Genomic DNA, 962330 nt, shown 5'->3' on the forward strand with positions numbered 1-962330 from the left:
GTGTCCCATAGAGATCTTCAACAAACCATGTGCCCACTCCAAATTCAGCCACCACAAACACATCAAGCCATTCGTCAGGGATACAGGAAGTGCTTCAAGAGCCTGCGCCATTGTTTCTTTTCAGAATTCAACCCCAGAGTTCTCATAAATCAGTGAATCTGAGGTTGATCCTCAACTCCTGAACCCATTTTCCATGGGTCAGAGGTGGGCGTTTCAGGACGGGTGTATAATTTGACTCAGACCTGGCTTTTCTCCTTCAGAACTTTTGCTTTGGGAAGGACTGTAGCAGTAGCCAAGCACATGTTTTGCATGCAAAAGGGACCAGGTTCAGTCCCTGGCATCTTCAGGTAGGACTGGGAAGGACTCCGGGGCTGCTATATGAGGTCGCATTGATGCCTCGAGATCTGACATCCCACACTTGGGCTCCTCTTGGGGCCACCTCCCCTAGTGCCCTGTTCCACTCCCGCCCCCCTGTTGTTTCCCTCCTCCTCCTCCCTGCTGCCAAAGAGAAAGGAGTCATGGAGAGGGGAGTCTGCTCCTTGTTCCAATTTCATTTCTTTCTTTCTTTTTTTACCTTTTTTGTTGTAATATGCAGCCCTGCTGGCCTGGGGAGGCACAGAGGCAGCCTGGCGACTATTCGGCTCACTGCATGTCCGTGTCTGGCTCAAGTTGTTATTATTATTATTATTATTATTATTATTATTATTATTATTATTATTATTATATTGCAATGCTCTGCTGGACCACGGAAGCGGAGGCCATCAGGGGTCGACATTAGCCGGTCCATGTCTCCACTGTAACACCACAGCAAGGCAACAAACGGCAAATGCGTATTTGCACCTTGCTCAGAGGAAAAAGTTAGGGTAAGTCTCCGACTTTTTTAAAGCGGAGCTTCAGGGGAATGCCCTGAGTTGGCTCTGAAGTGGCTGCAGCATCATATAAAAGGCCTGCTGCCACTGTGGATCCACCCCTCATCACGACAAGCTGCTGGCTGAAACCTTGGAGAGCTGCTGCCATCAGTGTAGTTTGGCCCTGCCCCTTTTGCCCACCCACCATGGGAACGCAACCCCTGAAAACTTCTGCAAAATAGAATTTGGTACTTCATGTGAAAGAGATTCAAGACCCCTGGCTGCAGACAATGCTGAGCTAGATGCACCAAGCTAGATGGACTTGGTATGAGACAGTCTCGCACAGGTAGTACTGAACCTATAGACAGTTAAAAAGCATATTCTATTCAGTGGCTTCTGCTGGATTACTCTAGTCTGTCCTTGTCCCGGCCAAATTGCCTGAGGCCTAACACGGAAAACAAGAAACAAAGTCAAGTTGCAGGGGAGGCACATGATGAGGCCTACGCTGCGTTATGTTTTGTCATTAGAGCTGCTGCCGCCGCCTGGGCTGAAGACCTAACTCCACTTGTCCTCAGAGAAACGTGGGCTTATTGACTTTTTGCCACCACTGCTCAACCCTTCAAAGCATAGCATCTAAATAAATATAATCAAGCCTGGCACGCATATAACAATAACTCTGTTAACTGGTTTAGTGACAGAGCCCTGCAATGTTGTTCTGAGGTTTGGAAAAATGAATGGGAAGAAGTTCAAGGCTGAACGCTATGAAATATTTAAGGCCAAATAAATCACAGTGTCAATTTCAATCCTGCCTGAGAGGGTAGAAAAGTAAAATGAACTCTTTCCTTTCTCCCCAAAGTGAACATTATGATTCTTTCCTTGGAAAAGGTGCTCAGTTTGAATGGAGCAGTGAAGACATTCTTGCTTGGCCCTGCATTTAACGACCATGACCGAAGAGCCTCACTCTCAGATATTTTATTTAGGGTGACCATATTTGGGAAACCAAAAAAGAGGACACCTAGTGTGTGTGTGGGGAAGCAGCTTTCTGAGTCCTGCAGAAAGTACGTTATTCCCCCGCCACCTTAAAGAACCCGATTGGAGTGAAGGAGGGGAAAGGATTTCATTCTGCACCACCACCATCCACTCCAATTGGGGCATTTTCTATAATGTCCACAAATGACCCACTTTCCCCTTTAAGACCTCAATTGGAGCTCGGGGTGGGGGAATGACGTGCCTCAAGAAAGCATGTCATTCCCTCCTGCCATGCTAATGGCAGCCTTAAAGGGGAAGGTGTGTCATTCCAGGACATTATTGAAAATTATAGAAAATCCCCCCTGACACCATGGAAAGAACAAAAACCAGGACAAATCCGGGGAAATCCTGACAGTTGGTCACCCTATTTTATTGCTCCTTAAAACAACAACAACAACAACATTTTATATTGTACAACATGACAGCCGTTGGCTGAAATGTGGTACATAAATATGTTAATAAAAATAAATAAATAATAGTTTGGGGGTTGCAAAATAAATGTATGTTTAGTATTATCATGAGGTACACACAAGCTCAAGTACACACTTTACGCAACCAGGATGGACTTTTAATTAAATACTTATTTGACTCCCTGGATTTGATTGCTGGAACTTCACTGTTTGCAGGAAGTGAACATAATTGGTAATGAAAGTAACTTTAATAAATATGATACTTGGAGTAATTTCTGATTTCCAGAAAATCCCATCACATGCTAATTCCTTCCAAGACATTACTTTTCCTCTCTTTGGAGGAAAGTTTGACTTTAAAGTCCACCCCCATGATAATGAATATTAAGGAAAATACCATGAGCCCTCTCCGTAATTAAACCGAAGCTGAAAAGTTCACTCCACCACCAGCATCACTAAAAACATAGATATAAAAAGCCGTGAAATGTTGCATAGTATTTCTCATGCTTCAGAACTAGAGATGTGCATCAGCTTCAGCTGAGGCCCGAGTTAAATTAGGGCCTTTCAGACCATTTCAGGTGCTCTCTGAAGTGTAGTGGGATTCTTTCCAAAGTGATCTAAAACAAAGCTGGGACCTGCACAAGCCTTTGTGGTGCAATTCAGGCTTCAGAAACATTGTCTCCAAAATTAATGTCTTTTGGTTTTGTTTCTCTAAATGCTGATGGGGGCACAGAGAGGGAAGTGAGTGCAGCTGAGTGACTGACCAGTCCACCTTTCAATCCTAGGGAATATCTTACTAGAATTGTTCCAATCACTAAGAGAGTCTCAACATGACTGATTTATTGCATGCTCATGACTGGTCCATCACAGACATTTGCAGGTTCTTTACATGATGCTGTCAATTCCAAGACATCTCCCACACTTTTTCCTGGTGCCCTTGCTTTAAAAAAAACACACCCAGAGATAATGCAGCATTTAAAATAACCATGGGATTAATTCCACCACTAGATGGCGATGTTGTTGTTGTTATTATTATTATTATTATTTATTTATTTATTTATTTATTTATATAGCACCATCAATGTACATGGTGCTGTACAGAGTAAAACAGTAAATAGCAAGACCCTGCCGCATAGGCTTACATTCTATTAAAATCATAGTAAAGCGATAAGGAAGGGAAGAGAATGCAAACAGGCACAGGGTAGGGTAAACAGGCACTGGGTAGGGTAAAACTAACAGTGTAAAAGTCAGAACAAAATCAAGTTTTAAAAGCTTTAGGAAAAAGAAAAGTTTTTAGCTGAGCTTTAAAAGCTGCGATTGAACTTGTGGATCTCAGATGTTCTGGAAGAGCGTTCCAGGCGTAAGGGGCAGCAGAAGAAAATGGACGAAGCCGAGCAAGGGAAGTAGAGACCCTTGGGCAGGCGAGAAACATGGCATCAGAGGAGCAAAGAGCATGAGCGGGGCAATAGTGTGAGATGAGAGAGGAGAGATAGGAAGGAGCTAGACAGTGAAAAGCTTTGTAGGTCAACAGGAGAAGTTTATATTGGATTCTGAAGTGAATTGGAAGCCAATGAAGAGATTTCAGAAGTGGAGTAACATGGTCAGAGCGGCGAGCCAAGAAGATGATCTTAGCAGCAGAGTGGTGAACAGAAACCAACGGACTGATGTGAGAAGAAGGAAGGCCAGTGAGAAGAAGGTTGCAGTAGTCCAACCGAGAAATAACCAGTGCATGAACAAGAGTCTTGGCAGAAGAGACAGACAAAAATGATCGAATCCTGGCAATATTATACAGGAAAAAACGACAGGATTTAGCTACTGCCTCAATATGAGGAATAAAGGAGAGCGAGGAATCAAATATAAAGCCAAGACTACGAGCTTCCTCGACTGGAGTAAGTGTAACATCATTGACAGTAAGAGAGAATGAGAGATGAGGAGAAGGTTTAGGAGGAAAAACAAGCAATTCAGTCTTTGCCATATTAAGTTTCAAACGACGATGAAGCAACCAAGCTGAGATATCTGAAAGACATGCCGAGATACGATCGTGAACATCAGGAGAAAGATCCGGAGATGAAAGAAGATGAAAGATGTTTCATTGAATTTCCCAAGAGGGAAAGTTTTAAATTCAAAATCATGTTGTCGCCATTGGTAGCTGTCTAAAGGAGCCCATAGTGAACATGAAAAGATCCAAGGGGGAAAGAAAACCTGGTGACGATGCGGGTTCTTTTCCTTAATGTAGAGATGCTCTAAGCTTTGGGGGAGGATTTTTTGTGATTTGACTGAGTTACGTAAAATTGTGTCTCTACTCTTCCATTTCTCAGCTTCTAACTTGTTTTGTAGTAAGCAAGGAGGAAGACAGAAGTTCTGTGAGGGGTGGTGGTGGCATCAAGTTCTAATTATTCATGATTTAAATTCTTTCTCCTTCTCAAAAACTAAATTGATTCATCTCTTAGAGCTTTTCCTGCAGAGTTTTTCTTTCCAACTCCATGATCTGTGCACACCTCTGCTCAAGATAATAGCAACAATAAAATGGATAATGTGCAACAGTGTAAATAAAATAAATTGTAGGCATTCACATACATTACAGTTGTAGCAGCTTGGATGTAGTCTTTACATTTCTGATAGGCTGCAGTTACCCACCTTTGGTGAATAATCTCCAGCTAGCTCTTAGACTTCAGCTTTCAATCATCCAACAATTATTTCTTGATACAGCAATCAAAACACAATGAACGTGAGCTTTAGGTGCTTTTCAACGATAAGGAGGGACAATGTGAGTGCACATCATCTCTGCTTTGGAAAGATTGTGATAGTAAATGCTCAGTAAACTATTTTACTAAATATATTCATATAGATGCCTGTTTAATATATTTTGGCTAAATTAATAAATTACTGCCTTCATTCTTATCTTGGTTTGCTACATGAAAGTTCATATCGACAAATGTCCGTGTCTTTGTATACCTACGCAATTATGGCTTGCTTCAGTTCCCCGTGAAGCCAATGGAACAGCACACAGTGATTTCAATAAACGTTGACATGGGACATTATGGTTTATAGGGGATAATGGAAATGTTATGGCAAGGAATCAAGCCCACTGCAAACGGACGGCCTTGGTAGAATAATTTCTCACCCATCCCAATGGCTTTCAAAGGCATGTGACCAGTTTGCTCCCTTCCCAGACAGTCAGACATGCTGTAAAAAGTAACACCAGCCATGAGAATTATAAAAGGGAGGAAAGGACACGTCCATAAACAGGGATAAACATCTTTCTCTGAGCAAAGCTGTCAGATCCATTTAAGCCGAGACCTGCATGCTCTTTTCCTCTGGGGCCCACTTTTTCCTGTCTGGGAACCATTGTGGCACTGCATGTCTGCTCCCGAGTGGCCACCACTGAAAGGTTTAGATAAGGCAAAAGGTTGTACTCAATAGGCATATAATCCCAGACTTTAGTTCAAAATGGAAAGCTCTACTTTTGTTAACCATTCTGACAAAGAGCGTAGGGCCGGTGTGTGTGTGGAGGGGGAGTAAAGGAGAGGAACAGGGCTGAGAAGAAAGAAGGATTTACCCTTATGAAACATCAGCCCCTTCCAATAATCTAATTATGTTCATGTTTAAGTATTTTCACAACATTCACTAATGTAGCACCATCTAACAACAAAATAGTTAGACAGCATCCTTAAAATCTAAATAGAGACTAGAACCTTTAAAAAAATGCATATTAAAATATTCTTGCCTATTTCTGATGGTGACATTCTGAAAAGTCATTTATTTTTATTTATTATTACATTTATATCCTGCCTTTTTCCTTTCGCAAGGAACCAGAGGTGGCTCACATAGTCTCACCCTGTCCATATTATCCTCCTAGCAACCCCATGAGGTAGGATAGGCTGAGAGTCAGTCACTGGCCCAAAGTTACCCAGTGAGCTTCCATGGCCGAGTGGGGACTAGAACCCAGATCTCCCGAATTCCAGTCCAACCACTACACCACACTGATTCTCATGCGGTGAATGCCAGTAGCACAATCCATTGACCTCTAAGCCCACAGTCACTGGAAGAAAGGAAGCTGCCTTATACATTGGTCCATCTAGCTCAGTATTGTCTACTGCAATGATTACCAGCAGCTCTCCAGGGTTTTAGACAGGAGTGTTTCGCAGCCCCACCTAAGGATTAAACCTGGGATCATCTGCACACCAAGCATGAACTCTGCCACTATACCCTTCTTCAATGTCTATCAGGATAAATAAGGGGGCACCTTCAAGACCGAGACAGTCTCAGAAGTTGACATGAGAGATAAGTAAGACCGATGGATATAGTGGACAAGAGGACACATAGTGGCTAGAATTGATCTGAATCACCCTTTAAAGCAGATTTAGAAGTTTGGGTCCAAGAGACAAATTCACCTACTTTGGGACTTGTCTGAAACTATATTCAGAAGTGAATATAGTTCCTAAATTCCATCCGTGTAGAAAAGGATTAACAAAGAATACGATTAGGCTAATATTAAGGGATGTACATTCAAAGGCTCTCATGTCAAGTCATCCGATATGTAATATATAGTTGTGAATAGAGACTTCAAGGGAAACAATACTACACAGTGTGTTTATAATTAGCAAAACATTATTTCCTGTTGTCAAGATGGCATTCTTCTATGAAACCTCCTCCTTCTCCTAATTGATGGTTTGAAATCTCACCATACCAAACAGTGACAAATCTGTGGATTCCATGTTTACATACCTGAGACAACAGACCTCAAGCTGTTTTTTTGACGTTAATTAAAGTTTCAAAGGTGTTGAAAAATTTCCGGACCATCTAGATAGGGGATGGAAGTAATCTCTAGTGCCTCTCTCTGTGATCTTTCTCAGACAAATCTGGAAGGTGCTTGTCCAAAAAGGACTGATATCAGTCATGATGGCACTGAAGAAGACAGAGAGATTATTGGACTTAGTATGCCTTCTTGGGTGAATGCGAGCAACGACACTGGTTTAAAGCAACAGATTTACAACCTCCTGTACGTTAAAGTGGGAGGCAGCTCCCTTCAATGGCCATCTTAGATTCACAGCAAGCATACTTAATGGTGAGCTCTTGATCACTGTTACATGAATGGAAAATGGCAACTAAAACAATCAAGTAGCTGGAGCAACTCTCTTATGAGGAGAGGTTCCAACATCTGGGACTGTTTAACTTAGAAAAATAGCAAGCAAAGGTGTGAGAAGTTATGCACTGTGTGGAGAATGTGGATAGGGAGGCAGTTTCCTTGGTCCCTCATAATACTAGACCATGAAGCTGAATGTTGGGCGATTCAAGACACATAAAAGGAAGTGTTTCTTCACACAGCCATAGTTAAACTATGGAATTTGCTACAAGGTGTAGAGGCACAGTGTGGATGGCTTTAAAAGAGGATTAGACAAATTCATGGAGGGTAAAGCTATCACAGACTGCTCGTCATGAAACCTGTATATAACTTCCAATGTTGGAAGCAGTATGCCTCTGCATACCAGTTGCTGAGGAACGTGAATTGGGGGGTGTGCTATTGCACTCACGTCCTACTTGTGGGCTTCCACAGGCAGCTGGTTGGCCACTATATGAACAGAACGTTGGACTAGATAGACCTCTGCTCTGATTCAGCATAGCTCTTCTTAGGTTCTTATGTTTCTATTTTGTGAGAAAAGTCTTTGAAAATAAGTACTTAAATACATATTTGTATACAAACTTTAAGTGGATTCCACAAACTTCATTGTGGAAATGGGAGAGAACGGACTCATGAATTAACACATGCAACATTAACAGTGACCTGAAACGGACTACTTGTGGGGTTTTCACAGGCAGCTGCTAGAATGCTAGGCTAGATTCTGTTCTGATTCAGTATGGTTTTTCTTCAGTTCTTAATATTCATATGGAGTGGTTCCAGACGAGGTTTTCATCATACCTGCCTCATTCACAGGCTTTTATGGGACAGGCAACAACATCTTCATCATGTAACTGTCCCATATTCTCTCGCTGCTGCTTCTATCTTCTTTCTTTCCACAAAAAATCCATTCAGGAAGAAAACACAGAATCGCTTCCCAATGTCTTTTGATTAGGAGCACTAGGAACCCTCCTCCCGGAAGCACCCGTGGAGATTTGAGTGGCAGTTGCAAACATATCTAGAATGACCTTTTCAATTCTCCGCCTCCTACCCCATATTAGTATTTCTTTTAAAGAACCATAGTCAGTGCCAGAGAGTAAAGGGAACAAGCACCTGCACACGTCTACACGCACACACACCTCACCTACTCCAAACGATGCCCCCCTGTGGTTACTTGAAGGAAAGAAACATTTTACATGCAAATTAAAACTGAATCATAACTACAATTTTAAAATGAGGCTGCCATCCTAAACACAATGGCTTGAAAGTTAACTCCACCAAAATCAATGGAATTTACAGGACTTCCAGGGAAGGCTTTTACTGTCTCACCTCATTCATGAAATTTAGAAATAATTACAATAATTTAGATAGAAATACCACACAGCATGCCATCCTGGGGAAGACTGTGGCCAGATAACCTATGTTCAGGCTCAGCCTGCTGTGCAGATGTTAACTGTTGATGGGCCACTTCAAGACTCCCATTCTTCCTCTGCATGGATGTCTCTTCAAATAAAGGGCACTTTGAAATGTGGTCAAGGCCTGCTTATTTTCCTAAGTATTTTAGACCTTAATTTTCTGTTCTTTTAAATCTGTCACTTTATTTTAAATCTTTGCAGTGCTGCTAAGTTTGATTTTGGTTTTTATTTCATTTTATATTGTCATTTTAAACAATTATATTATATTTTATAATTTTAATGTACCTTTTAATGTTGTATTTTAATTGATGTGGACCTCCCAGAGAGCTTCTGCTATTGGGTGGTATGAAAATGTAATTAATTACAGAATGAATAAAAGATTGAGGACTACCCTCTGGCAGTTTCTCAAATAGAGGATTGTCCTCTGTAAAGCAGGACACCTGGCTATCTTATCTAGAAGAGCCTCTGCATGTATAAGTGTATGAATATAGAGGGCTTCCTCCTCCCAGGCTCAGCATCAGCCTGTGGCCTCCTGAGGCATCTATAAGGAAGCCTCAAAGCCACAGCAGACCTTCTCTTGGCATTCTAATCAGTCCCTGTTAGCCCTCGGTGAAAGGTCTGGGATCCACCAATTCAATTTGCCTCAATGCCCCCCATCTATTGTTGCTCCGGGGCATTGTCAGAAATTAAAATGTCAACTCCCGGCCCACCACTCATGAGAATGCTGCTGCTACCCACCACCGGTTAAATTCACCAGGGAAGCTCACTGACAGAGGCGGGGGGTGGGGGGCACATGCAGGCATTGTGCCAAAAGCCCCCTCAGAGATAGAGCCATTTCTCTTCTTCCCAAACAATCAGGATTCCTGCTTTTCTCAGGTTGCCATACTTCCTCATATTCATATACATCTTTAAAGGTTTCTTATTTCTGGGGAACATCCTGTCTGACTTTCCCTACCCTTGTAGGTTCTGAAATCTCTTTCCATTTCATTTCTACATGGTAGCATTTATTTACTTCTCCTTGTTCTTTTTAGACTGTAATTATGCTCATTGTTGCTCACTTTTGCGTACCCAGAAAGGTCAAGAAGAACATTGTGCCAGCCAGATTGCTTAGTGGCTCTACGTTAAAATGACATATGCAACTCTCAAGAACACCTTGCCTGGACTTATCATCATCATCATCATCATCATCATCATCATCATCAAGGACAATGAACTTCTGAGCAGTAAACATTTAGAAGCATGTGAAATTTTTATCAGCCACAAATTATACTCCTCAAAATAGGGTAAGTTTAGCAAATGTAGCATAATATCATCATTTGTGGGAAGAATTGCAAATTCTGGTGTCTCCTAAGTCCGCTGACTCTTCTTTTTCTGACCTTGGTGTGCCGTTTCAGTTAATGGTCTGCCAATCTTCTGGAAATGTCTTTCCAACCAACATTTGGAAATAGGACTTGCACAGATTTATGGGAAACAATGTTTTGTTCATGTTTTGCAAATACTCTATAGTGAAATAACCTTGCAAGCTGCTGTGATTAAACCTCATCAGCTGGCAAGCAATTTACAGAAGGGAATTCATTAGTATATTATTTGAGTGTGGTTCAGGCCATTTAAGGATAGGGTCACTATGCATGGAGCTTAGTATTGAGACCAGATGACTGAAATGTATTTATCGATCATGATAGGCACTAACAAAGGAGGAAAACTGCTTTAAAACTGCTCTATGGAAGATGGTGTTTTTTGAAATTGAAGAAATATTTGGAATGAAAATAGAACAAACACCAAAGATTGCATTACTGTCACTATTTGAAGATTTTAAATGTGGAAAAGAAATTAAAGAGCTGATAACGAGTTTGCTGACTGCAGCACGATTGATGGTAGCTAGGAACTGGAAGATTCAAGGGGAATATTCTATTGGAGAATGGTACAAAGAAGTATGGGATATAGCTATTAATGATAAACTGACTTGTAATAAGTGGAGAAAAGGTATAACCAAAATAAATGAGTTTGAAGGAATCTGGAAATAGTTCCTAATATTTGTGTTTACTAGGGGAAGTGGGAAACCGCCAGCAGAAGAAACGATAAGATTTTGGAATCAGGAATAGATCCCGAGGTGGGGGGTGCACTTTTATGTTAAAAATGATTATGTATGGTATGATATTTTATAGTTAATATCTATTCAACATATATGTATTCAACATTTATTTAGCATGTATGTAGTGGTTGTTTGGATGTATTTTTTTATTGTAATGTTTTATTGTATGTTTAATTAATGTGGAAAACCAATAAAAATAAATAAAAAAAACTATCTAAAGAGGAGCAGTGTTGGAAAAGAATGAAGACTGGTCACCAGCCGCCTGAACTTCAAATGTTAAACTGGGGAAAAAATAGCCCAAACTTTCTCAAAGTGAGATTAGAACTCTGAAGTATCGCCAAATTTGTGGGAATAGCTGGTCAGGATTTTCTGTGAAAGGAAAAAGGATATTACTTTTATAGGGAGCTGCATTAAAAATGCATAAATGCAATGTATAATGTTAAAGATTAAAAATGTATAAATGCATTTACAACCTCTCAGTGCTTCATCCAATCCCTGGTTTATGCAATATTTGTAGTGGCATAAGTACAACCTTAGACTCACTTACTTGGAAATAAGCCCCACTGATCTTCACTGTGTTGCAAGCAGGAGCCATTTTGGTTCCAGAAACCACCACCAAGGCCACTTGAAGGCCTTTCCTAGGCCATGAGATATATTTCCCAGGCTGTGGGGGCCTTTTACCATTTGCACCCTAGTCAAGCAGCAACACTGCTCACAGGATTTGGCTGGAGACCTTTTGGGGCCTTTCATGTCATCCAAGCCAGGACTTTTCACTCAATTGCCAAGAGCTTTTTAAGATTGGGGTGTGTGTGTGTCACATTCCCTCCTGTCACTTTGAATCACGCTTTTGTCACACAAAAGGGATGAGCATCTTTCCATGTGCTTTCCATGTGAAAATGGGGAAACGGGATGAGCACGTTTTCCATGTGTCTCCCGCTCCCTCTGGTCCTTTCTCTGTAAAAAATAAGTTCCAGAAAATCCATCTTTTTTGGTTTGAAGTGAAATGTGCCGCCAGTGTGATAAAAATGCCCACTGAATGGGCCACGTGGTCTTTGTTTACTTCCTCTTTCTTCAGATGCTGGAACTTATTTTCTGGAACTTATTTTTTACAGAAAAAGGACCAGAGGGAGTGGGAGACACATGGAAAACAGACAGCATCGTCAAAAGATCCTATGAAGATCTGTAGGGTGACCATCTGGAAAGGAGGACAGGGCTCCTGTATCTTTAACAGTTGTAACTGAAAAGGGAATTTTAGCATTTGTATGCATGCAGCACCTGGTGAATTTGTATGCATGCAGCACCTGGTGAATTTCCCTCTTGATCACAACAGTTAAAGCTGCAGGAGCCCTGCCCTCTTTTGTAGAGTGACTAGATATGGTCACGCTATAAGTGGCCAGTAACAAGTGTGCTATAAAACGTTCATCTAATGACACTCCAAGTCACCAAGCAGGCAGTTCTGACAGGCTCACTTGGTCCTGCCTTGGATTGAGATGGATCTTTTTCTTATCACTAAGAGAGTGCTCTGCTTTACTCAGTGCTTCAAAATCTCCCAGTGCAGGATCAACTTGCTTGCTTTCTCACCTACACATTTGATTGCTCCCCCAGTACCTGCACAGTGCATCACTACAGGAAGCCCATCACATTCCCCTTCACTTCTTGAACCCCTTCCACCACACAGCTAATTGGGCAGATTAGTCCTGCATCCCTTCCCATTCCACAGCCACGTTATAGCCAATGAGTGGCAGATCTCTTGATTATTCACTCTTGAAGCTGTTCCAGGACCCCAGAACAGAGCAGCTGGCCCACCACTAAAACAAACAAACAACAAGGCAAAGCTAAGGAACCCCTGCTGAGCGTAACCAGCTATTGCAAAAAGAGAGAGACAGTGCCCTAATCTACACCAAGCAGGATATTGCACTATGAAAATGGTATATAAAAGGCAGAAGCCACACTATAGTGGCATTGAAGTGCACTGACAACTGTTGGGGCCCATTGACACAAACCATATGCCGCTTTCATACCGCTATATCCTGGTTGCTGTGGCTCCTGCCTTTTATATACCGCTTTCTCCTGACAATTGTTTCTGATGCTGGTAAACCTTTAATAAGTAAAAATAAGGTGACCAACTGTCCGGTTTTCCCTGGACAGACCCAGAAAACGGGGGGCATACGGCAAGGAGCACTTATTTAGTAGACAGAAAAAGTCATGCGGGTGGGTGGGAATTAAGACAAAATAATAATAATGTCTATGATGATTGCTGTAATTGCAGACACATTCCTGTGGTAAACTTGATCATTAGAACAGCTTGCCTGAAACAATATTTCCATTATAGAGAGGAAGTCAGTAACCAAGTTGTTGTACTTCTTTGATTTGCATCACTTTTATGTCCCATTGATTCCAACAAGGGTTAAGCAAGCATTTAAATCTCTCCCACGTGAAATCAATGGGATGTTGCTTAACTTTGACTAAGGGCCTTGCTAGATCTACCTGTTAATCCGGTGGGGAGTAGGGGCGAGGCCGTGCTGCAGCTAGCATGGGCCGTCGCCCCAGACTACAAGTGAGATGCGATGGGGTAAGGGAAAGCCCTATCACATCGGCCATTTTCTTTTCAACTTAAAGGGGCCATGTGTGTAGGAGCGCACCAATGATAAGGTTTTTAAAGGTTCCCCGCTCCCCTGTCCCTGATTTCCCTCCAATGCCTGATGCCCCCTCGCCCGCTCGCCCGTCCACCCCCCACTCCCCCATCTACCCCCATGTCCAGCCCTCCGCTTGCCATGTTTGCTCGCCTGCTTGCCCGTCCACCTGGCCCCCCACTCGCCATGTCCGCTCGCTCGCCCACCCATCTGCCCAGCCCGCCGCTCGCCATGTCTGACCCGCCCATCTGCTCACCATATCCGATGCTCCCTCCACCACCACCCAGCCACGATCTCCCCACCCTGGCTCTGCTCTTCCCCCAATCTCTCCTACCGGGTCCACTCTTCCCCAATTTTGGCTCTAGCTTAGGCCAATCTTGCTTTTGCTCTGCTCACCACCAGCATGCAGCCCTGGCAAAATTACCCCCAAAGGAACACAGCCCTCAGGAGAAGAAAAAAGACTCACTAACCCACCCTGCTACAGGATTATAATTTCTGCATGGGCATATACACCAAACAGCAAAGGATTTGATTTGCTCCTACACATATTCATGCCTGTGTGCATCAGTTGCTTTACAGATGGTAGAGTTGACCTGAGGATGTTTGGCACACTGAGGAAACAGGACCAGCAGGTGGGATTATGTTTCCTCTCCCAGCTCCACCAGCCTTTAAGAGCTCTTACATAAGAAAAAGATTCAGCTCCCCACCCCCACCCCAGTTTCTGGCTGAGACGCTTCTGTCTAACACAGTATACTTCGAAAGCATCATCTCTCTCTGCTGCTGCTCTCCGCAATGCCAATATCCAAGCTATGGCTCAGTCATATTAAAGATTTGCAACAAAGCTCACGCAAATTATGAATAAGCAGAGAGTGGGATTTTGGTACAATTCAGGAAACAGAATTCCCCTTGCTTAGGAAAGAACATGATATTAAACCTTGTCATGGAAAGGTTTTGCATTCTTTTGCAGTTTTTGCATTCAAAACAGCGTATTACTATGGAAATAGTTTTGCTCTCCAGAAGATGGGTCCACATGCTAAGCTCTCTGAAATTATCTCTTTTCAGCACAACTTCAGATTTTTATTTTTATTTTATCCATGGGATTGCTGGCTTCAATCTGGATGGAAAAGGAATCATACTATTTCTATTAATTACAGCTCAACCATCTCTCTTTGGGTCATTCATCCTCCCTCTATTTCATAACAATATTTAAATTCCAAAAGACTCCACTCCCAATACACTGGAGCACAAATCAATGGCATTTCAGCTGCGGGTACCATCCACAGATGGTAGAAAACTCAGCAGCATTTGCCCTTGTGGGTTCCTGGTTAGAAGGTTTACCACATTCCCTATAATTCTGCCAAAGTGTTTGAAGTAATCAGAACATTTCACAACTGCTATTTCAATATTCAGAACAATTTTGGTTATCCAAGTGACCTTGAATGCAACTTAAACGTCACCATTTGTAACCCACCAAGCCAAACGTAGTTCACCACTGTGACCGGCCAAGTGTTAAGCAACCCTCTCTTTTATGCAGTTCCCAGCCGGCAGCCGGCAGCCGAGGCTTACCGACAGTGGTGTGGCGGAGTCACAGCTCACAAGGGCCCAGCACTTTTTGACTAGCAGGGATGCTGAGGTTATTTGCCACTCCACTCGGAAATCCTCCATTCCCCTGAATTTAGCTGCAATCCTCATAATAGATGGAGGTGGTGGTGGATTAATTTTCTCAGCAGCAAAATTGCCCTGTTTAGACACTGCACTAAACCGTAACAGTTAGACATTTTGAGCTAAACATTCTGAGTGTTGTCAGACAAGCGTTTTATAGCACACTCATTCTTGGGCTCTCACGGATTTTCGTGAGTCCTTCTTGCTGATCTGCTGTTGTGGCACCTGCTGCAACAGGCAACTTGGGCCAGGGCAGTGGTGGTTGGGGCAGTGGAGACCCCTCCTGATCTGCTACCTAAGCAGGGAATTCACCCTGCTTCATGGAAGGTCCAGGCCTGCACTTGACTCACACAAATGAACTGTACGCTGTCGTTGTTTTTGCTAGCTAAATCACACCCCGGGCGGCAGTGCTCCTAAGATCCTTTGCCTACCAGAAAAGGGGTTAAGGGGGAGAAATGTAAAAAATCAACGGATGACCCATTCCGATTCAAATCTGGTATGCTTAAAGCTCTCCTTAATATCTATTACTGTGCCAATTTTGATGACTTTAGCTTTAAAATTTACGCAGATGTAAATATTTGTTTAATTGGTAGCTTAAACCTATCGAATTCTCCTCCTGCGCCCCTAGTGGCCTCTCGGAAAACAACAAATGATTTGCTCTTAAAGGGGTATCAAAATAGGAAGGGTCTTTTGGCTTTATAGCACAATTAAAGCAGGATGCATGGGAGAACTTCACAGTCAAAGCAGATTATAAACTGGAAAACTTCGGAGTCCTTTGCACGCAATTCGCAGTGATTTCACAGTATAACCCTGGTGTGATGAAGCCTTTTATCTTTTAAGTGCTAAGAGAGCTTCTTTGCCATTTTCAGAGTCATATTGTATATCACTAGAAATTTGACTGTTGTATGCATTGAGATCAGCTACTGACTGTAGGGTAGATCATAGCTGCCCACAGTGTGTTTTCACAATTTACATGAATATATATGCTTTAAACATGATGGTTTTAACAAGTACACAGTGCATCCAATAAAGTAAACAGCTCTGAGTGAACTATAGGGTCTGTTTCCTTGATAGCTGTAACCTTAACTATAGGATTCTCCATGTTTCCCCCTGTTAACATCAGCCTATTAGTAAGGTCAGATAATATCCTCACCTACTTTCACCAGGTGATCTCTATTTTATTTTTAGCACTCATCTCATGTGAAGTCTAATGCCAGATCTAGTCATGTGAACAAATTGATTGCGTTTATATCTGGCTATCCATGTGCTGAGGGAGGTTTTAAAAATAGGCACGTTCATCACCTGGTAGCAAGTAACCAGATGTGGGATAGATCCCAACTCTAGCTGGGTTTTCCTCACAGCCCAGTTCCACATGCAACTCCACAGCAAGGTGAACGTGTTTGTGTTTTTAATAATAATAATAATAATAATAATAATAATAATAATAATAATAATAATAATAAGTCCTGTCAATCTAACAGATACTGAAACCAACAGTGCCTAATTACGAATTTACTGTATTCTTTTCCATTTCTGTATGGTAGACATTGCAAGCAGCATGTAATCCCTTCTATCAAGATGACCTGATTGTTTTGCCATTGTACTTTAAGCTGTATTACATTCTTTGTCAAATGTTAAAGCATCTAAATTCCTTTCTAAAATTATAATAATGACAGTGCATTGCTAGCTTAAGCGTTTGGGTCTCTCTGTTAGCTGCATTCAAAGGAAACTATTGATCTGATTCAAGCATGTTTTAATACCTACACAAGAAAGCTATCATAAGACAAAGAAAACACTTTAATTCTGTGGTCTGATCCTATATTGTCTGGGGATCTGAAAATATCGTTCTAACATTTCCCCCTGAAAGGGATTCATTCATAGAGAAACCAAATGGAAAGGAAGTGGGAAGTTTGTTTGGCTCTGATATTTTTTCGTAAAGCACACAAGCACAACCTAATGCTGGCTTATTGGGTTGGATGATTCTTCATCACATGAAAGAACATCTTTAAGAAATTATGAGCATTTTGGTGGCTTAGTATGAGCATTCCATTTCTATTTGAATGAATTAAAGCCTGCTTTTGGGGGGGGGGCGGGGGAAGGAGAGGCAAAAGGAACGGGTTTGGCGTTTATTTATTTTTTTAATTTAGTCTTCTGATGTTTGATTTCAAACTCTGCCAGTCACATATTATCTGCTTTATTAAGGGAGAAAAGTAATAAAAAAAGCAAGAATTTAACGCTTATGCATTTTATGGCTCATCTTTGATGAGCAGTCACATTTGCAAATAAGTGTGGAAGATTAGATGTCGCAGCTGCAGGGCCAATGAAATTAGGCGGGGCTGCACTGACATTGACCACCAATCGAGGATACTGATGTTGATGATCTCGAACAGTGTAGTGGTTTAAATAACTGCGGGCACAATTCCAAGCATGTTTACTTGGAAGTAAATTACATTGAGTTCAATTTGTACTCTCTAGTATAGGGATGGAGAACTACATCTGTGGGGGAGGTGCATCTCAGGGGGATGATACTCTTTTCTACATGAGGCATTTACTGTATGTTCGTGATTTACTTCTGCTTTTAAGAGCACTTTCCCAGGTTTTTACAGAGTAGGGAAAATGGGGTATTACTTCTGAAAGTGAAAGAACTACTTCTATATTTGTGCTATTGCGCTATAGCACAGCTCCACCTAGAGCTTGGATCTCAATTCTGCGACAAAACCATAAGTAGATGCAGTGATTCAGAGCTTTGTATAGAAAAGCTTGCTGTCAGGGGCCACTGTAATTGCCGCTGTAATTCTTTCCCGGCCAAAGTGAAGCTGTTCCATCAGAGGTGGTGGCTGGAGGTGCTCCAGTCACCATCGGGGCCACTCAGCCACGCCACGCCTTGCCCCATTGGGGAGGACGCACCACAGTGAAGTACTTAGCCTGCTAGTCCCCCTTCCAAATGGGAGGGAGAGCAGTGGGCTAAATAAGATGAATTCCACTCAGTTATCCTCCTGAACCCCCCTCAAAGCCTCTGGTTGCCTCCAGGTGGAGGAGAGGTGGAGAGGGCCATAGAGGGAGCCAAAGCTTCAGTGGGCTGGTGGAGGATCCTCTGTGGCCTGGGATTAGGCCCATGGGCTGGAGGTTAACCATTCCTGCTCTAGGAGCTGGGAAGCCCCCAGCTCAAGTCTCACCTCTGCCATAAATTCATAGGTAGTTCTAGCCAAGCACAAATGTCTCTCATCTGTAGTATTGGAATAACAGTAATAATAGCTACATTGCAGAGTTGTTGTGAAGAAAATGTATGTGCCCATTTAAAGCACTCAAGAAATAATTGATAAGTCCTAAGTATTGTTACTATTCCTACTGCTTGGGACACTGCTGTTATTATACCAGCCGCAGCTGTCATTGCCAAATTCATTGTGGCAGCATGCCACAAAAGCTGATGCTTGCCATAGAAGTGGGAGGATTGGGAAGTGAACTGCTTTATTTATATGTGAACTGCTTAGGGAGTTTATTCTCTTTAGCAGTATGCAAATACAAATGAATTAAGTAAATAAATGGCTGTGATAGAACTAGAGAATATGATTCATCTCTATAGTCTTCTGAAGGTATCATGGCTGCTGCAGAGCCAACTCTAACTGCACAACCCAATGGGCTAAACATTTGGTAAGAATCTTTTATAACGCAATAGCAAGTGCCAGACAGCATATCACAACCAATTTGCTCCACTTACAGACTGCAGCAGATGGATGCATTTTGTCAGAGCAAGCTGGCTGTTCTGTGCACAATCTGAGTGACACCACAACTACAGGATTAGTGTCTCCCTCACAGGTTTAGAATTTTAACTTTTTATTCATCTCATTAATGGACCTTTATAAATCTCATTACTGGACCTGCAGAGATGTTCTTCTGGCCCTGTTTTGCTATTTGCTTTCAGACCATCTTCTTGGGGGACAGGGGACAATCCCTGGCTCTGTGACAGCATTTCTGCCCGCCCCCCCCCCCCCAAATAAGTTCACCTGTACCCTCTCTGTCTGCAGCCCTGGCTATGAGGCTTGTGGAAATAGGCACCTATGTGCTGAATGCCTACATTTTATCTGTTAACGTGCATATTAAATATCATGCAAGGAATATCCTTTAAATTTATACATCCAGTTCTTTCACTCCTGTTAGTCTTTAAGAAGAAGAAAAAATTCACAGCTGGTAAAGTGATCTCATTTATGATGAACTAATGTTCAAAATGCTGGACGTGATGGTTTGCGTTATACTTCTGATGTAGCTATTCAAAGTGGCACTCAAGAGTTAAAACTAGGAAACATGCACAGGCAGTTTTCTTTCTTAATGAAAGCACGAAAACCAAAAGAAGGATGGAGAGATTCTTGTAGTGTGGGCCTCGTCCGACATGCTAAACTCTGTACCTCAATTTAACCACAGTTATTATTCATTTTTATTTATTAATAATATTTTTATAACCGCTTAATATATTTAAAATCTCTAAGCATATAAACATATTAAAAACTACTGTTTAAAACGCACTGTTAATAAACAATTACAACTACAATAGCAATAATAAAACTAAATAAAGCATTACAGATGATCCGCATGTATTTAAGTCACTGACTGGATGGTTCTAGATCTAGGGGAAAATACATACTGTGCTATGTTCTTCCTGGCAGTGGTTCAGTCCAGCCTGTTGAGGTACTGTATGAAAAGAAATCTAGGGGGGAATCCGCACGTCGTTCCGAGATCGCTTCTAAGCGACCCCAGTGCGGCGTGAAAGCGATCGTGTAACTTGCCTTTGGAAGAGCCGACGAAGAGACGTCCTTCCCGCCGCCACCGCCACCCACAGACCTCCTCGCCAACCAGCGAGGAGAGCTCGGCTGAAGAAGGTGGGGTGGAGAGCGGAAGAAGCTCTCCACCCCGCCTTCTTCCCCTGAGCTCTCCGTCCCAGCCGGCGAGGAGAGAGTTGGGTGGCGGCGGCGGCGGGAAGGACGTCTCTTCGTCGGCTCTTCCAAAGGCAAGTTACACGATCGCTTTCACACCGCACTGGGGTCGCTTAGAAGCGATCTCGGTACGACGTGCGGATTCCCCCTAGGCAGTTTGGAGTCAAATTACACCTGGGAACAGATTGACCTTACTGTTGTCACAGGTGTTGTTTTAATATTTTCTATCATTCAGCAATGGTTCTCCCCTCCACGCAATTCCTATTTTAATATGTGTCCTATATGCTGGAATAGCCAGAATGTATTTACTTTAATTCATACTCTCACGTGTGTTATATCCTCAAATCAATTTCAACTCTTCTGGAATTATTTCCATCAACCCAGATGGAAACTGTAAACACTGATGTTTTAGCCCCTTAAGTATTCTTCATCGTTCCCATGCTTTCCAGCTTCAGAGAGTTTCAGCAGCCACACTGGCACCTCACATCATATTACATCTTATGTGGAATGATAAATATCTGCAGAGACTAAAAATTGAATCCTCTGTTTTACATATTTCTGCAAAACTGTGGCCTAAAGTGCTAAAAGAAAAAAGGATAAAGATAAATTAATTACCTGCATAGAGGCTCTTAAGCCACATGTACATCTTTGGGGGATCAGTTTTAATTCTCTAAGACAGCGTATTCAGTTTAAATGTATACCACAGATATTACCACTAACCTCCCTATTGTAGAATGGGATGGAGGCATGTGAATGAAGGAATACACTTCCCGTTCCTTGACTATAAATATTGGAGGTATTTCATGCTTAGGAGCATAAGAAACTGCCTTATACTGGAGTCAGACTATTGGCCCATCTAGCCCAGTATTGTCAACACTGACTGGCAGCAGCTCTCCCGGGTTTCAGGCAGGATTCTTTCCTCGCCCTGCATGGGGATGCTGGGGATCAAACCTGGGACCTTCTGCATGCAAAACAGGTGCTCTGCCACTGTGCTATGGTCCCTTCCAATGCTAGAGGGCCCGTGTGACATCTACATTTACACTCTGCTTATTCTGCAGTTGTTAATAACCCCAGATATTTCTTAATCACAACTCCCATCAGGATGGAGGAATTTATTGAATGAAAAAATGCATAGTTACTTTTAAAATCTCATTCATTACCATAGAACACATTTGAAGCACATGTTCAGTTCTTCCATTGAGATCAATGGGACTTAAATGTGCTAAAAAATTCCTAGATTGTGCCTATTATTTTTGGTTCCTTGCCCATCCTGGATTGTGAAATCGACCAGGGCAGGGATGGATATATAGACCTCAGAGGCTATTTATATCTCCTTTTGGGATACTGTGTTTGCTACTGGCTTGAAGGAAGCATTGGTGAGGTCATGCTTGAAGAAATATAGTTTAGATGCAATACTTTGGGGTAATTACTACCAAGTTTCACATCTGCCATTCTTGGGCAAGGAGTTTGAGCATGTGAAGACTTCTCAAGTCCAAGCAGTGTTGGATGAGAGTGATAAGTTATTCCAATCTGGTTTCTCATATGGTTTTGGGACAGAAGCATCCTTAGTGACACTGTTGGTTCCATCCTGTTGGTTATCTTAGACCTTTCAGTGGCTTTTGACACCATTCACCATGGTATCCTTCTGGATCATTAATCTAAATTGGATTTAAGAGGCACCATCTGGCCCTACATGGAGGGGCAGCCTCAGAAAATGGGATGAGAAGTAGCCACACAGTAAGCCAAAGTGGCTGCAGAGGTACATTCCCAACGATTCTGCTGGGAAACAAGGCACAGAGGGAGCATGCACCATGTTTTTCAGCAGAACCACTGGGAGTCTGGTGGTATGGCTGTGGTGGGCAGAGGACCTAGTGGAGGCTGCAAAATTGCCTCTAGGGCCCACATGCAGCCTGTGGGGCATGTGATGCCCACCCCTTGCCAATGGGTGCCACAAAGTTCCATCTTGTTTTCCATGCCTTTTAACACCTACAAGAAACCACTGGAAGAAGTCATCAAGAGGTTTGGGATAAAGTGTGTGGATGATACTCAGCTCTTCTTCACATCTCCCAGGGAGGCTATAAAATTCGTGAACCAGTGTCAGGAGGTGGTTTGGAGGTGGATGAGGGTGAACAAGCTGATACTTAATCCAGTCAAGATAGATATGCTGTAGTCGACTACTCTGTAGTCGTTTACAACTGGCCTTAGTTGGGGGTGCATTCCACCAGAAGGACCAAATTTGTGAGTTTTTGTGAACCGCCCAGAGAGCTTCAGCTATTGGGCAGTATAAAAATGTAATAAATAAATAAATAAATAAATAAATAAATAACTTGTCTAGGATTTGGCATTAACTAGAAAGGTTAGCTTTTCACCACCTTAGGCTGGTATGTTAGCTGTAGCCCTGTCTAGAGAGGCCTGATAATGTCCCAGTTATTCATCCACTAGTGACATTTAGGCTGGACTACAGTAATGCACTTTATTTGGGGCTGCCTTTAGAGACAGTCCAGAAACTTCAACTGGTGAAGAATGCAGTAGCCTATGTACTGGTGGAGGTCAGTTTTCAAAATGTTTTCAAAGTGTCATATCCTGCTTGGTGTAGATCTGGCCTTAAACCATTTGAGACCAAGGCAGGATCTACACTACTGCTTTAAAATGGTTTATAATGGTATTTACAACTATTGGGGCCCATGAAACACTCCATATACAGTTTTCAAATCATTTTCAAAGTGTATCCTGCTTGGTGTAGATCTGGCCCAAGTGACATGAGGAAGGACTGCCTTCACCCATATCAGCTGCCTGCACTTCAAGATCCACAGCAGGGCCCTTTCTCACATGTTTGCCTCTAACAGCACTTAGGTTGCTGGGCACAAGCAAAGGGTCTTTTCTACAATGGTCATTCATTTGTGGAATGTATTAAAAACTTGGGTCAATCAGGCCCCATCTTATTGGCTTTAAAGACCCATTTATTTTCAGTGGTTTCCTCATGAGACGTGTTTTAGCGGGCTGCTGCTGATTATTTTTAGCTGTAAATATTTATTGGATTTGTGTTTATTTCTGCAATGGGGGAGGAACTACTCATAATTTTATTACTATTATCAGTGGATTATTATTAATGATTCAAAGTTTATTGTTATTTGTATTTTTATGTTGAAACTGCCTTGAGTTGGGTTTTCTTTTTACCTTGAATTGCACACCAAAAAAACATTTTAAATCATTCAATCAATTGTAACGTGAAACAGGATAAAATGAAAAAAAGTAGAGCTCCCTGGGATTGTAGCTGGGAGACAGAGTGAAAGAGTTTCCTTTAGTTTTAGTGCCGATTGTCATCCCAAGAAGTCTGTTGAAATTTGGAGGACAAAATATAGGGCTGGTGCTTGTTAGGGGCAGAGGTGAAAGACCCCTCGTGGTTTGCTGCAGCACGCACCTCTTGAATCTAGGGCCAGGTTTTCCCCCATCTGGTTTATAGTACAAGACAGAGAGTGAGAACAGACTCCAGTTTGCATCCGGAGCTGGTTTTCCAGGAAGCAGTTGATGAGAAAGGTGGTGGTGGTGGGAAGGCTTGTGGAGACACTGGATGCAAATTTGCTGCACCAGCAGCAATTAACTGGTAACTGTAAAGACTCTCTAAAAGCCACACCAGAACATTAGGGCACAAGGCATTATGTCAGCATTCCCCAAATGTCATGCAATGCCACAGGCACATGATGCGAGTGCAGATGTTGTTTAGGCTTTTGGTGCCAGTTGTGTTTGGTTTTTGTCTCCTTACACCAGGGGCACAGATGGCTTATTACAGTTGTTAGAACTGAGATGGTACCATGATGGATCAGTTAAAAAAAGAAAGAAAATTGTCCCAATCTGACGCATCTCAAAGGAGTTAGATGCAAAGGGAAGTCCGTATGAAGCTGCCATAGAAATTAATAGGGCAGCGGTTGCATAGGAATGTTCCAGGTGTGCATTAGAACTCCTGCACCCACAGGAACTCCCTGGATCTTGACAGAGGCAAGCGAGATAACTTTCCCTTTGCAAATGGACACGTTGGCTTTTAATTTCTAACACACTTATGCTCTGGATGGGGTGAGGTGGGCAGAGCCAGGGCAGGACTGAATGCAATAGGTCATGGGCAGAGCCAAAATGGTGTGATGGGAGCAACCTGGCTTTACTGAGCTCCCTCAGACAAGAGTTTTATTGCACACTCGTCGCTGGGCACTCACGGATTTTCACAGGTCCCTCTTACGATGACGTCTGCCTCAGAAAGGAAGTCACTAGTTGTTAAATTTAACAAAATAACATTTAAAAGTCTCTGTACAACTTTAGTTAAGTTAAATCTTTATTTTGATTTAATTTTTCCCAGCTAAATAACCCCATCATTATCTGCCAGAGTGCATTTTTATTGGTTTAAGCCAGGCCCAGTATCACACTTTAAAAGTGCTAGGCAGGTGGCAGCTGCCATTTGAATTTCCGACAATGCCATGGAATAACATTACATCAGGGGCATTGTGGGAAAATTAGATGATTCCTGCCAGCCACCTGGTGCTCATTCAGAGCTTCCCACAAAAGTAGGAGGGGCCCCACTTGAGGTTTTTTTTTATATATAAGGACCTCCTCAACCTCAAGCTGGCCCTAGTTTGACCAGTATGGTTCTTGCTGGTTGGGACTCCCACCAGCAAGTAGATTAAGGCCCTGGTCATGTTGATTAACTCTGTGTTAGATAATATAGCCTAGTTAGTAGGGGAGTGTGTATATGAGGGGAACCAAATAGGACTAAGCAATTTTTGTGGCTAGTTTTCTTTTCTCCATTACAGAAAATTTTGGGCTCCTCTAAAGGAGCAATTTATTGCATGCTCGTGATTGGCCACTCACAGAAGTTTGTGGGTCCATTACATGATGTCATCAATGACCAGGGCATCTCCTGCACTATACCCTGGAAATCTCACTGTCAAAAGAATTTCCTGAAACCGCCACTAGATAATGCTGTCTCAGTGGATGTGAACGGAGGGGAGGTATTCAATTCAAACCATGTGTTCACCCCTCTCTGTCCAGGTAATGGAATCCATAACAGTCATGCCAAAGAAGCAGGAAACATGAAGCCCCAGTTAAGCAACACGGTTTCCCCTTAATGCAAAGATGCTTAAAGTCTCTGCCAACTTTGTTAATAGAATAGAACTGTCTTCTAAAAGCAGATAGCGTCCAGGCAGACAGCTCCCAGTGCTACCAATAAAAAAGGCATTTTGTAGATATTCTGTTATTCCCTCCTTTCTGTGGGAGGAAAACAGAGAGAAGAAGTGGTGGGAAAACATGGGAGAGTTACAAATGGAAGACAATGATGCCTGGACACCCCCATACTACTGTGAAAGGAGCAAGGCAATTGCACAATAAAAGCCTCATCTGGAATCACCCAACATCTACAGTATTGGGAAATGCTAATACCTTTTGATTTGTCTGAAGTAGCTCTAGGATAGTAGTTCTGACTCTCTTGTTGAGAATACCGTGATATCAGCATTGGCATGCGGACAACAGGTTCAAAAGGTTCAGTTGAACACCCTAATCCGCCGCCGCCATGTTGCAGTAGCAGTGCCGGTGCTAGCTGTAGGAAAGAGCGACAAATTCAGCTGCTCCCCACCCCGCTCCTCCGGAAGGCTTTTTTCACCGGTGCAGCCACTTCCCCCCCACCCCACAGCTCTCTCTCTCTCTCACTCACTCAGCCGCTCCCTTATTTAATTATTTATTTATTACATTTTTATACTGCCCAATAGCCGAAGCTCTCTGGGCGGTTCTCCTCATCAGCCCTGCAGGTACTGTAATGTTTGGGAGAAAGAGAGAGAAGCTGTATGTTTACGGGCCTTCTCTCCTCATCGCTGCCCCACCGCCCACCCCAGTCTGGCTTCCAGCAAGAGAAAAGAAAGGGGGAAGGAGGGAGAGCTGCAATGCCCCCCAGGCCCTCCTGGCTAAGGAGGGTTCATTCAGCAGCACCTTTTTCAGAATGCTTGCTAAAACAATTCCTATCTGCCCTTGCTTATTTTAGGGTGTCCAACCCCCTTTTTTCAAGCTGTTCTTTTGGTAAACATGGTATGTGTGTATCTTGTGTCACTTTAAAATAGAGCTGCAGCACAATCCTATGTACGTCTACTCAGAAGGAAGCCCCACTGAGATCAATCAAACTTACTCTGAGGTAAATGTGCATAGGATGCAGCCTGAAAACGAAGAGAGGATGAAAAAAAGACAGGAGAAAAAGAATTGTAGAAATAGAATAGCAAGGTAACTGTGGGATATTTGACCATATTTAAAGTAAGTAAGTACAGTAAAATTAGTGCTCCTCTACTTCAGTCCCAATCAAATAATTACAACAGTGCAGTACAGATTATTTGTTAATTAAAAAAATACAGTTTACTTCAGTTTTTGTTTATTTCGTTTGTTTGATAAATTAAAAAAAGTCCTTTATTACTGTATATTCAATCAATGTTTACCTTAAAAAAAATATCCCTGGCCGAACCACCTAATGAAATGTGCTGCACACACCTATGGATATCAGACAAACCACAGCAAAGCATTCCCAGTTTTTTTCTACCTACTTTTTTCTACCTACTTTTTATGGGTCATGATGATGAATATATGTGCCTGTGATATATATGTCACATAATTACATACTCAATCAGACCCCTTGCACGGCTAATAAAATGCCTATTGCTTACAGACTGTGCAGGTTTGGTACTAGCAAAGTAAGCTATTAAATATATCTAATCAATATAACCTAAACAGCATTTTTGTGAGAAAAGGCAGAGATTCTAACTAAGCAGTAGACTGTTGCCTTTTTTTCTTTTTTTCACATCACATATACATGCAGCAAGTCATCATAAGTATGCAATCACCACATGTTGACTTTCTAGTTGCATGCAATTTCCTTCTCATTTATTATGTACATTATTAAACTGTGGACATTAAAGGCTGCAACATTGACCCTGAATACATAATTTCCCAGTTGAAAGTAACAATGTATTTAATTGTGCTAGTGTCAAATACGAACTTATACTGTATTTCCCTGAATGTATTACGCAAATTATAAGTAAAATCCTTAAGTCTCTTTCTCATAAACTCTTAAAATTATGTTTGGTTTTTACAAAGCTACATATTAAAGCATATGGTATTTTGAAAACAACCCTTTAGGTTCTAGTTAATAACTGTTTTGCTGTAGTCAAGTTCCTAACTGTCCTTGTAGGGCCAATATTTTCACTATAAAGTTTCATATTTGTCAATATTGTAATAATGGAGGAGTCCATCTTCCTACTATAATTATTTGTTATCAGAGATGCAAACTTATCCTAGTTATTTCTTTCCCATACCTGAAAAGCAAGAGCTAGTATTAAATTTCCCATGCCTAATTATTGATAATAATGGGGAGAGACTTGTGCTTATTTATTTATTTATTTTGTCCCTTGTCTTTAGAAACTGCTGTGGTATCAACTTTTACCTTTAATAACTGACCATTTTCTTAGATGTCCAAAGTATGCCTTCAAAGGCTGTTCAATATGTAACTGTTCTAATTTAGTCACCACATTGTTTCTCCAAGGATAAATCTAACCTGATAGCCTCACAATACAATGTAAAATTGGGACAACCAATCCACCCATTTGAAGAGGTGTCTCCATGATGTATGTTTCAATCTTAGGAGGTTTATCATCCCATATAAAATGATCCAAGACCTTCTGCCATCCTTTTCTGTCCCCAGGAAAACAATCACTCTTGCTTCTCTCTCTCTCTCTCTCTCTCTCTCTCTCTGTCTTTGGGAGTGTCCCTTGTTAATTTTCTGTGTGACTTGTGATCATGGTAATTCTTCAGGGTTCATTATCCCCACTCTACGGTCCCCAAGTTATGTGCCTGTGTCGGCTAATAGATGCATCTTGTCTCTACTGCAGCCTTCCCTAACTGGGTGCCCTCCAAATGTGTTGGACTATTATTATTATTATTATTATTATTATTATTATTATTATTATTATTAATTTATTTATTTATATAGCACCATCTATGTACATGGTGCTGTACAGAGTAAAACAGTAAATAGCAAGGCCCTGCCGCATAGGCTTACAATCTAATAAAATCATAGTAAAACAATAAGGAGGGGAAGAGAATGCCAGTAGGCACAGGGTAGGGTAAGCAGGCACAGGGTAGGGTAAAACTAACAGTATAAAGTCCGCACAACATCAAGTTTTAAAAGCTTTAGGAAAAAGAAAAGTTTTTAGTTGAGCTTTAAAAGCTGCGATTGAACTTGTAGTTCTCAAATGTTCTGGAAGAGCGTTCCAGGCGTAAGGGGCAGCAGAAGAAAATGGACGAAGCCGAGCAAGGGAAGTAGAGGCCCTTGGGCAGGCGAGAAACATGGCATCAGAGGAACGAAGAGCACGAGCGGGGCAATAGTGTGAGATGAGAGAGGAGAGGTACAATTCCCATCATCCCTAACGAAGATGCCCATTGGGGCATGCTAGCTGGGAATGATAGGGCTGGAGCTGTATTCCAACCCATATGGAGGGTGCCCAGTTGGGAAAGGCTACTCTAGTAGACATGCATATAGAATCATAGAGTTGGAGCAGGGCTTCCCAAAGGGAGAGCAACGGGGACCATTTGCCCCAGGCCCCTGCAAAACAACCCCCCCGCCTTAGCTCCTCTATGTGTTATTGGTTCCTACTCCAGCCTTGCCACATTTCTCACCAGAGCTCCACACATGCATGGGTCCCTGCCAGGAACAGTGGCAGAGACCCCATATCACAACTGCCCCAAGTCCCCTAAGCCAGGGGTAGGCAGTGTGGGGCTCATGTGCAGCAACGTGCCCCTCAACACCATCCTTGGTGCCCACCAAGATGGCCTAGATCTCCCAATTTTTTATTTTAAAACTATTTGTGTATTTTCCTACTGGCAGCTTGGATTGCTTCACAACAAAATAAGAACCTCTAGCTGCTGACACCTTAACTTCCTATGAATTTCTCTGGGCAGATTACTTGTCCTTTGTGACTAGCCTTAGCATATGGCTGTATACCCAGGAATGTTTTTCAAATTTCCAAATGTGCCTGTGGGCCCAACAGGTTGGCTCCTCTTTGCCAGTAAGCATTCTGTGTGGCCCTGAGTTGGTAGGGGCCTTCTGAGCCATCGAATCCAAACCCAGCGCTAGAGCATCCCCAATGGATGACTGTCCAACCTCTGCTTGAAGGCCTCCAGCAAGGGAGAGAGAAACCACCACTAGGGTTCCAGGGTTCCGACCATTAAGAAGTTACTCCTAATATTCAACAAAAATCTGCCCCTCCTGTATGTTAAGCCCAATAGATCTAGCACTGCCCTCTGAGACAGCAGAGAAAACTCTTTACTCTCTTCTATGTGAGAACCCTTCAGTTATCCAAAGTACTATCATGTCCCCCCATCACATGACCACTAAGGTACCATGCAGTGCCCAGGCTGCCAGTTTATATCCTGAAGTTGTACTATTCCATAATATAATGGTTATGTTTTCTAGTATATCTTTAAACCCAAGAACAATCACCCTTTTGGCTTTTAAATCAGAGGGCATACAACAGACGGATTAGAGTCTCCCCAATGTATAACAGGGAGTAATCCGTGGTATGATAATGCTGCATGGAAAACATGTCCAAATTTCCATCTATAAAATCTTGGAGGTATGCTATTTGCCAAGTAACTGATGATGCATGTGCATGTAACAATTTGGTATGCTCGTCAACCTCATCTATATTATCTTGTCCAGTGGAAAATCTTAGCACTTCATTATTTCTTTGGGGCTGCTTCCAGACATAATGTGTCCTAGAGCAGACCATTAGAAGGCATTGTGTAGCTCTTCTGTCATTTCTTCCTTAGGAGATTTTCCATGGTAAGAATAACTGATGGGAAAACATCAGAGGGTTATGGGTGGAAGACAATGACATCTTGACCCCCTTAAAATTATGTGAATGAGTCACGTCAACGGCACAATAAAAACCTTGACTAGAGGTACCCTGCGTTTTTGATCAGGTGGTAAGATGTTCCTTACAAGAGAGTTCGAATGGCCAGCATACCAAGCAGTTCAATGCACTGCATGGTAAGTTATCATTTGGCAAATGGTCAACTGCATTCAACCAACAGCTAGCGTTTTAATCAGGGATATATTCCTTGGCCCCCCCTGAAAAGCTTTTGGGGGTGCAGCAAAGATGCACAGACCCATTCAGCTACAATAGCTGCACAGATATAGTGTCTGTTGGGATTTAAACACACACACACACACACACACCACCACCACCACCCAGCCTCTGCCGCTTCCCACAGTTGTAAATGAAAGTTGCCCGCTGTCTGACCTCTCCTGATTATTTTTCATATGATACCCTTTTCAGCATACCCATTTGTTTATTTGGGTGGTCATATGTTTGCTGTGAGGTGGCACTTTTTCTGAGAACTAGAAACTGGAATGCAATGCCACTTGTGTCAGAATATCACACACACACACATTATAATATATAAATTTAAACTAATCCTTCATTTTAAAAAACGTTCTAACATTTTTAATTGGGTTTACCCTAAATGTGAATGAAACAGTTTCCTTTTTAAAACCAAAGGAAGGAGAGAGGGAGGGTGAGCTAAAGGAAAGGAGCACGGTTTTAACGAAATGTCAGTTTTTCATTTTTGCCTGTCTGTGAGGAACTGGTGCGTTTCCTGTCCCTGATTCTCACTATTTTCTCCTGCCAAGAGGCAGCTGCTTTGGCACAGCCATGCGATGTTGTGAGCAGACAGCTCTGGGAGGTATGGTGGGGCAGGGCGGGTGGAGGGTAGGACGAAAGCCTGGAAGGCGGTACAGAGGACTAAGTTGCAGCTGAAGCTGCCTGTGGGTTAGCTGTGGCAGCTAAAGGTCCTGTGAAAAAAGGCTGGGCGTCCTTCTGTTGGTTGGCCAGCCTCCAAACCAGAACTGTTCACAGGCCTGTTCTCAGACTTGCCTGTTCCAAAGGATCTAAATGGGAACAGAAAATGAATCGCTTTCTTATTGACCTCAAAGAGGTCCTTTTATGGGCAAGGCCTACGCCTGTCATTTTTATTTGATCTCACTTGAGAAGCTGACCTCCGCTGCCTGCGGGGCCTGCCCTTCTGCAGGCAACAGGTGACATTCCCAGCCAGCATGAGGCTTTGAGGGCTGCTCCTGCCCCCTCGTGCTTTGTGCTAACCTCAGGCAACCTCAAGACAAATGGCCATTCAGCTTCTGCCACAGGCTAGGGAGGGTACCAGAAGACTGGTGAGTGCGATACATCAGATCTATAGATCTGGGTTAGATCAGTGCTTACTTCCTAGGGAAAGCCATACACACAAAAATGTTACCACGTGCCCTTTGTCGACTATGTATTTTATTACACTCAAACACCCAGGGAACACGTGTTGGGAGCTTTAAATGAGTCACGGTGCGCCTCGGCATATCACAACTGGGAGAATGAACAATGAAGTAACGGACCAAAGTTAGGATACTCAGAGACATGTTTTACTACAAAAATAGACAGACTAAGTACATATGAGCAGTATTCATATGGAACCAGGAATAGTTTAATTAAATCTATAGAAGAGGGAGGCAATTGGGGAAGACCAAGTGATATGAAGCACTGTGTACAAGGGATATAGAAAGGTGGAGGAGTGGAAAATTGATGCCAAATAGGGGGGCAATAGAAGCCAGGCAGACCCATGAAGAGAGCCTAGTGAGGTTGGAGAAAGGGACTAAAATGTAAATAGTGTCTTTGCCTGAGACTCCACGAGTAACTATTTGGAGAGTCAGAGAGACAAGAAAGGAGGAAGAATTAGCAAGGGAACTAAACTGAGTGTATGGAGAATCCCCAGGTCCCTCTTGGGCTGTGTCTTGATGGCGGCACATTGACACCGTGAGCCTTCGAACCCCCGCGTTTGCACTGCTTCGTATTATCCCCACAGCAAGGAGTGTAAACCTCACTGGGAGGGGGAGGAGGAGGGGCCACTGCCGCCCCATGTGTCCCATTCCTCTCCCTGCCAGTTTTTTGCCCTCCTCATCGTCCCCAGGCAGGTCCTGGGATGAAACAAGCGCTGCAGGGTGTTCCCCCCCTTTTAAAAAAATAATCTTTCCAGCGCATGTCCATGCATGGCTGCGGAATTGCAAATCATTGCACAGACACCACAGTGCATCCTGCATCCTCCACATTTTTTTAAAAAGGCGCCTCTGCTGTAACACTGGAGCAAGGCGACAGGCGGCAAATGCACGTTGGTGCCTTGCTCACAGCAAAAAGTCAAGGTAATTCAGAGCTTTGGCGGAATGACCTGGAACGACTCCACAACGGCATCTGCATCATATAAATGACCTAGCACCACTGCGGATCCATCCAGGGCTCTCCCCTCATCAAGACAATCCCTTGCTCATTTATAAATGAGCACATACAGTGCCATTTGTTGCTGTATTTTGGATGATGTAAAATAAAACTATGAAAACAGTCGATGGAATGCGTAATGTGCCCCAATCGTTATCTGTGCACTTCAATATTGGTATAAAGCAGAAGAATAGATCTAGCTCAGGTTCCCATTCATGCAGAGGAGCCCCACTGTACAAAGTGGGCTGGGAGTGGGGCATGAGATGCAAACTCCACTCCATGGTGACTTGTCCCCTCAAAGAAGGTTGTGTGAATCAGCCCTCTATGTAGCCAATTGGAACATGTACTTATTTAGGGATTAATATCTCACCTTTTGAAAACAGACTTGGGCCTTTGCTAGACCTACTGGAAAGTCCATGACAGAGGAGGGGAGAACCTGCGATGCAAGTATCGCGGGATGTCGCCCTAGTCTACACATCAGGCGCGACAAGCACAAGGAAAGACCCGTCGTGTCCGCCATTTTTTTTTAAAGGAACAAAGTGCATGAATGCTCGTGCTCCAAGGTAAGGTTTGTTTTTTTAACAAGGTTTCCCTGCTCCCCCCGCCCTGCCCCCGATGGGCACAGCACTCCTCCCGGCGCCGCACAAGTAATCGCGTGGAGCCGGGGAAAACCGCGAAAACAAGCCACACGCTCGCGGTCTCGAGCTCAGCCCAAGACCATGGGAAAAAGTGGTCCCAAAGGGGTAGGCTATATCCCAGGTCCAGGCAGGGTTGATCCCTGCCTGAGCTCAGGATCCCCTGTGCGTCAACTGGATGCACAGGGGCAATCCCAGGTATCAGCCCGGGATATAGGCTGGTCTAGCAAAGGCCCCAGTTTCCTTGAGACCAAAAGGTCTGTAAAGAGTCCCACCAAACTAAAGTATTGCATTTTAAATAAAATGTGTAGATTTGCTAAAGTGGCATAAAATGGCGCTTTCAGATTGCACCATTTGGTATGGGTGTGCAAGGAGAAGGGACTGGAATGTGTGCTGAGTGAGGGAATACCTGAAACTCAGCAGACTCTTTCTGGTTTCCAAGCTTCAGTCTGATTGCCTGGGTTTTCATGTTTTTGTTTTTACCCATGGGGGCTAGAAACGTGTTCTTTTTAAATGGAAGACCAGATTCTCAGGGTTTTATCCAAGCCTCTGCTATATTAGAAACTGCGGCACAATACAAAGAAGCCATTTATGGATGTGTAAGGGAACCGTGTGCACAGACGAGGCTTTCTTTGTCATTTTCTTTCTTGCAGCTTGCAGAATCAACAAGACAAGCCACTTTCAAAACTGAACACAGGGCTGCAGCAGGAGAAAAACTGTGGGGGGGATCTGTCTCCTTTACATAATGTGCATAAGCATAAATGACTTTGAACCATATTATGTGGTTTACTGTACGATTAGGCAGAAGATAGACTTGAATCAGCCGGAAGATCTTTGGGTGATTTGTAGTAGATCAGCAAGGATTTCTGGCTCCTAGTGCTTTGACAATAGCAGCAATAAAGCAAATCCCCTCATCACCTTAAATTATACTGCTTAACTGCAGAAAGTGTTGGGTAACCAGAAATGGCTTTTTGTGTGGAACAACTGTGAGTTTCATTCAGTTCTGGTACTCAGAACAAATTCCTGGGCTCAGAATCCTTTACGATTAAGTGTGCTTCCAAATGAGGCTTTTATTGTGCAATCACACTGCTCCATTCATAGAATTTTATTTGGCGGCAGGATGGGATAGGGTGGGGTGCATTTCCAGGCGACGTTGTCTTTCATTTGTAGTCCTCCAATGTTTGCTCAACACTTTGTCCATCCTTTTGTCACACACAAAAAATCCATCAAGGAAAAAAATGGAATAGCTGCACAGTGCCTTTTGACTGGTAATTTATTTATTTATTTATTTTATTACATTTATATACCGCCCCACAGCCGAAGCTCTCTGGGCGGTTTACAACAATGATAGGAGCTCTCTGTTTGGAAGTACTCTAAGGGCTTCTCAAAATAAACTATTTGTAGCATGTTCATGACCGGCCACTCATGGAGGTTTCTGGGCGGTTTACATGACACTGTAACCAAACAGGACGTCTCCCCAACCCCATTTCATTTTTTAAAAAATCAGAGATAAGCTGGAATAAACCCCCTAATGGCATGAAATCGGCAGTGTGTAAAACTGGCATTGCACTATAAACGTGCTGATCAAGGAAGGACTTTCTCTGCTATCGTTGGGGAGAAGAGGATAAAATGCGTCCCTGCAACAAAGGGAGGCAGATCTGGCTTACTCCCAACTAAGAGAGATCCTTCATTGTGCTAGATTAGTGATGTGCCTATGATTCTTCTAGTTTGTGCTAGTAGTTCCCCATGTATCTACTCAGAAGTAAGTCCCATTGTGTTCAATTGGGCTTACTCCCAAGTAAATGTGCCGAGGGTTGCAGACTTACAGTATATGACTTTCCCCTGCCCCCAACTGCTCCTTTGCACACATGCCAGGGAGAGGGAGGTGCTCCCTCGAAACATGTCTGCTGTTTAAAGGAGCCCCTGGAAACAGCAGGGTCATTGCCCTTCTCTGCCCATGTAATGCAGCCCATGCAACCTATATCCATCATGCCAAAGAACCAGGAAGCACAACAGGCCCAGGTAAACAACGTGATTTCCCTTAATGTAGAGGTGCTCTACATTAAGGGCAATCATCTTTTGCACCTGGCTCAGGTTGTGTATCTCAAGATCCAAGTAAAAAAATAAAAGTTAATCTCGTAAACCAGAAGTCTGCCCAACCAACTCTGGTTCACAGCGCCATGACATCTGTGAAGGACAGACCCTTTGAATATCAATCACACATTATTTTATATATTTACAGTACAGTACTATGCATATCTACTCAGAATGAAGACCCATTCAGTTCAGTGGGGCTTACTCCCAGGTAAGTGTGTACAGGATTACAGTCATAATTGTTTCTTATAAGGGCTGATTCACACATGCATGTTCTTTATTCAGGAACTGCAGCATCAGATGGTGACTTGCAAACAGCACAATAGGCATTGGATTATCACTCTATTAACTCAAACACATTGCGTCATCAGTTAAAATATTCTGTTGTGAGCCATCAAATGGTGAGTTATCAACAGACAAAGCATCCATTGAACAGCCTTGTGTGATCTATCTATCATTGCTGGACTGGACTACTGCAGATTGCAGGTAATGACCAAATATTTGAATGCTGCCCTACATTAAAAAATAAATAAATCCCTGCAAATACAATGGCATGCCAGGGAGAGATTTCTAGCTTCTTTTCCCTTTTGATATTCTAGTTTTGCATGTGCAAGGAGGATTTGTTTTTATTTTTTACATTTGATTTTTTACTTGTAACCTGAAGTGGTAAAACCCAGCAACATATGTATCACATGAGAGTGTCTGCAAGTGATGAAAGACAAAGTAATGTACATGCATATACGCGGATCAGCTCTTAGTTATACATAACAGCAGGACTCAAGGTAAGATATGTTAGACCATTCAACGGGACTCAAGAGCAATTATTTCCACTCATTAAAAAATAATAATTTGGGAATCTGGGACTACTCTACGGACAGAAATACCCTTCTTTTAAATCGCCAAAAATGAATCTTTCATATATATGGGAGGAGCTCAAGAGAGTGTTACTGGTGCAAACCTAACATGAGAGCTAGGCAGGAACTGCTACTGTTCAGGACAAAGCTATGACACAAAAATCTTTCAAGTAATACAAATACTTCCGTATGTGTCGCCCCACTACTAATTGTGAGTTTTCCCCTCCTATTGCAAGCTTATTTATTCATAGCATTTTACTCCAGTCTTTATCCAAACATACTTCCAGAGAGGCTTAGAAAAACCAGGAGTAAGATAGTCCCTGACCTCAGGATTACAATCTAAAAGACCTGACACACACAAGGAAAATAGGATGGGAAGGGAGAGAGGAAAAAGCAAGCTGAGGCTTAAAGTTACAGTTCTTATCATGACCAGCTACAATGGGAACAGTTCAGGTAACCCGAGTGAATGGCTGTTGGTTAGGTGACAGTGGAAGTGAGCCAAAGGCAGCTGACCTCTCAAAAGAGGTGATAGACTAGACTACAGCAGACCTGCTTACTGAAACCTGTTTCCATGTGCACGCTAAAATTGCACTCTGTTCAATTTTCACTTGTTACAAAATGAATGCACTGACTACTGAATGTGTTTAGGTTTTGTTACCCCATTCATTAATCATTTGGATGGGAGGGGGGTACCGTTCTCCAGCAGGGGTGTCAGCAGAGCCAATTGCAGTGGCTGATCTGGACAGCCACCATTTTATTTTCCCAGAATACTCTGATTGTTGTGTTATTTCAGGGCATTCCACAGAGACAATAGCAGCCACCACTGGGAACCACCACTTTTGTGGCATGTGTCAACCCACCCACCCCAACCCCCCAAAAAAGTCCTGGAATAATGCAACATCTGGGATATTCTGGGAAAATAAAATAACAGACACTAGAAATTGGTGCTCAAAAGTAGCTCTGCTGTCCAAAAGAAGTTAAAAAGGGAATAACAAATACAAGTAACTAAACAAATGTATGTATGAATAAATAAAACATTTTTTTTTAATTAATCATGAAACAAATAGGGTCTTTTATGAAACAAATACACTAATGGCATTGCAAACTTTTCTTGCGGATCTCTAGTAGAACTGGAAGATGTGCACACGGTTTTCTACTCCTCCAATACACTTTTCTGGATAAATAAATCCAGAACCAACGTGGTTCAAACTTTCCCCACTTGTTCTTTGGTTTGACAAACAGCATGGACAATAACCTTCTTTCTTTCTTTCTTTCTTTCTTTCTTTCTTTCTTTCCTGCTTGAATGATTACATCGACGTTTCCTGTGCGCTCATCACCCTTGCCTTCAACCACAGGTTCGTCCACCCCATGGAGACGTTCAGGAAAGGCAGTGATCTCGTGCTGAGATTGTGCATTGTATCTGTGAACGGGTGACTGTGCTGATTCATTATACTGGGGGTGGGGGGAGAAGTGCTGTTGAGTCAGGAGGTCTGCGGTATCAACTGGGCTGGGGAATTGTCTATAAGGAAACTGCAGAGAGACGGGCCCCAGTGGCTGCATCTGGCCGCTAATGAGCTTTCTGGTGGCAGACCCATTCTCATCAGTCCCATTTGTTTTTACAGGCTGCCCTTTGTTGACTTTAAGCTTGGGTGGCTCTTTTTTTCCCCCTTGCCACACAGTACAAACATTCTCAGGCGTTAAGCTTTCCTTGCCCTGACTGCCTCCTGTTCATCTGGGACTGCGTGGGAGCTAAATTTAAACTTGATTGATAGCTTTTAACCCAGGGAAGGTCAGGATGCTATTTTCCTGTAAAACGTTCTGCTGTCTGTGCACGCTCTCTCTCTCTCTCTCTCTCTCTCTCTCTCTCTCTCTCTCTCCCTTTTTGTTTGTTTGTTTACCGGAGTTCCTTTAAGACACTATAGTTTGCCCTCAAAAAGGGAAGCTCTCTCCAGCCTTTCTACTGAAGGGTGTTTTGTTTTTAAAAGTAGTAAAACCTCGTGGGTGATGCTTCCTCTGTCTGAACACAGACAGGCTGGGAAACAGAGCGACCCAGTCAGGCTCTTTAAACCAGACGATGCTCTAACTAGAACATTTCCAGCCTTCCTTTCATGATGCACAGCAGACTCTTCTGCCACAGCCCTGAAAGAACCACCTAGAAATGGACATAAAGATCTTGGCTGTGCTTTTCCATGAGCTCTGAGGCCTTGCAAAATGCCTCCCTTGTGTGACTGCATACACCACGGGCCCTTCCACACGCGTACTGAAGGCGCATGCATGCGGCCCAAGTATGACTCCAAAACGATAGTGTGCACTACAGCCAGAAAAGACGGAGGAGGAGGAGGCTGGGGAATCCGGGCGCGTCCTTGCCGCCTCCTCCTCCCCGCCGGCCTCCTGCTGCCTGGGTAAGAGGACACGGGTCGGAGAGCTCGGCTTCAACCTCCGCCGAGCTCTCCGACCCGGGCCACTCTTACCCAGGCAGCAGGAGGCCGGTGGGGAGGTGGCGGCGGCAGCAAGGACGCGCCCGGATTCCCCAGCCGCCACCGCCACCTCCCCGCCGGCCTCCTGCTGCTGGCGTAAAAGCGACCCGGGTCGGAGAGCGAGGAAGTCGAGATCTCCGACCCGGGTCGCTCTTACCCAGGTAGCAGGAGGCCAGCGGGGAGGCGGCGGCGGCAAGGACGCGCCCAGATTCCCCAGCCGCCTCCTCCTCCGTCTCTTCTGGCTGTAGTGCACACTATCGTTTTGGGGTCATACTTGGGGCGCATACATGCGCCTTCAGTACGGCGTGTGGAAGGGCCCCACGTCATGTTGAGTCCGGTTCTGATAGCCTATAAGAAAGATTATTATGACTCCCATCTGAGCACCCCAAAATCTTCCTTCATTAACATGGTGAAAGGAAATCAGGAAAAGATGGCACAATTGGAAGATAGCTAATCAACATTCGGACTGCAATTCAGTAGGGGTTGGTGGCTCCGAAGTCAGTGGGGCAGTGAATCTGTTCTAGGTTTCAGTCAGAACTCTAAAGGAGCTATCTGAGGTGTGGAAGCCCCACTGACATTGGAGCCACCAGCTCCCACTGGTGGAATTTAAACTGGAATAGAATTTATTAGGAATGGTTACAGCTCTTTGCTTTGCATTCATCTTCACAGCAGAAGATGCCAAACTGGTCCGTATATGTTTTCCGGGGAATTCATATGAAAAACTAAGAGTGCAATACTCTGAATGTTTAGACAGAAGAAAATTCCTACCTCTCCCATGATGCCCCAGCCAATATAAGATTCCACATTGAGTCAAACAGATGAATTGCTAAAATCAGCCTCCTTGCCTGCTAACTGGAAAGGAACCAACAGGATATCGCCTTTTTAAAAGATGGGGATCCAAGGAATATAGAAGGATAAGCATTTCCCTTTTTAGATACCCTCAAAATGTAGAAGTTAAAGCTGCAGGAGTCCTGCCCTCTTGACCAGATACAAAAGAGGGCAGGGCTCCTGCAGCTTTTACTATTGTGATGAAGAGGGAATTTCACCAGGTGCTGCATGCATACAAATGACACCTGCTGAAATTCCCTTTTCTATGTGACTGTATACAGGAGCCCTGTCCTCTTTTCCATAGGGTCACCCTAGAATTCAGCCTTCAGGCTGAAAGAGTTTCTCTCCCGCTGCTCTATCTACTGCAACACACTGGCTCTCAGATGATGCTGAACCATGGTTGGAAAAATCAAATGACAAGAGATAAATAACAATGCATTTTGCATGCAACAGAATAGAAGTAGCCTCATGTGAACATTAAAATGAGCAGGTTGCCATACTGGAGTATGGCCTGATCTTAAAATTCTCAGTAAGAGATAGATAGATAGATAGATAGATAGATAGATAGATAGATAGATAGATAGATGGCTAGAGAATACAATCTCATCTCTGACAAATCCATTCTTCTGCCAAAACATTTTCAGGGCTCTAAGCAAAATACCTTGGTCTTGTCATCCCTTCACTGACACTCTTCCTCCCCCACCCACACAATAACACTTACAAATTACAAATTTCATTTCCAAGTCCTTCAAGGGCTGCTCCCTGCTCATATCATCTCTCGCATACCATTGTGTTGTTGACTCCCATCTCCACCCCAACATTCTCGCCAATTTTTGTTGACTGTTTTAAATTTTCACTCAAGCACCTCCATCCTTTCTCCTGTGTCAATTCCAAAGTATTGGGAGAGATGTTTGAAGCCATTCCTCTGCTTTGAAAATGGAAAGCTTCTTATTTGAGGGTTGAGCCTCATATGTGTAATCTGTTACAGTCACAAAGGGCTTTTCTACTTGAAGTTTTAACCCATCACTTTACCAAGGCTTCTGCTTTTTGATTATTTGTGGGATTAAGATTGGCTCCTTTACACATGTTTTTTCCTGGGGGGGTGTGTCTTTCTCTGCCTTTCTACATGTTCCATTACACAACCACTAGGGGGCACTGTTGGTGTAGTGGAATTACACAGATACACAGGAATTCTTGCCACCATTCACAGAAATACCAGACTTTCTTCATTAGAATAAACAAACACACACTATAATGGTTGCAAAGAACGTGAGAGGCCCTGGAGGATGACGATGCCATGTAAAGTACATGCAAACTACCATGAGTGAAGAATCATGAGCACACAATAAATGTGTCATATAGAAAACCTCAAAGTTATCTTGTACATCATAAACATAAGAAGAGCCAACAAGGTAGGCTTGAAAGAAACAGCCTCTCCCACTGTGGTTCCCCAGTATTCGGTGGCTTACACTGCCTGTGAATATGGAGGGTATTCATTCTGTGGATGGTGTTATATCTAGTTTGGAATTTAGACACCTATGAATCACCAAAACAATATGACAAAAAGATGACAACAATTTGCATAAATGTTGCAAATGGTAATTGACATGCACAGGTGCAAATTTAGAAACAGTTATTGTAATTTAAATAGTTACACAGCACATCTCACCATAGTGTGGAAGACTGTCACCAGGTGATGTTTGGACCTGGCAACAGTTCATATGGGCTCATTATCTTTAACCTGGAGCTGGACCCTTTCAAATAGAGGATCCCCACAAATGTAGGATGGTCCTCTGGTAGCCCTTCATTGGATTCTGAAGGATAGATGTTATCATGATTTATCTGTGACTACTTAACTGCTGCACTATTGATTGACTACAGAAATCATTTTTCCCTGGCGGCATTAATTAGAGAAGAGATTTCTAGGTTCAGTTTGGCTTAATAGGTTCTTTGCTCTCTTACTTCTTTCAGTCTAGGGCTGTGATTTATAGCATAACAAGAAGCTCATGTGGGATGGGGGATCGGGTGATACGTTCCAACATGAACAGATCAATAGCTATAATTGCAGTCTTGTGGCTTTGCTGTTTGTGTGTGTAAATGCTGTTTTATCCTTGAACACTTTTCATTTATGTAATTTTAAAAAAATGAAGAGCTCATCCCAACAGGAAAAGATGAAAGTCAAGGGATTGCTTATTCAAGGGCATGGTTTGATCATTAACAGCTTGTTCTTCAGCAGGGCTGCCAACTCCTCTTTTCATGGAGGTCACTCTGTAGTCCTCCAAAAGGTGTTCCTTCCTGTGCCAGAAGGGCATGTCTTGCACAGAAGGGCCCCTTCATTGATAGATGGTCATGTGTCCTTGATGAGAGCGGTGTCATCTAGCCATAAGAGCTTCACAGCTATGGAACATGAAAAGAGACATGGACAATCTAAAAAGAGAAATTCAACACAAATGAATTTGCCTTTTTTTACCATGTGAAAACAATATTTTTCTTTTCTTTACAGCAACTCTTTTGCCATGTCACGCCTTGATGAAAATATGGTAAGATCCCCAGAGGTAAGAGCAGATGTGTTTCCTGGACCTCAAGTTTTTTATTTTATTTATTTAAAACATTTCTTATCCGCCTTTCAGGGCAGAAGCCCTCCTAAGGCGGCTTATAGCCATACATAAAACAGTATAAACATTAAAAGCAATGAAAGCATAGACAGTAAAATATCAGTTAAAAACAATAAAAGCAAATAGTAAAAACTAACAATCAAAACAACAAGGGCAATAGCAGCAAAATGGTATTCATTTATGAGAAGGCCATAGTAAAATAAAACAATTGTTGGTGGGAGTTTGTTCCTTAGGCGTGGGGCCACTGCTGAGACCATCTCTGGGCCAAAAAAGACATTACTTTATATCCATATCAAACAGCACTACCACCACCTCCTCCTCTTTCTCCTCCTTTTCATTTACTCTAGAGTATGCGTAGGGCCCCAAACCAGCTCTTTAAAGCCTTGCAATCCCCATGCTAAGGTCCCAAATGGCGGCAGTGAGGTAGACATAGCTGCTTGATATGGATTTGAAGTAATACGTGTTTTGGCCTTCTGATCTGCAATACCCAAAAATATTCATCTGAGCTGCTTTGTGCTTTGAACCTGCGAAATGGCATATAAATGCTGCTCTTTGGCTGCAGTCCTTACTCCAGAGTAGTCTGGGGATCAACTGAGGAATGACTTTGGAATGCCTTTCTCCAAGAGGTACGCCTGCTGCCAACCTTACTATTATTTTGGTGCCAGGCTAAGTCCTAGTTGTCCACTGGGAAACTGATGACTGCTCAGGTCTACTGTGGACTGACTAATTAAGGGCACAATCCTATGCACATATAGAAAAGGCATGGCTGGCTAGAGGGATGCTTTGAGTTGTGGGACTTCTTCCGACTAAACATGTGTAGGATGTTTAGTATCTATCTACTGCTATTATTCTATTGTGGGATGTTTTAATGTTGTTGTTATTCACTCTGGGATTTCTTTTTATGAAGGATCTGATGCTGCAATTGTGCACCCACCCTGGGGCTTTCTATTGAAGCTGTGGAGAGAAAAAGTCGGCGACTTACCCCGACTTCTTTCTCCGGAGTGACACGTGGTTGCAGTGTGGCATGGCTGGGCGATGCTGAGTGCAAGGTGGCCTGCAATTGGTCACCTTCCACCTGGAAGAGGGCGGGGCAGCTCTGGTTCCCAGATGGCCACCCAGAAACCCTGCTCTGCCTTCTCGGTGTCAGGATTACCCGATGCCACCCCTGGGGATGAAAAGCATGGGGTTTGAGAGGGAGACAGCACCAACCTGGTGCCGTGAAGACATACACACACACACCATGTCAGGGGGAAAGGATGAAAGCCCCCCTCCCACCCAGGCCCCCCGGATCAGCTGTTCAGTTGTCAAAAATCTTCCATGCCCAGACTAACCATGTAAGAAGTATCACGCTTACTTTGGCCCTCATATTGTTCTCATAAAGACACCCTTTTACAATGTGAAAATGATTGAGGAATTGATTCCTTATTTAGGTAACATAATAAATTTCCTGTCACAATATATTTGAAGCTGATTCACTTCAGTTCAAGAATTTAAAATAGCTTCTCATATATACATGCAATTTCCCTTGAAATTCTCCACTAATTCTTCCCAGTGTAGCCAGCCCCCTCCCCTGCTACTTGTCTGTAGACAATGTTGAGCAAGAGAGACCAATGGTCTGGTATAAAGCAACTTCCTTTCTTCTGTATAGACAAGCATGGAGTTTGCATGGGCAAACTCCATGGGCGGATCTGCCCGTCGGCCCCAGAGCGCATTTATGCGAACCCAGGGCACCCCGAAAACGATAGTCTGAACTTGCCTGAAAAAAGAAACGAGGAAGAGACGACAACGATGACGCCGCCGACGCCACCCAGCTTCCTGCTCCCGGCCGGCTCGGAGAGCTCTTTTTGAAGAAGGCGGGACAGAGAGCTGGGTGGAGAGTGGAAAAAGCTCTCTACCCCGCCTTCTTCAAAAAGAGCTCTCCGAGCCGCCGGGGAGCAGGAAGCTGGGTGGCGTTGGCGTCGGCATCGACGGCGTCATCGTTGTCGTCTCTTCCTCGTTTCTTTTTACAGGCAAGTACAGACTATCGTTTTCGGGGTGCCCTGGGGTCGCATAAATGCGCTCTGGGGCCGACATGCGGATCCGTCCCAAGTTAGGTATTATAAGAAAAGGAATTGAGAATAAAACGGCCAGCATCATACTGTCCTTATACAAATCTATGGTGTGACCACACTTAGAATACTGTGTACAGTTCTGGTCACCACACTTAAAAAAAGGATATTATAGAGCTGGAAAAAGTACAGAAAAGGGCAACTAAAATTATTAAGGGGCTGGAGCATCTCCCCTATGAGAGAAGGTTACATCAACTGGGATTGTTTAATTGGAAAAAAGGAGGCTAAGGGGAGATATGATAGAAGTGTACAAAATTATGCATGGTGTGGAGAATGTGGAAAGGGATACATTTTTCTCCCTCTCTCAAAATACTAGAACCTGGGGTCATCCCTTGAAGCTGATTGGTGGGAGAACCAAGACAAATAAAAGGAAGTACTTCTTCACACAGCACATAGTTAAATTATGGAACTCGCTACCACAAGATGTAGTGATGGCCACCAATTTGGATGGCTTTAAAAGGGGGTTGGATAAATTCCTGGAGGCGAAGGCTATCAATGGCTACTAGCCCTGATGGTTGTGTGCTATCTCCAGTATTCGAGGCAGTAAGCCTGTGTGCACCATGTCCTGCTTGTTCATCCCTGGCCAATGGCTGGTTGGCTACTGTGTGAACAGAGTGCTGGACTAGATGGACCCTTGGTCTGATCCAGCAGGCTCTTCTTATGTTCTTATTGGTGTCTGATGTGTTTTGAAAATCAGTACAGCACTTTCTGCGCCTGCACGGGAGGCCAAAAATCACAAATGGGCAGGCGTTGTCTGGAAAAAAATGTAACATGTAAGTCACCCTTGGCTTCATACTAAATCCTCGTGGCTGAAAAGAAACCGCAACAATCAAACCGCTTCTTCCTAGACAGCCTCCAGGCTCCGTTGCCATCAGTTTCTTCTTGCTCTTATTTAACAGGAGTGTACATTCAAATTTGGAGGTGGGAGGGAGAGGGGAGTCTGAAGTTTCCTCTCATTATAATCCACCTCCCTTGGCACTGCCTACTTTTCTCCTTGACAATTCCTTGAAATGGGTGCACCAAGTAGAAAATCAAAGAAGGAAGCAAAGAAACATTGGAAACAGACAATAGTATTTTCAAGCAGTTGAAGGTGTTAGGACAGAGGCATCATTGTCCATGGTACGCACTCATCCCACTATCTCCTCTGTTCCCAGGTCTTTGCACTGCATCAAAAGACTGAAAAATCTGTCCAACCAACAATGACAGTGGGACATCTTCCCCCCACCCCCACAAAAGAGTGTGTACAGCACGAGAAATTATTCTGCTGCTATCCCATTTCCAATTTTCGTAAAACCTATAATCTCTTTCCAGACATGTAAAGTGCAAATTAAAGGCAAGCCAACCTGATAGCAAATTTGCTCATAAGAGTGTTTTTTTTCTTCTTAAATGTGTTTGAAATAAGTAACAAATGTGGAGAACTAGGATATTTTTGTGCTTATCTGAAAAGTGTTTTCCTAAACAATGATGGGAGGCTGGTGGCTCTGATGCGCCTTTAGAGTTCTGACCGAGGGCTTCTTCACACAAGTGAAATAAGCCACGCTTATGAATGGTCACTCATGGAAGTTTGAAAGTCCTTTTGACAATGACACTAACCTCCTGCCTGTCTCCCATGCCTTCCCCCAGTTATTCCATTCTTTAAAAAAGAAAACCCGAATATCCTGATTCATCTGAAAGATCATGGGATTTCCTACCATGTGCAGCCAAAGTTGCGCTACAAAGCACTCAAAGCACTCCCATTCAAGGCTATGAGCATCAATAGCAGATGAAGTTTTCAATTATAGACCACATAGTCACCCCTCTCTGCCCGTGTAATGCAGCCCATTACAATTGTGCAAAAGAAGCATGAAGCAAAGCCCCAAGTAAGACAATGTGATTTCCCCTTAATCTAAAGAAGCCCTGAAACCCAGAGCAGATTCAGGGCAGATCCAGAGCCACCAGGCTCCACTGCTCCCAATTCCACACCCCATTGCAGTATGGCTTTTCACGCAAGTTTTGAGATGCAATCAGTTGATGCCAATCTGAAAGAGGTGATGCTATATGGCGATAGGTGGTATTGATACTAAAATAATCACACAACAATTGGAATGGTTTATGAGCCATTACAAATTTGCGGATCCCAGAAGAGTAGCCACATGCATGCACACACACACATACACAGAGTTCATACACAGGCCAGCATCTAGCAAACCTGGGCAATTAAATTTCCTGGATTTCCTGGACATTTGAAGGGACTACCAAGTCGAGGCCTGGATCCAGGGTGATTCTTAATCCACCCTGGAAATCAGTGGGAATTATGGGAGGTGACCGGATTTGCCCGGACTTGTCCGGGTTTTTGATGGCAAATCCGGGAGGGGAGGGGAAATCCGGATTTATCTTCAAGGAGTAGCTCTAATGGGAATTAACAAAAATGCTTATAACTCTGTCATTTTTTAAGATAAAGACATGAAATTTGGCACAGTGGTAGCTCTTAGGAAGGGCTTTAGTCATACCAAATTTGAAACAGATCCGTTCATCCATTGATTTTTTAGGATTTTTTTTTTAAATTGAGGTTTTAAAATTATTATTTTTAAAATCATCATTTTTAAAGATAAAGAGATGAAACTTTGCACCATGAAAGGATTTAGGTAGAGCTTTAGCCACACCAAATTTGAAAAAGATTCGTTCATCCGTTGGTTTTTTAGGAATTTTTTAAAAATTTAGGCTTTAAAATTATTTTTAAAATTGTCATTTTTAAAGATAAGGAGATGAAACTTTGTACCATGATAGGATTTAGATAGAGCTTTAGCCACACCAAATTTGAAACAGATCTGTTCATCCATTGATTTTTTAGGATTTTTTAAAAAAACGAGGTTTTAAAATTATTAGTTTTTAAACTGTCATTTTTAAAGATAAAGAGCTGAAAGTTGGCACCATGATAGCTTTTAGGTAGAGCTTTAGCCATACCAAATTTGAAACAGATCTGGGGCCAGTAGCAAACCTTGTTAACAATAACAGCAGCTTGCAATGAGTGAAGATACAGTCAGAAAAGATATTTGCGGGAAGGGGAGAATGTAACACACAGAGTATAGCAAAAGCTTCGAAGTACAGCAAAACCTACAAAAGTAGGAGTGAGTGAAGTTAATTTCAGATACATTGAATCTCTCACTTGTTCTTTATTTCAGTGATTTTAACTTTAAGATGTTATGTAGAACAGATTTGTCTTAAATGTGTGCTGTAAAATCAGACGTGTGACCAAGGCTATGTTCGGGTTGACACGCCCCCTTGGGGGGCGGCCATGTTGTCCTCCTTTTTGGTTTCCAAAATATGGTCACCCTAGGAGAGATAGGAATTGTTCTTACAGTGGACAGACAAAGCTCAGAATTACAAAGAAGAGCTGAAGCTGACAGGAATACAACATACAGCCTGATTACTGGACCATGAAGCACATGCACAACTAGAATTTTTGCAGTATTAGAATTAACAATTTTTAGCCCTGAAAAATACAACCATTTTTAAAAAAATCTAATTTCAATTCTTCTATAATTGTTTATTTATTACATGTATATACTCTCCAATAGCCAAAACTCTCTGGGAGGTTCACAACAATAAAAACCATAAAATAGAACAGAAGATACAATAAAAGTTTTTTTGAAAAATTAAAACTACAGTAAAAAATAAAAATAGAAGCTAAAATAAATCCTAGCAGTAATTCAAAGCTGTAAAATTTAGTGATTTAAAACAGAATTTGAAAGAATGCCTAGGAAAATCACACAGTGCCAGGAGCAGCACAATGTAAGTGCCAGGCAAGCTGCTCTGAGAAGCTCATTCCACAACTGGGGTGCCACAACAGAAAAGGCCCTCTTCTTAGTAGCCACCCACCTCATTTCCTTCCCAAAGGACCGTTGAGGATGATCTTAGGGTCTGGGCTGGTATGTATGGGAGGAGACATTCCTTCAGGTAACCTGTGCCCCAAGCTGTTTAGGGCTTTGAATGTTAATTGAAACTAGTTTCTTTAAATTGAGCATGAAAAATATGACTGCCACCAAAGACTTTCCCCCTCTGTATGAGCACTGTGGAGAAGTGATAGACATTCGTAACCTTGTTCCCTGGGGCAAATTTAAATCAACAATGCAGTGTACATTGATGGTGCTATATAAAATAATAATAATAATAATAATAATAATAATAATAATAATAATAATAATAATAAAAACAAAACAAACCTGGAACCCAGAAAAGAAATACAGAATGAACAATTCTTAAAACATTCTTCTCCAAGAAGAGTTCATAGAGGAAAAACTTTCTCATCATAAAATAAAAAATGACTTAGACTTTAGGTGGTAGAGCAGAACTTATATTAATTGAGTGATTACATTTGTCTTTTGCCCTTGCTTTCTCCAGTTCCATCTTCACAGCAACTTTGAGAGGTAAGTCAGAGTGACTGCTGAAAGATTTCCCAGTTCCTTTATTGAGAGAAGTGGCATTTGAACCAAAGGACTGGAACCTGGATCTCTAAAGGGAAGTATGATGACCCACGGATGACTTCCTCAGTTCCATCACACAAACACAACTTACTTCCCTCAATCTATTTTGGTAAAAGAAGACTACCGCTATAAATACTTTCTCTGTCCTGAACGGATAATGTTGCCAACCTTCCTGCTCTGCCTTGTTGTTGTGTCATAGGTGCAGGAAGTCATTCATCTCAGGTCATGTTGTTCAACGGCGATTCAGCTGCGCTGAGCCCTCCTTCGAACCCAGCCTTTGCCTCATTTGTCTGTCACGTTGGCCAGCGCTGGCCTTCCTCTGTCCGCAGAACAAACAGGAAAGGGGGACCCCGCTGTCTGAAAGGCAAGCCTGCCTCACACAATGGGCTGACATGGGAGCGCAGGCAGGACCTTTTTGTGTGTGTGACTCCATTTCCCCCCATCCCCCCCGCCGCCATTGACGGCCTCCCATCAGTTCCCCGAGGCAATCAGCACGCTACTATAACCAAGCACAAGCAGCTGGGAGGATGCCAATCCTTGCTATCTGTTCCCTGTTGCCATAGAAACCCAAAGGCAACCTATGCTGTATTTACTGGTAGGGAGTTATGTCATCTTCTAACTCCTTTAAAGATGATGTCAAATATAGCTTTAGCTAAAAGAAAATGAAAGGTCAGCTCCTAGCTATGGGATAACGTTAGGGAGGGGTTGTTACAGAGGACAAAAGTCTGCTTAAGAGAAGGATAATTGAAGGAGAAATGCAGGAATATAGAGGAGAAATTATTTTGAAAAGTAGTTTTCCATCACGAGTAGCAGCCATCAATATTATTATTGCATTTATATCCTGCCTTTTTCCCTCCAAGTAACCCAAGGTGGCGTACATAATCTTCCTCCTCCTCCTCCTCCTCCTCTCCACTTTATCCTCACAATAACAACTCTGTGAGGTGGGTCGGGCTGAGAGATTGTGACTGGCCCAAAGTCACCCAGTGGGTTTCCATGGCCAGGTGGCAACTAGAACCCAGATCTCCCAACTCCCAGTCCAACACTTGACTCACTACACCACACTGGCATTAATAGCCTAATCCTCCACGAATTTGTTTAGTTCTCTTTTAAAACCTTACAAGTGGGTGGCCATCACTGGATCTTGCGGTAATGAATTCCCTAGTTGCGCTGTTGTTTGGAGGGTTGTAAAACAACTCAATTTTTTTGTTATTAATTTATATAGCATTTCCAGCATACAGTACAGCAGAGTTCACTTGTTCTCATATAATATTGCATAGCATATCATTCTTGGGCCTCAGAGCCCCTGGCCACGAGTTTTCAGGGTGATACTAAAGAGTCACTAGATCTTTGGTCTCCCTATTGCAAATAAAATATCCTGAATAATAAATAATTTTGTATAATAATAAATATAATTTTAGCATATTGTTTTTAAGTGTTTTTATCTTATGTAACCCCCCCCCAGAAAGCTTCAGCCATGGGGAGGTATACAAATGCAAATAATAATAATAATTTCTAAGGATTGATGCATATTCTTGTCTATCTCCAAACTGCTAGCTGTATCACAGATAGTGCCACTGGAGATACATGGATGGGATGATGCTTCAATTGAAGTACCAGCAACTGTGCAGCCAATGACAGGGATGGACAGCCAAGGCCAACTTTAACAGTGCACATGCAGCCAGCAGCAACCTCTGCTGTGGGCTTTCTCTGTCGTGGGACCCTGGTTGAGGAATGCTCTCCACTTGGAGACCCAACTGGCACCAACATTGGCCTCGTTTCAGTACAAGTTAAAAGTGGCTTTTTATCAAAGCCTTTGAAGGCTAAATTTGCCTAAAAATTGCACATCATTTTAATTGTTTTTATCTCTTTTAAATTCTCTGCTGGTTTGTTAATAGTTTAATATGTTTTTAGTTGTGTACATTTATTGTTTTATACTGTTTGAATTGATTTTAGTTGTATGCCACCCTGAGATCCTAATGATATAAAGCAGGATACAAATGTTTTAATAAATAAATAAACCTGCAGTAGCATGCAATGGTGATGTCTCTGGACTGTTTAGGCTGCTGGAGGCCTCTGGACAAGCACCACATGGACATGTCTGCACTGCACAATCTGGGCCAACCTTTCCTTTCTTGACTACTGAGAGAGCTCCGGCTATTGGGCGGTATAGAAATGTAATAAATAAATAAATACTGCTCGGTGAAGAAAGAGTACGTCCCATCCTTACGACCAACAGGAGTGTTGAATCCCAGATGACTGGATTTAGTAGTGGATGGAAAGGTTTCTATTTATTTATTTTCCATGGAGACACAGGTCCTGCTATCAGACTTGTGCACAAAACAAGGGGAATGGAGGGGGGAGAAGGAAGAGGAGGCACGTCAGTTCTTCAAGGCCAGAACAACTAGAAGCAGGTGTTTATAACCATTTCAGGCCAGCTTGATCTTCCCTTGCTGGTGTTCTTGCATGGAATAGCAATTGGTGTCTCTTGTTTCTTTGGCCAATGGATAGGGCAAGAGAGTTCATTTGCCTTGCTTCTGGAGCTCCAGGACAACAGGCATTTAGAGATGCTGGTTGTTCTTTCTGGCAAGGAGGAGGAAGAGCGCTCCCTACACTTGCTTCTTCTACGGCTGATGGAAATTGGTCTTCCCTTTGCCTAGGTGGTATTTCTAGGAGGCGGGGGGTGGCATAGCCTCACTCCTAGCTCTCCAGTGCCATTTGATTGAGAATTACCAATGCTCAGCCATCCATTGTTGAGACAGTGATGAACAGGCATTTGTGAACCAGAAATGTGTGTGTGTGTGTGTGTGTGTGTGTGTGTGTGTGAGAGAGAGAGAGAGAGAGAGAGAGAGAGAGAGAGAGAGAGAGAGAGAGAGGAATCAATTTGTTTTAAGAAGCTTTCTCTGCAGAGCTCCACAGAGAGACTTCAAACTAAAATTGGCGCAAACGAAGGAGGCAGCAAATGTGAATATGCACATTATTGCAGTTAAAACCCGGGGCTGAGGCGAATGGACGGCTGCGTCATGTAACCTAAAATGCAAATATGTGCATTTAGGTCGGGGTAAAGAAGCCGTATAGACAATCCCCAGTAGTGGGAAAAGGAATTAGAAAGATCAATAGGGCAGAGCAATCCTATATGTTGGGGGGTGGCAGTTACGGGGCTGGAGATCTGCCATTTCCTAAGCTCTGCTGGTTCTCCATAGCCACGGTGGGAGGCAGGGGTGGGGTTTCCCCATTTTTAAAACCAGTAGTTCTTGAAAAAGAAAAGTTTTAAACCATGCCAATTTCAGACTGGTGTTTTAAGGGTCTGATCCTGTTGGGGAGGGAACAAGGAGGCTCTGGAACCAGCAGATCTGCTGTAATGCCCTGTTTTGGTCATTACTGCTGACGTACAACACTTGCGATACTCCTATACCCACTGGGCTTTCTGTAGGCATGTCAGAGCCCTCCAGAGTGTACCAGAGACTCCTCCAGGTCTGCTGCCCAGTTCATGGAGCTCTTCTCCTTCATTATATCATAACATTTTGTGTTCACATCTCCATCATCACCCAAAGCAATGCCATTTTCTGATGGCTCATGTGAGGTCAACACAATTACCAGTGAGAGGGGGAGTGCTGACGTGGAAGTTGCCCCCATGTGGTGAATAATGTCTTGTTAAGGACTGAGTTCACCAAACTGACTTACAGATTCCCTTTCACTAAAAATGGGGGAGAAAGGGAAAGCGAAAGAGGTGGAGGAAGTGACACAATGAGAATTGAGAGAAAAAGCTAGCTGTGCCTGGACTGCAGCTTGCAAATGTGTTAAATTGTCCCATGAACTACTGCCAGTGGAATGAACTGCAGATTTGAAAGACTGTGGAAAAGAGACTAAACATAATTTGCGATGAAGAATCCTAAAGAAAATCTCCAAACAGCCAATGGATTCCACCCATATTTTGCCTGTAAAGTGTGTGTGTGTTGGGGGGGGGGGTATGTCAGGCATACTACTGTCTGTCAACAATTAGATTTAAACTTAATGTAATTCTCTTTCTTGTTATTGTTCATTTGTATGTTTTTCTTTGTACATGAAAAATTAATTAAAACTTTAAGAAAGAAAGAGGGATGGTTTAATGCCTATAGATTCCTTCTCCATACCAGTAGCATGCGGGGGCAGCAGGGAGGGAGGGTTTCCACTGGGAACTCAGCAAGGGGGAAAGGGTTAAACTTTTCCTCCTCAGCACCCTATGGTCTGGATGCTGCTCAGGCTCCCTTGAGGCTCCTTTTTACCCCCCCCCTTTTTTAATGTGAACTTTAATTACATTCACGCAATTAATGTCACATATAGTTTGGCCCTAAGAATTTAAAATCACCCACACTGAATTATGCCATGGCTTCTCCATCTCAGGACCCTCTGTCTCAGAACCCTCTTCAGAAATGATGAAAGCAAGGTATTGTTTCAATTTGTACAGTGTACAATGATAAAGGGCTTCTTTTCTTGCCATTAATTCCCAGGACTCTTGAATTTATACTGGTTTCATGTAAAGATTTAGGGCACAATCCCATGCATGTTTACACAGAAAAAAGTCCTACAATTTCAAGCATTCCTCAGCCAGCATAGCTGGGAACTATAGCACTTTTTTCTGCCTAAACATGCATAGGGTTTTACCTATATAGGCCACTTAAACAAAGTTGTTTACCTGCAGATGTATTTGCGGCAACGTAGCTGGCTTTTTTGATCCTATATACTAATGTAAAGTGATCACTAGGAGCTCCATCAGATGACCGTTCTATTGCACGCTTCTTACTGGGCACTCATGGATTTTTGCAGGTCCCTCTCACAATGTCGGCTGCCTCCCGCACACCTCCTGCCCCTTCTAGCCTTCTTCCCATGACAAAAAAACCTACCCCAGTAAGAGCTTTATCACACCAGCATTATACTGTGCAATCAATGCGAATTGTGTGCAAAGGACTCCGAAGTTTTCCAACTTATAATCTGCTTTTATTGTGAAGTACTCCCATGCATCCTGCTTTAATTGTGCTTCAAAGTCAAAAGCCTCACTGTATTTTGCTACTAGTTTTTGAGTGTATCGTTTGTTGTTTTCCAAGCGGCCACTGGGGCACAGGAGCAGGATTTGAAGAAAAATTAAACAAATGCTTACATCTGCGTAAGCTTTAAAGATAAAGACATCAAAATTGCCACAGTAATAGATATTAAGGAGAGCTTTAAGCATTCCAAATTTGAATCGGATTGGGTCATCCGTTGATTTTTTATGATTTTTTTAATTTCCCCCTTAAACCCATTTCCTGGTATGCAAAGGAACAACAACGGCGACAGCGTAGTGCTGTAGGGGATAATTTGAGGGAAGCAGTTATGTGGGATGAAGCTCTGACATTTTTAAAGATGGAACTTGCCGCTATCGCCTGCTGTGTGCAGGAGAAGCAGCATGATCAAAATGTCCACTGAATGGGCCACCTGCACGTTGTTTACTTCCTCTTTTAAAAGAGGAAGTAATGAGGGACAAATGTGCGGGCGGAGAAGCAACTGTAAGGAAACACAATCCCCCCCTCATGTGATGATGCTTATGGGTTGTTGTTGTTTTAAAAATGCTATCAAAATTCTGATACAATAGGTAACAGAACCCCAACTTTGGATGTTAGTGCCATATCATTTGTATTGAATTGGGAGTGCAGCCTCTGCCAATCTTAAGATTGTGAACCGCCCAGAGAGCTTCGGCTATTGGGCGGTATAAAAATGTAATAAATAAATAAATAAATAAATACCATGAAATGAGAAGGAACTGCAGCTTTTCACAAAAGTAATGGCCCATGAAGGGGCTTGATGTCAAGGACCTGTCTTTAACCCTCCCCTGTTCAGATCCAAAGCAAGTTAATTCCCAACATTTTAAAGATGTGAACGGGATGGATTTTCTTTCAGAGTGTTGGGGGTGGTTCGTATTATTGAGGGCAATGCACTCACCACTATACTAAAAGCAACAATGGGGGCATCCCTGGGTTCCCATGAGAAACTCTGCAAATTTTGCTTATCTGCGTCACACCAGTGTGCAAACCGGAGGCCAAAGCAGTTTAAAAATACCAAGAGTGCCACAGATTTCCCAGGCCATATATAGTTCACACGTCTCATAGGAGTAGGAAGGAGTTACAAATAAACACGGACACACACACACAACACAGGGAAGAGAGAATGCGGCAGGATATGAAAGACGCTATAACCAAAGTTAACAAAATAACTGCAATAGTGCCAGCTTTCTAGCAGGGTACAGGGGTTGTCTTTATTCCACAAGAGGCAGAAAGAGGGCAGGAAGGAAGGGCCTTGTTTTCTGTAAATACAAAAAGAGAAAATTACAACCATTCTTGTTTTGACAACGGAAGGACTTGCTGGAGTTTCAGGAATGATTTGCTCTCGACAGACGGTGGGACTGAGCTTCTGGCTTTCTCAAGAAATCTCAACTAGGAACATTTGGGAAAAGGAAAGCAAAATGCTGTGGCAGTTTGACATTAATTGTACAGGGCATAAAATGCTTTCTGTGGAGTTTTAACAGCCCTCGCCCCAATAATTACAAACAACTGAATTAAATGAAAATATATAAAAAAAATTGTCACAACCCACAAAAGTTCTTAATTTAAAGAGGGGGTTAAATTAAAAAGGTAATAAACAAAAGCAAAAGTAAGGAATATACGTTTCCTGACAAGGATATAGTATAGCTCATTTGAAGGATGAAGAGAAAGAGAGACTTAACAATCTGTACAGGCTGGGACACCATGACTAACTGCAAATGTTTTTATCATATTTCAGGCATATTGAATCTCAATCTAAGATTTAAGGTGGAGGGAATAGGGTGTAGGGAAACACTATTCCCCAAAACCTGGCATTAAGGCTTGAAACACTCAAAATATCTGTCTTTTAAGGATCTTAAAATATCTGTCTTTGTTTTAGTCTCTGTCATTTATAGTGTACCCATTTAGCACAGGTTTGGGGTATATATATGAAATCCATAGCTAAAAGGAAGACTGATTTCATGAGTTGGATCTAGAGTACTCTGATTCAAATCTCAATTCTGCCGCAGACTTGTAAGGCAAATTACTATTTCTACTTACACTGTGGCTGCGCAGGTATTTTAGGTCTGATCTCATTCCATGGGTGCTTCCAGATGGAGACTCCTAGCACTAGAAATCATAAGGCATTTTGCAGCTTTCCTATCTGTTCTAACCCTATTGGATTTTCGGCTTTAAGAAAAAGGGTGGAAGAAATGCTGGGAAAACAAGAAGATGACAATGATCAGGTTCACATGTAAAAACAACCCATGGTTTAAACAACCCAGAATTCACAACAAACCATGGATTCTCTTTGTGGGTTGTTCATGGTTAACAACCCATAGTTAACCCACAGTTCTGGGTTCACCTATAACAACAACCCATGATACAACAACCCATAGTAGGATTGTTGTGATGTGCAAACCATGTCTTTGTAAGATGAATCCCCAGTAAACATCTGTGAATAAGTTAGGAGAATGGTATGATAAAAACCTCATCTAGAAGCATCCTGCCATTCTATCCACCATGGTTCTGTTTCCTAAATTTCCCCTGGCTCAGCTGGAGCAATTAATACAAAATCTGAGGATTAATTGTGTTTGTTTTGCTTTGAAAAACAAAAACATTTCCTCTCCATGTCCGTAAATAACTCCCAATGCTGGGGAAATAACCTGTCCCAATGGCAGAAAGAGAAAGAGAGAGAGAGAGAGATCATATGTGGACATTTTTCTACAATATGTATGCTCCTAAATAAACATAGATATCCACACGTATGTGCTACGGGCATGTGCAGGATGTATTGCTTTTGTTTTCCAGCTTTCTTTTCTTTGCCAGTATTTTTGTATGACTTTTTGACCATTCTAGGACACTGTTTGGTAGAGAGTAAAGGATAATTCCCTGGCTCACATCCCCTTATTTAATGAATACCACAAATAATTAACTGATGGTAACATGTAGCTGTTCTTGGCTGCCCGTAGAACTTACTGAGGTCATAATAACTGTTGGTAATGTAATTTATTGCTTTGTAAAGCACTTTGAGATACAGCACAGGAAGGCCACTCAGAAAGTGCCAAAGTAGTGACAGCGTGTCAGGACTTTGCCTCGGAAGGTAATATGTTCCATACTCATTATAAGTCAATGTAATAAAGCAATAGAGGCCTACATTGGCTCCCCCCACCCATGACTGTGTTAAGGAGTTGAGGTTTTCTTAAAAAGAAAAGTAAAAGGTGGGACAAGGGGGGGAGAATGCAATACTCCTCTCCTTCCTTTTTCTTTTTAAAAAGGCATTTAAAGATCATTTTGTTCCTAAGAAAGCAACACATGAAAAATTTAAAGAGCTCCAATGTAGGTAACGCTTTTTGCTCTCTTACATGGCAGATGTGGCTAAATGGCCCACATTAGGATTTTAAGTTGTACTCTAGTTGAACTCTACTAAATTAGCCAGACACGATGCCACATTCCCTCTTTCCTACAGGGATAAAAGTTGCTGGATTGGATCCCAGTCTCCTGCAGATAGCAAGGTCACAGGATGTGTTTGCACTTCTTTGCCACTTCTGATACAACTATGTTACATATTCCAATGCATTTCCGAGTTTGTACCCACCCATGCGTAGGGAAGGCACTCGTTGATTTCATTTTTTTCCCCTTCAGTCATAGGAGGTAACCTAGTTACCTGAGAGTATTTCTGTAGATTCCTCTGCTATTAAACCTCATTTGGCATTTCGGCATTTGTTTTAATTTAGGGTTGGGTTTTTGTTTTTGCTTTTTAATAATGGCTCCATAAACATATACTATCAACACTCAATGGATTCGATCCAGGCTTGGTTATATTTCATCATGTAGTTGATCATGATTAGCATAAGTCCCATTGGTTCCAGTGGTTCTGGTCTATGTAAGTCTGGATACAACCCTGTGTGGGTAAACACACACACACACACAAACACAGTTATGTTTGAGGCAGGATCTACTGTTTTAAAATAGTTTATAACAGTAGTGACCACTCTACATATACAGTTTTCAAACTGTTTTCAAAGCGTCATAGCTTGCTTGGTGTAGATCTCCATGTTATTGTAACACTCACAAAACCAGAGTCACACTTTTACCACTCTTGAACTCACTTTCTAAGTAAGTAATTGGGCAACCTGAGCCACAAACTCCTTAAGCCAGAATACTTTTACTTGATCATTTATGTTATTATTTTTCACTCATCAAAAACCAGCAAAAGCTTAATCAGATTGATTCACAAGCCAGTTAACAGTTTTATGGACAAATATTATGGTAAAAATAAGAAATGGGAAATCTTGTTGTTTTGATTGTTAGTTTTACTGTTAGCTTTTATTGTTTTTAACTGATATTTTACTGTCTATGCTTTTATTGCTTTTAATGTTTACACTGTTTTATGTATGGCTGTAAGCTGCCTTGGGACAGCTTCTGCCCTGAAAGGTGGCTAAGAAATGTTTTAAATAAATAAAATAAATAATTTTTTCAGCCCAAGGGTCAAATTCCAATGTAGGAAAGATCATCGTTAAACTATGGAATTCACTACCACAGAATGTAGTGAAGGCCACCAATTTGGATGACTTTAAAAGAGGATTGGGCAAATTCCTGGAGGAGAAGGCTAGTAGCAATGGCTACCAGTTCTGATGGCTGTATGCTACCTCCAGTATCAGATGCAGTAAGTCTCTGTACACCAGCGGCTGGGGAACATGGGCAGGATGGTGCTTTTGCGGTCATGTCTTGCTTGTGGATTTCCTGCTGGCAGTTGGTTGACTACTATGTGAACAGAATGCTGGACCTTGGTCTGATCCAGCACGGCTCTTCTTAAGTTCTTATATTCCAGTGTTGGGCAAAGCCAGAGGCAAAGTAGTGGGTTAGTTTGAGAGCAGTGGAGGCTGGTGGCTCCAATTTTGATGGGGTTTTGATTCTTTTCTGAGTTTCAGTCAGAAAGAGCCAGAACTCTCCAGTAGCTATCCAAGCTGCTGAACCAATTTGGGGGATAAAGTTCAGCACTGTAGATATCTCCTTTAGAGTGCTTGCTGGTTCTGACTAAAGTCCAGAACAATTGGTCCCATCGGCCTCAATTGTTGAGAGGGAGTGACTTGCCCAAGATTACTCAATACAGTTCACAGTGGAAGGGCTTTGAACATTGTATTCCCATATCCATATGTAATAGTGTCTGCTACATTGATTGGGGAAGCGTTTGTAAGGAACACCTTCTGATATAAAAATAAATCTGAAAGCAACAGGAAAGAAAAGTCTAAAAGTAGAATATTGGTATAGCACATAATAATAAGAGGTTCTAAATTTAACTCAATAATAGTCATCAGATGACTACAGAACCGATGCTGGGAGAAATATGGTCAACTCAACTCTTCCTTCCCGTACTATTTTGTCATTTGGCATCACACACACAGACAGAGAGCGCTTCTTTAAATGAGTGATTTAAAGAATCACTCGTTTGCTTGTGACTGGTACAAAAGAGAGGGAAAAGAGCACCACCAAACCAATGAAAATATGAGAGCCAAGCTCTGGTGCTATGCAACAATGTTAAAGTTTAAAGATTACAGAAAAATATTGTTTCATAGCACCAGAACTTGGCTCTGATTTTTTAATCTATGCTTGTGACTGGCCACTTACAGAAGCTTGCGGGTCATTTTGACAACAGCATGAGCCTCCTACATGTCTCCCGCTCTTTTTCTTGCCTGTTCCGTTAAAACATAAACCTTGGAAAACCCGATTCTTGTGAAATATCCCGAGATTTCCTGCCCTGTGCAGTCGAAACTGTGCTACAAAACACCCAGTACTGGGTGTAATCCCATTCATTTATATGAACTGGGAAGTTTTAAATTACAGATCACATGGTCGCTTCTCTCCTCCCGTGCAATTCAGCACACTCCAAATGCGGAAGAGAAGTGATGGTAAACAAACACAATTTCCCTTTAATCTAAAGGGCTTCAGAGAGATGGTATGCGAGGGTGGGGGGGGACTTGTCTCCATTGAGGAGAATAGCAGCTTTGGAGATGGGTTTAATCAGGGAAATGGTGCAAGCAAGGGGATAAATTAAATCCTCCCTCCCCAGTGCCACTTTCCTGAACAAATTAGCAGCCCCCACAGCTGCTTTGAAGTCAAGAAATATGTGGGGGGGGGGGATCTGATTGCAGATCTCCCTCATTTAGTTTGGCCCTTATGGCCCGATCTAATACATGTCTACTCTGAAGTAAGTCTCATTAAATTAAACAGGGCTTCCTCCTCGGGAAGTGGGTATAGGGCCATCAGTGAAACCAAATAATAATAATAAATTTATTTCTTAACCACCTCTCCCTTTGGATCGACCCAATGATTGAGAAACAGGTACGGATAATTACATGAAACTCAATGTGGATTATAGTCATAATAATCCATTTCTTTACAAATAAACAAGTTAAGCAAGTTAGAAGAGAGCCATAAAGTCAGAAAATACATTTTGCCTGGAAATTAATTTAACTTAAAGTAATCTATCCAATGTGCTCATCATCTCTCATCAGCCTCTTGTCATTAAGCTGTCAAGTTTGGTTTGGCAGTTTTTATAACGTTCCAGAAGATGCTTTGAGGCAGCAGGAATCTGACTGACATGATTTTCAGAAAGCCAAGCCTGCTTAAAAACAAGCTGGCTTACTCAAAGTCAGATGGAGAAGATTTGATCATGTCTTGGATAGCTAGGTCATTAGTTTGCCTCAAGGTCAGCCAATTTCTATTATCTTAAGGCAGTAACGAATGCCACCAAAAAGCTCTTCAGCTTGAGCCTGGTGCCATGATTTGCAACTGCCCCATTAAGTACAAAGCAATGAATATGATTCATGTTGAATCATTCTTAAAGTATTGCTATAATCTTCCTAATGTCACCACTGTGACTTGTCAGTACACGGGGTACACTGTAATGGAAGACATCTACGTGCCGGTTTATCAAAATACGAATTCCTTCTGGTGGAATCATTTGTCTGCCAACAGTCTTGAAATGTATTCTGGGATCTTTATGTATAGGAGGAACGATCTGGTACACCAAGGAGACTTAAAAAGCAAAAAGAAAGAAAGAAAGGGCTACAAATTGTTTTGTGTCCACAAGTTAGATGAGGTGAGAGGGAAGGAGAACTGGCAGACCAACTAGGTGAAAACAGGACATAACTTTCTTAACAGTACGCACACTTCAAGACAATTTGGCAAGTGAAATGCTGGGGACCCCACTGCTCTCTGCTGATTAGTCACTGTAAGGCAATTTGATCGGTGTGTAGACAATGGCAGACCCAGATCAACTACTGACGGCTGCCACTCCACTCTTTTAGCCCTACACACGAGCGGGCAAATGTCTGCACAGGGCTAGGGACTGTCCAACAGTCATGTCTGCTCCATAGAACATGGTAGAGTTTAGGGTTTTTGAAATAAGGGATACTATGAAATTTTATGAACCTGTTACATTCTGGAATGAGAGTTTTGTTTTTCCCTCCACAAAAGTGACAGTCAACAATTTAAAACCAAGAACAACATGAGATCAGCTTATGATCAAAGGTGCCCATTCACATGCCTCTGATTCCTTTCAGTTCTGTTTAGTTTGATGCACTGGGAAAAAAGACAGCTTTCAAGAGGTACAAAACTGGACGACTCACTGTTGGCTGCTGGGAACATACATTGTAACACCATGTACTTGACTGTAGGCCACATAAACTTTGCCGTTTTATTGCTGATGAATGCTGATAAAGTGTTGTATTGAATTATTCTCACATGAAATGAAATAAAAACAGAAACACTCTCAGCACATGGAGTATTACACTACGTTCCACAGAGTGCTCTTTGCAACCTGGACACAAGATTTTATTTTTATAGGGAACAGATGCTTGCAAAACACTATCTGGCAATCCAGACCCCACCCCCGCCTACTTTATTTTCCATATCCCAGAGAGATAATGATTTTCCTAAGCATCCCCTCCATTGCCATTGAGCTTGCTGCATGGCTGATGAGTGTGCAAATGTCACAGGCACTGGTGGTTGTCTTAATAATGAATGGATGACATCATTATTTCTTGCCTATATAAATGGCAAATTTACTTTTTAAAATTAATTAACCATTGACAACGCTCTTCCATGTTGCACAATACCAACACGCCAGCACTCTTCTGCATCTTTTTTAAAGTGCCAAATAGCAGTAGTTCCCTGCTGCATCACTTTGTAAACATTGGATTCAGTGGTAGTTCTTTCTCAAGCGAGCCACATGTCCAGATTGTTAGACACCGCTATTCTAGGAAGTACTACGGTAAATACTCGACTGAGCCATCCCTGTTTTAATTAACAAGTACCTTATGAAGAGCTTGGTAATTTTTTGAGGGACATTTTGGTTTATCTGAATAAAAGTACTGGCTGGCTGTGAATTTTAGTCCATGTAGTCAGTTCTTTATGTTGCCATGTTAATTTGCAATCTTACAAAAATGTTAATTCTTGTTGGTCGTGTCCACATACCTGTTTCAGGAATTTATTTATTTATTTATTTAAAATATTTATATCCCGCCCTATATCACTAAGATCTCAGGGCGGCGTACAGATAAAAACATACAGTATAAAACAATAAATATACACAGTTAAAAACAAATTAAACCATAATCCAAGTTAAAACAATATATAATTTAAAAGCAACAGATGCAGTTAAAACAGTTAAAACAATGTGCCAGTGAGTTTAACCAACAAACGCTTTGTTAAAAAGCCATGTTTTTACTTGGCGTCGAAATGCAATCAATGTTGGCGCCAATTTGGCCTCCAAGGGGAGGGCATTCCACAGTCAGGGTGCCACCACAGAGAAAGCCCTCTCCCTTGTCCCATCATAACGTATATGTTGCATTGGTGGGATGTGGAGAAGGGCTCCTCCAACAGATTTAAGGTCTCGGGCAGGCATATATAAGGAGATATGACATATGCCCAGACATGCATAGCGAGCTATATTGTGGCAGAGAAGCAAAAGCATAATAGGATTGTTGTTGTTCTGTGATGTGTAATGCAACGCTTAAGAGAGGGGGGGGAGAGAAATAAAGGCTTTAGTAAAGATATCATTTTTAATGTTCTTGTGTCGTCTGTGACATTTCACTCCTTGATGTGAGAAAAAAGGATTCGCAGCTTTTAAAAAAGCTTTTCACTTATCACAGAAAGGAGAAAAAATCAGCACAGTAGGAAATCTCTATGTTGACATACTGACATTGGTGCCATTTTTTGATCTAATCGGGGAAGGAAATGACCTTACAAGCAGGATTTACAAGCCTGGGTCAACAGCCTCCACAAGGCAGCAGTCAGGAGCAATTCCCTGCTTGTTCGGAAATACATCTTTCTAGGATTTTCATCCTGTCGGTCACTTGTAGCCTTGCAGTACCAGCAGCACACACTGCCCTTAATAGCACCAATGCTCAGTTCTTTTGATATCTTCTAATACTATTTTACTTTATTTTTTGTTTTCTCACTGTGATCCAGTAGGGCTGTAATAGCAGTATCTCCTAAGCCTTTAAAAAAATAGAAATAATATTAGCGGAATGAAACCAGGGCTTTCCAAACCATATCCTTCAATTTAATCCTTTTACCTGAATTAGGAAAAAGAACAGGGGGAAGGGGGGAACTTATTAGTAATAAAGTATGTAGCTCAGGATATCAAAAAGCATATCTGTGCCCCTCAAGTTCGTATCACAGCGAAAACGTTTGAACAGCAGATTCAAAGCCCATTTCTCAAGGCAAGGCTACACTAACATTAACCTAAGATGCTGGGATAGTTGTACTACTTTCTAGATCCTACAGCAACTTATTTGGAAAGGCCAGGGGGTGGGGAAAGCCCCGTGGTGGCTCCCATGGTGGCACTGTGCCACTAATATGATGTCGCAGCCACTGCAGAACTATCCCAGGCTTACTGCCAAAGCTCTGAAGTAAAAAAGTCGGGGACTTACCTTGACTTTTTTCTCTGGAGCAAGGCAAGGATGGCACATCTGCCATCTATCGCCACTCTGGAGTGATGTGGAGGCGTGGCTGAACAGATGGCGACCCCTGATTGGTTGCTGGCCAGCCGGGCAGGGGAAACAAAGCAAGTTGGTGAGCCAAATGGCCGCTGGAATGCCCCTGCATTACCTTGGTGTGGGAAGAAGAGTCTCCCTTTTGCTGGGGGGAAGTTCTACATTCCCTTGGCTTCAATCCCCGTGAAGTAAGGGGAAAAAAGCCAGGGAGGGACAGGCAAGGGTGGCAGTTCCCCAATAATCCGTATAAACTCCGCGTTTGCTCCTTGGTGTGGGGATAATGTGGCTCAACCCTGCAGGAGTGAAACTGTGGGGGTTTGGGGGGCTCGAGGTGCCAATGCACCCCAGGTAGGACATTAGGACTGATGGGGCTTACAATCAATAGCTATTGCACAGCTATTCCATCTGTGCCTCCTTTTCTAGTAAGAAAAAAGAATTGAAGAATCGATGAAAAAACACAGGAGAGTTGAATTCAAGTGGAATTCAAAGTTGTCTGGATCTCCATGCTTGAGGCTCATCTAGAAGCCCTTGTTTCCAGAACAGGAAGTCTGAGCGGAGCTCCATTCTGTGAACTCTGCTGAATCCCTCCATCCCAGAAACTTGCGTTTTGGATTTGTTCCGATGGTTTTCGAAACTGATAGTTTCCCATTATGCCAACAGTGAGTCCTGCTAGCTTCCGGGTAGCAATGGATATGGCCCATTGCTTCCCCTCCATTTATTGTCCAAGTTTTGAATACTGATCACACCCCAGAGAGAGTGCTGTAAAAGTCTGTAAAAGCAATTTTTTAAGGACCTGTGCAATTCCTAAATTAGTCAATGGGCTGTAAGTAGTGACATAGTCCAGGAAAGCTCATGAGTTTGTGGGGAAAGGGTGCTGTGCAGTCCCTGAGCTGGCCCAAAGGGAAGTTTCCCAAGGTGACTGGCAAAGAGGACAGGCAAAATCCCTTTATACATTCTGTGGGTATATTAATATATGTCTAGAGAGAAAGTCATATATATGGCAATGTCCTTCCTTTGTGTAATGCCACTGGTGCAGAGAAATCTTGTGTCACAATAGCAGATTTTGCAAAGCAAGCATTCCTTCTCAGTGGTTAATTTCTGAGCTGAGAAGAGCCAGGTTTCAAATCAGCCTGAAATCATGGAGCCTCTCTACACAAGGCTTTTATGGTGTACTCAGCATTGCTCACTCATGGACCTCTCCCGATCTTTACAACCATTAGGGGGTTTTTCCCCTAAGGAAGAAAGTCTGCTATTATTTAGAAAAAACATTATAAATCTCCATATAATTGCACAATTCCACTATTCCACAGCCATCTAGTGGTTGTACAATGAAACATATACGAAAGCAGAGAAAGACACACACGCACACACACACACATACAGAAAAATGTTTCTAACGGAGCTGATTTTAATCACACAAAGAATCTAGAAGCAGAAGCTCCCAGAAATGTGCAGGACACAAACCTCAAGTAGAAATGTGCCTCATGTCTTGTGTCCTAAAAACCACTAAGCCAACTGGTGTAGGCAAGCAATTTGTTAACTGTGTAGCCAGATATGGGGGACTACCTCTTCTATAATCCCCCAGCTGGCTCTTCTGGCTGGGGAATTATGGGAGTTGAATCTGGCAGGCACCACCAGGCTGGTGAACTAGGACCAGGAAGATATAAATTAAAATCCTCGACTGTTCAATGAGCTCCTTGACTGACCCTGATGTGGTCAACACATCCAATCTTCACCTACCTCACAGACTGTGAGGATAAAAACTTGGGGGAGAACTTGACATGTTGCCCTGACTTCTTCGCAAGAAAGATGAGATAATAGCAATGTAATTAATAATAGGCAGTAAGGGGGGAAGATACCTTACAAATAGTAAGATGCACTGATCTAACATTCTGAGCCAGAATCAGTCACTCTAAAGGGTGAGTGAAGAAAAAATGGACCCAAATGTCACACTCCAATATGGTTTAATCCCAGATCAAATAAACTCACAGTGCCAGCAGTAAGCTATTTATCCCAATTCTACTTTACAAACTCAAAGTAAATTTGCCACTTTCTTTAATGGCTCTGTACCTGCCATACAAAAAGTTAGCAGGTGATGCTTTTTTCTGGCCTAGAGATATGTGGTGGGAAGACTTTTGCCTGCTAAATTTTCTGAGCATCGGGCTGCTGTTTTAGACCCTGGAAGCAGGCCAGTAAAAATGAAGGCAAACCTTTTAAAGCAAGACGTCAAAGAATAATATCTCCATTTTTTGTGAAGCTAAAAGATCTTGGCTCAAACATTACACTCAAATGGGTCATGATGATCCTAACAAGTTTCAGGTTTGAGCAAACCTATCAGTCGCGTGTGATCATTACGAAGTCTCACATTGCCAATGACAAATAAACTGCTAGTGGAGAGTGCTTAAAAATGAAGGGACAAAGCTCAAAGAGGCAGACGAAAGGAAGAATTCCAAGCCACCACTGTGTGGCAACAGTGGGAAACAAGGAAGGGGTCGAAAGAAATGTGTTGCAGCTGTAATTTTCCAGAAAGTCCTGGAAAAAAGAAATGCAAAACGGCTGCTGTACTGTATAGAGTGACATCTATTCCTTCAAACAAAAGCCAAACAGCACAATCTTGGGAGGGGGGATATCCCAGGGAATAGGAGAGTTTACATTTTTCATTGTATCAAGAGAGACAATTAAAAGGGGGGAAAGGTGGCTTCTTCTTTAAACCATTTCTGGGTGAAAGAGAAAGGGACCCAAAGCTGTTTTAAGAAAAGGCTGCTTAAAATCTAATGGATGCTGCATGAAAAGGACCTTCCTAATGTGAAGAGACAAGCTGAATGGATGGATTATAAGAATGCCGTCTTACCATTATTTGATCTTCTCCTACGAAAAGTTCTGAAGATTCAGACTTCTGAAAGGATGGTAAAGCTATAAACTCTAAATGAAACCACCTTTTAGAGAAACCGCTGAGCATAAATGTAGTCTTCCTCAAGTGTTATGGCAAAACTTGTCAATGAATTCTGATTCAGATTAGAACAGAGATACTCTTTGCTTTTTGAAGTGTTGAAAATAGGTCCCCACCACTAAACTGGGGGGAAGTCAACCCTGTTTGGCTACAACCCACTCATGCAGAGAAGCAAGGTCCTTAAAAAGCACATGCCCTCCACCCAGTTTGAAACAGGCTTGAAAATTCAAAAATACGTTTTGGAAAATGTGTGCATACACTTGGAATTCTATTAATTGGGATTCTAACCTGGTTGTGCTTTTTATACTGTATTTTGTATTTGTGTTTTTAATCTGTTGGTTGTTTTATTATGGTTTTAATTTTTGTGAACTGCCCAGAGAGCTTCGGCTATTGGGCGGTATAAAAATGTAATAAATAAATAAATAATTTTGTCATTTGGGTTCTTATTTGCATTATCCTGTTCCCCCCCCCCCCCAGCAACAACCATGGGGGCAGAGTAACAATATAACAAATTAATCAAAGAAAAATGGCTACCTTTGCTTTTTGTGTGACCTGCAGAACACCAAATTTAGCAGTTTTGCAACGGAGGATATACAACCTAAAGTTGGGACTTTATTCTCTTAGGGTTCATACTCTACAGCTACTATAGGGTGACCATATGAAAAGGAGGACAGGGGTCCTGTATCTTTAACAGTTGTATTGAAAAGGAAATTTCAGCAGGTGTCATTTGTATACATGGAGAAGCTGGTGAAATTTCCTCTTCATCACAACAGTTAAAGCTGCAGGTGCCCTGCCCTTTTTAAAATCTGGTCACTCTCATACAGCTCCTGCAGCTTTAACTGTTGTGATGAAGAGGGAATTTTACCAGGTTCTCCATATATACGAATGGCATCTGCTGAAATTTCCTTTTCTATGCAACTGTTAAAGACATAGGAGCCCTGTCCTCCTTTTCATATGGTCACCCTAGCTACTGGTAGAGCTACCCAGTTCAGCTTCTAGCCACCTTTTTGCCTGGTACATCAGCTAAAATCAGCTCCAGCTTTGATAATATAAAGACTGCCCATTTTCCACTGCCAGAGGAACCTCAATGTTTAACGGAATATGACGACCTTTCTGAGTAACCAACTGGATTTTATATTTTCAAAAGTTTGAAATATAGTTTATCAAACTTTCTTTATCCCAACAACCCTAAGAGAAATTCTCACATCAACTGATAGAACCTTATTTGAATGTCTGCATACTGTTCCTCCTCTTTTCCATCTCAAGATTATAATCATGCAGATATTATGACCTCAACCTCATCAGTTTTGATCTCTCCCTTCCCACCTCACACCTTCTTTTTGTAACTTCTTGCCTGATGAAGAGAACTGAAAATCTTGAAAGCTTGCACATTAAAAAAAACACCTTTTAGTGGACTTAATGTTATTTAATTAACATTATAGTAATATTAAAGTAATAATAATTTAGAATTCTTTGTAATATTATTTTTCTTACATCTTTTTATCAGATAATTCTGGCATTCCATAGCATCAATTTATAATGCGTTTGTATTCAATCTGGAGACAAGGAAAATCTGAAGGTGCTAAATTGTGAGTTCTTGTACATTTTCACTAATTGGACCATCCCAATATCTTTTCCTGTGGCTCAGCAAATCTTAGGCATGGACAGTAATATTGACCCCCTTTTTGTTTGTGGGTTTATATTAGAAGGAATTACCTATCAGATAACTGTCATTAAATTACTCATATATCTTAAATGAATGTACCGTGCTGAAAACTCATTGAGAACTGATCTTCTTCAAACTCCTCATGACCACTTCTGCCACTATCAACCCGGTGATGCATGTCTAAATAAATCACTGCTATGTTATAGGAGTTGCAGTTCCTATAACATAAAACCTAGTTAAAGGCATACTAGTTATTTGCTACGCCTCTTGTCTATAGCTTTACTGTATTTAAGCTATGCTGGAGTTCAACTTGAGGATGAAGAGAAAAATTATATTGTTTCTCCCTCTTTGCCAAACGTCTTGATAACTTTGAGCAAAACAGCAAGCAGTAGCAGGATATCTCCTTTACCGTTTCATCTCCTGATTAATAATATAATAGTTCTATTGGAAAAGATCGCCATCTGTCTGAATGAAAAGGAATGACCAGAGCACCTTACGTTCTTAGTAAAAAGTACGTTTTGCATGTCGAACTCTTGAAAATATTGAACGAACAATATTCAGAAGAGGCCATTCGGTTTTATACAGGGAATAAAATAATAAGAAAACAGTTCTTAAAATGAATGAGGGAGGCAAAAAGGGTTTCCCCTTTTTGTGAATAATCCATAGCAGACAACATCCACATGCAGTCACCCATCCCACTGCAGGCCGAAGCCTTTCCAGCTGAGGCAATGTGACATGACATGCTCGCTGCCGCACAGCTATAAATCGAGCTAGGAGAAAGGGCTGCTTTGTGGGTATTTCACTCCTAACAGTTGTCTGACCTTGCCATTCATTTTCAGATGCCCAAGGGTAGGGTGACCATATGACCGGATTTGCCCGGTTTTTTGATGGCAAATCTGGGAGGGGAGGAGAAATCCGGATTTTTTTTCCAAAGAGCAGCTCTAATGGGAATTAACAAAAATGCTTATAACTCCGTAATTTTTTAAGATAAAGACATGAAACTCGGCACAATGGTAACTCTTAGGAAGGGCTTTAGCCATACCAAATTTGAAACAGATCCGTTCATCCATTGATTTTTTAGGAATTTTTTAAAAATTGAGGTTTTAAAATTATTATTTTTAAAATTGTCATTTTTAAAGATAAAGAGATGAAACTTTGCACCATGAAAGGATTTAGGTAGAGCTTTAGCCACACCAAATTTGAAACAGATCTGTTCATCCATTGATTTTTTAGGAATTTTTTAAAAATTGAGGTTTTAAAATTATTATTTTTAAAATCATCATTTTTAAAGATAAAGAGATGAAAGTTGGCACCATGAAAACTTTTAGCTAGAGCTTTAGCCACACCAAATTTGAAACAGATCTGGGGGCAGTAGCAAACCCTGTTAACAACAACAGCAGCTTGCAATGAGTGAAGATAGTCAGAAAAGATATTTGAGGGAAGGGGAGAATGTAACACACAGAGTATAGCAAAAGCTTCAAAGTACAGCAAAACCTACAAAAGTAGGGGTGAGTGAAGTTAATTTCAGATACACTGAATCTCTCTCTCTCACTTGTTCTTTATTTCAGTGATTTTAACATTAAGATGTTATGTAGAACAGATTTGTCTTAAATGTGTGCTGTAAAATCAGACATGTGACCAAGGCTATGTTTGGGTGGGCACGCCCCCTTGGTACTGGACACGCCCCCTTGGGGTCGACCATGTTGTCCTCCTTTTTGGTTTCCAAAATATGGTCACCCTACCCAAGGGCAATTAAGAGTGCCCTTTCCAACGCCTCCTTTAGGCTAACTTCAAACAAAACACTTGCAACCTTAACAAAACTCTCCTACAGGGAACGATACAGCTGTCTAACACACACCTGAAACACACTCAGGAAACACAAAGCAATCCGATGCACTGACTGCTTTTCCTTGGGAAGTTGAAATCAGGACTTCAGCTGCTCCCACGGGCGTTGCTGGGGCCAAAAAGCCGCTAAAAGTGGGCCCTTAGCCGCTCCCGTTTTTACTACATGTTCACTGGTATTTATTGGGACAGTGTAAAAGCCAGGATGGAACTAGCCGGAGTGGCCCCTTTATATTAAAAAAATTGCCAAAAATAGCGGCCTGTGTTAGAAACACTTAAGATCAGTATTTTAGGGCTAAACCCCTTGAATTATTTATTATTATTATTATTATTATTATTATTATTATTATTATTATTATTATTATTATTAGCCCAGAACACATCCGGAACAGAATGGAATGGCCCGGAACAGTCACTTCTGAATGAGCAAAATCAACTAAACTCTCCAGTCACATTTAACTACATGGCAGGGATGCAATAAGACACAAAATATCCACAGAAACCATGTTCTGATACCCTTTCCTGGCCATAGTCCATATTCTGCAAAATGGCCCAGTACAGCAACTTCCAAGTGAGCCAAATCAACCAAATTCACCAGTCACACATTACTACAGTGATGGCCAAAATTGTGGGCACTTTTTGACATTTTCATGTTTTGCAACTTCGCATGCTTATAGAATTCCCCCCCAACACACACAAAATTCAAATGTTTATGTATCAATTGAAAGACCTGATTGACATAATACAACAATCCTGCTTCTTTTCCTGGGTGTCCAATCAACTCTTTTCTTTAGTGACATTGCTAGGGTGACCATATTTTGGAAACCAAAAAGGAGGACAACATGTCTGCCCCCAAGGGGGGCATGCTCACCAACATATCCATCCCCAAAGAGGCATGCTTACCAACGTATCCATCCCCTAAAGGGGGTGCCCACCCAAACATGGCCTTGGTAACAGGTCTGATTTCACAGCACACAATAAAGACAAACCTGTTCTATATAACATCTTAATGTTAAAATCACTGAAATAAAGAACAAGAGAGACATTCAATGAATCTGAAATTAACTTCACTTATTCTTACTCATTCTTACTTTTGTAGCTTTTGCTGTACTTAGAAGCTTTTGCTATACTCTGTGTGATACAGTTTCCCCTTCTCTCAAATATCTTTTCTGACTGCAAATCCTTCACTGGATGACCATAGTCTCACCTTTCTTAACATTTAACACTCTTTCCCCCATCACCTTTCTCATATCTATACTCACACATTCAGCATACGGCTACCACTGAACAAACCAAGCAGTTGACAGGTACAGAAAAATGTAGTACAACAAACTAGCAACCTAGCATTAAAAAGAGTATAAAATACGATTACACACTAGAGGCATTCAAGAGGGAGCTAGACAACCATCTGTCAGGGATGCTTTAAGGTAGATTCCTACATTGAGCAGGGGGTTGGACTCGGTGGTCCTATAGGCCCTTTCCAACTCTACTATTCTATGATTCTATGGGAACCATTCTGGAACAAGAAAATACTTTGCAATCAACCAGACATAACAGTCATAAACAAAAAAGAAACACACATACCTACCTACCTCATTGGCATAGCAATACCTAGTGACAAAAACGCTGCACAAAAGGAAGAGAACAGAGAGGAAAATATACACCACTGGCTATGGAAGTTAAAGAACTATGGCAACAGGGGGAAATTACAATTATTCCGTTAAGTCACCAGCATCACATCATTTTTACATTTTATTTTCACAGAAAACCTTCAGAAACTAGGCCTACGAAAATACATCTACACCAACATCCAGAAAGCAGCCATAATTAAAACATGCTCAATTGTTATGAAATTCCTGAATCTGTAAATCTGACAGCATGACTTGGCAAAGCCTGTCATATTCATCTAGAAAAAACACCATGAGCAAGAAAGAGATAATAATAATAGCAAGCCTGTTAATTTTTTAAAAAGATTTTTTTAAGAAAGATGAACAATTATCACCAATTATTACAAAATATATGTCAGGCCAATTATATCAAACAAACTGGAGAGGAAGGTCTATGGGTAAAAAAGGATTATTAAAAAAATAAATTACTATCTTCTAGCACTAGCTAGAGTCCCACTCCTTCCTTTGCACTGCAGAGCAAGTAGCCACAAATAACTCAAGCAAGCAAGCCAAACCACATACCGTAGAGGATGGCTAAAAACAACTAAGTTGGGGAAAAAATTCCTTCATGACTCAAAATTCCTGATCCCAAGCAAGTATGATGACCCAGCAAAGATTTTAGGAAATCTCATTCCTATTGGCATAGATTGAGATATTGTGCTGGTCAGAATTTTTATCAGTAGAACTCCAATGGAAATACCTTAATGGGAGACTTGCCAGTGAGATACTGTGGCAATCCTACACATGTCTACTCAGAAGCAACTGCATTGAGCTCAATTGGGCATACTTCAATTGGCTAGGAAACTTAAGACACAATCATATGCATGCATGTTTAGACAGAAAAAAGTCATACAACTTCCAGAATATCATGCATATGTTGTACTATTCTGAAATCCTGTCTAAATGCTAAGTTTTTATTTTAAAAATCAGCTGCTTGCTTAAGTTGCTCAGTTTCACAGGCATTACACTGCACCAGCTGTGAACTTTTATATATATATAATATATACTTACAAAACCTTGGCTGAAGTTTGATATTTTAAAAGATTTTAGATCTTTTAAACAACTAAACATTGCATCCCTACTCATTAAAAAGAAATCAACGAATATTTCTTAATAGATTTCATGACAATAACAACAGCAGTTTGATTAAAACTCTTGGTAAACATATAAAAATACACCCAGTCCAGAACTTGGTGTATGCTCAGATGCTTACATGAAGCAACTATGCACATGGAGTCACTTTTCGTTTAAATGAAGGGATCCAATTGAGGTCTTCAAAGGAATGTGTATGTGGATCTAGTCCCTTCTTTGAAATGAATTAGTATGTTCTTGTAGTTAGGAACATTCTGTGCCTATACTGGAGCACTTGGATCCATAAGCAAGCTTGAGTCTCAGGCCTCCTGTACTCCTTCTCATGAATTTAATTTACCTTTAATAAAAACAACTGGGCATTTTTTTCCCTCATTGCCTCTACTTTGAATACAAGAGGACGAAGCTTTGATACAAGCAGCACAAACCTATGCATATTTATTCAGGGAGGACAGTGCTCCTGTACCTTTAACAGATGTGTAGAAAAGGGTATTTCAGCAGGTATCATTTATATGCATACAGCACCTGAAAAAATCCCTTTTTATCACAACACATAAAGCTCCAGGAGCCTCTTTTGTAGCTGGTCACTCGAAAGTGGGCAGGGCTCCTGCAGTAACACACTGGTAATGCTTATACATATCAATCATAAGATTCTTATATCCTCTGTGACTATAACCCATAAAAAAAAGAGCTTAAAGTGGAAATAACAACTACGTTTAATACAAATTATTTACCTCAAACTCTATATTTCAGACTATATATAAGTGAGAAAGGGGGGATGTGTGCCTTAAAAACATCCTGCAACTCCCAATACTCACTGCCTGGAAGGATGCACTTACCGGGGCCCAGAAACAGCGAGCACTTGTAGCATTGCTGCTGCCACCAGCACAAATGCCTGCTTGCGTGATGCAGGAGGGACAGTCCATGGAGAGGTCATCTTCGCCACCGCACATTTCCCGAGGACCCCACAGCTGCCTGCTTCTTCAGCAAACTCTCCTAGGCCTCAGTAAATGCAGCCCTCCAAAGCAATGCATGCTGGGAGTTGTAGGCTGTTCATTGCCCGCTTCCCCAGAAAGCTCTGTATGAACAGCCTACAACTCCCTGCATACATGTCATTGGGAGCAGGTGAGAGAGGGCAGGATTGGGGTGGGGAGCTTCTCCGGGCCTCCGGAAAAGCACCCCCCTCCCCTGGCCCCTGCATTGTGGGGCTTTAGAAAGGTGCTCAGAAAGGGCCTGTTTGGGTGGATGCCATAAGGAAGCCCTTTTCTCTTCCACTCAAATGGCAGCCGCCATTTGAGTGGAAGGAAAAACAACTTCTCTGTTGTATCCGCCAGTAAAAGGCCCTTTCTGAGGCTCCACGTTTGGGGAGTGGGCACTTCTCCAGGCTTCCGGAAAAGCACCCCCTACCCCTGCATCACAGGGCCTGTTAGGCAGACATGGAGGGCATCATGCTAGGAGGGTGGAGCCAAGCAGTCTCCAGAGCCTAGCCTCACCCCATCTCCGGACTACCACTCCCAGAAACCTCCCTGCTAGTCCAGAATGCAATATTTCTCCTTCCTTGGTCTCTCATCAGCCTCCATGTCCTGCAACTCGCCTCCCAGACTTCCTGGAGAAGCAGAAATGGTGAGTTTTCCCGGACGTTTGAATAAATTATGAGAAAACCAGCCAGATCTCTCAAATGGATCTCATTTCTGGACATGTCCGGGCATTTCCTGTCAGATGGTCACTTTAGACATTGCTCTATTCACTTTTCATTTGAGAGATACTTCAAATATTCACACAATCTCCAATTGCGCTTCAGTTACAGAACAAACAGCAAAACTGACTTTCCCCAACTTGAAACATGATGTATCGCAGCTACTGCCAAGTGATTGGTCCCCAGAACAAGGACTGTGATTGGCCAGTAGGGTTTGCAATTCCAATCCGCTTCTTCACTCAATCACACCTGTTTGTTTTTAGACTAAAGTTAGCATAACTTTTTTTGTACTGCAGATATTTGCATTCTGGTTTTTGTATTGAAATCAGCATTAAATTCCCTTTCAATTGATATATAAACATTTGAATTTCGTGAAACAGAACATTTTCTATAAGCAAAGATACAAACATGAAAATTTCAAAAAGTGTCCACAATTTTGGCCACCACTGTAGATGGAACTGATGTAATAGGCTCCAAAATTTACCCATGGTGTGATATGTGACTGGTGAGTTTGGATGATTTCACTCATTCAGAAGTGGCCATTCTGCGGGCTATTCCATTCTGTTTTGCTTGTGTTCTGGACATTATGGGGTTAATAATAATATCATATTGCAATGGTTTTAGCCCTAAAATATTGTTCTCAAGTCTTTCTGACACATGCCACTATTTTTGGCACAATATATATATAAAATACGAAGGGGCCATTCTGGCCCATTCCATTCCGGCTTTTACATCGTCCTGTACATATTGTACTTTTCCTTATTGATATTGTTTATTGTTAGGGAGCACACTCTTTTTTCATTGAATTATTTTATTTTATTTCTATACTGCCTTTTTGGGTGCCAAGCACAGCAGTTTACAAAAAAAGCAAAACATACAAACCATAGTCAAATACAAACAGAGTCAAACATGAAAAAAATCAATACTGAAAAGCAAAGTGTAGTGAGTGAATCCATTCACAAATGAGACAGAAAGACAAACTTGAAATTTGGCATGCTGATACATTTGGCTGTACAAAGGACAAGAAAAATCTAAAAACATGAAATTTTGGATTTTAAATATTTTTAAAGAATTTAATAAAAAAATGAGGCTTATGCCTACAACTCCCAGCATGCCTTGGGTGGAACTCCCAAAAGTCTTGTCTTGCCACCAAACTATGACTTATGATCATGACCAGTACAAATTGCTATTATTCCTTCAGGACATTCCATAAATGAAATTTCTTCAGGAGGAGATATTGAAAATTGCTTTATCCTCTGTGTGGCTCCATAGCAGTGGCATAATGCCACCAGCACCATAAGGCAGTGGGTTGACCGTTTAACTATAAAATAAAATAAAATTAACAAGTGCCATGGTGTGTCTTCAGAGCACGGGTATGTCAGATTTATTTATTTATTTATTTAAGGATTTTTATGCTGCCATTCAGCCAAAAAAGGCTCTCACGGCGGCTTACAAAAGTATTTCTTGACAGTCCCTGCCCACAGGCTTACAATCTAAAAGACATGACACAAAAGGAAAGGGGATTGGGAGGGAGGAGGAGGAGGGGGAAAAGGAAAGCAAATTCAGGCACTACAATCTTAGTTGCAAAGTTCAGCAGTTACAGTTGACAGCTGGAGCTGGACCCAGGCACGGTGGAGAGGTGCCTGGCTGCTGCTTCCTCCCTCTCTGGTGGCCTCTGCAGTGACAGTTGGTAGCAGGAGGGAGAGGGCTCTCAGCTGGAGCTGGACCCAGGCACGGTGGAGAGGTGCCTGGCTGCTGCTTCCTCCCTCACTGGTGGCCTCTGCAATAAAAGGCCCAAGTCACCAATGGCATTGACCATTCTGGCTCTCTGCCAAAACCTGTTAAATATAGATATTATATAGTAAATTATGCCAATAAAGTGTTCTGTGTTCTGGCTGCTTTCCTTTTTTTTCTTAATAATAACTTCAGAGCACATGCATACAACAGTTCCCTGCGTCCACTGAGATCTGCTTCCCTACTATATGTTATTCAGATATCTGGGCAATACGGCTATATTTTGAAAACATATTCTTAGGTTTGCATCTTTTTTAGCTGGTAGAAAGGGTGTTGTGTGCCCTGATTGTTTTTGAAGTTTAGACAGCTGCTCCGGCCAAGGCATGATGGGAGGTGTAGGCATTTCAGGTAAAACAAAAAATGTGGCTTATCACGAAGCTCTAATTTTAAATACAGTTCTTATTAGCACAATTTTTCATTTATTCTAACAAAACAATTTACTAACTCAACCAAACTAAAAAAAACCTAAAGATGAATAAGTTGCAGGGAAATTTATTATTTATCAGATAAATGTTATAGATATTATTCACGGACTCAAGCAAAACTGGGCATATCAGCTAGTTATTAATCAAGAGACGATAGAATGGTAAAACAGATATCCTGCTGCGACTTGCTGATTTGTTTCAATACCTTTGACTGGCTGAGAATGAAAAACAATCAGGCTGAGATCCAGCATAGCTTAAACTGCAACAAAGCTATACATGAGAGCCATAGCTAATTACTGACTCTCTCTTTTTTTAAAAAAACTATGTTTTGTATTATACAAGCTGTCACTGTGATACCATATTTTATTTAAAATATGGATATACCACCCTTCATTAACAAATCACACACAGCTGTACAAAATTCATTTCCCCAGATGGGAGGAGATCAGGGGCCGTGATTTAAAGGTAAGATGGGGGCTTACTCTTTTTTGTACATGTTTTAATCTTGTAAACTGACTTGAGTCCCAGTACTGGGGAAAAGGCAGGCTATAAAATAATAATAATAATAATAATAATAATAATAATGATGATGATGATGATGATGCACTAGAAAAAGGCAATTCCTTTGGAAGCAGCTTAATGGCAAAAAGCTTGATTCCCCCACCCCCGCATTTGATGAGTAAATGGGTGTTTAAAAAGTCCTGATCTAAGTTCCCCAAAGGAAGAGCTGGACGTGCATCCCAGTCCTTTGTGTTGTGGGGCAGTAGTCTGACTGAGTGTCTTGGATTGCTGTAGCCTTCCTCGTAGGAGAGGTTTCTTGAAAGGATCTCCTCTGAAATGATCGAGAAAGCAGTCTTAATTGTTCCAGGGAATCTGAAAATGAAGGGCAAGCACAGCCTGCAGTGGGATGGGTGACTGCATGTGGATGCTGTCTGCCATGGATTATTCACAAAAAGGAGGTGATTTCTAACTCCATTCCCTTTTGCATCATGCAGAAGTCTAGTCATATAGTTTATCTCTCTCTATAAAACAGAATGACTTCTTTGGAATATTGTTCGTTCTATAGTATCAAACGTTTGACAAGCAAACAGTACTTTTCACTCAGAGTGTTATAGACTCAGGTTGTTCATTTTCATTCAGACAGATGGTGATCTTTGCCAATATAGCTATTATTATTAATCATGGGGATATGAAGTTATAAAACAGATATCCTGCTACTGTGGGCTTATGTGTACCAAGACCTTTGACTGGTTGACAGCGGGAGACAATATAATTTTTCCTTCTGGCATCAAGTTGAGCTACAGCAGCAAAGGTATACATGAGAGCCGCAGCTAATTACTGACATTCCTTTTACTGGGTTTGATCATCTATGATCCGTCACTGTGAAAATAATGGTTTCACAGTAGACTCACAGTCAGCCCCCTGCCGGCTTTCAGGCATGAGCAGGCTGGGGTGGGGAGTGGCCCACCACTGCCCTAAATCAGCCCAGGGCACCCCAAGGTGCTTCAGAACTGATCTGATTTGCCTCGGGGTCCCTCAGACCGACCCACCCACTACCCTCTCAGATTCAGACCGAGGCAGGCTAAACTCTCCCGCCTCGCCTCAGATTCGGGGGTCCAGCCCTACTTTTCACTAAATGCCTTTCATTCAGACAAATGGCGATCTTTACTAATAGAACTATTATATTATTAATCAGGAGAAGAAATGGTAAATTGCTCAAAAGTTATCAAGACGTTTGACTGGCAAAGACGGAGAAACAATTTATTTTTTCTCTGTTCTCATGTTGAGGTTCAGCATAGCTTAAAGAGCCACTTTAGAGGCTTTTTGACCCCAGGAAGGACTTGAAAAAGACAGGCAATGCCTGTGGGAGCAACTAGATGTCGACAAGCATGGGCTTTTTTCTGTTTGATGAGTAAATGGTGACTTAAAAAGTAAAATTCCTGATTTAAACTGCCCAAAGGAAGAGCAGTCAGAGCATCGGATTCCTTTGCTCAGGAGTGTGTTAGACGGCTGTATCATCGTTCCCTGTAGGAGTTTTGTTAAGGTTGCAAGTGTTTTGTTTGAGGTGAGCCTGAAGGAGGCGTTGGAGAGGGCAGTCAAAATTGCCCTTGGGCATCTGAAAATGAATGGCAAGCTCAGACAACTCTAGGAGTGAAATGCCCACAAAGCAGCCCTTTCTCCTAGCTCGATTTATAGCTGTGCGGCAGTGAGCATGTCATGTCATATTGCCTCAGCTGGAAAGGCTTCGGCCTGCAGTGGGATGGGTGACTGCATGTGGATGTTGTCTGCTATAGATTATTCACAAAAAGGGGAAACCCTTTTTGCCTCCCTCATTCATTTTAAGAACTGTTTTCTTATTATTTTATTCCCTGTATAAAAACGAATGGCCTCTTCTGAATATTATTCATTCAATATTTTCAAGAGTTCGACACGCAAAACGTACTTTTTACTAATAACATTAGGTGCTCTGGTCATTCCTTTTCATTCAGAGAGATGGCGATCTTTGCCAATAGAACTATTATATTATGAGTCAGCAGGGTAAATTCATTTAAGATGTATCCTCAGTAATTTAATTACCATTACCTGGTAGGTAATTCCTTCTAATATAAACCCACAAACAAAAAGAGGGACAACATTACTGCCCATGCCTAAAATTTGCTGAGGTCATTTCCTACCCTGATTAGATTTTTTTAAAAAAAGGTGCTACAAATATTTGTCAGCATCGAGATTTCCTACTATGCTGATTTTTCCTTTCAGAGGTAATTGAAAAGCCTTTTTTTAAGGAGCTAAGAATAATATTTTCTTATAGAAACTATTGAAATGGTTTTATTTTATTCAGACCAACCATAATGTTCCATAAGAGTTAGAAGCTTTTGAGTTCTCCAGAGCCCTTTCTTCAGCAGGTTAGAAATCAAGCTAAACAAAGTCACTGATATCAACGACCCTTGTTTACAATTTAACAACCTACTCCTAAATTGCTACTACAGCCCGAACTATCTCCTCCGGGAGCGAAGACTACACTTTCTGACTCTCCCGACCGTTGAAGAACTTATATACGGTAAGCAGCTTTCTGGCACTCTCCAGCAGCATTGACTACAACTCCCATCATGCCTCAGCTAGGGTGCTCAGAGCCAATGAGAGAGGAGCAAGGGAGGCCTTTCCGAGACCCCAGCCAATGAGAGAAAGAAGAAGTTGAGGCGTCAGCGAGGTCTGAGCCAATGAGTAGCAGGTTGGAGCGGAAGCCTGGAAGCCGGCGCTAAGCGGGTGCCACTTCCTCCTGCTGCCGTCGTAACCAGTCCGGTGGTCGAGGTCGCGGCTGTGTTTATTCGGTAGCCTTAGTGGCTATGGGGAGCTTGTTGCAGTTTATGAAGCTGGTGGGCCAGCTGAAGGTGAGCGGAGGAGCTCAGAGTGGGAGAACATTCCTCAAAGTGCCGGGGCGGAAAAAGTACCCCAATTTCTGAGCCTCGCTTAACGCAGCGGTCCTGTACTCGTTTATCTCGTAGTAAACCCCATTGAATTCAGTGAGACGTGTGACAGGACATGCGTAGGGTCGGGCTGTGAGGTGCAATCCCAAACACGTGTCGGAGGGGCTAGCTTCCTTTCAATTCAGACGTGTTTAGGAAGGCAGTGGTGCGGGCAGAAAGCTATGCCTTTGTGCCTCGTCACCGTCCTAGGCAGCTGAAGCTCTTTGGAGTCCCTGCCCAAATGTTGTTTAGGAACCAGACATGACGGCATAAAGAAAACAGAATCTATTGCAGCACCATCACCACCCCATCCTGGAGCCCTCCAGACATGCTACCCACAAGATGTAGTGAAGGCCACCAATTTGGATGGGTTTCAAACGGGGTTAGACAAATTCATGGAGAATAAGGCTACCTCGGGTATCGGAGGCAGCATGCCTATGTACACCAGTTGTTGAGGAACTTGGGTGGGAGGATGCTGTTTCATTCATGTCCTGCTTGTCGGCTTCCTGCGAGCAGCTAGTTGGCCTGTGTGTAAACCGCCCAGAGAGCTTCAGCTATAATTTAATAACTAACTAGATAAAAATGCTGTACTAAATGGACTCTTGGTCTGATCTGGCATGGTTCTTATGTGTTTATGTTCCTGTCATGCTGGCTGGGGATGTGGGGAGTTGTATTCAAGACATCTGGGAGCCACCAGGTTGGGAAAGGGTGACCATGGCAGAATGAGTGCGTTGCTGGAACAGCGGTGGGATGATCAAAGCAACGATTTAAAATAGAAAAGTGGGAAGAAATAGGAAGAGAGGGTGAACGTGTTTGTGGATTGCCTGAAGGGATGCCCCAGTTGCCTTGGTGAAGAAAGACTGCAATCAGCTCAACTTCACAGTAAGCCTGTTAAGGCCTTCTTGATATGAGATAGGCAGTATTTCTTAAAAGTTCATAAGTTCATATGCAATCTCCTCCCATCTGGGGAAATGGCAAACAACACAAGATTTGGTTTCTGTTGCCAAAAGAGACAGCATAGGTGCTCATATGAACATTGTATTGTACTCTGGGATTAATTTCTCTTTATTTTTGTTTTTCTTTTTGAACAGTGCTTTTAATAAGTAAATATATTTTAACATCTATAACATATAGCAGATAGACCTTCTACAAGTGGCTTGGGTGTACAAATGTAGATACTTGTAAGTTTGTTCATTTTTAAAATATTGCTCAAATTGTTTTTGACTAGAGAGTACCACGAACAGGCTGGGTATACAGAAAGATACCCAATCCAGAGAGTGTCTCAGATCATATGTACAGGATGGCAATCATGGCTATGGTAACTAAAGATAAAGCACTTAATAAAGACAGGTATGTATAGTGAGAACAGTACTTATCCTTTAATTGATTTGGTGAGTGCACATTGTGGTTTCAGGTGTTCTGGAATTCTATTTCTGTTGGAATCATGTTATCTGAGACAGTCTTGTTTTATAGTTTTCAATACGTTGAATGCACAACTAATTTAGCCAGGCTTATTTATTTTACAACACTGAACCATCAGTATCGTGTACTTCCAAACCCTACAATGAACAGAAAAATAGAAGTGTTATTTTTTAAAATTGACTTAACAGACAAGCCACTTGATTATGTCAACTCCTATAACTCTTACTTAGATGGGTCAAATGGAGCTGACAACCTTTGATAATCTTGGCTTAATGTCTGCATTTTTTAAAAAAGGGATGTATTGGGCCATGTTTTAGAATAGGTAAGTGTAACCCTTTAGAAGAGCGATAATCCAGATCAATTTTACTTTCCTTACAGATGAGCATTTCTGATATGCAAAGGCAATTCTCTTGATTGCTCTTACAGTATTGCTGAGAAAGAATTGGTAATTATTATTCCTATTTTACAAATTGGAAATTGAGTTTGAGAGTGACTTGCTCAAGATAAAGCAGACATGTAACCTGGATCTAAATTCAAGGGTATATTTTTCCAATCCTTTCGATGTGTGCTTCTTGGTGGAATGCAATTATAATCCACCTTAGCCATTAGGAGTATAAAATTAGAGAGAAGAACTTATTTTGGTAAATTAATATGTAATATAATGCTGTCCAGTTTTGAGGATGTACATGAAAGTAGTAATTCCAGTACTTCATTTTGAAATAAGATAAATTTAAAAGTTAGATGTTGCATAACTGTTGTTAGAAATTATTTTGTCAGGCTTAGTATTGAAACTATAAGGTATGAATATTCATAGTTAATATCTTTTTATTAGGACCTACTAAAACATTAGAAAGTAGTGACTGAAGTGTTTGATTCCAACAAGTCTTAACAGGGCTAAATGTTCAGTTTTTGTTTGTTTTACATTTCAGAACCTGATGAAAAGAATCTGGGGTTTTCCAGTCATGCCCTAAAACATGTCTCCTTCTGCTTTCCTTTCTTTTTAATTTAGCCTGTAGCCTGAATAAGAGTTCTAGGGAATTTGAAAGATTTCTCAGTACATTCTAATGTTTTAAGAGGTGTGTGGTGTTAATATAAGGTATTATACTACTGTTGTTTTTGGATTACTGTTAATGAATTAGCACAGCTCTGTGCTATTTTCATAATTATGAATTAATTAATTATTCATGAATTAATTTCATAATTATGATTCCTATTATGATTAACTTGGCCTCAGTGTGTATTGCTTTATTGTTGGTTTGAAAAATTCTGTGGAACAAATAAACTTGTTATGTGGGGGAAATCTTTGCTTCACATAGCAAAGAAATATCATTTAAGGATGTACTCCTATGCATGTTTAGATAGGGAAAAAAGTCCTATTATATAACTCCCAGCATTCTCCATGCTGGCTGGGGAATGCTGGGAGTTATAGAACTTTCTTCCATCTAAATATGTATAGAATTGCATCTTTATTTAAAACATTTTTACCCTGCTCTTTAGCTGAAAAGTTTCCCTGGATGGCTTGCATATGTTCAGTGAAAAGAAGGCATTCCTCGTTCACAGGTTTACTGTCTAAAAGACACAACACTAAAGAAAAAGGTGATGGGAAGGGAAGAGGAAAACAAACAAACTCACATACAAATTCTTAAAGTTAAATAATGACCAGCTAGAAACAGTACAGAGAAAGGAGGAGTCCAATGAAGCTGGCCTTTCAGCAGGGCTGATAGAGTGGCTCTCCTTTCCCATTGCCATCTGCTGTAGCTTGATGGAATAGCTGCTTGCTGACTTGACCTAACCAACTGGAAAGACAGTAACCAAATCACTTCACTGGATGCATGAATCATTTGCTATAAGAGCCTGTACTTGTTTATTAATAAACGTTGTGTAGACATAAGACAATCGCATCTTTTAAAACACTTTCTCCTTTTCAGATGCATACGACTAGCTCTAGTTCATGATATGGCTGAATGCATTGTCGGTGACATTGCTCCTGCCGACAACATTTCCAAAGAGGAGAAACACAGACAAGAAGATGTAAGTATGTGGCACATATACAGTATGATAGTCTATGAAGTCTGCAGGAGTGTCTTACCCTAACTGCTTTGTAAATGGAAACTCAGAAGTCTGCTCTTGTTTTGGAGAGGACACAGGCCTTAAGCCTATGATGGGCATTTGCATGAGATCACCATTATCTGAGCTTGCACATTTTAAAGCTTTGTTGATAAATAAGACAAAATTGGATGAGTAGAGTGGCTTTCATAATGAATTTGAACATTAAAAGGCAATAAAAACGTGGGGTTTTTTTATCCATTGTGGCTTAGTGGAGGTCAATACCACATGGTGGAGCTAGTGGTTTATAAAGGAGCAGCATAGCTGCCCTGGTATTTCTTTGAGGCTACAGGGTCATGGAAGAGAAATGGTGGCAGTGGGCTGGCAATTCCAGTGTTAGTGCTCTCATTTCCACAGGGGGAGGCATCCGATGTGGTGGCACTAGCGGTAGGATCAAACTCATCATGGGTAGGCACTAGAGGGCACAGTCTTCTATGTTGCAATCAGAGTCTTGTTGAAGGAAAAGCAATGTGGATCTATGGAATTCGTAGAGCAGCCTTTCCCAACCCAGTGCCCTTTGGATGTGTTGGACTACAACTCCCATTATTCCCTGCACTCCTGTGTCATACTCCTGGTGTACTGGGTGAATGCTTCAAATTCATAAGAACAGAAAAACAGCCATACTGGATCAGACCAAGGGCCCATCTAGTCCAGCATTCTGTTCAGACAGTGGCCAACGAGCTGTCCATGGGAAATCCACAAGTAGGACATAAGTGCAATAGTACCCTCCCACCCATGTTCCCCAGCAACTGCTGTTCATAGGCATACTGCCTTAGATACTGAGGGTTTAATATAGCCATCAGGACAAGTAGCCATTGATAGCCTTATCCTCTAGGAATTTGTCCAGTCCCCTTTTTAAGCCATCCAAATTCAAGGCTATCACTACATCCTGTGAAAATGAATTCCATAGTTTATACTTGGGAATATACACTGTGCTTTTATTCCTAAGTTATTGCTCTAAAACCTGTGTGTTTGTTTGCTTTGCTGTGTGAAGCTCATGGTTGCCTGCCAGTTTGTGTAATTTTCTGCCATTTTCAGTGAGTAATTAAGTTGCTAGGGGATAAGCCCTGTTATGGAGAGAGCTGTTTTGTTCTTGTTAACAATCTTGTTCCGCTCACCAATGACATCTGGCCTGTCCTTGCAAGTTCTAAATACCAAGGTAGTAGAGGACGACAGCTTGTCTGTGCCAAAAGCAGTAAAACAGCATTTGGCATGAGTTACACCAAACAAAATACAGCATTCTTTTTCTTTCTTTCTTTCTTTTAGGAAGCTATGAAACATTTGACCCAATTGCTGTCAGAGGATTTGAAAAAAGAAATTTATGAACTGTGGGAAGTAAGATGTAAACGTCTAGAATTATTTAAATATCAATGCATTTGTTCTAAAGATATGCATCTTGGTTGAATATCAATTATAGAAATAAATACATAATGGCTGGTGCTCACCATGATGGATTTGGGAAGGAAATGCTCCTGGTGTAAGGCAGGCCAACAAAGCTAAATACAGCCAGGGACTCACGTCCAGTCTCTGTCACCTGCCTAGAGTTCTAAAATCCAGGGGGATTATTATGTAAGTGTAAGTTATTCGATGTGGCTGGGTGAGTTGCGTTGCACTTGAGGGGTCATAAGAACATAAGAAGAACCCTGATGCTGGTTCAGACCGAGGGTCCGTCTAGTCCAGCACTTTGTTCACACAGTGGCCAATCAGCTGTTGACCAAGGACCCACAAGCAGGACATGGTGCAACAGCATCCCCCTGCCCATGTTCCCCAGCAACTGGAGTATATAGGCATACTTCCTCTGATACTGGATCACAGCTACTGGCTTTTTGTTTGGCCCACTTAAGGAGGGAAGCATCTCTCTCTCTCATAGGACTTTGCTTAATAGGTCCATAAAGACCAGTTGCGTTGTTATGCTTACACCTGAAAACACAGCTTTGAATTTTACATAATTACCTTTGCAAAAGTAAAAACCTGAATGAAAATCTATTGAAGTGTTCTAAGAAGTAATATGTGAAATTTAGGGGTGGGGGGACCATTAAAGGTATAAACCAAGATTGTGTGAGTGGGAAGTCTGCTTGCACAATAGGATGGCACTTGCAGTCCCCACCCCCGTTCCCATCCAAAATCTTCTCCAGAGGGTTCCCCCAGATTTTGTGGGCTTGCAGGGGCAGGAGGAATGCCCTCCTTTCTGTTAGCAGAAGCATCAAAACATTTTAGTTTTCAATCCACAAGGAAAAAGAACACATTTTTTTTGAGGGGAACATATTTATTATTTATTTATTAATGATACTTATATACTGCTTTATATAATAAAATCTCAAAGCAGTTTGCAGTGCATAAAAACAATTTCAATTACAATAATAATAAAGCTATACAAGGGACAGAGATGAGTTTTTATGGACCTGTTAAGCAAATAGAACAGCATATGATTAATTACAAGTTCGAGAAAGCCTGGGTGATGGACGTACTTTTTCCACCTCCTGAACTGCATGGGGAAGGGTGTGGCAGAGGGTTGGTGCCATAACCTAGAAGGCTCGTCCTTGAGATATTTTACAGCGACGTTCTGTTGGTCACAGAACAACCAGCAAAATCTTAAAGGTTGGCTGGGTATACGTTTTTACAATACTTAAAACAGTATTTTCAAGACATGACTTTCCTTGCTCTCAGAAAAGCCTTTACTGCCCTCCGTTTCCAAACAATGCCTTCAGCTTATCAGGAGGGGATGTATAAATCCCTTCCAGAGAAGATGAAGGCATTGTTTGGAAACGGAGGGCAGTAAAGGCTTTTCTGAGAGCAAGGAATGAATATATATATATATATATATATATATATACACACACGGAGGGCAGTAAAGGCTTTTCTGAGAGCAAGATATATATATATATATATATATCAATATCATAAATGCTTAAGTGTGGGGTTTTTAAGAGGCATTGATTATGTTTTTTGTTTGTGTGGAATTTTCCCAAATGAGATGTAAACACTTCTAATAGACTTTGTTGCAAGAAGAAAACTGTGCAGTCCCTAATTCCGTTAGCTTGAAGCAACATTCACCACAAACACATTTCCCTGGTGGATTATGGATTTATTGTGTAATCCTTTAACTTCTTGCTCCTTTAATCTTTCTCATTAGAAATGCACTTCAGTATTCACATTTGGTCACTAGTGGCTTGTTTGGGCCTAGAGAACAATTGAGCGGCAAGTTAAGGCTGCTCTTCATATCCAGTTTCTCAAATTGTGGGATTCATTTTGAGCTTGGAAGAGAAACCACAATCTCTGTGCAGATAAGAAGCAACACTGAATTGTATTAAGATGTTATGGAACATTCCAAATGAAGATGTTACAGTGCAGTTTAGTGGCATTCCGTTCTCTATATGCAGGAAGGTTCCCTGGGGCTAATTAAAAGCTGTGTACCCTGAGGGAGGGCAGAAGAGGAGAAGGCCAGGTTGGGGAGCACGTGCCATCAGCTCCCATCAGTTGGCCTGAGAGAATTATGTTCTGGTGTTGTTTGGCTTTTGCTAACACTGCTTTGTTTCTGTATTTAAAAATTGTAAACAGTCTTGGGAGACAGGTAGTATGGAAGTATACTTAATAATGATTACGATGATGTGCTCAATGTTGTGGAGAATCACCCGGTGCTACTTTTAGATCCTTTTAACTGTTTGTAGATTAAACTTGGAACTTTCTCCACGGTCTTTTCCCTTGAATTATGTCCCCTAACTAGCAATATAAGTTTTTAATATAGTGCTCTGTATCTGTTGAGCTTGAGATGGTGCCCTAGGAATATAACTTCAAGTTAGGCAAAATAAATTACAGTTCAAACAACCAAAATCAGTTGTTTTCTATTTCTGTCACAAGTCCATGCAAACTATTGAGGATTTTATACCAGTTTAACTGTGATGGTTTCCCCACAAAACATCCTGGGAATTGTAGTTTGATAACAGATTCTGTTCAGATATTCCTAAAGATCTACGTTCTCCCTTCTTGTCTCCATATAATGATGCACAGGAACGAGTGCTTTCCATTCCATCTACTAAGAGGCAGCACAGCTGGTCCTCTTAGATTGAAAGTATTTTCAAAATACTTATAAAATTAACAACCATTGTGCATATTTATGAAATTAACAAGCATTGTGCGTATTTCCCAATGCCAGTTTGGGTGATGTATAAATAGGGCTTCATTTATTTTTTTTTAGAGCTGCCTGCCAGTAATCATATAGAAGAATTCAAGATGACTGCCATTGTTAAGAAGAACATCATCATTATTATTATTATTATTATTATTATTATTATTATTATTGCATTTGTAAACACCCCATAGCCTAAGCTCTCTGGGCGATTCACACAAAATAAAAACACTTAAAACAATATACAAAAATTAAAAACCACAAAAACATGCAAAATGCACATATATTCAACACCACTATAACAACTATACAAATGATGAGCCAAAAAAACAGACCCCTGCGGGGAGAATTCACGGAGCCGAGCAATGTTCCCCAAGCACCACCTTCTGGAGCCGACCAGCCAAGTAGGACGGAACCACTGCAATGCAGTACCTCCCACTCCCAACTCAGCCAGTTGTTCCAGAAGGATACCATGGCCGATGGTATCGAAAGCCGCTGAGAGATCAAGGAGAATCAACAAAGTCACACTCCCCCTGTCTTTCTCCTGACATAGGTCATCATACAGGGCGACCAAGGCTGTTTCCGTACCAAAACCAGGCCTGAAACCCGACTGAAATGGATTCAGATAATTGGTTTCAGCCAAGAGTGCCTGGAGCTGGCTTGCAACTACCCGCTCAAGGCCCTTGCCCAGGAATGGAACATTTGCTACTGGCCTATAGTTATTAAAATTTTCAGGGTCCAGGGAAGATTTCTTCAGGAGTGTACTCACTACCACCTCTTTCAGTGCCCCGGACCACTCTGTCTCACAAAGAGGCATTAATCACTTCCCTGGCCCAGCCAGTTGTTCCATCCCTGCAAGCTTTTATTAGCCAAGAGGGGCATGGATCCAATACGGAGGTGGTTGCACGAACCTGTAAACCGCCCAGAGAGCTTCTGCTATGGGGCGGTATATAAATGTAATCAATCAATCAATCAATCAAATCACCTTGTCAACATCCTTGAGCTGAAACTCATCCAGGAAAACTGGACAAAACTGGGCTCTGGATACCTCATCTGATTCACCTGCTATAACTCTGGAGTCCAAGTCCTGGCAGATGCAGGAGATTTTATTCTGGAAGTGCCTAGCAAATAGATTACAGTGGGCCTCAGAAGGTTCTACAGTGTCCTTGGGGCCAACATGCAATAGCCCCCGGACAACTCTGAAAAGCTCCGCTGGGCGGCAGACTGATGTTTCTATAGTGGCAGCAAAGTATTGGTTTTTTGCTGCCCTCACTGCCCCTGAATTCAACTTACCCTAGTCACTTAGCAGTGTTTGATTACATCCGCTAGGAGTTTGTCTCCATATGCACTCAAGCCATCCTATTTTGTTTCATCACTCTCAGCTCTGGGGTATGCCATGGAGCCGTACGAGCTCTACACAGGAGAGGGTGCTCAGGAGCAATCGTGTCAACTGCCCAGGTCATTTCTGCATTCCACAGATCAACCAGGGTTTCGACAGGAGAGCCAGCCCTATCAGCCGGAAAACTCCCCAGAGCCCTCTGGAAACCATCCGGATCCATTAGCCATCTTAATGGGTCCACCACCCTTGCAGAGGGAAGAAACCGCTGTAAGTCTAAACCTCTGCAGGTGGTGATCTGACCATGATAAAGGGGTTGATGTAAAGTCCCCCACTTTCAGATCACTATCTCCATGTCCAGTTGAAAAAAACAGGTCTAGAGTATGCCCCACTACATGTCTTGGACTGATGGCATGTTGGGACAGTCCCATGGTTATCATGGAAACCATGAAATCCTGACCTGCCCCAGGTAAAGTGCTCTCAGCATGAATGTTGACAACCCCCAGAACCAAGAGCCTGGGGGATCTCAACAATACCCCCGAGACCACCTCTGTTAGCTCAGTTAGGGAGTCTGTTGAGCAGCAGGGTGGGCGGTACACCAACAGAATCCCTAATCTGTCCCGTTGGCCCAACACAAGGTGCAAACACTCCAGACCAGTAGTCGCATGGACAGGGAGCCTGCAGAGGAGGATGGAGTTCCTATAGACGACAACAACCCCCACTCCCAAACCTCAAGTCTACCCTGATGCTGAACCAAGTACCCTGGTGGGCATAGCTGGGAGACACTGACTCCTCCCTGCTCACCCACCCACGTCTTGGTTATACATGCCAGATTGGCTGCTTCATCCACAATTAAGTAATGAATGAGGGAGGTCTTATTATGCACCAATCTGGAATTTAAAAGCAGCATCTGGAGGCCTGAAGGCATGATTGTAAATTTTGTTTTGAAAATAGAAATTGGGGTGTGTCTTTGGAGGGACGAAGTATAACAATCTGAAGGCAGAAGTGGTTGGATTGCCATAGGAAGCTTGATCGAATACTTGAAAGGCAGCAAGAACCTGTTCTAAAAAGGGAAATATCTACAGCAAAAGTTCTATCGAATCTACACTGAAATTTTTGGAACAGAAACCTAAACATGAAGGTGCTATGGGAAGCTATACAGCAAGCAAGCTGGCTTGGTTGATATTTTTGTGAGTTTGGGGAAAATTACTTCCAGACTCATATGATGATTGTGTAGTACCAGTTTGCAGTCACTGGTGGAACTACATGTGGTGAAGCAGAGGGCTCAAATGTGAACCACCTTTTGTGCAAATTGTGTAATATATAACACTGGCTTTGCATTTATGCACCGATATGACCAACTGCACAGTATTTGTGATCTTGGCCTTTCAATTAAAGTGGCTTAACAAATTGAATACTTTTCCATCTTGCACATCCCATTTAGGAATATGAACTCCAGTCTAGTGCAGAAGCAAGATTTGTGAAAGAGTTAGACCAATGCGAGATGATACTTCAAGCCTTAGAGTATGAAGACTTAGAGAAAAAACCTGGAAAACTTCAAGACTTTTATGACTCAACTGCAGGTAAGAACCCTTTCTGTTACAAGTATTTAAATGTATAGTTTGAGATCTGCAATAAAGCGTTTCAGTGTAGAGTGATCTTACTTGGTGTGTCTGCTACACAGTCAGGCCCTCTTTTACAATGCTCCTTTCCATCCCTGCCTCCCCCCACCCCCCCGCAGACATTCAGCATTAAACATTAGGGCTATGCACTACCTCAGGCCAAACCCCCAATCCAAGTCAAGCCAGTTTGACATGCTTTGGCACAAATAAGAGGTGGAAGTGGGTTGGCCCAAGGTGGAACAAATCATTTCCAATGGCCTTGGGGCGGTGGTGGGCTACTCCCCCACCTGGGAAAGCTGTCGGGAGGCCAGCCGTGAGTCCTTTGGACTCACCAGATATTTCTCTCCCCTCCCCTCTCTCCCCGGTCACCCGCCATGACTTATCTTTGGTGTGCGTCATCCTCCCTTAGAGCCACGACTTAAAGGTAAGATGGGGGGGGGGGGTCGGATTTTTTCATAGATCTATGGTCACAAACTAGGGAAATGGCCCTTATGGCTGCCATGGTTTGGGGCCATAGATCTATGAAAATTAGAGAGCCCCCATCTTACCTTCAAATCGCGGCTCTAAGGGAGGAAGATGCATGGCAAAAGTAAATCCCAGGGTGGCGGTGGGTACGGGGGAGGAAGGCAAGCAGGGAGTCCAGTGGACTTCAAGTCAACCTTGCGCACGGATTTCCTGGGTGCCTGCTGCGCAGGAGTGTAGTGAGTGCCCAGGAACCCGCAAAGGAACCCGCTTCAAGGGGTGGGGAATGAGACTTCGCTTTGTCTTCAGTACTAAAGCGAGGCAGCCAAGCCCCGAAGCACCCAGAGTCGAATCAGGGCCATTTTGGAGGCTCCAAAACAGCCTCCGAAGTAAATTGGGCCCTACAAAACATAATCTGTTGTCATTGAGCTGTTTCGGGTATCCCCCCTCCCCAGTTAGATTTTTTTGAAGATTGTTTTCTACTTCTGCAAACTTTGGCTTCTCCTGGGAGTGCTAATTCCTCCATCTTGTTTCTCAGTAGCCAGATTATCCCAACATATCTCAGCATCTTAAGCCATTCTATTAGAATACATTATAATGGTATTGATTATAATGGTAGAGAGCTTCTGAAAAGAGAATTATGCCAAGGAAAAACAAGGGAAGCCCTTAATCTTGGGCACTTTTTCAAACAAAGGGTGCTTCCATTTATCATTTATTTGGGGATCAGCATTATGCATCCAGGCCATACATACTAGGATTTGGCCCCACCAACTTGTTCCTCTGATGGACAGATGCGCCGAGCATGGAGTGTGCCCACTGTGTTCCACTAAAACTGTTGGGGTGTCCTGAGCTGAACAGGAACACGTATTTTCTAGGGATACTTTCAGTCTTGTGTTATAGAATTAAACTGGAAGTGTGAACAGCTGACATGGTGCCATTATCCTAAATTGGGAACATAACATTAAGCATATGAAAATGTGCTTGTGGAATTGGAATCCTGGAAACTGAACGAGTTAAAAATGTGACTTCCATCCAGTGTTAGCATTAAATGGGTTCTGTCAGAATACAGAGCAGTAGTCACAACAATGGAAAGAGACCCATTGCTTTTATTGGTTTTCTCTCTCCCCCCCCCCCCCCCCCATAACCATTAATTACTCCTAGAAGATTCTTTTGCAGTCTTTTACTTCTTGGTCTCCATGGAAGAGGAATCTACATGTTAAGCAGCTTGCTTGTTCACTAAAAGCTTCTGTCATTTGGATCTTTAATTTAATTCTGGCTTGGAATTACATTTACAAGTTACTAGAACACTAAAGAGTTATTAACAAACCTATCCACTTGTACCTTCTAGTTATTTGTGGCATGTCGACAACTACAGGGAGAAACAAAACCAACTCTTTCCCAACTTTATTAAGGCTCTTCCTCCCTCTCCTGCCTTTTCTTTTTTGCCAGAGGTGATCAGGCATGTGATTATTTACAAGCTAAATTATTTACACTCCTAAAAGGCAGTTAAGAAATTCACATTCATATTACTATGCTGATGTGTGGAAACTTGCTAGAACTTCATGCTCTCACTTGAGCATTAAAGAATGTTCCATTGAAGTTTATAGAATGGGCTGTGAGGATTAAGGAAATGACAGGGCTTGTATATCAAGTATTTTTTTATTTTTTTTGTACACTTTAATATAGCTTTAGTAAGGAACACAAAAAAATACAACTAGCATAGACAAGTTGGCTAATACAAAATGTAAGACACAATAAGAACAAGGATTTCTTGTAGAGAAGTGCTTATCAAAATCACTGCCATATTCTTGCATACTGCAGAATGGGAAAGCATATTAACTAATTGTGATCTCTTGATCTACAGGAAAATTTAGTCACCCAGAAATAGTTCAGCTTGTGGCTTCCATAAATACAGAAAGAAATACAAAAATAGCTGCAGCAAACAATGATCCTCCATCTTGAATCACCTCCAAAATGTGCTTAACTGTATCTAAAATAAATTATTTTATGATCCCTGAATTTGTGTCTTTCTTGTTTGACATGAAATTCTTGAATACAATTTACCAAATACATTATAGAAAATGGCAATAAATAAGACTATATGGGATAAGCCCCATATTATAATATTTTACCTCCACAGAGTGGCAGATTATCAAGTATCTTGGTTTAAGTATTAGAAGAAATACAACTTTTAATTCTGTTGCTTCAAGAGCATGTTTGTGTAATTTTACAGGAGGCAGCTGGTCTCTCTGGAGTATTCAGTAACATATTTGTAAATTGGACACAGTACCTTCTGGTCCAGCATGTATGCGAAAAAGTACTGTGCGAGAACACCTCACATCTGGACCCTAAGTTGTTGTGTGCAATGCTGCCTTGCTGAATATCAGATATGAGAAGCTGAAAGTTTTTCTACAATACAAAATAACAAACATGTAGTATCCATTCTCCCGTAACCCCAACCCAGCAAACGTAGAGGAAGAGGACAGCATGAGAGAGGCAGAAATGTGAAACACGCTACGCAAGTGTCTATCCCTGTTCCCCCAGCCCAATTACTCAGTGAGAAATCAGGATTTAATTCAGACCACAGAATTAATGGGAGCACCAAACCTGTTAGATACTATTTGTTCTTTACCAGCTCCAGAATTTTCTCTGTTTTGATGTGGCAGGGTCAGTGTCTCTCAGTTTTAGAGGCTTAGCTACCATGGCTGCTTGCAAGACCTACAGGTTTTTTTACATGGAATAACATCCCAAACTTAGTTTATGAACTGAAAACATTAAATTTGATTCAAGAACAAAGTTAATTCATTATTTTTTTGATCTGCATAGTTTGTAGAGCCAACTCTTGTTTTATTTCAGATATACAATCCCACCCATCTTCAATTAAGCAGCTGCATGGACAAAGTATTGCTAGCAAATTCCCATTACTGTGGCAGCTAGTAAAGTGTCATCATAATCATGGGGATTACAGATGTGTGTGTGTGTATTTCTATCGATGACAAACAGCAGTTGTTTCCTTCCCCTATCTCCCCCATAATGTGTACTGAAGGCATGTGACACAGTACTTATCCCAGCAAGTGGTGGACAATTTAATGGGGTCAGAATCCAACTATATCGTCATCATCTTTAAGTAAATGTACCACAAGGAGGACATGCACATCAGTAGTAGCAACATGTCTCTTATGTGCAGTTTGAGGCCTTAATTGCAAACCATTGTTCTTGAAACATTGTGACATGTTGGCTACAATGCTGTGAATATTCAAGTCTCTTTATGGGCTGGCTTAAAGTACATGTAAAGTTTAATTGAATATTTTAAAAAATAAAAACCTCTATTACCTGTTACTATAGAACTGATAACAGCTGCCTAACTTATTTTTGAATAGTCCAGTTCTTATACCATTTACCTTCTGATGGTGAAGAAATACAAGTTTACACACTCCTTAAGTAGAGGAAAAGCAAACAGTTTATTGGAAACAATGAATTTTCCTGTGGCACCAAAAACAGATTAAAAATGAACCAATCAACTAAGTCTCCGAGAACCAAACAGAGGCTATAGCAGTAGTTAGTAGACCAATGCCTCAGCACATAACAGTATGTCTAATAAAATACAGTCTGACCTTTAAATAATGTCAAAGATAGAAGCAGGTACGTGTGCAGAAAAGGGAAGAAGCAAGAACAACTTGGCCATCTATGTTATGTTTTGAAATTGGAATATTTGAGTAATATATTATTTGAACAGCTTACTCAAATTCAATATCTAAACATATATACACATATGAACAAATCTCTGCAAAATTGGTGGAACAACTGGTAGAAACACAGCCTTGTCTTATAGAAGCTGGATATGAAAAACCATTTGAATGATACTGAGCCTCTTCATATAAGATCCACATATGACTTCATAAAATAGTGCTAGAGTAAACTGGATAGTATACAGAGATGGCCATTTCTGCTATTTTTCAGCTGGTTTAATCGCAGGAATTGTTGCAGATGTCTCTGAGTACTGTCTGGTTCACACTAACATTTCTCATATAGGCATACACCTGTATGCTCAATCCTGTGGAGAAAATAAAGTGTGTCATGTGTGATTTGGCCCTAAGCAGTGGAATGGAGAGGACCAGTTTCATCTATGCAATCTAGCACTGGAGCTCCTCTTCTGTTTCTGAGAGTTGAGTGCCCACAACGGAACTCTGGGCACTGGCATGAGCAGTAGAACTAAGAACTTCTTCAAAACTTCCTCCAGGATGGCTAGCACCTCCAACTTTTGTCTGAAAGGAATAAGCAGAGACAATCACTAACTTACATTCTACCTAAATAGGGTTAATTACTTACTGCTTAGGGTTGTTGTAACTAAATGGGTTTTGTGACCTCAGTTGCTAAGACAGTTAATTCATGTTCTCTTTAGTTTCACCAGTTCACAAGGTGGCCGATTACAACTGTAGCGTTAAATGTTTTAAGAAAAAAAAGGCAGAGAAGTAGCGATTGTTTAAAATGGTTCCTTTTGTAATAGATGCTACTGCCAATTTGCCCAAGGTTAACTTTCTATTATAAATTCAATTCTATGTAAATTTATTCAACCCATAATACATTTATATTGTTTTCCAGTGTAAGAAATGGCTTTACTTGGGGTACTTCTAAAACTAGATGCAATGATGGTTTTGAATCCAGTTGCCTATCGTCTAAGTTTGCATTTCTAAAAAGTTTATAATGCAGAGTAAACAAAAAGCTATCTGGATAACATTTAATAAAAAATATTAGATCCTTGAGTAAAACATAAACCAGTATAGGAAATTGTGCTCCTTTACACTGTTTAAGGCTGTACTCTTATACCTACTTACCTGGGAGCAAGCTGCCTTGAACACTTCTCAGTAAACATGTATAAGATTGTGCTCTAGGAATTTGATTCTGTTAAAAGCGGAATGTACTCTGACAGTTTATCAGGCGGTGTTGAAAAAAGCAAGGGGATTTCGGAGTATGAGATCCAGGCTGCCTTTGGCACAAGGGCCAGTAATGACTACAGTGGCAAACTTTTAACAAGGACAATCTCTTAGGCTGTGTCTGCACTACAGTACCCCTTGTCACATTTAATTACGTTTAAGCCTGTCCCTTACAATCTGAAGGCATTTCTCACGCATAGATTTTGTCTTCATCTCATGATTTTGGGCTCAAGGGATTTCCTCCCTTTCAGCTTGTGCTTTAAAAAAAAATTAAAATAATTTTAATAAGATACCTCCAGCAAGTGGAGTTTTCTAGTATTAAGCATACTTTGGAATATTTGAATATTAAATAACAACATAAGAAGTGCCCTAATGCTGGATCAGACCAAGGGTCCATCTAGTCCAGCACTCTGTTCATACAGTGGCCAGCCAGCCATTGGTGGCAACAGCACCTTCCCACCCATGTTCCCCAGCAAATGGTGCACACAGGCTTACTGACTTGAATACTGGAGATAGCACATAACCATCAGGGCTAGAAGCCATTGATAGCCTTTGCCTCCAGGAATTTATTCAACCCCCTTTTAAAGCCATCCAAATTGGTGGCCATCGCTACATCTTGTGGTAGTGAGTTCCATAATTTAACCATGCGCTGTGTGAAGAAGTACTTCCTTTTATTTGTCCTGGATTTCCCAGCAATTAGGGAGATGACCTTGGTTTCTAGTATTTTGAGAGAGGGAGAAAAATGTCTCCCTATCCACGTTCTCCACACCATGCATAATTTTGTACACCTCTATCATATCTCCCCTTAGCAGCTCCTGTGTAAGTTCCTTAATACTATTATTTGGTTTTAAATTGTTTTACAATGAATAAAATTCAATCACAACTAATAAACAGATATAGTACAAACACTGTCTTGGTAATTAGTGAGGGAATTATAGTGTACCTTACTTCTGACAGGCGAGGGAGGGCCAAGGATTTATTTTTATATGTATATGTCCACCTGTCAAGAGTTGGACTCATTGTGCTTGCCCTGTTCAAGTGAAGCCACGACTTTTGGCAGCCTTAGGCATGGACCCTGCTTTGGTCTACCCCTATAGCCTGAAGGGATTGATCTGCCTGCTCTATTCTCCTGAGGGGGGCTGATCCACAGCAGGGGTGGGGGCAGCCATATAACTGTCCCTTGCACGATTCCCCACTGGCTTCAAGCTATCGACCTCCAAGCTATGTGCTAGTTAGGGATGTCTGCTACTTAGTGACAGAAGATGGTACTGCAGGCTTCAAACTCGCAGGTATATTTAAATTAATGCATTTTAACAACCAAATAACCCCCGAAGTATACATACCAAGTTTCAGATATTCAGTATAACAAAGAAGGCACTTTCTCAGGTATACAGGGCGTAAGGAGGAGAGTTTCTATGGATGTATTAATTTATATAAAAATCTCCCTGGGAGAGTAGGAACAATGAGTAATTGATTTCAGGATGAGATGCGGACTATTCCTTGTGCTACTTTCACAAAAATTAGTTGGTGTAGACATACCCTTTCATTCTGTTCTTATCCCATACCTTAAGGCTTGTGACAGTGGTTTCAACCTTTTCTTCAAAGGATTTGAAAGTAGGAGAATTCCTAAAGGGGTAAAACAGAGCAAAATTGTTCTCTCATTTGCGTCTTCATACTTTTAGTTGCTTCTGGATGTTGCCAGAACTGAATGAAAGAAGGGGGGCTGTCAGCATGTATTTCAGCAACCATAGCTTTTGCCACCATCTCTAAATTCCAATTATATTAAAGGACGAAACCCAGTGTTCACATCACTTGGCTTACGTGGTGCGTGTTTAAAAAAATAGTACCCAAGACAATCAAGGCTGGCATGCAAAATCAGAATGTCCTACAGACATTCTGCACTGTCACAAAGGATGTTGGGGTACATCCCTTTGTGTATGCCAACCAAATAGGTTGGAAGGGCTGTACAGCTGTCTTGCACCCTGCTTTTGGCCTAGCTACTGCTGCTGCCTCACATGAAACAGGAATGCCCCTGATTTAATGGAGGGCAACAGCCAAGATTGTGCACCGCTTCTGATGAAGTTGGCTGTTGCATGGGGTATGAATGCATAAGGGAAGCCCCACATCAAGTGCGTTGCAATAAGCCAAACTTGAGGCTACGAATAACTACATGGACCCTTCTGGCCAGACTATCCCTATTCAGGAACAATCACAGCTTGCATACACAATGAAAGTCGCTAAGAGGCACATCTAGTCTCAGAGTCCACCTGAGCCTCTAGTACTTGAGGAGTACCTTTGGACTATGAACCTGACCCTTCATGGGCAGTGCAATCCCACTGAGAACAGGTAATGTATCTCATTCCCAGAAATGGGAGCCAGCCACCCCAGCCATTGTGTCTCTGTCTTGTCAGGATTCTGCCTCAGCCCACCACCGATTCCACTGCTAATTCTCGCACACATTTTTCTTTAATCAAATTAAAACATATATTGGAAGGATATAGAAAATTTAAAAACATCCAAGTGAGCATTCTTTTCATTTGTGTTGTTGTACAGAATTCTTTGCAACTATTCACTATAGATTTTTATATCAGTGTAGTACAAAGAAAGATGTTGGAAATTTTACCTCATAGCAGGCATACTTATGGAATGACGAATAGAATAACTGCATTGCAAAAGCATGGAGAGGAGAGAAAATTCCAAACTATTAATACAGGCTTGCAGTATGACCAACATTAACAAGGTCTAGCTGTAAACTAATTTCATTTCTAAATCACAATTTCTGGTTCATATTCTGGTGGAACACTGTCTTTGAATTCACTGAGACATAACGTTCAAGACTCAAAACAACAGTATAGAAGATCTACTGAAACTTAGTCTCCTTTGTACATTACATGCAACTGAACAGTGTAACATCTATAAGTGGCCCACAGGACCTGAGAAGTTTAAACACCAGCAGTGCCCACAGCAAGAGAGAGTGGGTGGATATGGAGTAGAGAAACTTTTGATGCAAGTAGAGTTAATATAGTTGGCTCGGTTTGAGTTTTACAGCAGGGTCTACAGGGGGATCTGGACCTTTACACATATTCACAAATACTCATGCAATTATTTTTTGTAAATGGGGGGACACTTTCATCCCTAAGCTCCTCAGAATGCAATCCTATGAAGATAGTCACCAGCCTTTGAAGTCGGAGGCTGCCAAGTATGCAAGGCAGGGTGGCCTCCATACTCCAGCCACCCTGCTTTTCTGCTAGATGGGCAATTTCGCCCATCGAGCAGTGGCACTTCGGAGAGGAAGGGAAGAAGGCTGGGGTGGCCATAGCAAAGGTCATATGACTGATGCCCCAGTCTTCTTTCTTCTTCACCCCTGGGAACTCCAAGTGTGGCGATATAGCCAAAACCATGGTGGCTACGAGGGGGCAGGGAGGCCTGTTTCTGATGTTGGAGCCCAGAAACCAAACAATTCTATGGGATTGCTCCCTCAACAGCTTTGCAATTCAAGAACGTTTAGTTTCACCTTGACAGAAGACGCATGCCTTGCAATATAGCCTAATCTATATCAGTTCTGTTTTGAGTTGTAAGGGGCTAGGGTGAACAGCTGAACTTAAGATTTAAGTAAATAGAGAGAATGGGCATTTTCCACTTGTGCGAAGGCACTTTCCTTCTATTATGTTTGATAGTTCAAGCTATCAGTGTTGAGTCAGGATTAGTACTAGCAAGGGAAGAGATGGGAGAACTAAATCCCCACAAGCACCCCATCATTATTATTCCTAGGGGCTAGAAGTTGGGAGCATTATGGTAATTAACACTCAGATCAAGACATACATATCTACTGCAGCAATGTTAGTCATGCTTCTGGGGGCTAGTTTCAAATTGTCCAGGGTATCACTTGAAGTGTCATGAAAAAATGTGAAGTAATTCTGACCAGTTGCTGTGGCTGGATACCAACAGTTAATACATGTGCCAGACAGATAATGGCCTAAAGCGGACAATAATATCTTGGCTTATTAAACTGAGATACAGATGAGGCTTGTGCTTGCATAAGCAGCCCCTTCCCTACTTGGCATGCCATGCAGAGTCCAAACAGGGAAATTATGGTTCCCAGGGTTAGAACAAACTAGGATCTTAAAGTATAGTTTGAAGTTGTTTTAAAATCCTGTTTTGTTCTGAACCTGGTAGCCATAGTTTCCTGGTTCAGACAAAACAGGAAACTATGGTTAATTAAAGACTTCTGGGTTTAATCATGGCAAGCTAAAAAAGGAGGACAGAAGGGTGCACAGGCCCAAGGCTCATTCATTCATAACTTAGCTTATTAAGACAAAATCGTAAGGTCTAAAAGTTCTACAAAAACAATTCAACAGTGCAAACAATTTTGCATCTGTTTAGTCTTTACATTTCAACCTTTGGGGTGGGGGAGGACAGTTGAGAGATATAAACAGGTTTATTTGCCTGGGAGAAACACATTTTGAATACCTTCATTATGTGAAATTGGGTCTAATCTGGAGTGCATTAGCAACATCATCAATTCTATCTGAGGTTTTCTCCAGGGTCTTTAGCAGTCTCTGCACTGTTTACACAAGCTATGCTCTGGTTAAAACAATACAAATTTCAAATCTTATGCCATAAAGAAAGAAAACCTTGAAGTGTCCTTTTCATAAAATAAATCATGCCAAATATATCAGCAATATAAATCTTACCCAAGTGAATGTGACCTGGAATAGCAGCATAAGGAAAAATTAAGAAGAGTTAAGCACTGATTACAGAAAACCTTTCTCAACCCCTGACATGGAACATTCAATGCTGGAAGTGTTTAAACAATATTTATGTAAATGTAGCTGATTTTGCATTACGTTCTGCTCTACTCAGAAACTTGCACATTCTTGAGCAACGAGTGAGTGCAGCCAGGAATAGAGATGTCCATCAGGGATGTGTCGGAAGGGGGTATGACTGGAAGCTACAAGAAACCGTCAGTAGCATTCATGGCATGGGAGGACCTCTGAGCACTGGAGCTATTGGGAATTTGCTGCCTGCATATACAAAAAGCATCTCTACCCTCAAAAAGCTTAGAAGTGCTTAAAAGCGCAAAGGCATTTTCATTTCACACAACCCCTTTTCAATTAAGATTTTGAACTGGCTTGACTATTTTTCATGACTGGAGCATATTTACAGTAAGTGTTCCTGAGGGGTGGGTATGTCACTTGTTCAGTTTGCATGAAGTCTTGTCAAAAATTTGACCATCAGTGTGCTGGCAAACTTTAAGTTTGCTTCCACAACCAGTCACCAGCTGCAATCTCAAATTGGGTTGATGATAAGAACATAATCCAGTTTGAAAACTAGCCCAAAAAGGGTTGTCAATTAACCATGGGATTCTACGTAATCCATGCTTGTTATTGAAGTCTGCATCACATTTCACGCACAATTCCATGTGCAAAGAACTACTTAACACAAATAGCCCTGGTTCAGATCTACCTTAGAGAATGGTACTGTTATCCCAGAACACTAAGTTAATAAAGGCAGTGTTTTTAGAGAGCAGAATATATGTTCATCTTCTTCTAAACACACAACATGGAAGAGAGAGAGACAGCTTCAAAGAATTAGTCTATATATCCCTTGTGCTAGTTAAGTGTTTCAGCTCCATCAAATCAACAGCAACAGATGCATCTTCATGACTTAGTGGAACTAATTCAAGCTTAGTTGATAAAATTGGCTTATAAAGCAAAATTAAAAGTGAGGGTGGTTCAGAAACACCCAGAATTGTTTTCTACATGAGGAGCAATGTACCAAGCATTGCTGCTATGCTACCCTTAATTCAAGGGGGCTTGTATGGGAATTCTAAGCAAACTCCATTGGAATGAATGGAAGTTATAGAATGGCAGTGCTTGGTGGATTGCACACTTGGCAAAATGTAATCTGATATAATCAATTCAGTGATTATTTAAAAAGAAGAGAGCAAGCCCTTAAAAGGCCTTGCTGATTTTAATTTAGAACAGCCACTGAACTCCTTGACTATACAAACCCTATGAAGTACTGAGCTTGGCTGCTACATAGTGTTCTAGAACATTGTAAATTGTCTGCTGTTTTTACTGTTGATGTAAATGACATGTACTATTTTACCATAATTTGATCTAAAAGTATATTCTTCCCCATCTAGGCAACCCCGTTTTATATCTAGTTGTTCATTTAACATCTTCAAATTGTACCACACTTCAGGTGGAGGTGCATGGTAAGATGTACATACCCAAATGAATTCTACCCTCACATTTAGGGCTAGATTGGAGACTACATATGCAAAGGATGACTGTACATGCAGTTTCCAGTGCTAAATTTCTGTATCCATCATTCATGGCTGTGTATGCAGTTCCAAACATTGGGCTGGATCCAGCAAAAGTGACCGGTATTTCTTCTGCCTTCAGGAGGCTTTTGATCCAGTGGAAGTTTTCTGCTGGCTGAACGATGGAGGAGGCTTCACCAGTTTCCCTTTCCCCCTATGTTCCCTGAAAGACTCGGGGTGTGGGGGGGGGGAGTGTCCGCCAACAGAAGCTTTCTGAGTGAAACTCCACCTGGACATGCTCCTGCCGGTGAAATAAAACTCCAGATCCATGCAGTACCAAAAGAGAGTAAGATGTTTCCACTTTGTCCATGCATATTCTCGGACAAAGCAACAGTCCCATCAACGTCAGATTTTGCAACAACATTTCTAATGGTAAATCCTTATCGTGAAGGCTTGGAATGAAATATGGTTTAAATAATGATACAAATTTACCACTCTGGGATAATTTTCTTGGATGTAAGCTGTTCACACAACACGCTAATCCACACTCATTGATTGAACAGTGGGTTCTTTGTTGAACTGCAGGTTTGCATTTTGTGTGAACCCAGGTCATTTTCCACAGGCTAGCTTATTAACCATGAAGTGTGGTTTGTTAATCTACCCAACCATGGGTTCTTAAGGTGGCTTGTTCAAGAAAAAATGTTAAACAAGCCGCCCTGCATGGTTAACAAGCCAACCTGCAGAAAACGTCCTGGGTTCAGACAACACTCTAACTCACAGTTTAACAGCAACCCACACGTGGCTTAGCGTGTTGTGCAAATCCAGTCATTAAGTAATGGTCTACTTCTACAGGTTAAATACCACAGTTAGCACTTCTTTATCACCTCTGATTACTTCAAACATAAATGGAATAAATGCCCAGTCAGCTACTAACTGAACAACAAATTAGTAAGTAATGATCTTGAAGTACATATATGCTGTAGCTCAGCCCAAACTTAGAGGCACAGAGGGTGGAGGCCCTGCTCTGTAGTGTCATGGCATCTGAGCACTAAATGAAGTTAACAAATAGTAACCAGTGAAAAGTAATAGGCAATAGTTTCTTGCCCGGAATTTCTCTTTTAATTCCCAGGCAGATGACCAAGCTATAATCAGCCCTCCAGCCTTTCTGCTTAATTAGGTTTGGCACCCAAAACCCTTCCAAAATACTTTGGTATTCTTTCATTACAGGTAATAGGAAAGTAAGGCTTTAAAAAAAAGATAAAGTGTTATCATATCTAAACTGATTAACAAATTTGTCAGGAAGCTATTTTGTGAACAAGAAACATTAATGAAATATGATATATTTTCTGATCTACTCTCGCTTTTTAAAACTATCCTAAGTTTAGCTTGTTCTCAACTTCTTCCTCTTGTATTATGAATGAGAAGGGAAGCTCAAATATGAAATAAACATTTAAAATTATTGATAAGAGAGAAATGATACATTTATACAAGGAAGTTAAAATCTAGAATTTAGTCTGGAGAAGAAGTTAAAATCCTATCATTTTCACATTCTTGATTTTGAACACCAAAAACAAATAGACAAACGTTTCTCTGTAGAATTTGCCAAGAACCACTGACGTGTGCTAACCACCATGACATTTGAAGTGACATGGAAGCAAAGGGTAATATTTCAGTGTGCGTGTTGAAATGCAGTTTATTACTTATAAAGTAGCATCAATATACATGATGATGTTTTATAGAGAAACACAGACAAAACGTCTGTGCCCTGAAGAGCTTAGAATGTTAATTTAAGACATGAGGCAGGATACAGGAAGGAAAGGGAAGGGAGAGAACAAAGAAAGAAATGGCAAAGGCAAGGTCAACAAGGGTTAACACAAGCAAATGCCATTCATAAGTGGCTTTGTTTCAGGTGGGAATGTGGAACTAAGAAATGCCAACAGTAATATTTGATTACAGAAGCCTGAGATCTAGTAGAAGTAATAGCCCTAGGATTGCTTTTCCAACTCCATTAAAGTCACCTTGAGGTTATCCACTCAAACCGATGGAAGGCGGATTGCAACTATAGGACCAAATTAGATGTGACAATTCATGATTAGGATTTCCTATGTTTTGTTTTGCTAATTAGTAGACCCATGGAGCTGCTTTGAAAATTGGAAAGTGGCTCTTTCGAGAAGGTTTAACCTTTCATTAACCTTACATTGTGTCTTTCCCCCAATGTAAACCCCTCCCTCCTACCTCAAAGAATGCTATATCACTGAGATATATCACTGAGATGTTAGACAAGTTACCTTGCAGTCTTGCAAGCCTGGAGAAGAAGCGATATTTGCTACCCTACATAAGGGATAATCAGCAGTTGCTTCTACCTACAAATGTCATTTGAGGGGAATGGATTCCATTGCAAAGGACGGCTTTGAATCTCTGAACAGATCTACCTTCCTTTGTGTAAAGCTTTCAGTTGAAGTCAGCGAATGGAGATATGGAAGCTGGTGGATTGTTTTACGTAATATACGTAATTTATTGCTATATACCATCGCTTGGGAATTTGGTAAAATAGTAAAAATCACTGTATTGCCGTTTCCAAGAAGTGCTTGGAGGCAAGGTTCTTCAAAAGATTTCTGCCTCTAAAATTCCATTTACAAAAAGAATTAGGTTAATGGAGTTTTTGTGGACCTGCTTATACATTTTCTAGTGCTCTTTAGCAAATGGGATTCCAACATGTAATCTCTTTGGTTTGTCTGGCAAGTTGCCAGGATTTAAATCAGGAATACATCTTAATAAGCTATCATTTATTTCCTTTATGATAAAACAGGAATAAGTGAAAGCTGGCTTAGTCATGATCCCACTTAAATCTTGTAATGCTGTGCGTTAAAGAATAGGGGTAAATCTAAATTTCCTCCTAGAAATTAAGTCCAAATTTCTGTACCTCATATCACCAAACTTCTTGCTGATAACTGTTCCAACATTGTTGATTGCTGCTGTGGCCTTTTGCCCTGCTTGAGTCAGAGTCTCCTGTGTCTTCTTATATCTGTAATTAAATACAGCACAATATAAATAGCAATGCTAACAGAAAATAAGATTCAGCCCCCTTTAGGCTATAAACTATTTGCTTATCATGTTGCTGAAGTCAGAAAGCTACCACTCTGCTATAACAAACTCAGAGTGCTATAAATTAAACTCAATCGCAAGAACAGTGTAAAAACAGTGCATAGTTTTAAAACAAGCTACAAGTTTTTCTTTAGCCTAATAGTCATACACTGGTGTGAAATTTCCTAGATATGTTCCAGATTACACACATCAACAAGCTCATCTATAGCAAAGCAATTAGCTGCAATAAAATAATTATGGTAAGGATCCACAAAGAATTGCTCGGGACACACAAGAGAAAGAAGAGTCCTTTGCCCTTGTCCCCTTAAATCTCCCCACCCGTTCTCATGCCTGTCTGCACTAACCTTCATCGCTCTAACATACCCTGAAATAGTGTAATTTTGGATGGTATCATCTAAGAATCTCGAGGTGTGAGTGATCTCTCCATTTAAAAAAGGTTCATAACAGGTAGTAAACTATGCAATTACATTAAGAGCAGGGCTGCCTGTTTCTTATGGCACTGCTCCCCTGCTTGATTGAACCCTCCAACCAGTGTCCACATTCTCCCTCTCTTGTTCCCAAACCCGAAGCAAGTCACTGGCATTGTATGCCAGCCTCCAGTCACTTGCAAATCTTCTTCAGCTTGATGTAAGTCTCCATGGCGGTTGGGTGCCGCACACGCATGGGTCTCTCCCCTCAGGGCCGGCCTGCCTGCTGCACATGGATGCCTCTTGTCTCCTGTGCACATATTCAGGATTCACCAGAAAGAAAACTAAACTCTCCTTCACAGACTCTAAGAAAGACAGGCTGTCCAGGAGGAACACCCTGCCTCAGTTTCACCCTGATTGGTTTCCCTGAGCCAGTCAAGACACAGTCAATTGTGCCTCAGTGGGGCATCTCTTAACTATGCCTCCAACCAGTCCTGTTGTTCAGGACCATAGCTATCCTGCAGAAAGTGAGGGAGAGGTTAGCAGCCCGTGCTGCACACTGCATAGTGGGGGGAGGTGGCAGAGCTCAGAGCTAGGTACAACTAGCTGCTACCATACATGTACTGGCACTGCAGAGTTAGAAGTAGAGCCTCTGCTGCTTCTGCCCGACCTGCATGGGCACTCACTCACCTAGGAACTGAACAACCCAGCAGTTAACCCAACAACAAACCATAGGTTAACTGCTGGGTTGTTTAGACTCTAAACAACATAGTGCTCCAAGTTTGTACAACATGCTAAGCAACTTACGAAAGAACCACTCATGGCTTGTTGCTTAAAAGTAGAAGTGGGGGGCATGCAGGAAGCAATGGGCCCCCGACAGTCCATGGATTGTTCAACCCATGGGATGTTGTGTCATGTGAACCAGGTCATTATCAAGCACATGGCAGGCCACCACAGCTGGTCAGTGGGAGGCATTCAGATGCAAAAAGTAAGACAAACTCTGGTGTTGATAAAAATTCTTATCTTTAATAAAAAAAGTATGTTTTTCATTACACTCTATGCGTCTCGGATAAAAATCCTTCCTCAGGAGCTACAAATACAAGATAAATATAAAATAAGTACTAATGAAAGGCAAGACCCATGCCTATGAGACATTAAACATGCTTTACACAATTAATATCACAAACATATCCCCACAGAACAAAAACCAAATGGACTGACTTGAACTAACGCGATCCGTTAAAACATATAACAAAGAATAAAGAATCCTCAGCTTTTTGGGGCATTCCCGCTGAGGTCTACATTATCTAGATAACTGTTGAAACAAGTTGATAAGCTTTTTTTTTAAAAAAATTGTATTTATCTTGTATTTGTAGCTCCTGAGGAAGGATTTTTTTCATCCAAAATGTGTAGAGCATACTGAAGAAAACATTTTTTTTTAATTAAAGATAAGAATTTTTACTAAGTTGTCTCACTTTTCGCATCTGCATTGTGGTGTTCCCCCACCCCCTTTTCTACTAGTAAGAGTCATTCAGCCAGATAGGGACAAAAAAGTGATAGGCAAGCAAGGATAGCCAATTCAGTCATTTTGAAACATCACTTTTTTAAAATTTAAAGTTCCTTGAGGAAATTTAAAACAATAGGTACATATTAAAAGTAGTTCTGCATCTTCTCTTAAAGCAGACACATAATGCCATGGCATGTTTGTTTAGACCAATCCTCTTAAATTTGCACATGACTGATTTATAGGACGTGCTTTGAGTTGCTATGTTTGCATTTTTCATCAGGGCTGCTAAGCTTTCTTAAAAGCTAGAGCCTGGCTATTGAGCTGCTAATCTATTTGCTGAGTATGCACATTCTCACCTCACAATTCACCTTTCCCCTTCTACAGTCTTGGAGGTATGTGTTCAAATTAGTGACCTAAACATTTATTTTATTTTATTTATTAAATACCACATGAAATAACATTCTCTAGGTGTTTTACATTATTATTATTATTATTATTATTATTATTATTATTATTATTACTATTATTACTATTATTACTATTATTACTATTATTTTCATTTTTATGCCTCCCAATAGCCGAAGCTCTCTGGGCGGTTCAAAAAAGAAGAAGATAATCTTCGAAATAAAATACCAATAAAAACAAATATAAAACTAATTAAATGCCAGTATAACATAAAATATATCAGGCATAAGAGGTAAAACCACTTCGCAGGGACTAAAATAATAAAACACTAGAAATACTAAAATATTTTAAATTTCTGGGAGAACAGGAAAATCTTAGCTTGATTATGGAAAGACAGCACCAGGCAAGCAGTCAAGAACTGGGGGCTCACTCCCAAAAACTTCCTCTTCCTTGTTGCCACCCTCCAAACTTCAGAATGAGGGCGCATTTGAAGAAGGGCTCCCATGGATGACCTTAAGGTATGGACAGGTGTGTAATGGGAAAGGATTCCACCTGATGCTGAGGTTCCAAAACCATGTATGACTTTATAGTTCTATGCCAGCACTTTGAATTGGGTTTGGAAATGGATTGGGAGCCTTTGCAGCAAAAGACGACCAGTGTAATATGACCATAACAACTGATCCCAATCTGAATTCTCATAGCAGCTGGGTATTCATCTCTACGTAGGCTCATAGCTGGCAGACCAACCAAAGCTTGTAAAGGGCACCCTGTTCCACAAAGATCATTTGAGCCTCCAGTGGATCCAGTGATTGATCCAGGAGTACCCCTATGCTACACACCTGATCTTCAGCAGGTTGAATCCCACTCATCCAGGCACCCATTAGTAGTGCCTCCATCTTATCTGGATGGAACTTCATTCCATTACAGTGGCCAGACACTGGTCCATCACCCCTACAGCCTCACCTGGCTCTGAAGAGAAGTAGAGCTGCATGTCATGTGCATACTGATGACAATGCACTCCAAACCCACAAATGAGCTCATTTATCAGTTTCATGAAGATGCTAAATAACATGGGGGACAAGATGGAACTTTCGAAGATCATGAAAACAACCATCCAGATAAGACATGAACCACAACAAAGCAGTCTCTTGCACACGTAACTCCAACAACCACTCAATGAAAATCCTATGTTTAATGGTATCAAAAGCCATCAAGAGGTCAAGAAAATCAACAGGGTCATTCCAAATGGTAACCAAGGCTTTAACAAGGCCTGAACTTTGTGCCCAACTGACATGGATCCAACTGACATGGATTCCTCATATTGAGGCAGTAGCTAAATCCTGTCGTTTTTTCCTGTATAATATTGCCAGGATTCGATCATTTTTGTCTGTCTCTTCTGCCAAGACTCTTGTTCATGCACTGGTTATTTCTCGGTTGGACTACTGCAACCTTCTTCTCACTGGCCTTCATTCTTCTCACATCAGTTTGTTGGTTTCTGTTCACCACTCTGCTGCTAAGATCATCTTCTTGGCTCGCTACTCTGATCATGTTACTCCACTTCTGAAATCTCTTCATTGGCTTCCAGTTCACCTCAGAATCCAATATAAACTTCTCCTGTTGACCTACAAAGCTTTTCACAGTCTAGCTCCTTCCTATCTTTCCTCTCTCATCTCACACTATTGCCCCGCTCGTGCTCTTTGCTCCTCTTATGCCATGTTTCTTACCTGCCCAACAGTCTCTACTTCCCCTGCTCGGCTCCGTCCATTTCCTTCCGCTGCCCCTTATGCCTGGAACGCTCTTCCAGAACATTTGCGAACTACAAGTTTAATCGCAGTTTTTAAAGCTCAGCTAAAAACTTTTTTTTCTAAAGCTTTTAAAACTTGATTTTGATCTTACTTTTATACTGTTAGTTTTACTCTACCCTGTGCCTGTTTGGTGCATTCTCTTCCCCTTCTTATTGTTTTATTATGATTCTATTAGAATGTAAGCCTATGCGGCAGGGTTTTGCTATTTTATTGTTTTACTCTGTACAGCACCATGTACACTGATGGTGCTAAATAAATAAATAAATAAATATAATAAAAATAATAATATGTCTCATCTAGGAGCCTGGATCTGATTAGAAATCAGGTTCTTAAGCACCTTCCCCAAAAAGGGAACATTTGCCACTAACGTATAATTATTCAGATTTTCTGGGTCCAATGACAGTTTCTTCACAAGTGTTCACAGCACTGCTTCCCTTAAGGAGAAAAGAGTCAACCATCTCCTGGACCTAGCAAGCTGTCCCTTCTTTGCCAGATGTAATCAGCCATGAAGAACAAGGATTGAGCAGTTATGTGATAGGACTTTACTAAGTACCCTATCCACATCCTTGGGCCCCACAAACTGAAATTCATCCAACAATATAAAACTAGATAGTACTCTGGTCACCCCCACAGATTGATCTGTCCCAACTGTAGCATCCAAGTTGTTACGTATGCAAGACATTTTGCTAAGAAAAAGTCTAGCAGCGTGCCGCTAAGGGTTCCACCACATTACCATCAGGGCCAGATTCCAGAAGGCCACAAACCACTCAGAAAAGATCTGCTGGACAATTTTGAAAGGAAGCAATGGTGGAGAAAAAATATTTCTTTGCTGCCATCATTGCCACGGAGCAAAGTTGATCATGAACTCTTACTTGCATGCTCCAAGTTCCAATCACATTCTAGACATCTCTCAAGTTGTTTCATTGCCTTGGTCCAGATGTATAGCAAAAAGCCAAATGGTTGCTTGGGAACAATTATGTCACCCACATTTCTTTATTATTCAATTTATACCCTGCCTTTCTACCCAAGGCAACTTACAGAAACAATTTAAAATAGATTAAAACAACAAGGCACATTAAAATACAGTAAAAACATAGTTACAGGGTGGGGGTGGGGATCCAGCATCCAAACCAACAAGCAGTTACAGGCCAAAGGCCTTTTTGAATAGAGCCATCTTTGCTTGCTTGCATAAGGACAGCATAGCGGGAGCAAACCTAGTCTCCCTTGGGAAAGAGATCTACAGCCTGGGAAAAGGCATAGCAAAGACACATGGAGTATTCAGCATTTGACAACTCTACCGCAGTCTTCCCCAACCTGGCGCTTTCCAGATGTTTTGGACTACAACTCCCATCCAGCATGGATGGGTCTGATGAGAGTTGTAGTCCTACACATCTGGAGGATGTCAGATTGTGGGAGCCTGTCCTAGAGCCAATTATCATATAGGTGGGTAAATTTTTACCAATAAAAGCAACCACTAAGGGGGAGACATGATAGAGGTGTACAAAATTATGCATGGTATGGAGAATGTGGATAGGGAGACATTTTTCTCCCTCTCTCAAAATAGTAGAACCAGGGGACATCCCATGAAGCTGATTAGTGGGAGATCCAGGACAAATAAAAGGAAGTTTTATTTGTCCTGGATGCATAGTTAAATTATGGAACTCACTACTACAAGATGTAGTGAAGGCCACCAATTTAGATGGCTTTAGAAGGGGGTTGGATAAATTCCTGGAGGAGAAGGCTATCAATGGCTACTAGCCTTGATGGTTGTGTGCTATCTCCAGAATTTGAGGCAGTAAGCCTGTGTGCACCAGTTGCTGGGGAACATGGTTGGGAAGGTACTATTGCACCATGTCCTGTTTTGTTGGTCCCTGGCCAACGGCTGGTTGGCCACTGTGTGAACAGAGTGCTGGACTAGATGGACCTTTGGTCTGATCCAGCAGGGCACTTTTGATGTTCTTATGTTCATATAGTAACACACCTTTACAAAAGATCTATAACAGATCATCTCCTAACAGTCCACTACAGACATCTTTCAAAGAATTGTGACAGATTTTCTGTGTTACTACTGCAAAGCTAACAAACTTATTTGTGATGAAAATTATTATAATCTTCCAACAAGTCACAGATACTGTCAGCTGGGGGCCATCCTGCTCTTGTTTTCAAAAAAATCTCCCAGAAAGCAAGCCCAGAGTTCCTTATACATGAGATACATCTACTTGTCCAGTACTAAACATACACAACCGTTGTGCATGTGGGGGAAGGGGTTCCCTTTTTACTTTCCTTCCAAATATGTTTCCTTCCACATGTTTAGTTTTTTAACAGTTTTTAATGCTTTATGTGTGTATGTTCTGTGTTTTAGAATTTTAAATTTTGTATACTCATTTTTATCTTAATTTTAGAATTTCTGTAAACCGCCCAGAGAGCCCTGGCTATGGGAGCGGTATATAAGTGCAATAAAATAAATAAATAAATAAATAAATAAATAAATAAATAAATAAATATGCTGAGGGCATTGTTTGAATTATGGCTTTCTAAGGGGAAAAAAGGGCAACTCCTGAAGGTACTGTTGAAAGTATTATCCTGTTTTATACAGACTTAACCACGTGGAAAATGCCAGGAATTGGCTGGCACATACATTTTCATAGCAATCTACCTCAAATATTCTATCTCTGATGAAGTGTTTGTCCTTAAGAGCTAAGATAGTCTGTTCCTCTCCAAAATAGAACTGTTAGCCAATAATGGGCCCATCCACCTTTGGCACATTGTTCAATAAAACAGAATTTTGCTAGATCTCCTTCCTCGATATTCAGCAATCTTTTGGCCTACAAAATAGATGGCTTAAGGATTCTGGCCTTGATGGATGGGAGTCCTAGTTCCAATCTCAGCAGGGAGGAAGGGACCCCTGAAGAGAGTGCCAAGGGTTCCTTCAGGAACCCATTCGACAAACGTTTACTCCAAGAACTGCTTACTGTCTGTACTATATAATGACTACAGAATTCCCCTGCAAAGCTTGGAATATGTTGCTGCATTTTCCAGAGGTTTTTTTTTTTTTAAAAAAAAAAAAAGATTTAACGCAACACTTTTCCTGGACCAGCTGCAAACAATAGGGTACATTCACACACAGTTTTGTTGATATAGCTACATTGGAACAAAGCACTCCAGTGTTCAACAGTTCTGTTCACCTGAAAGAGCTCTTGGTGACCTGGATAATTTCCGAAGGTAACGTTGCATAGTCACAATGGCAGTACTTTTTGTTGACCTGGAAATTATTCCAGGTCATTTAGAATCTGTTCAGGTACATGGGGGTAACTTGCCAGGAGCAAAATGTTTATACTGCTTCCTCTATAATATCCAATGATTATGAAATGGGGCATCCCAGGTCATTTGTTCAAGGTAAATGCTTTCAGGAAATCAACTTTACAAAAGTGGGAATACTTAAAATAGGAGCTCCAGCAGCAAATCTGAAAGAATGTTTTTTCCAATTTCTCACATTACTTTTTAATTACATTTTTAATGTTTGCTTGTGTTTAGTAAGAGAGAGAGAGAGACTGACTGACTGATTGACTCTCTTAGGGAGCAATCTTATGTCCCCTAGACATAGGGTTGTTTGGTTTATTGACTCCGTAGTCATAAGACAGGGCATGGAGCCAGGAAACCACGCTCCCTTCTCTCTCTCCTCCCATAGGTGGCATGGAGAGAACTGTGCCACCCTTGCAAAACTGAGCATGGAGATGGTGAAAAGCAGGCATTCCCAGGAGCAGGGAGGGGAGGAAACTGGGGGTGTGGGACTACAAGGTATCCCAGTTGTCCCAAGGCTCTTTCCCTCCCCCTCCCCAAAGCCTCCGCTAGATGGGCAAAATCACTTGTCTAGCTAAAACACAGAGCATGAGGCACAAGGCTCCTCCTGCTTTGCATTGGATACACGTTAAGACTCCAGGTTCGGAGGCTTCTGAGCACCCTGGGTAAATCTCATAGAATTGCGCCCCTAATGAATATGTATCTTGAGAACGTGTACAAGCTTGTACATATGTCTAGAACAGCACCGACTCTGCGAAGCTATTCTTACCACTCCTGTCCATGGTTCCATCTACACAAAATTTCTCCTACCTGTCCCATCCATCCAGCAAGAGACTTAAATGGAGCCTCCATGTTCAGAGACAGTCTATCTCTGAATAATACTGGGAACAAGCATGGGAATGTTGTTCCATCATGCTGTGCTTCTAAGCTTTCAAAAAGTATTTGGATGGCCACTTTTGGAAATAGAATACTAGATGGAGACAAGCACCTTATTCAAGGCAGCAAACTGAATATAAGACAGAGGCAGGATCTGACTCTGAACACCACTCCCAATTGGGAGTTCAGACTGTAGATGGGGTCTGAACCATAAACAATTCCTTTGCTCCCATATTTGTTGTGATGCCATGATATAAATCTCCCTCAGCCCTCCAAGACTTCTCATGCTTACAGAGACAAAGGGATAATAAAATTCAGGCAGTCTCACAAAGCAATACTAAGCATATTACTTCTTCATGTAATATACAACTAATATGGAATTCATTGCAGCAAATGATGAAGGCTACTAGCTTAGATGGTTTTTTGTAAAGTATCAGTAAAATTCATGGAGAACAGCTATTAACCATCAAAGCTAATTAGAAGATTCATGTTCAGAGGTGTTTCACTTCTTAATGCTAGTTCCTTAGGGATAAACAAGGAAGGCACTGCTCAAGAACTTCCAGATTCATGTGGTTGGCTGCTGCTGGACTGGAGGGTGCTTGGACTGAACCAGAATGGACCTTATTTTCTAATCCAGTGTGCACACAGGTGTGTACACACACACACACACACACACACACACAGTGCTGAAAATATTCCCTCTCTTTACACATTTTCATCCCAGAACCACTATGCTCAAATTCATATTCTGCCAACATAGTTTTCTCTGTTTTCACCCCAAATTCATGTTCCCTTCAAAAACATGTTCCCTTCAAAAACAAACTAATTCTCTTCCTCTGCAGTATGAAATGTGGGTCAGTGCTTTATCTGTGTTTAATAACATATACTTCTATGTCTACAACCTTGTCCCCCTTCCTTATATAGTTGGTAATTAGTAACATGTATCATTCTCTCCAACCCAAATGAAGGCATATTGAGAAAGCAGAGCCTCCGTGTTTAAGGTGGTGACTGCCCCTTTTGTGTCCTGTGTTTTAGTGGTCCCCCAGCCCCTGCAGAGGAAGAGATCAGAGGCTGAAAGGCCAAGGTAAAGTGTGGGCACATGGATGCTAAGTTGTACGCAAGCATAATATAGTGGAAGTGTAGGATGTGTTTACTGCTTACCTGGCACGGAAGTCAAGTCTGTATGCCTTTGCTTGCCTTTGTTATGCTTTTTGGCACCTGAATGGACTTGTAACTAGTTTAACTCTTCTCTTAAACCAAAGACTCCAGCTGCAGGTGTCTTTAGTAGATTGCAAAGCTGGCACCTGGAAACTGTGTATTGCCTCATTAAGAGGCTAACAGGGGAATTTACTCTGAATGGAATACATGAATGTGAACATTTTGAGATTACAGAAGCATCTATGTTCTCAGAGATACATTTATGCTTGTACAAACTGTGGATACAAAAATAAAACCCATAAACACAACCCAAGGCATCTTGACCTTTGTCTTATTTTTCATCTGCAGTTTAACAGAGGAAGGACTGGAGAGTTCAGAACCTCTTCATGTTTATTCTTTAGATCATTGTAAAACATTTGTTTAAAGACAATTTTGGTGCACTGACAATCATGTACTTCAGAATTTATCTTTTACTATCAAAGTAGACAATAAAGATATGAGCATGTATTAATTTAAAAAGGATAGCTTTCCTTTTTAAGGAAACATTACTTAGGCAGAACATTACTTCATGCACATAATGAAGGACACATAATGAATTAAGTGGACCAACTACTTCTCCTAGCATACAGCAATGCATTCCATGTTCAGATGACACAACCATCTGCAGTCATAATGTATAGCGATACCTGTGAAACTAAGCTGTCTGAAGAGATCCAATATGGGATGAATTCACATTTTGGCAACCTAGATTTTTGCATTTTTCAAGAAGTCACAGAAAAGCTTGTGCACATATACACACATAGATTCCATCCCTGGAAGGGTTCCAGTGCACAGTGACCAGCATCTTCTTCACAAATATGCTACTAGGATATGCTAGCTCTACCAAGTAGGGACTGTCATCCAAATGCAGTCATTTACAACAATGACTGCCACGTATATTGGAATATGGTAGAATCCTGTTTACATGCTGCTTTTGCAGCTACATTAGATAGGAGTTATGGTAGGTGTAGAGTCCAATATATATTAGGATCATGTCAGACAACCCACTTTTGGGTGGCGTCTGCAAGACTTGACAGCTGATCAATTCATAAAGCAAGCAAGGGACACAACGTGTCAAGAAAACAATAATCAGGATTGAATATTTGGGTGGGAAAGCTGATCAATTAAATGCAGGATAAATTAAATGCAACATAATGTTCTGTTAGAAGTTTGCACTGGTATGAATCCAGACCCGCCTGTGCTAGTGTCACAAGCAAAGAAGCCTTGTGTAGGAAACAGAGCCTGGGATGCCAAAAAGGTACATTTCATGCAGAACAGAACTGCGTGCACAACTGCTTTCTCTCCAGCAGTTCCCAAAGAGCTAGGAACTTTAAAAACTGAACAACAGCTTAGCTCTTTGCCAGTAGGCACTCTTGTGGTTATCATAACTGCAAGCAATAGGCAATCTCCCTTACATGTGCATGACCCTTTTTCAACCCTGACCGTGGCATTAATTAGCGACGCCAGTTTTTTTAAAGGAAATACTACTCTTTTCATGTGGAGTTATTTCTACAGCATGGAAGGAACATCACTTGTTTTCTATAAGTCCTCTATAAATTGATATATCAACATATCAGTAAAGTGTCAACAACCTTGGATTCAAATAAATACTTCCTTACACAACATGCACTTAAGGAAGTCAAATGGGATTAATTTGTCCAAAGGAATCCAAAACATGGGCAGGATCTACACTACTGCTTTATAACGGCATTGACAACTGTTGCAGCCCATAACATGTTCCATATACTGCTTTCAAACCACTTTCAAAGTGTTATATAATGCTTGCTGTAGATCTGGCCATGATGCTTATTGGACAGGTGAAAAAAAATCTAGTTTGTGCTTTTTTTAGTTTGTTTTAATATATCATAGAAAGCAGGTTGCACAACAAATACAACCGCACAGCCCACAAATGCCTGATTTAAAACATTCAAAATATAATGAACGCTACCTTTAGAGTCTAGGCTGGCACATTAATTCCAATTTATTTCCACTGACTGGTGACAGTAATGGCAGTCCCAAAAACAATGCTTGGCTAAATGTGCTCTATTATTTGCCAAGTGTGTACCCGATACATACCTCCAAGAAACTTAGTGTGACACACTAAAATGGTGCCCTCATTTTATCCTCTAGTAGATTAGGCAAGGCACAAAGTGAATGTCATGTCTCAGTGAGAGATGAAACCAGGTCACTCAAGCAAAGTCCAACACATCAGCTATTGTACCCCTCTGACCTTCTAAGAACCTATGAAAGTAGCACTTAATGCAAGAGATGGGCAAATCTGTCAAGCTCAGTTTTGTTCAGGTTCTCATTTCTGCACTACATCTGTTCATTTTCATTTCTCCTTCGGACTGCAAATTATTAGTCTGCACAAAAATATTTATGTATTTTCATGCATGTTGTTCAAAATATGCACATTTTCGCAAGCATTTTTTTCAAATGTATGTATAATTTCAAGCAATTTTCCACTGAATAAAATATTTTTGTGCACATTTCCCAAGATATATGCATTTTCTGTATGAGCTATTTCAAATGTACACCTTCGTGGCACACACTTTTGAACACGTGCATTTCTTATTTTCGAGGAGGGCAATGGCATCATAAAGTTTGAAAAAGTATAAATTTTGACGTCTGGATTGTGTTCAGGTGTGTGTGACATGCACGTCTGGTAAGTTCATATTGACATGTGAACCCAACAAATTTCTCAGCTATTCCTACTCAATGCCACACAAAGGGAAAAAGATGAACATGTAGGAGGTTTGCACTCACGCAGTAGTTGTTTGCACATCATGCCAGCCCTTGCTAAAATTCTGTTTCAGTTCATTCATCAGGTTGATGCCAAGTTTTTGTTTTATTTCCACAAGATGCTTTTCTTTAGCTGCTAACACTTGCCGTAAAGTTGCAATTTCATCTTCTAGCTGAATAGGATTAATAAAACAAAAGAAAAAACTAGTTTTATTTTTCTTCATTATAAATGTAAAACAGTTTAGGTGACACACCTTTTTCAAGCACAAAAAAAGCCACAGCAAATGGAATCTCTACAGCTGGCAGAAATTTAAGGCCTGATAAAGCAATATAATTCCGCACATATTTCATATTGCTGTCTGTATGTTGTTAAGGGCTGCCAATGTTTATGAACGAGGAGAGGGCATGAGATTGAATTGCTTATTATTGTGATTTGAAACTATTTATCACTACATGAGAAATCTTACCAGTTGCTCTGCAAGGGTGGGATTTGAAGGTGAAAGTCAAGAGCCTTCCCTTAAACAACCAGCAGAGATTGTGGCAGCAGCAGGAAATACATGCAGCATCAGCACTTGGCATGGGCAGCCGCATACAGGGGCTGACACCTGATGCCACACAACATCCTTTTTTCTTTAACATTTAGTTGGGCGGATGCACTGCATGGCAAAGGGCCTGCCGCCAAGGCACACCATCATCTTTCATTTCCCTGGGGTACCTCATCAGACCAAGACAGACTGTGGACACAGCTGGAGCTTCAGCAGCAGGTATTTATTTATTTATTTATTTATTTTAGTATTTTTATCCCGCCCTTTAGTCAAAAAGGCTCTCAAGGAGGCTTACAAAAACATTTCTTAAAACAGTCCTTGCCCACAGGCTTACAATCTAAAAAACATGACACAAAAGAAAAGGGATTGGAAGGGAGGAGGAGGGGGGAAAGCAAAGCAAATTCAGGCACTAGATTCTTAGTTACTTCACTGTGCCATGCACCCACCTGGCTAAATGTTAAAAGAAAAAAGGGACTGCTTCCTGACACCATCTAGTAAGCTAGAGAGGGGGAGATATTGGAGCAACCAAGGCATTGTGGGAAGGGAATAGGGTGGCAGAACATGGGGAGAAAGTGGGACAGTAGCAGTGGAATATCAGGTGGGCGAAAAAACCAGGATAGCAGCTATGGAAAAGGGGGGGGGGATGTGAGGCAGAGCCCTCGTGGAGGACACCTTCCCCAAGGCCTCCCCAAACCTGGCAGAGCCACTGGATCTCATCATAAGATTCCTATGTACTTGCATGACTCTGTACCCCAGATGGCTTACACAAACAAGCAGCAAGTTAACATAATTATACGTATCTATGCAGACCAACGATGGTCTGTTAATATAAACTCAGTTTCAGGGCCACGAGTCAGTTTTTAAGAAAATACCTAGTGTAGGATTGAACCAGTCTTATTTTATTTCTTTTAAAATACCCAATCTAAAAACTTCTTGTACAAGCACAGAATGGTAAGAGAAAGCATGCCAATAACTAATCCTGAGCCATACCATAAAATATGGTATACTGCTATCGTAGTAGATGGTATCAAAACATTTACATGAGACGAAATGATTGCTGAACATCCCAATGCCAATTCACCCACAATAATTTATTCAAAGGTATGCACATTTAAGATCACCTGATAAACACAGAAATGATTGGGTCAATTTAAAAACAGCCACATGGTAAAGAAGCTAGGACTAATGCTTCTTTATGTATTTATCATCCATAATGGCTTTTAATCTAAAGATTCTCATGCATGGCACTAGCGGAGCTGCATACATAGCCATGTGCAAGAACCTGCATGTACATATGTACTGAACAGATGGTTGGGAAGTAATCTTCCCATTTAAAAGAGCCAGTCTGTGTTAACAATATAGAACTGGTTTCCGCCAGTATAAGCCAGCAGAGCTAGAAGGAGCCTTAACAGGCTGGTAAAGAGAAGGCTGTGATCTGTGTGCTATTTTAATAAAACCAGTTAAGTTTCAGCTATTCACGTAAAGCAGAACCTTATAGAGGCGGGGGAGAGAAGAAGGATTGGATGGATGCAGTATTTGCTGCATTTTTAAGGTCTTTGCAAAACCTAATTAATCCTAGTTTATGAAATAAATATCATCTTCAGCAATCTTCTATTTTTGTAGCTGTGTCATTAAATGAAAGACTGGAGAATTATACTTAAGTTTTTTCAGATATCAATACTCCAAGGCAGAAGATTCAGAAATATATTTGTTTTCCATTCATACTCCAGTCTAGCAAGTATATAATGTATAAATTATGAAGAACAATTTCAGTACTGTTGGTGCATTGGATGCAATGTATAATATATTAGTTTTTTTTAAAAAAAATCATTAAACTGCACAGAAAGGATCTGCCCAAGAGTCATCATTCCACATTAAAAAAGGAGAAATATTTAATGTGTTCATAGAATCATAGAATAGCAGAGTTGGAAGGGGCCTACAAGGCCATCAAGCCAACCCCCTGCTCAATGAACATCCACAAAAAACTTCACTCACTGTACAATCTGTGGATCATTTAAGAACACACAAATAGTAAGGAAAATGTGATAAGAGTATATAATGGTGGAGCTGGGAGTAATTGGCCCTCCAATTAGTGGAACAGATGCAGTCAGGGGGATTAATTCTTAAAATGGGACTGCAAGTGTGGTTAAGCATTTTGAGCTAAACCTTATGGCTTCATGTGTCATGTGAACCATGACTTAGTTGTGTGAACCATTCCTAACCATTAGTGGCTACATAACCATGGTTTAAACATGCTCACTAACCACTTGCTGCAAAAGGGTTAGCAGCCTAACCATGGCTTAGCCTGTTGTCTTAACAGGCCTATTATTAGAAATAACAGATATATTTCTAAGGGCATTGAGAACCAGTAGGCCAACAACTCCCTTTGGAAGCATAGAAGGATTCCAAGCAAGCATGAATTCATTAGAAGTCCAGAAACTTGGTAAATTTTTTGGGAAAAAGTCAAGCATTTCTAAATGCAAATCCCCAATGCATTTCCTTTGAACAATGTAATTATATACCATTTGAATACTGTGAACAATTTAGAGCAGTTTATGATCAGAGCTGACCTAGATTCCATAACTGCGCTGACTACAAAATAATCTGTATTGTGTTATGTGCCTTGAGGATGAAGGCCTTAACCCCACTCACATCAGTGAGAATGAAAGACCTGGGGAGGAAGACTTACACAATTAAACAAAACATTTCTTGTGCCTGATTTTCATTACTCTCTAAAGAAAAGAGGTTAAGGGGAGGGAAGACATGTAAATGAGCAAACAAAACAGCAGGAACATTATTTTCAAAGCATTCTGTTATAATAACCAAAGCAGCCTCATTTCCATCATCTGAACTGAATATGCTTAATATTATTCTATTGAACACATTTATATCCAACCCCCATGCCAAGCAATTCAAGAGTGGCATCCATGGAATTTCCCCATTATTCTCTTAACAATCCTGTGAAATGGAAAAGCATGGGACACAGAACCTTGCCCAAAGCTGCCCAACACACGTCATGGTTGGACATCTATTAATGTGGACTATTTGACTAGACTCCGATCTCTAATCTCCATCTCCAGTCACTTTTTATTGGGAGAAGGTTTGACCTCTGCACAACCCATGGGGGCACTGTTTTACACAAATGGTGGTAAATTTTACAGTCAAAGTAGTGCAAATAGATTCTAGTAAAATGATATAGACCCCAATGGTACTTTCTCGGTTCACTTTTGTCATGCAGTTACACACTGAAGGACAATCATACCGGGAAAATCTGGTTGCAATAATGATATCCAGAACCAGCTCTTAAAGATGACATAGGCAGGAAACCAAAGAACATTTACCTTAACAAGTTCAGCTTTCAGCTCTTCGCGCTCTTCTTCAGAAATCATGTTGGTAAAGTCAACATCGGTGACCATGTCTTCATCTGCTTCATGTAATGCTTGTCCTTCCAAAAGACCTTTAGAAATAAAAGAGAAACATTTGAGGATTTTTTTCTTGAGGGGGCAATGCCAACTTGTGGAATTCAGAGACATTTATCACTCACTCGGAAAAAAACAAAACATCCCCCGCTTGAATTAGTTGGACTCTTATAACAGGAAAAGGCCAAAGCTTAGCTGTAGAGCAAATGCTTTGCATGCAGGAGCCAGGCTCAATCCCTAATATGTTCAATTAACAGGACATCAAGGATGCAGGGGTGGGAAAAACTGCTGCTTGAGAACGTAGAAATTCATTGCTAACTTAAGTAGACAGCACTTGGCTATTGTCAGGTCTCTTGTCAGTAAGAACTCAGCACCAAATTGCCATACAGTTTGTATCCAGACTTGGGGGCCATCTACACAGTGCTGCTTTCACTGCTGATCCCCCCAAAACCCACAGCATCGCAGTTGCGAAGTGACAACTACAATGATACATGGGCAGGATTGAACACAGAACATTCTGCCCTAAGACTTTGCAGCATTGGGTTACACGGACATAATGCACAGCAAGTAGTGACTAACAATGGGGCTCTCAAAGTATTTTTTTTTCTTCTGTAATGCTGCGCAATTCCATAACAGCAAATGGATGCCTTTGTGTATTTACAAAGACACAAATGTTGGGTCTTGGCATTTAACGTAATTATCTGCCTTACTTTGGTTTGCCAATGGCACCTTACCGGTGCCATGCCTATCATTTGTAAACACTCACCTGGGTCCAGCCCCACTACCCTGCATTCTTGTGAGACTGCACCATGTAAACAAAGGTGTGCAAATTTGTAGCCACAATGGATATCTTGTGTACACATGCCCATGGTCACACTTAGGAGTAGGTCCGCTGAAATAAATGGGGACTTAGTTAATAATGATGAACCTAAGTCCCATCAATTTCAGTGTGTCTACTCTAAGTACGACTAAGTCTGGATTCAATCCAAGGCCACAGCTAGACCTAAGTTTTATCCTGGGATCATCCAGGGTTCGCCCCTGCCTGAGCACTGGATCCCCTGTGTGTCACCTGGATGAACAGGTTTGACCCCTGGACGATCCAGGGATAAACCTGAGGTCTAGCTATGGCCCAATACCCAAATCTTTACGAAACTGAAACACCACACATACACTGAAAACATCTAGATAGTATGTTTGATCATCAAAATATCATTTGGTGCTTCTTATTCAATACATGCTAGCTCTTTAGGATAGACAGGAGATGTACATGTACAACGAGTTATGTTCATCAGATGCTACATGAGTATTAAATCCTGTTGTGTGAAAGACAAGCTGTGTTTCAGTCAGCTTTTATTTGCATGAAGGCAATTTCACATCACTAGTTCAAAAGAAGTAAATCCAATGTAGAAATATAAGCCTCCATGGAATAGAAGCACAATGTTACCTTGCTGGAAAATGTAATGATTTGGAAAGGGACAAATATCCCTTTTCTTATATGCATGGAAACTGCAATATGCTGCTGAAAAGAAGCGTGTTTTTTTAATCTTTGTTGGGTATTATCTACTCTTGTGCCAGTAGACATTACTACACGAGTTTTGTCAGGACGATTCCTACCGGAAAAGTTAGTAGAAACACTATCTTCCCATCCCAAAATGTAAAAGCAATTGTGAAACTATGATGAAGGGTGTATGCCAGGTAATTTCCTAAGAAAAAATAATTTTGGATAGGGCTCTAGTAATACCTGTTTTTATTGGTTCTAATATTTTTATTGATTCTAATATTTACCTGGAAGACATAAAAAACACAAAATCATGACTGAAACATGATTTGAAAATTTCACTTCAGTGATATGGTCTGCCGTATTTTAAACAAAATCTGTTACCAGTCTTCCTAATGCTGCTTTTCAGAAGAAAAAGAAGGAGGAGAAAGCGGCATTGGGGCTCCTAGTGTGTGTTCACCCTGGCTCAGGCTTCCCCAACTTGGTGCTCTCCAAATGTTTTAGATTTCAATTACCATGAGCCCCAGCCAGTATGGCCAACGGTCAGAAATTCCTGAAATTGTAGTCCAAACATCTACAGCACTGGGTTAGGAAAGGCTGCTCTAGTTTGTACTTTCAACCTGTAAGCTTGCTGCATTGTTCCTGTCTAGACTTGGGGGGGGCGGGGGAACGATTTTTTTAATTAAAAAATCCAGAAACATTCTGATTAAAGACAGAGTCCCCAAGGTGTTCTGCGATATACTGTGGGTAAAATAAAGGAAGAGCAGGTGGAAGCAGTACTTAAACCCTTCTCTACCCAGCATTTCTCGTTCCAAATCTATCCCTTAAGTGGCTTCCCACTGCCCACAGGCTTTCAGTTGCATTTTTGCAGGTTAAAGAACATTCTGTTTCTGAAACTGTTTTTCCACAGAAAAACAGAAAAGGACAACAGAACTTCAGCATTATTTATTTACTTAAAGCATGTTACCCTACTTGGTTTATATAAGATCAATAACAAAATGATAGTCCCTACCCTCAGGCTTGTAGTCTTAAAGACAGACACAAAAAGGAAAAGGGAAATGAAAACAAACAGGCTCAGCTGCCAGTTGTTAAAGTCACCACATTCTTTTAATTACCAGCTTGAATGGAAATACTTCCAGGAAAGAAGGAGCTAAATGGATCTGGACTCTCAGGTGGGCTGGGCTCTAATGCCCATTTCTCCTTCTGCCGCAGCCAGGTTGAATGGTTGTTGCTAGATGTCACTTGAGGGAGAGGAAGAAATACACTGAGTGGTCTCTGAGCAGAGTCAACAAGGTGGGTCCTGCTTCCCAACTCTCCCGCTGCAGCCAGGTAGAATACACACTTTTGCATCTTGGGCAGCCCCTTAAAAGTATTCCAGGTGCCAAAAGCATGTAATATTCCTGAAAGCCCTTACAAAGTTTAGACCAGGCATAAGCAACCTGGTGCCCTACAGATGTTCTTGACTACAACTTCAACAATCCCTGTCCCCTGGCCATGTTGACTGAAGTTTATTGGAGTTGTATTCCAAAACATCTGGAAAGCAGCACATTGCCTACTCTAGTTTAGTCTGCGAGCCAATAGGATAGAAAACAGTGTCTCTATTATGCTTGCTAAATATTTTCCAGAAATTCTGAGGATGAGGCATACAAATAAAGAATTGAAGTTCAGATTTTTTAAAAAAATACAAGTCAAGTAGTTAGTTTCTGCTCAGACCTTAAATCTAAAAAAAAACCCAGTATATTTGAAATAAAATTATGCAATCTCTTAAATAATATATTTAGTCCTAATATTTATAATCTAATAAAAACATCCTAGAACCCTTTTCGGTGATATATACTTAGGCATACGATTGTGAAATGTGGCATTTCACCATTTCCAAATTAGTTTTCAGTATGAACAGATAAATAAATTCATACTCATACTCATTACTTGCTGCTTTTAGGCTTAAAGAAGCTAAGCCAATGATAAATTCCTGCCTGTAAAATTGAAGAAATAAAGAAAATTGGCTAGCATTATGAAACCTCCGTTTTCACTTACTTTTTTCTTCTTATACTGAAAAAAAATCACAGCATGAAAAGGAAATTTGCCAGACAGGGAAAACAGAAATTAGGTTGCATCTACCTAAACTTCAGGAAGCTATATTTCCAAACACTGAAACCGAAAGCCAATGCAGAATCTGGCATGCTTATCTTGCAGCACAATCCACACATAGCTGAAAGTAAACCCCATTGAACACAGAGGGGCTTAAATGCATAGGGTTGCATTGTTGGTGTTAGATTTTGGCTTGAACTGATTTCTGAACTTTTCTGAATTTATGAGACCGATATCTATTCCTAGTTTTCATTACAGAGTTGAACAGCGGTCTGTTTGGGGTGAACCAAAGGTGATATGGAGGTACAGAGCTACCCAAATCTTATCTCCCTGACAGCATCTGTATCTTCATGCAGTAAACAAGTTCAGAATGCAAATGAAGCAGGAATCAACTTTAGAATTATTCTAAGCAGACCTGCTGGCTTTTGAAGAGGACACTCTACTTCCATTGGTGTGGCCCCTAAACACAGGCTTCCCCTCAGCGTGTCCATGGGATCCAGTAGTTGTCTGGAACATAGTATGGCCAGGAGTACCCAGAGCCATGTTCCATTGCTATGACATGGTTTATTGTACTGTGCTAGCATCACTGAGTACCTGGCCCTAGGATCTTTTATGTGCAACAGAACATCTGCACCCAGTCTTCCATGCTTGGTGACCAAGAGCCAATTTATACCTATATTTTGTTCCTTTTGTGTGTGTATTTTACAAACACTTTTATGCTATTCTTAGGTCCTTAGCTCTATTACAGTGCTCTGAATGTCCATTTACAACTTTAAGAGAATATTGTCTTTAGACAGATCTCTGAGAAACAGAACATTCATTTGCTCTATACTCATATTCTTTATCTTCAAAACATGCTGCTAAGCAACATGCAGCCCAGCAGCCCAAATCCTGCCATCTGTTTGTAAACTGACTGCCTTGACCTTTGGTCTTAATAGAAATCAAAACTTCATAAAGACAGTAGACCAACAACTTACATATTAGGAGAACTAAGATGACAATAAAATTTAGTCACAACAACACAGTAACATCCTCTGGTATTCCTGTAACAATGTACTATACAACTTTCATGGTGGCAGTTTTACCACCATGAAAATAAATACAGCTACTTTTACTGTTTGCCAGTAATAACAGAAGCCAGTGATAGAGGCCAACAAAAAAACCTGTCCCAAATATTTAGATACTGGTTCCTTATAAATGTGAAGCAATACAAGAGAGGAGTATCATCAGGTGTTTAATACTCACAAATACCTCAAAGCATAAGGAACATTCCTACATGAGCTCTCCAAAACTGCAGATGGCATTTGTTCATGCCTAAGAAAGCTAAAGGCTCTTCTTATTTATTTAGTGAGTTCTAGTAATACTTCTCATATCCGTGACTAAATTTTATCTGGAACTAAGGAGCCAATGACTAATTAGCCAACAGAATCAGATTACATTTAATTAGTACATCATTTATCAGACTAAATTTGAGCTTCAATTTAGCAGCTTGAAGGACAGACTTAAGACAAACCATTTATTTGAAACAACCTACTGTTCCCTGGGCAATACTGTTCTATTTCAGAATTGAGGGGGGAAAGTCCTCAAAACAAGTTGGTAACTCCCTCATCTACAGGTAGGAATTTAAAGAGTTAAGTATATAGTTTGGTTCTCATGCCAACTAGCAATATTCAAATTTCAGCTTGTAACAACTCCAAAGATACATCCTTGGTTGCTCCCAGTATTAATGTGAAGACTTAATTTTGAATCATCTCCAAAATTAGCTCATTTCTAGCATTATCAAAATGTGGAGATATGTTTTAACCTTCAATATCTTTATAATGAAAAACCCTCATATTCTCTCCTAGTATTACCAGATATTAATTATATCAATAATTAATATTGTTTTTCCCTCCAATCTAATACATCAAATATATACCTGCTTCTCTGCAGCTTTATGCCAAGCCAACTGTTTTAATCAAACTTTGGAACTGGACGAGGTCCATAATAAATCTATTGTAAGTCAAAATGTCAAGAATGCAAACCTTTCTAAGCTTCATTCATTTTATGAGCAACAGATTAGAATATACTATGCCAGTAAATGTCTAACATTATACCTGTAGCTTTTGATGGAAGTAATTATTTCATGATAATTAGATTCCAGTAGAAACTGCATTATATATGGATAGCAAACTGCACGAGATATTTAACATAAAATACCACATTCATTTCCTACATATTAAGAAATATTTCTGGTAACTGGGGTTGACAACCTTTCCCAAATACCTTCATGTTAATACTAAATATTTATGCAAGTGATCACTTGGATGCTTAAGATTTTTCTAGTTCTGCTGTCATAGTATTTCACTGATATCTTTTTGTACAACAAGGACATGCAAGTAACAGAGGATTACTTGGTGTGTGTATATATATATATATATAAAAATGAAAAAGACCGTTCGTTACTGTCGTTATATCTCCGAAAGTTCTTCACCGATTGCTTTGAAATTTTGACACAGCGTTGCATTCGATTACGCGAGCGTTGTTATGTAACTATGTTCTCTATGAGGTCAAAGGTTTGTCTTAAAATCGAAGAAATAGGCCTCCTCAAAACCAGTCCTGCTGATCATTGTGACATCACCAACCAGTAGGCCAATCCGCTGCCTCTGCCTCCTCTCCTATTTGCATGTACTCTCGCAATTGGCTAAGTGAATATAGATGTCACACCTGTGACAGTTACACATTCTGAAGAAAGGTAACTGCCAGGAGTTTCCAGTAACCTCCTCACCGTAAAAACATGCTTTTATATCTCCAAAAGTTCTTCACCGATTGCGTTGAAATTTTGACACAGCGTTGTGTTCGAATACGCGAGCGTTGTTATGTAACTATGTTCTCTATGGGGTCAAAGGTTTGTCTTAAAATTGAAGAAATAGGCCTCCTCAAAACCAGTCCTGCTGATCATTGTGACATCACCAACCAGTAGGCCAATCCACTGCCTCTGCCTCCTCTCCTATTTGCATGTTCTCTCACAAAACTTTGCAATGGCACGCAGCTTGCAGTAAAAAAATTACTGAGCAACGTCATAGAAGGAACAATCTTGACAGGACCTTTCAAAGGTGAAGATGTCCTCATTCCTTGCATTCCTATGATTCCAACAGATATGCCATTTCAATTTAAGAGATTGCAATTCCCAATTCGATTGGCATTTGCAATCACCATCAACAAAGCTCAGGGCCAATCTTTAGAATTGTGCGGTTTAGATCTAGACACAGATTGCTTCTCACATGGACAATTATATGTTGCGTGTTCTAGAGTCGGCAAACCAGACAATCTCTATATCTACACAGACAATGGAACAACTAAAAATTTTGTATATCCACAAGCATTGTGAAATTAAACATATTAGAAACATCCACTTTGTCTTTTCTTTCTTTTCAATTTAACCAGACTGAGCCACAGCAACGCATGGCAGGGTACAGCTAGTGTGTGTATATATATATATATATATATATATATATATATATATATATACACACACACACACACATATGTTTTTTATTAACACAAATTAAAATACATCAACTTCACATTAAAACAATCAATCAAAAAGAAAGAAAGAAAATATTACATAAATTTGCTCAACTGTTAACATTTGTAATTTATCAATATTCATAATCAAACAATACAATACAATACAATTGCTCCCCTTCACCCTTTGGGATCTATTCCTGCTTCCAAAATCTCATTACTTCTTCTGGTGGTGGTTTTCCACTTCCCTTAGAGAACACATATACCAGGAACTGTTTCCAAATTCCGTCAAATTCATTCGTATTTGTTATGCCTCTTCTTACTTTTATATTACATGTCAATTTATCATTAATGGCAATATCCCAAATTTCCTTATACCATTCTTCAATACGATAATCTCCTTGGACCTTCCAGTTCCTAGATATAATTAATCTCGCTGCTGTCAGCAAATTTGTTATCAATTCTTTAATTTCCTTATTACTCTTTAAATCTCCATATAATGATAGTAATGCCACACTAGGTGTCTCTTCAATCTCCATTCCAACAATTTCTTTTATCTCATTAAACACCATTTCCCACAATTTTTGTACATATTCGCATTCCCACCACATATGTAAATACGTTCCTTTTTTCCCACAACTTCTCCAACAATTTGCTGAATACAGCTTATTTATTTTATTTAATCTCACTGGGGTTAGATACCACCTCCATATAATTTTATAATAATTTTCTTTAATTCTCACCGACATGTTTCTCAACACTCTTTGTCTCCATATTCCCTCCCAACTCTGTTGCCCTATCTGTACCATCAAATCTGTTTCCCAAACCATCTTTCCCATATTCTCTATCTCCCCCTTCCCAAGCAATATTCTATATATTCCACTCGTTAAACCTTTTATCCCTTTATTTTCTCCCTTTTCCTTTTCTTTTTTTACAATCAGCTCCTCAAATTTTGTCAATTCTCTGCATTCACCATTATCTCTTAACCATTTCTTCGTCCATTGTTCCAATTGCCAATAATTTAACCAGGTTAAGTTCTTCCCCTTTAACACCTCTTCTAATTTTTCACGAGTGTTCATCTCGCTTAACCAATTTTTTAATTGGTTGTATAATAAAATATGTACTTGGTATATATTTTAATGGTTTAAACAACATTTTCAGTAGGGTTGCCACCAGATTCTCTTCCACCCCTTTTTTGACACCTAAGTAGTTGCCATCAAACTTGAACAAAAATGAAAAAGCAATAAAATACTTACATATCTGAGTTACTAGAGCCAGTCCCTGTTTTATTTAACAGACTGCCACTGTGATAGTGTCAGTACAACTCTGTGATAGTACAACTCTGTGATAGTATTGATTCTTCTAAGGGAAGCAACTGTCATAGCACTGATCTGTTATGGGGTAAAAGATGGTGGTGGGAACAAGTTTAACCCCCAGACCTGTGACAACATTTCTTCTAGAGGCAGAACTATTAGGGGCCAAAAACTAACAGCTGAATTAAACCAGGAGGTTGGGAGTTAAACTTGGTCCTTGGCCCATCCCAGCAGATCATCAACAGTTATAGCACTACTCCTAAAGCAAGCATGGTTCTGTCAGGTGACTGGAAGGGTTATCTGAGTGACTAGGTCCTTCTCCCATTCCGTAATAGCACATGAGTACTGTTACAATACTGTTCCCTCAGAGCTGCAGGGTAACCATATTCTAAAAGGAGAGGGCTTCAATCCTTTTAAATACATTAGAGCAAGGCAGCAGAATTTTCCTGTCACTGCAACAGTGTGACAGAAAAAAATGGTACCCCTCATGGCTCTGAAAAGCCAGCAGAAACCCTGTCTACTTTTGGAACACAGTCTCAAATGTGCCAACAACAGATACTGTGCTGCCACGTTTTATTATCCCAAATACCAAAACTTACTGGTTTGTGGCAATTCCCTGCTTCCAGTAACCACAGCTTGCAAGGTTCCATATTTACTTTGATTCCATTCTAAATAATCTGTTCACCTAATGCCACCCTTATAGGCCTTTTTGTCAGGACTACTTGGGAAAGATAAATGAGGGCAAAGAAGAGATGTAAAAAGGATCATCCTAGTCCTGCTCAGTCACAGACATTGGAAAATGAACAGGTTAAATATGTGGAATTAATTTTTCCTTGGGATGCCTTTTCAAGCACTATATTAATCCTATCTTTGCAGAGAGCAGATTTATAGTCACCTAAATAGAAAATAAAACCCAGTATTATCAGGTTTCAAAATATCAACAAGAGTTTCCCAGAAAGGAACTCACACATGTGCAGAAACTGTGATGGATTGTGATTGATAGATCATTCCAGAAAAGAAGTGGTTGCTAGGAGCTCCAGTAATCTTTGAATTCCTCACATGCTTACCTGTTTAGGTTACAATCCAGGGAAATGTAGATTCTCAAACTTGTTCTGTTACCAAAAAATTGTACCCTGCCTTTCTGTAAGATATTCAGGTTTGTGTAGATCTCATTTTTTATCCTCAGAATCACTATGTGTGTTAGATTAGTCTGAAAGAAATTGATTTTCCCAAGGCCAATCAGTGAGCATCAACATAGCTGAGCAGGGATTTCATCTTAGGTTTCCCACATCCAACCACTGGCTTCAATTCATTTCATTGTTTAACTCACATAACTGAAGGCTTGTCCAAAGTTTCATCAATTAAGCAGCAGCAGACACTTCTACCTTTTGTATAGCGCGTATAAAGAACCTGCTACAGTGACCTTAAATGGGCCCTATAGGCATTAATTTAACTGGGGCCTTCACTAAAGTTACAAAGACAAATAAGGCGCTGTAATAAATATTTCAGATATATTTCAAAAATGTAATTAGAGGTTCTGGATGCTTAGTGAAGATTCATTGAGTTCAAATATTGTAGACATACTGCAAAATGTCAAGTTCAACTTCTTTGCAAAAACAGCACAAGCTGACCGAGCTAACATATGTTCCTCCCTTCCTGCCGGATTTCCATTTCCATTTTTCTCCATCACATCTACAACCTTCTCTCTTTGTCATCACTTTGTGCACCTAATTAATTCAGACATTATGGTAACTTAAATGGCACCGGGAACATATTAGAAAGTAACAACATTGAAATAACAAAGAAACTTGGGGAGGAAACAGAGAACTCCTGTAATTTCCAAACAGCTGTTCAATTATGAGTAGCTCTCACATTCCTTTAAACATTTGGGATGAAATGCCCCCCTTTAGCAATATGTGCAGAAGCTAATTACACAATTCCATTTTTATAGGCAATGGATAGTTATTACACTTCTTTCCTGTTGCTTAAAATAATATTTGAAGTCAATAAATAGTTAAAAGAAAATTGTCATTGCTTTGTTGGTTAAATGCTAGAGTAACATTGTGCAAATTGAGGAACATTACTTAACTATTATGAAAATATTATGCTTCAGAGCAACACTATTTTATTGAGCTCCAAGGCATTAAGGATACAGAGGTTTAGGTCTCAACAGTGGATCAATTAGGCCTAGAGATTTTAACTATGCTAAAGTAAATGTACCGTATTTCTTCGATTGTAAGACGCCATTGATTGTAAGACGCACACTAATTTCAGTACCACCAACAGAGAAAAAACCCTAAGACACACCCGTGATTCTAAGACGCACCCCATTTTTAGAGATGTTTATATGGGGGGAAAAGTGTGTCTTAGAATTGAAGAAATAGGGTAGTTAACTCTTAAGGGAAAGGAATGAGTTTATAAAGGAACAAAGTAACTGTCAAAATTCACACTTTTTCAGGGATAGGAGGATAGTCTGCTCCTGCTCTCACTTCTAGGATAGGGCCAATCAAATTATGACAATGACGCCCTTCTCTGTGCTGGGAGAACAGCTCTACCCAAACCCAGGAGATCCACAGCTAAGAGGAAACAAGAAACATATTCAAAACACACAGAGAGAAAACAAAGCCTGATTACAGAGATGTGCAATCTCTATGATCCCCCATGAAGGAAAAAACCCCAATCTCCTCCTGTTGGATTTATCAGGACAGTTTCTAATGCTTTGCTCCAGAAATGAGAAGAGCAGCCAGCCACAGACCGCCCAGTCAACTAAAAGAAAAATATGATTTTCAAGTTAAGAGATGGCTGGAACAATACAAAATAAAACCTTACTACTTTAAGGTTCCTGAAGTGCCTAAAATACAAGTAATATCACAACAAATACAAGAAAAGAAACAGATGAAACCATAAGGTCTTGTCCCTGATTTGGGGTGCTATCATATTGCCTGCAAAAATGTTCATATTCTAGATTACAGAAAATGCACTGTTCTGACAATGAACAAAACTCTTGGCATAAACTGATTTCTAATTGAACTATATTCTGAATCAAATAAAGATGCACAAAGAAGCCAACATGGATTTGTCAGGAACAAATCCTGTCAGACTAATTTGATCTCATTTTTTGATCGGGTAACCTCCCTTGTGGACTGTGGGAATGCTGTAGACGTCATATGTCTTGACTTCAGCAAAGCTTTTGACAAAGTACCACATGACATTCTGATTAAAGCTAGGTAAAAGTGGGCTAGATGGAACAACTATTAGGTGGATTCACAGTTGGTTACAGAATCAGACTCAAAGAGTACTTATCAATGGAACCTTCTCAAACTGGGGAGAGGCAACGAGTGGGGTGCCGCAGGGCTCAGTCCTGGGCCCAGTGCTCTTCAACATTTTTATTAATGATTTGGACGAGGAGGTGCAAGGAACGCTTATCAAATTTGCAGATGACACAAAATTGGGTGGGATAGCTAATACCCTGGAAGACAGAAACAAACTTCAAAGTGATCTTGATAGGCTGGAGTGCTGGGCTGAAAACCAAATATATTTCTCTATGCCTTCAATAACAGCGTCAGCTAAGGATAGTGTGTCTCCTCTGAATGAATGCTTGGAAGCAGTAATGGGCTGGATGAGGAAAAACAAACTGAAGCTGAATCCAGACAAAACAGAGGTGCTTGCTGTCAAGGGCTCTGACCTAGGTTTGGAGGTGTGTAAGCCAGTTCTGGATGGGGCTGCACTCCCCCTGAAAGACTGTGTTTGCAGTTTGGGGGTGCTCCTGGATCTGTAGCTCCAAATGACAGCCCATATGGATGCGACGGCCAGGAGTGTCTACTATCAGCTTCGGATGATACGCCAGCTGCGCCCCTTCTTAGAGTCAGTAGAACTGAAGACAGTAGTGCATGTGCTGGTAACCTCAAGGCTTGACTTCTGCAATGCGCTCTACATAGGGCTACCATTGTACCTAGTTCGGAAACTTCAACTAGTTCAAAATATGGCAGCCAGGTTGGTCACCGGTACATCTAGGGCGGAGCATATTACCCCAACATTAAAATCACTCCACTGGCTGCCAATTAGTTTCCGGGCAAAGTACAAAGTGTTGGTCATTACCTTTAAAGCCCTAGATGGTTTGGGTCCAGGTTATCTGCAGGATCGCCTTCTCCCATATAGTCCACCCCGCACACCCAGGTCCTCTGGGGTGAACTTACTTCAGTCAGCTAAAACTAGGCTGACATCAGTTTCCCAGAGGACCTTTTCTTCTGTCGCCCCCAGATTGTGGAATGGCCTGCCGGAGGAGATTTGTAAAATTAACTCTCTGTGTGATTTTAAGGCAGCTTTAAAGACTAGCCTTTTCAGGCAGGCCTATCCAGATCAATGTTAAATCATGAATTTTTAAGATGTATTGATTCCTTTTCTAATGGTGTTTCCCGCCTCGATCCAAAGGGAGAGGCGGGTAAGAAATAAATAAATATATTATTATTATTATTAAAACAACAGAATCAAATTTAATAGGGGTAAATGCAAAGTTCTACATCTAGGAAATAGAAACCAAATGCAGTTACAAGATGGGGGATACAAGATGGGGGATACTCAGCAATACTGCAAACGAGAAGGATCTTGGAATTGTTGTAGATCACAAGCTGAATATGGCTGCAAGAAAGGCAAATGCTATTTTGGGGTGCATTAATATAAGTATAGCTTCCAAATCGCGTGAGGTACTGGTTCCTCTCTATTCGGCCCTGGTTAGGCCTCATCTAGAGTATTGCGTCCAGTCCTGGACTCCACAATTCAAGAAGGACGCAGACAAGCTGGAGCGTGTTCAGAAGAGGCCAACCAGGATGATCAGGAGTCTGGAAACAAAGCCTTATGAAGAGACACTGAAAGAACTGGGCATGTTTAACCTGGAGAAGAGAAGATTGAGGGGAGACATGATAGCACTCTTCAAATACTTAAAAGGTTGTCACACAGAGGAGGGCCAGGATCTCTTCTCGATTCTCCCAGAGTGCAGGACATGGAATAACAGGCTCAAGTTAAAGGAAGCCAGATTCCAGCTGGACATCAGGAAAAACTTCCTGACTGTTAGAGCAGTACAACAATGGAATCAGTTACTTAGGGAGGTTGTGGGCTCTCCCACATTAAAGGCATTCAAGAGGCAGCTGGACAACCATCTGTCAGGGATGCTTCAGGGGGTTGCATTGAGCAGGGGGTTGAACTCGATGCCCTTGTAGGCCCCTTCCAACTCTGCTATTCTATGATTCTATAAAAGGTGTTTTAATATCTGTTACCCAAATGTAATGTGTGATCATATTGATGCCACAATCCAATGCAACTGACAAATTAGGAGTCCTCAACCTTTTTCTGTTGGTGAGCACATCTGAAATTTTGAAAGTATTGTGGGCACTCTCACAAAATGGCTACAGGGGAGGCTTGGCCAGTCTCAAAACACTCATTTCAAGGTAGAGATCTGTGTAGCAAATAACAACAACGAACCCACACTCCTTTGAACCCAAATAAAGATGGCGCTGGAGAGAAGCTCTTCACTTTGCAGCATGACAAACTCCTAGTTATACATTTCTAAAATTTAAAAAAGCATAACAAAATAAAATAAAAATCATGAGGGCAGAGAGCATGGTGGGTGCCAAGAGAGGTGTCCACAGGCACCACATAGGAGACTCCGTTGAGAAGGATTTAAATTTGATTGAACTTCTAGTTAAACAAGTATTCATACCCCTCTGTCAATCAAGTATAAAATTACCCCAAATAGGAGCTACATTAAGAAAAGTATAAGATGAGCAAGTCCTTCCACAAAAGAAGAAATTGTATGAAGAATTGCTTAAAGAAATGTATTGTTACACAATCCTACTTCTCTGAACAGCAAGAAGTTCCAGAGGCATGACAATTATCCAGGTTTGGTTTCCTTTGGAAGAAGGTCACTTATGGGTATTTTGAAATATTTGTATTTACAAATATGCAGGTTGAGCATAGGTGAGGTACAGCTAGACACTCCAACAGACAGTCAAGAATCCAGTTATCCCACATAAGGCCTCCAGGAAGAAAGCCAGCAACTTAAACGCTTATAGTCTAAACTGACTTCTCCGAGTCACCATCTCTCAGTCTCACTCAAACTGTAACCCCTTGCGCCTTTCACACAGACCCCTTGCCTCCTCCCCCTAGCTGTGGGTTAGAATCCAGAAGAGTCATCTCTTCTAACCACTGCCTAACCTTCCACGCTTCCATGGACACATGTCAATGGAACACCATGGGATATCAACACTAATTTGCCTCAGGACAAGCTACACTAATAGTTCTACTCACAGAAATCTATCAGGAATTCCCTAACAGTATTTTGGCTATTAGACAATAAAATCACTGTATTAATTAGGGAAATAAGAACTGTTCTTAATATTTATTTGTATTAATTGAAAAAAAATAGATGATGACAAGGTTCAGGTTACAACAGAACATCAAGCTAAGCGATGATCTCAAGGATAGAAGTGTGGCCAAAACCACTTCATCGTCACTGTGATGGGAGGAAGGGGGTTTCCTTAACTCCTACAGGGTAGGTAGGGACAGAAGTTTGCTCAGACTGAACACCAACCCAGCAAGCTAGGCTCCCAAAACCCCTTACCTCCACCTGAGTCTGAGTCAGGAGACTCCCAGACCTTAAAGGATACCCCTAAAGCTTATGAAATAGGGGCCAAACTAGCATCCTAAGCTGGAACATTAATCAGGTTTCACAAGTTGGAACCTTAAACACACTGGAACCTTAAATAGTAGAAGTCACGAAGAGGAAGACTCTGGATTTAGTATTGAAGCAATTTATAATGAAGCACACAAACAACTCGCTATAAGAGATAGTAAGTTTATTTATGAAGGGGAAAGGCAAATGGAAGGCACACAAGGACTAGAATATGTTTGGAAAACATACTTCAAGGAAAAAATAACAAAGCTACCTAAACGTATACCTAGGCATGGGTCTTCAAATAGGACAGGGCCCAGACAGAAATACTGGGAGGCCAAAGCAAAGGCAAAACAATGATGAAGACAAGGGTACTCAAAACCTTGGCAACTCTAAGGTTAGCCAATCACAGGCTGGCTGGAACATAATTCCCAAGCCCTGGGGGTGGGGAGTTCCCACAGGAAGTAGCTAAGATCATTAAGTCCAATTAAATGGGTCCTGTGTTGACCTTGGATCTAGAGACATCATGAGATAACACACATGCAGGTGGTTTACCACACTACATGCAGCTTCAGCTTTGCAAAATGGAAACTTAGAGACTGCTAAGACACACAAAAGACAATCACAATCATCATCAGTGTTTCTAGGCATTGTAGGACAATTGAAAAACAACAGTCATTACCTGCAGTTTACAATCTAAAAGTCAAGATACAAAAGGAAAAAGAGATGGAAGGAACAGAAAAACATGGACTAATCCTTCATTATGTTATACAAATGTTTAATGACCAGATGGAATGGCCACTGAGGGAGGCCATACTGGGAAAGGAGGAGCCAAACGGCAGTTATTCCTAGCCAGGCTGATGGGGGTGGGGGGAGCTCAGATGTAGCTAGATGGAATGGACACAGATGGAAATAGTTGTAGGAGAGAGAAGCCAAAAATGGCAGTTGGCCCTAGCTGAACTGATGGAGGGGGCCTCATTTTCTCACCCCTTCTGCTGCTGCTAATAAAAAAAGACAGATTTGAGAAAGGAGGAGCTAAATGTATCCTATCCATTCTTAATTGTTAGACTCCTGAGAAGCCCAACTTTAACCTTAAAGGAAACATTTCACTAGGGCTTATGGGGCTTTGAAGAAGGGTTTTAACAGGTTGATATGGTCAGGAGACATGAACCCCATCTTCCATATAATTCCAGATCTTATTTGAGAAATCACTTCAGTGTGTATCATGTCTCTGTATGTTGTGCTGTGCAAAGCAAATACCAGCTGAAAATGGATTTGAATCAAGAATATAGTGTGCAGGGGTGATTTAATGCCCCCAGGACCATGGTCCTGACCTGAAACGCGCCCCTCACAGTAGTTACAAATACTTAAAAAAATATGGCAGATTCTGTTCATGGATATGGGACCTGGTATATATGGGAAACTGAAATACAAATTAATTCAGATTAGATGCTGGAGCCCCATTGGATCATAATAGATTTTCAGTTGTCCTTTGTAATGACGTTAACCATTTTTGTGTTGAAAGAACTTAACCCCATACATTATTATTAACAAGTATCATTTACAAAGTGGGAAGAAGCTAACAATGCAAACCCCTATTATGGTGCAATCAGAGTTAGAATTATTAGACATTCCAAGAACTGCAGTTCAAAATCCTTTCATTTTGTTAATCAGCTTCTTCACAACACTGTACAAAAAGGTTTAAGGAGTATGCCTGTTACTTAAAAATGCTTGTTCCCTCAGTGGGTGCCAAACAGTGTAATAATCTTTTCCTCTCCCACAACCATTTCATAACAAAAGACACAATACAACATTAAACACCTTTTTATGGGCCTTACATAATAACTCACAATGTGTAGAAAGCATGTTAACAACATAGGCATGTATTCTGGGTAATCCCTCAAAATAAGGTTTAACTGCTAAGTCATTTTCCAGCTCTCTGTAAGAGCAGAGAACTGAGAGTGCTCTGGCCTTTAATGACCATTTAGACCCACAATTAATAATTAAATGCCACAAAGAGTAGAACCATAAATAAAAGGTCTGGTCAATCATCAATGCATTTCAGTCTCATATCAGTCCTCATCTATGAGACCAAATTATGAGACCATGTATACACTAAGCTGACAGAATATTTAGGAAGGAAAGGTTTTACAGGAAGCTGCCAGTGGGAAGAACACATTAGAAAATGGCTCTTGGAGGAGTTGGCTTTCTGCAGCCAGAAGGAGTGCTGGCTAGAGCCTGAACTGGTGCATGCAGCATATATACATACACACACACACACACACACCACTTACCCCTAAGTTGTTGCCACCTGTCAGATTTAATATATTTGAATTCCACCTTTCATGATACTTCACACATTACACTGTAAGAGTGTATACCAAGGTGGCAAGTCTATGTATTAGACATATCAACTCAAGAGCATTTCTCAGTAAACACACATAAGAACACACTGAGTGTGACACTATATGTGGTCCAATATGTGTGCATGCATGTAACTGGAGCTTGTAGCTGACAAAGGCTATTCTATAGTGTGCGCATGCTGAAAAAAGTTTCTGCAACTATTTGAAAAACAATGGCATAAAGTACCAGGCACCGTCTGAACAGATCTATATACTGTGTTCAATCTTATAACCCAATCTTCTGTATGTTTACTTGGAAGAAAGCCCAACTGAGCACAATAGGACTTATGACTAGATAAATATGTGTAGGATACAACTGAGAAGTGGTGCCAAATTAATTCCATTAAGAGCGACCAATAATTAGTGAATTACATAAGTCTGAAGAACACCATTACCACGTTCTCAGGGGCTAGTTATCAGCTTACATTTTTAAGCAAGTGGGGGCTTTAGGGGTTTCTATGGAGTTATACATACTTTTCTTTCAGAAAATTCTTAGCTTCATAGTTTAGACATACTTTTCTTTCAGAAAATTCTTAGCTTCATAGTTTAGACATGTATTTATAGAACTGTGCCTTTCTCTTAGAAATGGCTTGCTGATATATCTATCTACCACATTACATTTTTAGATCCAGTAATGATATGCAAGAACACTCCTTTTCACTTAAAAAGTGCAACATAAAAAAACATTCCTCAATTATTTGCTAGGCCCATAAACTCAGTAGCATGCATACGACTGACCGAGTCACAAGAAGAGGATTATAGTTTCCACTGTGAGGAGAGAGGTCATTAAGAAGTAAATGCTGCATAGAAAAGCTCTGATTTAGCTAGATATTCCTCCACTAATAACAGGCATTTTAATGCTTGCCAATCTCCAGCTGAAAGGCTTGAAATCTGTAATAAATGTGGTGTGTAAACAGAAAAAGCAAATGGAGAAAAGTTTGGTCAATAAAGCAAAATAAATAAAGCAGTAAAGCAGGAATAAAGATGCAGGGAGCAGTAGATTTTTAGATGTATTATGTCAGTTTGCCCTATATACCTGTTACACAGCAATCCAAGCAAAGTCCTAGAGAAAGATAATACATTAATAACCCTCATGGAAAGATAGTTTATATACCAAGAAGATCATCATTAGTGGAATAAAACCTCAGCAGGTATTCTGAAAGCTATTCTTTTCCCAAAGTCCAGAAGAGCCTTTATTTAACAACATTTTATTGCTCTCCCTGAATTCCATACAAAAAGTCAACAAATGAAATTTTGCTCTGCAAGCAGCAGCCAGGTAACTATTGTCAACATTTCAGAAAGAATGAGAAAGAAGAATACAATGTTAGAGAAAAATGCAAATATTTCTAAAGGAAAGCTTTTCTATTTGAAGTGTACAAAATGGGACGTTTTAAGAATATATTACCAGTTGGGAGAGGAAGAGATGAGAATGACAGAGATCCATTATTGACTCAGGGTGGCTATGCTTGGCTCTTAACAGGAAAGTAATGGGGTATTAGTCGTTTATTAATAGAAGTCTATGCTTGTTTACATGGGAATAAACCTACTGAACACAGAGGGAATTTACTCATGCATCAGATTGTGCACACAGCTGACCTATGCACACTTACACAGGAGTACACCCCACTGAACACAGTAGGGCTTATTTCTGACTAAACACACACTGAATTGTGCTATATCTTGGAGGCTTCGGGAAGAGGAAGCTTTGCTTAGTTTGTCCTACCAAAGAATCTCCAAGAGTCAGACTTGGCAGTTTGTTAAAGAACACAAGCAGTTAGCCATGCAGAGGAATGTTTAGTTCTTCTCAGTAAATCCCTCCGTCTGACTTCACATAATCACAGCTGAACGTTATATTATGGCCCTAAAACTCAAATCACTCAATAACGTACCTTTGGGGAGGGGGGAGGGTATGTTTTACCTTTTTAGTCCAGAGATACACAGGAAAGAACTGCCGAACGCATCCCACAGAAATAACTCATCACCACCACTGTCATCATTATTTCTGCTGCTATAGGGATCTCTTCCAAACTTCCTCTACTTGCTATAATCCGGGGTGAGGATAAGCCTCTGGGTGAAAGCGCGCACCTCCTCACACCCCGAAAAACCCCTGAGCAGTAACTGTGAGAGAAGAAAAAATCGAAAACCCCTTACACGAATAGGAAGAGATGTCCAAAATTAACACGCGTGTGTGCCTTCCCAAAACTAACCTTGCGCCTGGGCTTCCATTTTCCCTTCCAGGGCCCACTGGGATCCGCTTCCTCAGCAGCGCCTTGCGCCGGGGGGGGGGGGCACTCGCGGTGGCTCCGTCCGCGACGAGAGCGCTGCCCGCTTCCACGCCGCGACTGTTGCTCCTGGTAGTCACCCGCCACTACCGGCTGGCGCTCGCTCTCCCGGCTGCCCTTGCCCGCCTCCTTTCCTCGCCTCTCGCACTCCGGGAGACGCTTCAGAGTAGCGCCGCCTCCCGGCCCGCTTCCCGCTCCGCTCTCCCCGGGCTACGTCTTCCTTTCTCAGCCGGTTACCGCTGAGAGCCTCAAGGGCAGCCTCTAATTTTACAGGAGGAGGCACGCGGGAAATGGCTTATTTGCATGCAGTATGATTTGGGAGGGGAGAGTTAATACTCCCCTCACGCTGTGATCCCATTCCAAAACTGGACACATCCGCTTCTCCCACCACAAAAAACCTCTGATGATATGTAGGTTCATATGGGGAGAGGTAGCCATTGAGGTATTGATTTGGTCCATTCTGAGTCAACCCTATTGAAAAACTCCTTTCTGCTTTGATCAAAGTCGTCTTCACCTCTTTTGTCTAAATTGGAGTCAGAGCTTTTGTCCATGTGTACCCTTTGGAAAACCCTGTAAGAACCTATGACACTGGCCTACCAAAGGTTCTGATACCATACACTTTTGTGTGACAAGCCCAATGTGCAGTCTGCATCCTTTCTACACAGACTACCCGGGTCTGGCCACCATGTCCCTGTTGTAGCTGAAATGGTTTTATTGCCATAATCCCAGGAATTGCCCCAAATCCCAGGGCCATCTTCAGGAATGATCCATCAGGTTCTCCAGACAGGTATCTTTCAGTTGTGCCCTATCTTTTGCAGGTACTTCCCCTACACATTGTGGTCCCCAAGCCCTTTGCATGCTTTTATCATGTGCTTGTGCAAGCATGTATTAGCAATTTGGTCTATCTTTTAACCAATCTTTGAATTGAAGCTCAACAACTTTGCTGCAGCTTTGCCCTGGTCAACCAGTGGGAAAGATTGTCACCAGGATCCCTTCATGTGGTGCACCGTGGTTCCTCTTTATGGTCTTTGAGGTCAAACCAAGTCTTCTGAACATAATCTGAAGCTGTGGTGTCTGTGATAGTCCACAACAGAGAGCTAGAGCAGGAAGCAAGAAGCAGTTGGCACATGAGGTGATGGGAATTGGTAAGTGTGCTTAGGGTAGATACCCCAATCATTCCACCACAGTGGACTTTGCACAAGGGCTAGCCAATGTCTGTTGTCCTCAGCTAGAGATCAACTACTACAGGTTCCCTTTGAAGCCCCAGACTCATTATCTTCCTTCCCCTTTCCCAGAGCCCTTGAACCCAGACTTTCCTAGCCCCAATTCCTTTAGCTCCCCAGAACCAGTCCAGGCCAACAACACATATGATCTAGCCTTCCATACACAGTTTAGAAAAAGAGCAGGCCTTTGAGCTAATTTCCCCACTGTTCAAACCCTGTGCATGACCGTCTACAGTATTCATTTTATTTTCTGTCATGTATGCTTAGGTTTGTTTGTGGTCTATAAACTAACTGATTACATCTTGGAGTTCCATTTACCAGCCAGCAAATTTCCAATGAAATTGTAGGTCTTTTTGGAATAATGTATGTCTCTCACTGGGACAGATCTTCCAAGATGTGGTATGACCAATGTTTAAAAGGTCTTTTAAATGAGTATACCTATGAACATGCATACACATACAAAAGGAAAATAAATGAAAAGTTTTAAGTAAGTAGTTATTCATGACAAGGAGCAGGGCCTTCTATAGGGTGTCACCCTCCTTCCCAAAATACATCAAACCAGCTCAGTTTTTATTCTTGGAAAGCAATTTTGCTCCACCAGATCTTTTCCTTTATTGATTATATGAGCTAATATTGCTATTTATGTCTTGCATCTGCTGGACAATTTCTTGTTTTCCTCGGTTCCTGCTGCTGCATTGTTTTCGCAATGGCATTACTGTTAGCCACCTTGCAGGCTTTATGGAACTATAAATAAGAGTGTGTGAAATACATCCTATGTGTTATTTTTCTGCAAGTACATGGATCAGAGCTGAGCAGAAATTGCCCATGATATGCATACTTGTACATCTTCTAAGCCAGTTTGATGCAGTGGCCCATTACTATCTGTGTATAAAAACTAATGTAAATGTACATTTTATATAAATTGAATAAGTCAATCCTAGGTCAGCTATAGACATACTGAATGACTTTGAGCAAAACACTCTAATCCTAATTTCTCATTTATAAAATAGGGGAAATAATGGCTCAGCTCAGAGGACTGCTGTATAGCAAAGGAAACTGGTGATAAAAAATCAGCAAAGGCTCACAAGTAACTTCACATGGAAAGGTGGGCTTTTGTCTTGTGGCAGTGACATTTCGAAAGCAGTCCATGTATTGTGCATGTGTGTCTGCTTTTCCAAGGGAAGAAATCAGAAGGGCCACTGCATGTTCCAAGACCATTAGGTATACATCAAGTGTCTCTCTGGATTGTGGCCTTCACATGGACATATATTCAGAGGATGAATAGTCTCTGGGAACATTGAGAGGGTTTAAGAACAGCATTAGTTTTCTTGATTTAAGGAGGAAGGCAAAAGAAGGGCCATGTAGGGGGTGGAGAATCTAGAATGAACAACTGCCTCTAAAGCAAATTACAAACTTCATATTGCATCTTAATTTTGTTCCTCATAGATAAAAGTTTGAAAGATCATAGCTGCCCAAGGTATCCATCTTTTATACATTTGAATTTATTTTCCTGAAAGCTGCCTATGGGATTTGAATCCGAGTTACTGTGGAATATAAATTATTAATTGCTTTCTTGGGACAAGTTGGTCCCTTTGTGATTTGCACTTCTTCTTGGGCTACAGAAAAGAATTTGGTATTTATGCAAGGATATGATGATACATTTGAGAAGTATGGATTGTTGTAGGCTTTACATATTTCTTAAATAGCTGCATAAACTATATGTTGAAGGATCAATGAAACTAGTGAATTTCTATGCAATGAAAATCAGAGCATTTTGATGGCAAGACCTGGGCCAAAGGAAACATGTATACATGTTTTGAGGAAGACACATTACAAAAGAGCAATATATGACAGCAATAGTCACAAGACTGTCCATAAAACATTAATGGCCACACTGTCCTTCCTGTGAGCTAAGATCATCAATGCAAACCTTTTCCATGTGCCCCTACCTTCTGAGGTGAAGTGCGTGTTGACTGGAGAAAGGGCCTTCTTGATTGCGGTGCTGATTATTTATTTATTTGAAACATTTATATACTGCTGAATATAACAGAATCTCTCAGCGGTTATTGAATTCTCTCACGAGAAACGCTTGCCTGAAACCTACTTTGTTCTCTTTTTCAAGCTAGCTAAAGTGTGCCCCCCACCCACGATGGATTTTTCATTTATAATTTTAATCTGTGTAATGTTGTTTTAATGTTTTGCACTAGTTGTATTGCTGTGAAACACCCGGGTAATATTTATACCGAGGGGCTGCATAAATATGAATAAAGTAAAGTCCTCATAAGATCTGCTGTACCAACATGCCAGTGCTACGTCACAAAAGACCCTGCACTGAGTTAAGTCATTCCATACTTTTCATTTATTTTAATTTTTGTATAAAGTTTAACAGTAATACTGAAAACAATAGATCAAAATCATACAGACAAAGTTAATAACCAGCTATGGAAATGAAACACTAAAACATATAGACAAAATTACATTAAAACCTAACCTGCCTATTGGCTAAAAGGGACTAACAATAAAAATTGTTTAAGACACAATCCTATGCATGATTAAACAGAAAAAAGTCCAGCTGGGATATCCTGGGGCTGGCTGGGACATCCTGGGATTGGTAGGACTTTCTTCTGTCTAAACGTGCACAAGATTGCACCCTTAAAAAAATAATACACATTTACAGTGCAATTCTATGCACATCTATTCAGAAGTAAGCCTCATTGCGTTCAATGGGGTTTACTCCCATGTAAGTTTATGGGATTGTAGCCTTAAAAGGACAAAACTTTCAGTAAGTCATTATTAATTTTTTAAATTTGTTCTAAGTCAGATTCCATTGGAGATTAAGTTACAATAACACACTTGTTAATTTGTATAGAGTAAAATGGACTATGTTTAAGTTTATATAACTACTTATCAGTCTTTTAATTAGGAAATCTTTCTCCTTATTTAGTATAGAGTAAATCCTGGTTCCCAGAATTATTAAAATGACTAAGATAGCAATCCTATGGTCTTTACACAGAGTTCCAGGGGTGACAGAGAGGTTCAGAACCCACCCCGGGTCTTAGGCAAAGCTCTAACATCCGAGCTCTCCTCCTGAATTCTTCCAGCCACTGCAGAGATCTCCATAGTGACTCCATGAAGTTGGAACTCCAACCTCATAGAGAGGTATAGGGTGTGGGAATGGGCATGGCTGCTGGGTGGCAAGTGGCTGAGAATCTGAGGAATCCTAAGCCCACACAGCCACAACCATGCCCCTCTCCCATACACAGGGGAGGTTAGACAAACTCCGAGGTTCATCTAACTGATTTCCCCTTTTTGGAGGATGGAGCAGCAAAATATGCCCCAACCTTTCATTCTGCCCAGCCAGGACTTTGAACAGGACAGAGCCTCTAAGATCAGAACAGCCTGTTGTTAAGGCTTCTCACCTTTAGGATTGTGCCTAGGTTGACAAAACTCTGACAATAATTCTTCAAGTTTCATTAAATCATAAAGATGCTGATCAAAGCTAATATCAACATTATTCTCATAAGGAAAATAAAGCCATTTACACTCTCAGATTAATATTTTCCCATGTTGACTACAATATCTGTCACTGACTTGTTGAGTTTCTTCATAGAATTTGCCATTTTGGAGATTTCATCCCATTTTTCTGATTGAAGAGACTGATGCAATGTATGCCTTGTTTTTAATGCTGAAATGGCTTCATCCAGTTGCAGCATCTTATTAGACGCCTGTAGGAGATTGCTTTCTTTCCCATCAAGCTAATTAAAAAAAAAGTCAAAACTAAGATGATGTTTCCTGAGAAAGCTATTTTTAAAAAATGTGATTAAGACCTGTCTCTTCACTTTAACAAATAAGCAGCTGTGATCTAGACCTTAGTGATAGAGCACCTGCCTTGCAGGTTCAATCCTTGGCTTCTCCAGGTAGGGCTGGAAAAAAATCCTGTCTAAATTCTGGAGAGCCATTGCTGTCAGTCAGTGTTGGCAGTGCTGGGACAGATGGACCAAGGGTCTGACTCAGTATAAGGCAGATTCCTATGTTCCTTTCCCCCTGCATTAAACCCCCCTTCCTTAAGCCCCTATATGTCTTTTACTCCCCCTTCCTTTGTTGTTTCCCATATCAAAGTATAGATTGTAAGCCCCTTGGGGCAAGGACCTTCTCTTGTAGCTTTTAAAATGCCATGCACAATGGGTGGTCCTATATGAATAAAATGATGAAAACAATGGTGATGTCTTGTCAATGAAGTAAGCCCCCCAAACTATCTATAAATAATGTGTATGCTTGAAAATAATCTCTTCATGTGGGAGCTTTCTTGCAGCTGGGGGCCAAAATGTTTTCATGTTCTCCATGCACCAGTGATGTCCAGGCTGGACTACTATAATGTACTGTATGTGGGTCTGCCTTTGAATATGGTTCAGAAACTTCAGCTGGTGCAGAATGCGGCTGCCCGAGTGTTGGTGGGGGTGAGGCAATTCAATCATATTATGCCGATACTGTGCCAGCTGCACTGGTTACCGGTGCGTTTCTGAGCCCAGTTTGAAGTACTGGTTTTGACCTCTAGAGACTTAAACAACTTGGGACCAAGTTACTTGAAGGACCACTGTGATGCCACCACCGAACACACAAGGCTTTGACGTGCACACCTCCCTCAGGCTAAGCACCACCATGTGGTTTTATGGTAGCAAAATAAAGAAAATGTTTATTGTTGTTTACATTTCTTAGTTCTTTCAAATTCTATTCAAATCCTGCCTATTCTAAAGAATATTGGTAGTAACAAATCTAATAACAATCCTTAATCCTTATGATCTTATTTTCACTCACTCCTCACACAACTCCTGACAAGAACACACACAGCTAAACACATCTACCCTCCAAAACCCAACCACCAACCGAATAACCAGAACCACTCAGCTCCCCCATATATATACTTCTCCCCCTTTCCACAGCATTACCAGCCACACCCACTCAGTCCAACATTCCGTACTCTCATACGTACTCTATCCCTAAAGTCACCTTCACCCATATCAGCCTGCCTGCACTTGAAGATCAGCCGAAGAGCCCTCCCCACCCCCCCCACCCCGGCAACTCATTTGCCCACCTGTGAGAGCTGTTAGGTAGGCGATCACATGAGAAAGGTGGTCTCACACCTCTGAAATAAGTTGCCATAAGGGGTCCACTACAACCCATCATTGTAAGCTTTTAAGAAGGCCCTGAAAACAAACTATTTTACTTTGGCCTTCTCCTGAAATGTTTGCTGTTTTTATTGTGTCTTGGCTGATTTTGCTGTGTTTATTGCTTTTTGAGACTGTATCTATTTTCATTATGTGTTTTATTATTGTATGCCTCCTTGGGAGGGCTTCTGCCCTGAAAAGAGGCCAAGAATTTTTTAAAATAAACAATACAATAAAAATGATACTTGCAGCTCCCTAACAATACATAGAATGGATAAAAGAGTTTACCTGTTTCTGTAGGTTAGATGCAAGATCAACCAGACGAGATTTGTCTCTTTTTAGCTCAAGATTGTGCTGTTCTTCTTTCTCTAGCATAGCTCTCATTTCAGTTACTCGACTGCTCATTGTTGCAACATTTAAGTCAAGAGATGTGTTTCCTTCTTCTAAAATTCTAATCTGTGAGAAACTACAAATAATAAATAAACCAGGGACAGAGATCATAAAAACTCAAAGCATCAATATAAAAATGCTTCAGAAGTGTTTGCACAGAACAATGAAAGTGAAAAAAAAGGTATGTTTACAGAGATTGGCTCAGTTCAGACAACACCTTTCTCAACTGTAGTTTTAGAACTCCATGGTGGATTTTTTACACCACCTTTGAGAAAGGTGTTGATTGGTGGGAAAACTCCACGCAACGGTGGATTCTTTTTGGAAAACACTCCACACAGAATATCCACGCTGTGCAGAGGAGAGTTCCTGCACAACTGTTGCACTGTGTGTTGTATACTGGGCTCTGTGGAGTTCTCCGTTGCGTTGAGTTGACTTTTCCCACTGGGTACAGAATTCCCTGGTAAGAGCAGCAAAAGGAGCGAGTGCTGCTCTAGAAGAGCCGCTGGGATTGGGTTTTTTTTGCTGCGATGGCTGATATGATACCATTGGGAGGACCGGGGGAAGAGAGAGGGCGGAGGAACTGTCAATCAAATATCGCAATGGATTTTACTCAACTCCACGGTAGCCCACAATCTCACAATGGTGAAGTTAGAACATGTTGTGTGGGGAGTACTTCCTAAAAACTCAACCACTGAGTGGAGTTTTCACACTGCATTGACTAACTTGTAGTCTGAACTGAGCCAATGTGTGTGGTGCTTCTTGGTCCAGGCTAAATCCATTAGCCTATGGAGTTATATGTATTTTCACTGCAACAGAAATCTGGGAAATAGGATACTGGGCCAAAAGGATCCTAGATGTCCCCAAACATTTTGTAAAAGCTGTGTGTGCCAACTCCCTACCCTCCCTGAGGCCATGCCTTCAGTAGGATTGCCTGCTGCTCATCAATTCCATGTAAGGCCCTGCCTCCCCACATCAGTTTCATGGCACTCTGAAGAGCAAAGTAAACATGGACTCAGTGGCAGGAACTATAGACCATCAGAGAATCAATGAAGTATGTGGTGTTGGATGTGAATCCCAAACACTGGAGCAGATCTAGGCATTTCTAACCTTGTGTGTCTCTTGTAACATTAATGCACCAGAGAATGAGCATGAAATAAAGGCTTAAACTTCTCCTGCACCCATCTATTATTCCTGGAAGTGCTACATAGTGCTTTTAAAGATTTTTTCTGAAATTGGAAGTGAACCAGGTAACAAAAGAAGCAGCCTCAAGCATTTCCCATTATCTCTGTAAATGTGGGATTAGGACCATAAATTGGCTGAGATAATGGGAGTTTCCAGACAACACCATCCATTTGTAACCCATGTTTTCCCACCACTTCTTCCATTTTTTTTTCTTACCTTCAGGAGGCGCCGGAAACAACACAATGTTGGTGCCTGCCTGACCTCCAGGGACAGGAAGGTCCACAGAAATGGGGCCACCACACTGAAGGCTCTCCTCCTGGTGGACTCCAATTGGGCCATAGGTACATGTGGAACCACCATGAACATGCCCTCTGATGACCTCAGTGACCAGGAAGGTTGGTAAAGAAGGTGCTCTCTCAGCTGTTTAAGGCTTTGTACACTAGTACCAGAATTTTAAACCTGACCCGGTAGCAAATAGGCAGCCACTGCAGTTCCCTCAGCAAAGGAGTTACATGCTGAAAAGGGCCAGCTCCCAACAACAGCTTAGCTGCTACGTTCTGCACTAGCTCCAGCTTCTGGAACAGCCTTAAGGGAAGCCCCACATAGAGCACATTACAGTAATTGAGTCTTGAGTTTACTAACACCTGTACCATTGTGGCCAAGCTATCCCTGTCCAGAAGAGGCATAGTTGGCAAATCAACCGAAACTGGTAAAAGGCACTCCAAGCCACCATGGCCATTTGGGCTTCCAGAAACAATAATGGATCTAGGAGTATCCACAAACTATGAACCTGATCTTTCAGAGGGAGTGCAACTTCATCCAGAACAGGCAATGAATAAATGAAATAGTACACAACTGTGAGTGAAAGCACATACTCATGGTCCATACAGTTTGACTCAAAGGGTCAAGTGGAATCCTTTGCTTTCTCTCTGAACCTCTTGATGTGTGATGCTTTTAAGAGAGGACTTCTACTGATCATTTTCAGGACAGTAAGAAACTAATGATTAGTAGAATCCTTAGTCATACAACCTTATTAACAAGTTCTTGGAGGGTATTCTTTTCCTGCTCCAGGAGTTCTTGGTGCCTCTTGATCTCTCGTTGCAAATGTACTTCATGGTCTTTCACTGTTAGAAACTGAGAAATGCTAGCAGAGTGGGATGTGTAACTCTCCTCCTTGAGTGCTCTCTCCTGTAATAAGTTATATAAGCAAAGGTGGGCTAAGCATTAAATTACAGTATAGATCTTGAAAGCACAGCAGGCAATCAATGGCATTTAGAGCAATAACATGAAAATAATTCACCTGTGTAGCTAGCATATTTCTAAACCTGACAACACAGTATGTTTTCACTTCCTATAGTTCCTACCTATAGTCTGACCTCCTAGTTCATCTTCTTATTGAAAACCCCCTGAAGCATGCATCCACTGCTCAGGACATGATTCAGAGGCACTTGCTTCAGTGTCTAACCAGAAGTACGTGGAATTGCTAGAGAAAGGTAGAAGCAACAACCGAACAAAAGAACTCCAAATGAGGGTTCTTTGGACAGCGTTGGCCAGAGTGGATCTGCATCCAATTCTATCTACTGTGAAGTTAGATTAAGGACCAGTCTGGAATCTGCTCAGGTGATCTCATACACTCTTTTCCTTGCTTCTTGGTGTTCGAATTGTGCAAACCTAATGCTTTCATTCATCAGTTATAGATATTATTTTTTCTCTTTTTTGCCAGAGAGTATTATTTAAGCACATATCTGATTTGCATGACATCATTGTATTTTTTAAATAGTAATATTTTCACCCCTTGAGAGCAAGAGGAAGAATTAACATTGAATTAGCCTATTTCTATAAGTGGCCTTCAGTAGTTAACTGATGCCTTATTGGTCAAATTGTTACCTGGCTATAAAAAATGAATTGTAGAAAATGGAACTATCAGGAACTATCAGGTGTTATATTTCAACATCAGCTGTTGAAATATAACACCTCTTCTATGTACAACGAAATGCAAATTTTTATATTAGTTGATCAAATTGCTCCATTCCTTACAATGTCTGTTTGCTTGATAAGTTCCATGAGTCTGGGTCGCAGCATAGCATTCTCCTTGGTCAAAGCCGCATAATCATCCATCATTTTACTTCTTAAGAAACGATCCTGTTCTGCTAGTAGTTCTCTCTCACGTATTTGTTGATGAAGGAAAGACATCTCACTCCTTAATCAAAAAATGAATGCACATTTATATACATGTTTATATCCTGCTGTTTGATCCAATGACTCCCCAAGGCAGCTTTACAATGATTAAAAAACACAATAAAATTATAAAATAAGTAGAAAACAAGGAACTACAGTAAAAAAAAACCTTAAAAAACTGAATCAAAGCAGCAGATCATCATACAAATTCAGCAGCTACAATAGAATAGAGAGCCCCCAAAGCCCTTGAAACAATAATGCCTTTGACAGTCATCCATTAGGGAAGGTGCAAGATGCATTTCCCTCAGAAGGGAGTTCAGTAATTTTGCTGCTATAGTTGAAAAAGAAACAACTTAATGTGCAGATAAGTTGCATATGGGAGAAACCTAATAGGAGGCACCATTAATCAACACTTCCCAAACACGTAAGTGAAGCCCAGAGTCTGCTTGGGGGGAAAGTCACCCAAACTCCAGGCTACACAAATGAAGCTCTGCAAAGGCACAGCACTCTCTTTTCTGCAGCAGAGGCTGTATTAATGAATCATAGCACCACTCTCAAACTGTAAGGCAGGACCTTCCTATAGGGGCCAAGCACTTCCCCAGCTCTATTTCAATGTGTTTTGTGACTGGGCTAGATGTTTCCAACCTCGTGTTTCCTTTGTAAGGCTAATACAAGAGCTCAAAGAGAATTATTTCAGGCTATAGTACACCACAAATTACTATGGTATATGTAGGCAGACGGACTTGTAACTTTTGTGGGCATTTGCAGGGTTGAACACAATACTACCTTAACTAGCCTTTGTTATCTCCTAGATTCATTGGTTAATACCGTAGTTCATGAGTAATTTGCTCTTGTATCGATGCTGTTTTCTTAAAGATCTTATGTTCCATTTCATGCATAGCAGACTGCACTTTCAAGAGCTTCTCTCTCTTTTCAGCAAGCTGCAACTCCACCGCCTTCTGCTGTTCTGACTGTTGCTTCACCTTGATTTAATTTTAACATGTGAAAGGAGATGAATATTCTAAAAAAGGGCGTTTTTATTTTATCTTTATATCCAAAATACAGTAAACCTAACACACATTTCATTGTCATTGAAGCACAGCTACATGAAAGATTAAAAGTGTGTTTACATTTGGGACTCAGTAATGGTTGCCATTTTATCTTTCCACAGACAGCAGCATGCAAATTACCTTTCCAGATCTGGTCCCCATCACACACACACACACACACACAAAGGGAATTAAATGAGAGAGAAAAACCCTGCTTTGATATTTTATTATATTAAGCACCATGTAAATATTATCAATCAATCTATCAATCACACACACACACACACCATCAAGATGGCTACACTCACCATTTCCCCCACATCAGGAAGACTTAACAGATCTCCACAGTTGTGATAGAATTATTTCCCAAGTCAGATGGGCTAACAATCCTTAGACTTTTGCCTTCCCTTGTAGGAAGTTGCTTAGTTTCCTTGCTTAAGACATTTGGATCAATTTTATTAAAGTATTATTTGAAAAATAGAGGCACCTTTGTGGCATGACATCTAAAGGCACTTCTGGAGTGCTTTCCTCTTGGCAATCTAGAATGATGTTGTCATCTATAGTGAGTGGGAAAGTTGTTACTGGGGAGAGGCCATGGCTCAGTGGTAGAATATAGGATTTCTGTACAGAAGATCCCAAGTTCAATCCTTGGCATCTCCTGCCTGAAACTCTGGAGAGCCACTGCCAGTAAGTGTCAAGAATACTGGGATAGATGGACCAATGCTCTGACCGCAGTCTTAAGCAGCTTCCTGTGTTCCTAAACTGGGTTATGCCTTTGGGCAGAGGACTAGATGATCCCTTTGTACTTCCATTTTATGTAGAGTCAATATGGATTAGCACATGAAGGACTCTGCCCTCCAGCCCTATGACTCTACACACTCTCTAATAAAAAAGTAAGAAATCAACCATACTTGTACTAGTAATATATTAACAAAGCAATTAATAAAGCAATCAATATACCTTTGTTTGTAATATAAGGATAGCCTGTTCTCTATTACTCAGGGTCATCTGTTGCTGTTCCAGTTCCTGCTTAGCATGCAATATCTCTTCTTCTTTTCCAGAGATTTGCCTGTCCTTTTGTTCCTTCTTTCTCTTCAGTTCTAGAATTTCTTTTACCAAAACCTGCTTCTCTTTTGAATGATGCTCTAAAGGAAACATTTTTATTAAAAAGTCCATTAATCCTTTAATCAAAATTAATTAAAACACCACTACCTCACTACCTTGCAATGAAACCAAAAGCATGTTTGTTTACTGCTTTCTTTTCTTTCTTTTTGATTGGAGTTAAATTTAGTGAAATTCAGAATGAAAAAACATTTAATTTCTTTGTCATATGCTATCTCTGTGTGTGCATGATCTGCATGAACTATTCATGATATTAGTGGCAAGTATCATACGTGATATTTCAAGTGCTCCTGAAGCGAACCATAAAAACATCTCTTCCATTCACAGCATGCAGACCTATATACTTTAATATAACGTCCACCATTTAATTTTTAAATATCATGTTACATTGATGTCCCCTTGTTTTATATCCTAACCTACAGGTGAGTGAACCATAGGTCAGTGAAAAATTCAAAAACAGATAAGAGGTAGGAATGTTCTTTCCAATCTCTTTCACAAACATTGGGAAATAAGTGCACATTCAAGAATGCCTCCTTCCCTATGGTCCTATCTCCCCACCCCTCTGTAGTCAGCTGAATAAGGCTTTCTGAGTCACAGTGGGTGTGGAAAAGGCCTTCTCTTTGGCAGTACCCAGAATGTGGAACTCCCTGCCACAACAGATTCATTTTGTCCCCTCTTTTATGTTTTTCCATCACTATTTAAATACTTTTTAAAAACTAAGGCAAGCATTTGGCTTGTCTCCTTCTTGATGTTTTTATACTCCACCCTCTATATTTCAGTGTGGCTTTTCTTCTGCCTTATTATTATTGTCTTGATATGATTTTATTGTAATTTTTGTATTCACCCAACCTGCTCACCTAACATTGTTGACCTAGGAGATATGACAGTAAGAATTACCAGACATGGAGAATAGAATACCACACTTTGCATTCAGGAAAAAGTGGAAAAGAAAAAAATATATATCTGAAACTGTCCTCAGATGAAAATAGTTTAAGGAAATGAGACATGATGAAGAAATGTATATGACATCAAAATAGTGTGACATTTAAAATCATATGAATTGATGTACTCAACCGGATAATACATATAAAGTGAAAAGGTCGAAAGAAGTGCCTTAGGCAACTCTGAAATAGAATAGCAGGCAGGAGATGCAGGAACCATTCAAATACTGATCAGAGATGATAGTGCATGAACACACACACAAACATACACACACACAGTTTTCTATGTATCTTACTGTACTTAGCTTTAGTACTGATTTTTTAAATGCTGTTAGTGTAGGATTCTAATTCCTTTGATGTGAAATTTTAGTTCATTTAACTCTTCTTTAATAAAACAAATAATTGATTTCAAGGACCTAGTCTGTTGTCTAACTCTTTTACCTTTTGGGGGGTGGTGGGGTGTATCAGGTTTTCATACACAGCCAGGGTTGAATGCTTAAAGATCCTCGTGTGTGTGTTTGGTTTGCATGTATGTAAGATACCCACATCCACATGTAAATTATAGCATACATCTTAACACTATGGATGCAATCACACTATCGCCCATCTACCCAATTGGAGTATGATGAACATCGTTCTATTCCAGAAGCTGGATTCTGATCAAAAGAGGGAATGGTTCTCCATACTTTCTCTATAGCTCTGCATATCTTCAACAGCTACAATGGTTTATATATTTTCCATTTTTAGAGTTTTCTAGGCGACCTATCCATCAGCAATTAACCAAAGGCAGCTTTTTTTAAAAAAAATAAAACTGCCAATCTATATCAGTCACTATTTTTTTTAAAAAAAAAATGCATATCCAAAATTCCAAGAAAAAGAAATTTAAAAACCAAGGACAAAATAAAGCAATAAAGCTGCAGCAGCAGCAGCCAACTTCAAAAGCTTAATGGAACAAAAAGCTCAGTAATGCTGAAGCCCAGTTGTGGGACATGGGGTTTCTCTGCAGTTGCCGTGGTTGAGCCAGAAAGCTGGCTCATGTACAGAAGACACCTTAAACTTTATTCACTGTGGTTAAAGCCGTGGTTTAAGGTGTCTTCTGAACACAGCTCAGCTTTCTGGCTTAACCACTGTGGTTAAAGCCGTGGTTTAAGGTGTCTTCTGAAAGGGGCCAGTCTCTCTCTCTCTCTCTCTCTCTCTCTCTCTCTCTCTCTCACACACACACACACACACACACACACACACACACACACACTGCTACTAAAATACAAATTCATTTTGTTTAGTATCACAGAAGTGACTGAGCTCAGCAGTACATGCCTTACATGCAGAAGGTCCCCCATTCAATCCCTGACATCTCCAATTAAAGGAACTTAGATAGAAGGGATAGGAAGGATCGCTGTCCAAGATCTTGTAGAGCTGCTGCTAGTCAAAAAGCCAATGGTCAAAATAGACCAGTGATCTAACTCAAAGTGAGGCAGATCTTCTGTCTGTTGTATTTTTGTTGATAGCAGACCTGTTAAATGCAAAGTCATGCCTGAAAGCCATCTCTTTCATGACTGCCTATGCCATGGATATGGGAAGAGGTAAAAATAACAAAGGGCACAATTCACAGAGACCTACCCACCAAAAGAAATTTTAGATAAGTTAAAGCCGGATGGATGGCCAACAAACAAAACCACACTTCCAGCTTCCTCCTGAAAGTTGCAGAAGCTACCTAAGTAATTCATTTTCACCCAGTTCCAACCTGATATACTGTGTTTCAAAAACTAATTAATATTTAAGTATTAAAAAGTTACTTGCAACACACACAAAAAAACCACTTCATTTGGGGATTTTGCCCCAATCGTAATTAAATAAAAGACTACAAAATGGAATTAAACAACGCAAAATTACACTAACGTTTCCTGAAGGCATCATTTGAAGTGGTAATACATAACTTCACCACATGGTGGTGGCATTTTATGTACTATGAAACCTGAACCTTACACTTAAAAACATTGCAACATTTATATCAATATTTACACTTGTTTTGAATTAAGCTTCTCACTTTTTTCACCTTCTGTGTGGTGATTCATCTAAGTCAAGTTCTTTTCTTTTTTTAAAGTTTTTATTATTAAACAATATACAACAAACACAAAAACAACAAGTAAAATCACTTAATACATAAACATAAAATTGCCCTAATATCGTATATTCAAATTTAACCTATTAAACATATTTATACTAAACATAACAGTGCTCCCCCCACCACGGGATCTCATTCCTGTTTCCAAAAACTCATAGTTTCATCTGTTGGTGGTTTCCCACTTTCTTTAAAGAACACAAACTCTAGGAACTTTTTCCATATACCCTCAAAATCGTTTGTTTTTACTATGCCTCTTTTCATTTTAATATTACATGTCAATTTATCATTTATAGCACTGTCCCACACTTCTTTATACCATTCTTCAATACAATAATCTCCTTGAATCTTCCAGTTCCTAGCTACAATCAACCTCGCAGCCGTCAGCAGGTTAGTTATCAGTTCTTTCGCTTCTTTATTACATTTAAGTTCTTCTTGCAGTGAGAGTAATGCAATCCTTGGTGTAACCTCTACTTTAAATCCCACAATCTGTTCAATCTCAAAGAACACCATCTTCCACAACTTTTGCACATGTTTACAATCCCACCACATATGTAAATACGTTCCTTTTTCACCACAACCCCTCCAACAATCTGCTGAAAGCTGCTTATTAATCTTATTTAATCTGACCGGAGTTAAGTACCACCTCCATACAAGTTTATAGTAATTCTCCTTTATACTTACTGAGATATTTCTCAACACTCTCTGTCTCCATAGTCCTTCCCATCTCTGCTGTCCTATTTGTATCTTCAAATCGGTCTCCCAAACCACTTTCCCGACACTATCCAACACTCCTTTCTCAGCTAATATATTATATAGTTGACTCATTAACCCTTTTGTCCCTATATTTTGTCCCTTGTCCATCTCTTTTTTCTCGATTAATTCCTCAAATTTCGTCCTCTCTCCACACTCGCCATTTTCTCTTACCCAATTTTTAGTCCATTGTTCCAACTGCCCATAGTTTAATTACGTTAATTTCAAATCTTTTAAAACTTCTTCCAACCGCTCTCTTGTATTCATCCCCCTTAACCATTCTCTTAACTTCATTTTATTTTTTCTTTTAAAACTTTACTTAGTCTATTCTTTAAATTTTCAGGAAAATTCTTTAGCATTATCACCGGTGTTAAGGAGGAATTACTTGAAAGCATCTCCTTTTTATATTTATTCCAAAGTTCCCAATGGAACTTCAAAAAGTGATTATCTAAATCATTAAGCCATTTACCCTTTCCTTTTTCCTTAAAAAATACATTCTGCAATTTTAACTCAATATTACCTAATGTATTTTCCTCCATCCATTCTAAGTCCCCTACCCCTAAAATTGCTTCGACAATATGTCTTAACCTGTTTGCTATATAATAGTACTCAAGGTTTGGGAGACCCAATCCACCCTTCTTTTGGGTTAAATACCATTTACTTTTATTAATCCGTGATTTCTTCTCAGCATTACAGTAATTATTTATAAGATTCTGCCAACTTTTTAACTCTAAATCTGAAATTCTTATTGGTAGCATCCTAAAAAAAAAATTAATCTTAGGTAAAATTTTCATCTTTATTAAAGCTATTCTTCCAAACCAAGAAAGATTCAGTTTCTTATACTTCTTTAACTTTTCTACTATCTCTTTTTTCAATCCATTTAAATTCTCACTTTCCAAATCTTCTAAATTTTTAGTAACCTTAATACCCAAATATTTAATTTTCTCTTTACTTTTCAGAACTGAAGTCTTCTCTTCCCATTCCTTTTCTTCCTTTTTGGTATAATTAAACAACATCAATTCCGATTTTGCCCAATTTATTCTTAACCCCATAACTTCTTCAAATTCTTTCAACTGCTGTTTAATTCTTTCCATTTTACCTATAGGATCTCTAATAGTCATCAATGTGTCATCTGCAAACATATTCAACTTTATTTTATTACTGCTACCTATCCCCTCTATCTCCCCATCTTCTCTTATTGCATTTGCCAACAATTCCATCACCAATACAAACAGGACTGGCAAGAGTGGGCATCCTTGTCTTGTCCCTCTGGCTAGTCGTATCTTATCCGTTATTCCATCATTTACTTGATCTAAGTCAAGTTCTACAGTTCTTCAGGATGGGCAGACAAGGCCCAATCATTTCAACAGGCTTGGATAAACAAGGGTGTTATGTAGCCAGAACCGTGACAGCTTGAGGTTGACTTCCACAAACCCAGTTGGTTGTTTACCCATAACAGACCATCCAGGGTGAGTCTATTAAAAGTCAGTTCTCTGTAGAAATCCTCCATGCAACCAACTTCCTGAAGAAAGCTTAGCATGACCTAGGCTATTAGCACAATGGCTGGCATCTCTCTCAACACAATGCTGGAAAATGTGCAATTGCAATCACAGAAATGGCCGGTCTCTTCACAGGTATACTGCAGATTATACTAACCTGGCCCAATGTACCTGTGTGTAATTGTATGGAGAAATTTGAAGCATAAACTAGCTCTGAGGCTACCATCTGAAAATAGAAGAGAGTTCATTGAAATCAGTGGACTTACTTATGTGGGATAGGGTTCTAAGGTAGTTTTTCACAAGTATTTCTACACCAAATATCCAGTTGTTGTTTAAAAAAATAGTTCATATTACTGTTCACAAGATAGGTGTGAAAGATGGAAATTGCAACAATAACAGGAAATGAATATGAACTCTTATAGCTGGGTGTTCTACAGTCTGAAAGTCTGGGATTTGAAGAATGGTACTTTTGAATCTATAGATGTGAGTCAGGGTAACATACCAGCCTATTTGGGAAGGCACATGTGGTCTTACCGCATACATTTTGAAGGAGACAGGTTACCTCTCATTTTATTACATCCTTACAAGAAATCAAACCTGGCAAAAGATTCTTTTTTCAGCGCTACAGTACCTAACATTTAAAAGTCTTCCAGACATGGGTAGAAAAACTAAACAGCGATCTGGCAAAAGTTGTTATCTAGAGCTTCTCTAAATGAGCAATTTATAGCACAGCTGTGATTGGCCACTCATGGAAGTTTGCGGGTCCATTTACACAACCTTGTCAACAGCCAGGATGTCTCCCGTGCTACCATCTGGAAATCGCACATTTGAAAAACACACACAGATAATATCTGGATTATCGTGGCATCTCTCCACCACTAGATGGTGCTGTTTCATTAAAATATAGGGTCATTCCAAGAAGCGAACAAATCACATCATTTGTGAAGGAGTGTGTCACATGGTAGGAATACTGCAAGGACGAAAGCCCTGGTAAAGTGCAGGATTTTTCCTGTGTATAGAGAACCTCCTACTGTTGATCTGGAAACAGTTGTCTTATGCGGCAATCCTAGGCTGAGGAAACCAACACTCCATGGGAGTCCCTGCCGCACATCAGTACCCCCATGACTATCCCAGTTATTTTTAGGCATGTAGGACTGACTTCCTGAGTGCACGCAAAGGGCACAGGTTGGTCGACCTATCCAGGAAAAGGGACAGTGTTGGGAAAAGTAGCTAGAAAATGCAGCCCAACTGTGCCCGTTCCTGGCCACTTACACATACCTTAGTTACATCCCTTTTGGATTACTGTAACAATGATTGGGTATGGACACTACAATAACCCGTGATGGTTTAAGTAAGTCACGATGGCTTATTTAACCCACCATGGATTATTATGTCATCCGGTGGTGTTTTTTTAAACCCATGATGGCTTATTTAGCCAAAATAACCCACTTTCATAACCCATGGTCTATAGAATGGGTTATTTAACCCATCAAGGGTTATCATGTCATGTGGCAGTCACCGTGGGTTATTTTGGTCGCCTATTTATGTTTTTAGATTGTTGGTTGTTTTTATGCTCTTCATGGTTTTAATTTTTGTGAACCGCCCAGAGAGCTTCGGATATTGGGCAGTATAAAAATATAATAAATAAAATAATAATAATAATAAGTCACTTGGCAACAGCGGTCAAAACTGCTTCCTTGTTATAACAGCTTCATTGTCTACCAATCTCTTTCCAAGCACAATTCGAAGTGCTGGTTATGACCTATGAGGCCCTATATGGCTTGGGACTGGGCTCCGTGAAAGATTGCCTTCTCCCATATGAACCTGCTTGGGATTTAAGATCCTTTTGATACTGCTGCTTTCAGAGGCACATTTTCTGGTGACACAAGAGAAGGGCCTCTTGGTGGCTGTTCCCAGGCTATGGAACTCCCTGCCAAGGGAGGCTAGATTGGCTACCTCTTTGCCATCTTTCTGCTGGCGGGCAAAGACACCTCTGTTCAAGCAGGCCTTCGGCTTGTTGGTTTGGGTGCTATTCAGCAATTTTTGGTGGGCTTTATATGTGTTTTAATATAGTTCTTAAACTATGATTCAAAAACATTTTCATGACTGCTAGATGCCTTGAGAGCCATTTTTGTGGTGGAAAGCTGGGGTAAAAATTGAATAAATAAATGGCCTCCCAGGTTTTAGCTACAGCCAGGTCTGATTCCATGTGTGCCTCGGATGAGGCCTTTGAGAAGTGCATGGCTACCAGAACCTCCACCATGGAGTAGCAAACAGGCCTTTCACAGCACATGTGGCAGATGCAATGCTAGTTTGACCAATGGGCCCATTCCCCTTCACTAGCACACTAGAATACTTGCAGTGGCAATACATGCAACCTCGCTATTAACACCTTTAACACCAAAAGCTGCCTCCACCCCAGCCTCTGTTGGAGCATCAGCAACCAGCTCAATAATTCCTCCCTCCACTTCTACCTTTCCCACTATTTGGGGAAATATTTGAATGTTTCTCAGTCTGAAGTTTAATGGCCAGAACTTCCTACCACCAGGTGCAGCCCTATTTCTTCCCTCGCCCTTTACTGGAGAAAGAACATTTGGCCACAGACCAGACAGGGGGTACTGAAGGAACCGAGAGGGAAACAGGTGTTTCTGGAGGGAAAGGAAACAGGAGTTCTCATATGATTTCTGTGGTTCACTTGTTTTCAGAAAAAGAATTGCTGTTACTGTTAAAAGATAAGAAGGTCTGCTCAACTTCTCAGAGTTTCTACAGGAGGGATGACTCCTCCACTTCTGAGGAAGCCAACAACAGAAGTGTAACTTTTTTTGCCTTGAAGTTGTTTCTCTTGCAATTGTTTGTATTTGTAAAAAATTGAAAGCATTTGAATGTTTTTCAGCACTGGGAAGAGTTGTGCACATGTTTCTTGTTACCCAGTTATTATTACAAATGAACTTATTTCTAAAAAGAAATTCTTGCAGCTGCAAGTTCTGTCATCAGGGTCCCTCCGAGGAGGGAGAAAAGAAAACTGGTGCCCCATCCTGGGGTTACTTCTGGGCTGCCTAAAGATACTTTTCTGTTTTGAAGGTGATCATTATCTTTCCCAGCTTCCCACAACAGCATCTACAAAGGCTCAGCACAGTACCTTACAAGGGCAGCAGACCAGGGGCAGATTTTAAGCTTTGTGCCAACCACGACGAAGTGGGAGGCTGCATTTCCCAGTGCACAAAATGCTAAAGCTCAAAAGGTTGCTTTGATGAAAAGAGATTTGGTTGAGAAGGTTTTCATAACCGTCAGGAAAGTTGCTTTTGGGTAGGGAGGACACTCTTCATGGCATAATAGAGATAGGACTGTTCTCCTGAAACTGCAGCCAAAGTCTGCCGCATGCCTGCCAAAGTCTATGCTCCCAGGGGACATCTTTGAACTGATGCAAGGCAGTGCAGCACCAAATCATAGTTTGACTTGAGCAAACAGTGGGGGAAGTAATTGCAAGATTGAAAAGCTGTCCTGTATTAATTTCTATTTCAAATTTCTGTCCTCCACTTCAACCCCACTACCCAACCTACTCTGCAAAGCAATAAAAATATTTGGAAGATTTGCATATTGAAAAATGCTTTTCTCACACTGATATTCACAGTGGCTAAGTGCAGCAAGGGGCTGGGAGAAAACCTTTTGTTTATAGCATAGTAGTTAAATAGGCTAAACGAGCAAAGTGAAGGCCCAGTGCATAAGGACAAGTGGACAGTGATCGAGTAGGTCCCATTTTCCCACAGCCACCAAAAGGAATGATAGATACCAACCAAGACAGAGGGGTTAGTATTAGGTTGCAAGCACATGCATACAGCACACAACCAAATCTACCCACTGCCTCACTACTCTCCCGCACCTTCCAGGTCCACAAAACAGGCCACTGTTCTCCAGGCGGGTTCATAGCAAAGCAAAGATGGGTGACTCCAAAGTAGCCCTATGTTCAGTCCTACAGAGCATAGCTGACACTGCCAAATGCCTTGAGGATATGTTCTCATACTGCCTTTTTTGGAGCACTGCTGAATCTGCAGTCACGTTTCAAAGAAGGGGATGTAAACTTCTCGTTGCACACGAAAGAAGGCTTCTCGCTGTCTGCAGATGCATTGCTGAAGCTACAGAAAGAGCAAGGACAATCATGGCCACCGATCACATGGGTGAGCAGCTGAACATGGAGATAGTGCCTCTCCAAAACAGAGAGGTTCAGGCTTGGGAGAATGCACACCTTAGGTGGACCTTCCATATGTCCAGGGTAACCTGTAATCAAGTAGCCAAAGAGATTGTTCTGGGGGCATGATGCAGTGATGTGGCATGAGGTTCTTGTCAGTAAAAAGCTGGTGTTGACCTTTCCACATAGCACCACCTTCAGAGTTGGCAAACTGACAGCTTGTGAAGTCTTCCAGGAGATGATGCTCATGCTGAATGAACTGTACACCTGACTTTTCTGACGTGACCAAGGTCAAAGATGAGAGAGGAGTCATCTAAGGTTTCTGAGAGATGCAGTTCCTTGGGGCTGAATTTCTCTTAAATCGAAATCCTGACTCCAAGGGCTTTGGCTCAAAGAAATGCAAACTTAAGTGCTTCTACAACACAATTATTTAGGATGTGGTTAGATACCAAAGGCTGGTTCATGGATATGTATATAGGCGAGCCTGGGAGAAGCCACAACACCACTGTGTTTTGGACTCTTCCTTAGCAGAAAAGCTCTCAGCTGGAACATTCTTCAGTGGCCCATATGGTCAACAAAGTTGCAGTATGCCCTCTCATTTTGGGTTACATTTTGCTAACCTGTCTTATGGTGCCCTGCTGATTAATCAGGAGCCCTGGAGAAAAACTTCTAGCATAGGAGAGGAAGGCTGCCAGTGGAGAGAGCCTTTGTGCATCTGAAAGTGATGTTTGCAGGTTGTTTGATGCATTAAATAAATAAATAAATAAATAAATATGGAGAAAGACCCTGTAACCAACATCATTGTAGTTAGTTCCTGGTACCAAGTCATGATCAAATGAATGGCAGATTGGGGGTGAGGGCATTTAAAAAAATTCATGTGATCACAGGGCTCAGATGCTGATGGGTATGCAGGGTTTTTTTCGAAACCAAAACTAAAATGAACAGCTTTTGACATTTGAGATTAAATTCCATGCAATACTTGCTGAACCACTTCTAAATAACTCCAACTGGTATGCTTTCCTGCAAGCTTTCAAACTCTGAGTGGCAAGATGGATGGGTGCCACAGGTTACATGCAGAAATCGGCTGTTTTCAGGGGATAATTGTATACACATTCATGTGTCTCCTCTCATCTGCAAAATTAGAGGTGTGCTCACTCCTTAGATTTCCTGAGAAATCCGTGTTGGTTTCTGCTGGCAGAGAAATTTCTCCTTTCACCCGGTTTTCCTTTGGTAGGAAGGGGTTAAAGATGTCGGGAGCTGAGGCTCTTGGTGGTTTGTCTTAGAAGGCAGGAGGGCCAGTTCCCTAGTTTCCAAGCACTGCTGAGAAAAGCTATGGACACACCCTGTTTCTGCAATAGCCCAATGTTATGTGAGAGTGACATGGTGAAGCCATGCCTGTTCTACACCACAAATATGTTTGGGGTGCCTGAAGGAAGAAGGGAGAATGAGCTGGAAAGAAACAGACCAGGAATGGAGGAAACAAATTGTGGCTTGTTTGGTCATCTGTAAGGCAATTCGTGGCTAAAGCAACAAATCACAGCTTAAACAATCCATAGCTTAGCCTTATGGCCGGTAGGTCTTATGTCTGAGGAAACATGTATTGAATTAAGCACTAATTTAAAAACATATCTACTTTCAATTAGATTTTTCATAGGTGACAAATTCTTTCTCCGCCCCGTAATCAAAGTTTAGAAGTTATTTTTTTTATTCACAGAATATTCACAAAAGAAACAGGAAGACAAGAACAAAAACAGAAATAAGATTGCATTAAAAAGCATGAAACAGATGCTTTATTTATTCTGTCTGATTTACAATTATATTAAAACTGCCCAATACTGTATTTCCTTTTTTCTCTCTCCCCCTCTATTTAAAACAGGATATTGGTTTCTAGGAAACCCATTAAATGGTTCCTGCTCTTCTAATTTAGTGCCAGTTTGAGGGCTCTTTTCCTTTCCCCAAAGAATAACAACATGTACCAGATTACAGCTTTCCAGAGGAGCCTTGTTTATCAAAATGTGAAAACTCTTCTTTAATGTCTACACTGATGCTAGTCCTAAGTGCTGACTTCATCATGTTATACAGACTACTGAGCCTGTCACAGTCTACAGAGGAAGGATGGCTATGACCCCTAACAACACTGACTTTTTAAACATTGTAATTATAAGAATTTACTAGAGGCTTGAGTGGTTCTGTTCATTTTAGATTTTGTTACTCACTTTCTCTACTTGCCTGTATTGCAAAGCAAAAAGGTGGTCAGGTCATATAATAGAATGACAGCATCTCACTTCTTCAACTGCAAAGGTGTTATTCAGTGATTTCAGTAGGAAAAGTACCTATAATTTTTATCAGGTTTCAGCACTCCCTCACTTAAATTGGCTAATTTTTTGGATTATTTAATTTCTATTCTAACAGCATATCTCCCCTTTAGCTGAAACAACACTCGCAAGGTGCAAAGTCTTATAGAGGGAACTGACTATATCTCCCCACCCAATGCAAACCCGACCTGACACTCTCATTCCATTGGACACTTCACTCACTCCCAGCTGACTCCATTAAGTAGTCCTAAAGCATATTGCAGTTTTTAACTACAGTATTTCATGGTGGAATAAATGTCAATTGCTTTGTCACAGTAAATAACTTCTGTATTTCTTCTAACCACACAATCTGATTTCCCACTTCCAAGACAAACCACAAACCATATATGAAACCCATGAATGGCAAAGCCTTGTACACACCAGCTAAGAAGTTTCTTTCATTCTAGTCATACTGAAGAGAACCAGGAAATTATGCTCACTCCAGTATTCCTTTCATTCTTAGTATTCCTTGTTATATGGAAAATGAATTTAGGATTACTCTGTTTACAAGTTCTATAACTTGGCCTTACTTTACCATTAGCTCTTCGTCCCACAATTGCTACCTCCCTATGTCAAGCTTCTTCAATTCTAATTCTGTTCTGAAATTAAAAGCCACTAGAAATTTCAACTTTTAAAATAAAAAATAAAAATTATGAGAGCTGTGCTGGGAAAAAAAGACACTATGGCATACATGCCAATCAAGGAATTATACTGAATGAGATGTTACCATCAGCCACTTTGATCTGGTTACTAAGTCGCTCTCTCTCTATCTTCAGCATATTCAAACCACTTTCCTTTCTCTTGAGCTCCAGTTGGAGGCCTTCAGCCTGCGACTGTAATTCCTGTAAGGAGAATAAAAATACTGTATAGTAAGTTTGACTCATTTTAATTATTAACAAGGATACATTTTGAGAAGACAGGAGAGTTCAGTATTTTAAGGAATCTGTTTTCAGTATGTTTTATAGTAAATTGGATTTTAGAGTTAGAACAGAAAAAGACCCTCTTATGTTATATACATTTACTTGTACATCTGCTGTTTTGTCCTTTGTTTTTTTCCACACCACAGTATTGTCCTTTTAGCTTTTGTGGTAGTTTGAATTTGGCCAGTTTTAAGATATTGAACTGCTGTTGGGAGCTACAGAAGTGTGGTTCTTGCTTTGGGACTGATAATGTGCCGCATTCTTACTTTCACATCCCTATGATGGCCCTGCTAAATTGTACATGTGTAAACAAACACCATGCCAGGTGGCTCCAATATATTATCCTCAATAAATGGTTCTTCATACTCATTTAAATGAAAATGAAGGCAGCAAGGATGGCATTTTGGGAATGCAAAGCATTGGCTATGCCATTATTTTTGCAAAGATAGATAAAGGAAAAATTACCTGCAGCTTTTGCAGCATGTGTTCTGTTTCAGATGCAATAAGAGGCTGAAGACTAGTGGCTTTTTTAGCCTGTTCACGAGTGATAACAAGTTAAGGCCAAAAGATTATTTAAAATTATTGCTAGTCATAGTCATCATGAGCAGTTTCCTTTTAATAAAATTAATATAGAAAACAGTCAAGCTGTTTTCACTCTGGATAGTTTCCAGTGGTGCCCAGTTCCGGCGCTATTGACACTGCGCTAGCATAAACCAACACTTGTGCAATGTAACTAGCACAATGGGGAAAGTGGTGATTTACCTTTACATTATATGTAAAAGATACATATAGTGGGAGCGCACCTTGGATTCTCCCCATAGCTTCCACAATAATAAAAGAATATCCAATATTCATTTCATTTATAATATTTCTAAAACGTTCAATAGCTGAAGTTTTCTGGGCAGTTTACAAAGGATAAAACCTTAAAAATACATTATAAAAATAATGTACATTCAAACATATAAACGGACAGCACACACAGAGACACACATATATCTAAAGGAATACTTTTCAAGCAATCTTTTCAATATCCCATTCCTATTATGTTTTAGTTGATGTAGTTAATTGTAGATGGTGCTGTGCAGGATATAGAAAATTGGCTTCCAGTTCAAGGAAGTACACTTGCTGTTGGAGGTTCTTGATGTACTCAAATTCTATGCTTGAAGACATGTTCGCCATTTCTAAAATCAAACAAAATAATCTTCCATAAAAGGAACTTTTAATTATCAAGCAGAATAAATGGTTTATTATGGATTTCGTTTAAAATCTAGGTTTTATACTATCATATTTAGTATTCTGCAGCTACCTTCACAAATAAAAGCCAGCTTGAATGCTCATAAATTGACTAACAGTTTTAAACTTCATTGTATTCATCCCCCCCAACTATTATTTAATGAATGGGGAAGTTCTAATACCTAAGAGAACTTTGTGCATATCAGAGTTCTCCTTGTCTCAAGGAATCAATAGATCCTCTTTTCCAATTCCTTCATATCATACAACTGCAGTTCAGTTTATCAAGATTTGGAGTCAGAATCTTACTGCTCAGGGACAGCATATACTGCATGTAAAGGATGCAATTCATATCTGTCAGAGTACCTACAGAGATCACAGTGATTGTACTTCAATAAAATATTTGAGCTAGTGTCTAAATACACAGTAGCTTTGTGCAGTTCTGTAAAAATTAAAATATATTAACATGGCAACAGAGCCCAACTACAATACAATTAAGTTGATGCATTCAAATAAATCTGATTTTATTACTTTAAGAATCGATCATCTGAGTATTACACAAGCAGATTTTAAATGACGCCTATCTAAGTAGGGCTTCATTCTGCACATCTAGCCACATGTATGATAATCCTCCTTAGATTCATCTGCTATTCTAAGTGTATTTATCTAAAAACACTTTTAATGTTCACTGTTTTTAACTTCTGTAAACTGACCAGAGAGCTTCGGCTATGGGGCAGTACATAAACATAATAAAATAAATAAAACAAGTTCTACCAGAATGGACTTTACTTTTATATAATGCTTTACTTTTATATAATGCTTATATAATATCATTTCATATTTATTTTTACTTCAAAATTGAAAATGAACCAGAATAGCATATTAGGGGTTAAATCAGAATGAAGTCAACACAGAGTTAACCAACAAAGAGTTGCATAGAAAGTCTATATGAACATAATTGTTCTATGGGTATATAAGGCACTCTTTGTTCAGGTTATTACAGAAGATGGAAAAAAGGCAACAACAAAATTACTTTAATACAGTAGACAGTTGAAGGCCTTATTGAAAAGCTGCACTGAATTAGTGGCTGTTTTGGCAAGTAGTTTCCAGCACCACCTGGCCTCTTTATTACTACAGATCCTCTCACCTCATAAAAGCTAGCTGAAATTACCATGAAGCCAATGACCAGAAAATAATTTTAAGACATGAAAATCAAAAACAAAAGAAAGAGTGCAATGCCTTTTCCATTATCTAAAACATTTTGAAACCGAAAACACAACCTTTCCATATACAAAGCGTCTGCAGCTGGGAAGAATTCATGGGAACCATGATTCACACATACCAGGCAATATTTACTATTTATACATTAAGTACATTTCCATCCCAACTTTCCTGCAAGGTGCTCAAGGCAGCATCAAGGCCATTTTTATTCTCAAAAGAACCCTCTGAAGGAGGTTGTGCTGAATGATAGTGCCTGGACCAAGGTCAATCAGTCACCTTCAAGACTGAGTGGGGATTTGAACATGGATTTCTCAGGTTTGACTTTAACCACTACATTACACTGGCACAATAGTTTTGTTATGGAATGAGGTATTCTTGTTTCCCTTCAAAATACTGTTGTACCTTTAAACAAGGTATATCCATGCTATTTAGCAAGATACACTGAAAGACTAACTGTATACTCCTGTATAGGAGTACTGAGAAGTAAATCCCATTGAGTTCAGCTGGGGTTTACCTTCAAGTAATTGGGTATAGGATTTCACTGTAAAAGAATTCCATTGGTAAAGTACAGATTAGATAAAAGTTGGTGCTTTACGTATTAGATGTTTATTTTTTACATTTCATTACAGCAAGTATCTAATAATAATAATAATTCTCTTAAAAGGACAATTATTGTATTAAATTAAAGCCAATTCTTTGCATGGTTGTATACAATCATATTTAGAATTCAGTGGTTATCTTCTTTGGCAGTCAATAATGCAGTGTCCTGCATGAGCTGTGATGCATGGCTGGCAGTTTTGAATTATGCTGCTTCCCAAATTGGTGCAATACAAATTTATGTCCTTTTCTTCCTAATAGGTTCTCATAGTGGCATACATGGAATTATCACATTTATCTTTACAAATGCCTTACAAGGTAGAGTAAGATGTTGCCCGCCAACATCTATTCAGAGAGCTTCAAAGCTGAACAGGTCTTTGAACACCTGCTCCACCTACTGCTGGTTCCTGTATAATTTCCCTTGTTCCTTTATGATTTTAAGCACAATGAATTGAATATTGCTTTTATCTGAGAATAAGCAATATTTGCTCCTTAAAGCCAAAACGATGAAAACAGTACAACTAACACTAACTTGCAACAGTGATTTATAGCAGGGTTTACTTCCTCTTTGCACGGTACGTTATGATTCCAATTCCCTTTATTCACCCTGGCAAAGAAAAACTATTAAAAACAGATGCCTAGAATATGTGGTCCTCCCCCATCCCTCGGAGTTTCGACTCAGCTTTGACCCAAGACGGCATGCTTGCCAGGTACAGCTTCTGTCACAGCACTGCAGCTGCTATAAACGAATACATGCAAAAGTGGTTCATTTATGGGGGTGGGGCTGGGGGTGGATACAGTTTTCTTCGCACCGAGCAGGGACTCTTATTAAAGAGCAGAGTGGGCGCAGCCTGCCCCTTTGCAGGCTGAATGCAGGAGCGAGGGCGATAAGAAGCACCTTTTGTGGCGTTTAGCCCGGTGGCCCCCGACTGAAGGAAGAGGAGGGGAAAAGGCCACTCTGGACATCTGGGATCCAACGGAAGTCACCGGGCGGCCTTACCTCTCTGGAGCGGCCGGGCTGAGCTCTTCTGTAACAGGCACAACTCTCTGGAAACCAGCCCGCACTGGTTTCCACGGCAACCTCCAGGTTCCGGAAACAGCGCCGCCAGCCTTCCCGGGAGGCGGAAGCGTCCCGCCGCAGTACGGACACCGGATTGGCCCGTTGACTCGCTTTTAGAACGCAGAAGCGGCGGGCAGCGGAGCGTCTCATTGGCGCGTCAGCTCTAAGGGTTTCGTGCGCGGTTTGTCTCGTAGCAACCGTCATTTCCAAGGGCTCCTTTCTCTGCTTGAAAACAAAGCAAAGCAGGGATCACCTTCAAGGCTCCTTGAAAGCTCAGCTCCCCTAATTCCAGACAAGTGGGGGAGCAAAACCGCTACACCGAATTCTTGGAACTAGATTGAGCAGATCTGCTCACTGCGTCCTTTCCCCAGGACACTAGTTTCAAACTTCCTCTCACCACCAGACAAACCTGAAGTCGCTAAACCATATCCCTTCGGTCGGGGTAAAGCATCTGGTGCCCTCCAGATGTTTTGGGACTACATCGCCCATTACCCCCAGCCAGTGTAAAGGCTATCAATGGCTACTAGCCCTGATGGTTGTGTGCGATCTCCAGTATTCGAGGCAGTAAGCCTGTGTGCACCAGTTGCTGGGAAACATAGGTGGGAGGGTGCTGTTGCACTATGTCCTGTTTGTTCATCCCTGGCCGATGGCTGGTTGGCCACTGTGTGAACACAGTGCTGGACTAGATGGACCCTTGGTCTGATCCAGCATGACTCATCTTGTGTTCTTATTGTGGGAGCAGCAGTCCAAAACATCTGGAGGGCACCAGATGGCTTAGTGTTTGCTTTTTAAAGTAGCTTTTTTAAAAAGCAAAGTACCCAGGGTTAAGCCGTGTCTTCAAACCCAATACACCTTTGGTATGGGAATTTGGCTGAGAAAAACAACAGGAAGCAGCACACCTTCATTCCTTTGATTCGTCGTCCCTAGGGGATGACGAAAGCATAAGAAATGCTTCGGAGAAAAGCTCTCCATCGCTTTCTGTGAGATGGCAGCACAAGCGTGTTTTATGGACCGATTTTAATGTAATGATTTGATATCTTGCTAGCAACGGTCTACATCTGCACGCTGGTGGGTGATAAGGGTAATGGGTAGGGCAGTGAGTGAGCAGTGCTTAACTTAAGCCAAGGCTTAAGACTTCAAATAACTCTGATATTCCAGATAAGGACACGCAGTTCTCATTGTATAGGAGTGTACATTAAGTTGATGTTTCAAGTTCAGAATACGTGGCCCTCGTTCTAGCAAACTACAACAATCAAAACAGTATCCCGATAATATTGTCTGGAATTATTACAATGCACACACCATTTTCAAAACGGGATCAAAAAAGCTGTACTGGATCAAACAAAAGTATGCTCTAGTCCAGAACTGTTTTGAAGTGCAGCCAGCCAGATGGTCCTACGATCCTACAGATCTGGTAGATTCAAAAGTACGCTTGAAACCTGCAGCTCAACAATTAATTGGCTGGTTCAAATCAATGTAAAACAGAACACTCATCTCCCCCTCTCATTTATTTATTTATTTATTTATTTATTTATTTTTGGATGGTGCCACCTATGCACATGGAACTTTACAAAGAATGAGAGGTAAAGATCTTACTCCAAGGGGCTTACACTTTAAAACTACAGAGGAAAAGGGAGGGAAATGGAGGCAGGACAAACAAGAAGAATATGTGGTTAATTTAGTTACACATATTTAAGCTTAATTACATGTCTCTGTGTCATTTTCCTCAATCGCTTTCATTTGCTGTGCTTCTTGGGCTCCTGTTTCTTATATATCTGTTTATCTGGGAATAAGCCCCACCGAGAGCTCCATCCGACGAGCGTTTTACTGCCGCTCATTACTGGGCACTCACGGATTGCTCACATGAGGTCTTCTGCCTCTCGCGCTTCTTCCACCCCTTCTGGCCTTCCTTGCGCCACAAAATCTTCCAGAAAAAGTCCAGTTGCTGCTCTCTCCTGCCGGACCGAATGAGCCTCATTACTTCCTGTTTTCAGCAAGCGACGTCGAAGCAACGGGAACCGCACGTTTCGACCTAGATGTGATGGCGCTCTTAAACTCAATGGGACTTTCTTCAGAGTAGACATGCATAGAATTGCACAGTTCATCAGTTGCCTGTCCAGCATTTTTTGTTCAGGCACCTTGCTCTGGGCATCCCAGTTCTCTTTAGACTACTATCTGAATGAAACAGGATTTGTCCGATGATGATGATGATGATGATGATGATGATGATGATGATGATATGATGATGCTTAAAAATTGACAAGAGTCCCAAAAAACCTGGGACACAAACTCCACCCCCAATCCGTCTGGTATTGGGTAAAATTATGTGTTTCTATGTTTCTGTGCTTGTACATTAAGGTTTGTTTATCTAATCCTAACCTAACTTTCACGATACGTCCAGCTTGTATCAATAGGTAGAACTAAGTGAGACACACAGGAAGTTAGATGGAAGAGGAAGTCAGGGACACAGACTTTGATTGAAGGAATACTCGCCCAATCAGGAGGTGACACAGCAGTCAGTGACTCAGCACTCTCAGGAGTCAGTCAGGGCTGGAGAGAAGTTAGTTAGAAGCTATGTTTGTTTGAGGCAATAAAAGTTTTATTTTTATATAATACTGCATTCCTCATTTGCAACAAACCTATCTTTGAAACACAGCTTATACCAAGGAAGATTTCTGTCCTAACATTCGGCGCCAGGAACATGTTTGAAATGGGAGGGCTTCATAAAATCACAGATTCAACTCACATCATCTCTGACTATTGCCTATGCTGGCTAGGGGTGATGGGAGTTTAAGTTCGATATCATCTGCTACATGTTCTGCACCACTGTCAGGAGTCAATACAAGCAAATGGACAATGCAAATCTCATTATACTGACCATGTAACAGCATAATTAAGGGTGTAATCCTATGCATGTTTAGACAGAAACAAGTCCTACAACTCCCAGCATGCACTGGTTAGCATAGCTAACTGTAAACTAAGAAATCTTCCATGGTGTAACCTCAATGTACCCTGCAAGTTAGGTTAGGAGCAGATTAACCAATCTTGTTTTATAGGCATACAAACACCATTTCCCACTGTTGGTGCTTCTTCCATGAGCATCTCTTCTTGGGGTGGGGGTGGCATTTAATTCTGCAGCAAATTTGGTCACTCCTGATGGAGAGATACAGCAGAATGAGCTATTATCAGGGGTAAATTCAGGGCAGGACTTTGGGTTGTAGTCCAAGGCCCACTCAGGAGAATGAGCAGGAGAACCCCCAGGTGCAGCAGAACTGGTATTCCACATTTGGAGTGAAGTAACACTTTAGTATCTAAATAGGCTACAAAAACACCTGCCAAGGACGGTAAGTCTAGAGTCTAAAATTACTAACTGCACCATTGTTTACCCTCAAACACTTCAAAAATAATAATGGATACACAGGATGAGCTCCTCAAAGGGTGCTTATTTCAACTATTAGCCTTACATACTATAAAGCATAGCTTAAGTACAGAAGTGATGTGCATCCAATTTGGTGGTGGTGGTGGTGAAATAAAAAGCATGTCTCAGGGCCAAACTGCAATTATTGTCACATTGTTTGTCCCTCAGTTGTCAGGGATTGAATCTAAGATTTACTTTCCTCAAGAAGGTTGTCCACACCCCTCATGCATGCAGGCAGGCAGGCACGCACACACACATATCTTAGTTCACCTGATTGAGCAGGGTCTCCTCTCTCAGGAGCATTTTCAGGGAACTGGTGGAGAAAAAAGGATCCATGGAACTCCACTTCCATCAACACAGTTGATCCATCTTAAAAACTGGATCTAATCCCAGATATTTGGGAAATGCTATCATAAAAAGCTCTCATATTTTCATCCCCCCCACCACCAAGTAACTGTATGTATTCTAGTAAAATATATTGTTCAGAGTCATGTTATAACACATTTACAGTCTATAGGCAACACACCCAAAGTACAAATAAAAATGTAAATTTGCGTGTGCATGTGTGTGTGGAAAATATTATTTTATTAAATATTATTTAGGAAATTTATTAATTCTTCAAAACAGATTACACTCACTGAAACAACTTCAAACCTTGGTTTCCAATTGTGGTTAGCAGAACATAAACAGGGTTACAGTAACGGTATGCTCTGATCACCCAGATTACTTTGCATAACTATTCTCACAATTTAAACAACCTTCCCTTAATTTATTAAAGTATGTGTACCCCATCACATGTGATCATATGTGATAAAGGTTGCTTAAATATAAGAGTTTAACACAAATTATAAAATCAAATTAATTCATTAAAAATTCAAAGCAGTGCATTTTCTTTAAAAGTTTATTAGGTTGACATTTCTATGAAACTTTTAATCCATTAGCATGCAAATACCCCCCACTTTAAATACCTTTGCAAATTCCATACACTGAACACCCCCAAGGTACAGAGCTTTTGGATGAAATTCATATTTTAAAATTTTACAATTTCTCGTGTCATCATGACAAGTTTCCCTTCATCTTCATCATAAAACAACATTAAGATAATGCTAAAAAGGAATGCATTCTAAAGCACCCAAAACATGATATGCTCCTGGATTATCAATTTTACCACCAACACCTACAAATATTCATCTGATAATTGGTTACTGAAACTGCTTACCATAAATGCCATTAAGTTTTTCAGAGTGGAAATGTACTACACAACACAGTTGGTAACTGAACAGCAGTGAAGTAACCAATTCTCAAAACAAATAGTTAAAACTTCACTCAATTTCAAGAAGTCCTGTCCAGCAGGACATACACTGGCAAGAGAATGCTTTCCCTTGTTTTAGTTTATATACATGTGCACATACAATCCATGGGCTATGTATTATCTATCCAATGAAGATATTAGATCTACATCCACCAGGATATGTTTTAGCTCAGTACTAGTGCAGTACACATCTACACAAGAAGACAGAAGACAAACAGTGTATAGGCCATCTTCAAACAAAAGGCACTCGCTTAACAAGAACAGACAACTGTTACAAAGTCTTTTGATGCAAGCTGGAGCTAATATGAAGGAGAACAAAATTATTAGTCACTGCAGTAACAGCCTAAATGCTGTTTAGAAAGATGCTGGGGAGAAATTGCCTTAAATATGCTACTGAAAACGTTTGCCAAGCTCCTACATAGAACATGAAAATGTAGAATATGCATTCAGAAATGTTGCTTATAAAGTACTTTTGACCAAAAGTTGTGGACAAAAGTACTGTGAAGGTTGAACCAGCTATTATCATTGTCAACCGTAAGTTGCTAATTGGAAATCCCATTTGCAAAAGGAGACCACCACAGGCTGGGGACAAACAGGAAGTGGCCATCATGTCCCTCCATTGTCTGTGGGTTTCCAAAAGCCTCTAGCCAAACACTGTTGGAAAGCAAATGCTGGACTAGATAAAACTTTGGCCTGATCCAGCAAGGCAATTCTTACAAAAATGGAATACTTGAAAAAACAAAAACCCTGAGCAGTTTAGTATACATTGTATTTGCTACTCAGTGGACTGTGAAATATGAACTCTGGATCTTGGATTGTAAGTAATGACTAAGCTTCAGAACCATAAGTATTTTCATAGTCACCCTGCCATGTAACCTGGAAGTACAATGGGTCATAGTCATAACAGTGCCAAAAGGACCAATTTGCCTTTTCATAAAGCTAGAATACCTGTTTCCCATTCTTGATTTCATGAACCATTGCCATGTTGGAGGCCTTGGAGCACATTTTATCTCCAGACATTTAAATAACTCATACTATGTAGCATTTTGGTTTTGTCTTTTAAATCAGGAAGCCATTAAAGAAGGTAAAGGGTTTTACAAAATTATTTTGATAGTAAGAATGACTTTACCTGAAACAGGTTTCGGAAAATTCATAGAAAAAGAGCTGTCACAAATGTATTAATTTATTTTTGTCCACAGAGATGTTCTGACAATTGTCATTTCATTGCTCACTGGGAAGTGTCACAGTGCTACAAGAATTATAGACATCATGCTAATGCTTTTGGCAGTTTTTAGAAGAGAAATTGTATCATTTGTTTCTGTCGTCACAAACTGCTTTACACAAAAGGGTGTAATTCTCTTCTTGTTGAAAATCCTAACTTGATAACAAGACTTCTGAAACAGCTTAGTGTGAAGCAGTTTTAAATTTGTTCAACTGATTGCTTCACTTGAATCCAAGGGCAATATCCAATGTGACATGAGCACTAACGTAAATTAGGTTGTGCTAGCATAAAGTATCCTAGCTGGATTCTCCAAAAAATCCATCATGCCAGCTAATGCTATTGGTGCTGTGCTACAGATCCCTTATGCAAATGAAGAACTTCTTTCAGTCAAAGGGTCAAATTCCATGTTGGAACTCTTAAGGATCACATTCCAGTGATCAGTGGGGCAAGAGACAAAAGGGGCAGGGCGGGGAGAAAGGGCATGGCCTTCCAGGGACTTATAGATGGCTGCATTTGACCTCCAGAATTTGAGCCTGAGGTTCTGTACCCCTACACAAGTGCAAAATAATTTTCAATAGCACTTGTATCACATTGAATACTGCCCCTAAAGTGTACTTTCAGGTATGTTACACAAGACTTTAAAACAAGTCTCATGTTCAAATATTTTACATAGAAAGCCAATGCAGCTCTGGACAGGGATAAGAATTGGATATTATTAGTCACAACCATTCAATTTCATATTTTACTTTTCTCCAATTTCTTATCAAACAGAAGTATGCACTAAAATAATACTGTATACTTCAAATAGCAATACAGAGACCAAAGCTTTTACTCTATACTCTAGTAGTAGTATTGGACTTCTGCATCATTCCAGAGACTTCAAGGAACACAATTTCACTCTGTAAAATCACTGAGTTTAATGAGACTTACTACGAAGTAAATGTATATAGAATAGCAGCCGAATACATACTTAGTTTTGGCCTTTGCTAGAATGGGTTCACAGACGACTTAACAATTTCTATATGGATATTCTATTGAATTTGTGATGGGGTGGGGTCTTCTGCTTTCCATATGCAAAATCCTTAATTGAAGTAAAAAGCAGATGCCTGCTTCTTTGGCTTTTGACAGATTTTTCTATTGAGCTAATGGCTACCAACATATGATAATCATCTTGACTTTTAGATATAATTTACTGTAGGGCTAGTTCACATAGTACATCTCTTCTGCACTGAAGTTGTCCTTGAGTATTCAAGAAGACATTATTGAATACAACATATCTGTTCTCATGCGGAAAAATGCTAAGGTATTAACCAGTGGACTGGAGATAAAAACAAGCTACAATTCCTGTTACTATGGCATCTAGAAAAAGTTCCCTAGCAATTGCAAAAATTGCTGTCAGTCATATCTGATCAGTCACTCCATATATGACATTTTCCTACCCAAGCAGATATTGTGCTTATCACTATGTCAGGGAGGGGTCAAGAGTACTCATACACAGAAGAAAAATACCTTTCAGAATTGCCTGAAGTTTGAATTCTAATCAACTTGATAACTGAATATGATTTTTCTGTATATATTTTATACTCAGTTCAGCAGGATACTGATTATGTGGGTGGAATTTCTGAAAATCCCAAAGAAAGGAAAATCGTCACACCCAGGACTTATACGAGATATTGGCTTAGATGTAACCCCCACCCTCCCTGAAAACATATGAGGCTTTCCTTGTGAGATGTACCCCACTTCCCATGGAAGTGCCTTGTAGCATTGAAAACCTCCTGAGTTTGGAAAACCCTCAAGAACAGTGGTTAATACAGGGAGCTACAGTGGAGACAGGCAAAGATCAGCTGAAATAGAAGTTTAGTGCCTCCTGTTGTCCATGGAGCACTCTAGAACCAAGCCAAGCCATTTAATTTTAATTAAAACAAACTGTTATAGAAGAGTGCAGAAGGAAAATAATGGCAGATTCTGAAATAACACAGAAGACCAAGTTTTGTTTTTTTTAAATATTGTTTTGGCTTTTACCACAGAATATACCATTTGATCTTTATTTTGCATAAATCAGTCTACCACCCCTCTTCAGAAATACTTCTATTGTCCTAATGATGCTGTATAATAAAATAAATTCTGTGTATCTGAAAAGTACCATTGGTGCAAGTGTAGCTTTTACTACACCCTAATGTTTTAAATAAATCTAAAAAAGGATTGCCATTCCATACGATTGGGGCTTCAAGAACAATTTCTTTAGAAACCTTACAGAAACCAAAAAGTGAGAGTATGAGGACACCACATAAAGTTGGCAACACATTAAATCATTTGATTAAAGATGGCACACAGAACAAAATACAAGTTCATCTCTTTTCTCCTTGAATCTTCTGGAAATGATTCCCAAGTGCAGGTGTACATCCAAGATGTTCAGGATTCTACACTTTGTGAAACTCTATAATCCTGACCCAAAGATCCCACTGCCACATGAAAGGATGCAAACAAGGCTCTCATTGCCTTTTTGTGGTTGGTAAAGCTGACCATCTGCTGGTGGGAAAGGGCATTTTGAATCAAATGTGCTCTCTCTCTCTCTCTCTCTCTCTCTCTCTCACACACACACACACACACACACACACACACACACACACACACACTGCTGTCAGATATGACACTGAATGACCATCTGCTAGCCAGTGCAGAATGCACCATTTACAGCAACTTTTGGGCAATATGGAGCCACATCCAGAAGGGCAATACATAGATAAAGCCTTCTTTCAGGCATAGGGTGGGATGTCTGGACTGCAAGGAAATTTGATCGTGGCCAAGTAGACTTTTAAACAAGAAGTCACGTGACATTTTCATAGAATGGCTTTAACAAATATAGGTCTACTCAATAGTTCATCTGTATTTGTCCTGATGACAAATCCACAAAACTTTAAAGCAGTGTTCTCTTTTTTTATAACAAGACATCTAACAATCTCATCTTAAAAAAAAAGGTGGGAAGTATTGTTTCAGATGCAGTTTGCTTCCCCGCCCCCCTGCCCCAGGAAACATACTATGCTTCTTATAATTCATGGTATGCCTTGGCAAAAAATTTACAATATTATTACAGCGATTACAACCATCCATTATTAAAACAGCTTCTGCATTAAAAGAAATATCCTGAATGGCTTTAGAGAAATTGCAGTAGGAAATCTTAACTGAGAAACTATATCTAAGGGCTATGATTTGTTGTAGCCATTCAATTTTTTAGACGTCTCTTAATTTAATGGTGGTTTCCATAAGTGGTATAATAATTTCTTATAATCAAAGGAGAACTTCCTATTTGTTGAAATCAAACCCAGTCATCTCTGGATGCCAGTAATTCTACACCAAAGTGACAATCTACTCTGATCTTATAATCTACCTACAATGCATATTATTTTTTTATTTGTCAAATGTTTGAATATACTGAAAAACAAGTGTACATCATAAAACAATCCTGGAACTGACATATGCAGGTGTGTAGCAATCAGGACCATAAAATATTATATGATCAGTCTTATTTATTTATATTTCTTCTTTAATCTGTCAAATTAATAAAAGGAAATGAGAGTTCTATAGAAAAGACCTTAGAAATGTTTAAATATTTTAATTGTTTCACTCTGATAAAGTACATTATATAATAAGTAAAAGATTTTGTGGGAAAATAGAGCTGGTATTTCTTTAATGTGAGTAAGGTATGGCCAGAGACATAGGAGCAAGTCTCATTTAGGGCTCATCTTCACCAAGTAGGATATTCCACTATGAAAGCAGTATATAAAAGGCAAGAGCCACGCTACTGCTTTATAGTGGTATTGAAGTGCACTGACAACTGTTGGGGCCCATGACATATTCTGCTTTCATACCACTTTCATTGTGCTATATCCTGCTTGGTGTAGATGTGTCATTGGCTCCAACAGTTGTCAGTGCACTTCAATAGCATGGCTCCTGCCTTTTATATACCGCTTTCATAGTGGAATACCCTGCTTGGTGTAGATGAGTCCTTAGACTGGTGCAACTTAGTTGCAAAGCAACCAATAATCACAAAAAAGGATACAAATTGCATAAGGCAAATCAGAGCATGGCTTGTAACATTCAAGGAACTGTTCAAAAAAAATTTTTTTTTAACAATATGGTTTTACGTAGTTTAAACACAGTTCATCATCAATCATTGTAATGGTTAAGTGAATGTGTTCACTGATGTGGTGTTCACACTAATTTAAGGATAAATGTTTCGGATCGTTATTTAAGAAAAGGCTTATTAAAAGGGTCAGCAAATCAGGATTCTAATGCAGCTCTTGCTTTCTTGTTAGTACCCCATTTTTGGAAAAGACAAGTTAATAGAAACTATTTCTTTAGATTGCACCTAATTATTGAGAGCCACATACTTAAATTAAATGCACTAAAGCATTCATATTTAATTTGCATTTGATAGATATGCATTTAATATAAGTCCTAAAAAGGCATGCTTTGTATTAGTGGAAGGCATGAATGGGTACACATTTTTGTGAGAAACACCTGCGTCTATAGACTTACATTACACTTGTATGTAAAATACACACACATACATATTCATGCCTTTCATTTATCCTAATATAAAATCTTTTCAAAACTTGTAACAGTCCCAAGTTATCTCAAATGTTTCACAATTGGAAAAACAGCATATGCACCTTTATCAAACAAGTGTGGTGCACTTATAGAAGTTACCATGAACAAAATTGCCTTCAAGGGATGTGGTCCCATGCACAAATAAGCCAGCATCAATTCAGGAATATAATGTGGTGCTCCCATATCCTGCGCGCGCGCGCGCGCACACACACACACACACACACACACACACACAATGAAAGTGTTGCGCACATCTGCTCTGATGATTCAAGTGTCCTCCTGGAAGGCGTGTGTGTTTGCATATGTGTGTGCGTGCATGTGGAATTAGTCCTCCTCCAATAGATGACTGTTCCTCTTGGGCCAGCTGACATAGCAGAGAGATCCCTGCACACAACTTGCTGCTGCACATGATGATCCTTGGACCAGGTCCGAGAACTACAAACCATAAGGAGCTTATTTCAAATGGGTAGTGAGAGAACATATAAATGTGGGAAAAGAGCAAGTCTACACTTAAATCAAACAGAGGCCTTGACATTGCTTTAATTCACCCTGAACTACAGACACCAAATCTCATGATATAACTCTGATGTTTGAATGTTTTTTTCTAAATATTAGAAAAGTTTCTTCACAACAGTAGTTGACAATATAATGATGGACTAAAATCCCTGAGTAAACCAAAGACAATACACAAGTTTGGCCTGAGAAAACACAATTATTTGGGGCTAGGTAAAAGTATACAATCTTTAAAAAGGTTTAAGGCAGCAGTCAACTCTGAGACACAACAAAATAAAGGTGAAACAGATTAAGCAACCTAACACCTTTGTAAAAGCATGTGGGTGGATCCAGACTTAGTCATGCTTAAACTAGAACCACTGAAATCAATGTGACTTAGATTAATCATGACTAACACACCCCATTGATTTCATGGGTCATGACTAGATCTGGTTCCAACCTACAGTTTGAATGAACTGAAATTATGTTTATATTCTAATTAGTCTCTTTCATAAACTGAGTTCTGGAATCCACCAAAAGGAGTGTAATTTTAATTGACAAAAAGATATTAAGTTTGGGGATTGTTAGAACTTTAAATAGCAAACTGACCTATGCTAGCACATGAAAACAATATATATAAAGTGGACATATTGCCAGAAAAGTAACATTCTCTCTAAATTCAGCTAAGGCTTTGAGGTCCAATAATTCACCTATATGATGCACTGGGATTCATTCTATATCGATCAATACACTGCTTCAGTAATGAAGTGCTGTAAAAATTTAAAGTACAATGTACAGCAAATAACCCTGTGTTGCCTTTGTGTGCAATTTATGGAGCTTGTTAATTTCAAAACGGATTGAAGAACACAGAACTTGCAAAATACTCCACTACTTTTTTCAGCAACATCTTGGTTTTTTTTAAAAAAAATCTTCAGCACATAAGTGACAAGAAGTGCGTCCACACATTAGTTTGGATCTTTAGAGTTTTGCTCTTGGGATCTTTTCATGGAAAGACTGCTCCTGGCACCCACCAATGAAAAGGAAGAAAGTGATTTTTGCTAATTCTCCATTCCGCACTGCAAACCCCTAAAAATAACACTGGACAGTTGGGAGACCCTCCAGAACAGTATGGGAAATGTGAGGAGAATTGGCAAAAATTATCTCCCACCCAACAACCTTCCCATTCACTGAAGGTCTCCTCCAATGCTTGGAAAGACACCTCAGAGCCCAACTCATTTTTTCTGATAATTTCGCAGCATGATTTTTCTTATTCCCAATTTTGTCTTTTAAGTTAATGTTAGTATAACAGGACAGCAGATTTTTTTTTTAAAAAAAACCTTCTCCTTGATTCTCCTTATTCTTAAATTTAAATCAATTAGTTGCATGTCTCTCACACATTAATTTCAACAAAAGGTATCTGTTTTTAAAAAACCAAAGAACAAAATATAATTAAGACTTCTAGATAACCTTTCCTGCACTCAAAAACATGTTGCCGGGTTTTACTGGACTGAATCATTGTTTAAAAGGTATAGCACTTTACAGGTGACTTTTTAATTCACCTGCTACTATGTAATATGTATGTGTATGGGGCAATTTAGATATCCAGTTATGTCCTCTACATAGCAGGGAGAAGGCTCGGGCCTTGGAAATGAATGTGAATACCACACAAATGAAATCATGTGTGAACTGGGTGGACACATACACACAAAACTGTGTGCAATTCCACTCCAATATCCATGAGCCTTCCAATACTTTGGGGAAGAATCATACGTATCAGGCAAATCAGGACCCTTTAGAATATAATTGAGGTGAATTATGCTCCTAAGGTGCAGACCTCCACATCCTACCAAGTGAAGGACATTAGCACTGGCCCATGTCTTAACTGGTGTTACATTAAGGAGCCAGTCCTAAACCATGGACCTTCTTAGGAAAAACCTGGAAATGCCTACTCACTTTAGCATGTACTGATGCAATTTTGTGGAAATAGTAAATTTCCGGATTGCCTCAGAGCAAATTGCTATTTTCCTAATTGGACCGTGCTGTACACTCTGAAATACAAAGAGATATATAGTTTTCTGTATTTGTACTGGTTTGGGCCACAACTTTAGCTGCTAAGGCATATCCAAATATGATCATGCTACTGTCCCAAACTCTCTCTCTCTCTCTCTCTCTCTCTCTCTCTCTCTCTCTCTCTCTCTCTATATATATATATATATATATATATGCGCACCACAATGTTTGTATGTCAGACTCCAGAGATAACCATAAAAGACAAGCATTTACCTCTTTCTCAGATTTCAATGCATCTGACAGTTAAATGGAGTAAAAATTCTTAGTGTCACTAAACAGCTTGCACAATTCAAAAACATTGAAATGGATCTCCCAAAGTTCCAAGTTAGTAGTTCAATCTCTTCAAAACTAATTGAAATTTATACTGTTCTAATCATTTCCCAACATAGTTCCTTTGAGGTATTGGAAATTTGACAACAGTAGCTACTCACACACACGATTCGATATTTATGGGTAAAGTTGCATACATAAAATAACAAACAATTCAGGACCTGATAGTGTGCCAATCATGTCAGACAGAATACTGTTAAGCAATTGTATGCATGGAACTATCACTAAACTGTATCTAGGTATTTCCCCTGCAAGGCCTAGAATTATGTCAGTAACTGGGGAAAAAAACATGTTGCCAAATTAAAAGTTCTTTTCATTGGCTCAACAGTAGATGTGCATTTTGTCTGAGGCACCAGAGAAGAGAAGTGTTCTGGCTTGTCATTACTAGTGTATTGTACAGAAGAAATGTGGCAGATTTCCCCTAATTCTCCGTCAGGGCTCTGGCTTTAGGACAGTTAACCAGCACAATATTGCTGTGTTGCATGTATTTTGCATAAGCTTTGCAGGACCAGCGCCGTTCAGATATATATCCGTTCACTCGTACCAGGGCATTTCTGTTCGTGTCCTTTTCCTCTTCTTTTTACAAAGGCAATAGATAGGAAACACAAATAAACCTGCCAAAAACAAGGGAAAATACAGTGCATTTAAATATATATACTCAACTGTGAACAGTTCTTTTGTGAATAGAAATAAATGTACACGGGTTCCTATGAGCCAGGTGAAGCCCCAAAGAATTCTGTAATGTAACAAGCATTAGCGCTCATATTTCTTTCCGAATACCCTGGACATTAGAAGTAGTCTCAGTTCATCAAAAGCATAGGTAGCTATTTTGAAGTAGTTTAGTGTTTAACATCTTTTATAACAGCAATTTCAATTAAAAAAATCATTCAGAAAAAAATAAGAAAATGCAGCTCTAAAAGAAAGAATTTTTAAAAAATAGGGTTTGTTTGAAGGAAAATATTAGCCTTGGATATTGAATTTTCAAAAGTGTCATTTCTGAAACTGTCACAGACTCAACTTGAAGGGATTATCTGGGTGCGAAACCTACTTTTTCTTTTAATTATTGTATATGTAAAGTTTTAAAATCACAAGACTCAGAATGCTAATCAAAACCCTGAATATTTTCTAATCTTATGTATGTTAGCCCTCGGACAGCATGAGCATGTTTTAGGTAACACCAACCCACCAGCACCAACCTGGAAGGAAGCACTATTGGCCATTTTTAAGGAAAAACCCCTTTGAGGATAGCTTTCCTTGAATTAGATATACTCCATGCTTTAAAATGCTGTATTATATAGTGTATAATTGGGAACACACATTTTGGTCTTACCTATAATAACAGCTATGGCTCCTATTACCAGTCCCAAAACCAGTATGAGTGGTGCAATAAGCAACTTCCCACCTAAAAAAGGAAAGACTACATGAGATTTCAAATTATGTTACTCTACTTTACATTTCCCCCCTCCCCCATTATGGAGACAGCCTTAGATAGTGACTGGGTTCAGATGTTGCATATCCAACCGATGCTTGGGCTTATGCGAACCCGGCAAACATGGGTTGGGCTATGTAAGAATTAAAACAGGCCATGGATTATTTAACTCTTAAATAACCCATACTTGCCAGATTCGCATGACACCACAACCCTTAAGTGGGAGTTTTATATTCAAAATGGCAGCCACATGCAACCTGCATGCACTGCAGCCTCACCGTTAGTTAAATAATCCACAGTGAGCCATCCTGTCATGTTCTGCAAACAGCCACACTATGTTGTTCACTTACATGGAAAATTACATATGCTAAAATTTTTGAATTCCACAAATTTGTCTCTCACTAATGAGAGAATCATGGAGGTGCTTTGCTTAGTTTTTTACATTAAGTGTAACTGCAGTACACCCAGGGCAGGGGTTTTTGGTCAGTGTTAAAGCTCAACTTGTGTTGAGTCCCAATAGAAACTGCTTCCCACCTAGAATTAGATATTAAAAACCCTGATGTGGCTATAAGCCAGACTGTTAATTTTATGTATAATCAGGCCCTTATGAGGCTTTGTGCTTATTTGAACATGGAATCACCCAGCTTTCACTTCTCCCTGAAAGAGAGGAGAGAGACTACTATAAGGGTCTAAAATGCATGCGCTCAAAGCCAATCTCAATGTCTTCAGGGTGGGACTGGCAAAATCTAAACTCAAGTTGTTTGTCCATTCCAAAGAAAACTTGCTAGTTCTTAAGATGAGCTGTGTATAGTTATTTCAGATATCAGCCAAAAATTATGTATTGATTCCAAGTTCATGTCAAGGCTGCAGATCCTTTGACTGCATGGCAACTTTACTTTTGAAAACGCATAAAAATGATGAAAACCACTTCCAATGTATGTGAATAAATAGGACATGCATACACACAGAATATCTTTTGTCCTGAATTTCAGATTACTATTTAAAGTTTTCAATACTAAAATAAATTTGTAAGTTTTCTTTCTTTAATGGAATCTTATGTTTTCTCCCACCTTCTGTCAATGCTTTTCACAGTACAGATGTGTTCTAATTAGCCTGCCTTCTAATTAGAACATGACATTGTGAACAGACTCTCTTGTGGTGACAATTTTTATAGTCACAAAATCTATTTAACCATACAGTGTTGTAGCTCCACAAAAAATACCCTGATACTAGTTTATTTTTTATTTATTTTTGTACATCTGTTTTCTGCTATTTTAAAGCATTCCTGTGTCACTATTTGTGGAAAATACATATAATAGGATAGAGAAGATCCAGATGAGAAATACAACACCAGGGTTGTGTGTGTGCATGCATATGCTTGTGAAATAGATAGAGGGGCTTCAACTCCCTTATGTTTTTTAAAATTAGACACCACTTCTGTTTACTTAATTAAACACAAAGTTGTCCTAAACAATGGACCTGATGGCAGCAGTTCCAGATTGCCCTTTAGCTGTGCACAAATGGCCTCTCAAAATTCTCAATGCTATTTGGAGGCACAGAAATTGGGTGAACAATTTCACTGTATTTCTCCAGGGGAGGAGAAATTCTCCAACTGTTGGCAACTAATAGGTTGTAGCACAACTTCTTTCTTTTTTCCCCTAAGGCTTTTGGTTTTTTGCATGTTGCAACAGCATTCATTGTGTTGGCAGTCTAGCCCACAATGCAGGTTGTGTGTCAGTTTTGTGTCTAGCTCCAGGGAACAAGTGGAATTAGTGCTGTGCCAATAACTGTTCTCAAATTTCTTGAAAGTTTTGTTCCTACCATGAGGTTTCTGGGTTTTTTTCTGCCTCATTCTCAGGGCACCTTACAATTTATTTTGAATTTGTTTTGGTGTGTTTTTCAGCATACCTATTCACTGTGAAGTGGCCAAGGATGCTGTGTGTGTGTGTGTTCCATCTTCCTAATATACATCTCGCTATTACTCTGCAGCCCCCTAGGCTAGTTGCACTTCCTGAATTACCTCAGGAATTACCTCAGAATGTTTTCCCCTGGACTTTTAACTGAAGTGTGGGAAGCAAAGGAGACTACAGGCTGCCAGAGAAATAGCTGTACAATGAAAGCCAAGACACTCACACATACTCCTCAGTCACCTCATAAGTAAGTTAAACAGAAGAACCCTGAACCCAACCTATGAGAATTTCTCTGAAACTTTCTTCTCTGAATTTCTTTTTAAAAGCCATTTCTTTTCTATCAAATTGAATGAAAATTGTCAAAAAATTGTGGGAGAAATATTATTATTATTGTTATTGTTATTACTATTAAACTGATCTCAGACTCCAATATGCAAAATGCAGTGTGCTCACCAAATTTATCACAGATATTTAGTTAGTAAAGGGAGGCCTAGCAGTCTTTGAGAAAACCCTACTAAAATTCCACTGTACCTTGACTTTCTTTTCAATGTCAACATGGTAGTTCTTACATTTCCCACAAAATGTAATAATACAAAATTATAAACCCCCAAAGGTAATTCCAATTCAAAATGCAAGTACAGTTTTGTGTTTATTTCAGATAGCATCTACTATTTAAACCATATTTGAAATATGAGTTTCAAAATATTTAAGTTTACAGTAATCCCAGCTCTGGCTACATAGCTGTGTGCATATTCTGACCTGCCAGTGGGCAAAAGGAAGAGAAAATGGACAAGTTTAATCACATATGTTCTACTGATTACAATGGGACTCATGCACATACTACATGTCAGTTTCTAGTTAAATCTCTCGGCAGTGAAATCAGCAGTTAAAATCTGTTGTATGCAGAGGGGAAAAAACACAACTTTGGAGAAATGTAGTTCATAGCTTGTTTTTCTTCTGTATGCAGTACATAATTGGTAATGCACCATGTGATCTATTATTTAATTCACTTAATTGGATTCAGATGCTGCTTTTAACAACTTAATACATTTATGAGAACTGCATTTTGCTGGTTTCCAAGCAATCAGTGGGATCTGGAATTCCTGCCAAAACATACCCACGTTTGGAAGAACCTCCTAATCAACAAAGCAGCTGAGTAAAAGCTAGTTAAATTGAGAATTTACCCTGTTCTTTGTCTGACAGCTTTAAAAGCATTGTTTACTTGGTTTGTGTTTCCTGGTTTTTAGATAGTCACCATAGTTTTCAGGAATAAAGTACAGTAGAAGAGGGACCTCATACTTCAAATGTAGTTTTACTTTTGATAACCTGCCAATAAACGTCTCTATTCTACAATTTATAAAAAAGGAGCACCATTATATCTAAGAGTTGCAGCTTCCATTGATAATTTAGTTAACATTGCAGTAATCATGTAATAGCATAGTCAGTACATCTATTATATCTTTTATTGAGTTAACAGTTTCAAGAACTGCTGTATCAGCCCAGTAAAAAGCAAATGTAATTACAATTGTTGCAGCAGCTACTAGTACTGTTATTTGTTAGTGTAATTCAAACTCCACATATCAAGCCTGTTTCCTAAAATTCTGTCAGACTTTGATCATCAGCAGCATGATTTAGTTACTTAGTACCTTCCCTTTCTTCCCTGTTTTCATAATGATTAGTGTGTATTAGTATGTATGGGCACTGTACAAAAGATGTGGCCCTGACCACAGCCATGCAGCATAATAAAACTGTCTTGAAATTACCCTCTTAGGCCTTTCTTGATGATTACTGTGTTCTGAACCACGCACACGAAATGGTCATTTAAATTTACAGGACTGGTAAATTGCTTACTCTAATAGAAATGTCCCTGACAAGACATTATGAGTGTAGAGCTCCTCATTTAGAAGAATTGAACTTGTTCCTCTGAATCTGAGAAATGTTCCTTTGTTATCTAAAAATGAATCCTTTCTAAGGCATGAAAGGGCAACATGTGGCTCTCCAGATGCCATCAGCCATAGCAACCAAAACCAATGGTGAGGGATGATGGAAGTTGTAGGCCAAAACATCTGGAGAGACACAAGTTGCCCAGCACTGTTCCATTTCTCTCTTCCTTGGTAGGATGCTCTTGTGCTCTGAAACCCTTATTCTATGATTCAGCAAGAGGGCTTTCAGGATGGCACCACCTTTCTTATTCCTGAAGGTTCTGCCTACATACCATTCTGCTTCTCTGTTTCTCCAGGTCAGCAACCTTAGCTAAGAGAATAAACTTGTTCGGAGAGCTAGAAAGGAGTTGATTGCACCAAACACACACTCATAAGTTCTGCCCAGCAGGCAGATAGTCACTCATGTAACTCTGTATATAATATTAGCTTTCAAACTCTATAACTAGTTAATATTTGAAGGGTGGGGTTTTCTTTTTGGCTAAGCTTCATTTAACACACAATTGTAAGCATTGCTTTTAAAAAAGGAATAGAGAACACATTGACCTGCGGGATGCATGCAGTTCCTGCTGTCACCCCAGTCCTGCCAAATTCAACAGCAATGGCGGGACACACACCACACACCCAGCAGTTTTGCCGCTAAGCATTACGAAAAAGGTCAAATGTAACTTGTTCTTAAGCTTACGAGTTCTTAAAGGGGCCAAAATGGTTCTCAGACCAAAGTTTCCGACCTCTGTGTTTGTGCACGTGTCAGGAGTAGTTTTACTTCCCTAGCAGCCTCAAGGAGTTTCCAAACTAGTTTAGGTACTTACATTGCTCACCTTCTTTGCCAATGCTTTGTCACTGAAACTCCTTTGCAGATCTGTAGAGCTCTCCCAAATTAGCTAATTACCTACCTGATGTAGCTAATTAAGACTGAGGGTCTAGCTTCAAAGTGGGTGGGTTTGGCTGGCTTTCAGTCCCCAAGTTTAACTCAGTCCAGCCAGACATCTCAGCCACTGTGAACTGCACAAAACCACACTATTGGTAGTCTGTAAAGCAGTCTTGCAAATAAGTCAGCCAATGTTACTATCCCACATGAAACTCTACTAGTCTGCATACATACATATACCATTTGTGGCATATTAGTAGTACAATAGTTAGGTACCAGTGTTGAACTGAAATTGTGGGCTGTACTTCTTAACAGGACTCCCTTAACAAATACTGAAGACCTCTTCACACATTGTCTATGTGTGCGCGTGTGTGTTTAAGTCTATGCCTAACATGTAATAAGCACATAGCTAAACATTTAAAATGTGAATACGACGGAAGTGCTTGCAAACATAGGCATACACTTAGCAGCACACCTAGCTTGGTGTCACATAACGTGTGAAACAACCCACAGACTCATTAAAAATAAAGCAAACTTTTCACAGGTTGCTGATATCCAACCTGGAACTAAAACCATATAAAACACCACCGAATATTCCAATCACCCAATTTTAGCAACTATAGGCATTTCCTGTCCCTTATTGGATTAGACAGGAATGAGAAGGGAAAATATTCTCAATTTTATTTCTCCCTTGAATAGTTTCAAAGGAACAGTCATTTTCCCATCTGTTCCCCAAAACCGTGTTTCACTCCCCTCCCATGTTCACTGAAAACTAACTCCAATTTTCAAGAACTGTCCAGAGGAAGGTTTTTGCCGTTGAAAGCAGAACTCTCAAGGCACCCTGTCCCAATATCTTGCTCAGCCCCTAACACTGTGTTCAGTACAGTCTCTCTCACAGGATTGAACACAGTATCTGTGACAGGGCTCAGTCTGTTTATAGGACTAGAACTATCTAAATTAGTAAAGAAAACCATTTTTGGAGCACGCGCAGAGGGCCTTCCCCCACAGAACAGAGTAAAAAATGACAGGTCTATCAATATATGAAGGATTAAGTTAAGGAACAGGATTGCAAGAGGAGATGGCATGATTTTCATGCAAGTTCGAAACCTCGGTTTTATTTTTAGGAATTAAGCACTGGTCCCTGAGCATATGCAGAATGCCTTTCACATATTGCACAGCAAGCAGTCTGCATACATCTTGGATTGGGATGGTTTGTTCGTTTTTAGAATCATTTTAGAGATTTTGTGACTTAGCTCAGACCTTTACAGCGCAATTGTCAACAGGTTTTCCAAAAAGTAGCTCCCACTAGTTTCAACGGGAGTTATTATTTATTTATTTATATAGCACCCACAAAGTACATGGTGCTGTACATAGTAAAAGAATAAAATAGCAACACCCTGCTTTCAAGTATGCATAGGAATATAACCTTAAAATAAAAAATACAGGTGAAAGTAATTCTGCCCGTGTTAAGGAATTTCATTATTAATAGAGAGCTTCGGCTATGAGCGGTATAGAAATTCAATAAATAAATAAATAAATAGAAAAGACAAAAATAGGAATGTAACAGTTTCAGTTTCTTTCATCCATGAGTTATCACAGTTTTCAGAGATCATCACTGATCAGACAAAGAATGACATATAGACTTAGGCCCTTGCTAGAACTACCTGATAATCTGGTGGTGAGGAGGGGAGAGCCCAGGATGCAACTATCGTGGGCTCTTGACATAGTCTACACCTCAGGCACAACAAAGTCAAGAAAGGACTCCGTCGCACCCACCATTTTTTTCATCTTAAAGGGGCTATGCACACGAACACTCGTGCGCTCAAGTAAGTGGGTTTTCAAAAAAATGTAATGGCTTTCCCCGCTTCCCCCCCCCCCCCAGCCCTGACGGCTGCAGCACTCCCGAGGAGCGCTGCACCCTGCCCGCCGCTTTTTCCGGCTACTTGGAAGTAATTGCAGTAGCCGGGAAAAGTGGCGGAACGGTCTACACGCTCGCGGTCTTGGGCTCAGCCTGAGGCTGCGGGAAATACATGGCCAAAAGTGGTGCCCGTTACCCTGGGGCAAGGGAGGGTTGACCCCTGCCTGAGCCCAGGATCCCCTGTGCGTCATCTGGACACACAGGGGCGATCCCAGGTATCAGCCCGGGCTAACCCATCATCTAGCTAAGGCCTTATTCTAAGAAAGAAAATCAAGAGAGAGATAAAAGGAGTTACAAAGATCACAGAAAACTTCAATTATAGGGCTACTAAGTACAGTAAATAAATAAATATAAAGATCAAAGGCTTGCAATCCAGCTTGCAATTCCCTTTAGATTAAACACAATTTACATTTGCAAAATAAACCCATAAGCTTCTTCACCACTGAAATATGTAAGGCTCATTAGGATCTACACTAAGCATACTCAGTTTAATTTTTCAAAATTTCAAGGGTTAGGGTTATGATTATGTGTCCTCTAGGTGCAGAGAATTATGACGCTTGAGAACAAATACAGTTTAGTAACAGATTCCAATGATTACAAATTTCACATGTCAACAGTGATACAATGGCAATTAAACAACAATTTCTATTTTGATGAAGAATCTTTATTAACTCAGTTCCCCCTCCAAATATTACACTACTTGCCAGACTGCTTATTTGCAATGTGATTATTATTTTTTACAGGTTTTCTAATGTATTTATAACTTCATAAAGCATATTTCTCTGCAAGGTATTGTTATCCACTCACCACAGACAGAGCCTCTCACTAATCTCCGTAAATGTGGTCTCTCAGGGAGGTAGCGATATTTGCATCCAAATATACTGAGGTTTGATGTATGATCTCCAAAGAAACGGAGTTGGCGGTATCTTTCCCCGCAGCGGTAACAGAAATTAGTATTACACTGTGAGCAAGTCATGTGGTCACACCCTTCTGTTCTTTGGATATGGATCTTTACAAGCAAAATAGAGATGGGAAAGGGGAACAAAGACAAAAATGTTATTTTTTAAAGTTGGTTCTACCCAACATTTAGTCCATTCAATCATCCAATATGGATCCCCTGAGAAAAGTTACTGTCTTACTGGCAAGGCACTTTTAGCAGACACTCTTTGAATTACAAAATGCCTGACTTTCAAAAACATTGGCCATGTAAGAAGCTCATCATCTGCTTTGTAATTCAGAAATAAACACAACAACTTAAAGGAACTTTGAACTGGTCATAAGACTGGTCATTCAGCAGTTCAATTATTTAACAGGCAAGTCCTTCCCAAAGGGATCAGATGGCTGCACAATTTCTAGAGAGGGACATAGTTCACTGGTAGAAAACAGGTTTTTCCTGGAGAAGGGGCTAGGTTCAACCTTCAGCACCTCCCATTACAAAGGAACCCAGGTAGCAAGTAATGAGAAGGGGGGGGGTGCAACCTGACAAAGCAGAGATAACTGATTTAGATGAACAAGTAGTTTGTCTTTGCAGACAGGTCCCTGCCTTAAGAATTTACAACCAAAGTTTCAACAGAAGGGCAGATTGAGAGAGGTTTCAGGAAGAAAGGTAAGGGTAACAGGAGAAGAAAGTGTGCTAGTTTTTACTTCATTTCTGTAGTAATTACTAGTTAAAGTATTGGGGAGGTTCCACATTGCCAGGGCTTTGCATTGAGGCTGCAGGAATTTAGGATCCGTCTTTACAAATTCACTGTTTGTACGTACCCAAGACTAACACTGCATTCCTGCACATTTTTACCAGGAAGTCAATGAGACCCAACATCTGTACAGTGTGCATTTATGAGGTGTCTCCTCTCTACTTCCAGGCATTTCTCTGTTTCCAAATGTAGGGTACTAGTAGTGTTATCACAATGGCCAGCAGAGGGTACTATAAGATTCAGTGAGTTTACATGTCTGTTTTCCTTTCCAACAATTCATAATCACATCAATCAGCTTCCTAAGTGTCAGGTGTCTCCTTTAGAGTGGCCAAATGCAAAAGAGTTGTGTAGAAAAGGGAATTTCAGCAGGTATAGTTCGTCATGCAAGCTACACCTGCTGAAATTCCCTCTTCTACACAACTATTAAAGATGCAGGAGTCCTGTCTTCTTTGCAACTCAGCACCCTACATCACATGTATGGTACTTCCAGTGTACTATGAGCCAAAGATGTCACAATGTGTGTATGATAGGCTACTGAAAAACTAAAATTGCAAATATAAAATACTGAATCTGGATTTGTTTTAAAATGTATATTCTGCCTTTCCATAAATTCAAGGAAGTATATAGCAACTAAAAGACAAGCTATATCTTAGATTGTTTTTCTGCACTAAGTGGTTGCCTTTTCAAGGTGTTGAATCTTTTGGTTATTCAGAAAATTTTATGTATATCTGCAGCATATATAAAGTAACTCGTACAGAACCTTGAAAAGTCCAAGCTTTATTTTTACTTTTAAAAAATCAGATCAAGATTCTAGGCATCTCAGATATGAAGAACGCATGTCCCTCATGAGTATAACATACATTATAGCAAGTGCTGCTCCACTTGTGATCCTGAAAGTCAATGTGGCAACTCTTCATCTTTGTAATTTCCCTCCCTTTCCTATCTTGCTCTGTATGAGGGAAAAAGCAAGCCATGGCACTGAGGGGTTTTCTTCTCTCTTAGAAAGCCCAATATGCTTTCTCAGTATAGGGATCCTCTCAATAACACATCTGAAAAATGCATACTGGGCTGTTCTGACTACTGAAACACAATGATTATTAGGTATCATTTAGAAATACCTGAGTTTAGTTTCAAAGGGCATAAACCAAATCCTGAATAACGTTACAAATAGCTCCCCTTATTTTTACATAACTCATTTTCCTTTTAGAAAATGGTCTTATTTTTACAAGTTATGACACGGGTTAATTTTCTAACTCTGACCTTTAGCTTGGACATTTTTACTGACATGCTGACCTTGGCTACAGTAGATGAAAATCACTAACACTTGTGACAGGATGACTAGAAATTCACAACACTTACTTTATCTGACAGGAGTGAAATGTATGCAAGGGCATTTCTCCCCGCCCCCACCACCCCAATTTTCCAAAAGATTCATTAAAGATATAAGAGATAGATCAGCAAAATTGTCCAGGAAGCTATATGGGACAAGGCATTTCTTACTCTGTTGATCCCAGTCCAATTAGAAAATCATTATGTTACAGCAGAGCCTCAGGAGAATTGCCTCAGGAGAATTGCCTGATGTTTGGAATAGAACAACTCTTAAGTATTCATATAAATTCCCAGTTGCTTGGTAAGTCTAATAAATGGGGAATAATTTTTTTCTTTTGTTCTTACTGAGGAGCTAGATATGGCACAGAAGTAAAAAACATGACTAAAGATAAGCCAGTCATCTTCTTTCAAGAATGAAAAGCCAGGGTCAGGAAGGGAACAACTCTCAGTTCAGGAACCAAAGCTAATCTTCTAAGTAGAATAATCTGTAGCACCCCACCAACTCTAGTTGCTAACTCAAAGAGAAAAGGTTGATATCATGGGGCAACTTTGTCCTTCCACTGAGGTTTGCTGTTGAAATTTGTTTTTTTGTCACCATAAATTTTGGGGGCATGGCAAGGGCTGCATCGGAGAACTACAGAGGGCACGTACTGCCCACCTCTAGTCTATTTGGAGGGAGAAGCCTTTGGAGATATCTGGGAGAAATAAGGTAGCCAGTACTTAGCAAACCTCCTGAGACTGGCCCTCCAATAAAGTTCATTGTTGACCAGGAACCACGATTCCAAGGAAACAAATAATAATCATTCATAAGAATCCCATGATGGAGGATCATGCAACCATTATCATCAGCTTTTTCTGCTAAAGTTAACAGATGCTTAGTTCTCTTGGAATCACGTCTATACTTTTCAATGTCACAAATTTCAAAACTGCTTTGGCAAATGCAGCATTAAAACTGAACCAGAGATGAGCAATTTGACTGAGGTCAACCCTCTGAATAGCAGGTCTTAGAGTAAGGATTCTTAAGGTGCAATCCTATGTACAGTTTTTTTTTTTAAAGAAAGAGCCTTACAACTCCCAGTATGCCCCAAGCAACCATGCTGGCTGGGGGCTGCTGGAAGATGTAGGGCTTTTTTCTGTCAAAACGTACATAGGAGTGCATCTTTAATGTCCAGACTTCAAAACCAAGCATTAAGAAACCATGTCCTAACAGACATGGAAATAGTTTTCCTCCCTACACTGCTTTGTAGAAGGATATGTTATGGTAAAAGAGCAAATTAGTTAAGAAGTAACATTGTATTCTAGAATTACAGAATGTGTGGGCAAATTGAATGTCAATAATATATGTCAATTAACCCAGGCTAATGTAGCAAGAACCTGCTTTATCTCTTAACGATCATCTACTAAAAATCATCCATAACTCTCTATCGGCATTCTACCCCAGTCAAATAACTCACAGGGGCGGGGGCAGGGGAGAAGCAGCACTAAAGCTTCCTTGCAAATAAAGTAAATAAGCATTGGATGCAACTTGTTAACTTACTGAATAGAACTGATATAGTCATTTAGAACAGAACTCCCAAAGACAAGGGTTTAACCTTTTCTGTGAACTACAATAGCCTTGCAGCTTGGCATACTTATGGTAAACACAAAGAATGTACACGAAAGCAATGCTGCAATTCCAAAATGTCAGTTTCATTTCAGAACAAAGTGTTCCAAAACATATTCTACTTCCTTTTTGTGCAGCGAGAATGCAGTTTTGTAAAAACAAGCAGAACCAGTTGGTAGAAACATTCACCGTGTCTCAAGGAAATAACATATTACAACCCTTAGTCCACAAAGCATAAGTTCACATTTTTGTACTGCATATAAAAATAATTTTTATTTATTGCAATCTACAGTAAATGAATGAGCTTTAAAATATCCTTTTTATTTCTAAGACAGATTCTGGACCTTTCTGGATAAAACTGTCTATCAAGTGCTTCTTTAGAGCATAGAACTATCAGCTGTTCTCTATTTTGGTTTTACTATCGGGTTAAACTATTCTCTCATTAACTGCTTCAATACTAGTTACATAGCGATCTAGTTTTCAATACTCTTTGGGGTTAACTTTAATTACATGAATTTAATTCATGTCATTAAATTTACTGCTTTACTCTGTACAGCACCATGTACACTGATGGTGCTATATAAATAATAATAATAATAATAATAATAATAATAATAATAATAACAACAACAACAACAACAACAACAACAACAACAGTATTTTTTTTACACAACACCCTCGGAATAAACTTGCACATTCTAACTTTTAGACTTATACTCATTAATCTAAAATATCTAGAAACTAAATTGTGCAGTTGTTGACCTGTCAGAAGAAAACTAAACCAAACAGTAGTATCTGGCACTAAAATATAATGTAACTAAAACCAGTTTTCTTTCAAAGTAAATGAAGTTGCAGTCAAATCCATATCGGTCAGCACTGTTGATAATTAATGATAATTAACCAGCAACTTCAAATTCTTCAGGTACAAGTTTTCCAGTGTCTTCCTATCAAGATACCTTAGTTCATAGAATCATAGAATAGCAGAGTTGGAAGGGGCCTACAAGGCCATAGAGTCCAACCCCCTGCTCAATGCAGGAATCCACCCTAAAGCATCCCTGACAAATGGTTCTCCAGCTGCCTTTTGAAAGCCTCTAGTGTGGGAGAGCCCACAACCTCCCTAGGTAACTGATTCCATTGTCATACTGCTCTAACAGTCAGGAAGTTTTTCCTGATGTCCAGCTGGAATCTGGCTTCCTTTAACTTGAGCCTGTTATTCCGTGTCCTGCACTCTGGGAGGATCGAGAAGAGGCCTTCCTCTGTGTGACAACCTTTTAAGTATTTGAAGAGTGCTATCATGTCTCCCCTCAATTGGAGATTGGCCCCAGGTCTCCAATATGAGAAACAAACTAAAAAATGTCGTAATTCCTCTTCTTTTCTGTGCCAGTTGGCACAAGCTTATTATTTACTAAGTGGAAGCAAAATTAAAGTTGTCAGATACCTGAGATATGAAAAAAACCTGTGAACAATTTGAAGTGGATATTTCAAGATCTCTGCCTTGTCACTGCAGGCTATCCTTTTTGAGAAATACAATATTCCTGTGTCAGCTGTTATGTCACGTCATCTGCTGTAGTGCTACTGCTGAGCTATGCAACCTCTCTTAGAAGAATCGCATAGTACAAAGGAAGAGTTAATGCTTTAGTATTACCTTAAAACAAAAGTTGGCATTTGTCCACAGAAATTCAAGCAGCTGCCATTCCTTTCTATCATGATCCACATTGTTCATATGGCTTCAGCAGTGACAGAATCAGCTCTGGAAGGGACCAAAAGCCTTTCTTTTTGCTAAAGGCATCATCCACCAGAGCACTCTCGTGCAGTTCCCATTCATTTCAAGAAGGCTTGCGTAAGAGAACCTTCCTGCACCTTCCTGTCCTATATCTTCCAAGGGATAAACTAGTTTGGTCTATGGGCTTTCTTCTCTATGTAGAAAAGGTAAACCAATGAAGGGTGGTGGTGAAACCATTACTTAAAAACACCCCCCCCCCAAGATGCACTCCATTTTATTCATTCAGGTATACCCTAAATTTACCCATCAAATAATTTGATTGTATATATTTCATAGTTCAATGAGGGCTGGTGTAAGCAACAGCTAAGCTGTCACCAGTTCAAATCTGCTCCTAGGCTTAGGCAAGGCACTAATTGAGAACTGATTTGCATTTTATATAAAATGATGTAGAAGACTAAGATGGTAGAATTATCAATCTGTACGGTCCATTTCATATTATTATTGTGGCACGGGACCCCTACTGCATGGCTCCTTTGGCTTAGCAAAGGTAATATCATGTTCACATGGAGCCCATTCAGCCATTGTTTCTCACACCGGTATTGCCCCAGTTTTTAGGGATGGCAATGCTGGTATGTTAAGGAGGTATAAGATGAGCCCCTTCCTACACTGCCAGGGGTTTCAAAGTGCTTCATCTCAAAGTTTTCAAGTGTAATGGTTTGGGGTTTATATTTTGGGTGGCTACAGTTATACTATCACCTACAGCAGTGGTGGGCAACTTGTGGCCCTCCAGATGTTTTGGCCTATAATGCCCATCAGTCCTAGCCAACACAGCCAATGGTGATGGATGATGGGAGTTGTAGGCCAAAACATCTAGTGAGCCACAAGTTGCCCATCTCTGACCTTTACTGACCCCTCTTGGTTGGTTGTTTTATTGTGGTTTTAATTTTTGTGAACCACCCAAAGAGCTTCGGCTATTGGGCGGTATAAAAATGTAATTAATAAATAAATAAAAATAAATAAGATGAGATAAATTGTTCAATTAATCTATTAGCCTTCCATCTATAGCCACCATGAATGTGCAACATAAGAAAAAATGCAGATGTCATTTTTTCTCATCTGTTTATTTCCTAAAAAGTGGGTTCCTTGTTTACTTCCTTCCCTTTCTTCAAATTTAGATCATTAGCTCCTTGAACCAGGACAATGCAACAAAAATTGCTGGAATTTTCCTTCCTGTGGAACTGGAATATCAAAGCAATTACTTAACTTATTCCAACATACTTGAAATTTGCTTATCATTGATTCTGTGTGTGTGCTGACCACATGGTTTTTATTTTGTTTTGATGGGAAGGAGTAATTTTTACAGCTTCAAAATTCAGCCGTCTGGCTACCACAAACATAAAGAGGGAGCCAGATAAGCACTTTTTTTAAAAAAAGCAGCAATGTCAGCAGATGACAGGGATTAAGTTCTTCTGAATTTAACTGTACTAATAACACTCGCTGAGCAAGCGTGAATTCCATTAAGTGACTATCCACAGGCTATTCAGTTTAGGAAAACTTCACTGATTATTGAAGTACAAAATAGAAACATAAATTAGCATGAAGTCTTCTTACCTTGCACTTTGGACACTTCTGAGCATTTCTTTGCCCGTGTTCAATTTCATTGGCCCAGTGACGTAACAGTTTGTCTCCCCTTTTGTACTCTTTGCAATTGACACCTTCATGCCAGGGGGAGTGGCACTTAAAACACCACACAAATTGGCAGGTTGGGCACTGGATCTGTGTAAATAAGAGCACAAAACAATAAACACAACGTTTGGAAAACTGGCCATTAAAAGTGACTAGAAAACCATAAATCAGCACCTTTTCACATGAAAATGGTTTTCCAAAAGGAGTCTGTGATAGAAGCCCCCACTACACTAACTTGCTTTGATAATGTTGCAGCTTCTTAGCCAATCAGGCATAAGGGCCATTTATAGTTGGATGAGGAGTCAAAAGTTGTTGGCAGTCCAGTCTGAGCACATACTAGTTTTGAAACCACTGTGTGGTCACTTCTTGCTACTTTTCAGATCTGGATAATTTACCCTCATAACCACAGCTACTTCCAATTCCTTTGTATTGTCCCTAAAATAACAACAAAACAATTGAGAACGACTTAGCTCAGGAAAGGTGACCATAAGCTAGAAGTGCCATTTAGCAATCACATAAACCAGCTTTCACCAACCTGGGTGTCCTTCAAATGTATTGGGCTACAACTTCCATCATTCCCCAGCCAGCATGTCCAGGGAATGATAGTACTTGTAGCCTAAAAATCTGGAGGGCATCAGGTTGGGAAAGGCTAATGTAAACAATGCCACATAGATAAATCCCTGGCAGAAGGTTAGTGAGGACAACAATTTCAATCCTTCATTTAACAGTGGGCATTTTCAGGCAAGTTTACTGATAAAACGTGGCCTCTAGTATTTAAAGTGGGTCCTGCACTCAGACGTTGCAGTGAATCCCCACTCCATAAGAGAGGATCTCCTCGTCAAGGCTCTACCTGAGTCAGTCTGAACTGGCAATATTTATCTATGCTTTGGTTACATCATGGTTAAGAGTATTGTAATGTATTCCATGATGGATTACCCTTTTGAAGAGTACCACGAAGCACTGCTTGGTGTAAAATACAGCTGTTAGGCTGCTAACTGATGCACAGTATTGTGATCGCATCACCCCCCAATGCTGACAGATCAAAACAATTTGCCAATTGTTGGCCAGGCTCAGTTCAAAGTGTTAGTTTTAACTTATAAGGCTCTAAACTGTGTAAATCATAGCTATTGGAGGGATCGCCTATCTCGATATGAATCTGCTCAGTTACTAAGATTAGCAGGAGAGATCCCTCGCTTCCAGAGGCCTGCTTGTCAGGCACATGGGAATGAGCTTTCTTCTTTCTATGTTGCTCTCAAACTCTGGAATGCACTCCCTTTGGAGATGCAACTGTGTCCTGTACTCTTTGTATTTAGGGAGGGAGGGGGGTCAAAAGTCAAGACACATCTTTCTAACTTGTCTTTTTGTACCATTGTTATGGTTTTTAAATCAACCACAATATTTTACTGTTTTATTTGATTATGGCTTTTATTATTTTATTTTCTAAACATTCTGTAAACCACCTTGGTTGGCTTCAAAAAGGCAGTATAGACATGAAATAAAGATCACAACTCTAATGCCAATCTTTAGGATACATACTACAAATTGTCAGGGGTTTTGAGCATGCCAATTTGCACTACTCCCCATTCCCATTTCTCCCTGCCCCCACTTCAATTGTTGCCTCAGCATTCTTCACATTCTAGAGGCTCACAGTATGACACAGATGCTGGGCGGTGTCTATTTTTATCTACAAAGGTTTATTTTTCTGCATACCTGGAGAGTCCCCCTGAGTATGTAAAAGCCAATCTTATTTTTGGTGTGGCCCTGTTTCTCTTCCAAACCGATAGGCACACAACCATCAAGATTTTGCTATTAGGAGGAATGATTATGTATTTGCCTTTGATATGAAGAGCACTGGAGATATACTCCCCTCATGCTACAGAAAAACAACAATATAGTCTTTACAATAATCACTAAACCAAACTGAATATATTTTAAAACTTATAAGAGTTGTGCAGTTTTCAAGCAGTGCTATTAGCTCCTATCCTGAAACTTATACAAGTAATGCTTAGTTTACTTTGTCAGATAATGCTGTTATTACTAATAGGATTGCTTGCATGTTAAAAATATTTTGCAAACACCAGCCAAGACAAATGTTGAATGAGTACCCATACTTAAGAACTATAAAAGTATTGCACATATCTGATCTCATAAATCTATTTTCCACAACATTCAATAGCATTCATTTTCTTTTTCATTCATTATAAAGACTTATTTATTTTCTTTCTCAACTATTTTACCACAGAATCTACTTCCTATATGGATTCAATGGTAATTTTTAAGAAATGAAGGGATCCATTGTTCAATATCTGCCAAGAATAGTGATATAGTACACCTTGTCCTGTTGGATTTATTTTTCCTCTAGTGAAAGAGAATCCCACACCGTTAGTGATGGATCCTCTCTGCTGGATACTTCAGTAGTCACCCTTGGTGTTGTCTTTCTAAAGTACGCAAACATGCCAACCCAGCTATTGGGTAGTATAGAAATACAATAAATAAATAAACCCTTCACTCCAACTATCATTTGCTTTCATGCTATCAGACTAGGTATTACAATATGTAATTCTCATACATGTTGAATTTTCATAAGAATCCAGAAGAGTAGCTCCTTGACCTGTTCCTGTACTGATTGAAAATGGATTAAAAATTATCTGAGAGACTTTGATCTTGCCTTACTCATATGAATATACTAATACATTGTGGCTGGTATATTGATATATGATGTAACCACCTGTCTGCTACTATTTTGGATCTGACTAGGGGCTGTGCCTTTTGTGCCATTAGGATTTCAACAATATCCACCTCACTGTTAACTAGAGCCTTGACCAATCCACATAGAAGTGGATTTTCTCTTGCCTTGAGAATTTTAGAACAAAATAAGGACGGTTGCATGTATTAAACTGAAAAGGCGATAACATAAACAAATGCTAGAAAAAAGTGAATTAAATACAACCAAAAATAATTGTTTTCCAGTTCCAGATACTTTTTATATTATTTAAATTTTGAGAACAGAAATGTAAATATAAAAATAATGGAGAATTGCAACATGACCAATTGTTACAGTTTGGCATCAGTAATAATATGCAAATAATGTTATAAGTATAAGCAGATTAGCTAAATCAGCTACAACTCTTTAGCTCATGGTGTTTCCTCCTCATGTGGTCAGAATAAAGGTGTCTGCCAGCTACCACTGGACTGCTTTAAAAAAAATTATTCTTTCCCCTACTGCTTTTCAGTCTTTATTAAATAAGAACAGAAACACAAAATATTTTCATGGCTTGTTTGTGTGATTTGGATGCACAACTGTAATGTACATCTGAGTGCTGATGCTGTCTGTCCACCTAACATGCTTTCAGTACAATACATTATGGTGTTGAGAATTAGAAACATTATGTTTGAATCAAGCCATTGCCACAAGGCTATTTTTTCACAATGATCAAGGTTGCAAAATACTCTTCTGACTAAAATCCATTTCATTCTTCTTCTTCAAGGTTGGTCTTTCAGAGGTTGCAAATTTTCAGTCTTGGTGGGAGCACTTAAACATATTGAGCTTCTGCCTGTCATGCAGTAATGATACAAACAAAGCAGCTGACCTTTGAAATATTGCTGATCATATGTAAATATGGCCTAGTTTAGCAAGGTGTGCTTTGTAAGGTTTGACAGAAAACTAGTTTCACAATGATGTGCAGCTTCTTGAAAAATACGAGACAGATTAAATGTTGCCAAAACACTGGTTATATTCTTGGATATAAGCCAAATTGGGCATTTACTACATAGAGGATTATGCCTGATCCTTCTGCAGTATCACTAGCCTGCTAAAGTGACTGCTAGTGCATCTTCTTTTCAAAAGAGTTTTGAAAAGAAGATGCACTAGCAGTCACTGTGCATTTGCAAATAAAGGCAGGATACACACTTTAGAACAAATAAATGGGACAATATTAAACCAGAATTGTGTAAAATGAATAGATTTAAGCTGCATGCTTAGAATGTATCTCAAACTGCAAGTTACTCTATTCTCCTTATGGGTAGAAAACTGGGTTCACAAAAGCTTGAAAGAAACAGCTGATGTAAGGTTTTACAAAACTAGCCACTTAAGCTAATCACTACCCCCACCCCCACCCCCACCCCCGTATGCAAAGAGCAGCAGAGATGGCCAACTTTAACTTCTGGTGCAGGCTAACTGAATATATTCTGAAAAATCTGCTTGCACAAGGAATGTACATAAACTATATTGTGGTAGACCATAGTTCCTAAATTTTATCTCAAAAAATTGTGCCAGTTTTAAGTATGGATGTCTTCTTTTCCAGTTTCTGCTAGAAGTTCTCATGTGCTATAAATTGGGATGGAGGTTGTTTCATATGGATGAGGAAGAAAAGAATGGTCATCATAGTAAATTCAGGGAAATCCTCAGACAGCACTGGCTCAAAAGTACTTACAGGAGGGGGGGAAGAGAGAGCACTGACTACACGAACAATGGATACACAGCTACTCTAATATACTATGAAACAATTGATTGGATTTTCTCATCACATGCCTTTCACAAGAAGCTGGCAAGAGTGTGTGGGAGATATGAAATGTACGTAATCCCTCTAGTTGACTGAGGACACTTTGAGAAACATTATTTGGATTCCTTCACAGCAGCTCAACTGTCTTTGAAAGGATGCACAGATAATGCACAGATTTTAAAACGTTCTAATTGGGAGCTCGTGGCTATGTATTTTTTTGTTTTTTTGAAATATAAAATAATGTAAAATGAGAATAATAGTATATACTCTGGGACATGTTGTGGGTTTGTGCACTCCCTGTTTTCTTGCATTTGGGTTCTTTTCTTTACATCCAGTTCTTCTCAAACCACCATTTCTCATAATGTCCAAATTGGCAAACTACCACTTACAAATTTGTATGTTATGGCAAAATATGGTTTAAAAAAAACCAGGATGTGGAGAAGGTACTCTTTAAGAGAGAAAGGGGAGGAGGTAGGACTGGGCATATTAGCCTGTGGAATATTCCCAATTTCCCAAGAATTTAATGAACTTTAGTTTGAGGAAAGACCTACTAATTTATTTATATAAATAAGTTAAATTCTGCCTTTCAGTACTTTTCAAAAAAGCTTACAAAAATAAACAATATCAATTAAAGACAAAATGCAGAATATAAAACACAGCACCCTTAAAACCATCAGTAACAGAAGCAAAAAAAGAAGAAGTTTAGAACAGCAGAAATCAGTCATCAGACACCTTTTGCAATGAAAATTGTTTCAACACCTGTGTGAAAAGCAGAAAGAGAGCACTTGCTGGGCTCTCTAGAGAAAAAAATCCCGCAACTGTAGTGTCACTACTCGTCCCTGATGGGACTATTATGTGCTAATAATAGTCCCATCATATTTTTTAAGATGAAAAGAATTCTTAAATAGAAATTTATTTGATAAATATATACAGCGTAACAGAGAGAATGTGTGAATGTGAACGAAAGAGATGGTAATCTAGAAATCACTTATAACTTACAGATCTGGGATACATGGTTTCCTACTAGTACTGTCTAAATGCTCCAAGGGCCACTGTAGGAAAACTTGCTACTGTGCAAAAATTAACAGTACTGAGGGCACTCCAACCCAAGCAACAATCAAACCTCCAAGTTATTTATTTATCTGTGTATTCCAGTTATTTATTGTAAGGGTGTTGATCTTAATGTTTTAAGATTGTGTATGCCATCCCAAGGGCATGTCTGAAACATGGAGTATAAATCAAATAAGTAAATAGAAAAAAGGAGAAGACAGATCACTTTACGTGTTTTAAACCAGATACAAACTGAACATGGCAGCAATAAACATTGCAATGAATTAGATCCTTTCAAGTTTTCCAATTATGGAAGTTACTTCAGCCATATTCCTTGAGTTGCGAATCTTGCATTACACCACTGCCCTACACTCACATGACTTTAGAGCAAGTAAAACAGCAAAATGTAATTTTGAATTGATACCAGGAAGGAACATTCAAAAAGAGTTTGAACAGAGCCAAGGTCATGCTTCAGAATTTGATATGGAAATACTGTACTCAAATCTGCTCAGCAGTGAGTTTGTGGGGTAGCTTTTGACAGCTTTAGTCTCCTATCTGGAAGGGAAATGACTTCCCTCCAATGAATGAATGAGTGCAGTTTGTAGCCTTCCCCCAGGCATTTTAACTGCATTTAACAAAGTTAAGTTTGTTTTTAATGGACCCCAGAATTGTTGTTTTAAATGGATACTGTTGTTTTTATGTTTTTGATGGTTTTTAAATTTTGTATACTTTTTAATGTTTACCATTTTTAACTGTTGTAAACGGCCCAGAGAGTTTCGGCTGTGGGGCGGTATATAAATGTAATAAATAAATAAATTGGTATATAAATAATTTTAAAATATTTGCTAGAGTTTTACATGAAAATAAAAAAAACCTTCTGTATAATTGACAAATCTTTGCAAAGAGCTTATACGTTTTCCCCTTCGTGTTGAGGCACATGAACCATAAAGATTTCCTTATCAATTGCTTTCAAAGCCAAGCATGACTTTAGCATGAATATTTAACCACAATGATCATATAAAACTTACCTAAATACTAATTATTTGAATATGTATTCTGCAATTATTATCTTTGCCCAAAATTACATATCCATGTCTAGATATTAACGGGAGTAGGATGGGAATCCTGAACAACTACTTAAACTATTATGTAAATAATCTATATAAATAAAACGTTACTGTCGTTATATCTCCGAAAGTTCTTCACCGATTGCTTTGAAATTTTGACACAGCGTTGCGTTCGAATACGCGAGCGTTGTTACGTAACTATGTTCTCTATGGGGTCAAAGGTTTGTCTTAAAATCGAAGAAATAGGCCTCCTCAAAACCAGTCCTGCTGATCATTGTGACATCACCAACCAGTAGGCCAATTCACTGCCTCTGCCTCCTCTCCTATTTGCATATTCTCTCGCAATTGGCTGAGTGAATATAGATGTCACACCTGTGACAGTTTCACGTTCTGAAGAAAGGTAACTGCCAGGAGTTTCCAGTAACCTCCTCACCGTAAAAACATGCTTTTATATCTCCGAAAGTTCTTCACCGATTGCTTTGAAATTTTGACACAGTGTTGCGTTCGAATACGCGAGCGTTGTTATGTAACTATGTTCTCTATGGGGTCAAAGGTTTGTCTTAAAATCGAAGAAATAGGCCTCCTCAAAACCAGTCCTGCTGATCATTGTGACATCACCAACCAGTAGGCCAATCCACTGCCTCTGCCTCCTCTCCTATTTGCATGTTCTCTCCTATTTGCTCTTATAGGTCATTGTGATATCGCCAACCAGTAGGCCAATCCACTGCCTCTGCCTTCTCTCCTATTTGCATGTTGTCTCCTATTTGCTCTTATAAGTCATTGTGACATCGCCAACCAGTAGGCCAATCCACTGCCTCTGCCTCCTCTCCTATTTGCATGTTCTCTCACAATTGGCTGAGTGAATATATATGTCACACCTGTGACAGTTGCACGTTCTGAAGAAAGGTAACTGCCAGGAGTTTCCACTAACCTCCTCACCGTAAAAACATCCTTTTTTAAAAACCAAACAGTAGGCCAATCCACTGCCTCTGCCTCCTCTCCTATTTGCATGTTCTCTCCTATTTGCTCTTATAGGTCATAGAAGCAACAATCTTGACAGGACCTTTCAAAGGTGAAGATGTCCTCATTCCTCGCATTCCTATGATTCCAACAGATATGCTATTTCAATTTAAGAGATTGCAATTCCCAATTCGATTGGCATTTGCAATCACCATCAACAAAGCTCAGGGCCAATGTTTAGAATTGTGCGGTTTAGATCTAGACACAGATTGCTTCTCACATGGACAATTATATGTTGCATGTTCTAGAGTGGGCAAACCAGACAATCTCTATATCTACACAGACAATGGAACAACTAAAAATTTTGTATATCCACAAGCATTGTGAAATTAAACATATTAGAAACATCCGCTTTGACTTTTCTTTCTTTTCAATTTAACCAGACTGAGCCACAGCAACGCGTGGCAGGGTACAGCTAGTAATGAATAAAAATGATAAAAATGATAAAAATGAATTTGGTCAGTTTTACAGATCACAAGTATCGAACTCTGTATATTCCTAAACAAGGCCTCTCAAGACTGACCTCTGTTCTATAAAGCCATAAACCTAGGAACAAGCTAGCAAATAAACAAAAAACTAGGCAGACATTCTACACTCAGTAGTTTAATATACCTTTAAAATTCTGTTAGCAATTATTCTATCCTGTAAGCAACCAAGCAGTTACAATTGCAAGTTCTAAAACCAACGAATATGTCCGTGAGTTCTGACTATAGTTAATAATATATCAGTAACACATTACGTATTGTGTGAGGAAGACGTATTACATATTTCTAAACCAGCCTCTGATTTTTTGTCCTGATATACTGAAGAACTGACTCTAAATAATTAACCCTTTCCTGGTATTCATTCTATTCTTTCCTGGTGATCTGTAAAACCTGCCAGCCTTTGAACCTGGAACTTTATGTATGCAACAGCTGGTCACAACATGATTTTAGAATACTTGCTGAAAAGAAAAATGTGTAGTTCACATACATTCACTCGTGTCACACTTGACAAAGACCGGAACCCTATAGCCATATAACTACAGATAAACATATCTGGAGGTAAACCCCATTGAGCTCAAGGAGATTGTGCTATAAAAGCATCAGAATACAAAACAAGAATGGAGAGAGGAGCTCATAATTTGTGAGTAGATAAATAAAAGCCTGATTGCAAAACTTTCAAAGCCAACTTCCAGTGCAGCTACCAAATTGCACAGGTAAAACCTGTAGAAGAGTTTGAAAAGCTCAACCACGGGCCCATGCAACATAACATTCACTTGAAAGCATAACAGCATTTACCTGTTGCCTAACAAAATGTAGGACTTGCCAATTTTTGCAAAATACTGCAGATTGCATGGTTGCTTCAACATAAACAAGGAGATACAACAAACAAAGGAACTAGTATATTAACTGGCCAGTTATTCTGGGCAGATAACTTATTAGTTAACTAATACGGGGTATGAAACTATAGATTTGTATTCTAAAAGCACAGCTTACATTAGATTCCAGTAAGAGAAGAAAGCCCATTTTAATGCCCACCACATCCTGGCCTACTTTTGCTGCTCACAGCTGTGCCATCTAATCCATAGCTCTGGTGAGCATGCTCACTTTGTACTTGTTCTCCATTTTGGTAGGGGTTGGAATGTGGCCTCTCTTCCTGAAGGTTGTAAAGTGCTTGCATTGAGGGCATGGCTTGGTGCTTGAGCCAATACGGCCAAGTTCCAGGAAGTACTTATATTTGATGATGTCATCATGTGGCAAGTTGAAGAGGATGGTTGTTTCATCGAGATGTTCGTTACATTCTGTTATTGGACACGGGATCTCTGTTTGCCCCACTTGCACCTGTATATAAACAGAAGAGAGGTGATCAAAACCTGTGTTGACAAGTCATACGCCATACATGCAACTCCACACAAGATTCAATGGGCAAGATCCAATGGGGCTCTGCAACCCAAAATGTAACTATAGTAGGAGACAGATGTTAAGGTATCCTGATCTAAGGCCATTTAGTATTTAGTGGTAAAAAAAACCACCCCCATGAATTGAGCTCAGAAAGAAACAGGTAATCAGTGAAAATGGATCAATCATTTAAGACGATGTTCTGACTCAAAAACATTTGCCTAACAGGACTTAATTAGTTATCCTTCAGCTCAAAATCAGAGAAATTCTATGCAGAAAGTTCAGATTTAAAGCAACAGTTGTATTTATGCCACTTTTCTTTCAGTTCAGAATAATTTCAGTGGGGTTCCTGGTGTTCTCCCATTCAGGCAGTAATCAGGCCCCACATTTGTAATAGAAGCAAACACTCCCAATCAATTCACAGACTAGTCAAATTAAGCGCTACAAAGCAAAGAAACACAAATATCTAGAATATCTTGCTTTCTGGATATAGAATAATCATTTTTTTATACTTAATGGAAGTCAATGGTTTGTTGATGACCAAATTTCAGTACTAAGTGTGAAGTGGAGAGATTAGTGCTCAAAATATTTTTATTAAGTGCAGTTTTAATGCAGGTGTAAGTAACTCAAAAAAGCATGCAGTAAGCTTTAAAAAAAAGCATGCAGTAAGCCATGTAGCATGAGGGAGCCCAATGCATAAACCTTCCCCACAGTGTATTATTATTTTATTAAGCATCTACATGTCATACACTTCACCCTAACAGACTTCCATAGGTAGATGACAGTCCCCACCCCTAAAGAGCTCAAAATAACAGTGCATGGACAAGAGAGGACAGGAGATAGTCTGGCTTTCATTAGCAAAAGTCACTTGGTCCACTGTTTGGGGATCATATAGGTGGGCTTAGGGTAACGTTCTGGAGGGGTGGTTGAGAGGTCCAAACACCCTGCTATTAAATATTTGTACTGAAATGCCTGCAATATTTGTACTGAAAGTCCCACAGTATTTGCATACCATGCCAACATACCACAATACGCTTGAGGTCCATACTGCCATTTAACTTTACATGATAGCATTAGAAAGCAGTTCATCAAATCCCACACCAAAACAGCAGAACCCTAAAAGCAGCCACATAATTCTTGGGGGGGGGGGGGGGAAACAAACAAACAAACAATCCCCAGTTCTGCATTAAATGTTATTTTGCACCATTAGTGTACATGGCGCTTTACAGAATACAAGAAGGCAGGTTCCTGCTCTAAGAGCTCATGATTTGCTGCAGGCAAAAACAACTGAGAAAGGGAAGGGGAGGTAAACAGGGAATCAATGGCTGTGTTCAGACAATACAACAGTCAATGGTGGGTTAACTATCGAAGGGGTACTCCTCACATAACATGATTATAATAAACCGTGGTGTTGATTAAGGCTAGTGTTGCATTGACTATTAGTCAACGGTGTGTTTGACTGACACACACACCTCTCTCCCCTCCTCAGTCCTTCTGCTGGTATCCCATCAGCTATTGCGAGTTTTGCTGACTGGATTAGAGTGGCGGCAGCTGCTTTGGTCGCTATTGCCAGGGGACTCTGTAGTCACCAAAAATAACAAACTATGTGCAACAAAATAGTCAACAGTGCCCGACACGATAACCAATGGTTGTTCAAATAATGAACTCTGCACAGCATTGGTTATTAGTCACAGGCTCAGGCGGACGTGGGAACTAAGGGATCCCTAGGTTACCAAAGGATTCACAGAAAAAGAGGGCATTGAGGAAGAATAGGAAGGAAGGAAGCATAACACAAGTTTTCCGGGAGACACTTCCAAGCATACAGGATAGCAAGGGTGGAGTTATTTGATGGAGCAGGAATTTAAGGAAGGATTCACGGAGTCAGAGCTATGACAGAGGTGAATTATTGCATGTTACTTTGCAAATGTCAATACTCTGTAATCCCCTAATGTGCATAAGAGGTGTATGAACTGAATCAAGGAACTGGAGGAGTATGTAGATATACTAAGGTAATCTGTACTTCAGGCCAGAAAATAAGGTCATGACAACCATCAGTAAGTAAAGTGATGGAAAGAGAAACCATGTCACCACCACCCAGATGTTTCCTCAGCTAGGATCCCCTTGTGCCCAGTCTCTGCGAGGTCAAACAAACAAGAAGTCTTTTGGTTAAAAACATTCCTTCTAGGTGCAGCTGATAAAATACTTTCGTTTGACCTTTAACAACTTTTTCATCATCAATCTTTTATCTTTGTTTCTGTAGAAAGTGTAGATCCTTTAAAATCTAAACTACACACAGATAATCTGAGGGACACATCTGGGAATGTTCAATGAATATAATCATTTATTCTTTGCTTTGACTTGTCAGACCATAGGCAGGTATCAACCCAACTTAGATCACCATTTAACTTGCATGTGTCACTGAATGTATACATAGACACTGATTAGTATTTTAACAGTGCAAGCCTATACATTTCCACACAAACATTTCTACTTGTATGTAAGTGGGTATAGTAATGAACCCAAAATGCTATTTAGTTTTAAATATAAAAATTAGTTTTAGATTTTATACTCCGAAGAATTTTATTCCCAGGAATAACACAGATCTTCAGTTTTGGGGAGGGATTTATTATACTTTATTTGCTTTCTATGGGTTTTTAAATTAAAGATGGTACAGAGCAAAAGGTCTCCCCTGTACATCCCAGGATTTCCAACCTATAACAGCATATCTTCAGAAAGACCCTGCAGTTACCTGCCGATTGAAGATCCAGAGGGAGAAGCAAAAGCCTCTCTGTAGTTCAGGTGTAAATTCTATCTTAAAAGATTTCCATGAAACATTGTTTTTCAACATGGAGTGTATCTCCACCACCACCCACCCCACTGCTCTTTATCATCCACAGCTTCAAAGTCTATCAATGCTGGAGCTTGATGCAAATCTTTCCTTTAGAATAGTGTGGTGGATTAGAAACTGAACGTTTCTCATTTGGCACAACTGACAAGCCACTTTAATTGCTTATATAAAACAAGACTAAAATATCTCTTATTATAATTGAGATTCAGTACTGCATCAAACCATCAGACGTGAACCCCCAATACTGCTCATTAAACGATAAATTAAGATGAAGGAAGTGGCAAACATGAAGTCAATCTTGTGAAACAGGACTACTCTTCCCTCAGCTCCGTCACATCCAAATTTTAATCCTATCTGAAGTAGGCAAAGCGTGAAGTTGCAAACGTATGTAAGCAGCTTTTGCATAAGACAAGTCATTTCAACACAGGAATTAAAGTTATGAAATCTGTATCTAAAATTAAATCCTTATGCAGCATTCACTCCTGTACAGCTGGGAGTTTTCCAAAAGTGAGCAATAAAACACAGACTGCACTGCTCAAGCAATACACTAATATTTCAGTCTTAAATGTCTGTGGTCAGGGAAGTCTTTCTCCAAACCCAATGCTTGCACAGATAGCTCCTTCTTGCTAGCAGCACGAACTGCCTTTTAGCCATATCACTTTGCAGGCATATTCCCACAACATATGTTTCCTTCCCTGGGTAATGGACCGGCCCTGCCATTAAGCAAAGTGAAGCAACTGCCTCAGACAGCTGATTCTCGGTGTCATGAAAGGGCAGCAAATGGTTAGTTTTATTTATTTACTACATTCATATCCAGCCTTTCCCTCAAGGAGCCCAAAGCAGCGTACATGGCCCTCCATCCCTCTATTTTATCATCATAATAATGCTGTAAGATAGGTTAGACAGAAAGTCAGTGACTGGCAAAAGTGAACTCCATAGCCAAGTAGAGCTCCTGAGTCACATTCCAACATTCTAACTACTTCCATTAGTGATGTCCGCAGTCCCAGACTGGCTGATTTAATCAATCAAGAAACACAAGAGTAAAATACAACGGTGCTAGCCCCTCACTGTTCTCAATACCCCGCCCATATCCTTAAGATCTACTAGCGGAAAAGAAACCAACATAACTGGACAAGTGATTGCTGAGGTCCAGGCTGCCCTAGTATTGGAGTCCAAGCAACTGTAAGAAGTAAGGTTTACCCCATGGTAATGAGATTTCCCTTTCAGACTTAAATAACTGTTGCCCTTTTAATACTAGAAGACTGAATGCCAGACTCAGTAATCTTTCCACCTCCCATAGCCTGTGGGATGCTGAACTTTGATTTAGGTACAGATGAGGAGCCAGTGTTTCCCCCTCCTGTGTTAAAGATACAATTTTTCAGTGAAAAGTATAGATATAACTAATTTTACCTGCATATCACAGGACACCATGAGCATTTGGCTTGGTAAGCTAAATGCCTAGAAGCAATTGTTATTCTGCCCAAGCAAATGACTAAGCACAATCCTGAAATAGCCTGCTTCTATTATTCTATTACACCCAAAGCCAGCAATTTGGACTATAGACCCTTGAAAACGGCACTCACAGCGTCATTTAATCCAATGGGAGATATCACTTCATCTCTCTCAAGCAGGGAGAATAAGACAAACCACAAAAAGCACAAAACAGCAGCGATGTAGTGCTTCTAAATTTAGCTGTTGATAAACCAGTTGAATTGTTAGACCTTAAATATAAGTATTTTGTTAGCACTGATTACTTTCATTTTAATAGAACTTAAAAAAAATTAAATTAGCTAATTTTCTATGATGTCATTACCCATCTTTGAATTCAGCAGTCAGAGAGGTCCTTTTTCAGCTAGGCTGACATCATGCATGACTAGATGTCTAGTTTAGAAACTGACAAGATTTAGTCTCAGCATTCCAGCACAAATAAATAATAAAATCCCATATCCTGAGCCCTCTTATTTTGTTAGCCCATATGGAGATGCTGGAAGCTTTACACAGTAAGAGTAGGGAAAGAAGACTATAGTGGAATAGCGCAACAGGGGAGCACAGTAATAACTGACAATTAATACATGTAACAGCTATAAAATAACTCTTTACACAGTGATTATTTGTTAAACTAGCGTAAAACTGTATGGTTGAAATAAGAGTGACTTGTAAGTAGTGGCTGGAAAGACCAGCATAAGATCCTTAATACAAGGGAAAGAATGCTATTAAGAGAACTGGAAAAGAAAGGGGAAGAATTACCTCCTTTATAAGAGAGTCAAATATTTTTTTTCTCAGGACACTGCTTCTCTCTCTTGTTGGGTAAGACCCATCACTATTCTCATTCGTGCCCACACTCCTTCTCACTACACAAGAGCCCCCTACCTCAAAGGAGGAAACCATGACTAACTCCTCTCTGCTAATTAGTTCTGGAAGTAACTCAGCTGCTAATAACATGGAAGCAGATAAGACAGCTAAAAACTTAAACACAATACAGTAAAGACCCACAATAAACTGCAATAAAAGCTGCTATAGTGAATACAGTTTCAGAGAGAAACAGGATCAAAACAAAATTCTCTATGACTTATAAGGCCAAAAAAAAAAAAAGGGATCAGTGACAGGGACTGGCAAATCAGAGAATCCCAGAGAGCCTAGATAATACACAGAGAAGTCACAGATCCACTTAAACAGCAGCTCAGAACCAGGAGTCACTGAACAGGTGGACAGAATCAGGCAGCCCTCCAAATCCTGTGGCTCCAAACTGCGAGCCAATGAAGCTGGTACAAGAGTAAAGTCACATGATCCAAAACCATCAATAGCCCTGGGTTAAAATCCACTTGCCACATTTTGCTCCAGCTTAAATTTACAAACAAAGGCAGCCCCATATAGAGCCCATTACTCTGCATCCCCAGATTTTTATGATGATATATAAACCTGGGATTTATCAGCATATTGATGACACCCAACCCTAAAACTCCCAGATGACCTTTCCCTCCCAGCAGTTTTATGTTAAAGTAAATGGGGTCGAGACAGACCCCTAGAGAAACCCACAAGCCACTACCTTCCAAGAAGCACCAGCAACGCCACAAATCAGTGTCAGTATGCTCAAATCCATCTTACCTAGGATGTCCAGAAAGATGTTATAGTTAATAACACCGAAATCATGGAGAGATCCAGCAGAACCAACAGACACACAAATAATGCCAGTTTGCATGACATGACAGCCCGCTGTGTGTTATTTAAACTACAATGAGCCATGGTGCATGCTGGCTGCCATTCTGAATATACAACCCCCCTCCCAATTGAGGGTGTGTTGTGTCAACTGAACCTGGCCATCAGGGTTATATGAGAGTTAAGCAAATCTTAGCTTGTTGTAGGGATATATGAGGGTTGTTTAACTCTTGCATAAACCCTGATGGCCGTATCTGCACGACATGGCAACTCCATGTCGTGGAGACATGGCAATGACATGGGGCTCACCATGGCTTAAATAACCCATAGTGAGCCCTAGCATGTTGTGTGAATGGGGCCATGTATTCCCCTGTCCAGTTCCCAGCATAGATCACTCATCAGATTGATTAAAGCAGCCTCTATGCCAAAACCTGGCTGGAACCCAGACTAAAAATGAACTAGATAATCCATATAATTCAGGAATCTCTGGAAGTTGGTCACCACCCACATTCTCAAACATTTAAACCAAGAATGGTACATTGGACACAGACCACTAATGAGGGAATCGAAGAAAAGCTGTTTTCAGCAGAGGTCTTACCTCTGTTTTGTTTAGGATATGCAGTACCCTTCCTTCCCCCTCAGAGAAGCATTAACTGTGTGGCCCATTCTATCTTCCACAACTCTTCTCCTTACTAGGATGAAGATGGTTACAAGTGGTTTATGTCCTCACATCCTCAGGCTGAACAAGCTACACCACAGGGCAGAAAAGTAGGATCAACTTCACAGAGTACACCTAAAACACAATCAAATTTGCTTTAAATTTTTCATCCTGCTTTTTCACTGGCAAAGCTCCCCAGACAAGCAAGAGGCAATAGGTGAGAGAGAACATTCAAGGGTGATTGTATCCAGAGACTGGCTACAACTTCAATAGGACTGCCAGCTGTCAACTCTAAGAATCATTAGGAATCCATCAGCCTTTCAGGGTGGATTGTTCTATAGGTTCTCTAAGGCAGCAGAAGTTAGGAGTTCTAGTGCTGATGCGTCCACAACAGAAGCAAGCATATTCATATTCACACACACACAGGGATCACCATGATTCAAACATCAACCACCAAATTTAGAGTACAGCCCATCATATGTGAAATAAACCCATGACTGTCACGGAGCTCTTGAAACCCAGAACCTGTCCAGACAAGGTGTTCTTGGTTAGCATAGGATAACATATTGAATAGTGGAGAAGGACTGCTAAATATTTATGATCAAAGCAACAAGAAGCAAAAAGAATAGTCTCAAGCCAATGGGCAAAATCAGGTGGTTAGTATAACAATGTTTTAACATCTGGCTACTGCTACATTTTGCAGGGAGAAGTTGTACACAGATAGCAGTTTGAAAACCATCTAGTCTCACACAGCTTAGATGAAGTCTGGGGGATGCTTTCCAAATTGGCTCCAGAATGCAGTGAAGACACACACCTTGGAAGCCATAAACCCTAAACAAAATACACCTCCTTTCAACCTATGGCCCCCACCCACCCCAGTTTCCCCCAATAATAATACACATATTTTATTTTATTTTAAGTTTTGCCTTACCATGTACGATTCTCAGTGCCTTGAGCATCATACTGATAGTAGCATAGGAAGCATGAATGTATGAATACGAATCTTATTTACACAGAAGATCTAAATCATAGGAAACATTCCTCCAACATTAGATGTGTTGTTTCAGTATTCAGAAAGAGATGTTTTGCAATCCAGCATCTGGAGGAATTGCCTGTCCAGCAATCCTCAGGTCCAGAATCCATATCAGTAGGGATTGAAAACAAGTGATATTTTAACCTTTCAGCCACTCTGGACAAAACTTCTGAATGTCAGCTCAAGTTATCAAAAATGGTGGCCTGTGTTTATAAAGAGTGCACTTCTCTATACATTTGTATAACCCTGTAAAGGACATTTGCTCTAAGATGGCAACCTAATTATTCAGGAACATCGGATCTATTTTATATATGCCTGTTTCCTCCCATCCCCACCCTGCCATTGGACATGTTTCTTCTGGTCCATTCCTAGAGAGAAGAATTGTAATCTCAAAATGAAATCAATGTCTTTCACACAATTTTCTTTCTAATATCTGGGAAGAAAAATACAGCATTACATCTACAGGCCTGGAAAAAAGAAATGGAAAAAAATGGGGGATGTCCCCATGAAATACTTTTGGAATGAGTTAAATGTTTTCTAGATAAGGTTTTACTCAAAATATGTAGTGCAAAGTGTGTTTTTTGTAAGACAATCCACTGTATTAAAGATTGATAATACACAATTGAAGTATTTTATGTTTTAATATTATGTTGTAAGTCTATATCCAAATATGCTTCTAGTCCTTAATATTGTAGCTCTATGAGACTTTCTATGTAAATACTACTTTATTTACTATAAAATTTGTGGCTTCTATTTTCAACTTTTGTTTTCCCCCTATTAATTTGCCAGATTGCAAAAACTGATATATATGCACTATGTAGAATAGGGTGAAATGGTTTACAACTCTATTTGCAATGTTGCTGGTACAAAACAAAATCCATGTGCACTTACCTAGAAGCAAGCACCACTAAACAGAGCTGGTCTGAGAAAACAATCATAGGATTTGCTTATGTGAGCTGACGTGGGAGGTTTTTTACCCTAAATGGCAGCCTGAAAACTTTTAAATAAACAAACAAACAAAATGCTCTATAAATTTCATAAATGCCAGATAGTAGTTTTATAAGTTATAAATTATATGTTTAATGTCGTTAAAGCAGTAAAAATAAATTTAGCTTTGATATGAAAGTAAATACTGAATCTATTTGGATTCCCCCCCTCCCCCTTCAAAATATCAGTTCTCCCCACCTCTTGGAACAAACTCCAGTTTTTTCCTCACATGGCTTCAAAATTTCTGGCATGGAAATAAGAAGGCAGATAAATCACACCAGCACGAAGATGTGAATAGAATATGAGAAATGGGTAGAGTCTAAAGGCGTTTCACAGCTCAATAATCAAGCACTGCTAAATAACATCAGTTCACCACTTTGAGAATGACTTTCTTGTGGCCATTCCTTGTAACTTGTAACAGAAGCCTTGTATCCAATTCCTTGTGCAAGAAGGTGATATTGAGACCTGATGCTATCATCTTCACCTGGTTATTACTGTATCATTGTATGGGCAGAACTTGATTTCCCATTTTTGGCTGCACAATTATGATAATTTGATAGGAAGCTAAGAAACTCTCCCTTATTTTCCTGTGTTGTCTTTTAGGCATATGCTACAATTTGATTGTTTAAACATGATACAGCAGGGATGACACAAACACAAATGTAGTTTAAGAAAAGAATAAGATTTTAGTAAGTTAAGATTTTTTATAAGCACCACTGGCAATATTTGTTGTATGCTTTAAATGTTAATAAGAGTATTTAGAGATGTTTTTCACACCCACCCATACACACCTCTATCTGACTGGTCAAGGCTTGCTATAAAACTGTAAAAAAAATAAAATTGAAATGACTTTAATCCTGGATGTTTCTTTCATAAACACATGAAAAGTGGGGGAGGGAAGACTTTACATTATGAACAATGTAGTCCACAAGGTTTTTTGGGGGATGGTGGTGGGAAGAAGGCAGAAGGAAGCCAAGTGCATCCATTTTCTGACCCAACAACCTTGAACAACTGCATGACCTACACTAAAAGTCCACTATCAAAATGAAACCATGCATGGAGTACTCCAGGATGGCATTTAAAATGGTATCCTGTGATTACAGTATTTAAAAAGACACTGAAGGGAAGCATTTAATGCAAGTCTCGTCAGGGTGTCTATACATAGTCTGGTAGCTCTGCATTATCATTTTACATTACAGTAGTTATCTTCTCAACCATAAACACACACAATTTTATGAAGCCACAATCTGCTATCTCAGTACTGCTACCAGGTTTATCTGTTCCTTAGAAACCTAAAGCCATGATTTGAAGGAAAAAGTGTACATTTTTAATTAAAGTTAGGCTTAGTCCAGGTGCATACCAGGCAAAACTAACTGGCAAAGCAAAACAAAAACAAAAAAGTATTTCAAATTGAAAGGCTTCTTAGGGCCAATTCTATGCATGTTGATACAGAACCATGTACATTGATGGTGCTATATAAATAAATAATAATAAAATAATAATAAGAAAAGAAATATCTTACAACTCCCAGCATTCCCCAGGCAACAGGGTCCATGTGCCCAGTGGCAGTAGTGTTCAGGGAAGCGGAGACATGCATGGTGATAAAGTTTTTGGTGTTCCTGCTTCCGCAAGGAACACGTTTTGGACAGTATTTGTGTGGAAATGGTAATGTTTAAACCAGCCCTTAGCAGCTAGAAAAGATAGCTGGGGGACAGTGTGGGGAAGATCCCTTTTTAAGATTTGTGGGTTCTGACACCTGAAAAACTATGCCTGTCCTACAAGAATATGAAAAGAGTGTTGCAATACACACTTTTATGTAATCCATTGTAAATTAGATGGTTTAACTTATGTTTGAACCAGTATGATGTAGCAATCTTACCCAACATCATGCCCTCCAGATGTGTTGGACAACAACCCCCATCAACGTCAATGTAGTTGTCCAACTACAAAATAGTTGTCCAATACATCTGGAGGACACCAGACTGGGGAAGGCTGAGTTAAGCATGCCAGACTAGCCCTGAGTTCAAATCCCACTGAAACTAACTGGATGTCCTTGACCCAGTCATTCTGCTGACCTACTTTACAGGGTTGTTGTGAGGATAATATGGGAGAAAAGAGAGAACCATGTACACCATACTGAGCTCCTCTGAAAAAGACTGGAGTAATGAATGTAAAGTTAATAGGCAGCCCTAACGTACTGTAGTGTAATAGGCTCTTACATGTCCTCTGTTCAGCCTTTGGGTTGACACAACAAACTTTTGAAACGAAGCAGTTGGAGAGAAGAAATAGAAAAACAGAGCACTTTGTCATACAGCAGCATTGAATTTAAGAAACACGCAAGGTAGTCAACGCAAGAGTCAATTCAGTCAAATTACTTATAGGGCTTGCTGTGCTCTTTTCAATCTAGGACTCAAATTTTGACAGAAGTTAGGAAGCTAAAGCCAGCAAGATGGTACATTAACAAAGCTTCTTATCTGTGGCTGGAAACTGTAAAAGCCTCAAGCCAATTAGTTGCTGGAGATGTTCTCTCCCACCTACGGAGTCCAGTACACATACAGTTAGGGAAAAATAATGTCTGGCTAGAAAGACTGCTGAAGCAGTGACTCAACTTGTTATTTGCTCAGAATTATGCTTAATTTTGCTTGCTGGAGAATTGTGCTTCCATCCCAGCCCATGTCTGTTTTCTCTTGTGTTTTCACTCTGTTTTTGCCTGTCTCTCTTACACAAAGGATCTGGAAAATAATATCTACTGGTAGTTTTTTTTTTCTGCCAACATATAAACTGAAATATATTAAATAAATCAGGGACAAGCACTTATTTCATAAAAATATTTAGTTTGTCTATGCAAGCCTAAAAATGCTTTTAAGATTGTATTGTGCTATTCTTTATATCTATATTTTTCTATACTTTTAGACTTTAAGCTCCTTACAAACGTCTGGCCATACTTTTAAAGTGTGTTATAATACTTTAAATTATATACTATAATTATATAAATTATATTATATACTCAGTGTTATATAATAATAATAATAATGTGCAAGACATACAAATATTCAGATTCACTGTTATTATGCTAGCACAGTAGAGTGCTGTGATAAAGGATATTGAAGAATGTGCACAGTGAGAATAACCTGAGCATTTAAGAGTTATATACTATGGGGTTTGAAAATCTAGAAAGAGGATATATAAATCCTTTTAGCATGCCTAGCAATTCACTGTGTACATAGAAGTCCTAGCCTTCATGAGCGTGCTCATAGCCTTGCTTGTTGTTATGAGGATAAAAATGGAGAGGAGGATTATGATCTCTGCTTTGGGTTCCTCGGAGGAAAAAAGGCAGGATATAAATGCAATAAATAAATACTGGTTTTTTGTCCTCACAGTTCTTATATCAAGTTGCTACCAGCAGATCATCTTCTCTCACCCAGTACAGAATTTCTGAAATATTACCAATGATTAAAATTACAGCTACTCAGTAAGTCCATATTGAAGCCATTCATATAAAATAAAGCCCTGTGAGGTTCAGTCTTGTTTTTTAATTTACAAGGGGAAAGGTGTTTTACCTTTTAAAAAGAAGCAACTTTTAATTTACTTTATTAATACGAATACAAAGATGACAAATCAGTTAAAATGGGTTAAAGCAGTTTATTGCGAGATTCATTTCCATTTAATTCTGAAACCTCTCTCTCTTCCTCCATCACTTAAAACATTATCCTGCAATTTCAAGATACTGTAAAAGTTAATCAAGATTTGGATTTTAACACATTCTGTGGGACTGAGAGAAGGACCCTAAATGAAGGGAATAACATGATCAATCAAAGAATGCTCCCTTTCCAATACACTCTCATCCTTGTTCAAACTTATATCTTGGTGATGAAGTACCCTATGCCACAGTAACAAGGGAAATATTTCCAGTTTTCATGGCCCAAAGATTTGCCACTCCTTTCTAGGCACTATAAAAACTGTCTCTTTGACACTGTTGGACTTCACAACCAGTCATTTCCTACCACCTGCTTCAAGCCAGCACATGACCAACTCATGCTTTCAAGGATGATGCTTACAGAATGATATCATGTCGAACATTTCCACTGATTCCTGGCCAAGTGCTTCTGCTGATTGAGCACATGGCTGTATAGTGAAGGAGCCACCACATTTCTGTGCTTCAGAGATGACTCAAAGCAGAGACAGCAGCTTCATTCCTACAAACTCATCCTAACTTTAACCTCACACACATCATATCTATAGAATATCACTAAGCAGGTCAGGAACTGTGGAAAGCGGCCTAACACAATTTATGGACACATGCTAATCTTTCCCACAAAAATACTCCTTTTAGTTGTGCAGAATATTTTCACCTAGTAAGATAAATATTTGCTCAGGTCTTTGCAAGACTGGAACTCATGAACTCAACTATGCAAAAGAGTCTGTGTAGATGTGGGTCATTTTGTCCTGTAAACAATGTTGGCAGCACCAGTCCTTAGAATAGAAATTCTACAGTAGGCCAAACATGTAGAACAGAGAGGTTGCTGTTGCACTCGTGTCCTGCTTGTGAGTTTCTGGTTGACAGCTGGTTGGTCAGTGTGTGAACAGAGCTGGACTAGATGGGCCTTTGGTCTGATCCAGCATGACACTTCTTATGAGTAGGCAACCTGTGGTCCTCAGTCCTCTGTAAGCAATCGGTTAGAGCACTGGAAAGGGCAATCTGTCCCTTTCCCAGCAGCCTGCTGGGCAGGGAGAGAGAAGGGGGGCCCTAGCCACTTTTGGCTCTAGACATGCCCACTGTTTGCACACAGCATCCAGATTATCCCTGAGCATTCTTCAACAGAAATAAATTTTCCACCCTTGATGTAGAACAGGAGTGGGCAACTTGTAGCCCTCCAGATGTTTTGGCTTACAACTCCCATCATCTATCACCTTTAATTATGCTGGCTAGGGCTGATGGAGGTTGTGCGCCAAAACATCTGGAGGGCTACATGTTGCCCATCCCAGAAAGAACGTCTGTGATCATATTCCACTCAGTTTTGCATTTTTGCTATTATGTGTGATCCTGATTCTGCTTTCTTAGAGTAAATAAAAGTTCCATGTGCAAGAATTAGGGCACTTGGAGCCTTTATATGGGGGTGGGGGAGATACTTAGCTGTATTCAGTATCTTTGTCTGCACACAGTTCCATACACTGGTGTGAGTTTATTTATTTATTTATTTATTTATTTAAGGATTTTTATGCCGCCATTCAGACAAAAAAGGCTCTCATGGCGGCTTACAAAAGTATTTCTTGACAGTCCCTGCCCACAGGCTTACAATCTAAAAGACATGACACAAAAGGAAAGGGGATTGGCAGGGAGGAGGAGGAGGGGGAAAAGGAAAGCAAATTCAGGCACTACAATCTTAGTTGCAAAGTTCAGCAGTTACAGGTGACAGCAGGAGGGAGGGGGCTCTCAGCTGGAGCTGGACCCAGGCACGGTGGAGAGGTGCCTGGCTGCTGCTTCCTCCCTCACTGGTGGCCTCTCCAGAGACAGTTGGTAGCAGGAGGGAGGGGGCTCTCAGCTGGAGCTGGACCCAGGCACGGTGGAGAGGTGCCTGGCTGCTGCTTCCTCCCTCACTGGTGGCCTCTGCAGAGAGTTCTGTGAGTTCCTACTACAGCCTTTGAAAAAGCTTCCAAAGCAGTCAAAATTAGCAATCTAGAAGGGGCTCCCACTCTGCTGAGGCTCACATCGTATCCAAGCAGTAATATCTTCTCCCTCCTACCCCAGTTACAGAGTGGGGGGGGGGGCGTCTGTCCATAATTAAACAATACGTAAAGACTGAAAGATGCTTTGGTTTTCTAGAAGAACTAGACTGAGATATTACCCAGTATTAACCACTATTTTGGTTAATTGGAACTACTATGGTTCAAATAAAGTCACACCCACTCAAGAGCAAAGGAATTAACTTCCAGACGCATTTTTTAAATCCTGAAGAGCCCTGCACTAGTAGAAAGGCATTTACTAGACCCTGCACTCATTATTATTTTTAATTTAAACAGAATTGACCAACATATCATTGCCTACCCTTCTCACATCATGTGCAGGCAGAGATATGAAATCCTGGCCCTGTAGGGAAGGGAAGAGACACAGGTTTTTTCTTTCTTTCTTTCTTTCCTTCCTGTTTGCTTGTTCTAGGACTTTGGAAAATTCCCCACTTTTTCTTTAAAAGAAGTTGTTTGGGGAAACACTAAGCAGCTCACAAAACAGGATCTGGCTTTTGGTAGATAGAAGAGAGTCATGGAGCCAAAGCCTTTCCACTACCACCTTTCTCCTTTGTTTCGAAATTGCTGTTCATGTCTATTGAATAGACCATTTATTATACTGTGCCCTCTCTTGAACAAATAAAGTATGTGCTTCTGTGGATTACTGCAAACACTGTTCTCTGTTTCCCAGAACACTGGAAGTCACAAGTGATGTACAATGCAATACTGACCCTTTTACAGGTTTTTTTTTTTTAAAAAAAAAAGATTATTGAGAGAGTAGATAGGATGGGCTTTAAACACTCCAAAGCACCATATAAACACTCAGCACTTTTCATGCTTAAGACACAGAACACAAATTAAATGCTGGTAAGACAATTAAACATGCAGCTAGCTTACAAAGGCATGTTATAGTTCTCTCAAATTCTTTTGCTACTGAGAACTAGAAACACCACTAGGAAGTCTTTTAAACACACACAAAAACACATTTGGATTATTATTATTATTATTATTATTATTTTTAAAAAAACTTTCTAGAATAGATAATGTAATCTTGCCTTCAGATCAACAACTTGGAAAAGTGGCACAAGAATTTCAAAGTTGTGCAGTGACCTTGGTCTCTATGACAGTTGGGAGGGGTAAATGCCCTACCAAGACAGACAGGGAAATTTTATACAGCAAAATGAGGAAGTGCACATATCAGTGGACACTATCAGTAAGTCCACATTCCAACAGACTTGAAAGACCTGAATTTGCTATCAAGCTGTAAAATTTAAAGAACAAACTCTAGGTTAAAAAGAAAAGAAAAGAAAGAAACAACAGGAAGCAGAAATAATTTAGCCCTCGAACTTAGCATGGGAATTTCCAACTAAAACAAGTAACGAAAGACACAAGACTGGAAAGTATTCAATTTCATCCAATTTTATAACCCAAGAGTAAGATTTTTCAATCCAAGAACACCCCATGCCAAAGAACCTTCTATGTGCAATCCATACTATAAGTATGCATTTATAAAGAGAGGTGAATAGCCTTAATGCTCAATGTGTAGATATATGAACCAATGTGGTTCACTGGGTGGTAGCTTGATTTGAATGTGAAAGGTTCAGGTTCAAGACCTAGATGTACCAAGAGCTCACTGTATCATTTCAGACGAGTCACTCTTATTTATTCTGTTTTAAATACAAACAAGAGTTTACTTTCCTCTGCCCCCCACTCCCTCCTAATCTTTTTTTTCCTTTTAGATTGTAAGCCTGAAAGCTGGGATGGTTTTATTCCCAATCTTTGTAAGCTTCTCTGGGAACCTTCTCAGCTAAAAAGCAGGATAAAAATGATCTAAATAAATGAAGATAAAAAAGTCACTTTGTCCATTAAACATTCTGTATGAATAACAGAAAAAAGGATCTGCAGCATATCTACAACAGCTTTTCTTTCTGTATATGCTCCACAGCATACTAGGAATAGCTTGTGCTGTTTGTGCACTAGAAAGTCAATAGGTCATTCAAGATAGAGTGACTTTCCCACCATGTTCCTCAAGATCTCTGGATAGGTATTGTTGGGAACACTGCCCTCTTCAAGGTTCACACACACAAAATAAGCAAAAGTGATGATCTACTCATGATTCAGCCTATTTCTGACCCTGTTCAGATGAGAAGCTAAGCCATGGTGGCTAAGTATTCGGAGCTAAACATTATGGTTTAGCACATCATGTGAACCATTCCTAACCATGGTGGCTACATAATCATGGTTTAAACATGCTCATTAACCATTTGCTGCAAAAGGATTAGTAGCCTAACCATGGCTTAGTGTGTTGTCTGAACAGGCCCGCTGAGTAGGTTCAACAGACTGTAGAAGGTGTAGTAAGAACCAGAACCTTGCAGAACCATCTGTCAGGTATGCTTTAGGGTGGATTCCTGCATTGAGCAGGGGGTTGGACTCGATGGCCTTGTAGGCCCCTTCCAACTCTGCTATTCTATGATTCTATGAAAAGTCAACTAGCACAAGACTGATACAAACGTCTGGGCTCCGACAACACGTCCAACTTCCCCAATCCCCAGTTTGGCTTAACATCCAAACCCCTGAAAGGTTGTGGAGAACATGAAAGCCTACTCATTTGTTTAGTGGAACTTTTAGTTGACCCTAATAAGGTAACTTATTGTAACTGTTGGATTTTTGTTCCGAACAGATCAATTTCATGACTTTATAAACTTTTGTATATTATCACTACATTTATTGTTGCACAAAACGAAATGCAAGAAGGAACATAACTTGAGAGATAAACAATAACACAGAGGAACTTTTGTGAAGACATACAGTAAAAAAATCAGGGCAAACATAACATAAAAAGCCAGAAAATGAAGAATTGCATGTACGTAAGGAGGGAAATGCATTAGTTTGGATATTTGGGGGTGGAGCAAGAAACAAAGCTTGGGCACACACCACTCACTGGCTCATCCTGTCAGTAGAGTAAAAGAAGACAGAAGGCAATTTGCTTTCTTAATAACAGATGTGTTATCTGCTCCTTGTGCTGCTGTCAATGGTCCATATGACTTCATGCAGAGATAAGGAATCCACTGATATAAAACACTCTCCCACAATAGAGACATTAGGGTTTGAGGCAAAACATTACATTCTGTATCATCTGTGGGAAGGGAGTGAATGAATTGGTCTTTTCCTCTGAGGTTTTGGTGAAGTGGAGATGAAACAAGAGGAGCTTGGGGAAAAGGGAGGGAACAGGGCTGAAGGAGAGGGTAGGGGAAAAATAGAAAGGATACAGGGCTGGTGTAGTAAGTACGAAACAGGGAGGTGATCATGGGAAATAAGGCTGTGGTGTTTTCCTGGTAAGCCTTGGGATAGGGAGTGTAAACAGAAGAGGGCTGAAAAGTTTACTTAGGGAGAACATAAACATAGGTCTCATTTCATATTCAAACAGCCAAACATTTACATGTATAAGAAAGAAAAATAGGGCAAAAGTGGAATATATACAGTGGGGAAACGACAAGACAGGGAACAATGATTTAGTTTCTAAGTGAAACTTGGGTGAGGTGGAGAAGAAAGTATGCTGACTTACTCAGGGAAAGAAACTCTGCACATGTTCAGCACCCTAACGTCGAACAGTTGGTTTCACTGGTTCCTGGCCTGAGCGGAAGTGGGTACACAAACACACTCTGACAGACCTATGCAGGGCAACTACCATGGAGCCACAGGAGACCAGTGGTCAGAGCCAAATTGCAGCATTGACCTCGTCGCCTTGGGAGGGGCGTGGCCACAGGCCTCTGGACACAGGTTTGGGGGCGACGATGGGGCGAAGCAGAGAAGGCAGGGGGTGGGGTGGGAGAGGCAGAGACGCGTAGCTTACTTGGGAGCTGAGGTAGAGCTTCAGGCACTCCTCGCAGACGGGCTTCTTACAGCAGGGCAGGGGCTTGAGAGGTTTCTCCTCCAGACACACGCGGCAAGTCAACACCAGCAAGGGCCCGAAATCCCCGGAGATCAGCCCGGAAAAAGGCTCGGGCAGAAGGTACAGGTCGACCTCGATGCCGCCGCCGCCTTTTCCTCCCCCTCCTCTTCCTTCTCCTCCTCCTCGCAGAGAGGTCGGCGGGGAGGCAGCGGCGGGACGCGGCTCTTCTCCTGGGCGCGGAGAGGCAGGCGAGGCGCCGGGCCGTCGGTCGCTCTCCACGCAGTAGACGGTGCAATAGACCGGCCTCAAAGGAAGCCGGCGGCTGTGGCTGTTCCCCGCTTCCGAGCCTGGACCCTCCTCCGAGGGAGCCCGGACGTTGCTGCTGCCCGCTTCCCGGCCTTGCGGTTCATCAAGCGGCGGCTGCGGAGCTTCGGCGTCGTCCTCTTGCCGTGGCCTGGATGCCCTTCCGCTCCCGATGGGCGGCGGCTCAGCTCCCGTGGCCGGAGGCGGCGGCGGCGGTGGCGGCGGCTCGGGGCTGGCGGCGGCCGGGGCTGGCTCCGGCGGGGCGCTCGCCGTGCTGAGCTGCTCCCCCATCCCCGCCGCCACTGCAGCCACCCTCGCCGTGGCCGCTGCCCATCCAGCCGCCTCCCCAAATGAGCGTCGCCCGAGCGCGACCCACACGACGCGCCCAGGCGCAGCCGACCTCTCCCAGGCGACCCTCTCTCCGGGGGGAGCCGTGCTCGTGGCGGCGCCCGTGCCCAGCCTCAGCAGCCCTTCGCACGTAGGGCCCGACGCCCCGACAGGGACCGCCTCATCTTGCCCGACTGGCCGAGTTCAAAGAGGACTAGCCCCTCCCCGCGCCGCGCGCACACCGCCCGCGCGGCGCTACCTACCTCCTTAGCACCTTGCGGGACCGCCTCCGGCGCGTACACCCTGCTCTCTACGTAACCTTCGCTCGCCTTTTGGGGGTGGGGGAGGGTACTTACTTTTATATTTTTAACTTTATATTTGTATTAAATTTTAAGAGAATTAAATCTGTTATAGCTTAGATTTCCTTTCTTTTTGTTTATTTGGATTTTTATAAAAAACCTTAAAATTACAGTATAGGGGTTTGTTTTTACTTAACGTGCAATGTCTGGAGGACAGCGGGATTCTGCATCCAACTTGCATAGGATGGAAGCCTTACTGCCTCTTGTTTTTCCCCACTTCCACTCACGCCCAAAGTCACGCCCACTACTCATAAAAACTCACGCCCACTACTCATAAGTACTGTTAGCTTTTATACAGCCATGAGACTGAGGCCATAGCTAGACCTAAGGTTTATCCTTGGATCGTCCAGGGGTCAAACCTGTTCATCTAGGTGACACACAGGGGATCCAGTGCTCAGGCAGGGGCAAACCCTGGATGATCCCAGGATAAACCTTAGGTCTAGCTGTGGCCTGAATTCCGAGTCATGTTCTTTATAAGGAACACTGTCCCCGGAATTCCAGAGATGATTTTGATGAATCCGTGAGGTGAGAGTTTATGCCACCTCACTTCTTCCCTTTACCTTCCATTTTTCTGGCTTTCTCTGCAAGAGAGAGAGAATTTTTTTCACAGGTTGTGTTTGGTGTATAACATGATCAAGAACAGAAAACTTAAAGGAGTTCATCGTAAGACATCATACATTCAGACTGTTGATTTTTATAGATTTGGGCATCCCACCCTTCAAATATAAAACATTTCCATGGTGGCTTACAAGATAATGGCAATTTGTAAGTTGTTGGGAAAAGAACTTGAACCCTGACTCAATACAAAAGGGACCTATACTGCTTGTTGTCAAACAGCACCAATAAGTACAAGTGGTGTTTGCTGGTAACATCAGTTGCTTCTGTTCTGGCTGGCAGTGGCAGTAGCATTACCAGATCTCAAATAGGTATTTCCTGAACTGGAAATGCCAGGGATTGAACCTAGGACTTTGTGCATATAAAGCATGTTTTCTAGCACTGGGTTATATCCCCTTCCCAATTTATTTAAAATTGCATTGGGCAACAAATTGTCATCTGTGTACTTCTGAGTTCACTTTATTGTTTCAGTAGCTGGTGAAGGCTACAGTGAGTATTCCTATTAATTGTGAAGTTTGGGGGGAATGTACTGATCGTTATGTAGACAAATCTACACAACTCAGGAAGAAGGGGAATATACCGTTATGCTCAGGAGAACTCCAAGGTTTGAAGAAACAGAAAAAAACTTGAGAAAATAAATTCTTAGGAAAATAAATTCTCCAAAAATAGATCATATAGAGGAAAATGGAGAAAGAGTAGAGATTGAATCTGGAGGTGTGGGGCTGTTAAATTAAGCTGCCTGTTCAGAGTACAAGCCAGATTCAAATTATAGAGAGGCTGATGGAAGAGGAGGGAGTAAGGACACAGAAAATGAGCGTAATGGGACAGGACAGGACAGAGGACATATAGGGAATAAGGGGTTTGTGTGGGTACAAAATACATTTAAACTTTAAGGGAGACAATTCTAGCAGAACACCCACATAGCTGAATATGTTCACAGTGCTCAGAACGTTGCCTGTCTGTTGACTGCCCCATGGCTAGACTGCTGTAATGTGCTCTATGTGGGGCTGCCCTTGCGCCTGGTTCAAAAGTTGAAGCTAGTGCAGAATGCAGCACTAGGGTTCTCAGTGGGGCATCTAGCTTTGTTCACATTACACCTGGGCTAAAAGAATTGCACTGTCTGGCTATTAGCTCCTGAGCCATGTTCACACTTACGTTGTTGACATATAAAGCCCTAAACAACTCAGGGCCAGGATAACTAGCAGACCACCTGCCTTGGCAACCTTTATGATCTTCAGAGGAGGCCTTTCTGAACATTTTGTGGCCAACGTAACGTTGCCATGTAACATCACAGAAGTGGGCCTTCTCAGTAGTTACACCCACCCTCTGGAACACCTCCCCCTGTGTGGTTCAGGAATGTGGCATGTTTAAATGCCTCTTGAAAATGCACTTGTTGAAGCAGGCTGTGCCTGGATTGTTTTTAATTATCATGAATCATGCTGCTACTCCAATTTATTGTTTTTGTATTGCTTTTATTGTTACTGCAGCTAAAATTGTTTTAAACATGTATTTTAAACTGATTTTTAACTGGTCCTAGAGAACTACACAAGAAAAAAAATGGGGCCCTATTATCCTAAACATAAGTAACGTAGGAACTGTATCTTCCACTTACATGCTTTCTAATCCCATGACTTTTCATTAGTGAGATGGTACTTTGGCAAAGTTTATTTAGGTCTCTCTCTGTGTGAGAAGCCCTTGTGCCATATCCCCTATAAAAAGAATAGGAATTGTCAGTCCCTGAAGTTCAATGCCTCTCTGAAAAAGCTGTAATGCAGAAGAGGGTGCAGAGTTGGTGTCTGTTGCTCTAGAGGGTAGGACTAGAATCAGTGAGTGGAGACAATTGGAAGTAAATTTCAGCTAAACATTGGGAGAAACGTCCTAAGAGTAAGAGCTGTTTAGCAGAGGATCAGAATGCCATAGCTGGTGGTGGGTTCGCCATTGCTGGAGGTATTTAAGCAGAGTTTGGACCATCTGTCAAGGATGTTGTAATTGCATTCTGCATTGTAGATCCTGAATCGAGCAAGAATTTGGATGAGATCATGGGTGGGCAACTCCATATTTTGTCCTACAATGCCCATCATCCTAAATGATTGGCTTGGAATGATGGGAGTTGTAGGCCAAAACATCTGGAGAACCACAAGTTGCCTATCCAGGATTAGATGATCTCTAAGATCCCTTCCAACTCTATGATTATAGAAATCTAATGAAGGAGAAAGGAGGGTAAGATGGTGACTATATAGGTTGCCAGCTTTTTAATTGGCCTTGTTTCTGGACCTTTAACAGCAGCTTCACATGCAGGAATTTAGGCAACTTGGCATTAGGATGAAGCTGGGAGAAATGTTTACTAATTTAATTTCTACATGGCAGGCTACTGTTGGGCCAATATAAAAAGTTGGCACTTCTTCTGTAGACAATCACTCTTGAGGAATATCCGTTATGTATCATCTGTTGATGAAGAAACCACTATTTCTTTTTTGAGTAGAAAATTAATTGCCAATGAGTTTGGCAAATGGACAGAATCCCAAAGGTACAGACTTGGCAGCAACACAGTGCATGTGTGTGTACTTGTGACATTCAAATAAACAATACAGACAAATGTGAACTGCACTTCAGCATTGAGAGGAAAGTAAGCTGGGTGGTGAAAGTCCCTACACAGGCAGGCAGCAGTATAACATGTTGCCCAAGAAGCCAAGGAGTAGCAGAACTAGTCCTCAAGAACAAGGGAGTAGGGGCAGATAAACCCTGGATAGCTACATGGCTTACTGGCTAGCCTGAACCATCCAAACCTAGAAGGCAAGCTTCATTCCCAGATCCTTGTGGGGAAACTGGTTTGTCGAGATCTGGTCTACTTTAAGAGTAACTTTGGGTGTTGTTGGTTTTGTTGCTGTCCTGGATACACCTATCAATTGCACCTTTGATGCTCAGAAACCTTTGGAACTCGGAATCTTCTGAGATTCCTGTGCCCAGCCAGGCTGAAGCTGGCAGGGCAGGAGGAGTGACTGTCCTCTATCTTTGGTGATTTTCACTAGGAAGGCTTTTAGCTCATCTAGCAAGGGTGATTTGGAGGGTGAGAGGAGGAAAGAGGTTGGAGGAGGTTCAGAACATCCTAAGCTCTCTGGTCCACTCTCCGCCCACCGGAACACCCCCATTCTTCACCCTCCAAGGTTTCTGTTTTGACATTGGTGGTGCAGTTCTTTCCACACCAGCTGTGAGGGGGCAGGGGGACTGGATCTCTGACTCCCCCTTCTGAGTCTGTGCACTGCTTCTGACCACAGAACGTTTAACTGAGCAATCTTATGGTCCCTGGGATGCTGTCCCAGGGACCATAGGATTTCTCTCTTCAACTGCTTAAAACCCATGGCATTTAACATAAACATGTAATGGGTACTTGATTTTTCATATCACTAAAATGCAGTCAAAGCTGTAAAAAGCAATGTAAATAATTAAAATCAGACAGGTTACTCAATAAGGCTAGTATTTGCCTAATTGTTTAGGCCATTTGCAAAAAAAAGCGGATTATTAGATAAACATTTTCCCCTCCTAGATTTAAGCTGCTTAGCCTTATGCAGCCTGCCAAAAGGGCCACCAGATGCTGTTTCAGGAGTAAAAATATTTTTCAGAGTGTTTCATTTTATATTAGATAGATAATAGAAATGTCAGATATAAATAGGCCATTACAGAATAAAAATAGCTCTCTTTATGACTATGTATATATGTGCAGATAGATATTAAAAATCACAGTCTTCTGTTTACTTGGGTGAATAGATTTCTAGTCAACTAACATAGTAAAACTTTTCTTATCCCAAAATCTCTCATGGTAGATTGGTCTTTGCTCCAGACATTCCTTACAATTCTCAGTGCTAGTTAGCTTGTATATGTAGTTTCTTCATCGTTCTCTGACCCAAAACTGGCAGACAAATGTCATTTTCTCCAGAAGATCTGCCAGACATGGAAAGTCCTACTGTTTTGATGGCTTCAAAAGTGGGGATTTATTTAACCTTGTGGAATTTAAAAACAATTCGTGATGGTCAAACTTCCCCGAAGTGAATTTGTTATTTACTCAAAAGTAACAGACCTCGGATGATCATTCTCTTTTAATACTAGATCTTATTCTATGTATACACATTTTGCATGTGCACAATGTCAAAGCACATCTTGGGAGCCGTAGTTTGTTATCGTATGGTGCAGCATGATAGCATATTTTGCCATGTTATGTACCCCCTTTCTGATTGCTTGTTTTCATGTGGCCTGACTGTGTGATGTGGTGCTTTACTCACTGATCACCCTTATATGGAGAAGAAAAGAAGATGGACCACCCGAGTCCTCCTTTTTGCATTGTTAAAGCTGCAGCTGCAGCAGCAGCAGGAAAGCAGCAATGCATTGGTTGGATTATTGAAGAACATGCTTCTGAACTTAATAGTGAATTCGTAATACATCGATCCAGACTCACTACAAATGTGAGCGTAACAAATGGACAAATTTTGGCCAACACCCCAGCAAGTCATGAAATTCAGCAGCATTACTAAAAACAATACATATTTGGTTCTTCCACTTAAATACGTGTGAAGTGCGCATTAGCAGAGTTTTTAAGATTCATGGTTTGAAGCCATTCTCTACCATCAATAAGGATATATACAGTAAGGATATGTGTTGATAAATTTCAAGTTTAGAACTTTAAAAACTTGAGATTCTCAACTCTCACCCACCCTAGCTGCTGCTGCTTCTTAAATTTATTATTATTTATATTTATATCCCACTTTTTTTCCTCCAAAGAACCCAAAGCATCATACATAATCCTCCACCTCTCCATTTTATCCTCATAACAACAACCCTGTGTGATAGGCTGGGCTGAGAGTTTGTGACTGGCCCAAAGACACCTAGTGAGCTCCCATGGCTGAGTGGGTACTAGAACCCGGATCTCCTGACTCCCAGTCCAACATTCTAGCCACTATACCACACAGGCTTCAGAAACGTGAACACAATATTTATAACCCTTGCGACAGCAGCCAGCAAGGCAAGACACAGATGGTGCAAAAGCTGGGACAGAATATTGTCAGGCTGTCACACATTCCCCTTTCACACACTGGAAGCAAGCCCCATTTCGGCAGAGGGGGAATTTGCAGTGGCAGCCAGGAATGTAAATGAACCCTTACCTAATTCATACATTGGGACAGGGGAATTTCATGTGGCAGCTAGGAAAAGTTTTTATGCATGCACAATTCAAATTGTACTTTCAAGCTCTTTGTGACAGCACTAAATGTGAATTCTGAATATGATATAAAGATAATGTAGTTCCTTTGGAAATTATCACGAACATGTCTACTGGTACAGCTTTTGGCATAATTATTATAATTAATATAGATACCAATGTGCCAGGATGTTTTTATATATCCTGGAAGTGATATTCTTTAGTACTGAGGATGAAAATCACAAAGGAGCAGAAAGAAGTGGTAGCAGCAGCATTTCATTCTTAATTTTCCTCTTCTCCTTGACTGAAGTGCAATCTCTTAATACAACACCCCAAGATTCTGATCTCTGCTTTGACTTCTCTTTCCTGCAAGTTTGAAAGAGGAAATTATTCCTGCCCCTGAGCCAAAGGGGACATATTTACAGAGTTCCAAATAATGGGACAAGGATATCCTGTTGAGAAGCATGCAGAAGGAAAACAAGAATATGTCTATTTGCTGGGTGTTTTTTTTTTTCTAGATGCCCACCCCTGACCCTACACAGGCCCGTTTCCTGAATTGCTGTTTCTCTTGAGGAAGGTGTCAGTACAGATGTTTTTGGCTGTGGGATTTCCTCTTTCCTCCTTGAAACCAGAGCTCCACACTGTATTCTTCTCATTCCTGAACCCATGCAGTATATTAGTTCACCAAGCTGTGGTCGGCTGCACATTCCTCCTTTGCTGACTTTACTTGTGGTGGCCCACACGTTAAGTTACCCTGCTGTTGATCTTATTTAATCTCTGTATCAACATAAAGAATTGACATAGGCTCTTTGATCCCTGTTCAGAAAAGAAAGCTTTACTGTAGACAGGAGGGCATTGTTATTGTGGAGTCTAGAGAAATTTGAGCGGTTTCAGCTGCTGCCTTAGAGAAACCAAATATAAGAAAGTTTAAGGTTTGCTTGCTTGGAATGCACAGGGCTGTTGATAGTGCTTAGATTTTGTTGTTACATTATCTAAAGACCCAGTTTTGAAGTAAGCATTATGTTGGCTCTTAAGACCCACCTGTTCGGTGAAAGGCCCTATTCAAACAGTAAAAGTAAGTTAAGTTAAGTAAATAAATAAATATAGGTCGCATAGAGTTTCTTTAGTTTTGGAGCTGGATTCAAACTTAAAGTTCAGATCTGTTGTAGTTTTCATTATCCTAAACTGAGGTTGCTCAAACTACTCTGAGAGAAGACTAGCAGGGATTCCTCAAGGAGAAGATAGTTAATCACAGGCAAGCTTCCCTGATACATAACTTAGGCCTTAGCTAGACCAGCGTTTATCCCGGGGCGAACCCCACATGACGCACAGGGGATCCCGAGATCAGGGAGGGATCATCTTGGCCCTGGGATACGGCCCTACACTTTTGGGCCCACTTTTTCCGCGATCTCAGGATTACTCACACGGAGCCGGGAGCCACCCACGGGGCGCAGCACTCTTCAGGAGCACTGCGCCCATCGAGGGTATGGTGGGGGAGCAGGGAAAGTAGTTAAAATTTAAAAATCTTACCTTTGTGCATGAACGCTGTTTGTGAGCTCCGTCCCATTTAAAAAATAAAAAATGGGGGGTGCAACGCCTCTCTTCCCGAGGCCGTTGTGCCTTACGTGTAAACGAGGGCGAGATCTTGTGTTAATCGCAATGCGAGATCACCCCTCCTCCATCCAGGATTATCCGGTAGGTCTAGCTAAGGCCTGAGTTATCACTTCTGCTAGTAATCCCCATTCAGTGCCCAGGCCCAAGAAAGCTTGGGGTATGTTCTGGGACAGAGCAACTTGTAGGCTAAAACAACTGGAGGGCCACAATCCCTATCATCCCTAGCCCATAATCTCAATAGCAAGAGATGATGGGAGTTCTAGGCCAAAACAGCTGGAGGGCCACAAGTTACTCATCCTGTACTCACATGTGGATCAGTGAGCCCAATATGCCTAGCTAGGGTCACCAGGTTCCCTGAGGCTCACATCCTGAGACTCATCTGGGACCTAAGAGTTAGTGCCTCATAGTGAAGCCAAGTTTGTAAAGGAGCACGGTCTGCCTATGTCTGCTTGCTCAGAGTAGAGCCTGATGAAATGAGGTAAAACTAATAGCACAAGCTCTCAAGTCTGTACCATCGATTCTGCGTACTCATTCTGATTTTAGTCCCTCCCTAGGAGACCCTGAGGAGGAATTTAAAACTGCGAGACTTCAAGTCAGACACTGAAATCTAGCAACCCTAGGGTGTGTGAACCATAGAACATCCCCCCAGCATAGAATAGAACAAGATTTAAACAACAACAACAACACTCTGGATGTACAGGGATTCCTCAGTTGGCAGATTGACATGGAAAGTGCTCTTTAAAGGTAGAAAGTCTGAACATTGCTGCTCTTCTTTACAGCCACGGAATATCCCCTAGAATTATGCAACAATTTCAGGCAGTGGGTGCAGAATTGTACAAAAGATATTCCAAGCCCAGATCATATAAGCCCCCTTTGGGTATCCACAGTGCTAATGCCAGCACACAACATCCTTTGGCAAGTGCAGGGGCCTCACTACTGACGCAAGGGCCTGATCTATAGTTTGTGTCATATTGATATGCCCCCATGATGCTATATCCCTCTTGCATATTTATATCCCTTAGTGCACGCAATGACATTTGTTGCAGTATTTTGGATAATATGGAATAAAATAACACAGGAAATAATGTTAGAAAAACAGTTTAGGGTATGTGCAATGTGCCCCAACAGTTATCAATGCACTTCAATACTGATAAAAAGCACAAATGTAGATCTAGCCTATGTCTGCTCCCTCCCTTACTTTATTATTTTGTCTGGCACTGTGTAGTCAGACACAGCTGGACTTGCTGGAAGAACTACCATCGTTATTATCTAAAATAATGTTTGTTTGTTTGTTCTGCAGTCTGCAGAAATGTAGTTACTCAACAAAAAGGACCTGGTCAAATTGGCAGAAGCCTCTGAGACCAGTGCAGCCTTTGGTGTGTGTAGCACTTGCTTGGTAGAATATGAAAACACAAACTCTGATTCTTTCAAATTCCACAAGACAAAAAGATAGAGAAATGTATGAATTTTCCAAAGCATGTCTTGAGGCAAATATATAAAGGACTGCACTTGAACTAAGCCATGTGCTCCAAGCTTCTATTCACCAAACAGGAAGCTTGTTTATAGTTTTCAGTCTTCTGTATAAAACTCTGTCCCTTTTGCACATCCACACGTTTACAAGATAATATAAGGCTTGTATATTTGTCCATTGAGGCTGCCATCCTATACCCATTTACCTGGGAGTAGGCACCATTGAACTCAATGGGACTTACTTCTGAGTAGACATAAGACTGCACTGTAAGGAAACCTGGCAAGCTTAGCCTTTCTGTCTACCAAAAGAGCTGTCAAGTTATCCGACTGAGCTTTTGGTACAGCAGATTATTTGATAAGTTTTCTCTAAAGTAACATTTTTTTCACCTGCAAAAGGTTACATGAACTGAACTTCTAAAGGCCCATAAGGCTGCAGAGCTCCACTACCTATTCAAAATTATGAAATATTCAGATGGTGCCAAAACTGCAGCATAACAAGACTAGTTCTGCCAGTCTATTCATGATGCTCTTACTTCATGATGCCCCGGGCTATTCAAATTCTTCTGCTGATTCAGATGACTTAAGTAATCACTTTTCTGAATCAATGATACCTCTAAACTTGTTTGGGCTGGTCATGGAATGTAGTTTCCAGTGACATCAACACAGACACTGCAATGTGGGTCAGGAGCATCAGGAGCTGCCTTTATAATGAGTCAGACTATTGGTTCATCTAACTCTGTATTGTCTACACCAGCACCGGCAGGGTGAATTATGGGATCTGTAGTCCAAAACATGTGAAGGGCATCAGGTTGCCCATCCCTGGTCTACATCGACTTGCAGCAGCTCTCAAGGCTTCAAATAGGGGGTCATTGTCAGCCCTACCTGCAGATACCAGGGACTCAACTTGGGACCTTCTGCATGCAAACTATGTGCTCTATCACATGGCCATGATTCTTCCCCAAAGGACATTGCTAATTTTGATCTCACATGTGGCCAGAGGCTTGACATAATAGTGTGCTATATGGAGCTTGTACTCTGCACTGAAGGTTCATACCATACATTCATTTTATAAATTTTCATCACAGATTTGTTATAAACACACAAGGAAGAGGGAGTAAACCCTGCAAAATGAATGATAAATCCAAGCTGCTGCTACGGCTTCTTTTTGTAAAACTCCCATTCATTCTAACTAGCCTATGTTGTTCCTATTCCCATTAATAGTGAAGTTTGGGGATACATGCTGATCATTATGTAGACAAACACATGCAATTTAGGAAGAAGAAGATACCAGTATGCACAAGAGAACCTATGCTGTTCTGAAGATATAGGAGAAGAATCCAACAGCCTTTTCTTGTGTTTTCCAATGAAAGAAAATGCCCTGTGCAGATGACAATTTTCAAATAACACCTGGATGGGGGTGGGGTGGGGCATGCCAACATTAAGGGCTGGCATTAATGGGTACATGCCAAGTAGGGATGTGCTCCACTTCTCCTCGGACCGGAGAAGCAGGAGCGGATCGGGGGGCTTTGCCTCCCCTTAAGGCGGAGGCGAAGAGGATCGGGGGAGCAGCGGAGCGTTGTGGAGCGGATCAAGGTGAAGGTGGATCCTTCGCCTCGATCTGGAGCTCTGCAAAAAAGGTAAGGGGGGGTTATTTGGCCCTGCCGCTGTCGCTGTCGCCCATGCGGCGACGGCAGCAGAGCCAGGTAAGGGGGCAAAGGGGAGGGGGGTCTTACCTGCATCTGTCCGCTGTCCTGCGGCTGCTTCAACTGAGCCCGAGGACTCAAACAGGAAGACTAGGCCTCAACTGCAGCCTGGTCTTCCTGGTTGAGGCCTCGGGCTCAGTTGAAGCAGCCGCGGGTCCGCAGACGGATGCAGGTAAGGGAGAGGAGGGAGGGGGGTTACCTGGCCCTGCCGCTGCCTCCGCCCGTGTGGCGACGATGGCAGAACCAGGTGAGGGGGAGGGGGGTCTTACCTGCGTCTGTCGCGGCCTGTCACCACCTTCACTAGAGCCCGCAGCTCAACCAGGAAGTGTAGGCCGCAATCGGGGCCTACAGTTCCTGGTTGAGCCGCGGGCTCTAGTGAAGCTGGGATGTGCAGGGATAGACATAGGTAAGGGGGAGGAGGGAGGGCCTTACCTGGCGCCACTCCCCGCCGCTGCAGAGCTCTGATTCGGAGCAGGAGCTCCGCAGCGGAGCGGACCCTAGGAGGATCGAGGCGGGGCGGAGCGGGCCCGATCTGCAATTTGCGGAGCGGGCGCGAAGAGGATCAGGGAGTCCATGCACACCCCTAATGCCAAGGCATGCATTCATCCCCCATTGCCAGACTTGGGATCTGCCATTGCCCTGCTTTTATGCCTCCTTTTAGTCACCCCCATTTCACTTGTTCCTCCAGGTAAGTGGGCTGAGACAGAGTACTGATCATCCTCAAAGCCATTTGTATGGAAATGCATTTTGGAGTTTTGTTTTGTATCTTTTTGTCCTGCTAGTATAACTTGTATATTTGCAGTACGTACACATCCCTCAAAACTATGAATGCATGTTATTTTAAAACCATGTGCAAAACATGCATGGGGACATATTTTAAACTTGTAAGAAACTAGTAAACCACTGTTGGTATCATAGGTCTCCAAAGCACTTGATCATAAAAATTGTTTATAGCAGTAGTGGGAGCAACTTCCAGAATGACTATCTTTGTGGATCTGGAGCATTTGTTAACCCATCTCAGGACTCCTCTGCAAAGAAAATAAAAATCAACAAATGAGAAAATCTCTAAACAAGATTTTTCTAATCTACATTTACATTTCAATCCCACAGAAGTCTTATAAACCAAGCATTTCACAAGGAGAAACCCAATATTAACTGTAGATGGAAAACATTAAACATTATTATAGTTTCCTTGTATAATTGTTTGTAGAAAATGTGTAACCTGAACCCAGAATCATCATCACATTTCTGGGCTAGTCAAAATTGAACTCTAATCCAGCTAACATAATATGCCCACAGACCTTCTTTGTTCTCCACATAACCAGGTGGCCAGCCAGGCAGCCTGAATATGTGAAAACAAAGATGCCTTTAGTTAGATTTTGCTCTGAATGTCTGTGCTTGATGAAGAGCTTTGTGTGGTTCAAAAGCTTGTAAAACACTGTATGCATTTATGAAGTATCGTGATATTTATGTTTTATGACCAACAATGTATAGGTTTATTGAGAACACTGAACCTTAAAGGTTCAAAAGTGTGCTAAATATTATATAAAGAACTTCCTTTTTCATGTTCTGTGAACAAAACATTTTACAGATATGTAAAGACTCTTGTGTAGTTCAAAAACTTGTAACACATGTTATAGAGTTTGTATATTTAATCTGGCTGTATAAAACCGAGCAAATTGTCAGGTATTTTTTTCTCAACTTTTTTACTTATTGATAATTATCACAAACACTGAGTATGAGATTGGTTTTTTTTTTTTTTTACCAGATAATGTAACAAGGAGGATTATTTTGCACTAGTGATAAATAGTAAGAAAGTTACTCTGATTGTAGATGTGGTCTTGGTAAGATGAAACAGCCAGCTTCTGAATCAGGTTTGGAACAGCCTCAGGAAAAACTTCCTGAATGTTAGAGCAGTGGAATCAGCTACCTAGGGAGGTTGTGGGCTCTCCCACACTAGAGGCATTCAAGAGGCAGCTGGACAACCATCTGTCAGGGATGCATTAGGGTGGATTCCTGCATTGAGCAGGGGGTTGGACCCGATGGCCTTGTAGGCCCCTTCCAACTCTGCTATTCTATGATTCTATGAAACCTGGCCAGGTTGGAGGGAACACTTTGACATCTATAAGACAGAGGAGCCCACCAGCTCCAATATTTTGGGACTGACTAATAAAATAGTGGCCCAGATTATAACTATCATTAGCATATGAAATGCTCCACTGAGATGTCCTCAGTGACCAAGTTTAAATCTTTACAACTTTGGCTTTCAGAAAGTATTAGCAAAATATACCAATCCTCATAATTATGGGTATATAGAGAGTGGTGGGTGGGTCTGAATATTGCAGGGCTTGTTCCACATGTTATATTTTGAAAGAGAAATAAAGGTACATCCCAAACATATGCTCTCTAAAGAGTAATTCCTGTTGATTTTAATAGGAGTTAACTTTCAAGTAAGCAGATGTGGGATTGCAGATAGTATTTTAATTTCCAGTTTGGTGAAAAGTGCCTTTCCGTTAAGTAACTGCAAGGTCCAAACCTGGGGCGTGGAGGAAGGGGTGAACTACTTCTTAGAAGCAAACACTCACCCATGTTTGTGTGTGGACATGCATATGTATTCCCAATGTATCTTGGCACAGGCAAATATTGGTTCCCATCACGATTCCTGTTGGTGGAGACCATCTAGTGTCAGTGATGACAGACAGGTTTTGACCCCACTGCAACATTTTGCCTTGGGCGCAAAAAATTATTCCCCCTGCCTCAAGAATTGCAGCCATTCACCTATATGGAAAAAGTAAAGGATATATTCAGACATGCTATAGGGATAGGCCCCTGGTAATTCCAGCCATTAAGAATCAAATATGCTCCTATATGCATAGACTAATTGCTTCTGTTTCTTGGTCATGCTGGAGTGTGACAGAATGTTGGGGCCTGGCTGTTGGATATGTAGATACGGCTTTAGAATGATGGGTTATGAATAGAGTAAATGTTATTGGTTATTCTATAATGGAAGGTGAACTATTGGTACAAGAGGACTTCAAGTGCAGAAGAACAGGACCTGGTGAGTTGTCTCCATTTGATTTTGTGTCTCACTAAACCTGTGAACATTTTCCAGAATGATAAACAAGGAGAAAGAGATACCTAAGCCCTATTTAGGCACCAATCCTGTTAGAAAGTAAACATGGAAAGAGAAGGAACGCTCTAGCCCCATCCCGCTCCTCACACAATTCCATCGCCCTGTACTCATGATGGGTAATGATCTGAAAAGGAGCATCTCCTGTACTCATGGAGACTCTCCAGGTGATCCAGGATGCTGAGTTTTTAACCAGATTGAATGCCTGAATAGGGCCTAAGAAAGGTGACAAACCTGGCTCAAATGTAGATGTACTTTTATTGTACTTATAGATGTACTTACATTGTACTTTTATATTGTGGTTTATACTTTTGGTTGTACTTTGTAGTTTTAATTTTTGAGAACCACCCAGAGAGCTTCGGCTATCAAGTGGTATAGAAATGCAATAAATAAATGTAGATAATCAAAAAGGATCTAGACTTATCGGGTTGGATCCGGGATCTGTTTCCACAATAGTAAGGGCTCTTCAGACATTTTTCGACACCTCCTCCGCAGTTTACCCCATTCAGCAGCATCTCCTGACTTTCTGTGTAGCATTCTCAAGGGGTTGGAGGAGCTGCCATGGAAAGAAGGAGTCAGGGAAGTCTACTTTTGTCCGCACAGTTGATCCAGCATAAATTTGGTTCCAACCCCTAATAATTAAGAACCATTAAGGCCTTTTTGTGCCAAGATCATCTCAGGGCTCCTTTTTAAAGACTAAACATGCCTTTATTTATTTCTACATATACATTCTAGAGTTGCCTTCCTTTACAGTGTATTCAAGTTGAAAAATAAATAACAAAGTAAAGGAATAAATGACCTAGCAATGGTTTAGAGATATCAGTACCTGGAGACCATGTTGATATGAACTGACAGATATTGTAATTCTAAAACTGAAATGTGCACCTCCTCACCCAACATTTAAATGTATTATTATTATTATTTATTTATATAGCACCATCAATGTACATGGTGCTGCACAGACCACACAGTAAATAGCAATGTATTGTTCTCTGCACCTGTGAGAGCCTCCCAAAATTGCTTTGTTCTTCCTGAATGCAATCACTAATAAATTAATTTACCTAGGCTTTGAGGATCTTGGAATTAACACAGATTTCTTGTTCAATTTCTTTTAACAAAGGCTTGTTTTCTAGAAGGCAGTAAACAAGTAATTCTATTATCAGTTCTACGCTAGCTTACTTCAACCTTGTAGGATTATTATCAGACAAAGGAACAGTCATGAGAATGTTACAACTGTGTTCCAAAAATGGTTGCAGGCTGAGGCCTTTCCCCAATCCAGCCAGCAATATGATCCTCACCCTCTCTTTCCCAACCCATACTTTCCCAGACCCTCCTAACATCCTCACTCCATTTACTCTGTGTTTATCATATCAGTAGGTTAAACCTCAGGGTGGTTGTTTTGTCTGTTCAGATTTAAAATTCAGTTCTTCTCCGAGGGTCTTGGTGGTCCTACAGCTCCCTCTTGTGTATATTTTGTTAGTATGAGGAATGTAACAATAATTAAGCTACCTGTCAGAATTGTTAATTTCATAGATAGAGCTATTGAATTTGATACTTGGTATAAGCACATTTATCACCACCTCTAATAGCAAACTGAGGTGGGAAGTGCCAACAGAAATGGAGCTGGAACAAAAGGGACATAGTAATATAGTAGCATGTTTGGGAAAACTCTGAGGTATGCAGAAGTACTACATCAGCACCAATACCATATATATAAATCCTAAGGCAGGAAAATCCCCGTCCCTACAAAATCTCAATGAAGCCAGAGCAAGGAATGTTAATGTCCTTGGAAAAGAAAAACAGGAAACTCTGTTATAGGAGGGGGAATGAAATGACCCGCTCCTGCAGGAAATGGGCAGAGCAGGCTGGAATCCCACTTCTCTCTGATTATGGCTGCACTATAGGTAACAGGTGCACTGCATATACTGCCCCTGGTTCTGCTTAAGTTTAATTGATGCACATACACACAATCACATGGCAAACATTCAGCCCAAATTAAAGAAAGCTGGTGGGAAGAGAAAGCTGCAAGACTATTGTGAAGCTGTCTCCTGAGCCTGTTATCGAAAGACGTATAAGAATTTCATTTCAGTTTGTTTGTAATAAGAATGTACCAAAATCCACACATTTATTCATATTTGTGACAGAAAGATCTATCTATCTATCTATCTATCTATCTATCTATCTATCTATCTATCTATCTATCCTGAATGTGAGAGAAAAGCAACACTGACATACTTGTCCAGGACTTTGAGTGGGTAGCTCTTAAAAGTCTGGATTTGGATCCAAGTGTATTCTGTCATGCTAGTGCTGAATTAGGATTGCCACCTCTGTTTTTCTGACAGGCGCCTCATCTTTAGCTGCTGTGGCAGGCAGTACAACATGGTCCTCTCCATGCTGGGGACAGTTGTACCTATTTCATTTAGCTGGTGCTGATGGGAAAGGATTTAGTTTCAGTATAGTTTTGATTCGAATTTACCAAAATTCATAAATTTCTTCATATTTGGGATAGAAAGAACTTGACACTTAAAAAAAAATAAACAGAATGCATGAGAAAGTGAAACTGCCAGATTAGTTTATCCCTACTGTTGACTACCCGCTGTCTGAGCTCATCCCAACCTGCCCTGTTCCATAATCATCTCTCCCTTTTCTTTATTGTTTGTTTAATCTCTCCCTTAATATCAGGAGTAGCAAGAAGCAAACACAATGAACAAAAAAATTGAATGAAATCAATACTATTTGGGGGTTGTGGCCTGTTTGCAGTGGGGAATTTGCTTTAGGGGTTAGTTGAGCTATGGGATTGGGGTGAAAGCCAGTAGGGAGGAAAATGGACCCAGTGTCACCCAGCCTAGTATCTGTTTTTAACCGTTCAGTGCAAGGCATTTTGCTGCAACATACCTGTGTGAATGAATGTGTGCATTTGAGCATGGGCAATGCCTTTCACTCACTAATAAATAGCCATTGCCAAGCCATCATTCTTTAGATGATGTTGTGACCCTTCATTTTCACTTCTTTGTCAAATCAGCACTTTTGGTGATGGTTTTTTTTTTTTTTTTTTAGAAAAATGCAGCAGTTAATTGCAAATGCAAAGTATTATTAATGTAATTAATAAATAAAATGTAATTAATAAATAAATAATAAAAGAAAGCATGATTTCTTCTTGTGTATTTGCACTATTCTGCTATACCACAGTGCCACCTAGAGGTTATGTAGCAGAAAAGGAAAGGCTCTTGTGTAGTGCTTGAATCTCAATTCTGTGAGCAAACAGAAAGAAGAAACAGCAGATTAACAGCCTTGTGTAAAAAGGCTCTTACACTTAGCTAAGTGTGTATAGATTGTAGCCTCCCCATGAAAACCTATTTCTTTTCAGATGACAATTTAGGATGGCACATTTTCACTTCTATATTATTGACATTCCCCCCATCATCATCATCATCATCATCATCATCATCATCATCATCATCATCTTTAAAAACCCTCATTTACCTAACAGACAGCTGGATTATTGTCACTGGTGACACAGTTTTATATAGTGCAAAATATTGTTTTGTCAGATAATGCTACATAACCTTTCTGTTTGGAAGAGATAATTAGTCAGTGGTCACCTAAAATTTAAGACCTAAATGAGCACCCAGACACTTGGCATTTAAAATCCAATTCAATAGACATGACTATATTAAGACTGCAATCCTGTGCCCCCTTACCTGAAAATAACCCCTGTTGAACATAGTGGGAGTTACCTCTGAGTAAGCACGCACAGGAGTGTGCCATCCTGTACTTTAAACAAATAAGGCTTATATTTAGTTTTTTACTGACTTTTACTTGGTCTGTCCAACTTAGCTTAATATTTAGGAAATTAAACTCTTTAGAGAAAGTCACTTTAATATTATGCTTTGCCAATAGGTGGTGCTAGTAAATCAGAAAGTGTTATGTGGTCCATTACTTCACAAAGAACTGAACTGCCAAATTCCTGACTAACACGGAGGCAGTATAACGTGTTTCTTCTATTTGTTTGCAGGTATATTTTCTGCCAGGGGAAACTCTGAACGACTAATAACAACTTGCTGGCTTGCCTTGCCTTAAGGGCATACATGTATATCAAATTATTACTTCATCAAAATTGGGATTATCAATATTCATACTCTACTCCTTTATCCAACTCAGGCTGCAAGATTTGTATTTCTTTTATTTAGAAAATTTATATCCGACTTCCTTCAGTAATATTGCTGTCTGGGTATAGAACAGTCCATGAGAAAACAATTAAAATGATAATACACCATATCAAAACAACAGCAACATTAGATCACGCATATAAAAGTAGCAAAAGGAAGAGCATGAAAACATCACAGCAGAAGAATAAAGGCAGTTAGGTGACATTTTAAAAGGTCTGAGCGAGTATAAAGATCTTCATTGAGCGCTGGAAGGACATTTATTTATTTCCAAAATTTACATCTTGCCCTTCAATGGTCAATCAGTTTTCTCACATAAAAGAGGGTATCAGACTAACCTCCCTTGAGAGACAGTTTTCCACCAATGCAGCATCACAGGCGAGATGGCTCTCTCTTCATTGCCACCTGCCTAATGTGAGAGAAGGGCCTAATTCCTACATTTTTTTTTACCTCTAGCTGGACAAATGAGCCCCACACACTGCCAAATTTGCCACTGAAATTTGGTGACGTGGCAGCAAAAAGGGGTTGTTTTATTGTAAGGAAACAAGTAGTGGTTTGCTGCAGCTTGGCAGTACAAAAGTTTAGCTCTCTTTCTTTGCTGCCATGCCACTGAATATTGGCAGGAAATCTGGTGGCACAGCAGCAGTGGGTTCCAGGCACAGGAAATTGGCCCCTGGGCTCTAGGTGGTGCCCAACCCTGCTTTAGACCAAGATTGGTGAATCTTTTCATAGCAAAAGTCCATTGGGATCCACAGCTAATTGTGAGCAGAGCCAGAAGCCAAGACTGGGCAAGATTGCACAGCACTTTCTCTGTGCCACCTATTCTATCCCTTTTCTACCTCTCTGTCATGCATGTGTGTACATGTGTGTGTGTACACGTGTGTGTGTGTGTTTACACACACACACACACACACACACGGAAAAGAAAATGATTCCCAGAGGGTCGCTCCAAAGAGCAAGAGGGGGCTTGCTTCATCCAGACATCTAGATGATGCTGGGGGCTGCATAAAATTAGTTTGAGGACCCCACATGGCCCTTGGATTGCAGGTTCCCCACCATAGCTTAAGATGCTCCCATTTGAATTATGCTGGGGGAAAAACTCTACTGAGTAGGTTGTGAAATATTTCATATGTACCTTGTCTTGCCTGAGTTTGGTGTCACATGATCAAAAGAATCTGGAGGTGTGGGTTTTTTTTTTAGCCCTTCATTTCTGAGTTACCGTATTTCTTCGATTCTAAGATGCCATCGATTCTAAGACGCATCCAATTTTTAGAGATGTTTATTTGGGGGAAAAAGTGTGTCTTAGAATCGAAGAAATACTGCTTCCCTCACCGCCCAGCCAACCTCCTCCGTGCTTTCTTCTAATGGTTGTGTCCTTTTCTTTTTCCCCTCTGTGCGAGAAGAAACCGCCGTTTGCGTGGGAAGAAGGGGGGGGCATAGAAACTCTTTTGGAGGCTTGCCTGCACGAGGAGGAGAGAGACGACTGGAGCTGGAGCTGCCGCATGAGAGCAGCTTCAGTGGAGCAGCACTTCTTTGGCCTCTGGGCACAGGCTTTTCTGTGTGCGTGAGGAGTTCCAGGCTCCACTCGGGGCACACGCTTCCCAGCGCAGCGGCTGGGGGGGGGCACCCGGTGCTTTGGGGGGGTGAGCCTCCTGACTCTTGGAGCCGCGTGTCTTCCAGGCAGGGCTCACGAGGGCTGCACGGGGCGCGCTGTAGGCCCCAATCACCTGGCAAAGTGATCTCAAAAAGCCATATTTGCATCTACCATATTGCTTCGATTCTAAGACGCCATCGATTCTAAGACACACTCCATTTTTAGAGCTGTTTATTTGGGGGAAAAAGTGCGTCTTAGAATCGAAGAAATACGGCATTAAAGATTTTCTTCTTCTGCTATGCAGTACTGTGTCAAAGAAGTCAGTTGTTCTTCCACAATGCTTTTTAGCTGCCTGTATGAGCTGAAGAAATGTAGAAGGAAGACAGATAAGGTACTTTTACTTCTCACGCAAACCATCTATAGACCAGGATTAAGGTCTCTTGATGGGATCAAGATTAGAATTTATCAAAAGATTCAGACAGTGTACACTAGTACTGATAGAAACAGATTTTCAGTTTTCTGTGTTATAAAGTGAAGTATCTCTCTAAATATGGACAGAATTGTTGATGTTAACACAATAAAACACAATATGATCATTTTCCAGTGCTTGAAATGGCCTGTTGGTGACATAGGCAGCTCGTAGTTATAAGTTTTATATTGCTCTTTACTCTGGCATTTTCCAGCATTGTCAAAGTAAGCCTCCTGAAATCTAGGGGCAAAAATCTAAAGCCTCCTCGAGTGCCTACTTTGGCAATAAACTTGGGGCTTCTCTAAAAGAGCTATTTAGCACACTTGTTTCTGGCCACTCACAGAAGTTTCTGGGTCAATTAAATGATGCTGTAAACAAACAGGACGTCTCCCGTGGTTTCTCCCCCCTTATTTGCTTTTTAAATGGATCAGAGAAAAGCTGGAATAAACCCTTAATGGTGCATAATCCGCAGTGTGTACAGCTGGCATTGCATTATGAAGTTGCTGAAGAAGGGAGAAAGGACTTTAAATAGAGGGAGAAGAGGGAGGCTGTGGAATGGAGGGAGGCTGTGGTAGTCTTGAACCAATGTCTGGAGACTGTTTTGGGATGGATGAAGGTGAACAAGCTGAAACTTAATGCAGACAAGACGGAGATACTGTGGGTTGGGAAACCAACCACTTTGAATGGAGGTTTACAACTGGTCTTAGATGGGGTTGCACACCCCCTAAAGGACAAAGTACACAGTTTGGGAGTCCTCCTGGTCTCTGAGCCCAGGTGGCTGCGGTGTCCAGGAGTGCATTTTACCAGCTTAGGCTGGTATGCCAGCTGGGGCCCTATCTGGAGAGGACAGACCTAGCTTCAGTTATCCATGCACTAGTCACGTCCAGGCTGGACTTCTCTAAGATGCTGTATGTGGGGCTGCCTTTGAAGATGGTTCGGAAGCTTCAGCTGATGTAGAATGTGGCTGACTCAGTATTGGGGGGGCAAGTCGATTTGACCACATAACGGCTATACTGCACCAACTGCACTAGTTTTTCTGAGCCCAATTCAAAGTGCTGTTTTTGACCTTTAAAGTCCTAAACAGTTTGGGACCAAGTTACTTGAAGGACTGCCTTCACCCATATCAGCATGCCCACACTTTACGATCAGAAAGAGAGGCCCTTCTCATTTGCCCGCCTATGGTGGCAATTACATGGGTTCCACGCGGGAAAGGGACTTCTCTGCAGTGGCCCCAAACCTCTGGAACAAACTTCCGTCTGCCATGTACCTTCCTTGCAGGCTTTTAAGAAGGCCTTAAAAGCATTTTATTTTACCGTAGCCATCACATGATGAGTATTGTTATTCCTGTAATTGTTATTACTGCTGCTATTGTTTCTCCTCCTGGTTTTATTGTTGGTTTTATTGTTTTAATTGTTGTTGTATTGCTTTTAATATGTTTAACATTTTATTGCTTTTAATGTTTTATGTATTTTATTGTTGTAAGCTGCCTTGTGAGGGCTTCTGCCCTGAAAGGCGGCCAAGAAATGTTTTAAATAAATTAATTGTACAGTACGATCCTGTACATGTCTACTCAGAAGTCAGGCTCACTGAATTCAATGAGATTTACTCCCAGGTAAGTTTGTATAGCCTTCATTTACTTGTAAAAGTGTATTTAATTCATGACTGTCCTTTTTCCTCTCTGATACCTGTCCTACCCTACCCTTATCTTAGGTGATTTCAATATTCATGTGGATGACCCTCAAGACTCTGCAGCTCTATGTTTTCTCTCATTATCTGCCTCTTATGATCTTAAGCTTTGGTCTGATGCACCCACACATTCCCTTGGACACTGTCTGGATCTTGTTCTCACTTGGAATTGCTCTGTCTTGGACTTTTCTGCTGCTGACTTTCCTTTGCCAGATCATCATCTAGTTTCTTTCATGATTACTCATAATCCTCCTCCTTCACATCCTGTTTCTCGCTGTTGTCGTGATTTGCAATCTATACATTATGAGGCTTTTTCTCAATCTCTAGCCTCCTCTCTTCCTTCTGTCTTTTCTGCTGTCTCTTTCGACTCAACTGTCTCTTTCTTTAATTCCTCCTTATCCTCAACTCTTGATAATCTTGCTCCATCTACAACTCGGATAGTTCGTCCTTCTCAACCCCAACCGTGGCTCACCTCTTTCATCCACTACCATCGTTCTTGTTCCCGGGAAGCTGAACACCTTTGGCGTAGGACCAGGGACTGGGCGGACTTTGTCCATTACAAATTTGTTCTCTCTTCTTTCTCTTCTGCTATTTCTTTGGCTAAACAGCAGTTTTACTCTGTACAGCACCATGTACACTGATGGTGGTATATATATAAATAAATAAATAATAATAATAATATGAACTCTGATCTTGAGATCGCTGATCTTGAGATCAGGCACCCCATATTGTGTAATGGCCTAGTGCATTGTCGGTTCACAACGGGCTGAGGGGGTGGGAAGCAGGGCATTTATTATGCCCTGTAAGGATTCCTCCAGACACTGAATTATTATTGATTTTAATAGAATGAACCTAAGAAAGAACCACCACCACCTTCTCTGTGTGTGTAGGAAGTGTTTGGTGGAGTGAAAGGAATCTAATGTTTACTTGAGGGCCAAGTTCCACACAGCTGAATAATAAAGACACAATAAAAACTGAAAAAATATGACTACATTGTGTCTCTGAGGAATTAATGGCATTTACCTGTGACACAGGTTTTAAAGTGGTTATTTATAGTACTTTGGGTATGGTAGTAAAACTGTGTTAAGATTTATATTGTAAATAACAACATAGGAGGACTTTGCACACTTTCTGAATTCTAATCCCCCCATTAGGTTGCTTCAGCTGAGGAAAACATTCAGCTTTGTGATGTAAATACACTTCCGGATGATCACTTTGAATATCTAAAAACACAGAAAGGAGTTTATTCCTGACTTCAGAACAAATGACATTAATCTGGCGATTCCTGTATATTATTCCTTTCTTGCAGTTCTACAAGAAATTAACTATTGACTTCAGGACAGAAATGCAAATGTGCAGTTGGAACTCCTGTCTGTTATGGAAGCTCAAGATCTGTGCTTGCAATCTGTGACATGGTCAACCATGAGGAAGCTCTGGTGGCAGTGGTTAAACCTGCTGCAGGTTTACTTTGCTTTGCTTCTTTCAGTATGTGTGTGTTTTTCCAGGATTTGTGAAGTGTATTGTGGATGTATATTTCACAACTAAATTTTTAAAGAAGGATTTTCGTGCTCCCCATTCAGAATCTACCAAATACCATTTCTGATATAAATGAGACAAAAGAAAGAAAACACACATTTTGTCTTGTGGACTGAATGACGTCTGAAGCGGTGGAGGCTTGTGACTGATGTCAGTGGGGCTGTGAATCTGCTCTGGGCGTCAGTCGGCACTCTAATATACAACCTCAGATAGCTCCTTTAGAGTTCTGACTGGTTCTGACTTATACTCAGAGCAGACTCACCTCCCTACTGACATGGGAGCCACCAGCCTCTCACTGATCTGAAGGCAGCCAGTTGGCCATTCTTGCACTAGACCAATGTGCATTTTTCCTTCTTTAGAGTATCTCCTTTGCTAACCTTAAACATGCAAGAAGCATATGCGACCTTGATCGCTTCCCTTCTCTGATCTCTCCCTCCTGGGATTGAAATGAGGCGAGCAGCACCGTCAGACAAAATGCCTGTCAACGTTTTGCTTGGGCAATTCCAGCTGTAGAGAGTATGGCAAGGCCACTCACAGGCAAGTATCACATCTCTGCTTGTGAAATGAATAAAACAGCAGGAGACAGGCTAGGAGACCACTGTGGGCTGAAGTGCATGACATACTTAAACTGCAGGAAGCGGTTGCAGCAAACTGCACCTAAGCGCAAACGTTAAGGCTGTCTGGACAAGCCTTTAATTCCAATTAGGGAGGCCCAAACAGGATTGACATACTTTGAGAACCCCTAAGGTATAGAGAATATCTCTCACTTTTAGTAAATAGGATTCTATCATAATTAAAGCACAATTTCCTCTTACAAAAGCTCCACGGTTTCCCTTTAAAAACAAGAGATGTAATTACCCCAGTTAATTGGCATTCCAGCACTTAACTCCTCTAATCAGCCATTTGTGCCGGAAATACCTTCATGGCATCACAGATGGGTTTAATTTAGATTTTGTTTTTAATTTTTAACTGCAAGTCACAGCCGGCATTGGTATTGTCTAGTTTTTACATGGACCGCATTTGCATGTCTCAAAAATATACAGTCAAAACCCAGTTTAAACATTATGAGAAGTAGTGAACTGTGTAATATGTAAAGAAGTAACTTGTGTATCTTATCCACAATGAGACTTACAAGGCCCAAATGAATTTGGAAGTGATGTATCTTACCAGGAGTGAAGGAGAGAAGGGACAAGGAGCACAAATTCCCCTTTTGCACTTTATGCTAGAAGTAGGAAAGCAGAAGCAGGCTTCCCTTCTCTATCTCCTTCTCACTACCCTGTAATGCGCAAGGCCAAAATAATGCAAATTATCTACAAATGTGAGCAATAGCTTTTTGAGAACCCCCCTAAACATCCTTGGAATGCATGTTGTTGCTCTGTTTAACATTGTAATCATGGCTTGGAGTAGTTCATGCATCCATTTTCCCCCCAGAGAGAGAATAATAGAGGCAGAGGGGCAATTTACAAATTAGGACATGAAACCATCGAGAAAATACATTACACAATTGTTTTTCTGCCATTGTAGCTCTAAATTATAGCACAATGAACATTGCGTAAATGGCTTCTTTTTCCTTCTTCCTTTTCATTAATTTATTTTATTTTTATGTTGCCTCCCCCTCTTTTCCCCACTTCCTCCCTTCTCATTAGTTCCCCCCTATTTTGTAATGCTCTTGTTAAGTACTTACAATCCAGTTGTAATCAGTTGCTGCAGCATTTGTAGAGCTCAAAGGAAAACATTGCTGAGTTGTCAGCATGTTTTCAACTTCATTTAAAATGACAACGTAGTAATCAGCCATACAGGCTGTATGAGAGCCGTGGTGAAAGAGGGAAAGTAGAATCGGTGGTAGTTCTTCGCTATTAAATTTTCCCAACAGCGACTCACATATTTGTTTTCTAAGCCATTTGAGGGCTTTGATCAGCATTCATTGGCTCTCCTTCTCTCTGAGGTTCATCCCACGTACACTTTTGTTCTGGTTTACCCTCGAATTATCCCATTTGGTTTGATAGTACTTATATAATGCTTATGCAGCATATGAAAACTTATAAACTTACACCTCTGTTGTGGCGCGTTGCGGAGATCCATTGAGGTCCACTCACACATGTTGTTATCCCCACCCTCCAGATCTTCTTTGTACCTCCTCCTACCGTTTATTGGTTGAAGTGGGGACAACTCCCCATCTGACAACAGGGATTGGGATTTGCTTCTCTTGTTACTGAACACCAAAGTAGTATGTTAGGTTAGACTGCAATCAACTCTTTTGCATGCTTGCTCAGTAAATAAATCCCACTGAGTTCAACGGAATGCATTTCCAAATTAGAGTCCCTCAGATTGCAGTCAATTTTTGCAACTTTAAAAAGGAAAACAACAACAGGGTGGGTGGCTAGGGTGGGGGAGCGAAGCGAGGTAAGAAGTGGCCATCTCACCTCCCAGTGTATGGAGGAGGAGACTTCGAATGCAGCGCCAGGACCTCCAATGACAGAGAAATTGAGAGGGAAATCACAGTTAGTGAGAAGATTAAGCCATCCTTCCCCATGTGGGGGCTCCCAATAAAAACTGGACCCCCATTGTTAAAAAAAGAAAAGAAAAAGGTGGGGAGATGCAGGATCCTGCTCATGGAGAATGTTTCCATTTCTGCTTCCCCCAGTTTGTGTCTCCTGCCATCCCCTACTCAGCTTCACATGCTCAACGGAATAGAAGTACGATCTGCGTCCTTCCCCCACCAACTCCCATTCAAATATAATCAACAGATGAAACAATCTGATTAAAATTTGGTATACTGAAAGCACTCCTTAAGACTTTCCACTGTGCCAATTTGGATCTCTTTATCTTTAAAAATGAGGGTGCTGCTGGCAAGGAGGGTGCATTTTCCACATGCTTTCAAGCAAAGGCTCCATTAAAAACACAGACAGATCTAAAGAGTCTCTCTCCCCCGCACCTTCCTTTCCTCCCTCGCAGTCCTGTATATATGAGGGTGAGGGTTGTTGCTGCTGCTTTATGTTAAACTGGGGATTAGCTGGTCCTGTTTCCCCTGCAAGGAGAGAATGGGGGATTTCGGAAGCAGGAGAAGGAAAGGTTTTCAGTTGGCCCACCCCCTCCCTTTTGTCAGCAATACCCCCCTTTGAAACCACACCCACAAAACAGCCCAATGAAACGATGTTTGAAAATACATGTTAAAGTTTGAGCGATGTGTTTTCGCATGACCAGAAGAACCAGACTTTCCACACACCAAAATATTTTGTTATGAGGGGCAGGAGAACCGCAGTCACAGCAGGACATAGTTGATGTCATCTGAGTCCTTCACAGGGAAAGCAGACTACAACGTCTGCGTCATTTGAGTCCATTGCATAGAATTCACTAAAGCAGCACAATTTAAGGCTGGTGGGATGAAGCTATCTCTCTCTCCCTCCCCATACATACATACATACATATCAGAGTTGGCAAAGGCTATCCACAGAGAATATTTTAAGTTGGAAGTGGCCTATTCATCATCATCATAATTTTAAAATATTGTTGCTTGTACTTTAGTCTACTATTATTAGCTCTGGTACATTGGCTTCACTTTCCCCAGTGTTTCTATGGTCAAAGCGGCTGAGTGTCAGAAGGCAAGCTTTGATAAACACATAGCTGTAATTTTGGAATATGAGCCTTAATGAAATTGGCATCCCATATCAATCCAACATGTTAGTATCTTTGGAACATTACTATAATAAAAAGGGTAAGTATAACATCCATTCAGCTTGATAATGCCAAATAGCCATCTTCTTGTGAGGAATCAGCGGAGGTAAAATGCTATGTGGAAAGTCTCTAATTAAAATGGCATGAAGAACTAGTAGCAATTAGTTTCATGGATGATTTGGGGAGGGGCTATAGTTCAGTGGTAGAGCACGTGTTTTGCGTACAGAAGGTCTCAGGGCAGAAAAAACTTCTAGAAACCCAGAGAGCTGCTGCCATTCAGTGTTGACAATACTGAGCTAGATGGACTCATGGTCTGATTCATTATAGGGCAGCTTCCTATGTTCCTATGATTGAAAGGCAGTGAAAATAGTGGTGGCAGCAATGGTATGTGGATATGTGAACTTGCAGATTGAGACTAAGATGGAATTTACAGACCCGGGCTCTAAGTCCATGAATGGGGATATCCAGATCTGGTCTGTCAGATTTCTTGGCCCAGGAGCTGGTTCCAAACACTGCTGCATCAGAGCCCCAGGACACTAATGGTCCTGAGAGGGTGGAGAGTTCTCCTGGAAAAATGTCCACAGCCATTCATAACTGGCCTTAGTCCTGCTTCCCGGATCGGGGAGGTACATGGGAAGAGAGAAAGCTATAGACCTAGGAGCCGGCTATGGGTATAGAAATGGATAGTTACAACACTACACAAAAGCTAGAATATAGCTATTAGCTTCATCTCAGCTTTTTCTCTTTTGTGGAATACGTTTCTTTGACTTCTCTTCCCATTAATCTTAGTTACCTTTGCTTCTGTAGTAAGGCTGCTGTTTCTCCAAGTGGTGGGAAGATTTAGGAGCCTTCTAGGACTTGGTTCTCTTTTGTGGGACAAAAAATGGAGAAAAAAAGGACTCTTGTGCTTTTCCATAAACCTGTTTTTGCATCAATTTACAGGTTAGATAGAAAAACTTGCCAACCAAGGCAGGTTTTAATTCCTCTGATACATCATCATTACAGTTAAGGATGCCATGAATATCAGCAAAGACAGAATTTCAGTTGAAGCTGATTAACATTTTGCAGTTTGGTCAATTAGCTTTGCTATAACCAGGGGAACTGCTAGGTACTTAAAAGTTCCAGGGCACAGGCCTGTGACATAAATTCACGTGTGTGCATGCAAATTTAGAATTATTAGATTTTCATATTCGCAAACAATAAGTGAAATAAAGAGTGCCTTTGAGCATATGCAAAATGCTCAAAGGCACTGAGAGATTACAACTTCCCCCTCCCCACACATTTAATAGTGATGCAATTATTTCCCACACAGATTAAAGCCTCAGCATGCCCTTTTTAGAGATGAAGCAATGAGCAAACCTGATTCAAGGAAACTACAACTAGATTGTTTACATCCTGTGCCTCTCCACACAACAGTCCCTCTGTATTTTCCCATCCTCTAGCAACTCTTTTTATAAAACACATGCTTTGTTTTTTGTAACACTCCTCTACCTCCTCTTTGTTAACCTCTCCTTTTTCTCTCTTCTCTTCAGCACAAGTCAACCAAGGAGTCTGTTTTAAATACTAGGGCTAGGTTATGGAGAAAATGCCACTAAGCATGTATGTATGAGGTTCCTTACCCTCACCGTTAAAGCTAGAGTCCATGGCAAAAAAGAAAAACACAAATGATAAAACATGCACAGAATTGGGCTGAAAAGGTAGCCATGTTGGTGAAGTGGAATGGGATAACCACTTTATTAAAACTGCAATACCATGCTCATAACTGAGGACTTATTTCTGAATAAACATGTCAAAAATCAGGTTGCAAAAATAACTTGGGCTGCAGTCCTGGGAGTAAGCCCCATTGAGCGTATTGAGTCTTACTTCTGAGTAGACATACATAGGATTGTACAAGTGAGCAGTATTAATCTCCCCCACCCCAATTAACTCCTATTTATATTCAAGCCTGCCATTCTATTGCTGGATCGTGGCAACTGACAAAACAGCCCCAGATTCCTTCCTCTACAACCATATGAATTCACTTTTCCAAAAGAGTTGGCTAAAGAGAAGGAGGGAGATAAATCCGCTTGTCCGTTGTATGAAGTAAAATACAGGTCAAAATGTCTTTTACCCACCACCCTCCCCTCTTGAGAATTCCAAAACTTGCTCTGGATAGAATAAAGAAGAGAAAGAAAGACCAGGATAAGAAGGGGAATGGAAGAAGTGGAAAAGAAGAACGGTGATGGGAGGGAACAGAGGGAGAATTCTCCAAGCCAAGTAGCCCCTTTCAGGATGAATTGTGTGAGGATGTGTGGAGGGTGTGTGAGGGTTGTACGTATCTTAATTAATTTTATGAGTTGAAGTGACTGAGGGCTTTTTCTTGCTTTTTTTAACCTATAAACCCTATTTAAAAGCACCACTGTAGCTCAGTGGTAGAGTAGATGGTTTGCAAACAGAAGGTTCCAGGTTCGATTCCTGGCATCACCATGTAGGGCAAGTAAAACTCCTGAAACACCAGAGAACCGCTGCCAGTCACTGTCAGTAATACTGGGCTCCTGGACCGAAGGTCTGACTCAATATAAGGCAAAGTATGAGGCAGTATAAGGATACTTCAACCTCTCCAGCACTTGCTGGGTCATTAGGCCACATAGGCCTAACCCTTCTTTTCCCATAATTTGCTGCCCACAGCTGAATGAGGAAAGTTAAAAGTGGAAGGTGAAAAAGAAGCTTGCGGAAAGCTCTCTGAACCCTTTACGTTGCTGAAGCCACTCAGCTTCTGTAGAAGTCAAACGTTCCAGTCTGGGATAGTAAGATCAGATGCTGTATGAAAAACCAGTATTCCGCACAGAGCTCTTCCTTTCTCCTACCTCTTCAAATTTGCATTGCAAACAAGATTCCAGCATAGGCATGTAAGAATGGAAAGGTAGGGAGAGGGAAGGAAAATGAGCAAACTGTGGCCCTTTCTACACCATACAGGTGTAGAGGGAGGGGGGGCGATCCCAGACTTACCTCCTCCCGGGATCGTCCCCCGTGTCCAAATGTCCAGCACGACGTCCAGGATGGGGGAAGGGATGTCGTGTGAGTGGAGGCGGGCATTTTTTTTAAAAAAAAGTTACAGCAGCTGGAGCGAAAGGTAAGTGGGAGAGGGGGAAACCTGCTCCCACTCCCCCACCCATCCCCAATTCCTCCTTCCCTCTACTGATTTCCACTACTCGTGGGGAGAAGGGAAGAAGCCAGGATGGGCGGCCACACACCTCCTGTGGTCTCGGGATGATTCCGAGACAGTGGGAGTTGTCGGGTTTTCCCAGGGATTATTTATTCATGGGAAAATGTATTCCCTGTCCCTCCCTGCCCCCAGTTAGTCCCTGTACGTCATTTGTACGCACACTGTGACCAGCCCACATTTTTGGACTGGTGTAGAAACGGCCTATGTAAGGAAAGGTGGTAGCTTCTCCTATACGTCAAAAGGCTTTCATACAACACCCCATATTGGTCTGAAAAGGAGTGAGTCCTAAGACACCAAGTCACTGCAAGCCTACTGAGCTCAGTTGGAAGAGGAAGGCTTGTATGACAGCAAATGATGTCTTTGGGGGATCTCAAAAGATCCAGGGCACATGCATTGGTTTGCCCTTTAATAACAATGACCATGGCTGACACCATTTAGGGAGTAGAGAGATGCCAGTTGGGATATGCAAGGTTTTTTTGGTCATAATTATATATATTTTAAATTAAAAGCCTCATTTGTTTCATTACTCATTTGTGATATGTGTATGGTGTGTGTGTGTGTGTGTGTGTGTGTGTGTGTGTGTGTGTGTGTGTATGTATTCATTAAGTTATGTTCATGACTTACATTTGTTTTTGTTCCATTTGTTTCTTCTCCCATTTCTTTTACTAATTTTATTTTTGCCATTTTTGTGGCAGCTGTCATTCTCCATCCCACCCCAGAGTTTAAGAGAACAAAGCATCATGTAGAGTGTCTATAAAATAACATAGCAATCACTAGGAGGCAGCTGTTAAAATCAGCACCCCCTGCCTCTAGAGAAGGTATATGCCCCAACCCCAAGAGAGTGATGAATGTGTACAAATGGCATAATGAAAATGAACCCTATTTGTATCAATTTGTTATAGAAAGCATTAACTGTATTACAAATGAAAAGTGAACCAAATGAGCCACATCTGTTTAAATTTTTCATTTATTATGAAACAAAAACACAATCCTAGAAGCAAGCCAGTGTTCCCGTGTCTCTAGTTCTTTTCCTACCTAGTCCAAAGGAAAAGATCATAAAATGGCTTTCTGGTGCATGAGGCTGCTTTTTTAAAAAAACTTTTCAGAATTCAAAATCTTCTGTATTCAATGATGTGTTTTTTATACAATGTGTTGAAGTGTGATTAAACTGGATATGGGGCTTGTGACATTATATGTCTGTATATATGAAACCTGTAAGTATTGTAATGTGTTCCTGTTAAAACATTGTTATACTAAGCTTCTGATTTTGTCCATTGGCTTGAGACTATTCTTTTTGCTGCTTGTTACTTTTGAACAAAAATAATTAGCAATCCTTCTCTGCCATTCAATAAGTTATCCTGTGCTAGCCAAGATTAGTTTGTCTAGACAGGTTCTGGGTTTCACGAGCTCCATGGGCGTATTTCACATATAGAATCATAGTATAGCAGAGTTGGAAGGGGCCTACAAGGCCATCGAGTCCCACCCCCTGCTCAATGCAGGAATCCACCCTAAAGCATCCCTGACGGTTGTCCAGCTGCCTCTTGAATGCCTCGAGTGTGGGAGAGCCCACAACCTCCCTAGGTAACTGATTCCATTGTCATACTGCTCTAACATGCAATGCAAGCAAACATGCAATGCCTCTAGTGTGGGAGAGCCCACAACCTCCCTAGGTAACTGATTCCATTGTCATACTGCTCTAACATGCAATGCAAGCAAACATGCAATGCCTCTAGTGTGGGAGAGCCCACAACCTCCCTAGGTAACTGATTCCATTGTCATACTGCTCTAACATGCAATGCAAGCAAACATGCAATGCCTCTAGTGTGGGAGAGCCCACAACCTCCCTAGGTAACTTGTTCCATTGTCGAACTGCTCTAACAGTCAGGAAGTTATGACAGGCTGTACTCTAAATTTGGTGGTTAATGTTTGGATCATGGTGATCTCTCTCTCTCTCTCTCTCTCTCTCTCTCTCTCTCTCTCTCTCTCTCTCTGAGTGTATGAATATGCTTCCACCTTGAGAAATTCGGTGAAACTGTCCTCCCAATTTCTCTACCCACAGATAGGGTGGAGAATTTCAAGAGGCCACTTGGGCACAGCTCTAGTTTTAAGTCTATGGTTATCGATTCCTGTTACATATCTCTGTATTTATGGTGAGTATTTCTCGGGAGAGAGGAGTGACTGAAAGAATGGTGGATTTGCACACATGTGATGATTGGCTGAGTGAGTGAAGGGAGGGTGAAGTGTGTGCGCTATATAAACTGTGAGTCCGATAGGGAGTTGATGATAGATGATTTAGATCATGGATAGAGTTTGGATTAGTGAGATTTGATGAGTCAGAGATATAGTGAAGGTCTGTAGCATTTGAGAGTGAGATCTGGAGTATTGTGTTGGAGTAAATATGTTAATACAACAGTAAAGAGTTACTTATTTACTATTCAACAACTTATTGATGTAATTAATCAAGTTTAATTTGTTTATACAAGTCCTATGCATTCTGCTCTTGGCTATGTAATGGGGAGGTAATAAAGGGAACAATACAGGTGAAAATATATCCTCACACCTTGAGTACAGAGTAAATGGTTAGACCTTAGCCTTAAAGATCCTGGTGGAAGTGTGGCTGTGTGTGGGGAAGGTGTTTCCTGGGGCAAGAGAGGGGCAATTCTCACTGGTAACAGGACGGAACACCACAGGGCTGTTGCTGCAAATGGTAGCCCCGCACCAAGACCCTCATTCTCTGCATTACATTTAGGCAAATTTCAATGAAGTTGCAATGTCAACATATCACAATTTCCTGCCTCCACATCATTAGCTACCTGGCAGGGATGGAGAAATGCTACACCTCAGAATATCGAAATGCTATAGGCAGAGGATGGAACTTGACATGGGATTGTCATTCTTGGCAGCAGCTCAGAGTCCATGGTAATGTCTTGTTTTGCTCCAAATTGGAAAGAAGCCCCACTGAACTCAATGGAGCTTTCTTCCAAATAAATATGCATAGGATGTGTCTGTAAGCTGATTACAGAACTCTTTGCTAATAAAAATTAGGAAGGATTCATTAGAAAACAGAAAGAGCCATGCTGGATCAGACCAAGGGTCCATCTAGTCCAGCACTCTGTTCACACAATGGCCAAACAGCTGTCGACCAGGAACCCACAAGCAGGACACGGGTGCAACAGCACCCTCCGGCTGTTGCATCCTCATCTTTCTTCTTGTCCTCTTGCTCCATGTCTTCAGCCTTCTATACCAGCATAAGAAAAATAATATTAATGATTTTTTGTAGAATCCAAAAGGTCATAAAAATATTAATAGAAAAATATAGCGTATCATATCATAGTATACCAGTAGTTTACATTTGGATATGGTATGCTCCTTTTTCTGCATCTGGCATTTCCCCTGCTGGATTTGTTTTCTTGTCAGTTGGTTTTAGTCTTTTCAAACAAGGCCTATGTAGTGTGTTTATAGTCTCTATGCTATTTTGTAATATTCTTCCAACAGCAGGAGAGACGGGGAATACATTTTAAAAATAAACAATCAAATGAATGAAAAAATACACTAAGGCTGTAATCTTATGCACACTTACCTCAAAGGAATACCTATATTGAGCACAGTAGGAATTACTTCTGGGTAAACATGTATAGCATTGTGCTGTAATTTTATATTGCCTTCACACTGCTTAAATGGTACAGTCTCAGCAATTCTAAGGTCCTTTTGCAAAGAACTGAGTACATGAAATGAAAGGCTTGACTTCCTTGAGGAGATTACCCTGCATAATCATCATATAGCAAGAAGAACCATACAAACTTTGTTCCACTAGAAATGTTCTCATCCTCTTGTGTGTGTTTTTAAAGCCGAAAGAACTAGGAATTGTTCTGAATTTCCATGGGGTCTAATTGTGACATTATAATACTTTCACCATTGTATATGATAAGGGATTTGTTTTACACTCAGTCCTCAAGTAAAAAACCTGAATGAATTGGGAATAGTTTCTTCTTCCATTGTCTAAACCTTTCACTTGCTCTAAATATGTCAAAAACCCTGTCAGCAGTAGTGTTATTATCCTGGTGTGAATGTGCCTGCAAGGAGACAGCTCCTCGTCCATGTCATTTTCCCCATGTGCCCACCCCCAGGTGTTTCAGAAATACTTTCATGTGTTTTGATACTAAGCTGTAGATGCTGTAAGCTTGCAGTTGATTATGACCTGCTTTAAAAGTTCTTTCTTTCGTACTTACTTTCTTCATTTCTTGCTTTCTTGTCAGTGTACTGACCCTGTGTTCTTTAAGATTCATGAATTAATGGTTATTAATTCAGGTTTTGTTTTGTTACCTCCAGACATGGAGCCTCACCAAAGGCTCATCTAGACCAAGCAGTATATCCCACTATGTATATAAAAGCAGGAGCCACACTACTGCTTTATAGCGGCATTGAAGTGCATTGACAACTGTCGTGGCCCATGACACACACCATATACTGCTTTCATACTGCTTTCATAGTGTTATATCCTGCTTGGTGTAGATGTGTCATGAACCCCAACAGTTGTCAGTGCACTTCAGTTCCACTATAAAGCAGTAGTGTGGCTCCTCCCTTTTATATACCACTTTCATACTGTTTTCATAGCGGAATATCCTGCTTGGTATAGGTGAGCCCCAAGAGAATGGCTGGAGATAAGGTGCTGTGGGGTGGAAGCACAGGCATAGCTCAAAACTCCTTCCTGCCTGCCCAGGAGCTTGGTAATACACTTTATATACCCCATTCTGGCAGCACAGTTGCACCCTATTGTTTATATTTATTTTGTATTTATTTATTTAAAACTTTTCTTGGCTGCCTTTCAGGGAAGAAGCCCTCACAAGGCGGCTTACAACAATAAAATACATAGAATATTAAAAGCAATAAAATATTAAAAACATTAAAAGCAATAAAACAGCAATTAAAACAATAAAAACAATAAAACCAGCTGCTTCATATAACATGTTATATGAACCAGCCACCAGCTTACAGCCACATCATGCTATTCCTCTTGAAACTGAGCTTTTCAATGTGTTGTTTTACCGTGACTTTTTACATTGCTCCAACGTCACCACGGTTGTCTGTTGTCTGTCAGTGGTGGCTTCAGTTTGGATTAAGAAAGTGGGCATAGTGTGTGTGTGTGGGGGGGGGGGCGGAAAACCCAGTGCAAGGAAACTGTGGGAATACAGTGCAGCAGGCAGGCGTAACAAGCCTAGTAATGGCTGCCATGGCGATAATCAAGTCTGAGGAACAAAAGTAAAGGCACTTATGATGAATATCACATAAATTTAATGAACTGTAGCAGCGCAGATGCACTGCTACAGGCTTTCAAAGTTGCACAGATTTGCCAGAAAACAAACAAAACAAAAAGAGGTTTTCATGGTTTTCGGTCCTTGCTGCCCATTACCACTGTCTGACCATAGTGCTATATTTTCCTGGCTGAATAGCCTCTCCTCACTCCTGCCATATAACCCTATCGATGCCACTTTGCAGCAGCGATGCTGTGAGGTTTGTGGGGAATGAGTAGGCAAAGTGCTGTCGTATAGATGGCCCCCATGTTCTGCTTTACATTGCTTTGTTGCTTCACTTTATGAGGAATTCAGTGGCTATCTAACACGTGGGTCGGCCAAACTAGATGGCTGATCCGTGACTAGATTTCCTTTCATTCCAACTAGCTGCAGGGCTGCTAATGTGATTGGCAGCAGGTTTACCTCTTTCCCATGGCACCCTTTCCCCAATCAAAATTATTCACCAAAGCTGCTTGTATGTGTGTAGGAAGGGGAGGAACCTGTGTTGTACTGTCTACCCCACTCCCCTCAAAAGATTATTTATTTATTTATTTATTTATTTATATAGCGCCATCTATGTATATGGTGCTGTACAGAGTAAAACAGTAAAATAGCAAGACCCTGCCGCATAGGCTTACATTCTAATAAAATCATAATAAAACAATAAGGAGGGGAAGAGAATGCACCAAACAGGCACAGCGTAGAGTAAAACTAGCAGTATAAAAGTCAGAACAAGATCAAGTTTTAAAAGCTTTAGGAAAAAGAAAAGTTTTTAGCTGAGCTTTAAAAGCTGTGATTGAACTTGTAGTTCTCAAATGTTCTGGAAGAGCGTTCCAGGCGTAAGGGGCAGCAGAAGAAAATGGACGAAGCCGAGCAAGGGAAGTAGAGACCCTTGGGCAGGTGAGAAACATGGCATCAGAGGAACGAAGAGCACAAGTGGGGCAATAGTGTGAGATGAGAGAGGAGAGATAGGAAGGAGCTAGACAGTGAAAAGCTTTGTAGGTCAACAGGAGAAGTTTATATTGGATTCTGAAGTGAATTGGAAGCCAATGAAGAGATTTCAGAAGTGGAGTAACATGGTCAGAGCGGCGAGCCAAGAAGATGATCTTAGCAGCAGAGTGGTGAACAGAAACCAATGAACTGATGTGAGAAGAAAGAAGGCCAGTGAGAAGAAGGTTGCAGTAGTCCAACCGAGAAATAACCAATGCATGAACAAGAGTCTTGGCAGAAGAGACAGACAAAAATGATCGAATCCTGGCAATATTATACAGGAAAAAACTACAGGATTTAGCTACTGCCTCAATATGAGGAATAAAGGAGAGCGAGGAATCAAATATAAAGCCAAGACTACAAGCTTCCTTGACTGGAGTAAGTGTAACATTATTGCCAGTAAGAGAGAATGAGAGATGAGTTAATAACAGCTTCAGCTGAGATTTTGATTGGCAAACAGCACAGGGAGAGGGTGTGGGTGTGTATGTTGCCCTGAAAGCATTGGCTATAGGGTAACTCTTAAATAGATAGATTAAATGAATAAATATATTTATTTCCTTTGCTTCAACACTGCCCCAATGAAATTAGCAGTTCTCCAGAGTTGCATTGAATTAAAGAAAAATAATCAAGGCTCTCTCGTGGCAGGTACATTTTTTATCTTGAAGTCTAATGTAAAAATGTTGAGGCTACACAATACTATGTGGGAGAGAGAATAACACAAGGGTAGAAGAGTCTCCTTCAATGGATATCCAAGGTAAGGCTGGATAGTTACCTGTTGGGGATATGCTAGCTCTGCTTTTCCTGCACTGAGTAGTTGGACTAGATGGCCAATTCTCATGATTCAAGTAATAGGCTCACAGTGCAATCCTATGCATCTTTAGACAGAAAAAATGTGCTATAATTGCCAGCATGCCCCAGCCAGTCATGCTAGCTTGTGGCATTCTGGGAGTTGTAGGACTTTTTTCTGTCAAAACCTGCATGGGATTGTACCCTTATTTTCACAAACGTTTGACTAGAGTTTATTTTTGAGTCACTAGATTAATGGCCTCTGAAATATAAAGATCACTCAAACATGAATCCAGTGGCTGATTTCTCATGAGGTCTCTTTGTTCAAATAAACAAAGCTTATTTTCCAAAGTTATATTGATTGTATTCCCAGATACATTTTGCATGTGTCAAGAATTATTTCAGATACTCTGAACTCCACTCCTCCAGTTAGTCATAGAACAATTTCTGCCATGTAATAAATGTCTACGCATGCATTAGCCTACATTTTAGTAATCTAAACATATTTTACTACTGAAACAAGGAATAAAAATGCTAAGTAATTATGGATGGGGCAAGATGATACAGTCAAATACCTATGGGAGGTTTGGATACATTCATGAAAATATGTAGTTGTTAAATCTGTACCAAGCTCTAAATTACAATACTAAAATACTTTCACAAATGCATCTTTAATGTACAAGGTTTGATTTATCATTTCTAGTATTTGAAACTTCCTAGATGCAATAATTCCAAGATCTCCCCCTCTGAATAAAATGTGTTTGAGCACTCTAACTAGAGCTTCTGAGACTAGTATTTACAAAGTGTGGATGAAGAAATAATCCAAAGTAATTCTCAAACGGAAGAGCGCTCTAGTTTCCTAGCATATCAGCATGCTAGTTTCCTAGCATATTAGCACTGGCTGTTTGAGGGAAATCTTCTATTAGGTGTATTTGACTTAGATTTGACATAAACTAAATTAACTTAACTAGACTAGACTAGCTTGCCGTTTCACATAAAGCTAAATTTTGAGGTTCCTGCTCAGATAAAACATCCAAAGAATTTTGATATATATATATATATATATATATATATATATATATATATATATATTAAAGAAATGGTGTTCACACACCCCTAATTTAGAGGGTGTGTGTGAAAATGGGAGGTTGCTTCTTGGGTGGAACATCAGAAACGTTTCAAGAGAAGCAAAATAAAAATAAAAAAGTTCATGAAGGCAAGCAAAATTTATCATGGCAGTGCTGCACATCTGTAGGGTAGTTCTAAAAAAGTAGACACTCTTATAATCAAGGACGCTGTAACCAGGTAGAAGTTAATTCCTCATTAAAATATCTGAGACGAATAAAATATTTATTTTATAAAATATTTATAAAATAATTATTTCCAAACAAAATATAAAATGGAAAGACAAAATGAATGTGAATAGGTTTACCCATAATGTCTATCCACTTTGAAGAGAATCCTTTCCAAATGTTTATGAATGGCACTGTAAGAATAATGAAGAAAAGTTACAGAAAAGCAAACCCTTTAAGAGAGTCTAAGCAGTATATGGCTTTAGTGAGTAACTCCCAGAAGAACTCTTAAAATGACTTACTGGTTAATTGAATCAGTCCATCATCTTTTGGTGACGGCATCAATTTGCAGACTTTTTTGGTGTGCAGGCTCCATCAGAGTTACTACTATAAAAGCAATTCAGTGTAAAATGAAGTATGGAATGTATTTATCTAAGAGTACACAGGTGTATAATTTCTTTTATACTGGATAGTATGTGATTCAATTACTTAACTGATATAGTACTGTTGGCTACACAACCCCTTTCTAATTCTTACTGTCTAGATTCTGAAGTGAGCTGACAGAAGGAAATATACTCCTGGGGTTAAGGGTCTGAAATCTGGCAGCCAACGTTTTTTCTGTCTCCTAACAGGCTGAAATATAGCAGGAAAAGCCTTTCCTTTTATTTAGATGCAGTAATAGAAAAAGCTTGATCTGTTGATTTTCTGCCTGCTGGCCTAGGGTTTATTTTGCCTTGATTATTTTTAGATTGTAACTAACAGGTAGTGAATAATAATTGTAATTTCAATGTTGTACTTTTCTTTCTCAGTTTTATTTATTTGAGCTTAAATGACGCAAATATTATAAAATTCCTGAGAGTTTCCATATTGACTCAAATGTTGTGGTTTCGATCATCACAATGCATATTGCAAGAGCTTTTCTTGCAGCTTTGAATTCCTGTTGCACAATCCTTTATTATACTAGCTATGCACATGTTCACTTAGTACTTCCCACATTCCTGGTTCAGTGTCTTGGGGCTGGTTTTCAAATGCACATATACCACTTGATGATTAACATGTCAACAGCTCCTTGAACCAACATTCTTTCTGAGGTGTGCTGAAGTCCTGTTTTTTTTTTAAAAAAATAAAAATATGGCAGGCACGATGGCCCCTTTCCTTCCAGGACGTTGTGCTTATGTTTAGATGGCCAGGGACAATCCCGAAAGCAGGTAAGTCGGGGATCGTCCTCGCTCCTTCCCTCTACACCCTATGGTGTAGACATCCCTGTAGTATCACTCCATCTTAACTGGAATTACTTAATGCCATACTTAATAGTGTTGGCCGATGTAAACCTATCACAGACTTAAATTCACTGATGAGAGGACAAAATAAAAAAGACACATTTTAAACGGTTGAGAGTCAATTACAGTCAGCCTTGTAAAAGAAGCCTTTTAGTGTCAGAAGATAATGAAAATACCAGTTACCTATGACTGAGTTAAAATGATGTCATGACCTGGCAATTTCTATTCAGTGCTGACACGTCCGTGTGGAGCATAGCTCAAGATTGCCTTCATGTAAATATAATAGGATTGTTCTTTTTTTCTTTTTCTTTTTTGTATTTTTGCTCTTCTGAGAATTGCAGTCCAGGAAACTTGAGAAAAGCAGTAGGGGTTCACAAAAAGCTTGGAAACTTATATTTTTTTCCATTTATTTTTTTTAATGCAAATTACACTAGTCAAAAAAAATCACCTTTTGTTAAAAATACATTCATAATTAACAAATGACTGTAAGAAAAAAAAAGACGTTTGGATTGTTAACACTTGCCTTCTGAATATTTGGATTTATAACAACAAAAAGCCAAGTCTAGAAAAATAACATTCTTCACTGGATTTTGAGGAGGATACAGCTGTACAATTCAACAACAATATTTCAGATATTCTCACACTACTGTGCTCTAAAATTCTTTCTATAGCAGATGTGCCCATTAATTAATTCACTATAGTAGTCAACAGTCCTGAAATTCGTTTGGTGGTAGTGATTTAGCTCCAATGTAAGCAAATATGAAAGCCTAGTATTAGATACGTGTATGTTATACTTTTGTATACATGACATTCTTGCCAGATAATGTAGAATTCTCATTCTAATGCCTCAAAATTCTCAGATTTTTACTCAGCACTCTGGTAGTGGGGTGGAAGGTCTCTCTCTCCCTCTAATCTTCCTCAGCACTCCATTCTTCTGTCACTCATAGTAGAACTATAACCCATTTCACCTCAAGAAGATGCTTTGGAGAAAGAGAGATGCCATATTCTTCAGTGACTTCAAGCAGTAGCAACCCCAGGCATCTAATGTCCCTCAGAGTTTAAAGGTGGGTAAAATTCTCCCTTCTCTGCACTTTTGTAACCCCCCACCCACAAAACCCTCAGCTTTTCGACTCCACTTCCCCAGTGGCACTGCTAGAGGGAAACAGCCTGTAGTGCGCACTTATATAAGCTGAAGGAAAGAAGTCCTTACCCAACGATCTGATCCTGTGTCTATAGGCGCTGCTGAAATAGAATGAGAAGCTGCACGGTTGGGAGTCACTTTTGCAATGGCAGCCACTCCTGGTTGGAACAACAGCCAAACTCCAGCAGAGAGACTTCTTCGCTTTCCTGCCATCCACTCTCCTACTCATGCTTCCTCTCAAGACTCACCAGCCATGCTAAGAATGGCTACTGTGCTACACTCTCACAAACAGCTGGTACTAAAAGCTAGTGCTATGTAAGCAAGCCTAAGTTCTTGTACATTTGGGTAAAAGTCTGCAAAAGTTTCCATGCCATTTGTGGTGGTACTTGATTCTTGTACGGATATGAGATTTTTCACAGGCTTGGCAATAGTAATGCATGGGCATAAAACCTATGGAAAAGATGGGATCATACTTCCTCTTCTCACTCAGCTACTGTATGACCCTTACTGGATGCAATTGTTCTAATACACAGGCATATTTGTGAATGTGTATGTACATTCTAGGAAAGATCCCTAAATGCCTTTTACAATTTGCAGCAACAGCAGGATGGCTGTTCATTAGTTGATATCAGTACAGGAGGGGGATGCAAAGGTAGAAGAGTGCCTTAGTCCTAAAATGGGGAGCAAAGCATGGATTGATGAAATGCCACTGGTTAGTCAGCTCATATTCAACACTTCTGAATTGGACCACAAACCTCACAAACATTTGCTGATAGGGAGTGAGAGCAAGACTCCCTTGTATATATGATTATTATATAAACAATTGAAATATGTACACATCTTAAACAGAAATAAAGAGGGTTATACAGTATTTAGCAAGACTGAACCAGTATATAAGTCAACTAATGGATACTTAAAAAACAACTTGGTGTACCATCCCTCTTTAATAGTCCAGGAATCTGAGATATGTAAAGGCCAACATTTCAAGGCATTTAAAGTGCAGACTTAGAAAACTACACAGGATCACTGATTTTGTAACGTACTCTGTCCTTCTTCCTGAACTGGGATAGAATGTCAGTGAGAGATCACTTAACCAATCCAGCTGCTTCACTCATCAAAATTCGAACCTAACTATGGGTTGTGACCCTTAAACCACCCACTGTAGAGTTATTCCAATAGTTTTCTAAGTTTAAAATGCTGGATTAAAATTCTAAACAAGTGACACTAAGTACAGCCAATGTGAAAAACAAGGTTAAGAATATAAATTTCATGCATCATATTCCAGATTAATTCTACTGGCAGTAAATTAACTTCAGATTTACAGAAGTGGCTTCTGGTCTTGGCCTAAAATGGCTTTTGAAGATCTCCATTATAATGCAGCAAACAAGCATTATAATGGAACATCTTCAAAAGCTATTACATTATTAATGATGATCTTGTGCCAGTACTAGTACAGATACAAAACCCAGATAGAAATGCTCACTATTTGGATGTTTGAGCTTACAGGCTTTAAATTTTAGAGTTTGCCTGTCCACTATACAATGCAAATTTCTTTATTACAGTAATTCACCCACTTCAACCTACACCATTGTATCAATGCTAGAACCGGACACACACATATATTGTTCTATAATGAATGCCTGTTCTGTTTTCATCTAGATTTATTCTTTGTGATATATCACATCCATGCAAGACACCAAAGTGTGGGGGAAGGTGGGAGGTGGATGGACTGAATTCTATAGGAAATGACATGGAGAGTTATGAAGGAGGAGGATGGATTTTATAGGCCACACAGAATTCAAATGTTTGGCAAGTGCAGAGAAGAGTTGCTTAAAGAAGACTCAGCAGGCAATTTGCTTATGCCAAGAAGAACCTATGCCCATCAAGTGCCTGAGGCTGATTTATCTATGAAGGTTTTAAATAAAGAAGCAAGAGCAATTCAAGTTTCAAGAAAGCCTGAGCAAAATATCCCTTCCCAATGAAAAGCCACTTAAGTGGTTGAATATACAGCTTAAATTCAGAACAAACAGACGCTTCTAGAAGTCAAGAGTATTTCATAAAGACATTGACCTACTAGTAAGGTTTCCAACGGCATCTTGTTGCCAACTACATAACAGCACAGGGTTTTTTTTCAGCCACAATAATACAGGAAGATAAGATTCACATTCTAACACACAACAGATCCCCCAAATATCACAAAAAAGGTCTTCAAAATCTCACCAATGCAACTACTCCCACCCCAACTAAAAAAACAGAACGAAACCCAGAAAGAAAGATCTTATATGCTGCAGGTTTTCCTTTTAAAAAAGCTCACTTACGTAGGATTTTCAACTGGAATTAGTTATAAAAGAGTAAACATAATTAATACATATTCAGTTGGCCTCTGTTGATAGAAATATGCAGACGTCTCTGTCATTAGTAAAAGACATAGAGTCATTTATAAAAGCACCTAGAGTGCAGTAAATAAAAACAGCGGGGCTAAGGAACACTGTTTTTGCTCTTTCTTTACAGTTATTTGTATAGTTAGAGTTCCCTTTTCTGGCACTTTCCAACTCCCCAAAGAGCCTGGTTCTTTTAGAAATATTTTTAAGCATTTGCATCCCAGCCATTCTGGAGGCGTCATGGTAAAGCACCTTTTCTCTGACGGCGGATGGTTGTCTTACACAGTCAACTCTGGAACTGCTGGGGAGCAGAGTCTGTTACTTGACACAGCCTTCGAAATCTTTTAGAATTAATGAACAGCATGGTTGAGCCTAAAGGAAGTTATTTCAGAAAGCCCACACCGAATTTCTTTGATGTGCAACTTAGGATGGGTTAAGGCAAGTATGTATTATACAGCCTTTAGGGCAAACAACTTGCTGTCTATTGACTTCTGTTTCAAGGTCATGGCGGTATCTGTAGTGTTTATTGACTAAGAAGACACGGCTCCAGACAGAGTACAAAAGAGCCTCAGAAAAAGCCAAAATGGATGAATTCGTTTCATAATTCAGAGGGAGAAGCAAAGGGGAAGGAAGGAAGGCAGTGGCCAGAAGATGGCACCACTGCTTCTCATTTTGAACCTTCCTTGAATTTGGAAAATCCAAGATGGGAGAGAAGGGATCTTGTGCATTGCTGACTGTCCATAGTTGTTAGAAAGCGAGGCCTCAGGCTTTGAGTATTCTTGTTCTATTATATACTAAAATGAAAAGTTAGGACCTCCTTCATTCTTTTGCAATCCACAAGGGGCCATGTCAGAATAAGTCCTTTGACTGGTTCATCAGCCCAACCACAGACTTTGCTTTGTCTACTTTGACCTAAAAGAGAGAAAAATATAAAAGAGAAAAGAAAAAAAGATACTTTGTCATCACAAATATAGTTTGTACCTCTACACTATGAACATTTCTTTCCCTAAGCATGCTTAAATATCAGTTTCCAAAATTACCTTCAATCTGTTTCTACATGCAGTGCAAACTGTATATTTAAATTAGAATGAAGTTCAAACAAATATACTTAGCATCTTTTAGGGTACATTTATTGTCAAAGAATTAGAAGGTAAATACTTCTGGAACAATACTAGGTTAGTTATCGGAGTCAACCAATTCTTTCAGGCTGAATCTGTAGTCCACGTGCTTTTACAAAAGAAACATTTGGTACCTTGGATCAAACACTTTTAAAATGACAATGATGTTCATGGCTGTCCATGCTCAAAGACCAATTCTTAAGCTTGTTCCGACACCAACAGTGCTAATGACAGATTAGATGAATGGAGAGAGGGTTCCTAGACTTCTCTAGATGAGTGATTTATAGAACGCTTGTGATTGGCCACTCTCAGAAGTTTACAGGTCCATTACATGACATCATCAGCATCCAGGGCCCCTCCCTGAAAATTGCGGGTTTAATAAAACCAGAGATAATGTGGTTTAATTAGTGTGATTACCCAGTGTAAACTTGGCATTGCATTATAATTACGCCACTAGACGGCACTGTCTCAATAAAGTGAATGGAGCATGCAGAGAGAGGAAGTATTCAATTTCACACCACGTGTCTGCTCCTAGCCACCCATGCAGTGGCACTGATCATAATCCCAGAAAGAAAGCGGATGCAGGAAGCCCTGATAATGCAGTGTGATATTTTTAAAATGCAGAGAAGCTCCTAGACTTAGCCTGGGTTTCCTTTCCTCTTCCCTACACTCTTACCTAACAGGTGGTTATCACTGCTAGAGGATGACAACCTCTAGCCCCCTACTCTCTCCAGCATCTTCCTACCTTTCAGAGTAACCAGTGCAGAGGGGCAAGAGTCGCCTCAGGTTCCCCATTTCACTTAGGCACTGGTTGCCTGGATCAGGCTGGCTGACTTATCAATTTCCGTTTTTGTAAAATGGAACTATAGGACCCGCCTTGAGAGCAGAGAGGGAGTATGTGATCGTGCTGTATGATAATATTGTGAGTCCTAGGGGCACAGTGGGTTATAAATAAAACAGCAGCCTGGCACTCTAGCATTGCTTCTCTGAAGTCCTTGGAAGAAGAGTGAAATGCAAACATAATAAATAATCAAACAAGCATGCAAAATTGCTGGGGTGCCCAGCCCTGCAGCAGGCCTACAGCAGTTCTTCTATTAGTCATTTGTGAAATGGGAAAATCAAGATGAACAATAGAGTCAATAATAATAATGTCCAAACCCTAGTAATGAAATCAAGGGGCGGTGGGGGGGGGGGGGAAATGACCTTAATGAGTGAATTATAATGAGTTCCAATCAGGTCACAGGATTTAAATCTCCTTAGTCTCAAGGATTCACCTTCATAAAGCCAATTGCATGCAATCAGCCCCCTGGCACCACGTAGATGGCAAATCATGCTATGGCTGAAAGATCTCAGAGAATGACAGGGAAATTCTTCTATAAAGGTGAGCTGTTTTTGAGCATTTTTTCCAATACATTAGGCATCTGGTAGTACATACGGTCATCTCTCTTTTTTGGGAACATGATCATTGTGAAAAACAAAAGGAGATGGGCTCTTTCCTGTCTATCTGAATGTCCCTCTCTTTCAAATGATTTACTTGACTAGAAATGAGATTTATGCAGTGCATTTGCTTATTCTACAATTCAAATATTATTTTAAAACCTTTTTAAATAATCAAATGTTTCAAAGTTACAGCTGGGGTTCAATTACCATTTGCACTAGTAATCTCATGTTTGGGTTTTCTTGGTGACATGCCAAAAACATCACAGTGCAAGTGGATGAAAATAGCTGATATCATCACAGCAGAATACCATGGAGCAAAGTACTGGGCATCAGCACATACAGAATTCTGACATTTCACTGAACATGACAGCTGGTGCAGTCCCTGAAAAGGGTGGAAAAAACAACTTCCAAGCCCTTCAAAATAATATGCCTCAAAATGCATGCAATATTCCAGAGATCTCCCCACCACGCAATTCTTTCTTCTACTACTCAACAGATGAGGCAGAAATTCAGTGGTGGTGACAGGCGTCATGCTGGATCAGACTGAGGGTCCATCTAGTCTAGCATTCTGTTCACACAGTGGCCAACCAGCTGTCGACCAGAGACTCACAAGTAGGACACGAGTGCAACAGCACCCTCCCATCCATGTTCCCCAGCTATTGGGGTACTCTGATACTGGAGAGAACATGGCCATCAGGACTAGCAGCCATTGATAGCCTTCGCCTCCATGAGACTTTGTCTAATCCCCTTTTAAAGCTGTAGAAATTGGTGGCCATCACTAGGTCTTGTGGTAGTGGATTAAGGCTCCCATCGGTGGGTGGGTGTGTATGGGGGAGAGTGCTCTTTCTAGAGCCTCCGGAAAGTGTGCATTTCCCCCACTGTGTTCATGGCAGCTACCATGAATGCAGTGGGGGAAAAGGCTGAAGTCAGGGTGGGCAGCTGCTGACTGCTCGTGAGCCTCGCAAGCGTTTGGCAGGGGCTCGCAGGGCCCAAATCGTAGAGGTGAGCTGCAGTGGTGGAGGTGTGAACGTTGGCTCTGTGATAGCCCTGCACTCCTCGCCCACCACTAGTTTGACTATGTGCTGTGTGAAGAAGTACTTCTATCTGTTTTGAATCTCCCACCAATCAGCTTCATGGGATAACTTTTATTAAAAATATTTTAGGATATTTTAGTATGTTTTTTAGGATGCTTTTAGGATGTTTTTAAACAGTGTATACCATGTTTTTAATCAGTATTTTATGTATTTTATGCTTCTTGTTGTTCCCCCCCTCAATCCAATCGGAGAGGAGGGTAAGAAATTTATTATTATTATTATTATTATTATCATCATCATCATCATCATCATCATCATCATCATCATCATCATCCCGGGTTCTAGTATAATGACAGTTCAAAAGAGGCCAGACAATTAGTGCTGCCTTTGTGGATCTCTAGGAAAAAAGGAAAGGAACCTCTCGTGCAAGCACTTGAGTCATTACTGACTCCTAGAGGGATGCCTGCTTTCGCTGATGTTTTCTTGGCAGACTTTGTAGCGGGGTGGTTTGCCATTGCCTTCCCCAGTCGCAGTGTATACCTCACACAATAGCCTCGTGTGGCGCAGAGTGGTAAGCGGCAGTTACTGCAGCCAAAACTCTCCCCACGGCCTGAGTTCCCAGCGGAAGCTGGTTCTCAGGCAGCTGGCTCAGGTCGACTCAGCCTTCCATCCTTCCGAGGTCAGTAAAATGAGTACCCAGCTAGCTGGGGGAAAGGTAATTGCGACTGGGGATCTCTAGACTGGGAGGAAAACTAACTGTACTAGTTCCCTGTAGCTCATCCAGAAAGCTGGGGGGAAATTTACAGGCACAAACCGTTCCCCCAACCCCAGTCCTGTTTCCTGACCTAAAATGCAAAGTGTGTGTAGTTGTCCTTCCCTCAGCTTGTTTCTCAATAAGGTTCTGAGAAACAAGAAGCGCTGGCACATCCGATGAAATTCCGGTAAGGACAAGTAGAAAGGTTTTGTAGAACTTTGGTCAGAAAATGTATAGGAAGAAAGATGCCAAGTTGTGACTAATGTGCACATTCTGGTAAAGAACATGGAACAACTTCAGAATATATGGAATGGGGGTGGTTGAGGGTATCTACAGGAGGGGTGGGGACAAAGAAAAGCATTTGGTTGTGTAATTTCCCCAACTACATTCTGAAATTGCGCGGTGTCAGAAAGCACCATGTGCTTCTTCTCAGGGTAAATTGGGCCTTAAGCGTTTGCTACAATATGATAATGTTTCTTTTGTTGCTTTATGAGGAGTATCAACCTAGAGAGCAGCTTCATTGTCTTCTGTACATGCTGAAATCACCTACATGTCAGTGAGAAGGCAATATAGAAGCAAAACAGCACAGGGTTTGAAATATTCCTTGTTGTCAGCTATAAGCTTCAAAATTTATACTGACTTCTTTTGCCCTACAGCTTCGGCTTTCTTCTCAGCCAGCATCAGTAAAGCTCTGTAAATGCAATCAGCAACTCTCAAAACAGGGAAAATAAAAAGAATGGGATAATATCTCAACTAGAAGGCTCCATATGTTGATAGCAAGGTATACCATATGAAGGAAGAAATGGGATTAGAATTGCTCTAAGTACCTAGGAGCCACAAACGGTGAGCGGAAGAAATAACATTTTGCAAGTGTACAACACACTGACAAAAGTGAAAACAAAACAAAACACATTTCTTTGGGCCCAGATGAGAAACTGCATTTTGAAAAAGTCACCATGTTTCACAAGCAGTCTGATACCTCAGCCACAATAACGTCTTTCACGCCAAAGTTTGGGCTGGTTCAAATGTACAATTATGAACACAGAAGTTGATGGGCAGTGTGTGTGTGGGCGGGGGGGAGGAGAGGGAATATTTCAAATGTAGAATTGTTTGAAAGTAAGCTTACCATGTGGATGGCCCATTCTGATGGAATTTCCATACTTGCATTGCATGTTAGAGCAGTACGACAATGGAACCAGTTACCTAGGGAGGTTGTGGGCTCTCCCACACTAGAGGCCTTCAAGAGGCAGCTGGACAACCATCTGTCAGGGATGCTTTAGAGTGGATTCCTGCACTGAGCAGGGGGTTGGACTCGATGGCCTTGTAGGCCCCTTCCAACTCTGCTATTCTATGATTCTATGATTCTATTTCTGGCAATTGCTGGAAAAGGCACAGAGATGTTCCACCCATTTGGACCAATCCAGATGGTAAAAAAAATGAAAATCTGCCAAGCTATAATGATACATACTTAGTGCATGTACTTTGAAAGGATGTTATTGGCCATTCCCTATAAAATGTTAATGTTTAATTCTTTTCTTTTACTAAGCTAATGATTCAAAAAGAATTCATGGCCCCTTGCAATCTTTTCCTTCACTAGTTGAAAGCTATAATTAGTTTGGTGTGCACCCTTTTATAGTTAAGAATTTATCAATAGGATTATACCAAAGGTACAGAACTGTTTAGGGATGGGGGGATGGATTACTGCAAGCCGGATGATGTCAGAGGTGTGACCCCACCCCTGATATCACCACCTCCTTTCTCCTCTCTTTCCTCTGTGCCTGCTTCCAGTAAAGAGAAAGGGAACCAGACCCAGCCGCACCACATTCCCACTGCTACCTCCGATCTGAGATGGGAGATAGCAGCAGGGATGAGGGCCTGCAAAAGGGTACAGCAGGGTGGGTGGGGTGGGGGGCAGTGGGAGTGTTTAATCATTATATCCTCTCTCCGAATGATCAGGTTTGTTGCTTGGGGTGTGTGTGTGCATCTTGCACAGATGCTGGAGGCTTTTGGAGCCTCAGGTAGCAGCAGGGACAAGGAATACCTTTTATAAGCTTTGGCTGATGTGCGGTTGGCCCAAAACTTCAATTGGGTATCGAATGCTGCCTCTAGGCTGCTGGTAGGTCAGAGCACATGTTTGCTTCCGGTTCAGTTCTCTCCATGATGGCGATGGTACCGCACTTATAAACAGAGTGCGGAGACTGCAAAAAGGGAGTGCTTCTGGGGGCAGAGAAGGGAGGAGATCATGGAAGCTGCTTTAGACAGCTTTCTATGCATGTCCTGGTCTTCTACCTGCTTCATAGTTCCCCAGCAAGACATGCAAAAACATGAGTCTAGCCAAAAAGGCAAGGTGCCCAGAGGATGGAGGCAAGGATTTCTTCTCTCCTCTGTGCACCCTGCTTAGGATACTCATAAGTCCCCAAGTTTGGGGGCTTACGAGTACCCAGGGCACACCCCATAGGATCACACCCCCAAATGACTTGGGAACTGGGTACCCATGAGAGAGTTTTCTCTCCTTGGTCCCAGCCTGTGTGCTTTGTTCAGCATCAGAGGTCTTGCTGAGGGTTTGGCCACCAACCTAGACCTGGCAGATATCTACTACAGGCATGGCCTTTTCAGTCATGGTGCCAATGTTATACTGAGGGAGGCCCACCAAACACAGATGATATGCAGTCTCAGGCAGCTGGCTAAAACCTGGCAATTTTGTAAGGATTTGGGGCTGAATGTTGGTTTCCTCTGCCTACTGCTTTTGGTTGTTTAATACTGCTGTTTTATTTATTCCTTTTGCTTTTGCTGTTTCTGCTGCATTTCATCAGTTTTTATTTGTTCTTATATTGTTTTATTATTAGGTATTGTTGGCCGCCTTGTGTTTTTATCTGACAAGAAGGGCAGGATAAACATTTTAAACTAAATAAAATATAAGAAATAGTAAGGAAATGCCTAAGCACAAAAATGCAGTTTCCTAGGAATCTGCCTTATACGGAGTCAGACCATCTAGCGCCAAGGGTTCAAATGTGACTCTTTCACAGTCCCCAAGTTACCCCCCCCACTTCCTACAGTAAATCCAATCCAATACTCTAATATGAGGTGTGTGTGTGCATTGTCAGATGCACAGGACTTTCTCCATTTACAGACAAATGTAAACAACCACTCAATGGAAGTGCAGAACTCTGGAGGGGGAGCAGGGAAGGAAGAGAGAAAGCTTAATGCATGAATTCAAACCTGCACAACTCATTCTTGGATCAAGACAACTACTCAAGAGTAAATTCAATCTCAGTATACCCCCACATTCATGTACTGAAGATCATAGATGTTAGTCATATTTTCACTTGGGCCCTGTCTTTACAGCACTGAGTTGGCACCACCTCCCCTGAAAACCCTGCAGTTTTACTCAACTGGGTTGGCGTTGGGTAGCCAAGGAGGGAGTGTGGGGGTTCCAGCTGTCATCTGGGTATCAGAGCTACCCCCATCCTCTTTGTGGTGGAAAGTGATCAATTTCCAGTCACCTTCCACCAGGACTGCCCCCCAGATTGGCCCAGGGAACAAGGACAAATGGTGGGAGAGCCATACTGACCCTGCTCCCAATGGAAAAGTTGGGGTAAGTCCCCGACTTTTTCAAAGCACAGCTTTGAGGGAAAGCCTCACTGTGGCTGCGAAGCTGTGGCTGCATCATATAACTGACACAGTGCAGATTTACAGCCACCACAGGGGTTTCCTCATATATGAACACCACCAGGTCATGGTTGAAGCAGATTCCCACTGACTGACACTAACAGACTAGCCTAACATGTCTGTCACATCCAGGCCCACATTTCAGTCGCATTAAGCCAAACATTACACATGACATCAATTTTGTGGAAGAGAAAGGTAATATTAAGAGCACAGCTTGAATGAGGATGACCCATAAACCCTGGCTATCTCAAGTGACACCATCTTTCACTTTAACAATCTTCTAATATGCCTCTGGCAGTCCACAGAATAGCTTGGAAGTCAGGTACTCACATATACATGGGCTGAAGCTGTAAATGAGATGTCTTCTGTGGGCCTTGATAGCCATAAGAATCAAATCCACCTATGAAATCAACTGAAAAAGGAGGAAATTGCTTTCATTGCTGACATCATTCTCAGAAGAGATAAGCATGATCATTTAAAAACAAGCTTCCACACAGATTACTTTGGCCAAACCACCCCCTCCTTAATAGTGTATTAAAATGGAAGTGATTGATAGTGGAGAATGCAAGCAAAGTGCAGAATCTGCGGGGTAATGACTATATCGAGAGCAGGTTTTCAGCAGAGTGCCAGTCACAGATTTATAACCATTTATCTATACACCAGAAAGGACTCTACATTGCTCTTGTTGTCTATGAACAGCCCATCTGACTGGAGCGTATAAATTGCACGTTTGTTGAAGGCTGCAAATACTATACAACCATTAATTTGCAGCCTCCGAGTTTTAACTGGTTGTGATTCTTGTGTCATAGATTCTTGTGCCACAAATCTGTAGCCATACTGTGGTTCTGAGAGCAACAGAGGAAAGAAAACAGATCTATGCTCTTTGAAAAAGCGACCACAGGCTTTTCAAGGAACCCATGAGTTTCGATCAGTACCAGAGACAGACTAGCATCTGGGTTGGGTTGGAGAGCTGGATCTTGTGATTCTCCAGATATTGTTGGATGACAACTCCCACCAACTCAGACCATCAGCCATGCTGGCTGGGCCTGGTAGAGTCCAATGCTTTCTGGAGGGCCACAGATGGCCTTATAGCCCCCTTCCAACTCTACTATTCTATGATTTCCCACCCCTAGACCAAACTAACCCTCCAGATGTTTGGGGCTTCAACTCCCATCAGCCTGAGCCAGCATCTCATGTAGCCCAAACATATGCGAGGGAGAAGGAATGTGGAAGGGGGAAGAGCTGTGGCTCAGTGGTAGAACTTCTGTTTTACAGGCAGAAGGTCCCAGGTTCAATCCCCGGCATCTTCAGGTAAGGCTGGAAAAACTTGTGCCTGAAAACCCTGGAGATCTGCTGCCAGTCAGCATTGACAATATTCGGCTAGATGGACCAGTAGTTTGTTGCAGTATAAGGCCTCTTCTTATGTTCTTATATGCTTATCCATGAGTAAGTTTCATTGACGATTTCAATGAAACTTACTCCTCTTTGCACAAAGATTACACCATTCACTTATCAGGGAATATGTAGATTATTCAGGCATGCTAGTGCCCAAATACATTTATTTATTTATTTATTACATTTCTATACCGCCCAATAGCCGAAGCTCTCTGGGTGGTTCACAAAAATTAAAACCATAGTAAGACAACCAACAGGTTAAAAGCACAGATACAAAATACAATATAAAATGCACAACCAGAATAAAAACCACGCAGCAAAATTGATATAAAATTAAAATACAGAGTTAAAACAGTAAAATTTAAACATAATTTGCCTATAACTATACCCAATGGTCACAATAGTCAGAGTGACCACTCTGCAACTACACATGTCTTTCGCAAACACAAGGTCAGCGACAGAATGGGATGGCAAGTGCCCTGTCTTCTGTAGCCTTCTAAGCAGGGGGAGAAATATTTAACATCTATTCCTTCCAGATGAAATGAATAAAATATTATTTGATTGCAATGGTAATTTATTTGTTGTAATAAATATTAATGCACCTGCAGTATCTTTAGAAAAACTAAAAAAAAAAAAAAAGAATGTGAAAAAAGAATTCATTTCATTACAATTCTGGATATTTGTCAGACAGTAATGATAAATGGTGAGAATTATGAAAATAAGACTAGAATTTAAGGGACTTGGTTGTTTTGAAATGTCTTACAGCTTATTTTGGATATTTACTAAAATGTGTCTTGGTTAATGCTGTCATTTACCACTAAAGGAAGGAAATAAAGATGAAATTGTGTCATCTGTTGAAAGGACTTTGTGTACTTTGCATTTTCTTTGCAATGGACAATACATTCCTACTTTGGCAATGAGGATCTCTTTCTTAACTTGATGGAGACAAAGGTGAATTCACACAACCAGTTTACGTAGGCCGTTTCTACACCTGCCTCTTTCCCCAGGATCGTCCCTGGATCATCCCTGTGCATCCAAATGCCACACAGGGGATCCTGGGAGCAGGCAGGGACGATCCCTCCATTTTCCTGGGATAATCCTTAAGTGCAGAAAGGGCCATAGTGATTATGTCACATAATAAATGTAGCATCTGTAACCATCCCATTCAACGAATACTGTCTGGATGTGATGAAAAGACTTGCTAGCTAAACCATGATTACATGACTATTGTGATCACCACGTTAAGATAGGGTGACCATATTTTGGAAACCAAAAAGGAGGACAACATGGTCGGCCCCCAAGGGGGCGTGGCCAGCACCAAGGGGGCGTGCCCACCCGAACATAGCCTTGGTCACATGTCTGATTTTACAGCACACATTTAAGACAAATCTGTTCTACATAACATCTTAATGTTAAAATCACTGAAATAAAGAACAAGTGAAAGATTCAATGTATCTAAAATTAACTTCACTCGCTCCCAGGGCTGGTGCCCTAGGCAAGGTGAGCTGCTTTCACCCCCCCCCCCACAGTATCCCCCCCACCCCAGGTAGGCGGAGACACTAACATTACTACTAACATTCTCTACTCTAACATTAGGGTGGGTGTTGTGGCAGTGAACACTACTTTGCTCATTCACACGTCTCACTTATATACTTTAGCTTCTCAAGGCTTGTGTGTTGGCACCACTTCACACATCCAGACTTTGAACTCCTGTCTACTTCCTGCACAAACATGCAACTCTGAGACCCACTTCCTAATTCCCTGTGTTTCATGCCAGCACCATGGGGCTAAGTTACAATAGATGTCTCTGGGTTGTCTGTGCAGCCTCTGTTGTTTCTCACTCTAAGTCATTGCAGACAAACCAAAGCCTCCAGCCTCAAACAATCTCTCTCTCCCCACCCCACCAAAATCTCCCAATGGTCCAGCTAGGCTGCACACTTGTGGCTTGGGATATTGCTTATTGCAGGTTATTGCTTGGTCCACCCTACTGTTGGTCGTGAGAGTTTTTTTCTAAAGATGATCCTTCATCGCCCATGATGTGGAAATTTGAGAAAAAGGCCTCTGGCCCATTCTGTTTTGTCCTGTGGGTGGCTTTGACTGACCTCTCCTTTCCCACATTTTGATTTGTGGATGCCTTGCCTCTGCTGAGCTCCAGGTACCCGACTGCCCACCAAATCTGCAACAGGAAAGGTGCCCTGCTTGCCCAGGACTTCTTACCTAAAGACTGGAGATCCCCTTAATGCCAAGGGCTGAAACTGCTCAATATGCAACACCCCAAAGAGGAGGTTTGACAACCTGAGTTTGAAGGATATGGCTCCAGCAGTTTTAAAACACAATAATTTTAAAACTTTGAACTTTTAAAAAAATCCTAAAAAAAAATGGATGAACAGAATTGATTCAAACTTGGCATGGCTAAATCTCTCCTTAAGAGCTATCATGGTGCCAACTTTCAGCCCTTTATCTTTAAAAATGTAATTTAAAAAAAATAATTTAAAAAAATCAAACTTAAAAAAACCCTAAAATTCAATGGATGAACAGATCTGTATCAAGCTTGGCATAGCTAAAGTCCTTGTTAAGAGCAATCATGGTGCCAAGTTTCATCTCTTTATCTTTTAAAATAACATTTATTTTTTTTAAATCCTCAATTTTTTAAAAAAATCCTAAAAATCAATGGATGAACAGATCTGTTTCAAATTAGGTATGGCTAAAGCCCTACCTAAAAGCTATCATGGTGCCAACTTTCAGCTCTTTATCTTTAAAAATGAAGGTTTAAAAAATAATTTTAAAACCTCAATTTTTAAAAAATTCCTAAAAAATCAATGGATGAACGGATCCGTTTCAAATTTGGTATGACTAAAGCCCTTCCTAAGAGCTACCATTGTACCAAGTTTCATGTCTTTATCTTAAAAATGACAGAGTTATAAGCATTTTTGTTAATTCCCATTAGAGCTGCTCTTTGGAAAAATTCGGATTCCCCCCCCCCTCTCAGATTTGTCATTGGAAAACCGGACAAATCCAGGCAAATCCGATCATATGGTCACCCTAATAAGACCATAGTTGCTCAAATCTACTGTAATAATTTGTTGGGTATAAAGACAAGGCGGATCATAATTTTGTAACTTTTTTTTTAAGTGTCTTGTAAGTCCAAATAATTCAAATCATTTTGTCAATTCATTCAGTCACTCCTGCTCTTTTTCAAAGCACCTGCACATACTGGACAGAAAGAAACTCTATATTTCCTATGCAAAAAAAAAAGGAATTATATCGATATTTCCCCTGTAATAGCTTCCTCCCAGAAAATCAAACACTATCCTTTAAACTTTGGAAATTTAAGAAATAGCATGCAGTGGCAGTAGCTGCTGGAGAACACTCCACTTCCATCATCATCCCAAAGTAAAGATGTGGATCTGGTCTTCACAGGTTCAATAGTACATGCCCTTTAAGGTGGATTTTGCTATTACATTTTACATCTACAGAAATGTCGGGAAACATTTCCCCCCTCTGACAAGGAATGGCAACTATCCTGAACAGAAGGGACTCCATTGTGAGTTATAGGACTTGGGAGGCTTCACAAAGGGCAGCAGAATATTAGCTGAAAAAAGCAGATGGGCAAAGAGAAAGGAAATAATATGGTCTAAAGTAGCACAGTTGTCTATCTCATCCTCAGTCAGGAAACAACATGGTAGCAAATGTCAACAGAATGGAACAAAATTATTTTTATTTATATATTCATTTACAAAATGTATATATCACTCCCCATTCAAGAATTTCAGAGTGGTGAACAAATAGAATAAAAGAATAAAAACTGAATGAAAACACATTAAAACACATTTTTAAAATAGAACTACAGCTGGTCATTAAGGGAAGGTTTCCTGGAACAACAACATTTTCATGAGGTGCCAGAAAGAATATGAAGTTGGCATCATAGGAAGGGGGTCGTAGGAATGGGATCACCACAGTGAAGGATTCCAATCAGAACATAGGTCCATGTGGAACCACCAGAACATGCCCTCAGATGACCTCAGTGACTGGGCAGGTGGATAGGGGAGAAGATGCCCTTTCAGGTATCCTGGTCCCAAGTTGTTTAGCGCTTTGTACACTAGTAAAAGAACCTTAAACTTGGCCCGGTAGAAAATAGGCAAGGAGTTGCATGCTGGAAAGGGGAAGCTCCTGACAATGGCCAAGCTGCTGCATTCTGCACTAGCTCCTGCTTCTTGGAAAGCCTTAAGGGCAGCCCCACATAGAGCACATTGCAGTAATCCAGCCCTGAAGTTACTAATGCCTGTACCACCATGGCTAAACTATCCCTGTCCAGGAGAGGCCGTAGCTGGTGAATCAGGCGAAGCTGGTAAAAGGCACTTCGAGCCGCCATGGCCACTTGGGTCTCCAGTGATAGAGATGGATTGCTCTGTACCCCCAAACTCTGAACCTGATCTTTCAGAGGGAGTGCAGCTCCATCCAGAATGAGCCTATCTCCTGGACTTGGGAACCACTCACCCACAGGGCTTCCATCTTGCCAGGATTCAGTTTCAGTTTATTGGTCCTCATCCAGCACATTAATGAGTCTAGCTACTGGTCCAGGATCTGCACAGCCTCACCTGATTCAGATATCACAGGGAGATAGAGCTGCATGTCAACAGAGTTGACTCCTACATTGTCAGCCCTGCATATTTATTTATTGCATTTTTATACCGCCCAATATCCAAAGCTTCCTGGGCAGTTCAAAGACTGCATAGAGACTGCTTCTGTGAGGCAGTACCACACATGGTGGGATATGTTTATGTTGGGTTTAATGGGTGAAAACCCCCAGTTGAGTGGAACATCTCTATGTCAATGCTGACCACCACCATGGACATACATCATTTCTGTGCCTTGCTCACTGATGAAGTATTGGTAAGTCCAGTACAAATATGATGTCCTACATTGCAGAGGCCACCAGGTGGAAGCATCTTCATCAGCCTCTACTTGGGGTGAGTAACATGTGAATCAGCCATAAATACCTAGCTCTACAAAATAATGTAGTTACTTAACAAGCTTTAAATATATTACAGCAGTAGTGGCACAGATGTATAATAAAGATCATTATAGGAATAGTCACACAAATGATTTTCCAGTAAAACTTAGATATGTTTAACAGACTGTGACTGAGCACAATTTCACCTAATTTGCCTCCAGATCAATATGATGTAAATAAAATAACATCTATAGCTAAAGGGAAATGATTTATTTATTTATTTATTTAGAGGTTTCCCTAAGCTCTGGCTTACTCCCAAGATGGCGACATATACAACACTGTTAGATAAATCCATGGTAGTTACAGCCCTACAGAAAATAGGCAGAGGTTTCTCACACCCATTTCCCGTCACATATCATATATGAACACACATATACATCTAGTCTGGGGGTGGGGACCAACTGCAGGCCTGTTTCACAGCTCTAACTCATTTTGGAGTCTTCTTTCCATATTCATACAGTGACCCTAAAGTCACTCTTCAGACACAGCTTTGAAACAGATGCACCCTCTAAGAACAAAACCATTCCCATAGGATCTTACGACCCAAAAAATTATTTCCAGAAACCAAAAACCATTTTAAGAGAACCATAGAGTTGAAAGGGGCCATTTAGGTCATTGAGTCCATCCCCCTGCACAGTGAAAGAATCTATTTTAAAGACAGTTGAATTCTTAAAGTGTGGTGTCCAGAACTGAACACAGTAATAGAGGTGATGTCTGACAAGTGCAAAGTAGAGTTGAAGTATTACTTCCCATGATGTTGAAACTATACTTCTATTGATTCAACCTAAAATTGCATTTGCCTTTTTTGCAGCCACAATACACTGCTGACTCATAGCTTGTGACTGACTTCAACTCCAAGATCCTTTTTCACATATACTATTGCCAAGCCAGGTATCCTCTATTTTATACTTGTGCATTTAATATCTCTTTCCTAAATGAAGAATTTTTCAGTTGTCTCTGTTAAATTTATTCCGTTATTTTCTGCCCACTCTTCTAACCTATCAAGATCATTTTGAAATTTGTTTCTGTCTTCTACGGTATTAGTGATTCCACCCAATTTTGTGTTATCTGCAAAATTGATGAGCATCCGCCCCCACCAATTCCTCCAAGTCATTAATAAAAATGTTGAAGAGTACAGGGTCCCAGGCCAAGACCTAAAGCACCCCATTGATACCTCCCCTTCAACTTGAAGAGGACCTATTGATGTGCTCTCCTTGAATTCAGTTCTCTGGCCAGCATTAGTAGTGTCATCCAGCGCACACTTAACTAGCTTGCTAAACAGGATATCTTGGGGCACTTAGTCAAATGCCTTGCTGAAGTCAAGATATATTATGTCCACAGCATTTCCATGATCTACTAATGAAGTTACCTGATTGAAAAATGATATAAGCTTAGAGTTTTATCACACCAGCATTATACTGTGCAATCACTGCGAATTGCATGCAAAGGACTCAGAAGTTTTCCACCTTATAATCTGCTTTGATTGTGAAATACTCCCATGCATCCTGCCTTAATTGTGCAATAAAGCAAAAAGATTCACCGTATTTAGGCCCTACATTTTGAACGTATCTTCCAAGCCGCTGCTGGGACGCAGGAGCAGGATTTTAAAGAAATGCTTACATCTGCGTAAGTTTTAAAGATAAAGACAACAAAATTGGCACAGTAATAGATATTAGGGAGAGCTTTAAACATACCAAATTTGAATTGAATTGGGTCATCTGTTGATTTTTTATGATTTTTTACATTTACCCCCTTAAACTCATTTCCTGGTATGCAAAGGATCGCTGCTGCCCAGTAGCAAAAACAACAACAACCGTGAAAGTTTAGCACTACGTGGATAATCCAAGGGAAGCAGGTACGTGGGATGAAGCTTTTAGTCTGGCAGAAGTAGTTCTTGGTAAATCTATGCTGGCTTCCAGTGATCACTCCATTAGTGTCAAGGTGTCTACAGGTTGAGTGCTTTATAATCTGCGCTAGAATCTTCCCAGGTATTGATGTCAAACTTACTGGTCTACAATTCTCCAGATCTTCCTTTTTGCCCCCTTTGAAGATACTTAGGTACAACATTTGTTTTCTTCTAGTTATCTGGTACATCACCCATTGTCCAGGATTTCTCAAAGATAATAGAGTTTCCAACAGTCAGTCTGCTAGCTACTTCATCACCCTAGAATGCAATTCATCTGGACATGGAGACTTGAATTCATTTAAAGGTGCTTAGATATTTCTTGGACATCTCTTTGTCAAACTGAAGTTGCACTCCTAATACTTCAGCCTGTTTGTCACCTATGCCAGATGGGATATAGATCTTCCTTTGAGAGAAGACTGAAAAATAAGAATATAAGAAGAGCCATGCTAGATCAGACCAAGGTTCCACCTAGTCCAGGATTCTGTTCACACAGTGGCCAACCAGCTGTTGACCAGGGACCCACAAGCAGGACATGGTGCAACAGCACCTTCCCGCCCATGTTCCCCAGCAACTGGTGTATATAGGTTTGCTGCCTCTGATACTGGAGTCGAGCAGCTCACCTTTTCTTTGTTACCTGTCAGCATTTTGCCATCTTTGCTGAGCAGCTGATCTTCCATTACTTTTGGTCTTCTTTTACTTTGAACATATCTGAAGAAGATGTTTTTGTTATTGTTAGCACCCCTTGCCAATCTCAGCTCATTCTTTTAACCTACCTGACACCACCTCTGGAATTCCAGGCTATCTGCCTGTTCATTTCTTTAGTGACCTGTCTCTCTTTTCATCTCCTAGATGTGTTCCTTTTGATTTTCAGATCATCGCTTCACTTTTGATGTAGCGACATTGGCTTCTTCCGTAGTCTTCAATTTTTTCCTCTCATTAGGATTGTTTCTGATTGAGCCTTTAGTAGCTGCTGCTGCTTCTTCTTCTTCTTCTTCTTCTTCTTCTTCTTCTTCTTCTTCTTCTTCCTCTTCCTCTTCCTCTTCCTCTTCCTCTTCTTCCTGGAACTCCCACTCCTCATGAACTCATCTTCCTGTTAGGTTTTCCTTCCATGAAATCTTACTTATTGCTCTTTTATTAAAATCAGCTTTCTTCACTGCCAAGGTGAATGTTTTACTGCACTCAGCTTTAGACAAATAGGCATATGTTCACACATGCACGAGTGTCCTAATGGAAATCTGTTTGCAAAACCTAGCAGCAACTTCTTCTTGCTTTACACCCTTTCCTATGGCTGCCCCAGCCTCCTTCTCTCCCCATCCAAGGTGCTACTGCTTGATGGGTGAAATTGCCTAGCAGAAATGCAAAGGGTCTGGAGTGCAGAGCTGCTGCTCTCCTCCTGCCTTGCATTGGATACTCAACAGCCTCCGAGTTTGGAAGCTACCGACTATCTGGATAGGATTGCGCCCTAAATAGTTCACCATCCCTGTCACTATCACATGCAGGGTAAGGAAGATCAGCACATAATGTTTTTTCATTGTAGGAAATAGTTTGACATAACTTCCAAATGTGGTTTTAAATAATATCCTTTTAGGTGATGGGACTGAATGCAGTTGAATGTCAGAGCCAGCAGCACCAGCTATTGGACTGGGGGTTAGCTGTGGGCAAGTACTTTTTTGTTTGTCTGTGCTATTTATATGCTGCTTTCCGGAAGATGATTGCATCCCAAAGTGGCTCAGAGTGGATAAGCAGGGTGAGGAAAGGCAGCATGTGACATGCCTCTTCTGCTTCTCTCCTCTCACCAGAATGAAAACAAGTAAAATTACACACAGAGACACACCTCAGATATAATGAAGCAATCATTTTGTGTCCCTGCAGTAACGTATTTTGGCAAAATGAGCAGTGCCCATCAGATCAAGCTCTCAGTCTCCTTTTAAATGGAGAGAGGTTTCTTTCATGCTCCAATTGGAGTTTTGCCATGTCAAATATCTGTATGTTGACTTGATGCTTTCTGTAACATTTCATATTTGTGAAATAGCTGCTGGCATGCTGAGAACCCTGACAAATCCCTTGTCACCCTTTCAGCCAACGGTTGTGACCAGGGCTCTCCTCCTCCTAGCAACTACAAGCCATTTCCTCAAACTCATGAGATCTGAAAACATCTTAAATGTGGTGGTTTTTCAAAAGACCTTTCTGGATGAAAAAAACCCAATCAAATCCAAAATTAAGTTGTTTAAAAACCTATACTACTATTAGTGCCTATCAAGTGTCAGCAGTGGATAGGAGGTAGTCTTATTACAGAAAAAAAGCCATGCTGAATTCACCACTTTAAATGAAAACAAAACAGAGGAGAAATGTGCTTGGGAAGTAGAGAAGAGAGTACACAGTCTGGAACTAAAATGTTAATAAGTTTGGGATTCACTAAATGGTGGAATATTGTCGCAGGGGAAAGGGCATCCTTGCTTCTCTTTGCTAGTTACAGTATATACATACAATCCTATACCTGGAAGTAAGCTCCATTGATTTCAGATGGACATACATCTGAGTAGACATGTATAGGATTGGTCTGTGAAAAGGTTAAATGAGCAGTTGTTCTACTAGAATGGAAGGGAAGTTGTACTGCTTGTCTCTAGTAAAGCCATGCACCTATGACATATATGCCACATTCTGCGCACAGCATTCACACTAGCAATTAATGTGGTAAGTGCAGAGGGGATTACATTTTGCCCTCAATGTTGTCATTTGTTGGAAAAATGCAAATTCCTGGCTGTACAAGTGTTACATATTTACAACAACAGCATACAACATATTTTCAACAGCTGCACATTTTACTGCATGGCTAATCATAGAATCATAGTCCAACTCCTCCCAATGCAGAAAATCAACTACTTGCTCCTGCAGGGTTGCGCCAGGTAATCCCCATGCATGGGGTTTGCATCGATCATTGGAGCTGCTGCTGCTGCTGCTGCTGCCCATGCCTTCCAGAGCTCTTTGCTGTCATCATCCCTTCCTCTCTGCCATGTCCCACTTCCAAAGATACGGCCGCTGGGGACCCCTCCCCACCTCAGTGATCCTGGCTTACTGAGTCTCTCGAAATGGAAAGTGTACTTGAGGAACTGGATGGGGGCAGAGATGTGACTATCTTCTCCCCACGCTGGAGGCAGTGCAGGGGAATTCCGGTGGCCATTCAACTCACGGCCCCACACCCTCCACCTTGCCAGGGAGGACGGCAACCAATCAGGGGGCACCGTCCGCCCAGCCATGCCTCTGCAGCAGCAATAGATGGCAGATGTGCCATCCTTCACTTGCTCTGGAGAAAAAAGTTGGGGTAAATCCGGAGCTTTGGGGAAAAGCCCTGGGATGGCTCTGCAGTGGCTGCTGCATCATATAAGCGATGCAGCGCCACCATAGAGCCACCCCAGGGCTTTCCTTGTGTATAGAAAGCCCCCTACTAGGTGGCCATCCAGCCTCTCATTAAAAACCTATAATAAAGGCAAGTTCACCACCATCCAAGGCAGTCTGTAGCACTGTTGAACAGCTTGTACTTTTCATTATTTCTTCCTAATGTTTAGTTGAAATTCCATTTCTTGTAATTCGATATGTTCTAGAACCTTTCCATATATAGCCATCAAGGTGACTGCCTGGTAATTGCCTGGATCCCCTTTCCTTCCTTTTTGAAGATGGAGACATTTACCTGCTTCTAGTCTCACAGCATTTCCCACATTTTCCAAGGATTTTCAAAAATTATAGACAGCCTCTGAAGTTACATCTTCAAGTTCCATGGTGGCTGGGGAACTCAGGGTGTTGTAAGACTTGTTTCTGTCTACACATGCACACAATGGTGCCTTTAGAATATGATTCCTCTGGCCCTGAACACTTGAACTCATTTAGAGTGGCTAGGTGCTCCCATATTACTACTTTACCTATGCTGGGCAGCAATTCCTTTCCTTCATAGTTTGATCTATTTTCACCAGGTTGAACGGAGTTTCCCTTGTGGGAGAAGACTGAAATAAAAATCTGCCTTCCCTCTGTCAGTAGCTAATGTTTCTCCAACTTCCCTGGGCAGAAGACCTACCACATCTTTGCTTTCCCACTTGCTCCAAACGTGGCCAAAGAAACCCTTTCTGTTATTTTTACCACCTCTCACAAGCTTATGCTTATTCTGAGCTTGAACACTCCTGTTATTCTATCTATCCCTACAAGATTTAGCTTGTTTTTTAGTCATCCTTGCATTTCCTGTACAAATCCCTTTTAAATCTGAGCTCATCAGAAAGCTCCTTATGCAGCCAGCCCAGTTTCTTTAGATGCTGCCCATCTTTCCCCCCTCATTGGAACTGTTTATGATTATGATTTCAGTCTCTTAAGTCCAACCCTGTATATTTCCTTAAATATGTTGAAATCAGCTTTCCTATAGTTCAGGATGTGGATTTGATCCTACTCTGTTAGTTAATTCTTGCCTTAGACATACACCTGCATAGCATTTATTTGAGAAATCAGATACAACATATCCAGATGCCATAGGCTGATTGTTCCTGGACCTCAGACTGCATTGGCTCACATTTACACATAGCAAATAATGCCTTTTTAGTTTTTCAGAGCTACCAGTCTTTTCAGCATTGCCCATGTCTTCAGAAATGTACATCCTCATCCAACTGCAGAATCTACTGGCCTGCAAATATTCAAATATTGTTGAACATGAAAATACTATCCGCACCCTACAATGGATGCATAAAGGCCTCAGAGATAATACGTGACATGTATAAAAAATGTACTGTCTTCCCTTTCTAGAATAACTTTTCAGTTAGCCAGGATACTTCTAGGATCATTTCCACGATAATCTGACATTTTACATATGGGAATTCTAAAACTGTCCCTGAAGGATTTTCAAATTGACAAAATGCTTCAACAGGCTGGAAAAAAAACTGCAGGTAGTGCCCAATCAGGGACAGTTAGAGAAAATGAAAGCAAAGTAGGATCATTGTGTCCCTAATGAAATAAGTTGTTAGCAGGAGATTGCTGTAGGCTAGTTTATTACTATGGGAGTATAGGGATAAAATTGGTACAAATGAAGAAAGCTCCAGGAAGAAGAGTTTTCTTAACACTGAAAGTGAGACAGAGCCTACAGCAATCATTTTCAAATTCCCTGCCTTTAGGAAAGGCTTTCACAATTGACTTGGCTATACAGGGACCTCGGAGCATCTCCCATGGAACTGCTGTGTGGTACAGAATATACAGGGTATACTCTAGGGCAGTGGTCTTCAACTGGTCCAGATGCGAGGCTCACCTTGGATTCCTAACCCTGCCACATGGGATCCACTTCCACAATTGCCCAGCATGGCTGCAACAGCTTTGCTGCAACCCATCTGGACTGATCTCGCGACACATTTTGGATTGTGACCCACCAGTTGAAGACCACTTGATTCAGGGAAAACACTGGTAAATCCAGTTGCATATCACTGTTCTCCACATCAAGTGCAAGTGCTCTAGAATGGACCAAACATCCCCTTAAAGCAAGGGTGCAGAACTTCTGGCCCACCTGGGGCTCCAATCCAGCCCCCCTGGGCTGCCTAGTTGGCAACATCTGCTTCCCTGGCTCCACCCCTTTTCCACCAACTGCCAATCATTTGGCAACCCCCCTCCCATATTAAAAAAGTTGAAATGCTTGTCTGAAGGCTTAGTTACTAGCAGTAAGAGCTTTAATCTAGATTATGCTTGGTGTTTTGAACCTGCCCCTTTTGCCTTTAGTGTCACCCAGTTTTATCTTTGATCCCGCCCCTACTACTGGAATGCATCCCCAAGAGTTTCTCTGAAATTGAATTTCGCTCTCAGGCTAACAGAGATTCAACACCCCTGTCTGAAAGTTTCAGATTACAGGGGAGGAAGATCAGTTGTGTAGGGTGACCATATGACAAGGAGGACAGGGCTCCTGTATCTTTAACAGTCGCATCAAAAAGGGAATTTCAGCAGGTGTCACGTGTATGCATGCAGAACCTGGTGAAATTTCCTCTTCATCACAACAGTTAAAGCTGCAGGAGCCATGCCTAGTGTGACCAGATCCAAAAGAGGGCAGGGCTCCTGCAGCTTTAACTGTTGTAATGAAGAGGGGTGTTCACCAGGTGCTGCATGCATACAAATGACACCTGCTGAAATTCCCTTTCCTGTGCAACTGTTAAAGATACAGGAGGCCTGTTCTCCTTTCCATATGGTCACCCTACTACTGACGCACATTCAAGAATACCCAGGGTTCCCTGGACCACAATTTAAAAAACACTGGTTTAAATAAGGCTTCGGTTTAACAAACACAATAATAATTTAAACCCAATATAATATAAATGCTTGAGAGATTATGGTTATAAGTGACTATCCTGTAACAAAATTAAGCAATTGGTAATTGATTTTAGCACAAGGGTTGCAGACACCTGAGAAGGTTTCATTGCTTTGCTGAATCAAAGATCTGACTATCCGGTCCAGTCCTGAGAGAGACCTGGTGGTTTGTCCGCTTAAAGCTGCAATAGCATTCAAATGACAGTCAATGAACCTACTGACAAAAACTCAGTGGTTAATTAAAGTTTGTCAGATCATAAGTGGGAACATGTTTTTTTTATTATTTGTACCCTGCCTTTCTACCAAAAATGGCACACAAGGTGGCATGTTAGGCCAGATCTACACCTTGTGTCAATCATTATAAATGTAGAATAAAAGGCAGGAAATAACACTATGAAAGTGGTATGTGGAAGGTGGATTGTGCCCCAACGGTTATAAGTGAACTTCAATACTGCTATAAAGAGAAGAAACCAGCAGACTTTTGGTTAATCTAGTTGACTTCTGCAGAGATAATAGTGGGGATTCCCTCTTATTGGGGATTTTCCAGATGGCAGGGATTGAAGGCCAAGCTCTTCTCCCTAGAGGAAGTCAAGGAGACTCCACAGGCCAGATGTGGAAAGAAACCTGTGGGATTGATTAAGCCCGTAAATCAGAGGTTTCTCATTCCTGGTCTACTGAATTCACATAGGTTGGGTTGGGTCTTGCAGCCACAAGCCAATTTCTCCCACAACTTGCATTCATTGTATGTATAATGACAATCTGCAATGTGCTCATGTGGGAACAGTTTCCACACTTCATGAATTAAGCTTGAGGCAAGGCAACATATTTTCTGGTATTGCAGATATTTGATTTCTTGTATTATGTGGAAAATTGAAAATGAGAGGTCTTTTGGGGGCATAGACCAATGCCTCTGTGTCCTTTTTTGAAAACATTGTTAACTGTATTTTTATTTCATTTGTTTATGTAGGCATTTTATCCATCTCTGTAAATCAGAGTTTCAGTAGCTTACAGTATATAAAGACAATAAGACAGCATCAAACACAAATAACAAAGTCCAAACATTGAAAACCAGAAAAAAGTCAAATCCTTTCAAAAGCACTCTGGACAAGCACGTCTTATAGTGCGTGTGAAGTACTAGAAAAGTCAGGCTAAGCCAAATCTCAGAGGTAAACTTATTCCACAGGCTGAAGGCCACCACAGAAAAGGCCCTGCATGTTTTCCCACCAACCAAAGGAGACTCTAAGCAAAATATTTAAATTGTTAAAGGAATACATACTCTGATTTGCTCCAGGGAGCCAGTAGGCCAATCTTCCTCCCGTCACCGGGTATTCAGCTGAAAATTTTAGCAGGCCAAAACTCAGGTGAGAGTTTGAGAAAATAGAGATGTGATTTTCTTTGCTAGGTAATATATTTTTAAAGAAATAAATTAATAAAGTACTGGATGCTGCTTTAGCTGCTGCTAAACAGTATTAGCCTGTTAAGTTGTCAAAAGCTGTTTGTGGGGTGGATGAAGGGTGTGAGAAATAAGGCAGCATGCAGTGGGTAGATGCATAGCTATTGTGGCCGTTGGAATGTGGGCTTATGTCTTCCATTTAGCATGAGAATGCAGCCCCATGACCCACTCCTGATTGCTAAACCATGGCTAGCATTTAGTTTGCATTACATTAAAGCAGCCCTCAGTGGCATAACTAGGATTCTTTTCCCTCCCCCATCTCTCTCTCCTTTTACATGTGAGTCCTCATCCTCTCTCTCTCTCTCTCTCTCTCTCTCTCTCTCTCTGCCCTTATCTGGCATTGCACCTGGCCTATTCTAACCATGGCCTACAGTACAACCCCATGCGTGTCAACTCAGAAGGACTGCAGCTTAAGGGTGTTTCTAATCCTCAATTCAGAGACCTTGACCCTGTTCAGATGACATGCTAAGCCATGGTGGTTAAGCATTTTGAGCTAAACGTTACGAATTAGCATGTCATGTGAACCATTCCTAACCATGGTGGCAACATAACCATAGTTTAAACACGCTCACTAACCATTTGCTGCAAAACTGTTAGCAGCTTAACCATGTCTTAGCATGTTGTCTAAACAGGCCCCCTGACTCACTTCCCATCTTTAAAGCATGGTTAGCATTTGGTTAGGGTTATGTCTGTATCAGCTTAAGAAACAATATGAGGAATAGCAGCAGACTCGGACGAGGCAATTTAGCTTGACAAATAAAGTCTCCAGGTTACTACAATCACTTTTCAAAGCAAATATTATGTGATTAGCTGAACATACATTTTTGTTTTTTATAAGGTTTGATTATGAAATTTATTTCTAAATGGGGATTCTAACTGCTTGTGTCATTCACAGCAATTTAATGCTGTAATATATTTCAACAGAGGGTTAAATATATTTATTTTAAACATTTTTACATGTAATAAGATTATATGAGAGATGAAGAAGAAAACAAAACAATAGAATTCATAGAGCTCACAATCCCCTTAGTTTACTATGTTCTGGCACTGCTTTTCTTAAACTGTATTCTATAATAATGAAACCCCAGAACGGCAGCATTACTTCCATCAAAGCACTATGATTATTTAGACATATTTGAAACTCAAGCTTGACAGTTCCCTTAGGAGACAGTGATGGATGTTCAGAGAGGGACGGGCCAGGTAGTAAGGGAGAAGGTAAATTAACATATAGGAAGCCAGTGACAGCACTACTTTCAGTCTGTGATTCTATTTATTAATATTTTTTTCATAGCATAAGTATGTTTCTTAGGGATTTCCTTAACATCAACTTCATTAGTTAGGAAGGCAGCAATCCATAACCAATTTTCTTTTCATGTTGCGCTTGTTCGTGTATAAACCCAGCCCTTTTGTTAAAAACATTTGCAATTAATCCCTCAAACAAAAGAAATGCAAATCTTACAGTCTCCCCTAACCAAAACCCTCTAACTCAAGGCCCTGATCACCATCTATTATACACTAAAATGAATTGAAATTCCCACTTTGAGCCTAACCTAATTTTCTACTGATAATAGGCATGGATTCCCAGAAGCACTCCATGCATCTTGATAGTAACATCCTAATTTCCTTTCCTGGTAAATGTTTTAAATAAGATTTTAGCACCAAAGGAAATTAACCTTTAAATTAATTGTAATTATAAAATGCCACCGCTGATTTTGTCTTCAGCCTAATTGCTTGCTATTATTTAAACCAGCTGCACCTCAGCTGAGCTTTAAGTTTAGGTTCCTCACAGTTATGTAGCGCCAACGGATCAAGGTGTCATCAGGCTGTCCTGTTTGTGGTTCCGTAAATGTCATGAGAAAGCTGTTCAACTCTCATGACAAACAAATTTGGGATTGGAATCATGCTGGGATCATGTCAAAAACCTGTCACTCTGATTCAGTAGATATTACTGTCTTCTTTCCCAATGGGACTGCATGTTCAGGATGCTTATTATCTCCAGATATTATTTCCTCTTCCTTTTTTGCAATGTGGATCCAAACTTTTGTTGACAATTGTATGTCATTATCTGCAATTAGCTTAAGTGTGCATTTGTCCCCCACCGAAAAACACAGACCTCTCTTAAAGCAGGCATAGTACAACTAAGCCATTCAGTATCTTTTGCCCCACAAGTAGAAAAACAGCTTGAAGGAGCTGCTTTTGAGGGGGGTGGAAGGGGAAATAGCTGGAAGGGAAGAGGTTCTGCCACAGGACCCTTCTCCTTTCGTTGGTTTAAACTGCAGCCTTCCATGGCTGCTTTTCATTCTGTCTGGCTGTCTATCTGTATCTGTGTGTGTGTGTGTGTGTGTGTGTGTGTGTGTGTGTGTGTGTGTGTGTGTATCTATCTATCTATCTATCTATCTATCTATCTATCTATCTATCTATCTGGAGACTATTATCTCTTGTGTAACATTAATTCTGCCCTCCAAGTTAAAGCAGTACAAGACGAGTGGGCACAAAGGTTTCCATTTAAGCACTTTCTATGCTTGCATCATGACTGCGATTCACAAAAGTTAGTATGTGCAGTTATGCTCAGGGTGGGTGTCTTTTTCCCTTTGAACTATGCTTGTGCCATATCACAGCTTGCCCTGTATTTCAAAAGCCCTTTGCCATGTGGCACGGCAACAAGTTTGTTGTTTGTGAAACACTTGTTCAAAGCCCCTTTGGCTGCCTACAGCTAGTGATGCCGTCCTTTGGCTCCTGGACCATATAAAAAGTGTATCAGTATGATGGATGTACCTCTATTCTATCCAGGCAAGCTGAGGAAGTTGAACCTTGGCAACTGGAGGTCACAGCACAAAATGGTAATAACTGCAATACTTAGCATTTGTATGGCACTTTCAAGAGTTCAAACTGCTCCACATGCATTATCTTGTAATCCTTACCGCAGCCCTGTAAGGCTGGGGAACCTTTCTTCTCTCAAGGGCCACATTCTCCTGGGGGTAATTTATCAGGGGCTACATTTCAGTGGTGGGCGGAGCCAGAGCCAGCAGTGCACAGGGCCAGAGTCAAATATGGGTGGGGCCACCCTCCTCTCTTTCTCCACTCCCTCTTCCTTCTCTAACAGCAAGCTGCTGAGGGAAGGAAAGATTGCTCTTGCTTGAGGTCTGATCTGATAGCTCACATAAAGCTTTTGATATTTTGCCATGGGCTCCATAAAGCCCCAAGGCTGCAGGTTGTCCACCCCTGCTGTAAGGTGAGCATTATTATCTACCAGATTGCAGACAGGGAAGGGGGCTGAGGCTGAGAAGGAGTGGCTGGCCTAAGGCTATCTAGTGAAATCATGGCAAGGGTGAAATTCAAAAGCCAGGAACTTCTGGTTTGTAGTTCAGTTTCATTGCCATTCTGCAAATCTAAAAAAGTACTTCCACAGATAGAGAGCTGAAAGGTAGTACAGAAGCAGCTGAAGTCATCCTGAGTATTGTGTGTGTGTGTGGTGGTGAAATCAGAATACCAACATTTAAAGGTATCCCACTCATGGGGACATAAATAGTCCCACAGATGGATAAGGTACATCTGCAATAGATGGAAATTAGCCAAAATTTGGTAGACACAACATAATTCAAGGTACCAAATTTACCAGGAAAAACCAAACAATAGGATATATTTACCTCTCACTCAGAACTTGAGGCATGCAGTTTTGACCTCATAATAGGGGCCACCAGTCCAGATAGGGTGGAAGTCCTGCACTGTGCTGACAGACAGAGCCGGCCCTATCAAGAGGTGGACTGATGAGTCTGCATCAAGTGTCAGAGTGGGAGGATCTTGCTCTCCTTCCCCCACCTGTCAACGCTGTCCTGCCAGCCACTCTCCTGCTGTGGCATTTGCTGCAGTGACAGTGGGTGGTAGGGCTCTCTGAAGCAGCCGCATGCCTTCCCATTACACGTTTTCCATTTCCTGCAGCTGGGTCTTGTGAGAGGGTGCCCGGAGTCTCATGAGACAGCACTCAAAGTCTTGCAAGAGCACCTGCTCAAACTCTTGCAAGTTCAAGTGAGCTCTCTGGGGTCATGGGAGCTAGGAAGGGGCGCAACCCTGCAGCTGGGAAAGGGTGCAAGACAGAGGAAGGAAGAGATGCGAAGTAGTGCATGTTCTTGCTTCAAGCGGCAAGATCAGTTGGGCCAGGGCTGCTGGCGGAACACAGCATACACCCCCACCATGGAAAAGTCACTTGTGGAACACCTGCACACACCAGCAGAATGGCTAAAATGAATTGGAGTCATGGGTAGGGTAGGAGACACTTAAACTGTATCTTGTATCCCTTCAGTCCATAGCCGCACACCCTTGTTGATGGCACAAATTTACTCAGCTGCCTGACCATTGATTTCAATTGCGGCAGGGGGAGATTACAATATAGCTGTCTCTGGGGCTGTCTATATGTTTTAAAAGCCCCACGGCGGCTGTGCAGTGGCGCTATGTCAGTTATACAATGCAGCCGCCAATTTGCTGCCACTGCGGGGCTTTCCCCCAAAGCTGCACATTTAAAAAGTCGGGGATTTACCCCAATGTTTTATACCGGAATGAGGTCACCACAGTTCTTCTGTTGCCTGACATTGCTCCAGTATCAAGCCAGGGCTGTTCCCGGGTGGAGGGCGACCTCTGATTGGTCACCAGAAGCCAGGCAGAGGTCAGGCCTGGTGAGCTGAATGGCTGCTGGAAAGCCTGCGCTGCCTCCTGCCCTCAGAATTACCACAGCCACCCTGCAGTAGCGAAAGTGTGGCTTACCCCCCAAAATGGTGGCAACATGGCTCCATAAAGGCAGCCTCTCTGAGTTGACAACCGTCCCACCCATATCACCACAGCAGAGCACAGGATATGGTGTAATCAATATCCAACTACAGAATGCCACCACTACCTCCCCGCAGAGGGAGACCACAACACAGCTGATAGGGAGGCCAGCTGATAGAGCCATGTTTCTCGACCCTGAGGCCGAGGACTTCTAGAACTTGGAAGGGGAAACTCTGGTGATTGCAATCTATTGAAAGGGGCACTTGCAAAAAAGCAAAAGAAGAAAGGGAACTCGAAGACATGGCTAATACTTCTTTGCAGAGAATTCTTACAGGTACCTCACCCGACACAAAAACCCAATGTCACTCCACTCTAACAACTGGAGGTGCCAGGCCAGAGCACACCACACCACACAAGGGCAGAGGGAACACGAGCTGCAAAGTAGAATGGCTGCAGATGTCTCCCATAGTGCCCCTGGCCCCGTTACCATACATGAGTACTGTGTCTTGTCTGAACTGGATCGCTCCAACGCTCCTCCCCACTTTTGTGCAGTTTCTTCCCCCATTCTAAGAGCTGGAAATGCCACTTGCAAGGCATAGGTAGTGGCAGCAAGAACTTTAAGCTAATTTATGTTGGTCATTTTGGTCCCATTCCTTTCGCCTTTGGCCCTCCCCAACACAGGAATTCCACCCCTGAGATGTTCTGAAATTGAATTTAGCGCTCAGAAAGGAAAGAGGTTTAACACTACTGGGTTATGCTAATTACACAGTGTGTACCTAAGGCTGGTCTCATTTTTTACTCTGGTGTAAGAACCTCCTCTGAGTGCCTACTCCCAGGGAAGCTCAGAGGATGGCAACAAGGGAGACGGCCTTTTCAGTGGTGGCCCCCCAATTATGGAACGATCTCCCTGATGAGCCTCGCCTGGCACCAACATTGTTATCTTTTCGGCACCTGGTCAAGTCTTTTCTCCCAGTCATTTAACACCATATGCTGGGGTTTTTTAACTGACCCCAGGATAGTTGTTTTAAATGGATATTGTCTGTTTTGTTTGTTTGCATTTATGCTTTTTATGGTTTTAAATTTTGTATATATTTTTTCAATGTTCACTGTTATAAACCTTTGTAAACTGCCCAGAGAGTTTTGGCTATCGGGCAGTATATAAATGTAATAAATAATGATAATAATAAAAAAAATGCAGTTCCAATTTGGATCAGGTCTACAGCACTCTGGGAGTGAAGGGTTAAACCTTCCCCCCATTTTTCTCCTGTAATCTTCCCCTTCTTATGTGTATGATATATGTGTGTGTGTGTGTGGTGTGTCTAATATATATATGGGGGGGGGGAGTGGGAGAAGCCTCCATTGACTCTAATGGAGACTTTTTTCTTTTATTTATTTATTGCATTTATATCCTGCCATTTTTCCTCCAAGGAACCCAATGCGGCATACATAATCCTCCACCTCTCCATTTTATCCTCACAACAACAACCCTGTGAGGTAGTTTGGGCGGAGAGTCTATGACAGGCCCAAAGTCACTCAGTTTCCATGGCTGAGTGGGGACTAGAACCCGGATCTCCCAACACTCTAGCTGCTACACTACACTGGCTCACTTTTAGGCAGTTAATGGAGGCTTCGTTTCTTTGTTTAACCCTCCCCACCCTACCCACCCCGAAGGTGTGGGTGTGTATGAAATTTCAGGAAAAATAGTGGAGTAAAAAAGGTAAGACCTGCCTAAGCTTCAGGCTACGTAATTAGCATAATGTATAGTTTGGCCCAGTGTGTGCGTTCTGGGAGTGTCATCGGGAAGTTATGTTCATGCTCTACTGTTTCCCTTCTCTTTCCTGCCCTTTGTGGATGTTGTGCTCATGAAAGAGCGGTTGTGAGAAGCATATGAGGATTTGAATTCCTTAAGGATGCCCGGCAGTAACAGAGTCATTGCTGGCAGGGCTTCTTGGGCTGAAGGAGCGGGCCGCCCTGGCATCATTTTGCATGGGTAGTGATGCAGGACGTATACTGGAAGTGTGTGCCTGTTATCACAGAGGTCCATCAGATGCATGTTTTATTGCACCCTTGTTACTGGGCACTCACGGATTTTCACGGGTCCTCACAACATCGTCTGCGTGCCTCACACCCCTTCTAGCCTTGTTTACACGACAAAAAATCACCTCAGTAAGTCCAACTTATTTTTTGAGATGGAAGTTGCCGCTATCTCCTGCTGTGTGCAGGAGAAGCCATGGGATCAAAACAACCCACTGAATGGGCCACCTGCATGTTGTTTACTTCCTCTTTCAAAAGAGGAAATAATGAGGGGCAAACGCATGGGTCGAGAAGCAACGGTAAGCAAATGTGATTTTCGCCTGTGTGATGATGGCCATAAGCTCATCAACTTCCTCCATGTGTTGGTAGCATCTGGACATTGTCACTGGCACGATCTTTGGTTGGTGTGCTTTAGCACTGTTTCGAGGAATGCTGGAGGCATCTTTCCTTGTTTTTAACACTGTGTTTGTATTTTGTAGTTGTGTATTTTTCCTCTCCTGGGCTGATCATACATTAAATATGGTGGCTTTAGTGCCAGTTTATCTCCAGTCCTGAAGCAATGTGAGAATAGGATTGCTCTGATATTTTACTTACATAGCCATTTCCTATCAAAGGCTTACTGAAGTGCTTGGGGAAAATATTCACACGTGAGAGATTTTTTGAATTTGTACTAAAGCTTCTAATATATACATGCATATGTTTGCTTTGGTTTTTCTATGCTTTTTACTGCCTCAAGGAACCATTTAAAGGACCAAAATAATGTAAGCGATAGGCATCTGATACCATTCCAGTTGTTAGACTGCACATTTTGCATGATCTTGAATTATTCTGGCCACATAAAAGGATCCCTAGGGGTCAGGAAGCTATATACAAAACAGAAACATGGGTCCAAATAACAAACTACTCCCTGACAATTAGATATTTTCTGCCTATTTTGATATCTCTTTTTTGCATTCCAGGTTTCCAGATTTTTATTTTTATTTTTTAAAGAGCCCTACATCTAAATATATTTTTTTCAACTATCTCTTATTTATTTATTTATTTATTTATTGACTACTGATTGACTGCCAATGAATATCATCTATGGAATGGATCAAGGGCTCACAACTACAAGTTCCACAAATATGAGATCTGCAATAAGCAACACATGTGTGATAGATTATGGCGCCACATACACAAGGTCACAGTTTTGTAATCTGCATTATACTGGAATAACTGCCACTCCTGGATCTGCATTTGCAACCATTAATGTGATTAAAATGCTCATAAGCACTCACAAGCTTAGATTGACAGGCTGGAAGAAATGCACATTCAAACTTCATTTTAGACAACTATAATCGTACAACAGGGTGAATGTGAACAGTATGAAACTTTATAAAGTGTATTAAGTGGATACCTAAGAAATGATTATTCACATTCAAGGATCTTGGTATATGGGGTCCTGAAATTTCTTCAGCAATAAATTAATCAGAAAATTATTAAGGGTCTAAGCAAAACAAATTAGATAATTTAAAAACCTACGCTTTTCCGACTGATTGTCAGCAACTTTATTCCAAAGAATGTCCCACTGAGTTTAATGGGGCATACTCTCTCCATTGAGTGAATTTAGGATTACTGCTTTCAGCCTAATCTTTTCACCCTTTCTCAGAAGAAAGTTCTACTGATATGGTTTGTGCATAACATTAACCCATGGTTTATTTAACCCATGGTTTGTTGAATTCCAGGTTGTCATAATGTGTGAATCACGAATAACCCAGAAAAGAACATATAATTTGTTGTTGAATTCTGAACTCTGGATTGTTTAAACCTTGGATTGTCATTGTAACCAACCCAGAACTGTGGGTTGTTCATGGGTTGCTTCACCAGGCTACAGAGGTGGTGAGCAAGAGTCATAAAAACATAGCCACTCTGTATGCCAGGGCTACAGCACAGCAATGGCAGTTGACACAGAGAAGGAACAGGCAAAGGAGGAGGGAAACAAACAATCCAGGGATTGAGAAAACAAACCACAGTTCGTTTAATCATCTGCCAGATGAATCCTGTGTAGGGCAACAAATCATGGGTTAATCATGTGTTAAATAAATCATGGATTAGTGTTATGTATGAACCAGGCTTATGTTCAATGATATGTGTCCCCAACAAAGTATATATAGCAAGGCAGTCTTATGCTGCAATCCTATACTCACATTTATTTAGGAGCTGGTCCCATTGAACTCAGTGGAACTTACTCAATTGTAGGCATGTATAGCATTGCACTGTTAGTGATATATCCCTCAAGACATGAATTTTTAGTAAAGAAAGGAACAGAACATAGATCAGCAACTTGAATGTGCTGCTGTCCAAATCTGATGCACTACAGCGCCTATTATCTCCAGCTAGCATGGCCAATGGCCACGTTGACTGGGGAAGTTGGGAGTTGTAGTATAACACATCTGGAAAGCACCAGGTTGGGTATGGTGGCATGGATCTTAGGTTCTTACATGGATTACGATTATTTATTATTTTCCTTCAAATAAAACAGAAGGTAAGAAAGCAGTGGAAGTAATATAGAACCTTCAGAGGTGATTTATTTATTTTATTTATTTTATTTATTACATTTTTATACCGCCCAATAGCCGAAGCTCTCTGGGCGGTTCACAAAAATTAAAACCATTAAATATAATATAGTGATGTAATAACCTGAAATGCAATGAAAAGTGTGTACTGTTTTTTTTTGTTTTTTTGTTTGTTTTAACATTTTAGCCAAATATTACTGCTTGGTAGAAATGGCTGTGTATGCCCAAAGGTGGACTCATACTGTTCTTGTGGACATATATGATGTTTCCCTGGCTGATCACATTGTGCTTCCTTAGGCAGTCATGACCATACTGTTTGGAACATGCCAGGTTTACTCATCCTTCTTCCTAGGACAGAGTAGAGCCAGGAGGAAATGAATTCAGTGAACTAGCAAGCATCTTCTTTTAATTTCATGTCATCTACAAATCCCACCAGGCTGTTGTTTTATTGATGGCACTCCAGAGCTTTTCACTAAGTAACTAAATATTTAATGATGTTTTCAAAAAAACATTGAATTGTTGGATTTTCTTGACATAAAGCTTGTACTGGAGGAGTCAAATTGCTAGAGAGACTTTAAACTGATTAAATGAATATTTCAAAGTAATAAAATTAACTGTGCAATTTTAAGAAAATGTAGCTCTAATACGATTTCTGAAAAACAAACAAGATGCTTGGGTAAGATTATATCCCACCAAGGAAAGATAAGTGTTGACGTTTTAGTGGTTTTAAATTGCTGCTGCTAATAATCCCTGTGATGTGAGAATGACAACTACTTTATGATATCAAATCAGCAGAGAGTGATGCAGAGTGAGAGGAAAGGGGGTAACATGGACCTTGCCTTCATGGGTCTGTATCCCTTTATACTTTAGCAGAATTTCTCTTTGAAGTTTATGTCCTATTTCCATGCTTTAGCTACCTTTTGCAATGTCCCTTTCTCCTCCCTATCTGCCCATCAGTAGAAGCCCTTGAATCTTACAGTTGCTGCAGCACTTTCCACTTTTGTCATTTGTAGCAATTGTTCTGTCCAGTGCTCCCCCAAAACTCCAAAAGGCTCACCGAAGATGAACACTTCCAGAGGATTTTTGGGGATGGATTGGAAAGGCAGTACCTTAAATGGTAATTTCAGTGCCAGAAGGGCATGACAGTGCCGCAAATCTCACAATTATCTGGTTCAGAATATGAATTTGCCTAGTTTGCAATGTAATATAAACAAAACATTAACAAAACACTGTTTCCCCCAAAAGATCTTCTACAGCATGGAATGTAAAATGAGATTCTGCACAAGTGCAGACTACAGTTAATAACATGGTCTTTCTGCCACCCCCCTTTTTTGTCACTAATTTCTAGATTCGCACCATCTACTTATTATAGGGAAATGAAGATAACCAGGAGCATCCAGTCTGCTTACATTGTTCTCAGGGCAGACATGCAAGATAGTGCATATGTGCCCAGACAAGTTGCACCCTTGATCAGAAGATCTATTGCAATATAATCCCTATGGATAGAGATAATTGTAAACATGTTGGTTACCTGCCCCGAGCCTTTAAGACAGGTCAACACATAAACTGAAACAGACAAACAAATCAATTTATATTCTGCTCACATTCTCTGATCATTAAAACATGATGTTTTATATTGGACCCTGAACTACTATTGAGTGAATTTCTTCATAACGAGCCCTAGCCTGCTTGGAAAAAAAATGCGAGAGAGGAAAAGAGTGGCTTTAAGATATTCATGTATCCAGCATCCAAATATCATGTCTTTCCCTTTACGTTGCTCATCACTATTGATACGAATGACAACCACAATATAATTTTGGTTAGATAATGAGAAAACCACCCAGGGTCCAATCCAGCCCCAGTCAACACGATGCCAAAATTTCTTCTCTTGTTGGATCCAGCAATATCCACCCACAGATGGAAGGGCTCCTTCTGTCAGTGTGAGGCCTTTGAACCAGTGAAAACGTTCTGCTGGATGATCAGGGGTAGAGCTGATATTTGCTTATTCCCTCTCCCCTTCCTCTCCCCTATCCCCCTGAAAATATTGGGATTTGCGGGATCCTGGAATGTTGGAGGACCCTCAGGAACAGTGGGGAAGGTGGTGCTGGGGGCTATAGAATGAGGAAAAATTGGTGAAAATACCCCCACCCCCTTTTGCCAACTAGTGTGTTCTGAGCAGAATTCTGCTTGGTAATACTCCTGCTGGTGAAATAAAAACCTCTGGATCCAATCCAGCGAGATTTCATGGGGTAGTATCCTATTGCGCCTGTGCACTCATGGAAGCAAATGTTCATATAATGGGGCATTCAGGTTTCTAAAAAAATTCAATACAAGTGGAAGCACTCTTTTCTGGAACAGGTCAGGTCAGTGGAGCCTGCAGATTCTGGGATTACTTTCTAGAAGTGCAAAATCTCTGTTGTGCAAGTGCTCACTCCCATGAATGCAACCAGAAGCAGCGGAGGTCGGGCTGCACCACTGGATACTGCCCATAGTATTTAACTATGTGCTTTGTTGCTGAAATACGCTACCACAGGCTGAACTAGATGTCGTGCTCAACATGGGGCTGCTGTTGAAAATGACAGTCCCATGTTAATCTCACCCCACCTCCATAACATTTAGGCATACTTGTTTGTGTCATGCCACCATTACATTGTGCTCCACATAAATGGCTACTGCTGGCAAGGATTAGGGAACAACACAGGGAGGTGTAGGTGGGGTGGGAGAACCCAAGATGGAACTTCCATTTTCTTGACCCCTCTGTAAGACATAATATTTTTGCCTTCAGTGATATGTTTTCTAGGTTGGCACAAGTGTTATAAGAAAAGAGTAGGAAAGCTGTTATTAAGAGGAAGTGTAATTTTGATTTCTATGTAGTTTATGCCTTTCTGTGATTATAATAGTTAAATTATTTATCATGTTTGTCTATGGTTTTGATGAGTGTCCTATGGGAAAAATACGGGAAAAATTGGTCAATGAAAGTGTAAATAAAGATTGATCGAGTGGTTGATACTGATGACAAACAGAGCTAAAAGAACAGAGGTGACTATGTAAAAAGCAAGATTAAAAAAGGCAAATTAAAACCAATTGCATCTATGTAGTTCATTCTACTCAACTGGGTTTAGTGACATAGCAAATAAGGAAAAACTAAAACATATTAACCCTCCTCCTTAAATTAACAGATTCTTCCTGGCTTCACCTCTCTGCAGTGAGACTATTGGAATGGATTGGTATGGTATCAGTTTTTGCCCAAAGTGTTACGACAAATCTCATAGTCACTTTACAAGAACTTTATCTACAGGATAAAGCATTAGTAGGCCCATAGTTAGTATTAGTCATAGTGAGAAGCACTAAGAATTGTACCTGTGATGAATTTTTGAGGGAGAGAATCATTTTGTACTGTTTTCATTTCAGAAAAAAAGTAATTGTTTCTAAAGCTGTATTTTACCACTCCCTCCCTTTGCTCCAAGCTGTTGTGGTCTTTTAAGGATCCAATATTCTAGGCAGCCCCACCCCATCCTATTCCCAATTTTAGAGTATGACAAAGTATTCAAAATCCTATCAAAGTGGGATGGATGAGCGAGATGGATGATATAGAAATGGTTTCCACTGGTATGTAATAAAACTTTAGTACTTACAGCTGTCCTCTTCTTCGGTGATACATTTCACAACATAACAGGCGTAGATGAATCCTGCCAGCTTAAACAAAATGGAACAATATTAGATACACAGTAAAAGTGGATAGAATCCTCATCAGTGGTGTGTGCCGGGGTGTCTGCTTGTAAGACAAACATAACCATCCCTGTGTTTTGCTATGAAAATTGCATTTCTTTAACATAATGATGTATTTGCAGCAAAAACTATCCTCCCAGGATAAATATCCATAATGGCTATATGGGTCTACTGCATTGATGTAGAATTCTCTTTTAAATTCATTCATTTCTTCCTGTCATCCAGAAATGAGGCCCATGTAAGCCTTAATCAGGGGTTCCTAAACTGGGCAGACTAAACAACACGTGAGGAGAGGGAGCGCATAGCCCTCTGCTGTTGTACCATTTGTCACCCTCTACTCATGCAGGGTGACTTTCTGAAGATACAAAGAGCCTTCTGTATTTGTGGAGGTTTTTAATACTATAGAAAATTAGTGTACAAGGATGCCTCTTACTGTATCAGCGAGGGCCTTTCCAGAGATTCAAAGTCCACCCTGACTAAATATTATTCTTTCCACATTAGTCCTACAGCACCCCCTCCAGAGACAATAGCACAAAATCTACTTTCATATAACGAATGAGTGAATAGCCCATGGATGTATTTCTGGCATGGGCAGACTTCAAGCTTGTGTAAAGATTTACTTTATTTTTTATTAGAACTCTGAGGTCCACCAACCAGAGCCACATACAAAATAATGCTTCATACAAGCAGACATACACTAGGAATAAAAGAACAAAGTGTTTCTGGGTATGTGGACATTCCAGAATTTTGGGATTAGTTCTAGAATCCTGCTCACAAGTCCCTTTTTCACAAAATGCCACTCCTGGGTGTCCCTCGTGGTTTCTTTTCAGTCACCTGATTTAAGAGGGGGAAAAGCTTTTAAGTTGTTGCTGTTGTTGACATCTGGGTGCCATACTTCCTGATCTACTGCAAATCACTCAGAGATTTTAACTTGGTGTTTTAAATTTGTAATTTTGCATTGCTGCTGTTTTTATCTGGTTGAGCTTTTATATTGTATTATACTGTTGTTTTATACTTTGAATGTTTTAAATTTTTGTGAACCGCCCAGAGAGCTCCGGCTATTGGGCGGTATAGAAATGTAATAAATAAATAAATAAATAAATAAATAAAACTACTGGTAGGTCTGAATCTACCTTCTGCCCACCCCTGGTACATTCTGCTCCACCTCTTTATAAAAAATCTATCTGGGTGTGTATTCTAGAAAAAGGGGAGGGTGGAGAGAGCGAGAGCACAGTCTCCAAAGTATCTAAAATAAGTAACACAAAGAATTAACACAATGGCAGATGCAGGAGTGTTTTTCCTCACCAACTCATCAGTCTCAGACCCTCTGCTGTCTGTAATATGGGGATAATAATATTAACCCCCACCACTGCCCTTATAGTAAGGATTGCTTCAGTAATCCTTGAACACTGGAAAATATTCATATATAAACATTACTATAACATTGGGTTCTATAGTGGAGAAGCCCTTGCCCCCATTGAAGAACTAAAAAAACCCAATTCCCCAAATGGTGAATGCATAGAGTTGGATCTGTATTGCTCATCCCTAATAGTATTACAGGGAATTTCCAGTAACATCCTGTGACACTCACACCATCAGATTCCCTATGGCCATAACTTTATTTATTTATTTATTTATTACATTTTTATACCGCCCAATAGCCGAAGCTCTCTGGGCAGTTTACAAAAATTAAAACCACGAAGAGCATAAAAACAACCAACAATTTAAAAATACAATAGCAATGGATACAGTGACTGGGTTCACATAACGCTCTAACCTCTCTCAATGATTGAGTGTTGGTTGCTTGTTAAATTGTAGGTTAGCATGTTGTCTGAAGCCAGGCCATTTTCCACTGGGTGGTTTATTAACCATGCAATGTGGCTTATTTGTCTTGAGAACCCATGATTTGTTGTTGGGTTGTTTAGGGTGGTTAACAACTACGCTGGACAAGCCACTGTGCAGAAAAATATCATGGGTTCAGACAACACACTAATTCACAATTCAGCAAACAACCCACACTCAACTATTGAGTGCAGGTTTTTGTGTTGTGCTGGGGAACAACTTTCAGGTTTACATCCCACTCCCCAATGTATAGAAAGTATAATGAGAATTGGGTGTGCGTGAACAGACTTTGATTGTATTTTATGTAAAAGCCCCCTGTTCCTATTGTAGGTTATACACATGGTGGAGAAGGATGCACTACGATGAGGTTTATTCTTCGGTCCCTTATACAGATGGTTAATGTACATGCTACGGCTGTGTGTGAACTATCACCAAGTGCTGGGGAAATACAATAAACAATTGCAAGAAAAGATACTAACTCATCCCTAAATTGTTGTTTCATCATAGTGAGATAATTATATCATTGTGCTAACTCATTTAATTTTCCATTGTGCATTTGGCAACCAAAGACATTCCCTCATCACCTTTCCCCTGAATTACATGCACAACATAACCAGAAATGGAAACATTATTTGAAGCATTTCTGTGTGCTTGTGCTGGAAGGGCACAACAGTTTAATCCACCATGGGGAACTTTGGGCCTTGGCATCTACAGAAAAAAAGATTGATATCACCTATACAGCAGGCAAAAACAAATTGGATTTCCCCCCAGATTTTATTTGCAGCCTTTAAGATAAGTATAAATGAAAGGAAAAGGAAAAGCAGTCAGCAAAACTTGGCAGAATAGTACATGGACTGTAAGATTTTGCTTCACATATTACAAGAGAGAATGTTGTTCCTTGTGGATGAAAGGTTTGATGATCTCTCATTTAGTATTGAGTGAGATCAGAATACCTAAGCTGGGACATTATTTGTCTCTAGGCAGCCATATTTCTTTGTACTAAAAGGGGCATGCGGGGTTATTTTTCCATCAGCATTTTATGATGTGCGCACACTGACAACAACTCAAGGCTCCATACAACTCAAATGTTCCAGTGGAGCACTGTACAAGCAAGCATTCTATTCTTCAGATCTTGGGAAGGCTTCACATGACCAAGAAGGGTGTGTGTGTGTGCGTGCATGCACACTTTCCCTTATATCAGGTTGGGGACATACCTGGTCCTTTGGAACTTCACCTGTGTATCACAGCTGCTGAATCAGTCTGATCATTTCAAGGGTGTATGATAGGAAAGCTATATTATATTGCCTCATCAGCTGAGTTTTGTAGAACAGCAGTTCCCAGCCAGCATATGGAGGCTCACCGCTGAGCCTCAGCACAGCTTGTCAAGCCTGCCTCAAAACAGAGCCAATTATAATTGCTCAGTGAAGCATCCCTTTCATTGCCGTTTCTCAGCTGGTGATCTGCCCTGGATGGGGGTCTGGAGGTTGGTCGTAGAGCAATGGTGCTTTCTGACCTTTTGGACATTGCTCAGAAAACATTCACATCTCTCTGCTCTCTCTAACATCGCCATTGGCAAGAGTGGCAAATTAGCCCAGATGAGCAGTGAAAAGTAGTGGAAGAAATCCCTGAGCTAACTAGGTTGAAAAAAGTGAGAAACTCTGTTGTAGACTTTTAGGAATTGTTTATTTTCATTATATTGCCTGGCTCCAGCTAATGCAAGGCTGAGGCTACACGGCATGCACTTAGCAGACCTGAAATTTACCACAATTCCTAGCCTGAATGCTGTGTGGATGCAGATGTGTCAAAAGTGTAGGATCACATCTGAGAGCTGAACATATCAAGAAATGGCAGGAAAAAGAATTAGGGAGATCTATAATAAAATACAATCACAATATGAGTCACTAAACATGTTGGCTGGTGATACAAATGTGATTTTTTTGAACATTAGTATAATTATGTAGTTATTTTATTTACTTATTACATTTACACATTACTTTTTTTTCAAGGAGCTCAAGGCGGTATACATGGTCCCCTCACCAATTTTATCCTTACAGTGTTCCTGTGAGGTAGGTAAAGTTGGGAATTGGCCCAAGGTCATCTAGTGAGCTTCATGGCTGCGTGGGGGACTTGGACCAAGTTCTCCCCAGTTCTTGCTCAACACTCTAACCCAACCCTCTCCAACCTCGTGCTTTCTAGATGTTTTGGACTCCAACTCCTAGCATGCCTGATTATTGGCCATACTGTCTAGGTCTGATGGCAGTTCAAGTCCAAAACATCTGGAGGGCACCAGGTTGGGAAAGGCTGCCCTAATCACTACACCACAAATTGTATATCTCCGCTCATTAATATCTAAACAGTATACAACTTTAATGAGATGTGCATATAAATATGGAGAGGGAATACACCAGGTATCCAAAGTTAATATCCAAAGTGGCTGGCATGAATAAATTATTTAGCTGTGAGATGATGTCACTGTTGATTCCATCACTTTTGAGGCATGAAATGCAATAGCCTGTCTGTGACACAGGAGGTCCTTTTGCTAAAATAAAACCTCCTTTTAGGGATCCTTTCCTGCCAATCTGAATACAGACTCAATATTGTTATTAAGTAATTATCACCCACTATCAATATGCCTACTAGATGGTGGCACGAGGAATGGATATGTGGCTTTCGAGATGGGATGAAACTGAAGGAGAAACAATGTGTAATGGCAGCAGACCCAGTTGCCTGTCCAAACCAGCTCTGCCCAATCCTGTATCAATCAGGTCATGTGAGCTCAGATTTGGGGGGCACATGTGGGAGAGTGTTAAGCTCCCTCCCTGCTTGCAGCTTACTTCCCTGTAGTCCTCCCCCTCCAATGATGTTTCCTCAGCTGAGCTTCAACACCAGCACATAATAACATAAGGAGAGCCATCCTGGATCAGACCAAGGATCCATCTAGTCCAGCACTCTGTTCACACAGTGGCCAACCACTTGCCCATGGGAAACCCACAAGCAGGACACAGGTGAAACAGCACCCTCCCACCCATGTTCCCCAGCAACTGGTGTATATACCGCCTGTGATAGCAGAAGTAGCAAATAGCCATCAGAACTAGCAGCGATTGGTAGCCTTCTCCTCCTGGAATTTGTCTTTTAAAGCTTTTTGATAAGGAAAAAAAAAGCACAGAGAGTTTCAATCAAAGAACCTCATTTAACATCTAGTTTTGCCCTAGTTAGTTGCTTGGCATGTACATAGGTCTGACATGAGAGTGAAGGTTAGTTGAATGATTTCTGATGTCACAAGGCCCCAGTGAGTCCCTGAAGCCAAGAAACAGCGTTGGATCCCATGAGGAATCCATGGGGGACTTGCTCCCAGGGGAAAAGTTGCACGTTTCCCAAATACAGTCTTTCCTTGCTTTCAAATAGCCCTCCTCTCACCTACACAGGTAAAGTTGTTAATGATGCAAGGAAGACAGAATGACAGACTTTCAGAGGTGGGGGACGTTATTATAGACGATAATATTTTTCTCTTAATGTCTTGATCTGTGGTACAGAAGCATCTTTTTTTAAAACCAGAGCTAAATCACACACACACACACACACACCCTGAGCTGCAATGTGGCTCTACTGAGAGACTTTCACACTTAGCAGGCATGAGAACTCTCTGCAGGAGCTAACATACATTGTTTCTTGTGTTATTGTCAGCAGGTCATCTCTGCTGTATCAAAGTATTATTTCCTTCACTTACATGACTAAAAGACGGAGGGCTGTTTGCTCTATGTTTGTGCAAGCATTGGCTCTTTGATTTTTTTGTTTTTGGAACCACAGGATCACACTTTGCATTCGACAGTCCCAAGAAAGGTCTAAAATTACAGTGATGATGACATTCTTATTAACAGCACTTGTCACATTTTAACATTTCTTGTTACAATGTCAGAAGTTAATATCTCATTAACTAACCTTTTCTCTCACAGCACAGCCAACACATGGTAGCACAAATTATACATAGTGCTGATACTTTAGTTGTGTTTAGTTGCGTCCTCTTAACTATCATGGGAACTCATTTGAAATTTTTACAGCATTTCAGCAGGTGATCTCATTGATTAAAGGCATGCCATTTAAATAGAAAACGATCTCCTCTAAACTTTAGGGCTGAGATAAAATGGGAGGAGTATTTTGCAAAAAATGTTACTCCCTAAGAAATACACAGTTGTTTGGGGACCTTGAAAAATGGAATGAAAATGTTTTCATATATTTGAATCTGTCTGAAGAAGCTTCCTGATGACACCAAGGACCTAGAATGAGGGTAATGCTTCTAGTTCATTTTGTGATCTGACTCAGTAACAATGTTCAGATGACACGCTAAGCATGGTGGTTAAATATTTTGAGCTAAACTTTATGGCTTAGTGTGTCGTGTGAACCATGACTTACCATGTTGTGTGAACCATTCCTAACTATGGTGGCTAAATAACCACGGTTTAAACATGCTCACCATCCATTTGCTGCAGAAAGGTTAGCGGCCTAACCATGGCTTGGTATGTTATCTGAACAGGCCCATTGTAGCTGTTAGCATGTAATAACCTGCACACTCCCCTCTTCTGCTTTACTCCACAACCCATGATAATTTCAACAATCCATGATCCGCTTCTGCTGAGCATGATGACTGAACCCTGACCGCTAGGTTGTTTAGGAGTTAAACCCAGTGGTTAGTTGAACAACAAATCACAAGTTAATGGCTGGGATATTTAGCCTTAAACATCCCAGTAGTCTGGATTCAGACAACTTAGCAGGAGCCAATTGTACGAGTTGAGTAAAGGTGGAAGAGGTGTTCCCATGCTCTTCCACTTGTGCATGGATTGCTGTTATGTGTGAACCAGATCTCAGTCGCATAGCCAAATACAATTGGTGTTATCACGGTATGATAAGTTTTTTCTGATGAGCTGGGATTGCCTCAGAAAGAGGTCCCTATTTAAACAAAAATGGTGCTGAAGGTGCAGAGTGGGATCAGGGTGGGGAACTCCAGACAGCTCTGAACAGCAATGGTAGGATGGAGGGAGGGGGGAGTCAAGCGAAAAGTAATACATGTGGAAGCTACTTTCTGTTGGGATAATCAGGAGTCATAAAACAAACTTCCCCATGTCCAGTATTTATTTCATCTAATGTATGGATCAACTTTTGTTTAAGGTTCACCTTCACAACTGTTTTCTCTAATAATTAGTTATTAGTTAAGGCACAATGATGGACACTCACTTGCTTTTCCCAGGGGTGTTTATGCTTGGAAAACAAAAACACTGATAGGTCAGCATAAAGTGTATGTTAGAAATACCTACATCTACAATATTTTCACTCAGAAGGTATATTTCAGCAAAGCAAACCCTCCCCCCCCCCTCTCTGGGTGTATTATGTCGCAAGCCTTGAGTTACCTTTCAGATTCTGAGTCTAATGAAAAAAATGGCACCATTAGAAAGGAGATAATGAGTCTTTCGGGGACAGTGGAGAGAAGGACCCGTTCCTTGCCTTAGAGAATTACCCTAAAGGTAGAAATGCTGCCATGGAAACACTTCTTATTTTGAGAGCTTTCCTGAAACCTCTGCTCCTTTTGTAGAGAATGTAATGATTAGAAGAAATGGAGTAAAGCATACTGCCTAGATCCAATCCATACTGCCACAGATTTGAGGGAGTCCAGACTTTATATGGATAAAATAAAAGGAAGGCTCGTTTAGTTATATCTGGCCCAGAGAAGAGGGAACTGGTAATTCTATTCAGATCTACCAAACAACAACAACAACAACAACAACAACAATAATAATTCCTCCTCTCTCTCTCTCTCTCTCTCTCTCTCTCTCTCTCTCTCTCTCTCTCTCTCTCTCTCACACACACACACACACACACACACACACATATGATATATCTTTGCAAGCACACAGTTACCTCATTCAAGCATTTATAGATTTATTTGTAAAACTAGTACTGTGATGAAAATTTTCACTATTCCATTTTCGGCATTTCATAGGTGGGGAAAAACAAAAACTCAGGCGAAAGAGGCTGGGAATTCGGAGAATTTTCTCCTTGGGGAGGGTGCAGGGTTTCCACATACCTTTTTAAGTTCAGCCAGTTATTGCTGGGTCTTGTTTCTTTTCCTTTTTAAAAAACCTCCCTCTGGGCCCTTGCAGAAGCCCAGAAGTTCTTCCTGAATGCCTATTGGAGAAGGCTTAGTATGGCTTAGTATGGTCTCCTATAGATATTCAGGAAAATCTGCAGGGCTCCTCCAAGTGCTCGTTTTTTTGTTTTTTGTTTTTAAAAATAGATAGATAGATAGATAGAAGACTCCTCAACAACCATCTTCACTTTAAAAAGGTATGTATGGAAACTCTGCCCCCCTCTCCAAGGAGAAAATTCTCTGAAATTTTCCCCCTCCTTGTGAAAGAGGCAGAAAAAACAATGCATCTTTCGCAGGGAGGGAAAAAGTTCCCGAAAATAGGGGGCAGGATTTGGTACAGCACTGTTTAGAACTTAGATGCACACCTAAAATGCAATGTGTGATGAGGCTTTTGTAGAGTTCAAAATCTGGAAGCATGAGAGAAATGTCACTGGGCATATGTTTTCTTAAAAGAGCTGAGGCTGAGAGGTGGAGTGCATGCCATGGGGATACCTCTTGCAATGGCCTCCCAGTGGTAAATCATCCTTGTTTATACTGTTACTAGGGGAGGCTGGTGGCTCCAGTTTTGGTGGGGCACAGATTCCATCCTGGGTTTTAGTTACAACCAGCTAGAAGTCTGTAGGAATATCCAAGGTGCTGAACCCATTTTGGGGGGATAGGCTTAAGTTCCTTGGATAGCTCCTTTAGACTTCTGGCCAGTTGTAACTAAAACCCAGAATGGAATCTCAGCCCCACCAAAACTGGACCCACCAGTCTCCCTTGACTGTTACATCTCAAAATACTCAACAGACGTTCCACAGGATAGATGCTTTAGCCTAGCCTTCCCAAACCTGGAGCCCTCCATGTGTTTTGGCCATGCTGGTAGTTGTAGTCCAGAACATTTGAAGGCACTCATTTAGTCTACACTAGTCAAACAAACACCCAGGTGCAGATATAGTTAGCAGGTGGTCCATCTGCCCGATCGAGCAGTGTTCCACCTGCTCCAGAGGGGGTTGCACCCCTCCTAAAAGATCAGGAACACACCTTGGATGTGCTCCTGTATCCATCATTGTCACTTGAGGCACAGGTGACCTCAGTGGTTAGAAGAGCCTTTATCAATTTAAGTTGATATACCACCCATGCTGCAACCCTATCTGGTGACAACCATGCTCTGGTGACTTCTGGCTGGATTATGGCAATCCATTGTAGGCACTGAAGATGGTTCAGAAACTTTAGTTTGCTCAAAATAGAGCTGCTAGGCTAATAAGTGGGGCTGGTCAGTACAATCATGTGACACCAATACTTTATCAGCTGCACTGGCTTCCAGTCTGTTTTCAAGTCCAATTCAAAGTGTTGGTGTTAATAGTCTGATGGCTTGGGATCAGACTATCTAAAAGAATGTCACCTCCTTTAGGTTATCCCTACGCTTAGGTGATCTTTGGAGGCCCTCCTGTTGGAGGATGGGTGTGTGTGACAACAACATAGGTGTTCTGGCCTCTCACAGAAGTTTCTGGGTCAATTTAACAATGCTTTAATCAAACAAGAGGTCTCCTGTAGTTCCCCCGCCTTCTTCCAATTTAAAATACATCACAGATAAGCTGGAATAAATGCCAAACAGCATGAAATCAGCAGTGTGTAAAGCTGGCATTGCACTATGAAGTTGCCGAGGAGGAGAGGAAGGGCTTTGAAAGGAGGGAGAAGGGGGTGAAATGCCTCCCTGCAACAAATGGAGGCAGATCCGATTCCCACGTGTCTACCCAGAAGTATGTCCCATTGTGCTCAATGGGGCTTACGCCCAAGTAAGTGTGATGAGGGTTGTGAACTTACAGCAAAATCTTACTTCTCCTTAGAAGAAAGTCCTTAGAAATACGAGACAAAAAGAACGCCCATCCTTTGCACACATGCCAGGGACGCAGGGAGGGAGGGAGGGAGGCACTCCCTTGATTCAAGTGGGTCTGCCATTTAAAGGAGCCCTGGGAAACAGCAGCAGGACATTCCTTCACCCCTCTCCTCCCATGTAATCCAATTCATTTCAATTCATATCAATCCTGCCAAAGAAACAGGAAGCCCAATAGCACAGGATACACAACGAATTTCCCTTAATGTAGATAAGCTCACAGTGAGCCTTCTCAGTTGTGGCGCCCCATTGATGGAATGCTTTTCTGGCAACAACAGTGTTATTTTTGGGGCACCAGGTGAAGATCTTTCTTTTCTCACAAGCACTTCAGAGACTTGTTTTATTTAGATTTTACTGCTGTTCTCACATATCCTGTGTTGTATTGTGTTGTGTTTTGTATTGCATTCTTTTAATAATTTGTATTGTATTTTATTCTTTTTTATCTTTTGTAAGCCTAGAGAACAATTGCTATTGGTCGCATTAAAAATACAATAATAAACAAATAACTAAATGTATGGACAGTTCCCTCCAATGTACGGATAGCCCTCTCTCTCCTTCCATGTGATTACAGTTGTGTGGAAGGAATGCCAAAACAGGGCCAAGGAAGCAAATAAAAATACTAGAAATTGAGATTCTGCTCCAGCTAGGTCTCAGCCACATAAACCCTACACAGAATATTAAAAATAAAAAATAGAACACCCTGAAAATCTGAAATAATATTTCCTATACATATAATCTTACAGGGTTTCAGAAGCTAAAAGTTTTCTTGCATCTAGTGTTGAGTATACTTCTGGAGTTACCAAGGTCATCAAGTGCTGTGATCACACAAAAACAAAATCAATATTTATCAAAACGTTGTCTCGCTACTTCCCGTAACCCTCTTTATGGAGACAAATTGTTTTCATACACTGAAAACACCGTCAGATGTAAGAAGTGGCTCCATATGAGAGCACATAATTCTTATATATGCTTTTATTTCCTTTTAATACTCAAACTCTAGATTGATCATCAAAAGGAAGTAACTTTATTAAGCGAGACAGCCAAGCCAAAGTGTTGAGACAATGAAGGAAGGAGAAGCTGAGCAAATCGAGGAGGTTAGATGAAGGAGGCGAGGAAGAGGAAGCTGTGAAAATGAAGACGAATGACTTACAGAATCTGGAAACAGAAATGGGACTTACTTTCTGTGAAGATGAATAATGTTTATCTCCTTTAATAACTGTTCTTTGATCCCATTTTAAAAAAGAAAAAGAGAACTGGACCAGCCAAAAATAAAATAAAAATAAAACACTAAATCACTACTCCATAAAGCTATTCTATGGCTTTGTATTAAAGTATACAGTAATATAGAGGGCATAGTGGTGGACTATTTTCTGTTCTTCATCATGCAGTTGAGCAAAAGCAAAGCAACAGTAAATTGCTACAATTGTGGGTGTGAAGCAATTCCAGCAAATAGGAAATCCACAATAGTGAAAACAAAATAATATTTTAACTTTAACTTTTAATCATTTTTAACTAATTTTTTTTATTGCAACTAGAGGTATCCTGTTACCTCCCCATCTTCCAGGTCACTCTTGCCAACAAGTTATAAATCCTCACCTGTTTTGGATGTTTTTTCACATTGGGGGCAGTATCCAATGCTGCCGCTCCACTTATGCCAGTGACTCTGATCAGATGACACACTAAACCACAATGGTTGAGCACTTTGAGCTAAACATTATGGCTTATTTATTTATTATTTATTTATTTGTTGCAATTATATACCGCTCCTATAGCCAGGGCTCTCTGGGCGGTTTACAGAAATTCTAAAATTAAGATTAAAATGAGTATACAAAATTTAAAATTCTAAAACACAGAACATACACACATAAAGCATTAAAAAACATTAAAAAACTAAACATGTGGGTGATTAAGATGTGTCGCCATATGCCTGGGCAAAGAGGAGTCTTAACCTGGTGCCGGAAAGATAGCAGCGTTGGTGCCAGGCGAGCCTCATCAGGGAGATCATTCCATAGTCTGGGCGCCACCACCGAAAAGGCCCTGTCCCTTGTTGCCACACTCCAAGCCTCTCTCAGAGTAGGCACCCGGAGGAGGACCTTAGATGCTGAATGTAGTGACCGGGTATATTCACGTCGGGAGAGGCGTTCCATCAGGTATTGTGGTCCCAAGCCGTGTAAGACTTTATAAGTCAAAACCAGCACCTTGAATTGGGCTCGGAAACATACAGGCAGCCAGTGCAAGTGGACCAGAGCAGGTGTTATATGGTCGAACCTTCTGGTTCCCGAAATCAATCTGGCTGCTGCATTTTGCATGAGCTGCAGCTTCCGAACCGTTTTCAAAGGCAGCCCTACGTAGAGTGCATTGCAGTAATCTAACTTGGAGGTTACCAGAGCATGGACAACTGAAACCAGGTTATCCCTGTCTAGATAGGGGCGTAGCTGGGCCACCAACCGGAGTTTATAGAAGGCACTCTGTGCCACTGAGGTCACCTGAGCCTCAAGTAACAATGATGGATCTAAAAGAACCCCCAAGCTACGAACCTGCTCCTTCAGGGTGAGTGCAATCCCATCCAGAACCCGTAGAACACCCCCCATCCTGTCAGCGGAATCACCTACTAACAGCATCTCAGACTTGTCTGGATTGAGTTTCAGTTTATTAGCCTTCATCCAGTCCATTGTCACAGCCAGGCACCAGTTCAACACATCCACAGCCTTTCCTGCTGAAGATGAAAAGGAGAAATACAGCTGCTTGTCCTCAGCATACTGATGACAGCACACTCCAAAGCTCCGGATGAACGCACCCAGCGGCTTCATGTAAATGTTAAACAACATGGGGGACAAAACCGACCCCTGCGGGACCCCATACTTGAGAGTCCACGGGGCCGAGTAATGTTCCCCAAGCACCATCTTCTGTATCTGACCTGCCAAATAAGAGCGGAACCACTGCAAAGCAGTATCTCCCACTCCCAGCTCAGCGAGTTGTCCCAGAAGGATACCATGGTCAATGGTATCAAAAGCCGCTGAGAAGTCAAGGAGAATCAACAGAGTAACACTCCCTCTCCTGTCTTTCTCCCGACATAGGTCATCATGCAGGGCGACCAAGGCTGTTTCTGTACCAAAACCAGGCCTGAAGCCTGACTAAAATGGATCCAGATAATCAGTCTCATCCAAGAGTGTCTGGAGCTGGCCCGCAACCACCCGCTCAAGGACCTTGCCCAGGAATGGAACATTTGCTACTGGCCTGTAATTACTAAGATTTTCCAGGTCCAAGGAAGTTTTCTTCAGGAGTGGTCTCACTACCGCCTCTTCAGACAGTCTGGGACCACTCCCTCTCGTAGAGAGGCATTAATCACTTCCTTGGCCCAGCTGGCTGTTCCATCCCTGCTAGCTTTTATTAGCCAAGAGGGGCAAGGATCCAGTACAGAGGTGATTGTGTGGACCTGTCCAAGCACCTTGTCCATGTCCTTGAGCTGTACCAACTGAAACTCATACAAGAAAGCAGGGCAAGCCTGTGCTCCGGACACCTCACTAGATTCAACTGCTATAACATTGGAGTCTAAGTCCTGACGGATGTCAAAGATTTTGTCCTGGAAGTGCCTGGCAAATTCATTACAGCGGTCCTCAGAGAGTTCTACAATGTCCTTGGGGCCAGCATCTAATAGCCCCTGAACAACTCTTAGCGTATCATGTGAACCATTCCTAACCATGGTGACTACATAATCATGGTTTAAACATGCTCACTAACCATTTGCTGCAAAAGGGTTAGCCATGGCTTGGCATATTGTCTGAACAGGCCCACTGACATAGTGCTAGCTGTCTCTAGCACAATGCCAACATGCCTAGAAAACCTGTCATGTCAACATATACTACTTGTGTTGCACTAGAGGTCATTTATGATACTGTAATGTCAATTGCATAAGCAAAGCGACAGTGCTGGATACTGCCCTGGGTTGCCAGTTATTTACTCCCTTTTTATGGGATATCTATATGATATCATCATCAAACAGATGTTCTGGTTTTTGCTAATTCTTTTTCGGTTTCTTTTGAAAGCTCACATTATTGGACTTCTTTAGTGAAACCAAAAGAGCATCATATTCCCCATAAGCACTGATTCTCTTATTGCTACAGTTCCACCTGTTTTAAGAGGTGTGCTTTTGACATGTACAGTAATATATCTGGTAGTTGAGCCCTATCACCAGGCCTTTTCATGTTGACACACCTTCGTTATTAGCTTTCTGGTGTGGTGCCATTTTAGCAGCACAAATTTAATATTGATTTTTTTTATTAGTGCTAAAACACTTTCGCACCTTTTTTAAAAAAAATTAAAATATTTGTACAATACATTTTAAACAAAAAAGCATTTTAGCACATATTTAAAAGTTTTTTGTTTAAACACTGCTAAACAGGCAAACTTTGGCACACTGTTCCTCTCTCACCCACAATACTATCTTCCAACTACTAGTGTAAATGGAACATATAGGGAAGTGTAGGCAGAACAAGCATTATACCTGTTGAAGTATGGGAAGTCAATTGCAATGTTAGCTGAAAAACAATGACTGGGTAGTACTAATTCTGCAGTGTGGAAGCACCCCACATCTGAGAGCACAGCCTATAAATGGGGCTGCTATCACCCAGGGGAAGCTAGAAACCTGAAAATAAGCACAATGAGCAAACCTATATGAACACCAGTCTAGTTTCTGGATTCTCCTTTCATATTTATTTTATTAGTGTCCCCCCCGCCCATGTATATACCCTTCTACAAGGTGGTTTACAACAGTATTTGTTGTTCTGTATGTATACATTTGAAAACGTTTGGAACATTTGACAGTATCTGACATGCAGCAGTCAACATTTAACAATATCCGACAGCATGCTGCAGTAGTTTCGACAACATCTGATCAAGCAACTTTTCACAGAACATGATAAACCATTTTTTTTTTGTATTCACTTCATTTGCTCTGGGCAATGCTACCGAATTCTGAAATTTGCAAAATTTTAGTTTCAGGTAAAGAAGAGAGAAATTGCTAGACCTAATCTATGCATGCACAATATTATGAGATGAAAATATGGATATTAGTTACCATGGAGAAAACTCGTGCTATATTGACCTCTCAAGAAAAAATACCCTTGTTATTGACTAGAACAAAAGAGTAAGAGATTCTTCTATCAATATGGATATAAATAGATTGTTGTCAAGCTATTCAGAAGCTGCCATGCAATAACCCTTCCAAGTATGAATTTGTTTTCTAGTACTATTGTAAGCCACTCAAACTCACATTCACTGAACACATGGAAGTGGGAGGGGCATTGTGTCCACTGTCTGCATCTTTAGCAGAATGTGCAAAGGGAGTGTACACACAAGTAGGGATCCCAAACACGCATAGAACACCATTCACTGTTTCCACTGAACAGATGCAGGTCAGGGGCAAGGCCAACAGGTATGACTCTGTCCCTCCCCCCACTCTACATGTTCCGTGAAAACAATTTTGGTGGTGAGAAAGTCCAAGAGTGGGACTAATGTCTAAGAGTAGATCACTGCTAAAAGATGATATGGTACTGAGTGGAAGCAACCTCTTCTGGTACATGTACCTCTCCCTGGAGTAAAACCTACAGAGATGCTACCTGAGGATCAGGTACTGATACTGAACCTATGACTAATGGTTTGACCCCTGTGGAACTCCACAAAGAACTCATGTGGACCCCCTTTCCCCAAGCATCCAGTGCAGGTGTGAGAGGGACAATGTACCTAAGTATGCTTTTTAAGCAGTGTGGTTTCTTAAAACCAGTTTCAAGAGTGTGCTAAAATGCTTTTTCATTAAAAATATGTGCACCTTCCTCCAAGCCCGGTGTGCCTGAATAGTCAACTACCTTCTGCTCCACCACACCTGCCCAACAGAATGGAGGACAAGTGATCACCTTCAATTGATGGGATTGGCCCCTTACACAATCATACTCTAATGACGGAGGGTGGGAAGTGAAGGTAGGGATAGGTAGGCTGGATGGAAAGACTCATAAGATCTCAGTTCACTTGACTTGGTTGCAACAAGTTGTTCCCTTGGAGCTTTCTATGGTGCTGCAACTACCAGCCAGGTGGGAGGGTGCTGTTGCACTCAGGTCCTGTTTGTGTGTTTCCTGTGAACAGCTGGTTGGCCACTGTGTGAACAGAATGCTGGACTTGGTCTGATCCAGCATGGCTCTTCTTATGTGTTTATGTTCAAATTAGCTTTATGAGTACTTGGCTACTGATGGATCAGAACAGCAAGGCCAGTGTGTGTGTGTGTGTGTGTGTGTGTGTGTGTGTAGTGTTCAGGGGTAAACACTACATATGGATGGCTACTGCCATTCCTTTCCTTCTCTTCACACATTTCTTCCTTGCACTCCTGCCCCAGCTCTGGTCACTTTTTCTAGGAGTTGGGGCTGAGGCCTCAGCTAGACCTAGCAGTCTAGCAGGACAGAGGGGTGAAGATCCCATAATAATTTTATTGCAAGATCTCACCCTCTGTTCACATGCAGCATGCAATGACCTCAGAAGGAGAGGCGTCGCGCTCACCATTTTTTTTAAGAGACAGGAGCGCACAGGCGCTTGTGCACAAAAGGTAAGTTCTTTTTTTTTTAAAAAAAAAATCCCAGCTCCCCCCACCCCTGATGGCCACAGAGCTCCTGAGGAGCTCTGCGCCCCATGCCAGGTCCTTGCTCCTTGCGAGGAACCGTGAGGAGCTGGGGCAAACTGATGGTCGGCCACACATTCTGGGTCTCCGGCTCAGCCTGAGACCATGGAAAAACTGGCCTAAATTGGAGGGCGAGATCCCGGGGTAAGGGAGGTATCATCCCTCCCTGATCTTGGGACCCCCTGTGCATCATGTGGGCACACAGGGACGATCCCTGAGATCGCCCCGGGATAAAGCCCCATCTAGCTATGGCCTGAGTATGGGAGCTACCAATGCCCTACTACTCCTTCATACCCAGCCATATTCACTGAGCCGATTGGAGCAGACAGGTGCTGTGTAGCTCTGCCATCACTGTCCTGACCCCATACTTCTCCAAATAAGACAGAAATATGGCAGAAAAGAGCTTTCAAACATAGATGGTGCTTCTCCTTCCCTCCCTCCTATAGACACAGGGCAGAATATCAAGGCTGGGAGGCTCATGTCGGTCTCTGTCAGTTCTTCTCTGGCGGTTTTAGAGAAGTAACCCTTCAAAACTCCCTCCCCCCTATCTGGGGTCTCTGGGAATGTTACAGAATGGTTTAATCATCCGACTTTGGTATCTGACTGCCTTGGGCAGCTTGAGCTTTTCTTATCGTTATGTCTCACTGTGTGTCACCTTTTCCAGACAGCTATAGGATTAGGATAAGAAAAATTGGTTCTTTATGCTGCTGCAGATCTGACAAAACCACCTACTGCTCATAGCTCTCCAAATAAATGCCTAGCATTTCAAAAAAAAGAAAAAAGAAAAAAGAAAGAAAAAAATATATACCCAACCACCTGGATTAGATGAAACTGATGATTATAAATGCTAGGCACTTAGTTGAGGGCTTGTGGATATAGAACACAGGAAAGACTGCAGAGTTTTGATGGCAGCAAAGAAAACCCAAAGCTTTCTGGTAAACAACGACAAGCTTTGACAAGCTCCTCTCTGCTGAGTACAAACTCCTTCACATGCAAGAAACCCACATGTTGAGAGATTTGCATGTGAATGATAGGTGCTTGGATTTGAGCATTCTTTCTAAACATCTTAAAAAATGATCACAGCAGCCTGGCATTCTGCCATAGAAGGAGGTGGAAGGACAGTTTACACAATAGACAGGTTTGCACAACTGCTGTAGCCCCAACATGGCTAATTTAAGCCATGGCGGGTTGCGGTGTGTGCTACCACCCATTTGGAATATTCAATCCACAGCAGGTAGGTGCTGTAGCTTATCATGTCTGTCATGCAAACCTGGTGAGTCGATTGCCATCCTCCCTGCATGTACATGATGCAATAAGCCATAGTGACCATCAACCATGGCTTGAATATTCAAAAGGACTGCTAGCACACACTGCTATTCGCTGTGGCTTGAATAAGCCATAGTAGGCTGCAGTGATCATGTGAACCCAGTCATTATTACCTACAAGTTGTTCTCCAGATCGAAGCCTCAGTAGTACATATTTTTAAGTATCTCTGAAGGTATTCTCAGAAAGCATTAAAGAAAATGGCAGCACTGCAATGTTCATCATCATCATCATTCTCCATTATGTTCTTGCAACAATATTTTTTAAATAATTTATTTATTTATTGCATTTCTATACTGTCCAATAGCAGAAGCTCTTGGGGTGGTTCACAAAAAGTAAAACCATAAAGTGCAATTTAAAGTACGAAACTTAAACCACAATGTAAAAAAAACACAATGGCCCTGTTCAGAAGACACCTTAAACCATGGCTTTAACCATGGTGGTTAAGACAGAAAGCCAGGCTATGTTCAGAAGACACCATGGTGAATAAAGTAAAAGGCCTTATTCACTGTGGTTAAAGCCATGGTTTAAGGTGTCTTCTTAACATGGCCTGGCTTTCTGGTTTAACCACCATGGTTAAAGCCATGGTTTAAGGTGTCTTCTGAACGGGGCCAATATAAAAGTACAACCAGATTTATATATATATTTCATTTCTATACTGTCCAAAAGCCAAAGCCCTCTGGGTGGTTCACAAAAATGAAAACCTCAAAGTACAGCATAAAATATGAAAAACATGGAAGCTTACAACCACAATAAATTAAAGTACAACCAGAATAAAACTAAGCAGCAATGCAGAGATTTAAATACAATTTAAGATTTAAAACAGCAGAGCTAAAAGACTAGGATGCTAAAATGCTGGAAAAGAAAAAGGTCTTCACCTGGTGCCAAAAGGAGTACAACATACTGTAGGTGTCAGGCAAACCTCTCTAGGGAGCTCGTTCAGCCATATTGAACGTATAAACTGACACTTGATTCAATGGATTTACATATGCTAAAGTGAATTATTCAGCAATGTTGTGATGACGACTTTATGTGTCTAAAAGAGTTTCAGGAGAATGACTTAAAGCATGTACTACATTGTGATTTTGCACAGTTTGAACTATTCAAAAAAAACCGTCCCATAGATAAAAGCACACAAAGGAAACAACACATGTCTTCTTCTTTTTTTCACAGAGAAAAATAATCATGTGAATCCATCCAAATTCTTTACATGTCTGTCTTTAATATAGTCAGTGTATGCCTGTAGTACTTGCATTTATTAAAACATTTGTTCGTCTGGATTAGAACTGCTGGTGGGTGAAATGCCTCTTCCTTGCTCCCTCCAAGGAGGCAATTCACGCAGGAGCCCTGTGAATGATGACAGTTTTTTATTGCCCAGTAAATATCTGTGGGGCCTGCCTACATGGAGGCAACTTGCGACATATTCAGTAGTTGCTAGTGGTGCCAATCAACTGGCATGGGAGTTCCCTGGACACTGTCATAACCCAGCCACCACCACCCAATAATGAATGTGAGCTGGAAGTTCCTATCCCAAAGGTTCCACAGCCTAAATATTCCTGAGATGGACTCTAATGGGTTTCTCTGGGAACCTCTCTGAGGAAGAACATTTTCAGGGCAAATGGTGCACTTTTGAGGAGTGAGAAATATCCTCTCCCCCATCTCCAACAACCCCACCTTTGTGACCTTTGACATACGTAGTTTTTGTGCCCTCTTCTTGACTCCAGTTCAAGGTAATTTGTTAGGGCTTCTTTTGTTTCAAAATGTGATCCTAGCCAATCATAGGTCATGTAGTGAATGTGATATTGTCACAGTATGACATAGCCAATCAGATTTGCCTATGTGTTAATGTCACTGAGGAAAACAAAACCAGTTGCATTGCCCTCCCTCTGAATGCATGAAAACCAGGTGTGCTCAGCACATATAAGGACTCATTGGAGATCTGCCTCTCACTCCTGCCCCAATCCAAATAAAAGAGAATATGCCTGTCATGAGGATGCAGCCTGAAGATAATGTAGAGATCAGCTAAGGCTTACACGCAGCTGACCCAGTGCCTTCAGTCCAAGAGCACACTTTTATCCACTGCAGGATTGGGAAATGTATTCATTGTTAAAAAGAAAGGAGGAAAAAAAGAAACATCTATTGGAAGAAAATTTATTTCAGTGCAACACTTAGGAGCTGTTCAAATCTTGCAGTCTTTACTGCTGTCCATGGTACCGTCCACCCTGAATACTAGTTAACTTGTGAGCTATTTCACCCTGCTGCTAATGTAAAAGGCATTATTTCCCTATTACCTGTAGTCTTTGCTCCAAGTGACCACTTAAGGCACTGCTGACACCTATGGACTTCTGGCCACTTTGTACGTGATAGCTAAGTGGGCTGAAAGCCGTGGTAAAGGGCTGCTTGCTTAGATGAGAGGAAGGAATGGGCAGCATGTTATCCTTCCCTCTCAGCATATGAGCTCAGCAAAAGCTGACTAAGGCCCTGTTCAGACAACATGCTAAACCATGCTGCTTAACCACAAAATGGTTAATGGAATGCATTAACCTTAATTCATTCCATTTACTATTTTGTGGTTGAGCAGCATGGTGTGTTGTCTGAACGGGGCCAATGTGTTTGACTTTGGATGGGGAATGAATGGACAGCAGGCCAGGCAGATGTAAAACCCTCTTCTTCCTTGGCTGCTTCTAGCTATTATCCATACACACTTTCTTGACTGCTGAGAGAGTCTTAGCTTCTTGAGGCTAGTGTGCGTTTGCTAGTTACAGAAGGTTCCAAAGGGTTTGAAAGGGACAGGAAGATTTTCCCCTACCATTTTTTTAAGCAAAACAAAGCTACAGTCTCTACCAGTGGTAGAGAGCCCAGCGTGACCTGCAGACCACTTTAAAATCAGGGTCAAGCGGGTCTGTTAAGCTTGATTCTGTCAAGGTTCTAATTTTTCCACTGCCAAGTTCATTCTGTTGTGGCTCCATATGGTGCTTTTTTCCTTGCACAGAAATCCATACTTTTTTAAAATGCATTTTTCAAATGAATAAATTTTTGTACACATGCACCCACTGACTAGAGTAGATTTGAGTTAGAAATGCATGCAGTTTTCTTTGTGCAGTTTTCAGATGTGTTCATGTTAATGGACACTTGTATTTGTTTTACAGAATGCACCGTAAGCTGCATTCTGCATGAAATGTATGGATATCATACCGCAAATTGCATTTGTGGTTGTGTTCAGTTCTGGGAGGTGTGAATTAGTTAAATATTTTAAAAACCTTGACAGAGCAAATTTATCCGCCATCTCTATTAAAAAGTCTTCTTGGAAATCCACATGTTTAACCTCATGGTCAGCTGAGTAAATGTGATCAAATAAGCACTATGAATCCTAACATATGAGATGAGGTAAAAAGGACTTTTTGACAATGATTGATTCCTTTACTGATTCCCTTTTAGTCTGATAAAAAGCATTGTGTTTCAAGGCTCTTATGACAGTTAATGGCATTCAGAAATTTGGAGCTGCATGACAGCCTTAGCATGACACTAGCTTCATGGTGAGTGGCCATGGTATAAGAACCTAATGTGATTCTAGTACAAGTGATGCTGTGATTGGCTTGTGATGGCTGTTATGACAAGGCCCAGTGATATACTGTATATGAAGGGTTCCGTTGAGATCAAGTGCTCTTCAACAAGTTCATTATACCTTCTCTTTCACACACATCTCTCTCTCTCCTCCCACACACACATACAATAAAATTCCCATTCAGATTTAACAGTACTGAGCATATGTTAAAGGTGTACACATTTTATAAAGAGCAAATTTCATCTAGGTCACATATCCATAAATGGTAATTTATACATTCTAGTTAGGGATGTGTGAGCAATTGTTTAAGTTCATTTTTAATTCACACCTCTCAGAACCAAATAGGGACCCAAATGCAATCTGTGGTCTGACATCGAGACATCTCTAAGCTTGCGATTCATACAACAAAAAAGGTGTTTGCAAAAATGTATGCAAATGCATCTAGATGAATGGAACAAACATGCCTTAAAAATGTACACAACTGATGCACACAGTTGGAATATCCCCACTAAAATATGCACGAATTCTAATGCAACCCCGTCCACAAATGTTGCAATCTGATACAGAGTCAGAACACGCCATGAGGTGCACATTGGGAACTTTGATGAGCTCAAGTTCTGATAAGTTGCATATCCTTAGTTCTAGAATACCACAGCTTGAGGGTCCTTCAACAAAGTACCCTCCAGCAAAGTGTCCTACATCAATGGGCCCGAAGGTCTTACCAAGTGGAGGTGGCAGCAACAGTGCAATCAGCCCCAGCCTGGAGCTGTCATTTTAATTTCCTACAATGACCCCAATGTAGCAACACTTGAGCATTGTGGTAAATTAAAATGTCAGTTCCCAGACCCAGCCACTCAGAAGAGGGATCTCATGGCAGGCATCAATGCAGTACTGGGCCTTTGGACTCAGCAGCTGCCCAAGGATGCCACATGCTGATGTCAAGCTTAAAGTATATGACCCAAAAGACTATTAACCAACAAGCGTATAATATTCCACCATGCTCCCATTGGCAGATACTGCCATTGATGGTAAGAAGCTGATCTCTGACAACTGTTACAAGAGCATAGATAAAGTAAGCTATCACAACTACTTATATACAAGCATACATTGTAATCACAATCAGGTAAATGTTAGTGGTGGGTGAATGTTAAGATTTTAGTGTTGGAAAGAGTTGGGAATGAGCTGCCATTTTCACCAAAGACTTCCCCCCCTTTTTTGGTGGTGAAAAGCAGGAATGTTGATTTTAATCCCCCCACCAAAAAAACTTGCCCTATGAGCAGTTGCAATTCCAGCTGTGGCCACCGCTGCTGACTTGTGATTAATTTATTTTTCAGGCAGGGGAAAGACTTGTTGTTTAGGGGGGGGGGGTAATGGTAAGCAGATCTAACTTGCATCTTGGCATGGGCAACAAATAGCAGATGAATTCAAGCTTACAAAAAAGGCAGAATCCACAGGAACCATATGTAGTATTCATCCTTGTCAAGGAGAGTTAAGTGGGCAGTGTCCATGAAATTTTATACCAGAATAAATGTGTTACTCTTAAGATGCCATAAGACCCCTTGTTGTTTTGGCTGCAACAGACTATCCCTCTGGGACTTTTTTCCTCAGTTATTCTGTATCTGGCCAACCTACCTCCATTTCCAAAGGACAAAGTTATATATAGCTAAGCTGCCATTTGCTAATCTTTGTTTCATTCCAGACACTGAATATGCATTGATAGGACAAACTCAGACCTATCCTGACAAGCAAGACACTTGTCTTGCTATCTGTCTTACACAGAGAGCCATTCCTAAATCAAGTTGTGCCCTTGTTTCAATTTCACATCCAAGTCTCCTACAAAGATATGACAGAGTCTTTCGTTAAGGGTCTTCCATCTGGAATTAGCAGAAGTTAATTGATTCCATGCTACATCTTCTGCCCAGAGGATAAAGAGGAAAACTTTTGATTTCTTCTGACTCCAAGGTAATGCCTTTTGCTATGGCTCTTCTGTAGCTGGGTAAAATATAACTTACCTGCCAATTATATAAGACAGGCTATGAAACTAGAACCATTGTAGTCTTTATGTTTTCTTGAATGTAATTCATGGTTTTCTGTGCCTGCTAAAAAACCTACTTCATGGTTTGGTATTTCAATCTGGCAGGAAGGAGGTTTCTAACTAAGCTTATTCTACTTCATATTAGCGTCTTTCTCCTTTACTTTACATTATTTATCTATTTATTGCATTTTTATACCACCCAATAGCCAAGGCGCTCTGAGTGGTTTACAAAAATTAAAGCATATAAACCATTCAAAATATAAAACAAACAGTATAAAAGCATAATATACGTAAAATACAATATAAAAACGCAGCCAGGATAAAATCAAGCAGCAATACAGAAATTAATACTGTTTTAAAATACAAATTCAAAACAGCAAAGTTAAAATTAATTTGATAGACTGTTAAAATGCTGACAAAATAAAAAGGTCTTCACCTGGCATCTAAAAGAGTATAGTGTAGGTGCCAGGCAAACCTCTTTAGGGAGCTCATTCCAGTCGAGGTACCACAGCAGAGAAGACCCTCCTCCTGGTAGCCAACTGCCTCATTGCCTTTGGCAGTGGCTGATGGAGAAGGACCCCTGAGGATGACCTTAGGTTCTTGGCAGGTGTATATGGGAGGAGGCATTCCTTCAGATAGCCTGGCCCCAAGCCATTTAGGGCTTTGAATGTTAATACCAGCACTTTGAATTGGGCCCGGACCTGGACTGGCAGCCTGTATCTAGCAGTTATCTCTTTTTGTAGTTCTTCTCTAGAGTAGGCTCAGGGGCTCCAGTCTAGATCTTAAAAGTCCCCCCCCCCATACACACACACCATTCTAGGGTCCCAATTCAAATTGGGCACCCTGGCCTACCCTAGAGTGAAATTGAAAGGGGGAAAAAGATGCTACTCTTAGGCCTTAGCTAGACCTAAGGTTTATCCCGGGATTGTCCCGAGGTCATCCCTGCCTGCTCCCGGGATGTCCTGTGTGTCATTTGCATGAACTAGGATGATCCCAGGATAAACCTTAGGTCTAGCTAAGGCCTAAGTCACATATTTAAAGTAATGTCTAGTAACTTCATTAAAAGAGTGTAACAAGTGAAGTGCTGGATCAGACCAAAGGCCTATCTAGTCCAGGATTCTCTTACAGTGGCCAACCAGATGCCCCAATGGGAAGTCCACAAACAGGACATGAATACAATAGCACCCTTCAAGAGTGTGAATTGACCCTTCAAGGGAGTTGGGTAGTTAGAGATTAGCGGCTGGCAGAGTTTCACTCAATACCTAAATTAGAAGTACTATAAAAGTAGGTCTCTAAATGTGCCTTACCATATTGCTGCTTTTACTACTGCACTGAAATGGCACCTCTTCCAGTATTCTTTTATACATGGACAAAAAAGGCATGATATGTATCTTCTGTGGAAGGCAATTTCATGACTTGGGCATCAAATACTTTATATCACTCACCAAACTCTTTATTTTTTGTAAGGGGCAGAGAGGAGAGCTTCAGAAGTAAAGTAAAGTTCTTGGCACTAGGTTTATACAGAAAGAGGTGATTCCTTAGACACTCTGGCTTGAGGCCATTTAAGGCTTTGAAAGTTCAAACTAGGGCATTAACTGAGCCTGGAAAGAAATTGGCAGCCGGTGAACTTGACTGAGGAACAGTGAAATAAGTTCTGATCTACTGGCCCTGGATGAAACCCTAGCCATTATAAGAAATAGTAGATTAAGAAATTTACTTATACTTTAATGCTAATACTAATACTAATTTATTGCTAATATTCTGACTAAGAAGGAAAATTCTACTCTGGGACAACACTCGTACCATCTGATTCCTATGCTCATCTTTGCATCTCTCTCCAATAATTTCCCTCAGATTTTCTCTGCAACATCAGATTCTGGAAGATGCATTTTGGTCTACATGTTGTTTCATGGGCATCCCTAACATATACATTAATACAAGCCACTGCTTTAGTGGCTTGTGTTACTGGAGATGGGCCTTGGAACTGGAAAAAAGCATTTAAGGGTAAGCACTGGCACTGGGAAAAAATCTGTACGCACAAAAAGCAGGACTTAGCTCCGCATTTAGATGATGTTTGTGTGTAATATGTAGTTAGACCTTTCGGGAAAAGGGCTGTTCTAGAAATCGGCAGCTTCTGACACTTATAAAGACATATTGGAGAATCATGTTTGTACTTACTATACCTGACAGGAGAGTAATTTGTTTGTCAGGAAATATAATGTGGAATTGTTCTGTTGGAAGGCATCACCCTCACAGTCTGGTGTGAGAGGACACCCTAAGGGCAAATGGTTGAAAGAGGCTATAGTCTCCTGAGAAATTAATGTGGCAAAGTCTTTTACCTCAGGAATCCAGCAACACTATATTACTGTCTGTGGGGATGACAAATTAGAAAGACAGACAATTCTCGGAAAGGCCATGTCCTTAAAATTTGCATCATTCCAGCCAGTTAAGTGGACGAGTTATTTCTGACAGTTTATGAGCCTTGTTAATATAATGTGATATCTGGGAAGGTGCCAGCTAGGAGGATCCAGGGCAGTCAAAATTAGACCCCCGCCTGTCAGGCATCAGAGACCTATTTAACACCAAGTGCTTCAGCTGAGACATTCTCTGCAGCTGCTGTCTAAATCAGCAATATTGAACTTGAAGCTCTTGGGCTTCCTATATCTCTCAATAGCCCTCTATGCACAATTATTTGTGGGCCTAAATTGCCCGGAGGGGAAATCATAGGAACATAGGAAGCTGCCTTAAATAGTTTCATATCATTGGTCAATCTAGATCAGCTTTGTCTATAAGGACTGACTGGCAGGAGCCCTCCAGGGTTTCAGATTGTTGTTCCAGGTCTATCTGGAGTTGCCCGAGATTAATTTTGGGATTTTCTACTAGGAATGGGGGAGATATCTGTTCTCATTTGAATGCCAATTTACCTAATTTCATACTTTTGAACCACTAAAACTGAAACTGAGATATACTCACACCTCTCTGAATTTTGCATTTGAGTTCTCCAATAAAAAAAACCCTGCATATATTAGGGGAAATAATGTTAAAAATGCATTATGTTGGGAAAATTGCTTCTGAATATTAGGTGAAAATGCATACATTTCGCAAAAAAAAAAAAAAAAAAGGGCTTATGAATTTTCATGCACATTTTGACACCACCCAAATTTTTTGGGGATGAACAAAACTTATGACTGGAGAAATTCTCAAAGTTCAAGTTAAGCCATTACAGTTGGGTTTTAACATTATTTTAAAATGATGTGTATTTTACTTTTGTTTCTAAGTGTCCTGTTTCTTTGTAATGGCTTTTGCTACACAAATAAAATTTGTATTGTAGTTAAGAACGGAAAAATAAGAAACTGGGAGAAACCTAAATTGAGAGATTTATCCATTCCTACTTTTTACGTGCAAAGCAATGTGCTCCGGAAACCATTCATCCACATTAATCATTCACCCACATTTACTGGTTGCAAATAGCTTGCTTTCCAGTGATCTTGTTGAGTGATAGCAGTGAAAAAAAGACAACCCAGGTGAAATGATGCCCCCTCTCTGCATTTTGTACAGATGGGGGAAGACAGCAGCAGATCCCTCCATATCTGGGGAAAAGGGAAAAAAGCTATAGTCCTAACGATTGTGCCCAATACTTCTTTTGGAGTAAATTTATCTGTTCAACTTCTGGCAGATGAGCTGAGGGTAGAGTGGGGCGGGAGAAAGGAATCTGGAAAGTAGCCATGCTACTCTGTTATAGCCAAAGCAACAAAGACTCTTGCAGCACCTTAAAAGCCAACATACTTATTATGACATGAACTTTTGTAAACTGGAGTCACATTCATCAGACACATGGAGTGGTCTGCCAAAGCCGCTTCATAAATCTTTAAGGAGCCACAGAACAAGTCGTTGTTGGAATGGAAAAACTCACTTGCTCCAAGCAGAGTTGTAATCAGAAGTCAAGGGAGTAGACATTTTATATGTCCTACTGGAGGACTCTCTTGCTCTTCACTATTCCTTATGTCCTGCTTGTGAACTTCTCATAGGCATCTAGTTGGCCACTTGGCAAACAAGATACTGGAGTAAACAGTCCTTTGGTCTGATCCATCAGGGCTCTTCTTATGGCTTAAGGACCATCCTGTAAATCCTGTTGGGTTTCATGGTGGATGTGATATTTATTTATTTATTTATTTATTTATTTATTTATTTATTTATTTATTACATTGATATACTTATCGCCCCATAGCTGAAGCTCTCTGGGCGGTTTACAAAAGTTTACAAAAGGTATCTCAGGGTTGCAGTATCCTGTAAGCTGGAAGGTTCAGGATAGACTTGGCAATTTTTATTACTTTTATTTTTAATATAACAAACATTTTTTAAAACTACTTTAAGCAAATCAAAACTTGCAAAAGGAGCCTGCAAAGGTTTACAAGTAAGGCATCAGTTACAACTCATCTCAGTTTCACAATCAAACTGTCTTGGGATCCTACCGTCATATCTTAAGTCTCTCTCTCTCTCTCTCTTGTGTGTGTGTCTTTGTGTGTGTCTGTAATACAGATATTTTAGGGAATCACTGACATTTCCTTTGCTTCTTAAAGAGAAGGCTCGTTCAGTCCTGTCATATTGTTGTTACCAGAGCATCACTGGTGACGTCTGTGTTTTCTTTGTTATATAGTGAACCTGTTGGTTATCACCCCACAGAGTAAGAGATACACAAGAGATATAGGGTTAGCGATATATGGCGGTCTCTCCCTGAACAAATTCATGGTGCTACTTGGGCCTGTACCTAGGGGTGGGTTAGGGGGGCCTGCTCCACAATTTTCTTTGCCCTCCCTGAATTTTCTCTAGAACTATCTTTAATTTATTTTCCAGGAGGGATGGCTTGACCCCTTAATCTTCATTTCTAATATATAAATGGTACCTGGGGGTGTGGAGAAATAGAGACATTGGGTGTGTTAAGTAATAAGCATAGTCAGACATTATTAATTGTTGATCTTTGCTATTAGAGAGACTGTTAATAGCAGAACATCCTAGGACATGACTGCTACTGTTCTATTATCCTGAATGTTTTCTTAGGAGGGAAGTAGCTTGTACAAATGGATCTCAGCTGAAAGCAACCCAAAATAACTTCTAACGATCTCAAACACCTCTTATTTATTAATTTCTCTGCAATTATCCTCTAAATAATTGTTAACAGTAGGGTGACCATATAAAAAGGAGGACAGGCCTCCTGTTCCTTTAACAGTTTTATAGTAAAGGGAATTTTAGCAGGAGTCATTTGTTTGCATTCAGCACCTGGTGAAATTCCTTTTTCATCACAACATTTAAAGCTGCAGGAGCTATACTGGAGTGACCAGATACAAAAGAAGGTAGGGCTCCTGCAGCTTGAAATGTTGTGATGAAGAGGGAATTTCACCAGGTGCTGCATGCATACAAATCACACCTGCTGAAATTCCTTTTTCCTCACAACTGTTAAAGATACAGGAGCCCTGTCCTCCTTTTCATATGGTTAGCCTAGTTAACAGGTTGTGTGCAGAAACAAAAACAACAAATCTTAAAACAACTGACTGCACTGAACTGTAATGAGCTTTCATAAGAGCTGAAGAATGCACCTGAGACACTTTGGCTGCAATTTCCTCCCTACTTACCTGGGAGTAAGCCCCACTAAACTCAGTGGGACTTCCTTCTGAGCAGACATATATAAGATTGCACTGTTAGACAGGAAGGGGTATGTGTGTTTTAAAAATGTAGTTTGGTCTAAACTAGAATGCAAGGTTAACTTTAAACAGGAAGTGGAAAGAGATGAACTACTCTTGTAGTGGAAATCATTGTCCTTTTTTGTTTATAGCTCAGAGTATTGCTCAATCCTATAAGCCTCTATGCTGAGGCAGAAACTTATATGCTCTTGCAAGAGTATCCTGCTGCATTGTGCATTTGTGCACCACTAGTTATTTCTGCCCTTGACATCTCAGAGCTGTCCTGGCCCTGGCCCATTGCACTGAGCTGAGCCACCCTGCACCTGGTAATTCTGTTGAGTTTTCTTTCCCATGTGTTGGGAAGAGCTATGCCAATGTACAGAGCTAAATGTAGGTGTCTGGATTTGCCTCAGCTCTCCAGAATTTAGCTGCCAGTCCTCACACTTGGTGAAGTTGTAATTTCCAAGTACTCGTTCTAGGTAAGGGGTTTCAGGACTGATGCTTAAATTAGAGTTACATTCCTAGATGACAGACTTCAGATGTGAAATATTTGGTTTCACTGCACTAAATAATCCTATAGATGTAAATGGAGGGAATATGTGCCCCATATGTAAAACCTCCACCCTCTTGCGAGCATGTTGGCATTTCTGTTTGAGGGCATAGGACCAACTTTAATGTAATGTCCCTTATTATTGAATGGTTATTTGGATGGTTATCCTTGATCCAACCCATTGTCTCAACAATCTTCTTCCTAACATATTGGAGCCAGTGGGAGATCAAGTCCCCTTGAACTGAGTGGGATTTACTTTTGAGTACACATTGCATTTATTCAGTTATGTTGTGCCCAATCTCACGGCTTTCAGTGATGTCATCACATAGGCAAATTTGATTGGCCGTGTAATATTGTGACATCACTTTTGATGAATGATCCCTGACTGCATGGAATCACCCATATTATTAACCCAGGAAGGAGGAAGCAGACAAGAATAGCACTAAAAAGGTAATGGACAGGAAAAATAATGTAAAAAATGGCACCAAACAGAATAGAAAAACGGAAAATAGAAAAGCACGTGCTGATTAGGATAAAAAAAATTCTAACTCTCTGAAATGGCAAGTTTCTATCCAATTAAATATTCATTGCAGTTGTTATATTATTATGTACAGCTGTATATGTGCACATTTACTATTTTTATTCATGGGTTGTTGATCAGTTTTCATTTTTTTTGTAACAGATAGAACATCCCCCAACACTACCCCTGTCTCAATTCCCCAGTGTTCTTCCCTGCATGAATCTCTCTCTCTCTCTCCCATGATAAATCTCCAAGCAACCTATAAACTATGAGAAGGACAATGTAGACACTGTACATTACTATCATATAAGTATTCACAGAGGGGAAAAAGAGGAAAGAAAGAAAATGGTTCAGAAATATTATATGCAAAAAAGGTAGATTCTAAGACTGAGTAAATGGAAAATAGCTGTGATGGCACCAGTGTGTGTGTGCATAGGGAGGGTGAATAAAAATGCCCAACCTAAACTGAAAGTATGACCTTATTATAGCTGGATTCATTGCCTTGGCTAAACCAAAGGAGAAACAGGATAATTTAATTGGCAGAACATAAGAGAATGCAATATGACACTTCACAGTACGGTCCAAGTCATGTAGCCATCTTTGAGGGCTGATGATCTGTGCAGCTGCATGATAAGAGTAAATGCCAGGCAAAGCCAAGCTGTAAAGCTACTCATGAGACTTGGTTCCCAACTTATTTTTACACGGACAGTGGGGAAAAGACCTATGAATCTGTTTCTAAATGGTAGCAGGAAGACAGTTGCATGCAACAATTGAATTAAACTGCATGGAAGCCCAGACAGCTTTGGCTATGGGGCGGTATATAAATGTAATCAATCAATCAATCAGTTGTCATCTTGCTTACAATCTTGAGAGACTTAAATAGAAAAAAAGCACATTGCAGATTTAGCTGAAGCTGAAATTTAGCCCAAATCCATACAGTACAGCTGTATGTACTGAAAAGCTTTACAAGACAGTTGTGTATCCTGTATACAGTTCCCATTTGTATATCTCAGTTCATCTGAAATCGGAGAACTTGCATGGTGGGTAAAGGTGTGGTCTCTAGGCTACAGTTCTACCTGAATCACCTCCCAGACATGTTAGCTTTACAACAGTTTTTTAAAAAGAAATGTTGAAGAATACTTATATGATAGTAATGTACAGTTAGAATGATGAATACCATCGAAGGCTACAGCAAATACTCTTTCTGGAAGAGAACAAGAATTTCCCACCATTCACTAGCTTTTCACAGGCCACAAAGGACCAGGGCTGTGGTCAGTTCAAAAACAAAAAAGCGTTTTGTGACTCTGAATATTGAATATCTTAATTGGCAGGAAGAATTTACCATGTGCTATTTTCCTCAACATTTGAATCATCTCTGATACCAAGTTGACACATAATCAGCCTCAAGAATTTTTCAATCCTAGTTTGAACTTTTCATGTCCACTTTGTACATATTCAGATTCCTACAACCATGCCAACAGCTTATTTGTAATACTTGTCATGGGCACAAATCACTATTTGATATGTTGCCCCCAAACCATGTCCAAAGATTTTGCTGCCTTAAGCTCAACACTATATTATGCTTGCAACAAACAAATTCATGCTTGCTTAATGAATTTGAAGAATAGCTATTTATTTATTTATTTATTTATTTATTTATTTACAATATTTGTATAGCATTCCATATCTAACAGATTCCAGAGTGGTGAACATGAGAAGCACAATAGTAAAAGATTTTTTTAAAAACACCATAATATAGTTATTATAGGCATGTGCAGCACATTTCATTAGGTGGTTCGGCCAGGGATATTTTTTTTAAGGTAAACATGGATTGAATATACAGTAATAAAGGACTTTTTTTCATTCATCAAACAAACGAAATAAACGAAAACTGAAGTAAACTGTATTTTTTTAATTAACAAATAATCTGTACTGCACTGTTGTAATTATTTGATTTGGACTGAAGTAGAGGAGCACTGTTGTTTTTATACTGTTTTTTATGTTTTTGATGGTTTTTAAATTTTGTATACTTTTAATGTGTACCATTTTTAATTGTTGTAAACTGCCCAGAGAGCTTTGGCTGTGGGGCGGTATATAAATGTAGTAAAATAAATAAATAAATAAATAAATAAATAATTTTTACTGTACTTATTGTCTTTAAATATGGTTAAATATCCCACAGTTACCTTACTATTCTGTTTCTACAAATCTTTTTCTCCTCTCTCTTTTTCATCCTCTGTTTTCAGGCTGCATCCTATGCACATTTACCTCAGAGTAAGTTTGATTGATCTCAGAGGGGCTTACTTCTGAGTAGACATACATAGGATTGTGCTGCAGCTCTGTTTTAAAGTGACACAAGATACACACATACCATGTTTACCAAAAGAACGGCTTGAAAAAAGGGGGTTGGACACCCTGAAATAAGCAAGGGCAGATAGGAATTGTTTTAGCAAGCATTCTGAAAAAGGTGCTGCTGTATGAACCCTCCTTAGCCCGAAGGTCCTGGGGGGGGCATTGCAGTTCTCCCCCTCCCCCTTTCTTTTCTCTTGCTGCAGTCCAGACTGGGGTGGGCGGTGGGGCAGTGATGAGAAGAGAAGGCACATAAACATACAGCTTCTCTCTCTCTCTCTCTCTCCCAAACATTACAGTACCTGCAGGGCTGATGATGAGAGGAGGGCAGCAGCTACTTACAGAAACAGTCCCCTCCTGCTGCTTCCTGGCCCCAGCATGGCTGCTGCTCCTACCTTGTTCAGCAACTGTCACGAGAGGTCAGGCAAAGCAGCTGGGAGCAGGGAACGGCTGAGTGAGTGAGTGAATGAGTGAAAGAGCGAGCGAGTGAGCTGGGAGGGGGGGGGGCAGGCAGCGGCTGCACTGGTGAAAAAAGTCTTCCGGAGGAGGAGCAGAGTGGGGAGCAGCTGGATTTGTCACTCTTTCCTACAGCTAGCACTAGCCCTGCCATTGCAACATGGCGGCGGCAGCTGATTAGGGTGTTCAACTGAACCCTTTGAACCTGTTGTCCGCATGCCAATGATAGTTATTAAAAACAGAATACAAATAAAAAGTGTGGCTGGTAAAACACCATAAAAACAACAATAAAAAAACAAAAACAGCAATAAAACCAACAACAAAACCAGTAATAAAAACAGCAACAAAGCCCCTGAATACCCCTGAATATGTCCATTTAGCTAACATGGTTGAGGACCAAACTAAATGTTCGACTAATCATGCACAGTAGAGCTATGTGTCATAGTTTTTCTTACTCTTCTGTAAGTGTGTGCAGCCTCAATTCAGATTGGGAACATGGTGTTCCGGAAGGGCGCACTACCATGATTCCCCATCCCCCAGAAATTCCACTCACCCAGCGTGAGGGGAAGAGGGTTACAAAAAAAGAAGCCTCCACTGACACTGGGTGGTGGTATAATTTCTGGAAAAAATGGGTGGAGGAAAGATTTAACCCCCACTTCCAGGAGCTCCATGGTCCTGTTCCCAATCTAGGCCCTGCACACTTACAGGAGAGTAAGAGAAATTATCACACATAACTCCACTATGTGTGATTAACTGAACATTTGGTTTGGCCCAGGTAGTACTATGAGAAAGGCTGAACAATGTCTCTATCAGGTTTCTCCACACTATTCATTTTAAAAAGCTTGATCATGTCCACCCCCTCAATAATCTTTTGTTCAAAATAAGGTTGTCCCCCTCCCCAGATTTAGCCTTTCCTCATGTGGAAGGTGCTCCAGCTTCTTGAACATTTTGGTTGCCCTTTTCTGTTTCTCTTTCAGCTCTATGATATTCATTTTGAGTATCTGGCAAACCAGAATTTATTTATTTATTTAATTACATTTATATACCGCCCCACAGCCAAAGCTCTCTGGGCAGTTTACAACAATTAAAAATAGTAAACATTAAAAGTATACAAAATTTAAAAAACATAAAAAACAGTATAAAAACAGCAGTATCCATTTAAAAACAACAATTCTGGGGTCCATTAAAAACAAACTTGTTAAATGCTGTTAAAATGCCTGGGAGAAGAGAAGTCTTGACCTGGCGCCGAAAAGATAACAATGTTGGCGCCAGGCGAGCCTCATCGGGAAGATCATTCCACAGTCGGGGGGCAACCACTGAAAAGGCCCTCTCCCTTGTTGCCATCCTCCAAGCTTCCCTCGGAGTAGGCACTCGGAGGAGGACCTTAGATGTTGAGGGCAGTGTACGGGTAGGTTCATGTCGGGAGAGGCGTTCCATCAGGTATTGCGGTCCCAAGCCATGTAGGGCTTTATAGGTTAAAACCAGCACCTTGAATTGGGCTTGGAAACGTATAGGCAGCCAATGCAAGCAGGCCAGAATCGGTGTTATATGCTCAAACCTCCCTGTTCCAGCTATCAATCTGGCTGCCGCATTTTGCATAAGCTGTAGCTTCCGGACCATCTTCAAAGGCTGCCCCATGTTCACAATATTCCAAATCTGGCTGCTCCACAGATTTCTATGAGGGCATGGTAATACTGATCATTTTATTTTCAATCATTTTCTACATCCCTAACATGGATTTTGCATCGAGTTCATGTTTTCATTGACTGACACCAAGATATCTGACCAATAGCCAATTCAGTTTCCAATAGTATATATATGAATTTGGGATCTTTGCCCCAATGTCCATGACTTTATATATACAGTGAATGTCATTTGCTGTATCCACATTATGTTTTCAAATTGATCTAGGCAGCTTTGATATTAAAGGCATACAACTGAGTGAAAAGTCTCCTGTATTTGCAACTATAGCCCTATGCATTTTTTTGTAAACCTACAAGAAGGATCAATGGTACGTGAGTTTTACATCAGCAGTGTTATGCTTCTAAACACATTTCAGGTAGTTCAGTACTAAAATGATCCCATCATCCTCAATAAATCTCCTGCATTTATTTGCTGGTATAGAAAGGTTTTAAAATAGGGCTGTTTTAAAATTGGGCTGCAGTATTTTGAGGAATGTAGCTTACATATGATTGAGAAATCAATAGAATTTTGACTTCCGCAGTATTGATGCCATTCTGAAAATGGGCAGAAGGGCTGCATCTCCAGCCAGCTGAGCTGCCAGGAACACCATGATTGGTAATGTAGTGATAATGTATGTTCATGTGATGCTTTCATAATACTTATGAATCATGTCCATTGGCCTATTCTGGAAATGGATGGTAATTCAACTGATTTTTATCTCGATCTTAACACTTTGTAGGTGCTAGCTAACATGCATTACAGATACACCGCTGCAGGGACATAAACAATGTGTTAAGTTTGGCACTACAGACATGGGCAGGATCTACACTACTGCTTTATAATGGTATTGACAACTGTTGGGGCCCAGGACACATTCCACATACCATTTTCAAACTGCTTTCAAAGTGTTATATCCTGCTTGGTGTAGATCTGGTCATGTTTTTTTAAAAAAACATTGCTGGCGGTTGCATCAGCATTATTAGTAGGCCTTAATCTGTGTCAGGGTACATCAGAGCTCAACCCTAGCACCTTTTTTTAATGACAAGTCTTAATCCTGAGCAAAAACAGAGTGCATTTTCCTCAGCACTGAGAAGCTACATGCACGCCACCCATACAGGATTAAATGGGAGGGCTTCTAGATGGATCAGAGAATGGCATTTCCCAGCAGACTTGAGCCCTCATACCCTTTCTTTTAAAAGTTAAGCACTGCTTTATTTATTTATTTATTAAAACATTTGTATCTCATCCTATATCATTGGGATCTCAGGGCGGCGTACAGATAAAATCAATTCAAGCACTATAAAATGACAAATAATTTGCACAGCTGAAAACATATCAAACCATTAACAGCTAATACCAGTAAAAAAAATTAAAACAGCAAATACAACTAAACGATGTGTAACTTTAGGCAACTTTAGTCCACAAAGGCTTTTATAAAAAGCCATGTTTTAACTTGGTGCTGAAACCAAGCCAACCTCTGTACCAGTCGGACAACTGAGGTGCCACAACAGAGAAGGCCCTCTCCCATGTCAGCAGGTGCTGGGGCAGGGGTAAGGAATTCTCTCCAATCTGCTGCTGACTGGAGATTAGATCTTTTGCCTGGGAGAGCGGCGGGCCCTGGCAAAGAAACTGGTGGCCCACATGGGGAACCCCTATGGACTGTGTCCAGCCTGTGAAATAGAGGTTCCCCATACCTGAAAAACAAGTCTGAACACCTACCTGCAGGCATGTTGATTGTTAGCTATAATGTAGCAGATACTACTAGTTTTTTATGGCACCAACAACATTGTTCAGCGTATAGTATTTTAATGTCTGCCAGCAATCCCGCTTCTTCTTTTTCTAAATCTCCATCAGTAACATTGATCAAATTAGAGAAATAAATCCTCCTTTTTAATGTATAACATTAATAGCATTGTAATGGTTTCTTGGGCTCCTTTCCGACTTGTCTTTCATTATATAGTACTTTAAGAACCAAAAGCAAAACAATAATGCTAGCGTTAGAAAAATCTGTCCCAAGCCATTGTTAGTAGGTTGGTGAGGTAGAAACACAGGCAATGGTATGTAAAGACCTGATACGACCAACACAGTACCTGATGATCTCTCATTCCCAGCCCCTAATATATCCAGTATGGAGGTAATAATCCTATCTTACAGGACTTTTGTAAGACAAGCAGCACAGCTTATAACACACCAAGTTAAACATTGGTTGTTCCCAGGCTTGTATTGAGTGCTCCGTAACATTCTAAGAAAAAGAATTCTCCTCCAAGAAGAGCCCTGCTGGATCAGACCTAGGGTCCATCTAGTCCAGCATTCTGTTCACACAGTGGCCAACCAGCTGCCCCCAAAACCTCATAAACTGGACATGAGTGCAACTACACTCTGCCACCCCCAACAACTGGTATATATATAGGCTTACTGCCTTGGATACTGGAGGTAGCACATAGCGATCAGGACTACTAGCCATTGATAGCCTTCTCCTCCAAGAATTTATCCAAGCCCCTTTTAAAGCCATCCAAATTGGCAGACACCACCACACCTTGTGGTAGTAATTCACAGTTCTCTTTTTACTGTCCAAAACAGGCAGGAAAAACAGGTGGTCCCCTGAGTTCTTCATAAGCTCCCTTGCATGACAGAGAGCTGCATTCAGCTTGGTGGGTCACATTGTTATTGGAGCCTGGCATTTTATTGTCATTGTTTTTAGCTGTTTAAAATTTTTGTATGTTAAAGTTGTAGATTACGTTTCCTTGTGCTCTATTTTAGGGGTTTAACATTCGTGAACGGCACATAGAGCTTTGGCTATTGGGCAGTATACAAATGTAATAAATGAAATGAAATTCTGCTGACCTTTGGAAAGGACTATTGATTATTGAAGGATTATTGCATGTGAAATACTTTGTAATGCTCTATTGAATTATTATTTCTACTGCTACTAATCCTCTACTTAATGGGACAGGTCACGTACAGCTGGGAGAGCTACTAATATATGGACTGTCAATATGGACCATGCTAACTCTAAAAATGACCAACCCAGCATGGACAAAATTAAATCCTATTATCATAAATTCTTGCCAATAATGATGGTGAAATTTATTCCACCATGAACACAAATCTCTGTGGGGACAGCACGTGTCCTACTGTGCCAGGTGTTTGATGTGTCTGATCCAATTTTCCTCTATTGTAAAACAGCTTTCATTGGTTTAAGTGTTGATGTGATTAGTTGATCTGCTTCCTTGCTTGGCAGCTGTGTTCACAGGCTGTTGTCCAGCTATATTTCCTCCTAAACCCTTTCCCCTAGCAATAGAAATTGCACGATCATTAGATAAATGTAAGTATAACAGTGTTATTTTGACTTTACGTTCCTACCATTCATGTGCTTTATAGTTCTAACAATTTGAATGACAAGAGAAATTATAGTTGGGCAGTTAAAAAAATAAGCTTTCAGTAGGGTCATGATTTGAACTGCATCTGAACTGTGTAGATGTTCTTGCTAAACATCACTTTCACTTATGAGAAGCAGACAGAGGTCCATTTATAGTTATTCTCAGTAATAACCGAACCTGTTCCCGAACAAAAAGAAGAGAGAGAAAATAACCTTGTATTATGGGGAACAGGAGACCGTGTGGTTGTTAATGATACGTTTGAAGCATCAGATAGTGAAACTGTGACAAAGGATTTAGAGAAAGTCACAAACACCAGTGGTGTCCAATGGTTATCTTAGGATGAATCTCAGTCAAACGTAGGGGCAGTACCCAACGGAATGCTATGACCCCACTGATTCTGTTCCCCAAGCAAAATCCACTGCTTGTGCAATGGGCTTTAGCGCTTCCAGGAGCAATTGGAAACAAGTGGAAATGCTCGTTCCTGGAACGGGGCAGGTCAGCAAAACTCGCTTGCACAACAGAATTGATGGGAGGGGATACTTGCAGAACCAAATCAGCAGGGGAGCATTGGATACTGCCCATACTTTTTTTTTTAAAGCAAAGAGTTAACTGATCGATTCAAGGATGATTACATCCATGGGGCATCATGTATCTGTGAAGTGTATGTTAAAGTTGCATACTGTCATAATTAGATCTCCACACAAGCCTTCATCCATGTTCCCCCATCCTCTAAGGAAGGGCTGATGGTCACAAGTGACAGGGCCTTAACAGTGATTGCCCCATGCTATGGAATTTCCTCCAATATTTTATTTTATTTTATGTATGTGTGTGCGTATTTATATACTCCTCCAGATCTAAACAGATTCTGGAGTGCTGAACAATAAGAGATAAAATGATAAAAGATATAAAAAACATATTAAAATAATTCTTTCTAAAAACAGAATGCCAATATAATTCATGGCTGTCAGTCAAGGAATGCTTTCTGGAATAGAGCTGTTTTCAGGAGGCACTGCAAGGAACACAGTTTTGGAGCCTGACTGACCTCCAGAGGCAGGGAATTACTTACAGGGGGCCACCACACCGAAAGCTCTTCCAAGTGAAGTCCAGTTGGGCCATAGGTCCATGTGGAACCACCAGGGGCATGCCCTATGACTCCCTATGTTTTTCCCTTTTGGTCTTTTAGCAGATGGAAAAGATCTTCTGATTCTGAAAAGCTTTTGGAAAAATAGCAATCTTTTCTACATATTTAAAAGACCAAAACTTTTACTACTGATTCAGTTACTCAGGGTAACCGAGTGGCTATGTCCCCCCCCCCAATTTTTACTCAAGAGTAGATGCAGGTCCCCCAATCTGGATCAGGGTTTAATGTGTATGGAGATGTGGGGGGGATTTTAAGATCTGGTTGCAAAAAGCCTAACTAGGTACTTTCTGGAACCTCAGGTCCTCTAAGTATGTTTTTTTGGGGCTGCAGATCTGCCTTTAATCCTGCAAAGTATGCAACCCTTGCTGTCAACACAAGGCCAGATTTACACCAAACAAGATACAACACTTTGAAAATGATTTGAAAACATTATAGGGAATGTGTCATGTGCCCCAACAGTTGTCAATACCGTTATAAACCGTTATAAAGCAGTAGTGTAGCTACTGCCCAAGCTTGAAACAGTTTATTGTTCCTGAAGATAATTAGAAAGATTATCCAAGCAACCTGACTGGCTTGCATGACATATGAAAAAGTGACCCTACTGATTCTTCTTTTGGGGTGGGGGAGGGGGGAGGGGGGAGGGGGGAGGAAACAGGGTAGTAAATATTGTCACTAATTTGCAACACTTTCCTAAATATATGCAGATAATATGGAAAATACATCTTGACCCATGTGTTTTATACCCTGATTTACTTTTCTTTTTCGTAGCATTCAAAACACATCATTTTTTTCCCTATGAGAAAATTTCAACGCGTCATTTTAAAATCAGCTACAGCACTTAGGGGTGTGCACGGACCCCCCGCTCCGCTTCACTTGCAGATCCGCCATTTTTCGGAGCGGGTCGCTCCGCCCCGCCCCCGCTCCGCCCACTTCCGCTCCGCTCCGCTCGGAGCTCCGGATCCGGATCCGGAGCTCCGTTTTTGCCCCCCCATAGGGTTGCATTGAAAGCTAAAAAAGTAAACAACTTTTTTTCCGTTGAAGTTAGAAACCTCACGTTTGGCACCATGACACCTCATGGGCGTATACACACACACGCCAAGTTTCAAGGCAATCCCATCATCCCCTGATTTTTGGCGAATTTTTGAAAATCGGGCACCCCACACACAACATCCCTGCGAGGTGGGCAGGGGAGGAGGGAGGGAAGGCAGGCAGGCATGCAGCTGGCATTTCTGGGGGCATAAGGAAGGGAGCCAAGGATAAGCCAGTAATGCATAGAAAATGGAATAAATCAATCAATAAACAAAGGAGGGGTGGAATTAAAAGCAGCAGTGTTGCTCAATAAACAGCAAGAAGAATTAAAAAAAAAAGGCTATATCTGTCTTTTACCAGCAATAGGGGGACGTGCCCGGGGGAGGGGGAAGTAGCTGCCAGTTCAAGACAGCCACCAACAGCTCTGAGAAGAAGTAAAACGCTCACTTCAACTCATAACAGGCATTGCTCCACCACTGAAAAGTGACCATTCACTTCAACTCATGATAGGCATTGCTCCACCGTTTTACTCTCTTTGGAAGGCTCTATGGCCTTCCAGTGCAGGAGAGAGTGGGGGCACGTCCACGATGAGATGCCCTAGGGGAGCTCATCCCCTTGCACCACATCGATTCAGTTGTTCACCAAGGTTAGGGTGGGGAGCAGTGCTGTGTTTTCTATCTCTTATTCTTGGCTTAGTATATGATTTCAGGTTGTGTTTGTGCATTTGGTGGGGCTACTGTGTTAAAAAACACGGGGAAAAGCCCGTTCAGATGAAGAAAGAGAAGTTTCCCAGAATCCCAAGTTACCTGTTTTGCCTATGCCCTCCTCCAACTTTGGGATCATCATGACCGGGAGCTGACTCTGCCCCTCAGCCCTTTGAAAAAGGTATTTTTCCCGCCGATTTTTAAAAAACTTCTAGCCCGCGACCCGTACGATGCAGAAAGTTGAGAGTGGTCTCAAAATGACCCCCATCCACGACTCTCTGTGCACAAGAATTTTCAGAACGATAGCTTAAACCCCCCCCCAGTTATCCCCGATTCTTTCCCTCAATGCAATCCTATGGGCGAAAAGCCGAAACGGAGCCCCGCGGTTGACCCTATTTTTAAAAAACTTCTAGCCCGCGACCCGTACGATGCAGAAAGTTGAGAGTGGTCTCAAAATGACCCCCATCCACGACTCTCTGTGCACAAGAATTTTCAGAACGATAGCTTAAACCCCCCCCCAGTTATCCCCGATTCTTTCCCTCAATGCAATCCTATGGGCGAAAAGCCGAAACGCAGTTTGAGCCCCGCGGTTGACCCGATTTTTAAAAAAATATTGCACGTGAACCACAGCACGCAGAGAGGTGAGAGTGGTCTCAAAATGACCCCCATCCACGACTCTCTGTGCACAAGAATTTCCAGAACGATAGCTTCAAAAACAACGTAGTTATGCGCGATTATTTGCCGCAATGCAATCCTATGGCGAAATGTTTTCAAGATGGCGACCGGAGCGCTCCGACTGAACTCGGAGCTCCGAAAAATGGTCGCTTCTCTTCGCCTTGCTTCTAGGGGGTCCGCGGTCCGCTCCTACTCCGCCTCTGGGTAAGGCGGAGCAGGCCAATCCGCTACTGCTTCTACGCTCCTAATCGGAGCGGAGCACATCCCTAACAGCACTTGCCTCTGTGCCCTCTTACCAGAGCAGAACACAGAAGGAAAAGGAACGTATATTTAAACTGAAACAAAAGGAAGGCACTCTCTGTGGTTCACTCCCTATCTGCCGGGTTCCATGGTTCAGTAATTTCTTACCAATGCAGTGAAAAGCTTCATCACAAAAGGGGTTTGTGCCATTTTCAGAGCTACAAATGAAAAGTAATTGAGTTCATATGCTGTAGCAACGCAAATCAAAAACCATAACATTTGTATTAATTGCAGCTAGCGGGGAAGGCTTGGGCTAAAAAGGAGCGGGTGAAAATACAATAAATCTCAAAGTTGGAATTTGGAAACAAGCCCAGTTCCCTGCCTGTAAAGTCTGATCGTATACACTTTTAAAAGTAATATCATTTAAGCACAGTCAGCCTCAGCCATGTATCTGAGATCTTAATTTGAAGAACAGATGTTGGAGAAATCCAAAATGGATTCAAATGAGATCAGATTTCTCTGAACCTGACCTGTGGATTGCACAGTGGACCGGCTTTTTCTGAGTTGCGCAGCTTCTGCAGACTTGGGGTTTTGTTTTTGTTAGGGCTGTACTCTGCTCCTATTTGGATCGCGAATCCGGAGCAAAGTGACCCGATCCACCTCCACCAAGGGTGGATCCGAATCGGGTCAGGGGAGCTGCGGATCGAGGCGAAGCGGTTTGCCTCCATCTGGAGCTCTGAACGCAGGTAAGTGGGGAGGGCTCACCTGGTGCCGCTGCAGTCCATGTGGCGACAGTGGTGGAACTAGGTAAGGGGGCAGGGGGGCTTACCTGTGTCCATTGCGGTCCGGCACAGGCTTCAACTGAGCCTGCGCCGGACCGCAATGGAGGCAGGTAAGTGGGGGGGGAAGGGGGCTTACCTGGCTCCGTCACCGCAGTCCGTGTGGTGATGGTGGCGAAGCCAGGTAAGGGGGGAGGGGGGCTTATTCGGCCCCCATTTTGTCCCCCCTTCCCCACTTACCTGCCTCCACCACCCACTGCGGAGGCAAGTAAGTTCGGAAGGGGGGCAAAATGTCGATCTGCCCCTCCGGATCTCACTCTGCGGAGTGGAGCAGGGGAGGGTTGGATCAACCCAAAGCGGTTCAGGCCTGATCTGAAAGTTCTGGATCAGGCCATGAAGCGGTTTGGGGGGGGTGTCTGTGCACAGCCCTAGGTTTTGTGTTCCCTTTTTGGGGGGATTTGGCCAAAGGCATATTTGTGCAAGCACACTTTAGTGCTATTGTGCAATAATAATAATAATAATAATAATAATAATAATAATAATAATAATAATAATAATTCTTACCCGCCTCTCCCTTTAGATCGAGGCAGGGAACAACATTAAATACAAAAATACTACCAAATACAGTAAAATACATAAAATGATTAAAAACATATAAAAAGTAATACATTATTAAAATAACAGCCAGGCATCTTAAAATTTGAATGGGTAGGCCTGCTGGAAGAGATCAGTCTTTATAGCTTTTTTTAAATTCAGAAAGACTGGCCAGATCTACACCAAGCAAGATATAACACTTTGAAAATGGTTTGAAAATGGAATATGGAGTGTGTCCTGGGCCCCACCAGTTGTCACTACAGTTATAACCCATTTTAAAGCAGTAGTGTAGATCCTGCCACAGTTAAGTTGGTGAATTTCTCCCAGCAGGTCATTCCACAGTCTGGAGAGAAGAGAAGGTCCTTTGTGCATGTTCTGGGCACCACACTTCAAGAAGGATGCAGACAAGCTAGAGGGGGTTCAGACAAGGGTAACAAGAATGATCAGGGGTCTGGAAACAAAGCCCTATGAGGAGAGACTGAAAGAATTGGGCATGAGAAGAGAAGCCTGAGGGGGCACATGATAGCACTCTTCAAGTACTTGAAAGGTTGTTACACAGAGGAGGGCCAGGATCTCTTCTTGATCATCCTAGAGTGCAGGGCACGGAATAGTGGGCTATTTACAGGAAGCCAAATTCCATCTGGACATCAGAAAAAACTTCTTGACTGTTAGAGCAATATGACAAAGGAACGGATTACCTAGGGAGGTTGTGGGCTTTCTCAAATTAGAGGCTTTCAAGAGGCAGCTGGACAGCCATCTGTCAGGTATGCTTTAAGGTGGATTCCTGCACTGAGCAGGGGGTTGGACTCGATGGCCTTATAGGCTATGATTCTATGATAAGTGTGCACTTGCACTGATGTGCAAAAAGTGCACATTTATGGCAATGCATAATAGTACAAATGCACATTTGCAAACAAATGAAATGCTCGTACAAAGAATCCAGTTCTGTCATGAGAGCTTTGGCTATGGGGTGGTATATAAATGCAATAAATAAATAAGCAGACAATGGAATGAAAAAAGCCTGACAGATTGTTTTTCTTGGATTAACAGACAGATCAGCTTTAACAATATCCCTAACAAATTTAACAAATACATCCCTAATTTGAAGTATTTCTCAGATCTTGTTAATTGAAGCTTTGACACTGAGTACAATTTCACTTACTCATTAAATGTACTTGGTTCCCCCTCACCCCCATATCTACTCTCATATCTTCTTCCATGTTGTCACTTAAAATGTAGTCCTGGTTCACTTCCAAAGAGATTGAAATTTCAGAGAAAATGCTTCACCAACTTCCTTAGGAAGGCTGCTTATTTGCTTTGGAAAATCTAATTTCTCCTGAGACTTTTTTTCATTGAGGATGAACTTGAAAATATGCCTTCTTCTAATTTTTTTTCACACTTCACCATAAATCAACAGTTCCAAAAGCATTAATTATTCTGAAAGACTCTGGAAGTGCTATTAAATAAACATAAAGGAATTAAAATGCAATCTCTCTTTTTAATTGCTTAATGGAGATAAAAGAGGAAAAAAATACAGCACTGAAGCATTTAGTGGAATTTGTAAGGCATACTATCTTTATTATGTGTGGCATATTCAGAGAGACTATGAATATATGCTCAATTGGTCTGTGGCTATTCTGCACTTAATTTAGAGCACAATCGTTCAGGATGGATGCTTGATAGATGGAGGGCTCCAACCTTGAAGCTTTCCCTCTATCCTAAGCCTTGTTGGCAAGAGCTAAGTAGGGTGAGAGAAACAATGGGAGCATTTTTGCCCCTGCTTGCTACTTTGTGCAGTTTTGAGCTAGACAGAGTCTGAGCCCATCTAGATTGCTTACCTTCCTGGGCTTGCGGATCCGGCAGACCCATGACCTCTCCCACTGGCACTGCCTCCCTCCTTCCCTCCCCATCCTCTTCCAAGATCATGGCAGCAATCACAGGTGAAGAAGCCACTAGGGAGCTTGCCATGACAGCTGTGATGGCTGGGGGTTGGTAGAGCCAACACTCTTCGCATGCAACTAGGTATGAAGTAAATAGGAAATCAGTTATAAAATGGGGGGAGTCCCACAAGGCTTAGGCCTTAGCTAGACCTAAGGTTTATACTGGGATCTTCCTGGGGTCATCCCTGTTCATGTAAATGACACACAGGGGATCCCGTGAGCAGGCAGGGATGATCCCGGAATAAACCTTAGGTCTAGCCTGAGTCACATGGCTTTATGCTACTATTGCAAGGATGTCTTATGAAAGTTTCTGAAGTCTGACTCCAGCGACTACGTTTTTTACAGCATGGAGGATTAAAAAAAAACAACGGTAGAAAAATTCCGGAATAAAATAAGACAGCTAGAAAAATAGAATTGGTTTTCAATGTTTCTAGAAAACTATATCAAGCTAAATGTAATGCTTCTTAATAAAAACTGCTCAGGGTAATTTTTCTCTTCCTGCTTCGTTTCCAATATATTTTTCTTAGTCACTTCAACAAGGGCATTGCCACATGAGAGTTTTATCCTGCAGTTTTCCTTGGGCTCCTGCTTCTGGATTCTTTGTGGGGTTAGGTTCAGCTTCTTTACATGTGTTTCCCCCAGTTTTTTTCCCTTTGCCATTCATTATACAGCCACTAGATGGTGATGTGGCATAGCAGAATTGTGCAAATACATAGAGTTTTTCATAGCACCATTCAAGATATACCAGACTTCCCTCGATCTAACCGCCCCCCTCCCCGCACACTCAATAATGCTTTCAAAGCACAGGAGAGGCCCTGAAGGATGACAACATCATATAAAGGATCCACAAACTACTGTGAGTGAGCAATCACGAGCACACAATAAAAGCCGCGTCTAGAAAGGCTCCAACAGAGAAAGGAAGATACAAGTTCAGAAAGCTTGGGGATTGTAGTAGCTGGATACAATCTGGATGCAAGCTGAATACAATCTTGAACAAATACACAGTGTCACAACACAGGTTCAGTATGATGAATATGCACCCATAATAAAATTCTTTCTTCTAGATCCCAGAATCATAGTTTTGGAATAGGTCTATCTAGTCCAACCCCCTGTTTGGAGACATGATATTCTAGCCATGAAGCATTTCTGAAGGGTGCTTCACCAGCCTTTTTTTTTAAAAAAAAAAAACCTCCAAGAAAGGAGATTCCAGAGCTTTCCTTGATGGCTTATTTCACTGATGAATTGAATCTAAAAATGATAAGTTTTGCTTAGGGTATGTGAAGTGGTGTGATAATTTGTACTCATAAAAGGACTTTGAAGGAATGCAATTCAAACAAGGTAGGAGTCTTCTGGGTTTTCTGTTTTGGCCCCAGCACTTTTCACTGCTGACAAGACAAGCTTGGTTTAAAAAAGCAGCCAGCCTCTCCAGCGAAAGGAACGGCTTTGACAAAAGCAGCAAGGCACCTACACAATTGCCACCTGCACTGGCCAATCCCTCGTTTGGATGCCAGTGTTCATGGGATGCTACTCCTCAGGCCCAGTCATTTAAAACAAGAACTGGAATGCACGATAAACTGAGCAGACGGTATACCTTTGCATACTATCTTTCTCAAGGAAAGCAGAGCATGCTGGGATACAACAATTGAACCAATTCTCTGCAGGATTTTTCATTACATTCTCCGCCTACCCTTTCTTCTTTTCCAGCCCTTTGTCCTCCTTCTTCCTACTTCTCCCACTTTCTGAGCACACTAGGAAGTTTAACCAGCTGAGTAAATCAGCCTACAATAACTTTCAGGAGATACCTTTGCAAGGCATAGAAGAACACAAACCTGGAGCTCATGTGCTGCATCTAAAGATGCTTCCAGACTGCAATTGCCCTATCTCATGCATGAAATTTTACAGCCTGCAATGAATGTCTGCAGATCCCTCCTCCCCAATTCCATTTTGTGACTCTGAACATGCAGGCAACTTGACTTCACCATCATCAGCTTTCTGCCCTCCACCATAACCACCCCAACAGACTTTTTATAACACCTTGCCTGATGAAGAGGTCTGGAGAACTTGAAAGCTTGCACATATTTTTTTGTGATCTTACAGGGCGTGCAGATGATGTCATCTCCCAATTGCAGTCCTCCTGTGTTTCCCCACCACTTCTTCTATCTTTTTTTCTTACCAGGAAAAAATGGTTATGAGGGAAAAGATGCAATAGTTGCATCATGCCTTTTCATTGGTAGTACTGGGAACCCTCCATCTGGAGGCACACAAGGTCAGCATCTGCTCTATATTTAGCATCCCATTAGTTTCTGATTAAAAAAAAGACTACCAATTGAGAAAATGGGGACTGGCAAACAGGGGCTAGTTCATCTCGCAAAGCGTTCATGAACAACCATCAATGCATATATTTACATGATATCCTTTCTGGCTATGCTTTCTCTTAGACAAGTGTGGAACGGCTCTTCATATTAACTGATGTTAATTGACACTAAATTAGTGATACTTTGATCTGATAACAGAAATATTACCTGTGAATGGAACTTCAGGCACAAAGCTTCCAAATGGAACTTCAGCTCTGTGGTTGCTTCTTCATACATGAACTGCAAAGACTTCGACTGCACACAGTTCCATTTATTTATTTTTTAAACTTCTATTTTCTGGAAAAGCTAACATTTTCTTTGATCTTCCTTGGGAAGCAATACACACAATTGCAGTGTAGACGGACAGACTGGCAGATCATTCCCAGGCTTTTGAAATCCGCTCTGACACACAGCTTAGAAAAATGCAAGAAGAAACAATTCAAACATTTTGAGGGAGCTTTGAAGAAACCAGCCCTCTAGGATATCTAACGGAAGATATATGTGTGCTTTTCAGCCTAATTCACTTTCATCACTTGGCTGTAGCTAAATTTCAATGGCTCTCTAGGCCATATCAAAAATGGAAAGGAAGATCAACGGACTGTCACTCTCTATATAAAGAGTGATGCTAACTTGTCAAATGCTAGATCAGGTAAGATCTCCCTGATGAGCTTACTGTATCAGACTTAGGAAGACAAGCACTCATTTTCGGTGTTTTTCACAACACTAAGGCAAAGGTTTCCTTTTGCTGTCTTGTTTTATGGCAGCATCTGACATATGGTTCTGGCGTTGCTCAATTACACATTTCTCTTACACCTCACTTAGCTTTTTTCATTTATTTGCCATCTGCAGGCTTTTAGCTCAAATTATGCTTTATTCATCTTCTCGCAACCTCTTATAGTATTAATTTTTGTCTTGAGGGCTGGGGAGACAAGTTGGGTGGGTAAGTGTGTGAGGAGTGTTTATTCTATTTGTAACGCAAGAACTTTTAGACAGTACAAATACAAGTTTATTTCAAATGGCTTCATGAAAACTAGCTGGCATCATTATTGAGCCCTGAAAAAGTTTCTTGAAATTCCAGCAGTTTGAGTCATTTGTCAGGGCTGGCAAATTCAATTATACATTCAAATTATGACACTAAATTGGTGTAATTTTAAAAAAGTGATAAATGAAGCATAACAAGAAAGAAACCCCAAAGAACTTGACACCCGGCATCCGAAGAGTGATTGGCAAAGGTTGTATTAATTAGGACTTGATGCACGCAAGCATAGCTTTCTTTTTCACATGATAAGTGTTATCGCGGTAAAATGGCACATTGCCTAGTTGTCTGCGTCTCAGAAAGAACATGAGAAAATTATTGTTCACAGGCTTTCAGTCTGGTGATTCTTGACTTGTTGCTGGCTTAAGGATAATTTAAGCCACCCTGGCCTTGATGGCAGAAGGCACTAAATACTGTACCTTCTGAACATATGTTCCTCACATTACGGTACATAATACTGTCTTCCCTGCTTTCATATTTCTTGACAATCTAACTGGCCCCACAAGATAGGTTAGCAACTCGTGCATGGTTAGTAAAGGCCTGCGATATGAGAAAGCCACAATGGTAGCTGAAAGGGAACAGTGCATGCTGTTGGCTACTGCTTATTCCCAGATCATGGTGTTCCATTCCTAGAAGCAGCAGCTTGGATAGAAGAGATGTCCTACTCAGTTTTAAATTACCGTATTTCTTTGTGGGATAAAGGAGTGTGTGAATTTCAATGCAGGTTGAAGATGTGATGCAAACAGGCAGGTCCTCGACATTAAAAAGGGTCCAGGGATGGCTTACTGAAATATGTATAAACTTGAGGTTACAGAGAATATATTATTTGGTCAAGATGATGTGATCAAATAGGGAAAGATCCTGTGATCCCCAAGTCTTTACTTCCAGACAAAGCTTTTAGTTCATCATTGCCATGTCTCATTCATGGTATTTTAGCTGGCAGTGTGTGTGTGTGTGTGTGGGGGCGCTCCAAGATGTCATCAACTTCCACTTGTAGCCCAGATGTTATCTTTGTCTACTTGCAGCCCTTTTTTCTTACAGTGTAAAATCCCTTAAGTAAGATCTCCCTGATGAGCTTACTGTATCAGACTTAGGATGGAATAGTGCAATGCCTTCTGTTTGTTAGCACCTGGAGCCCTTCGTCTGGAAGCACTCCATGGCCTGGTTTGCACGCAACGTCACAACAACAACATAGAATATGTGTTGAGTGTGGGTTGAGTATGAGTTGTTGAATCGTGGGTTGTTGTTACATGCGAACTCTGCACTATGGTTTAATTATGGGTTGTTAACCACAAACAACCCGGGAAGAGAACCCATGGTTTGTTTTTGGCTTGTGAACTCTGTCTTTTTGAAAGAAAAATCCAAGTTGGCTAACATAAAATAATATAAATTGATTTCAGCGATCCAATAGAACATGTCCCACCATCCCCTGCTGGCAAAAGATTCTGCCAGATGATAAACCTGGGAGTGGCAAGGCTGAGACTAGATATTCCTTCTTATTTGTCCATTGTGAATTCTCTTCTGAAGTCTTTAGAACTTTATAGAAATGCAGTGTTGTGTACTGAAGACACGGGCCGCTTCTCCGGAGATCCACCCATATCCAAAGATATCCAAAGACTGTGTTGCAATGCTTAAGTGACTTAAGCATTGCAACACAGAAGTCTATCTTTAATTTCCATATATAGCAAACTTTATTCAGTGCTGTCCTTTATATATAAGCACTGAACAAAGTGTCCAGGGATTAAGATCTGTCTGACAAGGGAACAGAAAAGCTCTTCGCCAGTAAAAGATATAAGCAGTCCCACCCTGATTTAGAACCCAACACTAGTTTTATGTCTAGATTGGTTACAATCACCAATTTTGGGGGTTTGCAAACTTTCCCCTAGTGAGCCTCACTAAATCAAGAGCAAGTTGTCCAAGCCATTCCAGGATTAATGAAGATGAAATAAAGATGGGCAGCTAAGGTGAGGAGGAAAAAATCCAATGAAAAATAGTAAGTTGGCTCAATTGCCTCCAGCCACTATCAATCAACACTACAAACAGAGGTCAAACAGGTTGTACTCTGCCTCTCCTCATCCTCCGTCGTGAAGCTTCCCATACTACCTATTTATTTATTTACACATTTAACTTATTCATTATATTCCAGAGGCTTCTAAGGCAAACAAAATTATAATAGAAAAGAGACATTCAAACACAAAATGCTACAAAATGTGTGTCATGTCTTTATTAGACTATAAGCCTTAGGGCAGGGACTGTCTTTTTTTGCTAACTAATTGTAAGCCGCTCTGAGAGCCTTTTTTGGCTGAGAAGCAGGATAAATAATCAATAAAATAAATATTACCATAATGGAAAGAACTCTACCCTTGCTCAACCGAATAGCAAGGCCCTGCAGAACTACTGAAGATACTCAGGCCTAGATCTTGGCAAGCCATTGGGGTAATGGAATGCCATTGGTCAGCTACCAAAGAAAGCCTCACTCTTGCTATACAGAGTTAACACACACACACAATTTAGCCAAGCGGGTGGGGGTGATGCCTGTTGAATGCAATGGACTACAAGAAATAAGGTGTCTGCTATGGTGTCTAGAACACAAGCCATTTTGGGATGTATAGGTTAAAAATGGATAGTACTTAGAAGAGAATAAGGAACTTGATCACCCAACCTCTCACTGGGTGCTTCAGCAGAATCTCAGCAGAAGTTTTCTAAAGTTTACCCTGCTTAGAGCACATTTCAGGACTCTAACTTTGACATTACAAGGGTATGAATAACACTTACCAGGTGCACCTAGATATTGTTGTCAAAAGCATCCTACTATCACAAGCTGGGCTTTCAGGTACAGTGACAGATCCAAGAGGATCTCATGCCTACAAAGTTGCGTGGTGAGAGGAGACTGATAATCGGGGCCAGTCCTACCATTAGGCTGGGTGAGGCAGCTGACTCAGGAGGCAGATGGAGGACAGGGCTGTGTGTGCTATGTGGCCTGGCCTGCACCCCCTATGCTATCCTGCTTTCCTCAAATGCAGTAGAGGATGACATCTAGGTGCCAATAATGAAGTCAAATTCAAGTGCCCGTCTGGGTAGCTTCTGTATGTGTGCCACCTTGTCCCTGCCTCACGCAGCAAAATGTCTTGGGCCAGCCCTGCTGATCATCACCATTTATTTATTTTAAATTATTTGTAGGCTACCTTTAAGTATAGAATCCTCTCAAGGGTACAATATCTTCAAGTGCCCCAGACTTTCCCCACAACAGTCACAATCTCTGCTGAATGATGTCAATAGTGCCTGGATTGGGTTTCAATAAACTTACAAGTCCGGGCCCGATTCAAAGTGCTGGCATTGACATTCAAAGCCCTAAACGGTTTGGGGCCAGGTTATATGAAGGAACGCCTCCTCCCATATGTACCTGCCCGGATCTTAAGATAATCTACAGGGGCCCTTCTCCGTGAACCCCTGCCAAAGGAAGTGAGGCAGGTGGCTACTAGGAGGAGGGCTTTCTCCGCTGTGGCACCCCGGTTGTGGAATGAGCTCCCCAGAGAGGTCCGCCTGGTGCCTACACTGTACTCCTTTCGTCGTCAGCTGAAGACCTTTTTATTCTCTCAGTATTTTAACACTTAATTTTAACTTAAATTTAAATTTTACTGTTCTAACTCTATCTATCTTATATCAATTTTGCTGCGTGGTTTTATCCTGGTTGTGCTTTTTATACTGTATTTTGTATTTGTGTTTTTAACCTTTTGGTTGTTTTATTATGGTTTTAATTTTTGTGAACCACCCAGAGAGCTTCGGCTATTGGTTGGTATAGAAATGTAATAAATAAATAAATAAATAAATAAGTCAGGGTACTAGTAGCTCCCAGAGGCTTTATATACATTTATGCTGAAAGGTTACACATACAATAAAGAACCACCCATCACCACCATCTAGAACAGCCTTCCTCAACCTAGTGTAATACAATAGTAGTTGTATTACAACTACTAGCATTGCTGGGTGTTGGCCATGCTGGCCAGAGCTCGTGAGAGTCAATGCTCAAAACAGTTAGAAGGCACCAGAATGGACAAGGCTGCTTTAGAATCTCGCCCCCTCAATTTTGAAATGGAAGAACTATTCAAAAGCTGCCAATGTGGTGTAGTGGCTATGGTGTTGGACTGGGAGTTGGCAGATCCCCACTTGGCCATGGAAGCTGACTGGGTAACTTTGGTCCAGTCAAAGACTCTCAGGCCATGGCTAGACAGGGTGATATCCCGGGGATCACCCTGGGACCTGAGCATGGGGCCCGAAGCTCCTCAGGAGCTCCGTGCCCATTGGGGGTGGGGTGGGGTTTTTGGGTTTTTTTAACTCACATTTTGCACAGGAGCACTCCTGTGCTATTTCTCAAATAAAATAAAAAAAAATGGCGGGTGTGACATCCTCTTCCTTCCTGGATGTCACGTGCTGAATGTAGACTGAGGGGGGACCTCGCAATCATCATATCATGAGATCCTCCCCCTTCACCCCCCCTTGTTTAGCCATGCCCTCAGTCCAACCTACCTCACAGGATTGTTGTTGTGAGGATAAAAATGGAGAGGAGGATTATGTATACTGCCTTGGGTTCCTTGGAGGAAAAAAGGTAGGATAAAAATGCAATGCAGAAATAAAAATGAATAAATGAAATCCCATAAATGCAGTAGTAGCAGCATCGTACAGTCAGTGGCCTGATAGGCTCAATAACATTTGTGACATGTGAGTATTTTTTTTTTATGGTGGTGGTGGTGGAACCAATTTGAAATGCCAAGGACAAGGAAGGAAGGAAGGAAGGAAGGAAGGAAGGAAGGGAGGGGATATAACAACTATGAAGTGCTAGCAGTGGAAGCATTTTCACATTTTTGGGGGTGAGGGGTAGGAAAATCATCCCTCAGAATATGTAGTTAGATATACTGGGGTGGATTCAGAATACATATTTCACCCCAGGGTTTGTTCTTCATGTCCACTTGCTTTGGGGAGGGATAGGGAAAGACTAGAAAACAGTATAGGTAAGAGTAATTTAGTACAGAAATAGATGAAGGGAAGATATGCCTACATAGTGCTGTCCCTTATTCTAGAAAACTGCCAAAGCAAATAAACACAAACCATTCGTAGAACACAGCTGAGGGTGTTACACAGGGTTAAACAAGATAGCACTTGCAAGACAACCTGCAAATTATATATTAGGAAGGGGAGGAGGGGAAGTGTGAAAGATGGGACAGGTGGAAACCTGACAATGAATGCTGCCTGCTGTCATCTCATCAGAGTCCTTGACTCTCCCAGTTTAAAAGAAAGGGCCTCCCAGTACTCATTCAGGCATCCCTGCTTCCTGCTTCAGAGACTCCATCTCCTGGAAATAGCCTGTCAGTTCCCATCTGTTTTTTCTTTTGTGAAGTTGCCAACCTCCTGAGAATGGGTCCTCCATTCCCATCTCCTCACTGATGCTGGAAAACCAAAGGGGAATAACCCCTCCAATCTGCCAGAAATTGGTTTTCTGATATCAAGGACTTTGCCTCAGGGAGCTGCAATCTACAGTACTTAGATGAAAATTAGATTTGTAAGTACAGTGCTTTCTTTTGTTGTCTGCTTGCAAAAGCCTCCATGTTTGCCTGTTTCTTGCAGCGTGGGTTGAAAAAGCTTCAAGTGAAATAAACCATTAATAAGCAAAGCCCTAAAAATAAACATGTATTATGACAGGTGGTGTGATAGAAAGAAAGCCAAGCAAACCCTTCCCCAAACCCAAATGAAAATATTTTCTTTCGGCTTCAAAGACTGAGCGAATTTTGGGTACCATAATTAGTTGCTATTATATTTGTCACAACCCAGGAGACCATTAAGCACGTGTCCTATTAGATATGGCCTAGTCATGAATCACACAGAGCATTTCTTCTGATTGGTTTATCAATCAAACACCTGCGCCTTTACCCCAAGTTTAAGGAATTTCTATAGTGTCATGCCTCTGCATTGTGCTTTAAAAGTATAGGGCTGGGGTCTTAATTGGGCAACTCACCTTTAGACCCTCAGACGTTCATCCTCTACTGCAGGGATGGGCAACTTGTGGTTCTCCAGATGTTTTAGCCTATGACTCCCATCAGTCATAGACAGCATAGTCAATGCTGAGCTATCATGGCAGTTGTAGGCCAAAAATGTCTGGAAAGCCATTAGTTGCCTCCACCCCTGCTCTACAAGGTAGTGCCAGTCCTGTCCAAATCCTGTTATGGTGGCTTGCCCTCCTACTGTGCTTTGCATTCAGGTTCCAGAACACCACTAATCCCAGACATCCTGGATAAAGTAGTTGTATTTAGCATCAGGTAAAAGATGCCACATTCTAAGAAGATTCTCCCAATCTGGATTTGAGACTGAAAGACCCAGGAAAAGTGTGAGTGCATGGAAGTTAAGTTGAAATCAAGCACAATTTGTGACAGTGTGCAACGTCATGACTGATCACGGGACATGTCAGCCTTAGCTTCCAGTTTCCTGGCTTTGTGGAGTTTGGACCAAACTGAGAAAACCAATAATTTAAAAGTATACATTCCTTCCTAGAGTAGAGGGAGCTGTATTTTCTTGATTGATCTAGCTTGCAGCTTCTAAACAAGTTCATGTTCTCAAGAATATGTAGCCAAATTATATGTAAACTGCAGGGTTCCTTCAAAAAGCCCAGTCTAAGCTTTTTGCCTTCATGTTTATTGTCTATATCATTGGACAATACTGCAAATGGGTCAGGTGTTTTTTGTTTGTTTGCTTTTTGCTGATCCTGGTTAAGAACATTTTAGGTCTTTCTCACATTGTCAATTAATTGTCTCCTAAGGTCAAAGCTACGTTCATCTTTAGGTCTGACGTGATGGATGAATGTATTCAGGTTCTCAGCTTAAAAAGCTGTCAATATTTACAGTAGGTATTTTCCCTCATTGAACAGATATATGGAATAAAATCCAACACAAGTCATTCTTAGAGTAGACCCATTGAAATGAATGGGATATAATTTAAGTCCCATTCATTTCAATGGGTCTAGGACCCTCCACATGTTTAGTCAGAAGTCTTGTTGTGTTTAACTCCCGAGTCCAGGAAAATGTGCCTTAGTTATCAATTTGTCTTCTTTAGGAGTAATGTTGGACTCCATTATTCTTAGTGTTTTGTCATTTTTGCAATGGAGACCTTATGACTTTTGAAAAGACTTTTGAATAGAAAATTTATAATGGAATATAGAAAGCTCTTAAGCCCTTTTCGGATAACAACACATACAATGAAAAGCAGGATTCTCTGATCATGTGGAACACTGCCAATGTATCCATGTTCGTACATGGGTAGGCACATTGCAGGCATGCATTTGAAAATGCCTCCTGCTGCATGCATGCACATTCATTGTATAAAGCAAGTAGGGCTTTAAGTAATCTGAGATAATAAAATTAATGTATTTTAGCTGTGTTGGCAGCTGCTAGTATGCTTGCACTGGGTAGCTAAAGCTAGAACAAGACTGCACAATTTTTGGCCCATTAAGTCAAATGTAGCCCACCAGCCATGTATGGTGGAGTTCCTCAGACTTGATCAATTTCCTGGGTTTTGCTGCTGCCAAGGTTTGGGGTGGGTTACTGAGCATGTGGCCACAATTAATAGTTTGTGTTTTGCATTTGGGTTAGGTCGCCTGATAAATGGTCCTGATTGGCTCATTTCTTTTGTCTTGAAGTATAGCGTGTTCTTTTCACTCCAAACGAAACTTCTCTGCTATTGGTAGTTAACCAAGCAAGTATCTTTGAAGTCGTCTCCTTTTCACAGTGTGGTCAGCAGAACACAGCCCATGCTCATCACCTGCTATGGACTAGGCGGCTTGGCCATTGTCATGGGGCTGTGTGGAACTTTGGGTAATACCTTGCTTTTGGCATAGTCTCTTTTTTAGTTTATTTTATTTTAAAAAATAATAACTATACATCAAGTTAAAATAATACAATGATAATGAACTAACATAACACAATTAACTAATAACAATACATAATGTTGATAATAAAATACTAATGAATAATGAATAATAATAAGTGCACTCCACCCCCGGCACTGTTATTCTCCTTTCCAAAATTGTAACAATTCTTGTGAAGGTTTGCACCCTTTCCCCTTTATTAACACAAACTCCACAAATGATCTCCATATCTTCAAAATCATTTTGCTTCAATACTCCTTTTTTAAAAAACTTTAATACTACACGTAAGCTTATCATTAATAGCTGTATCCCAAACTTCCTTATACCATTCTTCTATTTGATATTCACCTTGCTCCTTCCATTTCCTGGCTATCACCAGTCTAGTTGTTGTCAATAAATTAGTTATTAATTCTTTACTAGCTTGCGTACAATTAACCTTCTCATACATTGACAACAATGCTATACTTGGACATACCTCTAAATTCCATCCTATTATTTCATTTATCCCCTTAAACATGATTTGCCAAAACTTCTGTATGTGGTCACAATTCCACCACAAAGGAAAATAGGTGCCAGTTTCCTGGCATCCTCTCCAACATAACGCGGAATATTTCTTATCAATCTGATTTAACCTTGCTGGTGTTAAATACCACCTCCATACCAATTCATAATAATTTTCTTTTATTCTTACCAACATATTTTTCAAGATACGCTGATTCCATATCTTCTCCCAACTCTGCTTGCTTATCTGTCTTGTTATATCCTGATCCCATAGCGTTCTAAAATGCTCTTGTTGTTCTCCCATTTCCAACAATATTTTATATATTCCACTTGTTATACCCTTACTAACTATATTTCTACCCTTGTCCTCCCTTTGTATAGTCATCTTTTCAAACTCTGTGTATTCTCTACACTCTTTATTCTCGTTTATCCATTTCCTTGTCCATTGTTCTAATTGTATTACCTCAATCCAGGAAGTTTTCCTCCCACCTAATATCTCCTTTATTCGTTCTTTACTATCGATCCTCCCCATCCATTCCTTTAATTTAATTATTTTCCTTTCCCGCAATTCCTTTTCCAATTCCTTCTTTAAGTTCGCTGGGAAGTTTCCCACCATTACGACTGGGATTAGAGGGGACATTGTTGACATCAGTTTATCTTTATACTTTGCCCAAATCTCTAGGATGTTCTTCATCATAGGGTTCTCAATTTTTTCCAAATCATTTTTGTAAAAACTTGTTGAAAAAAACTTGTTGAAAAAAAATGTTTTCCAACTTAAACTTCAGTTCTTGTGTTTCCCACCCTAACCAATCTAAGGGCCTTGCTAGATGGCAGGTTAGCCTGGTGCAAGGCCCGGGCTCGTCCCTGTGCATCTAAATGACGCACATAGGATCCCGGGCTCAGGCAGGGTTCGAACCGCCCTGGCCCCGGGCTAACCGGCACCACTTTTGGCCCGGTTTTTCCTACAGTCTCGGGCTCAGCCTTTACTACTCAGCCTTTACGCACGAGTAGCCAGGAATAGCGGTGGACGGGCCGCAGAGCTCTTGCTGCCGCTGATGTCCCTGGCCCCCATTACCCGCCACTGCCGAGTCCTCGGCCTGTGATGCCCGGCGGTGCCATTTCCTCTGGCCAGGCATCACAGGCCGGGGACATGGCAGTGCCACACATCACAGGCCGGGGAGTCAGTGGTGGTGGGCATCGAAGGCCGGGGACTCGGTGGCGGCAGGAAACGGTGGCTGGGGACATCGGCGGCAGGGGGTAATGGGGGCTGGGGACATCAGGGTGGGAGGATCAGAGGCCAGGGGAGATCATGGGGGGAGGAAATTGGGGGAAGGGGGGAAGCAGGGGACCTGATTTTTAAAAGAAAACCCTACCTTTTCCGGTGGTGCGCTCCTGAGCATGTGGCCCCTTTAAGTAAAAATAAAAATGGCTGACGCGACGGGGCTTTCCTAGACCCGGATTCTACAGGCCCGGATTCTACGGTAGGTCTAGCAGGGCCCTGACTCTTCTGATCCTATTACCCCCTCTATTATATATCTTAATTGGTTAGTCAAATAATATAACTTTATATTAGGAAGTCCCAACCCTCCTATTTTTTGAGATTCATACCATATTTTCTTATTAAGCCTCGCTTTCTTATCCCCATTACAAAAATTAGTAATTATAGTTTGCCAATACTTCAGTTCTACTTCCGACACTTTAATTTGTAACATCCTAAATAAAAAGTTAATCTTTAGCATAATTTTCATTTTGATAATCGCTATTCTACCAAACCATGATAATCTTATCTTCCTAATTCCTCTAACTTTTTCTTAATCTCTTGCTTCAATTTATCAAAATTCTTCTCCTCCAAACCCTTTTAAATTTTTTGCTATAAATACCCCTAAATATTTAATTGAATCTCTTACTTTAATATTTACTTTCTTGCTTATCCCAACCTGGACCTGCTCCTTACTATAATTAAACAACATCATCTCTGATTTAAGCCAATTGATCTGCAACCCTGTCATTCCCCCAAACTCCTTCAAGTGCTGTTCTATTCCATCCATTTTCTCTAAAGGCTCCTCAATTGATAGTAGAGTATCATCCGTGAATAAACTTATTTTAATATTTTCTTTATATCCAACCCCTTTAATATTTTCATCATCTCTAATCACATTTGCTAGAGTTTCTATTACTAACGCAAATAAAACCAGGGAAAGGGGATATCCTTGTCTTGTACCTCAGGCTAGGGAAATCCGTTCTGTCAATCCATCATTTACTACCACCCATGCACTATTTTTTGGGTATAAATTATTTATAAATTATCCTGGTTGTGCTTTTTATACTGTATTTTGTAATTGTGCTTTTAACATGTTGGTTGTTTTATTATGGTTTTAATTTTTGTGAACCGTCCAGAGAGCTTCGGCTATTGGGCAGTATAAAAATGTAATAAATAAATAAATAAAATAAATAAATTATCAATCCTTTAAATCTTTCACCAAATCCTTGGCATAGTCTCTTGAATTCTCTTCTACTATCATTTGGTAATAGTTCTGTACTAGTTAGTTTTATATTAGAAACTAGAAAGAATGGGAAATGTGAAAGTAAGAATGAGGCAGATGGTACAAGGAAAATCTTCCTTCCCTTAAGTGTTGGTGAGATTGTGTTAAATCCAAAGTGCTATTTATTACATTTTTATACTGCCCAATAGCCAAAGCACTCTGGGCGGTTCACTCCTTCCTGGCCCATTTAGTTAAACTGGAGGATTAATTGGGCGTGTCTAAATACAGCGCATCATTTCTCAGTTCTGCTAGCTGAGCTGCCACACTTGCATGGCTAACACCCTGTAAATGAACACCTTGCTCTGCTTTCATTTTACCTAGCCAACCATGTTTGCAATACTTGTGCAATACGCAATAATGTTTGCAAAGGCAGTTTTAGGTGAAGCTGCTGTTCATCCAGGCTTGAAAATTGTACAGCCTTCTCCACCTGAGGTATAGTGTGGTTATTACACCTGCTGAGACTTCCAGGTCTCTATGGCTTCCTGGGGTATGGCATGGTAATCACCAGGTGGTTTCTTCTGGTTAGCTGTCCAATGTTTTGGTCTTTTTTGGGTAGGTCTAGAATATGATAGCTCAGGGTCTTTCTCTAGCACTTTCTATATTTGGAATCTGAGTTTTGTGAGCCTCTTACATCCCTCTGTTTAGTGCTTGCTTGCCCTGACTTTTGATTCCTGGTCAGAAGGAACACTTAAACTGTACATTGGCTGCTCTAAGTGCTTTGGTTATCATTCTGAACAGTTTATGTTTCCTCAGAGGGATCCTCCTCAGTAGCCTTTCTCCCTCAGCTCAGGGCAGAATGATGTTCACACTTCCAATTCACCTCCAAGCAAAGAAGAGAAAGGGTGAGAATTCTCCTCCTCCTCCTTGCCTTGCTCCTTGCTGAGGATACATCTAGTGAGAACAAGCCTTTCATCTTGTTCACATTTATTGACTTCTGGTTTACATGTGACCTCTCTTCTGCTTTTAATGTAGCTGCAAAGACTATTGTTTGGATTTTCAACAATTAATCACCAGGGATAGAAATAATACTGTTGTGCAGTTCTATTGATTTTACTCATGCTAGATTTGAACTGGTGGCCCAGTTACAAAATATTCCAAGTGGTCATTTTTCTGTCATAGAGATATTTATGCCATAATTTCCCCTTTTATATAGTAAAATGCTCTACTAGTAATATGGTTTTATTTTCAACTGCTACAATATTCTAAATGAATTGCCTCCCCCCACATAATAATTCAGCTGCTCTTTATTAAGTCTTCCTATCTGTTTACTCTCACCACAAAGAAATGTAAAGAAATATCACCTTGATTTGGAAGAGATTAGGGTCCATCCTTATAGACAAAAAATACTGCTGTCAATTACAATGACAGCCTAAATACTGTCCCAAAATTGAATCATTTTTGAATGGATTTTTAGGAGGTAACAATCACTTCCCATCAGGGAAGACCATCCCCAAAGATGTAAAAATAAATCAAGAAGTTCCTTCTTCAGAGAGTGAATGTGTCACTCATTGCTATGACGTTATCCATTGGCTAAAATCACTGAAAGGTGGGAGGGCGCTATTTTTGCTTACAAAATGTTTGGGCAGAATAGTGGCCTCACTTTTTGCCTTGCAACCTGGGTTCTACAGAAGGTTAGGGACTTCCTTTTAAAAAGAAAGAAAAGCTTGAAATCAGGGTTATGACATCCATAGGGCAGGCAGGGAGGGGAGGGAACTATGCCCCATGCTCCCATGTCAGGACAGCCATACAGCTTTCCCCAGATGCACCTGCTTCCCCTAGTCATAGTAAAAATTGTGAATTGATTGAATGCTAGAAACGATCCAGAGCTGCTAAATTGAATCCAACAGACATCTCCTTGCAGAAGACACACTGTTAACTTCCACATATGCCTGTTTGATTCAATTTAGTGGCTCTGGGTCCCTTCCACCATTCAGTCCACCTCTATGTTAGTACACCCTCTATCTAAGGGATACTTTGCACAGCCTGTGGCACAAAATGCATGTTTCAACTGTCTCTACATGAAGCAGGAAGACACAGCCAATTCTGGGCTTTCTATATATCCCATTGTGGTGTGTAGATCGAGAAATAATGAGACAGACAACAATAGCTGGGTTTAAACAGGGTCACATTTATTTAATGATCTGCAAAGGGGTGGAAATCCTATCGGGCATCCAGTATGGCCTGCTTGCAGGCCCTTCAGGTCGGGTGAGCCATTCATAGCCCGTGGGCAGGCGCTGGACCATTTGCCTTCCCACGGGCCTGCCCCTTGTGGGGTAGGGAGACCTTCCTTTGTCACGCCCTAACTCAGGCCGCCCGGCTCAGAGTGGGTGAGTAGGGTTGGTCCCAAAGGTAAGTCTTATCTCCCAGGCAGGCCGTGGGGCTCAAAGATGGGAGCCTCGGATCTTACCAGTCACCTTCAACAGCACCTGTGAATGCTCACCAATTCGCAATCCCTCTGGATTTCCATACCTAGCGCCAAATAAAATGTGACCAAATTGAATCAAATTAACCTATTTATTACTCCCAAGCTGTCTTACAGTGTGGAGTAGGCAAAAAAACTTATGCACAAATCAGTACATGAGTAAAAGATTCCTACTCAGCCCCAAATGGCAACCAGCAAGCCCACACTGTTTACAGGGAGGGAGCCGCGCAGCAAAGAGCAAGCTGAGAGGGGTGAGTATTTCTCTTAAGACTTCTTAGTCCTCTCCCAGTCTCATGGCCCTGAGGTGCCCAGCCAATGATGAGCAGGCACGTCTCATCCTCTCCCACGCCCATAAAGGCCTCCCCGTGGCCCAGGCTATGCTGGGCATAGCAGAATGGGACTTGTCATTGAAAAGATGAATTTGGTGCACACATACATTAGCAGCAGCACTTTAAAAATGGAATGTGTCATGTTGCTCTTTAATTCATGGATGCAACTTCATCACAATTTCTAGTTGGCCCTCAGAGTCTTGTGATGTCTGAAAGGCAGGTGGAAAAATACATTTAGACATTCACAAAAGTCACCTGGGATTACTGGGATTCACATCCAAATATCCGGTGGTGTAGGAATGCAATAGGCGCAATGCACATTGCAGGCTACTTAAATAGGTTCATTAAATAGAATAGGGTTGCTCTGTGTATTGGTCTGACTGTGTTTTCATGCTAGCAACAGTGAAACTCATTGGAAGGCCAGCCATACAAAGGGCCTGTCCACTTGGAATGACACCGACATACAACACAGCTTTCATGTGCCCCCCATACCACATGGGGATATTTCTCAGTACTGCCATATAACAGCTGTTATAAACAGAGAACAGCTGAATGCAGACATTCAGCCTGATATGCAAGGGCAGAATTGTGTAGCCGAGGGCCATGCCCCAAAGTCCCTGTTCTCTCCAGCCCTGCCCTTCCTGTATTGATATGGAGGGTGTGAAGGGACTTCCATGCATGTATGGTTGAATGCACTTAGAAGCCTATCCATGATTAGGAACTTGGAGTTCAAGCGAGCGCCTCCCCTTCACATCAGATTGGGGATGGAGAGGGCAGGAACATCACAGGCAGGGCCAGAACGTGTACTGTTGTGCTCCCTATATACTACACTCTCCTGTGCTAGCCTAAACACCTGCATAGTGCTACTATCATTCAAAGGCCACAAAGCAAGTATGTGTGTACTATGATGGTTGTGGTCGTGGTGGAGGTTTCTGAGCGACATGGAAAAATACTGCAAACCCCTTATGCATAGCTTGACTACGTGTTATATTTATAATGGGTGCTATTATGTTACTTAATTACATCAGTTATTTAACCATTAAGTCAGCAATACCACATGCCTGGTATTCATAGTAATGGGGTAAAGCTGTAGCACCACTTCAGGCTGTATCTTTAATAAATTCTACATATGCTGCCAGATTCCTCCCCCCTCTCCCTTCAGGCTGTATCTTTTCCCCCCAATATGCTAAGTCTTTTAGCAGAGAATCTCCGACATAAAAAATTAAAAAGGTCAATTTTATGATGAAGCGCACAGACCTGGATATTCTAAATGGCACCCTAGACTAAAGGAGCTAATTGCTTTTTTCACAGCACAACTCTCTTAAGTGCTCACAATGCAAATGGGCTTACATGAGACAAAAAAAAAAGGTTAAAAAAAAAAGTGAATGCATCTATCTTCTTCTTCCAAGCCCGCTGGGACTTATTTGAGCTGAGTGATGCTATAAGAAATAGAAATCACCTGGAGCCTGTTAAAATTATAATCAAGGAAAGGAAGGGGGGGGGACCCACAATTATGACAGTTTTAATCCATCTGTCTCTGTGTATCCACTCCAATTCCAATCAGCTGCCGTGGCCACAGGTGTATTATTGTGGGGCAGAAGATGAAAAATTCCTTCCTGAACAAACATTCCAAATAGCAAGATACCAATACATCTCAGCTTGCTTATCTCTACAGCTTTAGAGGCATTTATTTGTCAGTAAACAAAATAAATTAAGGCCATATATTGCCATGTAGCACATCTCCAATTCTCATTGTGTAGGGAACTTGCTGAATGATATCTAGTTTTGCTTCCAGGAGCCAATTTTGCATTATGCATCACATTTTAAATAAAGGTAATGCAACAGTGCAAGCCTGCAGTTTGTTAATTAGCTTCTGGGGAAAGCGTTAGTTCGCCGTAAATAGCACAACACATCAATATGCAATAATACTAACAGCATATTTTCCTGTCTGAAAGGGTGATTTTATCATTGCCTGTAAAGCAATTTGCAATTTTTACAAAAACCCTTTAATTTCTCCTTGGTTTATATTTCAATTTGTCAAACTGGGATATATCATGTAATGTGACATGGTAAAATTATACAGACAATAAATACAAGAAACAAGGACTTAAATGGTGCCTATGTATGTTTGGTGTATTGAATATTAACTGCTGAAAATGGATAAAATTGCCTTGTAATGAAAAGAGGCGACTAGTCTTCATTCACAAACACAAAGGCTGAATTCTGGTGTCTCTATGAAGGTGTAACTTGAAATTTGACTGAAAACACTTCAGAGCCAAACCAGGATGGGAAAACAGCGTTGGCATCAATTTTAATCAGAAAAACTACCTGCATATAAATGGTTAAACACCTCCTTCACTTTCCAGTTAAATTAGCAGCCACCCTTTTCAGAGAATTAAAAATGTGGTCAAAAAAAGATACCTGTATCTGGGTGAATGTCCATTTTGGCCTTCTTTTAGAGAAACTCAGGGCTTCCTTCAATTAAATTTCAACCATTGTTTCTTAGTTCTGTCACAGGATGACTATTAGACTTTTGGCATTATCCAGTGAGAATTCTCTGGTGTTGAGCTGAAAAGCACCACTGCTCTCAGCTTTTTCTGAAGGGAGCTAAAAAGTGCATGGGGGAAGAGAATATTTGCAGGAGTGTCCCCACAGGCAAGGCCTCTGGGCCAACCCTCCGGCTGGGTTCGGATGACACAATAAACAACAGTTGATTAACTAGGCAATCATCCATTGTGTTGCCTATTATGTTGTCTGGCGGGCAACATACAATGGACACACAACTCAGTACACTGTTTTGTCAATTTAATCAACATAGAAAAAAACCCGGGCTGCTCCATTGCTTATCCGGAGACCTGTTGCTTAACATGTCACGTGGTGGGCTCCACTGACAAATTTAACTTTTCATTGGCAAAAGCTTCAAATGGGTCTTATTCAGAATATGCTGTAATTTGTGGTAGGCCAGACTATCACTCCCACCACTACTTCACTCTAATTACTCCAGTACTGTTCCAATCCATTCCTTCACTGGCATCTCTATTTTGTCTTTTGGCTCTTGTTTCATACTACATCGCTATGATTCTTTTGTCATATTGACCCACTATGTTTTTCAATTTCTTCAACAGATGAATTTTTTGAGAGCTCCACGTTTAATCTATTACTGGTTAGATTAATTTTGTAAAAAAAAAAAACCCTTTCCACTGACTAAAAGTGTGCCCCCAATTAATTGGGGAGCGCATAAAAATAAATAAACCTTTAATACAAGTACACCAGCTTTAAAATCACTACACTGGCTGCCAATTAGTTTCCGGGCAAAGTATAAAGTGTTGGTTATTACCTTTAAAGCCCTACATGGTTTGGGTCTGGTTACCTGTGGGATCGCCTTCTCCTGCCCTGCACACTCAGGTCCTCTGGGGAGAATTTACTCCAGTTAGCAAAAACTAGGCTGACAACAGTTACCCAGAGGACCTTCTCTTCTGCCGCTCCCAGACTGCGGAATGGCCTGCTGAGAGATATTTGTCAACTTAACAGTCTTCCAAAATGTAAGAAAGCCATAAAGTCATCTTCTGGCAGGCCTACCCAGTTGAATTTTAAGATGCCTTTAATAATGTGCTGCCTTTTTAACAATGTATTAGTTTTACATGTTTTTAATCAATTATATGTATTTTATGGTGTTTTATATTTGAGTTGTACCCTGCCTCGATCCAGAGGGAGAGGTGGGTAAGAAATAAATTTATTAATTGTTATTAGTATTATTATAAAAAAAAAACTACAGAAAGCAAAGGCCATCTTAGGAATTCCTTTAAGGCAGCAATCCTACGTATATTTACTTTGCCTGGCGCTGTGCCCTACTGAACGCAGCGAGTCTTATCTGCAAATACAGTAAACATATATAGGAACGGGCTGTAACACCCACTTTTTGCTTCCCCCTGGATTCTAGCTCTGATTCTTTGACCTGTGAGCAGCTGGCCTGTGCCTCATGAGCCTCACCCCTTTCTGCAAGTGCAATATTTTCCAATTAGGAAAGAGACTCTAGCAGAATGTCTCAAATAAGTCATTACAGCATCTGCTGAGGTCTAATAGATAAAATCTAACTGATTTATTAGATTAAATCATCAAGAACCACTTGCCTAATTGGTGCAATTTGCATACGGTTATTCTGCTTATGATGAACTTGTAGCATTTGCTTTCTGGAGTTTCAGATTGTTGGTTTTGTGTGATGTGCCACATCTCATCCTTCAATCCCCGGTGGCATTTTCTAAACTTGACTCCTGTCCTGCTTATGTTTGCAGAACTGTGTAATTAATCCAATGTATGTGTAACCGTGTTTACTCAGTGTCACATCATTCATCCTTGTCTTCTCCTTCAAGTTGTTATATCCGCTGTCGCTCACTCTAGTAGATCATTTTTTCTCTTCCATCTTCTATTGCCATGCTATTCTGGAGATACTAGCCTACTCCTCAAGATAAGGAGGATACTCCATAGTGCGTCCTTTTGGTTAAACATTGCATGGCACACAGTAGTAGTTCAATGAATGCCAGGAATACTTGATTTCGGTTTCAATAAACTTTGGGCCAAGCTAGATGCGATGTTTGTCACATAATTTGTCACAAATAGACAATGTCTGTGTGGAGTGGGGGGATGGACATCTGAGTTGGATCAGGAATGGGACTTTCATCCTTTGCCCACATTGCAATCCTGATTGGAATCACACATATCACTGCTTGATATTCACAATGGGAATTAAACTCCCACTGACACTAGTCTCCCACTGAGAATAGCATGTGTGGGTTGTGGTTGATCTGTCGTCTAGACTAAGAGCTTCTTTAAATGAGCATTTTATAGGAATAGCTGTACCTATTGAATTTGGCAGGTGCAGATGGGTGAGAATTTTGTTTCACTTTATTTTTTTTATAAGAATTTACCAGAATCGTATTTGGGAAGGAAAGAATTTTAGATGTAAAAAATTCTAATGCAGAAAAAGGCAAAATTGACAGATTTCTCCATTCCTATTTCCAACTCCATAATCTGACTTCAAAAGTTCTGTTGCTTCTTAACACCAGCTAACAGTTGAAACTGCTTCCAACACTCCACTCCACTCCTGCTCCTGTTCTTAGTATGTAATTACAAAGGACACTGAGGTCAAATGAGACCTTTTGCTCCCAAGCATTATGAACCTGGTGGTGGATCTGTTGATTAATAAGGTGTCTGGGGAATACAGAGCTCCAGTTGTAATTCTGTAGTCCAGTGGAATTGGTGGCCATGGTTTCACTCATTCTGATAACTTCCTTAAGAACTGTGATATCTGTGCTGAACAGACTAAAGGCCTGGTTTCTTTCTGATATTTTAGAGTCACAGGATGACTCCTACATTCACTCAAGACATTTATTCAGATTTGCAGACATTAGATTAATTTCTGTGCCTTTAAAATAACATATACTTTGTGGTAGGATTTGATTTTGGCACAGCAAAAAAGATAGGAATAACTGTGCTAAGTAAGAACACACTCTTTTGAGAAATTCTTGATATGCTACTGCAGATATCAAAGCACAGCTACTTGGGGCAGCATTCTAGTAGGAAATCTGAGAGCCAGACATTAATTTAAATGTGTGTCTAGCAGCTATTTCTCTCTCCTCCTATTTTTATTCTAGAGTAGCAGCAGGCCCCCAATTCACATAAAGAGGCATTTAGGATCTAGATTTAGCCAACTGTAGAGCAAAAATAAAAAGTCATAGCTGCTAGACACACATTTAAAGCAATGTCTGTGTGGCTCTGAAATATCAGCTTTAGGAGGGAAAGCAAAAAGGGTGGCCAAGGAGAATGGGAGTGGGAAAATATTACATACTTTAAACTAGCCATATCTGTAGAATCTGGTGTAAAGTGGAATAGGACCACAGACACAGAAAATTTGTGATTTATACCACCCAACAATATGACTACACACACTCATATGATGACTGTTCATTATAACAGATATACAAAGATTTCAGATTAAAATCTAAATACTTTGGAATAAGAGGAAAATGAACTATGGAAAACTCTTCTTTTAAGGTCTCCTGGGCCATGTCTATGCGATGCCACTTTGCCTCCTGATACCCACAAAACCCTGAAGCATCACTGCTGCAAAGTGGCAGCGATAGAGTTACACGCAGGAGTGAACTTGGCCTTTCCAGCCCAGGAAAAATTGCAGCACTGATTAAAAAACAGCTCCATTTTTCCCAATTTCAGTCTGAAAGACAACGGGCCTTTCAGAAGACACCTTAAACCACCATGGTTTAAGGTGTCTTCTGAACAGGGCCGAAGTGTGGTCTTGAGTATGGAAAGAAGTCAGCTGTTTTGCTAAACTTCCTGTTGTCCTCCCCAAAAGAGGAAGGACCAAAACCAACTGCAGTTATTCCCTGAACAGAAGTCACAATGCAAGTGCCTATCTTAAAAATAAAATATAATAAAATATTTTTTAAGAGAGAGGGTGACGGGGTGGAGGAGGAAACAGCAGAGTCACCTGCCAAAGAAATGAAGATCCAAGTAAAAACTGCAGCATTGGCTTGTCAAGCCCGCTCCTGCCCCCTGCCCTGCATTCCCACACTTACCCTCCTGCACCTGACATCCACCCCTGGCAATGCCAACTTCCTTAACCCAAACCGAGGCCACCACTGACAGATGAAGAAACAACATGGTGACCTCAGAACAACTGAAAAAATTGTGGTAAAACGACACCGTGAGAAAGTGCAGTTTCAGTGGTGAAAGCCAGATGTAGCTTCAAGTTGACGGCTGTATTATATAAACAATGCAGGGTCATTGTGCAGCCATGATGTGGTATACAGGGAGTATAGACAAGCCCTTGATTTAGGATAACCCTTTAGAGAACATCCCAATCAAAGCTCAAATTGATTCTTGCATCCTGAAAGTTGAAAACCTTTGTAGTAGCTGAACTTTACCTTGATGACCTACGTTATTGTCACTAGCTGTGAAGAGAAATTATTTCTAATAGACATTTGGGTGCTTATTTTCTTCAAATTAGGCTAGCCCACCAGCTAATATTGAAAATATCAAATGCTCTTTAAGTGTTACCACCTTAGAATTAACACCGAGATTTAAAACCAAAATAATTTTTTTTAAAAATCATCCAGTCTACATCTAAATCTTCAGTAGACTAACTTATTTCCTTATGCACACATGGAGAGTGCAGTTTATTAATAAACTTTGACAGACCACAAGGCATTACATATATAGATGAGTACTTTGTATGCAGGGGCAATACAACCTACTAATCCAAAGTCAAATGAAACAGTGATGAGTACCATCCTCTTAATAGTAGATCCAATGCCCTTCAATTATGAACACACAGGATGACCTTGGGCTGATCCTATGACTCTTGGAATATAAAGTGGTTCTCCCTAAAAGCAGGCATAAACTTCCCACTCTTCCCAGTTCTGGTTTGTATGTGGACCTGCATCAATCTACTTCACACCTTCCAGTTTGCACTGGTTGAATTTGCTATACAAAAATTGCTGCATGAAAGAAATTCTATGAAAACTATGCTCTTATCTCAGCACATGCTCTTATCTCAGTTTGTGTAATGTGGAGGAAAGCTGAAATTAGTGATGAAATCAAAGAGTGGGAAACAAAAATTCAACAGAGAGAAAGGAATTTTTGAGCAAATCTCCAAAACAGTTTGCAAAAAAGTTGGAAGATTCGAGTGTGAGATACTTCAAAATTGTTAGAATCAATTATTTGGAATCATTAAGGCAAACACAATAGCAGCTGATAAAATATTGGGAGGCATTTGTAGCTGAAGCCAAAGCCATTGCCCAGAAAAAAGAAACTTTCAAATATGAAGACCCCTTGGATGTTTGTCCCAACTGAGCTCAATTCCATAACGTAATCACTTTAAAATTATCCAAATAAACCACTATATATTTTATCAATTTAACATGTCACTTTTTATATACTACAGCATTTTATTAACAGCTGCCTTGTCCTTACCCTCTTAGAAGTGGACAGTGGCATGACATTCTGTAATACTTGCTGAATTGAACACTTCTGTGTCTTAATACTTGCACATGTAGTGGATAGAATTTTGCACTTAGACCAGGGTGAATTGGGTTTAAATCCTGATAAACAAAGTTTGAGTCTCTCTCTCCACCCCCCTCCCTCTCTCAGACTAACCAGCCTCACAGGTTGATGTAAAGATAAACTGGATCCCAGAAGTGTAACCTACTGAATATGAGAGTATCTGGACTAGTAACTATGAACTCTCTGCCTTTAAAATAAATATATTAATGATAAGGATTTGCTCCCATAACAGAATTGTTGTGAGAATGAATGAAAAAATATTTATTAACAAAGTACCAGAATATTAATTCCTTATTTATGAGTGTCAAAGAAGGGTTAAATGAATGTGTTGCATAGGAGAATATTTATAAGTCTGTCAGCCTATTCTTATTATCTGCTCATGTCCTTCTCTCTCTCTCTCTCTCTCTCTCTCTCTCTCTCTCTCTCTCTCTCTCTCTCGATTATCAAACTATTTTGTTCCCTCTTCTGTCAATAGATGCATATATATGCTAATTTCCTGGATTTAAAAAAATAATCAATTCAGTACTACCAGGAATATTGTTAGAAGATGCTTCCATTCCACTATAGCACACTCTGGCACATTTCCTCTTCTGAAAACATATGGCATTGTATGCATAAAGACTTCTCTGGAGATTTACTGTAATTATGTCATGATGTGCTTATTGTTATGGATTCAACAGCCTTTCTTGCATATCTACCTGCTTTGTTTGAGAGCAGCTGCTCACTTCAAGCTGCCTGCCACTGCCTCTTTCTAGCAGCAGAAACAGAATGAAGGAATGCTTGAGAGAGAGGCACAGCGGCAAAAAAAGAGATGTACTCCAATAATACGATGGAGATGGGATGAAAATCTAATAACCAGTTGATAATTTACTGATGCTGGCAGCATTTTTTTAAAAGCAGGCTTTGTTGGCGATGAACTGATAAAAGTATGAATGCTCTCATATACATTAGCTGATTTTATCTGACTTCCACTTTTGTTGGTCCTCATTGGAAAGCCATCATGGAGGGGATCCGCACGTCGTACCCAGAACGCTTCTATGTGACCCCAGTGCACCCCGAAAATGATCGTCTAACTTGCCTGTAAAAGAAACAAGGAAGAGAAGTCCTTGCCGATGCCGGCGCCACCCACCTCCCTCCTCGCCGGCTGGCGAGGAGAGCTCGGCGAAAGTAGGCGGGGTGGAGAGCTTCTTCCGCTCTCCACCCCTGCTTTCTTCCACCGATCTCTCCTCGCTGGCCGGCGAGGAGAGAGGTGGGTGGCGCCGGCAAGGACTTCTCTTCCTCGTTTCTTTTACAGGCATGTTAGACGATCGTTTTCAGGGTGCACTGGGGTCGCATAGAAGCGCTCTGGGTACGACATGCGGATCCCCCCATGGTGACCCTATTGAGAATGGTTCCCCAAAACGCCAGAAGTGCAGAGGAGAGTGTGGGAAAGTTCCATTTCCTGAGTTTCTTTCTGCTTCTACTACTTATTAATCAATGTAATGAGCACATACAGCACTGTGCAAAAGTCTAAGACCACCCAAGAAAATTATGTTTAAAGTTATTTATCTGGGCATTAAGTCTTTATTTGCTCAGAAAAACACTATATAACATTAGAATAAATACAAATAAACATTAACAAGAAGATCATCTTCTTGGCTCGCCGCTCCGACCATGTTACTCCGCTTCTGAAATCTCTTCATTGGCTTCCAATTCACTTCAGAATCCAATATAAACTTCTCCTGTTAACCTTCAAAGCTTTTCACGGTCTAGCTCCTTCCTATCTCTCCTCTCTCATCTCACACTATTGCCCCGCTCGTGCTCTTCGCTCCTCTGATGCCATGTTTCTCGCCTGCCCAAGGGCCTCTACTTCCCTTGCTCGGCTTTGTCCATTTTCGTCTGCTGCCCCTTACGCCTGGAACGCTCTTCCAGAACATTTGAGAACTACAAGTTCAACCACAGCTTTTAAAGCTCAACTAAAAACTTTTCTTTTTCCTAAAGCTTTTAAAACTTGATGTTGTGCAGACTTCTACTGTTACTTTCTACTGTTAGTTTTTCCCTACCCTGTGCCTGCTTACCCTACCCTGTACCTGTTTGCATTCTCTTCCCCTCCTTATTGTTTTACTATGATTTTATTAGATTGTAAGCCTATGCGGCAGGGTCTTGCTATTTACTGTTTTACTCTGTACAGCACCATGTACATTGATGGTGCTATATAAATAAATAAATAATAATAATAATAATAATAATAATAATAATAATAATAATAATAATTAACACAATTCCTGGTGTTTTGCATAAAGTTATTGATATCTTGTGAGATGGCTAGGACACAGGTTTGTTTCCTGAATTTCTCCCTGAACTTCTCCATGTACTGCAAATTCCACCAGCAGCACAGCAGATTCAACTTAATGAGGAACTGATTAGCTGAACCAGATATGCTGGGGGGTGGGGGGTGGAACTTAACAAACACAGTACATTGAATGGTTGGGGTGCCTCGAGGAGAGGTTTGGAAATGGCTAAGCTGACATAGTTTGACAGATATAAATCACAGTTCTGCATCAACAAGGCAATTCTCAGTGAGCAGTCCAACCAACTGGACTTTCAAGATGTGGTGTTCAAGCTGTCATAAAGAAATTTGAAGAAACTGGGCAAATTGAAGACAGAAAACACAGTGGAAGACCCCAAAAGCTGTCTGCATCTGATGAACAGTACGAAGGAAATCCAGTGAAGCACCAAAGTACACACTTTGACCGTGAGAAGAAGTTTTACAAGAAATGCTCTTGTAGGGCATGTTGCAGCTCAGAAAGCATTACTGCGGAAAGACAATAAGCTGAAGAGACTGCAGTACACAAAAGATCATAAAGCTTGGAGCGACCACCTGTGGCAGAAAGTGTTATAGAGTGATAAATCCAAATTTGGTTCACATAGCGGTTCATCAGATGAACGTTTTATCGCATGCTTGCTACTGCCCATTATGGATGTGTGCGCGCCCTTTAGACAATGTTGTCTGCCTCCCATGCGCCTCCCATTCCTTCCACTCATTTTTCTGTCACAAAACAGACCTCTTTTGATCTGACCTTTTAAAAAACCAAAAAACAGAATGTGCCACAATCTCCTGCTGTGTGCAGGAACAGTGGAGCAATAAACCAGCCTCTGAATGGGCCACGTGGTCTTTGTTTACTTCCTTTTTCCCCTCTGGGGAAGAATGAGGAAGTGCAGAGAAGCGATGGTAAGGAAATGCAATTTCCCCATGTGGTGACGCTCATAGACACCAATATGTTAGAAGAATAGTTAGCAACAAGAACATTGAAGCCTGTCTGCAGCCTTCTGTGAAACACGGTGGTGGCTCTGTCTGAGGGTGAGTGTGCAGAGGAAAGACGGGACAGGAAAATCCCCTTGTATGAGCTTTCTTCCACTCATGCAACTCGCAATGACCCTGTAAGCCGGATAAGGTCTGAGAGATTAACCATTGTGCATGACTGAAACATCCCACAGACATCACACAAACACATCACAGTTCTGCCAGAAAATAAACCATCATGGCTTACTGTGTTGTGTGAACTCATCCCCTATCACTACACAATCCTTCTTCCTCTTGTACTTTCTAATATACATATTAAGTGGCCAGAATTATGTTATAAGTTGCTAAATGAGAAAGCAAAGAATGTGGGATATTTGTGTTTAATACCTCCACAAGGCATTTCATTATAGCTGCAGGCTCCAGCTTTGCACTATTTATTCCCTACACTACAATCCTGAAACCACATACTTGGTCAGGAGTCCATTATTTACTTTCACCATTATCAAAATGAATGCCACCCAGACTGCTCCCTAGTAAATGGTTTCCTAATTGCATCTTAAACTTCCAGAATTTTTAATCCATTGGCTGCTATGCACAAAATCTGCACTTGGATTTAATAAAGGACTCCCCCAGAGAATGTAATATGAGAAGCATAATTATTCTTGCTATCAATCATTCACGTTCCTCCTTCCCCTTACAGAGTATATCGTATCTACAGGAAGAGAAAAGGGGCAGCTTTGCACACTATGTAGGCTCTGTGCAAAATGGATATACTAGTGACTTGTGCACCAGCAATGAATGCATGGAGAACTAGCGTGTGGCTTCACTGTTCACACACTATCCAAGAAGCAGGTACATGCCAGTGGCATATCCATTGTGGGATGGAGGTACTTCGTCTACTGTACGAGGAAAACAAGCTTCCTTCTCTGGTTCCCAGAGGTGAGGAGTTGAAGTGTAAAAACAGAAATCCCTGGTCTTTCATGGACATGATCCAGCCATGTTAAATCCTGTTATTTTAGTGGGAGAGTTTATAACATGTTTAAACCTCTCCACTCAGGTAGCAATTATACTTTCTAATCTAGGAATAATCCCCACTGAGCTCAATGGGACTTACTTTTGGCATGTATAGGATTGTGCTGTTATACCTATCTAACCATCAGCGAACTTCAAAAGTATTGGACAAGATGATGATGATGATGATGATTTAAAAAAAGAAAAGCTAGGGACTCTCAGAAAGAAAGCAATCCAGAATTTCAGATCCTAATCTGTAGTTATAACAGCATTTAATAACGTTAAGTTTGTTTTAATGGACCCCAGAATTGTTGTTTTAAATGAATACTGTTGTTGTTTTTATACTGTTTTTATGTTTTTTAATTTTTTTGTATACTTTAATGTCTACTATTTTTAATTGTTGTAAACCGCCCAGAGAGCTTCGGCAGGGGGGTGGTATATAAAAGTAATAAAATAAAATAAATAAATAAATATCTACATTTATACAGGCCAGATCTGCACCAAGCATGATAAAACCGTTTGAAAATGTTTTGAAACCTGTATATGGAGTGTGTCATGGGCCCCAACGGTTGTCAGAACTGTTATAAACTATGCCACAGTGACTTAGAATGCACTCTGATGTATACCTGGGACTCCTTGATGGCAGCGCATCAACGCTGCATGCCTCAAAACCCCTGCTCTTGCGCTCCTTCGCATCATCCATATGCAAAGGAGTGCGAGGGTTTGCAGGTGAGGAGGAGTACCAGTGCATGGGTTGTCCATGCCTCCTCGCATCCACATTTTTTTTTTTTTTTGCTTTTGTTTGCTTTGGTGGAGGCACAGGCATGCCATGCATGGGGCGCCCAGGCCTCTTGGCATCCCTCTTCTCCTTGTGCCAGGGAAGAGCAGCTGCCACTCAGTTTGCTGGCCCACCCCCTCCCCCGTCTGGGCAGATGGCGACCAATCAGAGTTCGCCATCTGCTCAGACCCGCCTCGGAAGCAGCTCTGAAGCAAGGTGACAGACGGCAAATGCGGATCTGCACCTTGCTGAAAGGAAAAAGTCGGGGTAAGTGTCTGATTTTTTTTTTAACGCAGAGCTTCGGGTGTTTGCCCCTGGATGGCTTCGCAATAGTAGATGACTTGCCGCCGCTCCAAATCCACCCCAGGGCAAACCTTTCGTCAAGACAAGCCCCCTGCTTAGGAGTAAGTCCTGTTGAACTAGGGATATTGTGAGAATATGAACCAGAGTGCTCACATAGATAAGCACCCCTGATCAAATTCTTCTGAGCAGAATCTGTGTGGGTACAGAATCTGTGTTGGAAAGCTGATGAAAGCCCTCCTCCACTGTTTCCCCTCCACCAAAGTAAGTTTTGAGGTCCTTGACACAAGGGAATATGGCAGAGGAGGCACCTGGTGGAATGATAGTGGCTTGAATAGTCAACTGAACACTCAAAAAGCCCCCCAAGTCTTCTTGGCAGTTCAGTTAGAACACTCAAAACCCCTTGATCCTTTTCAGAATGAATGGGAGGGCTCATCCCTTCACTGAATGTGATAGGACTTAGGTCTCAATAAACTTACACATGATTGTGTTCTTACTTTAACAGTTCAATAGTCATTTCAATACCTTACCAGACTACAGCTCCCAGCCTTCTTTGGAAAAAGTGAGTATGTTCCATTAAACCAACAGAAACCATATACAAGTGTGCAGATATGTCTATGACAAACATCCACATAATCTAACTTCAACAGTGCCTGTTCTTAACTGTTTTCACACCATAACTATTCTGAATTTGGACACCAGCACCCTGATCCTAAAATATCCTAAACTTTTCAGTAACCCCCACAAAATATATCCTTCAAAGAATGGTAGTAGGCAGAACTTAGCCCAAGTGAGGTCATTGTCTATCCTATTAATTTTAATGGGGAAGACTTAGGTATGTGCTTAACTCTCCCACTTGGGAGAGTTAACCTGGGCTGGATGCAGGCTGGTGTGTAACAGAGTTCTTCTTCTCCCTCCATTGCCTCTGCCACTTGCTCAGATTTAAGTGAGAAGCTCTTATGCTTTCCAACTAGAGACTTGTTTCTTTCTTTAGCTTGGTAAAAGAGCAATGCATACAGACAATAATGGTCCGTTCAGCTCATTTCAACTGTACTGTTCAAGCCATTAGTTATAACAATACAGTAATGCTGTTTATAAAAGCCTGTTCATTAACACGCACATTACACACACACACCAAATTTGCCCACTGCCCTCGAGATTGGGTGAACCAGCCACACTGACTTCCTGCAGGTGGGTGCAGGGCAAGATACTGCACCCTTCCAGAAGTCCTAGGGCAGTATCCAATGCTGTCACAAAAGCGAATGATGCTACGGTAGTGTAAAAAAACATTATTGCAATATACTTAGTGTTTTCTAGACAAGAAAAAAAGCAGGGCTCTGCCACCAAAATTCAGTGGCTGCAGTTTACTGCTGAAATTCAGTGGCAAATTGCCACTTTCCCCCTTTGCCTAGCAAGTACTAATGGCGCCGTGCTAGCATTGGTTTGTGCTAGCGCTGCGACAGCATTGGATACTGTCCCTTGCAATATACAAACCCTCCCACCAAATATAGGCAACCCATCATTAGGAATGGCATGTTGCAAATACATTATAATAATGATGAACTCCAAGGTGAAATGATAATAGTTCAAGATCTGTCTCCCCAAGCCCTCAGAATTCATTGCAAAGCTGACAAAGGTGTTGCATTATTCTGTGCAATTCCCATCAAACCTAATTTCAAATAAAAACCCCTTTGTGAAAGATCAAGGACAGATTTCATATATGAAATTCCTTTTAAAAACTAGGGTTTTGTGGAGACTGAGTAAATCAGACCTGAAAAACAATACATTAACATGGCTGGGTAAAATGAAGTTTCTTTTTCAGTACTTCCACCACTAATGATGTGTTCCTTAATATTACTGTCAAGCAGACTCTCAGCAGTCTACTGTGCTCTGAGGCAATGTGAGAGCAGCCTAAAGCTGAAGTCATTTCTTTGCTAATAAGACATGACGGTGTTATTACATTATCAGTGTGTTGTGGCTCGCTCATACCCTTCTTCCATTGTACTAATTTCACTCATTCTTGACTGAAGGACCAGTCTTTCTACAACACTTATCTATATCAGTTAGAATCAATTGTTCTGCTTTTCTTAAAACAACAACAACACATAGAATTGTATTGACCTAGCAAGGAGCTCCATCTTAATCAAATAAGGTTCTTTTTCTCTACTATGCCCAGTGAGCCCAAACTTGATTACAAAAGATCTTGGTTCATTTAACCTGACAAATTATTACCAGTCTGTTGATTCACAGAAAGCCTTGGTGGATTGTCTTCCATGCTGTATGGAAATTCTCCAGATAAACTTCCACTCATAAGTGGCAGATTTGTATTATATACATCTCTCTTCTCAAAGTCAACATGAACACTGCTCATTTCAGCTGGGTTTGCCTAAGATATACAGAGAGCAGCACCTGTTGTTTTAAAACCTCCAGCTGTATTTGATTGACAGAGGTATAATGAAAATTCCTTCTAGCAGAACAGAATTCTACAATCATACTCTCTGCTCCCTTCTTCACTGTCTGGATGCTGTAGTTCTTACCTTGTTTTGAGCAGGGTTAACAGAAAGTGGCAGCATAATGACATTTAACAGAAACTTGATTTTAAGTGGTTCAGGTGGTGGAGCTAAAGTCTTGACAGATCTGTCTTGCTTTTCATCTGCATAGAGCAACAGTCAAGAATGACACCTCCCACCCCCAAACAAAAGACAGGATGAAATACAGTGAAATAGGAGCAATATGCATACAACCAGGGTGTAAAAGTCTATGCACCAACAGTGACTACAAACTTGGCCCTGGAGACTGGTGCCTAAGGTGCTCAAGAGGGTAGGAAGCTGGTTTCTCCTACTGCCTTATGCACAGTTGTATGTGGAATCCTGATTACCTTCATCCATTCCTAAGTCCCTAGCCCCAAGTTAGTATATCTGAGCCCTAGTACCTTTCATTTAATCACTGCCTGAAGAAGGAGAAGAAAGAGATCAGCACTACCGAAGACTCCAAGTGGAGCTGGAACCCAGACAGGATTGCCTGTATGCTGCTCGAACAAAGTTAAGAGCAAGACTGAAGCTTAAATAGGAAGTTACTGGCCTGTAGGCTGGTGAACTCTGCCTCAACTGACATTTTGTCTCTTAAAGGGGCTTGGTCTGTTTTAGCAGCCTCAGGCTACAGAGCCGTGGACACGTTTGTGACCTGCTAGTGGTTGCGGTATGCTCACATCCTCAGTGAACAGTAATGGGGCCTCTTCTGGATGCAGGGGATCTGCCCCACAGGGTTCCTTGGGACTGGAAAACTAGATCCTGAAAAGACAGAAGTCTCACAATGCCTTTCCAGGCTGAGAGCTTTATCACACCAGTGTTATACTATGCAATCACAGCAAATTGCATGCAAAGGACTCAGATGTTTTCCACCTTATAATCTGCTTTGATTGTGAAGTACTCCCATGTATCCTGCCTTAATGGTGCAATAAAGCAAAAAGATTCACCGTATTTAGCCCCTACATTTTGAGCGTATCTTCCAAGCCACCGCTGGGGCGCAAGAGCAGGTTTTTAAAGAAATGCTTACATTTGCATAAGCTTCAAAGATAAAGACACCAAAATTGGCACATTAATAGATATTAGGGAGAGCTTTAAGCATACCAAATTTTAATTGACTTGGGTCATCTTGATTTTTTATGATTTTTTACATTTCCCTCCTTAAACTCGCTTCCTGGTATGCAAAGGATATCTGTCGCCCAGTGGCAAAAACAACAACAACCATGAAAGCTTAGTGCTACGGGGATAATCTGAGGGAAGCAGGTACGTGGGATGAAGCCTTGAGTCTTCTCCTACTGACTCTGGAACCTCTTCTAAAGTTGAGAATCCTCTAAGGATGATGGTTCAGTTGCAGGTCCATGACACTATCTCTCCCTCCTCCTATGTTGGCTGTAGGAAATGTGGTTCGTTCCTTCAGTGTCAGCTCCAGGTTTTTGAGGATCCTTGGGCAAGACACCCTCAATGGCATCTTCATTCCCGCCACCATTGGCACCAGCTCCTCCTCCTCCTCCTCTTTCTCATCATTGCTACCACTTGCTTGCATGACAGTCAGAGAACCAGTGAGCAGGTGGCATCTCCTGCTCCTCCTTTTCACCACCACCACCACCACCTGGCCACAGTGAGAGGCAGGTGAACAAGCAGGTTGCAGTGGTGAAGTGGAGAGGCAACACCAGGGGGATCTTGTCAGGGGGCTCCTGTTCAATTGTGGGTGCCTGATCATGCTTGCCTTTGATGCTGACCACGCTTAGTTTGGCCCAAATCAAGCAAGCAAGCAAAAAACCAAACAACGACACACCTGCTCAAAATAGCGGCAGTAGTTTTTTACTCTTACCAAAATCATCACCAGTAGTCAATGTCATAGAATTAGAAAGCTGGAGGAGTCCTAAATCTAAAACTACCACCACAAGGAAACACTGCCCCACCCCCACGATTTAGCCCATAACTAATCAATCCATACTATGATGCATATACATTCAGTGTCAGCTTGCCCTATTTCATTTGATAGAATAGTTTCTAATAATTCATTTGTTAGATTCACATTTGACTTCAGGTCAGTCAAAATTGACTTGTTCCTGAACTCTGGACTTGTGTAACACGTGTGATTCCAAAGATATAAAAGTTATGTGCAAAATGCCTAGGATATTCGGTGCCTCATTGTCTGGAGATGGGTCCATTTGATTAACCCAATTTTTATCTTACCACTTGCTGTCTCTCTCTGTTTGTGTATCTTTTCACAATTGGAAACCCTGAGAGGCTGAAAATGGCAGGCTGAGAACAAAGGCCAAGAGAGCAAGTCAAAAACTCTTGACATGTAAGACGGAAGGCAACTATCTCCAGCTGAGTTCAACAGGTGGGGTCAAATGTACCCTGAGAGTGATAGGGAAAAATCATAAAACGTTTGTCTCAGTCTTCTTCAACTATTCATGAAACATAATGAGCTGTGAATTGCCATGTAGTGTTTCACAATTGTTGGGGTCAATTCTGCCCCTATTGAAATGAGCAGGAAAACAAACAAAGCAAGCAAATAAACAAATAAACAGAAGACACCATGCATGTAAGTTGGTAGGGGTCAAACAAAGTGCTGTTCAAATTCCTTAATCCTTCATGTTTACAGATGCTTAGCCTAGAGCCAGTTCTTTCAATTTCTTATAAGGAAAAAAACATAGACTGGAGCATGAAAAAAATTACTTTCTCTATTTTCAAATTATTCTTTTCTTTTAATGTCATTGCAAATAATATTTGGGATCAATAGTACCCCACAGGTTTAAAAATAAATGGCTCTACAAACCTGACTTTTTACAATGTTTTTCCCCCCTCGAGTTAGAACCTTTCTTGTGACTCAACAAAATTAAGGTGTTTTTTCCCCTCATCGTGGCTATTTGAGAGTTCATTTTGAAGAAGACTTACCCCGATGTCAAAGGGAAGGAAGGGGGAGGATTAGGGGCTTGGAATACGTGGACAAGGGAAGGCTGGATTTCTGAAGGATGCAAAGCCTTCCTCAGCCATACCCTCAACCCAGGGGAAACTTTGCCCCAGAAATCATTAAAAAACAAAAAACAAAAACCTACACCCACAACCAATCCCAGAGGAAGGACAGAAAATGACGCTCCTCTCTCTCTCTCATGTCCCAATCAGTTGCTACTCTGGAACCATTTTTTGTTTCAAAATTTGCCTAGTTATAATGTCATCACATAGCGAACCAGATTTCATTCCATAATGATATAACAGAAGCTAATTCATAATGAGGGCGACCAAAGCTAATTCAGAATTAGGGCAAAATATGATTCTGAAGGTTGGGGTTTTGAAAAATGTACATTTTTGCAGGATTTACAGGAAACATTAGCTTCCAAATACTCACATCAGGCCTAAAATAAACTAATTATGCAGTGCTTATTAGGAGGCATTTACTGTAACAATCTAGAATTGCTAACCAGATTACGGGATTTGTTTTTTAAACAAAAAGAAAGGTTGGTAATGGTATCATGGTAATTCTTCTAATGTATTACTTTAGTTTCATTCCAAGAGAAGAAATACTGCAGTCAATACATAGTGTGTTATATAGGAAGGAACTCACAGGATCAATATGGAAATGGCCAACCTTTATATAAATTATTTTTGATGGTTGTATTTAAGTTGTTAGGGTTGGTGTATTTACGGTATATCAAGAAATTGTTTCTTGTCAACAGCTTTGAATAATAGTTTTGAATTATGCTTAGTAGTATGCATAACACATTTACATTTATGGTAGAAGAAGAATCTGAAGATCTGGAAATAAATCATAAACATGTTTCCTTGATTCAACTCATACAACGTAAGACTCTGCTCCTCTCATATAACTTTAATTGTGTAAAACATAAAGTGTTAGATCCCTAAACATCCCATTAATGTTAAAGTCTGTTTTGGCCCTCAGCCTCTGGATGTCTAGCATGACAGGAGGCTGTAGCAGAGAAACAGAGCCTGTGCTTACATCACATAGGGTAGGGTGTCCATATAGAAAGGAGGACAGGGCTCCTGTATCTTTAACAGTTGTATTGAAAGGGGAATTTCAGCAGGTGTCATTTGTATATATGGGGAACCTGGTGAAATTTCCTCGTCATCACAACAGTTAAAGCTGCAGGTGCCTTGCTCTCTTTTAAATCTGGTCACAGTATAGTTGCAGTATAGCTCCTGCAGGTTTAACTGTTGTGATGAAGAGGAAATTTCACCAGGTGCAATGTGCATACAAATGACACCTGCTGAAATTCCCTTTTCTATGCAACTGTTAACAGAAGCCCTGTCTTCCTTTTCATATGGTCACCCTAACATAGGGGCCATAGCTAGACCTAAGGTTTATCCCTGGATCATCCAGGGGTCGAACCTGTTCATCTAGGTGACACACGGGGGATCCAGTGCTCAGGCAGGGGCGAACCCTGGATGATCCCAGGATAAACCTTAGGTCTAGCTGTGGCCAGGGAGTCACTGCCTCTCCCATGATTGTTGGGGCTACTCAGTTATCCACTTCAATCCTTTAGTCAGGAAGAATGAAAATTAACCTGGACATAATATCACCCTGCCCACTCAGTTTTATTTTCCTAAAATGTCTACATATAAAGCATAGTCATGTTCTCTTCTTTTTTGACTCAATGCAAGATCTCCCTTATAATGGGAGGCTCTTTATTACTATTACTATTCACTTAGGGCAAAGAATATTCTAAGTTTTTGTTACTAATGCTGATCTGTCATAGATCTTTCAAATTCATCTGGAGGCAGGTCAGCAGACTTCACCTAAGGGAGTGCCGCCAACCCATTTCCTTCTCAAAAAGCATGTTTCTGCTCATTTCAGGGCTTCCCCTAGGAAGTGCTAAATTTCTCTTGTGTAAGAAAGGGGTCCCCCTTGTGCAACAGAATTAGCAGGACACACCATTTGCAGGAGGGAATTGGCAGGGCATAAAATAATTGGTGGGGGGCATAAATGCCCCATTGGAGTCTGCCCTATTCCTCTCAATAGCCAAAGCTCCCTGGGTGGCTTTCAAAAAATCACAACAGAGGATGCCATAATAAACACATAGGAATTGGTTTACTGGATCAGACCAAGGGCTAACTAGCTCAGCTTTTGGTTTACATTGGCAGTCAACTAGATGCCTCTAAGGAGGTGATGGTCATTGCCTGTTTGCTCCTAATACATGCTGCACCACACAGAGGTATAGTTGCATACATGGTGATTCCATTTATGTCATGTCTAATAGCCACTGATAGATCTATCCTGCATGAAGATCCTGTCTATAAAAAATAAAAAATAAATTCTAAAGCGATATTAACTTTTTGGAATTCTTTTACCATCATTATTATCTATTGGCGACAATCATTATACCAGCATTCAGCTTCAGAGATAGCAATATTTCTTGCCAGTTTATTACAGACTGTGAGAATAGAATGAAAACAGCAGTCATCCCTGTTTGAACTTATTAATTTTGCTGTGCCATTGTTAGAGATGGCAAAACAAGAAAGGATTAATGGTAGCAGGTTTCCATTCAGAAAAGAAGATTAAAATGTCTATGAAAGAGATAAGGGACTCTTGGTCAGTTCTATATTTATCTATGTGTTATCCATATGATTATGCATTTGTACTGGTGCTGCTAAATCACTATTCTGTTTTTACTGATTTGCTAGTTTTATTAAGCTTTGGAAATGTTAGCTGATTTTATTTATGGCATTTATTGTTGTGAGCAGCAGCAACCTTGAAACTCTTGTGAGGATGATTGAGGTGACAGGAGTATTGAAATGAATAACTAAATATAAAATAATAAATATAAAATTAGTTTTTATTGTAGCCACTTATGAACATTATTAATCTTAATTTTTTCGAAAAACTATAAAAATGTGAAAGGTTTGACTTCCCAACAGATCTATAGTACAATTAATGTTTTTCATTAAAATCACATTAAAAACCTCCCATCCTTTATTTGCATGCTATCATTGCCCTTTATTTTGGATGTGATACACATTAGGTTGTCTTATATGACAAGCAAAATTAATTCAAGTTGAATTCCATTTGTTAAATGTGACGTGCAGTATTACAGGGGCATGTGTTTGCTGAGTATATCCAAAACTGCTCTGGGAGAAAAGTAGGGGGATAGATTTGTAGTAAGTATTTCATGGGAAGTTTATGGGCATAAACTGGTGTTCACTGTGTTGTACACTATAGCTGTGAGAAGTCTTATCTTGGGATTTCAAAGATGAGAGACAGGAAAGCTCAATCCTCTACTTCTAAATCAATCTTGGAGGAGGAGGAGGAGGAGGAGGAGGAGGAGGAGGAGGAGGAGGAGGAGAACCCAGTCTAGGGCCACAGCTAGACCTAAGGTTTATCCTGGGATCATCCAGGGTTCACCCCTGCCTGAGCACTGGATCCCCTGTTTGTCACCTCGATGAACAGGTTTGACCCCTGGACGATCCAGGGATAAACCTTAGGTCTAGCTATGGCCTAGGACCCTGATGGGGCTTATGCAAAGAAAAAACACACACTTGAAAACGGTTGCTAGAGGTTCCTTCTTATTTCTGGCCCTGTTGTGCCCTCTGCGATATTACAGGAATCAGAGACTCTGTTCAGACTACATGCTAAACTACGGTGGTTAAGCATTTTGAGCTAAACATTATGGCTTAGCAAGTCATGTGAACCATGACTTAGCATGTTGTGTGAACCATTCCTAACCATGGTGGCTATATAATCACTGTTTAAACATGCTCACTAAACATTTACTGCAAAAAGGTTAGTGGCCTAACCATGGCTTAACGTATTGTCTGAACAAGCCCGTGACTGAAGGTAAGCTAGTCCGCATAGATATTACAGTAATTCAGGACTAGTGGTAATCCCTCCTCAAATTTGTAACAATGGCAGAAGAACTCTGGCTGCTTCCAGATGGAGGGCTCCTGGCTATTCTGTCTTTTTGTCCTTAACATATTTTCTGTGGTAAGAAAAAAGACAGAAGATGTGGTGGGCAACTTCCAGTAAAATTCCGTGAATGAAACAGAGCAAGGGTGTGATAAAGGCCTTGTCTAGAAGCACCCTAAGAGTATAGCTTGTACCAGATTAAAGACACCTTTTGCTGATGTTAATATTATTGAAAGTCTGACTATTTGACTTTTATTACAAAAGAACCATAGTCATTAAAGTGCTATAGGCAGAATCCAATGAAAGTTGCGACTACGGCTGCAATCCTAACCACAACAAAGAGTCTTGTGGCACCTTAAAGATTAACAAATTTATTCCAGCATAGGTTATTGTGGACAGTGTCTGTGAAAGCTTATACCAGAATAAATATGTTAGTCCTTAAGGTGCCACAAGACTTTTAGAGGTTTTTGCTGTAACGAACTAGCACAGTTCCTCTTCTGGAAATCCTAAACACATTTATAAGGGAGTATATCTCCACTTAATTCTATGGGGCTTCCATCTGAGTAAGGTTGCTTAGAAACATGCTGCAAATCCCATTTGGGCTTAAGGAGCAATCCTATGAATGTTTAGACAGATAAAAGTCCTACAATTCCAGCATTCCCCAGCCAGTTATAGGGTTTTTATTTCTGTATAAGCATGCATAATATTGTGTCCTCAAGCATTTAAACAAATTTTAGTACAGTGATTCAATGACAAACTTTTCCTAAACTATATAGTGGGAGATTATTATTATTATTATTATTATTATTATTATTATTATTATTATTTTAAATCATTTTTGTGTTGCTTACATTGTAAAAGGCGACTGTTGAAGACTTGAAGTGTGCTTCAATGAAGATGTTATTTTGATGGAAATATATTTATGCCTGCTAACTCAGGAGGATTTGAAAATGAAATGGTGACTTTGAAACATAGGAGCAAAATCAATAGCCATTAAGTGAATGAGGACATTTTAATGTATGGAGCAACATGAATTAAGATACTTTTATCACCAAACTAGCTCAAACCTCAGACATTTGTTTTGGCCAGAGGAGCCCAAGAAAGACAGAAGTATTCATCATTTTACACCATGCTAAGCAGCCGCAAAATAAAGAATGATTTGTGGTCAAAAGGATGCTAAATCAAACAGATCTACACCAAGCAGGATATGACACTTTGAAAACGGTTTGAAAATTGTATATAGAGTGTGTCCTGAGCCCCAACAATTGTCACAACTGTTAAAAACCGTTTTAAAGGGGTAGTGTAGACCCTGCCAAAGTAACTGGAGGAGAATTTGATATGTTAAAACTGAAAGATCCATACGAAGATTTCTTCATTTATCTCATGTTTGTAGAAGTAGAGATGGTAGAAACATATGAAAGGGACAGAGAGCAGGAAATCTCTCCAATATATTGGGTCTAATTATAAGACTGTGATGTTACTCCTTCCCCTTATGAACAGTTAGGATAAGATAAGATTCTTTTTGGACTCTGGGAGAGCACCTCCAGGACAGAGGCTATTTGGATCAGTTATGGTGCAGCGTGTGAACAGGCTGCCAGATGGTCTCAGCTTCCTGAGCATGGCTTGGCACATTGAACTGCTGTGTAGCACAGCTGTGGCAGCCTGGTGCAAGGGCAGAAAAACAAGGGCAAGGAGGATTATTGTAATGCAATGCTATGAACAACATTCCCATACCCTGCTCTCTATGGGCAGTAGAAGCCGGATCACTGCCAAAGTATAGACACTAATCATCCCGTTCTCTCTCTCTCTCTCTCTCTCTCTCTCTCTCTCTCTCTCTCTCTCTCTCTCTCTCTCATTTGCATTCTGCCTGTTTGGATCTCACTTTATTTTATACAATTTATACTCAATGGCTTGGACAAAAATAACTCTAGGCTGGATCTCAGAAAACACTTTCAGTGTATGAGTAACATTGAGCCGGAAACCCTCTCTCCCTCTAACAGTGAACTCAGGGGGTGGGTGCTAATAGGATTAGAGTAAAAATGGGACCATTCAGAAACAACAGGGAGTTATCAGTATGCTTGAGGTGGCATTGGCAGCGATATCAGACGATATAGAAATGTAATAAAATAAATAAAGAAATGGAAATTGAAAACTTGGACAGGGGTGTGGGAGTGCCCTGTTTGGTGGGAATGGCTGGCTGGAACCCGGAATAGGAACATTCCTATTAGGAGGGAAGATACACTGCAACATTTTGTGGCAGGTTCTAGTATGTTATTTTGTAATAGTGAAATACTGCACAATGTAGCATCCCACAGGAACGTCTCATGTAATTATATAGTTAAAACTTGACATTTGGCTTAACAGTTTTTTTCCTGACTTCTTCATCCAATACACAATAGAAGTAATGGGGGGTGAGGGGCTTGGAAGAAAAAAGAAAGTTCTAGGTTTCCAGTAATACTCATGTTACTCGCTAAGTGTGTGGGATGGTGTCAGTAAAATTTCTCCACTACGTCTTGCTTCTGATTTCAAGGTTTCATACTGTACAGAACAAGTAGTATCTTACTTTCTGCTCTGCTTAGTACAGCTGCATACTGCACTGCAGATGGTACACTATATAATGTATATTTGTTTTATCACACTTCAAAGCTATACCTTAAAAAATAAAGGTTGCTCTTTAACAAAAATATATATTGAGAACTGTAACAGAAAAAGGTAGGAGGGTAGAACTTAAATTAATTAATTACCTTCAACCTCTAATTGAGTGAAATAACCCTTGTATAGCAACATTTTCTTTACCCTGTTTTATCTTGATATAAATGACTTTCCCCTATACAATATCAGAGCTATTATGTTGAGTCAATGTGGCTCAGCATTGGCTGCAATCACAATGAGGCAAGGACATATTGAAAACTAACCCCTAGGTCCTACGTATGTAATGTATTACTACTGTAGCTGTACAGAGGCTTATAGCAGCCTTCTGAGCTGATGGTCTCATCTGTCCCATTGTTATAAGCCTTTAATCAGGAACAAAAATTCAGTGGACACATTCACATGTAAACTACAAGGACTGTTAATTTCTGCTTTGCTTCTCCTTTTGTACAAGCCTGTAAACAAATCAGGAAGAGGAAAGCTTCACATGACATCCAAACCCAGGATTATGGTTAAGTGTGCCCAAACAAACCAGAATTCATAAGCCAACAACAAGCCCTGGTTTACAATCCTGGCTTGTTTGGGCATGCTTAAGCATAACCCATGTCCAAACATCACACAAGGCTCTTGACTTTCTGGTTTGTTTACCCACATGCAAAGTGAGGAGCAAATAGGTTGCATGTACCAGCATATAACTCATTCACATTTTGATTTATTAAGCCAGAATTCCTGGCTTATTGTTACATTTAAACACAACCTGAACCATCTGAATTGCTTGGCAATGATGTGCACCCTGCACCAGTGCTACTAATGAAAGGTAAACTCTGATAAAGCTTGATATCACAAAACTGAAAAGATTTTAAATATTATTTGTGGTTTACATTTCCCCCCCAAATGTCAACCAATATTATGTGAAGTTGTTCTTCTCTCCACCCCCACCCCCATCACATTTATCATAATCATTACTTGGTCTGCAGTTTCTGTTAATGAAATTACATGAATAATAAGACCTTTCTTAAAACCGTTAATAAGAAAACATATAATTGGGGACCACACACACAGTTTCAATAAAATTTATGCTCAATATTTATAGTTTATTGTATTAGTCACTTTTAAGTTGTAGTAGTATTGTTATACCTTTGAGTTTTCCTGTTGTTGTGCACTGTGTGTCAAGATACATATATATTCCTCTTGCTTGGTTTGTTGTTTTACTTGAATGTAGATATTGCAGTAAATTCGTTTATATATGAAATTCTTCAATCATCTTTTAATTCATTATTTTCTATAGAAGAATATCATACCCTATAGAAGGATATGACTCAAAGTATCTTAAAATAATTTTAGAGAGTACCTAGGCTGCAAAAATCTTAGCTGCAATCTACTGAGTCTCTAACAATGACACATACAGACTGCATCCACACAGTCAGCATTTTTCTTTACAGCTTAGCTTTAAATAAAAGCCTGAAACCCCCTTCCCAGGTGCACACACAGATAGAGAAAACCTCATTCCCCCCAGGTTTGGGAAATGCCCTTAGTTTGATACAACAAAGTCTTACACACCTGTCAGAGTTGGAGACATTGTGCCTGCTCCGTCTGAGTGAAACCATGCCCACTGGAACCCTGAGGAATGGCCTTTGCTGCAGAGTTACCTATGTATTGTATCTATATATTAATACGGAGCAGAATTTTTGTTCACTCTGTTTTGACCCTTACATATTATTCACTCAAGTTAAGAATGGTCTCAAATTTAAGCTATAGATGCCTAGATATACAGAAAAATAATCATACCCTGAAAATAAATTGACAACTTCACAACTAATTGTTCACATTCATAATAATCTGTATTGCGGAGCCAAATGGCCATGCAATACATGTTCACATGCATGGATGGTGGATCATAGAATCATAGAATAGTAGAGTTGGAAGGGGCCTATAAGGCCATCGAGTGGCTTGTGGGGGGGGGGGGAGGGAGGGAGATGGATATATGCTGTGTGGGGGGGAATGGTTGTGTGGTGGTGGATGGCTTTGTGTTATGTGTGGGAACTGAACAACTTTCTTGCTTATTGTACCAGTCTATCTCTAACAGGTTTAATACAAATGTAATACAAAATTCTAAAATCTCTAGATTAGGTAAAACAGCTGATTAACAAAGTTACTATATTGTAATTTACACACATATCGTTGTGAATTTTTTAGCAACAGGTTTGGTGTATTTATATTACTTTTCATTCACTTCCATTTTTTGGTTTACTAATTGCTACTAATTTTACAGTGCTCTTTGTATGGTTAAAATCTGCTTACTGCAGTGCTGAATCATGATTCAAAGTTTGGTTGGAATCAAATAACTGGTATTGAAGCAGTAAATCCGTAAAAAAAAATGTGATTGGCCACCATTTTCTTTCAAGATGGCAGTTGAAATTTTCACTCTGCCTAAAATCATCCCAGATAGAGGTAGAACAAATCCTAAATGCTTCATAACCATCGATCAAATTTCATAGAGGCAGTGAATGTCCGAAAATTTCAATTGACCACCATTTTGTTTCAAGATGGTGGTCAAAATTTTCACAATGCTAAAACAATCCCAGATAAAGGTACAACCAATCCTGAAGGTTTTATAACAACCATATACAGTTTTTGAGTATACCGAGGACATACATACAAAGAAACACTTCCTTTTATATGTGTAGTTAAAATAATAATAATAATAATAATAATAATAATAATAATAATAATAAGAATAAGAATAATAAGAATAGTTAAAGTCTGTTGGGATATACTGTACCAAAAGGGTACTGAAATAGGAGATAACTGAATACTTACTGCAAGGAAGATCTGTAGAGAACTGTGGGCCACTTCTATATATTGGTAATCAAGAACACACCCTGAGACAGTGATGTAGCGATGGTCTTCTGGTGCCCAGTCTGGGGCTGGGGTCACAGATGTCACTGTACAGCCTGGCCCATTCTCCATCCACCAAGAACGATGCATTGAGATATTGAAGGTCAGAATAAGATCTGTTTCCTGTCAAATGGAAAAAGAATCATAAACGAAAGTACAGTTTGCCAGTATAGTCAGATAATACCAGTCCGTGGATCCATATTATTATTTTTAGGACATGAGAGCTGAAAGATATATGGATTTCAATTCTCACTCACACTCAACAGTAAAAATCAAAATTGAATCTGAATTTGAAAGTCAAGTGTCAACATTTCAATTGTCATGATCCCATTGAGCTTCAAAGCAGGATGACACATTGATAACACATCCAATAGGTATAGGGCATCGTCATCACTCCCAGTGCTTGTCATTTCCCTTTCCGTTTCCCAAAAATGTTTTTCTGCAGCCTGGTTTTATGATTTTCCTAACTCTTTTCAAGGTAGTGTGCTTATTGCCGAAAGCCATTTCCCAAGGCGCTGTGACTGTCTCCTGGATTTTCACTGACAACAGCGGGCACATTCAGTAAAAGCAATAACTAGAGAAAGAGAATCAGCACATGTGCTCAGTCATGCATAAGACGGGGGGAAAGGCCCTCTTGTCAGAAATGGCCTCTCTGAACCCAATAATTTCCATATATTGTTCAGACTATCTCAGTAATATTTAGCCAATGAATGATGATTTTCAAGTAAAAGGTGCTGATCAAGGGAACTTTAGTGTAACAGAAGGCAGCATCCCTGCTGTTGCCTTTGTGACATCCCCAGCTCTGATTCCACAGATCACTGCTTACATAGGGAAAGGGAGTCAAAAGAAGTAACTGAATCCATCTCTGAGTCCTCACAACACCTAAAGAGCAGTTGCTGCTTTCAACTCTAAAAGTACTGATCATGTTGAACGAAGCATATGCATGGTGCAGCCACAGATTAAGCGCTGTTTATTTAGGCTGACCATATGGAAAGGAGGGCAGGGCTCCTGTATCTTTAACAGTTGTACAGAAAAGGGAATTTCAGCAGGTGTCATTTGTATGCATGCAGCACCTGGTGAAATGCTCTCTTCATCACAACAGTTAAAGCTGCAGGATCCCTGCCCTCTTTAGCTAGAGTGACCAGATACAAAAGAGGGCAGGGCTCCTGCAGCTTTAATTGTTGTGATGAAGAGGGAATTTCACCAAGTGCTGCATGCATACAAATGATACCTGCTGAAATTCCCTTCTCTGGACAAGTGTTAAAGACACAGGAGCCCTGTCCTCCTTTCCATATGGTCACTCAAAAGAAAAAGCTGGCACTAAAATGCTAAAAGCAGTGGATTAATTTATTATTGTTCCTATCCATTACTTTGAAGCATCAATACTTTTTCAAGACAAAACCACCTATATTGCTTAGACACAGCTGTGCACACCACTGACGGAATGCATTTTTAGTGGACTCCAAAAATGTCTACAGTAACATCAAGGGACCTCTCTCCCCCTCCTTTTCTTGAATAGCTACCGTATGTTTTCTGTTTAACATCTGTGTTTCAAAGACTGCTCAGAGAAACAGCTGCCTTGAAGCTGTATAACTTAACAGGAAATGTTGATACATGTTGGGCATGTCAATATTGTATTCTTCCCAGCGTCCATGTTGAAGATGAATTTATAATCCCAGTTCAACAAAACAGTTGCTTCCTCTTCGGGACACAGAGCTACATCTGTGCAAGTTTTGTCGATTGTCTATGAATGCAGGGACTGTTCTGTAATTCCTGGTGATATTTGAGAGCCCTGTTAATAACAATTAGTGTATTAAAGTAGATTTAGCATATGGCTCAAGAACAAGGAATAGGGAGGAGGTAGGATGAACTAAAATGCATATTTCTTTGCATTCTTATGGTGACCAAAGATGATCAGGACAAGTTGGGTATGGGTTTTCTCCAAAAGGAAGGCACAAAAGTTGACTTTTCAGAGAAATTGTTTGCCCAGACACCTTTACATTCATCCTGGCCAGATCTATACCAAGCAGGATATAACACTTTGAAAACAGTTTGAAAATGGCATATTCAATGTGTCCTGTGCCCCAACAGTTGTCAATAGCATTTTAAAACCATTACAAAGCAGTAGTGTAGATCTTGCTCGTCTGCCCTTAAGAGTACAACTGAAAGAATCCAGATTGTCTTTATATCCTCGACATAGTCAAATGGTAGCAAGGATTATAGTTAAATACGATTTCTTCTTCTTTTTACAAAATCAAATGGCACTTTATTATTATATTTATTATTATTATATTTATTTGTATCCTGCCTTTTGCCAAATATATTCAAAGTTACAACAGTAAATGTGAACAGTGAAAGATAGGCAATTTAGATGAATATGCCTCTTCTGATGCATTCTAATGAAGTAACTATCATTTTAAAAGCCTGTGAACGACCTGATCTTTTTTGGAAGGTGTTACATAGAGTAATAGTGTCCATGGTCGTCCATGACAGATACTGGGTTTGGGCAGGGCAACATAAAGATTTTAACAGTAGTCTTGTTGAAAAACAGTGTAGAGGTGACACCTGATCCTGCCCTCCATTGCCGGTCTCCCCCAGTCTGAATGTTAGCCATTCAGAATAACTCAACAGCTGGGATGAGAACATGTGAGACTAGAGCATAACCTTTTAGAGTTTTTTGTGAGTGTCAATAGCATGAAGATTGGGGTGACTTGGACTTTCAAAAAGCTTCTGAAGAAGTACCCCCATCGAAGGCTCCTGACTAAATTTAGCAGCCTTGTGGTAAAGGGTCTTCTATCAGCTGGCAGTTGGTTAAAGAACATGAAGCAGAGAGAAGGAGTAAATGGACATTTCTCAAAATGGAGAGATATCGGAAGTGGTGCTGCATTGGGACTGGAACTTTTTAACTTGTTTATAAATAATGAGGAGCTTGGTGATCAGTTTTGCTGATGACACCAAATTATTCAGAACTGTGAAGAGCTTTGAAAGCACCTCTCCAACCTGGGTGAATGGGCAATGAAATGGCAAATGCAATATATGTAAGTGTATATGTAGGTGTAAAGAGATGCAAATTGGAAGAAAAATTCTAACCACATATGTGGAGTCTGAGCTGGCAGTGACTGATGAGGAATGGATCTTGGGGTCATGGCAGATGGATTTGAGATTTGTTCCAATGGGGGAACACACCCTCCCCAGGAGTGTGGGAGTGCACCCACATAAGTAGCTGTGTGTTCTCTCCCAACTGCCATAGAGAGAAAAAAAGCTTCATGGGAGTAATTCAGATCAGAAAACAGGGCAAGGGAAAAGGATTTCAACTTGTTTCTGCCAGCAGCAATGTTCTGATCCTGTTCACTCCTCTCCCACCACAGCTGCTGTCTGTTAATTATTGAGAGTTGCAGCCCAACACATCTGGAGGGCACCAGGTTGGAGAAGGCTGCTTAGAGTCTTAAAAATCAGTCTCTGGGGCTTTTGCACATCAAACCAACAAAAATAGATTACATTTCAGGGAGCAGTTGAAATCACACTGAAAATGGATGTGCTTTTCAACAATAATAGCAACAATAAAACTGCTTCAGTTCAGCTCTAATTTTCAACCATGATATGCCAAACTCATTTCACTGTAGATGCCATAATTAATTTAACAATGTGAACCCTGCTCTTCCATTCAAGACTAGATTAACTATTTGGCAAAGGGGGCTCTAGCGTACCGGCTGAGCCAGACTGGGACACAGGCTGTTATGTCATTATTGCAAACTTCTCTCATTGGAGAGAATTCCAATTGCTGCCTTGTGCTGAATTCTCTTAAAAGCCACAAACAGTAAAGAACATGGCGGCTGATCCCTTATCATGGCACAAGAACCCAGTAGTCATTATCAATTCATTAATGAAGAGCATGACTTTAACATAAAACATAAAATACAGGTGAGCAAGGAACTGAGTTCCCATATTCCCCATAGTATAACTGGTATCAGAGGATGAGCAGGACAGAACCCTTGGCTCTTCATGCATATGTCAATATAGGTAAAAGAAAGATTATATGTGGTCATAAAAGAGGTGAAGCCATCAGAATATAGTATAAGATCCATCCACATCATATTTAATCATATTCAGGTATGAATCTATGCTTTGATGTATTTTAATGGCCTTATAATGCAATTCTATACATGCACACTCAGAATTAAGTCCTATTGAGCTAAATGGGGTTACTCTCAGGTAAGTGGGTACAGAATGGCAGCCTAAATTTTCTTATGGGTAGCATGTTATGCCAACAAGCCAAGCAAAGAAAGTGAGATATAAACAATTCTTCAGCTGTAATGTGATTCATTCATTCATTTATTTATTTATTTATTTATTTATTTTAATGTGTGTTCAATGGTTGCCTAGCTACATTCATTTGACATTTTCTTCAGTTAATATGTGAAATATCTTAACAACAGCCAAGTTAGCAAATTGCTTTTGTGGCTAGGTTCTTTTTTTAATAAATATTTTATTAAGGGTTAATACATAATTGAGAGAGGTTACAAGTATATTAAAGATAAAAATGTGTGCAATAGAATGCTTTAGCAGTGCATGAGTTCTCAAACCCAGACTTCAAAGCTCATCCTGGGTGGGTGAGAAGCAAGTGTGCAGAGGGAAAGCTCCCATGAATGCTAAATAAAAATAGGAGGTTATTTTACTGGTCATGAGAACTTCCACTGTGACAGTAGCCCAGAGAGAAATCCACAGTAGGAGGAACTGATTGTAAGGACCGTGGGGATTTTGCACATTACCCTCAACCCAATTAGAAAACTGGAGGAGGGTTGTATGCTTTATAACAAGTAATAACTGCATACACCTTTCTAGAAAAATCTTCCCAGTTTGGGGATGGTGGTTAGGGGAATGGCTGGCTGGGGAATGCTGGGATTTGTAGAACTTATTTCTGTCTAAATATGCATAGGACTGCACCCTAAACCATTCTATGCTGCTCATGTCAAAGAGCGGAGAGCTGTACATTGAATATTGTTAACATAAGATTCAAGTGTTGTATTTATTAATGGCTAAGCTGAGGGATTCTAGGCCTTAAGCATGCCCTAAAGAGGAACTTTGTCCCTTGTGAAGTAGTAAAGCTGGCCTGTAACTGCTCACTCGAGGCATTTGATTCAGTTATTAGCACACATTAAACATTGCCACTGAAAACAGCCAGATCCTATCGAGTCTTGCCTCCCGAATCCTGTCCTATAAGCTGTACATTTATGGCAAGACATGTTGGCAAGGAATTAATATCTGCTGTCATACAAGAGTCCCATCTCTGTTGAAACTGAACTGAAACAATGGCCTAATCTACACCAAGCAGGATAGTGCACTATGAAACTGGTATATAAAAGGCAGGAGCCACACTACTGCTTTATAGTAGCATTGAAGTGTACTGACAACTGCTGGGACCCATGACACATACCATATACCACTTTCATACCACTTTCATAGCGTTATATCCTGCTTGGTGTGGCTCCTGCCTCTTATATACTGCTTTCATACCACAATATCATGCTTGGTGTAGATTAGGCCCAGTGCATTGCAGGGTAGCTATGATTCATTACATAGGACCAGTAAGGAATTGGTGGGCTGATTCCTGCTTTCACTTGGGCCCAATCTACATGGAAATGGCATGAGAAGTGCATTCTGATTATATCTGAATTTTCATGAAATCGCTTCGGTCCGTCAGTAGCACACAAAGCAAGAAAAGTAGACTATACCCTACCCCAAAATCCGCTTTCATGGGTCACTGCCATACTTTGGGCTTAGGTGGGTGCTGAATTAAGATCTTGAGTTTACTCCACAGCTCTCCCCTCTCATCCACCATTGGGATATTGTGAAAGGTTAAAAGAGCACCACTGCAATATTGTAAATGGTTAAAACAGTGCTACTGCACCATCGTGAATGGGAAAATCAGGCTACATATTGTAAATGGGTAAAGCAGGATACTGTGCTATTGTGAATGGTTAAAACTGTGCTACTGTGAAGTACTGCTAAGTTGAAAAGGAAGCCTGTGTCCAGCCAGGTCACAGAAACACCCCTAGGCAAGCCTAGGATTTAATTTTGGGGACAGGCCACACTGCAGCAGAACCGCATGGGGCCTGTGTTAAAGGGAAACTAGGCACTAAAATGGCTTTGTGAAAAGGTGCCTTTTCTAGAGAGGAGCTGCAAAGTGAGATATAAACAATATGTTGGAGTTGACGGAGATGGCAAAACTTATGTCAATAATTAGAGAAAAGTCAACATCTAGGTTTATAACCAAATGGAAACCTCTTATTGACTTTTTGTGGGAACTAGAAAAAATGATTTGTTTATCTGTGGATTCAATGAATAAGAAGCAAACTTTAAGATAATAGAAAGAGGGGAATATTTTTTGTGTGATTATAGAGCAAGAGAAAATATTTTTATATATCTTTGCTGTGGAGAAAATTGGGAGCCCATTTTAAGTGTTGTGTGGTGGTGGTGCTGGTGCTGGCATGTTCGTTTGTGTTTTTGAAACAATAAAATATTTAAATGTGGGTGGGGGGAGGGGGGAGAGGGAAGCCCCATCCATTCCTCTTCTTACTCCCACTTTGTCTGAGCCATCCAGGTCTCTGCAACCAGCTTTGCCTCCATTTCAATGCAAGGGGTGGGCAAGTTGGCCGCACTAAGCCAGAAAGGCATGCCTCTGGGAGGGGTTGATGGGAGATTCTCTAGCCCTGTAGAGGCCATGATCCCAGACACTGAGGATTCCAGGCGAAGCAGTGTGGCACCCTCCCACAGTGTGTATTGCATGAAATAATATCCAATTAACTGGTGGTGTTTTATTTTATTTTTAAAAAAAACATTAACTTTCTCTTTCTATCCATGATTTACTAGTTATACACAGAAACCAGAAACTTTTTTTAAAAAAATAAGTCTCCTGTAATTCTTCCTATCCTCCAGGCACTGCCCAAGCAGACTGAAGAAATATTGCAATTACTGTGGAAAATAAAAGGTCAATGAAGGCTTAAAAAATGCAGCACCAAACTGCTAACATTGTGAACTTGTCACAATCAACTTCCATGCTGCTGCTGAGGAATGACAAAAACCAGCTAAATATTTATGGCCATTTAAGAAAAATTATAATCTTGAATTTCCACTGCATATGATAAATTCGAGGGCAGGGACAAAGAATATAATGATTTAAAATTTAAATGTGTCATTAAAATTAAAAAGACACATTCAAATGTGTCACATTTCCAAACATGGCCCTCGATGCCGTATATTTTCATTTAGGCAGATGGAAAAATGGATCTTCCTAACCATTCAGAGAAACAGAAGTTTGGAGAAACAGGATTGTTAAGGCAAGGTAGGGGTGGGCAACTTGTAGTACTCCAATTATTCTGACCAACAACTACCTTCAGCCCTTACTACTGGCTATGCTGGCTAATGCTGATGGGAGTCTTAAGCTCAAACACTTTGAGAGCCACAAGTTGCCCATCCCTGGCAGTGGGCATGGCTTGGACTCATGCCATGTGGGGTAGACTGGCTTCAGTTGTGACTTAAAAACAAAGCCAAACTAGAATGACTGTGATATATCAACGTGTTTTGTATTTACAAACAAAATTGCACAATTAGAATCTCTTAACAGTTGAAATTCAGAGATTGAGCGATGCGGAAAATATACAGGATCTTCTTAAGAATAAGAACGTAAGAAGTGTGTGAATTGCACCAAGACTAACCTAGTCTAGCATTCTTTGCAAGAATACCAAGAACCATCAGCCACAAGGGGGTCCACAGTCTACCTTCTGCTAACTTCTCCCTCACTCTTACACCGTCCAGCTCTAGCCATCTGTTCCACATGCATCATCCTGCTCATACCAGAAGCATGGACAAAGCCCAGGTGCTGGATGTGAGCAAGAGAACATGAAGCACTCTTCTTTATTTATTGATTACATTTTTTTCCTAACCTTTTCTCCTAAGGAAATTAGAATAGTACACATGGTGTGTTTCTGTGTGTGTGGGGGGGGGGGTTCCCCCCATTTTATCCCCAAAACAACTTTGTGAGGTAGGTTAGACTAACAGAGAGCTTGAACAGCCCAATGTGATCCAGTGAACTTCATGGATGAGCAGGGATTTGAATCCGGGGGGGGGGGGGGGGGAGATCTACACTACTGCTTTTAAAGCGCTTTAAAGCACTTTGAAAACGTTTTGAAAACTGTACATGCAGTGTGTCCTGGGCCCCAACAGTTGTCAAAACTGTTATAAAGTGCTTTAAAGCAGTTGTGTAGATCCCCCCCAGGTCTCCTTGGGCCAAGTCTAAAACCATAGTGGTGTGTGTGTGGGGGTGTGTGTGTAGAGGGTGTGTGTGTAGAGGGTGTGGGGAGACATCAAATCAAAAGGTCTCAATTTGTTGAATCATGTTTCCACAGATATATCATTGCTGCGTTGGGATGTTTGGTTCTAGAATTTCCAGTAATTGAACATTTTATTTTATCACTAGCACCTGGATTAAAGCACTCTTTAATGCAAATTCTGTACTCCGATGAAGCTACATCAATTTAAATGATTTTATGCAGCTTATGGTAGCATCCCCCAACTTGGGGCCCTCCAGGTCTTTTGGATGACAACACCCAGGTTTCCTGACCATTGGCCATGCTGGCTGTGGCTGATGGGAGTTGATGTCCACAACATCTAGAGGGCACCAGGTTGAGGAAGTGTGGCTTATGGAAAGTGTACGGAAAGACCTCTCACCTTCTTTGCTCTGGTGGCTCAGCAGCCTCTGCATAGCTTCTCTCCCTCCCCCTAAATTGTGTGCCCCATTCTTTTCTTTTTCTTTTTATCATGCAGCTTCTCAGGAAGTATTGTCTGCATGCCAGCTTTTAATTGACTTGAGCCCATGATGGGTGGTGGCACCTATTCTGACTCCCCAAAGTCCTTCCAGATACCTTTCAACACTAAAAGCAATGAACTTTAATAAGAATGACTTGCTGGGGAGACAGCTGCAAACAGAACTCTCTATTTCTGAAGGCTGGATCAGTGATTGAAAACTTTATTTAAGAATCTGGCAGACGGTAGATTTACCATTCTAACTGTGGTGTCTGTGTCAGCTGCTTAAATTAAGTTTTCAATAGCTGATTTGGCCCTGGGAAACGTAGAAATGGGGTTGAACTGTCTCCTGGGGCTTCTTATACTAAAATTTTTGTTTGTGTTTAGTGCTAATGCAGAATTAGAGGGACTACTGTGTCAGAGAGCTTGAAGATCGATGCTTTTATTACTTTGAATTGGAAAGCTGGTGTACTCAATAGGGCTCTGGCTGGGGAAAATGCTAGTGAGAGCTTTTCTCCCTCTCTTTCTGCATGGGTTTCAGAATATTGTGAAACATGAGGAAATGAGAACTCAAAGTAGCAGAATTAATCCTGTATTGCTGGTAATTTAGCAGAATGTGGTGAAATATAGATTGCATGAAAAGAATATATATTTCTTCAATAAAGAAAATGTACCACTCCCTATCAAGCGATGCACAAATAACATATCTATCAAATTACCAAGTAAATGATAAACTTGTTTCCTAACACTGAATTGTTTCCAATAATACAGCTAATAAATTAGCCCCTGCAGTGAAGTGTGCTTGAGACTCTTTACATTAACACCATTTTTATTTTAATTTAAAACAAGCCAGCCATGCAGTCCTGAGCCCCGTATGTGTTCTGATATGCCTACGGAACCCCTGCATGATTACGCTGTTCTATTCACTGGCTTGGAGACCTGGAGATTTCGTTCTGGTGTATGTACTGATCTAGTTCCCCGCTCATGAGTTCTTAATGTATGTTAATGTGATTTTTATCTTTATATTCCATTTGTGTTCATTATTTTCATTTTACTCTATATTATTTATTGTTTAACTTACTTATTTATTTTAGCTTATCCTTTTACTTGTTTTTATTATGTCGAATTGTGATTGCTTATCACTTCAACCAAAAAATAATTGCCACGTTGTGCTCCGCCCTCCAGGCACTGGATCCACCCCCTCATTCTACATGCAGCACATGACATGCCTGGAGGACGGAGCATGTCGTGGCCGCCATTTTGATTTTTTCAACGAAATGGAGCACAGGAGCACTGCAGTGCAACTGATAGTAGTATTTTTTTAAAAAAAAAACCTCCCCCCAGCCCATCCACCCCTGATGGGCATTTTTTAAAAAACAAGCCTTGTCCTCCCCCCAGCACACCCCCGATGAGCACGGAGCCTGCAATATAGAGCAGCCGTGGCAATTTCAGCCTCTCTATACTTCAGGCTCTATGATTTCTGCCCGATGGAGGACTCAGGTGCTGCATTAACCGCTTTGTGGTTAAGGAAAATTTAACCACAAAAGGGTTAATGGTGTCATCTGCACCCATTTTGCATGTGGTTAGCGTAACCACAGCTGGCCATGGTTACATTAACCACAAAACCCAAAGTGTCATCTGAACCTCTGTGTGTGTCACAAAAATATAGACTGGAATTTGATCAGAGGTTTTAAGGGCCTCCATTTGGCAAATAAATGGAAATCATGGTGTCATAATATCTTTTTTAAAATTAGAATTCTTTGCTTGCTGCACTTGCTGAGTAAGTTTGTATGTAATAATAGTCTCCCAAATTTTATCAGAGCACTGTTGTTTAGTTGGTTGTTTGACTTCCAATTACATGTTATACATGACATTACCACTATATGTGAAGGTTTTTATGCAGAATCATTAGGTTAAAAATCATGAAGCACAGCTTTAGGGCAGGGAGAGGAACGTAACAGGGTTTGCAAAAATGGAGCTTCTTTATCACCATGGTTGTATGCTGCTGAAATTCAGCGAGAATTTGGCAGTGCCGTGTTGGTTTGGGGGTAGCGGGTGCAGCAAAAATGGGTGGGGGTGGGCACATGCAGTTCACAGGTGAAATGTAGCCCACCCCTGCATGGATTACCAGTGATCTAATCTGGAGAAATTACTGACACTAATCAGGAACCATGTCCCAAAGCTCCGACACTGTTGAATATTTCCACCAAAGTTAAAAATGTAAGCCAGCCTTCCTCAACTTGGTGCCCTCCAGATGTTTTAGATCCATGACAGCTGGGGGTGACAGGAGTTGAAGTCCAAAATTCTGGAGGGCACCAGGTTACGGAAGGCTGATGTAAAGTAATTTGTCCACAATCCACCCAACAACAGAGATTATGGTTCACATGTATTTGATGAAGTCTTATAGGGATAATGAATCACCTGCTGAGAACTTTGCATTGTGCTTTCTTTATATTCGTCTTGACTAATAAAGATACACTTGACAGATAAAGATACACTGGAAGATACATCTTCTTCCAAAGACTCACCTAAGTCACTCTCCCATGCCCATACATAGGATGGCCTGTACTCCAATAATGACATCTGCATAGGAGATAGGTTTCCCTTTATTCAATGTATTATACAATGTATAAACTTTCACTACCATCCAACTGCAAAAGCTTTGGGGATTGTTGCGTGTTGCAAATTCTGGATGATGTAGCATTGACAGTAGCAGAGATCAACCAGGGACCTTCTTTGATAGAATAACACCATGTAGTTCATCTCTACTGTGTTTAAACTGTCCTAATATCTTTTGATCCCTCTGCCAGTCTGCTTCTAGGGGTTTTTCTTCTTCAGGGTTTTAAACTAAAGCTTTCCAGCTTTACGAGGTTACACTTCTATACAGTACATAAAGCTTTCCAAGCTTTTGAGCCAGTTATTTCATTAGATATGAATAAATTTGAATTGACCATACACAATGCTAAAAGGCTTAGCATGCTACAACCTGGCCCTGCTAACCTTGTCATCTAAACCATTAAGCTTTTATTTGGAAAGGCTGATAATGCCCCATCAGTATTCAGCTCAGAACTTAATGGAATAGTTGTTTTTTTGAGGCTCAGTTCTATAAAACACGTGAAATTAATCAGAGATAATGGATCTCACGGAGAAGAGAGGGAAAGAACTGTTCCCCTTTGTTACTGAATATTATTCAAAAAACAGGAGGTGGCCAGTAAGACACCAAAATAGGTTTTCCCTCTGTTCACCCTTTAATATGTCTCAATGTTTGCTGTTCTCGTGCATAAAAATTCAGCTCAAAAGGTGAATGCAGGATGAGGAACTGAGACTCCTTTATACCATTAATCAATTCTTTTTTGATTCATTCATAAAGCATTATAGGTTTTGATGTCGCCATGCTGATTTCTTTTCTAATGCATTTTGTTCTAATGGTTTCTAAAGGCAGCCTTCTTCAACAAATATCCTTTTTATCACTGGTATTATAAACATGTTGTCCTGCACTTGCAGATCTATGGTTTGTTTTTTTTTGTTTTTAAAAAGAGAAGATAGTATCCAATTATTATTTGATCAATTACCTCTTACAAAATCTAAAATTATGGATTTAGCATGTGTATGCACATATGTGAAAGGGAAACTATAGGGAAAGGATTTAGTAACCTGCACATCTTGCTTTAGAGTAGCCTCTCTTACTTTGCCCTAAGGAGAATGCAAGTGCGACTCTAAATACCTTTCCCCTATTTTGTATATTCCAGAAATATGTTTCAGTGTTCATGGTATATTGCCAACCTAGCCATAGTTTGCCTGTATATCTGACGCATTATTTGTGTTTTAAACAAAAGATATAGAAATATGGCTATGATCTTTGCGGAAATTATTCAATGTTCCTGCTTACTGTGTCATATATATTTCTTAGGTTCTTCTTAATCTTATCACATGGCATCCTGTTTAATTGCCTATTATTCTTTTAAAATTTATTTAGACAAATTAATTATTTTGCTTAGTGTTTTAATAACAACAGCACTTAGCTTTTTGAATTAATTGCTGCCTTAAGCTATGAAATGCTATTAGTAAGCACTGGAAACCCCATTTTTACAGATGGGAACATTGAAAGAAGCTGATAAGAGTTCTTGATGGCCACCACTGTATATCCATACTACATAAACCTCAGGATTTTCAAGGATCTCATTCTGTGCTGCAATCATTAAATATTACTTTTCTGGCTCATGCTGACTACTAAAGAAACTATGCACTCCACTGTCACCATGCATGCTTTTGATTATGGAATATTTCTTTTGTCAGACACAAATGGCAAATGTTTGGAATGGATAATATTAATAAAAAAAAGATTAATACCCATTCACACAATCAAACGCTGCATGGTAACGAATCCATAGTTCCTTGCATTTAACTTGTCTTATTTTTACTTAAAATACAACAGCTGCAATTGGGACTGGGACTTCGGCATTAGGGCAGCCGTGTCTTCTGCTTTAGAGAGCACAGTCTTCAGCTTGAAGACACCCTCTGTTTGAAGGACTGTCTGACTCAGGTCTGGTTTAAAGATAAACAACCATAAGAAGAGAGATCAGGAGCGCTGAAGTTGTCCATCAATGATTAGCACCTTGACAGCAGACTGAACAGGCACATAGGCCACCGTCCTCCCCACTATGGTAAGACACATAGGCCCCGTTCAGACGACACGCTAAACCGTGCTGATTAACCACAAAATGGTTAACAGAATGCATTAAGGTTAATGAATTCCGTTAACCATTTTATAGTTAAGCAGCATGGTTTAGCGTGTCGTCTGAAAGGGGCCATTGTATTTCTATTTAAATTCCAGTATTTCTAAATTTGCATCTGTGCATGTATTATGCGAATCTGTTTCCTCTTTTTGTGGGTAATGCAAAAGTGGCCACACTTTCTAATGTATGTGGAATGCCACAATCCTGGCAATAATTACCACCGACACCCCCCACCCGACCCCGCAAAGCTGTCAATTTCACTGGGAGGGTAACTGCCATCAGAGCAATACTGATGGCAGCAGTTCCAAAGGTTTAGGTTGGTGCATGATTGGCTTATCTACTTCAGCCCCATCATAAGGGGAATCACTACCATTTTGTAGGTTGTTCATACTACATCATAGTCATGCTTTGGAATTTTCTTTGGATTCTTTCAAATGTTTGTTCAAGCTAACAATTATCTTTTACTAATGCGGGTGAATATTTCAACCAAACCTAAGATTAAAATACTAAATAATTATTCTATTTGAAATAAGCTGAACATTTTTATTTTGCATGTATATGCTCTGAGGGTTCATCATCAAATACTCAGGTAAATATCATTTTAAAAATAGGAAAATTGTGAAGTGTCATCTTTTATTGCTCTGAAAAGTTAATCAGGAAGGAAGGTCAGAATAGGGTTCAAAGTTAGATCTCAGTCATCTTCAGCAGGGACTAGAAATGACTGCCTGATGTGTCTATGAAGTCCTGATTCACAGAAGAGTCATTCCTGCTTCAAAATACGCCTTAAATATTCTGTTTTATTGGGTGGAGGGTTGAAAAATGGGAAAATGTCTTGAAATAAAAAGTGTAATTATAACACTATTGTTCTTTTGGTTTTTTATACACCAAATATAACATATATTTTTATGGAACAATCAAAACAGATTTTGTGGAGCACCTTTTTATTTTCCCAGTATTTTAGCGTTTTAGCTTCCTAGAGGCTTTTTTTATATGCTCCGCATACCCCATGCTGGCTGCATAGAAATGCTTTGTCATTTATAGGATGCAGCAGCCCACCCACAGCCACCATGGGCCAAAAGTTACTGCCTTACCATGAGTTTTTCTTTTACTGCAGGGTCACTACCTTCTTTTGGCCATCTATCAGGGGTGACCTTGCTTCATCTTCAAGCTGGGGGCATCCCTGCAGCTTTTTTTTACCAGGAAAGCCCGCGTTCCATCCTGCAATAAGGATAACATTTCCACCCAGAAGCTGCAATGCCGCAGGGTTTCGAGGGAATGAGCAGCAAAGGTGCTGTTGTCAAGACACGGCCCTAGTCTTTAAGCTTTTGTTTTAAATCTGTACTTTAAATCTCTACTAGATTTTTATTCTGATGGTGCTTTTGTATTGTGGCTTTAAGCTTCCATATTTTATATTTTATGCTGCACCTTGTGGTTTTAATTTTTGTGAACCTCCCAGAGAGCTTCGGCTATGGGGTGGTACACAAATGAAATGAAATAAAGTGTCCCTATGTTTACAGGAATATGAGGAGATGGATATCTCTATAGTTATTACTTCATGAGGTATAAAAGGGAAATTCAAAGTATGCTAATATTTTGAGAGAGTTGCTGTATACTTCAAACATATTTTGAACAAACAACTTCTTACTTCTATTTTTTTTTACCTTGCTAATAGAAGTAAGGATTTGCAAAGAAAGATACATGGATTTAAACATGATTTTCATTTAAGAATATACATTGGGATGACAGAGTTAGAATCAGACACCTCCTTTTTTCTGATATGTTTCTACAAGTGTTCAGTATTTCCACACTAAACTATGCACCATAGCGTTTTCAACATGCCCTGTTCTTTGTAGATCGACAAAAGGCTGTGGTTCGTACAGTATGTTAATAAATTGCTCTCTCTCTCTCTCTGATTCCCTTGATCAGATTGACAATTATATTTAATTTCACGAGACTCTACCCAAAGATGGCATTGTTCTCAAGGAAGCCAGGACATCAAACTCAATTCATTGACAACTATGCTTTGTTTCAAAGCAGGCTTCGGGAGTTTAAAGCTATTGCCAGAGATGTCTTAAGCCAATCAATAAATACAACAATTTTCCTGACTTGCAATTTAATGGTTCAAAAGAATAAAAATGCTTACCATATGACAGCATTACTATTAGCAATTACTGTACCTGTCTAATTGCCCCCTGTGACTTTTTTATCCATTCAATTCCACTTAGGACACAGTCTTTCAAAGAAAGTCAAACAAAAGGAGCATGTAACAATTTGCAAGCACAAAAGGATATAAACATGATCCTGAAGAGAAATCAGATTATTTTTACTTATCAGAAGGGTGAAATTCTACGACACGAAGATCATTTGCCAGGACTAAGAATATGATTACACTAATGAGAAAGTCACACACACACACAGAGAATCAAATTTAATAAATTGGACAGGTTATATATAATGAAGTTTTAATTTGATACTTGAGTGATCACATGAGGAAAACTTGAAAGATTTGTTTTCCCAGGAAAGGTGTTTGGGGATTTGTCCATCTCAACGGGCAAAAATTACTTCAGAACGGGCCATTTAGCATTGAAGGACTATGGTAAGCTTTATCTCAATTGGCTTTTTACACTTGTATGGTTAGGATAGCTACTATATAACATGCATTGGAGAAAGATTTATCTCCAGTCAAACTGGTCAATGACCCCTTCTTTTATCACCTTCCACTCTGCCATGACACTCTCCTCTGCTACTATTTTACTAAATTTTCAATAAAACTAGGCAGCATTGACAAACTTTGACTCTCTGTGGGCAACACAATCTGCTTTTACAATTGGCTACATTTATCTGCTCAGACACAAGAACAACCTTACTAGGTCTAATCAGCTGGCCATGGTCCCAATCTCCTTTTTCCAGAATTAGTAGTTTCCTGGGGAAAAAACAATTTTAGACAGGAAGTCAGCAGGAAATACTATTTTCTGCTGGAAAAAAATAAAGTTGTGGGCTTCCCATAGGAATCTGGTTGTCCACTGAGTGAACAGAATACTAGACTAGATAGGCCTTTGGTCTCACCTAGCATGGCTTGTCTTATGTTCTTAGGCGGAATAGACAATTGCTAGTGTCATGTGAGTGAGATGACAACTCTGAATTACTTTCAAGGATGACTCATGAACTGATACCAATTTGATGTTTTGGTGCTGTTTTGTCCATATAGAATTCCAGCCTGAGTCTGATGTAGGAATCTGAGTTCCTATATCTATGAACGTAAGGAACTAGTAGCCATTGATAGACTTAACCTCCATGAATCTGTCAAATCTGTTTTTAAAGCTATTCAAGTTGGTGGCCATCACTACATCTTGTGGTAGTCAATTCCATAATTTAACTATGCACGCTGTGAAGAAGTACTTCCATTTATCTGTCCTGAGTCTACCACCATTCAACTTCATGGGAGAGTGGAAAAACACCATGCATCATTTTGTACAACTCTATCATGTCTTTCAGTACTTGCCTTTTTTCTAAACAAAGTAATCCCAGATGTTGTAACCTTTCCTCATAGGAGTATTGCTCCAGCCTTTTTTGGTTGCCTATTTCTGCACCTTTTCCAACTCTACAATATCCTTCTCTAGGTGTGGTAACCAGAACTGTACACTCTGTTGCAGAATGTGCAAAGAGTGAAGATCTTTTTCATATATGCTGTACTTGGCTGTACATGAAAAGCTTTTGGCAACGTGTATTTGGAGCTATCTCAAATATATAGCAAGGGAATTTAGTATTATTCACTATTAGCCTTCCTGTCAATTTTCAATGACCTCCAGGATCATTTTTTTCACAAAGAGATTATTTTATTACTAAAATTGCAACTAAAATAGAAATTCTCTTCTCCCAGGCATTTTAACAGCATTTAACAACGTTAAGTTTGTTTTTAATGGACCCCAGAATTGTTGTTTTTAAATGGATACTGTTGTTTTTATACTGTTTTTATGTTTTTTAAATTTTTGTATACTTTTACTGTTTACTATTTTTAATTGTTGTAAACCGCCCAGAGAGCTTCAGCTGTGGGGCGGTATATAAATGTAATAAATAAATAAATAAAATAAAATAAATGGCCAAACAATGAAAAATATCTATAGGATATATAACTCAGGATTGTTTCTCAAGGAACTGGCAAATAGCCTAGGCAGGAAAATTAACTCACCATAATAGGCTAATTGGGGGGTATATTGGCCATGGCTAGACCTAGCGATATCCCGGTGATCACCCTGGGATCACCCCTGGGCATCCACATGACGCACAGGGCATCCCGGGAGCAGGGAGGGATGATCCCTTCCTTGCCCCGGGATATTGGCAGGTCCTTTCCCCCTGCTTTTTCCACAGTCTCGGGATGATCCCAAGACCATGGAACGTGTGGCCTGCCGTCGCTGGTATGTCCCAGTTGCTTGTGAGTAAACACGAGGAGGCGGGAACCAGTCCTCAGGAGCTCCTAACACTAGTTTGTCCAGGTTTGGATAGTTAGTTAAAAACAGAAGCGAAAGCCTCCAATTTCCTCCTCATAGCCATAGAGGAAGAAAACAGCAGGTGAGCACAAGTCCAAGGCTGACATAGGCTCATTCTCTTAATAATAAACCATAGTTTATCATCATGTCTGAACACAACATGAACAAGAGAATATAAGACAGCTTCATATGGTCAAAAACCTCTTTGTAGAAACAAAGCTGGCATGCTACGCAGAAGACTAAACAAATATTTGCCTTTCTTTAACAAAGTAACTTTCTATCACAAGAAGAGAAGCATTTAGGAGCCTCCCCCCACCCCACTGAAGTCTGTAGTAGTACAGCATGCTGGTTTTTTATGGGTGTCAGTTGGTTCTTAGAGAAACAAATGTTAAATCACAAATACATTACCTAATTTTTGTTTTATCAGTTTAGGACTATTATCTACCCAAACAGCTGCCGTGTCTAACATGAGCATCTTCTTAAAGTCCACACCAATTAATGTGGCTAAAGCATATTCCACAAATAATTATTCTATAATTCAAAACATATAGAATAAAAATTATGTGGCTAACTTGATTTCACATTAATAAAAATGAATCCATCCTTGTCAAAGACTAGCAATTCTTGTTCTTCCTGTACCACTGATTAATATCTAGCTGTAAAATAGGCATTGTCATAACTTGAAGTACTTTGGTGTAGTTATATTACTGAGAAGTGCCTCCCTTTATCTTTCTCAAACCTCTATGGTTGTTATAAGCTTTAAAGTATGGTGATGGAGTTCTGGAAAAGCACAGAATGAGTAAGAGAAAGAACCTACAAATCTCATAATTTCTAAGGTGTCCTATGGTTTTGATGAGCGCTCTCATAATTTATGTTGTTCATGACTGGTGGTTCTAGGAGTTGTTGTTTTTAACCTCAGGTGAATCGATGGGGACATAAGATCTCAGTCTAAGAACACTGGGGCTCTGTTGATCACATGAGTCATTAAAGTGCTTATCCTTTGTTAAACACAAGATAACTGTCCAACTGAATGGATGGAACACCTAAGTAAAATCGCAGCTGCACATTGAAAGATGTGAGATGAGGCTATTAATATTCATGTCTGCACAGGCATGCCTAAGCTCCTCTCTCTCTCTCTCTCTCTCTCTCTCTCTCTCTCACACACACACACACACACACACACACAATCTTTCCACCTACCTGCCTTTCAATTTACCACAAGCTAAACCATGAAATGAATTAATGCACAACTCCATCATTAACATACTTAAGGGCAGGCTTGAACTTTTAGGCATGGGCTTAAAGCTTCTTTAATTCTTACATTCCTTTCTGAACTGAGACAATCCTAATTACTAAATTTGTCAGGGAAGTCTACTTAGGTGGAGCAGGGTCAGAAATTCCAATAAGTCTCCATTCCACTACTATCCTTTGTATTGTTAAGGTTGACTTGCTGGAAAGTCTGATGTGACTTACAGCAGAGTCACTTTAGTGTGGCAACCCAGCGTTTAGTATTAGAAGCAATAAAAGCAGGCTAGAGTCAGTTTAGAAGAAGTTCAAATGAACTTGCTTTAATAGTGCTTTTATACACTTCATCACAGGAAGTTATCTAACAAAGTTTAATGACAAGCACCCCCTAAAGATGGGTGCATGAGTGTAACTGAGCGAAGGCATGACTTGCTTCCTCTCTGGACAGACTGCAGAAGCAAGAGGAAGGAAGAAGGAAGAGGAAGGGGAGGGATAAGGACTGATCAAGCTACAAGACATTTTCTATCACCCCCTAATGACTGGAAGCCTGCAGAGTTTTCCCTATTATCAAACAAGACTAGCCCTTCCTGTACATGCAAAAGGAAAGCAGCTTTATTCTGTCCTTAAATTCAGGTGGGCAATCCCATTGGTCTCCTCCTAAAATAAGGCATCTCTGCCATTCTGCTGCAAAAGGAAAACATGCCTGTATCAGTTAAAACCTAGGCATTATACTGTGCAATGGATGTCCCATGGGCACACAGTAGTTGTGCTGGATCCATGCATCCCACCCACCCAAGTGGGTATGTCTGTGGTAGAATAAATATGTTTCCTTCCCCGTATTTATACTACCCTGCACAAAACTTTGCTTCCTAACTAGTGGTTTGAAGGTGGTTGCGTGAATGTGTACTTCTAGCCAGCAATTTAAAAAAAATGTGGTTGTTGAGTCTTATGAGATATACTATACTGCCATTAGCCCTGTTCTGTGATAGTAATATTTTTCTATTGTTGTTGTTTGTTTATTTATAATACTTTTATACCACGCGGAGAGCAATCCTATGACCTCTGGATAGCATCAGGGAGTGGGGATAGGATAATGCAGATTCCTGGATACAATGCAGCATTCTGACCTCAGACCCAGAAGCCCAAGTTTCTTGCCCTCCCCCTCCCTGAGAACCACACCAGCTCCTTTTCCACAGTCGCAAAGGTGACCTTAGAGAGGAGGGGGCAGTACTGTGGCCGGGTGGGGTGGGGGACTGGGGAGGCCAGCTTATGAAAAATCTTATGGTTTCCCCAGCCTCCTTCCCTCCCACTCCACAGAGCCCCAGCGAGATAGGAGAAAAAGCCCATTTTTTATTGTTGATGGTTAAAATCATTTTTAGCTATATGCGCATGCCAATGCTGACTGTTTATATGCTGCCTATCAACACCTTTTATATTATGTACAATATTGTATTTTTAATAGGGATGTGCTCCGCTTCTAATCGGACCGGCGAATTAGAAGCAGAGCGGGGGGCTTCGCCTGCCCTTAAGGCGGCGGCGAAGAGGATTGGGGGGCCGGCGGAGCGTGGCGAAGAGGATCGAGATGAAGGCGGATCCTTCGCCTCGATCCGGAGCTCTGCCGGAAAGGTTAGTGGGGTTTACCGGGCCCTGCCGCTGTCATGGGCGACAGCGGCAGGGCCCGGTAACGCCCCGCCCTCCTCTCCCTTACCTGCCTCCGTCCGCGGTCAGTCGGCCCAGACTTCCTGGTTGAACCGCGGGCTCAATTGAAGAAGCCGACGGACCGCGGCTTCTTCAATTGAGACCGCGGTCTCAATTGAAGACCGCGGACTTCAATTGAGACCGCGGACTGCGGATGGAGGCAGGTAAGGCCCCCCTCCCCCTTGGTCCCTTACTGGGCTCTGCCGCCGTTGCCGCACGGGTGGCGGCGGCGGCAGGGCCCAGTAACTCCCCCCGCCCTCCTCTCCCGGCCTTACCTGGCGCCACTCCCCTCCACTGCGGAGCTCCGATTTGGAGCCGGAGCTCCGCAGTGAAGAGGAGCAGGTATGGGCGGATCGGCCCGTGGGGCGGAGCGGGGGGTCCGTGCACACCCCTAATTTTTTAATGTTTTCAGCTTTGTAAACCCCCAGAGAGCTTTGGATATTGGGCAGTATAGAAATGTAATAACTGAAATGGAACAGCCATTAAATAGGATCATAATGGAGTCCTTCATAGGTCAGGGAAAGCCTATGTGAAGAGGGCTGGCAGTGTTGGCCTCGGAAGGAACCACTTCTCTTGCCTGGTCATTGTTTTACAGACAGTTGCAGAATGCTGTGGAGTCAGGACACACAGGAACGTCTCTTATGCCACAGTGATTTATACATTGGGCTTGGGGCTAAGCAATATAGCCCTGAAAGCCCACACAATCTTTTAAAGTAATCAGGGAATGAGATTCAAGGGAAGGAAAAAGGTGGTTCTGTTTCTAGCTCGCCTTGGAAATCAACACAAAGTGATGTGCCATTTTAGCTTGACAGATGAGCATGGAACAGTCATTGATTGGAGCAGTGGGTTGACAATATACCTTTGGGGGCATATTTAAAGCCTCCATGTGGAAGTGCTGGGGGGGGGGAACTGACTCTTTTCCTGGGAAGAGTTTGCACCTGGAAAGCTGTCAGACAGCATGAGAACCACTGAACTATAGATTTAATATTCCACTTTTCTAGGCCAATGGCACATCCCTTTCTGTTTCCTTACTCTAAAATAATTCAAAACATTGACGTCTTTAGCCTTGAAGAACAAAGAAACAAGTTATAGAACTTATAACAAGGAGGTTTTTAGAAGCCACTTAATGTGCAATGTACTATTCAAAATAACAGTAAGAAAATATTTAATAAGTAACCCTTTTATTGTAGCAGAAGATTTTTTTTCCTGAGGTTGATAAGCCCTGTCAGATGCTTCTGTCAAGAAAGGAAATGTTTTTCCAGTGGTTGCACAAACAGAATAAACCAGAGAAATAACATTATTTCAGATAAATGATCAATCTCTCCATAGTCCTTGACACTCATTTCAAAGAAGATTTCTGCTGGGGTACACCAGGAAGTCTGTCATGCATGTAATAGAATCAAAGAGGTCCATTATAGTCCCAAATTGGCATGATCTCTGTTTATTTCTGAACTCACTTTCTCTAGCAGCAAGTCTAGGCCCAGAGTCTTCAGTACCTTTTAAAACATGACAAACTGTTTTAAGGCACTACTGAGATGTATTTATTATTATTATTATTATTATTATTATTATTATTATTATTATTATTTCCGTAAACGCCTTACTCTATAAACCTTGGAAATGCTAGAATTTCATTTGATAGAACAATACGTAAGATGACATCAATTTTGATTCTGATCTTTATAACATTTCCTCTCCCTGCACTTTCCCTACCTACAGAAGAAATTTTGGCACTTTTTCTTTGAGATTATTTAAATATTTGTCATGTTGAAACTGACAATAGTGCATAGATGCTAGGATGTTAAATGGCATGGTCAAAACAAAACACATTTGGATAATGATTTACTATGACTGTAAATTGCCCAAGAGCATTTGCCAGTCGGGAGGAATACAAATCTAATAAATAAACAAATAAATAAATAAATACTACATGGTGAAACAAGTGACACCTTTAAAGCCATCCTTGGATTCAAACAAAGAGCTGTGGCAAATGTGTCTGGGGAGGGAGGGTTGGTGCATAATGGCCATTCATGTGAAAGAACTGCTCTGACCTGTCAGAGACGAAACACTGTAACTTACTACCTGGGACATGTCAGTGTATTCACACCATGCATAAAATAGTTGTGGGGTGGCAGGTTTCTTCTGTTCAAAGATAAAACTGCAAATCTTTCTGTGCAGAAGCAATCTGTTCAATGCCCCAGAAGTCTTTCTCTAGTTTATGGCCCTAGGATTTTATGATTGTGCAAAACCCAGGGAGTCACAGGATGGAACAAAAACCTTCCACAAACTTCAATGAGGACCACAATCTTAACAACAGATATAATTTCCCTTAAATCTTCAATTCAGAGCAACCTGCCATTCAGGCTTAAAAAGAAAAGAAAAAGAAAGAAAGATCAGGTTTCCTAGCAAGCATATTTGTTTGAATGAGCTCAGCATATATTTGTGTTGTTTCATAGGAAGTGCAGTTTTCACCTATGGGTGCATTCAAATGATTGAATTTCCCATGTGAAAATTAAGTGGTACAGTCTCCACTGTACTGCATCAGTCAATTAACCATTTTTTAATCTGCTCTTTTAGGCTGTTTCTACACCTGCCTTTCCCCCCAGGATCATCCCGAGATCATCCCTGTACGTCCAAATGACACAAAAGGGATCCCAGAAGTAGGCAGGGATGATCCCTCCATTTTCCTGGGATAATGCTTAGGTGTAGAATGGGCCGAACAGACATAGAAGAGTGATGTGCCTTCATCCATTCTATGTGGCATTTAAACATCTGAGACAATCAGTCAACTGACCATTGCCATGTGCTTACAAACTGGACTGTCCAAGAGCAAATTGCCAATTGCTACTGTGTAGATTGTAGTGATACACTGCAGATACACTAGCTGATCATTTGCCATCTTCTTTTTCATCAAGTGCCTTGCGTCACGTCCATCATTGTGGCAGACAAAGGCTACCTCCCCAATGACGAGTCTCTTTCTCAAATCCAGCCCAGAAACTAGACATCCTTACTAAACTTCTACTTGCATCAATAGCATTTTTGTTTTCAGCTCATCGTTTGAGTTAGTACCCTGGAGCAAATGCAATTCAGTTTTGTGTCAGTTGCTGAAGAAAGTGTGCTTTTAAAAGGAGATGTTTTTGAGAAAGAGAGTTGGCCTTGGACACAGCAAATCCATAGTCTGACTAGGTAGCCTTCAAGAAATAACTATTGATTTTTCTTGGTAATATGGAAACAGTTGTAGCCTGGCTCGTACAATAAGGATAAATAAGTTAATAGTATGCTGTTCCATTAATACTAAATATGCTATAAAATGCAGGAACTCTATCCATGCAGTCCTTTACCCATTTACCTGGGAGTAAGGCCCATTGAACTCAATAACACTTACCTTTGAGTAAACATATATAGGCTTGCACTGAAAATTGACCTCTCTGTTTTTCCTTCAAAAAGCAGAAACTTCACTAAGATTTTCTGATGATGGAAAGGCTTACATGGAAGAAAATACTTGGAAAGCTGCTGCCTCTAGGCTTTGCTCTAAAGAACATGATCAAGGACTCAATTTTACAAATTGCAAGGTTGCCTGAAAGTGGGGAGGGAAGCTGATATTAATCCAATTTCAGAAACAGGCTTTCATCTACAACACTACCAATTCATACCTAACTATCAACGAAGCAGTAGATAAACACAACAGCAGAAGCAGCAAGATGGATTTGAGAGCTAGGGAGACCAGGATTTTACTGAGTGGAATTCTATATACATGTCAAAGCCATGTTTTTGTTCTTGAGAACTTTGAAGCACTGTCATATCTAACCATGCCCTTTTATTAAAAGTGCCTTTTTAAAAAGAAAAGCCCTCCAACAAAGCACCAGTCAATGCCACATCCAGGCTTGTTTCCCCCACTGACTCTAATCTACACCAAGCAGGATCTTGCACTATGAAAGCAGTGTGAAAGTGGTATATAAGAGGAAGGAGCCACACTAGTGTTTTACAGTGGCATTGAAGTGCACTGACAACTGTTCGGGCCCATTGACACATACCATATACCGCTTTCATATTGTTTTCATGGTGCTATATCCTGCTTGGTGTGGCTCTTGCCTTTCATATACCGGTTTCATACTGCTTTCATAGTACAATATCCTGCTCAGTGTAGATTAGGCCTATATTATTTTATCATGCTAGAACTACTTCCCATTTATAAACTGCAATCCTTAAACCTACATATTCTAAAGAAGCTTTGGAAGAAACCAGTTGACTTCAAGGAAACAGGTCAGTTATTTTGAGCACTCATTCTCAAAAGGTACTGTTTCTTCTCCACCCCAGCTGTGCATCAGCATGGAGGTTAACCTCAAGTAACCTGATCAGCATGGAAAGGGGGCGGGGGTGCCTGGATGGAGATATGAGGCACACACGTGCCTCCTGATTCTGATAATCTCCACATACATCCAAGTGTACATGCCAACAGGGCAAGCATAGGGTGACCATACGAAAAGGAGGACAGGGCTTCTGTATCTTTAACAGTTGTATTGAAAAGGGAATTTCAGCAGGTGTCATTTGTATATATGGAGAACATGGTGAAATTTCCTCTTCATCGCAACAGTTAAAGCTGCAGGTGCCCGGCCCTCTTTTAAATCTGGTAACTCTAATATAGCTCCTGCACTTTAACTGTTGTGATGAAGAGGGAATTTCACCAGGTTCTCCATATATACAAATGACACCTGCTGAAATTCCTTTTTCAATACAATTGTTAAAGATATAGGAGCCTTGTCCTCCTTTTCATATGGTCACCCTAGGCAAGCATCAAGGGGAGGTGTGGTTGGACACCTGCCGAAGGCCTAGCCAAGAAGCGCCTGGAGTTACTCCTCCTCCTCACCACTGCAACCTGCTTGTTTACCCATCTCTTTTTGTGGCTCAGACAATGAAGGTGGTGAGAAGGAGGAGCAGTAGACGCCACTGCTCACCGGCTCTCTGCTTGTCAAGCAAACAAGTGGCAGAAATAATGAGAAAGACGATGAGAAGCAACATAAACCAGTGACAATGATGATGAGAAGGTAGACTCACTGTGGGAGGAGCCCAGTGAGAGCACCTGGCCCAAGGGCCCTCACTAACCTGGAGCTACCTCCGCATGCCAAGGTGCAAGAAGAGAAGGAACATTGCCATATAGGGATCCTTTTCACTCATGTAAAAGCAGTGGAGGCTGATGGCTCCAATTTTGATGAGGCTGTGAATCCATTCTGGGTTTCATTCGGAACCAGACAGAATTCTAAAGAATTTATCCAAGAGGTTGAGTGTATTTGAGGGAATGGAATCACAGCCCCACTAAATTTGGAGCTGCCGGCCTCAACTGAATAAAAGTTAGAACACATTCTGACAGCTGTTTTACATACCATTGTTGAAAAATTCACCTCTCACAGTTTTTGCATTGACTCAAAGTCATTGTCTGATGCCAGCTAGTGTTACTTGATACAGAATTGCAAAGAATAAACTGTTATAACAGATCAAGAATATATACAGAAACTCTTTTAGGTCATCACTGAGTGAACAATTGAATTGCCTACACTTATAATCCATAGTTGGCCTCCTATTTTAGATTTCAGTACTTGAAGAGAGGATGGCAAGGGTCATGGCAGAACCCACTCTTGGTACATTCATGACCCTCTGCACCTCTAGAGTAGGTGCAGAGGGATGACCCAGATTGGGACCATCACATGAGAGGATTTAGGGGTTTTAACCCTTTCCCATCAAACATGGGCCCAATCCAGATCACACACACACACACACACACACACACTTTATTAGCTATTCTGGCCACATCTGAGTTAATCTGGCAGAAAAGAGGAGGGGAGAATTGCTTATGTGTTACTCACTATTTGTGTAACAGCTCATTGACACATGTGGCATTGATGGCTCCTCTTCATATACCCACAGTTCTAGCTACAGGTTTTTCTCTGCACAACATACTTTGTGTACGGCAAGATCTGAGACCATAAACCTCTTTCTGCTAGCAAACGTCTTTATGTATGTGGAGATGAGCGTTCCCAAACCATGAAGGGCTTCAAAGGTCAAAACAAGCATTTTGAAATGAGGCTGAAAACAAACTCGGAGCTAGTGCAGTTAGGCGAAGCGTGAGAATAATGTGATTATAATGCTCATTTTTATAAGACAGTAAAGCAATGCAATTTTTTCAAAATCATCTTGTATAGTATTACTAATGTATATATTACTGGCTCTGATTTATCCAAATCTCATATAAAAATCTTGGTTCTGGGAATAGCTTATTATACTCTTTGGTGGCATTATTAATGTTTCTCTTCTTCATACAGTAGATTATCCTCCCTTCTTTACATAAAATGGGCATAAATCTGATTTTTGCCACACACACTGTGTGTGTGTGTGTGTGTGTGTGTACCTTTGGTGGGGGAATGAGAGAAGTGGAGAAGAATTTTAGAAAATCTCTCTCAATGGAATTTCTAGAGTTACACAGGCCATAGCTAGACCTAAGGTTTATCCCTGGATCTTCCAGGGATCAAACCTGTTCACCTAGGTGACACACAGGGGATCCAATGCTCAGGCAGGGGTGAACCCTGGATGATCCCAAGATAAACCTTAGGTCTAGCTGTGGCCATATATTCAAGAAAATGCTGCCAAAAGCCAGTTAAATTCTATCTATCTATCTATCTATCATCTCAGTTTCAACTATTGGCTCAGAGCATAGGCTTTTTCCTTTCTGGCATATAATGAATTCTTCATATTAGCAAGCTTAGAAAGCCCATATTCTCCAGTCCAGACATGGGTAAGATATTGGTCTCACTATTGAAGATATGGGTTCAAATCTCACAACTAGTCAAACCAGTCACTTAACTCACAGGATTGTTGGGTGATAAGGAAATGCTGTTACGTTTAAATGGTGGGTTATAAACTAATCAGAAATGTTCTATAAATGGGTGCAATCTAGAGAAAATCAAGCAGCATGCCTAAGCCTGGGTAACTCAGTTCTCTAATCACATAGTAAAATGTTCACCTGAATTGAACCCCCAGTATTTATTATACTCTATATTATAGACACCCAGCTCCACTTAGGGCAGAATCCTATGCATGCTAAGACAGAAAAAAAGTCCCACAACTCCCAACACTCCCCAGCAAGCACAGTCACAGATGGGCTCATAACCATCACTAGAAAGGCTTTGTGACTACATACACATATAGACAGAAAATCCTTTTTGTACTTATTATATTCTGGAAAGGCTGAAATGAACTCATGATCCTTGTGCTTTATAATTTGCACAAAGGCCTTTACACAGATTCTGCAGACCACCCATAATCATTGCCATTGAAGATTTATCAAATGTAATCAGGAAGATAATGAAGACTCTCTTCATTCTCTTGAATGAATATAATTTTATAAACATATTTTCTTGCTCCTGTCTTAGGAATCCCTTTCTAGGGCCTTAGCTAGACCTAAGGATTATCCCAGGCAAATGGCGGGGTCATCCCTGCCTGCTCCCAGGATCCCCTGTGTGTCATTTGGATGCACAGGGATGATCTTGGGACAATCCTGGGATATAGGCTTGGTCTAGCCATGGTCTAAGTCACATTCAGCTGTGCTGTGTACTCATATGACTATGTGTTGACTGCTCTATTTCATGGCTACTAGTTCCTTTCCAAATGTGGATCATCATCATCATCATCATCATCATCAAAATAATAATAAACAGTTTACAGGTTTAAAACAAATGCAATTTTAGTCACAATCCTTGAAATGATGAATCAAGCAATATCATTAAATTGCCCAGAAATTTATGACTGAAATTTATATACTGCCCCATAGCCGAAGCTCTCTGGGCGGTTTATGGCACTTACTTACCTATAAACAACCATAGAATTGAACTGTAAATTACTTTCCTAACCCATACATATGTCGGGTTGGTAATGCAGTACACCCTCTTTGAGAGTCAGACACCACTGATATATGATCGTAAAGGATTAAAATAAATTTAGTTAAAGCAATAATAAAAGACACTGATTAAAAACACATTTGAAAACACAACAATAAAAAGAATAAATAAAAGATGTGTGGGTGGGGAAATCGACCCTGTGGGATGCCAAAGGCCAAACGGTCAAGCAAGAGTCATCCAGCACCACGTTCTGACCTCTTTGGGGTCTCAGCTGCACTGGCTGCCAATTCATTTCTGAGTCCATTCAAGGTACTGGCAATACCTTTAAAGCTGTAAACAGTTCGGGACCAATCGACTTGAAGGGCATCTTCTCCAATGTGAATCTGCCATCCATTAGTATCAGCTGGGGTGGCCCTCTTGCATGTGCCATCGCCTCCTGAGCTGTGCTCAGTGGCCTTCTCTGCGGCAGCTCTCAGCACGTGGAAGTCCCTGGCTCTAGAAAGTTAGATTCCCGTCCTCTTTATTTATGTTCTGCCAGCATTTGGTTGAGCGGGTGGATGGACTAGATGGCCTCCAAGATTCCTTCCAATACTATATGATTCTATTACAGTTATTAGTATTAGCGATCCAAATTCCTTTTAGAGCTATATTTATCATTGAGTTATGTTTTGTTATCTATTGATTTGTTTAAATGATTGGACGATTGATTGTTGTTGCTGTTGTTTTTAAAAATGTTTTTTTAACTGCTTTGAGAATCTTCACTGGAGGGGAAGAGCAGGATAGAAATGTTATTATAAATAATTAAAATAAAAATAATGAAAAAGATGCTGCTGGAGAATTAATGATGATTGTTGTTCGTTGTTGTTTTGTGTATGTGTGAGCACGGTGAGAACAGGATTCAGCACTCCTAAGACTGCATCTACTAACAGAAAAGCTTAAGTAAAGCTTCTGGATCATAAGTACATCAAAAGCAAATAGAATCCCGTTTGTCATGGCAGCCCCTCAGTAACCTAATTGCATGACGGATCCATCCAGAGGGAACTTGAAAGAGGTTAACACAAGTGTGATGGAGTCTCCTAGGAAACAGACGACACTATTGGAAAAATAGCTTTTATGTCTAGAAATTGGAGTTCCTGTCATTGCTGTCCAAAGCAAAGATGACTGATAATGTAGGCATTGGAAAAACAGAACATTCCTGTATTACTATTTTAAAAGAAAATTATTTGGGGATAATATTGACATTTGAAACATATATATTGTTCTGAGGGTTTTTTTTTAAAAATGATCACATTCTCTCGATGGAAAGCCTTTAAATTTTCACCTATTTCTATAGAAGGCTCATTATTTAATTTTTACACAAGAGGAATCTCTAAAGGATATTCTGCGAACAGAGACAATATGACTTACAGCACAGCTGTATGAAGCACTGAGTTTGAAAAGAAATGTTTAAGACTGATACATTTGCACATTGTCATGACCCATCAGTATTATGGGATACCATCAACACAAAAGTTTTAGGTTGGTAGGGTCATGGTAGGAACAGTTGCTATTTCCAGAAGCAGCATAGCACAACTAGGAGCAAAAGTGGGCAGAAAACAGACGTGGTAAGGGACGTGACTGATGAAATTCTTGGCCACTAGAGAGTTGGATTTTTTTTTATACTGTTGTTTTTATGTTTCTGATGGTTTTTAAAATTTTGTATACTTTTTAATGTTTATCATTTTTAACTGTTGTAAACCGCCCAGAGAGCTTCAGCTGGGAGCGGTATATAAATGTAATAAATAAATATAAATAAATAAATTATCCTATGTGGTGCAGCTTCTGAAAGTCACATACCAAAAGTATATAAAGTGTGTATAATCCAAAGGATTCCTAGCTCATCTCTCTGGCTTAGTCAGAGAAGGTTGTGGAGCTTTCCTTATTAATGATGGACATGCTCCCCATGACTCACCTAAAATCACAGGTATTTATTTATGATTATTTTTAGGTCACCCTTAAGGGCAGAGCATTTTTATTAGGTTATTTAAAAAATTCTTGGAAAATGCTTTGTGCGTGTATGTGTGTGTGTAGAAAGAGAGAGGGTATCTTTGAATTTTGAGAAAGCTAAAAAAGAGACATACAGTACACCCTCCTTCCCAAGCAAAACCTTTTACTTTTGAGACAGGGATGGGGTATGTGATGGAGGGGGCATTGCTAGAGACAGAAGCAGCCTTCTTGACTTGTTAAAGCAGAGCCTCTCATTTGTAAGTTGAACTCCCTTAATACTGAATTTCCCCCCAATCACTAGACTTTCTAGGTTGGCGCAGGGACTGACCAATTATTTTTTCTTGAGACTGGGAGGTACTGAGGTCACATTCCTTGACACATACAAAACAGACTAGGCTGGGGGGAAATCTTCTGCTCATGTTACCTACCAAATCAATTTAAATTCTACCTTGTGAAAACTTCAAGATTTGCAGCAAAAATAAAAATCCAGAAATTCAAAACCTTTCATCATCAGGCCAGGAGCCAGGCCCACCATTACAAGATGCCCACTTTGGCAGTCGCTGGTGCTCCAGGTCTTCTGGACGGCCCTCATTAACTACAAACATGCTCCATCCCATTCTGGAACCATAGCACCTGTAGTTTTCTCTACAAAGAAAGCCACAAGATGTACAATTCCAGATGAAAAGTATGTAACTTGGCATGATCACAAGAGTCATTTTGCAGCTCTGAATTAGACAGGCAGGTGCCTATCTCTGAGAGCTCCCCATAACCTATTATCTTTTTCACAGAGGTAAGGTGTTTTGCTGGCAAAGGTGTGTGTGTGGGCAGGAGAGGGAGCTATGCAAAAACTATTTGGGTTTGTTGAGTTTCCTTTTTCAAACATTCAGGAAACTCCTCAAGGTTTTTTTTTTTTTTTTAGAATTTCAAGGGAATCCATGAAAAGCCTAAATAGTTTCTGAGGCAAGCTTGGGATGGTGGAGAGCAACCTTTGTCCTGTGGGGCTAATCCAGCCTACTCTGGAATCATATTCAACCTGCAGAGGTCAAATTCATCCCATCAGACAAATGACGTAAAAGGAGGGAGTGGAGGTGCAGGAGCCCTGTCCTCCTTTGTATCTGGTCACTCTAGTATAGCTCCTGCAGCTCTAACTGTTGTGATGAAGAGGGAATTTCACCAGGTGCTACAAGCATACAAATGACACCTGCTGAAATTCCCCTTTCAATACAATTGTTAAAGATAGAGGAGCCCTGTCCTCTTTTCCATAGGGTCACATCCTATTCAGCAAAAAACCTTGTTTGAGGTTTATTGGACTCCGCAACATCTTTTCAATAAGGGTCAGTCTAACTTGCATAACTGTTGGAGATGTAATGCTCCTAAGCCTTCTTTAATTCATATGTTTTCTCAATTCCCCGTAGTTACCTCCTTTTGGAAGGAGGTCGTAATAAGGATAAACATTGTACTGAAACAACCTTTAGTAAGGAACGACGTGCATGTCCTCCTAAACTACGTACCGGCTTCTTGGAAGTTATCACATTGTCTGCGCAAATGGATTTTCAGAACCCTTATGACAGCTAAAAGACTTGTATTATCACATTGGAAGGACAAAGGCTCACCTCCAATAATGCAATGGATTGAGGACTTAACAATGCTATCAACATTTGAACGGGTGTTATATAGGCGCGACTTGCCAGTGGATAAATACAAGGCTGTATGGTCTGCTTTCCTTGAAACCTATGCATAACTCCCTCCCTTGTTTTTGTTTTTTTTAATGAATGGCATATCTGATGGAAAATAATGTTATTCCTATATATGTAATGTTCCTCTGGTTTTTTTTATGATGTATTTTTTCTTTTTTCTGTTCTGTTAATATTCATAATAATGATGATGATGATGATGATGATGATGATATACAAGAACCCTCATGCCCTTTTCATATGGTCACTCCAATCTGAACGAAGAGGGAATTTGGTAGTCTTAGGGCTAAATCTACACCTGCAGGCATTTCGGCATGGAAGAGTAATGCTTCTGCGATTGGCACTCATGGGGCACACAGCACTGATGTGTACCACAATTTCAGGAGTGCCGTTGTGGGAGCACATGTGCTCCATTATGCCACTTGCGCATGCGGACTGGCAGAAGTGGGTGGTGCTGGGCAGGTAGCACGGCTACGGGGCAGAGATTTCTTTTTATGACTCTTGAGGTATGTGCACAAGCACAGATGTGCAACAACACATGGAGGGATAGGAACGCCATTGAATATGTGCTCCTGCACCAAGGTATGTTTGTATTTTTTAAAAAACCACACACTCAGCAGTAAAACACGTTGATGCCCATCCAAAACGTGGCGGACAGGTCCACTCCTGCACACTTCTGTTACCCATGCACACACACACCCAACAGCTGATTGACGAGGTCGTTGCTGTCCGCTGAGCAACAACCTCACCAAGGGTGGGGCACACTGCAAATGTTCTTAGGAATAGAAGTGAGAGAGCTGGAAAAAACGTGACAAAAGCAGTCAGGGATATTCTGGGATAACTGAGAGGTGGAGCCAAGATCACTGCAGGAGCAGGTGAACGTCATGTGGCCCGTTAGTGATGACTGCAATACAATCCTGCAATAAATGGCTGGTGTAGACTCCCTCTTAGTAACAGAACAGCAATGACAATTTGAACAGTGAAGCACATTGCAAATATTTCTTAATAAATTTTACTTTTTGGTAAAAACAAAAACAAAATTTGTTTCCCCCCATCCTTAAAGACATTATAAAACAGATATTATGCTTACTATCCCACAACAATGGACAGGCTTGGGCACTTTTTTCATGCTTACCAAATACAGGATACAACCAGCCTCTCCATGAACTGTCATTGCTAAATAATACATTTCAGTTATTCTGTGTGGCTTTCCCTTTGGCTCTTTTGGAGAGGCTTTGGCAGGCCAGAAACACTTAATAAGCTTGGCACTGGATTATTGTGGTTCTAGCATTGCCTCATTTAAACTATCAATCTGCCTTCTGCAGATTGCTGCCACTTGCAAATAAAGCTTGTGCGTGATTATAAAATAGCTCTCAGTGCCATCACCAGATTTTTGAGGATCCTTATGCAAGACACCCTCAATGAGCTCCCTCCTACAGCAAATCTGATTCCTTATTTAAATCCTGCCTTTTTCTCCTCCAAGGAACCCAAGGCGATGTGCACAATCCTCCTCCTCTCCATGTTATCCTCACAACAACAACCCTGTGGGTAGGTTGAATTGATAGTCTGTGACTGGCCCAAAGTCACCCAGTGAGCTTCCTTGGCTGAGTGGGGACTAGAATCCAGATGTCCCAACTCCCAGTCCAACACTGTAGCCAGTACACCACACATGCAATCTACCTTCTCACTGCCCAATAAAAGCCAAATTCTTTTTTCAAAACAAACAAACAAACAAACAACAACAACAGAACCTCAAGGTATTGGGTATACTGTAGATCAGAAAGCATGACCGTGATCATTTTAGTCCTGGATTAAAGAACACAAACATGGGCCCAATTTCAAAATATACTTTTTAGCCACATGTCATACATCGTCTTCTGCCTGCACCCAAACAAATACTTCTAAGGAATCTGTTTCTAAAATTTGGGCAGGGGGTGGGGGGTGGCTAAAGTGTTAAGGGAGTATTGTTGTAATTATGGATTTTGCCTGCACCCAATCAAACACAAAAGAATTGGTTTTGTGGGAGCGGATAAAGTGATGTACTGCACACTTATTAAAGGAATATAATTGTCCCATAATGGATTTTCTCCATTTGAGATAGGTTTGTGAAAGTTTACTGTAATTAGTGGACCATCAGTTGGTCCTTTTAAAAACTCTTTGCAGAATACAACCTATGAAACAACACCTGAAGTTGTTTACATTTAGGCTACATCTCACCTGCAATTTCTTTTTCAGAGGCTTTAAGTGGTAATCCTAGAAGAGTGCTTTTAAAACCTCAAAGAGAGCTTTTAAAAGCTCTACACTCTGCAGCTTCATATAAAGAGCATTGAACATATCCAGAGTTCGAGACAGTGACAGGGTTTACATGACTACCACAGCCCGTGGCAGAGTGCAGTGTGTGCCCCCATCCTTTTGAATATTCAAGCCATGGTGGGTGAGCGCTGTGGCTTATCGTGACATGCAAACCCATGACGGTGGTTTATACAAGCAGTAAACAACCCTAAAACAGCCTACAGGTTATGCTAGGGTTGTTTAACTTTGACACAATACATCGCAGTGCTGCCTACGCACTGTGGCTTGAGTACTCACAAGGGCCTTCAGCATGCACTGCAACCCACCATGTCTCGAAAGAAACATGAGAGGCTGCAATGCTTGTGTGAACCTGCCCATATGGTATGGTGGTTTGAGCTTCAGACTAGCATCAGCGACACCCAGGGGCTGTCTTGACATCATCTTTGCCCTGGGGTGGCGCCAAATCCATGCAGCTTATATGACGCAGCCGCAGATTCAAAACCACCCTGAGGCAAAGATGCATGGTTGAAAAGTTGGGGACTTAACCTGACTTTTCCAGCCAGAGTGAGGTGAGCCTAGCTCTTCTGCTGGTCTGTCCTCACTTGAAGACACTCCAAGGGTGTTCCCAGGCAGAAGGTGACCTCCTATTGATTGCTGGAAGCTGCAAGAGGGGGAGAGGGTGGGCCTGGTGAGCCTAACGGTGGCAGGAAAGCCTGTGCTGCCTCCCCTCATAAGGACAACTTGCTGCCACCATGGACCAGCGATAGTGTGGGGTTTGGTGGTGGAGCAGTGCCACCCTGGCACTGTGACGACAGCCCCTCAGATTCGAATCCTCATAGCCACTGTGTGTAACTGTACCAGGACCACTCATTCTCTCACCTTACCCTACATCACACGATTGTTGCAAGGATAAGATGGGGAGTTGGGAACTATAAGATGCCAACCTGAGTTCCTTCAGATATAAAGGATATAAAGCTCATAGGATTAGAACACTGTCACTCCGATTAAATAAATCTTCCAAATTTATTTTCTGATTCTGGACTTTTCTTGTTAACACCACTAGCTCACTGGAGCAAGTTTAATAGTGCTAAAATTGAACCTATTTTCAGACGCAACAACTGAGTGCAGTTTTTGACAGCAATGTTCAGGTCTATTTTCCCTATCTCGCTCATAAATGGCTGACTTATATTGTGCTGATGATTTCCTGAAAATAGCTACCTGCAAATTGGAGAAGAGTGAAAATGAGACAAGAGACCTCTGGAGCATTCTATCGTTTTGATGCATGGTGGGGTGACTGCCAGGTTATTCAGCCTGGGAAATTGGGGCCCTCTTGACCAAGCTGCTTGGAGGGAGGGGATGATGGCATCATGTCCCAGATATGCATTGTCTCTCTAAGCAGCTTGGCCAGTGTGGAAAGCTGCTAGCAGCCTCACCCCTATTACCTGCCCTTGCCATTTAACAAATTGTATGCATCTGATTTTGTTTTGCTCTCACAGTGATTGTGTACATGGATACTTGGCTGTGTGGAGAAAAAATACTATAAACTAGAGGGTAGGATACAGTGGCTGAGTTCAGACAACACAATATATCCCCCATTCAAGGGCTGAGTGCGAGTTGTCATTGAATCGTGGGTTGTTGTTGGGTTACTGTGTTGTCTGAACCAGCTGCAATAATAAACCCACAGTTCACAACCTAACCACCAACTATGGGTTCTCTTCATGAGCTGTGTGTGGTTGATGAACTATAGTTTGCTAGCATGTCTCTATTCAGACAACAGGATAACCCATGTTGCAACAAAAACTCAAACTCAACCCATACTCAGCCCTTGAATGTGGGTTATCAAGTTGTCTAAACGCAGTCAGTAAGACATAATCAAAATAATCCACCATGGCTTATTTAAACTATAATGGTTTATTTAAGCCATGATAGCTTTTTAAAAAGTTCATTGCCCATGTGTCATTGGAGGGTTGTTTCTCCCTCCAAGAAGCCATGCCTCCTGGGTCCAGATGACGTGACAAGCTGTGTCTGAATGGTACTTATGGAAATTGTATGTGGCATGCTCCCCCATGGTGGCTTATTTAAATTGTGGTGCATGGCAGGTGTGATTTCCATAATTAACACCCAGGCACAGCTTGCTGTGTTGTCCAAACCTAGGCCCCATGGTTTCTTGGAGGGGGAAACAAAGCTTAAGCTTGTCTGGTTTTGATAGGTGACTTATTTTTATTGTGCAAACCAGGTCAATATATTTGTGATGGCTAGGGAAAGTCTCTCATAAACCACTGTGGCTGTCCCTGTGTAGTACAACCCTTGTTGTAAACCGCCCAGAATTGTTGTAAACCGCCCAGAGAGCTTCGGCTGTGGGGCGGTATAAAAATGTAATAAAATAAATAAATAAATAATAGTCTTGCCCTTCATAGTAGTGTACCTAGTCTTATGTAAATGGGGAAGAATGACCACTCCTACGTGAAACAGCCCTCTGTTCCTATTGCAATCAATAGAACTAAAGTACCAAGTTAAATATGCATCTCCCATTTAGTCATGATTAACCTTCTCTGGATTTTGCCCAATCTTCTATTAGCAATCATTAGGCAAGATCTTTGTAAACGGCTTCTTCAATATAAACCAGATTATACTCTTACAGTTATTTACAATTATTAATTTGGTACCAACCAGGAAATTAGCAACTTGCATCACTCTTCCATTAGAATTCACGGAACTCAGTGGTGTACTGTGCCCTGTACAAAGGCATTACCTAAATAAAAGGTAAATGAACCTTCCCTATCATCTGTATGATTGCTAATACATCTTGCCAGTATTTCAGAATATTGCTTGGCTATTATAGAGGGTGGTTTTTTTTGCTTATTATTATTTACTGGATTTATGTCGCACCTTTCTGCCAATACTTTGGGGCAGTTCGCAATTTAAAATACATGATACCACAGGTAAAAAGAAACACATAAGGAGGAGGGAAAACAAGCAAATTCAGTTACCAACCCTTACATTAAAAGGTTTTCCTTTTCAGTCCTGTGTGACTCATTCTTTGAAACATTATTTATGTGCTATGCAATCAGCCTTCTTCCCTCGGTATTTTTTTTTTTGAAAGATCAGGATTGGCTCTTGATTTTTCAGTTTGCCTTCACAAAGATAATGAGGGCATCCCAGCAATCAGGGGAAGATATCTATAGCTATTTTAAGGAAGTGTAGACTGCTTTTCAAGACATTATCTGAAATGTATTTTATAGAACTTTTAAGCACCAACATAATTTGTTTCAGTAGATTTTTACAGACACCCTGCACTGTAATGTTACCTGTTTTCTTTGGAAAAGGCTCCCCCGACCTACCCACCACAGAAATCAAAAGTTACACTCTAACAATTCTTCTGTAATACAAAATGCTATGCATATTTAATGAGGAAACATTTTAAAACCTCACAGTATAAACAGCATCCTTAAGGTTGATTAGAATATGATTTAAGTGCATTTTATGGCAATTCAGCTTAATTCCTCCTCTAGAAGTGGTGTAATCATTAAATAGATTCATGTGAAATTTCATAAAACTAATTTACCAGGCTTCCAGTTCTAGCACTTATGCAAGCAGGGCATTTTTCCTGCTTTTAAAACAAAAATGGAAAACATTTTATGCCATCTGATCGTAAAGGACACGATTGCTGCCAGTTTCCAGATGTTCTGGTCTATACAAGAATGTTCTGGTCTAAACAACCTGAAGCAAATGCCAAACAAAAGTGGCAGAGTTTACTTGGGGCCTTTAGGGCAACTTCAGATGGGTGGTTTTTTGTGCGATCACAAAAAATGCCTAAGGAGATGGGCAATGGGTAGGGGATGGTGGCTGCAATGGACGTGAGCAGATGCAACTCATTTCCATTTTATCCCCCTACTCAAATGAGAAAAGTGTTCCTGTTGCTTTTAGAGTGTTTTCAGATGGGAGGGAAATTGTATGGCTGGGAAGCACAGTCATAGCTGCAAAGACGCTCTTACAGGGACACTACTGCTTTACATGTGGGGTTGGGGGAGGTGGACCTCTGAACATGCAGACTACTGAACTTGCGAAGAATCCGTGCTTAGCAATGGGATGGAGGCTTCTCTACACATGCCTCCCAGAAAACTTTTAGACCTTTCTGTTTAATCTCCTGCACACACAGGAGAGAAGTGTGACCCCTTCAACACAATCCCCTCTCCCTGTGTATACACAAATGAGAAAAAAGTTCCTGTTGCTTTTACAGAGACAATACTGACTTCCATGGGCGGGGTGGGGGGAGGCAGATCTACAATGAGGCAGACTTCTGAACTTGTGAGTAAGTGTTTCATTTCATGCTGAGAGAGGGGAGGAGCTACGATAGAGAGGTGAACAATCGATAACATCCTGCAAGGCTCCACCCACCCTTGCGAACAGCATATAATGTTATACATAAAAAGAAAAGAAAAAAGGCTGTATAAAGACCCTATTTAAATCCTGAAAAGAATCCTAAACAGGAAGAAGCGGTAAATCGTGGGAGAAAATGTCCCGTCTGAAGACGCCATGTAACAGTCACTCCACAATCATCCTTCATAAGCAATTAGAGGTGGGTGAGCCTTCTTCCTGCCTAGCTTACATGAGACTGGATCACTAATAACCCAAGCTAGTTCCTATCCTAACAGATCAGGAAATTGCTCTGCTTATTTCTGAGCCAATCTGAATTTGCCCTCCAATCCTCCTCCCATCACCTTCATCTTCAGCCCAAGATCCTTCATCCCATCCTCATCCCATGAATCTCACTTACCTGGCTGGTGCTGGTGGTGGCAGTGCTCTGACAGCCATGGGGAGCGGGAGAAGGGAGGTTTATCCCCCCTTCCCACTTTAGTGCTTGACATGCCAGGACATAAGGCACTGATGCCCCCGGGGAAATATAGTTTCCTCAATGGCTGCTGTGATATTAGCAGCCCTAGGAAATACTACATTTTCCAAGGTGAGTCTTGAATCTTCCTGACGTGTGCTGCTGTTCAATATGCCAGGAACCAAAGAGGGTAGAGAAAGAAAGCCTCCTTTCCTCTCCCTGTGGCTGCTTACCTCCACAAGCCAAGCCAGGTAGATAAGGAAGGAGACAGCTGGGTATAAGGGTGAGCAGGGAGGAATTTACATCTGAGATGAATTGTATATGGGGCTTGTAATACTTGCTTTGGACATGAAGCAAATATTGTGAGCCTGAGATTTCTATTTCCAAGCCTGGAAGTAGGAGCTTAGTAACATCTCTACATGAAGAGATGTTAAGTGTTTTCCCCCTGGAAATAGCCTTTCCAAGAAAATTATGTATCTTTTTAGCCTTCGCAAGAATATTATGTATTACTTATATGTGTGTGTGTGTGCACATACACATACACAATCAGAAAGCAAAGTTATCCCCTGGGTACAGGAGATGAGCACTTTTTTGTAGTCATATAGGGACTTATTGAGTCTTCTGATGCATTAATGGATTTCAGTAACTGTCCCCAGTTTCCAGGAAACACTCATAAGCTCAATGAGTCATTAGTGCAAAATAAAATCAGGTTATTTATAAGGCATATATAAGCACAAGGCTGATAATTGCAGCCAGAAGCTGTTCTTTAGAAGGGCTTCTTTCTCACAAGCATGCATGGGGGCGGCTGGAGTGTCTCCAGCCTTTGGCTTCCAGTAGAATGCAACTATTCACAGTTGATCAGAAACGGCCCCTCTTACTTTCTACTTGCCTTCCAGATCTGGGTGGTTTATATCATTAGCACTAGCACTGGGGCACAACTGGATACTACCTGGTGGCTGTTATTTTCCCCAAGAAGGCCCAGGAACAACAGAACAGAGAATATAATAGTAGAGTTGGAAGGGGCCTATAAGGCCATCGAGTCCAATTCCTGCTCAGTGCAGGAATCTACCTTAAAGCATCCCCAACAGATGGCTGTCCAGCTGCCTCTTGAATATCTCTAGTGTGGGAGAGCCCACAACCTCCCTAGGTAATTGGTTCCATTGTCGTACTGCTCTAACAGTCAGAAAGTTTTTCCCGATATCCAGCCAGAATCTGGTTTCCTGTAACTGGAGCCCATTATTCCGTGTTCTGCACTCTGGGATGATTGAGAAGAGATCCTGGCCCTCCTTTGTGTGACAACCTTTCAAGTACTTGAAAAGTGCTTGAATAGGAGCTCTGTCATTGTTGTTACCACAGGTGGTAGCACTAAAATAACCATTTTGAAAAAGCGTAAGGCTGCTGCCACCACCAACTGTTACGACCTCAAATGTTTCAACAAATTTTGTCTCCCCACCACCACCTCATATGGAAAGTGAATGTGGGGAGAAGCATTTTCATTCAGCTTCATTTAAAATAGATTGTGGTCCTGAAGGGGAAAGAATGCTGGTTTCTCAGCCATTTATTCAATTAAGGAGAAGGCTTTTGGCAAAGACTTACCAAAATACAAATACTGTAATGATAACATACTGCTTATTCGACCCAAGGTTTATTTTCCAGTTAGAACACTACTTATTTTTAAAATATGCAAAGTAGATATAGGAAAAGAGCCATTTGTCTGAGCTATTGTCTTTTTAATGCAAAGAACTTATAGAGATGTTCTGGCATGCCTACTATAAATGTTTTTCCCCATTATCTTTGCCTGCAGAGCCACTGTAACATTACTACAAAGCTGATGTAATGTTATGGTTTGAGATGTTTCACTAGTGCAGTTCTTGGCGTGCTGCATCCTAAGCATTTATTTTGCTGGTGCAGCAAATCATGGCAGATGTTTCTTCTTCCAAACTAGTCTTGCTTTAGAAAATGGCTTTGCTTTTACAATAATCAATTTACCATACCTAATAAGGAATTTGAAATATGTTTAAGGTTTCTGAAAATGTATATGGGGGGAAATGATTTCTTTCCCAGCAAGGTCTGATGTTAGAATCAATGCTCTTTATTTAGGAGGCCCTGACTTGGTGGTCTAATTTATTAATGTCTGAAAGGGGGCAAGCTTAATGCAGGGGAAGCCTGTTCAGATAGGAGTTCAGAGAGAGCTTGAAAAGGTGTAACACTCTTGCTGGCTTCTTTGAACCAAACAGGGTTGTTGTTTTTATTGAGCTCACGGAATGAGGCCACAAGAAACTGACATAACTATAGCAGGTCAACCTTTCCCAGCTCTAACTCGGAAATCCAGAGTCTGAATGTGGACCCTCTACATACAAAGCATGTGTCCAATTACTTTGGCTACATCAATTTTAAGATTTAAAATTGATGTAGGGGAAATGTTGCTCGATGCAGGTTTTCCATGACAGTCCTAAATTAGCAAGAAACACCCCCAACATACACTTCTGGGAGACGTTTCCCTTTTTAAGGCAACTCTTATAGATACAAAAGTTGCTTCAAGATTGAGATTTTCAGCCTTAGCAATGGGAGTGATCCAAATTGGTATAAGGTAGCTTCCTCTCTTCCTAACCCTCAGACACTGCACGTCTGTCCATAAGCTAGAGTTTGCCAACATGTATTTCAGTGCCAGCGCTCAGTCTCAAAGTCTAGGAAATGGAATGTTAACATAATTGCTTTGGTGGTGCACATATCAGTCAAGGACAAATGCTAGGACTCTGGCAATTATCGTTCCTTGGCACTCCTTCTCTTATTATACAGGGATAGTTTCCGAGTACCCAACTAGTAATTCTTCGTGTCAGGGGAATGAAACATGTTCCTTCCAGCTAGTTTTGCATAGTCATGTAACTGTCCTGACTAGAAACAAAGAAAAAACAATTTCCATCCTTTTGTTTAACTAGAGTACACCAATAATAATGATGGCGAATTTTCTCATGTAGTGGTATTAAGCTAGGCCACCTGTGTTTCTTTGGATTGAGATTATCTAACATCCCTTTGGCAGCTGGAGAGCAGTGTGGTTCATGAGCAAGTGCAGAGAGCATATCCCTGACCAGCGTTACAGTTCTGGGTACTAGATTTCAATTTATTTAATTATTTGAAGTATTTTTATGTTGCTCCTCAGCCAAAAAGGCTCCTAGTGGCTTATAAATAATCAGTTAATCAGTACCTGCTCACAGGCTTGCAATCTAAAAAAAGGCACACTGTGCAAGGAAAAAGGAAAGGGGAAGGAAGAGGAAAATTCAGGCAGGAGGGCTGGGAGCATTGCATGAATATCATATAAAATAAGTAAGAAAAACATTGAAATAAATTATTAATTTTTTAAAAGCAGACACACTTCCAAAGAAGTCATGCACTGTCAGTGCCATTGATTTCAATGGAAGAAAGTCAACACAACTTTAACTGTCTTGTTGAAATCAATGGGACTTAAGATGCTTCATTCTGGCTGAATGGTACCCTGTGTTTTAGCTACAGTCATCCTGCTTGATCTCTGCCACTTTAGATGGTGATTTACCACCAGTAGTTTTTTCTAGCTGTTTTAAAATTTCAGTTCATAAACATATAACATAAATGCATAAATACTTACGTTGAGTTGAGGCTAGGCATTAACTCACTGGCAAGCCTTTATTCAAGCCAGAAATACGAGTATAAAAACAACTCCGTTATAAGTCTACAATCAAAATGAAGGATTTTCAATATTACAAATATTGCTTTTATTGGAATGCAAGAGGCTATGAAAAGAAAACTATATTTCTGTCTATCATTTGAAATAACATTATTGTCCTTCAGGAGAATTCCAAATTTTTCGCCTAATAATATAGTTGCTGAGAAGCTGTCATGATATTGATGGATTGTAATCCAACCAGATCAATAGAGTATAATCTGTGTCATTATATTCACAGTTACTCCACTAAATAAATTAGAGAGCTTTAAAAAAGTATTTTTTTTAATGGAAAGAACAACAAATCTATTATCACATTGCTATAAGCAATGACTACAACAATCGTTTATCAAAACTAGGATAATGTATATTCTTGGCTAACACATGTTGCAGTGTTCTTTAGCCTGAGAATTATTTATGGAACTGAAACATCTAACAAGTACATATCCCAAAATGATTACGAAAACAGTTGATGCAATATAGGAGAAGGTACAAAAATATTCCTTCCATCTTTATATATGCCCCTGGGTCTTAGGGAATATATCTGCTTTCTTTGTACATATGTTTTCTGCTTTTCTACCCCATGGTTTCAGATATCTGTGGGAAGTCCACAGCTGTACTTCGGTGGAAAGTCTTACATATCCTTAGTTCTAGGAGCCACTGGCACAAATCATATGTGCATTGGAATGAACAATGCAAACATTGCTACTGCTCTCAATGGGATGTGCATTCTGACGCTTCTAACTCCAAGAATGGATGAATCAGTCAATTTTGGTTTCTCTCATTTTTCCAAACATTTATTTATTTATTACATTTCTATACCGCCCAATAGCCGGAGCTCTCTGGGTGGTTCACAAAAATTAAAAACATTCAAAGTATAAAATAACAGTATAAAACCATAATATAAAATACAATATAAAAGCTCAACCAGATAAAAACAGAATCAAAACATAATTTTGATTTGTCTTATACTTAAAGAATTTCTCCAATTGTAAGTTCGGTTCATACTGAACGTTGAGATTTTTTTTCAACAACAACAATGACAACACAATTGCATAAAAATTCATAATCATTTTTGCACATTTCTCTTAGTGCAAATATTTTTGCCTAATATACACACTTTTGCATGCAATCTTTCTAGTTTAATGCATTTTGAAAGTTATTTTACCTAATATATACATTTTTGTATGCATTTGTTTATTGGAGAACTCCATTGCACAATTAGAAGAAGTAAAAATTTCGAAGGATAATTGAGTTTTGGTTCGCATAATGGTTTAAAAGGGCAAAATCATGTCAATTCGCATTATATGAACTAAATATATTTCTTCCCCATCCCTGACTCCAACTAGCTTGCACAAGTGTTTCCATATCTTGACTGACTAACTTGCAAAAGCTAGCAGCCACTGATATTTTCTTTCCTGCTGGAAAGTCAATTGGACACAACTGGACAAAGGGAGAATTTGATATAATTGTTTGCACCACTGGAATGACAAATCAAACCTGTTGGATTACCACAGAATATTATGTGTGTGTGTATGTGTGTGTGTGTGTGTGTGTGTGTGTGTGAGAGAGAGAGAGAGAGAGAGAGAGAGAGAAAGCATGCATGTATTTTTAAAAGAAGAGAACAGTACGTATGTTTATGTATCTTTAAAAGGATATCTTTATACTTAAAGACATAACTAACATGGTTATCACTCAGAGATACTGAAACATCTAATTTTTGTATGCACCTCAGAGTCCCTAATTAATTGTAAAACATCATTGATTGTTCGTACGCAGTTCACCCAGTGATTGATTATCGTTGATTATTTGTATGTTTATAATGAATGAATATGTAATCGTATCACACTTATAAGAAAATCGATAAGAATATTTGGGAAGAAAAAAACAGCAACCAGGTATTAGAAAATAACAAAATCCAACAAGATACAGAGGGCATGTCTAGACCAACCTGCAGAGGGGAGATGAACTCACGATTTTATGATCGTGAGATTGTCCCCCTCATCTACATGTGGCGCACGACGCCCCAGGAGAAAGAGGACAACACACCCGCCATTTCATGTGTGTGTTTTCAATCGGAGAAGAGTGCACGAACACTCTAACGCAAAAAGTTAGTGTTTTAAAGGGAAAAATACCCCTCCCGCTCTCCCACCCCACCCCCAATGGGCACAGAGCTCCTGAGGATCTCTGTGCCCCATGCGCAGTTCCGGCTCCTCACGTTTACTTGTGAAGAGCTGGGATGAATCCACGATGGTGGACCACATGTACCTGCAGTCTCAGGAAAAATCAAAATTAATGGGTAGGATGATATCCCAGGGAAAGGGAGGGATCATCACTCCCTGCTCCCGGGATCTCCTGTGCATCATGTGGATGCACAGGGGCGATCCCCGGGATATCGTCCCATCTAGACATGCCCTAAAAGAAATTGGGAGATATGAGGGTTCTTCTGCTGTCTCCATTCAGCTTTGCGAACGAAGGTAACTTAAATCTTCTGTGGGCAGATAAAAAAATCAGAGAAGACTTGGGAGAAGGCCAGCAGCAGTGACGGGGTGAAGAAATGAAGAGAGTGACAAACAGGCTGTGTCTTGTGACTCTAGGCTTGTCTGGGAAGAACAAGTAAGCAAGTAACTTTGAATTATGAAGCTATAATTTTATTTTGGTATTCTGGATGTAGCATAAATCAAGTGTGCTGAATTCTCATGGTTTATTTTATCACCTGAACCCCTAGATAGAAATACAGTTCCATAAATCAGTTACCTGCTGTTTATTCTGAACCATATTTATATTACTAGGGAGCGTTTGTTCATGTGCTATATGCCTTATATTAAGTCACATTTGAACTCCTTGCCTCTGAAGATGAAAAGGTTGAAGCAATAACATACAGTCTGCCAAAGTGTGGCTTTTTTTTTTTTAAACAGAGAAGTTTATTAATGTAGGGGGCAATACAAATCCACTTTCAAAGACATGCAGTCTCACAACCTCCATTAAAATCAGTAGGAGATGTTTGGCTACATTCCATGCAACACTCTGAAATTTGAGGGAGAAGGCCTTTAGCCATTATATGCAATGGAATTTAGTTTGAAACCTTAATGTGAGATGGAAAATAGCATTTGGGACATTGCATTTGCATAGCCCACTTCTACTGCAGGTGTCTAATTGGTAGTGATACAGGTTTCATTAGAATACACAGCAGGCTGTGAAACTAGCTAAAATGCCATAGAAGATAAATGCATTTTGCTATCAGCAAAGGAAACAGCCTGCTTTAGGAACTTTCAGCTGAACCATACTGCAGAGAACCCAAGCTCCTTTGTGTGCTTCACACTATGGAACACAGCAAAAGACAGAGAGATAGAAAGAAGGTGAAGAAAAGTTACAGAAATATAAAAGGACAGAATATGTTAAATATGCCAGCCTGCTTCCACTGTTGAAAGCCGAGCTTATGAAGAAGGCAGTGTTTGCCAACCTGGTGGCTTCCAGATGTTTGGGGCAACAACTCCCATCAGCTTCACCCAGCATGGCCAATGGTCAGGGATGATGGTCATTATATAGAGGAGGCCTTACTGGTCCATTCCAAAATGAGCAGAATGTTGCCATGAAGTACTCTGATGGTAGGCCTTCTCTGTAGCGGCACCTACCCTCTGGAAAACCTTCCCTCGTGCAGTTCAAGAGGCCCTCCTGAAAGCACACTTGTTCCCCCAGGTAAATTAATTTCATGCTCCCTTTATTGTGTTATTTTTGTTTGTTTGAAAGTGTTTTTAATATTGTGTTTTAATATTTATTGTGAACCGCTGAGGGATTTTACTATATTCAGCAGTATATAATTGTCACAAACAAATAAATAAAAAGTCCAAAACATCTAGAGGACACCAGTTTGTAAAAATATGCTAGAAGGAGTCTGCCAGATGGAAGCAAGAGGCCATGGGAGCAATAAACAATGAAGCTGTGCAAAAAAGGAAAAGAAACAAAATTTCGGTTAATTAATTAAAAAAAAAACTATGAAAGAATTCCAAAAATCTCATGGATTAAAAATCTCAAATTCTCTCTCACATGTACCTAATACATAAACTGATTATACATTCCCACAGAGAGAGACATAAGAACACACTCACAAGGAGAGAAAGCTGCTATTAACCTTAAATTTCCTCTTCAGCAATGCTGGAATTTCAAGAATTCATCCAGTCTTGCTAACAAAACCTGTTTCAAGGGACAATAGTGCTGTAGCTATTTTGCCTGCCACAATAGGATTCTGCCTACCCTCCCCCTATCCCCAAACAGACAAGATGACATCGATGGATGTCTGTCAGCTGCTCTCTTGGTATTTTATGTATCTGCTGGCAGACATTTCCATTTGTCAGAAGCAACCTCTTTCCATACCGCAAGGGAATTCACTTACATTTCCAATAAACTAGTGTGCTTGATGCTTTGCAGGAACTGTCCAGCCATTTACAAAGGTGAGACAAGGAGGCTCTTCAATGACTATTTCAGAAAAGGGAAGGAAGAAACTGACAATGACCCAATCCAATCTAATTCAGGTCCAAGCCCTGTGATTGCTTTGATCCGTCTTGGGTTTCAAAGTGGTTGATGCAGGGTGGGAAAATAAATAAAACTAAAACCAAACATTTCATCAGTTCTGGATAGCTATTAGTTTAGGATTGAAAGACAGATTCCTACGCTACAAGCTTTTCATCAACATAATCTGCTGGCCCATGAATTATACCACACAGTAATCATTTACCTGGAGATATACTAATGCCTGAGCTGGTGCTTATGTGAAATCAAGGATATTTTCAGGGTTTGGGGATAAACATGGATTTATTTTAGTAGCAATACTGGTCTATTGACGATATTTTTTAAAAAATGATAGTAGCATTTTCATACATGCATAATAGTCTTATCTTTTAAATATCCTAAGCCAAATGAAACAAGTTAATGTTTGATAGCAACTAGGGGTGTGCAGAGCGGTTCTTCTCTGCCCTGAAATTTGGGGTGGAGCTCTGCTGAGGAGGTTCAATGCTCTGATTTTCAGAGGGGAATATCTCCGCACCACCAGATTACTTGCCGGAAAACCGCTCCATTTTCGGGGAACCACGCTATTATCGGCAATGGGAATTAACAAAAATACATACATCTCCATCAGTTTTAAAGATAAAGAGATGAAACTTGGCAGCCTGGTAGCTTTTAAGTAGAGCTATAGCAAAGCAAAGTTTAGAGCAGATCCCTTCAACCCTTGATTTTTAGGAATGTTTTTAATTTATCCCCCTCAAACCATTCAGGAGGAAAGGCCACCACTGCCCCATGCCCCTGTTCCTCCCCTCCTCCATTTCCCCCTCCTACTGCTCCCTCTCCCAACATGGCAAGAGCCAGCAGCAGCTGCACACCTCATGATGGAATAATTGAGAAAAATGCATGCTGCTTGTGCACCAGTTTTGAAAAGAATGTGTGCTGCAACACACACTCAAACTAAACAGATTGTAGAAAACACAAGTACACACACACACACACACACACACTATGGGCCTTGCTAGATCTACCTGTTAATCTGGTGTGGAGTAGGGGCGAGGCTGCGCTGCAGCTAGCGTGGGCCGTCGCCCCAGTCTACAAGTGAGGCGGGATGGGGTAAGGGAAAGCTCCATCACATCGGCCATTTTTTTTTAACAATTAAAGGGGTCATGTACACAGGAGCGCACCAACGATAAGGTAAGTCTTTTTTTTTAAAAAAGGTTCCCTGCTCCCCCTACCCCCGATTCCCCCCCACAATGTCTGATGCCCCCTCCTGCTCGCCGGTCTGGCCCCCCACTTGCCATGTCCACCCCCCACTCGCCCGTCTGTCCCCCGCTCGTCATGTTTTCTCGCCCACCCATCCACCCCCCTGCTCGCCATCTCCAATGCCCCTCCACCCCCCCCGGCCACGATCTCCCCACCCTGGCTCTGTTCTCCCCCATCTCTCCTGCCGGGTCCGCTCTCCCCCCCTGTGATCCCCCCATTTCTCCCCCCCTGTGATCCCCCCCAGCCCAATGGGCACAGTGCTCCTATGGAGCGCTGTGGCCCGTCCACAGCTTTTCCCGGCTACTCATGTGTAAGTGGGGTAGCCGGGAAAAGCGGCAGAACAGTCCACACGCCCATGGTCCTGGCCTCAGCCCGACTGAGGCTGGGACCGCAGGAAAAACCAGGCTAAATGGGGTTTCACTTACCACGCGCTCAGGGAGGTTTCACCCCTGCCTGACCCCGGGATCCCTTGTGCGTCATCTGAATGCAAAGGGGCGAGGCCGGGGCGAGCACCGGGCTAAACCTCCGTCTAGCAAGGCCCTATAACTAAATAACAGCAGGCACTGAGGAAGAAATGTAATATAAAGGATTGAAATGGATAAAGATATATTTTTGGTACTGGGTACCAAAAATAAAACACACACACTTTGAAGTACCTTGGATTCAAACACACTGACTGTGACAAACAGACTGGGATTTAAAGAAAAGTTGGAAAAATAAAGGATTTTTCTTAATTCCTTTTTAAATTGCTCAGTGGGGGTAATAGGGTAGAACAAGCACACACACGTGCACACTCAATAACGGGCGAGCGTGGGGTGGTACTACAAGAAGCAAATAAAAGCAGAGAGACACACACAGAGAGAAAAGCAGCCCAGCCAAAAAAAGAAAAGAAAAAAGAAAAAAGGGAGCAGGAGCTCTCTCTCAGCAGCTAGAAATGAAGCAGACAGAGCAAGCAAGCAGAGCTAAACAAACTGAGAGCTCACTCTCTTTCTCTGCTTCTCTCAGAATCTCTCCTCTTTTCCCTTCCCAACGCTCCATGAGGAATGAGTTCCAGGGTGGGGAAAATTGGTTTTATCATTTGCAAGTCCCTCCCCCTAAGCAACATGATTGCAGGGGGTGGGGCAGGGAGGAGACTGTGGCTATTGGTTAGCCACAGATATCAATCTCAAAACTTCCCCTCTTCACTCCTCGGTGTCTTCTTAATGTGGAAGTGTTCAGTTAGCTGTCCATCAATGTGAACAAGCCCTCACGTTGCCTAAAAAAACCTTCGGATACCTATGGATCTATTTGGGGCTCTGAATGATCTTGTAACTGCACTACAGGTTTCCAGCAGTTTTTTAACCGCCCCCTAACCTCACTGCAATTTTGGAGGTCCATCGGAGGTTCGTTGGACCCCTGGATTTTCAGTGCAGAGCACACACCCCTATTAACAACTAACTATATGTAGGCAATTTTTATTACTAGATATGAATTGTTCATTAACTAATAGTTATGGCATGTGTAGATTCCAATTTTCATTATAGTCTGTCTCCTCATGTTGGATGTTGTATACTTTATAGTTGGGAAACCTGCCATTATTATTATTTTGCCATAACTTAACCAAGTCAGTTGTTTCCAAATGGCCCATGAGAACATTTCTGCAGCAATTATGCTAGAAAATATTCACATTCTCATGCATTCATGACACCTTTTGCTTTTTAAAGACATTCCTTAGTTATGCAAACTTTTAGAATAAAAGGGGCTTCAAAATATTTTAAGTTAATAAATCAGGATGCTTGCAAATATTTATTTTCGCTGCTGCATCTTTTGAAGTTCAACTGTTGCAATAATACCTATAAGCACAAGGCCTGTGTAGTAGATGAAGCTCTAGCACTTCGTTCATTCATTCAACTATATGTAACCCACCTTTTAAAATCCTATCCATGGTAGTTGCATCTGAATCTCCAACAGTTTTATTGTAGTATATGCTTTCATGGACTAGAGTCCACTTGTCGGATGCAAACCTTCATCCTCATCAGATGTAACCTTGAGAGTCAGTTGCAATCTCGTGTTTGAAGATTCATTGGCAGCTTCAGATTCTGTAGACTGTAACAGATGAGTTCTAGGGTGGGGTGGAGTGTCTGAAACACACTACAGTGGTGTTTGAGTGTCTTGTTTTTTACGGCCTTCCAACATTAGGGATCTTTTTAAGTTATAAGATGGTAAACAGCTTGGGACCTATATTACTTGATTGAACAGATTGTATTAAAGACAGACAACTGTTGATCTGGTGATTCATGACAGAAAATAGGGAAGAAAAATATCACTATTGTATATATAAAGTTAGAAATCTTCCTTACTGAAATATCAGCTTTCTGTAGGGAGATAATTTTGATTTGAAAGCACATCCACACATGCAGTTACCCACTCGCATTCTGAAGAGGTACAGTTTCACAAGATTTTTTCCCCTGAATGTACAGATTGGTTGTTTTTCTGGATTTGTACCCATTATTTAAGGATATCAACTAACTACAATTAGCAGATCCTCTATTCCTTGATGATGTTAAAAGAGCAATATCATTGGCATTGAGAATAAAGCCACATATATCTGGAAATGCACAATTATCATGCGTGGAAATGAAAAGTCTGAGGATGCAAATATCCGCGCTCTATAAAATGTCAAGTTCAATGCCTTGCTGTGAACTAGATTGCTTAAAGTAGCGAGCCTTTTAGTGCTAAGAAAACCCCTTAATGCAAAAAAGGACAGCATAATGGCAAACTGTATAATTTTATTAAAATCAAGCTCCTAACATTTGTGATGAAATGCATATTTGAAGTTCTATACTGGTGTCCCTTTTATCAATTAAATGCAAGTGAAAATGTCACAAAGCAGAAATGTCTGCTGTGCTAAAGGTCTCAGATCAAAGATTAAGAATCAGGATTCTTTATACTCAAAGAGATCAAAACATTTTTTTTTAAATGGAAAGACAAATACGCCTTATTAATATATTCATTTTCTCCCCCTCTTTCTGCTTGTTTTTCCCTTCTCAAACCCAGTAGGCACTATTTTCTAGTAAACAGGAGAACAGCATTTTTTAAAATCCATGTTCAGGTCCACTATGCCAAAGTCAGCTGTTATAACCAATGGAGCATCATGATATCTAATTATTTCCTCAAATATCTGGAGTAGAGGTATTTGGGACAGTATTTCAACTAGAGCTGGATATTTGCCATCTTCAATAATTATCATACTGAAAAGTGCTGGAGAAACGTTTGTCAAATAAGAGAGTCTCCTTGTGGAAAATTCAAATTTCTTTCAGTCAGTTTTCAAGGGTTGTCAGTACAGCATTTCCCATAGGTTTACTTTCTGCAAAGACAGCATGTGTCCTTGAATTGAAAGAGCACATTATTCAAGAATTAACCACAGTCAATAGGATAAGACATTGGTAAATGGCATAACATATTTTTACACACAGAAACATTGCATATTATACAATAGACCATTATATCATTACATAAGTAAGCAACAGCAGACAAACCAGAGAGACATCAACTGAAATGAGACAGAAAATAGTATGCCATGTTGACACCAGCATGGCATCATATTATGATGTCGGTGTTGTCTGTGATTTTCAAAATCCACCAACCATTTCAGAATAGTGTGTGAATTTGGATTTATATCACCTGCCATTTATTACTTCCTATATCAGTAAAGTGAGATGTCCTTAAATTGGAGAGGAACACTTGTACAAAGATAGCAGGAGGTTGGAATGAGCCCCTCTTCACCTCCCTCCATGGGGACTGGTGTTTTTGCAGATGTGCTGTTCTGATGCTGCCAAGGGATATCTGTATCAGCAGAGAGCAGTGCACAGGCTTCAGCCAGTTGGTCCTAAGAGACGGATCTTCCCACTAGGCAAGAGTCTTTTGCTGCTAAAAAGATTTCCCTCTCCAATGGCAGGGTGTGTATGTGTCTCCTTTTCTGCATAAAGGATCATGGTCAAAAGAGGTTAGACTATGAGGATGCACTTCCTAGAGTGGCCTTGAGTCCTCTTTTAGAAAGGACATTCCTCTATTTGAAGGGTTGTCTGCTCCATGTCTGGTTTAAAGTTAAAGAACCATCAGATGGAAGAGCTGGGCCTTGAAGTTGCCCATCATCAGCACCTGGACAGCAGACTCAACAAGGCACACAGGTCACTTCATCATAGCCTTCCACACTATGGTGAGCTATAACAATTCTTTTAACTGTGCATCTATACAGATACATCCTCATTTGCACACCAGGGTCATCTTTTTTTTGCGAAGCACTCCTCTTTTGGGGGGCAATTTACAAGTGGACAACCTAACCTCCTTGGAAACCAATTTCCCCCTTTCCGTGTGTAGGTTTGTATCCTTTCATAAGGAGGCAACATGGGGGTGGAGGTTGAAGTCAGGCAGCTTGGGCATCGTAGGCCAGGAGAACCATGCTACTTTCTGACAGGGTTGAAAAATCTCCCAAAGAACTATCCATTTTTAACAATGGCAAACACTAATTCCAACGTTGGTGAGTACTCTCAGCTCAGCTCAGCTCAGATTTCGCACAAACAGTATAATCTTGCACCTGAATTCTCAGGGTGATGGCCTGAGGTTCTTGGACGAATAGTTGGATACACCAAATGTAATGTCACCATGCTTTGTCTTGCTGTGCTATTTGTACCTGGGGGCAGCCCAAGACATTTTGCTGTTGAAGGGAATGAGTAAGATATTGCCCCCAATTCCACATATAGTAGCCATCTGGTCTGGCAATTGAATCTTATTTCACAGGTGGCAAAAGGACAGCATCCTCCATCACACCTGAAGGCAGTAGGCTAGCTTAGGAGGCACAGGCACAGTCTGCATGGTACACACAGCTCTGTCCTCCAACACCTCACCACTGTTTACTCATTTCTCCACCTGGCACTGCTCACCTCCCTTTCAAAAACTGCCCCAATCCAGCATTGGTGGAGAGCTTCAGTTATTGAGCAATACAATAGCAGATGAGCAGAGCATTCATGCCTGCTGAAGTGAATGGCTTGGGCAGATTGCTTACTCAAATAGAGGCCTTTCCAATGGTGCTATCTTTGACTTGCTGGGTGATGATGACTAGGTGAGTGTCCAGCCCAAGGCAGCTACAAGGAAGCATTGTACTGCTGAAGTACAAGCTGAGGAGCATAGGAACAGAAGTCAGAGTGGTGGTCAAGAGGAACATCTGGTTGGATGCATCTGACTTCCGCTATCTGCCTAATGGTAGGGCAGGTCCTGATGAGATCATGCAATGTTCATCTGCCCAATATAGCAGGCATTTCTTATGTTTTATTGCATGTGGCCACTATGCATTTATTTCTATTTTCCTTGTCTTTCTTCTGCTATGTTTATTATTGTGGGGTGGGAGCTTACTTCATGAGTAGCTCCATGGAAATATAAAGGATCGATCAGAAGCCATTTAGCCTTCATAACAATTATAATCTTACACTAAAGGTTACCACAAAGACCAAAGACACCTTCAGTAGTCTGTCCTCTCATCTGTGCTAAGGATAGCTTTACAAACATAATTATTGTGATAAAACAACCTTGCTTCCAAAGTTCTAGGTTACTGGAGATGATTGGGTTTACATATGTAAATGTAATTATTTCCTATTTGAGCAGAAAGATGGCCACAAACCCAGACTCAGTGTATATGCACTGAGCTTTTTATTTATAACTCTTTTATTCTGCTAGATTTCTAAAAATATCACCAATCCTCAAACTAGTAATGATGGTTCAAGGGTTTAATAGCACAAGGACATCTAGACCACAGAGAGCTCGCTGCCAGACAAGTGGTCTTCCCTGCAAATGTTTCTGTTAGCCTAGATAGAAAAATGCACTTATTTAAGGTCTCTGCATTCCATTTTCTCTAATAGTGAACTCAGGTGGTTGAGTGCTTAGATCTTTGGAGGTGAAATGGGGCCACCCAAAGATAAAAGGGTGTTTTCTACATACTCAGGGGAACCCTTGGGAATACAGAAATATAAAAAGGATTGTGAATTAAAAGAAAAAGAACATACCTACCCACCCACTCCACATTGCCTGGCAAAGATTCCCTCAACTCTGAAATAATAATAAACATTTAGGGCAATTCTCAATTATTATCTGCAGAGGGAACTGACACCCAACCTTACTTCTGAGTCCTTTAGCTCTATATAACACAGCAGCAAAAGTTATTTTATTATTTTTATTATTTTACTATGTTTAGTTCTATATTGCCTTTCAGGGCAAGCCCACACAAAGTGGAGAAATCCTCAAAAGGATGGGAAAGAAAGAAAAAAACTTTCCTCATTCTCCACTATATTTCAGTCCTATTCCAGGCTGACTAAAACCACAAGCAAGGGTACACCCAGGGGGTTGGGATTTTCTTGTCCAACTTCTTCAATAAACTTTTGAAAGTTTTTATTTTTATTTTTAAAGAATGACACTGGGCTTAGGATATATTGTATATATTACCCCACTGATACCAATAGAAGAGAAGGGCATTCATTGTGAAGATTGCAATGCAAAGCATGTACATTTCCACACTCCCCAATCCTGTTCTTTTCCTCTTGACCTCCTCATAAAAGTCAGGGTAAAATTGCACATTATGTTAATTATACAGCCCTTTCTTGCTTATTTGTACAGTAAGTAAGCATGTGTAGCAATATTCTGAGTTGGGATCGCCACATGCAGGGAATGGTGGTTTAATCTTTCCTTCCCACACTAGACTTGTCCTTCCTGTAATTTACCCTTCTCTCCCTCATGTCAGTCAAAGAAAGAAAGCCCTCCAATGGCACTTGAAATGTTGTCACACAGAGGAGGGCCAGGATCCCTTCTTGATCTTCCCAGAATGCAGGACACAGAATAATGGGCTCAAGTTACAGGGAGCCAGATTCCGGCTAGACATCAGGAAAAACTTCCTGACTGTTAGAGCAGTTCGACAATGAGGCCAATTACCTAGGGAAGTCATGGGCTCTCCCACACTAGAGGCATTCAAGAGGCAGCTGGACAGCCATCTGTCAGGTATGCTTTAAAGTGGATTTCTGCATTCAGAAGGAGGTTGGACTCAGTGGCCTTATAAGCCCCTTCCAACTCTACTATTCTAAGATTCTATGATGACCATTTCTAGCCTTCTTACCAAGGAACCCCTGTACTCCAAGGAATGCATTTGGTAACAAGTGGTCTTATTTATTTATTTATTTATTTATTTATTACATTTTTATACCGCCCAATAGCCGAAGCTCTCTGGGCGGTTCACAAAAATTAAAACCATCATAGAACAACCAACAAGTTAAAAACACAAATACAAAATACAATATAAAAAGCACAACCAGGATAAAACCACACAGCAAAATTGATATAAGGTTAAAATACAGAGTTAAAACAGTATAATTTAAATTTAAGTTAAAATTAAGTGTTAAAATACTGAGTGAATAAAAAGGCCTTCAGCTGGCGACGAAAGGAGTACAGTGTAGGCGCCAGGCGGACCTCTCTGGGGAGCTCATTCCACAACCGGGGTGCCACAGCGGAGAAAGCCCTCCTCCTAGGAGCCACCTGCCTCACTTCCTTTGGCAGGGGCTCACGGAGAAGGGCCCCTGTAGATGATCTTAAGGTCCAGGTAGGTACATATGGGAGGAGGCGTTCCTTCAAATAACCTGGCCCCAAACCGTTTAGGGCTTTAAATGTCAATACCAGCACTTTGAATCGGGCCCGGACCTGGACTGGCAGCCAATGAAGTTGTAAAAGGACTGGCGTAATGTGATCTCGCCAGCCAGTCCCTGTTAGTAAACGGGCTGCCCTGTTTTGTACCAGCTGAAGCTTCCGGACCGTTTTCAAAGGCAGCCCCACGTATAACGCATTGCAGTAATCCAAACGAGAGGTTATCAGAGCATGGATAACTAGCTAGGCTATCTCTGTCCAGGTAAGGGCGCAGCTGGTATATCAGCCTAAGCTGATAAAAGGTGCTCTTTGCCACTGAGTTCACCTGTGCCTCAAGTGACAGTTCTGGATCCAAGAGCACCCCCAAACTATGGACCTGATCCTTTAGGGAGAGTGCAACCCTGTCCAGGACAGGGCAAACATCTATTAGTTATGTTCCTATTTGACTTGTGATATGAATTTGGAACGCCATGAGAATGTGTAGCATTTTAAACGAGGCTTAGAATTGTATGCTTAGAGCACCATAAAAGTGTAAAGCTTTGCCCAAAGGTACGTGCTTTTTATTTTTAATGTGATCCAATGGGTGATAGAAGCCTGTTATCTTAAAAGGGAAGAATGCTACATCTCCACTGAACGCAGTTGCATAAATATTTTAAGAACACCATAAATGTTTTGCCAGAATGCTTCTGCACATGATGGTTTTAGCTTCTAAGCACATTCGTACAATTTGTATTTGAGCTATGGAATAGAATTTATGTGTCCACTGGGGAGCAGAGCATGGGGGAGATTCAGCAGGATAAGTAAATGATAATTATTTAACAAGTGACCAGCTCCGTGCTCTAGCTAATTTGGAACTCTCTTGTTTAAGTCCCTCAAGGGCATGCTTTGGCATTCAGTCTTAAGAAGCATTAGTAGAGCCTCTTATTATTTCTGTCAGCAAGCATGTCCTGTCCAGAGTCACTGAGGTAATCAATGTCAATTTACACTAGAGAGGAGTTGCACAAGCCAAGGAAACTGTTATGGAACTTGCTTTCAGAAAACAAAATTACAATTCATTCAGAGCAAGGTATATAAGCAATCTCTTTATGTACCTAAATACTTGTGTTTTCAATAGGGTCTTTTAAAAAAAAGAAAGGAAAAGAAAGAAAAGATAGTATTTATTTACAGGCTTCTAGGGACATTTTTGTAACATGTATATTATTATATGTGCAGGAGAAAAATATGGCCCAGAGGAATGATGCCTTAGTTCTAGAAATGTTGTATCAGATTTTTAGGATTAAGGTGATGGGTAGGCTGCTTTTGAAACACCTGATACTGTGGGCTAGTTCAGGCTTAAAGAGAAATGCCGTAGTCTGGGAGGTAGACCCTCCATAAACTGAGGAGGGCTTTGAATACAGAAAGTAGAGAAGACTGTAGGCAGGAAAAAACACCAGAAAGAAACCCAGAAGGTCCAATCCCCACAGAAACTCCTATAGCAGAAGAGGTCCAGGAGTTAGCAAATCCATTGCCTGCACAGTCCAAGGAGGTAGCCCTGACTTCCTCCTCTGACTCTAGAGGATTAATGAGATATTTGTTTTAGCTCATTTCTGTCTATAATTTATCAAATCTGTATCTCCTGGACCCAAACACAATCTGCAGTCTGAAACACATACATTTCCAGTCTTGTAGTTTGATATGTATAACCCAAACATGTGCTTGAAAAATGCACAAGAAAAAATGTGTATGTATGACAAATGCATGGCAACATACAATAGTTAATGAGACAAAAATGTGCATAATGGATGTGTACATTTGGGGAAATGCATATGAAATAAAACACATGTTCATGCCCCAAACTCCCAAAGCTCGCAATCTGACATGAACAAAAAGTGGAATGAACTTCGAGGAGGAATTAGGAGATCTTCAGTCTTTGCTGAATTGCATATTCTAATAACTCCAGACTCCTAGCTTGCTGTGCATGAGTACTTTGTATCTGCTTTTAACATGCCCTGTTCCACAATGTGCTGTCTACGGTCTTGCTTTCCTGCTGAGCCTCACCCCTATTCCCCTGTGGGTGTCAGCCTGGAACAGGAAACCATAGTTTCCAGGCTACAAGCATGAATGAACCTCATGAGCCTAGGGTTCATGCATTCCTTCCCCTCCTTTCCTCTTCATGGTCTCTCCAGGAGGAATTCAGAAGTTTTGCCTTCCAATTTTAAACAAGCCATAGTTCCGTGCTATGTCTGAACTCAAGGACCTGTGTGTTGCTGTTGTTTTAAAAACTATAGTTTGTTAGATCAAGCCAATATCAAACTGAGCTAAGCTGTAACTTTTGCAACTTCATCTGAAAACATGTTTAGATATGTTCCCCACATCAATCCAAATCAATATTCAAATACTGTGGATGTTTCTAGGAATATTTGCAGTGTTTTAAAATTTGTTTAAATAGCAGAGCCATGCTAAATTAGCTTTGCCATGTACTGTACATGAATATCTGTCATGACTCTCTCTCTTGATCAAGTTGTACACCACTGACCTATGCAATCTACAGTATGCTTATGTACAAAGGAAAATATTCTTAACATCCTTAAATATTAATAGACAAAAAGCAATAGGAGGACACGGTAGGTATTGCTTGCTGTTCCTAGGATTTTCCTTGTATAAGTTGCTTCCTTTGAAAAGTTTTGTTTGTCCAATGGTACCCTTGCCCTTCCTGATTTATAAAATCACCTGGTGGTAGGGATTAGCTGAGTGGATAACAATACTTGTGAATGCCTCTTTATAGCAAGGTGTGATTCCATCTTGCCTAAAAGAGGCAATGGTAAAACCTTTTTTATTATTATTTTAAAGAAACAACCTCCCTGAACATCACTGTATAGGATAATTTTTGGCTGGTCTCCAATATTGCATTCTCAGGCAAAGTGCTGGAGAATGTGTGGCTTCTCAGCCTTGTGGCTTTCTGGATGATGCAGATTATCTAGATCCAGATTATCTAGATCCAGTTTATCTAGACCTGGTTGTTGTTATTATTATTATTATTATTATTATTATTATTATTATTATTTATTTATATAGCACCATCAATGTACATGGTGCTGTACAGAGTAAAACAGTAAATAGCAAGACCCTGCCGCATAGGCTTACATTCTAATAAAACCATAATAAAACAATAAGGAGGGGAAGAGAATGCAAACAGGCACAGGGTAGGGTAAACAGGCACTGGGTAGGGTAAAACTAACAGTATAAAGTCAGAACAAAATCAAGATTTAAAAGCTTTAGGAAAAAGAAAAGTTTTTAGCTGAGCTTTAAAAGCTGCGGTTCTGGAAGAGCGTTCCAGGCATAAGGGGCATAAGGGGTTATGGGCAGACACTGCTTTGGTCATCTTGATGGATAACCTATGCCAGAAACTGAACAGGAGGAGTGTGCCCCTGTTGGACCTCTTGATGGCATTCGATACCTTCAACTATGGGATGTTTTTGTGGTGTTTGTCTGGGATGGGACTAAGAGACATGGTTATATGGTGGCTCCAGTCTTTCTTGGAGGAGCAATTTCAGAAAGTGGTGCTGAGCTATTCCTGCTTGATGTTGTGGCCGTTGGCCTGTGGTGTCCCTTGGGGTTCCATCTTATTCCCCATGATATTGAACATATACATAAGCCATTGGAACATTATGTATTAATACTATGTATGTATTAAACATTATGCCGTTGGAACAAATTGTTCAGAGTTTTGAGATTCGGTGCTACTAGTATGCTGATGATACCCAACTCCATCTCTCCTTTTCATCTAAATCCAAGGAAAGTGCTCTTGTTCTAAAGCACTGTCTGATGTTGATAATGGACTGGGATGAGGGTGAACAAACTGAAAGTTAATCCAGACAAGACAAGTACTCCTGGTTAGTCAGAAGGCAGATCAGGAAATAGGGATTCAAGCTGTACTGGATGTGGTTATACTCCCCTTAAAGACCCAGTCTCACAGTTTGAATGTGGCTTTTGGACTCAGCCCTGAACCTGGATGCCCAGGTTTCAGCAGTGGCCAGAGTGTGTTTGCACAGTTGAAGTGAGTGAGTCAACTGCATCCTAGATATGTCTGATCAGGCCACAATCATTCATACTAAATCCTATTTGCACTACTGTAATACATTCTACATGGGCTGCCTTCGAAAACTGTTCAGAAACATCAGCTATTCCAGAATGCTGCAGTCAAAGTGCTGGCCAGGCTGGCCAGGTTACAGGGAACATGTGTTTCACTTGTTACAACATCTTCCTTAGATTTAGATGAAAAGGAGAGAAGGTGCTGGGTAGCATCAGCATACTGGTAGCACCATGCATCAAACTGGTCAATCTCTTCAAGGGTTACCGGTCTGTATCCAGGCACAATTCAAAGTGCTGATCATTACCTATAAAGCTTTATGGCTTGGGACCAGTATTCTCCCATATGAACCTGCTCAAGTCGTAAGATCTTCAAAAGAGGTCCTTGTTTTGATACTACCACCTTCAAAGATACATTTGGTGGCAATGTCAGAGAGGTCCTTCTCAGTGGACGCTTCCAGAGAGTGGAATTCCGTGCCGAGGGAGGTTGGGTTTGCACCCTCTCTGCTGTCCTTCCACCAGCAAGCAAATACCTTTTTCTTCAAACTAGACTTTGGTGTGTAAACGGGTCTGTTGTGTTGGTTGTTGTTTTTATGTTGTTATTGTCATGCTTTCAGTGCATTGTTTTATTGTTTTAATCAAGTTTTATTTACAACTGCAAGCCGCTTTGAGTGCCTTTTTTCTCGGTAGAAAGGTGGGGTACAAATCCAATTAATAATAAATAAGTTATTTATTAATAACATGATCACAGAATTATGTAACAAAATTAGGTTTAGTGGCAATATGAGACTATATCCAGCTAAATGGTTCTAGGAATTTTACAGACAGTGTTCAGTCTCTTAGGTTCACAGCATGATTACAATCCTTCCAGCATGTGCCCTTCTGTCCAGCTTTTGCTCACAGAAACCTCATTAGCCACCCGGTTTCACAGCAGCCTAAAAGTATATTGGCTCTCCTTGCTGACTGAGGATGCAGACTTTTATTTGGCTTCCCGTGTCTTCCTCATTAGATGCCCCTAGAGGACACAGCAGACCCACGGCTTCCTTAAATTATCTCTAGCTACTTTTTCCTGACCCCAGGTGCCCATATTTCTAGGTAAACATAGTCTCCTTCAAACAAGACAAAAATCAGACAGAAGTCACACACAATGTCTGATCCACAGTAGAAATAGCCAGTGCTCCATTAAATAGTGCTCCACAAATTAGCCAGCCAAACAATGCTGCATCACAGACAAACAGAGACAACAAGGACCTTTGACTCTTCGTCGCATCAGACAAAGAAAGGTATAAGTCACATTCACCATGAAAATGAGGGAGTTGGAGATAGGAGACCTTGTTCCTTTCTTTGGAGCTCCTCTGGATCAGCAGCTGGCACTGAAGACTGGCTTAAACCCAAGGAGATAAAATGTACGGAAATATATGCTTATCTGAAACAGAGGCATAGTACCTTATTGTATCTGAGGATCTGTCAGGGTAAAAGACTTATATAGCTCACATTGACTAATCCGGTGCAAGTAATAGACAAGCCAATCAAGTATGACTTAGTCAGCAATCCTATCCTCATTTACCTAAGTGAACTCAATGGGAGTTACCACCATGATATGTCTAGAATTGCACTGTTAAAAGATATGGATATCACAAACTTCTTCTACAGCTCGGAATGGCCCTACCATTAGGCAGATTTAAATTCCTAAAACAATTAAGCACGTGGTGGCTGAAAGGGGGAAATGTTATAAACATATTGCTGAATTCATAATTTGTTTCATATTCAGTTGGTATGTTGGATCTACATGCTCAACAGAACACTCACACACACGGTTTATTCTTGACTTTGGTATGTTACATTGTACAGGAGAATATACAATTTTATATGTTGTCATTTGTTGCTCTTTTTTAATATATTAGTTATGCTCTGCCTGTGGATCCTAGTGACAGTGACAGTCATCAACCACAATACAAGCCTAGTTTGTCCGTCCCTTACAGTGATCTAAGTGTAAGTGGTCCCTTTCCTCCTCAAAGCCCGAGATGGCATGTTCCTCCAGCCCATGTGGAAAGACTGATTTCTTAATAATGTTTGTCACTGCTTATGAAATGTATGTGTTGGTTCCAGACTTAGCCATCCAAGAACGGTTGGGCTCCTTCTGCTCACATAGCACTTTTGATACGATGTAGGGATCCCACTAGCAAGGGAGGGGACAAGAGGACTCTTGCTGATAACCTCTCCTTCAGAAACCCCTGCTCCCTTTGCTCTGGAGCATTTCCTAACCCTCCACAGCAAGTTTTTGGTGGACATTTGGGGGATGCAGGGGAATCATGATGTTTGTTTGTTACATTTATATCCTGCTTTTTCCTCCAAAGACCACAAGGCGGTGTTCATGGTCCTCCTCTCCATTTTATCTTCATAACAATCCTGTGAGGTAGGTCAGGCTGTGAGTCAGTGACTCACTGGGTGGCTCAAAGTCACCCAGGGAATTTCATGACTTGTACCAAGTTCAACAGTCTAACCACTGAACCACACTGGCTCTCCCTGACCCAAGGTAGTCTTATACTTGCCCTCAACATGTATTCACTATATATTGAGAACAATGCCATCATTTCTTGTTCTTATGTTTATGTCTCTAGCATCATATTTTTCTTTATAGATCTGAAACACTGTAACTCATTAATTCTCTGCTATAGCACTCCTGGAAGATTTTGAAAGGAAAATAAAAATATTTTTGTCCCCCTTCAAAACATGTCTCATCTCTCTCCCACTCCTTTTGAATTGTGAGTGCCCCTCCCAAGCAGTAATGGTGATACATATATTCATGTTCCCCGGTTAATTAGAAGAAAAGGCAGTAAAGTATTTTCCTAAAATAAAATTGCCGCCACACAGCTTATGTTGTTTATCACTTGTGTTTATAGAAAATTATGCCATGCACTGCACATCAAAATAAAATCTCTCCTGAGTTCCCAGGCTTGAGGTAGAAAAGCTGTAATGTTGTATTTTGAATAATAATAAAGCAAGCAGTGATAGACTCCTAAAATGTAATGATTTAATGATGAAAATTAAATTCATTTTAGTTAAAAGCATTATTGACACTCTGTCAGCCAAAAGTCTACTGTATTCCTGTTTCCATTTCTTTTCTTTCTTTCTTTTCTTTTTAAAAAAACCCTAGTATATGCAATGAAGAGTATGCAATGAATTCATACATTACCATAGTTAGGTTGGACAATAACCTTAACTAGATAATACGAGTCTTTCGACTTTCTTTCCATAATCATGGTGCTTATTTTATAGAGGAACAGCAAGTGGTTTAGGCATATTCCATTATATGAAATTAGATAATAAAAAAAATCCCTTCAGTGCCTGTAGACTTGAAAGTCTAGCATATATTTAGAAAGTTAAGGTTGTTCACTGGCAAATATGAAGTGCTTTTTGTTAATCTCTTAGACACTCTTCGGGTGCTTCTAGATAAGGTTTTTGCCATGCAATCACCTTGCCTCATTCATGGAATTTTACAGGGACTCCACACAATGTTACTTTCCTGTGTTTTTATTTTATTTTATTTACTTACTGTGCTTTTAAACCATCCAGTAACAAATATCCTCTAGGCAGTGTACAATACATTAACAACATCAAATACAAACATGAAAACAAAGAATAGAAACAGCACAAAATAAAACCAAGATAAAACCAGCAAAAGGTGTGTGTGTGTATGTGGGGGGGAATCCGGCATGTTAAACCAGACTAAAACCATCAATGTAACATTCTTTTCTCCAAATTCCACACCACTTCTTCTAATTTTTCTCTTTGTGCAGAAAATTTGCTAAGGAGAAAAAAGACAGAATAAGGACATGCCTTCCAAAAGGTGGGATACAAATAAATAAATAAATATTATTATTATTATTATTATTATTATTATTATTATTATTATTATTATTTATATAGCGCCATCAATGTACATGGTGCTGTACAGAGTAAAACAGTAAATAGCAAGACCCTGCCACATAGGCTTACATTCTAATAAAATCATAATAAAACAATAAGGAGGGGAAGAGAATGCACCAAACAGGCAGTATAAAAGTCAGAACAAAATCAAGTTTTAAAAGCTTTAGGAAAAAGAAAAGTTTTTAGCTGAGCTTTAAAAGCTGTGGTTGAACTTGTAGTTCTCAAATGTTCTGGAAGAGCGTTCCAGGCATAAGGGGCAGCCGAAGAAAATGGACAAAGCCGAACAAGGGAAGTAGAGACCCTTGGGCAGGTGAGAAACATGGCATCAGAGGAGCGAAGAGCACGAGCGGGGCAATAGTGTGAGATACGAGAGGAAAGATAGGAAGGAGCTAGACAGTGAAAAAATAATAATAGATCTATTCTTAGTGCAGTGACCAGCCATTTTGACAGGGTAGGGGTGGGAGGAAGCTGATAAAATATATCTAAACCTATCAGCGAATCAGAGGCTAATGTTTCCACTTCTCTTTTAGAATTACAGAGCAGTATTATAGGCACAAGGAAGACAAGAGGCCATGAATGATGAACCCACATGGCTGACTACTAGGGGTGCTTCTGGGAAAAAACGTTTATTGTGCTATCACCCTGCCATATTCATGGAATTTTATGGGGTGTGCATCCAGACATCACCATCTTCCATATATAAACCTCTCATGTTTCCCCACAGCTTCTGTCTTTTCTCTTATCAGAGGAAACCTATTAAAGAGGGAAAGGGCAGAATCGCCACACAGCACCTTTCGATTTGGCTTGACACATTGTCCCTGTGTTTATGAACAGAGATGCACCCACTTTTTAAGAACGACTTGAAGTCATTAAACAGGCATTGTTGTTAACTTTTCTCATCCCCTATTAAGAAGCAAAACCTTAGGGAAACAAACCATAGTCGCTGTGCTGGCATGTTTGACTGGGCTGAGATCTCTGTGTCAGTGGTTTTTAGGTTTGGGTCATTAGTCATAATTTTGAGCAATTTTGTAGTCAGAGAAAAATATGAATGACAGTAGAATGGAACATATTATTTCCCTGTAAGGTTATCTCATTCTACCCCAGCTGTCTTATACTCAGATAAGAACTGTGGGCCAATAAAAAAAAATATCAAAAAAATATTTTTAACCATTTTCGACATTTCATTTCTTTCTCTACATGAAGCTATTACTATCAGACCCATACATTTAAATCTGTCCCCAGAGACATATATGCAGAGTGAAGGTTAAACTTCCAGCTTTCAAATGTTGTTGTTTTTTTTGGTGGTACATTAACAACATTGTTGACATAAATGTTCCTAACAACCTCGAGATTTTGCCTTTTACTTGTTTTTTATGACATCATTACAGATTGATATTGGCCATTTTGTGATATTGGAAGTGAAAAGGAAAAGAAAAAATAGATTGCTCCTCATCAGAGCAGATGCAGAATTTCTGCTGGAAGGCCTTGAACAACAGTATATTATATTCTGACTATATTCAATGGGACAAAAAATAGTTCTGAGGAGTATCAAAGTCACTGAGATGCTGCTGTTTTTTCTCCACAGTGAAACAAAATTTCAGTAGTAGTTTGTGTCATTGTGTTTATATGATAACTGTAGCTATCACACAATAGCTTGGTTGTGTCAAATACCTGTTACAGATAAGGTCTAAGAATCTTAAGAGGCAAAAGACTGAATTCATTATTAGTACTGTAATGTATTGTACTGTATACTGTACAATACAGTACAGTATTTTTGTACTGTATTTTGTAATTGTGCTTTTAACCTGTCTGGTTGTTTTATTATGGTTTTAAGTTTTGTGAACCGCCCAGAGAGCTTCGGCTATTGGGCGGTATAAAAATGTAACAAATAAATAAATAAATAAATCCATTGAAGTGAATAAGACTTGCATTAGACTGACAGTGGATACAAGACAAAAGGTCCTTGTGTGTCTAATAATAATAATAATAATAATAATAATAATAATAATAATAATATTTCTTGCCCACCTTTCCATTTTTATTCCACAGTCAAAACAACTCACTTAAGAACAATACAGGATTGTCTACCTTGGGAACTAGATCACAAATGTTTGCCCCATGTGAACTAGCTTTTTATCTGTTAACCACCCTGCCATACTAACCATAAAAATACTTAGATTATTAAGCCTTTCCTAGGGCCGATCTACACCAAGCAGGATATAACACTTTAAAAATGGTATGACAGCGGTATATGTAATGTGTCCTGGGTCTGAACAGTTGTCATAACCATTATAAACCGTTATAAGCAGTAGTGTCGATCCTGCCCATATGTAGGGTGAAATCCATGTGGAAATGGGTCTATGGATCTATCACATATTGGATTTGATTCTGAAAACTTCAAGTATCTGATTTGTGAAACTGATATACTCCAGTTAGTGTTGGAAAATAAGCTATGAACCTTCTAAAATCTAAAACTACCTTGTTCTTTCTTCTGATTAAGTAATTTCTGCATACTACAGTCTTATTTAGACAACAATCCTACAATCTCTGGTACAATGCATCAGGGCTGTAGCATGGAGTGGATCTCCCTTCCTGCTTGTGGAGAATGAGGTCCATGGATGGAGAGGCAAATCTGCCCTTGTCTGCCGCCTGGAAACCTCCACAGCTGGTGTTCTGATACTGTTCACAGCAAAAGAGGGGAGAAGTGTGGGCAGATCCAGGGAGGGTGGTGGACCCTCCCATGCTTTGCCCCCTTTTTGCTTTGGTGGTGGTTGGTGGCCCTCCCACTTTACTAACATGTCCCCAGAATTCAGGTGGGATGGCGGGGGGAGTGCACCAGCTGGCATACTGACTTTCCCTCCAGCTGCTGCCCCACCTTCTACCCTGCTGGCACAAGCCTGGCAAAGTTTTCAAATTGGTGTTTCTTCCACCAAAGAGTTTCCCTGCCCTGCCTTTGTTAGATTATTTGGATAAAGCACTAAGACAATGGTTTAGCCTCATCTAGATTTACCATATTTATAATATTGGCAGCATCAATTATAATTTTGAGTACAGCAAACTAGAACCACATTTGTTTTTGTTGTTTATTTGTTCAGTCATTTCCGACTCTTCGTGACTTCATGGACCAGCCCACGCCAGAGCTTTCTGTCAGCTGTCGCCACCCCTAGCCCCCCCAAGTTCAAGTCTGTCCCCTCCAGAATATCATCCACCCATCTTGCCCTTGGTCGGCCCCTCTTCCTTTTGCCTTCCACTTTCCCTAGCATCAGCCTATTCTCCAGGGTTTCTTGTCTTCTCATTATGTGGCCAAAGTACTTCAGTTTTGCCTTTAACACCATTCCCTCAAGTGAGCAGTCTGGCTTTATTTCCTGGAGTATAGACTGGTTTGATCTTCTTGCAGTCCAAGGCACTCTCAGAATTTTCCTCCAACACCACAGTTCAAAAGCATCTATGTTCCTTCGCTCAGCTTTCCTTATGGTCCAGCTCTCGCAGCCATAGGTTACTACGGGGAATACCATTGCTTTAACTATGCGGACCTTTGTTGTCAGTGTGGTGTCTCTGCTCTTAACTATTTTATCAAGATTTGTCATTGCTCTCCTCCCAAGAAGTAAACATCTTCTGATTTCCTGGCTGCAGTTAGCGTCTCCAGTAATCTTTGCGCCCAGAAATACAAAGTCTGTCACTGCCTCCACGTTTTCTCCCTCTATTCGCCAGTTATCAATCAAGCTGGTTGCCATAATCTTGGTTTTTTTGAGGTTTAACTGCAACCCAGCTTTTGCACTTTCTTCTTTCACCTTTTTCATAAGGCTCCTCAGCTCCTCCTCGCTTTCAGCCATCAAAGTGGTGTCATCTGCATATCTGAGATTGTTAATGTTTCTTCCTGCGATTTTAGCTCCAGCCTTAGATTCATCAAGCCCAGCACGTCACATGATGTGTTCTGCATACAAGTTGAATAGGTAAGGTGAGAGTATACAGCCCTGCCATACTCCTTTCCCAATCTTAAACCAGTCCGTTGTTCCGTGGTCTGTTCTTACCGTTGCTACTTGTTCGTTATACAGATTCCTCAGGAGGCAGACAAGATGACTTGGTATCCCCATACCACCAAGAACTTGCCACAGTTTGTTATGATCCACACAGTCAAAGGCTTTAGAATAGTCAATAAAACAGAAATAGATGTTTTTTCTGGAATTAAAGTATTTGATTGCATGAGTTTTAGGATTTATACAAACTTACTTTAGTGTATGTCCGATTCAACACCGCATGACTCCCTTCTTAGCAGACATTTAGCTGATTGGTTAATCATAGAATCAGAGGGATGGAAGGGGCCTATAAGGCCATTGAGTCCAACACCCTGCTCAATGCAGGAATCCTGTAATCTATTGGTTAGCGATGTGTAAATTTGCTATGTGCACAGGTTTTCTGGCTGGGGTATATCAATGCTACCCTCATGCGAAAGTTTCATTCATAACTCAACGACAACAGAGGCCTACTCTAAATGTTAATTATCCTTCGACAGTTACATCAACAGCCTAGGAATGTAATTTGCAGGCAGTTCAGGTAAGTCAGCTCTGTTACAGCACATCTTTTCAAAGTGCTGCATCTTCATCATAGGGGCTCCATTTTGGACCTCCTCAAAAGTCAACAGGTAACTCAATGGATTCCCATTTATTTATTTATTTATTTATTTATTTATTGCATTTCTATACCACCCAATAGCTGAAGCTCTCTGGGCGGTTTAAAAATTTTGAGATCCTCTTTGGAATAAAATGTTAGTTTTTTCTCAGAGAGTTCTCCTTGTGCTTTCTTGAAGAAGCCACCTTTTTCCAGATTGCCTTTGCCTCCAGTCTTGTTGAGCTGAGATCATGGGAGCCTCTTCCTGGACCTCTGATGTCAAAGAAACTTCATCTAGGTTTTGCATGGACTGCTCTCTCTCCCCATCCCCAGGACAGGTAAGTGGCCTGGTCCACAATCTTAGCAAAGAGCATCTCAGTATTGGTGTCCACCAGTGTTGGAGCCCTGCTTTCTTCTGCCCAGTCTGTCCAGGAAGTTGTAAAAAGCACCATCATCACTGGCTCAGACTGATCTTAATGACCTGACTGCTCAGGGGTGGTGGAGTCTTGCTACAAGAGCTCAGTGGGATACTCAGGAAGCCTCTCCAAGGCTTTAGCCAGCTCCAGTTTATCTCTCTCCCTTCTTTTACTCTCCTCCTCCTCCTCCCCTCTCTCTCTCTCTCTCTCTCTCCACTCTCCACCCCTTCTCTGGTGTTCCTGTGCCATTTAAAGGGCTCATTGCATTTTGGTGTCTTCCACCCCTCCACCTTCTCTGGCCATTGTTGTGCTTGGTTAGGGATTCAGGCTGGCAAGCACGTGTGTGGCTCTCCCCTGTGGTGTCCTATCAGGGCAAGGCTACCCACTGCCGGTCCACCTTGACCTCAACAGCCATAGAGAGAAAGTGCCTTGATATCGCAAGCCCTGGTGATTCCTTACAGAGTAAAACTTTGGTTCTGAAGGAAGTTGTATACTTTCTTAGTTTTGGGATGATGCATGTATTGTAGCAGGTATATCTCAGAAAATGACATAATAGAAAGGGGGACTGGATCTTTTAAGATAGATAGAGTTTGCCATATACAGTTTTTATAAGTTACTTGTATTAAAATACTCTCTCTCTCTCTCTCATATATCTTTTCTGCTTGCTAAATTGGTTGGTACTATTTTAATCCTATTCATATTTAGGCAGAAGCATGTTGGCTGGGAAATGTTGGGAGTTGTAGGACTTTTTATGTCTAAACTTGCATAGGATTGTGCCTAAATGTTTGATAATAGAATACTCTAACTGATTAATAGATTAAATGTTGCAGTCCTAGTTGAAATACAAGAAACATCTGGTCCATTAGATGGCTGCACATTTGACTGTCCAGCATATCAAGCATTTTTTTTAACAGAACTGGTATAAATTTTGGCTCTGCAAAATTCATGTGTAGTAAATTGCAGTTGGCAGTTAGCCACTTGGTCACTAAATATTGTAAATACCGGAATGGAATGCCTCTCAATATACTGTACAGCAACAACATGAAAATATCTCACTTAGACTTGATAGGTGCATAACAAGGTATGAACAACTTCTATGCATTCTAATGAAGTAGAGCAAGTGACCTTAGACGATGCTGCCAAAAATTTGAATTGTGTCCAAAATAAGGATATCTGTTTTCCACTGCAATCTGCTTAATGCAGAATGTATTAGTAGCACAGCTCTGCACAGCTGTGTTTCTCTAGCAAAGGAAGATAAAGCTAGCTTTCAGATTTTTTTTTTAAATAAATAAATGTACTTCCTAATTGGATTTGGTACCTTTATCTGTATTCAAGCTGCTACTTGTTTATTTTTTAAATAACATCATTCTGGCATCATTTTAAACATGCCCCAATGGTACTAATAATATAAGAAAAGATCAAATTCCACATTAACTACCAGCTGTAGTGCTGTCATGGAATGAAACATGAGAAAAACTGATCTTTCCTGACTTTTCATATAGTTCTACAAACCCTTCAGGACAAGTGACTTCCGAAATTGTCAAATACTCTCTTCCAATACTACTGCTCATGGTGTACTCCGGTCTCATGCTATCATCTCACAGTCTACAACATTTGCCATCACATATTGCAATATAGTGGCTTTCTACAAATGGGCATTGTAGCAGATAGGGGATGTTTATCCCAGATTACGGACCAGAGGAGAGGCAACCCTGGACTTAATCCTAAGAGGTGTTGCGCAGGACCTAATACGAGATGTAAATATTGTTGAACCAATCGGTAACCGTGACCACAGTGCTATCAGATTCATTATATATTTAAGTGGGGAAACTGCCCAGGAAGTCCAACACAGTTGCATTTGACTTCAAAAGAGGAAACTTCTCTAAATTGAGGAAACGGGGAATCAAGTGGGTTAAATCCTTGCAACATGCATGGAGCTTTCTCAAAAGCACAATAATAGAAGCTCAGCAAAAATGTATCCTACGGGTTGGGAAAGGTAGCACCAAGTCCAAGAGGTCTCCGGCATGGTTAACAAGAAGTGCCAAAGAAGCTATTGTAGTAAAGAGGGCTTCCTTCAGAAAATGGAAGTCTTGCCCAAGTGAGGAAAGTGAAAGGGAGCCCAAGCTTGCACAAAGGCAATGCAAGTAAACAATAACAGATGTAAAACAGCATTTTGAAGAGCACAATGCTAGTAATATCAAGGCCAACAATAAAGAATTCTTTAAACATATCAGAAGCAGGAAACCAGCTAGGAAAGCAGTTGGACCATTGGATGACAACGGAGTTAAGGGAATACTAAAGGAGGATAGGGCGACTGTAGAGAAGCTGAATGAATTCTTTGGATTGGTGTTCACTGCAAAAGATACAGGACAGATGCCTGTGGCTGAACTGATGTTTTCAGGAAGGGAGTTTGAGGAACTGAGCCAAATAGTGGTGACAAACGACAAAGTTCTCAACCTTATTGACAAATTGAAAGCAAATAAATCACCAGGCCCAGATGGTATCCATCCCAGAGTTCTCAAAGAACTCAAATATGAAATTGCAGACCTCCTCACAAAAATATGCAACATGTCCCTAAGCTCAGCCTCTGTACCAGAGGACTGGAAGATGGCCAATGTAGCATCAGTTTTTAAAAAGGGATCCTGGGGCAATCTGGAAAATTACAGGCTTGACACCCATTCCAGGTGAATTGGTTGAAAGCAAACTCCATGTTAGGCATTATAAGAAAAGGAATTGAGAATAAACTGCCAGTATTGTACTGCCTTTATACAAATCTATGGTGCGACCACACTTAGAATACTGTGTACAGTGCTGGTCAACACACCTAAAAAAAGATATTATAAAGCTGGAAAAAGTGCAGAAAAGGGCAACTAAAATGATTAAGGGGCTGGAGCATCTCCCCTATGAAGGAAGGTTATATCGAGTGGGATTGTTTAGTGTGGAAAAAAGGAGGGTAAGGGAAGACATGATAGAGGTGTCCAAAATTATGCATCGTATGGAGAATGTGGATAGGGAGACATTTTTCTCCCTCTCTTAAAATACTAGAACCCGGGGTCATCCCATGAAGCTGATTGGTGGGAGATTAAGGACAGGATAGGGAGCCTCCAGGTAGGGTATGGGGATTTACTTTACTCAAAAGTAAATCCCATTGATTTTAACTGCTAACGTGACCTGCTGCCCTTTGGTCTGTGCTTGGAGGGGAGAGAAATGGAGAGAAGGGGGGCTGGAAAGGTTTCCCCTCTTTCTGCGTCCTTTTCCTAAGCACGGACCAAGGGGCAGCATGTCCTGTTAGCAGTTGAAATCAATGGGATTTACTTTGGAGTAAAGTAAATCCACTAACCCTGCCTGGAGGCTGGCTCCGTTCCTCTGTTCCTCCCTCCCTCCATGGCTCCTGCTTAAGAAAAGCTCCCAGGGGAAATCTTTCCACCACCACCTGTCACCGTTTCTCTCAGAGGAAAGCCCATTGAACAGAGAGAGTCTTACTTCTGAGTAAACACATATAGAACAATGCCCATACACATGCAGATCATGGAAGGGGGGAGGAAGGTTGTGGCTGCAAAGAGGAATACGAGGCAAGAAAGGGGAAAAACGGCTGCTACTTTGGGCGCAGAAACACAAGAAACACACCCCGAGGAAGGTGATTGGCTAAGGAAAAGAATATGAAAAAAGGAAGGTTTCTTATGATGCAATCGGCCACATAAGAGAAAATACGACTGATACGGATAAGATCAGAAAATAGAACGACAGAAAGGGTAAGCGATACAACGTAACAAGGCAAGAGTCATGTGGCGAGATAAGACTCAATACATAATAAAAAACACGTTCATAAGCGGTATATCCAGCTTAGTGTAGATCTCCCCTAGATGGACCCTTGGTCTGATCCAGCATGACACTTATGTTCTTATGTTATGTTCTTATGTACTGGATGTTCTAGTAAACCTATTTTACCTAGTCCAGGATTTGGAGCTTTGTTTACGAACATGCATCCACTGCCAATGTGTTCATAATCTCATAATGTTCATAATTTTCCAACTAAGTTTGTAGTGCCTGAATTTGCTTTCCTTTCCCCCCTCCTCCTCCTCCCTCCCAATCCCCTTTCCTTTTGTGTCATGTCTTTTAGATTGTAAGCCTGTGGGCAGGGACTGTCAAGAAATACTTTTGTAAGCCGCCATGAGAGCCTTTTTTGGCTGAATGGCGGCATAAAAATACTTAAATAAATAAATATAAATAAAAATAATCTCAATTTGTATGGGGAGGTTCCTTGCTGCAGCCATAACCCCATTGTTTTTATGTTTGGACAACATAGGAAAGGACTCCATGCATATTGATGTAGACCATGTGTGCAGAAACCCAGACCTGGGACCCAAATCCTGAAGTGGCTGCCCCATGCTTTCCCATTGCTCACCAGAAAATAATTAAGGAAGAAAAGATGTAATAGCTGGCTATAGCTCAGTGGGATAGAGCACATGCTTTGCATGCCGAATGTCCCTGGTTCAATTCCCAGCTACTCCAGGTAGGGTGAGGAAAGGAATCCCACCTTAAACCCTGGAGAGCCGCTGCCAATCAGTGTCAATAATACTGGGCTAGAAGGACCAGTGGTCTGACTCAGTATAAGGCAGCATCCTATGTTCCTAGGTACACCATGCCTTTTGATTGGGAGCACTAGGAGCACTAGATAGCACTACGAGGTCTTTTCCCTGGTTGCCACTGTCCCAATAATCAAACATGGGGCAACTAAAGAAGAGGAATGTCCAAAGACATGTGAGAATATCTTTTAGATATCCTCATCTATCTATCATCTATCTATCTATCTATCTATCTATCTATCTATCTATCTATCTATCTATCATGTTTCTATTTATTTATTTATTTTATTACATTTATATACCACCCCATAGCCAAAGCTCTCTGAGCAGTTTACACAAGTATACAAAATTTAAAACCATCAAAAACACAAAAGCAATATGCTTTAAAACAATTATTCTGGGCCACTTAAGGTGGTGTATAAGTAAAAAACCATACTAAGTAGATACAATAAAAGTCAAAAGAAACACATTCAATAAGCCCTCCCCCCAAAAGAGCAATTACTGGTCCCAGGCCACTAAACTCAGAACCAGCATGTTGAATTGTGTCCCCAGACACATTGGAAGCCCATGAGAAACCATCAGACCAGATATCAATGCTATAATATGTTCAATTTTACTGGTCCCAGTTAATACCCTTGCTGTCTGCAGCAATTGAAATTTCCGAACAGTCTCCAAAGGCGGCCCGATGTAGTACACACTGCAGTAATCCAATCTTTATGTCACAGGCTCCAGTAATAATACAGACAACACTCCCTTTTTTATGATCCTCATGGCTGCTTGCCTTTTGACACACACTTCTAGTGACTTATGTCCTTGCCATCACCTCGACTGATAAATCACAGTGTCAACATCCATTTACCATCTGTCAGTCATAGATTGGTATTCCTTATTCTCTTGGATTTGTTGCTATTTTTCTTGCAACAGGCTGAAACCAATAGAATCATAGAATCATAGAATAGCAGAGTTGGAAGGGGCCTACAAGGCCATCGAGTCCAACCCCCTGCTCAATGCAGGAATCCACCCTAAAGCATCCCTGACAGATGCTTGTCCAGCTGCCTCTTGAATGCCTCTAGTGTGGGAGAGCCCACAACCTCCCTAGGTAACTGGTTCCATTGTCCTACTGCTCTAACAGTCAGGAAGTTTTTCCTGATGTCCAGCTGGAATCTGGCTTCCTTTAACTTGAGCCCATTATTCCGTGTCCTGCACTCTGGGAGGATTGAGAAGAGATCCTGGCCCTCCTCTGTGTGACAACCTTTTAAGTATTTGAAGAGTGCTATCATGTCTCCCCTCAATCTTCTCTTCTCCAGGCTAAACATGCCCAGTTCTTTCAGTCTCTCTTCATAGGGCTTTGTTTCTAGACCTCTGATCATCCCGGCTGCCCTCTTCTGAACACGCTCCAGCTTGTCTGCGTCCTTCTTGAATTGTGGAGCCCAGAACTGGACAATTTAGCATGAAAGATGCTGACTTACTTGAAACAAAAACACAATACATGGTGAATTCATTAAAAAAAAAAAGGAAGGAGGAAGTTTTCAGAGTACTAATTGCGCACCTGGAATATTTGTGAGGGGAAATCATGAATATGATTTTCCTATAGCTGATATTAATAGATGTACTCTCTTAACAAGGATGTTTTTGTTCAAATCTTCCCAAGGACCAGGGAGTGGCATAACCACTGAAAATAATAAGACACACAGAGGATCTTTCCAAATCTCAATAGAACACTGCCCCCACCTGCCACAACAGCCTTATGTGTGCTTATCTGGCTGAAAGGCAAGAAATGCTCATTCATTCCAAAGCTCTTCTCATACCATTTCTGCATACCTGGGTGGAGAAGAACATAACCTCTAAATCTGAAACATTAGGAAGCTGCCTTATACTGGGTCAGACCGTCTGACCCAGTATTGTCGACACTGACTGGTAGCAGCTCTCCAAGGTTTCAGGCAGGATTCCTTTCCTCGCCTTACGCCAGGGATCGAACCTGGGACCGTCTGCATGAAAAGCATGTGCTCTATCACGGTGAGCTATGGGCCCCTCCCTGACATTCTTTAACGAATCTCAGAAATATACCTGAAGTAAATGAGTCCTAACGTACTTAGGCTATTTGGAATGGGGGAAAGTATTTATTCTATATTGAGAAATGAAAAGGAAATATAGGATACTCCCCCACTCCCTGGTGCTGCTGCTGCTTATGTCTATAGTGGAAATTTCATTGACATTTTCATATAAAAAACCAGATACCTGTCCATGTAATAACAGTTGGATAATGTGACTAGTGTTTATTATAATCTGGGGTTAAAGATAATTCCTATAAAATAATCTTTAACCCCATCAGTCATTAATATCGGAACAGGAGAGCGAAATATCTTTAGCCTATCTACACAAGAAAAGAAAAGAAAAAAGTATTGCATTATACGCTTGGGAGGAATTCAAAAATTGGACATTATTAGCATTTCATATGCTCAGTTATTAAGTTAAGAAAAATGATAAAAACCTTAACCTTACTTTTACTTATGTTTTATTATATCTTGCCCTTTAAAAGAGCTCAAAATGGCACATTTGGGATCTCCAGAAAGATTTTCTTCTGATTCCCAAAGGCCTTTCTCTACATCCCAGCAAGACTTTGAAAAATAATAGGTCAGCTTTGTTTATTCTTTTATTTATACCCTGCTTTTCTGCCAAAAATGGCACTCAATATGGCTAACAAAGATAAAATACAGGTTAAAAACTCATTTTTAATTAAAACATGGCATAAAAAAATAGCACAATGTTTAAAACACAGTAATAAAACAAGAGACAGCACCCAACCAGTTAAAAACTCCTTCAGCAACAGATCAATTTACATTGATCTTCCACTTCTGAAATCTCTTCATTGGCTTCCAATTCACTTCAGAATCCAATATAAACTTCTCCTGTTGACCTACAAAGCTTTTCACTGTCTAGCTCCTTCCTATTTCTCCTCTCTCATCTCACACTATTGCCCCGCTTGTGCTCTTCGCTCCTCTGAGGCCATGTTTCTCGCCTGCCCAAGGGTCTCTACTTCCCTTGCTCGGCTTCGTCCATTTTCTTCTGCTGCCCTTTATGCCTGGAACGCTCTTCCAGAACATTTGAGAACTACAAGTTCAACCACAGCTTTTAAAGCTCAACTAAAAACTTTTCTTTTTCCTAAAGCTTTAAAAACTTGATTTTGTTCTGACTTTATACTGTTAGTTTTACCCTACCCAGTGCCTGTTTACCCTACCCTGTGCCTGTTTGCATTCTCTTCCCCTCCTTATTGTTTTATTATGATTTTATTAGAATGTAAGCCTATGCGGCAGGGTCTTGCTATTTACTGTTTTACTCTTTACAGCACCATGTACATTGATGGTGCTATATAAATAAATAATAATAATAATAATGCCAAAAGCCTGCCTGAATAAAAATGTCTTCACTTATCAGCAGAAGGACAAAAGAGGGCATGTCTACACAAGACTTTTATCCTGGGGTAATCCTCGGTCGTCCCTGTGCATCCACATGGCACACAGGTGCTCCCAGGGGCAACCATGGACAACTCCTCCATTTTCACAGGATAACTGGTTGCCCAGTTATCCCGATTTTGTCCGTGGTCCTGGGACCGTCCCAAGACCGTGGGAGGTTTAGCGCCCATCCCACCTGGTGCCATGCTTACTCACGAGTAAGCATGGCACTAGAAATGGGCACAGAGCCACATGGTGCGTCTCCGTGCCTGTCAGGGGAGAGGGTGGCAGCAATTTTGCCACCCCTGGGATGGCAGGGAGGGGGTTTGGGGGCCAATTGCAGGGGAAGATTTTTTTTCTTACTTTTTCATAGGAGCGAGGCCTCGCTCTTATACGACCGGCCCCACTGCTTCCCCCCAAAAGTGGCAGCTGCAATGTCCCTGCTTCCTCCCGAGATGTCGCATGCCATGTGTGAAGGATCTCACGATTAGCATATTGCAAGTTCCTCCCCTTCCCTCCCTCTACACCCTATGGTATAGACATGCCCAGAGAGGAGACCAACCTAGCATCTCTCAGCAGAGAGTTCCAAAGTCTGGGAGCAGCTACCAAGAAGGCCCTCTCTCACATTCCACCAGACACACCCCTGATGGTGGCAGGATTGAGAGAAGGGCCTCCCATGAAGGTATTAAAACCCAGGAAGCCTCTTATGGGAGGAGGCAGTCTTTCAGGTAGCCTAGTATCAAGCCACATAGGGCTTTACAGTGCATAACTAGCATTTCAAATTCTGCCTGGATGCAGACTGATAACCAGCAAAGCTGTAACCAGGAGTAACAAAGTCCACCTCCTGTACTAATGTGTAGATTAGAGCACAGTTATCCTGCAGATTTCAAACCTACCAGGATTGCCACTAGGGCTTCTAAGAAAAGAAACATGCAACTGTTGATCCTCGCTTTTTTTAATGATAAAATCCAGATTTTTAATTTATATCTGTTATGAATGAACACCTGCAAAACTGATATAGCAATAGACTGGTCTACCCATCCCTGGAGCTCTGATGTGGACATGGAGGGAATAAGGTCTGAAACCTTCTGTTTAATGTCATGCTTTATTAATACAGACAGACTGTGTGCATGTGGAGTCCTGCTCACCACTGAACAGTGGAGCTGTAATAGCATATTGGAGTACCTGCAGAGTAAAGCCAAGGAAACAGAGTTACTATCTCTGCGAATATGTGAAGACGAAATCCAATAAAAAATGCAAAGGCTACTTGAATGATGAGATTTCACCATGACACAAGAAATTAGTTGCTTAATGCAGGGCTTCACAATTATTCTTGGATGGACAGTTTTAAAAATTGTGCATTTCCATCCTATCATGGTTTCAATAAAGGTTTTCATCCAGTTGAATAATAAATGCAGTGAAGGCAGCAGATTCAGTTTTGCTATCTGTGGATCCATATAATCACTCTTCGGGCATTTCTTTCCCTATCAGACAGGCTTCAGTCACCTTCATTTTCTCACATTTCTGGCTCAAAGCTTCAGGAGGAAGCTGTGCATGCCACTGTTAAAGGAATTGTTCAAGACTTCAGCCATAAATTTCTCTTACAGAGCAGACCTCATCCTTGAAGGCAACAGTTGTTTTTAAAAAAGGAAACAACAAACTAGGTATATGCAAGTAGTTTAATGCTGATGTTAGTAGCTATTCATAGTTAAAAGTAACTGCTACGGTACCAGCAGAACAATTCCCCCCCCATAAAATAAAAACAAATCAAAGCAAGAAAGCTGTATATTTTAAGCGCTTTGGAATACATCAGTGGGGAAGCAATGAAAGGAAAGGAATCTGATAGTCACACTGAAAACACTCTCAGGTTTACCATTGTAAATAATGCTTTAACTTTTAAAAATGGATACTGACCACAACTAGAATGAAACACCTAGCCTTCAACATTTCACAGATTAAAAAATAATTATGGACACCTCTGTGCACAAGTGATTGATGCTCAGGCTAGAATGCAGAAGCATGATCTGGTGAACAACAGCGGGTCCAACATAATCTTGACTTAAATATGCCCTAGGCGGTGAGACCAGCCCTAAGTTATTTTATTTATTTATTGCATTTCTATATAGGCCAGTAGCCAAAGTTATAAGGCAAGTCCAATGAATATAATGGCTTGGATCCATGTCATGTGCAACGCTGCGAAATTCTCCCAGTTTCCTCATCACTCTGCGGCTTCCCGTAGCCATCACATACTGTTCCACTTGATCTCTTGAACCTCAGGGATGGTATTTATTTATTTATTATTGCATTTATATCCCACCTTTTTTTCCTCCAAGGAACCCAAGGCAGTGTGATAATCCTTCTTCTCTCCATTTTATCCTCACAACAACAACCCTGTGAGATAGGTTGGGCTGACAGTCTGTGACTGGCCCAAAGTCACCCAGTGGGTTTCCATGGCCAAGTGGGGACTAGAACCAGGATCTCCTGATTCAACTCTTTAGCTACTACACCACACTGGCTCTTTTGGTGGGAAGCCAGTAGTGGAGAGCTAGGAAAGTTCTACTCACCTATTTCTGGATCCAACCCAATATACATATTCCCCAATTTGCATTTAGATCATACTGTTTTTGTGATTAAATCAAAATCAAACCTATTGTCAGCTACTTAACTTTTTGATCCTCATTTTTTCCAAATCCCATTATTTTCAGAAGAATTTACAGCAGTGCTAAACTTCAAAGATTGTTATATGCCATTCCATACGCTAAGCATGGGGGAGAAATTTGTTTGGTTTGCATTTTCATGCAAACATACCTAATTCATGCTTCCTGAACCAATATGCAACCCAAAATGGAGAAATGTAGTTCACGTGTCTCCAAAAATTTTAATGCAGTTCTTCAATTTTTTTACAAAATGCATCTAAAAATCCATATAATGGGTGACAATATACACACAAGTGTATTAGAGAAAACTACACAAATGCATTATATCTGGGGAAATAATGCGCTGAAAGGTACATGTTAGAAGAAATTGCATGAAAATGCATATAACTTTATGCAAACTTTTTAAAAAAAGGCAAACTCATGTGGAAAAAGGACAAAACAAACATAAGTTTGGAAAAATGAGAAAATGAGAAAAACCAAAATTGACAGATTTGTCCATCTTTATCAAATGCACTCTAGAAACTGCCATTGAAGTATTATGTTTTGAAGATGGTAATACATCCAACCCCTCTGAATTCACATTGCAAATGATACAGTAAAATATTGATCAAATACCTCAAATATGAAATTTGTTGTTCATTTCTAAAATTGTTTAACAATGTAAACCATTTAGAACACAATCAAATTGCACATGTTCAGCATCCAGACAGCAAAACAAAATTAAATCCCACTATGGACAAATGGAGTTTACTTCCAGGTAAGTATGAACAGGATTTAATGTTTTATACACACACACACACACACACACACACACACACACACACACACACAGCAAATTTCATATTTCAAATGTTTGTCAAAGAAAAAATACTACTGGGACTTGATTTATGCTACTTTCCAAATGACATTGCATGTTGGTGTTTTAAATTATCAGTTCAAAAAGAGACTGTTTTGTCCATTTTTCATTTTGATGCGATTAGATGATCTGGTCAGAAAGAATGGCTTCTAGCTTACCTGTATTTGCTTTTGTTCTTGAAGGCTTGGCTGTCTTCCTTCTATTAGTCTTGTCTGATGTATTCTTGAACAACAACTAAAGATATAAATGGATTCCAGCTACACTAGCATTCAAAACATATGTTGTCAAAGGAGTAGCATTCAACAAAGGAAAATATGTATATATATCTATGATTCTATAGGGATGCTTTAGGATGGATTCCTGCATTGCGCAGGGGGTTGGACTCGATGGCCTTGTAGGCCCCTTCCAACTCCGCTATTCTATCATTGATCAATGACTTTTGTTATAATACTATGAACTAAAAATATCCTTTTACAGTTTGGACACAAATACTATTTTTCCAGTTTCAGGCCACGATCTCTAAAGAACATTTTAACTGCTAGCTAAAAGAGAAGGGGTTATGTTTTTTGAACTGTACACCCTCCCATCATGCCCCATGGCAAATCTCTTTTCAAATAGAGTGGCGTTTCAGAAGCACTATAAATAGTTGTGTGGACATCTAAGGAACCCTTTGGATCCAGACCTACAATCTATAATTAAATATGATTAACCAGTTACATAAAGTAGGAGATTGGCAATACACAGGCTGAGGGCCCCCTGCTGCCCCCAGTGTGGCCCCTGCCATCCCCTCTGCCCCTGCATCCCCCCAAAAGTTTCTTTTTTAAAAAAAAACTAAAAAGAAGGCATTCATCAAACTACAAAACACTAATATAAGTTAAAACTATAGAGCCTCTATGGTTAAAACTGTAGAGCTACTTCCTGGAGCAGCAAAAAACAAATGTCCCCATCATTTTTGTGACACCCCTTAAACAATTTGAAGATAACGTCCAGTGACCCTCCAGCTAGCGCTTGCTTTCTCTATGTTCGCACGGCCATTTTTTTTTTTTTGGTTTTTTTGCCAATGGAGTGACTTCATAGAGTCAATTTGCCCTGCGGAGGATGCTGGGATGCACAGTTCAAAAGCATGGAGATATGTCCCGTAACTACAGAGAGGGCTGGATAGCAGAACCACGGTGCTAAAAAATTAGATGGAATGCTTAAAATGTGGCTGTGACTGAAAACAACCACCACAAGTTTAGTTCCCACCCACTCTGTAATGTCCAGTAGAACCTATCTCAAGTCAATGATGTAGTGTGGAAGCAGAGAAACAAAGAACATAATGACATCAGTATACAAAGTAACTCTTATGAGTCCATATTATGCCCTTTTCATCAAAAGCTGCATCTTTACTGTTACATCCAGCTGGACCCCCACGCTGCAACTACAATAGATTTGCTTTCAATTAATAGAAAGGAAACGAACGGATTGAAAAAAGAACCCACAGTCAATATTTGAGATCACTGTGATTATAAAGCCAACCTTTTGATGCTGGATTAATGGGAATGGGCACCATTGAAGTCACAACTTCAATGACAGCAATTGACGATAGACTAATATATTCTCTGCTGATGTGCTCAACATGCTAATACTATTCCTGCTTTAATGCTATATACCGACAACAACAAAAATATTACACATTCCTCCCTAAAGCATTCACTGGTAATATCTTCAGAAAGCAATTTATTTATTTTTAGTCTGCCAAACTACAAAAGGTTGTTTGGGTGGAAACATATAATGGTAGCGATCATACTCTTTAACAAACACATTACAAACAACAATGCATGAGCAGTGATTACTTTTAAGGATTGGGCTAGGGCCAATTTATTACTTCATTATAAGGAAGAACTTTTATACAAAGAAATGATAGTCTCAAGGTTCTTTGAAAATCTTATGCCCCGTGGAACATATGTGGTCATAGATTAAAACAGCCAGAGTTTTGTGAATGGGAAAGGGCTGATGGATCATATAATTTGATCATTTTAGAGGATATAGAAAAGGCATACGAACCACCCATTTTAGATCTAGTACACACTCTTACACCAACCTCTGAAATTCAGCCCAACCTAAAGTCCCTCAGAAATAGTTTGGAGGCAATGCAAGGCCAATGGGACATACAGTATAAATTGAATAATGAATTTGATTTATTTAAAAATGAAGAGGAAAATCTCCTGAATTATTTTTCTACACTAATGATATTTTGAGGCAGTTAGAAGTATTAAGAGAGCATCTGAAAGCTAGACACAATGGTAGCATAGCCTTGAAGGAGAAAGAAAAAGTGTCTAGCCAGACTATGGAGAGTGGCTAATCTCCCCAGAAGTATGCATCAGTAAGTGGGATGGGTGTAAGAAAAGTGAATGCTGAAGGTATGAAAGATCTGCTGGGAAAACTGATTACAGCTGAATACATGTTGTTAGATAATAAAGAGTTATAGGACACCCTAGTCTCTCCAACTGTAAATATAACTGGATCAAATCCACCTACCTGGAATGATATGAGATACCTGGAGGAAGATGAACTTGGATCACCTGAGAGACCTGAGGAACCTTTCCAGCTGCCAACAATTCAAGTCCATCACTTGGGGTCCAGGAAAATACAACAAATCAACACTCCCCTTTAAAGAGAGATGTTGTTGATATACCTCTTGGAATGAATACAAGAACTCAGTCTATGACCTATGTGAGGATTCTTAATGCCCTACAGATACAGTCTACTGGGGGTGGGTGCAAGCCCCAAGTGTTAGGTGGGAGGCAGCAATGGTGGGGGCGAAGACCTAGAACTCTTGTCTCGCTTCCCCTTTCATCTGCTCCCCCTGCTCATTTGGTATCAGGGGCTGGGCTTATTGATGTCAGTCCCCTCTCTCTTATGATGGTGAATGCTAGATCCATGTACCATCCATGATTTGATCATGGACGAATCCTCAGACCTGGCTGTCATCACCGAGACCTGCCTGGATGAGGCGGCTGGCCCTGTGTTGGCCGAGTTCATACCAGCTGGGTACTTGGTGCATCATCGGGCAAGGCAGGGCTGTCAGGGAGGAGGGGAAGCCCTAGTATATTAATCTAGTTTACACTGTAGGGTGGTTCCTAGCCCAGACACAAGATCTTTTGAGCACTTTTTGGTTTCATGTCTCTCTCGTGAGAACATTGCTTGCAAACTCCTGATAGCGTATCGACCACCTGCACACTCAATGGAGTTTTCCCCTGAGCTGACCGAGTTGTTGTCTGACCTGATTTTGGAGTCACCCAGGCTGTTGGTCCTGGGTGACTTCCATGTAAATGTGGATGATGCCTGTGATGTGTTGGCCATGGTTTTCCTTAAGATCATGATCTCATTGGGATTCTCACAGAATGTTGCTGGGAGTACTCACACTGGAGGTCATATGCTTGATGAGAACAAAGAAATCTTTCTTCTCCTCTTGCTTAGATGCAACAAAGAACTGGCTGGCCGGCCTCTTTTCAGTATTGCGCAGCCTGATAAATCCTGACTGTGCAGCAACATAACAGAGCCTACAGTTGATAGATGTGATAAGTTTGCCCAATTTTTTTGTTGGAAAGATTAGTGGAATTAGGGCTGGCTTTCCTCCAGGTCTATCTGCAGAGTTGCCACTGGAAGCTCCCAGGACACGGCCTATGCTTGATTGTTTTGGCCTAGTATCTTTGGCTGAGCTGGAGAGGATTTTCGGTCAGCTCTGGTTTACCACCTGTGGATTGGACCCATGTCCAACTTGGTTGATACGCACTGCTTGGTCGGTGGTGGGCCCACTTCTAATGGCAGTGGTGAATGCATACCTGATTGAGGCTAGGGTGCCCACCTACCTAAAACTGGCTAGTGTGCAGCCACTCCTTAAAAAAACAACTCTTGATCCATCATTGCCAGCAAACTACCGACCAGTCTCCAACCTTCCTTTTCTGGGTAAAGTGGTGGAGAAAGTGGTACTGGAGCAGGTTCAGCAGTTTCTCCAAGACTCAGATTTTCTAGATCTTTTTCAATCTGGCTTCAGGCCAGGTCACAGCACAGAGACTGGCCTTGACGCAATCTGTGATGACCCTTTTTTAGCAATGGACAAAGGTCATCTGTCCATCTTGCTGTTATTGGACCTCTCACAGCCTTTGACACAGTGGACCATGAATTGTTGATTAGATGTTTGAGGACCCAGGTAGGACTGGAGGGCCTGGCTTTTGCCTGGTTCCAGTCCTACCTGGATGAAAGGGCTTAGTTGGTTACCATGGGCACTTGTGCATCTGCCCCATAGCCCTTCCCTGTGGAGTTCCACAGGGCTCTATCCTCGCAACTTTCATGTTCAATGTGTATGTGAGGCCACTGGCAGAGTTAATTAGAGCCCATAGGCTGAGGTACCATATGTACACTGATGAGACCCAGCTTTATATCTCGGTAGGCTCAGACCTCAGTGAGTAATTTGCTGCTCTATTTCGGTGCCTGGCTGAGATCTGTAATTGGATGTCTAGAAGCAAGTTGAAGTTTAATCCGGAGAAGACTGAGTTGATGGTGGTTGGTCGTGGTCAGCGACTGGCAGATTCGATGCAGGAGCTTGCAGTTGTTTCATTTTCAGGAACCCGACCACCTGGGTGTCATTGTTGACCAATCCCTAACTATGTCATCACAGGTGGGGGCTGTCATCCGGAGCTGCTTTTATCAACTACATATGCTCTGCTAAATTTGTCCCTTTTTGTCAGAAGCCGATCTTACCATCGCAGTTCATGCCTTGGTCATCTCTAGGCTTGATTATTGCAACTTGTTGTATACAGGGCTTCCCTTGAAGCAAATCCAGTGCCTACAGGCTGTTCAAAACTTGGCAGCCAGGTTGGCTAGGGGGCTTCCGAAGTGGTCATCTACCACTTCGGTGATGCAAGAGCTTCACTGGCTGCTGGTGGCTGCTAGGGTGCACTACAAGATTTTGTTAACTATGTATAAAGCCCTGCACTGCCTGGGCCCTGGTTACTTGAGTGCTCGCCTCACTCCTGTGTCCCACCACTGGCAGACTCACTCTCAGGAGCAGGTGCCCTGATGGTCCCCCGCTACAATTTGGAATGTGCCGGGGCCAGGGCTTTTTCAGTGGCTGGTCCCCGGTTGTGGAACGATTTGCCACCGGAGATTAGACAGGCTCCTACTGTCAATTGTTTTAAATGCCTCTGTAAGGCATTTTTATTTTCACAAGAGTTTGGAGGAGGGGTAGTTTAAATTTTAATGTGGGTTGAGGGTTTTTAATGAAAATTGTTTTATTATATAGCACCACGATGCCAAAAATGGTGAGGTGGCTCTATATTTTTTTTAAAAAATAAATAAAATAAAATAAAAACATATCATATAACCTTTTAATTAATACTCAAAAGGAAGCTTTGAGGAGCACCTTCAGGTGTAAGATTAGGGGGGAAAGAACATATAAGATTATGTTATATGATAAATTTATTGCAATCCAGTACCTTTAGCTGCTGACGTATTTTGAAAATTAATTGCTCCATTATTTTGAAATGCATGGAAGAGGAAACACTACTGCTTCTGATTTTTATATTACACGCCACCGTTTTTTAGCTATAAAGTTAGATTCTCACAGTATCTTTCAGTGATCTTGGCAGTGGCCAAAGGGGAAAATCACCTTTTTTAGGATTTTGAGATGACTGTCATTACTGAACAGAGACTGAGAAGGCCAATTAAGCTTAATTGTAATAGATTATGAGCTGCTTGTTAATTCTAATGGGCCCCTGCTGCCCATCAGGTAATAACCCCAAAGAGCTGATCTAATTGTGGTTAAAATTTCAGGTGAGATTTAAAATGACCCTAGGTATGACAGGCTGGTGCTCCTTCCATTGCACCTTTATTAAAACACTCAACTTTACATACACAATTAATTTTGCAGCAGTGTATTAATATTAATATAGCTAACAAGGCTTGTCCTTTTGCTGTATTATCAATTTTAATCCTAGCTGGGGCATTTTTCCTCCTTCTATTGGTGTCCAGTGGTCCTTTGCACAGACTGGTAAATACCCAGATTATGTGCACAAACGCCGTCTCTCTGTATAAAACTGACTACACCTGACTACAGTTCCTTAAAAATGCTAAACAACAACAACAAAAACAACCAACATGACAAGAGACTGGATAACATCACTGGACGATAATACAGGGTTGTTATATACTACTTTCAGAGCCAGTCCCAGCAGTTTGTAGCCCAACACTGGGCTACTTTAGAGGGGTGAAGTAACCCATGCTCTCTTTGTTACTGTGCCACCCACCCTGCCACCTACACAATGTGGGTATAATAATATTGGTCTTTATTTGCATTGAGAGGGTAATTTTTTAAAAAATGTTTAACCAAAAATTTTCTCCATAACTAGAAAGTGTATAAAATCCACCCTGTCTTTGTTGCTACTTTTTAAAAAGTATTCAAAAATGATCTAGGAAGTTCCTTCTGCAAACAATGGTTGTATCACTGTAGTTTTAAAACCTCTGGGGTCCCTTTAATTTTAATTTGAGTGGGGACTTCAAGATTGGCCAAGACCATGAAAAACAGATGCAGGGTAGTTTTTCACAAAAAAAAGTAGGAAATATAGTACCTGCACATTATGCCTTGTCTCTCTGGTGCTAGAATGGTTAGAGATTTACTTTAAAATTTATTTATTTATTTATTACATTTTTATACCGCCCAATAGCCGAAGCTCTCTGGGCGGTTCACAAAAATTAAAACCATAATAAAACAACCAACAGGTTAAAAGTACAAATACAGTATAAAAAGCACAGTATAAAAATGACCATCTGGGAAATTGGACCCCCAAAAAAGTATCCAAAATGATATAGGAAGTTCCTTCTGCAAACAATGGGTGTGTCGCTCTACATTTTAAAATCTCAATGGTCTCAGAGCTGTGCAAACAGCCACTGGGTGGCTGGAATCCAGGTAAAACCCTCACAGATGGGCAATATGCCAAATGAGAGGGGAAGAGGAAACAGTCAACATTGAGGCTCAAAAGGCTCATTCAGATATCTTAGTGCTACTTGTGAAGTGAGTCATTTGCTGAACTGATTGCAGTTCACCATGTTCACTTCAGCCTTGTTCAGGTGAATGTGTGAGGGTTTAAAGTGTATAGAGGGTCAGGGCTGTGCATGATGGCCCTGCCTCTTCCATCTCCATGCACATTGGCCCAGCCCACCTCAGTGCTGTATTGAACTGGCAACGTCTGATGGGTTGCTCTAGCCATGTGTGTTTAAACATGAGTTGAACTCTCCCCATGACTGCAAACCCTGCCTTATCAGGATTCCTGAGCACACAGAGAGAGTTCTACTTGTATTCAAGAGAACATGAGTTGAACTACCTCTCAGACCTTGGTGAACATGGCAAGGTCTGAACTGGGGTGGGGCTAGAGTGCACAGTGCCACTGCTATACATAATTTAAGTCTTCACATGTTCACCTGAATGCCTGAACAGGGCTCAGATCAACTAATTAACTGAGGGAAGAATCCACCCTTACTTCAGTGCATTTGGGATTGTGACCATTGGCTATACAACAAATGAACAGACTAGTCAAGTGTTAATATATTAAAGGAATGGGCTTTGCTGACATCTGATCATAGAAGATCATAATGCCGCTTATAATGACTGGCCAAATAAGGATTTTGAAGACAACCACAAAATTTGAAAACTTTGGTCAGAGGAATAGTGTGGTCATACCGTTAATCAACGGGAAACCCAGAAATAGACTTTAGATCTGCAAGGCCAATAACTTTTGTGGTGAATTTGTGAGGAAGGTATGTTAATAGAAAGATTTTCTGATATATTAGAGCTAAGATTTTAAACCATCTGGGTGCTACTTATGGGCTGTTGGATATCCCTTCTATGAATACAGATAAGTGATTCATAGAGAGGGGCCTTGTGCAATCATGCTTAAATTGCTATGGAGAGAAGCTGAAGTTGCATACAGGAGATGCCATTATTTTAACTTCAGCTTCCTTTTTTTTACAGATGCATATTATGTCAGCTATTCTGCTGCACAGTTGGGCAAAGTCTATATTTTATGCATCATTACTGACTCTTCTATTGTCTTCCTAGGTGGCAGATTTACAAGCCTTGAGCAATCTGAAACATGTATGACTGAAATTCTCAAACTCAGTGACCCAGAGAAGCAGAAGAGCAATATAATGCAGATAACAAAGGGTCACTGAAAGCATGCATGGATTTTGATTAAAAATCTAGGATAAGGCAGACATCTGGATGCTTACTTGGGAGTAAGGCTTGTTGAACTTAGTGGCACTAAGTTCAGAAAAAGCATGGATAAAATTGAGCTGATAATAAATGAAAAATAGTCAAGACCCTTTGGGGGTGTATGAGAATTTTGTATCTGTTCACAAATCACTCAAAAATGCCCCATTTGCAAACACAAACGGAGGCACATGCCCTCCAAAAGTTTCACAGGTGACTATGGCCCACTTCACAGATATGTGAAGTAACTCGTAAGAGTCACTTCCTTGTGGTATGATGTCCCATGGCTCCTGTAGGAATATGAGGTCAGCTGTGTGGGCCTCTATCATCCAATGGTGACTCCCAGCTTGATGTGGCATCATAACCCAGCAACCTCCTCCAACCTGATTTCCCCACCCCCACCCCCACATGTTTTGGACTACAATTACTAACAGCTCCAACCAGCACAGACAATGACCAAGCATGATGGGAGTTGTAGTCCAAAACATCTGGAGGGCATCAAGTTGGTGAAGGTTATACTACAGGTCAGCACTTTTCACACTGCTGCATGGCTCAATTAGCCACTGTGAAGATTTACAAAACGCAACACCAGAATTACTTATTACAGGGTTACAAAGTCGCAATTTTCCCATTTTATGTTTAGATTGCATTTTGTTACTGTAAATAAATGCATAATATTCCATTACTATTTTAAAAAAAGCCTACACATGTTGTTTCTGAAAAGGACATTTTCCTAGAACCGGATATTTTGGATTTTGTTATCTGCAACCCAACCGGCATTGTTAATGAAGAGCCTAATGAATCTATACTCAGAAAAGTCACACAAATAATGGCAGATACTGCCTGGCAGGAACCACGAGTTAGAAAAGAAAGGCAAGTCTGTGAGTATTTTTGCAGGCTTCATACTATAAGGGATGTGCAAGTCTAGGAGCCCCAGGGCTTGTACAGCAGTCAATATAGCATAGACCTCTGTCTGACAGCTGTGAAGCTAAAGGCTCTGGTGGCACAAAGAAGGCGAAGGCCCCAGAGCCCCATTACTCTCATTCGTGGAAAGTTGAAGAACTTTTCAAGGTTTGTAATAGGAAGTTGCTTTGAATGAAACATGGCAAAGCCCTGTTTGTGCTATTGCAACTAAAGGAAGCCCTCTGGATTTTTGTTAAAAATGGCTATGAAAACAAGTCTGTCAATAAGATTTTATTCTGATTCCCTATTCTGGATTTTTTTTTACTGGATTCTGAAAATGCAAGTGGGAGGAAACATCAAAGGTAGGCCTGGTTTATCGTTTCCATGGTTATTTCAAATGAAAACATTTGCTAGTTCAAAATACTGGCACATATTGCTAATGATTAGTGAAATCAACCAATAAAAACTGGGGGGAAATAAATGTGAATGGATTTTTTTTTCATATATTAATAAGGTTGCACACAATCCAAACAATGCACTTTTTAAGTCTCTTGATTGATTTCTGAGGTAGAGAGTTATACACAATTTTATAACAGAAATCAATGGAAACTAAAAGTGCTTAATTTTGACTAGATAGTGAACACTTTTTAAATTCTTGTGATTCTTAATTGGTGAAATATGGGACTGGTCTAATACTGTCAAGGTCAATACTTTTTTTTAACGGAGCTGTTTATTTTCCCTCTTTTGACAAGTGAAATTCATGTTAATTATATCAGAATCACTAATTGCTTTTCTCTAGTTTGCAAAGTCCTGAAATGTGTTTCATTGCTTCTAGTAAAAAACAACAACACATTAGTATAGTTTTATAAAGTGGAAGTGACCTTGGGCTTTAATTTTTTAAAATGCAAAAAACTGAACTATATACTTAGGAAACAGAGATTTTAAGATTAGAACTGGATAGTTACGTGGTTATAATTTAATCAGCAACCTTGATGGGAGAGTATTTGGGTTATTAAAAACCTATAAAAGACTTGGTTTGTATCAATGATTTTCTTTCCCCTTAAGGCATGCTGAGTGATAATTTGAAAGCTTTTTTTATGATCTTGAATTGCATTATACAGTGATGGGATCAAAAGAAGCTGCATATATGCCTATTAAGATGCTTTAAACCTAGAACTGAGATCTTGCTTTCCTGGTGTTGTGTTTGTTAGGTGCAAGTAACTCAATACTAATGTTGTACATATTCAATCCAGCTCAGTCCTGAACAAATTAGATGTGGGAAGGTCTCAGATTCAATCCAAAGCGTCTAGTCATTTTTAAGGAATTGAGTAGGACAGGATGTTTATCTCAGAACAAATACTAATACTAATACTACTAATAAAAATGGGCTTCCAGTTTCCCTGCCAATAAAGTGTAGTGACTGTGGCTCATGAACAAATATTAAAAACAATCATCATCATCAACACACACACACACACACACACACACACACACATCTTGATACAACTGGGCATACAATCAAGTCAAAATTGCTTTTTTCCAGGGTTTTATGAGTGAGCACAAGTGCACCTGCACATTGATGAAATTGAACAAAGAGAATAAATAAACCCATAAATAACATGTACACTTCCTTTATGTCTATACGAACTTAGATTACTGCCTAAATATTGTATTGTACAGAAGCCTGTACTAGGGTTACCTCCTAGCCATTCTAAATTAATGTGAACCTTTGTGCACTACGAATATTTGTCTATGTTCATCTAGTATTGTTCCGTGAGCAATTTTGAACATACACTGGGAGATCAGTGCAATTCTGACCCTTTTCCAAGAAGAAAATGTAACCCAAGTGGTAGTAGAAAGCCTCATAATCACGTGGTTTCTCAGAGGAACCATGAATTGAAGAACTACAAAATTACCAGTAGGGGCTGAAAGCAAATCTTAAACCCCTGTTTCCATGTTTATATAAGCAAGTTTATACATTAAGAGAAAGGTATAAACAAAATCTCATTTATCTTGAGAACTTCAATAATACTTTAACACAAGACCAGTGTTAAATGAGATGTGGATTTCAGTTAGGAAAACTCAATATTGCAAGATGCTTACAAACAAACAACAAATCTACAAAGGCAATACACCATATTCTCCAACAGAAGCCTATGGTTAGCACCAGCTGTAACTGAAAACTGAGGCAATGTAAAAAACATTACTTAAAGCTGATTACTTTTAATAAGATAAAGAGAAAATGTTTAATCTTTGACCGTAGCTTCCCCACCACCGTAGCTTCCCTTGGCAAAGCGGTACATTTTAAACACAAGTATTAAGGTTGGCAAAGTCTATTTACTTTGGGAACACAGGTGGCTGCATTGCTCTATGCATAATGTTACCATGTGAAAATGATAATGACAAACGTGTTGGGTAAAAGAAAAATCTAGCAGATTGAAAGTGTTTTTTGTGTTGTTTTTGCATCTATCCACTAGAGCTGTAAATAAGAAGCATGCCACAAATGCACTGCCAAACAAACCAAACAAGAAGTAAAAACACCCGAAAAAGCTTTGTGGTTTACAAATGGCCTTTTCCAAAGAGATTCAAGCTGACACAAAGGGAGCATTTCTCAGCAAATGAGAGAACACTTTCACTGTGTTCTTTCTGGGAAGAAGGTTATATCAAATATTCATGGTAGCCTCTTGTCTATACAAGTCTGGTTTGATGGAGTAATAGTGTCGGACTCACCTGGCACCAAAACTCAGCCATTTTTCGCTTTTCCCCAGACGATGAATTTGTGACTGTCAGGAGATAGGAGCTGATGGGAAATGATAGCCTTATTGAGCTGCCTTACGAACTGTGACTCATTTGTTCTAAAGACCCAGACTGACAGCCCTCGCATTTCTCCCTTCTAGCAAAATTGAGCATAAATCCCTTTATCATTTTTCTTTGTGACAGTTTATCAGAATTCTGGAATTTTATATGAAGTCATGGAGGGTGGCAACAAAGAAGATGACTTACATGCAATCCCATATTCCAAGAGTGCTGCTCCTGCCCATAAAACCTTGAGAAACATCATAAACTACTTTCTAACATGTGTTTATATGTGTTTGCACAAGCAAAGCCACAGGAGGCGCACTGCCCTTTAAGCGCTGGTACCAAATATTTCCCCCCATCTATTTTTGTGGCATGTAGCTTATATTATTAGGCAATAGTTTATTTTCTAGTTTTGGTAACCCACAAAATGGCATGTTGAGAAAAACAAAAACAGAACCAGTTTTCAAGAGTTTGGAAAGAAGATTGCTACAAATCATACATCTCTCTCTCTGTCTCTCTCGGTTTGTGATCTTTTTTAATGCTCATGACACTTTGTAGGATGACTGTAGGATGATAGTGCATGTGCACACATGAGCATGTGTGAAGAAGATGGCTGAAGAAGATGCCTCAAAGGTTATTTACCATGGAGTTCCTCTAGCTAGAATAGGCTTGTATAAGAAAACATAATAACACATTGCTTTTGAAACATTAACCACGAACGTTGTAGAAGTATTTCCCATGCCTACACTTATAACAATACAATTTGCAGGCACAACAATAGTAGCAGCAATAGTAACAAATGACTTGAAAGAAAAAAGAGACCCATTCCTATTCAACATAAGGAAAGGTGACAGCGCAATTCCATTCCTGTTCAACGTATGAAAAATGTATTATATACTACAGAACTCTTCAAACGCAGAATGCCATTAGGTAATAGATTCGGGGCTCAATTAACTATCAAGCACGATTCAAAGCTGGGACCCAAACACTGAGTAATTATCCAAGAGAGCCTGAGGTGAAGAGAGCACCTCTTTTGTATCAAAGCATTCAAAGAGAGCAAGAAGTGGCACAAAAACACAGACGTTGACACTGTTCTTGCCTACAGGGTTTACGATCTAAGACTGACAGAACAAAGATGAAGGGAAGGCTGTAGGGCTTGACAGTAGTCAGGACTGGGCAGAGGAGGGTTAAAATGTAACAGGAGAAGCAAGGCTCCAGACGTCCAGCAGAAGCTTTGATAAAACACTTTGTAGCCTATGCTAACCCAGTGGCTAAGAATGGATTGCATGATATTTACAATTTTATATGAGAAAATTAAAGGGGATGGAGTTCTGTCCCTAAAGGGTTTTCAATCTAATTGTATGGCTTATAATATAATTGTGAAACATTCTATTACCATAATCCATTTATGGGTTTCAGAATCTTATATTGGGGGATGGAGATTTGTGCAATATTGCAGCTGTTAAAAAATAGATGATAGTGTGGTCCCCTTTGATCTTGAACTCTGTAAAATCTCTGATGACATTTTTTTTTTTGCTAATAGAAGATGAAGGGGGCATGTACATCATCACCCTATGAAGTGCTAGGCACTAAATCCGACAGAATCTTGGTAGTATTTCCCCAAACAGATAGCAGTTCATATATGAAATAGGCTATGAGCTGTTAACCTGGCAGCAATGAAATTAAAGAGTTTTGGAAGAGAGGTTACACTAAGCACTTAAAGGAAATAATAACAGGGGATACAGCTGGTATGCAAATGAAGATGCAGATTGAAATTGACTTCCTCTTTTACTACATCATGCATTCTTAGGAGTTTGTCATATAATAAAAAAAGCAAAATAATTTTATACATAAGAATGGAGATAATATACCTGCTATAGAAAAATGTTATTAAAAAGCCAACTTTGATAGATTATCATCGTATTTTTAAATGGGTATTTGGCTTTCATGTTATTTCAGACATGCTGATATGGCACTGCACCCCCAGGATGAATAGTATCTAGGGAGCCAGTGGCTCTGTCCTGGAGCTGATGCACAAGGGCTTACAAAGGACTGTTGAACCCAAAAGAAATCCCAGCCAAGTAACTTAAGTGTCACCGATTTTCCACCAGACTTGAGGGCAGGTTTTCAGAGCCCATGTATCTCCCTATACCCTGAATTCCACGGATTATTGAACTGGAATTTTATAAAACAAAAATGGTAACAAATAGTTGAAAATGCCCAGTTGCAAACTAGCTGCATGTAGACAAGGCAAGTGCTGTAGTTTTGTAAAGCAAATTATTGCAATGGGAATCAGCTGGTAGCTAGAACTTGTCTAAAGATAAAACATCTGTTATTAGAAATGTGGGAATGGGAATATTCTAAGTTAACACCCCCCTGCCAACTAATCGTATATGCTAAACTAAATTCTGCATTCTTATTGTGCAATAATTTATTTGGAATGATAACATTTTTATTTAGCCAGGAACTTAAGCTATTGAAAGCAGGAGGCAAGAGTGGGTGCAAAGTGTATGTGTGTGTATATTTATATCTATGTCTCTATAATGGCCACCGCAAAGATATTCCCCCTTGGAGAACTGCCAACCTGCAACCCAGAAAAAAACAACACCATTTACATTTATATATGCTGATCAAGCAGGCTTCCCCCACAGATAGCCACAAAGGCTTCTGTATGATTGGTATATTAAAGGTAAATACTTGCAACCCGGCAATCCTCTTCCTTTCAAATGCAATGTTCACGAGCTCCAACCATATAATATGGCATCATCATATTGTATGTATCCCCATGCCCATTTCATGTCGATGTTGGATCCTGAGAGGGGAAGCAGCCTTCTTGATAAAAAATGATAAGCACTACAGACTATACATTCCATGAATGGAAGGGTCTCCTTCCCTACATGGAAGGCTTTTGCTCCCATGGAGGGATCCTGCTACAACAAGGTGGGGAGGCTACTCTTTCTGATTCCACCCACCCTATCGTAGCTGCTTGCTCCCTCTAAAAATCAGTTCTGGAGGGTTCTCTAACCCTCCATATATTTTGGAGGACTACAGGCAGATGATGGAGTCATAAAAAAAATCATCTCCTGTCCTTCTGTCACCTGAGCAGAATGCCACTCACGGCATGTTCCCACATGTGAGAGTAATGTCTGTGTCCAACTCTATGGCTGGATGGTGGAGAAGTCACTACAGGTGTGCTGGTTTCGGTGGCAGCCCCACTTTGCCAGCCTTCCTAAGACCTCAGTTGACTGCAGTCCTTTGCTGAGACAACGTCTTCTTATGGGACAATACTTGAACCAGCACTTCTCGCAGTGTGCTTATCCAAGGTCCTGATATTACTCTTGCCTTGCCAGATGTGACATGGAACAGACAGTGAGCACAATGCTGCAGACCGCTTCCACCAGGCCTCATGCCTAGTCAGGATAGCATGGAACCAGGGGATAATGGGATCACAATCCATTAAATTGTGTAGGGATTGGTCAAGCTAGAGATCTCAATAAAATAACAAAGGTGAGTGTCTGTGTCACATACTGCTTACAAACAGCCGTGTCTCTAAAACAGAAGGATGGGGTTTCCCTTGGGAAAGGTAAATATATGCTGTTAAATGTATTTATTGGATATAAAATACCCCCTTCTCCTTTTCTCTTTCTCACACAGTGTTCACCCTGCAGTGTGCAATGAGGCAAACAGAATTATATTTCTAGTCATAACTAAACCAGGCTGATTTTCTACTCTTCCTTTTATCTCTGTTTTTGATAGAAGTGTGAGAGCAGTTAGTGTAGTTCCACTGCTAGTGAAAAGGAGACCCCAAAGGCCGAAAGAGATATCATAAAGAAGATGACAGCTGAATGGGATCAAGGCAGAGTTGTTTTTGTAGCTTGTAGATGTACTGTTGGTGCTTTGTGAGTATCACAGATTATGATCAGTGAAGCTGAATATAAAGTATCTGTACCAAAGTACTGAAATTCTATTGCAGGTAGAAAGCAGCTTGATGAAGAACAAAAAGACTGACATATGTGAAGAGGAAAATAATATATTTCAAAGAAAGGAAAGCTTTTGACATGTCTTGAAATGTAGGAATAAAATTAGCATTCCTTGTGGTTGGGATGTGCACCCTTCTAGATGACGAAGCCACAAGAAGGTTGTGGACTGTTTAGAGTGAATGATTAGTAGGTAGGGAAAGGATAAAACAAATGATGGGCTAAATTGCACCAGCAAATTGAAAACTAAATAATCCTTCCAGAACATTACGTACCTTGACAGGGATCTCTCTCTCTCTCTCTCTCCAGAATTGTTTCTATGGGGACCATGGGGCTTAGGTTGTTTCCTTAAGCAACCCCAGAAATGAGCAGGGTAGATCAATCAGCTAAAAGTGCAGTCCTATGCTCCACTGACCTAAATGGGTGTTACTTCTGAGTTACTTCTGAGTAACATAGGTTTACATTTTAAATATTTGGATAATTAACTTTTAGTGTTCAATTTTAATTTGTTTGGTCAAATTTTAATCAGGAGGGATGTGAATTAAAGAAGCACTTTTAAAAGTTGTAATGCTGTTTTCGTTCTGCTGTGATATTGTAAAACAGATTTGAAAATCCTTTTGTTTTTAAACCTCTTGCTGGTGGAGAACTATGTCTGAGTGGGTGGGTGGGATGACCTCTACCCATCCCTTTGCAGGCTGAAAAGCATCACTGGGTCCAGGACCAAAGTACTTAAGCTTTTCCCATTGGCCAGCTTTGCAATGAAGGAAGAGTGAAACACACTTGCCTGGCTTTGCTCCTGCTTCTTCTTTGTGGCCTGGAGCTCCTGCAAGCACCTACAGGACCTCCTTCAAGTGCCAGCTGAATACACAGCACTCAGCATGCCACTCCCTCTCCCAATTGGGAAGGAAGCGACAAACAGAGGAATCCTGAGTGATTGGAGATAACACTCTTTGCCCCCTGCTAAGCCTCTGGAAGCCTCCAAGCCAGGAGTAAGACTTGTGGAAACGGTGGGGGTTGGAGCCTAAGATGGAGGATTCTGCATGCTGGAGGTCCCCCATCCCTGCCATTTAATAATGAATGATACCCTTAGCATTCACTATCACATAAAAGATACTATATATTACTATCCAGCAGTGTATCCTTAGGGCAGTATCCAATGTTGTTGTCATCATCATAGTATTTTTATTCTGTCTGTTAGCCAAAAGGTTACCAAGTCAGCTTACAAAGTTATTTCCTAAGACATTCTGTTCACATGCTTACAATCTAAAAATCTTGACACAAGATGAGGAAGGAAAAGAAGAAGCAAATTTAGGCACTAGTTTCTTAGTTGCAAAGTTCAGCAGGTCATGGGCACAGTGCAAGGGCTGCAGCTTCCTCTCCTTCTCCCTCTAATAGCCTCACACAGATCCAGGCATGATGGAGGGATGCTTCGCTGCTGCTTCCTCTTCTAGCCTCATCGGTCACAATTGGTAGCAGGAGGCAAGTGGGCTTTCAGCTGGATCTGGATCCAGGAACAATGTAAACATCCCTGAATGCTACTTCCATTCCCTCTGATGGGGTCAGCGACAATAGTTGTAGCAGGAGTGAAGGGGGCTGTCAGCTGGAGCTGGATCCAGGTACGATGGAGTGGAAACTCAAATAGTGCTAGCGGAGCTCTGCTAAATCTCTCCATTGCACAAGGGGTTGCACATTATGCTTGCGCAAGTGTAACTTAGTTGGATTCTCCTCTTGCGCATCATCACTAGGAACCTAGTTTCTGCCGGCACAACATCATTTGCGGTAGCGGAATGGCACAGCTGGATACTGCCCTAATATTTTAGTATTATTGAAATTTATTATGCAATTGATGTACTGTTTAAAAGACAAATGATTAGTTGACTAAAAAGAGTTTCATCGGCAAAAGCTTTACAAGGGACAAAGATTATGTACAAAATTTGTCTTTATTTTTTCAGTTCTCTGTAACGAAAAAGAATTAACCTCTGTGCCTATCTTGCTATTTCATAACAATGCTGGAGACAGAAGTGGAAAGGGCACTGTGCTTGCATCTTCCCTTCCCTACACAATTAACAGTATGCAAATCAGATTACTGAGAAAGGTCAATAGCACTGGGGCAATAATCTAGACTAGTCACTCAGTGCCAATGGAATATAAATATGCAAATAATAATAAAGTAGGGGCAACGTTGGGGGCACATCCACAAAGCCACGGCCATGAAGCAAGAAGTAAAAAAAAGACAGACAAAAAATTCATTTAAAGAGGAATGACTAGATGAGTTTCTTAAATCTGTAAAGTCACACATTGAATTGGCAAATAAGAAAAAGAAAGAAAAATCATGAAATAACTATGCAGAATAGCAGATAACTATTTAAATTATTAAACCCAATTAAAAATATATTAAATCTGTATCTGTAAGCTTTCATTGTAATGCGTTGGATTATTTATAAGTGAATGTTTTATCAAATAACATGTCTTTTTGCCCTTTAAGAAAGTAGCAAAGATGAACCCTGTTAAGGAGGAGGATTATGCATGACACCTTGGGTTCCCTGGAGGAAAAAAGGGAGGATATAAATGCAATAAATGAATGAATAAACAAAAGCTGTTAATATACTGGGTAAAAATAAAATTAAAAATAGCATGGGCTTTAAGCTGCAATCCTTTGCTTTCTTACCTGGGAAGAAGTTCCATTGAACTAGGCAGAGCATACATCTGAGCAGAATTGCATAGGATTGTGCTAGTACAATACGCAAAACATTTATTGATGTTATCATAATTATTAACACTACAAATGACATAATTAATTCAAAGAGCTTAAAAGTTTAAATTGCCGAATGTAAATAAATAAATAAAATTACATACCTACATCCAATCATTAACCAATTAAATGAAATAACTTGCATCTTTTTGAAGGTTAATAACTGGAACTGTGAATGGCCAGGTTGAGAAGAGTAACAATGAAATACAAGTTTTTAGAAAGCGTTAGGCGTAAGGTATAGACAATTGTGATGAAGTCCACATGTGAGAAAGACCAGAATTATATCTAGTGTGGGCTAAAAAGTAGTGGCCACCTACTGGAAATTACCTATAAGCTCCTCCCTTGCCTTCACTACAGCCATTGGTTGGACTACTATTATGAAATATGTGAAAGAGTCAGGCATGAAATATGTGAAAGAGTCTCAGCTTTTCTGAGAACGGTTAGATTGGCTGTGGAGAGGGAGAACAAACCCTCAGAGCACTGGCAGACAGGACAACCTAGGTGCTGCTATTGGCAGAAGGTGATGGGCAGAGAATGATGAGTGCTGGGAAACCAAAATTGCTGAGTGAAGCTGAGTGGGAAGAGCGCCCAAGAGATTGGATTTATGTGAGCTTTGGAGATATGGTGGATAAAGGAGCCCCAGAAATACAGTGAGATAAAGGAAGAAAGGCAGTGAATTAAGAAGCAGATAGAAGAGCCAGCGGATTGGGGAGGTGGGTGGGACATTAAGAAGAAGAAAAGAGTTGAGGATAGGATGAGGTTGGCAGCTTAGTGATAAAAGAGACAGAGTGCTGTAGATAGTAAAAGAAGAGGAGAAGATGGGTATTTGTGGGGGAAAGGGAACCAGGGACTAAATTTCACATATTGCGTAGACATAAATAGACCTGCAGGTCTCAGGTCTTTGAAGTTTTCTGAACAGCTTGCCACAGCTGTACTGGGTACTGGGAAACAGGTTTAGAACTAAATACATCCTAAGCCAGAATACTGTGTCAGGAATTAAATTTCCACACCTGTTTCTTCCCTGGTAACCGACCAGCATACCCAGCGCCTTACCCAGATTGGTTCTTTTTAGCCAGTTAGGAGAATTGATGACTGTAGGCTTTTCCTAGTAAAGTCTCCTTTACTAGGTGCTTTTTGTTTTTCTGTTTTTCTGATTTTTTCCTTTTTTTAAAAATGGCATTTTAAAGAATGCAACATAGTACATTTGACACTTACATGAAGAAATGGACCGAGAGGTCACTGTAACTGAGAGAGGGCTTCAGAAATCCACATATTCTTAACAAGAACTGTTTGTTAAATGCCATTTTTACAAATGCTTTTAGGATGTCAGCCAATTACAAAATGTGTAAATCATTAAAAATATGTTGATGATGCATTCTACTCATCAAAACCCAACATGCTGATCTATTATACTGTTCAAAGGACTTGAAAAATATAACACTGATTTGATTTGGCCTTGAAAGTATTACAAATACGTCTAGTACTTACTAAGGCCAAGGTTTTACACATTAGTCATAAAGAAATACACTGTGTTGCTAATCCTCGCTAATACTTTTAGTAACCAATCAATTTCTATGGATATAAATGCCTTAGAGACCATCTTTCCCTGCAACAAGCACCCAACAATTCTGCTTAATCAAGCCCCCATTTCAGATTTCATCATTATATATAATACAAACAGCTGTCAACAGAAGCATGTAGAGATGGATAATCTGCCAAGCTTAATTTCACCCAGTGTCTCATTTTTTCCATCGCTAACTTCATTTCAATTCCACAACAGTTTATGAATTGTTTTTAAGTCCGCATTAAAATATATATGCATTTTTTTCAAGCATATTTATTAAAAGATCCCCATATTTTTGTACACACATTTCCCCAAATGTACACTTTTGCAAATGTGTTTTATTGCTTCTCTCGCTCTTTGGGATTATTTTATAATGAAAAATGGATAATAAATTTCATAAATAAATAAACGTCCTTGTGCACATTTTTGCAAATATATGTATTTTCTTTTAAACTGCATTGTAGTTCACAATTAAGTTTGGAAAGTGCGCGTTTGGTACGATTGCACTGAAATGCAAACTGAACAAATTTCTCCGCCATCCCTAGAAGCAGGGCCCTCAGAGCTGCAACCCCAATTTAACCTTTCTTCTTTCTCTTAGGAAGTAAGAGAAGTAAAATATACCTTTGTTGTTTGTATCCTTTAGAGACCCAATCCTATGGCCCATAGACAGTTCAGACAACACACTAAGTCACAATGGGTAAGCATTATGAGTTAAACATTGGCCCTGTTCAGAAGACACCTTATGACTTTAACCATGGTGCTTAACCCAGAAAGCCGGGCTGTGTTCAGAAGTTCATGGTGAATAAGGCTTTTTGCCTTAGTCACTGTGGTTAAAGCCGTGGTTTAAGGTGTCTTCTGAACACAGCCTGGCTTTCTGGCTTAACCACTATGAATAACGTGAGATTTCGCCCTCGTTTACACGTGAGGCGCGACAAGCTCAAGAAGAGAGCCGTCGAGCCCGCCATTTTTTAATTCTTAAAGAGGCAGGAGTGGTCCATTGATCCTGCGCAAAGGTAAGTGATTTTTTTAAAATTTTACCAACTTTTCTCGCTCCCTAGCCCCGACGGGCGCAGCTCCCGGCTCCACGTGAGTAATTGCATGGAACCATGGAAACAGGCCACACACTTCGGGTCTCAGCCCGAGACCGCGAGAAAAAGCAGGCCCAAAGTGTAGGGCTTTATCTCGGGGCCAGGGAGGGATGATCATCTGGATGCACAGGGGCGATCCTGGGTATCAGCCCAGGATAAACCCTGATCTAGCAAAGGCCTTAGTGTGTCGTATAACAATTTCTTATCACGGTGGCTACATAACTGTGTTTAAACACACTCACTAATCAGATGCTACAAAAGGGTTAGCAGCCTAACCATGGGTTAGCGAGTTGCCCGAACATGTGCATTGTCTGGGAGGACATAGCGTTGTTTGGTTTAGTGGCTCTGAGCCAGTAAACTGTGCTCCGTGCCCCTTTCTCTTCATAGCTGACACAGAGAGAACCACACTGCCTACCTCTACGCGCTTGAAACCTGAGCATGGAGACAGGGAAAAGAGGGTGTCCCAGCAGCGGGGAGGGAGGAGACTGGAGAAGTTGCCTTATGAAATTTCCTATTCTCACCTCAGCCTCCTTCCCTCCTGCTCCAAAGTGCTGCAAGTAGACAGGTGAAATCACCTGGCTAGCAAAGATGCAGGGCAGCCAGAGCATGGATGTGAAAATCCCATCCTTCCCCCTGCTACCCTGCGTTAGGATTCTCAGCAGCTTTGGAGGCTGCTGACTATCAATATAGGATTGCATTTTTGGTTCACCAAGGGTGTTCTTATTGGTGTAACTAGTTAGTTAGTGAGTTGGCTAGGATTTTAAAAGTATTTTTATTGGTGATTTTATACTAGTTTGTTATATCAAGAAAATTGTTCTATATAGAAGCTTATAAGGATAGCTGTGTTTAAAAACATATAATTGGTTTGAAGAAACTCTGGGTATTTCATATAGTGTTTATGCCATTGTTAAATGCAGGATAAATGAAATCCAATATTTACTGTAGTACATGTAAGATCTACATTCATTTACAGGCTGAAATAAGTCAAAGCTGATTTATCATCAGAAGTGAAGATGCACTATGTACCATTGCTGTCCATGAAACATTTGTTTACAATCAAACTGTTTCTTTAACATGTAGGGAATCTAATTAATAGTTCATTTTGTTAATGCATTTCTCCGCTATCCCTTCAGTCACAAATTAATTCACACACCCCTTTCACTGGTTTTACGAGAGACCACTTCTTACACCCAAGGGATTCTTCTATCTCTTTTCACTCTAGATACTTAATATTTTATCCTAGATTTATTTCTATGTACTGCCTCTGAGCACTGCTCAAGTCAAACCTGTTAACAGCAGAATCTAGACGCAGTGAAATTATTTATGGTGGTAAGAGGTCTGGCAATTGTTTTCGCATTCAGCTTCATTGCAAGATCCTGGGTTCTAGTATTATGAGATGGGGAAAAAACCCTACTCACTATCCACATCCTCCACATAATATATAATTCTGTGTATCTGTATCATATCCCCATTTCTTCACCATTTTTCCAAGCCACCCCCACCCCCAAATCTTGTAACCTTTCCTCATGGGGAGCTGCTTCAGCCATGAGATAATTTTGGTTCCCTTCTCTGCAGTTTTTCCAACTCTACAAAATTCTTTTTGCGATGTGGTGACTAGCACTGTATACAGCATTCCAAATGTAGTTGCCACACAGATTTTTATTAAGGTGATATATGGTATTGTCCATTTTATTTTCAATTCCTTTCCCAATGACCCCAATATGCAAGCTGCCTTTTTTCAAAATGCTGTATTCTGGGTCAATGTTTTAAACAAGATATCCACCACAACCCCAAGATTCATTTCCTAGTCAGTTGCTACTACTTTCAACCCCATCAGTGTATATGTAAAGGCAGAATTTTTGCACCCATGTGATTCACGCTTGCTTACATTGAACTGCATTTGCCACTTTAATGGTATCATCAGCACACATAACCACCTTACCACTCACCCCCAACTCCAGATCATTTATGGACAAAATAAAAATCACTTATTCTTACTCTCTGCGTTGCTCATTAATGAGTTACAGATCCAAAAGAGAACCTATCCTCTTATTCCATGTTTGCTGAATTTGCTGAAGAGTCTTTGATGTCTTTAAAGTCAAAGTAAACAATGTCTACTGGACATTATGATAATTTTCAAAGATATCTTGCTGTGACAATTTCAGGTATTTTTTTGGAAGAAGAGAATATTGAATTGTTTAGAATGCATCCACTTCAGGATGGAGGGCAGGTGGCTGCATGTTTCAATATTATCTCCACATTAATAAACCTGTTTGCAGGCAGAAATCCCAAACACTGGGGGAAGGTTCTACTGTAGCTTTCTTTCTGATATTCCATTTCATGAGAACTGTCACTCAGGCGAGAGAGTTTTGAATGGTGGTAGCATTCAAACGTGATACCCCACTACACCTGAAACTTGAAGTGGTACAGTTACAAAAAGATTATACTGTTTTTTCTATCTGAAAGTGCTTTTGATAGGCCAGAATATGATACAGATGCATATATCAGAAGAAAATGGATAGCTCATTGGAATTGTTAGGGTGAGAAGTTTCTTTGAAATGTACAATATTCAGGCAATCATAGCTATATATAAACTAATAACACTGCACTCAATATTTGGACATGATATTGTTGATTGTTCAGATATAACAAATACTGAATTAAGAAAGTTATACATTATCTCTTCCTCAGCTCTTTAAAACCAGTAATTTATGAAAACACAAACATGAGTTTTACCTTAGATGTTCAATGTAGAAAGCACTCTCAGACAAAAAGCAATAGCCCTTAACTATGCAAAGAAAAATTGATCCTATTGCATACTGAGAATGCAAGTGTAAGCCTTTAACTTTCTGCAAAAACTGGCAGATTAGTTATCAATGGTAGACATAAAAAAGATCCAAGATGACTGCCTCTCCCTCTCGTTCTGTACTTGAGTTTCTAGCCATATATCACTTGACAATAATTTATAGTAAATTTCAGTTAGTCTAGAGCAATTTCTACAGGGAAAGAAAATTATAGGCTATGTTATGAGTGCTCTCATGTGGAGTTCAATCCAACTAAATAAATAGTTTCAATAACTAGTACAGATGTATACCTAGCTTCTAGAGACAAGTGGAGATATATTGCTGAAGAAGATGCTTAATTTTAAAATGAAGCTTAGACAAAATCAGTTGAATAGACTACACTGTGTGGAATATGACTACAGCATGGGGAAAAACACCATGCAATGTTCCACAATACTATAAAATGCTTATTTAAAAAGAACTCTCTAAGGAAGCAATTGTATACTTCAGATGCACTGACTGAGGATATTAGGATTTGGTAGAAGGCCTGCTACACTGGCAGAACACTGTGCTATCACCACAAAAAAATATGTCGATGGAAAACTCCAGATATGCCAGCAGAGCACTCCTCCGTGAATTTATCTAGTTGCCTTTTAAAGCCATCTAACAACAGTGGCCATCATCACCTCTTGTAGCAATGGATTCCATAAATGAATTAGGTGAAGTCATACAGTATGCAGACAGTATGTGAAGTCATACAGTGTGGACATTTCTAGCAAAGCAGTTGTATGGAAATTTGCCAACTGTGTGTCTGATTTGCATCTGGCCATTTCTTTTCTGCTACAAATATTTATTTATATATTTAAAACATGTGTATCCCACCCTATATCACTAGGATCTCAGGGCGGCGTACAAATAAAATTATACAATATAAAACAATAAATATTCACAGCTAAAATCAAATTAAACCATTAATCAAGGTAAAACCAATATAGAATTTAAAAGCAATAAAAACAAACACAGTTAAAATAATGTGTGAGCTTGGTGAATTTAACCATTAAAGGCTTTGTTAAAAAGCCATGTTTTTATTGGCGCTGGAATAAAGTCAGCGTTGGCGTCAATTTGGCTTCCAAGGGGAGGGCATTCCATAGTTGGGGTGCCACAACAGAGAAATTCCTCTCCCATACCTAAATATTTAAAGTACACAAGTAAGAAAGAACATGGAGAACATCTCTGAGTGACTGGGAGTCCTTAGATATCTTCTGTGTCTCTGGCCTTCCCTCCGTGCTATCATTCCTCCACATGCATGTGTGCACATGTGCACACATGCATGCCAGCATTTGATTTTTATTGTTTTGTATGGAAATGTATCTACATAAATATGCATTTTTATTGTGTTTTTATTTTATTTGTTTTTATCTCATGTTTTATTAAATAAGATTTTGGTTTCAATCTGTATTTTATTGCCAGCTGCCTTAGTTACCCCTTTTTCAGTGGAAGGTAGGATATAAATTAAACAAACAAAGAATAAAAGAGAGGTATTTTATAGACAGTCATTTCTGAAGATAAAGTTCCAAATAATTAGATGAAACTCAATTTTATTTTATTCCTTCCACATTTAGAATGCTGTCCAACACGTTCAGTTTAGGCTGCAATCCTATACACACTTACCTGGGAGTAGGTCCCAGTGAATGTAATGGGTAGACATGCATAGGATTGCACAGTAACCCAGCTATTTTCTGATCTAAAGGATCACTTTCCCTCTAATTTTATATTCTTGACAAGACCTGCAAAGAAAAATAGGTTATGGGAGACTGCCAAAACTGAGATGGCATCAATACAACTTACTATTAGATAGTTCTAATTTGCATTAATTTGGGTGGGGGGGGGGAAGAAATGCCATTTTGATATGTCTGTTTCATCACGTGAAAGACAATGTTTACAATTCCAATGAGTGTATTCTGAAGGTGTCACTGAAAGGAAAACAAGCATGAGAAAACATCTAAGGCTATTTGTTAATTTCATTTTTTTGTTTTTGTTTTCTGAGTCCACCTCTTTATGTTCATCTGCAGCAAGTTGGAAGCTCTCCAGATGCAGAGCAAACACTAATCTTTAAGAAAGTAGTAGCATTTGGGACAATGCCATGTAATTACCAAAGCTCTTTCTCTTACATTGAAATCAGGCACATTAATGTAAACTTTAAGAGGGTAGGATTCATTGCTAACTAAATAAGAAGTGGTAAATTGAGGTAATAGATTTCTCACGATTTACAGCAGAAACTGTTTTGATAATATATTGTGAAACCTCCTGGAAGTTAGAATAACTGAGAAATTTATTTGGAAGATTTGTAATGCAAGCAAGAAGTTCAAAGTATTTGCTACTAATTCCTTCAGTAATTCACAATTCTAGTTGAGCAAGAACACTCCACACCACTAGAGGTAGGCACATAATTGGCTCAGAAAATGTGGACTTATAATAAACTATGCTGTTTTCCAATTGCAATGCCAAACTGGACCCCACCATGTCCCTGGGAGCCCAATGCGGTCCATTCCAATAGCTAATCCCCTAGTGAATCTCCAAGACCCTGACCCATACTCCCCTGCAAGCCTCCCTTTCCACTCAAGAACCCTCAAATGTTCTGCTCAATTTCTTTCCATCCACCCCTTCCATCTGCCTTGCTCATGGTCAGGGAAGTAAGAGATCCTCCCTCCCTCCTCTAGCACCAGTGAGCTACTATGCAATGCATGAAGTGTAAGTATGCAAGGGAAATTTAATTTCCTCAAGGGCTACTGGTGATTTCAAAAAATTTACACTTTTCTGGTCTATTTACACATACTGTGCTGCACACCAGACATAGGAGGAAGTTGGGACTCAGTTGTCAGATGAGTGGGTAAGATGGAAGGCTGGTAAAATGGGTAGGGAGTTTAGAGGATCATGCATAGGAGGCAGGTTGAAGTTTAGGGGCTAGATTGAATTGAATTCTTCTCCAGCTCAGATTAAAACCCAATCTAGAAAAAAAGACAGCTTCATAATGCTTATGTCATATTTGAGATAAGCATTATGAGCCCACGGTTAGTTAAATTTCTAAACCGAGAATATGAGTTTGGCAACATTACTACTCCACATCCATGTGCATCTTTTAAAAATCTTTTTGATATCAACTTTCAACTTCCTCAGTCATAAATAGGCTTAAGCCCTACTGATTTCTTCCAAGGCTAGGGCATCCCCCACTTTTTTTTTTATTGAACCCTTAGAAAAAAATGTAAAATGCCTTTCCTGTGTGATATCAAATATTCCCCAGATTTAATGTCATCTGAAAATAAATGGAATATTTCCATGATCGTGAAAAGGTTATTCTGCAATATGGTACTGTTTTATGATGTCACCATGAAGAACAGTAAAATCTACAAAAAAGTAATGCAAGCAAGGGATTATTTTATCTAAATGAGTTGTTTTATTATTATACTACACCATTACAATGCTAACAATCATTACAACAATGGTTGGATCTAGAGATAGATGAGATGGATATGATTTGTTTTTATGCTTTTTATGGTTTTAAATTTTGTATATTTTTTTTTAATGTTCACTGTTTTTGATCTTTGTAAACTGCCCAGAGAGCTTTGGCTATGGGGCGGTATATTAATGTAATAAGTAAATAAAATAAATGAGCAGTATTCTGTTTGCACAATGGGGTTTTCCTAGTTTCTACCATCCCCTATAGCCCCATGAAAAACCACTCGTGGGTGTTCAGAGTCCCTCTGGAATAGTGTGTGATAGGGTACAGAAGGCTGCAGCAGGACGGGGACATTGGGAGAATTTGGTGAGGCTGCCTGTCAGGCATAGGTTTCAGCAAGGCTGTTCAGGCCTTGCAAGATGTAGTTAGATTTATTTAAAACTAGTTTGGAATGTCAGAATCTGTGCAAACGTATCTAAGTCAGAGTTCTCAGAGAAAGAGTGAGTGGAGTAGCTACAGATTGTAGCATCATCTTGGTGGGCTGAGCAGTGCCACCCTGTTTTGGACATGGGCATGTCTTACAGGCCAGAGCCCATGTCTGTTTTGAACATGCCCACAATTCCCTTTATTAACTGAAGCAAAGGCAAGGAGCCTTTGCGAGAATCATCTTTCAACTCATGGCCTGAAATCCCTCCCTGTTTGGATCCATCACCGTTTGGGTCTTTGAAAGCACTCTGCACATGGACTCTCTTCTATTTGGACTTTGGAGTACTAAGGACTGTGCTGTGAAAAGTACTGTGAGACTTTTAATAGACTTGAACTCACATTTGCTGTGATTGTGGGCTTTTTGTTTGTGGTCAACTCAGTGTAGCAGTTAACACGAATAATTTGGAAATTAAATTTGTGGATTAGGACATCCTATTTTACTATTAAAAATAGATTTAGATTTGTTGTTGATAAATACATTGACCACAGCAGCATATTATTTAGCAAACTATGTAAGCATCAATGCAAATGCATATTTTAAGAATGAAACTTGATTACTCTTAGCAAATTTAATTACTCTTGGCAAATCTGCATTTGAAAATTTGATTGCAAAATTGTTATGGAAGATGCAGGATAACCTGAATTTATATACAAAGAATACATACCAAAATCTCCTGCTGCAATGAGGTGAAAATTGGATACTGCCATCTTCACCTAAAATAAATGGTGTGAAATGTGCCTTGCATTTTCTTTTAAATTGGATAATCCCTTATCTCACACATGTCCAAGTCACTCATTTTCCTAGTGGTGGGGGAAGGGAAGCATATTAGATTGAAAATAAAGATAAATCAAAATATACACAGACTTTGAGCAACAATACGCAGATATGGATTATTACGGAAATAACAAATAAATACATTCAGGATATCATGGGATGGTTAATACCACTGAAAAGAATAATGCAATGCAAAATGTGAGGATCAAATGTAATCCATACCCAACTGAAACTATGGGTAAAACTTTCAATGGAACAGAAGTGCAGCTTAAATATAGGCAATGGTCTAAAATACAGCGTATTATAAATCCATCGTATCTAGCTTGTATTGGTATAAAGTTGAATTATTTCCATATACATTATGCATTTACAGTTCAATTCTACACACAATGACTCAGAAGTAAACCCTGTTGAGTTAACAGGACCTGCTGCCAGCTGAGTATATATAGTAAGGGGTCACATGCGCTCTCTGCTGCCACCCCACTGCCAAAATTCATAGAAGTGAAAGTCAATTGACTGCTATGGAGCTTCTATGGAGCCGTAAAAAGGTCAAATTTAGCTTGAGAACAAACTAAGTTTGTCCCATTTACTGTTCTGTCCTGGTAAATGGATGTGTGGGGTGTGTGGGGTGTGTGGGGTAACCACACTGCAGAATTTTGCTGGGTGATGATAGCAGGAGTGTAGCTGTGGAGGGTCTGCCCTCCCCGCAAGTTACTCACCCCTGATATATAGGATTGCAGCCTCAGTGTAGTGTCTTTAGTTACAGCAGTATGCCTGTAAAGAAACTGTTTTTTTGTGAGGTAAACCTTTAACTGTAGATTTTGTTTGAATGACTGAAGTGGTTAATACTTCAAGAGAAAAATGCATGTCTTTTACTCAAGGCCTGAGCCTGAGGAGACATACATTATAAATATGCTGTGCTGGTGGAGTGGCAGTTACTGTTACCATTGAGAGGGGAATGAGGCCAGGCAGGTTGAATAGAAATTAGTGCCATCTGATTGAAGAATAACTGAATATTCTAAATATGTAGTGTGATACAATGTTGGCCACACCAAAGCTAATTAGATGTTTGGGTGTGTGTGTGGGTTCTAACTGAAGCAAATATAAGGAGCTGTTGAAAGGCTGGGTGAGTCTGTCAGAGAGAGAGACAGGTTTACCCTTGCATCAATGGGGTCCCTTTAAGGCCTCCATTGGCATGGGATGGGGACACACACTTTCCCAAGGCTCCAGAAATTGTGCATTTCCCCCTTCCATGCTAATGGCAGCTGCCATTAACACAAATGGGGGGAAAGGCGAAATGGTGGCAGCAGCTGCTGAGCAGGTACAGGAGACTGCAGTGGCAGGGTGAGCGCTTGGCGATTTCGCCCATTCCTAATTAGGAAGACATTTTCTTCCTTTTCTCATAATACTAGAAGCCAGGGTCATCCCATGAAGTTGATTGGTGGGAGATTCAGGACAGATAAAAGGAAATACATAGCTCATAGTTGAACTATGGAATTCATTGCCATAAGTTGTAGTGATGGCCACCAATTTGGATGGATTTGAAAGGAGGGTAGACAAATTCTTGGAAGAGAAAGCTAGCATTGGGTGGCTATATGCTACCTCCAGTATCAGAAGCAGTAAGGCTATGTATACCAGTTGCTGGGGAACATGTGTGGGAGGGTGCTGTTATACTCATGTCCTACTTGTGGATTTCCCGTGGGAAGCTGGTTGGCCACTGAGTGAAAAGAGTGCTAGACTAGATGGGCACTTTGTCTGATCCAAAGTTAGGAAGATATCAGCCAGGAAGAAGAGCAGCAGTGAGACTGGTAAGCCAAGCTGAAAGTATATGAGGCAGAAGGACTGCGTATGAGGAGCGGGAGACTCCTGGAGTGGCCTTCATAGGAAAGAGCTGAAACCTGAATTTCAGGTGGTGGTGGTGGTGGTCTGAAGACAGAGCAATTGCTGGACCAAACTGAAGAACATAAGAAGTGCCATGCTGGATCAGACCAAGGGTCCATCTAGCCCAGCACTCTGTTCACAAAGTGGCCAATCAGCCATCCACAAGGGACCAACAAGGCTTCACTGATCACTCCTAATTCCAGATCATTTATGAATAAGTTGAGAAGAACTGGTCCCAATACCGATCTCTGTGGGACCCCACTATTTACTTCCCTCCATCAGAAGAATTGACTATTTATTCCTACTCTCTGTTTTCTGTTCTCTAACCAGTTACTGATCCATAAGAGGACCTCTCCTCTTATTCCGTGACTACTAGGTTTGTTCAGGAGTCTTTGGTGGGGGACTTTATCAAAAGCCTTTTGGAAGTCCAAGTAAACAATATCCAAGTAAACTTCAGAGGAAGTCTGGTGAATAGCCTTAAAGGCTCCAGGTGGAAGTGAAATCCTATGAGAGACAAGACTGCCTTTTAAACCGTCATTGTTAGATGTGTGAATTAACTCTGGTGTAGCTTAATAGGGGAACTGGTTTGAGTTTAGTTAGAGTTAGAAACTGGAGCTTCAAACTCCATTATAGAAGCACTGTTTTTAAAGTAACCATATAGAAACATTGCTGGTAAAATAGTAGTAATCTTAAAGAATAACCATAATGTCTTTTAACTAAAATACTATGTACATCATTGTATGACTAATCTGTTTGTCTCATGCCTAATCTGTAGCTATCTCAGGAAAAAGGCATATATTAATATAGGGGCAGAGAGTTATGGTGGCAGCAGAAGTGGCAGGAGGGATTGCCCAGTTGTGAGGGCTGCTCCTCCACAAATGCTGGCTATAGAAGTAGGAATGTCCCAGTAAGAAGAGGTGTTCTTCCACATTTGGTATTGGTGGTGGGATTGCCCTATAGTAGAAGGTCCCACCTATGGCTATTTGGTGACACCCACCAATACAGGATCTATTACAAAATGCTGTTCCTTTATTATTTCTAAAACATATTATGTGAGTTTCTTTGAGTAGATTTTAAAGTATGGCATGTGACTTCAGAAATAAGTCTTTGTGCATATGATGGAACTAGAAACCTAGGCACATTAAGAAAGATCTTTAAGTGTGTTTAATCTGTGCATACCTCTCCAGGTATGCACAGACAGCCTATCTTTTGTGGAGGAATACAATATTTTGAAACAAACACTCCTTTCTATTTCCTTCTGAGCAGATGTTCCTGGAGAGAAAAGATAGATTACTTGTTACAATCAATGGAAAGATGCTATGTTATTTGCTATCTTTTAGTGGAGGTAAAGGCACTTCAGGGGTAGTTAAAAAAGATTTGACTGAGAAGCTATATTTACGTGTAATACATCCTAAAGTAAACAAAAACCAACAGGTAAGATTTCAATAGTATGACTTTTTTTGGAGGGGGTATCATTCTGTATTTCATATGGTTCAGGCTGACATATGAGTATCTATTAAATATTTAGAGATTCTGCAAAGTTTTTTTTTTTTTTTTTTTGCAATGAGGGCTGACAATTTCTAATAATATTATGTGAACGGCTGGGGAACTAGTCCCTAGCAAATATTGAAGAAGAAGCCTGGAGAAAAATACCCTTTCCTTATTAGAGCTATTTTCTATGAAATAACTGAATGAAATTATTCTGGAGGCCCTGGAGGTATTTGAAAGTTGTTGATTAGAGTACAGGCCCAACTATGGGATATTATTAGCCTCAGTAAAAGTTTCACTGCACTTCCCGAAGTACTAAACTATGACTGAAAAGTCACATAACCTTTCATCTACATGGAAATGTATTCAGGAACTGAGCAGTAATGGACTTCTGTATTGCTATGCATTTTCTAGTATCATGTGCATTATTTCTCTTACAAAGGGACTTCCATGCCATTAAAAGAAAGAAAAGAGATTCACTGCAGATGCTTTATTCTTCTTTTGCATGTGTCAACTAGATTTCAAGCCTTCCAACAAATTACAAGCAATTATAGCCAAGAAGCTGGCATTTCTTCTAGATGCAGCAGTCTTAAAATGTTGTAAATCTGTGTAGAAGATGCCATTTTATTTCTACCATTTATTTCTACTGAGTTTAATGGGATTTACTCCCATGTAAGTGTGTATAGGGTTGCAGCTAAATATGTTTTGTACTGTCAAGCTGAAGCAAAGTGTCAAAAATAAAGCCTTAGGCAGTATCAAAATACACCAAATTATTTTTTCTCATCATATACCCCAATACTAATTATTCACCATTCTCTTATAATTAGAATAATGTGGTGTAGTTTTCTTTCTGTGACAACAATTGCAATTAATTAAAACCCTGCTATGTTTGGCTTATTTAAAACAGATTTACCATTTTTTCATAAGTTTGATTTTCATAACTTGGCAAGTAGCACTGTGTCAGCCACTTCCCTTTGTAAGAAATAACTTCTACAGTGTGTTGACATGGTTTGGCCTTTGAAGACATCCTGGAACGGAACCTTATGATAATTATTAAGCCAGTATGGTATCATCTTCACTAGCTCCCAGTCTGTTTCTGGGCCCAATTCAAAGTGCTGGTTTTAATGCAGCATCTGTGCTAAATTGTACACCAAAATGTCCAGTTTATTTCCAATTTGACTTTCTGGATAAACATCAGAAATTTCAAGTTGAATCCAGATTGCTTCTCTATGAATGGAAAGATTCCTTCCATTGCCAGAGGGAACCAGGATGCAGAGAAAGCACCTGCTGGAGGAAGAGGAGATAGTAACTCCTCCTTCCCCCTGTATCCCCCAGTGCCACATCATACATTGTTCTGGAGAGTCCTTCAACCCTCCAGAGCAGATTTTGTGATCTATAGGAGGTTGCACCGGAAAGGAGGAATCAACAAAAATAATTTCCCCCCTTCTGTCTGTGGAGTCATCAAATTCATGGAGATCTGCTCCATAGTTTCAGGCAAAAGTGGGGACAAGACGAGACAACTGTATATGGTATCAAATTTGGGCCACATTTATTGAAGATCTGCAAAAGGAAACTGGGTGGGCCCTAAACTACGCCAGCCACTAACCAGGTGTTTATATCGGGTGAAGCATTCTATGTCTGGAGAGTGGCGTTAGACGATCACCACACCCAGGCCATATCCCTTTTGGGGAGGGTAGAGCACTCACCCCCTGGGTCGCATGACACTGGATGGAGTGACGAGAGTCGGCTACACAGGTGGCCTTATCCCCCCACTGGGGCCACACGACCCTCAGCGGAAGGCCTCAGGTATCACCTATCACTGAACAACAGTGCCACAGAATAATCACCATCCCTTTGCTCTAAGCGTGCCCGCCCTACCAGCCTGAGCCAAATGTGACCAAATTAACCAGAATCAGAATATTATAATTCCTGAGACTCTCTCTCCCCTCTTACAGTGTGAAGTAGGCAAAAAGACACATAGCTCAGGCCAATCAGACTATGTGCCAAAAATTCCTACTCTGCCCCCAAAAGGGCAACCAGGTAAAACCCACACTGCATACAGGGAGGGAGCCACACTTTGAAGAGCCTGAAGGGCTGGGTGTTGCTGCCTTATATAAGTGCAGTTGCCCAGCCCCTGGCCCAGTGGCACCAAATATCCCCCAGTGGGGAGGGAGCACATCTCTCTTCCCCCCGCCTGCAACTACCTCCTCATGGCCAGTGCCAGGACGCAGTGGAAGGGCATGTCTGGATCTAATCTTTCATCTATAAAAGAAAAAAAAGTAGAAAAATAAAACTGAATTGCCCATAAATTAGTTTTCTCCTCTGACTTTTTGATTACATTAAGTTCTAAATATCACGGAACTGTACAGCAAGAGCACTTCTGCCTTTCCATGGCATTTGCTAAATCATATATTGATTTGGTGCAGAACTATAGCAAGACACTCTGAGTGGACTGGGAAAGAGCTGGACAAACTACATTAGATCATAAAACCAGTGAGTTGGAAGGAGAAGGAGAGTTATAAATAATTAAAGCAATCTGCAATCATCCACAATTGCTTCTAATTGCATGCATGCCATTTTAATCACATTATGGTGAGTCAGGTAAATAAAGAGGTAGAATTCCTTAGTATTCAAAAATTGCCTTGCCATTTTTTGTCACATTACATAAAACTGCTGCCTTTGTTCAGTGTTGCGATCAGATATTGGGCAGGAAAGCTGTCTGTTATGGAATGGACAGATGAGAAGGATAAATGTATGCTATTTAACCCACATACTACACAATCATCTTCTCATCACTATAGTACAGTGCTAGTCTATATACTCTATATTGATTTGAGTGTATGCATTTAATCACATTTTGCATTTGAATACTACGATACTAAAAATTCGTCTTTAGTGAAGTCCTTCTATAAGCCAGTAAAGGAAATAATCAATTTCCTTCCTTATTTGTATGTACATATTTGTTTGAATGGTTTTACTCTACCATTTGACATTTGAGACAGCTGATTTGCAAAAGAATTGCAATGTTTAAAAATATAAAATTATGTATAACATTATTAAGAAATACAACAAAGCTGATCAAAAGCCCACAAAAATTACCAGGAAATCAGGTTGGGGGGAAGTATGTTAAAGGGCTATGAAATGAGACCTCTTTGAACCAAAAGACAGATCTACACCAAGCAGGATAAAACACTTTGAAAACGTTTTAGAAACTGTATATGTTGTGTGTCCTGGGCCCCAACAGTTGTCAAAATTGTTATAAACTGTTTTTAAGCATAGATACTGCCAAAGTCTCTCAGCAGCTTCTCAAGAGCCACATGGGCTGAAGACTGTGTCAGGATTCTGGGTGTCATTTGGAAAAGATAGACACATTATTATTATTATTATTAATTACATTTATTATGAGTCATGTCTGGCAGATATTCTAAACAAAGAAACTCCAGCTCACCTTAAAGGACAGGAGGAATCATATGGGGAGCTAAAATATGCTAGACATAAATATATAACTTATAAAGTGCTTTATTTATTTATTTATTTATTTATTTATTTTAAGGCCACCTTTAAAGGTAAATTTTTTAAAATAAGGCTAAAATCCACTTTCAGTTGGAAGAAACTTAGTTATTTCATGCAGCCATCTGAGGCTTCTGTGAAGCATGAGTATCGCTATTCCCATTTTAGAGGTGAGGTTGACAGTAAGGATGATGACAGAAACTTGTGGATTTGGATTTGCCCATGCAAAAATGGAAGTGGGTGTCACTATCAAAGTTTACCTTCCTGATCATCTGTTGGGCCACTAGCTGCACACAAATATTAGTAAAGACACAGTGGCCAAAGAGCTGGCCTTTGTTACATACAAAGCTATCTGAAAAGGTCATGTTTGGTGAGAAATGTTCCTCTTGTTTGGAAAAACATAAATTGAATGAGGAGATATATAAAGTGAATGAGAACTTTCTTAAGGGAGCAATTCTATGCCATTCAGACAGCATCTGAATGGTTCATCTGTCCAGCGAGGTGATGTTTGCCCTGTCCTGGACGGGGTTGCACTCTCCCTAAATGATCGGGTCCGTAGTTTGGGGGTGCTCTTGGATCCAGAACTGTCACTTGAGGCACAGGTGAACTCAGTGGCAAAGAGCACCTTTTATCAGCTTAGGCTGATACACCAACTGCGCCCTTATCTGGACAGAGATAGCCTAGCTACAGTTATCCATGCTCTGACAACCTCTCGTTTGGATTACTGCAATGTGTTATACGTGGGGCTGCCTTTGAAAACAGTCCGGAAGCTTCAGCTGGTACAAAACAGGGCAGCCCGTTTACTAACAGGGACTGGCTGGCGAGATCACATTACGCCAGTCCTTTTACAACTTCATTGGCTGCCAGGTCTGGGCCCGATTCAAAGTGCTGGTATTGACATTTAAAGCCCTAAACGGTTTTGGGCCAGGTTATTTGAAGGAACGCCTCCTCCCATATGTACCTGCCCAGACCTTAAGATCATCTACAGGGGTCCTTCTCCGTGAGCCCCTGCCAAAGGAAGTGAGGCAGGTGGCTACTAGGAGGAGGGCTTTCTCCGCTGTGGCACCCCGGTTGTGGAATGAGCTCCCCAGAGAGGTCCGCCTGGCGCCTACACTGTACTCCTTTTGTCGCCAGCTGAAGGCCTTTTTATTCACTCAGTATTTTAACACTTAATTTTAACTTAAATTTAAATTTTACTGTTTTAACTCTGTATTTTAATCTTATATCAATTTTGCTGCGTGGTTTTATCCTGGTTGTGCTTTTTATACTGTATTTTGTATTTGTGCTTTTAACCTGTTGGTTGTTTTATTATGGTTTTAATTTTTGTGAACCGCCCAGAGAGCTTCAGGTAAGCTTATGCGGCAGGGTCTTGCTATTTACTGTGTAATCTGTACAGCACCATGTACATTGATGGTGCTATATAAATGAATAATAATAATAATAATTGGGCGGTATAAAAATGTAATAAATAAATAAATAAATAAATACATCTGGAGGACATAAGGTATTTCATATTGCTGGATCAAGGTTGGAGAATTTTTTCCTGACCTCAAAGCCAGGAAAAGGAGCTTCCTGCCCCCTTCCCCACCCGCCTTGCAGCCTGAGTGGAGAAAACTGCGCTGGCTGCTTCTAGGAGCTCACAAACATGAGCTCATCAAAGGGTGAAAGGGAGCATGTCCATGGGCGGGGAGGGGAAGGGAGGAGACTGGAAACGTGAAGGTCTGAGCTATTCCCAGCTGTCCCCAGCCCCCTTCACTGCCCTTCCCTGAAGTCTCTGAAGATGGCAAAAATACTCATCTAACTAAAATGAGAAGAGGGAAGGTGTGAAGCAGCTCTGCTCTGCATTGGATACTTGAAGAGGATTACAAGTACCCAGGACAGACCCAATAGGATTGCGCCCTAGATATGCCAAATGTGAACCAGAATATGTGTTAATAGGTTCAGAAATGGACTGAAAGAATTCTTATTATCAGTGCAATTCTTAAAACAAATTACATCCAATGTAAAATTGTTGAAGAAGTATATGGCTTTTCAAGTTGAAGTAGAACAAAGTTTTACATTTCCTACAACCCCCGTCCTATCTTCTTTTACAAGAAATGTTTAGTAGTATGATGATTATCGATTCTACAAGCATCTCAGTGCTAAATTCCAACACCATATCACTTGCAGTTACTTATGTGAGAACATTTGTCTTTAGAAATCTGGAGTTATTATACATAGTTTTAAATCAGTGATAGATAGCTTATCTACACTCACTTAAGGGAACATGAATAATATTTAAAGAGTATCCACTGACAACTAAAATGGCATACATTTTAAAAGTTCCAGTGACTCACATTTACAATCTCAACATAGGTATTTTTTCTGCATTTCACAATACTTTAGTCATTCAAATGTTAATAGGGGAGATCAACAAATATCAGAAAGGGCAGATACATGTTTTGGACAAAAAGACATTTGATGTAGTGGTTCCACACATCTCACAAGGTAAACATTTACAATATATTTCCCAACATCACCAAGGTGCATTTTATGTACTATCTTAAGGCTGAATACATTTTAAAAACATACCCAGGAAAATGTTGCTTATACGAGGCACATTCATGAGAATTACTGAGGATGACATGCAATTGTACCCTCTTTGAGAGCACAAACTTCCAAAATGCAACTTTGAATGCAATGAAAAATACAGGCACCTTGGACAAGCAGAGGCCTCCATTACATTATGCAGGAGTGGGGAAAAAACCTGTGTGTGAATATTTGTTCACTCACATCTCTCTCTCACTCTCTCTCTTTGCAAATATACCAATTTGTAATATGGGAAGACACAAAAGAAAAAGAAAAAAGGAAGATAATATCATAAAACATATCCATAGACAACAATAATTTAAATCATTACATACAAAATAAAAAAGGAAGGATTTGTCACTTATATTTCAAATATATACATTAGTATAAGCAGTCCAGACATCTAAATAAGCATCCCTATGGGATTGACAGCTGTAAAAGACATATTGAAATATATCAAAAAGAGAAAGATCTTCAGTCCATTGAACGATTTGTGGTGTGCATTTATCTTATAATTCTCTTGCAACTTTAAGGGCTCTTAGTATCCACTTTTGCTATCTGTTAATTCCCACATCACAACGATGTAATTTAAAAACACAAATATCCACTATTATCACAAATTTTCCAAGAACAAAATCTATAGGAGCAATGACTTCCAACTAAAAAGAAGCCGCTAGAGGACATGTCTACATAATATGCCTTAATGAGGCACTGTCCTCATTACATTGCCAGCATCTGGCAGATCCAACCAGCTTCTTCTTAACAAGGCTCCGTTATGTCTAATATACACAAATTTCATTTTGTTGTTGTTGAATCAGCCTGATTTTTTAAATCTACAGAAATACTACATATGGAAGCTAGGGCAACTTGCCATTGATTAGACTGTATAGAGCACACCAGCATCCTATTCCACCCCTCTCTGAAATTCTAAACACCTACTTTACTACATTCCAAGTGACTGTTATATACAGCTATTGTAGGCTTAGGTTTCTGTAAAGAACTAATTAATTCCTTCAGTGGTTTGGGAAGTGCTGAAGTGCTCATTGCTGATGGCCTATATATATACTCCAACAAACACTGAAGCTGTATAGACTGCCAGCTAGCACTAGATGGGAAATTCACAATACTGAAAATATTAAAAACCCAGCATCTGATCCTATTAACTGATCTAAAGTATAAATTCCAGTATCAGCCCAGTTCCTCCACATAAAATACCAAAATTGGATTCTTCCATAAAGTTAATTTGGCATAGGAATATGGATCAAATTGCAGCTGGCAAGACATTGCATGCCAAGTCTCTCTTATGGCTAAAATTGTTAGTGGAGTTATTCCTTTCTTTTTAATATACCAAGATTCTAACACCAGACAGCCAGAAAGAGGTCCCAAAGAGTTAGATTTCACCCTGGGTCTCCTTCAGCTGAATGTTGTGAAGAGATGTTGATGTTTGGATCACAATGGACACAACTGACTGTTGACATGGTTAAAGCCATCTTCACCCTGTGGGGAAGAAGATGTGAGGGAGACTGGAGCAGGCAGGCACCATCGGAGCCTGCTTCAGTTGGACCCCCCCCCCCCACAGGGCTAACATCTTCACCTTGTGGGGAAGAAGGAGCTGTTGGTTTGCTCCTCCATTGGGAGATGAGAGGATGGAGCAGGGCCTTCCCACCAGCCTAAACAGTCTCCTTAATTTCTTTTTATTTTCTCCCTCTTCCCTCCCCATCCACTTTTCCTTGTGTGTTGTGTCTTTTTTTTAGAATGTAAGCCTGAGGGTAGGGACTGTCTTCTTTACTGATACATTGTAAGCCGCTCCGAGAGCCTTTTGGCTGAGGTGCGGGATAAAAATACTCTAAATAAATAAATAAATAAATAAATGTTGGAAACTCACAGCAGCCACCATGCTGTAAGTGGTGGTATGGCTCCCCTCTGAATCAGTCTAGCCTGAGTGAATTGACATCCTGATGTGCACATTGGTTCACTAATTTGCTAGGATCCTACTTTGTGTTTACTTTGTTAGAAAACTCACACATTTCATGTTTTCTTCCATAAAATTATGAATATCACAAAATACCAAACCTATTCAAAATTGAGCACACATATACACAAGATACTACTGTATATAAAAACAGAATACAGGGCAAGAAAAAAATCATCCAGCAGACTTTTAAGAACGTTGCAGAAACATGTAATTTCAACAACTAATACAGCAACCTCAAATCTTATTATTCAATGACCAAACAATGAATTGCTTACTGATTGCTATGGCTCTCGTTCCCAAAACTGATACAAAAAAGTTTAAAGAGGCCATGGGATAATGTAGTCACCAGATTTTTACAATAACAATACATGCATGTTCTGGGCCATGCAGAACTGAATTCATCAAGCAATTTTAGAATTGACCTTTGCTGGTAAAGTTGACACAGCTTTTATATTAGAGTCTCCCTGGCAACATAATGTATATAACAAGAACCCAATCTGGAATCCAACTAAGCTAATAGACTTGGCTTTAAGGTGATTCATAGCCTGACCCTAAGACTTGCTGCATGCATAATTAGAGTAATTGCCAATGTTATGTCATATTTATATAGGAATGTCAAGGCTGTTATGATAACGTTGCAGGTAAGACGTTGCAACAAAAACTTGTGTTAATGTATTGAAGCAGTGACCCTTTTAACACTCCAATACTAAACACATTAGTTGGAGAAAAGTCCCACTGAAATTAATTTCCAAATGGATGAAATTAAAGATATTTGGGGCATCTAATATTTTATTTCTGCTTTGCTGAGCATTAGATTGCTATTCAGTGTTTCAGAAAGAAATAGCTATGATTAAATATCCAAATATGAACAAAGTCCATCTCACAGTCAGGCATTTAATAATAGTTCAGCAAAATTCAAACACAGGTGCAAAAACTGTATAAGAACATGAACTACAGTTCTAATTATTTGTCAATGACATTTGAATATGTAATTGGCTTGTAAACACTTCTAAAGCTTTAATTAAAGCTGACTCAAGTTGTCTGCTCAAGCTAGCACCATGGTGCTGTATGTCTGTAATAGTCCAGGAGGAAGTTATTCTCAACCATCACATAAGATTTTTCTTGTAATGCCAAATAAAACACAATTGCCAAAATTCTTACATTTCCTTCCTCCTGCTAAACTTTGCTCCACTAGTGGAGAAATGAAATGTATTTCTGAGGAAATAGAAGTCAGAAGTGAGTATTCAGCTGAGGAAAGGTTGGGTGGAAACTAAAGAGTGGAGAGAGCAATGAGTGAGAACGGATCTGGATTCCCTTTTATGTTGAACGGCCCCAGCCAAATCTGGTTTTATTTTTAAAAAAATTATTGCAGTGTCGTCTCTATCTGGAACAGCTCAAAACACATAGCAAAGAAGCAGTGGCCATGTGTTCAGGTTTTCTGGGTTTTTTTGTGTTTCATTTTTTTGAGTGTTGGAAGTCTGTCAGAATCTCTCTCTCTCTCATAGCAGTTTTAAACAGTGGGATTCAAAGGCCTTGGAAAGAGTGCAGGACCACTCATGAATTCATGCAGAAGAGAAAGTGTGGCATATGAGCTTGTGTTCTGTTCCAAGCAAGGGACACAGCGAAGTGGAAAGAATTCAGGTTCCAGCAAGGCAAAGTTCAGAGTGCAGTAAGGCAAAGTCATGCAAAGGAAAGATCAGCTTGTGGGATGGGGGCATCCAAATTCTAGGTAGCACCCTGGATAATTCCATTGAAGCTCATAAGCCAGATCTACACCAAGCAGGATATGACGCTTTGAAAACGCTTTGAATGTATATGGAGTGTGACCTCAGCCCAAACAGTAGTCAGAGCGTTATAAACTGTTTTAAAGCAGTAGTGTAGATCGTGACATAGAAGCAGGCTTGAATGCTACTCTAACTAAAAGAAAACTCAGACTGAGCCTTAAATAACTTGCAGCTCCATCTGTGAGGCTAGCTCCACTACCAGTGAGAAACTTTCCTATATCAATAGCTGTTGACACTGACACTGATGGAATGGGGTGTGTGTGTGTGTGTGTGTGTGTGTGAATTCTGCTGAGTGGATGCCAATGCAACCTCCTTAGGCTCTGCAGGTATTGGCAGCTGGGCTCCTCTCTGATACCTCCTCTGAATCCATGGCATTGTCCCCTGAGGATGGGGAGTTATGGCAGAGAGGGGTCATGATAGAGAATTGAGTATATCCAGGATGCTGAAAGAATATTGAATTCACCTAAATACAATAAAATGTTCACCATCTTTAAAATTGGTGCTGGAAGGTTCTTTACTATCCACATGAATGAAAATGCAGCAGAATAATCAAACAACATGAGAGTATTCTAGCACCTTAAAAACTAATCCATTTATTGTGGCATGAGCTTTTTTTAGGCAAGTATCTCCTTGATCAAATACAAGATAAACACTGTGAGATTATACAGGGCACTCTGTAAATTCCACCACTTGTTCAGCCTCTTGCTTTTCATATTTATTATTATGAATTATAAGTTCCAGTCTATGACTGTACTGCTGCCCAAATCTCCTCCTGTCCTATTCCATTGCTTCTGGGTTAAAAACAAAAACATATTTCCAATCAGCCTGGGACAACCAAATACTTCCATGTTAACATGAAGGCATATATAAGATTGCCCTGTGAATCTCTCTTATTGAAACCAATGGGATTTAAAAGTGCTTAACTTTGGCTACATTGTGTGCCCCAGCTTAATAATGCTGAATTGCTGATAATTCATTATAAGCAGATTCCCACCTACAATTATTGTTACTACTACTACTAATACTTCTACTATTCTTATTCCCAACACTGTCAGACATTCTGCTCTTCACTTGAATTGCTATATATCAGGGAATTAAAATTTCACAGAAATGAAGGTCAAGGACCATTCCTGTTAAATGTAGACAGCAAAGTCCTTTATCAAAAATTATTAAAATGTACAATAGCTGTGTTTAAAGTACTCAACACAGGTCATCTTTTTTTCTTATTTAATAATGAATATTAATAATGTATATTTAATTCAGGGAGGACAGGGCTATTTCATTTTTATGTTTATTTAGAATACTTTGTTTCATATGTTTAAATACTGGTCTGCTACACAAAGCCATGAGATGTATTTGCTTGCTAGGAGTCATCTCTCCTGAAATGCCCAAAGTACAACTGTTCTACAAATTGGTAGAGCATTTGATTGGAAGACTATACCAAAGTTTTCTGCAATAAGACACCGTGCAAAAGTTTCAGATCAAAATGAAAGTTAGAATTCTCATTCCTTAACAAACTTCATAGATACTGGCATTCATATCTGAACTAGAGAGGTATACACTGTTATAGCATATGAGTGTTAAGTGCCATAAATAAATTGCCACAAATAAAATGAAGAGGACATGCTGACCTCTTCCAGAAGCAAGTGGGTTTAAACTGCAGGGAGAGAGAGTGGATATTAAAAAGTATTTCCTAAGTACAGGAATGCATGATTTCTTAGATGCATATAAAAACTGTAGAGCCTTTCTTTACAAACTTTTAAAGCTGAGATAGCCAGATAAAAGATGTAGTCTAGGCACATCCCACTACAGAAGAGTTGAGTAAATTTGACTTCAGGTGCCCTAGAACTCAAAGGAGCTTTAAACCAATAGCATCCACTGTACAATTAAAAAAAATACTTCAAGCACAACCCAATGTGTGAGAATAACTCTTATTGAAGTTGCCCCTCCAACACACATACAGACAAACAATGAACTGATTTTGAATATCCCATTGTACTGTTTTAAAACTCTTATGTATTTCAAAAGGATTTACATTGGAGACTGTCCAAGTAGATCATGTTCACTGGTTTGATAAGATTTGGAAACTAGCTTTAAATGATAAATTGGCACAACGTAGCAGGTTAGCAAGAGGAGAAATAACATCAGACACATTTGTGGAAAACTGGTTGGACTTTTTCACATTTATTAATATGAATCCTGGCGAACCTAGACCCCCAATGACTCAGGAATCCTTTTGGTCAGAGGTTCTAACTTAACCTGCATCTTTTTCTGTACCAAGTACTTATTGAAGGAATGAACACCCATGCTTTTTTATAGTGGTGCTGTGGGAACATTTATATTGTTGTTGAGTGTTTTCTTTTACTCTGTGTGTTTACTGTATTTGTCCTTACTTGAAAATCAATAAAAATTGTATTAAAAAAAAAGTGAATACAAAATTAGAGTGATATTTCAATAGCCCGGGAAAAGCCTAGGGTTATATCCAATGTTAAACTAGTTGAAAAATTACAAGAGCTGACGTTGTTCTGCTAGCCATTGCACAACTGCTATCAGAAAGCACACAACTAATTAGAGATGGGTGAACTCTCCTTTGCCCACCTCAGGCGCATATATTCTGGCATAGAAGGCTTGCATGAGTAGAATAAAAGCATAGGGTTTGACACTTGTGCAATGCTGAAAATGGGGTTTCTGTAAGCAGATGAAGCTTTGCCCTAGTGGAATAACACCACCGGATACAACCCTTAGTTTAAACATGTGAGAAGGAAACATTTCTTGTAATAGATCCCAATTACTTCAGTTTCAGACCTCCTGGTATTTCAGAATGCAAAACCCAAGAGTCATGCAATTATCATTACGTTCTTATTCCTGTAACAGGTTATATGTGCTAATGAAGAAAAACTAATTACATAGCATCATAATCAGTTACCCAGCAAGTCTTTTCCCAAACCTCCCTTCTAAACAAATGCCTGATTACACCGGAGCCCATCAAATTTCCCCTTTATTAAAAATGAAAAATATAATGACCCAGGAAGCAGCTAAAACAAGAAATGCCTGAGTTTTACATACCATCTAGAACTGATCCTTATTGATGGTCTCAGCAATTTCAGTCAGGTCTCTACTTTTACTTTCTTTGGACTTCTTCATGCGTTCTCTTCTTGGGCAAGGAAGAGTAGTAATGTCTTAAAGTGTATGCACTCAACATCATGGTTACTTTAGGAAGGGCAGGGGGAACCAACTGAGCATTGGGCTATTGCTAAGCTGCACATGCATGCCCCTACATGAATTTGTGGCAAATCCAATGGCAAAAACTATTTGCAGGCAATTGAGGGCTTTTCTTCATTTACAGGATAGCCTTTGGACTATCAAAGGTGATGGGACTTGTAAACAGCCAAGCTATTCTTTTCTTCTTTTTGAGCCCCTCCCATAAAGTGGACAGACTAGGAAAATTTGGAGCATCCTTCCCCAACCCTGTGCCCCCCCCCCCCGTTGTCTTGGACCACAACTCTGACCATCCCCAGCCACCATGGACAATGACTGGGAACGCTGGGTAGTTGTAGTCCAGAACATCTGGACAGCACGATTTTGAGGAAGCCTTATTTGGAGAAATAAGAGCCACGGGAAAGCTAAGCACCTCTATCCCACAGCCTGCATGTGAACAAATTTAAAACTGAGAAAAGTCAGGTGAATAAAATTACTGAACTCCTAGGAATTCCTGAATTCGCCAACTATTTTAGGAGGAAAAAGGCTTTGTTATACTGTTGCTTGTTGAAGAGCAAGCTCGTGCTATGGAACCAACAAACAAGCACACTTTTGTTCAATTAATAAGGTTACTTAATCAATTAAGTCCTACCCTCAAAATGCAGAATCTATTTTCTTTCCAAATACATGTTTGTGGCAGCTTGATAAGTGGAATATAATGCTATACTATGGCAATTGATTCCTGAATAGATAGCATGTGCCTTAAATTAATCCCATTGAAATCACAGCTTCAGATTTTGAAAGGAGCAGCATTAGGTTTGACCTGGGCTCTAGGACTGAATTCTCAAAGGGTTGATGAATGGAATAAGGCATAATTTAACTAACCTTTCATCATAATTTAACAAAGTAAGTGACACTTGGGGAAAAGAGTGCCTTACTACGGTTCACCGGAATTATTTAAGGAATTGGTTCATTATTTCTTCTTCCTCGGAACTCAGCAACAAACATGGCTGTTCTGGAGGTTTAAAGGAATTAACAGTACAATGCTATGCATGTCTACTCTGAAGTAAGTTCCACTGAGACTTACTTCCAGGTAAATAAGTATAGGATTACATCCTTAGCCACCCACAAATATTCCATAAGCTACCATTAAAAAGCACATTATGATAAATTTGGTGTATGATGCAGATAAGCCATACAAATTTACATAGGTTGAGCAGAGCAAGCTCTGGCATGTATATGATGCACTTTATCCCTGAATGCTGAGATTTACTGGTGCCAAGCAGCTGCTCTGCAGAACACTGTTACTTTAATGATGCTGCATAATCACAGGTGAACTTTGCCAGGATTGCCAACATGACACCTCTTTTAAAACAACATGTGATATATTACATAAGAATTTTAATTCTGTTCTTCAAATATTGGAACACCATTTTTCTATTTTGCAAGTTAAATTAACATATCATCATTCTGGGGTGTCTCCTGAAAACCCAACCATAAAGATGCACATTTTCCAAATTTATCTTAATGACCTATATGTTTGTCATTCTTAATACTGCTCCAGATGATTTTTAAAATGGTTGAACAAGAGTAAGCTAAGTTCAAGAAACCTGGCACTAATCAATCATTTTTACTTCTGTGCAGGCAGATGGAAGTTCTTGAAATTTTAACAACCAGGAGTCAAACCGATATGTGTAATGAACAGAGGTGGGTAAGCTCTCCCAAGCTCATGTCAGATGAATTCAGAAATGATCTAAATTCTTTAAAAAAGAAAATAAATGCCTGGTATAGTTGGTGCACAATTTTCATATGTAACTGATGGCCTTCCAACTATGTATTTTCTCTCTCTCTCTCTCTCTCTCTCTCTCTCTCTCTCTCTCTCTCTCTCTCACACACACACACACACACACACACACACACACACACACACAAAGGGAGATTTCCAATTGTGAGATTTAGATAAGAATTTCTAATAATCAGGACAAAACAAAAAATTAAGAAAACTAAAAAGAAATATATTTAGAAAAACAGAAGAGAAATTCAGGCATACAACAAGATTTTTTTTAATAAAAATATGTAATATGTTAAGTTATTAAATTTACATACTTGGGTTATTATTAAATGCCATCATCTAGGAAACAAAATACTTTAGACCTTAGAATTACCAGATCAAAACTTCTACAAAGCAATGTCTTGTGTCTTTGTCCGTGCTAGTAGGCTACCTCTGATATGGAGGTATATGCAGCAAGTAAAATCAATCAGGCAACCCTTGAATGGGTGTTTTCCAAGTATGAAGCATGTTATTCATGGGACGTGGGCATCAGTCTGAGGTAAACTGGGAACAAGGAAACATGGGACCAGCCAGTATTTAGGGATGTAGGACCAGTGAGAGCCAAAGGACAACCAGAAGGCCAGGCAAAGGAGCAATCCAGAAGTCCTCAGCAAAGGACAAACCAGGAGAAAGCGTCAAAGAGTAATCCAGAAGTCAGGACTAAAAAAAACAGTGGATGTATGCAGGAACACACCAGACCTTGGCACTTGAGCAAGGCTCAGCTGTATCTAGAAGGCCTTATACTTCGTCCTCCGCAAAAGGGTAACCTGAGTAAATGGAATCAATGTGGAACTGTCTTCTCTGAGAGGTTGCTTCTTGCAGTTCAATGGTTTGCCACACAGGGGAGCTGCACAGAGTTCCAGAAACTCCCAACCCCATATTTTTAAGATGTTCCAAATCTTTTTTAATATCTCAGATATAATGTAGGAGCTGTGGTTAAACTGGACTGGACATTTTAGCAACTGATGTGGTTTTTTTGGATTTATTGCTAGACTCCTTAAGATTTCAAGCTTGGGCATCTATACATTTAAATAAATAAAATAAAATCTAGCACAAATCCTTAGAAGCAGTCTGCCGTGTATCCAACCATTTCTAACAGACCGTGAATACAATTTCCCCTCTATTCTATCACCTTTAACTTCTCATTACCATATGAATTATTAGTTGAGACTAGAAAAAAATGAAAGTGTTCATGAAAGCTTGCCCAAATATGCTGTATCTACAGTAATAGGGAATTTAATTTTGTAATCAGCTCCATTCTAAACTGGTGGAGATGCTGAGGTTAAAAAAAATGCTGCAAACCAATTTATCTGGAACCACAAGCATGCTTAATAGTATCTACCCATGAAACTACCTTCAATATAACCCTACCCTGTTGGATGCCAGCACTATTTTCAATTTTCATTTGTTAGATATATGATCAACCATGTCAAATCTGCCCTGAGTAATAGAAGTTGGAAAAATAAAATGAAGTCATTTACTTAAAACATTTTGATAGCTATTTGTCCCCCAAAAAATCCTGGTCAGATTTCGTGCTTAAAGGCATTTACTTACAAAGTTAACCGGATGCTTTGAGAAGAAAACTAATTTAATTTCTGCGTTATCTTCACTGAACATCTGTTAAACCAATATTCAAGGAAGGTAGTGTGTTCAAAATTAAATATCCTGCAGGTAGCCTTATTAGAATACACGCAACACTGAAATTTAACTGCTAACCACTCCATTATAAAAGTGAAACCACAACAATTTAATTATTTCTCTGATGGATATAAAGTAATAAGGAGCCAATATATCTCTAGTGCCAAACTACTCTTGTAGCTAATATGGAAGGATTAGTACAATGAACAAATCACTGCATTGTCATGTTAAAAAATTAATTCCTTACCTTTTACACATTATGAAACACTTATTATTTTAACTGGTGTGTTAAACACCCTTTTCAAATGTCACATTTAACTGACTCATTACTAAAAATTTAATCACAGGTGGCTGGAAGTGCTATCGAGGTATTTGCATGGTCCAGCTTGGGATGTTAGAGAAATTTGCAATGGATTCAAATGGGTTCAAATTTCTATGAATCCAACCTGTGAATTCTGCAGCAGAATGCCTTTTACTGGGGGTCCCATGGATTCCGTGGACTTGTGGACTGTTTTAAAAACTTTTTTGGGAGAAGGGAACACAAATGTGCACTTGCGCTAATGCAAATAGGAATAAAATCCTTGCATCCCCCCCCCCCAAATCTGATTCCATCAATGATCAGACAATGTAACCAAAGATGCCTGACATTCTGCGAAACTCAGACAGAGCAGAAACTATCCACTCCATCCCTTTCCAGGCAACCTTTGTGGCTCAATAGATTTCGACATGCAAAAGCTTGTGAGAAAGCTTTGGAGCTAAATCTTCATGCCACAGCTCTGGAGTCTGATGCCATCATTGCACGAACTCTGGAAGCAGAGCACCAAATCTTTGGACTGGGTGGTACAGAGCATCTTCTGGGTCACCCTTCCCACAATGCCCTCAGAGCCAGCCGTTTGAACTGGCCAGCTCTCTGAAGAACTGCACTGGCCATTTTTTCTGGATAATGCGGCTCTTCAGAGAGCACCCAGGCCTGGCTACCTGCCCTTTGAGAGCAAGCCAGAGGACAGGCAGTGGAGGGGTAGGGGGTTATGTGTGATGTGGCAGGATGTGGGAGATGAAGGACAACACAGCGGCAATGGGAGAGTCATGGTGGTGGCATGTTTGTGCTCTCCTGCTGATGACACATAGGGATGGTGTGGGAGTCTGGTTGGGGCTTGAAGCCCAGCGAGAAATTGCTGGCTTGCCCCGCCCCCCACAGGATGCCAGATCATGGCTGTCTTCACTTGTCTGACTCGGGTAACTGCCGAGTCAAGCAGTGCGCCGCTGCCTCTTCCTTAGCCAAGCCACCTGCTCTCACCACTACTGTTGCCATAGTGGGGAAGTGAGGAGGAGAGAAAAGCAACCCCCCCCTCATCTCCTCCATCCCTGCTATTCTGGTGGCAGCAGCAGCAGCAACGGCAGGAATGGGAATCGTCATTTAACAAAGTGTCTAATACATATGTAAAATGACCAGCCTAATCCCATTGCTACCACTACCATGGCAGCAGGGAGGGGAGAGGGTAGGGGCTGCCCTCTCCTCTTCACATCCCCACTATTGCGGCGGTGATGGTGAAGACAGGCCCAGGTCATTTTACATATATGTCTACTTCAAACACTTATGTAAAATGCCCATGGCCTGCCCCTGCCACCACTGCAGCCATGGTGACAGGGATGTGAGGAGACAGCGGAGTGGCACTCCCTTCTCCCCTCCCCTCCCCAGTGTAGCTAGTTGAGCACCGGTCACTTTACGGAAATGTTTCCTTGTCCCTAAAGGGGCCCTTTCAGGGACAAGGAAACATTTCCACAAACAACTGGGCCTGGAAAACTGCAAGCTCTGACCAGGCACATGCACGGACTGGTGGGCAATTTGACCTGCACACCCGCTTGGGTCAGGCAAGTGGTGAGAGCCTGATGAGCAGCGTTTCATACATCTCAAATGACACTCTGCTCTATTTCTGTCACAACTGCGTCAGGACACGCTGCATGCGCTGAACCGGTATCTGGATGCAATGGTGGGCTGGATGAGGGCTAATAACCTGACACAGAATCCTGGAAAGACAGAGTGTTTGCGTATGAGCGGTTCACAGGACAAGGATCTGAGGAGATTACTGTGTGGTTGGGGTTGAATTTCATCTGAAGAAGCAGGTATAGAGTTTGGGCATGTTCCTCAATTCCTTGTTGTCCATGGAGATTACTCACGTAATCTCAGTGGCAGGGAGGGCTGTTTACCAGTTTCAACTAATACGCCAACTGTACATTTCCTAGACAGGGATAGCTTGGTACTGGTAACCTCATGATCAGATTACTTTAATGTGCTTTTGTTAAGTATATGAAAAGAAATACTTGCTTAGTCATTAAAATTGTGTGTGTATGGCTATCTCAGGGTTAAACAGAGAAAGACTATCTGTGGGCAATTACCTTGAGATAGAGGCTGTTCTGGGAACCTTGCCAAGATTCTAAGTTAGCCTCATCACAGCTGTATGTAATGTAGATAAGAATTGTGTAGATCTGTATATAGTTTCTCACTTGTGTAAAATGGAACTGATCACTGCTTACTGATCACTGCTCTCTGTGTATGCCTCAGTGTGCTGATCTGAACTGATCTGAATTGAACTGCACAGAAGCCTGAAGGAAATAAACCAGCTCTGCTGTGTAAGACCTGCGTGATGTGTGTTTGTTTCTGAGCACAAACAGAGTTCCAGAGAGAGAAAAGTTCTGGCACAATAACCCAACAAAGGTTATGGGCCCAGTCCAGTCCAGGAAGCCTACGCCAGCTTAACCCAGGCAGAAGAACCAGAACTTGGTGGGAACGGTGCAGTATCAGAACTAGAACCAGGAGTCTGCTAAAAAAAAGAAAGACATCAAGCTAAAGCCAGTGCTGCAAAGTGAGGAAAAATCTCAGTCGGCTGACTCTGAGGAGGACTCTGAGCAGGAGGACGGTGAGATACAAATTCCTAAAGCAGAGGGAATGGCAAGAGCTAATATGTCTGGTTTGCATCAATTGTTGGAAAAGCTGAATGACTCTAACTATGCATTATGGTCTTACAAAATGCAAATGTATCTGATTCAGGCTGAACTGTGGTATGTAGTCACAGAGGATCCACCAGATAGAGCAGATCCACAGAATGCTAAATGGTTTAAGGACGATGCAAAAGCAATGGCAGTTATTGCATTAGCTGTGGAAGACTCTCAAATTTCCTTCATTCAGTTTTTGAATACATCAAAAGAGTGCTGGAATGCGCTACAAGCTGTATATCAAAGAGAAACAGCGGGCAGTAAAATAATTCTAACCCGGAAGCTGTATGGAATGAAGCTAAAACCAGGGGAGTCTATGTCAAACCATTTGAAAAGCATGAGAGAAATCTTCAATCAACTCAGGGCACGAGGGATGGAGTTTACAACTATACACCAAGTCTATGTGATTTTGTCAAGTCTTGATTCATCGTACGACGCGGTTGTCACCATGATGGAAAGTCAAGAGGAGAAAAATTTAACCCTCGAGTATGTAGCTGGAAAACTACTGGAAACCTATGAAAGAAGACAAGCTTCAAAACAACAGAGTTTTAAACATCCTGTGGCTGAATTTCAACAAAGCCATAAATCTTCTGATGTGGTGGCTGCATTAAAGGCAAGGAAATGCTTTAACTGTGGTTCCACAGAACACTTAAGGCGGGATTGCAACAACAAGAAGAAAAAGCAGTCAACAGCAAAGTGGAGAGAAGAGAACAACATGAATGAAGCTGAATCAACAAAGAAGTGTCTTCTAGCAAGAGTCAAAGAGACAATGAATCCTTGGTTTTTGGATTCTGGGGCTTCAATAAGTATGGCAAAAGACAAACTTTCATTTGTAACCTTGGAAACTTCTACTTCAGAGCAAAAGTGTGTTACCCTTGCAAATGGAACAAAAATCCAGATTTGTGGTGTGGGTAATGTATATTTTGATTGTCTGGGAGTTGAACTACAAAGTGTTTTATATGTACCAGAATTAGAAACAAACCTTCTAAGTGTGTTTCAGTTAACAGAAATGGGGTATGAGGTTTGTTTTACTGAAGAAAATTGTACTATAAAACAGGGAAACAAGGTGTGTGTGCAGGGAATAATGAAAGAATCTTTGTATGTAATTAATACTTGTACAAAAAATGAAGTTGTAGCCAGCAAAGTCACAACAAAAACAATAGCCAATTGCAAACCACACCAAGAGTGCATCCATTTAACTCATAAAAGGTTTGGTCATGCTAACTATAAAACAATTTCTAAGATTCCAGAATTGTGTGAAGGGGTGAAAATCAAACCATGTTCTAACTATGTAGAATGTAATGTATGCAGTGAAACCAAGTGTCATAAGTCAAACATTCCAAAACATAGTGAGAGAACAACAAAAAGAATTTTTGAATTAATACATGCAGATCTTGCAGGTCCTTTTGAGACAAGTCAAGGAGGAAACAGATTTTTCTTGTCTATTGTTGATGATTACAGTAGATTTGGATTTGTGTATGTGTTAAAACAGAAGAGTGAAACTTTTGGAAAGTTCAAAGCCTTTGTTAAGTGGAGTAAAAATAGATTTAAAGAACCTATAGCTAATCTAAGAACGGACCGGGGAGGTGAATTTCTTAGCAACCAATTTAAAAAATTCCTCAGTGATGAGGGTATACAACATGACCTTACTGCTCCATATTCACCATTTCAAAATGGAGTTGCAGAAAGGAAAAACAGAACCTTGCAGAACATGTTAAGAGCTCTATTGAAAGAGTCAGGATTGTCTAACCTGTTCTGGGCAGAAGCTTTGTCCACCTCAAATTATTTGTTAAACAGGCTTTACCACTCTGTACATGAAAAAACACCATATGAAATGTTTTACAAAAGAAAACCTAGAGTGTCACATATAAGAGTTTTTGGAAGTAAATGTTTTGCTCATATTCAGAAAGAAAACAGACCAGGAAAACTAGCTCAAAGAGGTTTGGAATGTAAACTGTTGGGATATGATACACAAACAAAAGGCTATCGTTTGTGGTCTCCATGTCACAAAAGTGTAATTGTGAGCAGAGATGTAGTTTTTCATGAACAAATGCAGGAAACAAAACAGTATGTAAGTTTGCCTGTAGAACAGAAAGCTGTAGAAACAGAAGAAATTCCTGAACAATCTCAGCAAGAGAGGGAGGGGGAAGAAACTGTAGAGGAGGAAACTATGCCTGTAACTATGCCAAGACGATCAGAAAGGGAACGCAAAGCTCCAATTCGTTATTCAGATGAATACCAAAGCAAACAGGTTTCTCATAGAGCTTTACTAGTAGCCTATGAACCTACTTCATTTGAGGAAATTCAGGAAATGGAACCTACAGCAGCTCAGGGCTGGCATGAAGCAATGTCAGAGGAAATCAGAGCAATGGAAAAAAATGAAACGTGGGAGCTAGTACCTTTACCTGAAGGTCGTAAAGCCATTACCTGTAAATGGGTATTCAAAGTAAAACAAAATGAGAAAGGACAGGTGGAACGTTACAGAGCAAGATTGGTAGCAAGAGGATTTGCTCAAAAATATCTAATAGATTTTGAAGAAGTTTATGCACCTACAACAAAATACTCAAGTGTAAAACTTTTGTTAAAAATTGCAGCAGAAAAACAATTGAATGTATTTCATTTTGACATCAAAACAGCTTTCTTATATGGAGATTTAACTGAGGAAATTTACATGACTCAACCAAAAGGTTTTGTTAAAAATCCAGGGTTAGTTTGTAAATTGAAAAAATCCATATATGGTTTGAGGCAAGCAGCAAGGTGTTGGAATAAGAAACTGGACAATGTATTGATCAAAATGGGTTTTAAACAAAGCAAAGCTGATCATTGTTTGTACACAAAACAGGATGGTTCAAATGTAGTGTATTTGCTGATTTATGTAGATGATTTGTTACTGGTTTTTAATGAAGAAGAACAGAAAAACACATTTGTAAACCAGCTGCAAAGACATTTTGAGTTAAAAGACCTTGGTTCAGTGAAAAGTTATTTGGGAATGCAAATTTCAAAAGATTCTAACACAGGGTCATTTCTGATTGAACAAAGTGGCAAAATTAAAAAATTGCTGGAAGAACACAGCATGGAGAATTGTAAAATTGTTGCCACTCCTATGGTCACTGATTTTCAAAATCAGACAGACAGTACTGAAATGGAAGACATACAGAAATATCAGAGTGTGATTGGAAGTTTACTTTATCTAGCAAACCTAAGTAGACCAGATATTACATTTGCTGTAAATCTTTTAAGCAGAAAAATGACAAAACCTTCTGTAACTGATTGGACAGCTGTAAAACGTGTATTGAGATATCTAAAAGGTACAATCAATCACAAATTGGAAATATCTACACACAAAGATGGAAATTTCTGTGTTTATGCAGATGCTGACTGGGCTAACGCAATTGATAGAAAGTCTACCAGTGGAGCAGCATTCTTTTACAATCAATCTTTGATTGATTGGTATACAAGAAAACAAAATTGTGTAGCAACCTCTAGTGCAGAAGCAGAATATATCAGTTTATCTCTGGCTTGTAATGAGATTGAGTGGTATAAACAATTATTTGCTGATCTAAGGTTGGAAATTGAGACACCAGTAACCATATTTGAGGATAATCAGGCATGTATTAGTATGGCTACATCTGAAAAGTGTAAACCAAGAACTAAACATGTGGATGTTCGTTATTCTCATGTGAAAGATATAATTCAGAAGGGCTGGATTAAGCTTGAATATTGTCCATCTGAAATGATGTTGGCTGATTTATTCACAAAACCAGTATCAATGGTAAAACACAAAGAGATGCTTTTAAAGCTGGGTCTCAGATTGTAACACAATTTAAACAACATGCGCAAGAGGAGGACTGTTAAGTATATGAAAAGAAATACTTGCTTAGTCATTAAAATTGTGTGTGTATGGCTATCTCAGGGTTAAACAGAGAAAGACTATCTGTGGGCAATTACCTTGAGATAGAGGCTGTTCTGGGAACCTTGCCAAGATTCTAAGTTAGCCTCATCACAGCTGTATGTAATGTAGATAAGAATTGTGTAGATCTGTATATAGTTTCTCACTTGTGTAAAATGGAACTGATCACTGCTTACTGATCACTGCTCTCTGTGTATGCCTCAGTGTGCTGATCTGAACTGATCTGAATTGAACTGCACAGAAGCCTGAAGGAAATAAACCAGCTCTGCTGTGTAAGACCTGCGTGATGTGTGTTTGTTTCTGAGCACAAACAGAGTTCCAGAGAGAGAAAAGTTCTGGCACAATAACCCAACAGCTTTAGCTAGGGGATATACACTACTGCTTTAAAGCACTCTAAAGCACTTTGAAAACGTTTTGAGAACTGTATATGCAGTCTGTCCTGGGCCCAACAGTTGTCAAAACTGTTATAAAGTGCTTTAAAGCACATTAAAGCAGTAGTGTAGATCCTGTGAATCTGGTTCAGAAGTTACAGGTGATGCAGAATGCTTGTGGGCTGGGTGGTAAGTGGGATGCATTGTCAGATGCATATTACTGCTGAACTGCATGAACTGCACTGGCTTTGTATTAGCTACCAAGCTATGTTCAAAATTTTGTTATTAACACAGAAAGTTTTGAACAATTCTGGACCACGTTACCCAAAAGACTATCTTCCCCCTATAAAGTCAATTTAAAATAAAATAAAAAATGGATCAAAGTATAACTGATGTGATATTACACACCATGCAACTCTAACTGTAGAAACTGTTGGAGAAGCCTACTTGTTATTGTATATCTAGAACCTAATGCCATCCATTTAGAGAGATCAACCAGACAACAAGATTCCCAAACTGACAAGGAGGAAGATCCAATGCAGACCAGAAAGACCAAAATATATAAGAAACCGGTCATGTAAGGTTTATTATTCAGGTTCCACCAAGCTGATTTTGCTCATTTTTGTTTTAAACTGAAGCTTGAGCAGTGTAGACGAAAATTCAAAAAAGTTCAGATCCCAAGCTTGAATAGCAATTAATTTCCTCTGCAACAAGCAGGTAGGCCAGCCCCTCCACCAGTGGGATGACAGCCCTGCTTAGACAATCAGTGGGGTTCAAAGGTGGGCCCTGGTGCAGCTGTGCAGTTAGCCTGTTGCAGTCAATGGGGAGAGGAAAGGGAATGGAGGGTGCATGATGGAGGGGGCAAGGCCACATCGCATGCAAATTTTGGATGGAGGATTCACTATGCTTGAGCCACATTTGCATTATTCAGGAACTCCTCTGTGGTAAGCTGACTGAGGGGGCAAAAAGGCAGGTAAGGAGCAGGTCTACTAACACCCATGGAGAAATGGGCTTTACACTAGCTCAATGAGAGTTAGCAGATTAGCCCAATGATATAAGACAAGATGAAGAAAACCAAATCCACCTTCTTTAACTGGAAGCTGCATCGTTTTCAGAGAGAATCTTGGCAAAGAGAATCCCCGCCTGCCAAATTTCAAAACAAGCATTGGTTTTTTGAAAATATTTACTAGCTATAGACCAACCCACCCACTGCAAACTTCAAATTAAGTAATTACAAAAGTCTTCTTAAAGGGTTTTAGAGAGCAATCCTACGGTCCTAGGAGAGCATCCCCTCTCAGGCCACAAACCCTTCTATGACCTTGGAAGGAGGGCTCTGGGATCTGATCCCTCCCCCTCCCTCTCCCTCTCCCCTTTGGTGGCTGAGAGCTGGCAAAGGGGAGAGGGAGCCTGCAATCCTATATGCCAGTGGTTCCCAATTGGTGGTCTGCAGACCCCAGGGGGTCCGCGTAACCCACCCAAGGGGTCCGTGGCACCATTCACATATTCACCATTCATTTCTGGAGTCCACTGACAATGAATTCCTACCAGAAGTAAAATATAACATCACTGAACACCTGAGACTAGCTTCAGAGATTACTTCCCTGCACCTAATCCTGAAAACTCATGGATAAGGAATCATTTTGAATGTGGTGATGTACAACTAACAACTATCTGCGGAAGAGCAAGATGCAGTTGTTGACATGACTTGTGATGGTTCATTGAAATTATTTTTCAAAGAATATAGACTGGACCAATTCTGGGTGACGGTTTTTCCTGATTATAAGAAGTTAGGTGAAAAAGCTTTGAAACATCTAGTTCCCTTTTGTTCCACATATCTTTGTGAACAAACATTTTCAACATTCTGTTATATGAAGAACAAGCATAGAAATCGGCTCGATGTTGATCCAGATTTGAGATTAAAAGTAGGAAATATTGAACCGGATGTGGAAGGAATTGTTCAAGATAAAAAGAGGCATGATTTCTCCCATCACATTTAGGTTTAGTAGCTGCTAGACATGTCATAATTTTTTTCAATTGTAAACTAGATGTTAGTAAAATTAAATTCGTCTTTATATTCCTAACTAAATCATTGTCATTTTTGCGTGATAATATCACAAATTTTATGGTCTGTTTTTTAGTATAACTAAAATCCTTTGCTTATTAGGGGCTACTTCTTATTTTCTCCAAAAAATTGCTTCACACAGGTAACTACCATAGAGATAACATTTTTTTCAAAAGTAGGGGGTCCATGGCTTGGCATTTGAAAAACAAGAGGTCCGCAGTACTTAGCTAATTGGGAACCACTGCTATATGCACTTACTTTGGACTACCCCACTGAACTGAGTAGATATGTATAGGATTGTACTGTGGAAAACTTACCTTCAGTCTTGGGGTCTCTTGGACCCAAGAGTCTGCTTAGCTGTGTGTGTTTTTATCCAGTATTGCTCTTGAAACTAATGTAAGGTTTTCTTGTGTTCCAGTGTAACTCTTCCTTCTGTGGAAATACTTCCAAGTCATCTTCTTTAAAGGTGATAATTGAAAAATTAAAATTTTATGCAAACGTTCTGTGCTGCTTTGTGTTTCTTTGAAGCAAGGACACCAGATGTGCTTCCAGTGACCCAAGACATTGTGAATTAGAAGAAAATTCTATCTTAAAACAAAAAGAACATTAATCTGTTTCTACTAAGCGGGGAAGGCTTATACATGGTGACCAGCATAACATCACTTAAAAGTGTCTTTGTAACAGGATAGGATCTGTGTAAAACGTATTCCTGACAGCAAACAGTATGTGCATAGGACAGCTTTCTAAAGCCTATCTTTTGTCCTCTGTTTTGTCCCCAGGCAACATGCTCATAATAATTTTGACAGGCTCTGAAAGCCACAGTGTCATGGGGAAGACATTAACAGTGACACAATGACATGAAATGTTCTGAGCCCACTGCCAAACTTCAAACTGTGTATCTGTCCCAGGCTGTAATGTGATGTGAACAGCTCTGCATGGCTTTTCACTGGCAGTACTTTAGCTGCTTCAATCTTATGAGGAGGTGGTAATCTCGTCGTTCTGAATACCCCATTATCGTTATCAGGGCTCTTTCACTTCAATAAAGAGCAGCTATAAAAATGTCATGACCCTCTGTGACAAGGGGAGGAAAACAACCATTAGTAAACTTTCTCACAGAAGATATGGCAGCAGCTTGAAATATGTTGGCATCTTGATATTACTGAGTAATGATAGAAAACCAGTAGTACATAGACAAGAGAATTCCCCTCCCCCATGATTTTTTTTTTAAAAAAGTAGCCAAAAGCTATATATTATACACAGACAACAACGTATACCCAGTTGGGCAATTATTAGGCTGTAATTTTAACTTAGCAATTCCTAAAACCATCTTGTGCAAGATTATCTCTCATGGTTTACAACCTCAACTGTGTCCCTGGTGTAAGATAGAGCTTAGCCCTGTACTTCCCTAAAGGTTACTTTTTATTCGCTATTTAGAGCTAATTCAATGCAATCTATTTTTTTAAAGATTCAATATTCCTCTCCTAGCAGGAGGAAATACTCAGGAGTGCCATTACATATTTGCTGTCATATTTATTCTCAGCTGAAAATTCAAGTTCAAGTAATGCAAAGAATTCAGTGCGAGAGATCTTCGAGACAATTTAACAGATGCAGTTCTAGATGAAATTCACAGTTTAGTCTTGTTACTAGCCTGACTTTATTTACAATGTGTGCACAAACATTTCATGGGATTTATTTACAATGTGTGCACAAACATTTCTGTAGCTCGGTCAAAGTATTTCTTGGGGGTTTAAATTATTACCATCACCATCAGGGCCAGCACTAGGATAAACAGCACCCTAGGCAAGGAGCACCTTTGGTGTCCCCTCTCCCTGCATAGTCAGTTTTTCAGGGCCACCCAGAAGACCTATGGGTCCTGGTGCAGCTGTGATGTCCATCAAGAATGACTTTGCTCAAATCCTTGATCCCTCAGCCCTGTGCTACAGTTTGCACAAGAAAATGATTGAAAAGCCACATTCTGAGCAATGGCAGGATAGTATGCAACACATCAGAACTATCAAAAGTTTTACTTGTATTTTAATTCAGATACCTTCACTGCAGACAGTACATGCAAAACACACAGCGACTGAGCTTAGCTTGGTACCCCTCAGTTCGCCCACCCTAAAGCCGGTTCTGAACAATGTCTTGTTCTAACTTTCTAATTTCTGCAGGCCTGTGATGGATTGGTGATACCCATTTGGAACAGGTCAGCATCAAGTGAAGTTTCAGGAAATATCTATAGAATTGCTAACAGAGAAGACATTGAACCCAGCAACATAGAGCAGAAGACAGCCTGCCCATTGTTTACTACGGATTCCATAAATGGATGGAGACAATAGTGATGAACAAGCAGACGCTTCTGAGGTTCAAGACAGACAGAGAAAAAAGGGGCAAAACTTAACATAATTCAGAGAATGGGGAAGGATCTATTTTATATCCTTGAACTCAGAGATATTAGCTGGGTTTGTTCAGACTAAAATGAACTGGTTGTGGTTTTTTTAGAATGAAATTGTTTGGAACCATTCTGTGTTTCTTCCAGGGATGTACCTGCATGAGGAATGTAAGCAACTCTCTAGTAATTAGGTGGAAATTTAGGGGAGCTAGATTGGACGTTTGTAACAAGCCACTTTCTCCAAGACGAGACCAAGCAACAGGACAGAACTCCTGAGTAGTACTGGAGCAGTCTACATAGCATTTCCCAAGTGGAGATAAGCCAATCAGTCTATTTTCAATCTGTGACTTTCACAAGTGTTCATCCATAAGTTTATTCCACCCAATTTTTGTTCTATGTAATGATGATGATGGCACACAAAAGCATGGAAGCAAATATGTGACATGTGTCACATATTTGACACATATAAATATGTGACACATATGTCACATATGTGTCACATATTCCTGACATGTGTGGGTGATAACTTTCTCCTACAGAAAGTGGAGGAAGGAACTAGAGGATCGGCAATCTTTGACTTGATATTGACCAATAGGGATGACTTAGTGGATAAAGTGGCAGTTACGGGAACTCTGGGGGAAAGTGACCACGTCATACTTGAATTCTTGATTATGAAGGAGACAAAAGTTGAGTGTAGCCATACACGTACTCTGGATTTTAGGAAAGCTGATTTTAATAAACTCAGAACTATGATAAGTAAGGTCCCATGGCAAATGAGCCTAATGAGAAAAGGAGTGCAGGATGGGTGGGAGTATTTAAAAAATGAAATTTTAAAGGCACAGTTACAAACAATTCCAACAAGGAGAAAAGATAGAAGACAACAGAGGAAACCAATGTGGCCCCACAAAAAGCTTAGAGATGACCTGAAAACAAAAAGGGATACATATAGGAAGTGGAAGGAACCCTACAAAAGAAGAGTACAGACAAGTGGCACAGAAGTGCCGAAATGGCGTCAGGAAGGCTAAAGCTGTGAATGAGCTAAGATTAGCAAGGGATGCTAAAAGCAATAAAAAGGCTTTCTTCAGATATGTGAGTAGTAAAAGACAGAGGAAAGAAATGGTGGTTCAACTGCTGAATGAGGATGGCAAATTGATAACAGATGACAAAGAAAAGGCTGAAATGCTCAATTCCTACTTTGCCTCAGTCTTTTCCCAAAAGCGGGTCTATGACCCCCCTGGAAAAAGTGAAGCAGAAGTTGAGGGGGCAGGATTACAGTTTGAGATTGATAAACAAATGGTCAAAGAACACCTAATTTCCTTGAATGAGTTCAAATCTCCAGGGCCCGATGAACTGCATCCTAGAGTAATGAAGGAGCTAGCAGAAGAACTCTCAGAACCTTTGTCTATTATCTTTGCAAAATCATGGAAGATGGGTGAGGTGCCGGACGACTGGAGGAGGGCTAACGTTGTCCCTATCTTCAAAAAGGGCAAAAAGGAGGAACCTGGGAACCAATCTCATTAAGAGAACCAGGGAGTGCTGCTAGTGCTAGTAATCAGGGGGACACTTGGGCCAACAGATGTGTTTTAAGTTGTTAACAGAAACATTCCACATTAGGAGCCTACACGATACCAATGGGGAAAACATTCCACATGGTGGGTGCAATAGCTGAGAAGGCCCTCACTGGCACCATGGCCAAGTGAACCTCATTAGGTCAGAGTATGGTAGGTATGGACTCTCCCTTAAAATGTCGAGACAGGGACAGCCTATATGGGAGAAGCCCTTCTCTCAGATAGCCTGGGCATGAGCTGTTTAGGGCCTTATAAACCAGCAGTAATACCTTGATCATGACTTGATAACTAATTGGCAACCAGTGCAGAGCTTTCAGCACAGGGGTTATATGGTAAGAAGCTGCACTGAGCAATCAAGCCACTGCACACTGCAGTAGCTGCAGCTTCCAAAGTATCTATTTAAATATACATTTCTAAATATATTTTCTAAATACACATCAATATGTATTTTCTCTCAAAATATGAGTCTATACTATTTGTTTATTGACAGATTTCTAAACCATCTTTCAGGCCTTAAAGCCCTTGCAAGGCATTGCACAAGGGAGCATAATGATGCAAACATAAAATCTTCATTCTTAAAATATACACACAACTAGCTCTAAAATGAGCAGCACTGTTGCATTTTCATAAGCGTTTTTGAGCTGAGAACTTGAGCATCAGAACATTTGGGAAGTGCAAATCTCGGTGAATAATTCCAACCTGCACATTAGTCTAGGAGTTGCAGTTCATATCTGAATTCTCAAATTCCTCAAGCACCTCTATACCCAAGAGGGAATGGATGCACAAACTGTACAGTGTTTCTGAAAGCTGCTCTAAATCCACTGATGTAATGGGAAATGAGATTTAGACACAATGGTTTCAAATGTAGTCTGTAGAACACCACAGCTGCTATGTATGTACAATGCTTAGAATCATGTCTGTTTCCTTTCCCCTTGTTTCAACTTTCTACAGCAAGGTGGGCAATTTCAGGAAGTCCGGGGGGGATTCAGTGACATATCACTCCACAGCACTATAGAGTACTACTGTGGTTCAATGTAACTTGTTTACAACCTAAATTTTACCCCTTTGGTGCTCTATAGAAGCTATAGAGTGCCAAACGGATCCAATTTAGCTTGCAAACAAGCTAAATTTGGCCATTCTGGGGCTCTGGAGCTGTTACGAATGCCATTCCTCACCCCGCCCCCCACCCTGGAACCAGCAGGGTCTGGTGGTGGCTGCAGCAGGGGTGGGAGTCTGGGGTTAAAATGTAGTCTGTGGGCCACAAGTTGCCCAAACCTGTTCTACAACATCCAGAGCAGATTTAGAGAAAGGGGCTGCAGGGGGGAAGAGAGGAGTCCCATTCTGCAAATGGTACCCTTCCACTGGTGGAAAGACAGTTTTAGGTCCAACCCCAATCTTGGATCCATACCTTTTGGTATGTTTTCCCTATATTTATAAAATACTATGGAATATGTCTATTACATAGAATGGAGCATTTTGAGTGGCAGATGACCCCACCAATTTGAATTCAGCAGTGACTGGGGATCAAACTCTGTATAGAGTTCATTATAGTTTATTCAGTCCAAACATTGTATTTAAGCCAAACCGTATGCATTTAAACAGATTGGAAAACACACTTAAAATGTCCATCTTAGAGGTTTTTGGTTACTTCATTTTATCGATATATCCGTATGAGGAATTAAAGGACCACCTCATTTTGCCAAAATCAAAAATTATGATAGAACAATTATGACAGATGTAGGAGGCAAGATATTTATTGTATTTAAAAATGTACACCCTGCCATCTTCAATAAAACTCAAGGCAAATGAGCACTAAAAAACGACAGGACCTCCCCAACCTTGCACAGCCAAGAAGTATGTTCCATGCATGTGAAACCAAGTCCACTGAAAACATATGCAACATGAGACTTTCTCGTATAAGATCCTTTTTACCACAATCTGGCCATAAATATTACTTCTCACTGGTGGGGGGGGGGGAGATTAGAAAATGCAATACTGCAATATCTTGGTTCACTACCTTGCCTTAGCTTACCCTCTCATTAACTATAGAAACTAAACATAAAAGCAGTAAGCTACACAATATTAAATACTAATATTTTTGCCTTTTAGTTAACCATCAGCTATGAAATTCACATGTATGAAGTTTCCATTAAATAAACTAGAAAGTCTACTGAAATTTCTCTCAACCACAACCACTATTAAAATAATCTTCCTCCTACTAAATAGTTATTTTGCACCTACACTATTTTTCTAATAATTTAGGATATGCACAATTAAGGCACACAGTATAATCATTCACATGCTGATTTCTTCTTTTTAGCAATGCCAGAAGTTTAAGTAGATACAAGAAGACATTCTCAGAATTGGGGTGTGTTAAAATCAGATGGCTTAGATATATCAGATGGCAAATTACCTTTGATAGGTCCCCAGCCTCCAAGTAGAAGCAGATAACAAATACGTTCCATGAAACCCAAAGGACTAACCAGACGGCGTACTGTAGAAAAGGAAAAGGGAATAATACATTATTAATTCTGTTATCAGATGTGTTTAAATAAAGCTTAAACTGAAATTCTGAAACAAAAACTCAACACAACAGCCATTGTCAGTACATTGAGACATGTGAAGTAATGTTATTCACAAAAGAAACAGGGAAAAAATGTCTAGTTCCATGAGGGATGAAGTACTTATACCCACTGGTTTTAGCAATCTTGCAGGGATACACAGAAAGACAGCATCTGGCAAATTATATGACACGGAATGCAGAGAAATTTGTTCACTTTGCATTTTAATGCAAATTTAGCTAATTTGTATTTCCCAAACCGATACATAGATGGGGGCCAGATCTACACCAAGCAGGATATGACACTTTGAGAACGGTTTGAAAACTGTATAGGGAGTGTGCCCTGGGCCCCAACAATTGTCACTACTGTAATAAAACGTTTATAGTAGTGTAGATCCTGCTTGGACTGTAGTTAACCTCCAGTATTCAGATTTCTCCAAATTTAGGATGCAGTTCTCCAATTAAAAAATGTATATAAAAATGCATACATTAGAGAGAAGTGTGAGAAAAAATGAACATGTTGGTGAGACTAACATATAAAAAGTTCATTATATTAGGAGAAATTGCTTGCAAAAAATGCACATATTAGGAGAAGAGTGCATGAAAATGCATACTTCTTTTGTGTGGACTTTAAAAAGAATCCCAAACTAATACAGAAATGGGATGAAACAAACTTGAGACTGGAAAAATGAGACACTTAAACTGACAGATTCTTCCACTCCTAGAATATGGAATATAATGTTGAAGATCTCAGTATTTTTGTCAAAGATGTTTTGTATTTCTAGTTGTCTTGGCTGGAGATAAAACTCTATAAAATCCAAACGGCGTTCTACACAGGTGCAGAAACTAGGTAAATGGAGCATTTTCAATGGTGTGAGGAGGTTAGAGGGAGATAATATATAATGTATATTAATTATATTTAATTTAGCTCAGTTTGCTGTACTTCTTGTAGCTTTTCCTCCCCATCATTACATCCATATTTGTGTTCCAATCTCCTATGTATCTTTTTCTATCCTTTTGCCTGAGTACTTTACAAAACAAATAAACAATTAAACACAAGTCTAAAGCAATTCCTGATACTTCTACAAGAATAAATGAAGAAAAATAGCTTCATGCTAACCAGTCTTATCTTCATAATAATTAAATTGATTATATAGACCCATTATTTCATTTATGCAGAAAATTGTTTTACTATAAACACAGCCATAAGGCTATGTTTCCTCATTTTAGCATTTTGTAAATGTTCTTTGTTGTTTTATGCATGTTGAACACTGAAGCTGTGTTTCAGTTATTCAAACCTATAATATTCCATTTTGTAATATACTATGTCCATTCACATGCAAAGCTGTTTCTTGATATTGTCTATGTATTTCAAAATACTAATCCATTCCTGTCGCATGTTCAGAAAATTGGGGAATTTTTAATGAGGGAGAAGCAAGAGGAATCAGAGCTGTGAGCAAGTTTGGACATCCCAATAAATATACCTTATCACGACAGGCACAAGCTATAGCAAGCAGATGTGTGTGTTTGCACCTTTCCTCTCTTCTTCCAGTCTGGCTGCAAGGAGGAGATCAGAATCATTCATTTCTAGTTTTAATTAACTGCAGCTTGTTGTTTTGTCTGAACAACAACAACAACAAAATGTAGTTAATCTTAACAATGGTTTGTTTGAAACAAACCAACTTCAAAACATGGTTTAAGAATCTGTCTTATTTCAACAAACTCACAACAGTTAGGGTTTGGATGTAATGCTAAACTGTGTTTATTCAAAAACTGAAGTGAAAGGTTCCAATTTTTTCTCATGTCTACGCTAGAGGAGAGAGGAGAGACACATGTAAGCCCAAGGCTAGCAGCAGCATGTTCCTGCTGTGATAAGCCATGGTTTAACATGACATCTGACCTGGCCCAGTATTATACAAAAGCTACATATTGTTGCAAGAACAACATGCATGGCGGTGCCATAGCTTGCACTCAGAGGCAGTTTGTATTCTCTAAACTGCAACATTTGCAAGTATTTTTCCAACACCAAGTGTAATTTCCTCCCCCAGTTTCTAATTTTTCCCTTTTCGGTTTCCAGAGGTGGTGGTGGTGAGAGGATCTGAATTTTCCACACACCTTCACATCTCTGAACCTGTGTAAACAAGAAACAATGTGTGATTAGGTATTGATAGATATGAGCACTAATTAAGTTGAGTAATTAATTAATGCCTGGCCTCTGCGATTGCTTAAGTGGATCAGGTGTGCAAAGGTGTTGTATTCTAAGAAAGCAGTAATTAAATGGTTCTTAAACTTGGAGGGTTATTCTCTCTACCCCTCCTCATACCATAAGGCAAGCTAATATTATTATCACCATATTACAGATGTAAGATGTAGGCGGAAAGACAGTGACTCACCTAAGACCATCTAATGAATTCACTGCTGAGGCAACATTTGAACCAAGACTTCCTGGTTCACCAACAACAACATGCTTAACCACTACAAGATACCAACTCCAATTTGCTGCCTTATCTCTTCTGGTTATTGGATTACAATTATCTCAAAAACATAGACAGTCTCATTACAAATTCTCACTGTAGATGTTTCAAATTTGGCATATCTCCGATCTCTGGATTACAGCCATTTAAATGCCTCTTCAGCTTTATGCTTGAACTAATCATTCTGGAAACTCAACATTGACGGTCTGTGGCAAGACAATGAACAAATCCCACCAGTACTTCCCGTTTCTAATTAGAACTACCTTTTATGAGAGATCTTCAAAGTGTTAGCTTCCCCTATCCCTTTTCTGGGAATACTGGAGAACTAAATTATCCGACAGCAACCACCACATAAATTACAAGACACATAAATCAATAAGGGCTTTATGACAATAGAGAATAAGGGTTGCCTGTCCCATTCCCCAGGAGACATCCTATACCATTCAGAGATACACAGAATGGATTTCAACAGGCACATAAAGGAAGTGAGGGGAGAAACAGAATTTGCCCATCTATTGCATTCTTAAAGGCTCATGAGCCCTCTTAAAGTCCAGCTAACCCTGTGGAGATTTTTTTTCTGGGCACAGAATACTTGTAGAACATAACCCCATGAGGAAGTCACCACCATGTTACTGAAGTGATTGGTACGAGACACACTTTGCCAACTGCCTTATACTCCTAAATTTCTGCAAATAAGATTAGCAGAATATACAACAGCAAATTCAGTGGGATACTTTTGCAAGGATAAAAAAAAAATAGTCCAGTCCATCAAAATGTAGTGAAAACAGTGATATCAGTCTACAGAAAGAAAAGAATACATAACCACAAAAAACATGTAAGACTCAATCTTTAAATAATCATTCATGACTAATAATTCTAACACATATATTTACTTACATACAGCCCAGAGAACTCTGGTTATTGGGCAGTCTAAATGTGGGACTGATAAATAAAACAGGAGAAAACTGTCTTTAATTCATGCATTAGTGAAAGAATAGCCATAGCAGCTCACCCACATTCCACCCAAAGCATTCCCATTTCCCCACAACTTGCAGAGCCGCCATCAAGATTTGCTCCAGTTTCAGCCCAACTCATATTGTACTGATAAAAATAGGGTCACTGTTCTGTACTTGGAACACCCTTTTCCTCACACTGAGGATCACCGCCTGAGTCCCCTTGACACATGGTTGAGGGTTTCCTGTTTCCTACATGCTAAACATATCCTAACAGATTAAAAAACAAACCAAACAAAATTTAAAATGTTCAATAGGATGTTTATATCTTAAAATATAACTAGTTGCACTTCTTATAGAATAGCTATAACTAAACACATTTAACAATTGGTACGTTGAGGACAAAAGTAGTTTTAGTTCACACATGCAGCCCTGATTCAGATTGAGACCATGGAGCTCTGAGACAGGAGGATTTATGCTCCCTCCCCTATTTCCACCCTGTAAAATTCTACCTGTTGTGGTTTTTTTAAAAAATAATAATAATGAAAATGTCTCCACTGCAGTTAATTGTGGGTTTATTTTTCTTTTTTATTTCTCCCCCACCACTGGTGTCTGTATCCATTAATTATGATGATGATGGGTGGGGAGGAATTTAAATCCTCCTCTCCCAGAGCATCATGGTCCTGATCCAAATTCGGGCTGTGTGTGCTTAAGGGAAAATAGAGAAAGCTAGCACACAGTTCTCCTATACACGCTTTAATGAATGTTTAGTTTGGCCCTGAATAGGCAGCTATAGTGGGCAAAGGGGAGGATGGAAAGGATGCAGTTCAATGGGTACACATTTCCATGTATGTGCACTAGAGCATGGATATCTCTGCCCCACTCTGAGATTTCATTTAACCAGATATGTGGGAAGGAAGGAAAGGAACCTCTCGTGCAAGCACTGAGTCATTACTGACTCTTGGAGGGACGCCAGCTTTCGCTGACGTTTTCTTGGCAGGCCTTATAGTGGGGTGGTTTGCCGTTGCCTTCACCGGCCGTTATTACCTTTCCCCCAGCTAACTGGGTACTCATTTTACCGACCTCAGGAGGATGGAAGGCTGAGTCGACCCGAGCCGGCTGCCTGAAACCAGCTTCCGCTGGGATCGAACTCAGGCCGTGGGGAGAGTTTCGGCTGGGACAGTATTTTACTAGGGACCAGAAAACAGAATTTGCAGTGGTAAACAAAGATAGCTGGAGTGGATGATACTCATTGTGTGATAGGTGATAGCTAAGCTCTGTAAAGCTTATAATCACTAATGTGGGTCTGATTCTCAGGCAAATAATTTAATAAGAAACTATAATGCATTGGTGACTGATTGTTTATGCGTGCAAGTTATTATGAGATAACTACAATTATGTGAATAATGCCATCAGCAAATGCTCTTGATTCTGCCTGCAGTTTGAAAATGTTCAGGTTAAGAGCATTATGCTTAAATGAAAACTGGCTGCATTAGACAGAAGTGCTTTAGATGCCTGAAACGATTGGTTTCTTAAATGTGAACACTTATAAAATTCCAAATCCCTTCAGTCAGGACGTAAACATACAAAAGCTGTTGTGGGCTCATACTGCTGCATGCCAAGTGATCGCCATAATCTACTACCCCCCTTTTTTTGTCCCGTTCCTTTTTACTGTTTTATCACTACAGCTCAGCTACGCAGTGCTAGGTCCTTAGAAATAGAATTCTGAAGCCCAGCACTTGAGAGTGTCAGGCAGGGAAAGATGTAAGAGCTCTTGTGCCAATTGAAAACAGGGGCCATGATACTATCAAATTCAACGTATATCATATATGCAAGTGGGGAGTTGCTGAAAAAAATCCAACACTGCCATACTGAAATGCAAAAGAGGAAATGTCTCAGAAATGAGAGGACCGGTTAAAAGGATGCTTTGAGGTATTAGAGCTCAAGCCCACAGAGGGTCTTAAGCCCACAGAGGGCCTGTGGTAGATTCAGTGGCTGTACCACCTCTACACTTAGTCTGAAAACACAAGATACAATCAAGCTTACAAGAAGGCTCTAGAACATCTGAGCATTAGTAAAGTTCATGTAAAAATACCTGAGTCCTCTAAAACCTTCTGGCACAGGCAGGGCACAGCTGTGCTGTCACCGCCAGCAGCCAGTCCAACAGGCTGCAGTAGAGGAAGTTGAGATTCTACCAGCCCTGCTGAAAGACCACTTGCTTTATTCCTCTTCCCTCCCCTTTCCCTTTTCCCTTTTGGTCATGCCTTGACTTTAGATTGTAAGCCTGCAGCAAGGACTGCCATGGTTTTATTTAATTGATTGTATGTAAGCTGTTCCTTTTGGGCTGAAGAGCAAGATAAAAAATGCTTTCAATAAACAAAGAATAAATAGGCATCATTTTGTTTAACATAGCATCCAAACTGAAGAAGAGTCCTACAAAGCTTCCTGATGATTTTGTAACTTTTTGATTGGTTGTATATTATCCTGCCAATGTTCTAATTCTTGCCCTGCCCTTTGGTACAGCAGTTTAGTGGCTATCAGTCTGTTTTCAGGCATAATTCATAGTTCTGGTTATGACCTATGAAGTCCTACATGACTTGGGATCAGGCTATTTGTAAGACTGCGTTCTCCTGTACAAGTTTACCCAGGTTTTAAGATCCTTGGGAGAAGCCCTTCTCTCTGTTTTGCCACCACTGGAGGCACATGAGAGAGGGCCTTTGGTGGCCACTCCTAGACTCTGGAACACCTACTTGCCAAAAATAATATATTTGAAAATGTGCATTAAAAATGCATACATTTGAAAATTGGAAACACATATGCTTTATTTCAGGGGTGGGGAACATTTGGCCCCCCAGATGTGGTTGGACTGTGTGAAGAAATGTCATGCATATAACTGTTCTTCTGTAATGTTTACTTAACATTATAGCCTCGGAGATGTTATAATGCAAATGTGTTGGCATGAGGTCTTGCTTTGTTACTGTCAAAGGCCTGTGTAACAGTTTAGTGACGTTCTAGAGAGGGGGAGAGAGATTATTGCTTTGGGTATGTATAGATGAAGCCTGGATCAGGTACATTCAGTTTTGATTGGCTGGAGATTCTAGCTAGGTGGAAAAGAGCAATTGGAAAATGAGACTTGACAGTTCAGGGGGTCTGTGGAGAGTCAGGCTCAGTGTGTGGTGTAATAGAAGGCCTAGGAAAAAGCAGAAGAGAAAGTGAATAGCTAAGGCCTGAATATCAAGCTATTCCTTCTCTGTGGAATAACCATACATAGCTGGTGAAGATCAGGAGTAAGGAGCAGGTGGCTGTGGTATGCCCAGAAATTGCCCTCTAAGATCCAAAAGGAGGTTAGACAAGCAAGTATTAAATCCTAGCAATCTGAAATACAGTAGGAGGAGCTTTGGGAGTCATAAGAAGAATGTACCCAACAAATAGTCCTGGTCATGAGTGTATTTGGCTGTGATGGTGGTTTAGAGAATTTGGCTGGAGGTAAAAGAAGTCATTGAGAGGCTTGCATTAGCAACAGTGTATCTTGAGGCCTTATTGTCAGTAAGCAGTCTTTTGAAAACCCCAAATATAAGTATTCCCTTATTTACAAAATATCCCTTTCATAAATTAACTTGTTTTATAGTATGGTCTAGTGTTGGTGCCCATCTCATGTCTAAGCCCTTATACCAAGGTACTAGGAGGTTTTAAAAGAGTCTAAGAAAGGAAAAGAGGGTCAGCTGGCGGAACTCTAAGTTTTAGTAGCAGAGAGTTCCTTAAGCCCTGAAATATAAGGATGTGCTAAACATAAGAAACCCCATAGATGGGGTTGCAAAGCAAAGGAGCAGTTCTTCTATACGTGATGGCAGTGCTGGAGAGAAACTCCCCATAGACTGCAACTCCCATCCACCCTACCCAGCATAGCTAATAATGAGAGAAGGTGGGAGGTTCAGTCCAACAACACTGGGGATCATCAGACAAGTGTCTTATAGCACGCTCATTACTGAACACTCATGGATCTTCTCAGGTCCTATTCATGACACCATCCGCCTCCCATGCATCTCCTGCTCTTTCTGGCCTTCTTCCCATGACAAAGAAAGACCCCGGTAACTCATTTTGAAAAACGGAACTTCATTTTGAAAAACGGAACTTTCCACAATCTCCTGCTGTGTGCAGTAAAAGCGGCATGATAAAAACGCCCACTAAATGGGCCACATGGTCATTGTTTACTTCCTCTTTCTTCTCAGTTGAGAAAGAGGAAGTATAGTGCGACAGAAGCAGGGGTGGAGAAGCGACAGTAGGTAACCGTGATTTCCCCTGTCTGATGGACCTTATCTTTACAGCCACAGGTTTGTCATCCCTGCTTTATTCAATAGGAAAAAAATGCATACATTTCAAAGATGTGCATCAAAAATGTGTACAGTTGACAATTGTGGACAGAAATATGTATGAATACCTATGAATGACGGCAGTGTAGCTGAACAGCAGAGTCAAGGCATGAAGATTTGCCCAAATGAAGAAAAGAGACTGTACATTAATGCAACAATGCAATGGAAAGCTAAAAAGCAGTTAAATATATAAAAATGAATAGCTTTTAAACAAAAACCTACATTAGAAGCAGGAAGCTAGTCAGCTGGAGTTAGGCTGGCAACTGCTGGGGACAGAGAGAGAATGCTGAGATAGCGAGGCAGTTTTTAGTTATATAAGACAAAAATACAAGCTAATTATTGCTCATTAAGAACCAACATTATTTCCCTTGGTTTTATGTTGATGGATATCTCAATAATATTGGAATATGTGCCTGGCATGTAGGTACAATTTGGAATATGACACTGAAATATACATACTTCTTGTTGCAAGCCTGTAACTTGCCCTTGATTGTAATTCTGGCTAAGCCCTAAACGGTTTGGGGCCAGGTTATTTGAAGGAACGCCTCCTCCCATACGTACCTGCCCGGACCTTAAGATCATCTACAGGGGCCCTTCTCCGTGAGCCCCTGCCAAAGGAAGTGAGGCAGGTGGCTACTAGAAGGAGGGCTTTCTCCGCTGTGGCACCCCGGTTGTGGAATGAGCTCCCCAGAGAGGTCCGCCTGGTGCCTACACTGTACTGCTTTTGTCGCCAGCTGAAGACCTTTTCATTCTCTCAGTATTTTAACACTTAATTTTAACTTAAATTTAATTTTTACTGTTTTAACTCTGTATTTTAATCTTATATCAATTTTGCTGCGTGGTTTTATCCTGGTTGTGCTTTTTAAACTGTATTTTGTAATTGTGCTTTTAATCTGTTGGTTGTTTTATTGTGGTTTTAATTTTTGTGAACCGCCCAGAGAGCTTCGGCTATTGGGCGGTATAAAAATGTAATAAACAAATAAATAAGATAAAAGCTAATCATTTTTCAAATTCTTAATTTGTTCCTTTCTCCTGATGTTAAAAAGGAAACCACATAAAGAAACCACCTGGCTGAAGCTAAGCAGGTCTGGTCTCTGCTTGGAGGAGTGACCACCTGGGAACCACATGTAACCACCTTGAGTTCCATGATGGAAGAAAGGCGGGATATAAATGTAATAAATAAATAAACAAACAAACAAACAAACAGAATTTGCTGTACTTCCTCTAGAAGCATACAGGGCCTTTTTATATCCTCAGCCCATGAGCCACCATACTGTCAAAGATGTATAGGGTATATTGTAAAACAAAAGGCAGTAAAAAGAGAGGGCAGCTTTGTCTGCAGTAGAACTGTTCTATTAACAAATCTGTTCTTGGAGGTGGTGTTGGAGAACCCTAGAACTGTGGTTTGGGGGTACTTCAATATTCATGCTGACTTGCTGAGGCCATCCTGACAGGGCCCACTCAGGACTTCATGGCTCCCATGACAACCATGGGGCTATCTCAGTACATCATTGTCCCAATACATGTGGCAGCACATACCCTAGAACTGTCTTTTACTGTTGGTCAGATGGGGGATAATCTGGTTTTGGGGGAGCTTTCAACTAATCTGTCGTGGACAGATTTTCTTGTGAAATTTGGTTTGCCAGTAGCAGATTCTCCCTGAAGTGGTGGTGAATCTAGTACTCCTAGATTCAACTTTGTCATCCATGGCCCAGAGTACTTGGGGCCAGCTTTGGCTGATCCACCAGCTACGGCCTTTCCTGGACAGGGACAACCTAGCCACAGTAGTCCATGCACTGGTAACTTCCCAATTAAACTACTGCAATCACTCTACGTGGGGCTGCCCTTGAAGTTGCAGCTAGTGCAACGTGCAACAGGTAGACTGCTCACCAGAACATCCTATAAAGATCATATAACATCTGTCTGAAAAGAATTGTATTGGCTGCCTATATGCTTATGGTCAGGTGTTGGCAATGCCATTTAAAGCCCTAAATGGCTTGGGATCTCAGTACATGAGGGAGTGCCTCTCCCTATATATGCCTGCTTGAGATTTGAGATCTGTGGGAGGAGCCCTCCTCTGTGTCCCACCAATGTGAGACGTACATTATGGTGGGACATGAGAGAAGGCTTTCTCTGTGGTGGCACCCCAGTTGAGGAATATCCCTCCCTTGGAGGCATGACTGGCGCCGATGCTGGCTTCATTTTGGCGCCAAGTTAAAACACGGCTTTTTCTTAAAGCCTTTGAAGGCTAAATTCTCCAAGGTTGCACAAAGTTTTGATTGTTTAATTGTTCTTATTGCTTTTAAACTTGTCTACTGGTTTTAGTTTGTTAATGATTCAATACATTTTTAGATGTGTATATTTATTGTTTTACATTGTTCTGATTTTATCTGTACGCCTCCCTGAGATCCTAGTGATATAGGGCGGGATACAAATGTATTAATAAATAAATAAATAAATAAAATAAATCTTATGAAGCATTGCTGGATAAGGCTTCTTGTGCTGAATCCTAGCAACATTTCAAGGCTCATGGTAAGCTCAGGGTGTGATGCAAACATGTACTGCTGTTTTTTTAAGGGCTTTTGAGCAAGACAGCCTAAATGGACTGCCTTCATCACTGAATCCACCTTTTCGCCACCATTGTCACCAGCTACTATTGCTCCTCATCCTCTTTCTCATCATTGTTACCACATGCTTGCATGGCAGAGAGCGAGCAAGTTGTCAGTGGCATCTGCTCCTCCTCCTTCTCACCACCATGACCATCTGGGCCAGAGTGAGAAACAGGTGAACAAGCAGGTTCCAATGGAGGAGGAGGAGGAGAAGAGCAAGCCCAGGGAGGCCCAACCATGCCTATCCTTGATGCCAGCCCTGCAAACATGCACTACTCAAAGCTAGGGATGCTGGAGAAATCGAGATGGTCTAAAACAAGTTTGGATTTTTAAGAATCCAACCTGCGTAATCTGCTGCACATCAATCTCCCCAGGCATCGTGAACATCCGGATTTTAAAAAATAATAATAATCCTGAAATTTGCGCAAAATGCATTCGCAGGAAAACTCACAAGTTTCTATTGAGATATATGCCATGGTGAAAAATATATGTGGGAAAAAGTTGAATGGAATTGGGGACAATACGCTAAATGTTACAAATTGACATCAGTTATGTAAATTGTTGCAAATTTTCTTACAGAGTTATTTGCATATTTTTTCCACATAACGGGGCCGGGGGGGGGGGGGGAGGAAATCCATCTGTGAATGGATGCTGAAACAAATGATATTGCACAATCCAAGGGATAGATTTCAAAAATCCAGACATCCCTACTCAAAGTTGGTAGTAATGAAAGATCTTGAGTCAGCTGTTTCTGCAGTGCTTGCCAGTGTTCTGTGCTCATCTTTCAGCACAAACAAATCCTGGCAAGCTAACACAAATCACCAGAAATAGTGAGAACTTTGATTGGTAGCAAATCAGGCTTCATAGATAAGTTTCTCAGCTCTCATGGCAAATGCTTAATGGTTGCAATTCTCCAGAAACTACATAGCTGGTGGTAATTAACTATGGGCTCATTACTTAGTTCAAAGAACAGTCAAAAGCTAATAATTATAACTGTGCCAAGATCAATACAACTTGGTTTCCCCATTGCAATCTCTACAGTTTAGAGTACAGGGGCCACCAAGCAGGATATGACACTTTAAAAATGGGTTGAAAGCTGTATAGGGAGTGTGTCCTGGGCCCCAACAGTTGTCACTACTGTTATAAAACATTTTAAAGCAGTAGTGTAGATCCTGCCAGGGAAAGGAGCTTAAACAATTTCTGGTGTAAATCATCCCAAGCAATCAAAGACAAGAGTTCTAGAAATCCACACATGCAGAGATTTAGTTCAGCCTTTAAAACGTTGTTGGTACCTCTGCGCTACACGGGTCAAGGCCTATCAAATCCAAGTGTCAAAACATAGGTTCAAGAGTAAGTCTGAAGTAAACACACATGCACAGATTTTGACCACTGTAACTTCTACATCACCATGCTACATGAGTCAAGGGACAGAAAAATCCGTCACAATCAGTCCAAGCCAGCAGGCACTCTGGTCTATCAAAGTTGAAGATACACCATCCATAGCAAATGAGAATTCAAGGTCTATGAAAAGTATAGCAATACCAAAGAATGGCAAGTTCTTACTGATTCACAATTCAACAGAGAAAGTTTCAGGTTTCAAGGAAAGACATTGCGGGTGAAGCAGACTTACTCCAAGTGAACAGGATTTCCTGCAGCTCCGATGGAGAGACGTCCCAAGCATGAAGGGTTACAGGCAGTAAACAACAAACGACAGAAGCTGGATATTAAAGACAATGTTCACAACAAAGGCTCCCAGCCTGGGTATTGACTTAAAAGCAAGGGCCCCCCCCTGCAATAATACATCTCCTATTGATTTAATGGACAGCAATTTTAACCCATAAATACTAAATAGGGTGTTTCTATTCTTGAATTGATGTATCAACTTGTGTGACACATCTGACATTCCCCACCCCTTCTGCTCATTTCCTCATGGAGAGGCTGTTAGCTATCTTAACTATAGGCATCACATTCAAGGTTGACAAGTAGCATCTGGGCAGGAGTGATTCACTTCCCCATGCTTTTCTCCGAGAAAACTGACAGAGATAAGCTCACATTTATTCTGTCATTCCACAGGCTGATTAGGCCCAAACCAGTCCACTCCCCCCTTCACTTCTTTTTGCCATTACATGAATAACTAGGCATAGCCAAACTCTTAGGCTCTGGGCTTCTCATTACTGAACTGGGCTCCAAACACTTCTGATCAGATTCTGACTCTAAACTATAGAGTCCACTGCTGCGATGGGGCTGGGCCCTGACAGCCAGAAAGAGGATCATGCTTTGGTTGCAATGGCCCAAGTTATGCCCATCTTCTCTCATATCAAGGTACACCACTGCAATATAAGCAGATGCATAAGATCAGGATGGCAATCATAAAAAAGAACTAGTTTCTAGTTATCATTTTTAATCTGAGACAAAATGTGTGAAAATCCAGTTTTTATAATAAACAATAGGATCTGGCTAGACCATTTTACTTTTCAGAGATTTCTTCTTTAGACATGAATGATTTTTATTTTTTGTAATGGTTTCAAAGCCTTCTGGCTGGCAGCCCTGATATGAGAGGAAGCCAGCTTGCTTGAAAATAACCTGCTCGAAAGAAAGCCTTCATTCCATCCCCCATGATGACAGAAAAAGTCTACCTGTGGTTTTGCAAAATGCGAATGTCCATCATTAAAAGGACTCTTCCTTGAAAAATACTTTAAAGCCGACAGTCTGCAAAGCCAGCTAGGAAAAAGAAATCTCCACCATGCTATGAACATGAGGCAGCCAGACCCAATGAGCTTCTGTATAGCAAGGATTTGGCATATCAACATTGCTCAGCAGGAAGCTTAAAAAGATTTTAAGACTAGGCTCAGTCAATTATTCAGTCAATTTACTATTGATTGAATATTATTCAGTCAATAGTAATTTTGGTTGCAGTTCAACCTGGGGAAGAGTCTCTCAGAGAATTTAGCAGATGAGATTCTGAGAGCTAATCCTTTCCTCTCTATTTTTAGTTTGCTCCCCGGGTTCACTGTAAAACATATCCACTCCCCCCGCACCTGTATTTGTTTTAATTGTTTGAAAATTTAATCCAGAGCTAGGCTGGCATTCCTGTAACTACAGATGCATAAGCTTAGACACTGGCTGGGAAACCTGCCATCAACATTTACACTTGATGCACATACATTGTCTTTTGGCACTGCACACTCATGTCCATCTGCTTGATGGCCTGGTGCCCACCCATCAGTCAGTTGGAGTGTTCAACTGGGTCTTAGTGCCAACTAATGGCCTTTGACAGGCAGCATCCATAAGCCTGCCAGCTCTTTTGCAGGAAGTAGCTTTTATCTGACAAGCCTGAAACACTGGTGCACCACAATTCTCTGCATTTCTCAACAGCTACTGTAACAAATGCATGCACCAATTTATTTTGGCACAGTAAAATAAAGATCCGACTGACAAAGAGAAGAATATAATCCTAGCAACAGAGGGAATGAAGATGGAGCAAAGGCAAAAAAATACTAATAAATGAAATAATACTAATGGAGACTTATGAATAGGGTGTGGGAAAAGATGATGAAGCCATGTTTGATGCTGTCATGTGCTACTACATTATGACTGTAAATGCCATGCCCACTTAAGTTGGAATAAAGTAAAAAGCAGAGGATTGGGCTATGTTACATATCCTATGCCTCTGCTGAGATTGTCACCATGAAACATGCTATCAGTTTGATTGGTTGGGGCTTTTACAGATGCACACGACTCTTTCTAACAAAGAAGCTGCTCAGTGACAGAGGTCTAACCATTGGTTCTTAGGAAATGTTCAATAGCAGTAGAAGCCCTGGTAAAGGATAAAACCAGGCTACTGTTGCTTATGCAAGCACATGCATGGCAACTATGTATTTTATGCTGGGTTATTGCTCTGTTTTATTGTTTTAATTGATGGATTGCTTTTACTGAATCTGTAAAACACATTAGGAACAGGAAAATAAATAATGCTGGCTGTTGAAATAGCCCACCATTTCTACCAATTGCAAGGTCTACACCTGAAAAATAATAAGGTTGGCAGGAAAATATTAGAGATTCTGAAAAGCTTTCACAAAACCCAGAAATCAAGCAATCTGCCACTAAAATTCATCAGGCAGGATATATTGATGAACAGAGATTGGTTTTATCAACAGCACAGGATAATAGATGGAGTTAAATGAATGAAAGAAGGTTTCTAAAAATAAGTTCAGAATAGTTAGTTAGGGTTATGTTTTTAACAACCCATTTACAAACATAACCCCATTCTGATACTATGTTGCAATGGAAATATTTCTACATTTTTGGAAATCTTTTCTCTCCCTGCAAAAGAGGTGAGACTTTTGCCTCTTTTGCTGGGAAGCAGAGAATTTCGATTAATTTTTTCCTTGAAGAAAGGGGCAGGGTATCCACATTTAGGAGGTGTCTGAACATGTGGCAGCACAAGACTCTTTATGGAGAGGCTTCTCCAACCCAGCAATGATTCCTGAACTCCTATGAAACCACAGGATGTTGCCCTATCTCACAGAAGAGCTCTGGGCTGCAGAAGCCTCTCTGCAAAGAGTCCCAGGCTGCTGCAAGCAAGAACAAATGGACCTTTTAGAGATTTAGAAAAACTCTGTTCTTGCTTGCAGCAGGACAGAGTTCTTGCAGAGAGGGTTGCAGCCCAGCAAGAGTTCTTGAATTCCTCTCTGTAGGAAGCCTCTCTGCAAAGAGCTCTGTGCTACAAGCAAGAATATAGTTTTTTGAAAGTTCTAAAGGTCCCATTTGGTTTTGCTTTGCAGAAAGGCTTCTGCAGCTTGGGAGTGGTTCCTGTATGCCTATGATAGAGGGAAAGCTTACATGGTTTCATGGAACTTCAGGAAAAGCTGCTGGCCTGGAAAAAGACTCTCTGTAAAGAATCTCAGGCTGTTGCAAGTGCAGAGGGAGTTTTTAAAGTTTTTATTTTAAAATAAAATAAAAGAGAAAGATCCCCCAGCCACTGCCTCCCCAAGGAGAAAAATATTCAAATTTCTCACCTAGCCAGCCTCCTTTGAGAGAGTTTACGATTTGCCCGCTGCCCTCTGAATTGCCAAAAATAAGAGAATCAAAATATTTGACACAGCATTACTTTTTACAATTGTAGAGGATTTCTGTACAAATGTTGCTATGTCAAGATGTTATGCACAGGACTGACAGACTGACTTTTCATTCCACATTTCTCTGCACATAAGGTTGCCATCTCTGTAAAAAGATGATTCTGGGCAGAGTATGGGAGCAGACCATCTTTGTAAACAAAGTCAGGGTGCAGCACCCAACAGTTTTAGGGAAGCTTAATCTGTCTTTTCACCTTGTATGCATAGTTTAAAACAACAACAACAACAACAACAACAACATGAAAAATGGCTTTGCCCCTTTGCTTTTCTGTCAACTGGCTGAAAAGTGATCCCCTTCATGTCCCATATAATCCAAGCAGACCATTTTCTGTGAGGGACCATTAGAGGAAGAAGATAGGGAACATCACAGGATGAAGATGAACACAATTATGGAGCACAATTGAAGTGGTCCCATTAAGGCAGGGGTAGGCAACATGCAGCACATGGGCCGCAGGCAGTCCCCTAGACTCTGTTGCAAACCTTAAAGCCTCTGTACCACGAACACTGCCATAGTGGTAGTAAAAAACCAGAAAGAAATTGGGGGGAGGGTTGTGTGGCCCCTTGACACCCACTCTGAAGTTGCCCACCCTTGCTTTAGAAACAGGTGAGAAAGAGAATTCCTTCAGCTCTCCTGTGGATCCATAAAAGTTAAACAGATTATGTCCTTAGATGCTAAATACGAGTACCTCCCTGGTAAGGTGCATAGGCACACACAGATCCTACAGAGAAGAATCGCTTTCATGAAGGAAAGCATCACCTCCTAACTGGGAAATCAAGGCCCCATTTTTAGAAAGGAGAACAGAGCGTCCTCTCAAGATCTAGCAGTCTGGCTTTAGCTCTTTTGCCACAATTGGTTATAAAGCAGTTTGTCGGCCAGCAATGCCCATCAGACCAAAAGCTGCAAACGGTCACTTCTTAGAGCAAAGCCTTTGCCTCTGAAAGCCCATCCATCTCACTGCATGTATTACCACTAGGAAGGAACTTAAGTGTTACTTATGATTAATTTTTAAAATACAAGTACATTCAAAATTGCTTGTCCAGATTGTAACTTAAATTTTTGCTGCTTTTCCCAAACAAACTACAGTGACAACACGTCTATCCTTTGTAGCTTCCATCTGCTCTAGAAATAGTTTCACACACATTACTTGTGTATGGCAGTATGGAAGTTTCACCGCAGCAAATGATTTCACAGCTGATGAGGAGGCCAAATGAGACAAATAAGGTAAGCATCCTTTATTTTCTCTTGCTTATACTGTAAACTTCTTCTTCATTAAAAAAAAAATCTTCTGATATTCTTCCTGTAATGTCGTTTTGAAAGAAAAATCTATAGCCTTATCTTTAAACTCCTCTTGCTTTGTGGCCAAATGCCTGAGCAGTTTTGATGGCTTTATTGATTCATTTGCAAGCACCACAATCACACAAAGGGATAAGATTCCCCCCCCCCACTTTTCCACAGCAATTTAGAAGCACAAATTAGTGGTTGCCTTGTCAAAATTCTTACCAGAGCTTGCAACGATTTCCCTTGAGACTTCATAGTTGGCTCAGTCTCAGCTGAGGGTCTACGGTTTCGTTTTGGCATTTTGTTTCTTTGGAACAATGTTAATTGCTTTGCTACTGTTCTTCTAATGAACACCATTGGTGGACGCTTAATGATACCAAATAATTTCAACATATAATTGTCTCTTCTTTGTCAAATAGAACAGTCTAGTCCAAAAGCTCAGACTCAGTTTAGAAAATCATAATCATAGTTATCACAGAGAACCAACCCTCCCCCCAACCTCTCGGTGGCCCCATTTGCAACCCGTGCAGGATGACAGAGTCCTTACCTGCCCAGCAGCATGGCCAGTGGAACAAGGTGCTCTGCAGCTGGCCAGGAAATTACTTGGGAGAAGGACCTCTGGAGGTTCCCTCCTTGGTCCATTTCTGGGGCATAAAAGGAGCCCTGCATTTGGCAATGGCCATCACTATCACTGAATTTTCCCACTCACCCTCTGCAAGAGTAATGAAAGCAGCAGCCAGACACCTCTCCATCATGCCTAGGTCCAGCTCCAGCTGAGAGCCCCCTCCTTCCTGCTACCAACTGTCGCTGCTGAGGCCATCAGTGGGAAAGGTTCCGGCAGTCAGGCATCCCTCTATTGTGCCTTGATCTGTATGAGGCTATTAGGGGGAGATGGAAAGGAAGCAGCTGCTGAACTTTGCAGCTAAAAATCTAGTGCCTAAATTTGCTTTCCCCCTCCTCCCTCCTCCCTCACAATCCCCTTTCCTTTTGTGTCATGTTTTTTAGATTGTAAACCTGTGGGCAGGGGCTGTCTTAAGAAATATGTTTGTAAGACGCCTTGAGAGCCTTCCTGGTTAAAGGGCGGGATAAAAGTGCTAAAATAAATAAATAAATAAATAAATAAATAAATAAATGAAAAGCTTGTTGCTATGGTCTTTGGTTGTCAACCAGTTGTTGGGGCTTTGAGGGAATCTTGCCTATCTGTACAATTGGGCTTTTCACATGGAGGTTTTGGCCTTCCTCAAAGCAACAGTTTGGATACTGTAGGATCCATTTGGGGAAGAGACCCCATACCCAAATGGGGGCATCCCCATAAGGGATTCTGGGCTGAGGATCCAGACCAATTTGGGGGCTAAAGGCCTGCATCACACCAAATGGCAGGGAACGACTAGAATGGCTAATGACTAGATCCAAGCCCTATTCCATGCAAAAGTTATGTAAATTGTATTCAATAAAGGTTATGACCCAGAAGACCAAACTATGTGCTGCTACTGCCTACTCTGCTCAATCCCAGTTGGTTCTGTGAGTGCAAATATGGAACTTTAAAAAGAAAAATTTCACCCATAGATGCACAGAGGCAAGACTTAAGATTGCTTTCCAGTGTGGTGAATTGCAAATCACCTGACTTGTCTACATTTCTTTAAAGAATTAACTTGGGGAATATTTTGTATTACAATTCAGCTTCCAATTCAGTATTGAAAAGATATGTAGCCAAAAGCTGGCCACGGGTTTGCATCTCTATAATATGTCAGGTAATAATCTGAGAGTCATTTCCCACAATCAGTAATACTCTCATTGCTTACTCATGCATGTAATGTGGAAGCAAAGTACTCAAAACAGTCTGCTGTTTCCTTTTTGTAAACTGGAATGTTGCCAAGTACTGAGGTGCATGTGTACTTGCCTGCGTTGATGAACTTGCTTGCTTCCCATCCATTGGGGGCAGCTTTAGCGGGTGGGAGTGGAAGAGAGGTGGCACATGCAAAGACATGTATGCCACATGTCATGTGGATGGGGCAGAGCCTATAAAGGCCAGCCCCATCAAATCTCTGCCTCTTTCACTTTCTGGCTCCCGTCCTCCCTCCCTTTAACTCATATGGGATTAGTCAGTCACTAATGATGACTGACTAATCCCATATGAGGGGGCGGGGGCAGAGTAGGAATTTTATCTGTCACAGATTCTCAGTTGTGTACATTTTTTTCATCTATTCCATACGGGAATTGCGATTAGCAGAGGGTGAGTTAATAGGTGGATTGATTGGACTGACAGGGTGTGCGGGGAATTTGCACAATATTACAATAGGGACAGTGAGCACTCCGACACTTTTTGGTGATTGGCACATCTGGAGGACCTGCTTCCTCAAGGGCTGTGCAGCTCTCGTGTCAGAATATGGTTTGCCTTTGGGGACCTTCCCGTCTCACCTATTTGGAGTTGTGCAGCATGAAGTGGGGGTGATGCAGGTCCGTCTCCCCACACTTTCGAAGTGTCTGGGTTTCCCTGACTCCTGGCTTTGGAGAGTGGGTCACCCATAATGGCAGGCTAGGTGCCTGAAGAAAGGAGCTAACAGATTCCCACACTTTCACATGCAGATCCAGGGAGGGGTAAATTTCCTTATTTAAATAAAGAGGACCTAGTTTATCCCAATCTCTGGTGTCTGAGTCTTTATTCCACGCTTCCTTCTCCATTCGCAATGCAAAAAGGTAGCGTTGGTGTGATTATGCATAGAATTGTATCAAGATTCTTCACATGTCAGTTTACTACAATATATTCAATTTTCAATAGTCTGATTGCATAACATCACTCATTTAGACTGATTCTAAAAGTACTTTGTTATTTTAGCATATTATACTGAACTACACAATAATATAGCAAAATAATACTTCAAGACTTTTAATGGAATATTGTGCGGCATTTACACTAATTGTCTAAACAGATCTTGTATTGTATTGAAACTGTTTTTAGCTGCCTAAATTGTTTTACATTTTTTATGTTTAAATTTTTATGCTATATTCTATGCTGTATTTTATTGTGTTATGAATTGTCATAAACTACTCAGAGAACTTTGGCTATTGGGCAGTATAGAAATGAAACAACAACCACCACCCACAATTGCAACTTAGGTCACACAATATGTCAAATATTGTCAATTTCTTAAAACAACTGATATATAGGGGGAAATGTTTGAGTGGTTCATCCAGTACTGCATCCTCTACAATGTATTTTAGTAATGACCAGCTATCCAGAAAGAAAACCTTATCTAAAATATTTGCACTGGAAATGAAAAGGCAACAATAGGAAAGAGAGACAACAGAAAAGAAAATACATCAAATAAACACAATTGGCAATATAATGGATGAGGTTGGGAAAAGGAAGATGTTGTTATAAGCCAAATCTCTTTCACATTTTGCTGACTTAGAATTTTATAAGGCACTTATGCCAGTGTAATGAGTTCTGTAGCAGAAACTACTGTGATTATATTGGATGTGGCAGACAGGCCAAAGATTGAAATATTTGGTCATGGAGAGTTTGCATAAATGAACACTGGGAAGGGAATCTGAACTCGTGTGTCTCCTCACTTGCCAAGGCTTTGTTACATATGTTGGAGACCAGGAGGTGTGGGTGTGGGGGGGTCATACTGTGCTAATACATCCATGATTCATTTTCTAATGCCCCCAAGCTGGCTGCTTTCATGAAAACTAATTTCACTTGAAGGAAACAGCAAATGCGTTTATCACTCCAGTTCTGCACTCACAATGTCACACAATCCTAGGAAGCTAATAATTGGAAGCTGGATAAACAAACCCTAGCTGTACTTTAGACACCATTTATTCATACATACGATGTCAAACTCATATTACTGTGGCCTACTTTAAAACTGAGATGAATTTTGCAATGTAAAATCAAAATCTTAAATGCATGCTGTTATAATGTGTACATATATAATATGGTAAAATCTAGGATGAGGTATAAATTGAACACAACTGCATTAAATTCATTAGTGCTGTGTACAATCACAGTAGTCTGTGTTGTATCTTTTGTTGTTGTAAGAAAAGGCAGCTGTATTCATCATGATGACTAACATATATTTGCATTCGTGGAGTGTTGAGAAGGATTGCTGCTATCTGGAAATTAGATTGGTGTTAGTAACTGATGTTAGATGTATAAATACAAACAGAACCTAAAAAGCTTACCAAGGCTGATCCCTTTCAAGTAAAATGTAAACCGCCCAGAGAGCTTCGGCTGTGGGGTGGTATATAAATGTAATAAATAAATAAACAAAATGGGAAAGCATAGACTCAATGTATTCATGTACACTATAGACATAGAGGTACTTTCTCCCTTCATGAGCAGTATGTCATCCAGAGTCTTGGATGTCCATTGTGTTGGCAAGCTGTTTGGTGCAAGAACATTCACAGACCACTCCAGTATTTGGCAGCACATGGTGCATTCACTTTAACAATCAACTCAGCCAAGAATGTCAAGGCTGCATTGGTTCACAGAAATCACCCTAAGCCATAGAATGGTGGGTTCTGTCTGAGCCTTGCCAGACTCCCTTCTCCCAGAACATAGAATCATAGAATAGTAGAGTTGGAAGGGGCCTATAACCCCGCTCAGTGCAGGAATTCCCCCTAAAGCATCCCTGACAGATTGTGGTCCAGCGCTCTGGCTGCTAGTTTCTGCCCTAGTAGAAGAGATGGCCTGGTCTTCTTTGCACCACAGCCTTTGGTTTAGCTGCCAAAAGAATGTTTTTGCTACTTGGAAAATGTTGTCTATATTATTCATTTTGGCTTTTGTTAAGTTTGCCTAATCTTTCTAGCTGTGTTTATAATTTACGAACTGATTGAGTCTATTCTAGAATTCATATAGTTCCTTTTGCCCACCAGCCAATTCCAAAGAGTAATTATTGTGTATATATTGATTCTTTTGTGTTTAATAATCACCACCACCACCACCCATTTTCAAAGAGATCTGTGTGTGTACCATCGGGTTACCTCTGCCATGATATGCTAAAATCAAAATTCAAAAGTCCCTTAGAAGGGTTATCTTGTTGTCATTGTTATTTCTATACTGCCCAATAGCCAAAGCTCTCTGGGCAGGTTACAACCATTTTGCTTTTACCAAAGGCAATGTTGGGTAAAATGGATTAATAGTAGAGTTGCCTTTAAACTTCCAGACTTGCTTTAACATGTTCATAGACTTTTTAAAATGATGTAAACATAGAAAGATGGTCTGAGTACTGGGAAATTGGAAATGGATTGGAAAATAAATGCAAATAACAACTGTAATGCCCAGCTATTCCTGGTTATGTGAGATGACAAATTTCTAAAGACAAATCAGAACAATCTATTCAGTTTCGGTTTCTTTGTCACTGAAAAACTTCTTCCGTTTTCAGGGGGGTTCCATTGGCTTCTTATCCTACTGGGCATTAAAATTAAGTGGGCAGATATCCTCAAGACTGATTGTTAAGGCTCCAGGGAACTGTAAAACCTCTCAACTATTGGCTCATAGGGCACTGCCCAGGGAAGAGCTTGAACCTTGGAAGCAAGTGAGACTGTCTGACCAGATTCCTAAATGAGCCAAAGCCTAGGCAAACTGTAGATCAAGTAGGCGGTTCTTCCCCAACCCAGTGTCTCCAGATGTGTTAGACTGAGGTTCCCATCATTTTTATCCAGCGTGGTCATGGTTATGGATGGATACTAGCCCAGGTGTCTAGTGAGAGGCTCACTGTGGCTCTGCCTAGAACATCATGGGATTGTTCATACAGGGTACACAAAGATACTCTGCCTAAGCTTCAGCTTAGTCTGGTCATTTGTAACATAAGAGTGTAAGAAGAGTCCTGCTGGATAAGACCAAAGGTCCATCTAGTCCAAAGCCTTACTTCCTGTGATGATCAGCTAGGCGGAGAGTCTCCAAGCAGCCCCTCACCCCCTGTTGATCCCAAACAATTTAGGGTCTGTACAGCTCCTTTGTTTACAGTGTTCAGAGCTTTTCTGAGCTATGCCCTGTGGGCTTATTTATGGATTGCAATTCCATCCCAGTTCTATGGAGCCTTGAAGATGAGCCCCTGAGGAGTTCAGGATATCTTCATAAGAGCTGTGCGTTGTTCCCAGGTCACATTTTGATTAGCATTATTTTTGCCATTTGGTTAGCTGTTTGATAAAAGTTTCTTCCTCATCCATCACAAACATGTTGAGACAAAAACTGAAACTCGCAAACATTTGGCTTAACCCTACACATTTCTTCACCAAGTTGTCTTTCAAAGGAGGATGTCCTATGTGGGATTATTTCTGGCAACAACTAGAGATGCTCAGCAAAATTGTTCTGAGAATAAACCTGGATCAACTCATCATGAGTTAGTCCAATAAGATTTAATTGGAAGGGCAGCTGGAACCAGAACTACAAATCAGGCAATTTATTTTATAAAAAGTGCCAGCAGGAAAGATTTTGCCACAGGGCTGGGACTTGATTTTGTAGATCTTGTACATCTTTCCAGCATTAAGATCTTTTCTTTTTGCATAACTGGTGGACTATCCTAGAGTAGTGCCAGCCAACAGTCTTTTAAAATATGAATGGCTATCTGGGAGATATATCAGTTAAGCATGCGGGAAGCAAGCACTTAATTGCAGTTAAAAGGTGTGAAATTAGCTTGCAATTCTCCAAATGGTGTCCGTATGTGAAATTTATCACCTACTTGTAGAGGTGACAGTGTGTGTGGGGGGGGAAATCACATGCGAATTATACAAATACGGGGACCAAGTTTTTAAAACTAGGCCTTCATTCTCAAATATGAACATATATTTAAACAACCAAAGAACTTAACCTGTGATTTTGAAAAACATATGGTATAATCTTGAATATGTAGTAATCTACTCTTATTTACAGAGCAATGCTGGAAGAGCATCCCAGTAGCCGGGCCAGTGCCAGACTATTTTGTACCCTAGGCAAGGCAAGCTACTTGCACCCCCCCAAAAAAATTGCCAACTTTGATTTCTAAGAACATATGTATTGTAGAAAAAATAAAAGGCACAAAACTTGAAGTTATTATGTTTTCCCCCCCTAAAACAGCTAATTTGTATAAAACTGTGACCCTTAAAAGTCAGTACTGTGCCCCTCTGAGGTCTGCGCCCAAGGCTGCTGCCTAGTTGGCCTAATGGTAGCACTGGCCCTGCCAGTAGGGATGTTGGAGAAATTTGCAATGGAATCAAATGAGTTCAGATTTTTATTAATCCAACCTGTGGATTCTGTAGCAGACCAGCTTTTCCTGAGTTGCATGGATTTGATAGACTTGCAGATCGGTTGTTTTTACTTTCTGGGATTTTACACAAATTTAAGTGTAGAAAAATATGTTTTTAAAAAAACTGGCCAAAAATGCACATTTCGCCCATAGGGTAAAGCATGAAAAGGTGCACTGAAGGATTTGCACATTTTGGGAAGGATTGGGGGGGGGGGGGGACCAAGTCTGTCAATAAGAGGATGTTGTAATGAAAGATACCTGACAATCTTTGAAATGCAGATGCAATGGATTTTACAAAATCTGTACATTCCTACATCACAAGATTGATCGGATATAGCGGACTTCCAATCCTGAAGATGTAGGCACTGTTACAACCTTTGGGAGTTTGTAACCAGAATTAACCTCTTAAGTCCAAGAAACATTTTTATTTAGATCACTTAATTTACATTTTTAGACTTTTATTTTCCTGTTCTAGCTTCTACATTTAACTATATAAGTGTCAAGTTTAATTCTTCCCATATGTAGAGAAACCTAGTAATGCTTTAGCTTAGCTTTTTATATTCAAGTAATGTGCAAGAAGAAGTAAAGAGAGAGGTAGCAATTTTAGCATGTTTTAAGTTCACTTTAAACCACAAGTAGAATGCAGGAGGGTGTTGAGGAGAAGTCACAGTATTCAAGCATCAGTGCTAGAAACTCATTTTGTGATCTTGCTTGCTACTTTTTTAGCACCACCTTTGACAATTGTAAATATTTTAGTTTATCTTCTATTAATGTTACATTCTCCAGGTTGGTTTGAGGAAGGCATCCCAGAGTTGGTCTGAAGTCCTTCTCTCACCTGCTGCTACATTCTCATGTCCTAGTCAGAATGGACAGTACAACAGTGCTAGACCACATAATGTTAAAGGGGTACTAAATCCCACCTCTCACCACCTGGAGGTCCAGAGCATGCTGTAATGGTCCAAGCGGAACTTAGCCTCCATATCAGCACTACCCATTAAAGGGACTCTGAACCACACAGTGGACTAAGTCGGCAGCAAATGGAACTGGGGGAATGGAGGCTACATCCAGCAGTCTTCCAAGAAATCATACTCTGCTTCAGCCCACTCATTTTGGACCTATTTGCAACCACAAGCTGCCAAGATTTCTGTCCAAGTTCCCGTCTTACAGAGCCAGGGAATAGATGCACTGTACGCCAACTGGTAGAAAGAAAGGCTCTACACATCCCCTCCAATCCTCCTGTTAGCCAGAGTTCTGCAGAAAATCAGAAAGGAACAAGCAATCATAGTCCTGCCTATGAAGACTTTGGTTTTCTGAGATTCTAGCCCTAGCAGTACAAGGACCATGGTTCCTGTCCCAGGTCAGACCTCTTGTCTTAGGGCCAAATACTCCACCCAGACCCAAATTGTCTCAAACTAGCTGCCTGCTTACTAAAAGGTCCATCTACCTACTTAACCCAGAACTATTCTGAGGATAACCCCAAGCTATGAACCTGGGGATAACTCTGAGCTATTAACCCTTAACCTTGAGCTATTCTGAGGATGTCATACACACCCTGTTGGCATACTACAAGGACTCCGCCACCAGAATCTACAAAACAACCTGGAAGGCCTTCTGCAGATGAAGCAAAAGGTAAAAACTTAATCTACAGGTAGCAGGAGTCAAGGAACTTCTAGCCTTTCTCCAGGAAGGCCTCCAGATAGGTTTGAAACTAGGTACCCTGCACAGACAAATGTCAGCCCTGTTATCAGTCCTTTCCAAGCTGGGTAGAGAGCCAGTAAGTTCACACCCTCACATCAAAAGATTCATCCGCGGAGCAGCACTCAAGAGTACTCCCACAGTCCATAGGTTTCTTTCCTGGAGTTATACTTTTTGAATTGTGTAAACCTCCCTTTGTGCCAATTAGATCTATCCCACTATGAATTCTGTCCCCAAAAGTTCTCTTTCAGGTTGCTATCACATCTGCTCACAGAATCTCAGAGTTATCCACCATCTCAATCAGAAAATGCCTCATCACCTTCAATAGGGATTCCATTGTCCTTCAAACAGGCCTGATCTTTATCCCTAAGATTAAAATACAGTTCTGTAGGTCACAGGATCTTATTCTGCCCTCTTTCTGCCTTAACCATTCTCATCCACAGGAGAAGGCCTGGCACAAACTGGATGTCCACAGTGCTATTAAAGTTTACATTAAAAGGACAGAGACCCTTCAAAAAACTGACTGACTGTTTATTTCCTTTGACCATATGGCTGTGGGCAAGAAAGTTACCAGATCTGCCTTAGCTAGGTGGTTAAAAGCATGTATTATTTCAGCCTATGAAGCTTCATGTTTCCCCAAGCCATAGGAGTCACAGCTCACTCACTAGGGCAGCAGCCACATCAGGTGCCTTAAGTACTCATGCTCCCTTGGCCAAGATCTGCGAGGCAGCCACCTGGATAAGTCCTAATTCCTCCATAAGGCATTACAAAATAGACACATATGCCTCAGCGGATGCTTCATTTGGCAGGTAGTACAAAAGACGTGGTCTCGTATTTTTCCCACCCAAATAAGAGTTTTAGCTTCAGTATGTCCCATTGTAGGATGCCTTCCTCACACTACCTTGGAGGTTGGAACATTGATGCTTACCAAGAAGTTCCTTCTGGGTTGGAGTGCAGAAGGCATCCCAACCACACACCCCAGCGCCACCGAGTTGATTTGCACAAGTAATCAGGCCACTCATCTCTGCACTTGGCTGGCCAAACCTTCTCCTAAGGATCCTCAAAGTATATTTTCTCAGATTGGTTTCTAGGTATTTACTATGGATTCCTCTGTGGAGCTTCCTTAACTATGATAACAAAGAGAAGCTTTCTTCCTCAATTTCTGAGCTTTAGCTATGGATGGAACTGGCTAGGAAGAGCTTTGGACTGATGTACAAGAATGTTTAAAACTCAGTCACGTGGTTCCCTACTTCGCCTGAACAATGTGACAGCTAACCACTTGTGGGACGCCTTTTGCATACCAACACAGAAGGAACCTTTTCAGTAGTACCAATATTCTATTCTCTTTTGCTGCTGATAATGTAGTCACAGAAAAAGATTAAAGCTCAAATAACCACCATGCTACTTTTCTTAATTTTTGTAATTTTCTTAAAAGCATTTTGTGGATTACAATTTACTTCTGGGTCTATGGAGTCGTTTCTTTGATTGATTTTGTTCAGTTGTCTTGAACCAATTCATATAGGTTCTGAAACTAAATGAGACCAATTAACACTGCCTGAATATTAAGATTGGCAGGAGACTTTTTGGAGGGTGCCATTACCCACAGAGGCACATGCTTGGAAGGGCTTTCTCCTGTGTTGCCCCCAAACTATGGCATGCACTCCCTCAAGAACTATGATTGGCCCTCATTTTTGTAACTTTAGAAAGGGTGTGAAGATGCATCTTTTCAATTTAACCTTTCAAAACGTGTAGTTTTAATGTTTTTAATAGTTTAAGGTTTTATTTTTGTACACCATGGTGATGGCTGTTAAGCTGATAAGGTGGTATATAAATGTTAATAATCAATCAATAAAATAAAATCATTGCTTGTTTTGCAGGACGGGTGGAATGTTTTCCCACAAAGCTAGTTCAATGGTCTTTGTACACAGACAAGGTACACTCACGGGAGATGAACACATGGCATATATTTGTTCACATGCTCATATTCTGTGTGGAAGGTCAAGAAATGCAAGTAGAAGTTTATAAACACTAATCCACTGAGGTATTAGACCCTGAACCTGGGTCATTTAACAATAATCTCATAATCATAGCCAAACTTTTCTGATTTGGTTCAAGGTTACTTACTTACTTATTGCATTTTAATCCTGCTTTTCAGAAATGATTATCTCCTAAAACAGTTCCTATCAATAGAAACAGAAAGAAGGGCCCTGCTATTAGGCTTACAAACTAAAAGGTTACCTCAAGGAATGTTTTCCCCCTATTCTAACCACCCAAGCAACTATGTGCCATGGTCTACAGCTTTCCATTTGGCGGAGACAGGAAATAGGCCTTCTCTGTAGCGGTGCCTGCCCTGTGGAATGATCTCTACTCTGAGGTACGTCAGGCCTCAACACTAGCATGTTTTAGGCGTAGATTGAAATATAGCTGATTTTTGGCTTTCCCCCAGCCATAAGCTATCTTTGTACCAACCTCATGATATGTGCGTGTAGCCTTTTTTAAAAAAAATAACTTTATTGTTCTTTTGTCAACCGCTTGAGGTCAGGATTTGTTTCAAATGAGAAGTGGTATATAAATATTGTTGATAGATAAAGAAAGAAAGAAATACTAAAATGGCAAGACACATAAGGGAAAGGAAGGGAAATGCATGGAAAATGAAGAGGAAGGAGATAAGTTTTTCAAGGGTAGAACTAGGTGGTGAGCTGTAAGTGGGCATTTAAATGCACATTCCCAAACAAATACAGCATCAAATAAATGGACAAAGCTTGAAACTGAAATCTGGTGGATATTTTTAAGCACATAAGTGTCTCTCTCTCTCTTTTTTTTTGCACATCTATCAGTTTAATTATAGTTTCTTCTGTTCTATTTATTGCAAAGAACAAAAATTCCAATTCTAAATGTTAACATTGTTAAAATAAAAATGACTTCCACTTTTCTCACTGACAATCCCAAGGCTATCAGTAGCAGGCTATTTTTGGCAGATAGAATAATAGAACTTTCTAATATGTCATCTATAACTCATTAACAGTTAAAATATTATCAATGTCCTGGTGAAGTCTCATGTCACCCTCCTGATTCCTGTGCCAAGGCAATAAGCTTGTAGAAATGAGAAAATACCTGTTCTCATTATACAATGTTCCTTCACATAGGTGCGATTTTGAACGTACTTCCAAAGCTTATGGTGTAAATGCAGCAACCACAGATTTTACGAATGTGGGTCATACATGCACACTCATTAGATAGCCGTGATTTGCTAGAGCTTCCTGTCAAGTCTACACTTCTGGCAAACCCAGTTTGCATGAAACAGTCCTAATGTACAGCGCAACAGGAGGGACCGTAGCCCCACGGTAGAGAGCACATGCTGTACATGCAGGAGGTCCCCAGTTCAATCCCTGGCATCTCCAGGTAACATGATGAAGTAGCAGGTGATGTGAAAGATATCAGCTTGAGACCTGGAGAGCTGTTGCCAGTTAGCGCAGACAATACTGAGGCAGATAAGAATGGGCGAGGATGCCTTTTCAGTTCAGTTTTGAGACTAATTCATCAAAATTCACAAAGTTCTCCATATTTGAGACAAAACAAACTTGAAGTTTTCTTTCTTTTTCTAAAGAAAGAAATTGAACGTAGGCGGAGCTACAGATTCATCTATCTAGTTTTCCGGGCTTCAAGTGCTTTGCTTTTAAAAGTATGGGTTGGAGTATCTGTATATTCAACCATGTTAAGCTTGTGTGCTACCTTCTTTTTCTGTCAGGCTCCTCATCTTTAACAGTTGTATAGCAGGCAGGTACAACATGTTGGGAATTGCTGTTCCTATTGAGTTTGGCCAGGGCAGATGGGTGAGACCTTTCTTAGCATTCATTTTTGATAAGCGTTTACTAAAATTCACAAGGTCCTTCATATACAGGACAGAAAGTACAAGAGATATTAAAAATGGACAGATTTGTCTATCTAGTTCCCAGGAATTTGTGCATCCTTAGGGCAAGATATACAAATAGTCTAAATTGATATATGGCAGCATCTAGCACTCCTCCTATGCAGTGGCATGGCAGTGTTGCCAGGGACAGACAGGACTGCTGCAATGGGATAAATACCGAGGGTATGCCATCAGGTGAGCGATCTAAAGTCAAGAAGGATAGATGAGATTGGAATACACGCTTGTCGTGTCTGCTTTTCTGGAGTTCTGTGCATAGAATCATAGAATAATAGAGTTGGAAGGGCCATCGAGTCCAACCCCCTGCTCATTGCAGGAATCCACCTTAAAGCATGTTGTTCGGACTTTATACTGTTAGTTTTACCCTACCCTGTGCCTGTTTACCCTACCCTGTGCCTGTTTGCATTCTCTTCCCCTCCTTATTGTTCTAGTATGATTTTATTAGATTGTAAGCCTATGCGGCAGGGTCTTGCTATTTACTGTTTTTCTCTGTACAGCACCATGTACATTGATGGTGCTATATAAATTAATAATAATAATAATAATAATAATAATAATAATAATAATGCATCCCTGACCGATGGCTGTGCAGCTGCCTCTTGAATGCCTCTAGTGTGGGGGAGACCACAACCTCCCTACATCATTGGTTCCATTGTCGTACTGTCGTACTGACTGTACGACAGTCAAGTTTTTTCCTGATATCCAGCTGGAATCTGGGTTCCTGCAAGTGACCTCAAATGTCCTTTACGTTCTTGATTTTTAGTTATGGGGACCTCTAATGTGAATTTGGCTCAGGCATTACCCACATGACAAAAGGGGTTTGTGAGAAGTGCAATTGTGGCAGCCATCTGGTTCTCCCAGATTTCACTAGCTGTCCATCATCCCAAGCAGAGCCAGGTTAGAAATTCCCTTCCCAACTTTAAGCCATCTGTAAAGCTGATATATTTTAGGATGCTTTTATTGTCCAATCGCCAAGCCTTATACATGGAATTTTACCCAGAATCCAGACAGAATAGCTGCGTAATGGAGAGACAGTATGGTGTGATGGCTAGAGCGTTGGATTTAGATTTGGGAGACCTGGGTTTTAATCCCCACTTGGCCATGAAGCTCACTGGGTGACTTTGGGCCAGTCAGTGACTCTCACCAGGGTAGTTGTGAGAATAAAATGAAGAGGAGGAGGGCCATGTAAGCTGTCTTGGTTCCTTGCAAGAGGAAAAAAGGTGGGAAGGAACTGTCTGTCTGGAAGTACCCTTTATGCCAAGAAAATGTGATAGAAGGAATGCAGAGTGTGGGTTGCATGCTACTGTTGCCCAACAGTAAATGGAAGTATGGTGGGAAGAAAAAATGGGAAATCACAGGGAAAGGGAAGACACAATTGCTGTTTATGATAGGGTCATATTTGATATTTCAAATATTCCAGAACTTCAGTGCAGTATCCCTGTGGGTGGGAAGAGAACCAGTCATGGCGAACCATCCTATTACATGCACAATGGCCTAGTATGGTTCTGGTACTCTTCCATGGTTTCTTACACCTGGAGAACCTGGTATGGTTCTGTAAGTGTAAGAAACCATGGAATAGTAATCAGAACTGGATAGCAAGCAATAGAATTATTTATGTGAGCAATATATTATAGGATCCATATTGCAGGAGATCCCCAGTGAGAAAAAGCAAAGCTCAAAACTGGCTTTTTTCATTAAAAGCAGAGCAAGCACTAAAGTATTGATGAAATGAGAATTTACTTGTACAGATTATGTCTGGTGTTTGTAACCTCATGAGACCCATTCAGGCCCTTTCTCCTTTCTTCAGATTGATTTAATATCCATTATGTTATTTCTTATATTATTATAGGCTAGTAATAATAGTAGCAGCAGCAATAGCATTATTAACTGTAATGAAATGTGTGCCCAATACCCAAAGGCCTTGCAGGCACATGTACATAATTAAAATATAGATAATGTTCAATTAAGTCAAAACTAAAGAAATGAAAGAGATTAAAACCAGGGAAACCCCCCCCCCTCAAACACAGAGTCCTGGTGGTACACATTAGCACAAATTTGTGCTAGCAAATCAGAACTCTGCTGGACCAGAACAAACCAGGATTTCCAAAGATTTCTGATAATTCAGTTCCAGATATTCATTCAATTGACCTGAATGAAGCCTCAGAATGGAGCATGAGCCAATCCAAGTCATCGTACCTCCTAGCCATGAAACAGAGCCTTTACAAATCTGAAAAAAATGTATACAATATTATATGGAATTATGGAAGCCCTCTTGCTGGTCTTTTGGGGTTTGCGTTGTTGTCATTAAAAGTTTGAAGAAGAAGAGGAGGAGGAGGAGGAAGCCCTTGATCAGCTTTCAGGCACTGAGCAGGCAATAGCACAGAGAAGCCTCAGGGGAAGACATCCTGGCTACATTTTCTAGGGGACTTTTCAAGAAGCTCAAGCAGTCAGAAAGGCTGCAAAGACAGAATGCAGGGCTGGGGGTTGGAGGAGGGGTGGGAAAAGATAGAGCACTTTCCCCCGCTACCTCCTCTTTACAGTAAGGTAAGCACTGGAGCCCCGCTAGGGGTGGGTGAACTCACCTGCACTAGCCTCGGCTGATGCTTGCCCCACTACCACAGCCGCTTCCCTGGCCGTGTGAGCCTCTAGTGAGGTTTGGCTTGGCCTGCTGAGCACCCGGCTGCCCTCATACTGAAATCATGCACTTTCCCTTCCCACATCAATGGCGGCCACCGTTGACACAATGAGAGAATTGCGCAATTTCCAGAGTTTTGTAAATTGTGCATGTCCTCCCCTCACTGTGCCAATGGCGGCCTTAAAGGCCCCACAAGGTTAAAGGCATGAATGGGGGTCTGTGCTTGTGTCAAGAGTGCCTAACTGGGTCTAGGGGGCCAGACATGGGGAAGTCCGCTGGACTCCCAGACCCAGTCAGGTGCTCTCAGCATCCCTAAGCCCTGCACCCTGAGGAATAGCCCTGAAATTTACACCCCTTCCCACAATTTTCAGGTGCAGTTTCTTTTTGCCCCTCACCTCTAATGAATGTTTGAAAATAAATTGGTCAAAAAATTCAGCTACGTGCTGGTTACAATATTGTTGCTTTTGCAGTTAATGCATGCTTTTTCTTCCAGTCCTCCTAGAGATAGGAGCTTTGTCAGCAGCTGTCTGTCCCTAATTGTGTTGTTATTTGGGCTAGGGATGGAGACTGGAGTCCTGGCATGGCCAATACCTTGCTTGCATAGCCTGTGCTCTCCTCTCCTCTTTTAATGTATTTGATTTTATTAAGAGGCAACCTAGTTGTAAGATAGCCATAGTATAAAATGCATGAGCACGTTGCCTGTGGGCAGGACTATGCAGGCTGCCCATGCCACATCTCACTCCTTGGGTAGTCGGTTCAAGCTAGCTTCCATTAGAACTCGGCCTGATTCCCCTTTACAGCAGTTGCCCCAAATCTGCCTCCAATTACAGGCACTTTATTTATTTATTTATTTATTTATTACATCTATATACCGCCCCATAGCCGAAGCTGTCTGGGTGGTTTACAAAGATTTAAAAAACTGAACATTAAAAATCAATATAAACATTTAAAAACAAAAGCATAAAAACAGCTAACATTTAAAAACAATTTTTAAACACTCAGCTTGTTTTGGCACTGAAAAGATAACAACGTTGGCGCCAGGTGGGCCTCATCAGGGAGATCGTTCCACAATTGGGGGGCCACCACAGAAAAGGCCCTCTCCCTTTTTGCCGTCCTCCGAGCTTCCCTCGGAGTAGGCACCCAGAGGACTTTAGACTTCCTTTTCTCTCCACCTTCCTCTTCCACCTTTTCTTTTCTACCTTTGTCATTTATGTGCTGTATGTTAATGATGTACAAATCTCTAACATGCTACAGGGAAGGGGGGAGGCCATCCTCAGCCAATCTGAACAGCATGAAAAAAAATTCTTCCCAACCTACCCAATGGGGTGAGCAGCTGATCCTGGGGTAACCTTGAACCCTGATGGTGGCTGGGTTCTACATGCTGAAATGAACTGACACATGGGGGGAGGTCTCAGCAATGTCTCACCCCTCAAATCTTGTGAAAAGTGGTAATTCCAGGATGGCTTTCCTCTTTTCCAGCTTTCACAGTGGGAGGATGCTGTTGCACCCATGTCCTGCTTGTGCATTCCTGGTTGACAGCTGATTGGCTACTGTGTTAACAGAGTGCTGGACTAGATAGACCATTGGTCTGATATAGCAGGGCTCTTCTTAGTGGCTAGGAATTGCAATCATTGAAAGATCTCACTTCTAGTGGTGCCTCAGAATCTTCCAGGACTGCAGTTGCTGTTCTGGGAAGAATGAATGTCCAAGAAGCCTCCTACGCACCCATTCTTTCCAGAACAGCATCCAGAGGCTGCAAAGTCCACAGGAGCCAGCAATGGTATCATCTCCTTTCCATAGCAATCATCCTGTTCCTTTGGGTAAGCTATGGGGAGAGGGCTTTTATCACAGCTGCTCCTTCTTTTCCTGACCTAACAGTGGGTAATTTGAGTATGCTTTGTCACTGAGAACTCAGAAAAAGGGTGACCAGATTACTCACTTAGCAACCTGATCTTTAGGGTTTGAAGTGTTGAACTAACCCCCCCCCCCACTTCCACTGCACACTTTCCCAAGTCTCAAGCAATTGCTTTTAACTCATATGTAGCTTCCAGACCCCTTTCCAGCCTCCCATTTGAAGCAACTTTCTGAGCAAAGGGGTAGAAGAATTGACAAGTTCTTTGACAAGTAGGGAATATGGCTCTTCTGGGCAAATTGAGTGAAATTGACAAGGATATTGACAAGAGGGCAATGTGCCTCTGCGGGGCTAAATAGCGGATAGGTGGACCTGTGATTGTTTGAAATTGTCCAAGTGCAGGATATACCAACATTTGTGCACATTTCATAAAATGTGCATATTGCAATTTGTGAAAATGGTGGGACACAGGTGTTTTGCTCTTTTCCCCAACCCCTGGAAATTTTCCCGGAATCTGGAGGGGGAAATCTGATGCAGTCACCCCTGCTTATGGGACCAGAAATGCTGCAGAAATCCATTGGGCTTAAACGGAAAGGATTTCTAAGCTTCACACATCCCTATAACAGTCAAAACAGCCTTGACATTTGTCTTCAGCAAGTGACCCAATTTCTTTCAGATTTCCATTGCAATAAACTTACCAAGCTGCTGAGAAATGTCCAGAATTAGGGCAAGGGAGGAATAATTGTTTGCCAATTTTCTTCACGTATTTTCTCTAAAGAATTTTATAGATTTATTACTTAAACTACACATTCTAACAAACTAGGGCCTATAAACATTGGAACAAATAATATATTACTTCCCTATACCAACTTTGGCCAAAAGGAAGGGATAAATCTAAAATTGTCCTCTGTTTTGACAAATTTTAAGATTTTAGTCTAAGTAATCTCTGTAGATAACTCATCACAGCTTATGCATTGAAATGTAAGGACAAACAAATATGTTGTAATTGGGTTCCAGACATTTATTCCTTAAAAAACATATAATGAGGATGCTTGCAATTGGATAGCTCTGTATTCAAACAAAAGAAACAATGAAAAATGCAATACATACAGACTGCTATGAAGACTTTTAAGGTACATAATTGGCTGAATTTTCATCTATATCTAATCTCTGAATTAGGAAGTGACAAGAACTAATCTTAGTAGTAGACCTGCTGCAAGGTTGTTGTTGTTGTTGTTGTTATTGTTATTATATCATGGAATGCACAAAGGAAAAATGCTATCGTAAAGATGTTTAGGAAAAAATATTCTCATATGAAGGAATGTATGAATTGCCTTGTTGGTAAGCATTTATAATGCATGCCATGTCTGCTGATTTGACAGAACATAAGATGCTGCTTCACTGAGATCCTTATTACTTTAAATTTGAGATTTATTTATTATCTGCAATTGAGCTTATCTGACAAGAATGTGTGTAGCCTTATCATTTGGGCCTCTGCATAGACAAAACCCCATAAAACAAATCTCCAATAAATAGCACAATTGACAGGTAAACTATGGAAATGGTGAGAAATTGGAATTTTGGAACATCTTTACTGCTGCATTTTACAACCATGCACGTTGTTTATCTTGCTTTTCAGTGTCAAGCTATAAAATGTTTCTTTCTTGGTAATAGCACTCATGACAACAAGGATGGTTTGAAAAAGTAATTCGCTGTTTTCCTGCAGACGACCAGGAAGGTGAACAACTTGCAGAAACAATAAGCACTGAAGGGGATCATAACAGCAAGATTTACAGGGAACATGGTGCATAAGTTCATGGAGAGAAGACAGCACAAAGCAGTCCTTAGAGCAAAGTAAAAGCAAGCCAGCAAGCCAAGGTTTTTCTACACACAATAGCCCTATTCTGCCATTTTAAAAAGTACTATTACTCCCTGTGCAAGCAGGAATGTAGCTTCACCCAAAGGCATCCATGTCTACAGCATGAATCCAGTGGGGAAGCCTTCACACCCACAGCTTCTGCGCCATTTGAGACCCAATCTGAATCGCGTGGAAGCCTACACATATCTAGCTGTACATGTGAAGGCATTCTTCTCTGCAGGCATTCTTTGGGTGGGGCTACATTGTGCTGTGGCATTGGGTGGTGGGGCAGCTTGTCACAGCCCCATTCCGGCTCTTGTGGTGAGTAACACTAGTTTTAATAACACCTGAATAGGGTACTATTAAAACACCCTATTCAAGTGTTATTGTGGTTGCAAACCAAAAGGTGCACTGAGTGCTTGATGGCATGGGTGAGAGCTAGGCATGGGTGAGAAATTCATTTGGTTTTGATTTTTGATAAGAACTTCCCCAAACATGCAAATTTCTTCATAGGCAGGTTAGAAAGAATTTGAGATTATGAAAAACTCAAATGTGGGAGAAACTGAAACAGATTGAATCACCCATCCAAGTCCAGGGTTTTGAGTACACTTAAAATTCTGAGTTTACATTAATCCATCTTTGCTATGATGAATTAGTATATTCTGACATTTAACAGCTATATAACAAGAAAGTACTACATGGCCCTCTCCATGCTGGGAGTAGCTCTACCTATTGAATTTGTCTGGTGCAGATGGATAAATTTGTTTTGGTTCATTATTGATTCCCCACCCCACCCCTAAATCCACAAATTTCCGCATATTCCAGATAAAAAGAACTTGAGAAATTAAAAAATTAAATGCAGGAGAAAGCAAAAATGACACATTCACTCATCCTTACTTCAAGCATGATATCAGGGCACCAAGTGAATCCTCCACGATCTATATGAAGTCACATTATAAATTAAAGCACTGCTCACACAATGAGACCAGGGACGTTTTGCAATGTTGTAGCTTGGGATTGTCAGTACATCCTAGTTCTGGTCTATGTCACTTTTGTATGTGCTCACTCATAAGTCTAGGTTTTCCTGTTTCACATTAATTTCAATATTTTGAATTCCCATGAAAATTCACATTTAAATACGTATCTTCAAATGCATTCTCTCAAAACATGCTTTTTAAGATTCATTTTGATACAGTTTTGATCCCAAACCTGTCACTAGTTTGCAAAGTGCAAAATTCAATTGATAGCTCTGTTCCAATATGCAGAGGAGATGCAGATCAAGTCAGGACATACCAGAGTTCATAAGCATCCAATTTCTCAAGCATCTCCAGTTGTAGCTACAGTTATGTTTAATAATATTATCAGTCTCTCTGTCTCTCTCACACAACCCAGAATAAGCTGCACAATGTAGACCTGGTGGGTGGGAGGGGAATGCCATGGTTTGTATGCTGTATTCCTTGATGGGGCCTATAATAAGACACAACACCTATATACTAATAGGTTAATCCCCCGCAATCTTCCTTTACAATGCAAGGGGAAGACCCTTTGATTCTTAAAAGGTTATTGGCATGTGAGGAAAAAGGAAAAAGTACAGAGGAAACTCCTTTTAGCACCCTGCCATGCTGGCTGAGGATAACTGCCAAGTTGCCTGAGGATGATGGGAGTTGTATAGCCCATCACATCTGGAGGACAGCAGGTTGGGGATGACTGCTTGAAAGTGTGAGAAGGCGTTCTTCCTCATAGCTCAAGACTCCCAAATGGGTGTGTGTGTATCCTCTGAACCAATTTTCCACTACTCATAGTGGATCCTCAGGATGCACATCACTTTTCCAATGCAACTATTTTTCTCTTCACCAATTCACCTAAGAGTTCATAGCCTCTAAAGCCAATTTCCTCACCACAGTCAGGCTCTGGCCTTGATTCCGGTCAGCCTTTCTGGCAGGTTGTATCCTCCTTCCTATTGCCTACATTTGCTGGCAGCATGGCGGTATGAATCTGGGGAACTAGTTGCTTTGACAGTGGTTTTGTTTGTTTTTTAGCTTATCTTCTTTCCATAAAACCCCCTCTTGCCATCTATATTGGCACATCTTTGCATCCAGTGCACCCACACACCCATTTTCCTAATTGTACTGTTTCAGGCTATTTCTGCTTCTGCTCTGTGATGTGGCTTGGGTTGTAGAATTTTGCTAGGGATCAGGTTAGGTTAAATTCGGTCAAGTCAGGTTTCTCAGGAAGCAAGACAAAAAGAGATCAGCACCATGGAAAGCTCCAAGTGATGCTGGGGCTGGAGGCCACATAAGGGTCCAACAACGATCAGAGCAAGGCGGCGGTTTAAATGGAAGTGTTGCTAGATTTAGGCTGTTTGATCCCACTTCCACGCTGACTTGAGACATTGCCTCTTAAAGGGGCCTGGCTTATTTTAGTGATCTCAGACTGAGATGACATGGGAGTGGCTGTGACATGGCCTGAGTTCTCAGAATCTGAGGAGAGTAATGCAAGCTGCTCTGGACACAGGGGAGCTGGCCCATGGGATTTTTCTGGAGAACTGGGTATCCGGGAGGTAGAAGCATGATAGTGCCATTTGGTAGCTGAGTCTTTCCCCTGAACCATTAAATCTGGAGCCTCTTCCTCTGACATGGACTCTGACACAAGGAAAAACAATCACTGTTTCCTAACATTCTGGTTCTTTCTAACACTTGCTTGGACTGGCCCAATGTACAATCGGATTGGGAGTCGACATGAGTCTGTCTGCTTCCTGGTTCATCCACCAAGCTTTTTCCCACTCTCCCTCACTGCATAAAGAATATCCCATCCAGGAATATTTTAAATAATATATTCAATACAAAAAATGTGTCACAGCAACAACAAATAACATGTTCTAATAAAAATTCAACATATATAAGTTGGCTAATTTCAAAAGGAGAGGAAAGCATGTATGTTTCCTCTTTCTGACTGAAATAAAAACGGAGTTAAAAGCAGTAAGCTTTATCTGGATTGTGGCCCTTCTCCCATCTCATACTCCATTGGCTACAAGGACATTCCCCGCCCCCCTCCATGTCAAGTGCCAATTAATTATGCAGTGTGAGTCACATAAATGTCATGAATGCTATCCAGCAGTAGAGTGTAAAACTCTAGTTTATGCCAGATACCCACTAAAAGATTAATGGGTTTTTAAAACTTTAACTGGCCAATAAAGGCAAAACAAACGAGATATTTACGTAATTGAATCAAGAAATAATAAGCTGGTTTAATGTTTGAAAGAAGAGAAGTAAAACATACTGAAAATAGGCTGAGAAGACAGAAATAAAACCCACAAAATGAAACAAATCCTGCCCTCCCCATCTTAAAATGTTTACTTGGAAATAAATCCCACTTATCTCAGCAAGTTTTACTTCCAAGTATGTGTCTTTTGGATTGTAGCTTAAAGCTAATTATGACAACTTACAATCTTATCCTACAAATCCACATTAGCTACTGAAACTCAAGCAGTGATTGCCTATCAGTATTTAAAGCACCATCTTACATTTTATTAAGTGGAAAGGTAGACTAGTTTAACTGGTAATCTCCAGATGAAGGCTGAGGATTTGTTTGCTTGCTTTTCTCATCTAAGAGGCTTGAAAAAAGCTCCCACAACCAAAGGTTACCTGCAGTAACAAAGCTCTTTGAGTCATATCCAATGTTAATAGGATAAAGAGCCTCTGTTTTTACATAACCAAACATATTCTTATTTAAAAGGGGGAAACTCAGTTGCTTCAGCGAAGGAATCTGGAGTCATAAGTGGCTCAAGAAGTGCTGCTCGAGTATCCTTGCACAGGTATTGAAAGAAAAGGTGATATAAACACCCGTTCTTAGAATTATGGCTTGTAAATTGATCAAAGTCCTCTTCTCGTAAGCCTAAGTATCTACCAAATAGTTTCAAAACATCAGATTTATTTTGTATGGTCCCATTTTCAGGGCTCAGGAAGAGAAGAGTTTGCATTTTCTGGAACCCAATTCAAGCCACGGCTACCAAAGTGCTTTACCAGATAAACGTCTTTGAATAGCATTTGGCCAGAGAGGGGAAGGGCTGCGGGGAGAAAAGGCACACCGCCAGTTTGTTAGCCAAAGTGAGCAACGACCTAGCGTCATGTCTGCACCACGAAAAGCACCAGCTTCCTGTTTGATCGGGGAGCCTCCTTTGGGCTGCTCCCAGTCAGGGGAAAGAGTGGCAATCCAAACTCTGGTTGGTCTTGCTGAATTCCCCACCCATGCTGAAGGAGTTACCCACCGGTCGACAGGGCTGGGAAGGAATTTTACTTCATATTTAATAGGCATGGCAATGTAGGGTTTTCACTGACCTCATAGCAAGTTCAATATTATGTTACAGGCACAGTTTGTTATCAGTTTAATTGCATGTCATTGAAAAAGTTCCATAGTGCAATTTTATGTCACAACTTCACTGGGCAGGCTTTTGAAGCATTGGGCTAGATGCATTTTGGTGGGGAGCTAAATTAGGCTCCCAGCTCCCTAGGTTGTGAACCCCTTAAGGCAGGGTGAGCACCCTAGTGCAGCCCCAGCCAATTTCCTGACATTCAGGGGAGTGTGTGTGTGTGTATATATATATACCAACCAGCATTCAAAGCTGCTATGGCGTCCAAAAACTCACTCCATAGCAGCTCTGGATACCATTTTGTTATTACTTTTAAACCTTTTTTTTTAATTTCCCCCTCCATTTTTGGCTCCCATGGGTGTGTTTGGTCCATGGGGACGGGGGTCCCTACAAGAATAAAAATTGTCCCAGACCTCCAAAGGTTGCCCACCCCAGCCTTATGGGAGCCTAAGAGGGTGGCTTCAGAGTTCAGTGGTCTGGCAGGCCAGGCCAGCCCAGCCATATCCCCAGGGTGCAGGAAGAGGCTCGTGAGAGCAAATTATGTTGTAGTAGCCCAGTTCTAGCTGACCTCCCCACATACACACAAGCTGGGATGGTTCATTGGCCTGCAGGTTGGCTTCCCAGTTATTAGATCTATGCCTTATGCCCATGGCAAAATCTATTTGACCTGTAGCCGATTAAGATAACCCCAGTTTTTAATGTCCTTATTTTTGTTGTCCTCCTTCCTTCCTTCTCCCCATAACCCATCTCTAGATGCCTTCACAATAATCTTTTTCAGATGGTCATATTCATTTGCTGGGGGGAGTGACAGTGTAGCAGTTGGCCCCACTCCCACTACAACATCTGGAGCAGTTGGCTCCATGTGTCCACACAAGGGTTCTCTACAGGAACATTCTAATGAATGTGTGTAGGTTACTGGTGGAGCCACACCCCATATGTGTATATTTTACTCCACGTGAACATCTGAAGAGGGCTATTGTATTTAAGACAAGGGTGTGAGGAACCTGCAGCTGTGAACTAAAAGTCTCAAAACATTCAAGGATCATTACAAAAAAAATAAGAGGACTAGACCTGCTGCATGAAAAATAAGAATCTCCTTTTCATTGCATTGGCTAAAGTAAAAACACCACAGAGAGGCCCTTCTAGGCTACTCGAATGCTTTCTTTATTCTTGAGTGACAATGACTGTAATCTGTGAATCACCGACACAGTTCACTGACCAGTGCTTTATCCAGTACAAAGTGCTATATATTTAGTACAGAAGGAGATTGCTTGTGAAAATGTCAAGAACAGGCAAATCACTGCAATGTTATTCCGTAGGACTTATTCTAACAAAGGACCTTCATCGATGTTAAGGAGATCTCTGGCATGAATTTGGGGGGCAAAAAGCATCATGAATTCTGTTCTGCAATAATGATGGTAATCCACAATGGTTCTAGACAATGAAGAAAGTAGTATGGTTTTGGGGAGATAGGGGAAGGATTTGGGTTTCGTTTTAAATTTGTATTTCAAGATAGGAGCCTGTGAGATACTATAAATGCTAACAGAGGACATGAGTCCTGCAGTAACAAGCATGAAAGTGGCCAATGTGGGGTGGTCCTCAAATAGAAGAACTAGGAGAAATTCTACTACATTGCCAGGGACATCATTAGTGATACTACCACAGAAAATCTTTTAGATGAACAGTGTACTATACCCTGCAGTTAAATAAGCTGGTTTGAAAAGCTTACTATGTGCAACAAGACAATGAGATTGCACCTCCCCACCCTGCCCTTGAGAAGCTTCCCTGTCTATAGGCCCAAAGGCCATCTATGCATGGCATAATGTCCACACACAAGGCTTGAAAGATGTTGTTCATTCCCAGAAGGTATATGGAGAATGTTGATTCCATGATTTGGGCCTACATGTACTGGATTTTCACATATAAGTCCTGTGCAAATATGGTACCCACAGGTGAACGCCACATGGGACATGAGGCAGGGCAGGCACTCCCACAGGATTTCACTAACCCTTCATAGATAGCTCTGAAGCAGCCTTGAAACAGTCCTCGATCTGAGAGCTTGCAATTCGTACTAAAGAGATGAGTCAAGCATTGAGAAAGCGGTCAGGGATTGATCAAGGGTTTACCAGATGGGAAATCAGGGGAGTTTGTGCTATGGGAAACCCAAGTCTTCTTGCATTCTATAGCTGTGTTCTTATGGAACATTGCCGTCATAATAGCTTTGCCTCAATAAAATTGCTGGTATAGCTGAAATGGGATTTCAATGTTCTAGCATGGAGCCTTACCCACCATGGCTCTTTATAGATAAACTAAGCCCTTCAGAAGATGCTGATCAGCCAGAGCAAGTTATCATATTTGAAAGACTAATCAGAAGTGGCTATGATCTCACTGATCACCTAATGCGCTGGTACATAGGGCTACCATTGTACCTAAGCCTGCCCGAGACCTTAGATCTGTTGGAGGAGCCCTTCTCCACATCCCACCAATGCAACATATACGTTATGATGGGACAAGGGAGAGGCCTTTCTCTGTGGTGGCACCCCGACTGTGGAATGCCCTCCCCTTGGATTGTATTTCGACGCCAAGTAAAAACATGGCTTTTTAATAAAGCCTTTGATGGTTAAACTCGCTAGCACATTGTTTTAACTGCTTTAACTGCATCTATTGCTTTTAAATTATATATTGTTTTAACTTGGATTATGGTTTAATTTGTTTTTAACTGCGTATATTTATTGTTTTATACTGTATGTTTTTATCTGTACGCCGCCCTGAGATCTTTGTGATATAGGGCGGGATATAAATATTTTAAATAAATAAATAAATAGGTTGGAAACTTCAACTAGTTCAAAATATGGCAGCCAGGTTGGTTACCAGTACATCTAGGGGTGAGCATATTACCCCAACATTAAAATCACTCCACTGGCTGCCAATTAGTTTCCGGGCAAAGTACAAAGTGTTGGTCATTACCTTTAAAGCCCTAAATGGTTTGGGTCCAGGTTACCTGCGGGATCGCCTTCTCCCATACAGTCCGCCCCGCACACTCAGGTCCTCTGGGGTGAACTTACTTCAGTCAACTAAAACTAGGCTGACATCAGTTTCCCAGAGGACTTTTTCTTCTGTCACCCCCAGATTGTGGAATGGCCTGCCAGAGGAGATTCGTAAAATTAACTCTCTGTGTGATTTTAAGGCAGCTTTAAAGACTAGCCTTTTCTGGCAGGCCTATCCAGATCAATGTAAAATCAAGAATTTTTAAGATGTATTTATTCCTGTTCTAATGTTGTTCCCTACTTCGATCCAAAGGGAGAGGCGGGTAAGAAATAAATATATTATTATTATTATTATTATTATTATTATTATTATTAATGAAATGAATCCTGTTTTTGTTATCTAATCATCATGTATTATTCTTTAATCATTGGTATTAAGAGACTTTTTCACCTTTCTTCACTATAGTTTCTCCTTTTGGCATTAACTTGGAACTAATTTCCAATACTGACTTGGATTTTTCACTAGCATACAATTCTAAGGGTTAGGGTTATATACTTAGTTTCATGGGAGTAATTTCCACTGCATTCAGTGGAACTTACTTCTAAGTAAACAAGCATTGGTCAGGCTGCATGTATCTTTTTCTCTGTGCACTATCTATCCCAGACTGGTCTTCAAGATTTACTATAGCCAGCTTCTGCAAGGCTGCTTGGCTGTGTTTTTTTTTTATTATTATTTTTAATCCCTTTTGGGAGCAAAAAGAAGGGCGCCAAACTGTCTTCTTGCTTCTTCTAAACATACAATTGCACAAATAATTTAACTTGTCAGACATGTAGCAGTACAGTAAAATTCTAATATTTCTACATGACACAATTTAGAACCTGACACCATCCTTTTAAAAGAAAGAGAAGCACTGTACATTTAATCGGGTACTTTACTGGGTTTATCTTAAAAACACTGTATATATGTCAAATCCCAAAAGAAAAATTTTACATCTATAGAGTCCTTCCCAACCCCACATCCTGAGTTTTAAATTATTTTTATTATATATATATATATATATCCATACATGGCAAATACAGTGTTAAGGATACAAGGTTAATGGTACTTACTCCTGTTATGTAGCGAGGTCTATACTGGATGGTTCCAAATAAGCCAAGTATGACTATAATAATGTGTACAAAATTTGCCAGGATTGGTGCCCACTGATAACCAAGGAAATCAAATATTTGTCTCTCCAGCACACACACCTAGGATTAAACAGCAACAATGATTTGATTAGAATAGCTCAAGAAAAAAAGAGAGAGCCTTTGAAGAGCAGAGTGCGTTGGGGTTTTTTTTTTCTCTTCAATGCCACCACTAGAAACTTTGCTATAAAAATTTCAGGAAGGAAAAATGAAAAAAGAAAGAGGGGGGAGAGAGCGATGACTATGCAACAGTTCACTCCTTTTGTTTTACTGAAAACAGAACCTTTTTTGTAGTGACAGTCCATTGAGTTATACTCAGCTAAAATATTAATGGGGGCAGTTTTGCCAAGATATGAACCCCTTTTCAAGGTAATTCTGTAGTTGAAGAAGGCATCACACTAACAACTTAGTTACTTGTCGTTGCTAGAATTCTACCTTAGGGTGGATAGCTAGTTCAGGAGTCCAAAGCAGACCAAAGTCATACAGCCCTTTCTTTTCTCCTTCAAACACAACACCTGTTTAGGGTGTTTAGTAGCCCTTTACTCCAGATGCATTCCTTATGAAATTCCTTACAGGCCAATTTATATGTAGTTAATGCTAAATAGGACTGCTTGTGCAATAAAATTTAGACATTTGCAAACTCAGGACCAGATTATACATGATGACATTCACATGACTAACAATGGTTTGAATGACGTTTTGTAAGTGAATTGTACATGCAGGGGGTTGAGATCTGTATGGGGAGCATGGAGTGGTGGGATACGGGACTACTGTCTTGATACAGATTAGCCCCCCATGCCTGATATTTGCATGGAGGGGAGCCCTTATTGGAGCAAATAGTATATTTTCCCATGATCCGAAATGCAGGCATGAGGGCCCAATCTAGGTCAGAACCATAGCATGGGGTTAAAGCCCACTAACCACCACCACCCATCTAGTAAAACAAGATGGAGGCAAACAATAGCACTATATATCTCTGTTCCCACCTAAAAATGGAAAACTAGATATAGTAGACTTAAACATTTTGAAAAACTGGGCATGCTGATGTAATTATTATTATTATTATTATTATTATTATTATTATTATTATTATTATTATTATTATTAATTTATTTATTTATATAGCACCATCAATGTACATGGTGCTGTACAGATAACACAGTAAAAAGCAAGACCCTGCCGCATAGGCTTACAATCTAATAAAGTTGTAGTAAACAATGAGGAGGGAAACACCACAACCAGCAAAACTCTCTTAGCGGAATTTGTGAATAGAGTCAGCTCATCACAAGTGCTATGTCTAGAGAAGCACCTCACGAAGAGTAAGAAATGTAAGAAATGTAGCTTAAAGGTCACTTATTTCAACTTCATCATGGTAATGTCAGACCAGGAGTCTGAGTGGTATGTCAGATTTCAGGAGAAGTGACTGAGTGCATGAGAAATTTTAGGGGAAGAAGCAAGATTCTTATCAAGGTAGGAAATTATTGAAGATATTCAGCACCAGCACCAACTTGAGGGCCGGGGAGGGGGGGTTGCTGTGGTCTATAGAAATACAATCTCCCTCTCTAGGCTTCCTGTTCAGTCGAGTACTGGTCTGGAGTGTTTGTACTGTGTGTTGGGTACTCGAGACAGATTAGGGATTCTGCTGGTGTACCGTCCACCCCGCTGCCCAACAGTCTCCCTGCCTGAGCTGACGGAGGTTGTCTCGGATCTGGGGTTGAGGACCCCCAGGATGATGGTTCTGGGGGATCTCAACTTCCATGCTGAGGCTCCTGTATCTGGGGCGGCTCAGGACTTCATGACCGCCATACAACCATGGGGCTGTCTCAACATGTCATCGGCCCAACACATGCAAAGGGACACACACTTGACTTGGTTTTCTTGACTGAGCAGGAGGATGGTGATCTGAAAGTGGGGGAATTAACATCTACCCCCTTGTCATGGTCAGAGGTTTAGACTTTCGGCAGCCTTTCCCCTCTGCAAGGGTGGGGGGCCTATTAAAATGGTCCGCCCCGGAGGCTAATGGACTCCGATGGATTCCAGAGGGCTCTGGGGGATTTTCCTGCTGGTATGGCTGGTGCTCCTGTCAAAGCCCAGGTTGCTCTGTGGAATGCAGAGATGACTCGGGCGGTTGACACGATCGCGCCCAAGCATCCTCTCCCTCTGAGCAGAGCCCGGTCAGCTCCTTGGTATACACCTGAGCTGAGGGCAATGAAGCAAGAGGGGAGACGGCTAGAACGCAGGTGGAGGAACACTCGTGCTGAGTCTGATCGAACATGGGTTAGAGCTCACTATCGAGCCTATTCTGTGGCGGTGAGGGTGGCAAAGAGACAGTTCTTTTCCACCAGCATTGCATCTTCTCAGTGTCGTCCGGCGGAGCTTTTCCATGTGGTTCGTGGCCTGTTACACTCTGGGCCAGGGCGAGAGATGGTGGAACCCTCGGTAGCACGTTGTGACGAGTTTGCACGGCACTTTGACGATAAAGTCGCTCAGATTCGTCATGAATTGGACACCACACTTAATGCAGCTCCACTAGTAGAGGCGTTCAGAGCACCGTCCGGTTCAGTTTTATTGGATGAGTTTCAATTAGTGAGGCCCGAGGATGTGGACAAGGTGCTTGGCCAAGTCCGGTCGACCACCTGTGTGCTTGCCCCTTGCCCCTCTTGGCTCATTACATCAAATAAGGAGGGGATCGCCGGCTGGGTCCAGGAGGTTGTAAATGCCTCCTTGAGAAAGGGAGTGGTGCTGGCCTCTTTAAAAGAGGCGGCAATTAGACCACTCCTGAAGAAGCCTAATCTGGACCCGGAGGATGTTAACAACTACAGGCCGGTGGCAAATATCCCTTTCCTGGGCAAGGTGCTTGAGCGGGTGGTTGCAGGACAACTCCAGGCACTCTTGAATGAAACGGATTATCTAGATCCATTTCAATCGGGTTTCAGGCCTGGTTTTGGAATGGAAACTGCCTTGGTCACCCTGTGGGATGACCTCTGTTGGGAGAGAGACAGGGGGAGTGCGACCCTGTTGGTTCTCCTGAACCTCTCAGCGGCCTTCGATACCATCGACCATGGTATCCTTCTGGATAGGTTGTCTGAGCTGGGAGTTGGAGGTACTGCATTGCAGTGGTTCTGCTCCTACTTGGATGGCTGATTCCAGAAGGTGGTGCTGGGAGATTATTGCTCTGTGCTGTGGCTCCTATGCCATGGGGTTCCACAGGGCTCTATCTTATCCCCTATGCTGTTTAACATATACATGAAGCCGCTGGGGGAGGTTATCCGGAGATGTGGACTGAGGTGTCATCAATATGCGGATGATACCCAGCTCTACCTTTCCTTTTCATCAAACCCAGGTGAGGCAGTGACTGTTCTGAACCAGTGCCTGGGCACGGTAATGGACTGGATGAGGGCTAATAAACTGAAACTCAATCCAGATAAGACGGAGGTACTGTTAGCGGGTGGTTCATCTGTCCGGCGAGATGATGTTTGCCCTGTCCTGGACGGGGTTGCACTCCCCCTAAAGGATCAGGTCTGTGGTTTGGGGGTGCTCTTGGATCCCGAACTGTCACTTGAGGCACAGGTGAACTCAGTGGCAAAGAGCACCTTTTATCAGCTTAGGCTGATATACCAACTGCGCCCTTATCTGGACAGAGATAGCTTAGCTACAGTTATCCATGCTCTGATAACCTCTCGTTTGGATTACTGCAATGCGTTATACGTGGGGCTGCCTTTGAAAATGGTCCGGAAACTTCAATTGGTACAAAACAGGGCAGCAAGGTTACTAACAGGGACTGGCCAACGAGACCACATTACGCCAGTCCTTTTCTAGCTTCATTGGCTGCCAGTCCAGGTCCGGGCCCGATTCAAAGTGCTGGTATTAACATTTAAAGCTCTAAACTGCTTGGGGCCGGGTTACCTGAAGGAATGGCTCCTCCCATATGTACCTGCCCGGACCTTAAGGTCATCCTCAGGGGTCCTTCTCCGTGAGCCCCTGCCAAAGGAAGTGAGGCAGGTGGCTACCAGGAGGAGGGCCTTCTCTGCTGTGGCACCCCGGCTGTGGAATGAACTCCCTAAGGAGGTTCGCTTGGCACCTACATTATATGCTTTTAGACGCCAGGTGAAGACTTTTTTATTCTCCCAACATTTTAACAATCTATAAATACATTTTAACATGGTGTTTTAAATTTGTAATTTTGCATTGCTGCTGTTTTTATCTGGTTGAGCTTTTATATTGTATTTTATATTATGGTTTTATACTGTTGTTTTATACTTTGAATGGTTTTAGTTTTTGTGAACCGCCCAGAGAGCTCCAGCTATTGGGCGGTATAGAAATATAATAAATAAATAAATAAATAAATAAATTGCACATTAGCAGTTGGGGCTATGGCCCACTGGCACTTGTGAGATGAAGGGCAGGGTCACTAGAGGCAGAACAAAGGTGGTCATGATCAGCAGCAACAACAAAGAGACAAAGCCATCTTTTGAATCCCCAGTTGCCCAGACCATAGGAAGGGGAAGCTGAAGTACATGGGGTTTCAGATCATGAGTGCAAATCAGTAGGAGGATCCACACAAAAGCACTCCTTTGGACTCACAGTCTACTTTTCCAGCAACAACTCCCATTGCACAGAAAATCATGTGACTGTAAGATCATGAGTACAAAACAGGGTGGGGTGGGGTGGGGAATCCACACAGCCACACACAATCATAGTCATCAACAACATCATCCAGTGCAAAAGGGGATACAGAGCATGTCTACCACACCCAGTGTGCAAGGGATGGAATTATTATTTATTATTATATCCTCAGAGGAACACAGAAAAGCAATATCTGAAACCCAGCAGCAAGTTATGAGAGCATCCACCCTTTTCATGCCCACCATAAAACATCCCCCGAATTACCCCTCCGCATATCTACTCAAAAGCAGGAAGGACTGGATTAATCAGGGACAAGCATGAAAGGCCATACCTACAAACCTGAGTTCATGGGGATGGGATAAAAATAAATGTTTGGGGGATGGATTTAAGAAAGAAAATTGCCAAAACAGAAAAGAGAATATTTTGTATTTTTTAAAAGGGCAAAAAATATCCCAAAAGTAATTAATGAATACATTAAAATAACCTCCCAAATCACCAAATATTCAAAAAAGAAGTGGAAGGAAAAAAGGATGGTTCATGGCCACACTCTCTGGTTTATTGGATTAAGAACTGGAATAGACCGGGTGAGGTGGGGGGAGATAGTGGGGCAGGAGGCTGCAAGTCACCACCTTCGTCAGGTCAGACTGCTTTTCTTCCATAAGCAGTGTGCATTCTATGGCACATTTTTGTAATTGCAAGACATAGTCATTACAGAAATGTCATCCATCACTACTTTTAAGTGATTTTTTTTAAAAAAAACACATATTTTTTTATTAATTTTTCAAAATACAACAATATAAAATAACATTGTGGAATAGTCTTCATTTGTTTAATTATACATTATTTGAGGTTATTTATGAAGTGAATTACTTTAATAAATGTCTCTAATCATTACATTCTGTAATCAATTATCCCAATAAATCATCCCATAGTACTCCATGAGGTTGTGGAGGTTGCCTTACTTCTCTATGTTGAAGCATAAAATCTATAGTCTTTCCACATAATGTAAAAATTATCTACATAACTATCATCCCCATAGCTTTTCTATAAGGGATATTGATGACAGTTTATCCACTTTTGAATGGTTAGCACTAAGGCTTAAATAAAAAAATTATGCTGCCATAATGGGACATTCTCCTCCCCACTCCACCCCAGTCCTCTGTACTACCCAAACGTCTGCTCTGGAGGGTTCCTCAGCCCTCTGGAGAAGATTCTGAGGGTACATAATGGGCTGCATAGAAATTGCCTCCACCATGGAATGACACCATTCATTCTGTTCAACCAACCCATTGTGTGCAGATTCTGTGAGTTGATCAGAGATGCAAACTTTCTTGAGGAATAGCCATACAAATATTGAGGAAACACAGATAAGGAATGCATATTCCCTCCTCAAGCAAAAAGGACTTCATCTGATCCTTCTCGTACTTTGGACCTACTCCAGAGTACAAAATACCCACAAGCAGCTCAATTTCTGAACAGCATACATGAGAACGCAGTGTAGCTTTTGAGGGCAATATATATTTGAGCAGCAGCCTGATAAGGATCAGCCCCCTCAAGAGGATTTTATTGGTTATGTCCTTGAAATCATTTCTAAATTAAAACAAAATGAGTAAACAAAATTAATTATTCTGGTGATACTTAATCTCAGGCTCTGATATTAGCTTTTAAATTAACTAAGGTGCACGCCTGACATAAACGCCTAATTCAATTGATCCATTGTCTCTTATGAGTAGAGTAAATATTCACAGAGTATTTCTGGGCAGAGTTGTACATGTAAGCAGCAAGAGCTTTCTATCCTCCCACTCCTTCCTTTGAACTTTTTCTCGGCTCTGAATTTATAGCCAAGCAACACATTCAACAATTCCACTTGATGTTGGCTGTTGCTCAGCTATACCACTTCAGACTTCAGGTGTACTATCAAATGTTTGAAGGTCCTTCACATATAACGCAAACTTCCAGCATATACAAAACTCACATGGCACCAAGAAAAGTCTAAACCAAATGGTGTCCCTAAAACATTCAGTCTAGATGTGAAAGAAATTTAGAACTTTCCACCAGCAGTCCGAACTGGTGAAGTCTAGCAAAAGGCTCATCCTGTGGGTTTCCTGATCGTCTGCTTCTGCTCTTAAAGACACCGTTTTATAATAAAATTAGAGGGACCATAGATGATTTTTTTTTTACATTTCTATTCCACTTTCCAGTAACAGCCATTTATTTTAGTGAAGGCATTCATTATGAGCACAGATTTATGCAGAGTGCTCCCAATAGATAGAAGGCTGATAGGTGGAGGACAGAGAGCCAGGGTGGTGCAGTGGTTAGTGTGTTGGGATTGAGAGATCCTGGTTTTAGTTCCCACTTGGCCATGGAGCTCCCTGGGTGACTTTCCTGATTTTGCCATATCTTTCTAAAAGTGTATGTTTCGTGAAGTTGGATAATCAGAATTGAAAACAGTGTTCCAAGTATTATTGAATGACATAGCACCCAATGTATTTGGTTGTTCCCCCCTTCTCACTTTTAAATTATTATTGCATTTATATCCCACCTTTTTTCCCTCCAAGGAACCCAAGGCGGCATACATAATCCTCCTCTTCTCCATTTTATCCTTACAACAACCCTGTGAGGTAGGTTGGGCGGAGAGTCTGTGACTAGCCCAAAGTCACCCAGTTTGACTGCTGATGGAGACAGAATGAACATGACTGCGGTTTTGTAAAAAAATATCTAGAAGGTTTTAAATTTATAATTACTTCAAAAAGTAATTTATTTCATTGTACAGCTCCTGATGAAGGATTTCCAGATCCAAAACGTTGAGCCTTGTACAAGTTTGGTTGAAAGTTTTTTTAAACATTTTTAAATTTTCATATTTCAGATAAAAATAAATTTCTTTTGACATTTCTTAGCACCAGAGAAATGTGTCTTTTTCTTATAGCCTTTTCGTGGTACTTTTTCCTCAACTGAGTGGGGACTAGAACCCGGATCTCCTGACTCCCAGTCCAACACTTTAGCCACTACACCACACTGGCTCACCACAAATGGTATGAGACTTGAAGAGAGCACAAAAGTAATTACGAATTTAAATAATGGGAAATGCCCAGGTCCAAATGGGTTCCCAATTGTGTGGTATAAAATATTTTCTACAATTTTATGTCCAAAATTTTATCAACTTTACAGATATATATTTGAAGTGGGTTCACTTTCTTCATCATTAAATGTTTATATTACAGTCACCCCTAAAGTTGGCAAAGATCATACTAACTGTGGTGATTACAGACCGATCTCCTAAATAAATGTTGATATTAAAATATTCACAGCAGTTTTAGCCAATAGACTGCAACAAGTCCTTACAACATTGATCAGACCAGATCAAGTGGGATTTATTAAAAACAGGCAAGGGGGTGATAATTTGGATTTGATAGCTTTAAATAGAGAAAGGACTGCCCAGGTGGCCATTGTCTCTTTGGATGCTGAGAAGGCCTTCAACAAAATTTATTGAAAGTTTATGCTTGCTACACTGAGTAATTTTGGTTTTCCAATGGGATTTTTGAAGTAGATTAGAATTTTATATTCAACCCCAAGAGCAAGAGTTAGGACCGTTGGTTGTCGGGGTGGTGGTGGTTGTGCTTGGGCGAGGTACTTGGTAAGGATGTCCACTTTCCCCATTAATATTTGGTTACGTTTGCAACCCCTGGCTTGCGCAATTAGACAGAATAGTATATTCACTTGTTTGTGCATGTTGATTTAGAATTTAAAATTATTCTTTATGCTAACGGTATTTTATTGTTTATTTCTAAACTCCAGGTATCTATTCCTGCTGTGAAGAAATTGATTATTACCTTTGGTGATCTGTCTGGTTATTCAATTAATTGGTCAAAGTCTGAATTGATGCTGATTGGAGACAGCATATTTCCTAGTGTGTTAGGCTAATGGTCAATTTCGATGGTGCCCTGATTTTATTACCTATCTGCGAATACTCAATCCCAGAGATATCTCTCAATTGATTGAAATGAATTTGAATAAGCTTATTAGTGAGATTGCACAAGATACAGATAGATAGACACCATTAAAGTTGAGTTGGTGGTGTAAAGTCAACACACTTAAGATGAATATCATACCTCGAATTCTCTTTGTTATGCATGGGATTCCTTTACTTATATCTGGCAAATACTTTCAACAACTTAATGCTTTTTTTCATGAATTCTTCTGAGGTTCCTCACCTCAAATAGCCTTGAAATAGATGAAGCTTCCATTTAAAGAAAGTGGGTTTGGTTTTCCAAACTTTGCTTTGTACCATCGGGCCTATCTATTGGCTTGTACTAAGTTTTGGTCTTTTCCAGTTTGGTTAGATCTGCCACCCTGGTCAGTTCTGTTATCCTTATGGTTAGAACCTCTTCCCAAATGCATGGCATTCAGTTCTTGACATATTAGAATAAGAATCATAATAAAAAACTCTTACAATTTTGGCTGTGAGAGAGGTGTGACATATAGTATCATGTCAATTATAGTTTGATCCATTCTCTCAGGCAAAATTGACTTTTTTGGGAAACCCACATTTAAGAATTGGAAAGAAAGTGTTCTTGTGGAGGACATAGATGAATAAAATGATTTTTACTTTGGATGGATTAATAAGCCCAGATGATGAGCTTGTCATTTTCTGATTTACGTGCTAAATATAATTTACTTACTATGGCTAAATGGCAATACTTGCAATTTCAACACTTGCTGGAATCTAGGTTTGGTCCAGCCGCTTTCACAGCTTCAGAGACTCCATTATTGTTAGAAACACTTATAGCAGATGAACAGACACATCAACCCACGATCCATACATAAAGCATTTAGTAGTAATAAATATGATACCCATGCTTTAAGACAGGATTGGAATAGAGAATTGGAGTGTCCTATTTTGCCTATCAATGGATTGTTGCCTTAGCATCTGTATCTGAAGCGTCTATGGATTTTAGGCTACATCTTATTCAGCAAAAAAATCTTGTTTTGGGTTAATTGTAATGTACTTAATTCTTCTTTCATTCATACGTTTTGGCAATGCCCAGTAGTTGCCCCATTTTGGGAGGAGGTCACAATAAGGATAAACTGTGTACTGAAACTATCTTTAATAAGGAATGATGTGCATGTCCTCCTAAATTACCTACCAGCTTCTTGGAAGTTAACACATGGTCAGCGTAGATGGATTTTCAGAGCCCATATGACAGCTAAAAGACTTATATTATCATGTCGGAAGGACAAATGCTCTCCTTGCATAATGCAATAGATTGAGGACTTAACAACACTATCAACATTTAAACGGGTGCTATATAGATTGTAAGCCTATGCGGCAGGGTATTGCTATTGCTATTTACTGTTTTACTCTGTACAGCACCATGTACATTGATGGTGCTATATAAATAAATAATAATAATAATAATAGGCATAACTTGTGAGTGGATAAATATATGAATATATGGTCTGCTTTTCTTGAAACTTATGCATAACACACACATACACCCCTTTTTTAAATGAACAGTATGCGTGTTGGAAAAAATGATTACATTCCTATATATGTAATGTTTCTTTGTTTTTTCTTTTTCACAAAGTATTTTTTGTTTTGTTAATATTCACACACAAAAAAAGGAAAAACTGTATATATTTTATTACTAGGATTATGTAATAGAAACCTGATTGAAAAATGAGATAGGTAGTACATAATGCATTAAGGTATATAAATTGTATCAGTTGTGTCTTTATAACAGACATGAGCTGGCAAGAAGACAATTCCATAAGGTTATATTATATCTAGAGCAATAACATGGTACATAAAAATAAATGTGTTCAAAGGCAACTTCTGCAATGGGGTTATTAGTGGTTGCCAATTACTGTCCCACAGGACAGTAATTGTTTTTAATAAATGCAGGCAGTAAAAACTTCAATAGGTAAAAAATTCTCTGGTCACAGCATGCGGTGATATCAATGGGAAAAGCTCTGCCTGCTGAGCTTGTCTCTGTCATGCGTCTATTGTAGACCTCACTTCTGAGATCCCCAAGTTATCCCATAATAATGGAATATTTCCTTGAGTTGCTCTTCACTAGGTTTACCAGAAAGATGGGATAAATATAGAGTATGAGTAGGCATGATGTAGAAGTTGGGTTTATCATGTGGGGTCTGCCAAAGGGTTAATATAAACAAACATGAAGAAAGAAGTAATACCCACCGACCCTCAGTAAAATGCATAGCAATTAAAGGCAAAATACAAATTTCCAATCAGAAATGGAAAGAACTAACCTATTCCTCTACAGTCAACTAAGTTGTTTTTCAATTGAAAGACAACCAAACCACTTTACAACATGAAAACAACTACTTATAATCCAAGCACTTGACAATTCAAAAAGTTAGAAAGTCGAGAACAAACAAGTTAAAAATACAGAACAATAGCCTTAAATGAAGTTGAGCTCCATTTAAATACATGGGAGTTTGCTGCTGACTCCACCGAAAATGGATTGGGCACCTTGTCAAGTAATAATGTCATGTGAGGCAGCACACAATGTAAACCTGCTTAAGACCAAACCACAAGTTATTTTTAGAAGACTTGTCATTGATTTTCTAATTGTGTGTGTGTGTTTTAAGCTGAAATGCAGCCTTAAGAACTGCAAATTTAATCACAGCAAAGAAACTTAGAAAATATGCCACAAAGGACAGGCAGAAAATAGTTCTTTCAGGTCAGGAACCAGGTGTCTAAGTAAAATCAGAACTCAGCAGCTGAGACTCAAGCAGAAGACCAGATTGAGAAGGTAAACGCTGATGTAGTCACTAACCACAAAAGACATAGGGGGGTCATCCCTGCCTGCTCCTGGGATACCCTGTGTGTCATTTGGATGCATAGGGATGATCCCGGGATATAGGCCTGGTCTAGCCATGGCCATAGATGCAAACGGAAGCAAAGCAAGCATTCACCAGATGTAACTTTACCAAGGGTCTCCCCATGTATTGCCCTCACAGACAATGGGAAAGATTGGTATCAACTGGATGCCAAGAACTGTACCTGCACAGCAGGTTATTCTGTATTACAGGTAGGGATGGCAGAGGAATCTGTCAGAGGCAGGGGTATCACATCTACTGAGCTTTTGGCAGCTCAGCGCCATGGACTCAACTCAGCTTGCAGTATTCTGCCACCGCCATCACCATTGCTGGATGTTGTAAGGAAGACTCTCCTTCTCCCTCTCGGGGCCCAGGAGGGAGTCTCTGAATATTGTTCCCCTTCCTGTACTTTCACAGGGGGACAAATAGCTTTATGAAAGTTGGGGACCTACAGCCCAGGTCAAGTATGCACTTGAGTAACTCTGTAGAAATAAATAAATAAATAAATAAATAATACATTTATTTCTTATAAGAAATAAATAAAGCAGTTGTTAGCCTGCTTTTCTTACTGAAATGGTATGGCTGAACATGCTTGTATCTGCAATTTGCCTGGGAAAGTTGCATATATCTGTGTCTCTTAGCTCTAAAAGGGACGTTATCAAGTAAATGCTGACACAACTTATTGCCCCTTACAAAACTGCAATTGAAACAAGAACTGTCATGGACTCAATGGCTGGACATGGGCTTATCTCTCTGCCTCCATGTCACTCACCTGCAAAATGTGAGTAGTTATTGCCTCTGATCAGATCTTTGTCCAGCTCTGCTAGAATTCCTTATTCTATACTAACTCAGACTTCTATTTATATATGCAGGTAATCCTGCAGAATCAGCAATTGAGCTGCAGCATTGTCATAACACCAAAGCTCATGATTACCATCATGGTTCAACATAGCAATCGTTCAGAAGGATGGGCAGGGAATTGTGAATATGGATTCCTAAAGGTGCATAGCCCAATCCCCAAGAGATTGCATAGAAGAGACAGTGGCTGGGATAAGGCGGTGTGTCTGACAGTTTGGCTTGTTTAGTTCGATCAGCCAGCATAATGGACTTAATTAGAGATGGATGAGTCTGTCTATTTCCATCTATGTCAGCTTTGCATTTATTCAGTCATAAGGCAGTTCCATCCATTTCTATGCAATTTTTGAATCAAGACCAGAATCGCAAAATTTAGAGAAACACGAAATATTTATATACTGCTTCATATGTAAAATAGGTTCCAGAGCAGCAAACATAGGAATAAAACAGTAGAAAGGTTTTTTTTAAAAAAAAAAAATGAAAGAAATTTGAAGGAAAATGGTGCTCCAATCCACATCTTTGGGAAGTGAAATTAGGTCGCTTCACTTCTCTCGCCCCAAACATGTCCTACTCTGCCTGAGCCTTTTGTCAATGACATTTGCCATAGAGCACGAGGTATGGCCCCAACTGGCACAAACTTTAACGCATCAGACTCAAGAAAATTCTGGGCTCTGTATTGATGCAAATAGGCCGGCCAAATAATATACCACTGCCACCATTTTCAAAGTATAATGTTTAGACACCTGTCCACCTGATACACAGAAACAAGATTAATACCAATGCATTATATAATTTTTGAAGACAGGTTGAACTGTATGCTATCTAGGCCTCACTGACATACGGTAACAAGATTTAGATCTACCTATTATAAAAACAGCATCTCAGAAAAGGTAGTCATGTGGAAACTATTCTGTATGTTAGGTCTTCAATATTGCTTATTTGCAATTTCCATGCTACAGGGCTTGCAATGCGCAATATCATCTTTGATTTCAGGAAACTAGTCATTTCTATACCATATTTGATTTCCTGTTCATTAACAACTGCAATAACAAACCAAGCACAAATTTAATGAGACATGGTTGCATTCAACACAGTCTAGGAACTAGAGATTGAATCAGTAAAGCCTACTATAAGTGACACATATCAAAAGTATAAAATTCTATCAATATATGAAGTTATTTTTAGTATTTGATAATATGTCCCGCTCGTATCTCTGGTATATAATTTTCATAACATATTATTCAGGTTTGAAAAAAATAAGTAGAGGAAAATTAGACAGTTCACAAGAGAAGGGAACTTATCTAAACTAGTAGACAGTACTGCTGCTGCACTCCTGTTCAATCCATCACACAAGTGGGAATCGAAGTGACAATTGAGTGGAAGAATACACACACCACCTGACTGCCTTAATCTAAAAACGAGAAGAAAAATAATAGTTCTACGTATGCCGTATCAGACAGTCATGCATGAAGGGGAAGAAGGATGGAAACAAAGAATCTTACAGAAGGGAGGGGAATGCAGGAAAAAGGACAGAAGACACAGCACTATCAGAACCCAGGTGACACAAACAGTGGTGTATCAGGCCTCTTACTATTCAAAGAGGCTGTTAAAATGCTTTTTATCCTTTAGTATAAAGGTCAAGTGTGTCAGCGATCCATTGGTCTGCTAAGAAAGAAATGAGTGATTTTCTGTCCTTTTTTTAATGTTTTAGCAACAAATGCAGCTTCAATAAAACAGTTTGCATAGGGTGCTTCAAGACCAGATGAGGTTTTATTGTGCAATCACACAGCTTTATTCACAGAATTTTAATGCCAGTGTGGTTCAGTAGTAGTTAGAATGTCATATTAGGACTTGGAAGACCCGAGTTCTAATCCCTACTCAGCCATAAAGTACACAGGCTGACTTTGAGCCAACCACTGACTCTCAGCCTAACCTACCTCAAAGACTTGTTGTGAGGATGAAATGGAGAGGAGGATCATCTACATCAACTTGGGTGTTGTCGATGAGGATAGGCGTGGCAAAGAAACATCAAACCCGCCTGCCTCCATTGGTTCCATTATGAATGAAACACAAGTAGAACTTCTTTCAGCAAAAGGATTCCTAACTTCAGCTTTGAGAAAAATAATACAATACTTTCTAGTTAATTCTCCAGGTAAGCTGCATTATATATTCTCTACATCTCAAGGCAGAGGGGGTCTCCTTCCAGCAGGTAAGGGAGTTTTTCTGCCATAGGGGCTATTTCTCACTTGCAAGCAAGCAGAAGTGTGCCCAGAATCAGAACCTTCTTCAACAGTAGACAGGTAAGTCTTTTCAGAAACAGAGATCAAACCATTGTGCAGTTGCTTTCCTCTTGCCTATTCTCCCAACAAAGCCCTTTCATGCTCTCTTGCCTCTTCTTCCTCTCTCCAAGGAAGAAAATATTGAAATGACTCTCTAAGATCTTTGCCTGAAAACAGTTGAGGATTTTCATCCTCTTTCTGGAAGTCTTTCAAATCTCCTCCTCCCTGTTGGTTCAGGAAGTCCCTCTTTCCTCCAGTGTCCACCTTATCTCAAGTTGTTTGCAGCACTTAAGTTTGTAACTCTGAAACCAAACTGCCCCATCCTGCTCACTTTGCACTTGTAAAGGCAGTGTGTTTGAGCTCTTAGCCCTGCCCTCCTACCATTCCCATCCAGCTGAGGCTCATTCAGCCTCCTCCCAGGTAGAACTACATTTTCCCCACAGGTGTCAGTTATTCCTGAAGACAGCCCTAGGTGTTGCTGCTCTGGGCTTGACTTTTCATCAGCTGAAAGATGAGGCAGGGATGAGGACAAATCAGTCAGGGATATGACAGGCTCCTTGGAGGAAAGGCAGGATATAAATGTAATCAATCAATCAATCAGAACATTTTACAAGGTATTGATGTCTAAATGACATCAACTTCAATTTATAGTCCTCGTATATTTTCTTGGTTTTTTTTTCTCTTACCCAAAATAAATAAATCCATTAATGAAGAGAAGATGGAATAACTGCATAATGCCTTTGGATTTTTAACATGAGGTGCCCCTCCATTTGGTAGTAGGGATGCCTGTCAGGTTTCAGAAACTGAGGAAATGTCCTGCCACTCTTCAGTCACCAAATCTGAACAAGCAAACTTGTTTTTGTCTCTACAAAGATCATCTCGCTTAATAGATGTCTATTATAAGATTAAATACAGTCATACCTGGGTTTATTAGGATTAAAGTCTTGGATGTCTTTATTTCGACTTCAATAATTACCTTGCTAGGGCAGAAAATATTCATTACGATAAAGATATGAACTTTTTGCTCCATTACTGTTGTGGTTTTTTTGTCCTTCAAGGTTTTAATGTATCTACATAGCATAGTGCTAACATTCAAAAATGCATTTCACAGCATTCTTAGTATATTATAGCATTGCGCCATTAGAATAGAAATATTAGCTGATTGTTGAAATTATTAGCAAAAACAACAGAGAATTGCCTGTTACATTAATAACCTTTGAAAACTCTTCTTTATAAATGATAAAAGTTTTATTTCTAAATTATTTGCTGTGGTCAAGCCAATATCTTACTTATGTGTTGGCAATGGCAACACTCTTATTAGGACCATGAACTCTAGTTCAGGTGAAATGTTTTCCCAGCATAGCAGCTCTTTGCTCTAAAAGGACAATTCTTGAGTATAAGGTAGCCTATGTGTATGTATCCTTCTGCTGCATTGGATCATGCATGTGCAAAAGGATGGTATATGCAAAAAGGGTAAAAAAAATCATCTACATCCAGCGGCATCGAGGGCTCCACATGCATTGATCAGTGCTGGATTAGGTCTGCAAAAGCATCTTCTAAAAGATTATCTAGAGTATAGCCAGCTCTTCTGATAGAGATAATAATCCAGTGTGTGTGTGTGTGTTTAAGACTATAAGAGTGTTTTCCGCACTGTCAGTCATTTCTCAACCACATTTTATTTATTTTATTACATTTATATCCCACCTTTTTTCCTCCAAGGAACCCAAGGCAACGTACATAATCATCCTCCTCTCCATGTTATCCTCACAACAACAACCATGTGAGGTAGGTTGGACTGAGAGTCTGTGACTAGCCCAGAGTCACCCAGTGGGTTTCCATAGCCAAGTGGGGATTAGAACCCGGATCTCCCAATTCCCAGTCCAACACCTTAGCCACTACACCACACTGGCTCACCAACCACTGGCTCATCTACCATATCCTGCTAAGCTACAAGAGAAAACAGAAGAGAGTTTAATGTATCTCCTAAAAGCTTATACCAGAATTTTGCTCCTTGGTAGAAATCCAAGCAACAAGGCAAACGTGGAACAAGAGCTTGTAACACTATCACAAAGCACAGTTTTCCATACCACGTTTGCCTTCTGGTCCTCACTTTCTCCGCCCCCTGATTTGGTTTCTTTGCTTCAGTGCTCACAACAATTCCCCTTGAAAGCAGCAAATGCTGTAATCCAGTGCTGCTGCAAGGTATTCTCCAGCACCGCCCTGCCCCTGCCAAGTATCTGCCATAATTCAACTGGTGCTTGCCAAGGTTCGAACACAGAGCTGTTGCCGTTTCCCCCCTTTGCCTCCTTCCCCCCTACCCCCTGCTTTTTGGTTTGCCATACTTCATAACCCTGGCTGTTCCAAGGGGGTGATCACTTCGCTGGTTTGATGAAATCCAAGAACTCAATGGTAATTATTATGCTGGCAGAATGAGATGCAGCCAGCAGTTCAATGGCAGGAATTTAAACGCTGCCTGTCCAAAATAGCAGAATCTGCTAATTTGTTGCGCTGAATATTTCGTTGTGTGTAATAATCATGAGCCTTGTCACAGGCTATGAAAGGCAAATTAAATTGACTGAGTCTGACTCTTCCACAGTGCCTATCAGGGAAAAAAGCAAGCTGAAAATGTCAGGTTAGCTGCTTAAATGTGTCCATTTTGAGTACTCTGGCTTGTTAGCTAATGACCCTCTTTGAATGGTAAGAAGCAATTATCTATGCAATCATGACCTGCAAAAAGCTAGGTGTTTACAATTGTTTTTGACCCATTTAACATGGATTAGTCTAGGAGAAGAAAGCTATGAACGGGATCTAATGTTCCATTTAAGTTCATAAGCAACAGAAATTCTCAGCAGTTGGTGAGACAATATAAATATACCCTGAATGTTTTTTGGGATTTCCAGCCTCCCCCATTTAAATGACCCTATCAATGAGAATGCTGAATTATGTGTGCTTGCCAGTTTGAGCACATTTCTCACATAAATTCTTCACAACAGAAGTGTTCGTTAAAAACAAACCCACCAATAAAAAGATAATTATTCAGTCTTTAATGAGGAAACCTACACTTCAATATTCTGTGCGACATTAAGATGAACAGATATCCCTGGTAAAAAATTATAGATATCCTCCAGAATGGAAAGATCTAAATAACAGAAGTTCTGGACCAGAACTAGGGGCCAAAGAGTGTGGCAACAAGGCTGCACAGCCAAGAGCAAAGTCTGAAAGAGTTATTTTATTTCCCAAGTTCATTGTATTTGCCTTTAGGCTCTGGTTCCATTCCACAGAGACTTGTACCTCCACCATTTTATGGTCCTGGCTGCCCATGGTCCAATGCTCACAAAATTGTGGAGGCTATAATTAAGAGCTGTGAAACTTTTTCAGCCTGAGTGCTGAATTCTGTTTCGGGGATGCTCTCGGAGGGTGGGTGGGGCTGCAATCCAGTGGTGGGCAAGGCCAAATGCAAAAGAGCCACAAAAATATCAGCATTTTTTTTTTAGCTTAAAACTCTTACTGCCAATCACTAAGCCTTAGGAGAGGCATTTCAACCTTTTGGAATGGGAAGGAAATTGCACAGAAGTGAGGAAACCACCGAAAGTTCAGTGGTCATGAGAAAGGGTGTACCACAGTTATGAATTGTTGAAGAGAATTCATTGTTTTTCGTAGGAGTGCTATTCCCAAATATCTGTGTGTGCTGACTGTAAGTGATCAGTAACAGATGGGACTTGCTGTGTATTCGTGTTATGAGATAATGGTGAGTAATGGAATGTGTTCTTGGAAATGAATGGAGTCTGCCACAAATGCATTAGTCAAGTGCTGGAAGCAGCACATAACTTAGCCTAGCAGGGATACCTTCATCTCGGTGTTACTGGCATCTGTGGCAGACCTGATTACATTCAGAGAGAAAGGAACAGTGGTATGACTACCTCTAAAACCTAAGATGAGGACACTGACATTGTGAGGTCTATAACAGCAAAGGTTAGATCTGGTTGTCCAGAGAGATTCTGGGAGAATGAGATGTTTACCCAACATTATTACCTGAGCTCTGCAAACCATGCTTGCCAGATTTCTAACTGTAGGATCTTAATGAAAAGGATGTTGAGAGCATCCAATTAGGTCTACGAAGGCAGTGGACCCTCCAGGCCCAGCCCTCATGGTTCCAACCGGATGCACCCAGCGAGAAGGCAGACCCGCACCTGGGCACTCACAAGCCCCTGCAAGTGCTCAGGTGTGTGACTGCCCTGACTTCCAGGATCACTCCCTTTCCCCCTGATGCATTAATGATAACCATTAAGAAGGCCTCTAAGGCCCCATTGGAGCCTCCAGAAAGCCTGCATTTCCCTCTGTTGTGTTAATGTTGGCCGCCTTTAATTCAGCAGGAAGAAAGGCTGCCACCATTAACACAGCGGGCCAGTGCTGGTGGGTGCTGAGCACTGGCAAACCTCACAAGCACTCTGCAGGAGCTCAGTAGGCCAGTTTGTGGGGGCAGGCTAAAATGGGGGCGGGCGGGTGCTGACTGAGTTTGGCCGCCCCTACTTCATGATGACTGCTTAGTTGGTTGAGAAGAACAGAACTTTAATTTCGCTAAGGAATATGCTAGCCATGATTTCTATTATGCTTCTTATCACTCTAATTGCATTGTATGTAATAATGTTCGGTTTCCTTGTTTTATAATTGCATAATTTGCTACTTTCTAATACTGTTTGAGCAACAGATGTATATTTTCTGGTACTACTTTGTATTATTTGCCTTCAGAGAAGTTTCAGGGACTGCAACTCATATATATTCTTGATGCCCAGAAAACTCAGCTGGATTTGTAAATCTATCACCGAGTGGGGTCTGTCCTTTAAATCCATTGTATTTTCTCTTGATCTGGTGAATCTCAGATAAACCTGTTCAAGTTTGTGAAACAACTAATCGGGTGGAGCGGGACAGAGTTACTCTCCATTGGGAATGCTGGAGAGCCAGATTTTGCCCCCATGCTTGGAGTTCGGTAGCCCTGTTATAATTCCTATAGTCAGTTTTTCAAGTGCATGTATAGAACACCTCAGCAATATTCCTAAATTTCACCATTTATAGGGCAAGTTTTTGCTGTTTGCCCAGCCACTAAACTCTGTGGAACACAGATCCATACCGGGATTGAGTTCATTCAGCTTCCTAGCAGGTCTAGTTATCCTTATTGATTTTTAATAGGTTTTAGGCAGTGAAGCACTGTGCATTTGCCATTGACAATCTAACCAAGAATCAATTAAGTTAATTGAGTCGGGTCACACAAGTAACTCAGTGGAAGAGCCTGGAGCAAAACCTATTTCACAGATCCATCTGCAGAACAGCTACAGTGGTATAGCTTTTGAAGGAGCACATGGCATTCAGAAATAAAAGACAGTTTATTCACCCTTTTAGCTACAAATGAAAGAAAATGGCCAATCATGAAGAAAACACTGAGTCAAAGGCAAAATTTATTTAATCTAGAACACTGCTTTCTTAGCCTATTAATCACTAACGTCTGCAGCTTATACATTAACAAATCCTAAGAGGCTATTCTGTCACAAATTACTATAACACAGATGTTAAACCCCATGCAGGGTCATAATGCTGTCCCCATCTTCACTGGTGGTTAAAAGATTAGGAATCAGCCATGAAAATGCATTCTCTTCCTTCTAGCACCTCTCCCAAAGTGAAGTCATCCCTTCCACAGTTAAAGAAAATATCAGCACCTACTAGGCATGGAAGTGCCAAGTCTATTTTTGGTTTGTGTCCGTTTTGCTTGTATTCATTCATAGGTCCATCCTGTCCCATTTCTGCATTAATATGAGACTTCCTTCTTCTCACATCAGTCCATTGGTTTCTGTTCACCACTCTGCTTCTAAGATCATCTTCTTGGCTCGCTGCTCTGACCATGTTACTCCACTTCTGAAATCTCTTCATTGGCTTCCAGTTCACTTCAGAATTCAATATAAACTTCTCCTGTTGACCTACAAAGCTTTTCACTGTCTAGCTCCTTCCTATCTTTCCTCTCTCATCTCACACTATTGCCCCGCTCGTGCTCTTCGTTCCTCTGATGCCATGTTTCTCGCCTGCCCAAGGGTCTCCACTTCCCTTGCTCGGCTTTGTCCATTTTCTTCTGCTGCCCCTTACGCCTGGAACGCTCTTCCAGAACATTTGAGAACTACAAGTTCAATCGCAGCTTTTAAAGCTCAGCTAAAAACTTTTCTTTTTCCTAAAGCTTTTAAAACTTGATTTTGTTCTGACTTTTATACTGCCTGTTTGGTGCATTCTCTTCCCCTCCTTATTGTTTTATTATGATTTTATTAGAATGTAAGCCTATGTGGCAGGGTCTTGTTATTTATTGTTTTACTCTGTACAGCACCATGTACATTGATGGTGCTATATAAATAAATAATAATTATTTTTAAACACCCACACCAAGTGCATTTAATTAAATACATACTTAAATTAGGGATGGACGAATATTTCAATTTCAGTTTCTCATTTCCCCCATTCTTTAGTTCACTCATCTTGAACTTTGAGGATTTCTCCAGTCCTAAGTTTGGTTTGTCCTAACTTTTTATTTTTTTTAAATCATTTGAGAATTTATTAGATTTTTTTGTGAATATTTATCTTATTACATGCATTTTACCCAAGATACATTTTATTTTTGCAACCACTTTTCATAATAGAAAGCATTTTTCTAATTGTTTTTATGCTCTTCATGATTTTAATTTTTGTGAACCGCCCAGAGAGCTTCGGCTATTGGGTGGTATAAAAATGTAATAAATAAATAAAATAAATAAATAAAAACTCCATTATAAAATATGGAGAAGTACAAATTTCAAAAAATAAAAGAATTTCAGTTTACATAGTGGGTTGAAAGTGTAAAACTAAATTCGCATTAAAATGAGAAATGATTTTCCCCCATACCCAATTTAAATCCATACTTTAAACATATTATGCACCCCAAATGTGTTTTCCCTTAAAGTATGCACTTCTAAATGCATTTTATCCATGTGCATTTCTATATGTGTTTTGTTATGTTTTTGAGCCAAGAATTGTATCGCAAAATTTGGAGAAGTGTGAAATCTCAAGGATAACTCCATTCTCAAACACAGATTAGTTCAGGAGGTGTGGATTCAGTTTGTTTCAAAATATAGACAGAATATAATTGTTGAGCCTTTCTAGCACCAACAAAAATGTCTGTTTGATGAAGAATTGAGACCACGGTTTAATATTGCCTTCAGGAATCCTTTAGTTGTGGGTGGAGTCAATTATTTAGGCCCTTCCAACCTGATCATTGTTAGGCTATTGTGCAAAAAGGATGCTACAACTCTAATATTTTAAGGAACCCCAGACACTGGTTGAATAGAATGTAATTAGCATTAAGTACAGTTAAGGTTAATTGCCGAAATACCTCTACAGTAGCAAAATAATTTCACTTTGGCCTTTAAAAAAAAAAAGATCCCAATGTTTATACCATCTATTTTAATAAAGTTTTCAGTAGATCAGCACTAAATGCCAAAGCACTGTGAAGAGGGAATATGTAGAATTCAGTGTCACTCTGGAAAATAAATCACAAAAATGTCCCGTACAAAGTCATGTCAGATTGATGAAGCATTATGGAAGTCAGAGCATGAGAACAGAAATTCTTTTTGGCATTCTGAAGTGTGTAGTCTGAGGAGAAAGTGTATGCCCTGCAAAGCCTGGATAGGAACAAAAGTGGAAAGGCAGATGGAAAATTCCATGGAGTGCTTTATCAGCCACCTGCCATCCTCTGAAAGTGGGCAGTAATGAATCCACATCTTATTATATTTCAGGATGAAAGACTAGTGGGCGAGTGCGCTGCTTTAGGGTAATGATGCGTATGTAGCTGGTGTGACTGTGATGCAATAAGAATCACAGACGGCATTTTAGAAAGTTTCATACTGTATCAAATCAAATTAACATTAGAGCAGAGTTAGCTTTTATGTTAAGTATGCTGCAGAGCAGGGCCTCAGCCTAGCAACTAAGTGCAGTTATATATTAATTGACAGATTGGATGCCTGTCCTACTTTATCTATAAAGCTGGCTCTTTTGAAAATGTCCACACTGTTGAAGTAAATTTATACTAAAACAAGAGGACATCCATGTTTCCCACCAGCAAAGACATCTGAAATAATCACAGTTTTCAATCTATCTGTGATTACTCCTCTCCCAATATTTTGTTTGACAGTATGTTTACTCGTCTATCACTGCAGGTTTGGAGTTGCATCCAACATTGAGTGAGTGGACATCCACTCACCCAATGGAACACTCCCTTCTTCTCCTTTCGTCTGTACCCCTAAATCTGCTCTGGAGGGTCCTCCAACCCTTAGAGCAGACTTGGGGTACATAACAGGGTGCACAGAAGAGGAATTTGAATTTGACATTCAATTTCAGCCGAATGCAACATTAGAACTGATGTGCTTAAAGGTACATTTCGAATCAGCTCTACAAACTATTAAATCATGAAATCTACAGTTGTCATAGAAAATGCCATGTTAATTGATTATAGAAAATGCTAGAAATGAATTACTGGAATAGACACCCACTTATGTCTCCTTTATCTCTGAGATGTTGATGTTGTAGCCCTGTCCAGGCTGGAAGTATAGGATAGAAGAGAAGAAATGCCTATTACGTCACACATATACGGTTACCTTTCCTGCACATGTTTTCTCATATGTTCAATATCTCTCTCTCTCTCTCTCTCTCTCTCTCTCTCTCTCTCTCTCTCTCTCTCTCTCTCTCTCTCTCTCTCTCTCTCTCTCTCTCTCTCTGTGTGTGTGTGTGTGTGTGTGTGTGTGTGTGTGTGTGTGTGAGAGAGAGAGAGAGAGAGAGAGAGAGAGAGAGAGAGAGAGAGAGATCTGTCTGGGGCTCAAAGCCCAGTGATAAATCACCATCTTGGCCCCCAGATGCCAGCCTGTGGACACCAGCACTTGTCCAACTCCTCACATGCCAAGCTGGGAAGTGTGTGGGAGCCCCCTCCCTTGGCAAGCAACCATTTTCTATGGAAATGTTGTGTACATTGCCCCTTTAAGGCTGCCATTTGCACAAATGGGCATTTACAGACAAGATCAATCAACCATTTTGGCAGAAAATGGCAGTCTGCCCAGAAGTTCACCACATGGCTCTTCGTGGGGTTAGGTTAGTGATGGGGATTCGGCACGTGGCACATAGGACAGGCACTGGGTGGTACGTAGATCATTGTCCTATGTTCATTCATTAGAACATCTGCAGGGAAATCCATGCATACAGCTGTGAATTCACATAAAAGAGTCAACTACACCACACAGTTTGAACATTGCCAAAGAGCTGGTATGTAATGTGTATACAGAAGTAATCTTCTATATCTTCTACAAGTATAAATATAATCCTATAATAACAGGCAAATTGGATTGTTCACTATCATGGATAGTGAACTGACTTTTTGAATCTGAACAAACATGTAGTGAGCAAACAAATTATAATGTACTCTGGACTCACTTGTCAATGCTAAGCTTCAGGTATGAAACATGTAAAATAGTAATAAAGCAGAAAAAATCTCTATATCATCTTCCTGCTTCTTCTTCTGTAAACATGGTCAGCACTCATGCCATCCTACTGTTGGAACTAAGATGCAAGCCTACAAGGAACAGTTCAGACCTATCAGCTTTTCCCCTAAGACATTATACACGGTTGAAAGCCAAAAGTGTTCTGCCTTTTGATACTACAGTTGCTCAAATTCCAGTAAGGTGAGGGCAATTATAAAAATGATGCATCTCAAAGAGACACTCTTAAAGGACAAAGGAGGCTATGGGGCAGCATCTGATGCAACGGAAGGAATTGGTGCAGGAAGAGAAAGGGAGCAGAAATGCCATAGATGCAAAAGGAAGTGCTTTATGTACACACACAAGGCTTTTGGATCCTGGCCACCAGCTCTAGATACCAATTTGCTCACCTATATTCATCACTAAAACAAAAAACAGCATTTCCAAGTGTTTTAGTTCCTTCAACAACCTTCACGAACAGAAACATAAAGAAGATTAAAATGCTTAGCTTTGTTGCGAACCACACCAAGCTTTGAAGGCTTAGTAAAACTGCTCTCTCCTGACATACCTGACTTATGCTATGATGCCTTCAATTATTCTGACTGAGATTCCTGGCCTTTGTAGAAAACAGAAGGCACAAAAGATAACTGATGTCTCCCCATCTGTTTCTTTAATAAATGCCCTCTGCTACAAAGACTTGGTGTGCAGGCAACAAAATGGGACTCACTTATCAAGCCTCACACCCCATGCCACCAGAGAACCAAGCTGTGTTTTGATAAGGATTTCCTGGACAATATGTGACAGAATTCTATCTCTTTCTCAGAGGTATCATGGGCATCTGAAAAATAATGCTCCAACCAGATAATGAAAACAAATAACATTTAATTGGTTGCTTTATTTATTTTTAATCCAGTTTTTCTTTTGTTTTTTAAAATAACTCATTCTTGGATATATTTGGAAAAGATAATGCAGTGCTATCTTCTAGAGCTTCAAATGAGGATTAAGCAAAAGGGGAAATACCCTTCTGAATCTTAGATAAACATAAAATAACATTCAATGTGCAATCAGAAAATCCATAGGTGATAAAAGTGACACAACACTCAAGCTATATTATTAGTAGTGTTTCTTCTTAGTTTCCTCTCCTCCCACCAGCAACCGAAAAGGCACAGGGAAATGTAAAGTGAGCTGCTGTAGGAAATCTTGAAATGTTCTTACGTTGAGAGAGGCCAACAGATCCATAACTAACTGCATATTTGTTCTGGTAAGATTAGAAAAGATGTTCTGTTATAGATAAAGGCTTATTTCATAAAATGCTTTCCTAAGAAAATCGATCATTTCCCTCCCTTTATTGTCACACCCACAGGGTAACTTTTAATATTCTGAAATGTTCTGGTTGCTCCTGGAGAAAATTCTGGGCTAAAGCTGCTTTATATGCAGAAATGTACAAATGGCAAGTAGTGCTTATTTTGACAACTTATGTTAGATTCTACCCAGTTAAAAAAAGTTGAACAGGATGCATACAAATAAGGTTAGTAGTTACATTACAGTAGATAAACAAGGTCACAGACTCCTGTCTAAATTTTTGCTCCCCATCTTTGAGGAGGCCAACATATCTTCTCACCTTTGATCATGCATCAAAGGAAGAATTCGTCATGGAATCTGGGGAGTCCTCCTTGAATTATAAAGAATAGAATCATAGACTCACAGAGGTGGAAGGAACCTCAAAGGTCATCCAGTCCAAGCTCCTGCCAGTGCAGGAAATCAACTACTACAGCATCCATGATAAGTTGCCTTCCAGCCTCTTTCAAAATCTCTAATGAAGGAGAGTCCTCCAGATTCAGTCTGTTCCACTGTCAAACAGCTTGTACTGTCAGTGGGGAATTTTTGTTTGTTTGCGGAGTCTGGCAGTAAAGCTCATCACCCCTTTAATTTTGTCCTTTTCATGCCACAGCTCAAATACTTGCCTCCTACAAGCCTCACCATTTGTTTTAATCTTCTTTCCCAGCATGCAATAGAAGCACTAGGATCAGGAGGCTATACAGAATGAAAGCCCTAAATGAGAACGAAAGCCCTGAGTGACACAGGGACATATTATACCAGTTCTGAAGAAGTTGTACTTGCCAATGAACTACCAAGCCAAGTTCAAGGTGCTTATGCTGACATATAAAAAAAGCTTCGCAGCTTAGGACCTGGTTACCTGGTGAAGCACCTACTCCCTTATGTAACTGTCTTGATATTAAGACTGAGATAGTGCCATGTTTGCCTGGAGTTTGATATGCGCCAGCCGAAGACAGTATAGTGCTTCTACCATGCCCTCCACCAGTAATGCCATCCCTCCATTTTCTTTCTTTATTGCCAATCTTCATGAAGACTTCTGTGAGACTTGAGAGCTAGCTTAATGCTTTCTGATGTTTAGCTGGTCCTAACAAAGGTATTCTGAGAGTGTTCCTCTTTTGAACAATTCTGTCAGGCACAGTGCCCGCTCCAGGTTTTGGAGGGCCCTTGAGCAAAACACTTTTCAATGCCTCCCCCCTTCAGTTAGACTACCTTCTCAGCACCATTGCCACCAGCTACTGCTACCTCTTGGCAAGCAATTATCCAGTGAGCAAATAGCAGTGGCATCTCCTGCTCCTCCTTCCTCACCACCATCATTGTCTGGGCCACAGCAAGAGGCAGGTGATAAAGCAGGTTGCTGTGGTGATGAGGAGCAAGACCACAGGCCTCTTGACAGTCGGGCCCTGCTACAATGGTCCCATTGTAGATGCCCAGCCTTGTCTATCCTTGATGCAGGGCCTGATCAGGTTGTTCATTATGTTTTTCTTGGGCCCTAGAGCCAACCATCAATCACACACCTCTATTGTGAAGCTGTTCTGAGAAACACAGGCAAGGATTTGTGCCCCTGTTATATACCATCTTAATAAAAGTTATGGAGTCAAGGATGAATGGTGTGAATATAAGTTAGCTATATTTACGGTAATTTAGAAAGATGCCCAAAGTACCTTAGAAATACACTGAACACAACGTTGGTCCCATTCAGAAGATACCTTAAATCATGGCTTTAACCATGGTGGTTAAGCCAGAAAGCCGGGCTGTATTCAGAAGACACCTTAAACTATGGCTTTGATCACAGTGAATAAGGCTTTTTGCATTATTCACCATGGCTAAAGCCTTGGTTTACGGTGTCTTCTGAACACAGCCTGGCTTTCTGGCTTAACCACCATGGTTAAAACCATGCTTTAAGGTGTCTTCTGAATGGGGCCAAGGTTAAATTAAACCAGTCAGTCTCATAAGAAAATGTATGATCATGTAGGGAAGGGCATTCAAAAAGTACTGGTATTTTTCCAAAAGAAAAAAAATGCACAACTCCACAGGTAGGTCTGCTAATATAAAATAAGAATGTAACTTAGTTCTTTGTAGGGATGATAATATAAATGGCACCGAAGTGGGTTAGAATGAATAATATTGCCAAACATATTTTTTTAGCTACTGATATCTATGCTGAGAAGACCAACATTAATTCAATACAGAGGCTAAGATACCAAGCAGGTTTCATCAATCAAAAAGTAATGAAAGCTAAAGAATATGCCACCCAGTAAGTGCATCAATGGTACACATATTTATGATACTTTATCTTACTAGAAAGTAATTTTATTAGATACATATTTCACAAAGAAAATGAGGGTTTAAAATAGATGTACAAAAGATTCAGACCTCCAAAGTTAAATATTATCTCATAACCATTACATTAATATGGCTTGGCAAAGGACTGAGTATTTTTCTCTACAGAAGACAGGAAGATTTAAATACAGACTAGAGGATACAATTGTTACTGCTGCACCACAATTTACTACACAGCTCACATAATTATTGTGCAATACCATAGACTTTGGCAGTATGACTCTAGGGAAAATAATAGATTGCAGTTAATATTGGTAAGGATTTGCTCTCTATGGCAATATATTTTGAGAAGATTTTAAACCATTTTCAGATTAAGGTGGAAATGGAATGGATTGCAGCTATGGTCACAAATATGCAAAAGTGATATGAACCACAAATAGAGATTTATCCATTCCTATTGCACAGAGGAGCTAATACATGTACACCCAGTTCACCCTTCATACCTTCCCTCAATCCATGAAGATCAGTGGAAGCAGAGGTGTGTGTGATGTGGCAAGGGGGGCAGTGATGTGACCCCATTCCACCATATTCATGCATTTGTTCTTCGCCTGACTAACTTGTGAATGAGGCTTAAGGATGTTATGGTAGGTCAGCAACACATAACAACAGCAGCAACAACAACAGTATCTTACTCGCCTCGATCAAAATGGAGAGGCGGGGAACAACAGTAAATATAAAATACATAAAACTGAATTAAGAACATAATATACATTGTTAAAACATCCTAAAAACATAGCATAAAGTCTCACACAAAGCTGTTTAAGCACCATTAAAATTAACAAGGGAAAAGGCACAGAAAGAGCAGGAAAAAGTCTGACGATGACTTATCTATGCACTATTGTAAACATGTTTTGGCTCCATAGAAACATTTGCATTGGATAATATGGGGTAGCCAACACCAGGAAGAGTCAGCCTATTGTAACAACCTTAATAATGGAGATGTTTCTGAAAATTAGGTCTGTCACTTCGCCAATTGGTTTACCCTTATTTTATTATTTTTTATTATTATTTTATTAATCTATGCTTAAAATGGATAAAGTGCCCTTCGGCCACAAGGGATTCCATAGTGGCAAATATAACATTATTAAAATACAAATACAATATAATAACAATGATAAAATTACAAAATAACAGGCATGAAAACTATTGGACCAGCAAGCAAGCAAATGAATTAATAATTAATAAAAAATTAAGGTGCCTGGGCAAAAATGGAACATATTGATTTGGCACCAAAATGAAAGCAAGATTTTTGAAGTTAAAGGGCAAGACAGGGTTAAACAAGGAAAAGCGGCTGGATTTATTTCAGACAAATTGAGACCAATGGTGTGTCTACACCTTAAGGGTGTAGAGGAAGGGAAGGGGGAGGATCGCGGATTTACCTGCTTCCGCGACCCTTCCCCAGCGTCTTGACGGCCACGCGATGTCCTGGAAGAAAGGAGGGATGTCGCAGCTGCCATTTTATTTTAAAATGGGAGAAAAGCGCACTTGCGCTCCACTGAAAAGTTAAAAAACAAACAAACCCTCCCCTACCCCGTGCCCATTTTAAGAGCCCCACTACTCACAGGGAGGAAGGGACAACACGGGAGCAGAGGCCACACAGCCCACACTCCTTGAGATGGTCCTGGGACCATAGAAAACTCAGGTTTTCTCGGTCCCAGATATCCCAGGGAAAGTCCCTGGTCATCCCGGGATCCCCTGTGTGTCACTTGGACACACAGGGATGATCCAGGGATTACCACGGGATATAAGGCTGGTGTAGACATGCCCTTAATGCAGACCATCTGAAAATCAAGTGAGAATAAACTTATTTTATAAATTGTATCTTACTGTATAATTTTGATTCAAGTTACGATTGTCTAAAAATTTATATTTATTCACGCATTGAACTAAAATGTTTGCTTTAGATGGGAAGCATATATACAATATCATTTGCCTGATTACCAACTTAGTTTTATATTCTTTTGTTTCTTTTTACTTTGCTTTAGGCTCTTGAAACTGGCAGTGCCAGTACTTGAAGTGTGATCCTTGTGTTTTTATAAAGTTCTCAATATGAACGGTGAAAGAAAATATTTATTTTACATACCTCATGTGAAAAAGAAACACAATGTGTGGCACTCATCTTTTTAGCCCTACGGAAATAATCACTGTTAAATTATTATTATTATTATTATTCTCTAGCACATTAACATAATTGTGTGCCAAGTTACAAGATATGCTTATTAAATTAGAAACTTTGGACCATTCCCACACATTAAACTATGTGTTCACTGCCAGATAGTGCATAAGCATGATTCTTAGACACTTAAATTAAATTAAGTCTTAAATTAAACAACACACACTCTATCTGGGCAAAACATGAATGACTGCCCTTCAAAAACAATCCCCACATTTCCCACAAGACCAGCATGTTCATATTATGGTGACTATATACTTTATTTAGGGAGAAAGAGATATGAGATAGAACAATAGTAATGAGTAAATTATGAACATTTAAGGAAGAGAAGAGGGATAGCAAAGGAAAGTGAAATCTGAAGGCCACCAGGGGAAAATTATAACATTAAGCTCTTACTGTGAATAATTCAGCCTTAGGAGAGACATTTCAACTTCTTAGAATGGGGAAAGAACCAGCAAAATACCTGGAAATCACCAAATGACTGGTGCTCAGGGGGAAAGGAGGTGGGTCATCTGGGGAACCCTGGAGGGCAAAATTGGGGCCCTAGGATGGCTGCATTGGGCTCTGGGCCTGAAGTTCTGCAAGCCTGCTCTACGCGGTCCATTGCCAACAGTCCTGTAAAATACATGATCGGAAGGAATAGGAAAGAGGTCTGTAGATAGGATGCAAATCTGGCTGCTAAGGAAAAGCTGGGAGTGGCAGTGCCTGATTCCAACCCATTTAAGGGTGAGGAATACAGAGGATTTAGGGGCAGTGATTATTCTGCCAATTTATTGAACTTTGAGAGCTGGGGATAATGCTGGTCTCACTATCCTCTACAAATCAACTGAATTTCACTTAGCTCCTTCGGGACAATTGCGAGGGAATTCATTCATTCATCGGCTCTTACGAAGAACAGTGACTATGAATAAACTATGCATGCACAGGGGCATTCAGGTTTTCTACATAGGTGATAATGTATGTGGCATATAACTGGATGGGGTGGAGGCTGCTTCCCTATCTAATGATTCTTAAGTGAAATGGTGGGTGGGTGGAAATCAGCAGCACAGTACTCCCAAATTGACAGGCCGGTGACATCATCAACTTATGTCTTCACAAGACTTTTGCTCAGGCCTTGTAAAGCTAAGGGAATCAGGAAGAATTTAACACCGGTACCCAATTGAATCTAATTTGGGGAATTCCATGACCAGAGTTGAACAAGCGGATTTATATATGGAATTCATCCATTGGATTCTGTCTGAACTCTGGTTTATAAAGTCAACATTTTGCCAGGAAGGCAGTGGCAAGGGAGCTATTTTCATCTTAACAGAGCAGATGTGGTGCTTCATATGCAGGAGGGCTCCCCGCTGTTCTCTTCCAGCACCAGGGGGAGGCTTTATGCATGCAGAGGGATATTCTCATGCACAAGGGAACATTTCCTTTTACAGACACAGATAGGAATACTGTACAGGGACTTCTTATTTCATGACTGAATGAAGAAAAAAGCCTATCAGTGCAATGCGGTGCCTAGTATACCCAGGATGAATGCAAAACGGTTATCCGAAGGCTGAAGGAGTTATTCAGAAGATATATGGCATTTTTACATTTTTAAATCTTGATGTGGTATATTGTGAACTGCCCAGAGAGCCTTGGCTTTGGGCAGTATAAATATGTCATAAATAAATAAATAAAAATAAAGACATGGATTTCCCTTCCCCCACCCCCAAGCCAAACAGCAGGTTCAGTAAAGCATCCTTTCTCCCACTGCTGCATTTAATTAAATACATTAATTAAATGCAGTCACATTTAATTATGTAATACAAGACTGAGATATCCAGTCACACCAACTTCCTCTGAAAATGTAGGTTGGCTCCAGATTTGATGCATACAGTATTTTACATTTTCTCTCAGATACCATTGATTATGGCAGCCTCTGTTACATGGAGCAAGCGATGGGGTGAATTCACAACTAGGTGATTTAAGACAAGATCTCCCCCAATACAGAAAAGCCTCACCATTTCAAGCTGGGCCCAGAGCTCCTCAAATTCTGGACCAGTTCTAGGTGGGGTTTGCTCTATCCCAGCCACTAGCCAGCTTTCCCTTCCAGTCCCTCACCCAACTAAAAAAGCAGTTACTTTTGAGAATGGTGGAGGACTAGAAACAAGAACGGTTTTGAGATTTGTAGCTATCTGAGTCCCTAAAAGTGAATAACGTTGCAGGAAGAATTAAATCACAATGTCTGACAGGAATGATAGCTGGAAACTTGGGAATTCTCATTTCCTCTGCCTCCAATTCAGTTTGAGAGGCATAGAAAACTACATACTTGATGCTTGCAAGCAGGTTGATATTATTAATTATTATTATTTATTTCTTACCCGCGGGGAACAATAGTAAATATAAAATACATATCACTGTATACCAATGGAGACTGGTGACTAATCTGACCATGGAGACAGAGGATGGGTCAGCAGAGACAGAGCCAAGGGGTCCCCAGAAACAGAAAAATCTTTGAATCCCCAAAAGCTAGTAACTCAAACCACAGAAAGTATATAAATATAATAAATAAATAAACAAACACAGTTAAGGAATCAACCAAGAGAATTATTTCTATAAATTGCTGCATTCAGCTTGATGGGTCATAGGATGTGTATTATTTGGCAGTCCTTTAAGTTTTGCAGCCATATTCCATATTAATTTATACATATTACAAGGAAAGAGGAAATCGTATTAAAAGTAAAAATTAATTGTGTCTACTTTCCACATATAACTTTGCCAATTGGATCATTATCTTTTTTTTTAAAAAAAAAAAAAAAGACAGATGTTTTTGTAGCTCTGCTCTTTTCCCACCATAATTCATAAGCTATTTCTATTAGTTTCCAGGATTACTTATTTTCTTGGAGTCAAATATTCAATCAAAATGAATATTCAACAAAATGTTCAACCAGAAAATTAAATCCAACCTTAACAATCCAAGGGCACTTGTAATTTATGGACCACTGACTGTTATAATTAAAATTTAAAAAAATGAACTAGAAAATTACTTAACTGTGAGAACAGAAACTGAATGCTTTCCCTAGCAACTTCCCTAATCTATCTAAATTAAAAACATCAGAAACACCGTTGATGGGGCTGCAGACTCAAGACAGTGAACAAAATTGCTACGTTTTTTAAGATTAAGAATGCTTTCTCCTTGACATTTTGGGATCACCCACCTACACAACAGTTATGTGAAACAAAAGAGATTTTGCAGCCCAACAGGAGAGGTGCCACAAGTCCACTCACCTTGCCAGCAGCAGAGTCCAGAAGAGGAAGAGTTTGGCAGGTCAAGGAGGACAAGATGAAGCCTGACTGGACAGGAAGCAAAGCCTACAGAAAGCCCTCTGATTGTACAGCTATCCATCACCAGAGGAGAGAGAGCACTGCTACATTTTGTTTGTCATGTAGGCCAGAAGGTCCTCTTCCTAGTAACACCTGGGACTCCCTTTGCAGTGCTCCAAAAGGGCTCATTTTGCTACTATTTTTTTTTCTACTAGCACCAAAGGAAAGAGAGAGTTCTGTTGCCTCCTGTTTGTCATTCAGACCTGAAGGTATTTTATCTTGTTCCTTTGAACATCTGGGATGGACAACAGGCTCTGCTTCCCTCTGAAGCCTTTTAAAAGATCCTACCCTACTGCTAGTCTAATTAGCAAGGTCAGCAGGTGTTTTACTTTGTTTTTGCTGATAATGGAATTATTAGTTAATTGTTTTGGTACTGATGCTTTATTTTGTACTTGTTGTGAAATTGTTCTGACTTTTCTTTAATATTTTATTTATTTATTTCTATACCACCCAATATGCAAAGCTGTCTGGGTGATTCACAAAAATTGTATAGGAATATATTGGCTCTTTCATAATGCTTTGTTAGGAACTGCTTTGAGCATACTTGCATGGAAAAGCGGCATACAAATAAAGTGATATGTGTTTACTGGCAAAACACAGTGCCAACTACACAAGATGGAAGGTCCCCACACATCAACACAATCCAGACGACAACTGCAACAAAATAAGAAAGCAAGAAAAAACCCTACACACAACTGATATATTAAGAAAATGGTCCAACTCAAGTTTTCCAAGTCATTTGGCTGACTAGAGTTACAATCAAGGTATTGGACATAACCAGGGCTGGATTAAGATATGCTGAGCCCCAAAGCCATATCAAGATTCAGATGCCCCACACCATAAAAATAAAAAGAAACAGGTGTACTGCATTATAATAGGAAGGATAATGAGTAGATGTGGGTGAACTCACCTGCACCACTCACCTTGGTGGGGGCTTACCCCACCACCACAGCCACCCACCCCTTTACCCTTGAATCAGTGGAGCTTTTAAGGCCACCATTGATGCAGGAAGGGAAAGTGTGCGATTTCAGTGCATGAGTGGGTGGCTGCTAAGAGCTTCCTGGGGCCTTGTGAGCACTCGGTGGTGGTGGTGGGGCATGCTTTTGTCAGGAGTGCCCAACTGAGGCTGTGGGTGGTGGACATGGGGGTGGGGTCCGCAGGACTCCCAGACCCAGATGGGTGCTCTGGGCCTCTGGAGGCACTCTGCACATGGATCTTCAAATTGGAACTTTGGATTGCTAAGGACTTGCCATGAAAAATACGGTGAGACTTTTCATAGACTTGAACTCTCAATTTGCTGTGGATTGTTCTGTGTCTTTGCTTGTCATCAGCTCAATGTGCCAGCAGATTGGGTTTGATCTATGACTTTTGGACTTTCCTCTGCCTGGACCCATGTGGTATGCATGGAGTTACCAGTGTGAAAGTAATAGCATGGAATTTCTTGCATCTGCGGCTTTACCCTTCCTTAGATCTTTTTTAGGCCTCGACCATGTAGCCTGGAGTTACCAATGAATGATCCAAAGTTGGACAAGCTCTCTGGGGTGGTTTGTTCGGCTTTTCAAGAATCTGTTGCTTTGATTACCTGAGGAGTCATGTCAGGAGTCATCCCCATTCTTTATCTGCATTTGGAACCTGTGTATGGATTGACCTTCCCTTGTGTTTGGAACCATGGAAATGGTATCAGGAAAACCATGTTGATGATGATTTCAGTCATGGTAGTAGTGATTAGCTTTTGACTGTTCTGGAATTTCTTGGAGCCTCTAGCGACTGACCATCAGCTATGTGATTTTTGAAATGTGCTTGCCTGATGGACTCCCATGAGTTGACAACATCCATGTGTTCAACCCATCTCTGGCAGCACTTAACCATGATGGGCAAGGATCCAGAGGGCAAGTAGTGGGTTGCCAACCTCCAAGTAACTAGTCCATATTGTCAGGATGACGTTGAAAGTATCCAACACAAAATGATCCCTAATATTGATGGTATGATAATTGGCATCTAACACACTGCAAATATGAGTCATTTTTTTCCCCTGCAGTGTGATATAAATTGCTGTCACTGGGCAATCAAAGGCTCTACAAGTTGAGAAGCAGATTCCTCTCCACTTGAAAAAGTTCAAATGGCCTGGACTATGCAAACCAGAATGATGGTGGAAAAATGAGATCTCTTCATAGCTATCACTGCCACTGACTAAGTCTTAAGAAAGGGATTCTGGACAAGTATTGGGAGAAAAAAACACCCTTGGTAGTTGTAGTAGATGGCATTCATCAGGATGGTGAGAGTACAACCATCTTGGTCTTGAAGGATATGTAAGCGGTTGTTTACACCATTGATCATAGTATATCCTCCATCTTGATTAGGTGTCATAACCACTCAGACCATGGAGCTTTTAGTCCAAGGAGGTCTTGGATGAGGTTCAATCTAATTTCTCAGGGGAAGGGTGATCAGTTACATATTCAGGGATATTTTGGGCAAAGGGGACAGCTCTGCCTCCATCCTCGGAATCAGAGGAGGAATCCTCAGAGAATCTCCATCTGTCCAGCCTCATAGAAGTGCAAAATCAGGCAAGGACTCTTTAATCGTCCAGTCAGTTACTCTGGTGTGTGTGTGTGTGTGTGTGTGTGTGTGTGTTTGTGTTTGTGGGTGAATTGCTGATCACACTACAAGTCTTGTTAGCTTACCTACGCTTCAGTTGGATTTAGCTCTTTGCTAAGGCACTCTCCTATTGTCCTAGTAGGAGAAAGCATCAGCCAGCAGTGCTTATAGGCTTCCCAGATGTGAGAGAATGATGATTGTGCAATCTGAAAAAAGGTTGCTGGCCAATCAGCATCTGGCCACACAACAATGCCACTGATGGTGATGAACCACTTTTTTAACTCGCAACCTAGTAACCACAAAGGGAAGGTGCTCACATGGAGCTCTAAAGCAACTTTTAAGGGAAAGGCAAGGAGTGAATTCTTTGAAACACATTTATGCAACAACAAAAATACAATAAAATCACTATACATAAATTTATGGGATATTTGCTCTCAGCACTGCAGTGCAATTCACTCTGCAAACTGAACAAGAAGACACTGCTGTCATCTGCTCTTAAAAAAAATGTAGTTACCGGCATAACTTTATTAAGGGGGATATTTAAACATTATTGCTTCTTTTCCCCACAACTTTCCATAAATATTGAAAAGTGAGATTTAGGCACTGGATATTCATAACAGATTGATTTCTGATAACATCTACTCGTTGATCATTTCTTAATCCTCTACTCGTTGATCATTGCTTAAACCTCTAATCAGTGAGTATTGTAAAAGATATGGTTATAATTAACCAATGGAATTCATTGCCATGGGATATTGGGCTGGGTTCTAATATAAATCGCATTTTAAAAGCATTGGATAAAATAGATCTCCTGGAAGCTATTAGTCATGACAGCCAGAAGAAAAATCCCCATGTTAATAGAGAGTGTGCCTCTGGATACCAGATGTTTGGGATGAATCATGATCTACTTGTGCTGTGGTCTTCCCTGTGGCATCTGGCTGATTCCTGCTTGAAAGTAGAACACTGAACTAGACGGATCAGCAGCCTGACCCTACATGACAGCTCTTATGTTCTTATCGATACCATGAGGCTTACACAATATAATCCTAACAATGTGTGCTAATGTATTTGCTTGAAATGTATTTGCTGATTGTTTAGTACTGGTGTAATAATACTACGCTTAGTAACAAGATGCCAAGCTGGTCTTCCTCATCTTAAGAGGTTCTTCCCTACCTCAATTAATCTTAGCATCAAGCCAGATATGACTATAACACACATAAATGCTTAAAAAACATATGTTTAAAACCATGACTGCTAGAAACCTGTCATACAGATTTCATATTTCAAACTCCATTTCCAGTAGGCATTTGTTGAATGTTGACTTGCCCATAAATTCATAAATACTGTGCATAGATAACTTGAAAATGAAGTGGAGTTTATTGAATGTTTTGCTCCTTGCAACAAATGGTTTGCCAAGGAGCTATCATGAATAGTAACACTTTCATTAAGATTATACACCACATGCAAGGAATGAAAACAATGTTAATGAAAAGATCTCTCACTATGATGCAGTTTATTGATATTGGGTACAAGAATGTGCAGTCCAGTATGTACCTACAGTGAATATTCTTTTTTTTTTCTGGAAGGGGGCCATGTAAAGTGCTAGCAGTATTCCTCCATATCCATAATTTCCTATGAATTTACTTTCCAGAAAAGATTTTGTATATTGGCTACTGTGTTCTGGTTCAGACATCATGTTCAGTATTACCAGACAAAGGTTTAACAGTTGATGGTACCCTGGAGCTTCACATACTGTTCTTCTTCCCCCTCCCATTTATATTTACTGATTAAAAACATAAGAAATGCCACGCTGGATCAGACCAAGGGTCCATCTAGTCCAGCACTCTGTTCACACAGTGGCCAACCAGCCATCGGCCAGGGACCAACAAAGCAGGACATGATGCAACAGCACCCTCCCATCCATGTTCCCCAGCAACTGGTGCACACAGCCTTACTGCCTCGGATACTGAAGGCACAACATAACCACCAGGGCTAGTAGCCATTGATAGCCTTCTCCTCCAGGAATTTATCCAACCCCCTTTTAAAGCCATCCAAATTAATAGCCATCACTGCACCTTGTGTTAGTGAATTCCATAATTTAACCATACACTGTGTGAAGTACTTCCTTTTATTTGTCCTGAATCTCCCACCAAGGCAGTATGATACTGGCAGTTTTATTCTTAATTCCTTAATTCCTTTTCTTATAATGCCTTCTTCTAATGCCACTGATCACAATGGTCACAAAGTGATGCCTGAATGCTATAATTACAGTTACTATCCTAGATTGCTATCAAACTAGAGAAGGAAACTGGCACAAACTGTTTAGCAGAAACTGTGCTTATGTTTCTAACCATTATGTAAACCATATTACCATTAAGAAAGGGGGAATAGAAGAGCTGTTCACATACTAACAACAGTCACTGAAATATAGAAAATGTTGCCAGTGCTGGCTATCACATCTGATTGGTCTGTGGCACTGAGCATGTGGTTATCTGGTTACCCAAGTGGGAGGTTTTATGTTTGAAAAGAGAAGCAGGAATAGTTGTTCATTCCATGGAATTGATCTGGTGCATCTGTAGGAGCAATGCGGGTTTGTCAAGTATATGAGCAGTCTTGATATCATGTGGGTTTTTTAAAAAATATGGTCTTTTTGGACATTTGGATTGGTTATCAAACACCATCTAAATGAAATGGAGAAATAATATGTTGTGACTTTGCTGCTCTTATTCTTTTTTTAAACAGTACTGAAATTACATGTGCTCCTGACTGGAAATTAATATTATACTCACCCCTTTGTTCCAAATTTTCTTGAAAAGGGTCAGATAAGACAATAGGAACCCAGACCTCACTACTATAGAGGCATTCCAGATATCTCTCTCTCTCCATGGAACATCATGTCTATACTAAGGGATAGGGATTAATCTGGGGGTATTTAATATCTACTGTAATGAATTCCAAAGACTGCTAGCAGCTCTTAAAATAGTTCTTCCCCCATTAGATTTGAGCCTGATTCTATGCAAGTGTAATTGGAAATAAGTCCCACTGTGTTCAGTTGGACTTATTCCCATGAAAAGTGAATGACATTCTAGCATTAGACAATGGGATTGCAGCCCACCCAGCAATGGAATCAATTACCAGGGATTGGGTGGTGATATCCTCCTCACTGGAGGTTTCAAGGAGAGGCTGGCACCCATCCTTTGAGGAAACTCTAGCTCTTGGATCTCCTGCATTGAGCATGATGTTGAACTAGATTATCTAAACGTGCCTCCAACTCTATGATTCCAAGCAGTGGTTGATAACTGTATATGGAAAGGCAGTACAACCACCAGAAGAGTAGTGCCACACTGTATATTTTTAAGAGGTATATTTTTTCAGTGGGAACAAGGGCTGACTCCAATAGAGAGGAACAATCTCAGCACATCCCTTACACCTCCACCCCCTATTTGCCTCTTGAAAAGCATGCATGTTTGTCCTTTTCATAATCCAGGCTCTCCACCATGTATTCAATGGATGAGCCTAGTTTGGGGGCAGCAGACACCTATCCCCACCAGATGTGGGAAAGAATATGCATGCTACAGGGATCAAATAGACCCTACCCAAGGTGTTTTTTTAAGAGCAGCTGACAGCAGTGTCAGCTGATAATCTTTGATTGGATGGTCTAATTTTTTAAAGCTTTCTAATGCTAATATTTCGTTTATCTTATTTTTAAAAAACAGAACAGAAGCACAAGCTTATTGTATCTCTGTAAAACCTTTTTAGCTTTTCTTTTTCTAGATGGCAAAAAGAGGAAGTTCATGTAAAGTGATCACTGCATGAACTGTGATACTATTTACTACATCGTCATGGTTTTAAATTCCAGCCTTATCACTTGTTTGTTGGTAACATTTGGTCCACCTGTGAACTTTCTTCTTAGTGCTGGGTGGGCAATTTATTTAGATTGCTCAATAACAAAATACTTTCCAAACAGTAAGCAAAGTGTAATTAAATATATTGCCTTGAACACATTTACTCTTTAAAGCCTGTTTATATGCTCTAATTTCCAGTAGAATTCTTTGAACTCATTTCCATAAAGTTTGTGGCCTGTATTATTGTTCTTTCATGTCTGGAACTGCCCTCTGAGTGGTCTCTGAGTGCTGAACTCAAAAGCAGTTTCCATATTCTTGGTCTCTCCTCTATGAATGTGTACTTACTGATGGTTTACATCATGACATAGGCAATCCTGATATTACAGATACTTACACATATTTCTCCTTTAGTATTCAGCCTGCTCCTGCAGCCACTTTAACTGGCTCAGTGATCCTGGTCCTGTAGATACTGATCTGTAAAAATCCACCGCTATACTGTCTGGTCCTGCAGCTACTTATCAGTGCTCCAGGCCCCAGAGCCTTATCCCGTGAATACTTACAAGTAACCTAAGTGGCTCTGATCCTGTAAACTTCAGTGATGGTGAAATACCTGGCACAGGCCACAGCTAGACCTAAGGTTTATCCTGGGATCATCCAGGGTTCGCCCCTGCCTGAGCACTGGATGCCCTGTGTGGCACTTAGATGAACAGGTTTGACCCCAGGACAATCCTGGGATAAACCTTAGGTCTAGCTACGGCCACAGTAATTTGTACGCCACCACTTTTTCCGTAGGTCACTGCTATTCCATCTGCTTGGCAGGAGCAGCCCAACAGAACCAACAGCAGCTGTGGTGGACCCCCCAAAGGCTCTGCCTGGCATCCCGGTGATGCACTGCTGGACTCACCAAAAAGAGAACCGGGCCCATGCAGCTGGATTTGTCAGTGTCTATTTTATTCCCCTACAATGTAATGCTTCAATGATATATAGCACTATATTGTGGGAAAATGAACATGGCAGTGTACATGAGTCTAGCTGGTGCTTCTTTCACCTCCACTGCTGGACTGCTTGCCATGCTGCAACACTCCCCAATGCCACTGCCACTGGTTGGGCCTAACCCCAGTGGTATTGTGGGCTCTATGGCTTTGGAGCCAGAATCTGATTCAGACTTAGAGGAGGAGGATTGAGAACCCAGTTCAGTCGTTGGAAGTTCAGGGCCTTGGAGCTTAGCTCTGCCTAGCTTCCGATCTGATTAGCTCAATGCCGTCTCCCCCCAGTATGACCCTGATTCGGCTCGCACTTGCAGGCTGAGCCACAGGGCTTTTTTAGTTTACTTTTTTTAGTTTACATAAATAGAAATGCACGCAAATTTTGGCTTCAATCTGTGCAAATTACACAAATGTTTCAAAAAATTGCATAAATAAAATCTGCACAATTTGCACATATCTCTATTTATGTTTTTTAAAAAACAACAACAACAACAACCACGACAAAAAACCACAGAAAAATCCGTGAGCTGGCCCAACTCAATGCAAATTGAGTTGGGGTAGCTAATGGGGAGCTGAGGTGATGAAAAGACAGTGACCTCTAGCCGCAGATGGATAACTCCAAAACCAACATCTGATTGCAGGCCAAAGGAGGACAATGCTCCCTATCCGCCAAGCTGCAAGAGTCAGCCTTGAATGGAGCCCCTGATTTACATCCTGGCATTGTGAGAACCGAGCAAGAGGAAGATTTTGCAGGGGAAGGTGGACTGGAGGTTTAGACACCGAAGTTAAGACATCGACTGAAGAGGGGAGAAAAGACTCACCCTTTTTGACATAGTACTTGTTTATGGGTCAGATTCCTCTGTCAGAAGAGCAGTCCCTCTTCTGTCTTTAAGAAGTTGGACAGTCTGAAGAGTTTTTGCTGAAAACTTCTTAATTCTTTGAAATGTTTTCTTACATGGACTTATCATGAATCTTGAATGCTTGCCTGCCTTGAATCTTGCATCATTCTGACTTTCAAGGTATTGCTGAGACTCTGACTCTGTGTGAATTCTAGCCTTGGGACTATCTCTTGAACAAACCAATGTGCCAGTAGCCTCTGCCTAGACTATTTGATTATGGCTCTGTAAGTTCTGCCATTAGCTCTGGAAAGTTGATCGGTGTAATCTGGTCTACTGGGTCGATTTGCCAGAGACTGTCAGAAAGCTGGGCCTGACACCACTACTGTATCCAGCAACCCATCATCTGCTACGTTGGGATCATCCATGCCAGAGGATGTGGCTTTACCAGACTCCTCAGACTCACAGGGTGCTCCTCTGAAGCAGTCCTTACTAGGGAGGGGAGTGCCACTTGCTGGACCCCTGCCGGCCACCTGACTCTATTAAGCATAGGATGTGAGCTGATGGCCGGTCTGCAGGTGGCTGGCAAGTGGTGTGCGGCAGAAAATGGTGGCTTGTTCTTTTACATAAAGGGGCTTTTTATGCAAATGATGGCCATAAATAATCTCATTTATGCAGCATTACAGGCATAAATAGTCTACATTACAGGGTTGGGCAGCCAGTGAGGTCCATAGACTCCAGTCTGAGTGGCCGAGTGGATGGATATCCATCAGTCTCCAACCGTTCCCCAGATGTCCATGACATCCCTACTCACCATTTTAGGAGCAGTAGCTGAAGAATTGGACAATGGTCCATTAAATAGTAGACAGCTCCTCAGAGGGGATGAGTTAAAGTAAGTCCAGGACTGCCAGCCTTCATTAGGCTTCAGACAGTCTCTGCATGTAGCTGTAACAACTACTTTCATGGGTATGTTTCAGCCAGTGATTTGTTTAGAGTTCTGATAGACCTTGCCTGTTGGGAACTTGTGGTGTCTAACTTGACTCTGCCTCATTTGACATTTCCTTGCTGGACCAGCCTGAATCCAGCCTTTCGAGGCAGTACTAACACTGCAACCCAGTCTCTCTTGGGAGACCAATGCTGAGCTAGGACATGACACTATATTACAGCAATAGCTTACATCTATTTTTTAGGATTTCATATTTAAGCCAAATCACTATAGCTCCATGTCCCAACTACAATTCCCAAGGGGCAATTGAGAATGCATATGCATCAACATTACAAGCCAGGCAGGAGAAAACTCTCAGAAAACAGATGAGGGGGAAATCAGCAAGCTTGGCTATCCCACATGTAACTGCTTTGCTAGTAACTAGATAACACAATCATAGTATTAAAAATAACAATCTGGCCCACACACATTCACTTAGAATTAAGTCTTACTGGCTTTAATTGAAACGATTACCATATAAATGTGTATAGGATTGCATGAGTGGGCTTATCCATTAAATTTTACCCTGCTTTGAATCTGTACCACTAATAGCTTTGTAGAAGAGGGAATCCAGGTACAGCTTGTCATGAATAGGTGAGAAAAGCTACAGATATTTGATTCATGGCACAAGAACGCTGCTTTTCTTTGTATCCAGTCCCTCTATTATGCACCCTTGTTCCAGAAGCTGCACTGTCATACTAGCCCTGCAACAATTAACATAGGGAAATTCACCCTAGGCAGAGTGATTCCATGACCTAAATCAGGAGTAGAGGACATTCCCCTCCTGACCCCCTGACCCCCGGTTGAAGGCTGCATTCTCTTGGGGACAATCTGCTGGAGGCTGCATGCCAGCAGTGGACATGGCCAAAACCCTTGGTGGCCAGGGCCAAAGCCCAAAGTGGGTGGCACTGCCCCTCTTCTCTCTCTCTGCCTTACAAATTTGCACTTCTGAAAATGTGTGAATCCTCCAAAAAACCACAAATCCCCTCAAGCATACTATTTGCCATAGGCAAATATGCATTTTCATGCTATACGCTATGGGGAAAGTGTGCATTTTTTACTTGTTTTTTTTTTTTTTTAAAGAACAATGTATTTTTCTATGACATAATTTGCATAAAATTCTGGGAATTAAAAAAGTCTGGCAGAAAAGCTGAATATAAATTGTAAGAATAAACAATGAAATAATATTAAACCCAATAATATGCATTTCACTTACAGTATAAGAAAAAATGAGGGAACTTTAAAACAATTGATATATTAATATTAGAACACCCATATGTACATTTACTACAGATGGTCAGTTGGAAAATTCCCTGGTATTCACAACTTTGAAGTGCATTTGACTGCTATTGTATCAATTTGGTATGTTGTTAATTAATTTTATGTATAGATATGGATTTTTTTCACAGAAAATATTACAATCCCCCCTCTCATTAAACAGGCTGATTCTCCCTTGAGTAATACAGCCATCATTAATGAACTTTGACAAACTAATATCCATTGCAACTATAAACCTTTCTTTTTGGTTTTTATGATTATTGTTATTGTGGTCATTTGTGGAAATTGGAGGAGAAGGACTGTACTTTTATATTGTGGTTTAAGTTTTATACTTTAAATTGTACTTCATGGTTTTAATTTTTGTGAAGCGCCCAGAGAGCTTTGTTTATTGGGTGGCATAGAAATGCAATAAATAAATAAATAAATAAATAAAAGTCATCTTGGATGATAGGAAAGAAATGTGTCAGTGGCCTCTGGTCAAGTATATAAAAATGATTGAATGCAGGCATACACATTCTATGGGAATTCACTGTGATGGGCAAGTGTATGATTTGTCTTATTCTGATCACTATCTTTATTATTTCTTTGTACCATTAATGGCCTACTTCAACTCAAGCAAATTGGGTTTAAAGTAGGCCAACGGTAATCATATAAATATTATATTGCCACAGACTAAATTCCTTTAGTGACTTGTTTCAGAGTTGTTCCACTGAACAATAAGTCAAAACAGACCAATGGAGAATGGGTTTCAGGACTGTCACTTAAGGAATTTCTCAAATCCACCATAGTCCTATCAATCACAGAACCACAGGAACAAATAGCAACAAACAAGGTCAGTGCCTGAAGCAGCGCTTATTAGTTGTTCAGGATAAGGGTTCAGATGTATGTGGAATGGATGGTGAGTGACGGGAAGGCAGTGAAGAGTGAAAATAAGAATGGATGAGTGGAGTGGCCCATATAGCACTGAATTAGTGGTGTGTGTGTGTGTGTGTGTGTGTGTGTGTGTATATATATATATATATATATATATATATATATCAACAACAGCAACACCCCAGCATAGTCTTGTAATTTCTACTGAAACTAAAAACTATGAACAAATAAATAGTTTTGATATATTGTTTGATATATTGTATAAAGTAGATGTAGAAGACCAAAAGTCTTAGAGCTGACTTTTTGCTTTATGATTATTGACGGTAAATTGTTAAACTCTATATGCAATTTCACATTGGTAATACACATGACTGCATATCCATTTTCATGGAAAGGAATCCGAGATAGATAGCAGACAAGATCAGTATCATCAAACTAAGTGTTGCCATGTGTCCCCAACCCCTAACAAGAGTGCTTTTTTCAGAGCTCCAACCAGTTTGAAACATAAATCTGGCAGTGTGGTTCAGGGAACCAGGTGGAGGATTTCAGGAGGAAAAGAAGAAAAAATAACATTCTTGAACCTGAACACTACATACTATATAATAGGTGGGAGTCTGGAAAGTGTAGATCCCCCCCAAGACTTCTGTCTCAGCCAGCTAGGGGGGATTTTCAGACAACCCCTAATTTGGAACTAGTATTTTTAGACCTAAACACATTAAAATGACAGTAGAACATTTGATATGGTTGCCAGGAAGCCAGGATGTAAGGCATTCCAAAAGTTAGGAAAAACATTTCTTTTTCAGAATTGCAAATTCCCAATTCCCAATAGCTCCTATGACACTACACCTTAGGTATTCCCCCCCCCCCGTCAACTCCTCTTCCCCTTTGTATGGCAGAAATAGCTCAGCTGTGTCATGTGAAACTGATTCTGCATAAAATATGAGAAAAACTTACTCCTGAGGACTCCTGCAAAGGGAAGAAATGTTTAAATCAGTTCTTCTCAACCTTAGAAATCTTAAAAGTTGGGGAAATACTTCTTTTGTGTGAAAGTAAGACATGGGGCAGGTCATGAGCATCCAACACAGACACTAGAAAAATAAAAAAAGATAATGGATTTTTATTTACATGTTCTTTCATTATAATTGTGCTCAGATTGTGAATGCAAACAGGATTGTAGCCAAAATGGGGTTACTGGGGAAAAAGAAAAGAGAACAGCATCAGCATAGTCAGGAGAATTCCAAGGTTTGTAAAAGTACAAGAAATGTTTACTGGGGAAAAGCTAAGGAAGAATAATCCCTTAGTGGCCACAGAACACTAAGCATCCAAGGGAGGAGAGCACAAAAAACTGGGACAATGGAGGTATGAAATGAAATGGAGTATCCTGCTGGAGGGCATACCTAGCTGGTCGGAACAGCAAACAGGAGCACTCCAGACTGCAAAGTCTGTTGCTGGTCTCACTTATTTCTTCTTATAAGGGGTTTACAAACATTATTTGGGGGCTGTTACATTCCAAACTTTTTTCCTCCTAAACAGTGTCATGAATTTGTTTCGGCAAAGAAGAGATGAATCCTTGATCTCTACAAGGCCTTTGAGGTCAAGTAAACAAAAATAAAAATAAAATAGTATTTTCTTTAGATAACTGTTCTTATTAGTTGAACTAATTAGTGGCTTTTTCCAGTTTTCTATTGCATCTCAGACCAGAAAGGCTGGTACTTGACTTCCAAGTTCACCAAACGTCTGCAAGCCAATTAGTTCAGCATGTACTCCTTTTGTACCTGCAGACAGTTAGCTTAATACAACCCTATTGCTTCTTTCCCCTTGCTCAGCCTAGTCATTGGAGGGCCTAATTTGTAATTTTCAGCAGCTTTGAACCTCCTTAATTTTTGTAAACTGCCCAGACAGCTTCGACTATTGGGTGGTATAAAAATGCAATAAATAAATAAATATGTAGCAGGTCTTCACCAAATCTAGTATGCAAAATCATGCAAAAACTATTTATTTATAAATAATTAAAACATTTTAATTTGATGCTGCCATGGACCAAACTACTTTAACATCCTGTTAAAAACATTGCATATATTTCTATACCTAAATTGTGTGTGTGTGTGTGGGAAGACTCTATCTGGATGTTGGGGGACAGGTGACATCACCTATGTGCCATCTGAAGGCCAGATGACATGAGGGGGTGAAGCTACACCTCCTAATGTCATCCAGTCCCTGGCAAAAGTGCCATCTGTGGCTCCCCCCCACTCCGGCTGGGGAAATCCCATGCATGGTGGAGCTGGGTCCCCAACCAAGGTTCTGGCTAGAAAAGGCCTCCTCCAGCTGGCATCTCAGTAGGGCACCTTTGCCTGCCCCATGACTTCTCCCATTGGTGAGGACACAGTGTGGGTGAAGCTCTTAGTGCATTGCTTACCCTCCCAATTGAGACAGTGAACAGTGCACTAAGGAAAATCCCTGCTATTATCTCTGATCAGTCCTAGATACACCAAAATATATTTGCATAATGGCAACCTATGTTTTAAGCTAGCTAAACGTATAATGATAGCTGGGATCATTGGGACAGGATCAACCAATGAGCTTTCCAACATTTAGTCAATAAGCTAGACTGATTAAAGCATTTTATTTGACTACAAATATTTCCCTGATTAATCAGGCATCAGATTTTTTTGAAGTTGTTTTTTTATTTATACAAGCACTAATAGAACTGCACTGCAGATAGCATTCCCTCCAGTCTGAGAGAAGAGAAATAATATCTACTAAAATTATACCTGCTCCAATGCATGCATGCATAATATAAATAAAGCGTGGATTTTCCCCATTTGCCTTTGTATTTTTCCTGTATTTGCATTTATACAAATTTACTTACTTAGAGCACAATCCTATGGTGATGCCTATAAGCCTCCGAACTCAGAGGCTTATGGGCTTCCTATGCAGAGCAGGAAGAGCAGCAGAAGCAATCTTCACCTCCACTGTCCTCCCACTCTGAATTTTGGCTAGATGGCATTTTTCGCCCATCTAGCTGGGGTGCATTAGAGCAGGAGGGAAGGAAGCTGGGGAGACCTTGGGATATGACCTATCCTGGCTGCCCCAGTTCCTCCCTTCCCCTCTCCTCCTGTCACACCAGCATGCCCCTTTGCGAACTCAGAGTTTTCTGTCTAGGGGCCGTAGGATTGCTCCCTCCTTTAATTAAATAAATAATAAATTAACACTTATACAATTAATCAACCACACAATTCTATATATGTCTACTAAGACTGTGGTCTTATACACAATTACTTGGGGGGAAGTCCCACTGAACTCATTTGTTGTTGTTACCAATGTGTTGCAACTGAAAAGATTTTTTTATATATATACAAAAAAAGTCAGACTGAACTCAATAGGGCTACTTCTTAATAGATGGATAGAGGATTGCATTGTAGGATTTCTTTAAGCAGGTTACAGGTCTAAAAGTACCACACTACGAGACAGAGTGATCTAACTGATAGAAAATTTGACTTGGGTGTGGGAGACCAGGGTAAAAGACTTATTTCTGCCCTGAAGTTAATTTAATCGCCTGGGTCAGTTACTAGTGTACATCCTAATCAGTTTCCTATACATAAAACAATAATATATTTATGCTTTTTTATAGGTCCCCCTTTAAATGCGCTCTCTCTCTCTCTCTCTCTCTCTCTCTCTGTGTGTGTGTGTGTCCCATCATCACATGTATAGTATTCTCAGCTGAGTGAGTACATGAGGTGATCTTTCGTATCAGTGTCATACTGTTACGTTTCCAACTATTATCTGGTGGACTGAGGCCTAAACTTGCAATTTGGGTTGGAATAGCATTCATAGTATGGTTGTCTACCTTAATCAATACCTTGAGTTGAGGTAGCCAATCATTATTTCTGTGAGCTACGAGCTGTGTGAACTGTATACATGCTGATAGCACTTGGAGCTAGAGCTGTGCATTCATTTTGGAATGAATGAAAAATGTAATTGAAAGGGCCCATTCAGTTCAATTTTCATTAGTTCTAAAACAAACACAGTGAGGAACAAATTGGTATACTTTCCATTACTCCAATTTCGCCCATTTGTTTGTCATTTGTGTCACTTGGGATAGAGGAAGGTTTACTTGCTCCAGTCACAGCAGAAGTCTTCTTGATAGCTGTTTATTGGCAGCTGTCATTTTAGTTACCCAACACCTCAAATATTGTTTTGTTCTAGGGTATTGTGAGTAAACAAAATGGCTACCTTAACCTCTGTTGACATGAGTAGCAGCAACAAAAACTACAAGAAAGAAAATAAGCATCAATGACTTTGAGTGTAGAAATGAATGTGATTTCTATAAATGTACAATAAAACAAATGTGATTTCTAGAAATGAAGTTTTTAATAATTAAAATAAATTGAGTGTCGTGAGCCCCAACAAGAAGGGGCTATGAGTAGCAATACTGTTGTTCACCACCATGCAGAAGGGCACCATACCATACTGGGGCACACCATGCCCATGAAAAGCAGCAGGAAGGGGCATGTTTAACATGGTGTTGCATCCATCCTTCTGAGGTCAGTAAAATGAGTACGCAGCTAGCTGGGGGAAAGGTAACTGCGACTGGGGAAGGCAATGGCAAACCACCAAAGTCTGCCAAGAAAATGTCAGTGAAAGCAGGCGTCCCTCTAGGAGTCAGTAATGACTCAAGTGCTTGCACGAGAGGTTCCTTTCCTTTTCTTTCCTTGCATTAGAAAGAGTGTTTCTATGATACCATACTTGATATGCATGACTCTCAACATACCAGGGAGAACCATTCAGAGAAGAAATTAGTTGCTTTGATGTAGTGAGCAAACAAGTGAAGCGCTGAGACATCTGGAAATACATAGTTTCACAAAGTGTGAGTTGTATTCACAAATGACTTCATTAACTTACAATTAGGTTTCCACAAGGTTACTCCATCAATGCAATCATAAATATGAGGGAACTAGGGCCTAAAACCAATTAAAACCTTTTCGGTTGATTCAACAGCTGCCCTTTAACCTATTTTTCAATTCAATGTAAATAATTGTTCACGTTACCTAAAAAATCAATATATGCACCTTCTTACATCTTGATGTATGCGTTAGATAACTTGACATGTAATGAAATATCACCTTTAATGCTTTTCTTTTTCATTTTTAACAACCAATAAAATGGAGAAGAGGGGGTGATGTATGCCGCCTTGGATTCCTCGAGGAGGAAAAAGGTGGGATATAAATGTAATAAATAAATAAATAATAAAATACCACAACTAAAATAGCCCCCTCCCCCCCCCAAAAAAACAGGTGTGGTTTTAATGATCAACCATATTGTTTAATTCCCCTCCTCCACAAACCGATTAATTGTTTTAGGCAAAATCCTATGCATATTTAGACAGAAAAAGCCCTACAACTCCCAGCATGCCATATGATTTCACCCTTAGTTGATTTAATTTGGCTGATGTTTGGATCTCCACAGTAAACTGCTAATTATGCTGAATTTAATTCATAGTCACCACTGATTTTCATACTTAAGCTGCCTAAGGTTAGCTCCATAAACAAATCCAATTTTAATGTATTTATCCCCCCCTTTTAAAAAAACGATGCTGCCTTGATTGCCATATTTTTGGTAGAAAGGTGAGGTACAAATATAATCAATCAATCAATTTTACACTGCAGTCTTAATGTTTACATGCTGTGTATATCATTTTTACACTCTATGTACGGATTCTTCTCCAGGTCTTTCCAGGCATGATATTCTTCATCTGCTAATCAAGGTGCTATCAGCACCTCCCACTCCTCACTTGCAAATTTCCTCTTCCTTTTCCTTTTCAAAGTTAGACAGAATGGTACAGTGCTACCATTTAGCAGTGTTAAGGCTAGCTCATTTTGAAATCCAATTGCAAACTCTAGTTTGAGCCTAACCACGGTTAGCAATAACAGGGAGATTAGGCACATCATTTTTTGCATTGAGGCAGAATGTGACGATTACAATAGCTCACACAGTTCACACGCCTTCAACAAAACTTGCTGGATACCCTAGACATTATTAATTTATTAATTAACTAGCTGTACCCTGCCACGCGTTGCTGTGGCTCAGTCTGGTTAAATTGAAAAGAAAAAAAAGACAAAGTGGATGTTTCTAATATGTTTAATTTCACAATGCTTGTGGATATACAATATTTTTAGTTGTTCCATTGTCTGTGTAGATATAGAGATTGTCTGGTTTGCCGACTCTAGAACACGCAACATATAATTGTCCACGTGAGAAGCAATCTGTGTCTAGATCTAAACCGCACAATTCTAAAGATTGGCCCTGAGCTTTGTTGATGGTGATTGCAAACGCCAATCGAATTGGGAATTGCAATCTCTTAAATTGAAATGGCATATCTGTTGGAATCATAGGAATGCGAGGAATGAGGACATCTTCACCTTTGAAAGGTCCTGTCAAGATTGATCTCCGACTATAACAATTGCCACTTCGTCTATAGTTGGAGCATTGAATCTTCGCACATGTTCTCCAGCAGGCGTTTTGTCAGCATGAATAACAATCTTGTGTGTATCAGATGTCATCATGTCAATTGTTGTTTTGAACAAATGTACTAAATTGTTTTTTTCGTGAAGTAGCTGTTGCAGTTTTGAAACGATGGACCTTTTTATGCCGGTATAAATTCCGCAGTGTGCATTCAATTAATCATTGCCATCACCAATGAAATACATTTGTAGGAATTTATGTTGACTATCTTGAAACGGAAGGAAGGAGCCGGCTTTATGATAAATTTGTCCTTTGACTTTGAAAGTTGGCATAAATGGAGCTGTGATGATTTCTGCGCCGAACGACGTCATTTGGAAGCAAGAGTTGTATTTCCTGATGTTAGATAGGAAATGCTTTGATTCTGCGGTATATCTGGCAAGCAAAGTTTGTAATGGCTCTGGTGGTTCTCCAAGTTGAGGCAGTTTAATTTTTCCAGCAGCGCAACACATTCCTTTTGTTTCTCCATTAAATTTAAGAGCCTTGCAATAAGGACACACTTCAGTCATAGTGCCGATGAGAACATGCCACCTCAAACTATAATCATCAGCTGGGTTGTACCGGAATGCAAGGCGATTGTAATCGTGTGATTGTTTACCACGGAGTCGTGTTTGACGCTGATGTGCTGTTTCTCGTTGACGTCTTTCAGCCACTCTCAGCCTGTCGCGTTCATTCTGTTGAGAACAAAGCAGATCTGAAGCTGTTGAATGCGATTGCTGTGCTCGCAACCGTGCATCCTCAAGTCTGCCTGAACGTTGCTTGGCTGGTTCCTTGGCACGTATTTGAGGCATTCTTTTTCTTTTTTTCTCGTTTGCTGATGCCCGTTCTTCCTCAGTCTGATTTGCAATTTCTCGTCGCAGTGCTTCCGCTCTGCGAGTACGACAACCTAAGTGTGATCTTCTGCGAGGCATTATTTGGATGAAGTAAAGCAGATTGTTTGGTTTTTTAAAAAAGGATGTTTTTACGGTGAGGAGGTTAGTGGAAACTCCCGGCAGTTACCTTTCTTCAGAACGTGTAACTGTCACAGGTGTGACATCTATATTCACTCAGCCAATTGTGAGAGAATATGCAAATAGGAGAGGAGGCAGAGGCAGTGGATTGGCCTACTGGTTGGTGATGTCACAATGATCAGCAGGACTGGTTTTGAGGAGGCCTATTTCTTCGATTTTAAGACAAACCTTTGACCTCATAGAGAACATAGTTACATAACAACGCTCGCGTATTCGAACGCAACGCTGTGTCAAAATTTCAAAGCAATCAGTGAAGAACTTTCGGAGATATAACGACAGTAACGAACGGTCTTTTTCATTTTTATTTATATAGATTATCAACGTCCTATAGTAATTTCCCTAATAAAGGAATATTTGCAACTGGGTGGTAGTTGTCTAAAACCATTGGGTCAAGATTTTATTTATTTATTACATTTATATACTGCCCCATAGCCAAAACTCTCTGGGTGGTTTACAACAGCCAAAAATTGTAAACTAGCAGCCTGAATAGGAACATACTGAAGTATCACAAGTAGTGCTAGACCTGTTGCATGCCAAAACGGTCCAAAAACATTTTTCTGTACTTCATATGTATGTTAATTTTAGTATACCACTGAGGAAGACCATATTGGGTCAAAACGTGTTTGGTTTGGTTTTATTGTTTATTGTTTTTAATTGATGGTTTTATGCAATACTATATAGTTCAGATGTTCTTGAGGTATACTGGACAGCTTTGGTACATAATATATTAAAGACACCTTAAGCAATTACCTGTATATGGCCACTGATAGTGGAACTATCAGCAGTCTTTCCACCCCTTTTCCCCAGTTTACCGCAAACATTAAAAAGTGTACAAAATTCAAAATATGCGGCAGGGTCTTGCTATTTACTGTTTTACTCTGTACAGCACCATGTACATTGATGGTGCTATATAAATAAATAAATAATAATAATAATTCAGGAGTGGTCAGACTACTGCCTCCTTAAGGGGCATGTCTACACCATACTTTTATCCCAGGGTCATCTCTAGATCATCCCTGTGTGTCCAAATAATGCACAGGTGATATCAGGGGCAAGCAGGGATGACCCCTCCATTTTCCCGGGATAACTGAGACCTCGGTTATCCCGATTTTGCCTGCAGTCCTGGGACCACATCGAGACTGCAGGTGGTGTGGCATCCACTACCGGCTTCTCCCTTCCTCCCCGCAAGTAGTGGGGCTCTTAAAATGGGCATGGAGCTGCATGGGGGCAGTCAGGGCCCATCAGGGGTGGGTGGGGAGAACAGTTCCAAGTTGTTGTTTTTTAAAACCTTACAGGCGCTGGAGCGCAATTGCGTGACTGGATCCTCTTCATTAAAAAAAATGGCCGTGATGTCCCTGTTCCCTTCTGGGATGTCACAGGAGGATCACAGAAGCAGGTAAGTCCGCGATCCCTCTCCCTTCCTCTACACCATTAGGTGTAGATGAGCCCAAGGACAGCAGGAACTACTCCTTCATGTAGAGAAGCATTCACAACACCTAGACCCACCCAGTCATAATCGCTTGGCTAGCTTCTATTGCCGCAGGAGAGGCAAGGATTAAGAGGGGATGTGGTTGGTCACATTGCTGCAAGTACTTTGTCCATGTCATCATGCCACAACAATGGAAAGTGATCCCACAAAATTGGGCAAATGGTGGTGTCAGACACCTCAACTGGAAATGTGCTAACAACAGTATCAAGTTCACTCTGGAGATGATTGATTTTGTCCAATACAAAACTCCTCAAGGACTCCTTGAGGAGACCCAGGTCTTATTTGTTCAGGAGAGTGTTAACAGACCCTGAACCATGCAAAAGAGCTCTGCTGGACAGCTACTTGAGAACCCAATGTAGGCAGAAAAGTAAGCCTTCTTTTCTGCCTGCACTGCTATGTAATAGGGATGATTATGTGCTCTACAGCACGCTCAGTCATCTTAACTTTGAGTCTTGCACTTTAGCCAATGCCAGCCTGTTTCATTGACTGTAGCTCCCTAGTATATCAAGGAGCAAAGCAGGCTCCACAGCACCAGAGAGGGCACTCAGGTGTAATCAAGCCAATGACCCTGTGTATCCCACTGTTCCACAGCGAGACTAGAACTTTGGCAGGATCACCAGCTTTCTCCATTGGAAAATCCCCAAGAACTTTCAGAAATCCATTGGATTCCATCAAAATCCTGGGGCAGACAATCTGAATGGGTCCCCCACCCCCATAATGGTGGGGTAAATAATGTACTCTTTGTTCAGAACTATTATGTGCCCCAACTAGTCAGGAGAAGGAAATTCTTCTAGGTTTGCAGACGGCAGAACTATATAGAGATTCTTCAGTGACAAATGTTCCCATAACCTTGAGCAAAGACTAAAATGAACATGACAGACATTTTTATTTGTGCCCCCTCATCTTCCAGAACTACACAGCGCTTCCTAGGAAAGTGCTACATTTTAATTTTTCTCAATTTTCTTAGAAATTAGCAGCTGCCAGGAATAGAAGCAGAAGATATAAGTGCCATTATGTAAACTGCAAGTTAAGTAAAACGTCTGTACTTCCTAAATTACCACCTCCAACAAAAGATACCTAATTTCTTTTAACTGCTTTTCACTGCAATGATCCTTATTAAGAGTTATTACTATTATACTAGCTGTTTCATTTGGCCTAAAGCTTAATGCCTGCCTTGCAGTACACCAATATCAGTTATTTTAGTGCTGCATTTTTGCACAATACAAAAGCAAGTAGTGTTTATTTTTAAAAGAGAGGTTCACAAGACTATAGGGACGAGGGGAGAGAGAGAGAGAGAGAGAGAGAGAGAGAGAGAGAGAGAGAGAGAGAGAGAGAGAGAGAGAGAGAGGTTTTCCAAAACAACAGCCATACTTTTATTTGGTTTTCAGATGCAGGACTTTGGTTATTTCTCCCCTCTGCACTAATGGCAGTCCCCATTAGTGTGGAGGGAGAAATACACAATTTCCTCAGCCTTGGGGGGGAATCACACATTTGTGCCCCACCCATGCCAATGGAGGTCTTAAAGACTCTATTAACACTTGCATTAATTGGACCTTAAAGAACTCATTGGCAGGGGGAGAAACACATGATTTCCCCAAGGCTGGGGAAATTGCGTATTTCCCCCCTCCACACTAATGGTGGCTGCCATTGATGCAGTGGGGAGGGGAAGTGTACAATCTGGAAGCATGCCACAGTCCACAGGTAGACTCGCAAGGTGCGAGATGGGTAGTGCGGGCCAGGGGTGGTCTGCAAGCTCGGGCTCGGGGGGCTGATCCAAGGGGAGCTCACCAGGCTTCTAGCCTGGAGTAGACTCATGCAATCCCTACTTATCACCTTGAGTCAAAGTGATCTAGGCTGCATCACCCTCAAAAAGCACAAACTTCTCTGTAAAGAAATACCACGTATAGAAGTGTTCTTGATCCATAATGTTTACTTTGTGTGGCCTCTGAACGGCTATAATGTATCTGTGTAAGCCTGTTGCTGTGTTGAAGGCCTGTTTTGGTAGTAGTTCTGAAGAGAGAGAAAGAGATAACCACTTTGAATATTTACAGATGGGGTCTTGATCATTTTGATTGTGTGGGGATTCTAGCTACATGGAAAAGGGCAGTTGGGAATTAGCAGGTGACGGTTAAGAAGTCACTCTGTGGGTAGGTAGAGAAGGAGGCCATCTGCTTTTTGGTGGCTGGTGTTATAGAAAGTGAATAGCGAAGGCCTGGATATTAAGCTATTTCTTCTCTGTGAGATTGATGGTGAAAAACAGGAGTAGGTATTATGCCAGGAGGCTACCCTAAGATCTTGTCAGAAGAAGATTACACAAGTAGGCATTAAAACCCAGATAAACTGCCCAAGCAGCCAAGCAGGAGCAGCGTTGGGAGTCAGAAGAATGGTGTACCCAAGAGCTGGACCTGATTGTGAATGTGTTTGGCTGGGATAGAAGTTCAAGAAATTTGGCCTGAGGTAAAGAAGTCATTAAAAGGCTTGTAGTAGTAACAGTGTCTCCTGAGTCCTTAAGAATGGTCAGTAAGCAGTCTTTTGAAAAGCCCAAAGTAAATATAAGTATTCCCTTATGTATAAAATATCCCCTTAATAAAAATAAGTTGTTTAGTTCATCTGGTCTCTAGTGCTAATACCTATCTCATGCCTAAGCTTATCCCAAAGTACTAGGAGGTTTTAAATACTCTGAGAGAACTGATAGCAGGGGAAGAGGGTCACCTTGCAGGAGTTATAGTGATGGAGAGTTCCTTAAGCCCTTGGTTAAAAATAAGAAACCCCATAAGTGGGGTTGCCAAGTGAAGAAGCAGTTTCCCCATAGGTGGTGGCAGTGCAAGAGAGAAAACCCCATGCTGCCGCCTCTGTGTTCATTAATTCCTGTGATAGCTGTTTATTTATTAAAATTATTTTTAGGCTGCCCTTCATCTGAAGATATCAGGGCATGATATCAAGGTCATGATATAAAGCATGGGTAAAATTAATCATGCTAAAAACACTTGTCCTCACGGCTCTATTTCAGGCCTGTTTCAAGGCTAAACTATCCATTATGTTTACTGCATAGCCTGTAGTTATGTCTTTCATTGTTGTTCCATTAGTTGTTTGGCTTGTGGGTTTATTGATTTTAAAGCGTTGTTGTCTTATGTTGTATGCCGCCTTTAAAGTCTAAAACCGGGATAGAAATGCCCAAGAAAGGGGGAAAGAGAGAGGTTGATCTTGCCTTACATGCAGCTGCCCTGGGGAATCAGAAACTGGGGGGGGGGGTTGAACAGTGAGAGCCCCACCCTCCTGTTTGTTCTCAGCATTTGGTAATCAGAGATCGGAGATCTGAATATATACTACCCACAGCACTTTTCTGTGTCATGCAGCATTCTGGCTCTCACCCAAACTTTGAGAGTACATATTAAAGAATCCTAGGAAGAAAAAGTGAATGTTTTTTTAAAGTAGCAGAAACATTAAACAAGATGTTAGGATAGCAGGACAGCAGAAAATTGATTGTCTGTAATGAAACTAGTAGAGCTTGGCAGCATTGTTTGCTTAAGCTCCTTTCTTCTTTCGCTCTTTATCACTGCTCATTTGTTAAAGTATGCCAAGATCAGAGGTTAATATTGTTACTGTTCTTTTCTTTCAGATGCAGTGGAGAAAGCACTTCTATGAATCTAAAACTCCTCTCTGAACATTTTAATAACCATATCCTCCCCTCCCAATAGCTTCTATTTCATTTTCTGTTTTGTCCTAAACCCTTTGATCTAACACCACCATAATTGCTCTTGCTTATTTTTAGCACACAAAATGCTTTGCCAGCCTTATCCATTTTTCCTCATAACCATATGAGGCTTAGGTTAGGATGAGAGAGATTAGGATCTGAACATCCAGTGAACTTCATGGCCAAAACTTAACCTGGGCCATCCACCCCTAACACTCAATTACAGTATAAAAGCCCTAGACGAAGACCTTGTGCTTGACCCAAACTTCTCTTGGCAGGAATATAATAGCACTTTTGTGTGGGTCTATAGTTTGGCAGGAGTGACCATGGATTGAGGCTTAATTCACATTGAGGTGCTTAACATATGTAATGACTGTACTACCTGCAAGTGGGGGCTCACATGATGAAAGGATCCCTTGAGATAAAGATTCCTACAATAGACATCTAGCATGTTAGGAAGAAGGCTTGGCAAAAATCCTTTCCCATGACATCTCATTTTCTATGTGGAAGAATTTTGAAATGAATCCATGTTTCTTGGCCTTATTTCCCCCTCTGGCTCAGATAAAGATCTAGAGGGGGAGGAAAAATCATCCAATGAGACATCATCCACTACTCCAGGACCTTCCAGGTGAAATAACATGGTTTGATCAAATTCAGATTTTATGGCACATTCCACCCATGCCTTTCATTTTTATTTATGTATTATTACATTTCCATCCTGTCCAATAACTGAAGCTCTCTGGGCAGTTCACAAAACAAAACTTAACCTATACATTAACATAGTAATACTTAATATAAAAACCTGAAGTTTAGAACAGAATAAACCCAAAGTAAAAGGCAGTGTAAAAGCCAGCAGCAACACAAAGATCTAAAACACAATGTTAAAAACTGAAAGATTAAGAAGCATGAGAAAATAAAAGGGTGTTGTCCTTAGCACCATTGAAAAGGCCTCCTTAGAAGCCACCCGCTTCACCTCATTTGGCAGGAGCACTCAGAGAATGATTTCTGAAGATTACCTTAGGGTCCAGACAGGTATACATGGAAGGAAATAATCCTTAAGTAAGCTGGCCCCAAGCCATCTAGATCTTTTTAGTTTGCAATTGGTCCAGAAATGGACTAGAGGCCAGTGAAGACCATAAAGTATTGGTGCAGTATGACCATATCAGTCAATCCCTGCTAACAATCTTACTACTCTACCAGCTCAAGTTACCAGACCGTTTCCGAAGGCAGCCCCAAACACAGCTCTTCACAGGAGCAGCAGGTCCAAACCAGCCACCCTTTATAAGGCCTCTGAATGATGCTGAGGCAGCAGCTCTCCTTGGGAGAGCTCCAGCCAGCACTTGCCACTGTGATTAGTCCATGGTCCGGAGCTGTCCAAATGCAGACATTTCTGGAGGGAGTAAGTTTTCTAAACCTGAAGCAAGCTGGGAAGGCTCTGTGTCCTGTGCTCCTATAGCTAAGGTTTAGGAAGGAGGCAATTATACATCACATTTCTAAGAAAGAGCTGAAAATACAAACACATCTTCCTTGACAAAAAATACCCCTCTTGTTTCCTTCTTTTCCACTTTCAGAAATCCATACTTCATTTAGTTTTGTCCAAATGTAATTCTAGAAGCTTCCCCAGATGGTTAATCTTTATAGCAATATTTTGATTGAAAAACTTCATTCATTGATGTAGGTCAATTATAACTTTCCCAGGGATCATGTGAGTGATATGGCTGCCAAGTGAGCTTGATGCAGCTCCTATCGATTCTTAAGCATCTTTTATTTCTTATAAATCATTTCTCTAGCCATCATTTTTCTTCTATAGTTCCATATCTATCTTCTTTCCCAGTCTCAGAACCAAACATTAAATGTAAGCCTTTTAAAACTGAGTCTATGTAATTCCAAATGTTTGGAAAAGCCAATTAAAAAGACAGTTTTTACAATAACAATTGTTATCACAATAACAACAAAAAATCTGTATTCCCTGGCAAGGATTCACAGTAAGTATCATGTACATAGAAAACGTAAAGGTCAAATAATAATAATAATAATAATAATAATAATAATAATAATAATAACAACAACAACAACAACAACAACAACAACAACCTTCCTCTCCCTCTCGATCAAGGCAGGGAACAACACCAAACACAATATAATGCATAAAATTAGTCAAAAGAGCATATAAAACCAATACAATATTAAAATTGTAAAAGGGCGTCTCCTCTGAATGAATGCTTAGAGGCGGTAATGGGCTGGTAGAGGGAAATAAAACAAAACAGACAAGACACAGGTGCTTGCTGTCAAAGGCCACAACCTAGGTTTGGAGGTGTGTCAACCAGTTCTAGGTGGGGTTACACTCCCCCTGAAAGACTGCGTTCGCAGCTTGTGGGTCCTTCTGGAGCCATCACTCCAAATGACGGCCCAGATAGATGCGATGGCCAGGAGTGCCTACTATCAGCTTCAGCTGATACGCCAGCTGCACCCCTTCCTAGAGTCGGAAGGGTTTACTCTAGTCAGCCACAACTAAGCTGGCAGAGGACCTTTTCTTCTGCCGCCTCCAGACTGTGGAATAGCCTGCAAGAGGAAATTCGTCAGCTTAGACCTCTCTCTGAGTTTAAGACAGGTGTAAAGACTAGTCTCTTCCAGCAGGCCTACCCAGATGAATTTTAAACCTAGGAATTTTAAGATGCTGTGATTGTAATAATAATAATAATAATAATAATAATAATAATAATAATAATAATAATAATAATAATTTCTTACCCGCCTCTCCATTTTGATCGAGGCGGGAATCAACAGTAAATATAAAATACATAAAACTGAACTGAAACATAATATACATTGTTAAAACATCCTAAAAACATTCTAAAAACATCCTAAAATTCCACTAGATAGGCCTGCTGGAAGAGATCAGTCTTGATAGCTTTCTTGAATGCTAATAGATTGTCAAGTTGATAAGTCTCCTATGGCAAGCCATTCCACAGTCTGGGAGCAGCAGAAGAGAAGGTCCCCTGGGTAATACCCATCAGCCTAACTTTAGCTGAAGTAGATTCTTCCCAGAGGACCTGAGTGTGCAGGACGGGAGAAGGCGATCCCGCAGATAGCCTGGACCCAAACAATGTAGGGCTTTAAAGGTAATAACCAAGACTTTATACTTCACCTGGAAACTAATTGGCAGTCACTGAAGAGATTTTAAAACTGGTGTAATATGGTCACTCCTCGGTGTACCGATGACCAACCTGGCTGCCATATGTTGCACTAGTTGAAGTTTACGGACTAGGCACAAAGGTAGCCCTATGTAGAGTGCATTGCAGATGTCGAGCCTTGAAGTTACCCGTGCTTGCACTATCATTTTTAGGTCTTCCAACTCTAGGAAGGGGTGCAGTATATGTCATGGTAAAATTAGTGGAAAAGCAGTGTAAATAAATTGTTGTTGTTGCTATTATTAAACTATACCCCTTCATTTTCATAGTTAACCACATTGCCTAAAGCAGTTATAAAGAAAACTAAAGCTGTCATATAGATGCCATCAAGTTTTCTTTCCATCTGGAAGTGATGGGGGAAAAATGTGTTTGCAATCCCATGTGAAGTTAAGCATTTTTAAGCCCGTTAAAAGCCATGGTCTTCAAGCACCCTAAACTGAATGTGATTGTGTGCTAGAAGTCATGCCAATGTAAGTCCTAATTCTGAGAAACTATTGAGAATTTTGCCTCCCCTTGGAGACATTCACTACCCACCTGCTATTTCAAAGTGTGTTTCACAGTGTTTGCTATGCATTTCCTGAATGTATATACCATATGGGATTGCTTCCTAAGAAGTTTTGCATTGCGATTGATCTGGAACTGATGTTGATAACTAGAAAGTCCCCTTTGCCCTTTTTCAAATAAATCAAGTGGAGAACTTCCTCACCAACCTGCTCCCCAGGATCAAGGACACTGAATAATAGACTGCTCTGTGACCTTTCCCTACAAGAAAGTACAAGTATAGAGGCATTTCACCTTTGCTAGCCAGTGGGGATGACAATATTAATGGCACCATTAGCCAGGCACTGCATATCAGGTGCCTCAAAAGAAGCTAATACTTACTGGCATCATCATTCAAGGAGAACAAAGCAAACAAAAGAAAAACACGGACAAAAGGAAGATCAATGAAAGTGCTCCTTTACTATCCAGGGAGCCACTGAAAGAAAGAGGACCACTGCACTTGGAGACTGATTAATTTTAATGTGTTGCATGGCATCTCTGATTTTGATCACAAAAGGTGGAAGTACTTATGGGGTACCTGTGTACTATTCTGAGAGATAGGGTGCAAGTAGTAGAGGTCTTTGCCATGGTTTTATCATCTCTGATCTTTAATATAAAAGAAAAGGACCTTTAAACAAATAAAAGGAACAAAAAGGCTAAGAACAGATGAGCCGTGAGCTTTTTTAATGTAGGATCTTTTTGTCCCTTAGGGCTGTGGGCCATGGAAGGCACTCTAAATTCAGCAAACCAACTCTTTTTCCAGGTCCGCCCCCTTTCACCCCAAAGTCCACCCCTGAATTTCTCCCAGCTCATAGCTTCAGAAAAGCAGCTCTTTCAGTAGCACTGAGCTGCAAACTATTTATTTATTTATTTATTTATTTATTTATTTATTACATTTTTATACCGCCCAATAGCTGAAGCTCTCTGGGCGGTTCACAAAAATTAAAACCACAGTAAAACACCCAACAGTTTAAAACACAATAATAATAAAACTATGACATAAGAACATAGAAAGAGTCATGCTGGATCCAATCAAGGGTTCATTCAGTCCAGCATTTTGTTCACACTGTGGCCAACCAGCTGCCCATGGCAAATCTACATGAATGCAGTAGCTTTGGAGCAGGGCTTTGGGAGGGATGGGCCCTACCTCTGGCATAATCTGCCCCCTGGGAAGAGACCTAGGAAGGAATCCAGCCTTCAGGGACAAAACAGTTCTCTACTACTGCTGTAGCAACTTTCATATTGCTGCTAGATTGGAATGAAATACTGCCTGGATTATTAATAGTAATTATTGAAAGGCTGAAGCTTTTCTTCACTTTTCTCCTTGGCTCACAGCTCCTTCAGCCTGCCTGGCCTCGGAAGTCAGCCTGGTGCTGCCTGCATTGGACTAGGTCTTCTGGATGGCAATTTCTGAGAATCTGTAAGCATCGCTCCCACCATGGCTGGTGCTTTGTGAAAAGGCCACAGTTCACAAGACCAGGGTGCGTCACTAGATAATGCACGCCAGATACTAAAACCAATAATAATAAAGTGTTCTTTGCAGCTGCTAACTGAATTTAAACATGAACACAATCGGATTTTTATCTTTGGGTTTGTTAGCCATTGATGTGACGAAGTGCTGAACTTTTGGCTTCATGTCAGATGATGTCATAATTTTGCCAGCAGGTTTGAAGGAGAATTTTGTTTTTGTTTTTTCCTCCTAGTTTCATTTTTATTCCTGGCTCTTTCCATACCAGAAGTTATGTCAAACATGGAGCTATCATTAGTAGTTGACATCATGTAACGTTCAGCCAGATCTGGCTCTCTGAGGAATAGTAGCTGGCTCTGTAGTTCACAACCCAAACAAAACAGGTGGTATATGGGAGGAGGGATCGCTTGCCATCAGCCAACTTTGGGCACAGGAGGTCTGTCTCATGAGTTACCTTCCACCTTCTCCTCCTATTGGCCCCAGGGAAACCAAATATGTGGATCAAGACTTTAAAGGGAGAAAGTGACTGCTAAGTAATACCAGTGGAATTGCCAGCTGATGCTCCAGTATTCTTTACATTTTTATGGTAGGGGGAAAAAACCCTCTCCAATAATAAAAATAATAAAAAAAATAATAATAATTTTATTTGTTACCCTCCTCTCCCTCCGAATCGAGTTGGGGCACAACACAAATGCAACATCATACAACTAATTAAAACATTTAAAACCAATACATCACTAAAAGCAGCACATCATTAAAAGGCAAATTTAAAATTCAAGTGGGTAGGAGATCAGTCTTTATGGCTTTCTTAAATTCTGGAAGACTATTAAGTTGATGAATCTCTCCCGGCAAGCTATTCCACAAACTGGGAGTAGCAGAAGAAAAGGTCCTCTGGGTAATAGTTGTCAGCCTTGTTTTTGTTGGCTGGAGTAAATTCTTCCCAGAGGACCCGAGTGTGTGGGGCGGATTGTACGGGAGAAGGCGATCCCGCAGGTAGCCTGGACCCAAACCATGTAGGGCTTTAAAGGTGATAACCAACACTTTATACTTTGCCCGGAAGCTAATATGTACCAAGTAAATGTACCCCACATTCTACAGGAAGTGAGGAAGTAAGAGTACTGCAAGACCAGTATGTTTGATAGTATATGCAAGAAAGTCCTGCTCATTATGAAACTCATGAACACATCTTTTTTTTCTCTAGGCTTCATGACATACCTTAATTCTTCACATTCTCGCCCTTGATTCTCTTCTATATTTAAGAGAAAGCTGTATACCAGCAGGTTTTAACTAATGTTGTATTGTGGGCCACTATCATGGAGTTTTTGTCCCTTGCTTATGTGGTGGTAAGTTGAAAGGCATTTAAATGAAAATTAGAAATGAACAGTAGCGGCTGATTTGATCTTTTTATAGCTGTATTTTTTTTCATTCATGGCATAAGAGCCTAAAGGATATGCAAAGTCCTTTTCATGTATTATAAATCAAAATAAATAATGAATAATGAAAGATAATAACAGCTAATGAGGCACTTACTGCATTCCATATTATCATTTCAGTAGCACAGGGAAAATACTAAAGGAATTTCTTTCAGAAAATTGGGTCCAACCCCCCCTTATCACAAGCACCCCAATGTTGCCTTTCTCAACTAATATGAAACCAAACATAATTTAATGGCCCATTAAAAATTTCTTTTGTGGTACTAGAAGCTTAAAAAATGATCCTTGCAATGAAAAGTAGAGAGGTAATACTGTATCGATATACTTATTGGGGAAACCACTACTGATATTGGGTGCAATTACCCAATGTTACTAAGGGGTGATGCTAATAATGATATTAATAGTCCTTATGCTATGAAATCCCATCTCCTTCCAGGGTGGGGAGTGGGGAAAGACAGTGGCAAGCAGGATGAGGGCAAAGGCAGTCTATAGCCAACGAGCCCCCAAAGTAGCAGGAGCAGAGCCCCTCATTTGATGAGATCAATGGGCAAACCTTAGCTGGATGCTTATTATAGATGCTTGACCTGCTCTGGTGTGATGTTGCTGGTCTGGCTAGTTTCCTTTTTTTTCAACCTTTAGGCAGACCTAGATGGTGCCACTCAGGCTGAGTGCCAACCTGAAAATCCTCAGGTTCCAGGTTCACCAAATGCAACAGAGTAGATACCTGACAACCTGACACCACGGTCAGAAGCTCAAGGGCTCGCTCAACCAGTTTCTGTAAATCAGGAACTCAAAGGCTGCAGACACTGATGGTTCTCATAGAGCAGGGGTAGGCAACCGTTTGGGGTGTAGGCAATTTGAGATGTCCTGGGCACCACCACAAAATGGCTGCCAGGGGAAGTATGGCCAAGAACAAGGCACGGGTGGGATCCAAGCACCAACACACTAATTAACTTCAGAACAATCGCAGCTGCTGGTAAGAAAATGTGTTAATTAAAAAAAAGTAGGTAGATAGGGCACCTTGGCTGGAAATATCTGCTGGTACATTGCTGCCTGCAGGTCCACATTCTAAGCCTGTCACAGAGCCATAAGCGTGGTGTGATTTCAGGCAGTTTTCATGGAGACGTGTAAATATGGTGAGATCTGTCCCTCCTGTGATCCAGGTTTCTGTGCTCTGTCATGGAAACTCCTGTACATTGCAGGACCTAACATTTCAAGCCCACCAGGATGAATGGAGCTTGTGCTTCAGTGGACTGCTCCCACCGTCTTGCCAGCTAGAGTAATAGTTATACTGACTTCTGGCTGCCTATTGAAAAATGCCACTCTTGAAGGATTTACAATAATTCTGGGAAACCGTTTAACTGAAAATCAAAACTCTTACTGGATCATTGATTTTGCAGAAGTCTACATCATTATTATTTCTGACAAGCCTGGTCTTTGCCTTCTCTTATCGAATTTGTGGTGCTGCTCAATAATTCTGCATTATTATGCCAAAGTCCTTATATATATAATAGGCATGTTAAACACTTTTTTAAAAGTCTTAAATGACTTGAAGAGAAAGCTTGCATTTGTTTTGGCAGTCCATGTCATAAATATGTGCCTGTTTTTAAAGTGAAGGAATTCTACAGTTTTTTATACATGTACATGCCTGTTGCTAGAAGCAAAATAAATATTTGACGTAGAATGTTTTCTTCTCATGATTCTAGCAAGACACTGAAAGCAATCCAAATCAGTCTGCTTATGTTTTTTGCAAAGTTGTTCATAATTTAGGTTCCGGACTTGGTACCAGTATCCTCAAACAGCTAAAGCAAGCTGTGATGCTTGCAAGATTCTGAACTGAATCTTCGCATGGGTGAAAGCTAGGATAACGCAGATCCTTGTAGAAGTCCACCAAATGAGTACTGCATCAGGGAAGATAATAGGGAACACAGTTGCACCCAAAGCCAATCCTCTCCATAAGCAACTAACCTTGAGCAAAAGCCTTGAGATTTGATCGTTTATTACTACACCTAGTGATGTTTGATCTGGTCATGGTCACACATGCGTTAGTTATATTTTGTCTGGACTACTGTAATGAACTCTATGTGGCACTACCTTTGAAAACTGTTCAGAAACTTCAGCTGATTTATTTATTTATTACATTATTATACCGCCCAATAGCCGAAGCTCTCTGATCCAGAACACTGCAGCCAGACTGTTGACCAGGCCTAGTTATAGGGAGTACGTGACTTCATTGTTGCAACAGCTTCACTGACTGGCTGTTTCAAAGTTCTGGTTATAACCTATAAAGCCCTATATGGCTTGGAACTAGGCTACCTGAAATATGACCTTCTCTCATGTGAGGCTGCCCAGTTCTTAAGATCTTTGGGAGATGCCCTTCTTTTAAGACTGCCCCCTTCAGAGGTGTGTTTGGTGGAAGAGGCATGTTAGGGTTGCAACACAAAAGAGGGTCTTCTTGGTGGCCGCTCCCTGGGTGTACAACTCCTTGCTGAGGGAAGCCAGCTTTGCTTCCTCTCTGCTGTCCACTGCTGGCAGGCAAAGACCACTTTATACTATTATTATTATTATTATTATTATTATTATTATTATTATTATTATTATTATTATTTATACAGCACCATCAATTTTCATGGTGCTGCACAGAACAAAATAAAACAAAATACAAAACACCCTGCCATATGGCTTACATTCTAAAATCACAGTAACAAACAAACAGGGAGGGGAAAAGCCAACCAGCATGGGGGACAATAAAACAAATAATAAAAACAAGTAATAAAAACTAGTGAGCCTTTGTTGTGGTCTGTTGAGCTGTATACTGCTTTACTCTGTTGTTGTGTTTATGCTGCTTTACTCTGTTGTTGTGTTAATGTATTTGCTTATTCTTGCTTTTATCAGTGAGTTGTAAGCCACCCAGGGAATAATAATAATAATAATAATAATAATAATAATAATAATAATAATAATAATAATAATGATGCTATGAATGCCCTTCACTCCTCTTAAAGAGAGATAGGAAAAACAATAGGTTTCAAACAGGCTTGTGATATCAGAGTTGTCTATGATCAAAAGATATTACTGACTTCTGACATCAAAATCTGGTTTCTCTTCATTTACTGTTCATAAGGGTAGTTAAGAGTTAATGTTTAAAAAATTGAAAAAAACTGCTCTGTTCAGCTCCCTTAGCCATTCAAAATGTACAAACTAGAGCAGGCTATTCTGATTCATTTCAGGTTCTCTTTCTTCTCTGTATGGAGTGTTTAACAATTGTGACTTGCGAAGTGATTTTGAAGACTTTGCAGGGACGGCATGTGTGAAAAAATATACATTTTCTATTTTAAGGTAATTTCGTAATTTCCAGTGGCTGAGAAGCCCAAACATATAGGAAATGAGCTGCAGGAAATTGAGAATCTGTAAGTGATAAATAACTAAGGATGGAACTACAGATTTACCTAGCTTCTGCTCTTCAGGGATGGTCCATGCCACTGCTAGTCTATAGTTTAGGATGGGTGAGATGCTTTCTGATCTGCATTTTTGGTGCAATTCTATTGGGGTAGTTCACTTGTTGGCTCTTACCTTTAAGATAACTAAATGGTATTCTACAGCATCTCAAGATATCTAGATTCTACATTAAAGCAGAATATAATAGTCTTACACTATCCCTTATTTTAAGGTACGTGGACCCTGACTTTTCCTTATTTTGAGGTTATTGTACTTGTGGGGTGGGGTAGGGGAATTGTGTGCAAAGTCAATGCTCTTAATCCAACAGAATGTGGACATAAGCCTGGTAAACAAACCCCAAATCTCACCAATCAGCTACTTTAAAGGGAAGGAGAAGAGGGCTGATTGGAGCCACCTCCCAGTCCTGGAACTTGAATAGGTATTGACAGGATTCTAATTTTTTAATAGTAAGTATGTACAGTGATAGCAGCAAGATTGCCAACACCCATTTGTATGCTCCACCCAGCTAGGAATATGCATGGAGAAGCCTCCTGCCATTAATGTATGGTCCATAGGTGGATTGTTTAATTTATGATACTCTATAGCAGACATAGGGTTATTTAGTCAAAATTAAGGACCCTTATAAAATCAGTTGCTAGATAAATGTATTTTAAAAGCAATGCCAATAAGAATTACTCATACTGATTACTACATAGAGCAAAACTTTTCACAACATCCATCTTTCAAAAGCTCCTACACTAAATCAGACTTTGAAGAGACAGATTGGTAGGGATGGATGAGAAACTTGTTTGAACTGAATTTGTATACAAACGTATTCAATTCCCACCTCTCAAACTTATACACAAACCGGAACACACTTGTGTACCGAAATCTGCAATGCAATTTGTAACTCAAAAAAATTGTATATTAAGGAAAAGTGCCACAGAAATGCACATATTAGGGGAGGGTAAACAGAAAAAAACTGCATAAAATTAGGGTAAAATCACTTGCAAAAAGTATGCACATTAGAAGAACTGCATACAAAAATGCCTATGAAATTTATATGGGCTTTTTCTTCTTTTCTTTCTTTCTTTTTGTAATTCACAAACTGATGTAGAAACTGGCTGAAATGAACTTATCGTTAGGAAACTGAGAAACTGAGTGAAACCAGAGTTGGCAGATTCACCCATCCCTACTAACAAGCAAAATTTTGGGAATATAAGACGGACCAACATCAGTGTCTTGGAAGAAGTGAGGACCAGCAACATTGAAACAATGATAATCCAAAATCAGCTCTACTGGACCAGGCATGTTGTCCGAATGCCTGATTACCATCTTCCAAAACAGCTGCTCTATTCCCAACTTAAAGATGAAAACGTAACCTCGGAGGACAGCAAAAGAGGTTTAAAGATGTTCTCAAAGCTAACCTGAAGAAATGTAAAATGAACATCGAGAACTGGGAAGATTTGGCTCAGGAGTGTCTCAATTAGAGATCAGCTATTACCAAAGGTTCTATGGGTTTTTGAAGAAGAGCGTAGACAGGGTGAAAGGGATAAATGAGCTAAGCAGAAAACACACCAAGCAAATCCTCACCGTGACTGCCTTACACCTGGTAACCTGTGTCCTCACTGTGGGGGCTGTGTGGATCCAGGATCAGTCATCTGCAGACCAGTCTCTAACTCTGGAAGACAATCTTGGAAGACAATCTTACTCAGACACGAGTGATTGCCATAGAGATAGATAGACAAACTAGCAGAAGCATACAGAAGAAACAGCTCAAAATCTCTTAAGAACATAAGAAGAGCCTTGTTGGATCAGATCAAGGTCCATCTAGTCCAGCACTCTGTTCATACAGTGGCCATCCAGCTACTGACCAGGGACCCACAAGCAGGGCACCATGCAACAGCACACTCCCACCCATGTTCCCCAGCAACTGGGGTATATAGGCTTACTTCCTCAGATACTGGATGCAGCACATAGCCATCAGGACTAATAGCCATCTCTTGCTAATTTTGGAATAGCCTGATTTCCCACTCACTCCCCTCATATATCTCCATTGAATTTAACTCCAAGGAAAGCTTTTTTTCTCCTCCCACTTTTTAACAGCCGCTTCACAAAAGCAAATACGCTTATTTGAATAATTATAGAGATTGTACTCTATTGTTTAGCTATAACAGCAATTAGTGCAGCCAGCGTTTAAAAAAAGGCATTAAGCAGCAAAACATTTTATCACTCATTCTATAAAGGATTTCTTTTGCTAAGCATGTGAACTGGAAATCCATGACTCAGCATTTAGTTTTATACGTTGGCTACATTCCCAAGGGCCCTGCTATTGGCACACATTTGCTTTTACCATCCATTAGCTCAGTAGTATTCATTTGAATCAACACTGTGGCCTGCGCTTAGATCAAAATATTGAACAGTACAGTCTTACAATGGCCCCTTGTATCAGCCACTTTCAACAAGCACTGGGAACTTACCCAGCCCTAACAGTGGTAGAAGCACTAGTGCTACCAGAACAACATTGCCATGCCGCTATAAAACTTTGACTTGTTTCCAGATGTAACAAGAACACTCCTAAGGCTGGCAATAGATGTTATGACATGCAGACCTACCATCAAGAGCAGCAGCCTCAGAGATCCTCTGCTTGGCCATAACACCTACCGACAGAACATGTAAACATGTATGCTTTGGCTATGATTGGGCAAATCCATCAGCTTTGTTTTCTCCCACATTAAACATTTTAAAATCTCAAGTTCTTTCCATCTGATTCATGAAGAAATTTACAAGTTTTGGAAAGTACTGATTAAAAACAAGAACACCAAACCGAATAAAATTCTCAGCTATCTGCACTGGCCAAATTCAATAGGCACAGTTATTCCCAGCATGGAGATGACCATGTTGTACCTGCCTGCTGTTAAAGATGAAAAGCCTGTCAATAGGGATGTCACAAGCACCTGACCAGGTCTGGGAGTCTGGCAGACTCCCCCACATATTCCCCCTCCCCAGACCCAGTCTGGCGCTCCTGAAGCGAGTGTGGACCTCATCCGAGCACCTGCGAGGCCCTTCCATTACGCCTTTACCCTTGTGCAAATGAGACCTTTACAGCCACCATTAACCCTATGAGAAGTGCATAATTTATGGAGGTTCCAGAAATTGTGCAATTACCCTGTTGTGTCAATGGCAGCCACCATTCATATTGAGGGGGGGGAGTGCGCAATTTCCGCACGAGGGTGGATGGCTGCCGAGAGCTCACAAGAGGCTTGTGCGGCCCAGTGGCAACGGGGCATGTAGGATGTGACAACCCACAGTTTTAAGAAGTAAGTACCTAGATGGGAACATCTGCCCATTTTGCTTCCTCTCACATTTGATGCTTTAAAATCTCAAGTTCTTTCCTTCCGTTTATGAAGAAATTTGAAATGTTTTGCAAGTTCTTATTTTTTTTTTTTAAATGAACCAAATGAAATTGTCACTCTTTAAGTGTAGCATCCTCAGGCTGGGAGATCCCCAGTTTCTGCATGCACACCTAATGAAGGAGAGTAGGGGTGGAGTAGGGAATAAGCAGTCCAATGATGTCACATCAAGTCTTTGTCAGGGTTTGGGATTAGCTGTCCCAAGATGAGTCAGGAGCTGAGAACCAGGAGCCAATGAGGTGAAGAACAAGCAGGGATCACAACCAAGGAGCAAGCCAGAGGTCAAAGCCATGGAAACAAGCAGGAGAAGTCAAAAACCAGAACTAAGCCGGAAGATAGGATGAAGAGCAAACTGAAAAAGAACAATTTTGGTGAGCTTTCTGTTGCAGCTTGTCTCAGGAAAAATGTGCACAAAAATGTTGTGTGTCCAAATTCAGCAATGAAAAGTACTAGTGTGTGTGTGTTTGTATTTGGGAATCACCCAGAGAGCTTTGCCTATTGGGTGGTATGGAAAAGCGGTGTGTGTGTGTGTGTGTGTGTGTGTGTGTGAGAGAGAGAGAGAGAGAGAGAGAGAGAGAGAGAAGGGCTGCAAAAATGCATACAATAATGAGTGTGCTTTACATGCAGAAAAAAATGTACAAATTTCTCTACAGATGTCTTTAAAAACAAAAGCGCAAGCTTGGAGGCAAATGAGATGAAATGAGCTTGACATGAAAAACAAACACAATCTTAGCAAGACAGAGATTGACCGATCTGTCCATTCCTATTCTATATGAGTGGCTTCTCCTTGATGTCTGTGCATTAAATGTGAACATATGAGTCTACATATGTTGGGTCCCAGCTCCAAGAGATGTCTATGCCTGAAGAGAACTTCTCTCTGCTTCTTACACAGGACATAAAAAAGAACCCTGAACCTATAGATCTGTATAGGCAGTTTTCTTTTTTTCAATGCATGAAGATGGCTAGAGTAAAAATGTAATAGAATCATAAAAAGTATAGCAGTAGAGTGTTAAAGGATCAAAGGGTCATCTAATCTAACTAGTGTGTGTGGATGGGTTGGTGGTTGGGTGGAATTTGCTTCTCTTTTCTACTCCAACAGATTTTTCAACATTGCTTAGTGAGCAACCTCAACACAGAGAGAGAACTCACAGAGACACTATAGTAGTTGAAATCACTATATCTGTCCAATCAATCCTAGAACTGGCTGAGCCAAGTGGAGAGATGGCAACAACTATCATTCATTGTGTCCGCCCACTCCCAGGACGGAACAAGAACAGAGACAATGGGACCTTTATTTGTGCTGAGGGTGGGGGAGACATGTATCAGGTTTTGGGGGAAGATGTGAAGAAAGGAATTGGGACACACACACATATATACACACACTACAGCTATTATATATCTATTGAGGAGATTTTTTTCTTGGTTGAGGTTGCCATTAGTATATAGAAATGCAAATAGCAGACAAAGTGAATGAGTAACTATAATGTTAAAACATTAAGGATAAGATGCAGGAGTTCATCATAAATAGGAGTAAATTATGTTTTCTCAAAAGCATCATGCCAGCTACTATTCAACTATATGCCACCTCATTAAATGATAACTCCTGAAGTCTTTATATATCTTAATGTGCACCAGGTTTGCAGAAGTAAAATCCTGCAAAATTACAGAGGCGAACCACTTATGTACTTAAATTGCATGAGGGTCTGTGAAACACTATGAAGATTGTTATGTAAACATGGTGTAAAATAATTGACACTATGGATATCCTCAGCATGCCACTTTTATTTTCTGTGTTACAGGAAAGAAAAGTTAGAAACATGAAGCCTGATGTCAAACCTTGAACAAAATTATTTGTCACAAAGCTTATTCAGATACAAAATCAATGCAAAATAGGAAAACCTATAATTTCCAATGAAGAACATGCGTCTTTGAAGAGATTGATGAAATCAGAAAGAGCATGTACTTTGCTTAATACGAGAACGGAATTAAAAATCTTCAAGATATTTGATCAAACTGTCCCTATCTTGGTTCATCTAATCCACATTTCTTAGCAAGAGATAAAGATCATGAATAAATTAATAAAAATAAAAATATAGGAAATAAATGGATGCTAGCTACTTTCCACAATAACATTTCCTTTACAATATAACGTATCGGCATCAGTGAAGGGCAGGGTTGCAATGCCTAACGCAAAGGATGACCTTTACTTGCTGCTAGTGACAGGAGTAGCATTAAAAATGGGAAATAGTAGTACATACGTACATATACAGTTCAGCGGGTTAGCTTTCCATTATTATTTTCTCCCGTTTTATCTACAAGGTCTTGCTTAGCATCTGTATAATTTGGCTTTACTAAACCTGGTCCTGGTTACACATTCTTTAAGTTCACTGGTTTCAATGCCATGAAAAGCATGGGAAGTAGGCACAATTGGGTCAGATCTACACCAAGCAAGACATAGCACTATGAAAGAAGTATGAAAGCAGTATATAAAAGGCAGGAGCCACACTACTGCTTTATAGTGGTATTGAACTGCACTGACAACTGTTGGGGCCCATTGATACATACCATATGCCGCTTTCATAGTGCTATATCCTGCTTGGTGTAGATCTGGCCCTGGATTACTACATGGAATGAAAAATGGAAGAAAAACAGCCTGGCAGTAGCATAGATTAAAAATGGAAATGATAATATGATAAATGAATTTTATTATTTATAACTTTAGGCCAACACAATATAAAATATCCAGGAAGTAAAAATGAATGAATTAAACATAGATCAAGAAAATGATAAGAATTCAGAACTAACAGACTAAAACTTATTATAAGATTCCCTAATACTAATTTTCAACTTTTATAAAGGTGTATGTTGACCTAACCAAAAATAAAATGCACAAGGCTAAAATTAAGAGTTTTAAACCACCAATCCAACATTTCATCTGCATAATTAAATCTGGTACAAAGTTTAGCTACTGCGGGCCTTGCTAAACGAGGCCTTAGCGCGCTTTGAGACCTGGTTTCCCTGCTGTGCGTCCAGATGACGCACAGGGGAATCCGGGCCCAGGCCGCACTGAAGCCTGCCTTAACGCTCCATAAGCGAATTCGCTTATGCCGTGCCTTTTCCGCAGCCCCGGCCTGAGGCCGGGGCTGCGGAACATCTAGCAGGGTCCGTGGCTTTTTGGGGCTACTCGCTTACTCGCGAGTAGCCAGGAAAAGCCACGGACTGGACACAGCGCTCAGCGCCAGGGATCCCGGGGCGGGGAAATAGGAGGGAAGGCCGGACTGGCAGGAGAGGGGGATGGTGCAGGGTTGTTACCTGCACCTTTCCAGAGATTGTCGTTAGAAGAACCCTGCTTGTTCCAGCCTACCTGCTTAAAAGTAGGACCCCAGGATTGAGAAAGCCCTTGCTGCTTCGTACTTGTAAGTGAAATTATTATAGACAGATAAATGGACACATTGTTCTAGAATAAAACATTTTCATCAACCTCTGCCTCCCCTGAGTAGCCGGAGCTCAGTGTTATGTTCTGATTGGTTAATGCTGCTACTGGGCCCTGCCCCTTGAAAGCTTTAATACTGTACCATATTCCCTATGTCTTTTGTCTGATTGCTCCCTTTGAAGAGACCAGGCCTTGATTACTAATCAATAAAGCGCTTTTGAACCCTCTGTCGCTGGAATGGTGGAGTCGTGCTTAAGGGCTGTTTGGATCTCGTCCTTGGGTGAAAAGAACATTGATCTAACAGGGTGACACGGGACGACGAGGGAGGGCGACACGGGACGACGAAGTATGGCAAAGGGTGGCACAGGACGATGAGGGAGGCTGCAGGGTGGCATGGGACGACGAGGGAGGGCGAGATGGGACGGGGAGGGAGGGCGGAGGGCGACACAGGGGACGGGACGGGGAGGGAGGGCGGGGAAAGAGGGGGCAGGGGGCTTACTTTAAAAAAGGGTGGGGGGCTAAATTTTTTTAAAAAAACCCTTACCTTCTCCGGAGTCTTCGGGCTGCACGATTTTTTTTAAAAAAATGGCCGACGCTGCAGGGCTTCTGTAGTCCCTGCACGTCAGCCGTCTAGGAGGCTGGGCAGCGCACTCTAGAGTTAGTGCGCCGTCGCCCTGCCTCCCTGCTGGCTTATCCCGCCAGGTCTAGCAAGGCCCGGCCATTAGAAAAATGGTGATGCTTCTCAAGATCTTTATGTCTGTCTTCTAAGCAAGGTATATGTCTACTAGCAAACTGACTGATAGTGAACGCAAAAAATATTTCCTGCAACGTTTTTGTATTGAACAATTAAACAAATGTAAAGAAACATCCTGTTGTCCATCAGGTCATGGAACTATCTTTTCAAAATTGTCTTAAATAGTAGCAATTCTCCCAAATATTTAAGCATGTTCACCTATCCACATACACATCACTAAACTGCAATATAGAGGTGATTTCATGAAATAAGGCCACTTTCTAATTATTGTCTATGATTCTGGGTTCATACCAGAGGGAGGCAGTGTAACAGAATAGCAGACAAGGGATGGAAAGACCCAGGCTAAAATCCCCAGCCATGAGCCAGTCACTATCTTTTAGCCTAACCTACCACATGGGAGTGTTGTGAGAGTAAAATGGAGGGGGGGAGAGGGGCAGAGAAGGATTCTGGACAGCACAAGCTCTTTGGAGGATAGGTGGGATATAAATGCAATAAACAAACCAACAAAAATGCCACCAAGTTCAAGTAGTGAGTGATGTGGGGGACTTAGCCCATGGCACTTACCAGCTACAATTGCCAACCAGTAACAAAACAGGGAAGTTGGGGTTACTTAGTGGAATATAGCTGCATTGGTTGGGCTTGTCACAGCTTGCATTAGCTGGAGCCAACAAACAGGCTGATGGATTTCTGTTTGAGTGCACTCACTGTGAGAACTCCTTGGGCAGCGTTTGGAAGGTGGTAAGTGCATTCCACCTACCCCTACCATAGCAATGGGGAGAGAAACTGAAAGACACACTATCATAAGAGGTACTGCCAACCCTTTTGTGGGCTATACTATTTGTTATTGTTTCCTCATCAACAGGGCATTCCATGGTCCATTTTCGTCTCCATGGGCATTCTGAGTTTCTTTGTGAAAATGCCTTCATTCATTTATTTATACTTTCAGAGTGTATAGATGATAGGGAACAGCACTTAGATGAAATTGTTCCCAGTTTAGGAATCAAAGTCCAACAAACTCAAAGCCCCAAAGCTTCTTTGTATTTGCTTTTATTTCTACACCTCAAGAGAGCCGGATCGAAAACCTTTTGCAGGAATATGTAGGCTCTATATTTCTTTTCAGAATAATTCCTGTCCTTCAGTCCTTCGGAATCATTTTTTTTAAGCAGGTACTGTCTCTGATCACAGGTAAATCAACTCCAATTTATCCACAAACTTCTTCCTAAGCAGCTTGCAGCCATCACATTTGGCCTAACCGTCAAATATATATTTGAAGCTTTCAAACCTAAATTTGTCTAGATAACAATAAGAGCTCAACACAAAGGCTCCAAGATTTGTGGGTGAGGTTTTATTGTGTTACTTTGATTAATTGTGCCTTTGTATACATGTGTGTGTGTGTCTGTTTGTGAAGTATTTCCAAGTGTTATGATGTATTTCCAATATTGTCCTGAATAAGAAAGATGAAATAGTGAGAAGAGTTCAGAAGAGTTGGTTTAATAAGGCTGAAAATGGATGCCTCGCAACTCAGCCAGTATAACCATTGTGCCCTAAGAGGAATATAAATCATGTGAATAAAGTATATAAAATTGAGATAAGTGAAGCAAAGGCAGGAATTCTAGGAGTGGAAAATATGTGTATACTGTGAAAAATTAAGTGGCGGGGGAGAGCTTCTAAACTCAGAGCATGAAGATAGTACATAGACATTACAGGGCATACTTTTAGAAGCAGTATTTTTAATGTTCATTCTCTTCCCTATTATTTATGCATGTCTGTTTCCATGGTACAGGCACAGTTAACACTTTAAAAGGGAGGTATTTTTATATGTAAGGTTTACTACAGAGAAGCTAAACGAAAAGAGATTATATCCCCTAACTTGAATGTCCGTTTAGTAATGCACTACTCATACTGGTATATACTCAAGTCTTTCTTTTAAACAATCAGTTGCTTTACTTTTTCTTACTGATGTGTTATGTGATGACAGGATTCTGGAAAAAAAGAAATAGTAGCTGTGATCAAGTGTTAACACAAAAGCCCCTTGCAGCAATGTAGAAATCACCCGCGATTTAACATAAAAAGAAATTGAATAACTACTTCATAAATGTTTTTATCTCATGCCTGACAAGTGCTTTAGAGCAGGGTAATATCCATGATATTCTGTGGAAATCTGCAGCACTGGAATAAGGCATATTTCCTTTGGAATAAGAGACTTTTAGACAAGTGAACACTCTTTCAATAGAATTTGAAGCAATGATGAAGTTGTAAAGTTTTCCAGAAGACTCCCTTCAGTATTCAAGAAGGCATATATATTACTCAAGCCTAATTCCAGGCATGTTCAAGCACAATGAGGACATATATTAAAGGATCACGAAATGATACGTACTATTTAACTCAAAACACAGTGCAAAGGAGGTCAACAGGGTTAATACCATCCAGCACCTACACTGCAGTAAACTGGTGTCATGTGTCACTGCTAAAAACACTTTCTATCGATTGATTCTACTGAGAAAAGGGCATGAAAGTAATAAGACAGATTTGAGCAGCTGAAAGCTGAGAAAAGCAACATGCTATGAAAAAGTAATTCAGGTTGGGACAACAACAGAAATAAAAGGAAGCCGATATATGTTATAGGTCAGTGCCCTGGAAATGTGCAATAAAACTACATGGCACTTTTTAAAAATAAAATAAAATAAGGGGGGGCTGTTTTTGCTGTATTAAATTATAGGAAAACCAATAATGCATTCCCCACAGAACAGGCACAGCAAGGAAATTAGTCAAGAATTTGGACTATAATAACAACATCTAGAATCATTCTATTATATTTCTGTTGATTGCTTAATACAATGTTAGAATTCTGCCTGAGAAGCACAGAAAACGTGCAAGACGAAGAGCAAAAAGAACAATCTACATTCCAATATATATTTTCAGAGCAGGTCCAGTGTATTTGTACATCTCTTGATCTGATGAGACTGTGAACTTACATTGCTCCTACTGCCAGAGCATCTGTGCTAATTCAGCCTTTTTCCATATGTAAATGCTGGTGAGTTGCTGTAGTGGCTAATAGCATGAGGAATGAGTTTACAAACATAGGAAGCTGCCTTATACCAAGTCAGACCCTTGGTCCATCCAGTCCAGTATGGTCAACACTGACTGGCAGCAATGGCTCCCCAGAGCTTTTCCAGCCCTACCCAGAGATTCCAGGGATTGAACCTGAGACCTTCTGTATGTAAAGCAGGGCCTCAACCACTGAGCTACAGCCCCTCCCATAGAAATCCTTGGTTCAGATCTCAGTAGTACCATTAATCCACTGCCATTAGATGGCCTTAGAGAAATCACTGTCTTTCAGCACCACATCTTGTGATAAGGAAATAATACTAGCTTGCCTTGCAGTGTTATTTTAAGAAGTACTGATATAATCTATCTGAAGAACTTTCAGCACTTAGGAAAAGTATTATTATTATTATTATTATTATTATTATTACTATTACTACTACTATCAATAAATAACTATTCATAGTGTGCAGGGATGCTAATTGCACACAACACTGCTGAAATAAGCAAAGGGTGAAAGAATCACAAGCTAATATAGGTCAAGTAAACAAACATAGTTTCCCACAAAAGTTTTGAGGTGATGTGATTCACTAGTTACATTTTTAGTTTATTTTTCTCTCAACACAGGATGAAATCATCATTAATTCTGATTTTGTGCATTACCACAAATCATTTTTCTGTTTTTTTTTAAATGTTCAGCTGTGTAGTAAAATATGATTATGAGCAGTTAAAGTCAGAATCTGAGCACATGATAGAGCAATCTAAAGCCTTCATTATGTAACCAGAAGAGAAAAAAAGTTAGATTGATCTACTCGCTATCTCATGTGTGGGTGAATTCATGCGTGCATTTTCATCAATAGGTGATAGTAACATAAGTGATGGCTTGCATGTGTGAAAATGTCTATTAAGTTTAAACTGCACAGACAGCTTTCATATCTGCTTTTCAGCTGTAAGTCAAGCTGTATGGTATTGTGTGATGTAGACATCTGTGAATCACCCCTAATTAGGGGAAAACGTTCTGTCATATTGTGTAGATTTCTAGTATCAGTCAATTAAGATTGATGTAAAGTTAACTAAGACCGATGTAGATGACTTCTTTTTTCGTAGAAACTTCTTCAGTGGACAGAAAGTTTTTCTTTGGCACTTTAAACTTCAGTGCCAAGAGATATGTCTGCCATGATTCCCCTAGCCCCACACACCTGGCTTTTACCTGTTTAATGGCAGGCTCAGCCTATTTCATTCACAGGAGGCCTTGGGACTGATCTGTTGCAAACCTTGGCCACTTAACCTGCTTTGTTGGCATCATACATCACAGGGAATGGGGACTGCAGTAAACTTAAAATACAGCCCACAGAGTTGTACCACAACTGTAGCTTCTTTGTGATATAGCTAATGTGACAGAGGTGAGTGATACAGACTACAGAAAGACACTGGGAGGTTGCATTGCACGTATCCTCCACTGTAAGCTATACCTCTGAGCAATTTGTGTCTGTGTCACAATAAACATTAGTACTCCTTTTCAGTATCAGTCCACCAATGGGAAACATCTAAACTTGGTAGGCAAATAGCCCCATTGGGTAATGGCATCTCAGCCAATAGCCCTTACTGACCATAGTTATTTGTTCTGGGTTCAATAGACATGTTTTCATAGACTGTCACTGGGAATGGACTGAAGCCATAAATCATCCATTAGAGGGTGATAAGATCTTGTTGCTAGTATCTTGGATTATATTTGGACCAGCAGCTTAGAGAAGAAAGCCTCTAAATTCAGTGTCTTGAGTTCTGAGCCAGTTAGTCCCTAAAGCCCTGTCTTTTCAAATAAAGAACAAAGCGCCACTATTGACTTCAGTAACCTCACATAAAATTCAGTGTGTCCAGATTCACTTCTAGCAACTGAAAGGAAACACTGCCAACATTTTAAAGTAGTAGTCTTTGAAGAGTACAAACCTGAAACTGTAGATGATGGAATTGCAACTCTGAACATTAATTGGGAACATATTTTTGAAGGGCACTTCCATATTTCCAGTTTAATGGTAAAGTGCTGGGCAGAAGTACAGGAAGTAATTGCAATAAGAGAAATTCTGAGTTATTGGAATATGTTCTGACATGAAGTTGGCTTCAGCTGCTTAGTTCTCAGAACACATTATTTTGGCCTGAAGGAACTAGGCTGCAGGGAGGACAGATAAGTGCAGGTTTACTTTACAGGTTATATTTTTCTACGAATGTCAAAAAGAAAGGTTTACAGTGGAATAGCAACCCCCACTATACTGATTTAAATCATAAGTTGAAATAAAAGTCTCCAAAGGTAGCGTACAACAAAATGTAAAATCACAATACACAATCAATGATTTCAATAATAATAAAATGATGAAATCAAAATGAACAATTAAAACCAAATAGCACCATATACACTACAGCTCCCAATAATGTCCTAATTAAATTATCTTTATGGCCTGCTTGAAGGCCTCTAGTGATGTGACCTGCCATATATCAAATGGAAAAGAGTGTCTGTGTGTGTGTGGGGGGGAGTGGTCACTGCCAAGACAATTACAGTCATAATTTGCTTAATTTGTGCAAATTTCAGAAGCAAAATTAAATATACTTGGTTGCAATTTGTGCAAATTATGCAAATTGCAGCTGAAATACATGTAAATGGTAATTGAAAAGATTTTTAAAAACTGCGAAAGAAATCAACGAAGTTCTTGGATCTCGGGGAAAAAGTCCACAGCTCAGCTCAACTTGCCAATGCAACCTGAGCCAGAGACTGTGGGGAAATCCAGCAAACCCCCAAAGGGGTGGATTTCCCCATGATGGCCATCCCTAGTCCTGCTATGGCTGAATCAGATTCATCATTAGAACAATCCAAAAGGTAATTCAAGAAAGCAAGCCATTGGTCAAGCACAATTTTTTCAGTCCAGTATGGGATCAGGCTATGGCAGGATTGGTCAAGATACAAGCAACGTTCAAAGCACAGTATTACCAGGAAAGTAGGTGGTTTCCAGAAGAGCGGTCTGAGGCACAACCAAGGTCAAACACAAATAAGCAGTCAGATACGATATGCAGTCGAAGAAGCAGAGTCAGGCAGGAGTGTAAGGGTCAGTACAACAGAGCTTCAGTCTGGTGGGATGATGATGTTTCTGCAATGGCTAGCCTGAAACTGAAAACGTATATAGACAGATCTTATTGAGTCACACCCAGGCCTCAGCTGCAGTGCATTAAACCTCTAGCAAAAGTCCTATTCTGGAGGAGTCTTGGTCCTGGGAGTCCTTTCCTGAGTCCTCCTTTGTAATCAAGTACTTCTTTTCAAAAGAGCCCTAATTGGCTGCCTCTTGAAGAGATTATGCTTTGTGAGCTAGGTGGTTACCCCAAAGAAGGAACTCCCCTCCTCCTGTGATTATGAGCACATGGTAGCCAGGTTTCCTGACATGATTGGCTCCTTGGCAATGTCTGTTATTGAGAGCTCCAGATCCTCCTCAGAGAAGGATTACTCCAGCAAGGGCATGACAGTGTTCTTGTGTCTGTAGAGGTGCTCCATGCAATTAAGAACTCTGGAAAATCAGGATTCTCAATCACATGGAGCACCTCCACAGATATAGGTGGCACTCCTCTTCAGACCACCATTGCCCAACATTTCAGAGCAATAGAAATGCAAACATGGGGTGGGGCTGTGTCAGGTTTTGTAGTCCCTTGGGCAAGCATATATTCTGGCATACGGACGCAGGACTCCCAAATCAGTAAAACTTCATTATTACAGGAAAACTCCCAGCAAAAGCTTAATGGTTACACACTTCAGAAACCTGTAGATATAGGCTCCAAGAAATTCCAGAACAGTCAAATCCTAGTCATTACTATTGTGATGAGATCCCATCAATGTGGTTTCACTGTTGTCCTCTCCATGGTTCTGAGCACAAGGGAAGGTAAATCCATATGCCGGTTCCAAACCCAGACAAGGGAGGGGACTGATTACTGACATGTTCCCTCAGGCAACCAAGGAAGCAAATTCTTGAAAGGCCTAACAAACCACCCAAAGAGAACTAGTCCAACCTCGGAACAACCTTGGAACGTACGTTGGTTACTCCAGGCAACAAGGTCAAAGCCTAAACAAGATCAAGGGAAGGGTAAACTCATAGACGCCAGGAGTTCCACGCACTGCTTTTGCACAGGCAACTCGTCACCACATGAATCCAGACATAGGAAAGTCCAAGTGTCATAGATCAAACCTAGGGCCTTGCTAGACCAGGCGTTAGCGTGGTGTGAGGCCCAGTTTCCCTCCTGTGCATCCAGATGATGCACAGGGGAATCCGGGGTCAGGCTGCGCTGAAACCTGCCTTAAGCCGGCATAAGCGAATTTGCTTATGGCCTGGCTTTTCCGCAGCCCCGGCCTGAGGCTGGGGCTGCGGAACGTCTAGCAGGGTCCGTGGCTTTTTGCGGCTGCTCGCTTACTCGCGAGTAGCCAGGAAAAGCCATGGACTGGGCACAGCGCTCATATGAGCGCTGTGCCCTTCGGGCCGGGGGGGGGGGAGAGAGGGGTGGGGGGGAAGGCTGGACCCGGCAGGAGAGAGTGGGGGAGAAGGCCGGTCATTGGGGATGGCGGACGGGGGCGAGGGACGGAGAGCAGGGCATTGGGGATGGCGGACGGGGGCGAGGGATGGAGAGCCGGGCATCGGGGATGGCGGACAGGGGTGAGGGACGAAGAGCTGGGCATCGGGGATGGCGGACAGGGGCGAGGGACGGAGAGCCGGGCATCGGGGATGGCAGACAGGGGCGAGGGATGGAGAGCCGGGGACAGGGGATGGGGGTGAGGGAAGGAGAGCCGGGGACAGGAGATGGGGGCGAGGGAAGGAGAGCCGGGGATAGGGCATCGGGGATGGGGGATGGGAGGAGGACGGCCGAGTGGGCAGGGGGGCGTCAGGAATTGTGTGTGGGGGAACAGGGGCAGGGGGAGCGGGGGGGCTTAATTTTTTTTAAAAAAAACCACTTACCTTGTCCAGCGGCTCTCCGGCACACATGGCCCCTTTAACTAAAAAAAAAAGGACGATGCTACGGGGCTTTCCGTTGCCCCTTCACATTGTAGGTCTAGAAGCTGGCGACAGCGCACACTAGTTCTAGCGCTGTCGCCCCTCCTCCCTGCCGGCTTATCCAGCAGGTCTAGCAAGGCCCCTAGTCTTCTGGTATACTGAGCCGATGACAAACAAAGACACACAATCTACAGCAAACAAGAGTTCAAGTCTATGAAAAGCCTCACAGTACTTTTCATAGCAAGTTCTTAGTAATATAAAGTTCAAATTTGGAGAGTCCATGTGCAGAGCGCTTTCAGGAGCTCAGACGATGATGGATCCAAACAGAAAGGAGCTTGGGGCATTGAAGATGAGATGTTCCTAGCAAAGACTCCTTGCCTTTGCACCAGCCTAAAAAGAGGCGTAGACCTCTTCGAGACCACTTTGCTTTTGGCCTTTCAAAAGAGCTGCAGCCAGATTGTTGACTGGGGCTGATTACAGGGAGCATACAACTCCCCTGTTAAAACAGCTCCACTGGCTTCCAGTCTGTTTCCGGGCACAATTCAAAGTGCTGGTTATGACCTATAAAGCCCTATATGGCTCAGGTCCAGGTTATTTGTATTCTCCCTTATGAGCCTTCCCGTGCTTTGAGATCTTCTGGAGAAGCCCTTCTTTCAGTCCCACCATCTTCCCAGGCGCACTTGGTGGGAACATGGGAGAGGGCATTCTTGGTGGCTGCTCCAGTGCTTTGGAACTCTCTTCCCGGGGAAGCTAGACTAGCATCCTCCTTGATAGGCTTTTGGAAGCAAGCAAAAACTTGTTTGTTCCAGCAGGCCTTTGGAGAATAATCTGGTCCTCCATCTATGTTAATGACTTATAATTTTGTCATGTATTTTAAAAGTTTATGTTTTAATTATTTTTGTGTGTGTGTGTACATTTCTTTTCCTAGGTTTTACAATGTATGTTTTAAACTTTGTAAGGCTGCCTTGAGGCCCGGTATTGGACAGAAGGTGGGATACAAATACTAATACTAATATAGGGTGACCATTTGAAAAGGAGGACAGGGCTCCTGTATCTTTAACAGTTTCATAGAAAAGGGAATTTCAGCAGGTGTCATTTGTATATATGGAGAACCTGATGAAATTCTGTCTTCATCACAACAGTTAAAGGTGCAGGAGCTATACTAGAGTGACCAGATTTAAAAGAGGGCAGGGCACCTGCAGCTTTAACTATTGTGATGAAGAGAAAATTTCACCAGGTTCCCCATATATATAAATGTTACCTGCTGAATTTCCTTTTCAATACAACTGTTAAAGATACAGGAGCCCTGTCCTCCTTTCCATATGGTCACCCTATACTAATACTAATAAATTCAGCAATGCCCCTATCCAAACAGGGCAGCAGTGCTCAGCCTACCAACACGACGCTTCAGTGTGGGTGATCCTTCTGCAACCCACCCACCCTTTCTTTAGAAGGTTCTCAGCTTCTCTGCCAAGGCCAAGACAAGCAGATGGCTGAGGGGAGTAGGGGAGCTTCCCATCCCAGCTCTGACAAAGATCAGCTCACACAGATTCTGACATTCCATAGACTGAATAGGCCCAAAGCCTTCCCAACTACTTCTAATTAAACCTTAGCTAAAAACTACAAGACCCCACGGCAGTGCCGAAACTATCCCTGACAGGCTGGAGCACTTCTTCTCCTCACGTGTTGATTCTACCCAGATTCTGAATGCCAGAAAAGGGCTTTATTGTTTGTTTGAAGTAGTTGCATGGGTGCAGAAACTTTTCAGAGGGCAGTTCTGATTGCCCTTAGCGATCACAATCAGGCCTGATTAAAACAAGTAATCTTCAAAAGGATAGGTAGTAATGAAAGACTTTATATGCAATATTTAGCATGGTGCCCTTGAAAGTATACAAAGCCTTCTGATTGAGAGGTGAGTGTTGTTTTTTGGCCAACCTAGAGCAAACAAAGTTTAGCCACTATCATTAAGAGCATTACTCTCACATACTAGGAAAGCTCTATCTAAATGGTGTGCCTGTAACTTTCGCAATCCAACACATGCCAAGAAGGCAAATAATGCAACAGTCGCTGATATATACAGATCAGGGACACTTTCTGTCAGAAATAAGATAGCTCCTTAACAGGTTGTGCAGTACAGAGTAAATTTGTTAGTGCTGGTATTTTTCCAAGAATTCATGACTTTCAGGATTTAATGTGCAATACTTTAAGATAGAGAAAATGTGCTCTGATTGTTGAAAATTTTCCACTGACAAAAAGGGTCTGTAGATCACATCTGCAAGCAGCAGGCCTATTTGAATAGTTAGGAGAGAGCAGTGATGCTTTATTTTTAGAGGCATAGAAGCTCATGTCCTAGGAGGCAATAATCATTTACCAATGAAGTCAATTTAGCTCTACAAAAGATTTACGGGTGCTGAGATAGAATGGTTTTGCTTCTCATTGAGTCACTCTATGATACCATTACAAGGTACAATAAGAATATGATGCTAATGCACTCACACTGCACTTCAATTATACTGCCCAAATCTAATTTCAAGAGACAACCTGTGCTTTCAGGATCCTTACAAATGTGTGATATATTGTCCACCTGCTTGATATTTCTCAGTGGTTCTTTTGTCAATAAATAATCAAAGCAGTAGTCTTTGAACTTTCACAATGCAAACTTTGTCAGTGAGCCAGATGTCCTTTCTAAGTTACTCTCAGTGAGGAAAATGTAAAAACGATGGAAGACATTGACTTGGTTCACACATGATTTATTTTACCCATGGTTTACCCATGGTTTGTTGCCCTACACAGGGTTTGGGCCAGTTTGAATGACACAACAGCCCACCATGGGTTATTTAATGCAGAGTGAAGCTGTGATGCATGTGGCTGCCATTTTGCACATCAAACCGTGTTGTGTGAACCCAGGAAGCATAGCTTATGTGAGCATTAAACAACACTCACATAACACTAGACTGAGTGTTGTTCCCCACATCGATCCAGAGGGAGAGGCAGGTAAGAAATAAATTATTATTATTATTATTATTATTATTATTATTATTATTATTATTATCTCTTTCTCACTGGCAGTTTTTCTAGATGAACATGACGGTCTTTGACAAGTCATGCTGTCTTTTACAGATTCAGGAATTTCCTGACAATTGAGCATGTTTTAATTATGAGTGCTTTCTGGATGTTTGGTGTGGATGTATTTTGGTAGGCCCAGTTTCTGAAGGTTTCTGTATAGTTTTTTGATGTGATGCCGGTGATTGATGTGACTAATGGAATAATTGTGACCGTTATTATTAATATTATTATTAGATTAGACTAACACTCACATAACCCATACTCACTGGGTTCACACGACATGACAACCCCCAAGCATTGTTGGATATGCAAAGTGGCACATGAAGTAAAAGTGACAAGCTGCACTATGTTGTCCAAACCAGGTCAGAGTCTGGCAGATGATAAAAAAACTGGTTTGTTTTCTCAATCCCTGGATGGTTTGTTTCACTCTTCCTTTGCCCGTCCCTTCCCTGTATCCCAAAAGCATTTTCAGCACTGCTTCCTATATTACAACCATTGACATCTGGCTGGAGGTGTGTGAGTAGGGACAGGGGCACCTTCGCAACCCTTAAAGAGTCTGGAGGTTACAGGGCACGCATGGCCAGCCCACCTCAGGGGTCTGAAGTCATTGCCAAATCCCCTGGGGTATTTGGGCAGCAATTGTGAAAATGGATCAAACTGTTGGGAGCTATTAATTTCCACCTTCCAAAAATGTACCTAGCAGTAAGTCTGGGCCATGCATTTCTGGCTGCATGTGAAATGTCAGAAACAGGATTGTTGCTTCTATTCCCTGCCTTACTATATGTAAGCAGTACCTAATAAAGTTGTGGCCTGCATTTTCTTCCAAAGACTAACCTGCACTGTTTCGCCCTCTCTCCCCTGCCCAGCTCTGCTCTGGTCTACAGAATGCACACACAGTTCCTGCCTCCTCTGAAGTGAATGGAAAAAGCCTTACACTGGGGAAGGAGGGAAATGTCTTTTTGCCCAAGAGATGAATTCAATTTCAAAGAAGCTGCATGCCAATGGTAGATGGAGCCAAAGGCAAAGGAGGTGGGGCAAAAGGGTAGGGCCAAAAATAGCAGCATATTTTAGTTTAAGATTCTTGATGCCTGTAACTAAGCCTTAAGAGAGGCATTTCAACCTTTTAGAATGAGGGAAAAAATGGGAAAACCACCAAATTATCAGTGATGGGGAGAGGATATGGGGACTGGGGAAAGGGTGGGCTGATCTGCAGAGGGCTAAATTTGGCCCCTGGGCCTGAAGTTCCCCACCCCTGTCTTACACGCTCACATAAGAAATGAAGAGTTAGGCAAACTGAGTTGAAAACATAGGTTTAGGTCAGGAAAGGCACCGTAAAGCATAGGATGGTATTTTTTGGAGGGAGTGTTCCATTTGTAGTGAATAGCAAGGAAGGAGATTGTTCAGCAAATATGGGGGAGTGCAGAATTTAGGAGCAAACATGGTGATACTGAAGCACGAGATCCAGATGGCAGGATGTGCTAAAAACATAAAGACAAATAAAATGTTATTGAAATATATAAATAGACAAAATAGGGAGGAGAAAGCCAAGCTAGTGAAAAGATGAAAGCATGAGAGGCTTAGTGTAAGTAGTGCCGCAAAGAAGGTAAGTAATATCTTATAAGGAACGAGTCAAACTGACGACAAGGACTTAGATCTAATAAATAAAGCCTAAAGTGAAGGGTGGTGACTGCTGAGTGACAACAGAAACATGGCCTAGATTTTTGACATGTAAAATCTTCAGATGGATATGGAATCCCAAGTAAACACCAAGCTGAAATGTCTCCAGTTCTTCAGCAGGTTCAGAACAAATTTTACTGAGGGCTAAACTAGACACTACATGCAGAGATCCTCACCATGATTTAACCTTAAAGAAAGCACGAAGGGACCCTGATCACTAGCAGCAGCGGGAGGGTGGGTGTTTGGGGCAGGGGAAGTGGCTGGTTGGAAAGGTTTAGATAGGGTGACCATATGACTGGATTCACCCGGATTTGTCTGGGTTTTTGGTGACAAATCCGGGAGGGGGAGGGAAAATCCGGATTTTTCCAATCTTCCCCAGCCAAAGAGCAGCTCTAATGGGAATTAACAAAAATCCTTATAACTCCATCATTTTTAAAGATAAATACATGAAACTTGGCACAATGGTAGCTCTAAGGTAGGGCTTTAGTCAGACCAAATTTGAAATAGATCCGTTCATCTATTGATCTTTTTAAAAATCGAGGTTTTAAAATTATTACTTTTTTAAAAATGACATTTTTAAAGATAAAGGGCTGAAAGTTGGCACCATGATAGGTCTTAAGTAGAGATTTAGCCATGCCAAGTTTGAATCAAATCTGTTCATCCATTTTTTTTTTAGGATTTTTTAAAAAGTTCAAAGTTTTAAAATTGTTTTTTAAAACTGCTGGAGCCATATCCTTCAAACTCAGCTTGTCAAACCTCCTCTTTGGGGTGTTGCACATTGAGCAGTTTCAGCCCTTGGCATTAAGGGGCAAGCAGGCATCTCCAGTCTTTAGGTAAGAAGTAGGGGTGTGCACGGACCCCCCGCTCCGCTTCACTTGCAGATCCGCCATTTTTCGGATCAGGCCGCTCCGCCCCGCCCCCGCTCCGCCCACTTCCGCTCCGCTCCACCCGGAGCTCCGGATCCGGATCCGGAGCTCCGTTTCCCCCCCCCATAGGCTTGCATTGAAAGCTAAAAAATTATACAACTTTTTTTCTGTTCAAGTTAGAAACCTCATGTTTGGCACCATGACACCTCATGGGGATATACACACGCACGCCAAGTTTCAAAGCAATCCCATCATCCCCTGATTTTTGGCGAATTTTTGAAAATCGGGCACCCCACACACAACATCCCTGCGAGGTGTGTTAAAAAACACGGGGAAAAGCCCGTTCAGATGAAGAAAGAGAAGTTTCCCAGAATCCCAAGTTACCTGTTTTGCCTATGCCCTCCTCCAACTTTGGGATCATCATGACCGGGAGCTGACTCTGCCCCTCAGCCCTTTGAAAAAGGTATTTTTCCCGCCGATTTTTTGAAAACTTCTAGCCCGCGACCCGTACGATGCAGAAAGTTGAGAGTGGTCTCAAAATTACCCCCATCCACGACTCTCTGTGCACAAGAATTTTCAGAATGATAGCTTAAACCCCCCCCCCAGTTATCCCCGATTCTTTCCCTCAATGCAATCCTATGGGCGAAAAGCCGAAAACGCAGTTTGAGCTGCGCGGTTGACCCGATTTTCACAAAAATATAGCCCGTGACCCATACGATGCAGAGAGGTGAGAGTGGTCTCAAAATGACCCCCATCCACGACTCTCTGTGCACAAGAATTTTCAGAATGATAGCTTCAAAAACAACGTAGTTATGCGCGATTATTTGCCGCAATGCAATCCTATGGCGAAATGTTTTCAAGATGGCGACCGGAGCGCTCCGCCTGAACTCGGAGCTCCGAAAAATGGCCGCTTCTCTTCGCCTTGCTTCTAGGGGGTCCGCGGTCCGCTCCTACTCCGCCTCTGGGTAAGGCGGAGCAGGCCAATCCGCTACTGCTTCTACGCTCCTAATCGGAGCGGAGCACATCCCTAGTAAGAAGTCCTGGGCAAGCAGGGCACCTTTCCTGTTGCAGATTTGGTGTGCAGTCGGGTACCTGGAGCTCAGCAGAGGCAAGGCATCCACAAATCAAAATGTGGGAAAGGAGTGGTCAGTCAAAACAGCCCACAGGGCAAAACAGAATGGGCCAGAAGCCTTTTTCTCAAATTTCCACATCATGGGCGATGAAAGGTCATCTTTAGAGAAAAAACTCTCACGACCAACAGTGAGGTGCCAGTCGAGAGAGAGGCTCTCTTCTTTGCGGATGCCCTGTTGCTGCAAATGTTGGAACCTGGCATATCATTGCTTTGCTTCGTTACCCTTCCACTTCACTTTGTACACTTGTGAGCTAGGCTCTGACAGCACTGCTGGGATGCAGTGCAGAACATTTGAAGTGAATACCAGAGAAAAATAGATAGATTTGTGGCTTTGGCTGGCATATCTCTTAGAGACAGAGTTAGACTGAAGACACAACTCATAGATGGCTGTAGCTGAGCCCTGAGAGGCTGCTGTACCACAAAGAGCCTTTTTAAGAGTGTCTCAAAGTCCAGTTTTGGTACAGGCAGAGGTGGGTGGCAGAGGAGTTTTTTTTTAAAAAAACAAGAGTCACCGGATGCCACCAAGCTATAAGCTGTTGCTCTACCCCCAGCCACAGGGTAGAAGTGCACAGCCTGGCTGGACCGTTGGGAGACTTTGGCAGAGAGAGAGGGGGTGGGGGATTATTTGAGGCTGGAAATGTTGGCAGGCTGGCATAAGGCAGAGAGAGGCTGAAGGCAACCCAGATACACCTGTAACTTGGCCCTGAGGCTCGTTTGCCACACAGAGCATTTTAAGAGTGCATCAAAGTTGCGCAGGAGGAGAGGAGGTGGAGCCGGCTGGTGGCAGAGGTTTTTAAAGTATTGGGCAAACGGCGGGATATAATAATGATGACGATGATGATGATGATGATGTAACAGTCACCAGACATGACCAAGCAATAACCTGCAATAAGCAATATCCTAAGCCACAAGTGTGCAGCCTAGCTGGACCATTGGAGAATTTGTGGGTGGGTGGAGAGAGAGAGAGAGAGAGATTGTTTGAGGCTGGAGGCTTTGGTTTGTCTGCAATGAGTTAGAGTTAGAGATAACAGAGGCTGCACAGACAACCCAGAGACATCTATTGTAACTTAGCTCCATGGTGCTGGCATGAAACACAGGGAATTAGGAAGAGGGTCTCAGAGTTGCATGTTTGTGCAGAAAGTAGACAGGAGCTCTAAGTCTGGATGTGCGAAGTGGTTCCAACTAGGGGTGTGCACGGACCCCCCGCTCCGCTTCACTTGCAGATCCGCCATTTTTCGGAGCGGGTCGCTCCGCCCCGCCCCCGCTCCGCCCACTTCCGCTCCGCTCCGCTCGGAGCTCCGGATCCGGATCCGGAGCTCCGTTTTTGCCCCCCCATAGGGTTGCATTGAAAGCTAAAAAAGTAAACAACTTTTTTTCCGTTGAAGTTAGAAACCTCACGTTTGGCACCATGACACCTCATGGGCGTATACACACACACGCCAAGTTTCAAGGCAATCCCATCATCCCCTGATTTTTGGCGAATTTTTGAAAATCGGGCACCCCATTCACACCCCTTGGGATAGCTCCGTCAATTTGCATGTTAGAAACCTCAAACTCGGCACCAGGGCAGCTTATCCATGTGTCCACATGCACGCCAAGTTGCAAGCAAATCCCATCATCCCCTGATTTTTGGCGCGGCTCTACCCTCTAACGCACCTCCCATAACCCTAATTCACACCCCTTTAGATAGCTCCGTCAATTTGCACGTTAGAAACCTCAAACTCAGCACCATGATAGCTTATCCACGTGTCCACATGCACGCCAAGTTTCAAGGCAATCCCATCATCCCCTGATTTTTGGGGAATTTATGAAAATCGGGCACCCCATTCACACCCCTTGGGATAGCTCCGTCAATTTGCATGTTAGAAACCTCAAACTCGGCACCAGGGCAGCTTATCCATGTGTCCACATGCACGCCAAGTTGCAAGCAAATCCCATCATCCCCTGATTTTTGGCATGGCTTAACTCACCCCAAATTGTCCCATTCTACAACTACGTCAATTTGCACGTTAGAAACCTCAAACTCAGCACCATGATAGCTTATCCACGTGTCCACATGCACGCCAAGTTTCAAGGCAATCCCATCATCCCCTGATTTTTGGGGAATTTATGAAAATCGGGCACCCCATTCACACCCCTTGGGATAGCTCCGTCAATTTGCATGTTAGAAACCTCAAACTCGGCACCATGAGAGCTTATCCATGTGTCCACATGCACGCCAAGTTGCAAGCAAATCCCATCATCCCCTGATTTTTGGCGCGGCTTAAACTTTTTAACTCACCCCAAATCAAGTCCCATTCTACAACTACGTCAATTTGCACGTTAGAAACCTATCCTTTGGTCCCATGACAGCTTACCCATGTGTCCCCATGGACACCAAGTTTCAAGGCAATCCCATCATCCCCTGATGTTAGGGGAACTTTTGAAATTTGAACACTCCAGTATGTCAGGGATTTAAAGTTGCAATTGCAGACAGCTCAATGGGGCCAGTTCCAAGGCAATCCCAACATGCCACGAGATAACCCTAAATCTTCTGGCACATTTGAAAAAGGGATTATTGAATTTGATAAAGTCTAAGTGAGCGCAGGAAGGACTTCTCCCCTTAGTCAAAGCAAGACACATACACCATCGCTGCAAGGCGGGAAGGGGAGAAGGGAGGGAAAGCAGGCAGGCAGCATGCATTGTAGTGCCGCAAGGATGGCTTGAGCACTAACGCATAGCAAACCAACCCATAAGTGGGCGCAAAGTGAGGCAAAGATGGCTGGTTCTTTCTTTCTAAGCCAGCAGTTACGCCTTGAGGGGCACAGAGGAGGACGATTGGGAGCAAACCAGGCACCAGGCGGGCAGAGAGGCAGGCAGAGTAGGCGAGGAGTCAGTCCTGGCAGATGCCCCACCACAGCAGCACCCCGGGGGAGGCGGGCAGACAGGCAGGCAGGCATGGGTTGGCGGGCCCAGAAAAGCTGGTACCTTGCACAAGTAAGCCATAGATCTGTGGGGGAGTCAGTCCCAGCAGATCCAGCTACCTCACAAGGATGGCTCCCAGGCAGGCGGGCAGGCGCCTCCACTGTAGTGGCTGTGCTCAACTCGGCGGGCGCACTACAAGACGAGTTGAAGTGAGAGCTCACTTCTCAGGAAACGTAGTGGCTGTGCTACGGGAGATCGGTGGACTGCTGGAGCTTAGCTTTTTCTCTGAGGGGAAGTCCATGAGTTGAAGTGACAGCTTGCTTCTCAAAGACAGGGTTACAGCGGAAGAGGGGTGGGACGAGACCGGGGAGACAAGCTCGACCAGTGACTACTACTAATCCCCACATCCTGGAGGACCACAGCATCCCACACAAAGTGGCTGTGGTGAAGTCAATGGCTGTCATGAGTCGAAGTGAGTGCTGACTTCTCAGGAGGAAACTTAAACTGTCCCTAGTATGCACTAAGTGGCTGTGCTATGGGAGTTCGGTGGACTGTTGGAGTACCAGCCGCAATTGGGGAAGTGAATGAGTTTCAGTGAAAGGTTGCTTCTCAAAATCAGCACACAGATCAAGGACTCCATTTGATCCCCGAGCTATCTAAAGGGTGACCCGTGGACTGCTGGAGTTTTCCTCCGGTTCCCGGTGGCTGGGATGGGTCTCGGTTTCTCAAAGCCATGGCACTGCTGCATATGCAGTGCAGCTTCTCGAAAGAGAGCTGTCCCACGGAAAAACGGTGCATTACTGGAGCTTAGCTTTTTCTCAAAGGGGAAGTCAATGAGTTGAAGTGAAAGGTTGCTTCGGAAGTCTATGGCTTTCATGAGTTTCAGTGACAGCTTGCTTCTCAAAGAGGGCGTTACAGCGGAAGAGGGGTGGGACGAGACCAGGGAGAGGAGCTCGACCAGCTGCTGCGACTAATCCTCACCCACATCCTGGAGGACCACAGCATCCGCAGTAGTGGCTGTGGTGAAGTCAATGGCTGTCATGAGTTGAAGTGAGTGCTCACTTCTCAGGAGGAAACTTAAACTGTCCCTATGCACTAAGTGGCTGTGCTATGGGAGTTCGGTGGACTACTGGAGTACCAGCCGCAATTGGGGAAGTGAATGAGTTTCAGTGAAAGGTTGCTTCTCAAAATCAGCACACTGATCGGGTCACCCAGAGGTCCACAGCCTCTACGTAGTGGCTGTGCTGAAGTCAATGACTTCCATGAGTTTAAGTGAAAGGTTGCTTCTCAAAGGCGAGGACTTGCCTGTTTCATTTTCGCAGCGAGACAGGCAGCTGCAGTAACACTCACAACCACACACACAAGGACAGCTTTTGCACAGAGGCTCATGAGTTCAAGTGACAGCTTACTTCTCAAAACCATACTTCGGGATCAGGGAGTACGTCTTCCACTCCCAGGGCACTCCAAAGGGCGACCCGTGGACTGCTGGACTTTACCTCCCTCAGTTGGGGAAGTGAATGATGAGTTTAAGTGAAAGCTTGCTTCTCAAAGACGGGTTACAGCAGAAGGGGAAGAGGAAGAGGATGAGACTGAGGAGAGAGAGGTTGCTTCGGAAGTCTATGGCTTTCATGAGTTTCATGAGTTGAAGTGAGTGCTCACTTCTCAGGAAAATTAAACTGTCCGTACACACTAAGTGGCTGTTCTATGGGCGATCGGTCGACTGCTGGAGTACCTCCCACACATAGGGGAAGTCCATGAGTCGAAGTGAAAGCTCACTTCTCAGATAACTTGAATTGCGAGACTGGGGAGAGACGCTCGGCCAGCTGCTGCAACTAATCCTCCTCACCCACATCCTGGTGGAACAAAGCATCCACCGAGAAGTGGCTGTGGTGAAGTCAATGGCTGTCATGAGTCGAAGTGAAAGCTCACTTCTCAGGAGGAAACTTAAACTGTCCCTATGCACTAAGTGGCTGTGATATGGGCGTTCGGTGGACTGTTGGAGTACCAGCCGCAATTGGGGAAGTCCATGAGTTGAAGTGAGTGCTCACTTCTCAGGAAAATTAAACTGTCCGTACACACAAAGTGGCTGTGGTATGGGCGATCGGTGGACACCTGGAGTACCACCCGCACATAGGGGAAGTCCATGAGTTGAAGTGACAGCTTGCTTCTCAGGAGGAAACTTAAACTGTCCCTACGCACTAAGTGGCTGTGCTATGGGCGATCGGTCGACTACTGGAGTACCACCCGCACATAGGGGAAGTCCATGAGTTGAAGTGACAGCTTGCTTCTCAAAGACAGGGTTACAGCGGAAGAGGGGTGGGACGAGACCGGGGAGAGAAGCTCGACCAGCGACTGCTACTTATCCCCACATCCTGGAGGACCACAGCATCCACAGTAGTGGCTGTGGTGAAGTCAATGGCTGTCATGAGTTGAAGTGAGTGCTCACTTCTCAGGAGGAAACTTAAACTGTCCCTGTGCAGTCAGTGGTTGGGGAGAGAGGCACGGCCAGCTGTGCCTCCACCGTAGGGGCTGTGCTCAAGTGTCTGAACTTGAAGTCGAAGTGAGAGCTCAAAATTGCTCCATATGAGACTGGGGAGAGAAGCTCGACCAGCGACTGCTACTTATCCCCACATCCTGGAGGACCACAGCATCCGCAGTAGTGGCTGTGGTGAAGTCAATGGCTGTCATGAGTTGAAGTGAGTGCTCAATTCTCAGGAGGAAACTTAAACTGTCCCTATGCAGTCAGTAGTTGGGGAGAGAGGCACGGCCAGCTGCTGCAACTAATCCTCCTCACCCACATCGTGGTGGAACAAAGTATCCACCAGGAAGTGGCTGTGGTAAAGTCAACGGCTGTCATGAGTCGAAGTGAGTGCTCACTTCTCAGGAGGAAACTTAAACTGTCCCTGTGCAGTCAGTGGTTGGGGAGAGAGGCACGGCCAGCTGTGCCTCCACCGTAGGGGCTGTGCTCAAGTGTCTGAACTTGAAGTCGAAGTGAGAGCTCAAAATTGCTCCATATGAGACTGGGGAGAGAAGCTCGACCAGCGACTGCTACTTATCCCCACATCCTGGAGGACCACAGCATCCGCAGTAGTGGCTGTGGTGAAGTCAATGGCTGTCATGAGTTGAAGTGAGTGCTCACTTCTCAGGAGGAAACTTAAACTGTCCCTGTGCAGTCAGTGGTTGGGGAGAGAGGCACGGCCAGCTGTGCCTCCACCGTAGGGGCTGTGCTCAAGTGTCTGAACTTGAAGTCGAAGTGAGAGCTCAAAATTGCTCCATATGAGACTGGGGAGAGAAGCTCGACCAGCGACTGCTACTTATCCCCACATCCTGGAGGACCACAGCATCCGCAGTAGTGGCTGTGGTGAAGTCAATGGCTGTCATGAGTTGAAGTGAGTGCTCACTTCTCAGGAGGAAACTTAAACTGTCCCTATGCACTAAGTGGCTGTGCTATGGGCGTTCGGTGGACTGTTGGAGTACCAGCCGCAATTGGGGAAGTGAATGAGTTTCAGTGAAAGGTTGCTTCTCAAAATCAGCACACAGATCAAGGACTCCATTTGATCCCCGAGCTATCTAAAGGGCGACCCGTGGACTGCTGGAGTGTAACCTCCCTCACCCTCAATTGGGGAAGTGAATGAGTTTCAGTGAAAGGTTGCTTCTCAAAATCAGCACACTGATGGAGTCACCCAGAGGTCCACAGCCTCTATGTAGTGGCTGTGCTGAAGTCAATGACTTCCATGAGTTCAAGTGAAAGGTTGCTTCTCAAAGGCGAGGACTCGCCTGTTTGCTTCTCAAAAAACCATACTTCTGGATCAGGGAGTACGTCTTCCACTCCCAGGGCACTCCAAAGGGCGACCCGTGGACTGCTGGAGAGAGGCAGCCTGGCTAGTGGTGGTGGTGGTGCCAGGCATTGCCTTGCCCCCTGCTTGCACCTCACCTAAACGTGCAGTCAATCATGGACAAACGGTTGTAAACCGCCCAGAGAGCTTTGGCTGTGGGGCGGTATATAAATGTAATTAATTAAATAAATAAATAAATAAATAAATAAATAAATGGAGTCTTTTGGAACTGGGTGGAAAACTATCCGGATGAGTTGACTAAGCTGTACCGGACGCCACAGAAATGAAATGAACTCAAGTGCGGTGCTTTGCCCTCACAGTCAGTCACACACACGCACGGTGACAAACTCTGCCTAGTGCCTACAGAGAAAAAACCAGCCTGCCTGAACTGTAGTGTGCCTGCCAACCCAAGGAGGGGTGGAATTAAAGGGAGCCTGCCTGTCACTCCCACGAGGGCTTGAGGGTGGGGTATCCCAGCAGGGGGAGATTGCCCTTCAGAAAGACCAGCTGCTCCACCAAGTCCGGCTCCAAGCGAGAGCGGTGAGGGGTCACTATGTCGCCCGCCATAGAGAACACCCTCTCGCTTGGAACACTGGTGGGTGGGCAGCTGAGTCGATCCATGGCCACCCGCGCCAGGTCCGGCCAAATCTGAAAACGGGATGACCAGTAGGCCAGGGGGTCCATGGAGGAGTCCTCGATGGGCTCTGACAGGTAACGCTGCACGGTGGTTGCAGCGTCATCCTGGCTGGTGGCTGGGGAGGGTCTCTGCCCAAACACGGTGTGCAGAGCCTCTTCCCAATACCCCTCGCCTGTGCTGCTGCTGGGAGGGATGCAGGTGAGGCTGCTGCTGGTGCTGCTGGTGCTGCTGCGGGGAGGGGTGGCCTGCTCCTCTGCCTCACTCTGCCCCACCCTCTTGGCCCATGCCGCCCGCACTTCGCCCACCAGCGTTTCCACCCAGTGCTGCCTGCTATTTGGCCCACAAAGCCCATCCTTCACACGAGGGTCGCACATGGCTGCCAACATGTGGACCCTGTCGGTTTGGATGGGCTCCAGCCTCCGCGTCACGCCGTCCCTCAGCCTAGTCACCGCTTCGCGGACCTCGGGCTCGAAGCGCCTGCCGGTGACGGGATCCCTGTACTCCAGAAAGTCGCCCATCTGTTTCTGGAGATGCCTGCATACAGGGATCACCTGGCTGAGGAGGGCAGAGCTTTTGCTCAGGGTCTCGGTGGCGTTCAGGAACGGCTTGAGGACCGCCACCAGCTGGGACATGGCGTCCCACTGCTGCTTGCCCAGGTGGTGGACGCCCATGTCCCTGACCCTGAACAAGTCGTGGATGGCACGCTGTTGCTCCACCATCCGCTCCAGCATCAGGTAGGTGGAGTTCCAGCGTGTCACCACATCCTGCACTAGCCTGTGCTGCGGGAGATTCAACTCCTCCTGCTTCTCCCGCAGCAAGCGACTGCCCTTGACGCTGTGGTGGAAATGGCCTGCCACCTTTCTGCAGCTCTCCAGGAGGTTACGGATCCCGGACAGGGGACCGAGGTTGGGCTTGCTGCTGCCCATCCCAAGGCCATCCCTCACCACCAGGTTCAAGACGTGCGCGATGCAGCGGACGCCCTCGAATCCGCCGTCGCGCACCGCCTTCACCATGTTGGCTCCCCCGTCCGTGACCATGTAACCGCGGGTGACCTTCTGCCCAGCTAGCCACCCATCCACCATGCGGTTCATGGCCTCCGTAATCTCCCCTGCCGTGTGGGACTGGTCCATCACTTGCGTGTGGAGGAGGGCCCAGCAGTAGCCCTCCTTGCCAGTCCCTGTAGTGCTGGATCCTTCCTGCCCCACGGCTGCCCACCAGTGTGCCGTCAGGGACAGGTAAGCGTGCACTCCGCCCTCGCTGGACCAAATGTCCGAGGTGAAGTGCACCATCCGTGCCTCTGCCTGGCACAGACGACCCAGCACTAACTCCCTGCAGGAACGGTACAGGGAAGGCACCACCCGCCTGCTCAGGGTGGTGCGACACGGCAGCTTGTAGTATGGCACCACAAGCGCCATCAGCCTCTTGAAGCCTGCGTTGTCGACGAGGCTGAATGGCTGGTCGTCCAACGCCACCATCTCACCGATTGACGTGGTGATCTGGGAGGGCGTTGGAAAACGCCATCTTGTGGTTCCATACTTCCCCCACCCCATTTCCGGCAGGGTTGCCTGCCTAACCCTTGTGGGGATGGGAGATGGAGAGCTGAGACTGGAAGTGCCAGCAGCAGCAGCAGCAGCAGCAGCAGCAGCAGCCGCCGCCTTCGGCTTTCCCCTGGAACCAGTCGCCTTGCCCGCCTCTTTCCCCAGCAAGACCGACTGGTGCTGCCTCTTAAGATGCATCTTCATGCTGCTGGTTCCATAATGCCCTGTCGATGAACCCCTGCTTAGGCTGAGTTTGCAGTGGCGACAGACAGCAAAGCGGGGATCCGCTCCCAACTCAAAGTGGTCCCACACGATGCTTGTCTTTCGTTTCCGTGGTGACACCACCAATTGCCCGCCTGAGCTCTCTGGTGTTGCCACAGAAACAGGGGTGTGGGATGAGACTGGGGAGAGAGCCTCGGCCTGCTGCTGCTCCTCCTCAGCCCCCACATCCTGGAGGCCCACCGCCTCCTCCTCCTCCTCCCCCCCCTCCACTGTGCTGAGGACCTCGTCTAGGTCCATCATCGGGCTCGTGGGCTGAAAGGAGAATGAAGGAGTTGGGGATACTCCTCCTCCTCTAATGGCACTGCTGCCACGTGCCTCTTGCAAACGGGCACTTTTCCCATTCCCACCCTCAAAAAGAGAACGCCGGGCACAAGTTGCAGAAGAGAGTGGCTCTGCCTGCTGCTTGTCCTGCTTCTGTTTTGGAGCAGTCAGCCAAGGAGTTGCCCGTTTGAGTTTCACAGGAGGAGAGGAAGCCTGCTTACTGCTGGCAGACTGAGCCTTGCTGCTTTCAGCACGCCTGCTTCCTCTTTTCATGATGACTAACAAAATATTAATACTACTAATACTATGTATAAGGTACTACTAAGAATATGTATAAGAAGATATAATATGTTTAAATGTAGGGAAATGGGACAAGAACAATAAAATATACTACTACTAATATGTATGAGAATATACTAATATATATATATATATCTACTACTAAGAATATCTACAAGAATATAATAATATGTTTAAGAATATTACTAATAAATGTAGGGAAATGGGACAAGAAATGGGACAACCACTACTATAACAAGAACAAAATATGAATACTACTACTACTAATATGTATGAGAATGTATACTAATAGACTACTAAGACTATGTCAAAGAATATAATATAATATGTTTAAGAATAGGGAAATGGTGTGCGTATGCTTTCCCCAAAATGCTCAATCTGTGGCTGCCTGTTGAACTTGACAAAAGCAGCCCACTCCGTCGAAGTTACACAGAGAAGAAAAAGAGAATCCAATTTTTTTGGTATATTTGGTATATAGAAGATAGAAGGAAACACAATCAGGATTTAAGAGAGGGGAGGGGGGAAAAGAACCAACCACTACTATAATATGTATGAGAATGTATACTAATAGACTACTAAGACTATGTCAAAGAATATAATAATAATATGTTTAAGAATAGGGAAATGGTGTGCGTATGCTTTCCCCAAAATGCTCAATCTGTGGCTGCCTGTTGAACTTGACAAAAGCAGCCCACTCCGTCGAAGTTACACAGAGAAGAAAAAGAGAATCCAATTTTTTTGGTATATTTGGTATATAGAAGATAGAAGGAAACACAATCAGGATTTAAGAGAGGGGAGGGGGGAAAAGAACCAACCACTACTATAAGAAGAACAAAATATGAATACTAATATAATATGTATGAGAATATATACTAATGGACTATGTGAAAGAATATAATAAAATATGTTTAAGAATATAAATGTAGGGAAATGGGACAAAAAGTGTGTGTATGCTTTCAAAAGAAAGCTTTCACAAAAGCAGAACAGTCAGGCTTTAATACAGGGAAGGGGGGGGCAACCAACCCAACCACACACTCCAAAATTCAAAAATAAAGTTTATATTAAATCAAAGTAAGGGGAAAACACAGGGCAAACTAAGCTACAAGTCAGAAAGAAGCAAACAAACACACACACGCGCCAAACTAAACCTATATTAAATTAATCTATCTCCAAAGCAGGAGCACTAGCTAAGTAAGTGTTCCCTCCACGAACGCCAACCCACAAAGAGACACAAAACAGAAAGTTCTCAGGGTGGGTCTGCCTTAGTCCCCCCTCCAACGCTGGGATTGGAGGAGGATGCTTTCTGAGGAGATCAATTCTCATCAGGATTGGGAGTTGAATGTGCCTGTCATCGCTTCCAAAAAAATAAAAAAAAAAAAAATAAAAAAAACCCAAACCCCGATTTTTAAAAAAATATTGCACGTGAACCACAGCACGCAGAAAGTTGAGAGTGGTCTCAAAATGACCCCCATCCACGACTCTCTGTGCACAAGAATTTTCAGAACGATAGCTTAAACCCCCCCCCAGTTATCCCCGATTCTTTCCCTCAATGCAATCCTATGGGCGAAAAGCCGAAACGGAGCCCCGCGGTTGACCCGATTTTTAAAAAAATATTGCACGTGAACCACAGCACGCAGAAAGTTGAGAGTGGTCTCAAAATGACCCCCATCCACGACTCTCTGTGCACAAGAATTTTCAGAACGATAGCTTAAACCCCCCCCCAGTTATCCCCGATTCTTTCCCTCAATGCAATCCTATGGGCGAAAAGCCGAAACGGAGCCCCGCGGTTGACCCGATTTTTAAAAAAATATTGCACGTGAACCACAGCACGCAGAAAGTTGAGAGTGGTCTCAAAATGACCCCCATCCACGACTCTCTGTGCACAAGAATTTTCAGAACGATAGCTTAAACCCCCCCCCAGTTATCCCCGATTCTTTCCCTCAATGCAATCCTATGGGCGAAAAGCCGAAACGCAGTTTGAGCCCCGCGGTTGACCCGATTTTTAAAAAAATATTGCACGTGAACCACAGCACGCAGAGAGGTGAGAGTGGTCTCAAAATGACCCCCATCCACGACTCTCTGTGCACAAGAATTTCCAGAACGATAGCTTCAAAAACAACGTAGTTATGCGCGATTATTTGCCGCAATGCAATCCTATGGCGAAATGTTTTCAAGATGGCGACCGGAGCGCTCCGCCTGAACTCGGAGCTCCGAAAAATGGTCGCTTCTCTTCGCCTTGCTTCTAGGGGGTCCGCGGTCCGCTCCTACTCCGCCTCTGGGTAAGGCGGAGCAGGCCAATCCGCTACTGCTTCTACGCTCCTAATCGGAGCGGAGCACATCCCTAGTTCCAACACACAAGCCTTGAGAAGCTAATGTATATAAGTGAGAAGTGTGAATGGGCAAAGTAGTGTTCACTGCCACAACACCCACCCTAATGTTAGAGTAGAGAAACTTGTGACAATTATGCACAAGCTTTTTTAAAAAATTGAAATTTAAAAAAGCCAGCCATCCGACCGGCCAGTAGCAAACCCTTTTAACAACAACAGCAGCTTGCAATGAGTGAAGATACAGTCAGAAAAGATATTTGAGGGAAGGGGAGAATGTAACACACAGAATATAGCAAAACCTACAAAAGTAGGAGTGAATGAAGTTAATTTCAGATACATTGAATCTCTCACTTGTTCTTTATTTCAGTGATTTTAACATTAAGATGTTATGTAGAACAGATTTGTCTTAAATGTGTGCTGTAAAATCAGATTTGTGACCAAGGCTATGTTCGGGTGGGCATGCCCCCTTGTTGCTGGACACGCCTCCCTTGGGGGGATTGTCCATGTTGTCCTACTTTTTGGTTTCCAAAATATGGTCACCCTAGTTTAGAGGAGGGATTTAAACCCGAGCGCACCCCATTAAACCTGAGCGCACCAAAGTTTTCTAAGTTCCATTGTGAAGCCCATTCCGACTCAAATCCATATCAGATGGCGAACGTTATTTTTTCCCCTTTTCACATGGAAATCCATCCATATTTTCCCAAATGTATGCATTATTTTTGCACATCTTTGAAATGTATACATTCTTTTCTCATTGATTAAAGCATATTTGTGTGCATTTTCAAAGGTACACTTGCTGTTGAGCGTCCTTTTTTGGGGGGACTGGGAATCATATTGCAAGCACCGAAATGTAAGGACTTCTACCTCAGTTTGCGTCCAAGTCTGTTTTTTATTCGAAACATGCAAACTTGATATATCCTGATCAAAAATGAACGGAAACAATTTTTTTCATCTATTCCTAGTTTAAGTTTCCCCTACCTGCATGTGGTGTGCTTACATAAAGATTTAAAAAATGGTGAAGGTCAGCTGTGTGCTATATATTAATGGAGCACCTAGTTTAGCCCTGAGAAACAGCACCCAGATGTCATATTTGTAATACATTTCTGCTTAATGAACTCATCTATTTTGGGAGTTAACTATTTTTTACTGATACAATGTGTTTTATATCACTTTTATAGTATTTTATTATATGTTTATTGCCTATTTGTATATTTTTGTACGGTTTTTATCTTGTATATTGTCTTGAGAGGGTTTTACCCTTAAAGGCAACCTAAAAATAATTTTAAAGAAATACATTTTAAAAATACCTGTGCTATTCTTAAAAAAGAATGCAAAAAAGAAGCCCCAGATTCTTTAGACAGTGTACTGATCACATTATTTCAATAACCTTTGAGTGTGAATGTTGATATTAAGTATCTGAGCAATTATGTTTAATATTCATTACAGATATTAATGGAACATTTAATAGAGTAATCAAGATAATCTTTCTCTCTCCTCTATTACTAAGGCAAAGATTTTCTTTGTTATAGCTTACAGTGGAATTTATCATGTGTTACATGCTTAAAGCATTTAAATCAACACTGTCTGGCAATGATGTATTTAAAATTCATGTAACGTATGTGCCATTTAAAAATTCCTATGTACACCCACACCCACACACCCATGTGTCTGTGTGTGCACACACACACTTTAAATTCAGCCCATCAAGTTGCTTGATATGATGTAGGAGCCAAATGTGAAAATGCAAACCATGTACCAAATACCTTTCAAAAAGTGGCTTCTGCTATCAATAAATAATGAAAATAATATATTAGACTTTACAAATGCCCCTTATGTCCAGAGGTACATATACATATTTAAAATATCTACAATGAATAATTAATATAAATAAATAAATAAGCTTAAAACCTCAAGGACAACACATCCCCTATATTCTTTGTCTGAAGTGGATTAGCTACGGTTTACCAGAGTTGAGCTTACCGGAAAATACCTACATGCTGGTGCTGCTACTATTACCTCTAGTACTATTTATCATTCTGAGAACTGATTACATCTAGGTGCCATGCCATGTTAAAAAGAAATTGCTGAGATAAAAGATGGATCTTTAGGTGCCATTTAATAATTGAGGAGGATATATGCATATAGCTGTAGATAATTTAAAGCACCTCCCCTCCAAAAAAATAAGGTTCAACAAAAGAAAGTTGTTGTGGGTAAGAAACAGAACGGGTTACAGGCTTGGAGAGTACAAGAGAATATAGAAAGTATGATGAAAGGGTCATGAAAAGATGGGGGGGTAAAAGACATTTTAAAGAAGTAAAGACATTTGTGTGGCGCAGCATCTAATTGTGTCTGTGCAGCAGATTAAAGAAACAAACCAGAGACATCAATTTAAATGGGTTATTAAATTGGCCATAACTTTATTGATTTTGAATAGGATTGGCGGAGGCATAAGGGCATGTATCCTGCCATTGGGCAACCCAACTGCTATCCAATTTCCACTCCAGGCCCCGCCTGCCAAGAGTGCTGGTGGTGGGTGGAAGGGGCAAAGGACCACGACAAAGCAGACTGCTAATGTGAACAACTTTCTCTCCACCCTGGATGGCACGCTTGCAGCCACCATGCTGGCATGGTCTTGGTGCCACACCCACCCAGATCCCTTCCCCCACCATGGGGGAAGCGGGCAGCCCAAGACCCGCTCTCCCTCACAAATTGAGCCAGCCCAACGCCTATCACGTCCCATAAAGTGGTGACACAAACAATACAATTCCACCAAGACAACACACAAATATATAGTTGAACTTATTTACACATGGACCAATTTTGCCATGAGGAAGGCGAAAACCCTGCCCCCTTCCTTGCCAATTAGAAGGCAGGTAAAATTCCTTCCCACCCCATTAACTAGCGACTGTCTTCTGTCCATTGCAAGATCTGCTATTACCAGGTGTCTGTGGGTGAGTAAGTCAGCAACAGCAATGGTGCCAGCCGGCCCACAAGGCTCTTCTCTTCTGTGCGCAAAGCAGATGAGGGTGGGAACCACCTGCCACTGCTCTGTTCAGCTGCCCCAGCTGAGCCAATCGCCTTTTGATTGGCTCGGTGCTATCAGGAGACAGCATTGCTGCTGCACAGGCTCCTGCCAGCTCCCTTACTTTTCCCACCACTGGACCAATACGTGCTACCATGTAAGCGGGGAAACCCAATTTAAAGGACTAAAGGCATTTAAAAAGTTCTTAAAGTGCATATGAAAAGGAAAAGAAAGTCAAAGTAAAACAGTAAAAACAGAAATGGGAAGTTATGGTCAAAATAGCAAGTAGCCAAAAGTTAAGCACTTAATTAAAAGCAATAGAGAGGTTTTAACATGTAGATAAATACAAATAAAGCTCTAAGGGAGGCTGGCATAGTATTTTCAAGTGTTTCTCATAACAGAAGGAAGCACATTTTGGAGAAGTTAAGCTGCAGCAGTCAGCATGATTCTGCAGGAGAAACATGCTGCCTGTTAGAAATTGAACCCAATTATTTAATTTCACCACCTTTGTAATCCTGCTGTGTTTAATTCTTGAAAATGTTCCATAGTGATTCTTTCCTCAGCTGAATCTGCCAAAAACGATATGGCATGTGTGGAAGAGCAGATCAGTGTTTATGTGTCCTCTGAGCTACAATGAATAACAGAAGGTGCTAAGAAGGGTGAGGGAGGGAAAGGTCTCTGGAACCACAAAGCATGAATGGAAGAATAGGAAAGCTCTGTCTTCTCATGTACAAGACCGGCACAGAAAACATGTGCCAGAGGTAGCTCACGAGATCATTTTCTTTTGTTTTAGGGTTGAGTATGATGTTTCTGTTTCCTACACAAAATAGCATGAAGCAAGATTTTCCACCAGGGGGTGGGGAAACCTGTGTTGCCATCATTTAATATTCCCTTGGATGGGACTTGTACACAAGATTACTTCATCTCAAAATGCTGTAACTGACTTGCTACCTTTGGGACAAGAAAGGAGAGAGATAAATTCAATTAATGGATAATAATTAAATAGGTAATAGGTAACAATTAATCCTATTACTGGAAGTATTTCTTCACTTACTACTACCCCCAGTTGCCATCTATATCACCTTCAAATATTTATCCCCAAAGGCTGTGTCTTTATACAGTTGAAGCTCAATCTACATCTACTGTTTTGCTGCTGTTTGTGGAAAGAAGGGATGTGCTCCGCTCCGATTAGAATCAGAGAATCAGAAGCGAATTGGCCTGCTCCACCTTGCCCAGAGGCGGAGTAGAAGTGGACCGCGGACCCTTAGAAGCATGGCGAAGAGAAGCGGCCATAGGAGAAGCGCTTCTCTTTTCATGGAGCGCTCCGCCCGCCATTTTGGATCATTTCACCCATAGGATTGCATTGCGGAAAAGATTAAGGCATAACTGTTGTTTTTAAAGCTATCTTTCTGAGATTTCTTGTGCTTAGAGAGTTGTGGCTGGGGGTCATTTTGAGCCTACTCTCTGCACTCTGCATGGTGCGGTTCGCTTGCTATATTTTTTTAAAAAAATATGGTTAAAAAAAGCGGGAGAGGTACCTTTTTGAAGTGCTTAGAGGCAGAGTCATGATCACATGATCCCAAAGTTGGAGGAGGGGATAGGCAAAACGGGATACTAGTAACTTGGGATACTGGGAAACTTCTCTTTCTTAGTCTGAACGGACTTTTCCCAGTGTTTTTTAAAACAGTAGCCCCACCAAATGCACAAACACAAACTGAAATCATATACTAAGCAAATAAATAACAGATAGGAAACACAGCACTGCTACCCACCCTAACCTTGGTGAACAACTGAATAGATGTGGTGCAAAGGGATGAGGTCCCCTAGGGCATGTTTATGTGCCCAGTGCACACACTGTCCTGCCCTTGGAGGGTCATCAGAGCCCTCCAAAGAGTAACCAGTGGAGAGACTGAAGCTAATGCCTATCATGAGTTGAAGTGACAGGTAGCTTCTTAAGACTGGTACTTACTTAGGGCCAGTCAAAAATTGGCATATCCCCCTCCCCCTGGGCACGTCCACTTTCCTCTTACGGGTAAAAGACAGATATAGCCTTTTAAAAAAAATTCTTCTTGTTGTTTATTCAGCAACACTGCTGCTTTTAATTCCACTCCTCCTTTGTTTATTTATTTATTTATTTATTCATTCATTCCATTTTATATTTACACCCCATAGCCCAAGCTCTCCTGGCTTTTCCTCTTCAGTGAAGTCAGAAAGGCTTTCATTGTGGTTCAACTCCTTATTGTTGTTGTTGTTGTTATTGCTATTAATATTAATTAGTATTGCTATTATTAATGTTACTATTGTTGTTGCTGTTGTTTAATAATGGCTGTGATCACAGTGCAGTCAATCAACTCTGAAGCAAGGATCATAAAGCTTTACTCTTATCCTCCTAGCCTCCTAGTTATGTGATGCAAAAGAAAAGGCATCTCTCTGTGCTGCTCCCGCCTCACAGGGATGGTTTGCATTAATGGCTTTGAAACTATCCTTGGCTCACTTCCTTGTGCCCCCAGAAATGTCTGCTGCCTTGCCTGCCTTCCCCCCGGGGTGCTGCTGTGGTGGGGCATCTGCCGGGACTGACTCCCCCATACTAGATCTATGGCATATCTCTGCCTGGCTCACTGCCCACCTGTCCTCCTCCTCCTCTGTGACCACCTCGCAGGGATGGTTTGCAATGCGTTAACTGCTGGCTTAGAAAGAAACAAGCCATCCTTGCCTCATTTCCTTATGCCCACAGAAACGTCTGCTGCCTGCCTGCCTTCTCTCCCTCCTCCCCTGCCCGCCTCGCAGGGATGGTTTGTGTGTGTCTTGCTTTGACTCAGGGGATAAGTCCTTCCTGCAATCACTTAGACTTTTTGAAGTTCAAAATCAATTTTTCAAGTGTGGAAGAAGATTTATATAGGTTTATCTACTCCCCAATTCATGACATGTTGGGATTTCCTTTGAAATGGCACCATTGAGCTGTCTGCAGCTTTAAATCCCTGAGATACTGGGGTGTCCGGTTTTCAAAAATTCCCCAAAAATCAGGGGAGGCTTGGATTGGCTTGAGTCTTGGCATGCATGTGTATATGTCTATGAGGTGTCATGGTGCCAAACTTGAGGTTTCTAACATGAAAATTGACGTAGTTTTAGCATGGGACTTGAGTTGGGGTGAGTTAAAAGGTTAAAGCCCTGCCAAAAATCAGGGCATGATGGGATTTGCTTGAAACTTGCCATGAATGTGCATCTAGATGGCATCTGTGAGGGTGCCCACTTCAAATTTTTTTATCTGTCAAAATGTCAGAGCAAATCCCATGTTTGAAAATAGGGTGTCTGATTTTCAAAAATTCCCCCAAAATCAGGGGAGGCTTGGATTGGCTTGAGTCTTGGCGTGCATGTGTATACATGGATAAGCTATCATGGTGCTGAGTTTGAGGTTTCTAACTTGAAAATTGACGGAGATATCGAAAGGGGTGAGAATTGGGGTTATGGGTGCTGCGTTAGAGGTTAAAGCCCCGCCAAAAATCAGGGGATGATGGAATTTGCTTGAAACTTGCCATGAATGTGGATCTAGATGGCATCTGTGAGGGTGCCCACTTCAAAAAAAAATATCTGTCAAAATGTCGGAGAACAGTCCATGTCTGAAAATGGGGTGTCTGATTTTCAAAAATTCCCCGAAAATCAGGGGATGCTTGGATTTGCTTGAGTCTTGGCTTGCGTGTGTGTACATCCATGAGGTGTCATGGTGCCGAACTTGAGGTTTCTAACTTTAACAGAAAAAAAGTTGTAGGGTTTTTTGGATTTCAATGCAAGCCTATGGGGGGGGGGAAGCGGAGCTCCGATCTGGATCCGGAGTTTCGCAGCGAACCGGAGTGGACTATAGGCGGAGCGGAGTGGAGTGGACCGATCCGGAAGTTGCAGATCTGGAAGAGAAGCGGATCGGGGGGTCCGTGCACAACCCTAGTGGAAAGCCATTTGTTTTGCTTAGATGAATTCTCCAGTGAAAAGAGTATATACTCGCAAAATGAGTTCAGTTACAAAGTGTAAATATTTCCAAAAAATACTTGTGATATTCACCTAACCTCAGTTATCACACTCCAATTTACCAATCATACTGATTTCTGTCTTGCAAGCTATTTCTTCATATTTTGTAATTAGGATACTTACATCAACAAAATACCCCAAAATGAACTATGTACTGCAGTCATACTTATAAACAATCAAAATATTTTCAATACTTCCATCAATGTATTTTCAATGTCTACTATTTTTCTCAACCATGATGAAAATAATCACTTGAATACTCACTTTTCTTAATCTAATACAGTTTAAAATTTCCCCCCATAAAGCCACATCCCATAGCTTAACATTTGTTGTATGGAAACTTTTCCACATTTTTGCTAGGTAAATTTTTGCAGCAATGTAGACACAGACTTAACTCTTGATCTTCAATTCTGCCAATATCTTGAATGTTACCAAAGTAATACTGCTTAAGGAGGTTTATGGGGGAGCAAAGCAGCAGGTGTACTGCCTCAGCCCAAGCCCTGCTGGCTTGCACTGACCAGGACAGAAGGCACGAGGGCTGAATTTTTCTGCTATATACCACCCCACCCTACCCCATTGGAAGCAATGGGGGAGGTGGAATTAGCAACACCAGCTTCAGGATGGTGTAGCTGAAGTATCAGTCCAGGCCGTTCTCAGCGTACAGGAATAGGATTGGATCTTATGGATCCAAAGTTGGCATCCACACCCCATTTTGGGCCTTATGCTTGCTACTACTGGTAGGAACATGGGCAGTAGTAGTTTTCCTACAGGCAGAGCTGGGCAGTGGATGGATGTAACATCGCTGCAAGTGGAGCTCCTGTCTGCTGGCTAGCTGCCCCCCACCCCCAGTCAGCAGATATGGGAGCTTTAATGGTTCTGTGAGAGAATTTCAAGTGCATCTGGTAATATATAGCCAATAACAACTTGAATAATTTGCAAGAATTCACTCCATTATGATTTCACCTTTCGTCTTTATTGAAGCTGTAGGTGTGTCTGAACTTCAGTAGTGGTTTAAAGATCTTTCTATAAAGAATCTATATTATGGTAAAAGTATATCACTTTATTATTAACATACAGTTTATAATAATAACTCTGTACTTTTATACCAATAAAGGCTAGTGACTTTAAAAAAAGAAAGAAAGCTGGGATTCTCAGAAGATAAGTGTATTCTGTGCTTATATTCAAATGAATAAATTACATTCATGTATCCAATTCTACACAGAGGCCCTGACTAGAATTCTTGCATACTCACAGAGGATGGAAATTCCCATATTTAAAATGTTGTATTTCAAAGTATCCTTCTAAGTATGGGCATATCTTAATGGCCGTAGCTTAGAATTTGCACAATATTTAAGTAGCAACTTTTCCAGCATGATTGAACAGGGATTACCATCAGGGCAATATAAAATTGGAATGTGTAAGGCCACGTTGCAAACATAACAGTTAAAGATGGACGGCTATGCTCACGATATCATTTGAGAACTGAAACAGCATTTTAAAGTGCTGGCCTGCCTCAAACCTATTTCGATGAACTGACATTCTTATTCCTTTATCACTCCCTCTGAACAGGGCTTTTCGGACAGCACATGACAATAACTCAGGGGAACAAAGATATACTTTTATCTGCTGCATTGTTATTAAACCTTTAAATATTTAATTTGCACAATGATCGTTAGATTTTTGCCTCATGCTGTTCCACTTTTATTCAAATGTAATTGCAACTAATTTGGCGCCAAGGAAGCACAAATGCTTTCCTTTTTGGAGTGCACCATATGGGTTCTGCATTCTCAGAAGACAAGGAAAGGCAATAGCTGTGCATCTATCTCCAAGGTCACATGCACTGACATAAACATTACATTGTGGTGTTTGAGGAGATGACTACTAGAGCCCTGCTAATTAAATAAAAAACAAATGAATCTATAAATGAGCCATTAAATATCAGTAGAACAGTGGCTGTGTCAGTTGCTGAATGCGGTTTGACAGAACCCAATTGCAACATCACATCGAAGGCTAAAATCATAAGAGTGGCCTGCCTCCAATCCTTTCTAAAGAAGATCCTAAGATTGTAGGTTTTATTAATTTTAACCTGGCAATGAACACCAGAGCACGGCCAGCTCTACCATTAGGCAAAGTGAAGCTGTTGCCTCAAGCAGAAGATGGTGGGAGTGGCAGCAAGGTTTTGGAGAAGAGAGCTGAGGGGCATCTTAGTTAGCCTGCAACTTTCCGGGCCACTAGAGGATACTGCCTCATCATCAGTATTGAAGACAGATCTCTCTGCCTGTCCAGTTGGCTTTTGGACATGGAGTGGGAGGGGTCACCATCATGGATGAGACCACAGAATCATATAGTCATTCTGTTCCCACAGTAGCGAACCAAGATATTACATATTAACTATTTATGACAAGTATCCATTGATAGCTTTTATCCTCCATTAATTTGTCTGATCTCCCTATAAAGCTGGCTTTAGTTTGCTTCCCTAGGAGTAAACTGCAGTGGTATTTATTTATTTATTTATTTATTACATTTTGTTACCACCCAATAGCTGAAGCTCTCTGGGCAGTTCACAAAAATTAAAACCATAATTAAACAACCAACAGTCTAAAAACACAAATACAAAATACAGTATAAAAAGCACAGCCAGGATAAAACCACGCAGCAGAAATTGATATAAGAGTAAAATGCAGAATTAGAACAGTAAAATTTAAATTTAAGTTAAAATTAAATGTTAAAATACTGAGAGAATAAAAAGGTCTTCAGCTGGCGACGAAAGGAGTACAATGTAGGTGCCAGGCGGACCTCTCTGGGGAGCTCATTCCACAGCCGGAGTGCCACAGCGAAGAAAGCCCTCCTCCTTGTAGCCACCTGCCTCACTTCCTTTGGCAGGGGCTCATGGAGAAGGGCCCCTGTGGATGATCTTAAGGTCCGGGCAGGTACATATGGGAGGAGGTGTTCCTTCAAATAACCTGGCCCCAAACTGTTCAGTGCTTTGAATGTTAATACCAGCACTTTGAATTGGGCCCGGACCTGGACTGGCAGCCAATGAAGTTGTAAAAGAACTGGTTTAAAGTGGTCTCGCTGGCCAGCCCGTTAGTAAACGGGCTGCCCTGTTTTGTACCAGCTGTGGCATTTATTTCAAATATTCAGTAGCATTTATTTCAAAGTAAACATGCATCGGATCAGGCTGTTAGTGGAGAGCCTCCACGGAGACACAAGGTTCTTTTCTTTAGGATATTGCCCTCCAGAAGTAGAGGAGAAATGGGGCTAGCATGAGGAGAGAGCAGGGCTAGCATGTCTTCCCATGCCTGAATAGGGCTTCAGTTAACTAAGGATGGAAAGCGAACCCGCTTCAATTATATGTTTGTAAAGTTGATAAAGTTTTTGGAGCTAGAATAGTAGAAGAGATTTCATTTGGGAACCCATCTGGACCTGGGCATTTCCCATTATTCATATTTGTAATTACTTTTGTAATCTCTTTGAGTTTTCTAGGAGCCATAAGACGTTGCCTTTGCAAGGAATCTAAGCAAGGGAGCTTAATCTGAGCAAAAAAAGTATTCATATCCTGCTCCGAAATCTTGCTACCCTTACTATACAACTCTGTGTAATACCTTAAAAATTCTAAATTTATATCTGTAGGAGAAGTATGTATCGTGTTATTCTCATCTTTAATGGCGGAAATAACATTTCAATGTTTTTGATGTTTAAGTCGGTGTGCCAAAATTTTACCGGGACGTTCCCCATTTTCCCAGTATGTCTGTCACAAGCAAGTTAAGGCAAATTCCACCTGCTGAGAAAGAATATTGTTTAGTTCACATTTTTTGCAACTCCTGATACAGTTGTGCTGATGGAGAACTGGCAAGCTGGGTTATAAGATATTTCAACTACTTATTTGAAAGCAACTGTTGCGCTGTTCTGAGTTTTTTCTTATGTAAAGCACAGGCAATGATTCAGCCCCTAATAAAGGCTTTGCTGGCCTCCAATTCCATGGCATAGGAACCTCATTGATATTAAAATATTCAGACAAATCAGCAAAGATCTGAGATTTAAACAAATAATTTCAAAGAGAAACATTAAAACACCAAAGACCCGAAGGCGTTGACAAATCTGAGAACTGTAACTCCAAGCATACTGTAGCGTGGTCTGAAATTACCAATGTATCAATCCTGCAAGCCTTTATTTGCAGCAGTAAAGACGTAGAAACCACAAAATAATCTAATCAAAAATGTACTGTTGTAATAAAGGTGCACTCTCTGTCATCAGGGTGCAATATACTCCAAACATCAATGAAACGGAGTTCAACCATATAGGCCTGAAGCATGTGACTCACCACTGTTTGGTTCTTAGGAGTGGGTGTATTTCTATCCAATGAGGGATCTAATATCTCATTAAAATCCCCACCGACAATCAAGCAATCATATCAACCAATTTGCTGAAACATTCGTGGAACATTGCAGATGAGTTGGCTAAACATGTCTACTCAGAAATAATTCACATTGTCTTCAATTACTCAGCATGGGAGCAGAGAGAGGGGAGGGGAATTGGGAATTGCTTTGCCTTTTGTTTTAAATCTCAGCTTATTCACTGCAGCAGATCTGTGCATAAGGTTAATGGGTTTAAAATCAGGCTTTGCCCTGATTTTATGTTGGTAGAGAATTCCCTGGTGTTGAAGCAATTGCATAAAGTGTTTGCAAATTTTCCTTGGCAATGGCATTCCTTCCTTCCCTGTCGACAGTAGAATGCCATTTTGAGTCTCCCACCTCACAAATCACTAAAAGCATGTGTCTTTTAGAAAGGCGCAGGAAATTTTACAAATTTCCTCTCTCCTCCCTTTCATTTAAGCTTCAATTCTGAAACTAAAATTAAAAACAACATTTTTTGGTATTTCGGACAACAGCACTGCACTCATGAATAAACATGCTTGCGTTGCTATGGATAAAAGAATCCAAAGAAAAAAGGGAATGAAAGGTCATACAAGTGAAGCAACAAAAAAACCTAAGTATTTATCCCTGCATTCTCCCTACAAAATGCTGCAGCATTGTGAAAGACTCAAGCTACCTCTTGCAGTTGTGCATCTGGCAATTTGCAGACTTTGAACATGTTGCTGAATGTGTACGTGAACATCACTACCTTGAAAATTAGTAGTCATATTACATCTCCTCTCAGTTTTAGAAAACTCTTTGCTGTGCCAAGTAGACTCAGAACTTCTGAGGTTAACCTCCCTTTCTTTTGCAGAGAATGCAATGCATCATTTTAAAGTTACAACACTGTGGAAGTAGTTGTCTGGGTATTTTGCAAATTCTTCTAAGCAACCTAACCATACAGAGCTTTTGTAAGACCATGTAGAAAGTGTATTCTGAGCTAAAAGATATTAATTGAGATTATAACTGGCTAAATGTGAGAGGTGAAAAATGGCACAGGTGCCATTGCAGCTATGTGCGGGGGTGGAACAACTGCTCGACATGCAGGTACAATGCAGAGTGATATACTACTGGCTACTTTCCCCCCTGTGGCTAACAAATAGATGGGTACATTTTTCATTGCTAATTCAAGTGCTGTTCAATGAGTCCTAGCATGGTAGACTTGTGCTAAGAATAAGCATTTGAGGTCAGGATGTATGTGTGTAACCCAGTCTCTCTACTCACAAACACAGTGAGATTCCAGGACCTAATTAAAGCAATATGAGTGCAATGGTCATCTCATTTTTGTTTTGAACCGCTGACACAAACTGTTCTATTTTTCAGCTGCCTAGCTCTCTGCCTTGTCTAAAATAATATAGGTCTCCATAACTGCTCATGAGTCTTTTCAAATGGTACCAACCTTGCCCCAAGTAGAACCTGGAGTTGCTTCCCACAAAGTCATATTTAAGGAACTATTAGTTTCGGTCTAATCACCAGTGTTCTTAAAACATACACAACAGGTACTTTATTGTCTGCTCACTATTGTGTTTGAAAAGTTGCACAGCAATGTCTCCTCCATGTAACTTTTTTTTTTTTTTCAGAAGTGTGTTATGTCGATGCATTTTATTTTTGCAGTTCTTCGCATTGTGGGATTCACTGATAGGGCAATTGATAGTTCTTTTAATTTTTGTAATATTGTAGGAGCCGATTGTCATGGCTGTGGTAGATACATTTTCTTCCCGTCACTGAATGGATATTGTCGTTCTGTATTTTTAAAACACTTGCAATTTCCTATTTAATTATTTGAATGGTGACTGAGGAATAGGTTATCATTTAACTAATCTATTAATCTTTATCCTTCACTAGGAACTCCATCAGATGGGGAGAAATCACAGATTTGCCCCACTTTTTTTGCTCAGTACTTCCTCCTTCTCAAGGAGAAGAAAGAGGAAGTAAACAACATCTACATGGGCTGTTTTTATTGCGCTGCTTCTCCTGCACACAGCAGGAGATAGCGGGAAGTTCAATCTCCAAAAGTAAAATGGACTTACCTGGGTCCTTTTTTGTCATGGGAAAAAGGCTAGAAGGGCGGGAGACGCACAGGAGGTGGACAACGTCATGAATAGGACCCGCAAAAATCCCTGAGTGCCCAGTGATGAGCGTGCAATAAAACACTTGTCTAATGACAGTCTAGGAAAACACAGACTTATTTTGTTTTGAGAAACAGCCTGCAAAATTATTATTATTATTATTATTATTATTATTATTATTATTATTATTCCCCGCCTTTCGCCCAATACTGGCAAAAGTTCTCTCATCTTTAAATATGAAAGCAGTCATGGAGGAAGCTGTTCTAGATTGGTCCATTGTTCTTTTTGCTTGATTCTTTTCAGACATTATTGTGGATGGGATATCCTTATTTTTCATTCTTATTTTTAATGTGCTTAGTAGGAAGCAGTAAGGCAATGCAGCCACTACAGGTTTTGTCCCAAGCTATTACTTGCAGTGGCAGTTTGGTTTTCTTAAGTGGAAGAGGGGGTTATGAGGTAATGAACGCTCAATACCTCATAAAAAATAACAAAGAAACCTCCACTTAAAATTGCTACAACTTCCAAAGACCACAAAATTGTAGAAATCCACTGTCCACTGCCACCTTCACATCGGACAAGGTCCCATGAAAGTGGAGAGGGAGACTTTCAGTCCAGCGTTAGTTTACACAGTTCTTAGAGGGTAAAATTATTTTCTTACATAGAGTGAGGGCAATCAGAGATACAACTGCTTAGGATTATCCATGTTCTCACTCTCAATAGGCTTTCCTTGCCCTTAGTGGCATAGTCACATAGCCAAATCTGATTGGTGACAGTACGTGGAGACATCATTTCTCACTGAAGCATGGAATAAATGTTCTCTGGGCAGATAACAAACAGTTAAAAAAACTAAAATACCATAGAACATTTAAAATATAAAATACAATCAAATATTTAAAAGAATAGAACCCAACGTCATGAAAAACAATAAACAGCCCTGGAATATACAAAACAGCCATAAAAATCTAGAACTAGAACAAGGGGGTTCTTGTGGGGAGGGGGTGTTTAAGAAAATATTTTGGTCACCAAAATGGTATATTTTTTAAAAAATAACTTGAATATTGAAACATCAAGAATTCATCACAGATCCAAAAGCTTTTAAACTTGTGGGAAGTATTATTTATTTAATTAAAGGAAATAGATCTGTTTTATCTTTAATTTTCTTAATATGCTCAAGCCTGATTTTAGCTAATAAAAATAGTAGAATAATAATAATTCTTCCAATTATTGTTAGAAGTGATGTTGAAAGGTTTAAACCAGAACATGCATACAGGAGAGGAGTATTGTATGACCAGGAGTTTAATGATGGGATTAGCTATGCTTTATTAAGGGCATACGAATACCACGCTAACTAACGTGGACTTATTAGTTCAGTATATTGTAATTCTATGACTTTCTACAGAACTCATTTGAAAGAAGTGTTCAGCCGCACCGTGTTGCTACAAAACCTGAAAGCATAATTTGTCTGCTTGAGGAAAAGCACTTTGGGTTCCTTTCAGGTCAAGAACGTGCAATGCCAATTAATGCATAAAAGGATACAGCAAAATGTTTGATAGTGTTTTTTTTTTTATTTAAATGCCACATATACTGGGTGGAAGCAAATGATCATGAAAGAAATCCAGTGTGCAAATTTAGGCTACAATCATGTATCCACTTACTTGGGAGTTAGCCTCAGTGAACTTACTTTTCAGTAGGTATTCATATGATTACACTGTTAGTCCTAATATGAATAACAGAATGAACAAAATGTCTTACAGTCCAAATGCATTATTTAGTCACTTATATCCTTTTTTAAAGAGTGAGGTACACTAGTTTTTCTTTTTGATCTGTTTTTGATGTATTTTTAAAAACTGAAAACATAAAAAGTTTGGAAACAATCCACTTAACTAAATACTGTTTGAATTAAAGCTAGGGTGACTATATGAAAAGGAGGACGGGGCTCCTGTATCTTTAACAGTTGTATTGAAAAGGAATTTTCTGCAGGTGTCATTTGTATATATGGAGAACCTGGTGAAATCCCCTCTTCATCACATCAGTTAAAGCTGCAGGAGCTATAGTAGAGTGACTATTTTAAATGCGGGCAGGGCACCTGCAGCTTTAACTGTTGTGATGAAGAGGGAATTTCACCACGTTCTCCATATATACAAACGACACTTGCAGAAATTCCCTTTTCAATACAACTGTTAAAGATACAGGAGCCCTGTCCTCCTTTTCATATGGTCACCCTAATTAAAGCCTTCTAACACAAAACAAAGCTCCCTTCTGAATTCACCGCAAGGAAGAGAAGATTTGCCTAGACACTGTAATAAAGAGCTGCAGCATGCTTTAATCCTATATTTGGTATCCCAGGTACTTCACTCCATTTCTAAATGCAAATTCTAAAATGGATTCCCATTTGAAAAATTGCCGTTTGTTAAATGATAAAATTTAGTTGAAAATACACTCAGTGGAAGGGAAATACTCTGCCTGCTTGAAAATATCTGAGATCATGGCAGTGGTTTTGATGGTTATAATGTTTTACTGGACTTAATTTATCTGCAAAAGGGGGGTGTTGTGAGACCAAAAATAAAAAGGAAGTAGCTGATGCGTGGCTGCATTTACACTTGATAAAACACTGAGTAAAGCATAACTAAGGTTAAAGGAAAGACAAATGTAGCTTCAGCGAGTGCTGGAGAACTTTTAACTACCAATAAGAAGAGTTCCTCAAGTCAATATGACCATTTAAAATGAAAGGAAGTTTTTATTTTAAACATTTTCTGCCAGGCTAGCATCCCAGTTATGAATAGCTGTAAAGGAAACAGAATGGCTTGGTCTAACACAACTACTTTGCGGGACTGACTTACTGGCACACACAAATCTGTCCTACAATAATGTCTATAGTGCATGGACTTGAACCAAGGGTGGTGGCCCTGTGTCAGGCAATCTTTCAAAAAATACCTATATGAGTAGGAATGTTGACATAAATTGAACAGGGTAAGATTGAAACCTCTTTCAGTTCTTCACAAGTGAGCATCAGCTGAGCAAGGCCTGCTCAGTTCCAAATTTGGGCATCTGCTGTTCCTTCTTCCCTTGCTCTCATGACTTATTTAAGATGGGTTTGGAGGCGGAGGCAGGTGATCCAGTTCCTTTGCAAAATGTCCATTCCTGCCAGCACCACTAATAAGGAAATGATGTCATTTGTTACCATTTTTGCCAAGGAGAAATGCCAAATTCCATCATTTGGAAGGTCCTTTTCCCAGTGAAAATGGACTTGAATAACATATTTTCTTGTTAGGGATGGTAGTTTAAGTCTTCTCCTGGTGAGACAGGATGCTCTTTCAAAGAGACTGAGTGCACCTTCTCATCTGCCACCTCTTCCTTCTGTCCTAGGACAAGGTTTATGGGCCCTTGCACTGAAACCAATGGAACCTTCTGTAAAGTAAGTGTTGAGAATCGCCATGACAGTGAAATAACATACTTCAATGACATGAAGAGAATGTACTACATGCCTATTATAGTTTACACCACTGGGTTTATAACATAATTCGTATGTTGAGTACCTATGAATTTACAGACAAACATGTTTTCAAAATGTACCACACACTAACAATTAGAAATAGCATATGTACAGATGAATCAACTTTTCCGTTGAAGTCAGTTAGACAAGACCAGCTTAAATGAAATAGTCTCATGTAATCCTATAATAACCAATCCTAACTATAAGCATACTGAAGTACATATAACTGAAATTGCTCACATTCCTTCCTTAATTCCCTTGTTTTTCCCATTGCTTTTGGAATTGTGTAAAGTGTCAGGTACACTGATGGCACTATAGACATAAATAATAATTTATCTTGTTGCACAAGAGTTTTGTATGTCATTTTGATAGACCAACATTTAATAAGGAACTCACTTCAGTAAGTAACTGAATAGGCATAACAGTCCTGCCAGAGACAGTCAATCAATAGCAATATATTCATTTGTATCAGCCACAGGCCATTTGCAATTAATGCATCATACATAAAATGTAACAGAATAAATAAAACTATTGAATCAAACCTTATAAAAATGATTGTACATTTAATCTTTGTGAACCGCCCAGAGAGTTTCAGCTATGGGGCGTTATAAAAATATAATGAATGAATAAATGAAACGCATGCATAATCATAAAATGTATCAGAAATAAATTATTATTAAGCATATAGAATTGCAGCTGCCAAACTAGAATTGATAAGAAGAATTGGGACTCAGCACACCATAGTAGAGCTTATTTTAATCATAGCTGCCAAAATGTTTGCCTATTTTGCTGTCACCAGTTTATTTCAGTCCGCAAGGAGGGATACATGCAAATTGGATGAGTGCCCTGAGAGAAACACTAATGGGCCTTTAACTTTCCCCACATATCTCTATATTAGGAGCAAGACAACAATACATAACGGAGTATTTCAATGCGATCTCCACATGGACATACACAGTTTTCCAATTGGATTCTCTAGAAGTGACCCTCGAGTAGCACTGAGGACAATACATGTATCCATCTAAAATTATTTCTAGCCTGACTTTAAGGGTGTAAATGCCAGGCAAACCTGTCTAGGAGCTCATTCCAAAGCTGGGGTGCCACAGCAGAGAAGGCCCTCTTCCTGGGAGCCACCTGCCTCACTTCCTTTGGCAGGGGCTCACAGAGAAGGATGCTATATAAGAATCCTTGTTACTTTGCCAACATGGAAGTGGAGCCTGGTGGTGGCCACAGCAGCCAGAATGGCAAGAACCAGCATTATCGAACTCATCGAATTTCTCCAATTTTCACCTCAAAGCTTGTTTCGCCTTGTGTCCAATTGTGAACTTTGGGTTTTTTTTTTCTGTTTGCATGACAGTTCTGTACTTTCATGTGTATTTTTCTAAATGTATGCATAAATGTATGGGTAGTGGGGCGAGGGTGGCTGGGCGGGTGGGCTGCAAAGCACATCACAAGCCCGGAAATGTACAGACTTCAACCACAAATTGCATTCAAGTCCATGTTCAGTTCAGCAGGCGTGAACTCAGTAAATCCTGATCAATAACTAACTGAAACTAGTTTTTCATACATCAATAAACTGAAGTTTACGGGATTTTGCAGCCCTGCAAATAATATCGAGGACAGTAATAATGGTGGCAATTTAGCAATACTAGAAGAAATGAACAGTGCTCTTCAGCCTAGATCTTTGAAATGCCCCAAAATAACACAAGTAGACAATCCCAGAATAACCTCTACAGTGCTTCAATTCTTAGACAAGCAAATGGGATGGAGAACATTTCAAGATATTAGACTACATTAGAGGGATTGGAAACACCTTTTTATTTCACAGGATGTATAAATGTGGCCAAGAAAGATTTAAGTGTTTCATGTAACTCCATGAAGATGAGTCATGGCTTCACTTTGCACTCAGTGTCAACAGGGTTTTTGATGTCATTTGTGAGAGGCTAATATGTGATTTTTCTGGCTGCACTCCTCTCTTGTAATATAATTGCCCAGACTGTGCTCAACAGAGGCCTCTGGCTGGAATATCAGGGTTATTGCAGGTCACAAATGAAGAGAATTGTGCTGGTTGACCTGACTGAGGGAGACGGAATAGTATCCTCTTTTTTCTTTTCTTTTTTTGTACCTGGCTCTAGTCAGGACTGTTAATCTTTGATTCCTAGGAAATGTTTAATTCACATCACAAATTGTTTTAGCCAAGAATCTCAGTAATATACCTACATGAACATAAATGTGGGTAGGGATAGAGGCAACACAAAACCATCACAGGAGAATGGAAGAAAACAAAAGAGGTTGTAAATAAATTTCACCTTCCCCTGAGTGAAAATATCAGTAAACTTTCAATAAGCCAAGCCACTACCTGATACTACACATGTATTGCTTTCTTAGGAGCAAGAATGGGAATAAACCTCTACACAGATTTTTTTTATTTTCTGAGAGGTTTTGCTAATAAATCCGCACCATGTCTCTGTACAGTGGGTAAGGCAAACATATTTTTCATTTCAGAAGGAAAATAAGACACAGAGGGTTTGACTCTGGACATGCAACTAAATGATGGATGGATGTGGCTTGGGCAAGGCAAGAGTAAATCCATGCTGGACATATTTCAGGTGACTGGAAGTACTAATTTAGCACATCTAGTCCCCATAATTTGTATAGCAAATCTGCACACCATAGTGCTCAACCTGTGTTAGCTCCCCACCCACCTTGGTCCGTAGAGACATGGCTGGTCACAGCTACTATGGTATTAAGGCAGGTATTCCCATTTCATTTCTTCTTAAGTGGTCTTTTCCTTGAATTTCAGGTTTGCCTTTGAACTGTGAAAATGGGAGCATGGAAAACACAACTTAAAACTTCTCTTCTGATTGCACAGTATACCCAGTTTGCAATGGAGAAAATCTAAGGCAGTGTGGCGATTCTGTGCCTAAGATCTCTGTGGAGCAGCATTATAGGTTGGCTGAAGCCTTAACAAGACAGACCAATTTGTTATCAAAGAAACAGTATTTTGGCTGTTAGTCACTTTTTAGCACAAAGGGAATAATCGAAGTCAGGGAAAGCAAGGCAGAAAATACAGTACGGAAAACAGAAGCCCGAGCAGCAACTAGCCTCAGAAAGGAGATGTGGCAAGAACTTTCACAGGACCATCAACTAAGGGTGATATCCATCATCATCATCATCATCATCATCGATTCGATTTATACCCCGCCTATTTACAAAATACCCTAGGTGGTATGTTTAGGCAGAAAACAAAGTCCTACAACTTTCAGCATCCTCAGCCAGCATGCTGAGAGTTATAAGGCTTTTTTCTCTCTCTGTCCAAACATGCATAGAATTGCACCCTAAGTAGCTCAGAGTCAACTGACCATGACACAAGACATCCTATGTGAAAGCTACTCTGTGAAGGAAAATGAGGTTTACAAACTACAATTAGTGCAGGCTTAAGGATCAGTAATAGGTTGAAAAGTCCTTATATAAGTGCATCCCTAGAATTCTACAGTATAATGCTAGCCAGCTGAGTTAGAGCTAAAGCTGTAATTAGCTTGATGGTTTCCTGTGGTTTACGCTCTCTCTTAATGGTTGTTGCCATCTCCAAGGGTGTTGAAGTCGGGAATATATATAGCCATACGTCTTGATAAAAAGTTGTTCCGATGGACCTCCCCATCTCAGCCCCCAAATTCCTTACAGTGCTAACTGACAGTCTGTACGCACACAAGGATTAGACTCATTGCACACAAATACCATTTGGTTCCACCAACGTTTATCTGATGAAGACGCTGTGTTTATGCCAATCATTTCATTTCACAGAAATGAGATCACACTGAAATGTTATCAAAGGATCAATGCTGTACATTCTGAAATGTCTTCTGCTTCAACTTCTGGCTTCACCATTTATTCAGCAGCCCAATACCGTTATCTGTTGTACTTTTGTGACATTTACTCTTTTTCTTCATCTGCACAGTTGTCAATTTTTATGGGACTATAGTTCATATTCCTTTTACACTCTCAAAGGTGAGCACTCTACTTCTGCCAGTTGAGCTCCCAGGGTAAGAGGATATTTCCTTCCCCAGAGATTGCCACATTTAAAATTCCTGATTTTATAATCATGGAGATTTTAGTCTCTTAGTGTGGGGGAAGGGGTGTGCAGTAAACAGTGTGCTCTCATGTAGTCATGATTGGAAAAATATTCAAATGAGCTTCCTGACAAATCACACTATGATGTAACAGTAATGCTTTTAAACTGGTGCTTGCTTTTGCTTTTTCGTTCTCTTTCTTTTTCTTTTCTTTGCTAGTAAATATGAAACTAAAGAGCTTGTCTCAGCTCAGAACTACAAGAACAGATGGAATTTCTGCAGATAGAGTCCCTACCATCCTGATTGGTTTATTTATTAAAGTATTTTTAACCCACCCTTCACCCTAGGATATCAGAGTGGTATATAAAAGGCATAAAAAAGCAATATTGTGCCACAATATTATACCATAACACCATAAAACATCACAATAAAAAGAAATCAGAAGCATAAAGCAGCAGAGCAAACACAGGCCAGCAAATCCAGTCTGGAGCTTCATCCAATACCTGGCTGGAACTACTTTAGCAAAGAAAAGCCCAATAGTTGTGGGTGTTTAGGCAAACACTCCTTGTGTGTTGAAGGGGCAGCCACACCATGTGTTTGGTGAGTGTCAGAAGAGGCAATACAGACATAAACGCATAGAGCTCCTTCATCGGGACATGGGTCCATCTCCTTCTCACGCTTTCCAAATGCATGGTCAGGGCAGGAGCATGGCTAGCCTGTGTCTCCCCATGTTCTTCTCATGCATTCTTTTAATACATTACAGGGTTTATCTGAAACCCCTCTAGGATCAAGCAGAGACACCTCTCTGTAGCACAAACTGGCCAGCAGCCTCCTTCACAATCCTTGGAGAGCGGCTTTTATTGAAAGGGCTCATAAAATTAAGACCAGATCTATGCCAAGTAGGATATGGCACTTTGAAAGCTGTTTAAAAACTATACGTAGTGTGTTCTGGGCCCCAACAATTGTCACTACTGTTATAAACCATTTTAAAGCAATAGTGTAGATCCTGCCTTAGTGAGACTGGAAGGGGGCATTTTGTTGAACAAACGTGCATGCTTTTGCCAGGCTGACAAATGCTGTCATAGACTGTGAATGCTGCATGTATAACTGTGCTATAACTACAAGTAATTCTGTGTTTAACGTTGGAAATTAAAAGCTGTTATCTTCCCCCTCCCTAGCAGACACTGAAATATTAGTTGCCATAGGCAGCATCTTACATTAAGAATTTATTGCATCTTACATTAAGAATTTATTTCCATTTTAAGTGTTTATTAATTTAAAAAGCTAAGCCATTAGGAAGACCTGAAGATTGGCAGGGAGGAGGGAATAACCAGCTTGTGGGGGAGGGGGGAACAGGTTGTAATCTTATCAGAAGAATTCAAAGAATGCCTGGTGCCGGAATCAGGCAAATTAGGTCTACAGATTGTGAGAGCATCTTCCAGGCTGCAGCAGAGTTTCATTCAGCTCAGAGATCCCTCCGCCTTCAGAGAAGATGACAGGAGCAGTAGCTCTGGGAACCAAAAATGAGCAAGGGAGGCTTCCACCGCCTGTTACTCCAGGTTTCCCTGCCAAAAAACTTCCTCCATCCAGTAAATCCAGATTTCATGGAAGGAAAGTTTCCCTCAGTCATAATAATATCTTTTAGTGATAACAATTTGTTTTAGATACTAATCACAAATATGGGAAAATAAAATGCACCCTATCAGTCCTAAATATGCTAATACTTCACAGAAGGCTTTGTTCATTGTGGGTAGAATGTATAAGGACAATATTCGTGGGGGAGGGGATTCATCCAGGTATGAGAACATACCTAATATCTCCCTTTTGAACTTCTGTATTTATTTATTTATTTATTTATTACATTTTTATACCACCCAATAGCCAAAGCTCTCTGGGCGGTTCACAAAAATTAAAACCATAATAAAACAACCAACAGGTTAAAAGCACAAATACAAAGTATTAACTGAAAAGCAGCTGTTCTTCGAAATCTACACCTCCCCGAATTTTATGATGCAGTTTTCCAGTTACAAAAATGTGTATATTGTGGGAAAGGATGTGGACAAATGCATATATCTGTGAAAATATTGTTAAAATATATTAAGAAGAATTGCTTGCCAAAATGCATATATTCTGCCAAATTACACTAGGAAAAATGCACACAAAAAATGTTTACAATTTTTTTTTTTTGCGTGAGCAGCAAAAATAAACAAACAATAAAATCTCAAATTGATGTGGATTTAGATTGGAAATTTAAGATTGGAAAAATGAGAGACTAAGAGAAAATGTAATGGATAGATTCTTCCTTATTTTGGAACTAGTTGTTACTTTGGGAGGCAGGCACCCAAACAAGTCATAAATAATATTAATGCCTTTTTTTCTTTTTTCAACAATGTGTTTTGTTATTTTAAAGATACACCCAAGATTGTAGGATATGAACCTGATAGATCTGCGAATGGAATGGGTGACCTTCACCAAGTCGCACTCAATAACTCAATCAGATTTCCTGTCAGAATTTGGATGTGCAATCCTTATTAGAGGTTGGACCTGTTCAGATGACTCACTAAGCCATGTTTAGGCTGTTGGCCTTTTGCAGAAAATAGTTCATGAGTGTGTTTAAACTGAGGTTATGTAGATATCATGGTTAGGAATGCTTCACACGACACGCTAAGTCATGGTTCACACGACATGCTAATGTTTAACTCAAAATGCTTAACTACTGTTGCTTAGTGTCTTATCTGAACAGGGTCGATGACTTCAATGAAACTCAATGAGATTTGTTTCTGAGTAACCATGGTTATGATTGCAGTCTGGGAATATCTATGACTTGTCTCATAAGAGGTATAAAAAAGACACTCTTTATTACTAATATTTATAACAAAAAAAAGGATTAACCAAAAGAAAGGATTAAAAGCATAATCTCAAAAACATACAAATAGGCAAGCAGCACATAAAGTGACAACAAAACACAGAAAGTGAAGACAGCCAGCAAAAATATCCAACATTTAGGTGAAATGCCTACCCCCACAAAACAAAAAGTTTCAAGAGGCAATGAAATGCTACCAGCTAGGGAGTTCCAAAGAGTGGGTGACGCAACTGAAAAGAGATTTCTCATGTTCCTGAGAAATCTCATGAGAAATCTCATGCAAACTGGACATGAACAATTGCAAATAACATTTTTAACATTATACATAACAACAGGGACCTGCAACTAGGGATGGAGAGATTGTGCAAATAGATTTGTCTACTTTCATGGATTTTCAGGCCCTTTTGTTCCATCTTTTACCTATGGATTTTTTTTCCCCATTTCTGAATTTGTGCAAATGCGCAAACAGACCAATTTCTTCCAAATGCGCAAATTTATCCTATGTGGGAAAAGCAACTTCTTCTTCTCCTTCTTCTTCTCCTTCTCCTTCTTCTTCTCTTCACCCTATTCTGTTGGGGTGGGTGGGTTCCCACCTGTGATTCTGTATTCTGTAGCTACGGAGGATACTCAGTGTGTTTTTAACTGTTGTTTTTAACTGTGCATATTTATTGTATTATACTGTATGCCTGTATGTTTTTATCTGTACGCCGCCCTGAGATCTTAATGATATAGGGCGGGATACAAATACTTTAAATAATAAATAAATAAATAAATGTATACATTCAACTGGTTTGTTTAGGGGGAGAGAATCAGCCTACTTAAGTGGGATTTTTTGGTGTCTTGTTGTTTTGGGTAATTGGCAAGCATGTACTTTAAAACCTGTAATTTAACTGGGCTGGGGCCCTTTGGGAGGAGGCTGCTGTTGCAGCCCCCAGGTTTTCTGCCCCCTTGCCCCTCCCAATATGCACATCGTCCCCCTCTAGATCTGTGGCAATTTGGGGCCACATGTGGCCCACCACAAATAGGACATTCATGCCTGAACCTGCATGCAGTTCGTGAGCATACGCCCTGGGACCCATATTCCCAGCAAGGTGGGTGGTATAGAACCCCCTGCCCCACACTACCCCTAAAGGAGGGTGCGGGCTGTGATTTAGCTAAGACATGGCCTCTATCAGAATGATCACCAAAGCCTGGTCTCGGGGGCGGCATGAATTGTAGCCACAAGTCATTGTCCCTGGCATCCCACTCACCGGATCGGTCAAAAGACGCTTTGTGATGAAAAGATTCGTCATACATCAGCCAAGCTCCCCCTCATACGCTGTGTACGCTTGATATATCAGATCAAGGTACTTGGTGAGGATATGGCCTCTGTCAGGGAAACATTGTTGTATAATCCCCATAGCCCAAGTCCTGGCCACCCTCCTTCTCCTGAATCTCTCAAACTCTTCCCCCCCATTTTGTCTTCATCACTGCTCTCCAATTCCCTGAAGAGAAGGGAAAAGACATCTGTATAATTACCCTTTAATATTCTGTCCCTGGTGGTGGGCAATAAATGATAACCTAAGGGTGTAGAAGTGCTTCCCTTAGGAATGGTCTGTCTATCTGCTCCTGCATAAGGGTCTTTGGAGCTCATCCCTGGATCAGATGTTCGTGTTGTTGAGGATCCAGAGGGACCATGCCACACTGCTGCACAAGCCGCGCCAGCCTGGCTCTGTAGACTGGACACTTCAGTTGTGACATGTTGAAGTTCGACTGAGTTAGTGGCATTGCTGGCCTCTATCAAATCCCTAGATTGGCTGAGTGGTGGATCCACTTGAGTAGATAAAGACACATTGCTAGAGGTGGGAGTGGTAGGTACATTAGGAGGAACACCCGGTAAGGCAAATGAAACCTGCGGGATCTGGGCCACCTTCTGCGTGGCAGCTGAAACAACATTTGCATTGGCTTGTGACCATGGTCCACCAGGAAACCATGGATACCACCCCCAAGGCGTGAAAGGGGATGTGTGCGGTGTAGGTAAGACAGCATTATCCACACTAGTTGTACTCTGCACTTGGGACATACCTAGATCAGTGGCAGATGAGGGAACCACAGACGTAGGATTCACAGATGAAATATTTTGACCCTGAGATAGCGGAACTGCCGGCTAGCTATCAAGTGTGTTCCGATCCACCCCTGATTGCTGCTGCTGTTCCTGCATGCTAGTGGAGGAAGCTTCCATGGCATCCATAGATTGTAAGAGAGTATCCTGAACCTCTTGTCTTGTCAGATGTCTACCCCCGCTTCCCTTTGGATGCTGAGTGGGGGCAATAGGTTGGTTAGAGGTGGTTACAGACTGGATACCTCTATCTTTCTCCATAGCTTGAAGCCTGGAGAGCAACAGGGCAATATGAGGGTCAATGTCTTCTTCCGAGGAAGAATCATCTCTAAACCTGTGGCACTTTGAAACTGGTCGAGTAGCCTTTCCCTTTTCCTTGCTGCCCCCTACCCCTTTTTTGGGAGGCATCTTGCTGCAATTAACCACAGATACAAAAGGCTAAACCCCCTTTATGACGTGACACTTGGAAATTCATTGAAACCGCACCTGGGCCCAAGACCCCCTTGTATTTGAACTTAGAAAAAACAGATAAAAATGTTTCTACCTGACTGGGTGAGATTATCAGACTTAAAATGGCGGATGGTAATTAAAATGGCGGACAGGCCTAACTAGATTAGCAGACAGCCTTAAAAATGGCGGACAGGCCTTTGCCATAGCAGAGACTTGATTCACATAGGCCTGATCAACTGGTGCCTCTCCCCACCCAAGGAGGTGAGTCCCCCCCTTCCAGGCCTCCCTCCCTACTCCGGGGCGAAGCCTTTACTGGGCCAGAAACTGCCTGCACATCTGCGTGGGCGGGGAAGGACCGTCTGGTCCTCTTCGCAAACCTGGCCTCAAAGGCAGAAGATCCGCTCCAATTAGGGCATGTGCAGCACAAACGGCCAGAAAAAATCTTCTAGCTCACCCTAAGCTGAGCCAAGCTGCAGCTGGTGTGTTGTTGCATGGGGCGCCGCCGCGCCGCCACCAAAGCTTTCAAGGGCATGGAGCTTCCTGGCCACGGATGTTGCTGCGTGCGCAGCAACAGCGGCCCGTTTGAACTCGAGCTGCAGGCGACTCAGTTCACTCCTCCTCCATTGCATGAGCAAGCTGCTAGGGAGATCCTTCCCACTCGGCAGCCGCGCGACGAAAGAGGAAACCGGGAGGGGAAACAGCAGTTTTGTTTCCTCACATCCCCTCCCCGCCATGTGACCCAGCCTGCATGTCGGCTCCTGCATCTCCTCTTGGCCCCACCTGCAACAGACCCGCCCACGCCCAGGCTATGTCGGGCATAGCAGGGTGGCATCTTTGGGGGGAGAGAATGAGCCTGCTTAAGTGGGATTTTTTTAAAAAAATGTTTTGTGTTTTTTTGCAAACCTTAGGATTTCCTGAGCATGTTGATAACTCCCTCTTGTTTCTCAGTGACTCTATTTTGGCTACAAACCTGTTGGAACTCACCATCTGAATTTTAGCTTGATGTAAGAAAATGGCAAAAATCACTGGTGGAATTGTTACAGTTCATAGAGTCAAGACTTGTTAAGAATTGGTTATTGGTCACCTTTAACATTAAAGCACACATCTTATGGGTGTGCAGTGTGGCCATTTCATAGCTTCCAAATCAAAAAGAGGAGGCCAGTTACAGGTTACTGTCATTTCCGAAGTTGGAGAATATGAAGAACACATTCCCCGGAGGTGACACTCTTTCAAAGCTTCATCACTGCTAAGATCCTAAGCATATAACTCTTGCCATCACTCTGAAGGGCTGTTCCTATGGGATGCCTTGGCTTGCACAAAATAAGAGCTACAAAGTTTTGAGACAAGGAAGTTAATACTTTTTCAAACTCACAGTTTGACAGACAGCTGGGATTTCCCCTGATACCTGTGTGAAACATCTGTTTACTTTTAGAATCTCCTGAGTAGAAAACCTGGTGCAAATTCTAATAAAATTCCTTTATTCACTTCGGCCTGGATGGAAAGCACATGGGGTCCAATGTCACAGTAAGACAGAACTGGATTACAGGAATGCATTATATGTTGGGCTGAATTTGAAAACAGTCCAGAAATTTTAGCTGGTCCAAAATAGTGCAGCGAGATTGTTAACAGCTACTGGCTGATATCTGGGGTGTGTGCTCCGCACCGTGTGTTAGTGCATTTTAGATTTTTGTACTGCTGCTGGCATTTATTCTCAGTGTTTACTATTGTTCTATGCTGTTTTAAACTTAAAGTTTTTTATATTATGCTTTATTATATTATTGTAGTTCATGGTCTAATGTTTTGTTTTGTGAGCTTTGGCTATTGGGCAGTATAGAAATATAATAAGTGTGCTAACCCAGGGTGCTTGATTATCTCACTTGGCTCCTCCCAGTAGGAGTGGCTAAACAAAGAAGGGAACCTGTTTGGCCTGCTTTTGGCCTGCTTGCCTGTATGTTTCTGAGCCCAATTCAAGGTGCTGGTTTTAACCTATAAAGCCTTACATGGCTTGGGACCTGACGGTAACAATACCTGACGGAATGCCTCTCATGACATGAACCTACCCATACACTATGCTCGACATCTAAGGCCATCCTCCGGGTGCCCAGCCCGAGAGAAGCTCAGAGAATGGCAACCAGGGAGAGGCCTTTTCAGTGGTGGCCCCTCAACTGTGGAATGATCTACCTGACGAGGCTCGCCTGGCGCTGACATTGTTATCTTTTCGGCGCCAGGTCAAGACTTTTCTCTTCTCCCAGGCATTTAACAGCATTTAACAGCATATGCTGAGTTTTTAAACTGACCCTAAAATAGTTGTTTTTAAATGGATATTGTCTGCTTTTGTTTGTATTCTATGCTTTTTATGGTTATAAATTTTGTATATTTCTTTTTAATGTTCAATGTTTTTAACTTTTGTTAACCGCTCAGAGAGCTTCGGCTATGAGGTGGTATATAAATGTAATAAATAATAATAATAATAATAATAATAACCTCTGTCTGTGGTTTGTTTAGCATTACATTTGAATAGACATCTTTGGCTTGCTGTTCTCTTAATAAGACAGGGTAATAAGCCAGGATTTGTTCTTGGCTTATGACTTTTGGTTCTCCAGAGAACTACCTAGGGAAGCTGGTTCAGACATAACACTAAACAAAACACAGATAGAGGTTCCCTGGTTTACTTAGCCATCTGGGAGCAATCAAGGAGTGTACATAACCATGGTTGTTCATGATATGCCAGAATTCTCAGCAATTGTAGTTTATCAGGGCATATGAACCACCTTAATCTGGTTACAAACCAGATCATATACCATCAGCATGATATTCATGTAATATACATTTTTTTTCTTGCCACACCTTGTATGTGATTTCCTACAGAATTAAATCTGTAAGGGGGGTGAAGGGATTTTTAAAAGGGCCTTTTAATAAAAACACAGATGGAGTAGTTTATCTAAAACTTCTTCATTTTTAATAGCAATTTCTGTTTTAGGTTTCATAAGACTTTGGAAGATAAAATGTAGGAGGAGTGATGTTTCCCCAAGGTGAAGCTCATTGCCAGGCATGCTTCCTTCTTAGCAGTGATATTTAAGAAATGAATACTCTACATTGGATATATTGTGGGTGTATATGTGTGAGCAGCATTGGACACATTGTGGTCATTTTTTGTGTTATTTCAGATGGAGCGGGGTAAGGGAGGAAAGTTCGTGTGAAATATAATAAAATGCTTCTGGGCACATAAGGCTTCCTATGGAACACTTTGAATTCTCATTAGGAATGTTTGAGAAATTCATTTCAGTTGTTGTTGATCAAGATTTACACAGTTCAAACCTTCCGGGCTGAACACAGACTCAGACACAATCTGCAGTCAAAGACTGTACATTTCCAAGCTTGCAAAGTGATTTACAGACTCAAAAATGTGTTTGGTAGCATGCGTACAGTTGAAAACTGTGCATGAAAAATGCGTAAATTTGAAAAATGCACACAAATATCCTGTAATAAATGGGAGGAAAAAATCTGTAAATTTCAAGGATGTGCAGAATTGATACATACATTGAGAAAAATACACATGGATTTTCAAACAGAAAAACAAACACAAACGCTTGCCATTTGATATAGACTTGAGGTGAAATGAGCTTCAAGATGGCATTTGGAGAAGTTTGGTGAGCTCAGGTTTTGCTGATTTGCACATCACTGACATGAGAAACTGAGTTGGGATGCTCACATAGTCGAACATTCTGATCAATTTTTGCAAGTTGAATAAGAGCACACAGCACAACCCTCTGTCATGTCAATTCTGCTTCACCACCACCACCACTCCATCCAGGTCTCCAAGGAGAAAGGGACCCTGATTGGGGAGCAGGTGGCTTTCCCTCCTTATTCATTGTTCAACCTGATATGAAACAACAATTAAACAGCACAGTGCAAGATAAAAGTCAAATCAATAAAAACTCAGGAGTTTAAAGAGTTTTATCCTGGTTGTGCTTTTTATACTGTATTTTGTATTTGTGCTTTTAACCTGTTGGTTGTTTTATTATGGTTTTAATTTTTGTGAACCGCCCAGAGAGCTTTGGCTATTGGGCGGTATAAAAATGTAATAAATAAATAAATAAATAAATAAAACATCAAAGAATTTGCAATGTCATAAAGCCTGGGGGGAATTTAAAAAGGTCATCACCTGACACTGAAATGATAACATAGTGGATGCCACGCAAGCCTCATTTGGAAAACTACTCCACTAGAAAAAGTTCTCCCTGGTTGCCTCTCATGTCCAGCAGCAGGGACACCCAAAGAAGAGCCACATATTTAAATAGATTACACAGCAATAATGCAATGTGGAAGTAACCTGAGAATGGATAACCGAGATTAGGCTATCTCTAGCCAGGAGGAATTGATGTTACTCTTTCTCGATCAGCCTTAGCTGAGAAAAGGCTTTCTGTATCCCTGAGGTCACTTGAGCCTCCACTGCCAATGATGAATCTATGATCATCCCCAAATTGGGTGTTTGATCCTTCTAGGGACCTGCAAGCTCTTCTATAACCATTGCCCAGTTATAACATCTCTTAGTGCATATTCACAGAGACTTTTTTTTTTTTTTTTTGAAAAACACCTTCTAATAAAATCCAGCTAGAATCTGGTCTTTAGGTTCACTGACCACAAAAATAATGCAAAATAATGTTTGCCAAACAATGGGTGGCCAAGGAAGGCCAGCATGTCTGCTCTGGTCCCAGGCACACATAGCTCTTTCCGCAGATAAACAGAATTTTCCTAAATGTAAGCTTTTGTTTTCAATAATAATAATAATAATAATAATAATAATAATAATAATAATAATTCCACCTGGGGTTATAAATCACTTTTCCTAAACACTTACGTTCAATTAAGTAATGACAGCACCTCATACAAATTTACTGGATACATATGTATATATATTTCAAACATTCCTGATCTGATTCAAAGGAGATTAGTACATGACATTAAAACAGAAGGAGAACTACAGCACTAATACATCACCTTGGTTTCCTGCTGTCAAGCAGATTAACAAGGAGACAGAGCAATAACTTATTCATGCAAACACGCTTATTTACTTCATTAGATAAATGCTTGGTGTATTCAGGGTTTTATTTTCTTTTAGCATTCACCACTAAGTGCTGCTGATTCTTTTTAAATGACCTTGCCACTGAGTCCGTAAAGCATCCATCGAAAGCAATTGCATCCAAGGAACCTTAGACATCTGAAATGCATTTTGCCATATCTACATGTAACCACACGCCAATATGCAGACTCGCTAATTTTGGCAACTGATTTTTCAACCACTAAACCAGCCATTATGACAGCATATTCAACAGTGCCCAAGGGGACTGCTAAACATGATGCTTAATACAGTGCTGCTTGCTGTAAAGGATGATCATTTCCTATTATTCTCCAAAGTAAGAAAATAAGAAAGAAGTCCTCAGAGGGCTATTTACAATATTACTGATAAACTCCTTCAAAAGAGATGGAGCACTTACGCATAAATGTGATATGCCTCTAAAAGGCAACAATCTGCAATTGAGAAACAATATTATATAATTCTGACTAGAACTGCATCAGAAAAGCTTCTGGTTTACAGCATGTACACAGACCAGTTATTAATATTCTACTTACTATAAAATTAACACCTGAAATTATGGATAGGGTGCCAAAATTCATAATTAGCTAGTTTGATATATGATTTGTCAAGTTTATAATGCTCTAGTGGGTTATGAATTGAGCACTCTTTCCCTCAGAAATTCTTCCTAGCTCAAAATGTCAGATGAAATTCTGCATTGGAGCTGTCAGTGTTCAGGTGACCAGGGCCCCCAGATCAGCTGCTCTGAAGGCTCATGCACAGAAGTTAACGTCTTACTCTCAATGAACTCTCAGCAATTGCTTTGAACTTTGTGACCAGACCAAGCACACTTTGTTCAGTGGTTATTGTTAGTCATGGACAAACTTACCCTGAGGGAATTTGTTATTTACTTGGGAAGTAACAAATGTGTTCATGTGAGCTCAGATATGAGCTCCCCATTAATATGAAATCTCATTCTATGTATGTGGGTTTTGTGCCTGCACAATTTCAGGAAGTAAGTTAGTAGTATTCCTCCACTCACTAGAGTGCTGGTGTGCTCATTTCTTTAATGCCACAGCAGGGAAAAGTTTAAAACCAGTAATGACTCCTCCAGAATACTGGTATCATGATGATGATTTTTTTTTTTTTTTAATGGAAGGCAATCTAGGCTTGTCCATCATGGGGAATTCTGAACCTCCACAACAGACTCAGCTTGGCTTGCATTTACGAGCTGCACCACACAATAGTTTTCAAAACCTTGGAACTTTACCGGGGGTTGTGCAAAATTGTGGGCTCATTTGTGCAAAACTGCAGTGGTAAATAGTGCAATTTACACAAAATTGCAGCTGAAAATGGTCTCATTTGCACAATGATTAGACCGTTTACGGACACATTTTTGCACAAATTGTGAATGGCTGTGAGTTTGTGCAAAGTGTGATTTGCGCAACCTCTGGAAACATTTGTGATTTGGAACAACTTGTTGCGCACCAACTCATTCTGGCTCATGAATAATCAAATTAGAGTCGGAGGGGTGGAGCCAGCAAAAACTTATGGAGCGCCACCCTCAAAATGGATTACACTGACATCCTTAATGCAATCAATAACAAGGTGTTTTGTTTTCTATTAACAAATCTAGCTTTGATGGGAATGCATTTCTTTATCAAAAACTTGGTCATGCAGGTACATTTGCATGCTGTTTTAAAATACAGTCATATGGAAGTACAGGGACATGCAGGAATTTCAGTTCAGTTCAGTTCATTAAACATCAGAACTTGCCTTATTTGCACTCTGAACATGAACTCACATATTCCAAAGCCTAAGATCATATCCACAAATTACATTTGTTAGCAAAATGTGCATTCTGGAAAAGTATATATGCATTTTCAAATGATAGATGTGGGAAAGTACACATTTGAGTGCATACTTTTTTAAAAAAAGTCCACCAAAATGTGCACTTTTAATGTTTGAACAGCAATATAAACACTCACATTCAGGGATGGGAACAAGTTGGACCAAGCTTTGAGGTGGAACTTGAATAACCTTGATGAGCTCAAGCCTCGGTGTTTTCCATATCCCTAATTTTTTGTATATGAAGGAAAAATGTACACGAAGGAAAAATGTGCACAGTTTTGTGTGCAGTTAGAGTGAGTGTTTATTGAACTCTGAATCCACACAAAAACATACACAGATAATCTGGACACATAAAAAATGGTTCTTACTTTGAAGTATGATGAGAGATGCAAGACAGCTAGTGTTACCAAAAAGTGCTAAATACATCTTTAAGATCAGGATGGTCTAGTGGAATATATTTTTTCTCTGGCATTAGTAGCTAGTGACAGCACATGCACATTTTCAGATGTGGCCCCACTCCTTCAACTGATGGCTACATCTGTAGTAGAGAGAAGCCTACTCTACATCCATAGGCTGCCACCCTAATGTAACCCCCCACATCACAGGGGGAACCCACACACATAAAGCAGGCTCCTCTCTATAGAATGCCACCTCAACCCGTTGAGGGAGGAGCAGGGCCAGTGGGACATGACAAGGGAGCAGGGTCAGGTCTGAACTCCCCATCACATGACTGTTAATGCCATGAAGGGGATTGCCCATATGTGAAATAAAATGTGAACATGAGATTAATTTTCACATATTTTTGTTCTTTGTATGCTTTTAGATGCCTTACAGAGCTTCCCCCCCACCACTGAAGTTGAACAAGGTGTGAGATTGTCTTGGTGACACCAGTGATCCCAAGTTTATAGCAAATGACAGGCTGGAGCAAATATGTACTGGGCTGGTTCCAGGTTTCCCCAACCACCACCACCAATGGGAGCACTACCTGAATGGAATTCAGCTATGTCCCATGGGAACGGGGTGGGTGGGGGAGAGAATATTCTCCTTTACATCTATAGCTCCCAGTGCCACCTCCCACACTGCTCTAGACAGTGTCTCCAGAGGACATTTACTGGGGGGCATAGGGAACTATAGCCTTCCATCTCCGGGAGGCTAATGCTGGATCCAGCCTATCATTTATGACTGTAATATGGCTTAATGTCATAAAAATGCATATTGTTCGCTTTTGTATAGTCTAAGCAGCATTTTTTGCATTACAGTTATTTTAACATGACATTTAACATGACGTTCAGTATTATATTTCTTCATTATTTTTGTTTTCATTTTTCATACAGAGCTCAGATGAACCATCTAACCTGTCCATGCAGAGGATTAATTCAAGGTTGCTAAGATATTTATCCCTAGAAGGGTTTTTTCTTTCTTTCCAGGAAAACATATAACCTTTTAACAAGTGGTGAACACAAACAAGAAAGCTACCTTGCTGTACTAATTTAGATCTCTCTTATACACAGAAGCATGAATTTGTACAATAATAAGCATGCTTTGTAAATGACCCGTTTAGGCTTACATCCTTTCCCTACTGTACAAACAATATTATTTAATATTACTAAAACCTAAAACAGTAACATTAAAAAAACCAAGAACTATTCCTACCTCTCAAGACCTGCAGACTTGCAATCCCACAGCTGCTTTAATGAAAAATTAGTAGCACGAATACTGATGCAAAACTGTATTTCAATGAATTTACATTACTGAAACCATAAAATAAAATAAAATATATCCTTCTAAAGTAAGACTTTTCACAACTGTAAAGGTAACACAATGCCATCTCTTTAAAAACTCTGCTACCCTTGGTCTGTGTTGAAATATACTAAGTGTAATAATTTTGAAATTTAAGTATGATGGCTATGTTGAGGGAAAATGTATATGTTGAGGGAAAATAGCATGGCCCAAACTTATTGAGGCCCATGTAAAATTAGTCCAGAGCCAAAATGCCCCCCACCCCCGCTACCCTGTTCACTGCAGGGGTGAACTGTACAGGGATAAAAACACAACATTTCCCTCTCTCAAAATACTAGAACCTGGGGTCATCCCATGAAGGTGATTGGTGGGAGATTCAGGACAAATAAAAGTACATAAGAACCTAAGAAGTGCCCAAGCTGGATCAGACCAAGGGTCCATCTAGTCCAGCACTCTGTTCACACAGTGGCCAACCAGCCATCGGCTAGGGATGAACGAGCAGAACATGGTGCAACAGCACCCTCCCGCCCATGTTCTCCAGCAACTGGTACACACGGGCTTATTGCCTTGAACATTAGAGATAGCACACTAGTAGCCATTGATAGACTTTGCCTCCAGGAATTTATTCAACTCCCCCTTTAAAGCCATCCAGATTGGTGGCCATCACTACATCTTGTGGTAGTGAGTTCCATAATTTAACTATTGTGAAGAAAGAAGTACTTCTTCACAAAGTGCATAGTTACATTATGGAATTCACTACCACAAGATGTAGTGATGGCCACCAATTTGGATGGCTTTAAAAGGGGGTTGGATAAATTCCAGGAGGAGAAGGCTATCAATGGCTACTAGTCCTTATGGCTATGTGCTTCTTCCAGTATCTGAGGCAGTAAGCCTATGTACACCATGTACTGGGGAACATGGGTGGGGGTACTGTTGCACCATATCCTGCTTTGTTGGTCCCTGGTCGATGGCTGGTTGGTCACTGTGTGAACAGAGTGCTGGACTAGATGGACCTTCGGTCTGATCCAGCATGGCCCTTCTTACATTCTTATTATTTCCCATGGGGCATCAGCAGTCCCTGATTCAAAGTGTCCAGCAGCCATTCTCTTGGATACTCTACTGGGATGTTGCTTAAAAAATGTTTTAAAAGGATGGAGTCCTTAGACCACATTATAATTCAAAGTGTAAGTAAGACTATCCCCCTAAATCCAAAAGACACTTGATCTTCACTCCCGCCCTTCCCAGTGCCCCCAAATTTCCTACTCCCATCTTCATTGGGAAGAAAGATCAATGTATCTAAGAGATCTGTTTGCTTATTTATTGTTATTATTATTATATTTCTACATTATTGTACATTATTTTTATTGTATTGTATTTTGAGAGGCAGGATGTTGTTGTTGTTGTTGATGATGATGATAACAACTAAATATCCCTATCAAAGCTGTCAGCAAGAACTTTATTTGTTGAAACCCATATCTTATATTTTTAACAAGCACCTGCAATCATAATTTGGTATTAATCATTCTTAATGTCATTTAAAAAACCAAAACAAAAAACAGTTTCTCCCACCTAAGAGGCAGGGGAGTTTTTTCTGCTGTTGTTTTGTGGGAAGGGTAAGGAAATTAAATCAAGGAAAATTGAAAAGAAATGAATAGATGAAAATATTCAACTATAATCCTGCAAAAACTTTGCTGCCACAGAATTTTGCTTTCATCCTGTCTGACTTTACCTGTACCACTTCTACCATGGCATAACCTTAGCCTTTGCCCAACACTTTAATTTTTATTTATTTATCTATTTTAGAAACATAATCCATGTTCTAGGGAGCCTGCTGAAGGATAGCAGTGAGAGGAAGAAAGCAAACTTAGAGGTGACAGGAGAGGGGAGAAGCTCCTGTCAGGATGATAAATGGCGAACAGCTCAATTCTAACCTTGTTTATTCAGAAGAAATTTCGCATTGGCTTCAGGTAAGCATACTTAGGACTGCAGTTTAATATGAAATTTGAGCAAAATATTCAGACTTACTCCATAGAGGGCTACAAATTTATGAAAGTTTTTCTTAACTAATGCCCTGTGAATATATTCATATTGTGTAAATATATATCTTGTCTCTCTTTATACTGTCTGTATAAAGACAGTATAAAGAGTCTTTTTAAATCTTTAAAAAAGTTTTTTTTTATCTTTGTACACCGCCCAGGGAGCTTTGGCTATAGGACAGTATAGAAATGTAATACTAGGAGGAGAGCTTTCTCCGCTGTGGCACCCTGGCTGTGGAATGAGCTCCCCAGAGAGGTCTGCCTGGCACCTACACTGTACTCCTTCTGTCGCCAACTGAAGACCTTTTTATTCTCTCAGTATTTTAACACTTAATTTTAACTTAAATTTAAATTTTGCTGTTCTAACTCTGTATTTTAATCTTATATCAATTTCTGCTTTGTGGTTTTATCCTGGTGGTGCTTTTTATATTGTATTTTGTATTTGTGTTTTTAACTTGTTGGTTGTTTTATTATGGTTTTAATTTTTGTGAACCGCCCAGAGAGCTTCAGTTATTGGGCAGAATAAAAATGTAATAAATAAATAAATAAATAAATAAATAAATAATACTAATACATTCTGGTTCCCCTCTATTTGGCACTGGTTAGGCCTCATCTTGAGTATTGTGTCTATTTCTGGGCACCATACTTCAAGAAGGATGCAGACAAGCTGGAGTATGCTCAGAGGAGGGCAACGAGGATAATCAGGGGTCTGGAAATAAAGCCCTATGAGGAGAGAGTCAAAGAGCTGGGCATGTTTAGCCTGGACAAGAGAAGACTGAGGGGGGACATGATAGCACTTTTCAAATATTTAAAAGGTTGTCACACAGAGGAGTTGCCATACAGAGGAGGGCCAGGGTCTCTTCTTGATTATTCTAGAGTGCAGGACACAGAATAATGGGCTCAACTTACAGGAAGCCAGATTCTGGCTGGACATCAGGAAAAAAACTTCCTGACTGTTAGAGCAATATGACAATGGAACCAATTACCTAGGGAGGTAGTGGGCTCTCCCACCCTAGAGGCAGCTGGACAGCCATCATTCAGATATGCTTTAAGGTGGATTCCTGTATTGAGCAGGGGGTTGGACTCGATGGCCTTATAGGCTCCTTCCAACTCTACTATTCTGTGATTCTATGACATTGAGCTACCAAAACCAAACCTTGTTAAGGATTTAAACGTGTAGGCTCCTGTGAAGTAGGGACCTTGAACACATGGGAGTTGGGGAGAAGCTATCATACTAACCAGTACCTGTGATCTCTACAGGCTTGAAAAGTATGCAAAAAGTTCAAATTGAACATACATTTGAGTGAACCGCTTAGAAGTGAGCTGCATGTAGCAAACTGTAGCAGGGAGAGTGCATATGTAGTTTTCTATTGACAAAGATACCACCTTTAAGTGATTTTTAAAAGACAGCTTGGCTGTTCACTCCCACCTGGGGTTATATTCTTCCTTTTTGCCTTGTTCAATGGAATTCTATTATTCCTCCTTGCCTTGCTCAATGGATGTCACTGTGTGCAAGAGAGTGAAGGATTTTTCCAACCTTCCCCCCATTCTGTTGACCTGGATTAGCTGCTTCAAAGGTCCTAAAAGATGAGTAGCAACAACTCCTTTTTAAAAATGAATTTTAGAGAAATACACAGCTATGCCTTGGATAAATTCCTGGAGGTGAAGGCTATCAATGGCTAGTAGCCCTGATGGTTATGTTCTACCTCCAGTATCCAAGGCAGTAAGCCTGTTTGCACCAGTTGCTGGGAAACATGGGTGGGAGGGTGCTGTTGCACCATGTCCTGCGTATTCATCTCTGGCCGATGGCTGGTTGGCCACTGTGTGAACAGAGTGCTGGACTAGATGGACCTTTGGTCTGATCCAGCATGGCCCTTCTTATGTTCTTATCTATACTTACCTTATCTATACTTATCTTATCTATACTTATCTTACCTTTCCTAGCAATGCATTTTTCACCCCCAGCTGCCTTCAGCTACTTCTGTTCCTAGTTTAGAATTTACCCTAAGTATAGCAGTAGATGGATGATTCATTTAGGACCAACCCAGCTTTATTCTATGTCAGTTTCATATGATTTGTTCTCCTTCTGTCAGCAGCAACAACAAAATGTTTAAGTCACCACTGCTTGCCTGCATGAGAAAATATAGGACAACCTTTTGCATTTTCTCCCTGAAGGGCCAGCTCTAGCAAATCAGTTGATCACCACTGACTTAAGCCATTTCTACACTAGCCTGAAAAACCGGGCTGGTCACAGCCGAGTCCCTGAGCATCCAAATGTCACACAGGGACTCCCTGGAGCAAGGGGGAACAAGCATGGGTTTCCCAGGGATAAGTAATCCCTGGGAAAACCCAATTCTTCCCGTGGTCTCGGGATTGTCCCAAGAGCATGGAGATGCATGGTCGCCCATCCCACCTCCTTGTGCGAGGAGCAGGAAACTGGCACGGGCCACAGAGCTCTTCCGGCAATCCGTGTCCGTCAGGGGTGGAGGGGGAAGCAGGAGTGGGTGTTTTTTTGTTTTTTGTTTAAACCACTTACTTTTAGTTGGCGTGCATGTGCACTCATCTTTGGTAAAAATAATAAATAAATGGCGGGTGCGACATCCTTACTTCCAGGATGTTGCGCGTGCATCTAGACAAAAGGGAGGATCTTGTGAGCAGAATATTGCTAGATCCTCCCCCTTCCCTCCCTCTACATCCGTATGGTATAGAAAGGGCCTTAGTTTGAGTTATGAACTTTCTACTACCTAAGCAGCAAAGATTCTTCACTTCAGACAAGAAGTTGGGGGAAAGAAACCCTTGGCACAGAAACACAGGCCTGGGAAGGGTTGGGGGGGGGGAGCCACATTGCAGCTTGTGTTATTACTGCACAAGAAAAAGCCTTCTAGAAGTTGGCATGGTCATGACCATTCCCAAACTGTCAGTCAGCTCTTTCTGCACATGCCCACTGAACAGATGCCTCTTCTCCTCTCAAAGAGAATTACATGCATCAAAAAAAAAAAAAAAAAAAAAAACACCCTAAAAAATAAGCAGAACCTGAGATTTTTCTTGGGTACTAATTTACCTGTGTCAGAAATGTTTTTAAAAACAAAACAACAAAAAGCAACTGGACTCTCTTGAGTAAATGGGGAATGTTTGAATGCATGCAGTAGCAGTTCAGTCCATAAGGTTTTGATAAAGCTGGCTGACAAATTCTAATAAACCGTTAGTGCTTGGAAGGAAGACTCCCTAGGAACTGGTCAGTGCTTGGAAGGAAGACTCCCTAGGAACTGTATGTAGCCCATTTGAGTTTTATGATAGAAGAAAGGTGGAATATAAATGAAATAAAGAAATGATCTCAGTGGGGTAGCAAGGCCCTTGCACCAACTGACACTCCAAAGACCAGCAATGTAAGTAAACTTCGAATGGAGTTCCAAGGAGTTCAGAATATGAACTTCCTCACTTTGGACTGCCTCATTGCAATGTGAGGTAAGCCCAGATCTTCCTCTGAATTTGGGATTGGGACAGTATCGACTCATGTTGACCCCCCACCCCACCCCACCCTTTGGAAGATAGCTGAGTTTGCTGAGCCCAAACCTAGGGTGACCATATGAAAAGGAGGACAGGGCTCCTGTATCTTTAACAGTTGGATTGAAAAGGGAATTTCAGCAGGTGTCATTTGTATATATGGAGAACCTGGTGAAATTTCCTCTTCATCACAACAGTTAAAGCTGCAGGTGCCCTGCCCTCTTTTAAATCTGGTCATTCTAGTATAGCTCCTGCAACTTTAACTGTTGTGATGAAGAGGGAATTTCACCAGGTTCTCCATATATACAAATGACACCTGCTGAAATTTCTTTTTCAATATAACTGTCCAAACCTGAACTGAGCCCAGAGCAATTTTCCCATCATGAACACACACTGTAATCATTTTTTTTTAAAAAAAATCAGGATTGCTATAAAAATGAAATAGATCTCTGTGTTTTCTAAGTCACAGTGTAAATAATATTTATCTGCTTTTGCGCAAATGTGTCCTTAGATGTGTAGAAGGATCTGGAATATTATCGGTGTTCTTGGCAAACCCCACCAAATGATTACTGGCTAATCAAGCTCTTGTGAATAGAACCTGGTTCTGTATTTCATATCAGAAACATGCTTCCTTCCCAAATGGAACATGATGCAGTTTTAAGCATATCAGGTTACTACATATTTTAAAAAAGCAACTGTCTGAACAGGTATGTAAAATTGATCCAGATTTGCACTTTGCTTTAAACTGCTGAACTGAAATCAAAAGCCAATATGCAAGAAAATGTAAATATACCAATGAAGTGGAAGTTTTGCATATTCTATAATACATATAAAGTTTAAGCATTGTGATGTTAATAGCTACAGTACTACTGCAAATTTCAAAAAAGAGTTGTTGATAGAGCAAGACTTTTACAGATAAAAACTCTTATCTGCTTTTGCATTTTAAGTTACAACGCTATTTCAAAACCACTTTTAAAAAGTTGTCACTATTCCTAGCCAATGAACAAGGCATGCTGATCTCATCATGTTGCTTTGTAGGAAGCGTTGGCTAGGAATTTTGCAACTGACAGCAGGCTGTGCTACCATCTGGTGTCTGATTTTGTGTTTGAATGTTTTCTCTAAACAATAGGTTTTGTCATCTCCAAATTTAGAATGAATTGATTTTGGCAGATTTTTGCTATTAAAAACTATATGCATGTGCACATACACCAGCACACACATACACAATGCTCAATCAGTTTATCTGCATGACTTTTCAGTCTATGGTAACCATAGTTTTTTGGTCAGCTGATTCAGATGGAGTTCAATCTATGCCTGGGGCAGCATAGGAAAAACACACACCTAACTATCACAGGTTTAAAAACCTGTGTGGATGAGATTTAAGACTACAGAAAATTAGGATTCTACCTAGACAGGAATAGGAGCAAAGAGTTCATGTCACTTCACTTGCTTATTCAATAAATCTGACAGATTTTGTGCTGCAAAGTGCTTAAGGGTGACCATATATTTGTTTAAGAATGGTCATATTTACTGAAATTGAAATGTGACAGAAGGTGAGGTTATAGATATCACCACACATTAATACTGTTAAACTTAAAAGTATTCCACAAGTGCCCAAATGTTGACAGGCTATTAAAAATCATGATTCAGAAAGAGTAAGGGATTACATTTATTGCTTTCTTTACACATTCTCTAAATCCTGGAAAGTAAAATGACCTCGACAGTTGTGGTTTTTTTTAAAAAATATTTAGTTTATAGTTTCATGTTCTTGAGCATTAGTACAAACCTGAAAGGGCTGTAAACCATGTGTGTGTTTCTTTTTAAATGTGTGACCTTGAATTAAAATGTGACCTTGAAATAAATTTACACAAACACCAAATTCTGTTTATTTTTTCTAATTGAATCACTTGGGGGGGGGGAAATCATATCATCTTTAAATTTCATGGCATTTGTGTTTTCTCCTCAGCACAGTGAACAAAAGTCAATTTGAGGGGTGTCAGGGGAGGAGAGAGGCTGACATTTACAGCAATCCTTGAACAGTCCTTTACCATTTCAGTAGAATTATTTATCAGGCAGCACAGACCTTGATGTTTATAAACATTATCTTCTTATATGTGTTAAGTATTATCTACAATAACAGAGAATCCAATCCTTTAAACCTTGAAGGAGCTTTTCAAAATCCTTGCACAGACACCAGCCAGCAGGCAGTACTAAAGGTAGATTACTTGGCAATGAAGAAAGGGGATTCTTCCTGGACTTAGGTTAATTGGTTGATGGGAAGCTATTACAATGATTTCTTAAAGCCAGCTGTGAAGATCAAGAGTCTGACCTCACAAATGTTTGTGACGGACCCCTTTCACCCTTGGCTGTTCTTACATATAGCCAGTATTTTCAAGTTCAGTACAAAAGCTTCTCACCCTAAATTCACAAACACATCCCTGTTTGACAATTTTGCACAGAATCCTGGCAATAACAACACATGTCAAGCTGATCCTGAAGAGCTCCTCAGACAAGATTCTATCTATCCATTTATTTATACATACATATTGCTTCAATCTTAAGGATCTGGGAAGGTAACACTTCAAATAGCATAAAGATATAGTGTAGAAATGAAGCATATTCCAGCACATATTTTTCTTGAAATTGGGCTATCACTCCAAACGGATGCCAGTCTTCATTGCTAGTTGTTTTAAACTGTAAGCTATATATTAATTATTATTTAACTATTGAGTGTGTTTTAATGGAATCTTTATTGAAACTGTTTTTATTGGATATTGTTTAACCCACCTGATAGCCTCTTATGTGGCAGAATATAAATACAAAAAATTATTTATTTATTACATTTTTATACCGCCCAATAGCCAAAGCTTTCTGGGCGGTTCACAAAAAGTCAAATCAAATAAAAATCAAAAGATTTCATTGCATATAATAAAAGTAATCCCATTGCAATTTTATTCCTCCCTCCCTGCTGCTTTAGCTCAGACATACGATTCCTAGGTTGATTTTTTGGGTAAGTTGGGCACTGAGAGCTAGTGTGTTGCAGTGGTTGCTGCACTGGACTGGGACTTGGGGGATATGTGTTCTAGTCCCCACTTGCCCATAAAGCTCACTGGGTTACTTTGGGCCACTCACTGATTCTCAAGTTAACAGATCTCACAGGGTTGTTGAGAGGATAAAATGGAGGGGGGGCGGAGGATTATGTAAGCCACCTTGCAAGAAGAAAAAAGGTGAGAAAGGAATATAATAATGCTTAAAAATAAAACAAAGTTCACAAAATGAGCAAGTTTCTTAACTGGAGGTTGGCCAATGGAAATGCCTTTAATGTCTGTAGCCCCATGGCCAACTCACCTCTTATCAGAACAAGAAGCAATGAGACATTTGATGTGAAAATCAAACACGTCAAGTGCTTCAACTAGAAATTTGCTGAAGATGCACAGCTTTGTCATGGATAGATTATTTCTTTACCACTTTTCTCTCAAACATTTAAAGCAGCCCAGATTTGGATCTGGGAAGTGGTGCAAACAGCAGTGCTCTACCCATAGCAAACACCCTACTTATGGTTTGCTCGCTGCTAAGTGGCAAATAGATGTTTTCTCTTTATCATGTGAAGAACCTTTAACTTTTCTCATGAAGAAGAAATCAAAGCATGCAACAACAACAACAACAATGGTTGCTATAAGTAGGATAGTCTTGTATAGCAATCCTATGATGCATGAACAGTGGACATACCCCTAGATGTTGTGCCCATATGGCTTTGAGAAGTTTGTCCACTGCTAAAGTATCTTAAGATTAATACCATTAGCCATGGCTACTTCGGATTTTTTCTGTTTTGTTTTGTTGTTCATATCACAGAGACAATTATTTGGATTGCATCATGATATGGCAGCATAGAGCCTCCTCAATCTAACTTGGCTTTACAGCACTACACATTTAAGATGGACAAGAACTTATCTAGAAGTACTAGCATGGGAACAGAAATGTTTACTTATCTATTTACTGTTTACTTTTTTGTTTACTTATCTTCAAAAAGTAATAGGTCTTCATCAGGCCAGTTCTACAGCCAGTGAAGCACCCACCTTCTGGAAAACCCTCCCTTGTGCGGTTCAGGAGGAAGAAAATGTAATAACTTTTAAAAGCCTCCTAAAAACATTGTGCAAACGTTTGTGCAAATGTCTATATGTGCACATATAGACATTTACGCATATATAACCCACTTATAAACATTCTTATTGACTGTTCCCAATCAATGATTACAGAAACCTTCTGCCAGGTATAGGTACAAGGCTGGCCTTATATCTAGTAGGTAGATTTATTAGGAAGTAGTTTGAGAATGTCAGATGTCTCTGCACGCTTATCTCTGTAAGTTCCCATGGGATCCAGCTTGCTTACTCCCAGTTGTGGCCTTGAAGCTGCTGGTTCTCTGGGAACTTCAGAGTGTTTGGAAAAGAGGGGGCCACCCTTGGAAGCTGTCACTCAGGCTGTAGCATCATTGAAGTGGGCTGTACCATCCTGCCCTGCGGGCACATGGGCATGGTTTACAGGAAAAAGGACCTGTCAAGTGGCTTTGAATAGGCCTTAAAGGATGGTGCAAAGCTGAAAAAAACTTTGCTAGGTTTCATCTCTCGATGTAATACCTGACCAACCTCCTGCTTTGGTTTCCATCTCTGATTGGGACTTTGAAAGCACTCTGCTGATGGATGCTTTGCTATTTGGACTAGGAACTGTGCCATGAAAAGTACTGTGAGGCTTTTCATAGACTTGGACTTGCATTTGCTGTGGATTGTGTGTGTGTGACCAGGTGGCAGGGAGACTCAGGTGGCAGGGAGTTGCCAGTCCTTATCAGAAGGATGGGACTCCTGTGCCTGAGGTTTAACCTTCCCTAAAGTCATGGTAACCAGGGTCAGCTCAGTAGCATCAAGCTGAGATTGACTGTTGTGTGACCTATCTTCTCTGTCCAGGTCTGGTGGCTAAGAGCATGCACCTCTCTGGGATTTTGTTTTAGGCTGTGGCCATGTCCCTTGAGGTGCCAATGTATGCGGCATCTGGAGAAGCTCAAATTGGATGTTGGCTAACCCTAAACACACACACACACACACACACACACACACACACACACACACCTGATCGTATCAGAAAAGGAGCCTAACGCTTTTGGAGAGTATACAGTTAAGCCTGTTACTGTGTGATTTCCTCAATAAAAGAAATCTCACTGATGTGAGTGTCTCATGTCAGCTTGCGAGCACGTGTGAATGCCAGAGAGAACAGGCATGAACACGACACCTTCGTAGAACCATCTCTTCTTCAGCACCTCTTATACGAAGATGTACAGGGTTTTCTAACCCTTGCAAAGTATATTGGTGATAGCAATTTTGCTAGTGACTGGGCTACAGAAGCAGAAACATGGTAGTTATTCATGATTAGTTAATATGGAAATAAAAGAGTCTGATTTTGCATGTCTAAAATGGAAATGAATTTTCTCATAACACTGGATAGCTGAAATGGATGACTGAAATGCATCTTCTCATAAATTGGACATTGGTAAATTTTTAAATTGTAATTCAAGTCACTATTCAAATTTAGACCACTGAAACAACTCTATGGCTGAAACACATGAGAGTTTCTCTGAAATTTTCTTCTCCTTTGAATTTTTTTTGAAAGCAACAGATATACTTAGGCTTCTAACTCATTATCTCTTGCCCAGTAGTTTCCTTTTTTACAAACCATTCAACTTGTCAGGACTAAATAAGTTAGTTTTTTGAGAAGAAGAGTAGAAAAAAGAAGCTGTAGCCCAAGCAACACTTTCCTCTCCTGATAGTAACACATGGTGTGGAAAGGTGAGCTTCCATGGTGTGGAATTTGAACAGGGGTGAAAATAATACAAAAACACACGACTGCACTCCTAAAATGAGTTTTAAACAGCTAGAGAACACAAATCTGCCATAGGAGTTAGACTAACTCAGATACCTGTTAAGATTGCAATCTAGACCAAGAGAATGGGAAGTATTTTTCCATGATCCATTCCATTCTGGCGGATGATATATTGATGTCTCACACTGAAAGCCTTAAGATCTGAGCCAGAGAATTATTTGGGGGGCATAATTTTAGGCAAGCATTAAAAGGGCCCAAAATTCATATTACTGAGCCAGGAAACAGATTTGGTGACATACTAAACCCAAGATCACTGAATCAAAGACCTTTTTCCTGGTAGTTATCAACAGTTCAGACACCATCAGTATATGTATCTAAATATTTTTTTTCTCCCAGTGTCCTTATTATACTTTCATATATTGAACCTCTTTTTGCCAAAAGTTTTGGCTATTGGGTGGTATAGAATTGTAACAAATAAATAAATACATTTTGTTGCCCAATCACCTAGTTTGGAGAAATCATTTTGGAGCACTTTGCAGCTTATCATCCCAAATAATTCAATGTCAACCACAAACTTGGCTACCTAGTGCTTACACCTGATTCCAGGTCATGTATAAATGTCAACAAGCAGTGCACTAGTCTTATTATTTGGAAGATTTTAATTTTAATCACTTATGGTCATCTTTCTAAATTAGTAAAATAGTTGCCTAGGAAACATATTGACAATGCCCAGAGCTATTTATTTTAGCATGTTCTCTAAATTCATACAACTTGCTCAATGTCATGCAAATTGCAAAAGGACTGAAGGAACAATGTACTTATAGTGCAAGAAACTGCTGGATCTCTTTTTATGTGTTCCAGGCTAGCTTCTAATTAGCTTCAATTATTCATTATAAGAAAAGTACATCTCACATAATTACACTATGATGACTCAAAACCACCCCACTGCTCTGAAGAAAAAACAGGTACTATATTTTCATCTGTTAGACCAGCAGAGCCTCTGAAGAATCCCCACGTCTCTCACCATATCCCATCAAGTGCGTAAATGACTGACAAGAGTGGTTTCATTGCCCAGGGACGTATAGCTTTAACACACCAGGGTTTTTGGCATCCCCATTTCAGTGTGCACTGAAAGTGTACTTGGGGTTTAACTACAGGATATGAACAGAGGTGCTAAAAAAAGAAGCATGATTTTCCTTTTGTTTCATGGTTAAGAACACATTTATATTATAGACCTGTCATCTTTGTACTTTGGCTGCTGAGTTTGTCTGCTATGTTCTGTATGGTGACAAAATGAATGTGCGTGAGATCAGGGAGCTCAAAATGCAACATTTGGCAAAGTCCTCTGTGATTTGATCAACCTGAATTAGGGCTTGCATCCCCTGGAGCTGTCATATGCAGCTGGGGATCATGGAAGTTTACAAGGCCACACAATCCCAGACTGCAAATAATGGGTGCTGTCTGTTCCCTGTTACCTTCTCCCCCCTTCCTCAAGGAGAAAAGTAACTGGGAAGAGGGAGGAGTGCCTAAACTGGACTACCTGGAAACCAAGAAGGTGTCAGGAAAGCTGGCAGGAGGAAAGTCTCTCAGTCACCAGCTCCCTAAACAGCTGGTCCTGGCTAGTACTTCATTTGAGCCACTGCACTTGTTTTCTTCCATTCGTAGATATATATGAACAGTATAGGGATAACCAAATATACTTACAACACATTGGATGTTAGAAGATATTTAATACCTGGTCACTGTGTATTATGCGTGGAGAGGTATTTAAATAAATTTGTTTAAGATCCCCCTTCAGCCAGGTTTCATATTTTTTCAAGGAAGGAGTCTTGGGGGTTTCAGTTCTATGGTCCCCATCCCCCCGCCCACATGCTGGACAACTAGAAGGGTGAGGGGGTCATCAATGAGCTTTCCAATCCTTACAATATATGTGAATGAATACAATTCAACCAGCAGTTTGGATGCAATTTATTTGTCACATTCCCAGACAGAGTCTATAGTGTCTCCTAGGGTATTCTGTATATAGGTGGGATATAAATTGAATCATCATCATCATCATCATCATCCTCCTCCTATTAGCTGGTTTGGTGATAGCAGTTTCACAGATCTGAGCTATCACATGCCAGCTGAAATTATATCATAGAATCATAGAATAGCAGAGTTGGAAGGGGCCTACAAGGCCATCCTAGTTCATCCAAATGATTAGAGATAATACTGAAATACAGGACAAATGAACAGATGTGTGGAAAGTACCTGGCACTTTTTGTCTCTAATGTAGCTTGCATGGCTTCTGTGCTAAGATAAGAGAGGATAAGTCGCAGAAGGGCATGCTGACCCTGAGGACTTGCGTTCAACATCAATGAATCTGATGTTAGGAACATGAACATGAATGTTTTTAGGAAGTTTTAAGGATGTTTTAATCATGTATATCATGTATGTTATGTTTTTATCAGTTTTTAATGTGTTTTATATTCATTGTTGTTCCCCGCTTTGATCCAAGTGGAGAAGCGGGTAAGAAATATATTATTATTATTATTATTATTATTATTATTATTATTATTATTATTATTAAAATTTAAGGATGTATGAGAATTTTGTTTCAGTTCACAAAACATCTTAACTTCCCTGGTCTGCAACAATGTGAACATGAATGCTATTTGGGGGGAAATATTTGTGCACCCCTGAACTTGCAATCACGTTTGAAAAAACATAAATATATTTCTTTAAAAAGTGCACTTTGGCAGATTTATATTGAATAGATGAGTAATATTATTTCAGAGGTAAGTACTCAGATACTGAAAGTTGCTGAGTAATACAACTGAAATGAATCACCAAAACTCTACATTAGTTCAATATGTGGCTTTTGAAGAAACACACTATGGCTGACAAATAGGCAGTTATGTAATGGCACAGCTAAACTTTAGCAATCAATATTACACTGTATTCTGTCTTTTGCTTTTACAATTACTATTCTGCAGTTTGTGAGAATTGGTGGTCCAGTTTGGATGATACATATTACCTGCTCCAATGCCAGATATGGCAGCAACACAAAAGCTCTTGAGTACTAAGGCAGCCATGCTTACACTACTTACGGCTCACCCAAAGATTCAATTATTAGAATCCAGTTGTGCTCATTATGACAAGCTGAAGGTGAGGACAATTGTTCATAATACAGACACACAAACTTTGCAAAGTACTGTGTTTATTAAGACAGAAAATTTGCACTGCTGAATACTGTCAAAGTTACTTGATTTTGAATATCCTTAGTTTCATTTGTAGTGACAATTAACATTAAGGAACCTATTTTTAAAAAGCCAATATTTGACACATCTATTTTCTAAAAAGATGGATCTGCGTATCTTCTCAGGTTACACATCTGCCCCATTAATTAACTAGCTTACACTGAGCTAAGTTCTCTGACGTTTTCTGCAAGTACATTTATATATATATAAAAAAATCAGTTACAGAATTATTTGCAAAACATTACAAATATAAATTCCCAACTGAAAATGCTATTTTCTCTACTTATGTACACACATGAACCGTGTAGATACTGTTATACCGGTTTATTCATACAGGCCAAGATTAGGGTATACTTTCTCCCAAATCATTTCCGCTACCTATGGTGAAAAATGAGATTGTGCCTTATTGCTCTGTTCCCAAACACACCTGTCCTGCTGGAAATCCATGTGTGGGATTCCAAAATCAAGCAAGAACAATAATGAAACCAACCCCAAACTAGAAGTGGGTTGAAACAAAAATGTCCTCAGGGCCCATCTACAAGGAAAGAAAGTGTGTGTTTGTATATATGTGTGTATATGTGTGTATCTATATAATTTTAAGCCTTGTATTTCTTCTTCTACTACAGTTACATTTGTTAAATGTCTATGTTCAACGTGGTGTAGAGAAAGCTGAACTGCCATAATCTACAACGAGAGACAAGACAGGTGTGTGGGAGTGACTGGGGTTTTTATGTGGGGAATACATTCTAATCAATGTTCAATCCCACCAGGGCTAATTTTTTTTAAAGCTTTACTTATATTTTTCATTGTGCAAGTCATATATTTGTGACTTTGTGGAGGTGTAGCAGCTGCTACTTAGCTAAGCATTTAGGCACTGGCACAGAAAACCTTAGGACTGAAGCGTAAATCAAGCATTTTAACAAGCTACATGCAAAACCTATCCCAGCTGCCTACAATGTGACGCTTTCATTTGCAATACTGTAAAGGTGGTTTGTAAACCACATTTCAACAACATAGTGTTGGCGTGGGAAGTCTATTAAGGTCTTAAAGAGATGGCAACAAAAAGACATCTTGAATTCGGGACAATGGGAACTTTTTGTTAAGAAGCTAGCTGCTCTTCACAATTCAGACCTGTAGATGTACTGTACATGTGGCAACTCAAAGATACCCCCATTGCCACCCTAAGAACTGTCCAAATAAGGAATTGTACAAAACAAGAAAAGGATGTAGTCATAATGATCTCTTCTTGTACATGTTGCATTTTACTCTGTCAAAACCAAAGCTCACTAGAAATAAATACCTGGCTTCTCAACGGGTCTAGATAGGACCATTTGAAAATGCTTCACCAGGCACTTTATATGGTTAGCTTGATGCCTCTCTGAAATGACTGATTTTGTCAAAGACCCTCTTTAGCTGGAGGGCATTCAGATCTATTTGCTTGCAAAAGGGTTAATGGATTCAGCCTTTGAAAAATGTACTTCTTTAAATGCTTATAATATGATGGATAGTTAACTGCATGCACATTGGTAAACAGAGGTGAAAAACAAATTAATTGGAAGGTATAGAGTTTATTGTTTGCTCGCCATTTGATAGATGGATCTCATTATTTTCCTTGGGTAGACAAAGCCATAACAGTTTCCCGAGAAAGGAGAAGTGGCAGCTCCAGGAACCTGCTTACAGATGGACAGCCAGCAGGCTAAAAATATTACTTCTGTCCACCTCATCAATAAACCGACTCCATGCAGAATGGCAATTATTCTTCTCCTGCTTGGGCTGCCCTTTGTGAGGCATAAAGACTGTTATTGATAATAGGGGGATGTACGACAAAATATATACAGTAACGCAGACTCATTTGCTATGGTAAATCTATAGTGGGTAGCTGTGTAGCCGTTTTCATGCTATTATTTAAGATGGCAGTGTGCACTTGTCAATGTCCAAGGGGATTATGCTGATTTTTTTGTTACTAATCCATTAATGATTAATGATTCAGATTTATTATTTGTCTATATTTAGATAAGCATGTGTTCTACATTTTAAAAAATACAAAAAACACAAACCACTACTATCTTTCCAGCATCCTCATTAACTGCAACATATGTAAGTGCTACAAGGACAGACCTTTATAGTTGTTGATGCACACATTGTAAACTTCAGTTACTTCACAGAGAGGATCAGTTCAGTACACTTAATGAGGGTAATTTATAAAAATAGAAGTATATCAGATGGGGTGCGTAGAGAAGGCAAATAATGTCCTTTACTACACTAACTAGTCTTTAAAAATCATTGGATTGCAGATTCAAAATATATGATTTTCATTAAACAGCCATAAGTGTGCCAAATAAAACATCCCTTGAAATGAAATAAAGAGATGTTACACATCCAGGCTGTTACCTGGCTGATTTTGATACTCTTAGGAATAGTCACTCTGTAACTGTTCTTATCGATATGTTACCCCTTTAAAGACTGCTGGTTACCCAAGACCACTACAGATAACGTTTGGGCTTTATAAGCTTCATTGAACAAAGAATGATTTGCAAATAGGATTGGACTGCAAGAGCAATTAACTCATAATATATTTATTCACCTTCAGTATTAGATTATCACAAAACATTTCACAACACTCTTACACTCTTTTGCTCCAGTAGAAGCCTCCACCAGTTCCCAGTTGCTTCCATGGATGAAAGGATCTCTTTCATGTGTGAAGCGTTAAGTAGACTACAAGCCTTTGTTTTCAGGGCACAACCTTATCTTTGCACCTCAGCAGGAATACCTGGTTGTAAAGCTGTGCAAAATATCACCACATAGCTCACATCATTCGTATCATCCTTACCTTGATCTGCAGCAACAACAAAATAAAATGCCTTTCTCAGCACAACTGAGCTGCCACAGTGTTCCAAAATACATTTTCCAACTAAAGAAAGAAAGAGGGCGTTAATATAGTTTAAAAATATGTATAAACTGAGGAATTATATAACCTACACATTCCCGAGGTCATACATTATGTATACTGATCAACTCTATATAGTATTTACTGCAAATATCTTCAAATTCTTCACCCTGTTCTGCTGTAAAAATACTATATGTAATTCAGAAGAACTATAAATATGTAAGAAAGGGAATAATTGGGAATAAGACCCATTGAACTTAATTTGACTTATTTCTGGTTAAATACTCATAACACTGGGCTGTAAAAGTATCAAGGACTCCACTTCCATTTCTATCTTCAGGAATGTATCCATTGGTACATGATTTAGTTCAGTGTTCTTATGGCAAATATGGTTCTTATGATGTGGCTAAGAGACAAATACAACAGCAAAAGATCGGATCTCTTGAATTATTAAAAAGCTACACAAGGGTGCTAATTCAGATATGGTCTGTTGTATTTAGAAGACTTAACCCTTGACTTCAATATTCCTGAACCAAATCACCTTCTCCATAGCTCCTATATGTTGCATGGGGCTAAACATACAAGTATCTATATGCTCTGTCCCATGGAACAAATTGCAGCTGTGGGCGCATCTGGACTGAGAAAATGGCAGTGCCTCTCCCCCACATTGACCTTTCTTTAACAGGTTGTGGGAGTTCTGATAACAGATCTCCTGCCATTTCATCTAGCTGTGCCCTGAAAAAGTTATTTCTCCACAACCACTAAGAACTGACCATTATTTTCCCTATTATTGCATCTGTACACTTAAACCCTTTCATTGCCCAGTGAAAACTAGGCACATGAAGAGTATCATTAATTTTAATAGGAACAGAACTAGTAAATAAATGAGGATTTGCTAAGTTGTTGGACAGTTGTTAGCTTCTTCTACAACAGAGCATGGCATTTTTGTCAGTTATAATTAGATTTCACAATAAGTATCTTTAGTCTGATTATGCCCCCAAAGTGTACATAACTGTCTTACACCCCATTATTTTTAATGGGTCTACTCAAAGTATGACTAAATCTGGATCCAATCCTATGACTTCCGTGAGATGGGGAATGATCCTATACATATTTAGGTAGAAAACTGTTGTACAATTCCCAGCATTCCCCTTGCTATAAAAGACTTGAAAATTCTCCCTAAGTCTTAGTTACTGGCATTAATAGCTTTAAAAAATGCTGAAGCCAAAAAGAGAAAATTATGTAAATTAGTCACTATTGCTTCCATGGTTACAATAGAACAAGAAAATAATGGACATTGGACATAACAAAAACAGATTTTAAAATCACCTGACATCTTAAAGGATTCTTATTAAAAGTCACCTTTGTTTAGGTCCTTAAAAGACTAATTAAAAAAATTCAAGTATTTCATCAAGGATGTATCCTTCTTCAAATGCCACTATATAAGAAGCTATAGATGTAATCCTATTCAAACTTTATCTGGAATTAAACCCTATTGATCACAGCGGGTCTTAGTTTTGAATAAATACATATACAATTGCATTGTAAATCCTATGCCCTTGCTTGGTAGACAGTCCTACTGATGTCAGTGGAGTTCCTTCCAAGTAAATATGCGGAGAATTGAGCTGCATAGATGATGCAGCATTCAATGAAAATTAAACAAAGATAGACATTTGTTTCAATTACTTGTGGCTAGAGACAAAAATGTATATATGAAGGTAGAAGTGTGATTGATCTGTTAGTAAATTTGCATCAACAACATGTGATTTAATACAATGAATCATGATGGCACCATATTTTAAAGATAGAAACAGTCAAATTGGATATCATTCAGAGAAGATAAATTAATGTGATAAAATACTTTGAACAGATGACAAACGCACAGAAAAATGCAGTTTAACCAGAGAAAAGCTCAAAGTTGTGAGGTGACAACAGTTTTCAATTTTGACTGAAATTTAATGCAAAGAGATCCTTCCTAACTATATGACTGGCAATGAAACAGGTTGTCCTGTGAAATTATTATTATTTATATTCCATTTCCCTAAGCACCTGACAATTAAACAAGAAAAGTTTAATGCATCAGGAATATGGAAGAAAATAAAACAATAATGCATTATTGTTCCTTTTTTTGTGCTAGAGTTCCTTCACTCTTTGGAATGAGAGCGAGAACACAGGGTTCTGTATTTGTATTTTTGTTCTAAGCACGGTTCCTAATTTCTTTCCATTTGTATTTAGCACTTTTATTTTCTAGATTTATTTTGTATTATCTCATATATATTCTCAGTATGTTTGGGGGTGGAGTGGGTTCTATTTAGCTTTTGAACTGTAGAGCTCATGTTTCCATCCAACCCCATCCTCCCTTGTGTTAAGCAAAAATAAGCCAGCATTTTCTCTACCTTGACCATTTTGATATTTACTGTTGTTTCGTTAGAATAATTTAGGGACAGTCTTTAACATAATGGTGCCATGTTTCTGTTCTACCCCTGCAAAACTGGGGTACTTTGAGTATTCTGTCAGTTCCTTCATCCATTTGGTTTGAAAGTTAGCAAATTAACTTAAAGGCACATTTCAAACCTGGGGGAATTGTGTCTGTCTCCTCCCTTCTCTAAAAGCCAACCAAGAAATCCCCTTCTTCCATGTTATGCCTGGAATAGCCTGGGTGGATATTTATTATATTTACTCTACATTGGGGGCAAATTATGAGGTAGCATTGGAAATTACAGTGAAGGCATCTATTCCCAAGCACACAATCTTCCTCTGCGTATAATTATCATGGTCTGAGAAGCATTGTCTCACTGTGCTCCTGTTTCCTTGCAAATTGTGCTACTTTAGTCTGTTGTCTAGATCTAGATCTGCCTGTTCTTCTGCCCTTGCACATTCTTCAGCTTTGGTCTCATGCCCAGATTGACCCAGGTAGATACTCCTCTGTTCTGCCCAAGCCATCTACCCGCATATTTGCTCCTGTTGCTGTTCAACATCTGCTGTCCTCGCCTCATTTCCAGATCTGCCCACCTAGTGTTCTCCACCATACAGAATCTTTTAATTAGTCTGTGTTCAACACACCTTTTCCATTTATGATGAGATGGAAAGCCTTCTCTTTATCTGTCTGAAGGGTAACATTTGTCTTCCGCTGACAAACTGAGATGATTTCCCTTACAACTTAGGGTTTCTTGATATTTACCAGGAAACAATATTTTTAGGGGTCTCTGGTTATTTCTCCCCTATCCAAAGCTAATACAAGCCACACACACACATTTTCCAGGAAAAAATATATTCCATTTAATAAGGGCAATAATAACATTTGAGACATGCATCCCTCTCCCATTCCAGTGAATCAAATTGTTTGATTCCAGTGAATCAAGCAAAGACATTGTTTCTTTCCTATGAAAAGCCTCAAATGTCTGCTCTACTTACTATCCAGTCACAATCTTTAATGAGGAAAAACTAGGTATGTCTCAAGAATTTGAACTACCCATGAATTAGGAAACACCATTTTCACCCGAATGCTTCTCATGTCCCCCATCCCACCGCACGCCCTTGTCCTTGTCCATAAGGATGGGTAACTTTTATTAGGCACCTTGTCTCTTTGCCAGTGAAATCTACCATCCATACTAGATTTCTCTACAACTCCTTTTGTACACGGCATGGTGTAAATGAATTGCTTGTCCTCAGTGTCTGAAATATGGTAGCAAACTCTACATTTAATTTTATGCACTTCCTTAGCAGCCTTCCATTATTCTTTCCAGCTGAAGGTGAATTATTTAGAAGAGAGCAAAGAGTCCTTCCTTCCAGTTTATTTGCATACATGTGATCAAGAGTTAGTGTCCTGAGCCTGTGAGGAAATTTCCTTGGAGATCCCTAATCACCCTTAGAAATATATTCTAATGAAAATCTATTCATCTCAGGGTCTTTCCAACATTAAAAATGTATCACTTTTTACCTTAGGAAGTAATAAAACCATAAACTTTTCTAAATAAGATGGATTCTGTAGGAAAGACCCAAAATCTGTCTTATAAAACACAGATTATATTCAATTTATGATGCGATTATTCTATATAATGACCTATTTGGTTTACTTACGGTTCTTCCCTCATAAATACAACTCTTAAATAAAGACAACCTACTGTTGTACCTCACCACATTAATTCCATTGCTTATTCACTTTAATTCATCATTTGGGTAGTAGTAAATCACTTTGACTGTGCCACTGAAACCATTTTTTGGACTACACAGCAAGAGAACCGAGGAACACTTCGCTTGTAAATGAATTTTAAATCCTTCATTTCATTTTGCAGCCAGAAGAATAAAACTATGGGGCGATAAAGGGCATAATTCCCTCATTTACCTCCCAGCATCAGTGATTCGGGATCACACTTTCAAAGGTGCTTTTCTGGTAGTCAGATACCAGACAAAAACTGTCTTTAAACTAATAACACTAAGATACTAGCAAAGTCTGTAACTGGAAATGCTAATTCTGATCTTTATTCCTATTTTGGCCCAGGTTAGATGAATCTGTCAATTTTGGTTTTTCAAAATTTCTCATTTTCCAATCTTAAATTTAGTTCATCCTGAACTTTGATTTTTTTTTAAAAAAAGGAGTTTGCATGAAAATCCAAATTCATTTTTGTGCACATTTCTTCTAATACATGCATTTTTGTAGATATTTTATAGATTGAACTCATTACAAAATTTTGAGAAATTTGCCCATTGGTTTGAAACTGCGAAATTAGACAAGTTTGCATTAAAATGCAAACCAAATGAATTTCTTCCCCACCCCTTAGTTTGGCTAGAGTTGCTACCTTTTTCTGACAAAATCGTTGTACTTTTAATAGCTTCATGGTAGGTGAAATTTACAGATGGCAGCATTTTTGGATCTCCATGCTGAGAAAATCTTTGAATGTCTCTTTCTCATGTAGATCAGGGGACACCAAAGTGCCTCCCATGGACACCCAATTCTCCCCCTTTTTTCAAGTATACATGTATGGATTTCTATGAAATGCACACAACTTTCTAGAAATTATACATAGGGATGGGCAAAATCGTCAGTCGCTTGATCAATTGCTGCTCCCTGCCTCTGCAAGCACAGTAGGGTGTACTAGTGAATTAGAGTTAGTTCTGAAAACAACATATCAACTTCGATTTGTTTAAAAATGTAGGTAAAATGTAATTCAGTGAACTAAACTAATCACTCTTGCCATGAAAGTTCCACTTAGCCTCATTTTTAAGCCCTTCAACTACACAAAGGTTCCCCCAGTTAAGTGTTAAGCTCTTATGTGAGATGCCTGCAGTTATTGTTCAGACAAGGGCAGACATGGATAAAAAAAGATTAAAATGTATAGAAACTGCTAGCCCAAACACAATAAACCATTTCTCATAGAAATGAAATTTTGGTACAGTTATTGTTGTTATATGTAGTGAAGGACCACTAGTAATCTGCATGCTCCAAATGGTTATAATTATTAATTCATATATATAAGAATATGGTAGTGTCAGACTTATTAACAGAGTTCTAGCAGAGTGATTTTGCTCTTTCTGCAGTGTAGACATGCAGAAAATTTTGAATCTGTGAAAAAGTTCAAAGCTCAAGCTTTAATAGCAAAACATTCCATTTATTTGTTTTGCGCCAAACAATCTCCTATTCCTCTGGCAATGAAAATCTTGTGATATCCTTTGTATTCCTATCACTGTCACTGCCACTAGCCAACATACTGGCCCTGCTGAGGCCCACCAGGGCTTCTCTCCTGCTGCCCAGGCTAGCCTGGGGCAACACTGCAGTTGGGTGGAGAAGGATACAGCCACTGAGGGCATCTGCATGATACTCTTCATCACACAGTCACAGCATCAACAGCACATCATTCCCAGCCTTGCTCAGACACATCCTGAAGCCCTGAGCCCAGCCTGGCTCAGAGAGGAAAGCTCCCAAGAAAGTGACTGCCACTGACAAACCGCAGCTGGAGGAGAATCTGGAGCTGCACTACAAACACATCAGGGGTGGTGACAAGAGTGAGTATTCTGGGAATTGTAGTTTTTGTTGGGTGGTGATGTGGAGAGTATGAAAGGGGGGAAGCTTCAATTCCCCACAAACCATTCACAATGATGGTGATGGGGAGTAATCCTCTACCAAGAGACACGCAGACAACTTTGGGAATTGTGGTTCTGGAGGTTTAGCCTTTCAGCTGAAAGAAATGGGAAATGCTCTTTTCAAAAGAACGTATTTTTTCACCTTTACCATTTCATTTGTAGTAGATTTATTTTAAAAGTGCACAATTATTCCAGACATATACACATTTTTAAAGATAATGAGATGAAACTTGGCACAATGATAGCTCTTAAGTAGGGCTTCATGCCAAGTTTGAAGCAGATCCCTTCATTCCCCCCTCCATTTCACCCCATTAGAGTAAACAGGGAATGCAGCATATCTCTAATTTTATAAACTGCAGATGCACAATTGTGCACCACCAAAGTAAAGGATAAAAACTCCCTCCATAAATGTGCAGGGCTGAATTAACATAGAATCAGAGGTAGGAGTGTGTGTGTGTAGAGAGAGGGATAGTTTAACGGGGATTTTTTTAAAAATCCTTAAAATCAAGGGGTGAAGGGATCTGCTTCAGACTTGCCATGTCTAAAGCCTTACTTAAGAGCTATCATTGTGCCATGTTTCATCTCATTATCTTTAAAAATGATGGTGATGCAAATATTGTTTAATTGCCATAGACTACAACAGAACAGAGCTCCAATGATCTTTGCTCTGCACCATGGATCCAATGGTTTTAAAAAAGTCCCCTAACAACCCCAAAAGTTCGGAGCTCCGTCAAAGCACCATCAGTCCCTCAGATTTTCAGTGTAGAGCACACATCCCTAGTAATTACTACTTGAAACCACATCACAATAGAAAGGTCACAGCATGGTAAAGAAAGAATCTTACACTGATGGTGCTATATAAATAAATAAATAATAATAATAATAATAATAATAATAATAATAATAATAATAATGAGTTTTATCAATATAGCTCACTTGCTTCTTTATTTCCAATTGCTATTTAGTTATGTCTTATGATGTACATACACCTGTTACTTAAATGAGATATTTATATAAATCCCTGGTCTATGGGTGGAGTAAATCTAGGAGGGTAGGAAAGAAAATATAAAATTAATAAAAAAAACATAATTATGAAACTCTAAATTGCTATGGAAAGCTACGTGCACAATGGGTCTATACAAAAAGCAAATGGCTTAATTGGACTTTTGACAATAAATCTGAAGAGACTTAGAAAAGATTGACAATGCTGTGCTCATCAGGATACATTCTTCCAGAGAAAAAAAACTTCGACCATTACCGAGTTCTTGATACAATAGATGGATTTTTGATCAATTAACTACCAAAGGTGCAGCAAAAATTGTTAGTTTGTCAAAACTATAAGAAGATATGTGAAGCAGAACAAAACTGCATGAATAAAGGCTTCAACAACTATTAGCTTATGTAACTTATTTAGCACACTGTAGGATGTAATTGAGAAGGATTATACAAACTGATTCACGCATTCGACACAGCTACACATAATAATGACCAATAGTTAAGTTTCGTAATATAATTCTATAGATAATACATAATAGTAGGCACTGCCAGTTCCCTAATTAGTCAAATATTTTAAAATATGTGAAATCTCTTGGGAGTGATCATTTTGCATCACTGTGCAACTGAAATAAATTACTATACATGATTAAAATGTGCAATTATTAAACTTAATTTATAGATATGCAAATTATTATTATTCATAAAACTCATACGTAAATTGGTCTTTTCATCCTGAATTGTGAAAGAAAAAATAAGAGTGTTTTAACAGTTTTTGTAGCCACCCAGAAGCAAAAGAGAAAATGAATTGAAACATATTTCTCCTGCCTACCTTTTGAAGTTTATAGAAAATTTACCATCAGGAGCTGCCCATTCTTCTAGGAGTCCTGATGGATCAAGTCCTTTGAATGTACAAAACCTTTGTGTTATTTCAACAAGTAAAAGATGATACTGATGAACTCCTTCCGTGCAAGCTCAATTGAAATAAATGGGGACACTCCCCGCCTCCTAGGAGCAGTGCTACAACTGAGCTAAACTTTGCCACATTTCAGCCTGACAAATGCTCTTTTGAAGTGGCATAATAGTTTTTAATGTTATTATTTTGCTTAACGCAGTGCCTCCTTTCCAAAACATTTCACCAAGCTTTCAACACTTTCCAGTGATGTCACATGACATCCATTTTATAAATCTTTTCAGTCACCTTACCTGCCACAGCTGATTTGCAGCTTTTACTTGGAATAACATGTCTATTTTATTCTGTTATCCAATTCATGAGTCACCCTACAGACAAAGCTCTCAGAGCAGTATACATACAAACAAAACAAAACATAATAATGTCAATTAAATACAATAAAAACTAAGAACACAAACACAGTATCAGATAATGGAGACTAAAATATCAAAAACAATATTAACAGGGCAATCCTATATGTGTCTACTCAGAAATAACTTCTGCTCAGTACAGTGTATTGTCAGCTAAGCAGATCTCTCCAGGGAGGATATTCCACAACTAGTAAGCTTCCACTCAAAAGGCCGACTCAGTACATGGGGCACTTGGAGCAGGCCTCTGATGATGGCTATGAATGAATGGTAAGGAAGAGGCAGTCCTTCAAGTTTCGTGGCCCTAAGCCATGAAGGGTTTTAGAGTCTATACAGCTGATAAAGTAAGACGTAGGAAATGGCATCACATTTCATGATGACTCCTTACATCACTGAGGCACAGAAATCATACGTGCCAAAACAACAAAATGTCCTGCTGCATGTTGTAGTAGCATTACTCATTTAGGTTATGGTGATAATGAAAACAGGGGGGGAATAGGGGGGGGAACATTTCACGAATTAGAAATGTCAAAAACATGGAAGGTGGACCATTTTTGGCAGCAACGGAAAATGACTTGAACAGGTATGAATAATTTCAGATAAATCATGACCTGATGTTTTGATCTTTATACTCTTCAATATCAGGTTATTTAAATGATCAAATGCAATAATTTAGCATATCTGATCATTGGCAAACTATGAATACACTTAATCTATCCCATACCGGGAAACTGGGACAAAAACCTGTAGATACAGCTGAACAATTTAAGAAAAGCACATGAAAATGTAAGAGCTGTGCTGATTCAGACCCAAAGGCCTAGTCTAGAATTCTGATTCACACAATTGCCAACCAGCAAACGTAGTTACCTCACTGCTCACTGTTGATCATTTATGAACAAATTAAAAAGCACCAGTCGCAATACAAATCCTTGTGCCACCCCACTCTTTACATATCTCCATTATGAGAATTGACAATTTATTCCTTCTCTTTGCTTTCTATTCCTTTAAGCAGTTACCAGTACATGGGCAGTATCCAGTAGGACACAAGCACTAACATAAATGACATTGCTTTAGAATAAAGGAGGTCTGGTACAATGGCAATTAAGATTGTTCTGCCAGCAAATGCTTTTGGCCTTGTGCTAGAGGTCCCTTATGCTAGCGCAACATTAGCGCTCATGTCCCATTGATTACTGCCTCATAAGTGGACCTTGCTGCTTATCCCATGACAGATAAATTTGCTCAGGAATCTTTGGTGATGTTCAATGTTAAGTAAACAAACAAGGGATGTAGGTTGGCTGTGGCTGAAGTCTGAAGGATGGGAATGTGAGCCGGGAGAGGGAGACAAAGGACATGTATACACCTAAGGGTTTACAGGGAGGGAGGGGGGAGAATCTCGTGATCTGCTGATCGTGACATCCTCCCCCTGAATTGCGTGAAGTATGGGGAAGAAGCAGGGACAAAGCAAGGGCAGATGGCCACACACCTCCTGTGGTCTCAGGACGATCCTGTGACCGTGGGAAGAATCAGGTTTTCCTAGGGATTATTTATCCCTGGAAAAACCTTTGCTTGTCCCCCCTGCCCCCGGGAGTCCCTGTGCATTATTTGGATGCATAGGGACTTGGCTGTGACCAGTCCAGATTTTTGGGCTGGTATAGGAGTGGCCTTAGTTTTCTCTAAATAACCAATTAATTCCTCCAACAGTATAGGGAGTGCTGAACCATTCATCACTGATGGCCCGTATATATACTCCAACAAATGCTGTAGCTGAATAAATTGCCAACCAGCACTAGACGGAAAGTTTTATCTAAGTTGCAATACTGAAATTGGTAAAAACACATCATCTGAACCTATTAACTGATATTTATTTATTTATTTATTTATTTATTACATTTTTATACCGCCCAATAGCCGAAGCTCTCTGGGCGGTTCACAAAAATTAAAACCACAGTAAAACACCCAACAGTTTAAAACACAATTACGAAATACAGTATAAAAAGCGCAACCAGGATAAAACCACACAGCAAAGTTGATATAGGATTAAAATACAGAGTTAAAACAGTAAAATTTAAATTTAAGTTAAAATTAAGTGTTAAAATACTGAGTGAATAAAAAGGTCTTCAGCTGGCGACGAAAGCAGTACAGTGTAGGCGCCAAGCGGACCTCTCTGGGGAGCTCGTTCCACAACCGGGGTGCCACAGCGGAGAATTTGATATAAAGTACAAATTCCACTACCAACCCAATTCCTCCACATAAAAGGCTCCTTTTCTATTTTCAAGACTGGATTCTCCCGTAAAGTTAATTTAGCAGGAAAATATGGATCAAACTGTGGCTGATGAAACGTTGTATGCTGAGTCTCTGAACCTGCTAAAACTGCTATTGAAGCCATTCCTTTCTTTTTAATATACCTACCTAGGTCCTAACACCATCCAGGAAGGAAAAGGTGCCAAATAAATTGACTCCAAAACAATCTATGGAGGAGGTGTAAAAGAAAAATATGTTTGCCCAATCATTGGTACAAGTTAACAAATAAGCCTTATGATATAATGTAAGCCCTGGAACATTAAATCCCTCCCTCCATGACCAGAAATAGCATTCTCTTAAGCAAAAAAAGGGAGAAACCACACACCCCAAAAATAAACTTCCAAAATGTTGCATAAAGTTTTTGAAAATACATGTATAAATGAGTATTACATAGTACATTTCTGTGAACTGCCCAGACAGCTTCAGCTCTCTTCCAGAACATTTGAGAACTACAAGTTCAATCGCAGCTTTTAAAGCTCAGCTAAAAACCTCTCTTTTTCCTAAAGCTTTTAAAACTTGATTTTGCTCTGACTTTATACTGTTAGTTTTACCCTACCCTGTGCCTGTTTGGTGCATTCTCTTCCCCTCCTTGTTGTTTTATTATGATTTTATTAGAATGTAAGCCTATGCGGCAGGGTTTTGCTATTTTACTGTTTTACTCTGTACAGCACCATGTACACTGATGGTGCTATATAAATAAATAATAATAAATAATAATGTACATACATTACTCATGTCCCTATCTTTGAAAAGGGCAAAAAGGATGAACCTGGGAACTATAGACTAGTCAATCTGACATCAATCCCTGGGAAAATTTTGGAGCAGATTATGAAGAAGTCAATCTGTAAGCACCTTGAAAACAATGCAGTTCGTTATGCCTTCCTTGGATTCTTTCAAGGATGAAGAGGAATGGTACGTTTCTGATCTGGGTGAGGGGTCTAGCACAGAAACAGCTCCAGAGCCCTCACCACTGGATAATGATCAATGCCCTACAGCAGCCCCTCTGTCGGATTCAGAGGACCAAGTTCTGCTGACCCCTGCAGAACAAAGGAGGCTTCATGTAAAAGAGTAACAAAGGCGAGTATCAGTCCATTTAAGACAAAAAGGCTTCCAGAAGACTGGGGACTAATTACCAGCAGCTGCTCCAGGATGCTGAAGTTAAAAGCAGCTGGAATGCACAGGCCAGTGCTGAAGATACAACGTCGGATCGACACACTGGCACTCCTCAGCCTGTTGCTAGACCCTGAGCCTCGTCTGGCCTTGATGGGTTTATTGCTGGGTTTATTGCTGGGTTTATCTGCACAGGATTTATGGCCATCCTTGTAATACAGCCTTGATCAGCTGGCAAAGCCTGACACAGTGATTATTAGAAGCCAACATGGATTTATCAAGAACAAATCCTGCCAGACTAATCTGGTCTCATTTTTTTGATGAAGTAACCTCACTTGTGGACTGTGGGAATGCTGTGGACATAATATATCTTGACTTCAGCAAAGCTTTACTTGAGCAAAAGTGGGGTAGATGAAACAACTATTAGGTGGATCCACAGTTGGCTGCAGAATCAGACTCAAAGATTTTGTCCATGCATTTCCTTATTGATTAATTAATGATGCACATACAGACAAGTATTAAAATGTTGTGATGCATTTCTGTGGTTTTCCCATTACCTGATGATGTTCAGAGAACCATGAATAAGAAATTAAAGACACCAGGCAGAATATACCATTTAGTACTTAAATCCCATACTTTCAATGTACTACAGATCTCTGCATAGTTCTGTACACAAACCCTATTCATCACTGTTACAATAATGTAAAAGTGAGGCACCTCTTTATACCACATACTATGAAACAAGAACATTTATTTCCCGATGATTTGCCATCTTTTATATATGAGTGTCATCACATGGGGGAAAATCACGTTTCCTTACCGTCACTTCTCTGCCCCTGCTTTTGTTCTTCATTACTTTCTGTTTCTTCCCAGAGAGGAAGGAGGAAGTAAACCATGACCATGTGGCCCATTCACGGGCCGTTTTATCACGCCACTTTCCTGCAGAGATCGTGTAACATTCCGTTGTTTTTTTTTAAAGATTAAAAGGGGTCTATTTTGCAACAGAAAAAGTGGAAGGGGTGGTAGGCACACAGGAAGTGGATGTCATCATCTAAAGGATGCACGAACATCCGTAAATGGCAGTAGTGAGCATGTGATAAAATGCTCATCTGATGATACCCTATAAATTTAATGCCAGCAATGCTATGTCTAGAATAGAGGTTATTTCTAATGTTAGCTTTATTTACTTTGATTGTTTATCTAAAAATTCAGTATTACAGAAGAAGATTGCAGAATTAGTGAACCCCATTCACTAATGGAAGTACTGAAACCATTATCCAAAGCTTCTGCATAGGAAAGGTTTTCCAAATAATATATCAAACTTGAGCTATGTTGAACTGGCTATCCACAAAAACTGGGTTGACCTGTTTCCCCCTGAGAATGTCATTTGATAACAACAGAAATGAAGCTTTGATCACCGAGATGTACTTCGATAGTGTATCCGTTGAATTTAATACTGAGTAGCAAAATGATTTGGTTTATAAACTTTAGCTGATGGCAAAAAGGGAATATAAGAAGAAAAATATATGAAAGCTTCTCTCCTCTTCAAAAGCTAATCTTTCCAAGGCTTTCATTAGCCATTAAAAAGACTCCTTTGAAATAGATAAGAAATGGATTTGATGATACTGATGGCTATGGGGTGCAGATTATGTCCCAGTTTTTATGAACAGGCAACACAGAGGATTTAGTTTACTGTTGTTATACTTGTAAAAGGTTCGCTTGCAAAGAACCAAACAGTATACAGTGATGTAAAACAGATTACTAAAGAATTTGTTCATTTAGCTTGTCAAATAAAAGAATAGCATCTTTTAGAAGTAGGCACAGAAGAAGATAAAAAGGGTGGCTTCCAAATGATGAAGTCCTCATATTTTTGGGTGGTGAATATTTTATTTTACTTTATATATCATACACACCACATTCAAATTGTTAAGATAAAATTACTTAAGGGTAACAAATTACCATTACTTAAGGGTAACAAATATCTCTAAAATGCAGAAGACGAGGGTGGATTTGCTGTCAGAAAAGACTTAATGTACAAAAGCTGCAATTCCCACAGGGATGAAATGGAGTAAGTGGGACACAAAAGAGTAAACATACAAATGGGGGAGGTTATGGCTATTTTTAGCATGTGCCACTGCAAAACCTATGGGTGAGAAGCAGACTTTTCCAGGATTTAAGATTTAAGTTTATTCTTATTGGTATTTATATAGCACAATCAGCATTACATGACATTTTACAGAAATAACAAAAAGCAGAATTACAATTCAGATCAAAACCAAGAAAGTGGTGGTGGTGGTGGTGGTGTGGTGTGGTGTGTGTGTGTGTAAAAAGAAAAGGGATGAATAAACATGGACACAGGCCAGGAACATTAGGGAACAGATTTTTTTTAAAAAGCTGTAATTTAGTACATAATTACAGCTTAACCTTCTGAACAACACACTAAAGCTGCAATCCTATGTTCTCTGGGAGGGCATCCCAGGGGCCATAGTATTTTGGGATGTCCTCCTTTGCAGATATTCCAGGTGTTCCATGGCAGTGTCATCTAAGGACCTCCCTTGGCCTTGACAAGACTCCTAAATGGTGGTAGAACTATACTAGCCCTGGAGCTGGTGGAGTTCATTTTCCTCCACTGGAATAAACAAGCGGGAAAAGTCAACAAAGAAAGAAGAAAACACAGCCAGAAATGGCCAAATGAAAATGACAACGGCTGTGCCATGCTACCTTCCATCATGAGCCCAAAAGTCAATTCCCTGCCCCATAGAATAGAATTTGCCCAAATCCCAAACAACTCCACTTGGCCAATAGCTGCCTTCTTGGAAGAATGGGAGTTTATTATGTAAATATGAGAAAAACCCATAATGTAGATTCTGTACCATCTAAGACGATGGTTTTGGTGTCTACAATCAGGTTTTCAGTGTCAAATGTTCCAGATTTTTTGTTCATTTATAAAGAAAAAGAAAGACTGCCAGTAAGGCTACTGGAACAGTGAACTGACCACAATATGGGATCCACACCAAGACTATATAACAATCTGGGCCAGTTTGCACAATTGCCAGCACCCACTGTGGCTTCAATAAGCCATGGTAGGGTGCAGTGTTTGCCAGCTATCATTGTGAATATTCAAGCCATGGTGGGTGGTTACTGGGGCTTATCATGACATGCAGACCCAGGAAGGGTGGCTTGTTTCCATGGTTAACAAGCTACCCCAGAACTCTACTATAGTCTACAGCCCTTGAATTCTGGAGGGGCTTGTTACTCATTACAACTTATTTAAGCCCTGGTGGACACGGGGAACAGGCAACCAAGTCAGTGCAATAGAAAACCCTCATCAATTGTGTAATAGCAGTTGTAAGGAGACATATATGGATTGCCTGCAATGTCATTCATAATTTCCTTACTGATATCACATCAAAATAATATTGGCCATGGTGTTAGTTCGTAGGCAAGACAAAATGACAAGTCCACTTCACTTTTAACAACACAAATGATTTATTGAAAGAGCTGACTAGGATTAACAATCACTGTTCACCCCCAAAAACATTACTTTAAATTTGTGTCTGGCAGCTGTTTCTTTTTTGCCTGTTTTTAAGCTGGAGTAGGCGCAGGGTCACCAATTCGGATCAGGACCCAAGGGTGTAGGGGACTTTTAATGTATGGATGTGATGGGCTAGGGAGATTTTTATGGAATGGACCAAGCACCTACTCTAGAATAAAAATGAAAAAGACATAGTTGCTAGACACAGATTTAAGTAATGTGTATTTTGGCCCTGTATCTCCTCCGATCTTCACTGACTTATAGATGACAGGGAAACAATCTTCCTTTTTCTCTGTAGATGAAGGCCACAAATTCCTTAACGTGCAAACTTTTGACACTCCTTCACAGACATCTAACTGCAATAATATTTTATTTATTTATTTATTTATATATTTATTACATTTTTATACCGCCCAATAGCCGAAGCTCTCTGGGCGGTTCACAATAATAATAATAATAATAATAATAATAATAATAATAATTTATTTCTTACTTGCCTCTCCCTCTAGAGCGAGGCGGGGAATAAGATTTAATACAAAAGTACCATATAAATCAAATGCATAAAACTTAGAGAGAGTAATACATTCCACAGACTGGGAGCAGCAGAAGAGAAAGTCTCTGGGTAACAGTTGTCAGCCTAGTTTTGGCTGACTGAAGTATAGGATTATGATGTGACACAAATGAAACAAGGAAAACCACTTTCACCAAGTGATCACATTTTAAACATCCTCCCCCTCACTACTATTTATCATCAAAGTCTGATTGTAGACACCCACATCATGGTCTAAGTGGGACAGAACCCATGCTGTGGTCATTTTCCGTATTTATATAATACCATTTTACAAGATAGCAGTTTTTGTCCACTAGTAAAGTTGTAATTATGTACCAAATGTCACCTTTAAAAAGAGTTTTTTTATGTCCCCTGCTTTCTGGGGTTATGTTTCTGGATAAGTAGGCTTTGTTTAATCATAGGATGAGGACTAAGAAATAAAGCCATCGCCTCCATGGGAGAGGCAGGTTCAGAGGAGGAATTTTGAAGAGGCTTTTGATAAAGTTCCTCACCAAAGACTCTGAAGAGGAGAGGTCCTCTTATGGATCAGTAACTGGTTAGAGAATAGAAAGCAGAGATTAGGAATAAATGGTCAAGAAGGCAAACTCCATGTTAGGCATTATAAGAAAAGGAATTGAGAATAAAACTGCTAGTATCATACTGCCTTTATAAAAATCTATGGTGTGACCACACTTAGAATACGGTGTACAGTGCTGGTCACCATACCTAAAAAAGGATTATCATAGAGCTGGAAAAAGTGCAGAAAAGGGTCACTAAAACGATTAAGGGGCTAGAGCATCTCCCCTATGAGGGTTGTTTAGCTAGGAAAAAAGGAGGCTAAGGGGATACATGATAGAGGTGTACAAAATTATGCATGGTATGGCGAATGTGGATAGGGAGACATATTTCTCCCTCTCTCAAAATACTAGAACCCAGGGTTATCCCATGAAGCTAATTGGTGGGAGATTCAGGACACATAAAAGGAAGTACTTCTTCACTCAGTGCATGGTTAAATTATGGAATTCACTGCCACAAGATGTAGTGATGGCCACCAATTTTGATGGCTTTAAAAGGGGATTGGATAAATTCCTGGAGGCGAAGGCTATAAATGGCTACTAGCCCTGATGGTTGTGTGCTATCTCCAGTATTCGAGGTGGTAAGCTGTATGCACCAGTTGCTGGGGTACATGGGTGGGAGGGTGCTGTTGCACCATGTCCTGCCTTGTTGGTGATGGCTGGTTGGCTACTGTGTGAACGGAGTGCTGGACTAGATGGACCCTTAGTCTGATCCAGCATGTCACTTCTTATGTTCTTAATTGAAAAGAAGAAAGAGTGGGGTGAAAGTGGTCTGCAAGGGCATTCCAAGCATAATCTTAATATTATCTATAATTAACAACAGCCCACACTGCCAGCTCATTATAATGAAATACCTGGTTTTAAACTATGGTACCACTATGGTACCACTTGCTTTATCAGAATACCACCAGCCCCATCACATGACAGCTATTAAGGTTTATGCATAATATAAGATTTCTGCCCACACACATTTAATTGTGCAGTAAATGGAAAGGGTACATGTTAACTTCAGGAAGTTCTCAGTCCAGGACATTCAAGCTCCACCTGCGCCTTTTCTACACATCAAATGAGATGTTCAAACCATTGGTAGCTACAAATTGCAAAAACATATCTGCTTCACGTGTACCATGCCTAAGATATTTAATAGCAGCACAGATCATCTACAGGGACCCTTCTCCGTGAGCCCCTGACAAAGGAAGTGAGGCAGGTGGCTACTAGGAGGAGGGCTTTCTCCGCTGTGGCACCCCGGTTGTGGAACAAGCTCCCCAGAGAGGTCCGCCTGGCGCCTACACTGTACTCTTTTCGTCGCCAGCTGAAGAACTTTTTATTCTCTCAGTATTTTAACACTTAATTTTAACTTAAATTTAAATTTTACTATTCTAACTCTGTATTTTAATCTTATATCAATTTTGCTGCGTGTTTTTATCCTGGTTGTGCTTTTGATACTGTATTTTGTATTTGTGTTTTTAACCTGTTGGTAGTTTTATTATGGTTTTAATTTTTGTGAACCGCTCAGAGAGCTTCGGCTATTGGGCGGTATAAAAATGTTATAAATAAATACATAAATAAATAACAGCCTTGTATTCTGCTGCCATTGTCATCAAACACTGTAATCAAATGGCATACACTTCTACAGTTTCATTTAAATTTTCATCAAAAGGCATTGGATATTATCCTATTCTACCAGTGCACATGTGGGAGTGACCATTCACACAATGGGGCTTTTGCATTTCAAAAATTTCCCAAAATAAACAGAAGCACTCATTTCCAAAACAGGGCAGATCAGCAGAGATTGTAGAAGGCAGCTCCTCTGATTTGTCCCAATTCAGAAACAAGTATTTCCACTCTTTTCCAGGAATATTTTCTAGAAGTGCCAAACTCCTGAGCCAGATCTACACCAAGCAGGATATAAGACTTTGAAAACGGTTCGAAAACTGTATATGGAGTGTGTCCTGGGCCTAAACGGTTGTCACTACTGTTATAAACCATTATAAAGCAGTAGTGTAGATCCTGCCCAGTTGTGCAAGTGATCACTCTTGCAAATGCAACAAAACCAGACAAGAAAGACTAGCCCCATTGGATACTGCCCATTTTCTCTTCTATTTTCACTTAAACAAAATAATAATAATCCCGTCTTCTTTAAATGACAAATTTGTCTCTAGTATAAAATTTGTAATGATACTACAGAAAATCTGAGGATGTCATTGCAAGCTGAAAAGATTACCTACAGAATACAGTTTAATCAACTTCAACACCATTTAATTACATAGAATTATTATTCAATGAGAGCATTAAAATATAGTAACTGCATGTGCAAAAATACATTCGAGAAAACTAATCTGGAAAAAACTCAGGATTAGTCTTGCATAGCAGGTGTCTACAGCAAATCAAAAGTATTTTAGATTTATTTTCTTGCCATTAACTGAGCTGGCCTTGCCGACAGTATTAGCAATCAAAAACAAAAAATGAAAGATGAAGCCATTTCACAATAAACCTAAGCATGCAGTTGCATTATTCCCGTTTCCTTGACAACCTGCCAACATTCATGACCCAAGAAAATTCCCAACTGAGTTGCTGATCCAGATGTTTAATAATTCAGAGGTCTGTTTCCCTCTTTGGGTGAAATGGCATTTGTCACTAATGACTGAACCACCAGCAAACAGTTCTCTGTCCTCTATCTTAATGTGCCAAGTGTGATGTGATGTCAGCTTTGTTAAATTAACTAAATCACCTCAGATGCCTTTCAATCAAATAACACTAAGAACAAAGGATAGAACACACGAATTACACAAAGAGCTATTTCTTTCCTGCAGTACCTTAGCTATCATTTCACACACTATTTTTTTAACTGTTTTTCAAAAGTGAGTTCCGGAAACAATATTTGATTTTTACAAATGGGATGGTTTAGTATAAGCAGAAGCCAGTTAAACTTTACAAGAAAAGATTTGGCACTGGAGAGTAGTTAGTTTGATGCATCATTTTTTTAATTGCTTGAGAAGGGAGATAGAAGGGAAATGATTCTGCAGTTCACTATATCAGGGACAGAAGAGGCTGGCTCAGAAAGTGGATAGGCTCCTGGTGATGAATGAGAAACAATTTGCACCACTGAACTGGAATATATAGGAGAAGCAGAAATGAAGCGTGGAAATACCTCCAAATAGGAGGCACGACTCTGCTAGGTTAAAAAAAATATATATGGTGGCACTAGAAGGGAAAACGAATCAGCTTAAAGTGCAATGAAATAAGCTCTGGTCATATTACATTTGGAGTTAGCTTTGAAACTAAAGAGAGGTGCTTCATCTCTTAGGCAGGTATACACCCTTATTACCTGACCCATGGAATGACATTTGCAACTAAGATTGTAGTGCCTGAATTTGCTTTCCTTTTCCCCCTCCTCCTCCTCCCTCCCAATCCCCTTTCCTTTTGTGTCATGTCTTTGAGATTGTAAGCCTGTGGGCAGGGACTGTCAAGAAATACTTTTGTAAGCCGCCGTGAGAGTCTTTTTTGGCTGAATGGTGGCATAAAAATCCTTAAATAAATAAAATAAAAATAAATAAAGGTAGTTTTGAAACAACTCAAAAGCACAAGTGAGTTATATTACTACTGGTCTGTAGAACAATTAGAGTTTCATTGGATATTTAGAAATGTGGTATTGCGAGTGGAGACGGAAGCATGGAATAAAGACACAAATACCAGAGCTTGGGATAAAACTAGATTCTCTTTATTTAAATAAGGGAACTTCACCCCTCCCTGGGTCTGCATGTGAAAGTGTGGAAATCTATTAGACCCTTTCTTCAGGCACCTAGCCTGCCAATAAGGGCAAGCCATTCCATTGAACACAGGGGTTGGGTAAACCCAGCCCCTTATTCAAGCTACACTTCAGTGTATGGGGGAACGGCCTATGTCATACCCAATCAGTGCTGCATAACTTTGAGTAGATGAGACAGGAAGGTCTCCAAAGGCAAACCATATCCTGATATGAGAGCTACACAGCCCCTGAGGAGCAGGAGCTCTGGATATGCCATTTACCAAAAGGTGCCAAAGGGTCCCTTTTGTAATATGCAAATTCCCGCACACCCCTGCCAATCCAATCTAATTCACCTATTTATTCACCCTCTGGTAATCGTAATTCCAGTATGAAGTAGGCAAAAAACCTGGCAGGCAAAAAATTCTTACTCAGCCCCCCCCCCTCCAAAGGGGTGACTGGCTAATCCCATATTAGTTAGAGGGAGGGAGGGTGGGAGCCGAGAAGTGAAAGAGGCCAAGTTTTGTCCCACCCACACCTTATGCTGCCCACGTGCCATTGCACGTGCAGTGTCTTTCTTCTTCCCCTTCCCACCCGCAAAAGCCACTCCCCCAAGCCATTCCAGCTGGGCGGAAAGTGGGCTTCTTTGAAGACAAAGTTGCTGAATCTATTTCTTACTTCTTTTGTAGAGAAGGAAAGGAAAGGAATGGAAAGGAACCTCTCATGCAAGCACTGAGTCATTACTGACTCTTGGAGGGACGCCAGCTTTCGTTGATGTTTTCTTGGCAGGCCTTATAGCGGGGTGGTTTGCCGTTGCCTTCCCCGGCCATTATTACCTTTCCCCCAGCTAGCTGGGTACTCATTTTACCGACCTCGGGAGGATGGAAGGCTGAGTCGACCAGAGCCAGTTGCCTGAAACCAGCTTCCGCTGGGATGCTTCCTCTTCCATGGGAAGAGTTTCAGCTGCAGAAACTGCTGCTTTACCGCTCTGCGCCACACGAGGCTCTTTTTTGTAGAGAAAAAACTAACTAAAGAGATGCAATTAAAAACCATTAAATTTAATATGCGCTTTCTATTTAAATGACTCTTTATCAGTCGGAAAAAAGTACTAAGACTAGAGTAGAAATCCAGCCAAGTAAAAATGCAGCTAATCATAATGCTCTATGACAGTTATCATCTACTTTTTATATTACTTCAGTTACACAATTACTAAGGCATTTGTAAAATAGTGGAAGTATTAAACTCTGTGTAGAAGGCATAAACAGAAAGCAGCTTCCAAAATGTGAATACTAAACAGGGGGAAAATGGCAGCTTCGAGTGAAATAAAGGTGACCCATCAGGCTTTCGAACATCTGGGACTCAAACAATAGCACCCATTTTCTTATTCCTTTGCCACATCTTTCATTCATAAAACCCATCGATTGAATTTATGGTATCCCCAGAGATCCAATTAAATCCATAATAACAATGTATTACAATCATGCAGCATAAATGGCAAGTGTAAATATACTGTTCTTAACATTTCCAACACGAATACCTAAGCGTTCTTATATTTTGCCAGTGCTGAGTCTGCCCTGCTCTTTTCTAAATCATGAATTGCTCCCTGTTCTTTTACCGTCTTCTGAAGAAAATCTGCTGCAGTATCTTTATGCTGTGCAACTTTTCTCTTTCTAATTTAAAAATAAATGCTTCCATAAGCCACTTATTGGCATCATTCAAGGATTTATATTGCTTCTAAATCGTTACTCATGTCCGGTTCTGCAGGCCAAACTACTCACCTGACTCAACTTCCCTGAGTCCCGTCATTATCATCTTCCTTTTTTTGTGCTTGAAACCATTAAAAACATTTCATTATTACCCTTCCCCTTTTCCTAAAAGGATCTGTGTGTCCCTACAGAACACAGTTCAGAATTGAAAACACTTTGCATGCCTTCAGATTGTGTTTGTTTAGTAGATACGGTACTGTTTTCTTACTGTATGTACATACTGACTGTGTTAATTGAGTGTAGAGCTAAGACTGAAGCTTATACTTTTTCAGGAGGTGGGAGAAGACAACATGAGCAAATCTACACAGAGTCATCGGGGCGCCCTGAAGGTGCTTGCGTGCGCCTCCAGGGCGCCCCAAAACTCCTAGTGTAGATAGAGGCGGAGGAGGAGGAGGCGGTGGCGGCCCCGCATTGCCCCTCGTGGGGACGGGGCGAAAAGTTTCTGGGCTCTCCAGCCCAGGGTTAGCCTGACCTCTCCTTCTCGCCGCCTTTTTCTCCAGCGTGTCCACCCCAGGCGGGGGGGGAGTCCCTTCGCTGCCTCCTCCTCCTCCTCCTCCTCCCTTCCTCTCTCTTCGTCGACTCGGTGATGGAGAGGGCTGCGGCGGAGCATGTCCTCCACCTGCGGCCTCCTGCTCTCCCGCCGTCACTGTGCAGCCCGCGCTTCCTTTCCCAAAGCCGGGGAGCAAAGAAGAACAGAATTACGATGGTGGAGGTGAGCGGCAGCGGCAAGGACGCGGCCAGAGAGCCCGGAAACTTTTCGCCCCGTCCCCGCGAGGGGCAATGCGGGGCCGCTGCCACCTCCTCCGCCTCTATCTACACTAGGAGTTTCGGGGCGCCCTGGAGCCGCACGCAAGCGCCTTCAGGGTGCCCCGACAACTCTGTGTAGATCCGCTCCATGTCTGTTGTATGTAAAAAGTAGATCTGATTACTTTGCTAGGGCACAGTGGTATTTGAGATTTATTTATTTGTTTATTTTGAATATTAAGAGCCACATGTTATGTGATGTGGCAATAACAATGTCTCACTTGAGGACTTCAAGACGCAATGCTTCATGGGATGTTGGGAAGTGTGCCAAAATGTCCATAAATCTGTATGAGGAAAATTTATTGGCAAAAGAATCACAATCCTTTACATGTCTACTAAGACCTAAACCCCATTGAATTCAATGGGACATACTCCCAGGTATGTGTATATATAGTATTGCATCTTAATGTTGTCGCCCATTAAATAATTTTAGTTGATCATTTTCCTTTTGGACAATTAATCTGCACTATTTTTAAATAAACGTCAACTTTACTGAAACCTCAATATAGGTGCCTTTGCAATACCAAAGGGAGTGTGAGAAAACTCACAATTTTATAAGCAAAAGCTAAGACTCATTGATAGGAAAAAAAATCATTTTTAATATCTATTTTCTTTTTCCTTTCCTATTATAGACATGCTTGACCAAAATAGCTTCAAAAATACGTTGTTCCCCCACTAACTTGAAGTTTGTCTCTTCAAATAATCAATAAAAAAAATTAATCTTCCAATCAAACAAACGGAAGCTTGCATCTCTACCTCAAATCAAGTAAGAATTATTTTCATATTTGTCCTTAGAGCTATGCACAAGGCATTGTTCTTGGGTTTAGATTCCTAGAGTTCAGGGCAGTGTGCTAGCTGATGCCCACAAGTTTCCTGCACAGTCCAGTCGCTGCTTCTAGCCCTAATCCTAGACCGTGTGACACTGCCATCACTGCTAATGCTATCACTGCTGATTCTGATCCCACTAATGTCCCCTGGCCCATGCACAACAAAGTAAGGGCCAGGGGACATTAGTGGGATCAGAATCCCTGACTTGTAAACACGCACGGGGAGTTGGGTTCCCACCCACCCACCCAGAAGCTGTGTGTCCCTATCCATCTGTGCGCATATCTGGTACAGAATCTCTTGTCAATTTCATTTACTGTGGGTTTTTTTTTGACCTTGCAGATGAAACTGCTGTGTAGCGTATCAATAGCAAATGTAGTCCTAACACATAGATAAATTATTGTGATAAATTATAGATATTGTTTCCTTCCTGTCTAGCAGCTTCCTAATGGGCTTTAAATTTCAAACTACTGGATTCAGATAAGCCTGCCACATCATCCATTTCCTCCAACTCCTTTCATTTCTTTAGATATTTTCAGAAGTGTGTGTCCAAGGGCACTTGCTCGCTTTTCTGAAGGTTGTTGAACTGGCACTGCTACCTTAAACTGATTGAAACCAATGCAACTTACACCTAAATGGAGCTGTTTACAATGAAGGTGAGATCTCACACACAACTTTACTCAGGTTATTTCTTCCAGCTATATGCATTTGTACTAATTGGCCCACTGGAATGAGGAACTCAAGGTCAATAGGATGTGTCAGTGTAATCTATCCCTCAATCCCTCATGACAATAAATTTGTGCTCAGAAGAATTCCACAACCAACCCAGAAGAATTCAAAACCTTTAGGTCTTCAATACCGCTATAAAGCAGTAGTGTGGCTCCTGCCTTTTATATACTGCTTTCATAGTGGAATATCCTGCTTGGTGTAGATGAGCCCTGAATGAGCTTCGGGTGTGATGCTCACCATCCCGCTCCTCACCTTTAATCATTACTGGGATAAACCATCAGGGGAGAAAAGCAGAAGTGGTCCATGGACCACAGGTTGGCTATTCCGATGCTAAAACACATCTGTACATTTCAAAGGTTGTAATTTATCCTGCAAAACAAAACAAAATGAAAGCATTCAACAACTTGATCAAATGTTGTTTCAAAAAGTGTGCAAAAAGAAATGTGTACATTTCTATAAAGTTTTAAAATGGACTTTAGTCAATGGCTGCACGCATTCAAAACTGGATACAACTGAAAAAATGTGCAGAAAAATATATACAAATTTCTATGTGAGGGGGCTTGATGGCTTCACCCATCACTTTGTCCAACTGGGTTTTTAGCAACTGTTCTCATAACAAAAGGAAAAAGAAAAGAAATAAGGAAAAAAGTGAAGCACTGTGCTTCTCATGAATTGATGTGTGTATTCCCCTGCATATAGATTATGAAGTGACCCCAAGAAGCTAAGTTAATTATGATGTCTAAAAGAGCTAGTCTCAAAAGCTTAAAGCCCAGTGTTCTAATCACTGGACCTTTTCATCCTCATTGGATTCAAAAGGTCCAAAATTTATGTATTCATTTTTGGAAATCTTTCAGTCAAATACATCCTCTGGAATGAGAAGAACCCCAGAGCTGTTTTCCTTAATAAATAAGCAAAAGGAATGGCATGGTGCAGTATCGAAGAGCAAACATGAGCTTCCATAGTTATTTTTGCCAGTTTTATATACAAAATAATAATTCATTGAAGAAAAGTATTACATGGTGTATGGACAAGAGCTAGCATACTGTAGCTACCGTGTAGCAGATAGTGGTGGATTTGGATCAGAGACCTGAGCAAATCCCTGCTCAGCCATAAAGCTCAGAGGGTGGACTAGTCATTCTTTCTCAATCCAGTCTAACTTCTTGTAAGGATAAAATATGATAAATCTAACCCAAAGTTAGGCCTCCTGAGCTACATCAGGACACAGATGTAGACTTGACTGTAAGGCAGGGGCCAGAATGCTGGGTCAGAGAATGTGCTTAGCATGAAGAAGGTCTCAGATACAGTCCTTTGCAGCCCCAGCTAAAAAGATTAAAGGACTAGAGATGTCAGAGAAATCTGTCCTGGGGGTGAAGCTGGACAAGCTTCTATTGATTCGGTGCCCTGGACTTCAGTCTGTTTTTATCCTGCAGAGCCCGACTTGCTCTGCACCCAATTGGGCTAGTTCATGTTTTCCATATATTTTTAATTTCGTCAAATTATCCAGATTTGGGCAAATTGCAGCTGCAAATCTCTATTGGTGCAAATTACATCTGGTTTGATGGAGTTCAGGGAAAAAGCCATGGCTTGGGCACCCCATGGAACTCCGAGATGGCGTTCCAAGCAACAGAAATCTCTAGCAGGAATATCCCTACTTGAAACCTCATAGAGTTGCTTCCAGCATTGTGCTTCAATGACCAGTCATCTGATTTGCCTAAAGGAGCTTCATTTGTTTAGAGAGTAAACTCTTCAATTTCTTTCCCTTAAAAATCACCCCATACTCCATTTATAAAACTTACTCCAATTTCCCAAATCTTACTCAAGAAGACTGATTAAGAATCCTATGGCACTTCCAGACTGGAAACCCTTTTAAAGTACTTGAGAGGCTCCATACTTCTTCAGTCACTTTTAGAATTCTTCTTCTTAAAAGACTACCTTGGGGATACAAGTATACTGTAGGTTTTCCACAGCTCACTTAATGATATCAAAAGAACATCATGTAGGGAGAAGCAAGGAAGGGTTAGCGGGTTTCACACTTGAGCTGAAACGGCTGCTGAGTAGCCTCCCCAAGGCTGTGGTTGGTGACATTGACTTCCTGCAGGGAACAGAATGTCGAATAATCCCAGCAGTGACTAAAAAGTCAAAGCACGGAAAGGCTCTCATCAGGATTCTGCAATGGGCCTCAACTAGTTACGTGGAAATAGCACATAAAAGAACACATGACATGGTGGGGTTTGTGATCATTTATAGGAATGAAAGAATATTTCGTTTGCCTGAGAGAATGTACTGAAGATCTTAGGAAATTCTCTTGTGATTCTTGTGATAACATTGGCCTGCTTTAAATGGCTAGTGGCATTTTATAGTGCCAAACTTCCAGTTTAGTAGGTTTTGTTTATTCAGCATGTACATTCCTCTGTTCATCTTCGAGGCATCAAACCCAGGCTTTCCTCATCTACATCATGCCTTCTAATTAGCCATTCTTTAATAAGTATACTGAAATGTTCTATGGGAATTTCCCAATTCCTGGCCAGACTAGCCCAGAGATGTAAAAAATATCCTTCTGGCAATCATTAATTTGAATTAATATGATGTACATTGGGAAAGTTCTTCTACACTGGACTTTCCTGACTGGCTTTTCAGAAATCCTAACTCTTGACCTCTTTAGGTCTTGGCAGTTACCCATCCCTGCAATTTCAATGGTTTCTCCTTGTTCAAGGCAACACCCTTGCTTCCTGGGAGATTGTTTAATTGTATTTACTTACTGCATTTGTAAACTGCTCAATAACTGGTTCATTTGAAGTTTAAGATTCATTTTGGAGCTTCCTTTCAGAAAGTCTGTTAATGTGGATGAGCTAGATCGGTGTCTGGCTATGACAATGGACTGGATGAGGGCTAACAAACTGAAGCCCAATCCAGACAAAATCAAGATGCTGTTTGTAGATGGTTCTTCTGACTGGAAGGAGAGTGTTCATCCTGTCCTAGATAGGGTTGCACTTCCCTTGAAGGAATAGGGTCGTAGCTTGTGAGTTCTCTTGGATCCATCTTTGTCATTGAGACTCAGGTGGTCTCAGTGGCACTTAGTGCCTTCTACCAGCTTTGGCTGGTAGGCCATCTACTTCACTATCTAGAGGAGGATAACATAGCTTCATTAGTCTATACTTTGCTAACCTCCAAGTTAGATTACTGCAATACGCTCTACACAGGGCTGCCCTTGAAGTCTGTTCAGAAGCTGCAGATTGTGGGAAATGCAGCAGCCAGACTGATAACAGGGACCACAAAGTCCAAGCATATAACACTAATTCCAGCCTGCTTGCATTGGCCGCTGCATGTTTCTGAGCCCAATTCAAGGTGTTGGATTTTGCCTATGAAGCCTTACATAGCTCAGGACCACAATACATGTTGGAGCGCCTTTCTCGACCTGAACCTACCCAGATACTATGATCAGCATCAGATTGTGTCTCTATTTATACAACTGCTGAATAACAAAAGTTATCTGGGCAGCTCACAAACAACACCTCCAATACAAACCCCTAGTCTCAGGCTGGGATACCGTTGAGCAGCAGGGTGGACGGTACACCAATAGAATTCCAGCACCATCATCAGGTATAACATCAAGTATAAGCACTTGAAACTGGTAGAGTGTGGGCCAAAGAAAATGTTCTCCTAATCACGTGTGAACTTGATTCAGACTGAGACCACGGAGCTAGGGAGGGAGGGTTAAATCTTCCCACCCACCTACTCCCACACACACACACGGGGATTAAAAATAAAATTAAACATCTCCATTGGAGTCAATGGAGGCTTCACTCCTATTTTAAAATCTCACCTCCCAGAGAGGTGGAATTTGGGAATGACGACAGGGGAAACATTTACCCCCTGCTCCTGGAACACCATGGTCCTAATCTGAATTGAGGTTGTTTGTGCTTACAGTAGAGTTACTAGATAACCTTGAGCTACATGCTTATGTGATTATTTTAACGGGAGTCTGAGAGCTAAAACAGACATTAATACTTTAAATCTGTCTCTAGCAACAAACCTTTTTTTTTTTTTTCATTTTTACTCAAGAGTAGGTTTAGGGCGCCTAATACAGATCAGAAAAAAAGATGTAGCCGCTTGCTATGTATTTCCAGTAATGTGTACTTTGGTCCTGATTTAGAAAAATGATTGCCTTAAATTTGGGGGAATATGCTTAAGGACTGAACAGTGCAAAAATGGCAATACCTTTCAAAAAGCAAATATTTCTTTACTTCCTTGCAGGTTTAAGAGATTTCGTAAGAATGAACACCATAACATTTACAATTTTGTTGCTACACACAAAGCAAGAGCAAAAGAGCCTTTAAAAGGCCATTCCCTCAGAAGCTTTCTGACTGCTTTCTCTGAAGGCATAAGGGAAACAATGTTTCCCTGCTTAGAAATTGAGAAGGATTTGTTCTGACTTCACTACTTGCCTTGGATCCTATCTGGGGAAAGCTTTGCTAGACGTGTGACAAACAGAGATTAGTGTTAACTGCTGAAAAATGATGGTGAACAAGGAAGCACTGAAAGGTTATGCAGTATTTTTCCTCTGTAGCCTGTTTCAATTATTAAAACGTAAAAGTGGGAATAAAAGGGAAATTTGAGGAGGAAGAAGAGAACACTAAGGGTTGCATCCAGTGCTGTCCTTCCATTCGTGGAATCCTTTTGATCTGGCAAGGGCTCTGCTAACAGAGGGTCAGAGGCAATTTTGCACGCACACACACCTGCCGAAATCTACTGAAAATCTGTCCTAGATGGTTAGGGTACCATGCATAACAGTATGGCGGGAGGTGTGGGGGACTGTAGGGAAAAGGGGAAATTAGCAAAAGATCTGTTCCCTCCCCTCCATTAGTGGGGGCTCATTGAGGTCAAAAGAACTTTTGAAAATAGAAAAGCAGCACTAGATAAAGGCTGATATTAACTTAAAAACAAGAACAACAACAACAACGACCTAGATTTTACAGAATGTTGTTTATTCGTTCAGTCGCTTCCGACTCTTCGTGACTTCATGGACCAGCATACGCCAGAGCTTTTTGTCAGCTGTCGCCACCCCCAGCTCCCCCAAGGTCAAGTCTGTCACCTCCAGAATATCATCCATCCATCTTGCCCTTGGTCAGCCCCTCTTCCCTTTGCCTTCCACTTTCCCTAGCATCAGCCTCTTCTCCAGGGTATCCTGTCTTCTCATTATGTGGCCAAAGTACTTCAGTTTTGCCTTTAATACCATTCCCTCAAGTGAGCAGTCTGGCTTTATTTCCTGGAGTATGGACTGGTTTGATCTTCTTGCAGTCCAAGGCACTCTCAGAATTTTCCTCCAACACCACAGTTCAAAAGCATCTATCTTCCTTCGCTCAGCTTTCCTTATGGTCCAGCTCTCGCAGCCATAGGTTACTACGGGGAATACCATTGCTTTAACTATGCGGACCTTTGTTGTCAGTGTGGTGTCTCTGCTCTTAACTATTTTATCAAGATTTGTCATTGCTCTCCTCCCAAGAAGTAAACGTCTTCTGATTTCCTGGCTGCAGTCAGCGTCTGCAGTAATCTTTGCACCCAGAAATACAAAGACTGTCACTGCCTCCACGTTTTCTCCTCTATTTGCCAGTTATCAATCAAGTTGGTTGCCATAATCTTGGTTTTTTTTAGGTTTAACTGCAACCCAGCTTTTGCATTTTCTTCTTTCACCTTTGTCATAAGGCTCCTCAGCTAGGGTGACCATATTTTGGAAACCAAAAAGGAGGACAACATGGTCGACCCCAAGGGGGCGTGTCCAGTACCAAGGGGGGTACCAAGGGGGGCACCCGAACATAGCCTTGGTCACATGTCTGATTTTACAGCACACATTTAAGACAAATCTGTTCTACATAACATCTTAATGTTAAAATCACTGAAATAAAGAACAAGTGAGAGATTCAATGTATTTGAAATTAACTTTACTCCTACTTTTGTAGGTTTTGCTGTACTTTGAAGCTTTTGCTATACTCTGTGTGTTACATTCTCCCCTTCCCTCAAATATCTTTTCTGACTGTATCTTCACTCATTGCAAGCTGCTGTTGTTGTTAACAGGGTTTGCTACTGCCCCCAGATCTGTTTCAAATTTGGTACAGCTAAAGCTCTACCTAAAAGCTATCATGGTGACAACTTACAGCTCTTTATCTTTAAAAATGACGGTTTAAAAAATAATAATTTTAAAACCTCAATTTTTAAAAAAATCCTAAAAAATTAATGGATGAACAGATCTGTTTCAAATTTGGTGTGGCTAAAGCTCTACCTAAATCCTATCATAGTACAAAGTTTCATCTCTTTAACTTTAAAAATGACGATTTAAAAAATAATAATTTTAAAACCTCAATTTTTTAAAAAATCCTAAAAAATCAATGGATGAACAGATCTGTTTCAAATTTGGTATGACTAAAGCCCTTCCTAAGAGCTACCATTGTGCCAAGTTTCATGTCTTTATCTTAAAAAATGACAGAGTTATAAGCATTTTTGTTAATTCCCATTAGAGCTGCTCTTTGGGGAAAATCCGGATTTCCCCTCCCCTCCCAGATTTGTCATCAAAAACCTGGACAAATCCGGGAAAACCCGGTCATATGGTCACCCCGCCTCAGCTCCTCCTCACTTTCAGCCATCAAAGTGGTGTCATCTGCATATCTGAGATTGTTAATGTTTCTTCCTGCGATTTTAACTCCAGCCTTGGATTCGTCAAGCCCAGCTCGTCGCATGATGTGTTCTGCATACAAGTTGAATAGGTAAGGTGAGAGTATACAGCCCTGCCGTACTCCTTTCCCAATCAAATAAGAAAGCAAAAATACAAATATATTATTTGGGGATCAGGATTGGAAAAAGAAGATATTCTATGCCTTACTTCTTATATGCGACAAAATGAAGATTTTACTTGAGTAAAGTAGGTTTCCAGTGTAATCCTTCACTTTCAGCAGAACAGGATGTTGTTCTTTTTCCCATGTAGCTTCAAAAAGAACTACCTTCATATGATTACTTTAACCCACTTTAAAGCTCTCAGCTGGGACCTCAAATCTCAACAGTATTGCTGAAAACTCAGAGCAGAATGCAATCAGTCCAAAGCTTACTAATGGTCCAGTCATAATGCAAGTGAACTGAATTTTCACCTATAGTGGGCTGTAAATGCATAGCACACATCTTTTGGAGTTCACTGTTCATGCTGACAGAGATGTTTGTTGTTTTAAAAAGCCTTCCTCACTTTTGTTTAATCTGTTCTATTAGCATTTACAGGATAAAAAAAATCTCTGTCTTCATGCATTAAGATCTAGGGATGGATTAATCTGTCTGGGTTGGGTTCTACAACTCTACAATTTTTGAAACAAAAAGTTGTTCCATTCTGTTTCTGCATGGTTTGAGGGAGCTTTAGTAAAAGATCCACATGAAAATGAATACACATTTTCTTCCAATGTACACATTACTTTATGCATTTCTTCTAATGTATACTTTCTTGTATGCATTTCTTCTGAAGTATGAATTTTGTACACGTCTCTCCCAATGTGAGCATTTTCTACCCACTGTCATAGATGTTTCAGTCACATCCAGGTTAGTCTATTGCAACATACTCTACTTCGAAGAGTGTTTGGAAATTGCAACTGGTGCAGAATGCTGTTGCCAGTGTGTTATTGGGAGCCTAGTGCTAGAGCATTTTGCTCCAGTATTATTTGATCTGTGTTTTAACTCCTGGTTTGATTCCAGGCTCAATTCAAATGTGGAGGTAATTACCTTTAAAGCCCTAACTCGTTTGGGTGCTATTTATTTAAAAGAACACTTACTTCCATATGATGCTGCACAACCATGAAGATCTTCAGAGAAGACGCTCTGCTCCATGTGCCTCTACCATCTGAGGTTAGGCTCCGGAACACCCTCTATCAGAAGGCCTGTACAGCTCCCCTGACCCTATTTTCCCTTTCGCCATCTTATAAAGATCCTCTTGTCCCCACAGATGTATTATGGTGATTAATCTCCCCTATTAGTTTGTAAAGGCTGGCTCCTGTTCTTGTAGTATCTTTAATATTTCTGTTAATTAAACATAGTAATTACTGCTGATACTTCCCCTACGCTATTACAACAATTAGATGTGGTACAAATTAAGGCATTAAGAATTGTTAGTGGTGCTTTTATTATTACTCCTCATGATTTTTTGCAAGGAGCGAGTGGAGAGTGGCCGAATGACCTTCGGCGTGAATTCCTTCACCTTACGTTATGGGACAAGATATGTCCCAGGTAGGCCCTTTAGGTAGCCTTTTTGATGATGTCTGAGAATTCGGAGACACAAATAAATTTGATAGTAGAATTCCATACGTGGTCTGAGTTTATAGTAGTTTGTTTCAGAAATATGAAGTGATCAATGGTCTCAGTCCAAGAAGGGCGACTTGTACCTTTAATGGATGGATGTGGCAGATAGTTGTGAACATCAGTGAATTAGGAATGCGCCAAACAAGTACAGTGGGTGCCAAAGCAATGGCCCTAGAATATCTTCATGATCAATGGGACCATTGTTGTATGATATATGCAATTGGCTCTAGGAACCCCATTAAAGGTTTTGTTAGTGCAGCATATTGTATCCCTAGTTTTGGGATAAGGAAGGGATATCAGCTAACTAATTGGATTTCATTTATGTCAGCTGAGCTGGTAGCCATAGTTTTGTCATTGGAATGGATTATAGAAGTCCAGCCAACTTTGGCCCTTGTTTGGTCCGATTCTCTTTCTGGATTAGTAGCTATTCAGCCAGGAGATGTAGATTGCAAGAATAACCTTGTAAATGAAATATGGGCCATGCGCTCTGCATTATGTTCTGTGGGAATATGGACTAGCTTCTGTTTGATCCCAGCTCATGTTGGTATATTAGGGAATGAAGTGGCAGAAAGTACAGCGAGAAAGGCCTTATACAGGTATTTTGCGGATGTTCAGTTGTCCTTGTCACACAGTGAAACTAAGAGCTCCCTACAAAGGGAGTGTGGCAAAACGACTGGGAAGAAAGTAACCCTGGACGTAGAGGATTTTTTCCCCTTTTGTCCAAGTTTACGAGATTTTGGATTGTTTAATCAGCTTGGTCAAGGTCGGCAAGTTTGTGTTCTTTGAGAATTATCTGGACATTACACAGCTCAAAACTATCTGTTTAATATTGGGTGGGTGGAATTGGACCTCTGTTCAGCTTGTGGAATAAGGGAGAGAATTGATCACATTATATGGGATTGCATAAAATATTTGGGAGAACGGGAACCTTTACTTGGTTTGTTAAGGGAGAAAAGGGCTCCTGTTGGGGACTTGTCTGTTCTCCTTAAGATCCCTGAGTTTCAATCGTGTGTGATCTCTGCCTTATGGTATTTTTTGCTAGTTAGTAATTTAGTCTGCAGTTTGTAAATCATTTGCCCTGGGTTAGTAGTGGCGGTAATAGGACCTTCAGGACTTGCTTCACCATAAAACTGAAGAAGAAGAAGAAGAAGAAGAAGAAGAAGAAGAAGAAGAAGAAGAAGAAGAAGAAGAAGAAGAAGAAGAAGAAGAAGAAGAAGAAGAACTACTACTACTACTACTATGGTATGTTGTCTTTGGTCTTGACTCATCTTGTTCTCCAGTCCTGCTTTCTGGCTTGCCCTCTGATCCTGATTGCAATTCGGTCCTGACTCCCAGTTTATGGCTACTTTCGGACTCCATCGTACAGCCTTGACACCCTCTTCCTGCTCAGCAATGGAAAAGGAAAGTTGTGTCTAGCTGCTGATAAGGTATATGTAATGCCCCCTAAAAATTCTTATCAGAAACAACCATCTTGGGTTGCCTACCAGTAAGCCTCTTCTAGTATTAAATGACAGTTAATAAAAAGTTAAGCTTCGTCCCTGTGGAGATTGTGAGTACCCAGTGCTAAAAAATGGAGCAAGTTGTTTTATTGTTGGCTGCAAGTTATATTCAAAACCTTTATCTGTGAAAAGGATATTATTGAGTGTAAACACACATAACACACAGTGAGAGCTTCAGATAGGTTGGCGCTTTAAAACCTCCCTCATCTGTGCACTCAAAGAATTCATTATTTTTTATTCCCCTTAGTTCTTGCAACCTTTTCAGGTTTTAAGGGCTTATCTAAATGGAAAGCCTTCTTTTTGCATGAAAAGGTCACTGGAGTTTTCTTTGCACCAAAACAGACTTCTACATTTCTTTAAAACAGCATGGAATCTTCAAGGAATTAGAGATTATATCCACACTGTGGAGAGTCCCATAATGGAACACTAAAAATTCATACAGCTTGTCCTGAGGTACTAACACAGTTTTCATTTTAAGACACTGCATGCTCCAGTATTCAAACCCAGTGGGCTACCCTATTAAATCCATTAGCAGCTGTTGTGGCTAGCAGTTTTGGCAACTGTAGTATGTGGAAAGGGGGGAAATCCATCAGTCAATTCTAGGCTTTTTGGGTTAGGGTTTTCTTCTCAGTCTTGCTCTTCTTTTCGGGCCAACGGAAAGTTCACTACAGTGGCAGAAGCTGGAGCGTGTGGATGGGGGCAATTGATGGCAAATGCCACTTATACCAGGTGACCCACAAACTGCACCTCTGCTGTCATTCACATAATAGAAATGATATATTCACATACAGACTATGCTGCTCTGCTAATATACAGATGGCATCTCACTTAAATTGGCACATGTCATATTGGAAGAGATGATGAGGTTGTACACAAAGGGCCATGAGAACTCCCACAGAGACGGCCATATGCTCTGTTTCACGTTTAGGACTTATCTGAATATCTTGCATAATTGGATCACTCTAAGAATGCTTCAGCCGTTTTAAAGGAAGGAATAATCCACATTTCCAGTACAATAGCCAATTAATTTCAGATGCCTTAGAGGCTAATGAATCCTATAGATTTATGTGCTCTTCCTATTGGAATTGAAGCATTTTCGACTTCCTTTCTTCCAAGCAGGATTCTGGTACAAATTACAAATGGACCTTTGACTATCAGAAGGATGGATGGCATGCTCCATAGTTTAAGCACACTAAAGTAATACACAATTTATATCGGTACAATGCTTGGGAACCAGTGAGAAATGGGTAAAAAGTAATATAGTTCATTGTAACAGCATTGCTAAGGAACACTGGGCAAAGGTGGAAGACATTTAATGGTTATTTTTTATTTCAAAGCATGTGAGCCAATTGAACTAAAATTCAAAATGCTCAAAGCAAGCTTTCTAATTACACAGAACTTTTCTTCAGGTAATGCTACCAAAACACTTTTTTAAACAACAACAACAACAACACCTTTACATGCCCAATGAGCCTGCTATTTCCCTAAGCAAGAGTTAGCAGCATAGCCACCATCTGAATTATACTGTTTATATGTGTTTATTTATTTTCAGACATCCTGTGTGAACAACTTGGATGGACATTCGCTTAACCCCTTGAGATAATAAACATACAACAGTGGAATAGACTTTCATCATAGTAAGATCATGTATGTAATCATCCAGTGCACATTTACAGAGAAATCTGCTTTTTTAAAAGCAAGAACTCCATCTAAGCCCCGGGTTGTCCTCCTAACAACCTTCCAAGACCAAGGCATGACCACAGGATCTTAAGATTCATTACTGAAGTTCCTTTTAACTAGGCATCCAACAGTGCTATTCCATCACTGTCAGTCAGGTCAGAATTCAGCAACATGCTTCTATGCTTATTTGAGCCATCAGGTTGCCCTGTTTATGTCTATTGTATTTTACTCAGCAGTGAAGAACACTTCAATAGGAAGAAATGTAAAAATGCTTTCTCAATATTCTCTTCAGCTTTATAAAGGAAACACAAAGGAAAAGTCATTCATTTCAGAACTGTAGCGTACTGTTAGGGTATTATGAAATGTCTACTTTAAGGAGATTCTGTAATAACAAATATAGGACGCATTAAGACAAGCAGTGATTGTATGTGAGGCAGATTTACATTATATAGCTTCCTTATATCAGCAAGCATAAGAGAGGCTCAAAGAAGAGGTGTGGATGTACAATAGCCAGTACCACAACAAACCTTCATCCTAATGTAGTTAGTTAACAGTTGCCTGACTGGTGTTATGCCCCTTGTTCCACTTCAAAACCCACTTGGGCATTTTACCTATTACGAGATTTTAAAACCTGATACCTTTGATTCGGAGAGCTGCCTTTTGATATCCTTTCCCTTCCCTTAACAAAATACTGAGTATAATGCTACAATATAAACACTACAGTCATCCTAATATATACTGTTCTGCCATGAATGAAGGACGAGCAATTTAAACTAGAGCTGTGTGCAAGTGGCTTTTCAAAATTCTCTGCCCTATTTGTGGGCAGAGAAACGGGGGGGGGGGGGCAATTTCAGTGAATTTCTCCAGGGAGAGGAGAAATTCTCCAACAGTTTCTCACAGAAAAACATCACCATTGGCAAGTGTTGCAGAACAGCTACTTTCTTTTTTCCCTTATGGTTTTTTTTGGGGGGTGGGGGTTGCCTTTCCATTGCAAGTAGCAACAACATCAACTGTGTTGGTAGCCTGGCCCCATTTTGCATCTTCCACAATGCCTAGTAAGTAAGGGCATTGAGGAGACAGAATGCAGCCACCATAAAAATAATGGTGAAGAAAAATAATGGTGAATAATGGTGAAGAAAATGTGAAGAAAATTCTGAAAAACATCCTTTTATGGCGAGTGGAGAAGGAAGCTTAGAATAAAGACACAGATACCACAGGTATCCGGTTTTCTAGGAGGTAAGAAAAGAAAAATCTCAGAAATTTCCTGAAAGTTTTCTGTGCCCATGAAAGGGGCTTCCATTAAGGCTTTTTATAATTTACTTTGAGTGTGACTGCACAATGAAAGACAGGACACTCAGGCACACCCCTCAGCAGCCTCATTACAAAGGTAAGCATAAGAACCCTGAACCAAACCCATGAGAATGAGAATTTCTCTAAAATTTCTTATCCTTTGAATTTCTTTTTGAAAGCAATTACTTTTCTATCAAATTGAATGAGAATGGTTGAAATTCTTATGGGAGAAATTTTCAGCACTGCACCGATGTAAACGTCTAAAATGGTCTTTTAAGAATTAGAGCAGAACAGGCCAATGTAGAGTGTGATATGTGATGAATTTATGTAATCTACCATGCACCCACCTTGCAGCCTAACTTGCATTTACTATGCCACCACCTAACAACTCATCAATATTCACAATCCTTTCATATGTACTATGCTCTAGGTACCGTACATCCACAAGTTACATCCTTGAGCTAGTTTGGTGCAGTGGTTGAGAGTGTTGGACTGGGGCTTGGAAGGTCCATCTTCTAGTCCCTACTCAGCCATGAAGCTCACTGGGTGACATGGCACCAGTCACTAGCTCTCAGCCTAACCTTCCTCACAGGGTTGTTGTGAGAATGAAATGGAGAAGAGGAAGACCATGTATGACACCTTGGGTTCCTTGCAAGAAGAACACAAAAACAAAAACAAATACATAATATAACTGTAATAATAAATTAATATCCTAAAAAGGTAATGGAGGAAAAGGATAGGCAAGTTCTCTCAGTTATAGAGGAAAGACATACAGCTTCCTTCCTCTCTTTATTCCCTCTATGGAATAGTGTTTCAGTTACCAGTCATAGCTAGTAGTATCATTCCACACATTCAAAGTTAAATATTTTTCACATTCACTTATCATATTTGTTTTTATTTTATTTTGTTTTTAAAAACACACACACCAGTGTCCAGTGTGTGCCCATATGCCAATATCCTTGCTTGATCTATGCCTGACTTTCTGCTATATGAACATTCATCTCCAGTTCCCAATAATTTAACTAGGTTTCACTTTGTGAACTGGATTACAGCCTTCAGAGCCAAACATACCTAGATTCAATTTCCTTCCAGTGAGAGAAAAAAATCATAGATAGAAAAGGGAAAGAATAAAACTGGAAAGAACCTGCCAGTTTTCACTTGAGTGAACTAAGGTGGGATGGGGGTGGCAAAGATGTAAGTGTAACTGCAAAGGAATAGAATGGAATGAACATATACAATCTTTCCTAAGCAACAATAAGCATGCATGAATTGACTTTGCTCCAATGTTCTTGGAAGCAACAGTTTGTTGTGTTATACTTTATCACCCAGCTTCACAGAGTTCAAGCATTATGTCAATTTTATTTCAAGTTTTAGAGGGATGGGAATGTTATGGGTCTTTAATACTAATGAGCCCAAGTTGATTTCACTATTATTTATTTGTATACCACTTTCATCACAAGAAATTCCAGGGCGTGTACAATATGAATAACCAACTATTTTAAAACAATACAATAATGCAATATGAAAATCTACAAGCCATAATAAAAAAGTTTTTAAAAAATCATACAATACTTCAATACAGAAGGCACTTGTTGGAGGGAAAACGGAATATGGTCAGTGAAATACTCAGTGGAAGTTGCTAAGATACAGGTAGGTTGTTACATATGTAAAGAGGCACACTTTCAAGTAATTAGGCCAAGCGGTTTTGAGCTTTTCAGACCTTGAATTGGGTCTGGGAGCAGACAGGCAAGCAGTGCAGTGTGTTTAAGATTGGAGTGATATGGACCAAACAGAGGCAGTATCACTTAAAATTCTAGCAATAACTGGAGCTTCAAAATCATCTTCAAGGATAGCCACTCAAACGTAAGAAAAGCCATGCTGAATGAGACCAAAGCTTTATCTAGTTCATGTTTTTCAGCAAGACTTGTTCTTCTATATGCTTGATAATTTTATCTTTCATAATGCTTTCCACCAATTTACCTGGAACAGATGCTAAGCTAACCACTCTGTAATTATCCAGAACCCCCTGAACCCCCCCACTTTTTAAATTATGTTACATTTGCCACTCTCCAGTCTTATGTTCTACAAGGTGATCTTAGGAACACGTTACATACTTTTTTCAGCATTTTCCCATTTAAGTTCTTAAGTTCTTTAAGAACTCTAGGAGTAATACCATCTGGACCTGGCAATTTGTTAGCTTTCAATTTTCAGTATCTAGAAAGTCATCTCTTGTGCCCATTATTTGCTTCAGTTCATCAGACTTCTTTCTTGAAAATATCAATTCAGGCGCCAGAATCTCCCTTACATTCTCTGCAGTGAAGGCAGGCGAAAAGAACTCATTTAGCTTTTCTGCAATTTCCTCATCCTCCTTTATTATTCCTGCCTTTCTCTACGATTACAACTGCATAAGCTGATATCATGGAACATGAGAAGTAAAGAGGTGTCATGCTAAATAAAGAGGTGATTTTTGTCTTGGTTTCTGTATAGCTTGGTAGTTGAAAGGGCTTTGCTTAATAGCCTTTGATGGCTAACACAAACCACTAAAATTTGTATAGCCTGCCTGGGTAGGGACTGAAGAAAATACTTTCAACATTCAACTCTGAATTCCCCCCCCCCCCGACACTTTGCAGGCGACTGGCAAGATGCAGTTTTCGAGGCTGCTATTGCTTCTGGTGAAATATGCTGCTATAAAGATTAGCATTGCCCCTCTCAATTCTATCTATATTTATCTATTGATCAAATAATAGATAGATAGATGCACATACACACATACACAAATATATTACTAGCAAAACCTAAGACTCCTGTCATGACACAGGCCTCACGCATCAGGCCTTGTCACACACAAACCCTCCTCAAGCCAAGAGCCACCAATAGAACAACCTGAGGGTAGGGTAAAACACAACCTTTCCCTCATATGAGAGGGTAAAGGCTAGAATCTGAAAAGGTTTTACTGTGTATGTAATAAGCTGAAGGTTATATATAAGGTGTTTATGATAGTAACTGTAGAGCAGGTGATAAAGCCAAGCAGACACGTGGTTTGAGGTAACAAAACAAAATAAAATGTTTATTTTTGTTTAACAGATATTACTAACTTCAGATTCAAGGTAATCTGCTTTATCTACTAGTTTTAATAATAACAGTAGCTGGGGGAAAGGTAATAATGGCCGGGGAAGGCAATGGCAAACCACCCCGCTATAAGGCCTGCCAAGAAAACGTCAGCGAAAGCTGGCGTCCCTCCAAGAGTCAGTAATGACTCAGTGCTTGCACGAGTGGTTCCTTTCCTTTCCTTTCCTTTCAATCTCTTAAAATCTTATTGCCTTTCACTCTCCACACCACTGACAATCCTAACTGACACTCCCAACTCGCAACCAACCAACCAACCAACCCCCACTCTAGACTCCCCCATTTATACTCCTCCCCCCTTTCACAGCATCATCAGCCACACCCACTCAGTCCAACATTCTGCACTCACTAGACATACAAATCCAATGCCACAACTCCTTACAATGAAACTGAGGAAGTGGGAAGCAGGAAGTACTATGTTTGCAATGAGCTACCAAAAACCAATCCATGCTGAATTTAGCACAAGTGACATGCCCACAGGTTTAGTTCCTCTACTTTGCCTCCAGCCAGCCACTTCAGCTCCAATGACCTTTCACTGCCTTGACTGTGGTGAAATGGTTGGGCAATGTTTCTGGTAGAGACTTAGATATTGTATGCCATCACGGACTTTGAAAAATGCAGTGACAGAATGCTTAGTCATGACCTGAGCTCATGGTAGAAACCTCACATGAACACTCTACTATAGGCAAAAGAAAGCAGAAGATAATTTGGAAAAAGAATGCAAGCAGTTCATTGTAAGCAAAGCAATGGAGAACTTGTTCTAGAAATACCATTCTGCACATATGTGCACGCTAAAAGGGTAGTGAAAAATATTAGTACTTTCCACTTTTCCTTTTCAGGTTAATTTCCATAATGTTCAGGGTATTTTCCTCCCAACAGCTTCCTTCATACTTGGCAATCCTATGAATTCTGTTGAGAAATTTCACAGAATGCATCCTCCTGCCATTTAATTCAAGTCACAGATGCATGTATATTGCACATGGCATTTGAACAAGAAAAGGAGGCTTTTAGCCATACAACACTGTTGTTTCTGAGCATGTGTATGTGTGTGCAAGTGTGTGAGACAGAACTCTTTTCTGTGTTGTGTGTTTAATGCTTGCTTTACTCTAGAGGCTTTATCAATGTTGAGCACTTTCTATTATTTAAACTTCAGTGCTAATAATTTATTTATTTATTGGCATCACAGCTTCAGCAAAGACACTCTACTAACATCCCCAGACAAATGTATTTTCTGTTAGTAATGTACACTGAAAACTAATTCCCACAAATTGAGGTTAAGTCAAGCTAACATAGAAAACAATAATGTTATCTGACATGCATGACCTTTTTGATTAAAACAACTTGTCTCTTTTTCAAAAGGCAGCTATTACGTCTCATTAACGGCTCGGCACACACAATCCTTTCAAATGCCATGCCATACAATTCCTGTTCTTTTTACTGGTCATATTTTGGCTTTTATCTTGAAGTTAATATGATAGGAATGGCATATGATAAATCATTAATGGTATTTCAGGATTAAAGAACACTGGAGACCCTTTGCTGAAGCACACTACAAGGCACCACACCTTTCTAACTTACATTACTCCCTCCTTCTTCATACAGAAACAAGCTCATTTCTCCATTTTCTCATTATTCTATACTGGAAATCTGTACCAAAGCATGTGGTTACTCTGGCCAAACAACTAGGATTTTTTGGTTACTTTTAGGGTCAGGCAGGAGCCATGAATAGATGAACCTAAATGAATTCTCCACATGTCTGGAGCCAGTTCAGAAGTAGATGGGGTTTAATAAGCTAAAACCTAATCCAGACAAGATGGAGATACTACTAGTCAAGGACACTGGTGGTCTAGGTGAGGTAGTACAACCTCCTGGATGGGGTTGCACCCTTTTTGAAGGAGCAATACGTAGCTTGGGGGATACACCTTGATCCTTGATATTCCCTGGATGCCACTGAAATGGGACCCACAAGCACCTTACAATAAAGCCCTTACCTCATTACCTGTGATGAATAAAAAATAAGTAAGTACATGCAGCTCCCTCCTTTGGTCTGTGTGAGATCCTCTCCTTTGTCATAACTAGTAGGTTTAGCCATTTGTTGTTTTCGTGTTCAAGGTACATACAATTAACCTCAAATAAAGAATGAAAGAATGCATTTTAACAGATCGACACTGCCAGCATTGACACTGCAAGCCAAACACCTATCTAACCCCAGATATGAAGAGGTTCCAATATTTATATATTTATTTATTTATTACACTAATATACCGACCCCATAGCCAGAGCTCTCTGGGCGGTTTATAGAAATTCTAAAATTGAGATAAAAATGACTATACAGAATTTAAAATTTTAAAACACAGAACATACACACATAAAGCATTAAAAACCATTAAAAAACAAAACATGTGGGTGATACACATGATACATATGGTGGGTGATACCACCATATGCCCGGGCAAAGAGGAAAGTCTTAACCTGGCACCGGAAAGATAGCAGCGTTGGCGCCAGGCGAGCCTCGTCAGGGAGATCATTCCAAGACTGGGGGCCACCACTGAAAAGGCCCTGTCCCTCATTGCCACACTCCGAGCCTCTCTCGGAGTAGGCACCCGGAGGAGGACCTTAGATGTTGAACGTAGTGACCGGGTATATTCACGTCGGGAGAGGCATTCCATCAGGTATTGTGGTCCCAAGCCATGTAAGGCTTTATAGGTCAAAACCAGCACCTTGAATTGGGCTCAGAAACATACAGGCAGCCAGTGCAAGTGGACCAGAGCAGGTGTTATATGGCTGAATCTTCTGGTTCCCGAAATCAATCTGGTCGCTGCATTTTGCATGAGCTGCAGCTTCCGAACCGTCTTCAAAGGCAGCCCTACGTAGAGTGCATTGCAGTAATCTAACTTGGAGACTACCAGAGCATGGACAACTGAAGCCAGGTTATCCCTGTCTAGATAGGGGCATAGCTGGGCCACCAACCGGAGTTTGTAGAAGGCACTCCGTGCCACTGAGGTCACCTGAGCCTCAAGTGACAATGATGGGTCTAAAAGAACCCCCAAGCTACGAACCTGCTCCTTCAGGGTGAGTGCAATTCCATCCAGAACCAGTAGAACACCCCCCATCCTGTCAGCGGAATCACCTACTAACAGCATCTCAGTCTTGTCTGGACTGAGTTTCAGTTTATTAGCCCTCATCCAGTCCATTGTTGCAGCCAGGCACCGGTTCAACACATCCACAGCCTCTCCTGCTGAAGGTGAAAAGGAGAAATAGAGCTGCGTGTCATCAGCATACTGATGACAGCAAACTCCAAAGCTCCGGATGACCGCACCCAACAGCTTCATGTAAATGTTAAACAACATGGTGGACAAAACCAACCCCTGCAGGACCCCATACTTGAGAGTCCACAGGGCCGAATAATGTTCCCCAAGCACTATCTTCTGTATCCGACCCGCCAAATAGGAGCGGAACCACTGCAAAGCAGTACCTCCCACTCCCAGCTCAGCAAATCGTCCCAGAAGGATACCATGGTCAATGGTATCGAAAGCCGCTGAGAGGTCGAGGAGAATCAACAGAGTCACACTCCCTCTCCTGTCTTTCTCCCAACATAGGTCATCATACAGGGCGACCAAGGCTGTTTCCATGCCAAAACGAGGCCTGAAGCCCGACTGAAATGGATCCAGATAATCAGTCTCATCCAAGAGTGTCTGTAACTGGCCTGCAACCAGTTACAGACCTTGCCCAGGAATGGAACATTTGCCACCGGCCTATAGTTATTAAGGTTTTCCGGGTCCAAGGAAGGTTTCTTTAGGAGTGGTCTCACCACCGCCTCTTTCAGGCAGCCCAGGAGCACTCCCTCTTGTAAAGAGGCATTAATCACTTCCTTGGCCCAGCTGGCTGTTCCATCCCTACTAGCTTTTATTAACCAAGAGGGTCCAGTACAGAGGTGGTTGCGCGAACCAGTCCAAGCACCTTGTCCACATCCTCGAGCTGTACCAACTGAAAACTCATCCAAGAAAGCCTGCACTCTGGACACCTCACTAGATTCAACTGCTATAACACTGGAGTCTAAGTCCTGACGGATGTCAAAGATTTTGTCCTGAAAATGCCTGGCAAATTCATTACAGCGGTCCTCAGAGAGTTCTACAATGTCCTTGGGGCCAGCATCTAATAGCCCCTGAACAACTCTGAAAAGTTCCGCTGGGCGGCAGATTGATGATGTAATAGTGGCCACAAGATATTGTTTTTTTGCTGCCCTTGCTGCCTTTGAATATGCTGTATTGTATGCACTTACCAGTAGTTAATTACATCCATTCGGAGCTCGCCTCCATCTGTCCTCAAGCCGTCTCCTATTTTGTTTCATCGCTCTCAGCTCTGGGGTATACCAAAAGTATTTCTAATACTTTTACATCCTGCTTTTATATCCTAGGTCAGCAAATCTTAGCAGCTTGCTTTCTGATATTTTGCAGTAGCCACAATATTTTCCTTTCACAATGGCACATTGCCATCCACAGTACATGCCAAAACGTTTTGGGAAATAGTTTTATTTTGAGAAACAAAACAACGATGAGGTTCCGATTGTTTCTTCATAGCGCAGCTGCAGTTTTTTGCGAACAGATGTCAGTATGCAGAAATTTACAATTTTCATTTGTTCTCTCCAATCATGGTTCTTTCACACCATCTCAGGGAAAACTTTACTAAGATAGGGGTAACTACGTAAATCCAATGCCCAGATATTTAAATAGTGTTTGAATTAGAATTAGAATGATTAGTGAACTATAACATAATATTTTTCTGGAAAATAATAGCACTTTAATTATAAGTACTTTGTGATAGAGATTGTGCCTAATTTTATGTTTGTATATAACAAAGCTGGATTCTGGCAGTGATAAGAAATGGCAAACAACAACTACCCAGTGTTATCCAAATGCTGCATGAAAATACATGTAAAATGTTACGTTTAAGATTTAGAGTAAAAAAAAAAAAATAGGTTGACTTCTACTGACAGAACTACATTTCTATGATTTCTGACGCTCATCATTTTCTAAAACATTCATCTTTTGTACTGACATTTTCCAAGGCTTGGTCTCTGCCTGAGGTGCGTTTTGCATTAAGATAAGGACATTCATTCATTTTTGAGCACTTGAAGTGTGTGTGGGTTGGGCGGTGGGGGAGGAATTCTGACAGTTCTTTTGACATGTGTGTGCATGCATGTGTGCACACATATGAACACACACACACACATCCTCCAAAATGGATGATGTTGATACTAATAGCAGTTTGAATTATTGGTGATCTTTTTAATGTAATGGTCAAGAAGTGTGTCAACTTGACTTCATTGCTCAGAGCCCAAATGCAGCAGCTCTTGGTGTTACAAGCATGAGGTTAAGCAGCTGCCATAGTTATCTTCAAAATACATTGCAATGCTAAGGCTCCACTCTCATAGCTCCTTTCTCTGCCTTCTTATGCTGAAAACCGCACAACTGATCTAGCACAGTCTTTCCCATACTAGTGACCTTCAATTCCCATCAGCCCCAAACAACATGGCCAATGGCTAAGAATGATGGGAGCTGTAGTACAAAACATCTGGAGTGTACCAGGTTGGAGAAAGCTGAACTCGCACCAACCAACTACTCATATTTCATACTTCTCTCTCATGGCATAGACAGTGTCTGGCCTCAGAGAAGTCCAAACTATCCAGGTTACCTCCATCCTATCTGGACTTGAGATCCAGAAGATGGGGAGGTGCCTTAGTCCTGTGTTAATGGCACAATGCTAAGAAAGTTTCTTGTCCGGGCATCTGCTTTACAAATAGTTTTAAGATCAGATGGCAGAAGGGGACTCATAAGAGCTGTCCCCTTAGCACTGTACAGTGCTTTCAAGGCACAGCACTATGGTGGATACTAAATATGCTTATTAACTCCTTAACGCATAAGAAAAGTTTATTTGGCTTGGCTTACATATTACTGAAAATAATAATTGATATTGTGCTGTAATGTTTGATTTTGCCTATTTTGTAATTAATTTGAAATGTTACAATGTTAGCATTAGTGAAATGAGTTGTATATCATAGTAATGATGTACTATTGTAATGATGTATTGGCATGTTTTGTATTTTTGTATTGCTGTTTCATTAGCCACTTTGGGTACTTTTTGAGGAAAAGCGGAATATAAATTTAAAAAATGATAAAAGATGCTGATGCAGAAAAGTCAGTAGCAATAATCTGCAGCTGCCAGTGCTGGAGGAGAAGCTATGTGAATATCCAGATAATGTCTCCTTTTGCGTTATGATCCCTCTTCTTTTCCCTTTTTTATTTTCGAGGTTGTCTGTCTCCTGTTTCTACTTCAAGAGGCAGCAGAGGAGGAGGAGCTGTCTCTTTGCATTAATCATTGCTTTAAGTTGATTTATCAAACTCTTGATTGAATACTGTATCATTGCTCAAATTCTTGCTGCCTGCATACATAACCATCTATTATTTATCTCAGAGTTCTGGGAAAGACCTTGCTGTGTCCACTCCCTGTAGTTTTTAACAACTCAATCAATATCATTGGAAGTAGCCACTTAAAGGGCACTGAATGTGTGTTATCTGCTAGGCTTGTGTTTAGTGAATCAAGGTAGAAGAATTCCTGGACCTTGCAGAAATAGTCTCTATACCTGTGTTAAAAAGGTGGATGAGTGCAGGGAAATCAAATCCCTCTATCTCATCTCATGCTGTTGTTTGCTTTGGGAAACACCAAAGTCCCACCCTATTCTGTTTCTTACTCCTTTTCTTCCTAATCTTCCCCACCCTGTAGCCCTCCAATGGCCATGGAGGAAGTGAAGTCCAAAACATCTGGAGGTCACCAGGTTGTGAAAAGTGTTGAAGCTTGTAGAGACAAGGGAAAACCTCGCTGTCTAGAGATGGGCTTTTTGAATAGTGAATATCACTATAATTTTGTCTAAATTGTTGCCTTGTGGGGATGACAGATTTAAGAGAAGAAAGTTAATGTTCCTTGATAGTTCAAAAATAAATAAATCCTGTAGCTTTGGAAGGTAAGACCCATCAAAGTTGGGGAAGTTGTGACTGGGAAGCAGAGGAAGTTCAGAGCCAGCTTGGCTGTTTTAATGCACATACACATAAGCTGTGACTTGGCTCACGTTGTAGCACTTTTGGGGTGTAGGGGCCATCTCAGGGAATCAGACACAGGATTAGCAGATTTGCAGCCTGCTAGCGCAATGCCTATTTGTTTCCAAAAAGATCTGCTTGTATTGTCTCACATCTTGGTTAAAGGGCTTGGAATCATGACAAACATTAAGTTTTCAGTGGTCTCTCATCTAAATAGAATTAAACCCTGTAATGCTCCCCCTGGGACTTCTCTCCTTTTGAAGAACTGAACAGCGTGTACAGATATAAGGTACTCAAGACATGGAATGTCTCCACAAGACTGTCAAAGATACCTAAAAAGATACGGTATTGGCATGGCAATTTACAACACATGTTAGTTGCTATGGAATACACATTTTAAATGTAGCCATAGACATTTCAGCCAAGGAAAATTCTAGTCCCTGCACAAATGGCAGATATATTTCTGCTTGTATCCACTGATGAAAAATAATAAGCAACATACGGAGGGAAAAAGGGCATCTTACTCTTCACACTCCTTACAGAATTCACACAGCTCTTACTTGGTCTCCGCATGTTGTAAAAGTGTGGGGGGGAAATGATGTGACAATTTTCGCTCCATATTATTTCCTAACTGCCTACTGCTATCCTAATAAACCATTACACATATTGAAAAAGTTTTTTAAAAATGAAATAACAATATTTTCTCCATATTTTTGCCTATCTGCCTACTCCTGTCTTAATAAACCATTACGGCTAAATAAAGGTGTGAACTTCCAGAGATATTTATGCTCTGAGATTTTCTTCATTGTTGGTCCTTCATTGAATTGAATTTATTTTGGGAGTCGTTTCTTCTGTTTCTAAACTTTGAGATTATTTAAAGAAGATATTCAGAGCAAAATGCCTTATTAATTCCAAAGGGGACAAAATTCCCTGAAAATTCTGAAAATTCCCTGGCTTTCTTATTTCCTCCATCTGCTGACAAGCAACTGTCCTCTTCTCACTATAAGGGCCCAAAGCCCATCAATTTCCCCTAGACCATCTTCTGTTACTTCAAAACTTACCTGCTCAGACTAGTTCCAAACACATATGTACATAATGCCCTTATACACTTCAAGTCTACAAATTCAAATTTCATAGCTCCATAAAGTATTTTGTTTACACATAACAAATTCTTGATATTTGATTAAACTAATGAAAGAAAAGGATACTGAAAATGTTAACTACAAAGGAACAAGCATATACTATAGCTCTAACAGTAAATGAAGTAATGGTGAGCTTACATGATTCCTGCTGTAAGAAAAATTGCTTCAATATTTTTTAATAAGGAAAGCAAAACTATATTTCGGCTACAACTATGCTGTTACCAAAGCAATCTTTTGCTCTATTTACAGAGACTTAAAAAAACCACCCACGGATATGTTTCTACCTCTAAATATACTCAAGTTTAATATTTCTGGTACAATGGATCTCTAAATACACAATTCTAGAACTCACTGAGCTGGAAAAATAAGACCACAAATTGAAAGAAAGTTAGATGATCTATGAGTTTTATGCACATAGTTAAAGAATTTAAGTCCTGTTAATTTAAATAAGATTAATTTAAGCAATCTTCTCTGAACTGTAACTCAGGCATTTAGTACACTGAATTAACAAAATTGCATGTTTTTTAAAAAATGCAGTGATTTTTCACTGACAATACAGCCATACACACAGGCAGAGCAATATTAAGTATGCTGGAAGGGCAGATCGGTCACAGAAGCCAGTCATGGCATCCAAAAAACCCTGCCAGATCACAGGTACTGGGAGGCTGGAGTCAGGGATTTTGGGGGTCAGTTTTCTTTCTGGCAGTTCCGATTCCTCCCTCCTCCCAATGAAAGCAGTGGGAGGGAAATACCTATCCCAGCTTGAGGCTGGCAAAGATATGGAGTCTGATCCTGGGATCTCATAGGGAATAGAGGGACTTTGGGGCAAAAGCCACCACCCCATTCCCCCTTTTTTTTTCCTTCCCAAGGGGGAAAAAAACATCTTGTGATTTTTTTTACTGTCTCTCAGTTTTTTCTATCACTCTCTTCTCTTTTCTATCACTCTCCGAATTCTTTTCAGCTAGACTTTTGCTCTATGTATTCTACTGAAAAAGCAGCCTGAGTTGGATTTCTCATAATCTTCTTCAGGTCAAATCTCAAGATCTCAATTCTCAGTCCTCTAACTCCTCCAACGTCTGCTATTGACACAGCCTATCATGATAATCTTTCGACACCGTTGATCATGTTCTTCTTAGCTTCAATTCTCTCATAGTTTCAAATTTAACTCACTTGAGAATCTATAACTAATACTTATTACTTATCAACATCTAAAACATGCTAGGAACTTTTAATGGGTTTATTTTCTAGGCATGTGTAAATCATCAAAACTCGAGCTTACTAAAGCTGCCCAAATTCCATCTCAAAACTCATTCTGACTTGAGTCCTTATCAGATTGTGAGCTTTTTGTTGTTGTTGCATGAAATTCCATGCATATTTTCATGTGTATTTTTCCAACTGTAAGCATCATTTGTGTGCAGCTTTGAAATGTACATGTTATTCTCCCATTGATTAAAGTGTATTTGTGTGCACTTTTCAAAAATACACATTTCTTCATGCACATTTTTCAAATCTAATGCATGCTGTCGAACACTATTCTTTTGGCCTCCTGGATCACACTCGCTGAGCTGCAACCACTTACTGGACCTAATCACTGGGCATGTGTACAGTCCGCAAGCACCCAGCAGCTGCTCATCCCCTTAGCGAGCTGCTGGTTTTTGTGTGTAAAAGTCAGCCGTAAAGGGGCCATTTACACAACAGTACAGGTGCAAGTGGACTATTTGTGCCTGTAATGTTGTGGAACATAAAGGAAACCTTTATGGCTTCCATTTACATAACACAAGATTTCTGGAAATCCTGAGCCACCATTTTTATGCAAAATGATGCCACACTAAGGGGATGGGCATCCGCAAATAGCGGATCTGGAAGTGAAGCGGAGCGGGGGGTCCATGCACACCCCTAGTCATAACTAGTATAGCATAACCAATTTGTAAAGGATTTTAGTTTTTATGTTCTTCTACATCTTTAGAGTGCAATACAAAATACTTCTCTCATATGGGTGATAAAACTGTGTGGCTAGAGAATCAAAAGGCAGAATACAGTAGTTAAGTCTTCATGTTTAGGCATGATTCCACCTTAGGGATGTATGCATATAAAATTACATTCAATAATGCAATAAAAATCTACAGCCATGGTTAAATTGAAAGGGTTTTATTTTTTCCTATCACTTTTACTGACTAAATATATTGTTTTAAAACCAATTAATACCAACCATCTCAAGTTTTTTCTACACATTCTGTAATAGTTTTCCTGCCATACACCAAGAGATACAGAACCAAATTCCTTTTAGTAAACTGTGTTAGCATCATTAAGTTATTTTATTATTAGCAGCATATAGCACTCTCGGATACCAAGTAAGAATGGGCTATTTTGACTTTAAAACTTCATAAGCAGACAACATTCTGGGCTATCATATGCCAACTATATACGTTGGCAACATTTCATTCTTTCAGGATCAATGCCACTTATAATTAGGTGCCAAACAAAACCTTTTTTTTAGGTAAAGTTACGAAGTCAATTTTGTTTTTAAAAGAAACAATAACCATGCATACCCTCCTAACTATACAGCTTGCCTACATTACAGTCCTACAGAAATATAACAAGAATGGGGAACTCAACATGTTACACCTCACTCCCTGACCATTCCAAAAACATTCCACTTAAAATCCCTAGGGAAGCTGAGATAGAAACATAAGGAATCTCATCATAAAGGATGCCAAATTTAGAGTCTGTGGGGCTTGGCTAACAGTGGTCCTAAAATTAATTGAGTAGGTGCTGAAGACCAGTAACATTGGCTCTGCCCACTAACCTGTTTTTGCATGAAGAGCTGGTGAATAGTCTGAGGATACTTCGTGATTCCCTTTTGTCACTGGAAGTCTAAATGGTTTCAGTTGCATGGTGTACCTTTGCCCAGCTACAGCTATTTTTACATAGTGGAAGCTTAGCCACAGTCACCCATGCTCTGCCAACCTCTTGTTTGGATCATAGGGCAGAATCCAATACTTTCCATCCTACTGATTCCCTTCCAGAAGTGGTGAGTCCCACCAACTGTATTGCCCAAATGGTGCCCCCACTGTTTATACAAGGCAGATTTAGTGCATCCTCGGGTAAGCCCCAAAACTAGTGAAAATGCTCGTTTCTGGAAGGGGGCAGATGATCAGAGCTCCCTTATGTGATCTCTGGCAACTTGCATCCTTCCAGAAATGCCCTGGAAGTGGTAAATCACCATTGTGCAATCAGCGGAACAGAAGAGAATCAGCAGGGGCATAAGTGTCCCATTAGATCCTACCCAGAGTACTGTGCTTTTACATAGAGCTGCCCTTGAAAACAACAAGAAAATTACTATTAGTACAAAATGTAGCTGCCACAATGCTGACAGGGACATTTTTCAGGGAGCGTATAACACCACTGGGAAAGAGTTACATTGGTTGCCTGTCTATTTCCAGGCTGAATTCAAGATGCTGGCATTGACCTACAAAGCCCTAAACAACTTGGGATCCATTATCTGAAAGAACGTCTCTCCTTGTACCAGCCTGCCCATGCTCTTCAATTGGGCAGGGTGGGGGGAGTTTTATTATCCCACGATTAGAGATATTGGATAGTGTGATATTGGTGGCATCCCAACTTTGGAATTTCCTACCCCAACATTTATGCTGGCACCAACTTTATTGACATTTCAGTCCTGGTCTAAGAACCATCTATATTTATGATTGTTTAGTTGTTGCTGCAATCGATTTTGTTGCAGATTGTTTAATTGGTTTTCTTATATGTTTATTTATTGTATTTAAAATTATTTTTAGACAATAATTAAGGGTAAAACCTTACCATATTTTATTGCTGTTTATTGTTGTTACTTAATATTGCTGTTGTCTACCCTAGGATTTTAATGAAGGGTGGGATATAAATAGAATGAAATAGAAGGAGGGCTTTTTCCGCTGTGGCACCCCAGTTGCGGAATGAGCTCCCCAGAGAGGTCCGCCTGGCGCCTACACTGTACTCCTTTCGTCGCCAGCTGAAGACTTTTTTATTCTCTCAGTATTTTAACATTTAATTTTAACTTAAATTTAAATTTTACTGTTTTAACTCTGTATTTTAATTTTATATCAATTTTGCTGCGTGGTTTTTATCCTGGTTGTGCTTTTGATACTGTATTTTGTATTTGTGCTTTTAACCTGTTGGTTGTTTTATTGTGGTTTTAATTTTTGTGAACCGCCCAGAGAGCTTCGGCTATTGGGCGGTATAAAAATGTAATAAATAAATAAATAAATAAATAAAATAAATAAAATAGAAGATTGAGACAAAATTGGGGGCACTGATTCTGAAAGACTTTCAGGGATCCAACAGAGGCAAAAATGTTAGACTTATTTATTTATTTATTTATTTATTACATTTTTATACCACCCAATAGCCGAAGCTCTCTGGGCGGTTCACAAAAATTAAAACCACAGTAAAACACCCAACAGGTTAAAACACAATTACTTATCTGCAGCAGCTACATGCAGCAGCAATCCTCTCTCTTTATAAGACAGGGGGACAACTACATTCTGCATTTCACTAATGATCACTTCCTTTAAAGTAATGGCTACAGCCACTTGACAGGCAATCCACATTGCAATGCTCAGGGGGACACCATACCCATCTCAAGGCATGTGTTTTACAAAGAGTGTCGGAGGGACCCCAATTATGCAGAAGAAAGCCAGTTCTTTCTAGAGGAGTGTTTACTCTTTCAGAAAGAAGAGCTCATTGTAATGTCATCTTTTACTGTGCAAACCAAACTACATGAAAATTCTGCTCAGCCGTATTAAGTAAAACTATCTTTTTATAAGTTTCATTCTGTACAAGCTGGCTTCAAAGAAGGACACTTACCATCATGCCTATGAAACTATAGTCAGCCAATGACAATATGATGAATTATTATTTAAATTGAGCGACAAAAATATTAGGCTACACAGTTGTCTAAAACTGAATGGTTTCTTTAGGACAGAGTCTTCTGTGGCATTTTTGCTTTTCTGCTTCTGTGATAAAAGGCCAGAAATATAATGAAGTATGCAAAGTTTAATTCATTAATGAGGTGAGAATTGCTAGCAGTGCAATTAGGGATACTTATCTTTGAATTGCTGTGTTCACACTTTCTGAGATTCATAATTTCTTGATTCCCACTTGTTCAACCTGTGTAGTTTAAAGGTGAACCAAAAGTGTCAGCATGTTCTCAAAACCAGAATATTAATCCTATTAATCCACACTGCTTTTTCAAGAGGATTTAGTTCTTCAAAATACTATTGATATTTTGCTCTACAGCCAGATTATGACAGTATCAGTTTTGTTTATTTTATTATAAATAACATTTTACAATAGGGAATCTTAAAAAAAAATAAACTTCAGCAAGCGTGTAGTTGGCAGGGTAAGAAGGCACCACTGTGCAGCCAGAACTCTTTGATTAGAGGCAGTTCAGCAGAACGCTCAAAAAAGAAAAAGGCTCCAGAAAATATTTAAAATATAAGAATAAGGTTTTCAGTGTTAGCTCTTGAAGAAGGATTATTTTTAATCCAAAACGTCGAACATTCTGGACACAGACAAGAATTATTAAAGATTTTAATCACTTTTATCAGCACCAGAGCTAGTCTCTCAATCTGCGCCTAAACATTGCATGGGCATGGAGGACGTAAAGGGAAATGTGTAATTCAAGCATTTGAACAACACAATCTCTCTGGGTGAATTCTATTGATTGTTTTATTTTAGGCAGGTGAGCAAGTTTTTTGCATAGCACACAGGTAAGATGATTTTACAAGAATTACACAGAAATCCCACAAAACCAACAGAATGCAGAACTATTCCGGTTTTTCTCCATTGCCTTTATTCTATAACCATATTATTCTAAGCATGGAAGCATTTAATTATTCATGTGTAGCAACAGTAAAACTAGACAGAAAAAAGTGTGTATATGTTTTTCTAAAAGATGTTCCTCTTTGAAGTCAAAATTTGGCCACTGGAAAGGAGCAAGCATGATTATGGCTTTATGTTTTTACTGCTCTGTCTTATTCCAGATTTACAAATCAGTGTCATACATTTCTCAGTACAGAGAGTGATAGGTGCAATCCTAAACTACAGAATACTAAGAACAAAGAAACTCCAGTTTATCTAGGATTTACATGTCTTCTGACACCAGTTCCTCAGCCTTTAATACAGTAGTGAAAAGGAGAAAAGATACTTCCCCTAAGTTACGGTTCTCTTCACAGTTTCTTCATGAGTATTCTGAAATACGAACTTTCATTTCTGACTCAGTTCCAAATGATCTCGACATTGTATTGAACCTTGTTCATGTTCCTGAACACAAGTGAGGGTATTTTTGGCTTTGTAAAAATGTGTATTTTCAATTGGGGGGGAAATGTACATTTTTACAAGTGCACAAAGTTTCCTCCCACAGACTAAAGTGTGAAACACAGTCTTTCACAATGAAGTCCTTGGAATGAATTGCCCTGTTCTCCAAGATGGTCTCTGGTCAATACTGCTAAACATAGTTTTTGAGACACCAAACTATGTATCAAAATGACAAGGAATTTATGTTTGAAGTGTGTGCTTGCACCCTCTGAGTGTACAATCTGCTTAGTCATGACTTATTCATAGAACTAAAGATGCTTTAAGGCTGTCAAGTTCATCATCACAAACACAGGCAAGAACAGACGCTATTGTTAGATTGTATTTCCTTGAAAGCTAATTATAACAGTAATTCTGATAGTACTTTCAGAGCCACTAAAACATATAGAAATGACAGATTTCTATTTTTTCACCAAAGTTCTGCAAGTGCTTATGTAACCATTGAAGCACTATTAATAATGAAATCTCTGACTAAACAGCTGATAAAAAAAACTGGATGGTATTTGTCTATAACAATATTTGTTTATAACGAAAACTACATTTTAGATGTGATTCTTAAGTTATTTTTTAAAATGTTTCCAATCTTTTTAGGAGAGAAGAGGGATGTATGAAAATAAAGTGTGGGCCGCTTCTCTTTCAGCCATTGCTTACATGGCTATGGTAGTGTGGTATATTGGCTAAGGTGTTGGACTGGGAGTCGAGAGATCTGAGTTCTAGTCCCCACTCGGCCATGGAAACCCACTGGGTGATTTTGGGCCAGTCACATACTCTCAGCCCAACCTACCTCAAAGGGTTGTTGTTGTGAGGATAAAATGGAGAGGAGGAGGATTATGTATGCCACCTTGGAGGAAAAAAGGTGGGATATATATGTAATAAATAAATGTAATAAATAAGTCTACTGCTTTAGTTGGAGTTTGAATTAATTATAATGGCCTATTATTTTAGTCTATAATTCCCCATGTCAGACTTTTGGGATGATGCAACTTTTAATAAAGTATTTATTATTTCATTGGTATGTTATTATTCTAAGAAGTTCTGGAGACATATATAGTGTTAATTCCATTGTATCTGGGTAATAGGCTAGGCTGACAGATAGTCATGGATAGACATCTAGTGAGCTTCACAGCTGAGGGAACAACTGAGCCCATCTCTAAGTCCAACATTATATCCATTACACCCTAGGCCCATTTCGTACCCATGTGCCATCACATCTTACAGTCCAGCATTTCATGGCAAATTCACTCCACACTTATCCTGTCCCTCCATGCCTTGTAGAAAGCCATTAACCTTTGAGGGGTGACTGGATTTCAACTGTGAATGCTTCAAACCTGCTTCACACACCATAGATTTCTTTTATTTCTTCTTGATACTAGGATGCTTTTTCTGTTACACCTTAGTTGCTCCGTATCTCAATTTTTCCTGTTATTTGTTCATGCTCTCTGACCTGAGCAGCAGAAGGATCAAGCTAGCTTTGGGAAGGTCCTTCAATATGTTGCTTGAACAAAGTTGCTGTCCCCTTCAAGGTGCTGTCCTAGGCAGGTATTTAGGACTGCTTAATGGCAGTTTTGAATATACTAAGAGTCTTTGGGGTATTCAGAGTTCCATTTCATTTTCACTGGGGGGTTTTTGGGGAGCCAGTGGAAAATAAGCTATATGTTAATATATTATTTGCTTTGAGCAATCTGTAGCACCACATATGTTTCAACCCCTCTCTCTTTGCTAAATCCTTGTCAGGAGAAAGTGAAAGATCATTTTGTAATCTCATCATCCCTCCTCTTTCATCAGCTTTTATTTCTAAAATCAAGCCATGTGAAAAATCAATTCAAAATCTGTCAGAACAGGTTCTTGGTTTTGAAGTGGGATGGGGAACAGGGTAGAATAAGTTCAGATGATGGGTTTGAGATAAAAAAGAAGTTTAAGGAAGAGACTTTTTCTACAATTTACACTGTATAGAAAGAAAGACTTATCAATAGTGAGAGAGAAGGGGATAGTACAATTTGTACACTTGTTTAAATAAGTAATTCATATTAAGAGTGGAAAATATATGTACATCATAACCCTTGTCATTAGGCAGACAAAAATGAGTACATTTCTCCTAAGCCATTGTTAACCTGCTGTTATTAACTTTCACTCAAGTGTAGACTCAAATAAGATGTTGGACCTCTTGAAACATATATTTTCTATACCTATTATTGAAGCTTATAACTTATAAAAGAAAATATTGGTCTTGTCACTGCAGGCAGCTAAACCTAGAGACAGAACAATTCACAGCATGAATAGGAATGGTTCACGGAAATCTAAACTTTGTGTAAAGTTTTAAGGGTTGCTTCTGTACTGGCAAACAACAAAAGGTTCTGCCGTCTTCTATTTCAGTAAGGCCTTCAGACAAAGAGAATAGATGGGTTCATAGAAGAACCCTTCTGTTGATCTAATTATGCATACCATACAAGCTTATTGAAACAAAGAGCAGCACAGTCCCTGGACCAAATCATGGGTGATTGCATGTAGAAGTGGCCCTCAACAACACCTCAGTTTCTTTTGTAGTTGCTTCATCACACCTCCGCTTGTCCCTACAAATCTCACAAGACAGTGCAGAAACCTACAAGAAAGTAGGTTTGGGTTAGATTAGCATGGCTAAGTGGTATATGCAGCAGACCTTTTCAACATTTTTCCTCCTCACTTCTGTTCTTTGTCTGATATGTATTTAGTAGAAGCCGCTGCCCAACAAGTCACATGTGCACATGTGCAAGACCTAGTAAGCCATGGTCAGACAGGTCATTGGTCACAGGGTGGCTTCTCTTTACATGTATTAATATACACAGATGCTTTAATGCAATGCTCTTTTTGACATGCAGCCCACAACTTGTGATGTTCAGAATGCATGGTGTATTTATTAAAATCTTCTCAAATTATAAAAATGGAAATTATTTTCCAAATGTTTTATTTGTGTGCGTGTATGTGTTAGGATGCTGTATCCAAACAACGTAGCATGCTGTATCCAAACAACTTAGCAATACCCACTTGTTTAGTCTGCAACTTTAAAAAATAGCACAATAAAAGCTGAAGTAGGTTATTTAATTATGATGTTCATTCAGTTGGGATGGTATCTGACACACACATTCCACATTTGCTGCTATTTTCAAATATATCTATGGAATTGCCTATAAACTGAATTCTCTAAATACCAACATTTAAAGAGATAAACTATTCATGATATTATTGCTGTGCCTTTTCACAGTACAATGCACTGTGAAGACAGGAGGATGTATGGTTACCTGATCCTCACCAAAGAGTTATTTTTCCTCTGACAGAAATCTTTCAGGTGATGTTTGGCATTTAGCTTCTTCTTTTCATAGGATTACAATAGAAGAAAAAGTAATATCTACAGGGAGGAATATATGCTAATCCACAAAGCCATAAAGTGCAATAGGATAGCTGGTTGAGATGTAACATAAAATTGCATGTAACACCACAGTCAATTCCTTGCTCCTTGCATGAGTTAGAGATCTCATAAACCTCATACTACATAGCAAACTGCTTTAGAAAACTCCCCATAGTTAAAAAACAAACAGGGTGGCCATGTCCTCTTTTATAGAGGACAGTCCTCTATTTGAAGGGCTATCCTGCAAGATCCCAGTTTAAAGAGAAATAATCATAAGAACTGTTGCCAACGAAAAGCAGGCTGAAAAAGCAAGCACACAGTCACCTATAGGAAGGTGTTTTGGGGGCGTAGAGTTTGAATTGTTTTCATAGGTTCACCCCTGCCCCCAGAGTTTGTTTCAGTTCCCACTGCAGTGCCTGACTCAATCTGCAGTGAGTAGGGCAGTTCACAGATTTTTCAGGACTTTCGTGCAAGGAGGGGGTGAGATTTTGCAATGTGCACAAATTTCTGAGCAATTTGTGCAAATCAGTCAATTTGTGGAATTCCCACAAATTGCTGAGAAATTTGTGAAAATTGCAGAAGTCCCCCCCAAAAAACCCACAAATAGGTCCCCAGAATTCAGGGAACACTGTGCAACTGAGCTCACAAACACAAAGAGAATCATACATGTCATGGAACTCTATTGAGCCAAAACAAGCGCCACATTTCCCAGTGACGGACATCCCTAATCACCTGGTCTCAGTCTTCCATAGCATGGTGAGATGTACTGTATTGCTATTTAAATTATAATAAGTATTTCTAAATGTTTATCTATAATATAAATTAGCATATGCAAACATTATACATATCACAGTCCATTTTTGTCATCTTTTTTGTTAATTCTTAAGTGGATATCCAAAATATGGACTGAGGTGCACATGTTCAAAGAAAAAATGTTAAAAATGTAACTGGGCTGGCCTTAGACTCTGAGAAGGATGTCAGCCTTAGGTAGCAATCCTACACCTAGTTATGTTGAATTCAATGCAACTTATTTCTAAGAAGATATGTATAGGCTTACACTGAGGCACTCTTGACAGGAATGCTTTGAGAATTTTCATTATTTGAATTTCTCCCTAGATTTCTTACATTTTGAATCACCCAATATTGTTTCCAAAGTGGAACTATTCATCCATTTTTAATTTACAAATATTGTATACAGTATTGAACTAGTGCTATGCTGAAACCCCTCCTCCCCTTTCATAACATATTCATTTTCCTGAAAAAAGATGCAGTAATTTTTCTGCCTCTTTCATGGGGATTTTGAGAATTTCAGAGAAATTACTCAGGCTTATCCTACTGTATTTTATAATATCATTTTATTATTTGTATTTGCTGTTTACTCTCTTGGAATCTATCAGATGAAGAGAAGTTATCTTTTGCATGTTGCAAACAAAAGATAAACCATCAAATAAAAGATGGGAAGCAAATTGTACATGTCCTTCAATCTAATTCTGAGATGATGATGATGATGATGGTGATGATGTTGATGAATTCACCTAGTTAAGCTGAAATTCAGGGAAATGGAATGCAGGTCCAAAAGATCAAGAAAGGAATGAAATGGGGCAAATTTTCTCATTTCCTATATTCTAAATATACTTGAAAGAGGGAAGGATGTGTAATCACAAGAAGATTGTGTTCGGCTACTGCTGGCCACAAACAGTTCTCTTCTCAGAAATTATTGCCCATTCATTCACACAGCATTAATTTTAAAAGTAATTTTAAAGATTTCTAGTCTCACATCATGGAAACAGATAATGAATGCAGGTGTATCAGATTCAATTTTATGTAAGCAGAGAATTGCACAGTGAAACCAATGATTGATAAAGAAACTTACTATTCGAACACCAGCTAGAACAGAGAGGGATTGCACAGTGGATGTAAAACACAGAAGTACTAAAGAATCAAAGCTGCAACTTCAATTTAAACCAAGGCTGGTTTCATTATATACCATTTTCAGAGTGCAGGTGATCACTTTTAGCTGAAGGATGGAAAGCACTTTTATAGCTTCTTCATTACAATTTGCTTCAGAGGCTTAAAACAACCACAAGCATTCCTTGACACAACTAAAGTCATCATATTTATGTAGTGCTACATGTGCATGTTTTGCCTCATGGATTGATTTTACATGAGATCTTACAAGAGACAGGGAGGCATCTAGTAAAGCTTATATCCTTTTAAGGCTCCAAAAGTAAGTCTTTTTGAACATAGTGGGATTTACTTCTGAATAAACAGAAATTCACTGCATAGGTTCCTAAACAGAGACTAACATGCAAAGGTCAAATTGCTTTGTTCTTGTCATAATGTGGGTTAATATGGCAAAGATATTAAATGGAAATCTCACAGCTTTATTCATGAACAAATGAACCAACATAAATTTTAGTTGTTTTCTGGGCCTCTTAGGACTTCATAGTCTGACAAATACAAATTAAGAACATAAGAAGAGCCATGCTGGATCAGACCAAGGGTCCGTCTAGTCCAGCATTCTGTTCATGAGGTGGCCAATCAGCTGTCAACCAGAGACCCATAAAGCAGGACATGGTGCAGCAGCACCCTCCTAGCCATGTTCCCCAGAAACTGGTGCACACAGGCTTACTGCCTTGGATACTAGAGGTAGCACAAAACCATCAGGGCTAAATTCAAATAGGGGTATATCAATCAACTACTGTGAAAGGACTACAGGACCTCCATGCAGCCATGGATGCTTCCATTAAGCAAGGCCCATGCTGCCCGACAAGATGTCATCAAACTCAAGGTAACATTGGAGTGGCATTTAACTTCTGCCTGAAACAAAGCACTATGGACACAGAACGTTTGGATAGAGGCTAGCTCATTATGCATGATATATTCTTCACTGGTGAAGAATGGTACAGGAACAAATGTTAGACTACAGTGCTGGCCTCATTGATGTCAGTGGGGCCGAATTAATGTAAATCCAGGTATTTTGGCTAAATCAAGATGTGGATTAGGATGTAAGCCCTTAAAATAGATCAATACTGCAACGTGTTTTCCATATCAGCTTGCTCATAAAAACACCACGCAAAAACCATAACTCAGACCATCATAACAAGCTTGCTTAAAATTAGTAGATAGGAAACAATGTTGTATGCAAAATGCACTTACAGTTGCTAGAATGAGTGAAGAAATAAAATGTGGGTGGCTTAATAATAATTTTAAAAAAACTTCACAGTCAAAGTGACTAAGTATGAAGCACTAATATGAGGGAAATGAGAGATTTCAAGTAGGGGTATGCACTCCAAACCAAAAATCCGGGGGTTCAACAGATTTCTGAAATTGCAGTGCACTTAGGGGGCAGTTTTAAAACTGTTGGAAACCTGCAGTGTGTTTAGAAGATTGTTCGTAGCCTCGAATGGATCCGTAGGTCCGAAGGCTTTTTAGGTGACGTTACGGCACGTTTCATGTTGATGGACAACTGTCCATCAACATGAACACACTTCCATATTAAGAAAACGCCAAGGGGTGAAGGAGGGGTAGTTTTGAAATTGACATCTGTGGCTAACCAATAGCCACTCTCTCCTCCCTGGCTCCCCTCCAATCACAGTGCTCAGGGGAAGGGACTGCAAATGATATACCCAGTTTGTCCTTGCCCTTGAACTCATTCCGTTGCTAGTTTGTGGAGCATTAAGAAGAGTATGTGTGTGGGAGAGATTGTGAGAGGCAGAGCTGCAGGGTCTCTCTGCTTTTCTTTGTTTCCCAATTGTCCTTCCCCTGGAACTTACTCCTTTCTCATGGAGCATTAGGAGTTAGGAGAAAGGAGGATAGAAAGAGAAAGAATCAGAGAAAAAGAGAGAGCTTCTGATTGCTGGGTTTTATTTGCAGTCTCTCTGTCTGCTTTTATTTGGTGGGTGTGCTAGACTGCTAGTTCTTCAATTCCAATCCCCAATTTCCAATCAACTTATACTAGTACCTCCCCACGCTCCCCCTTTGTGTGAGTGTGTGTGTTTGTTCTTGTTCAATTAAAAAAACAACCCCAAAAACCCTCTTATCTTTAAATCTGAGTCTGTCTGTTTTTATTCTTGTTGTCTGCTATCTAAAATCCAAGTTTCTTGATCCACGCACACCCCTTGTTGGAGTGTGTGTGTGTGTGTGTGTGTGTGTGTGTGTGTGTGTGTGTTTAAAGTCTACTCCCCCCACAAATATATAAATTAATCCTTTTTGAGTTCTGTGTTGTGTGTTGTGTTTTCTTCAGTTTTCTGTATCTCCTCTAATCCCATCATGAAGCATGGAAATGGTGCTGCTGCTGGCTCTGGGCATCTTTATTTATTTATTTATTTATTTATTACATTTTTATACCGCCCAATAGCCGAAGCTCTCTGGGCGGTTCACAAAAATTAAAACCACAGTAAAACACCCAACAGTTTAAAACACAATTACGAAATACAGTATAAAAAGCGCAACCAGGATAAAACCACACAGCAAAGTTGATATAGGATTAAAATACAGAGTTAAAACAGTAAAATTTAAATTTAAGTTAAGAATTAATCTTGGGAGAGGGAAAGGGAGAGGTGTTTCTAGTCTCTCTCCCCCCCCCCCAATTAGGTGCAGTCTTTTCTCTGCTGTCTCTGCTGGTGGTGGTGGTCCTTCTGAGGGGTAGGAGAAGAAGGCTGATGACCTCTATTTTTATAAACTGAAGATGCAGAGCTGTGCATCAGCAAAGTAAACGAGAAAAGCTCCCTCCATAAATGTGCAGGGGTGAATTAACACAGAATCAGAGGGTGTGTGTGTGTGTGCTTATGGGCGGAAGAATGATTTTGGAGGGATTTTTTAAAAAATCCAAAAGATCAGGGGTGAAGGAATCTTTTTCAAACTGGGCATGCCTAGAGCTATCATCTTGCCAAGTTTCATCTCTTTATCTTTAAAAATGACGGAGATATATGCATTTTTGTTAATTCCCATTGACAATAATAGTGTGGTTCTCCAAAATCGGAGCAGTTTTCCCACAAGTAATCCAGTGGTGTGGAAAGATGGACCACTCAAAAAATTGGAGTGGGAGAATTGCCTCATCGGAGCACTGCTCCAAATTTCAGGGGGGAGAAGACCCACTCTGCACACCCCTAATTTCTACCATGCGGACATCCCATTGAAGATCAGTTGTACTCAAAAGTTTCCATTGAAGATGCTTGAGCTGACAGAATTTGGGATGTTTTTTTCTTCTTGATACATTCTGTAATACATGAGCAAACAGTGGTTTTGTCTTAGAAAGAATTAATTTTAAAATGGGAACTATAGAAGCATTTAAATCTAAAAATAGTTGCAAAAGCCTCTCAAGTTCAATATATCATACCACTTACACCTTAAAATGTTTGTAGCCTGGGCTTTTGTTCTAGTAATATATTAATCAAGGTCACTTTCAGAACTGTGTAAATTAAAACTAATGAAGCTTGGAGTACATTTTTTTAAAGAATTAACCATACAATTCTCCTTTCTACTTATAAATATTTAAATATATACTTAGTAATAAAAGTTTAAGATTTGGAGGGAACAATCCTATGGCCCTCAGTCAGTGTCTGGGGGGCTAAAGGGTATTTCAGATTCCTGGATCCAAGGTCAGAGACAGTGCCTCAACCTCAGACCCAGGAATCTGAGCTCCCTGCCCCTCCCCTCGGAGCCAGCAAAAGTGACCTTGAAAAGGAGATAAAGAGGGTGTTCACATGGTTGAGGAGGGGAGGGGACTTGAGAGGCTGGCTTATGCTGTATCCCCAGGATTATTGCTGCCTGTCTAGCTGAAATGCAGAGCAGAAATTGCAGGTTTAGGGGCCTATGGGTATCAAGTATGGATCACATAGAATTGCACCATAACATAGTAAGTGCAAAAGCAGGAAGACATTTTCATCTCCAACCATCACTTTTTCAAATCCTACCAGTTGTGTACCACTTTTCCGTGTTCACCATCTTAAAATACTCAGCTATTAGATGCTAATCACCAATACACAAGTACCCTCTCCATTCTAGTCATCACTCTATCAATAGCATAATTATTTTAACAGAAGATTGTTACGTATGTTATTGCACAAAGTTCTGTGGCTGCTGTCTAGTGATGTACATGCATACAATTCAGTAAAAGCATTATGATAAGAGCTAGAAAACTCCCAGAAGGGGTTTTCTTGCACTTATCAACTTAGCTCCTCTGAACTTGATGCTACGGCCTTACATGACTGGCAGGCATGTGTGTCACTGAGAAATCTGTGTTTTGTCTTGACCGAGTTCTGCAGCATGTATGACTCACTTTGCACCTGCAAGTCAAGCTGTGGGCTGCTTCCCAACCTCCAAATACTTTTATTTGCATTTGGGAGGAGGAGAAGTTCTGTAACTTGCACACATTTTTGAAAACTGCACAAATGATGGCTGAATTGGGGCAAATTGTGCAAATTAATATTATTATTGTTAAATTCTGCTGCATTGTGCACAAATTTGGCCTTAAATTGCACAAATTCAGCCATAATTTGTGTAAATTGTTTAGAAATTTTCACAAATTCCAGAGCCTTCCCCAGAAAATCCAAAAAATTCTTTAAAAATTACGAACTGAACTGACTTACTGCAGATCATGTTGGGTGCAGCAGTGGGAACCATAATGAATTTTGAGGGGAGCCTAAGAAAACTCATCAAACTCCAACCCCCAGATGGATTTCTCCAACATCAGTAGTGGTTCTTCAGAGTTTTAGTTGGATACTTTTTCTAGCCCTCCCTGGAAATGTCAGGGATTAAATTTGGGGCCTTCTATATACAACATATATTCTCTACCAGAGAAAACCAGAGAGTAATATTATCTCTCAAAACTGTGACAGTAATACCAGGAATGCAAAGCCTTTCTTTTTATATGAGTGGTAGTGAAGGTCAAGTAATGGGAGAGCTACCACAACCACACATGGAAAATTGTGTGATACATATTTGAATTATCCATTATTATGTTAACATTAAAACAAACATACAAATCAGTACAAATTTAGAATATCAGTGGTTTTTATATCTAGGACACCTGGAGCAGCTCCAAAGGCAGAGTTCCATAATGAAGGCGCTACAACCAAGAAGACCCTCACTCTGGGCACTGCTCACTGGGCATTTTCAGTGACTGTGGGGCAACCCCCCACTTCAAAGATCTCAAATACCAGGAGTGGAGATCCAATGAATACTTGGGTCCTAAACCAGTAAGTGTCTTATAAACAAAACATGAAAAAATTGAAGTATGTTCTGAAGCAAATGGGCATCCAGGAGAGATCATGGAGAATAAGTGCAATATGACTCTGGCATTGAACACTGCTCAATAAATGAGCAGTAACAAGGGCAGCTCCACATAGGTGCATTACAGCAGTCCAGAAAATATGGGTCACTATGGCCAGGCTCCAACCTTCTGTAAAACATGCTCCCCATTGAGGCATTTGGATCTTTTATTAAGTCAGCTGTACACCCATTCATACCAACCATTTATACTAAAAAAAAAGGGGGGGAAGAATCACTTTCCCCCTCTGTTTTCATCTTGTTCTACATCTCAATATATAAAAGCAATAATAGGAGTAATGAATGCTTAACTGTTACATTTCCATTTTATGCAAAGAGTAGGCATCTGATTATGGAATCTCCCCAGTGTCTTTAATTTCTACTAAATTTTGCAGCTGACTTTTCTCTTTCAATACAAAATGGTACTGCCCCCAAATACAGCAAACATCTGTATTGCTTTTGTGCTTTCTTTTTTCAGCCACATGATACATAATCTTCAATGTACAGCCTGAAAATGAATGTGGTATATTATTTCCTATTCAAAGCTAAAATAGAAAAAGGGGAGGGGGAACCCACCAACAACTTTGCATGTCTAGGCTATATACAGAAGCTATAAAACAATCAACCTTATTGTCAGATTTGTTGACAGTATCACACTGAACTTCCCAGATGTTCTGATTTGGAAATGTCATGAAATACAATGATCTTCAGTTGCTTCCTTTTCCCCCCTCTTCTGTAGAATAAGAAGATGATTAAAGTATTGGAAATGTATGGCTGACCCAACAACAGTTGCAAAGGTCCTGGGAGGTAGAGCATGGAATCAAGAATGCATGTTCTGAGAAATAAGAAAACACCATCACTTTTAAAAAATTAATAGTGTTTGTGCAAGTAGAGATTTAACTTTTAAATAAAACACCAGTGCATAAGCCTTTTCATCATTCTCTCTGCTTCTCAATGCTCCTGTTGTGGATGTAATAAAAACCTAGTGCCAGATTAGTTATTGACAGAGCCAGTACAAATTTGCTCCATGTTAATTTATCTTCTGGAATTTGATGTAGTACTCTAGAATTACAAAATACAGACCCTCCAGTGAAATAATCTTTTCATCAGTGACATGCACCTGGAACAAGGTTTTGCATTTTAAAGCAGGTCTTCAAAAGGAAAGGTTTTTGTCTTTTGCCATAAAATTTTGATGCAGCATTCTTCAGCTGAAAGCTAGACCATGCACTTTGACTTGATGCCTTGTTTCTACTCAGATGATGATGATTTAGAAATCAGTGTAGCCTCACAAACAATCACAGGAGTGCCTGTTCAGCAAGATACTTGCAATGGGCAGTACTGCTGCTGCGCCCCCACTCATTCCGTTCCACCAGTGGGACCAGTGCTAGTTCAACAGGGAGTTAGAGCTTCATAAAGGAAACCTGAAAATGAGCTCCGCTGACCTAACCTGTTCTAGAAACAAACATTTCTGCTCAATTTCAGTTCCTTTATGAAGCACTAGCTCCCCTTCGCACTAGCACTGGCATGTGGGCAGCACACGATACTTTCCTATATGACCACAAAAAGAATAAAGTCAGATGAGCTGGATACCCATACATTATATCACAGGTGGGCAGAAGGTAGATCTACAGATGTTTTTGACTTCAACTTCTGCTCCTGCCAACATGGCCAATGGTCAGGTATTCTAGGAGTTGGATGAAGTCAAAAACATCTAGAAATCTACTTTCTCCCTCCCCTGCTTTATATATCTAATTACTTACCTTATAAAAAAATTAAAAGAGAGAATCAAAAAGCTGACTCCTGAGGTCATAGTGGCGTCTTCAGACTCCTGCCTGTGGCCAACAGGTTGCAAAAAGTGGTTGAGAATCAGCTTCTTGCATACTACCAAAACCCAATATGTTCATTCATCAACTGAATCATGTGTGCTGCAACACATACACATAACACAACCAGCTAGGAACAAGCAGCTGATCATAAAGCCAACGAGGAGGGAAGAAGATGGAAGCAACTGTTTTATTACACTGCTTTAGGAAATTAATGGTATTTCGTTTTTTAAATGTTACCTATCTTGCATTTGACAACAGAAAGCAATAATCAACGTAGTGGAGGCTGGTGGCTCCGATGTCAGTGTGGCGGAGAATCCACTCCAGGTTTCAGTCAGAACTCTAAAGGAGCTATCAAAGGTACTTCTATAGCTTGGATAGCTCCTTTAGAGTTCTGACTAAAACCCGGAACAGATTCACTACCCCACTGACATCGGAGCCATTGAATCAATATCTAAGGGACTATTCAAACATGTTTTACACATGAGCCTCAGTACTGACTGATAGGGGTAGGAACGTATCATTGTGCATTGCTGTTTGCTGGTATCTGGTAAGATTCACATATATTCCTTAAAAAAACACCACTTGATTGGAAGAATTACTTTCAATGTCTTACAGAGAGGGGTGTCATTTGAGTAGGACAGGAAGATAACAATGCAAAGCAAAGTTTTCTTTTTCCACAAATGTATCCTTATATCAGCTATTTGTTTATACAAGCTTCACTAGATTAGCGAATGCAGAACCTGTACGAGTGGTTCCAAACATCTATCATTTTAATTGGAGTAGAAACGAAACATGATTTCCTCCTGCAAGCATTCAGGTCAGCGAACCAAAGAAAGACTGCACGATGAAACACACTCTCATAATCCTTTGTGGTTCAATGCTGGAATAATGCAGCATACCATTCCTTTTCTCTTGGTCCTTAAATGAGTTCAAGGCTAAGGGACTACAGAGGCCTACAGAAGCATCATGAATTTAGAGCAAAATCTATACCCATCATAGAGTACGCTAGCGAGAAGGAATGCCTCAGGATCCTGAGACCACAGGAATAGAGCTCAAATGAACCTAAGGGGGTCATCAGATGAGTGTTTTATCGCACACTTGTTACTGCCCACTCATGGTTTTTAGCGGGTCCTTTTGACAATGATGTCCACCTCTGCACTACACCCATTTTTTTCCATCACAAAAAAGACCCCAAAAATCCAACCTATTTTTTAAAAATGAAACTTGCCATGTCCTGCTGTGTGCAGGAAAAGCAGCGCAATAAAAACACTCACTGAATGGGTCATGTGGTCGTTGCTGCTGCTGATTTCTCTACCCATGTAAAGAGATTGTCACTATTGTGTGACATTAGCAGGAGGCCACAGCAACGGTAGGGAAACGTGAAAATACCGCCCCCCCCCCGCCTGGTATGATGACTCTCTAAAGCACCACAGCAACACATTTGTGTTATGTTACTGATTCACTCGATCCAATCATTTGAGGCAGGTTGTTATTTTGTACACCTATTGACATTCAAGCTTTCTTATACAGCTTGGTTAGTTGTCTACAGGAACCAGGGAAATAATGTGACTCATCGAAGGTGTACCACGGGGGGGGGGGGGACTCTGTTCTTGTTGCCAGTCTTGTTATTCCCAGCTGTACAGAGATGAAAGAATTTTGGCTCCAAGAACTATCCCAGTTCTAACTCAATTATTGTTTCAATGTCTTTGATGAAGTTGCCAGGTAATAATCAATATTCCTCATAAATTATTTCACTCAAATATTAGGAAAAACAAAATCCCTGTTTAGACATTGCCTTGAATGTCTGAACATTCAGTGAAATGAAATTTTATGCACTTCATTTGTTAAGAACATAAGAGCCATGCTGGATCAGACCGAGGATCCATCTAGTCCAGCACTCTGTTCACACAGTGGCCAACCAGCTGTCAACCAAGAACCAACAAAGTGCAACAGCACCCTCCCATCTGCGTTTCCCAGCCACTGATGCTCACAGGCTTACTGCCTCAGATACTGGAGATAGCACACAACCATCAGGGCTAGTAGCCATTGATAGACTTTGCCTCCAGGAATTTATCCAACCCCCTTTTAAAGCCATCCAGATTGGTGGCCATCACAACATTCTGTGGTAGTGAATTCCGTAATTTAACCATGCGCTGTGTGAAGAAGTACTTCCTTTTATTTGTCTTGGTTCTCCCACCAATCAGCTTCAAGGGATGACCCCAGGTTCTAGTATTTTGAGAGAAGGAGAAAAATGCCTCTCTATCCACATACTTCCCACCATGCATAATTTTGTACATCTCTATCATGTCTCCCCTTAGCATCCTTTTTTCCAAGCTAAAAAATCCCAGTTGATGTAACCTTCCCTCATAGGGGAGAAGCTCCAGTCCCGTAATCATTTTAGATGCCCTTCTCTGCACTTTTTCCATATCTATGATACCTTTTTTTAGATGTGGTGACCAGAACTGTACACCGTATTCTAAGTGTGGTCGCACCATAGATTTGTATAAAGGCAGTATGACACTGGCAGTTTTATTCTCAATTCCTTTTCTTATAATGTCTAATATGGAGTTTGACTTCTTTACAGCAACTGCACACTGGGTGGACATTTTCATCGAGCTGTCCACCACAACCCCAAGATCTCTCTCTTGTTTTGTCACCACCAACTCAGATCCCATAAGGTTATACTTGAAGTTGGGTATTTTTTGCCTCAACATGCATCACCTTACACTTGCTTACATTGAACCTCATCTGCCATTTGGATGTCCATTCTCCCAGCTTGAAGAGATCCCTTTGGAGCTCTTCACAATCCCTTTGTGTTTTCACAACCTTAAATAATTTGGTGTCATCAGCAAATTTGGCCACTTCACTGCTCACTCCTAATTCCAGATCATTTATGAACAAGTTGAAAAGAATTGGTCCCAATACCGATCTCTGTGGGACTCTACAGGTGTGTGGGTGCTGGTCCTGGCTTTGTCCCACCTCCTTGCAAGTAAACATAAGGAGGCGGGAAACAGGCACAGGGCACGGAGCTCTTCAGGTGCTCCGTGCCCATGGGGGGGTAGAGGGGGGAGCGGGAGCAGTTATTGGTGTTTTTTTTAAAAAAAACTTTTAGTTGGAGCACATGTGTGCTCATCTTCTGTTAAAAAAAAAATGCTGGGCAGAACATTCCTCCTTTCTCCCAGGATGTCGCACGTGCGTCTAGACAAAGGGGAGGATCTCGCAAGCAGAATATTGTGAGATCCTCTCCCTTCCCTCCCGGAACACTGGGAGGTGTAGAAAGGGCCCATGTCCCTCACCATGGTAATGACAGCTTTATCAGTTGACTTTGAGTGATAATTTCATTTCAGCTCATTTTTTTTAAGAATTTACCAAACTCTGTAAATGTCTACATATTTGGGAGAGGAAGAACTTGAGATTTAAAAAATTCAAATCCAGGAGAAAGTGAAAAGGAAAGGTTCACCCATCAATTGGAGATGGGTGATTCCCCCTCCAACCCAGCATCCCATAAAATAAATTCCAATGGATTGGGAGACAGGGGAAATGGGGGGAGGGGGAGGAAAGGAAGAGGAAGTACTGTTGCATGATTTGGCTTCTACTCATGAGACATTGGATTTTACCAATTAAACTGGATGTTTGATACTACAAGATCTGGAGTGGACCCAATGTACATGCAATCACCCATTCCAAAAGCAATCCAGAAAACTAAACTGCGAAATCAGGAACAAAAGACAGAGCAAATGCTTAAATGAATATCACTAATTTCTGGGAGGCCCAGAAGCACTTCATTTCTCTGGACTGAACCTCACAATAGCTGTGTTTTTGTTTTGTTTTTAGAGATTTGAGAGTTCTTTCCAAGAAGGCTCACTGAATTGCTAACTAATTGCATTCACACTATTTGCCATATCATCAATAAGGAACTTTTTATGGCTCGATGCAAATAGATTAAAATCAATTAAAAAGATGAGTAAAAAAAATGCATGTATTTTTATTTTGTCTGACAGCTGTTTTCTGAATCTCACAAAGACTGCATATGAAGCAGCTAATCCCCTCTGAATATACCAATTGTTGTATTTGTTACCTCTTTTATAGCAGGCCCATTACATAAAAGTAAAGCAGTTCAAAGTGACAGCTAAAACTCTCCCTCTCATGCCTCAAGACATCTCTAGAAATTGCACAGTCTGCTATTTGCATTACCATTCCAAGACACAACAGAGCTCATTAAAACTAAAGTCTGGTACTAAATTTAAAAGTGATGCAAATTGGCTTAAGCGGAAAAACCACATACCAAGTATCTGTTGTGGAAACAGAGGAAAAAGAAGAAGTTGGCACAAGAAAGTAAGAGCCAATTGGAAGGACAGGGGAGGTGGGAAGGAAACTCGTGTTCCTAAAACACAAGGACAACTCCAGAAGTACGAACTGAATAGAAATTGCATATAAAAAGCAGCATAAAATCATTTAAGAGAGAACATATTAAAGGGCCTGGGACAATAAAAAGGGTTTATGCTGGTGCTGAAAAAATAACTGTGGTAACAGGAAATTTGCCCTGGGGACAGCATTACACAGTTAGATTGCCACCACTAAGAAGGCTTCCTCTTGCATTGCCTACAAGACGGGAATACACTAACCGGAGCCTTTCGAGACGTTTTTAATGTACAGGGAAGCTGATATGGAAGCAGGTAGTCCTTCACATTAAGTCTCCAATAGCCCACTTTCATGATTCTCTGGCAACTTCCATTTTTAGCTACAGGCTAATCTACAGTATACCTAGGTTCCAGTATACAATTATTTGTGGGCCAAATTTCAGCCAATGGTCATAATCCCAAGACAGCAACTTCCTAGCAAAAGAAAGGGAAAGGAATGGGTAAGTGTTTGTACCTCTTTCCTCCTACTGCTGCAATTCAGAGCCATTTGTATGTGGGCTGAGGACCTTTGTTTATTTGCTTGGTTTTGAAATCTAGGATTCCTGTATTCAGCAGAGGGTTGGACTCGATGGCCTTATAGGCCCCTTCCAACTCTACTATTCTATGATTCTACATTCTACAGAGGTTGTGGGATCTCGATCACTGCAGGTTTTTAAAAAGAGGCTGGATAACCACCTCTCATGGATGGTTTAATTGGATTTCCTGCATATTGCAGAGGGCTGGACTAGATGATCCTTGTGGTCCATCCAATTCAACAATTCTATGATTCTACTGTAGTGAGCCAGAGTACAAATCTAAGCAAGGTGATGTGTAGAAGACTACATTTTCGAAATGTTTGCTCAAAGTCTCATCTTCCTGTCTCTCCAAAGACACTAACAGCCTCTTTTAATCATTCTCATTGTTATAATTATTAGAAACCTGTTTTAATGAATAAATATTTTGCTTCCTGATAATGGCACAAGAGTGTGTGGAATCCGTATTGGGAAGGCGCAAGAAAATGCTTTTTTGTTATGTGTGTATTTGCACTATTCCACTATACCCAGTGGCATCTAGAGGTTATGTACCAGAAAATCCAGAAAGGAAATGTTCTTTGTGTAGTGCTTAGATCTTAATTCTATGACAGAACTGAAAGTAGATACAGTAGATTAATTGTTATCTACTACGTGTAAAAAAAGGCCATCGTGTTCCTGTGGGACATTCTGTCCCATATTAGAACTGCTGAAGGAAACTAGCTGCTACTAAAAGTGGCAAAGAATTTTTGTTTTGTTAAAAATAAAAACTCCTCAAGCAACTTATTTTTAATAGTAAATCCAACCTCCACCAAAATGTTCTGTGATCCCCTTTCCCCAAAGATTAATCCAATTTTTAGTGGGGTTCCTCTCCTTTTCCCAAATGCGAAAAATAAAAATTTGGACTGTATACTTGGCCCACCAGTATAAGGCAGAAGCCCTTAACAGTTTGCTACCACAATTCAACCATAAATCTACCACTAAATCTCAAAGTAATTTATCCCCAATCCCACATTAAGATTACATTTAGACTATATCTTTCCTTAGCAGAAGTCTCTAGTCCTGTATGCTTAGCTGTAATGAGAAGTAGGTATATATAGCAATAATAATAATAATAATAATAATAATAATAATAATAATAATAATAATGTTTTAAGGGGTGACGGGAAACATAGAACAAAACAAGTTAATTCTTTTTCATATCACTGATAATTGCAGAGAGCCATGGCATACAAGCTTTGAATTAAGATCTAGGAATGGATAACTTTCTCCCTCCCCAGATAAAGGCCCTTAATCTGCAAAAAGAACAGGAAGAATAATATTCTGTACTTCCAGCCAAAACATTCAATGCACGGCTGCCCAAATCTTTCCATTTTAGCAATCCACCAAGTGTGCATGCAATAATTTATTAAGCCTTCAAAATGAAGTCCAGAAACCTCCCCCTATTAACCTTTTGATCACCACTTTTGGATAAGAGAAGCACCACATCAACTATCCTGCTGCTCCCCATTGTGTTAACTCAAAGAGATTTAGTACCTGTTCTCACTTGGAAGAGACTTTGGTTTCACACATGAATCTGCAGAAAATCGATATAATCTGCATTACAATACATGGCCTCCCTGAAGTGACAAGGTACTTTTTAATGATCTCCTGCTGGCTATTTTTGTTTGCTTGTTTCCTTGCTGAAATGTTGTATGCGACCAGTAATTTTTCCCAATGAAAGGAGCTTTTGTTACTGCCAATTTAAGCTCTTCTTTAACTTGCACAGGATGGCTTGACATTTTTAAGCCAGCTCTGCCTCTTCCGCACCGACAAGGGTCAAAGAAGAGTCTAGAGGGATTTTGGTTAAGCAAGACCAAAAGAGCTGCACTTCTCAGGAGAAAAACAGCAACACATTTATAAGCCTGTGGTAGGGGCATGTATGGTGCATAGTATAGCAATAGGATAACAGAATAAGTACGTAGTACATTTCCAACTTCTCTGTGTATTAGCCTCAGCAAAGTGGGAAGCGGGGGAGAAATGCAATTTTCCTAAGGCTGGGGAAGTAGCATGTTTTCTCCCTCCACTCTGGTGGAATTGCATATTTTCTCTCCACCACTGCCAAATTAGAAAGGGGGGGGGCAGGAATGCAGTTTTGTCCTGACCTGTGTGTGCCCTTTGTCCTTTCCCTCCGCTGTATTAATGGTGACCGCAGAAGGGGAAATACAGATTTTCACCAGAGTGGTGGGAGAAAATATGCAATCAACAGGTCCTTTAAGGCCCCCCTCAGCTGGGGGGGGGATTGCATATTTTCCCCTCCACTCTAATGTTGTCCGTTACCATTAGAGGACAAAATAAGAGATTCCCGCTGTATTTAAGGCCACAATCAGCATAGGGGAGAGGCAAAGCACTTTCCGGGGCCTCCACAATGTGCCCAATTCCCCCAGCATGCCATTAGCATGTCCAGGGGAATTGCCCCCCCCTCCCCAGTGCCAATTGCAGCCTTAACTTTTGTAAACCATCCAGAGAGCTTCAGCTATGGGGCGGTATATAAATGTAATAAATAAATAAATTAAAGGCCCTCTTAATCAAAAGTTTTAAGAGCACTTTTGAGGCCATAATTTGGAGGGGGGAGGGAGGCAAAGCTCACTTTCCAGGGCCTCTGGAAAGTGTGCAATTCCGCCAGACGCACTAATGACATGCTGGAGGAATTGCACACTTTCCAGAGGCCCTGGAAAATGCCCTCTACCAAGTGCTTGGCTGGGTCAGCTCCTGGAACAAGGCCGGCCAATCAGCATCCCACACGTTCTACAGTCTCTAAGCATCCCCCACCCCACTTTGAGCATTGGATTGAGGAAGAAGATTACAGGGCCAAGAAGTAGCTGAGGTGGCCTAGAGTATAAAGTTAGGATAAGGAAAATCTATTAAATTTAGGAGGGAAGTTGAAGTCTCTTAAACTTCATTAACCTGTATTCATGGATACTCTAGGTCAGATGATACTAGGAGGCGGTGTCTATGTAGCCACTATGCATAGAGGATTTTGAAGTTTGAGAAATGTTGTCTACGGTAATAGCTAGGTTTTGCAAATACAGTTTCCAAGTTGTGACAAGAAACTATTCTTCTATAAGGTGAGCCCTTAAATCATATCCTACAATAATAAGAGGGAAAGTAATTTCTACATTCTCTGTAAAGGTCTTAGCTAAGCTGCAAAGTTTTTGGTAAATACATTTCTTCACTCAACCCCTCATTTATCCAACCAAACATATGCTGCTGATATAGGTCCCTGGAGAAGCAGATTATTCCCCCTCTCAAATTAGCACAATGAGCTTGAAGCTTCAGAACTACATGACAGATGTTCTAGTCCTATATTGCATATGAGCATTTCAGAACTCATCACAATAAACGAAAACAATGTAGTTGTGATAATAACAGAACCATATTCTCACAGAAATAAAAGTAAAATCATAACAGGGGTGGGGGAAAGGAGCCATAACCTCTATGACTCATGGCCTGAAGAGATACTTCAAACCAGGTTTTTTATATACTTTTATATCCTTGAGTAAAAAATGTATGTGCTATGCATCATATTTGAATTGTACGCATGTGCATTTTTAGTCACTTATCTCCAAAGTACAGGAGTGGTAATCGTAACATGTATTTTAAAGAGACATAACTAAAGATAAATATGCAATCAGTTCAAATATGATGCACCATGTGTTCATTTGGTATCATAAAAATATCAAGATACTTTGCTTGAAGCAGCCCACAGTTGCTAAATTGCTACCACAAACAACTAAGGCCTGTTTGTGACATTTACAACATGTCTTCATGGAACAACCAAGTGGATACAGTTCATATGGAAGTAATGCCTGACCTGCTACACCCACAAACATGGGGATTTCCTGGTGGAAATTCACACAAGGGTGTCACCTGGAAAAACAGGACACTCTACTTAGGCAAATCATCACCTGTATTCATGGATGTTCTAGGTCAGGTGGTGTCCATTCAGCCGTTCTGCACAGAGGAATTCCAAACATCTGAATAATCTCTCTTAGTTGTCACCTTGTTTCCTTAGAGATTTTATTACATTACATTATATATAAACATTTTAAATAAATGATAAATAATAGTTCTAAATGGCCTTGCACCACTTAAGCTTGGGAATAATTCCCTCTACTTCTGATATTCCACTAAGTAAGATGCCACAGCTTACATAGCTACTCATCATGCATACCCAAGAAGAATATACCAGCAGGCTTGTTGGTGCCCTGAGAACTGCAGAAATAAAAACACAAAACAAAAAAAGTAGGATGCCCCCTGGTGTTGGGGTGGAGGAATAGCCCATTGAGGATTAAGAATGGTCTATGGCCATGGAGGGAATGAAAAACAGGTGGAAGGGGGAAAGAAGTGGAGTAACTTGGAACAGAGCATGACTCATTGGAATACTGAACACTCCACACATTTTCTTTTAGGTCCCACTTCTGCCTTCACAAGTACTTATATTACAAAGAAACACTGAAATATAAAAGTGTCTAATAGATATGAGAAAAAAGTTAAACATAGACTTGGGAAGAGGGCCAATTTCAATGCTGTGTGGGTGCCTTTAATTTTATGAATTTTGACAGAACAAGTATCAGATTCTGCATCAATATTTCAAGTGGTAAAATGATCTCTTTTATATTTGTGATATTTTCCATTAGTATATGAGCATGCATATCCAGAGGTAGGATCCAACGGGTCCTACTGCTGGTGGTGAGCACTGCTGGTTCCAAGTACATGTAGCATAGCTGGCTCCATCAGCACACACATAGCTCCTACTGCCGGCAGCAGTACCATAGCGCCAGGGCCAATGCTACCATAGAGGCCACTCAGGTGGCCACCTAGAGCGCCTAGCTAAGAGGGGCGCTGGGTGCTGTGCAGCACTCACGCGTATTGTTGGCTGTGAGCTGGGCTGGCCCAGCCCGAGGATTCATCTGGGCCTGGGCGGGCGAGGTCACCCAGCCAAAGTGAAGCCAGGGACACTGGGGTGGGGTAGGCTCCATGTTCGGACTTCCGCCTGGAAGCCGCCCTCCCAGAGCCGCTGTAGCTGCCCAGAAGCCCCCTCCTAGAGCCGAGAGGCTGCCGCCAGAAGAAGAAGAAAAAGCATGTGGCAAGCTCGACCCTGGCCCAAGCCAGCCTCTGCCTTATTCCCGAGGAAAGGGCACCAGGTCGCCTTGCCTCTCTCCTCAAACAGGCCACAATGTCCAGGCAGGCGGGCAAGCGGGACTCCTTCTCACTTCCCCCAGGAAAGCTAGGGACTTGTGGACTTCTCGCAAGGCAAATTCTCCTGCTTCTCGATCCTGCGCGTGTGGATCAACGGGACTTGCATCCAAGAAAGCGTTGCACTGGGAGGCACCAGTGTGGCCCAATCCACCTATGCCTCCTTACTCGGAAGCCTTATTCCCCCGAGTAAACATGTGGAGATCGGGACGCCAGGCTGCATAGCGGTTTGCGTTAACAGAAGTAAGTCCCAGTGAATTCCAGATGGCTCGGTCCCAAATTGAAGTGAGCCAATCCCAGCTCTCCACTCGGTGCACATATTCGGACTTCTGCGCAATTTGGGGTGTGTGCAAGTAGCTCACCTTGCCTAGGGCACAAAATAGTCTGGCGGCCCTGCATAGCACTTCTAGGGGCAAACCCCAAATGACCAGAAATGCACATTTCTGGAAGGCATAAACTGCCCCTGCTAGAAATCTGTGTTTGGGGACTTGCCCCCAGAAGCACTACATTTCTGTCAGTGGTGGCAGGGGGCACGCGTCTGCCAAGCACGCACCAAAAACTGGCAGCGCTTACTGCCAGCGGTAGGTCGACACTGGGTCCTACCCAAGTTCTTTTTATCCACAGTTATTTCTCTATGTTCTCCTCAAAGGTTATTTGTTCTCACCCAGATGCATCTAGATTAATACTATATTGTGCGACTGGCATGTGAAGTGTTCTTGAATTCTACATTTGTTGGTATCTAATCTGTTAGCAATCACCACGCAAGAAATATATCTTGTATGTCTTGATTCCATCTGTACCTTCATCTGCACCATGCAAATCAAGCTCTGCCCCCCAGTTTCTCCTACAAAGTGTCTCAGAACCTTTACTAGATTAATTTACTGATATAATATTGGGCATGTGCTAGAAATATAGTATCATAGAATAGCAGAATAGTAGAGTTGGAAGGGGCCTATAAGGGCATCGAGTCCAACCCCCTGTTCATTGCAGGAATCAGAGATATTCATTTATTGGGCAATTGGCTAATGTTTCTCTTTACACAAACATGTATTTCATTATCCTACTTTTATGGAAGTTTAAACTTTTGTGCAGGACAACTTGAATGTTCAGGTGCAGAATGAAATGGATGTAGTTTAGAATTTTACCGACCAAGCCATATTGTCTTCAAGACAAAAACAGGCCCAGTAGGGAATATCAAATAAGGTATGTGTATCACAGAAGATACGAAAAGAGAGTAAGAAAGGAACTAGTATTATTTAATGTAGTTAAAAATGTCCAGACTTAGTCTATTCTGTACAGGTAGAAAAGTATCTAGGGTACTATTTTTAGTCTTGCCTCACAATCTGAAGAGAGAATTATAGCAATATATTAAGAATGGATTAATAATAATATATTAAGTGGGAAAGCAATAGAATTTTTATTAAAATAAAATTATAAGGTGAATAAAAAAACAAACATGCAAATCTCATTTATAGTCATTAAACACATCCAAGTATTTCAGAGAAGTTATCCCCAAAGGCAAAAATTGTAACCTCCAGATATTCAGTGCAAAAGGGCACATTTTTCCTCTTCATGGGGAAAAGACAAACACTACCAAGAAAGCTTAGCTATGCAGAATAAAATGAGGCATTGGGCTAAATCCAAATTTGGACACGTGCATGACTGCTTGCACAACTGAGTCTGCCTCTCATATAGGCCATGGCATGTGGGGTTGTAGTACAACAGGGGAATTGTCCAAAATCAAGTGGCAACACCTTGTGCAGGTGAAGTCCTATCTATGACCAGTCCAATAGGCCAAAATCAGTTTGGAATGTAATTTACAAGGAACTGTGCAAGTTCTCTAGTGGCAAAATGATTTATTTATTTATTTATTTTATTACATTTATATACCGCCCCACAGCCGAAGCTCTCTGGGCGGTTTACAACAATTAAAAATTAAAAGTATACAAAATTTAAAAACCATCAAAAACATAAAAAAGTATAAAAACAACAGTATCCATTTAAAAACAACAATTCTGGGGTCCATTAAAAACAAACTTAACGTTGTTAAATGCTGTTAACATGCTGTTAAAATGCCTGGGAGAAGAGAAAAGTCTTGACCTGGCACTGAAAAGATAACAATGTTGGCACCAGGTGAGCCTCATTGGGGAGATCATTCCACAGTCAGGGGGCAACCACTGAAAAGGCCCTCTCCCTTGTTGCCATCCTCCGAGTTTCCCTCAGAGGAGGCACTCGGAGGAGGACCTTAGATGTTGAGCGCAGTGTACGGGAAGGCTCATGTCGGGAGAGGCGTTCCATCAGGTATTGCGGTCCCAAGCCATGTAGGGCTTTATAGGTTAAAACCAGCACCTTGAATTGGGCTCGGAAACATATAGGCAGCCAATGCAAGCGGGCCAGAAGCGGTGTTATATGCTCAAACCTCCCTGTTCCAGCTATCAATCTGGCCGCCGCATTTTGCACAAGCTGTAGCTTCTGGACTGTCTTCAAAGGCTGCCCCATGTAGAGGGCATTGCAGTAATCTAATTTGGAAGTTACCAAAGTATGGACAACTGAAACCAGGTTATCCCTGTCTAGATAGGGGCGTAGCTGGGCCACCAATCGGAGTTGGTAGAAAGCACTCCGTGCCACCGAGGCCACCTGAGCCTCAGGTGACAAAGATGGTTCTAGGAGAACCCCCAAACTACAAACCTGCTCCTTCAGGGGGAGTGCAACCCCATCCAGAACCAGTTGAATGCCCCCCGTACGATCAGAAGAACCACCCACCAGCAGCATCTCAGTCTGGTCTGGATTGAGTTTCAGTTTATTAGCCCTCATCCAGTCCATTGTCACAGCCAAGCAGTTCAGCACATCCACAGCCACACCTGATGAAGATGAAAAGGAGCAGTAGAGCTGCATGTCGTCAGCGTACTGATGACAGCGCACTCCAAAACTCTGGATGACCACACCCAACGGTTTCATGTACATGTTAAACAGCATGGGGAACAAGACCGACCCCTGCAGAACTCCATACTGGAGAGTTCACGGGGCCGAGCAACGTCCCCCAAGCACCACCTTCTGGAGCCGACCCGCCAAGTAGGAGCGGAACCACTGCAATGCAGTGCCCCCCACTCCCAACTCAGCCAGACGTTCCAGAAGGATACCATGGTCGATGGTACCGTAAGCCGCTGAGAGATCAAGGAGAATCAACAGAGTCACACTCCCCCTGTCCTTCTCCCGACATAGGTCATCATACAGGGCGACCAAGGCTGTTTCCGTGCCAAAGCCAGGCCTGAAACCCGACTGAAATGGATCCAGATAATCAGTCTCATCCAAGAGTGTCCAGAGCTGGCCCACAACCACCCGCTCAAGGACCTTGCCCAGGAATGGAACATTTGCTACCGGTCTGTAGTTACTACAATTTTCCAGGTCCAAGGAAGTTTTCTTCAGGAGTGGTCTCACTACCACCTCTTTCAGATGGTCTGCGACTCCCTCTCATAGAGAGGCATTAATCACCTCCTTGGCCCAGCCGGCCGTTCCATCCCTACTAGCTTTTATTAGCCAAGAGGGGCAAGGGTCCAGTACAGAGGTGGTTGCGTGGACCTGTCCAAGCACCTTGTCCACATCCTCGAGCTGTACCAACTGAAACTGATCCAAGAAAACTGGACAAGACTGTACTCTGGACACCTCACTAGATTCACCTGCTATAACACTGGAGTCTAAGTCCTGGATTTGATCATCATCATCAGATGATGATGATGATGATGATGATGGACATTTACACAATTCATGCTAAACAGATAAAACCACTCAGAGAATTCTTTCATACTAAAAACACCCCCATTCATAAAGCTATAATATAACCAGATAAACATTATACCCCACTCAACCTAACACTACAAAACGAAGACCAAACACAACCAATTTTTTCTCTTGCAGAGAAAAAAGAAAAATGGGCACAGAAAGCAATACATGGGAAGCACTACAACATAATACAGAACCCACAAATAAACAAAGAACAATCATACAAATGAAGGGTGAGCTATTTCCACAAACAGAAGGATTCCTAATTCAAGTTATAGCAACCAAGAACTACCAAAAATACATCACAGAAGATAACAGTGTAACGACAGATTTATGTAGGAAATGCCATCAATTCCACAAAACAATACACCGTGTAACAGGAGGATGTAAAATTCTGGCAGGAATGGACTATATGGACAAACATAATACAGCTGCAAAAATAATTCACAAACAACTGGCCATCAAATTTAACCTCATCATGCAACCTACACCGTACTATACATATTACTCGAAACAATCTTGGGAATTGCAAATCATAAAATATTCTGGGACAGAACAATTCATACAGATAAAACAATACCCTGCAACCAACTAGACATAACAGTTATGGACAAAAAAAAAAAAAAAAAACATTTACCTCATCGCCATAGCAATACCTAATGACAAAATGCGGTAGAAAAGGAAGAGTAAAAGAGAGGAAAATATACACCACAGTATTTTAAATGGGGCAAAACATTGGACTGTGGCACATTCTGAATAAATAGTCTTTACAATGGAACCAGTTCAAGGCATACTTTGCAGGATCAATCAACTTTGGTGGTAAGAGTACTTTGATAGGAAAGTTATGTCAGATGATGCCAGACTATGATCCAACCAAAGTTAAGCATTTTGTTTCAGTGGGGAATAATTAAGCACGTTCTAAAGTCAGCAATTGAAATAAAAATAGTACTTAGAACTGCTTGTCTTGAGTATGTCCCAGCTTATTTAGAGTTCTAGAATGAATAACAGGAGAGGAGCAGGAAGCACAGACAGTGGTGTTAGACCCCAAAGCCTCTCAATGCACAAGTCTAGGCTTCTTTCTCAGATCTCTTTTTCCAGCCTGATTTGTCAAACAACTGCATACAGTAATTTAATAAGCTTATTGAATTTTAAAATGCTTTGCTTCAGAAAGTACCTGTTGTTCCAAAGTTGTGTTTCCATCTTTTTTAATTAAGGTACCACTATTTCCATCTAAAATTTAATGCTAATGGAAGTATTTTTTATTTACAAGTGATTAAGGCTAGGGATTTCAAATGCATCTGAGGGCAAATTATCATAAGCAAATTTCATGTTTAAAGTACACGTAATACTGAAAGGAGGGAAGGCTCAGAACAGGCATAAAATAAAGGTCGAAGTATGTGTTACATTTCTCTTTTTAAAAAGGAAAACAATCTCCATTGGCATTATTTGATGCCAATGGGAACACGTGGGGGCGGGGAGGTCTGGAAACAAACAGTAGGGAGTAATTTAAGCCTTCCCTCCTGGTGCACTGTGGTTCCAATCCAAATTGGGGACACATATGCTTCCACTAGAGCAGAGGTGGAGAACCTCAGGCTTGAGGCTCAAAGCCAGCCCTCTGGGGGCTCCCAATCTGGCCCTCTGGCATTCCCAGAAATCCATGCCTGCTCCCACCCTTTTACCTCCAGCCACTGATCATTTGATGTATTTTGTGCATTTCCCCCTATTCTAAATGGTTGAAATACCTCTCCTAAAGCTTAGTGACTGGCAGTCAGAGCTTTAAGCTAATATATGCTTGCATTTACGGGGGGGGGGGGGGGGGGGTAGGCTGGCCCCTCCCCTTTTGTCTTTAGCCACCCACCACTGAATGTGGCCATCAAGAGCATCTCTGAAATGGAATTCAGCCTTTGGGCTAAAAAATTCTGCACCCCTACACGAAAGTAAAAAACAATGAGGGGTCTGCTACATGCTACATAATTAACGTAATGTGTAGTCTGTTAACATGGAGCTGTTCACAGTTCACATAATCAGACACTAGCATCATCACTTCATATTTACACTTTTAAAAAACAACAACTTATTTACCTGCCATTCATATCACTAGCTTAAACTTTTTATCAACACAAAGGCAATCAGAGTAAATGCAGGGCTGGTGCCAGACTATTTTGTGCCCTAGGCAAGGCGAGCTACTGGCACCCCCCCCCCCCCCACCACCACCAATTGGCAACTTTGATTTTTAAGAACAGATGTTTTGTAGAAAAAATAAAAAGCACAAAATTTGAAACATAAGAACATCAGAACTGCCCTGCTGGATCAGACCAAGGGTCCATCTAGCGGCACTCTGTTCACACAGCAGCCAACCAGCCATCAGCCAGGGATGAACAAGCAGGACACGGTGGAACAGCACCCTCCCACCCATGTTCCCCAGCAACTGGTGCACACAGGCTTATTGTCTTGAATACTAGAGATAGCACACAACCATCAGGGCTAGTAGCCATTGATATATCCTTTACCTCCAGGAATTTATCCAACCCGCTTTTGAAGCCGTCCAGATTGGTGGCCATCAGTACATCTTGTGGTAGTGAGTTCCATAATTTAACTCTGCGCTGTGTGAAGAAGGACTTCCTTTTATTAGTCCTGGATCTCCCACCAATCAGTTTCATGGGATGACCCCGGGTTCTAGTATTTTGAGAGAGGGAGAAAAATTTCTCCCTGTCCACATTCTCCATACCATGGATCATTTTGTACACCTCTATCATGTCTCCCCTTAGCCTCCTTTTTTCCATGCTAAACAATCCTAGTTGATTTTTTTTTTTTATTTATTTATTTATTACATTTTTATACCGCCCAATAGCCGAAGCTCTCTGGGCAGTTGATGTAACCTTCCCTCATAGGGGAGATGCTCCAGACCCTGAATCATTTTAGTTGCCCTTCTCTGCACTTTTGGTAGGAAAAATACCAGGGGAGCAGACATTTTCTTAGTGGTGCCTGCCTCTCCTTGAACACCTTAGAAGGGAAAAGGGGGGGGGGGCTATACATTTTCCTCCTACCCCATCCCCCTCCTTAAAAACAGAAAGAGTCACGGTGACTTTCCCTCACTCCCAAGAAAAGAATCTAATGCCTCAAAGTCTTACTCCCAGGGAGACCGACAAGGGCAGGGGGTGTCGGGCAGCGCCAGTCCCTTTGCTTTCGATCTCAGAGGGGGGGCGTTTCTTCAGGAGCAAGTCCCCCAGACCTGGACAGCCCCTACTCCCAAGGGGTCTAGCCTAGGCGTAGACGGCAAGTGTCCCCCGCCATCCTGTTTCTTGCGCACGCGCAGTGCCTCACCCACGTCTCTCCTCTTCCTCTTCCTCCTCCTCAGATTGGGTCCAGTGAGCTCCCCTCCCTCCCAAGGAGGCGGAGCCATGCAGCCAGCCGAGCGTCCGCCCTGTGAGGCCCCCTCTCAGGCCGCACCAGGCCCTTTGCTTCCAATCTCCAGGGCAGGGGGTGCGTTTCCTCAGTAGCAAGCCCCCCAGACCTGGATGGCCCTTGCTCCCGAGGACACCAGCCCAGGCGCAGACGGCAAGTGTCGTCGTCCCCCATCCTGTATCTTGCGCGCGAGGTGCCTTCCTCCTCCTTGTCGGATCGGGTCCAGTGAGTTCCCCTCCCTCCCAAGGAGGTGGAGCCCTGCAGCCAGCCAGCTGAATGTCTGCTCCGCGAGGCCCCCTCTCCTGCCAGGCGGTGTGTGCAAAGGGGGCCAGGCTGGTGAGGCTCCGCTGGTCCCAAGGAGGCGCGCGCGCACACACACACACACACACAGCGCCCCTCTGAGATCTGCCGCTCTAGGCGGCTGCCTTAGTTGCCTATATGGACGCACCGGCCCTGAGTAAATGTCAAATAGCCTATACATTGAAACTCATAAACTGTAACATCATACTGCAAAGAAAATCCCACCTTTTTAAATAGTATACTGGTTGTTGTTGTTTTAAAAAAAATCACTTTTAATATTGTTTTTATTCCTTTTATCTTTTGTTGTTTGTTAATGCTTCAGAATCTGTTTAGATCTGGAGCGGTATATAAACGCAGTAAACAAACAAACAAACAAACAAACAAACAAGCCTCCGGAAGTTGTAGCAGAAACTATAAGCGAATTAGCCCAAGCAGAAGGAGGAAAAAGCTGTAATTAACTACAGTCTCTAGCAGCATAGAAAAGGATTGGTTTCTTCTACACAACACACTATCTTTGATGATCTCAAAACCTAGTCCTAAACCTAAGACAACAAGGAATGAAACTCCTCCTTACAGTTTTGCACAGCAGGAGGCAGAGCTGGGTGTAATACTGATATGAACCAGTGAAAATGCCTTTTAACATTCTAGGAATTCATGGAGAGATGTAAAACTTTCCTTCTAATTTATCTGAAGCCAGGTCTAATAAGTTCCAGCTTATTAGCTTGAACCTGAACAATCTTTAGGGCACCATAATTCAAATGGCTGCTCTTGGGGGCTGACTATTTAGCAGACTGGCAGATATTACTGATAAACTTTCTGGTTTGAAGTTACTTTGGCCCGTCCTTAAACACTTCTTGTTTAAAACACAATTAAGAGGATTTCCATTAATGAATTCCTCTAAGCTGAATCCCAAAGAAAGAAAAGTATAGGGGGAAATGTAAACCTTTAAAGAGCAAACTAAGAGATTAATCAGAATTGTACTAAGGGGTTTTATCCATCAGAAAATACAGTTGAACAACAATACCACTTTTAGATTAAAAAAAGCATACAATGAAAAATCCAATACCTTGCCAGCTCAGGCTAAGGCTTCAGTATGTTGCCTGAAGATAAGCAAAAAGAAAATCCATAATTGGGCAAGAGAGCTTAGGAAACTTGCAATATTGAAAATAGCGAACACAGACGTAATATTAAACAGCAAATTCTTCAGTTCAGTTCAAGCACAGCCTCACTATCACAGACGTGCATACAAGTAGACCAAATGTCTTACCCTTTCCACTCATCTTTCAGGAAAGTTGTCCATCCTTTTTTTAATTTGTCAACAAGCCAATTATCCATTCATTTATTCTCTTATGAATTTGATACCAACGCTGCTCTAGGAATAAGGGAGGGAATATATCATAGAGAAGCATGATTCTGCTTAAAACTTGTAGAAATCATTTCCTCTTACTTCCCTCCAAGCAGGAATAGATGAATCAATCTATTCCGGTTATGTGTCACTGTCACATATGTTCACACCTAAGTCTGTTCTGTCCTGTTTTTGCATTAATGTGTTTTTCTAATCCACACAAAATTTACATTTGAGTTATGAGTATTTCTAAATGTATTTTTGCTCAAAATACGATTTAATATATATTACTCTCATAATTTGCATTATAAAATGTTTTAGGGTGCATCAGAATATCCGAGAAGCACAAAATCCACACATTAGCCTTGGAAGCTTGAAACAGGTCAGTTTGAATTGGAATTCACAAATATCAAATTTCTCAAACATCTCTGCCACCCCGTTCAGTCCAGGAGACAAATTTGTATATTTGGACTAAAGTTCATCATGATATTTCCAGAACTTTTCCATTGCTCTATGAACATTATTTTATTTTTTTAAATTTATTACACCAACGTATATACCACTTTCTAGTAAACTCTCAAAGCTGTTAACAAGAATAAAACATAACAAGAATAATAAAACATAACACATAACAACAAAAAAGCACAATAAAACAATTTCTGTTGATTATGACCTTATGGACTGGGTCACCCCTCAGAGAAAGCCTGCATGAAGAGGTAGGTCTTGAGCAAACATCTAAAGATCAACATTACATACATCTCCTCCCAAACATTGTTGTTCATCCATGTAGCCACCCAGTCTGAACATAACAACAACCCACAGTCAGTTTAAAAATAAATACTACCAAACTCTTCCCCATAGCTGCACCAAAGGAGAGGGGGAGAGTGTGTGCAAGTTTGTTTATTTATTTATTTACAATATTTATATACTGCTCCACGGTCAAAATTTCAGAGCAGAGTACAAGATAAAATAAAATAAAAACAGAATAAAACACCTTAAAATAGATTTTTAAAAGAAGCAAAATGAAAAGTGAACTGTGAACCGTGGCTTAAGGAAAGACTTTTTGGAACAATGACATTTTCAGGAGGCACTGAAAGGAATACAAAGTTGGTGCCTGCCTGACCTCCAGAGGCAGGGAATTCCATAGGAGGGGGGCTACCACACTGAAGGCTCTTCCCCTGGTGGATTTCAATCGGAGGATGGGTCTATGTGGAACCACCAGGAGCAGGAGAAGGTGCTCTCTCAGGTAGCCTTGTTCCAAGTTGTTAAAAGCTTTGTACACAAGTACAAGAACCTTAAACCTGGCCCAGTAGCAAACAGGCAGCCAGTGCAGTTACCTCAGCAGAGGAGATACATGCTGAAAAGGGGCAGCTCAAGAAAACAGCCGAGCTGCAGCATTCTGCACTAGTTCCATCTTCCAGAGCAGCTTTAAGGGCAGCCCCACACAGAGCGCATTGCAGTAATCCAATCTTGAGGTTACCAATGCCTGTATCATGGCCAAGCTAGCCTTGTCCAAAAGAGGCTGTAGTTGGTGAACCAGCCGGAGGTGGTAAAAGGCACTCCGAGTCTCCATGGCCACTTGAACCTCCAGCGACAGAGGTGGATCTAAGTGTACCCCAAACTATGAACCTGATCTTTCAGAGGGAGTGCAACCCCATCCAGTCTAGGCAATGAGCCTATCTCCCAGACTTGGGAACCACTCACCCACAGGGCTTCCGTCTTGCCAGGATTCAGTTTCAGTTTATTGGCCCTCATCCAGCCAATTACTGAGTCCAGGCACTGATCCAGGACCTGCACAGCCCCACCTGATTCTGTTGTCATAGGGAGATAGAGCTGTGTGTCATCAGCATATTGATGGCATTTAGCTCCAAATCCCCTAATGACCACTCCCAACTGCTTCATATAGATGTTAAATAACATTGGGGACAAGATGGTGCCCTGCAGCACCCCATAGCTCAATTGCCAAGGGTCCGAGGAGTGGTCACCCAAGTTGGCTCCCCCAAGCTTCTTCAAGTACTGCCAAGCCATGGTTTGATGTTATGACAAAAAAGGCCAATGTGTTGAGATGAGACTCTATATGATTGACCACTATGGAGAAAGAGTGTTTACATTATATTTATTTGTATGCACTTCCAAAAATTTTCACTCGAGAAACAAACTGTACTTAACTAACCTTATTCCAGAGAGTACTATCTTCGTCTAATTCCTTCAGTGTTTGAACTAAGCCCCAAATGTTATTCAAATGCAGAAGGCCATGATTTAGCTTTCATATCCTGCCACAGGTTAGATTCCTGTGATCACAGTCAGCACAATTGTGGGCTGAGAAATTACATCCTTCAAGAAAACCCACCAAAAAGAAAGACAGAAAAAGAACAAAAACTGCTACCCAGTAACCTAAGCGAAAGCAAAACATTATATTTTCATCCATTAGAGTAATGAATGTCCACAGATAAGTAGGGTCAATTGAAGTCTATTTTAGAATGAATTTGGGTCAGTTTAATGGAACCTTCTTGTCAAGTTTTATGACAGAGAAAACAGTTAAAAGGGTGTATTTCCCCTAGGTAGTTTTCTTTGTCAAATTCTGAAACATTTTAAAAGGCTAGAGATCTAAAAAAATAAAAGAGCACAAAATGTTCAAATTGCAGGCAACAATGAAAATTACAGTCTGTCACTGCTATCAACAATTGCCAGGAGGTTTTATTATTAGATGCCCAAGTGTTATGTTTGCTGAAAACTCAGGTAAGACGTAGAATAAGCATCCATGTTCCTTAAAAAATGGATGTTAAAAATAACTAAATAAAGAAGACTAGGAAAGAGAGAGGATTACTTTATTTCATCAAACCATCACAGTGTCATTCTAAATTGCTGTTGAAGGTTTCATAGGAAGAAAGAAGAAAATGAGACCACAATAGTTAGTTATGGGATAGAGAGTTGAAAGAGATATGATAAAGCCAATTTTGCTTGCAGTGTATACACACACTTTTTCCCCGTTGCACTACTGTCTCATCTCTTTTTAAATTTGTTTGTTTCATCTTGTTTTGAGAGAAACAAAATGAGTGTATACACCACAGGAAACTATGCCTCTATCATACCCTTTTTGTCTGTCTGGAACAAATTGTATATCTCCCATTTGTCACAAAGTGAAGTGATAAGTGGAGTGATCCCTTATAAGACTTTCTATACCAGCATTCTCCAGAGACCCACCTAGTCTCTAAAGAAGAGGCCTTTGGTTTTTCCATGGCGAAAGGACCACAATACCGAAAGATACAACAGATAGTTGGGACAGTTCTTTAGTGGTTTAGTTTCACTGTATTTATGGACAGCTTTTGGGTTATAAAATTAATACTCAAGGCTGTTTCCATACACCGGATGCTTAAAAACAACAACAACAGCACACAAGTAGTGTATACAGATAAGTGACAATAATTTAGTACTTTCTCTGTTCAAATGCTATTCAAAGTAAATCATCATCATCATCTAATTATTTTTACTACTCCATAATAATACAGTGTATATTTCAAGGATATGATGCCCTGGGCAACCTCTTCAAACACACTGTTAAAACAAAGAACCACCATCAATTATTGCTAATAATAACACTGTGCATAAAGATGAACTATCATCTGCTAGGGCCATGAGATGATCACATACCTCCGTATACTGCTTTAAAAATACTTTGTATTATAACTAAAATTCTTTCTCCTCACTCAAACTAAATTAGAAGTTCAGAATTGATTTACTCTCCATATAGCATACTCTAAGCATATTTGGGTGGAGAGGAGGGGTCTGCTTTCCATACAACTACCTTTTCCTAATTTTTTTTTTTTTTTTTGGTCATATTCGCTTACTGTTGCCTACTAGGTTGGAATAATAGGAAATAATAATCTCATTAGTTTTATACTGCTAATGTCTCTATTTGTATTCCTCATTGGTGTTCACAATGCTTGCAGGCTTGTATGATCTAACAAAAAGGATTAATAGGCTGTTTACCATTTTTAAATCATTAATAAAGACAGTGCCCCAGATTTCCTTCTGTCCTATATTTTCCCTCTGAATGGCAGGAAGGTTAGTCATATTAGGGATATAGCACTCATCATCTAGGCAATTATAAACATCTACTTACCGCTCATTGACTGGATCCTATCGCCCAACACTCCTCTACTCATAAGAGGGAATACCTCTTACTTTTCATAGGCTCAGTTCAGACAGCATGGCAAACAACTGCTAAGGGAGCTTAACTATGGTTAGGTATGCTGTCCATATTGACAAAACATGATTTTCAAATAGTCAGCAAACCAGAAAGAGAAATTATAGTTTGAGCCAAGTTTTTAAATCACCATTTTCTCTAACTATAGTTTGGTGTAATGTCCAAATTGACAAAACATACTTATGGCTATTGCTCTGTTTCTGGAGGCTGCAGTTTAGGCCCACATGACACTGCATCAAGCAGGTACACATCTCAGTCCAGCAGTGAAAGCTAATCTACCAGCACCAGCAGATGAAGCTCCTCCAGGTGCACCTATAGATCATAATGCCACAACAGTATCTATAGGCACCACCAACATCTCCAGAACTTGCACAAGGTGGCTCATCCTTACCATCCTCCAGCCATACACAGTGTGGCTTGAACTACTGGAATCAGAACAGGCTGTGTATCTCTGCTGCTCATTAAAGATGGTGCAAATTAACTGCACCAGTAATTGAGGGAGTTGTTACCACATTGCATTGCTTCAATACCCAAAATATGACCATCTGAGGAATGCTGTGCCAGAACATACCATCTCATTTCAGTCAATCTTCAGTGCAGGCAACTAGATTTCTACTCTCATGCACCGAAGTTAGTTCTGTCTCATTTCTGCATGAGCTTGAATTTTTTTAAAAAAATCTGTACAAAAACTTGTATGCATTATTCATAATATGGACGCATGCACCCATTGTGTTTGTGTATATTTTGAAAATGTGCACTTTTCCCCTTGCAAACATGCACATGTTGTCAAACATATTTGGGTTTGTCGTGCATTGCAAGCTCAGAAATGTACAGATCTCTGAACTTAAATTGCATTTACGTTTGGAGATGTGAATTGGGTAAATTCATTAATAAAAAAAAAAGTTGATGAAGCAAATTGTCACACTTCCCTACATAGGAGTAAATAGTTCATGATGTACTCAGTTGTATGCTGTTAGGGATGCATGAGCATCTTACTGTTTAAACCCAAAGGACTGACCTTCTGTGAGCATCCAATTCGAGCACAAAAGCTGGAAAACCACCAAATGATCAGTGGTTTGCAGAAAGGAGCATGGCCATCTGGGAAAAACTGGAGGGGCAGACTGGGACCCCAAGAGGGTTGGATTTGGCCAGCAGACCTGAGACTCCCCCTCTTCTGACATAGAGGGTAGCAGTCAAAGCAGGCAGGGCTCTGTTTTGACTACCTCAATCCTGCTCATGAGCTAGGGTTGAAAGGCTATTATCAACTCTTAGCTCTTGCTCCAAGATTAACGCCCAAGGTGAATGAGATTTTAGGGAGCATTTTTAAAAAATCAACATTTTTATGTTTCAACATCTGGATACTTTGACTTTTAAACTAACCTGCCTTTCTATTGTAAGTTTCTCATTTTTCTATTAGTTTGTTTCATCCCACTTCAGCATCTGTCAGTCATCTTCTTTAAAAAAAAACACCACATCATACACAAACAAATCTGAATGCATTTTCACACACATTTCTTGTCATCTGTGCATTTCTGCCTAACATACACATTTCTGCAAGCAATTTTCCCTAATATAATGCCTTTTCTAAGTATTTTCACACATTTTTGCATGTACTTTTATTTATTTATTTATTTATTACATTTTTATACTGCCCAATAGCCGAAGCTCTCTGGGCGGTTCACAAAAATTAAAACCATAATAAAACAACCAACAGGTTAAAAGCACAAATACAAAATACAGTATCAAAAGCACAACCAGGATAAAAACCATGCAGCAAAATTGATATAAAATTAAAATAGAGTTAAAACAGTAAAATTTAAATTTAAGTTAAAATTAAGTGTTAAAATACTGAGAGAATAAAAAGGTCTTCAGCTGGCGACGAAGGGAGTACAGTGTAGGCGTCAGGCGGACCTCTCTGGGGAGCTCATTCCACAACCGGGGTGCCACAGTGGAGTACTTTCCCCTAGTATACACATATTTGTACAAAAATGTTTTGACTGCATTGCAACGTTAGGAAAAGTGTGAGTTCTGAAGAATAACACATTTTAGTTTGTGAAGGGACTTATTTCAACTCAGGCAGGAACTTATTTCGAAGTAGACTTGAATAGATTTGCACTACTTGGATGCAATCCTAAACAGGCATACCTGGGAATCAGCCCCATTGAACTTGATAGGATTTACATCTGAACAGGCACATATAGGATCGCAGTGTTAGGAACACTAACAGAGGACACTTCAAATATATTTGATTAGAGGCATTCCACCCAGCTGTTGAAAGCCCAGGAGGCCTATTCCATAGTGAATCTGGCACCTTCCCAGGAAATGCAGCACCTGCATGCAGGCTGTCACATGAATTCAAGGCTACTGAGCCTATTCAGCCGGATAGGATGTATGCACATCCTTCAATTCTCTCTTCTTCATTTCCTTGGTAGCTTTCTTCACAGCATTTTGCTGTGGTCCAAGGATTTGTCTTGCCTACATAAGAGAGCTCGTGCTGTTTTGCTAAAATTTATTTTTAAACTACAGTGCTGGCTTAGCAATTTCTGTACTTTTTTTTTTTTTGCTGCATCAGGTACTTTTTATTACAATGTTGGTATCAAATGATGGCTCACCTGTCATTGTGTGCTGCTTAAGAGACTGTAAGTTTTAATGCCTAAAGGAATATTTTCCCAATTTGCTAAAAATACAGCATTTCAAAATGCCATTTAACTTTACAACTTAAAGAGTCACACACAAAAAACCCTTTTTGGAGCATAGGTCTATACAATGAATAGGGACAACTGTACTAACAGCAATTATAGTACCTGAAGAAGTATCTTAAACTTAAGCATTGCTTGGAGTTCCTTTAGTGTTGCCACAGTCAAGATACCTGCATTCAATGGCTGTGTTTAGACAACACAATAGTCAATGGTGGATTAATAGCCAACTCCTCAGCTGATTATCAAAAGGGTACTCCCCACACAACATGATTATAAGCATGTGGATTAAGGCCAGCGTCGAGCTGACTATTAGTTAATGTTATGTTTGACACATCCCCTACCCTCTCCCCCCAGTCCTCCTGCTGATATCCCATCAGCCATTGTGAGATCTGCCAGCTCGACTAGGGAAGCAGCCACCCCTTTGGTCACTCTTGCCAGGAGACTCTACAGTCACTGAAAATAACCAACTGTGTGCAACGAAATAGTCAGTGGTGCCCGACACACGACATGATAACCAACAGTTGTTCAAATAATCAACTCTGTACAGCGTAGGTAATTTGCAGTGGTTATTTTGGCCGAATAACCAACTGTGGTGTGAAAAAATCCCAACAGACAACACAATAACCAGCCGTTGACTATTTAACCCACTGTTGACTATTTAACCCACCATTGGTTAGCGCATCACCCAAACCCAGTCAATGAGTCGCCAAACAGCCATTTCAGCACAAAATAATAAATATACCTGAAAGAGCAACGCCTATACCTCTTTTGCTTAATTGGACAAATCAGTGGGTTCATACACTATTTTTTATCAACTGTGTAAACTAAACCCATGTTCAAGCAGTAGTAGCCTACTGTGGAATCTAAATACTGCCTTACGCTGAATAAAACACATATTCCCATTCCAGAGATTTGAAAGAGTAGTAATACTCATGGGTCTCATTGCCCCACCAAATAAAGGATCAAAGTAGAGAAAATCCTCTTGCACCAAACCCTACTGATAATGGTCTTTTTTATTACAATATATGCCATTTTGTTTGTTTTATATAATTAATTATTTTGAGGACTTGAAGACAGTTGGCGGAGAATTGCTGTAGTTTTATACATTATTTTATTAGCAATGTATTAGGAAGAAGAGCCTTGTTTGTGTTATAACAATTCATATTTTGCACTCACAGTGCTGCCTTGTCATTCACATCTTCATTTGAACCGCCAAAAGATGGCGTGGATTGCACTAGTCCCTGAAACAAATAAACAAAAAACACCTACAACTCCCCAATCCCTTCAGTATCCTAAAGTCAGTTTTTGTTCCCCAAGAAAGCAGCGCAGAATTAAGATCCAGGGGACTTGCTTATATATTGATTCAATAAACAAAAAACCTACGGTTTACAAAACAACGTTAAAGGCTCTACAGTTTTCAACCAAACTTCAAAAAGCAGGGAAATTGGGAGTTAAGGCTCACAGGCCTATAACGCCACATCCTCCCTAAGGAGACAGAAAGTGCCAGTGAAATTCTCATTCTCCCAAAGCAGATATAAACCATGAGGACAGGATGGAAAATAGGATATGCAGAGGTGACTGTGGGGTTGTGGAAAACTGATGACGAACAATGATGGGAGTTGTAGTTCAACACCTTTGGAGGGCACCAGGTTGGGGAAGGGCTGCTCTAAACCGTCCAGAGAGCTCCAGCTATTGGGCGGTATAGAAATGTAATAAATAAATAAACAAAAAAAGAGAAGTAGGTGGCCCTAAGTTGTTCATCATCAGTTTTCCACAACCCCACAGTCACCTCTGCATATCCTATTTTCCATCCTGTCCTCATGGTTTATATCTGCTTTGGGAGAATGAGAATTTCACTGGCACTTTCTGCCTCCTTAGGGAGGATGTGGCATTATAGGCCTGTGAGCCTTAACTCCCAATTTCCCTGCTTTTTGGAGTTTGGTTGAAAACTGTAGAGCCTTCAACGTTGTTTTGTAAACTGTAGGTTTTTTGTTTATTGAATTTCATGGTTTTATGTAACAGACGACCACACAGGAAAGAAGCCATATAAATGTATTGGATGTGGGGAAAGCTTCAGCTGTAGTGGGACCTTGAGTAGACATCAAAGAACCCAAGAGGGAAGAAAAAAGTGTTTTTAAAATAATTTCCCAATTTACACTATTTAAAAAAATTAAATTATGACACTATAGTGTAATTATTTTTAAAAAATACACTAAAATTTATAATTTTTACTATATTGACATTAAAGAATCCACTTAAACCAAGTCTACAGCAATTAGAGGGGGCTAGGTTGTAGCAAAAACTAGGTCCCTTAACCATTTCTCTGGTTTGAAGTAATGTTTTGTGTATAAGATTCATGGATGTACATTTTAGAAAACGTTTTCCTTTCATACAAACATAAAGCAGCGGATTTAGCTTATAAGACACAGATACACAGAGAAAGGAAAATATTTTCTATGTACAACTAAAACCATTCACCTTCCTGCACAACAGAGTTTTTTTTAAGAGACCTATATCTGTGTTCAAATTCAAAATACACACACACACACAAAAATCTATAAAAGCTTAAAATGTAGTTCAGCACCTTTTAAAGAAACACACACTACCTGAAGAAGTTTAAACTCATGGCAGATAGGCCAGGGTTAACCTTCTCTCATTCCTAGTCTCAAAATATTTCTTTCCATAAAGTTTAAACTTTAAGAGGCTAGGGAGAGTCTGCCATATATTTTTTAAAGTTTGCCATATATTCTTTACTTTGAATTAAGAAGGATGCACCAGCACTTCAAACACAAACACACACACACACACACACACCTCCCTCTTCACAATCACAGACACACAACAAAGTCAATCTCTCTATCAAACCCCTACCTGAGCCAGCCAGGTTTTCTGTTTCCTTGGAGGCCAGGGAAGGGCCTCCCTCTAAGCAAGGCTCTTCCTCCCTGGCCTCCACAGCACTGTGGGGAAGGAGAGGGCCCAGACAGGGCCTTGGCTTATCTGCAGAAGGAAATGGCTTCTAGATGAGCCAGGCAGCCATCTTATTTCCAACATTCCAATCTATCTGAGACAGGAGGGAGGGGGGAGAGCGAAGCTACTGAGCATGCTCCATTTAGGAGTTATGAGTCTGTATTCACTTTAATGGGGCAAAGAAATATTAATTAAAAATCAATGGAAGCGAATTTTGAAAAAAGAAAAGCCATTCCACCAACTAGAAGGACAGGGGGACAAGATCCCACCACTGGTTTGAAGGGTAAGGGCTCCAATTTGGAGCTTTTAGTGCACAAAAAAATCATCGCCACCCGGAAGTAAAAAAAGAGCCATTTTGAGCCAGAGAGGTTTTTCCCACTTCATTACTTTGAACTGCCACCCTGCCCTCAATATTTCACCAATCTTCTTGAAACCCACAGGGTATGTAAAACCAGCATTTCTTTCTGGCAGGTCTCCATTTCAGAAAGATTGGTGAAACATTTTCCATTTTATGAACGTCAGAATGACCCACCCCCAATTTCGGCCTTAACATGGTGGAATGCTCTTTTCACTGATCAGCTGTTCTTCAGCTGTTCTGGGACTAAACAAGGAAGTTAGGGTTGTGGATGAAAACCAAGTCAAACACCTGCATCTTTATATATTTATTTTATTTATTTTTACTTACAAGATTTATACATTGTTCTACAACCAGCAGGATTCTTCAGCAGTGAACAATAAAAGAAGTAAACTGAATCAAAGTACAAAGTTAAAATATTTTAAATCAGATTATAATAAAACCATGGCTGGTCAATCAGGGAAGTCTAGTTAATTTTTTTTTTAAAAAAATTATTATTAAAATTATAGCTCAACTTTATTCCAATTGCAAGGAATCCAAGGTGGCTTTGGATCATATCCCTCCTCTCCATTTTATCATCACAATAACCCTGTGAGGTAGTTTAGATTGAGAGTCAGTGACTGGTCCAAAACCACCCAGTGACCTTTATGGCCAAGTGGGTACTAGAACTCAAATCCCCCAAGTCCCTGTCCAACTATCTAACCATTACACCACACTGGTTCTCTTCATCAGGCACTGAAAATAAAACAATGCCTGACATCAACAGGCAGGGAGACCCACAGAGAGGGAACCAGTACACCGAATGCTCTAATCTGAGTGGAGTCCAAACTAATCATGGGTCCATGCAGAACCACCAGGAGCAGCTCATATGAAGATTTCAGCGATCAGGTGGGCTGGTAAGGGAGAAAGGGCTCTCGGAAATATCCTGCTCCCAAGTTGTTTAGGGCTTTACATACCAGTAACAGAACCTTAAACCTGGCCAAATTAGGTTTCAGAATTCTGAATTATTTGGACATCCAACAGCCTGGATGGGTGCCTGCTGAGAAGCTGCCCCCACTTGCACCCACTGAGCCACACGGGGCCCCTACCATCCATGCCTCTTCAAGGGAGTCTCCTTTTTTATTTTATGGCGACTCATCTATTTCCATAAAACAAATGCTGCACAAGTAGCGGCCGTAAAGCAGCCATTTACGCAACATTACAGGCCCATTCAGCACTGGATCTGAAGCGGTGCACAGCCCTAGTCAAAAATAAAAATTGCATACTCCGATTTGCCAGTCTGTCTCGGAAATAACTGACAAAGTAGGGGCAAATCTACACAGAGTCTTCGGGGCGCCTGGAGTGCGCCTGCAGTGTGCCCCGAAATCGATGATGTAGACAGTACCTTAAGCGTTCCAAAAAGAGGAGGAGGAGGAGGAGGCCCCGCATCGCCCCTCGCGGGGACGGGGTGAAGAGTTGCCGGGCCCGGCGGTTTCGCTGGGGAATCGGCTGCGTCCTTGGCGCTGCCCACCTCCCCGCCGGCCTCCTGTTGCTGGCGAAAGAGCCACCCGGGTCATAGAGCTTGGCGGAAGAAGCCAGCGGCAGCTTTTTCCGCCGAGCTCTCCGACCCGGGTGGGCCCGGGTGGCTCTTTCACCGGCAACAGGAGGCCGGCGGGCAGGTGGGCGGCATCAAGGACGCAGCCGATTCCCCGGCGAAACCGCCGGGCCCGGCAACTCTTCACCCTGTCCCCGCAAGGGGCGATGCGGGGCCACCGCCTCCTCCTCCTCCTCTTCTTGGAACGCTTAAGGTACTGTCTACATCATCGATTTCGGGGCGCACTGCAGGCGCACTCCAGGCGCCCCGAAGACTCTGTGACGATTTGCCCTAGATCAGTTGAAAACTTACCCAGTAAAGCTTCAACCATATTATTCTTTCCTAATACAAGCCTCTTTTTTCTGTTGTTTATAATTGTGGTGTTCTTTCTCTATTAGAGTAGAAATTGGAGGAGGGCGTAGAGCTTAAACTTTTGTCTCTGCTATATTTAATAAAAGCATAATGCATAGGTAGAGCTTTTTATGTTGGTGATTTTAATAGGTCCTTTGCATCTAGGAACACAACAACAAATTAGCTAGCTAATGAAACATTACATATACTACATCATAAAAATGAAGGTGAAGAATTATACACCATGATACTGGCTTGTTATTCCAAATATTCTGGTACACCTGACTTTAGAACATATGTTAATAAAAGGCCACCATTGTGATCAAACAATTATAGCTCAATAATGTTGGGTGGCAAGGTTGGCCCATGCCAGTGTTCCTGCTCACGTTGCCAGCCTCCTTCAACAACAACTGAGAGCCAGTGTGGTGTAGTGGTTGGACTGTTGGACTGGGATTCGGGAAAATGAGGTTCCAGTCTCCAATTGGCCATGAAGCTCACTGGGTGATGTTGGGCCAATCAGCTTAACCTACCTCACAGAGTTGTTGTGAGGACAAAACTGGAAGTAGGAGGACTATGTAAGCTGCCGTGGGTTCCTTGAAAGAAGAAAAATGGTGGGGATACAAATGTAATAAATAAAAACAACAATAACAAATGTTTATTCCAATATTCCCTCCTAGGAACTCTTGTGGGATACATGGTTCCCATTTTATCCCCATAAATCAGTGAGGTGGGTTAGGCAGTGACTGGACCAAGGTTAACTAGTGAGATTAAAGGCTGAATGAGGACTTGAATCCAGGTGTCCCTAGTCTTAGTTTGAGTCTCTAACCACTGTTTTACAGTGCTCCACTCTTAGAGTCTGGTGGACAAAGGCTTTGCCTGGCCCAGAGTTTACCTTGCTTTTTCCTGTCTACAGTGGGTGTGCTGGTGGGGATGGGAGTGGGGATGGAGAGGTCATAGGATTCCTCATATCCTGGCTCCCCACCTCTCCCCACCCCACCAGATCAGAGTGCCTCCTCTTCCTTCTATCTAAGGCTGCATTTGTAAACCCAGGGAAGCAGCTGGTATGGTTCTTTCTCTGGAGGCTGCAAAGGCCTGGAGGCAGGGAGGGTTGGAGGAATCAGATACCAGAGTCCCCTTCTGATGTCGTAGCAGTGTCTACGGCCTCAGAGGGGGGAACTCCAAAGAAACATTTATCCCTGGGATGCTCTCCTGGATCCATAGGATTGCTCTACCAAAATCCATGCTCATTTCTAAAGCATAACATCTATTGAGCCAACAGGAGCAGAGGTGCTGCTGCTGCTACCATGGCTACGATGAAGTCTCTTACTTCATTACAATATAGATGTTTGCTTTGAATACAACTTTTGTTTTAAGAATATTTTTATTGATTGCTAAATTCTATTTCTTCCCAATCAAAATTTCATTTATTTATTTGTCTACTGAAAGGTACTTTCAGATATCATGAGCTAGGCTGACATGGACCCAAGATTTTGTTATGTGTAAATTAAGCACAGGGCAGTGCTGGTTCCAGGTTTCAAGGGGTCCTTGCTCAAGACACTCTCCATTTCTTGTTCCTCTTTGCCACTGTTGCTGCTGCACATTTGATTCCTTTCCCTCTGGGTCCAATTGATGCTATCTCTCAGAGAGAACAGGAGCAAGGAATGCAGAAGCCACAACTCTCTCTCTCTCTCTCTCAGAAAAAGAAGTTCTGAAAGAGGCATTAAAAGCAAGGAGAAGCAGCTGCAGGGCGAGGAAGCTTCAGGAATTGGTAGCAGGGCCCAACAATGCCGACCCCTAATGCTGGCCCTGATATGGGTTGAGGCAGTAGTAGTTGGATGGCTATTTCAGTTATTTAAACATTCAAAGCCTATGAAATTCCATACCCACATGAATAATCACCTTGGTGCAACATGTTAACCAAATGTTGACATAACAAACCTGCCCCCAAAATTTGGTAGGTGGTTCACCTGCCATTTCCACTATATTTGAAAGCAGCTTTCAAAATTATACTAGTAAAGACCCAATATAAATTGTTATTTGGCATTCATTTCCCCAATGCTTTGGCTCTTGTACATGCAGAGAACTGTGGAATAAACCTGTCTCTTCAACTCCCTCTCCCTCCAAATCCTTCTTCCACGCCACATTCATCTGCCTCTTCCTCTCTCCTCCACCTCCACTATCTCCCCTGTAATCCTATGGACATCCATATCTTCTTCTATTTTGACCCACTCCATTTACCCCCACCCCATCTTTGGTTTCTTTCTGATGATCCCCACCATGCCCTCCATACATTTGTACTATTCCGCCTTAGCAGACACAGGTTTTTTAGGGCTGTGCATGGACCCCCCCCCCAAATCCACTTGGGATCCCAATCTGCAACTTTCAGATCGGGTCCGCTCTGCAACGAACCGCCAGTGGTCCGGTCCGCTTTGCTGCGGAGCTCCAGCTCCGTTTTTCCCCATAGACTTACATTGAAATCCAAGCACCTATAACCTTTTTTCTGTTAATGTTAGAAACCTCAAAATCAGCACCATGAGAGCTTATCCATGTATCCACATTCATGCCCAGTTGGAAGGAAATCCGAGCCTCCACTGATTTTTTGGGAATTTTTGAAAATCCTATACCCCATTTTCAGAAATGGGATTTACTCTGACATTTTTACAGGTACAAACTTGAAAGTGGGCACCCTCACAGATGCCATCTAGATCCACATTCATGGTAAGTTTCAAGCAAATCCAAGCATGCCCTGATTTTTGGCGTTTTTTTTTTCCTTTTAACTCTCCCCAATTCAAGTCCCATGCTAGAATTCCGTCAGTTTTCATGTTAGAAACCTCAAAATTGGCACCATGAGAGCTTATCCATGTATCCACATTCCTGCCCAGTTGGAAGTCAATCTGAGCATCCCCTGATTTTTTGGGATTTTTTGAAAATCCCCCACCCCATTTTCAGAAATCCAAATATCTCTGGGATTTTTAAAGCTGCAGACAGCTAAATGGGCTTTCCTTATTGATGGCCATTTCAAAGGAAATCCCAACATGCCATGAATTGGGGAGTAGATAAACCTTATGAATCTTCTAAACTTCAAAAATTTACTTGGAACTTCAAGAAGTCTAAACAGGGTGAGCGCAGGAAGGACTAATGCCCTGAGTCAACGCAAAACACACACAAACCGTCCCTGTGAGGCAGGCACAGAAGAGGAGAGGCAGCAGCAGGCGGTGGCTATGCCCTGGCCTGAAGCAGTGGGAGCAAGCATGCAAGCGGCTTGTGGGGTTGACCCACACAGCCCATCTACATCTCCCAGGCACCAGGAAGGCAGAGAGGCAGACAGAGAGGTGCTACACACACACACACGCTGTGCCATAGATCTATGGGGAAGTAAGTCCCAGGCAGCAGATCCAATACCCCTCAACGACAACACCCAGGCGGAGGCGGGAAGGCGGGCATGCAGCACACATTTCTGGGGGCACAAATAAGTGAGCCAAAGATTGTTTCCACTTTCCAGGCCATCAAAGCCGGGATGCAAACCAGCCCTGTGAGGTGGGAACAGCACATAGAGATGCGTTTTGTATCCCATAACTAATAGGGGGCTAGGAGGATAGAGTAAAGCTTTGTCTTCCTTGCTTCAGAGTTGATTGACTGCACTGTGATCACACAGCCATTAGTAAACAATAATAATAATAATGTTAATAATAGCAGTACTACTAGTAATATTAATAATAATAATAATCAACAACAATAAGAAGTTGAACCACAATGAAAGCCTGCCTGACTTCACTGAAGAGGGAAAGCCTGGAGAGCTTTGGCTATAAATATTTGGCTTATTTATTTATTAAATTTATTTATTTATTAATAAATTTAATAAATAAATAAATAAATAAATACAGCAAGCTTGATTATTAAGCACTGCAGCAGTGTTGCTGAATCACAACAACAAAAAGAAATTTATTTATTTATTTAAAAAAGGCTATGTCTGTCTTTTACTAGTAAGAGGAAAGTGGACGTGCCCAGGGGGAGGGGGAACTGTGCCAATTAGACTGCTCCTGTCTAGGTACCAGTCTTTCAGAAGCTACTGCAGGCTTCAACTCATGAGAGGCAGTAGTAGCTTCACTGGCTAACCTTTGGAAGGTTCTGATGACCCTCCAGGGCAGAAGTGTGCACTGGGCACGTCCACATGCCCTATGGACATCATCCTCTTGCACCACATCTATTCAGTTGTTCACAAAGGTTAGGGTTGGTAGCAGTGCTGTGTTTCCTGTTATTTATTTACTTAGTATATGATTTAAGGCTGTGTTTGTGCATTTGGTTGGCTACTGCTTCAAAAACACTGGAAAAAGTCCGTTCAGACAAAGAAAGAAAAGTTACCGAATATCCCAAGTTACTAAGTATCCCGTTTTGCTTATTCCCCCCTTCAACATTGGGATTGGAGGATGCTTCATCAGGTGATCATGTTTGGGAGTTGAATCTGCCTGTCATTGCTTAAAAAAAGCTTACCCCCTCCCGCTTTAAGCGATTCTAAACAAATTAATAGCAAGCAAACCGCAGGACAATGAAGTCTGAACATCTCCACAAATGACCCCCAACCACCACTCTCTAAGCACAGCAAGTTTCAGGGATGTGGGTTTCAAAACAAAAAAGTTATATGCTAATCTTTCCCGCAATGAAATCCTATGGGGAAAATATCCAAAATGGCGGGCGGAGCGCTTCGCAAAAAGAGGATCGATTCACTTGTGGCTAGCCCCCCAACTCGCTTCTCCTCCGCCTATAACAGAGGCGAAGCCCCCTGCTTCGCTATTGCTTCTCTGAACCAAAGAGAAACAGATCACAGCCCTACTTTTTTTGCCCTGAAAACTTCCCATTTTGACTCCATGGCCCATTTCTGTATTTTGAAAATCTGGATAAAGGTGTGCAAAATTAATTATATTGCAACTGTTGAAGAAACAGGAGGAACTTTTCTTGTTAAGCAACTAGAGTGTCTGGAACATGTGAAAGAGCAACCTGCATTGTATCCATCTGCAAGGCATCAGTTAAATCAGATATGTCTACTTTTAACTACTTAGCCTTGTCAGGACCATAATTTCTGTCACTTTCACATAAATTTGCTGTGACACATGGGTACAAACTGACAGCACTTCACAGGGATTAAATGAAGTTATCAAAAGCAAGCTTTGAACCTCTGTACCTAAAGCAATGCACAAGAGCCGTACAACCCTGCCTTTTCATAGCTCTGTACAATCTTCTCTTTCAAGGGGATATGATCATTGCCATACAACTCACACATCTTCTAACAATAGCAAATAAATGGAAGATGAGTGAGGCTGCAATCCTATACATACTGGACCTGGGAAAAAGCCCCATTGAACTCAATGAGACTTCTGAGAAGACATGTACAGAACTGCACAGGCAAATTCTTTGGAGTTTTCTTATGCCAAAGACTACAGAGACAACACAGGGCTAGAGGGAAATCCAGACACATCACTTTAGCATGTGCAACATGGGGCACGCTGTTCCTTCCCATGAAAAACTACTTGACCCCTTTAATTTCATCCCCCAGCAGAGTGCAATTACTAGAACTGGTGGAAAAGTCACAGCTCAAATTGTTGTTACTGTAAAATATTTCTCCTCCGTCCACTCCAGCTTACACGAAATAGACCTTGAACCACTGGAACCTTATTTGACTTATTTTCCTCCCACCCGCCCCTTCATTGAAGGTATTTCTTCTTGCATAATACCAGCCCCACAGATCTCCCAGCTCCAAGTCCAACCCAAGAGCCACTGGGTCAAGTATGACAAAGCATTAAGGATTTTTTTCCTACCAAATAATGCAAAACGGTGCAACCAATGTATCAATGTTCAGATGAATCTCCTTGCAGAATGTCCTCAAAATTATATAGTTGCTTGATTCCCAGAATCTACTGAAGCTGCAGAAGTAGGCAATACTTTTAAGAGAGTAGTTTGAGCAAAGGTTGCCATGCAAATACCCATTCATGGAATGGACTATTTTCACTCCATGGATCATAGTGTCATCCAAACACACCCAGTGATTTCAAGAGAAATGATTTTCAAAAATCACATTTAAGCACCCACATCCATTGGGCTGCATTAGTTGACAGAATTACATCATATGAATTAAAATGGCCTCCTCAAAACCAGAAAATGAGCTGTGATGTACATGGCCTTTTGATGCATTCAGAACAAAGTCCAATACCTCTCCTAATTATTTTTTGTTGGATCTAACTTCATCTAACATCAAGGACAATTTGTTTAATATGTATGACTTCAATTCTCCAACCCAACATCCTCAACAATCCACAGAACGGTCAGCAGTGGCAAGATCCCAACTGGAGTCAGAAACCAACGATGCATACTGATGATACCTTACTTCAAAATTCTCACTCATTCAGAGACTTTCTTACCTAGCTTCCTCACCTAGTTGCATGTTAAAACAGTATATGGGGATAAGCTGGAACCTTATGAGATTCCACAGCTCAAATGTCACGGAGTTGAGCAACAATCCCCCAATGCTACTTTCTGAAACTAATCCTGCAGATATGAATAGATCATCCATCTGGATGACGAAAGCTATGTCTATGTCAATCCCAGCCTATGTGTCTACAGGATCCATTTCATACATAGAGCTCTTGAACTTGGCCACCATAACCCTACAGTAACTTGTCCAAAAAGGGGAAATTTGAGATTGGGTAACAGTTGTTATAATCTTCTGAGCCCAGTGAGGATATCTGAAGAAATGGTTTTACAACTTGTCTATGTTTTCACAACTTTCTTCAACGTAGCTGGGAACACACACTTTCTCAACAAAGCATTAATAACCCACCCAATCAATCCCCTTTCGCTTGATGTAACTAGCCAAGATAGGCAAGCATTAAGAATCCAGATGGTTGGATGAACTTTGCTAAACACTTTGTCCATATCATCAGGTCACAACAATTGAAACTGATGCTGTAAAACTGGACCAAACGGTGCTCTGGACACCTCTACAGGAACTATAGCAATAATGGCATTAATAACAACATTCTAGAAGAATGCCATATTTAGAAAAATGCCATATTTTTATGACCAGTAAATGAACAAAAAAATTCATTTCATGAAACACTGTCCAAAGATAACTTAGCAAATGAGTCTCACTTGTATTTAGTGATAGCAATCAGATCAATCAGCTGGCAGATGCTATCATAGAATCATAGAATAGCAGAGTTGGAAGGGGCCTACAAGGCCATCGAGTCCAACCCCCTGCTCAATGCAGGAATCCACCCTAAAGCATCCCTGAAAGATGCTTGTCCAGCTGCCTCTTGAATGCCTCTAGTGTGGGAGAGCCCACAACCTCCCTAGGTAACTGATTCCATTGTCGTACTGCTCTAACAGTCAGGAAGTTTTTCCTGATGTCCAGCTGGAATCTGGCTTCCTTTAACTTGAGCCCGTTATTCCGTGTCCTGCACTCTGGGAGGATCAAGAAGAGATCCTGGCCCACCTCTGTGTGACAACCTTTTAAGTATTTGAAGAGTGCTATCATGTCTCCCCTCAATCTTCTCTTCTTCAGGCTAAACAGGCCCAGTTCTTTCAGTCTCTCTTCATAGGGCTTTGTTTCCAGACCCCTGATCATCCTGGTTGCCCTCCTCTGAATACGCTCCAGCTTGTCTGCGTCCTTCTTGAATTGTGGAGCCCAGAACTGGACACAATACTCTAGATGAGGCCTAACCAGGGCCGAATAGAGAGGAACCAGTACCTCACGTGATTTGGAAGCTATACTTCTATTAATGCAGCCCAAAATAGCATTTGCCTTTCTTGCAGCCATATTACACTGTTGGCTCATATTCAGCTTGCAATCTACAACAATTCCAAGATCCTTCTCATTTGTAATATTGCTGAGCCAAGTATCCCCCATCTTGTAATTGTGCATTTGGTTTCTATTTCCTAAATGTAGAACTTGGCATTTATCCCTATTAAATTTCATCCTGTTGTTTTCAGCCCAGCACTCCAGCCTATCAAGATCACTTTGAAGTTTGCTTCTGTCTTCCAGGGTATTAGCTATCCCACCCAATTTTGTGTCATCTGCAAATTTGATAAGCGTTCCCTGCACCTCCTCATCCAAATCATTAATAAAAATGTTGAAGAGCACTGGGCCCAGGACTGAGCCCTGCGGTACCCCACTCGTTGCCTCTCCCCAGTTTGAGAAGGTTCCATTGATAAGTACTCTTTGAGTCCGATTCTGTAGCCAACTGTGAATCCACCTAATAGTTGTTCTATCAAGCCCACTTTTAGCTAGTTTGTTAATCAGAATGTCATGTGGTACTTTGTCAAAAGGTTTGCTGAAGTCAAGATATATGACGTCCACAGCATTCCCACGGTCCACAAGGGAGGTTACCTTATCAAAAAATGAGATCAAATTTGTCTGACAGGACTTGTTCTTGACAAATCTATGTTGGCTTCTAGTGATCACCGCATTGATTTCAAGGTGTTTATAGATTGACTCCTTTATAATCTGCTCCAGAATTTTCCCAGGGATGGATGTCAGACTGACTGGTCTGTAGTTCCCAGGTTCCTCCTTTTTGCCCTTTTTGAAGATAGGGACAACGTTAGCCCTCCTCCAGTCGTCCGGCACCTCACCCGTCTTCCATGATTTTGCAAAGATAATAGACAAAGGTTCTGAGAGTTCTTCTGCTAGCTCCTTCATTACTCTAGGATGCAGTTCATCGGGCCCTGGAGATTTAAACTCATTCAAGGAAATTAGGTGTTCTTTGACCATTTGTTTATGTATCTCAAACTGTAATCCTGCCCCCTCAACTTCTGCTTCACTTTTTCCAGGGGGGTCATAGACCCGCTTTTGGGAGAAGACTGAGGCAAAGTAGGAATTGAGCACTTCAGCCTTTTCTTTGTCATCTGTTATCAATTTGCCATCCTCATTAAGCAGTTGAACCACCATTTCTTTCCTCTGTCTTTTACTACTCACATATCTGAAGAAAGCCTTTTTATTGCTTTTAGCATCCCTCGCTAATCTCAGCTCATTCTGAGCTTTAGCCTTCCTGATGCCATTTTGACACTTCTGCGCCACTTGTCTGTACTCTTCTTTTGTAGTCTGGCCTTCCTTCCACTTCCTATATGTATCCCTTTTTGTTTTCAGGTCATCTCTAAGCTTTTTGTGGAGCCACATTGGTTTCCTCTGTTGTCTTCTATCTTTTCTCCTTGCTGGAATTGTTTGTAACTGTGCCTTTAAACTTTCATTTTTTAAATACTCCCACCCATCCTGCACTCATTTTCTCATTAGGCTCATTTGCCATGGGACCTTACTTATCATAGTTCTGAGTTTATTAAAATCAGCTTACCTAAAATCCAGAGTACGTGTATGCCTACACTCAACTTTTGTCTCCTTCATAATCAAAAATTCAAGTATGATGTGGTCACTTTCCCCCAGAGTTCCCGTAACTGCCACTTTATCCACTGTCATCCCTATTGGTCAATATCAAGTCAAGGATTGCCGATCCTCTAGTTCCTTCCTTCACGTTCTGTAGGAGAAAGTTATCACCATCACATGTCAGGAATTTCTTGGAAGGGTCGCTTTTGGCAGTATTGGTCTCCCAACAGATATCAGGGTAATTGAAGTCCCCCATCACTACTACATCACACTTCCTTGAAACACTGGCAATTTGTTTCTCAAAAGTTTCATCCTCGTCTTCTCCTTGATTGGGTGGTTGGTAGTAGACTCCAATTATCATGTTCTTTTTATTCCTTGCCCCATTTATTTTAATCCAGATGCTCTTGACGGGGCTCCCAGTCTGATCCGCCTGTATTTCTGTGCAGGGATAGGTATTTTTAACATATAGTGCAACTCCACCTCCCTTTCTATTTCTTCTGTTCTTTTTGAACAAGTTATATCCTTCAATTGCTATATTCCAGTCATGGGAGTCATCCCACCAAGTTTCAGTTATACCTATCAAGTCGTATTTGCCTTCCTGTAACAAGAGTTCAAGTTCATTCTGTTTGTTTCCTATGCTCTGGGCATTAGTATACAGACATCGAAGACCATGTGTTTTATAGTCTGGCTTTGTTCCTACATGTTGCGGACACTATTTTGGGGCACTATTGGAGCTGTTCTCTGTACTGTGGTGCTTTGGCCTTCATCCATTGTTGACTCGAGGTTTACGTCTCCTGCCCCCGTAAGATTCAGTTTAAAGCCCTCCTGATGAAGTTCTTCATGCTGTGGCCGAACATATTCTTTCCATCCCTTGTGAGGTGCAACCCATCCCTTGCCAGCAGTCCATGTTCCAAATAGCGTAGCCCGTGGTCCCAGAATCCAAAACTCTCACGTCGGCACCACCTTCGTAGCCAGTCGTTCATCCGGAGTATTGTACTTAAAGACATGCAAGAAGGATATTTTGAACATTAAGACACCATTTATTCATAACTAACAAATGACTTCCTATATTAAGATCTAATCCTAAAGATATTTTTTAAGAAAAAGTATATACTAAACACATGTAAATCTTTCAGAACTGCAGACCTAATAGGATGAAAACTCAAATACAGCCATTATAATCACGCTTTCCTGTAAGGTTCAATTAATCAAACACTGAAATGAAACAATCTAACACAGCCAGCAGGGAACCAATATTTGCTAGCCTGTCTCAACTATCACATTTCAGTGACTACACTAGGGGCTGAACCAGCTGAGAACTTTAAAGGATCAGGCTGAGCTTCTGAAATTACTTTCACACTTATTAGCCTCAAGAAAAGGCAAAGCAGCTTGCTCCATTGCTTTCACATACAGTAATTTTAACTAATGGAGTGCTTGCATGAAAGCTTTACATGTAAGGTTTCCATTTGTTGTTGGCTGATGCATGAACTAACTCCTTCCACATTGCAATTAAGGGCGCAATCCTTTGTATGTTTACAACTGTTTTCATGGGATTGTGTCCTAAGGCTGTGAACACTGGAGTAATTTATAAGAGTTGCTTCTTTCTTGAAACTGTATTACATGAAGCTTGCTATTCACCACATCTGAAAAATGCCATTCACAATCCAGATTCAGATGTCTCAAGCTCTATCCTAACACGAAGATGCTAATTTAAAGATGTGACTTCCCTAGTTAAACACTAAATGCTGTAACTCTCCTGGAATGTTGTAGAGAGATCCAGAGTCGCCCAATACAGGGCAGAAACAGTTGAATCATCTTCATATGAAGAGCTCCCCTGGTGTACTAGTGTTTCAACATGAAATATCTTGTATTGTATCTGATAAGGGCAGAAATATCCATAGAATTTAAACCTTTAACCCATCAAGTAAAAAATGCTTGGTTGAGCAAAAACTAAACATTATTAATTAGATTTACAAAGTATTGTGAATTCATCATATCCTTAAATGCCCAAGGATAGAGTAATTACGAGAATATAAGAAGAGCCATGCTGGATCAGACCAAGGGTCCATCTAGTCCACCATTTTGTTCACAGAGTGGCCAGCCAGCTGTCTGAGGGAAGCCCAAAAGAAGGATAACACAAGTGCAATAGCACCACCTGCTCATGTCCCCTGGTAACTGGTATGCCTTTGATACTGGAGACAGATCATAATAGGTTAATTAAAATCAAGGTTCAGTTACATACATATCACCTGAAAACATTTTCAGTGAAAAAAAAATAGGGTGCACAAATATCTCCAAACCACATCTTCCACATTCCTTTCACCATGGTTTATCATAGCCACTGCATTACTCCTTTCTGGTCTTCTTCCAATGGTGTTTTTTCTCCTCCCTGTGAGATCCATCAGAGATCATGTAAGGACTGAGATGACCAAGGATCTAAAAATATAGTTGTCAGCTTACTATTAACAAATACATATTTTACTCTGGCCAGAATACAGAATCAGGGAGAACCCCTATCTTTCTTAGGTCCCTGGAGAAGGGTGAGGACTCACAGTGATGCCAGACTGACTTCCAAAACCCAGGAGAATGGCAGGGGCTCTACTTGATGCAGTACTGAGCCTTGGAGAGCCATAACATATCTTCCTGCTTTCTGAGTGTCTAAGGCTTAGTGCAAGAGGCTTGGCTCAGCTATTGAGAATTGCAGGGAATCACTCCCACCAACCCACCCACTGTTGTGCCATATCTTGAGCTTAGTACTGTGACAGAAGATCCTGTCCCCTCCCCTCATGGCAAGAACACATTTTGGCTGACAACCATGGCAACCCAAGATTCGTTGCCCCTGGATATAACATCACACAAGCAAATTGGTTTCATTTCCTTCTCTCTCAGCATGAAGACGGGAAGCATTGACCAGTTAGGCATCATAGGGATATATGTCCTCTTCCTGGCACTGCACCACATATTTTATAAAAGATGGGAAAGTAGTAGTAGTCACTGATCAGGAGACTATTAAAAAAACTAAACAGTTTGATATGTTGAATAGCTTGATAAATGAACAGATTCATTTGAGTACACTTTTTTTCCTGCCAATTCCTTCTTTCCACCATGCATTCTTTTCCCTACTCACACTGCATCTAATATGGCTATTAGTTCAAACATTCAGGCTGGTTTCTTAGCCTGTTTGCTAATCTCATCATAAAGCGACCAAAAACCTTTCCCAATCTTAATCCCTAGTGTCAGCAATGTATGTCTTTTGAATACTGCAAAGGTTTCATAACTGTATCAATTTAATGTGCAGATGTGTTAGTCTGTTGTAGCAAAACAACAACAAAGTTTCGTGGCACCTTCAAGATGAATAAATTTATGATGGTATCAGCTCCCACTAATAAGATTGATATTTTCACAGTAGTTATCAACTTTTTGCTTTCTGATCCCTCTCCAGTACTAAACACTCCTGATTAGGTGGGAATTGACATCTGTATTCAGTCAAGCAGAAAAAAGCAGGTGGGAAAATGCTGCTTTGGTATTGTTAATTTATGAATTAAATATAAAACCAGCCATAAAACTTTATTGAACCTTGCACATAAATCCACATGAGTAAAGCCAACCCGTTATGAGTCAATTAAAGATTTCGCTATGAAATCATTACCTTTACTGTCTATTTTAGTCATAACAACTCATAATTGTATTGGGGAAAATAATCTGTTTACATCCAAGTAGGCCAGGGGGCTACCAAAGTGCAAATTTAACATATCTTCATCAATTCTGCCACTATTTCATAGAAATGGGTTTCTTTTGTAAAGAAAACAGGTTTCTTTATACATCCTTTAGTTGGAAGTTGTCTGTACTGAATAGTTCAAGACAAGTAATACAGTAAGAATGGATTACAGCCTATGTCTTCTGCTATGGCTCAGTTGACCTTTTTGCTATCTTGCTGTTTGTACACACTCACCTGGGGAGAGCATAAAATTAAAAAAGGAAAAAAAATGGAAAAATCCACAACACTATCTAGTTATGAATGGAAGACGATAGTGGAATTTTGTCACTCATTATTAACATCATCAGATGGAATATCTCATAATTACTCATACAACCACCCCACATAGCAACTGCAATAGTATTGGATATGTGTCTGGAAAGAGTTTTTTTCCCCCTCTCAGGTATAAAAAACTGTATTTTGCTTAGAAAATGTGGTATTCCCACAGTAGAAATATTGCCTAAGGGGAAAATTGTGTGCACAAAAAAACTGTTCATGTAAACAAACCCACTATGGTGGCTTACCCTTTATATAGTAATAAGTATGACAATCTTTATACCTTATTATGCAGGGAATAGATAGTTTGAAGAATTATTCACTGGGCATATGAAAAAACAAATAAATAAGAGGCTGAACTCCAAGGATGACTAAGGAGGGGCGTGCAAAAGAAAATGTTTATTCTCTAGATGTTAATAGGAAGCAACAGACAGTAATTAACTTCTTGGACCACCAAAAGCCACTCATTTCAGACGTGCTTCATTATACAAATCAATCTTCAGTTTAGGAAACCCAGGATCACAGGTGTTTAATCTCATTAAGGCTTGCATGGAGACTAAGGGGCAGATTTAGAGATGTGACGGCCCGGAAAAATTCAGAAAAAACCAGAGGTTTTCCCATTTTTTTCAAAGCCTTTTTTGTTTTTCCGAAGAATTGGAAAAATTGAAAAAATTAAGAAAAAAGGATTACAGGATGTTTATTTTAGCATGACGAATAAAATGTTTAAGACAAGGTGTTCAGCTATTTAGTTCACCAAATGATTTCTAAAAACTGTACAGTATCAGATTATAACAATGTCTGTGCACCAAGGACAAGCAAGTCCTAGGTTGCAAACTGAGACTACAACTCTCAAATGCAAGAGGAAAATGCATTTCTGCCTCTAGGGGGCACTTCCATGGAAGCAGAGACTGAAACTAATACTGATAGATATAGGTCAGAAAATGAGTCTGATTAAATTTCATGCGTGTTCATTGAATCTTGGTCATCGTCCCCCCCCCCCCATTTTTCTCAGTTCTTTTTATGGGAATGGGGGCTTTATGTCTTGACACTGCAGGACTAGCAGAGACATAAACAATTTTCTTTGTTACTAATGTTGGTTGTTTCTTCAGTTGTTGTTTTTTAAAATTGTTTTTTGCCTGCTCCTCATAAACTGGCAGAACCAAAGAGGTTCCTTACAGTTCAGGAGCTTGTAGCTTCATTTGTTACCAAAAAAAAAAAAAAAAAAGTTAAAAAAGTAAATTAAATTTGTAATAATTGTTTGAATACACTACTTTTAATATACCAAATGTAATAATTTTATGCCAAACCAACTTGGACATAATTACATTTTATGTTCCTAAAGTAACAAAGTGACTTTCAGTCTGTAAAAACTGGTAATATTGCATTATTTATTATTATTATTATTATTATTTATTTATTTATATTCAATTTTTCTGAAAATTTCTGGTTTTTTCCTTTAAAAAAGAGGGGAAAAAAACTCAGTTTTTTTTCCCCATGGCTTCAAAATTTCCAGAAATTTTACATCTCTAGGCAGGTTACATCACATTTCCTGTTTGCTCTTTCAGTACTTGCTTGTCCTGAACACCAAAAGAGCTTCTGCCAAGGCACTGCTGGTAAATTCCATTTCATCTTCATAATGACAGGTAAGTAGTAATGTAACAATAAAGTCCAGACTACACATTACCTATAACTGCATGCAATGGTAAGTCAATCGCCCCTTTAAATAAAGAAAAGCTATCTCTCATGTAGCTAAATGGGAGCGGAAAGGCAATACTACAAACGAGAAAGATCTTGGAATTGTTGTAGATCACAAGGTGAATATGAGCCAACAGTGCGATATGGCTGCAAGAAAGGCAAATGCTATTTTGGGCTGCATTAATAGAAGTATAGCTTCCAAATCACGTGAGGTACTGGTTCCTCTCTATTTGGCCCTGGTTAGGCCTCATCTAGAGTATTGTGTCCAGTTCTGGGCTCCACAATTCAAGAAGGACGCAGACAAGCTGGAGCGTGTTCAGAAGAGGGCAACCAGGATGATCAGGGGTCTGGAAACAAAGCCCTATGAAGAGAGACTGAAAGAACTGGGCATGTTTAGCCTGGAGAAGAGAAGATTGAGGGGAGACATGATAGCACTCTTCAAATACTTAAAAGGTTGTCACACAGAGGAGGGCCAGGATCTCTTCTCGATCCTCCCAGAGTGCAGGACACGGAATAACGGGCTCAAGTTAAAGGAAGCCAGATTCCGGCTGGACATCAGGAAAAACTTCCTAACTGTTAGAGCAGTGCGACAGTGGAATCAGTTACCTAGGGAGGTTGTGGGCGCTCCCACACTAGAGGCATTCAAGAGGCAGCTGGACAAGCATCTGTCAGGGATGCTTTAGGGTGGATTCCTGCATTGAGCAGGGGGTTGGACTCGATGGCCTTGTAGGCCCCTTCCAACTCTGCTATTCTATGATTCTATGATTCTATGGAGGGTGGGGGGGATAACTGCCTACAGTTGCTCCACTCCAGATTATTGTTGTGTCCTCCCTTCCCAAAAAAGCTGCACTTCCCAAAAAGTGCTAAATGTGGGGAAATACACATTTTATACTCTGGCATGTGGGAAAAGTGGAGCAAGGGACTAGGAGACAAGGAAAGGGTTAGATGCACTCTTCTCTCCCCCCACCCCCTGAAACCTTTTGCTCCCAATCATCTCCATGAAATGCAGCTCTTTTTTTTCATTTAAAGGGACCCCCAAGCTACAACTACATATATTGGCTTCTAAATGCAGTTGGTGCCTAAGAATGTGCAAAGAAATAATATAGGGGGAGGGTGAAGAAGAAAGATTGTCAGGATTTCCAAGTCAAAGACAAAAAGAAAGAAAACACTTGAGTACTTCATTATTTATTATAGTTTGTTGACTGCCCTTGGCTCCTTGTGACGAAAGGCAGGAAATAAACGTAATAATGACAATAACAACAGCAACAACAATAGTAATAATAGAACAATATGTTGTCATCCAAAATATTTATGTAACTCTGGACAATTACTATTTCATTCTAAAGCAGCCATGGCTGAACAGTTTTTCCATATGTAGATACTTTGACTGAAAAATATTTTAGATGTCCTTTCTCCTCCACATGAAACTTGTTGAATTTCAATTGAATGAAATAAATCATTTTTACTTCTTGACCTTTTAAAAGATGGTTAGCAGACCACATTTTATCTTGATCAACAAAAACATTCCAGGAATTCAATAGGATGCATTCTTAACATACCAAATTTATTTATTCTTGAGCTTTAATGTTATATTATTTCACTACTGACCTGTAACACTCTGAAGGCAAGTGGTATTGGTCCAAAACTGAGCGTCCGCTCCAGTGATTTACTTTTATTAGTATTGTGCTGAATTTTTCAGGGCATTGATTTTCGACCATTCGTTGGTGGGAGGACAAAAAGAAATTGCATCTGAAGATTGTGGGAAGGGGTGAGAATTTCAGATAAATTTCTCAATGTACAGGGCTGCTGGGGGTACTTTACTGTAAGAAAATGGCTGAGGGATGTGTGTGCATGCCTACATGTGGTATATTTTACCATTTTTATCCCTTTCTGTCTTTGCAACCTCTCCAGCTGCTTGAGCTTTCTGAAGAGCCCCTAGAGAACTTAGTAAGACTTTCTCCTCTGGGGCCTGCTGAGCACCTGAAAGCTGAGTTGCTGTTCTTGTTCTTATTGTTATTGAGTGGCCTTCCTCCACTTTCAGGCACTCAGCAGGCAGCACCACTGGAAAGCGCCAAGGGAAGAACTCCTGGTTAAGTTCTCTACGGGGCATTTCAGAAACCTCAAGCAGCCAGAGAGTCTGCAAAGACAGAATGGGATAAAAATTGTAAAATAGAGAGCAAATCTAAACCCTTCAGCCACCTCCTTACAGTAAGGTAAGCACTGGAGCCCTGTGCCCTGAGAAATTTCTCTGAAATTCTCAACTTACTATGCCATCAGCCTGATAGCCCTAGCCCTGCAGCAAAGGAATTTGGGTTCTGCTGGATTTTTGGTATCCTGAAGTGGAGTACCTGTAAGGGTTCTGTGACCACAAGTGTTAGCAATATATGTTTTCCATTTTGTTGTGGTGTTGGCTGTGTACTGCCGGTGCAAACTTCCCTTTCACCAGTGTTTCCATCACCAAGTTCCCACTTATAGACATAAGGACCCTTCTGGAGGTAATAGTATTATCTCCCACATAGGAGAAATGGGGTAAGCAGGCTGATGCAAAATGGGGGGGGGCACTATTGGCCACAACCCTACAATTGGAAATAAGATCCCATCATGCCCTGCTTGAAAACAGAGAGACTAAAGTTAATAGTTGCTCTATAAAGTGAGACGTTTGAGTTCTAATCTTACCAGCAACAATTATTTTGATGTGAAAGTGGAGAACATCCAATTGTTGCTAGTAAGCTTTGCCTTGTAATAATTACTGGAACCACAAGTACCCTGTGATGGTACTTGTTAATCACTGTGATGCTCTCAGTCAGGGAGGTCCAAAACACCAGGAGGACACCAGGTTGTGGACAGGTATAATTTGGTAGCTGTCAGTGCTGGTACCTCTGAGCGTCCTGTTTTAGTTTCAGTTATTTCTGGCATATAGGCCATCTCCCTTAAAAAACATTAGTTTCCTTCATATGGGCACCAATAGAACTGAGTTTTACAAAGTGTTCTGAGGGGCACAGATTCCACAACAGTAGTTGAACACTTTTCTGGAGAACACTTTTCTGCATTCTCCTTTAGGTGTGTGCTCTCCGCCTCAGAATTACCTGGTATCCAAGAACATCCATGGAGCATTCAATCTTCCAGAGGGGAGATTGGCCGCTTCTAAACCCATCAGTTAATATCAGAGCGGAGACATGCCCAATCTGAACTTCTAAAGTCTCTAAAATTATCTGACTGTTTTTCAGGCATCAATGCTCTCTCTGTGTGTGTATGCCGCAATTGAATATATGTGTGTGTATGCCGCAATTGAATATTGGTAGACATATTTGGTAGACACTGAGTGGGGTGAGGAATAGCTTTGATGTTAACACCTATATTTATATTTATTTATTTATTACATTTCTATACCGCCCAATAGCCGGAGCTCTCTAGGAGGTTCACAAAAATGAAAACCATTCAAAGTATAAAACAACAGTATAAAACCATAATATAAAATACAATATAAAAGCTCAACCAGATAAAAACAGCAGCAATGCAAAATTACAAATTTAAAACATCGAGTTAAAATTTATTTATAGACTGTTAAAATGCTGGGAAAATAAAAAGGTCTTCACATGGCGTCTAAAGGCATTATTTATTTATTTATTACATTTCTATACCGCCCAATAGGCATATAAAGTAGGTGCCAAACGAACCTCCTTAGGGAGCTCATTCCACAGTCGGGGTGCCACAGCAGAGAAGACCCTCCTCCTGGTAGCCACCTGCCTCACTTCCTTTGGAATTGCCACAGCACTGTCCGTGACCATGTTCTCCTCCAATGACAGTGTTCAGGGGAGTGGGAAACACTAACTGGCTGCTGATTCTGGCCGTGGGAAGGGGGGAAGGGAGCATGTTTCTGCTCAGACTCATCGAAGTCAATCCACATTTCCACAGGCTCTTACTTCTTACTCCTGTTGACTGTCTGGGCTTCCAGTGAAAGGGGGGACTCTGTCCGATAGATTGGGAGGGCACCAAGCTGGAGAAGGCTGGAGTAGAAACTTCCACCAGCAGCAGTGGAGCTCTGCATCAGCAAAGTAAAGGATAAAAGCTCCCTCCATAAATGTGAAGGGGTGGATTAACATGTGTGTGTGTGTGTTTCTGGTTGTTTCAATGGGGTAATGGCTTAAAGGGGAAAAAATTAAAAATTCCTAAAAAATCAGGGCACAAATGGATCTGCTACTAACTTGGCATGTCTAAAGCCCTTGTTAAGAGCTATCATCATGCCAAGTTTCATCTCTTTTTCTTTAAAAATGACAGTGGGTTTTAAAAATATTATTTTTAAAACCACGAACTTTTTAAAATTCCTAAAAAATCAAGGTTGAACAGATCTGATTCAAACATGACATGGCTAAAGCCCAATCACCATGCCAAGTTTCATTTCTTTATCTTTAAAAATGAGGGACCTGTAAGCATTTGATTAATTTCCATTGACTAGAGCGGTTCTCTGAAAACGGGTGGTTCTCGGACAGGTAATCCAACAGGGCGGAGTAAGAGGAGCTGCCCCAAAATCAGGGCAGAGAATTGCCTCAAGGGAACTCCACCCCAAATTTCAGGGAGGAGGAGACCCACTCTGCACAGCCCCATTCTTCGTGTATGCCTCCTGCCCACTTGAGTGGCTTCATGTTGTGTTTGGAATCACACATCTTCATTCACTGCGTGTCAATGGCTGTTTGTCTGGCAAATGAAGGTTGTTTGCAAGCTGCTGCTAAAGGAATCAAACTGCTATCTGCAGGCAGACTTTGCAACTGTAGGCATGCCAAGTGGTCTGCATGCAGGGAGGGTCAAGAAGCATTTCAGAGAGAACCAGCCTGATCCATAATTCCTGGACTACTGTTCACATTGGTACATAGCTATCCTTTGGATTTCACACTTATCTGAATTTTGCAATGCAATCCTAAGCTCAAAAGACAGACTGAAATGCATGTACAATGTATATTTCAGGATAACGTATCATTAGAGATGCATATTTGGGGAGAAAATGTGTTCAAAATACTGCAATTTATTTTTTATAATCAAAGTTTAATGTGGAAAATTGGATGGAGCAGACTTAAGAATAAACACAAGGAAAACTGACATAGACCAGAAGGAGACTTGAACTATCCATCCCTATTTGCACTGGAAGAAGACATTTTAGTCTCTTTCTGGCTGCTTGGTTGCACATTGTTTGAGAACTGTATATGCATATTGGATTGTTTCACTGAACCTTGTGATAATTGACTGGCAACTTCTCTGTGTGGTTAATGTGGAATGTTGTCATTGAGTGCTCTCATAATTAGTGGTGGCCGCTGGACAACCAAGAATATTGTGAGAATCCTTGACAGTATTTCTAAGTTGGCACCCGTTTCTGAAGATATAGTTGAACTTTGGCATTCACTGCTAGTTGAGCATAGAATTATGACTACATTTTGTGAGCATTAGCCCTGGTGTAGGACAAAATTATAAGAGAAAAGCATAGGGTTGCCCTTTCCACATCTACTCTGCAAATAGTGTAGATATAAAATATTCAATGTTACTTTCAGATTCTCTTTTCCCCTTAAGATTCTTTTCAAAGAACACCATGTTCAATGTATTGGCTTTAGTTCCTCTTAACTGAGGAAGTACTATAAGTACTTCCACATTTAATTTTGATGAGGACAGGGGCACAATCCATACAAGGTTTTATAATACTAAATAAAACATATCCTGCTGGAAGTTTATCATTTAAATATTGCACAAAGCAAAAACAATTAAATGTAAGGAAGGGAATATCTTAAAAAACACAAAAAACACCGAAGGGAAAAACAACAACAGAAAGTATAGCAAAAGCAGCTTAAAGTATGATTACAGAATTGTGGCATGTGATATCTCCAAGTGTGCTATAAATACAGAAGAGGAGGGAACAGAACAGACCAATATGGCAGATGCCTAAAAGACAATAAATTATTTTAATAAGAAGTACTCTAGTGCATTAACATAACATTATATGCATTAGTAATCCTCCACAGGAGAATGACAGAGACAGTGCTGAAGAGAGACAGCTAGTACATGGACAAAAGCTTATTGTCTCTGGCAAAAATTAAAGGAAGAAAGGAAAAACCCTTGAGGAAGAGCTTCACAGTTCAAAACGCATCAGTTTTCTTTTCTACAATAAAGCTATTTTCTGTACCACTCAATTAAGAAAACTAATAGTCACACTTATCATTTGTACAGTGCTTTCAAGTGTTCAAAGCGTTTCACATGCATTATCTAGTTGTAATCTTCACAACAACCCTGTAGATAAATCAGGGGGGGGGGATCTACACTACTGCTTTTAAAGCGCTTTGAAAACGTTTTGAAACCTGTATATGCAGTGTGTCCTGGGCCCCAACAGTTGTCAAAACCGTTATAAAGCACTTTAAAGCAGTAGTGTAGATCCCCCTCCCCCAGGATTATTATTCCTCATATTGCAGATGGAGGCATTGAGACAGAAAAAGTAAGGAAGTGGCTTTCCTAGCACTACCTAGTGAGATCATGGCAGAGCTGACATTTGAACGGGGCACGTGCTGATTTCTAGCTTAGCCTGCAATACTATACACTTACCCAGGAAGAAGCCCCACTGAACCTGGAGCCTACATCTAAGCATCTACAAGATTGCATGTTAGTCTGTTAGCCAGTAAATTACAATTCCTGTTGCGGGGGTGTGGAGAGTGTTGGCATTGCAATAATGCAACTGTTTTATCTCATGCTGAAAAATATGAAGAGCCATTAAAAGGAAATGATAAAAAATACCGGTACTATATTATTATTATTATTATTATTATTATTAATAATAATAATAATAATATAGTGCCATCAACGTTCATGGTGCTGTACAAAACAAAATAAAACAGATTCTCACACTAGTCGCCCAGAGGGTCGGGGTGGTGGTGTGGGTCTTTTATTATCTAGTTTGTGCCAGTTCCATTCCATCTTCACATTGCTTCTCCTTCCTTTGAGGTACATGTGGTGAGGCTCTTCGCTCCATTGCGACTGCGGATTGCAGTTCTGTACCGCCCCCCAGGCTCGTCCTCAAAATTTATCTCTGATTTTGATTCATGGCTGTCCTTTTTCCTCTCTGATAACTGTCCTACTCTTATTTTGGGTGATTTCAATATTCATGTGGATGACCCTCAAGATGCTGCAGCTCTACGATTTCGCTCATTATCTTCCTCTTATGATCTTAAGCTTTGGTCTGATGCACCCACACATTCCCTTGGACACTGTCTGGATCTTATTCTCACTCGGAATTGCTCTGTGTTGGACTTTTCTACTGCTCACTTTCCGTTGTCAGATCATCACCTAGTTTCTTTCAATATTACTCATAATCCTCCTCCTTCACGTCCCGCTTCTCGCTCTTGTCATGACTTGCAATCTATCAATTATGAGGCTTTTTCCCAGTCTCTAGCCTCCTCCCTTCCTTCTGTCTTTTCGGCTGTCTCCTTGGACTCAGCTGTCTCCTTCTTTAATTCCTCCTTATCTTCAACTCTTGATAATCTTGCTCCATCTACAACTCGGATAGTTCGCCCTTCTCAACCCCAACTGTGGCTCACCTCTTCCCTCCGCTACCTTCGCTCTTGTTCCCGGGCAGCTGAACGCCTTTGGCGTAAGACCAGGGACCGGGCGGACTTTGTCCATTACAAATTTGTACTCTCCTCTTTCTCTTCTGCTATTTCATTGGCCAAACAGCAGTACTACTCAACGCTGATCCAGTCAAATGCTAGGCATCCTCAGCGGCTCTTTGCGTCCTTCAATTCTCTTCTGAAGCATAATCCGCCATCTCTCCCCGCCTCTCTGTCTGCTAATAACTTTGCCTCTTTTTTCAATGCTAAAATCCAAACTATCCGCTCTGATCTGGCCAGCTCTGCTCCTCTTCCAGTTCCTGTTCCTCATCTGTCAGTTCCTCCTGCAAATTTCTCTGCATTTCCTTCGGTCTCAGCGGATGAACTGTCTACAATACTGCGCTCTTCGAAGCCTTCCACTTGTTCTCGTGATCCGATTCCTTCTCGTGTCTTTATTAATCTTATTCCTGCTATCCTCCCTTCCTTGCTTCATATTATTAATCTTTCTCTGTCCTCTGGTTCATTTCCTTCTGCTTTTAAACATGCTACAGTCTCTCCCATTCTCAAGAAACCTACTCTTGATAGGCTATCTCTGTCTAACCACCGACCTGTCTCTTTGTTGCCGTTTGTTTCAAAGATCCTGGAGCGTGCGGTCTACTCTCGCTGTCTTGACTTTCTTTCTAGTAACTCTGCTTTGGATCCATTTCAATCTGGATTCCGTCCTCTGCATTCTACCGAAACAGCCCTTACTAAGATCACCAATGATCTCCTTACTGCCAAGTCTAAAGGCCATTATTCCGTTCTTATTCTCCTTGATCTAACAGCAGCCTTTGACACGGTTGATCATGACCTTCTCTTAGATTCCCTTCATGACCTTGGATTTTGTGGCTCTGTCTATAACTGGTTTGCCTCCTATCTAGCGGGTCGCTCTTTCAGCGTGTTGGCTAATGGCAGCTCGTCTTCCTCCTTTCCCCTTTCAGTAGGGGTTCCGCAAGGCTCGGTGCTTGGCCCGTTGTTGTTTTCCTTATATATGTTGCCCTTGGGCAAGCTTATTCAATCTCATGGCCTCCAATATCATCTGTACGCCGATGATACACAACTATAACTGTCATCTCCGGAACTTTCTCCTGATGTTCACGATCGTATCTCAGCATGTCTTTCAGATATCTCAGCTTGGCTGCTTCATCGTCGTTTGAAACTCAATATGGCACAGACTGAATTGCTTGTTTTTCCTCCTAAACCTTCTCCTCATCTCTCATTCTCTCTTACTGTCAATGATGTTACGCTTACTCCGGTCAAGGAAGCTTGTAGCCTTGGCTTTATATTTGACTCCTCGCTCTCCTTTATTCCTCATATTGAGGCAGTAGCTAAATCTTGTCGATTTTTCCTGTATAATATTGCCAGGATTCGATCATTTTTGTCTGTCTCTTCTGCCAAGACGCTTGTTCATGCACTGGTTATTTCATGGTTGGACTACTGCAACCTTCTTCTCTCTGGCCTTCCTTCTTCTCACATCAGTCCGTTGGTTTCTGTTCACCACTCTGCCGCAAAGATCATCTTCTTGGCTCGCCGCTCTGACCATGTTACTCCGCTTCTGAAATCTCTTCATTGGCTTCCAATTCACTTCAGAATCCAATATAAACTTCTCCTGTTAACCTTCAAAGCTTTTCACGATCTAGCTCCTTCCTATCTCTCCTCTCTCATCTCACACTATTGCCCCGCTCGTGCTCTTCGCTCCTCTGATGCCATGTTTCTCACCTGCCCAAGGGCCTCTACTTCCCTTGCTCGGCTCCGTCCATTTTCTTCTGCTGCCCCTTACGCCTGGAACGCTCTTCCAGAACATTTGAGAACTACAAGTTCAATCACAGCTTTTAAAGCTCAACTAAAAACTTTTCTTTTTCCTAAAGCTTTTAAAACTTGATGTTGTGCAGACTTTATACTGTTAGTTTTACCCTACCCTGTGCCTGTTTGCATTCTCTTCCCCTCCTTATTGTTTCATTATGATTTTATTAGAATGTAAGCCTATGCGGCAGAGTCTTGCTATTTACTGTTTTACTCTGTACAGCACCATGTACATTGATGGTGCTATATAAATAAATAAATAATAATAATAATAATAGATTACAAAACACCCTGCTTATGGCTTACATTCTAAAAACACAATAACAAACAAACAGGGAGGGGAAAGGCCAACCAGAATGGGGTATTACCAGTATTAAATGATTTAAGTTTCTGGATGATGCCTGGGATTTTCTAGTTCGGATGCAATGTTATATTAGAAGCAAACTTCTCTACAGTAAATACCATGCTACCATCTTCCTACCAAAAAAATAAATTAAAAGAAAAAAAACTCTTCATAAAGAAGAACTGGGCTTCAATTTTATATGTACATATATAGGTCCAATGCACTTCATTAAGATGTCAATTTCTGCAATAAAACAGGGACCACAACTAATATGACTAAGAACTATTACACTTGACATGTAAGAAAAATACATCCATGTCACTAGAGTTCCATGCCACTAGAACATGCTATCACTGTAGCTATGGCCCAATTTGAATGGGATACTGGTTACAGAGAATCTCACATAGGTAAATTTTCTAACATCCCCAGGATCACATTAAATTGGTCTGAAAATGGCCAGTAAGGAAGAGTTGTCAAAATATATAACCCGGAAAAATATTAACTAACATAAATAGCTTCTGGACTACTGTGCTCGAGGTTCTTTTTGAAAGTATAAAGGTGTCTTAAATTAATTGAATAGAAGTCAGACCATCAGGATATAGTGGAGACAGGGATTGCAAGGATTCAACCCTGGTGTATTATTATTATTATTATTATTATTATTATTATTATTATTATCATTAATTTATTTGACATTGTCAGCCACCCAGCCTTTACGCTTAGCTGCAATCCTCACATTAGCTTGGGGAAAATAGTTTGTTTTTCTCCCAGCAACTATATATTGTCCCCTGTTGTAATTAGGGATGTCGGAGAAATCTGAAATGGAATCAAATGAGTTTGTATTTCTATGGATCTGACCCATGAATTCTACAGCAGACTGGCTTTTCCCAAGTCGCACACATTCTGTGGACTTGTGGACCATTTTTCTTTCTTTCCAGACTTTTACACAAATTTAGTCATAGAAAAAAACTTAAAATAAAAAAACCACAAGGCAAAAAATGTGCATTTCCCACATAGTATGAAAATTCACATTTTGGGGCAACTTGTGTATTTTCACAACTGTGAATTTGCACAAATTCATATATGCTAAAATTCAGGAAATTGGGGGGATTCCTATTCTGTCAATGAGTAGATGATGAAATTAAAGGCACCTGATAATCCATGAAACTCAGATTGAATGGTTTTTTCAAAATCTGTACATTCCTAGTCATAATGCAAGGTATGGGGGAGGGGATTGTTTTTTAATGGGCAATTGAGACTCATTTGCTTTACAAAAGTCCTGCTGCAGGTGGAGATAAAAACTGCTAGAACTGGTTTGCTGAAATGGATCAATCAACACTGATGATTGAATTTATGGACTCTCCTTGGAGGTGTGGCTATGGGGACTCTCATGATGACCATTGGTACACCTAAGCCTAGTGCTGTCTACTCTGTCTTGTTGGTGATCTTCCAGGGTCAGAGCCAGGGATCTGCTATCTGAGATCCTCAGCATCTTCTACATGCTTATTGTGTTCTTTATCATTGGGCTACAGTCCCCTGTCCAATTATTTTTATTACACTACAACTTTATATGCAAGAGAGGAGATGTGTGGGTAAAGTAAATATGCTTTTAAAAGAAAGGACACTTCAGAGATACAGGATACATGTGCACACTTTACCTGGAACCTTCACAGGGTCATAAACTGATAAACATTTCTCATAAGTTATGGATGAACTAAAATCAAGAAATTATTAAAAATGCATAAGTGCAATACGTGTGGAAATAGCTCTATTCACTATGCATGTTTACTTCTTAGTGAGTACAACGATAGGCAATTTTGTCTTCCCAGCATCATTTGCACCAGCAAGATATTGAAGATGTCCTAGTATTATCATGGCAAGTAAAGAATATATGCCAGATTTTGAATACCGGGTTCAAAACCAATATAGAAGATTATCCCTTGCCTAATTTTGGAAGCAGTAAACATCTCATTAACTAGTCGTGGAGATCTTGCCCAGCCACCTTTTAACTGCTATCCAATCTATGCTTACTTGGAGATAAATGCAGAATGTAGTTACACGGCTGGCTGTTTATGCTAGTACCAGCTGAATGTTTCTCTCCCAGGATGTGTAGCATTTTGTATTATCACCTTAATGTTGTGTCAGCCAGTTCTGGTGTTATTGTTATCCAAACTTTTTTTAAAAAAAGTTCAATGCAGACAACTTAATCCATTAAGATGAACAAAATTGCATTAAACACATTAAACTGTAAGTTAGAAAAACATGATAAAAAGCCATTAATATTCTGCCACCTGTCTAAATAAAAGGGCTTGCATCTTTTCTTAAATATAGACATCGTTAGAAAGGAAACCCACCTCTCTTTTACACACACTCTTTTACACACATTGTTCATGAGGTGGGATATGAGCAAAGCCCCTACAACTAAACTTAATAAAAAGCTTCGGTCATATATTTGTATATGTATGATTGGACCTGTCAGATGAGCATGTTTTAGTAAATACAATGGTCATTTTAATTATAGACATTTTAAATATAGACATACCTTCAAAATTAAAAAAAATGCTTTCAGAAAGCTCATTAAAATTCAAGCATGAAATCTAAACAAAATCAAAATGGAGAGGCGGGTAAGAAAATTATTGTTGTTGTTGTTACTGTTGTTGTTACTGCTGTTGTTATTATTATTTAAATCAACCTACCATTTTGGTTTAACATTCAACAGGATTTTAGTAAACAAACATGAAAGGTGAGATCCAAACAGCTAAAGACACACAGTGCTGCTGTTGTTGTTCTTTAAAACAGTAGACACCTGATATCACAAAATGCTTCTGAAGCTGTCCTAAATGTTTTGACCTATGGCACAGAAGACTTCTGCTTGAGAAACAGAAGACCAACACCTCCTTCGGAACATAGAAATAGCTACATCGCTCTTTGGGCCTTGGCCTAGGTATTTCATAAAAAAAACAAGTTATACGATGCTATTGCCTAATAATAATATTACTCTCCCTCTCCCTCTAGATTGAGGCAGGGAACAACATCAAATAGAAAAATACTATAAAATATATACAACTAATTAAAAACATATAAAATGAATGCATTATTAAAATAACAGCCAGACATCTTAAAATTCTACTGGGTAGTCTAAAGAGTTGCAGTCATACGAACAGGCCAGGCAAGAAAAGCTGATTCAAACAGACCTGCTTCTTTGGTCCTGTTTCATCTATCAGTATACCTTGATTGCAGTCCCATGAAACCCAGTGGAAACACTCCAGATTATGTTATTTGAGATTTAGGGTGCAATCCTAGGCATGTTTAGACAGAAATAAGTCCTACAACAACCTGGCATTCCCAGTCAGCATGGCATGTTGGAAATTGTAAATCTTATTTCTGTCTAAACATGCAAGGACTGCACCCCTAATTGCCTATAAATGGTGGCTGGCTCTGCAGAAACTCTGCTGGGTGAAGTAATCACCCACAACATCCTCTTACTGCACACATTGTTTTGACTCTTAGAACACAAGAGGAATCGTACCACACTGAATTGGTTAGTGTTATTTCAATTCTCTTAGGAAAAACACAAGTGAAAATCGCTGGTCACCTTCCACCAGGCACTGCTCCCAGGTTGACGCCACACTGACCCTGGAGCAATATCATGCAGCAGAAGCACACTATTGAGGTTGCTCTGTTTGAAAAAGTTGGGGTAAATCCCTGACTTTTTCAAATCGCAGCATCGTGGGGGAAGTTGACACAGCACATATCCACAGCTACCACAGGGCTTTCCCACGACAGCCCCTAGGTCATGTTACCTCACACAAGCATTGGAAAAATTATTTGACTAAGAAGCAAACTGTGCCACTTCACATAAATATATGATATAGAATATGTAGCTGCTTTAATTAATGGCTAAATTGTTCTCATAGGAACAATAATCTCATATTTTCCCAAATGAAAGAAACTCCTCTAAATATTCTGCTTCACAACAGATAGAGATGAATACAAGGATGCTTTGCTCTTCAAACCAAAATGGGCTATGTCATAACCCTTGTACAAGCGCTCTCTAAGATATACTTGTTGTGTAGACAATCAAGTTCTGTTCTGAGTGTTAAGTGTGTCATTGTTTTACCATTTATGCAATATAGTCAAAAATACTGTAAATTGTGAATACTAGTACTGTCTTATCAGCAGATTAGAAGCCTCTGACGATATTCCTAGATTGCATAAACATCATATTGTACACAACCAATTTCTTTTTATGAGAATTTAGCTTCAGCAACAACAAAGCATGAGTAGATACATCTAATGAAAGTATTGTGCTCCAATGGATTTAGTTCAATGCAGACGTCTTCCAGCTGATCTCTGAGAGTATGGTTGCACTTGTATTACATACAGAGAACTTTGAAACTACAAATGAAACAAGACTGATTACTGTTTTCACCGCACAGATGACCAATATCCAAGCAGTTCCATTTCAGTTTTTAAAAACTGACTGGCAATTACAAGTGCTTGTTCTGCTACTTAAGCTAAAACACTTTTACAAGAATTGATTTTCAGATTGTTTAGGACATTATAAACATGAACTGAATCAGGTGTCATGACTTCCCTAAATACTCTTGGCACTACTAGAAGGAAGTCAGTTCCCTTGCAAAACTTGTTTCCACATTTCATTGTGGAAAGCCATAACAAAGTAGTATGAAATCTGTGTATGACAATGAATTTTTAAAAGATTTCTGGTAAACAATGTTGCCAACTGACCAGGAAAAAACAAACCTAACCAGACCTACTTTTGTGCCTTTAATAGCAGAAGTATTTGCAAAAATCAGCAGTTGAAGATTTCACAGTATGGAAAACAATATTACCACCTTTTATGTCTGCATATCAAACTACAGTTAAGGACACAACAACAAGAGCTGGTTGAAAACTGATAACAAAACACCTATTTCCTTCCAGAGTTTACAGATATAACTACATAGGCTGTGGATCCTGAAATCAAACTAGAGCAACTTTGCAGACAGACTTGTTACAGTTACCAACGCACAAAGTTTTTACAGTCCTACCTGCCTACATTGAATGTTGACAGAACAAAAATTAAGAAAATTCCTACAATTGTAAAATATGTCCCAGTCATAATCATCAGGAGCTCATTTGACCTCACTGAAGATAAGCAAGCAAATAGCAGGCTTACTGCCTTGGATATTGGAGGTAGCACATAGCCCATGTTCTACCCTATTGCCTTTTGTCTTTTGGTTGCTTCAGTGTTCCAGCCTATCTATATGAAACTGCTGGCAGAGGTTATCCGGAAACTTGGGCTGAGGTGCTACCTGCATGCAGACAACAAACACCTATACCCCTCATTCCCATGTAATAAATCCAGGGAGCCAATGGAAACCTTAAACATGTGTCAGGAATAGATGAGGGCAAATTAACTGAATCTTCATCCAGATAAGATGGAATTACTGTTGGTTGGGAAGACTGGTGATCTGGATGGATGTTTGCATTCAGTTTTTTATGTGGTTATATGCCCACAAACAGGGCCTTTCAGTGGGGGCTCCATATACATCGAATTCCCCCACCTGAGAACTCGACATGGTCCTCTCTCGTATGGCCTTTAAGCAGCCCCTAAAGACTTTGTTTATATTCTCAAAGCTGTCTATTGATACTATTGCTTCCCTCCTATGTATGTTATTACTCTGGTGTTATTTGTATTATGTTAGATTGTTTTACATTTTTATTCTAAGTCATCTTGTGAGAGCTTGCCCTAAAAGGCGGGAACAAGAATATTAAATAAACAAATTAAATTGATTCAATTCTTTTTTTTCAGACTAGCTATGAAACTGCTCTAACCTGAAATGAAAACAGCACCCCCAAAGTACCTCTGAACTATGGACTGCAGGGAGATAAAACCATGGATGAACTTTTAAGATTAAATTAAATTAACCTTTGAGACTTGAGAAGGTAGTATTAATAATACTCACTTAAAAAAGAAAGAAAACACCCTCCTTGTCCTCAGAAAAGTCTTGCAAATTACATAGTAACTATAGATATCAAGGGAAACCTGCACTATAGCTTTATAAGCAAAATTTCCCCAAATGTTCCCTAGGCCCCCAAAGCAAAGACATCAGCAAGACCCCTTTCATCAGCAAGACTCCATTAGCACATTCCCCCAACAAAGGAAAAAGGGAGAAGGGAAAATAATCCAGACTTTCCCTGCACCAAAATAAAATGCAATGGGGGGCAGAGGAGAAGGGGCAAGATATGTGCAGTACAGGGACAATGTCATGTGAGTACCACGCTGCAAAACCATATACCAGGAATGGCAAGTATGCAATAAATCACTGGTGTGATGGAGCTGTAAGGAAAGACAGTGATAGAATAACAGTGATTTCCTCTTAAGGTAAGCCATCCCACATGGCTTGGGACCACAATACCTGATGGAACGCCTCTCCCGACATGAACCTACCCGTACACTGCGCTCAACATCTAAGGTCCTCCTCCGAGTGCCTACTCCAAGGGAAGCTCGGAGGATGGCAACAAGGGAGAGGGCCTTTTCAGTGGTGGCCCCCCGACTGTGGAATGATCTCCCCGATGAGGCTCGCCTGGCGCCAACATTGTTATCTTTTCGGCGCCAGGTCAAGACTTTTCTCTTCTCCCAGGCATTTTTAACAGCATTTTAACAGCATTTAACAACGTTAAGTTTGTTTTTAATGGACCCCACAATTGTTGTTTTTAAATGGATACTGTTGTTTTTATACTGTTTTTATGTGTGTGTGTGTGTGTGTGTGTGTTTAAATTGTATACTTTTAATGTTTACTATTTTTAAATGTTGTAAACCGCCCAGAGAGCTTCGGCTGTGGGGCGGTATATAAATGTAATTAAATAAATAAATAAAATAAGGAAAGACAGTGATAGAATAACAGTGATTTCCTCTTAAGGTAACCAGGAATCTAAGGATGGTGGCTTCACTAGACACTTCCTTCCCATCCCACCAGCCTCACCAGATGATCAGATAGGAATTTGCCAAATACAGGACACCCTATGAATAATCATTTAATTAATCACATGCCGTAAGATGGAGTGGAGGAATAACAAACAATGTTTTATGGTCCATCTTGGACCACAATATCAACTCTCTTGAGACACAGAATCACACTTTAACTACTTTGAGAAACCAAGTAGTGTTTGGAAATCATTTTAAGATACTGATTTAATTAATGGCATCAGCTACATAAGCTTATTAGCTATTATTTTTCATATAGTTTTTAGATGAAGAAAATAAGCTGTCAGAAAAGGGTTTTTTATATACAAATAAAAGTAGATACATATGTGTGTCAATGAAGGGCAGCATCCAACCAGGACAGGCATCCATGCTGTCCTTTTAATTAAAAAAACAAATTGTCAGTACACAACTGCATTCCTCATCTTGTCCTGTCAAGGGGAAGAAGGACTAAAAACCTTTGATCTGATCAGCTGTGTAGTTCAATAGTAATAACCTGAAAATTGTCAAGGAGCTATCACCTATACAGAATTGCTCAGGAGTCTGCCTGATTTCAATGGAACATACTGTACTTCTGAGCAAACATATTCATACTTACAGCGAAGAGTCTCCCTCCCTAAAAAAAGGTCAATAATAATAATAATAATAATAATAATAATAATAATAATGATGTTTGGCAATACTTTGTTTCCATAACAATCAAAGTATTTATTTAGAATATTTCTGCATCACCCCTCTACTCAATGAGTGCTTGAAGCAGATAAAAACAATACAGGAACTACAAAGAGCTGAACAATATTGTGTACAATGAAACTGAGGGATTAATAATAGAAACAGTAGCATTAACTAGTAAAAGCTTAAAGGAACTATATTGTCCACCAGCCATCAAAAGGACATGAAGGAGGGGGCTAGCTTAACCTCCTTGGGGAAGATGTTCCACAATTGGGGAGCTACTATACAAAAGGCTGTGTTACAAGTACCCACCAACCTCACCTCTCTAAGAGATGGGACTTGTAACAAGGTCTCAGATAATGAGTGCAAATTCAGGCAGGCTCACATGGGAAGAGACATTGAAGCATACTGCCTCCCATGACTTGGCACTTCTGCTTTCTTTCCACATTGCCAGACATGACATGCAAACTTGGCAATCTGGGTTGTTGAGGGAGAAACAACCCAGAGTTTTAACCTAGGTTTGTTCTTCGGTTCCTGGGCTTTGTGATCCAGAAAGAAAGCTGAAGTGGTGGATGGGAGGCAGCATGCTAGCTCACCTGAGAGCAGCCATGGCTTGAAATGGGTAGTTAGCTGTTAAATGCCCCCAAGCCATTTATGATGGTTAGTCCTGAAATGATGGCTGAAGGAAGGAATACAAAAGTAATCTAGTCCAGCCCCACCACCCAGACAGAGAGTCCTAGCACTGTCAGTTAAAAGGCACTGTACAGCTAATCCATGGTTTGCTCCTTAAATTTTTGTGCATGGAAAGAAAGAAAGAAAAGAAAGTGGCAAAATATGGGACAATTACAAGTGGAAGACAATGACATCTGGACACACAAACACCCATAATATTTTGTGAATGAGGCAGGGTGACTGCACAATAAAAACCTCATCTCGAAACTCCTGAAAACTTCTACATGAAACTTGCATACAAGCCACACAATAAGCCCTCTACAGATTAACTCCTATTTTGCAAGCCCAGAAGCTGATCAAAGCAGTAAACAAAATGCACCATGCCAGAAAGACCCAAGACACTGCTGCGTCTAGTGCCATTTAAGGGCGATTCCATACATTAAATGGCAGCAATCCCAAATTTCCCACCAAGCAAATGTTCAACGTACAATTCAACAAAAGCTGGGGTGAACACCCTCCAACCACAAAAAAGAAAACCAAATTCACAAAAACTGTTTAAATAAATGTATGAAAGGCTTTGTCTAACTGTTCCAAATAAGATAGGGGGAAACGTCAGATACTTCTGTTAGTTCATCTGTCTTCAATAAGAATGTCAAGGAGAATTGCTGGTCTTAAATACTATATAAGTAATGGTTATTCCATATGTTTTTATGTTCTATATAGCGTGGTCCTGAGGAAGCAGTCCCTGGCGCGAAACAGGTTGAATGTCCCAGACTCCTGTTGAATTATTTCATGATGCAATATTGTTTTCGTTATTGAATTGTTACAGTGTAAAATTGTTTTTATTATACAAATATCACTATCATGTGTTGTATAATTGTCTCCAATGTACTTTTTTTGTGAGCACTGTTCATGTACATGTTACACGCTACTAATATACATACATACTATATATATACACACACACACACACACACACTCAGAACAAGAGATATACAGTTATTTAAACTGTATAGAGTTATTTAAACAGTTTTTGTGAATTTGGTTTTCTTTTTTGTGGTTGGAAGGTGTTCACCCCAGCTTTTGTTGTAGTATTTCCAACCACCGCCTCCTTTTATTTAGGCAACGTACAATGCAAGACAATCTCTGATGAAGGCTTCTTTATGAAATGCATATCTCTGAAGATGTTTGTCTCTTTCACACTTTACATTTTTAGCTGCACAACAACAACAAAAGTTATCATGCTTGAAGCTATTCCAACTTTTCTTAATCTTCTACAGCTTCCTTAACAATGCAATAATTAACAATTGTCCCAATCCAACATAAACTTATGTGTGGCTTTTTGCATAGATCAGTAATACTGAAATTCATCATACTGCTGAGACAACTCACAAGTAAACATTCATAGAAACATAGGAAGCTGCCTTATACTTAGACCATGGATCCACCTAGTCCTGTATTGTCAACACTGACAGGCAGCGACTCACTAGGTTTCAGGCAGGAGTTTTCCTGCTTTACTGGAGATGCCCAGGATCAAACCTGGGACCTACTGCTCTCAAAGCCTGTGCTCTGACACTGAGCTACTGCCCTTCCATTCAAGAGAAGGCACATAAGGAGGAAAATTGACAGACAAAATTCAGTTTCCACTGAGAGCATATTGCAGTTCCTATTTCCAGCAGATCCAACATTGTAGCAATGGGCTTTATTCCATGTGAAAGGAATATTCAAGAACTTTCCCATGTTCATGAAGTCTGCTTCCATACTTGTTTGAATTGAATGGGTGTATTTGTAACATATACATCTGTCCTAGGTTATAAAATAGTGAAGTTATCCAGGTTGTCACCATGACCTGCAATTTATTTCATAAAAGACTTATCTGAAGTGGGTGTTGTTTTTTCATGGATTGTGCCACACAATATTTATATTTGACTTATCCTAGGGCCCAACAGAGTTAAAGTAATAACAGTGAGGCATATTTCATAAGCTCCGGTATTAGTTTTTTTGACTTGGATAGAATTCTACAAACTACATTACTTCATAGAACCTAAGAAAAGATATATTTGCATCTCTGTGGCATTTCATTCCCAACCGATAGTTAATACAGAAGTCAACCTGTCAGAAACATTAGAAACTTTTAAATATGTAGTTTTTGCTATCAAGACAACAATGGCACAAACCTTGCAATACCAGACACTAGGGACAGATAAGAAGAGACTGATGTTGCCCACATTCTAACCTTCTTTTGAAATCCTCAAAGTCATTTTGCTATAATGCAAGACCAGAGAAATCTTCGGCCTGATCCAACAGGGTAGAGTTCCTATATTCTGACCTTGGTCATATAAAATGTAAAAGTATTGTTCTATTTAGCCTTGAAAGGAGTGGGGGTGGAGAAATTCTGTGATAAATGTTATAAATTAAAAGTCCTGCAAACAGCTTTTTTTTAAATAAATAAATAAATCCATTTACTGTAAACTTCAGTTTAAGAGGTATTTCTTTTTTCTTCTTCAAAGAGTTTGCACATAAATAAATCAAATATACATGTTCAAATATGTCTGTGATGAACAGGATTTAGACAGGTAGCATGTTTCCTACTACCTATGAACACACAGAGATGATAGATTAGTTGAAACTTATATAAAGATCACACATATGTAGGCTCTACAACTCCTAATAAATCTTTTCCATATACTGCTTTTGGTCTCAGAAAACTAGTTTTACTCTCCTTTCTTATTCACCGCTCTTTATGTTGAAATGGGTGGTACTTTGCCGGTTGGAAAGATGTACTGCAACTATTTCCTCCCTTCTCAAGGTTAACTGTTTTAACAGCTCAATCCTATCAATGTCTACTCTGAAGTGTATATGGACTTACTCCCAGGTCAGTATGTATAGGATTTCACCCTAAGAAACCATTGCACAATCTGTTCATTCAAAGTTGATTCATCTAAGTCACATTCAGAAATGTGGCTCCTTCTGTGGCTGGCTAATTGCAATGGCATAATTACAAGATCTTTCCAGACCCCATTCTGCAAAATTCCAACTGAGAACTCAAACATACAACATAGACACTGCAACAGATTTCAGACTTAGCATCTCATTCTTCAATATATGGCCACTAGAGTTGTCTGGAACAACACCGTTACTTGGGTTTTTACCACACTCTTAAAAACAATAGCACCAGCTTAGTTCATCATAATTGCATTGCACCTGATGATCTGGAAACCAGGTCAAAACCATGACTAAAATAACACTCGCCTTAATTAAGGAAACTCAAGTCTAAGTCTCTACCTCAAGCGCCTTCCTGAAGAGGAGTTAACTTTTCATCCCTCCCCACAAAACTGCATGCCTCTCATCAGCTAGTCCAACCATGACAAGCACCTGCGAGCCGCCCTCCTTCCCGAAATCACTCAGCCTTACTAAGTTTCCAGATCTCTTTGAGCCGGCGGGCCTTTAAGGAGAAGGCAGGGTGGGGGGTATCATTGTTTAACACTTTAGCATCCCCATCCTATGCACCTTTTCCCGGAACAACGTTCCACGCAGTTCCAGGAGCCTCTCGCAAGTTTATCCCATCCCCACGTGCATTTCATTGAGTCCATATTTCCAACACTTCAGCCTCTTTCTCTTCTCCACGCCACCCGGGTGAGGGGGGGGGGAGCACCTTCAAACCACCCTTGTTTTTTGGCCTCTGTGTGTGGTACTTTCGAGGGGGGGACACTGTTCACAACCAACTTGCGTGGTTGTGGAGGCTGTGCGGTGGTTGTTCGTCTTTCGAGCAGATCTGGGAGGCCGGCGACTCACTTACCAGTTGCATGCCACAGATAAAGATCAGCGTGCACCTGCCGCTGCAATAACCCATGATTTCCGAGACCCCTCGCCGCAGTCCCACGCAGAGCCCAGCCGTATCCAATCAGATGCCGGGAGAGGCTAAGCGAGCCTGAGCAGGACTCGGGGGGCTCCTGCCTGCCGCTGCCGCCGCCGCCAAGAGCGCGTCCCGGGAAGTGACAGGCATTAGGATCGCGTTAACAACAGCAGCACCCACAACAACCGCCTTTGCCGCGCCGCTGACAACAGCCGCCTTTGCAGCCTTTCACTCGCCTTGTGCAAAGATGCCTCCGCCAGCAGCAGCAGCGCGGGCGGGAAGGATGTCCCGGAAGCCGGCGGGGTCAGCGACAGTTCCCAACGGCATCCGACGGCCTCTCCAAGTTTGCCCCCCGCCTGGGCTTAGCTCTTGAGCCATCCAGACGCTTGGGCAGAGCGAGAGAGGAGAGAGGCAGGCGAACTCAGCTCATTCTGGCGGGCTGGGTGTCCGTCCGTCCCCACACACATACGCAGCCCTCCTTGTTTATCCTCAGGCAACCACAGCAGAGAAGCCTCCTCTCAGAGCTGGCTCAGGTAGCTCCCCTTTGCAAAGAGCGTCCATCCCTCCATTCAGTGGCAGAGCAGTTATTCCCAATGCAGCACAGCAACAGAAGGAGGAGGAGGAGGGAGGGAGCTGGCTGCTGCTGCTGCTGCTGCTCACAAGCATGACAGGCGCTGTCTCTCAATGTTAGCAAGGCAACGGCCGCTGCCGCCGCTGTAGCTTCCTGCTCCAGCCCAGCTCGAGAAACGCGAGGAAGAGGGGGGGGGGTAATTTGAGAGAAAGAGAACGGGGAGGTGGGGTGGAGGAGGAAGACCTCTCAATCCCTTTATGACTTTGGCTCGGCTCTATACTTCGGGGATATCTCCCTCGTCATAGACAGGCACACAGGCAGCCTCTCCCGACATGCTTTCTCTCCTTTCCTCCCCCCAAACAGCAGAGAAACGTCTTTGTCCTACTCCAACCCCCGCTGGCGTCGCTGAGGAGACGACGAACTGGAAGACAAGGCTGCCTGTTCCGGGGCTTCTGAATGGGGGGTTTCACACAAGAGAGTGGGAGGAGGAGGATGGACGTGTTGTGGGGAGACGACCACAGCCGGTGATTTCTTTTGCTGGACTGCGGGTAAAGGGTAGGGCGGTGGTGGTGGTGGGGCTCGGGAAAGGCACCCGAGTGTTTGGTGGAGTAGAGAAGCTGTACGACGACGGCTGTCACACGCCTTGTCTGCTGGTGCACATGAGAACGGGGGTTCTCCGGTTCTGCTTGGTCTCCCCCAGTCTAGGGGAATGGAGGGTGGGGGCTGCCTCTGGAGGAAGATGCCGTGAAAAGGCAGAGAGGGGAGGAGGGCGGTGTTTGAGCAGCCGGAGTTCTCTGCTGCCGCCTGCTGGGCCTCTGTTAAATGACACAAAGGATGCAAGGTACCCACCGAATTCTGGAAAGTTACCTTTGGACATATCTACAGTGTAAGACTGAAAGCTCCATCACACCGGGGGTTAACATGCTCCCTACCTTCGCTTCTCCCCCCTTGTTTTCCTTCCTCAATTACTTCCTCTTTCAAAAGAGGAAGTACACAACGAGCAGGAAGCCCATTGAGTCCGCTGCTCTAATGGCGCTGCTTCTCCTCCACACAGCAGGAGAGAGCAGCAATTTAAAAAGACATCGGACTTAATGAGGGATTTTTATTTGTTGCGCAAGGAAGACCAGAAGGGGCGGGAGGCAGATGGACGTCATGTGAGGGACCTGAGCAAACTCTGTGAGTGCCCAGTAACGGTCGTGCAATGAAACGCTCCTCAGATGGAGCTTTAATAGGGGTGCAATCCTAGGCATGTTTAGATAAGGGGAAGAAAAGTCCTACAACTCCCAGCATTCCCCAGCCACCGTGGCTGCCTGGGGAATGCTGGGAGTCGTAGAGCTGTTTTTCTGTCTAAATATGCATAGGATTGCACCCAGCGGACTATTGTGGATCTCATTAACATGAATCTAATACATTCCTTTCATTAGTTTGGTCTGTTTTGTAATTTATGTTAACTGTACTATGAGTTCGCACTAGGCAATTAATAAAACATTTTTAAGAAGAAGAAGAAAGAAGGTGTGAATGCATAGGCAAGGACCCAGCAGCATGGATAAGCCACAGTTGCCCAATTTCTTTTGGGGTTAGCACACTTGTGCTTGTCTTCTAGCACCTGGCAGAGGAAACTGGATATACGTTAAATAAGGAAGTGAGTCCTAATTAGGTGGGGTGACCATATGAAAAGGAGGACAGGGCCCCTGAATCTTTAACAGTTGTATTGAAAAGGAAATTTCAGCAGGTGTAATTTGTATATATGGGGAACCTGGTGAAATTTCCTCTTCATCACAACAGTTAAAGCTGCAGGTGCCCTGCCCTCTTTTAAATCTGCTCACTCTAGTATAGCTCCTGCACCTTTAACTGTTGTGATGAAGAGGGAATTTCACCAGGTTATACAAATGACACCTGCTGAAATTCCCTTTTCTATTTGTTTGTTGTTTATTCGTTCAGTCATTTCCGACTCTTCGTGACTTCATGGACCAGCCCACGCCAGAGCTTTCTGTCAGCTGTCGCCACCTCCAGCTCCCCCAAGGTTAAGTCTGTCACCTCCAGAATATCATCCATCCATCTTGCCCTTGGTCGGCCCCTCTTCCTTTTGCCTGCCACTTTCCCTAGCATCAGCCTCTTCTCCAGGGTATCCTGTCTTCTCATTATGTGGCCAAAGTACTTCAGTTTTGCCTTTAATACCATTCCCTCAAGTGAGCAGTCTGGCTTTATTTCCTGGAGTATGGACTAGTTTGATCTTCTTGCAGTCCAAGGCACTCTCAGAATTTTCCTCCAACACCACAGTTCAAAAGCATCTATCTTCCTTTGCTCAGCTTTCCTTATGGTCCAGCTCTCGCAGCCATAGGTTACTATGGGGAATACCATTGCTTTAACTATGCGGACCTTTGTTGTCAGTGTGGTGTCTCTGCTCTTAACTATTTTATCAAGATTTGTCATTGCTCTCCTCCCAAGAAGTAAACGTCTTCTGATTTCCTGGCTGCAGTCAGCGTCCTGTCCTCTTTTTCATATGGTCACCCTAAATTAGGGTCAATCTCCCCTGACCCTCCTTAGCCGTGGCATGGCCCCTGCTCCTTTCACAGTTGCATGACAGGGAAGGAATAAGCTGAGCAGAGCTTTTCCTGGCATTCAGCTATGAAAGGTTCCTCTGTCATGCAGCTGCTAAAAATACAAATGCCCTGTTGGGGAAGATGATAGATAACTTTCTTAGTAGAGTGACAAGCCATTTCCTTATAGACTTCAATAGCAAGGCCAGCCTCTTCAAAATAAGGATGGGGTGAGGGTAGACCTACATTTCAGAATAGGGTTTCCTCCACAGCAGTCTTTCCCAACCAGGTTTTCCCTCCTGACAGTGGAAGCTGGTGGCTCTGATGTCAGTGGGGGTGAAGAATCCACTCCAAGTTTCAGGCAGAACCAATTGGAATTCTAAAGGAACTATCTTGGAGTTACTCGAGTCCCTTGATCATTTTGGTTTCCCTATTTACTCCTTTTCTAGCTTTAAATTCCAAATTTGTTGCAGTTCTTTCTTTAAGTAGACCATACTCAAAGTAGTAGGCCACCTCACCACACTGACAGTCAGTGTGGTGTAGTGTCTAATGTGTTGGACTGGGAGTTGGAAGATATGAGTTCTAGTCCCCACTAGGTCATGTAAGCCCACTGGTGTCTTTGGGCCTGTCTCAGACTCTCAGCCCAACCTACTTCGTAGGGTTGTTGTTGTGAAGATAAAATGGAGAGGAGGAGGATTACGTATGCTGCCTTGGGTTCATTGGAGGAAAAAAGGCAGGATATAAATGCAATAATAAATAAAATATACTGTGAATTTCAGGTTCATTATAAATGCTTCACTTTAAAATCATATTGGTACTATCAAGAGAGCATTGTACCTGTTTTACATTTGTAGAATGGAAGAAAAAGATGCTTATAATTTCTGACTCCAAACACCATTTTTGATGCTGAGCACAAATCTCATACCCTTGAACATTCAATATGTAACTGGTTTTACACTGCATGCATTGATATGGAACAACAGACATGGCTCACTTTTGCATCTGCTCACCCACAGAATAACTATAATTCTGACAATGAGTTGCATGAACTAGACAATGAATAGGATCAAGGGATTCTTATTTCTAGAAATCCTTCAGTTCTGTTTGGTATCGCTATATATATAAATAACCCGATGAGATTTGTACAATTTTCTGTAATAGTAACCACTAACATGAGTAACTATTGACTGCTGCTTTTGTTAAGTCTCCATTCAAGCAGTGGGTAGAGAACAGACAACAAAAGATACTAAAACAACCCCAAATCAAAACTAGGAAGATACTCATTCATTGCTCCTTAAGAACACTCTAAAATCTGCCAATGATTCTGCATTAATAGTAACAGATGCCTGCTCAGTCACTGACATCAAACTCACAGGATCCAGGTGGAAGATCCTCCTCAACAGCTGAACAGGTCTCTGCAGACATCTATTTTTAAGATCAAGAATGCCCAGGTGATCAGAAAGCTACTGAGGCAGAATTATCCTTTCATGTGTCAACATGTTCAAAATATCTGCCTTATGCACTGTCCTCAAAAACTCCACTAATATGTTTCATAGCAGGTTCCTTTTTACAAGTGTGAGTGCACAGAGACTAAGTGGTAACTGAGCACAATATGCAAGATTGTAGAATGTGTTTATGTCAGGACTTAGCTTACAATTTCCATATTTTTTTGGCATCTGAGTGAATCATAGAATAGTAGAGTTGGAAGAGGCCTATAAGGCCATCGAATCCAACCCCCTGCTCAATGCAGGAATCCACCTTAAAGCATACCTGACAGATGGTTGTCCAGCTGCCTCTTGAATGCCTCTAGTGAGGGAGTGGCCATGACCTTCCTAGGTAATTGGTTCCGTTGTCATACTGCTCTAACAGTCAGGAAGTTTTTCCTGATGTCCACCCAGAATCTGGCTTCCTGTAACTTGAGCCCATTATTCTGTGTCCTGCACACTGGGATGATCAAGAAGAGATCCTGGCCCTCCTCTGTGTGACAACCTTTTAAGTATTTTAAGAGTGCTATCATGTCTCCCCTCAATCTTCTCTTAGTAAGTGCCTTAAATCTTATGTAAAATAAGTCTCTCTCTCTCTCTCTCTCTCTCTCTCTCTCTCTCTCTCTCTCTCTCCCCCACACACACACCTGTGTGTGTGTGTTTCAATGGAATTAATCTATAGCTGCTAAGTGAAAGTAGAGAAGATCTTAGAACCTGGCTGGACTTTACTGTCTTTTTGTCTTCTCTTTTCTTGCATAATCTCTAGAGATAGGGTGAGTGTTCACAGTAGGATGTTTACAAATGCCCTTGCTCAAATTAAAAAGAATATAATCAAGGTGGGCAGAGCCCATTGTAAGCAGGCACCTGCCTTGATGATGCTCTCTCGAGCCCCTTCCTTTCACTGCCAAGGAGCAAGAAACTTATGTTGGGGACTAGAGATGGGGAAACAGATTGAGCAGTCTGTTAGGCCTGTCCTCCTCCCCTCCCCTGGATGAAAAGTGAAGAAGATGGTGCCAGGTGCCAGTGTACTGTAATGGCACTGCTAGAATCTTTTCCCACTGCTAATAAAGGGAATTTGCCCTCATGAACCCGAGCAAGAAATGATGCTTGCATTTCTGCCGGGGAAGATGGGGATTGTAGTTGTGGGAAAGATACTAGAGTTTTCTCCATTTTTCAAACAGTTGTGGGAGAAGGAATAGTAGTTCCAGGAAGCCTCTTCCACCTTTGAAGGAGCTATTACTATCGGGTCCAGGTTATTTGAAAGAACGTATTCTCCCCTATGAGCCTGCCCGTACTTTGAGATCTTCTGGAGAGGCCCTTCTTTTAGTCCCACCTTCTTCACAGGCACGCTTGGTGGGAACATGGGATAGGGCCTTCTCGTTGGCTGCTCCGGTGCTCTGGAACTCTCTTCCTGGGGAAGCTAGGCTGGCCCCCTCCTTGATGGGCTTTCGGAAGCAGGCTAAAACTTTTTTGTTCAAGCAGGCCTTTGGAGAATAATCCAGCCCTCCATCTATGTTAATGTTTTATAATTTTGTTGTGTATTTTTTAATTGTTTATGGTTTTGTTTCCCTCCCCCCCCCCATGTATATTTTAAACTTTGTAAGGCCGCCTTGAGGCCCAGCATTGGGCAAAAGGCGGGATACAAATAATAATAATAATAATAATAATAATAATAATAATAATAATAATAATAATACCCCATTCAAGGCCCAAAGATGTGCTTTCCCCTTCCACTTTGGGGGTGGTGTAGCAGGTGGTGAAGGAAATCAGTCTCCTTTTAGCATTCAAATGCATTCATGTTTGGGGTTTGGTCGCCTGGCTTTAATCACTTTAGCAACTTTCTTTCAGATACACCTGGGGTGGGCAGCACGTGGCCCTCCAAATGTTGTGGCATAGAGCTTCCATCAGTCCTAGCCAGCATAGGCATTAGTGAGGGGAGTAAAAGGCCAACTTCTCTTGCTGTCTCTTCCCTGCCACCATATCTTCAGCTCTCTTCCATCTGCCCTTCTTCCTCCCTTTCCCCACCTCTACTTGACAGTGCTGCTTTTGAGCTTGTTTTGGCCTTTCCATTTCAGGCTACTCTACTTTAAGCTCCTGTCTCTGATTTTTCTCTTCTGTCTTTCCTGCGCTCTGCCAAAGTTTTCTGGTGTCATAGAAACATGGAGATAATTTGTCATGCCTCGTTTAACAGGAATGCCAGCACAGCATTGGCCTACCACTTAATCACAATAGGAAATATTTTCCTTTATTTTGTTAGAAATATAGGAATTCTATACATTAAAAAATCATTTTAGGTTAGGGACCATACCTGACATTGGGTAGTATCCAACATTAGCCCTACTTAGAATAGTTCCACTAAAATGAATGGGACTTAAATTAGTCATGACTAATTTGTCCTATTCCTTTCAATGAGTCTACTCTAAGTAGACTAACATTGTATACTATCCAGTGTCAGCTATGGGTAAGAAAGAAACCTGCTTGAAAGAACCTCTGCTGCTCAGTGTCTACAATACTGGACTAGATGGTGGACCAATGGTCTGACCCAGTATAATGCAGCTTCTCGTGTTCCTAAGCAATCCAAGCATGTCTAGCTGTACGTTTTCATCAGCATCTGCGCATATGTCTTGTCACCCGGTTAGGCAGTTTAGATACCTGTCTGCATATCAACGGTAGCATGAATTACAGCTTGTTTGGTGATTTATTATATAAAGCATCATCTAGAAGAACATATCATTTGCTTTCAGCTAACACATTTGTTAATAACAATGACCTAGTTATGGGATGGATCCATTGTCTCTACTCAGGGGATACTGCCACTAGAGGAAGGGGAAAGGTGATTTTTGCCAGCAGGAGATTCCACTGGATCTCAATCTATTCCATTCATGGAAAAGACACTCTGGATTCAACACTATATATTATATGGGGATTAAAAAAACATGAGTTAGTGGAGGATGTGATTGAAATATCATGGAAAATTACTGGAAACTTACATTTATGTCACTAGCAACTTTATTCTGTTATAGTACTGCATTCTGTTATGCATTCATGTATGACTGTAATAGTCTTAAATTATCTCTGAACCTCATTGCTACCACGAAGACTGTGTCAAATGTCTTTTTCCTTGTCCTGAAGGATTTCATGTCTTGATTGCCCAATTGACAGTTTACTTATTTTACTGTCACATACTTTTGTGAAATGCCATAACAAGTTGATTACAGGGTTCACATTTTGCATAGTGACAAAATCATCTGTCATATAATAGTCTGATGTCTCAAATCCATTTAACTAAGTAACAGCTCCTACTGAAAAAATAATGATATTCAGTGCATTAAAATGGCTTTATAAATATGGAAGTTCCTTATGCAAGGCTTTGTTTAACTAAATAGCAAGACATATTAAATGCCACTTTCCCATAAAATCACCCAAGGATAAGGGAGGAAATACCCAAAGCAAATGCCTGTACTGAAGAAAGAGAAGAAAAGAGAAACAAAGTTCCCTTCAGAAGGGTTACAAAGAAGAGCAGTCTTGACTTGTTCACTGGAATGAAGTCAGCATAGAGAAATTCCATCATTTATATCAATGTTGCTACCTGTTTGATTATGACGATTGTAAGTGTTATGGAGACCTTTAGTCCTCTCCAGTGTGATCAATACTTAACTTACTTTTAGTAATGAGCAAGGAAACAGATCAATTTTCTTTTCACGAACCTTCACAAGATGATGATGATGATGGCTATGATGGTGATATCTTCAGAGCAACAATACAGAAAAGCAGTTTTGGAAACCCTGAAGCAACCCATTGCAAAAGGAGACACTGAAATATGATGTTAGATAATATCCTCAGAGCCACACAGAACAGCATCCAAAATGCATCTCTTTCACTGAGCATCTTCACAAACACCCGTCTCCATAACTCCACAGAAGTAACACTGAGGAGCACCACAGTACAATAATCCCGTTTATTTTACCCACATGTAAAACTGACTGCACTACCCTGGAGTAATTACCCAGGAATATGCAGAGATTAAATACCCCCATAAAAAACACCCGGGAATAAATGGCCCCTTTCTTTTCTTTTTTCTTAATTTTTTTTTTTTTTTTGCAGATGTTGTCAGATTAACAATCCAGGACATCCAACAACCTGTGTTTAAAGGTTCTTGTGCTGGCTTTTTGGTTTGTTTTGGTTTTTTGAGGAAAATTAGGCAAAATAAATCATTTTTCCCTTCTCTCCAAGGCCAGATGTACACCTCATGTGTACATGCTATACATGGTGATGCTATATTTCTCTTGCACATTTATATCTCGTAGGACACGCAATGATATCTGTTGTGGTACTTCGGATAATATGGAATAAAACACAGGAAATAACACTAGAGAAGTGGTGTACGGAATATGTAATATACCCCAACAGATATCAGTGCACTTCAGTACTGATAAAAAAAAGCTAGTGTAACTCAAGACCAACTCTTTCACCCTCTTACAAGCAGCAAGAGCAAGTGCTGGTGGCCATGGTGGCTCCCAAATGACTTATCAGTCAGGCAGCAATAGTAGCTCAGCATACAATACAAGAAAGCACTGCATTGGCCAGTCCAGACTGAAGCCAGGTGCCATTTTAAACCACAATAATTTCCCTAGTGGGAGAGTAGCTGCCAGTTGAACCAATCAGATACTGTTTTGGAGACACACTACCAATAAGGGCCCTGTAGCAGCAAGAAGGCAGTCTCTAACTGCTCCAATGCCTTCATTGGCTTTGCCATGCATGCCCCACTGCCAAAGTTAGCTTGCTAACTCTTAAAACACTGTGATTTAAAATGGCCAACCACTGCAACCCGGACTGAACAATGAAGCACTTTACTTTGGCGCATGCCAAGCCTTGCCCAGCCACTATTGCTGCCTGCCTGGGGGGCCCTTGACACCCTGGATCTCTTGACACTCTAGGTGATCACCCACTTTGCCTCTTATGTTTTGATAGCTTTCAAATTACAGCTGGGATTTGCATAGTGGTCATGTCAAGAAGCGTGGAAGTGAGAAACTATACAGAAATAATCTAGTATCTGGCTTTTAATCTATGGCAATTTCTGAGATGAGCTGTTCAATCACAAAAGTACAACCTGAACTGCTGGCCGAAAGCTGGAAAAGCAGTCATTGGCTCAGCAAAAAGTGTAGCATGTCTAATTAAAGCAATTTATCAGACAGTATGGAGTCATAAAAAATTATATTAGCTGTCACAAGTAATCTGTAGCTAACTGGCAAGTTACTTGTTTCACATGGCAAAATGTTGACAGTGCAGTCCTTTGCATATTTACTCAGAAGTAAATGTCCAGTGGAACATCTTTCTATGTAAGTCTGCACTGATTTTCATCCTGAATCTGTTCACACAGTCTAATAGTTTTGTGAATTATTCTCCTGTCCTGAAACTACACGAGTGCTGATTGGTACCATGACAATGGCAGATTCTCTCCATAATAACTTAACCTCCATCATGACATCTTGCTTTTCACAAATGTGTATTTATTATTAATATTCATATGCTGCCTTATCTGCTGAAAAAAGCCACCAAGACAATGTACAACACATTAAAGCAACAAAACCTTAAAACAACAAAAGCAGTGAAAACATTAAAACATGACAATTATACATGCATCTTTAGGCCCTTTAGGCCCTTTCTAAAGGCCAAGAGAATGGGGCCCAATTGTTGTTCTTGAGGGAGCACCTTCCTCTGGGGCACCACAGGAAGAAACCTTTTCATGTGTGCCATCAAATGGGCTTCTGCGGTCCTTAAAAGTAGGGCTGTGCATGAACCCCCCAATCCACTCCAGATCCCAATCTGCTCCTTTCAGATTGGGTCTGCTCCACTTCGGGTCGATCCGCCTCTGCTCTGCTGTGGATCCAGATCTGGATCCAGAGCTCCATCCCACCCACCCCAATAGACTTGCATTGCAAATGTAAAATGCCTATAACTTTTTTAGTTTTCAAGTTAGAAAAATGAAAATGGGCACCATGATAGCATCTAAATAGATCCTTAGTCATGGCTACTTTGAAGGAAATGGGATCATCCCTTGATTTTTTGGGATTTTTAAAAAGATTTCCCCCCATTTACAGAAATGCAGTTATCTCTGTCGTTTTTCAAGATACACACATGGAACTGGGCACCATGATAGCTTCCACATAGGACCTTAGGCATGGCCACTTTGAAGAAAATTGGATCATGCCCTGATTTTTAGCAATTTTAAAACATTTTAACCCTCAACCATTCCCCCAATATACAAAACAGCATTCATCTCCATCATTTTTCAAGATACAGATATGTAACTGGGCACCATGATAGTTTCTAAATAGATCCTTATTCATGACAATTTTGAAGGAAATCAGATCATCCCCTGATTTTGGGGGATTTTAAAAAAGATTTTCCCCCATTTACAGAAATGCAGTTAACTCTGTTATTTTTTTAAGCTACACACATGTAACTGGGCACCATGATAGCTTCCACATAGGTCCTTAGGCATGGCCACTTTGAAGGAAATCGGATCATGCTCTGATTTTTAGCAATTTTTTTAAAAACAATTTCAGCATTCCCCCATTTACAAAACTGCATTCATCTCCGTTATTTTTCAAGATACAGACATGTAACTGGGCACCATGATAGCTTCTAAATAGATACTTATTCATGCCAATTGGGAAGGAAATCAGATCATTCCCTGATTTTTGGGGATTTTAAAAAAGATTTTTCCCCATTTACAATATTAGGACAATATTAGCACTTCAAAGGGAACACAGTGTTCCCTTTGAAGTGTTATTATTGTCCTGAGATGCACTTCACTATCTCCTTTATTTCTGAAGGATACTGTGGTTGAGGTTTAACTTTAAAAAAATCCTAAAATTCAGGGGATGATTACATGTGTGTATCTTGAAAAATAAAAAAGTTATAGGTGTTTTTCTTTTCCAATGTTAGTCAATGGCGTTTGGAGCTCCAGATCACAGCGAAGCGCTCCACAGCGGAGCAACCCGCTTCGCCTCAATCCACAGCTCCCCCAACCGGATTTAGATCTGCCTTTAGCGGAAGCGGATTGGGCCACTCTGCTCCCGATTCGCCGATTTGAATCGGGGCGGAGCACAGCCCTACTTAAAAGGACCTTTCCTGCAGTTCTTTATATTTGGCCAGGTTCATAATAAGACAGGTGGTCCTCTAGATAGCCAGATCCTAAGCTGTTTAGGGTTTAAAAGGTTAAATACAACACCTTGAATTGTGTCTAGAAAGCAATTAGCAACCAGTATTGGTCTTTTAGGACAGAAATACCATGCTATTTTTGTTTCATTTTTTTGTTTTTTTACCAAGATATTTTGTACTACTGCATCATAACCAGGTGAGGTTACTCATGTCAGCACTTTCAACCAGGGTCTACCAAGGTTTTACAGCTCATCTCCCTGAACTTACTGTAGGCCCTCTTGCTTTTTCCAAGCACAGTTCAAGCATCAGTTCTCATGGTGGGCTAGACAAATAAAAGAAAGATCTAACTAAAGTCTCCCAGTACAACGATGGTTGTTCTGCTGTGGTCTTGTTGTGAGTGTGACCAAGGACTGTCTAAAGTCCTGCAATGGGCCATTCCTGCACCTAGAACCTTAAAATCCTCCTAGCTATTTTCTTTCCTTTCTTGCTTATAGCTTCTTCTATTTATCTTTGAAGGATGTGCATCGCCTCTGTATCTGTATTCTACATACAGCACTCCCAATCACAGCAGACATGGTAAATCGGGAGGTGTGGTGCGAATTTTCCAGTGACAAGCTATTGTGGCTTGAATGCTGTCAAAATTAAATATCCCTGCAACAGAAGTGCTACCAAAGATGTCTGGTTCTCTCACAACAAATGAAAATCTGTGCACAAAAATGTGATTGTCTGGAAAGGCTCAAATATTAAAAGATTCAGTACCACCAGCCAATTGTACCCCCTGTCCTGTAGTCCACTTTGCCATTATGTGGCTAGGAGCAAGCATTCTTCCCATGCCCAGAGACACTATTTTTATTGTTACTATATATAGTACAACATAGGAGTCACCCAAATATGACTTAAACTGAGTCAGCCCATTGGCCCATCTGGCCCAGTATTGTTGACACTGACTGGCAGCAGCTCTTCAGGTTTTCAAGGAGGATTCTTAGCTGTAGCTAGAATTGAACCCATACCTTTCTGTATGCTAAGCATGTCCTCTACCACTGACCTATGGACTCTCCTCATAGTCCACGGTTGAGCCAAATCAGTAAAACTGGGTCATGGGATGAAGCCCTAGTGCAAATTAAACTATTTCGCTATTAACATTTTAATACACATAGCCACATATTACTTGAAAAATAAATTTTGGTGCTTCTATTTTTTTCTTGTCATTTTGCAATCAACCAAATATGACAGATATTTTTCCCTTTCTATCTTCAGGGCTAAATGTTCTCCAGTTTTCCTGATCTAAGCACTTTGTGAAAGAAAACGCTTAAAAGCTTTACCATTTTGCTGTCAGAAACTAATGATCTATCTTGACCCTCTAGGGGAAGTTAGCTATCTTAAAAGGATGCCAATGGATATATTATAAGCACTCTTCTGGATTTAAAGGCTATCTATCTATTATTCTTGCCAATTATCTAATAAAATGTATGACACAGGAAAGTACATCATGGATTTGAAGCAATGACCATTGCTGGTTTTGATATTGCCAGCATCTCTGAGTGTCCTTTGGTTAAGTGATTTTATCCATAGATTTTAAAAATAAAATAAATTATAACTAATGCAATTTATACAGATAAATAAAATTCATTACAGGGACTAGGATGCCTAGTAGTACCAGATGGTCTACCTCTTTCTTAGCTAGCTTCTGTCTCCATGCAACATTCATAATGGGCACTTGGGATATGCCACCTGGCCATGGCAACATCAAGGACCCATTTTACAATTAATATGCACTGATTTTATCTAGAATAGCTCCACATCCCCACTTTTGTCTCTCTGATCCCAATCTTCTGGCCAACCCAAAGATCTCAGCACAAGCATGGGGAAGGACCAACTTTAGCACAATAGTTATTGATTGGTATTTAGCCAGGATATTATCAGAAATATACTCAAGACAGATTCACTCATAGTTGTTTGTAATTTAATTTAATTTACAACAGTCCTGGATCACTTTCCCAATAACATAGGCCAAACTAGGGAACACAACTGAAAACATTAATAACCCGCAAAAGTTACATAGCCTAAAACCATTACAAAGATAACTCAGGAAGGGACTGTAGCTCAGTGGTAGAGCATCTGCTTTGCATGCAAAAGGTCCCAGGTTCAATCCCCAGCATCTCCAGATAGGGTTGGGAAAGAATCCTGCCTGAAACCTTGGAGAACTGCTGCCAATCAGTGTTGATAATACTGAGCTGGTCTGACTCAGTACAAGGTAGCTTCCTTTCCCATGCTCTTATAAAATGAGATTAAAACTGGCAACAAAAGTTAACAATTAATTTTTACATTTAGATTTCTAAAGGTTTGGTCAACTTAATTTTTTTTTAACCTGCCAGTGGAAGACAGCCAGCAAATGAGCATTGCAGATTTCACTGGATAGACTATTTTATAGGGCAGGTGTTGCTACTAAAGACCCACCACCTCATCCCTTGGGAGATTTAGCTTCACACGCAGAAGTCATGCAGAGCAGTTTCTCCAGATTACCTAATATTACTTAGACTCATGCTGTTTGCTTCAATAGGAGGCAAGCATTAAAAGCCTGATTTCTGAGGGTGGCCTCTTCTATCCTCCTTTCTTGGGCTGCATCAGTGTCACTCTGGCAGCAAGCCATGGCAGGGAAGTGAGATCTCTCTCTCTCTCTCTCTCTCTCTCTCTCTCTCTCTCTCTCTCTCTCCATACTTCTCTTTCTGAACCCTCATCCTCTGAAGCCCCTGGGAAATATAGTTCTCCCAAGGGTTACTAACACATTGCAGTAGTCTATGGAATAACTACATACCCCCCATAGACTATTGGGGGCGTGGCACATGAGAGGGGATCAGGAAAAGACCTCCATCTCACCACTTGCTACTAAAACATAGTTATGCTAGCCCAGCATATGTGATGGACAGGAAGATGGGAGCAGGGTGACCATATGAAAAGGAGGGCAGGGTTCCTGTATCTTTAACAGTTGTGTAGGAAAGGGAATTTCAGCAGGTGTCATTTGTATGCATGCAGCACCTGGTGAAATCCCCTCTTCATCACAACAGTTAAAATTTTAGGAGCTAGACTAAAGTGACCAGATACAAAAGAGAGCAGGGCTCCTGCAGCTTTTACTGTTGTGATGAAGAAGGAATTTCACCAGGTGCAGCATGCATACAAAGACACCTGATGAAATTCTGTTTTCAATCCAACTGTTAAAGATACATGAGCCCTTTTCTTTTTTCCATGGTCACCCTAGATAGGAGGGCATTGGTGGGTGGAAGAGGAGCAGTGCCTCACCAGGTGTGTGTGTGATACAAACATATTTCCAAATGTTTGATTGGCTCAGCAATAAGCAATATTTCACAACTCTTTCAGAAGGGCTTGGGGTCTTTCCAAGCCTATTCAGTGCAATCAGGGAGAGCTGAACCATTCTTGGTCTGGGAATGGGGAGGTTCATATGGGAGTAGGCATAAAGTTTATGAAGTTTTTCCCTGCCACAATGGTTTTTGTTGTTATTGTTGTCTTTTGTACAATTGGATTTGATTGAATTCCCGGGCTTCCATACAAAAGGATACCTCAAAAACATTGTTCTCTTTTCAAGCTGATGGATAAAATAAATTACTTTGCTTTGTAAATTTATTCTCGGATAACAGAAGCAGAGCAAGATACTTTCTTAGAGTTTTAGATTGTGGTGCTTCATTTATTTTATTGTAACTCTGGACCTATTGTCTATGCTGTATTTCTTTGGTGAATTCCATCTAGTTATAGATGCCACATAAACAAGGCTAGGCTCCTGTTATTCTTCCATGTCGGAGGAAGTGAAATGTGGGCAAAGACCTGGCTTATTATTCATAATCATACCTTCCAAACACACTAGTTAGAACAGTTATGCAACAACAGATAGAATAGTGAATCACAGATTATTGTAAGTGGAGCCCAGCAGTAAAATACTCTCCTTCCATAAAGTACAATGCAGATGGGAATAATCTGTATGACTCAGAAATGTATTCTTGGAGGGGGAAAATAGACTTCCAGCTTCATTGTTTACTCACTATTTCTTTGGCTTTGGGTTATGACTTGAAGTTCAATATCACACTTAGACGTTTAATTTGTTCTACATTCCCTCCCCCTTTTCCCCTTTTCTTTTTAGTCTTTTAACAAATATAACACATGGAGAACCAAGCTGGCAATTATACATAAAAGGATATATATATGAACAGCTTAATACTTCTTCCACAGCACGTTTTTACATTGTAGAATTTCATTCAGAAGGCATTCCAAGCTTAGTGGATTTTGTATCCTTACAAACCCAAATCACAAGAAGCAAGTGGCCAAAAGAGTGTGCTGAGAAGGGCCATGTCAAGTCACATCTCAAGAACAAACTTAGGCACAACAGCAGGTGGTTTGGTGATGCAACAGGTAGTAGCTGTCTGCCTGAATGGCAACTGAGAAGGAAGGGTTCCAACACGTTAGCAGTGAGCATCAACAGTGAAGTCAAAAGGTGGTTGGGTCAGGGCTGTGCACCGACTAGCCTGCAGTGCCCAGAATGGACAATTGGCATCACTGGGCGGTGCCCACAATGGGTACTGAAATGGCCCTCCCTCTCCAGCTACTACTCCTTTAAGTTTCAAACCGCTACCCACATCTGCAAGTTGGGGGTAATTCGGGATGTATGAGAAATCCATTTCAGTTTGTTTTTGACCAGGTTTACCCAGTTCGCACCTTCTGGATCAAACACAGACTTGAACACAATCTGCAGTCAAAGGTCCTACATTTCTGAACTTGCAATGTGATCCTGGGACCCCCCCCCCCCCAAAAAGATGTGTTCAACAGCTGCCTACAATTGAAAAATGCCCAATAAAAATGTTTACGTTTGGAAAATGTGCACAAACACACATTAATCAGTGGGAGAAAATGTACATGTTAAAGATGTGCACAACTTTTGGAAAATAACGCATGGATTTTCATGTGAAATTAAAATATAAAGTGCACAATCTGATATGGCCTCGAGTTAGAATGAGTTTGACAATGAAACTGGGGGAGCGTTTTGGTAAGCTTGGGGTTTCCTGATTCAGATATCCCTAGGGATAATAAAACCTACATACATGACAGGACTGTTATCAGAATGATTTAGATATGAGTATAAAATGCTTTGGATATTCGGCAGCACTACAGAAATGCTGAGTTTCTTATATATTATTATATAATAATGTTCAAGTTTTCTGCGGATGTATTTGTATCCCTGTATTTGTATCCTCCTGAATGTCGTTTCTGGCATGGGTAGGCAAAACACCATCTGAAACTTGAAAGGAAGGGAAAAGTTGGTAGGAGACTGGGTTTGTGTAATCAGAAACTTTTCATCTGAAAACCCCCCTCAAATGCACCTTCTTCCTGGGAATATTAGTGCTGTGCCCTTCTTTAGGGCAACATCAGTGTCATACTATCATGATGCCAGTAGTCATCCTCTTCTCATGCATATTTGCATGCCTGGTAAAAGAGCAAAGAGGGCAAAAGAGAAAAGAATAAATTCAGGTATATAAATGTGTCTAACAACCTGCCCAGCGATTCTATAGGACAAGAAATTAATTCAGTTCACATTTTAATGCAAACTTAACTAATTTCACATTTTCAAAGTCCTATGCAAACCAAAGCTCTGTTATCTTTTAAAATTCACAGTTCTCTGCACTTCATAATGGAGTCCTTAAATAACAAAAAAAAATCCATATAAAATGTGTATGTTAGGGGAATTAATGTTTAAAAATGCATTGCATTAGGAACATTGGTAGCCAAAAATGTGCGTATTAGGCAAAATGCAAACAAAAAAGCAGACATGTACACAAAAATGCTTTTGAATTTTAATGCAAAGTTACAAACAAACAAAAAACCCTCAAAGTTTAAGATGAATTGAGAAATTCTTAAAGGTCAAGTTAAACTGGACTGAAGATTGAAACTTAAACAAATGAGATAAACATGAATTGAAAGATTCACACATCCCTATTCCATAGAGATCTCCATTATTTCGCAATATGGATGTATGAATCTGTAAAGTTAAATTCCTCTCATTTCCTCTGAACTAAGCTCATTCTGTCTTGTTTCCCAGACAGTTTGCAAATTTGTATTTTTATAAGCCTGCACGAATATTTGTTCACATTTTGTGCACATTTATGCAAATATATGCACTTCCAAAAATACATATTTGTATACATAGTTATGTACACATTTTTGCAAGCAATTCTTCCTAATACAATGCAGGGCTTTGTGCATTTTGCCCTAAAATACACATTATAAACATGTGTTTATATAGATTGCAATGTATTGCAAAATTTGAAAAAGTGCAAATGTTGTCATATTACTGCATTCTGATTTGTGCATAGGTTTGGAAAATGTAGGTTTGGTAAGTTTGCATTAAATATCAACCCAGCAAATTTCTCACCATCCGATTTGGTAGGTGTTTTGCTGAATCTATTCTTCTAACTCATGGAGGGGCAATCAAGCCAGGCAAGACTGTACAGGCCTAAACAACTTGGGACTGGGATACCTGAGAAAGTGCCATATCTTTTATTAACATGCCTGGTCACTGAGGTCATCTGAGGGCATGCTCCTGGTGGTCACATATAGACCGACTGTCCAATTGGAGTCCACCAGGGGAAGAATCTTCAGTGTAAACGCCCCCATCTTATGGAATTCCTTTCCTCTGGAGGTCAGGCAGGCACCAAGTTTTTGTTCTTTCTGGCACCTTCTGAAAACGTCATTCCAGAAAGCCTTCCCTTAATGACCAGCTGCAGTTTCATTTGCACTTTTTCTTTTAAAAATGAACTTTTAATGTGTTTTTATTCAATTTTATTCTGTCTACCACTCTGAAATTCTTGAATGGGGAGCGGTATATAAATATTGTAAACAAATAAATAAACAGACAAATCTGAGAAATCAAACCTATCCTGATAATCATGGAAAAACAGCAGTTAAAATTCACCACCTGCTTGGTAACTGACAAAGAGAGACAGAGAGAGAGGAAAAGAAAAGAGTATTGCAAACACTGTATATATTTATCCCACAAACTGTTTACAGTTTCAAAATGTTATAAGAAGAAACACAGAATGAAAGGCTAAACGTTACCTAGTAATGAGTATTTTAATATGTCTTTTCAATGTTTTGTAAATAATGCAATGACCTAATATTTAGTTGTTAGATGTGATCATTATTTTCCAATAAAACAGAACATTTTTTCAGCTGCCATATAAAATGTCTTTAGTCATTAGTTGTCTTGAGGCCCGTTTCATACAACACATGTATCATTTTAGCATGATGTGAAATGTCCAAAGAGTCTCTGTTAAAAAGAAGAAGCAAACAAGCATTGTTTCATCTTTGCAGTTTCAGAAATGATTATACACCTACCCTACTGATCAAAAAACATTCATATTCTTCTGTCCTATTAGTACAATACTACACATACCTAGTCAGAATTAATCAGACATTCATCAAACGATCCCATTTAACCTCCCAGTGCTATTGGCTCATCCCATACTGCCAAGCCTTAGGGAAGGGGGTTGCTACTTCCTAACTACTGCTGTTGAGGAAGGGTTAGGGTGCCTTACCCCTTCTGAATTGGCTAGCTAGATCATGGGGTGCTCCTAGATAGCTTCTGCCTTCTGTCTTGTCTAGGAAAGATAGGACAAATCTAGGGATGCACAGATTCTGTTAAATCCATTCTGTTTGTGTTTTGCATATTGTAAGGCCTCATTCTTTCCATCATCTGCTCATTGATGGAATCAGTGGTTGTTGTTTTTTAAGATTATAGGAGAATTTCATTCCGCTTGTACTAATGTGCATTAGTGCTAATGTGCAAGTGCACAAATCCCTCCTCCATTTTTTTTAAAAGGACTGCAAGGCCTTGAAATTTATGGGACTCAGATAAAGCCATCATAGAATCATGGAATAGTAGAGTTGGAAGGGGCCTATAAGGCCATCAAGTCCAACCCCTGCTCAATGCAGGAATCCACCCTAAAGCATACTTGACAGATGGTTGTCCAGCTGTGGAATGCACAGGTTGGAGTCACAGAAATCTGAACTCATTTGAATCCATTGTGGATTGACATTCCTAGGCAAATCTGATAGGGGTGTGCACGGACCCCCCGCTCCGCTTCACTTGCAGATCCGCCATCTTCCGGATCGGGCCGCTCCGCCCCACCCCCGCTCCACTCCGCTCGGAGCTCCGGATCCGGATCCGGAGCTCCGTTTCCCCCCCCATAGGCTTGCATTGAAAGCTAAAAAATTATACAACTTTTTTTCTGTTCAAGTTAGAAACCTCATGTTTGGCACCATGACACCTCATGGGGGTATACACACGCACGCCAAGTTTCAAAGCAATCCCATCATCCCCTGATTTTTGGGGAATTTTTGAAAATCGGGCACCCCATTCACACCCCTTTCCATAGCTCCGTCAATTTGCACGTTAGAAACCTCAAACTCGCCACCATGAAAGCTTATCCAGGGATACATACGCACGCCAAGACTCAAGGCAGTCCCATCATCCCCTGATTTTTGGGGAATTTATGAAAATTCAACACCCCTTTCCATAGCTCCGTCAATTTTGCACGTTAAAAAAACCCCTCAAACTCACCACCATGACAGCTTATCCAGGGATACATACGCACGCCGAGACTCAAGGCAGTCCCATCATCCCCTGTTTTTTGGCGGGGCTTAAACCTGCAAAATTTGGAACTTCCAAAACTCCAAGTGAGCGCAGGAAGGACTTCTCCCCTGAGTCAAAGCCACACACACACAACATCCCTGCGAGGTGGGCAGGGGAGGAGGGAGGGAAGGCAGGCAGGCATGCAGCTGGCATTTCTGGGGGCATAAGGAAGTGAGCCAAGGATAAGCCAGTAATGCATATAAAATGGAATAAATCAATAAATAAACAAAGGAGGGGTGGAATTAAAAGCAGCAGTGTTGCTCAATAAACAGAAAGAAGAACTTTTTTAAAAAGGCTATATCTGTCTTTTACCAGCAATAGGGGGACGTGCCCGGGGGAGGGGGAAGCAGCTGCCAGTTCAACTCAAGACAGCCACCAACAGCTCTGAGATTAAGAAGTAAACGCTCACTTCAACTCATGATAGGCATTGCTCCACCGTTTTACTCTCTTTGGAAGGCTCTAATGGCCTTCTAGTGCAGGAGAGAGTGGGGGCACGTCCACGATGAGATGCCCTAGGGGAGCTCATCCCCTTGCACCACATCTTTTCAGTTGTTCCCCAAAGTTAGGGTGGGTAGCAGTGCTGTGTTTCTATCTCTTATTCTTGGCTTAGTATATGATTTTCAGGTTGTGTTTGTGCATTTGGTGGGGCTACTGTTTTAAAAAACACTGGGAAAAGCCCGTTCAGATGAAGAAAGAGAAGTTTCCCAGAATCCCAAGTTACCCGTTTTGCCTATGCCCTCCTCTAACTTTGGGATCATGTGATCATGACCGGGAGCTGACTCTGCCCCTCAGCCCTTTGAAAAAGGTATTTTTCCCGCCGATTTTTTAAAAACTTCTAGCGCGCAACCCGCACGACGCAGAAAGTTGAGAGTAGTCTCAAAATGACCCCCATCCACGACTCTCTGTGCACAAGAATTTTCAGAACGATAGCTTAAAAACCAACCCAGTTATGCCCGAGTCTTTCCCTCAATGCAATCCTATGGCGAAATGTTTTCAAGATGGCGACCGGAGCGCTCCGCCTGAACTAGGAGCTCCGAAAAATGGTCGCTTCTCTTCGCCTTGCTTCTAGGGGTCCGCGGTCCGCTCCTACTCCGCCTCTGGGTAAGGCGGAGCAGGCCAATCCGCTACTGCTTCTACGCTCCTAATCGGAGCGGATCACACCCCTAAAATCTGAGCCTGACAGTAACTGTTCAGTAGGTGATCAGCAGTGGTTTAAGAGAGACTGGAAGGAGATTCGGGTTCTAGTCCGTCCCCACTCAGCCATGGAAACCTACTGGGTGACTTTGGGCCAGTCACAGACTCTCAGCCCAACCTACTTCACAGGGTTGTTGTTGTTAAGATAAAAGGCAGAGGAGGAGGATTGTGTATGCCACCTTGGGTTCCTTGGAGGAAAAAAGGCATGATATAAATGTAATAAATAAATAATTAAAATAAAAAGAAGATGCTAAGAAATCTTTGCCAAAGCTGGGCATAAGCGGGAGGAGAAGGGAAAGGGTGAAGCAGAAGCATGTAGGCACAGGACTCATTCCCAGGGAAATCATCGGTTAGCAGACGAAACTCATGATGTTTGAACTGGGCCCATAAGCAGCAATCCTACTTTCAAATCATCTATGTTTCTCCAAAGGAAAGCATTGTCTGCCTCCAGGCTAAATTGTCTGCCTTTTATCCTATTTTTATATATTCTTATTTGGCTATTTTGCAATACTGATTTGCCCTTTCATATATAATGTGAATTCTAGAGATGTACTAATTACTTGCAATTAATACTTTTGCTGCAGTTAGTAAATTCAATATTAGATTTGGTTTTTTTATGGAGCAGACAGCACATTTAAAGTTTCAGTGTGTGTGTGTGTGTGTGTGTGTGTGTGTGTGTGTGTGGTGGGAGAGGAATGGGACAGATATTATTATGTCCAATATCAGTTTCATCTTATGTAAGACCTTCCCCCCTGAGCAGTTTTTAAAATCTGTGCAACGATAAAGTCCAAATCCAGTTTGAAATGTGTTAATGCTGTAAATGGGAAGTTATGCTTCAAAGCTAAGTGGCAATTATAGTTTAAATTGTTTTTCTCTGTTTTAATATTTAATATTTAAACAGTGAGAGAACATGTTCTATCATTGCTTCTCCCCCAGCTAAAAGACTTTCAATGCTCCTTCAATAGTTTTTCTTTCTTGCTTTTTCCTTTTCCCACTTAAGCTCCATGAACATGAACTGGAAATTCAGCCCCCTTTATTGTTCTCACTACGTTTGTAGATTGTCCCCATGGATGATCATTAGTTTATAATGTACATCATCCTTCCCCAACCTGGTGCCCTCCAGATGCATTGGACAACAACTCCTGATGTTGGCTATGGATGATGGGAACTGTAATCCAACATATCTGTAATCCAAAATATCTGGATGGGGAAGGGTGATACATATTGTTTGTTAGAAAACAGGACTTTAACATCAACCCTCCCCCAACAAACCCAATAATTGCAAAAATGTTAGGTGAAAGTAATGTGATGGATGCATATTTTGATCTATATGAAGCATTAGTCACCCTTTAACACAATCTCTCCCAAGTTAATTCAAATTGGTAAAGATCAGAGAATAAGGAATATATCACATGACTTGAAATCCAGTTTAATTACTGCAAACAAAGGGTAATGATAAATTAAAATGAAGAAGTGGCATTGGAGTCAGTGATAGGTCAATCTTCTTTGACATCTTCATTAATTTTATAGAAGTAGAAGTAGATAGGACGTTAATGAAATCACAACATTTCTAAATTTAAGCTTGCATACTCCAGTGAGGAGAAGGGAAAGACAAACACCAAGAGAACCAGAATAATGGAATAATTGATGTTTATCTTGAGAAATGTCAGTTAATTCAGAAATATAACACAAAGCAGAGGTGTTTAATAGAAGGGACCTTCCCACACCCCAACCCAATGATAGAATTAAAAGGGAGAATTTGATAATTTCCTTAAATTAAACTTAAAACATTCTCACAACTAAGGAGATTCCTACTCAGAAAATTGAAAACCATTAGAATATTAGCTCCATCCACCCCAGGCATGGTTAGCTGCCCTGGACAACTTTCCCCCTAAGTCTCGGCCACCATAGCCAAAAGTCAGGGATTCTCGGAGTTGTAATTCAAAATATCTAGGTGGCACCAGTTACCTACCCTGGCTTTACAGAATAGCAAAAAAAGGACCCTACCTTGAGGAGCTTGCATTTAGTCAGGGATGGGAGGGAAAGCACAGAGAGGGGAGGGACAAAGGAAAAGCAAGTTAAGGAGACGCAACATGAGAGACAAATATAACAAGGGACCAGTTCTGCCTTGTTTCACCATTAAATGTGAGAGTCTGCTTGGGCACTTGACTCTTCATGCCAAGTGTTTTCCAAGCTGATGACCACAGCACTAATGCCTGGCAAGCTGAAATTATATTATCGAAATATATTACTGAAGACTGTAGTGTGAGCTTTGCTAGAAAAGCTGGTGGGGGAGGAGGGGAAACACCAAAAAGTGACTTGCATTTGGATGTGGTTTTATAGCACTCAGATTGCAAAAGCCTATGGGGCTTTTGTGTCCAAAACTGCTGAAATTGAATTTAAGCTCTAGCAGATAACTCCTTAAGTAAATAAGTTATGCCATAATGGTCCATTAGCATAGAACAATATGTTGCCTTTTAGATAACTTTCATTTTCCTAATTAGAAAATTGCAAGCATATGAAATCCTTCAGAATGACAGCAACATGCATTTGTTTATAGTCACTTATTTGAACGTGCCTTGGTTCTGTCCCTATTAAGCTGCACTGAAGCGGCGGCGGCCACATCACACATTTTATCTGTCTGCCTGAATACAAAGTGTAGCCTGCCACAATCCAACACGCATTTGGATGGCTTTGTTACGTTTGTTCTACCATTTTAACATCAGAGAGCTACACCCTTGAAAACGTATTGTTGAATGCACTGGAAGTTGCACTGCAGTGGGTGGAGGGGTGTCTACAAATGACTTGAGACAGACTGCTATATATTTCTCAGATAAAGAGAGCAGAAGATGTCAGTTGCTGCTCTCTAGAGACCCCAATTTTTACAGCCTCATTAGCGGTGCCTTAATTAGATGTCAAGCAGGTTAGAATTGACTTCTTAAGCTGATGTGAAAGGCAGTGAAGGGCAGCTGATGTGCTCTCCAAATGTCACGTTCCTAACTCATAATATGGGATGTACTGCTTAGAAAAAGTTGGGATTTGGGTTGATTGGGGTGTGCTTGAGAATGCACCCATTCTAGTTATTTGGGATGGCTCTTCAAATATTTCAGTTTTAGAAAATTAGGGATCTATGAGAAATTTGTTTCAATTCATTTATGACTAGAATTTACCCAGTTTGTGTCTCCCAAACCCGAAAACACAAGTGAAATCTGCTGTTGAAGTTCGTTTATTCCCAACCTTGCAATGGTGGGAGGGGGAAATGCATTGAAAAAATGCTTACATTAGAAACATAAACATGAAAAAAAAATGTGGAGAAACTGCACACAAACACATGTTAATCAAAGACAGACAGCTGTATACGTCTGAATGCACACCAAAGTAGGAACCCAAGTAGGAACCCAAGTCTGCATCCAGGTATTTCATGATTTTCATGGGGAGTGATGTGTGATTGCATATGGACATGAGTTAGACTGAGCTTTGAGGTGGAACTCAGAAAACCTCAATGGGCTCAAATTTTGCTGATTTCTACAACTATAGGAAAATAAGGGATATTGCTTGGTTTCTAAGTCTACCCACAATACTTCAAAGATGGGAGGGAGAATCCCTGCCTCTACTAAAGAGAAAATGGAAAATAGGCCACCTGCTACAGATTCCTCTTCACAGCCAGTAAAGACATCCTTCTCAGTCCCCATTGAAATATCCTGACTTCACAAGCTGTTAAGTGATAGAGATCATGCAGGACAACAGGACACAATAATAATAATAATAATAATAATAATAATAATAATAATAATAATAATAATTCACACCTCTTGTCCAATGCTGGGCCTCAAAGCAGCATTACAAAATTTAGAACATATACATTTAAAACAAATATCTGTATGCAGATGGATATTTCATAACACACAGAAAGACCAGCACCAAACCTTCCCTTTAGTTATATACACCTTTATCTCAGAGCTCTAAGGGGCATTTCATACTTTATGCTGGGCAAATCTGGGTCTGCCACTACATGTGCTAATCCTGACTTATTATGAGCATTCCCTGTATGGCACATTCACGCTTGTCATTTTTTAGGTGCATACTTTCAGTTTACATCTACAAACATAATATGTGAAGAGGGGGATGCCAGACATCACTGTAGTTCTTATCAATAGTCTGCTTTTAGGGAAAAGAAAATAATCTTATAATGCCACATTATTGGGCTTTTGCAAATAGTTGTTCTTCAAATGACTTCAGGAAACGAGCCAAAGCTCACTGCCAGGATTCTATCTCACCCAGGCCCTGGAGAGACCTCTCTGGAGAAAGAGGTTTGGAAAAACCCCAACTCCACTTGAAGACCTGTAGAAACCAAAGTCATTCTGTAGTCTAAACGCATCCTGAAGACCCCTTTTTCAGAGATGCCTCACTTGCCCTTCCCAATAACTCCTCTGATCCTATCCTGGGTCTTGCCTTGTCCCCTTTTATGACTAAGGCAACTTTGCAGGAGAATAATATAGCTTTTGGGAGAGGAAACCTGGCATGATGGGGTTTTTTTAATTAAAAAAGACTTTAGGTCATTTCAGATTGATTTTACCCCGAAACCATTTCCTCTACCCACCCGCCTCCCCCTTGCTCACAAGTTCAGCATTGAGACTTTTCAAGGGAGTTAAAGCCAAAGGATGTCTTTTGTGGAATTAAAGACACTCTTTTTATTAATTGTTTCCTCTTCCCATTTAAAGTCCATCGTTGAAGCCTTTTACAGTTCTAGTCCAGAAGGAAATAAAAATAAAAACCTGTAATTGAAAACAAAAAAGGGGAAATGTTGCCTCCTTTCTTACCTCAGGCAACCCCCTCAACAGATTTTATGGTGTGTGTTTTACTGCAGCATAGACTCAGCACTCAAGAGTGAAGGTGGCAGTGGACCCATTAGAAAGCCCAGAGTTACTGCAACAGCTCCCATTTGGCTGCCATAAGGCTCTATCACCAGGGGTACCAAAGGAATGGTCTTCTCAGGAAGAGGGTGAAGTTCCACTGCAAGCAATGACCTAGCTGAGAACCAGGAAATGGAGGGGACAGCCGTGAGTATTTAAGGCTCTCCGTCTCCTTTGGAGCTTTGTTCATTCAGCTATCTTTTAAGCTCATTTGTGCCCAGCTCCTTTTATCTACCCCTGGAACTGCCTGCCTCAGCTCCTGCTACAGCCTTGGCTCCAGTTCTGCAACCTTATGTGAGTTATGGATACTCACTTCCATTGGGCATAAATAAATAAATAAATAAATATTTTTGACTAAATGGTAGAACGAATGGGGTAGATAATGACTGGTATGTTTCATTCCCCACCCCCTAAACCTGGTGTGTGGCAACCCGTTTAGCACAACCTCATCATGCTGAAGTCTTCTCATCTGTAATTTTATGGGTTTTACCATTTTAATAGTTGTGAACTGCCCACTGGGCTTCAGTTATTGGGCAGTATAGAAGTCTAATACATAAATAAATAAAATAGGAAACATCATTACCTGATCCACATGGGTCCTGTGAGGATTAAAAAATCCTTATCCAACAAAGCACTTAAGAACACAATAAAGCAGAGGCATGTGGGTAATCCAATGACTTGAAGTGCTTTCCTGGATCAGAGCTTAATTTCTTAACATCTGCACAAGCTTCACAGATGAAAGGTTCAAAATGCTATTAATAGAAGACCAGTCCAGAGGCTTCTGCCTTTCACACAGAAGGTACAACAATTATTCTTTTGGCCTTTGCTTGGACTCAAGGATTCTATAATGACACTAACCCACACTGATTGATGCTGCATGAATACCAATCACTGTACTGGGTTTCATGATGGAATTTTCTATCAACTTATTAGTGATGGTGGTTTGGCTTTTCTTGAATCCATATTGCTTTGGCTTACTTCCTGGTATCATCTAAAGATATACAGTCTGTAGACAAACAGGTATAATTCAGCTAGTTTGTTCCTCTTCCCATGCTGGTTCCAGGTTTTTGAGGATCCTTGAGCAAAACACTCTCAATGGGCCGTTTCTCTTTCCACTGCCATTGTTTCCAGCTTCTATTGCTCCTCATCCTCTTTCTCATAATTGCTACCACTTGCTTGTTCGACTGGCAGAGAGCCAGTGAGCAAACAAGCAGTGGCATTTACTGTTCCTACTTCTCACCACCAGAGCAAGAGGCAGCTGATTAAGCAGGTTACAATGTTGAAGAGGAGAAGCAATTCCAGGGGGCATTTGTCAGTAGACCTGTGTTGGGAAGTGGGTCCTCAACAAGTGCCCAACTATGCCTACCCTTGACACCAGTTCTCCCCTCTTCTTATGGCACATTGTATTGGATTCTAATAGTCTATCTGTTGGGGGACAATGCTTTGGAGAACCTTTCTCTAGCACAAGAAGCTTGGCTTGATCTCTTGACCTATTTCAGACCCATGTTTCTATGGGCTGGTTTATACATTTGGCAGCTTCCATGTGATTGCTTGATGAGACTGCTACTAGGCTTGTGGCCAAGAGATACTCATGAAGAGGCATAATTTTGATAAAGCAAAGCCTTCTATTTGGAGATATACACACTGCAAGTTATGTGAGGCCAATGCCCTAATGCCAGCACCTTAATTAAGGTCCTTCTTTGAACTGTTGTCATCAAACAAATTACAGTATCCATACAAAGAGCCCTGCGCTAGATGTAGCAATTCATACAAGTCCAGTTGCCACATATTGAAATTCACAATTAATTGCCAAGGTCATATATATATATATATATATATATATATATATATATATATTGTGTGTGTGTATGTGTGTTCTTGAATAATGTAACATATTTCCAAGACATATAATTAAGCTACATATAAACATTTCATTCTTATTTTAATGTTTAATTACTAATACCAACAAAAACTCAACTTTAAACCATGGAAATATCCTTTCTTGTTACCTGATGTATTTGACTTTAATTTGACTATTCCCAGGACACGTACTGGGAAAAGTCAACTGGCTATCAAGGTTTAAACTTGTAATTCACATATGAACAACAGTGACCTCATGTGGCTGCTGGTTTAGAGATGAGTGTTCATCACAGAAAGATCAAAATGAAAACTCTATGTTCACAATGAGTTCATGGCAAAATTGTAAGCCGATCACTGAGGTATATGATGACATTCATTCTGAAATGTTTACTATGCCAGTGGATTTAACAAAACAAAACAAAAAGTAAGATCTGTCTGCAGTCAGGAGAATCTTGGTGACAAGTCCCATTGAAATGGACGGCCAGTCTCTACAACAGCCTTCCTCAACCTGGTGCCCTCCAGATGTTTTGCACTACAATTCCTAGTATTCCTGACCACTGGCCAAGTTGGCTGGGGCTGATGAGAGTTGAAATCAAAACATCTGGAGAGGGAAGGCTGTAATAAGCTCTCCTTCACACACATAAAATACATTTCTTTAGTATGCTCATTAGTAGTCTTTTGAGATCCCCAATAGAGATAAAAAGTGTTTTCTCATGACACAACACCTATATTTAACCCAGCTAAAATTAGTCATGATCAAGTCCCATTGAAAGTGGAACTAAGCTAATGTCCCACTGTATTCAACTAACTAGTTGTTGAAATTAAGCCAATGTATTTACATTTCAACAATCCACCATCACATGTATTTTCTGGATTAAAAAACAGTGAGTTAGAGAAACCTGAACACCATTTCATTCAATCGCCATACCCATCCATGCATCCCTAATATTTATCCAGCTGTATGGCCATAAAACAATGCACGTTCTCTCTTGATTATGATTGCCACGAGAGGCTATTGACTGGTTGTTCCTGATCTGAATAAAAAAATCATTCCTATTCAGGTTAAGAGAGTTTAATGATATACACACTCCTTGCCAGAGGAGAGATGCTAGCACATTAGTCAGCTTATAAAAGGCAATTGGCTCAGCATCTATCAAGAGTAGGTTCTTACAAGAAATTTAAAATACATCTTCTTTGTTATATTCTTCAAAGACAAAATGCCAGGTGGAAAACGATGATCACAACTGGTTGACCAGTAATTAGCAACATATTGAGGAAACCACATTCATATTGATTAATCATCTCTCCTCAGCTTGATTTGGAATGAGCTAAAACAATTTAGTTTTTTAAAATATCTAAAATAATAATTCTTTTTTTCCAAGCCCAGTTCTAGCTTTTGAACCAAAGATAATGGGCCTGTTCAGACAATACACTAAACCAGTGGTTCCCAATTGGTGGTCCGCGGACCCCAGGGGTTACACGTAGCCCATCCAGGGGGGTCCGTGGCACCATTCACATATTCACCATTCATTTCTGGAGTCCACCGATGATGAATTCCTACCAGAAGTAAAATATAACATCACTGAGTGCCTGCGTGATTTAGTGGCAAGCTTCAGAGATTTCTTCCCTGCTCCTAATCCTGAAAACTCATGGGTAAGGAACCCTTTTGAATGTGGTGATATACAACTAACAACTCTATCTGCGGAAGAGCAAGATGTACTTGTTGATGTGACTTGTGATGGTTCATTGAAATCATTTTTCAAAGAATATAGACTGGACCAATTCTGGGTGAAGGCTTTTCCTGATTAAAAGAAGTTAGGTGAAAAAGTTAGGTAAACCACCCAGAGAGCTTCAGCTATGGGGCGGTATATAAATCTAATAAATAAATAAATAGCTTTGAAACATTTAGTGCCCTTTTGTTCCACATATCTTTGTGAACAAACATTTTCGACATTATGTTATATGAAGAACAAGCATAGAAATTGGCTCAATGTTGATCCAGATTTGAGATTAAAAGTAGGAAATATTGAAACAGATGTGGAAGGGATTGTTTGGGACAAAAAGAGGCATGATATCTCCCATCACATTTAGGTTTAGTAGCTGCTAGACAATCTTAATTTGTTCAATTGTAAACTAGACGTTAGTAAAATTAAATTTGTCTTTATATTCCTAACTAAATCATTGTCATTTTTGCATGGTAATATCACAAATCACAAATTTTATGGTTTGTTTTTTAGTATACCTAAAATCCTTTGCTTATTAGGGGCTACCCCTTATTTTCTCCAAAAAATTGCTTCGCACAGGTACCTACCATAGAGATAACAAAATTTTCAAAATTAGGGGGTCCATGGCTTGGCATTTGAAAAACAAGGGGTTTGCAGTACTTAGCTAATTGGGAACCGCTGCATGAAACCATGGTTAGGCTGCTAAGCCTTTTGCAGCAAATGTTTAGTGAGTGTGTTTAAACCGTGGTTATGTAGCCACCATGGTTAGGAATGGTTCACACAACATGCTGAGTCTTGGTTCACATGACACAGTAAGCCATAATGTTTAGCTCAAAATGATTAACCACTGTGGCTTAGTGCGTCGTCTGAACTGCGTCAATGTGAAATACAATGGGGCTCACTTTAACTCCTACCCTAACCCCACAATGGGGCCCACTGTGTTTTACTGACATTCACATGTGCTTCTGCACATTGGTAAAAATACACACGAAGAATCTTGATACAATCCTATGTACAATTACATAAAGTTTCCTTTCCTTTTCTTTCTTTTCCTTTTTTTTTTTTTTTTTTTGGCAATGTTTTATAAATGCAAGAAATGCACATGCAGGTCTGTAAACAGCACAAAACTAATCTGGTGCAATCATGCATATGGTCACATGAAATATTGCTTTTTGGGGGGAAGTGTTTTATCAATGCATATAAGGACAGTGATAATTAGAGTCAGGGAAAGACATAAAGGAACTGAAAGATATGGCAAATGTGCATATATATTGTTCTGTACAAATTTCAGAATTAAAAAAACATAATAAAGAATTTCTAAAGCATTGTTTCCACTTCAGAAACAAGTTCAGGAGACGAAGTTTGAGGAGTTAATAGTAAATAAGGAAAAAGGTAAAGGAGGAAGCATAGTCTTAAAAGGGTTAATGAGCGAAATATATAAAATATTGTTAGAAAAGGGGCTAATGGATAGCTCAGGAAAAACGGTATGGGAGACAGATTTGAAAGTACAAATAGGGCGACAGAGCTGGGAGGGACTGTGGAAACAAAGAGTGTTGAGAAGTATGTCAGTGAGAATAAAAGAGAACTATTTTAAAATTTTGTGGAGGTGGTACCTAACCCCGATTAGATTGAATAAGATAAATAATCAGCATTCAGCAAATTGTTGGAGAGGTTGTGGGGAAAAAGGAACGTATTTACATATGTGGTGGGAATGCAAATATGTACAAAGATTATGGAAGAAGGTGTTTTTTGAAATTGAAGAAATAGTGGGAATGAAAATAGAACAAACACCAAAAATTGCATTACTGTCACTATTTGAAGATTTAAAATGTGGAAAAGAAATTAAAGAATTGATATCGAGTTTGCTGACTGCAGCACGATTGATGGTAGCTAGGAACTGGAAGATTCAGGGGGAATATTCTATTGAAGAATGGTATAAAGAAGTTTGGGATATAGCTATTAATGATAAATTGACTTGTGATATTAAGTGGAGGAAAGGTATAACGAAAATAAATGAGTTTGAAGGAATTTGGAAGCAGTTCCTAATATTTGTGTTTTCTAAGGGAAGTGGGAAACCGCCAGCGGAAGAAAGTATGAGATTTTGGAAGCAGAAATAGATCCCGAGGTGGAGGGTGCACTTATATGTTAAGAAAGATCCCGAGGTGGAGGGTGCACTTATATGTTAAGAAAGATCCCGAGGTGGAGGGTGCACTTATATGTTAAGAAAGATTATATTTGTAATGATAGGATATGTTATAGTTAATATTTACTCAATATATATGTACTCAACATTTATTCAATGTATGTAGTATGTTGTGTTGTTGTTTCTTTTTTGTAAGATGTTTATTTTGTGTTTTAAAATAAATTTTTTTTTTAAAAAAAAGAAACAAGTTCAGGAAATTAGGAACTTCAAAATCCAGGGTGAAAGAGACGTTTGGAAATATTCCTAAGTGGGATTCATGTTTTATCAGTGAAAGGAACCAAGTACTATGAACCGGAGAGGGTCTTTAGCACATTGGGCCTGTTTTTGATAATTCTAGAATTTTATTTACCTAATTATCTTTTTTTTTATAACAAGTTCAAACATCATGCCGGTTTAAATTTTTGGCTGCAATCCTATACACAGTTAACTGGGAGTATGTCCCAAGAAGAAACAATGCAAGTAGACACATATAAGATTTCACCACTAACAATACTACAAGAAACATATGAACACGTCTTGTTCAAGTTTTAAGCTGCACCTGAATGCACTTACTCATGAGTAAATGTCATTGAAAATATTGCTTTATTCAAAAAATTTGCATCTTGCCTGCCTGCCCAACAAGTCTTAAAGGTGGTTTACAATAAAACATTAACACACAATAAACATCAGATTGTTAAGAAGACAAGTAGTGACAGAAAAAAGGTACTGTGGTGTAACTACTGTTCCTACAGTGTAGGGTGACCGTATGAAAATGACACCTGCAGAAATTCCCTTCTGCAGAAATTCTGCAGAAATATCCGTTAAAGATACAGGAGCCTTGTCCTCCTATCCATATGGTCACCCTACTACAGTGACCCTATGGGAAACACCTCCCAGCATGATTTCATCTGTTGGGACTTTTGGCATAGATTAAGGGTTTTGGAATAGATTAAACATGCATAGGGTTGCACTGTTAATCTCTAAGCATGTAGGCTTTGACTGAGCCTCATATAAAAACTCTTGTCAAATGTTGCATTGGTATAAATGGAAGAGTAGCAGAATGGGACCCCTCTGCTATACATTTGTGAGCTGCAATTGAATGTAAATTTGGGCAATGATTTGGAACTTCTCCAATTGCTGCTAAAGCTCAATTTTGCTGAAACTCATTGTAGCTGAACATGAAAATTCTTGTAATCCTATAGCAAACTGACACCACACAAGCATCAGTAATGACTTGTATATCAAAGAAATAACTACCTTCTGAACTAAAATTCTGAGAACATAGAGGGAACAGTAGATGGAAGGTGAATAAAACTCCCTGCTTTGCTTTCTTTTAGAGCTTTTGTGGTTCCTTTTGCAACTAATGTGGGGATCCATAAAATTACCAAGGGGAAACAGTTTTGGAATAAGAAAGCCAAAGAAATTATAAATGGTCCTGCGGTTAGAAATTCTTCAGTTGTGTAAAAATTCTGACACCCCACCCCACCCCACTGTTAGTTTGCACTATCACCTAGCCTCAATGTGAGATATGGAGAAAATTAACTGACTATATTTCTGAAATCTGCCAAGAGGATTGCACTTTAGCAAAGTGAAATGTAGGTGTAGTTATTAAAAGAAATAATAGGATGAATTCACCAGTAGCTTTTGATCCAGCAGAGCTTTCCTGATGTTTGAACCAGGATGGTAGCAATATAGCTGACACCCCTTTCTCCCTGCAGTTGCCTGCGTCTCCCCAAAATCTGCTCCAGAACATTGGGGTACCATCTAACTTTGTAAACCGCCCAGAGAGCTTCGGCTGCGGGGTGGTACATAAATGCAATAAATAAATAAGTAAATAAGTAAAATGGTGTGTGAAGGAAGCCACAATAGCCTGGTTCAGACAACATGCTAAACCATGCTGCTTAACCACAAAATGGTTAATGGAATGCATTAAGGTCAATGCATTCCATTAATCATTTTGTGGTTTAGCAGCATGGTTTAGCGTGTTGTCTGAATGGGGGCACTGTGGACTACAGAAGAAGATGGAATTGGTGAAAATTACCTCCCAACCCTTTCTGCCAGCAGAAGCATTCTGAGCAAAACTCTACTGAAGGACACTCTTGTTGGCAGAATAAATGCCCTGGATGCATCCCAATATCCAGGAGGTGAAAGCCAATGCATCTTTTGAACTATGCACAGCTATGCACAGAAAGAAAATGGCATACAAATCATCAAATCAGTACTTGAAATTCACCCCATCCCACTACCTGTTGGGCCTCATTCACCCTTTATGAGTGAATACACAGTGTATTCTATGCATCTTTTAAAGATGCAGGGATCTTCTCAGAGTCTTGACAACCCTATGGCACTATGGCACTGTGGTCCACAAAAGCCATATTTGAAACTTTCCCCAACTGCTTTTGCAAGCAATAATTGTTTGTCCAGCAACATTCCTCTGCCTTCTACCTGCTTTTAAGGTCAACATCCTGGAGATGCTGCTGGCAATATTCCTCTGTCTTCTGGGAGCCTCTACATCTTATATGGTCAAACACTTGCCTCTGTTGTTCTTCAACATGAAGCCTCCTTCAATCTGCTGGAGTCAGTGAAACATCATCCTCTGAATCCAGCAGAGGGACTTCTGAAGGGCATTGATCATTGTCAGGTAGTGAGGGATCTCGAGCTGCTTCTGTGCTTGTCCCTTCGCCCAGGTCTACAACCTGCCATTCTCCTTCATCCTTGCAAGAATCGCCTGGCAGCTGCCCATCCTTTACAGTTTCCGTTGTGCGCAACATTAATCTATGTAAAAACAGAGGCCCCATCTATCTTAAAAATGGTGGCTCGCATGGAGGACGGGCAGCTGCCAGGTGCCATCAGACAGGTGAGGTAAGTCCCAGCTGGGTAAAGCGTGGCTTGGTGGGTGGGGGCAGCGGTTCACCATCATCTGGATCAGTCCAAAGTGGTCCAAAATACTGTAGACCCAGTTATGCCCACTCTGGACCATTTCGGACTGATCTGGATTCGGAATTTGGATCCAGAACCGAAGTGGTGCACAGCCCTAGTAGCAGCTATAACCAAGGTAGCCACTACCATCTCATGTCCAATACACAGTAGCAAATCCAGGGTTATGGCCTACTCTGTAACATTATAACCTCACTCTGAGGTCATTTTCAGAATACTAACTATAACCTTGATCATGTAGAGCCCACTTCACCTGTAAGTGAGGCTTAAGGAACACAGGACTTACTAGTCTGAAAGGCTTTCTGTATAATCCTTCTGGAGACAGTGGTTAGGTCAGTGTAACATAATTATTATGTTACTCTGGTGCAATAATATTGCTAAGCCATTATACATCTACAACAAAGGTGTACCTTTGTGTTCTGTAATGGTAAAGGAATTTAGTAGTGATCCTATCCTCTTCCAGCAGCTGTAGCTTCAGGATAGGACTGCAGTATGAATTTGTTCAAGGTTCCATTCGCAACAGCAGCTGGCCTTTGAGTAACGCAAAAAGGAGTAGACATGAGAGAGAGAGAGAGAGAGAGAGAGAGAGAGAGAATAAGCTCGTTTTAAAAAGACTGGTGTCATCCAAAAGCAAGCATATGGAGATTATTTCCCTGTCTCATTTTTATTTTCCTGTATATAGATAGTATATTGCTATAATCAGCCTTTTTTATAGTCAGGAGTCATGGCAACCAGTCCTTCGCTGGCTCAGGAGAACATTCCACAATCTACGAAGTACTGATTTTTTCTTTCTTTCTTTCATATTTATCAAATAGTGTGAACCATTCCTTTACTATAATGGTAAGCATGCTGAATGCACAAGAAGATAAGTTGCACAAGACAATACATTGTGCTGCATCTATTACAGTACTTCTCACAATTCAAAAACCTTGGTAGCTATGTGTTTTCAATTTACATATAAAATAAAGTATGTAAACTAGTGCTTCTTTACTTACAGAGTGGCTTATATCACAAACAATGTATTTTCACATCATATCATGTTATAAAGATGTAGAGGGAAGTCTCCGGGTTTGTATTCTTTATATTACAGATTTCTCTTTCCCCAAAGTGAAAGGTAACTGCTATGACATATATCAATGAAAGGATCATGGAAAGTGTGCAAGATCTCCAGATCACATCATCAGGCAAGTCGTTACAAAAATCAGGGAGCAGGGGGAGTAGAGGAGGAACAAAACAACAACCACCCTTGACTTGACAGCGAAGTCACAGCCTCTGCATGTTCTAAGTCCCAAGATAACATAGAGAAAGAGGGGACTACAAATATTCAAATTACACTCTGCAACTCATGTGATGGTTACTGCAATTGCCCCTATGGTGGCTGGAAGCAATAGAGAAATGTTGACTCCCCCATTTAACATATAAAATTCAGCTGTTTCTCAAAGGTGTTTCCATTCTGGGTGAAACATACAGACTCCTTTAACTAGTAGATCACAGAGAGAAACTTAATAAAGGTATTACACTAATGCAGATTTTGGAATTTTTCTTATGGTCATCATGGCTACTTTTGTCATATTTCAAGTTCAGTTTTAAATTAGAGAAAAGTTCTATTCACTGATTTACTGTAATAAAGTTGCTAACAGTGCTAGAAACATCATAGTGTTTCTGAATTCATAGAACTACTGAATTCATAGAACTTCCGAAATGTAATTAGTATTCACCCTAGGTGGATACAACACATTATGAGCCCATGAATATTGGTAGGTGAACAAGGGATGTTTGCATTTGCCCAGATTCTCTGAACATCAACTTGAAGTCCCTCTCGTCTCATTTACCAGTCATTTGTGATCGATTCACACAAACAAAACATTTGCGCAAATCAAATGTGATTGAACATGAAAATTCTGCGTCTTTTTCAAAGTTATGTACCTTCCCCATAGACTAAAGTGTGAAATTGCTAATCTTAAAATTGCACAATTGCACACTGGTGGTTTGGTTTTAAAAAAATGCACACTTTTCAAACATCAACACATGCTTGACAATTTGCGGACGGAGAACATGTTCTCCTGCTTGCATCCAGTGCAGAATACTAAAGAATGACAAAATGAACTGTGCCAATATTTCTCAGAAGGCATTTTCACACACACACACACACACACACACACACACACACACCTGAGATTTTTCTTTCTTACATACACACCCTAGAAATAAAAGGCCACTTTGTAGAACTTTCTCTAAAATTTTCTTCACCGTTTTGTGGTGAGATCCCCTCCTCCCCGCACAATTCCCTAGAATCATGCTAAGTATGGAGGATGCAAAATTGGGGGCAGGGTGCTAACACAGTTGATGCTGTTGCAACTTGCAGTAGCAGTGCAAAAAATAATAATAAAACACCTAGAAAAAAAAGAAAGAAGCTTTGCTATAAAACTTGCCAATGGTGAGCTCCACCTGAGGAGAAATTGTTGGAGAATTTTCTTCCCATTGTAGAAATTCAATGAAAATGTACCCTGAATTTCTCTGCCCACATATAGGATGGGAAATTCCAAGTGACCATTTCCACACAGCTCTGCATATGGCTGCTACCTGCGGTACTCTGTGTGTCTTTTCATAGAGTTACAGTAAATTACTACAAGTTCTTGATAAGCTCCACATGTGCATTGATGTGCATATGAACATGCTTTGTACTGAAATATGGCAGTGCCCAGGACCATTTTATGCATGCACATACAAATATTGTACAATCATAGTTATGGTTGTATTAGGTCAGAGCAGTGGGTCACAGTGATATACAAAGCTGTCCTGTATGCAGAACTTGTACATGTATCTACTTTTAATGCAATGTAATGTGCATTGCTCCATTAATTTGTGTGAGAAGACACTGCACACCCTAGAGGTACTGGAGCAATCCACCCTGATATATAGACAGGTTATAGATAATCTCTTACATTGGAGAGGGTTTACTGAAACCACCACTATGAGTGGAATGGGTATAGAATGTTGTGAACATTCCATTGCCCACACTTAGATATTATAAAAGCCCCATTGCCCACATCTATATTTTTTCTTTCTACTAGCCTAATAATACCAGTCCTGGAATCATATACAGTGATACAAATGCTTAATTGATGTGATGCACCTGTGTAACAAAACAAAACAAAATTGCTTAGCAAGTGTCTGCGATTCAGCATACTTATTATTTTAATTAAGAGGTAACATGAACACATCAGGAATCTTTTAAAGGAAATTGTTGGCTTCTTCATGCATGTGATGAAATTTGTATAAATAAACATTGCTGGCAAATTGAGACACTTAAATAAGAAAAAATTAAAGAGGGCACATATTTTTCTCTTATAATGATCAGTTCACATGTTTTCATGAATACTATGCCAAAGTATATATTATTGTTATTCTTTAGAGAGAAACCATGGAGTACAGCAAGCTAGAGTGACAGAAGATACTTTAACCCTCTGCACTCTGAGTTACCTCTCAATTATATGGAGAAACCAGAGAATACAGCAGGCTAGAGCAGCAAAAGGACTTTTTTTTTTTTTGGCCATAGAGGTACAGAGGGAGGGCACGGTGTTGTTTTTAGTGTGCAGTTGGACACAAAATGTGCAATTGGGGGAAAATGTGCAGTTGAAAATCTGATAATGTGCAGTTGAAAAAAGTGGTGAAAAAATAAGACACATGTGTTATACTATACTTCTTTATTGCAATCCATAGATCCACGAAAAAACAAGAATCAAACATGAAACATCATAGAGTTAGAGCTATTATCAACTTTCGTCTAATACACAGAGAGCTCTAATCCTGGCCGCCACTGTAAGAAATTTAGCAACAGCCAAAGTTACTCTTGAGGCCTTATCTTCCAACAGAAACTTAACATAAAATTTGTCTGAACTTCTGGACAGTTTACTCAACAATGGGGTGATCATAAGATGGCGTGCCTGATTATAAAAGCTACAGGACAGAAGGATATGCTCCATCATCTCACTTCCATATTCCTACAGGGGCACTGTCATTCCTGATAAGGGACACCAGCATATCTGCACCGAAGTAATTCAATAGAATAAACATTGCATCTGGCCTTGGAGAAAGCAATACGATATTCAGCCACCGACAGGTTCTTTAGATAGTCAGCCAGCTGAAGAGGCCCAACGTAATGAACGTGCAATGCACTGGGAGAGCAAGAAACATAAGAGTGAGTGTGTAAGTCACAGACACATGTGTTATGTGTATGTGTTTATTAAGAACTTAACAATAGACAAAGTCAGGGATGGCATGTAACACAAATTATATAAGGATGCAGGTGAAAGAGCACTTGGTGGTGTGCAGATGTTGTTGGGTTCTGTGACAGTGTTGCCTGAATAAATGCGGGGGCAGAGTTGGCACTTGGGTCTATTGAATGGTCTGGTCCCTCTGTGTCTCTGTACTGTTGCTGGTTAGTATCCGCTTCAGGTTGAGAGGTTGTCTGTAGGCCAGGGCTGGTCTGCCTCTCAAGGCTTATGAGAGAGAAGTGTCTGTGCTGATGATGGGTTGGAGTTCACTGATGATCTGCTGCAGTAGTTTCAGTTTGGGGCTATATGTGACAACCCGTGGTGTACTTCTCTTGATCGATTGTCCTTCCTGGGTATCTGTATGGCTCTGTCAATCTGTCTTAAAGTTTAAGGTGCTACCAGTGTTGGTGATAATCTGTCCAGTCGTGAAAGAGAAATAATGTGTTTGGCTTGGGTGATGGCTGTGTGTGTGTGGGTGTCTGATAGGGCATTTGTGCAGTTGGAAAATTTGCTTTAAAATATGTGTATTATAAGCATCTTGGGGTGCAAACCTATGCACATTTAAACAGAAAAGTGTCATACAACTCTAACCACCTTCCAGACAATTACACTGGCTTGTGAATGCTGGGACTTTTTTCTGTCTAAACACACATAGGCTTGTACCCATATAGAATGTGTGTTATGTGGACTTTAAAATATAGCAAGAGGTTGCTTCATAGAGTTTCAGTGGTTTGTGAAGCCCAGCTGCCAACCAAATGGCAACTCTGTGTTCTTTTGAAAAGCTGAGGCATGAAACTCTGAAAGCTTGAATTTATAATGAAAATACCAGCTCAGGGATAATTTAAGTAGGATTACTGGACTGTTGCAATATACACAAAAGGCTGCATTTTAAAAATAAAACAGAGGGATCAAAAGGTCTCTTGATCTGAAGCCACAATTCTAATGAAGTGTAGCTTAAATACTAGTATCCTTTTAAAAATATTAACTATCAATCCTCCTTTCCATCAGTTTGGAGAGGGTTCTTTATGCATGTCAGTGGGAAAAGAGCCAGTCTACACAAACTCGTTAGCACAAGAATGCACATTGGTCTGGCTTGATTTCTTACACATTTCTTAGTACATACAGTCAGGGGGGGGGGGATAAACAACTTCTAAACTGTTGGTTTGAACAAACAGGAATATTTCTCATATACCTTCTTAAGCCTTTACTGTGTGATTAGCATATGGGCCAAATATTTTGGTTATTTTGAGTAATAATTCCACAAATGTGGACAAACGTCAGGGACAGAATTACTTTGAATGGTAAAAGATCATGCTCCCATATAGTACTGAATGGGCCTCATTGACACACCAGCCATGGATCACTGTCAGGTGTGACTCCCTGAATCCTTGTCAGTCTGTTGGAATAGGTCCCTTCCAGTTTCTCCACTAGACACCATGTGTCACTGTTCTTTTTAAAAGATGTGTTTGTCTTCAACTTGTTGCCAGAGGGCATTGTCGAACTAATAGGGGATCCATTCTGGACACCACATACTAATCTATCTTTTCTAGAAATGTACATTATTTCACAGCATGCCTGATTCATCTAATTTCTTTTTTCTGACTCCAAAAAGTTTCATGGAACAGACTCTTCAGCTCTCTGAACTTTCAGAGGCAGCCCCTATCTTGCTGAAATACCAAGAGCGCTAAATTCCTGTGTGTATTATTTATTTATTTCAGAAAATGTCTATATTGCTTTTCATTTTTTTTTTAAAAAAATAACAGTCCTGAAGCCATTCACAAGATAAAACCATGATCAAATGCCATGAAACTGATCAATAAAATTATAAAACAGTAATAAAATAATCAGGGGTAGCAGACAATGCTAATGATCAGGTAAACACCTGGACAAAAATGTCTTGAGTTATGAGTGGAGCCCACATGGTCTCAATGGGAAGATTATTTCACATGGTGGAAGTCACAAGAGGGAACACCCTCCTTCACACCAGGGCTAAACACACATCAGTAGCCCATGGTATGGCAAGCAATCCTCTCCCCCTCATAATGTAGAGACAGGGGCAGTCTCCATGGAGGAAGGTGGTCTCTCAGAAATCAGGTGAAAAGGAAACCCATGAAAATTCATCAGTAAAATGGATGGAGGACAAGGTTGTATACAGAAAAATTGCATCTGAAAAACTGAAAAACAAAACAAAAACAAACTGAAGCTGAATCCAGACAAGATGGAGGTGCTCTCTGTCAAAGGCTGCAACTTGGGTTTGGAAGTGTGTCAACCGGTTCTGGATGGGGTTACACTCCCCCTGAAAGACTGTGTTCGCAGCTTGGGGGTGCTTCTAGATACATCGCTCCGAATGACAGCCCAGATAGATGTGACAGCCAGGAGTGCCTACTATCAGCTTCAGCTGATACGCTAGCTACACCCCTTCCTAGAGTTGGAAGACCTAAAGACGGTAGTGCACGCACTGGTAACTTCAAGGCTTGACTTCTGCAATGAGCTCTACATGGGGCTACCTCTGTGCCTAGTCCGGAAACTTCAATTAGTCCAAAATATGGCAGCCAGGCTGGTCACTGGTACACCTAGGGGTGACCACATTACACCAGTTTTAAAATCTCTTCACTGGCTGCTGATTAGTTTCTGGGTGAAGTACAAAGTGTTGGTCATTACCTTTAAAGCCCTACATGGTTTGTGTCTAGGCTACCTGCAGGATCGCCTTCTCCTGTACAATCCGCCCCACACACTCAGGTCCTTTGGGAAGAATCTACTTCAGCTAGCAAAAACTAGATTAACAACTGTTACGCAGAGGACCTTCTCTTCTGCTGCTCCCAAACTGTGGAATGGTCTGCCGGAGGAGATTCGTCAACTTGACAGTCTTTTAGAATTTAAAAAAGCAATAAAAAGTGATCTATTCCGGCAGGCCTGTCCAGTGAAATTTTAGAATGTTTTTAGGATGTTTTAAGGGTGTTTTAAAGATGCTTTAATCATGTATGGTATGTTTAAAATCAGTTTTTAATGTGTATTTTATATCATGTTTTTATACTGTTTGTTTTGTACTTTGAATGGTTTTCGTTTTTGTGAACTGCCCAGGGAGCTTCGGCTATTGGGCAGTATAAAAATGCAATAAATAAATAAAATAAATAAAAACCTCAATGGTTTCTCTCCTTGCGATGGGTGGTGGTGGTGGGGTGAAGTGGCAAAAGCAGGTGGGAGGAGGAGAGAATGGAGGCCTTCAGCAGCACCATGCCCAAGGGCAACTTGAAGTGTGGTGCCAGCCCTCTCTGTACCTATTAAATTTGACTGTGGTGCATTTGAGTGAACATTTTCTTCAGTTCAGTTTCTTGGTAAGAACTTACCCAAATCCACACATTTCTTCATATATAAGAAGGGCAGAACTTGAGATTTTTGAAATTCAGATGTGGAACAAAGTGAATCTGATAGTTTTGTCTATCGCTAGAGGAATATGTGTATGTACAACCGAAACTGAAAGCATTTGTAGCGAGCAGGAAAAGTAATTCTGACTCCTCAGTAGTTTTCTGAAATGGTAGATGATCTCTACTATGTGTAGAAATCTCCATCAACCTTGAGGAGTTTTGTCCGCATATGTTTGGTTGCTAGGAAACATGAGCAGGAGGCTGCTATTGCACTCATGACCTGCTGTGGGGTTTCCATAAACATCTGTTGACCACTGTGGGAACACTAAATAGGCCTTTGGTCTCGTCCAGCAGGGCTATCCTTATGGATTTATGTTGGCTGTATCACTGATTCCTATTTCATTTGGTGAACATTCTGTTTTGAATCAAGGTCCTAGAAATTCATGGAGGATATGGCTATCAATGGCTACTAGTGATATGCTACTCACATAAAACCAACAGAGAAAGATACTAAATGCAACAAGGGAGCAGGACAGAAGCTGTTCTTAGCAGTACCAGCTTTTATTCAGGCCCAATGCATTTCAGAAACAACACTGCCTTCCTCAGGTCAATCAGCAACCTGCAGAAATTACTGAGAGAGCCAAGGAGTTAATGCTTTCACACTGAACAATTGCCCAGAGGAAAGCCATGTTTCCGAAACGCGTTGGGCCTGAATAAACATTGGCATTTCTGAGAACAGTTAATCTCCTGCTCTTTTGTGTCATATTTGCTCCCTCCAGAATCAGAAGCGGCCTGCCTCTGAATACTAGTTGCTGGGAAACAACAGAGGGAGAGGTCTATTGCCTCTCCCTAGAGCTTAACGGTTATCTACTGCTCTCCAATGCCTCAGCAATTCACTGAAAGGCATACACAAATAGGTACAGAATAACCCTGGGAAATAGGTCTCCCATCCCCTTTCATTCTTCTGCTTAATACACAGCAGAAGTGCTTCTCTTTGATTAAATTAAAAACAAAGATTTTGGTAGGGATTAACATCAGATCCTTTGAGCATTTCTGATATTCAATTAAAACTGCATTGAGTAATAATAATAAAAATGCACGGCCTACGCAGCAAATAATAGCTAAAAGGGCTAATTGGAAACCTGGCTGTTAGAATGACAAATTGCTCTTTCTCTTGCCTTTGATTCATATATCATTCAATATCAATAAGGAATAATTTGTGAAATGCCTCACAGTCTTTGATTGACACCAACTGACTGCCTAGCTGTTGCTTCATTAATGATAAGACAATCACACCAGTCTCAAGGGTAAAAGAGTCAACATTATGCAACCTCTAAGTAGAGTTTTGTTTGATGTTTGAGTCTGCAGGGAAAGGCTATTTTGCTCTATAGAACATAATTTAGATTACCAACTTCTCTCTGAGAATATGTGCCAGTATGGCAATTCATGGTTTGTTCGCTTTTAAGGTATTCATCTCAATATACATAAAGGCATTCATCTGCTATTATTGTGAAAGAAAAATCCCCTTATTGATAGCTTGGATTGTTAGCATAGTGATCCCAATTGGTTTACTATGCAAATGTCTTCATATTCAACACATACAGAGTCAGACATTATTATGTTGATACACATTACCTGTTATTTGGCTGATGATGCTAAATATTTAGCTAGCAACTTGGACTTCACATATGTCATTATGTGAACAGAATGCTGGACTAGTTGTCTTTTATTCTGATCTAGCATGGCTCTCCTAATGATCTTCATATAATCTGGCCCCTTTTGACCCTCTTCTTTAGTACTCCCTGCTCCCTTCACTAAATATACCAATTTGACCCATGCTTCCTTTTGCTCCTCCCTGTCTTCCACAAAAGGTTATTCTACAATATATGCATGTATCAGTCTTTAAATGCCAGCTATTGCACACGGTTTGAAGGCCTGTCATCCAGATAGAGCAGATCTTTGCAGAATACAACTCAGTTCAGATTACAAGTGCGTCACCATCAGAAAGAAGAAACTCAAACTACATGTTGAGTACATTAAGTGTGCCAAACCCAAGCCTAGTGTCCAACTCTGGAGATATATGAAAATTTTGTTCCTGTTCATAAATCATCCAAATATGTCCCCATTCACAAGCCCAAATGTGAGCTGAAATGCAAGTCTTGGGATTTTTTTCACAATTTCGCAAACTTGTGTTCATGTTCAAAAGTGCAATTAATGCAAATCACCCATTTCACACCTTATCCTATGGGGAAAACATGCATTTTTGGTCAGGAAAATGCACATTTTTCTGAATCAAAAAAGAAAATATGTTCACATTCTGGAACAAAAACAGGCTTCAAGGAAGAATTCAGAAAATATTAAACAGCTTTAACACTGCATGTTTGCCCATCCTTGCAGAACATGAACAAGGAATTAAGCATGCAGAAAACAGAAGCACACTCTCATATATTACATGTACACATCACATTACAGGAAACAGAGACCCAGGGGCACTTTTCACTTTCTCATCTATGCACATGACATGCAGAAACCCAGGGTGCATGATACATACAAATAGGACATAACTGGAAGTCTCCCAAGCAACTTTCTAAACAACAGTGGATTTATAAAATTCAGGAGATTATGATTCTGTACAAACTTACCCAGCAGGTACAACAAGCAAAGAATCCCAATTAAAAGAAAAAATCTTATGGTGCCATGTTTTCTATTTACGTCCTATGTGAAAGCCCTTCATGCTTTTGATCACGTTCCAGTCAAATACAGATACTTCTTTTCCTGACTGTCTCAATAGTTAGTGAGCTTCTTCTTAGGTTGTTTTACTTTTATTATCCCACAAATGTACCCATGATACTATGAACTGCTATCACTGAATTTCCTTTCCCCCTTAATTAGTGGTCTGGTTGTATTGGTATGTGTGTTCTTCATTTTTGTTGCCTGCATTGTTAACTTCATTTCAAAATAAAATCCAGTGTTAAACAAAATCAACCCACTTCCTTAAAGTTCTCCCCTGTTCCATGGCCTGATCCTGCTCAGGTGAGTTCTCTACTTTACTGGCCTTTTCTCTTTTGTATTTTGTTTAAAAGGTTGCAAGCCTGCAAGCAGGGACTGTCCTGTCTTTTAATATCTGCAGAGCACACACGCAAGATTAAGTACACACATTCAGATGTATGCAGGCAAGATGCTACTAAATTTCATCCAACTGTGGAAGCAAATAGTCTTTCCTGCTGGTTAAGCGGATGCTAAGCCCCCCCCCCCAATTGTGATCAAAATAGCCTCATTAATAGATGCCTCTGTAGATGAACAACTCCTGATGATAATGCAGAACTTAATATTGAATATACATTCTTTTCTTTCTACTTTCAGTCTTACAATACTTTATTTTAAAAAAATAGTATTTTAGATAAGAAAACCATTCATTCCTTGTCTTTATTTTTTTTAAAAAAATGTGAGAAATGTAGAGTTCGTTTTAGCATAAAATTGATAGATCAGGGAAAAGAGATAACCTTCAGCCTTCCCAAAAGAAATTGAAGGAATTAAATTACCATAAAACATGGATGTTCTGAATCTGAAATTCTGATTCAAATAAAACTCTCCTCAGAAATGAGAAGAGAGTATGAAGCAATTGGGGGATTTCACAATATTTATTTGTTTAGCACAAGTACAAAAATATACCTGTAAAGGTTATTGGTAAAAATGCAGTGCTACAGTGTCATACCTCTAAGAAATTGTTCCGTCTTAAACTCTAAAAAGCTTTGGAGCATCTTGAGAATTTCCAATTTGAATCCAACAAATACAGGTTTCCATGGTGATTAGCACACACACACAAAAGCCAGGAACTTCATTTCATGATAATTGCTACATATTTGCAGTTTAAGTGTATCTTTCTGTCTCAACCTGAGTTGTTGAGATCATAATCACAGACTTTGATCTCAATCTCCAGATGACACCTATCATACAATGCAAAGCAATGCCCGGTTTTGCTTTGAAGATTACACAGCTAGCAATGTGATTTAAAAAATAAAACAAAAAACATGCATACAAAGTACTCTTTGTGCCTATTTTTCTTCAGTACAATTATTTATGTAGTGTCTATAACTGCAATAACACCAGTTCATCTCCATTCAGAAAAAAACACTTTTTAACCACTCTTTTAAGGCTGTGCTAAATCTGGCAGAGCGTTGAACAGCCATTCATCTGGTCACTTTGTGGTGAATAAGAATCTCCTTCAGTAGGTAAGTAGGGTTTGACAGTTGATTCTTTGTTAGGTATGTCTGGACAGGCAACTGAGAGACATTTGTGGGCTGAAATGTGTGATTAATCCATTGCAACTAACTTATAATTTTACAATCTCAAAATGTTTACTTTGCTAAATTACTATTCCCTTCCCTTTTATGTTTTTCATCTTCCCCACTTTGTGACTTAGGATGCAATCCTGTACATGTTGAGACAGAAAAAGTCCTACAACTCCCAACATCCCTTAGCCAGCATAGCTGTCTTAACATGCACAGGACTGGACCTTCAATTATTGTTTTCATTCCACTCTTCAGCTCTAGGACAATATTGGTCCCTTTCTCTTCCAGGTATACTTCCTGCTGGAGCATCCTGCCTTTGGGCCTTGCTAGACCTATCTGATAATCCATGTGGGGCCAGCCCGTGCTACAAGTAGCGCAGGCTGTCGCCCCAGTCTACATGTTAGACACGACGGGCTGCAGGAAGGACCCATTGCGTCCACCATTTTTCTTTATTTTTAAAGGGCCAGGTGCGCACGAGCGCACCATCGACTGGTAAATGTTTTTTTTAAAGGGTTCCCCACTCCCCCCTGGTTCCGATTCCCCCCCCCCGGCCATGATTCCCCCCAATCTCCAGTTTCCCCCCCCCCGCAATCTCCAATTTCCCTACCCCCTGGCCACAATTCCCCCATCTCCGGTTCCCCCCAAGATCTCCCCACCCCCAATCTCTCCTCCTGCCCCGATGGGCCCAGCGCTCCTGTGGAGCACTGCGCCCCATTTGCTGCTTTTCCTGGCTACTTGTGAGTAATTGCAGTAGCCGGGAAAAGCGGTGGACTGGTCTACACGCCCGGTCAGCCCGAGACCGTGGGAAATACCGAGCCACAAGCAGTGCCAGTTATCTCGGGCCAAGGGAGGGTTGCCCCTGCCTGAGCCCGGGATCCTCTGTGCATCATCTAGACACACGGGGGCGAGCCCAGGGCTTGCACCAGGCTAACTCATCGTCTAGCAACAGCCTTTGTCTTTGATCATCTCTGTTCCCTTTGCTCACCTCCAAGCAGTGCTCTTTGCATCTCATCTCTCTTAAATCCAAGCTCTTGGCTTAGCTTTTTCCTTGAATCAATCTATAGAAAATAACTACCTCTACAAAATAAAAAATAAAAAATAAAATAAATCCTGGGTCATTTGATTATCTATCTTAGATCAACCTTCTTCAGCTTGTTGCCCTTCAGATGTTTTGAATTGAAACACCCATAATCCCAGACCATCGGCCATACTGGCTGAGCCTAATATTCCAAAACGCCTGGAAAACACCAGGTCAGGGAGGTCACTGTGTTTCCCTATAGAACTATGAACTCCATTCACTGGAGAGAATATCCTTGTATTGGTTACATGTCATTCCTCTACTGGAGAATTGCTGCACATTGACAATTTCAAAGCAAAAGGGATGTTTTGGCTGGTGGGCAAAAAATCAAGGCAGCACTGGCAATAGTAGAGTTTACAGCCACTACTTCCATCCTGATTTCTTGCAAAAGCAGGAGAAATCTATTTCAAGATAGTTTTGCAAGCTGTTTTCTCCCCTTCCGAAAATAACACTCTAGCATTCATCTTATTACAGAGTGGCATTTGTGCTACTGTAAGGACAGAAAAACCAGCTCTCACAGTTGGACATGGCTCCATTTTTGAATAAAACCACTGGTAGCCATGGTTTAGTCAAATCATCTGTTAATGAGATAATAGCTCTGTTAATCATTCAATTTCAGCAGCAGTAGGGATTCCTGGTGGGTTTTAAACAAATTAATTTTGGAGGAAAAGGTAGCAGGTGTAAAAGAACGAAAGATTTAAATTAGGGGGTATCTCATTATCCTGTGCATGAGTGTTTTAACTTAATGCTCAGTTCTTGTTACTCTGCAAACCAGAAAAACAAAGATTCCATTGCTTAGAGAGAATCAAACAACAGAAATATCAGTTCTTATTTAGTACTGTAACTAGAGCTTGTTCCTATGAGGTGTTAAGCAAATGTTCAACTCACACAGTGCATCTTGGGAAATTAAAATGGCAGACAGCTCCTTGAACCAGCTGTCCAATGAAGGAAGGGCACAAGGCAAGCATCATAATAGCAGTAGGCCTGAGGATGCCATGTGGGGGCACCAGACCTGGGCTAGACCTATAATAGTGGTTTTTATTGGTATTGAAGTCCACTGATAACTGTTGAGACACATAACATATTCTGGATGCAACTTTTCTAGCATTATTTCCCGCTTTTTATTCTGTATTATCCAAATTCTGCAACAGATATGATTGTGTACACTACAAGGTATCAACTTGAAAGAGAGGTATAATGTCACCATGATGGGATCGGACTGATATGAGATGAGGTGTAGATCTGGCCCAGGTTCACCATCAAGGCAATGAACCAGTGATAAAATAGCAAACTGGGGCCAGGTCTACACCAAGCAGGATAGGACACTTTGGAAATGGTTTGAAAACTGTATACACAATGTGTCCTGAGCCCCAACAGTTGTCACTACTGTTACAAACCATTTTAAAGCAGTAGTGTAGATCCCGCCTCCGTCCCATTCCAGCCCTCCAGGGTTTCCCAGATGGCCATCCTCCCTTCCCCTGTTGATTTTGGCCTGCATAGGCTGTGCTTCCTGGAAGGATCCAGGAAGTAGTTAAGGGTAACACCCACTGCTTCTGGCTTGGGGAGAGAGAGGCCACAGCTTGAGAGAGCTCTACAGAAAAGGCTTTGTTTAAATAAAATGTAAGTTTGTTTGGAAGGCAGACTGGTTGAGTTTGTGGGGTGCAGTCCACCAAATATGAAACAACCCCTTTTCTCTGACCACTGATTGGTGGTTTTCCAGCTTTTGTGCAGTTTTCTCCCCATTCTAAAAAGGTTGAGGTGTCTCCCTCAAGGTTAAGCTCCTGGCTTTAAGGGCTTTATGCCACAATATACTGGTATTTTTGGCCCCATGCCTTTTGTATTTGGCCCCACCCACCACTGGAATGTGGCTCCCGAGAGCTTCTTCAAAATGGAAGAACCCTTGATAGTGTGGAACAACACAACACTTTGGCGCTGTCCTTGGTTATGTCTATGGGGGCTGTCAACATGAGCTCACACTGCAGAGTGGTGATCCTTATCAGGATTTGCAATAGTAAGAAGGCTCAAGGGAAGGCCTCTCTTGTGGATGTACTGAATCAAAATTTAGTAGGTATACTAATTTAGAATAAAAGAATTTAAGGTTATAATCCTAACACTGATGGGGAAACAAATTCCATTAAACTATACTGACCATATGGAAAGGAGGACAAGGCTCCTATATCTTTAGCAGTTGTATAGAAAAGGCAATTTCAGCAGTTCCCTCTTCATTACAACAGTAAAAGCTGCAGGAGCCCTGTCCTCTTTTGTATCTCGTCAAGAGGGCAGGACTCCTGCAGCTTTAACTGTTGTGATGAAGAGGGAACTGCTGAAATTTCCTTTTCTATACAGCTGTTAAAGATACCACCCAGAGAGCTTTGGCTATGGGGCGGTACATAAATGTAATAAATCAAATCAAATCTTTCCATATGGTCACCCTAATTAAACTGGAGCCATTTCTACACCTGCCTTTCCCCCCGGGATCGTCCCTGTGCATCCCAGGAGAAGACAGGATCAATGCCTCCATTTTCCTGGGATAACCCTTAGGTGTAGAAAGGGCCTTAGTTCAAGTTATCTAGGATTAGGCAGTGATGTTGTGAATTCTTCTGTTTAATATATGATAATATAAGGCAAAGAAATATATTTTAAGAGCTTCGGTAAACCCAGTTACCCCTTGGATTGGCAATGCTATGCATTTTGAGGAAGACCATCCTAGATATTCACCATAATGTATTTCTTTGCATGCATCCTATGCTTATAAAACAGAAAAGGGCTGGAAAACTAAAGCTTCAGTATTTGTTTTTATCTTATTTATAGCTGGGATTAGAGACCACTGAAAAGGCCCAGGGGAATTATTATCATGTTGTAATAGCTGCCCTGCTGGTATTTTATTGCTTAATTATTTTTTCTCCTTTCTGATATTTAAATTGAGGGTGCTTCTTTGAAGCTTATGTTTTAATGTTTTTTTAATGTTAAAACTGGGAGGGAGGGAGGGAGAGAAGTTTTCCTGTTTTCCATATATTTTGTCTTATATTATACAAGGCAATGGTGTATGAGAGTATATTTTTATGTGGAGGGAAATATGGATTTGGATGTGATCCTCTAAAAAATGGGTCACCACCAATAACCCAATTTACTGAAAATGTTGGTAGGGCAGAAAAGTGCTTGAGCAATGTATGAACTCATCACACTATTGTATTGATAGAGCCCCTTTTGACAGTTGAGGCAGTTAAATCCACAATTTGCAGAAAAACTTCTCATCCTTTCTGGGCATCCCATTTGTCCACACACCACCACCATGCTGACCATTTCAGATCCTCCAGACACTTGTAGCAGTGGGACACTTTGCTAGTCCCATCCCTCATCCTGTGAAACCTTCTCCCTTTCTTCTCTTTTTTTAACCACCTCACACATCACCTCACACACCAGCCTGAATCCTCTGAAAGACACCAAAGTATTTAGTTGGCTCCTCAGCTCTTGCACCTTAAAGGTGTCTACAAATGTACTTCAAAAGAGCAGTCATCGATGTGACTTTCTCCTCCTACTTATGTAGCCCAGCTTCTCCTTCTCTTCATTATCTTTTAGACTGTGTGTACCTCTGATGATTACACCCTCACTTTCGCTTGTCCCCTGCAATGCTTCAGCCTCCCTTCTGTTGGTATTGTTTTTATAGCTGCTGTGGACATTGGAACAGAACAGAAAGCCCCTGCCATTCCACTATGCCAGGGTTGGCTCAAGACATTTTGTTGCTGAGATAACAGATGAAATGGAATCCTATCACCATCCCATGTACAGATGCTGGCTGGACTAAGAGTTGAAACTTACTTCAACACCTGAAGCAGTAGGCTAGTTTAGGGCCCCCAGCTTTCTTCTGGGGAATTCAGGAGGAACATCCAGGAGACTGCCACTACCAACCCTACTCTCTCTAGTATCTGCCACTTGAGGCAATCGTTTACCCATGTGGCATTCTGTACGGTCAGTTTCAAATTTAACTCTAGTTCTCAACAACCATGCATGTAGCATTACAATGCCATCTTGGACCAATATATCCCTCACATACTAATGCTACATGCATGGTGGCTGAGAGCCTCAGGGCAAACAAGTGTTGCCTTAAATCTGTATCTAGCAGCTACATCCTTTTTTCATTTTTACTCTAGAGTATGCACAGGGGCTCTTATCTGGATCAAGACCCTAATATGGAAGTAATGGGCTTTAACCCTACCCCACCCTTTTATAGGGCTGGTCCAGATCAGGACCCCTGTGCCTACTCTAAAATAAAAATAATGATTTTTAAATACAGATTTGAAACAATGTCAGTTTGGGCCCTTACTTAAACTAAAACTGACTGAATGGAATCCTGTGTGGCTAAGCATTTAAATCTACCCTCCCCATTATCAAATTTAAATTGGGCCTTACTGAATTGAGGTGCCATCTAGTGGCACAATACGTAGAAAGATCAATAATAGAATCCCCATTTAAATTTAAAATGCATTCTGATGCTGGCTCCCAGTCCCCACTTTAACACACATACAGATCTGCAGTTGTTCACTGGCAGCAGCGGCATTGAACATACTGATTTCTGTCACAGAATGTTGGAAGCCCTGGAAGGACCATTCCGCCATGACCTCTCTGAAACAATACAATAATCATCTTCTGTACTGTTGTTGAGCTGTATCCCAGTAGAACTAAAGATTATTTAAGTAGATTGAAATTACTTATGCAATTTTAGACATAACCTATAAGAGCTTCAGTCAAGTTGCACTATAAGACACAGGAATGCCATTTTGGTGGTCCTTGCCATGAATGTCAACCTTATTCACCTTGGGTTGGATCTGGATTTCCACAGGAGCAACTGTGCTGGTGGAAGTGAACTTTTCCACCCCCTTCTTTTCATAGCAGTCCTGAAAATGCTGCACAATGACTACATTCAAACAAGTCACAGTGCAATTCCTGCTCAGGGTTTGTCAAGTCATCTAAACCCAGAGAGCATCAGTTATGTGAGAGTTAAACACCCTCACATAATCCACATCAGTATACAAAGGCATGTCATATCACAAATTTAAACAAAATACTTATAGTCAATTATTATATTTCAAAAGTATATATATATATATATATATATATATATATATATACAAATATATTGGTGGCATGTAACATATACATATACATTAGTTGTAATCAAAATAAGTGCATTCATATTTTTAAATTTGTGATATGACATGCGTTTGTATACTGATGTGATTGGTTATGACTTATAAACAACATGTTCACATAGTTTGAGGCAGTGTAACATAACTTGTCAATAAGAATAAGAACAATAATATATACATTTATTCAAAAAGATTTTTTATAATTGTTTGGTTCATTCCTATTTGTGGTTGGAGGGTGTCCCACCCCAGCTTTTGTCACATTATTTCCAACCACTGCCTCCCTTCATTAAGGAACTATGTTGTGTGAACAGCCCTAGAGAGTCAGGAAACCCTGATGAATAAGGTAAGATGTGGTCTGGTGGATCCCAAATTCAGAAGGAGAGACCTTCAATGAGTTGAGCCCTTACTCTTGTGGAAGGTATTTTTCTATGGCAGAAGATATATCCAACCTCTGGTAATTGCAGATGTGTCTGGCTGTGTGTACACAGTGGAGAAGCCATGATTGGTATCCCACCAAAATTTGAAACAGTCTTCCCCATTAGCCAGGTTCAAACAAGAGATTGATTTTGGTATAGAAAAGTTCATGTTTTGTGAAATCAACCAGTACACCTAGGGGTGACCATATTACACCAATTTTAAAATGACTTCACTGGCTGCCAATTAGTTTCCAGATGAAGTATAAAGTGTTGGTTATCACCTTTAAAGCCCTACATGGTTTGGGTCCAGGTTACCTGTGGGATCGCCTTCTCCAGTACAATCTGCCCTGCACACTCAGTTCCTCTGGGAAGAATTTACTTTAGTCAGTGAAAACTAGGCTGACAACCATTACCCAGAGGATCTTTTCTTCTGCCGCTCCCAGATTGTGGAATCGCCTGCTGGGAGAGATTCGCCAACTTAACAGTCTTTCTGAATTTAACAAAAAGCTATAAAGACTGATCTCTTCCAGAAGGCCTACCTAGTCGGATTTTAAAATGTCTGGCTGTTATTTTAATAATGTATTAGTTGTATATATTTTAATCAGTTTTACATATTTTATAGTATTTTTATATTTGATGTTGTTCCCTGCCTCGATCCAGAGGGAGAGGCGGGTAATTAATAAATAAATAAATAAATAAATAAATAAATAAATAGCCATCAGTTACTGCGTCACTGCCTAGTGACTTTTTAAACGTATATCTCACAGCAAATTCCTCAGTGTGAAATAGATATAACTTCTCTTGTGAATGAATTTGTTGTTTCCGTCTTTTGGTTCTAGGTCTATGCAGCAAGATCCTCCTCCTCCTTTCCCCCCTCTTTTATGGCCTCCAAGAACACAGGAAATACAGATAAATAATTGATGCTACCTAAAGGAGTTTTGAAACCCTGGAAACCAACAAGGCAAAGGTTCAGGATATTCTTCCATATTCATGTTCCTCTAGCTTCTTCCAGACCCTGCCACTGAACATCTGGTAGTCACAAGAAAATGCAAAATTCATCTCTCATGGAATAAACTGTAAACATATTACATCAACTTGGAAAAAAGCCCAAGAGAATATTTCCAAAACGCTTCAGGGTGGAACATAATTTTGGATCCAACTCATGATATATATGGATTCACCAATATGTATGGATTCACCATCTGTATTGGGAAGGGAAAATATCCTTTTTGTGTACATCCTAAGGGGTGTCTGATCCATATCCATATGTACACGCTGAATTCCACAAAATAAGGTCCTCTTAATCAACCATCTTGAATGGGTTTTCTTTAACAGAAGTGCAGATGGAGGATAGAGCAGCTCCTTTCAAATTGAATTCCCCTTGCTATCCTGTTATCACATTTTCCACTGATACCACCCACTGTTTTCTAAAAGTACACTCTCAACAACAATCTGCCTGTATTACAGTTTAAGAAATTTTTGTCATTAACCTCTCTCCGATGTTATTTCTAGCAACAACTGCCTTGGTGTTTGTAATTGCCTTTTTCTTTTTCTTTTTCCATCCTTTCTTCACAGTGCTTGTAGAGTGAAATGCCAATTTTGTAATTACTGATATGCTGAAATAATTATTTCTAGCCCTCCTTACTCTTGCGTAGCTTCTTAAACCCGTAAGTGTCCACTTCTTAAACTCTCAAGGATTCATAAATAACTACAGAACTTTAATTGTTAACCATGGCTCAGGGGAAACACACATATTATAACCATTAGCACTGAATGGAGGCACTTGAGTGCTCAGCTATGCATGCTTCAATTATTGTTAATAATTTCTCTAGCACTTTTCAGTGTACAAACAAAGTGCTTTACATTATGTTTATTTTGTTAATCCTCATAACAAACCTGTGAGGTAGATCGTATTGAGACGTACTGACCTGCCCATGGTTGTCCGATTAGCTTACAGATGAATAGAGGTTTGATATGAGTATCCCACATTCTCTACAATTTGCACCACAGCACCAAAGCTTACTTGAGACTAACTGGCTGCACTAGAAACTGCTACTTTCCTATCAAAACATGGACTGTATGGAGCAATGCACGCAATCCTCATACATTTGTGTGTCAGAGGACCCCATATGGAGGCTGTTTTATTTTCATATCTCTACAAGAATTTTCCCACTCCTTGGACCTCAATAGCCACATCTCCTTATTTCATTCCCTCCCCTTGCCACTCCTGTGGCTGATAAATGGTTGTGTTTCATTTATTTCTGAAAGTTGCATTGTGGACGTGTAAGACTTGATGGAAATTTAATTTAATTTTGCCACTTACAGAGCAATGCTGGGGCATCAGCAGATCTTCTCCTCTATGGCTAGAGACAGTGCTCTGACCATGGATTTGTTCTGAGTGTAGATTTCTTCTGCCACCCCATGCACACACCCCAAGCCCCTCCAAGCTCTGTAGAAAACTCCATGGCAGCTACCTTACCTACGTTGTGACCTCAGGGAAGGGAAAGAAGGGAAGAGATGGGGGTGTCAGTGTGCAGGATCCAACGGCCTCACAGCTCAAAGGCCCATCTGGTGGGAAACATTGTAAAGGAGGTTGTATCCAATGCTTCCTTTGGAGCATTGGATAGTTGGAACCTCTGAGACTAGAGGCTTTCATCCTTTAGATCTCAGATAATTACGATTGCTCTCCATAACCTTCGTTTACCCACACTATTGAATAAGTTGGCACATTTATAATCAAGATGTTCCTCCCAATGAGCATTAAAAAGCCAACTAGACAGTGTGGGCTGGTTACACATGCATGCGGGGGTGGGGAGGTTGATTGGTGGAACTATGGAGTGGGGAGAGTTAATGAAAGGATGCATGCACCCGTCACATGACCGCTGAACCTTACCTCTCCTCCCTCCATGTTTAGCCTGTCATCCTCCTGCTTCTGCGGCCATGTATCCCAGCGGCCACTGTGGTGGGAATTAGGTTGTGCCAGATGCTGTAGCTGGTAGGTGGCAAGCTTGACTGTAGAGAAAGTTTGTGCCAACTAGAGTGTTGCTGAAAGTTGTGGCTAGAGTGTTGCCAGAAGTCTCTATTATTGCCATGTGTGTGTTTGTGTAAAGGCTATTGGGGGCCCAAGAGATTACACTGTAAGCCATCCTGGGGCTCCTGAACTCCACTGCAGAGGGTTGTTCCCAGGATGGTTAGTGTAGCCATTGTGGTCATGGTTCCCCAGCTCCCAAGATTTGCTAAGCTAATATTATTTCCTCAAAAATGCTAACCATCATGATGTAGCATGACATCTGAGCAGGTCCTGTGCTTCAATGAGCCAGAGCCACTGCTTCTTGTTAACCTTTCACTTTCCACACACATTTATGCTATCCAACAGCTGTGAACAACGCGTTTGCATTGCATCTGAGGGTGGTTGCTATCTTTGGCATAGCAGTAACAGACTGCTACATCGGCAAAATATTCAGAACTGAATCCTCACATCCCATTATACCCAATTGTAATCAGCCACTTCAGTGACTCACAGGAATCAAGCCAAGGATATCAAATAACTGTGCATCACTAAAGTAATGTTTTGATTAGCTTCAGAACATCTTGAGACTCAACTAGGATTACTTGTGGTCCAATAGTTGGATGGAACTACTCAGTTTCACTCTAGAACAGTAGTTCTTAATCTTTTGTGTCTGTGGATCATTTCAAAATAGCTGAAGGTCTTGGCAGCACACTTAATTAACTTTTCGTCTACAAATCTGACCACATACATAACTCATGTTTTAATAACATTTTGCTTCTTCAGCGCTAGCATCATCAGCAAAACCAACACCAACTGTATTATGGAAATCAAAGGCCTAGGACAGGCCTCTTTAACTAGTACATTTTAGGGAAAAATTAGTAAACTACATCAACACCATATTATGAAAATCATGGGCAGTACACTAGAGCATTGTTAGTCTTATAACAATGCTTAGGCCATGGTCAAAATGGCCTTGATCATCAGTATAAAAAAATAACTCAAGTGCAGGGCCAAGTGATGATATTCTTGACTGTTCAGTACCTTTCCACTGACCACTTTACGGACCACAAGTGGTCCATGAACCACAGCTTGGGAGTGTCTATTCTAAGAGGCTTGGCAAGCCTAGATTTGTTATCTGGGACTCTTGTCAAAGGTCTGTCCCTGTTTTGGAATCTGACTTGGTTTTAAACAAATGCCTTTGTTCTACTGGTAAACATATCAGAGGGCTTTGGAGGTTTCACTAATTCTCCCCCAACTTATCTCCATATTATCTAGATCCAGTGAATCTAAAACTAATGTGATATTACAACAGCTTTATGATGTGCTTTCTGAAAGTCATATTAGTCCATTTTGCTGAATAAATAAGACTGTGAGTACTGGTTAAATTTCTAAAAGGGAAGGGCCTCCCTAAGAAAGGGGTGGGAATTCTTAATTCAGTGCTAATGAAAAGGTGCTCTTTATATGCTTTCAGGTAATACCTTGAAATATTTGCTATGTGCTCCAGAGCTGAATTCTGGTACTGAAAATTGGATTGGAGGCTGGACTGCTGCAAACCCCATGAGATACAGCAAAGAGAAGCAATGAAACTCACAAACTTTCTTCTTGCCCATACTGTATTGTGTGAAGGGAAACCCTTTATGTGTGAAATTGACAGAGGTTGGAACCCTATAGTCAGTTTAACATCTAAAGTGAAGGGTCTTCTCTAGCTTTTTACAAAGGCAGAGAGTGGGGTTGGCAGTTCCACCTTTACACTTTGCAGTTTTTCATGGAGACTAGATAATGGTCAGTTAGAATTGAACATGTAAGCCAAGGTGTGAGAAAAGTCAGCAATATTGTGCATGCATTTGTACATGTAAAATGCCAACATGCATGAATTTGCCACTCATTATAATATGCAACAATTTGCATGAATTGTTCTTTTGGGATTAAAAAAGAATGATAACCATTACAAGTACAGAAGTTGTTAAAAAAAAAAAGCAAGGACATCCAAGGCACTAACTGGTTTTGTATGGATGTCTGGGAAGACAGGGCAGAAACACAGAAAACTCTGTGGAAATGGACTCCATTAGCACTTCCCTAGTTATGATCATTAGTCAGCTACAGTAAGGAATAGAGTTTAAAAGTGATTTACTGTTCGAATCCTGTATGACGAACAGGAGTAGGTTAATAGGTCCCTTTGGTGGGATGCAGTCAAATTAGTATGCAAAAACTTTACATATTGCAAGGGAGGAAGCACAGCCTCATGAATGAAGTTGAAGCATTAGGTCTGAACAAGAATATTACAAAGCTACATTTGAAAACTTAGACTGAGGCTACCTAAGAAATGTGTCATGAGCTGGAAAGGTGTTCTTTCCCACCTCTGCCTCCACTCCCTAGCAATACGGGTTTTAAAAATATATTCAAACAAAGCTGCATATAATTTGTATAAATACTGAGCTGTAGCATGTGATGATGCAGATGATAGAGACACAGCGTACATGGTGCATCATAAAAAAAATCCTGAAACATAATAAGATGAACTTAGAAATAAAGGTATATGAAAATAATATTTGGGAATTGCTTTATTTGCAAAGGCACTCTGTCACTGAAGGGTTTCTCCACAATCACAGAAGTTAATAATTTAGAACAACAACCACAACAAAAATATTTCTGGATTTTAAAGGAGGGCTGGTGGCTCCAATTTTTGGTAGTGTGGTAATTCCATTCTGTGCTTTAGTTGCAACCAGCCAGAAGTCTAAAGGAGTTTTCACAGGTGTTGAACTCTATTTCTGAAATGGGTTCAGCACCTTGGATAGCTCATTTAGCCTACTAGCTGGTTGTAACTAAAGCCCATAATGGAATCTCTGTCCCACCAGCCTCCCCTGATTTAAAAGACTAGCTCTGATGAAAACAATCCTGTTTAGGGGATACACAACCACCCATCTGCAATAGTGGACATAATAGAGTCATGATTAATTACCTCCATTTCTTTCTTCAAACTTTTTAAGTGTGTGTATTATTTATCTCTATTTTAATTTCAAACTCAATGACCTGGTTTGCACATCGTAGTGGTTGTTTAATCCAGGAATTGCAGGGATGCATGAAGAGTGTGAACCACATACTCAGTGTTTTCATTTTTAATTATCAACCCAGGAATGCTCCCATTCCTGGGTTGTTTTGTGACATCTAAACTCAGAAATTCTGGATAGTTTATGAGTTAAACAATCCATAGTTAACTCAATAACAAACCATGGGCAATTGTTGGCCTAACTCTGGGTTGTTTATCCCATAAACCCCCCCCCCACAGATTTCTGGGTTTACATAACACAAAAGTTCGCAATTCCTCAGTTGCTAATTGAAAGCAGAAACAACTAGCACACAGAAGGCAGTTTGCACAGCACTTTGCTCATCCCCAGAAATTCCTCAACTGAACAAACTAGGAATGTGCAAACCAGGTCAGTATTTAAATATGCATCTTATTGGGTCTGTTCAGTCGACACACTAAGCCATGATTAGGCTGCTAATCCTTTTGCAGCAAATGGTTAGTGAACATGTTTAAACTCTGGTTATATAGTCACCATGGTTAGGAATGGTTCACCTGACACAATAAGCCGCAATGTTTAGCTCAAAATGCTTAACCACCATGGTTTAGTGTATCGTCTGAACAGGGTCATCGTATTATCAGATAAACTGAGGCTGATCCCCTGATCCTCACCACTGGCTTCCTCTGGTTCCACAAGTAGACTGAATAAGTAGAGATAAACGTTTGCCTGGTCTTAGCATATTGCCCTGTGTCTGCAACCACTTTATGAGCTACGGTAGTTGCCTCTTAGTTGAACTAGATATGACTATTGGGGAGCCTACACCAGCCATTTATTGCAGCATTGTATCATAGTCATCACCAACAGGCCACATGACGTTCACCTGCTCCCGCAGTGATCTCGGCTCCACCTCTCAGTTTTACCAGAATATTCCTGACTGCTTTTGTCATAGTGTTTTCAGCTCTCTCGCATCCCTTGTGAGGAGCATTTGCAGTGCACCCCCCCCTTTACGAGGTCGTTGCTGTTCGCCGGGAGTTCCAAGCTAAGCAAACATCCAATTAGCTGTGAGGGGCATGTGCATGGGTATTGGCGTGTTTCACCACCGAGGTTTATTTTAAAACAAACAAACATATGTCTGCACAGGAGCGCATATTCATCAGAGTTCCTATCCCCCCATGTGTCGCTGTGTATGCGCTGGTGCACATCCCTCAGGAGTCATTAAAAAAATTCCTGTGCCCCATAGCCATCTGCCTCACCTCGCCCACTTCTACCGATACACATGCAGAACTGCTGTAATGGGGCACTCATGTTCCCACAACGGTACCCCTGTCATTGTGGGAAACTTCGCTCACATATGCCCTGTGCGTGCTGATCGCAGAAGCGGGAAAAGTCACAATCACTCCTCCTCCGTTGCAAAAGGGCTGTAGGTGTAGAAAAGGCCTATGTCAAAAGCCATGGGTTTGAGCACAGGTTGTCCTGAACACTCTCTCTGTGTGCGTATCTGAATATTCTTTTTCTGTGCACAGTCCTCTTGCATATGTGCCAACTGTAGTCACTTCCCTCCAGAGTGCAATCAGCACCGTTCAAGAGTTCCTTTCAGCTGTCTTGAGGGTTGCATTGCTTCCCTCGTTCCACTTCATGCCTTCTGTTTGCTTCCAGTATCATCGAAGTAGAGGCCGTCATATACACATTCTTTCCGTCAGGCTCTAGTCAAGCCGCTCAGTCCCCACCTTCCCCAGTCAAGGGCTCTGCATCTGCCTTTGGCTCCTGCCAGGCTTCCAGTAGCATGGGGGAGTAGTGTTACATCTTATTCCCAGAAGAATTGAAAATTCACTGTCCATTGCATGGAAGTACTTGGATGTGTCTCCCCTTCTCCATTCAATCCAGGAAGGCTGGAACCTGTACAGAACAATGACAAGGAGCAAGTCCATCCAGAAAGAAGGGAAGTGCTTCTCCTTGTTTCCAAAGCTGACTTGAATAGTCATGCTGTAGCCAATGACTCACCCATCCCATTCTTTTTTGGTCAGCATTAACCTCAGAAAGAACTGTTCTTGTCTGGTAATCAGCCCTTTAGGCAAGGACCGTTCTCCCCAATGGATCATACTCCTGCAAAGCCTCATCTGGCCCACTGGGCTTTGCTGGGGAATCCGCATTGTTATCTCCAACCTCAGATTGGAGATAACAGTAGGGATGTGGCTGAGTCACTCTGATCAGCATGCAGTGCCCTCATGGGGCCACCAGCCACCATCCAAGACCCTTTCTCCACGCTGGGAGAGGCCCAGAACTTTTTGTCTCTTCCAGCACAGCAGAAGACACTCCAGAGTGGGAGTGATGATGTCATTGGGTGTAGTTATGCCCACTGATATCATTCAGCTTGCAAGAGAGCCTGGTGAGGGCAATTCCATCCCCACCACAATACCGTTCTGCTCCTCAGCTCTAAGGAGCTCCACTCTGGTAATGCTCAGGAGCTCTTACATCTCATTTCTATCTGTAGCCTAGAATGAGATCATGCTTGCTGTAGCTGACAGCTCTCCATGGATTTAAGTCTAAAGCTGCCTTGAGTGCCATTTTCTTGGTAGAAAGGCGGGATACAAATCAAATCAATCAATAAAAGGCAGATGGGGCTGGATTAATATGGGTGTACTATGCAGTTGCAGGGAATGGGGGGTGTTCTACGGGTTCTGGATGGGATTGCACTCACCCTGAAGGAGCAGGTTCGTAGCTTGGGGGCTCTTTTAGACCCATCATTGTCACTTGAGGCTCAGGTGACCTCAGTGGCACAGAGTGCCTTCTACAAACTCCGGTTGGTGGCCCAGCTACGCCCCTATCTAGACAGAGATAACCTGGCTTCAGTTGTCCATGCTCCAGTAACCTCCAAGTTAGATTACTGCAATGCACTCTACGTAGGGCTGCCTTTGAAGACGGTTCGGAAGCTGCAGCTCGTGCAAAATGCAGCGGCCAGATTGATTTCGGGAACCAGAAGGTTCGACCATATAACACCTGCTCTGGTCCACTTGCACTGGCTGCCTGTATGTTTCCGAGCCCAATTCAAGGTGCTGGTTTTGACCTATAAAGCTTTACACAGCTTGGGACCACAATACCTGATGGAACGCCTCTCCCGACGTGAATATACCCAATCACTACGTTCAACATCTAAGGTCCTCCTCCGGGTGCCTACTCCGAGAGAGGCTCAGAGTGTGGCAACGAGGGATAGGGCCTTTTCAGTGGTGGCCCCCAGACTATGGAATGATCTCCCTGATGAGGCTCGCCTGGCGCCAACGCTGCTATCTTTCCGGTGCCAGGTTAAGACTTTCCTCTTTGCCCAGGCATATGGAGGCACATCCTAATCACCCACATGTTTAGTTTTTAATCGGTTTTTAATGCTTTATGTGTGTATGTTCTGTGTTTTAGAGTTTTAAATTTGTATACTTGTTTTTACCTCAATTTTAGAATTTTTGTAAACCGCCCAGAGAGCCCTGGCTATGGGAGCGGTATATAAGTATAAATAAATAAATAAACTAGCTGGGGGGAAGGAGGGTGACTAGTTTGGCCCTCAGAGTTCTGTCCTGCCTTCTTCCTTTGCTGAAGTTTCTCAAAACAGATTACAAAAAGAAGAGGAGGAGGGGAAGCTAGTATATAAGGTAGATCCAAAAACCTTTCTGAGGAGGAGGGTTGACTTGGTGATACTGTGGAAAAGCAAAATGCAACATAAGGTCAAACTCTCTAGAATCAAACTTGTGTAGTAAAGACTCATGAGAATATGTAGCTCTGGAAGACAAAGCAAAAAGATCAAATCAGAGACTGGTAGGTCTTTCTGAGGTTGGAAAGAGAGGCAAGACGCTGTCATTTAAAAATAGATTTCTTTGGAAAGCCTTGCAATAAGGGAACTTTGAGCTTGCTTTGAATTACAAACAGCCAATTATGGAAACCCCCTACTGGAAAAACAAAAAAAGGAACATTGATTTTTTTAAAAGAGAGAGAGAGAGAGAGAGAGAGAGAGGAGGAGGAGGAGGAGGAGGAGGAGGAGGAGGAGGAGGAGGAGGAGGAGGAGGAGAAGAAGAAGAAGAAGAAGAAGAAGAAGAAGAAGAAGAAGAAGAAGAAGAAGAAGAAGAAGAAGAAGAAGAAGAAGAAGAAGAATCAGCAGCAGCTGAATATTTCAGGTTACAGGGAAGACTTTAAATCCATTCCTCAAAATGGACTGTGTGAGCCTGTTTTAAAATTTGTTCCAGATAAATTTATCATAACATGGGGCTTCACAACTCATAGCCCACATGCCACATGTGCCCTCCAGGGTGGTTGGGTCAAGGCCACTGGGTTAGGGAGAAGACTGCACACTCCCCCCCCCCCCCATTGACCTCAAAGCAGCTGGGATCACTGCAGCTAGCAGTGGAGCAAAAGCAGCAATTCTCATGAGAGGAGGTTGAAGAGAAAGAGGCTAAACCAGTATCACAGCTTCTGGTACCACTGCTAGTGATGTGAAAACTGTGATGCTCATCAGGGTCACTGGAGGTGGAAGGAGAAAGTTTTAGCCTCCTCTCCCACTTGGTGTAGGCATTGCTGTTTTGCATCTCCAGTGGAGAGACAGAGAAGTAGCAATCTGAGAAGTTATGTGTGTCTTCGCCGTCCCCAGTGTGTAAGTGTGTGTCCCACCTACCGACCCCCAGAAAATCAGATGCGGCCCTCGGGGCCAAAAAAGGTTGTGCACCCCTGCCCCATTGGAATCTGACCATGGAGAAAGTGGCTGAGGTCTAGAGCCCCAAATATGTGCAAGTTTCCTAAAGCCACCTAGGACAGAGGCTGCTTGTGAACACATGAGGCTGCCATGCTGAATGAACTACAGGCAGCATCCAGGATTCCATGTGGGTAGAAGTATTGCTAGGAAGGCTCCCAGCCCCTCTTTGAAGATAAGAAGAAAGAAACTGAGCACCCTTCAGGCCTGTTCAGAGAACATGCTAAGCCATGGTTAGGTCACTAACCCTTTTGCAGCAAATGGTCAGTGAGCAAGTTTAAACTGTGATTATGTAGCCACCAAGGTAAGGAATAGTTCACATGACACACAATGTCATGGATCACATGACACATTAAGCCATAATGTTCAGCTCAAAATGCTTAACCACCATGGCTTAGCATGTCGTCTGAACAGAGTCTTTGTCACTTGCCATCCCTGGCTCTCATTTAGGTTTCTTGGCATTCAGCATACATAAGATCAGGCTGATATTCTTTATGCAAAGCCATTGATTTTTGTGTGCAGACAAGAGTCTGAAAGCACACACAAGCAGTTGTGAAGCCTCATCTTTCCCAGCTGGAGCCAAGTCTTACTTTCAGGAGTAAAATGTTTCCCAGAGGGAATGAGGGATGCTTGGCTCAATAACACTAGAAAGCAAATATCTGCTCATTTCTTCTTCTTTCAAGTACCAGCACCAGTAGCTGGATCTTCATGGATCCACGTCAAGGGCAATTCCCTTGCTGCTGAGCAGGTACATGCTCCCATGTTGTCCTGACTGCAGTGGCACAGCTGACAAAATGGCCTGGGCTCAGAGTATATACAAAGAAATAATTGCACTTCTGGCAGCCGCAGATAAAATAGTGCAGTGGCAAAGTGCAAAGTGAATCCTCCTAGGAGTGAGCTTAACTCTTCTAGGCAGTCCTCAGTCAAACTCCACCTGGTTGCAATTTGTAGCTTTATCACCTACAAAATTTAAACATAGTATGTTCAGAAGATATGCTGTTATCCCTTTTTGTTTCTTTGAAAAATCAAGACCGGTATTGATTGGGAAAGGGGATGCAAGAAACTAAACTCACTCTAGAATCTCATGCATTGTCCAAACCCTGTATGCCTTTTTCATTCAAATGTTTTATACAGCCATGTTTCCTAGAGGGAAGTCATGATAAGCTAAGAGAGGAGAATTCAAGCTCTGAATATTCTTGGTCCAAACCAGTGAAGGCAGTAACGTTGGAGCTCATACAGTTGTCTTCCTGTGTTCGGTAACTACCCATGCAGCAGAATGAGATGGAAGCATCCCAAGATGGAAGAGAAGACTAGCCCAATTCAGGTAGGAGTGTCATTTTTACACACACCCTACAAGTAAAACTATAGCACAGCAAGGAGAGGTTCTGGCCAAGCCTTCTTTTCATTGTGCTCATATAAACTCATTATGTTGCATGTGTAGGCCAGACCACTTTCACTTTGCCAGGCGATCCTAACTGCTTGAGGGTGTTCCACTGATAGAGACAAAAAGAGGGTCTTTTTATTTGCTTTGTTTTGCTCGTTAAGCCTTTTAGCTCAGACAAAAATTTGCAAACTTCTACGGAATCCTGAATAAACAGTACATAGCAGGAAGTTGACGAAGCTTGATAATGTCTCTTGGTAATGTCTACGCTGATGTTCTCTGAAGTTGCTGAGGTTTTCTCAGAATCTGCCAGCTTATATCTGAAGTGCTCCAGCTAGAAATGGCTTCTAGAGGAAAGGTTTTAAGGAAGACTTCAAGGCTTGTTTCAGCTTGTTTTTCCCTTAATCTCCACTGACCCACCCACCACCACCACACACAGCTCCATCTACCACCAGCTGTCCTGTGGGAAGGAGCCTGAGGACTTTTTACATAGTAATATTGTTTGTTGTGGTTTGATATATTTTGATGATTCTTGTAAACCACTTTGTAAAGAATTTTATCCTGAAAAGGGGAGGGATATAAATAATTTAAATACATGCATACTTACTTACACACACACACACAGAGAGAGAGGAAAACACTGACTATATTTGATTCTGTATGTGCTACAAAGATAGCCCTCTAGTGAGATGGAGTGGGACACTTCCAGAAGGTTGTAGCTGTAAGACCTTCACTACTTTGGTACAACTCTTGGAATTAATTAAAGAATTTATAGATGTATTCAATAGCAGTCCTACTTAGAGTAGACCCACTGATATGCCTGGGACTTAAGTTAGACATTGGAAACAACCCATTAGCTACAAGTCTTAGGCCCAGAACAGATATTATTTAAATCTCTGTCTAGCAGCTACATCTTTTTACTTTTTTTTTTTTTTTACTCTAGAAGAGGTGTAGGAGCCACAATCCAGATCGTAAAAGCCCTCTCCACCCCACACTAGGATTCCAATCCAAATCAGGGGCACTGCACCTACCCTAGAGTTTTTTTAAAAAAACTGTAGCTCCTAGCGTCTGTTTTGATCCTGAGTAACAATTAGAGTTAAGCCAAATCTTCAAACCTAGTTCCACAGCCATTTGTGGACATTAGGAAAAACTTGCTAACTGTTAGAGCAGTATGACAATGGAACCAGTTACCTAGGGAGGTTGTGGGCTCTCCCACACTAGAGGCATTCGAGAAGCAGCTGGACAACCATCTGTCAGGGATGCTTTAGGGGGGATTCCTGCATTGAGCGGGGGGTTGGACTCGATGGTCTTATAGGCCCCTTCCAACTCCACTATTCTGATTCTAAATGACCTAGTATTACTGCAAAGGCACCCTAGGGCTTTTCCCTCATCAAGACAACCCCCAAGGAACCCAATGCAACATACATAATCCTCGTCCTCTCCATTTTATACTCACAACAACAATCCTGTGAGGTAGGCTGGGCTGAGAATCTGTGACTGGCCCAAAGTCACCCAGGCAGGATCTAAACTACTGCTTTATAGCAGTATTGAAGTGCACTGGCAACTGTTGGGGCCCATAACACATCTACACCAAGCAGGATATAACTCTATGAAAGCAGTATGAAAGTGGTATATGTTATGTGTCAATTACGGCACCATGTACATTGATGGTGCTATATAAATAAATAATAATAAATAATAATAATTGAAGTGCACAGTTGTCAGTGCACTTCAATACTGCTATAAAGCAGTAGTGTAGTTCCTGCTTCCATATGCCACTTTCATAGTTCTATACCCTGCTTGGAGTAGATCTGGCCCCAGTCAGCTTCCATGGCCAAGTGGGGACTAGAATATGGATCTCCCAACTCTCAGTCCAACACTCTAGCTAGTACACAACACTGGCATTTGTACATCCCTACCCCAGAGTGCTGTCCACAACCCAACCCAGAGAAAGGATAGCTTGGCAGGTTGCATAGGCAATATACTGGGTCTGCTCCTTTTTCTAAACAGCCCTGGGATGTTCAAGAACAGACTACAGAAGAAACATACTGGGACACACAGTTGGATTGAGGAGGGGGGTTATTCTGCACCCAAACAGCGCTTCTCTCATTTTGCTCCAAACTTTGCCAAGGAAATCTTTCAGCTCAGCACTATAAACAAACCTATCCACATCAAGACAATGTAACCTGGGGCAGGTTTGCACTGTAAACTGTGTACAGTTACTTGGTAATGTCACCTAACTACTCCTTAAAGCAAATGTATTTTCCTTTTTCCACTGTATAAAAACATAACTACTTGATTTGAAAAGATATTTCCCCCCCAAAGCTCTTTCACTGCCAAAGCGTTTGTACAAATCACTGGGTTAATTATACATTCAAAAATTATACATATAACCATTTTAGTAGTGAAATCATCAACTTCGGTATCTTGAAATGTAGTCTGTAAGGCTTTTCGAAGGTTTTTTTTTAAATTTATTTTTGCACAAATGTGTCAAAGCACTTAGAATTCTCAGAAAGTGCTTCCAGCTTAATATGTTTTATGAAATACTAGCAGAGAAGAGTTCCCCATGTCATTCAGATATTGTGCAACAGTCTCATTTGGTGGTATTTTTTTTCTATACAGGAAAGTCAGGAAACACCTAATAAGAAGCAGCTGGACAACCATCTGTCAGGGATGCTTTAGGGTGGATTCCTGCATTGAGCAGGGGGTTGGACTAGATGGCCTTGTAGACACCTTCCAACTCTGCTATTCTATGATTCTAAGTGTGATGTGCTTCAACATATGAAGTGTCTGGGATAACTTTTTGTTTCTTTTTTTAAGGTAGTTAAAAAGGCTTGGTGTAGAGCCCATCTACACCAAGCAGGATATTCCACTATGAAAGCGGTATATAAAAGGCAGGAGCCACACTACTGCTTTATAGCGGTATTGAAGTGCACTGAAAACTGTTGGGCCCTATTGACATGTACCATATACCACTTTCATACCGCTTTCATAGAGTTATATCCTGCTTGGTGTAGATGTGTCACAGGACCCAACAGTTGTCAGTGCACTTCAGTACTGCTATAAACCAGTAGTGTAGATCCTGCAGTGCACTTCAATACCACTATAAAGTTGTAATGTGGCTCCAGTGTTTTATATACCGCTTTCATACCACTTTCATAGTGGAATATCCTGCTTAGTGTAGATAGATGAGCCCATGGTGTTTATTCTTTTCCCATTTCTGCATTGTTCACCACTCTGAAATCTGTGTGGATGTGGAGCGGTATGCACATGTTGTAAATACGTAAATAATAACTTTAAATTTTGCAAAGAGTTCAATTCTGTGGATATATGATTGACACCCCACTGCAAATGCACTTACTATGGTGCATATGTAAACTTGTGCCACTATACAGCATGTTAACTGCCATTCCATTGAAACACTCAAACATTAAGGTTGGCTGCTACCAGCTGTGATGGCATCTTACCCTAAGCATTTATTTGTTAGCTTATCATTACTCAGGTTGAAACACCATTGCATTTCTAGCTCTTGAGCCTATAGACATGTATCTCATTAAATTTCTCTTCTCTCATGGAATAATGGAACCAGTTACCTAGGGAGGTTGTGGGCTCTCCTACACTCAAAGCATTCAAGAGGCAGCTGGGCAACCATAAGTCAGGGATGCTTTAAGATAGATTCCTGCATTGAGCAGGGGTTTGGACTCGATGGCCTTGTAGGCTCCTTCCAACTCTACTATTCTATGATTCTATGGATTTAGTTGCTATTTCTAAAAGAACGAAATGAAGAAAAATCCTCATACACATAACCAAGCCTCGAAGATATGGTAGCAACAGTACAATTGGCAGGAAATTGCTAGGCTTGGAAGATTAGGATCTTGTGAGTGCAGTTAAGGCCTTGGTTGTATACTCTTGCTATATATGTCTACTCAGAAATAGGTTCCACTGAGTTCAGTGAAGTTTATTTCCAGGTAAACAGATATAGGATTACAGCCTTAAAGCCCTAATTGTGAGAGGTAGTAATGGTGCTGGAGTTAGTGGTGATAATGTCTGGAAAGCTAGCCTACCATTTGAGAATTTCCTTTACTGAGGACTTATGAAATGGGACTGCTTGACTCCTCTCACTCCTGTGTTTGTTACGTCCACATGCTAAGAGCTTTTAAGCAACAAATTATTTATTTATTTATTTATTTATTTATTTATTATTGCATTTATATCCCTTTTTTTCCTCCAAAGAACCCAAGGCGGCATACATAATCCTCCTCCTCTCCATGTTATCCTCACAACAACAACCCTGTGAGGTAGGTTGGGCGGAGAGTCTGTGACTGGCCCAAAGTCACCCAGTGGGTTTTCATGGCTGAGTGGGGACTAGAACCCAGATCTCCTGACTCCCAGTCCAACACTTTAGCCACTACACCACACCGGCTCACCACAAATGCCTTTAAAATAATAATTTACAGATTTAGGATAATATAATAGAGGGAAAATACAACTTACCTTTGAAAAATTTGACCTCATGTTGTAAAATAGCATGGTAAAATACCGGTGCTGACCACATGAGGGCTCTTTCTTATGAAATACTCGCCATGGGAAAATTGACCTAGTTAAATCAACTTGCTCTCACTGTCAAGTTGAACAGTAACATGAGAATTGGGTGAAGTTATATCTACAAGTGAACAGGCTCATGGCCTAAGTAAGTCAGAAAGAACAAAGGGTAAAAGGAGAGAACCAGGCATGAAGTGGGTACTGAGAATGACATGAGGGAAGAGGATATGGAAGTAGAGGTTTAGCTGGTCAGTATGCTCCCATAATTCTTAGCACGTCTAAATATTATTTAGACATAGTAGAATTTAGAATCAGGGCTGAGCTGAAATATGTGGGTTACTTTTTGTGAACATTTCTGTCCTTGCTAAAAGCACCTGCCCTGTTCTTCTGGAATTTGTGGAGGCCTTGAAAGGAGCTGGACGTTTTCACAGGGATGGCACCATCCTACTGGGAGATGGATCATTCAGGAAATATGGGGTGAAGACAGAGAAAGACAAGCTGCCACACTGTAGCAGCCAGAACAGAGAATGACTGCATTGTATGGCAGTGTTCCAGGCAGCAGCAGTTTTCTCTTTTACGCCACCTACTCAGTCTGCTACCATAGTCTTTCCATTCAGAGTGAAAGCAGTGTAATGCTGGAAACATTGCTCTTACTCTTAATTGGCTTCTTTTACCTTAGTGATGTTGCCACAATGGCATATGTGATACATGGCTTTTTGATATCAAGATATTTATGTGATACCTTATTGGCCAATATTGTGTGGGGAAGGAAATGTAGGACAATTATCTTCACATCATTGCAGTTTGACTCTTGAAACTTAGCTTTAGTTTTGAATATTTTAAGCATTTAACTGATGGGTTTTGCATTTATTATTATGTATTTTAATCTGTGATGTTTTAAACTGCTTGGGGTGGGTGGGTTAGGATTACACTGTTAGTTATGACGTAAGTCCCTATTGATTTCATTGGGAGTTATGTTCAACTAATTTAGAAGGGTTACAATCATTATGTTTAATTGTACCATGTTAATTGACCACGGAAGTGATTGCTTTACTGGAAATGTTTAAAAAGAGGATTGTTCAAATCTCTGCAAAGTTGGACACATAGACACCTGACTTACAGTGAATTTGAATATAATATGATTTATTAATGCATTTTGTATCCTGTAGCATTAAATAATTTTAGCTCTCTATGGGCATAGCTAGACAGGGCAATATCCTGGGGATCGCATCATCCCTGTGCATCCACATGATGCACAGGGGATCCCGGGGGCAGGGAGGATGATTCCTCCTTGCCCCGGGACATGGCCCTACACTTTAATTCTGTTTTTCCCATGGTCTCAGGATCATCCCAAGACTGTGGGAAGTGTGGGCTGCTGTCCCAGTTTCATTCCATCTCCTCGCGAGTAACTGTGAGGAGCCGGGGGTGGGGTGTGGAGAGCAGGAGTTTTTTTTTTTTTTTTTTTTTAAAAATACCTTTTTTGAAGGAGCGCTCCTGTGCTCATTTCAAATAATAATAATTGTGAAGGACAAGGAGCCTGAAATGGTTTCTGTTCTGTTCTGATTTAATGGGGCTTTTTGTCTCTACCAGAATTGTGCTTCAAGTTTACTGTCCCAGGCTCGAGTGAGAGGGAAGGAGCTGGGCGCGCCGGCCAAGGTCATCTTTGCCTAGCACTTCCAACTCCCACCATAGCACCTGGGGATTATCAGGGGTGCTTAGAAGTCAACTCGTTTCAGCTGTGGGCAAGAATGTTGTCAAGATGTGGGTCTCGCTCCTGTTGGGAGGGGTCGCCAGAAGCCCGGGAAGGGCATTGGTTGGTTGGTGTGGATCATGGGGCCAGGTGGCCGAAAAAGGATAAAGTGTCTAGTGCTGGAGAGTTTCCATCTTCTTTGCTGGACACACGTGTCAGGGGAAGATCAGGTTCGGGCAGCCAAAGGGGGCTGCTCGAAGTTAGTTAGGCTTTTCTTATGTTTTAATGTGTTGGGGTATTATGGACAAGGTCAGCCGACACTGCGGCTGGATGGTGGAATGACTGATGGTTTTATTGGAGTAATTGCTAGCCTTTTCCCCTCAATCTCTTTCCTCACTCCTTTTCCCTCACCTCCTCCCCCAACCCTTCCCTTTCCCTAATGCTTAGCTTTTACCGACCAAGGCCTTACATGTTAGTCTTAGGCCACAGCTAGACCTAAGGTTTATCCTGGGATCATCCAGGGTTCACCCCTGCCTGAGCACTGGATCCCCTGTGTGTCACCTAGATGAGCAGGTTTGACCCCTGGATGATCCAGGGATAAACCATAGGTCTAGCTATGGCCTTAGTGGTGTTAATAAACCTTCTTTGGTCCCTAATGTGTGTTTGTGTTTTATTCTTGGATCATCTGTCTCATCCCAGTTGTGGACCGGGCTAGGGAGGCGGGTTGCCTGGGAGTCTAAGACATTTGGTCCAGGAGCCTAACTTGCAGGGACGTCAGGTGGACCCTGACTTCCGTTACAATAATAATAATGGTGGGCGTGATGTCCTATTCCTCCCGGGATATTGTGTGTTGCGTCATCCCCCTCCACCCCCCTGGTCTAGCCATGCCCTATGTTCCTAGCTTATCAGGGATTTTAAAACGAATAATTGCTAAGTTTTAACATAGATGGTGAGTTCCCTCCCCTCCCCTCCCCAACCCAGCTCTTGATATTACGTTTACAACAGAAATTGCATAGGCATGAGGAACAGGTAGGAAATGAGAGGTTTGTTCCTTTAGACTGCATGATTATAAAATACATTCTCAAGAGCATTAGAGAGTTGATTATGGATGTATATTGGAGTGTGGTCAAAATCTGTGGTGACTGACAATCACAAGTGGTGACATATTGTTCAGGGAAACTAATATACAAGCCAAGCTGAATGACAGGACCATTAAGGAGTCATTCTCTCCCTCCCATCCTTCTTTTTCTTCCTCTCTTAAAATGCCCTTTATTCACGTCTTTTTGGAACAGCTGCAGCAGCCATGAGTGGCTGAGGATCAGCAAAATCACATCTCCCATTCACACTCTGAAAAGACCACAACTTGCCAAATAAAAATAGGGGCCTCCATTCAGATTTTTTCAATACAAGAGCGAAAATGGACCCTTGACTTTGGCATTTGCTGCTCTGACCTTGAGCAGCTCACAATGTTGCGTGCATTCAGCCTAGGAAAAGAATGACTTTAATGGATTTCCCCCCCCCCTTAAATCTCACAATTTGCACAAGAATCATGTGTAGTTTACATATGGTTCCAAGGCAGTGGCTTTTCTGGCCCAGACCTAGTTAGCTTTAGAACAAAAACAAAACAAAAAAACTGCATCAAGTGCCTTCAGATTATTATCTGTTAGCTTTCTAGATAGTGGGCTGGATCCAGGCAATCATACTTAGAGTAAACTCTATTCTTAACGTAAATCCCTAAGGATGCAATCCTATGTATTTGTGCTTTTAACCTGTTGGTTGTCTTACTATGATTTTAATTTTTGTGAACCGTCCAGAGAGCTTCGGCTATTGGGCGGTATAGAAATGTAATAAATAAATAAAATAAATAAATAAATAAATAAATATGTGGATTGCTGGCAGCCTCCACACTGCCAGGTATGCAATGCAGAACAGGAGGACAGCAGAAGCGATCTTTGCCTCTGTGCACCAGCCATAGGATATCTCATATTGCAGCAACCCTGATCTCCTCCCCTGCCTCAGAAATGCCCCTTCCCCCTGTCTCTGTCTGTGCTATGTTTTCTGTGGTTTTTGCCAACTATGAGGGGGAGGGTGTGTGGAGCACACTTGCCTGGCTCCAAACTATCCCATACTCCCCCAGACACTGTCCGAGAGGCATAGGATCACTCCGACCTTTGATGCTAGTCATGACTAATTCACATCCCATTCATTGAAATTTTATTTACAATAAATTGGTCTATTCTAAGTACAAGTAAGTATGGATCTCAACCAGTGTTCTGTACATTGAAAAGAGGTGACTATGGTACTCCATAAGCACAAAAATTCACAGGATTAATAAAATACATTTTATTAGCAATGAACCAATATTCACAATGCAGGATGTGAGCATTACTTTTTTTTTTTTTAATGCAACCCTGTTTTATCTGTTTTATGCGACAGTGGAACAGCCCACATACTTCAAGGAACTGACTGGTTCTAATAACAGTGCTATTTTACTGAGTTTTGCGATCTTGTCATAACAATAATATTTTTTCTCTGAAACACACATTTTTTAATCCTTTTTTTCTTGTCTAGACACCATACGCTGCCTACAATTCCAATTTTATTCTGCATAAATTGAGCATAAATGTAGATGCTGGTATAATCCCATGTCTGCCATTGGAGATAAGTCTGCCATTGGAGACCTCCATGGTGCTACAATGGGAAGCTTGACTTCCATCTCTTTAACTTCCATAGTTCGAGGCAGTGGGGCAAAAAATGGGATGAGATCCCAAGTCCCTTCATTTCCCCCGAATCCCCCCAGAGAGTCTGAAAAAGTACTCCAGGCCTGAAGCTGGCATACTTATTTTCCCAACTATTAGGTTTGGATGTAGAGATTTCTCTATCATAGAATCTCGCCTTCCCCTTAGGATTGCATTGTTACAGGCTTAGAAAATGTTTTAATAATGAAGATCCATACTTTAATCGTGAGATCCATACTTACACAGATTTTTATACATCCAAGGAAGTAACGAAATTTAGAGATTTTCATAAGAAGGTCTTTCAGCTTGAAATGCAAGATGTAAACATTAGATGGGGAATCCTAGAAATATAAGCTTTAATGAAGTATCTCAGAGACTGGCTACATGTTTATCTTCAATCTTACACTCGATCAGGCCAAGAGCTCAGCAGAAAATAAAATGCTCTATAGGTCCCGAATCTAAGTCACAGTGCAATATCTAGCTCTAATAAAAGTGATGGCTAAAAGTGTCCATAACTTCAGAGCATGTAGAATTCAATCACATGCTAAAGTGATGAAAAGTACATGCTGGCACCCAACAGAGTTTATGTCATCACCAATGTTGTATTCTATGTGTCAGTAGTAATTCTATTCCAATAGTGTACTATAACCTAAGTGCAGGATTGCATGGATATTGATAGTTCCACTGATGGGCAGAAAACATCTTTAGCATTGTGTATACCTGATGGAAAATGGGGATAAAAGTTTATCCTGTTCTGGATGTATATTTAATAGATCACCTGAACCCCCACCCCCACCTGTCTGTTTGCTTGCTGGGCTCATGAGGAGATGCCTAAGAATTTAGAGGTCCATATTGGTTTGAAATAGGGCCTTCAGTATCATAGTACCCACTCTTTGGAACAGCCTACCAGTACAAATTAGACAGGCACCAACCTTCTGGGTTTTCGACATAGGCCTTTGCTAGACCTAATTGAAAATCCAGGGGAGAGGAAGGGAGACCCCACGTTATGAATAACGCGAGATCTCGCCCTCATATACACGTGAGGTGTGACAAGCTCAAGAAGAGAGCCATTGTGCCCGCCATTTTCTAAAAAATTTTTTAAAAGGCCGGCTGTGCATGAGAGGACGAGTGGCAAGGTAAGTGGGGTGTTTTTGTTTTTGTTTTTTTAAAAAAACTTGATTTCCCCACTCCCCTCACCCTAGCCCCGATGGGCGCAGCGCTCCTGGGGAGTGCTGCGCCCCGTGTGTGGCTCCTGGCTCCTCGTGAGTAATCGCGCAGGGCCAGGAAAAGCTGTGGAAACGGGCCACACACTCGCGGTCTCAGGCTCAGCCCAAGACCGCAGGAAAAAGCTGGGCTAAAGGGTAGGCCTATATCCCGGAGCCAGGGAGGGTTGATCCCTGCCTGAGCCCGGGATCCCCTGTGCATCATCTGGACACACAGGGATGATCCCCGGTATCACCCTGGGATATAGGCTGGTCTAGCAAAGGCCATATACTGAAAATGTGCTTGTTCCAACAAGCTTTCCTACAATGTTAATCTTGTCTTCAGTAATAACAGACAGTATTCTATTTAGATTTTATATTGCCTTGTTTTCTATATTGCTTAGAAATTCATTTTAATGTAAGCGATTCATAAATACTGTTAAATCACGTTGTGAATTTCCCTACTTCCACTAGCAACAGGGGTGGGAAAATTTACCATGTGCTGTTAAATAATATAGTGATGGAGGGGGACACACTATGGGGATGTACAAACATCAAGTTCCAGATAATGTGTTCCAAGTAGGTGACTGGTAAAGGAAGGGACCGTTGTATACAATGAATACTCTAAAATAGAGGGAAAGGGTGGCTACTCTTTCAGATCTAGACCATTTACTAGATGTGGGGGTATTTTATCCCCCTTCTCCCACAGCAGCTTTGTTCATTTGTGGCTCAACTTTATGCAGACATCTTTATTGTCAAGTAGCAAGTCTAGCTTTGTCCACCTGTCAAAACTCCCCATTAAAATCTATAGTGTAATGACTTTTAGATGGAGGCTTCTTTGAGCAGCGTTCCTCCTTATCTGTTGAGTGTGTGGCATCCACAAGATTATGAATGCAATTAATGAACTTTAATCACCAGCTTGGCATCGATAACTGTCCTGTTTGCCCTGTTTAATAAAAGACATGGAAGATAATTATTACGCTGCAGTAACGGAAGAATGAATCTGTCCTGTCCCTCTTCAAAATGGTTCCTTTCAGCAATTTCTAAGCAAAAAAGTAGCCCTTTTTTATAGCAATCAGTACATTAGGGAAGTTCAATAGATCATTTTCAATATATGTTTGTTTGGCTAATTGTTGTTTGCAATTTATTTATTTATTTATTTATTTATTACATTTCTATACTGCCCAATAGCTGGAGCTCTCTGGGCGGTTCACAAAAATTAAAACCATTCAAAGTATAAAACAACAGTATAAAACCATAATATAAAATACAATATAAAAGCTCAACCAGATAAAAACAGCAGCAATGCAAAATTACAAATTTAAAACACCAAGTTAAAATGTATTTATAGATTGTTAAAATGCTGGGAGAATAAAAAGGTCTTTGTATTTGCAATGTAACTTGAAACTTTAGTTGATTTTTATATTGTGTGGTTTGGCAGTATTTTATTGTATGATTAGAAGGCCTTCCTTCCTTCTTGCTTACCAGTATTTAACCCACCTCTTCACCCTACATTTGATCGTTCATGATGACTTGAATTTTTTTAAAAAACTGGATAAAATCTGCAGAATAAAACAGCAAAGAAATGAAATATAAAATTAAAAATGTTAAAACCAGTAACCAGTGACTTGGGCCACAGCTAGACCTAAGGTTTATCCCTGGATTGTCCAGGGGTCAAACCTGTTCATCTAGATGACACACAGTGGATCCAGTGCTCAGGCAGGGGCGAACCCTGGATGATCCCAGGATAAACCTTAGGTCTAGCTGCGGCCTTAATCCCAATGAACGGAAGAGTCCACATACATCAGTTTTGGAAAGTAGCCAGGCCAAGACTTTGGCAAGAAAAGGGAAATGTAGTGGAACTACTGAGAACACCTTTGTATGCACCTCACTAATACAAATGCAGCACAGGTATGTAATACTTGGGAAGACAGATTCTGTTGATCTTAAGAGTTTATAATGCATAGGATGTCCACTTTGAGAGGTCCCTAGCAATTATGATAGATACTGAGGCTGTTCTTCTTATGCCTTCCATTGTACCAACTTCGCAGCCATTAGAGGAACAAGACTCTCTTATAACAGGCACCTCCCTCTTCTGCCTGGATGGTGCAATTTTGACTACGTAAGGATCCACGGTTGAAGAATGGCTTTTGTTAATAGTATATGGGATCATTAGGGCTAAATCCATCCATAGAAATTGTGTGCTGATGTCTTATTGAAATCTATGGAATTGTGTGGGACCTTGCCGCTGGGAATGATGGGTGTATACCAGGGATAGCCTGTATGGTGCTCATGGGCACAATGCACCTTGGGCACATTCCTTGGTGCCCAAGTCCTCCTACTTAAAAACAAACACACACATTTTCTTACTGGCAGCTGGGATTGCTGTGAAATAGGTTTCTCTTGTTGCTAACAACTTCAATGGAGTTGTTTAAGGTGGTGGGGCTCAGGCCCCACCTGTGCCTTCTACTAAGTCTCTGGGGTTACTTGTCCTTTGCTGTTCCTCCCATGCCAGCCATTTTGTGTGATGCTAAGACAGTTTCTCCAATTGCCAATCGCTTAGCAGACTGCATTGCCACAACTAAAAGAGGAGGGTTTGTTTGCAGCAAGGATGGTAATCTATTGTCCAGAAAAAGTCAGGTTTAAAGAGAACCCCCCGCCCCTAATGAATCGTAAGGAGAGCAGGGGCCTTGGAGTTGCACTCCAACTTGTCAGTCTTCCCCCCACTATGGTGAGGTGTGTTGTACTTCTATTCAAATTACAATAATTATTTCTAAATTCACATTGATACATATCAATTTGCATATGCAAGTTCTGTGCAACCCTATGTTCTTGTTATAATATCACCATGGTTGCCTTGTATCTGAGTTAATGTTGATATGCATTTGCCATGTTAAATAGAACCTAGGTAGGTTAGGGTTAAGAGAGTGAAAGAAAGGTGGAAGGGGCTTGTGTGTGTTTGTGTGGAGACTGAGATTATAAAAGGCAGGAGCAGACTGCTAGTTAGATGGAAGATGGGAGATAGGACCTTGGGGACTGATGAAGCTATGTCTAATAGGTGGGAGTTAGAAGGGGTAGAATAGACATGGTAAGACCAAGAACTGAATGATTGATTATATGATATAACATATCTTATACTAAATAAACTTTAATTAATTTGTTTTTAAAATATAAGATCCTACTTCTTGTTCATCTTTCAGCATTACCAATAGTGTTCAAATTTCCTGGGTACTTCGCCGACGTGAGTAAAGGGAACCAACTGGGCATATTGGATACCTATTTGCTGAATACAACGGCTGTAGCTTGTGGGTCAGTGATGGCAGCTGATCCAAAGTGGATGCAGATGGACCTGAGGGCAGGTTGCATCACAGTCTTCTTGTTCTCTCTCTCTCTCTCTCTCTCTCTCTCTCTCTCTCTCTCTCTCTTTTGGCAATGCATGTCCTCTTTTTCACAATATGTGGCTACCCTAAGTAGGGTGGATGGCTGCCCAGGTTTACAGAGGATAATCGTGTATTTGGGAGAGTTACCAGCGAACAGTCCTTGAAGTTGAGGAGGTGTCCAATCGAAGTCGTGTTTGAAGTAAAAGAATCATAAGGAGCCTTGAAATAGCCCATCAACAGTTAGCACCTAAACAGCGTGCGAAGCAGGCAAGCACACTTAGTGAGATGTGTTGCATTTCTATTTAAGTTACAGTTACTGTTTCTAAATGCAAACCATTCATTTGCAGATATTATGAACATTTGTCTCCTTTTTTGTCTTTTGTTTTTGTTTTTGGTAATGTGTCACTACCAGAGTCACCTTCCAGAGTCTGAGGCCAAGGCCTTCCCCAGTTTTTAAGATGACAGGGAGAACCTTCCGAACACAAAGAATACGAAAATTACTTGTTCTTATGTCCTTTCTAGTTCTTATGCTGCTGTTGGTTTCTACAATGCTTCTTGCTTTTAATTGTGCTTTTGATATTTATTAATTTGTTTATTGCATTTATAGCCCATCTTTTCCTCAAGGAGCCTAAGGCAGCTTACATAATCCCCCGTTTCTCCATTTTATCCTTACAACAACCTTGTACAGTAGGTTAGGCTGGCCCAAAGTCAGTCACAGTGAGCTTTATGGTTAAGTGGGGACTTGAACCTGGAACTCTTCATTTCTAGTACAACACTCTAACCACTACACTACACTGGCAAATATTATTGTTAAGTTGTCTTTGGCTCCTGGTGGACAGAAAGAGAAGCTATAAATGCTTTTTTTAAAAAAAATGTTTAATGGATTTTAAAACCACTTCAGGATGAATTATCAAACGATATTTTGAATAAAATAAACAGTTTGTACATTCTGTCTTTTATCGTGGAATTGAAAATGGGGCAGGGTTCCCATACAGTTTCTTCTCCAACCACAGAAATGTTTATCTAGCAATTCTGAAAAGCAAGGACTTCCTAAGTGTGTTCAGGAAGATGGAGCACCACTGTTGGGTAGGGCAGGGAAGACAAAATGTGCTGGTGATGTGGTAAGAGAGAAAGCATATATCATGAAGCAGAACTTTGCCTTACAGGACACTTGTAGTAGTATCCAATGGTACTCCTAACCAGAGTAGAAGTGAATGGGCCTAGTTTATGTAGGACTACCATGGGATACTGCCACTGGAGAAAGGAAGACTAGTGGCCAACACACAGTAGACATAGAGGTAGGGTACATTTGCTATAAGAAAGCTGCCCCAAACAGCCTCCTTGTCTGCGAGCCAGTGTGGTATATAGCCACACTACTGCTTTATAATGGCATTGAAGTGCACTGACAACTGTTGGGTCCCATTGACACATACCATATACCACTTTCATACCACTTTCATAGTGCTATATGGCAGGCACCACACCAAGCAGGATATTGCACTATGAAAGCAGTATGGAAGTGGTATATGGTATGTGTCAATGGGCCCCAACAGTTGTCAGTGCACTTCAATGCCACTATAAAGCAGTAGTGTGGCTCCTGCCTTTTATATACTGCTTTCATGCCACTTTCAGAGTGCTATATCCTGCTTGGTATAGATTAGGCCTAGTACGCATTTATATAGTAACTCTGTTGGTACAGCTAAAAAGTATTAAGCAGTTACTTCTCTGGGATTCAAGTACACTTTCATACCACTTTCATAGTGCAATATCCTGCTTGGTGTAGATTGGGCCCTAGTATCTTATACCAACCAATATGCCATCATTCTTAATATGCAGACTCACCAGTTTAAGGAATAAGATGCTGGAACATATGCATCCCTGCTCTGATCAAGCAGGGCTCTTCTTAGAAACCAATGGGAAAACTGCTAAAAAAAGGAACAGAGGGGAAAGATGATATATCTCAG

The 962330-nt window shown here is 40.8% G+C and overlaps 5 protein-coding genes across 6 annotated transcripts; 1 reads left to right on the forward strand and 4 right to left on the reverse strand.

Moving 5' to 3' along the window:
- Positions 1-79979: 79979 nt before the first annotated feature.
- Positions 79980-93259, forward strand: HDDC2 (HD domain containing 2). Its single transcript, XM_063125726.1, has 6 exons — positions 79980-80091; positions 81395-81516; positions 83517-83619; positions 84961-85029; positions 90601-90739; positions 93105-93259. The coding sequence occupies exons 1-6, from the start codon at positions 80047-80049 to the stop codon at positions 93200-93202; spliced, it is 576 nt and encodes a 191-aa protein (XP_062981796.1). The 5' UTR covers positions 79980-80046; the 3' UTR covers positions 93203-93259.
- Positions 93260-94960: 1701 nt separating this feature from the next.
- Positions 94961-141446, reverse strand: TPD52L1 (TPD52 like 1). Of its 2 annotated transcripts, XM_063124719.1 has the most exons (8): positions 141436-141446; positions 121673-121788; positions 117811-117959; positions 105366-105467; positions 100869-100883; positions 98798-98836; positions 97740-97800; positions 94961-95505 (listed from the first exon to the last, which is right to left on the reverse strand). In XM_063124719.1, the coding sequence occupies exons 2-8, from the start codon at positions 121745-121747 to the stop codon at positions 95374-95376; spliced, it is 573 nt and encodes a 190-aa protein (XP_062980789.1). In that variant the 5' UTR covers positions 121748-121788; positions 141436-141446; the 3' UTR covers positions 94961-95373. The 2 variants fall into 2 exon arrangements, with proteins under 2 accessions (XP_062980789.1, XP_062980790.1); XM_063124720.1 differs by lacking the exon at positions 100869-100883.
- A 3954-nt stretch (positions 141447-145400) lies between these two features.
- LOC134397765 (uncharacterized) lies at positions 145401-168121 on the reverse strand. Its single transcript, XM_063124714.1, has 10 exons — positions 168010-168121; positions 167685-167775; positions 167060-167138; positions 166402-166516; positions 153658-153842; positions 152477-152631; positions 151508-151670; positions 150500-150658; positions 148187-148354; positions 145401-146488 (listed from the first exon to the last, which is right to left on the reverse strand). Exons 1-10 carry the CDS (start codon positions 168026-168028, stop codon positions 146285-146287), a joined length of 1338 nt encoding a protein of 445 aa, XP_062980784.1. The 5' UTR covers positions 168029-168121; the 3' UTR covers positions 145401-146284.
- A 16268-nt stretch (positions 168122-184389) lies between these two features.
- Positions 184390-228671, reverse strand: RNF217 (ring finger protein 217). Its single transcript, XM_063124784.1, has 6 exons — positions 228039-228671; positions 209489-209722; positions 200186-200350; positions 193033-193234; positions 185488-185559; positions 184390-184771 (listed from the first exon to the last, which is right to left on the reverse strand). The coding sequence occupies exons 1-6, from the start codon at positions 228669-228671 to the stop codon at positions 184692-184694; spliced, it is 1386 nt and encodes a 461-aa protein (XP_062980854.1). The 3' UTR covers positions 184390-184691.
- Positions 228672-273156: 44485 nt separating this feature from the next.
- NKAIN2 (sodium/potassium transporting ATPase interacting 2) lies at positions 273157-881275 on the reverse strand. Its single transcript, XM_063124718.1, has 8 exons — positions 880779-881275; positions 590506-590643; positions 545873-545953; positions 400028-400228; positions 309365-309425; positions 296203-296259; positions 280624-280705; positions 273157-273190 (listed from the first exon to the last, which is right to left on the reverse strand). The coding sequence occupies exons 1-8, from the start codon at positions 880830-880832 to the stop codon at positions 273181-273183; spliced, it is 684 nt and encodes a 227-aa protein (XP_062980788.1). The 5' UTR covers positions 880833-881275; the 3' UTR covers positions 273157-273180.
- Between the last annotated feature and the right edge of the window lie 81055 nt (positions 881276-962330).

This window comes from Elgaria multicarinata, chromosome 4 (genome assembly GCF_023053635.1).
Source record: "Elgaria multicarinata webbii isolate HBS135686 ecotype San Diego chromosome 4, rElgMul1.1.pri, whole genome shotgun sequence".
In the NCBI taxonomy this organism is placed as follows: Eukaryota; Metazoa; Chordata; class Lepidosauria; order Squamata; family Anguidae; genus Elgaria; species Elgaria multicarinata.

Coding starts and splice junctions, on each gene's coding strand:
- RNF217 (XM_063124784.1), bottom strand. CDS start 228,671: ATGGGGGAGCAGCTCAGCACGGCGAGCGCCCCGCCGGAGCCAGCCCCG. Junction 209,723..228,038: donor AGCTCTACCTCAGCTCCCAA/GTAAGCTACGCG, acceptor GTTTATATACAG/GTGCAAGTGGGGCAAACAGA. Junction 184,772..185,487: donor AGCCATAGCTGTTATTATAG/GTAAGACCAAAA, acceptor TGTTTTTGGCAG/GTTTATTTGTGTTTCCTATC.
- NKAIN2 (XM_063124718.1), bottom strand. CDS start 880,832: ATGGGTTATTGCAGCGGCAGGTGCACGCTGATCTTTATCTGTGGCATG. Junction 590,644..880,778: donor TTATCTGTGGCATGCAACTG/GTAAGTGAGTCG, acceptor GTTTAATCCTAG/GTGTGTGTGCTGGAGAGACA. Junction 309,426..400,027: donor CTCTACAGATCTTCCTTGCA/GTAAGTATTCAG, acceptor ATTTTGTTTAAG/CTGGCAGGATTCATCTACGC.
- LOC134397765 (XM_063124714.1), bottom strand. Junction 166,517..167,059: donor ACATGCTGCAAAAGCTGCAG/GTAATTTTTCCT, acceptor TTCTCCTTACAG/GAATTACAGTCGCAGGCTGA. Junction 151,671..152,476: donor CAAATTACTCATGAACTACG/GTATTAACCAAT, acceptor TTTTTGATTAAG/GAGTGAGATGTCTTTCCTTC.
- TPD52L1 (XM_063124719.1), bottom strand. CDS start 121,747: ATGGTCACCGATGTTGACTTTACCAACATGATTTCTGAAGAAGAGCGC. Junction 97,801..98,797: donor ATAAGTATGCCTGCTATGAG/GTAAAATTTCCA, acceptor TTACCCCTTTAG/GAATTCTCCTACTTTCAAAT. Junction 95,506..97,739: donor CCACTGTCACAAGCCTTAAG/GTATGGGATAAG, acceptor TATTCCTTTCAG/ACAAAAGTTGGAGGTGCTAG.
- HDDC2 (XM_063125726.1), top strand. CDS start 80,047: ATGGGGAGCTTGTTGCAGTTTATGAAGCTGGTGGGCCAGCTGAAG. Junction 83,620..84,960: donor AGAAACACAGACAAGAAGAT/GTAAGTATGTGG, acceptor TCTTTCTTTTAG/GAAGCTATGAAACATTTGAC. Junction 90,740..93,104: donor CTTTTATGACTCAACTGCAG/GTAAGAACCCTT, acceptor CTTGATCTACAG/GAAAATTTAGTCACCCAGAA.